At 45.2% G+C, this 1,153,433-nt stretch overlaps 1 protein-coding gene and 1 pseudogene across 7 annotated transcripts; one reads left to right on the top strand and one right to left on the bottom strand.

Annotated features, from left to right (window-relative positions):
* The first annotated feature begins 205,421 nt into the window (after window positions 1-205,421).
* LOC138302327 (5.8S ribosomal RNA) lies at window positions 205,422-205,575 on the top strand (annotated as a pseudogene).
* Window positions 205,576-301,431: 95,856 nt separating this feature from the next.
* Window positions 301,432-1,035,280, bottom strand: NFASC (neurofascin). Of its 7 annotated transcripts, XM_069238522.1 has the most exons (34): window positions 1,035,219-1,035,280; window positions 827,496-827,568; window positions 741,053-741,202; window positions 708,977-708,994; window positions 705,635-705,740; window positions 687,560-687,756; window positions 681,222-681,344; window positions 679,560-679,730; window positions 650,208-650,267; window positions 642,814-642,925; window positions 636,893-637,077; window positions 605,540-605,671; window positions 604,352-604,495; window positions 569,101-569,212; window positions 568,751-568,917; window positions 558,458-558,605; window positions 552,339-552,463; window positions 520,329-520,373; window positions 519,645-519,746; window positions 503,655-503,852; window positions 499,784-499,854; window positions 493,879-494,101; window positions 476,071-476,186; window positions 460,860-461,064; window positions 450,342-450,464; window positions 448,420-448,593; window positions 405,846-405,863; window positions 396,480-396,492; window positions 384,075-384,277; window positions 374,032-374,148; window positions 371,945-372,094; window positions 347,199-347,330; window positions 338,758-338,827; window positions 301,432-310,361 (listed from the first exon to the last, which is right to left on the bottom strand). In XM_069238522.1, exons 3-34 carry the CDS (start codon window positions 741,123-741,125, stop codon window positions 310,130-310,132), a joined length of 4,065 nt encoding a protein of 1,354 aa, XP_069094623.1. In that variant the 5' UTR covers window positions 741,126-741,202; window positions 827,496-827,568; window positions 1,035,219-1,035,280; the 3' UTR covers window positions 301,432-310,129. The 7 variants fall into 7 exon arrangements, with proteins under 7 accessions (XP_069094623.1, XP_069094616.1, XP_069094620.1 ...); XM_069238515.1 differs by lacking the exons at window positions 371,945-372,094; window positions 374,032-374,148; window positions 384,075-384,277; ... (2 more) ...; window positions 460,860-461,064; window positions 476,071-476,186 and having other exon boundaries at window positions 1,035,219-1,035,278; XM_069238519.1 differs by lacking the exons at window positions 371,945-372,094; window positions 374,032-374,148; window positions 384,075-384,277; ... (3 more) ...; window positions 476,071-476,186; window positions 520,329-520,373 and having other exon boundaries at window positions 1,035,219-1,035,278.
* Between the last annotated feature and the right edge of the window lie 118,153 nt (window positions 1,035,281-1,153,433).

Raw genomic sequence — 1,153,433 nt, 5'->3', positions numbered from 1 at the left:
ACCCAACCAGCACCGAGAAGGGTTTTACTGCTGCAACAGTCGCTTCTAAAGGAGGGTGAAATCTACAGCTATCTTTCTACGTAGCACAACAAAGGAAAGCTCTTCGAGCATCCACTCCCCCTGAAAGAAGAAAATAGTACCTCAGTCAAGTCGGGAGCAGCGGGCGAACACTAATTAGGTTGAATCAATCAGTGCTTGGTCCCTGCTCCACAGAGAGGAACAGAAATTATGCCAGGCCTGCGGTGATGAATTACAAGGCTGTAAAGAAGAGAGCCAGGCAAGTCAACAGATGGTAAACAACTGGCGGATTCCAAGCCCTTTTTTGTTAACATAAGTGTCTCGCAAGTGAGACGCATGCGCCAGCGCATGCTCTCACATGCTCGATCTTAAAAAAGATTTGGTTCATTTTCAAGTTATTTCAAAGCTTAATACAGGAATTTAGAAACTCAGGCTGTGCATTTAAGGGTCTGTTACTCAACAATGAACTCAGCTCCATATATTTGTTTTGCACCCCTGGACAGAGTGTGCTCCGAGACAACAATCCACAAACCTAGCAGATTGGCCAAGAGAAGCAACTACATTTCAGAGTGTAGTACAGGAACTGTTAGAAATGGGGTTTTTGGTTGGCAGTCAGGTTACCCTCTGTCCAAGCAAAAGCCCTCACTCTAGTCAGGGTAAGTCACACACTATCCAAGATTATCCTGTGCCCACCCTCTGGTAGCTTGGCACGAGCAGTCAGGCTTAACTTAGAAGGCAATGTGTAAAGTATTTGTGCAATAAATCATACAATACCACCATATAGCACCACAAAAATACACCACACAGTGTTTAGAAAAATATATAATATTTATCAGGATAATTGTAGGTCAAAAAGAATAAAGTTGCAATGGAAAATTGTAGAAATATCACAGGGAAGTGATATAAAGTGTCTTAAGTCTTTAGAATGTAACAAAAGTCTCTTTCAAGCACAAGTACCTGGTTAGGAGTGGAAAAATCTCCTCAGAGGGCCACAAGAGAAGAGGTGCGTGGAAAAAGGGTGTGTGCGTCGATTTCTCCCCAGCACACACGGACTTGCGTCGTTATTTTCCACGCGGGGAAGTCGGGCGTCGTTTTCCGGCGCGTGGACAGTCTCTTTCTGTGGATCGCGGGGATTACCAGATGTCCCGGGTCTGTGCGTGGATTCTCCTGCTTGTTCTCCGGCTGTGCGTCGATCTGCGGGGCTGCGCGTCGAATTTACAAACTCACGGCAGGCGTCGCGTCGATTTCTCCTCTAGACTTCGATCTGCGGGGCTGCGCGTTGAAATTACGATCTCACGGCAGGCGTCGCGTCGATTTCTCCTCTAGAGGTCGGGCGGCATTGTCCTTGCGAGGCCGTGCGTCGGATCTTTGATCGTCCCAAGAGCGTCGCGTCGATCAGCGTCGGTGTGCGGCGTTTTTCTCGCCACGAAACAAGCTGTGCGTCGAAATTTTCGGCGCACGGAGCGTCCAAGTAAAAGAGAGAAGTCTTTTTGGTCCTGAGACTTCAGGGAACAGGAGGCAAGCTCTATCCAAGCCCTTGGAGAGCACTTTCACAGCCAGACAAGAATTCAGCAAGGCAGCAGGGCAACAGCAAGGCAGCAGTCCTTTGTAGAAAGCAGACAGGTGAGTCCTTTGAGCAGCCAGGCAGTTCTTCTTGGCAGGATGTAGTTTCTGGTTCAGGGTTCTTCTCCAGCAAGTGTCTCTTGAGGTAGGGCAGAGGCCCTGTTTTATACCCAAATGTGCCTTTGAAGTGGGGGAGACTTCAAAGAGTGGCTAAGAAGTGCACCAGGTCCCCTTTCAGTTTACTCCTGTCTGCCAGGGTCCCAGTAGGGGGTGTGGCAGTCCTTTGTGTGAGAGCAGGCCCTCCACCCTCCCAGCCCAGGAAGACCCATTCAAAATGCAGATGTATGCAAGTGAGGCTGAGTACCCTGTGTTTGGGGTGTGTCTGAGTGAATGCACAAGGAGCTGTCAACCAAGCCCAGCCAGACGTGGATTGTAAGGCACAGAAGGATTTAAGTGCAAAGAAATGCTCACTTGCTAAAAGTGGCATTTCTAGAATAGTAATATTAAATCCGACTTCACCAGTCAGTAGGACTTTGTATTACCATTCTGGCCATACTAAATATGACCTCCCTGCTCCTTTCAGATCAGCAGCTGCCACTTCAACAGTGTATGAGGGCAGCCCTAATGTTAGCCTATGAAGGGAGCAGGCCTCTCAGTAGTGTGAAAACGAAATTAGGAGTTTTACACTACCAGGACATATAACTACACAGGTACATGTCCTGCCTTTTACCTACACAGCACCCTGCCCTAGGGGTTACCTAGGGCACACCTTAAGGGTGACTTATATGTAGAAAAAGGGGAGTTCTAGGCTTGGCAAGTACTTTTCAATGCCAAGTCGAGGTGGCAGTGAAACTGCACACACAGGCCTTGCAGTGGCAGGCCTGAGACAAGGGAAAAGGGGCTACTTAAGTGGGTGGCACAACCAGTGCTGCAGGCCCACTAGTAGCATTTAATTTACCAGCCCTATGCACATAAAGTGCACCTTACTAGGGACTTATAAGTAAATTAATAGTCCAATCAGGTATGATTCCAGGTTACCATGTTTTAAGGGAGAGAGCATATGCACTTTAGCACTGGTTAGCAGTGGTAAAGTGCGCAGAGTCTATAAACCAGCAAAAACAGTGTCCAAAAAAATGGAGGGAGGCAGGCAAAAAGTTAGGGGTGACTACCCTAAGGCTGTCAGGTCTAACAGGAACCTTGTATCAATTTGATGGTGTTCACCCCTTTCTTTGGCACAGACACCAAAGTAATGGCAGAACATCTGCTGCTGTACTGTATTGTTGAATTTGCGCCAAACCTTCACTCATACAGACAAATCTGTGACGCATCTTTTCAGTCAACCAGTTGTTGGACACATCATCATACAAGATGACATCTTTTAACCTTAGCACTTAGGAAGAGCGACAGCGGACCTGATGATTTTCAGTTTGCCATGCAGAACCACAAATTCCATGTGCTTCCCTTTATGCCCACACAACTAGAACAAAATTACTCAACCCCTTTTTCACTGCTTGCATCTTCTCATAATCAACACAGAATTAGCATTCACTCTTATTCCATTCTGAAGGGTTTCTGATTTTTCCATCCAGCCTTAGAACGATGACCATTTTTGCATAACTATGCGTCTGCTTCATTTGCCACATAATCCATCTTCTGCCGCATAATCTGCAGATTTTAACAAAAAATGTGTTGCTAGTTTAAAATGATCAAAAGTTACAAAATAAAGGGTAAGTTGGGTTCCTCCACATGGAGGGATTTTCACAAAGGTTGACTGGTCATCTTTCAGTTGCTAATTGCTGCATTTGAGTCTTCAATTAATATTAATTAAGGTCAGCTCTTTTCTCACACCCTGTTATTGGTGTAAAAACAATAAAGTAATGAAGTAATGATACTACAAAATATGCCGCATTATACCACTTAATTTGCCTTTCTTGCTGCATAATTGTATCAGCCTTGCCCCATAATTTGGTTCTCTTCTTCTGCACAATTCCAGTGGCCCGTATCATGACTCTGACCACCTCTGGGTGTTCTCCACTGATGGCAATGATGTTACTCAACATGGCACCCTGCCTTTGCTCTCGCTGTCCAAGGTGCTCTCGTCCCTTCAGACTGATTTCCACGTGTCCTCTTCACTTCCTGCCCTAGCTCCAGCATCCACAGAAAGTGATTGGCACTGTCCAGGAGGCATGCTGGTGACTTTTAATGGGACATCAGGTGAGTGAAGTTTATTTTTCTTATTTGTGCTGTCTGTTAATAGTTTCCTTATCTAGAGGATAAACCTCGATTTTAATCACTGTTACATGAAAGAGTAATACTAGGTGTAGTGAAGAATACAGCTGGGTAACCTGGGCATCAAACACCGTGGGCAAGTCTTAAAATTAGCACAGACCCACCTCATAACTCTGGCCCTGAGCTTCTGTTGACCAAATGGGAAACATTATTATGACGTAAAACGTCAGGGCTAGACTGGGAACCACCAGACCGACCTGGAAAGGTTCACCCCAAAGAAAAGTTTAAAACACTGAAGCCAAATACTGCACTATTCAAGGGCCACTGAAATTATGTGGCAACAGAGGATGAGGTTATTTGGAAGGGTTAAAGAAATTATATGGCAAGGAAGAGCAACTTATGTGACAAGGAAAGCCAAATAACGGGGCACTTTATTACGTAAAAGGAAAATTATGCAACACATTCTAGATCAATACTATTGAGCTATTTTGCCACTTAATACACATTCATGAAAAAAGGGATCCCGATGTTATAGAAGCACATAGGTTTCTTAGGAGAGAAAACGATATCCGTTCTGCAGATCGCTGTAAACATGTTATTTACCAAAACTAGTAACTATGCCTTGCATAGATCACAAAACAAGTTTGACTTATCTGTCCTTTCTTTCTTCAAGAATAAAATAGATTACATAAAACATATACAAATGTGCATTGCCACAGAAAATAAGACTACTGTGGTAATGTAGAGGAGTGTGTCATTAGGACATCCGCCAAAAATCGACAGATGCCCCGCCTGCACTCCTTGTATTTCCTCTATCAAATTTCAAGGGAGAGGAAATGCTAATTTTCTTACAGCAGAGTCTCGGGTGGATTCACCATCAGAAACAGCTGGCCAGAGAGGTAGCCACCACAGGGCCACCAGTTCCTGTGTTTGTAAAGTCCACTGCTGCTGTTCTTCCTGGGAGCCGCAAAGCAGAGCTGCAGAAAAAAACTAACAGTGTCCCCCGCCCCCTCCCAACGTACTCAAAAAAGCCTCCAGCAGATCAGGGACATCAATTTTTAATTTTTTAAAACCTATCCCAAACCCCACTTCGGCAGCTTGACCCTGAAAAGTGAAACAAATGTCAACTGGTCTGTCACACCACCGTGGTCTGGACAGCTGGCCGGCAATCTGCACTGAGCCCGAGTGCCCCCGCCATGCCAACAGGAGAACTATCAGCGGGTGCTTCCGGCCACTGCAGGAGGTCCTCTAACTGTGGCAGGGTGTCTGGAGCTGTGACAGTGGGACCAGTGGCTCTTCCGACTCTTGTGTCAAGAGGCCCGCCCGCTGACCAGAAACGTTTTAAGGCACTGGAAAAGTGGGCGACTGCCCAGATCCCCTCCCTCCAAGGGGCCCCCAGACAAAGTGAACTTTCACCCTAGCTTGCCTCTTTCTATTTTTGCATCTTAATCTTTAAAATATAATTTAATATTGTTAGGTAACACAGGACTTGGATTAGCAAAAAATGAGTAATAAAATGAAAAGTTGTTCCAAACAGGGCCCTCCAAAATATTTCTTTCCCTGGCCCACAAAGTGTTTAACTTGACATTGGTGATGAAGTTTAAATGATGCAGTATATGTACTAACCTCTAATATTAAAAGGCGTGCCTCATTTCTTGGTGCATGCAAGTCTGTTTGTGATTACCTAGAGTTCATACTTCAGGGAGCCTGACAGCAGTGATTTCCATTAAGACACAGTCCTGCAAAATACCATAGTATATTCAGATGTGTTATATACTCACTGGGAGGCACTTTAGATTCTAAGACATTGGCCAGTAAAAAGAGACGCGGCATGTTTGTGATACTTCTCTATTCTGAGTGTGATCTTGAAGAGATCTTTGCAAGAATGGTCTGCTGTTTCAAGAACACAGTCTGTGAGTTCAACATAACTGTGTATGGACAGTGCAACAAAACCTTTTCAAAATAAAGCGGTGGCTGTCCTTTTCACTCAGATTGAATGACCTTTTAGCATAACCTTTCTGTTTCCTTAACCTCGTTAAATGCCTGTGTACCTGAAACCAACAGCTGAAAGTCGACCTGTCCACTTAAGCAAACTATCAGGTGTGACATCGCACAGACCGTGGAGACATTTAGATAACTTTTGGGTTTTTGAGTTGGAAACATTGTTGGTAATATCTGCAAATTATGCACCAGAAAGGCATTATGTGGCAAGGACGAAAGATAAAAAGCTGCACCCCTAGATTTGCCTTATTTCAGTGGCCTAGATTATACAGCAGTGTTTTTTTCAAATATATTGGCTGAAAAGTCATAGGATTTACAGGCAGTTAGTTCTGTGCAGGAACGAATGAACTACCCCTATAATTCAGATTCTCACAAAGTTGAAAGGAGCGTAATTTCTCACTAGCAGCAAATCATGCATGTACCAATGAGAAAACTGTGCGCCTGATACACAACGCTGGGTGCACAAAAGGCAAATCGTTTGTGCCACAGATGTTTATCTGATATATTATCTTGAAATGCTAGGCGTGTGCTCTCATGATGTACCTTTATACCGAGCTGAGCCATTCTTAGGCCTCACTTGATGACTTCTCCTCTGACCTGCACCATGCACTGCTCTACCACTACAGTGGAATCCACAGAGCTCTTACAGTGCTCCTCTAGTTTGTCTTGCACTATGCACTGACATCCCAGCATCTAGACATCACCATGCACTGATATCCCAGCATCCAGATATTGCCATGCACTGATATGCCAGCAACTAGACATCACCATGAACTGATATCCCAGCATCCAGATATTGCCATGCACTGATATCCCAGCATCTATACATCACCATGAACTAATATCCCAGCATCCAGATATTATCACGCACTGATATCCCAGCATCCAGACTTCACCCTGCACTGATATCCCAGCACCTAGACATCACCATGCACTGATATCCCAACATCCAGACATCACCCTGCCGTGATATCCCAGCATCCAGACATCACCCTGCCCTGATATCCCAGCATCAAGACATCACCATGCACTGATATCCCAGCAACCAGACATTTAAAGAGCAATCACAATGCACATATATTCTGTTCAGCAACATGCATAGCTTTCACACCACCAAACCCCCATGGAGCATTCACAACACACTAGTAAATCAGCTGTTACAATGCACGTATGCTGATATGCGTCATGCATGCATTCACAAGTGTTGCGGCATGGGAAGAGTTCTTACAAAGCATTTCGAGTAACAACATATCCTCAATGCCCCTCTGTCCTGATAACTTACAAACAGTGCTGACCTGTCAGCAGAGCTCGCACTGTGTACCTATACCCTGATGTTATGTGTTCCCTGATATCACAGTACTGAGATCCACACGGCTCTTGCAGTACGGCTCTATCATTGCCCTTGTATCGCAGCACTGAGTCAAAAGGAACCTTGGAAACATACCACACCAGCTCCCACACTACCACACGCACAACCACAGCGAGAGAGTCAGACCCTGCTCGGAGGGGGTCAGTAGGGTCCCCCCAGTCAGATAATTCTAACAAAAATGGGTCCATAAGGTGCGTAAGAGAGCATTATTTCCCAAGTATATTAGCATAAAAGGTACAGATTGTAGTTTTGAAGAGGAACTGAAAATATTGTAATATTTTCAGATCTGATACACTACTCAGGGGCACTATTCCTCTGCAGCAGCAAATCATGTATGTTTGAAAACTGTATGCGTAATAGGGGACCACTGACTGCGTGCCACCTTTATGTGGAGCACTGTCACAGCGCATCCTAATGGCCTCTTTGCCTTTGCACAGACATCTGTGACATAGCACGGGTGCAAAGGATTACCTCCTTTGCAAGGGGCCATGCCTCTCTGCAAATGAGGGAAGACCGCCTGAGATAACACCAGAGCACTTGTAACAGCAGCACAATCTGCATTGCAGAAGGGGCCTCCCAAGTGTCTGCGGCCTATTCTGCATTGCCAAAGTTCATAGATGGAGTAAAGAAATAGGTGCACATGACTGTTACACCTCCGGGTCACTTTCTATAAAAATGCCCCATTTTTTGTCTGTGCCAGTAGATAATGCCCATCACAAAACCTGTGCCGGTTAATATCCATCAAAAACACTGTACCAGAAAATAAAACAAACAAATACCACATGGGTCCAGTTCCAAGGTCGGTTTTATGAATCAACACAAGGATTTTAAAAGAAATGATTTTGGCTACTCTGAGCCAATGCAAATGTGTTTCATGGGTTGATACTTGTTCTGCTTTAGCAAGGCCTAAAAATAATTAGGCTGGTGTATTATGAACTATTTGGAGACTTGGGTAAACCCAAAATAGAGTTTTCCATGGTCTAATATAGCACTGATTGTTTTTTATTTTTATTTTGTTATTGTCCTCATTCACCCCAGACTCCAAGCCATCTCCGAACGTTACCATTTCTCACCCTCTCACATGCAGAGCTGACCATTGCCAGGGAGACAGTCTCTCTCTCACTTATCCCTCTTAGGGGAGCTACGTGACCACCGTAGCTAGAGAGTGAAAGTGGCGTGTAATCATTGGACAGTATATAGGGGGTTATTACAACTTTGGAGGAGGTGTTAATCCGTCCCAAAAGTGACGGTAAAGTGACGGATATACCACCAGCCGTATTACGAGTTCCATAGGATATAATGGACTTGTAATATGGCTGGTGGTATATCCGTCACTTTACCGTCACTTTTGGGACGGATTAAAACCTCCTCCAAAGTTGTAATAACCCCCATAGTCTCCAAGCCTAATTGCCCCTACTACTCTGCACCCATTAGCAGTTCCCCCTCCACTCCACCAGAGGTAGCCAATTTTTTTTTTCTTTTTAGAAACACTCCCAGCTGCATCAATTTTCGAAGTATAGAAGAGTGCCTTGAGCAAATAAGAATGCCTAGGAGGTATCTCTTCCACCAATTTTCGTCAGATTTCCCTTCTGGCCAAAAGTATAGAGTAAAAAGGCAAATTCCTCACATCTCTACTCCTCTCTCTAGACTCCTCAGGTGTCCCAAAAATAATAGGGGGAAGGCTTACCTTAATGACTCACCGCAGTATACTCGAAACAGTTTTGGACACTTCTTCCCAGAATGGATAAACTGCTGGGTACTTCATGAACATGTGGGTATCTGTTACATTCTGCAAACCACATTTTGTGCATTTAACCACTCCCCCTTCATTATTTTCAAGAGCTTATATGGAGACAAGTAGGCTCTGTGAACGGAAAAAAATATGATTTCTTCTTAATAAGGCAGATTTCACCACATCAAATAACATGCATATTGATACTTGCCACCACTCCTGTAGCTGCTCCTGGGGCAAGCATTCTCCCCAAAGATCTTCTGCCAGCCTAAAGTCGCCATCTAACAGGTCTAGGATTTCCCAGTACCAAATCAACGCTACCTTAGAGCTTGAGGGGTCTCTATGTAATTTCTCCTCCAGATGATTAATTGATCCTAGGTTTGCATGGATACCCTGTGACCAACCTTTCAACTGATTGTACTTTAATCTTGACAGATTCCTCCTGTTTCTTCAGTTAGCTCGTCCCAGGAAAGTAGGGATCCGTCCCTTAAGAGATACCCCCAGTACTATATACCTGCCTTCCTAATTGGCTCGGCTAATATACCATAAAGACACCCAGGGATACATGGAGAGTCCCAAATGGGGGGGGAGGCACTGACTGTAATATTCAGCCTTCATTGCTTGTCTTATTTTATACCAAACCTTTGCCAAATATTGTAATACTTTAAATTTTACCTTTATGAAAAATTTTGGGTCTCCAAATTTAAATGAAAAGTGCTTTGCTGCCCCTTTCACACTGCCTACCATAGCCTTAAACATATATCCGATCGCTGAGGAATCTGGGGAGGAGAAAGCATCCTAGAGTTTTTAAGTTGAAATGCCCATGCATAGTATTGCAAGTCCAAGGGGGGAGAGGCCCCCCCTTCGCTTTCCTCTTCTGTGCAGTTATTTTCCACAAGATCCTGGGGCCTTTATACGCCCATATAAATGAATTTATTTATAGCTTGTTGGCTCTTGTCAAGGAATGCTTAATTCATTTGCAGTAGGATAGAGTTATATTTAAAGTTCAGCTTGGGCAGGATCACCATTTTCGCCAAACTGATTCTTCCAAGTTTTTTCAGGGGAAGATGAACCCACCCCTGCATTAACCTGCTGCACTCTCCCAGAACGTTTTTAGAATTACCACTGGGATCTGTTCAATATTCTGCACAATCTTTAGACCTAGATGTCTCATTTCACTTTTGATCTGCCAGTGATCCCTCTTCTGATTCCAAGCCATTATCTCTGTTTTCCCAGCATTAACATGATATCCAGAAATTTTACCAACATTTTTTGCTATGCCCAGCACTGCAGGAAGAGCTATTGACAGGTCAGAGGTGTAGACCATAAGATTGTCTGCATAGATGGTGACTTTTTTCTCCCACCCGTAACAACGGAAGGAGGATATTGCAGAATCCTGCCTGATTTTTCTGGCAAGGGGTTCAATATACAAGTTAAACAGTAAGGTAGATAAAGGACAGCCCTACATAGAGCCTCTACTTATCCTAAAAGCTGGGATGAGATTCCCATTCACCAGTACTCTAGCCGAGGGGACTTGATAGATCAGACCAATAGTCTTACAAAATTTCTCACCTAAGTTAAAACACTTAAGGATCGTACTCAAGTAACCCCAGTTGATTCTGTCAAAGGCCTTCATTGCATCCAAGGTCAAAACAGCCAAAGGGAAATAATACGTAGTAGCCAAATCTATAGCCCTAATCAAGTTGAACGTTAAATCATGTAAGAATCTACTTCTAATGAACCCTTTCTGGTCTGGATGTATCACACCCTTCACCACCCCACTTAACCTGTCTGCCAATACTTTTGCTTATAACTTATAATCGCTATTTAACAGCGATATTGGCCTATATTATTCACCTTGAGCTGAACTCTTTCCTGGCTTCAAAGTCAGTGTGGTAATTGCCTCATTCTAAGAGGTTGGTAATGGCACCCCTTCCTTAAAGATCTCTGCAAACAGATCTGAGATAACAGGCACTATAGAATCCCCTAAAGCTTTATAAAGTTCCACCAGGATAGTGTCTGGTCCTGCAGACTTTCCTCCCTTACTTTGTTTCAAGACTTCTCTTATTTCACCTTGAGAGATATCTCTATTCAAGCGGGCCCCTCCTGTGTAAGACTAGGGAGAGTATCCATCCCCAACCAGAGTCTCACCTCTTCCTCACCCACCTCCATCTCCTCTGTGTAGAACTGAGCAAATCTCAATATCTATACTGCTAGTGAGCCTCTCCCCAGACTGATCAAATACAATTTCCTTGATGCAGTTCCGGACTTGCTCCCTCTTGGTTTTCCAGACTAACAGTTTCCCTGCACTTTCTTTACACTCAAAATAAGCTAATCTGCTCGCTTTCCATATGTTTGAAATTCTAGCTTGTGCTACTTCGTCAAGTTGCCGCCTCAACTGTCTCAACCTATTGCGCAAAATAGACTTGTCTTCTACCTCTGTACTCTACAATAATTGACTCTCGCATTTGAGCATTTCTGCTTCAAAGAGGCTTATTTCCTGAACTGCTTATTCCTATGGCTAGTAAGGCCCAAAAACGTTCCCCTATTAACAGCCATAAAGGTGTCCCACACCACAGTCGTAGGGGCAAACCTCATCATCCCTTTAAGGTATTGCTGTGATTTTTCTTGTCGATCTGTCTAATTTATTATCCAGAACCATATTAAAATCACTGGCAATTATGACTGGGTTGGGGAATTCAAGTAAATGAGAGAAGACCTTTCTGAGTTGCTCAATGTCATCACAATTCGGCCCATAAAAACCCAACTAAAGTGAGTCTAATACCACATAACTGCAGTTTGATCACGATCCACCTTCCTAATTTATCCGACACCACCTCCAACACTGCTGCATTAACCTGCTGTTTAATCAGAATCACAATCCCTTTAGTATTAAAGTTATGATGCGCACAGGCAAAACATTGAACCCATTTTTGAGACTTAAACAATTCTGTACATTCTACTCTAGTTAAGTGAGTTTCTTGCAAGATTAATATATGGGCTGGGGAATCCCTTAAATACCGCAAAATCTTACCACTTCTCCCTTTAGTACACAAACCATTGACATTCCATGACATAAATTGATGAATCTATTACTGTCCCCCTGGCCTCCAACGGTATTATCCATTTGTTGAATTCAACAAAATATTAGCTGAGGTGTGTGAGGATTTTTTCTTTTTTCTCCCACATTCTCCCCACCCTGTGCCCCCCCACCACCCCTAACTTGTGCCCTTCCCCCCACCAACCCTTGGAGAACCCACCCTGCATCTTGTGGACTAGGTGTTAGTCCAATTTTAGAGCACCTATTCAGAGTGGGTTTCCTGGTCATACACAACGTTACAGAAATAGTCCTTCATTTGTCGGAGCCCCCACTCTTAATGGCCTCCAACAGCTCATCCGCTGCCTTGTGATCTCTAGCATTGTACATTTTATTACTATGCATTACTCGGAGAGAGTCCAGAAATTCGAGGTGAGGCGAGTGCCTAGATTTTTTAATTCCTCCAGATGTCTCCCCAATTCCCATTGCTTATTTATAGTTACCCTGGACAGGTCTGAACTAGCTCCCTCTAAATGTTTTCATTTTTAGCGCCTTTAGCAGTATCTTTTCTTTTAAAACATAAGTTTGAAAATTTAACAGAATTTTGAGTGGCTTCTTATTGTTGGGGTTTCTCCAAAATGGGTCTCTATGGATTCTCTGGATGTCTTTTGCGATCGCTTCTTTACTTTCCTCCATCGAAACTGATGGTTTAATGAGAGAAACCACATATGCTTTTAGGTCATCTCCTTCCTCCCTCTCTGGAACATTTAGGATTCTCAAATTGTTCCTTCTAGAGCTATTTTCCAAGTGTTCCAATTTATTCAGCAAATCCTGCTCTTTCACTTTTAACAATTGGATCTCTTCCTGGTTCTTCCTCAATTCCTCTTTCATATCTCCGATTGACTCTTCAAGAGCCTGAGTTCTAATCGTAAAGAGGTTGAACTTTTTTTTCATAATTTCACAGGCTTCCCTTATTTCCCCTTGGTTCATCTCAGAAACTGCAAATCCCCTTTTGATTTCGTCCGAGAGAGATAAGATCATAGTCTCCAAGGAAGTGCTTACAGCAGGGGTAGGGTGGGCTGTACTGTTTGTCAGCTCAGACACTCCCTGAAAAGGCTCTGGTAATACATGAGTAACCCCTACTGGGAGAGTTGCCTTACCACTGCTCAACTGGGTGGTGGTGGTCTCACTACTATCCTTGGGGCTACCCCCCAAATTCACAGAAACCGTGTACATGATTTCACCTGATTCGCTCCCCACCGTCTCTTTACCACTGTCCATACCTTGAGGAGTTGAGCCCTTCTTATTCGCTTCTTGCACCATTAATCTAGGGGGGCTGCTAGTGTTCATCACAGTTGGTAGTGCCTTAAAATACGACCTCAATGAGGGAGTGATTTTTGGCTTAACAGTAATACGGTTTTATTAATTTTACTTATTTTACTGAATTTACTCTCATTCAGCACTCCACCTCTCGCCAGAGACTGTCATATTTGCCATACTTGCACTTTTCACTTCTCAGAGCATGTTCCCTCATTGAACCCGTTCTCTCCAACACTTTAGATTTAGAATGACAGCCTACCTCTCTATGCGTCCCCCTTCCTTTACTCCTAGTGTCTGAGCCGCTTCTTCCACCACTTGCCAGCAAGCAGCTTCTCTTTCTGGTCTGTCTGCTGCGTCCTCAGCCTCTGCAGCCAGCACTGCCACAGTCGTCCTGCATGTACTGACGCTGCCGCTGCTGCCCCGGAGGGGAACGCGCGCTGCCGCTCTGCGGATTCTTTGAAGCTCCAGGGCGGCTCTAAACCACCTTGCGGCCCCGTCGGAGCTGTTCGGATCACCGACCAACACCAGCCGGATATGCCAGCACATTTAACAGGCACTTCAGCATGTCGGCACAGGTGCTTCAGCTCGTTCCACATCGTCTGGAGACTCAGATATCTGCGCTCTAACACACTGCTGTGACGCAGTCCACCATGTACCTTCCTCCTTGACTCTATTGGGACAGATGTGTCAATATAGCACTGATTGTTGCTTGGATTAAAAGCCTTTTGCCATACATATAAAGAAATGAAAGAATATTTCTAAATATTTTCACTTGCTTTGGATTAATGAGACTCTTAAGGAAGGCTCTTGTAATGCTTCCTCCTCTTGCAAAAAGGCTTATCATTCAGGCGATTATTATGTCCCGACTTGATTATGGGAATGGACTGTTTCTTGGCTCCCCCAAATACATTAAAAGGAAGTTGCAAGTAATTCAGAATGCCACGGCCCGCCTGTTACTGTACATCCCTAGGCACACATCCGTAAAACCAGCTCTTGCCACCCTACAATGGCTACCAGTGGAAAGCGTATAGAATTTAAAACTTTAGGCGTTATCCATAGGTCACTGCATAACAGAGGCCCTCCTTTGTTGAAGACCCTAGCAACCTTCTATGAACCCACCAGAGACCTTAGATCTGCGTCAGCAGCAATGGCCACGCTACCTAGGGTCAAAAAGCCAGATGGGGCAGTGCCACTATGGCATACCTGGGAGCTAAACTGTGGAACGCCCTTCCCCTCAGGCTCCGACTAATCAGTCACAAACGTAATTTTCGAAAGGCACTGAAATCCTGGCTGTTTTAGATCCAGCCGTCTCTCCATTCATAGTTATGGGGATTGCCCTTCAGCGCTGGGAGGCCTTCGGGTAGCCATGCGCTCTATAAATCAATTAACATAACATAACATAACAAAACAAGAAAGGAGGAAGAAGCCAATTTGTTGATCTGTGGGATTAAGGGCGGAACTGAGACAAACATAAGACCCAGGTTTGGACTGAATTCACCAGAGTTGATAGTAGCCCAAAGAACTTTAATTCAGTGTGAGGCGGAGGCGAGGGTGGGAATTCCCATGTTTACTCCATCTATCTTTATGGAATTCAAATTTAAAGTGTTAGCTGCCATCCAGCCTGCAACCGCTGTGACACAGGCTTGAAAATTAGATGGACTATCAGCTAAGGAATCATCTGACCGCACCAAGACTTGGGTGAACTCTGGGAATATTAATTAACATTACCCTCTAAAGGAAGTGATAAGGTCTCCTAGCACGCAGCTCAATCGGAAGATTGGATGAGACTCGTTTTACTGCGTGACCCTTCCTTCCCTTTGTCTGTAATCTGCACCATTCGCATTAATCTACATTAATCTAGAACTTTCACCGTCTCATCTTCAGCAGTGCTGTGGCTGTCCATCCCCTTCTGATGCTTTTAAATAAATGAAAAAACTATTTTTGAAGGTTGACAAGGCAGCTTTGGTCTATGGCCGTAATTTAGGAGTGCAACTAAAGTCAACAATTCGGTAAACTCCCCGTTATTTACCATTTTTTGCCAAAGGGACAAAATATCTCAATAAAATGACAGTGAAGGGCATGCAATGGGGTGTTGGGCAAATGGTGGGGTCACCAGAGCATCAATTTATGGCATTTCATTTTGGGTTGTGGTTCCCATCGATTTTCAACTAACTGCAGACTGACAGACACTAAAATGTAAATGTAAGATGGTGAGTTCTGCGCACAACACCATAAAGCAGGTGGAATTTAACCTTGAAATGTGTGACTTCAAAGACAAATCACAGTCAAAAATGCTATCGGAATTGCACACACAGACGAGGCTGGACCCTGGCACAGACCACTGGCCTCCCTGGTCACCAGTCCTGATCCCATGCAAAGGCAAGGCCAAAACCGTGCCCTCGGTTCGGTGTTGTTCTGTCTAAACAAAGGGAGTGCGTATCCGTCCAAGATACAATTCCATTCATGAAGTCTTTAAATTGGTGCTGTAGGCTGTGCTTGTCACTATCCACTTGGAGAATAAGCAGCCTGTCACCAGCATGTACAGTGTCATCAGCATGAACAGGATATTATCAGTATAAGCAGTGTCATTGGATAAAGAGTGCCATCAGCAGAAGCATGGCCATCAGACTAGGCAGAGTGCCATCAGCATAAGAAAGCTCAGCCCTTAGTATCACATCAGCGCCGTCAGTGGGGATCATGGGCCTCCTGGCAATGTCCTGAGACACCCCACAGGTCGCGTGGGAGGGTCTACGTAACATTACATTCATCAACTACTGACAAAAGATGTAAAGCCAGTTGTATGCAAGGGCTCTCAGTCCAGCCTGCTATTTCTCACTGGGCTTCCCATGCAAGTGGTGTGTTTTTCTTATGTACTGTCTACATGTTTGCTTGAGTTTCCCCTCTAAGCATACCTGTCGTTGTCTTTGCCAGATTATGCACCTTGCTGCCACGTACAGCACTTCGTCGCCCTGATGGCAAGATCCAGGCTTTAGAAGTACCCTAAAAAAGAGAGAAAGTGCCATGTTCCAATTGCAGAGCTCTTGCTAGTCAGAGCAGGGAGAGTCTTCCAAGGCAAAGGAGGAGTGGAAGCAGAGACCATCTGGTCACACAAATGTATCCAGGTGGATAACAAAGAGTTCCTAAGGGGGGATCTACTGTCTCCAGAGAGCTACCAATGCTGGGCACGGCGTGGGTTGGAGGAGTGGCCAGTGCTTAATTTGAGCTGGTGGTTGCGGGGGGGGGGGAGGGTACATTGGCACTCTTTTTTGTGGAGAGACACTAATTTCTGATCATCAGACATTTCCCGGAAGCAAGGGAGGGAAAAACAAACAAAGGGGAAAGAAGGAGGAAGAGAAAGACAGAAAACCTACACAAAGGGCGAAAGTAGGATCCTGCAGGAGTGAGGTGAAGGCTCAAGGGTGTCTGGTAGTCGATTAAAGAGGCATGAGGTGGATGCCAGAGTAAGCAGCCTTGGTATTCGTGTGCTGACATGTAATAGTGCAGGCAGGTTTCCAAGTGCAGCTTTGGGGACTCATTCTTTTACAAATCAAGCACTAGGAGTGACAAATGGGAGAACTCGCTGCTCGGAAAGTCTGGAGGCACAGCAGCAAAAAGCAGAAAAAATGGCTTCCAGCCCTTTGTTTTCCAGCAGAGCCAGTTCTGCTGTGGCTGAAAGTGTATTCTCAAACCTTTCCAGGGGGGTTATAGGGCACCGTGAATGGAGACCACATGACTGCTGTCAAGGAAATACAAAGGTGAAAAAACATCTTGTGTTGCAATAATTGTGTTGTCAGGAAGCAGTGCTTAATTTGAGGTGGTGGTCACTGGCACTTATTTTTGGGAACCAGCACTTATTTGTCCACATCAGATAATTGAGGGCAGGAGAGAGAAAAACACACAAATCAGAAAGACTGAAGGAAGAAAAAGACAGAACGTCATGCGGTGAGAGAGCAGGAAACAGCGAGAGTGAGATAAAGGAGTACGAAGTGGGTGGTGAGGAGTTTAACACTACCAGCCTTGGTATTCCGCGCACCAATGTTTAATTTCACAGACAGCAGGCTTCTCAGCAGAGCTCTGGACACCAACACACTTTCTTTCACAAATTAAGCACTGTCAGGAAGGACACCATTGAAAAAGTACATGTGCACGACCTCATGTGCCACACGACTACAATATATCCCAATTACATGCCATATGGTGCCATTCACCACATACACCCTTGGGGAAGCGAAGGACCAGAGTTATAAGGACTGAATGGATTTTCCTTGGAGAGTGCCAGTGGGACTCCTCTCCATTGGGTGCAAGTAAAAAGGCCAGTGCCCCTTCCTAGAATGTAGCAGGCACCAAATGCCAGTCTCCCCTAGTATCCCTTTTCTGCTGTGGATAGAGGATCTGCCTCCAAACTTAGTGATTATGGTATCACCCATCAGGCATATGCTCTCGCTAACTGCCTGACGACCCAGCTGTGTAAGTTCAATGCCTACAATTTAGAAAACAATTTGCATGCCAACTATGCAAAAACAAAAGTAGTAACATTCAGGAGAAAAAGTAAAACCAATGAATTAGGACCTGGCAAACGCAATTACTGAATAAGACAGCCATCTATACTTGAGTGTAACCATCGATTTAATTCTTTCTTGGTCAGCTCACATGAAAACTAAGAAGCAAAAATCGATGGAAACTACAAAAGTTTCGAGGAGGTCCTCAAAGCTTTACGGAGGTAGAGCAATCAGTCAATCTCTGATAGTCTCTGACAGCATTAACATCAACACATACCCGCGTTATTCCACTAGAAAATAGTACTCGAGAACTTGTGAACGGGCGACCCTTCAAAAGCTGGAGTAAAATATAAAACATTTGAATAGTCTTCACAATGTCTCAACAGTTACCTACATACGGAAATGTGCTAATGCTAACAGCCTAACGATAAAATAATTTAATCTTAGAGGATTTGAAACAAAACAAATATAAAAACGTTACTCTCAATGTGTATGATGTAAACTAAGTAATTAAACGCCATAATCTTCCAGAATGGAAATGGTGCCATCCATGCCCCAAACTGAATGGAAGAATTTGGTTAAAAAAAAACCTGAAGCTGAATTACCGTACAGAGGACTTGAAGTCACTACTGACCTGCAAACACAGTGATTTATTCTATAATTCTTACCGCAACTTTAAGCAACCATATCTCGACACTAACCTAGAAGCTGTAATGAAAAGGAAATTCCTGAGATTTAGCCTACTTTATATTCGTCTGGGCCAGTCTGAGAAATCATGGAATTCTAGTTTCAGGAACAACAGCTCTTGTCATCTGTGTGGTTACAAGCTTGAAACTATAGACCATATTTGTATTTGTCTTAAACTTTTAAACTTACAGTAATTCTAGCTATGAAAATTCTTCATTGGGGCACATATTTTGTTTTGTTGCAAATCAAACCCCCTCATTTATAAGTGTATAACGAAACTTGTAGCCTTGGCTTATAGAGTTTTAAGATCTAAATCTTAAATTTTTTAACCTAGGAAGAATCTCCCTATGATGGATTGTTTGTTTTAATCTATGACTAAATTGGTGCTTTCTTATAATCTTTGCCTTATTGTTTTAGTCATCGTATTTTATACATATTTATTGTAATAATCTTAGATTATGAGAATAACATTTATTATAATTAGGATTACCTTGGATGGGGTCGCATTTTGGGTGCCCCGTCGGGAAACATCCTTTATGCCGACTTTTTTATAACGAAGTCCTGGTTAACGAAAGCGGAACAACGCTTTCTTTAACCACGACTTCGTTATTTTGTGCATTAACCACGCATGTCCTGAACAACAAACTTGCATGGTTAAGGTACAAACAAGGGAGTCGGCTGAGGAGGACGACGCAGATGAGGCGACGACTCAGGTAAGTGGGGGGTTTTAGGTTTTGGGGAGGGGGTGGGGGGTCGGGGCTTTTAGGTTTTGGGGTGGGTTGGGGGTTGGGGCGTTTTTGGTTTTGGGGAGGGGGTGGGGGGTCGGGGGTTTAGGTTTTGGGGTGGGGTTGGGGGGTGGGGCATTTTAGGTTTTGGGGAGGGGGTTGGGGGTCAGGGTTTTAGGTTTTGGGGTGGGGTTGGGGGGGTGGGGTGGGGCGTTTTTGGTTTTGGGGAGGGGGTGGGGGGTCGGGGGTTTTAGGTTTTGGGGTGGGGTTGGGGTGCTGGGGCGTTTTTGGTTTTGGGGAGGGGGTGGGGGGTCGGGGTTTTAGGTTGGGGTTGGGGGGGTGGGGTGAGGCGAGGCATGCAGGATCAATGGGTGCCTGTTACTAATGACTTTACCAGGAATGCCTTTACAACGAAATATCGTTGTTAAGGCACTCGTGGTAAAGGCATTAGTAGTAACAACGAGGTCGGTGTTCCGACCTCGTTGTTTAGGCACCCGTTGTTTTGTCAGTCGGCATTCCGTCGTACAGCCGTGCCCCGTCTGTGCAGTGTGGCCTTGAGTTGTGATGGTGAAAGCAACACAACACACATGGCGCATCTCCATTGGCTTCAAGGATGTTGTGAACCTTGGGGGAAAACAGAGTGCTAGTCAGGAAAAGAGAAAAGGGCATGATGTTAGAGCTGCCAGAAAAGTAACAGGACTTTTATCCCTAGAGGGCAAACAGACTCACAGCTTGAGAAGCTGAGATCAGAAAGCTCACAATGTGAGGAGGTTTTGTCACACGACAAGTGGTGTGAAGAACTTGAGGTAAATCGGCATTCTGTGGAAGGACCTTGGGCTGAAAGGCCTGGCAGCATGAGGAGGTTGTGAGAAATGGGCAGTGTGAGGAGCTGGAGGCACATGGACAGCAACTGAAAGAAGTCTGTAGTACCTGTGAGGAGCTTTTGATACTTGGACCAAGGAGACTGGAGCATGTGGTTACACTATGTGAAGAGTTTGGGCCAGTGACCTGTGAGGAGGTTGAGAGAACCTTGTGGCAAACGGAAAGTCATGTGAGCCAGGCACTTGGACACATTGTGTGAGCAGCTTGGAGCACAGTGCTACAAAGTGTGAGGAACAGGGACCCAGAGAAGGAGTGGAAAGATTGTCATGAGCGTGGGCGTATTAACAAACAGTGTGAGGAGCTTAGGACAAATGGACCAACAGCATGAGGTGCTTGGTGCACATGGACAAATAGTGCAAGTGGATAGAGACAGGTTGACAGAGGGTGCAGAGTACATATAAGGCACATAGGGAGGCTGAGGAGCTTGGAGTATATGGCCAGGCCGTGTCAAGAGTCTGCTGCGAATAGATAGGTAGTATTTGGAGAGTGGGGCACATGTTCACACTGCATGGAGCACAGGCAAAAAGACAGACCGTGTGATCAGAATGGGAAGTGTGTGGCACATGGATAGACAGTAACACTTGAGAGTGATCAGCTTTTTGCAGATTGATAGTGCATTCACCTGAGACATAACAAGCAGACACAGCAGGAAGCGTGGGACACCTGGTCAGGTAGTGCAAGGAGTTAGAATTCGTGAACAGACATTGTGAGGAACTGGGAGCACATGGCAATTGGAGCACCCCTGTGACAGTGTGAGGAGATTTGGGCACATGGACAGAATATGAGTGGGGCACACAGCAAGATTTGCGACTGTCGACTTTGTGCCAACATAGACTTTCACGTGGTGGCCTATTGGCATGGTGTATGTTTAGTATGTTCGCTGTGGCAGTGGCACAGTTTCCAAATTTCCACTGTGGGAGTGCAGCTCCTAAAGTCAACCTGGTTTCAGTGAAATGATTTCACTTTTTGCCCTGGTGTGGAACTAGAATGGTCTGACATATATTCTATTAATTATCTGAAGATGTTTGAGTTTGGCTGCAGTATAGTTTTATTGGGCAGTCTAGTGGCAACGGTGTGATCTGATATGTTGGCCCATTCACAGCGGCATAGTTTCGCATCCTCTTGGTAGTGGCAAACTTCAATATCTTGGTCTGTTACCATTGGTGTGGTTTGATGTGTCGGTTGATCTTTTGACAACACTATAGTCTGACAGACTGGCCTCTTAGCAACAAAGTCATTAGTCGGCCTACTGCCAGCAGGAGGTTTGACACTTCATACTAAGCCTGCATGCGCGCAATTTACCAGAAACAATCTTCTGCTAATTCCATTTGCTCATCCAGGCTGCCCCGTTTGCTCATATCTCAGCAAAGCAATCAAAGCTAAGAAGAGATCTGCACTGGCCCTGGAGCGCAACTCAATCACACAAAGTGCTGTAGTGCTCCCATCTCTGCTTCAGCCACGCCTCCCTGGGAGGCCATTTTAGGAGGAGGCCATTTTAGCACGATGGCGTCATCGATCAGCTCTTCCCACAGCCGGCCTAGAGGTCAAGGAAGGAGTGTGTAGTGCTACATCTAATGTGAGCTTGTCTCGTGCTTTATTGATCGGCAGAATGACAAGATAACTAACCTCCTGCATGTATCAATATTATGAGCCCTGGGAGAGAGGCAGCCAGATTAGCTGAGAAAGGGATGGTTGTTTTTAAGGAGCAGAGTTTGCTCTTGATCTTCGAGACAGCCTTCTCTGTCTCTTGCGTTCTCTGTTCTGGATTCGTATTGTAATAATCGGGGCTAAGGAAATTATGCGATTCTACAGATTGTTTTGCATAAGTATGGATCTGACACCAAATAATTATTCATCTGCAGTATAATTTGCAGTTTTAAGCAAGGAAAAACGTTGCGTCTAGATCAGATAGAAAGTTACTAAAAAGACAACATGTTTTGTTGAGCAGTGAAGGCCCTTCTCAAATGTTGACGGGTCACAACCTTCCAGTAGCTTATTGATGTGTTTGAATGTTAGAGTGGCACTAACGAGGTGAAACCTTTGCTAAAACAGTGTTAACGTGGGTGTAAATGCAGAACTAATCGCGAAAAAAATACTGTCGCAAATTGTGCCGTATTACTTTTCATAATTTACTTTTTCTTGTCGCATAATTTAGTCAACCTTGCAACATAATTGTGTCCTTTTCTACCACATAATTCCAGAGACCTTGATTGAAGCGAACACGGTGTTTTGATAAAGAACTGTTTTTTGGACTTTAAGGCACCGCCAACCCAACATGACGTGTGCAAGAGATGAAGGTGTACTTTGGCAGTTATACAAATCAAATTTTACTTCCCCCAGAAGGACACACTCCGGCATCATGCATGCAAAGAAGGAGAAGGCGGTCTGAGGTTCACAGTTCTACAGTGACAGGCTGGGCTGGACTGTGTTCTGACCTTCGGGTATGAGGAACGCCTATACATTTATTTTCTGTGAAAATAAATCAACATTCCCAACAAAAAAACTGAGAGTTACAAAACAGCAAAAAACTGGGAGGGAGACTGTCCAGCAAAAGTTCATCCAGGCAGCAGAAGAAGAGATGATCATAACAAAAAAAACCAGGGAGGAAATACTCTTCCGACAAAACAATACTAAAGTCGTAATTGCCACGTAAAATACACCTACCAAAAGAGAGAGTATTGATATGCACAGCAAAAAAGAATGTCTTACTCAATACAAACATTAAGAGTAACAATACTCTCAACTTAAAGTAAGGATTAATTGTGGTCCCAACACAGAACAAAGCAGTGCTTAATTTGAGCCAGTGGTTTCCGGTGAGGGGCACCAGCACTTATTTTTGAGGGCCAGCACTTATTTTTCTGCCTCAAGCATTTACTGCGAGCAAAAGACACATATGGGAAAGACGGAGTAAGAGAAAAACGAAAAAGCCTCACAAAGCGAGAAAGCTGCAAGAGTGAGCTGAAGTGGCAGGGAGTGGCTGTAAATGGATTAAAGAGGCCCGAGATGGCTTCAGGACTTCGTTACCTCAGCATTCTGTGCTCGCACATTTAATTGCAGCAGCCCCGAGTTTCAGAGGAGAACTTTGGGCACAGCCACGTTTTTATTCACAAATTAAGCACTGGAAAAAAACAGAAGAAAACACTAACCCAGACAATAAAGGGATTGCATTGCTGACAAAAACTGAGCTGTTTTACCGTCAAATAAATAATATAGTGTAATGATATACATACCTTAGAGCAGATCAATTGTCTTTGTAAAAAACACAACCTAATGATATTTGCAACAATAATACAATAATAGTTCCAAAATGAATAGACAATAATAGTATTCTCAGCAGAAAATAAAGAGTTGGGGGTCCCAGAACATAAACAGTAATGATATTCCCAGCAACAGCAGCACATTCAGAAATCGCAGTCTTTATTTAAAACAAATAAAGAGTAATGCCACTCCCAAAAATGTATATGACATAACGATACAGAAAACAAAAATAAAATGGCAATATTCTCAGATAAAAAAATTGAAATTATTAATGCTTCCAAAAAGAGTAGTGATGATGTCGCCTGAAAAGAGTATTAATACACTCAACTAAAAAAGGGAATAACGTTAATCCTAACAAAATAGAAGGGAGGTATGCTAGCACTAAGGAAAAATAAGGAATAGTACATTTTCAAAAAGAAAATTAGGGTAAAAAGAATGTTGTTCAATTCTTAGAATACCAAACCTTTCATCTTCCATAAATATAGTTATAGTCCTATTTATAAAGTACAGAGTGATATATGTTCCACAATGAATGAACTCTTTTATTGGTTCCTGGGACAATCAGTGGTTACTGGGCAGTAACTGTGGTGGGCACTGTCTTTTATTCTTGGTGCCCCACAATCTTTAGTGTTACCACCTTCCAGCTGGATTCCCAAGTTACCCTCTTTATACACTTGGCTCTTTAATACACAGTACCAAGAGGTCCAGCAGGAGCTCTAGCAATGAAACATATAGGCATTTTATTCACACAGAGAGTATTTAAAATTAAAAACAACAACAAAAACAGAAGACCCTTGCACATCCAGGGATGGAAAAATACCCCCAAACCAAATATAGCACTTATGTTTAAATGTGCTAATACAGTGATACTCAAAGTCGGACTCGGGGCCGCAGGCGGACCTTTTGACCTTTACGTGCGGCCCCCAGGGCAGCAGTAGCACTAGGCTACTGTTTACTCCACTCAGCACTAATATTAAAAGATGTTAAGTTAACAGGCAATCCTTTATTTAAACATTAATTGAAGACAAAGAAAAGAAGTAAGGAATTTCTGTTGCACTGCTTAACTGCCAAAACACTTTCATTCTTTAAGAAATCTTGCAGCAAAAATCTACATTCATGATAAGGGTTCTTAAAAATCCAAAAAGTGTATTTCATTAACACGCAGAACCATTTCATTTTAGGTCATCAGATTAAATCAGTGCATGGAGAAGTATTTTTTTTAAGTGATAGATTTCAAACATAAATTCAGAAACATTCATTCTTTCCCCTCACTTTTATAACAATGCCAATAGTGAACTAAGAGGAAAGTCAGTTGTTATCTGCACTCTTTGATTGTTCTGATTTCCTATTATCATGAACAACTTCATAGCTTATTGAATCAAGCACCAGAGAAGGGTTTGCTCAGTGCACATCCAGACGTCATGAGGTCCTCTTACATACAATAATGAAGAAAAAGAATGGAATGTGAAACAAAACAATTGCCTAGGATCGCACAATTTGGTCAAGTGGGGAAGCTGAGATTAATGCCAGGTTTTCTGGTTTTACATTGTGCGATTCAGCCACTAGATCTATACGCTTTGCTGCCCCCTACACCCACCGTACCACCACAACCCCTCCTTACCCAGATTCTCCTCCTCCCTTCGACCTCCACCCTGCTGGCATCAATGCGGCCCTCAATCACCCCACAGACCAAACTTTGTCGCCCCTGGGAAAATGTTTGTGAGTATCTATGTGCTAATATCTGTCCCTCTGGCCATTGTTATCCTATAGGGGGACAGGTTCGGGCATCTTTTGCTGCTGTCAGAAGCTGTTGAGATTCCAGTCTCATCAATGGGATAGACGTGCCAAAAAGGATACAACAATACATTAGATTAGCCATAATACTCTCGTCCTCTCACCCACTTTTCTCAGTGGCTATTGTAGCAACTCAGTATCTTTGGGTTTTGGTGGTTGAGAAACTGAAACAGTCCACAAAGTAAAGTTATCAAAAACTACCATTGTAAATGAACAGAATTACTAACCAATTCAATCGTCATGATTTCAGGGTGGAAAGGACTTCATCCTGATGTCAAGACTTTTTGCATCCTGTCAGTGGAAGTACTGAGCACGTAGTAGCCAAGCACCTTGGGTAATGGGCGCTGTTCAGAAGAGGTCAGTTGAGCCTCGTAATTATCCCTTAATCGCCAATGTTTTTCAAAGTGGATTGGTACCCACAGCAAAAGGTATCCAATTCGAGTCCCCAGGGCCACCCAAGTTGAAAAGTCCATAAGATGTCTGGCTGTGGTTTGTATGTTCAATTGTTTGGGGTACAAGCAGGATTTCGGACATCTACTGGACCTGTCAGCTTACAGTCAAGACAGCTGCAAGACCTACAAACTTGGTTAACATTCAAATACACCTCCTAACTGAAATCTCTGGATTTGTACTGGTTAGAGACATCTGTGAAGCAGTTCTGGAAATAGGGCACCATGTCATACCTAACAGAATTATAACATGAGGCTTTGGCAAAAAGTAAAGGCCCTGTGTCCCTCAGGACTGGTGAGGTGCAGATCCAGCTCCTACTGGTATGGTACCAGAAAAAAGTAATAAGCTTATCGTCTGACGTAAATATTGTATCCTAAACATTGTTTATAATAATGTCGCCCCACTGGAGTTAATAATAGAAATCTACACCCAATGTAGTAATATTTTTGTAAACAATATTTAGGACATAACAGTGTCAGTTGCATAACCCTCCTTAAAGTCAGAGATGATGAATGAATGTCAGGAATCACTTAAGTGCACGTCTACTCCAAGGAGTGTCTCTGCGCTATGTAAAAATGTGTTAAAGAGTGAAAAGCCAGGCCTTAAGTTGCTTTCTACAAGACTGTTCATTGTCCACTTGGCGTAGTTCAGCAGGCAAGCAGTTCTAAGATTGAGGGCCCAGGAAGGAGAAGGATCTGCCTCCAGTTTTTGCTCTCTTTACCTTTGGAACGTTGGCATAGTGGCCAAGTGATGAGCTCAGAGTTCTGAGGGGAGAGTAGAATCAAATGCTGGGGACAGCTATCCTGTACCCGCCTGATGCAGTGCCCTGTGCATAGGGGTTAAGGTCTTAAACATGATCCTGTTTTCTAACAGGACACCAATGTAGCTTCTTCAAATGAGGAGAAACAGATGCTGTAGGACAGATCATGCCAGTGCTCTCTGCAGTGTTTACCCACCTAGATGCTACAGCAGGTCTGGGGTCATTTCTTGAGGAGAACTGTGTGTCCCTTGAGGAAAAGGTGTCCCTTCCTGCACAAAAACAATCCTCTGAGGCATTTCCCTCATTCTATCTGTGCTAGAGAATGCAGTACACTTAGAAAGAGGAAAAACAAGGAGGAAAAACATATTTCTCCTTGTTATGTCTCAACTGGGAAGGCATGGCATTTTGACACATTCCCTAGTTTACTAATGTTGGTTAATCTGGGAATGCATCAAAAACCATGAGTGGATGCTTGGGAACATGACTTGCACTGCCTTGCGTTATTCCAGATTTTCTATGCCACGCAGAGCCACACAAGGTTGCTCTGTGTGGTATAGTAAATCTTACTTAAGGGCTTGCATTGCCTTATATGACATACCGGCGACACAAACCCTTAGTAAATCTGGGCCTGGGTGCCTTCCCCACCAGCACTAATTTGTTTAATAAAACTTTACTTTTCTGTAGTTTTTGTGTAGTTTTAATATGGGACAAATGGCACATTGATAAATGAGCACAGTAGTTTTGGTGCTATTAACATCTTAGCAAGTGGTACGCTATCTGCCAGGGAGATTGGTACCTCCAATTATCTGTCTACTTTGGTGGGCTATTGGGCTATTAGTGTTATGTTCAGTGTTGTCTTACTTGCCATGATAGTTGTTAACACCCAGCTATTTAATGGTATAGGGCTTCCAGTGAAAAGGGAGGCAAGCTACCGTATCTGGGCTCATGTCATGAAGTGGAAAAGTCCCTATTTTTTCTTATAACTCAGGCATTTCACCAAATTTATCAGTACCGTCCAATGTTGCTGAAAAGTTGTGTTTAGGACAGAAGACTCTAAACATAAAATGCATGACTAGATTTTATACTGAGCCACCACTTGCTTGCCGACCATCTCTATTCTGATAATTACTTTCAGATGCTCCATCACAATGCGAACAAAATCGTGGGCAGGTGACCTCTGGAACCATCCTTGTGAAAGGGCTTAACACAAAGAGGGAACTTGCTGTCTCCTTAGAAATTACAGACAAATAACACTCCTAGATTCTATTAGGAAAATATTTGCTAAAAGTATTTTAGAACATTTTCAATGTTAGGCAACTGATAGTAATATGCTACAAATAGAGCAAGCAGGTTTTAAAGTAAATAGTTCCATATGACATAACATTGTCATATTACAATCTATAATCAAAAATATATAATCACAAAAGTTGAGCTGATTTATACAGCCTTTCTAGATTTTTCTACTGCCTTTGACAGAGTAGAAATACCCACTCTGTAGAAAAAACTGCATACTTTAGGAATTTCCCATAATATATTGTGATTCATTACAGCTCTCCATACTTCCACATGAGAGGTGCTATTGAGAGGAGATCAGGCCAGGGTCTTACTGTATTTTACACCGTGGTTCTCAGCTGATCCGCTGTGAAAATGTTTTTTTAAGGGAATTGTTACATTAAAAAATATTCAAATGGACACGATTGAACAGTATATTCCGGGAAATAAATATACATGTTGGAATTGTTTTGCATTCCGCAGGTCCACTTTGAGTGTATGAAATTGCCACAGTTGAAAACTGAACTTAAGTCACTCTCTCTGATGGTTTGTACAACTTTAGATGCTGAATTTTGATTTCAAATGGACAAATATAAATGTATCGTATTTTATTTTATTGTAGAAAACCCACAGCCATTTCTGACCTGGAACATGGGGAACAACGTATGTTTTCATTACCACAAATTAACACTTTACCCCTACGTTTTGTTACTTGTGCCTGGAAAAACCTGCCTCTTGAAGACAAAGGGGGTTATTCCAACTTTGGAGGAGGTGTTAATCCGTCCCAAAAGTGACGGAAAAGTGACTGATTTACCACCAGCCGTATTACGAGTCCATTATATCCTATGGAACTCGTAATACGGCTGGTGGTATATCCGTCACTTTACAGTCACTTTTGGGACGGATTAACACCTCCTCCAAAGTTGGAATAACCCCCAAAATGTGTACATTTTGTAATGGTGGTGTGCAGGAAGTTGATCATGCTCTTTTTATCTGTCCAGCTTTGCACTTTAAATATGTTAACAATTTCTGGAGCCACTTTTTCTTAAATTTGGCATATGACCTGCAGAGAAGATACGTCAATTTATTTTGCCCCCATACAATGGAATGATACATTTTAAATTTTGTACATGTTTAAGTTTTTCACCTTTATAATAAAGATGGTTTTGTGGTATTGTGATTGTACTGAAGTTCTTACTTTATAAAAAAAAATCTTTTATATGTCCATCTCTTTGGAAGTCCAAACCAATAAATGAATGTAAAAAAAAAGTTATTATTTACATCCAGTGGCTTCATCAAAATGTGAAAATATAATGGGCAGGTCAAATCTGGAACCCTGCTTGTGAAAGGGTATTATTTACTTACAGCAGCTTCTTCTCAAAGTGAGCAACATCACGGGTAGACGACCTCTGGAACACTACTTGTGATAGGATGTTGTTTCCTTCCAGCGGCTCCATCACAACGTGAAAACACCATGGGCAGGTGACCTCTTAACCCCCTCTTGTGATAGGGCATTAGTTACAGAGACCATGGCTCCTTGGTCTGCATACAGCTGGTTAGTCATTCACAGCAGATCTTCTCCAACCCCCAAGTGAGACCCAGGCTTCGACAAGTATATGCAGGACACCAAATCAATTGCTTTCTCACAGGCTGGGTGGCTAACACAGTCACCCAGTCCTCACTCTATTCCACCACCTGATGCACAGCCTTCTTAGGCTGCAACTTGTGGACCTACTCAGTACAAACTCTTCCTGATCTGGCTGCACCCGCTTGTTCATATCTTGAGTGATTCTATCAGAAATAGCTTTGAGGTCTCTGTTAGAATCTGTGTTCCTGAGAGAAGCTGTTGGTATGAGCCATATTTACACAGATTATAGTGTTGAGTTTAGGTTTCAATATAAGATGCACTTCCACTATACTGTCCCAGAGCCTGTAACTCCCTTCCTTCAATTAGTATCTTTGGTATTTTAGGAGCCAGTGTGGCCAGAAAGAATTGGAGAACTCCACATCCAATCCATCATGGCCTGGTTTGCACTGACTTCAGATACGTGTTTGCCGCCATAATCTCTTCTACCTACAAGGAAATATGTATACTTTTGCCTGCTCAAGGTCTAACTTGAATCAATAAATATTAGCTCTCTAAGATCTGTCTGTCTGAGCATAAAGTGGAGGTGAACCAAAACCAACTTAAGAATCAATGTCACACTTCACCAGCTCTCCTATCCATGATACTGTATGACTTACTGTTAGAAATGGGGTCTCTAGTTGGAAGAGGTATACACCCTGGTCCAAGTAGGGGTCACAATCCTTGTCCAAATTATCCTGTGCCCAACCTCTGGTAGCTTGACACTGAGCAGTCAGGGTTAACTTAGAAGGCAATGTGTAAAGTATTTGTGCATGAAATCATACAGTAACACAGTGAAAATACCACAAAAATACACCACACAGATTTAGAAAAATAGATAACATTTATCTGAATAAAATAAGGTCAAAACGACAGAGCTCCAAGAGGCACAAGTTGAAATATCACATTTAAAAGTTTTACAAGAGTCTTAGGGGGTGATTCTGATTGAGGCGGGCGGCAGTAGCCGCCCGCCTCGCGGGAACCGCCATATGGCCGCTCCGCGGTCGAAAGACCGCGGAGGCCATTCAGGCTTTCCCGCTGGGCTGGCGGGCGACCGCCAGAAGGCCGCCCGCCAGCCCAGCGGGAAACCCCTCCCCACGAGGAAGCCGGCTCCGAATGGACCCGGCGGAGTGGGTATGTGCGACGGGTGCAGTGGCACCCGTCGCGTATTTCAGTGTCTGCATGGCAGACACTGAAATACATAGTGGGGCCCCCAGGGGCCCCGCGGCACCAGGAACAGGATGGCGGTAGGGGGTGTCAGAATCCCCATGGCGGCGGAGCACGCTCCGCCGCCATGGAGGATTCACAAGGGCAGCGGAAAACCGGCGGGAGACCGCCGGTTTTCCGCATCTGACCGCGGCCGAACCGCCGCGGTCAGAATGCCCTGCGGGGCCCCGCCGGTCTGTCGGCGGTGCCGCCGGGGTCAGAATGACCCCCTTAATCCTTAGAAATAAACAGTTGTGTCTTTGTTACACACAGTACGTGGTATGAGTCAAAAATAACAACGCACAGAGAGCACAGAGGACGAGATGCGTGGAAAACATAGGGTGTTGCGTCTAATTTTCTGGCACTACACAGATGATGCATTGTTGCTTTCCATGATGCAAGGGGTTTGCGTCAATTTGCGGCGCGCAGTTTTGGTTCGTCACTGCGGTGCAGGGATATTTTGATGCCCAGGGATGATGCAGGGAAAAACCTTGACACGCTGGAAGAAGGCACAGGCGCTGTGTCGATCTGGTAGACGGTGCGTAAAAATTTTCGGCGCAATGCAGGCTTTGCAGCAATTTCGGCAGACGGTGTATCAATTTTCAACAGACAAGGAGTTTCCTGAAGAGACGAAGTCTTTTTGGCCCAGAGACTTCAGAAAACAGGAGGCAAGCTCAATACATGCCAGTGGAGAGCACTTTGGGGGAAGGCAGAGTCCCTCTCAGGAAAGTCAGAGGCCAGCAAGGCAACAGCAGGGCAGCAGCCCTTCTCAGCAAAGCAGTCCAGATGGGCCGCTAGGCAGTTCCTTTTGACAGGATGCAGGTGTAGACCCAGATGTGTCTGAGTTGGTGGGGTCAGAGACCCAGTTTATATACCCAAAAATGCCCTTGAAATGTGGGAGACTTCAAAGAGTGGTTTTGAAGTGCACAAGTTCCCCTTTCAGTTCAGTCCTGTCCGCCAGGGTCCCAGTAGGGGGTTTTGCAGTCTATTGTGTGAGGGCAGGTCACTGGCCTTTGTAATGTAAGTGTCAGGCCCTCCACCCTTCCAGCCCAAAAAGACCCATTCAATATGCAGATGAATTCAGAATAGACTGAGGGGGTGATTCGACCGCCGGGGGCCAGGGTCGGCGGGAGAACCGCCAACAGGCTGGCGGTGCCCCGCAGGGCATTCTGACCGCGGCGGTTCGGCCGCGGTCAGATGCGGAAAACCGGCGGTCTCCCGCCGGTTTTCCGCTGCCCGTGTGAATCCCCCATGGCGGCGGAGCGCGCTCCGCCGCCATGGGGATTCTGACACCCCCTACCCCCATCCTGTTCCTGGCGGGTCTCCCGCCAGGAACAGGATGGCGGTAGGGTGTGCCGCGGGGCCCCTGGGGGCCCCTGCAGTGCCCATGCCAATGGCATGGGCACTGCAGGGGCCCCCGTAAGAGGGCCCCACTATGTATTTCAGTGTCTGCTATGCAGACACTGAAATACGCGACGGGTGCCACTGCACCCGTCGCACATACCCACTCCGCCGGCTCCATTCGGAGCCGGCTTCCTCGTGGGGAGGGGTTTCCCGCTGGGCTGGCGGGCGGCCTTCTGGCGGTCGCCCGCCAGCCCAGCGGGAAAGCCTGAATGGCCTCCGCAGTCTTTCGACCGCGGAGCGGCCATATGGCGGTTCCCGCGAGGCGGGCGGCGTCAGTCATAATCAGGCCCAGAATCTACTACTCAAAAGTATATGAAGCAGACCTAATGCTAGCCTCTGAAAGGAGCAGGCCTCACAGTGGTGGAAAACAAATTTAGGAGTTATTCACTCCCAGGACATATAAAACACATATGTACATGTTCTGCCTTTTACCTACATAGCACCCTGCCCTATAGGCTACCTAGGACCTACCTTATAGGTGACTTATATGTAGAAAAAGGGGAGTTTAAGGTTTGGCAAGTACTCTTAAATACCAAGTCAAAGTGTCAGTGAAACTGCACACACAGGCCTTGCAATGGCAGGCCTGAGACATTGTCAAGGGGCTACCTGTGTGAGGGGCACAATCAGTGCTGCAGGCCCACTAGTAGCATTTAATTTACAGGCCCTGGGCACATGTAGTGCACTTTACTAGGGGCTTATAAGTAAATTAACATGCCATTTGGGGATGAACCAATGTTACCATGTTACCATGTTTAAGTGAGAGAGCACATGCACTTTAGCACTGCTTAGCATTTTTACAGTCCTCATTTGAGGCCAATATCCTAATTTATTCTGCCTCAACTAAACATTCAAACCAACAGGTCAATCCTAAATAAGTATTAGAGAAGAAAACAGACTTCAGTTCAAGGGAGAAACGACCCACATCTGTGGGCTAATATTTATTGCTTTCCTCTTAATCAGAGAATACTTACCTAGATCTCCCCCTCGTACACCGAAAAGCAAGTTAGAACACTAAAAAGAGTTCAGGGACAAAACATGTTCTGGCTTTTTGGTTCTATTGATATATTAGTATACCCCTGAAATATTGCAGTTCCCAGTTTAACTTAAATAAACTTTCTCTTGGATTCTATCATGTCCTGCTTGTGACATTACCCATGTCTTTCATACACTTTCGTGAAGAAACATACATTAATTTTAATTATTATTAAAGATACTGCTGCTTTCGTGTGCACAACACATTCCAGATCTTCACTGAACAGTCCAGACCGATCCAAATACATTCACAATTCTTCCCACTGCCTATTAGATTCTTCTTTTCTCTTAGTGGCCTGCCACTCACCAGTCCTGTGGCAGCATTTGCCAGGGCCAGAAAAGAGAAGTAGTTGTAACTTTCTGCACACAGCATGCCTGCCTCAGATATTATGCCCCTAAAGTGCTAACAAGAAGTGCAGGCCAAAGAACACACCGTTTTAGAGCCTTATACAAATGCTGATTACCTTGCTAAGTGCAGACAGCTCCAGTGTACAAACTCTACCATATAACAGCTTTGGGCTACTATATTCACTGAGCCATTACACACTAGGAAATTCAACAACCAAGACTCACCACCACAGAGTTGACAAAGCCAGTACAGTTAGTTTTGGGTATTCCAGTATGCACTCTAGAAACAATAACATAATGTCCATGAGGTACTCCATTCTCTATCAATTATGTCTCATGGGTTAATTTCTTTACTTCACATCACTCAGTGTATCCTGCCACTGACCTGTTCTCTCGTTGGCCTTGGTTGATGAATATTGACTCCATGTCCCTTGAATGTCCCTCTCCACAAAATCGAATACTACCTTGGCGTCCATGGGAAACTCAGTATTTCCTCATATATTATGTTCAGCTATGTTAAGTGTGGCAATGTATATTTTATACCTTTTCCCCAGTATCGTCTTTCACTGCTCCAGTCTGTTTTCTGGATATCTTAACTGCAGAGTAAAGTTGAAGTCAAAGGTTGTCTGGCTATTTCCATATCTTATGTCTTGTTATTTTTTATTTGGCAGTCCTTATAATATTGTCCCAGTCTCTATATTTGAGTACTCTGGCCATTACGGATCGGTGGATATCCCCAACTTAGGTCTAGTACACAGTTTCAGTTAGCACTCTTCAAATAACTCATCCCACCATGGTCCCCCACTAAGCTACATTCTATCTGCTCTAGGACACTTTAAATATGTGTATTATTCTACCAGGCTCCCCACTCTTGAGCTTCTATTCTCATAGCAACCTTTTGTAGACTGTGTGGTCAGGGACTCCATAGCCTCTCATATGCTTGAATTACAATTCTCAAAGCTACTGATCCTGACCTCTGCCTCATTTAGCCTGCTATCTGCTCATCCATTCCTTTCTTCATGTGGGCTGATTTTATGCTCATTCATACACTTTGATGAATGCATGTCCCTATCTGCCATCATTTTCTCAGCACACTGTTAAGTCCTGCTTCTGGCTTTTTTCTGTGTTTTAATGAGCTCCTTCTAGCTTAGTTGTCATCTCGTCAGTAGAGCTCCTGGCCACAAGACTAGAATTAAACATATTATCATCAAATGTAGTACTTGCAATCACTATATATTTCTTGAAAAGATAAAAAATATGGAAAACTAGTATTTGGTGGAATAATAATCTCTTACGTAATTTGGCTACAAATTGTTTCAGTATGAAGGGGTCTCCAAGAACAACCACATAAAACTTCTTTGGGGGTCATTGTCAATAACCTCTCTTTAAGCAATTTAGATTAAAAGAATCGAAACACTAAGCACCAAAAATGCATTTTAACCAGTGTGTACACTAGATGGCCACAGCAAACCAAAATTGCTAACAGGCTGGTGTGTTTGTCTGATTTAGGGGGTTATTACAACTTTGAAGGAGGTGTTAATCCGTCCCAAAAGTGACGGTAAAGTGACGGATATACCACCAGCCGTATTACGAGTTCCATAGGATATAATGGACTCGTAATACGGCTGGTGGTATATCCGTCACTTTACCGTCACTTTTGGGACGGATTAACACCTCCTCCAAAGTTGTAATAACCCCCTTAGTCCTTTGCCTGTGGAATTTCTGTTAACTAGCTTGCTTTCCCTGCCACAGTGGCAGTGGAAATTCCACTTCATATTGGGTTCTCTGTCATGGCCAAGAAAGTTTCTAAAGAGTTCCATTATCTGCATGAGAGAAGCCACTTTGGTGGTGAAAACCTTACTGGAAATTCCACTACTGCCAGTTGTGAATGATGATAGTTTCACTACCAATTGTGGACGATGGCATGGTACTCCAAAATGGGGATACATTGCTAGTATCCACCCAACTATTTCCCGTAACATACTGGTGTGGTTCACATTATATTAAGGACAAAATATTTACCTTCTATTAAAAAATCTGACACATGCTCAATGGCAGTTTTTGATGTACAGACCAGATAAGTCAGTGTAGGCAGCTGCACCATTTCCGGTGAATGGTCCACCTCACCTTTATGTACCTAAGAGTGGAGCCACATGAGGGTCCGATGTACATCATCAAACAAAGTCTAAATGGGACAGTTTGGCCATCAGAGGCGGGAATAGAGGTTCTCTTGCGTTTTTTCTAAGAATTTCTTTCTGAGCTATCCCCAAAATCAGCCTTTCTTTTCTGACACCCACCTCTTGGGGAAGGGATTCTGGTTGCATCTAGCATCCGTCGGAGGGGAGAGGTGACATGTCTAGTTGTTCTCTGGGGGTACATAGAAGCTGGGTTCAAAGCAAGCGAGCCCTCTGAAGTGCTTGTTTTATCACCCTAAACTGGCACAAGTTTGTGATAGCATCTCTGCCTAGCCTACACTGAAAATTAGGAATTATGGCCCTCATTACAAACGCAGGGCTCAATTCCAATCCCTCTACAAAATCCACTTGTCCTTGTAAATACTTTTGTTAAATTCCGGTAGATGTGACGTCAAAATGTATTGAAGGGTATGATCTTTATTAGGTGCACACAAATTGTAATTGCCATCTCTGCACAAACAGGTGTTTGCTCAAGGGTCACAATTTAATCGGCCGCTTGTAATCAAGCCCCAGGTGTGGTAAATACCTGATTCTATTCCACCTAACTTGTAATGAGAGCGTTAGTCACATGCACTGATGTCCCTGCACCCTGAAGTAACCGAGCTTCCTTGCACCATGGCTTGCTCTTCATCTCGCTTCCAAAGGTTACTTGGATAAACAGTAATTTGATAAATCACTTCCACTTATAAAAAGTACTGCTGTCATTTTAGGCCCATGGGATGGACTCAGAGCTGATATGGCCAATGATTTCATTACAGGACTGGAGGCTATCATTATGCATTAATTCATTTAATGCTACTCACACAGCACTTTAAAGTCATTACATCATAAACATAAACAATCCAGAACAGAATCTTCACAACATATAAAAGATGCATGCACAAAATTATCCTCCTCTTTTAAATGCTGCTCCTCACAGATAGGCAGCACTTTATATTTCCTTATACACCCACAGTAGTGTGTGTTCAATGGTTTAGTAGATTCCAATCCATGGAAACGTGTTCCCATAGCTTTTTCATTTTTTGTTACTTTACTTATTTATCATTATTGATAATTTTTATGGCTTTCTTTGCCTTAGAATTACCTACATTTAATTCATTTTCTCGAGCAATTATCTTGTTTCCTCAAGTGATTAACTTGTGATTAGGTAATATTTGGTATCTTACTTGAAAGTGCAAGAAATGTGACAACTCTGCTGCCACCACAGGCACCTCTTTTCTTCAGGACCACCCAGTCTACTTCTTTCCTCTGGAAGCAGCCAGGTACTGGCACTGTTAATTAGCAGCTGCCTAAGGAGTAGTCGAGAGGCTGCCCAAAGCCGATATCTTGCAAAGTGCTGGCAGCATTACTTAAGACCTCCCGAAGCCTGCAAGGTGGGCCACGGCATGTCTGATGATGCTTGCATCAAGATTAGAGGAAAACAGTGGGCAACGGAGATATTCTGCCCCAAAGCGAGATTTGGGCATCATTTAAGTTTGGGCTTTGGCCCATTATGTTTAATGTTAGTTATGCTGCTGTTTTTTGAGAAATGCATCTGTCACAGTGACAATTACAGTATCTCTCGTCTGCAGCTGACTGATTCTGTTTCTTAAGCGGAGAACCATTTATTCAGGGGTGGGCCCTCTGGAGGAGCGTCGCTCTGCTGCTGAAAGCAGAAATATAAAGGGATAATAAAAGTGTTATCTTATTTATTTATATGCTTTCGGAGGGTGGGAGCAGCATCCTCCACGTCAACAAGTGGAGGAGGCATGGTGGTGCACTTCTAAGTATGCATGTCATTTTGGCCAGCCGTCTCAGGCCGGCCAAACTGACATGCGCACTTAGACTCGCCACCAAGCACAGCATCCCTCTCCTTCCCTGAGTGGCATTTCTGCCCACTCAGGCTAATCCCGGCACTTCTTTCACGCTGGTAACAGCATGACAGAAGCGTCGGGATTGGGTGGTAGGATGAAGGCAAGAGGTGGGAGGTGGCTGGAGCGGGGGAACACAGAGGCAGCAGGTACGTTTTAGTTTTTTGTTGCACCCCAGCGCCCCCAACTCCGCATGCTGCCCCCTGTGCCTCTGCCTCCACACTGTCCCCCGCACCCTTTGCTGCCCTTCATCCCCCACTTCTTTCTGCCAGCAGCCGCTACTGCATTTATTACGACATTTACCCACTTTTATAAAACAAAATCACAATATAAATCGCCCAAGAAGTGCAGAAGGTGGCATTTTGACTATGTGGGCAATTTCATCAAGAAATGGATTGAAAATCCAATACCATATAATGATCTCCTAATCTCCTGTACTGGGGCAGCACTGAGAAAGAGGTCAGGAATGTGCTCAAAGCAGAATGCTCTAGACTGGTAATCCATTATAAGGTTTGCCTTACCCTAAATCTAGATCCTGAATTAATCACCTTTCTTTTTAGGATAGGCACAGATCCCTGGAAGGGATTAGAAAGGTCCTTCAATCAGTGCCAGGACTGACTCATGGAAGTTATTGGCCCACTTGCAAGAATTATCGTTATGACATAAGAAGCACAATTTAATGGCCTTCCTTCAGACCTAGACCTTTTGAGAGGTTGGAGCCAAAGGACAATGGTTATTCTTGGCAATGCTAATGCAGGCCTAGATGCCGAAAGACGCAAGGCAGTGTTGAGGAAGATAAACCACAAACTTGGGGACCTAGCTCCCAAAGAAGCCAGTGAGAACCCCATGGGTTTGTTGTTTGAGGAAGACATGGTCAAAAGCCTGGGCAATTATATTGCAACATTGACAGCCCTCGACAAGGCTCAGAACAATATGTGCAGAGAGTCTTCAGTGGAGGTGTTTTTGGGAGGGCCGTCAGAAGTGGCCTTTCTGCTGGGCATGGCTTTTCAAGTTCCCAAATCAATAACCTCAGGCAGAGAACCTATAGCGGAGGCTATCAAGGGGGTTCATTTTATCCCCCAAAGAAGGTTGCTTCTAGTGTGCAGGTGGTAATAAGAATTGTGGCCAAGGAGCAATCAGTTTCTAGGGTAAGTACAGTGAATTCTTCTCTTTCTTCCGCAGGAAGAGTAGGGGGTAGCCTTAAGTATTTTTTCCACGCATTAGAGACTAGTACTCAAGACCCATGGTTTTAAGAAACTGTCAGCGGTTTCAAAATAGATTTCATGGAAACCCCCTTTCAGTACACTCCTTCAAGAGAGTTCATTTTCAGTTCAGACCAACAGAGAGTTGTTGAGGAAGAGATAAAGGCTCTCAGTATGACCCTGGAGGTGAATGATAAAGTGGCAGCAATATCACCAACAGGTGGTACAAGGCATTCCCCCCAATGACACGATGCTTGCACACACATCTCCATGCATCGTGCCCAAAGTGTACACACCTGTTGGTCTGGAGGCCCTTACACCAGTCCATACTGGGGTAGGACCCCATCCACCAGTCGCTCAACTCCTCCGAAGTGAAGACAGAGGCCCTTTCCCCGATCACACGGGTCATGGTAGGTTCCAGACACAGGTCACAGCAGCACACGCAGTGTAGGTGTTCTCTTGTTGAAGGTCAGGAAACAAGTTAGGAATCAGATCGAAAATGGCCGCCGCGTCCCCAGCGGTGTACACCGTCACTGCCGGCGCAGTTCCCCATTGTCTACTGTACTCCTTAGAGCCCCATATTATCCAATGAGGAATTGCACAGCGGTGCAAGACCGCCTTCCACCATGATGCCCAACGTCGGCGGAATTAACTCACTTCCACCTGTCCCTACATACAGGACAGGCAGTCGCCAGTTCATGGAGGAGGACAATGGTCATATCGACATTAACTGCATCACAGCCTAGATTAGCACATACCTCACCATTCCCACTGTCCCATAACATAAATGCACTATGTACACTGAAGTTGTGGCTCCATTGTTCAAATTGTAACAGCCTACTCACTCTTGTGTCCCTTAGATATCTACTGCTGTGAATGAATCAGAGGTGGAGACATACCCCCGTGTACAGACCCCTTGTGGACTTGGCTATGCTGGAGGACAGGCACATTATCCTCACTTATAGACTGGACAGAGTCACAATAACTGAGTTGTTTGCCCAATTGGAGCCAGATCTGATCTTAGCTATCCATCATCCGACTGGGAGCCCTCCTCTTGTGCAAGTGCTATCAGTGTTCCATTTCCTGGAAACTGGTCCTTTCCAAGTGACAGTGGGCTTGGCAGCAGGAATGTCACAGCCAATGTTCTCAATCGTGCTGGCAAGAGTCTTGTCTGCCCTGGTAAAACACATGTGCAGCTACATTTCTTTCCCCCAGGTGGAAGATTTGGCCACTGTGAAGGCCAGATTCTATGCAACGGGACATATCCCCAAATATATTGGGGCGATTGACGGGATACCAATTGCGTTTGTTCCCTTCCACCAGAATGAACAGGTGTTCTGGAATCGTAAGAGTTTCCACTTACTGAATGTTCAAACGGTGTGCCTGGCGGACCAGTACATCTCCCACATCAATGCTAAGTATCGTGGATCGGTGCATGATGCCTTTGTTCTGAGGAATAGCAGCATCCCAAATGCAATGGCCCAACTACAGAGACACAGGGTGTGGCTAATAGGTGAGCCTTGGTCCCCACCCAATGTACGTTAGTGTATGCCTTCAGGTGTCATGCCTATAGCATTGTGTGAGGCTAAATGTTATCCCTCAATACTTGCAGGTGACTCTGGCTACCCAAACCGATCGTAACTGCTGACCCCTGCGAGGAAGGCCAGGACAGGAGGAGAGGAACGTCATAATAAGGCACATGGGCTGCCCAGAAGGAGCATCAAGAGGACCTTCGGCCTTCTGAAGGCCAGGTTCAGGTGCCTCCATCTGACAGGTGGATCCCTGTGCTACTCACCCGAGAAGGTCTGCCAGATAATAGTGGCATGCTGCATGTTGCACAACCTGGCCCTCAGATGTCATGTACCCTTTCTGCAAGAGGAAGAGACTGGAGATGCCCCTGTGGCAGCAGTAGACCCTGAGGAAAGTGAGGATGAAGAGGCTGAGGATGAGGATGAGGATGAGGACAACAGAACATCAGTTATCCGTCAATACTTCAAATGACACACAGGTGAGACAGTGCAACTGACCATTCCTATGACTATTGCTGTATTCTGTGTGGCTGTGGCATGATGGCATTAACTTCCTTTGCATCTCAACTTACTGTCACCTAAGGCTTGTCATTTTACAGATGTTGGTGATAGAACAACTGTGTACTGATGTGCTAACTACAGACAGCTACGGGTCCTTATTTCTATGTTCTCATAGTGTTCAGTTCATTTGCACAAGATGTGACTTTTTCCATAAATGCACATTTTCAAAACATAAAATACTAGTAGTCATGTTGTGTTCAAGGGTGTTTATTGTAGTGCTATGAAATTGATAGAAAAGTGCAATGGAATGGGGTGATGATGGAGGAAGGTCCAGGGTTTTGTTCCATTCTGTTTGTAGCACAGATCCAGTGTCCAAGGGGCCATATGAAGGGGAGCAAAGGCAGTTCAAAGTGGACAAGGTGACAGGGTGGGACAATCAGGAGAGTCTCATTTCCCAGTATTGGTCTTGGCAAGTGTCTCTGGCTTCTGTCTGGTTCGTAGGGAACGTTTGCAGGGTGGTTCACCTTCTGCAGAGGGAGGGGTGCTGGTGGTCTGTGGGTCCTGCCCACTAGCTGCAGCGGAAGTGAAGGGCTGCTCAATGGATTGGCTAGTGGTAGGGGCCCGCTGCTGTGCTGTTGCCTCCCTCATGATGTTGGCTACGTCTGCCAGCACCCCTGCTATGGAGATCAGGGTGGTGTTAATGGTCTGCAAGTCCTCCCTGATCCCCCGATATTGTCCCTCCTGCAGCTGCCTGCTCTTCTGCACATTGTCAAGGATCTGGTCCATCGTGTCCCGGGAATGTTGGTAGGGTCCCAGAATCTCAGAGAGTGTCTCCTGTAGAGTCGGTTCCCTACTCCTGTCCTCCTCCTGGTGCACAGCGGTCCTCCAGGTGTCCCTTTTGGTCTGTGCCTCTTTCCCCTGAATGGTGTGCCCAATACCACTGACCCCAGGTCCCTGATTGTCTTGGGTATGAGGTGTGGACTGTGGTCCCTGTACAGGTGGGCACACTGCTGATCGACGTGTCCTGGGGACAGAGTTGTGGGTACGCTGGGTGGGTGCTGTGGTGTTGGATACTGATGGGGGAGGCTCTGTGGTGGACAGTGAGTGGGCTTGGGGGACCGGCTGTCCAGTGGTCCCTGATGGGCCAGGTTGTTGGCCAGATCCAGAAGTACAGAGTTACTGTTATCACTGGGTGCATCTTCTGTTGGGGGACTGGTTTGTCTTGGCACCTCCTCTCCGCTGACATTGGCTGGGGTACCTGTGGGGATGTAAGTGTTGTATTACGCTTCATGTCTGTGACATCTTGTACATCCCTGGCTTCCCCTCTGTCGTTGGTGTTGCCCTGCCACCTTTTGCCTGTGTATGATGATGTATTGTGTGATTGTTAGTTCCCCTATACTGTGCATGCTTTGGTGATGGGTGTCCATGCAGGGCTGGGAGGACTGTCCATGCGTTAGTATAGCATGCAGGGCTTGGCATTGGGGTTAGTCATATGTGTAGGTGCAGTGTGTGGGATGGAGTGGAGTGATGGGAGTGAGGGTGAGGGGGTATAATGGCAGGTAGGCATGGGGGGTGATAAGTAGTAAATATTGACTTACCAGTGTCCAGTCCTCCGGCTACTCCAGCGAGTCCCTCAGGATGCAGTATTACCTAGACTTGCTCCTGTCATGCTGTGAGCTGTGGGGAGGAGGTGGGCGTCCACCGCCAGTCCTCTGTATGGCGAGCTGGTGCCTTGCTGCAATGAAACGTACCTTCCCCCGTAGGTCGTTCCACCTCTTCCTGATGACGTCCCTTGTTCTTGGGTGCTGTCCCACGGCGTTCACCCTGTCCACAATTCTCTGCCATAGCTCCATCTTCCTTGCAATGGATATCTGCTGTACCTGTGCTCCAAACAGATGTGGCTCTACCCTGACAATTTCCTCCACCATTACCCTTAACTCCTCATCAGTGAAACAGGGGTGCCTTTGTGGGGACATGGGAGTTGTGTGGTGTGTGTTGGTGAGAGTGTGTTGAGTAATGTGGTGGTGTGTGTGATGTGGGGTGCATGAGGGATGTATGGGTGTAAGTGGTGTGTGTGTCTAGTTGTCTCTGTGCTGTTCGTGTCAATCTCCTGACAGTAATTGTTGTTTGTAAAGGGTTATGGGGTCTGTGGGTGTGTGTTTTATTGTGCTATGGATGGGTGGGTGTGGTGTGTGTATGATTGTCCATTGTGTGTTTTTAGTATTGGCCAATATAGTGTTGTTTTGTATGTGGGTGTCCATTTGGAGCGCGTCGGTATGTACCACCAATGGTTTACCGCCGTTGAATGTCTGCCGTGGTGATTCATGGGTCATAATGTGGTGGGCGTTGTTTTGTTGGTGTAACGGTATGGGTATTGGGACCGCCACTTTATCACTGACTTTTGGGCTGGCGGATTTGTGTATATGGCTGTATTCTGTCGGATTGGTGTGTGTGTCACAATATGGTGAACAGATATTCGCCACCACAGCGGTATGTTCGCAGCCTCACCGTGGCGGAAAGTGGGATTTACCGCGAATGTCATAATAAGGGCCAAAGTCTTTGTTAATGAAAGGAACTATTATAGAGGTGAGAAAGGAAGACAGAGTTTTTTGTAAGTACACTATTTTTGATAGATAAAAGGACAAAGGGTGGAGACCTGTTATAAAATTAAGGGATTTGAACAGATTCCTAGTGTACAGACATTTCAAGATGGAAGGGATCCATCTTTTGAGAGACATGTTGCTACAGAATGATTGGTTAGTAAAGTTGGATCTGAAGGATGCTTACTTTACAATTGCCATGGCATAGAACAGCCAGCCGTAACTGCAGTTCTCCTGGCAGAAACGTCTGTTTCACTTTTGTAGCCTACCTTATACGGTTTTATGGATTATGTTGCAACGCCAGTCTAAAGATTTGGATATGGTCAAAACATTGCTGGAGAGACTAGGTTTTATTGTGAACATAGAAAAGTCTGTGCTAACCCTCTCACATACTCAGGAGTTCTTAGGAATCGTGATAGACACAATCTATGTGCTTTTGCATTTGCCAATAAAGAAAATCACCAAGATAAGTAACAAATTTGCTATGTGCTCAAAAAGGAATTTTTGACTCTAGTAGAGAGGCTGATAGGTTTAATTTCTTCTTTGATCCAGGCAGTATTTCCAGGTTGATTGCACTATTGTGCATTACAAAGAGTAAAGGCACTAGCCCTCAGGGCAGGATTGTGATATGGGGACAAGATAGCTCTAGCTCAAGAGATGAAGAAGGAATTGAGTTGGTGGCTATAGAATTTAGATGCTTGAAATGGGCGAGCAATATTTGGATGCTTCCTGGAGTTCATTTTGTAATCAGATGTGAGTCTAACTGGCTAGGATGCATGCTGGAGTGATGAGGAGACTAGTGGATTGTGGTCAAACATAGAGACAATACATTACATAAATTATCTGGTGTTGACAGCCTAGCTTTATGCCCTCATGAGTTTCAAGGACTGTTTACAAGGCAGAGCTGTTTTGTTGAAAATGGACAATGTTTCTGCAGTGGCTCATGTAAATCACTTAAGAGGCATGAGGTCCCTTGGTCTTTCAGATTCAGCCAAGAGATCTAGATGTTTTGTTTAGAACACAAAATTAGTTTGAGGGCAGAATATTTGCCTTGGAAGGCCAATGCATCTGCGGACTGGAATTCAAGATTCTTAAGAGATTACAGCGACTGGAAGTTTGACTGGGAGTGTTTAAAAAACTAGATCAGTTCTGGGATCCACTGGAGATAAACTGTTTGAGAGAACACTGACCTTTCAACTGAAGAAATATTACAGTTGGATACCAGATCCAGGAGCTCTAGCAGTAGATACATTCTTACAGAGTTGGGGGACGGGAACGTTTATGCTTTTCCTTCCTTTGAAATGATTCAGAGGGCTCTGCAGAAAGTGAGAAGGGAGAAGTGTTCCCTTGTGCTAGTAAGTCCATTTTGAGAATCACAGGCATGGTTTGGTTTCCAATGGTTATAGAGCTAGCATGCAAATATCCTTTCTGTCTTCATGTCATGGCGGGTCTGTTGAGAGACGTAGATGGAGAAAAACATACCCTAGTTTAGACAGGGACTTTGAACCTTCTTGCTTGGAAACTATCAGGAGATCTTCGGGCCTTTCGGAAAAGGCTGAAGAACTGCTTGAAGAATCTTGGGTACCAGGAACCTGATGTTGATATTCAGAGATTTGGAAGTGTTGGGTATGTTGGTGCGTGGAAAGAGATTTGGATCCTGTGGAGGCTCCTATAGAGGAGGTAGTAAACTTCCTAGTGGAACTGTTTGATAAAGGCCTTTGTTGCAAAACTATTAATTGTTACCGATCAGCTTAATGGCAAGAGTATAGGAAAAAATATTGTGGTTTGTAGAGTTCTTAAGAAAATCAGGTTAAAAGGCCTCCTAAACCAAGGTATGATGCCTTTTGGGATGTCAATATGGTTCTAACCTTTTTTTCTTTATGGCTGGGTAATAGATATTTAGATCTGAAAAGACTAACTATGCAGCTAGCCTCCTCGTTGTGCCTAATTTCTTGTCTTAAAGTTTCTGATGTCAAGGCATTGGAGGGAAGTAACAGGGTTCATAACCCCATTAGAGTAACATTTGATATTACAAAGAGATCCAAAACTATGTCAGATACTATTTTTCATCCAAGATTTAATGGGTGCAGTGGATTGTATGAGAGAATATGATTATCAAATGGATGAGTTTCACCCTGATGGAATAAGCCAATGAATGATTGCCTTTGTGAAACCATTTAAAGTAGTAACTAAAGCCACTATTGCTAGAAAAAAGGAGAAATATAAATATATGTGTTTTATATAGAGTTACATTGTTTGATGTACACCTAATATTTCTGTTCAGGCTCTTTAATAAAGAATTTTTCAGCCTGAAGAAAGAGCAAGTTTTGCACTTAAAGAGGAGGATGATTCTGTGCATGGACCTTATATATTTTGTGAAGATTCTATTCTGGATTGTTTATGTTTACGTGTTATGACTTTAAAGTGCTGTGTGAATTAGCATTAAAGAGATTAATGCACAATGCTAGCCTCCGTCTCTTTAATGAAATGTAGGTACTCGTTGCACTATATTTGGAGAATCACTATTCTTATGTTGCTCTAGCATAGTGTTCACTGCACAGCATTTCAGCCTCACACGACATCACCGTTGCATAACGAGCCGCACCAAGATGTGCAGAAGAAACACTCAGCAATAAATCAATGTTTATTACAGAAAATGTAGATTTCTATAAAATAAAAAAATCCACAAAGAGATATAAACTTAAATAGTAATTTAATGTCACAAAATACAATATGTAGATAACTTCAACAGTTCTCAGATTAAAAGTGTAGTGTGGGGAGGTGAAGAATACAGGATCATTGGGTTTAATGGCATCAAAGGCTCGGGCACTACTCGTTGACACTAGCCTTTACTAGGCACCCCGCTGGAGCACTCTCTTTGCTGCCATCCCTCTTCGATAAATTTGAAACTGCAAATCCCATTGCCCAGTCCGAGGTGGTCATCAACTGGTACATGGCTTCCCTGACTCTCCTGGCAACTCTCGCATTTATAAGCGGCTAAGGCCAGTTCCACCTTAGACGGCCACAGAGGGGGCAGAAATACTGCAAATGCACTGCTATCTCCATAGCTAACCCCCCAAGAATACACACAAGCTCTCTTCCTGCGGCAAGCGTGCAGCAACCACCTATATATTACCTACACACTGGCACCTGGTGCCGTAACCGTGGCAAGTTAAACTGCACCCAAATATGAATTACCAGCCCCAGTAATATTGAGCTACATCCAAATATGCATTTATTTTCTGGCAGAGGTATTCTGCTGCAGTGTTCTCTGCACGGAAACTATGATAGGTATTATAATTCTTGGCACAGGTATTCTCCTGTGATTCTGAAATCATAATGGTTATAATATTGCCTGGTACAGTATTTCAAACTAGTGTGATTCTTCTTCGTACTGGGGTAGTGACTGACTATTGCCAAAAGCCTTTCCAGATCCTAATTTGGATTTATAACAAACCACTGTGCCATACTGCATGAAATATTCAAGGCCAATAAGCCCACATGCTGGCTGGAAGTCCTATTACCGTCAGTGGTCGCTGGAGATTACACTGTAATCTTCGATTCTATGGTTACTACTCTGCTAAATAGTTCACGGTTGCTGAGATAGGTCCTTATGCCTCCCGTCGATTAGTTTGATCCTGGCAAGCGCAATACGAAAGAAAGCTGCTGCAAACTTCATGGGTCTTCATGAGTTCTTGAACTCTCATCATGCAGGAGTCCATCTCTGGCACAGAACTGAGACTGCCTCGGTGAATGCCAGGTATGATGTCCAGTACATGGCAGATCAAGGAGAGCTCTCCTTAGGTCTGTAACATGTAGACCGTGGACTTTACCCCGCTTGACACTTATCCTACAGTCTTTACAAAGCACATAAGTACCACGCAGATAAGTGATTCCCCTAGTTTACCTTTACCACGCATTCTTTACCACACTGTACGTTACTCAGCACATAAAGGTGCAGGTAGAGGTAAAGGGGGTTTAGGGTCACTAAAGGGTAATGATTATTTTAGGATTTACGGTTGGGTAGAGGTAAAGCAAAGATGGTTGAATTTACGGTATAGAGGTGGCAATGATAAAGGGAGACAGGTGATTTTAGGGTTAAGGGTGAGTAGTGGTAAAGGGATGTAAGGCTTATTTTAGGGTTTTAGGGGTGGGTAGCAGTGAAGAAGTCATGGATGTATTTGGGCTGTGTGGGTGGGAAGGGGTAAAGAGGCTAGGGGTGATTTAAGGGTTAAGGGGGTGGGTAGTGGTAAAGGGACATAAAGGGTGGGGAGAGGTAAAAGGGATAACTGGTCAATTTAGGGGTGTGTAGAGGTAATGGGAGGGAAGGGTATTTTTTCAGGGTTTAGGGTAACTAGAGATAAATGGTTTTGCAGGGTTTAGGAGTCGGGTAGAGGTAAAGGGAGGTAAGGTTGATATTAGGGTTTAGGGGTGGGTAGAGGTAAATGGGGTAAGGGTGATTTAGGATAAAAGAGTGGATAGAAGTAAAAGGGATAAGGGTTGATTTAAATTAAAGGAATGAGTAGAGGTAAAGAGTTTGCGGTGGGTAGAGATATATGGAAGTAAGGCAGTTGAAAAGGTGGATTTGGGGATACCCTCAAAACAGATCCTTAACAAAAATAGGTTTGAGAGTAATCTCCCAAAACAGACCCCCTAAAAATGGGGGGGTTGAGGCAGGGTCACACCCTCTCTTTCTTTACCTATATAGAGAGCTTTTTCTTTATTATACCTTACTCTCTCTCTCTCAATATTTATACATGTATATATATATATATTTATATAGATAGATAGATAGATAGATAGATAGATAGATAGATAGATAGATAGATAGATAGATAGATAGATAGATAGATATGGTTGTGTGTGTGTTAGACCTGACAGCCTTAGGCTTAGGCTTATCCCCCAACTTTTTGCCTGCTTTCCTCCATTTTTCTGACACTGTTTCTGTTGGTTTTCGGACTCCAGTGCTAAAGTGCATATGATCTCTCCCCTAATGTGTCCAGGGCCTGTAAATTAAATGCTACTAGTGGGCCTGCAGCACTGATTGTGCCAACCACCCAAATAGCCCCTTAACCATGTCTCAGGCCTGCCATTGCAATCCCCGTGTGTGCAGTTTCACTGGCACTTCGACTTGGCATTTAAAACTACTTGTCAAGCCTTAAACTCCCTTTTGCTACATGCAGGTCACCCCTAAGGTAGGCCTAGGTGACACATAGGGCAGGGTGCTATATATATATATATGTTTTACATATCCTGGTAGTGAAACAATCATAAATTAATTTTCCACTACTGTGAGGCCTGCTCCTCTCATAGACTAGCATTAGCAGAATCTACTTTTAAGTGGTAGATTCTGATCTGGAAGACGTAATCATGTCATATTTGGTATTGCCAGAATGATAATAGAAAATCCTGCTTACTGGTGAAGTTGGATTTGATATTTCTATTTTAGAAATGACACTTTTAGAAAGTGGGCATTTCCTTGCATTTACTGCCATCCGTGCCTTACAGCCTGTCTCCAATCCACGTTTGGTCTGTGCTGGTTGACAGCTCCCCTTGTGCATTCCACCCAGAAAACCACAAAGGACACTCAGTCACATCTACATTCATCTGCATATGGAATGGGTGTTCCTGGGCAGGAAGGGTTAAGGGGTTCACACTTACATTTCAAAGGCAAGTGGCCTGCCCTCACACAAAGGACTGATAACCCCCCACAGGGATCCTAGAAGACAGGACTTGGCTGAAAGGAGAACCTGTGCACTTCACAACCACTCTTTGAAGTTTCCCCCTCTTCAAAAGCATTTTAGGGTATATAAACTGGGTCTCTGACCCTACCAAATCAGACACTTCTGGACCAACACCTGCACTCTGTCAGAGGAACTACCTGGCTGCCCAAATGACTCATGTGGACTGCTTTGCTGAGAAGGACTGCTGCCCTGCTTGTTGCCCTGCTGCCCAGCTGGCCTCTGACTCTGCTGGAAGGACTCTGCCTTCCTACTGAAGTGCTCTCCAAGGGCTTGAATTGAGTTTGTCTCCTGTTTTTGAAGCCTCAGGGCCAATAGAGACTTCACTTCTTCAAAGAAACTTCTTGTGCGTCGAAAATTGATGCAACACCTGCAGAAATTGACACAAAACCTGCATCTTTGCTGGAAAATCGTCACACTGATGAACAGAATGAGGCAGTACCGACTCCCGACGGAGAATTCAATGCAGCGCCTGCGGACGAAGGTAATTCGATGCATTGCCTACCAGATAGAAGCAGCGCCTGGTCCTTCTACTAGCCTGTGAAGGATTTTCAACACAGTGTCTCTGGGTGTCAAAATACCCCTGCATGACAGTGAGGAACCAAGACTGCGCGCCCTTAAAAACTGTGCAATCCCTTGCAGCCGAGAAAGAAAAAATGCATTGTCTGTGCCATGCCAGGTTAATCCGAAGCAACACCTGCGGTCTCAGCACCTCGTTATTTTTTATGAATCCCAGATACTGTGTGTTACAAAGAAACAACTATTGATTCCTAAGGCTTGAGACTCTTTTAAAACTTTTAGAAGTAATATTTCAGCTTGTGTTTATTGGATCTTTTTCGTTTTGACTTTTTTTATTCAGATAAATCTTATCTATCTTTCTAAACTTGTGTGGTGTATTTTTGTGGTGTTTTCACCATGTTACTGTATGATTTATTGCACAAATACTTTACACATTGCCTTCTTAGTTAAGTCTGACTGCTCAGTGCCAAGCAACTAGAGGGTGGGCACAGGATAATTTGTGTTGTGACTTACCCTTACTAGGATTGTGGTCCCTAATTGGACAAGGGTGTATACCTATGCCAACTAGAGACCCCATTTCTAACAATATATGTATGGGTGTATGTATGTATGTATATATATGTATATATATATATGTATATATATACATATATATATATAGAGCATGATGATATATATCATCATAATATATATTTATATATGTTATAGTAAATGTAAGTTGAAACATAACGTTTTAAATAAAATAAAAAATCACCTGTTATAGTTAAATAAAGTAACTATACTTTGAGCATTCACCTTTTCAGGGTTTTTTAGTTTAAAATGTTACATTTGCATTTTACTGTGCATTCACTTTAACCTTTGCTGTATTTTTTTAATGTAAAGTAAGATATTTTACCATACCTAACAATAATGTCACTTTAACCTTTGTTTTTTTCAGTGAATGTCTAAGATTCTTTTAACGTAAAGTAATATGTAGATCCACCCCACTACACTCAAATGCCTCCCCCAGCCTCCGGCTGTGCATCGGGAGGGATTGGCTGCAGGGCCTGTCCTGCAGCCATGCCCTGCACCTGTGGCCAGGCTCTGCACTCAACTGACAGCCTGCTCTGCACATATTCACTTAACTATAACGTCACTTTAACCTTTGATTTTTTCAGTGAATTTCTGAGGTTTTTTTTATGTAAAGAAAGATATTTTTACCATACCTATCAATACCGTCACTGTAACCTTTTTTCTGTGAATTTATAATTTATTTTCTTATGTAAAGTAATTACCATTTCCACCCCCTCCACAAGCAGGTCTGTGAGGACAATCTCATCTTGTGCCCTGCTGCGCCCAGACAAAGGCTGGATTGTACACAGGGCCTGCCCTGTGAACATGCACTGCACCTGTGGCCAGGCCCTCCATCCAACCCGCCTGCGGGCAGCTGACACCTCACTGTGCACAACCTTCAGCCATGCACAGCATGGGCTTGGCCCCAGGTGCTGACCTGACCCAAGGGATGCCAACTCCACCATTCTTATCATTTTTTCGATTCCTCCAAACTCTTGTGGGAGTAAGGGGGAGTCGCACTACCTCCTGCAAGAGTCCCTAGGGATAACAGCAACCCAAATTTTGCTTTTTTTTTATTTTTCCCCGGGGGGTCTCTCTGCTCCTCTTCTCCCCCACCTCAAGATCCGGGGGTCTGGCCCCTTATACTTTATTTTATCTTTTTTTCATTTTCAATGCGTTATAATGGCTGTTGAGTTAAGGCATATAGAGTAAAGACCCATGTTGTAACATCTGATAGTGCTATGTTAGATCTCCTGATATGATTCTATGCCATGGTCCACATCCTTCTGCTGGATCTTCTGACATAAGAGGTTGCAGTGTTGCACCTGACTCGGGGTTGGTTTATGTTGTTCTTGCAGAGACCGGACAGAATGCACCTGGGACCTTTCACATCGTGTTTGATACCTGGAAGATGTTCCATAACTCAGGATACACCTCGAAAGCTCCACATTTGTTTAACATAACATTAGGCCTCGATGGAACTGTTCAATGGGCAAGGTCGACATTTCCATCCCTACACGGGCAGCACGCAGAGATCCAGTTTGACAATGGAGCAGGTGATCATTTCAGGAAGGACTTGTCACGCTGGTGTAAGGTTGCATAGTAGATGAGAACTGGTGGTTTAATGCTTAATGTAGCTAAAATCAAGGTGATGTTATTGGGGGCTAAGAATCTAGTTCCGGCTCATATTCATTGATGCAGCTCCTAGTATTTGTGTATTGTTCCGTGAAAGTTTACAAGCAAAGTAAAGACGTACAACCTGCATGGGCTTCTGATTTGAGTTTAAAGACGGACAGTGACCAAAGAATACTGGGTTAAACTATGTCAGTTTCGCACTATTTTTGTTTTGTATCCCTAGACTGTAAGGCTGTGTTTGGGGAAGTGATTGATTCTAACGTGGAGTAGGGTAATACCACTGCAGTGCAATAGGTATATTCTTCGAAATTAAGAACAATTGAAAGGAGGAAAAATGTCATTTTCCTTAGAGCACACTAACTCAGTAATCAAGAAATATACAATAATTATTAACCACTCGATGAACCACTAACTGACATACAGAGGAGAATGCTACGCACCACCAAGCGCTTCAATGCCTTACCAGGGTAGTAAGCGCTATATAAATGCAATTGAAATACAGTAGCTATGAGATGTGGATGTTTTATTCATTAGCTCGTCGATATTTATGATTGGATGAATGTCAACATCTTGGCTCCTGGCGCCCTGCACAACGTACCAGATGTCTGGAGATAGATATGCTATCCTTGGCCAAAAGCTGGGTAATCTACAGCCAAATCAAATCTGGCAGGAACGCTCACTGCTTTTGTTTCGGAGAACAGTGAAAAAAGGTCTTTCTTTGGGGCTGTGCACCCCTTTAAATCTGGCTCTAAAACCCATACTCGTCATGCACATTTGCGCAACAAGAACGGGGCTGGCGCGCTCGCTCTTTGAACACGAGGCTGTCTGGAAACCCGTAATTTTGGTGAACTTTCGTCAGGTGTTAACATGAATTAGCAACAAAGGTGGCCCTCAGACTTAGAACTGTGATACCACGGGAGGCACTGTTATCTTCGGTTTTCATCTAAATTACGACACCAAAATCCATCACCGATTTACATCAGAATACCAAGTGATTCATTCCTGAAAATATGTACGTTAAGCAGTATATAGCAAGCAGCATATCAAAGACATGCTCACAACGAGCGTGACTATAATCTTGAAAATATAATACTGAAGTGCATAAAATTAAAAATAAACTGCCCATCGGTTAACCCACTAACGAGTACTCTAAGCCCCGGTTCTAACCTGACGGTACCTCGAATTTAGCCAGAAGCCTCACACATCCTTATATTGACGCAAAACCGAGTCACCCCTAGAATTAGTCACAGCCCTAGCCCCTGACGTCAACCGGAAGCCCAGTGCTAGCATTCTTTTTACATTTCATCAGTTTCGCTAAAAAGACTTGAGTTTAGATTCAGAATTCAGAATTTCAAAATTAAAATGATAGCTTTACATGTTTGATATTTATGGTACACAAGTTTTCGCCGAATTTGTCACCATGACCACCACCTACTGGCAGAAGGGTCCCTGGATGCCCAAGAGCTGCGGGAATCCCTATGGGACGCCCATTGATGGAGAGGTGCTCTAGGGAGGGGGTGTGCCCATTAATAGAGGGGTGACCTAGGGGTGACATGGGGGTGGGGGTTGCTAATTTTTGCAGGGGTGCTCTGGAGAGGGAGTATGGCTATTAATAAAGGGGTGCTCTGGGGCAAGTGTATGCCCAGTGATGGAGGGGTGCTCTGGAGAGGGAGTACGTTCATTGATGGAGGGGGTGACCTGGGGAGTGTGAATGCTCAGTGAAGGAGGGGTGTTCTGGGGCAGGTGTATGCCCAATGATGGAGGGATGCTCTGGGGCAGGTGTATTCCCAGTGATGGAGGGGTAGTCTGGGCCAGGTGTATGCTCAGGGACGGAGGGGTGCTCTGGGGCAGGTGTATGCACAATGATAGAGGGCTTCTCTGGGACAGGTGTATGCCCAATGGTGGAGGAATGCTCTGGGGCAGGTGTATGCCCAGCGATGGAGGGGTGCTCTGGGGCAGGTGTATGCCCAATGACGGAGGGATGCTCTGGGGCAGATGTATGCTCAGTGACGGAGGGGTGGTCTGGGACAAGTGTATGCCCAATGACGGAGGGGTGCTCTGGGGCAGGTGTATGCCCAGTGACGGAGGGGTGGTCTGGGACAGGAGTATGCCCAGTGACGGAGTGATGCCCTGGGGCAGATGTATGCTCAGTGACGGGGGTGCTCTGGGCCAGGGGTATGCTCAGGGACGGAGGAGTGGTCTAGGACAAGTGTATGCCCAATGACGGAGAGGTGGTCTGGGGCAGGTGTATGCCAGTGATGGAGGGGTGGTCTGGGGCAGGTGTATGCCAAGTGACGGAGGGGTGCCCTGGGGCAAGTGTATGCTCAGTGAAGGAGGGGTGGTCTGGGGCAGGTGTATGCCCAGTGAGGGAGGGGTGCCCTGGGGCAGGTGTATGCTCAGTGATGGAGGGGTGGTCTGCGGCAGGTGTAAGCTCAGTGACGGAGGGGCGTCTGGGGCAGATGTATGCTCAGTGACGGAGGGGTGCTCTAGGGCAGGTGTTTGCTCAATGACGGAGGGATGATTTGGGCAGGTGTATGCACACTGATGGAAGGGTGCTCTGGGGCAGGTGCTCTGGAGCAGGCGTATGCCCACTGATGGAAGGGTGGTCTGGTGCAGGTGTATGCTCAGTGACGGAGGCGGGGTCTGGGGCAGGTGAATGCCCAGTGATGGAGGGGTGCTCTGGGGCAGGTGTATGCTCAGTGACGGAGGGGTGCTCGGTGGCAGGTGTATGCCCAGTGGCGGAGGGGTGGTCTGGTGCAGGAGTATGCCCTCCGGTCTGGGGCAGGTGTACGCTCAATGACGGAGGGGTGGTCGGGGGGAGGTGTATGCCCTCCGGTCTGGGGCAGGTGTATGCTCGGTGACGGAGGGGTGGTTTGGTGCAGGTGTATGCCCAGTGACGGAGGGGTGCTCTGGGACCGGTGTATGCTCAATGACGGAGGGGTGCTCTTGGGCCGGTGTATGCTCAATGACGGAGGGGTGGTCTGGGGCAGGTGTATGCCCAGTGATGGAGAGGTGCTCTGGGGCAGGTGTATGCCCAGTGACGGAGGGGTGGTCTGGGGCAGGTGTATGCTCAGTGACGGAGGGGTGCTCTGGGGCCGGTGTATGCTCAATGACGGGGGTGCTCTGGGCCAGGGGTATGCTCAGGGACGGAGGAGTGGTCTAGGACAAGTGTATGCCCAATGACGGAGAGGTGGTCTGGGGCAGGTGTATGCCCAGTGATGGAGGGGTGGTCTGGGGCAGGTGTATGCCAAGTGACGGAGGGGTGCCCTGGGGCAGGTGTATGCTCAGTGAAGGAGGGGTGGTCTGGGGCAGGTGTATGCCCAGTGAGGGAGGGGTGCCCTGGGGCAGGTGTATGCTCAGTGATGGAGGGGTGGTCTGCGGCAGGTGTAAGCTCAGTGACGGAGGGGCGGTCTGGGGCAGATGTATGCTCAGTGACGGAGGGGTGCTCTAGGGCAGGTGTTTGCTCAATGACGGAGGGATGATTTGGGCAGGTGTATGCACACTGATGGAAGGGTGCTCTGGGGCAGGTGCTCTGGAGCAGGCGTATGCCCACTGATGGAAGGGTGGTCTGGTGCAGGTGTATGCTCAGTGACGGAGGCGGGGTCTGGGGCAGGTGAATGCCCAGTGATGGAGGGGTGCTCTGGGGCAGGTGTATGCTCAGTGACGGAGGGGTGCTCGGGGGCAGCTGTATGCCCAGTGGCGGAGGGGTGGTCTGGTGCAGGAGTATGCCCTCCGGTCTGGGGCAGGTGTACGCTCAATGACGGAGGGGTGGTCGGGGGGAGGTGTATGCCCTCCGGTCTGGGGCAGGTGTATGCTCGGTGACGGAGGGGTGGTTTGGTGCAGGTGTATGCCCAGTGACGGAGGGGTGCTCTGGGACCGGTGTATGCTCAATGACGGAGGGGTGCTCTGGGGCCGGTGTATGCTCAATGACGGAGGGGTGGTCTGGGGCAGGTATATGCCCAGTGATGGAGAGGTGCTCTGGGGCAGGTGTATGCCCAGTGACGGAGGGGTGGTCTGGGGCAGGTGTATGCTCAGTAACGGAGGGGTGGTCTGGGGCAGGTGTATGCTCAGTGATATGGGTGGGTGCTCTGGAGCAAGTGTATGCTCAATGACGGAGGGATGATTTGGGCAGGTGTATGCCCAATGGTGGAGGGGTGCTCTGGGGATTGGCTGTGCCTATTTATAGACGGTCGCCCTGAAAAATAGTTTTTCTCATTGATGGAGGGGTGCTCTGGGGAGAGGTTTGTCTAGTGATGGAGGCATGTCCTGGGGGTGGGGGTATGCCCGTCAAGATGTGCCCCTTGGAGTGTGTGTGCCTTCTAATCAAGGAGGGCTCTGGGGATTGCTCATGCCTGTCGACGGAGGGGCGCGCTGAAGGAGGGGTGTGCCCATTGATCGAGGGGTGCTCTGGGGAGGGGTTTTGGTTTTGATGGAGGCATGCCCGGGGGCTGGCGGGGGTAGGGTTGCATTCCCTTGGAGATGGTCTCTGTGGAGAGTGTATGCCCTGTAAACAAGGAGGGCTCTGGGGATTGTCTATGCCTGTTGACGGAGGGGCGCTCTTAATGAGGAGGGTGCCCATTGATGGAGAGGGGCTGCGAGGTGGGTGTGTGAGGGTCGGCCCATGGATAGAGGGGCTCTCAGCGAACACTGCCCAGATCCTAGTCCTTGTCTGTTCCTACTCTGCAGGGGCCACGCCCAGTGGCGGACTGGCTGAAGATGGAGTGACATCACCTCGATGAAGTTACTGTACTTTCCATAAAGCACTTGGTTGGAGCCAGACAAAGGAATACGGTGACGTCCGCCCCACTCTCCTTTGACTGTACGCCCCCCGCCTCTTCCATGCCCCCCCTCACCAGCTTTTAGTGCACCAGCTGAGCCCCCTCTTATCTCTGCCCTCTTACTCAGAGTAGAGTGCCTAAGTAATTAGGAGTTAATTCATTAGGCCCGGGGAGCCTTCCGCTAATGGATTTTACTTTTTGTCTTATTGGCCCCCACTTCGGAACCCGTCAGCTAACGACACCGCAACCCCCCTGGGAGCGGGAGATGGGATGGGATGGAGAGAGCCTCATCTTTAATATCTGTAATGGTGTCAGGTGCGGAGAGGCGGGCGTCGAGCCCATCTGTCATGTTGGGGAGGGGGAGCGCTCGTGTCCAGAACAGAGACAGAACGACCCTGCTGAAGACGCGCGCCTCCGATGCGTCTCCGGGGAGAGAGCACCTATTCCGGAAGAGGATGTAGGGCTGGGTGGGAGCAATAAAGAGCGGTTAATCGGAGGAGTCCTTGGAGTCATGACAGAAGGGTGAGGCATACCTCTCAAACCTTTGAGTCTCCATGGAGGGTACAACAGGGTTTGTGGAGGGCGGTCCCAGTTAAATCAACCGAAGTGAAACCGTTTTGAGAGAGTGAAGAAGGATTTGAGGACCGCCAAGGTCTGACTGGGATAGAAATATCCCAAAGTAAGATTGCCCCATTAGTAAATGAGATATCTAAAGAAGTGGCCCTCATTTGCAAAGCAAGGCAGTTTAAACTTTTAAAGACACGTTTGTATAGCTGCAAAATTGAATTGCTTGGAGCTTGCTGCAGGCAATGTTTGAATTAATATCGGGGAAATTAACAGTAAAAACCGGCCCAGCAGACCATAAAAAAGGGCCACAACAGCCACAAAAACCATCCACAAACTGACCAGTCAGACTAGCCAGCCAAGTACTGCCTGATTGTCTTATAGGCCAGTTTGTCCCTGGGGCAGGTGGTCCCATTCAAGTCAATGGGAGACGCAACCCTTGTTTGCAGGATTAAGGTGAACTCTAAGGAAGTTTACTGGATAACCAATCATTGGCAAAGCCAATAGGTCTCACCCATGTGAAAGTTATTGGCTTTGCCAATGTCTTTTAGCCATGTTGTACAGCTTTCAGAAAAAAAGTGCTACTATGCGGCCAGCGTTCACCATGTCATAGTGTTTTTTTTCTTATAGCAGGGGAGGGCGGGTGAATAAACAAGAGGGGTTTTGGTAGAGGGAATTTGCAACACTGACTACGAGGGGATGGGAAGGGAAAATTCGCAATACAGATAACAGGGGTGGAAGGGAGGAATTTGCAACACAAACAATGGGGGTGGGTTATGGGCAAGAACGCAACACGGACAATGGAGGGGTGGGAAGGGATAAAGGCAACAGTGAAAATGGGGACAGTCAACAATGAGCAAGCAACAGAGAAAGAATAAGAAAAAAAGTACTTCAATCCCAGCAAGAGCAGCAGCAGCAGGAGGACACCAATCAAAGCCAATTAATCTGTACTCAGGCTGTGCTCCACAGGAGAGAAGAGGAAATGAAGCCGACACATGCTGCCCAGTTAGGAGGTAGAGAATAAGAGTGACAATGAAACAAAGAATGGCAAGCAATGGGTGGGCTGTATGCCCATTGTATACAAAATCTCTTGCAATAAGAGCGCATGCAACACATGCCTTGTCGCAGGCAAGCCCTAAAAAGACAGTGGGTTGAGACAAAAAATCACAAGGGAAAGATACTACATGTGTCTGTGATTGAAACCAATACCATACAAGCATGGCAAAGTCAACAGTTTTGTTTTTAGGTCTCACATTAGCCAATATATTTTCATTTTATTAAAATTATGTATATAATATACTATGGGGGTTTTCAGTCAGCCCTCTTCAAGAGTTGGTTTGCTTTTGTTTCATTCACATTTTTATTTCACTTACTACAGCAAACAGCATAGGGCAGCAGGTCAGTCCACTTTAGCTATTGGCTAATTTCATTTCTTTGTGAGTGAAGGCATTCTGCCCTTCCACAGGGAGCGCAGCCCCACACAAAGTAGTTGTCTTCAGAGCCAGAGACTATACTGGCAATGTGTACCTGAGACCAAAACCACATATTTTTCCTTCAATTGACGATGGCCAAACAGCTTCCCCAGAAACAATGTGCAAAAACCATGACAAAAAGGCACCAATAAAGCCAAAAGGCTAGTGGCCAACCCCAGACCTACAGGCTTTGCCATTATATGTTTGGTCAGTTGAAAGTTTTTGGTACTTTCTAAGCCACAACTTTCTTACCATTCATCCTTAACTGGGTCTTTGGGTGCAGCTACTCTCACATTTGTTAGTGTTTCCCAAGTGAGCAAATACTGGCACAAGTCGAAGTTTCCATTAAAGTGCTCTGACCTGGCAGTTGAACCTTAGGGAAGTGGTAGTTTTTCCAAGTAAAACAATCAATGCTAAACCCAACACATATCTCCTTTTTAGGGTCGAGCCTGTGGGTCCACGCGGTAGCACATGCGCCTCGCTTGCAAGACTCTGCTGTGTACAGTAAAGGGCTTGGAGCCCACGTCGCTTACCATTTATTGGCTTGCGTGACACTCTTTTTTACAGCCTCATAATTCAGCAGTGCAGGTCTGGCTTCATTTCTGTTCCGCTCTGTGGAGCAGGGACCAAGCACTGATTGATTCAACCTAATCAGTGCTCCCGGTGTGATCAAGGTTCTATTTTGTTCTTAACTTCTATTGCCCTGCAAATATTAGGCTTGTGAATGGCAAAAACATGCCCAACAGGACAAACAAAATTGCAAAGTTTTATTTTTTTTATAGCTAACTTTCTTTTATTTTGACTTTCCACTCGTGCTTTCTTTTCCTTTTTTTTGGCTCATGGGTGCGCTTTTCAAAAGATGGTGATTATCTTGTTCGAAATATTGCAGAGCAACATTGTCTCTTTATTATGTGAATTTCTGAAATGTTGCTTTAACACATAATTGTACAGTATGCCCCAGTCCACCCCACTGCAATCCTCGCAACCCAACCCACCCCTATCTAATCTAATCTGCCCCACTCTAATTCGCCCCACTCTAATCCAAAACAATCTGCACCAGTCCAAAACAATCTGTCCCACTCAAATCTGCCCCACTTCCATCTGCTCACTCTAATCCAAAACAATCTGTCCAGCTCCAATCTGCCCCACTCTAGTCTGCCCCACTCCAATCCAAAACAATCTGTCACACCCCAGTCCGTCTGACTCCAATCCAAAACAGTACACCCCACTCCAATCCAATCCACCCCACCCCACACCATCCCAGTTCACTCCACTCCCATTCAATCCACCACACTTTTTCCAATCCAATCCACCCCACTCCAATCTATTTCACGTAAATCCACCCTAATATAATCTAAAACAATCTGCCCCACTCCAATCCACCCCACTACAATCTGCCCCATTCCAATCCAAAACAATCTGCCCCACACTAATCCAAATCAATCTGCCGCACTCCAGCCTGCCCCACTCTAATCCAAAACAATCTTCCTCACTCCAATCTACCTTCTTAAACCCAAAACAAACTGCCCCACTCCAATCTGTTTAAATCTGCCCCACTCCAGTCTACCCCACTTCAATCCAAAACAACCCCCCACTCCAACCTGCCCCACCAAACTCCAATCCCAAACAACCCACTTCAATCCAAAACAATCTGTTCCACTCCAATCCACCGCACCCTAATCCAGTCCACTCCACTCCATCTCAATTCACCCAATCCAATCACATCAATGCTCCCCACTACAATCCAGTCCACCCCACCCCAATCCAATCCACCCCAATCCAGCCAAATCCAATCTACTCCACCCCAATCCAATCCAATACATCCATCCCAATCCAGTCCAATCCACCCCATTCCAGTTCATTCCAACCCATTCTGGTTTGACCCACCCCACTCCAGCCAATCCACTCCACTCTAGTCCGATACACCTCACTCCAATACAACCCACCCTATTCCAATCCAATCCACCCACTCCATTCCATCCTGCCCCAATCCAACCCACTGTACTCCAATCCAACTCACCGCACTCAGTTCCAATCCAATCCACCCCACTCCAATCAAGTCCACTGTTGCCCAATCCACTTCACTCGAATTCTATCCACCCATACCACCACAATCCATCCCATTCTGATACAATCTATTTTAATCCACTCCACTCCACTCCACTCCAATCAAGTCCACATTAATCAACCCTACTCCAGTCCAATCCACCCCATTCCAAAACCACCTTAATCTAGCCCATTTCCATCCAGTCCACCCCTCTCCATTCAATCCAGCCCACACAAACCAATCCACACCACACCAATCCAATCCACCCCACTCCAATCCAATCCACCCCGCACCAATCCAAACCACCTCACTCCAATCCAGTCCAAGCCATTCCAATCCACCTGACTCCAGTCCAATCCACCACAATCTACTGCACCCCCCAGTCAACCCCACTCCAATCCAATCCACCTCACTCCAAACCAGTCCAGTCCAGTCTAATCCAATCCACCTTACTCCAGTCCAATCCACTACAATTCACTCCAATCCACCCCACCTCAATCCAATGCAATCAACCCCACCCCAATCCACCGCATCCCAATTCACCCCACCCCACCCCAATCCAGTCAACCAACCTCAATCCAATCCACCCCACTCAATCCAATCCACCTCACTCCAATCCACTCCACCCCACCCCAATCTGATCCACCCCAATCCGATCCACCCCACTCCAGTCCACCCAACTCCAGTCCATCCCACTCCAAACCAACCCACCTCACTCCAGTCCGCCCAACCACTGTCCACACCATTCCAAACAATCCACCTCACCTCACTGCAATCCATACCAGGCCAATCCACCCAACTCCAAACTCAATTCCAATCCACCCCTCTCTAATCCTATCCACCACACTCCACGCCTGTCCACCCGATTCCAATCCAGTGATTGCAATCCACACCACTTTAATCCAATCTAATGTAATCAACCCCAGTCCTATCACTCCAATCCAAACTACCCAACCCAATCTAATCCCCCTGCTCGAATCCACCCCAATCCCATTCACCTCACCCCATTTCAATCCACCTCACTCCAATCCAACTGTCCCAAATCAATCCACCCCACTCTACACCTTTCCAATCCACCCCAATCTACTCCAAACTAATCCACCCCACTACCTCAATCCACTGCCAACTGCTCCACCCTATTCCACCCCACTCCATGACACACTCTGCCACTAAACTCTACTGCCATCTACTCAACTCTCTGACACTCTACTCCTCCATCTCCACTCTACAACATTTCAACATATCCACTCTACAACACTCTACTCCCCCACTCCACTCTGACACTCCATACCACTAACCTTTAGTCATGCTGAACAGCAGCCACACTGTTGTACAGCAGGCAAAACACATTACTAAAGCCAATAACTCTTGTATAGGCGCGACCTATTGGCTTTGCCAATGCTTGTTGATGTATTGGTATTGCCAGTGCTTTTTGGTGAAGCTGTTCAACATCAGGACACATAGCAAAAAATAAAGGAAAGCATGATGACGCATACATGTGCATGCGTCATTGAGCACGCTACTGTGGCCTTAATATTAGGACACTACAGTGGCTCCATCAGCATGATGCATGCAGGCGCATGCGTAATGAGGGTGCAGTGATATATTTTTTGTTCAATTTACTGTTCCAAGCTGTCTGAAATCCACCTTGGAGCAGGAAATTAAGGAAAAAAACATGAAAAGTGCACTGAAGATTTTTTTCTCAAAAAGGGGTGCCCGGCAACTAATTGCAGCTGTCGGGCACTCCCAGAAATGTATTTTCTAAAAAAAAAAAATGAGAGGGAGAGTATTAGTGGGGAATAGGGTGGGTGTCACAGCTGTCTGTAGGTGAGGAATAAACATTGCTAAAATTGGGGTGCACCAAATTTTAGTCACTTTACAGCTGGGCACGAGTGACGTGGTACAGAGAGCTATGAAGGAGTCTCATTATTCATGAGGATTTTGAGAGAGTGTCTCCGTACTAAGGGCCATGTGTGAGTGTCTCAATACTGAACATAACATGAGTGCAGTACCACTGACCTGTTCAGTGAACTGCTCTGCCTCCCGTGGCTCCACCTGCTAATTAGAGCCCTCATTCAACACTCCACTGAGCTCCTGACCCCTGTCAGGAATTCGAGGACATCCTCCACTCAGGCTGCTGCCTGCGCCACATCCCTGTGTCTAGTGGGAGAGCTCCGCTTTCCTACTAGGCTGCCTCTCTCCTCCTTCTCCTCTGCTTCTCTCTCTGTGTGCTCTCTCTTCCATGTCAGCCCCCTGTGCCCCTTATTGCTGTTCGCTCTCCTCTGTGCCCTTTGACTTCTCCTTTACTTTTGCTTTATTTTGCTTCACTTTTGCGTTATTTTTGCTTTTCCCTCCACTCTCTCTCTCTCTCACTCTCGCCCTCCCGCCTCTCTCTCTCCCCCGCCGCTGCCCCTGCCTCCTCAGCTCTCTTGCGCCACTCTCCTGCTGCCCCCTTTTTTCATGCCGTTTTCGGCCACACTCCCACCTCTCAGCTGTCCTCTCCTCCCTCCCCTCTGTACTTAATGGCGCCAACACCAAAGGCACGCCTGTCTGCGCCTGGACCGCGCCCAGCGCCGGAACCCCTGGCTCTCGCCCCCCCACCACCGCCACACCTGTCTTCATTACGACAACACCACCCTCCGTGCCCTCAACACCGGCCCCTCACCTGCCTGCCATCAAGCCACCCCCAGATCACCTGCGGACCCTTCTCCTGCCGAAGCTGCACCTTCTCCAGCCTCCACGCCAACGACCCACCCACCAAAACAGGATGCAACCATTTCAGATGTATCCTTCTCAACACCTGCTCCGTCCACAAACATGCCGTCAAACTATGGAATCTACTTGACTCAGCTTCCCCAGATGTCACCTTCCTGACTGAGACCTGGATGAACCCCTCCTCAGTGCCAGACATTACCACAGCCCCCGGACGGTTACAAGATCACCCGCAGGGACCGCTCCAACAAACCAGGAGGAGGCATCACCATCGTCCACAAGAACACCCTGAGGATCATGCCCAGCACCGAAGACACCCTCAGCACCGCCAAACACCTGCACTTCCAGATCCACACCGACCAAAACACCACCCTCTGAGGAACCCTCGTTTACAGACCTCCCCAGCCCCCAACAGCAGTTCAGCGACTCCATCACCGAAGTCATCAGCACACATGCTCTCACATCCACAGACTACATACTCCTTTGGGATTTAAACTTCCACCTCAAGAACACCAACAATAACAACTCCACCACCCTGCTCGACAACCTCTCCAACCTCGGCCTCAAACAGCTCATCACAACACCCATCCACTCCGAAGGACACACACTAGACCCACTTTTCTCCGCCAGCAAACACGCCTCCTTCAGCCACACCACCAAACTCTACTGGATAGACCACCACTGCATCCACTTCTCCTTTGAGAAACCCACAACTCACCATCTCCTGCAACGGATCCAACACCGCAAATGTAACAAGGTCACCGAAGACCAACTTAGCACTACCCTTTCCCGGAACCCACCCATCAACACTACCGACACTGACACAGCGGGCTGCAACTTCAGGCAATGGATCGACGACTGTGCCAACACTCTCGCCCCGATCAAAAATCCTTCCAACAGATGCACCGACAGAAAGGCCTTCTGGTTCACCGCCGACCTTCAAGAATCTAAGCAAACAAGCTGAAGACTCGAAAAGAAGTAGCGTCAAGATCAGACTCTGGACACCGACACAGCCTTCAAAAACGCCATCCGCAGACCCAACCAATTCATCCAAACCGCCAAGAGAACTGCCTTCAAAGAACTCGTCAACAACAACGCACACAACCACAAGGAGCTTTTCAACATCGTGAACAAACTCTACAACCCCAGCTCCAACGGCAGTGGCATCCTGCCATCACAAGACCTCTGCGACTCCCTAGCCACCTACTTCCTCAAGATCGCAGACATCCATGACAGCTTCAGCACTCAGACCCCCGTCAACCACCGACACCACAGACTCACCACCCGCCAGCCTCCTGCTCTCCTGGACCCACGTCAATGACAACAACACCATCGAAATCATGAACACCATCCAATTCGGCTCACCATCCGACCCCTGTTCTCACCACATCCTCAACAAAGCAAGCTCCGTCATCGCATCCTAACTCCGGAAGATCATCAACAGTTCCTTCAAATCCACCACCTTCCTGGAGAGCTGGAAACACACCGAGATCAACGCCCTCCTCAAGAAACCTAGGGCGGACCCAAAGGACATTAAGAACTTCTGACACATCTTGCTGCTCCTCTTCCCTGCAAAAGTCATAGAGAAAATTGTCAATAAACAACTGACCCGTTTCCTCGAGGAGAACATCACTGTGGACCCTTCCCAATCCGGATTCCACATCAACCACAGCACCGAAACTGCCCTCATCGCCGCCACCAGCAACATCAGACCCATACTGGACAATGGCAAAACTGCAGCCCTCATCCTCCTGGACCTCTCAGCCACGTTCAACACTGTCTGCCACCACACACTACTCACATGCCTCAGCAATGCAGGAATCCACGACAGTGCCCTGGACTGGATTACCTCCTTTCTCACCGGCAGAACTCAGAGAGTCCGCCTCCCTCCATTCCGCTCTGAAGCCACCAAAATCATCTGCGGCGTACCCCAGGGTTCGTCCCTCAGCCCGACCCTCTTCAACATCTACCTGGCTCCGCTCGCTAACATCGCCCGATCTCACAACCTCAACATCATCTCATAAGCAGATGACACCCAGCTGATCCTCTCCCTCACCAAGGACTCCACCAAGACCAACCTCCACGAAGGAATGAATGCTGAATGGATGAAGAACAGCTGCCTTAAAATTAATTCCGACAAGACTGAGCTCCTCATCTTTGGCTCCACCCCCTCTGCTTGGGATGGCTCCTGTTGGCCTGCCACACTGGGAACCGCTCTGACACCCACTGACCACGCACGCAACCTGGGATTCATCCTGGACTCCTCACTATCTATGACCCAGCAAGTCAACGCCATCTCCTCCTCTTGCTTCAACACCCTCTGCATGCTCCGAAAGATCTACAAATGGATCCCCATGGAAACCAGAAGAACAGTCACCCAAGCCCTCGTAAGCAGCAAACTGGACTACGGCAATGGCATCTACGCAGGACCCACGGCCAAACTCCAGAAAAGGCTGCAACGCATCCAGAACGCCTCTGCACGCCTCATCCTGGACATCCCCCGCCACTTCCATATCACAGGCCACCTGAGAGACCTGCATTGGCTCCCCGTCAACAAGAGAATCATCTTCAAACTCCTCATCCACGCTCACAAGGCACTGCACAACACCGGACCAGAATACCTCAACAGACGGCTCTCCTTCTACACCCCGACCCGACAGCTCTGCCGACTTCGCCGTTCCCACCGTCCCACGCATTCACAGAAGAATCACTGGCGGCAGATCATTCTCGCACCTCGCCGCCAAGACCTGGAACACTCCTCCCACCCACCTGCGTCAGACCAAGGACCTCCTTACCTTCAGGAGACTTCTCAAGACTTGGCTGTTCGAGCACTAGCAGCCCCTCCCTCGCCCCCCAGCGCCTTGAGACCCTCACTGGTGAGTAGTGCGCTTACAAATTTCCTGATTGATTGAGTGCCTCAGTCTTGAGAGCTATGAGTGAGTATCCTAAGAGTTATGAGTATTTCAGCACTGAGGGCTTTGAATCACTGTGTCAGTACTGAGGCCAACGAGTGACTGCTTTTGTGATGAAAGCTATGAGTAATTGTCTCAGTATTGAGGATTATGCCTGGACATCTCATTACTTAAGACTATGAGTGAGTGTCTTGATACTGAGAGCTATGCAATTGTGTCTCTACTGTGGGCTATTGAGGTTTATGAGTGAGTGTGTCACTAATGAATGCTATGAGAGTGTGTCTTGGTACTGAGAGCTATGACTGATTTTCTTCGTACTGAGAGCTATGAGTGAGCATCCCAGTGCCAAGAGCTATGTGTAAGTTTTTCATTACAGAGGCCGTGGAGTGAGCGTCTCAGTGCCGAGGGTTATTAGTGAGTCTCTTAGGGCTGAGAATTTTGAGTGAGTGTCTTAGTAATAAGAGTTATTAGTCAGTACATCTCAGTACTCAAGGTTATCAGTGTCTCGATTCTGAAGGCTATGAATGAGTGCCTCAGTACTCGGGATTATCAGCATGTTAGTTCTGAGGGTTATGAGTGAGCATCTCATTGTTGAGGGTTAAGAATGAGCATCTCAGCACTGAAGGTCACGAGCGAGGGTGTCAGTACTGAGGGCTCTGAATGAGCACCTCAGTGCTGAGTAGTATGAGTCAGTTCTTCAGTACAGAGGGCTGGGAGTGAGTGCCTCTGAGTGCTGATAGTTATGAATGAGGCCTTCATTACAACCCTAGCGGTCGGTGTTAAAGCGGCGGTAATACCGCCAACAGGCCAGCGGAAAAAAAAATGGAATCACGACCATGGCGGAAACCGCCAACATAGACAGCCACAAGGTTCCGCCAACTGTATCACAACACGCCTATCCGCCACCTTTTCAGGGGTGGTACCAACGCCATCAAAAGCACGGCGGAAACAGGACTTGGAACAGAAACCACTCACCTTTCAACACTTTACCAAGAACCAGGACTCCATGGAGCCCGAACTACAGGTCCTGCCCATGCTGGTCTACCTCCTCTTGTATCAGGAGCAGCAAAGACGCCGGCAACGACCACAGTGAGTATTGCATCTAGCACACAGGGAAGGGGGTGGAAAGAGAGTGACACACACACACAACACGCAACACCCCCCCAACCTCACCCACAACACCATACACACAAATACATGCAGCAACATTACATACACACCCCGTCACCCCCTGGAAGAACACAAGGACAAAAGGAAATGATTGTAACGAGTGTAATCAATTAAATATCAGATAGGCCAAATTCAAAAATCAGTATATACAAGTATGTACACCAACTACACAAGTCCAGATATTAATTAAATCATTGTCTGTGGATCAGTGTCCCAAAATGCATGGGCGAAGCCCACAAAAGATACCTGACTCAAAACGGAGAGAAAACTGCAGGGGCATCAGATGGAAAATAAACAGGCACCTCGGGGGGGGGAAGGGAGCACCTCAGCCGGATGAACAGGCAACGCCACTGCTCCACGAGGGGGCTCCATGCCCACTGATTGGTCCTGGGGAGTACAAAGCCACAGTCTCTCAAGTCTCTCCAGTGGGTGGTTTGCCCACTGCTTTATCCTGGGGAGTGCAAAGCCACAGTCTCTCAAGTCTCTCCAGTGGGTGGGTTGCCCACTGCTTTATCCTGGGGAGTGCAAAGCCACAGTCTCTCAAGTCTCTCATGTAGGTGGTTTGCCCACTGCTTTATCCTGGGGAGTGCAAAGCCACAGTCTCACAAGTCTCTCCAGTGGGTGGTTTGCCCACTGCTTTATCCTGGGGAGTGCAAAGCCACAGTCTCTCAAGTGGATAACAGTCTCCACTGGTTCGGGAGGGGGCTTTGTGCCCAGAGTGTTTCATCCTGCCAAGGACTGAGGTAGTGGATGTGAATCTCCACTGGTTCTGGAGGGGGGCTTGGTGTCCAGAGTGCTTCATCCTGCCAAGGACTGAGGTACTGGATGTGAATCTCCACTGGTTCTGGAGGGGGCTTGGTGCCCAGAGTGCTTCACAAGCAGTGTGGCAGGTCCCATTCCCTCACCTGGGTGTGTGTGCCACGAGATTGCCTGGGAACAGGTAGCATGATACTCCATGGAGGCTGATGGGTGGCGCCTGCGATGTGACCCGACTTGCTGAGACCACTGTACTGGAGAATTTGGTGGCTGAGGTGCCGGGCTGCGACCTGGACAGCTTGGCCCAAGGGGAAGGACGGGGGGGTGTAGGGAAGAGGTCAAAGTTTGCGAGGAAGAGTTTCTTAGACACACTGGGACGGGAAGATGGAGGGGGTTTGGGAGTGGAGGAAGAGGTAATGGTTGTAGGTGGTGTACGTTTGCTGAATTTGGGTGAAGGTGCATGGGCCGAAGGCTGTTGTGAGATGGATGGCTGTTGTGCCTGCGTTTGTGTAGTTTGGGAGGAGGGCTCACAGACACACTGGGAGAGGACACAGGGGATGTGTGAATGGTAGTGGGGGTGGTGAGTGCACTTGAGCGGTGTGTGGTGATGGGCGTGCTGGTGATGGAGGTACTGGGTGAAGATGTAGTGCATGCAGGTGTGAGTGGAGATGAGACAGGGAGGGAGGAGGAGGACGTGGAGGAGGGGGACACATTGGAGGCAGTGGATGTTGGTGTGTCTGCATGGGGATGGTGCTTGTGTGAGTGCCAGTGGATGTGTGGTGCTTATGTTTGCCATGTCCACTCTTGTGTGTTGATGAGTGTGCATGCTGGTCTGATGGTGTGCTTGGGATAGGCTGAGGTACACAGGATTGGGTCTGGGTGGAGGAAGTTGGAGGGGGGAGGCTGGACACAGGGACAATGGCTGCCATCACTGCTGAGGCCAGAGCCTGAAATGCTCTCTGTTGGGCTGCCTGGCCAGAATGAATGCCCTCCAGGTATACATTTGTTTGCTGCAAATGCCTTTCAACACCCTGGATGGCATTCAAAATGGTTGATTGCCCAATAGTGAGGGAGCTCAGGAGGTCAATAGCCTCCTCACTGAGGGCATCAGTGCTGACTGGGGCAGGGGCTGAGGTGCCTAGGGAGAAGGAGATGCCCACCCTCCTGGGTAAGCGGGCACCGGAAACTCGATGAGGGGCCTCTGGGAGGGCGGTGCTGGTAGGGGGGGTGGCGACTGTACCTGTTGATGCGGTGGGCAGAGAGGTGCCCGCCACTGCAAGGGAGCTCCCATCAGAGAAGGAGTCGCTGTCGCTGGTGTCTGCTCCTGTCCCAGTCGTGGAGCTCCCCTCGCCCTCCGTCCCACTGGGGCCTTCAGATGCTAATGCACGCAAGGACAGGGTGACAAAACAAAAAGGGGGGGGAGACAGAAGAGACACATGGTCAATGCATGCAACACCACTATCGTTGGTGGACACAACACACAGGGAGCAGCCCTATGCACTAAGCCATGCACTGACAGGGCAGGGGAAAAGCACATGCCCATAGGGGACTCTGTTGAGAACCATATTATGCACAGCTGGAAGCCATAGGAGCCTGACTAGGTGTAGAGGGCAAATACAACCTTTGGGGTTGGACAGGGAATGAGGCTGCAAATCAATGGATCTACCTTTGCACATCTGCCCTGGCCTAGGGAAACCCACAGCCCACCTCCCCCACCCAGTCACCGCGTAATGCGTGCAGAGTCAGCGGAAGGAGACTGTGCTCACCCCCTTGTGGCAGCTGTGATGCCCTCAAGCACCCATCCAACTCTGGATATGCCACCGTCAGGACCCGGTACATCAGGGGGGTCATGGTGCGACGGGCACCCCTGCCGCATTGGGAGGCCATCCCCAGCTGGGCCTCCGCCATCTTCTTGGTCCAGCTGCGCAGGTCCTCCCATCTCTTCCGGCAGTGGGTGCTCCGCGTATGGTAGACCCCCAGGGTCCACACGTCCTTGGCGATAGCACGCCAAATTCCTTTCTTCTGGTGGGCGCTGACCTAGAGGAAAAGTGAAGTTATAATGGATGTTACTCTCCCATACAGTTCTTCTCACACATTGCCCACAAACCTCCCACCCTGGCCCAGACATACATACACACACCATCCTCACATCCTGGCCTGTCACCCCCCGTCTCTTCCATCCACGACACTCCATACAATCATGTGCCATCCACCATGCACACAGTTTACTCACCTGTTTGTCTGGGGGACCGTACAGTTGCGAGTACTGGGGGAGGACCCCATCCACCAGTTTCTACAACTCCTCTGCAGTGAAGGCAGGGGTCCTTTCCCCAGACACTGTAGCCATTGTCGCTACCAGACACAAGTCACAGCAGCACTTGCAGTGTAGGTCCTCTCCTGTTGAAGGTCAGGTATCAAGTGAGGGAACTGATAGAAAATGGCGGTCATGTCCGCGGCGCTGTGTTCCGTCACCGCCGGCGTACATAGTCATTGGCTCCTGGAACCCATAGGGCCTACCGCGACGGTGTACAACGCCAGTGCAGTTACCTCATTTCCACTTGTCCCACCTTACAGGTCAGGCAGCCACCATTTCAGGGGGCCACATGGCAGGCCAAATAACTGCGTCACACCTATTAAGGCCATGAATACGGACAGAGAAAGGCACACAAAGAATAGTTCACTATTGTGCTAAACAGCCTTGTGAAACCTATGTGTTGTATGACCCTCTGCTCACCGTTCTCCTCCATAGGGCACGTCCGCTGGGGCAGGTGATGAGATGGCGGCATCCTCCGGTGTACAGACCCCTGGTGGACCTGTCGACAATGGAAGACAGACACATAATTATCACTTACAGACTTGATTGTGCAAATATCCAGGAACTGTGTGCCCAGTTGGAGCCTGACCTGATGTCAGCTATCCACCATCCCATAGGAATACCCCCTCTAGTGCAGGTCCTGTCAGTACTCCATTTCCTGGCCAGTGGGTCTTTTCAAACAACAGTAGCCATGACATCAGGGATGTGCCAGCCAATGTTCTCTAATGTGTTGTCCAGAGTGTTATCTGCCCTGCTGAAACACATGCGCAGCTACATCGTTTTCCCTCAGGTGGAGGATTTGCCCATAGTGAAAGGTGACTTCTATGCCCTGGGACATATCCCCAACATCATTGGTGCCATTGATGGTACACATATGGCATTTGTCCTCCCCCCCCCCAGGAATGAACAGGTGTAGAGAAACCAGAAAAGCTACCATTCTATGAATGTGCAGATGGTGTGTTTGGCAGACCAGTACATCTCCCATGTGAATGCCAAGTATCCTGGCTCAGTGCATGACGCTTACATTTTGAGGAATAGCAGCATCCCTTATGTGATGGGGCAACTTCAGAGGCACCGTGTGTGGCTAATAGGTGAGCCTAAAGTCCCCACACACTTTCATTTGCTGTCTGGGTATGGGAGATTCCCTAATGTTTGGAGGATGTCTAACAGTTGTCCCTCGATATTTGCAGGTGACTCTGGTTACCCCAACCTGTCATGGCTACCGACCCCAGTGAGGAATCCCAGGACTAGGACAGAGGAATGCTACAATGAGGCACATGGGCGAACTAGGAGGATAATAGAGCGCACCTTCGTCCTCCTGAAGGCCAGATTCCGGTGCCTCCATCTGACAGGTGGATCCCTATACTACTCACCGAAGAAGGTGTGCCAGATCATCGTGGCATGCTGTATGTTGCACCTGGCTTTGCGACGCCAGGTGCCTTTTCTGCAGGAGGATGGGCCTGATGCTGGTCTTGTGGCAGCTGTGGAGCCTGTGGACAGTGAAGAAGAGGAGGCAGAAGAAGAAGATGTAGACAACCGAAACAACATCATCGTGCAATACTTCCAGTGAGACACAGGTAAGAGGATGGAACTGCTTCCCACATCTCATACTGTTGTAGGACCTAGCATAAGTCTGCCTTTTTACCCCTGTGTATGGACTCTGACTTGTCACTTTGGCTTTCCATTTGACAGATCTGGGTCCCAATTTGTGCCCTCTGCTATGTTTACTGCTGGCCTACAGCTGTGTAACATTGCTATGTGAACAAGTACATTGACATTGCTATATTTCAGAGATGTTGCAATTACACATTTGGGGAAGCACAGACTGACTCCAGATTGTTTTATGATTCAAGGGCGTTTATTTCTGTGCTAATAAGTGGAGGGGGTGTGCAATGGGCTGGGCTGGTGGTGGAGGATTGTCCATGGCAGAGTCCAGTCTCTTGGTCTCACAGGTGCATTGTCCAATGGGGCATAGGAAGGGGAGCAATGGCAGTTTAAGGTGGACAGGGTGACAAAGTGGGACAGAAGGGTGACATTCAGGAGGGTCTGATTTCCTGGAGGAGGTCTTGGCAATGTTCTCTGTCTTGTTCCTGGATCTCAGGGACCGTTTGCGGGGTAGTTCTCCTCCTGCAGGGGGTGGGGTGCTGGTGGCCTGTTGGTCCTGTGGCGGTGCCTCCTGTCCACTAGTGCTGGCAGAGGTGGAGGGCTGTTCATCGTCCAAGCTAGTGTCAGGGGCCCGTTTGTGTCCCACTGTGTCCCTCATGGTGTTGACAAGGTCTGCCAGCACCCCTGCAAATGTGACCAGGGTGTTGTTAATGGAGTTCAAGTCCTCCCTGATCTCCAGGTAGTGTTCCTCCTGCAGCCGCTGGGTCTCCTAAAACTTGGCCAATACCGTGCCCATGGTCTCCTGGGAATGGTGGTATGCTCCCATGATGTTGGAGAGTGCCTCGTGGAGTGTCGGTTCCCTGGGCCTGTCCTTCCCCTGTCGCACAGCACTCCTCCCAGCTTCCCTGTTATCCTGTGCCTCTGTCCCCTGAACCGTGTGCCCACTGCCACTGATCTCAGGTCCCTGATTTTCGTGGGTTTGCCTGGGTTCCCTGTAATGGTGGACACACTGCTTATTGACGTGTCCTGGGGACAGAGGGATGGACCCGCTGTGGTGGTGTTTCCTGAGGGGGGAGGTTCTGTGGTGGCTTGTGACAGTGGCAGGGGAACCGACTGTCCAGAGGTCCCTGATGGGCCGGGCTGGTCATCTTGATCCAGGCGTGCAGAGCTGCTGTCATCACTGTGGGCCTCTTCTGTGGGGGACTGGATATGTCTGGCACTTCCTGTCCGGTGACGTTGGGTATGGGTACTGTTGGGGTGTAAATGCATAGTTTTAGTATCTGTGTGTGCCATCTTGTGTATTGGGCGAGGTACCCTCTACTCCTGTTCTTGCATCATTGTGTTTGCCCTTGTGTGATTAGTGTTTTGGGGTCTGTTTGGGTATCTGTACTGGACATGCTTTGCCAATGGGTGTCCATGCTTTGGTGTTGCATGCAGGGCTTGGTATTGGGATGTGTGGGTTGTGACAGTGGGGCATATGTGAGTGTTGGAGTGATGGGGGTGAGGGGGTCGGTGGGGGTATGTGATGGCATGCAGGTAGGGTGTGGGGGTTGAGTTACCAGAGTCCAGTCCTCCTGCTACTCCTGCGAGGCCCTCAGGATGCAGTATTGCCAAGACTTGCTCCTCCCATGTTGTTAGTTGTGAGGGAGGAGGTGGGGGTCCACCGCCAGTCCTCTGTACAGCAATCTGGTGTCTTGATACCATGGAATGCACCTTCCCCCGTAGGTCATTCCGCCTCTTCCTGATGTCATACCGTGTACTTGGATGTTGTCCCACTGCGTTGACCCTGTCGACTATGCTCCATCTTCCTTGCAAACGGAGGTGTGCTGCACCTGTGATCCGAAAAGCTGTGGCTCTACCAGGATGATTTCCTCCACCATGACCCTGAGCTCCTCCTCAGAAAACCTGGGGTGTCTTTGATGTGCCAGGAAGTGGTGTGGGTAATGTGTGAGGTGCTGTCTGTTGTGATGTGTGGGGGGATGTGTTGGTGTGTGTTGTTTGAGGTGCATGGATGTTGTATGGGTGATGGTGTTGTGTGTCTGTGGATGCTGGTGTTGTGTTTGCTAATCTCTCTCTCAGGGCTTCTTCCAAAAAAGTTGTTGTAAGGGTGTGTGGGTAATGTGGGTGGGTGTTTTATAGTGCTGTGGGTGTGTGGGTGTGGTGTGTGTATGTGTATCAGGTGTGTGTATTTTGAATTGTCCAATGTGGTTGTGTTTTGGAAATGTGTGTGTATTATGAGCACGTTGATTTGTGGGCTGTGATAGTGTGGGCGTATTCTTGTTGGCATGACGGTGTAGGTTTTGGTATCACCAGTTTATCACTGACCTTTGGTGTGGCGGACTTGTGTGGGTGTCTGTATTGTGGAGGATTCTGAGATGTGGTTCGTAATACCTGTAGAGGAATTCCGCCGCCGTAACGGTATGCTGGCGGTCTTCAGCACGGCGGAAAGAGGGATTTACTGCCAGGGTTCTAATGAGGGCCTAAGTGTCTTATTGATGAGCGCTATATGCGGGAATCTCAGTACTTAGCACTGTGGATGAGCTGCTCAGGACCAGGAGTGTTATGAGCCATAATCTGACTACTGAGAGCCCCTGCTCATAGCTCGTAGTCTCAGTACTTACGGCTATAAGTGAGCGCTGGGCCGGCTTTAGGGGAGCGACCGCACTGGCCGCTGACCTGGAGGGGGGCGCTGACCATGGGGGGGGGCGCTGTGTTTAGAAATAACTTACAATTTAAAAGCACCTGAAGCAAAGTGTCAGGTGCAGCAGCTGTCAGGCAACAATAAAAATGTCAATTTAAATCTTATGATTAATGTTCCTGCTAGAGAGAGGGATTGGAGTTTTGTCAGTGGCAGTTTTGACTCGCCATAAGGTAGCGCGGAAGGTTAATATGCCTGCTGCAAAGAAGAGATGTGTATTTTATGTGGATAGCTGAGTGGATTATTAAAGTAAGCTTTTACCAGAACATCAAAATAAATGAAATGTATGTGAGAGAGGGGCTATGAAGAGATGAGGGGCCTTTTGCCGGGTGGTAGTGCTGGAATCCGAAGAGGAGGTCATGAGTGGGGTTTCGGGAAGGGAGTCAAAAAAGAGTGCACAGGGCGCCACCAGTGCTAAGGCCGGCCCTGAGTGAGCGGCTCAGTGCTCAGGGTTATGAGTGAGTGGCCCAGTACTCAGGGCTACGGGCAGGCCTGGCTTTAGCGCCTCTGGCACCCAGTGTGACAATCTTTGGTGGCTCTCATCTCTCCATAGCAACTCTCTCACATTCATTTCATTTGTTTGATAGCGCTACTCATACTAGTGTGGGGTGTCAGAGCACTCTACATCTTACACACATTATACAGAGACAGTGAATCATACACGTGAAAATCAGTCTTTAGGAAATGATTCATAAAACAAGGAGGATTACAAGGTATAGGAATCACATCACTGATACCAGTAAGCAATATATTTTAAGAGCGTTTGACAAGAACAAACTCAATATTTGAAATGTACCACAGTAGTTGGCTTTACTAATAAGGTGTCTCTACCCATTGAACCCTTTTTAGGAGAATTAGTGTAACGTTCTAACTATGCCATGCAGTTTGCACGCGGCTCTTAGACAGCGGTTCATAGCTCACTGTGCTACGTTAGATTTGTAACTTAGGACCTGCTGATACCAACAGGATCTCTGTGACATATGCAGTAACCTACGGAGCTAGGCACATAAAGCACGCTCGTAGATAGCGTACACCGGGCATATTAACTCTCTGTACTACCATATCATGAAAGGAATTTAGAGAAAACGCTGATCTTTCTCCAGCAGGAACATTAACCGTAAGTTATCTTGGCTTTTTTGTTTTTGCTTAAATACTGCAGGAGGCATAAGGAACTCTGCAGCAGGTGCTTTTTAAAACGTGCTGTTTCTGAACATGACCTCCCCCAACCCAGTCACCGTCAGGTGCGGCTGCACCGTTCGCACCACCCTAAATCGGCTTTGGCTTTGAGTATGCTTCTCAATGCTGAGAGCAATCAGTATGTGCCACAGTGATGAGGCCTATGCATTAGAGTCTCACTACTTCGGGTTATCAATGAGTTTCTCAGTACTACGAATCCGTGCGAACGTCTCAGTGCTCGGGGTAATGAGTGAGCATCTCAGTCCTGAGGTCGAGTCTCAATGCTGAAGGTTATAGCTTATGAGTTAGTTTCTAAGAACTCAGAACTATGAGTCTGTGTCTCAGTGCTGAATGTTTTGAGTGAGTGTCTCATTACTGGGGTATTTGAGGGAGCATGTTAGTCCTGCTTCTGTCTCTACCAAGGATCTCTCATGCAGGTCATGGACTACAGCTAGAGAAGGTGCCTGAGTCCTTGTTACGTCACCACACCTCTCGCCTTGGATCAGCTTCAAATGGTGACTGACTTGTGGGAGGTGGGAGGCGGGAGGCGGGAAGCGGGATCAAGATGACGAACTGCTGCTGGGAAACGACAAAAGGATGGCGAGAGGAGATGGAAGAGCATGTGAGATGAAAGAAGGGGAAGAGAAGGGAGAAACAGGAGGAGGAACAGAGTAGGAGTGAACTAGGTGGAGTGAAAGGTAGATGAAATGAGAAAAAAGGGACAGAATTAAATGGAATGTTTAAGAAGGTGAAAAGATTCGGTTCAGGGTATAGAAAGAAAAGGGAGGCCAAAATAGTGGGCTGTGGCACTGATCCCAAGTTTAATGAAAGTCAATGGTAAATGCAGATTCCTATGGGTGAAGTATTTACCGGTGCAGTAAATACCTCTGGTTCCGAATCTGAGAAGGGGGGAAAGGGAATTACTTGCCAGAAAGGGTACTTACTTCTCCTTTTTCTACATGCATCAGTTGTTCACATATTTCCTCTGATAATTTCGTAGGTGTGTTTTACAGAAATTCGTCAAGGGAAAGTTGGAGGAATGCGGCGTTTTGCACTGGACTCAGAATTCCAACCCCCGTGGAAGCCCTTATTCGCAAGGTCCCACATAACAGTAGTAAGCGCTATCATAATGTTGCAAGACAGAATAAAACACGGATCGGAATTTACCACTCCACTCGGAATCAGGGCATGGGATTGGTCATGTTACAGAAAGGAGAGGGGCAGTAAGACCTCTGAAAGTATAACATAACGTGTGTTTGCAGGGGCACGTTCTCACTGAAGGATATCTTGGCACCTAACATATGTTTATTGATACTCTACTCAGTGGTACTCATTTTAACGACCTAAGTAAGATGAACGGCTAAGTGGGCCCGCCGGGAATCATTCCTGTGACTAGGAGGTCAAATATAGATCCATGCAGTGGAGAAATTAGTTCACTGCGCCGCCCACGCTAAGGGTAAGCTTTCGATTCCTAGGACTGGCTGGTCATGGGCATAAATGGGCCTACAGTTTGAGAAGCTGGAGGTGATATGCAATATGAGGAGCCGGAAACAGTGGGCACTGTGAGGACCTGGCCTTGTGGGCATAATTAGAAACGGGCAATGGGAGGAGCTCCTCACCCCAAACATTTTGCGACACTGCAGACAATCCTATATTACATTCTAGCGCTCCTGACCGTGGTCAGTACTTTACTGCTCTTTTGTTAGGTTAGAGCTCTACACATACCCATGTATGCATGCTCACAGCTGGGCAGGGTACAGAGCTGCCAGTGTTGGGCAGTGTGAGGAACTTGCATCGATTGGCAGCCTGGCTTACGGGCAATGGTAAGACCCTGTAAAGCAGTGGAAGAGGCGATCACTGGTGGCACAAGAACAGTGAGCAACTGGCACTGGTGTACGGTTATCTAAGAAACACAGCAAGGGCGAGGGAGCCGAGCGAGGGAGGGCACCGAGCTAATTTCCCACACCATTTAACAACACCTTCCACAGGGAGACCAAGTAGTAATAGGCTCTATTTCTTATCACACAAGAGGACAAAAATGTAATGGAGATGCATAAGTCAATGTTTTTTTATTAACTGCAGCTATTACTCCAATGCTCTCGGGTCTCATTTCACCATGCTAGCGTGCATCTGCTATTACATAACCGACCTGAGGAAAATTAGTTCGACCCTGCCCCAAAGACAGAGCCGCATCCGAGCTGTTGTTCTATGTTAATTTCGTTCTATACGTTGTTACCACAATTGTCTCAGCGAAATACATTTACTTGCCATCATTTCAGACAACCATAATTTGACATAAAATACAACATGGTTATTCCGTTACCAACCTCCCTTCTGATAGCGCTTTCAATCATCTATCAGGTAGCACTAACACCTTATAAAAATACAAACAAAATAAATGTAAAACTTTTAAATTATCAAATGACGTGTTAAAAAATAAACACTGTTAGAAATTGGGTTTCTAGTTGGAAGAGGTATGCACCCTGTTCAGGGTGAGTCACAAACACACCTAAATTGGCCTGTGCTCACTCCCTGGTAGCTCAGCACAGAGCAGTCAGGCTTAACTTAACAATGTGTTCAGTATTTGTGCAACAAATGAATGAGTGTAGCAGTTAAAATGCCACAGAAAAATATATCACACCTGGTTAGAAAAATAGAGTTTAATTTGATGAACAAAACAAGACCAAAACAACAAAAACCTAATAAATAGAAGTCGAGATAAGGATTTTTAAAGAATAAGCTTAGCTGTAGTACTTAGAAGCATAAAGTGCCAACCAAGGCTTTCTAGTTGTGCTAGACTGGGTCAAATCTGAAAAGTCAGGCCAACCATGATTGAGCGTAGGTCGGATACAGGAACCAGCCTCGGCCTGCTGAAACAGTACCTTGGTTAGGAGTTGTGTCAACATCAAGAACAAGATGCGAGAAGGAAAGGAGGTGATGCACTGGTGTCGATCCCAAAGATGGAGGCAATGCATCTGCGTCGAGCAACGTCAGAGATGCGTCAGGAACGGAGACAATGCATCGTACAGTCAGCAATGAGGTGCTCCCGATCCTCACAGTAGTGGTGATGTACCAGCGTCAACAGTGATGTGGTGTCCTCAATTCTTGGAGCAGCAGCAATGTGTCAATGGAGATGTGCTAGTTCTGAGCAGCACAACGCTGTTGATGCATGAATTTTGGACTGGAACAGCACTTTATACCCACTTCCAAGGGCCCAGAACTGGATTGGAATCACTTGGCAGGGCAAGACTTGCAGCAAGCAAATTCCAGGTGCTGAAGGTGATGAGTTGGAAGTCTTTTGTGTCTCTGAGACTTCAAAAGAACAGGAGGCAAACCAGAAAACCCTTGGAGTCACTCTGCTTCTGGGTTCAAGAGTTGTGGTTCCAGTCCTTCTCACCAAGGCAAGGAGGGCAGCAGGCCAGCACAACAAGAAAGCAGCTCCTCCAGAACATCAGTACATCAGAGTAACAGTCCTTGTAGCAGCACAGCAGTCCTTCTTGGCAGAGTATCCACAGGTGCAGAAGTGTACTGAAGTGGTGGTGTCTGTGGTCCAGTATTTATACTTTGGTTCCCTGGTTCCAGAAGGTGGAGGAGCTTGTAGAAGTGGCATTGAAGTGCAAGGACTTCTCTCCCTCCCTTGCCCTGTGTCCAAGCTGGCTGGAGTGACAATACGGGATTGTTAAGCCCTTTGTGTGTGGACAGGGCACAGCCTATTCAGGTGTGAGACTGTAGCCAACTCCTCTCTCCCATTCCGCCTAGGATGGGCTATCAGTCACACCTAATCTCCACTTGTGTGTGGCTGTCTTGAGGGATTGAATAAGCTCAGCGTCCACCACACCCCAGAAGTGTATTGAAGACAGACTGCAGGAACACAGGGCTAAGAATAGAGAAATGCCAACTTTGTAAAAGTGGTATTTTCAGAATTACAATTTAAAACCCAATTTCACCATGAGTTGTGATTTTTACTTGTGATTCCAGAGACACCAAACTCGGGGGTCCCATCTCTTCCCAACTAGAAATTACACTTATGAAACTGTAATACGGTAATCCCAATGTTATCCTATGGAAGAGATAGGACTTGCAGAATTAAAAAACAAATGTAAGAGTTTTTCACTACTAGGACATGTAAAACGTAAACCTACATGTCCTTCTTTTTATATATTCTGCACCCTGCCTTTGGGCTGTCTAGGGCCTATCTATAGGGGTAACATATGTCTTAAAAAGGAAGGTTTGGGCCTGGCAAGAGAGTTAATTTGTCAGATTGACATTGCAGTTTGGAGCTGCACACACAGACTCTTAGCAGGCCTGAGACATGTCTGAAGGGCTACAGAAGTGGGTGGTACAATCAGTGCTGCAGCCCCACTGGTAGAATTTAATTTGCAGCGCTTGGGCACAGATAGTTAACTTTACTAGGGATGTATAAGTAAATTAAAGAGGCCAGTTGTGGATAAGCCAATGTTACCATGTTTTAAGCAGAAAAAGTGCATGCCCTTTAGCTGTGGTTAGCAGTGGTAAAGTGACCAGAATCCTAAAGCCAACAAAATCAAATTCAGCAAAAAGGTGAGGGAAAAGGCAAAAGGTTTGAGGATGAACCTGCAGAGAGGGCCAAGTACAACGGACACTAATAAGATAGGAGCATTCAATCTTAAATGATCTTCAGGAGATATTCTGTTAGAGATCTCGGCCAGCAACCTGTTTTGCATGTTTTCCAACTGGGTGGAACATTCACCACGACGCCCCAAACCCTACCAAAACAAACATAAAAACAGCGCACCTCCAGCTGCTCATTGAAAAACATGCTCCAGTTTCAACATTGTCCCGCTTGTTTTTACATGTAAATCATAAGGAAAAAGACTATTACATTTTTAGATCTCGCCTACAGGCAGCTTTCAGCTGTTTGTTGTCTAAAGACTTCTTGTAGATCACACCAAAAATGTACAGTGGGTTTTGTGCCAGCCCTGTGCATACCATTAGTTGTCTTTCTTGCTCCCCTAGTTTGCTTACTACATATTCAATGATTTTCCTTCCTCTTCTTGTGTTTGTCCCTCCCCTGGAGCATTCTTTTGATTGGATGACATGTATACTTCAATTGCTTATATTCTGGGAGCTGCTCTTTTCTTTTTCATACAACACTCAGAATGCATTTGTTTTCTTACTCTCTCGTGTGCTGCTTCTCGCTCATCGAATATCCTTGCTGCAGTCTGCTATATGTTGCTTCCTTGCTCCCTACTGCCCGCACCCTCAGCACATCTATTGATTCCCCGTCCCATCCCTTCTCTTTTTGACTTTTGTTTCTTGTCTCATTCTTTCAACCTTCCCCTCCCACATCCCATTATCGCCCCGCATTGGCTTTCCCCCTTCCACTCCTTCATTGTTTTCCCATCCCTTCCATTACTTTTATTTAATTTTGTCTGCACCTACCAGCTGCCTATTCCTGCCCAGTCAATACATTTTAAATAAACACTCATTCTTTTCTTATTCTCCCACCTCTACCATGAACATTTTTTAAAGTAAAACCATTTTTCTCAGGGCTTGGCAGCTGCCAGTTGCTACCAGGCAGCTCCATTTTAAATAAGCACTTGTGTGCACTTTTGCAAGTATTTACTTATGCTTCAAGTGGCTTCCTACACTTTGTAATGAAAAAAAAAAAAAGGAGGGCTGCATTATGCCACATGCAAGTGCATACATAGTGACACATGCACACGTCATCACGTTGGGCTTCCATAGCATCTTGACGCGTACATGCTCATGCATACACATCATTGCACTATTTTATCATATTTTTATACTAATGCTCTACAGCATCCATAAAAAGTACCATGTTTGCATTTTAAAAAACAGTAGTTCGCTTGGCATCACCAATGGCTTGTCCTGGGCTTGATACATTAGATCGCATGGCATCACCAATGCCTTTTCCTGGGCTTATTACAATTAGTGAGGTTAGTGTAGCATCAGTTGTGGCTCTCAACATTTTGAGAAGCAGTATGCCTATGGACTACATCGTCTAGAATGAGCATGCTCCTTCTCACGATCGAATAAAGCAATCACTAAACCACACAACAACAACATAACAACAACAACATAATCGCTACACAGCACAGCACACAACCAACAAACCTCAACAAAGGAACAACAAACCACAAACAATAAAACACAAAACAACCACATATCAACACAATACCAAAAAATGATTCAACACCACACAACACATCAATTCAACATGCTACACTGGTGGAAACCCGACTGCTCAATTTTATGGTTGCTTTTTGTTGTGATGATGTCTTGTGTGTTTGTAAGATCTGTTTTAATGGGCTTTGCTTTACTTTTGGTGTGGTGCTGTGTTGAGTTTGATGTATCTTTTGTGTTCTTCTGTGGCCATATTGATGTTTTGTGTTCAGGTTTTGTTGTGTGCATTGTTCTTTTGTGCTACCTTGTTATGTTGTATTGGTGCGTGGTATACTGTTATTGTATTGGTGCAGTGATTTTGTCATGTGTTGTTTCCTGTTGTTGTATATTATGTGTTTCTATTTTTATGTTGTGTTGGCCTTTTGTGTATCGTGCTGGTGTTTTGTTGCTATGTAATACCTTTATTGGAGTGCTGTTGTGCTGGGGTCTTGAAGCAATTTGTATCATGTTGTTATCTTGTGTTTTTGCTGTGCTGTTGAACTGTCTTCTTCATGTGTTGCTTTATATTTAGATTTTTATTGTGATGTTGTGGTTTGCATTGCTACTCTTGTATTGTGATCTTGTGTTGTCTTGTTAATGTCTTATGCTGTTTTGACATTATGTTCTGTTGTAATTACATTGGTGCATTTGTTCTTTGTTCTATTGGATCAGTGCTGTGTCCATTTTTGTTTTGATAGTGTTGTGTTTCCCTTTTATAGTGACATTATGTTGTTTTGCTGTATGGTTGTTTTTTGCTGTCTTGTGCTGTAATCTGTGGTGTGATTGTGGAGTTGTTTAAAGTTGGTGATGAGTTCTGCTGCCATTGTGTTACTGGCAAGAAGATGGCTGGACGCATAGATGGAGGGATGGAGAGGAGAATGACAAGACATGGATGATGTTGGAGTCGGCATGTTCTGGATGGCTGAGGTGAGGCCCTAGCCAGCCAGGAGAAAAGCGTTTTAGAACAGATAAATGCCTGCTTACTAGAAGTAGAATTTTAAAAATATTATGGACAAAACCACCTATACCATAGGAAGGGGTTTGTCAGAACAAAACCGATAATAAGAAACATTATGAGGCTGCTCCACTGCAATCCACTATTGCAGCTAGGAGTAATTGTAATCTTCCCCCATGTTAATCCATGGGCAGATCAGCTCTCATAGGTATTGAAAACACATATGGGTATTTTTCACTCCCTGGGCATACATGCCCTTGTGATCACACAAGCCTGCATTGGTAGGCTGGACACATGTTTAGGAACACCATAGGTGCAAAAGTGTGCACACAGACCTGCTATGACAGGCTGCACACGTGTTTAAGAACACCATGGGCCTGATTCGCAAAGGTAAACTTAGACCAAAAGTCTAAGTTTAGACCAAAAGTGTAACTTTACGACGAGTAAAGTTAGACTTTTGGTCTAAGGTTAGACTTTTGGTCTAAGTTTAGACCAAAAGTCGAAACTTAAACCAAAAGTGTAACTTTACTACAAGCATAAACTTAGACTTTTGGCCTAAATGATGGGCCTGATTCACAAAGGTAAACTTCAACCAAAACTTTTGGTCTAAGTTTAGACTTTTGGTCCAAGTTTAACTTTGTGAATCAGGCCCCATAAGTGCAGGTTTGCACACACAGGCCTGCTATGACAGGCTAGACACATGTTTGGAACACCAGTGGTCACGCGTGCACACACTGGCCAGAGCCACTTCCTAATATATGTAGGAAATGCATTTGAACTTTCACACTGTTCTTACACTGGGAAAGTGCCCAGGGCCCTAAGACACTGGATGGAGAATCAGCAAAACCCTATGACAAGAGCCAATCTTATGTGGGGGTTCTTCACTACCAGGGCATGGGACACCCATGTGTACCTGCACAGCCTTCCGCCTGCCACCCGCCCCACCCTTCAGGGGGTCCACTAGGGGTAGGGAAGGGTCTACTCAAGAATGGCTATAGAGTTAAAAGTGCCAACCTGATAACTAGCGCAACTGCGCCTCCTCAGGCCTGCACTGTCAAGTCAGATACATGCCTGACAGGCTATTCTGGTGGGTGAAACATCCCACCGGTAGGGAGGGCTGTACCTGCCCTGTGTATGTTGTGTACCTTTTTACAGGGCACTCCTGGGTACAGCCCGTGAATCACTAACTTAAGCGCCCCCTCCTGGCATGTGTAGGAAGGGTGCTTGCACTTTCCCACTTCAGTATAGTGGGAAAGTGCCCAGAGTCCTACAGACACGCAAAGAGAGCCAGCAAAAAACCAAGAGGAAAAAGCAACAAGTTTTAGGGAAATCGACTAAGAAGGGCAATGTGCAACAGATGGCAAGAAGGATGGATGGATAGAAAGAAGGATGAACGGATGGACAGAAAAGAGTGATAGATGGTAAGAAACTAAGAAGGTAAGAAGGATAGATGGGTAAATGGATGGATGACAAGAAAGATGGATGGATAATGAATGGTAAAGTAAGGAAGGAAAAGACAATGAAGGATAGACAGAAGTGAGGATGGGTAAAAAAATAGATGGAGAGAAGGAAGAAAGGGTGAAAAAGGCGGAAAGAATGATGGATGTATTGATAGAAGTACATAAAGGATGGAAAGAAGGAAGGAAAGCAAGATGAAAAGAGAAAGAAAAGTGGCAAGTGGGAAGGACAAAAGAATGAATGGAGCATTGAGAAAAAAGAAGGAAAAATATGATTTTCAGAGTTCTTTCTTGAGGCACAAACTCCCAAACAACTTTTGGGTTCACTTATCTCACCTGCATGCTCAGAACTTTTTGGAATGTGGTTCAACATGTGTTTCGGGGAATTATTTTCTGGCTATTACCTTGCGTGCGCTAATACTCTGTCACACAAGAATGCTGCCTCAATTCCACTGTAATGATATGATGTTAAAAAGTTTTGATGGGTGTTGGACATGGCAATTCTTTAGGAATTTTCCTAAAACTTTATTTTTTTCTGCAAGTCTTTGTTGGCTTGCTGTGCGCACGTCTGCACTGTATGGCAGTTGGAAAGTGTGCACACCCTTCCAATCTGTATTAGGAAGGGGTGGGTATGGGCATAGTTGAGGGGTTGTACCCAGGGGTACCTTTGTAAAAAAGGTACCCCCCGTACCTGGGGCAGATATGGCCCTCGCTACCAAGGGGATGTTGCACTGTGCATGCCACTCCCTAGAAGACCCTGGTAACAATGTCTTAGGCCCGATTGCATGGGTCCTGGGGGCGCTAGTACACCTGCGCTCAGGGTGGCAGGTCCTATGTGGGGGCCAACCCTGAGCCAGCCATACAACTCCCCTGGGAGATCCTCAAGATGGGGCAGGTGGTAGGCATAGGGCAGGGCAGGTATACGGAGGGTACTCTGGTCTGGTAGGGAAGACTCCCACGTGTGTGTCCCCTACCTAGTGGGTCAGCCCTACTCATGGGATTGGCCGGTCCCCTAGTAATGGCATTGGGGCCCTGGACACTGTTCCCTTGTAGATGCAGGGTAGAAGTGCGCATGTATGTCCTTTACGTGGTAAGAGGTGGCACTGATTAACATGGGTGGGGCCGTCCATGGCAGGCCCTGCGGTGTGCACTTGCACCAAAGGACCTTTGAAGGTGCAGAGCCTGGCCCAATAGGCCAAAGGGTGCCCACCTGCATGATGGTGGTTTTATGTATATATTGAGTCTGGCGTAACTGGCCTTTAGTTGCCTACTTGCACCAGGGTGTCATACCAATAGTGAGTCTGGCGCTAGCCCATGTGCGCGTACTGGCACACAGGTGGTTTTCTATTAAGATACTGGTTCTGGCACCACATGCCAGGGCTGTGCACACCTGTAAATTGGTATTCTAACATAGGGACTAAGCCTGATAGCACAGGCCAGTATAGGCACACGTGGCCTCTTGTGGTGGCTATAACCTAAGTGCCCAGCCTGCCTCTGCAGGCTTGTATGTGCACCAGCGCACATGTGCCCAGGGGGTGCAGTACACCCGTGTGTGTTCGCACTGTCCATGAGAGCTGCTCTGGCCATAAGGTAACATGGGAGGAAAAAGACTTATTAGGTCTGGCTGCAATAGTGGATTGCAGAGGAGAAGCCTAATGATGTTTGGTATCATTGGATTCAGAGTGAGAAAGCCCCTCTAATGGTAATGCTGGTTTTATTATTAATGGCATTTCTAAGAAGTGGGCATTTCTAGATTCTAAAATGCTTTGTGTGTCCTGTAAATTCAGCTTCATACACTGGGTGCGAGGGAAGAGCACATCTGTGCATTCCCCAAGAAAGAGCTATAAAACTCGGACATCCAGAACAACAGAACTCTGCCATTCAGGCCTGGGATAGATCGATTGGAGGGAGAGATTCCTGACCCTTGGCCTCTCAGAGCCAGAGCATGACCCCACTAAAGGTAAAGATCTACATTCCATGTCCTCGGGCAGATGGGGAGGAAATTTAAGGGAGGCATCTGTGATTCAGAGGAGAACCCTTTGAACCACCCCTAACTTCAAAGGCACACTTTAGTACAACTAGGTGTACGATGCTTCTGCAAGAGAGAGTTGCATCTATGACAGCGCAGGGCCCGTGCTGCTGGACTGCGTGGTGCGCACTGCCAAAGGAATCTGTTGTGCTCAGGAGGACAACTGTACAAGAAAGGGATCCGTGCACCCTTCATGTATTGTGGTTGCCATAAGCCGACTGCCAGCTCTTGTCTCGTAACCTGAGGTGTGCTCTCCAAGGGCAGGTTGGCTGCCCCCTGCTCTCTGTGGAGGTCACAGGGACATTAAAGACCTCCTGCGAGGTATTTACATCAACTGCTGGAACCATCTGGAGAGTGGTGCCCTCTTCTGTGCCTAGATCGTATGCTGGACTCCACTGGGCATCAGCGGTGTGAGCGTGGACTAAGTATTGTGTCTGGAGACCAGAATTACCTGATGCGGAGCATCCAAGTACTGTCTCCCCTTCAGGTGAGTGGCCCTTCATTGTGTGGACCGCTGCATGCCAAGACGTCTTGTGGTGTGAGCGGGATCACCCATTGAGAGACCCTGTGTGGCCTACTATTGTCGAATGAGTTGCATTTCTCTTGTGTGACCTTCAGCTGCACGTCCACTGCATGTTGCTCCCCATTCATAGGTTGCGACCCTCGGAGATGAGCGTGCAACCAGAGCTGTGCTATACATTGCTTCATATGGTACGGCTGAACTTGCGTCGAAGTGTGTGCCCGGGGAGTCTGGTGCGACTAAAGTAATTGCGCAGTAGACATTGTGCCTCATTCCAGGGAGGGACAGAAACGAAGTTCCTTGTGTGACAGGATGATCTAGACGGACTCAAGTAATCGAGCACTAAATGTTGTGCCTCATTCCCGGGAGGTGCGGGATTTACCTTCTTCATGGGAGCATCTGGGAGTGTCTGGTGCGGTTCAAGTCATCACGCACAGACTAGCGACTCCTCCAGAGAAGGTACCACATTGGAATTGTCTTTGGAGTGGTTGTGTGGTCGGGGTGAGTCAGGTTATCGGTCTCCTGACGTTGTGCCTAATGTTTGTGGAGGTTCAGCACTGAGCACTTTTCATATGGGAGCATAACAATCTGGCACAACTCAAGTCTTCATGCACCAGACGCAACGCCTCTTGTAAAGAGGGCTCAGACCTAGTAACTCATTGTGTGCAACTGGAACTGTTGAGGGCGACTCAAGTCAACAAGCCCCAATGGGGCATCTCCGTTCCAGGGATGCCAAAATTGGCAACTAAATTGTAACGCTGACTGTCTTGCAAGGCTGGGCACCGAGGTGACTAATGGGCATCCCCAGTGACTCTTTTCCTGTGTGTTGGAGACCTCTGAGTGTGTTGCAGACCTCTGAGTGCCTAGTGTGACTAGGGCTGCAAGTGGCCTAGTACCCAAGGGGAAGATTGACTCAATCTATGGTTTGTGGTGGGGTGGGATAGTCAAAGCTGGTTGGTTGGTTGGTTGAGGGCAGTTTGGGACCCAGGGTGCCTGCAAACACAGTGGCATCTACTAGCCGGATATCAGGGCACCACATTAGGGTGCCGTGAGTGCGTGCAGACAAGTGTGTGTGTGTGCATGAGCCAACTTATACCCGTGGCACCGCCCGGAGGTGCAGAGTGGATGCTGGGAGTGAGTGCGGATGAATGCGAGGGCAGCACTGTGGTGTTGCTGGTCATGTTCTTCAGCCAGGGAATTCCTGAGGTTCTCATTATGATTTACTAGTATAGCCTAGGCCGCAGTGCTATGTGGAAGTGCGACAAACCTTGTATGCACTTATTGCATTCCTCACTCGGGTCAGAAGCCATGAGAGGTTGGGGAAACCAGAGTCACCTGCAAATATCGAGGGATACCTGTTAACCACACACTCACCCTTAGGGACAACCCCATACACCAGTTCATACTGGGTGGGGACTTTTGGCTCACCTATTAACCACACCTGGTGCCTCTGGAGTTGGCCCATCACATATGGGATGCTGCTATTCCTCAAGATAAAGGTGTCATGCACAGAGCCAGGATATTCGGCATTCACATGGGAGATGTACTGGTCTGCCAAACACACCATCTGCACATTCAGAGAGTGATAGCTTTTTCTATTCCTGTAAATCTGCTCATTTCTCTGGGGGGGAGACAAATGCCACATGTGTACCATCAATGGCACCAATGATGGTGGGGATATGTCCCAGGGCATAGAAGTCAGCATGTTAGAGAACATTGGCTGAGACATCCCTGATGCCATGGCCACTGTTGTTTGGAAGGAACCACTTGCGAGGAAATGGAGTACTGACAGGACCTGCACTAGAGAGTGGATTCCTGTGGGCTGGCGGATAGCTGACATCAGGTCTGGTTCCAATTGGGCACGCAGTTCTTGGATTGTGGCACGATCAAGTCTGTAGGTAATGATAATATGTCTGTCTTCCATAGTCGCAAGGTCCACCAGGGGTCTGTACACCAGAGGATGCCGCCATCTCATGTTGTGCCTCAGCGGTTGAAGCCTATGGAAGAAAACGGTGAGCAGAGGGTCATATTCACACATCTACTGCACTAATGATGATTTGTTTACTTTACAGAAACAGTATGTGAACTTGATAGTCAGTTGATGAGCCTAGGTCTGCTGTGACGCAGTTAAGTGCCATGCCCTGTGCCCCCTGAAATGGCGGCTGCATGACCTGTGAGGAGCGACAAGTGGAAATGAGGTAATTCTGCTTGCGTTGTGCATCGTCGCGGTAGGCGGTCAATGACCGCCGCGCAAAAATCTCATTGGTTATCATTGGGCCCTATGGGTTCCTGGAGCCAATGGCGATGTACGCCGGCGGTGACGGTATGCCCCGCCGCGGACGTCACCGCCATTTTCTATCTATTCACTCACTTGCTACCTGACCTTCAACAGGAGAGGACCTACACTGCAAGTGCTCCTGTTACCTGTGTCTGGAACCGGCCATGGCTCATGTGTCTGGGGAAAGGGCCCCTGTCTTCACTGTGGAGGAGTTGGAGAAGCTGGTGAATGGGATCCTACCCCAGCACACGTTACTCTACGGTCCTCCAGACAAACAGGTGAGTACAATGTGAGCATGACGAGTGGGCCATGAATGTATGGATTGCTGTGTGTGTAAGCCACATGTAGGGGGTGCTAAGGCATCCTGGCCAGAGTGCAGCATGTAAGGTGGTCAATGTATGTGCATCAGGGGATGGGTGGGATCTGGTGGGCAATGAGTCTGGCAGTCTGGACGGGTGAAAAATTCCCTTTTCTGCTGTCTGTTCCCTCCAGGTCAGCACCCACCAGAAAAAGGGTATTTGGCGTGCCATCGCCAAGGAGCTGCGGACCCTGGGGATCTTTGACAGGCAGAGCACCCACTGCTGCATGGGATCGGAGGACATGCACCGCTGGGCAAAGAAGATGGCGGAGGCCCAGCTGGGGCTGGCCTCCCAACGAGGAAGGGGTGCCCATCGCACCATGACCTACCAGACATTCCGCATCCTGGTGGTGGCCTATCCGGAGTTGGATGGGCGCTTGAAGGCATCACAGCAGCCACGAGGGGGTGAGTACAGAATCTGAAACCTGCCTTTGCGTGCGTTAGGAGGTACCTGGGTGGGGGATGTGGGCTGTGGATACCCCTAGGCCAGGGCTAACATTGCAGGGTAGGTCTCTTGTTGGGCAGGCTCTGGAGCACTCCTACCCCAATAGTGTAAGTGGGCATCTACTACTGGGCAGGGTCCTGTGGGTTTCTGGTGTGCAGATGCTGGTGTTAGGCATTGTACCCCATGGGCTGGTGACTGTCTTAGTAAATGTTGGGCATGGCCTAGTGCATAGAGCTGCTCCCTGTGTGTTGTGTACGCCAAAAGTAGTGGTGTTGCTGGCATTGACTAAGTGTTTCCTCTGTCTCTCCCCCCCTTTGTGTTTTGTCACCTTGTCCTTATGTGCATTAGCATCATCTGGCGGAGGAGCAGAGGCACCGGCAATGGAGGGAGCTGCATTCCACATGGGCCTGGAGGCCGAATCCACTGAGGGTGAGGGCACCAGTGGGACTTAGGGCGAGGGGAGCACCACGACGGGGACAGAAGAGGAGACCACAGACAGCGACTCCTCCTCCGATGGAAGCTCCCTGGTGGTGGCGGACACCTCTGTGCCCACTCCAACAACAGGTACAGCCACACCCCCTACCAGCACTGCCCTCCCAGCAGCCCCTCAGCATGTTTCCCGTGCCCGCTCACCCAGGAGGGTGGGCATCTCCTTCGCCCCAGGCACCTCAGGCCCTGCCCCAGTCAGTCCTGCTGCCCTCAGCGAGGAGGCTATTGACCTCCTGAGATCCCTCACTGTTGGGCAGTCAACCATACTGAATGCCATCCAGGGTGTAGAGAGGCATTTGCAACAAACAAATGCATACCTGGAGGGCATTCACTCTGGCGTGGCGGCCCAACAGAGAGCATTTCAGGCTCTGGCCTCAGCACTGATGGCAGCCCTTGTCCCTGTGTCTAGCCTCCCCCCTCCAACTTCCTCTACCCAGACCCAATCCCCTCAACCCCAGCCTATCCCAAGCACACCTTTAGACCAGCATTCACCCAAATCACCACACAAAAGTGGCTCAGGCAAACATAAGCACCACACTTCATCTCACAGGCACTCACACAAGCACCATACCCATGCAAACACACCAACATCCACTGCCTTCACTGTGTCCCCCTCCTCTTCTTCATCCACCTTCCTCCCAGTAGCGTCTACACTCACACCTGCATGCACTACATCTTCATCCACTACCTCCATCACCATCACGCCCATCACAACACGCCCCTAACGAGCAGTCACCCCCCCCACAACCATGCACACTTCCCCTGTGTCCTCTCCCAGTGTGTCTGTGACCCCTCCTCCCAAAGTACAAAAACGCAAGCACCCGCTCAACAGCCATCCACCTCACAACACCATCCAGCCCATGCACCTTCAACCAAACTCAGCAGACAGACACCTCCTACAACCACTCCCTCTTCCTCCACTTCCAAACCCTCTCCATCTTCCCGTCCCAGTGTGTCTAAAAAATTTTCCTGGAAAACATTGACCTGTTCCCTATCCCACCATCCTTCCCCTCGGGCCCGGGTGTCCAGAACCCAGGCCAGCACCTCAGCCACCAAGTCGGCATCCGCTGTGGTACCTGCAACTCCCAGAGGATCAAAGGGGGCACCCGTCAGGCAAGCCAGTGTGCCACTGACCCCTGCACAGGACCAAACCATTCCGCCACCTGCCAAGGTGAAGAAGGGGACAGCATGCAGCAAGGAGTACGACCCACCCAACAAGGTCTCCTCCAAAACTCTAGCTGCCAGATCCAAGGTCCCAGCAGCATCTGCCAAGGTGACAAAGGGGCAGAAAAGCCAAGCCAAGGCACTTCAGGCCTCGGAGGCTCCAGGTGAGGGCATGGTGGCCACCATCAGAACCGACAGCCCCGCCACCTGTACCGCGGGCAGCACCGCCAACATCCCTGCCGCAAGCACTGCTACCTGCTCCGCCACCTGCACCGCCGCTGCCACCATTACTGTCAGCAGCAGCATCCCCATTGGGCAGCCGTCCGAGGCTGCAGGAGACGGGCTGGTGCCTCCCTCCACCACTGGCAGCACCCGCACCTGCACCACGGGCAGCACGCCAGTATCCCCGCCGCAAACATTGCCACCTGCACTGCTGACAGTAAGACCACTACCAGCAGGAGCAGCCCCAGTGTGCGTCTGTCCGAGGCTGCAGTACACGAGCTGGAGCCTCCCACCACCACTGGCAGCACCCTCACCAGCACCGGCACTGCCACCAGTTTGCAGCCTTAGTTGCCGCAGGATGGAGTCTGGCCCTGCCTCCATGGAGTATCATGCTACCTTGTCCCCGCAAATCCTGTGCCTCAGACACCCAGGTGAGGGAATGTGAACTGCCACACCCCAAGTGCTGCATCATTGGGCACAAAGCCCCCTCCAGAACCAGTGGAGATATGCATCCACTCACCCTATCCTTGGCAGGATGAAGCACATTGGGCACAAAGCCCCCTCCACAACCAGTGGAGATATGCATCCACTCACCCTATCCTTGGCAGGATGAAGCACACTGGGCACAAAGCCCCCTCCAGAACCAGTGGAGAAGCCATCCACTTGAGAGACTGTGGCCTTGCATTCCCCAGGACCAAGCAGTGGGCAACCCACCCACTTGAGAGACTGTGACTTTGCACTCCCAGGACCAAACAGTGGGCAACCCACCCACTTGAAAGACTGTGGCTTTGCACTCCCCAGGACCAAGCAGTGGGCAACCCACCCACTTGAGAGCCTGTGGCTTTGCACTCCCCAGGACCAAGCAGTGAGCAAACCACCCACTTGAGAGACTTGAGAGACTGTGGCTTTGCACTCCCCAGGACATCGCTGTGGGCACGGAGCCCCCTCCAGGAGCAGTGGCATTATTCCATCTTCCGGATGAGGTGCCCCCCCTTCCCCAGCCCTCTGAGGTGCCTGTGTGTTTACAACCTGATGCCCCTGCAGTGTTCTCTCCGTATTGAGGCAGGAGCCAAGGGTGGGCTTGGCCCATGGTTTTTGGCCCAGTGTCCCACAGACATTTGCAAAGGACAATGTATCGCCTTCTGTACATATTGTAAATATTTGTAAATACTGTTTTTATATTTGTTACGTATATCTGCCTATTTCTAATATATCACTGATTGGACTCTATTCCTTTTGTCCTTGTGTTCTTCCAGGGGGTTACGGGGTGTAAATGTACTGTTGCTGCATGTGTTTGTGTGTATGGTGTCATGGGTGAGGGTGGGGGTGGGGGTGTTGCGTGTGTGTGTCACTCTCTTTTTCCTTCCCCCCTTCCCTGTGTGCTAGGTGCAGTACTCACCATGGTCGTCGCCACCACCTTTGATATTCCTTGTGTATGTGGAGGTAGACCATCATGGGCAGGACCTGTAACTCGGGCTCCATGGCGTCCTGGTTCTTCATTGAGTGTCGAGAGGTGAGTGGTTTCCCTTCCAAACACTGTTTCCGCTGTGCTTTTGATGGCGTTGGTACCGCTCCAGAAGAGCTGGAGGTTTTGGCAGGTTGTAATGGGGAGGGCGGTACATTGTCTTCTGCCTGTCAGTTGGCGTTGATCGCTGCAGTGTTTGTTGCTAGCGCCATGGTGGTCGGGGTTTTTAAAGTGGCTGTCTGTGTTGGCGGTTTCTGCCATGGTCGTGATCCCATTTTTTTTACCGCCGGCATGTTGGCGATATTACCGCCGTTTTAACACCGACCGCCACGGTTGTAATGAGGGCCATATTTTCTATCAACTACCCGCTTTTTAATGAAGTTGATTTCCCCAAACAGAAACTTAGCACTTTCATGAAAAGAATGTGCTGAAATACCACTTATTCATTTTTACCAGGTAACACATATTAAGTGGTTAAACATAATTTTTAATTTCGAACAAGTGCCATCATGTACCGCTGCCACACATAAACAAAGTAGGTCTTCCATACCACTTTATCACCTTCTCATGGTATAGCTGCCCCCAGTAAAACAGAAATTACCATTATTACATCGGGGTCTTCTGTATTTCAATGGTGGCACAACGAATTGTCATGGATAGGCCTAATATGCCAAAAATACCCACCAATACGTCAGAGCCATCATTTGCCCCCAGATTATTAAGACTTTTCAGCAATAGTCTATTTGTCCAGGAGGGCACCATCCTGCCAGGGATTAAGGTCACAAAATGTCAGAAATCGCTATCAAACATGTGAACCTCCAATATGCCAATGCAAGGAGCTACTTGCTCACTCTTTTATTCACACATGCATTTCACAGCGACAGACACTCCCTCACTCTTTCTCTCACCTACATTTTTACACACACAGACATTGTCATCCAAAGACAGACATTTCAGAGCACTTTTTTCCTTACCCTCTGATGCCCATGCAGGATCCTCCTCATTTTTAGGGTTGAGCGCACAAGCCCTCCGTCCCAGTTGTAATCTCTCTTTGGGCTTTTAACCTTTTTTAACTTTCATTGGTTTGTGGGCTTGCTTTTTAAAATCCGCTTGATTTCATTAGTGAAAGGCATGGATACGTCATGCCTTTTCCAGCGTTTAGTCCTCCTCAAGCGCACCAGCAAACTACTGAAAACATACAAGGCTCCATGTTTTCAGCCTGGTTTCTGCATTACTTTATCATTTTATAGTCTACGCAGCGCAATCGCACTGGGTTGTACATAGCGCAATCGCACTCTTTTTTTTTTTTTCAATTTCGACACGATCACGCTGGGTTTTACATAGCGCAATTGTTTGAATTTTCTTTCAATTTATGTGGCAAGAAAAACCCGGCTAGGAGTTTACAGCGCTAATAGCTCTAACTCGAGCAAATGCGAGACCTGTTGAATTGCAAATGCTTGTTAAAGCTGGAACTGCTATCAATGCTGCATGAACCGCAAGGCAGGCGCACCACTGCTTTCTGGTTGATGTTTCTGCATTAAGAGGTCTGAGGAGTCAAACTTACACTGTGATTGGTGCTATCAACAATACTGTAAGTGTGGTGCTGGGCCTAGTCATTAGCAAGAGCCCTATCAATCAGTGCTTTGAGGGCTGTGGAGCTGGCTTGAAGGCCCAGCTCTGCCCAAAAAAAGCACAACCTGCCCGCGCTTTGAATACACAAATTGCATATGACAGCCAAGATGAGCTCTTCTAGCCTGCAAAGACATCTGCAGTATGTGCAGGCTTTTTATCCTGTCAGTGCAAAAGTCTGAGGAAGTTCAGGCTAACACAATTGTTGGGAAAAGGTGGGAGGGCAATGCCCGAACTCCATAATAGTCGAGCCACCACTATGTATTTCTTTTTGTAAACAATGAGGAGAATCAGTGACCTCATGTTGTAGTGTACCAAGAAAGGGATGAGATGTGGAACTTTTAGACTCTTTCAATATATAACTGAACCAAAGGTGTATGAAAAGCCTTCACAAGACAGTTGCCAGCTGCCAACGCGCATTGGGTGTTAGTGCATGTCATTGGATATGATGGTAGAATATGACTCGTGTTACACTTAACGGATCTAAACTTTATGAACTTCTTTGTGCAAGAAAATATATTTGATCTATGTGTCACACAATGACTAAGACACATGTATTTATGTTTATTTGTCGAATTTAGCTTTGCAATTTGTATGCGGTGCCTCAGTATTCTTTGGTATGCTATTTAAATTATATTTATGCTTGTTTGTCAATCCCAGAATTGTAATTTGCATAGGGATAACTCAATATTTTTGTATTATTTTAATTGGAACATAATGGGGGCAACAGGTTTTGCTGTGAGTGCACCTTGCTCTGGGCCATACCTCCTCAGTTTTCCACAATTTATTTTGTGTGAAAATGTGTTTGCACCTCGCACTGCGCTACTCATCACCAAACATAATGGATTAAAAAGTTTTGTCATCATTGTAAAACAAAGCTGCTCGTCTGGGTTAGATTATTAGTCGCAAACAGGTAGCGATTAATTTCAGCCATGGTTGCAGGTAGGGCCCACCAACACTCGTTTTTGGGGACCGGGGCTTATTTTTCATCAATGAACCTTCACCCAGAACTAGAGAAAGAAAGGTGAAAAATGAGGGAAGAGGGAGAACAAAGGGAGAACACAGGGGTGTAAAATAGCCTGCAGGAGTGAGATAAAGGGACAAGGAGTGTATTGTGATGGACTACGTGGGATGAGGTGGCTCATATTTACTAAGAATATTCATTGGGGTTGAGTCACTTTTTTGGTGCAGCTCCAATGTGAAATCCATTTTGGGATTCACAAGGCCAGACAAATAACAATTTATGTGATTTTGTTAAAAAAAAAAAGTGATACAGAGCAGCACATTGCTCTGCCCTGCATTCCCTTGCATCAGGTACGCATTACATGGGCGTTCCCATGCATAAACCCGTGGGGTTTGACAAAAACCTATACTTACAAAGACTTGTAAACATGGGTTTGCACCAAAATGGTGCGCCTACCTGTGGATGGCGTAACAAGGAGAACCATCTTTATTTCTCCTGCATTCTGCAGCACACATACACACAGGAAATAGCCCTAGGGTATAAGTTTGCTGCAGGTCTGCATTATAATAGATCGTATTGCCCTCAACTACACCGGAGGTAAAGGTGTGGCTGCCGCTAGCCTGGCTCCCTTTGAAACCTGCTCCTAGCCAAGCCCCAAGGACCATAAGAAATTCCCGTTTGTCCCTGTGTTTGGAGCATGGCGCCCTCAAGGCGAGGGGAGGGGGGAAAGGCGGTTGGAATGAGTCTTCCGAAGTCCAGTCTTCCGAAGGAATAGTTTGCACATCAATGGCTGTGGTCAGAATGTTTAATGCTGTCCGTTTGAACTGATCATCTGGGCTAGTCAAGATGCTGGTACCAGCCGCTGTCAGTCCTTCCATGGAAAAGCTGTTTGCCTCTAGTCAGCAGTGGTCTCCAAACTTTTTTATGCCACCCCCCCAACAGTTGAAAAATAAAAATCATTGGGCCCCCCTCAGAATTTTTCACAAAGAAGTTATAAAGATGGCAATGTTTCAATATGTCTAGACGTATTTAAACATTGAAGTACTGTGACCCTTTTAAAAGTGCAGTAACATGTTTCTTCTTAAAACAGAACACTGTTATCTATGTAATGCTTCTTTTGGGCAGAGCCTGCCGCCCTCCACCCCTATCCCCTTCCCCCCCCCCCCCCCCCAAGATCACTTCAGGCCCACCTAGGGGGGCCCGCCCCCAAGTTTGAAGACCACTGCGAGTCTAGTGCAACTTGCAAAAATCTATTGCAGCAACATCATTCAATAGAGGAACTACATAAAAAGGACACAGGAACCTCCGTCACATACCCCTCCTTTCCCAAAGGAGTGCTTTGCCTTCCCCACTGCTGTAAGCAAGGAGGATTGATTGTTTTTACACAAACAGATGCTTCCCTAGAAGAAGCAGCGCCATTACGGGAAAACTACTGGAGTGGCTTCTTTCAATAAGTGGACTGGGTGGCAGGAAGCAGCTAGTTCCATTACAGTGCCTTCCTTTCCCAGAGGATTGCTCCATCGTGCCTACTGCCTTAAGGAAGGAGGATTGATTGTGCTTATGAGAATCAATGCTTCCCCGGAGCAGAGTATCGGCCATTTTAGAAAAGAAGTGTGTGTTCCCCATCTTACTGTGACCAGTGCGTTTCCACGTTCGTACATAATGGATCAGTTGCTGCATCTTTTTAAAAGAAGTAAACTTCTCATCGTTCAAAGTCCCAGATGCTTGCTGCCACGTGTCCCATGCGACTGGCCTCAAAGGTCCGTTTCACCCTGAAGTCTATAAAGCTCCAGTGTTAGAATATGTGAGCAAAGTGTAACTTTGTAAACTCATTTCCCATGATGTCATAATTGAACCAAAGATTGTGTGATGTAATTTCAAGATTTTTTACGCTAATTAAAATTTGCGAAATCCTATTTATTTTTCTAATAATAGAATGTTGGCAAGTATGTAGTTTAGTAGACACTTTTGGCTAGAAAAATTGTCTCCAAACGGCAGCAACAGTTTGTCTGTGGAACACAAGTCCCTTCTTCTGTCATACTAAAAGTACAACGCATACCTGACCTTCATATTGCATGTATCCTCAAACAAAGATTGATAGTCTTTCTAACTTAGGACTAAAGTGGGGTGAGTCTTGAAAATTGTACTATGGAAAATAGGGAACGCTTCCATGGCCAAACGGCTTGCAGCTCACTTATGTGCTTACCCGCTTTATAGTGACCAAAAGAGAAGCCTTGCATTTAAGGCCAACAGCTCAAAAAGTTTGTACAGCAAACTGATCGGTCCAGGTTCCGGTTACAGGACTATCCTGTATCTTCTTGTAAGTCCTGACATATTTGAGGAATGCCTTTTAGGTGCCTCCTGGAGAATTCTCAAAATCAGACGAGTTGGAGGACAGCCATACAGATTGTTCCCATTTGCTACAACATCATGCTTTCGCCTAGACAGTATGACACTGGGCCATCAAGGAAGACAACTGGTCATGTCTAATGTTCAGATGAGTGTCAAGGATGACTGTAGTTGGGCTCAAATATACGATCAAGGGCACATGGCTAGTCTCTCAATGGTGTGGTGAGTGGAGGCATCAACTCAAGCTGTCTGCCCTAGTGTGGAATTATTTGTTTGGCTAATTACCATTCTGGTATGTGATTTGTGGCATAGGTTTTTGTGCTGAACCTGGCGTGCTATTTTGGTGCTTTTATTAAAATGAACTGTCTAGCATGTTGCTATAGTGCTGCTTAAGGTATTTGTGTTTTTTTTTCGGTTCTGTTTGTGGTATGCTGTTTTTCTTTCTTTTCTGAATTGCTGTTTCGCTGTGGTTTCTGGCATGTTGTTTGGTACTGTTTCAGCACTCTGTTCTGGTAGTAGTTCAGGCATATCACTTGCACATTAGGTTTCACTGCTCGTCCTGGCATGCTTAGCGCAGATCACATGAGGAACCTGGTGCTACTCCTCAATAACAATGGTGTAAAATGTTTTCAGGACTACAGACCTAGTGGGAGTGCCGGCTTGCAGTTTCTTCTTGCTATTCCCTGCAGTAAGGAGAACGGTGTCAGATGCACCTCTACCCGTGGTGAGTGTAGCCACAGTCATTTAGCACCAAACAGGGAAAGTCAAGCTTACTTGCATTATACCAATTGGCCAACAGCATGCCAGCCACCAGCTACCGTGACACTACACCCAGATACACCACTTCTCCCGCCTCCTACCTCGGCTTCAGACTTACCCGCCTTCACAACTCACACAAGTCAGGTGTCACATATACCCACCTTAACACCTAGCCGCATAGGCAGGACTCGTCTGCCTTTTGTCAGCAAGAGCTTGGGCCTGGGTGAATTTATGGATGAATGAAATTATTAGAAAGATAAGTGGCTTTGGGTGGTGTGTGGATTACCAATAATGAACCGTGCCAGGGTTGAAGTAAGTTCCCTCTGACCCAGAGACGGGTACTGTACTACTTGTACACTGTGGTTTGTGGGGTCTCTGCACACATTCGCTCTGGGCAGAGGTGGTGAAATTCACATATTATAACATGCATATACTCCATCCTTTATTTCACCCCGAAAGCGGGCTTCTCCAAGTTCACACCCCATTATTTTGAATCTCTCCTGTGGCAGACGTGGTGGGATTAAGGTAGGACACTTCATTGCTCTACACTGCCTACTTCCACATTGTACCCCACAGTGCTCCAGCCCAACATCTACAATTTCCTCCTCCCACCTGGTTTGATTTTAGACCAATTCCTTCCTCTTCCAAGCCTTGGGACAGCTCATACCCTTCTCGATGTCCTGCAGGATGAGCAAGAGATACTAAGCTTTCTGAGCCCTGTCACCTAAAAGGGCTGCAGGGAGCCCCTAGATGTTTTAGAAGTCAAACTGCCTCTGCTGCCCACTGAACGAGGATTCCGGGACGGGAATTACTACAGAGGGGTCCGGGGTGCCATTGACTCTCCACTGGAGCAGTGATCGAGCAGTCAAGGCTGCCTCCTGGGGGAGTTGGTGTGAAGGATTGAATCAGATAAAGTATACCACAGGTCGTCACAATCAATAAACCTCAAGCTGTGGCCAGAGGTATGACTGAAGTAAATGTATCCATCCTTCTGTGCACCTTGGAATCCTATGTCAGGACTGGGGACTGCCATCCCACCCCACCGAGCTTACGTCTCTCATAACCAGCTAACTCCACATTACAGAAAACTTGCATCACTGCCTGTAAGATCACCAGAAATATGAACAGCTAGCCCATGTTTTCAGCTTCAATGTAAAGTTGCATCGCTTTTGCAGTACAATAAATAGTTCATGTATGGGAACCCGGCGTTCCTGTTAATCGTAAAGCTCAGTGACACATATAGCATCTCAGGCTGAGGCACAATATGCCAAACAAGACCTCTAAAAGTAATGGAAATGCTCAAGGTAATGGTAGAAAATGGGACACAAACTTCAAGGCAGAGCTACAAGCACTTGCATAAATTGTTATGGTTGACGGTTCCAAAACTGGACACAATGTGCCAGAGGTGGCTTCCAGAAGGAAATACAACACATCAGATGAGGCTTCCCGACTTTATGTAATACCTTATAGGTGGAAGCCAAGTCGGGACATGAAATTCCACTAGTAATACTCCAGGTGATGCCTCAAAAACATCTCCATTGTATTTGTGAGTAGTTGCATCATGGCCTCAATGTGCATGTTGATTAAGAAACTAGATTGCCTGAAGCTGACCTTCCTGACATGGAGTCTGTTAGCAGTGCTAGGTGAAATGGAGAGGCAGCATTGATGCCTGTAGGGTAGCAGGCTCCATCGTATAACTTCGACCCATAATGCCCCTTTTCCCCACAAGGCACACACTGTCCGAGTTGAGAGCCAAACGTCTTAGCCTCCTTTTGGCAGTGTCATACAAGTCCGTGCCCATTGTCACTGTCACAGTGTCAGTGTCCACTGCATCAATTTCTCTGTTGCAGCTTCCTATGGCAGCATTGCCATGACAACAGCCCTTTGACTAACGCAGTGTCCACTTCTCTCTGTTCCACCATCAATGTGTCAGGGCCCCACGGTTGGTGTACCTGCTTCCCCTTGTGTCTCTATACCTATAGCATTCCCATGGGTCACTGTCTGCATCCAGTTGTCAGTGCCAGTGCCTGCAGGTCAGTTTGTGTCTCCTTCTCATATCAAGCATTCCGGTATCAATGTTTCAGCGTTGGTATCACAGTGTAGGTGTCCCAGCGTTAGATTCAACAAGGCAGTGGCCCAATTTCAGTATGTTCATGTCAGTGTCCCATTGCCAATATTAGTGCCTGAGTCAGTTTCTCCATGTCACTGTTCACGTGCCAGTGTCCCATTATCTATATATGTATTTCCGTATCACTTGCCAAGTGTCATGATCTGTGGCCTGCACTTACCTTTCCATGCTCGACAAGTGCGCGGGTGCAGTACCCCGAACCTGTGGGTCCCGTGCACATTGAGAGTAAGGGAAGGCGGCAGTGCAGGCGGAATGTTGGTGCCTCTTGGAGAAAGGCTTCACGTCATTAATGGATGCATTACGCAAGGTACCTAGTGTAATCCAGAAAACTGCATTTTCCCTGAAATCACAGAACTTTCTCAATGTTTGCAAATGGCAGCAACTATTGTGAAGTTGCTGAGAATAAGTTCCTAGTGGTTCAGCGCATCCTAAATAGGCAATCAAGATACCTTCGTCTCTTGCAAAGACGTTTGGTACTTTTCTCATGATGACATGTAGTAATAAACTAGTTCTATAAGATTAAGGGAGTGACTATTTGGTACCATTGTGAACTATATAATTCTGCTGAATGATTGATATGTTAATAAAAACATATATATATATTTATGCTTCAGTTCCAGGAATGTCAGGGCTCCATTTGAATTGAGAGACCCTGAAGCACGGAGAGATTCTGAAGTTATATAATTTGTTTTTTTGTGTTAGATGTTGCAATACATTGAAACGGACGATGCTGAAGAAATTAATCTTGCCTTTAGATATCAGCTAAGACCCAGAAGACTATGGTTCCCTGATGTTCACTTAATTAAAAAGTTAATTATTTTAGAGGTATAAATGAACTACATCTTTCAAGATCATCTTATGATGCAGTTGAATCATATTGGACACACAAAGTAGGAGAGAGTTTATTTATAATTAAATATATTCAGACATATTAATTGCACATTTGTAAAATTCCCCCCGAAAAAACAGAAAAATAAATTAGAATACAGGGTGCTCCAACACTGAAATGTGAGACTGCACACTGCTGGTATGATTCAAATATGTAATGAAGTTCACAGAAGTGGCATTGAAGCACGTAAAGGGTTTAACAATGGCTGATTATTCAATTATTAGCAGAGAGGCTACTAGAGTACATTCCCTTTATTCTCTTTATTCATGAGACACAAATAGCAATCGAAAGTTGTTACAATGCGGCCGTTTCGAACCCAGCAAGAAGAATCAAAAAATGTCATCATCAGTAATAAACTCTAACATTGAAGGGGAGGCATCCCTATAGACAATACTAAATACATGAATGTGGTGAAATTATTGAAGCTAAAGATCGTGTGCCTGATTGGAGAACGGCTTACCTTCAAGGTCCTATAAAAATTACAGGACACTGATTGTTGAAAGGGTAAATTACACAAAAATATATGAAACACACAAATAACTAATTATAAATTAAGGTGGCAAGGTGAGCACAGTGTAGGGCGTGGCCACAGCTAATGCTGTGAGACGCAACTTGGTCGACTTCTGCCCATCCATGGCCATCCTGAAGCCCCTTTAGCCCCAGATATACCCAGGTGCCCCTTGATATCTTCCCTAACAAAGTGCCCCTTACAGGTCCTAATTGATGGGAGAGGGCGACTTTGATAGCCAGATGGAGGATGAGGCCTGCTTGGCGGCGCGGACCCAATATGGCAGCTCCCAGTGCAGCGGACCACATGTCATGATGGAGACACGGCCACAGAAGCAGCAGTGGCGAACGGAGGGCAGCGGATGGCTCCCTCTGGCGCTGGCAGCACTCTGGACCCTCAGCGACTTCCCTATAGGCTGTAAAGTGGAACTTGTGGTGCGGTGCTGAGCTCCGGCGACGAAGCAGAGGAGAGAAGAGGGGTGGCTAGTGCGCGGCCAACAAGGAAGTGGGGAAGAAGATAGAAGAACCAGTGAGGCCTGAGAGCCTGTCATTTGACCTGCACCAGCGGCTCCCCCATCCGCCCGCGCAAGCTGCAGCCCTGACATCGAGGTTGCCCCGCCCCACGGGGGCCACACAGTGGCGTAGCGTGGGTTGTCAGCACCCGGGGCAAGGCAAGTAATTTTCGCCCCCTAACCCGTGGCAAGGCAAGTAATTTGCGCCCCCTAACCCGTGGATTTTAGCACTCGAGTCTCTTCCAAGATGTTGCGCCCGGTGCGGCCGGCCCCCCCTGCACCCCCCACGCTACGCCACTGGGGCCACAGCACACATGTGTAGCCAGCACTTCGTGCAACACAGGGTGGCAAAGTGGCAGGAAGAGCCGTTGCAGCAGGAGTGAGGCCCCCTGTATAGCGAGCAGCAGAAGGTAATGGACATGGCAATGGAGCTAGTACTCCTCTGCGCATGCTGCATCCGGGACCCTCAGTGAGCTCCCCGGGGACCTGAGAAGAACTCCCCAGTCTGCCCTAAGGAACTAGAGATGAGCCTACGATTTGGCGGAGTGGAGGACGGGCCTCCTCTGGAAGCACGGTGCCCAAGGCACGGCTTCGAGCACTTATAATGGTGCTGAGGTGAAGACAGTGGTGCATCCCATGAGGCAGAGGGAGGGCGGATCCAGCGAGGCCTGACATTCGACCGGGTCCGTGCCCATCCCACCCACGCATGCGGCAGCCCCAGCAGAGAGACTAATTACACTAGCATTGTAGAACTTATCCAGCCTAAAGGGGCTGCAGTGTAACAAGCGTAAGCAGTGCCCATCAAGACGAGAGATGACATAGAGATGGGGAGGGCGGCTGTGACAGGAACAGAGCAGGGTGGGGCTCTCTAACTGACTTCACCCCCACTCTCCGACGCGAGGCGATGAGGAGAGGGACATTGGCCTGCCTATTATACTTGAGGACCAACACCTCCCTCACAGGATAGCTCCGGGACTGGACATCGTCACAAAGGGGGGATTTCTACTGACAAGTGGAGAGCAGACCGCAGAGAGACACCAGCAATGGGGGCCCGGAGAAGAATTCCACAGTACCGAATGATTCAATACTGCTACCCCCTGGCATCATCAGCATAGGCCTCACTTCCACCCCATCCTAGCGGAACCACCCAGGGCACTGGCCCACATGAGGCCCCACCACAACCCATCTGCGAATCAACAGCTTTTCTACCCCAGCGATGGGGAAAGTGGACAAGGAAACGAGATCTGGACACAGACACTCCACCACAGGGAAGGGCCATACAGGAAACACTGATAACGCCACTGAGTCAGCCCGTCCCAGGACCCGCCCTTCAAGATATCCTTCAAGCTATAAAAGCCACCAGAGAATTGCTTGAAACTAAGATACACTTGGGGAGGGACCTCATCATATTATAAGATGACCACAGATGATTGGCAGAGAGGGCAAGAGGCAGGAGTAACAACACTGGGGCACTCTTTGAGGAAGGGGTTCTGTTGTCTTTTGAAGAGTTCTGCTTCCGAAATGATCTACCCAGGGTCCACTTCGTTCTGCATGGGGCACTTACAGCAGCTGTCTGTAAGCACTGGAAATCTGGGCTATGAGAGTCACAACAGGCAGAATGCTTTAAGTACATGCTGACTGCATTGGGGACCTTTCAAAGCGGTTACTTGCCTCTATAAGAGTCTGGGGGAAGACATCAAATTCCAGCTGACAGCACTAAAGGCTAAATGGGAAGTGGATCTCTAGGTGAATATTGCAGACCGAGATCTAGATACTATACAACACGGCGAAGGCCACCAGGAATGCCAGATTTAAACGTATCAATTTCTATGTGATGCATAGAGCATACCTCACTCTGGGGAAGATAAACAAGTATTATAGGGCAGCAGAGGCAAAATGTCCCAGATGTGGAGAAATAGGTGAGGACTTTCACCATATGATCTCAGCTTGCCCAGAGTTATATGCTTTCTGGGGCGGTGGCACCAGAACCTGATCCACAACCATTGAAAGAGAAATCCCCTGCACAGCACAGCACTGTCTACTGGTCTGGTTCCCTCATGCGCCCAAGAATAAAGTCACAAGTCAGTTTCAAGACCTGGCCTTGGTGCTGGAGAAGCGGGAAATCACCCGCAGCTGGAAGAATCCACAGGGCCCCAGAGTGCCATCGTGGAAGAGGGAGTTTATTATGGGTGGACTATGAGGCTGAGATCTGCCTTCGAGATGCCAAGTTGGGACAAAACACGCTTGAGACAGCTCGAGCATGGGAGGCTTTGGGACATTCCTTGAGATACCCGAAGACGGGATGACTGATGACCAATAAGCTGCCCCCTGAATTCAGCTCATCATTTTAATAGTCACACTTATGAGGGGATGTAATATGCACAACACTGCTTGTTCTGTAGGGATGAGCTATTGAATTTCATCACACGGGGATAGCACCTTACCATGCGCTGCTACATGATCTCCCTTTCGGGCCTCATAATTACATTAGTAAACACTCTATTTAGACCAAACTTGAACTAGGGCACATCCCATGGGGGGAGAGGGAATTTCCAGGACTGTTAGTAGTTCGAACACATACAACTGGGACTATGCTGCTTGCAATACGTTAAACTGCTCCTATTGCATGTTGAGCTACTGTATTCGATCCTATGTTTCTACTGCTATGGTTGTACAAAACTTGATGCTCTAAATGCACTCAAAGTTAATATGCCAAATGAATGGAGCCCTCTTCAGGCTTGTACCCTGTGGGACATATTTATACTCCGTTTGTGCCGAATTTGCGTCGTTTTTTTCGACGCAAATTTGACGCAAAACTAACTCCATATTTATACTTTGCCGTTAGACGCGTCTAGCGCCAAAGTTCATGGAGTTAGCGTCATTTTTTTGCGTGAACACCTTCCTTGCGTTAATGAGATGTAAGGTAGGCGTTCCCGTCTTAAAAAATGACTCCCAGGCATGTGCGTGGTATTTATACTCCCGGGCAAAAATGACGCCCGGGAGTGGGCGGGGCAAAAAACCCCGCATTTGCGCCTCTTTTTAACGCCTGGGTCAGGGCAGGCGTTAAGGGACCTGTGGGCTCAGAATGAGCCCAGAGGTGCCCTCCCCTGCCCCCAGGGACACCCCCTGCCACCCTTGCCCACCCCAGGAGGACACCCAAGGATGGAGGGACCCATCCCAGGGAAGAAAAGGTAAGTTGTGGTAAGTATTTTTTTTTTTTTTTTTTGTGGCATAGGGGGGCCTGATTTGTGCCCCCCTACATGCCACTATGCCCAGGGGACATAAGTCACCTGGGCATGGCCATTGGGCAAGGGGCATGACTCCTGTCTTTGCTAAGACAGGAGTCATGTTAACGGCGTCTGGGCGCCCCAAAAAAATGGCGCAAATCGGGTTAAGACGATTTTTTTGCCTCAGCCTGACTTGCCCCATTTTGGGATGCCCAAACGCCATTTTTCCCTACGCCGGCGCTGCCTGGTGTACATTGTTTTTTTTCACGCACACCTGGCAGCGCCGGTCGGCTAACGCCGGCTAACGCCATTCAATAAATACGGCGCCCGCATGTTGCTTCAGAATGGCGTTAGCCGGCGCTAATTTTTTTGGCGTTAGCGCAGTTTTGCGTCAAAAAGTATAAATATGGCCCTGTATGTTCAATTGAAAAACAATGAAATCTGTTTTAAAAAGGTGAGAGCACAGTGCAGGTAAATGTCTCAGGAAAAAATCACTTACCCGAACCTTACCGCAAAAACTTTTCAATGCTGGAATTGTAAAAAAATAAGTTTACATAGAGCAAAGTGAGGAGTGCAGCAATAAAAGGTGCGCTGCTGACGAGCTGTATTTTGATGGAGGTCGAAAGCTTCGAATCAAGTTTTGCAGGCCTTTTCTTAATAAACTTGTTTAAGGGAATCGAGTAAGAGAAACCCAGGGTGGACTGCATAAGAAGTTGCTAGGGTCCTGGCACTAAAGTAAGACAAGCATTTGCAGTTCAATAGGTCTCGCATTTACTTGAGTTAGAGCTATTTTTGTTGCAAATGCATAATTGGACTTTTCTTGCAATATAATTCCAGTGGCCCTGCATAAAACTGAAACAATCCCAACAGCAATGACAACTTTTATACAACCTGAACAGTTACCCAGCAAAAGTAAAAATCTCCTCATCAACACAATAAAAATAAACAAATAATGTGCTGAAACACCCACATCGCCTTGCGCCTGGTTTTACTTTAGAATGAAGTGCAGGGGTTGAATACAGCAATTCACAGACACTTGTTAAGTACAAATCAATATATGGCTCCCAAACAAAATAGGGACCTGTGCTTAGGAAATAAATTTATGGGTAGAGCAGCAGCCCTAGCAGCATGATGTGACGCACAAACTGAAACACACAGTAAATTCATGAAATAGTCCCAGCATGGAAGTACACGGCTGTACAGTGATCCGGACACCGTGACGCAGTGCAACTCCCATGAAAATAGGAGAGTGGAACGAGAGACGCCAAAGGAAGCAGAGGCAGAAGCCAGAGTTGCTAAATTTTCCAGGCAGAGAGCAGGGCTCGGGCCAGCAGCAAGCCACAGAGAGCAGCAGCAGCAGCACCAGCAAAGGGGCCCAAGTGGAGAGACTGTGTGGAGAGAGTGGAGCTATACTCTAAAGCCATTAAGGTAGAGGATGAAAGGAAAAGAGCCATGATACTACATCTGGGAGGCAAAGCTATTCATAGAATCTTCAAAACAATCACAAAGGGCCCCCGAAAACACATGCGACCCTCAAAACGGCACTCAACGCATATTTCAAACCAATGGCCAACCAGAACAATGAAATGTTTATATTTCACCAGGCAACATGTGGAGGAGCCAATCAACAAGTGTTACACCAGATTAAAGGAGTTACCACGCACACATGAGTTCGCCAATAAGGTGACGGAAATACGTGGTCAAATAATCCAAGACAGCGCATCAGCAAAGCTCTGCAAACACATCCTACAAGAATCAGGCAAATCGTTAGCAGCCATTTTAACCATGGGCAGGACCAAGGAATTATCCAGTGTAGGAAGCTGGTCTGGTGGGTGGTGAGCAACCATGGTGTTATCACCTTATACCAGGTCCAGGTACCCCCTGTTAGTGAGGTGTAGACTGTGTCTAGGAAGCCAGGGCTCTCTAGAGGTAGCTGTGAATGAGCAGCTGAGACTTATCTAGGAGACATGCAAAGCTTATGCAATGCCACTATAGTCACACAACACTCACACACCTGAAAGAACCACACAGTGTTACAAAAATAAAGGTACTTTATTATGGTAACACACATACTAAAATACTGAATATGTAATACTCCGCTAGCAGGTGGGTAAACACACTGTTATAGACACATTCGAAGTCAGGTATTGGCAAAGAAAGCAATAGAAAACAGTGAAATAACCAAAAATAATGGAGACCCTAGGGGGAGACCAAACCATATAATAAGTAAGTGTAATGTGAAAGTCAGTCACCCACCCAAGGAAGTGGAATCTGTAGAAGGGAGCTGGAGGAAATAGGAATGCCAAAAGGTAAGTACCAGGGTGCCCCCCCAGCGACCAGGAGAGAAGAAGTAACTACATCTTTCTCCCTAAACCCACAGGTAAACTTTGGAAAAGGACTGTGCAAGACCAAAGAAAAACTGGAAGAAACCAAAGGTGGATGCTGACAGAACAGGACCTGCAAATGAAGGGGACCAAGTCCAGCTTGAGTTGGAGTGTCCAGTTAGGGCAGAAGCCACTACCCACCCTTCTGGAGATGCAGGACCACGTTATTCTTGGCAAAGGCAAGAGCCGCGAATGAAGAGTTGCAGAGCTGCTGGGGACCAGGAAGGTCTAGGGGGACTTAACCCATGGAGGAGAGTCCCAGGTGACCGTCAGCAGTGAGGAGAGTCAGAAGCCGAGGGTGCAGCCCCCAAAGGCAATTTGCAGGCAGCAGGCATGTGAGTCGCAGTGAGACCCACTCAGCACACCTGGAGAGGAGTCCCACGTTGCTGGAGCAGCAGGCAGGAGATGGTGCTTTGCAGCAAAGAGTGCTGGAGGCCAAGGCTACATGGAGCCTGAAGAACCCTTGGAAGAAGAGCCAACAGGCCTTGGTAGCTGCAAGAGTCACAGTGCGCAGGGGTGCTATCCTGCAAGGAGAAGCAAGGACTTACCATCTCCCAAGTTGGAGAGCTGGTAGAGAGGATCAAGGGGACCACTCCAGGCCATCACCTATGTTGCAGGATCCAAGCAATTTTGCAGGAAAGAAGATCCACACAGCCGGTCGTCATTGCAGTTGGTGCCTGAGGATGCAGGGGAGTGACTCCTTCACTCAAAGGGAGATTCCTTCTTACTTCTTGTGTAGAGAGAAGACTCATTGCCCTCAGAGGATGCACAACCAGGGAAATGTTGCAGTGGCTGGAAAGAGTCAGAGAAACAATGTTACAAAGCGAGCCGTTGCTGGAGTTGCAGATTGTCGGTTCCTGGAGGGTCCAGTTGCAGGCCCGGTGGCCAGAAGATGAAGTAAACGATGCAGAGGAGTCCTGCTGGAATCTTGCACGTGAAATCCGAGGACCTACCTAAGAGGGAGACCCTAAATAGCCCAAAAAGTGGGTTTGGTCACCTCACAGGGTGACCACCTATCATGAGGGGGCTGTGACGTCACCTGCCTGACCTGGCCACTCAGATACTCCCAGGGGCTCTGGCCCACCTTGGATTAAACATGGCAGAATCAAGTGACCACCTGGAGGAGCTCTGGGTACCACCCATAGGTTGGTTAAGGACATGGGAGTGGTTACTCCACTTTCCAATGTCCAGTTTCTCTCCAGATCAAGGACTGGGGATTCCTGGACTGGTGCAAACCGGTTTATGCAATGAGGGCACCAAATGTGGCCTTCAAAGCATACCAGTGGCTTGGGGAGGCTACCCCTCCCAAGCCACGTAACACCTATTTTCAAAGGGAGGTGGTGTTGCCTCCCACTCCCAAAGGAGATCCTTTGTTCTGCCTTCCTGGGCTTGAGTTGGTCAGGCAGCAGGAGGGCAGAAACCTGGCTGTAGGTTGGCAGCAGCATGGGCTGCCCGGGAAAACCCTGCAAACCGGTAGGAGCAAAGCTGGGGGTCCTCTAAGGAGCCCCTAAAGTGCATGGACTTCTACACCAATACTGGTAACAGTATAGTATTGGGGTATTATTCTGACATGTTTGATACCAAACATGCCCAGGTTTGGAGTTACCATTATGTAGCTGGACACAGGTGTCCAGTACACGGGTGAAATTGCTTCCCCGCACAAACGAAGACAAGGAAAATTGAGCTATAGTTTGTAGGGGCACCTCTGCTCATGCAGGGGTGGCCTCACACACAGTTTCTTGCACCCTGCCCTCTGGGTTGGAAGGGCCTGTCTTGGGGTGACTTACAGTGACCTGGTGCAGTGACCTGTAGTGAAAGGGAGCATACACCTTTCCACACAGGCTACAATGGCAGGCCTGCAGACACTTTTTGCATGGGCTCCCATGGGTGGCATAATACATGCCGCAGTCCTTGGGGAGCCCCTGTTGCTCCAATGCCCTGGGTACCTAGGTACAATATACTAGGGACTTACATGGGGGGACCAGTATACCAATTGTGGGGTGTACTAAGGCAGGGACAACCAAATTTAGAGGAAAAGAGCACTGTCACTGGGGTCCTGGTTAGCAGGACCCCAGTGAACATCAGGGTTGGCAGGATCCCAGTGTGTCAAAATACACTGACAGCAGGCAAAAAGTGGGGGTGATCATCTCAAAAAGAGGGTACATTCCTACATCCACAACCTGCGCTTCCCACATGGAAGATGCCCTACAAAAGACAGTAAAGACAGAACCTGTCAATGCCATAATGCCACAACAGACCTCTGTGAAACTCAGGAAAGGGGAAGTGCCAACACTACCCTGTGGGTACTGCAGCGGTTATATGCATCGCCCAGCTGACTCCCTCTTGAAAGTCAAGTAGTGCACAGGATGTGGGAAATATAACCATTTTGCAAAAGTCTGCCGCTCAAGCAAAAGGAAGATGCCCCGCGTCTTTGTCAACACCATGTCCGAAAGACAAGAACATGACAGCGATATGGACAACAATGAAGACACTGGACACACTGTCCACACTTTTTATGATAGGCACTGCCTCGCAATTGCAGCGCCACCTGCCACAATGTCAGATCCAGGTAGGACAACACCCCATACTTCCCACAGCTGACACAGGGGCATCCATCAATCTATCAGCAGAAGTCTACCAGATGCAACAACCTACTCTGCCCCTGCAGCCTCTACTCATCAGAGGAAAATTCTGAACACCAATCACCCATGACCAGCAGTCCATAGACTCACTGATTTATGTCACAGAGGAAGGACACCGCATGCTGATTGGGTGCCGCACAGCGGAAACACACAGAATAGTCACGTTCGCCTTTGGAGTCCACCAGGAGGGAGTCTCATGCATCTTGGCGGAATTGTCTGTGGTCTTTGAAGGCAAAAGAGAAAGGGATAAAGTTACACATCGATCGAACAGTACAGCCAGTAGCCCTGTGACACAGGAAAATCCCAGTCCACCTGAGGCCTCAGGTGGAGAAGGAGCTGCAGAAGCTAGAAGCAGGAGAGATAATAGAGGAAGTATCTGAGCCCACCTTGTGGGTGTCCCCTTTTGTAGTTACCAGGAAACCAAAGCAACCGGATGACATACGCATATATGTAGATATGAGACTCCCCACCATGGAAATAAAAAGAGAATGTCACCTCACCCCTACCATCGACAACCTAATAGGGGAGATGGTTGGAGTGAGTTTGTTTTCAAAGGGAGACCTTAGATCTGGATGCCACCAACTCACGGTGGCGGAGGAGTCAAGGAACATCACAACCTTCTTCACTCACGTGGGCATGTGGTGCCACCAAAGTCTGAACTTTGGTATTTCAAGTGCCACTGAGGTGTTGCGGAACACTATACGAGAGTTCCTGGCAAGCTGGCCTGGAGTGGTGAATGTCAGTGACGACATTTTGATCTATGCTAAGTCAATATCAGAACACAACACCTGGTTGCTGAGTGTCCTTCAGTGTAAACGAGATACAGGACTCACTCTCCATCAAAGCAAGAGTGCGTTCCTCAAAAAACAACTTAACTTTTATGGATACACATTCTCAGCCAAGGACATAGCACCTGGCCCCGGAAAAGTATAAGACATCAAAGAGGCAGCTCCGTCCTCCACCATGTTGGATGTTCACAGCTTTCTGAGCATGGTCAACTATTGTGGTCATTTTATAAAGGACTTGATCACCTTGATGCAACCTCTCTTGGAGGTTACCAAGTCACGACCCCATGGAACTAGGGAGAGGAAAAGGAATGGGCCTTCCAGGCCACAAAGGACACTTTGTCGTCTGACACTGCCCTAATGTATCTGAATCCTCCAAAGGAAACCACCATCACAGTAGACACTGGTCCGAAGGGACTAGGAGTTGCGCTGATGCAGCAGCCCAAGGGTGGGAAGTGAACCCCAGTACCATTTGTAAGCCTATCCCTAACTGAAACTGAACAACGTCACTCACAAATTTAGGAGGCAATAGCTATACACTGGGGATGTCGCCATTTCCACAGGTATGTATATGCCCAACCGTTTGTGGTTACCACACAGCACAAACCCCTCATTTCACTGTTCTGAACAAGAGCTTTGAAATCGCCACCCCAAATTGAAAACTAATATGCTTCAACAACAGGACTACAATTGCCAGGTAGAAATCCACCCTGGCACGACCAATCCTGCACACTACCTGTCGAGACATCGCCGAGCTGCCACCCCTGAAAAAGAAGCTAATGAGACATAAGTATATGTAAGGTACATTGTCGACTGGTCCCGTCTGCTACTGATGTCGGTAGGGAAGATATGTCAAACCACTGCCCAAGCTGAGGGTCTGCAGAGGACACTGGAAGCCGTTCACAGTGGCCAGTGACATCGGTTCAAAGCTAATTGGGCCTAGCGAACTCCCAAAGGCCCAATGCATCCTTGAAAGTCTGTACCTCATCCGTCATGAACTGGTTGCGGATTCCAATGGCTGTCTTGCATGGACATCATATTGTCATACCCGCAAGTCTCACTAATCAGGTGGTGCAACTTGGCCATGCCGGACACCAGGGAATAGTCAAAACCAAGAATCAGCTGCGCATAAATGTATGGTTCCCACACATGGATGAGCAAGGTGAGACCATGGTAAGATCCTGCCCATGGTGCCATGCTACCAAAGGACCCACTCCTCCTGTGATAATAGAAAGAGGACCACAACAGCTGTGGGTCTGCCCCAGCCTAGACTTCAGAAGTCTTCTGGATGGGAGAAATGCCATGATAATCTTTGACGATTACTGCAAGTACCCTGACGTGGAAATCATTGCCTCTTAAGGGGCCCATGAAGTCCTGCCTAAACTGGGAAAGACAATGGCTACTGATGGTCTGCTCAGAGAGCCGAGGACCGACAATGGCCCACTGTTTCGTGGACAAGAAGTGACTGTGTATCTGCAATCACTGAACATTATCAACAAGAAAGTCACCCCTCTTTGTCAGCAAGCCAACAGGGAGGTAGAACATTTCATGAGGACTTTGAACAAAGTCATCAGGATTGTACATACCAATCGAAACAGCCTTGTGAGTGGGCCATCCACTCATTCTTCTGTGAGCATCATCAAACCATTGACGTAACTGGTGCGCATCGTGGTTGACCACAAATTAAACTGCGGATATGATATTACCGGCTCGGCGAGTGTATGTGGTGTGGTCCCCAGGTCATGTGGGACCTGTGTAATTAATATGTGGCTGGGCAGGCGTGGTCAAGGGAGACCATCTGCACCAGGATTGACGAAACACACTTCACATCTCAGTGTCATTTGTAATTAGGTCTTAGCATGTAGGCAACTAGTACACCATTCACTCAGATTGATATTGGCCCTCGTTACCTCAGGGGTTGCAACACAACATGTAGTCCCCTTTGCTCCCAGCATTCCAATTATGAAGTGAGCAATTTCATTGGAACATGGTGCAAATGGATAGCAAAGTGACAGTCTAGAATTGTCTCAACAAGAAGCAAAGAGGGGTATTGCTTTAAATATTGAAAATACGTGGGAGTTATGTGAGGGAAGAAAGCAAGTAAATCTGGACAAATACCAAGCTGATATAAGTAGGGGAGTGAGACCTACGTATACAGAAATAGTGGAGAAGTGGTAAGGTGTTTATCAAGACGAGGGAAGGGAGAATGGGTGTGGACATCAGAGGGTGATGAGGGTCACATAAGATCAAAAAGAGCTAGAGCAGCTTAAGGTTTTCCTGGTGGTCAGGTCAGAGCAGCCTGGGGGAATTGATGCAGACAATGCTGACAAAAGAGGTCAGCGATATGATCTAGATGCCAATGGAGTATGATGTGGCTCCAGGATGTTGGCCTGAAGATATGAAGAGGTTTACAATGGCCTCCTCTACGCTGAGGGAGCATGCAATGTCCCACGCTATGCAGTCTGTGCAAAAGTGGAGAGAGTATGATGGTGGAGTAGGTGATGCAGTACAGGCGTGCATGAGTGACTGGGGGTGCATGGAAGGGGAATGAAAGTGATAAGTTGGAAGAAGGTGAGTTGAAAAAAAGGGGATTTGGAAGTAATGTATTTATGGGAACTTAAGGGGGCGTTTTAATGGAGAAAAAGAAGAGTTTTGGTCCATCGTAGGCATCTGAAGCAGACAAAACATACACCATCAAGTATTGAAGATGGGGGAGAGAAGCTCATAAGAGACTAGAGATTAACATAAAGGGAGGCTGAAGAAACTACAGAGTGGTAGGAACAGTTGATGGTTGGGAGATGGACTTAAATGAAAGGGAGGAATTTAATGTTAGGAAGGGGTTGTGGATGGGGTTATTGAAGTCGAAAACATATCAGTATCAGAAAAAATAAGGGTTGAAGGAGGAGCAAACTAAACAGGACTGTAAGAAAGTAGTCAAAAAGAAAACATGTGATAAGGAGATACAAAGTGATGACACTAAAGAAAAGGAAAAAAGGGAGAGCAAAAAGGAGGGCCCAGATAAGGGGGACATGCAACAAAAGAAAAAAGTTACCATATATGGGGATTGTAAAGATGAAGAGTAGGCAATGGAAACATAAATGTTTGGATGTGCTTAAATTGTCACACAGGGACATGCAAGTGTAAAAGGGGTCTAAGAAGGAAGAATGTGAACTGGTGAGGCAGCTGAGGGTACCTATGACTATTGAGAATTGAACATCTGCCTTTTTAATTTACACCAGTGTTTATTGTGAAATGCACATAGGCAGAGCAGAAGCAATTTTCAAGTACATGGATATTTTAAGAAAATCACACATGAATTTTGGTGGATACGCCTGACTAAGGTATGATGAGGAATTTAGAATGAGACTGAATTTGAATATAGAAAAGCCATAGGTGATGTTGATTTGGAGCTTTGACTCCAATAGATATTGCTCTGGCGTGAAACTGGACTATGCAAAGGGGAGTGACCACCCCACCCCAGGGAAGGTGCCCAGAGCTCCTCCAGTGTGTCCCAGACCTCTGCCATCTTGAATGCAGAGGTGTGAGGGCACAATGGAGACCTCTGAGTGGCCAGTGCCAGCAGGTGACCTCAGAGACCCCTCCTGATAGGCTCTTACCTGGTTTCGACTTCTGCCAAAGATCGACCGCTGACTGCTCCAGGACGCCTGCAAAACCGCAAAAAAGTAGCACGAAGACTACCAGCAACATTGTAGCGTCTCATCCTGCCGGCTTTCTCGACTGTTTCCTGGTGGTGCATGCTCTGAGGGCTGTCTGCCTTCACCCTGCACTGGAAGCCAAGAAGAAATCTCCAGTGGGGCGACGGAATCTTCCCCCTGCCAATGCAGGCACCAAACGTCTGCATCACTGGTCCTCTGGGTCCCCCCTCATCTTAACAAGCATAGTCCCTGGAACACAGGAGCTGGGTCCAAGTGTCCCCGACAGTCCAGTGGCCCTTCTGTCCAAATTTGTTGGAGGTAAGTCCTTGCCTCCCCACGCCAGACAGTAATCCTGTGTACTGCATGAAATGCAGCTGCTAGGGCTTCTGTGCACTTTTGCAAGACTTCCTTCATGCACAGCACAGCCCAGGTCCCCAGCACTCCGTCCTGCATTGCCCAACTCGCTGAGTTGGACTCTGACTTGGTGGGACCCTCTTTTGTTGTGCTGAGACGACCGCTGTGCTCAGATCTTCTGAATGCCTGTTCAGGTGCTTCTGTAGGTGCTGCCTGCTTCTGCATGGGCTCTTTGTATTTATGGGTGCCCCTTCTGTCTACTCCTCCAAGGGGCGACCTCCTGGTCCTTCCTGGGCCCTGGCAGCACCCAAAATCCTCAACCATGACTCTTGCAGCTAGCAAGGCTTGTTTGTGGTCTTTCTGCGTGGAAACAACTCTGCATCCTCCAGTATGCCGTGGGACATCTTCTGACGAAAGGAGAAGTTCCTGGCACCTTCCGTTGTTGCAGAATCTTTGGCCTCTTCCACCCGGAGGCAGCCCTTTTGCACCTTCAAGTGGGGTTTAGTGGGCTCCTGCCCCCCCAGGACACTTGTGTGACTCTTGGACTTGGTCCCCTTCCTTTGCAGGTCCTCAGGTCCAGGAATCCGTCTTCAGTGCTTTGCAGTCAGTTGTTGTCTTTGCAGAATCCCCTATCTCGACTTTCCTGTCTTTCTGGGCTAGTAGGGTAACTTTACTCCTACTTTTCAGGGTCTTGGGGTGGGGTATCTTGGACACCCTTAGTGTTTTCTTACACTCCCAGCGACCCTCTACACACTACACTAGGCCTGGGGTCCATTCGTGGTTTGCATTTCACTTTTGGAGTATATGGTTTGTGTTGCCCCAGGCCTATTGTCTCCTAATGCATTTTATTGTGTTCTAAAGTGTTTGCACTACTTTTCTAACTGTTTACTTACCTGATTTTGGTTTGTGTGTATATTTTGTGTATATTACTTACCTCCTACGGGAGTATATCCTCTGAGATACTTTTGGCATATTGTCACTAAAATAAAGTACCTTTATTTTTGGTAACTCTGAGTATTGTGTTTCTTATGGTATAGTGCTATATGATATAAGTGGTATAGTAGGAGCTTTGCATGTCTCCTAGTTCAGCCTAAGCTGCTCTACTATGGCTACCTCTATCAGCCTAAGCTGCTAGAACACCTCTAATCCACTAATAAGGGATAACTGGACCTGGCACAAGGTGTAAGTACTACTAGGTACCCACTATAAGGCAGGCCAGCCTCCTACATTGACCTCGTTGCAAAGTGCAAGACATACAGACTTTCCTGAAGAAGCAATAGGAGGGAACTACTGGAAATGAGGAAGGTAAAGAGGTTGTTGGGGTGGTTGAATTTTGCTTGTTGGATGGTAAGATAACCAAAGCTGAAATATCAGACTTATACATTTGGATGGCATTTTAGAGAGTTTTAATGGTGTTTCAATGTGCTTTTGGAAAAGGATACCATATGGCAAGCACAGTTTGCTTCTTATGCGTCAGGAGCAAAATGGCTTGAGAATTTAGGGAAGGACAATGGTATGCAGAAAATTGGCTGGTTCACTGGTCATTGCAGAGGTGGAGTATAGCCTTTCTTGAATTGTTTCTTTAATTGGTGGTATTGATGGTGTGGTGGGAGGAGCAGAAAGACAGAGCAGAAATGTTCAGTGTGGATGATGGTGGTGGAGCTAGTGAATAAACTAAAAGCAAGGATTGATAGTTTTGAGACTGCTGCACCTATTTATGCTGTGGTGTTTACTGCTGAACATTTTCTTTAAAGCAAGGCATGTGCCTGGAGCAAACAATAATATAGCAGATGCTTTATCTCGTTCTCATTGGTAGAGGTTCTGCATGTTGGACCTCGAGCAGAAGAGAAGACAGAATGCGACCTGAAAATGTATTCATATATATTCATTGAAAAAAACAAAGGTTACAGGTACGTTATAGTTAGGGACACATCTAAAACGTACAAACCCACAGAAATTCACCAGTTATAGTGGGAGACACCTCAAGTAACTATAACTCATGCTGTAACTTGCACTCCTGCCATGTGAAATCTTTTCATCAAAACTTTTACTGCAAATATTACATTGATATTATCAGTGATGTTATCAAAGATGTCATGAGTGCCATAATTTGTGGGGTTATTAGCAATGCATGGTGAGGGCGCGAGTTATAGTTACCTTAGGGCACTAGTTATAGTTACTTAAGATAACTTTAACTATAACAGGTGAATGCCTATAGTTTTGTACATTTAAAATGTGAGCCTAACTATAACGTCCTTGTTTTTTTTATATCCTATTTCCTAACTATAAGGTCCCTGTAACCTTTGTTTTTTTTCAATGGATTTCTATGGGTTTTTTAAAAAGTAAAGTAATTTTCATTACTATACGTTAATCCAAACACCACTGCGCATGATCTTTGGCCTGCGAAGTCCCTGCGGCCAACCCCTATAACCTCCCAACACTGTGCTGCGCACAACCCTCGATCAGTCCCTATGACCAACCTCTATAACAACCCTGCATGGCACCCCCTCCCCCACCCGATCTCAGCACTAGGGATCCCATCCCTCGGGGCCTGGACTAAACATTTAGGCCCTCATTACAACCCTGGCGTTCGGTGTTAAATCGGCAGTAATACCGCAAACAGGCCGGCAGAAAAAAAAAGGAATCATGACCATGGCGGAAACCGCCAACATAGATAGCCACTTTAACACTCCGACTGCCACGGCGGTACAAACAAACAGCGCGGCGGTAACCGCCAACAGACTGGCGGAAGACAATGTACCGCCCACACTATCACAAGATGCCTATCCGCCACCTTTTCCGGGGCGGAACCAATGCGAACAAAAACACGGCGGAAACAGTACACAGAAGGGAAAACACCCACCTCTCCACACCCCACGAGGAACTAGGACGCTGTGTAGCCCGAATTGCAGATACTGCTGATGCTGGTCTTCGTTCTCTTCTATCAGGAGCACCAACGACAGCGGCGACGACCACGGTGAGTACTGCAACTACAACACAGGGGAGGGAAAAGAGAGTGTCACACACACGCAACACCCCCACCCACACCCACAACACCATACACACAAATACATGCAGCAACAGTACACATACACCTCCCCACCCCGTGGAAGAACGCAAGGACAAAAGGAATTGATTTGAACGAATGTAATCATGTGAAATGTCATTATCAAAGTTCAAAATCCAGTAAACACAATTATGTACACCAACTACACAAGTCCGGATAGTGCACCAATCATTGTCCGTGGACCACTGGGCCCAAAATGCATGGGCGAAGCCCACACATGATACCTGACTGGAAACGGAGAGAGCACTGGAGGGGCATCAGATAAAAATAAAACAGGCACTTCAAGGGGAGTGGGGGGCACCTCAGCCAGATGAACGCACGACGCCACTGCTGCACGAGGGGGCTCCATGCCCATTGATGTATCCTGGGGAGTGCAAAGCCACAGTCTCTCCACTGGTTCTGGAGGGTGCCTGGTGCCCAGAGTGCTTCATCCTGCCAAGGACTGAGGTAGTGGATGTATCTCTCCACTGGTTCTGGAGGGGGCCTGGTGCCCAGAGTGCTTCATCCTCCCAATGACTGAGGTAGTGGATGTATCTCTCCACTGGTTCTGGAGGTGGCCTGGTGCCCAGTGTGCTGCATCCTGCCAAGGACTGAGGTAGTGGATGTATCTCTCCACTGGTTCTGGAGGGGGCCTGGTGCCCAGAGTGCTCCATGTGCAGTGTGGCCGGTACAATTCCCTCACCTGGGTGTGTGTGCCACGAGATTGCTGAGGTACAGGTAGCATGATACACCACGGAGGCAGCGACATATCCCACACTGCTGTGGCTTCGCATTCCACCTGCAGGTGACAACAGTGATGACAGTAATGCTTCATGGAAGCTGCCCAGGGTCCTGGAACTCACCACCAGCCTCGGACGACTGACCACTGGGGATGGTAGGCATGTCAGCGGTGGTGCAACTGTCCGAGGACGTCGTGGGGCCGCTGCTTACAGCGGTGTCTGTTGTGGGGGTGTCTGTCGTGGTGGTGCTGGCAGTGGTGTCTGTGGTGGCGGTGCTGGCTACGGGGTGTGTGGCGGCGGTGCTGGCGGCGGGGTCTGTGTCGGCGGTGCTGGCAGTGGGGTCTGTGGCGGCAGTGTTGGCAGCAGGGTCTGTGGCTGCGGTGCTGGCGGCGGGGTCTGTGGCGGCAGGGCATGTGTCAGCACCTGCTGAGGAAGAAAGCAGGATGTCTCCTGCAGCCTCGGACCGGACGGCTGCCCACCGGGGAAGAGGCTGGGGACTGTCGCAGCGGCTGTAGACGTGCCGGAGGCGGTGCAGTTGGCGGTGCAGGTGGCGGTGTTCGCCGCCATGCAGGTTGGCGTGGACGTGGACAGAAGGTGTGACACTGGTCCCTCAGTCTGTGCCACCATGCCCTCTCCTGACCTGCCCTTCTGTTTTTGGCCCTTCCCCACCTTTGATGGTGGCGGAGTTGTCTTGCCACTATCCCCTTTCATTTTCGCTGAACCCTAGGTGGCTGGTGTTTTCGCTTCTCCCTCCGGGATGTGGGCACCTTTTTCACCTTGGCAGGTGGCAGAATATCCTTGCCCTCGCTACATGGCACACTGGCAGCCCTGATGGTTGGCGCACTCCATGACCCCGCAGTTGCTGGCACCACTGTGCCTGGGGATGTGGTGGCTGAGGTGCTGGGCTGGGACCTGGAAAGCCTGGCCCTAGGGGAAGGACGGAGGGGGAGGTGAAGGGAAGAGGTCAAGGTTTGCCAGGAAAGGTTTTTTAGGCACACTGGGACGGGTAGATGGAGGGGGTTTGGGAGTGGAGGAAGTGGTTGTAGGAAGTGTACGTCTGCTGAATTTGGGTGAAGGTACATGGGCTGAAGGCTGTTGTGAGGTGGATGGCTGTTGGGAGGGTATGTGCCTCCGTTTGTGTACTTTGGGAGGAGGGCTCACAGACACACTGGTAGAGGACACTGGGGATGTGTGATGGGTGAGTGCACGTGAGCAGTGTGTGGTGATGGGCGTGCTGGTGATGGAGGTAGTGGCTGAGGATGTAGTGCATGCAGGTGTGAGTGGAGACGAGACTGGGAGGAAGGAGGGAGGAGGGAGACGTGGAGGAGGGGGACACAGTTGAGGAAGTGGATGTTGGTATGTGTGCATGGGTATGGTGCTTGTGTGAGTGCCTGTGGGATGTGTGGTGCTTATGTTTGCCTGAGCCACTCTTTTGTGTTCAGGTGTGTGCATGCTGGTCTGATGGTGTGCTTGGGATAGGCTGAGGTACAGGGGATTTGGTCTGGGTGGAGGAGGTTGGAGGGGGGAGGCTGGACACAGGGACAATGGCTGCCATCAGTGCTGAGGCCAGAGCCTGAAATGCTCTCTGTTGGGCTGCCTGGCCAGAATGAATGCCCTCCAGGTATGCATTTGTTTTTTGCAAATGCCTCTCAACACACTGGATGGCATTCAGAATGGTAGACTGCCCAACAGTGAGGGATCTCAGGAGGTCAATAGCCTCCTCACTGAGGGCAGCAGGGCTGACTGGGGCAGGGCCTGAGGTGCCTGGGGCGAAGGAGATGCCCACCCTCCTGGGTGAGCGGGCACAGGACAGACGCTGCTGGGAAGGGGGTGTTGGTAGGGGGGGGTGGCGGCTGTACCTGTTGATGCAGTGTGCACAGAGGGGCCCGCCACCGCAAGGGAGCTCCCATCAGAGGAGGAGTCGCTGTCGCTGGTCTCTACTCCTGTCCCCACCGTGGAGCTCCCCTCGCCCTCCATCCCAATGGTGCCTTCAGACTCCGTTGCTTCAACCTCCAGGGCCAAGTGGGATGCAGCTCCCTCCTGCTCCGGTGCCAATGCTCCTCTGCCTGATGATGCTATTGCATACAAGAACAGGGAGACCACAAAAAGGGGGGGGAGACAGAAGAAAAACATGTTCAGTGCATGCAACACCGCTACCGTTGGCGGACACAACAGACAGTGAACAGCCCTCTGCAATATGCCATGCACTTATAGTTCCTAGATTTATCACATGCCCATGGGGTACGAGGCCTAAGCCCAATTGCTGCACACCTGGAAGTCACAGGAGCCTGACTAGGTGTAGATGGCTCTAACCACTAGTGGGGTTGGGGTGCCACATAGCCTGCCTCACAAGGAACCTTGCCTACCAAGATCGCCCTGGCCTAGGGGAACCCACTGCCCACCTCCCCCGCCCAGACACCTCCTAATGCGTGCAAAGTCAACTGAATCAGAATGTACTCACCCCCTTGTGGCTGCTGTGATGCCCTCAAGGGCCCATCCAACTCCGGATAGGCCACCGCCAGGATCTGGTACATCAGGGGGGTCATGGTGCGACTGGCACCCCTCCCACATTGGGAGGCCATCCCCAGCTGGGCCTCCGCCGTCTTCTTGCTCCAGCGGCGCAGGTCCTCCCATCTTTTACGGCAGTGGGTGCTCTGTCTGTGGTAGACTCCCAGGGTCCGGATGTCCTTGGCGATGGCACGCCAAATAGCCTTCTTCTGGTGGGCCTAGAGGAATGGTACAGGGGGAAAGGACATTATTCACCCGTCCGGACTGTAATACTCATTTCCACCAGTTCCCACCAATGCCAGGACGCACACAAACTCCCCATCCGCACATGGAGGCCTCAGCCCCCCCATGTATCTTCCATCCACACCACTCAAAGCAGGCATTGCCCATTCAGCATGCTTACAGTGTACTCACCTGTATGTCTGGAGGACCGTACAGTTGCGTGTACTGGGGGAGGACCCCATCCACTAGTTTCTCCAACTCCTCCGAAGTGAAGACAGGGGCCCTTTCCCCAGACACATGAGCCATCGTCGCTTCCAGACACAGGTCACAGCAGCACTTGCAGTGTAGGTCCTCTCCTGTTGAAGGTCAGGTATCAAGTGAGTGAACAGACAGAAAATGGCGCCACGTCTGCGGTGGTGCGTACAGTCACCGCCGGCGTACATCGTCATTGGCTCCTCGGACCCATAGGGCCCAATGTTAACCAATGCAGAATTGCGCCGCGGTCTTCGACCGCCCACCATGACGGTGTACAACGCCAGTGTAGTTACCTCATATCCCCCTGTCCCATCTTACAGGTCAGGCAGCCGCCATTTCAGGGGGCCACATGGCAATAATAATAACTGCGTCACACCTATGTAGGCCTGGAATACACACAGTTACAGGCACATTGCGGATTAATACATTTGTGCAAATGACATTTTGTGATACCTCAGTGTTGGCTGACTGCTCGCTGTTCTCCTCCATAGGGCACGTCTGCTGGGGCAGGTGATGAGATGGCGGCATCCTCTGGTGTACAGACCGCTGGTGGACCTGTCAACAATGGAAGAGAGACATAAAATAGTCACATACAGACTTGATCGTGCAACAATCCAGGAACTGTGTGCCTAGTTGGAGCCAGACCTGATGTCAGCTATCCGCCATCCCACAGGGATACCCCCTCTAGTGCAGGTCCTGTCAGTACTCAATTTCCTGGCAAGTGGTTCCTTTCAAACAACAGTGGCCATTGCATCAGGGATGTCCCAGCCAATGTTCTCTAACGTGTTGTCCAGAGTGTTGTCTGCCCTGCTGAAACACATGAGCAGCTACATTGTGTTCCCTCGGGTGGAGGATTTGCCCACAGTGAAAGGTGACTTCTATGCCCTGGGACATATCCCCAACATCATTGCTGCCATTGATGGGACACATGTGGCATTAGTACTCCCGCAAGAGTGAACAGGTGTACAGAAATAGAAAAAGCTACCATCCGATGAATGTGCAGATGGTGTGTTTGGCAGACCAGTACATCTCCCATGTGAATGGCAAGTTTCCAGGCTCAGTGTATGATGCTTACATTTTGAGGAATAGCTGCATCCCTTATGTGATGGGGCAACTCCAGAGGCTCCGTGTGTGGCTAATAGGTGAGGCCAAGGACCCAATACAGTGTGAATAGGTGTCTGGGTATGGGGTTGTCCCTAAGGGTTAGTGTGTGTCTAACAGTTGTCCCTCGATATTTGCAGGTGACTCTGGTTACCCCAACCTGTCAAGGCTACTGACCCCAGTGAGGAATCCCAGGACAAGGGCAGAGGAACGCTACAATGAGGCACATGGTCGAACTAGGCCTGCTGTATGCTGCACAACCTGGCTTTGTGACACAAAGTGCCTTTTCTGCAGAAGGATGGGCCAGCTGGTGGTCTTGTGGCAGCTGTGGAGCCTGTGGATAGTGAAGAAGAGGAGGCAGAAGAAGAGGATATCGACAGCCGAAACAACATAATCATTTAATACTTCCAGAGAGACACAGGTAAGAAAATAAATGTCACTGCCTCCCACATCTCATACAATTTTTGGAGCTAGCATAAGTCTGTCATTTTCACTCAGTGTATGGACCCTGACTTGTCACTTTGACTTTCCATTTCACAGATGTGGATCCCACTTTGTGCCCTCTGCTATATTTCCTCCAGGCCTACAGCAGTTTTACATCGGTATGTGCACAAGTAAATTGACATTGCTATATTCCAAGGTTATTGCAATTACACATTTGTGAAAGCACAGACTGACTCCAGATTGTTTTGTGATTGAAGTGTGTTTATTTCTGTGCTAATAAGTGGAGGGGGTTGTAAAATGGGCTGGGGGGATGGTGGAGGAATGTCCATGGCAGAGTCCAGTCTATTTGTTTCACAGGTGCATTGCCCAAAGGGGCATAGGAAGTGGAGCTAGGGCAGTTGAAGGATGGACAGGGTGACAAAGTGGGACAGAAGGGTTACATTCAGGGAGGTCTCATTTCCTGGCAGTGGTCTTGGCAATGTTCTCTGTCTTGTTCCTTGATCTCAGGGACCATTTGCGGGTGGTTCTCCATCTGCAGGGGGTGGGGTACTGGTGTTGTGTTCCTGTGGTGATGCCTCCTGTCCACTAGCGCCGTCGGAGGTGGAGGGCTGTTCATCGTCCAGGCTAGTGTCAGGGGCCCCTTGTTGTGCCACTGTGTCCCTCCTGGTGATGACAAGGTTTTGCAGCACCCCTGCAATGGTGGCCAGGGTGTTGTTAATGGACTTCAAGTCCTCCCTGATCCCAAGGTAGTGTTCCTCCTGCAGCCGTTGGGTCTCCTGAAACTTGGCCAGTACCGTTGCCATTGTCTCCTGGGAATGATGGTAAGATCCCATGATGTTGGAGAGTGCCTCGGGGAGAGTGGGTTCTCTGGGCCTTTCCTCCCCCTGTCGCACAGCAGTCCTCCCAGCTTCCCTGTTGTCTTGTGCCTCTGTCCTCTGAACCATGTGCCCACTGCCACTGCCCCCAGGTCCCTGATAGTCCTGTGTTAGTGGGGTTGCCTGGGTTCCCTGTAGTGGTGGACACTCTGCTGATTGACTTGTCCTAGGGACAGAGGGATGGGCCCGCTGGGTGGGTGCTGTGGTGGTGTTTCCTGAGGGGGGAAGCTCTGTGGTGGCTTGTGACTGTGTCAGGGGAACCGACTGACCCGAGGTCCCTGATGGGCCGGGCTGGTCATCTTGATCCAGTTGTGCAGAGCTGCTATCATTACTGTGGGTCTCTTCTGTGGGGGGACTGGATATGTCTGGCACCTCCTGTCCGGTGATGTTGGGTAGGGGTCCTGTAGGGGTGTAAAGGCATGATTATTGCATCTGTGTGTGCCATCCTGTGCAATGGGTGAGTGACCCTGTACTCCAGTGCTTGCATTCTTGGCTTGGTCCTTGTGTGATAGTTGGTTTGGGGTCTGTGTGGGTATCTGTAGTGGACATGCTTTGGTGATGGGTGTCCATGCATTGCTGTTACATGCAGGGCTTGTTTTTGGTTGTGTTGGTGGGGTATCTGTGGGTTGTTGGGGTGATGGGTGTGATGGTAAGGGTCGGGTATGTGATGGCATGCGGTAGGGTGGGGTTAAAGTAGTAAAGATTTGCCTTACCAGAGTCCAGTCCTCCTGCTACTCCTGCGAGGCCCTCAGGATGCAGTATTGCCAAGAGTTGTTCCTCCCATGTTGTTAGTTGTGGGGGAGAAGGTGGGGGTCCACCGCCAGTCCTCTGTACAGCAATCAGGTGTCTGGAGACCACGGAACGCACCTTCCCCCATAGGTCGTTCCACCTCTTCCTGATGTCATCCCGTGTTCTTGGATGCTGTCCCACTGCGTTGACCCTGTTGACAATTCTCCGGCATAGCTCCATCTTCCTTGCAATGGATGTCTGCTGCACCTGTGATCCGAATAGCTGTGGCTCTACCCGGACGATTTCCTCCACCATGACCCTGAGCTCCTCCTCAGAGAACCTGGGGTGTTGTTGAGGTGCCATGATGTGGTGTGGGTGATGTGTGAGGTGGTGTCTGTTGTGATGTGTGAGGGGATGTGTTGTGTGTTGTTTGAGGTGTGTGGATGTTGTATAAGTGATGGTGTTGTGTGTCTGTGGATGCTGGTGTTGTTTTAGGTAGTGTCTCTCTCTGGCCTGCTTCCACATTTCTGGTAGTAAGGGCTTGTGGGTGATGTGGGTGTGTGCTTTATGTTGGATTGGCTGTGTGGGTGTGTGTATGTGTATCAGGTGTGTCGATTTGTCCAATGTGGTTGTGTTTTGTATATGTGTGTGTATTTTGAGCGCGGCGGTGTGTACCGCCAATGGATTACCGCGGTTGAAAGACCGTTGCGTTGATTCGTGGGTCGTGATAGTGTGGGCGTATTCTTGTTGGCGTGACGGTGTGGGTTTTGTTATCGCCAGTTTATCACTGACCTTTGGTGTGGCGGACTTGTGTGGGTGTCTGTATTATGGCGGATTCCGAGCTGTGGGTCGTAATACCTGTAGCGGGATTCCGCAGCCGCAGCGGTATGTAGGCGGTCTTCTGCACGGCGGTAAGTGGCATTTACCTCCAGGGTTGTAATGAGGGCCTTAATTCTTTGGGGGGAGTGGGGCCGCGTGGCTCCCTCCAAAGGCTGATCTTGGCCCTGGGGACCCCATCCCTTGAGGCCTGGCCTAAATTTCTTTGTGGGGAGGGGAGAGGGGCCACACGGCCCCAGTCCCCAGGCCATTCTTGGTCCCCAGGATCCCATTCCCCAGGGCTCAGTGTAATTATTGTGTTTTTTTTGGTAAGGGGCAGCAGGCCTCTTTCCCAGGCCGATATCGGCCCTGGGGACCCCATACACCAGGGCACGGCCTAATTATTCTGTTTTTTGGGAGAGGGGGCCCACGTGACCTATCTCCCCAGGGCTGGTCTCGGCCCTGGGGACCCCATCCCCCGGGGCCAAGCGATGTGACCTGGGGACCCCCCAGGCATCCAGTCACAATGTTGGAGACTGTGGGGGGAGCCTGGAGGCCCCCACGGTCCCAGCTGGCTCTCCACCTCCTGTGGGAGCTAGCACTGCTCTCACAGAGAGGGACCTGAAGCAGCTCCCTCTCTGTGATAGTAATGTTTCGTCCCAATGGAGGTGGTGGTCCCTAGGGCTGTGGGGGTGCGGGGCAGCCCTCCCACGTTTAATTTTAGTACTGGGGAGGTGGCAATCTCTAGGACTGCAGGGGGAATGATGGGCCCCCAGCATTAAAAAGGTTAATGCACCCGGGACCTGGCCAACCTGGGGGCCTCACAAAAAGAAGCACAGGAGCCTGCGTTGTTTTTTTTTTTTTCAAATGTGTCTCAAATTAGTGAATTTCGTGAATCCGCTGCAAATTTGTTTTTACAAAAATGCTTTTTAGCCCTGAGGGGGTCCCTCTGGGAACCCACCACCAGAGCTAAGGGGTCAGTTGTCCCTACTCTGGCCCCTTTTCGTTTTTTTCAAGTTATTTTGTGAGACTCGGCTGAAGACGAGTCCCAAGATGGCTGCCAACACTTCCTGGTTTGAAGTGTTGGCAGTCAATCAGAGCTGTGCATTTCCCTGCACAAGCTTGTCATTATTCATGAATGTGAAGGATCTGCGTCCCTAGATATACAAAGTTATTTTCCCTTGAATATCTCACAAACTACTGAATGGATTTACACCAAATAAGCAAGAGTGTAATCTGCATACTGAAAGCTAACTTTCTGCCAAATTTGATATAATTCTATCCAGTGGTTCAGGCTGTAATCGTGTTCAAAGGTCCTATGGGAAGTAATATGGGAAACTCAACTTTTTTTACCCCCCCTTTCTCTTGTCCCTGCCTGACAGATCGCCCCAAAACCTTCCGTGCGCAACAAGAATCACTGGGGCACTTTTTTTGGAACATTTCGTGAAGATTCATCAAACAGGGCCAAAGATACAGGCAAGTAAAAAACGCTTTTTCTATGGAAACATGGTCCTACCTAAAACTACCCAGTGGCAACTCCCTCTAGGTAATATATATATATATGTGTATATAAAAAATCATAGAAATTCAGCAGTTAAAGTTAAAGTTATGGTTACCTCAAGTAATTTTAACTCGGGCCCTCGCCATGCACTGCTAATCACCCCAGATAATACAGCACTCAACATCTTTTATAACATCAGTAATAATATCAATGTAACATTAGCAGTAAAATTATTGATGAGGTAACTGTGCATGACGAGGGTGTGAGTTATAGTTACTCTAGGGCACGAGCTACAGTTACTTGAGACAACCATAACTATAAATGCTGAATTTCTATGGTTTTGTGTGTGTAAATTCAAAACCTAAGTATACCGTCCCTGTAACCCTGTAACCTTTGTTTTTTTTCACTGAGTTTCTATGTTTTTTAAAATTATTTTTCCTAACTATAATGGGTTATTTTATTTTAACTTAAAGTAATATTTATTACCATACCTACCTTGGTCTACCCTGCGCCAAGGCCGTGCATGGCATCACGTTGGCTGTAGGCCAGGCACTGCACCCTAGGCCCCACAGATGGCCAACCCCTGCCACACTCAGCCTTTGATTGTGCACAGTCTGGGGTTTGCCACAAGGCCTGTGCCCCACCCGCATGCAGACAATCCCCTTTTGCTGGCCAACCACCATGGTCCTGCAGTGCCCCAAGGTCTGGCATTTTCAATTTTTTTCATGGCACTGCATAGGGCAAAAAAATATTTTTTACTTTGACCCAAGGGTGTGTACCGCTGGGACCGTCCCACATGGCCAGGGTGTCAGGATACAGCTATCCTGCCCCCTTATTGCTTATTTGTATTTGTTTTCTATGGCACAGTGATTGAGTCGTTAATTTTTAAAATGGCGACCAAATCTTTCTCTTCATGTTGTAGCCAGCCAATCAGATCCCATACTTGAACCTTGCGGTATCAAAGAAACACTGCGGAAGGACTGCATCACTAGAAATCTATACATTTTGATTCTTAATTTCTCAACCTTTCTGGATCAATATCTAGCTTTCCGTCTGTTTGATCTACTTTTGTTTAGCCATTGTGGCTGTTGCTGAGTCTGAAGATCCTATAGGAAAGTGCATGGGGAAAACATATTTCGGGAACCACCCATTTTTTCCTGACCCCCCCAACTTGACAGATCACCACAAACCTTTCCAGGAAGTAGCTGAGGTGGATGAACAACTGGGTAGTTCTAGTTAGCACCACATTTCCACAGGAAAATATTTTGTTGTTTTCCTAATAACTTAGGTGTCGTTTGACAAATCTTCACAAACAGTTGCAAAATAAAACATTCTTCCATCGCAGCTCCTAACTGGAAAGTTGTGGAGTGATCCTTCAAGTGGTGGCCAAGAAAAAGGGTGGGTACCAAAAATAGTTTTCCACGTAAATATTTCCATGGGAAAATTAGACACAGGCACAGCCCAAACGGCTGAACAGAATAACACCAAATTTGGGAGAAAGCTAAATTCTGGTACAGAAAGCATGCATGTTGTGATCTGGTGGAAATTTGTTCAGTTAGTTTTGAGAAATAAAGATGAGTTTATGGATATTTCATGCCGCAGAGGATCTGCAGATCCAGCAGATCTAAAGATAAGATCTGATTGGCTGCCATCACATCAACAAAGATCTAGTACCAGCCATTTTAGAACTGGGTGACTGTGTCCCCTGTCCTGGAAAAATGTTTAGATTTGTTTTGACAGGGGCAGGGTAGGGATACCCTGACCCCCTGGGGCCAAAATTGTCATTTTTTCCGCGATGCTGCATATGCACAGGGGATCTGCAAGTCCATAGTGCCATAAAAAAGGAGGGCTCCTGCCCGTTTGGTTTTTAGGACCCTCAGGGTGGGCCATCTCTCAGAGCCTAATTAATCTTTTTGGGGAGGGGGCATGTGCCCCCCCGTACCTAAGAGAGGTGGCAGGACCCATCCCCTAGGGACGGTGTTTTTAAAGGGGGTGGTCGTCTGACTCCCTATCCCAAGCAGTTCAGCAGCCCTGATGACCCCATCACCCAGGGCCCAAATAGAGCAGTGTCTTGGGGACCCCTTCTCCCTGGGACATTGTTCCCTACCCAGGAGAGGTCACGCAGTGAATACAAATTTTATTCCACGCCTGCATTGTCCAGGCAGGGAACACAACTTTGCTACTGCTTGACGGGAATAGAAGAAAAAAAGCTATTGCTGCCCGGGCAGCAGCAAAGTGACAAAGCAAGATCCCAGAAAGTAGCTCTGGGGCCGCATGGTACAATGGGACTCCCCCCACAGACCTCAACGATGGGCATTTTGTGAGTGCTCCAGGTGGGCACTGTGCACCTGCTGTAAAATAATGGGTGGCTCCCGCTGGCACCCATTATGGGTGATGGCTGGAGTGCCGACTGGGGCCAACGGAGCTTGGGGCTCTCTCGGTGCCTAAAGTTAACATAAAGTGTTGGTGTCCTGGGTGAAACATGGACACCAATAAAAAAGATAAAAAAAGAACCACACACTCGTCATGCACTGCTACTTATCTCCCATATTACATCACTCATAACATGTTCTATAACATCGTTGATAACATGACTGCAACATCTGAAATGACATCATTGATGACAACACTGTGTGTGGAGGGGCACGAGTTACAGTTAGCTTAGGGCACGAGTTATAGTTATTTGAGATAACTATAGTTGTTAAATTTCAGTGGTTTTGGTCAATCAAAACAGTATGTAAACCAACATTTTCACCTAACTATAACGTCCCTTTAACCTTGTTTTTTTCAGTGAATTTCTTTAATTTATGTTAGGATATTATTACATTTAATTTTGACTGAGGATAGAACACTAAAAAGTGTAAAACAAATGCCACAACAACCCGACAGGATTTAGGTAAACTGATTTACACACGACTAGTCCCTAGCAGTCTTATAAACACTTGTGACTGTAGCACAACCTATACAGTTTAACAAACATTGGCAAAGCCAATAAGTCTAGTCTTGCAAGCAATTGGTTTTGTCAATGTTTTAGCAATTGTATACAGCAGCATGGATGATGTACAGCATTAGTGAAAGTTTTTTTCAAAAAAGTACTATGATGCGCCCAGTGATCACCATGTCATAGGGCTTTCTCCAATGCTCAGCCACGCTGTATGTCAGCCGCACTGCTGTACACCATGGCTAAAACAAAACCAGTCTCTCACTTAGTTTAATATTTGGGTCACAGTATTTCTGAATCTGGCATAAGACCTAAAGCCTGTAATGTGGAGGCTATTGGAAAATCTCCAATCTGTTCATAGTTATGTCCTACAAGTACAACCTTTGCATTCACTATTGAAGAAAGGAAACAAATTTGTATGGTCTGAAGAGACTACTCTAGGACACTTTCTCAAGCTGAAGCAAATTCAGTACTATGTAAAGGGAGGTGCTTGCCTGTGTGTGGACAGTAGAAAGGTTTGCAACTTATGTGTGGGGGACTTCATTTCACTTGTACAGTGATCACAAATCCCTGGTGTACCTTTTGAGTGGTAATGGTCTTGGCAAGGCTTCTTCACTGTTGGTTGGCTTAATTTCCAAACTGCAAGAATATAATTTTGAAATCAAATATATCCAAGGAGGTAAGAACTACTGTGCTGACTTTTTGTCAAGCCTACCATTACTTGACATGGAAGACTTAAAGGAGAATGGTGATGGATGTGTGGTAGCAGCAATGGATGTAGTTGCTACATGTGACAGTATCATCAGAGAAGATGAATGGGTGCTTGCCACACAACAGGATGAAATTCTACAGAAATATTTTCACTTTATACAATTTGGGTGGCCAATAGATAAATCGTTGTCACATGAATTAATATGTTATGTACAAATATCAGTAGAACTAACACGTGAGAATCAATTTTGTTTGAGAAATAATTTATTCATACCTCCAACTAGTTTACAGGAACACATTATACTGATGATGCACACTGGTTACCTAGGTATCTCAGCAACCAGTAAACAATTTAAACAGTACTTCTGGTGGCCTGGTCTGGAAAAATCTGTTTCTGTTTAATTGACAAGTACACACAATGCATTGTCTCAAATAAGCATTAGAAAATGTCAATTAAGGTTCTGTTTCCAGTATCACTCCCTGAAGGTCCTTGGGTTAAAGGTGTGATGGATTTCACAGGTCCCTTTAATTTACTACCTGCAGATCAAAGGTTCATAATAGTATCAGTAGACTACTTTTCTAAATGGCTCTACTAAGATTTTGTTGACTCTCCAAATACCAAGTCAGTCATAGACTTTCAAAAAAAAAAGTTTTTTGTAGTGAAGGATGCTCTCAGTTTATTGTCATAGATAAGGGTATGCATTTTGTTTAAAAAGAAATGTATAATTGCATGAAATGTCTGGATATCAAGCATTTACAAGTTGCCTTATATAGTCCTTCTTCTAATGGGCTAATTGAACGGGTAAACCACATTATTAAAGAGGGTTTTCAGATTGCTCTTTCACCTGGTTTAGATGTGGGAAAGTTTCTAGAAGAAAAAATATGTGCATACGTGACCACACCTCATTCGACCACTGAAGTATCTCCCTTCATGAGTTTATGTGGCAGGTAAGTAAGAACCAGACTTTTACCTAAATGGTTAGAAGATGACTCTATAAAAAACTGTTCAGAGATTTGATGATACATATAGTCATTTTTCTATCAAGTATGGTGTGTTGTATAAACAAAAAAAACAGAAACAATACTATGATAAAAACAAATGTTCCAAATTTTGAGATAAAAGTCAATGATTTGGTTTTAATCAAGAAACCTACTAGAATTATGAAAGGGGAATCCACATTTACCGGTCCTCTCAAAGTAATCAGAATAAGCAAAGCTGCAGTCTTATTGCAAGGTAAGGGGTGATGGAACAGAGACAGAATAGTCCCCATTTATTTTGCTCAAGCTGAAATATATTTGAAGACATGCCATAGCAATAATTTTGGTTATCCTATGTTGACTACTGATGTAGCACATTCTGAGCATTAGAGATGTTGAGAGTTCTGATGGTCATTCTGTCCCTGTCGTTGAGCACCGACAGAATGAACATAAGAGGGTGAGCACAAACATTATGAGATCTGAGAATACAAGGACTGTAAGACTCCCGGCCAGGTTTAAAGATTTTGAATTGTATTAAGTTTCTCTATTGTTTATTTTCTGTTCTTCTAATTCTCTTTCCTTTGCAGGTAATTTTTATTATTTTTGTTTTAGTTATGAGAAGGAGGTGATGCAATATGTTATAGATGTTTATAAGGAAGTTTACACTTCATTAATGTTCCAATGTAAGAGCTTGCATATCTTTAATGTTGCCATTGACCAGTGGAATGTTGTTTGGTTCTGAGAATCTCAAGGATGGTATTCTGCTTGAGGTCTTGAGAGCCAACTGGCTGCTAACTGGTTGTGGGGTCGTTACCTTTGTACTTTTTAAGGATAATGAACATTTCTTCACATACCTTACTCTTCCTATGGGTATTTTATTTCTCGTTCACCCACTCTACAGGCTGACTCTACAGGACCACCTTACTGAGATGCTTACCCCCTACTTTGGTCACAGCTAGTACGACAAACAGCCATTCTAACAAAGGAATTTGAAGAATGCCACTATCCAGGAAGTAATATAAACTATTACTTATTTAAAAAAACATATGCAATGGTAATATCTGTATGTGATTTGATATAGGTTTGAACTGTTTTATTTATTTACTTAGCTAATAAATATTTTTGTGTAGCATTTGTTTTTTCATGTTTTTAAAATGTATATATTTGATATAATGTAAGTTAAAGTTATTGTAGTAAAGAACCAGACTTAAGCGTTTCAAACATGGACAACTTATTTGTTGCAGCTCAAATCCCAGTGACACATCTCAAGGCTGCTGTTTTTCAACAGTATTTTCACAGTGTTGCAAGTCTCAGCGTAGCGACAGAACATGCAGTTCACATTTGGAATAATTAAGACAGTTGATTGTTTTATTTTAGCTTCCCGTCCAGCACACTTTCAACACACATAAGATTTCATTGGTGTGCAGTGATACCTTGTAGTCAAGTATATGAACTCACAGAGTCAGAGACAGAACATCACAGAAATTATTTATATAAAAATGTGGTGATGAGTTTACATCACAGTCAGCCTCCTCTCCATTATTTTTCGAGCCAAGGAAAGGAAGCAAGTTCAAATTGTTATTGACTCTAGCTTAATCAAAAGAAGCACAATTAAACATTGAAACCCACTGCCTCGATTTACGCTTTTGTTAGAGCAGATTAGACGCACAATTCTTTTTCTACCACTTTTTCTTTTTCTTTTTAGCCTTCAGAGGAGCATGCCACATAGTCAGAGTTCATGAGGTTGACATGTGAAAACCGCGTGTCTCAAATGGTTTGAGGTGGTTGAATATCAGGTCATGTTTTTAGGATTCGGGGGCACCCCTGCAGCCTTTCAATACGTCATAGATGAGATTTTGAGAGGATAATACAATGTATTCATATTCTCTGGAGATACACATACAGCACATCAAAGCAGTCTTAAAACAGTTAAGAGGACTTCATTTCGCTTTGATGGATAGATGTGTCTTTCATTACTGCTACATTAGAGATTCTTGGTCACATATTTACACCTGAGTGCATTAAGATGGATGGAAGAAAAAAGTATCATCAATGGTTTAGTGGCCAACACCAACCTCAGTGAAAGCTATGCAACATTTGTTGTGATTTGGGTTTTTTGGAACTTTTTTAGAATGTTCATTTACTGGGTTTCTGAAATAGTAAGATCCATTACCAGATTGCTATGTAAGGGAGCAGTATTTGAATGGTCCAAAGACGCCAATCAGGCATTTTTATTTATGAAGAAAAGCGTTCTAATGTTACAAGTTTGCAACATGCGGATCAACCATTTATTTTTTAAACCGATGATTCTGAATTGAAGGTGTTCTCCTCAGTGAAATTCAAATACAATGCATGTCTATTTCAAAGCTTATTTTTCTCCCAAGCTTTCTCAAGCAGAATAAATTATATCATCACTAAGAGCAGTTTTGCAAATCAAGCTTTTGGGGAGTGGAGGAATTATTATTTGGGAGCTAACACACTGTTGACATTTGTACTGCTCAAAGGAATCTGCACATTTTCTGAAATATGTGAGAAATGTGATTCCCAGACAGCTCCGATTAAACTTGCTCTTTTCTGAATATGACTTTGTAATAAATTAGAGATCAGGTACGAATAACAGTAAAGCAGATGTTTTTTCATGGTGAGTCAACCTGTAAATGAGAATAAACTTGAAATATATGGGACCCAGGGAGGGGCCTCAGGGTCTGATACACTATGGTACTGGAGATGAGCGACTTGTCTACTGCATTGTATGGGTTCAACACTGGGCAGATGGGCAGTCCGGGGGATTGTTAAGTTCCTGCATATTTTACAACATGCAGGGGCGGCTCCTCCAATAGGGAGGAGGAGCATCACCCCTTTCCCTGCCTGCAGCAGCAGCTGAAAAACCTTTACCAGAAAACGATAATAAACTGAGAGTTTATTATCATTTTCTGGTAAAGGGGCGGGGCCACGGGGGTGTCGAGCAGTGAGGGGGAGTGCTCTGCACTCCCCCTCACTGCACATGTATGTTTGGCTGGCTGTCTCGGGCCGGCCAAACACACATGCACAATAAGCTCTCTCCAGCCCGCAACACAATTGCCAGGCTGGAGAGAGCATGCACAGACTTCCAGTCTGCCTGGGAGCACCCTCGCTGGGCGCTCCCAGCCAATCCTGACGCTGCTCTGAGCAGCGTCAGAATTGGCCGCAGGGCAGGCTAGGAGCCTGTGCCTGCAGCAACGAGTCAAAGGAGACGGAGGAGGGGCACATGGCATCCAGGTTAGTATTTTTTTTTAAATAATGTAATGTTTATACCCCGCTGCGGCCGCCTCTCCGTGATACCCAGCCCCTTCCGCACACCATGAGCCGCAACTGATAATATGGCTGGTATAATAGACAGATGCTTGGATTTAGTTTATGTCAACGCTACGTGCATTCCCAATAGAAATACAAAAGTACATTATGAAAAAAAGAAAATGAGAATACACTGATTACCAATCCACCATTAATATTTTCATCCAAAACCTCGAATAGTCATTACATAGCTGTAATTTAAAATATGCACTGAAACACAGTCTATATATATTTAGAGAAGAGGAAAAGGGTAATCTGAAGGATGAATTACTATGTTAATGGAAGGACATGTTCCGGAGAAAGGAGATGTTTTAAGACATGGGTGAAATGTACATTTGCCCAGAGCCCCCACACTCCAAAGCCCTTGATCCCCTGGACAAGTAAACTTTCTCTCTTTGGTCTCTCTCTATTCCATTTCTCTAAACCTCTCTCCCTCTCTCCCTATCCCTGCGTTTGACTCTGTCTCTCTACCCTCTGTCATCCTCAGGATTTTTTTGGGTTCAGCTAAGACATTCCAACTGTTTTTGTGCCTTACACAGGCCTCCAGCATACATCTTGCCCCAGGGCCCCAAAACCATAACATGACATAACTTAAGACAGCAGGCTGTGAGTTGGCTTCATGATTGTAAAACTGCTGAGCACCTGGGACTAGCTAAAACATTAGCAGCAGTCAGAAGATATTTTTGGTGGCTATCTTTGTTTGCTGCTGTGAAACAATATGCTCAAACATATGCCATTTGTGTTCAGATAAAGGGTTCTCATAATCAGTATGTGGGTCTTTTGAGATAATTGCTTGTTCCATCTAAACTCGTATACAGTAGCAATTGCTTGGACCCAAGAGTCCAAATTTCATTTTAACTTTGGGGGCTGTGGACCATTAAACTAAATGGTTCATTTCATCTCATTACCTAGGTTGCCCATTTAAAAAAAGCTGGAAGTATTTCTGTCAACTAGTCAACTAGTTATCACCCTCATACAGGCAGACTGGAAGATTAAACAAATGTGTTGAATAATATTTGAAATGTTAAACTTTGCAACAAGAAGGGTTTTGGAGTAAAATGTTGTAATTGGCAGAATTAACATACAACAATACGAAACATTCAGTTTCAGGGAAGACACATTTCTTTTGTATGTATTGGACACTTGTCTACAATATTATCATTAGATGTGTACTTACCCACATTGGTTCCTTCAGTCAAAAAACATCTAACTCTGCAAAAAAAAAAAAAAAATGTCAGCACAGGAGTAACTGCAGAAAGGCAAAGCTAGATACACACTGTAAGCAGATCGTAAAAGTACCCCTCCAACTACATTTATGGTGGGTGAGAAAGAGTGGCTCCTTACTAAGCATCTACATTTGAAAAAAACTTTTATCTACATCAAAATACACTGGTCTATTTTCGATTGAACAAATTGTGAATCCAATAGTAGTAAGGCTAAAATTGTCGTGTGCCGGGAACATTCATCATGCATTCCATATGTCCATCCTGAAACACTATTCTGCAAAAGAAGTCTTGTTAAAAACCTGTGCTCTAATTCAGGTGGATGCTGAAAGGAATATGAAGTACATACGATTCTAGATAAAAGATTTATTTGAAAACAATTGCAGTATCTGGTACATTGGAAGAGGTTCAGCCCAAACAGAAAGCAGCCCCACCTTTGTTGGGTGAATCCAGATAAACCAGGGGCTGTATCAACCACACCAATTGCCCCAGTGTGTCATTATAAGCAAGGGACTTATAGATCTTAGTTTGGGGCATGGAAGAACTGTTCGGTATTTTCTTGCAAGATAGGTGGTTTTCTGACCTGTGGCGGGTAGGGCATCAAAGCTCTGGCTGAATAGAGGTCAACAAGTAGGACTTCAAAGACAATGTTAGCAGAAGCAGCATTTAGGATTTGAACAGTCACTTAAAAAGGTACCTGATGACTTATTGCATTAGATTCAGGTGTTTGCTTGCCCACTTAGTTAGCTCATAATACATTTATCTTACTGTGTCTGTTTTATTCCATTTTATGATCCCCTTGGTTTCTGTCTATTGCCTACTCTAAAGTTTGTGATTACGGATTGTGTTTTGGCTTTGTTTCTTCACTTTGCCTTGTTCCCTAAGCACCTTTATCCCAGGACTGCTTAGTATCTGGGCTTCTACCATTTATTACCCCAGCTTCCTCATGCATTGCAGCTTAGGTTTGCAGTGATCTGCCATTTTGAAGCTGGTAACAACATACTCTGGCATACGTTTTTGAACTCAGTGTGTATGCATTCATGTCTATTCATAGTGCTAAAGATAGATGTTTTTCATTTACATTTTAGTGTGTGCCTAAACTACCTGAAGATGCCAGCCTGTAAAAACTCCATTCCGAAAGACCTCAAACAAGTGTGAGAGTTGTGCATGACAAGATTAACTATTGTTGGCTATCTCTTCTCTCTCTCACATCCATCCCACCTCATCTCCAGCTTTAGTTCTGCTTCTCGTATCTAAGTGGGCAGTAGCAGAACCATGTTCAGAGTAGCAGGGTGGCTTGTCTTCACATTCTTCCAGACATTATTCGCAAAACATTACAGTTTGCCAGGCCTACCCTACCAGTATGAGGTGAGATCCAAATGCAGCTGCAGGCTATGGAACAGGCATTACAGATATTCAGGGCTGCCTGAAATAAACAGGCATATTTACTTGGCTGTTTAAATCAAATATCTCACATCACAGGGAAATTTAGTAACCCCACCCATACCTCAGACCCAGTTCCCCTAACAGAACTGCAAAGCTGTGCTAATCCACCTGTGGGGCATAGGACCACCAGAAAGGTTCACTAGGGACCCTCACTGTTTTTCAATCTTTCTTTGAACAGTGAAATTTACATTTCTTTTCGTGACCTATGGGCTTTGCTCCGGTGTTCAAAACATGTCTTTTATATTGGTATACCTCTCCAAGGAAGCTTTAGTGTGGAAAACTCCCTTGATTTTAAATAAGAGTCCTTGGGTTCAGTTATATATTGTGTTTATTGATCAATTCAAAGCAATATTTGGTCAAAGTCAAACTTCACAAGCAGTACACATTGGTCTCCTGAACTCACCACAAGGATACAAAGATATTGTTCCCTAAGTTTAGCCAATTAAAATTGGAAGTGGCATGGGCAAATGTGGAATGACGAGTGATGTTCTATCAAAGACTGAAGGAAAACTTTACAGACTTCCTTTTTTTGGTAGCTAACCGCCTAACCACTACCAATGAGTTAATTAATTTGGTGCTGCAAATTGATCACAAGCAAAAGGAACAATACTCTGAAAAAGGAATGAGATTCCATCACTGGATTTCTAGCAGGTAGCTACAATCAGTTCCAGTAACATCCTCTGAGATATTAATGCAAATCAGGAATGTTCATAACCCTCTATTTCAAGATACTAGACGAAGAATGGCTACTGTTTTTTTACTGTGGTAAAGCAGGACACTTTGTAAAAAAGTTCCCCAAGCTGGTGATAAATGAGAATGCCAGGTACTAATTGGCAGACCAATATCAGGTGCTTCTTGTATTCAAGTGTCACTCCTTACTGAAAGTCACATTAGCTTCTACATCTGGACCTTTCTATTGCCTAGCATTGCTTGATTTTGGGGAGTGGGGCTTCTTCATGAATATGAAGGTTTCAGAATATCTTGAAATCTCTCTACCTGGAAAAAAAAATTGACCCAACCCATAAAAGGAATCAATAGTACCTCTTTAACATCTGGCATGGTATGCAAGGAAACTCAGAATTTGGTAATGGCATTGGATTTGGGAGATTGTGAAACTATTAACTTTCATTTGATCGATACTGCCAATTTTCACATTTTTCTAGGAGCATCAAGGTTAAGCCAAAACAACCCTTCTGTTGATTGGGAATCTTCTAATATACAGTTTATGTCAAACTAGTATATAAATAATTGTTTCCTGAAAACTTGTGTCTATAATTTGGCTGAGTATTCTATTTTACGTCCAACCCAAAGTGCTATTCAAATTTCAGAAGTTTCTTCCAGATTTCTGGATGTTTTTAGTTTAAAGGAAGCAGATTATTTACCCAATCACATGATATATGACTGCTCCATAGATCTACTCTCAAATGCAAAGATACTTTCGAGTGACATATACCCATCGATCAGAAATGAAAATTAATATCTAAAGAAATAACTTGAGGAATATCTGACTAAGGGTTTCATAAGGCATCCTCCTCCCCAGCAGAGTCACCAATATTTTTCATGTCAAAATTGAATGGTGAGCTGAGACCATGTGTGGAATACCAAACTGAATGTCAACACAGTCAAAAATAGATATCCCTTGCCTTTGGTTTTTGCTTTCTTGGCTCAAGTCCACAGAGCAAAAGTGTTCACAAAAATAGATTTGCAAGGGCCATGCAAGCTACCCCTCATTAAAGCAAAGGATAAATATAAAACAACGTGTATTACTAGATTTTAATACTTTGAATATCTTCTTATGTTATTTGGTTCATGCAATGCTCCTGCATCCTTTCAGCACCCTGTAATGACAACCTAGGCACACTTGTCATCATCTACCTGGCTGGTAGATTGACTGTGTTAGACACCCTTAAATCACGCAGGAATAATGTCCAGGATTTTGGTTGGTGACTGTGTGCCTATCCTCCTTATGCCAATCCGGATAAATGCATTTTTAAACAAAATCTGTAATTTTAGACTTCCTCTTGTCTGACAAATGGATTAGTGTGGATCCATTGAAGATCTTTGTTGTATTGGACAGGCCCTGTTCTCATAATATGAAACAGGTTCAGAGATTTTGGGCTTTGCTAATCTTTATAGGCATTTTATGGAGTCCTTTTCCACTGTAGTGGTACCTATGGTCCAAATGACAATGAAAGGAGCATTGTTTCAATGGGGATATGAACAACATAAAGCATTTGATTAATTAAACACAACATTTATGACTGCATCCATTCTCAAATATGCTGTTCACAGTCTATTCTTCACTGTAGAAACAGATGCATCTTCATTTGCATCTTCATTTGCCCTGGAGGTATACTCAATTACTCAACAATCAATCAATTTGTTGAGCGCGCTACTCACCCGGAAGGGTCTCAAGGCACTGGGGGGGTGGGGGGGAGGGTGCTACTGCTCAAAAGGCCAGGTCTTGAGGCATTTCCTGAAAGTCAGGAGGTCCTGAGTCTTACCTAGGTTGGCTGGGAAGGAGTTCCAGGTTTTGGCGGTGAGGTGGGAGAAGGATCTGCCGCCGGTTGTGGTACGGTGAATGTGAGGGATTGTTACGAGGACGAGGTTGGCGGACCGGAGCTGGCGTGTCAGGTTGTGGAAGTTGAGTGGATCTTTGAGGTAGGCTGGTCCGGTGTTGTGGAGAGCTTTGTGAGCGTGGATTAGGATTTTGAAGATGATCCTTTTGTTGACGGGTAGCCAGTGGAGGTCCCTGAGGTGGGCAGAGATGTGTTTGTGGCGAGGGAGGTTGAGGATGAGACGTGCTGAGGCGTTCTGGATGCGCTGGAGTTTTTACTGGAGCTTGGCCGTTGTTCCCGTGTAGAGGGCGTTGCCGTAGTCGAGTCTGCTACTAACGAGGGCGGGGAGGACCATTCTTCTGGTTTCCACGGGAATCCACCTGAAGGTCTTGTGGAGCATTCGAAGGGTGTTGAAGCATGAGGACGAGATGGCGTTGACTTGCTGGGTCATGGAGAGTGGAGAGTAGTATTAAGCCGAGGTTGCGTGCGTAGGTGGTGGGTGTTAGGGCCGACCCCAGGGTGGCCGGCCACCATTAGTCGTCCCATGCTGACTTGTTGGGGCCGAAGATGATGATCTAGGTTTTTTCTGAGTTAGCTTGAGGTGGCATGCTGTCATCCCGTTGGCGATAGCGAGTATTCCGGTGTGGAGGTTGTTCTTGGCGGTTGCGGGGGTTCCTCGTGAGGGAGAGGATAAGCTGAGTGTTATCTGCATAGGAAATGATGTTGAGACCGTCAAGCGGAGCCATGTAGATATTGAAGAGGGTGAGGGTGAGTGAGAATCTCAGGGGGACTCCGCAGATGGTCTTGGTGGACTTTGACCAGAACGGGGGGAGGCAAACTCTTTGTGTTCTCTCGGAGAGGAAGGAGGTGAGCCAGTCCAGGGATCTGTGCCGAATTCTGGCATCAAAGAGGCGTGTGCAGAGGGTTTGGTGACATATGGTGTTGAAGGCTGCGGAGAGGTCGAGGAGGATGAGGGCAACAGTTTCACCTTTGTCGAACCTGGTCTTGATGTCGTCGGTGCAGGCGATGAGGGTGGTCTCGGTGCTGTGGTTTTTGCGGAATCCAGACTGGGAGACGTCGAGTAGGCTTTTGTCCTCCAGGAAGCGGGAAAGTTGGATGTTGACTATCTTCTCCATGACCTTTGCGGGGAACGGAGGTAGGGAGATAGGTCAGTAGTTTTTGTCATAAATGTATCGTTTACAGAAGCCAGAGCATTTCTTCTCTCGCACCTTACATCCAACCAATGCTACAAAATTTATGACAAGCAGTGCCTGACTTTTAAAGAGAATTCCTCAAATTGAAGACATCATCTTGAAGGAATCCTGTGCCAGATGATTGTATGGACTGTCAAAAAATATGGATCCTTTATCGAAACAAGGAGTGGAGTCGGGGGGAGCGAGAGAAAAAGAAGGGCCATCAACATTGAGTCCTCCCTATCTTTGTACCAAGAACAATCAATCAATCAATCATAGCATTTATAAAGAGCAGCACTATCAAACCTAAAGGTATCTGGGCACTGAGGGTGCTGTGTCTCTCTCGAAAAGCTACATCTTGAGTCTCCTTTGTGGCAGCAGTGATGGATGTGGCGGGGTGCGCAGTTTAGCAAGGCAGAGCATAGTTGTCTTGCAGGGACAAAGGAGCTCAGTCGATGGTTGATGTAAGATGGGCCTAGGTTGTGGAGAGCCTTTTATGCAAGTGTGAGGCTTTTGAACTGGTATCTCTTCTGAACGGGGAGCCAGTGGAGGTTCCTGAGGTGTGGAGTGATGCTTGAGTGCTTAGGGAGGTTGAGGATGAGTATGGCTGTGGTGTCCTGTTGAGTCCGGAGTCTTTTAAGTAGCTGGGAGGACACTCTGTCATAGAGAGCATTGGTAGGTATCCATTTGAGGACTCGGTTTAGCATGCACACAATATAGAAGCAGGAGGAAACAACTGAGTTTACTTGTAAATTCTTGGATAGTTGGCAGTCGAGGATGATGGTGAGGTTCTGTGCATGGCCTGATTGGGAGAGGGTTGGCCCGAGTTCTGCTGGCCCCCAGCTGTTTTCCCATTCATAAATGTTCTTCCTGAAGATCAGGAGTTCCGTTTTGTCAGTGTTTAGTTTGAGGCAGATGTTTTTCATCCATGTTGCTACGTTGGTCATGGTGTTGCGGAAGTTGGCATTGGCGTTGTGGGGGGCTTCAGTGAGTGAGAGGATTAGGTGAGTGTTGTTGGCATAAGAGACTATATTGAGTCTGTAGGATCTGACAATGTCTGCGAGGAGGGGTCATGTAGCTGTTGAACAGGGTTAGACTGAGAGTGGATCCTTGGGGAACACCACAGGTGATGTTCTTGGGTGTAGAAATAACGGGAGGAAGGTGGATGCTCTGTGTGCAGCCTGAGATGAAAGAGGCGCCCCACTCAAGGGCGTTTTGAAGAATGCCTATGTTATGGCATCTGTTGCGGAGAGTGTGGTGGGAGACTGTTTCAAATGCTGCGGAGAGGTCAAGAAGAATCACAGCTGCCTACTCTCCATGGTCAAGGAGGGTCCTGATGTCATCCGTGGCAGTGATCAGTGCAGATGTGGTTGGCCCAGAATCCTGATTGTGAGGTGTCGAGAAGGTGGTTTCATTCGAGGTAGTCGGTGAGCTGTTGGTTGATGGCTTTCTTGAGCACTTTGGCTGGGAAGGGGAGCAGGGAGATCGGTCTGTAGTTTTTTTTCACTGGGGTCGGCAGCAGGTTTCTTCAGGAGGGGCCTGACCTCTGCGTGCTTCCATTTATCCGGGAAGGTTGCCGTGGAGCTGGAGGTCTTGAAGATGTGGGTTAGTTCAGTGTTAATAGTGTTGGTTCTGAAGTTGAAAAGCCGGTGGGGGCAACGGTCAGTGGATGTCCCAGAGTGGATGGATGACATTATGGCTCCCATAGTCTGTGTGATGACCTGGAACCAGGAGTTTTTCGTGTGACTGGTGTTCGCTGCTTGAGAGATTTTGTCTAGGCTGGGGATGGGGAGTTGGCGTCAAAATTGTTGTCTATGGTGGTGATCTTGCTGTGGAAGTAGTCTGAGATGGTGTCGCAGAGTTCCTGCGATGGGCAGATGGTGGTCCCTTTGGCTATCTGGTTAGAGAATTCCTTGATGATTCTGCAGAGTTCTTTCTTGTGGTTGGCTGCAGTGATGATGTGGGCAGTGATTGCTGTTCTTTTTGCTGCCTTGATGCGGGGTGGTAGTTGTTGAGGGCTGCCTTGGAGGTAGCTCTGTCAGAGGGGTCTTTGGTCATGCGCCATTGTTTCTCAAGTTGGTGGCAGTTGGATTTGGAGTTTCTGAGGTCCGAAGTATACCATCTTGCTGGCTTGAAGGTGTTGTTGGTTTTAGCTGTTGTCACAGGGGCAAATCTGACAGTGGATTTGGTGATCCAGGTGGTGATGTTTTAGACAGCCTAGCTGAGGTTGAGTTCTGCTGTGGGCTCGGGTTGTGCGGTGCCTAGGGCCTGTGCCCATAGAGTCTTGGTTACCTTGCCCCACCTTTGGTGGGGGGGGGGGTGCTGTTTTGCTTGGAAGTAGTGTGCTTTGAATTGGAGATGGTAAAGTGGATGATGACATGGTCGGTCCAGGTGAGTTCATCATGTGGGTGAAACTGATTCTGTCACTAGAAGTGAAGATGGCGTCCAGTGTGTGTCTGGCTTTGTGCGTGGGTTTGGTGGCCAGTTGGGTGAGGTCAATTTTGCTGAGGTTCTCTATGAGGGAAGGGGAGTTAGCGTCATTGGGGTCCTGAAAGTGAAAATTGAGAATGCTGAGTAGAAGATAGTGGATGGATTAGATGGCGAGCGGGGGATGAGCCTGGCTATGGCATTGCAGAAGGCTGGCCGTGGTCCTGGGGGTCTGTTTGCGAGGGTGGCCCGCATCGGTTTGAAGTCGGAAGTTGAGGTGTTCCATGAGAAGCATTTGGTCAGTGTTGGTGATGGTGCATTGGAGATGATGGCGATGCCCCAGCCATATTTGTTGGTACGATCTCGGTGTATCATTTTGTAGCCGCTAGGGGTGGCTTTGGCGATGTTGGGGTTTGAGGAGGGTGTTAGCCATGTTTCAGCGATGAAGGTGATGTATGCGTCATGGGCAGTGATGGTGTCCCAGATTTCTATGGTGTGTTTGCATAATAAGCAGGTGTTTAACAGGATGCACTGGAGTGGTGCTTGGTGGTTCGTAGTCTTCTGTGTAGGTGCAGTGCGAGCATTAGTGTGTGCAGGTGGGCTCGCGTTGCAGAAGAAATGGCAATGTAAGCAGGTGAAGGGTCATTTAGTTGAGCATAGGGAGGCCATGAAACAGCTGTTGATGAAGTGTCTGATGTTCAGGACCTTGAGCTCCTTGGTGGTGTAGCGGTGGGAGGACCAGGGGTCCTGATGGTGGGTGCAATCCAGGCACGGACGTGCACAGACCGGCTTGCCTTTGGTGTGCCGGCGGTGCGCCTGTGACGCCGCCGCACTGCAGCCTCTGTTATATGTCCTGGGAGATAAGAGGGGCTGGGTGGGAGGCAGGATGGCAAGTGGGCAGGAGCAGCATTGGTGCGAAGGAGGTGTCAGCAGGGGAATGAGCAGATGCAATCAGTCTCAGGAATGCGGGCAGAGCTGTTGCAATCAAGTGCAGGAATGCAGGTGGAGCTTCCGCAATCAGGCTTAGGAATGCGGGCGGAATTGTCAGAGGCAGACAGGAGGGCTGTGGAGTGGCTGGGGAACTATAACTGTCCGTGGAGAGGCTGGGGAGCTGTAACTGGCCCAATGGGTGACACACTTCTCACCAAGACCACAATGTGGCCTACATTAGATGTCCTGGGAAGTGGGAGGGGTCGGGGTTGGGGTGAGAGGTGGGAAGGGTGAGGGCAGAAATGGCAGTAGCACGAAGGAGGCATCAGCATGGGGATGAGCAGATGCAATCAGGCTCTGGAATGCGGGCGCAGCTGTCGCAATCAGGCTCAGGAATGAAGGCAGAGCTTTCTCAATCAGTCTCAGGAATGTGGGCGGAGCTGTCAGGCGCAAGCAGTAGGGCCGTGGAGCAGCTGGGGAGCTGTAACTGGCCCTATGGGCCAGGCAAAGGTGACCGCCTAGGAGAGACTAAACAGAGGGTCACTCACAAGGAATTACCCACCTTCTGGGAACCCTCCAGTCCATGTTATATCTCAAAATATGAATAGGACTAAAGAGTTTCACAAAAAATTAAATAGCATGGCCTTACACACCCCCGGGTGTCATGCTTTATCATTGGCCAGGCAACATTCACCATAAAAAAGTCTAGTGGTGAACAGGCTCTCCATGATTACGGGGAGTACTTTTAATGGTGGTTATTAGTCCTAGGACCTAGAGAACATAACAATCCCTAAAACCAAGACCAAAAGTATTTCTGTTTATTGAGTGTGGGCCAAAAAGATGATTAAAAGCTATTGCGATGCATTGGACTGGCTATTATGCCTGCATCTAAATCGGTCAACATGTTTCAGTCTTTGTGATGCCTCAAAAGGGGTCTCTGGGTTTCTTCAGTGCTCAGATCCTCACTTTCCTAACTCTGTTCTATAGTTACACTCATGTGTTTATCAGCAAAGATCCACATTACACCGATAAGTACAGTCAGGCTGGACATTGTTAGCTGAGTCTGCGATATTTGGATGGTCCTGTAAGATGCTCAAACATAAATCATAAATACAAAGAGACAATACATAACAATGGGGACCTAAAATGAGAGAAATAATCATAAAAGCACACAGAAAACAGCAGGTAGCTTTTCTCAGTCTATGCAGACTATTTGAGTAAATGGTTGTCACACGTGTGATAGGTACACACTGAAAACCAATGCAAATCAGTGAATGTGCAAACATTTATGCTATAATAATTAATTCATGCTATAAGTTTTCTTACTTAAACTAGTGCAGGCCCCATGGAGGAGGAGGAGTTAGACATTTTTTTGTTTTAATGTTATGACTCCCTGGGTGATGGCCATGTTTGGGAAAAAGAACACTTATGATCTGGTGCCTGACATTTCTGGTGGCCATCCATGAGAAAGAATTTGGGATAATATGTAAAAGGTGTGCTATGTGTGCTCAGATGGATGAAGACCATTCATCAGAAAACCTCATGGTTATTGATTTCCTTAACTACCCCACACAAACATTGGAAGAAAATATCTGTGAACTTCATTGTAGACTTAGGCCTGATTTATTGTTTGGTGGACAAGTTATTTCTTCACAAACATGATGGATATACATCCACGTTATTATAAGTGCATTATATCCTATAGCCTTTGTAAATCAGAGGGTGAGATATCCGTCACCTTTGTGACAGAGTTCACCAAACTCTAAATCAGGCCTTTGCTCCTATCCAGAAAGCATACTGTATCAGTGATCAATGATCTATGTGAGTCATGAGGACAAGACTACAAGAGTGCTTACGACAACTCATCTTATAAGGGTGTCTTTGAACATCACACTGCAGTCAGACCTAAAACTGTTCCCCCAATCCCAAGTCTGGAAGCACTGTTTGTGACGTAGAAAACATACTTATCGACAAAAACACGTTGGGATCCATATTAACTGTGATTGGTGGTTCCAACAAATGGTGGAATCTTTGCAAGGTAGCTCTGGGGTAGCTGCCAATCTTACCGCTCAGTTGGGATTTGTTAGTAGCATAGGACACAAATGTAATCAAACAAAATTCATGTACACCAATGCCAAGGCCATGATCAAGTAGCATTTAACACATACTGTAAAGGGTTAACTATATATTTATTAAATGGTAAACACAGAAGAGGAAACTGAGGGAAAAGTCTTACCTACCCTAATCTACCCTGACTACTCATTACCCACAACTGTCCCTAACTAACCTAAGCTAAACTTACTTATCACATGTAACGAAACGTTCTAATCATCAACCGCCTATCCCCTTATGAGACGGGACACATGGAGGACAACACATACTAACCTAAACACATACTATACTATCCTAAACAAATATATATATATTTTTATTTTTTTTTATTATTTTTTTATTTTTTTATTAAACACACAGTAATGCCAACATAGCCCAGAACACTTAATAAGTAAAAATAGAATCAGGACCCCCCCACCCACTAACACTAACTAAACTAACAGACTATACTAACCTAACACTAAGCCCCGTAAGCCCACTAAGTATGAGAACAAGGAAAGAGGAGGGAGGGTAGGGAATCATGTCCATTGTCAGCAAAGTCTAGAGTTTGGCCCTCCGGAGGGTCCACTTTATGGACTTCACACGCCTGTTAATATGGCGAACATACCGGCTCAGATTACTGATCTTCCGCAACACACGGTCCATCTTACGTTCCATTTTGTGGAATGCTGCAGGGTCAACTGTTGGAGCCGGGGCAGTCTGGGCGGAGGAGGTTTGTGGGCGTGTAGAGCCAAGGCCAGTGGGCTGTCCTGAAGTTGTTGCAATGCTGGGGCCTGGAACTACAGCAGACGTTGGGACAACGTCCACCTGGTGTCACCTGGGTGGAACTGGTGGTTGTGCTGGTGGTGGCTGTGGTGGGCAAAGTAGGGCCACCCTGTGGGAAAGCCCTCCATGCTCCGGAGGCCCGTTCATGGCGGTATCGACGGGCCATCCTCCTGAACCCCGACTCTACCAGCAGGATATGTTGGTATCTCATGGCCCGCCGCTGCAACTCACGGACCTGGTTGGGTGTCATGTTTGCAGCTGTGAAGACAAAGGCAAATAATTGACATTAGGAACTGCATTGTCTGAAATGGCACAATAAGGAAATCAGACAATATATCTACTGTACTTGTGACAGCTCATATCACCATACAGATCATTGAATGTCCCTGAGGAAGTACATGGCAGGCCCGCCTACAAAGGTCACATCACACATAGCACATCCAAAACCTACGAGATGGGTAACAACTGGTATTGACTTGCCATCTGAGTTCTGCCAGTTATCAGCTAACAACCATGCTGCACATCCTCCGCCAATGCCTGGGCTACAGATGTCAGTGTACAGAATGAAAAACTAAAGCCACATGGTCTGCAAGTTGTAACTGGACTTGCTAGTATAGTACCCATGTGCCATACCTGAGTGTGTATACTAGGTTCCGACCAAACAGTCACTTATTCACATGTATGCGTAACATACTGGTAGCATCAGTCCTAGGTACCCTATTCACAAACCCATGCCTGTGTATGGGGGAGGGGGGTGGAGAAACAACGAACAATTCCAAACAACATGGACACCCAGGAGTGTATAGAAAACTCCACACGTGTTTGGCTCTACACACACACCACAGGTAAGGTCTATCAACAATTAGGAGTCTGCAAACCCTTGACCAATCATAGCGCCACACATGTCAGGAAATGCAGAGCTTGGTACACATCATATACTTCCAGTAAGGCATGACTTACACCCACCAGACACAGAGTTGCAAGAACACCCATGATCATGATTAGCATGCACACGTAGCCCATTGTACTCAAGTTCCACATACCTGTAGCACTACATGTGGAAGTACATGCTGCTAGGAAGTTCTACCTACAGTTTCATAAGTACTTTGGTGAATAGGGAAGCAGAAGTCTGTTGGAAAGCGATTTGCAGTACCAATCTGGGAGAATGTGGGTCTGACAGGCTGACTAAATCTGAGCTGAATTCCAGTGCGACTCTTGTTGATACAAGTGTTATCCACATGACTCACCCCAGTACTCACTGTGGGGCCTACAGGAATGACCTACAATCCCTAGATAATACAATCGGATAAGCATTGGCCAACTCAATACTTTTGAGAAACTGAAATCCCACTCATGGAACAAGACAAATGATTGGCCAGCGCATCACACCTTGCTATGTGTTCAACACACAGGAGTCCATCACACATCACCAGCAAACACAACACATAACAGACATATCAACACTTACTGGAGAGGTCGGGGTTCTCAAATGTAGCCACTTCTCCCACATTGTAGGGTGCCGGTCCACCTGTAAGGCATGGAAGGAAGAAATGTGCTCAGAATCTGTGCACTGACCAAGAATTTCAAAGACATATACAATGTGCTAGCTGAATAAGGAAATGAAATCCATTCAGACGTGATGATACTGCATCTGAAATATCACAGCCAACATGTGCATAGCATGGGTCTCCTGTGACAGTTACACACATATCTGCACACATGCAGTGGCCCTATCTATCATGTGGTGACAAACATGCTCCATCATTAGTGATCAGTAATGATAATGGAGTGTAATCATCTCATCATGTGCATCCAAGAGAGACATCCAAAGCCTGGTTACGTGAGGACTGCATTACCAGTCAAACAGCCCATGTGGCCATGACACATTTATTACACATAGATACAATGTACAGAGGGTCAGGGACTTTTGTAAGCCCTCCTGTTGTTACAGTTTCTTCATTTGATGTGGGCCAGCAATGGTGATTTGCACCAACCATGGAGATGTGAACCCATGTGCATAACTTTGGACTGCCATCCCTAATTGGAATGTGGCACAACTAACTCCAAATACCAGTCTAAGATGTTAGCTGAGGGCACCTTACACCTTTTCACGATGTTTTCAAATCCCTATCTGACATGTATCCAAAAAGATGAAGGACCACAATAATCCCTAACATTCATAGAACTTCCGTGACCGCTTTCCTTCCACACTCACCAGACTCACACAAGACATATGTCTGGGCCACTTTGCTATCATCAATTGACGTTAAGCCAGCACTCCTTTTCTGTATCATGTAGTGTTTCTAAAGTCAGTCTAGCCATTGCGTCAACAAAGTTAGCCAATATTTTAGTACATCTTTACTTCTCTGGCAAATGTGACCTATATAGACATGATTGGCTCCTATTTTGTTTGGTTGTCTGAGACAAAGGCGGCACCAATTTACTGAACGGAAAAGTATCCTGTAAGTTTGCAGAGCACGTGCTTCCTGACAGCTAGCAATTGTGATCCTTCACATAGTGCATCAATTACCCTGTATGTTTCCGCAGCATTACACACAGTCAGCAACTTAGCTGGGAGATATTGTACAAATCATCTGATGTCACTACAGAGCATTTAATTGTGCACATTTACATGATTAGTACTCACCAACAGGGCCACCAATCACTATTCCCAGGTGGTCCAGCAGATGTTGCTCCCTGGTGATGAGGTCAGCCCACCGGTGCTTCAGCTGGTGGTCACTCCTCTGGCTGGCATACACGCGCTGCAGGTGATGCAGCACCTTTCCCCACCGGATTCTGCACGCCTCAGTGTGATACTCCTGTATCACCATGCCCCCTGCCTCGATCATGAGTGGTAGGAAATGGCACACAAGCCATATGAAGCCCACCAACTCCTCCTCACCCATCCTGCCAAGACGTGGCCTACCAGACATCTCGGCAATGAAAAGGGGAATAGGGGATAAAGAAGTAGAAGGGGGAAAGTAGGGGTACAAAAAAAGAAGAAAAGTAAACTTAACCACTAAAAGAGCCCAACTATCCCCAAACTAGCACTACCCACAACAGACTCCCACAAACAACAAAAATACAAGAATACAGGACAAATGTAAACAAAACACACTAGGACACTATACAACAACAATATTTATTTCACAAAATGACAATTGAGATAGCACACAGGACACAAAAGCACAAAATCACTGGACACCACTCTGAAAACAGCCACACAATCAAGAAGATTCACAGACTGCAAAGTGAAAGTGAAAGTACCCCCACTGTACATAATCTGTAAACAGGATATCCTAGTACATCACTTCCTGCATAAAATGGCAGTCGTTTTTTGCGCTATGCGTCATATTTTTTCACGCATACAGTTTGTGCGTCATATTTTTCGGCGCACAGGAGTGAAAATTACGCCGCATCCAAATAATAGTAAATAGTCTGTACAATTATTTGGATGCGGCCTAATTTTCACTCCTGTGCGTCGAAAAATATGACGCACAATCTGTATTGGTGGGGAAAAAATGACGCATAACGCTAGCAATGTCAAAATTTCAGTGCATGAACTGGTTTTGGGCGTTTTTTCAGTTTTTATGTTAAGTTACATTTGTGACACATCAGAGATAGGCTGATTGCACCCACTTTGGTGTTGATGGTGTATGTTCACATGTGAGACATCATACTGCAGCGGACCATGACCCGCTACTTCCTTAACAGGATTTTGACGGTTGGCTGACGCACTAGATGGCCATATGTGTGGCCTACATATATGTATTGCACAATTTGGGCATGTTTGGCATCAGGAGAGGATAGTAAGTTGACGCACATAAGTACAATTCCTCAATGTCTATGGCTCAATGTGTGTGCAGTGGCAACTAATGTAGATCACAAGATGCATTATTGAACATATGCTTGTATGAATGTGAAGTTAATGTGTCCATACCTTAGATGCAAGTCATTGTGGAAATGAGAGAGGACATGTGTTAGTTATACATGTAGCAACATCCGCTATGTGCACTTCCAAGATTTTGGGTAACGTTTACACCACAAATGACAAAGCATGCACCAGATAGAAGGCAGACGCTTGTTCATGTCAATGGTCCACAATTTCACCATCCTATGTCCTATATTTTTGGTAACAGCTTCCTAGGCACTTGTTGGTGAATCCCACAGTGAGTCAGACACATGCATTGAGGAAGTGGGTACCATGTAATTGGCCCAGACAGCCAAAGGTGAACCACAAATGTATGATGACGCCACAGTTGAGGTCATATAACTGAGCCACAACTCTCCAGCGGCTGTGGTGGACCAGCAGACGAGGCAGCATGTGTCCACATATTTCCAGTGATCAATTGCACAGAGGTGTCTTGTTCATGTGTGTGGTCCAATGTTGATCCTGTATATTTTAGGGGTGTATGTTGTCACAGTTAGGTCCAGGTCTCATCATGAGTCAGTGGCAGCTATTCCTGTATCTAGTGAGTATCCTTTGTTGATCAATATGAGTAAAGTGGATGAGGACATGAGAACCTACATGGAGATGGTCCCACCCTGTCACTGAAGACGTGTAATGAGACTGTCAACAGGGCAACCTTGGTGTGCTGAGTGAGATAATGTCTCAGGTGTCATGTTCCGGCAGGTGTCATTACAACATTTGTACACAGGTTGGCCTCTGCAATTCCCACAGCATCTGGGAACATCATAGCCTCTGTGCTGATTATTCTCGCAGCTAATCACCACACACGGCCCATCAATATGTTGTGAGCAATGTAATTCTGTGTGTGAACTGTCAGGGTCCTGACATGTGTGGACTTTTCATGGACATTATCAGAGGTTGCTGGTTCTGCTGAAGGCCCCGTAACCAATCCCTGCATACGGCCCTGGGACACTGTCACACTTTGTCGTTTATGCATAAATGAGACCCAGACAAGGGATAGGCCATGAATTTTGGTATTCACAGAGGATTTAACTCATATGGTACAATTAAAAGGCAGATGATACTATACAATGTATTTGGGTAAGCATTGATGAAGCACATGACCAAATACCCTCTGAGGAATTAGAGGTTTGGTAAAGCAAGTGTGGTACATATGTAGCCACAGGGAAACTTTAGGGTGACGCACAGACAGATGCCAGTCAGGCTGACAGGATGCAGGGTGAATCAGGATCCAGCAATTTCACAAGTTACATAATCAGTGGTCTGACTAAGACTGTTTGGAGGACGAACAAGACTGTTGACATGTAAAACTGTGTATGTCCTGTGTTTTTGAAGGTGACACATGAACCCAAGGGCTGTGTTACACCGCCTAATTAGTAGCAATGCTTAACGGTGTATTTGACAAAATGGCAACTCCTATGCTGTTCCAGGCATCAGCAGGGGCAGTGCATGTAGAAATGGGTATTGTGTATGGAGGTGATCACAGGTGTGGGCTGCATGAGTTTCTCACAAGTCCTGTAGGTGAGATTTGCATTCTAATGGCCAACAGACGATTTCACACGGGAAGCAATCTACAGATGCTAACAGGGCTTAGAAACTAGAAGCCAGTGTATTGATTGACCTGACGTCCATGCAGTCAGATGTACTATGACAATGGTATACCATAGGAAAGGGTGTAGAACACTGGATTGCTATTGTTAGTCTGTGTGTGTAGAGGAGGGAATATCGGGGTACACATCTTACTATTCTAGGGACCTCTTCAGACAGGTGGGTTGTGACCAGGTGCATGGGTGTGTCAGGAGTTAGGAAATGGGCTGACATGTACATGGAATGTCATGTGCGCAATGCTGCTCATATGTTAGGCACTTGTGCTGTGTATGTTCTGATTCTAGGGAACTCTAGTCACAGATAGTCCTTGCAAAGATTGGATGCAGTTGGACTTACTGCTGTCAAGGGTCTGGTCCTGCATTCCTGTTACTGATGCAAAAGCACATCAACTGCCTCATGTATGAGGCGTGTTTTCCCCTTATTGAGTGATGGTGTCTTAGTTGTGAGCCATATGCAGCGATGAACCATGTTTCCAACATGTATGTGTGAAATAGGTGTGGTCCTCTGCTATTGCCCTTCAAAGGTGAAATGTACAGGATGTATGTCATTTACAGCATGTGTGTATGTGACCATTGTATGGTACGCATCACATTTGCTCTGGGATTTTCAGTGTTCTAATCGGTATATCAGCAATGCTCCATGAGGCAACACTCTTATTCTGATAGTTAGAGATAAAGGTGTGCAAAAATGAATAGCCAAACCATGATGTGGTGATTATTATAGGTGTTTATTTAAATTAGTTCATAAAGTGGTGATGGCGATTATATTTAAAAGAAATTGTTCACGATATGTTGCCGCCTACGCAAACCAGCAGCCGTGTTTTGTTGTTCCCCCTCATGTTGCAGGCCACCATCCTCCTCTTCCTCCTCTTTAGGCATGTGTGGCTCTGGTTCCAGGAGGGGAATGTTCCTTCTTATGCAAATGTTGTGCAGAATGGCACATGTTAGAATGATCTTACAGACCATTTCCGGGGAATATAGGAGGCTACCACCAGTGATGTCGAGGCACCGGAATCTCGACTTGAGGATGCCGAATGTTCTCTCGACTATGGTGCATGTCCTCCTATGTGCGTCATTGTAGGCACGCTCTGCTGCAGTACTCGGGTTGCCAAATGGTGTCATTATCCATGGCTGGATGCCATACCCCTGACCAGCTGCAAGAGAAAATGAATGGGATCATGTTGATGTAGCTAGCCCCATTGATATCACCTTGCATGGCAGTAGTTGTCTTGTGTTGTCTGTGACTCTTTTGTGTTATTGTGTTGCATCCTAGGCTTGTAGGATGTACCATCTACATTGTGTTGTTTCCTTAGCTGGACGAGTGTTTGGCTGCTGACCAGTTGTCAGCAGTATGTTTTGGAATTTGCAGGACAGTGTGCCCCCCCAGCATTGTGACTTGAGATACAGGTGTACCTGTGTCTTCACTGGGGGTGAGATGATAGTTCCATACACAGGTTAAAATTGACAGTGTTGTTAACACATTCATATCAATGTACCCTGGACATCACATACCTTTAGACTTATGCAATGGATTACTGTAAACATAATTGAGACGCTTACAATTTGCAAGGTGACATTTAGGCAACCCACTCCAAACGTTGTGATCATTGATGTCTTAACATTAGGCTGTACAGTAATTTCAGATGTGTGACAGGTTCAATGGTGACCTAAGAAACATGGCTAGCGATGTCACAACCTCAGTGTGATCCTGTCGACATGTTACTGTTGTGGTGTATGTGTTGTGTGTCCTAGAGCAGTGGTTCCTAACCTTTTGACTTCTGTGGACCCCCACTTTATCCATACTGAAACCTGGGGACCCCCACTGAATCATTATAGGAATTCGGGGACCCCCAACTGAGTCATTACTGAAAGCTGAGGACCTAATCTGTTAATAACATTTAATTTTCCAAGCAGTCGCGGACCCCATAAAGATGCTTCTCGGACCCATAGGGGTCCCCGGACCACAGGTTGGGAACCACTGTCCTAGAGGGTTTTTGTGCAGTGTGTATATAAGTAGGTTTTTGTACTTACCAACAAGTAGTCCATTGCCATACCGTCCATCCTGGAAGTGTTGATTGATGGTGCTGTGACGGAAGATGAATGAGTCATGTACACTCCCAGGATATTTAGCCACGATGTTGGTGATCAATCCTTGGTGATCAACAATGGCCTGCACATTGATGGAATGTGTGTGCTTCCTGTTGCGGTAGAGGTGTTCAGTTGCAGCAGGTGGCACAAGGCGTACATGTGTGCAGTCGATTGCACCAAGGACGTGTGGGAAGCCACTAATGAGAAAAAAAACCCTGTTTTGTTTCCTGCTGCTTCTGCAGTGTGTTAGGGAAGCAGATGTGGTGGGGTGTGAGTCCAATTATGGCATCCAGTACTTTGGGCAAAAAGGCAGAGAATGACGGCTGTAATATTCCGGCAACCAGGGCACCAGTTGTTTGAAAAGAGCCACTTGCAAGCATGTGAAGTACGGCAAGCAGCTTGGTTTCTGTTGGGATGGTGCGGGGTGTCAGCAAGGTGGGTGCCAACTGTGGCTCTATGTTTCGCAGCAGCTGCTGCATGGCCTGACAGTTCAACCTGTACCTCTGGATGATGTCATGTTCCCTGAGGCCATGAAGGGTTGTTCTGGGGCAGAATATCCTCTCCTGCCTTCTGCGCTGCCTTTGGGGTCCCTGCTGGTGTTGTGGTAGCTGCTGTTGTTGCTGCTGGGCTCTGTGTCTGCGTGCACGATGGATGAGAAGCACCTCCATGTCTCCCTTTTGCTGCTCTGCTGCTCTGCTGTTGCTTCTGTGTGTTCTGATTAAATACAGATGTGTTTGCCCCATTTTAACGCCTGCCTTGACCCAGGCGTTACATTTTGACGCAAATCGGGCTGTGCGTCATTTTCCGCCTCCGCCTCCCGGCCGTGCGTCATTTTTGCCCTAAAGCATAAATACGACGCATGGGCGTTTAAGTCATTTTTGGGACGGGAACGCCTACCTTGCATATGATTAACGCAAGGCGGGTTGCCGCATCCAAAAAAATACGCACACAGCGGAATTTTGACGTCTGAGGGCTCGGGCGTCAAAGTTTAAATACGGGGCAAGGTTTGCACTGAATGTGCATCAAAATTTTTGACGCACATTCGGCGCAGACGGAGTATAAATATGCCCCTTAATCTTTATTGGCTCAATACTAACAGCCATAATATCAAATAATATAACTGCATAATAATTATATATACTACATAGCATGGAATTTAATCTTAAGAATGTGGTACACAATGTAGAAATATCAAGATAAAAGCCATATACAAAGACATTCAAGGGGGGTTTCAAAGTTATTCAATTGATGGAAGGTACATAATTGAGGACTGAGCAGATGAATGCATAAAAAGAGTAACAGGTGACCATATAGTATCTCTTCGAATAGCCAAAGTCAAGGTTTGTAGGTAGACTCTGTCCAAAGGATGGCTATATTATACCACCATCCCTGAAAAGAAATAGTAGAAGCATCCTTTCATCCTTGTGAAAGGCAACTGCTAATAGTGAATCAATAATATCAGCAACATAATCAGAGCATTTCCACTCATCTAATAAGATCCCTAAAAATAAATGTGAAAATGAAAAAAAAAACATTGGTATTAAAAATATCATTAATCTGCTTCCAAACTCTGAGCCTCAACTGATCAGTGCAAGGACAGGAGAATGTCATATGATATAAATTAGCCAAGGGACCTTTACAAGAACAACAGTCTAAAGGAATTGTAGTGTGCATTTTGTTCATTGAAAAGGCTGTGATGCGAAGGCTATTGTAATTTTTTTTAAACAGTGCTTGAATAATGTTTGCTACCCTAGAGTACTTATGGATTTTGGTCCAAATTTTATTCCATACTTCAACTAACCAGGAAACAATTAAATAATTGTAATTTAATTGAAATTTTGGGTACCTTAATAGCTTTTTAAAGAATAGTGGCAGTGTTTGTAATGTTTGTGAGATTGTTTCGTATAATAATGGATGTTTATGAACAAAAGACTTAGGGGGTTATTCTAACTTTGGAGGAGGTGTTAATCCGTCCCAAAAGTGACGGAAAAGTGACGGATTTACCACCAGCCGTATTACGAGTCCATTATATCCTATGGAACTCGTAATACGGCTGGTGGTATATCCGTCACTTTACCGTCACTTTTGGGACGGATTAACACTCCTCCAAAGTTAGAATAACCCCCTTAGATAGGTGAAAGTAGATTGTGCCTGTTCAAAAGATATACAAGTAACTTTATTTATTATCTGTTTAATCCATAAGAGACCTTTATCCCTCCAAGATTTCCAAAAGACGGTCCTACTTTTAAGCTTGATGGTTTTATTATAACACAAGGAAGATTCTAAGAATGTTTCCAATTCTGATAGATGATTAACATTGGAAATAGTATGCAGAGTCTTGTGCATGTTCGTGAGAACTGAAAGAGGTAGGTAGGAAAGTTTTTAAGCAAATGTTAAAAATTCATCAAATAAAAAAAGGAAGAGAAAGGAGAGTTCAAAATTATGGCATTGGTTTAAGAAAAAAGCAGTATGATAACAGTGAAAATTGGAAAAATTGACCTCCTAATTCTTTAGACCTTTGTAGTTTAGATAGAGACATCCAAGGTCATTTATTATGTCATAAGAATGTGGATAAGATAGTATTTATTATTTTAAAATAACGATCTGGAATTCTTTTTTCAGGAATATTAGCAAACGTAAAAATAATATTAGGAACAACCATCATTTAATGGAATCAAGCCTACCCCACCATGTTACAAATAGTGGATTTCTCCGTGTTAGAAATGGGGTCTCTAGTTGGCAGTCGGTTTGCACCCTGTCCAAGTAGGGACCCTCACTAGTCAGGATAAGGGAGATACCTGCTCACCCCCTTGGTTGCACAGGCCATCAGGCTTATCTCATAAGCAACGTGTAGAGCATCTGCACACAACACACAGTAACAAGTGAAAACACTACAAAAGAACACCACACCAGTTTTAGAAAAATAGCCTATATTTATCTATATAAAACAAGACCAAAATGAGAAAAATCCAACATACAATAATAAAGATATACATTTTGCAAGAATTAACTTCAAAATACAGTTCCTTGAAGTCGATAGCTCCACCTGGGGCTATCAAGGCATTGTGATCAACAAAACCAACAGTTCAGGCCGGCCCCGGTGTCGCGGCCCAGCTATGCTGTCGGGAAGACCGGCAAACAGTACCTTAGAATTGCAGGGCGTCATGGTCCTCGCGATGAGATCCGGAGAGCGGCGTCACTGGCATCGCACTGTCGGTTCCGGAGTCGATGCTGGGATCATCGGGCCCTTGACATCACACACATTATGGATCGAACTCTGGGCTGATGAAGTCAGGAGTGCTGGCATGGATAGTGTCAGGGCTGCGGTGCGAAATCGGACTATGCAACGTGCGGTCAGGCAGCGGCTCGGTGACAGCATCCAGTGGCATCGGTGAAACTAGGTCTGCAGTGAGAAGCGGGGCGGTGCAACGTGCAGTATCACCAGGTCATGGTGCAGGCAGCGGCATCGTTGTTGCTGAAGCACTGTCATCGGTAGGCCTAAATCAGTGGTGTGGCACGAGACAGGCTCTGTGCAGTGTCCACGGGTCGTGGTGCAGACAGGGACATCTATTGACGACACTGAAGTCGATGGTGCTAGCGTTGGTGGACCGGGGCTGCGGTGTGGGATGGGACGGTGCTTTGTGTACCTCATGAGAGATGTCCACAGGCCACGGTGTAGGCAGCGGCGCCGGTGTCAGGAGGAGCGGCGTCACCGGGGATGCCCAGGCTGCGGTGTGAGCAAGGCGATACCGGAGTGCGGGGCCCACAATTCATGATGCATGGAGAGGCTCAGTGGCGGCATCAGATGGCGGCATCGGTGAGACCAGCGTTGCGGTGTAAAGGCGGGGCAGTGCGACTCCGTGTGGCGTTGGCAGGTCACGGTACAGACCAGCGGCATTGTTGGTGGCATCACAGTGGTTTTTCTTCTTGATCAGCACAAAACACACCGTTTCCAGTGCTGTAGGCAGATGAAACTTAGGTCTTTGACATCCCTGAGACTTCCAACAGGAGGCAAGCTCTACTCCAAGCCTGTGGAGAACTCTCTCAAGCAGGATACACAGCAAAAGTCACCCTTTGTCCTCTTTTAAGGCACAAACAGCAACTGCAGGCCAACCCAGCAAAGCAACACAGCAAAGGGGCAGTACTCCTCCTCCAGCTCTTCAGTTCTTCTCCTTGGCAGACGTTCCTCTCCATTCCAGAAAGATTCTACAAGTCTGTGGTTTTGGGTCCAATACTTATACCCCTTTCTGCCTTTGAAGCTGGCAAACTTCAAAGGAAAGTCACAGGTGTTTGCAAGATCCTTACTTGCCCAGGCCATGCCCCAGGTACACACCAGGGGGCTAGAAACTACATTGTGTGAGGGCAGGCACAGCCCTTCCAGGTGTGGGTGACCACTCCTCCCTCAACACTGGCTCAGATGGATCATTAGGAAATGCAGGCTACACCCCATCTCCCGTTGTGTCACTGTCTAGAGGGAATTCCCAACAGCCCAACTGTCAAACTGGCCCAGACGGGTAATCCACAAACAGGCAGAATCACAAAATGGTTTTAGCAAGAAAAGGCCTACTTTCTAAAAGTGGCATTTTCAAACTAACATTCTAAAAACCAACTTCACTAAAAGATGTATTTTTAAATTGTGAGTCCAGAGACCCTAAACCCCAAATTTCTATCTGCTCTCAAAGGGAAGTTGCACTTTAAGAATATTTGAAGGAAGCCCGATGTTAACCCATGAGAGAGATAGGACTTGCAACAGTGAAAAACAAATTTGGCAGTATTTCACTGTTAGGACATGTAAAACATACCAGTACATGTCTGACCTTTAACATACACTGCACCCTGCCCACTGGGCTACTTAGAGCCTACCTTAGGGGTGCCTTACATGTAGTAAAAGGGAAGGTTTGGACCAGGCAAGTGGGTACACTTGCCAGGTCAAAGTGGCAGTTTAAAACTGCACACGCAGACACAGCAGGGGCAGGTCTGAGACAAGTTCACTGGGCTCCTCATGTGGTTGACACAACCAGTGCTGCAGGCCCACTAGTAGCATTTGATTTACAGGCCCTGTGCACCTCTGGTACACTTTACTAGGGACTTACTAGTAAATCAAATATGTAAATCATGGGTAACCCAATCATCAATGCAATTTATATAGGCAGCACTTGCACTTTAGCACTGATTAGCAGTGGTAAAGTGTGCAGAGACAATAAACCAGCAAAAACAGAGTCCAGTATATCATAAAAACAGGAGGTCAGAAGGCAAAAAAACAGGAGAGACACGCCAAAAAGCTGCCAGGTCTAGCACTCCTAAAGTTAAAGATGAGAGTGTTGTAATTACTGAATGAGGTTAACAGAAATTATGGTGGTCATTACAACCCTGGCGGAGGGTGTTAAAGCGGCAGTAAGAACGCCAACAGGCCGGTGGTAAAAATTTTGGAATTATGACTGTGGCGGAAACCGCCAACAAAGACAGCCACTTTAACACTCCGACCGCCACAGCGGTACAGACAATGTACCGCCCACAGTATCACGACCTACCAATCTGCCACCTTTTACGGGGCAGATTCACCGCGGATAAAAACATGGCGTTAACAGCCATTTCAAAGGGAAAACGCTCACCTCTACACATCCCACGAGGAATCAGGACACCATGGAGCCGGAACTCCATATTCTGCCAGCAATAGTCTTCCTGCTCCTATACGAGGATCATCAACGCCGGCGGCGAAGAGCACGGTGAGTACTGCACCTACGACATAGGGGAGGGGGAGCCAAGAACACAGGGACAAACACAACCAACATCCCAACCCCCACCCCGACCCTCACCCACTACAACACACACACCAATGCATATCTATACATTACAGTAACACCCCCAACCCCCCCGGAAGAATGCAAAGACAAAAGGAAATTAGTTGAACCATTGTATATATCAAAATACAGTAAGCAAATATATACAGATATATATATATACACATTAAACAAAAAATACACCACGATTAGTAGTGCAGGTAATGCACCATTTATTGTCCGTGGACCACTGGGCCCAAAATGCATGGGCGAGGCCCACACAAGATACCTGATCAAAACGGAGAGAACACTGCTGGGGCATCAGATAGAAATACAACAGGCACTTCAGAGGGGAAGGGAAGGGGGGGCACCTCAGCCGGATGAGTGCACCACGGCAGATCCACGAGGGGGCTCCATGCCCATTGATGTATCCTGGGGAGTGCAAAGCCACAGTCTCTCAAGTCTGTACAGTGGGTGGTTTGCCCACTGTTCCATCCTGGGGAGTGCAAAGCCAGAGTCTTTCAGGTCTCTACAGTGGGTGGGTTGCCCACTGTTCAATCCTGGGGAGTGTAAAGCCACAGTCTCTCAAGTCTATACAGTGGGTGGGTTGCCCACTGTTCCATCCTGGGGAGTGCAAAGACACAGTCTCTCAAGTCTCTACAGTGGGTGGGTTGCCCACTGTTCCATCTTGGGGAGTGCAAAGCCACAGTCTCTCAAGTCCATACAGTGGGTGGTTTGCCCACTGCTTTATCCTGGGGAGTGCAAAGCCACAGTCTCTCAAGTCTCTACAGTGGGTGGGTTGCCCACTGTTCAATCCTGGGGAGTGCAAAGCCACAGTCTCTCAAGTCTATACAGTGGGTGGGTTGCCCACTGTTCCATCCTGGGGAGTGCAAAGCCACAGTCTCTCAAGTCTCTACAGTGGGTGGGTTGCCCACTGCCATATACTGGGGAGTGCAAAGCCACAGTCTCTCAAGTCCATACAGTGGGTGGTTTGCCCACTGCTTTATCCTGGGGAGTGCAAAGCCACAGTCTCTCAAGTCTCTACAGTGGGTGGGTTGCCCACTGTTCAATCCTGGGGAGTGCAAAGTCACAGTCTCTCAAGTCTCTACAGTGGGTGGGTTGCCCACTGCCATATCCTGGGGAGTGCAAAGCCACAGTCTCTCAAGTCTCTACAGTGGGTGGGTTGCCCACTGTTCAATCCTGGGGAGTGCAAAGCCACAGTCTCTCAAGTCTATACAGTGGGTGGGTTGCCCACTGTTCCATCCTGGGGAGTGCAAAGCCACAGTCTCTCAAGTGGATAACAGTCTCCACTGGTGCTGGAGGGGGACTGGTGCCCAGAGTGCAGCACACACCCCGTGACGGTCCCAATTGCGTCACTGGCCCTGCCGCAAATGGGCTAGCGGTGCATTCCATGGCGGTCTTTACCCTGTTCAGCGGTCCCTGGCCTGTTCAGCGGTGCTTGTGTTGCCAGTGTCAGATCTGTTCAGCGGTACATTCCATGGCGGTCTTTGCCCTGTTCAGCGGTCCCTGGCCTGTTCAGTGGTGCTTGCGTTGCCAGTGTCAGACCTGTTCAGCGGTGCATTCCATGGCGGTCTTTGCCCTGTTCAGCGATCCCTGGCCTGTTCAGCTGTGCTTGCCAAGGCGGTCCTTCATTGCCCAGCAGGGCTGTGGCTGGCGGTCCTTCATGGGTCAGCTGGGCTGTGGCTTGCGGGGCCCTCCTGGCCAGCTGGGCTGTGGCTGGCGGTGGCCTCCTGGCCAGTGACGATGGGGCTGGCCTCCTGGGCAATGACTCTGGCGGTGGCCTCCTGGCCAGTGACAATGGGGCTGCCCTCCTGGGCAGTGACTCTGGCGGTGGCCTCCTGACCAGTGACGATCCAGTGACGATGGGGCTGCCCTCCTGGGCAGTGACTCTGGCGGTGGCCTCCTGGCCAGTGACGATGGGGCTGGCCTCCTGGGCAGTGACTCCGGATGCCCTCTTGGCCAGTGACGATGGGGCTGGCCTCCTGGGCAGTGACTCTGGCGGTGGCCTCCTGGCCTGTGACGATGGGGCTGGCGGTGGCCTCCTGGGCAGCGGGGATGATGGCGGTCCTCTCCGCCGTGCTGCTCCAGACTTTGGAGATTTCTTCTGCCCCTTCCCCACCTTGGGAGGAGTCACAGCTGAGTCGACACTCGCCCTGGGACCCTTGTGAGCGGCTTTGCTGGCTGGAGTCTTCCCCCTCTCCCACCGGGCACTGTCCAACTTCTGGTGCTTCACAGGGGGGGGACTGGCTGTGCTGTGGCTCCGTGCCACACTGGCTGCACTCCACATACCTGTAACAACAGGCACCACTGGTCCCGGAGATTTTTTGGCTGAGGTGCTAGTACGGGACCTATGAGTTGGAGGGGGGGTTGGTGGTGGGAAATAGGTTAAGGGGGGCCAGGAAAAGTTTTTGGGAAACACTGGGACGGGTAGATGGAGGGGGTTTGGGAGTGGAGGAAGAAGTGGTGGTTGTAGGAGGTGTAAGTTTTGTGGATTTGGGTGCAGGTGCATGGGCTGGAGGCGGTCGTGAGGTGGATGGCTGGCGGGTGGGTGTGTGCCTGCGTTTGTGTATCTTCGGAGGGGGCGTCACAGACACACTGGGAGAGGACACAAGGGACGTGTAAATGGTAGTGGGGGTGGTGAGTGCACGTGAGCGGGGTGTGGTGGTGGGTGTGCTGGTGCGGGACGTAGTGGCTGTAGTGGTAGTGCATTCAGGTGTGAGTGTAGACAAGACTGGGAGGGAGGAGGGAGACGACGAGGAGGGGGACACAGTGGAGGCAGTGTATGTTGGTGTGTCTGTATGTGTGTGATGCTTGCGTGAGTGCCTGTGGGATGTGTGGTGCTTAAGTTTGCCTGAGCTTCCCTTGTGTGGTGAGGTGTGTGCAGGCTGGTCTGATGGTGTGCTTGGGATAGGCTGAGGTACAGGGGATTGGGTCGGGGTGGAGGAAGTTGGAGAGGGGAGGCTAGACACAGGGACAATGGCTACCATCAGTGCTGAGGCCAGAGTTTGCAGGGTTCGATGAAGGGCAGCATGACCAGAATGAATGCCCTCCAGGAATATATTAGTGTGTTGCAATTCCCTTTCTACACCCTGGATGGCATTCAAAATGGTAGACTGCTCAACAGTGAGGGACCGGAGGAGGTCAATGGTCTCCTCACTGAGGGCAGCAGAGGTGACAGGGGCAGGGGCTGAGGTGCCTGAGGCGAAGGTGATGCCCACCCTCCTGGGTGAGCGGGCACGGGGCACACGCTGAGGGGCTGCTGGGAGGGCGGTGCTGGTAGGGGGGGTGGCGCTGTACCTGTAGAAGTGGGGGGCACAGATTTTGCCGCCACCACAAGGGAGCTCCCATCGGAGGACGAGTCCGTGTCGCTGGTTGCAGATCCTGTGACCGCCGTGGTGCTCCCCTCGCCCTCCGTCCCACTGGTGTATTCTGAGTCCGTGGTGGGGCGCTCCATGGCCATGTGGGATGCAGCTCCCTCGTGCACCGGTGCCACTGTACCTCCGCCTGATGATGCTGATGCACACAAGAATAGGGAGACCACAAAAAGGGGGGGGACGACAGAAGAAAGACAGATTGAGTGCATGGCCTACCGCTACCGTTGGCAGACAATACAGACACAGCAGCCCCATGCACTACGTCGCGCTGTTGGGCTCTACAGATGCAATTCCTGGGATATGGGCTACAAGGCTATGGACGACATCTGCACACATAGATGACACAGGGGCATGAATACCTGTACTTGGCACTCTACAGAGGTGGGGTGGGGTGCCACATGGCCTGCATTACGGAGGGGCCTAGCCTACGGAACTTGCCCTGGCCTAGGAAAACCCACAGCCCTCCTCCCCCACCCAGACACCTTCACTGTGCGCAAAGTCCGCTGAATGATGTGGTACTCACCCCCTTGTGTCTGCTGTGATGCCCTCAAGCGCCCATCCAACTCAGGGTAGGCCACCGCCAGGATCCGGAACATCAGGGGGGTCATGGTTCGACGGGCACCCCTCCCACGTTGGGAGGCCATCCCCAGCTGAGCCTCCGCCGTCTTCTTGCTCCAGCGGCGAATGTCCTCCCATCTCTTCCGGCAGTGGGTGCTCCGTCTATGGTGGACCCCCAGGGTCTGGACGTCCTTGGCGATGGCACGCCAAATACCCTTCTTCTGGTGGGCGCTGACCTACATGACATGTACAGGGGAAGAAGAGAAGTCATTAACAACTGCACCGTCTAAGTGAGTGGCCCACATCCCTACCCTTGCCATGTGGCACATGCATTCACATTCCATCATGCATGCAGAACTGTGCCCCCTTCATTCTTACAACCAGCCCTCTCCACACAGGCATAGCCCATACAACATGCTCCCTATGTACTTACCTGTTGGTCTGGAGGACCATAGAGTAGCGTGTACTGGGGGAGGACCCCGTCCACGAGCTTCTCCAACTCCTCTGCAGTGAAGGCAGGGGCCCTTTCCCCAGACGCACGAGCCTTTGTCTCTTCCAGACCGAGGTCACAGCAGCACTTGCAGTGTAGGTCCTCTCCTGTCGAAGATCAGGTATCAAGTGATTCAACAGATAGAAAATGGCGGTCACGTCCTCGGCGGTCACGTCCGCGGCAGTGCGTATCATCACCGCCGGCGTACTTCGTCATTGGCTCCTGGGACCCATAGGGTCCAATGTTAACCAATGCAGCATTGCGCCGCGGTCTTCGACCGCCTACCGCGACAGTGTACAACGCCAGCGCAGTTACCTCACATCCCATTGTCCCACTTTAGAGGTCAGGCAGCTGCCATTTCAGGGGCCCACATGCCCTAATTACCAACTGCGTCACACAGACCTAGGCCTTGTCGCACACCACAAATACAGGCCACATTTTGTGTATGAATGGTGTTCTGTGTAGACTGTGGGTACATACCTCTGAGTTGTTTGACTCTGTGGTCGCTGTTGTCATTCCTAGGCACCGTCCGCTGGGACATGTGAGGAGATGGCGGAATCCTCCGGTATACCGACCGCTGGTGGACCTGTCGACAATGGAGGAAAGACATTTGATCATCACCTACAGGTTTGACCGTGCCACAATCCAGGAACTGTGTGCCCAGTTGGAGCCTGACCTGATGTCAGCAATCCGCCATCCCACAGGGATCCCCCCTCAAGTGCAGGTGCTATCAGTGCTCCATTTCCTTGCAAGTGGGTCATTTCAAACAACAGTGGCCATGGAATCAGGGATGTCCCAGCCTATGTTTTCCAACGTGTTGTCCGGAGTGTTGTCTGCCCTTCTGAAACACATGTGGAGCTACATCGTTTTCCCTTAGGTGGAGGATTTGCCTACAGTTAAAGGTGACTTCTATGCCCTTGGACATATCCCCAACATCATCGGTGCCATTGATGGGACCCATGTAGCTCTGGTCCTCCCCCCACAGGAGTGAACAGGTGTACAGGAACCGGAAGAGTTATCATTCGATGAATGTACAGATGGTATGTTTGGCAGACCAGTACATCTCCCAGGTAAATGCTATATTCCCTGGTTCAGTGCATGACGCCTACATCCTGTGGAATAGCAGCATCCCTTATGTGATGGGTCGACTCCAGAGGCACCGGGTGTGGCTATTAGGGGACTCTGGTTACCCCAACCTGTCATGGCTACTGACCCCAGTGAGGAATCCCAGGACAAGGGCAGAGGAACGCTACAATGAGGCACATGGGCGGACTAGGAGGGTGATCGAACGGACCTTCGGCCTCCTGAAGGCTAGGTTCAGGTGCCTCCATATGACAGGTGGTTCCCTATTCTACTCAACAAAGAAGGTGTGCCAGATCATCGTGGCCTGCTGTATGCTTCACAACTTGGCTTTGCGACGACAGGTGCCTTTTCTGCAGGAGGATGGTCCAGATGACGGTGTTGTGGCAGATGTGGAGCCTATGGACAGTGATGAGGAGGAAGCAGAGGAAGAAGACATTGACAACAGGGACTCAGTTATCCAGCAATATTTGCAGTGACACACAGGTGAGAACACATTCCTGCCTACTACAAGTACTTTCACACTTCTACCTCTATCCTGTCTGTCGATTTCTACCAGTATATGGTAACTGAGTTGTACATTTCCCTTACGGTTCCACAGGTGTGGTTTCCAACGTGTGTCATCTGCTTAGATTACTCATGGACTTGAGATGTGTGACATAGGTATGTTGACATTACATTTGAAAGAGCATTTTGACACTGTAATTGCTAATACACATTTTCAAAATCACAGACTGACTCCAGATTGTTTTGTGCTTCAAGGGTGTTTATTTAAATACAAAAGATTGGAGGGGGAAGTTAAATGGTGAGGGGTGATGGCGGAGGAATGTCCATGGCAGAGTCCAGTCTATTAGTCTCACAGGTGCATTGCCCATATGGGCATAGGAAGTGGAGCTGGGGCAGTTCCAATATGGACAGGGTGACAAAGTGGGACAGCGGGATGACAATCAGGGTGGTCTCATTTCTTGGCGGGGGTCTTGGCATCGTGCTCTGTCCTGTTCCTGGATCTCAGGGACCGTTTGTGGGGTGGTTCTCCATCTGCAGGGGGTGGGGTGCTGGTGTGGTGGTCCTGTGGCGGTACCTCCTGTCCACTAACGCCGGCGGAGGTGGTGGGCAGTTCCTCATCCATGCTAGTGTCAGGGGCCCCTTGGAGTGCCACAGTGTCCCTCCTGGTGTTAAGTATTTCCTTCAGCACTCCTACGATGGTGCCCAGGGCGGAGCTGATGGTTCTGAGTTCCTCCCTGAAGCCCAAATACTGTTCCTCCTGCATGCGCTGGGTCTCCTGAAACTTGGCCAGGACCGTTGCCATCGTCTCCTGGGAGTGGTGGTAGGCTCCCATGATGGAGGAGAGGGCCTCGTGGAGAGTGGGCTCCCTTGGCCTGTCCGCCCCCTGTCACACAGCAGTCCTCCCAGTTCCCCTGTGTTCCTGGGCCTCCGTCCCCTGGACCATGTGCCCACTACCACTGCCCCCAGGTCCCTGTTGTTGTTGGGGTGGTGGGTTATCCTGGGTTCCCTGTAGTGGTGGACACACAGCTGATTGACGTGTCCTGGGGACGGAGGTATGGGCCCGCTGGGTGGGTGCTGTGCTGGTGTTACCAGATGGTGGAAGCTCTGTGGTGGCCTGTGACTGGGTGTGGGGAACCGACTGTCCCGAGGCCCACGATGGTTCGGGATGGTCATCTGGATCCAGTTGGACAGAGCTGCTGTCATCACTGTGGGCCTCTTCAGTGGGTGGGGTGGAGATGTCTGGACCCTCCTGTCTGGTGACGTTGGGTAGTGGTCCTGCACGGCTGTAAAAGCATGATTATTGCATCTGTGTGTGTCATGGTGTGCAATGGGTGGGTGACCGTGTACCCCAGTGCTAGCATTCCTGTGTGGGGGCTTGTGTGATGATGGTTGAGGGGGGTGTTATGGGTATGTGCAGTGGGCATGCTTTAGTGATGGGTGTCCATGCTTTGTTGTGTCATGCAGGGCTTAGTGTTGGGATGTGTGGTTTGTGATGTTGGGACATTTGTGAGGAGTTGGAGTGATAGGGGAGGGGGCGAGGGTGGGGGTCTGTGATAGCATGCAGGTAGGGTGGGGGATATGAAAGTTAAGATTTGACTTACCAGAGTCCATTCCTCCACCGACTCCAGCGAGGCCCTCAGGATGCAGAATCTCCAAGACCTGCTCCTCCCATGTTGTTAGTTGTGGGGGAGGAGGTGGTGGTCCGCCGCCAGTCCGCTGTACCGCGATGTGGTGTCTTGAGACCACAGAACGCACCTTCCCCCGTAGGTCGTTCTATGTCTTCCTGATGTCGTCACGATTTCTTGGGTGCTGTCCCCCTGCGTTGACCCTGTCGACTATTCTTCTCCATAGCTCCATCTTCCTTGCAATTGAGGTGTGCTGCACCTGTGCTCCAAATAGCTGTGGCTCTACTCGGACGATTTCCTCCACCATGACCCTGAGCTCCTCCTCCGAGAACCTGGGGTGTCTTTGCCGTGCCATGGGGTGGTGTAGGTGATGTGTGGGGTGGTGTATGTGGTGATAAGTGTGGTGATGTGTAGTGGTGTGTGGTGTTTTGTGCGTGGAAGTAGTGTGGGTGATGGTGTTGAGTGCCTGTGGCTGCTAGTTTGTGGATGGTGGTGTCTCTCTCTGGCCTTCTCTCTGTAATGGTGGTCGTAGGGGTTTGTGGGTGATGTGGGTGTGTGTTTTATATTGTATTGGGTGAGTGGGAGTGGTGTGTGTATGTGTATCAGGTGTGTGTATTTCTAATTGTCCAATGTGGCTGTGTTTTGTAAGAGTGTGTGTATTTTGAGCGCGGCGGTGTGTACCGCCAATGGAATACCGCGGTTGAAAGACCGCTGCGTGAATTCGTGGGTTGTGATAGTGTGGGCGTATTTCTGTTGGCATGACGGTGGAGGTTTTGTTTTCGCCAGTTTATCACTGACCTTTGGTGTGGCGGTCTTGTGTGGGTGTCTGGATTTTGTCGGATTTCGAGATGTGGGTCATAATAGCTGTGGCGGAATTCCGCGGCCGCAGCGGTGTGTTGGCGGTCTTCTGCACGGCGGTAAGCGGCTTTTACCGCCAATGTTGGAATGACCCCCTATGTCTTTTATGTTATCAGTAAACCATAGTCCCAAGTATTTAATTTTCTGAGGCGTACATGCAAAATGAATGGAAGCAATTCACGTTTGAAATACAATTCAAGCAGGAGAACTTCACATTTATCCAAGTTAAGTTTATGTCCTGAAACTAACATAAAATAACTTACTTTATTAAGGAAAGCCGGCAGAGAAGAGGTCGGATTAGTTATGAACATATGTTAGACTTGGCACTTTCTGCAAGGTCATCCCTAAACCTTTTGCTTTTAAATCTCCATTTTTGCTGAATTTGTTTTTGCTGGCCTTAGGACTCTGCACGTTACCACTGCTAAACAGTGCTAACGTATTTGCACTCTCTCCTTAAAACATGGTAGAAATGGCTTATACCCAATTGGCATATTTAATTCACTTGTAAGTCTCTAGTAAAGAGGCAGTGTCTGTACCCAGGGCCTGTAAATTAAATGCTACCAGTGGGCCTGCAGCACTGATTGTGCCACCCACTTAAGTAGCATTTTAAATATGTCTCAGGCCTGCCATTGCAACTTATGTGTGCAGTTTAAACTGCCATTTTGACCCGGCATAGTAAAGCTTAGCCAAGTCCAAACCTTTCTTTTTAATACTTATATCACCCCTAAGGTTGGCCCTGGACAGCCTCAAGAGCAGGGTGCAGTGTATTTTTAAAATATGGACATGTATTATTGAAGTTTACGTGTCCTTGCAGTGAAAAATTCCTAAATTTGTTTTTCACTACTGCAAGGCCTTCTGCACCCATAGGATAACATTGAAGTTACCTCATTACATTTTATAAGTGTAACTATCAAATGGGAGCAGGTAACCAATTCATGTCTGGTGTTTCTGGATTGTAATTTAAAATTATAATTTATGTTGAAGTCGGATTTTAAAACACAATTTTGAAAATGCCACTTTTAGAAAGTAGCATATTTTTCTTAGCTATTTGGTGCCTGCCGCCTTCCTCTGGGTCACATGACTGGGTGTAGTTTACAGGTGAGTGTATTCCTCCCATACAGACACACACAATGGGAAACTTAAGTGTGACCCGATGGGACATCACTGGCAGGAAGGGAAGGAGAAGGTGGGGCCAGCAACACTTACACATCAATAGGCTGTGTCCTCTCTCCACATTGTATAGCTCCTGCAGTTAGTCTGGAGCCTGGGCCAGGAAAGCAGGTCACTGGTGCACTTCAAAGGCATATGTCTAGAAGCTTCTCCTCACTTCAAAGGTAAAAATGGATATAGATACTAGACCTCAGGCACCAACTCTTCCGTACACTTCTGAACCTGTGTTTACTGTGGAAGACGTGTTTACACCAGGAAGAAGGACTGCTGTTCTGCTCCAAGGACTGCCACTCTGGTAGACTGCTGCCCTACTGTGCTGACCTGCTGCCTACTGCCCTCTTGTCTGGGTACGAAGGACTGGACCACCCGCATTTCTCGAACCCAGAACCTAGAGTGACTCCAATGGCTAGTTGGCTGGCCTCTTGATCTGCAGCTTCAGGGGCACAACCACCATCCAACAACCTTGTACCTGCAACTGAAATCTGCCAAGTAGTGCCACCCCAGTCCTGGACCCTTGGAAGTAGACTTAAGGTGCTCTGCCAGTCTCTGTGGATCCATCGAAATCAACACATTTCCTCGTCTGCACAGCGCAAACCCGAGCAGAACCGATGCATCCTGGCTGCTTGTCAGGATATTTCAATTCGATTTCCTCAGAAGCAGAAGATAACTCCACAGTCCCGACCCGAGCTACTCACAACAAATTTTAATCCTTCGTGCTGAGTACCCCGGAGGGGGAAAGGGGAATGGGATTGTAGAGAGACTGCCACAGAGATGATGAACGTCAGTACTCAGTCTGCCTCTTCACGTCTAAGATTGGATGCAGCACCTTCAAGAGTCACAGTCGCAATTACTAGGGACATACAACATCAGTTTTACACTTTCTACTCTTAACACTTAATTCTCTTTAATTCTATTATTTCTTCACTCACCCTGAGTTCTCTGTAGCCTTGCTTCTCTCTATGAATGATAAGCTCTTCTTAACAATGCTTATTACTGATTCTGGAAGAACTTCTCAACCTTTGTTAGAGATTGGTTTTATGTTGCTATTTATATATATACCAATTTAGTTGGTGATAATGCGTTCTCCAAATCAGCTGATGTTAGTTGGTTTCTACTTTACATTAGAGATTTCAATTACGTTTATTGCATTGGTAATTCTTGCTTTTGAAAGTTTGTTTCTCCTGTCTTATTTTGACTTCTGTGAATACTTGTATTTGTAAATGCATGTTTATTAAAGTTTGTTTCTTCTTTCTTACTTCAACATCTGTTGATAACTTGTATTTGTAAATGCTTGTTTATTAAAGTTAGTTTCTCCTTTCTTACTTCGACATCTGTCGATAACTTGTATTTGTAAATGCTTGTTTATTAAAGTTTCTCTTTTAAACTCTACTTTGGTTTATTACCGTTGCATTTGTAAATGCTTACTTGTTAACATTCATTTCTCCGTTAAACTCGGCCTTCATTTATAACCTTCGTATTTGTAAATACTTGCTTGTTAAAGTTCGTTTTTCTTTTGACTTTGGTATCTTAAACAGGAACCTTGTAAACATAAGGTTTATTCATACATTAAACTCTGTAGCCTTGCCAAACCTCCACTGGAACGGTCTACTATCAAACTCCTCGAATAAACCTTGACAATATTTATCACGTTTTCTGTAAAACAGTCTTCAAGTGTAATTTTACCTCACAGGAGTTTCTGCTCTGAAGCGCGCTCTCTCTCCACACAGTTGATTCCTGTCAGACCTCAGTTGAAGTGCGAAGCTTCCAGCTGGTGAGCTCGTAACCTAGCAACCAACCGATTGCAAGACTAGAACTGTAACTAACCTTCAGGACTCATGACGGCCATCTTGAATCTTCTCTTCTTGATTCTTCCTTTGAAATAAGCGCAAGATTACTCTGCAAACCTTCTTCCAGTTTGGGCTTTGCTGTCTCCACTGAGGATATCTCTTTGCTTTTCTCAAGCATTTCATTGATTTGATTTGGCAAGTTTGTGTGGTCATGACACTGGTGTGTGGTTGGACTCATCGCAAGGACACGCATTGCCACCGTAGCTCATCAGAATCACCACTGTATGGCATATCGTCAGCACAGGCCCTCGCATCCCTCATCAACAGCAGTCTAGATATACTTGCATCACAGCCCCACAACTCTTCTGAACTGACACATCACCCCAACTGCGCATCGCATCCTTGATGCCAGACTTTGCATTGCAAGCTCTGTCGATAGGCTCCTCAACGACGATGTAGGCCCTTGCTTAGCAGCCTCGCCACATCTCAGAACCGACGCATCTTCAACGCAGATCCTTGCATGGCTCAGAAAACCAGGATTTAAGGTACTTTGTTCAGCGGGCCTAACTGGGTCCCTGTAGCCTGTCTGTGCTCCATCGCAGTTAGCCTGAACTTGTGACTTTGTGCTGGGCTGGCATGACTCGACATCCACAATTGGAGCTTTGTGCTTTTGGCATTATTTTCACTGAAATATTAAAACTTAAATATCTCCAGTTCTACTAATTGCTTTTTTGTTGTTTTGTTTTTGTTTTATTTATTAAAATAAGTTCTGTTTTTCCAAACTTAGTGTGAGATCCTTTTTGTGTGGTGTTTTTCACTTTATTGCTGTTTGAAGTGCTGCACAAGTACTTTACACATTGTCTCTAAATTAAGCCTGACTACTCTGTGCCAAACTACAAGAGGGTTGAGCATGGATTGGCTTGTGCCTCACCCTGGCAACGATTGTGGTTGCTACTTGACCAGGGCTCATACCCCAGTCAATCAACAACCCAATTTCCCACAACATCAAAATGGCATCAGTATATGCCGCCAATTTGACCATATTTTCACCATTTTGAAATCCTTCAATATTTCTTGTAGGATTTTAAGTAAAAGGGGTTCTAAAGCTAGAATAAAAAGAAGAAGGGAGAAAGGACAGCCTTGTCTGAATTCTCCGTGTAGAGAGAAGGAAGAGGCTATCAAGCCGTTTAGAAACGTTTAGAAACATGGAAGCTGTCGGTTATAAATATAAGGGAATATAAGGGGATATATAAGGGAAACTAAATTAAGAAAATACAGTCCAAAACAATACTACTGAAGTGAATGAAAAATAAAGACAAACTCAATCAATCAAAAGCTTTGTCAGCATCAAGTTATATAGCCACTAATAAATGTTTATCTTTATTAAATGTATGTAATATGTTAAAAAATAATCTGACATTGTCTCATAAATGTATACCTTTAACAAATTTCATTTATTCTCAGCCTTTCAACTCGGGTAGCAATGACAAAAGGAGAAGAGCAAGCAGCTTTTCAAAAACTTTATAATCAAAGTGGCTGAAGATAAAGGGGATTATTACAACTTTGGAGGAGGTGTTAATCCGTCCCAAAAGTGACGGTAAAATGACGGATGTACCACCAGCCATATTACGAGTCCATTATATCCTATGGAACTCGTAATACGGCTGGTGGTAAATCCGTCACTTTACCGTCACTTTTGGGACGGATTAACACCTCCTCCAAAGTTGTAATAACCCCCATAGATCTATAAGTGTTAAGTAGTTGCAGATCTTAACCGTTTTTGGAAAGTCGACAAATCAGGGCATCTTGAAATGTCTCTGCTGTATATTGATTTTTACTAAAGAAGGAACATAATGCAAACATTGTGGGCAGAAGTGACTTAGAGAAATAAAGGTAAAATTCTATTGAAAACCCATCAAGACTTGGAACTTTTCCCTTTTTTAGTTGAGTACATGTTCATTGTTGATAGAATCTGATCAATGGTGACTTCATTTTCCAGAAAAGATATCTATTTCTTTTGGAATATGATTGAAATATTGTGTAATAGAATCAGAAGAAGTAGTTACCTCAGCTGTATATAATTTAGAGTACTAGTTTTTAAATTCATCTAAGATTTCAAAATCTTTGAAAAGGTAAATATTATTGACTGTTATAATTGATCCCATTTTAATTCCTTCTTTTTATTTTTAAGAGAATTGGCTAGGGGTTTGCCAGATTTATTCAGACCCCTCGTAATATTTAGCACTGGATTTAAATAAGTATAATGCTGCATCTTCTGTGGAGAGTTTGTTAAAATGGAATTTAGCACTAATTAACGCACCAAGACAATATTTGGATTTAGTATTTAAAGAAGCTATGTTCTCTCAATGTTTGATTACAGATTCTCCAAGCATCTACCAGGGATTGTTGCTCTATTGTTGATAATTATTATTTATGAATTTTGGAAGAACTCAATGGGACTTTATATTTCCAGTCAATAAAGGGATCCATGACCAGATTGCAGTCTCCACCTAAAATCAAGTTGTCATCTGAGATAGACATTAGTTTATGTGAAATATCAGGCAAACTGTTTTGTCAGTTTGCGTGGGTGCATAATGTAAAACATATAAAAGGAATTTTCTTAATAATGAATTTAACAATAAGCCATTGCCCATCTGCATTACACTCTTGAAATACTAAGTGGATATCCAAAGTTTTCTTTTTTTTTTTTTACAAAGGGTAGCAACCACATTTTTCTTACCAGAGCCTGGAGATGAAAATACTTGCCCCAACTAAGTTTGAGCTAGTTTATTAACTTCAGATTGATACAAATTAAGTTTCTATAATAAGCCAACTTCAGTTGTTTACTTAACCAAAAACAATAAAACTCTCCGCTTTTTATAAGTAAACCCAACCACTTAACATTCCAAGAGGCTATTAGTAAGGACATAAAGCCTTATCTTCAACTTTTGATGGAGGCATTACATGCTAAACAAATAATATGAAGAAAATGCTGTCAATAGAATTTAATAACATAACTAAATGTCATACAGAAAAAAGATAAAATTGGAACGAAAAGGAAGAAAGGAAAGACAACTAAGGAAAATAGAAAAAGAACAAGCGAGAAACAATTAGATCATCAGAAACATAGTATAACATATAAAACATACCTAGGAATCAGACAAATAATGGGGGATGGTGAGACCACATGAGGAAGACAACACCCTGGGCCTCGGGGCACAACGAAGAAGGAAGTCAAACCAAACGGGTCCATGCACTATTCAGCAAGGTAAGGTGCTGCACCTAAATGGAGGGAGATAGAAGAGAAATAAATATATCAGGACTATATGCCAATAACAATACATAACAGTAATAACAACATCAAAAAACATATCATAGTTAAAGAGATCAAGTGGGAGCAAGTCTTGTGACATCTGTATGCAGTGGTCTTGTTCTCATTGGTAACCCCATATAAACATGGATGACAAATTCCAAACCTTTCATTGAGAGGTCTGAGAGCGGGATGCAGCTCCAAGAACTTCTTATGTCGATCAGCAGAAGCCTTGGCCAAACTTTGTGTAAAAAATAAGTTAGATCCCATCTAAGAGACACAACCTTTATTGTTAGCTGCTCTAAGAACCATCAACAGGTCAGTATATTCCAGAAAGAAAAGTGTGACTTCTCTGAGTTTCGGGATGTTGTCGCTATTTAGGAGCATGATCTCACTGATGTGGTCTTTGGATATTTATAGAAGTAGTCTCTGGCATACCAAGAACTTTGGGAATGAAAGACTGAAAAAATGTAGTTGGATTCCTTCCTTGCAAGCCCTCTGCCAGCCCATAAATGTGAAGGTTATTTTGCTAGTGTATATTTTCTAAATCTTCAGCCTGTTTCTTGAGCTGACAAACCTCATATTGCAAGAGCGTAAGTTGATGAGCAACATCGGGTAGAATTCTTCCAAGTTTATGATCTACGTCTGTGAACCTATTTTCAAATGAAGACCATTTTTCATCCATAGTTTTAGGCGTTGATTGGTTTCTTCCATGTATGTTGAGAGCACTTATTTATTATAATATAATTTACAGGGTAACCAGTGAGGGAGACTTGACTGGACACAGGGGATCTTTTTTTTAGCTCTTTAATGCTAGGAAAGATCTGATGCATTACTCAGTTTATATTTAATCTTGGAGCACCCAGTGAGTTAGATGTTGACGGGCTCTGTGCAGGAAGGTCAGAGCTTTTCACACCCAAAAGTACTGCAGAGAAGGGGTCAGGGTCAGAGAACATAGAGTCGCATATTTACAAGAAACTGGTGCATCAGCACAAATGCTCCAGTTTTCTTGCATCGCCCCTGCCCCACCTAACGACACCATATGTACGCTGTATTCACAATATGGCACACCATGGCAGTCGTTAGGACAATAACGTCAGAATTTTTTATGCTATTGTGGCGCTTTGCTGCACTAGAGTAAAAAATATTGACGCTAGTGCAGCAAAGTGCAAGGAGACCTATAGGTTACTATAGGTGCATCATTTTAACACCTGCTTTGAGCAGCTGTTAAAAATTACACCCAAAATTTCGCAGTGAAATGTAAATTTAACTTTGTCATTTTTTCTGGCCTCCTAGCGCCAGAACGCCCCCCTTGCATACATTATGACTGACGCACGCATAATGCGGCACAAGGGGGTGTAAAGTGGCGCAATGCATGCCTTGCCCAACTTTGTAAGTACAATGCGACAAAAATGCCTCTTTAAAGCCACATTAGCGGACAAAAAATGACCTTAATGTGGCGAAAGGAGGCGCTGGGGGCTTGTAAATATGCCCCAGAGATGGTTGATGATGGCGCAATGTGAGGAAAGTTACATTTCAAATTTTGTGTTCTCCCCATAAAAGATGTGTCAAATATACTTCGCAAGAGGTTTCCCCTCGAGGAACCAGCTAAAAGTACACAGATTCTACACAGCATCAACCGATCATGTGGCAATGACAAGCAGTAGGCAGAAATCTGAAGAAAAACATATGGACTTCTGACAGTTTTAAATTGGCAGAGCAAAGGTCATAAAAGCAGACATTGTAAATACCTGGAAAAAGAAATAAACGTATTTGTATAAAACTCCCTTGAGGAAATAGCGTCACTTGAGAGGATCTCACCAAGCACAGGGCAGAACAAAATGGCAAATGCGACTCATCCTGTCAGCGCACCAGCTATCGTGACAGGTCAGATGTCACATCCGCTATGTTTTTAGGCATGAAGCCGCTCACAGGAGTAGAAGTCTCCCTGAAGATTCCACCACCTAACAGACAGCCATGCACGCCAAAGTCGCATGTAGGCCGATCACCTCCTCCATCAGCCCCTGAGCCGTGCGGCCATCTTCAGGGGCTCCATGTCATGCAAAAAAGTATAATCTGTTCTCTACACTCCAATACCATTCATGCCCTTCCCACTTTTATACCGTTTACCTACGCTACGGTACTCCAGTATTGCAATTCAAAGATGTTCTAAGACAAACAAAGCCTTCACTCCCCTGTCTGTGGTGCAATGGGGGAGGTAGGAAGGATATGAGAATTTGGGGGAAGGGTGTTGCTATGTGTGAGTATAAAAGAGCCTACAGCTTCCTTCGGGGGACCGCTCTCTATATATGAAAGAAACTTACAGTGCAGTTACACAGGCATATTTATACCCTGTTTGTGCCATTTGTGCGTCTTTTTTTTTTTACACAAAAACAGTGCAAACTTAACTCCATATTTATATTTTGACGCTAGACCCATCTAGCATCAAAATATAGAAGTTAACATCACCCACCTTGCGTCAATGAGATGCAAGGTAGGCGTTCCCATCCAAAAAAATGACTCTAAGCCTGTAGCGCCTTATTTATCCTCCTGTGCAAAAATGGCGCACGGGTGGGAGGCGGGCCTAAATAATGGGGTTATGCCTGCTTAGTGCCATTATTTAACACCTGGGTCATACACCATGGAATAGGCCCACAGGTGCCCACCCCAAGCCCCAGGAACACCCCCACTTACACTAGAGGGGCACCAGAAGATGGGGTACCCCATCCCAGGTAAGTAGGGTAAGTATTGGTAATTATTTTTGTTTTGTTTTTTTAAGTGTCATCAGGGGCCCATCAAGGGGCCCCCTGCAAGGCCCTGGGTGCAATGGCCATGCCAAGGGGGCCCTGGTCCCCTGTGCTGACCATTGCGGTGGTGGGCACTGGGTGCAATGCCCATGCCTAAGGGACCATGGTCCCCTGTGCTGGCCATTGGGGTGGTGGGCATGACTCCTGTCTTTTCTAGGATAGGAGTAATGTGTTAGGATGGTTGTGCGTCAGAAAATGACGCTAGGCTGGTTAATGCCATTTTTTTTGCCTCTTACCAGCCTACCGTCATTGTTTGAGGCCAAATACTCTTCACCCGTACCACCGCCACCACCCGGCTAATGTAATTTTTTCTGATGGTAGCCCAAGCTTATCGATGGGTTGCGGCATTCCATAAATTTGGCCCCCAGCTTGTACTTTGGAATGACGCAAGCCAGCTGTAAACTTTTTGACGCAAAACTGCATTAGCGCAGTTTTGCACCAAAAAGTATAAATATGAGCCTTAGTTTTTCTGCCTTTTTAACATGCCGTAACTCAGGGCGGGCGTTAGCGCTGGCGGTGCTCAGCGCAACAGTCTTTTTAGGCACCTCACATGACCTCCTCCTTCACAAATTCTCTCACTATCACGCTCCAACAGTGCACCGCACCCCTCTATGGCCTCTCTCTGACATACATTTCATTTTTTTATAGCGCTACTTACAGTTCACTCACATTCATTTCTATGTTCTGCATGGTACACGTCCTTTGCAGCAGGCACATTAACCCATTGTGCTGCTTTATGATAATCCAAAACTGCCACTAGACAAAATTCCATCTCTCACCAGTATGAGCTCTATTCACCAGAGTTATCTTGACATTTTTATTGTTGCATGAAAACTGCTGGATGCACAAGGAAGTTCACCTGTTTTAAACGAAAAGTTATTTGTAAACACAGCGCCCCCCAACCAAAGTCAGTGGCAGGGGCTGCTGCACCGGTCGCACTGCCCGAATGTCAGCTCTGTCCCAACTTGCTCTGGATCAAGGTCTGATTATGAAAAATAAGGCCTCGTCCCAAAAAATGAGTGCTGGCGGGTGTCACCGCAACTACCTGCACTTGTCTGCACAAATGAATTACTGTGCTGACACTTTGTACATTTTCTGTGTGCTGAGGAAGTTGCACTGCTGCTGCCCATGTTTTGCCAGTTTTGTGTGCTAGGGCTGTGTAAGGCGTGGGAAAATATTTTCACTGTCCAAAAATAAAAAGTATTGGAAACGTTAATGGTTGTCTGAAAATCAATCAGGGAACAAGATTACAGGGTCGACCTCTCTATCATAAATGCATGAAAGTAAATTACCCATATTTGCAACTCCTTTCATTGCTTAAATGGAAAATAAAAAGCAGTATTGTTCACCGCCTGCTCTAATCGTTACTGCGTGTAGTAAAACGAAGTCGACAACACAAGTTATAGGAAATACAATTTAATTTGGTAAAAGCCCAAATTATATTAGTCAGATAATTTATTTTAAAAATAACATTATAACCTATGTTACTCTGTTAAACAAATTGTCTATGTTTTCCAAGTGGAAATGAAATTGGAATTTCAATCGCTATTTATTTATATTCACTCGTCGATATTAATATGTGACCTTTTAAATGGACTCGCCGAGTGGCCGGGCCAAGTAGGATCTGTACACGATCAGCCGATCACAGATGCTTTGCGTCGTCCGCTCTAGTCTTCGGGTACAGGAGCATGGGGTCTCTCCTCTATTTCTGGGCATACCAACTTCCTGAAACATTTTCCAAAAGCAACCCAGACACAATGCAAGAAGGCATTGAAGAGCGAACAGCGGAGCAAGCAGGGGCTGAAAGGACAAGTACGAGCCTTCCCTTCTCCATGGCTGGGATTAACCAATCCGGGCGAGGCCAATTATTGAATGGTTACACTCACGGATCGCGCAGTGCTGGCACGCATTGTCCTGCCATCAGAGGCACCCCTGCGGACAAACGCTGAGCCTACTTCAGAAATCCATCATTCGGTACCGATATCTCATTAGTAAAGTGCTTTAACCCAGAGGCACGAGCATAGCAGGGGACCTTAGCTCGTTAAAATACATACTTCGTGGCTCAGACCCAGCTCCAACCTAAATAAATAAATACTCCAAAGAAACATTCCCGGCATGCTCATGGAAAGAACAGCTATTGATCTAAAAAAACTCGCCTTCAAGTAAGCGGCCTGTTTGTAAAATTGATATTCCTGTCCTGACCTACGATGTTGTATTAAGGAGAAAGCGAGTGGGGGGAACGTAGACAACTGCAACAGTGAATTACAATCTTGAGGCGCGTGATTGATTCTGGTATGTAGAAACATGTACAGCGAGATAGGCCGTGAGTGATGCCTACGCATGGCTATTCTGCGGGGCAAAACATCTTCCAAGTGACCCTGAAAACCGCAGAAACAGGGAGGCGTCACCAAGCTGCAAACCCCAGGAAAAGTCTTCAAAGGCATTTCCTAATTTGTATACAAGAAACGAGCCTGGCGCCTCGCATTGATCTGCCGGACTACCTTGATATCTCTCCGTGGTTCAGCATGGACCGGAGCAGCAAACGTCTCTTTATGAATCCCTTGCACACCCGTTAAATACCAATACGCTGGATGCGGTATTTACTGAGCACGCAATTTCTGCACCATTCCGAATTAAGGACCACAGAATGTGTGGCGTTTGCCCGTGCAAACTGCAGCTGATTTCACCCAGCGGAAACAAGTACAAACATCCTCACGGTGCTGCTACTAGAGCAGAGTGAAATTATAATTAGTGGTCGTGTAGCACACCTACATAGGTGGTGCAAAATGTGCACCATGCCAAGTCACTGGTTACGTTTCGTACTTGAAATAAAGATACAAAACACATCATTTCTGTCCGGTGACTTTGCTCAGACTTCCAAGTTGCCCTGGTTGTCCCAATGAGAACTCATTTGAAGCTTCACACCCAGTCACAGGTCCAGGAAGCCAGATACATTTTCTTGAATGTTCCCCTCTGTCACTTGGTGTGCCCAGATTACAGTAATGGAGAGGGACCTGGGGTCCATGCACCAGCCCACCATGTTGCGAAATGCCCAGGACTTGAGAGCTCCCCAGCCTGCCTGGGTTAAGAAGTTCTGAGCGGTCGGAGCACCAACTGGTCCAGGGTTGGAAACCCCTAGGCCTGTGCTCTCTTTCCCAGCCCCATGTATCAATTGGAACCATGAACGGGTTCCTGCAGGCCTGGGAAGGCCTCCTCAGCCTGCCAAGTGTTTAGAAGCTGTGACTAGGCCCAAGGTCAGAGCTTCGGCAGGCCCCAGGGTGGAAGCCCCTGGCTCTGGGCTCCATCTCTGGGCCACTGTGTCACAAGGTGCCTGGGATTAGGACCCGCAGGACTGCCTGTATGGGTTAAGAAACTCTCACCAAGCCATTGGTCAGAACTCTGTGAGACCCATGGGTGAAAGCTCTGTTATCTGGCCTGCCGTGTCTCAACCTGTCTAGGTCGGAGTCCCACGGGCCCTAGGAGATCTCCTTTGCCTTGCTGGGTTATTAAGCTCTGACCCAATCTGATCAGTGCTCCGGCTGAGCCTCGTTTGGAAGCCCCAGGCCTTTGGCTCCCTTTTCTGTCCCGCTGTGTCACTTGGAGCCTGGGATGGGGTGCACAAGGCCTGCTAAAGTTGACATCCCCGTGCAAGGCAGCCTGCTCGGTGACAGTGCAGCCAGCACTGTACTCTGATCAATTGGGCATTCTTGGTTAATTTAGTGATGGGTGCTTGGCCAGCCTCGACTGTTGTTTCATGCAAAGAACTTCCACCCCTCCTGGAACCATCTGACTCAAGTGTCTGACTTTCACTGAACCCCTTCTGAGGGTCTCTCCACCCAGCAGAGCAAAGGCCAAGCAGCCTGGAAGCTTGCACACCCCCAGTCATCTGCCCAGAGTGGCACTAAAAACAGATGTCACCTGGTGGTCCAGCCTCCATTCGCCACATCATTTCCCATTTCCACTCAATGCATTTCAGTCACAGCTGAAAGCGACTGTTCCATGTAGTTCCCCTGCTGCCCGGGCCAGCATCACTACATCTCGCTCAGGCTGCTCCTTGGGCCACCTCTCCCTTCCATCGTCATTGAGCTGCCTGGAATCTCTGATGCTCCTACAACCACCCTGTCCACCTAGCCCCCACAGGCAAGTAAGGACTTCCCCCAGAGGGCTCCCGAAAGGTGCAAAGGTTGGTACGGGACCGGCATGTGGCTCTTCCTCCCATCCAGCAGGTGCAGCAGTCTGATTGAGCCTGCCAGTAGCATAAGCTTGTCTCAAGGATAAAGCCATGTATGTGTAAATACGCCTAGCCAGCAGAGTGAATGTTTAAATTTTGCATTTATTCAGTAGTGGTAGATTTGATCGCTCTATCTGTTACTTGGACAACTCTTAATTCTAAAGCTAGTACATGGAGAAGAGCGCTGACCTCCCGGGATGCAAGTATTTATTAGACCAAGACCAAACTGGCTCGCACAGCCACTTTGGTGGCTCTAGATAACCTCGGCTGGTAGCACGCCCCAGTGTTGGTGATGATACAGTCAGATTTCGCCTTATCAACTTTCAATGGAACTTTCTGTAGCTACCATGGTGACCACAGCTAATGAAAAATCAGGGTTCAATTCCAGAGAGGGAGTCTGAGAAAAAGTTATTATATCCAATGAAGGCAGCAGGGGTGCAAATTACCCACAAACTATACTTTAAATCCATGAACAAAGGTCCTTTGGAGAGCAAGTCTAGTTCCAGCAGCAACTGTTATTCGAGCTCCAATGGAGTATATTAAATTTCCTGTAGTTAAAAAGCTTGTAGTTGGGTCTTGAGATCAAGCTGGCTGTCCGCTGCAAGGGGAGCTGCCACTTGTCCCAGCCCAAACCCCTTGATTCTCTTGACTGAGTGTTCTATGGGTCTGTTATATTTAAAAACTAAACATTTTTAATTTATGCAATTTGAGCTGGCCACTTGAATACTTCAGCTAAGAATATTAAAATAAGACTCTGGTTCCTTTTTGTTAGATTTTGGAACTAGGGCCATGATTAGGAGGGGCCACCAGGGGCATTTGTATTGTGCCTCTGGAGTTAAAATTCTTGGACTGGTGCAAAACAAACCAAAGTGAAATAATTTGCCAAGAATGTGTTCTTTAATCAAGGACAAAAGCCGGAGGTTCAAAGATGATCAGATACCATTGTAGTTCCGACTATAATAAATGGCAACTAGCAATCCGGTGGCATTATTTCAATGACTGGCCGAAAAGCTTCTGGAAAACCAAAGTCTTTTGGTTCCCTGGGAGTATGGTTGCAAAGTTTAAAAGAACTGACAGAAGTACCCCACCAGGGCTGGAGCCTGTGACTTAATTTGACCCAAAACAGGAATCCTCACCTGGCCCAGTCACAGAAAGGATTGACAGATTGATAGCCATTCTTAGTTGTTAGAGCGAAATGTCTTTCTAATTCCAAAAACAAACAAGACTCCTCCAGGTTAACTATTTTTGATACCCCCAGTGGACGCCTTTCACCTTCTTAGTTGAATAAGTAACTTTCAGCCACATGAAATCGGGCAATAATAGATGTGTGATGCCCTTCAATGTTGGGGCTGCATTTGTGCTATCCTGAATGGATTAGAGTGTCTAATGGATTAGAGTGTGTCTACCTTCGCCGACAGGTGCTGGTAACTTCCTGAACCTCATTCGTAATAGGCATTGAAGATTGCATTTTTTCCCCATGAATGTAGAATTCGAATTAAGTGTGAGCTATAAGATCACATTGATTAAGTCCGTATCCTTCGAGTACACCTCCTGTCACTACTGCTGGTTGGATGGTTTAGTGAGGTCCTTGGATTGGCCTCGCTAGGGGGCGGCAATGGCCCTGGTCGAGTACCGATAAGATGATCAATCTTGATTATCTAAAGGAATTTAAAGTTGTAACAAGGTTTCCATTGGTGAACCTGCAGAAAGATCATTAAAGGCACAGAAGCCCGAGTGACTGATAGTGCCAGGCTGAACCATCGTATTCTTCCTAGATCTAACCAGGCACAGAGCCCATGCCTTCCTCATATGTTTTGGCCAGCAGAGTGGTCCAGGGCCACCAGGCGCATTGGTGAGGAACTGTCACAAGACAGACTCCCCCACCAGGGGAAGTGAACCAACACCTGGGGGACTGAGGCGGGTAATCCCTGACAGAATGCCCTCCAGGGTGAACCCACGCTCACCCAGCATGACTCTGGGGGAATCTGAATCACAGTACCTCCTTGGGCTGAGACCCGCCAACGGCCCTGCTGTCTGGACCCTTGCACTCCTGATACCTACCTGCAGAGGTTTCGAGCAATCGAGGAGTGGCCTGTCTTGGGTGGTAGTCTGAAAACACAAGGGGCCACCCAACTTAACCCTCTAAAGTCTTAGGTAACTGACTTTATAATACAATAATGCTGACTACAGAGGGATAAATACACACATCATTTCATCAACAATAATATCTGAATTATTATTGGATCAAATATATTTTTATTATCTGTCTTTCTTTATATAGTATTTACAAAAAACAGTCACAGCCAGTGTACGGAAAAATGAATCCAAACTATTGCTATACTAAGGATGAACAAAAAAACACCACTTAGTTGTGCAACGACTGTATGTTAAAATCAATACACTTTTCCATGCAATTCCTTATACCAGTGGTTTCCAAACTTTTTCAAACCATGGCTCCCTTGACCTATTGGCTGTTGGCCATGGCTCCCCATTATGTTACTTTTTTAGGTGGGTGGGGAGATGTAAGCCCGGCCTCTGGAGTGCTTCCATTTTTCTCCCTAAAAATATTCGGGATGAATCTGATGAAGGTATTATAATCATGTGTGAAATCCTATCCTATCCACTGGGGAGCCTCATGCAGTGTCAATGACTGATTGGAGGGACACAGGGTTCCCAGAGAACTGAACATTTACTGCATTGTGATGTAGTGCTTTTTAAAGAGGTGTCTTTAGCTCACTCCTGAGCAGGGTTTGTGAGGCCCTGATACATACAGAAATATTGTTTCAGATCCTTGGTGCATTGATAGAGAAGATCTGCATCTGCCCTCTAGTTTTTTCTTTTTTGCACATTATTGCCTCCAGTTCGATGGTACCAGGTAAACTCTTGTCTGGCTTCCTCCATTTTAACTCTGTCCTCTTTATGAGCATGCTTTGTGCACTCTCCTGTCTTCTCCTTTCTAACACCAGACTGCGATCTCATGCATGGTGTCTGCCTTATGCCTCATGTGTGTACTTGCCTCCAATCTGTGTACTTGCCTCCTAACTGTGCTCCCATGCCTTCTGTCTGTGTGTGCCTGTTTCTGTCCATGCCTTCATGCCTCCTGACTTGTGTTCTCATGCTTTCTGCCTGGGTGTTCTTGCCTATTGTCTGTGTGTGTCCTTGCCTCCTGTCTGTGTGTTCCTGCCTCCTGTCTGCGTGTCCGTGCCTCCTTTCTGTGTGTTCATGTCTCCTGACTGTATCCCCCTGCCTCCTGTCTCGTTGTTCTTGCCTACTGTTCGTGTGTCCTTGTCTCCTGTCTGTGTGTCCCTGCCTACTGCCTGTGTGTCCTTGCCTCCTTCCTGTGTGTTCCTGCCCCCTGTCTGCGCCTTCATGCCTCCTGACTGTGTCCTCTTGCCTGTGGTCATGCTTACTGTCTGTGTGCCTTTACCTCCTGTCTGTGTGTTCCTGCCTCTACTGCCTGTGTGTCCTTGCCTCCTGTCTGTGTGTTCCTGCCTTCTGATTTTGTGTTCTGTAATAGGCCTTAAGAAAACTACAGAGGGCCTACTCTGGTCAACACATGACTTAGAAAACAAATGTGCAGAAGTTTATATTATATGTGAAAAGTATAGGCCTCGGTTTGAACATAATGGTCAATAAGGAACGCAGGGACAGAAAGGAGAATGAGGAGAGAGGCCAGGTGCAGGGTAAAGCAGTTACGATGCAGCATAGGCATGCCACAGATAACTTAGAAGGACGCATACACAAGGGAAAGTCTTAGCTACTTTCTGATAGCAGGAAAGGAGAAGGGTAAATCACGACAGACTTGAAAGGGAGACACGGTGTTAAATGTTTGTGTTTCAAGGATGACAGAAAGGAGGAGACAGGACGTAAAACTTCAGAGACTGGTAGACATGTAGGGAGGACATATTGATAGAGGTCACAGGGCAGGATCGAAGGACCTTGTGTATGTTAGATAATATGTCTATAATATATCTGCCACTAAGATATTTTTGTAACAAGCAGTCAGATAAGTGTTTAAAGAATTATTGTTTTATTAATTATAAGTGTTGTGAAGGAGGTGGATTTTAAGTGCCCACCAAGTGGATAAAAATCACCGCGTGTAAGAGCTGAGTTGAGTGTGGCTTCAGTTGCAGAACTGTGCTGTACTCCTGGCCACTAATTATTTTGCTTATAAACTTGCTTATATTATTTGAATTGTGTCACTTCTTTATTATTGATAAGAAATTCAACTACATTTTGGTGAGCCAGCCAGGAGCCCACTACCTTCTCAAAGTCTCTGGACCAGCGGCTAAAGGATACATCACCTGTGACGCTTGAACAGAACATTGCGCGCATACCAGGTGAGGATTACACCTGTCTCTTCGAGCGGACGGACGAGGTTCCAGAGGCTGCTGTCCTAAAGGGTGAGGAGGGGTCGGGTTTCGAACTGTGATAGATGAAAGTTCATAATTCTGTGGTAATTGTAGTATGGGGAAGTAAATGCATGCAGGATTTGTGTGGTTTTGTTGAAATATAATGTTGATGTAGAAATGAAATGTAGTACCCCGGCCAGGCCGGAAGACTAGCTAGTGGGGATTCCCTTTTGTAATGGAAAGGAGATAATGAGTAGTAGTGGATAACCTAAGGGACAGCCCCTGGAAGGCACATTAGGTGTATAACCTAGGAGAGTAGCTCCTAGAAGACACCTTAAGTGTATTAGCGGTATCCTAGGAGAGTAGCTCCTAGAAGACACCTTAAGTGTATTAGCGGGACCCTAGGAGATTAGCTCCTAGAAGACACCTTAAGTATATTAGCGGGACCCTAAGAGAATAGCTCTTAGAAGACGCCTCAAGTGTATTTGTGGATAACTCAGGGAATAGCCCTGGAAGACACACTAGGTGTATTTGTGGATAACCTAGGGAATAGCCCTGGAAGACAGACTAGGTGTATTTGTGGATAACATAGGGAATAGCCGTGGAAGACACACTGGGTGTATTTGTGGATAACCTAGTGAATAGCCCTGGAAGACACACTAGGCGTATTAGTGGATAACCTAGGAAATAGTTCCTGGAAGGGACAGTCAGTGTCCGTTAGGTAGCTAGGTCCGGAGAGTGAGAGTAGAGAGTGGGTGAGACAGGTAATCTATAAAGTCAGACAAGGTGTAAAGGGACAACCAAGTGGTCGGTGTCAAGTGACTTTATTCGGAGCACAGTCAGACTTTGTGTTGAAAAGTGCAATGATGATAATGGAAATGTGTGATATTAATAATGTGTAATGCAAATGATGAAAAGACTGTGATTTTCAATAATTATAGTGGGCAAATTGTAGAGAAAAAACAAAGTTTCTCGCCAGTGGTTATACACTCTGAAATAAGTGAGGAAGAGAGAGTGCAAGATCTCTGTCGTATATTTGATATTCCCGGGGTAAAATCTGAAGTGCCCGGGGAGGGGGAAAATGTTAGAATAAATAAAACCCAAGAAATTAAGTTAGAAAGTATTAAAATTAGTGGAGATAAATAAAAACTCTCATGAGTGAGACTGATAATTCCCTGTGGCAAGAAGACACACTTGATTTAGTTTTGACATTTGAATGGGCTCATGGCCAACCCCCATGTCCATGTGACACTCCACGGTTTCACATAATAACGCAGGAGGTTATTGTGTTAGAGGCTCTCCTAGACGCATTCTTCACAGATTTGTATGATTCAGGGGTTTTAAATATAGAAAGGGACATTACGTTTCTAAGTGTTGTTATTGAGAATGCTAATTCATGATAAGATGTGACCTGTATTATGTTAGGTAGCAATCTATTTGGTCCCCTATAAGTGCACACACCTGACATTGAAATAGAAGAAGGGCTCTAGGCTACTGCTATAGGTAAAAAACACGTAAGAGTAGTATAAGGGACACGAGAAGTAAGTAGAAATAAAGAGCATATAGGTGTCTAGGAAGTATGTGTCCCGGGGGAGAAATCATGGATGCTCCCTTGGAACATATGATAAAAAAAATGTGTCTGATAAAAAGAAAATACAAAAATATTGTAAGCAATTGTACAGAGACACCAAAGATTATGCTCAGCCATGGCCCAAGGAAGGAACATTTGATGAGGACATAATTGAACATACACTGCCTCACGTTAAATCTAAATATCAGAAGAAAAATAGAAAGAAGAGGGAAGCTATTTTGGCGTTATGGCGAGTTTTTTGTGATACAAAGACAAATATAAAACCGACAATGTTAGAACGGACGGCGACACAAATACAAGAGATAGCTACAGAAGGGGTTCCAGAGGGACCCCACCGTATGGTCTCTATCCTATTCGGCCAGCGGCTGGATACTAAGATCCAGTGCGGGTTGAATTTGAGAGAGGCGAGACAGAGGTAAAAGAGGCGGGGAAACGCCTCACGTACTCCCGACAGCTCCGCAGGCACAGTATGAACAGAGAAGGTAGGAAGGAGGAATATATAGGGTGCAGCGGACTGAAGAACGGGCAGGAAGATCGGAGAATGTTGATTCTCTGCGAGGGCAATGGACCACTGGGCAGATTATTCTTAAAATAGGGGATAAATCTGCAAGTACATTGAGAGAGGCAGCAAGAGAGTGGATGTTGGAAGAAAGGGAAAAATAAGATGTAGAAAGGTTACAATATGATAGATATTTAGAAGAAAGGAGGAAGGAAACAGAAGCTGAGGCTACAGTTGGGGATTGGGGTGACGACTCCGATACAAATGAGGGTGCAGTAGGAAGAGGCAGGGGCCTGTATAACGTTCAACCCCGTCCTATACCCAGGGTACAATTAATTGCGCTAGACTTAGAAGAGACAAAGAGGAAGTCAATCTTAAAACCAGCTAAAGTAAGGATGACACCTATTGAGACGGTAGTGAGACGGTAGAACAGGAAGAAGGCAGTGTAGGAAAGTACCATCTTGCCTGGCATGTTACCCCCATTTCTACATGTATGTAAGTTTGTTTTTGTCTGTCTCACTGGGATCCTGCTAGCCAGGACCCCAGTGCTCATAGTTTGTGGCCTGAATGTGTGTACCTGTGTAGTGACTAGCTGTGTCACTGAGGCTCTGCTAACTAGAACCTCAGTGCTTATCCTCTCGCTGCCTTTAAAATTGTCACTATAGGCAGTGACCAATTTCACCAATTCTAATTGGCACACTGGAACACAATTATAATTCCCCAATATATGGTACCTAGGTACCCAGGGTATTGGGGTTCCAGGAGATCCCTAGGGGCTGCAGCATTTCCTTTGCCACCCATAGGGAGCTCAGACAAAACTTACACAGGACTGCCACTGCAGCCTGAGTGAAATAACGCACACGTTATTTCACAGCCATTTTACACTGCACTCAAGTAACTTATAAGTCACCCATATGTCTAACCCTCACTTAGTGAAGGTTAGGTGCAAAGTTACTAAGTGTGAGGGCATCCTTGCACTAGCAAAGGTGCCCCCACATAGTTCAGGGCAATTGCCCCGGACTTTGTGAGTGCAGGGACACCAATACATGCGTGCACTACATATAGGTTAATACCTATATGTAGCTTCACAATGGTAACTTTGAATATGGCCATGTAACATGTCTAAGATCATGGAATTGTCCCCCCATGCCAAATCTTTTATTGGGGTACCAATACCATGCATCCCCGGGGCTCCACTATAGACCCAGGGTACTGCCAAGCAAGCTCTCTGGGATTTTCTCTGCAGCTTCTGGAAATGCTTTGAAGGGCACAGATGGTGCCCTCCTTGCATAAGCCAGTCTACACCAGTTCAGGGAACCTCCAGTCCCTGCTCTTGTGTGAAACTGGACAAAGGAAAGGGGAGTGACTACTCCCCTGTCCATCACCACCCCAGGGGTGGTGCCCAGAGCTCATCCAGTGTGTCCCAGACCTCTGCCATCTTGCATCCAGAGGTGTGAGGGCACAATGAAGGCCTCTGAGTGGCCAGTGCCAGCAGGTGATGTCAGAGACCCCTTCTGATGGGGCTTACCTCACTAGGTGGCCAATCCTCCTCTGAGAACTATTTAGGGTCTCTCCTGTGGGCTTTTCCTCAGATAACGACTTGCAAGAAGTCACCAGGGTTCCTCTTCATCTCCCTCTTCGACTTCTGCAAAGGATCGACCACTTACTGCTCCAGGACGCCTGGAAAACTGCAACAAAGTAGCAAGAAGACTACCAGCGACATTGTAGCGCCTAATCCTGCCAGCTTTCTCGAATGTTTCCTGGTGATGCATTCTTTGGGGGCTGCCTGCCTTTATCCTGCCTTGGAAGCCACGAAGAAATATCCTGTGGGTCGACGGAATCTTCCCCCTGCTCCAGCAGGCACCAAACTTCAGCGTCACCGGTACTCTGGGACCGCTCTCATCCTGACGAGCTTGGCCCCTGGAACACAGGTGGTGGACCCAAGTGACCCAGACTGTCCAGTTGTCCAACTGTCCAAATTTGGAGGAGGTAAGTCCTTGCATCCCCTCTCCAGACAGTAATCCTGGGCACCACGTGAACTGCAGCTGCTAGGGCTTCTGTGCACGTTTGCAAGGAATCCTTCGTGCACAGCTGAGCCCAGGTCCCCAGCACTCCATCCTGCATTGCTCAACTCGCTGAGTTGACCACCGGCTTCATGGGACCCTCTTTTGTAGTGTTGGGACAACCACCATGCTCAGTGTTCTTGAACCCATGTTCAAGGACTTCTTCGGGTGCTGCCTTCTTGTGCATGGACTCTCTGTGTTGCTGAGGGCCCTCTATGTCTCCTCTCCCAAGTGGCCACATCCTGGTCCTTCCTGGGCCCGGGCAGCACTCTTTCTCTTTAACCATGACCTTTGCAGCTAGCAAGGCTTGTTTGCGGTCTGTCTCCAAGGAAACTATGCTGCATCCTCCAGCACTCCATGAGACATCTTGTACACAAAGGAGAAGTTCCTAGCGCCTTTTGCTGTTGCAGAATCTTCAGCTTCTTCCATCCGGAGGCAGCCATTTTGCACCTTCATTCGGGGTTTAGTGGGCTCCTGCCCCCCCCGGACACTTTCACAACTCTTGGACTTGGTCCCCTTCCTTTGCAGGTCCTCAGGTCCAGGAATCCTTCTTCAGTGCTTTGCAGTCTGTTGTGGTCTTTGCAGAATCCTCTATCACAAGTTTAGTGTGTTTCTGGGGAAGTAGTATCACTTTACTCCTACTTTTCAGGTTCTTGGGGTGGGGTATCTTGGACACTATAAGTGTTTTCTTACACTCCCAGTGACTCTCTACACACTACACTAGCCTGGGGGTCAATTCGTGGTTCGCATTCCACTTTCAGAGTATATGGTTTGTGTTGCCCCTAGGCCTATTGCATCCTATTGTATTCTACAGTGTTTGCACTACTTTCTGTTTTACTTACCTGATTTTGGTTTGTGTGTATAGTTTGTGTATTTTACTTACCTCCTAAGGGAGTATATCCTTTGAGATATTTTTGGCACATTGTCACTAAAATAAAGTACCTTTATTTTTAGTAACTCTGAGTATTGTGTTTCTTATGATATAGTACCTATATGATATAAGTGATATAGTAGGAGCTTTGCATGTCTCCTAGTTCAGCCTAAGCTGCTCTTCTATAGCTACCTCTATCAGCCTAAGCTGCTAGAACACTACTAATCTACTAATAAGGGATAACTGGACATGGCACAAGGTGTAAGTACCTCAGGTACCCACTATAAGCCAGGCCAGCTTCCTACAGGCAGGCATTTTTGTTACCCCTTCTCAGATGAATTGGCAGAATGGACTGAAAAAGAGGGGAGAAAACCGTGGCCCGACAGGGGTCGTTTCAGCCCTATGACTTATCGATAGCAGAAGATTGTATACAAGGACAGGGTGCCCCGGGTTGGGATTATCCATAGATGCAAGAGTGTCTTGCAGTTTGGGAAACGTATGCAGAAGACAGACCGACTGAAGTGATACATAGCAATAGGTCAGACCCAAGGCTGAGGAATAGGTTAACAAGTTCCCCACCTATTACACAATTGCCTCTCATTTTTAAAGGAGGGCAGACACCGACATACGTGCCTTGGCCAAGGATGGGTAAAGAAAATTTAAAAAGAGCACTGCCTCCATTGTCTGAAGGTGCAGGGAAATGGAGAGGGAGTTTTGAAAAACACACAGCTGGAGTGATCTTGCTCTGGGTGATGTTAAGAGTTTGTTGAGTTCTCTGGCAGCAGATTAGGTGAATACTATATTCACAAGAGCAGGACTTCCTCAGGTTACTCTGACAAATACACAATTTGATGGATCGTCTTTTAATAATGTTCGTCAGCATGTGTGGGATGCGCTGAGGCAGACATACCCAGACAGATCAGATATTAGAGCCCCTATGGCAGAAAGTATCAAGCCATCTGAGGATATTGCAGAGTTTATTACACGAATGAAAGAGTGATGGATACAGGAGGTAGGATGTAATTGGGAAAACACGTGAGGAAATGCACTGTTATTTTATAATGTGCTAAAGAAAGGCCTTCCCACGGATATACAGGCAAAATTAGATGGAGTGGTGGGAATTGAGGCTAAACCATGGCCAGAAATACAGGAGCACATAATACACTATTTCAAATGAAAGCAAGAGAAAGACAAAGAAAGAGCAGAGCAGGCAGAGAGAGCTACTGCCAAATTAGTGCAACAAAAAGTTAAGAAACTGAGCACTAAAGGAATGCTTGTGACCGTACCATCAGCGGCTGTCGCAACGCCAGTGCAAGGGCAAGCACCAGGAAGTCAAGGAATAAGTGAAATAGGAAGACGACAAGGAGGTCCGGCAGGAGAACAAGGAGCAATGCAGAGAAGAAGACAAGGAGGATTCAGAGGGGGGCCGCCATTCTTCTATTGCGGCAGGTCGGGTCATTTTGTAAGAGAGTGCAGAACTAAAAGGATTGATGAGGGTATGCAGGGATGGGCCACTCCACAAAGGCAAGTTGTGAGGTCACTGCAGATGCAATGGGGACCACAACAATATACAAGACAGGAGGGTCCTCAGCCCCCTCAAACTCAGTGGATCGTACCTCAGGGACAACCGCAACAACAGGTGCCGCCGAGTGCCAGCAAACCCATAATTGGACAAGTGCAGGGGCAGATAGGAGGAGTAGTGGTGCAAGGAGGTAATCCATTTTACGTGCCGCCCCAAGTATCTGGTGGGGTGCAGACACCCAATTATGTATATAGACAAAGCCCACAGGTAACAACTATGTGCCCAATACTATCAGTAACCCACAGATCGGAGGAGGAACCCACTGTGATGGTAGCCATAGAAGGTCGCCCCTATCAGTTTTTAATCGACACTGGGGCCACCAAATCGTGCATAAATGAAGGTACGTTACCACTCTTGTGCAACTCAATGGACACACCAGGGTTCTCTGGGGCTGTCAGACGGGTTCCTTTTACTCATTCAGTAAACATGACTGTGGGTGATAAACAAATTGATGGGCCATTGTTATATTCTCCTGAGTCACCTGTCAATCTTATGGGGAGAGATTTAATGAGTAAATTAAACATGACCATTTCATTTTTGGAAGATGGATCGATGGTGTGTTATACACCTGGTGTTACGCCAGGTAGGATATTGTCTCTCCTTGCTCGTGAAGAATCTAGACAGCAGGTCAGAGCAGTACCAGGAGACAGAGGCTTTTCTGCGGGGCATAAATGCTCTGATAGCGCAAACACCAGCGCTGCAGGGGAAAACAGTGCAGTTACCAAAAGAATTAGTGTTTCGGTCATGCGAACCCATAGAGCCAATGACAGAACGAGAAATGGTGCTGAAGATATCAGCTCTTGAATTAAGACCAACATATGCTGTGCTTATTGCATTTGACCAAAGACAGGGAATGTGGGCATCAATGATGTTCACAGATCCTAGGGTCAAACTGAGAGATATCTCAGATGAGGAATTGTTCAGTGAACACCCCGCAATTGGAACAGTTGTGTTTGAAATGGACATTTCTCTTAGAGTCCAGGTGCAATATAGAACAGTGTTAAACAATGTACCAGACATAACACTGAAAGAAAGAGATTTGGCTAAGTTAAGTATTATGGACAAAAGGACCACATGATGTAGGATTGATTAAAGGAGCTGAACCTGTTAAGATTACACTGAAACCTGGAGCTATATTGCCCAGGATACGCCAGTACCCTCTGTCCAAAGAAGCAGAGGAAGGTATTTTACCTACCATTCAGGCACTACTTGAGCAAGGGGTGATATATGAAAGATCGATACCTTGTAATACACCGATTTTCCCAATAAGAAATTCTAGAGGGGGGACTTGGAGAATGATTCAAGGTTTGCGCTCTTTGAATTATATTGTCATTTCAGAATTTCCTGTAGTACCCAATCCTTCCGTTACATTGACAAACATTCCTAAAGAGGCTACTTTCTTCTCTGTGATGAATTTGAAAAATGCGTTTTTCAGTATTCCATTGCATGTCGATAACCAATATTTGACCGGATTTACATAAAAAAAAATACTCAGTTTTGTCATCGTAGGCTTCCTCAAGGATTTTGTGAATACCCAAGTATTTTTAATCGAATAGTTAAAAAGGATTTGGCGAACATTCAATGTAAAAGTATGCTTTTACAATATGTGGACGACATTTTGGTTTGTAGTGCCACTGAGGAGATATGCCAAGAGGATACTGTTGGTCTTCTTTATACGCTTGCAAACAAAGGTTACAAGGTGGATAAAAATAAGTTACAGTACGTGCAAAAAGAGGTTAATTATTTGGGACAACTAATATCTAAAGATGGATGAAAAGTGACACCTGACAGAGTGGAAAGTATAACAAATATGCTCAAGCCCACGACTACCAAACAGATGCAGCAGCTTCTGGGACTCTGTAATTATGTGAGACAGTGGGTGTTTGATTATCCTACGTTGACAGCACCCCTTCTCATTATGTTAAAAGAATCCCACGCAAATGCAAATAAAATACATTGGACGGAGGACGGAGAGATGGCATTCCAAGAGCTAAAGAAAGCAATTATGAATGCCCCAGTGTTAAGTACACCTTAAAAAAAGAAACAATTACAAGAAACAATTCTACCTCTTTTGCCATTGTAATAGAATGACTATGACTGCAGTATTAAGTCAGAAAACATCTTTGGGACATAAGCCAATTGCCTACTACAGTGGGCTGCTAGATCCTATCATGAAGGGCCATTATCCATGTGAGCAAGCCCTGGCTACAGCAGCGTTTGCTGTCCAGAAAAGCACTATTATTGTGATGGGATCACCTTTAACACTGTATGTAGAGCATGCAGTATTTGCAATTTTGCAAAAAGTAAAAGCACTCTTATGACTCAGAGAGTACCTGGGTATGAAGTAATACTTTCATTACCATCCTTACAGGTGGTTAGATGTCATATAGTTAATCCAGCGACATTCTTTGCGCACCCAGTTACTGACGACAAACAAGTACATGACTGCGCCAATTAGGCACCAGTGGAAGAGAGTAAGGTGGAAGATCCCATCCCAGGGAGCATGTTGCTCTTTGTGGATGGATCCTCTTTTATAGACCAGGAAACAGGGATTAGGCATCCAGGAGCAGCAGTTGTAAAAGCTGAACAGCAAGGGTCGTCTGATACATTGCAGATAGTGAGTCAAGTGCCATTATCCTCTCATTTTTCAGCACAATCTGCAGAATTAGTGGCTATTACAGAAGTGTTGCAACATGCGGAAGGACTAGACAGTACAATCTATTCAGATTCAGCATATGTTACCACTACTGTGCATTCAAGCATCCACAGGTGGGAAAGGTGAGGATTTTTTAAATCTGACGGGTCTCCAGTTATGCACAAAGATTTATTGGCAAAATTGATTCATGCTTTGACATTACCATCTTACGTGGCAGTAATAAAATGTGCAGCCCATACGAATAATCAAGACCTCGTCTCCAGGGGTAATGCGCTGGCAGATTGGGCAGCTAAGGAAGCAGCTAAGACATCTACAAATTATATTGATACAGAAGAGAGTACATTGGAAATGATAAGTAGACAACAGAATGATATTGACTTACCTCTCTTGTACATTGAGATAGCACAATTACATTTACCCAAGTTGCAGGAACAGGCACCAACACATGAAAGGGAATTATGGGAACAGTGAGGATGTATACAATCACCTACAGAATTTATTTATACACAGGAAAGCACTGGGAAACCCGTGATGCCACAAGTTTTGTTGCACACAGCGTTAGAACAATTGCATCTTCCTGCGCATACTGCTAAAGAATATCTTCTAGCTACGTTGCAGGCAGATTGGTTCATTCCACACTTGTCAGAAATGATTACAATGTATATTGCTGAATGTGCAGTATGTCAACAGTACAGCCCAAGACCTACATTAAAAGTTAGTACATCAACAATTCCTCGTTCGACAGGTCCATTTAAAAAAAAAATTTAGATTTTGTTAATATGATTGATAGATGTAATAATTATAGGTATTTAATTGTTGTGGTCTGCCCTTTTTCAAGGTGCATCGAGGCAGGACCATGTGTACATAATGATGCTAAAGCAGCAGATAATTTTTTGATAAGAGAAGTAATACCTAGATGGGGAATAGCAGAAACAATTCGATCAGGTAATGGCAGCCATTTTGTAAATGTTCTTTTTCAACATATTTGCACTTCTCTGGGGATAAAGCATGAATTGACGTCTGTCTATCATCCCCAAAGTAATGTAATAGTGGAATATTGAAAAATAAAACTGTGTGCTACTTTACATAAAAATTGGTTTCACTGTCTTCCATTGGCCCTGTACCCTCTGAGAAATACACCAGGAAGTGACCATTACCTCACACCGCATCAGATAGTGACAGGAAGCCCGATGCCAACTCCTTTGACGATTTCAAGGCAAAGGACAGATGCGCATTAAACTGCTGAAGTGTTGGGGGAAGAAATGAGTGGGTATTTGTCTCCATTGTTGAAATCTGCTAAGTTCTTCTCTAAACAGGTAATCCAGAAGAAGAAGTGCACCACCGCAGCCCAGCAGATTAGTCCAATTTCTGTGGGACAATCGGTATACATACGAAACTTTGCGAGGTGATTGAAGGACCGCAAATTCAAGTGGCCTTATCCGGTCACTCAGAGCACCCCCACTGCAGTGAAAGTGGAGGGCAGGAAATCGTGGATACATCTGTCGGACATTCGACTGACTCCTACTTGGCGTAGGAACTCTTACAGGGAAACGAGCCAGCGGAGAAATAACAGTGTACTTTTTCAAAGAGAGAGTGGAGCATTATATTAGCTCGGCTAACAGACTTTTTTGGATCATTTTTGTATTTGCTTTTTAAAGTTTTTTTCTTATTTACTGCTGGTTTGCAATGGTATTCTAGCCCATGTATAGAATCATGCTTAAAGATGACATATTCTAGAAGAAATGTGTATACAAATAGATCTCATGTTATACATTATAGATTAACTGAAAATGCTTGGTATCAACACATGATGGAAATAGGTATGCAAAGTACTATTGAATCGTGTTTAGTATGTTCTTTAATTCCACATGCTATTGATTCAGATAGATTGCATTTGTATAAAGAAGTCTCATCTAATGTTACACAATGTCTTCTTCATCTTTTCCTATGTAGAATGAGGGCTCGGATGCAACCTTCACAAGTGCAGCAGGGAACATTCTTTTTAAACATCAGACAATATGAAAGAGGGCTAGCTGAAATAACAAGCGTTCTGACTGACCGTAAGGACATAGAAACAAAAATAGAAGCAATGTCAAGGACAGGAGCTCTAAGGTACAAGGGGGTAGATGGAAAGCTAAAGTAATAGGACAAGGATTTTAGGGGTATCACAATGTATTCTTTTATGCAGAGATTATATAGTTACACTGAGGCCCTATGATTGTCAAGAGAGACCTTATCTTAGGGTAAATGGGTCAGTATATGTCCATGGTCAATGGCACCATGGTGCAGTATTTGGATGTAGAGCTCTCTCCTTATGGCATATGGGATAAAATTGGGAAAAGCATTAATATACAACAAGATTGCCAGGCTATATGGTATGAAAACATAAAAAGTTTAACCTGGGTACAAACACCTACAACTATTCGAGTGGGTCGAGCCCCAACTGTTTTCTCCTTATGCTTTAAGGGAAATGGAACAATTTTAGTAGGGACAAACGTTAATTGTATCATCACAAGATATAATGATGACATGCAATGGGGCACCTCCAGTCTAACTGACTATTATTGGCAATCTGGAGAATGGCTATATACACAACCTCCTGCAGGATGGAATGGTCTCTGTTCTTTAGTCACTGTGCACACCCCTTTCTTAGTAATTCCAGGAGTGGATGTTTCAAAGTTACATGAGCATCCTATGAGCCGTCCAATGACTTTGTTACATCATCTTCAAAGGAGAAGAGCTGCTGAATATTTCGGGACTACAACATGGGCAAATATTCCACAGGAATATCGACTGTTCAATGATGCCCAGTTGTTTTTTGGAAGCATCCTCCCATTCATTCAGGCCAAAGCCACTGCTTGATGGTTTCAAATAACTCGTTGGGAACTGATGAAAGTTATTAATGCAATGGAAGATGGTTTCAATGCAATCAAAGAAGAACTACGGACAGTACGAGTGATGCTTATGCAAAATAGAGATTTGATGACGGCAATGGAGGGTGGGGTTTGTGCCAAAATCGGTACGGCTTGTTGTACATACATGCTGGCTAATGATGCAGACAATGGAACAATAACAGAGGCTATACAGACTTTGCACAATCTACAGAAGAACATGGTAGAAGAGGGGGGTGCCTCCAACAAGTGGTTTCCAGGGTTGTTCTCGTGGATGCCAGCCTGGTTACCCGAGTTGTTTAAAGGACTTCTTCCAATTCTTGTGATGATTCTTTTGATGTATTGCATAGTTCAGGTTATTGTAAGGTGTTGCAAATCAGGTAGTCAGAAGTTGGGGGGGATGTTTACTAATAGATTAGGTAGTAAGGAGTGGAAGGAGAAGCAAAATGCCTATACCAAGATAGGTACATTGGGGAGGAAAGGTGAGTAGGTAGTTGAAAATTCAACTAGGGGGGGAATGTAATAGGCCGTAAGAAAACTACAGAGGGCCTACTCTGGTCAACACACGACTTAGAAAACAAACGTGCAGAAGTTTATATTATACGTGAAAAGTATAGGCCTCGGTTTGAACATAATGGTCAACAAGGAACACAGGGACAGAAAGGAGAATGAGGAGAGAGGCCAGGTGCAGGGTAAAGCAGTTGCGATTCAGCATAAGCATGCCACAGATAACTTAGAAGGACGCATACACAAGGGAAAGTCTGAGCTACTTTTTGATAGCAGGAAAGGAGAAGGGTAAATCATGACAGACTTGAAAGGGAGACACAGTGTGAAATGTTTGTGTTTCAAGGCTGACAGAAAGGAGGAAACAGGACCTAAAACGTCAGAGACTGGTAGACGTGTATGGAGGACATATTGATAGAGGTCACAGGGCAGGATCGAAGGATATTGTGTATGTTAGATAATATGTCTATAATATATCTGCCACTAAGGTATTTTTGTAACAAGCAGTCAGATAAGTGTTTAAAGAATTATTGTTTTATTAATTATAAGTGTTGTGAAGGAGGTGGATTTTAAGTGCCCACCAAGTGTATAAAAATCACAGCGTGTAAGAGCTGAGTTGAGTGTGGCTTCAGTTGCAGAACTGTGCTGTACTCCTGGCCGTATTTTATTTTGCTTATAAATACTCAATTAATACTTGAATTGTGTCACTTCTTTATTATTGATAAGAAATTCGACTACAGTTCCTGCCTACTGGATGTGTGTTCCTGCCTACTGTCTGTGTTCCTGCCTACTGCCTGTGTCCTTGCCTCCTGACTGTGTCCTTGCCTCCTGACTGTGTCCTCGTGCCTTCTGTCTGTGTGTTCCTGCCTTTTGTCTGTGCCTTCATGCCTCCTGACTGTGTCCTTGTGTCTCCTGCCTGTGCGTTCCTGCCTGTGTGTTCCTGCCTCCTGTCTGTGCCTTCATGCCTCCTGTTTGTGTCCTCATGCCTCCTGCCTGTGTTCTTGCCTACTGTCTATGTGTCTTTGCCTCCTGTCTGTGTGTGCCTGCCTCTACTGCCTGTGTGTCCTTGCCTCATGTCTGTGTGTTCCTGCCTTCTGTTTGTGTGTTCCTGCCTAATGTCTGTGTGTCCTTGCCTCCTATCTGTGTTCTTGCCTAATGTCTATGTTCCTGCCTACTGACTGTGTCCTTGCCTCCTGACTCTGTGTTCCTGCCTCCTGTCTGTGTGTTCCTGCCTTATGCCTGTGTTCCTGCCTCCTGCCTGTGTGTTCCTGCCTACTGTCCATGTGTCCTTGCCTCCTGTCTCTTTGTTCCTGCCCGCTGTCTGTGTGTTCCTACCTCCTGTCTGGGTGTTCCTGCCTTCTGACTGTGTGGTCTTGCCTCTTGTCTGTTCCCTCATGCTTCCTGTCTGTGTTCATGTATCCTGTCTTTGCGCTCTTGCCTCCTGTCTGTGTTCCATGCCTCCTGTCCCCTCATGCCCCCTGTCTGTGTCCTCAGGCCTCCTATCCATGTCCTCAGGCCTCCTGTCTCTGCCCTCAGGTCTTCTGTCTCTGCCCTCAGGTCTCCTGTCTTTGCCCTCAGGTCTCCTGTCTCTGCTCTCAGGCTTCAGTCCCTGCCCTCATGACTCATGTCTCTACCCTCATGGCTCCTGTCTCAGTCTTCAAGCCTTGTGTGTGGGCACTCACGCCTTATGTCACTTGCAGACACACCTTCTCTATGCTGTCTATGAATCTCATGTCTGCTCTCTTACCCCTGGTGTTTGAGTCCTCAAGCTCCCTGACTCTTCCACCCCAATGACTTTGACACCCCGTGCCCTGTCTTTTTGGTGCTTGCGCCTCTCTCAGCCCAGAGATGATAATGGCATCAGTGCAGTGCCAGTCCCACCACACACACTGCCTTTAGCATTGTTTTTTTCAGTGACTTCGGTTTGGGCAAATTTTTCCACATTTATGTACATTTGTTCTGACCTTTGGCCTATTGTTTTACCTTAGGTTCTGAACTTGTGCTTCTATCCAATGGCATTTGCTTTTGGTCTTCTGTTTCTAATCTACTGAGTTGCTTATGAATATTTTCATTTGTTTTTAGTGAAATAAGCATCAACATATTCATTTATTTCTTCTCTTGCAAACTGAATGAACACAAACATTAACCTGCACTGAATACTGCAAATGTTTCGCCTCCCTTTATGAATTTTGAACACTTCAGACAGCCTGTGTATGTTTTTAAAACGTAGCATGGAACTGGTATTTTGCGAATTCATTAATTTTCTTTGGTGATAACTGGAGAGAAGTACACCCGGGCATCATAAATAACTTGGCTTTGACACTTTAACTTCACATTACTGACTGAAATGTTTTCTTTCATCTGCCTCAGCTGCTTAGCTTATTATTCCCTTCTCAGAGACTGGCCTGGCCAGAGAGAGCTGAGGTAGTGAACCTGTAGTTCTGTGCTTTCAAGACATCTAATTCACAGGCAAATTAATGTCACACAGTGGTTCCCAAACTATGTGCTTGGTGTGAGGCACCCCTGTTTAGTTTTGACGGTACACTGGGGTGCCGTGACGCACAGATTGGGAACCACTGCCTTATATTATAAACTTTCAAAAAACAACAGCCAGATATATACAGTCCAACGTATTTGGTTATATTTCACACACTGTGGATTATGGCTGATGGTCTTTTTTCTCTTTTTACAATGTCTTGGCTTTAAGTTGAGGACTCCTTGTAATAAAAAGGGTACTGACACAATTCGTCTTTGCGGTTAATGGCCTCTTCAGGACGGTGTAAGGAGTGTGTATTTCTCTTATTAAAACAAGTATATGCCCAAACAAACATGTATATCATCATCAGGGGTATAGTTAAAAATTCTCAAAACATATTTACCAACCACCATGTGCTTGAAAACAAAATCAAGAAAGGTGACTTAAAAACCCACTCAAAATTTAGTAAATCTGTACATGCAGCAGAGCGGGTAGGAATAAAGTTTGATGTACAAACTCAACTTGCATATAGATAATCACAGAAATGATTGTCCAGTGTCTGTCCAGTCCACATTGTACCTCTGTGAAGTCTACTAAGGCCAGTATCTTGTCAAGTATCCATGCCACCACTCAATGGGGAAAGGGAGAAATAGAATAAATCCCAAGGTACCAGTGCTCCAGAGCAACTCCTACCTTCCCAACACAAGGCGTGGGAGAGCCCCCATGCGTGAGGCGGGTAAAAGACTCTCCCCATGCAGGCATCATCTGTTACTCAAGTCACTGAATGAAAACACTCTGTGGGATCAACAAATGTATATAGCCCATGGAAACAGATATGGGGGGAAATGTCAAGGGGAATCCACTGCCTCAACCCCTTTGTGTGAGGCATTTACTTGTGACTGGAATAAGTCAGCGTTGGATCAAATCTTGCGGCTATGCTCTCTCTACGTGCTCAACTGGTGTCACTTCTAGTCGTGTACCAACAGGTACAAGCTGGTGTACTGCAGTGCTCCAGAAATGCACTATGAACTCTCACGCCACTTCCTGTTTTACAAGCTGGACGTCACAAGGCCGCATACAAGACACTGGTCCGCTGTGTTCTAAAAAGGCGTGCTGTCACCGACATATTGTGGTGTATGCTCAGCATAATACTGAACCACGAGCATGTAGGGATGTGTGAGATGCTGCAAATAAATTACTGGGAGGCTTACTGCTGCCACCAGATTATGATGTACGCTCTACAGTGGGACACAAAATTCCCATAGTCTTGGATGGCAGAGCAGCTTGGTTGAGAAGGAGCATGGCCATAAGGGAACCTCTACTCCTTTCCAACTCCTCGCCATGAAGACACAATACCCTTTTAAGCTAGTGCAAATGGTGGGAAACTGTCTCATCTATTCTAGTGCCTCCCACCAGGGCATGGTGTGACCCAGCCCACTGGCATGGTTCAAGGTCACTGCCTAAACTAGTCTCTTTCAACAAGCAAGGGTTGAGTTCTTCTGGTCTCATGGGGTTGGACTGGGGATTGAAGACTCAGAGGGCCAGCGGTGGAGCTGCCTGCCTCTGCTGCTGTGGTAGCCACTCACTTGCCAACACCCTGTGGCAGTGCATAACGGTTCCTGGGCCAACCACCTGAAAACACTCTTTGAATCATGGTGGCCAACTCCCAGAGGGGAAGCCTGACTGAGTGCCAAGCCTTCTCGCTGCGTGGGCGGCGAATGGACAGCAATGCCTTCCTCTCACCTGTCCTGTGCCTGTAGGTCAACAAACATTGTTAAAGTTGCCTGTGACTCTAGGCAGTGGATCCCTTGGCTCAAATGCTGATGAAGAACACAGCTAGTTGTGAGAATTACTGTGAATTGCAGGACAGATTTATCATCAACACTTCGAACGCACCTTGTAACACCAAGTTCCTCCCTTTAATGCGCTTGCCTTAGTCATGCTTGAACTCCAGTCGCCATGGGGCACTTCCTGGGGTGTAGCTCAGGCTGCGGCAAGGGCTTCTGCTAATTTCATCCCTCCCAAGGTCAGACCTTGATTGCCCCTTGCAGGACCTCCAGCGCCTGGCCTACCCCAGTCCTGGTGGGGCATACAGGTGACCAGTCTGCCACAGGCATGAGAAAACCTGGTACGCCTGTATATATGCTGCACCTAGCACTTTTCAGTGTCCTATGGCTGTGTCAGAGTCACCAGATCCTCGGGGTCTGTGCACGTTCCCAACACTTCCACCACAAGACAGCTCCAATACTCTGATTAGATTTGTCACAGAGTCTAAGAGAGTCCAAGTGGGGAAAAGGGGGTTAGGAAGGGAACAGCTGGGAAGGAGACCTGTAGGAAGCAAAAGGTTAAAACACACAACATCAAAATTACATCTCATGGAATCAGTACTATGCTATGACTCTAAGCATCGTCATTCTGAAAACATGAACAACCTTAGAATAGCCTTAAAATGACTAGGATTTTAGATGACTAAATACCTATGGAGGAAACAAGAGAAGTTAGATAAAACTTTCAGATTCAAGTACCTTCTTTAGCATGAGAATCAGGAAACAATCTGAGTAATTTCTGAACCATCCTATGAATCTTATTTTAAGAATACATATTACGAACACACAGCATTACATCTAGAACTCTGGTCTTTTTGTGTTCTCTCAAAACATTGGAAAATGAATTGCGCACATTGCAGGTTTTTCAATAAGTATTAAACACCATATAAGGATTGTGCACCATGAAATAACACAACGTAGATTCAAGGAATAAATCACTCGACTTGTCAACTTGAGTACTACCAAAGGAATGCCTTAGAATGGTAGCGCACAGTAAATAACATTAATTAATCACGAGGAAAGAATTGCGCGTCTTGCCGATTCGAGTGCCACCATGTAACTGCAAAAAAATTGTAGCGCCCTATGAATGACATAAATTAAACACGAGGAAAGAATCGTGGGTCTTCCCGATTCTAATGCCACCATGTAGCTGCCAAGGAATGGTAGCGCACAATGAAAATCAAAGGTTAAGTCACTAGGAAACGAATTGCGCGTCTTGCCGATTCGAACGCCACCATGAAACTGCCAAGAATTTGTAGCGTACAATGAATATCAAGAATTACACACAAGGAAAGAATCGTGCGTGTTGCCGATTCGAATGCCACCATGAAACTGCCAAGGAAATGGTAGCGTACAATGAATATCAAGAATTACAAACAAGGAAAGAATCATGCGTGTTGCCGATTCGAATGTCACCATGAAACTGCCAAGGAAATGGTAGCGTACAATGAATGTCAAGAATTACACACAACGAAAGAATCGCGCATGTTGCAGATTCGAATGCCACCATGAAACTGTCAAGGAATGGTAGAGCACAATGAATATCATGAATTAATCACAAGGAAAGAATTGCGCATCTTGCCGATTAGAATGCGAGCATGCAAATGCCATGAAAAAATCCAAAACGCATAATTACACACGCGAGAGCAAATCGTTTTAACATGAAGAATTAGGCCCAAGAATTCGAGCGTCTTCAATTATGGGGTCGGTGGCCCAGCCCAACCTCCGTCTTACCGCCCTGACTAAGGATCACCACTGTAGTATGAAGCTCAGAGGCCTGGAAGGTCAAGGTAGGCCACCGGAACAGGAGCTCAGGAAGTTGCTACTGCTCTGCACCGGGACCTCTGAATAGTGAGCACGTGGAGCTGGGCTGGCTCCCTTTTATAGAGTCTTGGCCCAGCCCACAACCACACCCAGGCATGCTGCAGGGAAAGCTTCTAGAAGGCCCTGGAAAGGGACCACACCCTGACTCACTCTGAAAGCCTGCAGCAATACATTGCAAATGAACAGTATTTATAAGCACCTTAAGAATGAATCTTCTGGATGGAAATCTGCAATGCAATAGGTTAAACAATAACATATCAGTACAATGCATAAATTACATTATCTAGAGAGTGTTGAGTTTTTGCATTCTAGTCGCCCGTAGAGCGCGCACTGTCCTGGTGTTGACAGGCTGCCTGCATGCACTGCCTTGGCTGTCCACTTCAGTGTCCGGCCCTAGAATGCCCTTTCCCTCCCTGATTTTTGATGCTGATCCCCATGGTCTTTGATGTTCGATCCAGGAAAGTATGTGCAGCCAACACCCCCCTTGTGCCCTTCTGCAGCTCAGGGATCAGTTCTGGCTCCTTCATGCTTTGGCACCTGACTACGACCTCAGATCAGCATATTACTAAGCAGAGCTATATAAACTAACCAGGATTCTGTGAGGGGACAGCGGGCACCACCAGGCACTTACCTGAGCAAAACAGCCCTGGTCCCGTAACGCAACTGTCCGAATGGTAGGTGAAAACATGAAAGAAACATCTAGTTAGAAAAGGGGTGGAGATTTGGCAATTTCTGAGAGAAAGGTGGAAAAAGAGAAATGAAACAGACGAGCATGAAGTAAATGGGTGGAGACAGGAAATAAAAGGGAAAGTAATGACAGACTCTCTCTGGCAGGGAGAGAGCAGAAACAAGGTGAAATCTGGAGGGGGATGCTGAGAGAAGGGGCATGGAGCAGAAGGAAAGCAAGGAGTCAAAAAGGAGTGAACACCATAGATGAAAGGACCTGAGGAAAACCACCACCAGAGAGACAACTGCCCTTGACTGAGGAAACCTGAGAGGAGTCTGGACAACAGAGAGAGCAGAAGAACATGGAAACGAGGGATCGGAGGTCAATGAAGATGCTGGAGATATTGACGAGGAGGAGGACAGCTGGTCTGAGGAGTGGTAGATGCCACTGGCAGTCGAGAAGCAGCCACCACAACAGATTTGTGGCTAATTGGGTGAGTGACAGTTAGCTAGGTGTGGCGGAGTGTGGTTGGGACAAATGGTTACCTTTTTCTTTCTTTTCTTTACTTTTTTCTCTTTCCCTTGTTTACTGTTTCTCCTTTTGTTTATTAAGGGGGGAGATAATTAATGAAAGGGTCCTCAATACACCGACCCAAATTAAGAGCCAAAGTTTTTGTGTGGTTTAAGAAAAGAGAGAGAAAGTCCAGACACAGCCTACAGATACACATATACCATCCCAGTAGTCCTGAAAACAGGAGAAGAAAAAACCCTTTTAGTTCAAAAGACATACAGGGGGTTATTACAACTTTGGAGGAGGTGGTAATCCGTCCCAAAAGTGACGGTAAAGTGACGGATATACCACCAGCCGTATTACGAGTCCATTATATCCTATGGAACTTGTAATACGGCTGGTGGTATATCCGTCACTTTTGGGACGGATTACCACCTCCTCCGAAGTTGTAATAACCCCCTTAGTATCTTGACACAACCATTAAATAATAACAAAGACATTGACTTTTTCTCAATGTGGAAGTTCCCATTATATTTTTGTTCCTTTCTTTATTAATCAAAAACCATTATACGCAAAGCTGCCGAAATCTTATTTCTGTCCATCTTCCACAGATTCCATATGTAACAGCAAGTAAAGAGCCCAGCGCTGACTCCCCGCTGGTGGCAGGTGCAGGAAATGTATCACACTGAAGACTGACTTTATAGTGTCACTCTGGGGCTCAAGCCCTTCTGATCAAGGTTTGCCCGGGAACTGTGTTAGGCTGGTAGTAGCCCCCAGCACACAAAGATTGGGTCTTCTCTTAGCCGGGTTGCTTGGAAAGTCAGCCCAAAGTGGGAGCTAAACTCTGTATTTTTAAAAACAAATTATGTTTATTAACATTTTGATCATACATTATCCAATCAACTCATGGCATTGACATATTCTTATCTAATCCAACTATATCAGCTGTTGTAATATCCAGGTACAGTCAACGACTTATCACTTGCAGAACATGTAGTCTAGATCAACAACTAGCTTCTGCAAGTTTTCGGCTCTGTGTTTAGTCTGGGTGTCGCACAGATAATTCCCTTTGTCACATACCATGTCATCACTCCCTTGACCACGTACCAGTCTATACCTAATTCTAACCAAACTATATACACGATGGTGAAATGTGGGGTGGTGGATTGCTAACTGTGGAGGAGCGATTCAGTGTCTCCCCACCAAGGAGGGGCCAAGCCTGTGCGCCTCCCCTACGGCTTCTTTTTCGGACTGGGCATCCCCAAAATTATTAATTTGCTCCATCTCTGTGCCCCCTCATTCAGCAACAGCCGATGCCGGCCGCATCTACCCTCTATCTACCTATCTCCTCCACTCCCACAGTGCTAGGATCAGGTCCATTTATTCCACCTGCCATTAAGTTCCGTTGTGCCTCTCCCACTTCCACTACCCTCAGTTCTTGATCTGTGGCTTCCCCCAACCCCTCTGTAGAAGTTCCCACCTTTTGTTCCAGCCGTTCCCACTTAATCAGCACCTCCTCCCACAGTGGAGCAATGAGCTGCTGGTGTAATCCTCGAGCCTCTTCATGCCTCAAAACCTGTAATTCAGCCCTTGCCCATCTCGTCATGTCTTGCCTCAAGTCCCTTAAGTTGGGGCATCTGGGCGATCTCCAACCCAAGGTGATTCATCTCCTGTAAAGCACCAAAGCCAGGTCATGGAACCGGCCGCTTAGCTTCCTAGGGGCCATACAGATGGGGTCAGGACCAATGTGACATCTAATAGTCCCTCCAGATAGGCCAGCGCTGCTTTCCAAGATTGTTGGAGCTCAGGGCAGGGCCACACCATGTGGTCTAAGTCTGCATCTGGTTCACCACATCTAGGACAAACCTTAGGGTCGCCTCCGTATATGAGGTTCAGCCGGTGTGGGGTGAGGTACGTCCTGTGGATATAATTATATTGAATGTATCGTAGGTGCGTGTTTCGCGAGACCTCCCGCAGGTATGGGAGCTAAACTCCGTATAAGGCTAAATATGGATACGAAACAGATTGCTAAGAACTGCTGTAAAGGAAATTTGAAAAAAATCTTGAAGAGAGAAAGACAGGGGGAGTGTGTGTGTGTGAGAGAGAGTGCGTGAAACTGTCAAGAAGTAAATGGGTTGGATCCGTGCAGTGCAGCCAGAGGATTCAACATGGTGGAAAAGTCAGTTACCCAGGAGGGTGGATCCCCTCTCTGAGACAGCCACGAGGGTGCACCCAGCCACTACAGGTTGCATTATCTCCTCGGTGGTGCGCACCAACTAGCTCCAGGTCAGCTGGGGAGGCTTCAGGGTGGAAGGTGGCTCACCGCTCCAGTTGAGAGTTTTACAGTCTCCTGACAGCAGTTTAGCAGTGTTTGTGGGCCCGGGGGATATTGACTGCCCTCCCCCAACAACTGCCTGGGCCCCTCTTAGGGTGCACTGAATGGGTAAAGGAGACAGGATGCACTTTTCCTGCAGCAACTGTTGACTTGGTTGGACTGAGCTTAGTGGGCCTGACCGCCTTCTGCTATCAGGCAGGGAGGCCCATGCCAGATGCCAGGGGTCTGCAGAAATGTCAGTTACCTACCTGACCCGTCTTGGAACGCAGGCCAAGGAGTCTAGCACATGCACAAGCTGGAGGACTGATCGAAACCTTGTGATGAAATGAAGGTGAGCGCTGGTGCACTCTAGCTGAGGTGGGATCCCACTGAGGGGAGTGCACTACTGGCCTGTCGTGTCTCAGTCAGTTGGTCCTAAGAGATGGGTGAGCACCAATCAAAAGACATCAGTTGCCTCCGGTAGATGAAAGGGAGTTGGGGTCAGATCTCCAAATACAGAGTGGCAGAAATTGGAACCTTTGTGGCATACAGTATTGTCACACAAACGATCCAAGAGAAGCCAGAAAAAGGGCCCTGGAAGAGTTCTCCCCGAAAGTGGGGCAGAGCCGTGAAAGAGTCATGGTTCTGACGGCATCCAGTGAGCTCTATGATGCACCTTTGAAATCCCAGGGAAATGGTCTAATTATCTCACTGGGCTGCCCCCATATCTGAAGCAGGTAAGCAAGGTGAACACCCCCTGGAATGTTAGAACAATGTTGGTAAGGACATTCAGCAAGCTAAAATCGTAACTTCAGTATAAGGATTATCTCTAAGAGCTGGGTCGGTCTGGCTGGTGTGCAACGTGGGCACCTGCTGCACCTGGACGAGGCGTCACCTTTTAGGGCAGCAGCAACTCTGGATGTGAATTGGGCCTTTCCTGTGAATCGCCTCCACTTCTGTTGTCGCCTCTCCCTCTCAAGTGCACGTTGCAGGCTTTCTGCTTTGGCCAGATCCTAGCAGTTGATTTAAAACTGGTGCAGACAATGTGAATCCGACTGTTTAATTAAAAAAAACATAGCAAAGGCCTGAGGTGGGTGTTGACACACTGTGATTTCTGCCCAGTGCACTGGATGTCAAAATGAAGAAATTCAATGAAACCTGGGTAGGCTGCCGGAGTAACAATGACTCTCTTAACCCTGTTCTCAGTCATAGTGTGCCGAAATCCTAGTTACTACTGGCAACTATCTGTATACCACTGTACTCTGAGTAGAAGTCTATAGAAATAGGCCAGACAAAGTTCTATCATGGCCTTGATTATGATAGCGAGAAATTGTGATACTATCAATATAAATTCCAGATCAGGTAGTTCCTGGTAGTGAAAACCCAGCTAAGGTGGTGAAAAAAGGTGCTGTCTTTTCCACAAATCATTAACCTCCTTACTGATTTTGTCAACTCTACACTTAAATCCAGCAACACAATGAATAACAATGAGTCGAATCTCACTGTGACTCTGATATTTTAATAGAAGATGAGGAAACTTTAAACCTCAGTGAAAGTATTGAATGTGTGGCCTCATTAGCCAAGAGTAACACTATTGCACCAAGACTTGAGAAATTGCCATGTGTTTATGAGATCAATGATAAATCCAATAATGAGCAACGCAATTTCACCCAAAAAGACACTTGCTGGAAATACCCCAATGAAAAAAAACAACTGTGATTTATGTGGGTACCTAATGGAAACCTTCAAACAACTTATAAAGCATGTCTCCAATAAACATAAAGGATTCTACCAAAAACAAAGGACCATATTTACAAGTGACTTGGCTGCCAGTGCGTCACTTTTTTTTACACACCGACAGCCCAGGATGCAGACCCATATCTACAAGGCCACACAAAGCCACTTTGTATGGCTTTTCATGGTATTACAGATATGGTAAGGCAACACAGCACAAGTCGCTGCGTTGTGTTGCTCTGCACCAAAGAGGCGTTCCATGGATGTTGTGGTGGTGTTCCCATGCAACATGCATGAATTTTGATGCATCAAAAGCCTACGCCTCCCCATGGGAGGCATAAGGGAGACACAACAAGGAGAAATACCTTTATTTCTCCATATTTGTTCCTTTTTTCTATGTGTGCTGCGTTCTACAAGCTTAATGGAACGAATAGCAAAAGATATGCAAAAGTAAAGGGGAATTAGAAGGAATATCAGGCAATGTTAAAAAAACAAAAAAAGAAAATTGCCGGGATCATCACTAATGGAGCACAAGATGCCACTTGCCAAATCAGTGCAGATGATATCTTTCAATATTGCAAAGATATTTTTGAAAAACAGAATAAGAAACATCCAAAATTCATCCCTATTGACAGAATACCGGAAAATTGGGATTTTTTAAAATAACTGAATCAGTTGACGACTCTAACGTAAATAAAGCAGTGGGGCCTGACAACACTGGCCTAAATGATCTCTACAATGTCCACAAAAAAGAACCAACGCTGCAGACTGTTAGAGCTGGCATCCTGGACATGGTTTCCCCTGTCTTTTTGCCTCTGCTTCCTGTATTTTAGACTGTGTGCTGGATTTCGTTTTTGGTGGTTGTTGGTACTCTGGGTACTTTACCACTGCTGACCAGTGCTAAAGTGCAAGTGTTCCCTGTGTAATTTGTCGTTATAATTGGTTATCCCTGATTGGTATAATTGATTTACTAGTAAGTCCCTAGTAAGGTGCACTAGAGATGCCCAGGGCCTGTAAATCAAATGTGACTAGTGGGCCTGCAGCACTGATTGTGCCACCCAGATGAGTAGCCCTATAAACATGTTTTAGACCTGCCACTGCAGTGTTCGTGTGTACAGTTTTGCACTGCCAATTCAACCAACGTTCCCTTTTACTACATGTAAGACACACCTAAGGGAGGACCTAGGTAGCTACATAGGAAGGGTGCAGTGTATTTAAAAGGTAGGACATGTACTGGTGTGTTTTACATGTCCTGTGAAATACTGCCAAATTCGTTTTTCACTTTGGCAAGGCCTGTCTCCCCCAGAAGTTAACATGGGGACTGCCTTTGAATATCTTTTAAGTGCAGTTTCCCGTTGGGGGCAGATGGAGAAATGGATTTGGAGTCTCGGATCTCACACTTTAAAAAAACATCTTTTGGTAAAGGTGGTTTTTGGATTGTCTGTTTGAGAATTCCACTTTTAGAAAGTGGACATTTTCTTGCTTAACCATTCTATGCCTCTGCCTGCATGTGGAATCCATGTCTGGGTCAGACTGACAGTTGGACTGTTTGTGAATTCCTTCTAGACAGTGACACAAAGGGAGCTGAGGTCTGCATATCCTGATGGGTCTTCCTGGGCTAGAGTGGGAGGGAGGAGCTGACACCTACACCTGAAAGGGCTTTGCATGTGCTCACACATTTCAGTCTCCATCCCCCTTGGAGCGTGTTTAAAGCCAGACCTCAGCAGGATCTTGTGAACAACAAAAACTTACCTTTGAGGTTTGCTTACTTCAAAGGCAGAAATGAGTATTAGAACACTTCTCGATCAAGAGGAAACTCTGCCAAGGAGAAGAGCTGAATTGCTGGAGGAGGAGTACTGCCCCTTTGCTGTGTGTGCTTTGCTGGGTTGGCCTGTAGTTACATTTGCTGCTTCTGCTTTCAATACCCAATTTGATGCCATTGTGGTTTGGGAACCACCCCAAGACCCAGACAGAGGTGAGATCCTTCTTAGGTCTCACTGGTTACTACAGAAGGACCCACTCTTAAAAAGAAAATAGTGCCCTTGGAACCTGGCTCACCCGGGGGCCCGCGCTTTTTAAAAAAAATATATTTTTTGCTGCAGATTCGAAAATGTTTCAAAAAATGCTTTTTAGCCCTGGGGGGTCCCTTTGGGGTGTTCATGCCTTGGCCCCTTTTGTACTTTTTATTCTTTTTTTCTAGGACTCAGCTTCAGCGAAAGTCACAAGATGGCTGCCAACACTTCCTTGTTAAAGTTTTGGCAGCCAATCAAATCTCAGCACGAGAACAGTAGGGTCGCGAATCCTTCCAGTCCCTAGATATACAAATTTAGATTTCCTCACATTTTCAAAAAGTACTAAACATATTTACACCAAATAACAAAAAGGCCTCTTTGTGGACCAATAACTAACTACCTGTCTGCCAAATTTGGTGTAACTCAATTCAGTGGTTTTTGCGCTATCGCTGTTCAAAATCCCTATGGAAAAATTAATGGGAAAACACGTTTTGGGACCCCCCTTTTTCTCGGCCCCTGCTTGACAGATCACCCAGAAACTTTCCAGGCAGCAGCTGAAGTGAGCGCCGTATTTTCTTGATAGATTTTGTGAAGATTCATCAAACAGCGCCAAAGTTATTAGCAAAACAAAAAATGTTTTTTTCTGTAGAAACTAGGTCCTAACTAAAACTACCTACTGGCTATCGCAAATAGGATATACATATATCTCCAAATCCAGGGAGGTTGCGCACTCTAGGAGAATATAGTTCATTTTATTGTATTCTCCAGCAAACAAAAAGTGAGTCTTGACGGCTTAGCGCCTTTCTCAATGTCAAATAAACCGGCTTGATTTCATCATTTAAATACTTAGTTACATTTCACTGGTCGACAGAAAAGTGTAATCAACATGGTTAACGCACTAACATGTCTCAGTAATCAAGAGTTTGTCATCAAAACATACCAGCCATATTTAAATTACAATATTATGTTAAAAAATAACATTTATAGATAATCTCTTTTCAAAGTATAATAATTGTTGCCCTTGCCATGCACACTGTTGGTATCAATGATGTAATTCCAGATGTCATTAGGGAAGTTATCAATGCAGTCATTGAACATGCTAGGGGTCATGTTATATGTGAGGGTAGAAGCAGTGCAGGACGAGGGCGAGTGTTTAACTTTAAGGCAGAAGTTTAAGCTACATGAGATAACTATAACTGTTGAATTTCAGTGGTGTGTATTGTTTAAAAACAGTGGGGGTTATTCCAACTTAGGAGGAAGTGGTAATCCGTCCCAAAAGTGACGGTAAAGTGACGGATATGCCACCAGCCGTATTACGAGTCCATTATATCCTATGGAACTCGTAATACGGCTGGTGGTAAATCCGTCACATTTGGGACGGATTACCACCTCCTCCAAAGTTGGAATAACCCCCTGTATGTTTTAACTGACATTTTCCCCTAACTATATCATCACTTTAACCTTTGTTTTCTCTGTGAATTTCTGTTTCTTTAATGTAAAATAAGAAGTTCATTGCAGCACAAAAAATTGGGTATGGCGCAAAGCCTCGCCCTGGCATCCAACCCCCATTTTTGTTCATTTTTGTTGGGGTTTCATGGAACTCTGGATCCAGCATAACACCCCTCGGGAAGCATCAGGAGTATCATGCTGGATGTCGCAGTGGATCCGCGAATCCATGGAATTCCCCCCAAAATAATTTTTAAAATTTGCCCCCCGTCTATCACTACAAGGCCCATGAGGTCAGAGTCCCCCTACCATTATACCGTTTTGTTGTACTTTTTAGGGCTTGGGCTTAAAATCCTGAACTGAATTACACCAAACCACAAAAAGCACACTTTCTAGACCAAAATCTTGCTCTCTGACAAGATTGGTGTAATCCCGTTCAGCCATTTTGGCTGTAGCTGTGACTAATTTTTCTACGGAAAAAGTGAATGGGGAAAACGTGTTGGGACGCCCCATTTTTCTCGGCCCCCTCTTGACTGAAAGATTGCAGGATTCTGCTGAGGTGGATTAGACTTTTTTTTTAAGTTTTGTGACGATTCCTGCCAAAGTTATTTTGAAACCAAAAAATGCTTTTCCTATGGGGTCTAACTATGTGTGATTTTAAGGCAAACCAAGTTCCACAGGAAGAAAATATGAAAACTTTGAGGAGTCTGGCGCTGAGGCAGAGAAGTGTGGAATATTCCACCTATCAATTATATAGGGTAGAAACTTATGCCTTGTGTATAGTTTTTTGCACTCATTATCCCTAAATGGGAGAACTTTGAGCTACTCCCAAGTAAGCTACACTAGATGGTTTCCCGGTTTGAAAGCATTCGTTGATTATTACATCGTTTTGATCTGAAACTTCCAAGCTCTTGCAGATTAAATGTGATCATTACGCTCAGGTAGTAACAATGATCCATCAATGTGAGCCTCAGTGGCTGATGCAGATAATTTACTGGTGATTAGATCACCAATTAGTCTTAGCTGGTCATCTGCTAATTGAATCAAGCTAAAAGGACACTAACGTGCTTTGATCTTGAGAATTGATTGCCACAAGGCAGACTCTTGGCAATGTTCACTGGAATTCAATACACCGCGTCGAGAGCTGTCACCGCAAGTACACAAAGTAGTACAGAGTATGGAAGAGAGAGTAAAAGGTTCAACGATTCATGAAGGATTAACAGAAAGATACAAAAGAGGCGGCAGAAAATATTGGCATTTTTATCATCGTTTCAGCTATTCCCAATAGGTGCGGTTAGGCGTAAAACAATTGCTGCTATCAAAATGAAATATTAGAGAGTTGCTACATTTGAGAAAAGAATGAAAGTAAGCGGTTCATCGGAAACTAGTGGCTCACTTATTGCTACTATGGACAGTTGCCTAGTTTCACGTTTGGTTGTGGGAGGTCCTCCATCGATTACATTTTCTCCTTAGTTTAATGTAAGTGCACAGGAGCGGGCCCATATTTCTCAGACTTCCATTGCGCTTCCCAGGACTAGATCATCAAATCACTGCCACATGAAATAACTAAACCACCTATAACGTATTCACTAGGAGTGAGACTACAGACATTACTGGATTGCGTTATAATAACGTGCGGGCTCCAGGATTCTCACAACGCTCACCCCAGTTAATGGCCACGGACTTGTAATTACTGTTTTAGAAATTGCAAATGACAGTTCAATATTTCCTAAGACTCGGAACATTGGGGTTGTTTGTGCATTTTTAGGTCTGGCGATAGTCAAGAGCTTCTGAATTACTGTACTGGTATATATATATATATATATTCTTACTTAGCTGGGCTTTCAACAAGCACTCTTCATTCATTGGTCTGTTGGTGTGTTATTTACATTTTTCGTCTGCTCGCTACACCATACAATATGGGGCAATGGGTCCGTCCACTTCAGCCATGGGCTAATTTCACTTTGGCTGATGCGATTCTGCTCTTTCACAAGGAGCATATCAACAAACAGAGTACTTCCCTTCTGTGACAGGGACTAATATGGCAATCTGTGCTTTTTTTTTAAAAACATTATTTTTATTAGAAAAATGGCAAGAATAAATATGATATACCAAACGCAGACTAGGAATAAACAGTACAAGCGGGGTACAAGCTTTGAAACCATATTGTTTATTGCCCAGTAGTAGCATCATGCCTAAGTCTAACTCCATTGAGTCGTTATCAGTGTTTCATTATCCATTAATGCAAGCGCATGGAAGGGTTGTTGGGGGGGGAGCCACACATGGGCTGCTCCTATATTTGTTCCACTTTCCCACACTTTCACCCATTTCTGTGGGTACCCCCAACTTTCATAGGTGACCTTCTCCGCCAGCATGCACCAGTCCATAATCTGGCGATGTTTCTCTTTGCAACCAACATGCCCAATGTTACCAATAGAATTTCAGATCTCTTGAGAACTGTGGCTTCCCATATGTTTAACTGACACCACTTAATCGAGGGACACAATGCAGCGCCATAGAGGTCGCTTAAGCATGCAATTACAGATGACCAGTAATGCTTGATTTCTGCACATTCTCAAACGAAATCTGGAGCAGATCCCCACTTCCCTCGGGGATGCCAGTGTGTCTCCCCGTTCCTCGTCATCTAGGCGTCCCACATCCTGTTCCAATTGCATTTTAAGGTGTTGGGGTGGGTCTGGGGAGTTGTTTAATAAAGTTCTATATGTGAAATAGATGACTTTTTTATGTAAGTGTTCCTCTAGCAACCTGCGTTCCAGAGGGGAGGGCTCCTGCAGTTCCGACCCTCCAGGGAGTGCCGAGTGTAATGCATGCCGCACCTGGAGATATCAGTAGTGCTCGGAGGGTGCCAATTTATACTCCTCCTGCAGGTCCTGAAAAGTAAGTACCTCGTTGCCCTGCCAAAGGTCCCTAACTCTTTATATGCCATTGAGGTCCCACTTTGCAAATTTGGGGGGTCCCAAAGTGGGGTTGCCTGGGTTAGCCTTCCCTCCCATCCCAGAGCTTAGAGCACGGAGTGCCAGTGACCGATGGTCACAGACATGGGTCCCAGGTTGTGAGTCAGTTTGTAGGGGGCGTAGATGGCCCTCAGTTACCCTCCCGGGTGTAGCAGTTGTCTGTCCATTCAGTATGCTGGTTCATCTTGTGGAGTGTGCATCCAGTAGTTTATGGTTGTCAGTTGCGCCACGCAGTGATACTTCCCAATGTCGGTAAGGGAGACCTCCATCTTACCACTCTCTGGTCAACGTAACTAATGCTATCCATGCCTGACCCCTATTCCATAAGGGGGTTCTAAGCTCACTGTCTATTGTCTTGTAGTAGTGTTGAGGGACAGGGTACGACGTGTTGTGTAGAACGTATAAAAAACGTCGCAGGGCCATTATTTTGAATAAGGCGGCCCTCCCCAGCAGTGACAGTGGCAATGACCTCCAGTGCTGGACGTCTCGTCGGAGCTGAGTCAGAAGGGGGTCCAGATTGTGGGAGTAATAGCGGGCTGGGTCCGTGGTCACTTAGATACCTCAATACTCGAAGCCTGCAGTTACTATTTTAGCAGAGCAGACCCATAGTTGCCAGTGTGGTCCGCCCTTGAAGATGTAAATAATGGACTTTGTCCAGTTTATTTGATTGCCGGAGTATTGTCTGAACAGGGTCAGTATATGCATTATCCAGTTAAGGACGGCAAAGGGTTCCATGACTTATAGCAAAATGTTGTCTGCATAGAGCGATATTCTGTCATCCTAGTGTTCTGTCCAACTAATCCCCTTGAGCAGGAGATCCATCCTCCCCCACGCCGTCAGTGAATCCAGAGCCAGTGCAAACAGCAGGGGAGAGTGTGGGCACCGCGCTTGAGGGCAAATGTCTTTGACCGCGTGCTGTTCACCACACCTGTGCAAGGGGGAGGAGTAGAGGAGTTGTACTCATGCTCTGAATCAGGGACTGAAGCTCAGTCTTTCCAGTACTGCAAAAAGGTATGCTCATTCAAAAGTGTTCAAAGGCCATATGAACATCAAGTGAAATGACCACTGCATCCTCTCGCAATGGCCCACGCTGAGTACTCTGTGGAGTCTCCGGCGGTTCAGTGCTGTATTTCGGTTTGGCATAAAGCCAGACTGGTCAGGGTGGATCAGTGTGTGCATGATCAGAGTGAGGTGGGAAGCCAACACTTTAGCCAATATCTTGACCTCTGTGTTGAGTAAGGAGATCTGTCGGTAGGAGCTGCATTCTCCTTCTGGTTTCCCTTCCTTTCGTTTGACAACTATGGAGGCCAAGCATTTGTCAGGGGGCAGTTCGCCCTGGGACAGGCTTTCTTCACACATCTTTTTTTGGGTGGGAGCAAGTTTGATAGCTGTCTGTTTATAAAGTTTGAAAGGGGCTCCGTTGGGACCCATCGCCTTACCTGCAGATTTCTGGTGGCTCCCACTATCTCCTCCGGTGAAAGTTCTTTCTCTAAGGTCTCTCTGTCCTCAGCAGACAAGGCACAGAGAGGGATATCTGCCAACAATTCACATGAGTCCTCTCTCATGGCTGTGACCCCCAAGGAGAGAGTTTGGTGTAGTAGTTCGCAAAGGTCTCTGCTATCCCCTCTCTGTCGCTAATCAGTTGACCTGTCATAGGCCAGAGTCCCCCAAACCTCCTAGGTGCTGCCTCACATCTACCTAGCAAGGCCAGGAGTTTCCCCACATTGTTTCCGGCCTCGTAGAGTCGGTGCTGGATCGCTCTGTGATAAGTTTTAGCTGCCTCCTGTGCAATATTCATGTTGTTTAACAGGCATAGTATGCTTCCAGAGCTAAAATCTCCCATTCCAGAGCCTCCATTTTTCCCCATTTTTCTTCCTTTTGCCCCACTACTGTGGAGAGGGCTATTCCTTTGATTACTGCCACGCCTCCCATACTGTCTGTGCCAAGTCTACTGAGAAAGCGTTCTCCTCAAAGTAGTGGCCCATCGCCCCTGTAAGTGTAGCCCTGACCTTCTGCACCTTAAGGTACCATGGATTTAGTACTATCTGTTGGTGGCCGCCACCACCCCTTGAGCCATTGACCATCCATAAGGGGGTCCGACATGCCACTCGCTAGGTGGTAGATCTCTTGTACTTGCTGCAGTTGGTGGGACAGTGCGATCATGTAGTCAATCCATGACAGGCTGTTATGCGCCACAGAAAAAAGTGTTTGTCAGTTGGGTGGTGGGCTGCCACACATCCATAAGGTCCTGGGTGGCAAGGAAGTCGCCCAGTGGTTGTCATGTTGGATTTGTCTGTCTGGGGGTTTGTCGATCCGTAGCGTTGCAAAGTGTTGCATTAAGGTTGACTCCCATTATTAATTCCCCATTGGGAATATCCAAGAGGAGGACATTTAACGATGGGAGCATGTTATCATGTAGGCATGGGGGTTGTACACTGGAAGTATATTTATTACAGTTCCCTCCCAATTCCCTGGAAGGGCGACATATAGGTCCTGGTCATTGGACTGGTGTGTCGGATGCCAAAAGAGAGAGATTTCCTCACAACAACATCCACCCTTTAGAGGAGGTGGTGTATCCGGCGTGGATAACCATTTTGTAGCCCCCATCTATCTAGTACGCAACATTTATTTCCAAAGAGGTGGGTCTCCTGCAGGACAGCCACATCACCGAAATGCCTCTTGAGGTACTGTAGGACCACCCCCCTTCTAATCTTATCCCCATGCCCATTAAAATTCCAGGAGAGGAAATGCAGTGTCGTTGTGTTAATCTGGGTGGCCTTATTTGAGAATGTGTGGGCTGCCATGTAGTATCGTGGACTGGGGTATAGAAACTGTTGGCTGTGACTCTTGTGGAGAGGCAATGTCACGTTGTGCTGATATGTACATCGCTGCTTCTTGCCTTTACTTCAACAACAGCAATAAACAAACAACATTCCCCTGTAACTGCTCCCCCCTCCCTGCCTCCCTGCATTTCGGGTCCTGAACTACCCCCCCCCCAATTGTGCAGAGTGCCTATCGCCCTTACTGAACATAAATCTGAAAAGGGGAGTAGTTCACACCCGCAGTTCCCTTCGCCCTTTGAGGCAAGTCTGCAATTACCAAGGTGCATTCATCATCAGCCAGATTTTTCATGCAAGTCGTGGCTAATGTGTGAAAAACTAGAGTGCTCAGGAGGGCCACACGTGTGTGTCGCCGGGGGTGTCTCTGAGTGGCTGGACTCAGGTTGTGCACGCAGTCCATTCCAAGCAATGTTCCTGGGTTGAGTCTAGTTGGGGAGATCAGTGGTCCAAGTCTGGTGGGTCAGGGCTATGCCGCGGCCCCTCTACCGAGTGCCGTTGTTCCAACAGGGGTGGGGTGGGCGTAGCTCTTTTCACTGCCTTCTGGATCGGTCTTTTTTTCTCATATTACCCACCCTCTTCCAGCCCTCAAGCTAGTCCCATGCTGCTTCTGGGGGGGGAGAAAAAGTGGTTCTTGCCATTGGCTATTACTCGGAGTTGCACCGTGAATAGCTTTGAGTACGTAAGGTCCCGTTCCCTGAGGGCTCTTTTAACATTGAGAAAGCTGTGGCGTAGTCTCTGTACATGGATTGTGATATCAGGAAAGAATGTGATGTTTGCGTTACCATTCCGAAGGGGTGGTGCACTTCTCGCCATCTGGAGGATTACATCCCGGTCTCAATAATTAAAAATCCTCGCAACGATGGGGCTAGGTGTAGGTCCCGGCTGTGGGGGGGTGCTAAGCACTTGGTATGCTTTTTCCACTGAAAAGTAATTAGAGAAACATTGTGGCTGCAATTGCTTCAGGATTAAGTCTTCTAGGAAGAGGTCCATTGCTGGACCTTCTCAATTCTCTGGCACACCGATTATATGGAGGTTGCTCTGGCGGGAGTGCCCGTCGTAGTCTTCGAGTTTTGTCTCCAGTGTGGCAGTGGTTGTCTTGAGCATCCTGACTTGCTCTTTGAGGGCCACTGTATTGTCATTGAGTGTATTCAAGGAGCCCTCATTCTCTTTGACTCTTGCACCCAGTTTATGAAAATCCGCTCTCATCAAAGCAACTTCCATCAAGACCGTGTCAATCTTGCCTTTTAGAGCGCCTCGCACTCCCTGCAGGGCTGCCATTATATCCTTTAAGGTTAAGTTGTTTCCTACTGGGGTCATAGTTCCTGCTTCCAATCGTGACTCTTCCATGCGTAGGGTCCCAGGAGCGTTTCTGGGCTGTGTGAATTTACCCAGTGTCATTTGATGTCCATTTTTACCGACCTTGCCTTGTCATGTTCGCGGCGGGCCTGGGGATATGTGGTTGACTGAGGTAAATAAGATGGAGGGAGGCCGAAGGTGTGTCGTGTGTTGCTTCACGTTGGTGGATCGTTTGCCTTGGGGGGGTAAAATGCAATTTAGTGAGAATCACCCCTCTAATGCCAGTGGCGTGTGCCCATCCCAACTGTGCTGTCTGGCAATTGCAACCTAAAAGATCGGCACTGGGGCATCACCCTTCTTCTGTGATACATATGGGGGGAACATTGTTGGGCACAAGGCGCATCTCCCCCAAATGGGTGTTGAGGCAGTAGGTGGGCCAATAGTCTGGGCCTCTATGTTTATAGAGGGTACTGTCCACTCTCTATTGGAACCCCTGGGACCCTCTGACAGCCCAGGTGGCTGTTCCCAGGGGGCTCCCCGCTTGTCTTGTCTCATCAGACTCACCAAGCACTCTGGGAGGCAGAGGGCTTATCCAGGGCAGCACCATCAAATCCCCATCTCTGGGCCCATAGGGGCGTCACCACCCTTCTTCGGAGGTCCTGCTCTGACAGAACTGGCCCGGCATCGGGTGTGGTGCAGATGCAATGGTCCCCGCTGCTGTGTGCCTTGATGACGCCATGTGGGTGTGGGGCCGAGGAGTGTCGCAACCGTCCCCACCCTCGTCGATGCTCCAGGCCTCCGCGACACTCGATGCCGCGGGTGCACCTCTGATGTAGACCCCGGCGCTGTGGTCGGCTCCGTAGAGTTCCGGGGCCGCAAAAATGATTCCTTAGTTGCCGCAGGGCAAAGCCGCAACTGTTGCCACGGTGTTCGACTTGAGACCGGATAGTTGTGCCAGATTTAGAGGGAATCACTCAGGGCTCGGCGGGAGCTCTGCTACTGTGCGGCCATTGCAGTCGGCGGTTAAGTCTACTGGTGGAAAGGAAAAAACCTAAAGAGACTAAGGGCCTCATTACCACCCTGGCGCCGGCAGTAAGCTGGCGTTAACACCGCCAACAGGCTGGCGGTGTTCTGACAGCTATTATGGCCGTGGCGCAAGCCACGGCAGTAAACACCGCCATAGAAAGGCTGGCGGTAAGGAGGACTTGTCATGGGCAGTGCAGGGGCCCCAGGCATAGCCTTGTCGCACATTTCACTGGCCAAATGTGCGACGGGTGCTACTGCACCCGCTGCACATCAGCATTGCCGCCGGCACTATTACTAGCCGGTAGCAATGTTGATGTGACTTTTACGCTGGGCCAGAGGACGGTAACACTGTTACCGTCCTCTGGCCCAGCGGAAAAGTCATAATAGGGAGCCAGAAATACCACCGGCACTGGCCGTATTCTGGCTCCCGCAGCCTCAGTAGGCTTTTTAAAAGACCGCCGATGTTGTAATGAGGACCTATGTGACCAGTCAGGTTTTTAAGGACTTCCTAGCTAAGGGCAGGCTCACCTCTTGTCACAGTGATAAAGGCAGTGAATACCACACCATAACAAGGCTCAATCACACATTGTTGCCTGTTTGAACCCAAGGATCACTTAACTGATGCCCAAGTGAAGAAAATTTAGAAACATAAATCGAATAGGAGGCTATTCATAAAGGTAAACTTACATGTAGATAAATTTAGATGTGTAAGTTTAATCTTTCATTTTGTAGCAAATTTACTACTTTTGGCTATTCGTCATTTACAAGTGTACATTTACTACAAAGTGTAGACTTACAGGAGTCCACCCCCTGAAACCAGGGCATGGAGCCTAATTTACGAGTTTAAAATTACTACTTGTAACTTTTCATATGTAGATGAAGAGCACTTTATGGCAGAGCATAGGGAAAAGTTAAAAAGTCTATTCAACTTTGAAAAAAAACAATGTAAATATGTATGTTAAATATTTATATCAATTATTTTTCTATATTTATATTAAATACAGAATAAAATTATAAAATGCTTTAACACTATTAACTTAATTCTATATTAACTATTTCATTAATTTAAATTATTTTTAAATCTATATTTAAAAAACTCCTCATGTAAAAAGTTTTCATTTGTTTATATGTAGTAAACATTTTAACATAAAGTATACAATTAATTTAATTAATTAAAAAGTGACATTTATTTTTAAATTAAAAAGTTTATTAAACATTAACTAAATCATTTTTAAAAGATTTAAAAATACGAATTATATTTGTTTATTTTTTAAAAATGTAATTCAATGTACACATTGTTAATACATTCATTATATTTTAAGAACTGAATAAACTAATATATTTTAGCATTATTTCCTATGAGGTATTATTTTAAGTCTCTGGGAGGGTGCTGCAGTACCAATGGCTGACCATTTGTACTGCTTGGCTTACTCCATGTCTGAACAGGATTACATTTAGTACTGTATTTGGTCCTTTTCACCTGTAGTACCCTTAGAAGAACAGTTTGTGAATAGCAATGGGCTTACTCTTGGGGGTGTGTACAGGTCCCTCTATAAACCCCTCCTTAACCTTTGCATAACCCCTCTTTACTACTCCCAAAACCCCTCCAATTTGGTAGTAAGTATTGACCATTTTACAGCCACTTCCTTGTCGCTCTCACATTTACTACTAAAAGATAGGCGTATATGTGTAGAGGCCTCCATAGTCAGGGTGGAGATTTCTGCACAGATAAGATGAGAGAGATGGAGGAGGAGGCAGTCGTGGCTCACTGCGCAGTAAAGTGGTGGGCCGGCACGTGGGGGGGGGGCGCCAAAAACATTTAATAAAAAAAAAACTTACATTCTCAGCTCCTACTTTCATGCCGCTCCTCTGTCCTGGTCCCTGGAGGCACAAGCTCCCAACCTGCCTGCGGCCAATCCCAACACTGCTCAGAGCAGCATTAGGATCGGCTGGGGCAGCCCACCAGGGCGCGCCCAGGCAGACTGGGAGCCTGTGCCTGCTCTCTCCAGCCAGGCAACACAGTGCCGGTTTGGAGAAACCACAGTTCGCATGTGTGTTTCACCAATCCGAGACAGCTGGCCAAACACACATGCACATTTGGCTGAATGCACAGTGCACTCCCCCTCGTCCCTGTCGTCCCCCTTGGACCCACCTCTTTAACAATAAAACGAGAATAAACACAGTTTATTATTGTTTCATTGTTAAAGGATTGATGCTGCTCACAGGGGGCGACGCTCCTCTGCCATAACGGGGGCCTTTATATGTAGGTTTGTGAATAAAATTTGTTATATGTGAGTAGTACTGTTGTAGTACTACTAAACATACTATAAAATGCAGTGTGTGATGAGGTCCCTTAGATTTCCTACGTTGTTTGACCAGCAGCCAGTGCAGCACCATAATGGCTGGAGATTTTGGAATTTCTGCCATAAAGCCAGTCTAGTTGCATTATTTTAGACACATTGTAGTTTGCGGTTGAAATAACCAGGTAGGGCCAAATAGACTGTGCTGTAGTAATCCGGGTGTGCTGAAGTGATCGATTTCCAATTTGGGCCTTAATAGGAAAAGCAAACAGTTTAAGAATGCGTTTTAGCAACCTTAACTGAAAAAACAGGTTTGTGCTATAACCTTGACTTGCACAGCCACTGCTAGTGCAGAGTCAAAGTTGACACCCACCTTTTTCACACAGGGGCCAGAATAAGGCGTAGTTCCCAAAGAGGGTGGCCAGAAAGGGAGATGCCAAAATGCAGGTGGTGTAACAGGGCTAAAAAGCTATGTTTTGTCTTCGTTTAATCTGAGGCAGGTGGCACTCATCCAACCTGCTGCATTAGAAAGCCAGTCATATAGTCTGAATATACACTTGGGCATCCCTCAAGATTGCCCTCAAAATCTGGATGTCATCAGCACAGCGAAAGAGACCAAAACTGGAGGAGTTTGATAAAACATACAGATTAAAGGGGAAATCATTGATCCCTGCGGGAGTCAGCCGGGTACCGTTCTGACAAGAGGACTAAAAAGAAAAAAGCCTCACATGATAAGTTCTATTAGTCAAACATTTGGAAAAACAGGTCATTGCACTATCACTGATACTCAACATCTCCAATCTCTTCAACAGAACAGAATGATGGAACTTGTCTCAAGCCCCCAACAGATCTAGTAAGCGTAAAGGGGCTTTATTATCCGCATACCTGCATAGATTGCCCAAAACTGTGACAACTGCACGGTTGGTGCTGCAGACCAATCAAAAGCCCTGTTGGGCATGCTGACGCAATTGGTCTGCTTCTACAACAAGCTTTGGCAAAGCCAATAGGTTTTGTCTTTGCGACCTATTGACTTTGCTAACGGTATTCAACAACGTTGTACAGCATCCGCCATGCTGCATGGCAAAAAAAGGAACAAATAAAAGTACTATGCAAGGAAGCCACATTATTTTTTCGCATAAGTGCCTACTGAATGATGCGGGCGCCTTTTTTCCTTTTTATTTACCAAGTTAGATAGGTAAATGAAGAGAAAAAAGTAGTGCAGGAGGTTTTTTTTTAAAAAAAGACTGCGGCAAGCAACACTGAGGGAGTGGTTGGGGGGAGCAACACTAACTTTATGGGGGCATTAGCAACACGAAGGGCGGGAACAGCAACATGAAGAGAAGGAGTAAGATAAGCACAGGGTGAGAGAGCAGTGAAGAACAGGCGATGGAGTAGTACATGTGCAAGAAAGTAACCTGGGGGAGAGAAGCAACGAGCGCAAGCTCAAAACAGATGAGGTGAGGGAGATTAACACAGGCACCAGATACCAACACGGAGTGCTGAGGGGAGAGAAATACAGGAGAGGTGGCTGGAACACACACGCACTCCCGGTAAAGTAAGGAGTGGAAGGACACAAACATTAAGGCAATGCCATGTTGTTCACCAGTGTGGCTGCTGTTCCACATGGCTAAAAGTTATCGCATAGAGGAGACTGTCGTAGAGTGGAATGGCAAAGAGTGGAGTAGAGTGTTGTGTAGTGGAGTGGCAGAGAGTGTTGTGTATTGGAATGGCATGGTGTGGAGTCGCATAGAGAGGCATACACTGGAGTGGGGTAGAGTGCACTGGTGTAGAGTGTTGCAGAGTATAGTGGTATAGAGTGCAGTGGCATTGAGTACAGTGGCACTGAATTCAGTGGTGTACAATGCAGCATCATAGAATGTAGTGTTGTAGATTTGGGTGGTGCATAGTGGAGTGCAGAGTGGGGTGTCGCAGAGATGAGTGGCATAGATTGGAGTGGAGCAAAGTAGAGGGGCACAAAGTAGAGTGGCGCAGAGTAGAGAGAAGTGGCATAGAGTGCAGTGGCATAGCGTTCAATGGCATAGAGTAAAATGGTGCAGAGGGCAGTGGTGCAGAGTAGAGTCAAGTGGTGTAAAGTGCAGCGTAGTCGAGTGGCATAAAGTGTAGTGGCATAGGGTGGTGCAGAGTAGAGTAGCATGGAGTGCTGCAGAGTAGAGTATAGTGCCATAGAGTGCAGTAGCATAGAGTTCGGTGGCGTAGAGTGAAGCAGAACAGAGTAGAATGGCGTACAGTGGAGTGGCGGAGAGTGCAGTGTTGCAGAGTGCAGTGTCAAAGTGCAGTGGTGTAGAGTGGAGTAGAGTGGTGTGGAGAGCAGTGGCACAGAAGACAGTGATGCAGAGTAGAGTGCAGTTGTGTAGAGTGCAGTGGTTAAGAGTAAAGTGGCATAGAGTGGAGTGGTGCAGAACAAAGTAGAGGGGCATAGAGTGCAGTGGCATAGAGTAGATTGTTTCAGAGTAGAGTGAAGTGGCATTAAGTGGAGTGGTGCAGAGTAGAGTGCAGTGCAGTGCATAGGGTGGCATGAAGTGTAATGGCATAGACTAAAGTAGTGTAGCATACAGTGGCATAGAGTGCAGTGGTGCAGAGTAGATTAAAGTGGAGTACAGTGGATTGGTGTAGAGTACAGGGACATAGAGTTGAGTGTTACAGAGGACAGTACATTGACATAACGTGTGTTGGCATAGAGTGCAGTGGCATAGAGTGCAGTGTTGCAGAGTGGCAAAGAGTTAAGTGGCGTAGAGTACAGTTGTGCTGAGTAGGCTGGAGTGGCCTAGACTGGAGTGCTGTTGAGTGCAGTGGTGAAGAGTGCGTTGATGTACTGTAGAATGGCCAAGAGTGCATTGGCATAGACTGGAGTGGTATAGGGCAGAGTAGAGAGGAGTAGTGTGAAGTGGCATAGAGTGCAGTGGTGTAGAGTGGAGTGGTGCAGAGTGCAGTGGCGTGAAGTGGTGTAAAGTGGAGTGATGCAGAGTGTAGTGCAGTGGTGTGGAGTGGTGCAGAGTAGAGTGGAGTGACAGAGTGGAGTGTTCAAGGTGTGGTAGCACACTGCTGTTACAGTCAACACATTTTCAAATGAAATGAATATTACATTCTAGTAGTAAAACTATACAGTGCACAGCCGGAAATATGTGGAAATTCCATCACCTAGGTTAATGATTCATTTTGATCATATTTGTTTCCAACACGCCCCAGAAATAACAAAAAATGTGCTTGATTTGTGCGTTCATAATTCTGATATATTCTGAAATAGTGACAGATCATTTAAAAGTTGTTGTGTGCTAGAAAAAAACTCTTTCCTACCCCCCGTATCCAGAGAGATTGTTACATAAACCCTCTTACTTTGAAGTCAGAGAAAAAAAAGTAAACAAGCGCCCTTGAAAGACAGTGCTTGACATTTGATCTACGTTTCTGAATGCACAGCAAATGTGACTAGATAAGAATAAGATTTAAAGGCCTGTTATAAGTGAGCGAGGTCAATGAAGGATACAGAAAACGTGTTTTAGACAATGGGAGGGACAAACTGAACCTGGAGAACCCAAAGCAAACAAAGCCAAAAAATGTAAAGCAAGAAAATGTGAGTTGCAAACCACAAAGTCAGTGGTAATCAGCCAGCACAATGCATTCCTAGGTCAACTTTCTGAAAGTCCCCAAGATGTCTTTAGCCTGTCTGGTGGGCTGCAAAATAAAAAGCAAGCCAATGAGAGTAACAGTAAAGCCAACCGCAGGCAAGAAATGGGAGGGCTCTAAGCCTACTGTAATTGGTCTTATCACAGTCAGCTTCTGCTGCCTGATAGGACTCACCCAATAAAAGAAAGCTGCTCAGATAACAGTCGTACAATAGGCATATTCATGTATGCTCTTTGAGGGCAACATAAAGAGACCATTAAAACCATGTTTGCGAAAGAAATGTATGTTTAATATGTGGCTTCGTCAACCAATAACTCAAAAAAGGAACACATAACGTAAACTTAGCTGGTGATCAGGCCTAATCTTTGAAAGCAAGCTCTGTGCAAAGCTCCAAGACGAGTTACAGTCTTATATGCTCCTTAGATGCTAGAAAATGTTATGCATAAACAGAGCCATGACTTTATTGCGAAATATCTGTCAATCATTGGGTTGCATTAAAGTAGTAAAAATGTAGGCAAAGAAATGGTGCCTCATATCTTTAAAAAAGTGTTATGGGCAGAACTGAGATCATGATTCACAAGAATGTAAGCTTCTTCTTAAAAGTGCTTACACCTTCCACTGGTTAGTAACATATTCAGGACTAAATCCAGCCTGATAAAAAAAGTGCAGATTACAAACAAATGTTCCTACATAACTAGCTCTTAAATTAAGAAAAATAGGGTGCATCTGAAGAAGTAGCTAAAAAGATCATTGTCATGCTGTTCCCATGGTGATTCAAACTGTCAAATGAAGAAAGTCCTACCCAGGATTTATGTTATGAACCACATTATCTGCTACTGTTTGTGCTTGCTTCAACCTCCAAAAACTGGGATACTATTCCAGCAAATGTGATGCAAGAAGGTTTTTTTTCTTTTTTGTTTTTGCCTGATATAGTAACTTTTCCACCTTTCCAGTTACAAAGCGGAAAAACAAATCTATCACGAACAAAAGGTAATTTTTAAATTCTGGTTCCCTTTCAAATGAATAAGTACCAAAAGAATACAACTGAATTTCCTTTGCCTGTCCAGTTTGCCTGCTGAACACTTGCAGCTGGGTTTGTAGTTACAACACTTTAGTTTTTTGCAATGTTCTCGAGTAATGAAATGCAGTGCACCAAATTTAGCAAAATGGGTAGAATATTCAGAGGTGGAGTGACTCATGGAATAAGTCAGTCATATTTCCTCGAACCTTTATGCTTCATTCCTAAATCAATCAATCATTGCATTTGTATAGCGCGCTACTGACCTGTGAGGGTCTCAAGGCGCGAGGGGGGGAGCTGCTGCTGCTCAAACAGCCAGGTCTTGGGGAGTCTCCTGAAGGGTGAGGCGTATGGAGGCGTTCTGTATCCATTGCGATCTTTTTAGGAGAGCGGCCGTGGCTTTCGCGTAGAGAGCATTGCCGTAGTCAAGTCTGCTGCTGAAGAGGGCCTGGGTGACCGTCCTTTTGGTTTCGGTAGGGATCCACTTGTAGATTTTGCGGAGCATGCAGAGGGTGTTGAAATATGAGGATGAGACGGCGTTGACTTGTTGGGTCATGGAGAGCGATGAGTCAGGACGAAACCCAGGTTGCGGGCATGGGTGGTGGGTGTTGGTGCTGCTCCCAGTGTGTGTGGCCACCAGGAGGCGTCCCAGGTGGAGGGGGTGGGGCCGAGGATGAGGACCTCTGTCTTATCTGAGTTCAGCTTTAGGCGACTGCTCTTCATCCAGTTGGCGACGGCCTTCATACCGTCGTGGAGGTTGGTTTTGGCGGTGGCGGGTTCCTTGGTAAGGGAGAGGATCAGCTGGGTGTTGTCAACGTAAGGAATGATGTTGAGGTTGTGAGATCGGACGATTTTGGCGAGCGGTGCCATGTAAACGTTGAAGAGTGTTGGGCTGAGGGAGGAGCCCTGTGATATGCCGCAGATGGTCTTGGTGGCTTCAGATCGGAATGGAGGGAGGCGGACTCTCTGTGTTCTGTTGGAGAGGAAGGAGGTGATCCAGTCCAGTGCTTTGTTGCGGATCCCTGCGTCATGGAGGCATGTGCGCATGGTGTGGTGGCAGACGGTGTCAAAGGCTGCTGAAACGTCAAGGAGGATGAGGGCTACGGTTTCGTCTTTGTTCAGGAAGGTCGGGATGTCGTCGGTGGAGGCGATGAGGGCGGGCTCGGTGCTGTGATTGCTGTGGAAGCCAGATTGGGACAGGTCCAGAGAGTTGGTTTCCTCCAGGTGGTGGGTCAGTTGCCTGTTGACGATCTTCTCGATAACCTTCAGCGGGAAAGGAAGCATAGAGATGGGCTGGTAGTTTTTGAGGTCCTTAGGGTCCGCCTTGGGTTTCTTGAGTAAGGCGTTGATCTTGGCGTGCTTCCAGCTTTCCGGGAAGCCGGCGGTTTTGAAGGAGCTATTGATGATCAAGCGGAGTTGGGGGGCAATGATGGAGCTCGCTCTGTTGTAGATGTAGTGCGGGCAGGGGTCAGATGGAGAGCCGGAGTGTATGGTGCTCATTACTTTGGTGGTGTCAGCATCATTGACGTGTGTCCAGGAGGGCAGGAGGTTGGTGAGGTTGGGGGGTGGCGAGTCGGAGGTGTTGGTGACTGCTGGTGGGGTCTTGGTGTTGAAGCTGTCATGGATGTCTGTGATCTTGCGGTGAAAGAAGGTGGCGAGGGAGTCACAGAGGTCTTGTGAGGGTTGGATGTCGTTGGTGCTGGAGCTGGGGTTGGAGAGTTCCTTCACGATGTTTAAGAGCTCTTTGCTGTTGTACGCATTGTTGTCGATAGGTTCCTTGAAGGAGGATCTCTTGGTGGTCCGGATGAGCTGGTGGTGCTTGCGGATGGTGTTCCTGAGGGCCGTGTGGGTGACTGGTGTCTTTTCCTGGCGCCACCTCCTCTTGAGTTTTCGGCAGGCCTGTTTGGAGGCCGGTTGTGAACCAGGTGGCCTTTCTGACTGCGCGGTTGTGCGATGGTTTCTTGATCGGGGCGAGAGTGTTGGCGCAGTCATCGATCCATCGCCTGATGTTGTGGGCGGCAGTGTTGGTGTCAGTACTATCAGCTGGTGGGGCTAGGCGAGGGTGGAGATCAGCAGGTCGATGGTGACCTTGTTCCAGCTGCGGCGGGGGATCGGTTGCGGGTTGTGGTGAGTGGTGCGTTTATCGCAGGTGAAGTGGATTCAGCGATGGTCGGTCCATTGGAGTTTGGTGGTGTGGCTAAAGGTGATGTGGCTGCTGGCGGAGAAGTTGGGGTCGAGCTTGTGTCCGGCAGAGTGGGTGAGAGACCTGACTAGCTGTTTGAGTCCGAGGTTGGCGAGGTTGTCGAGCAGGGGGTGGAGTTGCTGTCATTGATTTTTTTGAAGTGGAAGTTCAGGTCTTCGAGGAGGATGTAGTCTCTAGAAGCAAGGGCTTGGGTGCTGATGACATCGACGATTGAGTCACTGAACTGAGGATGAGGTCCAGGGGGTCTGTAGATGAGTGTACCCCTGAGGGTGGTCTTGTGGTCGATGTAGATTTGGAAGTGCATGTGTTCTGCGGTGCTGAGGGTGTCTTCGGTGTTGGTTGATATTCTGATGGTGTTCCTGTGGACGATGGCGATCCCTCCTCCCAGTCTGTTGGTGCGGTCCCTGAGGGTGATCTTGTAACCGTCTGAGATGGCTCTGGCGATGTTGGATGCTGAGGATGGGTTCATCCAGGCCTCCGTCGGGAAGGCGATGTCTGGGGCGGAGGAGACGAGAAGATCCCAGAGTTCGATGGCATGCTTGTGGATGGAGCGGGTGTTGAGAAGGATACAGCTGAGGGTGTCTTCGGTGTTGGTTGATATTCTGATGGTGTTCCTGTGGACGATGGCGATCCCTCCTCCCAGTCTGTTGGTGCGGTCCCTGAGGGTGATCTTGTAACCGTCTGAGATGGCTCTGGCGATGTTGGATGCTGAGGATGGGTTCATCCAGGCCTCCGTCGGGAAGGCGATGTCTGGGGCGGAGGAGACGAGAAGATCCCAGAGTTCGATGGCATGCTTGTGGATGGAGCGGGTGTTGAGAAGGATACATCTGAGGTGGTTGCATCCGGTTCTTGAGGGTGAGGTGGTAGCTCAGGGGTGGAGAAGCTGCAGCTCTGGCAGGAGAAGGGTCTGTGGGTGTGCTTTGGTGAGGCTTGGAAGCAGGTGGAGGATTGGCCGGTGTTGAGGGTGTGGAGGGCGTTGTAGTGGCTTGGGTGCCGGGGGGCGCGGGGGCCAGGTGGACTGGTGCTGGGCGTGGTCCCGGCGCGGACAGGTGCAGACGGGCTTGCCGCTGCGCACGGCTGCCATTAAGAGGGGGAGGTGGGAGGGAGGAGCAGCTGGGAGGTGGGGGGTCTTGAATGGGCACGCGAGGGGGGCAGGCCGCAGGGGACGCAGCTGTGGGAAAACCACAGGGGAAATGCGAATAGAGCAGCGAACAAAGAAAAAAGCACAAAAGCACAGAAATACAGAGAAAAGCTGAAAAAACAGGGAAAGAGAGAAAAAAAGTTGAATACAGACACAGGCAAACAGACAGACAATACTTACGGCTCACCACTGACCACCAGGGATGAGGCGCAGGCAGGAGCCGGCGGGTGGAGGAGGGCCTCGGACTCGCAGAAGCAGCTGCAAGGGCAGGGAGAGGGACACGGGAACAACAGGTGGAGCTGTGCAGCGCGGGGAACTTCTCCTGACCTCAATAGCAGGTCAAGGATTGCTCTCCTCGCCGCACAGTGGCCGCCATTAAGAGGGGGAGGTGGAAGGGAGGAGCAGCTTGGAGGCGGGGGGGAATATCGAATGAGCGCGTGAGGGGGGAAGGGACGCAGCGGCGGGAAAACCACGGAGAAAACACGAACAGAGCAGCGAACAGAAAAAAGGCGCAAAAGCACATAATTACAGCAGAAAAACAGAGAAAAGCCGAAAAAACTCAATACTCAATAGCAGGTCAAGGCAAACAGCATACTGCAACAAATATTTAGAATAGATTCGTTCAGGGCAGTTGCCACAAATATTTGGTTTTAGGGCCCCCGTGATGACAACATCCACAGAAAGTTCAGAACAGGTTGTATTGCTTTCACGTTGTTTTAAACATTCTGTTGTGGTAATGTGATTTCATAGTGGATCATGGATTTTCAATTCCATTTTTGGTTACAGTTTATACTTCCAACACGATTTTTGTCGAAATTGTGCCACAAATTATAGCTTTTAAAGCAAGTTAAGTGAAATATGAATAACATTGTAAATCACAATTTCATAGGGTGATGCAGGATGGACAGGTTGTGCACAAAGAATTTTAGGGAATAGTAATCTGCAGTGGTAATATATAAACCATGTACGATCAGTAACCCTGAGCAGAACATTTTAAGTCAACTGTAGAGATTCCACCACAGGAGCTTGGACTGAAGTGCCAGATGATAAATTGCAAAGCTTATTGGAGCATTAACAATAGACAACATTAGATATAATTACAATACAACTGTACAGGAGTTTTGTAAATTCTCCTCAAAAGGAAAAATAAAAACAAATAGCCTGTTGTCTGACTGTATGTGTCTTTTGTATGTATGTTGTATGGAACTGAGTTCAGTTAGTGGTCACCGTGCACAGCTTGCTCTCAGGTATTTCTCTAAAAATTTACCATTTCTAAGCATCACTTAGGGCCACTATCCCTCATACTGTTGTTTTCCTATCCCTTGATTAATACATTTTGCTGTCCTTGCTGTCATTTTAATTAACCTATTTAAGTACCCTATTTTACTTCTCTGCTTTCTCTGACAAGCAAACACCTACTACCTACTGCTCCACTTTGAGTAAAGTAAAGTGACTGATTCTCAAGTGGTCTGTGTATCTGGGCAACTTTAGATCTGAGGACATGGGTACATGTGTGCCTGGTCCTTGTGCATGGCCTAAGTATTTTGGTTTGTTTTGTCTGCCTGTATGTCTTTAGATCTTTTGTTCTGTCTAATATGTGTAGGTATACACCTATTTTGCAGTTTCAAATTTAAAGTGCTGTAAATAGCTGGTATTACTATTACCCAATTTACCAATACTCAAATTATCATTCTTATAAGGATGAAAGACTGAGCTGCCTTTGTCTGGGACTGAAACTCATGACCTAGATATTGCAGCAGTTTCAAGGGGTTTCAATAAATACCTGTTTAAAGAAAGGGACATAAAGCCATGAGATTGGCTAAATTTGGGGGGATATTCTGCTACCATATTATATGAATGCTTAAAACGTCAAGGTGGTAGGCAGTCTACTATTCTCTGTCAGGACCAAAGGCTTCAGATTATGCTTCTCATTCTTTACTGAGAATTTCAAGGCAGCCAATCAAAACACATAAACCTTTAAACTGCATATCCCATGAGCCCAACAGCCCACTATCTCATCCAGTCATAGGGGTCATGCCTTCCTATATATATCGAAATAACCGTAGCCCTTCCTCTTTCTTTGCTGCTGCAGTGGGCAAACTAAGTTACTTCATTTCTACTATAACGTTATCATTTGCATGCATGTTGTTTTATTGTAATGCTGCAATTGACTGTGATTTTCTGCTTTTTGTGGTGGTGATGGAGTGGACATCGCCCTTCAGGGCTCCTTGTTTCAACATTGCCCGTCACCTTCCCAGTGTGGAGCAGGGAACTAGAACAGTTTGATCCTTCATGTCTGCTGGCTTTAGGACTCTTGTCACCTTACCATAGTTGTCCAGAGTGCACGTGCTCCCTGTGTAAATTGTATTGGTGATTGCTTTCTCCATGATCGGCTACGTGTGTCCAGGGCCTGTAAATCAAATGCTACTAGTGGGCCCCCTGCTCTGATTGTGCCACCCACATAAGTAACTGTGCAAACATGTCTCAGACCTGCCTCTACAGGTTCTGTGAGTGCAGTTTTTAAACTCATTTGCCAGGCCCAAAGCATCCCTTTTACTACATGTAAGTCCCCCCTAAAATGTGCCCAAGGCAGCCCCATTGGCAGTGTGCAGTGTATTTTATAAGGTAAGACATGCACTGGTGTGTTTTACATGTCCTGATAGTGAAACTGCTATATTCGGTTTTCACTATTGCAAGGCCTATCTGTCCCACAGTGCAACATGGAGATTGTCTTGAAATGTCTTTTAAGTATTGGGAGCAGATAGAGATCTAGAGTTCGGGTACTTAGAACGCAGCATTTAAAAATACATCTTTAGGTGAAGTTGGCTTTTGAATTGTACGTTGAAAATGCCACTTTTATAAAGTGGGCGTTTTGTGCTTAACCATTCGTTGCCTCTGCCTGTCTCCTGAATACACATTTGGGTCAGGATGACAGTTGGGCTCTTTGCATTCACTCTAGACAATCACACAAAGGGAGCTGAGGTGTGCCCTGCATATCCTGATGGCCCATCACCAGGCTGATGCGTCTTCCTAAGTTAGAGTGGTGGGAGGAGCTGACAATTGCACCTGAATAGGGCTGTGCCTGTCCTCACATAAAGCACTCTCTAACCACCTGGAGTGTGTGTGGGGCCAGGGCAGGGAAGGGCAGAGTCTTGTGCACTACAAAGACTTCTCTTGGACGTTTGCCTATTCAACGACAGAAATCAATATAAGTACTGGATCTCTGACACCAATGTTTAGAGTCCTTCTAGACTGAGGAAATTCTGCCAGGAAGAAGAGCTGGATTTGTAGGAGGAACTGCCACTCTGCATGTTGCTTTGCTGTGCCGGCCTGCTGCTTGCTGCTTTATTCCTGGGAGTTGAAGGACTGGATTTGCTTTCTACATCCTGCTTCCAAAGGTTTTCCAAGGGCTTGGACTGAGCTTGCCTCCTGCTAAGAAGTCTCAGGGACTTCAAAGACTTCACCTGCCAGCACCTGGGCTCTCTTGCTGAGAGTTCTTACTTGCCAATTGGTGCCAAATCCTCTTCTTGGGCCCTTAGAAGTGAGCTCTGGTGCAACCAAGAAGAAACTAAGCACATCGACTCCAGGGCGACTTTGTAACTGGTGCCGCTGTCTGACTCCATTCCGCTTCCTGCACTAGAGCCGTGGGCCCTGCAGATTGCAACGGGCATGACCTGCATTGCAGGCTCGACGCTGCCACAGCCCCTCCAAAGTCCCAGCATGAGTCCAGAGTGCCATGTCACTGACGTCCATGGCATCCGACTCCGCTGCTGCCTCGTGGTGTGATTATGACACCGCGAAGTCGACATCTTGCATGTTGACCTGCTAGATTCATCAACCCCGCCTTGTTGTAAGGAACCAACACCTCGCCACCGATGCCACATCACCTCCCCTGCAACTGTAAGGAAATGATGCCTCATTTCCTCTGCTCAGCAGTAAGGAACCAACACCTCACCTCCCTGATAGCAGTAAGGAACCAACGCCGTTCCAGCTTCAGACACACCTCATCTCCCCGACTATGTGCAACATCTTTGTTTCCCCATCGTTTTCCAAGGTACTGTACTCGGGGTCCAGGCGTCTCCATGACCTCCTGCACTCCCTCGCAAGTGGCATTGAACTGTTGGAAGTGACTTCATCAAAATAACATGATAGCCCCAGTTGGAGCTATTGTGTTTCTAAGCACTATACTAAGATTTAATCTTTGAAAATTCATATCTTTGCTTGTGTATGTTGGATTTTTGTCATTTTGGTCTTGTTTTACTCAGATATATATAGCCTTTTTTTCTGAACTGGGGCGGAGTCCTTTTGTTTTGCAGTGTTTTCATTGAGTTACTGTGTGTGTGTGTGTGTGTGCTTGTGTGTTTACAAATACTTAACACATTGCTTCTGAGATAAGCCTGATTGCATAAGCCAAGCTACCAAGGGGGCAAGAAGGGGATTTCTTAGCTGTGTGACTCCCTTACCCTGACTAGAGTAAGGGTCCCTACTTGGGCAGGGTGAAAACCACTGCCAACTAGAGGCCTTATTTCTAACAAAGAGACAAAATCAGATAATGACAGGAAGAGATGAGAAAATAGAGACAAGGAAAGTGAGAGAAAATTATATAACCATAGAGACAGGCAGAAAGATGAAAAGAGAGAAAGCATGGAAAGGCAGAAAGAAGATGAGGTGGAGAGATACATCAGAAGAGTTATGGAACCGCACAGCCAAAAAAACAGGATGATAAAGTGAGAGAGACAAAGCCAGAGAAATCAAAGAAGAGGCAGAGAAAGACAAGTGGACACAAATAAAGAAAGGGAGAGACAGATAAAGGTGGATTAAATACTGTTTGGCTGGCCTTTGCACATGTTCATTGTTCCGCTGTCAGTATCTGAATTGTTGTAACAGTCACATTATGTTACCTTCATTGTTAAGCCCTGGCTCAACAACACCAGCTGGACATGATCTCCAATCTGGATATTGGGCCTGGGTCACCTGTGACATGTGAGGGGCTGACCTCCTGGATGCACGGCTCTCACACCAAGGAGGTATCCCCAACTGGAGCAACAACGAGGACCAGGGGCACAGTCAACTTCACCAACTTCATAGCCTGCAGTTCTAGCTGAAAGACTTCACTAGAACCTCAGTTCCAGAGTACCTGGCCTCAGTTATAGAGTACCAGGCCTCCATTCTAGAGTACCTTTTTGCCTCAAGTACTGTTGACTTCTGTGACAACATATAAGGTAAAGGAAATTGACCATTTTGAAGTTGTCTTTTGAAATTCATTGAGGCAACAATGTCCAACACCTCCTCAAGGTCCACCAAGAAATGGCTATAGGTACCAGCGGTTTTATTTGTGCTACTACTCATGGTGTCTTATTTTCATACGGATGCCTCTTACTTCAAATTAGGAACATTGAATAACAAAGAGACTTGTTGAACTTTGAGACTCTCAACTTCTTTCCCAGATTGACAATACAACTAAACATAAAGAGGATGAGCAAACATGCTTTAAGAAAAAAAAAAGAACTATGTTGCATAGAAAGTGAAGTATGATACGAAGTTACATGTATTATGTCAGTGCCCAGTGGATAATAGATTACAGAGTAATACTGCACATCACCTTTAGGGATAATTGGAGTAGGAAAATGTTTATTCCTAATTACACACACAACAGGTAGCTAATGACTATCTAGGATTTGTTAATGTCCCATGTGCAAAATTTGCCTACACAAACTACCACAGATAGTGATACATTATGTATCTACTGATGAAGTAAGAAGTACTAAGGATGATGCAAGACAGCAATTGTAATTATTCCTCAATATAGCGACAGCAAGCATATCAGACACAATATCTAGACCTAAACACTAATGAAGTAGGGCAGTGCCAGGAGGATTAGGAACACCATTGATGATCAGAGAAGGTGATGTGGAAGCATTTTTTATTTTATGTGGGATCCCTCTTGTCTTGTTCATGTTTTATGATATTCAATGATGCCAAAGGCCTGCAAAGTGTGTTCAGAATTTAGATGAAATCAGATTAACTAATGTACGCAGACAGATAACTTGTAATTGAAGGTGTGCTCAGGCAAGGGACACCTCAGGCTACAAGCATTGCTTCATTTGCCCAGCAAAAGATAGACATCTGGATGCCCACATAGGTCTGGACGGGATTGTGAAGAAATTGTTTTGTTGACATCTTGGAAAGTCCCAACCATTTGAGTAATGTGAAGGTCACTCCTATGGTCATCTTGTATCAGGCTGCCATCACAAAAAGTTGTTTTACTGTGATTTGTTAGATGCTTAATATTTGTGGAAATCCATGCATCTTCTGATCAACATCACACCATATATTTGCCAATAGTGGTGAAGAAAGCACCTTTTTCTGTATCCTGATTGGAGGATATATTTTCTCACTTTGTGGTTTTCATGCATAAAAGTTCTGGCTGATGCTTCTCTCATCAGACATGTTATTTCTAAACACATGGCCCCTTGAATTCATGAATAATACAGCTACGTATAAAACTTGACTTTGCCGGTGTTTCCTTATTTCAAGGAGCTTCAACGAGAGTAAGATACAGGGGGAGAGAGAAATACGAAAGACCTAAAGGTCAGAAAGACAGGAAGGGACATAGAAAGTAACAAAGAGAGAGAGAGACAAGCTTAGTAAGAGATGGCAAGATAAAGACATACAGATGATAAATACAGGGACAGAGCCAAAGGATAGGAAGAGAAAGGCTAGGAGAGGTAGGGAAAGACATGAAGAGACAGAAGTGAGAGGCACAGAGAAACAGAGTGTGAAAACTGTAGAGACAGAAAGTGAGACAAGGAGAGTCAAAGGTATAGACAAATAAGGTCAGCAAGAGCTAACAATGAAGAAATCAAGGAAGAAACAGGAAGAGGCACATTTTTCTATTTTATCTAGTCATTATACTATCTATAATCTATTTACCTAGCTTTATTTGTTAATATATGCCTGTATTTCTATCTTTGTCTCTTATCTGTTTCTGTGTCAGGCACCAGTATCTATATTTAGCTATCTGCCTGTCTATCCATCACTAGCTGTCTGTCTATGTATATCAACCTGTTCATCAAAATGGTGGCCCTCAAGCAACTCTCCAAGCTTTACCCTTGCCAGGGCCACTAAGAGTATGTGGAAATGTTATCTAAAGTATATAGCAAAAAATATGCTGCACATTTCTGGTAGTATTATTTTCACCCTCTGGGATAAAAATAAAATCTTGTGAAATATGCAAAATGTAAAATTATGTAGCAAATTAGGTGGCAAATGTAGAAATATGTTGTAAGTGCTGCAGCCTGAAGAATTGCAAAACTCCACTGCCCCTTCCAGTTGTCTTATTAACTCTTCACCCATGAACTGTAAATCTAAACATTTTAATTCCAATCACTGCCTGCTCTTATATGCACTTTGAATCAAACAAGTTTTTCAAACTAACTTCCTAAAATACATAAAGGGTAACATGAGTCATTTTTATTTATTTATAGAGTTTTATATAGCACAGACATGAACCTTATGTGTATCTGAGCTCTGTACCTCAGAAAAGCAGAAGGCAGGGAACATAAAATAATATACAAAAGTGGAAGAACCAAAAAAGAACTAGAATGACATAAGAGACATGTCCAGATTAAGAGTGTTCACCAAAATAGTGTCTAGAGTGGCACATAGTCTTGTGGAAGAGCAAGCCATGGAAGGAAAGGTCTGGGAAGGCAGCATCTTCACTGTGGAAGGAATCTGTTCACTAGTAGATACTTTACTTCTCTTTTCAAGAGGGCAGTTGAAGAGGGGGGATCTGGTCTCAGGAGGAAGAGAATTCCAGATTTTAGAGCAATTCCAGAGAATGAATGCTTGCAGGTTTTCTTTTTGTTGAATTTGTAGGGCGTCAATAGAAGGGAGCTCTTCAATAGAAGGGAGCCTTGCTTCATAGAGTTCTGTTCTCGCCTGATTGGAGGAGTTTCTTGGTCAGGTAGGTTGGAGTGTTGGGGTGAAGAGCTTTATGAGTCAAGCAAACAATTTTTAGATGGGTCTTTGCCTCATATGGAATCCTGTTCAGCGCTTTGAGGTCTGGGGTGATATGATCGCTTTTTTTGAGCCTGTGATGAGTCAAGTGGCTGTGTTAAAGGCTGCTTTAAGAGGTGCCAGTGTTCCTTTTGGTAGTCTTACCAGGGTACCATTACCATAGTATAGTTTGGAGATCACTAGTACTCAAACCACTTTCTTGAGATCAGCATTTGGGAGAAAAGATTCTAATTTCCTTAGGACATGCAGTTGGTAATTGGCACCCTTGGTGGCAGTGCTGATGCGGTCATGCATAGAGAGGTGATTATCAAAGATTATGCCTAACGATTTTGATGAGATTATGATGTGGGGTACAGTTCAAGGTTGTTAGATGAGAAAGCCATTCTTTGATGTTGGTGGTATGGTTAGGTGGTAAGAGTAAGAGGAATTCAGTTTTGAGAGCATTCAGTTTAAGGTGGTTGCGGGTAAGCCAGTGGCGGGTTTTTGTAAGAGTGTTGTTTTGGATGCTGATGTCTTCTGGTGAGGTGATTTTCATGTAGAGTTGGTATAGCCCTTTTTTCCATTGCAGAGTTCTGATGACATTCACAAACCACTCGGCCTTCAACATTGTAGTTTATGATGTCACTAGAACTCCTCAATACCAATATTGGACCATATTACACGTTTACCCTATACATATGTAAAAACGAAGAAGGGAACTCTGGGTAGTTCCCAAGTTTAGATGTAGAGCAGCTCTTTATATGGAGCACTCTTCAACACCACCAACAGTCTGGATCTGCTCACCTCAAATACCTGTTTTCTACCACAGTTTTTAAGCATAGGTTTAGTGCAGGGCCATCCACAAAACGCTAAAATGTGACAAAACCTATTGCCATTTTCACAACAAAGTCTTTATGCGTAGGCCTCGCTAGTGCTATCCATGCCGATGTGAAAAATGACAAAAGCCCTTTGCCACTCAATGCACAGTAATACATAGCTGGATTGGTAAAATACCATCCAAGCCAACCAGAAATTAATAAATGCAATCCCTGACACATATTTCGCTTTTGTTAGAGCTATTCACTGCCCCCTTTCTCTGTCCCTCTTAGTCTATCTAAACCACCATCTGCTGCAGTATCTGTGTTCTGGGCATAATTTGTGCCCTGTGACCCCACACCTACAAGACTGCAACCATCTCTTATAAACTGAGAAGGTGACTGACTCCCATGTTTGAAATAATCTGCTGTCATTCTCATCCAGTGCATGGACTGCAGTCTGGATTCACTGTGATCGGTGCTTAGTCTTAATGCTTTAAGCCCAAACAGGAGTGTATTTCTCCAGTCTTTAAAGAACACCTTTATCATATTGTGTTTTAGTCTGGAGACAAAACCGCGTTTTCCTTTTTTGTAGTACAAATCTGAATTGTTGTTTCAAGTTATAAGGCCCACATAGACATTGTTTGTCCATTTCCAAAGATCACCTCTGTTGAATTTGTGTGGAGATCATCTGAAGTATTGTTTTAAGGATCTGAAAGGATGCTCGATGGATGGTGACAACAGACAATTTGGAATTCATTGTGTATGGTGAATGAATGTTAAATGAATGGATTAATTATCTGTCATGATTTGATTGATTGTGAACAGGCACTTGGTATGCATAATTGGCCGTCAGTGAGATGGCATTGCCTCTCAGCACATACTTCTTGATGCATGAGGTTCTCTCTGCTCACTGTAGCTGTGTAGATACCACTTAGTTTTTGTATTACTATTTACTTACTGTATCTCTTAGCACTCTGAGGTGACTGAAAAATGACACGTTTGCACTATGTAAAAAAACTAATAAAATTAAATGGTTTAGCCAAATGAAAGAGCAGAGGACTAGATTTCAGCAGACCTTACTGAATACTATGGCAAATGGAAGAAGCCATATAGGGTGACCAGAAGTCATAGATTTGCCGGCATATGCCTTTTTTAATTACATCTGTCCTTGTATACTGACAATTTTCACTAAATGGTTTTGTGAGGTCTAAGGAGCATAAATATGATGTGTCTCACACATTTATCAGGCCTGATCACATATCCACAAGGTACGAAGACAGATATCCCTCTACAGCAACCCCATAAAGATTCCCTGGTCTATTGGTGACTAGTCTAGGGTTTTTCTTTGCATTCTGGTATTTGTCTTGCTAGTCTTATTATAAAATGAGGACTAGAAGTCTCAGAATGAAAAGACAAAAATTGGTTGGAGAGCCTAGTCTCATATAGCCACGGAAAAATTGTTACCATTGCTGCAAAAGAAGGGGTAAACGCTGAGCCTGTCAAACATTTGTGTCTTTACATTTTTAAGTAATCCCATTTCACTGATGTTTTTTATGCTACGTTTACAGACTGGTAAATCGCTGGTGAAAATGGCTAAATGTGAGCACACAGAAAGCCAGCACAGACATCATCCTATTCCAGGCTCAGCAGATCCCCATTGCCCAGGTTCACTCACAACCCAATATGTCTGTGCTGAGATGAGCAATTTTAAAGCAGCACACAACATTTCCATTTGATTTATACTATTTCATTGCCACAAAAACAATGGCATTGTCTCTGGAGCTGTGTAGTACCACAGTGCTGTCAGGAAACCATATTTCTATTCCTATGCTAACACATACTGCCTGTCCTGGTTTTAAAAAACAGGTGATCCTGCAATTAGCAGATATAAAATGTGGTCTAAGCCCACTGGGAGAATCAATACCAAGATTGTGACAGGCAAATTCACCATACTAGTGCAACTTTTCCCTCATCTAGTGCACAGGCATGATCCATTCAGGCTTAATTTGAGCCAGTGGTTGCAGGTTGAGACCATCAGCACCATTTTTGGAGACTGGCAGTTATTTTTCCTCAACCGATTTTAATCCCGGGCAAGAGAAAGAAAAACACAAAAGAGGGAAAGAAAGATGAGGTGAAAGACAGAAGAACAGTGAGAAAGAGAGAACGCAGGGATCAAAAGAACCGACAAGAGTGAGATAGAATGTAGAGGGCCAGATTCACAAAGGTAAACTTAGACCAAAAGTCTACTCATAGTAAAGTTAGATTTTTGGTCTAAATTTAGATTTATGGCCTACGTTGAGATGAAAAGTCTAAACTTAGGCCAAAAGTCTAACTTTACTCACAGTAAAGTTAGAGTTCTGGTCTAAGTTTAGACTTTTGGTCTAAACCTAAACTTTTGGTCTAAGTTTAACTTCGTGAATTGGGCCCAGAGAGTGTCCGCTGGAGGATTAAAGAGGTAAGACTACACAGTCTTTCTCATTCGACACCCCAACCTTTGATAGTGCCGGGTGCGGGCTTCTGAGCAAAAACTTGGTTTACATATTATGCACTGGATGGAGCTAATATCAAATAATTAATTTTGCTACGCTTGTATAACTCTATGCATCACATGATAGCTTCTGTGCACTTTGAAGATGGCACCAGTTTAAAAAACAGCTGAATAAGACATAGTAGGACTGGACTTCAGCAAACAACTAAATTACACTACCTGCCGCATCTGGTTGTAATGGTGAGAAAATCGATGTGGGCGAACCCACTGAAAGTTTAAGCCCAATTTGTGCTGGATGACTTTTATTGTAGCTTCTGCCATCCACCCCTGCTCTAAGAAAGGCACCATGAATTTAAGTCGAAGTAACACTGGTGAGATAAACAAATTCCCAACTAGTGGCTAATGCCAAACTACCAAACATGGGATCAATCTAAGATTCTTCACCTGACCAAACTATGTGATCCTAGGCAAAGACGTTGTTCCACCCTGCCATTTCTTTCTTTAATATCGCATATCAGAAGACCATCAAAGGTGTGAGCTGAGGATGTGTGCTGCACAAAACCCTACTGTGTTTGACTGAATAGGATGTAATGTTGCTCCACACACAATACAAATATATAGGGCACACACAACACTGACTTACCTCTTAGTGTTTACTAATGGCATTGTCATCTGAGCTTGGGGCAGGAATGTTTTTACAATTAAGTTTAAAAACTGCAACTTTTAGTACATGCCTCTCATCCAGCGATGTATTCTGATATTTAAAGGGGAATCTCTTCTGCTTTCCAGAATTAAGAATTAAAGTCAAACCATTAACCACTGGTGTAAAACAGACAGATGTGAGAAAGAGATTCCTATCTAGCTTCTAAACTGCACAATGTAAAACTACGAAACCTGAGATCAATCCTGGCTTCCCCGCTTCACCAAACTGTGTGAATCTAGGTAAATATTTGATTCCCCCTTACCGGCATTTTCTTCATTATCGCATACGAGAACACCTTCAAATGTGTGAGCTCAGGTTGTGTGTGCCCTGTACAAAAACCTCTTGTGTTGTTTGATTCAGTAGGCCATAACTTTGCTCCAAAACATAATAATATAGGGCACACATGACAACTGACTTGCCTCCTAGAGTTCACTAAAGGCATTGTTGTGTTGTAGAGGGCAGGAATGTTTTTAAGATAAAGTTTAACACGTTTTCATAAATCCATCTCAATGCAGTAACATAATCTGACACTTTAAAATAGAATGATTCAGCTTTCAGGAATTATTAAATCAAAGGGAAACCATTAACCTTTGATGAAAAACAGGAGTGAAAGATATTCCCATCTAGTGGCTAATTAAAATTGCACAATGTTAAACGTCAAAATCGTGGGACCAATCCCAGCTTCCGCGCTTGACAAATTGTGTGATTCTAGGCAAAGGTTTTATTTCCTTATTTTCCTTCTTTTCTTTCTTGCGTGCTGTACAAAATCTTTGTGTTTGATTTAATAGGTTATGAATTTGGGGGGGGGGGGCGGATTTTTTCTAGTTTGAAGTTTTAATAAATTCTCACTGCAGTGGTATAATCAGATAATTTAAAAGTGAAATGTTGAGCTTTCAGCATGTTTAAGAAATGCCCATCTTTGAATAGTGAAGAAGTTTTATAGTTTTGCAGCGCTGTAGGTATGTTCATGGCTCTCTGCTCAAACGGCTTGTTAGACTGCTTCCTCGCCCACCTTAGAAAGGGGATTTTCTCATGTCATGTGTTCTTGACTTACTTGGAGAGCAAAAGATGAAATTTGCTCACCAGTCGTACAGTACTGAGGGCCTGGCCTCCTTGTTCGGCTGGAGTGCCCTCGCTGCCCTGATCACTGGAGGTCCAAGCACTGCATTGCAGGTGCAGGGCGGAGTGCTGTGAATATTACGATACCAGCTCCTGAGGCACTTAGGGGGCTCGGGCCTGAAGTGGGTAGCTCTGCAGTGCTGGGCCAGCAGAAAGCAATGCACGGGTGGCACATGCTGTAGGAAGGGCGACTCTGGCAGGCTGGTGGTAGCTGCAAATGTGGGCCAGGCCGCAGGTGCATTAAATGCAGTACCAACGTTGAGTCTTGCAGGGAAACTAATGGAAGCTTTTTGTTCCCTGGGTGAATTCGTTGCAGGTCGGCAGAGTCAATCAAGGGTCAGGGAGGGCCCCTCCTCTGCCTCTTGTCAGTTTACATTCCCCTCTGGGTCCAAAGGGAAACATGCTGATTGCACTGACCCTCCTCTACTCTCGGAGGCCAGTCCCTACCCAGCCTGGCTTCTTACTCAATAGGTACACAGCAATCTAGGAACAGGCTACAAAAGAAAATTAAAAATCATAAAGTGCCAAACAAATGGAAATCAAGAGCAAAAAGCCTGTACGTTTTAGGGGTGCCACGGAAAAATATAGGCTGGCCCAGCCCCGTTCGCCCCCACATTCCCCCCGTAGCTACGGCCATGGCTACCTTTTATTTACTCCTTAAATTACACGAAAAGGCCTTTCCTTTCCCAGGAAGTCCCTTATTGAAGGCATTAATTCAATCTGCTCACACATGGGGGAGTATATGTACCACCATCTTCAACCAGTAATGAGGAATCTCCCAACATATATTTAAATTGCTAAAAGACATCTTAAAGAAACTGGATAACATCATTTGGGAGGAGGATTGCACACTGACTACCATAGGTGTAGTAAGTCTACCAGGGGTCTGCAACCTTTTCAGTAGTAAAAGCTACTTATGTTCAATGAAAATCATCCAGAGCTACGAATATTATTAGAATTTTAATACTGACCACATCGGACAAATTTACATGTTTGTTTTAAATATACACTTTTCCGTTTCTGTATGCTGGGCTGCACACAGGAGAGTTACTTTTGGGTAGCTCAAGAGCTACTAGTAGCTCATGCTGAACTCGTTGGAGACACCTAGTATACACTTTCATACAACATATAAAAGGAATTAATGCAGTCCGGAAGGCACTTGGTACTAAACCAACACTTTTCATACAATCAAACAATATGAACATAGAACTTCTATCCTGCTGCCTACTGAATGACACCTTCAGCTTCAACCAGAACTACTACATACAAACACAGCATACCTAATTCGCACTGCTGTACGCCTGTAGCATAATGGGAGAAGATGAGTGATTTTAGGACCGGGGACAAACAATTTGCAGAATACACCCCGACATAATATTCTGGGGCAGGTATATTGAAAATATACTTTGCATCTGGCAGGGCCCTGACACTGCTTTAAAGCAATATTCTGAGAAGATTAACACCATTCCATGGAACACCAGGACTACATCTAATTTCTCCACTAAAAAATGGACAGCAAAATCCATGCCAAACTTCATAGAAAAACACAGCATCCTATTTCATTCTAAGATCATATAGCTGCACCCTCAAAATACCAGCAAAAATCTCCCAAAATGAAAATTTCAAATAATCAAATTGAACTGCATTGAAAACGACACATACATAACGCAGCAAATTAATTGTTGAAAGGGATGGAGAAAAGAGGCTATGAGAAAAAAACAACTATAGACCACATCAAAGGAGACAGACAAAAACATGTCAGTCTCTAATACAACCTACGACCAGATCATTAAATGAACCACAGAATGTCATACGGTTCCTAACTGACTTTCACACTGGACATCAGAGAATCCGAAAAATTCTAAGACACCATTGGCAACTACTAACCAACAATCATTCTGTTAACACCAGTATTCATGCCTACCCATAAATTGACTTCCACTGTGCAAATAATCTGAAAGCCCTGTCGCCATATGCGGTCACTCATTGGCGACCTGGTTTCCATCCTCATGCTGCAAGGCTTATCACACCATTGCATGATATAGTGACCTATGAGTGCTGCACCCATGTTTGTGTATTGCAGAATGGAAGTGGAAGCTACTACAATCAACTTATGAGAGCTTCACTTGTCCATGGCTGCTTTTGTAGGTCTGGCCCCATGTGCAAGTGTGTGTGATTTTATTTCTTCTGCTCAGGCAGTGGATGTACTGTGTTTTCTGCATTGTGTTGGTCTTGGGTTTTTGGTTTTGCTTTACAGCTTTTCGTTCATTCTCTGCACTTGATGATTTTTTACACCTGCCATTGGCTGGAGGTATTTTAAGGTGGTATTATTTTCCACTGTTTTCAATGACCTCTCATACTTGTAATCAGATGTTATTTACCACATGTGTGAATATAATGGCAAATAGCATATGTGATAAATAGCATTCATGGACCACACACATACGTTATTTGGCACATGTAATAAATAGAACATGCGTTGTTTAACTTGTGATCAGACGAATCGGTTAAATTTACTTGTTATTAACTCTGGCATGAGGTAATTACCACTACGTCTAACTCATAATAAGGGCCCTGGCCATGATTTCAATTTCATGCTTTTTATCAGACACAGTAAACAAAGATACCTGAGGTCCTTTTTTTTTTACCGGGTAAATTAAATAGCAACTATTACAAGTTTCTGAGGAATACCATTGGATTTTGGTACGTAATGCACCAAAATCGGCCTGCTATGGTAAATACTGTACACTTTTTCCCTGGGAAATTCTGGCAGGTTTCACCTGCTGGAATTTATTGAAAGGTGAGATATAATGCACCTGGTAATTACCGGATGTGGGAAATACCACCCAACCCATAATTACAACCCCTGCATGAAAAGGGTCTTACACAGGGGTCTGAAAACACTGATCCACTTGTATTTCAGGAAGATATTTCTGATTAATAAATAATGTGTGTTTAACATAATTAATATTTTGCATTAAAAACGAAAAGACAGCATTTTAAAAAACTGCATTTTCCTTTACTTGGCCAGACTAGGCTCAAATTAGACCCTGACTCCATCTTGAATCTCAAGGCAGCCATGATGTGTGTGTTTAAACTTCTGATCTCACGCGTAGCAAAATTTGCACTAATGAAATACTGATATACTATTACAATTCAAGGGTCTTCCTGTCTGTAACACTAAGAGGCCATTCATCCATAGGCTTGTCATTGTTTTGTGTGTAACTAGATGTGTGCTGTCACATCCGTTGAGTTATGGGTCAAATAAGGATTATTATTTTATTTAGCTCGATATTGTTGCATACTGTTGTATTGTGATTGGGTGAGCCATGCAACATTTAGTTCATTTTATGATGATTACATGATTTTACTGTGTGAATATAGATTTAGAGGGGAGCCCGTAAAGCAGAAGTTGCACTATTCACTGTGGCGTGACTATGTTTGTGTTAAAAAGCACAAGTAGTTAACAACTGCAAAGGTGCCTTTTTATCTGAACTGCTGCTTGGAGTGACAAGCTGGCGATAATGCCCAGCATAAGCCAACATAGGTATTCACAAAATCCCTGTTAACCACTTTGTTGCATTCTTACTAGTCTAAAGAGTAAGCTTTCAATTAACTTTAAAGTGCAGGAGAAATAAGTTATTGCTTGTTTGTTAGTGTCACACGGAAGAACTACAGACTGAAAGTCATTCCCCTCGTCATGTCCCTTTTAAGAGAGCCCATTCCCCTTTTACTCCTCCCCCTCCCTGTTGTCGGATGTGCCACGACTAATGTATGTGCTCATAGCTGATACCTGTTAATTTTAGGTATAGTCGCGGCTGGCGACTGGGCAAAGTGGTGGGGTGGGGAGGAGCAAAAAAAAAAAAAAAAACAATATATAAAAAAAATTAAACTTACCTTAAGGGTGCCGCTGCACAGCCACACCACTCCAGGCACAGGCATCTAGCCTGCCCTGCACCAATCATGACACGGCTCAGAGCAGCATTATGATTGGCTAGAGCACCCTGGCTTGGCACTCCAGTGCAGACTGGGAGCCTGGGCCTGCTCCCTCCAAATCGGCAAAATACAGAGCCAGGTTGGAGAGAGCCCTTGTGCGCATATGTGTTTGGCCAGCCCCCGACGGCTGAGCAAACATACATGTGTTGGAGTGTGACTTTTATAATCAATATTAACATGAAAAGCTTGCAATGTAATGTCTAATGAAACCGCATAAATGTAATGCACGCGCTTGAAATGTGCCCACGGGGTGTAGCCACCAAGGTATACGATGACAACTGAAACTGACTAATAATGAATTAATTATGTACTCATGTATGATTTTGTATTAGCACTAAGAGTTATGTATTAAGGTTTTGCTAAATTACTCACTAGGCCTTAGTTAGCAAGGGTTTGGGCCTAGCTGCTTGTTCTCATATTAACCGTGTTTTCCAACGTGCAATGTGCTGTTTTCCTGAAGGACATGAAGCTGTACTTTTCCAGAAGCTGGAGAGATGTGTGTGTAACCGTAGTAAAGTCTTACTCATGAGACCCGACTTGCTCAAGGAGATATTCTTGCCGAATGCAACAGTGTAATTCGCTACAGGTACAAGGTCGCCTTAACCAAAGGAAGACAATGGAACTACTGACTGGAGTGACTAGTGTAACTTTTCCTACCTGACATTCTACCCGTTGAAGACGTCAATCACAGGAGCCATTAAACTGCATGAGAACTGTCTTAGGTGAAAATTCTAGTAAGGTGAGCGACGGATTATTGGACAGAGATAACAATGCACCAAATATTGCCCAATGGGAAATTAGAGACTTGTTCGACAATTTTAATATAACAGCGTAACACAAGAAGAAATCAGCCATTACTCGTCTTTACCCTGCCACACTTGAAGCCGTTATTCTTCTTAGCTATCCTGAGAGACTTTGTCTTTAGCTGTTTGATTCCCTAAACCATCCACGCCGTACCCCTTGCCTGATTTGCACTTCTCCTCCTTATGAGGGAAGAGCCCTTTGCTATACCTTGCTGAGCCTTACCTGCTTATCCTGGCTGATGGCGAATCGACTGATGTCCTGAGGACGAAGACTGTCACTGTATGCCGCCCCATTTGGATGGGTAACTATCTGATGATGAATTGTAATTGTCTGTTTGCCTTTCTAGGTACCAACTGCTCTTTTGACAGAGGCCATAGTTAGATGTTTTCTAAATTCATGTTACTAAATTGTTTGCATGAAGCCCAACATGCTGATGCTAATTAGAGGTTAGTTAAGGAGTTCACCAAAATCGGGTTCAAATAGACAAATGACTAAATTATTGCTTTGTTGAATAATGTAATACTAATACTTTGCTAAAGTTGATTCATGTTGACGTTGTGCTTTGTTCTAATGTTCATGATCTTTGCATTGATAAAGTCTTATTCCAGTTGCCATATTGTAGTTTTGTTGATGTGCTTATTGGTATTGAGACTAATGAATATGCTAGTAGGTTGTAACTAATAGGGAATAAATATCCAAAATCTTACTAGATTTGTGTGGTTATTCAATGGCTGAAAGGTCATGGTGTGTTCCATTCTTATTAAATGTTAATGATTAGTGTCATTGATTAGTTATTGTGAATATCGATTTGATAATTGATCTATCAATTGGGATGCTAAATAGATAGCTCGTCCTGAGGAGTCTCCAATCAGGGTCAAAAGATTAATTGGCCTAAACGAGTCCCATTTTTAAGTAAATTATCAAAGCTGGGACGCGTTATCACATGCGAACTGAGGGGAGTGGTCTGTGTACCCCCCTCAGTGCTTGACACCCCCATGGTTTAAAGCTCTTGCTGCTGCTGGAGGGGGGCAGCGCTGATTAGGTACCCATTTCCACAACTATAAGAAAAGTAGACAAAAGAATTCCCTTCAGTAGAATGTCACAATCAGTCCGGTACATGTAACAGTCAACAAACCCTTTATAACAGAAAAGGGAATGCATGACCAACGTGTACGCCATGGGCAGATCATGGAGGGTGGACACATCTTTGATGATGTCTTGAAATGCTGCAGGAGGAGGCGAAGATTCGTAAAATAATAAATAAAATTAGAGACAGTCACTATTTTTATCAAGGCCGCACGCCCAATCAGTGAAAGCAAGAAAGATGTCCAGAAAGTCATACGAGACCAAAGCACTCGCATTGCTTTCCTCAGGAAGCATTATGCAAATCTGCGGGAGAAACAGAAACGCTGACCCCCCTAGATATCTAAATGTAATAATTTCAACCTGCAGCCTGGGGTCTAACTGCAATTGAGGGGGGAGCCTGCAGATTCGTTGCAAAGGAAAAATACAAGAAATTGCCCAGTTCACCTTAATGCCTGAAAGCTGCAAAGTCAGAAAACATCTGTGCTATGATTGACAAGTCTGTATTCATGCCACAAACATATAAAAGGAGGTCAAAAGCATCTAATGATATTGCTGGGCCAGACCTCTGATTTGTATTCCCCAGTCAGCTCCATGGAGATGGAGGCGGAACTCCAAAGGCTCCATTGCCATGGTTTATCCTAATTGGGAAAGAGGGCAGCTCTGTCTGGTGCCTCGACACACAGGCCACGATACAGCTGCCGGTTTTTACACTAGTCATGGGAGCAGAATTTAATATCTGTGTCCACTTACTCGTGGGGGGGGGAAGCCAAATAATTGCAACACTCTGTACATACCATTCCAATGCAGGGAATCAAAGGTCTTTTCTAGGTTCAATGCGATGCAGACAGCATTGGGAAATTGAGTTGCAGATTTGCATGTGTTATGCCAGTCAGTGATGGGTGAAAGAGGTAGTGCGGCCAAAATGACGCCTGCCAAGTCCTCGTGAACTGTTAAGTGCTTCCTCCATGTTGACAAATGTTTTTTTTTCCCACTTTTGTTTACTTTAATTATCAGTCAGGGGTCAACGAGAAATCCCTAGAATACATCTTATAGTGCAGTGTTTTAATAGCTGTTTTATTTTAAACCGCCGCACTCGTAATGTGGCGGTCTTCGGACCACCAGGGTCGTAATGACAGCCATAGTCTTCGAAAGTGTTTGTTACTTGGACCATACTAGTGGTAGAGAGTTGGAAGATGGAGAGGGGCAGAGCCTGCTCAGGAAATGCTTCCTCACGATCCCAGGCCTCCTCGGAGCATGAAAAAGTGATTGCGGCAGCCGTTTGAAATCCGCAAGTTAGTAGGAAATAACTGCATTCTTGAGCCCGATATTTCAGTTTTTTCTTCACCTGAAGGAAGCTGGCCCGCCAAAGTATATTTCCGGAAGAGCATCAATTTGCATTGTCATATCGGACAGATCCTTTATCTCGGCCGCTGCCAGGATCACATCCCTGTCTCGATAGCTCACAAATCTCACCACCAGAGGTCTGGGTGGAGTCCCCGGGGGTGGGCATCGAACAAGGACTCTGTGTGCACACTCAATCACAAAGTGCAGGGAAGGTGTAGGAGGGGCAATATCTTGCCTCATCCCGCGTTCAAAGAAGGCAATGAGATCAGCCCCCTCTGCTTACTGGCAGGCTAATAATATGAATATTATGACAACAGTGCCCTTCCCTCATCATCAAATTTGCTTTCCGCTTTGCGCAGTCACTCTCTAGTCTTTCTCTGTTCAGCAACTGCACGGTTCGTGTTGAGCTTTTCCGAAAGCTTTTGTTGGGTTTCTCTGAACATCGCCATATTTATTGTTAATTAAAGTCAATTTTAGTCTTGAAAGCCTCTCCAGAGTCAGCAATACCCGCCAGCATGTCATCCAGTGTATCGGGGACTTCTCCGGGGGTTCAGTGTTCTGTGATGGGCGGGTGTAATGATCTTAATGCGGGGACCCGCGGATGGACCTTTCATTGCTTGCATGGTCCATTCTGTCCGCCCACATGAGACAACACAACGGTGCACAGATCTCATCGGTAGTGACAGCAGAAGGACTGAGGAGGGCTAGTAGTGATCAGTGGCAGAAGAGAACCACTACCCTCATGTCTGATCTAGCAAAACGATCATAGGGGCAAGAGCAGTTTCGTCATATCCAGGTAAGTATATAGATCTTTGCATCGAACAATCCACAAATGGGTTCACACCGTCAACCAGCGCCAAGTGCTGCAGGTTGCCAAAGTATTCCTGCTCAGATGAGATCCCGACCTGCGAGAGGAACTTTACGATTGCAAGCAAGGGAGCTCTGAATCTGCGCTCCCCGAAGAATCCAGACAATGGAGGAACGGGGGGCTCAGGATACTGCTACTACTATCATCTAATTCACTTAGCTTTGAGGCATGGGCTCCCCTGGGCACAGGGCCAGTCACTCCGCAGGGGCTCTCCTCTCTGTGTTAGGGCTGTCATGGTTCCTTATTGGTAAATGCTCCAGCTCGGACTAGTATAAAGAAAAGAGGAAGTGGGTGGGTGGTCATAGGGAAGGGAGGGGGATCGGAGGGGCACAGTCCGGTAGGGGTCGCGTCCCTCCCCACAATCGCCAGGGCCGTGGGGCAGCCGTGCTATGTCCCGTCGGACCGAGAGGCCCAGAATCTCAGCCCCCCTCACCAAAGGCTTAGGTGGAGTGGCTTCCCCCATAGACAGTGCTTTAAATGGGCCAGTACTGTCCGGTACTGAGTACCCGTACTTTTTATTTTGAGAGGGGGTGTACCGGTACATCTCAAGAAAACCATAATACTTTTAATTGGAGAGTACCGGCACTCCTCAGAAGCAGGTACTCTGGTACAGAGTACCTGCACTTTAACTTTTCCATTTCAAGCACTGCACATAGATGGTCTCCGGGGACCGTGGACTTGAGGGAGCGCCTCCTGGCTCAGGTATTTAGGCCGCGCTGCTTAATCTGCAGAGCCGGGCTATAGATGCCGCTCCGGAGCCAGCCTGTAGCCAGAAGCAATCCGGGGGTGCTACCGAGTGCATTGATGACAGCTGTGCCCGGTGTCGGGGCAGAACTCAAGGAGAGATCCAGAGAGGTGTGGGGCTCGGAAACACCTCTAACTCGCAGCCGGCATGGACAGCGCTCAGGCCGCGCCTGGCACTTGTCACCACTTTTAACACCGAGCCGATGACTCAGTTGTTCACCTGGTTCAGTCGTCCTCCTGTAGCCCACTGGGCACGGCTGAGTCCAGAATGGCAGCAGTAGGGCTTGATGGATCACCACTGTTTCCTAATCAGTCTCCTTGTAATGGAAACACTTGACTGCGACTGCAACTCATGTCAACAGGCTCCTATTGTAACATTCATCAAGTTGACCCCAGCAGGCCACCATGTATTTGATTGTAACCAATTGTAGTGGGTCACAATTTGCGACCTACCTAATTATTGATACTTATGACGTAGGTTGAATTGAGACCAACTACAATTTTATATTTTGTGAACCGACCTATTAATACATAAGTGGGTTCGTAAAATACAAATGAATTCAGTAAAAGTCATTGTGCAAATTGTAACCACTTTCACCAAATCCATGTTTAGTACACGAGGCCCTATCTGAGCAGGGTACCAAGACCAACGTGCATCTGAGGAAGTTAACCTTGTTGGAAGGCCTCTCTTAGGACACCACGAATTTAGAGCTTGGATCTCTTTTTTAGATTAATGCCTATTTAACTGATTAGTTGAAAAAGGTGGTGGCTGTAAGTATAATTCATTGGCCTTTAGATGGGTGTCACCAATTGTTAAGTCCTACCAACCTTAATATGCAACATTACAGAACATTCCTTTGTATGTATTACATCCCGGCAAAGGGTACATAAATGTGGATGTCGTAGTGACTAATTTCAGTGTTGGAATGAGGGGGCTGGTGTGCTTCATATATGTGCCTCATGTCCATCCTTGTAAGAATTTTGGAGGCAAGTGTTTAATAAATTAAGTCATAACTTTCATAACCAAATATTAATTGTGTTGGAAAATCGATGAGTCTATCCCTGTGAGATTTCTTGTGTAGTATTTGTTGCAATAACAGTGGTCATGTTATATATCACTCCAAAATGTCTTAAGCTCGATCCTCCTGTGATCTGGGAATGACGGGCAAGATATGTGGATTGTAATGAATTGCAGCCTCAACTCTTTAAATTGAAAGGTAGAACAAGGTATAATACATTTCAAAGGGTCTGGGGCCTGTGGACCATTTGATAAGGCTTAATCTTGGTTAACAAAACGAAATGTTTTTTTTTTTTTTTTTTACAGCATTTCTTATTAGACAACAGGATGTGTGGTAAAAAAGCACTCTCGCTTTCTGTGTGTGTGTGTGTGTGTGTGTGTGTACGTGTGCAGTTTTGTATCCAGTATGAAAAATGTATCTAAATATTGCAGGTAATTAAATGCCTCTGCAGAACAGTATTAACTGCTGCAGTTGTAATTTAATGAGTTTTACTCTGGCGATCATACATTTTCGAATTCCTTATCCAGGACTGAATAAGAGTAAGGAGCAGGAACCTTTCCTTCTGAGACAGCAGCAGGAACAACTGCGGGATGAACAGGTTAAACTGACCAGGACCACAAATGCTTCATATTTGGCCATCTTATGTTTTAGGGGGCTGCATGTGACCTATTGCAAGTAACAGATGATTGCTATATAACAGAGCCACCCATGCTAATTTGAGGATAAAGAATATGGCCAAAAAAATGCATAAAAAGCTAACAATGGCAACAAATACAAACATCACACAGGTTTTAACATCACAATATTGTATTGTTTGAGACTAGAGAGGCTTGCTTTCTTCTTCTTAGACAGACAAAACTGGATTTGTGTCCACTTTGGGTTTTCAGGACCCAGTGCAGGATATTGAAGAGCAGGCAGGTCAATGGGAAGCCCAATATTATATTTAATTTGTAAAGCCAAAATATCAAACATATGTGGAATATAACAGAGAGCATGACTGTATCTGTGGTATTCTTTGTCATGTCAACATCAATATCAGACTGTCTGGGAATACACCCTTCCGCATTTGCAGCTACTAGGAAGGACACAATTTCTTGTACTAAAAGTAGTCACCAATCAATCAATATTTGTAAAGCGCAGCTACTACCCTGTGAGGGTCTCAATGCTCTGTGGGGGTGGGGAGGGACCTCATCTGAAAAGCCATGTCTTGAGGTTCTTCCTGAAGATGGTGAGCGACGGGCTTTGTCTGAGGTATAGGGAGAGGTTATTCCAGCTCTTTGCTGCAGTGTAGGTGAAAGTTCGTCCTCTGGCAGTGGTTTTGCAGATGCAAGGGGACATTGGCCGGGCCATCTGGGTGGAGCGGAGGGATCTGGTGGGGTGTGGAAGGAGGCGCAATGGTTCAGGTAGCATGGTCCTGCATTGTGTATGGCCTTGTAGGTGTGGGTGAGAAGCTTGAAGGTGATTCGCTTCTCGACCGGTAGCCAGTGGAGGGTCCTCAGGTGTTGGGAGATGTGTCCTCAGTGAGAGATATCCAGAATGAGCATGGAGGTGGTGTTCTGGATGAGTTGAAGTTTTTTGATGCTTCTAGTTGAGGTGCCGGCATAGAGGGTGTTTCCGTAGTCGAGCTTGCTAGTGACTAAGGCGTGGGTGACTGTCCTGTGACAGTCTACAGGGATCCATCTGAAGATCTTCCGAAGTTTGGGGAGTGTGTGACCGCAGGAGGAGGTGACAGAGTTTACCTGGTGGGTCATAGATTGAGAGGAGTAGAGGATGATTCCTAAGTTGCGGGTGTGCTCAGTCTGTTCACGGGGGGTGCTGAGGGATGTGGGCCACCAGTAGCCGTCCCAAGCTGAGGTGGCATTTCCGAAGATGATGAGCTCAGTCTTGTCAGATTTGAGCTTGAGGCAGTTTTCTCTCATCCAGGTGGCAGCGGCTTCCATTCCTGAGTGGATGTTCCTTTTGGCCGTGTCCAGGTCTTCGGTGAGGGAAATGATGAGTTGTGTGTCATCGGCATATGAAACGATGTTCATGCCATGGCTTTTGACGATGGCAGCAAGAGGGGCCATGTATACATTGAACAGTGTGGGACTCAGTGAGGATCCTTGGGGGTCTCCGCAGTTGACCTCTGTGGGTCTGAAAGTGTAGGGTGGGAGTCTGACCCTCTGTGTCCTCCCGGAGAGGAAGGAGTGGATCTATTCCAGTGCTCTTCCACGGATTCCTATGTCGTGGAGTTTCGAATGCTGCTGAGAGGTCGAGGAGTATGAGTGCTGCAGTGTGGCCGCAGTCTAAGAGTAATCGGATGTCATTGGTGGCTGCCAGGAGGTCTGTCTCTGTGCTGTGGTTGCTATGGAGGCTGGACTGGGAACCATTCAGGGAGTTGTTGGTCTTGATGAAATTCCGTAGTTGTGCGTTGATTGCTTTCTCCAGTACCTTGGCGGGGTAGGTTAGCAGCGAGATGGGCCGTAAATTATTTAGTTTTGATGGGTCGGCCGAAGGTTTCTTCAGGAGAGGGCATATTTCGGCGTGTTTCCAGTCCTCGGGGAAGGTGCCCCTGTTGATGGAGCAGTTGATTGTGTTCCGGAGCTCGGGGGCGATGGATGCGCTGGCGCTGATGCATATGTGGTGCGGGCAGGGGTCCGAGTGGGCTCCGGAGTGGGTGCTGTTCATGACGTTGACTGTTTCCTCTGTGGTGAGCATGGACCAGATGTGGATGGTCCCCAGAGAGAGTGAATACATAGGCAACCTGTTGGACTTTTTGCCTTACGCAGGGTCATCTCCAGTCTTTTTGCCTCCTTCCTCCTGGTTTTTCTGACCTCTCGCTGTTGGCTCTAGGACTCTTAGCACTTTATCACTGCTGACCAGTGCTAAAGTGCAAGTGCTCTCCCATCTAAAGTTGGTATGATTGGCTTATACCTAATTGGCATATTTAATTTACCTATAAGTCCCTTGTACAGTGGTATCTCTATATCCAGGGCCTGTAAATTAAATACTACTAGTATTGCGCCACCCACTGAAGTAGTCTTTCAAACCTGTCTCAGGCCTGCTAGCGCAGGGCTTGTGAGCACAGTTTTCTGCCACAGGGACCTGGCATCTAAACTTACTTGCCAGGCCCAGAACTCCCCTTTTACTACATGTAAGTCACCCCTAAGGTACGCCCTAGCTAGCCTTATGGGCAGGGTGCCATGTATGTAGAAAGCCAGGACATGTGCCATATTGCATGGCCTGTCCTGGTAGTGACAAACAGCCTAACTTGGTGTCTCACTGCTGTGAGTGCTGCCTTCTCATAGGATTGCATTAGAAATGCCCTGCCTTATGTGTAAGGGGTATTGTCTGATTTATGAGGGGTAGCGTAGGCGTGTTTGGTATGGTTGTGATGGTGATAATAAATACTGCTTACTGGTGTGGGTGTATTTTTTATAACTATCACAGAAATGCCACTTCCAGAAAGTGCGCATTTATCTGTGCTTATGACTCTGGTGTTTTGCAGCTTGACTCCAACCCACGTCTGGGCAGAGTGACAGTTGGAGCTTTGTGCATACTTTTCAGACAGCCTGTACACAGGGAGGGTGGAGGTGTCACCAAGGTGCATCTGCATACTGAATAGTCTTCCTGAGCTGAGAGAAGGGAGAGGCGGGGCACACCTACATTTGTAAAGGCTGAGCCCTGGCCTCACACAATAGGGTCGTTAACCCCCCACTGATGTTTGGAGCCTGTGCTGAAAGGAGAGAGGGGGCACTCCCAGAACCAGATGTAACTGGCTGGAACCTCCTCTCCCTACCATTGCAAAACATTGTAAGGACTGAGTATACGTATAGGGGAATTTTCCCTACATTTTGGAGACTTTTTGTGCTTACCCTGGAACTGGACACAGACTGCTGGAAGGACTCGCCAGGAACCGCCATGGACTGCTGCTGCTGTGCTGACCTGTGACCTGCTTGGTCACTGTAAGGACTTGCCACTAGCCTGCACCCTCCTTGCGCTGGCCTGTTGCTGGGCCCCCCTCCACCTGTGGGCCTACTTCTCAGGATCTGCTCCCCAGGGGCAGGGTGCTGTGGCCCCTGACTCCTGTATCCATCCTCAGCACGGGGAGTGCTTCGCTTCTTCACCAAAAGTAGAGCTTCTAAGCGCTGCCCCCTGTTGTTCCTTTGCGCTTTGAAAAGCACTCTACTGCAGGGAGACATCACCGCCGCGACCCGGGCTCTGTTTAATGCAAAAGCGCTTTTAAAAGCGCATCGTGGTGCCAGAGATCACCGCCGCAGCCCGGGAAAGCTGTTTCCTTTTAGCACGAGTGGAGCGCGCTTACTGGTGCCCCCGGGGCACGAAGAAAACCTTCTTGTGAGTCCCAGGAGCAAGCGTGCTCCCATTGGTGCCCCCGGGGCGAGGAACGCTCCGTGGAACACCCCCGGGGCACCAGCAGGCCCTGCCTTGGGCCAGGATGTCATCAGGAGCAGGAGGGAGAGGAGGACGCCTCTCCCTCGCCGGTGAGAGTCCCAGAGGACTCTCTATTGATTTGCGGGCCGAGCGGTAGCCTCACCGGAGGCTCACCCGTGCCGCCGGCTCCCTTGTCGGCCCCCTCGTGGGCCAGTGGCATTTCTGTGGTGGTCTCCCCCTGGTGAGAGCCGGGGAGACCCCAGGAGTTTGCGGGTCCCTGGAGGGGCCCGTTTTCAATCCAGAGGGGGTGCGTGGCACCCCCCTCCTCCCTTGAGGATTTCCCTCACTTGGGCCCCCTCGTGAGGGCCGGTGGAGGCCTAGGGGCCCCCCAGTGATCACAGTCCCTGGAGGGGCCTGTCAACTGTACAGGGGAGGTGCGTGCCACCCTCCTCTCCTCAAAGGATGTCAGAGGCCCCCATTTTGCGCAGAGGAGCGCTGGGGGCCCCATTGTTCATCTTGCAGGCACTGGAGGTGCCTTCATCAAACCAGGTAGTCTTATAGAGACAATATAAATTCTAAGTTCTTGCTAGAGACTTTGCTAGTTTATATGTTGCCTACCTGTTTGATGTGTTTTTACATATTTATGCAAATGTTCCTTTTATGGGCATGACTTGCTAATATGTTTTTCTACCTTGCCATATGTTTTCTAATGTTCCTACTATGGGCGTTTCATGATATTCTTATGACAAGTGCTTTAATGTGATAACGTATTTCCTGACTACTGCTTATGTTTCAGAATACTGAGTAACCTGTGTGTTATTTGTGACTACTGCTAGTTCGCAGAGTAACTAATGTGTAACATTCTGACAACTGCTAAGGTAGCAGGATACTACTGTTATGTGATATTGGTCTAATAATTACGTTGTGAACAATACATTATATTTTCATATAATCTGTGTTGTGTTTCCTTTGCGGTGGGGATATTGTGTCACATGTGTTGTGTGTGTTGTGCAAACGCTTTACACATTGCCTCCGGGTTAAGCCTGACTGCTCGTGCCAAGCTACCAAGGGGGTGAGCAGGGGTTATCTTGGACGTGTAACTCCCTTGCCCTGACTAGAGTGGGTGGGTTCTACCTGGCTGAGGTGCATACCCTAGCCAACCAGAAACACCATTTCTAACATTGGTTGTCAGAGGTGAGGATAGGACTTGCGCTTGCACAATACCATTGTGACTCATTATTTCACTACAAGGATTGCGTTTAGGCCATCACATGTTTGGCTTCTCTTAACTTTCTCTCTTTGGTCATTTTTCCTGTTTTCAGTTCTCACGCTTGTGTATTGTGGTTGTCACATTTGAGTTATTTGTACCTTTTCAAGATGGGGCTTACCCTTGATTTAAAGGACCTGCCGTTTTACACGCAGGAGGAATTAGAGGTGTTCTGTAGAGAGCGAGGGCTGCCTGTAGAAGGGGACCTCAGGAGATCTCTGAATTTCTTTGAAAGGTTTGTGACATATACCCAGGGAGGGAGTGTGCTTAGGGGGTACCCAGAGGATCCTGAGTGTAGCGAGGGTTCCCAATGGGAGGGCTCCCAGACCTCATCCCTAGAGAGTGGTAGAGAGACTGATCAGGAGGGTGAGAATGACCGGTTGGGGACGCCAGTTGACAGGGAAGGCCCCAGTGATAGGGAGTCCCTTGCTGGGTCCAGTGTAAGAAGCAGGGCTACCTCTCATTCCTTGACGCCTGATGAGCTAAGAGATAGGCGGGAAGAGAGGGACCTGAAGTTGCAGTTAGCGCGTCTAGCTGTTGAGGAGAGAAGGGCTGAGATAGAGAAGGCCTTAGTACAGGAGAGGATGGCAGAGGCAGAGAGGGCCTTTGCCAGAGAAAGACTCGCTTTAGAGCGCAGTCTGAAGGTTCTGGACTCACCAGCGCTGCAGGTGTAGTCCAGTGGTGGCAGCAATGTAGAGTGCTGTAGCGAAGATGTTCCTCACATACCCATAGATCTGGTACCTAAGTTCCAAGAGGGGGGGTGACATACGTCAGTGGTTAAAGGAATATGAGAGGGCTCTGGTTGAGCGCAGGATCCCTGAGAAGGATTGGGGAACTGGCCTAGGGAGCTTTATTCCTGAGGAGGGGAGGGATGCCCTACTAACTCTAGAAGAGAGTGACAGGGAGGTGTACTCCACTATGAAGAACGCACTGATTGAGAAGTATGGTTTTTCCCCTGAGGAATACAGAAAGAGGTTTAGGGGCGGTAAGAAACTGTCTCATCAGTCTTGGGAGGAGTTTGTGGAGGATTGCTGCATTGCACTAGATGGATGGGTGAAGGGTAGCACAGTAAACAATTTTGAAGGGCTGTTTAATCTGATTGTCAGAGAGCACCTGCTTCGTTGTTGTTTTTCAGACTTACGCCAACACTTGTCAGTGTGTGAGCTCTCTGACCCCAGGGAGCTTGCAAAGGAGGCAGACTTCTGGTTGCCTACCAGAGGGTCTGGTGTGGCATTAGGGGGTGTTCCTAATGAGAGTGGTCTAGGTGTTTCCCAACCAGGTGGGGTGGGAAAGGAATGGAGTGTCCCAGGTAGGTCTCAGTGGACTGGGGTGGGTGAGGGACCCCATGTCCCGTCTCAGAGGAGAGGGAATGGGGCTGGGCTGAGGCCCAAGGTGCCCGAGATCCCGTCCCAGGTCCTGGAAGGTTCCACGAGGGAACGCCAGGAGAGGACCCCAGCCTGTGCCATAGGGCCAGCTGTTCAGGAGGATCCCATTTTGTCAGTAGGACTTAGGCGGGTGGCTGGTGATAGCGTTCCGCCAGTTCTGTTGTCTGGTAGTCTCACTCCAGAGTGGAGGAGGCGAAAATCCAGGTGTAGGGTTAAGAGGGGGCTGCGGGCCCCAGTGGAAAACCTGGAGGGTCAGGGGTCAGCTCTGAGAGCAGAGCCCCCCAGGAAGGACCTTGGTGAGACCATTTCTGGGCTGGGGGGAATCCAGACTCTGTCAGATGGGCAGAGGTCAGGAGACCTGCGCCAGCCAGACTCTTGTGTGGCCCTTGGGGAAGGTGTTTCCCTGGTGGGGGGTAGGTGTGCCCCCCAGGAATCCTGGTGTGCCAGGCAATGGTTCAACTGCAGGGTGGTGACTCTGGGTTTGATGATCAGGTTCAGGGGGTAAACTCTGACCTGATGGGGAGTAGGTGTGCTCCCAAGGGAGTCCTGAATAACTGCTGCAGCCCATAGGGATCCCCTGAAACCCCAATGGCCTGGGTAACTAGGTACCATATACTAGGTGCACCAGTATGCCAATTGTGGGCCGAAATACAGAGTTTTGGGAGAGAGATCATAATCACTGGGGTCCTGGTTAGTAGGATCCCAGTGAACACAGTCAAACACATTGACATCAGGCAGAAAAGTGGGTAACCATGCCAAAAAAAAAAAGAGTACTTTCCTACACAACCCCACCCCCCCAACGAAGGACAAGAAGGCTAACCTTACCCAGATGAGTCTTCATTGTCTAAGTGGACATATCTGGAGAGTCCATCTGCATTGGAGTGGTTACTCCCAGGTCTATGTTCCACTGTATAGTCCATTCCCTGTAGGGAAATGGACCAACTCAACAATTTGGGGTTTTCTCCTTTCATCTGTTTTAGCCATAAGAGAGGTGTGTGGTCTGTCTGAACAATGAAGTGAGTACCAAATAGGTATGGTCTCAGCTTCTTCAAGGCCCAGACCACAGCAAAGGCCTCACTCTTTATGGCTGACCAACGCTTTTCTCTGGGGGTCAACCTTCTGCTTATGAAAGCTACTGGTTGATCCTGTCCCTCTGTATTAAGTTGTGAGAAACTGCCCTAACCCCTACCTCTGAAGCATCAGTTTGCACTATGAATTTCTTAGAGTAGTTAGGGCTTTTCAGAACAGGTGCACAGCTGGCTGTCCATAATACCTTTTTAGTAATTTTCGTGTATGTGAGGTCATTAAGAGAGGCTACAATGGAGCCATAGCTCTTAATGAACCTCCTGTAGTACCCAGTGAGGCCCAAGAAGGCTCTTACCTGGGTTTGTGTTGTAGTGGGAGTCCAATCCAAAATGGTTTGGATGATCCCCTGTAGTGGCTGAATCTGTTCCCCACCTTCCAGGTGTCCCAGATAAACCACTTTCCCCTGCCCTATGAGGCACCTTGAAGCCTTGATAGCGAGGACTGCTTTTTGCAGAGCCTCCAAAACATTCCAGAGGTGGACCAGGTGATCATCCCAGGTGGAGCTAAAGACAGCTATATATTCTAGATGTTCTGCACTGTAGGTTTCCAAACCTTGGAGGACTGCGTTCACCAGCCTCTGAAAAGTGGCAGGTATATTTGTTAAACCAAAGGGCATTACTGTGAATTAGTATTGCTCTCCAATGGTATAAAATGCATTTTTTTGGTTCAGCATCTTCTGATAACCTAATTTGCCAGTAGCCAGCATTAAGATTAAAAGTGCTAAGATACTTGGCAGATGCCAGTGTATCTATGAGATCATCTGCCCTAGGGATTGGATGAACATCAGTTTTGGTCACTGTGTTGAGCCCTCTATAATCAACACAAAACCTCATCTCTCTTTTTCCATTCTGAGAGTGTGGTTTTGGGACTAAGACCACTGGGCTGGCCCAGGGACTATCAGAGTGCCCAATCACTCCTAGATCTAGCATATTCTGCACCTCAGCTTTGATGCAGTCCCTTACATGGGCAGGTTCCCTGTAGAAATTACTCTTTACAGGTGAACTGTCCCCTGTGTCAATGGTGTGTTCACACCATGTGATCTGACCAGGACTAAGGGAAAACAGTTCAGAGAACTGGTCTAGGAAATTTCTACAGTCTTCCTTATGTTACTCAAAGAGGCAGACAGCAAGGACTACTCCCTCAACTGAGCCATCAACTGCAGAATGTGAGAGGAGGTCAGGGAGAGGGCCACTTTCATCTTCCTGTCCCTCATCAGTGGCCATGAGCAGGGTTACGTCAACCCTGTCATAGAAGGGCTTTAGGCGGCTCATATGAAGCACCCTTGGGGGCTTCCAGGAGTACCCAGGTCAACCAAATAGGTGACCTCACCCTTCTTTTCCACTATGGTGTGGGGACCACTCCATTTGTCCTGGAGTGCCCTTGGAGCCACAGGCCCAAGGACCCACACTTTCTGCCCTGGCTGGTACACAGTCAGAACAGCCTTCTGGTCATGCCACTGTTTTTGCAATTCTTGGCTGGCCTGAAGGTTTTGAGTGGCCTTTTTCATGTACTCAGCCATCCTTGATCTGAGGCCAAGTACATAGTCCACAATATCCTGTTTATAGGGCCTTGATGGGTTGCTCCCATCCCTCCTTCACAAGGGCAAGTGGACTCCTAACAGGGTGCCCAAACAGAAGCTCAAAGGGGATGTAGCCAACTCCCTTCTGATGGGCCTCCATATAGGCAAGAAGGAGGCATGGTAATAGGCCTTCCTATCTCCTCCTGAGTTTTTCAGAGAGTCCTATTATCATACCTTTGAGTGTTTTATTAAACCTCTCAACTAACCCATTTGTTTGGGGATGGTAAGGTATGGTGGATTTATATGTTACACCACACTCTTTCCACATAGCTTTCAAGTATGTAGACATGAAGCTCCTACCTCTGTCTGATACTACCTCTTTTGGGAAGCCCACTCTGGAGAAAATACCCAGGAAGGCTTTGGCCACTGCAGGAGCTGTAGTGGTCTTTAGAGGGATGGCTTCTGGATACCTGGTGGCATGGTCCACCACCACCAGTATAAATCTATTGCCAGAAGCTGTGGGAGGGTCTAGGGGGCCAACAGTGTCAACCCCTACCCTTTCAAAGGGTACCCCAAACACTGGTAGTGGGATTAAGGTAGTCTTTGGAGTGCCACCTGTCTTACCACTGGCTTGACAGGTGACACAGGAGCAACAAAACTCCTTTGTGTCCTCAGACATATGGGGCCAGTGAAAGTGAGGAACTAGTCTGTCCCAAGTTTTGCTTTGCCCCAGGTGACCAGCTAGGGGAATGTCACGTGCTAGGGTTAATAAAAACACTCTGTCTTGCAGAGGTACTACCAATCTCTTGGTGGCACCAGGTTTGGGTTCTCTTGGCTCTGAATACAGGAGATTATCTTCCCAGTACAGCTTGTGGGTGCCACTGACATCCCCTGTCTGCTGTTGGACAGCTTGCTGTGTCAAACCCTCTAGTGATAGGCAACTTTGTTGAGCAACACTTAACTCTTCCTTGGCAGGCCCCCCTGTACCTAAGAGCTCAGTTTTGTCAGCTTTGAGTTCTTCAGGTGTAGGTTCTGTCCAGGGAATGGATTCCTCCTCCTCAAAGGGGGAATCCTCAGTGAAGGATGGGGTAGGGGATAATTTCTTACCCTTCCTACCCTTGTTTTTAGGAAGCTCTTGGTCTATAGTTTCAGGATCCAAGTTTCCCAGTTCTCTTTGCTTTTTGCACTGAGCCCTTGTTAAAGCAATGATGTGCCCTTGAATGTCTGACGAGCCCCTCGAGGGGGCTCTTTGCCAGAAATCTTTATGAATGTGTGCTGTGGTTGAACATAGGGGTAGATTCAGACCTAAGAGGAGAAGTGAAAAGCTGGAGAATGTGTATCAAAATTGGCTCTAGAACCTATTCACAGTATGTTTATTCTATGCGAAGGATCTAGGCCAACATTAAAAGCGAGGGAGAGTGGAAAAGGAAATAAAGTTCCTCCACTCTACCAAAATGAAAGTGGGCAAAAGATAATTAATCCTACAGCCCTAAGTACTGTTTAGCAGACAGATCAGGTAGCGTTTCTTCAGAAAAAAAAAAACAAACCCTAAACTACACTAAAGAACTCAAGTGAGTGTGAGGAATGTGAAAATAATGCAATTTAAATAAAGAGCTACGCAAAGAGACCTTAATAGGTATGGACCTGTGGAAAAACAAGCAGAAAGACAAATACATATAATAATTAATGTTACAACATCAACATACACAATAGTGAAACGGCACTTGGTGAACCATGCTATGTGTCAGAACGTTTTTCTGACTCATTGTAGACCCACCAACTCCATGTGACAATCACCATCAAAAACTGTAGGCACTTAAGCTAAGGTCTCTTGCCCTCCTGTATTAGGGAATGAGGCCCCTGGAAAATGCGAGCCGAGGGACTACCGTAGCCCTAAAAAAAAAATACTCATACTTAAAAATGCATATTTTGTAGCAGAAATTATTATTATTAAAAAGACACCTGGTGGTGTATATTTGCCACCTTATGAATGCAGTGTGTCAACAAAGCACCAACAATCGTATTGGAGGAGGAGCTGCACTGATACGGAATGGGAGAACAATAATCTCATATGTTGAAATGTGATCACGCAGTTTCAGAATAAGGAACCTACTGTTTGGATGGGTAAAGCATGCAGGTGCATATCGTAACTAATATGGAATATCATCAGATAACAATGTAGTAGGCCCTGTGGAGTGAACATCTGGTGGAAGTGACCCACCATTTAGTCAGGCAAAGAACTTGATGTCTGGCTCATTGGCCTAAATGGGCAAGTTCTGAAAAATTGAAGGAATAAATCAGCATACCACAACGATTGTGCGACACATCGCGGTGTACCCAGTGGTCGTAAGCCCCAAAATAAACAGGGTGTGGGTGTCTTCAAGTATAAACAGTTGTTCTGCTGAAGTGTCAAAATGGGAGAATGTCCAAAAATGCGAAGTGCACCCAGGGGCCCTCAGGGCGTCAGAGCTGCTAATGCGGCGCAATCGGAAAAAAGGAGAAAATGAAGGTACGGGGTTGGCATACGGGCACTTGAGCCCGGTGTAGGAAAGCAGCCTCTTTCTAGCTGGGTTACCCCCACTTTTGGCCTGTTTGTCAGTGAGTTTGACTGTGTCTACTGGGATCCCGCTAATCATGACCCCAGTAGTTATGCTCTCGCCCTTAAATTATGGTAATTGCATACTGGTAACCCAGTATTTCACTCACAATTGGCATACTGGTGCCCCCTTATAAGTCCCTAGTATATGGTACTTAGGTACCCAGGGCATTGGGGTTCCAGGGAATCCCTATGGGCTGCAGCATATCTTTTGCCACCCATAGGGAGCCCATGCAAAGGCTTCTACAGGACTGCCACTGCAGCATGTGTGAAAGAATGCATGCATCCTTTCACTGCCATTTACACTGCACCAGGTCACTTATAAGTCACCCCTATAGCAGGCCCTCCAGCCCTGAGAGCATGGTGCAGAGTACCTGTGTGTGAGGGCACCCCTGCACTAGCAGAGGTGCCCGCGACTTCCAGGACCATTTTCCCAGACTTCGTGAGTGCGGGGATGCCATTTTTCACGTGTACTGGCCATAAGTCACTACCTATATCCAGCTACTTAATGGTAACTCTGAACATAGGCATGTTTGGTATCAAACATGTTGGATTCGTACCCCAAGGCTTTCGCAAGCATTGGTTGTACGATTCCATGCACTCTGGGCGCTCCTTAGAGGACTCCCAGTACTGCCATTACAGCCTTCTGAGGTTTTCCAGGTAACCCCAGCTGCTGCCACCTCTCAGGCAGGTTTATGCTCTCCTGTTGCTTGACTATCTCAAGCCCAGGAAGGCAGAACAGAGGATTTCCTTTGGGAGAGGTGTGTTACACCCTTTCCCTTTGGAAATAGGTGATAAAGGCTTGGGAGAGGTAGCCTCCCCAAGACACTGGAAAAGCTTTGAAGGGCACATTTTGTGCCCTCCTTGCATAATCCAGTCTACACTGGTTCAGGGCCCCCTGTCCAAGCTCTGGCGCAAAACTGGACAATGGAAAGGGGAGTGACCACTCCCCTATCCATCACCACCCTAGGGGTGGTGCTCAGAGCTCCTGTAGAGGGTCCCTGGGTTTTGCCATCATGGATTCCAAGTTGGCAGGGAACTCTGGGAGCATCTGAGTGGCTAGTGCCGTCAGAGCCCTCCCCTGATAAGTGCTTACTTTTTTAGCTGACCAATTCCTCCTTTAGGGCCGTCTAGTGTCTCTCTCTCTTGGATGGCTCTTCAGATTCGGATTACAAGACTCCAGCAGGAACCCTCTGCATCCTTCACTTCACCTTCTCATAGAAGAAACTGAATCTGGACCCTCCAGGAACGCTACAAAATGCAACAAAAGGAGTAAAAATGACTTCTGCAACATTGTATCTTCAGCTCCTGCCAGCAACTGCAACTGTTTCCCGGTCATGCATCCTCAGAGGACAGACTGTCTTCAGTCTGCACCAGAAGAAGGAAGGAATCTCCCTTGGAGTGAAGGAGTCACTCCCCTGCTTCAGCAGGCACCTCTCTGCAACGATGACCGACGTCGGTCCCCTCTCCTGACTAGTTGCGTGGATCCTGCATCATGGGTGGTGGACTGAAGTGGTCAAGACGGTCCTGACGTCCTACTGTCCAACTTTGGTGGAGGTAACAGCTTGCCTCCCCACGCAAGACAGTACCTCCATGCATCGCATGTTTTGCATTTGCCAAGGCTTGTTGGCATCCTTCCATGAAGAACTTCGTGCACCATGCAGCTCCAATCCCGAGCACTCTATCCTGCGACGCACATCTTCCTGAGTGGTTCTCTGGCGGCGTAGGATCCTTTGTTGTAGTGCTGCGTGGGCCTCCTTTTGCACCCTGTGCTGTAGGACTTCTGTGCATGCTGCCTGGTCTTCTGTGGGCTCTCTGAGTTGCTGAGAGCCCCCCTCTGACTTACCCTCCTGGGTAAGGTCCACCAGGTCCCTCCTGGTCCCAGGCAGTGCCATTTCCCGCTAACCACAAGCTTTGCATGTGCCAAGGCTTGTTGGCGGAATCCAGTGACGCAAACCAGACTGCAATCTTCCAGCCAGCGTGGGACATCATCTGCACCAACCAGGAACCCACATCCTTCTTTTTGGGTGCAGTACCGACAGTTGTTCTTCACTGATGGTTCTTCTTCTGCACCTTCATCCGGATTAGCAGGGGCTCCTGTTCTCCCTGGACTCTTCTGTAGTTCTTGGACTTGGCCCCTTCTTCCACAGGTCTTCAGGTCTAGGAATCCACTGTTGGTGTCTTGCAGTCTCTTTTGGTTCTTGCATAGTCTTCTTTATCATGTTCTTGTGTGTTCTAGGTAAGTTACTATGATTTACTCCTGCTTTCCTGGGATCTGGGGTGGGTTCTATTACTTACCTTTGGTGTTTTCTAAGACTCCCAGCGCCCCTTTACACACTACACATGCCTAGGTGGGAAACCAACATTCGCATTCCACTTTCTTAGTACATGGTTTGTGTTCCCCCAGGCCCATTTCTAACTATTGTGATTTTCACTAATTGCACTGTTTTCCAACGGTTTTTATGCACATTTCTGCATACTAGTGTATATAATTTGTGTATTACTTACCTCCTAAGGGAGTATTGTCTCTATGGTATTTTTGGCATTTCCATCACCAAAATAAAGTACCTTTATTTTTGTAACACTGCGTATTTTCTTTCATGTGTGTGAGTACTGTGTGACTAGAGTGGTATTGCATGAGCTTTGCATGTCTCCTATTTAAGCCTTGGCTGCTCAGCTACAGCTACCTCTAGAGAGCCTGGCTGCTAGACACTGCCTACATTTCACTAATAAGCGATACCTGGACCTGGTGTAAGGTGTAAGTACCTTAGGTACCCACCACACATTAGGCCAGCTTCCTACATTGGTGGTAGAGCAGTGGGATAACCACTTGCAATTGCCTTATCACTCTGTCACCTGATACTTTCAACCGAAAGACAACTCTTTACTTAGAGGTACACATAGGGCCTGATTCTAACTTTGGAGGACGGTGTTAAACCGTCCCAAAAGTGGCGGATATACCACCTACCGTATTACGAGTTCCATAGGATATAATGGACTCGTAATACGGTAGGTGGTATATCCGCCACTTTTGGGACGGTTTAACACCGTCCTCCAAAGTTAGAATCAGGCCCATAGTACCTAGTGTTAGGAATCTAGTTTCTCGGTTTGGGTAAGCTAGGGGTATAGGCATAGTCCTTGCTCTAAACCTCTTCAAAGAGACTAGAAGTTAGGGAGGTTAGAGCGGACGTGTCTGTCCGAGCTCTGCCGCCCGGGCCCCAGAAAGCAGCCTCGCGACCCCGGCGATCGCGGTTACGGAGGGCCTCAAGATAGCGGCAGGCTCCGCAGGACAAGAAGCGACCTGAGGAGCTCGGAGGTGCCTGATTTGGCGCGAGGCGGAGACGCAGGGTCACGTGGCCTGGGCTCGCGCCGGAAATCAGTGAGTGCAGGCCTTGGAGGCTGGGCCACGTGGTGGGCCCAGGATTGGTGGTCCCGCGGCCGCGGGAGCAGTAGCGGCAGATACCCCAGACGGGTCTGGGGCAACACTGTGCAGTGTGCTGAGGTGGGGGCCCGGTGAGGAGTAGGGCGCCGGCAGCCATCCGGGGCTGGCGGGCCTGCTTGGCTTGGGCCTCCGGGTCGACAAAGGCACCAGACAAGGCAGCAGGCAGGCCGGGAAGCCCCTGAGGGACCCCGGCTCTGGAGAGAGGAGACCAGGGAGACGTGACGGCGCTGGGCTGCGGATCAACGGTGTGATCGTCCCGTAGTAGCCCCAACAGGTGCGCTGGTCTAGCTGGGTAGTGTGCCCATTTGGAGCTTGGTGGCGATCGGACCGCGCTGGCTGGTGTAGCGCGAGGCCTGGTGAGGCCTAGTTCCTAGAAGACACCGTGAGGGGCCCTGGCTGGGTGATAGTGTGGTCGCAGCAGGGAAACAGGAGTGATGGTAGCCTCCAAGTCAAAGCTGGAGCGGTCAGTCAGGGAAATGCTGGCTGGGGCAAGAAGGGTGCCGGGTGGTGTCGCTGAAGGCCCGCTAGCGTCCCCGGAGGCACGTGGTGAGATGGAGGAGGAAGAGGGGGCCCCCGTTACGAAGGGCTTTCTTACCTCCTTGTTCGATTCACTCCGGAGCGATATACGGGAACTCCGCAGGGACATCTCTCAGGAGGTGAAGGAGTTGTGAGGGGAGGTTACGTCCTTGGGAGAGCGGGTTGCACAGATTGAGGATGGTGAGATATCCCACGGCGACGAAGTGGCGGACCTGCAACAAGAGTTTGTCCGACTTAGGGAGCAGCAGGACCTTCTACAAATAGCAGTGGAGGATTTGGAGAATCGCTCAAGAAGGCATAATATCCACATTAGAGGAGTGCCGGCTGGGGCGGAGAAGGAGTATATTGGTGACTTTGTGGTGGCGCTGTTCCGCTCGATACTTGGACTAGAGGAGACCAGGGAGATTACGCTGGATAGAGTTCATCGAGTGGGTTGTGCTGGTGGTGCCGGAGATCGCCCGCCAGACATTCTAGCCTGTGTACACAATTATGGACTTAAAGAGAGCATATTGCAAAGGGCTCGTAATCTCCCATAGGTACACTTCAGGGGGCATGCGCTCCAACTGTTCCAGGACCTCTTGGTTCGGACTTTGCAGCGGAGGCGAGAATTTAAGCCCATCACGGAGCATCTGAGAGCACATGATGTGTCTTATTCTTGGGGCCACAGTTCCGCCTTGTCTTCTGATGGGAGGATCAGCTCCGACAGGTGAAATCACTATCAGAGGCATATCGGATCCTGCACCTGGAGAGTGACAGTCAAGAGCCGGGAGGGAATCTCGGCTTGGCTGACAAGGATCGCCCGCGTTGGCGGCGGAAGGAGTGACGGAGGAAGCAGCACCGACCTACGGCTTTGGAACAGATGTCGGAACAGCAGTCGGCGTTGAGCACCGTGGCCAGTGCGTAAGAGAGAAGCGGCAGAGGAAAGCTGAACAGTTATGGGTCGTGTTGCATGAGGCCTTGTGGCCGTCTAAGAGGGGCCTGGGTGGCGGAGGCGATGGACTTGGCTTGACGAACGTGGGAGGTACTACGGCCCTGCTGAGACTTTGCCTCGATGGAGATGTGTGTGAGAGGACTGGTTTGCTGTAAGCACCCGTTGTGCGTAATAGTTTTCTGTTGGTGTGCTTCCCTGGGATCCTGGTCATTGAGTGGCGATTCGGCCCTGCGGTTCGGAAGGGTCATGGTCAATCAATCAATCAATCATTGAATTTATAAGGCGCTCTACTTACCCGTGAGGGTTTCAAGGCGCTGGAGGGGGGGGGGCAGCTGTTACTGATCGAAGAGCCAGGACTTGAGGAGTCTTCTGAAGGTGAGTAGGTCTTGGGTCTGTCGCAGGTTGGTAGGGATGGTGTTTCAGGTCTTGGCGGCGAGGTATGAGAAGGATCTGCCGCCGGAGGTCTTTTGTTGGATGCGGGGAACGATGGCGAGGGCGAGCTTTGCGGAGCGGAGCTGACGGGTGGGGGTGTAGAAGTTGAGTCTGTTGTTCAGGTAGGCTGGTCAGGTGTCGTGGAGTACTTTGTGAGCACGGGTAAGAAGCTTGAAAGTGATCCTCTTGTCTACGGGGAGCCAGTGAAGGTTTCTCAGGTGGTGGGAGATGTGGCTGCAGCGGGGTACGTCGAGGATCAGCCGGGGGGCGGCGTTTTGGATGCGTTGGAGGCGTCGTAGGTCTTTTGCTGGGATGCCTGTATAGAGTGCGTTGCCGTAGTCTAGCCTGTTGCTGACGAGGGCCTGTGTCACCGTTCTTCTTGTTTCTGTCAGGATCCACTTGTAGATCCTACGGAGCATGCGGAGTGTGTTGTAGCAGGAGGAGGAAACTGCGTTGACCTGTTTAGACATGGTAAGGGAGGAGTCGAGGATGATGCCCAGGTTGCGTGCGTGGTCGGTCGGTGTCGGTGGGGTTCCTAGTGAGGTAGGCCACCAGGAGTCGTCCCAGGCGGAGGGGGTGGGTCTGAGGATGAGGACCTCCGTCCTTGGTGAGGGAGAGGATGAGGTGGGTGTCGTCGGCGTAGGAGAGAATGTTGAGGTTGTGTTGACGGGCCACTTGTGCGAGCGGGGCCATGTAGATGTTGAACAGCGTCGGGCTGAGGGATGAGCCTTGGGGGACGCCGCAGATGATGTCGGTGGCTTCGGAGCGGAAGGGGGGGAGGCGGACTCTCTGGGTTCTGCCGGAGAGGAATGAGATGATCCAGCCGAGGGCGGTTCCTTGAATTCCGGTTTCGTGGAGGCGTGTTTTCAGGGTGCGGTGGCAGACTGTGTCGAAGGCGGCAGATAGGTCCAGGAGGATGAGGGCTGATGTTTCGCCATTGTCCATTTGGCGTCTGATGTCGTCTGTGGCGGCGAGAAGGGCGGTTTCAGTGCTGTGATTTCGTCTGAAGCCGGACTGGGAGGGGTCCAGGATGTTGTTGTCTTCGAGGTGGCTGGTTAGTTGTTTGTTGACGATTTTTTCAATGACCTTTGCTGGGAAAGGGAGTAGGGAGATCGGTCGGAAATTCTTGAGGTCGTTGGGGTCTGCTTTGGGCTTCTTGAGGAGGGTGCGGATTTCGGCGTGCTTCCAACTTTCCAGGAATGTTGCTGTTTCGAAGGAGATGTTGATGATCTTCCGTAGTTGGGGGGCGATGGTAGAGTCGACTTTGTTGTATGCGTGGTGGGGACAAGGGTCTGACGGAGATCCTGAGTGGATGGAGTTCATGATCTTGCGTGTCTCTGTGTCATTGACGTTGGTCCAGGAGGTCAGGCGGTTTGCACAGGTGAAGCTTTCGGTGGTGGGGTCTGGCGTGGGTGTGGCATTGAAGCTGTCGTGGATGTCGGTGATCTTCTGGTGGAAAAAGGTGGACAGTGCGTTGCAGAGTTCTTGGGATGGTGGGATGTCGTTGACGTTGGCGCTGGGGTTGGAGAGTTCTTTCACGATGCTGAAGAGCTCTTTGCTGTCGTGTGCGTTGTTGTCTAGGTGGTCTTTGAAGTGGGCACGTTTGGCTTGTCTGATGAGTTGGTGATGCCTGCGGGTGGTGTCCTTGTGGGCTGTGAGGCTGTCAGGTGTGCGTTCGAAGAGCCATTCTTTTTTTAGTTTCCGGCAGTCGCGCTTGGAGTTTAGGAGCTCGTCGGTGAACCAAGTGACTTTTCTTCTGGCTTGATTGTCGGTGGGTTTCTTGAGTGGCGCAAGGTTGTTGGCGCAATCGTTGATCCACAGTGTGAGGTTGTGGGCAGCAGTGCCTGGGTCGGTGGGGTCGGAAGGTGGATTCTGGGCGAGGGTGTTGGTAAGCTGGTCTTCAGTAACTTTGCTCCAGCATCGGCGGGGTGGTTGTTGGGTGCGGTGGTGCTCGGTATGTTTCTTGTAAGTGAAGTGGATACAGTGGTGGTCGGTCCAGTGGAGTTCGGTGGTATGGTTGAAGGTGAAGTGGGCGCTTGAGTGGAAGATGGGATCAAGTGTGTGGCCGGCGATGTGGGTGGGTGTGTTGACGAGTTGTCTGAGACCGTGGTTGGTGAGGGTGTCTATCAGAGTTGTGGAGTTGGTGTCGTTGTTGTTCTCCAGGTGGAAATTTAGGTCCCCGAGGAGGATGTAGTCTGTTGAGGTGAGTGCGTGGGTGCTGGTGAGGTTGGCGCTGGATTCGCTGAATGGTGCTCGTGGTCCAGGAGGTCAGTAGATGAGTGTTCCTCTGAGAGTGGTGTTGGGGTCGGTGTGGATACGGAAGTGTAGGTGTTCGGCGGTCTTGAGGGTGTCGTCCGTGTGGGTGTAGACTTTGAGGGTGGATTTGTGGGTGATGGCTATTCCCCCTCCGATTCCGTTGGTGAGATCCCTTCGGATGATCTTGTAGCCGTCCGGGATGGCTATTGCGATGTCGGGCGCCGAGTAGTCGTTCCACCAGGTTTCGGTCAGGAAGGCTATGTCTGGGGCGGTGGAGTCGAGCAGGTCCCAGAGCTCGATGGCGTGCTTGCGTGAGGAGCGGGTGTTGAGGAGTATGCAGTGGAAGTGGTTTGTTCCGGTCTTTGTAGGTTTCCTTGTTCTGTCACCGGTGAATTTGCAGGCGCGGCAGGAGAAGGGTCCGTTGGTGTTCCTCGGTGAGGACTGGAAGCATGCTGTGATGTGGCCAGGATTGAGGGCGTTGAGCTGGTCGGCCGTGTAGCGGCGTCTGGAGGTGCGAGGGTCACGAGGACCAGGGGGGGTGGTGCTGGGCGCGGTCCAGGCGCGGACGGACGCAGACGGGCTTGCCTCTGGCGTGCCTCCGGCGCGACCGGCGGCGTGGTCACGCAGGGACCGACATTAAGAAGGGAGGGGGGAGCAGCTGGGAGGCGGGAGGGAGCGGTGAATGGGGGTGCGAGGGGGGCGGGGCCGCAGGGAGGCAGCGGCGGGGAAGCGGCTCAGAGAGAGCCGGCAAGGGGAGCGCACAAGGGGCAAAAGCAGGCAGAAAACCAGGAAAAAGGCACAAAAGGAAAACAGAATAATAAAAGGCACAAAAAATCAAGGCACAGAAAAAACAAGTCACAATTACGAACGGCACAATGCACAAGTCTAGCGACGCTTACCAAAGCCCACTAGACACGAGGGATGAGGCACAGGCGGATGCTTGCGGGTGGAGGAGGGCCTCGAACATGCGAACAGCCGCGTGGGCGGGGGTCGAGGACACGGGCACAGCTAGGTGGTGCTGCGGACGTGGGGGAGCGATCTCCTGACCAAAGTCAGGTCAGGGGTCACTCACCCTCGACACGCAGCGACCGCCATTAAGAAGGGAGGAGGGAGGGAGGAGCAGCTGGGAGGCGGGAGGGAGCTCGAATGGGGGCACGAGGTGGGCGGAGCCGCAGGGAGGCAGCGGCGGGGAAGCGGCTCAGAGAGAGCCGGCAAGGGGAGCGCACAAGGGGCAAAAGCAGCCAGAAAACCAGGAAAAAGGCACAAAAGGAAAACTGAATAATAAAAGGCACAAAAAATCAAGGCACAGAAAAAACAAGTCACAATTACGAACGGCACAATGCACAAGTCTAGCGACGCTTACCAAAGCCCACTAGACACAAGGGATGAGGCGCAGGCGAATGCCTGCGGGTGGAGGAGGGCCTCGAGCACGCGAACAGCCGCGTGGGAGCGGGGGTCGAGGACACGGGCACAGCTAGGTGGTGCTGCGGACGTGGGGGAGCGATCTCCTGACCAAAGGCAGGTCAGGGGTCACTCTGTGCTGTCTTGGGCTATGGTTCCCCTGCGCGGCTCCTCCTTAGCTGAGCGTTTTTACCCTCCGGCTGCATGACTATTGCCTAATGCATAAGCTTAAATGTCCGTGGGCTCAACAGTCCGACTAAGAGGCTGGCGATCCTATCAGGCCTTGAGAGGTCTGGGAGCCATATCTGCTTGCTACAGGAGACATACTTATTGCATAAGGACATATATTGTATGCGCTCACAGTGGTTCCCTAGACAAATTTGGTCTTCTGCTTCCACGAAACATGCTGGGGTGGCGATATTGCTTTCTAGGACTTTTCATGGGGAAGTAGTGGCCAAGATACACGAGGTACAGGGGAGGCTTCTGGCTATCAGAATGAGGCTCGGGACTTTTTTCTTTACTGTTGCTTCTTTGTATGCTCCTAATATTCAGCAGGAAGCATTCCTGAGGCAAGCTGTCTCCCCAATCCTACACTCGCCAGATGGCGCCATCTTGGTGGGGGGAGATTTTAACATGGTGATGGATAATGACCTAGATCGCTCCGGCCACCGTTTTGGGCAGACCGGGGCATTGACAGGGGCAGGGCGCCAGTGGCTGACAGAGTGTGGTTTAGAGGATGTGTGGAGAAAGGTGCACCCCACGCTTAGGGATTACTCCTTTTGCTCAGCCGCGACTAAGACATATGCTCGGCTTGACTTTTTTCTGACGTCGCAGGAGATTCTCTCAGGAGTTCGAGAGGCTACGATTGAGCCTCGGGCTTTGTCGGACCATGCTCCTATTACTGTAGAGGTCACTGTGGAGGTGGCCCGGGTGGGGACTCCGGGCTGGCGCTTTAGAGATTCGCTGCTTCAGAGTGGGGCAACGGTAGAGTCGCTCCAGTGTGCAATCATGGACTACCCGGGTCTTAATGATGACGGGAACATTCGTTTAGCGACGCTCTGGGAGGCCTTGAAGGCGGTGATGAGGGGGCAGGTGATTGCGCTGTCGGCTAGAGAAAATAAAGCAAGAAGAGGGCAGAGCTGGAGCAGAGGGTGGCTGCACTGGAGCGCTCCCACAAGTCCACTGGAGCGCCCAGAATCTGCAGGGAGTTGGAGAGGGTGCAGCAACAACTGAAACGCCTAGACTGGGACAGGGCGGAGTACGCAATAGCACGTCTTAAACATAAATACTATATTGGGAGCAACAGGTGTGGGAAGCTTTTGGCGCATCGGTTGCGTGCGCAGCGAGCAGCGTCGGTGATAAAGTCGGTCCGTTCCCCATCTGGAATGGAAGCAAGAACGAGTGATCGGATTGCAGAGGCGTTTGCGGAGTTTTACCGGGGGCTTTATGCGGAGGATGACCGGGGCGATGTGGCTCTAGACTCATTTCTGGATGGCATAGCAATTACCCCTCTTAGGAAACGAGAGGCGTCTTTATTGGACCAGCCGAAAAGGGCGGAAGAGGTCATTTCGGCGATCTTGTGCCTAAAGGTGGGGAAATCCCCGGGTCCCGACAGTTTTACGGCACTCTTTTACAAGACCTTCTGTGCGGAACTTGTGCCGCTTTTAGTGCGGCTCTTTAATTACTTCCGGGAGACGGGAACCCTAGCGCCCAGTATGCTCGATGCTACCATTGCAGTTATACATAAGCCAGGAAAGGACCCAGAGGAGTGCGCTTCCTATAGGCCGATTTCGCTCCTGAATGTAGATGCTAAACTATTTACAGGTATACTCGCCCATCGCCTTAATCTCTACATGCCGGGTCTCGTGGACCCAGATCAGGCGGGTTTCATTCCGCATCGCCATTGCAGTGACAATACGAACCGGCTGCTTCATTTGCTAGACAAAACGGATCGCTCTCGCCGGGACTCTTCCTTTCTATTGACACGGAGAAGGCGTTTGATAGGGTTAATTGGCCATATCGCTTTAAAGTGTTGGAACGGTTCGGACTGGGCTCCGGCTTTATGGCGTGGATTCGTAGTATCTACCAGTCCCCCAGGGCTGCGGTCCGAGTAAACGGTACGCTTTCCCTGCCATTCCCAATCAAGCGAGGGACGAGACAAGGGTGCCTGCTTTCTCCTCTCTTGTTTGTGCTATACATGGAGCCCCTGGCGCAGCGCCTGCGGGATAGCTCCTCAGTCTCTGGCATAAAGTTTGGGGGCGATCATCACCTTATCACCTTATATGCAGATGATGTGATCCTTACCCTGGCGGAGCCCGCAACATCACTGCCGGCGCTTATGGCGATACTTGAAGAGTTCAGTCGGGTTTCAGGATTCCGGGTGAATATGCAGAAGTCACAGGTCCTTGGTCGATTCCTAAGCCCGGAGAATGAGGAGGTGTTGAGGGCCCGTTACCCCTTTCTTTGGTCGTCTTCGCGGCTTTCTTACTTGGGGATTGACCTGGCACCTTCTGCTGTAAAGACGGCGAGCTTGAACTACACAAAGTTAGTTCGTGAAGTGAAGCAGGACCTGGAGGCCTGGGGGAGACTAAAACTGTCCTGGCTGGGCAGAGTGGCGGCAGTAAAGATGACAGTTTTGCCGCGCCAACTGTATGTGTTCCAGGCGCTTCCGCTGACCCCACCACTCCGGACGATAGCGACTCTTCAAGCAGCGGTTATGAGATTTATCTGGGAGGGTCACCCGGCGTGGCTCCCGAGGCGAGTGCTGTGTCACTCCAAGGGGGTGGGGGGGTGTGCGGTTCCCTGCCTTTTGCGATATTATCAGGCGACACAGCTGCGTTTCCTTTTAGAGTGGAGTCGCCCACTTACGGAGAAACACTGGTGCTTTATGGATCAGGCGGTGGTGGGCTCTCCTATATGGAAGGAGCCCTGGCTCCGGCGTAGGCACAGGGCGGGGGGACTCTACTCTTCCCCGATTACGTCAGCGACGTTACGCATATGGGATGCGGTGGCAGGCTGGTTGGGGTTGGCGACGTTTCCATCCCCGATGACCCCCATAGGTGCAAATCCTGACTTTGAACCGGGGCTACGAGGGGAGGGATTGCGACGCTGGTATGAGGGAGGCTGTAAACAGGTGGGGAGCATTTTTGATGAGCAAGGGGTGATAACCTTTGATCAGATGAGAGAGGCCTACGGCTTGACAGAGGCGGATAGGATGATGTACTATCAGATTCGGCATTGGGCCCTGCTGCCGGCTAATAGGGCATTAATAGACAGACCGTTAACACCATTTGAGAAGTGTCTCTTGATGAAGAAGGATGATAAACTAGTAATTTCAGAGCTTTACAGGCTTTTACACGGAGAGGGGCGCCCGCCTAAATCTAAGGGACAGTTGAGATGGGAAAAGGAGTTGGAAAGGGAGCTTTCTGATGAGGAGTGGGATAGTATCTTTTACAGAATACATCATACGGCCTATAATGCGACTGGGACAGAGACAGCACATAAGGTGACCTCCTACTGGTACTACACCCCAGCAAGGATGCATGCATGGGACCCCACAAGATCCAACCTCTGTTGGAGGGGTACACTGGTGCATTTATTGTGGCATTGCCCCAAGCTCCATAGATTTTGGGAGAGTGTTTTGGATGGGGTGGATGCAGCGTTCAACACTACGATTCCTAGATTTCCTTAGTATATCCTGCTGGGTCTGCCTAACCCCCTCACCTACCCTCTGCGATCGCTGAAGGGGCGGCAGATGGCCTTGGCCCTTAATGTGGCACTGCAGCTGATCCTAGCATTGTGGGGCATAGAGTACCGACATATGTATCTTGGCTGCAGAAATTGTGGTTCATTCTGGCAATGGAGAAGCTTACCCTGGCCTCTCAGCAGCGGATGGGCGACCTGTCCACTCTGTGGAGGCCGTTCCTCCAGATCTTATACACTGAATTTACAGAGCTTACATGCCCTGCTTATTTGCGAGTGCTAGGGCTGACCTGTACTTTTGGGTGCGTGCCGGTCTGACGGGATCATGTGGAGAGTGAGAGCAATGAGGTGGGGATGGGGCGGGGGACCGGAGAGATGAAGGGCCGGGGTCTCTCGAGGGAAGCACTGTTAATGTTTTATGTTTTATTTGTTAATGATATGTCATGTATTACAAGTATGAGACTTGACTCGCAACGCTACGGACCTTTCGGTAGGGCCCAACTTTTCTTCGGGTAGCATAGATGAGACTGATAAGCGGGCCTCCTGATATGGCCACAAGAGGGACGATCTCATGGGGGCCGAGGGAGAGTTTTTCAATAAGGGGTCCTGCAGCGTGTTTATCATATTGTGATGCGTTTTGTCTATATGTTGATATGTTTAAAACAATAAACAGATTTGATCCATAAAAAAATGGAATGCAAGAGTGTCACCCCCACCCAGGTAAGTGGAGTGTGTAGAGGGTGGCTGTGGGTACCAGGAAAGCAAAAAGGTAAGTACCACAGCACCCCTAGCAACCAGGAAAGCAGGAGTAAATTACTACAATGTCCCCAGAACACCCACTTAGAAGAAAAGAAGAGAATTGCAAAACCCAGAGATGGCTGAAAGAAACCAACAGTGAATTCCTGAAAAGCAAGACCTGTGGGAAGAGGGGACCAAGTCCAGAAGACAAAGCAGAGTCCAGTGGGGGCAGGAGCCCCTACCCACCAAGCTGAGGATTGCAAGAGTAAGTCAATGGTGCAGAAAAAAAGTCAGAACTGCAGCCCTGGAGTAAAGTTCCTGGAGGATGCAGGTAATGTCCCACGCTGGAAGGAAGATTGCAGTGGGGGTTGCGTGTTCGGATTCCACCAACAAGCCTTGGCACAGGCAAAACTCGAGGTTGGTGGAAAGTGGTGCTGCCGGGGACCAGCAAGGCCCAGGAGAACTCAACCCAAGAGAGGGAGTAAGAGGAGACCCTCAGCGCCGCAGAGAGTCCACATAAGCACAGGCAGCACACAAAAGAGTCCCACAGGACAGGGACACAGAAGGTGCAAATGGAGCCCTTGCAGCACTACGAAAAGTCCCAAGTTGCAGGAGAGTCACTCAGGGAGCTGTGCGTCACACGTTGGAAGGCAATGGCTTACCCCCGCCTAAGTTGGACAGCTGGTGAAGAGGACCGTCTGGACCACTTCTGACCACCACCCATGTTGCAGGATCCACGCAGCTCACAGGAGAGGGAATCCACGCAGCTGGTCGCCACTGCTGTTGGTGTCTGTAGATGCAGGGGAGTGACTCCTTCACTCCAAGGGAGATTCCTTCTTCTCTCTTGAGCAGGGTGAAGACGGGCTGTCCTGTGAGGATGCACGACTTGGGAAATGTTGCAAAAGCTGGAAGGAGCCGGAGAAACAATTTTGCAGGTAAAGTCTTTGTCTTAGATTGTCAGGACCTCGAGAGTCCAGATGCAGTTTCTTTGGTCAGAAGTCGAAGTAAGAGATGCAGAGAAATCCTGCTGGAATCTTGCAAGCTGAATCTGAGAAACCACCCACAGGAGAGACCCTAAATAGCCCTGAAAGGGGGATTGGTCACCTAGCTCGGTGACCACTATCAGGAGGGGGCTCGACATCATCTGCCTGACCTGACCACTCAGATGCTCCCAGAGTTCCCTGCCAACCTTGGATTCAAGATGGCAAATCCTAGGGACCTTCTGAAGGAGCTCTGGGTACCACCCCTAGGGTGGTGATGGACAGGGGAGTGGTCACTCCCCTTTCCATTGTCCAGTTTCGTGCAATAGCAGGGACTGGAGGTCATTGAACTGGTGGAGACTGGTTTATGCATGGAGGGCACTAAATGTGCCCATCAAAACATACCAGTGGCTTGGGGAGGCTACCCCTCCCAAGCCACGAAACACCCATTTCCAAAGGGAGAGGGTGTAACAACCCTTTCCCAAAGGAAATCCTTTGTTTTGCCTTCCTGGGCTTTAGCTGCTCAAGCAACAGGAGGGCAGAAACCTCTCTGTGAGATGGCAGCAGCTGGGGCTGCCTGGAAAACCTCAGAAGGCTGTGGAAGCAATGCTGGGGGTCCTCTAAGGAGCCCCCAGAGTGCATGGAATTATACACCCAATGCTTGCAAAAGTATTGGGGTATGATTCCAAAATGTTTGATACCAAACATGCCTAGGTTTCGGAGTTACCATTATGTAGCTGGACATAGGTAGGGACCCATGTCCAGTACACACGTAAAATGGCGTCCCCACACTCACAAAGTCTAGAAAAGAGGGTCAGGAGTTTGTGGGGGCACCTCTTCTAGTAGAGGGGTGCCCTCACACACAGGTACATGTACCCTGCCCTCTGGGCTGAGAGGGCCTACCATAGGGGTGACTTAAAGTGACTTGCGTAGTGACCTATAGTGAAAACGGGTGCATGCACCCGGTTCAAGCAGACTGCAATGGCAGGCCTGCAGAACCTTTTGCATGGGCTCCCTATGGGTGGCAGGATAACTGCTGCAGCCCATAGGGTTCCCCTGGAACCCCAATGCCCTGGGTACCTAGGTACCATATACTAGGGACTTACATGAGGGCACCAGTATGCCAATTGTGGGATGAAATACGGAGTTTTGGGAGAGGGAGCACAATCACTGGGGTTCTGGTTAGTAGGATTCCAGTGAACACAGTCAAACACACTGACATCAGGAAGAAAAGGGGATAACCATGCCAAGAAAGAGGGTACTTTCCACAATGATACAGCAGGTCTTGATTATAATGTGAGCAGGCAGTAGGAGCCACTTGCACCACACATAACAATATGGGACTGACCCAGTCTATGATATTTCACATACACCTATACGTTGCTGAGACCTAGCACATACCATGTATTGCATTGGCATGACAATACAGGTGTCATCATTGATAGTGTTTCATGTTGATGTTTGCCAATGTGTGCTACATTGGATTGCACTGATGGGCCTGTAAGAGTTCCATTTCCTCTTATGACTGTGCGGTTGTGTTTCACTAGATAGACACATATGTCCCCCCCCAATGCTGTTGTCTTAGCAGTATGACAGTTGAGATGTTGCAAGGTGGCATTGTGGCTATTGTAACACAGGCACGGGGTAGACCCTGGAATGGGCAGCATGGGGATGACATTGCTGCTGTGTACTTCATAATGTAAGTAACAATACATGATGTTGATTGCGCCTATAGACATGAGCATTTGACAGGATTTACACTTCGTTAGGAATTGGAGGGGATTGATCACGTCGTCATCCTGAACCCACTATTTTGGTTGTGTTCATTCCATGGGCCCCTAGCTGCCATTTCCTACTTGACCAGCACCCACAGCACAGGTCGTAGTGGCAACTGTTGTCAATGGAAAATGCAGCTTAAGTAAAAGCCTGAGAGTGGGCATTGTCCCATAGTTCACGTTATGACAATACCAGCTGTCCTGTTTTACGTTCTACCCTACCCTCCTGGACTGGCTTTGCCTTTCCAACAGCCTTGGCATGGCAGAGTACCCCCATGCAAAGGTTGTTGGTGTTGTGTTGTGCTGTGCTGTGCCTATGGATTCCCCTGCACAGCCGATGCACCCGTGCCGTGCCCCTTTGCCCTTTCTACCGCCTGATTTACATGGCTGGCATGCATTGTGTAGTAGGTATGTACCTCCCCCTGCTTGCAGTTAACATTTAGGCATTTTTGTCCCCCATGCAACTTACCCTGCATATGTGTTGTTTTCTGGTAGTCTGCGGTGTCCTGTCCTGTGATTCCTGTGACGATCTCCTCTGGGATGACGGCTGCCACCATCTTCTCCATCTCGTCCAGGGCCTCCTGCAGTGCTGGACCCCCACCTCCAGTCTGCAGTGCTGCCTTCCTGTTCCTTGCCATTTTTTCCTTCGTCCTGCGCTTGCAGTCATGCCAGCGTTTCTTGCACTCTGTGACAGTTCTCTGGACCTCTGCCACACTGTTTATCTTGTCTTCAATTTGTTGCCAAATTGCCTCACTCCTCCCAGTTGGCAATCCTGAGGTGATGAAAAGTTGATGCTGGTGCTCCGTCACCTCTCTGACCAGTATTTCATGCTCCTCTGCACTGAAACGACACTTCGTTTTCTCCTTGTCTCTCCCCTGGGTATTGTCTGTGTCTTCCTGGCTGGTTCCTGGTAGATTGGGGTCTCTCCTGGCTTCTGGGACCCATTTTGGGGCTCCTTAGCACTGTTTGCTGCGTTTAAGCCACATTTTGATGCTAATGCAGTGGAAAATGGCACATATTCGGTTTGCAAACCGGATTAGAATAATTTTCCCTGTGTTAACGTCGTTTTGCTTTACGACGCGGCACCATGGTTAGAGTAAACAAAAATGACTCTAACCCGTGCTTGGCGCCACCGTGTGTCAAAGAATCAATTTGCTGTGCGGGTGCTGCTAAGAAAAGGTGTTAGCCTGCGTTAACTTTTTTTACGCAAAACTGCGTTTGCGCAGTTTTGCATCAAACAGTATAAATATGGCCCAAAGACTCATCCTAGCTATGATGCTTAACAATCTTAACAGCTCTATTCCCCCTCAATCTCCCTGTGGCCTTCAACACCGTATCACACCACACGCTGATCAAAAGACTCTACCACATTGGTATCCAAGGGGAAGCACTTAGATAGATCGCCTCCTTCCTCACTAGAAGAACTCAGAGTATCTGCCTAACATCCTACACCTCTGAACCCAAGAAAACCATCTGTGTTGTGCTGCAGGGCTCATCCCTAAGCCCCATTCTCTTCAATTTCTACATGACGCCACTCGGCAACATCGTCAGATCCCACTGACTCAACATAATGTCCTACTCAGATGACACCCAACTCATGCTCTCACACTCCAATGACCCTACCATCTCCAGAGCCAATTTCCACAGATGCATGACAGACATCGCTAACTGGATAAGGAACAACTGCCTGAAGCTGAACACAGAAAAAACTGAAATACTGAACTTTGACATTATCAGGCCCAGGTGCAGCACATATTCCCACTTATCACGCCAAAAACCTCTTAATCATCATAGATAACAAGCTCGCTCTTGTAATGAAGTAAACAGGAGTAATAGTTTTTCTAAGTATTTAATCAGGAAGCTAGAGACTCTCAATATGTGGTGCTCCCTTCACCAGACAGCTAGCAACTGCCAGTGAATAGAAAACTATAACAATACCAATACAAATGGAATGCCTAAGGTAAAGGCATTCTCTTCTTATAGCTTTAGGTAATTTTAATACAAGTAAGTTACAACACTCACCATGAAATCACAGATCAATGCCATCTCCTTCGCCTGCTTCTTCACCCTGCGACTACTAAGGAAGATCAACATCAACAAAGAGGGACAGGGAGATTAATGGTCCAGTGTACTGTCTCCCACAATACTAGTAACACAACAAGGAGTAGACTGTTCCAAAGGAAAACTAAGGGAACCTACAAGTTTAGGAGCAAGAGCCCTCACACATCCTTTCGGATGTCATGCTTCATCATCAGGGGTGCTCCTCGTCAGACCGCCACTGCAATGTTTGACGGGCTCCCCGTGAGGGGGCTCTTTGCCGGAGATCTTTTTTGGTGACTGCCGTAGTAGAATGTCTAAGGTAGTGCCTATGGGCAGACACTAATCAAGCAGGAGAGAGGATACTAAAACTGGTTCTAAACCTCAGCAAACATCACCATTTAATTTATCAAAAAACAAGAGGATTAGACCAAGATTAAAAGCAACATGAAAGTGATAATATGAGAGATAATGCCCAGCCACTTTCTATTAATGAGTGACGACAAGGAAATTATCACGTTGCCTCTAAACACAGGTCAACATGTTTCGCGTCCAGCGGTCCAAACGGATCCAATGACGCTTCATCAGGACCAACAAAGACAAAAAGAAAACTTCTCCTGAAGCACAATAAATATAGACACTGATAGGTCTATCTGTGAACATAAAAGTTCAAACATTTGGTTGGGGTTCTGTCTGCAACATCTCCTGAATTGAGTTTTAGTAAATTTATTTTCTCTGATTTTTGAACTACGGCGACCTACATGCTCGCATGAATGTCAGTGTGATGCACAAGCCTGATGTTCTTTTCCTCAGATAGGCGTGGTTAGTATCAGGTGCCTTTCTTCCCTTTCTTTTCCTCAGCGATATCACAGCATTTTGATTGGCCCCTGCTGCATGCTCAGACCTTTACCTGACGTTGCAGCCGTTCCTGCTTCACTTCCGGGACGGCGGCTGGGGGGTAGGTCTTCAGCTAGGGACCACGCTAAAAACTGTGAGTACACCGTTTGTTCTGCTTGGCCCGCGACATTTACGCCGCTACATCTAGTCGTTTGGTGTACATATCTACTGTTAAGACAAGGGGGCTGATAAACATAGCGTCTTTTAGTCATGACGTCTCTCAGTCCCTGCTTGCTATGAAACTCGATGTACTGCCTAAATTTGTGCAAGGACTCGTCTTGGGCACTCAGTTCACACATGCTTTCTCTTATGTTTATAACTACTGGGCAATGTGTATTAACACTAGTCAACAGGACATAGGGGAGTTTGGTACTGGTTATTTCTGTTAGCCCCTCCCTTGTTAGTTAGGTTGTCAGTCTCTGTGACCTTAGAATGTTATAAAGTGTTTTTACTTGTTGCCTTCCGGCAGAAAAGGATGATGAATCATGTATACATATATGCAGACCTGTTTATGTATAATCTTTGATGTCTTTATGACCAATATAGAGTGATGTTAGTCAAAAGGTCAGTTTTGTCCCAAGGAACGCAGTCTCTAATATGGGAGAGTAAGGAGTATTTCTGATTATGATTCTTTTTCACGTTTTCTGCATGGCAGCACGACAAACACAGAGTGTCCTACAGTTATGGGTCCTTTTATTAAGTATTGACATATTACATTGTGTTCAACTATATTTTTTATCTTTCCTGCACAGGTTTACCTACTTAGGTTCTAAGTAGTGTAGTGTGCTATGTAAGTAGTTCTTTCTTCAAACCTTATTAGGGTGCCTATTGTAACTTAGGAGTTTCCTCTTGGTCCTGATGAAGCGCCGTATGATCTGTAGAGACATTTAGGGCAAGAAACATGTCGACCGTAGAAATCAGCTAAAGAGAGATTGTCATCTTTAGCCCGGTGTTGTATTTAGAGTGGCGGAACTTCATTCCTTCTCCACTCCTGTATGCTTTTAACGTTGACCTAGAGCCTACACGCCTATTAAAACTAGTTGTCCGGAGGCCCCAGAGCCAATTTGAATTCTCTTTTTCTCCTGCTCTTTCCTGAGGGTTAGTTTAAATTGATTCCATCCTCTATCTCGGCACACACTCCTGATTAAGATCTCTGGCAAAGTGCTGCCTTATGGGGCCCGTCAGGCATTGCAGCGCCGGCGTGACAAGGAGCTGGCCATATGATGAAGCATGACATCCATTGGATGTGTGAGGGCTTTTGCTTCTAATTGAAGAAGTGTCTTTTTGAACCTGTGCTCATTGTTTATATTTTTCTCTATAGGAACAGTGTACTCATTTTGAATTGTTTAGTATCTAGGGAGGTCATACACTGGACCTTGGTTAAATCTCCCCGTCCCTCCTGATTTTGCCACTGTACAGCTACAGAAACATACAGAATAAAAAAAGCAGTGTTGGACTTAGGCCTTTCTGCAGGGTCATCCCCAAACTTTTTGCTTTCACCCTCTAGTTTTCGGAACCCATTTTTGTTGGTCTTTAGAACTCTGAGCACTAAAGTGCTTGTGCTCGCTCCTTAAAACATGGTAGAATTGGCTTACACCCACATGGCATAATTATTTCATCCCCCACTTAGGTAACCCTTTAACCAGTCTCAGATCTGCCATTGCAGCCTGTGTGTGCACTTTTAAGCTGCCATTTCGACCTGGCAAAATAAACCTTTTGCCAGGTCCAAGCCTTTCTTTTTGATATATGCAAGTCACTCCCAAGGTAGGCAATGAACAGCCAAAAGAGCAGGGTGCAGTGTATTTAAAAGGTAGGGCATGTATTTTTAAGTTCTACATTATCTGGTAAAGACAAACTATTTGTTTTTCACTACTGCAGGCCTGCCTCTACCATAGGATAACATTGGAGTTACCTTATTACATTTAATAAGCAGTAAAGTGGAAACAGGAACAGGTAGCCAGTTTACGTATGGTGTCTTTGGAATTGTTTTGATAAATCCTCTTATGGTGAAGTCAGATTTTTTATTACAATTTTGATAATGCTACTTTTAGAGAGTTGGGATTTTCCTGCCTTGACCATTTAATGCCTGCAGCCAGTCTCTAGGTCATATGACTAGGAGTACCTGACATATGGGCTTTGTGTATTGGTCTTAGGAAGCCACACACAACGGGGCGTTTAGATGTGCCTGGATGGGCCATCACTGGCAGGGTGGGAGACCAGAGCTGGGCACAGCCCTACTTACACTTAAACAAGGCTATGCTCTGCCTCCAAACAAAGGGCTGCATACCCCTCTAGTAGGTCTGGAGCAAGAGCAGGAGAGACAGTTAACATGTGCACTTCAAAGGGAAACCTCTAGAAGCTTCTCCCACAACAAGGGAGTTACTTGGTATATTGGACCTCAGACACCAACTCTTCAGTAATCTTCTGGACCTGTGGAGACTCTCCTAAGACGAAGGGTTGCTGCACATCTGAAAGGAAGGCCACTGTGCTGGTCTGCTGCCATGACACACTACTGTCTTGCTAGATAGCCACCCTTCAGCTCAAGTCAGAGAAACTGGGCCAGCACCTGAACCCAGAACCCCCAGACTCCAAGGGCAGACTGCTAGCCTCTTGTTCAGAACCACAGCAATATAACAGGCTCCTAATCACCTTAACCAGCACCCAGATCCTGCTGTAGTAAGCCACTGGCCGCCAAGTTGTGCCCCTCTGGTCCTGGACCCTCGGTCTGGCCACAGAGGAACTCATTTGAGTTTTGGGGCTTTTCGCATCCACGAACGGGCCCGTTGGTGTCAAACCCTTGTAGCTCACACTGCCTGCGAACGTGAAGTTCCATTAACCCGACCTTTCATGCTACAGCATCAACCACTCGTGTGGAGCGCCATTGTGAACCTCCGGCCCAACCACCCATGACGACAACAGGATCTTTGTGGTACAGTGATGAGCATCTGTGACGTCCAGCTTGCTCTTCACACTGCAACGATGATCGTCCATGACACTTACCTGCTCCTAGCAGCCTCCTACACTGAGAATGGTACTCCGTGCTCTGGTCTGAGAAGGTAACTTTTCAGTAGGACTAACCTGGTCCCTGTATCTGACCTGAGCTCCACTGCTGTCAGCCTTAACTTGTGACTTTCTCCTAGTCTTGTACAACCAGAGAGCCTCAAGTGATGTTGTGGGCTTCTTGGTGCTATTTTCAGGTAAATCTTTAAAACTGCATATCTCCGGTTCAATTGATCAGAGTTTTGTTGTTTAGGTCTTGATTTATTTATTTGTATAAATTGGTGTGGGCTTTTGCTTGTGGTTTCACTTTATTACTGATAGAATTGCTACATAAACACCTTACACATTGCCTTTAGGTTAGGCCTGACTTTTCAGTGCCAAGCTACCAGAGGGTTGAGCACAAGTTAATTTGGGGTTTGATTGTTCCTCAATCTTACAGGGATTGTGGTTGGTACTTCAGTAAGGGTTTCATCCTCCCTCAACCAGTAACCCTATTTTTCACATGCAATGTTTAATTTTTGTTCTCTAAACCAGTGGAGCCCAACCTTTTGAATTCTGTGGAGCCCCACTTTATCATTACTGGAACCCAGGGACCCCGACTGAATCATGATTGGAATCATGGGACCCCCACTAAGTCATTACTGAATGCTGGGGACCTAATCTCTTAATATTATTTAATTTTGTAAGCTGTTGGGATCCCCTGAGGAGGCTTTGCAGACCCCCAGGGGTCCCCAGACCACAGGTTGGGAACCACTGCTCTAAACAACTGCTTTAATTATGCTCTGAGACCTACTCTGCCTTTCCCCTTGGCTGCTGGCTCTCGCAGGTGGCTTGTGATGTCAGATCTCAACTGTAATAAGCTATTACAGTTTAGCTGCTATATAATTTTAAAATAGGTGACTGTGTGCCTCAGAGGTCGCAGATTATAAAGAAGTTAGAGACTGGTATTTAATGCAGGGATTGCAGAATCCCATTTATTACAAATGTATTATCTGCCAATGTTTCCAACGTCACTTTGTATCTTTTGAACAAAGGCAAGTGTTTGTTACTCAGCCTCTTTTCAGAGCAAGCTCCACAGACATTTTGTGAACTTGTTTAGTCAGTGGAGAATGCAGTTGTGCCTGGATTCAAATTGCAGTTGTAAACTGATTGTTTGATTGAAAGCATCTGAGGGCTGATTACAGATACAACACACTGTCTTCTCTGGGAGGTGCCACACTTTTAAATCTGTGCACCAGGTGCAAACTTGGACAGTGCTCTGTATTAGAGCAAATGTGTTGTTGCCAGTGCAGACACAAAACTGCGCCTGGACCAGAAACAGTGCATTAGTAAAAGGTGGACTGCTGTTGGAAGCCACTAGTCAGCCTTTCACTTTGCAGGTGGGAACCCAGCCTGCATCTAAAGGGAGGCAAAGATTGCCCTGCAGGTAGGTAGAGAGTGAATTAACCCACCTCATCTGCAAGGGGACATATGAGGGGTACCTAGGACCCCTTGCGGGGCGCCCAAAGGGGGCATATTGACTGTGTGCCACACCTATTTGCCATAAAGTGCAGGTGCCTCTTGATGGCCTCGTTGCCTCAGTTTTTGTACCATGGCATGAATGCCAAGGATTCCCTTAGCCAAGGATTCCCTTATTTGCATAGAGCATACATGGGACCACCCATCTGTGAAAATTGTGAAAACTCCATTGAAATTTAACTTCAGTGCAATCTGTATTAAAAAAATGGGTCGCACAAGTAGCTATAGCTCCTTCTTTAATACCGAAGGGTCCCTGCGGCACCTGTTGAGCCCCACGGGCACTTTCATTGATACACCCCTGGAGCTACTGACATAGCTCTGTGAACAGCTGAACTGCGGGATATTTTCTGCCAATGTCTGGGAATTCTATTGATTAGCAGCTCAATATGTACAAGGAGCTGTGAATGAGAAAAGTCTGAAACACAGGCTAGTTTTGGAGAGGTCATCTGTCAATTTTGGGTAAAAGATTTATAAACTGAAAAGATTAACTGATGCTTCTCTGTGGACTATGGGGGACCGGGTGTTTAGCAATTTGAAGTGTCTGGGTCTTCCAGGAGCAAGCAATGCACATTGCATTTCAAACTTTACGCGATACAGCCAGTTCTCATATGACCTCTCTAGAAAATATTTATTCAATCAGATTTCACTCAATTTCCCCAGTCAAAACTTGCATGTAAATGATCCCTGTTAGACCTGGCATCTTTGGCGTGGTTTCCCCTGAGTTTCAGCCTTTTGCTATGCTGTGTGACTTCATTTTTCCTGGCTTTAGGATTCTGTGCACTTTACCAGTGCTAACCAGCTAACATGTTATCACTGGATTATCCACAACTGGCATATTTAATGTAATTGTAAGCCCCCAGTAAATTACACCAAGTGTGCCCAGAGACTGTAAATTAAATGCTACCAGTGGGCCTGCAGCACTGATTGCGCCAATCACTTCAGAAGCAATTTCAACATGACTCAGGCCTACCAATGCAGATCATGTATGTGCAGTTGTAAACTGCCAGTTTGACCTGTACCCACTTGCCATGCCCAAACCTTCCTTTATATTACATATAAGTCACCCCTAAGGTAGGATCTAGTTAGTGCCATGGGTATGGTGTGGTGTATTTAAAATGTTGGAAATGTAGTTTTAAGTTTAACATGTCCTGAAAGTGAAAAAACAATTACATTTGTTTTTCACTAGTCCAAGGCCTATCTCTCCCATAAGTTACCATTGGGGTTACCTTGAAGCAACCTTTAAGTGTAACTTCCAATTGGGAAAATATAGAAATGTGGAGTTTGGTGTCTCTGGGCTCACAGTTTAAAATCACAACTCATGGTGAAGTTAGACTTTCAATTGTATGTCGTAAAATGCCACTTTTAGAAAGTTTAAAAACTACACAGTGACGGATGGTATGCTTGAATTAATCTCAGCCACTGACAATCGCTCGGGCCTCATCCCAATCCATTGTTTTTTTAGTCATCAGGCACCCGAGTCTGGCCCCAGCCATATGCAAATCAGTCTTGCCCTGCTCCCCATGGGAACAGTCCAGCCGGAATTGCCAGGCCAGGTCCTCCCTGGTGGAAACAACCATTGTGGGACTGGTTTCGGAGTATCACCACTCATCAGCTAGGCTAGCTTGAATCGAGTGGCACAGTGATGCCGGGACCCACATCTGGGCACACCCGGCACACTCAGGGTGGCAGATTATGTGTATATTTCTAGTTATGTATAGTTCTTTAGAAAATATGTATCGCTACTATGTCATAACAATAAAATACACACTCACTCTTTAAACCTATTTGACTAAGTATATTTTACCCATGGTTATAATTATGTATTGTATGTGCATATGTGTGTGTATTCATATGTGTGTATATATATATATATATATATATATATACATATATATATATATATATATATATATATGTATAGGTTGTTTCTGTGCTTGGCATGTTCGTGGGTCATTGCATGGCTCCTGAGTGGGTTGTTATACTAGATATCTATGAATTCCTGCTCTTATCTTATCACACTTATCTACCCATCATCATATGTCATGTCTCTATCAAACTATCCTCCATTCTCACTCTGACTCATCCCAAATCCTTTCTACTACTTTCATCTCCTAAATAACTCTGCCTAAGCTCTTCCCTCCGCTTCCACATCTAACTCACCAAACCTCACTCTACTACCGTGACCTCCCACACAACCCTACTAAATTCTCCCTGCATTTATCTCACCCTGCTACTATGCTCTCCCTAACCCTAACACATACTCTTCCCTCCTCCATCACTCTTTAATCATCCCAAGCCTTTGGGTTGAGTAAATTAAGGATATACTCCCAATTAACACTTCTGGATTTCTTTCCTCCTCCACCCTTCCATTACTCCAGTCAATCTAACTAACATAATCATAACGCCTCATCAGGGGTAGTAAGCGCTATATAAATACGATTACAATACAATACAATACAATATGCAAAAACAACAAGGTGATAGATGGAATGCCTGAAATAATCTCAGCCAGTGGCAATCGTTAGGGGGCATCTCAACCCATCGTTTTTGGCCACCATGCCATCATAGTTTGGATCCAGCCATATGCAAATCAGTCTTGATCTGCTCCCATTGGGAACAGCCCAGCCTGAACTGCCAGGTCAGGCTCTTCTTGGACCAGAAACAAGAATCCTTGAACTGGTTTCGTGGTATCAGCCTTCATCAGCCAGACTAGCTTGAATCCAGTGACTAAATGGAATGGCATGGTGAGCAACAAATTAATGGAGTTAACCCAGATCTATGATGGGGAATGAATGTTTGATTTATTCAGCATTCCGTCCATAATCTGTTTCTTTTGTATTGTCACCCTAAGTGGGAAGGGTATGCCTAGACAAAGAATTGGCAAGCAAAACAAATGAAAGATTTAACCTAATTCTATAACTGGGGGTAAATGTTTGATATGTTCAGTGTTCTGTCCACCAGCTGTTCTTTTTGCACTTTTAGAAAGTTGGCATTTTCTTACTTTAACCATTTTGTGCCTCTGCCTCTCTCCTGATACGCGTCCGGGGGGGGGGGGGGGGGGGTGACAGGTGGGATTTGTGCATACCCTCTAGACAGTCACACACAAAGAGAGCTGAGGTGTGACATTTGCATCCTGATGGCCCATCACCAGGTTGGTGGGTCTTCCTGGACTAGATGGGAGGGAGGTGCTGACACCTGAACAGGGCTGTGCTTCTCCCCCACACAATGGGCTACATAACCCCCTGTAGAGTGTCAAAAGCCAGGGAGGGAAAGACAGGTACCTTGTGAACTTCAAAGGCCTCTGTTTGAAGTATCCTCCACTTCAAAGGCTCAACTGGGTATAATTAATGGGCCCCAAACACTACCAAATCAGAACTATGTGGGAACCAAGGTCATTCTGCCTGGAGGAAGAGTTCCTGTGCTGCAGAAGGGACTGCCACTTAGCTAACTGCTTTGCTGTGTTGGCCTGCTGTGCTGTAGGATGGACTGCCACTTTGCTACCTGCCCTGCTGTGTTGGCCTGCTGGTTCTTGCCTGGAGAGTGAGAAGGGCTGGACCTACTCTCTTTATCTTTGAACCCAAGTATCTCCAAGGGTTTCCTGACGTGCTCCCTGTTCTTGAAATCTAAAGGCCATCAAAGACTCCCTTCAACTTTGCTTCAGCTGCTGGAGTCTGCTAACTGGGAATCCTCCCTTGCCTGAGGTACCAAACCCAATCCTGGGCCTCAGAAGTGTGTTCTGCAGCTGTTGAGAACAAAGAAAAAAACCACCTCCAATGTTGTTCCCTTCACTGGCATCTCTGGCTTTTAACTTTAGGCTTCCAGAGAGGCTTCGGTCTAGTCTTTACCTGGTATCCCTAGGTATGTCTTTCCTTTAGGACACACATGTGGCGGTTTGTTTGAGCGCGTTTGGGGAGGTTATAAGGACGAATTGAGGTCCTTCATGCTCGTGAGGATTTCTAGAAGGGTGTTTTTTGCCGCCTGATGAGGTAGAAGCAAGAGAGGATCCACTCTGCTGGATTCATAAAGAAAGAGGACATTTGAGAAAAACGCTTTGTGATAACAGTTTATATTGAGGTAATTATATCAGTCAAAGAAGAGTAGTGCAGTAATTTTTTACATTTTTGTAATTCTTTCGATAGAAGTATTTAAGGAGGAGACTACTAACAACATTTGAACAGTTACATTTGTGTCAAGATGACGTAAAAGGGCGTTTTTGTTTGGTTGTAGAACAGCTTGGCTGCTCGCTTGGCCCGAAATCAGGTGTCTGGCATCTATTTTACAGTTCATAGTCTGCAGTCAATGTCTTCTGGAGGTAACATTAGTTTACGTTGTGGCTTATTATTTTTTTGTCCTTGCATGCCATGTGAGAGGGGGAAATAGGGAGTGTGGCCTCATTTTCCTCCCTCTCCTTCCCCCCAAGCAGTGGCTTTATCTGCTTTGGAGGCAATCTTCACCCTATTTTTATTTCTATCTTGGCTGAGGCTTTTCCCATTCCCCTTCGTGTTTTTTTAAAATTATTTTTGGGGTACAATTATTTGTACATTGGCACATGGTTTGCAATAGGTCTGGCACTGCACACACTGGAAGAAACATTAGAGGCGCTTTAACTGTACTTTCTTTCACATGGAGGTAATTTACCTGTTTCAACGGAACAGTCACTTATGTTTGGGTTGCATGCTGAGTTTGGTGACAATTTTCACGGGGGGTTAATTTTGATTTTATTTTCTTGGGTGATTATTGTTTTGTAGAATTGGAGATATAATTACCAAGTTTAGTTTGCATATGGTCAAGTGATATCTTGATTTTTTTGTTTGTCGATTTTTCCAGCGGTAGGACGAAAAACTGCCTTGTGTGTTTCTTTTAATATGGCATTGGAAAAATGTCACGTGCCCTGAAGAAGGTGGGTGACCGGCTGGTCACGTAGCACCGAAACGCGTGTTGGCTTGACATTTGGTTGGATGTGATATTTTACTCGTCTCTTCTCTCTAAATGGATCCGGACACTATGGATATAGATGCTCTACTTTAGGAATGATGGACCTTGACTTGTGGAAGATATGTTTGTATCAAGCACACTGTAACTAATCAAGTGGAGTCCAGTAATAGTGTGATCTGGATATAAGAAAAAGTGTAATTATTGTTTGTACCACTGAGAGTAAATTTATCTATGTTATGCCTAATTTCTTTTTTGGGGGGTCCTTTTGAGAAGAAAATTATTGCTTTGATTGTGGTATGTATTTTTAATTGGTAAGTATGTGTGTGTGGTATGATAGTATGTATGATGGATGCATTTTCTAGGCAGCATGACATTGAGGTCCTACAGATTGAGAAATATACCATGAATGATGTCATTAATTATAATTATGAGAATAATAAAAAATGATTTTGACTATAGGAAATGTTGTTTGATATCTAATTTTTATGACTGAAGACAATTTAAATGCTTGACCTTTTCCTTTTCTCTTACAATGTGGGATTCTACTTAGTGGAACCAAATTGGAGGTGGGTTGTTCCTTTGTTCTCAGTTCAGTCCCTGTCCCGCTCCTTTATCTACTGCTTTCCAGGGAACCCTTTTGGTATTTGCAGTTCTGCATCGGTTTTCTACCAAAAAGTGATGCATCGAGGCCTCTGTGCTGCCTGGAACCTATGCGGTGCACTCTGATGCATTGCTGATTCGACAAAGACGTGGGTCCCGACTGCGAGTTTCAGCGATGGCACATCGCTGATCCGAGGACCTTACTACATAGCTCAACGATGACACATCGCCTACAACTGAACGGAGCTCGACTTTGGATTTGCCCCAGTCTAGCACGACCTCAGGTAACCTTTTTGCACTATTGACTTTAAAGCACTATATTGCTTTTTATTCTTTAAAAATTCATATCTTGCGTTCTACTTATTGGGATTTTGTCATTTTGGTCTTGTTTTACTCAGAAGAATAGTCTCTATTTTTATAAACCGGTGTGGGGCCTTTTGTGGTGTTTTCACTGTGCAACTGTAAGTTAAGTGTTGCACAAATACTTTAAATATTGCCTCTTAAGTTAAGCCTGACTGTTGTGTGCCAAGCTACCAGAAGGTGAGTACAGCTTAATTTAGGTTGAGTATTCGACTTACTCTGTCTAGGATTGTAGTCCCTACTTGACCAGGGTGCATACCTCTGCCAATTTCTGCCGATTTTAAACAATCCCTTACAAGCTGATTCATGAAAGTAAACTGACAATGGCGAGAAGCAAGACAATGCCACTGTAAAGATACCTACTTATGCTGAGGTTTCATTATTTCTAAAACTATAATCATAAGTGACTAAGTGACTTACACTCTCAGGGACGAGAGAATGGAATGAAAAGTTTGACTCGATCTGAAAAGATCCATTAGTGAGGAAAAATTAAAACACTGCATCAATCTACCATTTCATGACATCATGTTCCCACTTAAACTACCTGAGACTCATTTATGGGCCTGGTAACAATACTAGGAAGATTCTGCGACACACATACTAAACTGAATAGAAATACTGTCTTAAACCTGTCCCTCATATTAGGACGTTTTGCGCCTTGGGCATGAACTAGGGTTTACTTACTCTCCTGACAGGGTGGATAAGCGGTACAATAATTAGCTTGTTTAAAGTAATTTTCTGCAGGATTAAGAATTGGATACAAGAACATATTTTGGCTACCAGAGCACTTAGGGAAGAGAGCATGGGATTCCTACTCACATGATAGACTCTGGATGTGCATTAAGCAGACTCTACGTATCCTTGAGTAGCAATGTTACTCTCAGAGGTGAAATATGGCTGCACCACTCAGCTCCTGTTCGCAAGAGGTATTCTGTGTTCTTATCTAGGGGCAGTAGTCTTGAAACATTAATGATTATATAACTATCTCCTGAAAGAGCAGCATCTCATCCAGGATAGTGACACCTCACAAGAGCAGTGCTTCCCAACCTGTGGTCCAGGGACTCCTGGAGGTCTGCGAAGCCTCCTCAGGGGGTTCGTTACACCTTAGAAAATTAACTAATACCAACAGATTAATAAAGTGTATGTAAATAAAGTGGCTAAATGTCAAGAAATTTTAAATTGGGGTCTGAAAATTATATCAGTATCCTCAGATTGATTTGTGGGAGCAGTGCAGGTGCATCAAACAGATGAAGTATGGATGATGGGTGGCTTCAATTGAATTTTCCAATTAACATCTGGATTTTTTTATTTTATTTGTTTGCAAATTAAGTAAAACGTGTTATCATGTGTGTATGTGTTTGATGGAATGCTTGTTTCTGTATTTTTTGTGTATTGTTTTATGGTTCAACTGATCAATAATGTTTAGGACGGGGTCCCCGACTTCCAGTAATGACTCAAGGAGGGGTGGGGTCCCCGGATTCCAATATTGATTCAGTGGGGGTCACCAAGTTGCAATAATGATAAAGTGGGGGTCCACAGAAGTCAAATGTTTGGGAACCACTGCACTAGAGGATCAATTCGCAACAATACCATGCGTTCCATCATTGCAGTACCAATCACATTTTGTGTAAATTTTCTAAAATAATTAAAGGTCACATGCCAGAAGTAGGTTGCAGGAGCCACCCTCTGACATGAGCAGAATGTCAGTGGCTGGCAGGTGACGAATAATTATCCCACAAAAAAGAGGCCGTACAATCTTCAAACACGTTTAGAATCTGTAAAAAAAAACTGTGAATTTAAATGAGGCAACTAACATAATTATAGTATCATCCGACAACTTGCAAAATCACACATTTTAGAATTGTGATGTCACATAATACATACTTGTTTACAACTTTACAGATACTATTTCCCATATTATTTATGTGTAAGAGTCCTGGTAATGAATAACTGCGCAGGATCAAATTACAGACAGTCGACTATTATTTTGATGTCTACTAAGTTTTTGTAATTAGGGAAATCAATTGGAGAAAGTACATTCCTCAGAGTGAGGTCATGACTTCTGTGTTTCACTGTAGATGAAAGCTAACAATAACGTAGATTTTGTTTTCTAACTCTGCATTTGGCCCATTGGCTAGTAAAGCAGGGTGACAGCAGCACTGTCCTACAGTAAAGCAGTTCATGATATTAAGGCCTCTATTAAGTAAAACCCGCCCGCAGTGTACCCTCATGATGCGTCGCAAGATGGATATGAAATCAACAGCACACTCAATTGTTTCGAACAATAGGCGTTTTATTATAGGATTAGTGTTCTCTATACAAAATAATCAGTGTGTTTCTTACAGTGATTCCAAAAAAACAGGAACATCACATTTTGGCCATTTCTCTCATGCACTCAATCATTAATTCAATCTTTGCAACCTCCTATCAAGTAATGAACCCCTCGGCTCTGACCTACACCAACCACCCCCACCCCTCCACCGGCCAGGCACATCACATCTCATACAGTAAAAGCGGAAGCTTCATACAGACGAGAAGGCACCGTGCCTGTACCTCTTCCTCCAGACCATCCCAAGCCCACCAACACATACATATAACACACTGCACCTATCCTCAAACCTTAACACTACTTATTTACTGTTTAGATAGGTGGGGCTTAGTGGGCATTGTTCAAACGAATTTGCCCAAAGCCTGGTTGCAACCTGATTCGGACAATTGACACATTGTAAATACAATACAAAATAAATAACTACATATGAGGCATTATGGGTGAGGTTCCTGCACCGAGGGGAAGCCCAGTTGACAGATTTCTTGACAACTGCTGATATGTTTGCAACTCCAGAAAATACAGTGAGCCTTTGAGAACTTCTTAAAAGAGAAGCAACGCGCATCCCTATGTTAGTTCGGCAGATTCTCGTATGGTATGGTGATGCATCAAGACGGGATGAAGGGTAACCTCTATTGCTTAATTAGTACAGACCTACGTGGGGATTTTTCACTGACAAAAACACCCCATGCTCATGATCGCCATGGAAAAACAATCATGAAAAATGTAAGGAGAGTGTTTGTCACACTGCAAGTGTCTTGCACATACAGCACGCTCCAGGGAAACCCCTTATTTTCTGTCGAATGTGGGCAAATAGCTCCTCAGAAACGAGCTACTTTTTTGCTGCAGAATCAAATTCCACCTGCGGTCCATTAAATATCAGTCCATGCGAACAACAGATCAAAATGGCCATTCACAGGACATGGTGCAGGGCACGTACAACAACACGATGCCCCGCTGCTGGACGGGTTCCGTAAGATCCCCGTGTGCACAATGCCTTTTTAGTGGAAGGATTTAACACATTGGTCCTTCAATGGGCGGCTTGCAGGAGAATGTGTTCCTTCATTGAGTGGGTTGCATGAGATCTGGGGAAAGAAATAAGGCCACTTTTTCATGTGTATGAAGCTTCCCTTCGCACCATAAATAACACTATTAACAATGAAAAGGCAAATAAATACATAGATTCTTTTTAAGATAATGCTGTATTACGCACATAAGTTATGAGAAACGTTAATATTTACAAATCGGCACAGAAGAGGTATCGAAATAAAAATAAGACAGGAAGCTTCTCTGGCAGAGATATGCGATGCTAACATTAGTGCAACTGGGGACTTTCTAGCGGTTGGATATACACTAGTGCCTGGGCTATGTCCAACGAATTACAGCTAGCCACATCAGTAGAGCAAAAAAAGACGCCCATGACGGACAAGGCCCAAAGGGATCTGCATAGGTCAGTGTTTCTGGCACAGGGATGGGCATGATCAAAGCAGCCAAGGGCTACAGGTGTCAATGTCGCAAAGCATAGTTTTAAATTAAAGTGGATGTCTCATTACAAAAATAAGCATCCCCTGTGTTATTTTTTAAAGCATTATTGCTTACAGCTAAAGTCTATCATGGTCATGGCTAGTTAGAAAATGTCCCCATTCATCCCCACTTGTGTTTGCGAGGATCCAAGTGAAGAGGCAGCAACATTGGTGGATGGTGAGTCTGCATGTTTGACTCCAAACACTCCTGTACATAGACCTCAGATGAACCTAAATTTGCCAGGAAAGGGACTGCACTAGGAAGCACCGACAAACCCTGAGATGAGGTACATGTAAAAATAGAGTAACCAAGCAGCTATAGGCATACCAGAACAATGTATTCTGGAACATGAAGTCCAGTCTTCACTAGGCCAATCGAAATTAACTGTACATAAAATTCTGCCTCGTGTTGCAGGAGAATTTTAAAATGCCTCAAAGCCTGGTAAAGCAACTTAATGAGGTATGCCAAACTCATCTTCTGGCCTTCTTGTTCGAGTCTAACTTCATCAAAATCGCACTCCTAGAACTATTCCCTTTCCTAGAAAAATGAATACGTCCCACCTATTTCCAGAGCACTTTCTCACGATGTTAACCAGTTTGTGACACCGTAGCCACAGCACTTTTGGGTGATGCTGCTGCTAATTAATGAGAAATTGCTGCCTCATCAACACTCTAAGCCTCTTGGAAAAGCGTCACGCTAGGAGTGTCACAACTTACAAGTCTTTTCGAAAGTTGTGCATGTCTTTGAAACTGCTTTAGCTGTGCTGGACGGTTGAGCTGCAATTTTTAAAAGAAAAACGATTTTAAATTAAGTCAGATATTTATTCAGTAGTTGCGGGGACCAGTTGCTTTTGATGTCGAACACCAAAATGTTTTAAAATATACGACTGAAAGTCAAAAACAAAAATCAGAAGCGGAAAGAACCATGTAATTTCAATACAAGGTACAATACAGGGAGACTTTCTGAAAAAGAGCAGAAGCGATTATGCAACTGGGTACTGTGGTTTGGTTAAGATGGCTAAGAGGTCAGATACACAGCACCGCAGAGTAATACTTTGAAGATGTTTATGGGATAATAATGGGCAAGTTAATATGATCTGCACAGGAAATGTCAACAATGTGCTTGGACCTAAACTCCAGTCCTACTTCTCAACAAACAAACAAGCATCTTTTACAAACAGCACAAACACATGCAAATTAGGTGACTTCTTTGTGGGCTTGTAACTGTGTGGCTGAACAACTGTGAGCCACTTAGAGCAGCCAGTATCTTCGGTACAGAGGGCAAGCCTTCTGAAAAGAAAAGAGATGTACTACTTGTCCAGCGTAGGGACAGACAGTCGACAGGCTTGCATGTGTTATGAACAAGATAAGAATACACAGAACCCTGAGTTAGAAAACAAAATATCTCTTAAAACAATACAACCTTACATTTTCTGAGAGGGTTTGTATAAAATACCAATTATTTTTTATGTAACCCATACTAACCTGCTGACTCCCCCCCTCCCCACTAGATAATGTTCCACTTGGTTGAAAGTTCAAGTTTATAGTTTAGGACAAGCAGGGAGTGCAGAAAACATCATGGCAATGTATACTTCGCTCCTGACAAACACGGTTGCCATGTAATTCCAGGCCAGTGAGGAAGGCCAGGCCTTCATGTTTGCTTTAGATACACACAATATCGAGGGGCCTGCAGATGGACTAAGATGATTAATTCCTATCCTTACACTTTGATGATATGTTCACGACAAACTAAAAGACCATTTTCACATTTAAAAAAACCCAAGTCAATTATATACATAGTACCCTTCAAAACAAAGAAAGGACAGAACTGATGGCAGGACAATGGGGTTTCTATCAGCCACTCACAACTACTTTAGTCAAAGCAGTAAACACAAGTTTGTTTGACTAGGTTTCAGAACTAATACTTGTTAGAATTGGTAGGAGTATCACAAGTGAGCACATATTGTCACAAATCGAACTGGATCATGTCAAACCTCATGCCGTAGGGGTTGTTTCAAGAGCATATGGATGGGAACGAAAGATATGCAATCACCAAAAAATGATTCTGGATGCAGTAAATACCTTTATGACACAACCTGGATGGAGTGGACAGAGCTGAAATTGGACTTGAAGCAAGCACTAAGGCCAAAGTAGTCTGACCAGACACCACAATCAGTGTCCAGAAACCTGGGAGTGGCAACCATCCCAAAGGACAGTAATCAGGCACCAAGAGCATTGTGAAAAGCAACTAGATGCACAACGCCCTTTCTGAACAATTGTCTTCTGCGTCTTAATGTGTCCCTTATTTGAGATGACCCTTGAAAACTAGCACCCTCGATTCTCAAGATGCTCTACCAATCTCACCCCTACTAACCAACATAGTCCTAACATTAGCAGTGCCACAGTTTTGAACATATTCATAATACTATCACGTTGACAAATATAGGAAGAGAATAATTTACCCACTTAAAATTCCACAATTAGGGGCAAAATAGAGGTTTTATGTATGCTGTTGACATGTTTTGTTAGACCCCATGAAATTTAGAAATATGGAACAGTGTGTTGCAGAACTGCCTGAATTTTGGGTAATCTGTTAGGTCATTTTAATAAGGCATCAGGAGCAATTAGAGGTTATTTCTCTGATGGACGGCAGCTAGCAGTAGGTGTGGCCTCGGGACAGCACCATGGTCTGCATGGAGACATTGTCATTTCCAAATAAATGCTCAGATATCTCCCAATCTATAGTACTATAACATCACAGACTACTCACCAAGCACTACTGATTTGTTTGGAAATTGCACTTTGTAGAGGCTTCTCCTGCTTCATAATTTGCATAATCAACAGTGTGCAGCAAGTCTATTTTTGAAAGCACAAACAGGGTAAGTGAAGTGTAAGCGTTTTACGAGGGCATTATTTTACGTATGTAAACTTTTACCATGTGAAACCTGCAGTATCTCGGTAGCCTATTCTTTGCAGGCTCCCCAAGTTGTAAGTCCAGCATTTAAGAAATGTGGCCTAACTTTCAAATAGAATGGTCTCCTAGATGGGAATACATCGGTCGAAGCAGTCAGCAGCTGTGCCAAGTGTAGGGGTACCACAGCTGTCTGAACTAGAAGGGCTGCCAAACGTGAATAACTCCCAGAAGACAACCCGAACATTAGGCTGTTAAAATTGGGAGATTTGCATAAGACTTCCAAACTGTGTGCTAAAGTTACATGTGAGTGGTGTGGCGGATGGGAGGTCGGGCAAAGGGATTTGATCCTTGGTATGTAGGAGACCCAGCACGTGATTCAGATACAAAAGTCCTTTGCAATTAGGAGATTAACATTTGTGCTAAGCATTGTCTCGGTCTGTGTGGTAGGGAGCTCAGTACAGAGAAAGATATAGAAATGGGTGAATTAAATAAATGATGGACAAGAAGAAACACACATGAGGCTTGGACCTTTGCCTATTGTAATCCCAGGCCAGTGAGGAAGGCCAGGCCTCCCTGTTTGCTTTAGATACGCACAGTATCGAGGGGCCTGCAGATGGACAAAGGTGATTCCTTCCAATCCTTACACTTTGATGATATGTTCACGACCAACTAAAAGACCATTTTCACTTTTAAAAAAACAGTCAGTGATATACATAGTACCCTTCACTACAAAGAAAGGACAGAACTGATAGCAGGACAATGGGCAGTGGGCTTTCTATCAGAAAACTGAAACCTGAAAGAGGGAACTGCGCACATATCTGTGGGCTGAACGTCAGTGTACAGCAAGGAGAAATCCGGGGGCAACGAAAAGTCAACAGAAGGGACGAAATTATATGTGCAGAACAGTTCACAGCAATGCAAAGGACTACTGTGCACAGAGCGTTAGGCAGCCTAGAGAGCGCTCTGTGGATATGAAACTACAAAGTCAGAGCTATGGTTCCGTATACAGAAATGATTATATCTGAGGGAAAATCGATGTGTACATAAAACAATATGGATGGCTGAGGGGACTCCATGCACGGACAGTACAAAGCACGCTCAGATCCCCAGAGGGACACCTGCTGAAATGAGAAACTCTATCGACTGATCTCACGCTGAGAACTTGCCCTCCCTCCGTCTCCACTAACAGTCACACAGCGGCCTGAATATGCGTGCTCATGTTCCTAGCCACAGACATTAAATTAAACACTAACCCCTTCTGCAACTTGCTCGCAGGTTAGATAGACACCTTTCTATGTACACTCCAGGATCTCAATGAATATAAACAGCCACGGAAACGCACATGGCATTACCAGATTAGGGGGCATACAGATGTTCACACGTTCCGATCTTTGCTTCTGAAACTCTGAGACCGTAGGCAGAGCGAGAAATACACACGGCTGCTTGACACATACGTGCTCTCCATCCATGGAACTGAATCACGAAGACACAGCCAGGCACAGCAGACTCCGAGGTCTACACGCAGTCCAAGTTCAAGTGAAATTCCTTAAACAGCGAACCATATTTTCAAACTTCGTTTCAATTGAAGATCGGGCTCGGAGCTAGACCACACAGCAGAAAACGTGAATGCTGAGTGAGTTATGGAGGAGCTTGCGCCAGAGCCCTGCAGAGCTGCGTTCTAAGCACTGCTTCTCATTACTAAAAGCAGTCTGATCACTACCGGGCAACACAGGAGTCGGATAACCCAAGAAGCTGAGAAATACGAAATTCTGGTTACAACACTTGCTGTCACCAGTCTCATAGCACAACTGGTTGATGCAGGAGTCCACCAGCCCCACTAGCTAATAACGGAGTTTGAAACTGGACTCACCCGCTTCTACGAGTCTTATATGGAGAGACTGATAGGTCACTGGAATATTACAAGACTCTGAAACTGCATTCTGATACCAGATCTGATGCCCCTACTGACCACTATTAAAGATGAATACCAGAGGATTATAATGTCACTGGTTGATACCTATCAAAACTTACGAAGGTCAGTCAGCCAGAGCAATTGGCTGTGCAGGAGTCAGATCATCACACAAGCTCAAATCTGAGTCAGAGGACCCCATTTTCTGACAACTGACTCTGATATTAAAGTCTGATGAAATCTGATAACACCACTAGCTAACACCAGAGCCCTCACTCTGCTAAAACCACTGCCGGTTAGAGACAACAACGAGCTGATACCAGAGGATGATGAAGTCTATGACTGATACTGAACAATCCGACAATGGAGTCTGGTAACACCACTGGTTGATACTGGAGACTAGTGACAGCTGGCTCACAGCAGATTCTGAAAATGCTACTGTGTGATTCTGCAGTCTGATAATCACTCTGGATTATACAGGATACTGAAACCTAAGTATGATAACAATACTGGTAAAAAATAAATATGTAAAGGAACTGAAAAGAGAGAGAAGGGAAGGTGTGAGAGAGACATGGGATATTTAAGAAAGAAGGGATGGGGAGAAAGAGCCTTATGAAAGAGGTTGAGTTGGAACACTAAGAAAGAGGAAAACGGGAGAGTGAGGGAAAGAAATTAAGAAGTAAGTGGGAGAATGTGAAAAGAAGGAGAAGCAGAGAGTGAGAAAGACTGGAATCGGGGCAGGGGAATCAGAGGATAGGGAGATAGAAACAGAGGAAAGAAAGAAATAGAGACCTTGAAGGAGACAGATAACAGGCAAGAAGAGGAAAGGTAAAGAGAATAGGAAGGTGATGAGGGGGACTGGGAGAAAATGGTAACACAGGGAAGTAAAGGGTGTGAGAAAGAAGTAAAACAAAACGAAAAGAGACAAACGGTCCTGCAACCTCAATAGCAACAAAATGTAAACAGTCTTTCAAAGATGGTCTTTCTTCTATGGTGACCTTCACGCTGGATACCAGGACCATAAATCTGCCACAATGTATTTTTTGCGAGAGCAAAGCAGAATATTACTGCAAATATGGATGTGGTTTAATACGCCATAGTGCTCGGCATGTCAAGATGAAGCCAGTTACTCTAGAAAGCCCTTCAGCCCTGGTGAAATAGACCCCGTGCCCAGTGGCTCTTTATCAATTAGAAAACAACACAAACTTTGGGTACTCGTCCTTCGAATTCACACTAAAAAAATCAAACACTTTGATCAAAAAGGACACACATCACAAAGCCCTCGTCATTTCTTGCCCATGTATCTGGTCACCCCACTGTGCCTCACTCAGTCACTTCGTAGCTCCTTATCCCTTCTTGCTCAGAGATTCTTTTCCTTGTCACTTCAAGTATTTGAACAGGCAGACAAGAACTGCAGTTAGTTCCTTCCACCACATTAAATTAAATAATCCCACGTTCCGAAAGTTTCCAGTATTACACTTGCACTGTATTTTCACTTTTTAAGATTTTTAGCACGCCTCAATTCAGCTTTTCAATTACTTTTGTATTTCTATGTTATGGTTTTTGCGACTTTACCAAACCTTATAAATGCAGGTTTACCTGTCTCACATACTAATGATTACATTGTATACTGATTCCAAGCAGGAAGACCTGCCAGTGTTCAAAGGGCTCAAATGGCCCTCAATTGTCCGAGAGGATCAATAGAGGACTGGACCTCTGTGCATCGGCAATCACTGTCTTTTCCTACAGCTCCCCTACACACTGCAGGTATCCCTCGAGCAGTCTGGGTGAGGTGGTCAAGTTTACTGGTCTCCAATGCCACTGGCTCTGAGAGCCCCGTGAGAAATGGGGCTTCCAATATGCCTCAGGAGGGAGATGTGTGGATGTCTGAAGCGCCTGCTGCCAAACACAACATGAGGAATAATGCCTTCCTCTCTTCCATTAGGGAACGTCCTCTAAAAAAAGAAAATAAGGAGCTGTTCTAGATATGCATGAGCAGGGAGCACCACAGTCTATTAAAGGAAAGAGGGGTTCTAGGGCTGACGGTGAATGTGTCCCTCTGTAGCTGGCAGGTGTGCTCTCCGATAAAATCACCGATGTCAACTATGCCATCTGCTCATTTGCTCTTGACACCTTGGGTACTGGGAACTGCCCTTTCTGTTCATACAAATGAGTCAATTGCTCCAGTTTTTCACCCTGTTTGGACGCTGTTTTTTTATTGGTTTAATTCTTCCTTCCATGCGTGGTTCGGACCCTGCCCTATGGTGGTTTCTGTTCGTCTGTTGCAGGTGTGTGGCGCTATGCCAGAGAATATATAGCATTGACTGGAGAAGTAGCCTCCGAGCTCTCGTTGCCCTCTGTCTCATCCTTGTCCTTCTTAACTGTGTATTGACCGATGAACGAGCCGTCCTCATTGAACTGTCCATCTCCACCCTCACCGTAGTCCACCAAACTGTCATCGCTCTCCTGCTGCTTGATGGTGCCATCTAGGGAGGTCTGGCTGCCTTGCAGGGGTTTGTTGTCTTCATCACTATGAGGGAAAGAGAAAAAATGATCCATCAAAATCAAACATTGAGGGAAGCAGAGGTAGACAAGCTGGAGAACCACAAATTCATTCTAAGAAATCTCATCCTAGGTAAGGAGACCAGCAAGATATTTACCTTAATAGGTCAATTAGCTGTGAGCACTGTTTACCATAAATACATGAATCTGGACCACAGAAGGCTTTTAAACCACTCATATCCAATTTGTATTTGGGGCCCCCAGTCCCCCGGCTAGTGTTATACAGACATAGCGCTACTTTGTTATAATGTGCAATTAATGTTGTGCCATCACAAGCAAGACGGCATGTAAACGAACCTAATAGGTGCACTTATAAAGAGTTTATAAACGTGACAAATGAAGGAAAGTTTCTTGCCTGTTGATCCCATTACCAGATTGGCAGTTCAAGATTGTGTGCTTCACAAAACGATGTGAAAATATTCAAGAACGCATTTTTGAAGAATGATTCCATAGTGGAAAAAACAGATATTTACTGAATTGTGAAAACAAATCTCCAGCGAAAGGACTTCTAAGAATCACATATTTTGACTCAATTCCTATGGTTAGGGGTGACAGGAGGGTGTTAGGAGACAGGAGAGAAACAGTTTGGCAAAGAAAGGAAAGTTAATTGCAAGTAACAATTGCTTAAAATGTGGGTAATTATTTACAGACTGAAACCGTTTAAATCAAGCACTATTGTCAGAAAGGATCAAGTCCTTCCCTAATGGCAAGGAAAAATTCAAGGACTGCAAATATGATTAGGACCCCATGCTGACCAAGGGTAGGAGCTGCCTCCCCAACAGTTATCCAGTGCTGTTACCATTGTCAGGTTCAAACCAATTGAATCCTTCCCGACACATGGGGTGGACTTCAGCTGTCCTTAATGGAAGTGAGTGAAAGGATGGCTGCAAACCTGATTAAGGTCCTTTGCCGAAAAAGGGAAAGTTCATAACTGAAAACAGCAGTACTGCAGCGTGGGTATTTTTAGATCCATTGTTCTTGAAACATTCCGTGGCACCAGAAAACGCCCTAAGTCTTCCCTGACAATGAGAACGGAAAAGGTTTCATAAAAGCTGCAAATCTGAGAAAGTAACATTTTTTCTGACAATTGTTTGTTAATGACTAGAAGCTAGGCTGTACTCCAGTGTAATCTACAACAACAGGGATTATTTACTTGATCTTCAACTGCTGATAGTGAATGAGGTGCTATCAAAAGCCGACAACAAAATTAAAACATTGATGAGGTACATACCTAACAGAAAAGACCCAGCTTCTGACATGCCCAGAAAAGTATATAAAAACCTCCATAAGACTCTGACGAATATTTTTCTACATCTAACTCAAGATACAGTGAAAAGGTGCCCAATTCCAAACATGGGAATTGACTGAGATACCTGCGTTCATAAAAAATCAAAGCTTTGTGGCGCTCTGCATCTTTCCGTCTTATTTACTTTCTTAATATGGTCACACAAAAAATATGCAATGGTACCAGTAACGCAATTTAGGTCTTAAATTACGTGGTTTCTTTGTGGCAGTACAAGTTTATTCTGAGGTGTTCGGTCTTCTAAACTAGCAGAACAAGAAAGCGACCAAGCAGCAATGATAATTTCAGATGCTGAGAAGTCCTTCATTAGATTTTCATGGTAATTTCTCTGGGGTTTCTTGCTTAAATCTGTTATTGGGCCAACGTTTATGATGGTCTTTCAGTGTCTTTAAGGTGTCCCAGAAGCATTAGCCTCAAATAAAGTACATTGTTAGGAGCACCCACTCGGGGGACAAATCAGGGGAATTACCTCTGTCCTAGCATAGTTTTTCTAACCCCAGCATATAGCAACCCCATTTTTAACACAAGTTAAAAAAGTTTAAGACATTATGGACAGCTGTTAAACACAGGTTAAACGGGTTGAAGCTGTTAAAGTAGGGCTATCTTGACGTATTATACTACAACAGAGAAACATAGTGCTGACACAGTTCCTAAAAGGGAGATGGGAGGATGTACAGAACTGGCATGTTTTGTACATCCTAGTTTCAGTCATTTACATGTCTTGTGCTATCTTAAAAACCACCCAATATCCTTAACTGCCCCTTGCTCCACTGAGTCATGTCGCATTTTTACAGACTCCTGTAAAACTCCTGTCAGTGCAGGAGTCAGAATTCCCAGTTTGGTGGTATTTACAGCAACCAAAAATTACTGGGGGAGGGAAATACTTCACCCTCCGTTAACGTTCGGCAGGTAAAACCTGAAGGAATTTAACGTGGGAAAACAGTATGGTTTTTAACATAGCATGCAGATTATGGTGAGACAAGCACCAAAAATCCGCATCTTAATCCCCAAAACTCAGAAAAGGTGTTATTGATCGCAACTGTTAAACTTCAAACACCACAGTGTCGGATTTCGTCAAGTGTGATAAATACCACCTGATCCCTCAGCCAACTCGGAATCAATGCTTAGGTTATCTTCAGCGAAGCAAGCGTGGCCGCTTTCAGAGCTTGCTAATTCACCATTAACAATCATCTTTGTTCACTCTGGTAACCAGATGTCTTAACAGCACCAAGGTAATTTAGGATATGAGTGCCCTTTAGACATAATATTCTGCTTGATAATCTCGAAAGAAGAGAAAAAGGCATTTTGGAATCCTGAGAGAAAAGGGTCATGGACAAAACTACAAGTGTTTTGAAATACCACCACGCAATAACAATTGATTGGGATACCTCAACTGAGACACCAGTGTACTCATTATTGTAATAAGGTAATTTATATTTTCTGTGATAAGAAGTAAAATAAATCTTGGGAGGAAACTCAGTCCAGAAGAAATAAGGTTTAAAAGCAGGAAAATGACTGTCTGGGGTATATGATCAAGAAAAGTGCGGCCCATGGGCCTTCAACTAAAAACTGTGCAGTCTCAAAACAAAACTGACCGGGGCAATGAGTGGGGCAGGAGATAGCAATGTTTAGTTTTTCCACTCCCAGTTTTTGGAAAACATGTTTTGTGTATCACAGGAGTTGAAGGAAAGGCACAGGGGAATTTTCCTGACCAATGGAGGTGAACACCATCCCTCAGAAACTTTTCCATGTTACCAGTTGTGAAAGTTGCACATCAGTGATTATAATTTGCTTCAAAAAGAGGTCGAATTGAGAATCTCCACTTAATGAAAACTGGAGAACAAACTTCAACCAACTTTCTCAGGCAAATGTTACATTGATGTATGGAGTCCATTTGGATATTACTTTAACTTACAGACAAAAAGACCTATCCCTACAGCTGAATGTATGTATGTGCATCTATATATTTGTATTTCAAAGCGTGAACCTAACTTGTGAGCAATGTAGCACTGCACCGTGGTCATGGCCCCAGGAAGATACAATAATTGGAGCAAGGTTAAGGGTAGACTGCAGGGTCATGGGCAGTGGTCCTTGAAGATGTGTGCCTTCAGCTATTGTTCTCAAGGGTAGAACAACTGATGCTGATCTGATGTTGACAAGGATCCTGGGCAATGAACAGAGAAGGCTGCAGTCAGTTTTTTCCTTCTTGCAATTTTTGGTTTCCAGTTTGTTGGTAACCAGGCTCCAGGTCTGGTATTGGCCCACAGGCATTGCTTATTTGTTTGCTAAGTTATCTGGGGCCTTAATGTTGAGGGCTGTGTACATGATGCAGCTCCAGCCCATCTTGAAAATGATCGGGGCTGAAGAGAGAGCCTGTGCAGGTCTTTTGAAGTGGTGGTGATATGGTTGACATTTTTAAAGCCCTTGCTGAGCAAAGCTACTGAATTTAGAATCATTTTCAAGGTTTTTAGAGTGGTGTAAGGGAGACCGCTGAGCAGGGCAATGCCTCCAACCAGGTGGGAAAGAACTGAGGCTTATGTGGTTGTTCGGAAGTTATCTTCTGGGAGAAACAGCTTCACTTTCTTCAAAAGAAAGATTTGGGACCAAGCTGTTTTGGTCTTCTTGGCAATGTTCTGCTTGGATGAGAGGTGTGTGTTGTGGGAGATTTTGCATGTCTGAAAGCCTGGGGTGAAGCTAGTAGGATAACGTGGGATTACCAGATTTACATCTGTGAGGAATTAAATGTTTTTATTTATTTATGCATTTGTAAAGCACATAGCTACCCTAAGGCCTCCCAGTGCAAAGGTGAAGAGCTGAAGCACCAATTGCAGAGACGGAGTACCAGAGGACTTAATAGGGAAAGAGCCAGGCCCTAAGTAATTTCCTGAAGCGGGGCTCTTTATCCATAAGTCTCAAGTCTGTAGGGGCAAATTACAGAGTTTGGGCAGTAGGTACAAAAATGATCTTCCTCGCCATCTGGCTCTGCAAGCTCTGGGAACCTTCAAAAGGTGGCCAGAGGGGGACCCTAAGGTCCTGGAGGGAGAGTAGGGGACTAGCAATGACCTAACCTTCTGAGGTTCTTTAGAATTGACCACTTTGCATGTAAGACATAGGGGGTCATTACAACCTCAGCGGTCTTTTCACTAGACCGCCGAGGGACCGCTGTGCTGAAGACTGCCAGTGGTGGCGGTTTTCCGCTCGGCGTATTATGACTGGTGGGAGCTCTACGTCGTTTTCCCGACGGAGAGCCGCCAACAGCCATAGTGACGGGCGGAGGGGTAGTGGAGGTTGCTCTACAGCCACGCCAACAGAACACCGCCCAGCGAATCACGCCCTGTGATTCTGCGCGGCGGTGTTCTTTGGCGGTGTGGTGTCGGCGGAGCTGCCCCCATGGCTCCCGTCCCCTCCCGGAGGATCGACGGAACAGGTAAGTTGATCGTCCGTCAGGGGAGGGGGGTGGGGGTGTTGTGTGTTGTGTGGGTGCATGGGGGTGTTCGTGGGTGTATGTAGAGGGGGTGTGTGAGTGCGTGTATGCTTGCGGGGGTGGTGCGTGTTTTGGGAATGAGTGCGTGTATGTCTGTAGGTATGTCTGTGTGGATGTGCACGTGTATTTTTGAATGTGGGTGTGCATGTCTGACTGTGTGTGTGGATGTTGGCATGTGTGTCGGTGTGTGTGCGTGTATGTGTGTTGGTGGTGCCTGCGTGCGTGTTGGGTGTGTATGTGTAAGGTAATGTCGGGGGTCAGGGTGGGGGGTCCTGCCACCTTTGAGGGGTGGCAGAGGTGGTGGGGGGTGTAGGGGAGGGAGTCGGGGTGGTGGTGGTGGGTGGTGGAGACCCCTATCAGTGCCAGGGAAGGAATTCCCTGGCACTGATAGTGCTTACCGCCATGGATTTCATGGCGGTTCCTACCGCTGGAAATCCACATCGGTAAGCTGGGTCATAATACCGGCAGGCGTTATTGTCATGGCCGCCGGGCTGAAGACCCAGGTCTCCAGCCCAGCAGTCGTCTCCGCCCTGGTGGGCGGAACGGAGAAGCGGCGGATGACCATGGCTGGAACCGCCATGGTCATAATTAAAAAAAAAAGACCGCCAGCCTGTTGGCGGTCTTACCGCCGCTTTAACACCGTCCGCCAGGGTTGTAATGACCCCCATAATATTTTAAACTTTATTCTGGGATCAATGAGGAGCCAGTGTAGAGAGGTCATGGCCTCATTTACTGAGCCAGATCTCGGGAGCTTAAACAGAGTTCCAACAGTTGCATTCTGCAACCTTTTAACAATGTATTGCGGGGAGCCAAGGTACAATGTGTTGCCATAGTCCAGCCGTGATAGGACCACGGATTGGACCACCGTTCTTTGACATGAAATTGGGATGAGATTTGGGATGAGATTTAGAATTGTCCATGGGCAAAGATTTGTCCAGCCACATTCCAAGACTTTTTATCAGGGGACGTTGAGAGAGGTGGACTGCCCAGGCATTCTGGCCAGCTGATCGGATGATGAGGAGTCAGGCTTGTTCCCTAAAGTCAAAAGCTCATTTGTTTTTTACCATTCAATTTTAGACTATGGTTCACCATCCAGCTGGCCGCTCTCTGTAGACAGGGGGGCTAACTGAGGAGTCCACGAAGAATTCCCGGTGCCAGGGATACCACCAATTGGGTATTGTCAGCATAGGAAAATACTGACAGTCTGTATTTCTGCACAATGTCCGTAAGAGGGAGCATATATACATTAAAGAGTGTGGGGCTCAGGGCAGAACCCTGTGGAATACCACACTTCCAAGGAAGGACATCGGATCAGTATGTCTTTTCACAAATTTGAAAGGTTCTGTCCTTCGAAAAGGAAGCAATCCATTTGTGTGTGAGATTCCGCAATCCAGACTGTCTCAATCTGTCAGTGAGAATCAAATGGTCCACTGGATCAAACACTGCACGTAGATCCAGAAAAATGATTGCAGTGGCTTCTCCCTGGTCTAATGTTTTTTAGTTCTTTAGTTACTACTAGAAGGGCTGTTTCCATGATATGATGAGCACGGAAGCCCTTCTGTGTGACGTGCAGACACTGATTTTCTTCCAGGAACAATGAGAGGGATTGGTTGACATGCTTTTCAAGGATCTTGCTTACATAGGGTAACAGAGAAATTGGTCTGTAGTTCCCTGGAAGAGAGGGGTCAAGGTGTTTTTTTTTTAGCAGGGGCCTTACTACTGCATGTTTCCACGTCTTGGGTACAGTCTCTGTCTGGAAAGAGAGTTTAAGTAGGTCTTCGAAGACAGGGAGGTTCGCTTACATTTCTAGTTTATCTATATATATGGGCTGGTGCATGGTCTAATTGGAATCTTGATTTTATCTTACTGACCAGTCCAGGAGGAGGGCTAGTAGGTACAACATCCGCCACCTGAATAGAAGAGGGCGAAAGACTGAATTGTTTTGAGCCAAAAATATCTGTGATTTTATTTAAAAAAACAAATGGCCAGTTCATTGCAGCGAGCTATGGAGGGGTCAGAAGCTGGGCTTCCATTTGTGGGGGCAGAAAGAGATTTTACAATCTTAAACAGTTCCTTAGGACCATTGGTAGCCTGGTTGATTCTGACTTCGTAATAGGCTTACTGGGCCTTTTTAATTTCTGCATGATAACGCCTGACTGCTATTCTGTAGTAGTACTTTAAGTGATCTTCATAGGTGCTTCTCCATTTCCTCTCTAGCTTCTTAAAGTCCCTTTTTAAGGATGCAAGGTGAGCATTAAACCAAGGAGCAGATTTAGCTCATGTTCCATATTTTAATTTCCTAACTGGAATACTAATGTCCAGTGCCTGTGTGACCCTTTCCTCCATCTGCCTATAGGCAGGGTTTTGGGTTGTTTCCTTGCGTTGGAGTGGAGGAGGCCAGGGCTTTCATCTATTCTTTAATCTGAAGTTTGGGCCATCTGCGGTTCATTCTTGACAGATGTTTATTCCCAGCTCTAAGTGACTGATGATCCAGTGTGAAAGGAATGAGGAAGCGATCTGTCCAGGCTTGTTCACCTGTTTCATATGGTCATTACTAAAAATAGGGTTCAACAGGTGTCCTTTATCATGAGTTGAGCCATTTACCGTTTGAATTAATTGGATTATCTCTAAATCGTGCAGAAGCTCCTGGTTTGGGGGATTAAGCATCAGGAAGATACTTGACATCCAAGATGGAGGCCAAATTTGAGTCTCAGTATGTCACTGGGTGAAAATATTTTTAAGGAGAGTTTGGTATCATCTGCGTATTGATCGATCTTGATGCGGCTGTTTCCAAGAATTGATCCATGTTCAGATGAAAGGTGTTGGGAGAGAAGAGGAGCGCTGGAGATTGGGAGTGTCTGTGATATTGTGGAACTTATTTGCATGAGCTAGCACCAGTTTTTGAGGTAAAATGTGAACCATTTGAAGATAGTATCTGAACACACAATGCATGTTTTCAGGCTGTTCCACAGAGCTGGGTGGTTGACTGTTCAAAGGCTGCTGAGAGGTCAAAAAGGAGTAGAAGGCATGGGTTGTTCCCTGGTTGAGGAAGGCAGCGTTGTTGACTACTTGTACTGCGGCTGTCTCAGTATCGTGGCATGGTCTGAAGCCTGGCTGGCAGTCCTATAGAAGAATATTCTAGCTAATGTGCTCTGTTAGCTGAGTGGCAACTGATTTCTCAATGATCTTTACCTTGAATAGAAGGTGGGTAATAGGGTGGAAGTTGGTCAATTTGGCTGGGCCTAGTCTAGTTTCCTTAGCAAAGGATGGGGTTGACTCGTCTGAAGGGCATCTGTGAATGTTCTTTGGATTAGAGAGGCCTTGACAATGTAGAGGGGTCTGTGAATATCTGTTCCTGGAGTGATTTGATAATGGATGAAGGAAAGGTATTATCCTTATTGGAAGGTGCTTTGAGAGTGTTCAGGATATTGGAGAGATCCATGTATTAGACTGCTCTGAAGGAGGTTCTTTTGTTGGTGAGACGAAGGGTAATGGCTGGAAGTGTGGAGAGCGTGAAATTGATAATGATGCTCAATCTGATTTCATACATCTCGGTGAAGAACAGGTTGATGATGTTGCATTTGTCGACTGAAGCTGGAACTGTAGTTTCTATGAGAGGATTTGTGCAGTGTATGGTTGCCTTGGAGCAGGCTTTTTTTCTGTTGATTGCCTCACAAACAGTAGTCTTGAAGTAAGAGGCTTTAGCTATGATTATATGTGATCTGTAAATAGAGCAGTGTTTTCAATACAAGGTTATCTGGGAGTTTTGTCTCCATTTCTTTTCCTGTTTTCACATGGTACATTTATTTTAATTCGATTGGGTGCTTGGGTTTTTGCTTCAGTGGACTGGGTTTTCAGTGGAGCATAGCATTTGATATGAATTCTTAGATTAGTATTGTAGAAGTTGAGAAAATTACTGACATCTGTTGCTGGTGGAAGTGGTCTGGCAGGTTGTTTAGTTCTTCTTGGCTTTTGTTCCACATAAAGACACCTTTGAGCTCCAGATAATCTATGTGGAGCTATTTCCTGGGCCAACCACAATCCATGCGCATTTACGTCCTGACAACAATCTCCCCAGCCTTAGTGAGAGGAGATGGTTCTCATTACTATGTTTGTAAGTGGTGGCTGACATTTGAGAAAATGTGATTTCTTAAGCCAATATAAAAGAGAGAATCCACAAGTCTGCTTCAAATTATATTTTGTTTGCATTGTGTTGCAGTTGGTCTCAATGTAGGACCAGATGAATGGCAAAGCCCTCATTCTGAGCTGGGAGGAGGAACACTACGGATAAAAGAGCCACAGAAGCCCCTGGAACCATGGTGTTGATGTCTGATCTATTGATGTGGAGTGGACAGTTTTTTGATTTAGTATATGCAGTTTATCTGTGTTAGACCTTGTCCAGGGAAGTGTCAAGAGAGGCCCATATAAACTGAAGACTCTGGCAAGGGACTAGCTGAAACTAGATGTTTAAGAAGAAACCTATGTTTGTAATACTGTAAAAGCCTTGACTCTATATTTGTGGTTGGAAACCCCAAAATACTCCTGAGATAAGGGTAAAAATGAATCAATACCATTGGAGGCTATCACAGAGCACACGCTGTGTAAATACTCTTGACAAAGACTATCAGTGGTAGTGCTAACCTTAGCCACAAGCTTGTGCTCCCAGTGAAACCTGAATTTTCATGAAGATGGAACACTGCATCCCTTTAGATACTTGCTTGGTCTTAACGGTTCTGAACACCTGCAAAGACAGATAAACTCCTCTTCTGTGGCTTGCATAATTATACCTACAGGATTTAAATACCACTTCCCTTTTCTAACTTGCTCAAGGACCTCTACTTTCAGATGTTCTGCTATCAAAAGGCAAATACATGGCTTTGTTAGGAATGTCCACATGATGGGAAGAAGTTATCTGTTATGAGCCATGCATGTCATTGCAAATTAGGCTGAGCCATTCAAAGCCCTGGCTTTAGTATCTCCCAGAACATTTCTTGTGACTGCTGCAACACAGCATTATTGGCTGGCAATGACCAAGAAAGATGTAGGACCGCCCTAGGTTGTGGAGAGCCTTGTATGCAAGTGCGAGGAGGGCCCTGGTGTTGTCCAAGGTAGCGATCAGTGCAATCTTAGTGCTGTGGTTGGCCCGGAATTCCGATTGTGGGGTGTTGCAAAGGTGGTTTCATTCGAGGTAGTGAGTGAGCTGCTGGCTGATGGCTTTCGAGAGCACTTTGGCCAGGAAGGGGAGCTCGGTCTGTGGTTTTTGAGGTCACTGGGGTCGGCGGAGAGTTTCTTTAGGAGTGGTCTGACATCTGTGTGCTTCCCTTCGTCCAAGAAGGTGGCTGTGGAGATGGAGGTATTGAGGATGCAGGTTAGTCCAGTGCTAATAGTGTTGGCTCGTAGGTTGAAAAGCCAGTGGGGACAGGGATCAGTGGGTGCCCCTGAGTGGATGGATAACATGATGGCTGCGGTGGTCTGTGTAGTAACTGGGGACCAGGAGGTTATTGTGTGGCGGGTATTTGCTGCTTGAGAGATGTTGTCTAGGCTGGAGGTGGAGGGTTGGGGGTCAAAATTGTTGTATATGGTGGTCATATTGCTGTGGAAGTAGACTGAGATGGGGTCGCAGAGTTCCTGGGATGGGTGGATAGTGGTCTCTGTGGCTATCGGGTTAGAGAATTCCTTGATGATTGAAGAGTTATTTTGTGTGGTTGTGAATGAGGGCAGTGATTGCTGCTCTTTTTGCTGCCTTGATGTGGTGGTGGTAGTTGTTGAGGGCTTCCTTGTAGGTGGCTCTGTCAGAGGGGAACTTGGTCACGCGCCATTGTTTCTTGATTCTGTGGCAGCTGCGTTTGGAGTTTCTGAGCTCCAAAGCGTAACATCTCGCTGGCTTGGAGGTGTTGTTGGTTTTAGCTGGTTTCAGAGGGGCGACTCTGTTGGCGGGTTTGGCCATCCAGGTGGTGACGTTTTGGATGGCCTGGTTGAGGTATTCTGTGGGTTTTGGTTGTGCGGTGCCTAGTGCCCACGCCGAGAATCTTGGTTACCTTGCCCCAGCTTCGGTGGGGGAGCTGAGGTGCTTGGAGGTGGTGTGCTGGGAACTAGAGATGGTAAAGTGGACGATGACGTGATTGGTCCAGGTGAGATCAGTCACATGGATGAAACTGATTCTGTCGCTAGAAGTGAAGATGGCGTCCAGTGTGTTTCCGGCTTTGTGGGTGGGTTTGGTGCCCGTTGGATGAGGCGGATGCTGCTGAGGTTCTCTATAAGGGAAGTGGAGTTGGAGTTATTGAGGTCGTTAAGGTTGAAATTGAGATCGCCAAGCAGGATGTAGTAGAGGGAGTCGATGGCAAGGGGGTGATGTGGTTGGCAAGGCCATTGCAGAAGTCTGGGCATGGCCCTGGGTGTCAGTATGCGAGGGTGCCTTGCACTGTGGTGTTGGCATCAGTCTGGAGTCAGACGCTGAGGTGCTCGATGAGGGGTGTTGGGTCCTCATTGGTGATGATGTATTGGATGGTTTCCTTGAAGATGATGGCAGTGTCCTTGCCATGTTTGTTGGTGCGGTCTCAGTGTATCATCTTGTAGCCGTCAGGGGTGGCCGTGGCGATGTCGAGGTTTGTGGAGGATGTTAGCCATGTTTCAGTGATGAAGGCGACGTTTGGGTCGTGGGTGGTGAAGGTGTTCAGGAATTCTGTGGCGGGTTTGCATAAGGAGCAGGTGTTTAGCAGGATGCACTGGAGTGGTGCTTGGCTTTTTGTAGTCCTCTGTGTGCGAGCAGTGCAGGCGTTAGTGTGCACAGGTGGGCATTCGTTTCAGGAGAAGCGGCAGTGTAGGCAGGTGAATGGTCCTTTGGTTGAGCGTGGGGAGGCCGTGAAGCAGCTGTTGATGGGGTGACTGACGTTCAGGGCTTGGAGCTCCTTGGTGATGTAGCATAGGAGGACCAGGGGTCCTGGGGCTGGGCAAGGTTCAGGTGCGGACAGGTGCTGACGGGCTTGTCTCTGGCATGCAGGCGGCACACCCGCTGTGCATTGCTACTGTATGGCCGTGCTGTGACCACCATTATATGTCCTGGGAGGTCTGGAGTGGGAGGCGGGAATGCAGGAGTGGCAGTGGCACGAAGGAGGCATCTACAGGGGCATCAGCATACACAATCAGGCTCAGGAATGCAGGTGGAGCTGTTGCAATCAGGCCCAGGAATGAGGGCGCAGCTGTTTCAATCAGGCTCAGAAATGTGGGCAGAGCTGTCAGCGGCAGGCAGGAGAACCGTGGAGCAGTTGGGGAGCTTTGACTGGCCTAATGGCTCAAGTTTATAGCGAACAGACCTGTAGTTGAGTTTATCTTGTGCAAAGAGAAAGTTTCTGATAGCTATATTTGCCCTCATAGCCACATGCTTTAGCCTCCTTTTCCAAGACTGAGTTGTTAGCCTTTTGCTCAGTGCTGCTGTGGTGTGCTTATTTGCCGGGAGGTTAACTATTGCTATAAAAGGGACTTGCTTTGAATTGCAACACTTCAGAGCTAAAGCTTTTGATATAATGGCTCTGAATGAATGGGCCAATTGGTCACTGACTACTCAATAATGGAACGTGATATAGCTAACAGAGGCTTAAAGGACTCCAGAGGATGAACCTTGTAACACAACTGATAAGCAGTTGGCTTTGAAGCTGACAGTAAACACAAGACCAGTATGGATTGTATACTACATTGGATGTGGTTAGTCCTCTTCATGTCCAGATTCAGACTCTGATTAGATTCTACATCATTTGGTGCTAAGGGCTATTCCACTAGTAGGGTTATGGACGCAGAGTGCTAGAAGTGTTGCACTTAGGTATTTGTAGCATCATTTTACTTGGTTTGGCTATGACATCAAGATACAACTCAAATGAAATTGATTTTGTGATTGCATCTATAATCTTGTGTGCCACGTTCAATCCAGCAACAAATGGAGTAGACTTAATTATGAACTGCCACCAGAAATATGGCTGAGCCTTGTATTAACATTGTTGAAGGGAAAATAACGACATGTGTTCACAATGCCAGGAATTGTAGGAATTGAATATTTCAGCCCTACAGACCTGTACACTGGAGTGTTTAAAAATATTGGATGTAGACGAGGAGTAAATGAATACTCCTGAGACCATCTAAATCACCAGGCAAAATAGCTGGTGATTCAGTGTGAGGAAACCATAGTGCAGATAAAATAAATTCCTCTCTTGCCACAGAAAAACACTGTGATGGTTCAAATATTGAGCGATGGGAACTGGCTAAATGCTCAACAATTTCAGTTTTCCAAAAAGGTTGAGAACCAGTTCTGATACTAATTGCTAAATAGGCGCCAAATGGTACAGAAACAAGTACTGATGCAGAAATGTGGGATTCCTTTGTCCTCTTTGTTCTTCTCTTTTTTGTCCTTGTGTTTTGTGGTTTCAAGGATAGACTATGGAAGGAGTACTCCACTCTTGTTGGGCAATAATCTTATCAGGGCTCAGAAGGTTGTTCAAAACTTCAGGACTGCACGTCTTTCTGCTTGGAGCTTTGCTGCTAAGAGGTATGCACAAATACCTGTGCCCAGAGAGCTTATCTTTTGAATGGGTGATGCAGACCACTGAATGCGGGAGGTGAGTCACTGTGGTATCTGACAAATAGGTCCTGCCTTTATATAATGGGCAGAATTCTTCCCATGAAGCTAATGGTATGCGGTGGTGCTAGATCTCCTTTTGACACATGCATACGTGTCACCCTCAGCAACGTCATATGGATTCTCAGAGGGAAGACATGAACTTACTGAATTAAAATGATTTAAACAAGAAATAAAACTCTTGCCAAAATCAGTTTTTGAGAGGAAACCACTGCACCATATACACAGAGTGTAAGTATGTGATTTACACAGCGCAAGCTAAGCTACAAATCAAGAATGCTGCACAACAGTTGGCTTTACAATGAAGATGCATGAAGGATGGAGGGTAGAAAAAAGGTGCACTGGGAAGGGGGCGTAAAGATGGCTATGAACGGTGACAAGGGTGGTGAAGAAGATGGGTTGCAGAAGTGAGGGAGTGGTTCATGGTTTAGAGGGGAGTAAAAGTTTAAAAGGGTTTACAATTCTGAGGCGAGGAAGTCGAAAATATGGAGCGGAGAAGGTGTGGGAACAAAAATAGTAAGAGGTGAGATGACGATGCAAGAGGGAGACAGAGCAGAGCAACAAAGTGAAGGAAAGAGGGGGTTTCTCATTAGGAAGGTCTGGAAGAATGTTGGTCAGATTTTGCCAAGGTGTTGCCTGAAACAGGCCTTTACTAGCATGCACACAAAAGGGACGTGATTATTTTGACAATTTCAGGAAGGGTAATGGGCAAAATGAGATGACACACAAATAACGTTGGGTGTTCTGTTAGTTCGCAGTCAAAAGCAGCAACTGGGTATAGAAGGCTGTTGATGAGGGGAAGTTCAAGCTGAATCTCCTTACAGAGTAGGCAATTTAGACTTTGGAGATGGCCTGTTAGGTCAGCAGATGCTATGAGTCTCTATCTACCGGTGTTGTTCTTCCACTACTGGCACTGTGTACAGACAGACATCAACTATTTTCTCTGCAGCCGACAGAGGGCTACATTCCACGTATCATGCTTGCAGAGGTACTCATGATGTAAGTTCCTCAAAGAGCTAGCTGCACCTTGTGTTAGCTGGTAAAACCTGCATTTCATTCTGTTGCATCTGGTCGTTAAGGTATTAAGCCACAGCCAGACACAAAACATTTTATTTGGTCTGGCGTCAGCCAAGACCTTTTGATATTTACTTTTAGGGGCTTATAGCCAGTCCTCTCTTCAGCCACTGGTCTGTTATGTGGCCATTCACATTTTCTTCTGCCCAATAAGCATGTTGCAATAGGCCTGCCTACTTCAGCGACGGCTAGCTTCACAGTCAGGGCTTTCTGCTCTTTCACAAGGAGGACATCCATACACCAAGTAGGTTCTTTCAGTGTCAGGGTCTTTTGTTGACATTGCCAGTACTTTTTGAGGCCATAAAAAATATCTTTGCATTTGGACATTTTTTTATTTGAGAAGGCTCAGAAGCTCTGTCAACAGTAAAATTTTACAAAAACAATGTGAAGATAAAAGGCTGACAACCAAGGCTAAATCTATTGGCTTTGCCAACCCTTGTTAGTTTTTTAAACAAGACTTCCACTTGAGTCCTTTTCTGTGAGACAGGTTGTGTGGTATGGAGGCATATCTCATACAACCATTTGTAGTTTTGTCATTCTTTTAAAAGTGATACTTAAAGCTCTAACAGCTAAACAGTAACAGTGTGTAACGTAAAGACACCAAATGCACCTACTGCAACAAAGTGTATACTAAACGGGGATTCCCAGCTGTTTAGATGTTGCAGTGTTGGGAGCAGCTGAGTGTCAAAGGCCGATCTAAGGATGAAAGCCTGAAGCTGTTTGATGTAGTTGTCACAGTCTCCATTTTTCCTCCCCTTCAAAGCCATCCCTAAACGTTTTCATTTATGGTCTTGGTTGCAGAGTCAGTTCTAGTGTGCCATCAGGCAGTAAACCAATGAGAACCAAAACATGCCCCCTCCTTTTATATCTAGAAAATGAATTGCCTTGTCTGATCACAGGCAGACTACTTAGTTGGTGACTGTTTTCATAAAAAGGAGTAGGGCCAGAAGTCTACAGACTGGTGGTCTAAATGTGAAAAGAACTCTTACTTCAGTTAGTAGTTTACTGATGGTCTTTATTAAACCCTCCAATTTTGATGGACCACTAGAGGAAAGGAATGTCCCTTACCTACTCTAAAAGGGGCCCATGAAGAACAGACGAACAGGTAAAAGAATTTCCCTGCGGCCACTGGCAACTGAAGCTTCCCTGGTGGCCCTAACCATTGGGCTCTCAAGATCTTAGGCCCCAGTGAGGCACCAAAAAGCCTAGCTTTTTGACAGACCATTTACAAGATACCGTATCAGCTACGCCTTATTGATACATCCAGTGTGGATGTGTTGTTTAAAATCCTTGGGGTACAAAAACGACTTGCTGCAACCAGACAAATGTGAGATGTTGACTATTTATGTACATCTGGTAGGCACTGGCAGGAGAACGTGATTATAGGGGTGCTAATTGACTTAGACAGCTTTTTTTTGCAAAGTTAAAAAGACCACAGCCATCATACTCTTCTTATTACAGATTACAGGATTATTATTGGGCCTCTAGATCAAAAGGCCACAGCAGCAATGGATATTCCTACCAGACAGCAACATGCTTTTGAGCTAGAATTGTTTGTCACTGCTGGCAACCACTGAGCCACTGAATATTAAAAACTACATAGGCTTTATATCTCTGGAACTGTAGTTGTGGAATCTGCTGTAGAGGTCTGGTGTTAGGTTGAAAAGGATCATCAATCATCAGGTTACAAGAAGGGACCTGGGTGAAATGGTGTTGCTGTTGGAGCAAAGGTTGAGCTTTTGAGCTATGGTGTGAATTGTCTTTGGCATATTGCCAGGGGTTTCATTAGAAAACTGTGTGTTTTCGCGATTGTGCTTAGTTTCAAGACTGTTCAACCTTTGACTAATTTTGATGATATTTCTAACTTTAAAAAAGTAGAGTGCAAAAATTCGAGAGTGCGGAGAGCTAGGAGCTTAGCTTTGATCTAAGATCTGCTGGGGGTTTGAAGACATTTTCTGGCGGTACCACCAAGGCGACTGACATGAGAAAGTTAGAGGTTCAGACTAACAGAACATAGTTGTCACTGAGACTTCAGGCAGCAGTCACATGCATTGTGATGCAATTTGGACCACCAGGATTGCCAGTGAAGAGCAGGGCATGCCAATCAGCGCAAGACTACTGGGGAAACAGCTCCCGGGAATATAAACCCAAGCCGCTGATTACAACTATGAGGCTAATTCCATTTTTTAGGAACAAACTTGTTTAAACGCGAAAGGGGGTTTCGAGTCAGGTCGTATTTGCTTAGGAGGTAAATGCACATATGATATTTGTATGTATGGTACTTGCCGGTATGGTCAAACCTGAAAAGAGCTTGTTGGCAATAAAAACAGAATGGGAATTCCGGTCTCCGGAACACGTTGCAATCACTATTCTTATGGGTGAGTTTCAATTATGGTGTTTGAAAGGATACATTCATTTATGGGTTTCAACCAGCGCTAGAAGTGTTGGGAGTTTTTGTTAGTAGGATCGAGCGCGCAGCTGCGTCGTATTTTTCGGTGTGACAGAGGGGGGAGAGCAACTGCTCGCTGAACCCGCAGGAACACTCAGAAAGTGCGCAGGAAAACTTGATTTCCCGCCTCCTTGCGGGATGGAAACATGTTAAAGTGGATGGCGGCTAGGGAGGAGAACTGCAGGGGGAGGCAGGATAAGTTACGTGCGACACAGGAGGCGCTCCGCCACACCGGCCCCAGAGCACTCTTCACATAAACCAGGCCCAGGCTGCGGCGACCTTGGAAGCAGGATCCCGTCACTCTGTAATGGTGTCTGGATCAAGAGACACCTTGCCAAACCAGCCAGCGAAATGAAGCGCTATGGGGCACGTGTTACACCCCCCTAGTGCCGCGGATATCAATCATACGCGTTACAAGGAGCATGCGCTCTCAGATCGGGTACGAGGTTAATCGCTTCTATCAGTCAGAGTTTAAAAGCATTGGTTATAAAAGCTCGGGGTCCGCGGGAGAAAAGGAGCGGCGGGGAAGCTAAAAGCATGTCAGTGGCAGCATCTCGGGCTCCTACCTTTGCAAAGACCTTCACAGGGTCAGGAGGGTGGGGATGAGGGAGAGAGGAGAGAGAGAGAGAAGGGAGAGGCAGGGAGAGAAAGAGAGAAAGAACATCAGAGAGACGAGATGACAGGGCTTTCGTCTCCAGAAGCGTCTCAAGACTACACGAATGCTCCGCCTCACCGCACTATAAAGACAAACTCAAGACATGCACAGGGTTATCCACGTTGAAGAGGCAGCATCTCAGACATGCTAAGGGAGCGGGGAAGCAAGACACAGGCTGGCATCGACCCCCGCCGTACTGTGAAGGACACAGACCATCATCACTCCGACAACTGGTGGCATGCAAGCCCCTCTCAACGAGGACCGCGCCCCAATCCTGGGGCTTTCATCCCAGTGGAAAGCAGAGGCCGCTGGGATCAGGCAGGAAACAAACTTACCGTCCTCGCCCACCCATATTCACAGTGGCCCCAGCCTCTTCTAAATGGAACTGGCTTAATTCAGGGCACTGAATTATACAGTAAGCGTTAAACATTCCCACGCCTACTGTATACCTTTAACATAAATTCTCTATAAGTCGTATCCCTGCCTTATTCATAAGATCTGAATATTCCATGACATTTTTAAATACACTATTTTTTAACGTAATGTGAGCCTTTTCATACACGAATTTTTTTCTCAATTTAATGAAAGATATTTGTGCAAGCATTCTGTTCAAACACAGGTGATGATTGATGAGTAGCATAAGGATTTGGTGACGAGTAACATGTTGTAGGTCTGTCGCCACAAGTAAAAACATTTGACAAATACTGGTTCCTTCAGACACCTATATAGTCTAACGAGGATAACACACAGAACCCATCAAGTAGGAGGAGGGCGTTTGAGGGCCCACAAACATTTTAACACAAAATGCAGACCTTTCCAGTCTCTGAATGAGCATGCACATTAGCATTTAATCAATAGTATTTTATAGCAAATCAACAAATTTCTACATAGTAGCCCTGCAGCCCTAAGGCACAGAAATATCCACCACAAGAAATTGAACTGTGCCACTGCTGCAAGCAAACAACGTAGATTAGCCTTCGGAATTACTTAGGGATTGGCCACTGAGAAGATGGTAACTTTGTGGGCATTCACAATCCTTCACAATGCTTTATTTATATCACAATTGCACATATAGATTGTCTCCCAAAAAAATGAATTGCATGCATAGGAATAAGTATGGGGCCATATGGGTGGTCACAACATCTACTTTTTTTTTGTAAATTTCCATGTGTACTACTGTGGATTTTTGAAAACTGATTAAAATTATACTTCTATCCAGACATACAGATTTTTCCCATATTCTTTGTGAATTGGGCACTCAGTCTATTGCTGTGTACAGACAGAAGAAGCTCACTATCTTTTGGTAGGTTCATTTGCATTCAGAGAAAACACCTTTTTTGGAGTGCCCAAATGATGATGCAGAAATCCAACTATATGGGAGGCAGATCCCAAATGTTCCCTAGATGAGCGTCTGTTCTTCCATTCGTTATTCCTGGAAGAGGCTATACTATCAAGGATATGCCTAGGTCGAAGAGACTGCCAAACCAAAAACAAAAACGTCCCATGAAAAGTTCTGCAGTGTCATGCTCCCTTGCTCACTGTGTGGTTTCTCCACATTTATTTATTTTAAAAAACAACATAGCCTGAGACAAGGTGTTTACACCTGTATTAAAGGATCAAAAATCTCTTCTGGGGATTACCTTTAAGGGTTGGCATTTTTGAGCAAGTTACCTTCGGTAATGTCTTGTCTGGTACAGACAATATCTAGTTGCAAAGTCCTTACCTTAGAATTTCCCCAGGTCTCAGCCTGGATTCAGAGATTTTTCCTGAGCAGTACCCCTGTGCGACGTTAGGAGGCGTCGATCGGCTCTGCGTCCGTCATCAGAGTCATCTACGCTGGATATGATGTCGTGGGTCCTTTATAGGCGCCACCCTGGCGTGCTGATGTCAGTTTTTTTTTTAATGACTTTTCATGCCAGAAGCGCAGAGCCATGAATAATACTTACCAATGATGCATCCAAACTAGGGCCCTGAAAGGGAGTCCCTAGAAATCAGTTCGCAGAGCGGGGTGGATCTGTGGGTTGGTAAGGACTCTGCAACTAGATAATGTTTCTACCAGATAAGGCATTACCGAAGGTAACTTGCTCATCTGACAGAGACAGCTAGTTGCAGATTCCTTACCTTAGAATAGATACCCAAGCAATACCATCCCCGGAGGTGGATCTGTGAACTAAGATCTTACTGAAAAGTCCTGCAGGACTGAACGGACAAAGTGCCCATCCCTGCGGACCTGACTGTCCAGACAGTAGTGTTTGGTAAACGTGTACAAAGATACCCACAATGCCACCTGACAGATGTCAAGGACTGAAACTCTGCGTGATAACGCAGTGGTTGCAGCTTTAGCACTGGTAGAATAAGCATGCAAACCCTCAGGGAGTTGGTTCTTAGCCAGTGCGTAGTACATTTTAATGCAGAGTACAACCCATCTGGAGACGGTTCTCTTCGGTAGTGTCCAAACTTTCTTCACACCCAGATAACCAACAAAGAGTTGATCATCCACCCTGAACTCTTTGATACGATCACAGTAGAATGGCAACACTCTTTTTGGGTCTGGGCGATGGAGTTTCTCCTCTTTCTTAGAAGGATGTTGAGGAGCGTAAAAAGTAGGCAAGGTGATGGAAGGAAGGGGCTAACCACTTTTGGCAAAAAGTAGGCCCCAGTACGAAGAACAATTTTCTCAGGATAGAAGGAAAGGTATGGCGGCTTAGGTGACAATACCTGCAGCTCTCTTACCCTCCGGGCAGATGTAATGACCAAAAGGAAGGCTGTTTTCATAGGACAATGGTGGAGAGGCTCGAAAGGAGCGCACATCAGAACTGTAAAAACTAAATTCTAATTCCTTTGGGGTATAATGAATAGAGAGAGAGAAAGCATATCAGTTCAGAGCCACAAAGATTGCTTCGGCCCGGTCATTATTGATATTCTTGAGAACTCTGGGCAGAAGTGGTATGGGCGGAAAGGCATACAGGAGGCCTGAGTTTCACTTGAGATGAAAAGTATCACTGAGCGATTGCCAGTAACTCCAAAACGCAATACTGCTGACATTGTGCATTCTTTGCGGAGGCGAGCAGATCTAACCTAGGCTCTCCCCACTGCTGAAGGAGACCTTGTGCCACCTATGGATGGAGATGCCATCCTTGATAGACAAAGCATTGCTGGCTGAGTTAGTCCGCTCTGGCTTTCAGAGAGCCCGCCAGATGTTGAGCGTCCAGCAAAATACCCTGATGTTCTAGCACATCCAGAGCCTCCATCAAAGGGTCCACGGCCCCAGCGTGCCCTGCTTGTTGCGGTACCACATCGCTATGGTGTTGGCCATGAATACCTGCACTAATTTTCCCTGGAGAGAGGGAAGAAATGCTTTCAATGCTAGTCTGAACACTCCCTTCAAAAGCCAGTCGTCGAGGTAGAGGAAAACTGAAACCCCTGACCTGCAAAGATGAGCTGCGACCACAGCCGTCACCTTGGTGAACACCCAAGGGGTGCTGGTAAGGTTGAACTGAAAGTGCTTGTGTCTGCCGTAAACTGCAAGTAATGTCTGTTGGCAGGCAGGACAGGAATATGGAAATAAGTGTCCTGCAAGTCCAATGCTACCTTCCAGTCTCCTGGGTCCAGGGCAGGAAGAACCTGAGCCAGAGAGAGCATTTTGAACTCCTTCCTGAGGAAGAGATAGAGGGACCGAAGGTCTAGGGTAGGGCAGAGGCCCCTGTCCTTTTTGGGTACCAGAAAGTAGCGAGAATAGCAATCACAACCTACTTCTGGCACAGGAACCCTCTGTATTGCTCCCTTGGGCTGCAACAGCTGTTACTTCCTCTTGGAGGCGTGCCAAGTGATCCCCCTTCATCTGATCATAGAATAGTGGCATGGATGGAGGAGTAGTCTCTAAGGGGAGTAGCCCCTTCGGACTATCTGCAAAACTCACCTGTCTGACGTGATGGATTTTCAGCGGCACAGGTGACAGCGGATTCTGCCATTGACTGCTCTATGGTGGGAAAGAGTGAGACTAGGAGGGTTTGGTGGCAACTGCATCTGGAAAGGTGGGGGTGGCAGTTGGACTGGAGGGACCGCTGGCTCTCTGATCAACGAGGGCAGTGAATCCCACGTCCCTAGCCAAGCAAAGGCTGGGCAGCATGCACAGCACGGTGGATGGAAGGGAATGGACATAGCTGGGCGCCCCTTCCGTAGCCACGAAAGGGGTTAAAAAGCAGACTGTGGGGGAGAAGGGCTGCTACGACGCCCAAGAACTTGGCCGTAGCATAAGAATCCTCTAAGCACTCAAGTGCAGAGTCTGTTTTCTCTCAGAAGAGACAGGTGCCATTAAAGGACATGTCCATAAGATTGGCTTGGACATCCCCCCGAAAAAACAGATGTCCGCAATCGGGTGTGGTGCCTAAAGGCCACTGTCGATGAAACCACTCTGCCCAGTAAGTCGTTTGTGTCCAGTCCACATTGGATTGTAAACTTTGCTGCATCTCTCCCATCAGCAACTGCTTGGCAAAGAACAGCCCGGTCCTCATCCGGGACCTGTGGCAGCACATGTGCAACCATATCCCACAAAGTATGGAAATAATGGTCCAAAAGGCATGCAGTGCTCTCGGACTGCAATGCCAGGCTGGCGGAATAAAACATCTTCTTCCCAAGTGTGTCCAGCCTCTTGGATTCCCTATCCTGGGGTGTGGAAGAGAACGCGCCATGGGAGGTAGAGGCTTGGATGACACAGGGGTAGGGTGTTGCGTAAAAAAACTTGGGTCACCCGGAGCAGGGCAATGGTGGCAGGCAATTGTCCTGTTCACAGGAGCCCCTGTGCTGGGTTTGGACCAGGTGCCCAGTAGGACATCTGTAAGGGCTTCACTGAAGGGGAGCAGGGGTTCAGAAGATGAAGCTCCAGGCTGAAGCACCTCTGTCAGAATGTTAGTCCTGACTGCCACTGAAGGCAACTCAAGGTCCAAGATCCTAGCAGCTATTCACACCACCACACAATATGAAGCACCCTCCTCTGTAGCCATGGTAAGAGGAGAAAGTATGCCAGTATCTGTGGAGGTATCAGGTTCATTGAGATCACCCAAGTCCACATGACAACCCATAGGGTCTTGGAGCTGGTATTCCAAAGGGTCCAGCGACCCCTCCCATGTCTCACTAACCTAGCCCATAGGAAAAAGGCTCAGGCTCCAACAAAGGGGACAAGGCTCTTGTCGGCGTCATACAACATCCACCTGGCTCTGTGTCGGAGTCGACAATGAGGATGGGGACGGCATTGCCCAGGGGCGCGGTCACCACCGGGAGCATCGTCGTCAGGGAAGGTCGAGGTGGTACGACCAATTTTGGTCCGGATTCAAGCATGGACCCCAGGATGCTCCTTGGAGCCGAGGTTGAAGATGCCAGCGTGGAACCCAACAAGGCCCCTTCCATATCCACAGGGCCCAAAGACGCACCAGCGATGTAGGATTGCCCAAAAATTAGACGCATGGCCTCACAGAAATCTTTAAGTTGGGCAGGGGTTGCTTGTGCTCCCGGAAACTCGAGGAGGTGTGGAGTCAGCCTGGACGCAGGCTCCACAGATGGAGGCCTAGAGTGACAACGCTCCCTCGCTGACTAACGGAAGGGGTGAAGTCGAAGAACCTTTTGTCTTCTTCGACCTCTTCTTATGCCTTGACCTACCTGATCGACTCTACGACTTGGAGTGGGACGATGAGGATGGAGTACTCTGCGACTGCACCTGGAACCTTCTTCTTGACCGAGAACTCGACTTGCACAGATTAGAGCGTCGGGCCACCATCAGCTTCAAGGACTGCTCCCTCAAAGCCTTCAGATGCATGATATAACACTAGGAGAAGGACTTCAGGCTGTGGTCGCGCTTTAGACATCAAAGGCATACAAGGCATGGATCCGTCACAGACATCACCCGATGACAGGAACCACAGGGCTTGAAGCCAGTCTTCCTCAGAGACATCCCTTGAACCACCAGAAGTTAAACAACTAAAAATAATTGGAAAAAAAGTCAAAAAAGACAAGTCAAAAAATGATTGAGGGGTAGCTCTTTCTTCTGATCAGCGCTGGCTGGCACAGAAAGAAAAGAACTGATGTCAGCATGCCAGGGTGGTGCCTATATAAGACCTACAACATCATTTTCAGTGCGGATGCCGCCGCGGATGGGCGCAAGGTCGATTGATGCCACCGAACAGACAGCAGGTGTACTGCTTGAGAAAAATCTCTGGATCCAAACTGATGCCTAGGGAAATTCCAATGTAAGGAATCTGCAACTAAATGTCTTATCAGATCAGTCTACTAATTTTATTGTCTATCGATTTTCTTGAGATCTGTCTCAGGACCCATTAAGAAAAATATAAAGTGCCTTTATGCAACATGTACAACAATTTCAACTTTTTAGTTCACTTAGTAATTCACAGATAACACTGGAGATTGTCAAAATAATATTACCAACTGAGTGTGGTACTTGGCAATGGTCCAGCTACACTGTGGGTATTCCATACCCAAGTCCTTTCTGTTAAACAAATGGTAAATACCAAAGGAGGTGTAAAACGACTATTGTAGTGTTGTGAGACTAGGTGTGCTAAGACCCACGTGGTTCTGGGTGGGCCCAGAAGAGAGATTGGGTAACCTATTGGGAGGTGTCAAGGCGTGGTTGTTAACAGTTATGACATATTTAGTGATTCAGTGTGTGATGGTTCGCAGAGAATTACAGACGTCTAATCAAGGGCTCCGTGTGTGGCATGTTCTTTGCATGCCCCCGGACTGCGAGGGATGCTACAACTATCACCACAAATACTTGCTAATCTCAGCTCATCTTGAGAACGTCTGATATCAGTCACCCTCCGCTGCCATCCATCTAATTTCTGTATTCCCATTCTGATTACTGGAAAGTGTGTGATTATTGGAAAGTTTCCTTAAGACAGTTGTTATGTTCATCAAAGGCTACGTTGTTTTAGAATCATGCATTTAAAGTTAGTTAAAAAAACCTTTAGAAATACTCAAATACTGGCTGCAACAGGAAGATAACTGTTGTCAACACACCTGCAATAAGTCTATGTTCATGGTCTAATTTCACCACCGCACTGACAGTTTATTCACCTTATAGTAGTCAGAATTAATTTCTAATAAAACAATTCTACAATTCTTTGTCACGATTTTTTGGCATGATAGAAGCATTGACAATACACCAAAGTCTACAAGGAATTCACATTTATCCATGGATGGCTGGTGAATAAGAGTGGCCTCATCGTTGGAGTCTATGGTTCATCTACAGAAAGCTTTGGGGATCTATATCGTAGGGTTGCTTGTGAACAATAACAAACGTGTGCTGCTTTTGACACAAATGCTGCAGTTCATAAATGCTGCATTGGATACCATGGAAGTGAAGGATTATGAAATCAGTGTCTTCTCTTCGAAGACACTTTAGGGGCCATTGTGAGTTCAGCGGACGGTTTTACTGTCTGCCGAACTTCCAACGGGGAGATTGCCGCCACACAAGCTACCTCCCAGCCGGCCCCATTAAGAGTTTCCCTCTAGGTCAGCAGACGAAAACATGCGTTTCCGCCCGCTGGCCTAGCGGGTCCCAGGCTACAGCATTGTTTCCGGCTCGTAACAGAGCCGGTGGCAATGCTGTAGCAAGCAGGGAGCATGAGTACCCTCGCAATGTTCACTGTCTGCACACAGTGAACATTGCGAGGGTGCTGGCCAGGGGGTCCTCTGCACTGACTATGCCAAGTGCATGGCCAGTGGTGGGGCCCCTGTTCTCTGTCATCCTTTTTATGGTACAGGTCCATGAAACCGCTGGGGGTCGTAATCCCCAGAGCGACGCTGCTTGCAGCGCTGCCCTGGAGGATTAGGACCGCCACCACCTCCATACCGCTGGGATCTCTGATCCTGGTGGGGCTGACGGTTCCCTGGCGGCCAGACTGCCAGGGTTGTAATGTGGCACTTGGAACGCCGCATTGATGGCGGTCCGACTGCCATCCACAAGTCTGGCAGTCTAGTGACCACCAGACTCATAATGACCCCATGTATCTTTTTTCAAAAGCAGCTGATGGTGTCTACCTGGTGAATCCAAAGACTTCTTGGCCTCATATCATCTTGTATCCTAGCCAGTCCTAAGGTAAGATTGCCCGTAATGTGAACCCAACTCGATCTGATATCTTGGTGGAATCAGGAGTGCAAATCTCAGCCAATAATGATACCATCACCAGTCAAATAAAAAAATGTTTTTTTTCTTGCAGAAATTTCATTCAGGACCCTCGACCTATAAGTATACTTGACACCTTATACACCAGAGTACATGTTAGGAGCAAATGGGGGCTCCCACAAAATTAAATGATGTGTGCTCCTCTGGATTCTCACCACCACAAGCTAATTGGAGAAGAAAACAATGGTCCAGCACAAAATAGCATTTTATAGCCTTATGGAACATTTAAGAACGGAGGCCGACACAGGATAATGCAACAGCTATGTTTTACATTAACAAACAGGGAGGTACATGCTCAAAGCATTTCTGCAGAATGGCAGTAGATATAGGAATGAGCTTTTCAAAAAGACATAAAGAAGTCCACAACCCATCTGGCAGGAGGCTGGAATAGACTGGCGACAAGCTCTGCAGAATTCCAACTGATCTCTGCATTTGAAGGTGGCAACATGATTTTAACTATTGGAGAATGTAAGGAGACTTCTTTGGGACAAACCAGAACCACAATGGAAGCAGACTTCTTTGGGACAAACAAGAACCACAACTTTTCTTTTAGATGTGCAAAGGACACACATTGTATGACCTACACAACTCCTGAATTGGGAAAGAGCTGTATTAGTTATCAAGTTGTGCATGACCAAACCATGCAGGGTGCCCTTCATAGTCCCCCTTTTTGCAACATCAGATACAAGTTTCCAATCTGAAATAATGGTCCACAAAAAACACTGGATGCGGCCTATAAAGGCAGATGGTCTGCCTTAGGATGGACAGAAAATTATGTAACTACTAATTGCTAAATCTGGGAATCTACTACTTAGAGGGGTAACTGATGAACATCTACGTGTCTTTCAATAGAACCCAGAAATCAATCAGGCATCTAGAAAAGGATGTCAGAAGAACATAATGTAAGAAAATGGATGACATGCTGTTATTGGTCTTTGGACCCTGTTTCTCACTTTGTTGATTCAATACTAAACTTTTTTCTCCAGTTTCCTTAGTTTAGCCACTAAAGCAAACTTCTGTAAAACCTATTTCGCAGCTATAGGTGCATAGTCTCCAAACCAACCATTTCCCTACATAGCCAAGGACTTAGGAGACACTATAATGGGCTTTCATGGTTACACTATTTGTCATAAAAATATGTGCCCCTCTGGGATATTAACATAGGTCTCAAGGCATGGATACCCAAAACCTCTAAAGCATATGGCCCCAGACGACATTATAGTTACCTAGAAGACAGCCGGTTTGGTTGCCATTATTTTGGCGCATTTATTTATGGTACTAGTGTAGCGTAATCACAGCCATATGAGCAAGGAATCACCTTTTATAGAACATTAATAAGATATCATATAGCAGTGTAAGTTAGGAGTACAACAGTAGTAATAAACCAAAATAAAGATCCACTGAGCCCAAAGTTTCTATATTCCATGAGTTGGAAGTTATAGGACTTAGGAGTGGAGGAACTGTATCCAGACTTTTTCAATAATAAAGCTGTACTAAGAATTACCCTGCCTTGTTCTCAAAATTGTCTCTGAATTTCATTTCTGTAAATAGATATGACTGACAACCCAATTCCAATTTGCAGAATGTACTTTATACTGTTTAGATATTAAACTATCTCCCCATTTTTCTGAGCGATATCAAACACTTTGACATAAGTTATGTGCTTTTCTTGATGTTTGGTGGTTCATAACAGGAAACAACGTTTAAAAACTACATACACACTCGGAGCCAATAGGTGCCTTTTCGGCTTATCAGAGTCCTACTTTTCTAGGCACCATCTGTAGAGCTGCCATTTAGGCTATCTCTCATGCCTTTATAGTCTCTTTAGATGGCAGTTTCCAGGCTGATACATGGTTTGGCCATGTCTTATTCAAACATTTTGGGTAGGTTTTTTGCCATCTTCCTTACTCCAAAAACGTTCATACCTAACTTTTAGGATCAGATTCTATAAGCCGCGTGGGAGGTCGGACACAGCTGACACCAAGAATATGGCCTCTCTCCCAATAACTACACACTCTATCCTGAAAAATGTATTTCCCGATGAATCCAAGAAGTGATGCATCTTGGCACTACCTTCTGCAAAGTTTTCAAGATGCAAAGAGTCATGCACTCCTCAGTCTGCATGACTGGCACGCTTACCTTTGCTCATTCCTTGAAAGCAAGAGAAGGATAAATACAGACACATTACATGCAGCTTCTACGACACCTGATAGTCATGTAATGCAGCAGTGGACATCACAAAACTGAAAGCAGGTGGCGGGAGAAGTGAAGCATGAATATTGATGTATGTGTGAAGAAATGTGTGTGCGCATATTGTGCTTATATTTCTGACCTGCTTGTGGCAAGGTGTTTTCAGTCTCCTGCTGTTTGGTCCTATATTTGGTTCTTTTTTACAACTGATTTTCATCTGTGTGAATGCCCTTCTTTTCAAGAACTCTTCATGTGTCTGTCTAGACACCACACATGCATAGCACAGCTAATTGCAACTGCCTCTGTATTAGACAGCATGCATGTCTTTCTGAAAACTGAGAAAGTATTGTTCAAGACCCTGAGAATAGAATATGGGAAGCACTTACCTATAATCGAAGGAGCCGTCCTCCTCCTTCCTGTCCTCAGGGTCAAGAGGCGTATCCTTCTTCTCTCGTACTAAAAGGAGGAAGCACACAATCAAAACTGGCTGAAAGGCCTTTCTGGTACCTGGGTGTTAAAAGTACCACTTCTTTTGCTCTTCTCAATCTTATTCATTATGCAACATCCGTCAGCAGAAATGTTCCAAGTTATTCACTAATGTCCATACCCATCATATATCTTCATGTTAACATGCCCCTAACAGAAACTTATACTATATGAACGCTATTACCGATTCCAAACATTCAGATCTTACCTCTCACGCATTCACGCACTGATAAGTCCTTGCACATTCTCTTAATACATGCATGCCTTTCAAACATCCACACACATGTGCTTGACCTTAAACTTGCCATACTACTTTCCTACCACTCACTTTCTCACTTTCAGAATGCATCTTCTCAGTACTGAGTCTGTCCATCTGCTACTACTTCTATTTGTTAAGTGCAAAACTCGCCACACAACCCTACAAAATGCACATGGTCCTCACAGATCCCCATACCACATATATGCTGCTAGCATTTCCTCACAATTTGTTATTTTCTCTCAAACATCCCTATAAAACGGACATACCCAATAAAACACACTTCAAGAATGATTAGGAATGTCAGACATATTCCCTCACAGTTCATAATCAAAGGGTGCTAGAAACATCTGAGAAGACTGACAAACTTCCCTTTATGCCAAATCAATCCACAAGAACCAAATGGTTCCGACAGTGCTTTAGAAATGTATTGGTGATGTACTCGAAGCACCAAATGGCTGAGACAGAGCAATTACAAGTGTATAAAGTTGTGTTGTGTAGATTTACACTTGAAGGAACTCCTCCACCCTTTCCCGTCCTGTAGGTCTGGCTCTGGTGCTGCGTGTGGCTCAAAGAAACATGAAATTGGGGGACACCAATTGTTTCTGGCTAGAAGATCATTTGTCACACATGAATGTGGCTGATAATGGAATAACTTCTCAGCCTGCATGAACTGAACGTGGTGTCACCCAAAGAAAATCTGCTTACATGTAATACCAGTACTCTATCACTGTAATCTTCACTTAAGTCATAAATAGTGAATTGCTGCGCGATTCACATTTTATGACCCATTTGTGATTTTCGTGCAGTGTCTTCCACAATGCATAAGTTTCAGAATACTGCATAACTGGCTGATGAATTGCTATGGCTGCCACATTTCTGGTTGGTAACTAGTGCCAAATGGGTTATCCTTCGCAGTCAGAAACCCTCAACCTTGTTCACCTTTGTCAGATTTTACATAGCTGAGGTATGCACAGCTTGTATTACAATCAAGTTGTCTATGCACAGGTGCACAAGCGATTTTAGAACAAAATCTACTGATTAACGTGAGAAACTGAAAAGGTATGTTTTCTCCTTCAGTGGCCATGTCCCTTTAACATGTGCTTTATATCCCTCAACCTCAAACCCATACACAGTCCATCAGTCAATCAGTATTTGAAATGGCTCGATTGGATGGAAAATCTACAAAAATATTTGGAGAAAGCCAGCTCTAATTTGCTTTCCCAGTTTTCTGATACTTGATCCTCCAGGCAGCCTTACACACACACTATGAAGATTCATGAAGCCACGCAGCCCAGTACAGTAGAAATCTGACTTGGAAAGTGATGAAGAGTATATTGAAGAATGCATCACTTCTCTTTGATTCGCTATTCACTGACTACGTGTAGAGTTAACCCCAGGTAATGAATGATCTGTACTGGAATTGGAAAGATTTTGTCAAGTAGCCCCAGAAGTAACAGAAGAGAGGCTATTGCTACAAAATACTGCAGAGAATTTTGCAGTGACATAGCTTTTATCAATCAATTGTCTAGGGACGGTTACACGAAGATCCCATTTCCCGAGGTGAGCCGAAACTATTATTGGACACAAGATGTCCATCAATGGGTCAATAATAACTAGAATAAACAACAGTAACGTTTTTGAGTAATTTCAATGCAGCAGAGTTTGCTGAAGCAAGAGAGAGATATTTGATTTGGTTGCTTCTAAATGTAATAGGAGGTTAGAGCATCATCCATAGGTCACGCTCTTTAAGGTGAAGGCATTCGACACATTAGAGAACAAGCATGTTAATCAGTATCTGTTATACTGAGCCTGTGCTGTTTTCATTTACTTGTATGTATGTCTACTTAACTTCTGCAGTACTTATCTTGTGTATACATGATTTGTTTGCCATGTCCTGAAGCCTGGAGCGTTTGGCATCAGTATTTCTTCTTGCTCTTGCTGCAGTCAGATGAAGTCTGTCTCGTGTGCCGAATGGTCCACTCTGCGCATAGAGTTTTACTTTCGCACTGATTTAACTGACTAAGCCGCTTCTTTAACTCTTCTTCCCTCATGTAAGTCATTTGTAACATTGGCGACGAGCTACAGTAGAGGCGCACAGCTAGGATCATTTTAGAACACTCTGGCATCCCTGTTTAAGACAATGTGCCACGGACTACGAGGTACAAGTTCGAAAATTGCAGCTCCGAACCTAATCTGTTTGTTACCTCTTCTCCTGCCGCAACACGGTGTCAGAGGCACATTTACTATAAAGTGCCTGGCCACAGATGGAGCAGCAGCAGCCCTCTCTCAGGACCACTGAGTCTTCACGTTGATGTGAGGATGTCATCAGCCATTTTAAGCCTGTCGGGGGGACTTGGCACTTCGCTATTTTTCTACACCGCGTGTTTGCTGTTCAACGATATTTTGCTAGTTAAAATTACTGAATTCTTGTAACGATGCTTTCCTATCTTTGTGGCAATCAGAATTTAAAGGTATTTGATCTGTGTTGTTCTAATGTTATTAGAACTGCAAAGATAATACCCATCTTTAACAAGCAGAGACAGCCAATCATTCTATTCACTTTTTTTTTTAAATCAACATGAATGATTACTTGTAATCAATAGTGAATACACCTTTCAAACAGTTGCATGAGAAGCTTAGCATTAAGTGAAAGCATTGGCTATGCACATTTGAAAATTGTTATGTTAAATTATGTTAGGTGGATTTGTGTAGTGCAGCTCATCACATCCAAGGGTATCCAGAAGCTGGAGGAGGAACATGGGCCCAGCAGAGCTGCTAGTTGAACGGCCAGGTTTTCAACATCTGGTGGAAGTTGAATAGTGGAGCAGCCATACTGATGTGTGGAGGATGTTTGTTCCAGTTTTTGGAGGCAATGAGAGAGGCAATTTATTTAGTGGCAATAGACGCTACACAATTTGAACTAAAAAGGAAACATGTCACTTTTGTCACTCATTTTGGCCGTGCAGGTCAACAAGTGTTTGACAATTCAGTGGAAATGGACTCAGCTGAAGCTCAGCTTGGAGCGTGGAATGAGTACTCGTCGGCATTTGCAAGAGTTAATAAGCAGTAATCAGAGGATCCAAGTATATTAATAGAAAGGCATAATTTCTTTAACCACAAAGTATTGAAGAGACATTTGAAGAGTATGTTGAAGCCTTAATGATACTTGCTTCCACCTGTGAATTCAAAAGCCTGATGAACACCTATATTAGGGCACCTCTAAGAAAGTACAAGAACGCTTGTTGAGCTGTCCCAATCCAAATCTAGTGGAAGTTATGAATTTAGCTAAAGGTATCGAGCAATCAATGATTTCCAATACCATAATTGACAGTAAACAAGGCATGAACTCGTCATATGGCATCAATACTGTACAAGACCTAGAAGCTGTACGTTTGGTTACTGTAAGAGCCAAAACCCACAAAGGCACTTCAAGAAAGGGACAAACTATATGTTTCAGATGTGGTTCACAAATGCACCAAGGGAATAATTTGAATTGACCAGCTCCAGGAAAACGGTGTATTAACTGATGAACAATAAGTCAATTTTAAGTTGCTTGTAAAAAGTATAAAGTCATTGATGAAAGTAAGCAGTGTAGAAAATGGGTTAGTACAATCCAATTTGGATCACTGAACATTGTTTTGATGATTGAAACTGAATGTGACAGTGAAAACAGTGTGAGGGGAGCACGGTGTGATGTTACGATTGATGCTGTGAAGTTATTGATAATGCCTGATTCAGGTTCACCAATCACAATTATTTCAGATTATTTGTTCCTTAAACAATGAGGTAAGAGTCTAGATTAGTGCACACCTGGGGTTCGCCCAAAGGCTTAGTGGGTGCAGGATATCAACATGTTAGGGTCAAATAACTTATTGTGCAGGATTCGACTCTAAAGCCTTTTGTAGCTAGCAAATTATGTATGTTAAATGTGGATGCTTGCCAGTTTGGCTTAGAAGCATTTTTATTTTAAAGGTTGGAGTCTAATGTGCATAGTGTTTGCTTCTTCTCATGTGCAAGAGCAGCAGAGTGTAATTACAGTACAGTATAATCATTACAGTTCCAGAGAGAGAAGATATAGCTTGCTGCTGTGTAGTGAAGCTGAAAACGTTTCTATAGTGTTCATCTTCTGATATTTAAACTGATGACAAGCCTTTGGTTTATATGCTACATGGAAATGGCACAGCCAAAGCTCCTGCCAGAATGGCTAGATTTCTGGCTCTTCTCTAGGAATACAATTTTACAATTACATTTCGTCCAGGCGGTAAAAGCTTTAGAGCAGACTGTCTTTCAAATTGGATGCTGACGAGGAGATGCAGTTATTGATGCAGTAATGTAGTGTTATAATTCCAGATGGGTATATTTTGAATTTATGCCCACAACAGATATCACTTGTGTAATTAACTACTCGAGGAGAATATTTGCTATTAGAAGTCCTTCTAAGCAACTTGTGACTAAGAATAACACAAAGTTCACTTTCTCGCAAATTAGATGTTTAATTGAATCACTGTTCATGTTAAAGTCACGATGTAGTGACCTGGGGGAGGTGGGTCAGAGGAGCACTCCAGCCGCGACCATCTTGGGATAAATGCTGTGTTCGACAAGCAGGTCTGCTGGTGCTAATCTTTCAGTTTGCAGAGAAGGATTGCCATCTCCACTACAGCCTGATTTCCTGGTTCATTTCTCCAGGTATGGGGGCTAAGGTTATCCTCTTAGATTGAGCAAAGGCAGAGGGTCCATTCACTATGCTCTCAGTATAGGGATAGTGATAGGTAGGTATATCTAGAAATCATTTGCCATAGTTGGACTGTTTATTCTTGTCACAATGTTCATAATGCTGGTAATGTTGCTTTGTTTCATCTGCCTCATTATCACAACTCATTCTCTCTAAGAGAGACTACTACTGTTTCAATAAATGTATTGAAAATGTATCTCATGTCTCTTGTGTTTCATCTGGGCATGCCTGAGTAAGATAACAAAAGGGTAAGATCTGTTTCCACTATTCCCTTGGGGATCAAAGTCTCATGTTCACATTGCTGTAATCAACTCCCACCCCAGTAAGGTGAGGGGTATGGGTGAGCCACTGTGAGCTAGCCAGGAATTGGGTGGACAGCATCTGATGGTGTGTACAGACTCACTTCCTGCATTCTGAAGCTCTGTTGTCCACTTACTTTAGTAGGAACCTCCTAATAGGTGGGTGAACATTCAGGTCACCCTCCGATGGCCCTTACTTCATCAGAGGGGTCTAACCATGGGGAGATAGAGTAGTCTCCGCCATGGTTACAATGGTCTGCCCGCTTTTAAATCTGACCAGCGGGCCATTAAGTTAGTGGGAAGGGTAATCCATTTTGTTGAAGCATCATTTCCGGCAACATATAAATTAGGCCCTTCGTGTTCTTTAGAGTGTAGTATTACCACAGAGAGTCCCTTTGCTCCCTAAGCTGACTTAATAACGAAGCTGTTTAACAGATGGAATGAACTCTAACAGGGTGAGAAAAGGTATTTCTTCATTAATTACAGAAAGACAAAAAAATAGTTTATGGAGTGAGAAGGGAAGTTAGTCCAGTATTTAGGAGCAAGATGCAAAAAAGAACTGACTTCAATCCTATTCCAGTAGATATTTGGAACCATAAAGAGATACCTGGATTTTGAGCACAGAGACCAAGATGGCCTGAAAGCTGGATGGTGCATCTTTAAGTAATGAAGACGGAAGAACAATAACCTCTGTGACAGAAACAGAGAGTTTTGAAGATGGAGAACTGCACTATAGGAAGTCAACGCAGTGAATGAAAAGAGATGCATTTTAGAAGAGTCCAGAGAAGGTGAAGTGTGCTTCCTCTGAGTAATGTCTTGAAGGGGGGACGTCTTTGGTGGTAATGTCTTTGGTAAAGATGAATCCTGAACCTTAAATTTCTTCTTAAGGGAGAACTTTCAGCTGACAAAACTCTGTTTTATTAAGTAATGTGTCTGCCCAATCGAGTTCTTCAAAGGCATGGGTAGTTTAGAGGTCCATATCGACACCCACAGAACCTTTGCTGTCAAAAGGCCTGTGATGCAATTGACTAAAGAATTATTCTCAAGGACGAGAACAGCACGTTTCTCAAAATACAGGCTGTGATACTGAACACTTCAAAATCTATTGTATATGGTGTGACTGGAATTCTTCATGCTCATGCTACTTTTTTGTCTCCCTTTCGTGGCGTCCGTTAGCAGTCCTTTTCTATTAGTGGCACATTTTCTTTCAACCTCTGGTCTTCTGTGACACAAACTTCTTTTCATTTCTCAAGGAAGGGGGGAACCTCTGGCAAAAAGGAAATGCTTGTGTTGAGGGGAATTAAACACACAAAAACAATGTTTTTTTTTTAACCTTGTCTTATAAGAGGAATGACGCCTCACAAAAAGTGAATATGTTGTTTACAGATCAGAAAGGAAAATAAAAAGCAAAATAATTAAAATTTCACTCGAGAAGACATTGTGCTCCCAATATGATCATCTGACATGAAAATGAATAAAAAAAAAAAAAAAAGAAAATCCTGTCAAAATATCTATGATTTCTTCTCCTTTGCTGAACAAACCTTAAAAGGAGAAACAGCAAGAAGAATCATTTGCCATCTGGGATTTTTTTCGAATCAATCCCTTTGATCATGATTTCTTCTTGAGACAAAAACAGTTAAAACCATATCTTACTAAAGCAGTGCTAAAACCTCTGATGTTGACCCACAAACTAAAATGCGTAACCACTTTACAATGCTGGCCAGGTTCACAATCCTGGCTTAAGGTGGTCATGGGCTACTGCCAATGGCAAAGGCTGAACGCTGTTGGCACTTCTTTTAATGGGCAGAGCATCACTGCTGAAGCTCACACCATATACATGGTATCACCACCAAAAGCATTGCCAGCAGCACTCAGCCACTGCGGTATTCAGCCATGTTGTGTGCCCAGTATTTGTGCCTTAATGCAGATCTTCTCTCAAAAGTAACTAACCAGTAAGTGCCAGGATGTTGCTGATGTTGACAGATATGTCCAGTCTGCTAGTATTCACTTCTACCTGGTACTTCATGTTAGCATGGAAACATAGCCTGTTCGCAGCCTTCCCACAAAAAAGAGGAATGCCGTCATGTAGCTCCATTGTTCATTAACCAATTTCCAGGTACACACAACTTTAAGATAATGCTCTGCAGAGTGGTAGCCCCAGTGGTCGAGTACTTAATTGGAGAAACTGAACAATTCACAATCAGCAAGTCACTGGATGCTTAGTTTCTCAGAGAACAATGCATTTTTACAAGCTTTGCTTTTTGGCAACATGGGAAGAATCGACTTAGGCTGGAAGGAAAAGTATTGCAGCCCCAAGCCAGAATACTAATGATGACTCAATGGGGTGCAGAGCCACAACCCAAGAGCAGTAGGCCTCAAAGTGTGGCGTCACAATAGTAAGTATCTACACATTAGCTTGGATTAAAAACATCCATTAAAATTGTCGTTTAATAAACCTATTCTGACAGCACACCTGTACATGCAAGGAAAGGAGCTGTCATATAGGACTGCATAGAATTTTGCAAGGGATGGTATACCAGCCGTTGTCCTCCACAGTACAGTAAAATGTTTGTAGCCCAAATCTTAAATATTGCCACCACCTATGCAATTTTATTATGATTAAGCCATGGAGGCTACTCCCTTGGCCTCAAAGTAGGAGACACATTGGGGACCCTACCGCAGTCTGCCATAATCTAGTCTGTACGGGGACAGATACTATCTGGGTAAAGGACAAAAGAGCTGAAATGGGAGGAAACTTTGAAGTTAAAAGTGAAAGATAGGACAGGTGTAACAAACAGCTGAAAACCTATTCTTTGGACACATGATGCACCGTACTTCTGTGACTGGTTGGAGGGATGGGGATGCAATACCCTTTTTTCACCTGCCTATGATGTGGAACTAACGTTCGATTGGCCTGGACCCTACAGAGATGAGCAGAAGCGAAAATATCCAACAAATTGTTCCCTTCGATTTCCTATGGCACTCGTTCGACTACTCCCAAACATCATCCAGCTCTATCAGTCAGTGGTGTTATGCAGATGGATCCCCTACCTGGGTATTTTCCACCACGACTTCTCCGAATAAAGCAGACGATAAGAAGGATGAGCACCAGCAGTGCCACTGCACACATGAGGCCAATGAACCAGCCCTGGGTAGCAATGTCCACCTGACTCTTGGTGTAGGCTAAAGAGAAAAGACAGGTGAAAGTTAGACTAATCATTTAGATCAAAGGAAAGGTTCTCACCAGCTTGGGTCTGGGACAGGTGTGTCCACAGGCGTGTCAGTCTTGTCTGTCTCTATGAAAACATGTAAGTGACTTAACAAGCACAAAATCGAGTGTGTGCCAGAAATATCAGAATCACAATTACTATCCCACAGAACAATCACATCAGAATGTGCAAATTCATATTTATTTGTTCTTATTTTTACAAACCATGCACATCACACATATTGTGGCAAAATATATGGTCATCAGAATCAATGCCCCAAATAATATATTCAGTAGAATGACCTTTGAACAGATTACGCCCAGTAGAATTACTGTAATAGACAATATGCCCACCAAAATAAATGCCCCACACAACATACACATCCAAATCACTAATACATGGAATATGATTAAATGAATCACTATCAGAATTATTGTCACACAGCATGCTGCACAGCACCACTGTTACTCAGAGTATGCATTTGGAATCAGAGCTATTTCACAGAATATGCCATATTCATCAAAGAAGGTCTGTAGATATATGATGTGGAAGTATTTCAGAGAGGCCTCTCAATATCCCTACTTGTAATGGATTACATAGAACTAAACATCATCAGAAGTCGGGAATATGTTGGATTTCTCAAACCCAGACCAATAGCTCAAGCACATTTACTCTGCACAGCTCACAAATGTCTAGCACGTTTATATGGGGAATCATTCATTCACCAAATTTTGGATAACATATCTTGGATCTTGAAAGCAAGGTGCAGACTGTATTATTACAGAAGAGCTGCAAGTATTCTGCTTTAGAGAAAGCATGAGAAGTTTATTTCAAGAAAGAAAGATAGTTACCTGTACACTGTAGTTCTCCAGTATTTATATCTTTCACTGATGCTTGAATCTTCCCCATCATCGAGGTGAGAGTCCCACGGTAATTATCACAATCAGTATAAGTAAAAGCATTGTTTAACAAGTTAAAAGAAGTGATGTTGTTACAAGATTCACAACATTTTATGAAGAGTCAACCCTCAGCCAATCAGGAAGCAGCTCCAAAAGCACTCTTTCCCTCAAGGGCCAGGTACCTCAGATTTCTCAGCACAGATGCAAAGGTAATAAGGTGAGGTATTACAAGAAGTGAGCTGCTATTGAAGAGGAGGGAGGGTTGCATGTGAATCTATGAAAGATATAAATACTGAAGAACTACAATGTACAGGTATGTAATTTGCTTTCTTTCTCCAGTACTGAATCTTTCATAGATTCATATGCTTGAATTCAAACAACAGGTAGTTGTCACCTTAATAGAACTCTCAATCAGTGGAAGTAGGAAGCACACATCAAAGGCACAAGTGAAAGAATATAGTAAATGTATGCCTTTTACTTCATGTAGCAGCTCTGCAGATGTCTGGTAAAGATACTCTGTCAAAAAGAGCAGAAAAAGGAGAAACACTTCTGTGAAGTTTACTTTGACCTTTCTATCTAGAGGATGTCCAGTTTTCTGGTGCCATAAACAGGCGCTTCAGAGACCCTCAATAGTCCATGTCCTTTTATAAGTGGTCCATAAGCTATCAAAAGCTTGTCTGATTTCCTGAAGTTTGTAGTTTTGTCTATATAGAATTTGAGGCATCTTTAAATATCAAGAGTATGAGCTTTTTCCGCTGCATTAGTAGGGCTTCGGAAAAAAAGACATAAGGACTACTGGCTCATTAAGATAAAAATCTGACATTACTATATGATAAAGTGAGGGTTAATTCTTAATATGACTTTATCATCTTTGAATTACATGTATGGTTCCTTAATAGTGAATGTTTTGATTGCACTAATTACCCGGCCATACTTTAGGGGCAACAAAGAAGTTATCTCCCAAGATAGGTTTTTGAAGCCTGCTTAATGAATAGGTTCAAACAGGTCCTTCTCCAGCTGAGGAAGTACTATGTTCAGTTGCCAAGAAACTGTTGGTTTGGTAATGGGAGGATGAGTCATGAAAAAACCCTTAAGAAACTCCTTGACCAGTTTACTGGACCAGAGCAATAATTGACCAATTGCCTCTAGGTGCTCTCTGACGGATGCATGAGAAAGGCCCAGACGTTCTCCGCCCCAAAAACATGAATGCTCAGTTTCATAGGTCGAGTTAATTGTTACAGCTCTGGCTTTAAGTAAAATTAGCCTTCATTCATCTAAAATACTTAAGAGATGGAACTCATTGTATTCAGGAGCCAGGCCGAGAAATTGAGAGATCAAGGTGTTGCATGAACAAATTGGCCCTTGCTTATCGTTAACAGACCATTTGCTGGCCTGGGCAGAATACGCTGCTGTTCTAATAGGAGAAGTAGCTCTGTGTACCAATATTTTTTTTGCCAAGCTAAAGCTATGAGAATAAAGCAATATGGTGCTCTTTTAATTTCGTTCAGTAATCTGGGAATTAGTGGAAGTGGGGTAAATGCATAAGTGAATATTCCTGTCAAGGCTATTTATAAGGCATTTCCCCCTCAACCCTTTTTGAAGATATCTCCTGTCATACAAACAACATCTGTAATTGTGGTGTTGCAAACAAGTCTAGGGCTGGACTTCCCCTGATTTGAATAATAACCGTCAGTTGACTTTGGTCCAAGTCCCACTCGTGCACTCTCTCCATGCTCAACTGTAAGGTTCTCATTATGACCTCGGCTGGACAGAAGACCTTCTGCCAAGCATATTATGACTGGTGGCGACCCTCCGCCATTTTTTGGTCGGAGAGCTGCAAGCAGCCATACTGGCGGTCGGCAATGCAGTGGAGGTTGCTCCTCCATCACCGCCACATCATTAGAACACCGGCCACCTAATCACGCTTCAGTTTTCGGCATGGCGGTGTTCTGGTGACGGGGTGCTGGTGGCGGAGCAGCCCCCATGGAACCCGTTCCCTCCCAGATGACCACCGAGGCAGGTAAGGTGATCGTCCGACAGGGGAGGGGGGCGGAGGGGTGTTGTGTGGTGTGTGCATGAATGGGGGTGAGTGCGAGTGTTTAGAGGGGGGTGTGGATGCGTGGATGTTTGCGGGGGTGTGATGTGTGTAGTGGGGATGTAACGTGTATGTATGTGGGCATGTATGTGTATGTGTGTGAGTGGGGAGGGTAAGGAGTATGTCTGGGGGGGCCCTGGAGATCGGGGTGGGGGAGGGGAGCGGGCCCTACCACCTTTGAGGGGTAGTAGGGGGTTCATGGGTGTTGGGGGTGGACTCTGGTGAGGGGGGCGGGGAAGACCCCTATCAGTGTCAGGGAAGGAATTCCCTGGCACTGATAGTGCCTACCACCATGGTTTTCGTGGCGGTATGCGGGGTCATGTTCCCGCAGGTGGACTAGTAACGGCCGCCGGGCTAGAGACCGTGGTCTCCAGCCTGGCGGTCGTTACCGCCGTGGCGGACTGTGTGGTACATTGGCAAGTGCCAAACCGCCAATGTCATAATTTGGCAGTAATTACCACCAGCCTGTTGGTGGTGCTACCGTTGACTTAACACCGTCCGCCAGGGTTGTAATGAGGGCCTAAGTGTCTGCCCATTGGTTGTTTATTCCAGGAACACGCTCCACCTTCAGTGTGACCTGGTGTTGCAGAATCCATTTACATATCTGTTGACTCCCATTGACAACAGGTGCATGCTTTTCCCACCTTTCTTGTTCAAGGAGTACATAGTTGTTGTGTTTTCCGTATGAATAAGCAAGTAGGAGTGCCTTACTATTAGATAAAAGGATTGTCCTCCTAAGGCAACGGTCTTTATCTCTAGAAGATTGATATGCATGTTTCTTGAAAGACCATTTTCCGTTGACCTCCAGGTCCTGTAAACGTGCTCCCCATCCAGCTAAGGATAAACCTATGGTTTTCACAAAATAAGGCAATGAGTTCAGAAATGTGAGGCTTAATGAGACATTGTCTTTCTGCATCCACCAAAGCAATGGCGGACCTCATGTTGAGAGTTATCTGAATAATTTCCTTGGCTCTTTGACCAATGTTTGTATACTTCTTCTTGAAATGGCCTCATGCAGAGGTGATGGGGAGAACTAGGAGAATGCAGGAGGGCATCATCCCCAGAAATTATTTGAATGATCAAACTGAAACACATCTTTTCGAGAGGGAGGTGGCCAGATTGATTATCCTCAGCATCCTTACATTTGCAGGGAAAGGATTTGCACAAAATTGAATCCAAAAGTGCTCCTAGAAACTTTATGGCTGGAGGCAAGATTTTTTTTTTTTTTGCATAAAACCTAGATCCCTAAACAACGGAAGATATGCACTTGTTGATTCCTTTGCAGAGTTATTCAAAGGGCTTTTAATAGGTAAATTGCTCCAGTAAAGAACAATCTGGTGCCCTTTCCTGTAAGGGGCGACCGAGGATCAAGGCCATGCAATTGATAAAAAAATCTGATGAGCGGGCTTGAGACAGAAGGGTAGAATTTTAAAATTGGTAATGACAGCCAGCCCCCTTGAATCTTACAAGTTTTCCATGATTGGGATGGAGGAATATGAATAAGCATCTTGATGTAGGAAGGTCATAAAATCTCCTTGGTCTAGTAACTGGTTGATTTCCTGCAGCGTAACCTTCCAAAGTTAGCTGCTGTAACTCGAGCATTTAACTCACTGGTCCCAATTGTTTTCTTGATAAGGAAAAAGCCGAAATAGAATCCTGTGTTCTGATGGGTGTAAGGGATCACTCCTTTTATGGCTTATTTCTGGGGAAGTGAAAAGAATCTCCAATTTTAACAGACAATGGTGATGTGATGTCTTGCAAGGTGGATTTTCAGGTGGTTTCTGAATAAATTCTAAAGCCTGGCCATGCTGAATCAGATCCAGCACTCTTCTATCTGTGGCAATAGCTTTCTAGTTTTTGTAGTAACTGGAGACTCTTTCACCCACCCTCTGTGGGGACAAGGCTGACCGGTGCCTGAAAGACATGAGTGATGCCTTGATGAGTCTTCTCCTCTGTTAGGTGCTGAGTACCTCTTACGTGGAGTCTATCTTAAGTAGATTGCAGTCGGCGGTGGCCCATACAGCTGTTGGAAGTCCTGTTGGCGCTAACCTTACTGTGTTTAAGGGTAGGGTTGGAATCTTTAGGACCTGACGTTTTTGCTACAAGAACATTGGCCCCGTCCTCTAGTGACACAATATGGGTGAAAATGGTACTTTTGCAAACCTCCTAAGACCTTGCTGTCTCCGTATTTAATTTTATGGACTGGAGAGCACTGTCCATGGACTTTCCGAATAGGGTTTAAGGCATGTCATCAACGGTTTCTTAGACAAAGCATGTTTTGTTGATGAGGGGTCCGTCAATGCCTTTTTTATGTCAGAACTAGAAGGTGCCTTCAAAGAAAGTGTGGAAGGCTCAGACTTAGTTTTGTCAGGCCTTCTATCAGGATTGTCTGATATTGTCAGACATTTCTAATATTTTAGTCTGCAACTCAGTTCGAAAGTAGATTGCTTTGAGCTATTGTGGCCTCCTCAAGATTACTGAGTTGGCCAGCTGGTGAAACCCGGTGGAGGCAACATCCAAGACCATGCCAATAATCTCTGCATATGTTCTTTCATACTCTTGAATGGGCGTTCTTGCTTTATTCCTCTTGTCTTCTGGTAGTAACTCAAGATAACCTCCTAGGTCGGACCACTTCTGCCTGCTGTGTCTTACCAATACGGCTAGGGCATTGGTTGCTCTACCGGTAGTAGCTGCCATTGCCAAAATTATTTTGCCCGCATTACCCAGGCATCTACCCTTCCTGTCAGGTGGAGAGATGGAGTGTGTAGAGCAGAGGTCTCCAACCTTTTCTGTAGTGAGAGCTACTTCTGACCTGTGAAACTAATTTTGAGCTACTGGAGGCTAAACAACTTGTGCATCGTTACCAGACACCCCCACTCCCAGCTACATTGACTTTAAGCCTAATATCCACAGAGCCAGATACTATGGTTTGAACAAATTACTTTGAGTAGGGATACTATCACAGGGCAGCCATGTTCCCCAGTGAGAGCGTGATATGTAGGGATGCATGAGCATGTGTGTGTATGAATGGGACATATGTGTATTGCTGAGAGCCTGTGTCATATGTAATTGTGGCACGTGACGTACCTTTTGACATATACCATAACACGTATAACCATTTTTTTTTTTTTATATGAGAAATGTAAAGTGCAGAAACATGTTATGCCAAATGTTCATAATATGGAACATTTCCCTGCACTTTCAATTTCTACCATTTAAAAAAAAAATACTATTTTTCAATTACACATTTATCAATCACAGTGTCTACTGGCCACTGGGAGCTGGAGGCCTGCTGTTAGTAAATGCGACAGCTTAAAAGGGGAGAAAATCAGAATGAAGACTTACCCAGACGACTCTCCATCACGTCAAGAAGCGGATCCCAAGGCCTTGCCTCATGAAATGATAAACAAGCTACACTGCAGTCCTGGTAACATTTGCTCGTTTATCAGCTCCATTTAGCACTCAGTGATAGTCAAGGCAGCGCTGCCGCCACTTCGCTAAAAGCCAATAAATCCTGGGCTTTGCTTTACAATACTTCACCCTTCGCGCCTGTCGTGAAAGAAACGTTTATGCCTTTTGTAAGGCACTGCACGATAAGATATCTTCCAAGGAGATTTATCACCTCCAGTGTCAGTAGTACAGGGGCTTGAAAGACAGGATGAATGAGAATGAGGCCGTCATTTCAGTTTACTTTAGTTGGCAATTCCTTTTTTGCACATTGAAGTATTTTAGGCCAGGTATACCTCATGTCACCAATTCTTACAAAAAGAGCACATACCACAAAGTGTTTTTTCAGTCGGCCCACCTCTGGGTTTTCGGTCTTTTTTGTGCTTTGCCATTGTTTGAATGGGCCGTTTCCGAAGCTCACTGTATTTTGCGGATGTTTAAAATGTCCTATTATGTATCTATCAAGTTTTTGGTGATGTGGCTTAAAGGACGTCACACTAGCATGAATTATTTTATTCTGTGCGACTCCTTCGGCGAGTGACAAGTATGCAGTCGCTTTCGCCTCCTGTAGGGCCATGACTGAAAAGGCCCCTTTTCTCCTCCACTCCTTACAGTGCTGATGCCCAGTTCTCCTGCTGGCACCAGGCCGCTACCGACACTGAACAACACTGGATGGAAAGGGGAAGGCGCTCCCTCAGGCTGTCTGTGCCGCCCAATTGAGCTCGCAGCAACACCACTGACTGCCCGTGCTCCTCCCATTCCTCTTCGCCTCTCCAAATGGTTTGAATTGCACAAGATACAGGAGTATACCATTACACAGGGGCGTAGGAGACACTAAATTTCTGGGGGGGACAGGGACAACCTTGAGGTGGGCCCCCTGCACAAAGTTTGCACCCAGAAGGGTTGCTGTGGTGGGGGGAGATGGGGAAGACGGTCGCTTCCAGTCGAGTCCTGTGTGGCCTGCAATTCCCTGTCTGCTGGGCCCTTTGCTGCCTGTTAGGCAGCGACAGGCTCTGTGATGCTGTTCGCCTGTGTGAAGTCCTAAGAGGCCTGTACTGCCTGCTGGGCGCAGTGCTTCCTGTCGATTCCTGTGCTGCCTGCCAGGCACTGTGCTGCCTGTTGGGAGCTTTCTTATTAGTCAGGCTGTATAAGTCTCTGGGCCTCCGCCTGCCTATGAAGGCCAGTAAGGCCTATGATTGCTGCTAGGTCCTTGTCTGACTGTCAAGTGGCAGTCTCTGTGTTGCCGCGTTCCTGTGAACTGCTGTGCTGTCTGATAGGGCCGTCCTTAGTGCTGGTGGCACCCTGTGCGACATTGTTTGTTGGTGCCCCCCAGTGACCACCTCTGCCACGGATTCCCTCACTACTATCCATCACCACTCTCTCTCAGATGCATTTCATTCATTTTATAGCATCACTCATACCGGGAAATATCCCTTACAACGCAATCAATGCAATGCAATGCATTGACCATGCTGCCATTACCACAAATATGGGTCTAGCACACATACCTTTGCCACACATATCTTTACCACACATATGCGTGGTTACAGCATAGATAGCGGTCTAGCTGTCCGGGTGGAACAGGAAGAAGCAGAGGAGAGAGAGGTAAGTAGGGCTGTGGCCGGGTTTAGAGTGGGAGGTTGGGGTCATTTTTAGGGCAGGGTAGGGTCGGGGTAGTTTTTAGGACAGGGTGGGGTAGGTTTTAGGGGTCAGGAGGAGTGCATGGAGTTCAAGTAGTTTTAGGACAGTGTGGGATAGGTTTTAGGGTACAGGGTGGGGGTCATGTAGTATTTAGGACAGAGCGGGGTAGGTTTTAGGGTTCAGGGTGGGGGCAGGGGCATCAAGGTAGTTTTTAGAGCAGTTCAGGGTAGGTTTTAGGCTTCAGAGTGGGGGTCGGGGTAGTTTTTAGGACAGGGCAGGGTTACTTTTAGGGCTCAGGGCAGGGGGGTTTAGGGCTCAGGGCAGGGGCAGTTTTAAGTGCTTGGATGGGTGGAGTATGGTATCAGGTGTAAGGGGGCAGGGTAGGGAGAATTTACCACGCATGTTCCTTTACCAAACATGCTTTTACAATGAAATTCGTTGTAAAGGCATGCGTAGTAAAGACACGGTCATTGTTGAGACCGCAATGTTAAGGCATGCACGATATACGCATGTGTTGTTCTATCATTCATCCCTCATACCAGTCTAGGGTGTCAAAGCACTTTACATCACACAGACATTACGCAGAGACAATCATCATATATGTGTAAATCAGTGTATATGAAATGTTACATAAGACAGAGGACTACAAGGTGTAGGTGTCACAGGTCATCCATACTGGTAGCAGGTATAGTTTCAGAGTGCTTTATCTGGAGAAGCGCAAACTCAGAATTTAAAACATAACACCATGGTTGGGGGCTCTCTTTAATAATAAGAACTGCACTCAAATCAACTTGTTTTGCAACATTAAGTTAATCAAAAAGTGGGGGGAAATCATGACGCTCTAATCTATACCTTGATGTTTGCATGCAGCTCTTTGATGAGTTCATTGCTCACTGTTCTATATTCAGTTTTCATTTATAAATTGCAGGGGACAAAAAAGAAGCTCTCTGATGTAGGAAGCTGGCCTTGTGTGTGGTGAGTACCTATAGTATTATCACCTTATACCAGGTCCAGGTATCACCTTATTAGTGAAGTGTAGGCAGTGTCTAGAAGCCAGGCTCTCTAGAGTTAGCCGTGGATGAGCAGCCAAGACTTATCTAGGACACATGCAAAGATCATGCAATACCACTGTAGTCACACAGCACTTACACACATGAAAGAAACACGTGTTACGAAAATAAAGGTTCCTTATTACAGTAACACAAACACTAAAACACTAGATAGGCAAAACTCCAATAGGATGTAAGTAATACACTATTATATGTACAGCAGCAATCACAAATTGGCATAAAAAGCAATAGAAAACAGTGAAAAGCAATAGGCAATATGGAAGGACTAGAGGGGACCAGACCATATACTAAGAAAGTGAAATGCGAAATCCGGGTCCCCACCCAAGGAAGTGGAATTGGTAGAGGGGAGCTGGAGGAACTAGGAAACCCCAAAGGTAAGTACCAGAGTGCCCCCCAGCGACCAGGAGAAAAGAGGTAAGTTACAGTTTTTTCCCTGACCCACCAAAAGGACTTCAGAGAAGGATATTGCAAACGCAGACAAGACTGCAAGAAACTAGACCAGGTGACCATCAGCAAGGCAGAGAGTCTGGAGGAGGAGAGGCAGCCCCCACAGAAGACCTACAGGCAAGGAGCCCAGCAGCTGTAGAGAGGCCCACAGCACACCTGAAGAGAGGTCCCACTTCACAGGCGAAGCACATTGAGGGCTGTGCTTCACAGAGAAGAGTGCCGGGGGTAGCTGCAAGAGATGCGGTGCATGGGGGTACTGTTCTGCATGGGAAGGCAAGGACCTACCTACTCCAAAGTTGGGCAGCTGGTAGAGAGGACCAAGGAGACCACTCCAGACTACCACCCCTGATGCAGGATCCACGCAGCTCAGGAGGAGAGGAGATCCACGCAGCCGGTTGTTGTTGCAGTTGGTGCCTGCGGATGCAGATAAGTGACTCCTTCACTTCAAGGAATTTTCCTTCTTTCTTCTCATGCAGACTGAAGACTTGCTGCCCTCAGAGGAAGCACAGCTGGGCAAATGTTGCAGTTGCTGGAAGGAGTCGGAGAAACAATGTTGCGTGGCAAAGTCGTCGCTGGAGCTGCAGATTGTAGGTTCCTGTGAAGTCCAGTTGCGGTTCCAGTGGCCAGAAGTCAAAGTAAACGTTGCAGAGGAGTCCTGCTGGAATCTTGCACGTCAAATCTGAGGACCCACCCAAGAGGGAAACCCAAAATAGCCCAGAAAGGGGGATTGTTCACCTAGCCGGGTGACCACCTAGGAGGGGGCTGTGATGTCACCTCCCTGACCTGGCCACTCAGATTATCACAGAGGCCTCTGCCAACCTTAGATTCAAGATGGAAGAATCAAGTGGCCACCTGGAGGAGCTCTGGGCACCACCCCTAGGGTGGTGATGTACAGGGGAGTGGTTACGCCATTTCCATTGTCCAGTTTCACGCCAGAGTAGGGGCTGAGGTCCCTGAACTGGTACAGACTGGTTTATGCAAGGAGGGCACCAAATGTGCCCTTCAGAGCATACTAGTAGCTTGGCGAGGCTACCCCTCCCAAGCCTTGTAACGGAGAGGGTGTTGCCTCCCTCTTCCAAAGGAAATCCTTTGTTCTGCCTTCCTGGGCATGAGCTGCTCAAGCAGCAGAAGGAGGGCAGAAATCTGTCTGAGGGGTGGCAGCAGTGTGAGCTGTTCAGAAGACCCCATAAAGCTGGTAGGAGCAATGCTGGGGATCCTCTAAGGAGCCCCCAAAGTGCATGGAATCATACAATCAATACTGACAATAGTATTGGGGTATGATTCTGACATGTTTGTTACAAAACATGCCCAGGTTCGGAGTTACCATTATGTAGCTGGACATAGGTAGTGACCTATGTCCAGTACAAACGTAAAATGGCGTCCCCGCACTCACGAGGTCCAGGAAAATGGAGCTGGAGTTCGTGGGGGCACCTCTGCTCCTGCAGAGGTGCCCTCACACACAGGTACTTGCACCCTACCCTCTGGGCTAGGAGGGCCTACCATGGGGTGACTTACAGTGACCTGGTGCAGTGGCCTGAAGTGAAAGGGTGCAAGCACCTTTTCACGCAGGCTGCAATGGCAGGCCTGCAGACACAGTTTACATGGGCTCCTATGGGTGGCATAATACATAATAAATGCTGCAGCCCATGGGAACCCCTGATCCCCCCATGCCCTGGGTACCTGGGTACCATATACTAGGGACTTATAAGGGGCACCAGTATGCCAAGTGGGGGGTGTGTGTGGTCCAAGCAACCAAATTTAATGGGAGAGAGCACTGGGGTCCTGGTTAGCAGGATCCCAGTGAACACAGTCAAAATATACTGACAACAGGCAAAAAGTGGGGTAACCATGCCAAAAAGAGGGTACTTTTCTGCATCTGACAAAAGCAGAAACCCACTGACCTATTCACATTATATACACTTTGTGATCTGCATGTAGACGGCCTTTGTAGCAGGCATAGTAACCCTGTACGTTATGATGAGTCAAAACTTCCACTAGACAAAACTTCAGTCTCTCTCCAGAATGACCATTAATCACCGGAATTATCTTAAGATTTTTATTGTTGCCTGAAAACTGTTGGTGGCAAGGAACATCCAGCAGGTGCTTTTAAAGTCACAATATACTTGCAAACATAGCACCCCCATCCTAAGTCAGCACCCAGTGCGGCAGCACCGGTTGCATCGCCCTAGCTGCCTTACCTTGCCCTGTCCATCTCTTAGGCCACCTGGTTCTTCCTGGGACCCATGCTGTGTGCTGGTCTCTCCGCTGTCTATCCAGCAGTGTCAGGCTCTGTTCCACCATAGCCCGTGAAGTCCTGTAAAGCCTGTGAGCTGCCACAGTGCTGGCTTCGCATCCACAGGCCATTGGCAGGAAATGAGATTTACAGACAGCCCTTGCCCTTCAGAGCGGGCTTTCACAAATACCAGGAAGGCTGAGGGAGAGACAGGGGACAGAAATGTTGGGGGGGGCAGGATGTCAACTTAGGGGACAATAATTAGCACTGGGGCAGGCAAGCTGGAGACAGGAGAGAAGAGAGTGAGAGAGAGGCGACAGAAAGGGGGGCCCTAACAAACACTGGCGCACAGGGTGCCACTAGCGCGCTAAAGCCTGCCCTGCTCATATCTAACAGTAACTCAACAATACTGTTTTTAGAAAGGGAGATACTCTGCAACACAGCGCTGTATTTAAAAAGAAAGGGAGTTACTTAGCAATAGTTTATTTAATTACCCAAACCTCCTTACCTTCTCAAATCTTGCTGCTGTCTTCAGGGTTCGATCTTCAAGGGACAGGAAGGGTCGGGCTCAGGAGGGACTGGATGCACACAGCAATCAACAAAGGGCCTCTCCTCTCCCTTTGTTCTCAGAAGTGCAGACTGCAGGCAGCTGTGGCGGCAAGGTGAGAAAGAATCCCTTGTGTGCTGCAGCTCAACAAAAGGGCAGAGGGCGAGTGTCCTGGAGCCAGGTCACAGGTCAAGTGCAGAGCCATATAGGAAGCGCTTTCATGCGCTAATGGCCCTGCGAATTACAGGAGAAGGGAAAATTCTTCTGTCCCCTCGTCCCCCCCACCCTTGTCCCCCGTGTCCCCCCCACTCCAAAATCTGGGGGGGACATATCCCCCGCGTCCCCCACACTTCCTACGCCCATGCCATTACACCTGTGGGGAAAATACATAAACTCTAGTGTTACACTGGAATAGGGCTCCAGCTTTAGTTTCTAGCAAACTGAGCTTACCTTAATGTCTAATTCTAGGTTCCTACATATGTCAATTACGCTTGTTCTCCTTATGTAGCTCTTTTCTTTTTTGTTAAGCCTGTTTTACATACAGAGTATTGAGCTCTTATCATTTTAAATGTGAGGCACTCGGTTTCCCATATAACTACATCCACGCTAGAAAAGTATCAAATGCATAACGAATAAAACATAAACCATTAGCAAGTGTGTCAGCACCCAACATAGGGATCCAAGGTACAGGAAGGAAAAATGACTTGATCAAGATTAAAAAGCACAGCTAGGATTACAACTCAGGGTAGCTTCTCTATCACTAATTAGAAGGAGGCTGAAAGCACAAAAAATAGGACAAATGGGCTATGTCCCTGTAACATCCCAAAATGGTGTTGAAAAAAATGTTTTTCTGATTCAAGTCTGCCTGTTCCTTAAAGCTGGGAAGATAGTGGTTTCAGCCCAGCAAGTTTTTCATTGATGCCATTTGCAGGGAAAAAACAGATTTTTTTGTGCAGTAGATTTTTTCCATTTTTACCAAAAAATCCAAATTTAGCTGTATTTTGGCTAATTTCTCAGTCCCCTCCAGTGGAATCCACAAATCTGGGTACCATTTAGAATCCCCAGGATGTTTGGGAAAAAGGCCGTATATTTGGCATGGATAGTTTATGTGGACAAAACGCTTTAAGGGCCTGAACGTGAACTACCCCAAATAGCCAAAAAAGGCTTAGCGGGGAATGTGTGGTGGGGGAGGGGTTAAAGGGTTAAAAGTTCAATTAAAAACAGCAAGGAGAAGAAGAAAGCTCTAACTGTGGGTGTCTGCTTTGCTAGACTGGGACAAAGACAGACGTTCAGACCTACCATGAAAGAGAAAGTGCAGAATACAACCAACTTTAGTCCCACTGAAAAAGTTACCTTCTCAAAGACTGCTGCACAGACCTCAAAATTTCAGGATTTGAGCTCAACTGATGCCAGTCGAGTCTCTGGAACCTATAGAGGCACCTCTTGGGGATCAGGAACTAATTCCAGTACAGACAAGCAGTATTCAAGGTGATGCTGTGGCACGACTACACAATGGAACTCTCACTATTTGATCTCCAGTCTCTGGATTTAATGCACTGTTCCCACACCAGTGAATTGCTGAGGTAAGACCTCAGCATTGCGGCCTGCTGTGATATTCCCACAACAAAGATCTCTTATGGTGTCCGAGTTTCCTGTGCTATCTGAATTACTTATTTTTCAGGATCTTACCTCTACTACCCATTTTGCTCGGACCCGATACAGCCACCCCACCCTATTTCCAGTATTTTATGTGCTATCCCCACATATGTGAATTCTCAAGGTCAGGGTATTATCGGCCACAGTGACATCTATAAGCACATTCTCAGCCTCATACACACTTAGCACTTTCTTGTTTTCTAGCTGTATTTTTCTCCTAATTGCCATATTTTACTCACCTGTAAATAAAGATCCATTTCCGCTGGACATTTAGGGCCTGATTCTAATGTTGGCGGGCGGCGGGAGCCGCCCGCCAAGCGGGAACCGCCAGAAGACCGTACCGCGGTCGAAAGACCGCGGCGGTCATTCTGGGTTTCCCACTGGGCTGGCGGGCGACCGCCAAAAGGCCGCCCGCCAGCCCAGTGGGAAACAGCCTTCCCACGAGGACGCCGGCTCCGAATGGAGCCGGCGGAGTGGGAAGGTGCGACGGGTGCAGTGGCACCCGTCGCGTATTTCAGTGTCTGCATAGCAGACACTGAAATACATAGTGGGGCCCTCTTACGGGGGCCCCTGCAGTGCCCATGCCATTGGCATGGGCACTGCAGGGGCCCCCAGGGGCCCCGCGGCACCCCCTACCGCCATCCTGTTCCTGGCGGGAGACCCGCCAGGAACAGGATGACGGTAGGGGGTGTCAGAATCCCCATGGCGGCGGAGTGCGCTCCGCCGCCATGGAGGATTCTCAAGGGCAGCGGAAAGTCGGCGGTACACCGCCGACTTTCCGTTTCTGGCCGCGGCTGAACCGCCGCGGTCAGAATGCCCAGCGGTGCACCGCCAGCCTGTTGGCGGTGCTACCGCGGTCATTCGCCCTGGCGGTTTTTACCGCCAGGGTTAGAATGACCACCTTAGTTTTCTGGGTGCTATTTGCTGTCTTATACTGTATCTCAATGTATACCCAACTAACATCTCCTAGAGTAAGACTTGAGAGCCTGACCTCCCTGCACTGCAAAGTCAAGTGCTTCAAGGTTATAACACGTTCATTCAACTGGAGTACAATAGCAGAACCTTTAAGATACCATTGGTAAAAGCCAGTACCCAGCAACAGGTACTGCACAGTAACAACTCAGTGGCCCACTACCCAAAGGGCAGCCCTCCAAGGCGCAGTCTGATTCTTGCCTCAACATTATTTATCTAGTGGCCAATGCTGGAATGCCACAGAATGTGCAGGACGCCCCTCACTGCAACATAGGCTATAAGATACTTTCTTTCCTTACGGGGGAAAGGGCAGCTAAGAGCTCTAATGCAGGAGGCACATTACACAGGAGTTGTGCCAACAGATGGGGAAAATATGCTAAATTCTTTAGTGATTTTTTGTTGTCATATTACTAGTCAATGTCAGACATTAAGATGCAGGAGCCTCATGTTGCACAAGGCTCCCTCCAGCTGTCAGTGGTTTATAATGTCTGCAAAGCTAAAGCGATGGCTGGATTCTAACCATTCAATCAATCAATCAGGTTCTTGTAGCATGCAACTAGTCGCCCATGAGGGTCTCAAGGCACTGAGGAGAGGGCAGTTGCAGTTCAGTGGAAGAGCCAGGTCTGGAGGTCCTTCTTGAATTGAGGCAGTGAGTGTGATTGACTGAGGTGTAGCGGAAGAGCATTCCAGGTCTGAGCAGTGAGGTAAGAGAAGGATCTTCCTCCAACTGATTCTGATCCTTAGGTTTGTGGCGAGGGCCAATTGGGTGGAGCAGAGGTGTCTGGTGGGCGTGTAGAACAAGCAAAGGTTGAGGTATGAGGGTCCGATGTTGTGGAGGGCCTAATAGGCGTGCGTGAGGAGCTTGAAGGTGTTCTCTTGTTGATTGGGAGCCAGTGAAGGTCTCTCAGGTGAGCGGCGATGTGGCTGTGGCAAGGGATGTCCAGGATGAGTCTGGCTGAGGCGTTCTGGATTCTCTGCAGTTTCTTTTGAGGTTTTTGGGTGGTGCAGGCATAGAGTCCTTTGCCGTAGTCTAACTTCCTGCTGACGAGCGCCTGAGTGACTGTTCTCCTGGACTCAGTGGGGATCCATTTGAAAATCTTTCAGAGCAGGCAGAGTGTGTGGAAACAGGAGGATGAGAGGGTGCTAATTTGGTTGTTCACTGAGTGAGGAGTCGAGAATGATGCCAAGGTTGCGTGCATGATGTGTGTGTGGGGGGGAGGGGTAGGACGGGGTGTCCGACTGCCACCAAGTATGGTCTCAGGCAGAGGGGGCGGAACCTAGGATGAGAACCTCGTTTTTTTCAGAGTTGAGTTTCAGGCAGCTGTTCTTCATCCAGGCAGCTAATGCCTTCATTCCGTAGTGGAAGTTGCTTTTGGCAGTAGTAGGCTCGTCGGTGAGGGAGAGGATCAGCTGGGTGCTGTCGGCATAGGAGATGATGTTGAGTCTGTGGTTTCTGACAATGTTTGGAAGCGAGGCAATGTAGGTGTTGAAGAGGGTGGGGTTCAGAGAGGAGCCCTGAGGAACTCTGCAGCTGATCTCCGTCTGTTTTGAGGAGAACGGTGGGAGCCTGACTCTATGGGTTCGGCCTGTGAGGAAGGAGCAGATCCACTCTAAAGCTTTGTCGTGGATGCTGGCGTTGTGGAGTCTAGTGCAGAGGGTGTGGTGGGAGATGCTGCCGAAGGCAGCAAAGAGGTCCTGGAGGATGAGGGCTGCGGTTTTGCTTCGGTCGAGGAGAGTGTGGATGTCGTCCGTTGCTTCCAGGAGTGCGGTCTTGGTGCTGTGGTTGCTTCTGAAGACTGATAGGGAGCTGTCCAGGGTGTGGTTGGTTTCAATGAATTCGGTAAGTTGGGTGTTGTTGGCCTTCGACGACTTTGGCTGGGAAGGTGAGCAGTGAGATGGGTCTGTAGTTTTTGAGATCCGGTTTTTCAGCAGGGGGTTGATTTCTACGGGTTTCAAGGCTACGGGCAAGGTGGAGATCTCAATGGAGCAGTTGACTCGATGGAGCAACTATGGAACAAAAGGTGAACTGCTGTGTAATCCTGTACTGGGTGCCAACAAAGTCTGTTTCCGTGTAACAAAAAAAATACGCTTCCTTGTAACACAAATAAAATACAGTGTGTATGGGAAAATAGGCACTCTATGCACAGAGACTGGAATGGTTTATTTCATGGGTGAACTCAGACACAACAGAAACAACGTATCGCACAGTAATTAATGCCATAAATAGTGAGACCAAAGAAAGACGAAAATGGCACTGGCATGTACTACTTACAGCCTTTGCAGTTCAAAAAACGGGAATAGATTTACATCTTTTGAAAAATTATGCCATCTAGTAGGTGCATTTGGAATTATCCTCTAAAGATTTGAATTTCGTATGGACAACAAACAAAAACAACCTCTTTGATAGGCCTGGCCTCAAGGATGTGTTTGAAATCAAACTTCTACAACTCAGGCTTGAAAAGAAAGCTTTCCCTATTAAAAGCCTTACAAGAAAATTATTACTTGAGGTATGTACATGCCTTATATTAGTCGATTTTTGGTGTGAGATACAAAAGTTAAATTGTTTTATTTAAAACACAATTGATATGTAATGGTTTGCCATTTGTAAACCTCTTTGACCTCATCTACTAGACAGTGCAAGAAGTGGATTGTCTAAGGCTCTCTATTTCATCATTTGCCAAAAGTCCTAAAAATAAAGTAGAGGCTTTATCAAAATTATCCTGTCATCAATATGCCAGATCCTCAGCCTTTGCCCTTCAGACCTTTAAAGCCAATAATCCCCTTTGAGGATTCACTACAAGAACATCTACAAACATTAAACCTTTCACCAAGAAAGGTTTGAAGACAAACATCTATGTCTCCAATGAGTAAAATGAGAGTGATTCCTACTCCTCCACACCATTCATGAGACAGATCTCCTACAAGATTGATAATTCTTTCATCAACTACTCATACTAAATCATACACACCAACATCTCCTGCAACTTCTCACGCTAGAGCTTCTCTGGTGGACTACAATATAACATTCAAAGACGTCTTGGTTAAAGGTGCTACAATACTGAACATACCTCAAGACGCTCCACAACCTACTGTCGATTATTCTGGAAACCTTAAAAAAACAGGTCGACTCCCAAATCTCTTTTGCATTTGGTACCAGGCCTTGAATTGCTAAGAGAGGAACCAAAACCAGATTCAGTAATAGTAATATCAATAAGGAAAAGACACTTTCAGCTTCAGAAATGACAGCTCCTCCTGAACGTGATAGTAAGCATATAGATGTAGTTGGTCAGAAGGTATGTGTAACAGCTGCCTCCCACATTAGATGGGTTAGTGCTACTTCCTTTCTTGGTTGTTACCAAAGGGAGATTTATTAAGGCATGCAATCTTTTATTGAAGACCTACCAAAACACAAGCAAGGTTTCATCAAAATGCTAAGAATTTGTTGGTAGCAATTCAAATAATTAGTGTTTCAGTGGACTCAACAGAACTGGGAGCTATGGAATATTGTCATGGAATATCCAAAAGAAGTTCCTCCTGGCTGTGATTTACCAATTATAAACCTTCCATTCTCTGGAATTTCCTGTTTGGACAAGACACAGAGGAGGAGATGGAGAAAATGAAAAATGAGGGAGAAACATTAAAGGCAGTAGGTTTGGTAGAAAGAACGAAATTCTGTGGAACACAGTGTAGGTAGGGTTTCATACCCTCGCTTGCCTTATAATTGACATCAAAAACAGCAGGAACAGTACACATGGAGTCAGAGGTATTTGTATCAATGCCACTGATCAAAACAGAGGACAACACAAACAAAAGCTTCATAGTCTCGAGGATAAGTGCCAGGAACACAAAAGTGATGATCTAATACCCTCTTGTCTGTCACCCACACCAGTGTGGGAGTGGCATCCTGGCATTTGGCAGAGTGGATATTAATCACAAAAGGCAAGTGGGTTATAAATATTGTAAGTCATGGATATTTTCTACATTTCAAATCCATTCCTCCTCCAGCACCACTAAAACCAACTTCAAAACACCAGTTAGCCGTAATCAGAAAGGAAACACCTATCCTGTTAAGAGGTCATCGAGCCTGTGCCATCAAGCAAATACGACTGGGAGTATACTTCACATATCTTAGCAAAGATAAAAGGACCAGCAAGATAATTCAGACCCATATCGGATCTCAGACACATGAGCAAATATATAAAAAAGGAAAAGGGTTGGATGTTAGCCCTTCATTAAATTTATCCAGACCTGGGAGAATAGGAAAGGATGCATATCCCTATAGCATGGCCCCACAGAAAAGTCCTACAGTCCCTAGCAGGAAAGAACCATTATCAATACACAGTGCTTTGCCCACCCTGAAGCCTGCTCCACATGCATTTTCCAAATGCATGGCTTCACTAGCAGCCCACCTAAGAAAAGAAAATACTTGTAGAACTGACTTCTAAAGTTCACAGTCTAAGAAAGCTACAATAGATTACTTAATGGCAGCGAGTATAATAACAAGATATGGTCATCAGATCAACTAATAAAAACAATATTTTCAAAAGCTATAGTACCTAGGAGCAACAACAGACACCATGAAGGAAAGAGTATTTCCTTCAGGCAAGAGAATTTCTACTATCCTGTTCAAATATCACATTCTCAAATCAACTTCTTGCCCAACTTTGAGAAAGACTGCATCCCTTTTAATATCAATGGCTTCCTGTAAAAAAAAAAAACTGTCCTCATTGCAAGGTTACTGGTAAAACCACTCCAGCTATGCTTAGCAGATCAATGATCTCAAAGGGAGAACAGTTCGGAAGACAAAGTATCCTTGACACTACCAACAAATCAATCTCTGGCATGGTTGTGCAAGAGACAGAGGGCCTGACTTAGAGTTTGGTGGATGGGATTACTCAGTCACAAACAAGAAGGATATCGCCTCCCCATATTATGACTCCTTTTTATACTATGGACATCGTAATATGGAAGATGGTATATCCATCACGTTCATGACGGAGTAACGCATCCACCATTTTAAATAGGGCAGGCGGACAAATGGCAAAACTTTCGATTTGGCAGAGAGGTTTACTCACTACCTCTGCCCCGAAGTACCATCTCTGCCAAACTCTAAATCGGGCCATTGGTTTTTAAATCCTCAAGTTCAGCTGCTAGAATTTATCAGGGGGAAAACTGCAAGAGAGTGATAACTATCCCACAAGTCATAATTCCATTCCTTGTGCAACTCCACATTGCAAAGAAACTGGAATTAAGAATGAGGGTCTAAGAAGGTTAAAAGCAGGGTAGTACAACCTGTCAAACATAAAAATACAGCTGTGGAACAAATTATCAAAAGGGTCTTATGCCAAACAAAGGCGCTCATTACAACCCCGGTGGTCAAAGACCGCCAGGGCTGTTTCGTCGGAAGCACCGCCAACAGGCTGGCGGTGCTTCCCATGGAATTACGACTGTGGCGGAAGCGCTGCGGTCACACTGCCGGGACCGGCAGTTTCCCGACACTTTGGTCCTGGCGGTTGTAATCCCCCAGGGCACCGCTGCCCAGGAGATGGGGAGTCCCCCTCCCGCCATCCTTTTCATGGCGGTATGAACCGCCATGAAAAGGCTGGCGGAAAGGGGAGTCGCGGGCCCCCTGCCACGGCCCAATGGAGCTTTTCACTGTCTGCATAGCAGACAGTGAAAAGCGTGACAGGTGCAACTGCACCTGTTGCACCGCCGCAACACCGCCGCTCCAGTTGGAGCCGGCTCCCGTGTTGCGGCCGTCATCCCTGCTGGGCCGGCAGGCGGGAACTAGGTTTCCGCCCACCGGCCCAGCGGGGATCTCGAAATGGCCACCACAGGAGTGCGGCTGCATTGGCGGCCACAAGGCAGATACAACGCCAAAGTTGTAATGAGGGCCAAAATCTTTTAAAGTTCTGCCCTCTCTGTAAAGTCATGCTCTACTGTCAGGCCCTCAGCAAAAATTTTGCACTGGTCAGCTAGATCCATTTATGGAATGTTGACCTCCCATGAATACACATTATCCCCCGATGTTGTCCTCCCTGTCCTAGTCCTTACTCTATGAAGGTTTAACACACCCACAGATCGGAGATTCAAACTAGTCTTATATTTTCTTTAGTTCAATTACTCGCACAATACAAAAAGTTTCTCACCCCATACCTTCTCTGTCTCCAAAAGAGGTAAACCTCACATTTATTTTTTAATTATATTTCATATGTTTAGAAAGTGTTTAATGTTTTTTTAAAAGGCTCGAACCCTGCGCATGTACTTGGCTGGGGAGGGAAAACAGACATAACCCATCTACTAACATGGATACTTGTAATGTATCAGCAGTCGGAACAATCAGGAACTGTCATTCGGTATTTCGGCCTTTTATTCCTGAGCTTCATGCTCTTCTCACTTTGGGAGGCGGTGATGTTGGTTTAGTAATTGCAGTCTGGCAAGAGCGAGATTACACTACTAAGCGACATTCTAAAGCAGGAAGGGCGCTGCTGTAGCGCATTCGTGTGACTTAGTGCGCAGAATGGAGGGAAAGTAGGTTGCGAGTAAGCAGCACAGTGTTGAAATTCTGCATATGAAGGAGGAAGTTGTCCCTCCGATCTCTAGCTCTGATTTACAGATCTTAAAAAGGAAGCTGTGGATTCTGCCCTTCTACAGCCTAAAGCAATTTTTTTTTTTTTTTAAACACAAAAAAAAACAGAGGAGCAGGATGAAGAACAAGACATATCACAAGAGAAAACGTGCCCAGGTCTCTTGGCTGTGTGACCTCCTAAAGCTAGGCAGGGAGGTCTTAGAATATGAGGAGAAGCACCAAGAAGAAGAGGGGTTTACTCCCAGTACAGTGGCGTGCAAGTGGATGATTTGCCTCTTCACGATGTACTTAATAATATATAATTTAAGGCGTTGAAGGATATGGACAAAGCATCTATCCCACAACTCTTTTAGAAGAGATATAGCCTTCAGGGCTTTGAGGACAATTTACCACACACTCTGAAGGTGAACACAATCTTAGCTTCTCTGGCATCAATATCGTTTCTACGCTGCCACTCGTGGTGGACAAAAGATTGAAGCAACAAACAAGATGTTATACTCCGATTCAAAATTTGCAATCAGGGCAAACATATATGCTGCATAAGCCACAAAGGGCCAGTTGGAGGATTACCAGTTATTGTACATTTTCCTTCAGGAAAATGAAGACCACTTTAGGGAACATGGAACTTTCTTATCACAATTCCTTTCAGATGTGTTGTTTGAGAGTTTATGGGCAGCCATGTCTGCGGATGCAGAGGGAGAAGAATTACCTCTTCTCTGTATGAAGTTGTGGAAGCTTGACTCAGCGCAGAGACCCTTGAGTAAAAAGCTGCCTTTCACATGTTCAAAGGATGGAATGGTCCAAATGGCTGCTGAGGAAAAAAAATCCTTGAATTTTTAAAACATTTCTCTAGCAAGAAATCCTTTGCGGTAAAATGTCCAGTGCAGACTTCCAAGGACAAATGTCCCTTTTGAGTCCAGGTCCAAAGTCACAGGGCTGTGTTTGGGAACAAGTCATGACCAGTTACTCCCAAAGATTAAAGACAGTCATTCTGGTAGCTCCCTTTTGGCCTCAGCACCCTTGTTTTTCCCTTCTGATGATTCTATCCAAAGGGGAGAATTTCTATACCTGTCCTCACAGCCTCTTCCAGTAATTCAGTTGCAGCATCTCCAATTGACAGCTTGAAACTAGAAAGGGTACATTTGGAACAGATGAGATATTCCAAACAAGCTTCTGAGGACACTAACATATCAAGAAAGCATTCAACTCTTACATTATATAGGAAACACTGGGAATCATTCCAGAGGTGGTGTGGTTCCAAGAGTTTAGATGCTATGACAGGGAATACTTTCCAGGTACTGGAGTTTATCAGGAATGGTTTTCTGCATGGTTTAGCACCTACTACTTTATACTCCCAGTGGGCAGCCATAAAAGCTTTTAGAAAGGGAAGGACTGCTCCAACGTATATCCGCTAGAGCCAAGGCTTTTAAAGAGCTTTATGTTAAAAAGACCTGTGTTGACAAATCTTATTTCAACATGGCACCTTTCTATAGTATTGAGGAGGTTGCAGCAAACCCCTTTTGAAAATCTAGAAGAAGCAGAGCTATCATGGTTATCCTCAACTACAGACTTTCTGGTAGCAATTACTTCGGTGAAAAGACTGCTCTGGTCATATCCTATCCCTCCTTAAGATTCTTTCTTGACAGAGTCATACTTAAATTGGTTCCTAAGTTAATCCTGAAAGGTCCATTCATGTTTTCATTTATCCCAGGAGATCATTCTCCCAGTTTTGCAGTCGGACAGTTTCCCAGATTCCCTCTTCCTTAGACGATAGAAGGGCCTTATCCATGTACTTAAATTGTACCTAATAATTCGTATTGGTTAATACATTGTATGGTTTGGCAAACAAGGACAAAAAAATAACATCTGATAAGATAAGTAAATGAGTTTGCCAAGCGATTTCCTCTACCAGTAGAGCAGTGTCAGCTTTATGGGCCGAGGTGCTCCCTTGTGAGAGATATGTAGGGCTATTACTTAGCATCTCACCACACTTTTGTAAAACACTATAGATTGGATCAAGAATATTCAACTGGATGTAATTTTGTTTTTACTGTATCAAAGTTGGCAATTAAGTATCTGTCGGCACAATTTTTAAATAGTTTGGTAAATCCTCACAGAGTAAGGATTCAAATACTTACAGGTAATCTTCATTACCCCCTATTCATAGTCGTCTTTATCCCAATCTACATCACTCCCTCCAGCAGTGCATCTCCAATTGGAAGGCCTTCTTATATATGAGAGGAGGTGTGTGAGTAAAGGAAATAAATGCAATACGACAGTAGCTCGAATCTCTGATCTCGTGGCATGATAAAATCTTGGTATGAGGGGCCGTCGACTCACAGAGAAAGGACTGGGACAAGCAGGACTAAGAATTGGGGTAATAAAGACTATTGGTAAGTAATTGAACCATTCCTGTGACTTGGTTTGTGCCTTGAAGCAACACGCTGGCTTCGAATGGTGATGAATGTACAAACTCATAATAAAACAAGAGATTTAGAGCTTGATTTAGATATTGGCGGATGGGTTACTCCATTACAATGGTGACGGATATCCCGTCCACCGAAATCTAAATGCCATTATTTCCTATGGGATTTAGATTTCAGCGGATGGGATATCCGTCGCTATTGTGGTGAAGTAACCCATCAGCCAATATATAAATCAGGCCCTAAATCCCTACAATGATCTTTTTTTCATTTTTATGAGGTTATTCTAGATCCATATTAAAGATGAAATTACAAAATGAAAACAAGCACAGACTTGTCCCTTCTCGATACAAAGCACTGAAAATAAAATAAAACTAAAAATGGAAAAAAGGCTTTCTTAGATGGCACTGAGCCCTCACTATGTAATAAACAAAGGGAATTAATAAAAACCAGGGCTGTTGTGGTGAATGCCTGAGATAGGGTACATGTGCAGCATAATTTGCCCCTTCACTTGAAGCTGGTAGTGGAACGACATTAGGTGTGCGGCCCGGCAGGGGGAGCCGTCTCACCTGAGCTGGTCACAAACATGATGGTATGGCTGCTGATATTATAATCCCTGGCATACACTCGCAGCGTGTAGGTCATTCCAGGTGTCAGGTCCACCAGCTGCACCGAGGGGGCCTGAGCCTTCACAGGAACTGCTCTCACTGTATTGTTACCTGTGAGGAAAAAAGGTAATGTCAGAAATCCACCAAGCAGTGGGGTGGGTGGATGTTAAAGGTCTACCGTTGCTGATGAGATTGAGAAGAGAATGAGAATGAGCACAGCCTTAGAAGGCATGCACCATGCAATATGTGGCTACTGGTGCCCCTTATCCGACCTTCCTTGGCACACATAGGCTCTCTCAAAACTCCCTTCTCAAAGGTTGAACATGGACGGTAGTTAAACATGCTGTAAAAAGACACAGGCAGCACTGTCAAAGCATTAGAGCCCCATGCAGTAATGCAGGCCCCAACGTGGCTTTTCACGTGAAGTGGTCACTCTTAGCATTAACTGCCTCTAATTCCTGTAGTCACACAGCAATTAGAACATTCTTTCTGTATTCTTTCCGTTTTGTGTGCGGGGGTGTGACATATGGAATCTGAACAGCAAGCTGCTAAAGTGACTCATTTCACAAGTCAGCCCATCAGAAGTCCTTTGACTGGCAGGTTGCTCATTCTAAATTGCCTGCAATGGTGGCCTCTCCAGTCTTCGGATTTGAAAAGCTGTCAGCTAGGTGGTTGTTATAGATAGATGAAATAGATAATCTACTGGAACTTGCTCCATTCTCACCCCTTTTTTTATTTTTAGAACGGAGTATGTGTTTTTTCGGGTGTATATCTTTACAGACTCAGCATTTAACGTGAGGAAAAGTTCCATCGTAGCTTTGCAAGTGAATCTCAAAGGAGCAGTAAATTGTCCAAGAGGGCCAAAAATCCTAAATGTGTATAGACTGGATGGTAAATGCTAATAACTCAGAAAAATGGGTTTGTGCATTAGGTACTCACAGGAGACAAATTATCAATCAGCTTTACATGGCACAGAAATCCAGATCTGTATGTGGCAGCTGGTCTCACTGCAGGACCATGGACTTGTAGGGAAAAGAGTAAAATTTCTATGTTACATGCATGAAGCGTGATAATGTTATGACCAGTTGTGACTGTGAAAACTAAATGGCAATGCTTTAAAAACTGAGCCACGGCCGATGATTTCAAAATCTTCAGTCTGTGTGGAATTCTGAGCGGCTAGATGTCAAATATTTAATTTATGCCCAATCTGTATCCTATGTAGATAAAATTCATAAACAATATAAACAAAGGTATTTATTTCCCTGCTCAGAATAGCCCAAAAAGCTGCACAGAATTCAAAACGTATTGCCCTTACTGCCAACATGCCCCCATTCCCTAGAAAGGCATGCAGCGACTAAGGTGATGGTAGTGCAGGTGCATCACGTGGCAGGCACTGTTTTTCTCTAGATGAGACCTAGACTCAGGGTGGTGTGTGGTAAACGATGGGTCCCAGGTACTGTCACATGAGGGCCCATAATGAACAGTCTGGTGGCGGACATGTTTGGTGTGCCGTCTGACACATAGAGTAGCCACTTCTCTTGGCACTTCTTCCTGTCTCACACCTTCTGCATGCAGGAACCATCGATACCTCATGCAGCTGTTTGAGCGCACACACCTTGGCTGATGGCAACATCATACAGAGAAAGGCAACACCTGCTTTTAATGGAGATGTAGATGAAAAGCTCACCAGTGATCACTTTTACAAGCTGGTGAGTTGTTGGTTTTGAATGACAATGGCTTAGCCACGAAAAATACAATTATGTTCTAAAACTTCAAAGATGTAATTGTGCCAACTCTCAGCTCCGGACCTCAGGAGTTCTCTTAATTGCCTGAGTGTAGATGACTGCTCTCACGTCTAAACATAGCCACAAAATAAGCAAATGTGGGAAAAGTGGACTAGGCATGTGTGCAGTCAGCTGCTAGATCTGGAATTTGGTCCCTACTCATGGCGCTGGAGATGGACAGCTATTCTGGGGTCCTGGAAGTTGGCATAATTCCACCTCTTCATTCCACGTTCGGTGCCATGCCCATGCACGCCTGATGCTTACTGTTGGTATACTCAACCACAAACTCCGTCCCAGGCTCGAAATTGTGCATCCATGTGACGTTTGCCCAATTCCCGTTGTGTACTGCTGTGACGTTCCAGAGGGAGCGGCCGAAGCTGGCTGAACAAGTCAAAACAAAGTTAAGTCGGGGCACGTGGAACACTTTCAATAACAATAATTAATTTGTGGTGGGAAATGGCTTTCTGACTGCACCTTCATCCAGGCACTTCCGCCCCAAATGACTGCTGCAGTTCGTCTTAGTAAATGAACTACTATTTCATTCAATGGCGACAGTAAAAACGTTGCTCCCCACTGCTTGTACACATTCTGATAGGAAATATGTATGTGTTGAGACATAACTTTACTGCCTTTTCCTTTACATTTTACACATTAAAAAAATACAGTGTTTTTCTTAAAATGTCTTAATCTTCTGCCTAATTCACCAGTCTACTTATGCTATTTTAACATTTTTGTAAGAAGTATTCTACTCTGGCCCGTCCTTATTTTTAAATCTGTCTTCAGCCTTTAAAATATGACATAGTTGCAAGGCACTCGAAACACAGTGTTCACGTGTATTGCAGAAGTAAAGGTGCAAAATTAAAGGTGAATCTCATACTTTCGGGCAAAACGTCTATACTCCCTTTCATTTTTCAGCCTTGCAGCTGTAATTTTTCAATTACCAGTAACTCCATTATTTTAAGTACTTTCTTCCTGTACTGGTCTTTATTTCATGAGGCATGCGTGCCTCCAAAAGACAGGTTTTACAAGCTGAAAACTTCAAAAAACAAATATCACAAGTCCCACCAACGTATCGCTGGATTATAACTGGAATACCTTACCCCCTGTAGATCCTATAATAAAACGTCACTGTAACCAATGAGCCTGGAACCAAACTTTCGGAGTAAGGCATGTAATGATCAGAACAAGGATCAAAGGGAACAGAATAAATGAATTACTAGACTTTTCTTCAAATTTTTAGGTAGAAAGTGTTTTCAACAGGGTGATCTTGACTGAGAATACATCTAGAATCCCAAAAAGTTTGTTAGGAGATTGAGGCTTTTCCTTTGTACGGTCAGGTAAATTATGGGTCTTATATTTAAACGGTAGTCACCATGTATCCAGCTGTTCTCCAAACAAGTTTGAGTGGATTCTTCAAAAATGCTGACTTCACTGATACATCAGGCTAGCAGTCCGTCATTCACATATGGTGCCTAGCCAGAAAGGATACTCCAGAATCTAAAGATGATACTGTGACAGTATCACAAGATATGTCAGAAAGAATTCTGGCTTGCAGCTCCAAATGTAATAGTAATAATTCAGAACAATCTACTGCTTACATGGTGCCAGCGAGGCATTCAAAGTTTTTGACAAGAGATTGAGTTGTAAATGCTGCATATGTCACCACTCTGAGTGGTAAGTTGCTACTAGCAATTGGTTTCTTTATTGTTGTTGGACCTGACATTCTGGCATGGTTTTCCCCAACTTTTTGCCTTCACTCATACTGTTTTTGCTGATGTTTTTGCAGGCTTTGGACTCTGCACACTCTCCCTAAAACATGGTAATATTGGCTTACACTCAACTGCAAATGTATTTTACTTGTAAGTCCCTAGTAAAGTGGTACTATATTTACCCAGGGCCTGTAAATTAAATGCTACTTGTGGGCCTGCAGCACAAATTGTGCCACCCACTTAAGTAGCTCTTTAAACATGGTTCAGGCCTTTCATCATAGCCTTTCTGTGCAGTTTTAAACTGCCATTTCGACCTATCAAAGTAAACCTTTTGCCAGGCCCAAACTTTCCTTTTGAATACATATGTGACCCCAAGGCAGGCCCTAAACAATCAATAGGACAGGGTGCAGTGTATTTAAAAAATTGAAAATGTACATTTAAGTTTCACATGTCCTGGGAGTGAAACACTCTTATATTTGTTTTTCACTATTGCAAGGCATACCTCTCCCATAGGATTACATTGGATTACCTTACTACATTCAATGGGGATAACTTTCAATAGGGAGCAGGTAGGAATCTCAAGTTTGGTGTCTGAGGAATTTTAATTCAAAGCCCTCTTTAATGGTGAAGTCAGATCTTACAAGTCACAATTCTGAAAATGCCACTTTTAGAAAGTTGGCATTTTCTGTCTTAACCATTTGGAGCCTGCAGCCTGTTTCCTAGGTCACACGATTAGGTGTAGCTGGCAGTTGGTCTTTGTGTACTGCTCCCAGACAATGAGACAAAGGGGGAATAGGTGTTGGAGGGATGGCCCATTTCTTGATAGGGGGCGAAGCTGTCACCTACTACACCTACCACACTTACACATCACAAAGGCTCTGCCTTAGCACACTCACAAAAGATTTGATACTAGTTGTTTGTGCCCCCGGACAATCTGGGGCCACGGCAGGTAGGCAGGAAATTCTGTAAATCTCTGGAAGTCTCCAGAACCTTCTCATACTTCAAACCTGGCACCAGGTATAAATATCAGACCCTCAGGCTCAACCCTTCGGTACTTCTCTGGGCCAGCAGGAGGACTGCAGGGCTGCTCTGCTGCAATAAGGACTGCTACTGTGCTGCCTCAGTGAAAAGGACAGACCTGCACCTTGATTTCAGACTATCAGACTGACTCCAAATAAAAAGCCTCCAACCACCTTAAACCCATCTGGACTTTGCATGATGTGTGTCTTTGCATTCAAGCTGTGCCACCGCAGTGCTAGATCCTTGGAAGTGGGCCTCAAGGTGCCCTGCCAACCCAGCTGTGGTCCAAGCAGAACCAACGCAGCTGGACACATTGGCTCACAGCTCCGCATTTGGAACTGTCACTATGCAATGCATCCATGATGCAGGACTCCGCAGCTCTTTGGAGCTGCCGTTGTGTGACACCTCCTCAGCGCAGGAACTCACATTGCAGCCATGCAGCTCCACACCACTGCCGCTGTGCGATGCATCCGCAACGCATCTCACAATGCAGCCCGCAGCTCCCTGGAATTGCTGCTGTGTGACCCATCTTCGACACAAGGCCTCGCAATGCAACCCATTGGAACCTAAAATGGTCCCTGTGTGTGGAACATGCTCCACCGCAGTCGGTCTGAACTGGTGACTTTGTCCTGGTACGGGGTGCCCAGATAACATCAGTTGATGCTTTATGTTTCAAAGCACTGTTTTCATTTAAATCTTTAAAACCGCGTATCTCCTGTTCTATTGATTGGATTTACTCCATTCTTCTAAATTGGTCAGGGATTATTCCCTTTTCACATTATCACTGTTTGAATTTCAGTAAAATACTTTACACATTGCCTCTAAAATAAGCTGACTGCTTTTGTGCCAAGCTACCAGAGGGTTAAGCACATGTTAATTTGGGGTTGCTTGTGATTTCACTCTGGGAGGAACTGTGGTTGCTGCTTGAGTAGGGTTTTTAAACCCCTCAATCAGTAACACATTTTTCTACAACTGTGCCCTCTATCTGTTTGTTTACTGGGCAGGGGAGGCTGCAGTTTTTGGATTCAGTGAGATAGGACCAATCAGACTATCAGGAAGTGGAACAATTTTGATGCCATGTGTGACAACATCCTCTGCATTCTCCAACAAATACATTCTTTGCAAGAAATGTTTCTGTGTTCTAGGTCTTTCCACACTCTGCAAAAAAGTCCTTGATTTGGTTATGCAGAGGCAAATATAAATGTTAAGGTCTGTCACACCCTGTGAATCTTACAGATGAGGAATTTCTGTTAAATCCATATTTTCTCTGACACGGTCCAGCACCTGGCTGATTTTGTTTCCCTCCAAATTAACTTGCCACAGCTCGAAGTACAAGGTTCTTGGTTTGAAGAAAAGAACGAAGAGTCATCATCCAGTCACCTTTATGAAGGACTGTGATACAGTCTCTTCTCATTTGGTCTTACAGCAACCAGAGCATTGGATACTGCCTCCTCAAGGTCAGAAATGAATAAGAGTGCCTGGAAACACCGCTGCTGTCTCTCCCTCTCCCTTGGGACAGAAGGCTTCATTTTGAAGTGCGTCTGCCCTAGGTGGCATTTACACAAATGAATAAAACCAAACGACAATACCTTATAAAGAACTGTCAGGTGTTTCTCTGCCCAAAGAAAAAAAACAGCTTAAAAATAGACCAATCTAAAGAGAGCCCCACCCCTTTTTACCAGTATCCAAAAAGAACCATCTCAAGCTTTCCTCCATGTATTCTCTCTTTTTTAAATTAGAAAGCAAACCATATTAAAAAAAAGCAATGCATGACCCCACTACATGGAGCGTGGTTGGATCTCATATATTCCTCCAACGTTCTTAACGGATGTTGACTACAACGTCTAAAGTACATAGTCTCTCTCCATAACACACCCAGTCTGAAGCGTGCATGAATCTTCTGCAAGCTAAAAACCTATCGCAGGTGAGTGTCCCTTTCATGATGCAACCCAACATGCTATGAGCAGAACTCCTCCCGCTGACAAAAGCACAGCCCGATGAACAAAGGTGTTTATGATTGAAATTAAAAGTTCTTCTACTGGGCCCAAGCGCAGCTGAGTCTGCAGGAGAAAAAAACAAGTTACTTACCTGTACACTGCGGTTCTCCAGTACTGATATCTTTCATAGATTCACATGCTTGAATCTTCCCCGTTGTCATGTTGTGAGCCTCCGGTATTTAGAAAATAAGCAGTACTATGCCAGTACATTACAAAACACTGAGAAATCAATCGACATTGTTAACCAGTTCAAATAGAACCAAACTTCAGCCAATCTGAGAACAAACCATGGACTACTCTTCCTGGCACGGCCACCATACCTCAGATTTCAAGCACAAGTTTATCAAATATTAGTTCAATGAGGTATAAGAGTAGGGAGCCGAAAAGGGGAGGTGGGCCAGTCTCATGTGAATCTACGAAAGATATCAATACTGGAGAACCAGAGTATACAGGCAAGTAACTTTTTTCCTCCATTATTGTGTCTTTCATTATTCACATGCTTGAATCAGAATAGCTAGCGGTTAGTAAGTATTAAAAAAAAGGAGAGGGTTAGGCGAAAAGACTCTTCAAAGGAGGACAAAGTACATAAGACATGAACCACTGGATACCATAGACCCAATAGATGACATAGTTGTGATATTAAAAATAACTATACATCTTGTAAACATACAGTAAATAAATAAATAAATAAGGGGAAAAAAGAAGTTGTAACTTAAACAGATGATGTAAAACTGACTGTCCAAACGCGGCATCAGCTTTCCATGCTGAATCCAAACAATAATGGTTGGTGAACGTATGTGTATTCAACCACGTTGCTGCTCAACAAATGTCTGAAAGTGATACTCCTGCAAACAAAGCAGTGGATGCAGCCATCTTACTGGTTGAATGTGCAGCGATTTCTGAAGACAGTGGTCTTCCTGCTTTGATGTGGCAATATCTAAAAGTAGATAGAATGACAGGTTAATTCAAGTGAAAAGAGGTCAGAACTTTTAATATAAACTTGGAATTAGTTCTGAATGATACTTTATTTTCTCTGAATTGCAGAAAAGGCTCTGTGACTGTAAAAGCCTATATTTCATGGACTCCTCTGGATGATGTAATTGCCAATAAGAGTGAAGTCTTCCTGGATGCAAACTTTAAATCTTTTCCATTTTGCTGCATAAGATTTATTTGTTGAACCAGCTCGTGATTGTTCTAGTATGGCTTTGCATTCAAGTGGAATATAGAGAGAGGTGCCATGATGACAAATTGAGTGAGGTCAGTTGAGGGTGCAGCACTTGACGTTGGTCATCGAAATCAGGGTGTCCATGGACAAACTAGATGGGAGGACACACCGAGAGGAGGAGGAATGCTGTGTACCAATACTGTCTCAGCCATGCAGGGGCTATGATAATGAGATGGCCTGGTTTTGATTTCATCTTGCGTATTACTCTGGAATTAGAGGGAAAGGATGGAAGGCATAAGCAAACATTCCTGTCCACTGTATGTAAAAAGCAAGACCCTTTCTGAGGGAATCTGCTTGCATGTTTTTGCATTTTCTGTTGAGTCGCAAAGGGGTCAAGATTCGGAGCACCCCATATGCTGAAGACTTAAAACAATGGATTTTGATTCAGATCCTATTCGTGACACAAACTGGTTGTTCTGCTTAGCGAATTAGCCCATTCGTTCTCTATGCCCGGGATGTGCTCTATTTGTAGAGAAATGACATGAACCAATAACCACTTCCAAATCTGCATGAGACTCTTTGATTATGTTCCTCTCTGTTTGGCGAGACAGAACATGACGGTGGTGTTGTCCACCCTCACCAGAACAGAGGTATTGCGAATACTGGGCAGGAATGCTTGGAGGCCCAAGAACACTGCTTTCAGTTCCAGCAGATTGATGTGCATATGTGATTCCTGGGGCGACTATTTTCTGTGAATTTCACCACTGAATCCGGACGAGGATGCCCTATCAGACGAGCCAGGGAAGAGTCTGGTGCCTTATATTTCTTGCCTAGCCGGGGAATGACAGTCACGACAAATGTTGGATTTCTCATAAGCTTAAGGCCTTCTTCCCAAATATAATTAATAATCGGAATTGATCTGACAGACTTCTTGGCTGAGTCCTTAAAATCATATTGGAAAGATTCTGTCTGTTTCGCTGGGAGGGGCAGATCAAACCTCTTAGAGGCACGCTCCAGCAACTCATGAAAGCCGCCTATGTCCTCTGGAGAATTTGCTGGTGAAGGAGCAGGTGATGACAATGAAGGGGCAATATAATCATCCCATTCCCGACCCACTGTAGTAGGGTCTCCAAGTAACTCTCATTCCTCTGGTTACTCATCCAGGTCGCTATTGATGTAATTATCCCAGATTGTGATGGGAAGGAACACTGTTCTGCCTTCCTGTTGACGAACAGGCACTGGGCTTTTGAGCAAAGGAGCGATGGCTGGAGCTTCTGAACGGGTTGAAGTGGCAGGAGCTGGCGCGTTAGCTTCTAGAAATATTCTGTAACAGTCCTTAATCATGAGTCTCAAGTCAGTGAATAAAGAGATGAGCACTGAAATAGTATCTTGCCCAGTTACTCTTCATAGAACTCTTCATCCAAATATTGTCCCTGAAAGGAGTAATATTGTGGAGACACAGCTGCTGCCATTACGATAAAGAATATTCTCCTTCTAGATAAGTAGAAGTATCCCTTTTAGGATCATCACCGTCCTCATTAGAATCTTGGCACTTTACTTTTAGCTGTGAAGGACTGTATGCTGGACCAAAGAGTCCTTCAACTCCTGATTCTTCTATATCTAGTAAATGTGCAGGAGGCAGCGGAGAGATATTAGTTAGGGATGTTGAGTTGGGTTTGAAAAGCAGAGATGACTGCTCTGCTGAAAGTGTTACTTTTTTCTGTGTTGTCTCCGGGCTCGTCAATGATGCTGTCGACGAGGAAGAAGACTTCTTTGAGGAAAGATCCACTGATGAAAGCCTTAACAACAGAGATTTGAAAGTTGTCGTCGATGGGATGGTTGTCGACGAGGCTGTTGACACAGGTACCGTCGACGTGGTTGGAGTGAGCATCATCACCATCATCACTGGAAGTGATCGGGAACGTGCCGTACCAATCTGATTTTCAACAACAATGATTTTTCCTGCGGAGTGACAGGCAAAGAAGAAGAGGTGGAAGGCCTCTTGTGAGAAAAAACTGAGGATTCCTTTTAAGAGGTACTGGATTCAGATGGTTTTTCAGCACACTATGATCCTCCACACCTGAGGTGCAGCCCTTAGTTTTGAGTTTGCGCTCAGGTGGAGAGCAACTTGGATCGTCAGCCTCCTCAGAGCCAGATTCCAAAGTGGACTTTTTCTTTTGGAGCCATAACAGCAGTCTGGCCTCCCAGTCCTTGAGCGTTTTGGCAGGAAAGGTTCTGCAGTATGTGTATTCCTTAAGCTTATGCTCTGGATACAGGCAATATAGACACCCTTTATGAGGGTCCTCTGAAAAAAGCCTAGGTTTTCCCCAACACTTGCATGTTTTAAATAATATTTTCTTAGAGCCTTCTGGAATTGTGATAAAATACGGAATGTAATAGTACCTTAGAGCAGAAGCAGTCCAAAGTATTCCTCTGAGAGATAAAAAAAGAAAAAGTCAAAAGTTGACAATACTGGAAACAAACCGAGCAGAGCTCAGGGAGACTCCCTCACACACGACATGCGGTTAGAAATCTATGGTATGGTGGCCCTGTAGGGAAGAGTGGTTCAAAGTCTGTTCTCTGACTGTCTGAAGTTTGGGCCTATTTGAATAATGTGAACAATGTCAATTGCTTAAAAATGGCAATTGCTTTCTCTGTGTTTTGTAATTAACTGGCATAGTACTGATTATTTTCTAAATACCAGAGGCTCCCGCCATGACGACGGAGAAGATTCAAGCATGTAACTCTATGAAAGATACAATACTGGAGAAAGAGAAAACCCAAGCAAAGCAGAGGCCGAGGAAGAAAGTAAAAACCCATTTAGCAAGTGCTCTGCACCTGGTTGAGAATGCCACCTAGAGAACACAACAGATAAGATGTCTGGGTAGGCTGCAATTTGTTTGTGGTATCTGTGTAATTATTTGGTTTTCTAGCATTTCAGCTTGCAAATCCGGTCAATCTGAGCCACACATGCCTTGTAATTTAATAGATAGAACAAAGAAGTGGACGAAGAGGTAATGTATCTATAGACTGCGTTTCTTTTTCTTCACTGATATCATTTCACGTTTTAAAAGTGAAAGACAATTTACAGAAGAAAGCCAGCACGAGTAAGAAAGGGCCAGAATATAAACATTCCTCTGTTTTTTTTCTGACTCAAATGTATTACTGTGGAAAATACAAAAGATTTAACAAAAAAACAGAAAACTGGGATCAACGGACTGCTAATAGAGCAAAGAATACATGAAAAATGTTAAAATACAGGGAGAAAGCAAAAACTGCCTGGCTGTCAAAAGGGTTAATGAAATTGAAGATTATCAATACCAGGAGGCAAAATAAAACTAAGAATCAACTATACCACAAGTGGAGAAACAAAAGTGAATATTTGTAATGTTAACAGCCGGATGAACGAAAGTAATGATAAGCAATGTACAGAGGTGAAAAAAAAATAATCAGCTACGCCAAGAGACGAAATTTGCAATGTCAGAAGCTTGGTTACATCAAGCTAAGGATGAGCAATATGCACAACGGTGTGAATAAAAGCAGAGGTCAGCAACGCCATGGGGTAACGGGGGAATAACTAAAACAGTCAGAAAGGCTGAGAGGAACCAATGAAAGTATGGATGGATCAGCAATACCACCATCCCGGTTTCACTGCTTTTGGTTAGGCATTTCATAATTTCACACATGCTCTGCTAGAAGGAGACAAGAGTAGAAGGCTTTGATTGAAATAGTGCAATGATACCATGGGTAAAATATGTGCTAAAACTAGTCTTTTTACACCATTTACAAGTGATTCACTGCTGTCTTGCAGCGTGACCTAGGACTCCCACACAGCCCTATTACTTCCTTAACAACTTGCAATACCTAAAAGAGTGGAGGAGGTTTAAGTGAAGGATTAAGCAGGTGCTTAGTGTTCCCACAAGTGCTGTACACACTAGTCGTATAGGGCAGGGCAGAATGAGTTGTGTGACACACTCTCCTCCTACTGCCTTCAATTACTCATACTACAACAGCTCCCAACATCTGTGCGAACCTCTGATGTGTGGGGGCTGGAATTATGACTTACGCAGAGTGTACCTCACCAGTTAATTATAAAGTGTAATACAACTTGAACCTGCACAATTTACCACAGGTACATTTTGACAGGTCAAAACCTGTGAAAATGCCTAGTAAATACTGGTCCTTCTGTATTTTGGTGTAGAAAGCACCAAAATCCACATGGAATGCCCAGTTTGCAAGAGCTAAACTTATAATAGGCGATAATTATCACCCTTGATACATTTCCTGTGTATTGGATTTCAACAGGCACAATAACTATCCACGCCTATTGGACGGTACTCATAATTAGGACCCAAGGCTGGGTATAGGTGGAGCAAGGACTGAAGAAGACTTAAAACTAGACACAAAATGAAGTACCAAAATGATGGATCTCTGTAATAGCAGAGAGAGGGCCGCTGGTGGTGGTGGTAAGAGCAGTAGTGGTAGTGGGAGCACTGGTAGTCGTGGGAGCACTGGTAGTTGTGGGAGCACTGGTAGTCGTGGGAGCGCTGGTTGTCGTGGGAGCGCTGGTGGTAGTGGGAGTGCTGGTTGTAGAGGGAGCGCTGGTTGTAGTGGGTGCGCTGGTTGTAGTGACAGCGCTGGTACTGGTTGTAGGTTGAGCAGTAGACGTAGGCACCCAGATCACAACTGGGAGGAAAACAAAACAACCATATTAATTAGAATAGGTTCACCTTTGCACAAAACCAGCAGATGCTATCTTGAAATTTTCACACACTGCAGAAAGGCCATCTTGAAAGGCGTATCAGGTGTAAAGTCTATCTTATAACCTGGACGGGCGTACAAAAATAATTTTGAAACATCCAGACTAGAAGAAATATCTGTATTCATCCCAATTTTTTCTCCCACTTTATTGCATCTTTCATTACAGCAGCCATATGGTATTATCATTTCTGACAGACAGCTGAGCACAGGATGCAAAGAAAGATGATACAAATGAGATGTGCAAGAGGTCTTGCTAATGATACAGCGGCTCCCAGTTGCCCTTATCACAGATGCCAAGACGCCTGGTCCTGGTTTCACGAACTGGTGCTGTTTATGTAGCCAAAATCTCCTCACTGATGGCATACTGGTTTAGAAAGTAGCTGAGGAGAGCTTTTTCCGCAATTAATACATTTCAATTTGAAGCTCCCGTTTCTCTTTTATTCATTACAGTTTAATGAATGGCATTTCATAATTCCATTTTGCTACCTTTTGGTTTGATAAATAAAACGCCTCAAAACTAACACTAGTACTCCAGCATGGGCTAGCTTCATAAACAATGAGTAGTTTCGCCGAATTATGGAAACCTACAACATTATAAGTGATTATATATTAAAAAAACGTATGCTTATCTCCTATTTGTTTTGCACATGTAGAGTTCGCTATTCCGTTCATTAAAAAAAAATAAGTCAGAATTAGACAAACAATTAAAGTGCAGAGGAATGCTGCAAAAGTTTTTGTTTTCCAGGGCAGAATAGAAACGATGCAAATTCATGTAGATAAAAACGGATCCCTACAACTTTAATGTAGACAGCAGCTCCACTGTCTCAGAGTGCCTCACGCTGACAATAAGTGCCATAGTTAATTTGATGGAATAGCAGGAAGTATCATTTGATATCAAGAGAAAGGGCTTTTGATTAGTAATGCACTAAAGAGCTACACTATAGAGAAGTAGTACTACACATAAACAACATTTCCTTCTCTGTCGTACAAACTTTGGTGACAATACTAAATCCTAAACAGAATTACAAACTCATCTCTGTATTATGAAGAGGACTATCAATGGGACTGGATAAGATGCACCCATTCGGGTACCTGTATTAAATTCAAACCCAGACAATCTTTTTACTGCTCATACAGATTCATCTATGTGAGGCTGGTTTGGGGATATCAGAAATGAAAACATATCAAAACTGAAGTCACAACTTTCCCTAAAGGGGAATGAGTTCTTGGTTACCCAGCTAGAGTATTGTGAGCTTTCCATTAGCATCGTATCAGTCAAGAGACTGTCTACATCACAATAGACTGTTTAGAGATGGCCACCCAGCATGAATGGTCGTATAACTTTCAAATAATTATTCTCATTATGTTTTTCTAATATGCAACCTTAAAGCCTTTTCACATCCAAGGCTTGACCTGGCAACATGCAAGTTATACAACAAAACACGGCCCCTCTGGAATTTGGTAGCACTGATTTTTTTTTCTGGAACTAATAAGTGGGAATCAAGTGCACTACTGCTTCTCTGGCGAGTGCTGGGGAAACGTGACGGTGGAGCAGCTACAATGCACTTGGGATCACTTTGTTCTTGGAATTTTTCAACACAGTGACTGCTGGAATTAGTTGTGTGTGGGAAATGTGTACGAATATTTTCATGATCAGCTGATGATTAGGACATTGTCTTTCATTCCTGGTTATAGGTAATCAAACATATGGACTGTTTGCTGTAAGTAAATATGTATTTGGGTTTGGAGCAACAATGTCATCAACCTTATCCCCCCCTTCATTAGTTCGGTTGTACACGTGCACAAGAAAGAAACTGGTTGTGAACTGTGGGTAAAAGGACTGAAGACAAGGTGCACCACTCAGTTTCAGAAGAGTGGTAAGACATGTTGATTTCTTTGAAGATCAGGTGCTGTGACTCTGGAGTGGTCCCATATGTGCCCCACATCCTGGCAAGGATTTGTCAAGCACAATGTTTACAATGGTAACAGTTGATGAAATGGACCTTCTACCATCATGTTCTTTGAAGAGCACCACAGAGTGGTACTGTAAGGTTGCCAATGTGCAATTTGGTCTGTCCTCCCAAGCCCCAGAGCATTTGCCATAATATTCCTCGGGGCTCTGCTGCAGATACTTTATGTAAAGATATACATTTGGAATTAAAAAAACTGGATGATGCCACTGAGTGCGGGGATGGGGGTAACGTCTTGCCATACAAGATGAAAAGTGGATTATTCAACATTTTGTTTGGGATAGAAAACTGTCTTGTCTACTTTTTTGGGGGGTTAGTGGTGTCTGTTAGATTATAGATGCATCACTTGCACCAGAATCAATGTGTGCTTGGCAAGGATTATCTGGAGCCTCAGAACTGGAAGGAAGAATGTTGTTATAGGGAGGAAGAATTACCAAGCTACTGGAAATATGCAGGTTTGATTAGTCAGCCACATGAGAATAGAGGACAATTATATTTTTCTTGAGATGTGCTAAACCCACCACGTATTCAGAGAGCACCAAATTTACTCTGAATAGGGGGGCCTTCAAATAGGTACGATGTCAGTCAGTTAAACATATCGAATTCAATAACTGGGGTAGGGGAAAGATCTAGTAAAGAGCGAACATCCTCAATTTTTCTCTATTTAATTTTTTTTAAATTTTATGTTAAAAATGGGTTGGCATTTGTGCTTAAGAGCCTTTGTTCAAACAAACAGCGGAAACATTAAATACAATTTCCTTTATGGTATAACAGAATGCGCTCCACTCCACACACTACTACTACAATATGAAGTGGTCTTGTTCTTGCAACTGATAGCAATGATAACACTAATACGTTTGGTGAACTTGCAAAAGCATCAAGATATGACAAATTGTAAAATGTTCCTCTTCCAATTCTAGTCTGTGATTTTTCTTCACTCTATGAGTATTTGTGATGCGCCACCTACCAGAGTGAAAGACAAGTGAAACGGAAGAATAGCCCGACTCATTTGTATTAACAGGTGGCCTCTCTTCCCCTTACTTTTGATTGCCGTCTGAGATGAAATGGCTAAATGTGTTGCTGTTGCCAAAAGTGATGCCTAGCAGTAAAAGTGATGACCCCATTTATTGTCACCTTTCAATGAAATAACATGATCTGTAGTGGAGGGCCACCCCCTAACATGGTTTCCTCTAGATTCAGCACCAAACCTGCTTTTAGGCATTTCCCACATTTTCTCTCTGCCTGATCCCTTTAGTGTTCTAAAGAGTCCGCCTATATATTCTGGCATTGAGGACTGTTGGAAATGGCCCTTTTTGCAGGGTTATCCCCAAACTTTTTGCCTTGTTCCTCCTATTTTTTTAGGTCTGTTTTTTTCTGGTTTATTGTCTCTGCGCACTTTACCACTGCTAATCAGTGCTAAAGTGCAAGTGCTCCCTATAGAAATTGTGCTGTTGACTGGTTTATCCATGATTGGCATATTTGAATTACTGGTAAGTGTGAGAAAGTAGCCTCTTTCTAGCCTTGTTACCCCCACTTTGGGCCTGTTTGTGAGTGTATGTCAGGGTGTTTTCACTGTCTCACTGGTATCCTGCTTGCCAGGGCCCAGTGCTCATAGTGAAAACCCTATGTTTTCAGTATGTTTGTTATGTGTCACTGGGACCCTGCTAGTCAGGACCCCAGTGCTCATAAGTTTGTGACCTATAGGTATGTGTTCCCTGTGTGATGCCTAACTGTCTCACTGAGGCTCTGCTAACCAGAACCTCAGTGGTTATGCTCTCTCTTTACAAATTGTCACTAACAGGCTAGTGACCAATTTTACCAATTTACATTGGCTTACTGGAACACCCTTATAATTCCCCAGTATATGGTACTGAGGTACCCAGGGTATTGGGGTTCCAGGAGATCCCTATGGGCTGCAGCATTTCTTTTGCCACCCATAGGGAGCTCTGACAATTCTTACACAGGCCTGCCACTGCAGCCTGAGTGAAATAACGTCCACGTTATTTCACAGCCATTTTACACTGCACTTAAGTAACTTATAAGTCACCTATATGTCTAACCTTTACCTGGTAAAGGTTGGGTGCTAAGTTACTTAGTGTGTGGGCACCCTGGCACTAGCCAAGGTGCCCCCACATTGTTCAGGGCCAATTCCCCGGACTTTGTGAGTGCGGGGACACCATTACACGCGTGCACTACATATAGGTCACTACCTATATGTAGCTTCACAATGGTAACTCCGAATATGGCCATGTAACATGTCTAAGATCATGGAATTGCCCCCTCTATACCATCCTGGCATAGTTGGCACAATCCCATGATCCCAGTGGTCTGTAGCACAGACCCTGGTACTGCCAAACTGCTTTTTCAGGGGTTTCAATGCAGCTGCTGCTGCTGCCAACCCCTCAGACAGGCTTCTGCCCTCCTGGGGTCCAGCCAGGCCTGGCCCAGGATGGCAGAACAAAGGACTTCCTCTGAGAGAGGGTGTTACACCCTCTCCCTTTGGAAAATGGTGTGAAGGCAGAGGAGGAGTAGCCTCCCCCAGCCTCTGGAAACGCTTTCATGGGCACACATGGTGCCCATTTCTACATAAGCCAGTCTACACCGGTTCAGGGGCCCCTTAGCCCTGCTCTGGCGCGAAACTGGACAAAGGGAAGGGGAGTGACCACTCCCCTGACCTGTACCTCCCCTGGGAGGTGCCCAGAGCTCCTCCAGTGTGCTCCAGACCTCTGCCATCTTGGAAACAGAGGTGCTGCTGGCACACTGGACTGCTCTGAGTGGCCAGTGCCATCAGGTGACGTCAGAGACTCCTTCTGATAGGCTCCTTCAGGTGTTGCTAGCCTATCCTCTCTCCTAGGTAGCCAAACCCTCTTTTCTGGCTATTTAGGGTCTCTGTCTCTTGGGATTCCTTAGATAACGAATGCAAGAGCTCATCCGAGTTCCTCTGCATCTCTCTCTTCACCTTCTGCCAAGGAATCGACTGCTGACCGCGCTGGAAGCCTGCAAAACTGCAACATAGTAGCGAAGACGACTACTGCAACTCTGTAACGCTGATCCTGACGCCTTCTCGACTTTTTTCCTGGTGGTGCATGCTGTGGGGGTAGTCTGCCTCCTCTCTGCACTAGAAGCTCAGAAGAAATCTCCCGTGGGTCGACGGAATCGTCCCCCTGCAACCGCAGGCACCAAAGAACTGCATCACCAGTGCCTTGGGTCTCCTCTCAGCACGACGAGCGAGGTCCCTTGAATCCAGCAACTCTGTCCAAGTGACTCCCACAGTCCAGTGACTCTTCAGTCCAAGTTTGGTGGAGGTAAGTCCTTGCCTCCCCACGCCAGACTGCATTGCTGGGAACCGTGACTTTTGCAGCTACTCCGGCCTCCGTGCACTTCCGGCGGAAATCCTTTGTGCACAGTCCAGCCTGGGTCCACGGCACTCTAACCTGCATTGCACGACCTTCTAAGTTGTTCTCCGGCGACGTGGCACTCCTTTGTGCGACTTCGGGTGAGCACCGTTTCACGCATCCTCGTAGTGCCTGTTTCTGGCACTTCTGCGGGTGCTGCCTGCTGCTGAGAGGGCTCCTTGTCTTGCTCGATGCCCCCTCTGTCCCCAGATGCAATTGGCGACATCCTGGTCCCTTCTGGGCCACAGCAGCATCCAAAAACACTAACCGCACGATTTGCAGCTAGCAAGGCTTGTTGGCAGTCTTTCGGTGGGAAAACACTTCTGCACGACTCTCCACGGCGTGAGGGATCCGTCCTCCAAAGGGGAAGTCTCTAGCCCTTGTCGTTCCAACAGAAACCTAAGCTTCTACTGTCCAGTAGCAGCTCCTTTGCACCCACAGCTGGCATTTCCTGGGCATCTGCCCATCTCCGACTTGCTTGTGACTTTTGGACTTGGTCCCCTTGTTCCACAGGTACCCTCGACTGGAAATCCATCGTTGTTGCATTGTTGGTTTGTGTCTTTCCTGCAGAATTCCCCTATCACGACTTCTATGTCCTTTGGGGAACTTTAGTGCACTTTGCACTCACTTTTCAGGGTCTTGGGGTGGGCTATTTTTCTAACCCTTACTATTTTCTAATAGTCCCAGCGACCCTCTACAAGGTCACATAGGTTTGGGGTCCATTCGTGGTTCGCATTCCACTTTTTGGAGTATATGGTTTGTGTTGCCCCTATCCCTATGTGTCCCCATTGCATCCTATTGTAACTATACATTGTTTGCACTGTTTTCTAATACTATTACTGCATATTTTGGTATTGTGTACATATATCTTGTGTATATTTGCTATCCTCATACTGAGGGTACACTCTGAGATACTTTGGCATATTGTCATAAAAATAAAGTACCTTTATTTTTAGTATATCTGTGTATTGTGTTTTCTTATGATATTGTGCATATGACACTAGTGGTACTGTAGGAGCTTCACTCGTCTCCTAGTTCAGCCTAAGCTGCTCTGCTAAGCTACCATTATCTATCAGCCTATGCTGCTAGACACCCTATACACTAATAAGGGATAACTGGGCCTGGTGCAAGGTGCAAGTACCCCTAGGTACTCACTACAAGCCGGTCCAGCCTCCTACAGTAAGTCCCTATTAAAGTGCACTAGAGGTGCCCAGAGCCTGTGAATCAAATGCTACTAGTGGGCCTGCAGCACTAGTTGTGCCACCCACATTAGTAGCCCTGTAAACATGGCTCAGACCTGCCACTGCAGTGTCTGTGTGTGCAGTTTCAGAATGCCAATTCGACTTGGCAAGTGTACCCACTTGCCAGGCCTCAACCTTCCCTTTTACTACATGTAAGGCACCCCTAGGTATCCTCAGGGGCCGGGTGCACTGTATGTTTAAGGTAGGACATATACTAGTGTGTTTTATATGTCCTAACAGTGAAATACTGCCAAATTCGGTTTTCATTGTGCAAGGCCTATCTCTCTCATAGCATGGGGGCTGCCTTTAAATATCCTTAAAGCGCAGATTCCCTTTGAGAGCAGATACAAATTTGGAGTTTAGGGTCTCTGAACTCACAATTTAAAAATACATCTTTTAGTGAAGTTGGTTTTTAAATTGGCTGTTTGAAAATACCACTTTTAGAAAGTAGGCATTTTCTTGCTTATACCATTCTGTGACTCTGCCTGTTTGTGGACTGTCTGTCTGGGTCAGTTTGACAGTTGGGCTGTCTTGCACCTCTCTAGACAGTGACACAAAAGGGGGCGGGAGTGTAGCCTGCATATCCTGATGAGTCATCTGAGCTAGAGAGGAGGGAGGAGTGGTCGTTCACACCTGAAAGGACTGTGCCTGTCCTCACACAATGCAGTCTCCGACCCACTGGTGTGCGTCTGGGGCCTGGCCTGGACAAGGAAGGATCTTGCAAACACTTGAGACTTTGCTTTGAAGTTTGCCAACTTCAAAGGCAGAACTGGGTATAAGAAGAAGACCCAAAACCCCAGACTTTTAGAATCTTTCTGGAATCAAGAGGAGCCTCTGAAAGGAGAAGAGATGAAGAGCTGAAGGAGAAGTACTGTCCCTTTGCTGTGCTGCTTTGCTGGACTGGCTTGCAGTTGCTACTTCTGCCTGGAAAGAGTGCAAAGGGTGAACTTTGCTGTGTGTCCTGCTTGAGAAAATTCTCCAAGGGCTTGGAGTAGAGCTTGCCTCCTGTTGGTAGTCTAAGGGACACCAAAGACTTCAGTTTCCTCGATCTGCAGCACTGGGAACTGGGAGTTTCGTGCTGTTCAAGAGGAGAAACCACTGTGACGCCGCCAACGACGCCGCTGGCCTGCACCGTGACCTGCCGACGCCACACGGAGTCGCATTGCCCTGCTTTGCACTGTGACCCTGGTCTCACCGACGCCATCATCGGATGACTTTACCTAGCCGCTGCTCACATCGCGACCTGTGGGCCCTGCACTCCGGCATCGCTTGCTCACACCGCAGCCTGGGCATCCCCGACAACACCGCTCCTGCTGACACCGGCGCTGCTGCCTGCACTGTGGCCTGTGGACACCGCTCGTGAGGTACACGAAGCACCATCCCATCCTGCACTGCAGCCCCAGTCCACCGACGCCAGCACCATGGACTCCTGTATTGTCACTAGGCATACTGCCTGCACTGTGGTCTGTGGACACCGCTCGTGAGGGTCACAAAGCATCGCCCCGTCCCGCACCGCGGGCTTGGGCCTACCGACGACAGCGCTTCAGCAACGACGATGCCGCTGCCTGCACCGTGACCAGTAGACACCGCACGTCGCACCGCCCCGCTTCACACTGCAGCCCTGGTCTCACCGATGCTGCTGGACGCCGTCACCGAGCCGCTGCCTGCACCATGACCTGTGGGCACCCCACGTCGCATCATCCTGCTTCGCACTGCAGCCCCGTCGCCATCCATGCCAGCGCACCTGACTTCATCAGCCTGGAGTTCGATCTGCAACGCGTGGGACCTCAAGGGCCCGACGACTCCTGCACCGACTCCGAACCGACACAGCGATGTCAGTGATGCCGCTCTCCGGAGCTCACCGTGAGGATCACAACGCCCTGCAAGTCCAAGGTACTGTTTGCGGGTCTTCCCGACACCGTAGCTGGCCCACAACGCTGCAGCCGGCCTGAACTGTTGGTTTTGTTGATCACAATGCCGTGATAGCCCCAGGTGGAGCTAGCGACTTCAAGGAACTGTCGTTTTGAGTAAATCTTGCAGAATTCATATTTCTCTTACTGTATGTTGGATTTTTGTCGTATTTGGTCTTGTTTTATATAGATAAATAATGGCTATTTTTCTAAAACTGGTGTGGTGTCCTTTTGTAGTGTTTTCACTTATTACTGTGTGTTATGTGCAAATACTTTACACATTGCTTCTGAGATAAGCCTGACTGCTCGTGCCAAACTACTAAGGGGGTGAGCAGGGGTTATCTGAGCGGGTAACTCCCTTATCCTGACTAGAGTGAGGGTCCCTACTTGGACAGGGTGCAAACCGACTGCCAACTAGACACCCCATTTCTAACATGGACATTGAGGAAAAGGCGCAAAGGTAAGAAAACGAAACCACAAATAAAAGATTTCAAGGTAATTGCCCCAAAATTACCTTATCTTTCTGCATTGTTAACTGAATCTAGATAAGGGTGAAACAAAAAAAATGCCTATCTGGAATCAATTTGAAAGGAGACAAGCCAGGGCTCCATTATCATGCTCAGAGGAGCCAAAAAATAACAAAGGTGTAATCTACTAGTGTGGGCTATTGTGGGACACAGCGCTGTCTACCTCGAAGGGCCAGTGCTCTTTTCTTAGCTTCGGAACCTGCTGCCTGTCTAGCCATATTTCTTTCTCTTCTTCACCGTACAAAGAAGTTGAATAAAGGCCGATTCAGTTCTCTAATTACACTTATTAGGGCTATTTTCGAAAAATAATTGCTAGTTTTCAAATATTTAACTTAAAACTAAATTAACTATAGTTATGTAATCTGAAGACTGGCACAATGGGATATATGTGTGATTTAAAAATGATACCAGGCAGAAGTCTGAGAATCGGAGTTGACTGTGCTCGTCATTCATGCTGGGACGCAGGGGTATGTACACTACCAGCTGCACATTTAGTTTAAATGGCTTTTTACATTGAAATAGTTTCCTTTTCACCACCATATTGACTCACATTTGCTGGGAAGTGGGGCAAAGAGATACAGGAACACCAAGTAAATGCATATGTTATGAAACGGAGAAACTTTTATCTATTATTTGTATTTTTACCATGTAAAGAAATAGGAATGAGAAACATACACGACAGATAAAGAGGTAAAGTGAGAAAAAGACACTGAAACGTAAGAAGACAAAGCGAAGTGCACAAAAAGGATCAAAATTGCCACAGAAAATAGGAAAACATTATTAAACATATACATCAACATGTGTCTATGTAAACGCAGAGAAAGACTGCTTGGTATCAATATGTAAGACTAAAAAATAGGAAAGATAAAAATAAAGTCATAAATAGAAAGATAGTTGGATTAACAAACTGATAAATAAACAGCAGGCCCCACAACAGTACAGCTCACAAACAACATTTTATTGCCCAGATTTTGCAAGCACAGCAACGAAGAAGCATCGGAGGCAAAGCCCATGCAGAAGCAGAACTAGTCTCATTGCGTAACTAAACACCCACAAGATGTAGCACATGCCCAGTAAAGGAAGCAGAACCGGCCACACAACCTGCCACGAGGACTAGGGTGGAGGACTCAGTACAATCAAAATCCAACAAGCAGTTCATGCTGGACGACGGAAGAGCAGCAATACAAGCTCATACAGTGCTTCCCCGAAGAGGACCACGCTTGCGTAAACGCAGTGCCTTAAATGGGAAGGTACGGTTAGAATCTCACTAGATACACTTATATTATTTGGCAGGGAAAGTCCCAGCACTTCTCAGAAAGGATGCACTACGATCAGTAGAGAACTACCGGCACCACTCTAGGGAAAAGGTATTTTAGGACAACACTGAGTACGTGCACTTCTATCGAGTTTTAAATACTGCCAGTGGTTAATTTCTACATAAAAACGTGCCAGTGCTCAAAGCCCCCCTCTTAAACACGCGGCTGCAGCAATTAAATGTGCGAACACAGAATACTGAGGCAGCGTAATCCTGAAGGCATCTCGGGCGTCTTCAATCAATTTACAGCCACTTCCTGCCCCTTCAGCGCACTCTTACTGCTTTATTCTTTCTCCAATTGTGACGCATTTTCGTTTTTCTCTTCCTCCGTCTTTCCCACATGTGTCTTTTGCTCATAGTAAATGCTTGAGGCTGAAAAATAAGTGCCGGGCTTCAAAAATAAGTGCCGGTGCTCCGCATCGGAAACAACAAGCACAAATTAGGCACTGTATACTGCATAAAACAAGCAGATGCAAGTGGGAGAAGCCGACCATGAAGCAGAGCAGCCAGAAGGTCTTCACTCTACCGACCCAAGACAGGCTACATGTACACATGGACTCCACGGTCTCCAAACCGCACTCTAAATGGAAATCAAAAACAAAACACTCCACAAAAACTGCTCAAAACACAGGGAACAAATGTACTGTAGTCATGACGGTGTATAAAAGGGTAAGATGCCCTAACTAAGGGAATAAGGGCACACCCATGCAGCATTAGCCATTTAACAAGTGATTGTCAGCACTATCTTTCCATAACCTAATCATGGGGGTCCACTCTCAAGCCTTTCTGTCCAGTCCAGAAAAAGGGTAGGAACAGTAACATCAGCAAACGGACAAAGCCCTGTAAATGCTGCAGCCTCATTTGCCTAACTCGATCTACTCTCCAGGTGAAGTGTAGTATCTTAGAATAGCGTAGGGCAGAAAGATGGTCCGGACCAGCCCAAAAATGTCTTTTCATATTTGGAGGCTACTGGATAGAATAAAACAAGATGGGCAAAGGCACTTGCTTGATTTGGTCTCAGAAAGGGGTGGAAAGATAAATGCAAACATTATGTGTAAGTATTTATAAGAGTTAGGAAAGGCCAACACATATAAATATCAGCTAGAGTTATGGCAACTGATATGTTTTAGCGTTGGATGGCAAAATACAACCCCTTGATTTGTTGAGGAAATACAACTCCAAGACAGAATGCCCTGCCTTAAGTTTCTCTATCATAGGGATGGTATGGTGGAAGAGTATCCACAAATAGGGTGTCTTCTGGATTTCGCACTTTCCCTTAAAATTCAACTCTGAATCAGGACCAACACTATATAATGGGTTTGAAAGTTCTCCAACAGGGAACTGAAGAACAAGTTACTTACCATTGGTAATGCCGTATCTGGTTGAGACTCTAGCTAGCTGCATATTCCTTACCATATAATATTCCCCAAGTGTCAGATTGGATCTGGACATTTTGAGTGGTACCCCCTGTGCTGCTAGGTAGTGCTGTTCAGCTCTGCATTGGCATAGTCAGTGTGCCGACATCAGTGACTTTTCATGACTTTCCATGCCAGAAGCATGGAGCCAGAAAGAAGACTGACTTACTGGTGTGCAGTGCTAAGGTCCTCCAAAGCGGGGGAAGCCCTACTGAATTAGTTTGCAGAGGCAGAGGATGGGTAAGAAATCTGCGGCTAGAGAGAGTCTCTACCAGTGAATGCGTTACGGAAGGTAAGTAACTTGTTCATCTGATAGAAACTTCTAGTTACCGATTGCTAACCTTAGTATAGATACCCGAGGAATACTTTCCCAAAGGTGGGTCTGCAAACTGATTTAGACTAAAAAGTCCCACAGGACTGAATGGGCGAAATGCCTGTTGTGACAATCTGACCATCCAGGAAGTAGTGCTTAGTGGACATATGCAAGGACGCCCATGATACTGCCTGGAAGATGTCCAGGACAGGGTTTCCACATACTAATGCAAAGGTCACAGCCTTGCCTCTGGTAGAATGAGCACACAAGCCCTCAGGAGGTAGCTTCTTGGCCAATGCGTAGCAGATCTTGATGCAGAACACTATCCATTGTGAGATGGTCCATTTCTGCACCATCCTCACTTTCTTAGCCCCCACGTATTCCACAAAGAGTTGCATGTCCACCCTGAACTGGTGTGTGGTCAATGTAGAACAACCGCACTCTTTTTGGATCCAGAGGGTGCAGTCTCTTCTCTTCATGGACAAGTGAGGCGGAGGAGGCAAGGTGATGTTGTGGCCTACATGAAAGTGTGCAACAACCTTTGGTAGCAAAGAAGCATGAGTTTGCAAACCAGTTTGTCTGGTGGAAAAGGTGGTTTAAGGAGGTTTGGACAGAGAGGACCTGCAGCTCACTGACCCTCCTGGCCAATGTTATGGCCACTAGAAAGGCAGTTTTGAGAGTCAATAAGCAAAGTGGGCAGATATGTAATGGCTGAAAGGAAGCGTACATGACGAAGGTAAGGACCATGTTGAAATCCCATTGGGGCATTATGAATGGCATAGGGGGAAACAACCTAGTCACAACTGGTGACTTGAACAAAGGAGGTTGGTCCGGCGACCGCCAAAATGCTGAGATAGCAGACAAGTAAACTTGAACAGTGCCCAGAGCAGAGCCCTTCTGTGCCAAAGAAAGAACAAACAGTAGACCCTAGATAAGGGTGCAGGAAGGGGGTCAATCTGTCTGGATGTGCAAAAAGCCACAAATTTGTCCCAACAGCAGGCATATACCATCTTGGTGAAGGGGCGTCTGGCTGCCAAGATAATGTCACAGACTTCAAGTGGAAGGTCGAAAGTTATTTACTGTCACAGCTCAAACTCCATGCATGAAGGTGATGCCTGTTGCTGCGGCAGAAGGACCCCCTGAAGAGCCAGTCTGACTGAAGGTTTGATACTCATTCTCAATAGCTCTGCATATCAGTCTCTCCAAGCCCAATCTGGAGCCACAAGAATGACTTGGGCCTAGTTATTCCTGACCTTCTTGAGAACTCGTGCAGGAGTGCTATTGGCGAAAGACATGCAGGAGGCTGGAGGTCCACTGGAGGTGAAAAGCATCTACGAGCGAGAGCCTCCTTGGAAACTCCAGTATGCAAAACCTCTCACATTGCGCATTCTCAGAGTTGGTGAACAGATATAACCAAGACTCTTCTCATTCTTGAAAGAAACCTTGCACCACCTCCAGATGGAGACACCATATGTGATCCGCTAGGCATCAAAGGCTGAGTTGGCCTACCTTGGTGATCAGAGAGCCCGCTACGTATTGAACCAGCAGGGAAATGCATTGGCGTTCCAGCCATGTTTGGAGAAGCAGGACCTCTTAGCAAAGGGTCAATGACCCAACCCTACCCTGCTTGTTGCAGTACCACATTGCGTTGGTGTTGTCAGGGAAAACCTGCACCGGCCTTCTCCTTTTTGAAGGAAAAAGGCTTTCAATGCCAACCGGATCGTCTGGAGCCCCTGCAGATTGATTTGGGGGCCGGGCTCCACCGGAGACCAGATTTGTCTTATCTCCATCTCTCCCAGATTGCCACCTCAGCTCAGGAGTGATGCATTTATCACTATAGTCAACTCTGAAATTGAAAGGTAAAGGGGTCTACTGTTGACCCAACTGGAGTTTGTCAGCCACCACTGCAGGTCTGTTGCAGTTCCCTCTGAGATCTTACCCATGTCAGAGAGATTCCCCTGATGCAGTGCCCACTGGAACTTCAGGTCCTGCTGCAGAGCCCTCATATACCAATGAGCAAGTGCCACCATAAGGCTGCAGGAAACCATTAAGCCTAACAGTCTCAGAGTCAGCTTCACTGAAAGCCAAGATAGAGGAGAAATATATATATATATATATATATATATATATATATATATATATATATATATATATATACATATGTGTGTAAACTATAGCTCGCTCCCCTGCCATGCAGTTTTCTCAACAATACTTTTATTGCAAATGTTACAGTGATATTATCATAGAAGATGCTATGACTGATGTAATATGTGCGCACACACACAAATAAATATATATATATATTTATTTAATATATTTTGCCAATAACTTTGGCGCCCTTTTTTAAGAAAGTTTTGGGATGATTCGTGGAAGGGGGGGTGTGGGGGGGTCACAAAATACATTTTCCCCATGCAATTTCCTATTGGTATCTTAGACATGACTACAGCCCAAACTGCCGCATGAATTTACACCAAATGAAGCAGAAATGTAGCTCTTGCTCCAGAAAGAGCCCTTTCTATGATTTGGCGTAAATCCGTTTAGTAGTTTTTGAGAAATGAAATTGGTATATCAAGGCAGAGTCTAAGCACAGATCTCATGGTGAGATCTGATTGGCTATCAGCACTGTAACCAGACAGTGCTGGCAGCCATCTTGGGACACATATGCAAGATAGCACCCCACTGAAATGCATTATAGTGAATGACAGGTTTTGAGGGTCACAAAAATGAGAACATATAAAGGGTAATAACAGATTTTAGTTACAATATAAATATGTTGTTGATACCATTCTAATTTTAGGAATTGTGATGTGTCCTAGGGTGATTTTACCTTGTAAATAAGCGGTCTGCTGGGATTTCATGATTCATGTTAGATAGAAAACTGTTTTCTCTCAAACTTTGCCAGAAAAACAAATGTTTGCGGTGATCAGATTCAGAGTGTTGCTGGTGTTGTAGGGTACTCTATACAGGAGTTGCTCTCCACCTACGCTTGGGAACTACCCAGAGTTCTCTGCATGTGTGTGTGTGTGTATGTGTATGTGTGTGTGTATTCTAAAGTGCTCTGGAATCCTGCATGTGTGGGAGAGTTTAGTATTTATGACAAGACCAACTGGTATCCTAAACAAAAAACTAGAGATAATGCAGACTGCAACCTGTAAATGCAAGGTGGTAAACTCCACATTTGAATAGAAGACAGAAGGCACCACCTGTCCAACAAAAGACAACAGATCCTATCAATCCAACAGTGCAACGCAACAGGACAGAAGCCACCTATCAATAGAATAAAGCAGACTCCATTTTTCTAGAACAAGGTTGAACCACAATGAGATAGGGGTCCAACCCCCACAGACCAAGAAACCAGACCACACTTTCAATACAAGATGCAGCCTCCAAACTTCGACCTATTTGATATTGCTCCTGTCAGTCAATATGTCACTGGTAAGGTTTACATGGTTATGTGCTACTGATTTGTTTTTTCCTTCACCACAGTTACTGTCACATACTGCAGTGTCCCTTCCTCCCATATACTGCAATGCTCCTCCTGTTTTCTTAGAATGTAACACATACTGCAGTGTCCCTTCTTCCCATATACTGCAATGCTCCTCCTGTTTTCTTAGAATGTAAGAAACCTTAAAATCATGTGACCCCCCCCATATGCCCACTGATTTGTATTTTAACCTCTTCCCCTAAGAAATCTGCACTATAGGATACTTGCAAAATCGAATAACATTTGACAGAGAAACAAAGGTCTGTGGCACCCATTTTATTGTAGTAATTTCTGAACCAGGGTGAAATCCTGACGTTTCTCTCTTGTTTTAATGTGACATGCACTAACAAGCACAATTTCTGAATAACATCAGTGCAGTCTCTCATACGTGAGAGGCTCAGGTGGAACTAACCAGCTGAAAATATTACATCATCAAGTCGATGGTAAGGTGCAAATTAAATATATGTTCCTCACACTAGGAAAACCACTGCCTTGTATACCAAAGAAACAATACATGTGATTGATCTGTTACATGCTAAACCCCTCTGATGGCTTTTATCAAGAATTGCAGCCAATATATTAACAAGATATTCCTGACCTCTTTTCATCAAAACCTTCAGTAAAACCCTAGAGTAGTGTCTACACTCTCTTTCCAGGCAGCTTAAATCAAAAAAGATATTTCTCGTCATATCGTACTTAGGTGTTGCTTAAATGAAGAAGGTACTCGCATGTAAAGCTGTATGGCATTTCAATATAGACAAAACGAAAAGGGTATTAATCTTAATCCTAACCAATAAGACCCTCTCTCTCTGCATAGCATTGCTTTCCACTATTTCAATCACCCATCGCCTTTAAGTCACTCGGGCCATTACAGAAAAAGAGCAACCATGTGGAAATTATCCCTGCCACAAAAAGACCACCTCAGTTGACACTATTAAGCCACATGCCTTCGGAGAGGAACACAAAGCAAATCGAGACCTGTGAAGCACTAGTGGTGAGTCCCTGTGAAAACTATGGGGGTCATTTTGACCTCAGCGGTCTTTTGCCAAGACCGCCGAGGGACCGCCGTGCGGAAGACCGCCAGTGGTGGCGGTTTGGCGCTCGGCGTTTTATGACTGTTGGCAGCTCTCCGTCCTTTTTCGGACGGAGAGCCGCCAACAGCCATACTGGTTGGCGGCGGGGAAGTGGAGGTTGCTCCACCTCCACCCCAACAGAACACCGCCCACCGAATCACGTCCTGTGTTGACGGTGTGGTGTCGGTGGAGCAGCCCCCATGGTTCCTTTCCCCTCCCGAGGATCGACAGACCAGGTAAGTCGATCATCCGCTAGGGGAGGGGGGGGTGTTGTGTGCGTACATGGGGGTGTGCGTGTGTGTATGTAGAGGGGGTGTGTGAGTGCGTGTATGCTTGCGTGGGTGTTGTGTGTTTGGGAATGAGTGCGTGTATGTCTGTGGGTATGTCTGTATGGATGTGTGCGTGTATGTTTGAATGTGGGTGTGCGTGTCTGTGTGTGTGGATGTTGGCATGTATGTCGGTGTGTGTGCGTGTATGTGTGTTGGTGGTGCCTGAGTGCGTGTCGTGTGTGAGTGAGTGATGTGATGTTGGGGGTCGGGGTGGGGAGGGGGGCCCTGCCACCTTTGGGGCGTGGCAGGGGTGGTGGGGGGTGTAGGGGAGGGAGTCAGGGTGGGGGAGACCCCTATCAGTGCCAGGGAAGCAATTCCCTGGCACTGATAGTGCTTACCGCCATGGATTTTATGGCGGTTTCAAACCGCATGAAATCCATGGCGGTCAGCCGGGTCCAAATACCGCCGGCGGCATAGTGACGGCCGCCGGGCTGGAGACCCAGGTCTCCAGCCCGGCGGGCGGAACGGTGAACCGGCGGATGACCTTGGCGGTAACCGCCATGGTCATAATTAAAAAAAAAAGACCGCCAGCCTGTTGGCGGTCTTACCGCCGCTTCTCCGACTTCCGCCAGGGTCAAAATGACCCCCTATGTCTTAGCATAATGTACAGAGATTCACTTAGACACCAAAGGCGATGGTTGGAAATCTGTAAATGAATGTTAAACTCAGACAATTAATCTGTGTAGGATTTCATTCTACTGTTTCATGCTGATTTGCTCCCCTAAATAATAATGAGAATGAAGCAATGATGCCCTCTATTCATGGTGTTAAAAACTGGAAATACCATCTCAACCACTGGTAATTGACACCCACAGTTATAGTTATGAGCCCACGCCAGGGAGAAAAGTGAAAAATGAGAGGAAGGGCAATTAACAACTTCTAACACCCAACAGCACGTGAATAATAATGTTATGCACACCCAGCTCTCTAGTATCACCACAAAAAAAGTAAAGAATTATGCCCACTTCCTCTACCTGTTTCATGTGCATGCCATCAAACATAGAATGAAAGCAAACAACAGCATTTAGTGCTAGGAATTTTAAACCTTCTCTTTTATTGCCCCATTATCTGCATTTCATACATGGTTCTGCGAAAAGCAAAAATAGCTTTTATTTTTTGTAAAGTGGTAGTATCTCTTGGTGCTGTAAATAAGTGTTCCTATCATCTAATTTAATGATTTCCAATTTATTGAACTCGAAAGGATGAAAGACTCAGTGGCCTTCCCAGGTAATTTCCGCTGCTTAGATTATTTAAATCAGTTCTATCCATGATTTTTTTGCTGCCTATGGGTCTTGATTAGAAGTGCCCCAAAGGGATAGGTGGTAAATATCAGGTGTGATAAAGTTCACCTATTACCAGTACCACCCATGAAAACAGGGCACAACATGAAGATTTTGGTAATAGCACACGAAAACCCACAAGCCACGGTATTTATATATCAGGAGATGCTGACTTTATTGCACGCAGTAGAATTCTGCACAACTTGTAAATTCCAATCTATCACAAATCAGGAATTTGCACAGGGATAAGGATTTACCGGGGCACTTGTAATCAGCTCTTTCTATACAGCTCTTTCTATACAGTTCAGATTCACAAACATCACTTATAGAACCTAATAAAACTTAAATGACCCTGTCAACTTTCCTTACGCAGTTGATCTTGTTAGACCATTAAGTTTGATTAGAATTCTATAGCGACTCAATTGCTTTGAACTAGAAGTGCACCAGCATGTCAGACACCGTCACATCAAGCAGCAGCTAATGACCCCATGCATATTACCTCCTCCTGTAGGTACAATACCTGGGGTTGGAGTGGCTTCTAGGGGCGGTGGCACCCGACAAAGAGAAGAGAGTTACAGAGAGAAAGTGGGAAAGGTGGGGAGAAAAAACACAGAATGGATAAGGTGAAATCACAGACAACAGAGATTGGGACCATGCAGTCACTACACCAAGAGATGCTGCATGCGAATCAGCAGGACAGGCAATACTGAACATTTGAAAAAAGAGGGTAAATGTTAAGAGCTACTAGTAGTAGTCAAAAACCTGTCTGTACGTGATGAGAACAATTTACATTTTAGTATCTCTCAAAAGTGCTCAGTGTTTCTACTCAGTACTATAGTGAGCATACACAACTAATTAGTAATGTGTACATTGAAGACTGTCACTAAAAGGACGTTATAGCTGAATTTTTAAAGGACCTAGCATAGGCATCCCCTTTCAGCACATAGACCAAGCTATAAGTATAGCATATGCTTAAGCACTGAGAGGCTGGGTAGGTGTTTTGAAGAAGGAAGAGCGAGTATCTGATTTATCATCAAGGTAATTTGTAGGTCTGGCCACAGTCGGCTTTATTTTCTATAAGTACAGAGTACAAGTACAGAGTGGGTTTTGCTTCAGATTCCTTCAGTCGTTGACTTATATGCATATTTCACTGTTTTCCACTGAACAGATGGGCCGTACATCAATGCCATGGCTTTTTGAGGACGTTACAATGCCCCATTTGTGCTCCTATTAGATTTTAGTGATGAGGACAATACGTTATTTCGCTGGACTGCAGATGTACATGTCAGATTAAACCCACTGTTTGTTCTTTGTTGTATTTGCACTGTTTACAAAACAATATTCGAAACGCTGATTTGTGGCTTTTTTGTTTATGAGGTTCCCGCTGTTTGTTTGCATTAATCTTCCATTAACACACAGTGCTTTCACTAACTGCACCTGCACATGTTTTCTGATTACTGCTATGATAACATGTTTGGCTTTCAGCTTTTTCGTATACAAAGCAAAGCTGTGCATAGATACAGGCTTTCTTAAAGATGCAATAAAAATGTTCAAACTTAGTCAAAAAGATCTACTAAGCAATATTTTGCTGTGTATCCATCTTAGGTTAACCCAGTACAACACCAACTTCATCTTCAGGCTCCTTTTCATAATTCCCCCCGGGAGAGTGAAGAATAACTGCTAATGTACTGTGTTCCTTAAAGATGAGGGACTGCTACCAACTTACACATGCTGTTTGGTTTAATTACTCTCTCATTAAAGCATGGTACTATTCACCAAATACCCTTGCATGCTCACTTGTTACATTCTGCTGTCGTGGTAACATACAAGACAAAGTATTTGTGTTTACAAAGCAAAGAAGTGCACACACACATATGCTTTCTTAAAAATGAAGATAGGACACCTTTTCAAAAGTATCTACTAGGCAATATTTGGCTGCATATCATTAGACTCATTTTCATAATACTCTTCTGAGGGTACACATATACTATCCAAATGCAGTCTGTTCTTCAAAGGTGCTAGCTCCATATTGTTGCAGCTTCAGTCCAAAATTTTGCTTCATTACAGGTTTTTTGTACTAGTATAGCTGGGGCAACACACACGAAGTCGCCCAACTATTACTAATCACTTCCTCTAATAAAAAAGCATACCTATTCACTTTGCAAATGCAAATTCTGTCGTTCTTTTTCAACTGGTTATGAGCCAAATTACACATCCCTAAAAATGCTGGGAGTGGACGACAGCATATGTTTAACCAGACTTCAAGCAAACAGATTACATAGAACATCTAGGCCAAACACTGCACTGTAATAGGAACATGCATCCAAGGAACAATGCTTAACGTATACCCAGAAGCTCCCTTACAGATCTGCTAAATGCCTCTGGAAATAGATACATGCCTGTAGAAATTCCCTGATGCCTCCTTGGCTTAGGTGAAATGAATGATAAGATTAAAAGGTTTTTGAACTTCCCACTCGTCAGGGGCTATGGGACTATCCACCTAGCAATAGTAGCATTTGTTGCTTTCTTGACTGAGGTTAAACCACTTTCATGTAAAGATTACCTTGCGTCTGAAAGGTACTTGTTTTTCAAATAGGATTTTAGGGCCTTGGGAAAGTTCAGGTTGTTTAGAATTTCCTCGGCCTCGAGGGAATATTAGGTTTTGGTTGAACAACCAGAAAGGAAAATGTTACTTACTCAGTAGACATCTGAGCATGGCATGTAGTGCTGTAGATTCACATGCTTTGCATAAATCCACCACCTAGTGTTCGGCTCAGAGTGTTGAAAGTTGTTTTTGTTTTGAAGAATCTTTTGAGATTGTTTTCCCGCAGGAGGGTGAAGTAAGGAGTGTATATATATATATATATATATATATATATATATATATATATATATATATATATATATATATATATATATATATATATATATATAAAGAAAAAGGATGTCTATGCAGTTTATATACATGTGTGCAATATTTGTGAAATAATGCCACTACAATGACCACAGGCTTCCAGGGAGGAGGAAGGGCACATGTGAATCTACAGCACTACGTGCCACGAACAGATGTCTACTGGGTAAGTAACATTTTCCATTCAATGGCATGTGTGGTTGTAGATGCACACGCTTTGCACAGACTGTAAAGCAGTCCCCTCCAAGTAAGCGGTGGCTAGCCTGTAGGAGTTGGAGTAGCTTGAGAAAGTGTCCTGAGCACCGCTTGGCCAACATTAGCTTGTTGCCGTGCTAAAACATCTACACATTAGTGCTTAGTAAATGTTCTTGGTGTAGACCACGTCGCAGCTTTACAAATATCTACTATTGGAATGTTTCCTAAAAAAAGCCATAGAAGCACCTTTTTTCTGGTAGAATCTGCTCTAGGAGTAATTGTCTTTTGGCTTTAGGTTAGCAAGTCTGAATACACTTGACTATGCATCTAGCTACACAAGTTTTTGAAATTGGATTGCCTTTGTGAGGCATTGAAAATGCACAAAAAGCTGTTCAGAATTTCTAAAACTTTTAGCCCTATCAATGTAATACATAAGAGCCCTTTTTACCAACTAATGTGCGAAGAGCTCTTTCAGCGACTGAGGGCCTCATTACGAGTTTGGCGGGCGGTGGAGACCACCTGCCATACTTGCGCGCCCGGAAGACCGCCACTTTGGTATTCTGCCTGCTTGACCTATTATGGGTTTCCTGCTGGCCCAGAGAGAAACTACCCACAGCATTGATGCTAGCTCGTAATAGAGCCGGCGGCAATATTGCAGTGCATCAGGAGTGACAGCACACATCGCGCTTTTCACTGCTTGTAAATCAGGCAGTGAAGAGCGCGATGGAGCTACCCATGGGGACACCCTGCACCGCCCATACCAAGTGCATGCAAAGGCTGGCAGACAGGCTGTAATTCCCAGGGCAGATCTGGTAGCAGCGCTGCCCTGGTGGATACAGACCGCTGGCACTGCCAGGTTTTCAGGCGGCGCAAATGTAGCGGTGCTGGAGGTCCGACCATGGCGCTTTCGCCACCGTCGTAATATGAAGGCTGGACAGTCAAATTGGCGGTAGGCCGACCACCACTGCAAGTCTGAAGGTCCTAGGACCACCAGACTCGTAATGAGGGCCTAAGTCTGGTTGTGGGGAAAAAAACAGGTAACTCAATTGATTGGTTAATGTGAAATAGTGAAACTGCTTTTGGAAGGAATTTAGCGTTTGTTCTAAGAACTACACCATCTTTGTGTACGTGGAAGAAAGGTGCTTCTAAATTTGGAGCTTGTATTTCACTTACACATCTTAGGGAAGTGATAGCCACTAAAAAGGCTACTTCCCATGAACAAAATTGTAAAGAGCAGGAATTCATAGGTTCAAAAGGTGGACCCATGAGTCTTGTAAGGAAAACATTAAGGTTCGATATTGGGGCTGGAGGAATCCTTGGGGGAATGATTCGTTTGAGGCCTTCCATAAAGGCGGTGATTACTGGATTTCTGATTAAAGAAATATGTTGTCTGTTTTGTAAGTAAGCAGCTATAGAAGCTAAATGAAGTCTAATAGTTGAGTATGCTAATTTTACTCTTTGTAAATGTAGTAGGTAACAAACAATGTCTTGAATTGTGGCTTTGAGTGAATCAATGTATTTAGGTTGACAGTAGCAAACAAAACGTTTCCATTTTGCATCATAACATTGTCTAGTTGTAGGTTTACGTGCCTCCCTAAGAATCTCTGTAGGAAGTTGGCTCTGTATGTGCTATTTCAAAGTAAGGAATAGCATGCACAGAGTCCAAGGGTTCCCCTTAGAGGTAAAATAGTGGTAAAAATAGATAATACTAATGCTCTATTTTGTGGTAGTGTGGTCGAGCAGTAGGCTTATCCAAGGAGTAGTGTTAAGCATTTGTTGTACATACACATAGACAATAAATGAGGTACACACACTCAGAGACAAATCCAGCCAATAGGTTTTTTATATAGAAAAATATCTTTTCTTAGTTTATTTTAAGAACCACAGGTTCAAATTCTACATGTAATATCTCATTCGAAAGGTATTGCAGGTAAGTACTTTAGGAACTTCAAATCATCAAAATTGCATGTATACTTTTCAAGTTATTGGCAAATAGCTGTTTTAAAAGTGGACACTTAGTGCAATTTTCACAGTTCCTAGGGGAGGTAAGTTTTGATTAGTTTTACCAGGTAAGTAAGACACTTACAGGGTTCAGTTCTTGGTCCAAGGTAGCCCACCGTTGGGGGTTCAGAGCAACCCCAAAGTCACCACACCAGCAGCTCAGGGCCGGTCAGGTGCAGAGTTCAAAGCGGAGCCCAAAACACATAGGCTAGAATGGAGAGAAGGGGGTGCCCCGGTTCCGGTCTGCTTGCAGGTAAGTACCCGCGTCTTCGGAGGGCAGACCAGGGGGGTTTGTAGGGCACCGGGGGGGACACCAGTCCACACAGAAATTTCACCCTCAGCGGCGCGGGGGCGGCCGGGTGCAGTGTAGAAACAAGCGTCGGGTTCGCAATGTTAGTCTATGAGAGATCTCGGGATCTCTTCAGCGTTGCAGGCAGGCAAGGGGGGGGTTCCTCGGGGAAACCTCCACTTGGGCAAGGGAGAGGGACTCCTGGGGGTCACTTCTCCAGTGAAAGTCCGGTCCTTCAGGTCCTGGGGGCTGCGGGTGCAGGGTCTCTCCCAGGCGTCGGGACTTTAGGTTCAAAGAGTCGCGGTCAGGGGAAGCCTCGGGATTCCCTCTGCAGGCGGCGCTGTGGGGGCTCAGGGGGGACAGGTTTTGGTACTCACAGTATCAGAGTAGTCCTGGGGTCCCTCCTGAGGCGTCGGATCTCCACCAGCCGAGTCGGGGTCGCCGGGTGCAGTGTTGCAAGTCTCACGCTTCTTGCGGGGAGCTTGCAGGGTTCTTTAAAGCTGCTGGAAACAAAGTTGCAGCTTTTCTTGGAGCAGGTCCGCTGTCCTCGGGAGTTTCTTGTCTTTTCGAAGCAGGGGCAGTCCTCAGAGGATGTCGAGGTCGCTGGTCCCTTCGGAAGGCGTCGCTGGAGCAGGATCTTTGGAAGGCAGGAGACAGGCCGGTGAGTTTCTGGAGCCAAGGCAGTTGTCGTCTTCTGGTCTTCCGCTGCAGGGGTTTTCAGCTGGGCAGTCCTTCTTCTTGTTGCAGGAATCTAATCTTCTAGGGTTCAGGGTAGCCCTTAAATACTAAATTTAAGGGCGTGTTTAGGTCTGGGGGGTTAGTAGCCAATGGCTACTAGCCCTGAGGGTGGGTACACCCTCTTTGTGCCTCCTCCCAAGGGGAGGGGGTCACAATCCTAACCCTATTGGGGGAATCCTCCATCTGCAAGATGGAGGATTTCTAAAAGTTAGAGTCACCTCAGCTCAGGACACCTTAGGGGCTGTCCTGACTGGCCAGTGACTCCTCCTTGTTATTCTCATTATTTTCTCCGGCCTTGCCGCCAAAAGTGGGGCCTGGCCGGAGGGGGCGGGCAACTCCACTAGCTGGAGTGTCCTGCTGGGTTGGCACAAAGGAGGTGAGCCTTTGAGGCTCACCGCCAGGTGTGACAATTCCTGCCTGGGAGAGGTGTTAGCATCTCCACCCAGTGCAGGCTTTGTTACTGGCCTCAGAGTGACAAAGGCACTCTCCCCATGGGGCCAGCAACATGTCTCGGTTTGTGGCAGGCTGCTAAAACTAGTCAGCCTACACAGATAGTCGGTTAAGTTTCAGGGGGCACCTCTAAGGTGCCCCCTGGGGTGTATTTTACAATAAAATGTACACTGGCATCAGTGTGCATTTATTGTGCTGAGAAGTTTGATACCAAACTTCCCAGTTTTCAGTGTAGCCATTATGGTGCTGTGGAGTTCGTGTTTGACAGACTCCCAGACCATATACTCTTATGGCTACCCTGCACTTACAATGTCTAAGGTTTTGTTTAGACACTGTAGGGGTACCATGCTCATGCACTGGTACCCTCACCTATGGTATAGTGCACCCTGCCTTAGGGCTGTAAGGCCTGCTAGAGGGGTGTCTTACCTATACTGCATAGGCAGTGAGAGGCTGGCATGGCACCCTGAGGGGAGTGCCATGTCGACTTACTCGTTTTGTCCTCACTAGCACACACAAGCTGGTAAGCAGTGTGTCTGTGCTGAGTGAGAGGTCTCCAGGGTGGCATAAGACATGCTGCAGCCCTTAGAGACCTTCCTTGGCATCAGGGCCCTTGGTACTAGAAGTACCAGTTACAAGGGACTTATCTGGATGCCAGGGTCTGCCAATTGTGGATACAAAAGTACAGGTTAGGGAAAGAACACTGGTGCTGGGGCCTGGTTAGCAGGCCTCAGCACACTTTCAATTGTAAACATAGCATCAGCAAAGGCAAAAAGTCAGGGGGCAACCATGCCAAGGAGGCATTTCCTTACACAACCCCCCCCCAAACGAAAGAGGATGAGACTAACCTTTCCCAAGAGAGTCTTCATTTTCTAAGTGGAAGAACCTGGAAAGGCCATCTGCATTGGCATGGGCAGTCCCAGGTCTGTGTTCCACTATAAAGTCCATTCCCTGTAGGGAGATGGACCACCTCAACAGTTTAGGATTTTCACCTTTCATTTGCATCAGCCATTTGAGAGGTCTGTGGTCAGTTTGAACTAGGAAGTGAGTCCCAAAGAGGTATGGTCTCAGCTTCTTCAGGGACCAAACCACAGCAAAGGCCTCCCTCTCAATGGCACTCCAACGCTGCTCCCTGGGGAGTAACCTCCTGCTAATGAAAGCAACAGGCTGGTCAAGGCCATCATCATTTGTTTGGGACAAAACTGCCCCTATCCCATGTTCAGAGGCATCAGTCTGCACAATGAACTGCTTAGAATAATCTGGAGCTTTGAGAACTGGTGCTGAGCACATTGCCTGTTTCAGGGTGTCAAAGGCCTGTTGGCAGTCCACAGTCCAGTTCACTTTCTTGGGCATTTTCTTGGAGGTGAGCTCAGTGAGGGCTGTCACAATGGATCCATATCCCTTCACAAACCTCCTGTAGTACCCAGTCAAGCCAAGGAATGCCCTGACTTGAGTCTGGGTTTTTGGAGCTACCCAGTCCAGAATAGTCTGGATCTTGGGTTGGAGTGGCTGAACTTGGCCTCCACCTACAAGGTGTCCCAAGTAAACCACAGTTCCCTGCCCTATCTGGCATTTGGATGCCTTGATAGAGAGGCCTGCAGATTGCAGAGCCTTCAAAACCTTCCTCAGGTGGACCAGGTGATCCTGCCAGGTGGAGCTAAAGACAGCAATATCATCAAGATAAGCTGTGCTAAAGGACTCCAAGCCAGCAAGGACTTGATTCACCAACCTTTGGAAGGTGGCAGGGGCATTCTTTAAACCAAAGGGCATAACAGTAAACTGATAATGCCCATCAGGTGTGGAGAATGCTGTCTTTTCTTTTGCTCCAGGTGCCATTTTTATTTGCCAGTACCCTGCTGTCAAGTCAAAGGTACTTAGAAATTTGGCAGCACCTAATTTATCAATGAGCTCATCAGCTCTTGGAATTGGATGAGCATCTGTCTTGGTGACAGAATTGAGCCCTCTGTAGTCCACACAAAACCTCATCTCTTTCTTTCCATCTGTGGTGTGAGGTTTGGGGACTAAGACCACTGGGCTAGCCCAGGGGCTGTCAGAGCGCTCAATGACTCCCAATTCCAGCATCTTGTGGACTTCCACCTTGATGCTTTCCTTAACATGGTCAGACTGTCTAAAGATTTTGTTCTTGACAGGCATGCTGTCTCCTGTGTCCACATCATGGGTACACAGGTGTGTCTGACCAGGGGTTAAGGAGAAGAGTTCAGGAAACTGTTGTAGGACTCTCCTACAATCAGCTTGCTGTTGGCCAGAGAGGGTGTCTGAGTAGATCACTCCATCTACTGTACCATCTTTTGGGTCTGATGACAGAAGATCAGGGAGAGGTTCACTCTCTGCCTCCTGATCCTCATCTGTTACCATTAACAGATTGACATCAGCCCTGTCGTGGAAGAGCTTAAGGCGGTTTACATGGATCACCCTTTTGGGGCTCCTGCTTGTGCCCAGGTCCACCAAGTAGGTGACCTGACTCTTCCTCTCTAGTACTGGGTAAGGGCCACTCCATTTGTCCTGGAGTGCCCTGGGAGCCACAGGCTCCAGAACCCAGACTTTCTGCCCTGGTTGGAACTCAACCAGTGCAGCCTTTTGGTCATACCAAAACTTCTGGAGCTGTTGGCTGGCCTCAAGGTTTTTGGTTGCCTTTTCCATGTACTCTGCCATTCTAGAGCGAAGGCCAAGTACATAGTCCACTATGTCCTGTTTAGGCTCATGGAGAGGTCTCTCCCAGCCTTCTTTAACAAGGGCAAGTGGTCCCCTTACAGGATGACCAAACAGAAGTTCAAAGGGTGAGAACCCTACTCCCTTCTGTGGTACCTCCCTGTAAGCGAAAAGCAGACATGGCAGGAGGACATCCCATCTCCTTTTGAGTTTTTCTGGGAGCCCCATGATCATGCCCTTTAATGTCTTGTTGAATCTCTCAACCAAGCCATTAGTTTGTGGATGGTATGGTGTAGTGAATTTATAAGTCACTCCACACTCATTCCACATGTGCTTTAGGTATGCTGACATGAAGTTGGTACCTCTGTCAGACACCACCTCCTTAGGGAAACCCACTCTGGTAAAGATACCAATGAGGGCCTTGGCTACTGCAGGGGCAGTAGTCGACCTAAGGGGAATAGCTTCAGGATACCTGGTAGCATGATCCACTACTACCAGGATATACATATTTCCTGAGGCTGTGGGAGGTTCCAGTGGACCAACTATGTCCACACCCACTCTTTCAAAGGGCACCCCCACCACTGGAAGTGGAATGAGGGGGGCCTTTGGATGCCCACCTGTCTTACCACTGGCTTGACAGGTGGGGCAGGAGAGGCAAAACTCCTTAACCATGTTGGACATATTGGGCCAGTAGAAGTGGTTGACTAACCTCTCCCACGTCTTGGTTTGTCCCAAATGTCCAGCAAGGGGAATGTCATGGGCCAATGTTAGGATGAACTCTCTGAACAGCTGAGGCACTACCACTCTCCTAGTGGCACCAGGTTTGGGGTCTCTGGCCTCAGTGTACAGGAGCCCATCTTCCCAATAGACCCTATGTGTTCCATTTTTCTTGCCTTTGGACTCTTCAGCAGCTTGCTGCCTAAGGCCTTCAAGAGAGGGACAGGTTTCTTGTCCCTTACACAGCTCTTCCCTTGAGGGTCCCCCTGGGCCTAAGAGCTCAACCTGATAAGGTTCAAGCTCCAAAGGCTCAGTTCCCTCAGAGGGCAGAACTTCTTCCTGAGAAGAGAGGTTCCCTTTCTTTTGCTGTGTTGCAGTTGGTTTCCCAACTGACTTTCCTGTTCTCTTGGTAGGCTGGGCCATTTTTCCAGACTCCAGCTCTACTTTTTCACCCTGTGCCTTGCACTGTGCTCTTGTTTTCACACACACCAGTTCAGGGATACCCAGCATTGCTGCATGGGTTTTTAGCTCTACCTCAGCCCATGCTGAGGACTCCAGGTCATTTCCAAGCAGACAGTCCACTGGGATATTTGAGGAGACCACCACCTGTTTCAGGCCATTGACCCCTCCCCATTCTAAAGTAACCATTGCCATGGGATGTACTTTTCTCTGATTGTCAGCGTTGGTGACTGTGTAAGTCTTTCCAGTCAGGTATTGGCCAGGGGAAACCAGTTTCTCTGTCACCATGGTGACACTGGCACCTGTATCCCTCAGGCCCTCTATTCTAGTCCCATTAATTAAGAGTTGCTGTCTGTATTTTTGCATGTTAGGCGGCCAGACAGCTAGTGTGGCTAAATCCACCCCACCCTCAGAAACTAGAGTAGCTTCAGTGTGGACCCTGATTTGCTCTGGGCACACTGTTGATCCCACTTGGAGACTAGCCATACCAGTGTTACCTGGATGGGAGTTTGGAGTGGAACCTTTCTTGGGACAGGCCTTGTCTCCAGTTTGGTGTCCATGCTGTTTACAGCTATGACACCAGGCCTTTTTGGGATCAAAGTTTTTACCCTTGTACCCATTGTTTTGTGAAGAGGCTCTGGGCCCACCCTCCTGTGCAGGTTTTTGGGGGCCTGTAGAAGACTCTTTACTATTTTTAGTTTTGGTTGTCTCATCACCCTTCTGCTGGGGAGTCTTTGTGACCCCTTTCTTTTGGTCACCCCCTGTTGAAGTCTTGGACACCCTTGTCTTGACCCAATGGTCCGCCTTCTTTCCCAATTCTTGGGGAGAAATTGGTCCTAGGTCTACCAGATGCTGATGCAGTTTATCATTGAAACAATTACTTAACAGGTGTTCTTTCACAAATAAATTGTACAGCCCATCATAATTACTTACACCACTGCCTTGAATCCAACCATCTAGTGTTTTCACTGAGTAGTCAACAAAGTCAACCCAGGTCTGGCTCGAGGATTTTTGAGCCCCCCTGAACCTAATCCTGTACTCCTCAGTGGAGAATCCAAAGCCCTCAATCAGGGTACCCTTCATGAGGTCATAAGATTCTGCATCTTGTCCAGAGAGTGTGAGGAGTCTATCCCTACACTTTCCTGTGAACATTTCCCAAAGGAGAGCACCCCAGTGAGATCTGTTCACTTTTCTGGTTACACAAGCCCTCTCAAAAGCTGTGAACCATTTGGTGATGTCATCACCATCTTCATATTTAGTTACAATCCCTTTGGGGATTTTCAACATGTCAGGAGAATCTCTGACCCTATTTATGTTGCTGCCACCATTGATGGGTCCTAGGCCCATCTCTTGTCTTTCCCTCTCTATGGCTAGGATCTGTCTTTCCAAAGCCAACCTTTTGGCCATCCTGGCTAACTGGATGTCCTCTTCACTGGAGTTATCCTCAGTGATTTCAGAGTTGTTGGTCCCTCCTGTGAGGGAACCAGCATCTCTGACTATTATTTGTGGAGTCAGGGCTTGAGAAGCCCTGCTCTCCCTAAGTAGGACTGGAGGGGGGGAATTTCCCTCCAAGTCACTATCTTCATCCTCTGAGTTGCCATCCTCAGAGGGGTTGGCCTTTTCAAACTCTGCCAAAAGCTCCTGGAGCTGTACTTTGGTAGGTTTGGGGCCCATTGCTATTTTCTTTAGTTTACAGAGTGACCTTAGCTCTCTCATCTGTAGATGGAGGTAAGGTGTGGTGTCGAGTTCCACCACATTCACATCTGTGCTAGACATTATGCTTCTAAAAGTTGGAATACTTTTTAAGAAACTAAAACTGGTTCTAGAATCTAATTCAAACTTTTACAAACTTTTAAACTCTAAAAGAAATGCTAAAACAGGATCTAACACAAGGCCCTAGCAGGTCTTTTAAGAATTTAGAAAACTTTTCAAATTGCAAAAATCAATTTCTAATGACAATTTTGGAATTTGTCGTGTGATCAGGTATTGGCTGAGTAGTCCAGCAAATGCAAAGTCTTGTACCCCACCGCTGATCCACCAATGTAGGAAGTTGGCTCTGTATGTGCTATTTCAAAGTAAGGAATAGCATGCACAGAGTCCAAGGGTTCCCCTTAGAGGTAAAATAGTGGTAAAAATAGATAATACTAATGCTCTATTTTGTGGTAGTGTGGTCGAGCAGTAGGCTTATCCAAGGAGTAGTGTTAAGCATTTGTTGTACATACACATAGACAATAAATGAGGTACACACACTCAGAGACAAATCCAGCCAATAGGTTTTTTATATAGAAAAATATCTTTTCTTAGTTTATTTTAAGAACCACAGGTTCAAATTCTACATGTAATATCTCATTCGAAAGGTATTGCAGGTAAGTACTTTAGGAACTTCAAATCATCAAAATTGCATGTATACTTTTCAAGTTATTGGCAAATAGCTGTTTTAAAAGTGGACACTTAGTGCAATTTTCACAGTTCCTAGGGGAGGTAAGTTTTGATTAGTTTTACCAGGTAAGTAAGACACTTACAGGGTTCAGTTCTTGGTCCAAGGTAGCCCACCGTTGGGGGTTCAGAGCAACCCCAAAGTCACCACACCAGCAGCTCAGGGCCGGTCAGGTGCAGAGTTCAAAGCGGAGCCCAAAACACATAGGCTAGAATGGAGAGAAGGGGGTGCCCCGGTTCCGGTCTGCTTGCAGGTAAGTACCCGCGTCTTCGGAGGGCAGACCAGGGGGGTTTGTAGGGCACCGGGGGGGACACCAGTCCACACAGAAATTTCACCCTCAGCGGCGCGGGGGCGGCCGGGTGCAGTGTAGAAACAAGCGTCGGGTTCGCAATGTTAGTCTATGAGAGATCTCGGGATCTCTTCAGCGTTGCAGGCAGGCAAGGGGGGGGTTCCTCGGGGAAACCTCCACTTGGGCAAGGGAGAGGGACTCCTGGGGGTCACTTCTCCAGTGAAAGTCCGGTCCTTCAGGTCCTGGGGGCTGCGGGTGCAGGGTCTCTCCCAGGCGTCGGGACTTTAGGTTCAAAGAGTCGCGGTCAGGGGAAGCCTCGGGATTCCCTCTGCAGGCGGCGCTGTGGGGGCTCAGGGGGGACAGGTTTTGGTACTCACAGTATCAGAGTAGTCCTGGGGTCCCTCCTGAGGCGTCGGATCTCCACCAGCCGAGTCGGGGTCGCCGGGTGCAGTGTTGCAAGTCTCACGCTTCTTGCGGGGAGCTTGCAGGGTTCTTTAAAGCTGCTGGAAACAAAGTTGCAGCTTTTCTTGGAGCAGGTCCGCTGTCCTCGGGAGTTTCTTGTCTTTTCGAAGCAGGGGCAGTCCTCAGAGGATGTCGAGGTCGCTGGTCCCTTCGGAAGGCGTCGCTGGAGCAGGATCTTTGGAAGGCAGGAGACAGGCCGGTGAGTTTCTGGAGCCAAGGCAGTTGTCGTCTTCTGGTCTTCCGCTGCAGGGGTTTTCAGCTGGGCAGTCCTTCTTCTTGTTGCAGGAATCTAATCTTCTAGGGTTCAGGGTAGCCCTTAAATACTAAATTTAAGGGCGTGTTTAGGTCTGGGGGGTTAGTAGCCAATGGCTACTAGCCCTGAGGGTGGGTACACCCTCTTTGTGCCTCCTCCCAAGGGGAGGGGGTCACAATCCTAACCCTATTGGGGGAATCCTCCATCTGCAAGATGGAGGATTTCTAAAAGTTAGAGTCACCTCAGCTCAGGACACCTTAGGGGCTGTCCTGACTGGCCAGTGACTCCTCCTTGTTATTCTCATTATTTTCTCCGGCCTTGCCGCCAAAAGTGGGGCCTGGCCGGAGGGGGCGGGCAACTCCACTAGCTGGAGTGTCCTGCTGGGTTGGCACAAAGGAGGTGAGCCTTTGAGGCTCACCGCCAGGTGTGACAATTCCTGCCTGGGAGAGGTGTTAGCATCTCCACCCAGTGCAGGCTTTGTTACTGGCCTCAGAGTGACAAAGGCACTCTCCCCATGGGGCCAGCAACATGTCTCGGTTTGTGGCAGGCTGCTAAAACTAGTCAGCCTACACAGATAGTCGGTTAAGTTTCAGGGGGCACCTCTAAGGTGCCCTCTGGGGTGTATTTTACAATAAAATGTACACTGGCATCAGTGTGCATTTATTGTGCTGAGAAGTTTGATACCAAACTTCCCAGTTTTCAGTGTAGCCATTATGGTGCTGTGGAGTTCGTGTTTGACAGACTCCCAGACCATATACTCTTATGGCTACCCTGCACTTACAATGTCTAAGGTTTTGTTTAGACACTGTAGGGGTACCATGCTCATGCACTGGTACCCTCACCTATGGTATAGTGCACCCTGCCTTAGGGCTGTAAGGCCTGCTAGAGGGGTGTCTTACCTATACTGCATAGGCAGTGAGAGGCTGGCATGGCACCCTGAGGGGAGTGCCATGTCGACTTACTCGTTTTGTCCTCACTAGCACACACAAGCTGGTAAGCAGTGTGTCTGTGCTGAGTGAGAGGTCTCCAGGGTGGCATAAGACATGCTGCAGCCCTTAGAGACCTTCCTTGGCATCAGGGCCCTTGGTACTAGAAGTACCAGTTACAAGGGACTTATCTGGATGCCAGGGTCTGCCAATTGTGGATACAAAAGTACAGGTTAGGGAAAGAACACTGGTGCTGGGGCCTGGTTAGCAGGCCTCAGCACACTTTCAATTGTAAACATAGCATCAGCAAAGGCAAAAAGTCAGGGGGCAACCATGCCAAGGAGGCATTTCCTTACAATCTCCATACATTCTGAGGGGAGATGTAAATAACCAAACTCCATGACTTCAGGAGCCATATCGCAAGATTGAGTATTTTGGGGTCTGGATGTCTGATTTGACCTTGCTTTTGAGTCAGAAAGTTTGGCCTGCTGGGTAGTTTCTTGTGCGGAACTACCGACAGATCCAATAGTGTTGTGAACCAAGGTTGACGTGCCATGTGGGAGCTACATGGATCATGGTGAGTGATTTTTCTCTCATTTTGCGAACTAGAAATGGAATGAGTGGGAGAGGCGGAAAAGCATAAGCAAATATGCCTGACCAATTCATCCACAGAGCATTGCTCTTGGACTGAGAGTTTGGGTATCTGGACGGAACGTTTTGGCATTTGGAATTTTCTGTGGTGGCGAAGAGGTCTATTTCTGATGTTCCCCACAGGTGAAAGTATTGGTGAAGTACTTGTGGGTAAAGTTCCCATGCGTGGACTTGTTGCTGCATCCTACTGAGGAGGTCTGCAAACTGGTTGTCCATTCCTGGGAGATGTTCTGCCAGTAAGTGAATGTGATGGTGAATTACCCATTTCCAAATTGTCTGAGCAAGACGGGACAATTGAGACAAGTGTGTTCCCCCGTTTCTGCAGATAATGCATGGCTGTAATGTTGTCTGTACTAACTAGAACCACTTTGTGAGAGAGTTGTGGCAGACAGGCTTGGAGCGCTAGAAAGACTGCTTGTAACTCCAAGTAGTTGATGTGAGACATTTGTTGAATGGGATCCCATCTGCCTTGTATTGTGAGGTTGTTGAAGTGAGCTCCCCAACCTATCTGTGATGCATCGGTAGTGAGAGTGATTTGAGGCACAGGGTCTTGAATGGGCCGCCCCTTGGAAAGGTTGGTGGGATTCCACCATTGCAGAGATCAGTGAATCTTGTGGTCCAACAACACTATATCATGGAGATGACCCTGTGACTGAGACCTCTGACGAGATAGACGCTGCAGTAAGGGACGCATTTGTAGTCTGGCATAGGGAACGATCGCAATGCAGGAAGCCATCATCCCTAGTAGCTGCATCACTATTCTCACTGAGTAAGTGTGGTTTCCTGCAATTCAGAAAGAAGAGGTCTGAAGACTTGAATCAGAGGTGGATGTTGATATGCCAACCCTGAGTGAGCATTAAGAACTGCTCCCAGGTAAGGCTGTATCTGTGAAGGTTGCATATGGAATTTGAGAAAGTTGATTGTGAATCCCAGGGTGTGTAGAAGGCCTACTGTGTACTGAGTATAACTCTGACATTGCTGGATGGTATTGGCTTTGATGAGCCAGTCCTCCAAGTAGGGGAAGACATACATGTGTTGTCTTCTAAGAAATGCGGCAACTAATGCTAGACATTTTGTGAATACCCTGGGAGCGGTTGTTACCTCGAATGGTAAAACCCTGAATTGATAGTGTTTTCCCGCAATGACAAATCTGAGGTATTTGCGATGTGCTGGATGAATGGGAATGTGAAAGTAAGCATCTTTGAGATCTAAATCTGCCATAAAGTCGTCTTGCTGTAATAGGGGAATAACATCTTGAAGAGTGACCATATGGAAATGCTCTGAGAGAATGTATAGGTTGAGAGTCTGAGATCTAGAATTGGTCTTAGTGACCCATCTTTCTTTGGTATAAGGAAGTATAGGGAATATACTCCTAACCCTTGATGAGATAGGGGAACTGGCTCTATAGCCCCTTTGAGAAGAGGCAATTGTACCTCTTCTTTTAAAAGAATGAGATGGTCATGTCAGAGTTTGTGAGTGCAAGGGGGAATATTTGGTGGAGTGGAGATGAGTTCTAGACAGTAACCATGTTAGATAATTGACAAAACCCATTGATCTGTGGTGATATTGGACCACTGGGGATAGAAAAGCATTAGTCTTCCCACTACTGGAGAGGTGCGTGCTGGTGGAAGGTGTAAACAATCACTGGTGTGTATTTGAGGCAGAACCTCTAGAGGTAGACGCTTTACCTCTGTAAGAACCTCTGAAGGAACCTCTATTTTAGAAGTGTGTACCCTGTTTGGTTTGGGAAGTAAGGCTCACTAGATGACGTTTTGAAGCCTCCCCTAAATTGTGGCCGTCAAAAATTACCTCCATGTGATGTGGTGAACAGGCCCCCCATAGCTTTTACTGTTTCAGAATCCTTTTTGAGCTTGTTTGTGGTGGTGTCAACCTCTGGGCCAAACAAGTGTTCTCTATTAAAAGGAATGTTTAGAACTGCCTGCTATATTTCTGGCTTGAAGTCAGAGCATCTGAGCCAAGCATGCCTTCTTATAATAACACTGGTATATATACCACGTTCTGCTGTTTCCGCTGCATCACTGGCGCACCTAATGGAGTTGTTTGAGATGGCTTGCATTTCTGAAACTATTTCCTGTAGCCTTTTCCCATGTTCCTCTCGGAAGTACTGGATAAAGTCTTCTATCTCATCCCAGTGGGCACTATCATATCGAGCCAGAAGTGCCTGTGAATTGTCAATCTGTCAATGATTAGCAGCCTGTGTAGCTACTCTTTTTCCTGCTGCATCAAGTTTGCACGTTTCCGTGCTGTGCTAACAAAAATTGAGTCAGGAAGAATCTGTGACCTAAATATAGGGTCTGACGGTGCTGCCTTATATTTTTTATCAACCCCAAGGGGTAATAATTCTTGACCTAACAGGTTACTTAAAGATGTCTGTGGCATGTCTAAGCTTACCTGGCAACACGGGCAGGAACTGACTTTGTTTGTGGGTGGTAGTTTGTTGAAAGAGGAAATCCTCTTCAGTATGCATGTTTACATTATGGGATGCAGCTGCCCGTGCAATAACCTGTTGGTATGATGTTGCATCTTCAGGAGGTGAAGAGCGTGCCGGGTACAAATCAGGGTCATTAGGGAGTAAGGGATCTGGATCATATGAATCCCATGGGTCGAAATTCTGTGGACTTTCGCCCACATCATCTTCCTGAGGTGGTGGTGAACCTTCTGGAGAAAATTGTGGCTCTATAATAGATATAGGAGATTATGGAGGTGGTGGAGGAGTAACAGGAAGTATAGGAGAATGAGGTGGCTAAAGTGGAGGTTGAACTGGGGCTTGTCTTTATCCTTGGAGAGCAGTGTCCAATTTCCCTTTAAAAGTAAGTATCCTCTTGATAGACCAAGTCGGGGAATACTGGAGCGTGAGGAAACACATCCGAACCAGACGGCGGTGAGAAAACAATCTAACAAAGGATTCAATGCCCATGCGCTGTATCACCGAGAGGAGTAGTCAAACGACCTTGTGACTCGAAAAGATTCTTTGAACAAAAACAACTTGCAACACTCCAAGCCCATCACTAGATGGCAGAGTTATGCAAAGCATGTCTATCTACAGTCACACATGCCAGCGAACAGCTATTTAATGGTTGAGATGAAACTCCTTCAAAACCTAAAGAATAAAATAAGAGTGTTCTCAGTCTTACTTTATCTTTATAGAAAAGTGAAGCTGGATCTTTTTGAAAGCAGATTCTAAAGCTTGTGACTCAGAGGTAGCTTAACATTTCAGGCGTACACTGTCACAAGATGCTTTCTGTTTGGATGGTACTATACTGAGATCCCATTGTGGAGCATGGTCTTTGACTTTATACTCTTGTCCAGGGAGAAACTGATTCCTATCATACAGATGTAGGACATGTCCAATGGCCTTGTCTTTGTGGGATAATATGATTCTTGGAGTAAAATCACAGGTATTTTTGATCTGCAACCACTGCAATAGCTCTTAAACACAGACAAATGTGATTCTGGCTTTGCCAAAAGAAACACCATGCAGATAACAGTACTTTGTTTTAAGCACTTATTTCAATTTCATAAAGGTAACAGAACTTAACTGCAATGTTTAAACAAGTCTAGACATATTTAAACATTGCCACAATACTTGTGAAAAATTCTGAAAGGGGGGGGGGTTATTTATTTTCTCCACAGGGGAGGGGCTCAGCATTAAAAAGTTTAAAAAACACTGCCTTGTTGCAATGTGAAGGTGTGTAGCTTTGACCCGTTAACTCCCACCCAGGCCTCTAGTTCTTGGTACAAGAGGTATATCCACCCCAATTAGGGGCCAAATCCAAAGTGCTCCAGCACCGCATACCTAAAGTCCCATTCTAGGGTGTCGAAGGCCATGGATGCGTCAGTTGAAAGGACTAGTGTTGGTGTCTGACGCTCTAGCCAGCACTCCAAAATGGCGTCGATGGTTGAGTCTGGTGCTCTATTAGGCAAAAAGCCTGATTTGTCAGGGTGAATCAAAGTGATCAGCACTTACCTAAGTCTATTTGAGAGGAGCTTGGCCAGGACTTCCACTTTTAGAAGGTAAGCCTGTACGACCCACATTGGTGTGGGGGCTGGTTTACTTTGTGGATCACCACTATTGTGGCCTGGCGTTGGTCCCTTCGGAAGGTTCCACATTTTGAGAAAGTGGGGTGCTAATTTGCTTGCTCGGTCTTTGTAGAGCCAGGTGGGTAGGCCATTGGGTCGCCGTTCCGGATGTGATGGAGCCTATTGCTTAGACAATTTTGCTATGTGTGAAATCACTCTCTAGCATTTGCTTATATTCTGTCAATAAAGTGGAGGATTTAATGTCCCTGTGGAACTTTTGTATTTCATTCTAGGGGGTAGTGCTCCTGGCATCATAGAGCTTGGAGTAGTAAGTTGTAAATTCTTCCACTATTTCCTCTGCTCTGGTCTACCCGCTATCAGCTGTGAGCCGAAGCACCCAGCTGTGAGACTGACCTCTTCTCTCCAGCCATGCCAGTGATTTGCTGGCCTTGTACCCCACTTCGAAGAGTCTCGTCAGTGTCAGAATGTGTGTTTTGCCTACTGCATTTATGGCCAGGTCCCTATATTGTCTTTCTTTAAGTCTAACAGTATGGGCAAATGTTGCGTCTTCCTCCCCAGATAGTTTCTGCTCATAATCTACTATCCAGTTTTCCAAGCGGTCCATTTAGGGCCTCGCTTCTTTCTTTTTCCCTGCAATCAGGGAATAGGCTTGCCCCTTAGCACAGTTTTATAGGCTTCCCATAGGCTAGTAGATAAATCCACGAATCCCTCATTGTCCTCAAAGTAATAGTCTGATGTCTGTCTTACGGCCATGATCATTTTGTGGTCCTTCTTGTACGATGGGTTCACTGGTTTCGGGCATGTGTCCAGTGTGGAGTCACCTTTCAACTCCAGCCATACTGTTAAGTGGTCGGATATACCTCGAGCGAGGTGTTTTACTTCAGTTATTTTGGTCAGGTGTGTGTGGTGCATGAAGATATGGTCTAAGCGTGAGGCGCTGTTATGTGAGAGGAATGTGTATTGACGCTCCTCTGGGTGGTGAAGGCACCATGTGTCTACTAGGCCTAGGGCCTCTGTGAATGTCGCTAGTGTGGCTGTCATTTTGAGTTGTGTGGCTTGGGTGACTTGGTCTATAGCCTCGGACATGACTGCATTATAATGTCCCCCCACGATCAGCACTCCTGTGGGAAATCGCAATAACAGTGCGCTCACTTTGGGGAGGTTAGGCTGATGAAGGCATAGCAAGATGTAAACTGAGAAAACGTTGATGGCAATGCCATCCCATGTGCCGGACTGTGCAACGTATTTCCTCTGCACATCTCTCCAAGTTGAGTGCTGTGTAAATGGTGTTGTGTTTTTAATCAGGATGCCCACTCCCCTCAAATTGGAGGTATAGCCTGCGTAGGCTGTGAGTGTCAAACTGTTCGAGGTAATGACTTGCAGGTGATCCCCAATAGGTGGGTCTCCTACAGTAGTAGTTTATCTGGGCTGTGCCTCTTTATGTTTTGGACCTCGCTTTAACTTGTGGCCCAGGTCGCTGACATTCCAGGACATCACTTTAAGAGTGCCTGGGGTACGCACTTGTGACTGAGCGTCAAACATTGCGTGTTGTGATATGGATATTTAATGTATGGTGTAGGTCACTCCACAGTTGCTAGCGATTAAATGGGTCACTGCTGGAAAAACATGTAAACTGCCCCCCTAGAACAAGAGGGCCCCATCCCTGCCACCCTGCACAGTGGCCTCTCAACTGGCCATCCTCCCCCAACTTGCAGAGCACCTGACGCCCCCGTTAACAGACTGTAATAACTTTCAACTGGGGTGAAGCTCCCGCACGTGCCTCCATCTATATAGAGAATAGTAGTTACTAGGTCCCCACCCAAAATTCAATAACTTTTCGGCAAATCTCAGTGCTCTCGCGCCAGGGCTTTCCCACCCCAACTCCCATGTACAGAGAATGACTTGGTAATTATACTTTCAACAAACTCTTACATTCCCGTAGATAGTTTCCTATGTTATCTGCTGCTGCGCTGCTCCTCCCTGCCTGCCATCACGGGGCTTCGATCAGTTTGTGCAGGTGGACTACCTCTACGGTCATCAGTGGCTTGCGTCATTTGGTGTCTGTTATTGCAGAATGCATGGCGCCAGCCCTCAGGCAAATCCCATGCTTCCTATGGAGTGAGAAAGTGACACTTTTTTCCCTCAACAATAACTCAAAGTTTTCCCGGAAAGAGCGTCATATATTTTAATTCTCTTGCAGGAACTTCTTTTTTGACTTCCACAAAGCTCTGTCGCTGTTGTTGCACTTGAAGGGTAAAGTCCGGGAATAGTTTAATGGTGGTGTTTTTGAATTGTAGAGCTGGTGATGTTTGGGCTGCCTGTAGGATAACGTCGCGATCCCTACAATTAAAGATGCGGGCGATGATTTTTCTTGGGGGCATTCCCGGTTTCAGAAGCAGGCCAGGTGTTCTGTGTGCCCTTTCTACTGAAAAGGATTTGGAGAAGCCCCAAGGTTTCAAGATATCTAGGATAAGATGCTCCACAAAGAGGCCAACACTGGGGCCTTCCGCTTTTTCAGGGACACGGACTAAGTGTAAGTTGCTCCTGCGCGATCGCCCTTTTATGTCCTCAAGCTTGGCGCAAATCCGATCAATGTCTTTTTGCAGGCGATCAACCTGTTGATGAAGAGTGGTGGCGGAGTCCACAAACGCCATCACGGCTGTTTCTGAGTCCTTGACTCTATCCCGAGTTTGTTTATGATGGTTTGTAGCTGCAACAGCTCTACAATGAAAGTCAATTTTGGTTTCTAGTGTGTTTTTGACTCCCTGTATTGCATCATTATTTCAGTGAGTGTAGGCTGCATGGCCGGTGATGTCACGTTGAGTGTAGAATCTTGAGGGGTGTCCCTTCCCTTCCAGGGACGCCGTCGGTACTGCATATTTGTCCATTTTATTAGATTGGTGGAGTTTACCTCCTCTGCCCCCCACCATGATGAGGTATATGTTTTTGGGGGCAATAGTCAGGTCGCTTATCGCCACCGCCTGCCAGAGGGAAAGAGAAACGTTGCAAGAGAGCCTGCAGGGTTAAGAGCATCCCCCCCGAGGCCTGTCCGTTTCACACCAATTATTCGGTTTGCTGTTGTGGAGGGGGGTGGTAGGGCTGACCCTCCTCCCTAACATGTTTTAGGGGGCCTCCAGGAAGGTCAGGTCACAGCAGCTGGGGGTGGCGGGGAGGGGGTGAGGTTAAAAGAAAGGGGGCCTTGAGGCCTGGGGCACCAGCGTCATATCTGAAGTGATGGGGCCCATGTATTGCGTAGGGGTGGAAAAGTCTGTGGCATTCGTAAGTACTGAGTCTGTCTCAGGTGCTTCCCCGGTTCTGGCCCCTCGTACCTGAAGGCCTCTGACTGGGTGATGGGGCCCACAAGGGCTGCTCAGGATCTGCAGCTTTGTTTCCTCTGGCAGTGGTTGCTGTCAAGCAGCCCCGGAGTTCAACGTTGTCCATGCACTGTAAAGGTTTCAGTGCCATCTCGGGCACGCAGCAAATACACCACCACGCGTCAACGCACAGGAGGCATGGGCCAGCAGAATGTCAGTCAGGTACAGCCAGGGGCCTTGGTGTCTTCACTGGGGAGTCGTACAGTGCCACCTACCCACAGTGCAGGAACGGGTGCCCTATAGGTTGACCGAGTCAGCACTGCTGGTATTCAACACTGAGAAGATCACTAAGATGGCATCCGCCATGTTTGGCTGCAAGCCACGCCTCCACCTGGTGCAACCATTGTTGGCCATCCTCAAACCCGGTCTCTGCGTATTTATCTACCTTAACTTTTTTAGGTGGAATTACTCTGACGACACAGCCTGTGGTATCTCTAGACCTAATATAACTGTTTTGTAAGACATCCTGGAAAGCATCAGATAAGATAGACTTTAAGACTAGAACCATTGGGGTGTGGCCAACTGCTGTGAAAGATGGCCACTTGCTGAAGCAGCTCAGTCCTAATACCACACTAATCGCCCCTCATCCTGCATAATTTTTATCCTGCACTGGCTACCGTTGTAGCATCAGAAGCAGAGAGATACAGAGAGACAGCTGAGCCACAGCAACCACACTGAGGCAATCACTGGAAGAAGGAGATGGAGCTGGGCCTTCATCCAGGCGTCTGGCCTTGGGCTCGTGTGGTAGAGCTGTGCTGATAATTAGAAGAGCTGGATGTGCCTGCTGTGTAGCGGCCCCTCAATGACAATGGATGGAGAAGGCACCCCGGATGGGCCTCTCTCCCGGTGGATGAGATCCACAGAGGAGCGAGAAGCAAGGCAGGCAACTTGCTGCGGGGGCACTGATGATGTGCTTCCCTTAGGGAATACCAAGACTTTGTGAGGGCAAACAGCACGAGAGAGGAAAACCCCTGGCAGACGGCAGTGAGTACCAGTGTTGGGTGGGCAGTGGCTGCCAAGTGTTCCCCTGTGGAGGCCCTGGCATTCTAGTGGACAAATGCTAGGGTTGATGGTGTACAACACACCCTAGAGGGGTGGCAGACCAACAAGTAGGCAACATACAGTAAAGTGCCTGGGAAGAAGAGTGAGCAGTGAGAGGCCCTTGGGATTCATAGTGAGGGCCTGAAGTATGGGTCGTGAGGATGCCTAACGGGAGGCAATGTGTCTCACTCGCACCCTCCCTAATCCTAACAAATGTCTATTCCGACATGATGGGCAGCAAGAGCGCAAAAGGACCACAGCAAACCAGGCTGGATAAATATACCAGGCCCAAAATCCCAACGGATACCATGCATTATTCCGAAGTTCAGGCCCCACTTGCAGATAACATGCAGGAGTAGCACAGAGCCCTCTATCAAGAATATACTGGAGGCGATTAAAGAAGTGTGGGGCTCATAGGAATCCATAATTGTCTCAATGACAACAGAAGTCACGCTACTATAGGCAGATGTCTGCAAAATAGGTGATAGGGCCATAGAGAATGCGTCCCTACTCGCTTCACTTCACGCTGAAATGAAAACTCTTAGGAAGCAGGATATGCGATTAATGAAAGGTGCAGACCATGGGGGCCAAACTGGAGGACTTTTAGGGCCGCTACCGAAGGAATAATATCAGGGTGGTTGGGATCCCCGAAAGGATAGAGAGGTCTAGTGCAGATCTTTTCTTGGAAGATCCTATCATGAACACACAAAGGCTTGAGGGACTCTCCAATTATTTTCTGTGGAGTTAGCGCATAGGGCCCCAGTCCCTCCGCCCAACCCGAGGCCCAGCCACTGACCATCATAGCCCGAATTTTCAACTATCATGAGATGGATGTGATCCTGCAGGCTGGTCAACAGGCCCGCCCTGAAGTATGAAAATGCCACCTTCAACATCTTACCAGACTTCACGCTCCGCGTGCAGAGGCTCAGGTGTAGCTCGGATGAGGTGAAAAGGGTACTGAGGCACAAGGACCTTAAATATATGATGATGTTCCCTGCAATTCCGAGAGTGGTGGTGGAGGGCAAAACATTGCACCCCCGAGTGAGGCCTGGGACTGGCTCGAGGAATTTGAGACCAGGCAACTGTCAACCACAGCACCAACAGCACACTGCAGCGCACCTGGGCACCTAGAAAAATAGATGAGGGCCAGTCGGGGGAGGGGGGATCAAGAGCGGACAGGAGCCTGCAGACAATGATCAAGAATGCAGAGGAGCCCCTATCTACAGAAGTCCAGGGAAATCAACCTGCGAAAGCTTCCTAATGCTCCTGATTGCCGCATCTTCATGACATAACACCTGTGGGAGGGAGTGCTTACCTCCCTGGGGTATAGACTCCTGCTAAGTGGCCTGCTCTTTTGAACATATATCACCTAAAATCACTGCCCAGTTTGCAGTGAGAAACAGTATTAAACAGGTTTTTGGGGGTTTGGGTAACTACTGTGATAATACAATTGAATTGGCTGAACCACCCATTTGGAATGTACTTATTATGTGGTGACAGGTGTGTCTGCAAAGTTGGGAGATGGGTGAGTTTAAGCTTACTGTGCAGGAATGCAGTGAGGGGGAGTTACTCAGGGGAACTGTTTTATCTTGTTACAGCTCTACTGCTGGATGCTTTCACTGTTGAGATGTACAAATGTAGGGGGAAGCTATGCATATAACGGCTGAACCAACGGTAGCTCAGGGAGGCAACAATGTATGCAGCTGAATTACAGTGTGGTGACACACAACTAACATGGCCACTGATATAGTATTAGTCCTAGAGATGCATTTGATGGGTAATAATTATGAAGCCTTGGATAGAGGGGAATACTAATTGTTGACCCACGCTGGGTACACAAAAGGCTCCGTGACGGTGGGCATACATGTTAAGAAAGCAGTTTCCCTTATCCCTCAAAGGATATGGACGGACCCGCAGGGCAGATTTGAGACTCTCTTAGAGGACGAGGAGGGCTTAATGTTCAATATATATCCTGCCCAAACTCCACTCACTAGCCTTACCAGAAGTGGGTTCTATGCTATTACAGCTCCTGGAGGGCACCTAGATAATGGGGAGGGGAGGTGAAGGGGAGAGTTACAGGGGTAGTGGGAGGGGTTGTGGTAAAGGAGTGAGGGGGGTAGGCAACGTCAACATGAAACTACAGGAAAAGTGGGACAGATCGTGAAGGAAAATAACACCGTGTAGACTTAGCCCTCTCCAAGACTTTGAAAACGGCAGGGGATTGGTGGATCTCTGGAGGGCCCACAACCCTCAAGAACAGCAATACCCTACTTATTCAGAGGCTCACAGACGTTTCTCCTGAGTCAACTTCCTCCTCATCTGCCATGCACACGTCCATTACTACTTGGAGGTGCGTCACCTCAACAGGGGTATTTCAGACCATTCGCTGGTATGGGCAGGGATGTACAGCAGAACAGCCATATGGGATAAGGTATGGCCACTCAATCCCTGGTACATCAAAAACCCGTGAGTCATGGAAAGTCTTCGCCAATGCACTGACCATTACTGCACAGAAAATGAGGACTCGATTCATTTGTCTCTCAAGTTGTGGAAGGCATATAAAATGGTGAACAGGGGCAGGCATTAGCTCTAAGAGTGGGAGTGAACAAAGGAAAAAAAAAGAAAAAGATGAATGATTTGGAGAGAGCGATCGAGGATATGGTGATCCTACTTCAAACTAGAGCAGTCGACAGTCTATTGCACAGGTTAAACCTTGAATAGCAGGAATATGGAGACCTCACGAACAGTTAGGTGCTCTCACCACATACAACCTAAATGCAACACCTACGATGTGGGAAATAAAGCTGGAAAGCTCCTGGTCTGCTTGGATAAACGAGACCAGTCTCAAACTGGGAACCTAGAAGTTAGGAACACAGCAGGTGAACCCATTAGAGGGGATGAAAATATTGCTGCAATATTTGCCTCATACTACTCCCACCTCTGCCCACCTGTTGTGAATACGACAGCTGCAGAGGCAGCAGATTTCCTCTGGGATATCTGGCTTCCGCGACTGGCCCGGGGGGGATATGGACTACCTGGAGTTCGACATGGAATTGACCGAGGTTGAGGCAGCAATTTGAGAGCTACAGAAGGGCAAAACCACAGGGCTCAATGGGCTCCCTCTGGAGCTGTACAGGGCCACGGCCTCTAAGCTTGCCCCACAACTGTTGGCTATGTATAAAAAGAGCAGGAAGAGGGGTGCCCTCCCGCAGGACCAACAATTAACCACTATTGTGGAAATACGAAAAGAGGGGATGCCCCCGATGAATGTGCCTTCTGCAGACCTATGTCGCTACTCAACATGGAGGTCAATATACTAGCAAAGCTATTGGCAACGCAACTGTGAAAAGTGGTCTGCTCCCTGATCCATACTGTATGGATCAATCAAGCTTTATGCTTAAACGCAGTACACAGCTTAATCCCTTGAACTTATACAGGGTATTGGGGCAAGCTGAAACTGTACATGAAAACAATATAGTGATGGCCTTGGGTGCTATGATGGCCTATACTTTGGATGTCACATGGCTTTGACTGTTTGGAGAGATAGGGAGAGACTTGTCAGGGTCACATCATTGACTTACCTTGTGTAGCTGGGACCGCATGTACTTGGAAGATGGTCCTTAGCTTGGCCATCGTTCAACTTACCTAGACTATCCAATAACTCCTAGAAACGCCAATTATATAGGCTCAGTCACAGATGATTTTCCTTGAAGAGATTTCTTCATAATTTCAGACTTGGAAGCTTTACTGTGAATCAACCTCTTGAAATCTTTTACTGCTATTTGTACTTGAAATACTTCTAGCCTTAAAAAATTGACGGATGGTGATAAAACACGTCAGCTGTTGTTGTGATAACATATGCAATCTCGAACACGGAATCTTCCATGTTTCAATAAAACTGACTTGATTGGACTTATCAACTACAAATCCTTACTCTATGGACTTACAATTAGTTATAGAATACTATTTGAGTATCCTTGTATACTCTAGTATACAGTGGACCTATTCGAGCATTGCCTTGGTAGTAGGGCACGTGATACCTGTCAACCACCACCCTAATCAGCTGTGTTCTTTGTTCAACAGGAGGTGTGATTTATATACCACTACTACCTTTCTGTATATGTATTGATGTCAAGATGGTGTTTGATACACTAGAATGGACCAAACTAACTATAAGCTTGTGGGATGGAGGCATAGCCTTACTAGATATTCAGGAACACTACTGGGTGGCCCAGTTGGTGATGGTGAATGACTGGGCCTTCCTGGCACAGACACAACTGGCATTCCAAATAGACAGATTTGTGATGGATGACAGGGAATACCTGGCTACGCTATATGGGATGACAATCTCTGTCTGCGATGCCCCCACAAACTTGTATGGCAATTAAACTCTGGAAAGAGGTGACAATTTAGGATGGCAGAACAAACTCACACAAGATACTCTGCTGGTGGACGCAGCGGTGTTAAAGCCTCTGGGAAGGTTACAGGGATGCACCGCCTGTGATTTATTAGGCATGTCCACAACTGAGGACCTATGGGTGAGGGGAGATGTGGTGCCTCCACCAGAGCTGGTGAAAGACTATAGCTTGGCAGACACTGAGACGTACTGAAACTTATACCTCAGGCATGCCAGGTGAACACTTACACCTAGGGGCACAGAGCTGGAGGAATTCGCAATACTGAGGACAGACTGCTGGGAAACTCAATGCCTAAAAATGCCACGTCCCTGACGTACAAAAAGATCCAAAACCACTCGTCTAGCACCCCATATAAGTTCAGGGCTAGGTGGGAGTTGGAAGTAGTGGAATTTGATGATGGGGAGTGGGAGGAGACAATTATAGCCGATAAGGAAGATGTAATCAAATCAGGGTTCTAACTGGTTCAGCTTCAAATACTGCTCCACTTACTCTAGGACAACCCTAACCAAAATGGGAGGGGGGACACTTGAATTCTGTGCATGATGGTGTGTGGGCAGGAAGGGACATTCTTTTATATCCTGTGGGTCTCTCCAGCCATCCAGATGTTCTGGGCAAAAGTTTGGAGTACATGGAACACAAGCAGGTGACAGGCTTGAACAATGAGGCAAAACAGTACATCTTAATTGTGTGGTTGTACACTGAGGTCCTGAGATACCAGAAAATAGGGACAGTTGTGGGCCTGAGTGTGACAAAAAAATACTGTCAGATTATGGGGGAGTCGGGGTCATACCGGATGCCAAAACCTGGAAAAAAGATAAGAATTGGTGCATGCTAGCTGAACATTGATATATGTAAGTAGGACTGTCCATGAAAATGGGACAAAATGAGGCATGGATTGGGAGCCCTCTGAAATATTGCCATGGATGATGTGGAGGCAGGACGTCAAGATGGCACCCATACCGCAACCCCAGAGATGAGAGGCTATCGCTGGGAGACAGCAGAAGTGGGAGGGCAAGGGTCAGTGGAATAAGAAAGTGTGTTTAATACAACGCACGATGTATGAGCCAGTGAAGATTTGTACCCATTGTTATATTGTCTTTAATAAAAAGATGTTCTAAAAGAAGCCAGGAACCATTATCTATTGTGGCCTATAAATACCATTGCAAATAATCATTAGAGAGTCTCAACTTTGATAGACACTGGAGTTGCCATTGATTTCCAAAGGGGAAAAAGCTAGCCCACTGTTCCTGCTGTTGTTATCAACGAAAGAATGTTACAGGTCTCGGAAACTGTACACTAGCCAAAACTATTGGGCAGAGAGATTTTGATGTTTTGTCCAACCTGGTTCCAACCTGCCAGGAATGAAGAATCTTGTGATTTCCCCCTAGAGATGAACCTGACATCTCTTTCACTGGGCGTGACTGATTAATATGTAATGCCATTACACAGAACTGTCTCTATCAAAGTTTTGGATTCAGGGATGGCATATCCCATCAACAATGCAAATTCCCTAATATCACAGGAAGCGTAGTCAAGAACATGTGTATAAATCCATGTCAAATACCTTCAATGCTCCACAATACTTTTGCTGTTAATACTTCCTGGTATATGATCTTTGGATCTTGAGTTCATCTTCTACCTCCTCCTTGACCTGTCTTGGAATTACTACTCTGGAGTCACACCATTGCTCTGTAGATAAACTACAACTGCTTTATCACTTGCCTTTGGATTTTTATTATTAGAATATTATGAAAGTTTGTACTGAACACATGAATGCTATGACCCTTCTTTCTAACGACAATGTATTTTAACTACAATTTTCTGGAAGGACCTGAGTAGTATGTTCCTTTCTGGATAGCTCTACATATTTCCAATGTAAGCTTCAACGTGTAAACAACAGGGCACATAGCTTCCCTTGGTTTGCCATCCATTTTTAGTCTGTCCTGGTGTACAATATCCTACCCCAAATGCTTCAGTAATTCTATAAGACTTCTGGTTCTGCTAGTCACAGTTCTGGCATTATTGTTCAGGTGATGAGGCTGTGTGTGATTATGGAAAACTGGTTCCTGACACAGCAGCCGCAAATCCATCTAACAGGGGTATGTAGAATCATTTAATCTGGCAACCCTGTGCAACATGAGCATGCTCTGAGAAAGTTGTATATTGGTAAAAAGTTAGAGCAACTCTCCAAGGTCCGATAAAAACCTTATAAGGTTTGAACAGGTTGCACAGCACTGCAAATTACAAGCCCTGAGACTGGGCACATTCTAGGTGCATATGTGCTAAGAATTTACATCATGAATGGGTGTTTAACAGTCCCTGAATAACGGAGCTGGAACTCACGCCAGGACTGAGAGGAATCCTTCTACAAACTCCATGCTCTTCCTTAAATCCGGACCTAACATTGATAGTGAAAGAACTTTTGCCCTAGAATTGTTTCAAAGTATACTAGACAAGACACTCAAGTCTGATAAAGAAAAGACTCAAAGGAAAAAGTGCAGCATAATATGCCTCCATGGAAGTATGAGATGATATAGTTTTAGCAATTTAAAAAATTCATATAAATCAAAAAACCTTCAAGACCAGGAAGAGGTAATGACAAAATGGCAGAAAAGATGGTGCTTTCTGAGAAACCATTTTCAGCATTATAATGACAGACTGGAAAAACAGGAATTGGGCTGAATCAGCTAGTAATACAAAGGTAGAGTACACTGCGTAAGCATGGGGAGGAGGACACTTGTGCTAAGGTCTCTTACCTTCGTAACCAGCTGAGAAGGAGAAAAAGTAAGAATAATAGTAATTACCTTTGCTTGGAAGGAAAATGTTACTGACCCAGTAAGCATCTATTTGTGGCATGTACTGCTGTAGATTCACATGCTCTGCATACTTCCGCCATCTAGTGTTAGGTCCAGAAGGTTGCAGGTTGTTCTTGTTCGAAAAGTTTTTTGAGTCACAGGGCATAGTTACTCCTCCTCTTGCTTGCAATGTGCACGATCCTCAACTCCATGTTCAAATTGTTTTCTTACAGGCGATGATGATTGGAGTGTACTACAAAAGTCAATAAACTAAACGATCATGTGTGGTAATGTGTATTTATGTACTGTAACAACCATAGGTGACCCGACAGGTGGGTGGGCGCATGTGAATCTGCAGCATTACATGCCACAAACAGATGCTTACTGGGTCAGTAACATTTTCGGTTTGATGGCATGTGTAGCTGTAGAAACACATGCTCTGCATAGACTGAAAAGCAGTGCCTACATAAAAGCGGGTGGGTATTTCAGTATTTTGAAATAGAGTACGTAGCACTGCCTGTCCTATATTGGCTTGTTGGCATGCTAAAAAATCCACACAATGATGTTTAGTGAAAGTGTGCGGTGTTGACTATGTAGCTGCTTTACAAATGTCAGCTATAGGTATGTTACCTAAAAATGCCATAGATGCACCTTTTTAAGTGTTGAATGCGTTCTAGGAGTAATAGTGGCATTTTAGCTTTTGCATAGCAAGTTTGACTACGTTTAACAATCCATCCTGCTATAGTAGATTTAGTAATAGGGTTATTACCCGTATGTGGTGGAGAAAAAGCAACAAAAGGTTGTTTTGTCTTCCTAAACTTTTTAGTTCTAGCAATATAGAACATAAGCGCTCTTTTCACGCCTAACATATGTAGGGCTCTCTCAGCAACTGAATCAGATTTTTGGGGAAAAAAGCTGGCAAATCAATAGTCTGATTTATATGCAACTGAGACACAGCCTTAGGCAGAAAGGTTGGGTTAGTATGAAGAACCACCTTACCTCTGGGTACCTGAAAAAATGGTTCTTGTAATGTTAATGCTTGAAGCTCACTTACACATCTCAGGGAAGTGGCTGCAACTGAAAAGGCTACCTTACACAACAGAAACTGTAAAAGACATTAGTGCATTGGTTCAAACAGTGGTCCCATAAGTCTGGTGAGTACTATATTCAGATTCCAAGAAGGAACTGGAGGTAGTCTTGGTAGTATTACCCTTTTTAGTCCATCCATAAAAGCCTTTATGACAGGGATTCTAAAAAGAGAAGAACATTGTCTGTTCTGTAGATAAGCAGCTATGGCTCCCAAATGTAACCCTATAGAGGTACATGCTAAATTTGCCTTTTGTAAATGAAGAACGTACAAAATAATTGTGTAGACACTTGGAAAGGGCTCCAGTTTTGAGAACTACAGTAGTAAACAAACTGCTCCTAGTTGGCTGCATAACAAGCTCTAGTGGTTGAGTTGCATGCTTCTTTAAGAATGTTCATACATTCTTGAGGTACATTTGAATACCCAATTTCTATGACTTCAGGAACCAAATTACAAGATTCAAGTCCTTGGGGTTTGGGTGTCTGATTTGGCCTTTGTTCTGAGTGAGAAGGTCCAGGTGTAGAGGAAGCTTCTTGTGTGGTACTCATGCTAGATTTAGTAGCGTGCTGAACCATGGTTGTCTTGCACATGTGGGTGCCACTAGTATCACTGTGAGAGGTTTGTCTGAGTTTCCGAACCACATATGGAAGAAGAGGGAGAGGTGGAAAAGGGTAGTCAAAAATTGCTGACCAGTTCATTCATAGAGCATTGCCCTTGGACTGAGGGTGTGGAAATCAGGAGGTGATGTTTGGGCATTTTTTGTTTTCTTTTGCTGCAAATAGATCTATGTCTGGAACACCCCATCTTTGGAAGTAGAGTTGGAGGACTCTGGGGTGGAGTTCCCATTTGTGGACTCATTGTGGTCTCCTGCTGAGGTGGTCAGCAAAAGTGTTGTGTGATCTTGGTAGGCTTTCCGCTAATAGGAAACATTGTGATGAATAGCTCAGTGCTAAATTGTCTGTGCAAGGCGAGACAAATGTAGGGAATGTGTCCCCCTCTGTTTCTGCTGATAAAACATGGCTGCCATGTTGGATGTGTGGATGAGGACTACTTTGTTTTTGAGATGTGTGACGAAGGCTTTGAATGCTAGATGAACTGCTAGCACCTCCAGGTAGTTGATGTGCAAATGTTTGTGCACATGATTAAAAAAACTCTCTATATTTTAAGTATAAAGAGAAAGTTTATTGATAACTAATACAATATTCAAAAGATATAAATACATTTGATGGCATGAGTAAATAATACAGTAACAGTTCAATTTCATGAAACGTACTTATTACAAAACCCCAAAGATATATGAATGCTTTGAAATGTAAGGAAATATATGCATATATTAACCCCTTCGCTGCCAGGCCTTTTCCCCCTCAGGTGCCAGGCCTTTTTTTTTTTGGGCTATTTGGGGCAGGGCGCTCTTAGGCCCTCATAACTTTTTGTCCACGTAAGCTACCCACGCCAAATTTGCTTACTTTTTTCCAACATCCTAGGGATTCTAGAGGTACCCAGACTTTGTGGGTTCCACTGAAGGAGACCAAGAAATGTAGCCAAAATACAATGAAAATTTCGTTTTTTTTTAAATAATTTGAAAAAAGGGCTGCAGAAGGCATGTGGTTTTTCCCCCCAAAATGGCATCAACAAAGGGTTTGCAGTACTAAAATCACCAGCTTCCAAGCTTTCAGGAACAGGCAGACTTGAATCAGAAAACCCAATATGTCAACACACTTTTGGCATTTTACTGGGACATACCCCATTTTTACGATTTTTTGTGCTTTCAGCCTCCTTCCAGTCAGTGACAGAAATGGGTGTGAAACCAATGCTGGATCCCAGAAACCTAAACATTTCTGAAAAGTAGACAAAGTTATGAATTCAGCAATGGGTAATTTGTGTAGATCCTACAAGGGTTTCCTACAGAAAATAACAACTGAAATAAAAATATATTGAAATTGAGGTGGAAAAAACAGCCATTTTTCTCTACGTTTTACTCTGTAACGTTTTCCTGCGATGTCAGATTTTTTAAAGCAATATACTGTTAAGTCTGCTGGACTCTTCTGGTTGTGGGGATATATAGGGCTTATAGGTTCATCAAGAACTCTAGGTACCCAGAGCCAATAATTGAGCTGCACCTTGCAGTGGGTTTCATTCTATACCGGGTATACAGCAATTCATTTGCTGAAATATAAAGAGTGAAAAATACAGGGAGTGCAGAATTATTAGGCAAATGAGTATTTTGACCACATCATCCTCTTTATGCATGTTGTCTTACTCCAAGCTGTATAGGCTCGAAAGCCTACTACCAATTAAGCATATTAGGTGATGTGCATCTCTGTAATGAGAAGGGGTGTGGTCTAATGACATCAACACCCTATATCAGGTGTGCATAATTATTAGGCAACTTCCTTTCCTTTGGCAAAATGGGTCAAAAGAAGGACTTGACAGGCTCAGAAAAGTCAAAAATAGTGCGATATCTTGCAGAGGGATGCAGCACTCTTAAAATTGCAAAGCTTCTGAAGCGTGATCATCGAACAATCAAGCGATTCATTCAAAATAGTCAACAGGGTCGCAAGAAGCGTGTGGAAAAACCAAGGCGCAAAATAACTGCCCAGGAACTGAGAAAAGTCAAGCGTGCAGCTGCCACGATGCCACTTGCCACCAGTTTGGCCATATTTCAGAGCTGCAACATCACTGGAGTGCCCAAAAGCACAAGGTGTGCACTACTCAGAGACATGGCCAAGGTAAGAAAGGCTGAAAGACGACCACCACTGAACAAGACACACAAGCTGAAACGTCAAGACTGGGCCAAGAAATATCTCAAGACTGATTTTTCTAAGGTTTTATGGACTGATGAAATGAGAGTGAGTCTTGATGGGCCAGATGGATGGGCCCGTGGCTGGATTGGTAAAGGGGAGAGAGCTCCAGTCCGACTCAGACGCCAGCAAGGTGGAGGTGGAGTACTGGTTTGGGCTGGTATCATCAAAGATGAGCTTGTGGGGCCTTTTCGGGTTGAGGATGGAGTCAAGCTCAACTCCCAGTCCTACTGCCAGTTCCTGGAAGACACCTTCTTCAAGCAGTGGTACAGGAAGAAGTCTGCATCCTTCAAGAAAAACATGGTTTTCATGCAGGACAATGCTCCATCACACGCGTCCAAGTACTCCACAGCGTGGCTGGCAAGAAAGGGTATAAAAGAAGGAAATCTAATGACATGGCCTCCTTGTTCACCTGATCTGAACCCCATTGAGAACCTGTGGTCCATCATCAAATGTGAGATTTACAAGGAGGGAAAACAGTACACCTCTCTGAACAGTGTCTGGGAGGCTGTGGTTGCTGCTGCACGCAATGTTGATGGTGAACAGATCAAAACACTGACAGAATCCATGGATGGCAGGCTTTTGAGTGTCCTTGCAAAGAAAGGTGGCTATATTGGTCACTGATTTGTTTTTGTTTTGTTTTGGAATGTCAGAAATGTATATTTGTGAATGTTGAGATGTTATATTGGTTTCACTGGTAATAATAAATAATTGAAATGGGTATATATTTTTTTTTGTTAAGTTGCCTAATAATTATGCACAGTAATAGTCACCTGCACACACAGATATCCCCCTAACATAGCTAAAACTAAAAACAAACTAAAAACTACTTCCAAAAATATTCAGCTTTGATATTAATGAGTTTTTTGGGTTCATTGAGAACATGGTTGTTGTTCAATAATAAAATTAATCCTCAAAAATACAACTTGCCTACTAATTCTGCACTCCCTGTAGGTATCAAGAAAACATTTGTATTTCCAAAACGGGCACAAGATAAGGTGTTGAGGAGCAGTGGTTATTTGCACATCTCTGAATTCCGGGGTGCATATACTAGCATGTGCATTACAGGGCATTTCTCAAATAGATGTCTTTTTTACACACTGTCTTATATTTGGAAGGAAAAAATGTAGAGAAAGACAAAGGGGCAATAACATAACACTTGTTTTGCTGTTGTATGTTCGCCCAAGTCTCTTGATAAAAATGGTACCTCACTTGTTGTGTGTGTAGGCCTAGTGCCCGCAACAGGAAATGCCCCAAAACACAACGTGGACACTTCACATTTTCCCAAAGAAAACAGAGGTGTTTTTTGCAAAGTGCCTACCTGTGGATTTTGGCCTCTAGCTCAGCCGGCACCTAGGGAAACCTACCAAACCTATGCATTTTTTAAAACTAGACACATAGGGGAGTCCAAGATGGGGGGACTTGTGGGGCTCTCACCAGGTTCTGTTACCCAGAATCCTTTGCAAAACTAAAAATTTGGTTAAAAAACACTTTTCCCTCACATTTTGGTGACAAAAAGTTCTGGAATCTGAGAGGAGCCACAAATTTCCTTCCACCCAGCGTTCCCCCAAGTCTCCCGATAAAAATGATACCTCACATGTGTGGGTAGGCCTAGTACCCGCGACAGGAAATGCCCCAAAACACAAGGTGGACACATCACATTTTCCCAAAGAAAACAGAGGTGTTTTTTGCAAAGTGCCTACCTGTGGATTTTGGACTCTAGCTCAGCCGGCACCTAGGGAAACCTACCAAACATATGCATTTTTGAAAACTAGACACCAAGGGGAATCCAAGATGGGGTGACTTGTGGGGCTCTCACCAGGTTCTGTTACCCAGAATCCTTTGCAAACCTCAAAATTTGCCTAAAAAAATACTTTTTCCTCACATTTCGGTGACAGAAAGTTCTGGAATCTGATAGGAGCCACACATTTCTAACCATCCAGCGTTCCCCCAAGTCTCCCGATAAAAATGGTACCACAGTTGTGTGGGTAGGCCTTGTGCTCGCGACAGGAAATGCCCCAAAACACTATCTGGACACATCAAAATTATCAAATACAAAACTACGTGTTTTTGCGGGGGCACCTGCGTTTTTGGTCCTGGGTTCAGCAGTCATCTAGGGAAACCTACCAAACCCAGACATTTCTGAAAACTAGACACCCAAAGGAGTCCAGGGAGGTGTGACTTGCATGGATCCCCCAATGTTTTCTTACCCAGAATCCTCAGCAAACCTCAAAGTCCAAAAAGTGCAGCCCTCACCATTCCAAGTGGGACGATTTTGAGAGTTAGTCAAGCTCTCATGGCCCAACTGTAAAACCAAAACCCCAAATAATCAAATGTCCACTTGCTTGCCGTGGGATAAGATGTTTTAGTATGCGGGGGAGCTGAAAGACTGTTCCCCCTTCAGTTGGGGTGGGGGCATAACCATGCCCCTACTGGTTGGTAGCCACCACCACACTTTTTTTTTAAATCCCCCGGCATTTAGTAGACTTTCTGCCCCACCACCGGGGTGTGGATTGGGGTTAATTGACCCATCTGCCCACTGGTGGGCAGAACAACTTTGACCCCATTTATATGGGGTGGGGGTATGGCCATACCCCCAACCTCTTATTTTGAAAAACAAATCTTCCCTGGTGGGCTTTCTGCCCCCCCTGGGGGCAGATGGGCCTTCCAAAAATAGGCGGATCTGATATGGCCAACAGTAACGTGCCCCCATGGGGAGCGACCCTTGCCCAAGGGGCTGCCCCCCAAACAAAACACACACACATACTCACACACCAATCCCTGGTGCCTAAGGGTTTTCTTCCCCCCAGGGGCAGATCGGCCTAATAGAAATAGGCCGCTTTGCCCCCAAGGGGAGCACAAATGGCCTAAAATAAATTTTCCCCCCAAGGGGAGCGACCCTTGCCTAAGGGGTCTCTCCACTTTCGTGAATTTGGTGCAAAAAAATCCCTGGTGCCTAGAGGTTTCTGTCCACTCTGGGTGCAGATCAGCCTAACTACAATAGGCCGATCTGCCCCCAAGGGGGGCAGAAATGGCCTAAAACAAATTGTTCCCCCCAGGGGAGCGACCCTTGCCTAAGGGGTTGCTCCCCTCATGTGAAACTGACAACAAAAAAATGCCTGGTGTCTAGGGGTTTCTGCAGAAATAGCCTAAAAATAAATTCCCCCCCGGGGAGCGGCCCTTGACCAAGGGGCTGCTCACCTTATGGCATAAACAAAAAAAACCACAAATTCCCTGGTGTCTAGTGGCACTTCTGCTGCCCGATCGCATTGCGTTCGAGCAGCAGAAGTGCTCAGAGAGACATGAAAGGAGAGGAAAGGCCTTTCCCCTCCTTTCATGCCTCTCTGCCCCCTCCATGTGATCGGAGGAGAAATGCTTTTGCATTTCTCCTCCGATTGACGCTGGAAGCCTATCGCGCGCTGACTTCATCAGACACCACAGGGGGTTGGGGGTGGCAGGGGAAGCGATTCCCCTTCAATCCCTGCTTGGGGGGAGCGCGGGGGGGCCTTGGCCATCAGGGGAGCACTAGCGCTTCCCCCGGGGGCCCATAGCAGGACGTGCTGGTCTCGTCCTCTGCACCAGGCAACCGTTGCAGAGGGCAAGACCAGCTCGTCCTGGGCACCCTAGGCGTTAAGTTTGTAGAAACCTATGAACAATATAAGTAAATACAATAAAATGTAAAAAAAAAAAAAAAACAGTTCACCAAAAACTCCATGTTTTAAGCTTGTGGAGATAAACACCCCATCCCATCTGAGAAGCGACCGTTGTCAAAATGACTTGGGAAATAGGGTCTAAAAATAACCACCCTGTAGAAAGACTGGTTTATTTCCATCACTGCAGAGAGCAAAAGGTGTGGCTGTCTACCAAGTGACCCTGTGCTTGAGACTCTAGGCGTGAGAGACATTTTTTCAACGGACGCATGTGAAGGCATGAATGTGGCACAATTACAATGCAAGAGGCCACCATTCCCAGAAGTTTTAAGACTGATCTGACTGTAACCCGTTAATTGGGGCAAAAGTGAAGAAGTTGTGTTTGGAAGTTTTGTATCCTTGCTGCATTTGAATAAGCTGCTCCCATGTGTGTGCTGATTATGGCCCCTAGGTAAGGTTGTACCTGTAGTGGGGTGAGATGGGACTTCTAGAAATTGATTGTGAATCCTAACTGTTGAAGCGGGTCGAATGTGACTTGAATTTGGTTGAGACATTGTGGAAGAGAGGTGGCTTTGATCAGCCAGTTGGCTAGGTATGGATATAAATGAACTGAATTTTTGGGCTGCGTAGGTGAGCTGCTACCACCGCAAGGAACTTTGTAAACCATTTCCCCTATAGGATCCTCTGTAGAATCCTCTGATGGAGGATATATATGATTGACTTTTGTTATGTGAGGAAGATGTTGCACCTGCCGTGGGCTAAGAGGATGGCTTATACTGTGTTTTGCAAAAAGTACCACGAGAGGAAGGATACAGAAGTGCCCCCATAGATGAGGCAACCTTTTTGTCCTTTTTCATCTTTTCTGAGGCCTGATCTACTTGTGGCCCGAAAAGATATAACTTGTCAAATGGAACATTTAGGGTTGTATGCTGTACCTCTTGTTTAAAGCCAGAAATACGCAGCCATGCATGGGGCTGAAATAAAATACTAATATTAATCCCTCTGGATGCTATATCAGCAGAGTCTAGCACACAGCGAATAGCATTATTTGTAATGAGCTGCCCCTCATTAATGATTTCCTGTCCCTTTTTCTTATGCTCCTCTGGGAGATATTGGAGTAACTGCGCCATTTCGTCCATGTGGGCACAATGGTATCTGGCTAGAAGTCCATGCACATTGGTGATACACCAGTGATTTGCTGCTTGACCAGCAATACGCTTATCAGATGCGTCAATAAGCTTACTCTCCTTGTCAGGAGGTGCTGCATCCTGAGAAGCCTGCGAACTGGCCCTTTTTCTAGGATTGGAGACAACCAAAGAGTCTGCTGGAATTGGACTCTTGGTGTATATTGGATCTGAAGGAGAAGCTTTGTAGTTCTTCTCCACTCTTGGAGTAATAAGGCGAGCCCTAGCTGGATCTTGAAAAATATCATCCACATGTCTACGCATTCCCTTCAGCATAGGTAGATATTGCGTGGATTAATGAGAGGCCGTTAGTGTCTCAAATAAAAAGTCATCTTCTATAGGATCTTTGTGGAGGGTACCTGGTGATATGTAGCAGCCCTCCTCACAAACTCCTGAAAATATGTCGTGTCTTCGGGTGGTGAAGATCTAACTGGGTAGCTCTCTACGTCAGCATTGGTGTATGTGTCAACATCATACTGTGACCATGGATCCATGTCCTCGGGCATTTGTGATGTGTCATCACTAGTGTCATGAATATTGTGATCTGAGGGCGGAGACCCTTGATGAGGTATGTCTGATGGGTCTTCTGTAGAGTGTTGTGGAAAAGGGGTCTGTTCTGTTGGAGGTTCAGTTGTGTCTAAAGCCTCCTCAAAATTGACCTGTCTCTTAGAAGGAGTAGCTTTAACCAGTACTCTTCCAGTATGAGACTGGATGTGTAATTGAGACTGCTTGGCTTGGAGCTGTTGCTTCATCTTGTGAAGAATTGTCTCTGGCGGATTTTTCTGCTCCAAAAGGGATTCTGGATTGAGTTTTTCAATGCGAAGCAAGTTTGCTATTCAATACCAAAGATGGAGAAAGTCTTTTCAGCACCTTACCAGTGGACACCGAATGTGTTGATGTTTTCAGTGCTGGATGGCTAGGTATGGTATGGTTTTTGATTTATGCTTCGGTGCCGAGCCTAAGGGCGGGGCTTCCAAACCAACTTTTCAATGCCTCACATGGCAAGAAAGCAGTGGCGACCTGATTGCTTCCCTTTCCGAAGTTAGTGTTTTGGGTGGTGCAGAGGCATGTTTACTCACCGTGTGTTGACCTGGAGGGATCCCCTTCTTTTTCAGAGTCATTTCGGCCTCCGAATGTGAATCTTGTACCGAAAACACCTCTTCTTCAGCAGCTGAGGCCTCTTGATTCTCCTGCTCTGCGTCCAACATGATGCCTTGAATGCTGAAAATATCATACATTTCCTCCAATTCTTGCCTCTGCACTTCGCACTGACGAGCTCTTCGATCTTGCAGAGTTTTCTTCAACCGAAACGACTGGCAGATCTTACAGTCCTCTTCTCGGTGTTCTGGCAACAGGCAGAGGTTACAGACCTGAGTGTGATCGGTCAGAGGGAATTTGGAGTGACACTTCAGACAGAAATGGAATGGCATCCGTCCCATTTGTTTTTCATTCTTCAGTATGTTGACTGGAGAAAAATGGGCACCCTAAGGGCGCAACCTCTAAAGGCCTCGATCGAAAAAGTCACTTATATAGTGTTCCTTCGATCCCAGAACGCAATGTAACAAAGTAACTGGTAGTTACTTGTCATTGTTTTTTCAGTCATGAGTAACTGGTAGATACTTGTCATTGTTTGTTTTATTTTTCAGTCGCGCTCATGGTGCTTTCAAATTTTATCAGCGGGACTGCCCGCTGTACAAAACTTGTTCTGCTTTCCTTTCCAGCCTCTCACCCCGTCACCTTTTCTTTCCTGCCCCTTCTCCCCCTCTACATGGCAAGAAAAGATCTGCTGTATAAAACTTGAAAGTGCCATAGAGACAGGAAAAAAAAATAGTCAATCCAAACAACAGAAAAACAGTCCAGGCGTAATTAAACTGTACTTGGCCGGTGCTCCTCAGCCAAGAACAGAAAGTGATGTATCAGCTGCCAAACCAGTTAGGAGGCAGCAAAACAAGAGCAACACTGCTTTCAACCTATGGTAAGCGTCAGGCAGTGACAAAGACCTTTACTCATTTCAACATGTCTTGCAGATAGCACATAGGCACTGTTTAGACTCGACCTAAAAGTGAACACATTTCCACAGAAAGTGAAGGAAATGGTAGTAAACATTAATAAGCATGGGCAAAAGCCAACAGGTTTTGACCTTGACACTGGGGCACTGTCCTGTTAGATTTGCTAATGTTTTTCCCTCAGATGGCTACCATGTGTGTGCATGTATTTGTAGTTGGCACCTTGTAAAGCTATTTCTTTTTCTTTAAGAAACATTATTCCACGATGGCCTCCTACAAATCTGTCATCATCTGTCTTGAGCATTCGAAGTAATCTTGCAGTGCCTCCTTTTCTTCTAGAATTCACAAGGATCACCAATTTTCTGTAACCATCCATGTGGTCCAAAGCATTGAAAGGCTACCAAATCCACTTCTCAGCCAGTAATCATTAGCACCGTTCACAGTGTCCATGACAGACAGTTTTTGTAGTACAAATGGCGATTTGGGAATTGTACAATGTAGAACATGATCGCATAGACTGTTTTATTTTCATCCTGATGTATCTTTTGCAAAAGGAAACCTTTTTGGCTTGGCATCCCAACAGTTTATAGGCCATGTTCTCTTTGCAAATGCAGAGATGCAGGTTTGCTGCCCCTTAGTAGTCTCTACTGCTGCCTTTGCAGCCTGCTGAAACAACGTGTAAAGGGAATTTTGTCTTATGGATACTGACAAAGCAAGATCTCTGAGAAAGTTTGCATTGGACTTTCTGCATAGTCCGTAACAGATACATGCAGCAGATCACAAAGGTATATGCACATCTCTCTCTGTGGCAGGAACACATTAAAGGCAAACCAACCGGACTTTTCTTGCCACATAAATTGATCAACCCTGCCGCATTATTTGGTCCTCTCTGACACATAATTCCAGCGGATAGGTGCAAAAGTGGGAAAGGGAAACATTATCTGGAAGCTTACATATCTCAAAAATACAGTAAGCAATTTCATCCATAAATGCACTGGGCGAAATAATCAAATAAGTACCGGGAAGGGAATTAAAAAAAACAAAAATAATTTGCCTCTTCCCTTTCAGAAATCATATTTTTACAAGTTTTGTTTTTATTAAACTCAGTCCCTCAGAAACGTCAACATTTATAGCTTCTTAAATAAATCATTTTCACACTTGGCCTGGTCTTAAAAAAAAGGAGCAACTAAAATGTAAAAGAAATTCTACTTTCTGTAAAGATTTATCAAAGAATGCATGCATTCTACCATGTGGTGTTTGCACTATTGAACTACTTCATGCCATTGTGAATATAATCAGAGTTTGTATACGGGTAGTGTGTGCATTATTTTAGTAATGGCGAGTGTAATTCAAATGAATCATTGGATGATTTTGGCAGATTTGGGAAGGACATGTTGGGGTGTGCAAGTAAAATAAAACGAGTTAGAGCTATTAGCGTTGTAAATTCCTAACTCGACTTTTCTTGCCATGTACAGAGGGGCGAAGGGTCAGGAAAGAAAATGTTACCGGTTAAGAGGCTGGAAAGTAAAGGAGAACAAGTTTTGTATAGCGGGCAGTCCTGCTGTATAAAACCTGAAAGCGCCATGAGCCCGACTGACAAATAAAACAAACAATGACAAGTAGTTACATAGCGCTTTCAAGTTTTTTACAGCGGTAACTCGATCGTCAGTCCCGGTGTATAAAACTTGAAAGCGCCATGAGCACAACTGAAAAACAAAACAAACAATTACTTGTCATTGCTTGTTTTGTTTTTCAGTCACACTACCAGTAACTTGTCATTGTTTGTTTCGTTTCTTAGTAGGGCTCATGGTGCTTTCAGGTTTTAGACAGCGGTAATTCGGTCAGCAGTCCCGCTATATAAAACTTGAAAGCACCAAATAGGGAAGATACAAAAAAATAGTCCATCCAAACAACAGAAAAGCAATCCAGGCATATTTAAACTGTAATTGGCCGGCGCTCCTCAGCCAAGAACAGGAAGTGACATATCGACTGCCAAACCAGTTAGGAGGCACCAAAACAAGAGCAACACTGCCTTCAACCTATGGTAAGCAGCAGGCGTGCATGCATTTGTACCTGGCATCTTGTAATGCTTTTTATTTTACTTTAAGAAACATTATTTCATGATGGCCTCCACAAATCTGTCATCTTTCTTGAGCATTCATTGAAGTTATCTTGCAATGCCTCTTTTTTTGGAATTCACAAGGATCACCAATTTTCTGTAACCACTCAGGTGGTCCAAATCACTGAAAGGCTACCAAATCCACTTGTCAGCCAGTAATCATTGGCACAGTTCAAAGTGTCCATGACAGACAGTTTTTGTAATACAAATGGCGATTGTGGGCACTGTACGATGTAGAACATGATAGCAGGGCAGGCTTTAGCACTGGTGGCGCCCTGTGCGACAATCTTTTTTGGCACCCCACACCCTATTACCATCTTCTTAGATTATTTTACTACCACCTGGCAAATGTGCCCCTCATCTCGCCATAGCCAGCCCCCCTTTCACATACATTAATTTGTTTTGAAGCACTTGTAAAGGCAGGCTTTACTAATCCACTAGTTATCCCCGTAAAATACAGATCTGTTCTTGACAACAGGCACATTAACCCTCTATGCTACTTTATGGCGAGTCAAAGCTACCGCTAGACAAAACTCCCATCTCTCTCCCTAGCAGGACCATTAATCACAAGAGGTATCTTGACATTTTAATTGCTTCTTGAAGGCTGGATGCACAAGAAACATTTCAGGAGGTGCTTTTCAATTGCAAGTTTCTAAGTTACTGCTAAAAAATACAGCGTCAGCACCCTCCAATCCAGGTCACCACCCGGTGTGGTTGCACCACTCGCACCGCCCTAAAGCCGGCCCTGCATGATAGCAAAGACTGTTTCATGTTCATCCTGATGTTCCTTTTGCAAAAGGAAACCTTTTTGGCATGTCATCCCATCAGTTTATAGGGCATGTTCTCTTTGCAAATGTAGTAATGCAGGTTTGCTGTCCCTTAGTAGTCTTTACAGCCTGCTGAAATAACTTGCAAAAGGAATCTTCCCTTATGGCTACTGACATGGCAAGATTTCTGAGAAATGTTTACCATGGACTCTCTACGTTGTCCCTAACAGATACATGCAGCAGAGCACGAAGGTGTGTCTACGTCTCAACGCACCCTCTCTCGGTGCAGGAACACATAAAAGCCAAACCATGGAAAAATAATAATTTCCCACCATGGTTGTCTAGTATGTAATAATGATTGGTTCAAAAAAACGTTTGCCGCAAACTTTATAAAAGAAAAATACGTTTTTGACTACGGCACAAATGGTAAAAACTAATGTTTTTGCTACAGCATTTCTGACGCTGCTTAGCAATAACAAAATGATTTTGTTCAACTGTACAAATGTGTAAGATTTTACTAACCTACAGGAAAAATCGGTTTGCTTCATTCTCTAGTAAGCAAGCAGCAAAACTGTTGTAAAAAATTGCTCCATTTCAGCTTTATGTAGACTGTCTAGTAAGAGTCCGTTCACTTGAATTGTGAGCATAAACCAGAAAGACTGTTTCTTGGAAGTATATCAAATGTCCAGTCTGTGTGACACCAATATCCACTGTAATAAAAGCAGGCAATTTAAAGGACCGTCCACAGGCATTGCTGCTCTTAGACAAGTTGGCACTGGACTGCCTTTTTTATGTGAAGGTATCAAAATGTGAAACAATTTACAAAATGATGAAAGACTAGAGTCAATGAGCATGGTTTCTGTAAAACAGGAAACATGGAAAAACACCAAATAACCATGCAAAGAAATGTCTGTCCTGATATGTTTTTGGCCCCATGTTAATGTCTGAAGGGAACTTGAGAGACACTTTGCTCCTTGGTCACCAATGAAAGGCACCTACCTTCGTTCAGGGTGATTGGTGACTCATCTGTGATGGCCTCGCCTGTTCCCACCTGGGTACGGGCGCTGAGTGAGAACTTGTAGCGCGAGACTGGGTCGCTTCTCTGAAGACTGTATCGTGTTTGGTTGGGAGGAAAAGCTTCTACCACTGGCCGTGAGGTCCTAGTGCCATTGACTGAAGAAAAGAAAGGACAAGGCCATTCAAAAGGCAACCAAAACACAATGCCTAGCATTCTTCGAAGCATACTTCTTGGGTTTTTCGCAGAGCATTCACATGGATCTGAAAAACAGTCATTCTGCCCCGTACACATTGAACCTTTCTCCATGGGGAGGTGGTGGGAGTCTGGTGCAACTGCAGGTGGCATTCTAGAAAAAGCTGGACTTTCCCCTTTAAGTAGAACTTTATGTTTGCTTTAGGACAGGTGCAAGTTGAAAACTGGTACAGTTGCACATGTTGCTCTAGAGAAAGATGGGTGCTGCAGTTGTGTGATTGTGCCCTTTACGAGTTCACTTCAGGAGTGTTTCAGAAGAGATATCAGAATGAAAGAGAGAAGAGACGGGGCAGAAAGAGAAGAGGGAGACAGAAAGGAAGTGAAGGAAGAAGGAGAGTGAAAGGGAGAATGAAGAAGTGAGGGATGGCGATAAGAGGGCAGGAGGAATAAGGAAATATATGCAGGAAACTAAACAAATAAAAGGAAGGGATCGGATTAAGGGCCAGATGTAGCAAGGTTCCAAATTGCGAGTTGCAATTTGCGAGTCCCAGCGACTCGCAAATTGCAACTCGCAATTTGGAATGCAGAAAGGTGTCTCAGACACCTTCTGCGAGTCGCTATGGGGTCGCAAAGACCCACCTCAATAATATTAATGAGGTGGGTCGCAATTTGCGACCCCATAGCGATTCAGGGCACTCACGGGGATGGTGGCCTGCTGGGAACAGCAGACCACCATGTCCGTGACTGCTTTTAAATAAAGCAGTCTTTTTTTTTCAAAGTTCAACCCGTTTTCCTTAAAGGAAAACGAGCTGCACTTTGAAAAAAAAAACGAAACCTTTAGTTTCGGTATTTTTCAGGGCAGGTAGTGGTCCATTGCGCAATCGCGGTCGCAAATGAATATACATAGCATTGCAAGTCGCTAATAGGAAGGGTACACCCCTTCCTATTAGCGAGTCGGAAATGCATTTTGCGAGTCGGATCCGACTCGCAAAATGCATTTCTGCATTCCGGTGAGGCTTTTGCGACTCGCAAACGGCGTTTTTTGCCGTTTGCGAGTCGCAAACGCTTTGCTACAACTGGCCCTTAATGTGGAAGGACAGCTTATCGGGAGTGGGCAGATGGGAAGAAAGAGGAGTGAGGAACAAAAAACAAAGAAAGGAGAAGAAGGAAATTGAGAGTATCTTTTTAGAACTGCTAGACAGATTAATGGTCTCTGTATAGGAGGGCTGGCTTCCGGTGCTTGCAATGATCCACTCTAATGTGACCATTCAAGTAGTTTATCCTGCAGCATCAATAAGACCTGCAAGAGGAACATGGCTGTAAACACCATTCATGCTTGTTCACAAAATGCTAACTTAACCATTTTCACTCATCTCACTATGTGTGGCATTACTGTTTCTCTTACTGAGCTGCCCTCTCCACTAATGTATTGTAACTAATGTGCATTCTTATTCACTAAATAGGCACCACATCTGCTCTTCAGATTATAATGTTATTGAATAACTACATCTGGACGAACTGTATTGAAAAGTGCTCTGAAATCTACGACCATAGCGCCTGAGGCTAAAGTGTTAGGGAAAAAGTATTTTAGATAAATACAGGAGTTTGTAGGCTGCAGCGCTCCTCGGAAAACTGTACTTGCTGACATAATGTAATAAGGAGCAGCAAGATTTACACACACAAAGCCTTTTGATAAAAAACTGGCACTTACACAAGTGGTATTTCAGCGAGTACCCTGTGAGCACACCGTTGGGATGTTCGGGGTGGCCCCACTCCAGGATGATGCTCTCCAGATTTGGTTGTCTGACCCTGAAATACCTTGGGGGGCTTGGTACTGTGAGAGAAGCAAGAAAAGAAGAAAAATGTATGCACACAGACATAAACTGCACAATTTTACCAAAACATATCTTGCAGGTCGAGGAGGTGTTGTCCTCATTTACAATAAGGTCATTGGTTTGAAACATCGGCCATGAGTCCAACTCTATCAGCCATTACTGCAAACCAATACAACAATGAGAGTCCGAGCAGCGGGCCCTGCTGGAAACAAGATGACAGTGAAGGCAGTGGCAGCTCCTCCACTAAAGCGGAGGAGTGTCGCCCCACTGCTTGCAGCAGAAGGAAAAATAAAATGATAATAACAGGTAGTTATTATCATTTTATTTTTAGCTGAGCAAGGTTAGGACCAGCCAAACAGACATGCGCACTTTGTATTACTCCTCCTGACTGTACTGCACAGCCGGGAGGAGAAAGTGCACAAAGTCCCACTCCCTCTGTGAGCGCTGAAGCAGGCCACTCACACCAATCATGACGCTGCTGTCATGCTGGTGACAGCAGCGTTGTGATTGGCTGAGGGGAGTCTGAGAGCCTGTGTGGTTCCGGAGGAGGTCGGAGGAGACAAACCCCTCTCCGTTCAAAGCAGGTAAGTGTTTTTTTGTCTTTTTTAAAAATTCCCCCCACTGCCCCGTGCTGCTGCTGATTGACAAGGAGGCAATATCTTGTGCTTGACAGAGAGAACAGCTTAGAGCCCACCGCATCCCAGCCTGGAAACTACGAGGCGACCATCATGAACGTCAATTCATCAAAATGCCAGGGGTAGCGTAATTGACAGTACACGCCATTTGACCTTTACTTTCATTCACACACATGCTTACACATACAAATTCACACACTCTCCCTCACATAAATACACACTCACCCGCAAGCACACATACAAAATGCATTAAATTTTTTTACTTACCTCAGCTACCAGTTAGGGACATATTCCAGTTAACTGTACTCCATTTTTTATTACACAAATAGTGAATATTATTCACTTTTTGTGTAGTAAAACAACTGACACAACCAGTAAAGTGGAGCCCAAACTGACATCCATTTCGAGGAGGAACCCATGTGTTCCAGGCATTGATTGTGCCACCTCTAAGGCCAGGGGTCCCAAAGGCAGTGCCAGGGGTCACAAGAGGCAAGCTAGAGGTCGCAGTTGTGACCCCTGGCAACCCCGAAAGGACATCCATGGCAGCCATCCCATTGGTGGGAGACTGAAACCCAGAGCAGTTTTGCTACAGCATTTGATGTTTGGGGTCGCTGGCCCTATTATTTTTTTTGGAGGGGGGGGGGCGGCCCTTGCCCTTTGCCCGTCCCTGACCCACGGAGAAAACGTGGCCTACTGTGCTGTACCTGTGGCCTGCCTTTGCCTCCACCAGGTGCGAAGTGAAGGGGGGACTTAGTCAGCCGTGAAGCAATTACAATGTGGTTGGGAGCCCTCCTCACTGGGCTGGTCCTGACGTGCCTTCTCTGCTGAGGAGTGACAAGCCCTCCAGAAACAATCAGTGCCCCCTGGCCACACATCCCAGGATAGGCAGGGGTGACTCTGTTGATTCCCGGTGACCCATTCATAGGCGCAGTCTGCAATTTGATAGCAAGGCTAAGAAGCAGCACTGACTGCGGCTACAATCCCAATAAGGCACGGAGCACAAATTTACTACAGAATACAGTATTCTCTCAATCTCTAGAATAAATCTGAGGGGGGGCAAGCAAGGGCTGATTAGGCATAGGCAGACCTCACCCAGCCTAACAGACCAAAGTAATTCTGAAAGCCATGCAGACCTCAAGCCTGGCGTTTGAAGCTAAAATTGGTCAGGCAGTGCGGACATGGTACTCCTGAGACATGATCTCAGAAATGTAGTCAACCGGGTCACAGAAGAGGAAGACCACTTCCCAAAGAAATGACAACATGGGCAGAGAACTCCAGTGCCCTGTTCAGCAACTCAAAAAGACTACTAGCAACCCATCAGAACGAGTGGAGGACACTGAGGGGTGGACTTGCCATAATATTCTGAGATTCACTACCTTCCCTGAAAGAGCAGAGCAGTCCAGTCTAGAAATGGTCCTTGAGACATGGTTGAAGGGCTTCTTCCTGGCAAACAAACTGTCTCTCTGCTACAGCTGAATCAGGGAAATTCCTGGCTTTTTCAGACTACACTATGCTGGTCCAAACACAAAAGAAATTAACTGAACACATAGAGAATAAAATGAAAACTATGGACCTAAACTACATGATACTCTGTTCGGCCAAACTGAAAGTTGGATTTCAAAATGAAGCACACTTTTTCAAGATGCTGGAAAGAAATGGTCTTGGATGGATGTGGTAAAAGTCGGCACAGGGGGAATAAAAAGGAGCAGTCATGCAATATGCCAAAATGAATTTCCCACATGCACTTCTTAGGAGACCCACTTGTGATGCACAAAGTATGACTTTTGGGGCTTCTTCGGCTATACTAAGGTTTACCCACTCAGGAATCACCCAGAGCTGCAGCGGGCAGCTATCCTCCTTTGTAAGACTGTCCGACTTTCTTTATCTAGGGTCTATAATGATGATCTGGGTTGCTCTGTGGCTACTGCAAGACTGTCAGAGGTTCATTTATTGACAGTGGACAATGTGTACACCCAATCAGCCTTCTGGAGGCCGCTTCTTGCCAAATTGTTGATTTGATACTAAACAACCCCCACCCAGGATAGTGATCGTAGGAGTGCACTTTAATTCTTTAATACACTCAGCCCTGGACTTGAGTGGGTCCATCACAACACATATTATGTAAACAGTGCAAAATAGGCTGAATCACTAGGAATGTGTGACACATGGTGGCAGAAGAATATGCTAGAAAGGCAGTATATTGTTTATAAGGTCCCAGAGAAATGCTTTTCCAGATTAGATTACATATTTGTTCCCGGAGATGACTACCACACAGAAAGTGCAAATTCTCCCAAGCAGTTTTCATAATAACTCGCCAGTTGGTTTGACACGCGTGAGTATGCACAGGGTTTGACAGGTATGTGATGGCTTAATGCTTGGTGGTTAAAGGATGAAAAACTGGACGATCTACTTTGGGATGTAATCAGTGAACACCACCTCGGTTCCCTCACTCAGCACTCTATGAGAGGCCTTCAAAACAGTCATACAAGGGAGGTCTATGTCCTTCCTGAGCAGGAAAACTAAGGATAGGCAGAGGGAAAAGGTACACTCTAGGAGTAAATTATGTACCTAGAAAGCCATTAGATTCACTCACAAAACACCACCAACCCTCAGGCAGCTTGAGGCAGCCAAGCTAGCACTTAGGCCAAAACTTTAAACAATGCACGGGTAACCTGGTTAGCCTCCTGGTACAGAATACATGAATATGTGGGCAAAGGGGGTAAATGTCTCTATTGGCTGACCAACAGGAAAGCTAGGGCTAGAATTACTCCCTCAGTCCTCAACGGTAATAAGGAATTTGTGACAGAGTACACTGTGGTAGCAGAGACATCTGCAAAATACTAGAAATCCTGTCATAAGCGGAGATTGACAACCCTATGGTTAGGGACCTGATTATACACACACCCAATCACACCCTATCAGCAGAAGACTGAACAGAACTAGATCTCCTACTGATAGAAGGCAATGCCTGCAGGCATGGCACCATGTCTGAATGGTCTGCCTCTAGATTTAAAAAAAATACATCTCCTTACTAATACAACATTCAAAGACTATGTTTAATGAAACTCCACACAGGAACCTCTACTACTGTATGTGCATGAGGAAACTGCAACAGTAATAGCCTGGTAAACTACATACTGACTTCACTTCCTACTATGCCAAGTTTCTTTTATCAGTGTCAAAGCAAAAATGTTGGCGCAGATCACAACCAACAGGCTAAGCAGGGTGATAAATAATCTGGTCCACAGTGGCCCCCTCCGATTGCCTACAGTGCCTACATGTGGCACTTGTGAGAGCAGATGAGTTGCTGGGTGAAGCACCTCTGATGTCGGTGGACTTGAAAAAGGCCTTCAACATGGTTCACTGGCTCATTATTTGTGGGTCTTGGAAAGGATTAATTTTGGTCTACCCCACCTTAAGTACATCATGGTGATTCATATGACTTAAGTACATCACTTGATTTATACGGTTCCATGGGCCCATATTAGAATAAATGGAGTGCTTGCTCCCCCCATTTCAGTGGAAAGAGGCATGCTTCCCACTTCTTTTTGTTCTGGTAAACATGTCCCCCGATGTATGGGTCTGACAAGACGCGTAGCTGCAAGAATTCCAATGGGGCCATGGTCATGTCCTTATATGCTGACAATATGTTACTATGCATCGAACTAACAGACACAACTCTCCCCAGGCTAATTTATATCCCACAGATTTATGGTGAAGCCTCCCGACGTATGGTGAACTGGGGGAAGTCTGTCTTTTCCTGGTGAGAGGATGCTGTCTGCTGGGATTAGCCCAAGTGCTGTTGCGCATTTCAACAGACCATTTTAAATGCCTAGGCATGTTGGTGACAATGTGCCTACACACATGCTGGGACTTAAACATGAATGCCACAGCCTTTATATTCAACAAAACTACCCACGTCCAATCCCTCCACAATTATCTCTGACTTGTGGCCGATGATCGGTACATTTCTATGAGCCTGTGGCACCCTCGGTTATTCTTTGTGTGTGCAGGTCGCATTTGATATGGGGCTGTAGATACCATATCTAGGTCTGCATTAATGGGTCTCCCAGGGCATCTCAATTAATAACTGCATTTTCTGTGGCAGAGTGCCCCAAGCAGCCAGGCTTGAGCTGCATTTCCTTAAAATACCATGCTTGAATTCCATCCTATATATGAATATCATCCCCCATGTGCTGCCACCTACCACCAGAACACCTCTGCTATACTGGTATGAGGCTCTAAAACACATTAAAGGGCAGGGAACACTGACAAGTTAAACTCTCATGTGGCAGGGAATATGGCTTCCCCATACAGGCAGGTGAAATGGCTTTTGAACCTGGTACTTGATAGGTATTTAATCACTAGGTGGTGTGGTTTCTTGATCATATCAAACTGTTTGAACAGCTATCTGTAGACTTGTTTCTACAGCAAACACACTTCTTTAAATATATGAAGTTGTGGCATGCCTTCAAACCATATCAATACAAACTGAGCCCCTGTTAATTATGGAGCAAATAGGCAAGAAAGGCTATCTAGAATATACAAGTCATTGGTGGGTAACACATCTGACCCCTTAAAAAGCTACAGTAAAAATGGGAGTGGGACCTGGAGGTGCTGGACGACTATTATTGGGTGGAGGCAAAAATGGGCTTGCGGTCCCTTGTCATTTTATCCCACTTTAGACTAGGGTCAATCTACACACTTTCACCCTATCAGACCTTGGTACATGGGAAGGGTCCCCACCTTCAAGTGCCCAATTTGCACCCTAGCCAGGGGCTCCTTTCTGCACACGATTTTGGAATGTTTGGTGACCATGAAATATTGGAAGCAGATAAACTATTCACTGGGAGGGCTATCCAGCTGATATGGACCCTCGATTAGCCATGCTTGGCATAATGCAAGGGTGTTCATGATGGATGTTGGCAATAGGTTGATTGGTGATCAAAATGGACATCAAGCACCACAGAAGAATGGAAAAAGTCCCTATACTGAAAGAGTGAACAAGAGGCATGGTTTACTGCTCTAAAGTGAAAGAAATGATTTATAAGATAAGGGGCTGCCCAAATAAACACAAAATAAATCGCCTAGCTGGTGGGATCAGTCCCACAGCATATGAGATCAACATGTACTGCTTTCTGTATATGACATGCATACCGTGAAATTATTCTGTCTGATGTTCAAGACTGTCATGTGTCTGAGTTTACACTGTTTAACACATGAATAATAAAAAAATGTTTTAAAAAAATGTTGCCTTAAGTCTAATGCTAACATTTTCACAAACAGATTACTTAAAAACTCACATGGTTAAATAAAGAGAATAGTGCTGAAAATTAATTGTATTTATTCTGAACCAAAAAAAAAACATAATTTCTCATTTATTTTCAACATGCACTATATAGCACCAACTGCAAAATATGTTATTTCAAACAAGAATTATTGTAGACTTAAAAAAATGTCACTGACAGAATCCCAGTGATTGTCACGTCTGTCATAAACTTTTTTTTAATTTTTTTTTTAAGAAAGTCACACTGAAGTCAGACATTCACACTAAGGGGGTCATTCTGACCTTGGCGGACGGCGGAGGACCACGGCGGTGATTCTGACATTTGCCCTGGGCTGGCGGGCGGCCGCCAAAAGACCGCCCGCCAGCCCAGGGCAAATCAACCTTCCCACTAGGATGCCGGCTCAGAATTGAGCCGGCGGAGTGGGAAGGTGCGACGGGTGCAGTTGCACCCGTCGCGTATTTCAGTGTCTGCTGGGCAGACACTGAAATACTTTTTGGGGCCCTCTTACGGGGGCCCCTGCCGTGCCCATGCCATTGGCATTGGCATGGGCACGGCAGGGGCCCCCAGGGGCCCCGCGGCACCCCCTACCGCCATCCTGTTCATGGCGGGAGAGCCGCGGTCAGAATGCCCAGCGGTGCACCGCCAGCCTGTTGGCGGTGCTACCGCCGACCTCCGCCATGGCGGTAATTACCGCCATGGTCAGAATGACCCCCTAAATGATTAAATACTTTGGTACACAGGTCATCCTGCAAAATCAAACACCCAAAACATCACAACTCGGAGAACTCCCCTTTCATTTTTAGGTCCTGCATTCAGACAGTTTTAGCCATATGCTGTTGAAGGCCTATGCTCTTCACCAGTGCTTAATTTGTAGAAAACAAAATATAAATAAAAGAGTGCAGGGGCCCAAGGTGTTTAAGAATCCCACTACAGGTGCTGCCAAATGCCGGTGTTCATTTACCACCACCCTACACTTCCTGTCTCTATCTCACTCTTGCAGTTCCTTTTTAAACCCTTTCTCCCCTTTTCCTTGTTCTCAAATCTTCTTGCTCAATCTCCTTTCTCTCATCTGGGTCAAAGTATGAGGATTAATAATTATTCCTTGTCTACAAAAACTGCAGTGGTCATCATAGATCATGGGTATTTGAACCCGCAACCCTTAAAGAAACAGTTTCTGTTTGTCACTTAAAGAAGTTACAAGCAGCTCATTAGATAATGCAATGTTTACAATACATCTAATCTCTTTTATGGCAAAGATTACTGAGACTGCAAATTTGAGCCAGTTACTTCCTTGGCACATCACAGCAAATATATGTATCCTGGATGTAACATTGTGAGCTAGCCACCAATCAAAATGCTCCCTCTCCAATACAGGCTCGTAAAGGAAGCACTCTGTGTTATCTCCAAATGTTCATCTATTGTGCTGTGGACCACAGGTGCACTGCAGGAGGCTCTTGCTTAAAAGACAGGTTGAAAAAAGCTCCATTCTTCTTCGTGTTCCCCCATCCTCTTTTGGTGCAGCCAATTAAAACACAGCTGTCCGAGCTCCTCCTTGTGATTTTGCCAACAATGCCCAATCAACCCCAAAAAGTAGAAAAACATTTTTTGTGGCTGACAAGTGTAAGGAGGGTAATTAAAAGTCATTTGCGGGCAAAAGTGCTTAATTATTGAACACACTTGTATTAGAGTAGGCATTGAAAGTGAAGAAGTACATAAATTTGAGGTTGTTTCTATCCTGGACGTCTTAGGGAGACAGATATATTGCCAGTTTTCAACACCATCAGAAATCATCAGCTTCAAGGATACATTGCGCTACTGTTTTAAGATCAATTAGATCGTTCCTTGGTGCTCAGCCATAGCATTATGCCTTTAGAACAAATGAATTAGTATATGAATTAGTACCTTCATAACAAGCACACTACCAGTAACGTTTTCATGATGTGGGTCTAGATAAGCTAATTGGAAAAGGTGTGACTAATGTTTTTTAGGTGGACAAGCTTGACAAATGTCCGATTTCTGTGGGCAGAGAATTTTACAACACGGGGCAAAAACAGGAAAGCTCTCTCACCTTCGGAGTGAAGCTGTCTCCTGAGGCTGGGAGAGTGCAAACTTGTGAATGTATTTGTGCATAAGGACCTCAGTTTTGGAAGTAAATAAGTCCTTCACTAGAAGTAAGTGTGTAGAGCTCATGGTATGTGACACGTGATCTTTTCAAAGCATCCATCTGATGGAAGAATCTGAAATTTGCTATGGCGCCTCCAACTGGAGAAACGTGATTAGATGATTAATGAGGTAAAATGGGTCTCAGTTTGATAAAATTGGTACAACTGCCATCTCCTGATGCCATCAATCCCATCAAAGTTCATGGTTTACATGAAACTGAAAACCAAGAGTTCTCAAATTTGGTGGAAAATGATAAATTAAAGTTGAGCATATGAGGGGTGAAAAGTGAGGACAGATTATCTAGATTATCGTTGTCTGTAGAGAACATTACATCTCTACAGCATAGAATTCACTCCCCATGGACACAACACATTATTGTAAACAATCTCGACTGGTAACTCGGGGCTCCTGCCTTCGTTCCCCATTCAGCTGTTCTATAGCTATGTTTATGTACTACAAATATCTGTAAATACATACATATATATTTATTTGGAGGCAGTTATTCCGCAAACAGGTCTTTATTTTTACAGTGGTACATTGAAGTTTACTTCAAGGCAGTTACGTGCGGTTTCAATAGGCTACTATTTGAGACATTTCTACAAGAAACCTACGAATTCTCCTAATCATGGTTTTGGCATTACATGTTACAACTGCAGATCAACATTTATCTTCAGACTTGCACACAGGCAGTTTCTCTGAATGACTCATTCAGAGAGAAAGATGGATTAGCAAAGGTCAGTTTCAGATAGTACCCTACCAATTCATAAAAGTGCATCCTAAAGTTGGAGTTGGCAGTGAACAAGATGCTATTCCAAGCTCGAGACCGTGAATCTAGTATAGTTTCTTGCCCCTAAATTAAAGATGATGGTGGTTGGTACTCGTCTAGCTTTCTACCTTCCTCCAACTGGAAAAGGCCTTAACATGATATAGATGGTAAATATCCTGGGTCTACTTTTTTTAACCAAATCTGAAAGGTAATCACTAAACTTCATGAATTGATAAACCTTTTTTCGCCTGAATACATAGAGCAATTGGTTTATTTAACTCTTTCGCACACTTTGCAAAAAAAATCATCAAATTAGATTTGTCTCCACTCAACAACAGCAACGGGGCTAGTGCCTGCTACACAGATTACAGAAAGGGGAGTTTGTAGCAGCAACAGTGTTGTTCCCCTTCAGAAGGCAAGAAAATGTTACACATGCCCTTTATTCAGAAGCAGTTAGGACTGACCCAAATGGACGCCAAGGCAATGTGTATTGTTAATCACACATTTTATGGTGCGGGAACTCGTTTTCTATACGAAGGGTGTATAAACCTGATATCTTCTAGTAATGTAATTTTTTAATCTGTGAGGGTAAACTTGCCTTTTCTCTGCACTAAAGCCAACACAACAAAGGCAAATATCATGCAATATTTCACAATCACAATGCCTAACTCTAAAATTGAAGTAATGTATAAAAATGTAAGCACCCCCATAAAATGAGATAGGGTACGATAAGATTACATAACAAACATACAATGACATCACCATGGCCTGGGCACACATATTAGAACAATTACCTACCTATAAAAATAGTTTTCCAGCGTCTGTACTATCTCAATTCACATTCAAAGGATGCTTACCCACCACTGGAAATTAATTATGAGAGAGCCAGTGTTGGAAATGTGGTATTACAATGGGCAATCATCCTGACAGGTATGAAGATCCTCCATCCAGCACGCCATTGTACTTCTAACATCTGAAAAGATAGGCTTGGCACTTGCAGAAACCGTATTAGGCAACAAAATAGATTAACTGTTATTCTCGTCTCCAAATGTGGTACAGCCTTTGTTTTTTGCAAAACTGTATTTTATTCTATAACGGAGGAAGCATGTGAGGTTTTCTGGTAGTTTCTGCATCCCCATTCATCCGCTGATCTCCTGCACACGTAGATACTCTTTTACGAAAGAAAACGTAGAAACACCAGACAGTTTGGGGGATAGATTAAGGAATCCCCAAGGGAATGTATTTGTCAAAGACAAGGACATAACTACGATTCCCCTCAAAGCAGCACATACGTCCAAATTAGGAAAGGACAAAAACAAGAAAATAAATGGAAAATGTAATTCTTCCCTAATCTTTATGTTAGGATCTGTACAATGCTTTTCAGTTTGGATCCTATAGCTTTATAAACATTAACTTCCAAGTCACTTCCAAATTAAGTATTCTACAAAGACAGTGCCTCTCTCCCTGGTGATATTTCTTCTTGCTCAGCAATGAGGACATAGACATAGCACACCTAGGTACAATACTTTAATTCCTTCCTACCTCCTTCAGGTGTTGTGAATTCCTTGGCCTCACTCCTCGGGCCGCTTCCACGTCCATTCACCACTGCCATCTCCAGTTTGTAGTTACTGTATGGCACCAACTGGGACACCATGCCACGCAGACGGTCACCGCTAAAACTAGCGTGTTGCTTTTTCCTGGATACCCACATGTTCTTCAGTAGACTGCTCTCACGCCAGAAGTAGGCCTTTAACAGAAGGGGGTGGGGCAAATGAATCTGCAGCCCTTCTGGGGCATTTCCAATTACTTGGATTAATGTTAGGCCAGTGCAGGTCAGGTTAGAGGAGGTGAGGAGCAACAGCGAGTTATTGAAGGCGTATATACACAAACCTTGACAACTAAATATGGTTCAGCATGCCACTCCTCAGAGGCAAAAGGTCTGAGATAGGAAACAATAAGGAAGCTACCTTTCCTCTTTATCCAAAACCAGGAGTTGCTTGATTACCATACCAATCCACAAGCAGAAGAGGCAGAGAAAACAATTCGAGGGGTTGGGGGAGTGCAGAGGAAGTGGGCAAGGCCATTACTAAGGAGCTTGTCACTCTTTGGAAATATGTGATTTGCTTCCATAATCTACAATAGTGCGAACCAAAAACGTTCCTAAAACTTTGATAACACCTTTGGCAGACAACTGAAGAGAATGAGAAGCGGTACATGTACCGAGTTCTCCCCACTTTCAGATTTAAAAACAAAGTAAAGTAAGAATGGGCATACTGGCGCTGATGCACACCAACGCCAGCTCTTAAAACATACAAAAATACAAAAAGTAAACTGAATATGACTAGGAGCGTGACATTCATAATATCAAGAACAACTTCAAAGAAACTTATGCAGAATCATACCCAAGTACAACCAAAATGTAGTGAAATTACCACTGCCATCAGTCCGCAAAGCAAATAAAGCCATTGACAACAAGTCGATAACACTTCTCGTTATATACATACATATACAACTCCACACACAAGAAATGCACGCACAGAGACAGGTTCTACACACTCACATGCATATATCAGAGCTGCACACACCTAAACATAACATAACGACTGCCTCCTCACACACACACATATAAAACTCCGCAAATACACAGTAAAATAGACACACCAAGGGCCATATGTACAAACACATTTTCCCATAGAGACAGAATGGGTAAAACCCTTTGATACATCTGGCCCTAAATGTAGACACACACACACAGCAGTGTTGGCAGACACATCATGTGAATCTTTACTGAGTCCAAGTGTTGCCAATTGCTGTGACTACGTGCGGGCACTCAGAACACTTTATATAAGATAATATCACTGATTATGCTCTTCTTATTTTAAGTTTAAACCTATGGCCAACTGCACCTTAAAAATAAAAATTCAGAGCCTTTATATCTTCCCCTTACTTCTTTTTAAGAACTAAAGAAAACTAAATGAAGTTAAAGACAGAGACAGGTAGTACGGTCTCACAGAAAAAAATAAGCATTGACAAAGCCGTAGGTCTTGCCGTGATAATTTGATGAAACGGTTATTTCTTTTTAATGCAAGCATGTGCCACACAGACATAAAAGTAGGAAACATGTAACTGTAGTGACATACGATCACAATATTGTTTTTTTGATTAAAACGTTCATTGATGCAACTGTTTTGATGTTTTTGTGATTTTCAAAAAACATAAAACGCCTTTCAATTATGCCATGCATTTTATCATTATTATTACTTGTGAAGGAGATAAGAGTACATCACCATCTAACAAGTACTTTACCAGCATACAGATAAATTGCTGCAATTTCACTTAAGCACTTTATAACAGCAATTTGAAAAAGTGAAGGGAGCCTGAACTGACCCACTGTCCTTTGCTAGGTGCTGTGGGAGGTGGTGAGCAAAATGTGAACGGCAGTTTAACAGACCAATAAATGAAGCCCGCGGACCAAAAGTCCCTTGATATATGATAATGTATGAACAATAGTCTTGTAAGACACCTAAAGCTGCTACAGAGGCCAGACCTAAAAAAAAAAGTTGCATTGTACCCTAACCACGGGCTGACGCTTGCATTTGCAGACAGATAACCTCTAGTAGCTGTCTGGCAGTTCATTTTGGAGCTACAGTGGGATGTACATTCATGGGATGGCATCATTCAATAAAGATTTCCTTGATAAATGACTAGAATCACAATTAAGCAACATGTCCTTATCCATCATGGAAACGTCATTGACATTCATGATCACCGAAGAGAACAGCAAGCTCAATCCCTTCTTCTCAAGACAGAAAAATCAAATCAAGATAATGGAAGGGATACAGGCAGCCATTACCTAACTCGTTTAACCAAAAAGGTTTTTTAGGGTTTGGCTCATTAAGGGATATCTTTTGGAGTCAGAATTTAAGCAGTGGCTTGCAAATGTGTGCACTTAGGGGGCCAAACTAGGACTTAGGCCCTCATTACAACTTTGACGGGCGGCGGAGGCCGCCCGCCAAAGTTGCGCCGCAGGAATACCGCACCGCGGCCGGCATTCCAAGTTTTCCCCTGGGCTGGCGGGCGGCCGCCGAAAGGCCGCCCGCCAGCCCAGGGGAAAACGACCTTCCCACCATGAAGCCGGCTCGTAATCGAGCCGGCGGAGTGGGAAGGTGCGACGGGTGCTACTGCACCCGTCGCGTATTTCACTGTCTGCTATGCAGACAGTGAAATACAAGCGGGGCCCTCTTACGGGGGCCCCGCGACTCCCACTCCCGCCATCCGGTTCCTGGCGGGAGAACCGCCAGGAACTGGATGGTGGGAGGGGGAGTCGGAATCCCCAAGCCGGCGCAGCAAGCTGCGCCGGCTTGGAGGATTCCTTGGGGGCAGCGGGAAACCGGCGGGAGACCGCCGGTTTCCCTTCTCTGACCGCGGCTAAGCCGCCACGGTCAGAATGCCCCGCGGGGCACCGCCGGCCTGTCGGCGGTGCCACCGCGTCCCGCGGCCCTGGCGGTTACAAACCGCCAGGGTCGTAATGAGGGCCTTAGTTCTTAAGTGATTAAAAGATAATCTCTGCATAGACTATTGAAGGGACCTGCAAAGACAGCAGCCAGGACATTTTAAATGTTTTAGATATGTGTTAATACCTGTACGTATAGATGAAAAGGGTGGAGCCTGGGTGGGCTTGTTACAGCTGTTAAATGAGAATTCAGGTGAGATGTACAACCGGTAGCCATAACTACCTACATCTGGCCCGCAGTGATCAGTACAAATGGAGGAGAGTGCAGAAGCATAGAATCATTATTTTATTTCCGGCGCCCAAAAGAATGGCCTGGTAGTCCATGAGTTGGAGATGACAGTAACATTTTGCTTGGAGCTGTGCTCTAGATGATTGCTTCATGAGGAGTATTGATTTTAATTCTGGATTACAGAGATGAGAATGCAGATGAATAATTACAAGCATTTCAGTTGCCTACATTACATTAAAATATTATTCTGCATATCATCCTAAAGGGCTTTTGAGTAGTACAAAAAGGATATTTATAGGAAGTTTGATTACAATAAAAAGGATATTTATAGGAAGTCCTTGTTATAAACCAAGAAAGGGCAACCAGGCCTGCAGGCTGTAAATGGAGTGTAATGTAGCTGGACAAATCCATGAAACTATGGAGTGGCTAGTTCCAGGGTGACACTTCTATCCATCCCTGGAATGCTTCAGGACTGATACTAGTATTTACGGAAATTAGTTTCATGGCTGCAGGATGAGTGGGAAAAGGTCAATAGAGTCAAAGGTCAATACTAATGACAGTACATGCACGAATACATACTGAAGACCCATCCAGGGAATTTTAGGCTCATTTGTGATGGAGAGCCTTGAACGGAAAGTGGTGTGTTCTACTGCATGGGGCTTTTATGGACCTGATCATAGCTTTTGAGCATTTTGAACTGACTATATAAGTCTGCAGCAAGGGTTTCTGTCTCCTCTTCTTAAGAAAATAGAAGCTTTATGATCTGATAGATTGGTAGTGGTGCAGTGGATTGATGAGAGACATTAATAAACAGATTTAGTTTTTAAATTGCTGTGTTGAAAGGAAGGGTTCAGGCAATTCTCTAGTTCAATCTTTATGCTTCAAATTTGGCTGTTTGTTTTGGGACGACGTGTAACGTGATTAGCTCCAAACTAAGAGGGAAACATACTCAGGTGATGAGCATGCTGATGACATGGCAAACTGTGTCACACAGAGGCTGGGTTATATTCGTTGCATTAACTGAGCTGCGTCTTATTGTATGGAAAATTGTCTGTAGAGTAATTGGTCAAAAACAAAATGCTGTGCAGTTTTGCTACTGGAATGGCCCAGATAATTATCAGCTGGCGCCCAGATAAAACATGTGCCCAGATAATTATCAGCTGGCGTTGGGTCACCATTTAAGGGTGTTATACTGAACAACAAATTGAATTGGGCCGCTTTATTTGCTGAGAAATACATCTCAGGCAACACTGGTGATGTACACCCCAATTTATTTAAATATAAATGAGATAAAAATTGGTGCTCTTTAAGGGCCTACCTGATGAACATTTTGCCACAGTTGGCCTATGGACTGCCGATATAGCAACCAATTTGGGAGAGCCAGATCAGGCTCATTTGATGTAACACTCATGTTGCAGAAAATTACATAAATTGATATATATTATTTGTGGTTGTCCTAGCAAAAACATGTTAGGATACCTGTGATTAAGGATTTGATAATTTAATGAAATAGGTTTTCACTACAGCATCCTTTTAGGTGTGATTACGAAATGTGGTTAGTATCTCTCTCTCTCTATATATATATATATATATGTATATATATATATATTAATTAATTAAAATGTGATTTAATTGGAGCTGGCACTAGAAGTGTTCCTAAAAATGGCCTGGCAGAAATGATCATCTGATAGAATAAGCACTGAGGGTTTGCCTATTGATAGCAATGTGTTATATGAAATAGTCTAAACGGCCATGGACTGCTTAAAAGTCACCATCCACGTACAGAAGGGACCATAACTAACAAAAATCTGACAACGATTTCCAATGTCCTTTATCTATTCTAAATAATAACACAGAACCTTTTTGAAACTGAAGGAAGGATAACTTTTAAAGGTCACAACTATCTTGGAAGACATCCCAGCGAATAGTCAGGTTTTAAGGTATTAAGAGACCTTTTGCTGTAGAAGTAGGGCTTGGGAAATGGTAGGAAGTGATGTGTTCTGATTTGAATGAATGTTTGAGATTAATTTTGGGACCAAGATTGGGTGGTTCTTAACATAATTGTACTCTTGCAAAAAACATGAACCTCACTAACTGAGGTGATGCCAGGAAAGGTGCTGCACGGTGTGTCTACGCTGGCGTTCAAACGGATGCCTCATCAATTAGAAAAGACAGCTTTAAGGGTTTCTGGTCGACAATCTTAATTCCTTTCAAAGAACTCCAGGAAGCACTTTTCTAAAAGGAGTTCCCAGTGCACCGTTCTTTACATGAACTGCAAAGCCAGAGCTTGGCAAATTTAACAGTTATTGCAATACTGTATATTCGAAGACTTTTAAGGATAAATTGCCATCTGCTTCCATTGATTGATGCCTAAATTGAAGGCCCTCTTGTATTGCTTTCTAATGATCTGGTGGTAGGTCTTTAATATTGCCACAGTACAATTTAAGATACCAGACCATCAACTTCAGCAACTGTAAGTTGAGTTGTGGTGCAGGATTCTTCCCTGCACTCTGGGCTGCAGGTTTGGCAGCACAGCAATCACCTGTGTGGTTGATCTGTGAAGCACCACTTCTGACCCCACTTAGGGTATTCTTGTCCTGGCTGTGTTAACTTGACGATCACCTTTTGTGGCAAAGTGGTCAGCGCACACTTGTACAAACAAGCATTTGCAATGCAATGGGTCTCACTTTTGCTCGAGCTAGAGCTATTAGAGTTGTAAATTACTAACTTGACTTTTCTTGCCACACAAACTGAAAATAAAAAGTAAAACAGTTGACATAAGCGAGCCAATTCAAAGTGCCGCTGTGAGTGTGAAGGAAAGACACAAAACAAAAAACAAGTTCGCTCGCAGTCAAAGTTATTGGCAAACATGCAACATCCATGTAACAGGGTAGATCTCCAAGGTGGTAACAAAACCGCCCTTAGGAGGGACAAACGTAATGCATTTACCAATGAAAAAAAAGGATTTTTGAAAGGCAAGCCCACGAATGAGTGATAGTGATGGGTGTGTGGTGGATGTGGCTAGAAGCCCAGATACATACCAACATGTTGGAAAAGCAGCGCTTGGGCGCTGCTATGCTCAAATGAAACAGTACGAAAAACATGTAAAAAGTACATCCCCTGTCAATCTTTGTTAATGATACTCGGATGCAGAGGCTACCCATTTGTGTATTTAACCATGACATGGTTTTCCCCTTAGCTTGAAGCCTTAGTTGATAATAATGTTCAACCTATCGATGGTACCCTCTCGAGCCCTATTCTCCTGTTGGGTCAGGAACGTGGAATGTTTAGGTGGAATGGGCTCCATGATTTGGGAAGTGTCAGTTGCTGCCAGGATCAGGAGACAGATGGTTATGACATAATGAATCACTGCAAGTTACCTAATGGAGTGACTTATTTTCATTGGCCACAAGCAGCTGCTAGTCCCCAGTCACTCTTTCAACTGCGAGTGATATGCTGCCTTCACTGGTCCTCCTATGGTTGTCCTTCTCCAACCGGTGGTCCGACAGCTGTTTGGAACGAACGTTGATGTGGATTTAATTCTAACAAAGCATGTGAACCTCCCGCTGCCACTTCTAAGAATAGGTGTGATAATTATTGTAAGGAACTGGTGTGTTGCGCAAATTTCTATTGGCGACCTGGCTCGATAAATACGCTGACTACAAGATCAACTTCCTGAAGAAAGTGCATAGGACGAATATACTACCATTAAAAAGACTCTAGAGAAAAAAAAATCAATCCAAGAAAGAACATCGTTTTGGAATATCACAAATTCCTTCAATGAGGGCAGTTACCTGGGGTATCTATTGACAACTTTGTGGCTGCATTAAGGACACTCACTTCCACTTGTAATTATTGTGAACTTAAGGATGAGATAATTTGATCAGTTGATCGAAAGAACAAACATTAGGAAAGTCCAGACAAGGTTACCAGCAACAGAAGATCCGGATCTTGAGTCAGCTTTGACCTTGGCGGGGAGTATCAAGCTCTCTTACGTGTGCACGAGGGAAATGAACATGGGTGCATGGTTAAATTAAATTCAATTGGCTATCAAACAACCTTAGAAACATGTAACAAAAATGGAAAGTGAAGTACCGAAGAGTGACATCCTCAATAACAGAAGTGGCCATGAAAAAAATGAGCCAGTGTGTTTTCATTGAGGCGGCAAGTCTCATTTAAATAATGCTAAATTGTATGCAGCTCTCAATCAGGTTTGTTACAAGTGGGACATAAAAAATACGTTTTGAAGGTGTCTGCAAAGCTGCAATGTGACAAAAGACACATACTAGTTCAACAGTTAAAACTCCTGAGGGCCCGTGTCTCAAAAGAAGAAGATAACATTGTTCTTCTCCTATCCTTTTCGGAGTGTGATGAGGGCGGTGTATTGATAATAACCACACTCATCAGAAATAGTAGAATACTCCCCTCCCCTATCTTCCCAACCCTACTCCTATCTCTCTCCCTAATCTCCTAAACTTCCTAACACTCACCCCCCTCCACCCTTAAACCCCCCCTCCCCTGGCTCTTCTCACTTTACCTGTCCCCCCCTCCCTCCCGCTTTCCCGCCGTGACCTCCTGCACGCCCCGCCCCCCAGCTCCCATTTGCCCCCAGCTGACCCCTCCCCCCCCTCCCTCTTATGGCGGCCGCTGCGCATCTGCGCAGCGGGCGCGACGCTGGCGCGCCAGAGGCAAGCCCGTCTGCGCCCGTCCGCACCTGGCCTGCGCCCAGCGCCACGACCCCTGGTCCCCAGCTCTCCCAAACCCCGCTGCTCCGCTACGACCCCTCCACGCCCTCAACCCAGGGCGCTCCAACACCTGCTTCCAAGCTCACCCCAAACGCACCCATGGTCCATTCGCCTGCAACTCCTGCAAACGCATCTTCCACCTCGCAACTACCTCGACCACCAGCCCACGCGCCATCAACCACCTCAAGTGCATCCTGGTCAACGCTCGATCTGTCCACAAGCACGCCGTTGAACTCTGGGACCTCCTGGACTCCACAGCACCGGACGTCGCCTTCATCACGGAGACCTGGTTGAACGCCTCCTCGGCCCCAGACATCGCCACTGCCATCCCCGAAGGCTACAAGATTTCCAGAAAAGACCGCACCAACCAAGTAGGAGGAGGTAACGCCATCGTCTTCAAAGACTCCATCAGCGTCACCACCTCCACCGAAGACACCCCTCTCGCCGCTGAACATCTGCATTTTCAGATTCGCACCGACCCCAGGACCACCCTCAGAGGATCCCTCGTCTACCGTCCCCCCGGACCGCGCGCCCCTTTCAGCGACTCCATCGCCGACTTCGTCTCCCCGCACGCCCTCGCCTCGCCGGACTACATCCTCCCAGGCGACCTCAACTTCCATCTGGAACAAAACAATGACCCCAACACCACCGCCCTGCTCGACAACCTCGCCAACCTCGGCCTCAAGCAACTGGTGAACACCGCCACCCACATCGCCGGACACACGCTTGACCCTATCTTCTCCGCCAGCAAACACGTCTCCTTCAGCCACACCTCTGCTCTACACTGGACCGACCACAGCTGTGTCCATTTCACATTCCGACGCGAGACCCGCCACCTCCGCACTCAACCCATCCCTCGTCGACAGTGGAACAAAATCCCCGAAGAGCAACTCTTCTCCGCACTCGCCGTCAACCAACCTACCCTCACCACCGACCCCAACGACGCAGTCCTCAGACTCTCGAACTGGATCTCCAACTGCGCAGACAACCTTGCTCCCCTCAGACGCATGCATCAACAGGCCATCACCAAAAAACCTCTCTGGTTCTCTGACACCATCAAAGAATCAAAGAAAACATGTTGCGCCCTCGAGAAGGCCTGGCGCAAGGACCACACCGCCGACAACATGACCGCCCTCAAAAACGCAACCCGCGAACACCACCACCTGATCCGCGCAGCCAAAAGGAACTTTTTCACCGACAGACTGGACAAAAACAGCCACAACAGCAGAGAACTTTTCAGCATCGTCAAAGAGTTCTCCAACCCAACGCCAACGCCGTCACGCCCTCACAAGACTTGTGCAACTCCCTCGCCACCTTCTTCCATCGCAAGATCAGCGACCTCCACGACAGCTTCGGACACCAGACCCTACCAAGCATCACCGAACCCACACCCCCGGCCATCACCCTCAACGCCTGGACCCACGTCAACACTGAAGAAACCAAAACCACCATGAACTCTATCCACTCCGGCGCCCCATCGGACCCCTGCCCTCACTTCATCTTCAATAAAGCCGACAACATCATTGCCCCGCACCTCCAGGCCGTCATCAACTCTTAATTTTCTTCTGCTACCTTCCCCGAAAGCTGGAAACACGCCGAAGTCAACGCCCTACTAAAGAAACCTACGGCTGACCCTAGCGACCTGAAAAACTTCCGCCCCATCTCGCTCCTCCCCTTCCCTGCCAAGGCAATAGAGAAGACCGTCAACAAACAGCTTACCACCTTCCTGGAAGACAACAACCTGCTCGACCCCTCACAAACCGGATTCCGAACCAACCACAGCACTGAAACCGCCCTCATCTCAGTCACAGACGACATCAGAACCCTGATGTACAACGGTGAAACAGTCGCCCTCATCCTCCTCGACCTCTCGGCTGCCTTCGACACCGTCTGTCACCGCACCCTAATAACCCACCTCTGCTCCACCGGGATCCAAGGACAGGCCATGGACTGGATTGCCTCCTTCCTCTCAAACCGCTCTCAAAGAGTTTACCTCCCACCGTTTCGCTCAGACCCCACCGAGATCATCTGCGGCGTACCTCAAGGCTCATCGCTCAGCCCGACACTCTTCAATGTCTACATGAGCCCCCTCGCCGACATCGTACGCAAGCACGACATCATCATCACCTCCTACGCCGACGACACCCAACTTATACTCTCCCTCACTAAGGACCCCGCCAGCGCCAAGACCAACCTACAAGAGGGCATGAAGGACATCGCAGATTGGATGAGGCTCAGCCGCCTAAAGTTGAACTCTGACAAAACGGAGGTCCTCATCCTCGGCAACACCCCGTCCGCTTGGGACGACTCCTGGTGGCCCACGGCCCTTGGCACCGCACCGACCCCCTCAGACCACGCCCGCAACCTCGGCTTCATCTTGGACCCTCTTCTCACCATGACCAAGCAAGTCAAGCTGTGTCCTCTGCCTGCTTCCTCACCCTCCGCATGCTCCGCAAGATCTTCCGCTGGATCCCCGCCGGCACTAGAAAAACCGTGACCCACGCCCTCGTCACGAGCCGCCTGGACTACGGCAACACTCTCTATGCTGGGACCACCGCTAAACTCCAAAAACGCCTGCAACGTATTCAAAACGCCTCAGCCCGCCTCATCCTCGACGTACCCCGCAACAGCCACATCTCCGCACACCTGAGAAACCTGCATTGGCTCCCAGTCAGCAAAAGGATCACCTTCCGACTTCTCACCCACGCACACAAAGCCCTCCACAACAAGGGACCGGAATACCTCAACCGTCGCCTCAGCTTCTACGCCCCCACCTGTCGCCTCCGTTCCTCTGGCCTCGCGCTCGCTGCCGTCCCTCGCATCCGCTGCTCCACGGTGGGTGGGAGGTCCTTCTCCTTCCTGGCAGCCAAGACCTGGAACACCCTCCCCACCAGCCTCAGGACCACCTAGGACCACTCCGCATTCCGGAGACTCCTTAAAACCTGGCTTTTCGAGCAGCAGTAACCCCCCCCCCCCCCCCTTCCCCCTAGCTCCTTGAGACCCGCACGGGTGAGTAGCGCGCTATATAAATGTTAATGATTTGATTTGATTTGATTCCATCATATGTATTAATAAAAAGAATGTCTGGATCATGGCAGATTCTGGTTCCCCGTTCATGCTGATCAAGCATGAAGTTTTGATCTTCATTGGGTGCACCCTCAAGATTCACACATGGTAGGAACAGGATAGAGATGATAGGGAAGATTAATGCAACTTTAGAATTTGATAACTGCAGTACCACTACACTACATCCGAGTGCTAATTGAAGCTAGAGCTCAATCACGCTTGTCAAATGGCAGCAAATCAAATACTGGGATCATGAGGAACGTTTTCCGACTTCTACCTACCACATGAAGGGCATGAATGTGTATGCGGTAAAAGGGAAGTACAAAAAAATCACTGTACGTAACCTAGGCACCTTGCACCTAGGAAAATAAATACTGTCTCTATGCAGAAAACTGAACTCTCCGTTAATTGCAACAGCTGTGGTCTCTGGGATTCCAGTTTCAACCTGATAAATTATAGAAAAGTGCAGGTGTTTTCTCTCAGTAGGCCTGCCTGACCTATTTGCCCAGCTGCTTTTGTTTTTTTCAGTTTGAAAAAAGTTATACTGGCAAAGCTTTTAACTTGTATTGTCAATTTTAAGGTGCCCATGGCGGTGTTAAAAAAGTGTGCCACTAGATGTGCATGCACAAATACACACATACATTATACATATCTCACCTGTATCCACAAGTTTTCAGCACAGCATGAGGATGCTTCTCACATTCATATACTTACAAATACCAACATTCAAGCCTCACCAGTCACAGTCCACGTGGCCAAGAAGTTTTGCAATTACATGAACCTTGGAAGAACCCAACCAAAGGGTGCTCAGATCCCTCTGCCTTTTCACGACCATGCTGTTAGTAACCTTTAATCATTTAAAAATAAGTGACAGAGAGGAGGGACTGGCTCATTGAAGTGAACAAATATCACCCTGGACAGAAGTGGTATGAAGCACAAAGTGATGATTAGAAGTGTGTGAGTTGCTGTGACCCATCTGGCCACATCAAGTTTGTCTGGAATATATTTGCAGGTTGGCCACACTATGTAACCGTTGTTCCCCTTAAAAAATGAGGTCGGCTAGACACACTTTGAAAACTGCCACTGCACAGAACTATTGCAAACAAGCCCCAGTAGACAGTTACAACACTGAGTGATAACTGAGTGGGCAGCCCAAGGGATCATACTGGAAGCCTATATGCCTTTATGACAATCCCAGGAATAGTGGCATTTAGTTCACTCTTCCCACAAGAGAGACTACTGATATCTCATTTACATAATGTATCCAATACTTAAAGCATATTTCTGGAAGGCCTCGTTCACCATCAGTAAACAGGTCATAGTAATTTTACTCTTCCCGCCTTTCCATAGACTCAAAGTGTAATTACTTTGAACTGTGAAGTAAAGGTTATAACACTATCCCATAAAAATACAGACAGATTATTGGTTAAAACCCATGAAATGGTCTCACAAAGCTGACTATGCAACAGCGGTGCCATCCCTCCTGCAGAGCACTCGGAGGTAAGGCAGCTAAATTGTGGGTGTGAGAATTCCCTATTTCTAAAAATAGAACGCACAATGCTTTAGTGGCCATGTGACTTCTGGATTGGAGAATGTTACTTTCTTGTTTAAGCAGTTTCTATTAGTGTACTTTTTATATGCCTCAGAAGATGAAAATTTGAAACACCTATTCTGTACCAAAACTCTGAAGCTTGGCACTTTACCTGTTTAAATGAAGAAAAAACTCCTTAAAATGCACAATTTAATAGAATACAAAATCTGAAAATGCAACAAAGAATTGAACCAGTGTAGAAAGTAATTTTAAAAGACGGCCACCATTGTTGCAAAGAAATGCCCTGCACAGGAGGGACACAAAATGTGGGCATGAGCAAGTCAAGTTTATTAAGGAACCCAAGTGTCTTCCTGGCTTTGGCCAGACAATTCTGCTTTCAGGTATTTAACCATACACAGCACAACCAGGCACAGAGTTGTAGCACACGAGGTCTAAGCCTCTACTAATGTGCTGATTCATAACATGACTAAATCAAGAGCCTCTATACAAAAGGTACATGCCCTCATTAAGAGAGCATTACTCCAGTCCAGTCACACAGCGAGACAGCTGTCCAGACATAGGGCCTGATTCTAACTTTGGAGGACGGTGTTAAACCGTCCCAAAAGTGGCGGATATACCACCTACCGTATTACGAGTCCATTATATCCTATGGAACTCGTAATACGGTAGGTGGTATATCCGCCACTTTTGGGACGGTTTAACACCGTCCTCCAAAGTTAGAATCAGGCCCATAATCCTCGGTAGTAAAGTGTTTGACTCTAAATAGCGGTCATAATACAGTCATTTTAGCGAAAGGATGAAGGGACAAGTGGCTAATGAGCACCATCAGTACATATTTAGCCTTTCCTGAAGCAGGAATGTGTCAACGAAAAAATGTATAACACTCAGGGTTTAAAATGAAGATTGTCCTGTGTGGTTCACAGGCTCAAACATCTCTCGTCTTCAGCCTATTAATGCAGAGTTTAATGGAGTCTACCCAGGTCCTATATTCAACGTCAACAGCAGCAATATCTTAAAGGTGAGATGATCTGAGTTTACTAAATAAAGCTCAGTATCATCCAGATATCCATGGACTCCCAGGCCGAGGTCTTTGGAGCCCACAGGGGCTGGACCAAGACAGTTACTAACATGGAAGAGTCGTGATTTGTGTGATGATCCACATTCCTGACATCCCCTCTCTCTTGCGGTTGTATGACAGAAAAAAGCATTCTGTTGCAACGCAAGCCTTTACCACGCATTTGATACAACGCAAATGCCTTAACCATGCATAACCTTAACCAAGCATAAACTTAATAACAAATATGCCTTTACAAGCCATGCCTTTACAACTCAATTAGTTGTAAAAGCATGTATGTTAAATGCATATACGTGGTTAAGGTTTTCCCTGACCCCTGCCCTAAGCCCCAAAACCGAACCCCTGCACCCCCCTAACAGCCTTTTTTTAAAAATACCCTACCCCTGTCCTGAAGCCTGCGCCCTGAAGCCGAACCCTCCCAACCCTGAGCCCTAAAACAAGACCCCTGAACGACCCCCCACTGTTTAAAAAAAAACATATCCTACCCCTGCCCTGAAGCCTAAAACTGTCCCGACCCCAAGCCCTAAAGCTGAACCCTCCCACCCTGAGCCCTAAACCCCGACCCCAGCGCAACACCCTGACCCCTAACCCTTTAAAAAAAATACCCAACACCTGCCCTGAACCCTTAAACCATCCTCCCACTCCAAGCCCTAAAGCCGAACCCCCTCTTGCCCTGAAACCTAAAATCAGAATCCTAAAACCAGACCCCAGAGTGACCCCCAAGCCCCAACCTTTTAAAAAAAATTACCCACCCTCCCCGCCCTGAGTGCTAAAACCGACCCAAGCCCTAAAGCCTAACCCCGCCAGCCCTAAAACATTGCCCCCATTCCGCTTACCTTACACTCCACACAACGAGCCAGCTCTCCTGAAGCACGGCGCTGGTCATAAAGAGGAAACGGAGAGACCCTTCTGCTTCCTCTTTATGGCCTGCAACGCTGATAGCTTTTACCACACCTTTACCACACATATGCCCTTACCACAAGTACCACGCATATCTCCTTACCATGCATGCCTTCACAATTTAATTAGTTGTAAAGGCATGCGTGGTAAAGGCATATGCGTGGTAAAAATGCATGGTTAAGACTATGGGTGGTAAAGGTGCATGCGGTGTAACACATGCGTGGTTAAGGCTATGCATGGTGCAGCTGCGTTGTGATGGCTGTTTCACCTTTCTTGCAAATTCCACATCACTCATGCTAAAATCTGCACTGCCATAGATGTAAGAAAGGCGCTTAACTATAGTAGATGAACGTGTCAAAAGCTATAAACTGAAAAAAATCAATATCATGCAGTAAACCCTTGGTCACATCTAGGTGATCATGCCAAGTTTCCATTCCTTGAGCCACCTGGGGTTTGGATTATAAACACTAAGAATATATTTCCTATGGTAGCCTTTTAGCCATCCTCTGGCTATGGGTTGTGGTCAGTACACCATCTTAAGGTTAGCAAATTACGGCTGTTTCGGGGTCAGTGGGATGATGGTTAATCAGGATTAGCAGAAATATGGTTACTTAGGTTTGCCAGGTTATGGGTGGGCTGTAAAAAGATGTAAACAGATGTTGCAGTATCTCACTCTGTACTCCAACAGATTCCCATGCACGGAGGTAGCTGGCACGCGGGTCCACTGGAGGCCGATGGCAGTGCTGTTTAAGATCCGGATTTTGATTTCCGTAGGGGCTGCTGTGGGATCTGAGCAGCAGGAACAGAGCAGAGGTCCAGGGTTAAAACGACATAATGAAAAATAGGCGAACTAAGAATAAAAACTGCCTTCTTCACTCTGGTTAGTAATTATAGCCTTCTCAACTTCTTTGAAGGCAGTAACACAGGCAAGATACGTTTGTTGAAATGTCTTGAGCGTCAGGTGGCCTTCAACATCATAAATCAGGAGATCATGATTGCTTAACTCTTGAACTTTACATTCTCTTGGTTTATGTATTTTCTCCTACTCATTCATAGTGGGCCACTTGCTGTCTGGCTCACAACTAATCACGGAAGTAGCAACCCTGTCATTTGAATTCTTCAATACATATCTCTTTCTTCTAAAGATCAACAGAGAACACAATGCTCTCTCCCACTCCTATGCTGATAACATTCTATCAGCACACAAGGAGCAAGCAAAACTACTGATTCATGAATGGCAAGGATCTCCCATAACCATAATGAAAGGAAATATGCTCTACCTGGAATTGTAGTTCTTCATTGTAGGCATCTTCAATAACATACTCCAACAGACTTATGCCTGCAGGTCCAGATATACGTCCCTTCTTTTTATTTCTGTTGTCCTATTTTCTGCACCATTTGACAGAATAACCATCTGAGAAACAGCCTCACAGCTGTCAGTGAGAAAGCAGAGCTCTAAGCTGCAGATGAAATAATGGATTGCAGCAGAAAAAAGGTGGATTGCAGCAGCTTCACTAGCCATTTTGGGCCCAACGTGGAGTAGGGAAGACAGCAACCTGCAGGCTCAAGTGAAAAGATCTGAATGGGGGCAATGAAGGAGACCCCCAGCGGGAGCAGCAGCAACTCCTTGGGGATTGCCGGCTGTCCCTTGGTTTAGAGAGAGCGCTGAGAAAATTCACCAGGAGACGTGATGTGTGGCAGGGGATTGCAGTACTGACAGACTGTGGATAGCAATGTTTTGGTAGAAAAGCCTGACTTGGGTAAATAGTACACCTCTCGGGTGAAGGGGACCTTTCAATGGAGAAGAGGGCAGGACGAGAGCCTGTGACTATCCGCCATCACTGGTGAATAGAATGAGTGAACTGGGTCTTAGGCTACTTTCAAGGCTGCATGTAGGCCACCTCATTGAAATGAGCCTGAGCCTTCAGGACAGGCGCGAGAGAAATGGATGTACACATCCTCATGTGATTCACATGAAATGTACATGTCCTCATGCAGCTGGCTTTGCTGGGGGGGGTGGTGCAAGTGCACATGCCTGTAAGCTCCAGGTCAGGCAGGGCTGACCACTGAATATGAGTAGGTAAGCCAAAACTCAGGAAAACCAACTGCTTCGATTCTAGGGGAATAAACTGGAGTAAAGCTGGGCGGCGTGGTTCAGAGCTCTCATGCCCTCTGTCTGTGAGCATGAGGAATGGATGGCTCGGCCCACTGGACAGATCCGAAGAGGTTCTTTAATTACAGGTCAATTAAGTGCACTGAGGCTCACGCTGAGTTCCTAGACCTGAGAGCTGTCATTCAAAGGCAGGAAAGGTGCTGCTTCAGGCCCCGACTTTCAAACCCATTGATACAGCATGGATGTGAAATCAAGGATCATCTGAGCCATGGCCATGATGAAGGGATGGAAAGATAACTCTATTAAAGACAAGCTGTGTAAGGCCTCACCTCAACAAGAAGAAGATGCAGACAGGTGGACCCTATCCTATGTTCGGTGCTGGGGATTATGATGCCCCTATCATGAAATAGTTTATATGGGATTTGTTCAAGGGGCTCCATCATGACTTTACTGCTTTTTTAGGCTTAAATTAGAGGAGTCTCGGATATCAGGAAAGACATTAACTCCCTGAGGAGAGGGTCTTCTCCCTTGAGGAAGCAGGAGACAACGCTTCAGAGGAGCAATACATCCTCAAATTCCTCAAACAGGAGATCATCACTATACCGGAACACAATAATGCCCTCCAAGAAAAGCTTTGAGACGTGCAAAACAGCTCCCAGTCTAAAACTGTGAGAATAATTTGGATCCCACAGGGAGGGGAGGGAAAGGATACAGAAGGCTATGTGCAGAGACTATTTGGTATGGTAAAAAGCCCTGGTGACAGCACTCCTATATAAGTGGATTGGCACTGAATGTCAGGCCCCTCTATAGCAAGGAATGGTCTCACAGATATCCTTTTAAGGGTTCACCACTTTCTGATCAATGAAAAAACAATTAAAGTGGCCAGGAAGGCAGATTATATTATTTTTGAGAGCCATAGGGTCAATATTTACCAGTATCAGAGGCTACGGTGCAGATATCATGTGCCTTCCGGCAGATCACAGACTTTCTCAAATCACACAATGTGGGGATTTTTACCTGACACGATCAGCAATGCCAAACGTAATACTGGAGTGAAGCAAGAGGAATCCTGAAAGTTACCAAGAATGTGCATTGCCCAGATAATAATGCAGTGAAGGCCACATCAGGAGTGTAGGGGTTGAGGTGGTCATGGGCACAGAGAGGAAAGTAGAGGAAGAGATGACTGCATGGAGCCAAATGATAATGTGGTTGGTTGGCATAATAGTTAAGGAGACAGGAAGGAATCGCCCCTTTGTGCATGCTGCGTGACATGCAGGCTCTAGCAACATCCACACAGAAGCAAGCTGCTGGTACCTTAGAAAGCCGGCAGTGACTAGAGATCTTGAAAGCAAGCAAGGGGGCTGGGTTTGGGTACAGCAGTGCTACTGGTGCGGGCCTTCCTGAGGAGGTTATCCACACATGGCTCAATGGGTAGGGAAAGGCAGTAGGGAAAGGCACCTTCATAGTGGCCTCAATATGGGACAGATGAAGTACGCTTTCTACCAGATGCAAGACCTCCGGTTCAGTGAATCAGAGGGTTTGTGATAGGGTTAAAGCTTTTTTAAACGTGTCACACCCATTATACGATACAGAAAAGTTTTTTTCTTTTTAGAGTAATTCAAGTAGCAAACAACTGATATGTTATTGATTCCTAAATTGGAGTGGAAACTCAGTCACAAAAGGAACTTGAGAACTGGGATGGCAGCTTAAGGGTGAGTACCTATGAGACCAATGAACTTTCAATTACGCTTTTAAAAAAAACTGAATTATTATTTTTTTTTTTAAAGGAAAATAACGAAGCCCCCTTTTCCTTATTGAAATCAGGCTGTTTTTTTTAATATAAAGTTTTCAGTTTGGAAAGCAAAGACAGGCACTGGAAACCGGTGTCCCTTGCAGGCACCATCTCCATCTTTGCAGCCAATTTGAGGGAGTCAAATTGTACGACCTGCCAAATGAATACTCATAAGGCAGGTAAATTTGTGACCCCTTCTGCATCTGTATTTTGTAAAAGAATGTATGAGTACATAGTTCAGCTCTCCAAATATATTAGTCACAATAAGTCGGTAGACCACACCTTTAGTACATATGGCCCTGGATTCCCTTAGCTCTGGTCAGAAGAAGTTTTTGTGGGATATTAAGGGGGGGAGAACTACATATAGTAATGGATAAAATGTGAGATAGGGCTACCTTGAGATTTAGTCAAACAAGGATGCTATTGAAGGAGGGGGGAATGTGGTTTGAACTGAAAGATATCTGGTGAATTCAACATTCCTCTTACTTCGATTTACCATTTTACTCAGAAATACCTCTCTCCGAAATAGAAAAGCACCCTGCAGATGTCCAAGAACAGTGATTCACAGATGAGAAAATACCCGGTCTAGACAGACCAACACAGGTAAATGAGGTCATCACTGCAATCTCCAGATTCAAAACAAGGAAATTAAAAGTGTTTTGTGGACTCTGCTAACTCACTGATTTAACTCATTCACTTAAACCAAAGGGATTACCAATTTGCTGTTGCAGGTTATGATCACATAAAATGCTAAGGTAAGTGTATTTGTAAAGCTCTCTATCATTTGTGAGGGAATCATGGCGCTGTGCATGTGTGTGTGTCTAGCTCTGCCTATGCTATATTGTTTAATTTAAATAACAGCCCCTTTTGGAATCCAAGAGAAGAGGAGGCTCTGATGTGGAGTGGGAGGCTGTTCAACACTTTAGGAGCAATGTGAGAGAGCACCTTTCCTCCACGTCTAGTTCTGTGCATGCATGAGATGTGTGCAAGTAAGAACCCTGCAGAGCAGAAGTGTCTGGGTGATTGATGGAAGGAGGCGGGACTGTTCGGGTAAGTTGCGTAGTGCCTTGAACATGTGTGAGGATTTTGAAATGAGCACATTTGTTTATCAGGAGCCAGTGGAGGTCCCTGAAGTGCTGTGTGATGTCAGTTCTGTGTGGGAGGTTGAGAATGAGTCTGGCTGTCAAGTTCTGGATGGTCTGTAGTCTTCTAGTGAGTTGCTAAATGATCTCAGCATTGAGGGTTTTCCCATAGTCCAACTTGCTGGTGACTAAAGCAGACAGTTTTTAGTGTTGTTTGGGAGTAGTTTGAAGATCTTCCTCAGCATCTACAGAGAGTGTAAACAAGATCCAGTGCTGATGTGTGCGGTCATGTCCAGTTTGCTGTTGATTATTAATCCAAGGTTCCTGGGTGTGCGTCTGATTTCGGCTGGCCACCACCTGGAGTCCAATGGTAAGGTGTTCTTGCTGAAATCACTACTTCTGTCTTGTTGGTGTAGAGCTTAAGACATTTGCCTTTCTTCCAGTTAAAGACTTTGGTTATGCAGGCCGTAAGGAATATGATACTTGCCCTGTACACGTAGCATGTAGTGCTGCAGATTCACAAGCTATGCACACTCCGGTCATCTAGTGTTGTGTTTGGACTTTACAAGTTGTTTTTTCTTGAAAGAGTCTTTTCATTACTGGTGTGAAGTCAAGTCACCACCTCCTTGAGAGAAAGTGCATGTCCAACTGCTTCTTTGTTAGATTGTTCAATTTGTTCCCTGGTGAGTGAGGAAAGAGTATTTTATGATACTACAACAATTGCTGTTGAACACGTGTGATATCAGTGGGGGAGGTGGGAGGGAGCATGTGAATCTACAGCACTACACACTGTGAATAGATGCTTATACGGTAAGTAACATACTCATTTGTAACATTTGTTGGCTAAAGACGCACAAACAATGCATAGACTGTAAAGCAGTAGTCCTCTGGCGGTGGCTTTAGGCATTAGATGATGTAGTTGTTTGCAATAATGTACATAGGACTGTTTGCCCTACCAGAGATTGCTGTCTGGCATGAAAATCCACACAGTAGTGGTTTGTAAATGTATGTGGATTTGTTCATGTATCTTCTTTATAGATGTCTAATAGTTGAATAGTTTAAGAACAGCCATTGAGGCACCATTCGTTCTTGTAGAATATGCCCTTGGAACTGCTGGCAGATTTATTTTTGCTTTTATATTGCAAATTTGGATACATTTGATAATCAAGACCTTTTTTCGAGATGGGATTACCTTTCCTAGGATTTGAGAAAGCTACAAATAGCTGCTGTGTCTTTCTTAATTGATCAGTTCTTTTACTGTAGCACATGAGGGCCCCTTTCACATCTAGTGTATGAAGGCCCAGTTCTGCCACTGTTTCTGGTTTTGGAAAGAGAACTGGCAGATCTAGTGTTTGATTTAAGTGAAAAGGAGAGATGACCTTTGGAAGGAATTTTGGATTAGTGCGTAAGTGTACCTTATCCGGGAAAACTTGATACAAGGTTCTTCAATGGTTAATACATGAATTTCACAAACTCTTCTTAGAGAAGCTATAGCTACAATGAAAGCTACCTTTCAAGACAGGAATTGCAAAGGACATGAATGAAGTGGTTCAAAAAGTGTGGACATAAGTCGTGTAAGCACCATGTATAAGTTCCATGACAGTACAGGAGATGTACATGGTGGAATTACTCTTTTTAAACCTTCCAAAAAAGCTTTGATTACCGGTATTCAAAAAAGTGACTGTTGTTTGAGATTTTACACATAAGCTGCAATGGCTGGTAGATGCAGTCCTATGAAAGTGTATGCCAAGTGTGACTTTTGTAGGTGTAGCAAATAGCACACTAGCTGTTGCACTGTAGGGTGTGCAAGGGTCTGTGTTGTGAGCAATACAATAATGTACAAAACGTTTCTGGAGGCAAAGCTTAGGCATTTTCTTTGGTGGTGAATAAGTCTATTTCTGCAGTTCCCTGATGCTGGAAGCACGTGTGTAGGACTTGTGGTTGGAGTTCCCATTTGTGGACTTGCTGTTGTGTCCTGCTTAGTTGGTCCGCTATTGAAGTGTCCATCCCTGGATGATATTCTGCTAGAAGGTGAAAGTTGTGAGGAATAGCCCAATACCAAAAGGCATGTGCTATTTGAGACGATTTAGTGAATGTTTTCCTCCTTATTTCTGAATGTAATACACTGCAGTCATATTGTCTGCGCACAACATTCTTCCCAGCTACATTAGGAGGAAAGCCTTGAGAGCCATTTGCATGGATATGAGCTCTAGGACATTGATGTGAAGTGTTTGTTGGTGAATAGTCCACAGCCCCTGTACTGTGGTGGACTCCATGTGTGCTCCTCATCCAATGAGTGATGCATCCGTTGTTACAGTCACTTGAGGAATTGAGTCCAAGAAGGATCTGCCCTGTAGGCACCTCTGTTTGCTTGAGCTGTTGATCATCCAATCATACAGGTATGGGAATACATTAATAATCTGTCTTCTTAAATGCACTGCCACCACAGCTAGGCATTTTGTGAAAACCCCTGGGGCTGCTGTCACCCTGAACAAACTGATGATTACAACCAGCTACAAACCAGAAATACCTGCGATGTGCAGGGTGAATTGATATATGAAAATATGCATCCTTCAGATCTAGTGCTGTTATGAAGTCGCCTTTTTGTAGGTGTGGTATCATATCTTGTAGTGTTACCATGTTGAAATGTTCTGACAAGATGTGTAAGTTGAGTGGTCGTTGATCCAGTATTTGTCTTAGCGTCCCATCTTTTTTGGGGATTAAAAAAATATCGAGAGTACACCCCATAGCCTTTGAGGCTGTGTGGTACAGGCTCTATGGCCTACTTTTGCAGCAAAGCTTTCTTTGAGAAGGTGCACCTGCTAAGGGTTGAGGATTTGTTTGCGTGAAGGAATACTTGGTGGGTGACTGTTAAGCTCTTGGCAATAGTCCTCTCAGATAACATCCATCACTCACCGGTCTGATGCTACTTCGGCCACAACTGGTGAAACTGTTGTGCCCTTCCCCCTTGTGTGATTGGGGAGAATGGAAGGTAGGTCACAGATAAGAGTTAGAGGATACCTTTATGGCTGAGGTACATCAGTGTCCTGCCTTTTTCTTGTGATTTTTCTGGCAAATGTTTTCCCTTTATGATCTTGCGAAGGTTCTTGAAAACATTCCCTTTATTGTCACACGCAACAGGTTTTTTAGCTGCCATTTACTTTTCAGCATGTTTTGCCTCTGAAGAGGAATGCTGTCTTGGTGCTGAAGCGGCCAATGCCATAGCCTTCTTTAGAGCCGAGCTGTGGCTGTACACCAATACCTTCTTCGGAGTCGATTTGTGTTTCGGCACTGTGTGTTTGCTCAGCTCTGATGCTTTAATTTGTGCCAGCGGATGGAGAGGTGTAGACATTGTCTTATGTGCAGGAGCCAACAGTTGTTTTTAGCACTGAGTGCTGCTGTATGTCGACTCCATGCCTGTCCCTATCGCCCGTAACCCAACTTGGATCCAGTAGTGACTTATCCTGTCTTGGCTCCGAGGCACACTCTTGGTGTCGACCAACACCCGAAGATTGTGGCGCACTATGGTGATGTTGGGAGTGCTGGCTGCTTACTTTATGTATGTGTGGTGGGTCTTGAGTACTCATGGCCCGTGACGTTGTCCTCATCTTGGGACCTGACCCGATGGTCTCTGTTCTTGTGTTATCTCCCTGAGCAGCAAGTCTTTGTCTTCCTCTTGCTGGTTGGAGTTGTTGAAACTGATGTAGTGTGGACTGGCGACGATGGCACCTTCTGACATATCCCCTTCGCCATCTCAAATAATTTAAGTTGTTGTTCCTTTTCTTCTTGTGAGAATTCTGCTTCCACCGCCATCTGCAAATTATGGGCTAATCGTCCGCCTCATCATGTCCAAAGTGTCTTTTTGTTTTTGAACAGGCTGCAGCCTCCAAAGACCTGTTCTTTTCGTTCCGGCATCAGGCAACAATTGTAGACGTTGTGTATGTCTGAGTAAGTGTAATTAACCCCACATTGGGGGCATTAATGGAAAAGATTGTCATTTTAACCCTCCATCACCTGGAGCAGAACATACTGGATGGGTCTTTGAAGGGAGTTTTGCAAAGTTGAGGGTAGAAATCTTGCGTCATCTGAAGAACTTGGCTCTGCTACACGCTGATGAGTTGTCAAACTCATGACTGAGGTATAGATGCTGTTTCCAAACCATTAGGAGTGGAAGCTGTACAGTGCAATGGTGCAATCCGGCCAAACCTAATGGCAGAAAAACAAACAATCTTAACAAAGAAGCTGCTGGACATGTGCTTCTCTCAAGAAGGTGGAGACTCGACGTCACGCCTCTCTCTGTTGAAAAACAAATGTTAAAGTCCGAGTCAACAATGGATGGCAGGAGTGTGCACAGCATGTGTATCTGCAGCTAACATATGCTACGAATACTTGCGTCTTGGTCATTCTCAAAGTGAGAAAGGACAAGATGTTCTCTAGTTCCCACAGGCCAATACTACACCAGAATATTGATGCCAATCTTTTTACAAGCATTTTGGCAAGCAGGGTGGGCGGAGTTCTAACGGTGTTAAAAGAAATGGGCCTGTCTTGTTTTGTAATGTCTATCCTAGTGTAGGAGAATAACAACAGTAAAAATGGCCAACCTCCCTAGAATCCTATTCCACTGTCAAAAATGTCCTCTTTGACCTCAGGCCTCAACTCTTCACAATGTGTAAACTATGGTGGATGACTGTGTCGGCAGAGAAAATGTGCAGACTAGCCAGAAACTTGATACAAAAAACATCAAATGAGGATGGCCTAGGCACCTGACATCACACAGTTCAGACGGGACAACTTCAATATGTGGTAGACTGTGGGTGACCATATCAAACATAAGCAGATAATGCACTTGAGGTAGGTGGTGCAGGGAAGACGTCACAAAAAAATCCAGGGTTGGTAGTTCTATTCCTCCTTAGTCACAAGGGCCTTTGCAGGATGGGACAGGGTACTGGAAAAAGAGGTCAACAATGTTCCCTTTCCTACATACTCCCATACTGGGAAATACTGACTACAAACTGGACTAGGAACAGGACACTTTTGGGAGAGGCAAAGGCGGGGATGGAAAAGTCTGAATAGCTCCTGTGGAGAATGTACTTTCATATTAGAATGTATGTAATATTATGGAGTCCCACTACTGGTGGGTTACATCTGACTATACGACACGATCCTCAGAGAACTCTATACCGGATAGGGCTGATGCCTCAGGTTTGGGAGCACTAGAGTGCTTCGTTTGAGGGGGTAGTTTCTGGTGCTCGGCACTGACACTTATGACAGTCTGCCAAATGTTGGCTCTGTTTATCTAATTTAGAGATAATCACAAAAATAGTTGTTTAATAAGTAAAATGTTACTTACCCTGTAGACATCTGTTTGAGGCATGTAGTGCTGCAGATTCACATGCTTTGCATAAGTCCGCCATCTAGTGTTGGGCTCGGAGTGTTACAAGCTGTTTTTCTTCAAAGAAGTTTTTAGAGTCACGAGATCGAGTGACTCCTCTCGGTGATAGTGCACATGGGCATCAAGTCCTTTGTTAGATTGTTTTCCCGCAGGAGGGAAAAGTAAAGAGTGTAGAAATGGTTATGTACATGCAATGTATATATGCAGTGTATATACATATTTACAAATAAAGTACCACAACGGCTACCCGCTTCTGGGGAGGAGGGAGGGCGCATGTGAATCTGCAGCACTACATGCCACAAACAGAAGTAACATTTTCCGTTCAATAGCATGTGTAGCTGCAGATACACATGCTTTGCATAGACTGTAAAGCAGCCACTCCCCCCCAAAAAACATTAGCGGTGGCTGGCCTGTTGGAGTAGTTTGAAATAAAGTTTTAAGTACTGCCTGTCCAACATTTGCTTTCTGGCGAGATAATACATCCACACAGTGGTGTTTAATAAATGTGTGATGTGGACCATGTGGCTGCTTTACATATATCTGCCATTGGTATATTTCCTAAGAATGACATTGAAGCTCCTTTCTTTCTAGTAGAATGTGCTTTAAGATAGCAAGTTTGAATACACTTTACTATCCATCTGGATAATCCTTGTTTTGAAATAGGATTACCCTTGTGAGGTTGTTGAAAAGCCACAGAGTTGTTTAGACTTTCTGAAAAATGTTGTTCTATCTATATAATGCATGAGTGCCCTTTTAACATCAAGGGTAGAAGAGCTCTTTCAGCAACTGAATCTGGCTGTGGAAAGAAGGCAATTCCACTGATTGATATGAAATGGTGAAACTACCTTTGGTAGGAATTTAGGGTTTGTCCTAAGGACTATTTTATTCTTGTGAATTTGAAAAAAAGGTTCTTCTACAGTGAATTATTGAATTTCACTAACCCTTCTTAAGGAAGCAATTGCTACTAAGAAAGCAACCTTCCATGACAAAAACTGGAGAGAGCAAGAATGCATGGGTTGAAATAGTGGAGCCATAAGTCTTGTGAGCACGATGCTAAGATTCCAGGAAGGAGCTGGTGGAGCTCTTGGTGGAATAATTATTTTAAGGCGTTCCATAAAAGCTTTTATAACAGAAGTATGCTGCCTGTTTTGGAGGTAAGCAGCTATTGTTGTTAAATTAATTTTATTAGAGGAATATGCAAGATTTGTTTTTTGTAAATGAAGCAAATAACAGACAATATCCTGTATGGGTGCTTTAAGTGGGTTAATATTTTTTGGGTTGACAGTAATATACAAAATGTTTTAGCTACATAACACTGTCCAGTTGTAGGCTTGCATGCTTCCTTTAGAATAATTATACATGCAGATGGAAGCGGGGATAGCCAAATTCTATGACCTCAGGGGTAAAATTGCAAGGTTGAGCATACTGGGTTGGGATGCCTGATCTGACCTTTGTTCTGGGTAAATAGGTTTGGTCTCTTTGTTAGCTTGTGATGTGGTACTACAGACAGGTCCAATAGTGTTGTGTACCAGTGTTGAGGTGCCCAGGTGGGAGCTATGAGTATCATAGTGAGGGAGGTGTGACGGATCTTGTTGACCAGAAATGGAAGTAGTGGGAGAGGCAGAAAAGTGTAAGCAAATATCCCTGACCAGCTAATCCATGGAGCATTGCCCTTGGATTGAGGGTGTGGGAATCTGGATGCGAAGTTTGGGCGTTTTCGATTGTGGCAAAGGGGGTCTATGTCTGAGGTTCTCCACATTTGGAAGTATTGTTGATTTACTAGTCAGTGAATCTCCCATTCTTGTACTTGTTGCCTCGTCCTGCTTAAGAGATCTGCTAGCTGATTGTGTATCCCTGGAATATACTCCGCTAATAATTAAATATGATTGTAAAGTGCCCATTTAGAAATTGTCTGTGCCAACAGGGACCATTGAGATGAGTGCCTCCCCCTCTGTTATTGCAGATAATGCATTGTGGTCATGTTGTCTGTCCTTATCAATACTGTCTTGTGTTTGATTTGTGTTTGAAAAGCTTTGAGTGCTAGGAACACTGCTAGTAATTCCAATGGTTTATGTGATAAGTTTGTTGAATTGAGTCCCATTCCCCTTGTATGGTAAGGTTGTTGAGATGGGCTCCCCAACCTATCATTGATGCATCTGTTGTGATTATGGTCTGTGGCACAGGATCCTGAAAGGGCCACCCTTTTAATAAGTTGGTGTGATTCTACCATTGCAGTAAGTGATAAGTCTGGTGGTCCAACAACACTAGATCCTGAATATGACCCTGTGCCATTGTTGTGAAAGACACTGTTGTAGTGGTCTCATGTGTAGGCGTGCATTGGGAACTATTGCTATGCATGATGCCATCATTCCCAATAGTTTAATGATCAACATCACTGTGTAAGTGTAGGTGTATTGTAGTTGAGATATGAGATTGTGAAAAGGTTGAATTCTCAGTGGGTTTGGGTATGCTAATGCTGTTTGAGTGTTCAGAATTGCTCCTAGATATGGCTGTATTTGTGCAGGCTGCAGGTGAGACTTTTGATAACTGATTGTGAATCCTAGGATGTGTAGGGTGTCCACTGTACACTGTGTGTGCTGTTGACAGGTTTGAATTGTACTGGGTTTTATGAGCAAGGCGTCCAGATACGGAAAGACAAGTATGTGTTGTCTTCTGAGGAATGCTGCAACTACTGCCAGGCATTTGCTGAATACCCTTGGTGCTGTTGTTACTCTGAAGGGTAGTACTTTGAATTGGTAGTGCTTCCCTGCTATAACAAATCTTAGAAACTTCCAATGTGCTGGATATATGGGAATGTGGAAATAAGCATCTTTTAGATCTAATGCTGTCATGTAATCTTGTTTTTGGAGCAGGGGAATGATGTCCTATACAGTGACCATGTGAAAGTCTTCAGACAGAATGTACTGATTGAGGGGTCTGAGATCTAAGATTGGTCTGAGAATACCATCTTTCTTTGGTATGAGGAAGTATAGTGAATATGCTCCTGACCCTTGTTGGGATATAGGTACCATCTCAATGGCACCTTTGAGGAGTAGTGACTGTACCTCCTGTTTTAATAAATTGAGATGTTCCAGAGTAAGTTTGTGCGAGCGAGGGGGAATGTTTGGTGGAGTAGAGATAAGTTCTAGGTAAATAATTGATAGAACCCATTGACCTGTAGTAATGTTGTGCTATTGTGGGTAAACATTTTCCAGTCTTCCTCCCACAGGAGATGTATGCTGTGTGGGGATCTGTAAAAAGTCACTGTTTGGTTGAGGTGGAAGAACCTCTTGGGGCAGTAGATTTACCTTTCCCTCTATAATTATTCCCTCTGCAAGAGCCTCTGAAGGACCCTCTGTAGGAGCCGCTGATGTAAAAATGTGATCCTTGTTTCTGTTGGGATGTGGATGGCTCTGAGGTTGATGGTTTGAAACCACCTCTAAACTATGTCTTACGAAAAGTTCCCCAGAGTGGGTGTAGTACGAAGGGCACCCGCAGCTTTAGCTGTATCAGAGTCTTTTTCAGCTTTTCTATTGCGGTGTCAACCTCTGGTCCAAATAGATGCTGCTAATCAAATGGCATTTTCAACACTGCCTGTTGAATTTCTGACTTAACCCTGAAGCCCTTAACCATGCTTGCCTTCTAATGATGACTCTAGTGTTGATACCTCTTGCTGCTGTGTCTGCTGCATCAATATCAGATCTAATTTGATTATTAGAAATGGCTTTCCCTTCTGTTACTATCTGTTGTGCCCTTTTTTGGTGTTCTGGAGGAAGGTACTGTAAAAAGTCTTCCATTTGGTCCAAATGAGCTCTATCATATCTTGCCAACAGTGCTTGAGAGTTTGCAGTTGTCCAATGGTTTCCAGCTGCGTCAATTTTACGACTTTCCTTGTCTGGAGGAGGAACATCCCCTGAAGATTGGCTAGTTGCTCTCTTTCTTACTGCACTAACGACTATAGAGTCGGGTGGCAATTGAGCCCTAATAAAAACAGGAGGAGATGCTATGATTTTTCCTGTGTCCTTATGTATGTGGATTTTTCGCTGTTCAGTGTCCATTACTTCTAATATGGGCCTTAAATCAGAAGACTCCTCAGTAACTGGAGCATATTTTCCACCCATTGGTTTCAGCTCAGAAAGTCTGGATACCGAATGTTGAGTCGGTCCAAAAAAGTTGGCTTTGAAAGTGTTGTTAGTTTTTCGGCTCCAAGGTGGAAGTCTCTGATTTTTGGCTCGATCCCGAAACAGGTGTGGCAAGCTGTTTTGTCGGTGCCGAATGCACTTTGGCCTTGTGTTTCAGCGCCGAACCCGAGGGTTGGTCATCCGATTGTACTTTTTGTGTCCGACCATAGCTGGCAAGCAGTGGGGGACCCAAGACCAGTGCTGAAGTCTTTTTGGTTGTCTTTGTTTGATGAGAAGGGGCTGATGTATTCATGTACTGAACCGATGGGATGAATTGGCTGTCGACATCGGAATCTCGATCTGAATCGGAGTCTGCGACAGAAACAGTCACGTGATGTGTCAATTCCTCTTGTGCATGTTCTTCTCTGAAGATGTTGGTCGTTTGTTCCGACAACTTGGATGCCATCTCCAACTGACGTGCTCTTTGATCCATAACAGTCTTCTTTGAACAAAAGGATCGACAAGCCTTATCTGTGATCCAGAGAGAGACAGGGATTGCACACCGAGTGCTGATCGGTGTATGAAAACTTGGCGTGACACAGAGGGCAAAAGCAAAACTGAGTCCGTATCATCAGCCTAACATTGTTTGACTAACACGTGTCGAAGTAGGCCCAAGAAGGGTGAGTTCGCCCATAAGGGGCATGTAATCAACCCCGACGATTACAATCGGATCGAATGTGAGATTGGAAAACCCGATCAAGAGCTATACTGACATTTATAGAAAAGAAGAGAGAAGTTCAGATAGTACCGAACCGAGATCTACCGGAGCGAGAGGAAACACATCCAAACCCGACGGCAGAAAGAAAACAATCTAACAAACGACTCAATGCCCATGCACACTATCACAGAGAGAATGAGTCACTCAATTGTGTGACTTGAAAACTTTCACTGAAGAAAAACAACTTGTAACACTCCAAGCCCAACACTAGATGGCGGACTTATGCAAAGCATGTGTATCTGCAGCTACACATGCCATCGAACATGCATTAAAAATGACAACAGGCAGTGCAAGGTGCAGAAGCCTCCTGGCCAGGGTCCTGGCACTTTGGAGTCACCCAGAGTTCTGCACCTTGGCAAGGACTGCACAAACCAGATAGATTGAAGGTAGATATTACAAGATGCGATAACTATGTAAGAATGATCAGTTTCTTACGTTTGAGGAAGCCAAGGAGAGGTTTCAGATTGGTCTGGACCAGATTTTTACATTTGCTAAGTTAACCACATCAGTACGTAGGAGTTGTCCTGGCTTTGTAGGACAACCCGTAGAATCACATACATCAAATGCCATTATACAACTTCAGGCTGTGGGCATATGTGTTTCTGTACTCTATACGATATTATTGAAGGACAGGATACATAACCCCCTGACAATGTAGGCAAAACGGGAGGCAGGCATCAGAGCCTTGACTGCAAATCGAGACTGAGATAGAATAATAGGATACCAATAAGGTGGTATCAAAAGTAATGCTCAATTTGGTCTCTCACAGTTTAAACTCTTACATCGTACATATTTAACTCCTTATGTCCTTAAAATAACCTACTCTACACACAGAGCAGTGTGCCTGTGACGTACACATGCAGGGGCAGATTTTTTCCACATGATATGGTCATGCTCGGTGATTAATGAATATTAAGGCTTGAGTGTTGGAAGACCTAGCCAAAATACTATTTTTAAAGGTTGAAAAAGCACTTTGGCACCGTATACTGGACTTATGTCCTATACCATAAAAGAGTATAATCCAGTACAGAATTACGTAACAGGTGCTATTATTGGCCAAGCATACGCTTCTGATACACTGGAACCAAACCAGCGGCCCTCTGATACAGATGTGGTACAAAGATCTCAGAGAGAGGCTGTTGGCAGAAGAAATATGAATACAAATGGTGCCTACAGATGAAAAGGTCCTTGAGAACATTCATGAGTGGCGTTTAATGACAGTCATGCTTCGGGAGGATGAACTGCCACCTTCAGACTTGTCCCAGAATGGGGCATCATCTTAATGTTATTTAATTAATCAGCTATGTGACTTGTTGCTATGTGTTTAGTTGATAGTGAAATGTTAACAACCAGATGCAACACCAGTATATTTGTTCTCTTTTGGATTGTGATCCATCTGACAAAATCCGTGTATGTACTGTAATGTTTCATTTGACTGTCTCTCAAAAAATGAATACACCTGCATTAGAGGTGGCAATATAACAGGCTGTCAGAAATGGGTATCTATCTAAGTGAGATGTTGCTGCCTCCCCAATACCACTGTGAGCACTGCGTCTCACTAGAAGTTGGTTGTTGCTATTTTAATAACACAAAAGCAACATACGAGCAAATGATTCTCTTTAACTGTATTGTTTCTCTAATGTTAGCTCAAATGCATGTGTGCTGCTTTCAGCCAATTCCACCCATTTCCACTGGTTTCACATCCGTCGCCCCTAGATTAAAAAAACAGGCAGACTGAACGCTCTGCAGCATAAGAATTCTTCATTTCACGCACTGAGGAATGTACGAACAGGAAATACTTGTGCAGACCTCCACTCTCAGGGGACGAACAATGTAATTACATCAACAGTAATTGCACGTAATCAATTACACTGCCCAAGCCCTGGCAGAGCATGAAAGCAAGTTTCCCAGCAGGAGAGCAAGGGTATGATGCCTCCCTGCAACAGTGCCACGAAGCTCCTGAGGCAAGAGCTACAGGCAGTCTTCGCTGCTGAGAACGTTTCTTTCAAGAGCACTGAGTGGTCGGGCAGTTATCATTACGGTATTTACATTGTCAATCCCCTCACAATGCTCCGAAAAACAACGGGTGTTGGCCTTTTGGCCGCTTTTCGTTTTGTCTGCTGAGCAACTCTAATTTCACTTCTAAGGCAAAAAAGATCCCGGTGAGTTTCGTCTTATCTGAAATTCACCTTGAAATTATGCCCACATCCATTTCAGAGGCGTCGTCAGAAACGGCATCCTTGAGGAACAGATGCTGCTTCATGCGAGGCAGTAGAACGCGGCGAATTTGTCAGCCTGCACCTCTGTTTTGTAGGTGCACTACTTGATCAGTCAGCCTTTCAAACACGGGTAGACGGAGATGACCTGTCTCCTAATATGAGGAGCAACGTTTGCCAGGCATTTGGAGAAAGTTCTCACAGTAAACTTTAGAGCAAAATACAAAAACTCACCTTTAAACTGGTCTACAATTTCCCGTGCAAAGGTTATATTGGAATATGATAATAGACACCTGGAGGTTCACTGTGAAGAGTCAACATCCTCAATTCAGCATTTTGAGGGCTTAACCAGCCTTTGCTTTAAGAAGCTTAATATAAAAGACTGCACGGACGTTTCCTCGGTTTGTGATTTTTAAAGCATAATAGTATTTTAAAAGAATGTTTCTGAAGGTGTTCTGGGAACGTGCTGGAATAATTCTGACACTTAGTATATGAAGCCGAATTCACCCCAAACCTACCGTCCGCTCAAACTCTGTCACTCACTACAAGCATCAAAGTCCACTTTTTGTGAGTGATGCCCTAACCCCACTTCCGATTCTTGGTCAGCACATGCTATACTACAAGAGTATAATACCAACCTATCTGATCCCTTAAATTATATCCTGTCAGCAATCAGACTACAATTGCGGACTTGGATAGTAAAAGCAGCTCGCTGACACCACCTCACTTACCTTAAAATTACTGCACAAAACTCCAAAGCTCTTTGCTTTGAAAGAAATTTAGCATAAAGGGCCTACTGAACCTCAGCGAAAAGACACACAAAAAGAAACCAATGGATCCTCCAGGCACGTATCCGATTTAAATCTTTTCGAGGTCTGTAGAACACACTGTAGCCCAAAAGGACGAAGAGGCTTTGCTGTCCTGGGAGAGACAAAGATAATGCTACCTGTAAACCCTTGCCGTACACCAAGATCCATAGATACTCACAGTCTTCCCCAGAATAGCCGATCACCAGCTGAGGCTCAGGACCAGTCCCAAATTCATTCTTTGCCTGCACCTTGATGTCATAAGGTACATAGACAGGTGTCTGCCAGACCACATGCTTCGGGCTCCTCACAGTGACGTTACTCCAGCTCTCGCCAGTGTTTCGCTGCCGCCAATATACAATGTACTGCAGGTTTGGCCCGTAGGCTTGGGTAGCATTTAAGGGCTGCATGAATACAAAAAGAAAGCAAACCACAGACAAATTAGAGAGGATACACTGAATGGAAGGGGTAAGGGCAGAGATGAAGTAGATGGGACGGATAAATGCAGAAACAGAGATAAAGATGAGCAGTACAGGAGGAAAGGCCACAGAGGCCGTAGAAAGAGGAGTGCACAATGGGGAGCTCAAGTACACAAGAAAAGGAAAACGGGGAGTTAAGGAACATGAATAATGAGCTGGATGCAAGGGAACTGAAAGTGAAGGAAAGAATATGGTTTAACACACAGAATGCAAGAAAAGCTTAGGAGGATGGGGAAAAAGTGCAGAGAAGAGGGTGCCATATATGTGGATAGAGAAAGGACTGACTCTCAATAGGTAATAAAAGGAAACAGAGTGGGAAGGGCATGATGGGGTTGCAACAATGAAAGAAGGGCGAGGTCAGTGCAGAGTGGGTTGGTAGAGACAAGGGTCAGATGCAAAACGATGGGAGAAATTCAAGGAGAAAAAAGAAGGATGAGAGAAAAAAATACACGTGACAGTGAGAAGAAAGAGTAAGTGAAGTGGGAAAGAGCTGATCAAAGCAAGTTATAGGCAGAGAAGACGAAAGACAGATGCCCTGCAGAAAGGAGACAGTGAGAAGTAAAAAGGCATAGACCCAGAGAACGGAAAACATTACAATGATGCCAGTAGAAGAAAGAAAAGGAAACGTGCAGAACTTGGAAACATGCAATACCTGTAAACGAACGAGACAAGGCGATCGATACTATTTGTAACAATATTTTCTTGCAATCTCTCTGTATTACGAGCCATTGTTTTTACGAACCATTGTTATGGACGCTCTCACGTATTTATAAACAATAGGATAGTCATGATTTCATTAACATTTTACTTCACATATATATATAAAAAAGTGGAAGATGTTTTATTTACAAAAAAATCTCTTTACAAATGCATTTAATGTTTTGCATACATCATATTTATAAATGTGTACACTTTCAAAACAGGCGTTGGCAAATCCAATCGGTCTGGTCTTGGCAAGCTAGTGTAATTTTTTCATTGTAAGCCTATGCCACAGATAGAGAAAGAAAATTGATGCCACCACCTACACATAGCCTCCATATGCTTGCAATAAAAATATTACATTAAAAAAAAACATTCACGGATATGGCTGTTTCACTAGTTATGCTTTTTTTTTTTAAACAAAAACGTTATTTTTGTGGTGCATTTTCTTATTATTGCTGTCCATGAAGGAGACAAGATATACAAAATATAATATACATAAAAAACGTACTCTGAACCAGCTTTGTCACTGAAGAGAAATTAACTATTTTTAGTTGGATGAAAACAATGCGCACAGGCTTTGTGCAGTCACTCAAATTAAAGGGAGCCAATGGACGACCGTAGGTTGACCCACTGCCCCATGCTCTATGCTGTGGTGGTGGGAGCAAAATGTGAATGGAAATTTAACATACCAATGGATTAGGCCCACTGATTTAAAGTCCCATTCTGTATGTGTACTATGCATGTTTTTTTTATCTCGAAAGCCAGACAAAAAACATATTCCGAAATCATGTAGTGTTATACAGTAATTCCAAACAAAGCCCCTTCTCCAATAGAGCACTTATCAGTTCAAAAGGAAATCACATATACAATTGTAACTACACTTTCGTAAATCACCTAGGGCAGTTCCCATCTTCTTTAAGCTGACGTGTAAGAATTAGTAGAACAAGAGATCAAAGACGTATTGGACAAAGAGCCAATCAAAATTATTTTCTTCATCAGGCAGTTATCAAAGAGCATTTTCTTGATCAAGAAAAAAGACAAGTGTTAAAGCATGTGATGAATCAAAGAGAAGTCAATGCCTGGACTGTGTACAGACATTTTAAAATGGAAGGCATGCACCTGCTAAGGGAACCTGCTGAGTGAAGGCAAGTGGATGGCCAGACTAGAAATCAGAATGCCTATCTTTTTATATCAATCGTCGGCCTTTACCAGTGGTTTTTTCAATTTGCCTGACAGGCTCAGATATGGGAATTCAAGGTTCTCTTTCCTCGCCTATTCTTTGCCCTTTGGGGCTTCACACAACTTATAATGCTTGAAGAGGCCCATCTCAGGGTCCAGTGGGATGGTCATCTCCCTTGTTAATAATGTTCATAGCCCCGGACTGTGGTGTTTGCATTTGGTACTGAAGATAAGCAATTTACATCTTGCAAGAGCTGGGTTTTCTAATAAACAAAAGAACACTGGATCTGTCTTCCAGCAGGCTGATGGACTTCCTAGGTTCCACCATGTATTATGTGTAAGGATCACTGCGGGCTTCCAGACTCAAACAATACAGCAATAAAAAAAGAGTTGCAACACGTTTCGAACAACACAGTCATACCTTTCACGCCCCTGACCTGAACAGGGGAGTTTTGCTGGCTTCCTACATATAGACAATAATTATGGGCCCTCTCTCCTTCATCTCAAGATAATGAACTTGAGAAAGGGTCTGCTGTACTCCAAGATAATTACTTAATCCTACAGGTCAGGATAGAGATCTAGCTGTAGAGGGAACACATGCATGTATGGAATGCCATCTGGATCCGGTTTCTTGCTATCTGGATGCGAAGTCTTGGCATTTTGAATTTTCACCCAAATAGAAAAGTTTTATTTGAGGTTAGCCCTTGTAGTGTGAGACTTAGGTACAAATGTAAGCGCAGATGAACACCTGATCACTTTCTATGGTCGTTCAGGTAGCAGATTCTTGATACTCTGATCAAAGGGATCTATACCGAGCTGTCATTCTAGCCTGGTGAAAATGATTCTAAATCACTGAAGAATATCTTCTGTATGATTACTCAATGTGGTTTTCATTTCCATAGTGCCATACACTGAGTAATGATTTTCTACGGAGAGCACAGATTTCCCAAAAATAACATCCTAAATAACTTTCCAATTTTGTAAAAAATCATATTATTGGAAATCCATATAACAGCAACCAACAAATCAAAACGTTTTTATAATGTGCTGGTTATGTTATACATAACCCTCCCACACTTCTAATATTACAAACGCTTACAAAAATCATAGAAATCTTTCCATTAAAATATGGATTTAGAAAGCACAGTCAGTAAAACTGAAATGATTTAAGGCAAAATGAACACCCCTAAGCTTGTTTATATCAACTTAATGGCATCCATCTTTATTGGTTGAGATGAGTTGAGTGTGATGGCTCGAACTGAACTCTTCTAATACAGATCCTTTGTCAGAAACAGACAAAAGATTTCAAAGGTGCCAGTGACAATCAGTTCATCATACTAGTTTGCTGAAATATAATTTCACTGGTCCTCTTGGCACTCCTGCAGAGGACTCTCATGAATTCTTGCACCCAGTGCTATTAATATGCTATTGAGCTGGGAAGGAATGCAGCTCTGGGGCACCTGATTGAGACTTTCGGCCAGAAAATATACTATTTCTGAACTGAAAATAATTTCTCCAAAGAAGACGTTTGCATCATTTGTTTCTGGCAATGCTCCCAACTAGTGGTTTTGAATTCTCTCTTCCAGCCCTTCTATTATACTACGAAGTAGAGTGGTAAGTCCATTGGCTGCCTATCTTCCTACCACTTGAAGATCTTGTGTGATGAAAATGAGGCCTATCATGTTGTTGGTAACAACTTTAATGGTTTATGGATGTGTGAATATACACAAGACTGGAAAATTATCGCTTATAGGGTATAGGGGACTACATGTTCTTTGGACACAAGCAACCTCTTGATTCTGAAATGGATACATATTTGAATCTCAATAAGATTATAAAATTTGGTATGTTTTGAGCACATTTATATCGATATGTAAAGCCCCCCAGGGACCCATCCCCCAGGGCTGACTAAATAAAAAAAAAACAAGGTGGAAGGGTGTGGGGCGCAGCCCCCTCCACCAAGCCTTAAAAGGCCCCAGGGAACCCATACCATGGAGCTGAACTTAACTTTAAAGGGAGGTTGGCCGTGCGGGCCTCCCTCCATGAGCCTGCTGAGGGCCTGGGGACCCCATCCCATGTGGCAGGCTCTATTCATCAGTTCCAGGGTGCCCAACCTCAGGACAAAGAAGCTTCCCTGCCTTCACTGGGAGCATTTTTAAATCTCCCACCGGGTGGAAACAAACATGCCGTCTCTGCTGCAGGAGCATGGGGAGAGAAGGCAAGTCTGCTCCCACTCTGAGGCAGGTTAAAAAAAATTCCCGCAGGGTGCTAGCAGTCTTCTGTTTCCCTGCCTGCTCTCCTGTGGACACGGAAAAACATATTGCAATGCCGGCTCCCATAGAAAGCGGGGAGTCAGCTGGGCTTACGAGGGCTCTAAGGCTTCCCCCATGACCCCTAACTTGCTGATTTGTCGGTGCTTCTTGTGGGCCCTGGGGCAACCTTCTATAATTAACTGAGGCCTTCACAGAGCGGGGTTCCTTAGGGCCATAATAGGGTCTGGGAGGGGGGGCCGTGCAGCTCCCTTACTCTTTATACCGGAAAGCAGCCCCGGGGATAGGGTCTCTAGGGCATAACTGGTCTTGGGAGGTGGGGACATGTGCCCCCTCTCCTAATTTAGAAGTTAATGGCCCAGGGGTTGTGGTTCCCGGGCCTTTTACAGCTTGGGTGGCCACATCTTGTCACCCTCTTAATTAAAATATTGTCCCAGAGGCTTGGAGAGGGGGGCATCGTGCCACTCTCTCCAAATGGTAAGGTATTGGGCCCTGGTAGATTGGGTTTCCAGGGTCTCCAAAGGGTCAAGAAGGAGGCCACATGACCCCCTCCACTTTAATTAAAATATGCCCCTGGGGATGGGGTCCATGGGACCTCCTAAGATGCGTGTTCCCTCCCCTACAGTCAAAATATGTCCCCGGGATGGGGTCCTCATGCCCCATTTGGATTTTTTTTTGGGGGGGGGGTGTTGCACGCGCCCTCCCTCCTCTAATGTAGAAGTATTTGGTGCCAGGGTATGGGGTCTCTGGGGGCCAATAGTGGCCTGGGAAGAAGGCCCCCGGCAGGGAGCTAGCTGCCTGCAGGGGGTTGGATGAAGGGTCTAGCCTTGCAGTGCAGTGCAGAGGAGTGGTTGAATTTATGTATGGGGATAAAATATTACTGTATGTGAAAAAACCCTACAAGTTAGGTGAAACGTTTGATGACAAAATAACCTTTTGAACTAAAAAAAAACACTGAAAGTCACTAGTTATACTTATCTCAAATAACAATAACTCATGCCCTAAGGTAACTATAACTCGTGCCCTCGCCATACACTGCTAATTACTCCACATATTACATCACTCAGAACATCTATTACATAATTAATAATATCCCTGCAACATTTGTGCAATTAAATTAATGATGAGAAAAATGTGCATGGTTGGGGTGAGTTATAATTACCTTAGGGCACGAGTTATAGTTACTTGAGATAACTATAACTAGTGTGAGTGTGTGTGTATAAATGATGCAGAACACAATACCAGTATCACCTCACTGGAATCTGTATCAGACTATAGTCTGCAATGGAAGCCTTAAAAAGGAATTGAAGGATATTCCTAGACCTCTGAAAACAGGCCACAGTGATGGGAGACAGTGCCTATCCAAATGCCAATAACACAACATCCCTCCTCCCCACCTAGAATCTTTGTGCAATCTAAAGGAGCACTGTGCCCCCTAGGCTCTCATTTTTCTTACCGTCCAGGTGATTTCCATATTATTCTTCTTGCTGCCCTTTCCCTGTACACCTGAGGGGTTTCTTTCTGGAGCTGGAATGTAGAAAATATTTGAGATGAACAATGTCCTTTGGCTGCTTTGACATCTACTCTAGGCCATGGCCCTTCACTGATATAAAACAAAATAATACATTAGTAGATATCCTGGAATTGTAAAACGTTCACACATCTTCCACTTTTATCCAGGTGTAATACCTCCAGGAAACTGTCACACAAAGGGCAAAATGGAACTGTTGCAGTACCATCTCTTAATGGCAGAGGGATATATTTAAAGACACATTTAAAAGAGACTTAAAGCTCTAAAAGCTTGGTGCATCATACTACTGAGAATCTACTGTATCCATATACGATTGCATGGATGTCACTAGAATTAAAATAGCACTACTGACAAAACCATTACATCGAATGAGGAACATGTCAGGGTTATTGGGTTAAAGATTACTTTGAGGGAAGGTGTTAGGTTTGAGTTTAGTTCTTTGCCCTTGGTTTAGGCAGAAGGTAAGAGATAGTGTTAAGCCTAAAGGTAGTGGTAGGGTTAGTGTTGGGTTTAGGATTGGCTTAGCCTTACGTTTAGGGTTAGAGTTGTTATTAGGGAGACAGATTGTATAAGGTTTAGGCTCAAGGTTAGATTTCAGGTTAGGCTTAATGTTAGTACACTTATTTACCCTTGTACTTAGTGGCTGCATCAGTAGTGATATTCTCAACAGTGATAATATTGATGTAGTGGGTTCTATATAGATATTTTCATGTAACTGCATTCAATGTAGTGACCCAGAACCACCTGTTCATACACTAAAGTTTCTAAGTATCGAATACGAATATGAATCTTTTTCAATTAACATAAATTGCATCATATTATTTCTGACACCAGATAGCACAGGTCGTGTTGTAAAACCGCAAAACATTCACCTAAGTTAAACATCTGTTGTTTGGGAAAGGGTGTAGATTGCTTTATGCCTTCCTGTGGTAAGCATCCTCTCATACATGCTTGCATTTAAATTTAGGGGATAGCAATAACCCTTCAGATGGTCTGTCTAGGGTGTAAAGTCCCAGGTTAAAAGGGCAATGTTTTTCATCTCAGGAAGGATTCAATGCTCATCAAGACAACGGCAAGGATTAAGATACAACATGTTCCAAAACATGTGGGGAGAACTGGGATTTTTGTGGAATCATATTGCTTTGGCAGCAAAAGACCCTTGTTACATTTTGTCTGCAGATGGCTTCCCAGTGGCATTTGTGTGACACGTTTGTTTCCATGGACTTACCGATGGCACCCTGTAAAGAAGCACACCTTTAACCACTGCTGGACAGAGCAGCCTAAAGACATGACTTCTGAGAGATAAATATGGGAAAGGGGCTCAAAGGGTAGATATTTAACTCATCATTGTGTGTAGAATAAAATGGGTCCTCCCACACATACAAATCACCAAGGAGCTCTGGAGCCATATAAAGGAACAAAGCAAAAAAGGTCAAGTTTGGTCACAACATCCCTCAAAGCTCTTTAAAGCCACTGGTCTTTTGAAATGGATACTATGGATACAGCTGTGTAAATCAAATATGGGACCTGTACTGAACAAAAAAGCAAGTCAATGTACTGTCTGAAATTTATTGAAAAAATAAGCAATTTATAACAGTTCTGACTGCGTGGTAACCTTCAGATTCCTGGTATCACAAGCAGTGCAATAATGACAAATATTGGCATAAATATTTCCATCCACTAACCAGGAAATCGTAGCAACAATAATTAAGGAGAAACTGATTTGAATATCTAGCTATCTGTACAGTTGCTACAGAACAGTAGTCATTGCATTTTTCTACTGTAGGTGCGTACTTAGGTCAGAACTACAATCAAAAAAGAAACTCTGATGCAGAATTCTTATTCATAATTTATTTGGTCTGCATGGACTGTGCTGTTGTCTGCCAAACATTTGTTTGACCAACTGTGGGCTTTGGGCACAGCCAGAAGAGTACTACTCTTCTACCCCATCCAATTGGCTATTTGGTGTATTCCAGGAACTGGAATGCGCAAGGAACTATTTCACATTTAAAAAGTACATTCAATCATCACACTGTTTGAACATTTAGTTTATCTCCCATTCGTATTTACACTACAGGCAAATTCTTTTTTGCTACTCTTTTCCAGCACTGGCATAGTACACAGCACAAAATGTGTGCATGCAACACATGTAAACAGCATTTCTGAATGCCTATGTTTAGAAGCGTTGGGAAATTAGAATCAAGTGGCTTTGACAGGTTTGTTTTAGGATGCACGGAGGCTACCCTTTAGCATGGTGTCTCGTTGCTAAATCATGAACTTGTAATGACCATGTTGGGAAACAGTACTAGATCAGGAAAGTCGAGGAAAACACGAACGTCTCGTTTATTCTAGAAAAATGAGTGATGTTTAATAAATCGGATCTCCAATGGGATAAAGTTCCATGCCTTGGGGATAAGTAGAGAAAAGGCACATTCTCCGCCTCTCCCCTTACAGAGAACTGAAATGAGAAAAACATATTTGAGGAGGATCGGAGACTCCTTACTGGACGAAAGGGGGCAAAAAGCTACTGCGTAAAGACAAGGCCTCTGCCACAGCAGACCTGATATGTCGTGCAAACCGTTTTAAAGTGTGCCTACCCGCAGCTAATGATGTGCTAGGAGAGGGAAATAAATTTGAGTGTGTTACGTCAGACCCAAAATAAGCCTTGCAGTTGTGTTTTGTATCACCTGAAGTCCTAGCGACAAGTAGAAAGGCTTCCGTAACAAAGAATTACAACAGTCTCGCTTTGACATAATACAAGACAGGATTAAAGTGTATCTAAAACAAGGTAGAAACAGGATAAAGATTTTTCGTTTGATTTTCCTATGTAATACTTCCATGTTTTAATACTATTTTGTTTGGGATCTTCTATGCTTTAAATTTCCTTTTCTCATTCTAATTTACATTCATTTTCTCTTCAGTTACTTCCCACGCTGTTGCTTTTGCCTGCTCTTTCTCTGTTTTTGTAGCCATTCTCCTTTTTGGTTTTATACCTTTATTTCTTACTATCACTATTTTAATATTTCTCCTTTAAATGATCTTTCTACCTCAATCTCGTTCTCCTCTCAGCATTTCCATTTTTGCGCTCTCTCTCTTATCTTTTATTTTGTGTCCATCCTATTTACTTAATCTAAAAAGAGACTTTACCAGTGGCCGAAGTGGGATGACTTTAGGTACTGCAAGGAAGTTACTAGCTAAATTGTGAAGTATGCACTTTTAAAGACCAGTTATATAAAAATGTACTGTGTACAGTCTGAGTATTACTAAAATCTATGTATTGGAAGGACTTTTTTTTATTTTAAACATTTTTGCGCATTTTGTAGCAGCCTATTTTATACCATGTGTAATGTAAGTTAAAAATAATGACTTACAAAGTCAATGCTTTCTGTCACCGGCCGGGGCACTAAACATACACAAGTTGCTATTCTCCACTGCAATACCCAGCACTCGATTCTGTGGCACTCTGATCACAGACGCATACCTCTGCAGTGCATTAACTAATAAACGTTTGCTAATGTATGATAGTGTGTTTCCGACTGATCAACTTAACTTGCATTTATTTGTCATTTAAGCTGTGCCTTATTTTATATGTAGTTACCTGAAGATGAAAGACAGAAAAATTAAAGAATATCTTGTTTTTTTTTTACCCATGCCTTTGACCCGGCCCCTATGCTCACTCCACCACCCCCACACAGTATCACAGTTCCCATACTTTTTTTTAATGCACTCCGAACACTGGATTTTACAATCATCTGTGCAGAAAATGCAATGAGTGAAAGGCGTTTTAAAAACTCACGTGCTCCATTGGTTTGGTACCGCTCCGAGGGGAGGCTGGGGAGGCTACTGCCAACCTCATTCACTGCCATGACCCGGAACTGATAGTTGACATACGGAGCCAAAGGGAGGACAGCAGAGTTCACATTGCCTGGCAGGTTGGCTAGGTTGTGCCAGGTACCAGGCTGGTATCGGTCTTCCTCAAACTGGACAATGAAGCCTGCAAGTTGCGTTATGGAGTAATTAGAGAAAACAAGATACAAAGTGAAGAATAAATGATCGGTGTGGGCAGTACTACGTTCAGCGCAGAATCAGTAAATACACTTGGAGTGCTATAGGTCACAACTCATGGAGAGGAAAAAGAATAGGGAGGTGAAAGCAAGGAAGTGAGTGAGAGTGAAAAGAGACAGCAGAGAGGCAGGAGCACATAAGGAAAAGAGCATACATTGGAAGACAGGAAAAGAGAAGGGGATGCTCAACTTTAGATAAAGGGTCAAAAGGCACTAACAGAAAAGGAGTAAGGTGCTATCTGCAACAGGTGAGGGTGCCGTGGAACACAGAAGAGGATATAAAGGGTAAGAGAGAAGGTGATACTGGAATAACTAAATATGCATGGCAGTATATTCCCACAAAATCAGTTGAATTAATAAACGCTTTGCAAGAAAAATTAAAATAGATAAGCAACTTGTCTATTTCTGAGGACGAGTACACATCCTGAATTGCGAACAAGGTGGTGTCCATCTGAGGCTACCAACACACACAATATACTACATATATACAGTTCTGTTTGAAGCTACCTGAGAAACACCATAGCTTTCCTCTGTAGGGTTGTGTGGGAACTGAGCTTGAATATAAACTATACCAATAATGAGGAACCACAATTACAGTTTGAAAATACTACTACCTCTCTTTTATGGGATCTTCAATAAAAGTTACTTTGAAAATAGAGCAACAGCAGTATACAAATGAAGGAAGAAGAGATGGTGAAACAGCATGACCTAACAGAACAAATTCTGAAGGATAGTCAGCCCCACTTAGGAGTCTGCGTCTGAATGTTTTCAGTAGTACCTTGAGAATACCGTGTGTACAATGACTGCTAAATGCCAACATAACAAATCTTGCCAATTGGAATGTCATCTAACACACCCGCAGTTTCACCTTTTCCTCCGGGAGGTTTACATGAAGGAGGCTCCTTCGAAATTTCATAACGTAAACCTATGCAAGACATATGCAAGATGCATCAAAATATTGTTAGTTTAGAAACAGGAGATCTTGAACCTGGTTTTGCATATGATCCAAACAATTGATTTGCTTTTTTTTTAGCAACTAAATCAGAATACGATGGGCAGGCCTCCAGGCCTCTGTGGGTCTTCCATCCATTGCAGCCCATCTGCTGTATTGTGATTTCACTGCCATTTATATCGGCATTTTTGATAAAAGGACTCACACACACACACCCAGTGGAAGCACAGAGAAAAAAACTAGTGCCAGGCAGACCACGTCAGACAGCTCTGCATATGTTTTCTACTTCACAAAAACAAAACACTAAAGTTGAGTTTGTTTCTGTAAAGCAAAAACCAACATGAGTTTTCTCCCAGTGCGCAAGGGCCATATCTGATTTTTCCTGGGCAGTAATATGAATGAATGCCGAGCTCTAAATAGGACAAGTTTCCATTATTCATTAGTCAGCAGCCCTGTCACAGATGGGTTCGCCGGCTAAGGGTCACTGACGACCAAGCCAGCAGCGGCCCTACTGTGGAAATCCTGGTGGTTCGTTCCCCTTTGTGGAACGGCAGGTTTCCAGGATACGTGACCCTATTCGGCAAACACAAAATGACCCCTTTAATATTTTGTTTCATTTTAAAAAATATATGTTCATCAGCTTTATTTCCATGATATCTAAGAAATGCTTAGATGGTGCGTCTGGATTAACAAAAACATGGGCTCATCATAAACGTAATTCAACTGGAAATTTGAAACAACCTTATAAAGGAAATATGGGTGGAAATGAAGGTCATTCATACATCTGTGGAAAATATTTAAAGATTCTCAATGAAAAAAATGCATTTTGCTAAGTATTTTAGATGAAGGTATGGATTTGAAAAACACATTTTCAGAAAAACACGTTTTAAGTCAAATTTAAGCATGGCTTGACAAGGGGAACAACTTTGTCAAAACAGTAAGCTCCAATGAAGAAGTGGTCTCCCTTAGGCTGAAACGCCTTCACAGAGACTTTCTACAAAGGTTAATTGTCATAGAAATGGTGGTGTCAGAACTTTAAACAGTAGACAAAAAATGCGGAATGCCTTCTCAATCAAGCGCTGGCAGATAGCAAAGAATTGCTTAATTTCACATCTCAGCAGCCTGTATCCCTTTAGAATAAAGTAGATGCATCACCTTTTCCACTAAAGAAAAACACTATTTGCCAAGAACTGGTCTTTTTACCTTCATACGTCTGGTTGTTGAAACAGATAGTGATGCTGTAGGACCTCAGTACAAAGGCCGTCACACTCAACTACATCTGACTGCACTGGAATGTATTTTCTGCAGCCTGTATGGCCGGTCCCGCTTGCATGGCAACCTCGAGTATGGTCAGTTTAACAAATGTTGGGCACTCTGATACCTCACTGTTGAGGACAGATGGCAATATCCAAATACTCTTAGCTCTTTTTTTTATGAATATCTGAATCACAATGGAGATATATAGGTTGTTTGGACAGAAAATCAAGTTGTAGATATCAGGGGAAACAAATAACAGCAAAAAAATATTGTGACTCAAACATAGTGTGATGCAAAAATGCACAAATATTGCATTTAAGTAATTAATATCGTTTTTAAGAATAGCATTGCTTTTTGTATTGTTTTCAATAAACTAAGTATCAAAAATATTGTTTAAATTATTTTAATGTGTTTTAGTTCGTATATTAATTTTATGTGTTACTATTTTTTGTGTAATTATTACATTTTTAAATATAGTTTGTGATTTGAAGTGATTTAGAATTTCTAATTTTAGGGTTATTAGTCATTTATAGTGTCCTAGCGAGTTGTTGGGTTTCTAGGGGAATAGGAAGTTAATTAGGCAAAAAATATTTTTTTGATTTATCAATAATTTTTAATTATGTGATTGGTAATAATTATGTATGTTATGTATCACTGATTTATTTAAGTTATATTTTAGGTGGGAGTTGCTAGGGGTATTGGATGTGAAGTTAGGTAATAATTAAAAATGATTAATATTTTACTAAATGTATTTATTAGTTATGTAAATTGCGCCATAATTCGCATTTTAGTTATGTGTTAAGTGGGTGCAGCCGGGATTGTAGGGGTATAGGCTGTGAAGGTAAACAAGTGATCATTATTTAACATTAAATTATTATTTGATTATCAATTATGTAAGCTGTGCTATACTTATTAATTTGAGTTAACTGTAGTTGCAGAATACTGGGTTTGTATGATTATAGGGTGGAAAGGTAATCACGTAATAATTAACGATTTATTAATTATTTAAAATATGTAAGTTATGCAAGTTATTTTGGTTTAGCTATATTTCACGTGCGGACTGCTAGGTTTGTAGGTGTAGAGGGTGGGAAGTCAATTATTAACTGAACCACAATTATTTATTAATTGGTAATTTTTTTAATAGTAATTATGTGAATTGATGAAATGTTATATGTATATTTTTATGTTGAATATTTTTATATTAAGAGTTTATTTTTTCACATTCATGGGGTTACTCAAATATGTAATGTATTTTCCCTACTCTAGCTTAGACTGCAGTAGGAATAATAAAATGCGCGTCTGCAGTTCAACACTTTCCCTACTTTTAGCAGTCCGGAGCAGGAATAGTACATTTCACCCCTCCGAAATCCATGTTTTCCCCACCACTACACAGACTGGAGTGGGAAAAGTACATTTTACCCCTTCAAAATCCAACACTTTCCCTACTGTTTCATTGTTTGGAGTGGCAATATTAAATTTAACCCCTTCAAGGGCCAACAGTTTCCCTACTCTTGAATAGACTGGAGTGGGAATAGTACATTTTACCCCTCCAAAGTCCAACACTTTCCCTACTGTTGCACTGACTGGAGTAGGAATAGTAAATCTAATTATTTCAAAGCCCAACACATTCCCCATAATTGCGGTGACTGGAGTACCCTACTTTTGCATAAACTAGAGTGGGAACAGTATATTCCTAGACTCCAGGTTTTCATAATGTTGCTTGAACAGACTTTATAGCATTCATTGAATTTATTTTCATGTTTATAGTTCGTTTGTAATATGTTTTTTTAGTTTAGATTTTCCAATATTGTATTTGTCTACATTAAATGTTGTATTTTTGTAGGATTTTATTGAGTATGTTTTATATACATATATATAGTATAACAATAGTATAACATAATTAATGAAAATATGTATTTTACACTACATATTAATTGTATTATTATTTAATTGTAATACCATGAATACATATGCATATATATTCATAGTAATATATTTAAAATATTAAACAAAATATAATGTAACACAAATATTACATTAATTTTTAAAATTATATATATTCATATTACTACATTTAAAATCTACATGTATACAAAATAAATATTTTTATTAATTATGTTACACCATATGGAAAATGTCACTTTCCCAGTGTACATCTGTTCGTGGCATTAGTCGCTGCAGATTCACATGCTGTGCACATCCCGCCATCTGGTGTTGGGCTCGGAGTGTTACAAGTTGTTTTTGTTCGAAGAAGTCTTTTTGAGTCACGAGACCGAGGGACTCCTCCCATTTCGGCTCCATTGCGCATGGGCGTCGACTCCATCTTAGATTGTTTTCCCCCGCAGAGGGTGAGGTAGGAGTTGTGTATGCTAGTAATAGTGCCCATGCAATGGAGTAATGTACATAATGTAGTTTAAAGTAATATATTTTCAAATTTACAAATGTTCAAGATCAACTTCTTAACGGCTACAGGCTTCCGGGGAGGCGGGTGGGCGCATGTGAATTTGCAGCGTCTCATGCCACGAACAGATGTACACTGGGTAAGTGACATTTTCCGTTCGATGGCATGTGTAGCTGCAGATACACATGCTGTGCATAGACTAGTAAGCAGTTATCTCCCCAAAAGCGGTGGTTCAGCCTGTAGGAGTTGAAGTTGTTTGAAACAATGTTCGTAGTACTGCTTGACCTACTGTGGCTTGTTGTGCCGTTAACACATCTACACAGTAGTGTTTGGTAAATGTATGAGGCGTAGACCATGTAGCTGCCTTACATATTTCGGTCATTGGAATGTTTCCTAGAAAGGCCATGGTAGCACCTTTCTTTCTGGTTGAGTGTGCCTTTGGTGTAATAGGCAGTTCTCTCTTTGCTTTAAGATAGCAGGTTTGAATACACTTAACTATCCATCTAGCAATGCCTTGTTTAGAAATTGGATTACCTGTATGAGGTTTTTGGAAAGCAACAAATAATTGTTTTGTTTTTCGAATTAGTTTTGTTCTGTCAATGTAGTACATTAACACTCTTTTGATGTCTAATGTATGTAGTGCTCTTTCAGCTACAGAGTCTGGCTGTGGGAAGAACACTGGTAATTCTACTGTTTGATTCAAGTGGAACGGTGATATAACTTTTGGTAAAAATTTTGGATTTCTCCGTAGAACTACTTTATGCTTGTGTATTTGAATAAATGGTTCTTGTATGGTAAATTCTTGAATTTCACTCACTCTTCTTAGAGATGTGATGGCAATTAAAAATGCAACTTTCCATGTTAAGTATTGCATTTCACAAGAGTGCATGGGCTCAAAAGGTGGACCCATGAGTCGTGTTAAGACAATGTTGAGGTTCCATGAAGGAACTGGTGATGTTCTTGGTGGTATAATTCTCTTTAGTCCTTCCATAAACGCTTTTATGACTGGTATCCTAAATAGTGAGGTTGAGTGCGTAATTTGCAGGTAAGCTGAAATTGCAGTAAGATGTATCTTTACGGAAGAGAAAGCTAGCTTTGACTTTTGCAAATGTAGTAAGTATCTTACGATGTCTTTGGCAGATGCGTGTAAGGGTTGAATTTGATTATTATGGCAGTAATAAACAAATGTTTTCCACTTATTTGCATAGCAATGTCTAGTGGTAGGTTTTCTAGCTTGTTTTATGACCTCCATACATTCCTGTGTAAGGTCTAAGTGTCCGAATTCTAGGACTTCAGGAGCCAAATTGCTAGATTCAGTGATGCTGGATTTGGATGTCTGATCTGTTGTTTGTGTTGTGTTAACAGATCTGGTCTGTTTGGTAGTTTGACATGAGGCACTACAGAGAGGTCTAGTAGTGTTGTGTACCAAGGTTGTCTCGCCCATGTTGGCGCTATCAGTATGAGTTTGAGTTTGTTTTGACTCAATTTGTTTACCAGATATGGAAGGAGTGGGAGAGGGGGAAAAGCGTAAGCAAATATCCCTGACCAGCTCATCCATAACGCATTGCCCTGAGACTGATCTTGTGGGTACCTGGATGCGAAGTTTCGGCATTTTGCGTTTTCCTTTGTTGCAAATAGATCTATTTGTGGTGTTCCCCAATTTTGGAAGTATTTGTTTAGTATTTGGGGGTGAATCTCACATTTGTGGATCTGTTGGTGATCCCGAGAGAGACTGTCTGTTAACTGGTTCTGAATCCCTGGAATAAATTGTGCTATTAGGCGAATGTGGTTGTGAATCGCCCAATGCCATATTTTTTGTGCCAGGAGACACAACTGTGTTGAGTGTGTCCCTCCCTGTTTGTTTAGGTAATACATTGTTGTCATGTTGTCTGTTTTGACAAGAATGTGTTTGTGGCTTATTATGGGTTGAAATGCTTTTAGCGCTAGAAATACTGCCAATAGTTCTAAGTGATTTATGTGAAACTGTTTTTGCTGAGTGTCCCATTGTCCCGAGGTGTATGTTTCGCGGTCTAGCAACACCAGATCTAGAAGTTGACCCTGTGCTTGTGACCATTGTGATGCTAGGCACTGTTGTAAGGGCCGCAATTGCAACCTTGCGTTCGGGGCAATGGCTATGCATGAGGACATCATGCCTAGTAGTTTCATCACCATTTTGACTTGTATCTTTTGTTTTGGATACATGGTCTTTATTACATTGTGAAATGCTTGAACCCTTTGTGGGCTTGGAGTGGCAATCCCTTTTGCTGTGTTGATTGTCGCCCCTAAGTATTGCTGTGTTTGACACGGCAGAAGGTGTGACTTTGTGTAGTTGATTGAGAAACCTAGATTGTGGAGGATTTCTATGACGTACTTCGTGTGTTGTGAACACCGTTTTAGCGTGTTGGTTTTGATTAACCAATCGTCTAGGTACGGGAACACATGTATTTGCTGCCTTCTGATATGTGCAGCTACTACTGCTAGGCATTTTGTAAAAACTCTTGGCACAGTTGTTATTCCGAATGGCAACACCTTGAACTGGTAATGTACTCATTGGAATACAAACCTTAGGTACTTTCTGTGTGAAGGATGTATCGGTATATGGAAATATGCATCCTTTAGGTCTAGTGTTGTCATGTAGTCTTGTTTTTTGAGTAGTGGGATTACGTCCTGTAATGTCACCATGTGAAAGTGATCTGATTTGATGTATGTATTTAATGTTCTGAGATCTAGTATAGGTCTCAGACTCTTGTCTTTTTTGGGTATGAGAAAGTACAGAGAGTAAACTCCTGTCCCTTTCTGTTGGTTTGGTAGTAATTCTATTGCTTCTTTTTGTAGCAATGCCTGAACTTCTAGTCCTAGAAGATCTATATGTTGTTTTGACATATTGTGTGTTTTCGGTGGGACGTTTGGAGGGAATTTGAGAAATTCTATGCAATAACCATGCTGGATAATTGCTAGGACCCAAGTGTCTGTTGTTATTTCCTCCCAATGTTTGTAAAACTTGGTTAGTCTCCCCCCCACAGATGTTATGTGTTGGGGATGTGTGACTTGGAAGTCACTGCTTGTTTTGAAGAGTTTTGGGACTTTGGAACTTCCCTCTATTCTTTTGGAATTGTCCCCCTTTATATTGTCCCCGAAAACTTCCCCGCTGATACTGGCTATGGTAAGTGGGTCTTGTTTGTGAGGTTGTGGGTTCTGTGCTTTGTCCTCGAAACCCCCCTCTAAACTGTGTTTTTCGAAATGTGCCTCTGCTCTGTGGGAGTAGAGTAAGCCCATGGCTTTGGCCGTGTCAGTGTCTTTCTTAAGTTTTTCGATCGCAGTGTCCACCTCCGGCCCAAACAACTGCTGTCCGTTGAATGGCATATTCAGCACAGCTTGCTGTATTTCTGGTTTAAATCCTGATGTACGCAGCCTTGCATGTCTCCTTATTGTTACTGCTGTGTTGACAGTTCTATCAGCTGTGTCTGCAGCATCCATTGCTGACCGTATCTGATTGTTGGAGATACTCTGTCCTTCTTCTACTACCTGCTGCACTCTCTTTTGGAACTCCTTGGGCAAATGTTCTATAAAGTGTTGCATTTCGTCCCAATGGGCCCTATCGTATCTGGCCAACAAAGCCTGTGAATTGGCAATACGCCACTGGTTTGCTGCCTGTGCCGCCACCCTCTTGCCTGCTGCGTCGAATTTTCGACTTTCTTTATCTGGAGGTGGTGCATCTCCTGAAGTATGTGAGTTTGCTCTTTTGCGCGCTGCCCCTACTACAACTGAGTCCGGTGTTAGCTGTTGTGTGATGTACACGGGGTCTGTTGGTGGCGGTTTATATTTTTTCTCCACTCTTGGAGTAATGGCCCTTCCTTTTACAGGCTCTTCAAACACTTGTTTGGAGTGTTTTAGCATTCCGGGTAGCATAGGAAGACTTTGATACTGGCTGTGTGTGGACGACAGTGTGTTAAAAAGAAAGTCGTCTTCAATGGGTTCAGCATGCAGGCTGACATTATGAAATGCCGCTGCTCTCGACACCACCTGTGCGTAGGCTGTACTATCCTCTGGTGGCGACTGTCTAGGTGGATAACATTCAGGACTATTATCTGACACTGGTGCGTCATAAAGGTCCCATGCGTCAGGGTCATCTTGACTCATTCCTGTATGAGTTGGGGATTGCATCATTGGTGGAGTGGCTACCGGTGATGGTTGCGGAGAGCATTGTGGAGATGGTGGCGGGGTTACTTGTTTAGCCACCTTTGCCTGTGGCTACTTGTCTTTTTCTTGGAAGGCAAGTTTGCGTTTCATTTTAATGGGAGGGAGAGTACTGATCTTCCCTGTTTCTTTTTGGATATGGAGCCTTCTTTGTGTATAGTCTGGCTCTAATGTTTCCAATTCTTGTCCAAATCTATGTGTCTTCATTTGTGTGGACAGTCCTTGTTCCTCAGTGTAGGAACTTGTTTTCGGTTCCGAGGCCGGATGTTTCGGTATCGAAACCTTTTCGGCTGCTTTTTTCGGTTCCGACGAAACCTTCTTTACTTTCGGCGTTGTGGTCTCTCGGTGCCGACCCATTTCGGTGCTGCTATCTCGGTGCCGAACCTGCTCGGAGCCACTATCTCGGGCCCGAGATTGCTGTGTGGCGGTATCTCGACCGGAGTCGGATGACTTCGCCACCAGCGTGCCCTTTTTCGGTGCCGATGATCGGTCACCTATTTTTCGGGTTAAGCCTTGGCCTGTTGGCGGTGGCGTCCCCTGGGCTTTAGTGGTTTTTCCGTGAGTTTTGTGTTTCGACCTCTTACTCACGGTTTTCGGCGTTTCTTCAGGATCAATCCCATCCGAGTCCGATTCCTGGATGGAGAATGTTTCTTCCTCCTCCTCGAAACGCTCTTGTCCTGTCGGCGCCGACGCCATTTGCAGTTTCCTTGCTCTTCGGTCTCTTAGTGTCTTCCTGGACCGAAACGCTCGACAGGCTTCACAAGTATTTTCCTTGTGTTCCAGCGACAAACTCAAGTTACAGACCAGATGCTGATCTGTATATGGATACTTGTTATGGCATTTTGGGCAGAAGCGGAATGGGTGATCTGTTAAGCATGGGTCAAGAAAAAAAAAGGGGTGGAGAGGGGGTCAAAAAAGTGCGTTTCCTATGTAAATTCCTATAGGAGTTTTGAACATAACCACAGCCCAAACCACTGGACGGAATTACACCAAATTTGGCAAAAAGCTAGATTTTGTTCCACAGATTGCGCATTTTGTTTTTTGGTGTAAATCCTTTTCAGTTCAATTGAATATTCAGTGTATGTTTCTCCTGTGGTAATTTCTTTGCAGAGCTCCTAGGAATTGAGCCTTTGCATACATAACTCAGTCTGAATGAGGCGATTTGAGTTGATTGTCATCCTCTTTCCCTAGCATAAAATGATATAAATACTGGCAGGAGCTAAGGTGTCTGTCTATCATGTATTACTAATGGAAGACTCAAAATACTTAACAGTTTTTGCCACTGCAGAGGGATGTATCAGTACTGCAGGATGTATTTTGCTTTAGCTTGTGCAGCTATTCTGTTACAATGGTAACTGGCACGTCGACTTTCAGGATTACATTTTAGTCTACACAAAGGACCAGGATGAGCACAATGTCATTTCAACAACGTTATTTGATGTGTTGGGGAAAAGAAGACTGAATCTAAAGTTATCCAAGTGCAAACTTAGCAACAAGGAGGAGGACCATCTTGGACATTGTATCAGCAGTAATGGTATCAAACCGAAAGATAACCATGGGAAGGCCATACTGAGGCAACAGTAAAAAAAAGAGCAAGTCATTTCATTCCAGGGTTTAACTAAGTTCTATACAAAATATGTGCAATGTTATGCAGAGGAAGTGGAACAGGAAAGGAAAAGAAAAGAAAAGAAAAGAAAAGAAAAGGAAAGAAAAGAAAAGACAAGAAAAGAAAAGAAAAGTTAAGAAAAGTTCACCTGGAGTGAGAGTCAGACCCAAGATGTTGGACTGGAGATTGTTCAAGCCTCACATCTGAAACAATATGTCAGGGAAGGAATGTGTAATGAGTGTGGAAGTGAAATGCTATCATGCTGGAGCGGTAATCGAATGATATGGGAAAACAGTTATTACCATATGGCTCCAGAACCGTGAGGACAGCAAAGCCAAAAGATTTTGTTATAGAGAAAGAAATGCTTTCATGCATTTTGGTGGCTAAGCATGTAAGGATGATTTTATGGAAGACAAAACTTACCAGAAGAAGGGACCAGAAACTTTGGTTATTTTGTTATCTCCTCATGGCAGGTGTTCTCTGATTGCAAGGTTGGCCACACTTGCAGTGAAACTGCAAGCTTTTTAGTACAAGGGTGAGTATATTCAGCATGAATAACATCCACAAGGACTGTATGCCTTTGTCAGAGGTAGCTGTTGCTGAAAAACATGTGGAGGAGTGTGAGGTAGCCTTTACTATGAAGGATGCTGGTTTGGTACCTCACTAAGGGAGGTTTCAATAACTGAAATGGAGTAGATAACAGAACTGGATAAGGATATTACTATGAGTGCTGTGCTGAATCACTTAATTCATGGATATCTGGATGAGTGTAAGGTAAAGGGGAAATTGAGTGGGTATTCAAAAGTGCAGGATGAGATGGGTCTAGAAAATGGAGCACTACTGGAGTATGATTAAAAGGAGGCAAGATAATACCCAAGTTTTGTCTACAGAAGCAGTTGTTAGATGCCCAGGAGGGTCTTTTGGTATGTCGGGCACCAAAAGGCAGGCTGGTGAGTACTACTGGAGGCCCTCGATAGATGCCATTTTATATAAATGGGTTTGTGACTGTGGGCCATGTTGGCAGGGTGATGGGCCGGCAGAGGCCTGCATTGTGAAGCATCGCCAGATGAACCCTGGTAAGAATTTGGCATTACAGTGATTGGCCCTTTTTTCTGACGTTTCAAGACAGGAGGCCTTTAAGGTTGTGTTCACAGATTATTTTACTAAGTGGCCAAAACAAAAGATGGTCACATCTGAATTCACAACTGAAATTTTGGATGATGTTTTTATACAGAGGGAATTTTGGAACAAATTGTGTCTGCTAATAATTGAAGGACATTTGTCAATAAGATAGTGAAGAGTTTATGAGCAACAATGACGTGAAACATAACAAGACTTCTGTGTTTTATCCTGAATCCAAAGGATGGGTGTAAAGGTTTAACAGAGTTATTAAGGAATCCATACAATTGGCAGTGAATGGTGGAACTGTATTGAGGAAAGTCATATTGCTTACCAACAGGCTTACTGCCAACATAGTTCTGGGTGTCATCGTTTGAGCTATTAAAGGGACAGAAACCTGGGCCCAAGTTGATCCCATGGTGGGTTAAAGAAGAAAGTTGGAGACTATTTGGATGTTGATTTCCAGGAAATAATGTGTGCTGTGCAGGCACATAAGAAGGTGGGAAAATACATGAACGACAAGAGAAGAAAAGTCACCAAAACTAGTATTCATATTGCTGATTTACTTTGAGTTATGTCATAAATTGATATGGAAAAGGTTGCCTCCTTGCGGTCAGTTACTGTGACGGAAGTGTCAGGCAAAGCTGCCAGTGTGATTGTCTTGAAGGTTTGGAACGTATCCAGAGTGTCACTTTTTAAGGATGCTGCTGCTGGTGTGCAGGTGGAAGATGGGGGCACTGTCTTTCTTGATGTTGTGGAGGCAGTCACTTGTCCGAGGCAGGGTGTGTTTGATTGGGGTTGAGGGAGTCAGGATTCTAGCCCAAGAGAAGGTGGAGAGCAGGATTCTTGATAGAAAAGGATGGCAATACAATGATCTAGCTTTGTATCCTGGGTGTGGGAAACAGTATGCCAGAAAGAGAGCTGTGGGCCTTCAAATATGCTTGACCTTATCAGTCAGTTGTCTAGGTAAATGTAGATAAACATACCTAGTTCTTCTGATTAGCAGGTATCACTGTACCATAATTAGGGTCCTATCATGTCTGTACCTACATACTTCCTCTGTACTTTGCTCTTATAAACATACCTGATATTGATGGGTTATTAGTAAAACATATCATACTGTCCTATAGAGTTGTATGTTCCATAACCCTCCCATATATTATCTGGGACATGGTTCCTACTTCCATCTGGGGTTTCATTCTGCCCTGTCTACCTCGTTAAGGGACCCTAATTATGGCACAAACACAAAAAAGACCGTAATATCCATTCCCAGACGGCCAACAGATGATTAATCTTCTTTCAAGGCTATCCCCAGTCTATGGTAAACAATACAACATCATCTATTATGATAAGCAAAACTTTCTATGGGAATTAAATCAAGAATCACACTTCTGGTGCACCTAATTTTTCTTTGACCCTGCTTGAGGGATCACCATGAAGCTTTCCAGGAAGGAGCCAAATAGGATGAACTTTGGTTGGAACATTTCAGGCAGATCTGGTAAACAGCTTTAAAGGTATTAAGAAGAGAAAAATGCCTTTCCTATCGAACCTCTGTTCTAACCATAACTACACTGGAAGAGAGAAGCAGCATTGGTAACGTCAGTAGGTCTAGGCTTTGGAATCTACTGGTTTAGCCAAGGTCCTTTAGCTATGCTGCATCGGCAAGATGCTGTGCAGCGTAGCAAAATAGTAAAGGAGGGGTGATATATGTGGCAGATGGGTGTTTAGGGACAGGACGGCAAACAGGTGGGTGGAAGGAGGCAATTGGGATAGGGCAGCTGGGATGGGACAGCAACGTGTAGTTGAAACAACAGGGAGCAGGCAGATTTGGAGGGAGCAGAAATGGGTAGTGGGCAGGTTGGAGATGGAAAAAGCACTTGAGGAAGAAGTGCAGGCAGATGGTGGGGGGGGGGGGGGGACAGGACTCCAAAGAGGAGCACACAAGCAAGAAATAACACTGCGGTTAGAAACACAGCAGGGAAGTGCAACACGGAGGAGGGCATGAGAGAGGCACAGGTGTGAGACAGCAACACAGAAAGCGGTGGAGTTGGGAAGAGAAGTACACAAGGAAGACAACTGGAAAACACATGCACTCTCATGGAGTGCTTAATCACACAAAAAAGTAGTGACTGCAAAGTAAGTAGTGGAAAGACACAAGTAATGAGGCTTTGCTCCAAGGGAGGGACAAATACAGATACAGGAAGGAAAGCCCATACAAGATAACAAATGTCTTTGATGTTTTATTGGGAATAGAGACAACCAGACATAGAAGGCGGAGCAGAGTACAGGAAAAGAAGGAAAATTTAAGAGAGAAGTGCACACTAACACAGATACAGGTATAAGGTTAAAGGAGTGATGAATGAAAAGGGGAAGAAATGCAAATTGAAAAAATACAGACAGAGATTATAGAAGAAAACATTGGGATGTGGTGGATAAAAGGAAAGATGTAAAATGGGAGTCAAATGGGAAACAAGAGAAAGTGAGCATTTTCCAATGCAACTACAGATGCATGGGCATTCTAAGATGCTCAAAGACGTTCAGTAACTTTAAGGACTATCACTGTAGTCATGACGGACACAGTAAATATTCTCCATGAAATACCGGAGATAGGTGCCACAATGTTATAGTCTAACTTACAGGCTGAAACTGACAGTGACGTAGTTATTCTGTCTTATTTCTACTACCCACACTGTGAGTGGAACTGCCTGCAGTCACACTGGGGTTTGCCTATCGAGGATAGGGAGAGATGGTAAACCAGGTTGAAGAGATTTGTAAGTGGAGTTTCCGTGACTTTCACACAATTTTCCTCCTTACAGAGACCTGTGGAAGAGCGTTTCATTTCTCAGACACAGTTAGATAGACAAGCGCATCTGACACAGCGAATAATGACATGAGTAGGTTTACGGCTGTGAACAGTCAAATGTTTAAGAGTAGAGAAGGTTTCCTAGCACTCAGGCTGCATGGGAAAGATCAAAGAGCAATCTGCCTTTGCCAAATAGTCTGTGGATCTCTCTAACATGAGCATCCGGATATCGACAAAAAACGTAGGCAACTTCGACATTGAACTGAGAAAGCTCCTCTTATGAACAAATAGGTACTGGATATCATGTTTCACACCATTTTCTATTAATTCATTTTTGTCTCACATACGTTGATTTCTTTTTTATGCTTACCAAATGAATACCGTGCACGTAAGGACAATCTGTTTGCAGTTCAACCATTATGAACAGCAAATACCAAAACACTTTTGCAAGAATGTCTGGTGCAGGCCATCATCACATTTGAAAAGGTTACGTAGCTGCACTCAAGAAAATGAACTTTTTTTCTCATTTTGTACGTTTGGGCCTCCAGTAAGGATATCATAGGTGCTACTTTCTTCTCTAAGCTCACCAGAGGAATACTGCAAAGTACACCCAGTCTGTTTGCAGTTCAACTATTATGAAGAAGTACCAGAACACTTTTGTTAGGCTGTTTTTCCCTGGTGCTGGCCACTATCAGATACATTTGGAAAGAAGGTTATGTGGCTGCACCCAAGCAAACCAGCTTGTTTATCATTTTGTAAGTTTGGGCCTCAAAGTAAGTTTGCGGCAGAAGCGTACTGTTTTTTATTCAATTTTCATTTAGCATTAAAGTAATTGGAGTTTGGGAGTTTTCTATTCATTTAACGTCTTTGTGCATTCCTGACACATATTTTCTCTATTTTAGGCTCTAAGTAGCTAAGTATGACACTTAGTTAGCAGTTCACTTGTTATAAACAGAAATTTCCAGAGTACTTTGACAAGAGAAGGCCTCTGCAGGGTGACTGCCAGGAATATGAAAACCTGTCTCAGGCCTGCCCTTTCATATGATGTTGTAGGAAGTACTCTTATCAGTTATGCTAGTGTCACACTGAATGGGCTGCTTGGACAGTCAAAGTTATTAGTGATCTGGAATTGGATAGTATTCTATTTAAGCATCAGAATGATGTACAATCAAGCCGTTGTTGTCTCATGTCGCTAGAGTTCTTGCTAATCAGTGACTATTATTGTCTCCATGGTCCACAAAATCTAGCGGTCGGTTATCATTTTCTCTAGAGATCCTACTGGCATGTAATTAGGGTCTTCTTGTTGGCTAATCTGCACAGTGACCTGTTAGCAGAAAGTGATTTCCAACTGAGATAAAATGGATCACCAGTCAGGGTTCATACTGACCTGTAATGGGGCTGTTATTGTCATCTCCAGGAATCCACGTCAGACGCACACTCCTCTCTGCCAAGTCAGTCAGCTCCAAGTCCCGTGGACGATCAGGTCTATCTACAAACCAAAAGAAAGCATACAGAGACAATCAAATATGTATGATTGGTTATTATTACACAAAACACCTTTTTGAAATCTATAAGTGGTAAGAATTGTGTCATATGCATAAACCATAATTCATTAGATCTGTATCATTCTACGAATTATGAGGTTTAATCAAGAGGAAGCGTAAAAAAGTGTACAAAGAAGTACACAACTTGTCAAATATGCACTGAGTCCAAAAGTCTCACAAATAAACACAGGTTAACATGCATACAAAGACCTATGAAACCAACATTTGACAATCAGAAGAGACACCATACATTCCCATATATTTTATCATTCTGCAGGTGACACTAGGATAACAGGTGGTCTCTATGTTGAGGGTGATGTCATGCTACGGTCCACACATGTCGTTCAACTGCACTTCAGTCATTTCGCCTATAGACAATGTAAGTCATATTGCACTGTAAATAGGTGGCACTCACAAACTGCACTGCACATGGTTGCACAGTTATTGTAGCATGCTTTACACATGCACATCACGGTAAGGATGTGCAGACACCAGTCAGGAAAATCAGTGTAGTTAGAAAGTATTACCTTTGGGCAGGGCAGTCATGCGACTAGTTGGAGAAGAAGGTACAGCTGCAAGGTAAGACGCAGGTTAAAGGTTACAGGTTAGTTCACTGTGTAAAAGGTGTGACACAATGAATAGGAAATTGAGGCAAATTAGTTCCTGACACAACTTAAAGATATCAGGTCATTTATTTGAATTAATACATTTCAATACAAAATAGAGGTTTGTTATTAGGATTAGGAAGAATTGGGACTCAGCTGTTGTGAGTTAGGGTAGAATGAAAAAACAATAAAAAGTTCTTGTAAAGCAGCTAGTTCTTCTGTACTCAGATTACTAGAGGATTGTCGATACTTATTCTTGGTTAAATAGTTGTCATAGTCTTCGCAAACCAAGTCGAAAAACTTATCTAAAGAGTTCAAACCTAGAGACCTCGGAGTCCACCTGGATTTCCTTTTGAGTCCACTAGAGACACTTCTGTTCGAGGTAGCATCTAAATCATTTAAAATTCTAGCAGTAATGTCAGGATCTTCATCACGTTCGGCTAGTGATATTAAGATTGCTGTATCCTGAACATCCTCAATGGACCGAGTGCTCAAGGCAGATACAGAAGCATCAGTGTTCGTACCATCACAGGAATTCAGTTGAAAATATTTCTTACGTTTAAGTTTCTAGTGGACTCAAAAGGAAATCCAGGTGGACTCCAAGATCTCTAGGTTTGAACTCTTTAGATAAGTTTTTCGACTTGGTTTGCGAAGACTATGACAACTATTTAACCAAGAATAAGTATTGACAATCCTCTAGTAATCTGAGTACAGAAGAACTAGCTGCTTTACAAGAACTTAAACAAAACAAAAATATTGTCATTAGACAAGCGGATAAGGGTGGGAATGTGGTTATTATGGATAAGGTGGACTATGACAATGAGATTCTGGCACAACTTAATGATATGCCATGTTAAGAGGGGACCCTCATTGTGTATTGTCTTAGTTTTGAGGTTGTGCATACCTCTAAGGGTAGGGTGTTTCCCTTGTGGGGTTCCCCTGTCATAACACATAGGGTATTTTGACATCCTGAGCGCCACATCTCCTCACTTTGCACCCCGTTTAATTATGATGTCTTGGAACGTCACCTGGGTGTCCAGACTCGACCGCCCAGGAGTAGCGCCTGATGGAGACTACCTTGCTAGGCCACACTTCACAGTTCGAGAAGGTGTTACAGGCCATCATGGACACCAAAACCACTCTTGAAACGAAGATTGATGCCGTCACTCTAGATGTCAACCTACTCCGAACCGATCACCGGGATTTGGTGGAGAGAGTGGTGGAGGCGGAGGGTGACATAGCACAGCTGTCCCCGGATGTGAAGTCCCTCCAGGAGCAAATGACCCACTTATCCACGGAGGTGGACGAACTTAGACGCAGAGCCGAAGACACAGAAGGAAGATCGAGGCGTAATAATATACGCCTGGTCGGTTTTCCTGAGAGAGCAGAGGGCCCCAGTGCGGAATTATTCTTAGAAGGATGGCTTACGGACACCATTCTACGGAACAATGTGCTGAAATTCTTCTTGATCGAACAGGCTCACAGAGTACCGGACAGACCTCACCACCGGGTGCCCACCGCTGCCCATTGATCGCCCGCTTCCTTCACTATCAAGACAGATCTAGTGCTTCAGCTGTTCCGCAAGAGGGCCTGCAAAAATTTGCGAACACATCAATATCTGCCTATCCGGATTTCACTGGTGAAGTCCAAAGACGTCGTAACTCCTTCTACTCTGCAAAACAACGTCTCCGCGAGCACAACATCAAATATGCCCTCCTTTTCCCTGCAAAACTACGGATACAGGGTGGCTCTACGGTACACGTTTTCACTTCCTCGGAGGACGTCTGGACCTGGCTCCATGCTAAGGGGCTTGCCCAGCCCGCCCGGCAGGGGAGCCAGGAAGGGGCCTGGGCACCCCCTAAAAGGAAACGCGACCGCCGGGCTCGTTCTGGGAACAAACCTACCAAGGCGCAATCGGAGGAAGAGCGCACACGCCTACTGCGCGAAGCCACGTAATTTGTCTCCAATCCTTACCTGGCCCTGAACTCACTGCCGGATACCGATGCCGAAACCACCCGGGCTGATTCCTCAGACGCTGGGGACTCCCTTCAGGACCCGTCACTCACTCCGCAGTCGGCGGATGACATTTGATCCACATGTTCCGTGCTACCACTATCCCCATGGGGATAAAACCCCAAGTTACTCTTTCACCAATTTGGTCCTCCTCATCCAAACTATGATATGCTGGGCCGACGTGCTGCTGCCCGGAAATATGGGCCACATAACTGTCACGACTGGTGCGGGATCCGAGGCGGTGGTGGTCTGAACTGTTGCTTGGGTGACCGGGGGCCAGACCTCTGCAATCTATAACACACACACACCACCCGCTTCATATGGACCAGTTTCCTCTTATGCATGTCTACGGGCCTAGTTCTTTGTTTGCACATAATTACTATGTATTGTGTTTCGTTTCCTCCCCCACTCTATTGGGGATTTTCTTTTTTGTGTTTTCATCGGTTTGCTCTGACGGTGTCACGGCTGGTGGTCGGGGGTGAGGGGTGGGGCTTCTTCAGTGCTCCTCCTCCGAAACTCATGTCTGGGGGAGGGTACCTGAGGGATCCCACAAGCAATGGGGGTTTGGCACTGGGGAACTTCCCCACGGTCAAACACAATAGTTTAGCAATGGTTGCACAACCTCAGACACACACCCCTCGCTATAGCGTAATCATATGGAACGTTCGGGGTATGTCCAATCCACGCAGGCGGCAACGCATATACAGTTTCTTAAGGCGACACCTTGTCCATATTGCAATGCTACAGGAAACGCACTTATCTGCAACCACGATAGAGAGAGCGCGTGCTAGTTGGAGGGGACAGAGGCGTAGCAATCTGGATTGCACCAAATGTCCTGTACATGATTTCCCACACCCGACTGGACCTTGATGGCCGCTATGTGCTGATAGAGGGTGTTTGGATGGTAAACCGCTGACCCTTGTAGCCCTCTATGCACCCAATACCTCCCAAAAGAGCTTTCTACATGTAATGTCCGCTGGCTTGCTCAGAGATCCCACTGTGGAGAGCATCTGGGGCGGAGATTTTAATTGTGTTTCAGATATCCACCTTAATCGCTCTTTTCCCCCCCTACCCTCCGCTCCGAGCAGGCAGGTATCACAGGAGCTTGGAGCGCGAAAAATGGCCTAAATGACGTCTGGCGCGTGTGACACCCGACAGACCGTGAATATTCATTTTACTCCCCGGAGCATGACTTGCATACAATTCTTAGTCCCTTCCACAGTGATACCCAAGATCAACACCGCCACTTACCTGGCACGTACTGTGTCGGATCCCTGCCCCCTACAGGTGGTTCTGGATTGAGGCCGTCCGAGGGCTTGGATACCAACGTGGCGCCTGCAGCCGGAGGTCCTGATGGATCATCCCTTTCGGGCGGACCTAACTCAATGCCTGACCACTTATTTCTTACGAAATCAAAACACGACCTCACATAGGGCAACTGAGTGGGATGCACATAAAGTGGTGATACGGGGTCACTGTATGACGGCTTCTTTCGGGGTCTGTCGGGTTCTAACTAGGGAACTGTCGAAGCTAGAGTCCAAACTACGTACGGAAGAGGTTGCTGTGGCTAGAGGTGAGAAAGCGGCGAACACACTTATATCCATAAGCGCAGACCGCAGGGAAGCAGACATATTGTGCAAACACGATCACCGACATTACACTACACACCAGTAGGGCTATAGAGCAGGCCGATTGCTGGCATGGCTGGCCCGCGATAATCTCCAGTCCTCGCCTACTGGAGTGATTCGCTTGGATACTGGTGAAATAGAAAACACTCAAGGGGGGATTAATGAAGCCTTTTACACCTACTATCGTACACTATATGCTCCTCCTCCTGCCCCTCCAGGGGAACGTGTGACTGGCTTTCTGGACTCCCTACAGTTCCACCGCCTGCTCCCGGAACAGACGGACACACTGAATGGTCCTATCAAGGTGGAAGAGATCCACCTTGCGATATCCCAACTGTCCCGAGGCAGGGCCCCCGGCTCAGATGGTCTCCCACTTGAGTATTTTGCATTGTTAGCATCCCACCTTTTGCAACCCCTACTGCAGGTCTACAACGAGGCGCAGTCCCGCGGCATACTGCCTGCCTCAATGCAGGAAGCCCTCATAGCAGTACTCCCGAAGCCTGGCTGTGATCCCCTGGATGTCCGTTCATACCGTCCTCTTTAAAAAATACAGACTGCAAAATACTGTGGAAAATTTGGCCAACCGGCTTCTCCCTCTCCCATATATCCCTCATTTAATTCACGAGGATCAATCGGGTTTTATACCTAGCAGGAATACTTTCCAGAATATTAGGAGATTGATCCATATACTACACCGCACCGATCCAACTCCCACCAGCAACTACATCGCACCGATCCAACTCCCACCAGCAGTGAGGTTGCCGTGTCACCAGACATAGAAAAAGCATTTAATACGCCGAGTTGGGATTTCCTTTTTCAATCACTTGCCGTGATGGGACTCGGTGCAGGATTTATAACATGGATCAGGATCCTTTACTCCAATCCGTCGGCCCGCATCAAGACGGGGCAAATTATCTCAGACCCATTCCCCATCTCCAGGGGCACCAGACAGGGATGCCCTGTGTCCCGTTTGTTGTTCGCCATAGCTAGGGAACCCTTGGCCGTTCACCTTAGACAACAGGCACAGTGTTGAGGCATCCCAGAGCTACATACATTTCATATAATCTCCTTGTATGCGGACGACGCTTTGATTTATCTAAGCGATCACACAATGTCCATGTGTCAGGTATTGGAGACCTTGGACTCCTACGCAGACATTTCCGGCCTACGAGTAAATAAGTCTAAATCTTGTATCCTCCCCCTATCTCCAGAGCCTTCGGAACTCCAGTCAGCATTACCGAATTATCAACTGCCATGGTGTCATACCACCTTTAAATACTTGGGCATACAGATGTACCACTATCTCGAGGACCTTAGGGAGGGCAATTTGGACAGAGCCATTCGCTCCAATAAGGCCTCTTTGCCCTTCTGGAGAACACTTCCCTTGTCCCCTATGGGCAGGGTTTCTATCACTAAGATGATCATCCTACCTCGCCTACTCTACTACTTTGCAGCGCTCCCACTTGTTTTACCATGCGCATTCTTTAAGACACTACGGGGCATTTTGACGGACTTTGTGTGGGGTAAAGACGGACGCCGTCTGGCCTCGTCTACGATTCAACACCCACAGACTGAGGGCGGACTGGGTGTTCCCAATTTTGAAATGTATTATGCTGCAGCTCAGCTGCAGTGGCCAACAGATTGGCTGGGCGATCATCCCTCGGGTGAAAAATCGGTCCTGCTTAGTGCCCTGGTTCCGACACCATTACTGACCAGGCTGTCAGACAAATCCTCCTCTCCTCTACATGGCAATACTGTATTGACTGCTGCAAAGTCGGGCTGGCTACGCTATGTCCATGGCAGGGGACCTCGCATACCATACTCCCCCATATACCCTTTGACACTTCTACCTGAAGCACGGCCCTTGTTAGCGCACTATAATATGTCCCCGTGGAAGGCTGCGGGCCTTGTCATGACTGGAGATTTTTACTCCGAGGGCACACTACTAACATTCAACGAATTATTGTCCCACACAAAAATACCGGGCGGTAACTTTTTAGCTTACTGCGCTACACGACACCTCCTTCATACCTCGTGGGGTCTGGGAGACGCTGAACCTCCTATGTCGCAGATCCTCACTCTACTCCTTTCAATGGGCGGTGCTGAGAGAGCAGTGTCACGATTGTACTCCGTGCTCCTGCTGGATTCCCATCCGGACCTAGATCATGCAAAGTCTCGCTGGGACGAGACGTTGCCTGCTCCCCTATCCTTGGCGGCATGGTCGTCTGCGCTCTCCTCTGTTAAAACTGTTTCCCGAAATGCTAGACTTCGCTACACCCAATTTAACTACATACACTGCTCCTACCTGTCCCCCCTCTGTATAAAACGTATGTTCCCTGCTTTGGATCCAGCTTGCCCCCGATGGGCGCACCCTATGCTGGATTTTTACCATATGGTGTGGAGTTGCCCCCCGTTGACTGTGGCTTCGCGACACATCACCGACATAGTGTCTGACATCACCACCCACGCTTTGCAACCAACTCCCGAATCTTGCCTACTGGGATTAAGACATCGCTCCAGCAAGGATAAGCAACTACATAGGTTTGTCGATCTGGCATACATAGTTTTGAAGCGACAAATAGCCATTAATTGGAAGGCACCACATGCCCCTAATCAGGATGGGTGGCTACGGATATTACTACAGCAGTCTCAGGCTGAGGCTCTGACACTGCACAGCTTACAATATAGAGGACTAGTGCAGGGTGGCTCAGACATATGGGATGCCTTTATAGTCAAGATGGAGGTCAGGGATGACACTCGCCCGCCTTAGATCTCCTATAGACATTGAGATGGGCTGGTTATTTGCCCCCGATTTAATTTTGCTCTGTGAGTGCCTATTGCGAATACCGCTGTTCCCACATGTAAGAGGGCGCCGGTAATGTACCAGCGTAAAAGTGCTCCTGGACATCCCCGTGACCCTATCTATTATGTCCTGGCTCATCTCATCTCCCATTTGAAATACTTATGCTATACCTCCAATCACTAACACACTTGCATAACAAATGCCTATAATGCGCGTGGGTGCCCCCCCCCCCCCTTTTTATACTATTGCATGCAATAGCAAATTTTAACCAAGAGCAGCCTATTGTTATGGAACTGCTTAGACCTCATGGATGGTATATTTGGAGGTGAGGATCTGAAATTCCTTATAATTCATTAGGTATGACATTTTCACAATATTTAGCTTTGCCTCTTTACTGGTGTGTCATTCAATGAGAGCTGAAACATAAAGAGGATATTCATAATTTTTAATTCATAATTTTTAGCTCTGCATCAGAGCCCAACGGGGCCATGATGATTAACACACAGAACTATTATGGAAATAGTCAAAGGCTGACAAGTATGTGATTGCAACCTCAATGATGACTTTGCTGGATATCAGCATGCCCTCATTAACCACTTCCATAAAGACCTGTATAATCCTGAGAAAAAGGAGATGTTGCTTCATCAGTCCATATTATTTAGTAGGAGCATGATCGTCAACTTCATTCTGGCCAGTGGGTAAAAAACATTCCATTTTCGGCTGTATCAGGACAGATGGAAAAGGATTATGTTACTTACCCTATAAGTATGTTTGTGTGCAAGTTATTTTACTTCGAAGAAGCTGTTGAAGTCCCAAAGTAAAGTAACCCTTCCTCTTGGTGATACCGTGCATGGGCATCAACTTCATTGTTAGACTGTTTTCTCGCAGTCGGGTGAGCCTGGAGTGTGAGTAGAGTGTTAGATAGAGATGTCCATGCATATGAAGTGTAAGATAATACTGCAATGGCCACAGGTGTCTGGGGAGGAGGGCAGGCAAATGTGGATCTACAGCACTACATGCCATGAACAGATGCTTACAGGGTAACATAATCCGTTCTATGGCATGTGTGGCTGTAGATACGCATGTTCTGCATATACTGTAAAGCAGTGCTCTCCAAAACGTGGTGGCTGACCCATGGGTGTGGCAGTTGCCGGAAAAAGAGTATGAAGAATGGTCTGTCCAACATTTGCTAGTTGTCATGCTTGTATGCCCACACAATAGTATTGTGTAAAGGTGTGCAGATTTGACCATATGGCTGCTTTATAAATGTCTGCTATTGGTATATTACCCAAGAAAACCATAGATAAACCTATTTTACGAGTTGAGTGTGCTTTTGGAGTTGTGGGTAAAACTTTTAGCTTTAGCGTAACAAGCTGGAATACATTTAGCTATCCATCTTGAAACACCTACTTTAGACATAGCTTTCCCCATGTGTGGAGGTGAGAGAGCAACAAAAAGTTATTTCGTTTTGCGAAACTCTTTGGTTCTATTAATCTAGTACATTCATGCTCTTTTTACATCTAAGGTGTGTAGAGCTCTTTTGTAACTCATTCTGGTTGTGGTAAGAAAACCAGTAATTCAACTGATTGGTTTAAGTGGAATGGGGACACAACCTTTGGAAGAAAATTTGGGTTGGTACTGAGGACTCCCCTATATATATTCGGAAAAAGGTTCCTCCAAAGTTGCTACTAGAAATGCTGCTTTCCACAATAGAAATTGCAGTGGATAGTTATGTAATGGCGTAAACGATGGTCCCATAAGTCTAGTAAGAACAATGTTAAGGTTCCATATTGGTGCTAGAGGCACCATAGGTGGAATTACTCTTTTGAGGCCTTCCATAAATCCCCAGGCTTGGGGAAGCTTCTCATGGAAACTACCAACAGCTCGAGTACTGTTGTGAACCATGACTGACGTGCCCAAGTGAGAGCTACTAGAATGAAGGGGAGGAAGGTCTGCCTGACCTTCTGCACCACAAACGGAAGAGGGAGAGGTGGAAAAGCGTAGTCAAATATCCCTGACCAGTTCATTCATACATCATTGCCCTTGGATAGTGGGTGTGGGAGCATGGAGGCAAAGTTTGGGCATTTTGGGTTGTCCGCGATTGCGAACAGGTCTATCTGCGGAAACCCCCACCAATGGAAATATGTTTGGAGGACTTGGGGTGGAGTTCCCATTCGTGGACTTGTTGCGGCATCCTGCTGAGCAGGTTGGCAAAGTTGCTGTCTGTCCCCAGGAGTTATTCCACTAACAAGTGAATGTGATGCTGAATTGCCCAACGCCAGATTGTCTGAGATAGGAGAGACAGCTGTCGAGAGGGCCCCCGCCCGTTTCTGCAAATAAAACAGGGCTGTTGTGTTGTCCGTCTGGACCAAGACAATTTTGCCTTGCAGGTGGACCAGAAAGGTTTTCAGTGCTAGATGAATGGCTTGGAGACCCAAGTAATGAATGTGTAGGGATTGGTGTCTGGAGTCCCACAATCCTTGTATTGAGAGGTTGTGTAAGTGAGCACCCCAGCCTATGAGGGATATGCCTGCTGTGAGAGTGATCTGGGGAACAGGGTCTAGAAACGGCCTTCCTTTTGCCAGATGTTGTGTGTTCCACCATTGCAGACAGTGATGAGTGTGGCTGTCTACCAACACTAGATCTTGTAGTTGACCCTGTGACTGAGACCATTGACTTGCCAGACACTCCTGCAGCGGACGCATGTGCAGTTGTGCATGCAGCACTATTGCAATACAAGAAGCAATCATACCTAGAATTTTCTGAACTGCTCTTACTGTTATCTGTTGGTTGGGGTCTACCTGTTGCAGCAGGGTTTTTATATTTTGAATCACGAGTGCATTTGGGTAGGCTAACCCTAAATGTGTGTTTAGAACAGCTCCTAGATATGGCTGTATCTGAGATGGTTGAAGGTGTGATTTTTATATGTTGATGGTAAATCCTAACTGGTGAAGGAGATTAAGGCCCTCATTACAACACTGGCGGTATATACCACCTACCGTGGCGGTGACACCTGCCAACAGACCGTCGCCGCGGCTACCAGCCGTCCGACAAATTATGACCATAGCCGGAATTCTGCCAGAAGGATGGCGGAAATCCGGCTGCGGCCATGGCAGCGGATGGTGGTAAGGTGACGCTGCTGTGCAGACCGTATCATGACACATGATAAGGCCTGGCAGTGTTCTGCTGGTGGACGCTGCTGCTGGCAGCAGCGCCCCATCCCGTCTCCTGCCGGAGGACCTCCTGCAATCAGGTAAGTCGGGTGCTCTGACAGGGGAAGGAGGTGGAGAGTGTTGTGTGTGAGTGGGTGTGTGTGTGTGTATGTCTGTGCGTGCATGCGGGTGTGAGGTGCGTGTTGTCCGTGTGTGCGTGTATGGATGTGTGAGTGTTGTGTTGTGTGCATGTGTGTGTGTGTGCAAGTATGTATGTCAGTGTGTGTGTTCAATGGTGCGGGTATGTCGTCAGGGGGGGGTCTGGAGTCGTGTCGGATGGTGTGGTAAATTGGTGGTTTGGCTTGGGCCATACCGCCAATGTCATATTATGGGGAAAAGTACCGCCAGCCTGTTGGCAGTACTCTTCTCCATTTTACCGCCGTCCTCCAGGGTTGTAATGAGGGCCTAAGTGTTGTTTGGGTATGCTGTATGCATAGCGGGAGTGAACTGGACTTGATGAGGCAATCGTCCAGATACGGGAAGACATGAATACTCTGTCCGTGTAGATGTGCTGCAACTACTGCTAGGCATTTTGTGAAGACACGAGGTGCAGAATGCGGATGATTCTGAAGTCTGGTTACAAATTCAGATTCCATTCTTTCCTCCTTTCATACCACAAAAATAATTCAATTTATACCACCTAAATCATTTGATTCAAGACCTAATAACCCTTCTAAACAAGAAACCTATTGAGAAAGTCCCAAAGCTGGGAAAGAACAAGAAATCTATTATTGTTATTTCCTGGTTTTGTCAAGTGATGAGTCAAATTTGAGAGTTTCTCTCCATTCAGGACCTGAATTATGCATACAAATCAGTCAAAAGGGAAAGGTTTTTCATTGATGCAATACGCAGTATTGCGTGGGTCACTCTAATATCAGTATTGGCTTTATTGAGTGGGGCACTCAAATATCAGAATTGACTTTAATCATTTAGTCTTAAATCAGCACTACAAGTTTTCTCTAAGTGCATGGCAATGGTAGCTCCATGGCCACGAAAGAAGAGAATATTTGTCTATTCAGACCTGAACATTGTCTGGTGTAGCCCAAGATTACATCAAAACTCCAACAAGACTTGGGCACAATTCTGTCTCTTGTCCCAGAGTTGGGTCTCCAGATCAACACTGGAAATGCTATCCTGCATCCGGGGCAAACAGTTCAATACCTAAGACCAATAATAAATATAGTTCTGACTAGGATGTCTATTTTGGAGGAAAACTGTTTTCTGTATCTTTGAAGATTCGTTCTCTGACAACTACAGCAGCACCATCCTCAAGACAAGTCTCATCTCTCCTGGGAAGCATGGCCTCATGTATTTTCATAGTTCCTAGTACGAGAATTCGCGCATACAGTGCAACAATGTTTGAAAGACCAGTGATGCCAAAAGATAAGTAATTAGGAGGAGAAATTAAAACTAGCCTGTCCTTGTATGGTGGTGCAGAAGAAGCAACATGCTACAGGGAATGTCATTTAGAATCCCCATGCCCTCTCTGTCTTTACAGATGCTTCATTGGAAGGCTGAGGAGCCCACATGGGAGATCTCTATGTTCAAGGCAAGTGATCACTGTTGTCTTATCATAGCTGTATCATACCACACACTAGCATTAAAAGCTGTTCACATAATCTTGAAGTCCTTCCTTCCATCGATTTTCAACATGAACAGTTCTGGTCCTAACGGATAACACAATCACCATGCACTATATCAGCAAGCATTGTGGAACAAGGTCAAGGGACTGTTCACTAGCGAGAAATACTTTCTGATGGCACTGCACTTTCCAAGACTGGAAAGTGAATAAGTTCAGCAGTCATCTACTAGAGCAAAACATGTGGGTGTTGGCCGATGTGGTTTTGCACGACATTCATCAAGAATGGGACTCCTTGCAAGTCGACCGGTTCAGTACAATAGCAAAAGCCATGCTTTCGAGTCCTGATTTCTAGAACGCAAATCCAAAAACTTGGCACTTTTGATTGATTGGTCTTGGAAACTCCTTGTCTCTTTACTCCTTATCCCTTCTTTCCAAAGTCGCCATCAGGGTGATGCATTGTGAGATGACAGTGATGCTCATTGCGCCAGAGTGCCTAGGACATTGGAGATATGCAGATCTACTTCCTCTGTCAATACAACGTAACAAGAGACAACCACATAAGACAAACCTACCCTCCAGAATGTCAGTGAGAATATTTAATCTGTCACCACTTGCTGAACATGGCTGCCTGGCTCCTGAGTACCTGCAGTACAGCTGCCAAGATCTCCCAGATGAAAGCAAAAACATACAGGAAGAAACAAAGAGGCCATCTACGCACTCATCTTATACTTTCAAGTGGTTGAAATTCAAGGGGAAGCAATTTTACCGTATCTCTTTTATTTGGCAAAATCTGGCCTTAAGTTATCTTTTATAAAATTGCTTTTGTCTGCCATACCTGCATACAGAAAGAACCCCGTAAGTATTCTCTTGAATGTCGTAAGAAGGTCTTCCCTCCTGGTATGACATCCTCCTCTCCATAGAACTTAACATTGTTTTCTCAAATTGAATAGGTCCTCCATCTGAGCCCCTGCACAAAGTAGACAGCACTTTTCCTGTAAAGTAGCTTTTTCATGGAAGTAAGTTCTGCCAGAAAGGTGTGTGAGCTCAATCTTTGTGTTCGGAGGAACGGTATCTGGTTTTGAACTGCAACAAGGTAATTTCTTTTCAGCAGAGTGAGGTTCCCAGAACCTACACAAGCGAATAGCTATAAAATATTACTGGGAAAGAACCATAGGCATTTGGAAAACAAAACAGTTGTTTGTAAATTACAGAGTGGTCTGTTCTAGAATGGCATCTTCTAAGCAATATACAGCTATATGTATTGTGTCTGGCATAGTTACATGTTATGAAAAGGCTAACAAACCTCTTCCAGGTAAGCCTAGAGCACATTGTACATCAAAGTAAAGCAAGTACTGCTACCTTGATAAGAAAAGATCCAGTTCAAGAACTCTACAAAGCAGCAAACTGGAGGTCTGCGATGCTTCCACCAAGCATTGGCTCTCACACCAGGACTGATACTCACGTGGGTCAGGCCTCCTAGCACAATGTATTTGCCTAGAAGATCAATTTTTGTCTCTTTGTGTTCACATTTGGAACCCACCTACAGGCCCGTGTGTATAGTAGCTTGCTAATTTATGCTGTTTTCTATGGATATCAGAGAAAACTGTGTAAGAGGGAAATAAATGTTACTTACCAATATTCATACTTCTCTGTCATCAGTATTTTCTCTTAATCAATAAAATGCGTTCATGAAAAATCTATGAAGAATGATCCTTCCAATATATACTAACTCCAAAACAAACTGCTTCACAGAGCTAATACTGCATGATATGAAGGCTGGCTGCCTTATAATTTCCTGAAAGGTGCAGTGTCAAATTAGTATTGTGTGTCATCCGGTTAGAGGTGCCATATTTCATTTACCTAGGTCTTTGGAAAATGGTTTCCTTCAGTGGTGTTTTCAGCCAAATATATCTAATTGGAATTGTTTTAAACAAAAAAAACGATATGTAGGAACGTTTTCCTGTTACAGGCGTGTATTGTACTTTTAAATCCTTCTAAAAAATGGTGTTCCTAGGGATCCTACACATGAATTCAGAGAGACTACACATGACATAAAACCATGAATACAGGGAGTGCAGAATTATTAGGCAAGTTGTATTTTTGAGGATTAATTTTATTATTGAACAACAACCATGTTCTCAATGAACCCAAAAAACTCATTAATATCAAAGCTGAATATTTTTGGAAGTGGTTTTTAGTTTGTATTTAGTTTTAGCTATGTTAGGGGGATATCTGTGTGTGCAGGTGACTATTACTGTGCATAATTATTAGGCAACTTAACAAAAAAATATATATACTCATTTCAATTATTTATTATTACCAGTGAAACCAATATAACATCTCAACATTCACAAATATACATTTCTGACATTCAAAAACAAAACAAAAACAAATCAGTGACCAATATAGCCACCTTTCTTTGCAAGGACACTCAAAAGCCTGCCATCCATGGATTCTGTCAGTGTTTTGATCTGTTCACCATCAACATTGCGTGCAGCAGCAACCACAGCCTCCCAGACACTGTTCAGAGAGGTGTACTGTTTTCCCTCCTTGTAAATCTCACATTTGATGATGGACCACAGGTTCTCAATGGGGTTCAGATCAGGTGAACAAGGAGGCCATGTCATTAGATTTCCTTCTTTTATACCCTTTCTTGCCAGCCACGCTGTGGAGTACTTGGACGCGTGTGATGGAGCATTGTCCTGCATGAAAATCATGTTTTTCTTGAAGGATGCAGACTTCTTCCTGTACCACTGCTTGAAGAAGGTGTCTTCCAGGAACTGGCAGTAGGACTGGGAGTTGAGCTTGACTCCATCCTCAACCCGAAAAGGCCCCACAATCTCATCTTTGATGATACCAGCCCAAACCAGTACTCCACCTCCACCTTGCTGGCGTCTGAGTCGGACTGGAGCTCTCTGCCCTTTACCAATCCAGCCACGGGCCCATCCATCTGGCCCATCAAGACTCACTCTCATTTCATCAGTCCATAAAACCTTAGAAAAATCAGTCTTGAGATATTTCTTGGCCCAGTCTTGACGTTTCAGCTTGTGTGTCTTGTTCAGTGGTGGTCGTCTTTCAGCCTTTCTTACCTTGGCCATGTCTCTGAGTATTGCACACCTTGTGTTTTTGGGCACTCCAGTGATGTTGCAGCTCTGAAATATGGCCAAACTGGTGGCAAGTGGCATCGTGGCAGCTGCACGCTTGACTTTTCTCAGTTCATGGGCAGGTATTTTGCGCCTTGGTTTTTCCACACGCTTCTTGCGACCCTGTTGACTATTTTGAATGAAACGCTTGATTGTTCGATGATCACGCTTCAGAAGCTTTGCAATTTTAAGAGTGCTGCATCCCTCTGCAAGATATCTCACTATTTTTGACTTTTCTGAGCCTGTCAAGTCCTTCTTTTGACCCATTTTGCCAAAGGAAAGGAAGTTGCCTAATAATTATGCACACCTGATATAGGGTGTTGATGTCATTAGACCACACCCCTTCTCATTACAGAGATGCACATCACCTAATATGCTTAATTGGTAGTAGGCTTTCGAGCCTATACAGCTTGGAGTAAGTCAACATGCATAAAGAGGATGATGTGGTCAAAATACTCATTTGCCTAATAATTCTGCACTCCCTGTACAGGTAAGTAACTGTCCAATGGCATGTGTGTCTGTAGATACACATGTTCTGCATACTTCTGCCATCTAGTGTTGGGTCTGGATGTGTGCAAGTTGTTTTTCTTCAAAGAAGCTGTTGGAATCACGAGGTAAAGTGACCCCTCCTCTTGGTGATACTGTGCATGGGCATCAACTCCATTGTTAGATTGTTTTCTTTCCGCTATTGGGTTCGGACGTGTTTTTCGGTGCTCTGGTTTGAGACCGTTTTAGGTTCCCTTTGGATCATTATATATATCCATACTCATTGGTATTGTTTTCGTTAACGTTTCATTCACATACATCAAAAACAGGAAGAAAATCCCTCTTTGTCTGTTCAGGGAGTTTTGCTCCTTGCCTTCGGGCTTCTCTTAGTTATTTTCACGGCATCGGTAGAGGTAAAAAATGCACTGCTGATGGATTGGACACCATTTTGATTTTGACCTAGCTGCCACGCTAAGTACCTGCGGGTATACCTCCACCTGGTTTACAACTTCTGTTCATCTGCCTACCACAACGAGGATAGCTGTGCGGCCTGTTGATCGTTTCGATATAGAAGATATAGTGGGATCGTCGGGCATGAAGGAAAGAAATGCAGCACAAGGAGTTGGAAAAGACACCCGACATCTTCAATTTCCTAGACATCAAACCGCAGGAAGAGCTGCATGAGGCTTCCGTGGAGGAGGAAAAGTCCTTTTCCATTCCAGACTCTCAATCGGACTCCCAGGCTGATATCAGCGTGCACAAACAGGAGATTCCATCGACGCAGCACGCAGTGAGTACAAAGGCCCCTATCCTGCCCACTAAAAAACATTCGGCATCAACCGAACATGAGGCTGCTGGGCCATCACTGCCAACGGGCTATGGCAGGCACCGAACAATCACTAAGGATGCCCTGCCCTCAGACTCAGCACCGAAGGCTAAGCTAAAAGCTCCTGCCAATCCTCAGACTCGAATGGTTTCGGCACCGAGAGCCAACCATCCACATCTTCGGTCCCGACAACATTGGCACTGACCATTTCTGCACGAAACTCAAGGCTTCTTCGGTATCGAAAGTTTTGACTTCAGCATCTAAATTGACTGCTTCGGCACCAGAGCCTATTTTACAGACTGGCGGAGAAACTCAATCCGAAACAAAACACAATACCTCTTCAACCTAATTCTGGTTGGATCATCGCAAAATCAATGAAGCTGACACCAATTCAATTCAAGCATCAATCTTCATTCAAGGAGGTTGATTTACCACAACCTCCTAAGAAAAAAGAACATTGCCACCAGTCATATTCCTCCACCTTTACCACTCTCTTCTCCACCTCCACCACCACACCACTCACAAGCAGATGTAGAGGCCATAATTGGGGGAACTCCATCCGGCTCTCCACACTCCTGTGTAGAAGGTCAAGGAGGGGATGAAGACACACAACAGCCACCATTAGATCCCTGGGACAATTATGATATTGATCCACCAGGTGATCCGGACTTAGTCGTATATCCAGCTAAATCATCTCCACCAAATGACACCACATCATTTAATGAGCTGGTAGCTAGAGCGGTTGCATATCATCAGGTCCCCTTACACAAGGACCTTATCGAAGATGATTTTCTGTTTGAAACTCTTTCCTCCACCACTACGGCTGTCAATACCTGCCCATGTTTAAAGGCATGACCTGTCATGCCGGCGTTATTCTTAAGGATCCCGCATGTGCCAGAATAATTACACCTAGAGTCGATAAAAAACATAAGCCAGCTCCTTATGATCCTGCTTATATTAGAGGTCATATCCCACCAGACTCCTTGGTGGTATAAAACGCTTGTAAACCAGCTAATTCACAAACCACAGCAGATGCACCTCCTCCAGATAAGGAATCTAAATTTATTAATGCGTCAGGCAAAAGGGTGGGGGTTCAGGCAGCCAATCACTGGAAAATTTCCAACATCCAAAGGTGGTTAGCAAAATATGATAGAGCACACTGGGATGAAATGGAGGACCTCATCGAACATCTTCCAGAGGAATGTAGAGAAAAAGGGACAGCAGCTTGTGTAGGAAGGCAAGTTAATTTCAAATAATTCTATCAGATGTGCTCTTGATGCAGCAGTTACAGCTGGTAGGGGTGTAAACACTAGCATATTATTCTGCAGACTTGCCTGGTTGCGCATTTCAGGTTTTAAACCTGAGGTGCAGCAAACACTGCTAAATGCACTTTTTGATCAACAACACCTTTTTAGCCCCAAGGTAGACCAAAGACTGGAGAAAATGAAGAAAGACACATCTATGAAGGCACTTCAAACTCCCACTAATCGTGGTTCTTTTTGTAAACCTGTATTCAAGCAGGGCAATAAACAGTCGGCGTCCGATCCCGCTACCTCTTTTCGGCAACACCATTCAACATCCCCTTCCAGAGGATTTTAGAGAGGCACATATAGGGGAATAATTTCAAAGGGCAGAGGAAAGGGCGTCTCAACTCGTGCCACCCCTTCCACATCAAAGCAGTGACTATTCTCATTCCCCCTGATCATTCAACACCTGTTGGGGGCACCTACAACAGTTTCTTCCAAGTTGTCAAAACATAACAACAGATCATTTTGTGTTGAATATTATCTATCATGGTTATTGCCTGGAACTCATCAATACACCTCCAAACATACCAACCCACAAACACAAACTGTCTTTAGAACACTTATGATTGTTAAATCAGGAAGTGCAGGCTCTCCTTCAGAAAGGAACAATATAACTAGTCCCTATTCATCAGAGAGGGACAGGAGTATATTCAATATACTTCCTTCTTCCCAAAAAGGACAGTTCACTTTGACCGATTCTAGATCACAGACCATTAAATCACTGCATCCTTTTATAGCACTTTCAATCAATCAATCAATCATGAGATTTATAGAGTGCACTACTCACCGTTAGGGTCTCAAGGCGCTGGCGGGGTGGGGAGCTACTGGTCGAAGAGCCATGTCTTGAGGCATTTCTTGAATGTCAGGAGGTCCTGGGTCTGGCGTAGGTGGAGCGGTAGGGAGTTCCAGGCCTTGGCGGCGAGGTGAGAAAAGGATCTTCCTCCGGCAGTGGTGCGGCGGATGCGGGGGACGGAGGCGAGGGCGAGGCTGGCGGAGCGAAGATGGCAGGTGGGAGTGTGGAAAGTGAGTCTGTCGTTGAGGTAGGCTGGGCCTGTGTTGTGGAGGGCTTTTTTGTGCGTGGGTGAGGAGTTTGAAGGTGATCCTCCTCGATACGGGTAGCCAGTGTAGGTCTCTGAGGTGGGGTGAGATGTGGTTGTGGCGTGGGACGTCCAGAATGAGGCGGGCAGATGCGTTCTGGATTTGTTGCAGCTTCGTCTTGAGTTTGGTCGTTGTTCCAGCTTATGGTTACTTCCATATGGTAACTCTCCAAGACGTAATACCTCAATTGCAGCAAGGAGAATTCATGCCTGCATTATATCTAAAAGTTGCATATTTCCACATCCTAATACCTCCAGCCCACAGAAAATATCTCAGAATCGTTATGCAAGGAAGGCATTATCAGTTCAGAGTACTCAATTTTAGAGTAATGTTCAGTACCCAAACATCTTATGTGATGATCTGCCAGGTGAGAAAATGGTTGGAAAGGTTTCCACCCACCATGGGTCCTGGGAAAGAGTCACAGTTGCTGGTGGAGCCTTTCATGCATCCATGGAAGGTTATTAAGAACCTCTGCTCTTTTAAGTTGTTTGCTGATTAAAGAAACTGCTTCTGCTGGGGTTGCCACTGTTCTCAGTACTGCAGCTGACCGCTGTCATAGCCCTTAAACTGAACTCTGGGAAACTCTTTCTTTTTCAGTGCCCACAGGTTTAAGAGTTTTTGCTTCAGACTTCATACGTTGAAGTTCATTGTGTGAGTGAGGAAGTGAAAAAGGGCACATCCAGTAGTTTTTGTTGGCTCCACAGAGTCATAGATAGCTTTAACCATGAAGAGGGTCTTATAGGAGTCCATGGCAGATGTCACGAGTAGCCAGATACAAACAGATTTTGTTGTGTTGATGTCTATCTGAGACCAGCATTTTTCCCTTTAGGATCTCAGAAAATTCTTCTCTGGGAAGTGTATCACAGCAGTGTTCCAGTGAGTCCCATAGCTCTCTATAATAATGGCCCCGCAAGACTGTAGGTACAGGCTGGAGTGGTGGAGACGTTCCTTTCCAATGCATCCATTTGCTTGTTTTCTTTTTCTGGAGGAGTGGTAGAAGTTGGGCTGAAAGTACTGTAGTGTTTCTTAGCTGCAGAGACCAAAGGAGAATCAGGAGGAGACTTTTTTTTAGGAAAGTGCATAGAAATCAAGAGGCTTGTGTTTCTTTTTCTGCTGCCTATCCGCAAGTTTCCCAAGGATTGAGTCAAAAAGAAGTGCATGTTTGTTTCAAAATACCTGGCCCCAGGGTTATCAGGGGGGCTAGCTTGTGGTTTAGAAAGATTCCATATTGATGGGAGTTTTCATAGACTGAAGCAGATGCTTCTATATTTAGCCTCCTAGCAACTTTGATTGTGTCCTCATGGAAGGCAACAATAACTACTACTTCTAAAATTCAGTGAGGCTGCAATGCTGCAGATTTGGCAGAGAGAGTCTGAAGAAGAATATCTACTAGGTATGTGACCTCAATAGTAGCAACAACAAAAACTCTTTGTTGGGACAGGAATATAATCTGCTGGATGCACAGTTATGTTCCCCTGCCCTGATTGCCTGACTGCGAGTATGGGATATCCTGTTTTTTAATTTATTTTGGCCTTACCTTCGCACTTAACAGTATGTGTATAAAAGCCTAAGCTTATCCCTTGACGAGTGAGGTCCTGAACCTGCCCTGTGACCTGGAGGCAATGGGTTTTGATTGAAGAGCAGTACAGTTGTGGTTGCATACCGGGTTTCATGAATCTAAAGTTGTGACCGGAACTTTTTTTTATCTGTGTCACTGGAATGGAGGCCTACTGGCCCATTCATGTAAAGTTCTGCTTCTATGCGTTAAGCCAGATCCTGGAGCAAACATCCCCAGTGTATGTTGTGGGTGTTTGTTTATGTGGCCATTGTGGTACATGCATTGTGTATATGAGTGGGGTAGAGTAGTGGAGGCCTGAGGATTACATTTTGGAAGCCCCTGTCCTGCCCCTGTGCACAAGATGGAAGTGAGGTTGTTTCCCCGACAGTGGAAGTATATTGCTAACACCTGTGAAGTTCGGGGGAGGTCACGTAGACACCGAAGTGAGGGGTGAGTGACAAGGATCTTTTTGAAATTCAAATAAGCCTTTTGCTGAGAGGAGGAGCTGGAAAGTTTTTCTGTACCACTGCTATTTGATATATGGTTGGGGTGAAGTGTGGGACTACAGTCTATATGGTTAAGGTGAAAGGGACCTGTTTGGGTGAGGCAAGACTTTAGTCTGTTCCCTGTGCATTGTTGAGTGTGGCTGTTGATAGGCTCTAAGGGGAATAGGATAGGCTATGTCGTGTTCAATGGCCAGGTGACTATTGTATGCAGGGGTCATAGCCAATAGTAAGCAAAGTGATCTCGGGCACAATAGTACGAAAGTTCAAAATCTGGTGCAGCCAGCCCTGCCTGTTCATATGGCAAAGACAGTGTTTCCCATTTAACACTAGCCTGTTTACTCGTCCATGCTAGGTTGATCCCAAGGGACTGCAATGTCTTACAAAAGTGACTAGTGGGAGGGATTGGTATGGTGCAGAAGAGGTACAATAGTTTTGGCAATACAGTCATTTTTATTAGGGCAAACCTACAGTGCAATGACATAGAGAGCCTGATCTATTTGTGCACCAGGTCTTCAACTTTCCCAATGGCAGTTCCATAGTTTTTTGTAATAGCTGTTGTCCTGTCTTCACTGACTCAAATACCCAGGTATTTGACGGAGATCGTACACCAAGGGAGGTCCATTGGTTGAGCCTGTTTTGCTGACATCAGAAGAAAAACTGTGGATTTGTTTCAATTCATCATAATGCCAGATGTTACCTTGAATAGGGTAAATTCACACATTATAGGGTCCAGATTTCCGTAATGTAATGTTGTTCACATAAAGTGACACTTATATACAGCAGTTAGAGAAGGCTAGACCTCTATGGCCATGGAGCTGTCGGACTGCATGTGCTAAGGGCTCTAAAGTCATAGCATAGAAAATGGGGGGCAGCGGGCAGCCGTGATGAGTGCCTCATTCGATGAGTTGGAATTCAGACCATTCAGGCGCACCCTGGCGGTAGGGCCAGTGTTTGGCTGTATTAGACCAATGAAGCGGGGGAAATCTCATGTAAGCCACAGCAAATAGACAGCATCACTCCAGGGAGTTGTAGGCTTTGGTGGAGTCAAGGAAGGCAGCCACCGATTCTTGGTGTGGTTCCAGTTGATGTAGCAGGACAAATAACGTTCTCAGGCTGTGTGACATGGGCCTTCAAAGTATAAATCTCACTTGATCAGGGAAGACCAGGTCAGGGGGAAGGAATAAAAGTCGGTTTGACAGTATCTTAGCAAGATTTTTGCATTGGTACTAATAAGCAAAAGTGGTTTATATGAGTCAGTAGATATGCATGTTGTAAAGAAATGGCTCCCTGTTGCAGTTACCCCCCACTTTTTGCCTGATACTGATGCTGACTTGACTGAGAAGTGTGCTGGGACCCTGCTAACCAGGCCCCAGCACCAGTGTTCCTTCACCTAAAATGTACCATTGTATCCACAATTGGCACACCCTGGCATTCAGATAAGTCCCTTGTAACTGGTACTTCTAGTACCAAGGGCCCTGATGCCAAGGAAGGTCTCTAAGGGCTGCAGCATGTCTTATGCCACCCTAGAGACCCCTCACTCAGCACAGACACACTGCTTACAAGCCTGTGTGTGCTAGTGAGAACAAAATGAGTAAGTCGACATGGCACTCCCCTCAGGGTGCCATGCCAGCCTCTCACTGCCTATGCAGTATAGGTAAGACACCCCTCTAGCAGGCCTTACAGCCCTAAGGCAGGGTGCACTATACCATAGGTGAGGGTACCAGTGCATGAGCACTGTGCCCCTACAGTGTCTAAACAAAACCTTAGACATTGTAAGTGCAGGGTAGCCATAAGAGTATATGGTCTGGGAGTCTGTTTTACACGAACTCCACAGCACCATAATGGCTACACTGAAAACTGGGAAGTTTGGTATCAAACTTCTCAGCACAATAAATGCACACTGATGCCAGTGTACACTTTATTGTAAAATACACCACAGAGGGCACCTTAGAGGTGCCCCCTGAAACTTAACCAACTAGCTGTGTAGGCTGACTGGTTCCAGCAGCCTGCCACACTAGAGACATGTTGCTGGCCCCATGGGGAGAGTGCCTTTGTCACTCTGAGGCCAGTAACAAAGCCTGCACTGGGTGGAGATGCTAACACCTCCCCCAGGCAGGAGCTGTGACACCTGGCGGTGAGCCTCAAAGGCTCACCCCTTTGTCACAGCCCAGCAGGGCACTCCAGCTTAGTGGAGTTGCCCGCCCCCTCCGGCCACGGCCCCCACTTTTGGCGGCAAGGCTGGAGGGAACAAAGAAAGCAACAAGGAGGAGTCACTGGCCAGTCAGGACAGCCCCTAAGGTGTCCTGAGCTGAAGTGACTCTAACTTTTAGAAATCCTCCATCTTGCAGATGGAGGATTCCCCCAATAGGGTTAGGATTGTGACCCCCTCCCCATGGGGAGGAGGCACAAAGAGGGTGTACCCACCCTCAGGGCTAGTAGCCATTGGCTACTAACCCCCCAGACCTAAACACGCCCTTAAATTTAGTATTTAAGGGCTACCCTGAACCCTAGAAAATTAGATTCCTGCAACTACAAGAAGAAGGACTGCCCAGCTGAAAACCCCTGCAGCGGAAGACCAGAAGACGACAACTGCCTTGGCTCCAGAAACTCACCGGCCTGTCTCCTGCCTTCCAAAGATCCTGCTCCAGCGACGCCTTCCAAAGGGACCAGCGACCTCGACATCCTCTGAGGACTGCCCCTGCTTCGAAAAGACAAGAAACTCCCGAGGACAGCGGACCTGCTCCAAGAAAAGCTGCAACTTTGTTTCCAGCAGCTTTAAAGAACCCTGCAAGCTCCCCGCAAGAAGCGTGAGACTTGCAACACTGCACCCGGCGACCCCGACTCGGCTGGTGGCGATCCAACACCTCAGGAGGGACCCCAGGACTACTCTGATACTGTGAGTACCAAAACCTGTCCCCCCTGAGCCCCCACAGCGCCGCCTGCAGAGGGAATCCCGAGGCTTCCCCTGACCGCGACTCTTTGAACCTAAAGTCCCGACGCCTGGGAGAGACCCTGCACCCGCAGCCCCCAGGACCTGAAGGACCGGACTTTCACTGGAGAAGTGACCCCCAGGAGTCCCTCTCCCTTGCCCAAGTGGAGGTTTCCCCGAGGAATCCCCCCCTTGCCTGCCTGCAGCGCTGAAGAGATCCCGAGATCTCTCATAGACTAACATTGCGAACCCGACGCTTGTTTCTACACTGCACCCGGCCGCCCCCGCGCCGCTGAGGGTGAAATTTCTGTGTGGACTTGTGTCCCCCCCGGTGCCCTACAAAACCCCCCCTGGTCTGCCCTCCGAAGACGCGGGTACTTACCTGCAAGCAGACCGGAACCGGGGCACCCCCTTCTCTCCATTCTAGCCTATGTGTTTTGGGCACCACTTTGAACTCTGCACCTGACCGGCCCTGAGCTGCTGGTGTGGTGACTTTGGGGTTGCTCTGAACCCCCAACGGTGGGCTACCTTGGACCAAGAACTAAGCCCTGTAAGTGTCTTACTTACCTGGTTAACCTAACAAATACTTACCTCCCCTAGGAACTGTGAAAATTGCACTAAGTGTCCACTTTTAAAACAGCTATTTGTGAATAACTTGAAAAGTATACATGCAATTTTGATGATTTGAAGTTCCTAAAGTACTTACCTGCAATACCTTTCGAATGAGATATTACATGTAGAATTTGAACCTGTGGTTCTTAAAATAAACTAAGAAAATATATTTTTCTATACAAAAACCTATTGGCTGGATTTGTCTCTGAGTGTGTGTACCTCATTTATTGTCTATGTGTATGTACAACAAATGCTTAACACTACTCCTTGGATAAGCCTACTGCTCGACCACACTACCACAAAATAGAGCATTAGTATTATCTCTTTTTGCCACTATCTTACCTCTAAGGGGAACCCTTGGATTCTGTGCATGCTATTCCTTACTTTGAAATAGCACATACAGAGCCAACTTCCTACACATGTCTTGACAGGATTTAAAAGCATGATGAAGATATCCTCCTTAAAGGAATGAGGGAGGGTTCCTAGCTGCACTGCCTCCTCGAAGACCTTTTGGAGGCACGGAATTAGCACAGAGGCATAAACTTTATAAAACTTTGAGGGAACCCCCTCATTCCCTGGATCTTACAGGTGGAATGCCTGAGATTGTTGCTACAAACTCATCTGTCATGATGGCTTTGCTGTTGTGGATGCCCCTCAATCCACACCAAAGCTACAAGGTCTAGACAAGCTAGGTTTTACAAGCATGATGAGGATAGCTTCCTTGAAGGATTGAGGGAGGGTTCCTAGTGGCACCGTCTCCTCGAAGAACTTTTGGAGGCAAGAGGTTAGTAGAGGGACATAGGTTTTATAAAACTCCCCAGGAAAAAACACACTTTGCATGGGTCTTACATGTCGGAAGGCCTGAGACTATAGCAGCAATCTTATCTGTCATGATGAGTTGTACAGGCCCCTCAATTCATGCAAAACTACACGGTCTATATATGTTGTGTACTCATCCTGTGTTCTGAGTGTATGGGTTGAACATAGGAATAATGATTAACAAATTCTGTCAGTATGGTGTAAGAGTCACATAACAGGCTTCTGATGGAGGCTGGTAGTGACTTATGCATCGACAGTGCCAGGGTCCTACTCAGCCTATCTACATCTCCATAGTGTTTGGAAGAGGCGTACTTATGCTGAGGTTTAACTTTTCATTCTGCCTCTTCCTTAAACTCCATCACTTTGACCCTAATGTCCGCCAAAGTATGAGTGGATGGGTTAGCCAAAAAGCTCTGTTTAAGTGAGTGGAGTTCCTGATCCAGCCTACTAAGATGGTACCGGAGGGCCCTACTTATACAATGCTGTTTATAAATGCAGATGCTTCACACATAGGATTTGAATGCGTCCCAAAGTATACCTGGAGAGTGCACTGAATTCTCATTTGTCTAGACGAAGGACAAAATCTCAGTTATGACCACCTCAAGAAAGGCATCATCCACAAGCCCCAGAGGGGAGAGGCGACATGTGAATACAGTGTTTAGAGGCTGATGTTTCAATGGACAGTTTGACAGGAGAATTATCTGAGTATGCCCGTAGAAGGTGTGCAATATATTTGGTCTAGCCACACACATCCAGGGTACCAAACCAATAGGCAAGTCTGGCCCGTGAGTCATGAGCAGTTGAGAGGTGTGCCCTCTCTTGTGTCAGGAAACCTGTCTCTTCTGAAGTCAACTAGTTCATGCATGTCCACTATGTTGCAGAGAGCCCTTCCTGTATCGTTGTGAATGCGTCTCTCTGCTCAAGAGCTGTATAGGTGATATGACTAGACTGAAGTCTCTGCCCCACATTAAGGTGCTTGACAACAAGGAAGTACACCTCTGCCACTTTTGATGAATACATTTGGGGTTGTAAGAGTTAGGAGAGTATATGTTGAGGAATATGATGTGCCACCCAGCCAGGCGGACCTGTATCAGGTTGTATCCGCCCTGTACATCATTTACCCCATTAATGTGAGTAAAAGGAAGTCAATGTTGAACCAGGTTGGCAGTTCCTAACGCATAATTGGAGTAGTTTTTCAGATTGCAGTGACAGGACAATTGCAAGGTGTGCTATTGTAAATAATCAATACTGATCTTATATCAATCCAGTTAGGATTATATGAGCTGCACTTTACGAGGGTCATTCAGTCCACGAACATTCCATGATAATAGGCAAATTTGTACAGTATAATGTTGCGTTGTAATAGGTAGCTACGATTAACACATCAAGGTGAGGAAGGAAATTATGAGATCTAACAGCTGATGTATAGAACCTGTATTTCTATATATATGATTGTATTGGTCCACCCAGCACCCACCAACATCAGCTAACCCAACCAGCTAGTAAACGTGCCCTCCTCAGCTGTAAAGCAAATATTAAAAAACAACAGTTTACTAACATTCAAATCTATATAATTAGTACTAACTGGGGCTCACCCCCTGGAAAAGTCCAGAGTGCCAGCCATTCAACAACTCTATAAAATGAGGTGCTTGCCTGGCGAATGGGCCTACAGGCAGGAAGACGGCCAAATTAACGAGGATGGTTATTAAGGAATATTATTGGCCATAGTCTCTCCAGTATACAGTCTGAAGAGGAACCTTAGATAATGGGCAGCACAGTTCAAGCACAAACCATGTCAATGGAGGCAGGCCACATGGATTCAGTCTAGGTGCATCAGCGTCAACAGCAGGAGCCCATCTGGCATAGTCCTGATCATTCCCCACTAAGGTCATGGCCCCGAGACAAGTGATGAGGGACTGCTGAGCAAGATAGTTAAATGTCCAAGAAGCCATAGGATCTGAAGGGGATCAATATCATTCCACATCTCTGAGGATTGCATTCAATGATCCCATTTTCTCCGGTAATGCTGCTGTTTGTTCTGCCAGGGCAATCTTAAACGGTGAGGCAACCTGGGAGTCTGAAAAAATGTGAAGCTTACTCTTAATAATTAAGCTTGAAGAGAACCAGGTATAGTATTGCGCTTGAGCTGTAAGTATTTGTAATAGGCCTTTTGCACAGCGGGATGTGGTCAGGGAATAGAGAGAGGGTAGTCTACTCATGTATCAGCAATTGTTTCTGTCAGACTAACTGCAGGTCCTTGTCTCTGTCTCGACAGTTTAAGAGATTGTTGACGATGGGCCTTGGCTGTGCACCAGACTGCAACAGTGGTCCCAACGATCAGTGAGTCCGTTCAACAGTGAATGGGGGAAAGGCGTCAGCCTAAATAGCTTGGTCAGGAATGTTTCCACATAGTCAGCCATTTTCCCTGTGTTCCGGTAGGCCCACCGGGCACAAGTTATTACGCCTTAATCGGGGCTCCAGGTCTTCATTCTGCGCTTTAATCACATTGAAGACCTTGGTCATATTTAGCAGTCGTTCATTTGTGTCAGCGGTGTCATCTTCAATAGCAGAGATTCTGGTTACTGCATCCAATAGACTTTTGTCTTGCTTGCAAAGTGTGGTAGCAATGGTAGCAACACTTGCTTTAAGAGTGTCTAGTTTGCTGTTATTGAGGTCAGACTCTTTTGCATATATACTAGCACTAACTGAAGTATAGATCTATCATCAGAGACATGCCCTAAACCATGTAGAAGACTTCTTCAGTATTTTTCATACATGTCACATCAGGCGTTTCTACTGACTCATCGTTATCTAGCAGTAGGGCAATCTGGTCTGTGGAGTCAGCCTGACTCACTCTTGGAGTCAATATGTAGTTTTGATTGTTTGGCATTGCCCTTTCCCATGTTAACCCTCCCCCCACTCCAGTGCACCAACCACCACAGTAGGTGCAAGGGCAATGCACCACCGCCCAAAAGTGTCCGAGCATGGGTACGGGCCCCAAAGCCACCACACGAAGGGGCCAAGATGTAAGTAGTTCATTTCTAGGGAGCACACAGCAGTCACCACAAAGTCAGAGACAATGGATGAATGTTCAAAGACAGTGGCTGGGTTGGTGCATTCCAGTGGTGGTCATTTACCCCGTTTGCTCAGTCTCCTAGTGGATGCAGAGTGACCCATGATCATCTTCAGGAGATGGTCACCAGGCAACACCGTTGTGGGGCCTGCCAATCGTGCCCCAGTTCAGCAGGCACCCTATACCAACGGAAGCATTGATGACTCCTGGTACCGATACACTGGGAGGCTGGCTGAAACCGCACCCACCAGCCAGGTGCACTCAATGTGAGTGTGGTGGGTCCTGCCCTCCCGTCATTCACGCACTAGGCAACACAAGCAGGCTGCCTTAAGGGTGTGGTGTACCCTGAGGGCCTCTACCAGTAGCCCGGAGCAAGCAGCAGGCCTCAATCCTCATGGCTGCCCAGTCATCTCTGGCCTCAGCAGTTCAGATCCACACCCTCACCTACAGGGCCCAGAAGGCCACAACCCTTGCTATTGTGCAGGTCCTAAGGGTTAGGCTGCTGGTTCTGTGATCTGGGGTTGGATAAGCAGCCCTGACTCACTGCACACAGCCCCCGGAGGCCAGTAGCATGTAGTTGTGAGGATATTTCAGCTAGTGGTGCAAGACTCTGCAAAAAGCCAAGCCCTCTTCCTGTAATGAGAGTGGTGATTATTATTTTTTCTTGCTGACCCATTTGAAAAACATTGCTAATGGTGAGCTTTTCCTTGTTGTCTCCTTGTTCTATCTCTGTGGAGAAGAAGAAACATTAACTGGCTCGACATGAGGTGACAGGAGCTGGAGCCACCAGTTTGGCATGGTCGTAGTTGATGAGCCTTGAAGGCTTCCTGTATGGTGACAGTTGTTCTCTGCTGCTTGGGTGGGTGGGAGCTCTTCTGTAGAGCGTTGCCGCTCCAGAGAAGAAGGCAGATGAAGAATCTTATCCAAGTTCTGACCGTCTCACTAGTGAGGTCTCTCAGAGTTGTACAGCAACCAAGGAGACCTCCCGTAGACTCTGATGCTGTTGAGGTCAGTGAAGAGGTTGATTGCAAAGAGACTTTAAAAGAGATGTCCCTGACATCCAGGATGAAGAATGCTTTAATGCTGCCTGTCACACTGTCTAGTGTGTTTTCATTTAGCAATACACTAACACAGAAGACTGTCTCGATGTCGACCGTGAGCCTGAATGCCAGAGACTTGAGTAGGGATCAGACTTGGGCACACCAGGGGCAGAAGAAGATGGTGTACAGTGAAGCTCATGGTCTTCTTCATCCTAAGGCAAACTTCCTTGCTGTCCCTGAGGCTCCCGAATGGTGTCTCTAAACATATTTTGCACAGCGTATTGGATTGGGGATCCGGAAGCAGACAACACACATATCGTGTTCATCTTTCCGCTATTTCTTTCTCCAATCAAAAGGCATTTCTCAAAGAAAAGGTGGCACCAGGAGACACAGGTGAGAAGAAACTCATCAGGGAAGACCATGAAAAAAGACTTACTTTAGAAAAATGAAATGTCCTAAAATGATCACTGAAGCTAAAAAAACAAAAATTAAAGAAATAAGCATTAAAATGTAGCAGTGTTTGGATAACCTCAGATGAGCCAAAAACTAAATGTTTCACAAGTCAAAAACGAAATGCCTCACACACTTTGCAGTGCATGATAGGAAGTCTGACTGCCTTAAAATTCCTTAAAAGTGCAATGTCAAATGAGTACAATTGACTTGATTTAGAGTTTGGTGGACGGGTTACTTCGTCACAAACTTGACAGATATCCCATCCATCGTTTAACGATTTCCTTTGGAAATAATGATATTGTAATACAGCGTATGGGATATCCATCACGTTTGTGATGGAGTAACCCCCCCAAACTCTAAATCAGACCCTATGTGTACTAAACCTATCAGAAGCTCCAATTTCACTTTACTTCCCTTAAGCTGTATAAAAAAAAAAAAGAAAAAAAAAATTGGGTGTATAGAAAATGTTGCATTTTAAAGGCATGCTTTTTTGTACTTTTATTTAAGGTGCCTGAGGCAAAAGACAGGTCATCTTCTTTCTTGGAGGTGTAAGCTTGAAGCGCAATCCCTGTATAAACCTCTACGTTTAACACTTGTGGGCGGAATTAAGTATTGACGGCCCTTCTCAATTAGCCTGCCAGGGAAGGGTGAAAACTAACTTGGTATTAGTATACTAAATGGTATATCTCTCAAAGTTGAGGTTCCATCAATTGCTGTTTTTGAAAAATGCAATGCTGTGGTGAGCAAGTATATTGAATGCCTTGATATTGACTATATTAACAATTAATGCCTTGATGATGATCTTGACGAGGAAATCAGAGGGTCTAGCATTTGTAGACATTAAGGGTCATTACATTTCACTCCTTGATGCTGGCATGATTTGGGGGAAATGGATGTTCTAAGTTGAAATTACTTTTTGGTACACACAGCATATTCTTAAAAACAAGGATGTCACTGTGTTTCTATGGGGTGACCTGTAGCAAAACCAAAGTCCTCCCTGGGGAAAAAAACTGAGTGGATGGTGTATGATGCGGTTCTGAGAGAACATCAGTCCAAGAGTGAAAGAATTTTAAAAGAACAGTGTTCAAAAACACGAATTGGGAAAGCTGTGTCTCATAGTCTTCTTGTAGGCTTGACAGACCACAAGTCCACTGGAGCTGCTTTGAGCACTTAATTGAAAATCAAAAGCAAAGCCTAAGATTAACTGCTAAAGTGTGCACCTAAAGGGCACTTCAGTAATTGTCTGGGATGGCTACTGCTCACTTGCATCAAGTATTAGGTGACTAGTAGTTGGTTTCCTGTGCTAGGGCGCATCATATCATCCAAGAAGAGTCTGTCTAATGTTATATCTTAAGTGCCACTGCTGGTGCTTGCGCACAGCTAAAGCTTAATGTGCCAGCTTGATGTGACTTGTTGTAGTAAAATCACTATAAACATTACTTTGGATTGCATTTGAGCCAGTGATATAAAGATAAATCTGTCTGCAAACGAACACTCATACCTTAACCAACACTAATTGCAATATAAAGAGCACCCTAATAGACAAACCATGCTGCTGTCCTTCTCTCCCCTGCATACTCATTTGCTTAGCTTCCTCTGCACAGTTGTTTAATAGTAACCTCCAAGTTTACTCTGTCTCATTGTCTAACCATGTAGCAACAAAGCAAGTGGATGTAACTACCAAACGTACACATTCTGACATGCTAAGGAGCCTGCTAACAAGGCACAACTCTTATGATTTGCCAGGACCCTACTGATAGGGAAAGATGCCAACCTACAAGACAAGTTTTCAGTTGACACATCAAGAAGTATCAAGAAGTGTCGAGATGCAACGTGATCCACCATGATGTTCCCTGAAATACCAAAGTGTTTGCTGAACCAGCATAATAATCCATTACAAGCAACGGTGGCTAAAGCTATGGTATAAGGTCCCAACATGCTAAAGTGGCTGCTGACAAAGCACGATATTCACTGAAATGCAAGAGTGCATGCTGATTGCCATGCTGGCCTTTGACATCACACGATGTCCAGTGATGGTGCACGCCACTGCTGATGCAGTGTGATACCCTCACAACCCAAGTGCTCAATGACATATCACAATGCTTCCAACACATCAAGGCCTAAAATGATGGTCCCACATGGTAAAATGAAGAATAAAATGACAAGGTGACTGCTAACAATGCATGATGCCCACAAAAAAGCCAAGGTGCCATGTAATATGATGTGAAATTTTATGATATGCTAGCTAAATAAGCAGACCACCACAAGCAAGGACATGGGCATGTCTGACATTCCAACATCTGTCTGTCAGACATGTTGTTACTGGGCATGCCAACTGGCACAATGACCTGGCAGGTACTGTAAGACATGGCATGGTGCTCACAGACCAGGTATGATGCAACGTAATAGGAGAAATGTTGGCTTACTTCGCATGATCCCTCAGGCATGTCCAGTGCCCACTGCCACAGCATTGTACTCAACATACTGAAAGCCTGATGACCAGCTATGAATTTAGACGTCAAGGGACCTGTTAACATGGCATGATGCCTCTGACAAACCAAGATGTACATTAAGAAAAAGTGAAGTCTTTCACGTGCTATTGTGTCGACTGACCATAACATGGTGTACCCTGAACTGAAAAAAAGTGCCAGGTAGCAAGCTTTGATGGTCCGCTGCAGTGAAACGTCTGAGCTCTCAACCCCTATCACCGTTCTCTCCTTGTTCCACATTTGGCTACTAAGTTTGCTGAGTATGAAGACAAATATATAAATAGAACCCCATACCCAATTTCCCTCTATTTCTCTAACCCCGGATAATCACAAAACTGCAGGGGGTGAAAGTCACCTTGCACAGTGAGATAGGCTTTGGCGAAGTCCCGGTCCAATTCAGTGCTGGCAATGCAGGTGTAAGCCCCCTGGTCTTTCTCAGCGACGCCATAAATGGTAAGAGAGTCATCTGCCTTTTTCATTCTGCATGATAAAAAGAATAAAGTCAAGGAAGCAGAATATCAGAGTAACAAGACCCTCAAATACAAGTCCTGTGATGAGCAGTACAGACATAAGCCACACCTACATGGTCAAGGCCTCCTCCAAAGAACCAGGACAGTCCTAACATCTGCAGAAATGCATGTGGGTGTGATAGAGGAAGTACATTACCTGTAAACACAGTTCTCCAATGTTGGTACCATTTATAGATTTGCATAATTTCAGTCCTGTTGTCAGGCTGAACATGCAGGATGTATAAGCTACATACATAACAATACAAAAACATTCACTTTAGTAATCCATTCGTTATCTAATTTTGGGTGAGTGAGACCTAGCTTTTGGCTCTGGAAAACTGGAAAGATTCTTATAGGCTGGAGTGTGTTTATACTATTATACTATGATCCACCAAGGGTCATCAGAGAGTAACATAAGATGACAAGTAAATCCATGGAAGATAATGCTGGTGAACTGCAGTTACAAATAAGTAGCCCTTTCTTCACCGGCATAGGATGTTTCATAGATTCATGTGCAATGAAGCAGAATGGCATGCAGTGTTTTATTCATAAAGAATAGCTTTTATTATTTTCTTTGCAGCCATAAAATGTGATATAGTCAAAGAAAGGCAAACAAAATTATGCAAGCGTTAAAGTCAATAAAGTAAAAGAAAGAATATATGAAGCTTCGCAAAATGACAAAAGGGAATATTATACTTCGTTAAGCAAATGCATAAAATGCTCAATGGGTCAGGATACAGAAAGCGGCTGAGGCAATTTATGGTAGACTAAGTCTGAGTCTTCACGTCCTGCCAAGGCAAACTTTGTTGAGGAATTTGTTTGGGCACCCACGATCTCCATATGCCACTGTTTTGTGTAGTTAAGTATCAGTTTATTGCTCAGCCCCATGTCTTAATATTGGCTGTTTTATCACCTACATTTCTGAATAATGTCTCACCTTGCTAACATCAACCCCAAGGCTTCCACGGTCATATTAGTCCTAGATAAACCTTGGTTTCAACACATGGTTAGAAGGGCCTCAAAGACGTATGGGTTATTTGAAATTCCAGAATAGTACTAAGCTCAGCATTCACCTTGCCCAAGCTTTTGAAATCAGCATAACCCTATATAGAATGTAAGGATGTTTACACTTCCCCCTTGTATAAAACAGACATAGAATTTTGAACTAACTTTATGTTACAGAGTCTGAAATAAGTGTATAATACCCTATAAAGGATTTTGAGCTAGATAAACTTTAGAGTAGATGGAACATACATCTTTCCAGGATGTGTTAGAGTCTCTAGCCATTCTGCCCTTCCAGTGTTCCACAATAGGACACCCATGTATGTCTAACGGCCTGATTCAGAACTTGGCAGACGGGTTACTCCATCATAACGGTGACGGATGTCCGGTCCGCCAAATTCTAAAACCCATTGGATATAATGGGATTTAGATTTCGGCGGATGGGAGCTCTGTCTCTGTCTCTGTCATTCTGAAGGAGTAACCCATCTGCCAAGTTCTAAATCAGGCCCGAAGTCTAAGCAATATTTCTGTTATATTGCACATGTGCATTCTATAAGTTTCGAGAATTGCACTTATCGGTATTTCGTCAGTGTGCTGCCTGACGTCCACTTCGGAGTGACCCGTTGATACAAGACAATTCATGTTATATATCTTTGAAGCATATTCCACAGGTTTTCCCACTTACAAAACTAACTAATTTTGAAGTTCTCCCAAGGTCTTTATATCATTGCTCCTCATTTTGTCACAACTTGTCTAATTTCTACAAAGAAGAAGTCTGACCACATTTCTCCAGTGATAAAAGGAAGTACATGGGCAACCAAGTCCAGCCAGAACAACATTTTAAATCTGTTGTTTGACAAGGTCTTGGTACCTGGCATCACTGCTTATGATATTCAGATGAGAAAAGAGTCTTTGAGGGCGCAGATACCTTCCACCAGGAAAACCCCCGAAACATCTCAGGCACCGTAGGAGACCTTTGCAAGATCAGCAATCACTGCCTGGAACTACTCCCAGTGCTCAATCTGGACACAAATTGACATTCTCACCTTCAGCAAACTGCCTAACACTTACCTATTCGCCTTCACCTCAACTAATTCTGAATTATTCCCTCCCTTTTCAGGTGGCTCCTATCTTCCACATGCTGATCAGTCTAATTGAGAATCTCTGCAATATCACTCTTGTATGTCTCTAGTGTTGCATGTAAAGTGCAACAATGCCTTTCCATGAATAGCAGTAATAAATAAGACAAAAGGTTGCAAATGTCTCTGTTCCGGTGTTAGTGTGCACACAGTGATGCCTCAGGAACTTGCATAGAGTTCTTCGCAGTCTTCCTACAAATAATTGAAGCACTTGGTGTGTCTGCTATTAATCAAGTCTGCCCCTAGCCTGGTGTGAGTGGAACCTACCAATCTTTGAAGATAGGAGGAGGTACACTGAGGTTCATCCATACAAGAACAACCCTGGATCTACTGTTGAAGTGAAAGCAAAATTAAAGACCACAGCAGTGGCTTTTATGTGCTTGAGTCTACTGGAGAAAGGGTGGGTCAAAGAAACAAACAGAGCAGGATGGTACAGATTTACCAAGCTATACCATGCCTTTGGTCCCAGTGTGTGTTGCGTGTTGTATGTATGGATGGGTGAGTGCATGTATGTTGTGTTGTGTGAATGCGTGTGAGCTTGTATGTATGTGTGTGTGGATGTGTGTGTGAATGGATGTCTGCATGCATTGATGAATGTGGGAATGAGTGTGGGAATACGTGTGTGCGTGTGTGAATGAAGGTGCATGAATGAAGGGGGCGGTCTGGAGGCGGAGGGTGGGGGGGGGAACCTGGGGAGGGTGGCGGGGAAGACCATTATCAGTGACAGTGACCCCTACCAGTGATAGTGCCTACTGCCATGGTTTTCATGGCGGTACGGTTGCCACAAAAACCATGGCGGTAGGCAGGTTCATAATCCTGCAGGAGTTGCTAGTTACAGCCGCTTGACTGGAGACTGAAGTCTCCAGCCCGGAGGTCGTTACCACTGTGGTGGGCGGTGTGGTACATTGGCGGTTTGGCTTGAGCCAAACCACCAATGTCTTAATATGGAGAAAAGTACCGCCAGCCTGTTGACAGTACTTTCCTCCATATTAACTCCGTCCGCTGGGGTCATAATGACCCCTTTATGTTTACCAAGAGGCACAAGTGATGCTGACAGCAAATGGTTAACCAGGTTATGCTGTTTAGACACTTAACTCTTCAGGTGTATGACCACTGATCAGCGAGTTGTTACCTGAAGGTCCTCATTACTGGATTTTTGTATTGGGACAGCGAGACAGCATCTTCAATTCTGAGGGTCAGATCAAGCCAATGCAGGGTGTGGGAACTCATAGGGGGAGTCTGTTAGGCACTCTACAATCACGGGTTAATAGACTTGTGTCCCTGCGACAATATTCAGCTGCCACCAGCTGTGAGTCACCCTATTCCCTAATTTAATGAGCATATATATATATATATATATATATATATATATATATATATATATATATATATATAATAATAATAATAATAATACTGGTGGGCAAAACCTTGAGTAAACGCTGTAACCAGAGGAGCCAACTCTTTCATTTCAAATTTAAAAGCAAAACTTGGAGTATCTCCAGAGGACTCACTGTCAGGCCCACTCATGGTAGAAAACATAAGGTAGGCCAGAAATGGTGGGAGGGTGGCACAGTTTGTCCTTGGTATTTAAGGGTGTCTGTTCCAACAAAAAGTATTAGAGGTGCAGATTATGAGGCGGCAGTGCCGAGAGAGGACGTGAACAAGGTGCCAAAGCAATCTCTTTAGTAAACATAAAACACCTTACCATGGGCTTGGATGATTCTCCTTAAATAGTCCAAGTATTCCCACATAATCAAAGTAGGCTGCCTCTTTTACATCCTTTTTTCATCTCAAGGCACTCATGAGCCTTATCCTCCCATACGTTTCCTCAGATAGGATGTCTGAAATGCCTATCCAAAGGAACCTTTTCTTATGATCACAACTTGTGTTCACAACAATGGGGAACTTGACAACAAGGTTGTTGTGGACCAAGTATGTGCCTTTTATTGATGTTTTATTATTACTAGTATTTATGTTGACAGTTGGCCTGCTGTTGTCATCTCTGAAGCTAGTATTAATGAAAAGAGCGGCACATTTATACAGGATGGAACTGACAAACGGAGCCCAGCAACATATGCCCAGACATGTGTGGAGTTTGTCTAGCAAGGCGAGCTGTTGAAGAATCCAGCAAAGACCTAAAAACAAAGTATAGGAGATGAACATCTTGAGCCTTACTAGATGTTTTTAATGGTCAGAGTCCAATTATTTGTTGTTATCCCTTGGAAGAAGGAATCTTTCCTTTATGTGCACAATACAGATTTTGTAAAGCATCTCGAGCAAGGGAAGGACCTATATTGTGCCTCTTCACCAGGAGACACAGATATTCCATTACTCAGGAGAAACGATAGTCATTGAACCCTACACTTGATTCTGGCTGACTGAAAACCCTCAGCAATGTGACACAGTGTTCTACCCATATTCTGAATAAAGGCAAATGCCATATGGATCATTCTGCAAAAACATTTATTATGAAGAACTTGCTGCATTTGAAAGGGTTATGTTACTTACTCTGTAAGCATATGTTTGTAGCATGTTGTGCTGTAGATTCACATGCTCTACATACTCTTGCCATCTAGTGTTTGGTCCGGCGTGGTGCAAGTTGTGTTTCTTCGGAGAAGCATTTCAAGACACAAGATCTCTGTGATATTGCGCATGGGCCTCGGCTCCTTTGTTAGATAGTTTTTTCTCTGCGGTAGGTTTTTGATGTGTGCGTCTCCACTCTGTCTTTTGACTGTTTTCACTCTCTTTTCTATTCCGACAGAATTGTATATGTGTACATTTCTCCTATCTCAGGGCTCTCTCCACTTTTCTACGGTTTGCACCACCACCCATCTTGGCATACCTTCTACGTGGTGCCAGAATCAATGGGAATGTCGTTCTGACAGAGCGAATGGCATTTTGCTTCTGTACTCATTGTCACACCAGGTTCCCACACACCGATCAACACATCGTGTGCAACCGCTGTCTCTCTCCCGACCATCATGAAGCCGACTGCGACGTTTGTAAGCCATTTCGATCAAAAAGGACCCTTCTTGATCGATGGGCTCGCCAGCTAGAAATGGCACAGAAGATGTTGGACGACACACCTGACAACTTCAGAGAAGAGCTCACTCAGGAGGATCCAACAGCGAAAGAGGAGGAAGTCCTTACTATTTAAGACAGCTTTGAATCAGAGTTGGAGTCTGTCCTCAAGAGCCAAGAACTTTCCTCTGCTCAGCGAGTGGGTACTGCGCCCCGGTTGCACAACAGAAACCCTCCAAGAAGGCCCTACAGCCTGTTATAGAGGTCGCTGGTCCACTACTGCCATCTGGCCATTGTCAAAAACAGTTTTGGCTGTCTTGCCCTTCGGCTCAGTGCCAAAAATAGCCACAAAGGCTATAGCCACTACATTGGCTTCAACCTCCTTGGAAAAATAGATATTTTCGGTGTTGATCTGAACCTCGGGATCAATCCGAGAGCCAGCAGCTCAGCACCAACTAAGTACCCGAAGTATAAGATTTCGGCACCAAAGAACTTCGGAACTGAAAATTCTAGAATCCAAAGGCTTGGGCCAATCTTCTACCAGTCCTTCTCCAGTTCAGCCAGTTCTTGAAAACACAGATGCTAGACGGCACAATCTTCAAATTCAAGAAGGCACATTGCTACACTTTCTTCTCTTGTGGTCCCAAAGAGGAAACTGACTTTTGAGGAGGCTCTGAAAGTACCTATAACTCCAGAGAGGAGACCAAGGACAAGTATACTAGTCCACCTTGCCAGCCTTCTTCTCCACCTCTTCCTCCACTACCTCCATCACGGGCCTGTTGTGATTTGCAGACAGCACCCACCTGTTTCCAATGTACAAGGGGACGTCATCCTTTTGCCAGGTAACTGTGAGTTTCAAAGTTGGGTCATACTTTATCCGGCAGTCGAGTTGTGCTGTTGATCCTCTCTTAGCGACCAGATCCTCAGGCCCATTCACTATCCTGGTGGGGTCTGTGAAAAAAACACAAGGTATCATCTTTGTGCCTGCTACAGAACAGCATTATCTTGCCTATCTAAGGACCCCTTGCAATCCACAAATCAAAGGAAAAAACATTCTAGTGTAAGTCAAGACCCCAACGGTCTAAACCTCAACAGGAAATCAAAGCCCACTGAATGTTTCAAAGAAGAAAGAGTGACTTACCTGAAACAATATTTTCCCAGGTGGCAATCCTCCTCAAGAAAATACACCTTAAATAATTCTGGGTCTTCAGGCTAGAACTCCAAATGTTCAAAAATATCTAATTATTTCTCTTCTCCTGAACATTATTGCCCTCATTACAACAATGGCAGTATGTACCGCCTACCTCTGCAGCGACGGCCGCCAAAAGACCGTCGCCATGGCTACCAGCTGTCCGCCAAATAATGACCATAGCCGTAATTCTGCCAGAAGGATGGCGGAAATCTGGCTGCGGCGATGGCGGTAAGTGACACATGATACGGCCTGGCAGTGTTCTGCTGGCGGACGCTGCTGCTGGCAGCAATGCCCCATCCAGTCTCCTGCCAGGGGATCCCCTGCAATCAGGTAAGTCGGGTGCTCAGACAGGTGAGGGGGGGGGTAGGGAGTGTTGTGTGTGTGTGTGTGTATGTCTGTGCGTGCGTGTATGCGGGTGTGAGATGAGTGCTGTCCGAGTGTGCATGTATGGATGTGTGAGTGCATGAATGTTGTGTTGTGTGAATGCGTGTGTGTGTGTGTGTTTGTATGTATGTAAGTGTGTGTGGATGTGTGTGTGAATGGATGTATTCAAGCGTGGATGAATGTGGGTATGAATGTGTGTATGAATGTGTGTATGCGCGTGTTTGTGTGTGCATGAAGGTGCGTGTATGTAGTTGGGGGAGTATCCTGGGGAGGTGGAGGGGAGCAGGGAAGATCCCAATCAGTGACAGGGAAAGAATTCCCTGTCACTGATAGTGCCTACTGCCATGGTTTTCGTGGCGGTAAGATTGCCATGAAAACCATGGCGGTAGGCGGGGTCATAATCCCACGGGCAGGCTAGTGACGGCTGCCTGGCTGGAGACTGCAGTCTCCAGCCCGGCGGTCATTACCGCCGTGGCGGACGGTGTGGTACATTGGCGGTATGGCTTGGCCCATACCACCAATGTCATATTATGGCGAAAAGTAACGCCAGCCTGTTGGCAGTACTTATCTCCATTTTACCGCTGTCCGCCAGGGTTGTAATGAGGGTCTATATTTCTAGGCTTATTGGAGCTCCTTTTGGCTCTGATAGTTTCAATTGAAATAATGCTTTTACTTGTAGTTTAGAGGTACATTATCAATGATTCACTAGTTCAAATTGTAAGAAAACATGATTATAGTGAAAACACTATTCCCACCCCAGCCCTTAGTTTTAGTTCCCAATCCATGTAAGATGTATCTGTCACCTTAATACCAATTGGTCCTCACAACAAATCATAACTTGCCATTGGCTGACAATCAACGAAGATGTGTTTCAAGTTCTTTTGGGCTCTTCCACAGAATAGACATTTAAGCTATATGGAAAGGTGGGAGTTCCATTTCCTCATAGCTTAAAGAGTTTTAGCTGGCTAATTCTGAATCCTGTGAAGACTGTCAGTATCACAGATGCGGTGAGAACATCCAGTTAACTAATCATTCTCCCATATTTGCACAAAATACAATACTGAATATATGAAGATTTGTGGCCTTACGATTGATGAGGTGAACAACACTGAGTAGTTTTTCAAAGTTTTTTGCTACTATCCTCAAATATACTAAGATTGAAGGACCGAGGGTCTAGGAGAGTGCAGTGACCTTTTCTTTTTTGGGTACCAGCAAATAGCGGGAATAACAACACAACCTACTACTGGCACAGGAACCCTCTCTATGGCTCCCATGGTCAAAAGAGACATAACCTCCTTGCGGAGAAGTGCCAAGTGATCCTCCATTATGCGATAGTAGGTTGGTGACATGGATGAAGGGGTAGTATCAAAGGGAAGGGAGTAGCCCATTTGGACTTTTTGCAAAACCACCTGTCTGACGTGATGGTATGGCAGTGGAACAGGTGATTGCGAATCCTGCCTCCGACTGGTCCCTGATGGGACAGTGTCACACTGTGAAGATTTGGAGGTTGGTGGGGGGGTGGAGGGTGGGTGTTGGACTGGCTAGACCAGTGGCTCCCTTATCCACCCAGACATTGGATCCCACATTTTTGACCACGCAGAAGCTGGGCAGATGTGCGGCATGGTGGCTGGAGGGGAATGGACTTGGTTGAGCATCCATTTTGTAGCCATGAAATGGACGGAAAGCAGACTGAGGGGGGCGAGGGGCAGCTTCGAAGCCTAAGGTCCAGGCCGTAGCTCGGTACGCCTTAAAGCGCTTGTGCACTAAGTCTGCTTTGTCTCTGAAGAGACAGGTGCCATGAAAGGATGTGTCCATTAGACATGGATTGGACATCCCCGAAAAACCAGATGCCCTCAACCAGACGTGGTGTCTCAAGGCCACACTCGAAGCAACCTACCTGCCCAGAGAGTTAGTCGTATCCAGCCCACATCTAATCTTGAACTTAGCTGCATCTATCCTATCATCAATAGCTTGGGAGATAATGGCCCGAGCCTCCTCCGGGACCTGCGGTAGCACTTGCGCAGCCATGTCCCATAAAGTATGGGAGTAACGGCCCAAAAGGCATGCGATGTCCACAGACCGCATTACCAGGCTGGAGGAAGACAATACCTACTTCCCAAGGTGATCCAGTCTCTTGTATTCCCTATCCGGAAGTGCGAAAGGTAAAGTGCCAATGGACGTGTAGGCTTAGATAACCAAGCTCTCAGGAGCTTGTGTTGTGTCAGGAACACTGTGTCGTTAGGCACAGGCCTATGGTGGCGGGCTATTATCCTGTTCATAGGAGTCCTTGTGCTGGGTTTGAACCAGGTCCTCAGCAGGATATCAGTGAGGACTTTGTTGAAGGGTAAAAGGGGTTCAGAGGTGGAAGCCCCAGGTTGAAGGACCTCTGTCAGGAGGTCAGCCCTGACAGCCACTGCAGGCAGCTCGGACCTCTTCCGCTCTCTTCACCACCAATGACTAGGACGCCCCCTCCTCTGTAGCCATGGTAGGGGGAGAAAGCCTACCAGCGTCAGGGGAAATGTCCAGACCACTGGCTTCACCCATAGGGTTGTCAAGCTGGTATTCCAAAGGGTCCAGCAACCCCTCAAAACTCTCACCGTACCCCAACCCATAAGAGTAAGGGTCAGGATCCGACCTAGGAAGCAAGTCCCAGTCAAAGTCGGAATCGGCGTAGTGTGACGTCAGTCTGGCTCCGTGTAAGAGTCAGCAATGAGAATGGGATTGACGCCGTCCGTGGGCACAGGCGGTGTTAGGAGCATCGACGTCTGAACCATCATCGGGGAAGGTCGAGGTGGCACAACCAATGCCAGTTCGGATCTGGGAACAGATCCCTGGGTGCCTTCGGGAGCCATGGCAGAAGCCGCTGGTGTGGAACCTCAGGGGGCCCCTGCCAATCCCCTAGGGCCTCAAGGCGCTCCAGTGGAGCCAGACTGCCCAAAGATAAGGCGCATGACCTCGTAGAACTCCAGAAGTTGGGCAGGGGTGGCTCCGGCTCCCGAAAACTCGGGGAGGTTTGGGGTTGACCCAGAAGCAGGCTCTGAGGACAGAGGCCAAGAGCGACAACGCTCCTTTCCAGCATCTCATCAGCTGATCGACAGGGCGAAGACGAAGAACGCTTGCTCTTCTTCGACTTCCTCTTAGGCTTACACCAACGTCCCAAAAACTTGCAATGGGATGATGAAGAGTGGGGGATCCGTGACCAGTCTCAGGACCTTCCTTTCGACCGAGGCTGGGAACAATGTGGAGCTGAGCACTGGACTGCAAGTAACTTTAAGGACCGCTCCCTCAAAGCTTTCGGATTTATGGCCTGGCACTCGGAGCACAACTCTGGGTCGTGGTTGCGCTCCAAACACCAAAGACACATGAGATGTGGATCTGTCATGGACATCATCCGATGACAGGAGTCGCAAAGCTTAAATCCGGTCTTCTGTAATGACATCTCAAAGCATTAGAGTGTCAAAAGTTGAAAAGTCCAGTCAAAAAATGACTGTAAGGGTAGCTTTTCTTCGGATCTGCGTGAAGGCTGGTGCAGAAAAAAAAAGAAGTAACATCAGCGTGCCGAGGTGGTGCCTATATAGGTCCTGCAACGTCATATCCAGCAGACACGATGCCGACAACGGGCACAGGGCCGACAGGCGCCACCTGACAGCATGCAGGGTAACTGCTCGAGAACAATCTCCAGATCCAGACTGATGCCTGGGGGAAATTCAAAGGGTAAGGAATCTGCAACTAGAAGTCCCTATCAGATGTTTTCTTCAACAAGACAAATAAAAGTGCAGTTCCATAATGGTCAAGCTCAAGATACACAATACACAGTAATACCATACATATAGTTTTTATATAAGCAGTGAAGTGGCAGGAATGAAGGCAATTGTCTGATGATCATAAGTGGGTAGTCACACCGCAGAAACGGTCCCACCACTTTCCTCATATCTTATTAAATGTTTAGGGACACCCAGGTTTTAATACACTGATTCCTCCATTCTTGTGCAGGGATGCATGCCCATTCTCCATTCTCTAATGAAGGAGGCTTCCAGTGCCCTTCAATGTCAGGCAATGTCTTTTATGGCAACTAAAAGTCTTATAGTGAGTATCATCCTGTCCCTTGTTGCAGTCCTGGTCAGCTTGCACCTCTAGAAGTATGCATTTAGGGTTTGTCATAGGGATGCCCATCATTTGTAGCAAGAGATTGCAAATGTTCCAGTACTCGGCTATCACTGGGCATTCCCAAATCACAAGTCTAAAGAACCTGGGGTCTTGTGACAGCATGTGCAACAGAAGACGTGTTTCTCTGCAGGTAAAAGAGTCTGTCCAGGGTATAATAAATCCTATGAAAGTTCTGAAACTGAATGAGTCTCAGCTTTGCAGAGAAAGTTCCATTATTAAAGCGAAGAGTAGCAGGTACAGGGACATCTCTGTGGGGGTCCCCAGTTCAGTGGAAAAGGGGCATGACAGGGTGCAGTTTCTTCAGATGTGAGCCCCGGGGCAAGAACAGCAGTTTCGCATGTTCTGTAAATCTGGGCCAAAGTTAATTTTTTTCAAGCACCTGATGGAGAAACTGCCATGAGACAGAATCTAAAGCTTTTTCAAAGTCTCCTAATAGGAGGACCATGGGTTCTTTCAGCTTATCAAGGTTAGCTATAGTGGCATGAAGTGTTCTGATCCAGTGTCTAGCTCCCTGATGTGGCAGGAAGCCATTCTAGTCTCAGCCTATCAAGATGCGTATTATGTTGGAGACCATACCCGCGAGACCCTTGGCTAGGATCTTTACTGCTGTGTTTAATAAGGCAATGGAACTATATGAGGCGCAATATGTGGCAGAGGATTTTGGATCACTACAATTGTGCATTAGCAGAGATCCTCTGGACAGGAACAGGTTCTGAGAGCTTCCTGAAACATGGCACCTAGCACACCCACCATCTTCCTGGCATTATTTTTATAAAATTCCACTGGGAACCCATTCAGGCCTGGGATCTTCACAGAGGACATCGAAGCAACAGACCCCAAATCTCTTCTTCTATTACTAGCTGAGCAAGGACCCCTCTGCCATCATCCTGGAGCACTGCCAGTGGCAAATCTCGGTGGATAGGGATCTCTCTTTCTGCCTCCATTGCAAAGGCCTCAGCAATGCCCACAGCTATCAGGAACGTACCACGGATTGATCTCTAATCTAAGCTATTATTTTAAGTTTGGTGTCGCAGTTTGCTGCTCGGTAAATCATCATCCTGGTATTGTCACCCTGTTCGTACTTGTCTGTGCTACTTTTTGGGCAGCCGGATTTGTCTGCTTCCAATAGCTTCTATTTCAGAGAGGAGAATGCTACCTCATGCCTTCTACAAGCCCCACATCACCTCCCACCTCCATTTAAGAAGTCAGATCTTGGATCAAGGAATCAAGGCCACTGACGTCTTTGTCGTTGTGTCCATGGTGACCCACCATGGGGGCAATAATTTCGCCAATACAGTTGCCATAAGTGCTTCCCACATCATTATGAGTAAGGCGACCAAGGGCGCATTAAACTTTAAGTACATCGCAGTGTACTTCTGCAGCTTATCTGCAAAGTCACCATCTTGCAACTACCAGGGATTCACTGTCTTTAGTCCACCCCCCGGCCCCTTAAAGATGATCTCCACCAGGGAGTGGTTTGACAGTCTGGGCAGCATTTGAGCATGATGGACCCCCCAAATGTCTGAGACTGGGACAAAAAATCAGTCTAATGTAGAGCGAGAGTGATGTGCACCGGAGTAATAAGTAAAGGCCCCCTCTCAAGAGTAGCGAGTTCACCAGATATCGTTTAGACAGAGAAATCGGCCCACCCCAGCAAAATCATCTATCTAGCAAGAGGGTCGGAGAGCAAGATGTCTAGCATACTTTCGATGATAGAGTTTTAGTCTCCCCCTTTTTCACTAGCTTCCTGAGTGGGAAATCAAGGACCAGTTCCGATAAGCCTGCAGGGTACATTCAATTAGTGTAGGTGGAATACAGACACTCACAATTGACCATATAAAGCACTCTAATATGCCAGTCACTGCAATACAACAACCCAGGGTTTTATGCTGTACGTCTGTCACTGTGAATGGAAAGGATCTGTGTAAAAGGATGGCTACCCAATGGATCCCCTGGGGCACCTAGAGTGGTAGACCCTAGAGTATCCATGGCGGTCTAAAAGGTTAAGTTGTGTGAATAATAAGTGGGTTTCTTTCAAGACAAGAAGGTGCAGAGCATGCTTCTTAACATAAGCTGCAGAGCCCACTTCTTAGCATACTGCAGTGCGGCCACCCCCCTTCACCTTGTTAGTAAAGCCATTCACATTCCACGTGGGAATCCTTACTTTATCATGTGACCCCAGTGTGCTGGCAGTGTTGATCTTCTAGTGCAAGCTCAACCAAGTTACCAAGTCAAAGATTGCACTGAAGACAAACACCAGTAGTAACATAAACTATACTTCCCAACATGATGCATCTTTAACCCGGGCCCTTAACACAGGAACTTCAAAGAGGGCCAGTGACCAACCAAACCATGGGAACGTGTTATACCAGGCTATGACCTATGTCTGATTGTAGATATTTATAGGTGGAAAAGATCTGGGCCCAGCAGGGGTCTTGTATCCTTGAGAGGGAGCGGGCCAGACCCGGGGCACGAAGCTGCATCCCGGAGGACTATGGCCTTATGGTGTCTGCCCAGGTTCACACACTCCCACGCACTCGAGGGGAGTCAAAGAAAATGGCTTTGCCTTAGTGTAGTGCTTTACGTTTGGCAGGATACAGCAGCATATATTAAAGTTGCATTGCTCTAATTTTTTGGTTTACCTCCTCAAGGAATTTGCACCTTTGCTGTGCAGTCAGGGAAAATCCGCAGTTTGGAGGAGTCACACAATAGTTCCACCCGCTGATGGGCTACACTGAGGATCAAGTCACAATGGCCCTAATTTAGGACTTTGATAATCAGAGGTTTAGGCAATGCCACGGGAAGGGGATGAGGAGCCAGTGAGCAGTGGGCCCTCCCAAGGAAGAAACATGAAGACAACTTGTTCCCTGAAAGCCAAGATTTGAATGGGTCAGGAAGAAACCAGGCTGGGCTGAGACCCTCTCTAATCTCAGGGATGCCCACCAGGCAGAGGTTGTTCTGGCAGGTTCTGTTTTCATTGTCATTGACCCTCCGCTCCAACTGTGTGGTGATGTCCTGGATCTTTCTGAAGTTTTTGAAGGGTGATTCTGTCCTCAGTAGTTGATATTAAAGTCTCTGCCTCCTTGGTGCTGTCAGCTAAATTGCGGACATCCTGGTGTAGTAAGGACACCTTAATTCCAACTCTGCCAGTTTGGCCCTTCTAGTACCGACTCACCAGGATCAAGGGGAGGTAGGACGCACCAGTCCAATGTGATCCCCTCCTCATTGCGTCTTCAGGATGACAAAGGACAATCGTGGTTGGGTGAGGAGCCATTTAACTTGCAGCCATTATCTTGCCCCACCGACCCAGAAGTGTCTTTTCCAATCTTAAATCAAATGTACTTCTAGTCATAGGCATTCTGGCATTTATGTGCCACAGATTATTGTTGTATAAGTATTTCTAGTATAGGATCAATAATCATCTTAGGTCATTATCATGAACCAGCAAGGAGATAGCAATTCAAAAGCACCATTTCTAATGTCCCACAGCTTGCATTTCCCTGCAACCCAAGGTGCATGTTAGCATAGGCAGTCACAAATTACCCAATTTCACTATTTTTATTTCTAGATATCACAATTATTAACAGCCCCTGCGCCGACCCTCCAACCTTTAAAGCATGGACAACAATTGTTAAAAAAATTATACAATTCAAGACTCAGCTCTTGCCAAAAAAAGTTACTTAAATATTCAAGGCCCACATTGTGAATGTTGCCCAGCAATCCCACAACATTTCATGAGATATCAGAGGTAAAACTAAATCATTGTTGCTAAACTCTACTTTTTTTACTGCCTATGCAGGGTCACCAGTACTTGCAGCAACTGCATTTATGATTTCTCATTATCATTCACTGAATACAATCTGTGAATAGTCCTTCAGAGATGGCTTCTCACCATGCTTGGAGTCAGTGATATATTATTCCACCTTAATTATCTCTATGGAAATTGAAAAGCAATCAAAAGGTAGTTTTTGTCCACTGCTAGTGAGCCTGAAGACTCAAATCATCAGACCAGTGTTATAACACTTCAAATGTTACTTTCTTCTGATTACCCTCTCTAGGCATTTGAGCATAGCTCTCTGCTGTGGATTCACTTTATGTTATTTTTACCAGTTCTGCTCGCTAGAATCAAGTCTCATCACAACACATGCAGTCTTCAACATAGAGCACAACATGGTCAATAAACTGACTTCAGTACAAATGTACCTAAGTTATATTGCTATTTCAGGCAATCAGCTAAACAGCTAGCCTCCAATAAGGGAAAACAGGGAGGGTCAGTTATCAACTTGGAAAGTATACCCTCACTACTTTTCTCCACCAACAAGGGATGTGAACAACTGCATCGAAGTTAATAATAATAGGCAAATAGCAGAATTGCTGTGGTGTCTTAACCCCATTCTAGTCGGGATTTAGAGCATTCTTAGAAAGCTTTATTTGCTGTCTGATATCAGTTTTATAGACTCAACATTCCATCTGGAGGCCATTCCACCATGAAAAGATTGCTCATCATTATTAAAGGTCCATTTGTTTGCACAAAACTCTTTCTCCCTCTCTCTCTCTCTCTCTCTGAACCAAGTCACTTACCACCATGAACTCGGAGACTAAAGAAGCAATTTATGTCTACAACGATGATCGGACGGCATTCAATGGTGCTGAACCAGACAGTTGAAAAACAGCGTTGCAACCAGTCACCAGCCCAAGCTACAAATTCCTAGAGCAAGTTTTCGCAACCCTGCTCTCTGAACTCTTTCTTTCCTCAACCCTGCCCTAACTCTGCAAGTAAGTTATGTAATTCCCACCCCAGTCATAGGATCAGACTTCAAAACTCTACCTTTTGCCAGTCACTTTCCAGCAAACTAGTATTAATCAAAACAGTAAAAACCTAAGGAATTGAAGACATTCCTTACACTATTCCTGAGCATTACTCTACCTTCCTTACTCAGAAAACTAATTTAATTAAAATTAAACCAATAACTTTATTAAAACACAACTCAAGTTTGTATTTGCCTCTTGTTTCCTACTTAAACAACTTTAGTTCTCATCTTTCTTCTGCTGTTCTATAACATCTTTCTTCCATTTCTCTCATATGATCAGCAGTCTTTTGAAGCTTTTTCCGAATACTGTAAAGTTGTATGTGAACAGCACATATCATCAGAAGAATCTAGGCCACCTTGGGGGTACATTAAAGAAGTTTACTTTATCATTTAATTTGAAGTAAAAATTAATGAGTTGCTTACCATCCAAAATCTGTGTTTTAGCTCACAAAGTATGATACAAACACAGATTAAATGTCGGGAGATACAAAAGAACTCTGTCTACTAAGTAAACTAGAGCCCACTACCTTAATTAAGCTCACCTTTCACCTCTAAGGTGACCTGATTCTCTGCTTTGCCCAGGGTGTTAGTGGCCACACATGTGTAGACACCCTGGTCGTCCTTTCGGGTGATGATGATCTCCAAGCTTCCATTCTCATACACTCGATAATTGCCACCATCCAGTTTACTGGTCCGGCCATTCTTAAACCTCGAAAGAGAGAATAGGCACATGTGAACCAGAGGATAGTTTGTGGAATGTGGAAGAGCGTGACTCATTTCAGGAAAGTAGCTGATGAACAGAACTTGAGAAAGATGTGCATGGAGGTGGGTAAAAAAAGGCTTGACAGGAAAAGGGTGACACTAAATCAGCTCTGTTAATATCAGTTCTTACCAGCGCAGAACAGGAACAGGTGAACCAAAGAAAGGGCAGTCTAGTCGAGTCCGATTGTATTCAATTACTTTTATGAGTTGATTGCGAGGATTAAGCATTCGAGAGGGCACATCTAGGATAAACAGAAAACCAGAGAATGATCAGTATGGGCATAGCATTGACGGCAACCAGGCTTACTGCAGAAATTATCACCTGCATACTCTCACACAATTGAAAATAGATCAAGACACTAATATCTCATCTTCGAAGATCACTTCAAAGCTGTTAGGTATGCTATCGTTTTAGCCCACAAGCAATTTTAATGACTTATTTTAGTCCAGCAAACAACAAAGCAAATTATTTTTAACTTTGGCTCATGAGTGTATTCTTTGGAACATCAGAGTGTTAGAAAATACCAGCAGGCATACACTCACAAACACACATGCTTTTTTTACCTTCTCAATGAAAACAGGGCCTGAATCAGATAAGGCATAAATATTTCAAAACAGGGCGCTAACAAACGTTACACGGATTCCAGAAAAGATAGCCTTATGCACTTGAGAGCAATCAGGTCATTGTCTTCTGATATTGCTGGACCTCTCAGCTGCTTTCGACACAGTCAACATGCCACCCTCATCAAGCTTAGAGTCCCACATAGGCAATCCCTATCCTCCTCCAACCTTAGAGTCTCACTGGCAATTTCCTTCACTGGTTGTCCTCCTACTGTTCCAAATGACACCAGCTCATTCGTATAGGCACCTCCATGCCTGAAGAAAATTCACCAGTGGGGGCCCTAGTGTTCCATACGGTTCCCTGTGATCCTCAACCTGGACATGAGGCTCCCTTGGGGCTCGATACCCAGATAGCAACATCAAAATACACCAATATGCAAACAATACTCAACACCTACTTGAAAGTATTTTGTGCTCCAGATGTCTATCGTCTCAGATATTACCTGCATATCATCTAGACCTGAAAGCACCTACCTGAAGCACAAGCCCACCAAGATGGAAAAGCTGCCATTTACCAAGAAAATCTAGTAAGACATCGCACAAACCTGACTGAATTAAAGAATCTTGACAGTGACAAACCCAACTTTTAAATGAATGTCAAGCCATTTGGATTCTTCATGAACATCGACCTCACCCTCAAGGAACACATTGCCTAAAAGACAAAGACGGCCCTTCCTAGCACCAGCTCTGCCTTCTAAAGAAACAAAGGGCCTGATTACGACCTTGGTGGATGGGATACTCTGTTACAAACATGACGGATATCCCGCCCTCCGAATTACAAGTTCCATTATATGCTATAGAACTTGTAAAACGGCGGGCGGGATATCCATCACGTTTGAGACAGAGTATCCAATCCACCAAGGTCATAATCAGGCCCAACGTTTCCTTCCAGAAGATAAATTCAGAACTGCTGTTCAAACCCTCATTCTCTTGCATCTTGATGATGATCCCTGTTCCGTGGCCTCCTAGACTCTACATTGCCCCTCCCCCCTTAAAGGCATACTACACACCATGGCATCTCTCATCCAGGGCCTGTAGAAGAAGTATGATCACATCACCCCCATCTTGATGGAACTCCCCTGGCTCCCAATGTGAATCTACATCATCTTCAAATCCAACTGTATGATTTAGAAAGCCATTACTACTAACAGCCCCTACTTACGCTGCAGACAAGCTCAACAACTCTGGTGGCTCTGGACACATCTGCAGCCACTGCAACATCAGACTGAAGACTTAGAAGTGTAAAAAACAACAAAAAAAAGGCATTTAGGCCTTTTTGTCATCCATGCACCCAGGATCTGGAACAACATTGCCATATCCATCAGGACCGCCTAAGCACTGCTCCGATTTATGAAAGAGTTGAAGATGCAACTCTTTAAAAAATATACCTCATAACGCAGTAATAGCTCCCCTTTGCTCCCAGAACCCTGATGTATATCGAGTGATCTGATATAGCCAGATCACTCAATATGCTTGCCATTTACCCTGTACAGTGCTCTTTTGCCTTTTAAAATGGTTTGTGCTATGCAATTACCACGTATATAAATAGGTAACATGAATATGAATCAATTTATGGTGGATACAAAGGCTAGCCCCTTCATATTTTCTAAAGAAACCTGCCATTTCCAAAAGGGATATGATTTGAGGGTTACAAATGTTCATTTTAAGACATTCAATTAAATTAACTAACTATGCTCAATCTCAAAATGTAACACTAGTTAGGATGTTACATGGGCCAAGCACAGATGTTAAAAAGCAGGGTAATGGAGTATCTGGATTCTTGTAAAGGTATTGACTGCACAGGATTTTGAAATAAGGAGTCTGAGAGAAGTGAAGTAGATTTCATTTCGATGCTAGTCTGACTTAGGTTAGGGCTTTGAGATCCTGTCTTTTCTCATTACCTCAAGGATCATGGACATTGGAGAAAAAGCTTTAGGAATTATTATATGAGAAAATATCTAAGAAGATCATTCCTCTTCTAGCTCAAATACCCAGCGTTTTCCAGCAAGATGTTTTGCTCCTTGCTTGATTCAGTTTTACATTGTCTGTACTGTCTGCAAATCTGCCATGACTTGTTCCAAATAAGGAAGAAATAATTTTAGGTCTATTCTGACTGCCTAATAGTAGAAGAATCATCTTTTTAGAGTACTCTGAAAATGGCCCACGTACCAGCGTAGGCACCAAAATGGGGATGCCAATGCCAATAAGTCTGTTAAGAAAGTGTTCCTCTTTTGTATCCGTTTCTGGTGAGTTTAAATTTCTCTCCAATTAACGTGAACAAACTCTGTGTACTGATTGTGGGAAATCATCCTTACGCGTAAAGTAAGCACTTTAATCAGCCCACTTAATGCCTGGGACAACTAGATCCAGCATTGCCTATTTGATTGTTTCATTTCTGGTACCCATATGTTCAAAGCTCACATCACATCACGGTTTGTTTACTCGAAATTTAGATGCATATGTCTACTACGATAGTACCTTGGCATGAGGCAGTCCCTTCATTTTCCCTAGCTCCCAACAACATTTTGACACCAAAAACAAGGTTGTCTGGCATTAAAGATACGCATGCAGAATTTGAAACTGCTAGATGGAGAGTCTGACACACACAGATATTGGGAACAAGACTGCTAAATTGTAAAAATTTGTGACTGAGGAGGTTGAAGGAGTAGATTTCGGGTCAAATGAATCGAGATGGGAATGAGTCACCCACTGGTACCTCTTGCCACAAACAGTCTCTGATTATGATTTAGGAGTATTCTTTCTGTGTGACACAAAAATAAGAACCACTTTAGCTTTGACTTAGTGGCACTTCAGAACGCTAGGAGAAAACTACTGAACTGAGAGTAATGGAGCCGTGGAAGAGCGTAGTTCATTTCTGTCTCCACAAAAAAAAAAAGTGTCCACTGCTGTGAATTATACTCTATGCAAATTGATGCAAGTGTAGCACGCTGAACATGTATTACGCAAATCAGTGTTGTACAAGCAAGCACTGATAAAGCCATAGGTTACTGATTTAGGGGGTCATTATGACCCTGGCAGTCCTGCCCCGCCACGCCGGCGGTGGCGGCCAGACCGTCGACAACATGGCGGTGCAGGACCACCAAATTATGACCGCTGCAGTGCCGCCTGTGCCACCAGGGGTTTGGGACCTCCTGGCCGAAGGTTGACCACCTTTGACTCGGCTGTCCACCTAACCACACCCGCGGTATAATGAGTATCCTTACCACCAGGGACTCCGTGGCGGAAGCCCCGCCATGAAATCCCTGGCGCCACTACAGGACACCCCAATACCCCATCTCTGTAGGCACCTCCTCCACCCCCGACCCCATCAGGAACCCCCAACCCCCCAAGCAGTGCCGCCGCCCCTCCCCCAATCCCTGTACTAATCCCCGCTCCCCATCCCCGTACTGGCTCCCCACGATCCACACACACACCACACATACAGACATCCACACACACATCCACACATGCATACATACACACACACACACATCTACGCTCACTCATTCACACACACATGGTCACAACACTCCTCACCCCCCAGCATACACGCATTCGCACAAGTACACAGACACTTGCACACAACACCACCCCACACCCCTCCATTAACACACATGCCCATTCACGCACACAATACTCAACACTCCCCCTCCCCTGTCGGTCGATCACCTTACCTGGTGGTCATCCGAGAGGGAAGGGGATCTATGAGGCCTTCTCCGCCGGCACCGCCCCGTCACCACAACACTGCCACTCCGATTACAAAGTTGTAATACAGCGGGCAGTGTTGTGACGACGTGGTGGTGCCAGCGGAGCAACGACCACTAGACCGCCAGCCACCACTATGGCTGCTGGTGGCTCTCCACCCAATTTATTGCAGAGAGCTGCCAGGAGTCATAATATGGCCGTCTCAAGACCGCCATCACTGGCGGTCTCCTGGTGGGCGTGACTTCGGCTGTCAACTGTTTTTGACCGCCGAAGTCATAATGAGGGCCTTAGTGTTTTAAAAAACATTTTCTCAAACTTCACTGCTAAAAATAGAAAGGTGCATCTTGGGCAGCAGAATTGTAAGCTTCCCTGAACACCGAAGAGGTGGTTTAACAGAAGCAGTAATGATTAGTGTGGTTTTACACATGCACACAGAATAGCCATAGCATGTGTAGCTGCTGCACACACTTATGTGCACACTCTCAAGAGGTATATGTGCAACTGCAAAATACAGCCATCCCTCACATTCCGAACAGGTACAACCTGAAGAACAAGTTACTTACCTTTGGTAATGCTCTTTCTGGTAGATATTCTATATAACTGCAGATTCCTCTGCCACTGAGTATTCCACAAGTGTTTGACTGGATCAAGAAAATCTTGTGCAGTACCCCTACGTACCACCAGGTGGTACAGTGCAGCTGCACAGTGACTGCATTGTGTGGAGCCCTTTATAGGTGCCAACCATATGCGCTTAGATCACTTGCTTTCTGGATTCCCTGAGTCCGCAGATACAGAGCCCAGTCATCAATTCACAACTGAGCCCTTTGCTGTAAACTAAGCTGGGATCTTTTTAGGAGAAAAGTCCACTCAGGGAGTTTGGTATGGTCGGTGTGTAATCTGCAGTTGGAGTCTCTTCCGAAGTAAAGTAACTTGTTCTTCTGAAAGAGTATTCTAACCGCAGAGTCCTCACTTTTTAAATGGATACTGAAGTAGTACACCTCAGGAGGTGTGTCTGTGAACTGCTTCAGACCATAAAATCCTGTAGAACAGAGAGAACAAAGTGCCTCTATGAACATCCCTGGCTGCCCAAACAATATTGCTTTGTCAATGTATGGAAGGACTCCCACGTAGCTACTTGCCAAATGTCCAGGACAGACAATCTGCATGTCAACGCAGTGGTATCACCCTTAGCTCTGGTGGAGTGAGCCTGTAACCCTTTCAGAGGCTGTTTTTTTGCTACTGCATAGCAGAGCTTAATGAACAGTATGATCCAGTGAGAGATGGACCTTTTGTGCAGTGCCTTGCCTTTCTTGTCTCTGGTGAATCCAATAAAGAGCTGATCATTCCCCAAGTGTTCTCTGGCAATATCAATATAGAAACTTAAGTGCCCTCTTCGGGTCCAACCTATGGAGTCTTTCCTCCTCCATAGAGGGGTTAGACGGAGCAAGAAATGCCAAAAGAGTGATGTTCTGATATGGAAGGAAGGATGGTTGAGATCGCAGAACAGCCTGCAGGGGTTGAAAGTGATGTGAGATGGACCGACTGACAGTGCCTTAAATTTGTTCACCTACTGAGCCTTGTTATGGCGACCATAAAGACTATCAAGGGGAAGGGGATTGAGAGGACAGCGGTGTAAAGGCTCAGCGGGTGCACAAATGAGGAATGCAAGGTGTAAACTCAAGTCGGATTGGGGCATAATAAACAGAGAAGGAGGATACATGTATTGTAACCCTTTGAGGAAAAGCATCACAACCAGTGACTTAAACAAGCACTGGTCCAGTAACTGTAAAAAGCAGAGAGAGACAGTGCACAAAACAAGGCCTTGCTGGGCTATAGACAAAACAAACAACAGCACATCAAACGGAGCTTAGAATGAAGTTGGTCAATCTGCAGAGAACTGTCGAAAACCTGTCTCAATAGCAGGCAGAATTGGTGGAGCAGCACCTGGCTGCTAGAATGACATCAACAACCTCATAAGGAAAGTCAAAGGAGTTGGAAATAAGCATCCTGCAGGCCCAGCGCTACCATCCATTCTCCAGGGTGGATACCAGACAAGACCTAGGTGAGAGTGTGCATCCTGAATTTGCTATTTTAGCAGGAAGGCATTCAGAGGGAGTAGATCTATGAAGGAGTGGAGGCCTCCATCCTTCTTTGGCACTAGGAAGTACTAGGCAAAACAACTACCACCGACTTTTGGTGTAGGCTTCCTCTATAAGGTTCCTTTGGTCAGAAGAGCCAGCACTTCTGGTTGCAGCAGTGACAAGTGGTCCTCCATTAGCCAGTCTGTGGATGGTGGAATGGGCGGTGGGGTATCGAGGAATGGTTAGGTGTAAACCCGCTGAACAACTTGCAGGACTCACTTGTTCGAAGTTAATGCCTGCCTTAAAGGGAAAAATGTTGGTTTCTGCCTTCAACATAGTAAGTGGTTGTGTGTCGTCAAGAGCATGCTAAAGTGTCTTGGGGGTGGCAGCACCTGGAGGGGCAGAAGACTGGGCAGCACGCACTGGCTTTGATGTCCATGTGGTTACTGTAGCCATGAAAAGGACAGAGAGATTGCTTAACTGGCTGGCGATATTGAAAGTCTTGATCATAGCCACGGAAGAGGTGAACATGTTGATGCGGCTGGCACAGAGGTGGGGAAATGCCAAATGTGTGCACCTCGGCCCTGTTATCCTCAAAACACCTCAAGGCCGAGTCTGCTTTGGCCTTAAAAAGACAAACCACCAAATGGCATGTTCATAAGACTGGCTTTGATGTCATCTGAAAATCCAGTGGATCACATCCAGCCACGCTTGCAAAGGGACACACTAGTGCCTATGGCTCTACTAAGAAGGTCTATGGCATCTAGACAGCAGCGAATAGTGAACTTGGCCACATCATGGGTGTCCTTCATAGAGAGGGTGGTACGAGCCTCCTTTCTAGATACATACGCAATACCAGATCTACTGAGTCCCGGAAGAAGTGAAAATTGTAGCCTAAAAGGAAGCTGCCATTCACTGAGCGAAGGACTAAACTTGTTGATGTACAGAACCACTGACCGAAGACCTCTATCCTCTTTGATTCCCTGTCAGGGGGAGTAGTAAGGAACCTTGCACCACAAGGCTCTATGGAGTAACCTTGCACCAGAAGGCTCCCTGAAGTAGGGTGCAGGGTGAGAAAGTCTGGGTCACCTGGGGCAGGGTGATGGCACCTGGCAATCTACTGATTGACAGAGAACTTGAACAGGCCTTAACTCTAGTCCCCAAAAGTGCCTCAATAAACAGAAGAAATGGTGAGTCCTTACCTATTTGACCAGGCTGAAGCACTTTGGTTAAGACATTGCTCATTTTGTCTTGAATGGTGAGCTGAAGGTCAAGAACCTCTGCACAACCATTACAAAGGAAACACTTTCTTTTGTGACAGTGTCCGGAGGTGAAAATATCATACTTGCAGGGAAGTTTCCAGACCACTGGCATCCTGGAGATCTTCATACCCAGTTATTCTTGGTAAAAGGCTGGGTAAACTCTCCCACAACATCACAGCCACCACTGTCAGAATCTGTGCCAAATAATTCAAGGAGGGCATGAGCTTTTCCTGAGGGCAAGGGCACTGTATTGGAAACAAAGGGGTAGCTAAATGGATGTGGCTCAGTCAAGGAAGTACATGGCCTCGAGGTCGGAGTTGCTTAATTTCGGAGTTGGACAGCATTATGGGTTGCCTGTCATTGTCGACTGTGCTAGTGGGTCGTGTTCCGACAAGGGTTGTGATGGACAGGGAGCTGGTGCTAAGGTTGGTGCAGAATCTAGAGTGAATTCAGATGGCCCAACCGCTACCTAGGGAGGACCCACCAAAGGGAGGCCTCTCAGCTCCTTAGGGCTTGCAGGTGCACCAAAGGGAGCCAGTAACATGCAAAAACAAAATCACAGCCATGGCTTCACAGAATTCCTCAATTTGCTGTGGCATCGCCAACAGCCCTAGGATTTAAGGCTTCTCTGGGACAAGGGTTGAGCTTGAATCTGAAGGGCAAATTGTGCTTTCTTAGTCGACTGAGTGGCAGGACCGGACCTTGTCCATCGTGAACTTCTTGTGCTTCTACTTTGACTTACCCTAGGATATGGATCTCGATAATGATCTGACGTGGGAACGACCTCAGAAGCAGGACTGTCTTTTGGATCTCGACCAGTCACGAAGTGGAGTCTTGCTTTGCTTTCTGATCCCAAACGGCCTTGGGTTGCATAAAGAGGCATTTTCTACTGGCCTTGAAGTTGTGGTTCAAATCCAGACACCAAAGGCAAACCATGTGGGGGTCTGTGGCAGATATTTGTTGCGAAATTCCCTACAAGGTTTAAGCCCTCTAGACTTGCGAGGCGATTATTCACATCTACTGGCATAGAAAGAAAGGAACTAACGTCCGTGCACTTGGGAGGTTCCTATATATGGCTCTGCATGTCACTCCCAGAGTGAACGACAGTGCAGAGGAGCCGTACAACGCCATCTGGTCACGAGCAGTGGTACTGTTCAAGGTTTTACAGATCAAGTCTTATGTCTGGAAAGCTTATAAAAGGTGAAGAATCTGTGATTAGAAGTCTATATCTGAAAAGAAGTGCTTCAAAATCTCCTCACACATAGAACAAGGGCAGCATGTACAACAGCATTTTGGTCTTCCTTCACAACCAGCACAGCAAAAGCTGTAAACTTTACTAACACACGCATTCAGCACACAAAGCAACTGCACAATCTTCCTTCAGATTCATAGAAATAGTTCACCATGAAAGCAGCGGGGCAAACCTCTATTACACACACAATCTCCACAGAATCAGAAAAATCAATGCCTGTATATTCTTCTCTGCCAAAGGCACACAACTGACACAACCAGGAAGCAGCTGTCCAAACTCTCCATACACACAAACATGCATATACACACTACAAGTAAAATGCAGGCAACATCATTACAAGCTTTCCCCATATTCACATCATAAGTATAGAACACAATTCTGCAACGCTCCTGTAGGCCATGTGCATCCATAGAGAAGGCAGCAGAAGTTTCTCATGACCTACCCTGTTTCTCCACAATTAGATATTGCTTCCTCTTTTTCACTAATGCCAGCCAGTCCAACATCCCCACCTAAAACTTTGACCACCTATACCCTGTGACCCACAAATACCAAATAGCATCACTTACATCACTATTCATGCTGAATATTTCACAACCGCTTTCATCCTGCACCTATGCTACCTACAATCTATCGCCAAAGCCTTACCTACATGCAATCCACCACCAATTGCCTCACTTACATATTACAGTACTCCACACAATACCACTTTAACCCTAAATCAACCCTTTGTATCATCTACAATTACGCATACACCACCACATACAGTAACTCATCATGCACTACCATGCCACAAACACTAACATTTAGTTACAGCACCACACTTAGCTATTCTTTTAAGATGTGTTGTGAAACTGGTTGTTTCATTTGAATGCTTTCAAATATCTTATATTCAAATAAATAGTTACCTTGGTTTCAAAAACGTTTACTTGATTGAGCATTGATACGATTGTTCTAAGAAGGCTAACTGATGATTGCCGCCACGTTGAAGGGAAATAGCAAACTGTTACGTAGTACATTTCTGCCAATGCAAGATATACTAGATCACTATTTGAAAAGAAAAAGTGTTTCTAATCTGATTTCCAATAAATTTAAAACTGTATTCTGGTATACCGGGACTAAGGGGTTTGGAAAGATTGTATCACTTCTCTTTTAAAAAGAGAAAAGGATGCAGGTAAGTCTTTTAGATATGCACCATATTCATTACAAAGGATTTTTTTACACTCCCTAAGTAAAGGAATTGCTACAGTGCCAGTTAGGAGCTTTTATTTTGATGACATCATATGGCCTGATTTAGAGTTGAAAAGGCAGAATTTACTGCATCAAGATGGCGGAGAACAACACCTCTACCATCTTGAGGGACCTCTGTCTGCCAAATTTAGAGCTGTCAGCCAGACCTGTGGACAAGACTCTACCTTGACAGGAACCACCATCATGGTGATTTTGGAAGACAATCCTGTCAGCTTAGATGGCGAACCGTCAAAATTTTCAAAAGTTTTTTCTCAAAAACAAACTCATAAAACAGGAGTTTGTTTCTGAAAAGGAAAAAACAAATGGCCTCTCCACAGACTGCATTTTCTCCCAGAGTGAGAGGTCATTATTGTTCATGTCCTGTCCCTTACCAAAAGTTCTTCCTGGAAGTGACAGACAGGAAAATAAAGACTTTCCACTTTCCACCGTAAATAGGGTTCATAGTATAAAGTCTATCCTCTTATGGCCCCTACTGGCAAAGGTATACAAAAAAGTGATGGGTGGAATGATTGAATTCATCTCAGCCACTGGTAATTACTCAGATGGGGTTCCAACGCATCGTTATTTTGCTCACCATGTTACCTCAGTTTGGACATAAACGTATGAATATCAGTCTTGCCCCTGCTCCAATGGGAACAGTCCAGTCCCAACTGCCAAGCCAGGTCCACCCAGAACCTGAACACAAACAACCCAGGACCGGTTTCACCCTAGTTAGAGATCATCAGCCAAGTATTGCTTGGTCCCAGTGAGACAGAAGTGGGCCTCAGGGCATACCGCACCATTTAGGGCAATAAACAAAAGTATACAAATAGGATGGTGGATGGAATACTTGAATTCATCTCAGCCACTGGTATTTACTTGGGGCCAAATCTCAATACATTGTTATTTTGCACACCATACCACCTCAGTTTGGACCCAGCTATATGCAAATCAGTCTTGACCATGCTCCACTGGGAAGAGCCCAGTTCCAACTGCCAAGCCAGGTCCTCCCTGAACTAGACCACAAACAACACAGGACCGGTTTCACCCTAGTTAGGGTTCATCACGCAGGTATAGCTTAGTTCCAGTAACAGTGTGCACGGGACCCATGACTGGGCACACCCATAGCACTTAGTACAACTAACAGTTGTATACCGAAAGAATGACGGATGGAATACTTGAATTAATCGCAGGTACTGGTAATTACTTGGGGCGGGCTCACAATCCGTTTTTTTGCACATCATACCACCTTAGTTTAGACCCAGCTATGTGCAAATTGGTCTTGACCATACTCCAACGTGAACAGTCCAGCTTGAACTACAGAACAGATCCTTCCTGAACTGTAACACAAGCAACTCAGGACAGGTTGTACCCCAATTAGGGCTCATCAGCCAGGTATAGCTTGGTTCCAATGAGATAGTGTGCACTGGACCCATGTCATGGCACACCTGTCCCACTTAGGGCGGCAAAGAAAAGTATACAAAAAAGTAATGGACTGAATGCTTGAATTAATCTCAGCCACTGGTAGTTACTCTGGACTTATCCTAATTCACTGTTATTTTGCACACCATGTCAGCTCAGTTTGGACCCAGCTATATGCAAATGAGTGTTGGGATGCAGCCTGGGCGATTGCTAGACGCAGAGATTGATCCCAGCATTCCATCTATCACCTTGTTGTTGTTGCAGTTAATGCCTTAAGAGCAACGGGTATGCCCAGACATAGGTTCTGTGTTCACTGGTCCACTGGAATCAAGCTATACCTGGCTGATTAGGCCTCATCAGGGAAAAATTGGTCCTAAGTTGTTTGTATTCCAAATCAGGGAAGGCTTGGACTCTCAATTTTTGCTGTACTGTTCCCATGGGAGGAGGGTCACGACTGATTTGCATATGGGTGGGTCCAAACTGAGGTGGCATTGTCGGAGAAAAACGATGGCTTGAGATGAGGCCCTGAGTGACTGCCAGTAACTGAGATTAATTCAAGCATGCCATCCATCACTTTGTTGCAGGCGTGGCCCCTACTGAGTCAGGTTCTCAGAAGAAGTAGTCATTAAAAGGGGGGCTCCAATGACTGAATATTTACAGTCCACCCAATACTAAATGAGGCAGGTAGACCAAGGGTTTAGTAGTTTTGAAAAGAAATGAAATCAAATTTATAAAGCATACAAGTACCCTGAAGCGTCAAGGGGCTAGAGACCCAAAACAAGCTTTTCCCAGGAACATAAAACAGGTTAGAGCAAGAGAAACTACCAGGAGACTCTCAATGGGGGAAGAGCCAGGTTTTAGGGCTCTTTCTAAATAGTAAATGGTTATCTAGTCCTGATATGTGACGAGAAGGAGAGTTCCAGAGCTGAGCTGTCCAAAGGACCCAAGAGCTCCCTTCCCATCTAGCTTTCCGAAATGTAGGAAAGATCAGCTGTTTCATATAAGCTGAACGTAATGGGCTAGCTGGATGGTACCACAGAAATTTAGACCGAAAATTAGGGTCCCTGACAAAGCAGAGTGCAATGAGCTATACAACAAGCTTTCAGAGAAATTCTTTGCTTAATATGGAGCCAGTGAAATTATTTAAGATCCTCCAATACTGATTTAAATTATAGAAATATTCAAGATGAGACTGCAGCAGCATTTTGTACAGTTTAGTTTTATTAATGAACTCTACTTGATGTTGAGAAATAAAGAGCTGCAGTGGCACACACTAGAGGAGATTAAGGCAACATTAACAGTTTTCCGCACCAACTCTGGAATAAAGGGGAAGATTTTCTTAAGGGACCAAATTATGTTAAAACAGGAAGAGACCATGGGCTGACATAAGTATTGAAAGAGAGATGTTCGTCAAACATCTCCCCCATATTTTTAGCAACCTTCTTAGGGGCTGAAGGTGAGCCTAAGACAGAGGGCCACCAGTTCTAGGACCAAAATGAAAAATGGTAACCAAAGAAGAGAATCTTAGTTTTATCAGAATGAAGCTTTAATGTGTGGTCCTTCATCTGCTTACTGATTGCTAATATTCAGTTGGTATATGGCATCTTCGTGATCAGAACAATAACCTGAGTATCATCGTCACAGGATAATACCATAAGGCCAAAAGATTGAATGAGCTTGACAAAAGGAGTGATATATAGATTAAATAAGGTGTGGGGGGCTCAGGGATGAGCCCTGAGACACCCCGCACGGTAGTGAAAAAGGCTTGAAGGTGAATTGCCCACATCTAACCATCTGAGTTCTTTCAGAAAGAAAAGACCTAATTATATTAAGGGGCTCTGCTCTCGATCCCCATCTGAGTAAGACATGATATCAGAAGGGAAGGAGACAGAGTACTGAATGCTGCAGACAAACCTAACATAATGAGCACAGAACCCCCTCTGGTGTTCACAATAGCACTGATGTTAATGACTGGTGCCATTAATGCAGATTCAGTGCTGTGCCCTCTCCTAAATCCTATTTGGGACTGGTCTAGAACATCATGGCGCTCATAACGTACTGACCCAGTTGTTTTTAGCAGGAAAGAGCAAAAGCAATATAGGGCAATATTTCTTCAAAACCTTCACATGCAGACTGGACTTTTTAGAAAGAGGGATTACTTTTGCTTACTTCCACACTTTGGGGAAGCAACCAGAGGTAATTGTAGCAATAGGAAGCTGGGGAGCTACTGTCTCAGAAACTGAATTTTGGAAACTTGGTGGACAGGGGTCTAGGGAAATCCCAACTCAGGCCCATATTTATACTTTTTGACGCAAACCAGCGCCGGCGCTGGTTTGCATAAAAAATGTGCCGCACCGGGCGGGCGCCTTATTATTGGATTGACGTTAGCTGGCGCTGCGGGCTGGTCAGAGTAAACAAAAATGACTAACCACGCAGCGCCGGCGTAGGGAAAAATGGGGGTTGTGAGTCAAAAAATGGTGCAAGCCAGGTTAGAGCCAAAAATCGTTTTTGATGCACAACCCCCATTGAAATGACTCTTGTCTTAGCAAAGACAGGCGTCATGCCCCCTTGCCCAATGGCCATGCCCAGGGGACTTCTGTCCCTTGGGCATGGCTATTGGGCACAGTGGCATGTAGGGGGGCCAAAGTTAGGCCCCCCTATGCCACTTCAAAAAAATAAAAAATTATACTTACCTCTGCTTACCTGGGATGGGTCCCCCCATCCATGGTTGTCCTCCAGGGGTGGTTGGGGGTGGCAGGGGGTGTCCCTTGGGGCAGGGAAGGGCACCTCTGGACTCCTTCCACGGTCATAGACCATGGAAGTGAGCCCACAGGCCCCTTAACGCCTGCCCTCACCCAGGTGCCATTTTTTAAGGCCAGTCCCCTCCTGTGCGTCAAAATGACACTTGAGTATAAATAAGGCGCACAGGGCTTAAAGTCATTTTTTGGACGGGAACACCTACCTTATATGTCATTAACGCAAGGCGGTTTCCCACATCCAGAAAATGACACACACAGAGGAATTTTGACTTTGCGGGGTCGGGCGTCATAGTATAAATATGGTGTTAGGTTTGCGCCTACGCAAATTCGGCGCAGACAGAGTATAAATATGCCCCTTATTTTTTAGCATAAGAGCCTCAACTTGAGGGACAGAGAGAAGAGAAAAGGAAGATAGCAAGAGGGATTTGTTTGACTCACAGGGAGCAGAAGAGACTGAACTAGCTGGAGGTTCCAAGACAGGTGGAGATGTAGAAAGAGTGTGAGTATTCCAATTGACTGTCCCGAGTGAGTATAAGAGACATTCTTTTGTGTCCTATCTAGAGAATTAGAAATTTCAGAGAGGATATAACTGATTTTTCTACCAAAAATATGGCTACATTGTCACAAAAAAATTGTGATAATTCTGTGGCTGCTGGTGCTTTCGAATCAGAGAACAGAATGACAATGTTAAACAATTCTTTTGTGGGATTTTGAGCATTCATAATTTTAGATGTATAAAAGGTCGATATTTCCTTGCAAATGCCCCGTTTGTACTTGTGAATTAAGGACCTATAGGTTATTTTTTGCAGGAGTTTGTGCTCTTGTTTATGACACCTTTGTATCAGTAATTTGAGGCTGTCAGAAAATGAAGGGACAGAAGGTTTCTCCCAACGCTGAATACACTTTTAAAATAGAGCTACAATATCACAGCAGTTTACAAGCCACTTCTCATAATGAACAGCAGTCACCTCGGGATCCAAATGAGTCACAAACCCAGTGGACATCAAATCATAATTGAACTTGTCCACGTCCATCAGTTTCCAATCCCTGAGCTAAGGGCACAAGTCCTCAAAAAGAAGTGGGGAGACTAACCAAGTCAGACAGTATCCAAGTGACATCGTGGTGCGTGACATCAAAGTGCATGACATCGCACGTGGCATCACAGGAAGTGGCATCACAAATAATGACCTCACAGGAAGTGACATTACAAAAAGTAACATTAGATTTTAAGAACTCACACATTTGTTTGGCCGGTTTATCAGGGGTACATTTGAGAACACACAATATTTAGCAAATGAGATTCTGTGTTGGAGTTGTGGCAAAACAGTGATGCAATCCTAAAACCAAATCAGGGCCTCAACTTATCCATTCGTTTTTTTAAACTCTGCCACAAAGAAATCGGCAACAAGGAGAAATGTTGCAGTATGTCTGTTCTGTTTAACTGTTGGCAAAGCCTGCTTTTTAAAATATCTTAAGGGGTTAAGGCACCTGCTGCAGAGATCTTTGTGTGCACAGTAAATCTCAGGGAACAATAATAATAGTAAGATAACTCTGGAAGTTTATGCACTTGATGGCGAGATATGTGTTTTGTTTAGTCCCGGTTTTGAATCAAAGTAACATATAACATAGATAACATAATATGTCTTCTGCAAAGCACATCAGGTAATACACAGATGACAGATTTATATTTCATGCAGTTAGGTAAGTGGATTACTGCTTTTCACATAGAAATCCTTTTGTTACTTGTAGTGCATAAATTGTAATCTTTTTATTATAGCACAGTGAGCTATGAAGGACATGTGACTCCTAAACTTTGCTAAAACTCAGGGTCATATGTAGCAAATCCTGTACCTTAATTTACACACATCTGATATACTATCAATGTATAATGTGTATGTGTGATGCAAATTGCTCTGACACACTAGACTGGGATGAGTAGCACTATTAAAGAAATAAAACAAAATAGTAGTATTTAAATTGTTATTTGTGTAAATACTGGGATAGACCAACATATCTGTGACTGAATAAATTCAAAAAAATGCCTCTCGTAAGTATCTGAGAAGTATTAAACTGTGAGCCTTTGTTTCCTCTCCATTTTATTTGCAGCTAGGTGTGAGAATCCAGGTAGCCAGGACACTCAATCAAAAGAAGGCCTGCTGGCCCCTTAACTTTGGCCTTTGTTTTGGGGTCCAGCTGGAATTTAAAAAACCAAAGCCCCTTCACCAGCACATTGCTGTTCAGAATGAAACCAAACAACATGCAGGTGCCGCTGAATGTGTCCCGGTGTCTGAAAAATACACCAGGATGAGCTCAGCATATTTGTGTGGTGCCCAACTTCTTGGCGGGGTAGGCAACATCCACCATGTGAAACGAGTGGGTGGGTGCCCTCTACCTGCGCATATCCTTGACTTGTGCCATGCCTGAGCATGGCCTTATCCAAAGGGGAAATACCAATATTTTTCGATCCAGCCAAATTGACTAAAAAGCCAACTGCACTATGGTCAGCCCAGAGCAGGGGGAGTACTGCATCAACCTTAAGCGAGGGATTATTAGTGAAAATCCTATCCTGAAGTGTCCCGATAAGTGAGTACTCTGTTGCGATTTCTATGGACTACCTTGTCTGCCAAACTCTACATCAGATCCTTAGTCCAGTCTTCAGAGTTCCTCTCCTTTCTGAGAAGTCTCAAACAACAGGTACTGCCTTACTGACTTTAGTCCTCTTGAACTATTGGACTAGCTTCTACCAGGAGTTCCCAAAGCACCCAATTCTCCAATTAAAGTCTACATTATGCTACGACCGGTGACACACAGCGTATCAATGTATTGTTTGTTTTGACTCTTTTTTTCATTACATAAGACTCTTTATGAGATTCACCTATGTTTTCTATTCATTTTGGCCACAGATTCAGTGAAAATTTTGAAAAGGATACTGCCGGCTTTGCCATTTCAATTCAGACAACCATCCTTTGGAATTACTGAAATCCCTACATGAAGAACACAGCTATATAATTCACTACAGCAAAATACCTACAGCGTCTGCTCCGACCAAGGAAACCTCCCAGTGTTGCGGCAGTTCTCCCGCGGGTCGGAGCTTCCTTCGGCAGTCGCGCTTAGAGGAAAACAATGTAGCGGTATTTTAGCAACATTGTGCCGACTCGCGTTGCTTCACCTGCTCCCTCCTTTCTTGGGGATGACTGTCCCAGGACTCTCAGGAGGGGCGGCACAGGGGAAATATTGCGGGTGACATTGCTTTTGAAGGACTGCTTCTCATGTGAGGATTGTTCAAGGCTACTAGGCTCTTGGTTTCTGCGGGGCCTTTTTTTCCCTGGGAGAAGTAAAACTACGTGGATTTGCTGACGGAGGCCAAAAGGATTGCAAAGTGTTTTCCCGGGATGCGGTCTGGACTGCTCCTGCTCCTACCTGAAGACAACTACAGGTCTGTGCTCACGGGTCCCAATTGGGGGCAATTTTCGACGTGGACTCAAAAAACGGTCAGAGTTTCTTTATTGTATTACAAGTATTTGACACTGGGCGTATATTATAATAACACATTTTGCATTAAAAAGCAAAAAAAAAAGGTAAAAATGCCACCTAAGGGAGTGAAAAATGTGACTCTGTCTGGACGAGGCAAGCCGGTAAGAGTAAGCCTGTCGGCACGGCAGGGGGGGGGTACGGATATAAAACAAGGCTTAGGTGAGAAGGTTGTCTCCAAAAACAAGAGTGCTTCACTGGACAGGTATTTTGAGAAAGGGAAGGACATACTGGTGGGGGGCGTAGATACCCCCCCCGCCGCTGTAGAGGAGGCTGATCCTCTAGTAAACGAAGAGATGACGGCTATAGATGTGCCCCCCCCGCATGAAGGTGGGCAGAGCGATGCTGAAGATGTGGCAACTTTACAAAAACAAGCTACCGGGAGTCAGATGGAGCAGAGGGAGCAGAGGGAGGGCGCACAAGGCGCTAGGTCATTATTACAGGTGGAGCGGAGGCCAGTGGAATTACGCGATAATGAGACAATACAAGGAGACAAGTTTTTCTCACTATCAGATCATTCAAGTTGGTCAAGCAACGAGCAGCTGGATTTGGAGGCGGATAAAACTTCTTCTGAATTCGAATCTGAGGTGTCCTCTTTGGCACTGGGAAAGGAATTACAGGAGAGTGGCAGGAGTGCCACTGTCAGGAAAAAACAGAGGAAGAGAAGTGAGCAAGTAGGACCTAATAAGCACTCCACTAACCCATTGGACACTAAGGGTCTTCAGGGGCTTCAGTGGGAGTATTCCAAGGATGATTTAACTCTATTTGATAATGGTGAAAAACAGCCTAATCCTGTGTCACTGGAAACCATATATCAAAGCATTATGGAACATCGAGAGGAATCTAAATTAGAGAGCCGTAGGACTCAAATGGCTTGCCGCAAGATGCAAATCCAAATTCGTCGAGTAGCTAAGACATGTTCAGAGTTTACTACACGGATGGAAGAAGCAGAGACCCGGATCTCGCGTCTGGAGGATGAGGCTGGAGCTCGCCAGTCATCTCGAGAAATGATGGAGAAACAACTTGAGGACACTCAGTGGAAATTGACAGATTTAGAGGACAGAATGAGGAGGAATAATCTGCGCGTCCTGGGTGTACCAGAAGGACTTGAAGGATCAGATATACATAGCTTTATGGTCGCACTTCTTAAGGAAGCTTTTCCGGACTTACACCAGTGGGACTGGGACAAAGAGGTTCAAAGAGCCCATCGATTTCCTTTTAGTAAAATAGGACCAAACTCAGAAGGAGGAAGTGGTAGACCTAGAGCAATATTAATCTCTTTGCTTAATTATCAGGCAAGGCAGGCTATATTCGACCGAGCTCGACCCAATGCTAGAAGTAAGGCTAAGGGATGTGAGTTTTTTGTGAGACCAGACTTTTGCCATATTACTGTTGAAAAAAGGTGGAGGCTCCGGCAGTTAATTCAGCCACTTCAAAGTAAGGGGGCACAGGTTTTTTTATTAAATCCGGCTAAACTGAAAGTAGTAATGGATAATAGGACTTACTTCTTCACGACAGAGGAGAAAGCAAGGGCTTTTTTGGGTGGACTTAACGGTCCGGTTCCCTAAGATAGATTTTCTGGATTGGGACATAGGGGTGGGGGTAAAGTAGAGAGGGTTAGGAGTTAAGCCCTGAGAAGTTGAGCCGGGGGTAAGATATTGTTTTGGCTGAAACAGGGTTAGATAGAGAGAGATAAAGACAAAGAAAGGGAGAAAGGGTAAAAGAAAAAAAGAAAAAGAAAATCATGCACTGGGTAGGGACGGTCGGAGCGGAAGCTTTACCATCATTAGGGACAGTGAGATCCCATACTCTCCATAAATTGGGTGTAAGGGTAGGGGTAAGGGGTGTAGGGGGGTGGGGGGGGGGGTTGGTAGCAGGGTTGGGGTATAAGGGGTGGGAGGATGGGAGAGGGGGGAGAGGGGTGGTGGGGAGTGGGGGGGGGCACTAATATAGGTAGAAATGTTCAGAACAATTTAATGAAGACATATCAAAAGAAGAGGATGTATAGGATTCAATATCAACAAGTTGGTTTCTTTAAGGGAGAAAGTATTGACGTGAGTTTGGTACATCAAACTGAGTGATATGGCAAATAGATTAAGGATTTGTACACTGAATATTTGCGGTCTAAATAGCCCCCAGAAAAGGAAAAGAGTGGCAGCTGGTCTTAAACTAATTAAATCAGATTTATATTGCTTGCAGGAAACACACATTGCATGGAGTAAGCGAGAGCTCATACGAGAGCTTGGGTTGACGCCTCTTGTTTGTACCAGACAGGAGGTTTCGACACGTGGGGTGACGATACTTGCCAGAAATAACAATGTACAAGTTTGTAGATCTCGAGCAAGTAACGATGGGCGGTGGGCTCTCTTAGAATTATCCGTGAATACATTTAAATTTACCCTCTGCACTATATATGGATCAGTTTTGGACGAGGCTGAGCCTCTGGATACGTTGAATATGGAACTAGTTGGATGGCCCTTACCAATAATTATTTGTGGCGACTTAAATATTCATTTAGAGGTAGGTAGCAGGAGCATGGACACCCAGAGTTTATATCAGGGACGAAAGCCTAAAGTATGGAAAGCTCTAAGGAGGTTAGTAAGGGAACATGGGTTGAGAGATGTCTGGGAAAATATTAAAACTGTAGATCCAGGGTATACCTATTACTCGTTCCCACATGCTAAATTGGTAAGGTTGGATTATTTTTTCGTATCACAAAACTTAATCCATGGGGCTGAAATAGAATGCAAACCCAGATTCTTATCAGATCATAATCCATTAATATTGTCCATAACAATTAAGGGACCATCTAATTCGCGTCGTGTATGGACATTTGATAGGAAATTGTTGGTTGACCCAGGATATATATCCCATATGAAAGAGTGGATTCACCACTTTTTTGATATCAATAGGAATACGGCAGATCCGGGGATGGTATGGGATTCATTTAAAGCTTCAGTGAGAGGTGAAACTCTTAGTTATAGTTTGGGAATACAGAAAATTAGGGGGAAGGAAATTGTAGAACTTCAAGAAAGATTAATAACAAAAGAGAGGGAATTGGCTAGTAAAATTACTAGTAGAGAAGACATTACTCTCACTCAGACCCAAATGTTGATTCTTAAGGCTAAAATAAATGCTTACTTGAATAAAACAGTGGCAGCCGTCTATCAAAGTCACCGATTGGAGTGTTATGAATATGGTGAATCCACAGGAAAAGTATTAGCTAGACGGGTCAGACAAAAGGCAGTTAAACAGAATGTTTTGAATATAATTGATGGTAATGGGCGGAAACATACAGAGTTAGAAGGAATTCTAGAGGTTTTTAAGGGTTACTATCAGGAGCTGTATAGTGAAGATATAGTGTATTCTGAACAGCTACAAAAAAAGGTTAGCGAATTTCTGGGGGGATTAAAGAGTACAAGGCTCTCTTCTGAGGAACAAATTACATTAGATGCACCAATTCGTATTGATGAGATAATTGAGGCAGTAAGCTCCCTGGCAACAGGGAAAGCTGCTGGACCGGATGCAATACCACTTGAATTTTACAAGACCTTCCTGATAGACATTAAAAAGGATATGCATAGCATTTTTTGTATAGCGCAGGCAGGTCAGGCACCCTTATCGTGGGAATGTGCAAGTATTATAGTGCTAAAAAAAAAGGATAAATCAACAGAGTTCCCCAGTTCATACAGACCCATATCTTTGTTAAACGTAGATGGAAAGATTTATGCAAAGATTTTGGCCAGTAGATTGGCAAATGTGATAGTCAGGCTGGTTAGAAAACAACAACATGGGTTTATTCCGGGTAGAGATACAATAGATCATATAAGAAGAATAATAGCCATGTTTGATCTTGCAGAACTATATCAAACAAATTTAGGATTATTACTTTTGGATGCCGAGAAGGCATTTGATCGTGTATCGTGGAAGTTTCTATGGGAAGTCATGCGCTGGAAAGGTATAGGGAGTGGATATATTACAGCTATAAAAACTTTATATGTAGCCCCAAAAGCTAGAATTTGCATTGCTGGTTTGGAATCAGATACTATCTTAATCTCTAGGGGGACTAGACAAGGGTGTCCATGTTCCCCCTTGCTCTTTGCTCTATATATTGATTCTTTCTTGCTGAGATTAGAAGAATGCAAAAATATTCAACCTCTATTATATCATGGAGAAACATATAAGGTGTTTGCATATGCTGATGATGTAGCTATAGTGACAAGCAACACGGAGGAAGCTATTAGGGCAATAGAAATAGAGGCAAGAGAGTTCGGAAAATACTCCGGATATAAGCTGAACTCAGATAAAACACAAATAGTATGTTCTGGGCACGTTTCACTAGTAGATAGACGATTGGTATCTGAAGCAGTGTATTTGGGGGTGAAGATTACATCAGTGGTTAATCGGTTGGTGGAAATTAATTTTATCCCATTATTAAATAGAATAAAGAGGGATTTAGACCGAATGCATAATTTGCACTTATCGCTAGAGGGTCGCTGCAATGTATTGAAAATGATGGTTCTGCCAAAAATCCTATATTTATTTCGGGCTATTCCCCTTGAGGTTGATAAAAAATGGCTTAAAAGATTGGAAAAGATGGGGAATAATTTTTTATGGGGGTATGCTAAAACGAGAAGGGCAATGAAGTATATGACACTTCCCAAAGATCGAGGCGGGTGGTCAGTCCCTAATTTTACACTGTATTACTACGCCTGTTGCCTTCAACATATGGATGAACTTATAAGGGGAAGTTTTAAGGGTAATGAAGAAGTAAAACCAACCCCTATTTATACTATGATGGCGGGTGGGGAGGCAAGTGGTTGGTTATCAAAATTTGAGGAACCAAGTTACTTTAAAAAAGTAAGATTTAAGCCTTTTTTGTCCGCCTTCAAGGTTTGGGCTCAGATAAAACGGAGTATGGGACTGGGAAAGATTACGGCTTATACACCAGTGAAATTTTCAGCTATCCCAAATCATATCTTTAGGGATCCCATACTAGATTTTTGGCGTTCTAGGGGAATAAATAAAGTCGGAGACTTGTATTGTAAATCCGGTTATAAATCATTTACGGATCTGCAGTCTCAATTTGGCTTACCTAAGACCCATTTTTTAAAATGTTTGCAAATACGAAATTTTTTACAGTCTCAGAAGTGCGTTACAGTACAGTTGTCGGAGATCCCGGTAGTTGAGGCTGTTAAAAATGGGGCAAAGATTGGCAAGTTATATAAGTTACTAACAGAGCTACAAGTAGATGATATGGCACAACAGAATGAGAGATGGATTGCACGATTTGGGGTGGCTGGAGAGTGGGTGGACCAATCCTTAGCCATGGCTGAGACAACATTTCTATCAGCTAATTTGAAAACCCAGCATTACAAAACACTGATGGACTTATATTATACTCCAGCAAAACTGAAAAAGTGGGGGATATCCTCTGGAAGCTGCAATCGATGTGGGGAAGTTGAAGCTGAGATAATGCATATGTTCTTTGTATGCCCAATGTTGCAGGGAATATTAAATGAGATAGAGGTATTCCTTAAGAAGATCACGTATTGCAATATTCAGGTTACTGTTATGCTGGTAGTATTGGGAGTCGTGGACTCACCTGAAAGTACGGAACCTGCACTGTATAAAATAAGGCGATTTTTATTTTTGTCCATGGCAATATACCGCTTATGTATTGCTACAGATTGGCTCAAAAAAGAACCCCCCACATTTGAGAATTGGCGCTCTAGATTACTTACCATCTATAATACTGAATTAAGTCTTTATAAGTTAAAGGGTCATAAGAAGAGACATAGAGGAGAACGAATGTGGGCACCACTGACTAGATGGTTGGAATATCAAGATACAGTTTAAAAAAAAAAAAAAAAAAAAAAATGCTAATTGTTTCGATATGTGATATATATAACTGAGGTTTTTTTAAAGGTCTTCTTTCTCCCGTTGTTTTGTTTACTTTACTTTCTTCGCACGGATATATTATGTCTTCTTCTTTTTTTTTCTCATGTAACCCCCTCCCTCCGACATATTAAAATAAAAAAAATAAAAAAATAAAATAAAAAAAATACCTGGTTCTTTCCCACCCTATGATCTGGTGCTATCAGACACCAAGTCACCTTTGGGTGTTCTAGTGTGTTATAAAATGATGCTACATTAAATAATCCAACGTACATGGAGAATATAAAGTCACTTATTTGTAGTCCCAGTTCTGTATTGTGGGTTTTTTCTCCCAATTCATATGAGGTACAATATTGTGGTGAATGTACAGCATCCAAGCACACGTTACTTACCTTCTATAATGCCTTATCCGGTAGAGACTCTTATCTAGCTGCAGAATATCTGCCTTAGAATATTCCCCAGGCATCAGACTGGACCTGCAAATTTTTGAACAATCCCCTGGTGCACTGGTAGGTGGCATCGATCGGCTCCATGTGGCATTGTCCGCGCCAGAAGTGACCTGCACTGTGCCTATATATAGGCGCCCCCCCCAGTGCACTGACATCAATTCTTGACTATTTTTCGACAAAAGAAGCACAGAGCCAAGCAGAGCAAACTGACTAGAGTTTCAAAGTGAGGTCCAAAAGAATCTTCTCAAATGTATATGATCTACAGTTCAAAGAACAGGGAGGGTCAGTAAGGAATCTGCGGCTAGACAATCTCTGCTAAATAAGGCATTCTGGAAGGTAAGTAAATTGTTCATCAATAGAGACTTCTAGCCACAGTTTTCATACCTTCGAGTAGATACCAAAGCAGCTTCTTCCCAAAGGAGGGGTTTGTGGAATGCATTACACTAGAAAGTCCTGGAGGACTGAACTGGAGAAATGTCCGTCACACCGGGCCTGACTATCTAGGCAGTAGCGTTTGGCAGATGTGTGCAATGATGCCCACATGGCTGCCTGACAGATATCCAGAACTAGGACCCATCTCGCTAATGCAGTAGTCGCAGCTTTACCTCTCCTAGAATGGGCTTCCCGACCTTTAGGGGACATGTCACAACAGGTGACTTGAACAGGGAACGTAGGTCCGGCAACAACAGAAAGTGCCCAAAGCAATACCTTGCTGGGGTAGGAAGAGAACAAATAGCAGAACTTCAGATAAGGGTGCAGATAAAGGATCATGTACACTGTGCCACAGACCTGCCCCTCCAGCAGGTGTAAATCTTTTTAGTGGAGGGATGCCTGGCTGCCAAGACTGGAGATCAAACATCCACAACTGTCACCTCTCAATCTCCACATATATAGGTGGCCAGTGTCCGGTTCAGGTGCAGGACCCTGCCCTGTTGGTGCAACAGGAGATCCTAGCGAGGGGGCAGTCTGATTGGAGGGCAGATGCTTATGCTCAGGAGTTTGGGATACCAGACTCTCCTTGCCCAATCCAAAGCCATTAAAATGAGTTGGGCCCGGTCGTTCTTGATCTTTTTGAAAACTCTGGAAAGGAGTGGTATCGACAGAAAGGTATACAGAAGTCCTTAGCCCCACTCAAGATGAAAAATGTCATCGAGCGAGAGCTGCCTAGGAAACTGCAGCATGCAGAAGTGCACCTTCTTGGCAATGGTTCTAACCAAGGTTCTCCCCAATGTCTGAAGCCACTTGAACCACTTCGGGATGGATACTCCATTTGTGATCTGCAAGGCATCAATGTCAGAGTGAATGTGCTCTGGTATTCAAAGAGCCCACATTCCAGCCATGTCCAGAGACACAGGGCCTCTTGGCCCACGGTCAATGACCCACTCCGCCCTGCATGTTGACATACCACATGGCGGTGGTGTTGTCTGTGAACACCTGAACTATCCTTCAGGTGTTCATAGACAACACCTCAGTTCCAACAGGTTCAACACTCTCAGTTCTAATAGGCTGATGTGGAGCTGAGACTCCGTTGGAGAGAGAGTCCTCTAATCTCCACCCCTCCAAATGGTTATGCCAACCCAGAAGTGACACATCTGTCACCGCTGGGAGCTCTTGGTGGGGAAGGGAAAGTGGTATGCAGCTGACCCAATCGTGGTCTGTGAGCCATCACTGCAGAGCTTCTGCAGTCCCTCTTAAGATCTGGACCAGATAGGAGAGATTCCCCTGATGCTGTGGCCCCTTGGCCTTTAAGCCTCACTGCAGAACCCCACATACCAACAGAATGCAGGAGGAAGTGAGGTACTGCAGCCTCAGAGTCAGTCTCACCAAGATCCAGAGTACAGGCTGAAACATCAGAATCATAGACCTAATAACCCAGACTCGATGTTCCAGACGATAAGCTCGAAATAGCACTGAATCCAGAACTCTTCCGATGAACCAGAGCGTCTGAGAAGGAGTCAGGTCTGACTTCAGCATGTTTATAATGAACTTCAGCAAATGCATGAGTTTTGCCGTAGTCTGGAGGTGGAAGGCATCTGCATGGGGCAATCCTGTTTTCAAAAGGCAGTTATCGAGGTAGGGGAAGAATGGAACCCCTTGCCTCCTCAGATGTGATACAACCACTGCTACCACCTTGGTGAACACCCAAAGATTGCTTGTAAGGTTAAAGTGGAGCACAGAGAACTGATAATTGTTTTGCCGACCATGAACTGCAGGTAATGCCTGTGGGCAGGCAGGACAGGAATATTGAAGTATGCGTCCTGCAAGTCTACCGCTACCATCCAGACTCTCAGGACAGATAAGACCTGAGCCAAGGTGAGCATCTTTAATGTTTCCCTTTTTAGGAAGTAGCTGAGAGAGTGTAGGACAAATATGGAGCAGAGGCCTTCATCCTTTAGCACCAGAAAGTAGCGGGAATTGCACCCATGACCTACTTCTGTTGATGGCTCCTTTGGCCAGAAGAGCCAATACTTCCAGTCGGAATAGCAAGAGGTGGTCCTCTATCAGCCAATTGGGGAACAGTGGCAAGGGTAGCGTGATCCATAGGAATGGGAAGGCACAGCCCCCTGTATAATCTGGGGTGCCCACTTGTCTGAAGTTATTTCCCGCCACTGGTGAAGGAGGTACTGAACGCTGCCACTAACTGGTTGCCCATGATGGAACTAGGGAAAACTAAAGAGGTTTCTGGGTTTTGATTGCAGGTGGGGGGGGGGGGCAGACTGGGTCGACCTCTGGCTCTGGTTCCCAAGAGGCCTGTGGGAGCTGCATCCATAGCCATGAAAGGACTGCTATGCCTGCTGGGGGTGGTGGCTTGGTGTAATAGAAGCTGCTGACAGTCCCTACTGTAGCCATGGGACGGGTGGAAGGTGGCTGTCGTTGGGCCATGTGAGCCCCAACGATCTAGCGGTGGCTTTGCTGTCTTTGAAATGTTCAAGCTCTGAATCTACATTGTCGCTAAAGAGGTGAGTCTCACCAAAGGGGAGGTTCATAAGGGAGGCTTCGAAATCCCTAGAAAAGTCAGTCCTGCCCAGTCAGGCATGGCATTGAAGCATCTCCATTCAGTGAGTCAGTCATATCCAATCCACATCGTATTGTGAACTTCGCTGCATCTCTCCCGTCAGCACTAGCTTGGGAGAGAACGGCCTGCGCCTCATCCGGGAATATAGGCAGTACTTGCACACTGTGTGGGTATAACAGCCCCATAAACATGCAATGCTCAAAGACCCCAGTGTCAGGCGTAATGAAGGTATTCAGTCTCTTGGATTTCCTATCCCGAGGTGTGGTAGGAAACGTATCTGGATTCAGCCGAGAGGGTGAGGCATGGACTGCCAGGCTTTCAGAGGTGGGGTACTGGGAGAGGAAAGTAGGGTCCCCGGGAGTGGGGCAAAGGTGACAAGTGTTGGCCTGTGTACAGGAGTATCTGTGCAGGGCTTGGCCAAGGCCCCAAGCATGACATCCATGAGGGCTTCATTAAAGGGTAGAAAGGGTTCTGAGGTGGATACCCTGACTGAAGTCCCTCTGTCAAGACTTTAGACCTGACCTCAAACGTGGGCAGTGTCAGGTCAGGGACCACAGCTGCCCTACAGACCACCATCATAAAATAGGTCCCATCCTCCATAGCCACTGTGGGAGGAGAGAGGAGGCCATTGTCTGGTGAGGTATATAGACCACGTGTGTCATTCAGATCCTCCTACCAGATGTCATCGGCCATGGACCCTGCTAAGGGGTTGGACTAGCCTTTGGGATCCTCAGATCCCCTCCATTTGTGTTCTTCAGTTGGCCCTTCAGGTAAATAGGGCTCCATCTCCAAATGAGGTCAGGTGTGCCTGGCCAGCACAGGAGCAGACATCGTACGGAGTATCAGAGTCAAGAATCACAATGGTTCCACAGCACTGGAACGGTCCCCAAAGAAGGTTTGTAAAGTCACTGCTGGAGCCGACGGAGCCTGAGACTCTGAATGGCACAGAGGGCAAGCCCACCGGCATAGCCCTAGTCGAAGACCCTTCTGAGCCCATGGGGCCGAAGGTGCTTCAGAAGGGATTGGCCACCCAACAATAAGGCTTGTGTCCTAGTAGGATCCATGAACTTGGCTGGCGGGGGTCGCTCCAGCTCCAGGAAACTTAGGAAAGCACGGAGTTGTGATCCCTTTCCAAACATCATAGACAAGCCAAGTGAGGGTCCATTACCGACATCTGTCAATGACAGGTGCCACAAGGCTTGAACCCAGGGGGATTTTTTGGGACATCTCTGAAAAATATGCATGGAAAAAAGGCACACCAGACATTGAAAAAATGTCGGCAAAATACAGTAAAAAAAACAACTGATGAAGGCCCATCCAGATCAGCGCTGAAAAGAGGCAACTGAGTTCATCACTCTGTGCATCTCAAACATCACTTCTAGTGTGGAAGACCCCATGCAGAACGGATCTACACCACCTACAGGCACGCAAACGGGACTGCTTGAAAGTTTCCATATACAGTGTGACACCTGAGGTTTATTCTATGGTAAGGAATCCGTGGCTAGATAGGCAGGTTTTAAAATATCAAAGTAAATTAAACTAAAAATACCTATACGAAGGTACATTTTGTGCCATTATTTTTCCATTTCAATACAGTTAACTAAATGAGTCACAGTAAACTACATTTAACTGAAAAACGCTCATGTGATTTCTAAAGAAAAAAGACAGTAGGGAAGAGTGCTCTTGTACTTACAGTGCATCTGACACTTTAAAAGCTGTGGTAGGTAATCTATCGTATCATACACAATAGGCAGTCAGTCATGAGGTTAGATTTAGAAGGTCAGGCTAAGAAGGGATTTAACAAGGCCTAATACAAAATTATGATCCTGCCATGGGGAGGATGGGACGTTTTATCATTTCACTGCTACAAAACCGCTTCCTTGTCTTCTGAAGCCCAAACATTCAACTCCTCAGCTTTGTTAGGTGGTCTGCATGCTTCTCAATGTTGTGTAATTTAGAAGGTTTTAATGTGATATAAAATATGTAGGTGTCATTTGTCTGAAGGAAAGAGAAGAATTTTGGTGAATTTTTCTCCCGTCATTCTACCACACTTTAGCCTCTGTGTCAAAAACAAAAAAGGTTAGAGATGGGCCTTACGCTTCTTCATGGTCTTTCAGGGAACAACTGAAATCTGTTTAAAAATAGTCCTGAATTGACACAGTTCTTATTGATTCCTAAGCCTACGCAGCTATTTATGCTTAACATTATACTGTCATGCATGTATCTAGGTGCCTCTTTCTACAGTTTATTGTAAAAGGGAAAGGTTTATCGTAAAATAAACTAATATCTTATGGGGCAAGAGCACTACATAAACCAGTAAATAAATAAGAACAAACACAAGTGATGCCTCTTTAACAAAAACTGAACGAGTCAGCACCTACCTATCATTATAAAATAGTCATGCATTAAAGTGAAGCATTTTTCTTTAATCAAAAACTTTGAAACTGGCAGCTCTGGGTGCAGTAATGTCCATGTGGAGGAATGATGTTCAACTATTGACAATGCTTTGGCTAGTATAGGCTTAGACAAATCTGAATGGGCACGCTTAGGAAACGATCCAGAAATGCATCATACCCAGAGAATTTAGTCTGCAGCATGAAACTGACTGGATGAAGTTAGTCCTGGTACTCTCTAGTTTCAAATTCCATACAAGAATTTGTATTCACCTCGAATTTTCTATGTGGAGTTTTGTGGCATAAAGGGGTGCTCTATAGGTTAGAATGTCTAATGCATCATGATATGATTCACAAAGCATGGATTTTAAGACTCAGTAAGTTATCTCTTGTGCCATGTACATTTCACAATGAACAGGTGGCACAGTTTCCTTTTTAGACAATGTTGTAGATACTCCTGAGTACCTCACAGATACTGTTAGCAAAGAGGCATTTGTAAATTATTGTGCCTGTTGATCACCATGTGTCAAAGAGCACATGTGTCAAACATGAAGATTGTGGATTAGTAGGAGTGAATTTATACTTCGAAGAGTCTACATCATCAGATGAAAAAAATATGGCGTTGGAGGAATTGCTTGAGAAGTTGAAAGCAATACCTCTGTGACCGAAAAAGATTTCAATTCAAATCTTAATGGATTATAGTGTCAAAAACTGCAGTGTGCTGGATGGGTTGACAATTAACCCTAGGCAACTGATTGGAGGTAGACTACAAAGGCACCTGTGCCTAAAAGGTTGTGGAGCTGTGGTGGTTTCTTCTTGTTCTTTGCCTTTATTTTATCCATTTACTTACTTTTGTTGTTGTGGTTTGTGGCATGCAGAAGAAACACTGAAAAAAGGACCTGGTAGAGAAAGACACACCAAGGACTGCAAAGCTCTGTTTTTTTCTCACTTTAAGGCACCATTTTCAGGTACAACTGAGAAGCATAGACTTTTTTGGCAACCCAATGCAGCTGCAAAGGGCCTAGGCAATACTTGTACAATGTTGTTCTCACTCAAAAAAGTCATATAATGCTACTGAAGCAAATACTAAAAAATCTACATTGTTGGCTATAGTCGTTCTGGAACTGGAATTACAAGAGGTCTTGCTCAAGTTTTAAATTGCTGAATCTTCAAAATTATGAGGTCTCAACTGGCTTTGAGATTTACCTTTCATGTCTTCCTATTAGCAACGTACTAGAAGGTAACAATTTTGTACACTGGAGGGAGCCCCACAGAACAGTTGGCGCAGCCTGCATACCCAACAGGTCCAGTGAGAAAGGTGTGGATAGAGGAAGATAGGACTAATTATATTATGAGAGACATATTTCTGCTAGTTTTAGCAGATTTTGGCAGATTTAGAGTATCTGCTGGATACTGATTTTTCACATGTAATCCTCGAGTTTCATTTCGGACCAGGGTATCTTCTGATCTTTTCAGGTGCCTCAATACCTGTAGGAAGTTGGCTCTGTATGTGCTATTTCAAAGTAAGGAATAGCATGCACAGAGTCCAAGGGTTCCCCTTAGAGGTAAAATAGTGGTAAAAAGAGATAATACTAATGCTCTATTTTGTGGTAGTGTGGTCGAGCAGTAGGCTTATCCAAGGAGTAGTGTTAAGCATTTGTTGTACATACACATAGACAATAAATGAGGTACACACACTCAGAGACAAATCCAGCCAATAGGTTTTTATATAGAAAAATATATTTTCTTAGTTTATTTTAAGAACCACAGGTTCAAATTCTACATGTAATATCTCATTCGAAAGGTATTGCAGGTAAGTACTTTAGGAACTTCAAATCATAAAAATTGCATGTATACTTTTCAAGTTATTGACAAATAGCTGTTTTAAAAGTGGACACAGTGCAATTTTCACAGTTCCTGGGGGAGGTAAGTTTTTGTTAGTTTTACCAGGTAAGTAAGACACTTACAGGGTTCAGTTCTTGGTCCAAGGTAGCCCACCGTTGGGGGTTCAGAGCAACCCCAAAGTCACCACACCAGCAGCTCAGGGCCGGTCAGGTGCAGAGTTCAAAGTGGTGCCCAAAACACATAGGCTAGAATGGAGAGAAGGGGGTGCCCCGGTTCCGGTCTGCTTGCAGGTAAGTACCCGCGTCTTCGGAGGGCAGACCAGGGGGGTTTTGTAGGGCACCGGGGGGGGACACAAGTCCACACAGAAATTTCACCCTCAGCAGCGCGGGGGCGGCCGGGTGCCGTGTAGGAACAGGCGTCGGGTTCGCAATGTTAGTCTATGAGAGATCTCGGGATCTCTTCAGCGCTGCAGGCAGGCCAGGGGGGGATTCCTCGGGGAAACCTCCACTTGGGCAAGGGAGAGGGACTCCTGGGGGTCACTTCTCCAGTGAAAGTCCGGTCCTTCAGGTCCTGGGGGCTGCGGGTGCAGGGTCTCTCCCAGGCGTCGGGACTTTAGGTTCAAAGAGTCGCGGTCAGGGGAAGCCTCGGGATTCCCTCTGCAGGCGGCGCTGTGGGGGCTCAGGGGGGACAGGTTTTGGTACTCACAGTATCAGAGTAGTCCTGGGGTCCCTCCTGAGGTGTTGGATCGCCACCAGCCGAGTCGGGGTCGCCGGGTGCAGTGTTGCAAGTCTCACGCTTCTTGCGGGGAGCTTGCAGGGTTCTTTAAAGCTGCTGGAAACAAAGTTGCAGCTTTTCTTGGAGCAGGTCCGCTGTCCTCGGGAGTTTCTTGTCTTTTCGAAGCAGGGGCAGTCCTCAGAGGATGTCGAGGTCGCTGGTCCCTTTGGAAGGCGTCGCTGGAGCAGGATCTTTGGAAGGCAGGAGACAGGCCGGTGAGTTTCTGGAGCCAAGGCAGTTGTCGTCTTCTGGTCTTCCTCTGCAGGGGTTTTCAGCTAGGCAGTCCTTCTTCTTGTAGTTGCAGGAATCTAATTTTCTAGGGTTCAGGGTAGCCCTTAAATACTAAATTTAAGGGCGTGTTTAGGTCTGGGGGGTTAGTAGCCAATGGCTACTAGCCCTGAGGGTGGGTACACCCTCTTTGTGCCTCCTCCCAAGGGGAGGGGGTCACAATCCTAACCCTATTGGGGGAATCCTCCATCTGCAAGATGGAGGATTTCTAAAAGTTAGAGTCACTTCAGCTCAGGACACCTTAGGGGCTGTCCTGACTGGCCAGGGACTCCTCCTTGTTTTTCTCATTATTTTCTCCGGCCTTGCCGCCAAAAGTGGGGCCTGGCCGGAGGGGGCGGGCAACTCCACTAGCTGGAGTGTCCTGCTGGGTTGGCACAAAGGAGGTGAGCCTTTGAGGCTCACCGCCAGGTGTGACAATTCCTGCCTGGGGGAGGTGTTAGCATCTCCACCCAGTGCAGGCTTTGTTACTGGCCTCAGAGTGACAAAGGCACTCTCCCCATGGGGCCAGCAACATGTCTCGGTTTGTGGCAGGCTGCTAAAACTAGTCAGCCTACACAGATAGTCGGTTAAGTTTCAGGGGGCACCTCTAAGGTGCCCTCTGTGGTGTATTTTACAATAAAATGTACACTGGCATCAGTGTGCATTTATTGTGCTGAGAAGTTTGATACCAAACTTCCCAGTTTTCAGTGTAGCCATTATGGTGCTGTGGAGTTCGTGTTTGACAAACTCCCAGACCATATACTCTTATGGCTACCCTGCACTTACAATGTCTAAGGTTTTGTTTAGACACTGTAGGGGTACCATGCTCATGCACTGGTACCCTCACCTATGGTATAGTGCACCCTGCCTTAGGGCTGTAAGGCCTGCTAGAGGGGTGTCTTACCTATACTGCATAGGCAGTGAGAGGCTGGCATGGCACCCTGAGGGGAGTGCCATGTCGACTTACTCGTTTTGTCCTCACTAGCACACACAAGCTGGCAAGCAGTGTGTCTGTGCTGAGTGAGAGGTCTCCAGGGTGGCATAAGACATGCTGCAGCCCTTAGAGACCTTCCTTGGCATCAGGGCCCTTGGTACTAGAAGTACCAGTTACAAGGGACTTATCTGGATGCCAGGGTCTGCCAATTGTGGATACAAAAGTACAGGTTAGGGAAAGAACACTGGTGCTGGGGCCTGGTTAGCAGGCCTCAGCACACTTTCAATTGTAAACATAGCATCAGCAAAGGCAAAAAGTCAGGGGGCAACCATGCCAAGGAGGCATTTCCTTACAATACCCAATACACAAACAAAACAGGCTCAGTTTTGGAGAATCATTGCCACTAAAAACAGGCCCTGATTCGAAGTAAGCCATGTGTTCTTGAATGCCTGCATATGTTTTTGTGGTCCTAGTACCTAACACTGGTAGGCCGCTTCTCTGGAACTGTTTATAAGGAATCCTCTAAAGCCTCTTAAGAACAAGGCAACGTTTTGCACACTGTGCCCTCTTTCGTAACCCTGCATCTATAAACCTCCCCGACTTCTTGGATCTGCAGGTAAATGATTAGTGAAAGAGAGCAGGGAGGCAGGTTTGTACCCGCTGTGCCCCTTGTTGGAGCTCTAGAGACACTGAGCTCTCGAAACACACTAGCAGTGGGGCATAAAACAGACTGTGAAACAAAAGAACAGGCAGACAAAAAACGTGTGTGTATACAGAGGGACACAAGGACACAGGGACAATGGACTCAAGAACACCAGAAAGAGAGTCAGGTAGCACGTGTCTTAGCTACATGGAGACTGAAAAATAAGAAGCCAGAGTGGTCCATTCAAATCTAGATCAGCAACAATATACCCTGATAAGGAAGAAAGATTCTCAAACACTGCACTACAAAGACTCTTAACAAGCAACGACAGGCAAAGATACTCAACAACAAACACATGGTTGACATGGAACAAATGGAGAGCAGTAAAACCAAAAACCTCCAGAAAAAGAACTGTAAGCAAGGGCAACCCACAACATAACTCTCACTTTCAAAGGTCAGACTGAAGGGTCTCAAGCTCTATCCTCCCCTATGATAAAGTAGGTAAAGAAAACTCTTACCTTACAACGCACTTCACCCGCACACACTGAGGCAAATGATCGGTTGAATGTTTGATTCCCCCCATAAAGACACTGCATAAGGGAAACCCACAACTACAGATATTAATCTGCCTACAAAAATGTAAAGGAAGAAAAGCCCAAGCAACTGTAAAATAAAACACCTTGGCTTGTGTTAGGAACTAAATCAAGTACGGAATTAGCTAATTTTCCATGCTGGGATGACTAGCATTATAAACAGATGCATGGTACTGTGTCAATTTGGGAACTTTCTCGATTCTGGCACCTTTCCAAATGTTCCTGGTGTCAAGACTAGGAATCTTGTTCGTTACTACGACCTCGGTGTTCAAGCTCTCAATGATGAATGTAATCGTGTCACTGAGAAAGAAACCAACATTGACAGCACTTCAACGCTAAGTCACCACCAAGGATTTCAACTTTTCAAGTTTCAAGGTAAAAAGCCTCTGAACTGAAAATCACACCAACCAAACAAGGGTCTCTCCATGAGAAAACAATGATATACTCACGATTTCCTAATCAGAGGAGCTCCTTGCAAAGAGAGAGAAACTAGGTGAGAAGCCGCATGGAACTTTACTCACAAAGCTCCCACAAATCCTTTTCTCCATAGAGTTCCCAAAAGTCTGGTCACGGCTGGAGGCCTACAGTCCCCTCTTCTTTAGCTGATCACTTCAATTTCCTTTCTTCTCAAGAATCCTTAAGAGTCCTTTCCTAATGACTATTACAAATATACTCTTCTCCATGGAAACACAGAATGAAATATCCTTACCCAGGATGCTGACAAAGGCGTTGGCAAGTAGATAGCCATGCTCATTGGAGGCGTTGCATTGATACACAGCACTGTTTCCACTTAGAACATCCCGGAAGATGATGGTGTCATCAGAGACCATGTGGTTATGATTGGGGGAGGCAGCTGCACAAGAAAAAACAGAAAATGTGAGCTGCTTCTCTGCTCAGTCTTGGACATAATTCTGAAAGCTTACTCAGTCACTCAAAGTACTGATACCAATATAAGAAGTAATTTAACCCAAAGTACATAGGTTGCTTTCAAACTACGCAGACCTGTCTTAAATAGATGCAATAAACCAGTTTGTTCACCAGATGTGTAGTGTAGGTAATGTGAATGACAAAGAATGGTAATCATTTATTGTGGTGTGGACCTAACCTTGAAAAAATGAATTCCTTATGGGAAGAACCACATCTTTAAAGTATGTATATTCACTACAGCTGGTTATAGTCAATGGGAAATGGCAGCCCACCCGGAGCTGGTGAATGTGACCAATATCTAACCAACCAATTGAATCAAAACATAACATCAAGAAACACGTTAATATGGCGAAACCTTTAATTTATACCTAAGAAGCAGGACAGCTCTTCTAGTCAACAACTGGGAGACTGTTATGATTGAAAAATGTGCACATTCCAGGGTATCCAAAGGTTCACCTAAGTATGTGCACATTCTGTTATGGGTATCTTAGTACTACTTTATTTCGATGCTGAACTGCGAAAATGCTCTGGGCGAAAGACTGCTCCGGTCCCTGCCACCTTGGTGCTCATCGTCCTTCTGACATTTACTGAAGCACAAAAGCACAGACTCCCAATCCAGACGCGGCAGTCATGAGACAGTGCCTATCTGAGAGACAGTGACAAATAAAATGATAATAACACTATTTTATTATAATTTTATTTGTCACTACCTTACTGAGCAGAGGGGCTAAAGCTCCTCAACTAATACAGAGGTGCCACCCCTGCCAAAGATTACCGGTGTTCATGCAGATGCAACAGAACAAATTATTAGAATCGCAGACAATGGCACACTGAGAAGCAAAACAATTGTTAAAATAAAGGCAAATGTCTTCTCCATTACAGGCACACACATATTCTAAACCAGCATGAACTGCCAAGTAAGTATGCCCTACACCATTTCACACACACGTTAGTAGAAGACCATACTCACAGTCGATGGGTTCTCCGTTCATCAACCATTGAACAGTGGGCTTAGGGTTTCCAAGAGCATGACACACCAGTCTCCCATTGTCACCCGGAGACAGCACCAGGTTCTTGGGCTCATCCAGCCAGTAAGGGGCAGCTTCAACAATATGCAAAAAGATACATATGGCAACAATTAGGAATGGCATCTGACTGAAGCTTACCTGAGGCTGAAGATAGCACAGGAGGACATAAGGTAACTGCCAGACCAGGGTGTGATGCATGTAGTTTTCTTAATGAGTTGGAGTTGTGTGAGTTATGATTACTCACCACCAGTAGCTGGGATTTTCTTGTCCACTGCAAGTGGGTCATCATGATGGTGTGTAAAATAATGGTTTGCATAACAGCTTCAACTTCAATACGAGTAGCAAAAGCACACGCCAAAGGTATGCAGTGATGTTTTAAGTGACAAGGAGACAGGCCACAGAGGCAGTGATAGTATCTTACTTGATAGACTGAGGTGCAAAGCAGACCAGGGCCCCATAGTTTCATGACTATAACTGATTTCTCTGTAGTGAACAGAATACCACTCCAAATATACCACGTTGCACAGGATCATTATGTCCAGCCCCAGCTGTGGTACAGGAATCATTGGTATAGTAATCAATTTGGGCCCAAATGACCATTGGGTCCAGTGCTTGTGAGCACATAAGAACTATCACAATAGGAATACACCCGTACCCCACATATTACAACTCCCTGATGCATGGTAGTATTTACTGCTGTAGTACAGGAAGGAAACCTAATTTCTCCAACCTGGGTATATTACTTAAATTCATAAACATGTAAATACCTCCAACAATGTGCTCGGTCCTGGAACACCTTTTACTACATAAAGAACAAGTTACATATCATCGGTAACGCTTTTTCTGGTGGATACAGAATCCACTTGTGGATTCCTCACCTTTTGAATACTCCCAATGGGCATTTCTTTCTAGCTCTCCAACTCCACAAGGACGTCACAATTGAACAGATCCGCAAGCGACACTGTCTGACATCATCGGAGCCTTAAGGAGTCCTCGCCGGTGGGCTGGCGTCAGTTTCACCCACTTTTTTACCGTGTCTCCAAGGCAAACGGGTGAACACCAACATCACACGCACAACATGTGCGAACTCAATACAAAAATATATATATAATGCCTATATAAACATACATTCTGTACATAGAACTTTCCAGAAATACATATATACTATATATATATATAAACAATTTGTTTCTTGGCACAACCAGACAGACGATGGGGAGGCAGGTGAGATAGTGCGGAACCCACAGGTAGATACTGTATCCACCACAAGAAGTGTTACCGAAGGTAAGTAACGTGTTCTTCTGATGGATACATCTACCTGTGGATTCCTCACCTTTTGAATAGAGTCCTAAAGCAGTCCCGCACTCGGAGGTGGGTGCCTGTATGGCTATATCAAGAAATCTTGCAGCACCGAATGGGCAAATTGGCCGTCCCTCCTCACTACAGAGTCCAAGCAGTAATGATTTGCAAAAGTATGGAGGGAAGCCCAAGTTGCTGGTTTGCAAATATCTACAACAGGTACACCTCTAGCCAAAGCTGAAGTAGTAGACTTAGCTCTGGTAGAATGAGCTCTATTGCCCTCAGAGGGATTCTTCTTTGACAGTGCATAACATATCTTAATACAAAGAATGACCCACTTTGATAGCGTTCTTTTGTGGATGGCTTTGTCCTTCATCTTGCCCACGTAGCCAACAAAGAGCTGATAGTCCGTCCAAAATTCTCTCGTCCTGTCCACGTAGAAGCTTGCCACTCTCTTTGGATCCAGACGGTGCAGCCTTTCCTCCTCCTTAGAGGAATGGGGAGGAGGGTAAAAGGGCCGAAGGGTAATGAACTGCCCTAAATGAAAAGGTGTCACCACCTTTGGCAGGAAAGCCGCCCTGGTTCTCAAAACCACAATGTTAGCATAGAAAGTGGTAAACAGGGGTTTTACACTTAGAGCTTGCAGCTCACTTACACGCCTAGCCAACATGATCGCTATGAGAAAAACAGTTTTAAACGTAATCAGCCTCAACGGGCAACTATGCAATGGTTCAAATGGTATACCCATCAGGTATGTTAAAGCTAAATTTAAATCCCACTGAAGCATTATAAACAGAGTGGGGGAAAACCTATGAGACAAACCCTTAAGAAACCTTAGAACTAGAGGACTTAAATAAAGAGGGTTTGTCAAGTAAACAAATAAACGCAGACGTTGCAGACAGATATCCCTTCACTGCTGCAATGCGCAACCTTGTTGTTCCAAAGAGACAGCAAATTGTAAAACACTGGACAAATGGACCTTTGAAGGATCAAAGTGCCTCTCCTCACACCATTTAACAAACCTGGCCCACCTACCAGCATAGACAGTTTTGGTGGAGTGTCTCATGGCCGATAATATAACATCCACCACTTCTGGGGGGAGAGAAAAATAATTCAGATTGCCCCGTTCAATCTCCAAGCATGTAGGAGCAGGCTCTGGAGGTGGGGGTGTAGAATCTGCCCGTGTGACTGCAAGAGGAGGTCTGCCCTATGAGGGAGATGGAGCAGAGGGCCAAGCGAGAGGTGAACAAGGTCTGTGTACCATACCCTTCTTGGCCAATCCGGAGCTAATAATATGACTTGGAGCCAGATCTTGGCCAATCTTCCTCAGGACCTGAGGAATCATGAGCATGGAAGGCAACACATAAAGCAGCCAGTTGCTTCAGATCAACTGAAACTTGTGTCCCCCAATGCTCCCTGCATCGGAATCTGGAGGCTGCAGAAAGACGGGTAGTGCGCTTTCTCACGAGTGGCCACAGGTCTATCTGAGGAGTCCCCCATAACTGAAAGACGTGACGAACCACCTCCGAATGGAGATGCCAATCAAGGATGGTAGAAAAGTGCCAGCTGAGACTGTCTGTGCTTATGCTTAGAACTCTGGCCAAATGGTTTGCTACTATGCAATGCCGATGGTCCTGAGCCCAGGACCAGAGTTGTAGAGCCTTTCTGCAGAGAAGATACAACCCTACTCCTCCCTGCTTGTTGATGTATCGCATAGAGATAGTGTTGCCTGTCAGAACTTGTACCGACTGACCGTGAATGGAAGGAAGAAAGGCCTTGAGGGCCAGGCCATCACCCTCAATTCCAACAGATTAATATGAAACATCTGTTCTTCCAGAGACAAAACACCCTTGATCCGCAGATCCCTCAGATGCACACCCCACCCTCAAGTGGAAGCATCTGTAATGACTGTGGTTACAGGAGGAGGAGGACAAAATTGCCTACCCTGTGATAGGTTGTCATCCACACTCCACCATCAAAGATCCACTGCAGTGTCTCTGGAGACTGTTATTGACTCTTTAAGATCTCTGTTGTGTTGAAACCACTGCTTGCGGAGGCACCACTGGAGAGCCATCATGTGCCAAACTGCGTGAGTGACCTAGAGAAAACAGGAAGCAAACAGACCGAGCACGTGAAGGACCTTTAGGACTGGAACAACCACTCAATTTTAAAACATTGGAATCATAGCCTGAATGTCCCAAATCCTCTGAGGAGTGTAGACATGATTCAGTGTTGTGTCCAGTGCTGCCCCTAAGAACAGGAATCGCTGGGAGGGCTCCAGGTGAGATTTGGGCACGATTTACCAAAAGCCCAGGTTGGGTTACCTGCAAATCATGCGGCACCAACTCTGGAGAGTTGGCTTTGATCAACCAATTGTCCAAATAAGGAAATACTGATATTCTCCTCCTTCCGCTACAGTTCCAGAACCGGATCTGACAAAGCCTTGTTAAATGACAGCAGAGGTTCTGATGTAGCAGAGGAGGAGTGGATAACCTAAGTCAGGATGTTTGACTTCAGCTCCGATGTCGGCAATGGCAATTCCAAAAGGTCGACGGCCTTCCTGATCACACCATGATAAATGGTAACCTCCGGAGGCAGAATACCCCAGGTGACAATAACGCCCTCTCAGGAGAAGTGTCCAGTCCGCTTGCCACCTTAATACCATCAAAGCCATTAGAATATAAAGGGATCTCTCCTTCCTCTAAATCTTGTTGCTCCTCCAAGTGCCTCAATGCCTCCCATCTAGATCTTAATCTATACTCCAATTGTGAAGTCGATAAAGAGTACGCCGACATCTAGGGTGTTTGGTGCGGTGCCAGTGAAGACAGCGATGGGATTTTACTCCAGGAAACAGTTAAGTGACTTGAAGTCGGACAAATATTACCTGACGTCGCTATCGGTGCCAGTCTCGCCGTCATCAATGAAGGTGATGGAGCTGTGGGCAAAAAAGCCCGGATTAAAGGCTAAAGGAAACGTTGGGCCCGCAGGTGCACATAAAGGGGTTATTGCCGTTACAAATATACTGAGCATAGCATTTACAAAGGCAGACGGATCCACCCCAGGAGTCAGGAAGGCCAGATATTCTTGGAGAAACTGCACCTGACTTGACTCCCGCTCCCCAATTTCCTGTGAGAGAACTGCACCGCAGGACTTGAAGGCGATGCCGAGATCTCAACCAGAGACGGCACCAGTGACATCTCTCATGACTTCAGTTGCGGAGGAGAAGGAGTGGGGCCAAGACTTAAAAGCCGGTGACAAAGACCTTGGGCTAGCATCTCAGGAAGAGCGACGCAAAGAGCTGCAATGACGCTTTTTATGTGATCTCGAAGACCTGTGGGAGGACAACTCCTCTTGATGTCTGGATCTTCGACGGTCCTCTTCTCTTTTTTGGCCTGTGCCATAAACAGTTTCACTTCTCTTTCCTTCAGTGCCTTCGGATTCATACTCTGGCAAGAACAGCATCCCCCGACATCGTGATAGGAACTTAGGCACCAGAGGCAATTTTCGTGCGGGTCAGTAACTGACATAAGACCTCTACTCTCTACAAGGCTTAAAGCGCTGCTTCTTTGGTGGAGACTTTGTAGCACAAAGAAAACTCAACAAAGAAACTCCCTCGATACACTGTATCACCTGAAGACGTAGAAAAAACGTTAGCGTTGAAAGCGCAGAAAAAAGGGAACTAACGTCAGCACGTCAGCGTGGACTCCTTATGGCTCCAATGACGTCAGACAGAATCGCGTGTGGAACGGTTCAATTGTGACTTCCTCGATGACGTGGAGAGCTAGAAAGAAAAGATTTCTGTTAAATGCTGCCGCATCGGGAGGATTCAAAAGGTGTGGAATCCACAGGTAGATGTATCCATCAAAAAAGCCTTTTTTGGAAGCATACCTCATAAAAACACTGACTACAGGCAGAAACATTTTCTATTGTTCAAAAGTCAGGAAACTGATTAAATATTTTCAAAACAATAAAGACATTTAGCAGAAAGCATATTTTTATTCTCTACCTACAACCAGCAAAAACATCATGAAAAGTTGTCTAAGGAATCACCCTGAACCCATAAAACTATGCCACTCCTTTTGACATTCAGATGGTTCGATGTTGCAGAATGCAGAGCAGTGTCAGTGAGGGAAGTTTATTTTGAGAGAAATATTAGAGTAAGTACCTGGATAATTAACGTGCAGCTCGTCTCTTTCTTAACAGGGAGGACAAAGGGTTGTTCATAAAATTAAAGTACAAAGCCATGACTGAGAAGTGTGATCACAGGTATTCATTATTATACATCATAGTATGGTCTGTCATATACATTAGAATAGGTCTGTGTACCTCTACATGAACATTCAAGGGAAGACACAAAGCCAGCTTCACACACCCTGTCAGTTCTGTTGGGCAATAACTGTCCCACCTTAATGATTAAGTAGATTACAACAGATACAGTGGTTTACTTAAATGGCCAGCTCGACAAATTCTGCTGTTTTGTATTGAGCATTGATTGCCCTCCTTCCATGTTTGGAATATTCCCATTGAGCACTGTCGCTCCCGAATTTTCCACTGTATGTGACATACAGACCAGACCTGGGAGATATGCCTTGTCCTGAAGAGACCCACAGATGTTTTGACAAATAGGGTTGAAATGTCGACAGTCAACAACATGTCTCAATTTTTCCTTACAACTTGCTTAGTCTCTGTGGCCTACTAGTCAGGGCTCATTTTATATTCATCCTGCTGTCCACTTGTGTTGTACGTTTTCACCTTATTCACTCACTTTTTCACAAATGAGTGTGCTATCAGCACTATTAATTACTGTATTTGTGTATTTTGTATCTACAACTGAATATAATTCACAAAGTTTGCAAGACTATGCTTTCATTGTCTGATCCTCTTTTGATACTTGGTGCTTATTATATCCTCTACTGCATTTATTGATAATTGCTTTTAGTCATAACTGATTATGCATTTCTTTAAGGACATAAATATACGGATTTGACACCATCTATAATAGATAAACCTTCACTTGTTTGTGCGAATGATTCCCTGGGGATTATTGTCCATATATTTCATCCTTGTACTCAAGTTCCCTTTGGAAGAATACAATTGCCCTGTTTTATATAGAAAGGGGCAACAAGTCCCTCCCTCACCTCTGGACGTGTGTAAGTAAGAAAAGAAGGAAAATAGTCAGAATTTAATCAAGTAAACAAGTTGCACAGAGGGGGTAGGTCCACAGTGTAAACCAGGCTATAGCAGAGTACCAGGATGAAATGCAGCATCAGTTAGTTTCACAGCTTAGGTAATTATTAAGGCCACGTGTAAGTATATTCATATTTCTCCATATATAGTAAAATTAATTAATTGGAGTCAAAACCTACACTGTACTGTCTGGCGATACTATGGACTGGCCTCTGAGCTGTCGCTCTTCAAACCTCTGTAGCACCTGCTTCCACCCTGATTTAATGGGTTCTATGTTCACGCTGAATTCTTTGCTGGAAATTCGCATGCATTTCAGTGGTAATGTTTCACAAGATTTTATCCATAGCCCTACGAGCTAGATGTCGTTAAGAAAGGGCTCTTAACTAAACAGAAGGGAGGAGGCACAACTTGTGGGAACTTTGCATTTGGTATGCTATCAATAACCTGATTTCACAAATGAAAAGTACCATAACGGCAGCACTGGTAATGGAAAAAGATACTCTGAGAACCCATCATTTCGTGAACTGGTGAGGTAGTAAAATGGATGGTGCCAGTATTGGATAGGACAGACACTTCAGGGGCTACAGTGGATTGAATGGCAGCAAAATCAAATCTGCCTCTTGCGTTGCAGATTTACATCAGGCTGAAACATTTGACAGTGACATGACCACACATAATACACAGAATAATCTAAAGGTGCGAGCATGTGAAAGCAAGGCTATCTCTCATGTTATGTAGATTTTACAGTGCAAGCAATGACAACGGAGCTGTCCATCGGGTAACATAGGCAGTGAAGCTTAATTCTCAAGTTACACATACACTTACTCACATCTTATTGCATGTGCATATCATGCAATGATCCCTATGCAGGGCCTCCTAATCACAATACGTGATCCTGCAAAACACTTTTTTCTTCCTCCACTTAGCCCTACCCTATTTTTACAATTACGAGGTACAAGCCTGGTTGTTATATTTGAGTAATGTATCTGCTTGGTTGTGTGAACTGAGTGTGGGATGCTTTTAAAGCACAAAGATCTGCTGATTAAGTTTTCCGTTCCCATCTGAAAAGAAATGGATGGAAATACAGGAATCTGTCAGCCACCTACACCCTAGCTTAAAAACTCAGCTACTAACGTTATCCAAGTGGATGAAATTAAGAGGCAGACCTCTGGGATTACAATTTTCTAGACTGTGGCACACCCTCCAAGTCCCTCTACAGGTGTCGAACCCAATCACCATTGCTTCAAGAAACACATTAAAACCGAACTACCCTGTCTCATTTTTTTAAACTTTCACTACAGATAGATGGTGAGCAAATAGCCTCCCTGGCTGGAATGCTCTTACCCGACATCGCTTTCTTTAAAGTGGACACTTCACCAATCTTCTCTGCGCTCTCAAGTGATTGAAAGATTACCCACAGTACAATATAACGCTTCACAAAAAAATAAAAGAAATGGGTCTGTTTTTTACCCTTGCCACACAAAGGCTGCCTTACAAACGGTGCAGTCATGGTGTATTCCAGAAGAGAGAGCTGCCAAATGGATCTGTTTTTTATTTTTTTCTTGCCACGCAAGGGGTGCCTTGAAAACAGTGCAGGCATTGTGTATTCTAGGAGAGAGAGCTGCCAAAACGGAGTACTAAGGAACATTACCGTGAGAGCAACGGCACACCTAAGAATGTCAATTTGACCATACGTAGCAGATTAATAAACAAAAAAAGTAAAAACAGTGTCCATGTAGAAAATAAAATTGTGTTGATAAAGGAAGAGTTGTAAAGCTGTGCCCTGAAGAAGGTCACCCTAGAAACTGTGCTGCTTAAGTTTACTCTGTTTTTTTGTTAAAGTTAGACACAGCTGCTTCGGGTATATCAATATTCCTGCAGACATCCATTTAAGAGGAAAAAGAAGATAATGATTTATCTTGCAAATTGTTTTGGGATGTTTTGTGCAGGTGGAGCTATTCAAAGTTCATAAATATAAATAAATATTCCAAGGTTTAGATCTCCTGAATTACCTTGTCTAACTATGCTGTAAACACTATCGCTGTATTAATTTCCTACAACCACCTTAAATCACTGCTTATAACTCTGTGCTGTAGCTGAGTGAAGCTCGAGAGCCCCAAGAGTGTGTCCAACCAAATGCAGTGGTGCAGAAGCCATCAATCATTATGCTAATGAAATATGGCCCTATCTATCATTATGTCTAACTGCCCTGCTGTTGTGCAGGAAATCCTCGCTATACTGGAGAGTTGTAAATTATTTCACTGAAAAACAATTTCACAGAATACAATTACTGAGAAACCGTTTGAGTTCAACTATTTAGTAGAAACCTTTAAAGCTGTGCCATTGCACAGAAAACAGTCCACAGAATGTCTTTCTTTGAAACTGCCTTTACATGCTTATATTTTAAGGTGTAAATGCCTCTAATCTCGAGAGTTATTTTTAATGTTTTTTTCTTTATGGTTTGCATAGATCCCTTACCTCTACATCCTATATATAAAATGCTTTCAGGGCGCACACACGTGCACACACAGACACACACACAACACACAGACACACACGCGTATTTACCAAGTAGCTATCTGTTCGTAAGTAGTACTGTAGATTCACATGGTTCACATACTCCTTCTATCTAGTGTAATCGATGACATTTACAAGTTGTTTTTCTTCAAAGAAGTTTCAGTCACAAGATACTTAGGTTTTACCTTTCATTAATTGAGACTAAGCATTCAGCAGACAGGATACTCCTCCAGGTTTACGAAGAAGTATCCTGCCCAATAAACTCTAAATCGAGCCCTTCGCACTATCAATATAATACATTAGAGCTCTCTTCACCTCAAATGTTTGTAAAGCCCTTTCAGCCACAGACTCTGGGTGTGGGAAGAAAATAGTCAACCAATTGTTTGATTCACATGAAAGGGAGACACGGATTTGGAAGAAATTTCAGGCTTGTCCTCAAAACAATTCTTGTTCTATTTCTATCCACCTGAATAAAAGGTTTTCTGCAGTTAGGGTCTGCAACTCACTGACTCTCCAGAAAGAGGTGATAACAGCAAGGTAGGCCACCTTCCAGGACAACAACTGCACTTCACAAGTATAGTGGCTCTAAAGTGGTACCCATCACTTTTGTTAAGACTACTTTAAAATTCCAGGCTAATGCAGGAGGAGTTCTTAGCGGAATCAGCCATTTAAGGCCCTTTAAGGCTTGACTACTGGTATCCTAAAGAGAATGAAAATGTCACTTACCCAGTGTACATCTGTTCGTGGCATTAGTCGCTGCAGATTCACATGTTTGGCACAGTCCGCTGCCTGGTGTTGGGCTCGGAGTATTACAAGTTGTTTTTCTTCGAAGAAGTCTTTTTTGGTCACGGGACCGAAGGACTCCTCCCTCTTCGGCTCCATTGCGCATGGGCGTCGACTCCATCTTAGATTGTTTTCCCCGCAGAGGGTGAGGATGGAGTTGTTTGCTATAAATAGTGCCCATGCAATGGAGTGAATATGTATGTACGTTAAGAGTTTATAATAATTATTTACAAATGTACAGTTAAGATTTATGATCTACTTCTAAACGGCTACAGGCTTCCCGGGGAGGTGGGAGGGTACATGTGAATCTGCAGCGACTAATGCCACGAACAGATGTACACTGGGTAAGTGACATTTTCAGTTCGATGGCATATGTTGCTGCAGATACACATGTTTGGCAGACTATAAAGCAGTTACCTCCCCTAAAAGCGGTGGTTTAGCCTGTAGGAGTTGAAGTAGTTTGGAATAATGTTCTTAGTACAGCTTGGCCCACTGTAGCTTGTTGTGCATTTAGTACGTCTACACAGTAGTGTTTAGTAAACGTATGAGGCGTAGACCAGGTTGCAGCCTTACATATTTCGCTCATAGGAATGTTTCCTAGAAAGGCCATTGTAGCACCTTTCTTTCTGGTTGAGTGTGCTTTTGGTGTAATAGGCAATTCTCTTTTGGCTTTAAGATAGCATGTTTGAATACATCTGACTATCCATCTAGCAATGCCTTGTTTAGAGATTGGATTTCCTATGTGTGGTTTTTGAAAAGCTATGAACAGTTGTTTTGTTTTCCTGATTAGCTTTGTTCTGTCAATGTAGTACATTAGTGCTCTTTTGATGTCTAATGTATGTAGTGCCCTTTCAGCCACGGAATTTGGTTGTGGGAAGAACACTGGCAATTCTACTGTTTGATTTAAATGGAATGGTGAGATTACTTTTGGTAGAAATTTTGGATTTGTTCTTAGAACTATTTTATTGTTGTGTATTTGAATAAATGGTTCTTGTATGGTAAATGCCTGTATTTCACTTACTCTTCTGAGGGATGTGATTGCAATGAGAAATGCGACTTTCCAGGTTAGATATTGCAGTTCACAGGAATGCATGGGTTCGAAAGGTGGACCCATGAGTCTTGTTAAGACGATGTTAAGATTCCATGAAGGAACTGGTGGTGTTCTTGGTGGTATAATTCTTTTTAACCCTTCCATGAATGCTTTAATAACTGGTATTCTAAATAGAGACGATGAATGAGTAGTTTGTAGGTAAGCAGATATTGCTGCGAGGTGTATTTTTATAGATGAAAAAGCAAGATTTGCTTTTTGCAAATGTAGTAAGTATCCTACTATGTCTTTAGTAGAGGCATGTAATGGTTGTATTTGATTGGCATGGCAGTAGTAAACAAATCTTTTCCACTTAGATGCATAGCAGTGTCTAGTGGAAGGTTTTCTAGCTTGTTTTATGACCTCCATGCATTCTTGTGTGAGGTCTAAGTGTCCGAATTCTAGGATTTCAGGAGCCAAATTGCCAGATTCAATGATGCTGGGTTTGGATGCCTGATCTGTTGTTTGTGTTGTGTTAACAGATCTGGTCTGTTGGGTAGTTTGACATGCGGTACTAGTGAAAGGTCTAGTAGAGTTGTATACCAAGGTTGTCTTGCCCATGTGGGTGCTATCAGTATGAGTTTGAGTTGGTTTTGACTCAACTTGTTTACTAGATAGGGAAGGAGAGGGAGAGGGGGAAAAGCGTATGCAAATATCCCTGACCAACTCATCCATAGAGCATTGCCTTGTGATTCGCGGTGTGGGTACCTGGATGCGAAGTTTTGGCATTTTGAGTTTTCTTTTGTTGCGAACAAATCTATCTGGGGTGTTCCCCAAATTTGAAAGTACTTGTTCAGAACTTGGGGGTGAATTTCCCATTCGTGGACTTGTTGGTGGTCTCGCGAAAGGTTGTCTGCTAGCTGGTTTTGTATTCCTGGAATAAATTGTGCTATTAGGCGAATGTTGTTGTGAATCGCCCACTGCCAAATTTTTTGTGTTAGGAGGCACAATTGTGTTGAGTGTGTTCCTCCTTGTTTGTTTAAATAATACATTGTTGTCATGTTGTCTGTTTTGACAAGAATGTATTTGTGTGTTATAATGGGTTGGAAGGCTCTCAACGCTAGAAATACTGCTAACAGTTCTAGGTAATTGATATGAAATTTTGTTTGGTGTATGTCCCATTGTCCTTGAATGCTGTGGTGATTGAGGTGTGCTCCCCACCCTGTCATGGAAGCATCTGTTGTTATAACGTATTGAGGCACTGGGTCCTGAAATGTCCGCCCTTTGTTTAAATTTTTGCTGTTCCACCATAGAAGCGAGAGGTATGTTTGGCGGTCTACCAACACCAGATCTTGAAGTTGACCCTGTGCCTGTGACCATTGTGATGCTAGACACTGTTGTAAGGGTCGCATGTGTAGTCTTGCGTTTGGGACAATGGCTATGCATGATGACATCATGCCTAGAAGTTTTAGCACAAATTTTGCTTGTATCTTTTGGTTTGGAAACATAGCACTTATTACCTTGTGGAATGCCTGCACTCTTTGTGGGCTTGGAGTGGCAATTCCTTTTGATGTGTTGATGGTTGCTCCTAGATATTGTTGTGTCTGACACGGTTCTAGGTGTGATTTTGTATAGTTGATGGAAAACCCCAGTTTGTGAAGGGTTTGTATGACACATGTGGTGTCGTTTGCGCATTTCTTTACTGTGTTGGTCTTGATTAGCCAATCGTCTAGGTAAGGGAACACATGTATTTGTTGTCTCCTGATGTGTGCTGCTACTACTGCTAGACATTTTGTGAACACTCTTGGTGCAGTTGTTATTCCGAATGGCAACACTTTGAATTGGTAATGTATTCCTTTGAATACGAACCGTAGGTACTTTCTGTGAGAAGGGTGTATTGGTATATGAAAGTTCGCATCCTTTAGGTCTAATGTGGTCATGTAATCTTGCTGTTTGAGCAGTGGAATGATGTCTTGTAGTGTGACCATGTGAAAATGGTCCGATATGATGTAGGTATTTAGTGTCCTGAGATCTAATATTGGTCTTAATGTTTTGTCTTTTTTTGGAATTAGAAAGTACAGGGAGTAAACTCCTGTGTTTTTTTGTTGTACTGGTACTAACTCTATTGCATCCTTTTGCAGTAGTGCTTGAACTTCTAGTCCTAAAAGTTCTAAATGTTGTGGTGACATTTTGCGTGTTTTGGGAGGGATGTTTGGTGGGAATTTGTGGAATTCTATGCAATAGCCATGTTGGATTATTGCTAATACCCAATTGTCTGTTGTAATCTATTGCCAAGATTGGTAGAATTGGCTTAGTCTTCCCCCCACTGGTGTTGAGTGAAGGGGTTGCGTGACTTGAAAGTCACTGTTTAGGTGGAGGTGTTTTTGGAGTCTGGAATCTTCCCCTACTCCTTGGGAATTGACCCCCCCTATATCCCCTGAAACCTCCCCTTTGGAAGGAACCCTGATATGGTGTGGTTCTTGTTTGTTGGCTGGTGGTGTCTGTGGGTTGGCCACGAAACCCCCCTCTAAATGGAGTTTTTCTAAAAGAGCCTCTGCTCTGCGGGGAGTAGAGTGCGCCCATGGCCTTGGCCGTGTCTGTGTCCTTTTTAAGTTTTTCAATGGCTGTGTCCACTTCAGGGCCAAAAAGTTGTTTTTCGTTGAAGGGCATATTAAGGACAGCCTGCTGGATTTCAGGTTTGAAGCCTGAAGTGCGGAGCCAAGCGTGTCTCCTTATGGTGACAGCAGTGTTGACTGTTCTCGCTGCAGTATCGGCTGCGTCCAGTGAAGAGCGGATTTGATTGTTTGAGATTGTTTGTCCCTCTTCAACTATTTGCTGCGCCCTTTTTTGGTATTCTTGGGGAAGATGGTCTACGAGAAGTTGCATCTCATCCCAGTGAGCGCGGTCATATCTGGCCAGCAGCGCTTGAGAATTTGCGATGCGCCACTGGTTGGCTGCCTGTGATGCTACTCTTTTCCCTGCTGCATCAAATTTTCTGCTTTCTTTGTCCGGAGGTGGGGCGTCGCCAGATGTATGGGAATTTGCTCTTGTGCGAGCTGCTCCTACTACTACGGAGTCAGGTGGTAACTGCGAAGTAATAAACACTGGATCTGTGGGTGGTGGTTTGTATTTTTTTATCCACCCTTGGGGTGATGGCTCTTGATTTTACGGGCTCTTCAAAAATTTGTTTTGCGTGCCGTAACATCCCCGGTAGCATTGGGAGACATTGATACTGGCTATGTGTAGCCGAGAGGGTGTTAAATAAAAAATCATCCTCTATAGGATCTGAATGCAGTTGGACATTGTGGAATTCTGCAGCCCTAGCCACCAGTTGTGAGTATGAGGTACTGTCCTCTGGCGGTGACGGCTTTGTGGGGTATGAATCTGGATCATTGTCCGGCACTGGGGTGTCGTATAGGTCCCAAGCGTCTTGATCCTGATTATCTTGACTTATGGTAGTTTGCGCTGGTGAGTGCATGTAGGAAGTTGGCTCTGTATGTGCTATTTCAAAGTAAGGAATAGCATGCACAGAGTCCAAGGGTTCCCCTTAGAGGTAAAATAGTGGTAAAAATAGATAATACTAATGCTCTATTTTGTGGTAGTGTGGTCGAGCAGTAGGCTTATCCAAGGAGTAGTGTTAAGCATTTGTTGTACATACACATAGACAATAAATGAGGTACACACACTCAGAGACAAATCCAGCCAATAGGTTTTGTTATAGAAAAATATCTTTTCTTAGTTTATTTTAAGAACCACAGGTTCAAATTTAACATGTAATATCTTGTTTGAAAGGTATTGCAGGTAAGTACATTAGGAACTTTGAATCATTTCAATTGCATGTATACTTTTCAAGTTATTCACAAATAGCTGTTTTAAAAGTGGACACTTAGTGCAATTTTCACAGTTCCTGGGGGAGGTAAGTTTTTGTTAGTTTTACCAGGTAAGTAAGACACTTACAGGGTTCAGTTCTTGGTCCAAGGTAGCCCACCGTTGGGGGTTCAGAGCAACCCCAAAGTTACCACACCAGCAGCTCAGGGCCGGTCAGGTGCAGAGTTCAAAGTGGTGCCCAAAACGCATAGGCTAGAATGGGGAGAAGGGGGTGCCCCGGTTCCGGTCTGCTTGCAGGTCAGTACCCGCGTCTTCGGAGGGCAGACCAGGGGGGTTTTGTAGGGCACCTGGGGGGACACAAGCCCACACAGAAATGTCACCCTCAGCAGCGCGGGGGCGGCCGGGTGCAGTGTAGAAACAAGCGTCGGGTTTGCAATGTTAGTCTATGAGAGATCAATGGATCTCTTCAGCGCTGCAGGCAGGCAAGGGGGGGCTTCCTCAGGGAAACCTCCACTTGGGCAAGGGAGAGGGACTCCTGGGGGTCACTTCTCCAGTGAAAGTCCGGTCCTTCAGGTCCTGGGGGCTGCGGGTGCAGGGTCTTTTCCAGGCGTCGGGACTTAGGTTTCAGATAGTCGCAGTCAGGGGAAGCCTCGGGATTCCCTCTGCAGGCGGCGCTGTGGGGGCTCAGGGGGGACAGGTTTTGGTACTCACAGTCGTAGAGTAGTCCGGGGGTCCTCCCTGAGGTGTTGGTTCTCCACCAGCCGAGTCGGGGTCGCCGGGTGCAGTGTTGCAAGTCTCACGCTTCTTGCGGGGAGTTGCAGGGTTCTTTAAAGCTGCTTCTTGAAACAAAGTTGCAGTCTTTTTGGAGCAGGTCCGCTGTCCTCGGGAGTTTCTTGTCGTCGTCGAAGCAGGGCAGTCCTCAGAGGTCGCTGGTCCCTTTGGAAGGCGTCGCTGGAGCAGAGTTCTTTGGAAGGCAGGAGACAGGCCGGTGAGTTTCTGGAGCCAAGGCAGTTGTTGTCTTCTGGTCTTCCTCTGCAGGGGTTTTCAGCTGGGCAGTCCTTCTTCTTGTTGTTGCAGGAATCTAATTTTCTAGGGTTCAGGGTAGCCCTTAAATACTAAATTTAAGGGCGTGTTTAGGTCTGGGGGGTTAGTAGCCAATGGCTACTAGCCCTGAGGGTGGGTACACCCTCTTTGTGCCTCCTCCCAAGGGGAGGGGGTCACAATCCTAACCCTATTGGGGGAATCCTCCATCTGCAAGATGGAGGATTTCTAAAAGTTAGAGTCACCTCAGCTCAGGACACCTTAGGGGCTGTCCGGACTGCCCAGTGACTCCTCCTTGTTGCTTTCTTTGTTCCCTCCAGCCTTGCCGCCAAAAGTGGGGGCCGTGGCCGGAGGGGGCGGGCAACTCCACTAAGCTGGAGTGCCCTGCTGGGCTGTGACAAAGGGGTGAGCCTTTGAGGCTCACCGCCAGGTGTCACAGCTCCTGCCTGGGGGAGGTGTTAGCATCTCCACCCAGTGCAGGCTTTGTTACTGGCCTCAGAGTGACAAAGGCACTCTCCCCATGGGGCCAGCAACATGTCTCTAGTGTGGCAGGCTGCTGGAACTAGTCAGCCTACACAGACAGTCGGTTAAGTTTCAGGGGGCACCTCTAAGGTGCCCTCTGGGGTGTATTTTGCTATAAAATGTACACTGGCATCAGTGTGCATTTATTGTGCTGAGAAGTTTGATACCAAACTTCCCAGTTTTCAGTGTAGCCATTATGGTGCTGTGGAGTTCGTGTAAAACAGACTCCCAGACCATATACTCTTATGGCTACCCTGCACTTACAATGTCTAAGGTTTTGCTTAGACACTGTAGGGGTACAGTGCTCATGCACTGGTACCCTCACCTATGGTATAGTGCACCCTGCCTTGGGGCTGTAAGGCCTGCTAGAGGGGTGTCTTACCTATACTGCATAGGCAGTGAGAGGCTGGCATGGCACCCTGAGGGGAGTGCCATGTCGACTTACTCATTTTGTTCTCACTAGCACACACAGGCTTGTAAGCAGGGTGTCTGTGCTGAGTGAGGGGTCTCTAGGGTGGCATAATACATGCTGCAGCCCTTAGAGATCTTCCCTGGCATCAGGGCCCTTGGTACCAGAGGTACCAGTTACAAGGGACTTATCTGGATGCCAGGGTGTGCCAATTGTGGAAACAATGGTACATTTTAGGTGAAAGAACACTGGTGCTGAGGCCTGGTTAGCAGGGTCCCAGCACACTTCTCAGTCAAGTCAGCATCAGTATCAGGCAAAAAGTGGGGGGTAACTGCAACAGGGAGCCATTTCTTTACACAAGCCCCCCCCAGCCCACAGGCCAGGAGACTCAGCCCAAGCTGGGAGAGTCTTCCTAGTCTGTCAGGCGAGGAAGAGTAGAGGAAATAGGCTGGTTTGTTGCAGGGCCTACTCTGCCTTACATCCTCCTGTTCAGGTCATTCCCTCTGGGGAACTGACCCACTTCCACAGTGATAGGACCTAGTCTGAACTGCCTCTTGTCTGTGCTTTTTATGTCTTCACTCATTCCCTCTATTTTGGGGTTAGAGGTATCCACCTCTGCTAATCTTATCTTAGCCAGGGTCACCCCTAGCTTACCCAAAGAGGTTACCCAGAGCTGGAGTAACCCCACCATGACCAACAGGGTCAGGGGGCCTAACTTGCTATTTGGCATGGGGTCTGACCACCATGCCAAGGATAGTGCAGCCATAAAGGCTAACACCCAGCAGAGGCCACTGACAGCTGTCAGTGCCCAGAACCACACCTTTAGCTCTTCACCTACAAGGGAAGGGGCTAAGTTACAGGCTTCTTTGGGTTCAGGGTGCCTGTCTGCTGTATTAGAGTGGGGGGTTACCACATCTTGTAGTAAACACCCTTCTTCCACTCTTTCTTCTGTTAGCTGAGGAGCCACCCACTCAGATTTAACAGTTGCCTGACTAGCCAGGACTTCTTGTGGGTCAGGTTGGACTTTATCAGAGCCACTTTTGGAGTTCTCCTCTACTGGAGCAGAATCTCCTTGGCTTGCTGGAACCTTGGCTAAAGGTTGTCCACCTTTCCTACTCTGTTTCCTTTTCTTTTTCTTCTGGGGCCTACTGGCATTTACTGCAGAGGCAGGCACTCCAGAATCCTTGGGAGAGGACTGGCCCTGGACCAGTTATTCTCTTAGGCTCTGACTAACCTCTGGGTAGTCATTTCCAAGGAGACAATCAAGGGGGAGGTCTGTACTGACTACCACCCTTCTCCAGCTAAAAGTCCCACCCACTTCTATGGGCACAAAAGCCACTGGCCTACAAGTGACCCTGTCTGGGCTAACTCTTACTCTGGCAGTCTCACCTGGGATGTACTGGTTTGAGAACACCAGCCTGTCATGCACAATAGTGTGACTGGCACAAGTGTCTCTCAGGGCAGTGGCTGGGATTCCATTCACCAGTAGGTGGTGGAAGTGTCTACTTCCCTCTGGAATCTCCAACTCACCTGTTGGGCCCTTTTTCCAGTTGAAGGCTATGAAGACCTCCTCATCTGAGGAGTCATCTCCAATGGCTACACTGGTTACCCCTGGGGTTTTGCTAGGGGGTTTGTTTTTGGGACAAGAAGTGTCCTTGGTGTGGTGCCCTGTCTGTTTACAGTTATGGCACCATGCCTTAGTGGCATCCCAGCTCTTACCCTGGTACCCACCTTTGTTTTGGGTTGTGTCTCTGGGCCCACCCACCTGGTCTGGTTTTTGGGGGCCTACAGGGGACTCTTTTTCTTTGTTTCTAGTGTCACCCACTTTCTCCTGGGGAGGCTTTGTAACCCCTTTCTTTTGGTCACCCCCAGTGGAAGTTTTGGTTACCCTAGTCTTGACCCAGTGGTCTGCCTTCTTTCCCAATTCTTGGGGAGAAATTGGACCTAAGTCTACCAGATACTGATGCAACTTTTCATTGAAGCAGTTACTTAAAATGTGTTCTTTCATAAACAAATTATAAAGCCCAACATAGTCATACACTTCATTTCCAGTTACCCAACCATCCAGTGTTTTCACTGAGTAGTCAACATAATCAACCCAGGTCTGGCTCGAGGATTTTTGAGCCCCCCTGAATCTAATTCTATACTCCTCAGTGGAGAATCCAAAGCCCTCAATCAGGGTACCCTTCATGAGGTCATAAGATTCTGCATCTTTTCCAGAGAGTGTGAGGAGTCTATCCCTACACTTTCCTGTGAACATTTCCCAAAGGAGAGCACCCCAGTGAGATTTGTTCACTTTTCTGGTTACACAAGCCCTCTCAAAAGCTGTGAACCATTTGGTGATGTCATCACCATCTTCATATTTAGTTACAATCCCTTTAGGGATTTTCAACATGTCAGGAGAATCTCTGACCCTATTTATGTTGCTGCCACCATTGATGGGTCCTAGGCCCATCTCTTGTCTTTCCCTCTCTATGGCTAGGATTTGTCTTTCCAAAGCCAATCTTTTGGCCATCCTGGCTAACTGGATGTCCTCTTCACTGGAGTTATCCTCAGTGATTTCAGAGGTGTTGGTCTCTCCTGTGAGGGAACCAGCATCTCTGACTATTATTTTTGGAGTCAGGGTTTGAGAGACCCTGTTCTCCCTAGATAGGACTGGTAGGGGGGAATTTTCCTCCAAGTCACTATCCTCTTCCTCTGAGTTGCCACCCTCAGAGGGGTTGGCCTTTTCAAACTCTGCCAAAAGCTCCTGGAGCTGTATTTTGGTAGGTTTGGGGCCCATTGTTATTTTCTTTATTTTACAGAGTGACCTTAGCTCCCTCATCTTAAGATGGAGGTAAGGTGTGGTGTCGAGTTCCACCACAGTCACATCTGTGCTAGACATTTTGCTTCTAAAAGTTGGAATACTTTTTAAGAATCTACAACTGGTTCTAGAATCTAATTCAAACTTTTACAAACTTTTAAACTCTAAAAGAAATGCTAAACAGGATCTAACACAAGGCCCTAGCAGGTCTTTTAAGAATTTAGAAAACTTTTCAAATTGCAAAAATCAATTTCTAATGACAATTTTGGAATTTGTCGTGTGATCAGGTATTGGCTGAGTAGTCCAGCAAATGCAAAGTCTTGTACCCCACCGCTGATCCACCAATGTAGGAAGTTGGCTCTGTATGTGCTATTTCAAAGTAAGGAATAGCATGCACAGAGTCCAAGGGTTCCCCTTAGAGGTAAAATAGTGGTAAAAATAGATAATACTAATGCTCTATTTTGTGGTAGTGTGGTCGAGCAGTAGGCTTATCCAAGGAGTAGTGTTAAGCATTTGTTGTACATACACATAGACAATAAATGAGGTACACACACTCAGAGACAAATCCAGCCAATAGGTTTTGTTATAGAAAAATATCTTTTCTTAGTTTATTTTAAGAACCACAGGTTCAAATTTAACATGTAATATCTTGTTTGAAAGGTATTGCAGGTAAGTACATTAGGAACTTTGAATCATTTCAATTGCATGTATACTTTTCAAGTTATTCACAAATAGCTGTTTTAAAAGTGGACACACTGCAATTTTCACAGTTCCTGGGGGAGGTAAGTTTTTGTTAGTTTTACCAGGTAAGTAAGACACTTACAGGGTTCAGTTCTTGGTCCAAGGTAGCCCACCGTTGGGGGTTCAGAGCAACCCCAAAGTTACCACACCAGCAGCTCAGGGCCGGTCAGGTGCAGAGTTCAAAGTGGTGCCCAAAACGCATAGGCTAGAATGGGGAGAAGGGGGTGCCCCGGTTCCGGTCTGCTTGCAGGTCAGTACCCACGTCTTCGGAGGGCAGACCAGGGGGGTTTTGTAGGGCACCGGGGGGGACACAAGCCCACACAGAAATTTCACCCTCAGCAGCGCGGGGGCGGCCGGGTGCAGTGTAGAAACAAGCGTCGGGTTTGCAATGTTAGTCTATGAGAGATCAACGGATCTCTTCAGCGCTGCAGGCAGGCAAGGGGGGGCTTCCTCGGGGAAACCTCCACTTGGGCAAGGGAGAGGGACTCCTGGGGGTCACTTCTCCAGTGAAAGTCCGGTCCTTCAGGTCCTGGGGGCTGCAGGTGCAGGGTCTTTTCCAGGCGTCGGGACTTAGGTTTCAGAGAGTCGCGGTCAGGGGAAGCCTCGGGATTCCCTCTGCAGGCGGCGCTGTGGGGGTTCAGGGGGGACAGGTTTTGGTACTCACAGTCGTAGAGTAGTCCGGGGGTCCTCCCTGAGGTGTTGGTTCTCCACCAGCCGAGTCGGGGTCGCCGGGTGCAGTGTTGCAAGTCTCACGCTTCTTGCGGGGAGTTGCAGGGTTCTTTAAAGCTGCTTCTTGAAACAAAGTTGCAGTCTTTTTGGAGCAGGTCCGCTGTCCTCGGGAGTTTCTTGTCGTCGTCGAAGCAGGGCAGTCCTCAGAGGTCGCTGGTCCCTTTGGAAGGTGTCGCTGGAGCAGAGTTCTTTGGAAGGCAGGAGACAGGCCGGTGAGTTTCTGGAGCCAAGGCAGTTGTTGTCTTCTGGTCTTCCTCTGCAGGGGTTTTCAGCTGGGCAGTCCTTCTTCTTGTTGTTGCAGGAATCTAATTTTCTAGGGTTCAGGGTAGCCCTTAAATACTAAATTTAAGGGCGTGTTTAGGTCTGGGGGGTTAGTAGCCAATGGCTACTAGCCCTGAGGGTGGGTACACCCTCTTTGTGCCTCCTCCCAAGGGGAGGGGGTCACAATCCTAACCCTATTGGGGGAATCCTCCATCTGCAAGATGGAGGATTTCTAAAAGTTAGAGTCACCTCAGCTCAGGACACCTTAGGGGCTGTCCGGACTGCCCAGTGACTCCTCCTTGTTGCTTTCTTTGTTCCCTCCAGCCTTGCCGCCAAAAGTGGGGGCCGTGGCCGGAGGGGGCGGGCAACTCCACTAAGCTGGAGTGCCCTGCTGGGCTGTGACAAAGGGGTGAGCCTTTGAGGCTCACCGCCAGGTGTCACAGCTCCTGCCTGGGGGAGGTGTTAGCATCTCCACCCAGTGCAGGCTTTGTTACTGGCCTCAGAGTGACAAAGGCACTCTCCCCATGGGGCCAGCAACATGTCTCTAGTGTGGCAGGCTGCTGGAACTAGTCAGCCTACACAGACAGTCGGTTAAGTTTCAGGGGGCACCTCTAAGGTGCCCTCTGGGGTGTATTTTGCAATAAAATGTACACTGGCATCAGTGTGCATTTATTGTGCTGAGAAGTTTGATACCAAACTTCCCAGTTTTCAGTGTAGCCATTATAGTGCTGTGGAGTTCGTGTAAAACAGACTCCCAGACCATATACTCTTATGGCTACCCTGCACTTACAATGTCTAAGGTTTTGCTTAGACACTGTAGGGGTACAGTGCTCATGCACTGGTACCCTCACCTATGGTATAGTGCACCCTGCCTTGGGGCTGTAAGGCCTGCTAGAGGGGTGTCTTACCTATACTGCATAGGCAGTGAGAGGCTGGCATGGCACCCTGAGGGGAGTGCCATGTCGACTTACTAATTTTGTTCTCACTAGCACACACAGGCTTGTAAGCAGGGTGTCTGTGCTGAGTGAGGGGTCTCTAGGGTGGCATAATACATGCTGCAGCCCTTAGAGATCTTCCCTGGCATCAGGGCCCTTGGTACCAGAGGTACCAGTTACAAGGGACTTATCTGGATGCCAGGGTGTGCCAATTGTGGAAACAATGGTACATTTTAGGTGAAAGAACACTGGTGCTGAGGCCTGGTTAGCAGGGTCCCAGCACACTTCTCAGTCAAGTCAGCATCAGTATCAGGCAAAAAGTGGGGGGTAACTGCAACAGGGAGCCATTTCTTTACAGTGCATTTGTGGCGGTGTTTGTGCCGGAGATGCCTGTTGTAGTGGAGAGGGCGGAGGCGTGACTTTTTTAACCACTTTGGCTTGTGGTTGTGCGTCATCCTTGAGGAGACTCATCCTTCTTTTCCTTATTATTGGGGGAAGGGTTGATATCTTCCCTGTGTCTTGCTGGATGTACAGTCTCTTTTGTGTGTAGTCTGATTCTACACTTTGGAGCTCTTGTCCAAATCTGTGCATTTGGCCACTTATTCCTTGTTCCTCTGAGTAGGATGAAGGTGTGGTATTTTTCGGCGCCGAGAGAGAATCTTTTTTCGGTTTCGGCACCGACAGAATTTTTGTTCCTTTCGGCATGGATTCTCGGTGCCGATGTTTTTCGGTGCCGGTATCTTGTTTTTGTCTCTCGGAGCCGCTTTCTCGGCTCCGAGGTTGCTCCATGGCGGTCCCTCGACCGGAGTCGGGTGTCTTCGCTATGGGCGTGCCCTTTTTCGGCGCCTTCGACGGGTCGCCTGTTTTATGGGTCGAGCCATGGCCTGTTGGCAGTGGCGTCCCCTGGGCTTTCGGTTTGTCGATGGATTTACTTTTCGACGTCTTACTCACAGTTTGTTGCTATTGTTCGACGTCGGAGTCTCCGGATTCTGATTCCGGAACCGAGAATGTTTCCTCTTCGTCGTCGAAACGTTGTTTTGTCGGCGTGGACGCCATTTGTTGACGCCTGGCTCTTCGGTCCCGGAGTGTTTTTCTGGACCGGAAGGCTCGACAGGCCTCACAGGTATCCTCCTTGTGCTCGGGGGACAAGCACAAGTTACAGACCAAGTGCTGATCTGTATAAGGATACTTACTGTGACATTTTGGGCAGAAACGGAACGGGGTCCGTTCCATCGGCTTCGATGTCGCACGCGGTCGGGCAGACCAGGCCCCGATGGGGGGATCGAAGCTACCCCAAAGTCTTCCGATGATCGGTGTCGATGTACCTAACTATCCCGATACCGAACGGAACAATACCGACGCTTTCTTCCGAGATTCTAACTAACTTTCCGAACCGAAACACGGAGCGAAAAGGAATACGTCCGAACCCGACAGCGGAAAAAAAACAATCTAAGATGGAGTCGACGCCCATGCGCAATGGAGCCGAAGAGGGAGGAGTCCTTCGGTCCCGTGACCAAAAAAGACTTCTTCGAAGAAAAACAACTTGTAATACTCCGAGCCCAACACCAGGCAGCGGACTGTGCCAAACATGTGTATCTGCAGCAACATATGCCATCGAACACTAATTTTCCACGTTTTGCATGTAGATTGCGGCAAAATGAAAATGAAGGCATGTGTATGCCAACCCAGCTTTTTCAGATATAAAATAAAGCAGGCAATGTCCTGAACAGATACAGTAAGGGGTGTATTTGTTTACTGAAACAGTAGTGGACAAATTGTTTCCACTTTGACCAAGCCTAGTAGGTTTATGTCCCTCACTCAGGACTTACACATTCCTATGGAAGTTTGAGACCTTAGGTGTCAGATGGCTAGATTTAGCTGCCTGGAAGGTCTGGTGACAGAGCTTGGCTTGGTACAGAGTCAGTAGATTTAGTCTGAGCAGAAGCTTTTTGTGGGGATGAATCAACATTTCCAGCAGCACCAAGTACCACAGTTGTCTTGCCCAAGTCTGAGTCACTAGAATGACAATAATGGATACCTGCTTCATTTTTCACACAACATATGGTATCAGTGGCAGTGGAGGTAACGCCTTGGCAAATATCTTTGACCAGTTCTTCAATGTTGTCTTGCCCCTGGACTTTAGAAGTTGATACTGTGAGATTAACTTTTGCCATCTTGCGCGGAGGCATACAGATTGACAGTAGAAGTGGCCCACTAGCTAAAGTACCTTTAAAACATTTGAGGAAGCTTTTCCCATCCATGGCCTTGTTGATGCATTCTGCTTAGAAGGTCCGCAAAGATTTTGTCCCCTCCCTCTCAGCATTTGCTCACAAGGAGCTGAGTAGGATTTCAAATGGTCTAATGCAGAACATTTTAGGATAGAGCTGATAACTGTGGGTTCTCCCGTGCTTCTGGATGTAGAATATTGCAGTCATGTTGTCCATTTCTATGAGGATTGTTGTGTCCCAGGTGAGACAGTAAAAGGCTAAGGGCCTGATTAACAAAGGTAACGTTAGACTTTTGGCCTAAGTTTAGATTAAAAGTCTAACTTTACTATTTTTTGGTATTCACAAAGGTAAGTTATGAGTAGTATCTTTACGTCCACACTTGGGGTGGAATCTAAGCACTCGGGTGGAGATCTGCCCAGAGTGTGGAGATTGCACCCCGAGGGCAGAGATTCCACTCTGGCTGCGGAGTGGAATTATCTCGGTACTCTTGCAGTGGCTGATTGGTTAGCCTTGCGTGGGACACTATCACCATGCATGAAATTATCATCTCCAATAGTTTCAGTACTGTCCTTACCATAAGCGGATGTGCTGCCTAAATAAAAAAACGTGGTAGCCTTTGGAATTACATCACCCTCTCTTGGTTTGGGTGGTCCTTCTCCATGGCAGCAGTTAGGACAGATCTTAGAAACAGCAGGATTTACTGTGGGTTGAGATACAACTTTTTATCACTGACATGCAACCTGTCCCATGTAACAGCGTTATTGCCGTCTAAGACGGTGCTAGGCATTGCTCTTAGCTGTAGCTTTTTATCATGTAATCATGTAGACATGGGTAGCAATTCTGCACAGCTGTGACCGCTAGGCATTTGGTAAAGAAAAGAACTTGAAATTGGTATGACACTAAGTTAAGCCACAGAGTTCCAACTTTTTTTTAGAAGATGGCAGTACATGAAGCAGACCTCTTAGCGCTCATGGTGGATCCAGCTTGATGGCACTTTTGGCAAGGAATCCTTGTCTCAGACTCGCCTTCGAAGCTGATATCTATTCTGACTATGGCTCCGCTGAGGTTCTGGGTTAAACTCCAGTGGATGGGTGTCCAGTTTGGTGCCCTTTGCAGAGGCTCTCAAGGAGCACAAAGAGTCTCTCTTAGTCAAGAGTTCTCAGAGCCTTAAGCCTAACTGGAAAATCAATGTTTCTTGTGACTTTTTGCCTGAGGGCTCAGTGCCAGACTCTCTCAAAGGTGGGGCATGGTCTCAACATAATGGCATTTTTAGTATGATCCCCAAAGGTTTGATCCTTGGGTGAGTGATGGAAAAGAAGCTCTAGGAGTGGTCTCTTAGGGCCTGTCCTTTAGGGTAAAAGGAGTTCCTCCTCCTCTGCCTTCAAAGTACCAGAGGACAGAAACACCAGGTTTTATTCTTCTTGCACCAGTAGTATACCGGAAGGCCTAGGCTCCCTGAGCACCAATGATGTCGTAGGGTTCAGAAAAGTCCAGGGACTCAGTGGATTCTCGGCATTGCAACTTGTGATTTGCCCAGCAGTGCATGGGTCTCTAGTTGAAGGCCTTCAAACATACATGCCAATTCCTTCTGCTCTGGGGGATTAACAGGAGATATAGACCCGATCTTCGTCAGTCCAGGCAAATTTAGAATTGCCTTCAGGCAGAAAAGGAAGTGTTTGTCCATCACAACCTCATCAACAGTCGTTCTCAAAATGATTGGATAGAGAAAGCTGCACTGATGCAACTCAAAGTCGACTCCGTGATTACTAGCACCAATAGAATCAGAAAAGATCTTTCCAATCCAGAAGCTGGCACTTGGACATTCCAAACAATGGTGGAAAAAAACAAAACAATCTGTAGTGGGGTCTGTCTCGTTGAACTCGGGCTAAGGGAGGCATCACAAGGAATCTTGTGACTCGAAACTACTTTGAATTAAACAACTTCCAAACATCTGCACCCAAGACTACACTGCAGGAGTGTGCAAAGTATATGCATCCAGAGCAAGAAAAATATATATGTTTTCACAGAGGCTACAATACTGCCTCTATAGTTAAGGTTAAGTCAGACTTTTCGTTGAAAAGGCATTTTTTGTTTTCTGTATTATGTTTGGGGCCATTCAACAAATCTGCACAAAACACTGCACATCGATTTTCAGTTTTTTATGACAAGTTTTATGCCGATCCGTCAGCTGGGGACCTAAAAATAGGGGGATCACAAAAATGGTATTTCCCGTAACTCTCATAGGATTCTTTGCTCCCGGATACAGAAAAAATACCTGAAATGGATTATACCAAACTTGGCATATAAAGAGGACTGTGCTAGAGGGAGTGTTGCCATTTAGTTTGGTATAAATATGTTCACAAGTTTTTCAGAAATTAGGCCCGATGTGATCTGTGCTGACGGTTGACAGACGACCGCTAGCGCGACTGACCCCCCGCCGGCTACATAATGATCTTCCCGCTGGGCCGGCGGGAAACAGGGCCTGAACATTGACGCCGGCTCCAAATGGAGCTGGTGCCAATGTGGCAGTGCTGCGGGTGCAGCAGCACCCGTTGCGCATTTCACTGCCCGTAGTTCGGGCAGTGAAATGCCCGAAAGGGCAATGCATGGGGGCCCCTGCACTTACCATGCCAAGTGCATGGGTAGTGCAGAGGCCCCCAAAGGGGCCCGAAGTCACCCATTCCACCGGCCTTTCCCTGGTGATGTAAACCTCCAGGAAAAGGCTGGTGGAATGGGACTCATTATCCGGAGGGCAGCGCTGCTTGCTGCGCCTCCCTGGCGGATCTGAAACGCCACCACCGCCAGGGCTCCTGCCACGTTCAGAATATGGATGTCTGGATCGTCATGCTGTTGGCGGTAATGACTGCCACCGCCGGTGTGGTGGTCCAGACCGCCGTGTTCAAAATGAGGGCCTAAGTGTTTAAAAAGTGTTCAAGTATGGACATGAAGAGGTTATATTTTAAACATATCTGAACAGTTAAGTTGCAAATCCACAGAGAATTTGAGAAACCAATAAAAAAAATAATAGGCATGTCATTCGACTAGGTAATTTTATCTCTCATTGTCCGTGCAAGTCTGGAAATCCGAATTGTGACAGACAAAATATTGTGATGGTTGCCGTTACCAAACAGGTTGCCCTAAGCACAGTGTTGGGAAAACTACAAAAATAAAACACATAAGGTGGGCATACTCTGAACTTATGGCCCCATGTGGGGGGACTCAAAGGGCTCCTACCAGCATTCAAATAATTATCAACAAAAGAGATTTGCATATCCAGTCTAGGGTTCATGAACCCAGTTAAAGAGCGGGGTGGGGGAGTATTCAGTGCACTACTGCTGCTGTTGGGATACAGACTCACGGCCACAGGTGATGCGTAATGGGGCTGGCTGACCGCAGAGGGTTGGGCGTAGTGCTGCGTCAAAGATGAACTCTTGTGGCCAACCCCTCTCACCCACTGGCCAAAGATCGTGCATTGTGAAAGTTGGTGCTTGTGGAGATATTTCACTTCTGGCCTTGCCAGAGGCCAGGCCCTGCGGTAAATCCTATATACATGTATGTCATGTATGTCAGTGTGGTTTAAAACTGTTATTGGATGAGGAAAATCCATCAAATCCCCCCTTTTTTCATCATAGTCCTACTCCTGTCCTAAACTCCAATCCACCAGTCTAAACACTAACCCTATATTTTTTGGATATAACAGTGTTTCTATTCATGTTTTCCTTACATTTTTTAATTAAATTAATTTATTTTAAATAGATTTCAATCTACTAAGAATTTGCATATATTGGATAGCTTGGATGTGGTTTCCCAATTCTGATGTTTCCAATAAATCCCATTCTACTTAATCATTCTTGTGTTGTAGGAACTCCTACCAATAACCAGAAATAAATGTTCTTTTCAGAACAAGTTTTTCCCTACTGTTTAAACAGGTATCTGTTTACTCAAGCTTTAGTTCTACGTTTAATGCTATTGTATCCTGGGTTAACCTAATTAGTGCCTTTACACTGCAGCCCTCAGCAACAAGTAGACAGCCACACAAGAAAAGAAAATGTTTCTGGTAAAAATACCAGATGCATCTTCTTTTCCTTTAAAAAAATAAAAGTTGGGATGCGAGGATTGTTATGCTGACATCACAGCAAAACAACGAGATGGTACACAGTGCTAATGTCACAGTCTACATTCACTTTTGCCTGGTGCCGAGCGGCATAACTCTGCCCCAAAGCACCCATCTCTGCAGGGGAGACAGTGCTGGAAAGGGGACTAAGAGCAAGTGCCCATTGGGCAAAGATCAATGCAACCCACCCACAATGACCAATACAGTCTTTCTGCTCCAGGGGCCAGAAAGTCCACTAGACTCCTGGGTTTTCCACAAGACATAAAATAAAGGGCTAGGTGAGTGGCCCACTAAGCCATCTGGCTGTGGCTCTACCTTAGAAAGGGCATACAGCCTACAGTCTTTCTGCTGGGGGAAGGGACAGAAGTTCCACTACATGCAAGGGATTTTGTTTTTTTAGTTGGGGGAAGCAGGAAACTTGGGTCCTCAGATGCAGGGCCATGGTGGTGGGCAATCGTCCTGCTCACAGGAGCCCCTGTGCTGGGTTTAGATCAGGTACCCAGTAGGACGTCAGTGAGGGCATCACTAAACAGGGGCAGCGGTTCTGAAGTGCAAGCTACCTGTTGCAGCCCCTCTGTCATGAGATTAGTCTTGATGGTCACTGAGGGTAGCTGAAGGTCAAGGACCTCAGCTGCATTCCTCACACCACTGCATAAGAAGCTCCCTCCTCCGAAGCCACGATAGGGAAGGAAAGCATGTCAGTATTAGGAGAAGTCCTCACGCCAGTCCATTTTATTTTTCGCAAGGCTGGTATTCCGATCAGAGCTAGGAGGCAAAGGTCCTGCTGGCGCCAAAGTTGAGCGACACTCATCCGGCTCTGTGTCAGAGTGGGGATTACAATGGGGACGGAGCACCGGTATAGGAACCGGAATCAGGGAAGGTCAAGATAGTACGACCGGTCTGGATTCAGAACTGTATCCCTGGGAGCCCTAGGGCCAGAGACATAGCCGCGGAATCTGAAGGGGCCTACCCAGCAGGGCCCAAAGGCGCTCCAGCAGGGTCGGACTGGCCAAAAATAAAGTGCATGGCCTTATAAAAATTATTTTGGAGAGGCAGGGGTAGCTACGGCTCCCGGATATTCAGGGGGGCATGGAGTTGGCACAGGATGTGCAGAACGAGGCCTAGAATGTCGATGCTCCCTCATTGCTTCGGCCTACCAACGAGGGGAAGTCGAAGAGTGCTTCGACTTCTTGCATTTTTTTTTCTTGGGCCTCCACTTACCTGATCGCCCGAGGATTTTGAATGGGTTGATGACAACTTCGGACTCCGCTATGGGTCCTGGGACCTTCCTCCCAACTGAGAACCTGACCTGCATGGAGTCGCGTGCCGGGCTGCCATCAGCTTTAGGGACTGCTTGCTCAAAGCCATCAGATGTATGGCCTGGCACTCGGAGCATGACTTCGGGTCATGGTCATGCTCCAAACACCACAAACACAAGAGGTGCGGATCCGTCACAGACATCGCCTGATAACAGGATCTGCAGGGCTTGATAGCTATTTTCATAGAAGACATCTCTCGACACACCAGGAGAAAAGTTCTTGAAAAAAGCTCAAAAAAGTTGAAAAAGACCTGTCAAAAAACACAAAGGGGTAGCTCTCTTCCGATCAGTGCTGGCTGGTGCGGAAAGAAAAGAACTGACGTTGGCTTGCCTGGGTGGCACCTATACAGAACCCAGGATGTCATTTCTTGTGCAGACAATGTTGATGATGGACGCGGAGACGATCAACACCACCTACTGGCGCACAGGGGTACTGCTAAAAAAAATCTTACAGATCCAGTCTGACGCCTGGGGAGAATTCAAAGGTAAAGAAACTGCAGCTAGAAGTCTCTATTAGATAGGAATAAACAGGAACTGGGAGTGGAGGTTGGTGATGTACGATAAGAAATGGGAGTTCATGTGTGGCGCTATGTTTATGCATTAAGGGTTTAGATTTCTTTTAAACTGATTGTGTGTCCTTTTTGGGGAACCGTTTTCAGAGGTTACCTAGGCAATCTACAACCGCTTAGGAAAGAGGAAGCGAAGTATGACAAATAACACTATAAACTTTAAATGCCCAAGATTAACTATTTTTTATAACATTTAAAGCTTCTGTCACTGCCTGCATATTTGTGATTCTCTCCAAACGAGTTTGCATTTACAAAGGTAACCCTAAATGAAAGTATATGCATATTTCAAGGATTTTGTTTTAGGAGACAGTGCACAACAATAATGTACAGGACCTACACTAGGCTGCTATGTAACTCACATATTTCATTCTAATTCTATTGCATTTGTAATCCTCAAAGTGTAAACCAGACTCACAGTCAATGTGAGCTGTACAAGTCCAAGTCTAACAAAATAAACAAACCTACAAAGACCACCACATAAGAATGCTTAACTATTAGGCAAGGGTAGAAACAATGTGTTTTAAGTTTTAAGTAATTGTTTTTTTAGTGTTTCCGACTTTCTCTGGCTAATAACCCACTGGGATAGTTGAAAAATGAGTTTTTCAGTCTGCTGTAGGGAGAAGCCAAATAAAACTATTCTCCCCCCTGCCTGTAACACATAAGCAAGACTTAAAAAGTCTCTCAGATTGTGGAATTAATGGACCTCGGGCAAATTCTGCTCAGAGTGACAGCAGTTAGATGTAATTTGGTAACTTGTTATCTATTTTGGTTAATGCACAGAATCTCAGCTGTGTCTGGGGCTTATAAGCCCACACCCCTTACTTCACTAAGATTTTTTTCAAAAGCAAAAGCGAGAATGGAAAGCACCACCTATTTGGGATCCCGTCTCGCTAGGCTCCTGACCGGGCACCGTGTCTGTAGTGGTTGCCGACATCCCTGTGTCTTCGGAGGACTGCAAAGGTGCATTAATAATTAACCTCGTACCCTTCACTCTAACTGAGACGGCATGGCGGATGCTGCCCACTTTATTGGATGCCAGGCACAAGTACTCCCCCGAGTCCTCCTCTGAGACGCCGGCGATGCGCAGGGTTTTGTTGAAGTTTTCAAACTTCACTTTTCCAGAAGGCAGTTCACCCCCTTTCTTAAACCACATGATGTCTGGTGCTGGCCTGAAAAGAGAAGGGAAATAGTCAGTTTGGTACAGCCCTTGCTCAAGTACAAGTCATTTATCTTTCTCTAAGGAATCAACTGGGGTTGTGGCATACCTCCTCATTCCTACGCGTCCTTCCAAATGTAACAGCATAGAATATTTTGTCACATATTAAAAGTATCTGGTGTGTTTCACATCCACTGAGGACACACAATGAGGAAAGAGTTCTCCACTCGTCAAATACTAGTGGTTCCTCCTATCCTGATTTTTTTTCTATGAATTATGATAACTTTCATTTTTTTCTTTCCAAAAACTTTAAAACCATAACCAAACGTAAGATAAAGTAAACATAAAAACATGACTGGTCAAGCCATAAATGTTTGATATGGTATGCTATGTTCTATTAACTGTTTACCATTCGTAGGATATGGAAGAAAGAATTAAAGAAAAGAAAGAAAGGAAGAAAGAAAGAAGGAAGGAAAGAAAGAAACAAAGAAGGGTGTGAAGAAAGGAAGAAAGAAAACATTTGTAACATTTGAGGGATTTTGAAGTGCTTTTGGAATTGGGCGGCTTTTACAATTACGGGATTCTCAATGACCAGAGACAAAGTGGTGTGCTGATATTTTATTTGGTTGTATTTTGCTTCTTGTCTAGATTGAGTGCCTACACTATTGTTTTTATTGAATATGAAAACTGAGGACCCTGTAACCGCTAAACATAGATTACCAATGTAAGCCAAAGTGTCTGCTTTCGTAGTGTGTTTGCACAACAATTGCCTTGCAGATTAGTGGAAATATAATTGAATGCAATGAACAACCCAGCATATAAAACCCGTTTAGCTTATAGGCTCCTTCGTGATGTGACCAAAAGATTTGTACTGGTGTTTGAAATCCCTTCATCCTGAGAAAACCCTTAGGAAAGTCTAGTGATCTTAGAGCTCTCTATGCAACTGAATGTATATGAGGGAACAAATATGGCACATCTATCATTTTGTTTACTTGGGGACACATTTTGGATTTGTGGGCAAAACTATTCTAGTCATGCCATCTAAAGATTAGGAGATATTGAAATCTACTTGCTACTCAAAGTGATTGCAATTAAAATGCCACCTTAAATGTCAAGTGTTTCTATGTGGACTGGTGTATCACTTCAAATGGAAGTGTCTAGTGAGCATAAAGCTGAAATTGCATGAGGGTGGAGGTGGTGGTCTATAGAGTGGAATAACCTGCCTAAAGCTCTCCATTAAAGCAAGAATGCCGGGAAATTTGAAAACAGATGGGCTAGTCTTGGTTTGTGAGTAGGCCTTTAAGGACACCTAAATGCAGCAGGATAAAAGAATAGCTTACATGCCCATCATGCAGACGTGGCAAATATGGCAGTATCTCCTGTATTAGGATGTGAATGGTGTTTTCCATCACTGCACACCATAAAATAAAAAGATTTCACTTAATTCTGGTAGCTACCTCCCCCTTCCGCCTCCAGATTTTCTATTAGTTTTTGTTGAAGATTCAGATAGCCACCTTGAGCCAATGAGCCTTTCCACCATGTTGCTTGGTGAAAGGTCTGGAAGGTAAATCTGACCTTGGTCTGCTATCGCCTGACAGTTAACAAATGTTGTGTTCTGGCAACATACAGTATGGTTACTGTGACAAGTTTACCAAATGTCAATGGGGCGTGGCTAAAATAGCGACTGAGTAACTCGGAGCTCGGCGGCCCTCATCCCCGTAATAATAATCCTGTGCCTCCCTGAGAGCCCTGAGATGCGGAGATTGCTCACCCAAGATTGCCCAGAACAGTCTGTGACACAGAGAGGAATTGATCCAATTCCTTTCGGCTGCTATGGCTCCTGGGTGAACTTGCCCGCAAGACGGCCTACCATCCCTCTGCAGTCTTCATACTCAGGCGGCACATGCAGCCTATCATGTGGGCCGTAAGAAGACCAGTCATCAAAATAACGAAGACTTAGTCCGACTCCTCTCTGCCGCTGTGGCACCCAACGTCGCAACCGGGTCTGAACCCACCACAGTTCGCTCTCTGCTTGCCAACTGCAACGACACACACCACCCTCAACATAATGCGTACAAAAAGTGATAAGACTTCTGCGCAAGTTCAGGAAAACCAAGCAGGAGAAGGAGAGAACAGCACCTCAAAAGGATCCCTGGCAAAAATTCTATCAGAACACACACTCAAGTTTGAAAATCTATTAACCGCAGTTTTAGATATTAAGGCCTTAACTATGACTTTGGTGGTCTTTTCCTAAGACAGCCGAAGCCACGGGCGCCAGAAGACCGCCAGTGCTGGCGGTCTTCCGACCACCATATTACAGTACTGAAGGATTTCTGCCACAATTTGGGCGGAAATCCTCCAGTAGTTGTGCTGGCGGTCGGAGGTGCATGGGCGGTTCCAGCACCGGCCCGCCCCGCCAAAAGGACTCCACCGGTCGTATTACGACCTGTAATATGGCCTGGTGGTGTCCTGATGGCGGGGCGCTGCCGGTGGTGGAAGCACTTATTCCCTGCCGGTCGACCTCCTCGCTGGGCAAGGTAAGTCAATCGTTCAACAGGGGAGGGGAGTGTGAGGGTATGGGGTGTTGTGTGTGTGTGTCTGAGTGGGTGCTGTCAGCGTGTCTGAGTGTAAGTGTGTATGCGTGTGTGTATGGGTGTCTGAATGTGTGTTTGAATGCATGTGTGTATATGGGTGTGTGAAAGCGTGTATGTTTGTTGAAGTGAGTGCGTATTGGAATGTTTGTGTGAATGCGTGTATGGGTGTATGTGAGTGAATGTGTGTATGGATGCGTGTGAGTGAATGCGTGTATGGATGCATGTGAGTGATTGCGTGTATAGATGCGTGTGAGTGAATGTGTGTATGCAGGGTGTGTATGCGCGTATGTGGGGAAGGGGGTGCTGTACTGGAAGCGGGTGGGGGTCTACGGAGGGGGGTTCTGGTATGGAAGGGGGTGTGGTAGGATATCAGGACTGCAGGGGGGGATTAGAGGAGTCGTCTGCCGTTCAGAGGAAAGAGATTTCCTCTCACCGGTAGCCTGTCCACCAGGGTTTTCGTGGCAGTGCTACAGTCATGGAAACTCTGGTGGAAAGCCGACTCGTGATACCGCCGGTGGTCTTCAGTGGGTTGCTGGGTCGGAGATGCTAATCTTCAGCCCGGCTGTCCAACCACCCTGGAGGTACAGTCGGGGATGTGGCGGGATGCCAGAGGCAAACCTGCCACACTCATAATTTGGCAGTCTTCACCAGCGACCTGTCGGCGGTTAGACTGCCACCGTAATGAGGGCCTAAGTCCACATTAGGATAAAAAATTGACGCACTGCATATAGATATGGGGCACAAGCGCAAGGATCACAAGAAATTGAATGAGCGAGTAGACAACACAGAGTCAATGTCTAGCACAGAACACATGATGAACCGGACACCTCGAAGTCCCTTCAGGTCCATACTGACTCATGGGGCTAATTGCCGTGCTGTCACGTGGTTGTTTTGTACACCTCAATACGCGTTGACAAGAGTATGCCAGTCCTTTCACTTTATACTTATTGGGACAAAGTATTTGACACTACATTTACTGCCAAACAATAATCACAATGTCTGACGATGCTGAAAACAGCCGCCATGAGTGCCTGCCTTAAATACACACAATTTAATTTACACCATATGTATCTCACACCCGTGAGACTGCCTCGCATTTATCCAGGGTCTTCTGGCTCCGGTCCCCGATGCCGACATACCGACACTAACATCGCACACATGGTTTGGGCGTGACCCTGGCTTACTCCCTACTGGGAATGGGTGTCAGGACTTCTCACTGAAGCCTTGGGCTCCACACTCACGACAAACGCTTCACATTTTTTATTAGGAATCACGACGCGATCAGCAGCCTGTAAACAGCTTTACAAATTTATAGATCTAGCATTAGTCTTCGCAAAGTGTAGAATAGCCATGTATTGGAAGTCAACTATTGCCCCTGCCCTACGACAATGGTTACTTGATATGCATGCTGGCATAATGGCCGAACAAGAGGCATTAAGAAGTATTAGTCCGAGACATCAGACATCAACTAACCCTCCAAATTGGCAGAAATATCTAGAAGTAGCGGAAGCCAAAACTATCATCGTTCCACGCTAATCATCCACCAAGGGGTGGAATTAAGCAGATGGTAATGTCGTTTTGTCCCCACCCTCGCCCCAGTTAATTCCCCTTTTCACGATTCGTCGTGACACAGAGTAGGCATTGGCCTTACGGGCTGCGCACCATCACCATACTTCCTCTTGAACCCCCTTTTCTGTCGGCGGGGAGGGGTGTACTTACACATTAAAGGTTTATCAGTTGGATTTGTTAAATATTGGCATTACAGTGGTAACTAAGGTTAGAATGTATATTCAAGATAACTTGACACAGTAAAGATACAGTATTCGGAAGTTCCACCATCCCCCAACTGTACAGTGATGCACATATTAAATGTATTAGTAAATATTGATAATGACACCCAATGCAAGTACCTTGTTTGGTATAGGACTTGATGACGCTTAAGTTGCTGATAACGATATATATTAAAGAAAAGCTTATCACATGTCAAAACCAACGGCGGTGACGAAAAGCACAAGAAAATATCCATGCCAAGTGATCGATGTATGATTGCCCTGTGACCCCGACTGTGGAATATTACAATAAGCCAGTCTCCTGTATACTAAATAACTCATTAGTGGTTTGACTGTGGTGACTGGTATACGTGAGTGTATCTTATGTACATTCAGTAGTTAGAAAGATGTGTTGTGCTTTTATAATGCAGTTATCGATCTTCATGAATAGCACGCCAGGATTCTAGCTGAGGAACCCAACTTCAGAGAATAAGGTGGAAATGGATAGTGTCAGTAAGAGAAGTGGGTGCTGCTAATGAGGGAAAGTATGGGACTTCTGTTTTAGAGGAGTTCAGGGTGAGTGACTGTAATGCTACTCAATGTTGGATTATAGTGAGGCAGTTTGTGATGCTAAGTAGAGAGGATTTGTAAAAGTAGGAAAGGAAAGAAAGATTTGAGTGCTGTCAGCATAAAGATGAGCGAAGAACCCAAATGAGAAGATAATGCCAAAAAGAGAAGCACAGTGAGAGGAAAAAGGAAAGGCCCTATGACTGAGGCAGGTAGACCACCCACTGGTAGAAAGGGTAGCAGTCACTATTTATTTTAGTAGACACAAAGTTCTTTGACCCGATTAATATTGAGGCAAAGATTTAACTTGAAATACATTTTTTCGGTTACAGGAACATGCTCACTTTCATTTTATCCACCCCGTCAAGCTGTAAAATTGCCAGCTCACCTCTCAAATGCAAAATCTAAGGCCAAATGTTAAAATGAAGGAGCTCAAGGCAAAGCACCTTTCATGTGAGAAACTCCAAAAATGTAATGCTTAGAATTTTGGATATGTAAATACTTCTGTGTATTAAACTTCCATAAGAAGGAATAGAAATACATTTTTTAAGGTGAAGCAAAAAAATTAAATTCCAATAAACAGCACAAAGGGTGGCAAGCAGAACAGTATTTGTAAGTGTCCATATCTAGGTAGAAAGATTGGAGGGAGGGACTGGGGACAACCAGTTATGAATACCTCTGAAGCCCCAAAGATGGTAAGCTATTGTTGAAACATCAGCTAATTTAAGGAATTCTTTAGTTAGCTGGCTCTTTTTTGGCAGTTTTAGGATGTACAGGAGGAAGAGAGTAATCAAATAAAAAGGGGTGGGGTGTACATACACTCCAGAGGCAATACACTCCAGCATCAGGTCCTCTCCTCTCAGCACCGTCTTACTGCTTGAGGTCCCTGAGGGAACCATGAAGGTAGGTGTTCTCTCTGTAATCCCTCGAGCTGGAAAAAAGCAAGAGAAGAGAGTCAGGATAAACCACAAGCACTCAGTTGGCACCTGGTGAAGTTATCTCTGTACATGTCCTGAGCTCCCCGCACCAGCTAATGACAGAGAAGCCCCAATCAGACACATGAAAGAATACCTGGATATTGCCAGACACAAATGGTTCTGGCACTGCCATTATACTGAGGCACTTACATAATATGCATGAAAAACTATACCTTTGTGGTTACACTGCATACAGCCCAAACAACATAGAACAGAACAGAGAACTGGTAACTAAGTGTAATCATTTCTTAGTCAGCTTTCACTCTGGAAATCTCCCCAAACCTGGGCTTGGTTTGGTTAACTTGAAGGGTCGATTTACCTCTCATCACTCTATGCCTCCTTCCATAGTTGTATGCAAGTTTCTCATTGTAAGCACTACTATTATTTTACAATGCACACAATCCGGATTTGTATAGAACGAAAGGGGAACACAGCAGTTTTAAACTGGAAAAGTTATGAACCAAGCTTATAATGTTTTTTGTATGCAAAACTACGTTTAATCTCCTATAACATATGCCATATGAAGAACATATTTTCTTCCTCACATCACAGTTAGTTTTTGTAAGTATGTTAGTCACTGTTGGGTAAATAAATGTAATATGAAGTTAACAGGCCACAAATTAAAGGCAATCTGTTCGAAACAAAACAATGTATGCCTAGAAATCTTAATTTGCAGTGATCAACTCCCATTCCTCACCTATTAGGCACACATTTCTAGATATTTTCCCTCATCACGCCAAACCAAACTCCTGAGCCAAATTTGCTTTTCAGGTCTCACCTACAGACATCTTTTAGCTGTCTGTAGTTGAACACTTGGTTACAACAATACCCGTACTTAACTGCGGGATTTGGGTCAGCCCACTGGTTGACTTCCTTGCCGTTCTCATTTGCTTGCCTCTTACTGAATGACTTTCCTTCCTTTTCTTTTGTTTTTTCCCTCCCCTGGAGCATAGCTCTTTTAGCATCCTTTTGATTGGATGATTTGTATCCTTCCACACATACCTCAAATCAGGGAACTCCATTTTTCTTGTTCTTTGAGATTTCCATGAGAATGAATGTGCTTTCTTGCTCTATCCCAGGTGATGTTTCCTTCCTGACATACCTACTCTCTGCTCTCTTGGTGTTGCTCTCCACCCCTCCCAGCTCATCTGCAAAAGTGCAGCGCCAGGTATATTTTTGCGGGAGTTCAACTAAACAACTGACTTTATACAGTTGGTTTTATCTCCTGTATTCTGCATGCTGAATGAAAGTTCATGCTGAAGCATTTGTTTCCTCTCAGAATCTAATGAAGAATAAATTAGGGCTTTAAAAGTGTTTTTCTGTAAGATCTTTAAAAATATTTTCCTGAAGGAAAGGGATTTTAAAAATGAACCATGTTGCTTATAAATACAGATAATATTTAATTCCGTATTCAGTTTTGGGATACCTTAAGCTATGTCTGCTTTTCCTTCAGTATTTTAAATGCATTTCCTTTTACTTTTTTCACAATGCTTTACAAGCATGCATTGGCAAAGTAATACATTAGCATTTGCATAATAGAGACGAGATCTACTGGCTTTGCCAATGCTTGGTTTCACTTTAGAATTTCAACTGTGGTCATTTCTGTAGATTATTACCCTTTTGACTGATTAGTTTGCCGCAGGCCTAATAGGTGAGGGTAACATCTCTACTAAGATCTTTAAACATTTAGTCCCCCTCCCTAAAATGTAGGATAGGTTACCATACAGGAAACACTCATGAGCACATACTAACTACAACTCAATAAATTCATGTACATGACCATTCACACACCAAAGGGCGAGACGTCTGTGGCACTAAACAAGCAAATTCTGTCACTTCACAAAAAACATATATAGAATAACTAGCCAAGAAAAAGGTCATCCTCGACAGACACGCTTCATGAAATGGCCTCATGGTGTTTACTTGACCACCACCATCTAATGTCTATGCAAACCTGCAACATCCTTGAGAACACAAGAGGTTTGCCACAGTAATGCTGCTATGTTAACGTTGGTCCTAACAAAGTTGGGGCTTGGAAAGTAACTGGTAAAGGGTTGCATTTGGATTACCCTTGTAAAAGAGATATTCAGAATATGTCTCTCTCCCTATGAATAGAAGGCAGTGTGTGGAAAAAAGCAGTTTAAGTGCCACACATGCATCACTAGTTAATAACCAGAGACAAATATTATACAATATTAATCACCTCCACGGATTTCAGGCTCTGATGTAACACAGCCTCTACATGGCTCCGAGGCACTGATCCACACAGAAATCTATCCACCCTTCTATAAGTAGCTATCTACCATCCAGGCTTCTCCCATACATCCAACCAACCACCCAATTCACCAGCTACCTTTCAAGCTCTTTCTATGAAACCCATTGGGTAGGCCTATTTCCTTTCACAAAGAACTTTTGTCTCTTTTCTAATTTACCAATCCTGACATTTCTCAGGTTTTTGGTTATTCATCAGTCTTTAATCGCAATCACTATTACTGGCTGTCCAGGTGATATTTAAGCTACACAGGGGAGGGATAAAAAATGGATTTGACTGGGGCAAGAGGAAATTTACAAGTCACGAGCGCCCCTCTAAACAATTGCAATCAGCACAAAAAATATTTTTACAGAATTGTGTGATATCGCTGAGTTCATACAAATGAAAATTTGTATTATTGTTAACACCCTTTATCAGAGAAATAAAAGTATACACATAATAGAAGTACAAAATACATAATGTCCCTATATTGAGAAGCCATATCCGCTGGCATGAATCTTATATATCGAAAAATAGTGGCCACACAGTCTTTGGAGTGCAAACCAAGTTGGAATGTAGAACCGACAGCCACCAACACAGGTTTCTTCTTTAAAAAAGACCTCTTCAGGGCTCCAAACGTCGGTTCTCAATGATGCCACCAAGTATTATTCCAGTATGATCGACTTACAGGGGAATAACCATAGACCCCAAAACATAATGTAATCAAATGATATAGTAAAATATGTCCATTAGAAGTTCTGCCTTTGTTGCGTATAACATTCAAAGTTTTGGTGTTCAGTTACATAGCGCCCCTGTGCTGGAGCAAATAACACCAAAGAGGTACCCGAACCCTTATCAAATTGTCTTGTTGTGTTCTTTTCCATTACTGCGAGTCAATTTGCATGAATATTTTGGATGTTATATGCAACAAAGGCAGGACTTCTCATGGACATATGGTCCTGTTTGGGGGGCCGCAGTGATTTCCCTATAAGCCAATCCTACCCGTATGGAATAATAATTGGTGGCCTCATTGAAAATGAGAGTTTGGAGCCCTGAAGAAGTCTTTTATAAAGACGAAACATGTATTGGCGGCTGTCGGTTCAACATTCCAACTTGTTTTTGACTCCAAGGACTGTATGGACTCTATTTCTTAATACATAAGGATCATGCCAGCGGATATGGCTTCTTAATATAAGAACGTTATGTATTTTGTACTTCTAATTAGCTTATACTTTTATTACTTTAATAAAGGGTGTTATAAATAATTTACATTTGTTTTGTATGAACTTCTCAGCAATATCACAAAATTCTTACAAGAAATGTTTTTGTGCTGATTCCAATAGTTTAATTGGGCGCTCCTGACTTTTAAATATTTTACTGTATGTGACTGTGCTTCTATGTCACAATTGTACTTTTGCAGCAGGGGTACTGTCTGATGCAGCGCTCAGGTGTTTTATACTTTAACCACTGTAATGGGTGGGTTGGGTCATAGGAGACAATTCCATTGCTATGTTCTTGTAATAGTTACATGAGAACATCAACCTCTACAGCTTTTATAACTCATCTTCACTGACTAGCCTCACCAACTCACAATGTTTAACCACTAACCTAACCCTCAGCTGTCACCTTTCATCCATTTATCAACTGGCAGGCCATGCAACCACCCATCTCACTTTCTCATTTTCCTTTTATCACATTATGTAGCTACCCTCTGCTTCTAGCAACTATCCAGTCATCTCTTGCAGAGCACCATTATAGATTAAATCAAAGTACTCCCCAAAATACTCTTGTATAAAGAATATTGGTAATCCAAACTCCACTTCGAGGGTGTCTTTCACACCTTGGCTGCTGAGCTATGCTACTATAGAGTCGGTGGTGGGGTATCAGCCAACTACATATATTTCCTAATAATAATTTGAGGATATTTTAAGTCTATCTATTTCAATCCATGACTCGAGGTACTTCTAGCAGGAAATCTATGGCAAATATGACAAAACAGCGAATAAAAAAAGAATTTTTCTGATCTCTTTCTGATGGGTAATTTAGGACCTATCTCTCGAATCTGGAATGCATAAACTAAAGATGTTATCTGGTAGTTGATGAACTGACTAGCAATAAGCAGAAGGGCGAACACAAGACTTTTGGCACACAAAGAGTTAATTAGCACCTTAACATAAAGACAATAGGATCGTCACTATAAAAAGAAAGAAAAGGCCAGATTTAGAGTTTAGCTGAAAGGACATTCCGCCAAAAGCGTGGAAAAGTAAACTGCCCACCAAACGGACTGTCTGCCCACTCTATTGAGAATCAGACGGACTGTCATGGTTCAGATGGCCTGCTCCCCAGGCTGTTTTGTCGGAAAGCCCTCAGCAACAGGCTGGGGCCATCGGTGTAGGCACATCAGGCCATCTGCTCTATTTAATTTAAAGTGGGCAGTTTGATGAGCTTTTTTTTTTGTTTGGGGGTAAACCTGGAGATCCGGAACATAAAATATTAAAAATGACCCCCACACCTTCAGAGAAACCACCCAGGGTGTCAGACACGTTCGTCTTTGGAAGTTTGTTTTTGTTTTGAAAACAAACGTTTTGCTGAGTCACCACCTGAAACAAGACAGACGATCACAGGTGCTACTTTGTTTCAATAGTATGATCTACTCCCTATCTGGTGGACGAGTTTGCTTTCTACATCTTCCATTCGAAAAACCATGCCCACATCATTTTAGATTGTTGATATTTTGAACATGTTAGGCCACTCTATGACCTACAAATACACTGTTTATCTTTGCTTGGTAAAAAGAAAATGAACCACGAGACCTTCCTCTCCAACATTGCATTAGGCTATGGTAGAAAAACACAACCTCTAATTAAACGGTAGCAGGAAGGAGCAAAGACCAAGAAATCAAAAACAGACGGGACATGTTAAGCAAAGGAAAGCAAAAATTATTCTACAGTAAGTTTTGGCATGTGGATTTTTGGAGGTAGCATGAGAATATCACCAACACTGCTATTATTAGCAAATGAAAGGAGATTATTATCAGACATACTTAGTACCAACACAATAGGAAAGGGGAATCTGTCTCAAGGCAATCGGCCTTGCTTCAGACAATCACTTCTAGAGTTAGAGGTGGCCCTCGATAATCGTTGCCCCTTAATTGTTTGGCCTTAGTTGGTGAGGAAAAGACTTCTGGGTTTAAAGAGCGTTCACATTACCTAATCAATGCCTGCCCCATTTTGAAACTGCAAACGAATTAAGAAATCAATGTACGAAACACCAATTTGCACATTTATTGGTTTGCAAACGGCTATGAAATTTATAATACAACCTATGTATTAATAGGTCACACTGCACATTGTTCATTCGAAGTAGAATCGCAAAATAACTTGCTTAATGAATATTAATTAGGCATGTCACAATTTGTGATCACATGTGATTGGCTGTGATTGCAGGTATGGAGGCCTGCAAAGGAGATGGGTGAACTTCAGTTCCTGCATTTGCATTTCGTAATGGAAAACATTATTCCTTTAAAGAATATAGCCAGTGTCCGGCTACCCAGGTGTTGCTTTTTATTTAAAAAATATTTCCTCTTTGTTAAGATGTTGGGGAAGGTGGGCAGTTTCCTGTTTGCAAATCAGTTACTATCCCAAGACAGAGGTCAGCGACTGCAGGCACAAACCATCATGGATACACACCTTTGTAACTTGCAAATTGGAGGTAGGGGCCCCTTCACCTACTTGCAATGCAAAATAACTTTTATAAATTGGAAAGAATTTTCTAACACATAAAAGGGCTTTTATACTCTTTGGCACTGTAAACCGTGCAATCCTGTGAATCTTAGAGTCTACAACAACAAAAACGATTTTTGTATCAGCCTTTTCGTTTCTGCATAGTGGATACTGATGATGAGATTGGAGTTCAGTTTCTATGTCCAATTAATTTCTTATCGCTGAAAAGATGGTCTCTATCCAGAGTATTTTCTCAACAGAAAAGTTTTTTGTGGTTTGTTTATGTAATACTTCGCATTTGAAGGGACAGTCTCTGCATGGATATAGGGCCTGATTACAACTTTGGAGGAGGTGTTAATCCGTCCCAAAAGTGATGGTAAAGTGACGGATAAACCACCAGCCGTATTACGAGTCCATTATATCCTATGGAACTCGTAATACGGCTGGTGGTATATCCGTCACTCTACCGTCACTTTTGGGACGGATTAACACCTCCTCCAAAGTTGTAATCAGGCCCATAGTCTTCTATTCAGTCTAAGGCTTCCTAAAGGCCATTACGAGGGAGAGAGAGAGACAAAATCAGTTAATTTATGGAAGCAGGAAGTTCAGAGTCCATGTAAATTCAGATATTGACCTCTTGAACGTTCAACTGTAGGTTAAGAGCAGATATCAGTCTTTACTTGAAAGGTGATGCCTATTATAATCTAAGTTCATTATGTGACAAAAAGCAAGGTCACCACCTCTCTATAAGGATCAACGCTAGAAAGGGATAGAGATTTGCAGTCTTCATTCTGCCCACTCAAGCTCCACAATGATCTCCGTGATGTGAGTTCACTTGGCCTCGGAAGGAACTTTGTGTCACTGCTTACTTTCTTGGTTGCAGCACACATGCGCCTTTGAAACAGGGCGTACAGGTCACTCATTTTTCCATTGTCCACGTATCTTTCAATCTCCACAGTGAAGTGCATGTAAATACTGTTTACATCAGATTGTCCTAAATGTTCTGTTCATCTGCGTTCTCCTCCAGTTTCCGACACCATTTTTATACTAATTTACTCAACTCTTATCCTGCCCTTCTTTTTGAGACTGTGTAGGTCTGAGGAGGCGTCCCAGAATTGCATGCGTTGCTAGCATGAAAGGTGTGCCGTAAGTTAAAAAGCTCCCTTCAGACATACATTATGTTAGCTGTAGTATGGGTAAGTGGGTTAGGTTGAAGTAACGCGGTTAAAGAACTCAGTGCTGCAGATGTGACCATTGACTCACCACTGTATATAGCAGTGTAGTTCAGAGAGACGAACATTGCAGACTCATTACGAGGATGCTCTGTAATAAACAAAAGAATGTGAGTGCAGCATATGCAATAAAAGCTTGCGCGGAGAGTGGCAGAGGAGACCAGCCAGAGCTTAGAGCGATAGGAGAAACCAATCCATAGGTACAAAGAGAGGACATGCCATGGTGCCTGAGGTGTAGTATACTAAAGCACATGCACAAAAGGCTGTAGGTGTAGAAGGGGAATGAGTCACAACAAGGCATAGGAAGGTGAAGATCAAACGGGAAAAAATGGAAAAGGAACCATAGCAAATACATGAGGGAAACTGCAAAGATAAAGGATGTAGGAGCTAAGCAGGTGTCAGGAACTGTAAAAATAGATGTGAGGAGCACAATCTTGTGATTTTGGAGGAAGAAGCCACAAGGATAGAACGAGGGTGGTGTCAAACAACATGCATTGAACTAAACTGAAGAGGAAATAGCAAAATATCTGCCCAGAGGGAAGGGAGGCAATGGAGGCGCATATGGAGCAATGAAGTACAGGGTTAGATAGAGGGATTCAACAAGTCTGCATTCAGAAAGATAACTGGGTCAAAGAACATGTACAGGAACACAGGAGGAGCAGGGGCAGTGGGAAGGGAACTGACTGACTGAGATTTTTTAAGCACTCTGTTATCCTAAAGAGGCCGTGTCTGGATACAGGGTAGAAAGATGATCTAGTTCACACACTGGGGTGAATCAATAGACAAAAAGGCATGTTTTAACTGATTTCCACAGATAGAGTGGTCAGACATAATACAAAGAGACAATGGTGAGAGATATATAATTTGGCAGTAATCACAGAAGAATCTGCCCGTAACCGTTGGCTTGCCCACAGAGTATAATACTCAACTGGACCCATGAAGCAGACATAATACATCACAAAAGGCGGTAACAAACAAACGTAGGGTGCTAACGGACTGGCTCGGTGTTAGTAACTGTACAGTGACAGATGCAAAGTGCATTAAAGATAAAGTGCCTTTGCAGATGAAGCCAATGCAGTTCAAGCAGATGTTCAGCATTAAAAGAAACCCTAAAAAGTTCCAGTTTTCGTGTCACCACAATAATTTGAATAACTTCAAATCCTAAATTATTACTATGCAGTTTTCACAGTGCTAATCAGGTCTACTGGGGAATCAGAGACTCTGACATTCAGCCAATACAGTCAAAAATGCAGGAAAAATGGAGAGCAAAGGCCACCTGTGCAGCCTGAGGAGTACAATGGATCTGGTACTGTGCAGATAAAAAGGTTTCCAGAGATTGTTAGTTTCTTGGTAATGAAAGTCCATGAAGTGTCTTATGCACTATGCAGACTGATTTCAATAATCATCATGCTTCTATGGGGAGCTATTGTGGGCTGATCATAACTGGTGTGGTGTGATCTCATCTTCTGGCACAAGGGTGCTGTCTAGCTGCTGCACTGACTGTAACCTTTAAAGAGCTATGTGGATTTTAAAAATGCTGGTCAGTAAGGAGTTGGCACTGTCCAGTCTTACAGAAGATGATGACTGGTTTACTATTCAGATGTTATTCGGTGGTATCGGTAACTTGATTCTGTGTAGTAGTCTTCTTTTTCTTGGGTGCTGGTATCAGTGTGCTGATTCAGGTTACTGCTGACGGTAAAGTCTACGATTTAGCGTTCTTAAAATATATTGGTTGTCAGTAGAGAAGATACATTTTATTAAACCAGGCTTGCACAGGGGTGTATTAATGAACTGGAGAGTTTGTTGGAGGGCCAGTTTAAGGTGATATTGTGACATCCAAGACTGTAGGTTTTTCAGGTCTTAGCAAGCTTCATTATGTCCTCAGGCAGGTACAACTCAGTGTCACCAGCATATATATGCCAAGAAAATGTTTAACTGTCTCAGGACGAAAAGGTGTAAGAGACTGAGGGAGACAATGGATCATTTTTACAGGACAGGCGAAGGGTTGTATGTTGAGTTGGATCGTTTCACTAGTTGTAAGCAGTTGTTACAATCTGACACAAACATACCAAAATGATGCCACTTATTCCATCTGTTCTTACAAGATTTTTGAAGAGAGACAAGTACACAGTGTTGAAAGCACTTTAACCAAATATTTGGGAAGATCGGGATTTAAGGATATGGTATAGCCCATATGGATGCAAACGATTGCCAGTAGTATTGTTCTGCAGTAATCCACAAGGTAAAAAACAGGAACCTTCCAAAGGGTTTTAAAGAGATGAAAGGCCACACAGACGATCCAATTAAAGTGGGCAGTCATTAAAATGTCTTGGTCAAACAGGCACGGCAAATGTCTGAACTTACACAGTGGATCAAGCAGAATACCCCAAGATGTTACCCACAAACCATCAGCCCATAAAAATGAAGGGCCTGCCAGAATCACCATCTCCATATGTTTGTTTACAGTTTGAGATAAGCATTTGTCATTCACATGCCAATCAAGCAGAGATACGCATAAAAAGGTGTTCTTTGTTCTCCATCCAACTGGAAAATTATCCTTACTATGATATTAGCATACGAGTAAAGCAAAAGCCCAAACAACGGCATCCAAAGGAGCCACATGTAATGCTATGTGCATTTGACCACCGAATCCATCTTGACCACTGACTCCATTTTGTGCCTAGTTTCATGTGCTGTCACAGCAGCAGTGCAGGGTTTTCCACACCGAGCTTGTTTCCCACACAGAATGTGTTTGCGCTTTTCTCACCAGCACAGGGTTACAAGAGAGTTTCAGCCTGGGAATATTTTCATCAAGAAAAAGTGCAGCTCTGTCTCTGGAAAGTGCATTGGCGAAGGGCCCGATCCTTTGCGTGTTTTCGACCGAGTACAGCCAGTGCTTGAATTTCATAACCGAAGGGAGGAGGGGATTACTAAAATCTTCCTCTTGAGTTGAGGTGGGAAAACTTGGCCTCTCCTGAAAGTGGACTCACTGTTCAGGGAAAAAATCCCATGTTGGGAAAACCTCCTGCCTCAGCCGTTCAGGGTTTCTCTCCTTGACGTTGGCATGGATGAAGGATTCCACCTCCATGGTGATGCATTTTAATTCTTAATTATTTAGCTTGACTATATATATTTTCACTGCATATATTCACTGTTGATATATTGCACATTTTCTGCCTATCATTAACTGCTGTGAGTATTTTTGCAAATACATGTGTTTCACTGCATTCAAGTTAAATGCTTATGTTCATATTTTCGTGTGCCTTTATTTGATATCTTGAAAGTACCTTAATAAATTAATTACTCAGACTAAGAGTGCTGCATTCTTTGGCATTGTTTCTTCTCAAGTACAGCAACACACCACATACAGATTAAATAAAAAAGGGGTTTGTTTTGGACCCTGGAAAAACTCTGGTTAAACGGGTGAAAAATACCCTGGAAGGGGTAAAAACATAGCCTGAACTCAATATGATATGAAACAGAGTAATTGTAAGAATTAATCTCTAATATCTGTAACACATGGCCTGCTGGCGCCACAGAATCAAAACAGGAAGAGCGGTCTAAAAGGATTCGTAATGCCTTACACTAGAACTAAACATTAGTGAGCAAGGATCCCAATTAGCCACAACATGAACGCAAAAGCAGGACAGAAAGGAGAATAAGCATCACTAAAAACCTCAAATGGAAACTCTGTTTATGAACTGTCTTTACCAAGAGTTTGCCTTCCACAGGCTGCAAAAACCTGGGCTTAAAATTAGTACAGACAACATAATCATTTGAAGATTTCCAGACAAGAGAAATAACAACTGCTTCATTAAAATCTACCTGAATCCCTATAACATCGCTGGAGAAAGGTTAAGAAAAAAAGTAAAGTGTATAGGAAGAAAACAAACCAGTATCTACTACATTTTGAAAAGATGAGAAGAATACAAAGGGGAACTGGATTCGATCAACACAAGGCATTTGCAACTGGAGCACAATAAAGAGGATTAAACAGAGAGAAGTGAAACCTCAAATATGATGAAATCTCTTTGAACAATCTGTGAGCAAATACTCATCTTAACTGAAGGTTTGTAGATATTGGAGTTTTATGGCACAGGAGATTTTGTGGCAATTACCTCACTTTGGAGAAACAACAAAATGCAAAGCACTAGCTTGGTGACTCCAGGCTAATAAAACTCAGTTTTATTGTTTCTTAAACTAAGAGAAACTCTTTCCCTCACAATGTTTGTCAAAATTTGACAAAAAAGAAGATCAGAAAAAGGGGATAAACACACATCACAGGAACCAAATCAAGGTGAAGGGGAGAGATATAGTAGGTACTGGTGGGAGTAAAGGTACTAATCTAAGGTGAAGGCGGGGCATTAAGGCAGGCAAGGAGACAGAAGAACTGGATATAGTTTGGGTAGAAGTAACAAGGCATACATGGCGGTACAGATTCTACGGGACACAGGTGCTCCGTTATAGGTAGTGAGATACTGGTGTATAGTCAGGGGTGGAGACAGTTATAGTGTAGATGTGTTTAGGTACAGGCAAGGGATGAGGGTGCTATGGTACAGGTAGGGGTAGCAGTACTATGGTATTGCTATGGGTAAAGGTCAAGGGATAAGGGAGAGCAACTGACTTGGGTACAAGCAAAGAGATGAAGAGCAGCGAGCAGAAGATGTAATCTTTATGTATCAATTTGCTGGTCAGTGCTCTGCTAGCGCTCTAGCTGTGTAACTCAGGGATCTCTAGACAAGTGGGCTTTGTAATGGTCCACTATGCAAGTGTAGTTCATTTGTCTCTGTGCTGGTAAGCATTCTGCTGGTAGGTTACGGGTCTAACTCTTTATACCTGGATTTGGCAGAGCTCTGCTGGTCCGCTGCAGGTGCAACCTCCAGTAACTTTGTGCCTGTTATTGCTCTGTTTTACCATGACCTCCAAATTTTAATACCAACTCAACAGATTTGAACATTTCTAAATATAAAAAAAACTCTATTAGTAGATCTTGCTGAAAGTGGAAAGACGCCGTGAGTGTTAAGCTTGCAAAATGCCTGCGAAAAAACTGCTGATTAGTGAGTCAGGTGTGAGACTGAGATATATTGCAGAATACAAAAGGTAAGCATGGCTGCTTGTAAGCAAGGTATATGGCGTTGGATGATGCAGACACCTTTTGTTCAGTTACTTACCTAAAACATCTTGCAAGGTATAAATAGGATGCTAAACTCACTGTGCAAGACCACCTCAGCAAGCCTGTGTCCCCGACCTTGCAAGATATCCTGTACCTCGCTTGTGAAACCAATTCCTAACGACATCCCAAAACAAATCTGTGAATCTTGCTCACTCACATTTCAGTCAGTACAGAAGGAAAAAAAGGCAACCTGGCCAGTTCTGATTTGCCCAAGGTGCTCCAATGACTCGTGTTGTTACCTTCTACTACACAATTCCTAAACTGCCTTCACATGTTTTTCAGAATATTCATTTTACTTTTATTTTATAGCAAACATTGCACCATTAAGTGGAAGAAAACACCTGATTCAACAACAAAAAAACAGACATTTTAACAACTACTACAAGTTATAAGGCTTGGGTCTATGCAGTTAGCTGCAGGGAATTAAGATTAACAACGCAAAAATTACTTTATCAATTGACTGAGATTTCAGTATCTATTATACATCTCATTGTATTTCCACCATCACCTGGAATTTTAAAAAAGGTTACTTACTTGTAATTGCAGTTCTTAAGAGTTGATATTTTTATAAATAGACAAGCTTGACTCTCATCATTGAGCCATAAAAAAGTCAGTAAAATGTTAAGCACAGCAATTTAAGCCACATATGTGTAATTTGATGGTGCCTTGCTGCCTGCCAATTACATTATTTGATTCTGCACTGCATACACAATGTGTGAAGACATCTAATACGTCATCATCCCCACCACCCTCAATTCTTTTATGCCCCCAGTACCTCTTATTTTATAGCACAAGCATGAAAAAGGAACACAACTGTTCTCAGAGGAGAGGGTCGCATTTACATCTATGTATGATACAAATTTTGTGTAGGCTAATTAACTAAATTAAGTAACTTTTTTTCTGCAGCACTGAATGCTTCATAGATGTTGCTGATATTAAGATTAAAAAGAAGTGCACTATAAAGTAGAGAAGATAGCAATGAGGCTCAACTTTCTCAACCAGGCTTCCTTGTACCACCTTTCTCTGTCTGAATTTCATCTGGTATTGGCTGTTCAAAACAAGCATTTGCAATGCAATGGGCCTCGCGTTTGTTTGAGGTAGAGCTATTAGCATTGTAAATTCCTAACTGGACTTTTCTTGCCACACAAACTAAAAATAAAAAATAAAACATTTGACATAAGCAAGCCAATTCAATGCGCCGCCAGGAGCGCGAAGAGAGAGACAAAAGGAGAAAAAAGTTTGCTCGCAGTCAAAGTTATCGACAAAAGTATAATTATCCATGTAACAGGATCGATGGCCAAAGCAGTAACAAAAACCGCCATAAGGAGGGACAAAGGTAAAGCAGTTACCAACTAAAAGAAAGGATTTTTGAAAGGCAAGCCCATGAACGAGTGATAGTGATGGGTGTGGTTAAAAGGTCAGATACATTCCAACACGTTGGAAAGGCAGCATTTGCGCGCTGCTGTGCTCAACCAAAAAAGCAGCTCTCTGAATTTGATGGGAAACTCGTTAGATGCCTGGTGAGTATAGACAACTGTGCTGAATTCCCAAACAGCATATGTTTTACTAAAGATGAGAACATCCTAAATGTTTTCCCCTAAATGTCTTAATTATGTACATGCTACACAGCCCACAACATTAGAGCTTATCTAGTCTAGTCATTTGAGACTCGTGAGAATCATGCAACAGTCCCATGCAATACAGGTCATCCGTTCACCGATCCTGTGTTTAACAGTGTAGGCAGTGACTTTTGTACTGCTTCTCCATCACGCAAAGGCACTTGTGCTATCCTGTGGCTAAGACTAAAAGCATCAACTTTTGCTCTGCTCCCACAGGACGATCCAGGCATACCATTAAAGAGACAAATTCCAACAGTTACTTGATTTGATAAATTTTCCCTTTGTTGACCTCAGAGCTGTTGTGGGGCTGAAAAAGAAGCCATCAATCTAGGGACCTACATAACTGACCAGAGTTCAGCAAAACATTTTTTTACATAAAACTTTCTCTCTAGAACTTATTTCCCAGAGGGTGCAGAACCATACTCGCACTCCCACATGTTGTGTGCAGTTTCTGTCAGGATATGGATTGGCTTCCCCTTGATGAAGGCAGAAAGGCCTTGACAGCCAGCAGCATGTGTGCAACTCCGGAAGGTTGCCATGCTAATGTTGCTTCATCAAGATCAAAGGGCTCTGATCTCCAAATCTTCCAGATGGGCTTCCCAGGCTACAGAAGTCATCTGTCACTTCTGTGCACTCTGGTTAGGGCAAGCAAAACAGTCTGCTGCACATTACTTTGGCATCTGACATCAACCATTGCCACTTCCACTACACGGATGTTGCATTCCCGGTGCTGGATCCACTGAAGGCTAAGGTTCCATTGCAGAGCCCTCAAGTGCCAGTGGGCATGACGTACACCAGCATGCATGAAGTAACAAGACCAAGAAGTCTCAGAAACATCTAGGTCAGAACTAAAGCAAAGCCTGAAACACCAGGATCAAAGCCTGATTGTCCGGGACTCACTGCAGAAACTGAAAAACCTTCAAAGCCACCATTTTTAGGATGACTCCTATAAAGGTAATACCTTGCATGAGTTAAAGAATGGATTTCAACTCACTGATGGAAAACCCCATGAGTGGACAACAATGAAACTGTCTCCTTTAAGTGTTCTGAGAGTGACTTAAGTAAGTTCATCTTTAGCAGTCAGGCGTCGAGGTTTAGGAATACATACATTATCAACCTGCAAAAATGAACCATGAGCACTGACATCACTCTGGCAGATGTTATCATGATGGGCAAGACCATGAACTGAATGTTTTTACGACCACCCAACATACTGAAGGAAATGTGTACTGGACTGAAGGATCGATACATGAAAGTATGCGTCCTACAAGTCCAAGGGCTTGGACCCAGATTCTTGAATCCATCCATTTTGAACGCAACCTTCAGGAGGAAAGCGTTCAGAGGCCTTAGATCTCATATCTGCCACAAACCACCACCCTTCATGGGGAACGAGTACTACGAAGAATAGCATTCTGTGCTCCTTACTGCCTTGGACACTATTTCGATGATACCTTTGGCCAGCATGGTTAGAACTTCTCTGGCTAGGAGGGCAGCATGCTGCACCGATGGCTGAGCACACACTGGTGGAATATGTGAAGGACTGGATAAAAAGGGATGGGCTTAATGAAGTCGAACATTTTAAAGGACACACTGGTCCAAAGTAACTGCTGAGCCGCCATATACCAAGATTGGAGTCACTGTCCTGAATTTCCTGAGCCATCATCAACTCCATAGCAGAAACAGGAATTTATGAAGACAGGGCTACAGTAAATTGTATTGTCTTGTCCTTCTGATGCACCCTATGGGCCCATGGAACCCATCAGAGAAGGAGTGTAAGGGAAAACAGCAAAAGATTAGAGAACTGTCTGTCCAGAAATGACAACATACTCCAAATGAGCAAATGAGAGATATAGAAGGCGGGAATAAAAGAGGGTCCAAAAAGAAGGGGTAATAGGTTAGCATGCTGACCATTCTAGGACACCTTGGAAAAGCAGCCTGAAAGATAAGAAGGAGGCTAGGAAAATGAAGAGCTAGCTATGCCAAGAGAGAAAAGAATAGAAAGAATGTTAGAGTTAGCCATCATGTCCAAAGTTGCATAAGAAACAAAAAGTTCTAAAGGTAATATAGCAGGATATGAGATTAGAAAAAAATACTGATGAGCTGTTGTTGATGATACAATGAATCATAAACAGCACCAGAAAGGAAATGCAGGCTCACATAGCCAGTGAAGGTGTTTCAAGGTCAAAGACGTCCTAGTTAAACAAGGAGCAGAAAAAAGGAGTCTGGCGACCTGATTTAGAAGAATCTGCAGTTGATGAATGAGAGATTAATTTAATTACAGACAGAGTGCATTACACCGTATTCTAGACTTGTGACTGTACCAGAAGTGACGCAATGGGATATATGGCTAGAGCACTAGTGACGGTTAGGTAAGTTCAATTCTAAATTTGTAATGCACATAAAAAGACAAACGAGAAAGGAACGAAAAGTGAAATAAAGAAACCCACTCTAAGGACTACCGAAGTTAAGTCACTTGCATTTTTAATGGCTAAAGGCTGCAGCAAATTACTTGAAGTAACCACTCCCGTAGCATCCTTCAAGGAGGAAGGTTTACAATCTGGGGAGAAATTACAGTAGTAACAATTTTATTAGCACCCTACAACAACAATACTGTTCCTACACCTCAGAAAAGGCAACAGTACTTAATAAAGTTGAGACCAGTTTTAGAAACCCTTTGAAGTGGCAGACCCCTCAATAGGGCAGTTAGCACACACTACTTTGTTAGATTCATAGCATCATTGAAGGAGAATGGTTGACGGCTGATGACCACCCCGCATTTTAGAGCAAGACGGAATGTAACAATGCTCTGAAGAGAGATGTTCTCTGATCCACTGTACAATCAGCCCTTCTAATCACTGCTGAGAAAATTACATGCACAACAGTGGCTGAATGCTGCAACATGACAATCTTGGTTTTGGGGAAGTATCAAGGCCACAAGCGTTTTGCAGATGGGTCAACAATGCCACATTGCCATTTGTAGGTAGCAGGAGGTTACTCACTTCACTGTAATAATTTTCAATATAGCAACAGGGTGTCAGCATATAAGTAGTATCAGAATCTGATCCGAATGAATCGTCGATAATGCAAATATACTCTTATCTCGAAACACAAAGCATCTCTGGAGACCCTTTTTCTTGGAGGTAAATGACCATCTTTGCTTTTTCTGTGTCCAGAATCTTCTGTGTACAAATACATTTAAAATGGCATTGTTGAAGGCTCCGTACATACAGAAGGTGAACGTGGCTTCAGAAGTGATGCTAAGGCCAACTTCATGGGAAGCAATACCAACGAGAGCAAAGTAGTTGGCAACGGAGTGGGGTGAAAACAAGCAACATAAAGCCACAGTTGGCAGACGGTGCAAAGACCCTAGGCATTGTGGCAGCTAGTGGAGGCACGTTAGAGGGTGGAGGGGAGGGTGGGCAAATAGAGCGTGCAGCTTTCTTGAAAGCCTCCGCCTCCGATAGGTAAAGCTTACAACTGAAAACAAAATCTCTGACAAAGGTTCCATGACTGGCTAGGGTTTGAATTAGTGGACCTCTTCTCTTCTTTCATAGCAAGTTGATGAGTAAGACCTTCTATACTCCCTTTTTTTGCGCAACTGAACTATGAACAGGAGGGTGGCTCTTGATGCGGTATTGAGACACCTCTTGTGGTTCCAGAAAGCTCCCCAATCAAGTATGCCAGCATGGGCTAGGCCTCCATTTCTCTAATTGCCATAGAGTGTCTCTGTGAACACAGGCTGCTTGAGCCTTTACCATGAAGGCTACCAAGATAGCCGAGATACTGCAGGTGCAAGACTTATATCGGAACCCTATAAGTCATGCACGCCTTAATGCTAAACATGCGGAAAAAGCTAGCAAGGAAACCTCTGCGGCTCAGGAGTCTGCAACTATGGTGGCATATAAAATAAATATATATGTCTGCATTTCTCCAGTGTAATTTTAGGCCATGAGCTAGGACAAATTAAGCCACTGGTACCACTCGGGGGATGGGTTCTAACGTGAATTTTTGTGCAAGGTATGGATGCCTAGAGATGGAAAATATGTGAAAGTAAGTCATTACTCTTTGCCTTTTCTCTGATATTATCGGATTAGAAATCATAGCCGGAAAAAAAAAATGTTTTTCATATTCTTGATAAACAGCATACAAATTCAGCGTAATATGTGGAAAATAAAGCTAGTTCCACCACACTGGTAAAATTCAGTATGATTTTAAAATAATTATGATTATTAATTGTAATATTTAGTCCTTAAAATAACAATAAAACATCACTGTATTCCTCATATATGTTGATACAGATTAAATGCATAATTTTCACTTACAATTTCAAATAATAATAGTTGTCACATCTTACATAGGCAATGTATGTCATGAGTGAACATAAATACAATGTTATCATTCACATTCATTGTCATCATCTTCTTATGAATATGTGTCATCATTCTCTGTGTCTGTTTGATTTGCAAAGGTAAGAAGTCAGCACACCAGTGCACTTGAGGTCATTTAGACAGCAGACACATCTTGGCAGTTTGCAGTTCTTGATGCAGTTGCAAGCTAGTAGATTTAACACAGCCTGAGGTGCTGGCTGCCCCTCCATTCAGACCACTACCAGTTGCTCTGCTCACTAGTGTGTTTTCCAACTTCCACCCTCTCCCATTTGGACTCAGTGCTTGTGGCTCATTCAGAAGACATCTCTTGCTTATAGCGCTTAATAATTTGCATGTTATGCATGTTTCTTCAAACAGTCCCTGCAAGGTGGAAGTTGAGGACTGTCGATCTCACCCGTCCTTGTGCAGAATAGGTGATGTCTTAAGTCAATCATGTGATGAACCGAAGATTTTGGTGCATACAAAAAGAGAATTGCTCCAATTTGTCCATTAGTTCTTCAGAGAGATTTCATTTGTCTCCGAGCTGTGAAAATGTTTCCTGTGTATGTCTGCTGGTAGACAGGATTTTGAATGCACTCACCTTTCCTTTCCCCGCAAACGCACTTACTATGTCACATCTGGTAAACCTATGGAGACCTATCATAGCTCGACAAACATTTTCACGAAGGGTTGAAGCTACTTTCCCAATGTCAAGGACTCACATGCATATTTTAGTCCCACATTTCAGAAAAATGTTGCCATGATTCTTTCATGGAATCCCAAACACATAATAAACACATCAGTGTCATCTTAGCTTATCATTACTGCCTCATAACTCTCATTAGCAGTGTGTGCAGCACACAACAAAAAAACAACCATATGCTTCTTTGTGTGTACTGTTGAGATCAGACACTTTGTGGCTCCCTTCAGATGTGATTTTGTAGCATTTATCTTTACAGTTCGTGAACAGTGTTTTATTTTCAAGTTTTAAAAACTACTCTGGTTTCCTCCATTTGTTCACAAGAAATGCAATGAGAGTTGTTTTAACCCTTACGTGGCTTAGCAATTCCCTCCACTGTCTGACAATCTGGGAAAGTGTAATGCTCTATAACTGGCCCGAGTTCTTCTCCTCCGATTGTCCTTTCGCTGTTCTTAACAGATGTCTCATTATACGTATCAAACACAACATCAATTCTTTGTCTAATAAGTTCCTTCCCGCAAAGCCATGGATAAGATAGACTTAGCTACCTCACCAAAGTTTGATTTCTCTCCTTTTACTCTCTGAACAAGAACCATACCATCAATCAGCATGGCTGAATTTCCAGATATTTCCTCAGCAGGGGTAACATTTTTCTGCAAGTATGTTGCTAAAACTGTTTTGTTTGTCTTTTGCAACAGATCTTCTGGAGTTGCTAAAGCCTATGGAAAAGGCCCTAAGGGATGAGAGAGTACATCCACCATTTGAAGGTTCCGATTCTGTGCTGTCACAATGATTCGACAAAATAGTGCTTTGTCTGCTTTCATGATGATTGTCCTGCCATTACTGTTCACTGCCTTCTTCTTGGACATGTTAGTGAAGGCTTTTCGTTTGTTCATTTTCAGTGGGTCATAAAAACTTCTTAATAGGTGGAATATTCTCATGTCGCTCCAGTTTTAAGTCTGTATAGCACTGTTCACCTATTTCACACACTTTTATTATGTCGAATACTATGTACTGAGGTGCTTTTTTTGCTGTGGAGAGACTAAAGAGATCATGTGGCCAAACAAATGGATTTATCCAGCTTTGAACCAGACTGACAGCTCTTCTAACAATATCTTTGTCTTTTTCAATTTGTGATTTATGTAGGTCTGTGTGAGTAAGATCTGATCTGTTGTTATCAACCATTTCCCTTATCTGACCAAAAAAGGTGCTTCTCTGTTCAGCCATCACATAATATCTTTTCGAAGCACCTGCCTTGAGGTTGAGCCTTGTTGCTCAAAATTATTCTTGTTTCATGCTGTGCGTCATCTGCCATCTAGTGCTTGCATTTGCAAACACTCAGGAATAAATAGCATTTTTTTTTGTTATGGTCTCTAGGCATAGATTAAGCCAGTATGCGTTACTATGATACTACGTGTAGCCCTTCAGTGCCCCAGTAAGTAGTTTCCAACTTCAGCTTCATTTTAATGCTGGTAATATGCTCTTTGTGTTCAAAACATACAAGTTACTAAGGCCTCCTATTACTGTTTTTTAATAGTGTTACACATTAACTCACCATCGTCATTGAAATGTGAATCTAGACATGTTTGAAGCTGCAAAACTAGGGCAACAGGTAACTAACTAACTAGCTTATAATGCAGGGTAAAACTATGAGCATAGTACTGATGCATTGTGGAAGAAGGGTGAAGTACAAATTGTGCAAAACAAATGTCTTACCATTGTTTGACCTATGTGAGTTTCTCTTTGCGGCTGTACATCAACAAAGTAATGTTTAGTGACTGCATGTACAGATGAGCATGTTGCCTCTCAGTAAACATCAGTAAAGGATACCATTCCAATGTATGCTAGCAATGTCCCTCTCTGTCCTGTAGAGTGCGCCTTTGGCCAGATCTCTAGGTCTTGCCCCAGAAGGAGCAGTTTGCATAATTCACCGTAATTTCATTCCCTTAGTAAAGGGTATTCCTCTCATCTGGTTTAAGGGAGTCTCAAAAAACGGTTTGTGTTTTTGTTTTTTGCACATAGTACAGGATAGCACTACAAGCACCCAATGTATGCAAAGCCCTTTGTGCTGTTGGAAAGATAGCAACTGTTGACTGATTCAAGTGAGAGTTAAATACTACAAGGAGAATGAATTTTGCGTCACCACGTTATCCTCGTGATTTTTTCAAGAAAGTCTTTTGCATTGTTAGGGCCTAAAACTGAATTACTCTGCTTAAGGAAGTAATGGCTATTAATGTCAATGTTTTCATTTCTGGGTGATACATTGTTCCCTTTTCCACTGTTAGTAAATGTGGAAATAGTATGCTGTTGTGACACTGTCATACATACCATGGCAGTGCTATCAGTATTACAGTTATGTATGAGGTACTGCACCTGTTGAAAACTTGTGGTGCAGCTGGTGTTGTTGGAAAAGTGTAAGCATATATCTCACATTAATTAACTGCATTCCTCTGAGACTGGGAGTGTGGATAACTGGTGGTGAAGTTTTGGCATTTTGAGTTTTGACTGACTGCATACAGATCTATGCATGTGCCCCCAGGATCAAAAATGCCTTTAATAACTTCCTGATCCAACTCCCTCTGATGAGATATGCCTGTTTATCTCTTTAACTACTCTATTTGTATATTTTGAGCTATTGTAGTGACGCTCAAAGTATCGCCCTGGGGGCCGTATGGAGGATATGCGTTATATGCAGTCCCCTTGCCACAGCCGCATTGGGCAGCTGTTCACTTGACTCAGCACTAACATTTAGAAATATTATATGCACAGGCAAGCATTTATTTAAAGGTTACCTGAAGTTAAAGAAAGGAAGAAACTAGGGCATGCTTTACTTTGGAAACACCTTCATTTTTACAGACATCTTGCAGCAAAAGTCTAAAAGTCAGGTAAAGTCTGTTAAAAATTCAAAACGTGTATTTTATTAACATGCAAAACCGTTTCACCTTAGTACGTCAGAATATATCCACGAATTAGGAAGCATTTTTTTTAACGTGTTCTGTTTGGAACAGGCCAAGAACCTGCTGGTGAGGCCATGAAAAAGGTACTGAGCCACAACTCAGCACAGAACTGTAAGGTATGCGGAATGATAACGCTAAAGGCAGCTATCACGGGGGGGCGTGGCCACGGAGCCAAGCATGGCGCATGCTTAACGGATCGGCTCCGGAGGGGCCGACTTTAAATCGGTGCCTGGACGCGCTGAGGCGGGCGGTCCTGTGTCCAGAGCGGAGTGGGACGACTGCTGTGGACGGGGGGACCGCGGAGGTGCGGTCTTGCCCCCCTGGAGCGGGCCCCCGAGTGACTGGGGCTGTTCGGGGCTGCGAGGAGGCCATGGCCCGGCCGGCGGGCGGGGCCGAGGCGCGCTGTGCCGGGGGGCTTCCCGTGTTGGTACATTGCAGGTGAGCGGCCGACGCGACCGGGGCGGCTTGAGACCCACGTGGTTCACCGCCGGGTTGCGGCCGCGGCCCCAGATTGAGCGGTACGCAGCGCCCGGCGCTGGCCTTGAATGCGGGCCCACCCTGGAGGGGGGGTGCAGGCTGGAGCGTCTGCTGGGGGCAACTGCCGGCGGCGGATCGGCCTTCTGCTCAGGAGGCGGAGCCTGATGCCCCCTGACTGAGGGACTACGCACAACGGAGAGACGCGGAGACGGGGGGCCCCCCCGGAGCTGCCCGGTGAGGAGTCCTCTTTGGGTGCGCCCCCCTGGAGAACGCATGACCGGAGCCCTGGTGTCTGCTGCCCAGGAGCCCCCGGATGCCGACGACGGGACTTACTACGCTCAGGGCGCCCCAGGATGAGTACTGATTGTCCTTTGTGGGGCGAGACAACGGGGAATCGCCTTGCACCATCTGCTGTCATCTACCAGTGTTGGGGGCCGGGTGCCCTTGTTCCCGGTTGCGGAGCCCCCTTTGGTTGACCGGACCAATCCCGACCGGAAGGCCTTGCTGAACCAATCACTTATACGCACAACAACGCAAATCTACAAAAGCATGCCAGCCCCGGTTTAGCCCAAAACTGGTTTCTTGCCTATGGAGTAGATGTGGCGCGACCGGGGGACTGAGCACGGCGCACTCACGATCGTTCGGTCCGCGGGGGGCCGCTGGTGGATCTGGGCCTAAGCGCACTGGGCGCTAGCCTCATTGAGTCGCCCCTACCTGCCTGGCCAATGCCCCCCAAGGGCAAACATAAGAGAAAAACCATGGACCCTCCGGCACATGCACCACTGGGGGAAAATGAACCGTCCACGCAAAGCCAGTCGCAAAGCAAAATGCAAGACACTCTTGACAAAATACTGGGTGCCATTGAGGACACCAAATCCACATTACAGCGCGACATCAATCAGGTGGCGATAGAGGTGGGCCTCCTGAGAGCTGATCATCACAAATTGGCTGACAGAGTAAAAGAAGCGGAGGCAACGCTAGCGGAAGTAGTCCCAAAACAAGATGATGTATCAGCGGAGGTGACCTCCTTGGTTGGCAGAGTGGCGAAGCTTGAACAGCGTGCTGAAGACGCAGAAGGCAGAAATAGGAGGAATAACATTCGCGTGGTGGGCCTCCCTGAAGGGGCCGAGGGGCCGAATATGGTGGAGTTTCTGGAGAAATGGCTAAGCACAGTTGTCGCACCAGGATGTCTGACCCCCTTCTACTCACTGGAGCGAGCACACCGTGTACCGGCTAGACCGCTGGCTCCTGGCAGGCCACCGCGAGCAGTAATAGCTAGACTCCTGCACTACAGGGACAGAGACATCCTCTTGCAGAAAGCCAGGGAAACGGGCCCGTTTAAAGTAGCCAATGGCGAAGCGACATTATTCCCTGACTTCACCTTGGAGGTCCAAAACAAGCGCGCCTCCTTCCTAGCCGTTAAAAGAACCTTGCGAGAAGAGGGGATACAGTACTCGCTGCTCTACCCAACAAGACTACGAGTGATTGCGGAGGGGAAGACCATGTTTTTCCAAACTCCAGAGGAGGCATGAGAATGGCTCGAAAGATCGGGGACACGGCCGACGCGACCAGTACCGGAGTACCGCGGGGCGAGCGGGACCCGGCGGGCCTCGAAGGGGAAAAGACTCAGAGACCGCCAGAGACTAACACCAACGCGGACACAGAGGGAAACTGGCAAGAGAGAGGCCCTGGAGGCAGCGGCCAAGGTGGGTGGAGAGTCGCCGCCGCGGGAGATCTCTGAAGAAGAATCGGATGATACGGTTGTGTCCTCGCCCGACGGCTCTGGGGACTCGACCTACGCGCCAAGAGTGACCCCGCAGACCGCTGACGAACTTGCATAGATCGTGCCCGCACCAGCGCTGAAAGGCGAGACAAGATAAGAAGCGAAATGGCCCCTCCGGACCTGGCCGCTCCCCCGGACATGACTCTTGCCTGTCAGTCCTGACTGGAGAGTATTGCGGTGATGTGTTTGAATAATTTGCAGTGTTGCAGAACTTATTGGGCAGCCTACAGTTCCGGAGGTGCCCTGGGGATGGGGAGTTGGGGTTTGCAGTTACTAGTTATATCGGCACACGTGCGAAATGGTACGAGCATGAGGAAGGTACAAACTTGTGGGGGAATCGATCGGGGCCTTGGGCGTGCCGTCCCTGCATACAACAGGCCTTGAGAATAGGATGGCGAACTACAATATCATAACTTGGAATGTCAGGGGGATGGGTACTCCTGCTAAGAGACATAGAATCCTTTCCTTTCTAAAAAGGAGAGGGGTGCAGATAGCTATGCTACAGGAAACTCACCTCGCATTCGGAGAGGGAGAGAAACTAAGGCGGAGATGGAGGGGACAGGTGTTTGCCACAGAATATTCAGCTTACGCAAGGGGAGTCCTGATTTGGATTAGGGCGGGGGTCCCCTTCACGATTGATTCCTCCAACATTGACAATGAGGGAAGGTTTGTCATATTAGAAGGGAGATTACAGGGGCTCCAGTTGACCCTGAGTTGTATATACGTCCCCAACCAGGACCAAACAACATTTATGACGAACCTGTCTAGGCACCTTACTCGTCAACACACGGGGGAAGTACTAATAGGTGGAGACTTCAACGCAGTGCTCGACACTGACCTAGACAGATCTACCCCCCCCCCGCTACAGGGAGCAACATCAACCAAAACAGCAAAAATATTTGTTGGGTGGCTAGACGCCTGGGGGTTGGTAGATGCTTGGCGGTTACAACACCCAGCGACCAGGGACTATTCGTTTTATTCGGGTCTTCACCAGGTACACACCAGAATCGATAGGATAGTTTGCACTGCGGGACTGGCTCGTAGAGTGACCCATGCTGAATACCTTGCCCGCACAATATCAGATCACAACCCTCTATTACTGACATTGAGAGTATCACAGGACAGACCCCCCATACCGTCATGGAGAATGCTCCCGACAGCGCTTGAAGATCAGGCATACAGGGAGGAATTAAGATGCTACCTAACAGAACATATAGAAACTAACCAGGGATCCACTTCCTCCAGAGGCATAGAGTGGGAGACACTCAAAGTGGGGACGCGGGGTCACTGTCTTGGACAGTCAGTGGGGATAAAACGTACGCTTGAGAGAGAATTAAACGCGCTGGAGAGGGTCATACATGAGGGGGAGCTGAGACAGGGCTCTGCAGGGCAAGTGGATGAAGAGTACGATTGTGCACGTAGAGAGCACTCCCAGGCTGAAGAGCGACTTAGATGCCATAGTATGCAAAGATACTTGGCATCCATACAGTCAGAGGAGGGAAGATCTGGTAGACTATTGGCATGGTTGGTGCGCCCGAACAGAGATAGTGACCCTATTGCAAGTGTATTAGACAGGGGAGGAACACCCAGACTTAGCCCAGAATCCATTAACGACGCATTTAGAGATTACTATACACACCTATATAGGAGGCCCACAGACATGGAGAGGGGGACCCTCGACAATTTCCTAACTCGGATACCTTTACCGGTATTGAGCCCAGAGGGCAGAGTCGGCTTGGGGGGCCCAGTGACTGCGGATGAGACGGTTGAGGTGATTGCACAGTTGGCCCCTGGGAAGACCCCTGGTACAGATGGTCTTCCTATGGACTTTTATAAAAAGTATAAAACCTTACTAGTCCCCAGACTGATAGAAACGTATACGGAATCGGCAAAGAACGGAGAACTCCCACGCACATTGCGTGAGGCATTGGTAGTGCCACTTCCTAAAACAAATAGCAAGGAGGCATCAGTGACAGACTATCGCCCACTATCAATGCTAAATAGCGACTTTAAGATCCTCAGTAAGATCCTGGCCAACCGGCTGTTGCCCCTTATGCCCACCCTGATACATCCTGACCAGAACGGTTTCATACCTGGTCGCAGCACCTCCCTAAACCTTAGGCGTATTTTCTCTATCATACATATGCCCAGTGAATCGAAGCCGCCAACCGGGACCCTGCTAGCAGTGGACTTTGAAAAAGCCTTCGACTCAATTAGGTGGGACTACCTGAGGGTGACAATGTTAAAGATGGGTCTGGGTGAGGGCTGGGTCGAATGGGTGGACCTGTTATACTCATCCCCGCTGGCAAGGGTCAAGACAGGTAGGACAATCTCTGGTGCCTACCCAGTGCACCGAGGAACCAGACAGGGATGCCCCCTATCCCCATTGTTGTTCGCTCTGGCGATGGAGCCCCTGGCAGCCTGGGTACGAGGGGAGGGAGCTGACAGAGGGATTCAGTGGGGACCAACTGATCACATTATATCGCTATATGCAGATGACATCTTGATCTATCTTAGAGATGGGGCGAGTGGTCTCCCCTGGGCACTGAACGCCCTGGAGGAGTTTGGAGAAGTGTCAGGATTACGACTTAACCGTAATAAAACATATGTGTTCCCCCTGGTGCCTGGATATAGTTGTCCTGCAACATGCCCAACAGACCTGAAATGGGCCCCACGGACATTTAGATACCTGGGGATCCAGATCTATCATGACGTGGGAGACTTAAGAGAGGGCAACCTTGGTAATGCGCTCCGATCCCTGAGACCCTCAGTAGAATTTTGGCGCTCTCTGAAGCTGTCGGTGATGGCCAGGGTGACGCTCTCCAAGATGATCATGCTCCCCCGACTTCTCTACTACTTTGCCAACTTGCCACTGCTAATACCCCGAACATGGTTCCACGACCTGAACGCAATACTCAGAGAACTAATATGGGACAATGGGCGCAGACGAACTACACTTACAACTATCTGCAGACCACCCAACGCGGGTGGCCTGGGAGCCCCCGACTTTGAGGCATACTATTTGGCATCCCAATTACAGTGGATACCCGGCTGGCTTGCGGGCCAGGGCCAGGGCCAACTGGATTTATATACAGCCCAAGGAGCAATAGACACGGCGTGGATTGCGACATGCATGACAAACAGAAAGATAACCCCCCCTGGGAACAATATAATGATAAAAGTGGCGCTGGCATGCTGGAAAAGATGCATGAAGAGGGCGGGAGTGGGCCCCCCGTATTCCCCAGCTTTGCCACTGGCGGTGCTTGCCATAGAACCCAGGGGGAGAGGGCCGGGAAACACCGGACTTGGCCCCTGGTTGTCAACTGGAATAGAAGTAGTGGGAGGACTCTTCAAGGAGGGAGTGCTGAGGGGATTTGCTGAATTAACGGAAGAGGGGGTTCCCGGGGGGCAGTTCCTGCTTTATGGGAGGCTAATACATACTCTTAAGACCCACTGGGGCACAGTGAACGCGGATCCTACCATACACGAGGTCCTGCACTCGCTGTTGACATTAGGGGAGGAATCACATCTGATCACTAAAATATATCGGGCCCAAGTTGAGGCAGCATTGGACCCATTACGGTCGCTGAGAGGAAGGTGGGAGGGCACAATTGGGCGGGAACTAACTGACTCAGAATGGAGGAGAACACTGGCCTACCCCCGGAAAATATCATGTAATACACGGCTAAGATACATTCAATATAATTATTTGCACAGAACCTACCTCACGCCTCACAGACTGTTCCGTATATATGGAGGGGCTTTGGGGAATTGCCCGAGATGTGGAGGAGGAGGGGCAGATTTTGACCACATGGTTTGGACTTGCCCAGCGATCCAGACGGGCTGGAGGGAAATATTGCCCGCCCTGTCTGAATTGTTTGAAACTGCGGAAAAGTGGAGGGGCGCTTTTTGGACCTTTCCTTGGCCCTTTATAAGAGACTAATCTCGGGGGGCTGGAAGGCCACGGATCACCCTCCACTGTCTGACTGGAAAAGGGATATATCAACATGGTCTAGAGCTGAACTGCAGGTCCTAAAAGCAGAAGAAGCCAGAAATATTCGCCAGGTTCCTATAGCCCGGGGTGGGAGAATTTAATGACGAACTGGGAGAGTATAAATAGGAGGCTGGCAAGCCCAGTAGGAGAAACCAGTGCAACTCAATCCACACCGAGGATGGAACCAAATGGTGGAAGCACATAGACAGGCACCCAAAATCAGACCCAAACCACACATAGATCGCACCAAGAGTAAAGGTGGGAGGATAGTTGGATCCCTGACCCCTGAACCACCGACAATAATAGTAAGCAACGTGAGTGACCCGCCACCTCCACGGTGCGCCGGTGCGCCCTGGATTGCCATCTTCCCTCACCCAAAAATGAGCACATTACAGTACCTTCAAGCTAGCAACCACAAAAGCCATTCGCACGAAGCCGTAAAGTTGACCGTTTGTGGTCCTTTGATTTTCTTTTTTCTCACCTTCCTCCTTTCCCTACCTCCAACTAGCTCAATACGAGTGTCAACAGAAATTGTACATCGCACACCTCGGGTTTCCCTCCCCCTCACCTTCCGCTTCTCCCCCCACCACCCTTACCTTCCTGTATCTAGCCCCGAGCACCATTCTCCCAAGTTAAAAGGAAGAAGGGGTCCAAGTTTGTTGGTTGATTGTTGAATACACAGCACAGCGAATTACAGAAAGGAAATATACATTAACAAAGTAAATGTGCACAATTTATGGAATAGAAATCATTAAGACCAACGATAATAAAGAGTGCAAACAATGAGCACAAAAAAGAATATAACAATATAAGCAAAAAATGCATGTAAAATGAACAAATATGAAACCGTGTGAAAACAAAATGTTAATAAAAATATATTTAAAAAAAAAAAAAAGGCAGCTATCACCACGTATAGAGAAGCACTTGAGGCAGCGATAGTTGAGTACAAAGAAACACCAAAGGCAGTGAAAACACAATCATCAGTGATAGACAGGTGCAAGAGAATGCTTTGAGTGGAAGCAGATAAATGCAGAGAAGAGTGAGCTCCACAAAACAAAGCTCAAATGTTTTAGCCATGTCTTTTTTGATGGGGGTTTGGCGCCGCATTTGCTGAAGTACGAGCCTTGTCAGCCACTAGTCCCCATAAGATGTTACCAAATTATGGCAATTCCTTGGCATGGCCAGTTATTGTTCCAGACACATGTGTGACTTTCCCACAGTAAGTACTCCCTTAGGAGACTTAATATTAAGTAATGCTTCATTTCAATGGTCACCCAAATGTGAAGTTTCAAGAAAATCAAGCATGCAATTGAGAACACCACTGAAATGGCCTGCTTTGATCCAAAGCTGCATGGAGAGGTTGTTGTTGACACCAGTTGGTTTCTGAGCGATCATTGACCAACACAATGGACACCCAAATGCTCAAAGGCATATTGTGGCATATGCAAGTAGACGTTTGTCACAAACTGAATGTGACTATTTACAATCTGAAAAAGAAAGTTTAGCAGTCGTGCGAGCTTGTGAACATTTCCACGTATTCTTATATGGAAAACCTTTCACTCTTGTAACCGATCATCAGGCACTGCTTAGCATCTTTGGCAATCTAAAAGCCAAAATGCCTCCAAAGAATTGAATGTTGGGCTTTTGGACTACAGGAACATGACTACACTATTGTGCACTCACCAGAGAAAGATCAAAACCATGCTGACTACTTTTACCAAATGCTAGTACAGTGTCATGATACCCCTTCCAAAGCAGCTGAAGCCTACATTAACTTAATCATCAGTCCAATACACCTGTAGCTATTTTTTGGGAATGAATTATTGCTGCAACAAGCAAAGACAGTGACATGTTGATACTAAAGGACATTATTGCACATCAGTCCTGGAAACAGCACATTCGACCACTCAAATTTAAACATTTTTAACAGGGGGGGGTGGAGGGGGGGGGGGGGGGGTAGCAATGACGGACTCTTTTGGTTCCTGATGAAGTTTAGCTATAATCAAATCAATATCTATAAAAAGTTTTGACTAGGGGGAGATGTAGTGTCTTGTGAGTTAGAAATGATGGGACCCTTTTGGTTCCTGGTGGAGTGTAGCTATAATCAAAACGAGGATAATATTTGGCTACATTTTCAGATTGGTGCACTGAACAAAGTCAATTAATCAACTGAAGTGATTTAAATTATGTGTTTGTAATAATGCACAATTGTATTTCATTAGTGTAAATGTAACTGCCATTTTGCCCTCTGTGCTCACTTTAAATTAAGACACAATTTAAATGCATCTAAAATATAACCTGTTAGTACACAAGAATCCCCACCAATCTGCATATTGCTACAAGATACTGCTGAAAACAGCAAGACATTGGATTTTGGACAGACACTGTACTGTACAAATCTCCCAGATACCTTCTTGAAAATACATGTGTTAAAAATGACTGTGACTCAAGATAAAGACATAAGCAAACAAAAAGGCAATGGACCATTGGGGCCCATTCTTTTGATGTCTAAATATTCTGGATGTACAACAGAATGTTCTACCAGATGTTGGTGGACTGAGCAATTGAAAGCAATGCTGGAATAAAAATCCTGGATTGCCCTCATTCCAATTGTTCATTTGACCAATGATTACATTTATAGACTACCTTGGATCTCAGTTGTTCTAACTATATGATTTAGTATTCTACATTCTTAATGATGACATATGAAAAAAAGTATTAACATTTTTAAAAACAGACTTTGTGAACACTTCTCAATGCTTTCATGGCATAGCATGATCAATGTATCACTGATTTACAAAAATGTATTTTATAGTTAACAGTCCCTACTTTCAACTGCTTCTGAACCTGTGAGAGACAAACCTTTCAATTAAAACAGATTAAAAATAAGTCACAAAGTATGCAATGTTTGCCATACTAGTTGCATTATGGTGGTTATGCCTTTTTAGGACGTTGTTCTGTTGTCATGGGCAGGAAGCCCCAAGAGGAATTTAGCATGAGAGGAGGGAACGTAAAATCAAAAACGGCTTCACTATCTATATTTAACTTCAAAGCAAGTCATCTAAATATTGGCTTGTCATTTGTCTACTAAAATAACAAAGTACTAGAATTCCTCTAAAAGTTGGCTGTTTTCTATTGAGCATATAGTTTTTTCCTAGTACCATAACTTTACACTTCTGCAAGTTCACTAAATAACCACTGACCTAAAAAGAGGTACAAGGCATTTGATAAGGCTGACTAAAACGTTTCGACTCCGGTTAGTACTACAGCATCATCTGACCACACTAACAATGTGACTGGAACTCTGTCTGGTTTGGGCATATCAGCATTTAGTTTTTTTAGAACCTCACCCAGTCCATCAATCAACATTTCAAACATTGGGGATGGTAAGGTACATTATTGTCTTACTCCCACGTTAACAACTATTTTATCTGTTGCTTTCTCCTGTGGCATGTAACAAATGCTTCTGACTTATCTCCTACAACAGAATCAGCAAGGACAAATATATGTGCAATCTCCTTCATTGCCATCGCTTATTTGTTCATAGAGTGCATGTTCGCCTTTAGGCATCCTGGTGATAGGACACTTAAGAGCAATCTGAAAAGGAAAGAAGCTGGTTAAGAGAACAAAAACTATTTTAAGCACCTACAAACAGCTAGAAATTTGAGAGGCATTGCAGTGCTGTGGGAATTATATTCCAGAGCTATGGACCAATTACTCTGAAAGACTTGCCTCGCCATCTGGGCGACTTATAGTGAGGGATCACAAGATAATGTTGATTTTCAAAACTGAGGGACATCGCTGCAAAATACGGTGGTACTTAGTTGGGCCAAACCTGAAGCCAAGTCTAGGAGAAGGCCCAGTGCACAGAAAAAAGGAATTATGAACTGGATGAGTCCCTTAACTGGCAGTCAAGGCTGAGCCTCTGTTGTACTGAAACACATTTAAGACACCCAAGCACACAGACCACTAACTGCCAGGTTTTGGATTCTTTGCAGGTTATTCTTACCATTCTCCAGAAGCCCTAGTTAGTGTAGAAAGAGACAATGACTCTAGTGGTAGGTTCACCAACAAATTCAATCTGTAGAGAGTAGGTTACAACAACTGTTCCAGTGCTCCTCCAGCTGCCAACTGCGGTGCATCACAGCTACCATTCCATTCAAGAATGGAAGCCGCCAAACACTGGCATGCGACATCTTACGTATACCACACATCCCGCTCCTTTAACAAATGTTACTCACAATGCATTCAATAAAAAAAGGGCACAAAGAAGAACTTTCCTACACTAATTAGTTGTGATATACACAATGCCTGAAAATATTTCTTGAAATTTCTTTAGTAATTCTTCCTCTATTAATTTCCCTTGCTCCTCTAGTGACAATATTTAGCTATTACTATTGGGGTCCAGTATTATGCCTAAGGTTCCCTGGTCCATCCACGCCAAGACAGAAGGCCCTTTTTCTGCTATATACAGTGTCCCCTGTGCCTTCCTCCCTTTACACTTGAAAGTTAATGTTTTACATCCCAATATAGGAATCCTTTCCCCTGTGAACGTAACTAGACATGAAGGTGATAGGTCATTTCCTAGAAACTTTGCAGATTTTTCCTCCCACACCGACTTAGAATAATTGCATACAGTGACCCTGAATTGGCTACAATTTGAATTTGCAAACCACTAATTGTTGTAATACAAATTGGTTTCTTTTTTTCCCCATCAATTCCTAACACAATGTCCCCAATACTCAAAATACAGTCTTCTGATTCATTAACCTCAACAGGATTTTCTTGCTCACCCAGTACACACTTAACCATGGAATTGTTGGCTTTTTCTTTTCTTTTTTTTTTTTTTTTTACAAACTTTGTCAAAATGTCCTGAAATGCTGCACAAGGAGCATTTCGATTTTATAGCTGGACAATTTTTATCTCTAGCCAGGTGTCCTTTATTCCCACATTTAAAACATACTGGACGTTTATCTATTCGATACTTCCCAGGTCCTGGTTTTTGTACAAAATTCTTGGTATTATCACCTCTCTTCTCCTCATTGATTCCTTTACATACAGATTTTACCTCTTTTCCATTTTTAAGGCTGCCTTAGCACAAAGCTTAGAAAGTCCTGCTTTCTTTACTATGTCATTTATTTCATTCAGAGAGTCGTCTCCACATACTCGTAACTTTTCTTGCACACTGGCATATTGGAGTGCATAATGATATGATCTCAAATGAGTCTGTCATGTAATTGCCCAAAAATATATGTTATTGCCAATTTTTAGAGGGCAGATACATAGGGGCGGAGGCCGCCCGCCAGAATTCCGCCCCCATAATACCGCTCCGCGGTCAGAAGACCGCGGAGGGTATTATGAGTTTTTCCCTGGGCTGGCGGGCGGTCTCCAAAAGACCGCCCGCCAGCCCAGGGAAAAACTCCCTTCCCACGAGGATGCCGGCTCGTAATCGAGCCGGCGGAGTGGGAAGGTGCGACGGGTGCAGTAGCACCCGTCGCGTATTTCAGTGTCTGCAAGGCAGACACTGAAATACCTTGCGGGGCCCTCTTACGGGGGCCCCTGCCGTGCCCATGTCATTGGCATGGGCACGGCAGGGGCCCCCAGGGGCCCCGCAACCCCCCCTACCGCCATCCTGTTCATGGCGGCTTTCCCGCCATGAACAGGATGGCGGTAGGGGGGGTCAGAATCCTCATGGCTGCGGAGCTGACCGCTGACTTTCCGCTTCTGACCGCAGCTGAACCGCCGCGGTCAGAATGCTCGTTGGAGCACCGCCAGCCTGTTGGCGGTGCTCCCGTGGTCGGTGGCCCTGGCGGCCACCGGCCGCCAGGGTCAGAATGACCCCCATAGTCTTCAACTGTTTCATCCTTTCTTTGCTTACATTTAAAGAAATTATTTCTGTCAAAAGCAGCGCAAACAATAGGTCGGTAATGTGCATCCAGATCCTCCAATGCATGTTTGAACACATCAGGATGGTCAGCGGCTCCGTTTGTGTGTTTGTCTTCGGGTCCTCAGCTGTGTAATAGTATTTCTTTTTTTCCTAACATAAGAAAATTCTTCCCCACTTTCATCTTCAATCACAGCTATATAATTTAGGAATAGTCCTTCCAATCAGACCATTTCATTGCTGGTTCACATGTTTCCTAATTCAACAAAATTCAAATGAGTAATAGGACTAGGATAATCTAATGCACACTACACATATTATGCATAGCTAACACACATTTATAGTACACATAAATGAACTAATTTTAATAAAGGTGCTCAAAAATATACTAACTATAATTACTTGTACACTTCTACTTCTTATGTCCCATTTACTGAATTGTGATTCACTTGGTGTGCGCATCACCAACTTACAGTACAGTGCAGGACGCTGCTGCACTAGTAAAGTGGTGTGCACAGCAACAAATAATTCCTTGAGTATTTAACTTTTTAGGTGTGCACGTAGATGCCTGACACAAAAATGGCACTATGCATGCCAAATACATTGAAAATGTTCCGTACACAAGCACAGGAGGAACAGATGTGTGTAGGTGCCTAACTCCAAGACGTTGCCCTGCATGCATAGAATGTTTAAATGACGTATTGCAGCATGCACAGGAGGATCAGGGCAGGCAGGCTCACAGAGGTCGCGCGACAGTCGTTCCCAAAACCTAGCGTAAAGAAAGTTTGGCCAAATGTCTCCCAAAACAAAGTCTCACCAACTACCGGTGTGCCGTCCAGACGAAGCGGGTGCCAAGACCCAGACACACAGTGACTCAGCAGCTCACCACAAAACCTACTCTCCTGCAGCTGCCGGGAATCAGGCAATGTGGAGACAATGTGCTGGGTCTGCTTGTCACCAATTTATAGAAGAAGACGATGACTCCAGTGGTAAGTTCACAAACACATTTCATCTACAGAGAGCAGGTGACAACAACTGTCCCAGTACTCCTCTGGCTGCCAACTGCCGTGTATCACAGCTACCATTCCATTCCAGAATGGAAGCTGTCAAACGAAGGCACGCAACAGCTTACATATACCACAGGTAGATGGAATTACAGTACTCTTAGTACAGAGCACAGCCACCGACTACTTTTGAATCTGCTGAAGTGGGATAATAAAAAACATGTCTATAGGAGTTTATGTTGTGAAAAAACAGCAACCCAAACATTGTGCATGGAATTGTCAAGGACAACCAAGAAACAATAAGTGAATGAACAAATCAATTATGCTGTTTTGTAAAGCGCATGGCTACTCAGGAGGGTCTCACTGCTGTAGCCCAAGTATGCACCAAGAAACACAAAAACACTAATCGGTGGAGGAAAAAAGCCAAGCGGGAGCAGATTCCAGGCTTTAGCCGCTAAGATCTAGAATGCTTTACCTCCCTTCCTCGTACGCTTAATGTGAGGCACTACCAGCACAGTGGCAGATGCCGAATGCAGCAATCTAGTAGGGCAATAGGACAGAATTACTACTTCTGATGACAGCTAACCCCCTTATCCTAAAATTGATTAGAGGTTGGGATTTGGAAGGAAACCTTAAGTGAAAGATAAAGTGTGACAGCTGATTGGAAGAGACCACACATTTGCTTTCCGCCCTTCATCCAAAAGAACTGTTTTTAGGTTCAAATAAACAGAAGCAATATTAGCAATACATTTCAGAACCATCAATAACTTTCCTCCATATAAACTGTGCACTAACATTTTCTGGTGGCCCTTTATCAAACTTGTGGACAGTTTCCCAAGCAGGCTCAAACAAATGTATGATCCTTTTCCTAATGACCTCTATTACTAAGGTAATGAAGCTTTGACCTGTGCTTTACATTAACTGGCTCCTCTTAGTTCGCACTTTTGAAGAACTAACATCTTTTTTACCGAGTTACTCACCGTCACAAATGGCCTAATTGTCATCCCTATTATCAAACCAAGGGAGCTCTCATTTTCAAGAAATGTTTGCAAAACTTGAGCACCTTATTTTGTCATGGATTACAGGGAGAAAGAGCTAGTTACAGTCCGTTTTTTAAGGCTTAGAGAGAGGTGCATATACAAGGGTGGGCAAAGGCAGATGCACGCCCACTTCAGGATAAAACAGGTTAATCTGAATTATACAGAATGAAGGAGACACATTTATAGATAGACCTTCATGATGAACGTTAAGTGACACACCAAAATCTTTGGGAGGGTTGCCAGATAAACACCTAAGGTCTGACAGTGCAGGCCAATGGAGACAACTGCCCTACTATAAATGCTGACAGGTACTAAGACAGGCAGTAAGAATGGGCCCTTGAAAGAATATCCCAGAGCCCCAGACCCAGGAAGAAAGAACACTTACTGGTAAGGACCTTCAGGCTGAAAGGGTTCTTCTGCTGAATAGTGTGAGTGAAGTGGAACCGGGCGCTACAGCTGTAGTCAGTCCTGGAGTCTTGCAGGAGTACGTTGGAAAAATACAAGTCTCCGTTCAGCCCCTGTGACACACGTTTATCCTGCATAATTGGTGACATGGCTGGAAAAAGCACAGAAAGTGACTTAAATCAGAGGCAGCAATGAGAAACAATTAAATGTAAAGCTTTCTAGATGAATTCAGTCCCCCTGTGGTAGACTGACAAAGAGCACTGATGGTGTTCTGTTATCATCTTCAATGATTTGCATAGAGCGCAGGTGAAGCTCTGTTACTGATGCACTGGGTTTTCTTCTTTGTAGCTGATTTGCCCTTTCCAGTCACCTCATTTTGCCCTGCTATAGATGCAGTGGCATGTGCAGAACCCTGGTAATGAACCAAAGTGACTCTACTACCATGACCAAAGCTTTTGTTAAACTCTTATAAATCTATTCATGCTCAGTCCCGCAGCTATGCCCTTCTACAGCATTACGGCACTATATAAATCCTACACATTATCCTTGTGATGAGTTGATGGCTGCACTGCTGTGTTCAAAGCCCTAGTATTATTGAACTTAGCTGTACCAGTCTGCATGGAACTCAGTGGGATACAATGCTATTCCCTCTCTTGTCTGCTTAGCGCCTCAGTGATACTCAACCAAAGCTGCATCATTCTCTTTATGTCTCATTCTCCTACAAACTGCGCTGTTCAACAAAGAGTACTGCTAATATATTTTTATAGCTGCACTGGTCTGTGCAGAGCCATGGATATACCTTATATTCCATTATTGGACTGTTCAGAGCATCAGAGATACCTTACTACAGCTTCATTTTGCTGTGGACAGCCTAGGTGACATCCTAATGTAACTTGCATTGTTCTGCAGAGAGCCCAGGTGATATCCTTTTTAGTAACATTAGTCTGCTCAAAGCCCTTGCAATGCTGTACCATTTGAATTCTGGTCACCTTCGAGCACCAAAGACACCCTAACAAGACTGCACTGTTCAGTGGCTATCTCAGGTTATATCCTGCTATAAGCTTCTTTGCAATGCTAGGAGCACTGATAATATTGTTCTATCTACTCTTTTGTGTACAAAGCCCCGGAAATGCCATGATATCCCCATTCTGGGCTGCCTAGAGCCCCACTGACGAACCAGTCTACTTGCACTGCTTAGTGGAATGCTTAGGTCACATCCTGCTGTAAGCTGTGTGCTCTGCCGAGAGTAATGGTTATATTGTTGTATAGCTGCATTAGTTTATGTAGAGCCCTGGATCTGCCATGTTGTTTACATCTCGATGCTAACTTCATTGCTCTGCTGAGATCATGGACAATGATTCTATGGCTGCACTGGTCTGTGCTGAGGCCAACCTCTGGTCATCTCAGAGCCTAGAGGTATGCTACTATTGGTGCACTGTCCAGCAGAGGAACCAGTGTTGCCCTGCCTTAAGCACCACTACTCTTTGCAGAGGCCTGTACATATTACGCTACTTTGTGCAGAACATACACGGTTTCCCGTTACAATTTCTTGTTCTCAACCAATCAAGAGTGGCACATCCTCCCTGACAATCAATTAATAAAGTATACTATTATTTTTAATACACTAGTTCTCGTCACTCACAGCTGCTCATCCAGAAGATGTGTGGTGGAGGCAACCCGGGTGGGGGGTTGCACTGCAGGATGAGAGGGGAGCCTTCCTGCACCACCACTGGGTCCAGGCTCTCCTTCGGCCACAGAGGGGAACCTGCACAAGCACAAAAAACATATGCAAATAGTGACTATGTTGGAGCAGGTCACTGGATCCAAATTCAACCCTTCAATATCTTTTACATATATAAATATGCTGTAGAGTGCCCTGTTCTAAAAGCATGACGTGATTACTCTGATGGTGTGTGCTTAAACTTTCTCCTTTCATAGTTTGTGCCCTGTGTTATGAACTCATTCGTCTAGACTGTGCACAATGTGCTCCAGTGGTGTGTGCATTATATATTCAGCTTTGCATGTGTGCAGTATGCTTTCCGTTTTCTAAGTGCCTACAACGAGTAATCTGCCCTTCAGTGCATTCAATGTTTCTTCTGCAGAATGGCGTGTGCAATGAGTATTCTACTCCTATGATTCTTAGCCTGCAAAATGAAATAGTATTAACACATTAATAGAGTATATATATACATATGCAGAGAGAGAGAGAGAAAACGAAAGAGGCATCAGATAAAATTGAAAAATGTAAAATGTACGTTAATTGTGAAAGAATGTAAAATTGGCGGCCAAGTATCTTCAGATAGATTCACGAGAGCAGTGCAAATGCGCCAAACAGAATACACTATGGACGATGAGTGGCCTCAATTTTCTTTTGAAAAACTCCAACCTTACCCATTAATTAAAATTGTGATTTTTTAGACATCTGTTTGTGAATTAAATACAATATTCCATCATTTGTGTATTTGGTTGATCAATGCATGTTTCTGTATTTTTGGTGTAATTATTGCCGTTCAAATCATTAACCATGTTTAGGCCGGGGTCCCCGACTTCCAGTAATGACTCAGTGGCGTCCCAAATTCCAAATGTGATTGAGCGGGGCTCTTCAGTTTCCAATGATGATTAAATGAGAGTCCACAGAAGTAAAAAGGTTAAGAACTACTGTTCTGTTTTAAGTATGTAAAATGTAATCTTCTGACAGTGTGTGTAGTTATATTCTGCCACCATGAAGCGCAACATGCGTCACATGCCATCTGCCCCCTCACTAGCCCTTGTCACAAGGTGCCCCAGCCCCATGTCAAAGCAACCAACTTGAACAACTATGGAAGATTCTATATGGTGACTCATATGTTCTTACTTGTGCCAAGAAGACCTCTGTACCAGTTTCTCTGCACAACAGTTCAAAGGCAAGTCCCTCTAAGATTTTCTTTCAGGTCCTCCTGAGGAGGGCATTAACAACGTCACTCTGCACACAAAGCACCAACACAATATCTGCACCTACAATCCTGAACACATCTCCCTAAATAACACACTAACAAGAGACAAAGTTACCGCCAACAGAGCACTTTTCATCATGGTCATCAGTGCTTGCTTACCTACCAAACAAGCAGCAGGAAACACAAAGCCAAAAACAGTTGATAAATTAATCTTAATGGAAACTTGGAACACCCACACATGCATTATGATCTTGATCGTTGACCTCATCTGAAATGGGTACAATATTGTGCAAACACAAAATAAAGTCTACTCACCTTAACACACGGGGTACCTACGATTTTCCCTTCCCATGCCCACGAGCTAAAAATCATCCTATCCAGAAGCACCCACTACTATATCATATACACCTACCTAAGTTTGCTCAATCTCCATAGGAACTGAGGCCTAAGACCATGAAGGGCTACTTTCTTTCCCACACTGCCATCATGACCTCTTTTCACTTTTCATGCCATAGCCACAATCTCTCCATGTAATACACTAGATATCTTCAACTCCACCCTGTCCACCCCTGACTACAGAAATTCCCTTTCATCAACTGGTCAGCTTACCCTGCAATCCTTTTATTATCCCCCAAATGGCTAAATCCAAATAGGGCTAGCACAACCCCCTCATCTCCATTACTAGCTCTTTCATAAACTTTTACCTGAAAAACCTCCAACTCTGTTCCCTACAACTAACTTCTTCGCAAGATAAAAATTTAAATTTTGACTACTCAAACAATGCTTAACTCCACATGGTACAGCCCCTTCTATCAAAACCTTTCACTCTTAACAAACCATTAATACCAGGATACATGTAGGTGCTGAATTTAAATAAGCAGAAAATGGGCAATCTAGGAGAATCTCTGTTCCCAACAGTTGTCTGACTACAAAAGCTAGTATTTCGAGCCCACAGCCAATACTCCACAAATGCGGTCAGATTTCTCTTTAAAAAGAATCTAACAAGCTCAAAAGCCACCAATGCGAATAACCTCTATTCAAAAAGGTTTGCCAACCCCTTTGGCAACTCCTCATCCCCTGATCAGTCCAACAAACCTTGGACAGCAACCTGTATTTCTTCAACAAGATCTTCACAGTAAGATACTACATAAACATAACTAACAAACCCACTGCAATCCTGACTAACAACATCCTTTCCAGCCTGTGCCTCACTTGTCACAGATGATTACTCTACCACCTTCTTCTACATGCAGAACATATGCAAAGACTCCAGTGGTGTGTGCATCATGTATTTTGCTTTGAATGTGCAAAGTACGCTTTATGCTATGTAAGTGCCTGCAACGAGTAATCTGTCCTTCAGTGCATTCAATATTTCTTCTGCAGAACGGCATGAACAATGAGTATTCTACTATTAGTAGTTATTAGTATTACTAGCATACTATTCTCCACTTTGAGGAAATAGGCCATGCTTGCTCCAGCTTTCGGGAAAAATCCCAATTACTGTGAACTGTCAACCTTGTAGTCATTACCCACAGTATCCACCTTGCTCTTAACACCTTTTTGGCCATGACAGCTACCAAATCTTTGCTGATGTAAACAGACAATACAAGAACAAAATATTCAGAAATGAGCAGGTGGCGTGATCACCACTTCTCTCAAGTGTTGGACATGCCACCAAGCATTGGGCCCAAACTCTCCTTTGCAGTGACAATCCTAACAGGAGAAGAAATCATCACACCTGGCACTCTAGTAAAGTGTCACAAGTCACAAAGCTACTGTCATCTTACAGAGAGCCGCTATGGGTCTTCTTGCCTGTTCTAGTGTGGGCTACACCTATCAGTGGGGCATTGCAGCACTTGACAATTGATATTGGCTCTATGCAGGTGCAGCAGCTAACCCTCAAGTTGCATAGAAAACCCTATCTAACAGTTGAGCGGTGCATGATCTTGCTTTCATGTTTCTGGTTTCAGTGTATTTGTCTCCGCTTTACTCACCGTTTTAATTCTGTGCCTCAGGTCTCCTTTGTCCATTCTACAGTTTGAGGTGTCCTCTGCTATTGCTCGGCGTACCCTGTTTCTGCAGCACCGTCACTGTTCGCCCACCTCCAATTCCTGTTCCACGGTCACTGCTCTGTATGCTATGTTCTACTCTTCAGTAGGTGCACTAGATTTCTTTAGGAACCATATCCATTCTTTGTGCTCTGCATATCGAATTCAACCTTTTAAGGAACACGTGTTTCTTGTACATTGTTTGTATGATTATGAGATGTATCATTTTGTGAGCTGAACTTTAGAAGAATCAGTTTGTAAAGGTAAATCTCAGATTCCTTAAGCTTCTACTAAAGACCCTGATCCAAGGAAAATAAATTCCCTATTTATAGGAAAACCTTGTACTGAATCTCTTTGGCTAACATGCAAATTCACTTTGACATCTTAACATGTAATTTTCTGTTTACACTGTTTTACCTTTCATAGAGAAACATTACATCTTGATTATAGACCGCATATAGTCACAGAATTTCAATAACAGAGTGTGTTTCCTGCCTTTGCTTTTGGTTCTCTTTCTCCCCAGACTACTGCTCAACTTCTCAGACGTCTAGAGGAGAAACAGTAAATGGTGGGCATTGGGAGGTCATCACTTGTCACCCTGAACTTCATAGCTGTGAAATGCAGGGTGATTAAGAGAGAACGAAGGGGTACTGAGCTCAAATTTCGACCATACCTCCTTCTAAGAATAACGGTTCAAAGAGACAGAGAAAAATGCTTAAACTGTGAGTCAAGTTGCCAGAATATATATTTCTGGATAATTCCGTGATAAAAAAATGTTTGTAGGCCTTTACCCACAATCCTCCCACCACTAGAGATTTAAAAATGTAAAACAAAAAGATGATGATTCTTACCAGACCTAAACCGGCCTCACCTGTGGCGATACTCAGAACGTCCATTGCGCTAAGACGAACACATTTGAGTCTGCTGTGCAGATAAGACATGCTTTTGGGGTTACGAGGTAAGTTATTTCTCCATCGATCAATTTTTATTGAATTTATTATTAATAGGCAGGAAAATAATGATTACAAGGTGCAATTTCTTTTTTTATAAAACAAAGGACTAAATATACCAAACCTGAACATCCACTGGGAATGCACCAGGTTGTCTCTGTCCTAAATGCTTTCCATTCATCATTTTGCCCATGTTCTCCTTTCTGTCTTTCTGAGAGAAGACCCCTGTTGTTTTAGTGGTGAGACCATAGCAGGTGTCTTCACTGACAACTGTTTACCCCTCACTTAACAGCCATCTTCCCCCAGACACTGGGAACACACTAAGGCATAAGAGCTTTCCAAGGATCACAAATTCTTTCGAGTTTTTTTGTAACCCTCGGGTGACTGTGTTGTAAGAGCCCTGTCCACATCCCTCTCTTTAGAAATAAGTTGTCGATATTTTTCAAACCCTGCCTTTTAGAATAATTCCTGATCAAAGAGTCTGGAAAGAATAAATCAGTTTAACCTAATAGCAACGTCTTCTTTTTTCAGCTATCCCTCCTTGCCCCTTTGTATGAAGACACTAGTTATGAGGATGGTCCATCGTGCACCCCCTTTAGGTCAGAATCAGACATAAAAGACCACTGAGCCCTTTTCCTTCCTACTTTTTAATTGCCCCTCCAGCTAGTCTGTATTTCTTCCTATTATAAGCGCTGATCCAACAACACTACCTTTCAAGTTCTCAAATTCTACCCTACACTGGGCACTCACTTTATGAATCTTACGGCTCATCTCATCATAGTTATGGCCTGCCCATTTTCCATTACAATATTACTATAAAGTTCATTAAAACTTGTGCCCAACCTCTGTGTGATGCACCTAGTGCATTTCTTGCTGCAGACCTGGTTTGAGGAGGGGCACGTACTACTAATCTTCCTGAGACAACACTGTTACTTTCCTTGGGTAACAGTTTCCTTTTCATTGCCGCTACAGTGCAACTTTGCAAGATTCTCCTACTGTTCTGTAGACTAGTGTGTGGGAATGGTTTATGTCACAGCTAGCTTACAATTGCTCCAGTGCTCTTCATCTCAGAAGCTGGTAAACCAAATGGATAGGTGCTGACTGCAATAGTCCTATTCCCTTGAAATGGATCTAAGAGACTGGCTGGCGTCAAGCTTTGTTGTTGTTGGATGGCTAGTGGCCTCAACAAAGCAGTGCCTCATTCCAAGTGCAGGGTGCTCATAACACGTGAAAGTGAAGAAAAATCACTTTCTGTGTTTCATTTTTGATTAATTCTATATGTAATTTTAACAAGTATTCTAGGTTACTTCTGGGAGAGGGGGTATAAACCGTATGTGGATACTGATAACACAACTCAGTTACTTATCACGTTCAACCTATAGCCAACAGCAATTTCCAGAGACACTGGCAGAAGGACTTCAGTAAAGAGTATTTATGTGCAAGCAACAGTACAGCGGATCATTTGCAATAGTGTTACATGCCTCTATCTCACAGGTTTTAAGCAGTACTTATAGAGAGTCGCCACAGGATCTTACTGAATAAGGTGTACCTCCTACATCCGCCACCAGTATTCACAGTACATGTGGATACCAAAGAGTCCCAAAACAGCACTATTGAAAGGACATTTGCAGAATTATTTTGCTTAAGAGGCATCTCCCCTCTTACCCATAACAGGATGGTATTGAATACTATGGGGGTTATTCTAACTTTGGAGGAGGTGTTAATCCGTCCCAAAAGTGACGGAAAAGTGACGGATTTACCACCAGCCGTATTACGAGTCCATTATATCCTATGGAACTCGTAATACGGCTGGTGGTATATCCGTCACTTTACCGTCACTTTTGGGACGGATTAACACTCCTCCAAAGTTAGAATAACCCCCAATGTCTGTAAATCTCCCCCAGGATGCCATTAACATGAACGTTGTTGGGTAGTGAGTGCCTCCAGAATATTGAAAAACCTTCTCACACACACACCAGATGCAGGAACATGCTGGACAGCATGTCTACCACCTTCAAATCCCCGGAGAGCCACAACAGCAGTACTCACGAGACACTTGCAGGACAATCTTGTTGGAGATCGCTGTCCCATGATCATTGCGGGCAAAGCACTGGTATTCTCCCTCATATTCCTCCTGTTGACCCCCGCTGTGAAAGTCGATGACCAGTGTCCCAGAGCGCCCCCTCATGGAAACCCGAGGATCTTTTGCCACATTGAAGAACTTCCCATTCCGTGTCCATGAAAACCTGTGTTTGGAGAAAAAGCCAGCCTGTAAAACATGAAAGGGTGGCAGAAAGGCCCAGGTGGCAGGTAGTTGGATCAAACAACATGCTCCTTCTTTTAATGTAATCTTTAGATTAATGCTCTCCCATCACCTACCTAAGACTAAAGATGTTGTCAAAACCAGTGCAAGGGGTTTTAAGTACCTGTTATCCGGTCAGAAATAAAAGTTAGACACCAAGCATTCTGCCTTAAAAAGGTTAATTTGGAAAATTAACATTACAAAATGAAGAACAAGCATGCAGTGAAGAACAATTGCTTGCATTGCTTTAAAAAATAAAAAGTTAAGCTACAAGGGTACCTGGTTACCCGACCCTGTGTTTCTAACTCATAGTAAATAGCACAATGGAACCATAGGCTGCTGTTGTGGGACAAGTACAGACTATGCCCTGATTGGCAGACTAGGACAGGCTAAATACAAAATCCAAAGATCTTGTGGATCTATGGTAATGTGCATCCTTCAGAAAACTTAATTTTGAGATACATTCCTTCAGGTATTGCTGTTTATTTAGTTCATAAAAGAAAAGGTCACTTGATTGAAACAACATTTTGTAGCAGTGGGTGAATCTACAGAGTTGTATACATCAAATATCACATAATGTCAGAATGAGGATCTAGGCCATTATTGGTTATTAATGTTTTAGTTATTTTTACATAACTGAAATATGTTGTTTTCTCCGTACTTAATCAGATTGAAAGGTCCGGTTTGTCCCATTGCTATTTTAGGTGTTTACTAAAGCAGAAAGAGTAAAATCAGCTGGCCAATTAATAAGGATCAGAGGTGGAGAGAGGGGAGGTCTAGCGAAGATCTACAGAAGATGCCCACGCTGAAGAATTCCAGCCTTATTTAAATGGCAACTCAATGTTTATTTTCCTGTTTAACAACGATTTATTATTTTCTTCAACTGTGACCTACAATTAGATGTCCTAAAGTACATTGTAAGCACATTTATCCCCAATGTTACAAATAAGGCCTAATGTGTATCTGACTCAGACGGACTATGTTACTTACCCTGTACGCATCTGTTTGTGCCATGTAGTGAAGTAATTCAGATGGTCTACATGCTCCTATCATCTAGTTTTGGGCTCAGACATGTCCAACTTATTTTTTTCCGAAGAAGTCTTTTGAGTTACGAGGTACAGTAACTCGTCCTATGACTGGTAATGTGCATGGGAATCGGCTCAATTGTTAGATTGTTTCGTGCACATTGGGGGAGAAAGAAGCTGGATCGTAGAGAACCGAAGTAGATAATTGTTTAAATGAGAAAGAGAAAATAAAACATTAGCAACAACCACAGGCTTCAGGGAAGAAGGGTGGGTGAATGTGTATCTACAGCACTATATTCCATGAACAGATGTGTACAGGGTAAGTAACATTTTGTTTGTGGCATGTGTAGCTGTAGATACACATGTTCTGCAAACACTGTAAATTAGTACTCTCCTAATCGGTGGCTAGACAGAGGAAGTTGCAGAGGACTGAAAAAGAGTTAATAGCACACCTTGGCCAACTTTTAATTTTTTGCACACTAAGACGTCCACACAGTAGTGCTTGGTGAACGTGTGGGGAGTCATCCAAGTAGTTGGTTTACATAAGTTAACTATAAGGATGTTGCCAAGGAAGGCCATAGAGCCCTACGTTCTTGTGAGTGGGGTGTGGCCTTGATGTGGAGGTGGGAGGGAGGGGTAGGTAGTTGCCTTTTGGCCTTAGTGTTAGACTTTTCATCCTTGGTGTGCCCTCCCTTAACTTTTTGCCTTTCTTTACCAGGTTGTTGGTGTGTGCTGGACTCTGTTTTTGCTGTTTTTGTTACTCTGGGCACTTTACCACTGCTAACCAGTGCAAGTGCTCCTATACAAAATGTGTATGTAAGTGGCTTATCCATGATTGGCATATTTGATCTATTAGTAAGTCCCTAGTAAAGTGCAATAGAGGTGCCCAGGGCCTGTAAATCAAATGCTACTAGTTGACCTGCAGCACTGGATGTACCACCCACCTAAGTAGCTCTGTAATCATGTCTCAGACCTGCCACTGCAGTGTCTGTGTGTGCAGTTGTAACTGTAAATTCGACTTGGCAAGTGTACCCACTTGCCAGGCCTAAACCTTCCCTTTTCTTACAGGTAAGGCACACCCAAGATAGGCCCTAGGTAGCCCCAAGAGCAGGGTGCAGTGTATGGTTACGGTAGGACATATAGTAATGTGTTTTATATGTCCTGACAGTGAAATATTGCTACATTTGTTGTTCACTATTGCAAGGCCTGTCTCTCTCATAGGTTAACCTGGGGGCTAACTTTAAATCTGATTAAAGTGTAGATTCCCTTTGGGAGCGGATAGACATGTGGAGTTTGGGGTCTCTGAGCTCACAATTTAAAAATACATCTTTTAGTAAAGTTGATTTTGAGGTTGTGTGTTTGAAAATGCCACTTTTAGAAAGTGGGCATTTTCTGGCTTAAACCATTTCTGTGACTCTGCCTGGTTGTGGATTCCCTGTCTGGGTCAGTTTGACAGTTGGGCTGGTTGCACCTCTCACTAGACAGTGACACAAAGGAAGCTGGGGTGTAGTCTGCATTTCCTGATGAGCCATCTGTGCTAGGAGGGAGAGGAGGAGTGGTCATTCACACCTGAAAGGGCTCTGCCTGCCCTCACACAATGCAGTCTCCAACCCCCTGGTGTGTGTCTGGGCAAGGCAGGATTTCACAAACAAGAGAGACTTTTCTTTGAAGTAAGCCTACTTCAAAGGGCAAAATGGGTATAAGAAGGGCACCCAAAACCACAGACTTTAGAACACTTCTGGAAACCAAGAGGAACCTCTGCCTGGAGAACAGCTGAAGAGCTGAGGAAGAACAGCTGCCCTGCCTGTGACTGTGCTTTGTGGAGCTATTCTGCAGATGGTGCTTCTGCATGTGCTAGAGGACAAAGAATGGACTTTGTGTTGCCTTCCTTCTTGGGAAGAACTCTCCAAGGGCTTGATTTAGAGCTTGCCTCCTTTGTTAGAAGTCTCAGGGACAGCAAAGACTTCTCTCTGCCAGCACCTGGATTCTCTGGAGAGACCCTCTACTCTGTCAAGTGGTGCCCATCCAGTTCCTGGGACCCTGAAAGGAGAAGCTGGCAGCTCAAGAGTGAGAAATCCACACACAGACCGTCGTGCGGGGAAAAGATCGGCGAAACTCTGATCTGCGGCTGCAAAATCGACACGCCGCCGGCTTTGCAGCTGAAAATCGACACTCGCCTGCAACGGGACTGGAAGATCGGCGCCCGGAGCTGGGGAAACGACGTGCAGCATCGCTGACGGAGGCTGGTGAGATCGCAACCCGCGCTGCGTGGTTTTCGGATCATCGTGCAGCTGAATTTCTGATGCAAACACAGCTGGGCTTGTAAAAACAATGAAAGGCCTGCCTGGACCGAAGAGTGCTGACCGGATTGACGCATTGCTCTCCTGTAGAGAGAAGAAACGAAGCACGCCGTCCCGACTAAAGGAGAAACGACGCAAGGTCTCGCTCTTGAGTGAAATCGATGCATCGCAAGCCCTTGACGCACACCCGCTCGTGCGGGGTTATTTTTGACACGCCCAAGGTACATTTTCACGCTAACAGCGTTAGTGTGTGTTTAAAATTACATGGAGACTCTTTTTGATTTTTACCTGATAACTTGACTTGTGTATTGTGGATTTTTGTCGTTTTGGTCTTGTTTTGTTTAGATAAATATTTTCTATGTTTCTAAACCTGTGTTGTGTCATTTTGTAGTGTTTTCATTAAGTTACTGTATGTGGTGGTACAAATACTTTACACCTAGCACTCTGAAGTTAAGCCTACTGCTTGTGCCAAGCTACCAAGGGGGTAAGCAGGGGTTAGCTGAGAGTGATTCTCTTTCACCCTGACTAGAGTGAAGGTCCTTGCTTGGGCAGGGGGTAACCTGACTGCCAACCATAGACCCCATTTCTAACACTTAGCATAGCAAGTTTGAATATATTTGACAAACCAGATGTGTGCTGAGTTTTATGGTAGGGCTTGATTCTGTCAATATAGTACACAAAGGCACACATAACATTCAGTGTATAAAGGGCCCTCTCTGCCTTGGAGCCTGGGTGTGGGAAGAAAACGGGTAACACAGTGGTTTGATTAAGGTGGAAGGGTGACATTATTTTTTGGTAAAAAGTTCTGGCTTGTCCTAAGGATGTCTACCATTATGAACTTGTAGGAAGTGCTCCTCTAGGGTAAGAGCTTGAAGCCTGCTCACATGTCTTAAAGACATAATAGCAATAAGGAAGGCAACTTTCCAAGAGAGGAACTGCAGAAAGCAAGCATGGAGGTGTTCAAAAGGAGGGTCCATGAGATGGGTAATCACTATATTGAGGTTCCAGACAGGGGCTGGAGGCACCCTGGGGGGACAACCCTTTTAAGCTGTTTCATGAAAGCTTTGATGATGGGGACTTTGAACAAGGAAGAGTGCTCCTTATTTGCAAGTAAGCTGTGACTGCAGTTAAATGAAGACGTATGGTAGTGTAGGTAAGACCCCCAGTCTGAAGATGAAGAAGGTTACAGACTATGAGGCTGATTTAAATCTTGGTGTTAAGAATACTCCATCACAGCGGTAACAGAGTATCCTTACTGCCAACATGATGGTCCCTCCACAAAATCTGGATGTGGGTGAACAATAGGTGTAATCATGGAGGAGACTACTCCGTCTCTGCCATGATTATATCTCTCTAACAACATGGCGAAGTAAGGGTCGTCGGAGTCTGACTTCTATGTCCGCTCACCTATTTTAGATAGGCGGATAAGAGGTCAGTTTCCAATGCCCATCACTGCCCGGATAACCCTAGCAGTAAGGGGCAGTAAAAACTATCCTTGCATAGTAATTAGACTTAATAGTGGCCATTTATATTGGTACTCTGGAACAAAGTCACGGGACCGCATTTTGTGTTCTAATTGATCGGAACCCTCTTCAAAGTTAAATCGTTACTTTTCATGCTGCAATACCAAGGATTGTGTGATATCTATGAGGTATTTTGTTTTTAAGCATTGTCCAGAAAGTAGTCTTGCATATGATTTATACAAGTGAATGAACGTCAATGTCTGTCCATTGCTTGCTTCTTTGAAACTAGTATGGCTTTTAAGACACAATACTTTCAACAGATTTGGTCTCAGTGGAACCATCTGTAATCCATTGCGGGGACTGGGAGAATGAGTCGGTCCTAGTGTACAATCTCCCTAATCCTAGATCAAATGCAACAAGGTACACTGTTCCCACATCTTCTTTGCCCTAGCCCCTGGAGTTATTTCCTCTATAACCTCTGCTAGCGTAACCCCGCAATCTCTACTGCTATAGCGAGTGAGTGGCAAGAGTGTCAGGGGAGGTGGCCTTAGCCCCCCACCCTGTACTAGAACCTACAAAAGAAGCCTTGTGGAGAGGGTGTCTGGAGAGTACTCATAGTCTTGGCTGTGTCAATATCCTTTTTAATCTTCTTCAGTATCTGATCCACCTACGGTCCGAAGAGATGTTTGCCCTTAAATGGCAGGTTTAACAGATGCTGTTAGACATCTGGTTTGAAGCCAGAGACACAAAGCCAAGTGTGGTGCATAATAAGGACACTGGAATTAATCAGTTGCGTCAAGAGCGTATCAGATGGTGGGATTTGATATTATTTTGCTCCTAGATACTAGTTCATGGTCAAGCTTTCTATTTTGGTCTGGGAGGTTCTGGAGAAGTCCTGCATCTCCTCCCAGTGGGCTCCATCATAGCGAAAGGAAGCTGATTGAATTTGCTTTCCTCCAATGAGTGGCCAATTGCTCAGTGACTCTCTTGCCTGCTGCATCAATCTTCTTGCTCTCTTTATCGAGGGTTGGGGCATCACAAGTCCCCTGGACACTAGCACCATTGGCTGCAGTGTGGTCTACCAGGGACGTCCTAGCAGCTGCTGGCTGCAGATGTAAGAAAGGCCTGTAGGTGAGCGTTTATATTTTTTGGCCAACCTTGGAGAGACAACCAGTGCCTTGATGGGATCCTAGATGGTCCCCAATGCAGTTTTGAGCATGCTGTTGAGCATGGGCAGAAACTGCAGGGAGCACATGTGGTGAACAGCATCTCAATCAGGAAGTCTTCAACTTCCTAGAAGGTATGTAGATCAACCTTGTGGAAGGTGGCTGCTCTACGTATCACCTCATGATATGAGGTAGTGTCATTGGGAGGGGAGGGTTTTGCCAGGTAGAGATCCAGATCAATGTACCCTGGGGGATCTACACTGTAGTTGTCATGCAGGTCATGTCTAGGCTCAGGGGCATGGGGGGAGGGTGCTGTCTCGTAGAGATCTACGGGGTATGAGGGACTGTCAGACCCCACTGATGGGGTAGTGCTCAGCATGTGCACAGTGACGGTTTATGACTGGTGTTTGGGCGGTGGTAATCACAGTTGAAGGCTCGTGACCTATTTTACCTGTAGATCCTGCTGCTCCTCTGTCTCATATCTGGACTGGGAGCTGGGCTCGAAGCTGAACTCTAAAGGCTGGGCTGAAAACAGGCCAGCTTACAGCTGCTCTTGTGCCGCTCTATTCTGTGTTGAGAAAGAAACCAAATATGTCAATACTGCAGGGTCTTCTTGGAAAGGAAGGCGAGGCAGGCTGAACAAGTAGCCTTGTCTTGCTGGGAGGGGGGTGTGCGGAACTTTGCAGATCTGGTGGTGTTCAGTACAAGGATACTTGGAATCACACTGGGGGCAATATTGGGAAGGCATCCTTTTCATCACTGTCAGACCATTGTCACAGAGAAGAAACAGAAGAGGAGGTGCAAGGCACCCAAGGAGGTCCATCAAGAGAAGTCCGGTCATCGAGCCCGACAGACACTGTAACCAGGAAAATCTAAGCACAGAAAGTTTTTTCAGTGTCAACAGGAGGAAAAACTCTGACGACAAACATGACAATGCATCGACCTGGAGTTCGATCGGTAACCTGTCTGAACTCAACAGTGGAAAAAAAAAAGTATAACAACGGAACCGATGCCCATGCCCCTGAGCATTACCAGTCGTCGGAGGAGTTACTGTACCTTATGACTCTAAAGACGTCATGAAGTACACACATCTGAACCAAACACTAGATGGCAGGAGTATACAGGGCATGTATCGCTATATCTATATATGTCACAAACATATAGTTCCCGTAAGACACCCAACACTTTTCCAATTTGTATTTGAAGGGAATTACATTTGTTTCTACCAATCCCCTAATAAGATCTCCATTGGTGAGCCTGGATATTTAAGAACATGAAGACTGCATTGATCAAGTGATGCCCAATTTCTACTAGGAGTCTAAATGTGACCAAAGATCAAGTGAATCTTACTTTCTGCTAGGAATCTGAAAGTGTGGATAGTTAGCAATGCTGACAAAAGTACAATTTTTGAATGAGCAACATGCATTACAAGATCTGGTTGGTAACAACAGACCAAACCAGACATTTCCATGGGTTTCCTTTTTGGAGAATACTACATCAGGATGTGGTAACAGTTCATTTTTGCTCCTAATAACGAGCTACCCTCTAATCACATGTTGACTGTGTCTTAGCCTGGCACCCCGTACAGAACTCCATTGTCTTGTGGTTAGGTTTGCACTGTTAGACACTTATGCACACGCATGCAAACATTCCCTATATCCTAGATGGAAAGATAAGTAGCCCTCAACACAAGTTCTCAGTATAGACATATTTACATTTTATTGGCTACATAAACCCTCAATCCTGGCTAACATGCAGGTCTCATATGATGTATTAATCCTCAACAGCCCACTAGGCTCATTCAAACTTTTCACCTTCTTGACTTCTAGAAGCAAAATCCAGTTCAAGTTTGCATTGACCAGTACCTTGAGATAATGGAATCAATCGACTTTCTCAAGTTTGGCTCTATCCATGTACCAGGATTGCTTCTACAGAGTGAAGCACCCAGAAACGTTATGATTGTGGCACTAAATTAGTTTATTTCAAGGCAACTTGATTTCGTACCGGCATTGAGGAAACACTGTGGCCTACTGTGTACTGAAAACTGTGTTATCTGCATAAGGCAGCACCAAAACATGGAGCTGCCAATTCTGATAGGAAAGTTATGTTTCGATGTAAAGTCATCTAGTGAGTCTGCCAAATACAGATGAAAGTATGAGATGCATCCTGGTGTATCTTTTTTTACAGGCATGCAATGGCTGGAGTTTAGTTTGGCAGTAAATGCTGCTGTAGAATTGAATGATTACGTCATCAAGGGTTTGGTGCACAGTGTCACTCTGCCAATCATGTAAAATGCTGCCCTGAAGTTCAGGAAGCACCAATTGAGTCCAGTGTTTTCTAGACTCGTAGATATAGGGCCAGGCACAAAGTGGCACACTGGCCCAGTTTCGTAAGTTCCAGTCAATATCATGTATGTTTTTTTAAGAAGGAAGCTCTCCTTTACTGATTTTGCTTTTGTAGAACAAGAACATGTATGTAAAGGCTTTGATAACACAGTCCCTATAATGTATTTGAAATCTTAATATTAGATAACTTAACCATGAGTCAGAAATGCAGTCAGTTAAGTGACACTGGTTGTAAATTGTGTAAGAAACCTAATACATTGAAGAGAGAACCTCTTTAGCAGACAATTTAGACCACATACCAGACCACAATTTTTCCATATACCAAATTTCTACTTAAAGTGAGGTGTTCTAAATTCACTTGCTCTAGGAATTGGCAATACCAACTTTAGTGACTGAGGTTTCAGCATAATTTGCCAACATAGTTCACAACATCTGGCAAACATTACACTGTATGGCTTCTAGTATATCACTGCAACGCTTCTTAATGCCAGTCTTTTTGACATAATCATGATCTGACATTGCAACTTCTTTAGATAAAAGTGTGTCTCCTCAAACAAAATATTCTGATTTCTATTCCTAACACTAAGTTCAGTTTTAACTGCTTGCTGCGCTTTCTGGCACTCAGTCAAACCAACATGTCACTTGTACTTTCGGATAATGATGATATTTCTTCCTCTGGGCAGTAAAATTGTCACGATTAATGACATAACCCAATTATCATTACCTGAACTGTCAATGTTTAAGTCTATTTCCTATGCCCTAAATACCCAAGCTTCCGCCAAGAAAAGGGCAACACTTTTGAACCTCTAAATTACCTAGATATCTTAGAGGAAACAGCTAAGAATTCCCTATGTTTTCAGCACTTAATGCGTGGGTCCTATTCAAGCTAAGCACCAAGGCTTAGTGACCATGGTCTTCACAATCAAAAAATCCTCAATTCTTTGAAGATGGCAAAGGCATCACCATTAAAAAATGTAATTTTTGTGGAGTCCAATAATATTCTGTGCTTATGCTTACTACATGTGGGCTTTTGCTCTTTTACAGATATGTGATATGTCCTTTTCAAAGTAAACAGGCTTGAACTTCATAACAGAAGTGTTCTAGTGCAGCGCTGAACAACTCATCTTGCGCCCAAACCCCCGCCTCACACAGCCTTTGGCCATTTGAGGCATGGGGTTGGGCAAAGGATGCCGACGCCCCATGAGACCTCTACCCTTTGCAGCGCAGTAACTATAACTTGCGCTCCCGCCATGCACAGTTTTGTTATCAATTATGTCATTTTAGATGTCATTAGGGATGTAACATGTGAAGGTAGAAGCAATGTATGGTGAGGCTATAAGTTACAGTTACTTTGGGGCATGGGTTATAGTTACTAGAGGTAACTATAACTGGTGATTTTTTGTGGTTTTGTTAGTATAAAACAGTACGTTTTAGCTAATGTTTTCAACTAACTTTAACGTCCAGTTAACCTTTGTTTTTTCCCAGTAAATTTCTATTTTATAAAGTATATTAAAAAGTAAGAAAATATTACAATAGTTACAATGCCTTACTAAGCTGCCATGTTAACCTTTGTTTTTTCAGTTAAATGTATATGTTTTTTTCTCATATAAAGTAAGAAGTTCCTCACTGTGCACGGCATAGGGTGGGACACCCAACCCACCTGGCCGTGCACAACTTCCTTTTATTAGATTTTTTTTTACGTTCAGTGGATCCAGGGATCCACCATGACACAAGGGATCCACCATGACACAAGGGATCCACCTTCACACGCAGAGCGACACCAATGGGATTCACTCCAGGTCAGTTGATTCACCATAAGCCCCAGGGGCGTCACTCTGGACACTGCAGTGGATCTACAGAGCCTTTCCCCCTCCAAAAAAAATTTTTTTTAGAAATTTGACTCAGGGGAGAAGGGGTCCCTTTGGGCGCTCCCCACCCTAGGACTCCTCACAAAAGGCTCAGGGGGTCAGTGTGCCTTCTACCCCACCCTCTTTTATTTTTAGGACTTAGGGACTGAGTCTATGAGTCATAAATGGCAGTTGCAACTTTTCCTTTAGGTTGCAGCCAGCCAAACACAATGTGTGAGGATCCGCAGTGCAAAATATACAACCTTTTTTTACCCATAATTTCTCTAAAACTACTGAACCTATTTACACCAAATCATAAAAAGCACAGGCTCTGGAGCAAGATCTAGCTTTCTTCCAAATCTGGTGTAATTGTGCCCAGTTTTTGCCACCATAGTTCAGTTTCTGCAGCATCGCTGTTTATTTTTCCTACAGAAAAAAATGAATGGGGAAAATGCTACGATTTGGAAGCCGCCTTTTTCTTGTCTCCCACCCACTCTGAATCTTTCCAGTAAGGAGCAGAGGTGGATAACACTTTTTTGGGAGAGGTTCGTGAAGATTCATCAAATGGCAGAAAAGTTATAAGCAAACCAAAAAATGCTTTTCCTATGGAAACACAATCCTAACTTCAGCTACCCAATGGTGCCTTGCCACTCTGTAAGATCCATTCACTGAAGAAATTAAAGGCTACAGGGACGTTATAGTTAGAGTGACATTTTACCCACACAAACCCACAGAAATTCAGCAGTTATATGTTAAGAAACTATAACTTGTGGCCTAAAGTTACTTAATGGCACAGGCTGTAGTTGTTTCGTATAAGTATAACTATAAATATAAATGCTGAATTTCCATTACCTTTAGTGTTTTCAGTGAATTTCATTTTTTTTTTAACGTGAAGCATTATCTAATAACCGCATGTTAATACAACCACTACCACGAACAACCTTTGGCCATGCGAAGCAGGGGTTGGCTGGAGGCCTGGCCTGCAGCAGGCTCTGCCGCCAAACTCCCCTCACCCACACGCAACCAAACCCACATGCACTCAAAGCCAGCCAGCGCACAGCCTTTGTTCGTACCCAGCGGGTTTTGGTGTGAGGGTGGGTGTTTTTTTTTTTCATTGTTCTGTACATCCACGGATCCTTCACAAGTTTACACAGGGGGATCACAGATAGATCTGCAGATCAGCCAAAAAAAGGGGGCTATTTATTACCATGGGGGGCCCTCAGAGACCCCTCTATCTTTCCTATGGGGTTAGGATACCTGTACCCTGACCCCTTTTTTCAGTTTTTTCATTACTCTCCCCTCCCTCCCCAAGCAAGAAAGAAAATGGCAGCTACAACTTTCCTCTCAGGTTGTGGCCCGCCAAATAGGGCCTTGCTTCTCCTCCGGATCCGTGCAGGGTCCACATCCCTGGATATCTATATCTCTTTTTACTTGAATAACTCCAAAACTACTGAATGGATTTCCACCAAATAACAAAAAGGGCTCTTTCTGGACCAAGAGCTCGTTTTATGCTAAATTTGGTTTAATTCCGTCCAGCAGTTTGGGCTGTTGTTGTGTTTAAAATCCCTATGGGAAACTGCATAGGAAAAATATATCCCGACCATATTTTCACTCGCTTGATGGATAACCACATTCCACACAGCAGCTAAAGTGAAGGGTACTAGTTTTGACATTTTTGTGAAGATTTGCCTAACAGCGCCAAAGTTATAGGCAAAATAAAAAATGCTTTTCCTATGGAAACTAGGTCCTAACTATAACTACCTACTGGCTATTGCCATTAGTTAGCATCTATATAACCATCTAGGCTTGTAAATTGTTTGGGTCCTGAAGGGTAGGACATTTTTTAAATCTATCAAATCTATCTGAAGATGTAAGTATTTCAACAAATTTAAGTGAATATGAAATATGTATTACTTACCTAAAATTTCAACAATTTTTGAAACATTTAACTTTGAGAAATGCATTCAAAACAATAGTCAAAGGAGGACTAAGTACTAAGAAATGCACCCTCCACTTACAATTTTGACAGTACTCAAGAATGTATTTGAGATCAGTTTATGATAAGGTGCAAAAGTTATAGGGTTAGGTAAGAACTTTGGCTCAAATACAATACAACTTGAGAAGAAATCTTAACAATTGCTAAACAGTTTGAGTACTCCCTAGCACAGCAGAATTACATAAAGATAAGCTATCTGATGTGTTTAGTCAAGCAGCTGAGTTTAAGCAAACAATAACTTCAAATGAAGTTTTGGATTGAGAGGGGCTTGTTATCATTATGGTAACCCAGGTCACATGGATAACCATAGAATGCACTGCAATTAACATTTATTGTAAACATTGTGGGGAAAAGGCCATTTTGCCAAATGTTGTAAAAGTATAAAAAATTTGTGACAAAGTGCAAGAAGTTGCAACTGAAATTGATTATATAGTGTTACAAGCATAAGATAAGGTGAATTGCTTTGTGATTTCAGATTTTGAACAACCCACTGATACTGTCCTCATAAATGGTAAAAGTAAAAATGATGTTGGATTCGGGTGGAAGACATGCCCTCATGTTTGTAAAGATTACGACACACTGTTTAAGGAAGTTGTTGTTCTGAAATATCCTGCTGTAAAGTTGTATAATGTTTGGTGTAAACCCACTGAGCTTAGAGGATATTATGATGTATTAATAGAATTAAAAAGAAACATAAAGTGTAAAGGATATGTTCTTTTGGTAAGAGATACTGTACTCAGTTGGGTATGTAAAAAATTACTAGGATTTAGTCTTTATCCCAATGCCATCCTTCAAGGCAGGTTAATTGCAGCAATGATTTAGAAAAACAGTCAGGGATTTTCTGAATGTGTTTTCCAAAAAGACTGGTAGTCTTAAAGGATATGCTCACAGCATCAGTCTTAAAAATGCAATTCCCGTAGCCAGTAGAGAAAGAAACATTTCTATCAGTGTGAGAGATGCAGATAAGAAGGAGAGTGATAATCTCTGTTCAGAGAATATCATTAAACCAACAGAGTCATATGTGTGATTGGCGCTGGTCGTTATTGGTCTTAAAGCTTATGGTAATGACAGACTCTATGTTGATCTAAGAGAGTTTCATAAGAATGTTTTTGAAGACAGGTATCCTTTACCAGCTATTACCAAAATAGGCTCTGTGCTTGCTAGGGAGAAATATTGTACAACCCTCGATGTCACCTCAGTTTACCGCCAAGTTAAACAGTGTGAAGAGTCTAAAGATTTATCCTCTCTTATGCTGTGTGAATTTCAAAGAATTATGTTATCCTTGTTTGATGGCATGAAGGGAATACAGTTTTTCCAAGATGATATTTTAATATTTTCCAGTACACTTGAACCTCAACATTTAGACAGAGAATGCTATGTCTTAGTCAGTCTAGGAATGACTGATACTTAAATGTAAAAAATATAAGCTTGCTAAATCTGAACTAGATTGTCTAGACCATATTATTTCAGGTGATTTCATTAAACCTAAATTGGACTTGATTAAAATCATCCAAAATTGACTGAGTCCAAGGAAGAGAAGAGGTACAAACGTCTGTTCTATGGATGACAGAAGTCTAAGCACGCTTTATTCCACATTTTACAAACAAAACCATAGCTATCCAGCAATTATAGAATAAGAGTACGCAATTTCACTGAAACTGTGGCAGCGAACAAGAGCTTATCAGAATTATTTAAAGAATAAATCAACAATGAATTGTTTGCACCCTAGGTTTTCATGCTGTCTTGTCACTAATGTCAGTGAGAAAGGGATTGGACCTGTTCTTAAGCAAAGGAAGAATGGTTTTCAATATATTAAAGCTTTTGCCTTTAGAGAGCTGAAAAGGATGTAACATAATTATTCTACTATAGAAACAGAATCACTGACTATGTATTGGGCTACCTATAATTAGAAAACCTTTTATGGGGAATCAAATCTGAAGTATTGTCAGACCACAAACCTTACAAAACATTTTTGGCAGGAAAGGTCAAATCTACTTCTTCCAGGATATGTAGGTGGGTTGTGATATTACTAGAGTGCCTATTTTCAATCAAGTATTTCCAAGTATACTTAATACGGCAGCAGATTGGCTTTCTAGACTTGTAAGACAATGAAAGCGGTGATGATGTTGTCAACGACTAGTGGATGGATGAGATAGTGGAGGCTTGTTCTGTTGCAGAAGACTGTGTTACAGAAGCAGAATGGTTATAATAGTTGTCAAAAGATGAATTGTTGAGAGAAATCCATGATCTCACTTGTAAATGATGGAAGACAGGAAAATGCAGAGATTAACTCAAAGTATTTCAAATACATACACAAGCTCTCAGTTCGGAGTAGTTTCCTCTTCCGTGGAATAAGACTTATTCTACATCTTACATTTGGATCACTCCTTATGTTGGCTCATGGTGCACACCAAGGGATTTTTAAAACTAAAGAGCGTTTAAGGTGTGATTATTGGAGGCCAGGTATGGATCTATGCGTAGAAAGAAATGTGAAAGACAGTGTGCAGTGCTATCAACGTGATGAAACCAGAAAAATCAGGCGATCTCCCTTGGTATGCAGAGAATTACCGACAAGCCCATGGGAGGACATTTCCTTTACAATTATAGAACCATTATGAGGTGCCTCTTAGGCAGTGTATTTATAAGTTCTTAGGGAAATGTTTTCAGGTTATCCTGAAGTAGCAGTGCTGACTGACATAACTACTAGTACAGTAATAACATTTTTGAAGGGTGTGTTTTGGAATGAAAGGAATCATAGATCTAATCTAAAAAATGACAAAGTATGTAATCATAAAATAATTTTTAAAAATGGAGTTCTTTTTGAGTAAGCAAGTGTAATTCCCAAAAGGCATTCTTCTTCTCATCCTCAAAATAATGACATGATTGAACATTTTAAAAGACCTCTTAAAGAAAGTATGCAATTGGCCAAAACTGTATAGACAAATACGAGAGAAGATATTACATACATAGTAAAACATTTAGGTATACTCCTCACGCCACTCCAGAGGTCACACCTTTTGATTTATTAAAAAAAGGCAGCAGTGCACCAGGGTTTTTATCCTATGGGTTAGGAAAAATACAAACAATCGTACTGATGAAGTTTTAAATTTAGCACATTGAAAAAAGAGTTGCACAAACAGGAAGAGGGAAAAGCAAACTATGATATGAGAAAAGCTGTTATAATTACACAAATAAATGCTGGAGATGAAGTTGTGGTAAAATGTCCAGAGGAAAGGAGGGGAGTGTCCAAATTTGAGAAGCTCCTTTATGTTGTAAATGTTGTTTAATGGAACAGGTAAACTTGAAGATGACCACATTTAGAACTTTAATTGCCATTCTGTTGTTAGAAGGCGTAGTTAAATTAATTGCTGCTGGTGAAGAACATTATTTATTTATTTGTTTACTATATTTCATTATTTTGTCTCCATATATACTGTTTTACTGGTTTCCCTGTCATATAGGTATTTGTATAGCCTGCCTCTATTTTGTGTTTTCACTTTAACTTTATTTCTCCCTTTTATTTGTTTTATGTTGTCTTTGTTGTTGGGAGGGTTGTGTGTGTGTGATGTTTCTTCCTAGCAGCTCTGCTGCATCATGACTTTAATATTCTAAGGTTTTTAGAATGTTTATCGATGAAACATTGGAGAAATGTATGAGAGGTGGAGTAAGGAAGCTGCATGGATATGAGATGACTGGACTCCTTTTATTTGAAATAAAGCTTTGTTGAACTTCTAGAATATTTGGACTACTGACGTGTCATAGAACGAAACCACACAGTATGCTTGTTAGAAATGGGCTGCCTTGGAGGTCATAAGGGATTTTCACACCTAGGCCTTACAAGCATGTGTGTGCTTAGAAGTTAATCTAAAAGTGGAATGTCAGGAAATAAATATAGCCTTAGCCAAGTGGAGTCACAAAAAACTTTCTAAGAAGAGTGGATGACTTTTGATGATTCCTGCTATATAAAATGATGTGAAGGCAACTGAGTGCTTTAAGACAGTTGTGGACTGTTATACGGTTTTGTTTGTGGGTCTACTTTTGGTTTTCATCGGGTGGCTGGATGGCAGAGTTTGTTTTAAGCGTACAGTGTTGGTGTTTTCCTTCAAGTGGTTACACATACTGCACTTTGATGTTCCATCCTTCCCATCATTGTCCTTGATGTGCAGTTGCACAGTATGTTTTCTGACACTTGCTCATGTCTATTTATGATGTGATGCCTATATAATGCTTTATGCATCAGTTCCCTTCAATGTAGTTTTCCAACAAATAAATACTTGTTACAAAATGCTGAACATCTGTTCTGCTGCTTGACTGGGTTTTAGGCAGATGATAATCATTGGTGATGTGGTAACGTCTTTGAAATATTGTCTCAAAAATATAGTTTTGTGAAGGCAGGACTGATTTTTGGAAAGACGATTTTTGCTTGCCTGACTTTGATATTAGGCTTATATATGAAGTGCTCTACCCCTCTGATTTTTCTTTGCCATGATAGATCTCTGTTTTTTGAGTAGAGTATTATTTTCAGAATATAGATTCTAATAAAAAAACTATTCTAAGGCTCAGGAAGATGAGACACAAATGAAAAGTATGAGTCTTGGCTAAACAATTGGACTAATCTGCATTCTAGGAAAAAACTCACCACTGCCACAAATCCAGGGTGCATTTGTTTGAGACAACCTCGAGATGCTTTGAAGAATTCTATAATTAACCACTTTCTCTCTAGTTCTGCTTTGTTTCGCAATATTTTTGTGTGCATGCTGAGAGTCATTTGAGTCAGGCGGTTATTTGCTTTTTTTTTTCCTACACAATGAATGCACTAATTGGGCCCAATATGTGTATTTCATTGACAACTCTGGTAACTTTTTTCTATTTTCTCTTCCCAAATGTAAATTTGATTGCCATCAAGTAAATACTTGTATTAGGCTCAATTTAAATCCTTGCTCTTAACACTGCTGTGCTTTATTAATTTTTTTCTTACTAAAACTGGGATAGAAAACAACTAAGAGTATTGGATCCAATAGAGCCTTCTCCCGCTGCCACCTGCAGTGTCCTGTTGTCCAGAGCAGTGTCCTGCCACGAGAAGGGCCTCCATTGTTGTTGCTGCCAGGCCCAAAGAGGGAAACTTAAAGTAATTTTGTGAATTTTCAGCCAGGCAGAAGGCATGGATTGTGGTCACATAAATATAGCCGCAACAGGACTGAGAATTTACTATTTTACACCCTATCAGTTTATTTTCAAAACACATGTGCACACTGTTTGCACGCCACACAGGATGGCACACATTTTCGGAATTGGGCTTGATTATGTGGTGCATTGCAGAATAGAGATCTGGACGTCACACCTTAAATATTCACATCCCTAGAAATACTCACATGAGCTGAGGATTTCCTTTGGCTCCATTATTGTTGCTGCGTGGCCGAAAGAGGGAATCTTAAAGTGTTTTTGTGAATGTTCAGCAGGCAAAAAGCATGGATTGTGGTCACATACATATAGTCATGACAGGACTGAGAATTTAGTATTTTACGCCCTATCAGTGTATTTTCATAACACATGTCCACACTGTTTGCACGCCACACAGGGTGGCACACATTTTTGGAATCGGGATTAATTATGTGGAGCATTGCAGAATAGAGATGTGGTCCATCACACCTTAATTATTCACATCCCTATAAATACTCACGTGGGCTGAGGGTTTCCTTTGGCCTCACACTCAATGAAAATGTTGTCCCGGGGGTCCACTATGTAGTCCTTCACAGACTGCTTGGTAATTGTGGGTGGCTGTGGCACTGTAGGGACAGAACAGTAAAGTTAAATCTGCATCCTTGCATGCTATTACCTTACTCCCCCGTCTGTCTGACCTAGAACAGGACCAAAAGGGCAAAATGACATTCCTATCCTCACCAGGCAAAACCTGAATGTCCTTGAGAAGGCAATGGTGATTATGGTCAGTGGAAAATTCTAATTGAACCCCTATCACAAAGGCTTGATTACACTCTCACTCTCTTAAATCAAAAATAGAACAGTTGAAAAAAAGGCCAATCATATTCTGCTATGGGGCATTCAGGAAAGAAAGTTGCATTAGTAAGGGTGGGGAACATCCTGCAATATGCAGGATACTGCAGTTTTGGGATGGTTTATCTCTCTAGGTCGTAAGAAGCCCTTTCTCATGGGTTTGGTAAAGGACTGTATGTCGGGGCTGTAATGACGGATTGTGTTCTGGGGGGCACGTGGTGTAGTTACTAGTGGCTGTATCTTGGGCCTGTCAGCTGCATTATGGGTATGTGATACACTGTATCATATGAATTGCATCCTGGCTGTGTAGGGGCCTTCGTCCTTCATGGATGAATCTCCATGGAGAAGATAGTAAACGTACAACTGCCTCGCTTCCTAGAAGACAACAACATACTCGACGTCTCCCAGTTTGGATTCCGCAAAAACCACAGCACCGAGACCGCCATCATCGCCTGTACAGACGACATCAGGACCAGATTGGACAAGGGCGAAACCGTCACCCTCATCCTCCTAGACCTCTCCACAGCTTTCGACACCGTATGCCACCAAACCCTCCGCACATGCCTTTTCAACACCAGAATTCGGCACAAAGCCCTGGACTGGCTCACCTCCTTCCTCTCCGAAAGGACCCAAATGTTTGCCTCCCTCCTTTCCGGTCTACAGCCACCAAGGCCATCTGTGGGGTCCCCCTAAGATCTTCCCTTATCCCCACCCTTTTCAACACCTACATGGCTCCTCTCTCCAACATTCTCCGCCCCCACTGCCTCACCATCATTTCATACGCTGACGACACCCAGCTCATCATCTCCCTCACTAGGAACACAGCTACCGCCAAGAATAACCTACACGCTGGACTCCACGACATCGCCAAGTGGATGACAGCAAGCCACCTCAAATTGAACTCAGAAAAAACAGAGATCATCATATTCGATCCCAACAAGACAGCATGGAACGACTCTTGGTGGCCCACCACCCTTGGACCATCCCCACCACCCACCACCCATGCACGCAATCTTGGCATCATACTGGACTCCTCTCTCTCCATGACTCAGCAAATCAACGCCATATCATCCTCCTGCTTCAACACCCTTTGCATGCTACGCAAGACTTTCAAATGGATTCCTTTAGAAACAAGAACAGTCACCCACACACTCATAAGCAGCAGACTTGACTACGACAACACCCTCTATGCAGGGACCACAGCCAAGCTTCAGAGAAAACTCCAGCGAATCCAGAACGCAGCCGCACGTCTCATCCTCAATCTCCCTCACCATGAACACATCTCCACCCACCTCAGATCCCTACACTGGCTGCCCATCAACAAAAGGATAATTTTCAAAATTCTTGTCCACACTCACAAAGCCCTCCAAGACACTGGACCGGCCTACCTCAATGAACGAATCAACTTCCACAAACCAACTCGACAGCTCCGCTCCGCCTACCTCGCCCTCACTACTGTCCCCCGCATCCAACGCACCACCTCTGGCAGCAGCGCCTTCTCCCACATTGCCGCCAAAACCTGGAACTCCCTCCCCACCAACCTACCCAAGACCCAGGACCTTCTAACCTTCAGAAAGCACCTCAAAACATGGCTTTTTGAGCAGTAACCCACACCAGTGCCCTGAGAGCCTACCGGGTGAGTAGTGCGCTTACGAAATTTATTTGATTGATTAATTGAAAGGCATTTTATATGGAGAATGTAACTCAGCAGATATGGGGGACAAGTAGTCTCTTGTGGATGTGGGGTCTTGATTCCTAGAAATCCCTTTATCTTGCAGATATGTATTCTAAGGAGAGGACTGTATCCTGGGAGGGTATTTTCTGGAACCAGAGTTTCCATTCTACGGATTTGTATCCAGAGGGAATTCTGGTGGCTTCTCTTTCTGTGGTATTTCATGGGAATAAGTGACATCTGTAGGAAGTAGTGCATCTGTGAAGAAGGGGTTGTGACCTGCGGCTGCCTCCTGATGGGGCAGTGTCTTGAGACATGAAGCTGCATCCTTGGACCCACTGTAGAATCTAAATCAGTGGGTTTCATCCAGGGGACACCTTATGTGGGGGCTGTATACAGATGGGACAAATCCTAGGTGTAAGTTATTATGGTGGAGGGGGAGTTCAGCCTTCCTCTTGGGATGATGTAATCTATACTACACCGTTCTATGAGGTCAAAGCTTGAATTTTATGGGGTAGTATTCTGGAAGTGTGTTCAGGAGGCTATATATTCTGTGGTTAGTTTTGCTGTGCAGAAGGGTTATGTCCTGGGTTAGTGGTGTATCCATGGATGCAGGAGAATTTTAGGGTCATATGTACGTAGAATATGGCTTGCGGTTGGCAAATAGCGAATTTTTGCGATTCGCTATTTGGTAATCACAAATACCCATGTACTAATTTGTGTTTTACATATTGTACGATTCCCAGTGGGTCGCAAATAGACCTACCTCATTAATAATCATGAGCCAAGTCTCATTTTGCGACCCATTGGGAATGGCATAAATCACAGGGCTTTGACATAAAGCAATCTTTTAGTTTTTTTAAAATGCAGCCTGTTTTCCTTAAAGGAAAATGGGTTGCGTTTCAAAAAGAAAAATTAAAAGTTTTCTTTTCATTTTCAAAAGTAGGCAGTGCCTACTCTTAAAAATGTTTATACAACCAGTCCCAAAAACATTTGCAAATGAGTTACCACCAGCTTGAAATTGGTGGTAAAATGTGAGTGTTTTGCAACCGCATTTCGGTCACAAAGGGACGCCCTAATCACACCCCTTCCTAAAACTGTATCGCAAACCCAATTTGTGATTCATTAATAGGTTACAGAATCGCAAATAGGTCTTGGTACATCAAAAAATGCTTTTTTGGGGTCGCAAACGGTCTGATTCTGCGAATCTGACCCTTTGCGACCTCCAAAAAGCTTTGTACATCTGTTCCTTAGTGTGGATCACTCTTGACCTCGTATGCAACATTACGGAGGTGACAGTGGCTCCAGGGGTGCAAAAAAGAACAAGGATAGACTTACACTCTCTCAGAATTTCAGCTGTTAGTTCCCATGTGAGCAGGGATAGAAAAGAGAGGAGGTTAGTGGGAAAAAAGGACCAATAACACAGTACCTGTTAGAAGAAAACATTGTTAGATTCTGACACAACCACTGCTTCCAATAGACACATGTATAATTTAGGGAACAGAACTCTCCCCACTAAATTTTCTGCTCAGCATCCTAACCTTCCACTCCTCTATTTATTCTGAATATAAGTCCTCTGCACGTTTCCTTAACTTTCCTCTTCCCAAAGATACTTTTCTTCTTCCCAAATATACTCTGTTAAACCTCCTTGTCTCAACTCACTAACCTTCTTCTACCTTCACACCCACTTCTCCCCCTGCCAAACCACTATTTTTTAAATCTAAACACCCTTTTCCTCTCCTCAACTCTTTTTTCCATTAACCATCCTCGCTGCTAACCCTCCTGGGCACCATCTGACTAACACTTCCCAGTCCATTTCCTCCCCTACACTTCTATCACCTAAATCTTTTCTTCTATATGGTCTCCCCTACATCCATCTTCACAGGGCCCTTTCTCCCATACAACCCCACACAGGTACGATCAGATGGTGCAGCACATCTGGACACACCTTAGAATGACAAAAAACACACATTGAGCAATTATTACAGCTAGGGGAAACGTGTATTAAGCCTCTGCTGGTGCACCTTGCATGGTCCTTGACAATGTGACCCACAGACGTGCTTCCTACTGGCAGTCACCTGCAGTGCAGGTGAGAGGTTCTCAGCTACAATCACTACACGTGGCACACGATGAGCAGCCTGGAGCCTATTGGTGTTTAACTTTTCTAATGGGCTAAACACAACTGAGGTGAAGGTGGAAGGGCAGCAAGAAAAAAAGAGGACTACAATACAGCAAATATTCATTACAAAAAAGGAACATTCTAGCAGGCAAGACAATAAATCAGCACAATGCAATTTTTTATTACAAATGAGCAAAAACAGATGACTCCTATTGAGATTGTAACTTAAGTGAATAAATGTATTTGCCAGCAGTAACAGTGAAGGGTGCTCAGAGCACACCAGTGTGCTCTATTATCTCACAAGTGAACAATTAACCCTTTCACAGTTATACCTTTTCCTTCTAGAATGACAAGCATTTTTCTTTATAATTTGGGGTAGTTTGCGCCTAGGCCTCCATGACCTTTTTCCACATAAGGTATCCACAGCAAATTAGCGTCTTTTTTTCCAATATTCCAGGGATTTCACAGGTACCCAGGGTTTGTGGGTTTTTGGGAAAAAGTGCTGCACAAAAACCATGTTTTTCTTCTAAAAATGGCATCAACAAAAGGTTTGCTGTGCTATTTTCCTGGCTTTCAGGAACATACAGACCTGAATTTTAAAAAAAGCCTTTTTTTGCACAGTTTTGGCATCTTTCAACGAGGTAAACCATTTTCCTAACCTTTTTATATTCAACCTTCTTCCAGCTTATAGTGGAAACTAGGATGAAACCAATGGGTGATGTCAGAAAGCTAGAAATATCTGAATATTAGACAAAATTATGAATTCAGCAAGGGGTCATTTGTGTAGATCCCAAAGGTTTGACCAAATAAACTAACTGTTGAAATAAAAATAACAATATTGAAAATGAGTATGAAAAAACTGCCATTTGGCACTGTTCCATTTGAAATTTCGTCACAATAGTTGATTTACAAAAGACATACACCATTACATCTGCTGATATATAGGGTTTGTAGGTTTTCCAAGAACAGGAGACCAGTACCCAGAGCCAACAACTTAACTGCAACTTACAATGTTTTTTATTTGTGTACCATGTATAAAGCAATTTATATGAAGAGTTAAAATGGGTATGAAGAAAACCTATATATTTCAGAAATAGACACCAAATACAGAGTTTAGGAACAGTGGGTATTTGTACATTTCTGAATTTGTGGGTACTCAATCTAGCATATGATTCAGAAGGCATTTTTCAAAATGTCTTCTTTCTTACACAGTGGCTTAGATTTGGAAGGGACAAATTCAGAGAAATACAATTGGTAACAACAAATATTCTAGTATTCTGTATACTCACATCTCCTGAAGAAAAATGGTACCTCACTTGTGTGGGAAGGGCTAGTGCCTGCAACAGAAATGGGCCCATAACACAACATGGACATATCACATATGGAGGGGTCTTCAGTAAATGAGAGGATCAGTCGAGTATCGTCTGCGTAGGAGATGATGTTGCGTCTGTGGGATCTAACGATGTCGGCCAGGGTGGTCATGTAGGTATTGAACAAAGTATGCCACAAATGGTGCTCCTGGGTGTAGAGGTGAAAGGAGTGAGTCCTGTCATGAAGGAGGCAATCCATTTGAGGGCGTTATTTTGTATTCCAATCCTATGGAGTCTGTTGATGATGGTGTGGTGGAAGACGATGATGAACGCGGCTGAAATCTGGGAGGATTAGGGTGGTGGTTTCCCCTCGGTCGAGGAATGCTCTACTGTCATCAGTGGCTGCGATAAGTGGAGCCTCGGTGCTGTGGTTGGAATGAAAACCTGATTGGGAGGTGTCCAGTAGTTTATTTTCTTCCAGGTAGCTGGTGAGCTGCTGATTAATGGCCTTCTCGAGTACTTTGGCCAGGTAGGGGAGTTGAGAGATGGGTTGGTGATTCCTGAGTTTGTTGGGGTCAGCAGAGTTTTTTTTTAGGAGGGGCTTGATTTTCGAGGTTGAACAGATGGTGGGGCATGGGTCAGTGGGTGCCCCTGATTGAATGGATGACATGATGACTGAGGTGGACTGAGTGGTGAATGGTGCCCACTTGGAGCTTGTGCTGTTGGTGTGCACTGAGGGGTCGAGGGAGCTGAGGCTGCAGATCATGGGTTGAGGGTCGAAGTTGTAGTAGACGGTGGCGATCTTTTTGTGGAAGTAGTCTGAGAGGGTGTTGCAAAGTTCTTAGGAGAGATGGATAGTGTTCTCTGTGGCTGCTCGGTTGGAATATTCTTTGACTATTTTGAAATTTTATTTTGTGCAGTTGGATGCTGAGTCGATGTGGGTCATGATGGCTGCTCTCTTGGTCTTCTTGAACTGTTGGTAGTAGTTGCTGAGGGCTGCTTTGTGGGCTGTTCTATTGGAGGGATTCCTGGTGGATTGCCATTGTTTCTCAAGTTTGCAGCTGCTGCGCTTGGTGGCTCTGAGCTCCGGTGTGTGCCAGTTTTGTTGGTCCTGGCTAGTTTCAGCGGGGCAACTGCGTTGGCGCATTTGGTGATACAGGAGAAGTTCAGGATAGCCATGTTGGGTGAGGCCATGGGTTTGGATGAGCTGAGGGCCTGCATCCGCTGTGAATCAGTTATTCTGCTCCAGTTTCGGTGATTGGCTCTGTGCTTCCTGGTGGTGGTGTGTTGGGTGTCGGAGAGGGTGAAATGGACGATGCTGTGGTCGGACCAGGACATTTCTGTGACGTGGCTAAATCTGACTTTGCCACTGGAGGTGAAGAGGGGGTTGATAGTATGTTCGGCCTTGTGTGTGGGTACACTCACTAGCTGGGTGAGGCATATGTTGCTCAAGTTCTCGAGGAGGGTGGTGGACATAGCGTCGCTGGAGTCGTCAATGTGTAAATTAAGGTCACTGAGTAGAATGTAGTGGTTGGAGTCGATGGCTAGTGGTGTGACGATGTTGGGATGGCGTCGCAGAAGACTAGTAGGGGTCGTGGGGGTCTGTATACGAGGGTGCTTCTTACAGTAGTTTTGGCTTCGGTTTATAGTTAGAAACTGAGGTGCTCCATGAGGAGTGAGGTGTCGTCATTGGTGGCGATACATTGAATGGCGTTCTTGAAAATTATGATGATGCCCTGCCATGTTTGTTGGTGCAGTCTTGGTGGATGATCTTGTAGCTGTCGGGTGTTGCGGTATCGGTGTCAGGGTTCGAGGAGGAGTTTAGCCTGGTTTTGGTAATGAAAGCAACGTCTGGTGAGAGGGAGGTGATGGTGTCCCAGATTTCCGTGACGTGTTTGCAGAGGGAAGGGGCGTTGAGCGGGACACATCGAAGAGGTTCTGGGTTAACAGTGGCCTTCCAGGTGGGTGTGGCGTAGGGTCCTGTGTGGGTTGGCGACTCTGTACAGCAGAAGAAGCAGAAATTTTGGCAGGTGAAGGGTCCTTTGGTAGCACAAGGGGATGTGGTGCAGCAGTTGTTGTTGTGGCACGCAGGATTCATGGTTCTGAGCTCCTCAGTGGAGTAGGGGTGGTTGGCTAGAGGGCCAGGGCTCCTGGTGCTGGGCGCAGTCTGGCACGGACAGGTGCAGATGGAAATGCCGGTACACCACTGAGGCCCCCAGTGGCGGGGGGAGGGTTGGGAGCTGGGTGGCCGGAGGCGGGAAATGGGGAACAGAGGAAAAGGAGCAGATAAGGCAAGAAGGGTAAAAATAAGCTGAAAAGAGGGGATAAGGGTGCAGAAACCAAGCAGAAAAGAGGGGAAAAGGAGCAGAAAACAAGGCCTGATGTCTGGGAGAGTCACTCCCGCCCATCTGTCAATGAAAAATTATCCCTGGTGCCTAGTGGGCTTGCTGCCCCCACCCACCACCCCTCCCAGGGGCACATTGGAGGTAACAACATCCAATTTGCTCTGAGGGGTGAGGAGGCAGAAAGGCTTTTAGGCCTGAGGGAGGGGAGCACTAGCCCATTGTGAGGGGGCAGCTCCCTCTCTCAAAAATTAGTCTCTTGAGCCTAGTGGGTGGCTCCCTGTCTGCCTGGGATCACCCTCTTCTGGCAACCCCCGAGCAAGGATCCACTAGAAAAAGGTAGCATTGAAAAGAGGAGATTCTCCCCTTTTTAATGATACCTCTCCTGTCTGAATCGGTGCTTGGGGGCTGAGATATGCCCCGAACACCGACACAGTGAAATTGAAATGAGCTAATCGGCTCATTTCACTTTCATTTTCTGTAAAATGATGTCAGCATGCCGTGCGCGCAAATTGTCATTGCAAAGAGGATCAAAAACAGCCTCTATTGCTGGAGAAGCTTTTACCCAACTTGTAAGGCTAAACTGCATGTAGGGAAATCCCTCCAGTCCATAGCAGCAGTCTCCAGCACGTCCATAGCACCCAAGAGGTTAATACGGTGCGCCTATTTTACTACTTGCAATACAAAAGTACACACAGTATAAACAAATTAGAATAATCAGAGCACAAATTGAGGCTGGACGCACGTGAACAGTTACCCCTCAATATATTTAGAGAGGGAACTCTATTCCCCATACTGGAGGTTTAAGGAGGCCACGAAGTCTCACCTTCTGCTCTGGCACTGCTTGCATTACGGAATACCGTGTGCGTGTAACCTGGCCTCAGGGTGTGTTTATACTCGTTCCTTTTTTTAAGGTCTCACTAGCGCAAGCATTAGCTGTTTCCACAACTCATTTGATGCCAGAAAAAAGGATAGAAAGGAGAGGTTTTCAGTGTTGATTTACTTAATTAATTTGTAACACTTATTTGAAAGAAAAGAGTGTACATTAACATACAGTGCCTAAGAAATGTACAGGTGATTAAAGTAGAGGGCAGGGATTAGCCTGATGACATGTGGACAACAGGTGACCCCTTAGTCTAACATCAAAAATTGAATAAAGGCAGATCTCACAAAAATTGAAGCTGGTTCCACAGGCATGGGTCCAAGCGCGATAAGAGCAAAATCAAGATGAAGCACACGGAGAGTTAGGTACAGATAACAGTTATAAAAAATCCTAGGCAGGTAAGGAAAAATCAAATAACACAAATAAAGTGGTACCATGCAATCAAAATGTTTGAAAACGAGGTATAGAAAACTAAATTCACATTTAAGAGGAAATGGCAGTTATTGAAGCTGGTGGAGACACTGGGAAACAACGTGAGTGGCGGCAGGGAGAAGAGAATGCAAACACAGGAGTATTAAATAGATTTTAACAGGATTGAGAGAATATTTAGGCAAGTCCACAAATAGGGAAATACAGAACTTGACATGAAACTAAACCGGAACGTGCACCAATGACTTAAAAGAAAAGAAAGATACTAGTATCTAGAGTTTGCAAATGATGAATATGTGAAACCAACAGGCAGTGACAACTGAAGTTAAATGGGGCCTAAATTCCAAAGACGAAATAGAGTGCAAGACCATATTATGGGAAGGCACAGAGTATGGGATGTTAGCAGGAAGAAAAGCAATAGAGGGAGGTAAGTTACAAGAAAGTCAGCCAAGATAAAAAGTACCTCGGTTCCTCTGGGATTCAATTTTAAGAAACGTGACACCACCTCAGTGTCAGCAGCCACAGGCCAAGTAAGGAAGTTATCCCGTAGAGAGTTAAAGAAATATGAGACTGAAAAGAAGATTACTGAGTCGGCAGTGTAAAAGTGTAAAAATCAGACTTGAGGGTATAAGAAGAAATTATAGAGAAAGGAAGAATAATATACAGAGAAAAAAGAAACAGGACAAAAACTGAGCCTTATGGAGCCTTGTTCGATAGTGGCTGAGGTACAGGCGATGCACCTTTTCATGAGATCAACAAAGCCTGTCATACCTGTAAGAAAAAAGACAGGTGAGGCTCCCCAGTGAGGAGAGAAAGAAGAAAGGAGAACAGGGTGATCTGCTGTGTCAAATACAGCAGAAAGATCAAGAAGAATTAGACTGGAAAGTTGGTTGACTTGCCCTGCCTTTGGATATAGAGAGCATCACGGATTCGGTAGGATGTCCAGATTAGAATCCAGTTTGAGCAGAAAATAGAAGGTATGAAGAAAGGATCAGAGCTGACAACTGCATGTCCCAAAGTTTTGGAAAGAAATAGGAGGAAATTAAGCTTATAGTTAGCAAGGTCATTGGGACCAAGTGGTTGATTTCTTGAGAAGGGAAGAACAATTGATTCAAGCACTTCTACATGAATCAACATATTTTTGCATTGGCAAGAAAGCTTAAAAAAGCAATCCCATTCCATGAAACAAATTCTGCCCCTGCAAACCTCAATTTGCTGGGGTATATCTCCAAAAGGAACTACAGCAGCACATACACCTACCACCACACCAGCTATCATCAGAGCACCAAACAGAGCTGCTGCAACAGCAGTGACCACTATAAAGACCACAGCTACCAATAGGGTAGATACAAAAAAAAGATGCCAAAACAGCAGGGATAACAGTAGAGACCACTGTTGTACCTACAACAGGGACCATAGCTAACTCCACAGCACGGACAAAAGCAATCTACCAGGCAAGAGGAACACCACTGACCACAGTTGTAACCACAGCAGGGACAACAGCAATAACAACAGCTGTTATAATAGTAGCCACAACAGCCAGCGACCACAACTAATACCACAGCTGCCAACATGGAGGAGTAACAACAGCTGCTAAGACAGCAGGGACTACAGCTAACACCAGGCACGAAACTCATCAGAAATAATCGGTACCAGCACAGCCGGGTCCAACAGCAATGACCACAATTGCAGACACAGCAGCAACAACAGCAACAACAACAATGGCTACCACTCCAGCAGGAATCACAGCAAGAACAGCTTCCTTAAAAGCCATCACCACAGTAACAACGGCTGACAGAACACTTGCTATCAAGGCAAGCACCAGAGGCAGGCAATGATGACAGCTAGAACCACGACTGGGACCACAACATCAACCAGAGTCGTCACCAGAAGTGCAACAATAGCAGCACCAATAGCATCTACCACAGCAGCAAAATTGTTTGCCACCATAGTAGCAACAAAACCTGAAACCACAGTCATATTAAGAGCTTCCACTACAGCTGCAACTACAGGACAAACCACAGCAGTATTGGCATCAGTCAACACAACAGAGACAACGGGAGCAACCACCCCTGTAATCACAGCAATGGCATCAGCTCGCACCACAACAGGGACATCAACAGTAACAGCAGTTTTTACCACAGGTGGGAACACAAAAGCAACAGACTAATTATGCCTCATTTTTCATTATACCAAACACTTAACACACCAGACTTCTATTTCCGTCAAATATTTGAATATTCACAGGCTCTGTCTATGAATGAGCTCTGCTAAGGGGAGCTCCCTGATCACAGCCATGCTTGAAATGTGCCTGTGCTTTTGTTATGCCGGAGCTCCAATAACAGCAGAGTTCAGGACACATCACTGTTCTAACTCTACCAGTGTTCTCTTTTTTACTTTACTTTTTAGAAAAAACATCTTGTGAAATGATTTGGCAAATGTATTTGTAAGTATTGACTTGATTTTACAAAATGTTACAGTAATATATACCAATATTATACTTGGGGTCCAACGCATAGTGTTAAGAGATGTCACCATGCTTATGATTTGTGCAAGCTCTCTTTAATAGCATCTGCCGCAGGTTACACAGTCACCTCTAAACCGACCACAATCCAAGTGATCCAGTGGTTGCCAAGGACAACCACAGATCCACACGATGCCCCCAGAGCTCTATAAGTTACATCAGAGTTAAAGGTGCAGAGGCAGGTTGCAACACATCTTTCACACAAACCATGAAAAAACAAATGACCTGTATTGAAGGAAGGAAAGAAAAGGTTGCAAGAATACATCAGACACATTTCCAACAAAATATAATGATAAATGGTAAAAAATAAGTAAAGTCTACTAAGGGAAAAAAGACCAAAAGGAAATGTAATATAAGAATAGCTAAAACTAGTTTAAACTTAGAATCCTAGAAACAACTTGGGAACAAATACCAAATACAATCTAACATAAAAGCTGAAAGGAAGGTTTAAAATTATACAGAATAATGTTTAGCATAAACAGGAGACCTAATGAGTAGGGCATAACTTCAAACGATGACCCTTAAGAAGCGCAGGTGGCTTCCTGAGTCTAGGAACATCTCCATTTTCACCGGTCATGTCAAGGTTGTAATTGCACGTTGGTAACAGGGACATGCTCCACACCTCTCCCTCACTCATCACCACAACATTTTTCTTGACCTTCATTATCTGTTTGGGACCACTGAACCTTGGTTCTCCCTTTGGAGTCCAACCCGGTTTCTTCACATAAACCATCTCACCTTTCTCACAATTTTTATGCTTCATTCCACCTTTTCATCAAAGCGTCTCTTGTACTTCTCCTGGTATTATTTGATCTTATGTGAAGGCGTATTTGAGGTACCTTAACACTTAACCATGTAGGTTCAATTTGGAACCATCAATTCTACCTTTAAGCTTTTGAAAAAAAGAAATCCCTGTCACACTGTTGGGACTATTGTGATGGGCCCACAATTTCTCACGCAGGACCCCCCTCTAAGGCCTTCCGCACTCCACTGCCATTTGCACACATGCCCTTATCAAATATTTCATGCTTTCCTCTAGACAGTTAGCTTGTGGTGCATAAAGAGCAGTGTAATGATGCGTAATTGGCGAATCCTCAAGAATTGTAAAAGTTACAACAAAGTTAAGGGGGCAGAGGCAGATTTCAACACAATGGTTGCCAAATGAGGGTTTATGAGATCACTCACAGTCTAACCATCTCAAATTGCCTACATTGTGTATTTCACTCTGTTCCGTTGTTAGACATAATGTGAGTATATATAAAGCCTACATCAATGTCAGGTTTGAGTTTTACAACTAGGTGAACACTGCATGGCCTTGTCAGAGTCAAACTGGTATGGGTCCAATTTACAATGATGCATTCTGCTAGTTGTCTCACTGGATGCAGATCCAACAACAGGGCCAGATTTTACCATATCCAGTAAACCTGGTCCTGGTACAACAGGCCATTTGTAGTTGTGAGACAGGTAACTACTCCACTTTCCTCTTAGTGATACTTCTCCAACTTAATCATAACAGGGCCCTTTGTGGGCAGTGCCAAGCCATTATGGCCAACTGCACTAACAGTGCAGGGGTTATGAAGGCCTACTTAATCCATTATGTGCTAACACGTATCATCAGGGCTAGCTTACCGTCCTCCGTGTACAGTGCAGTAATCTTCAAAGCGCACTGAACCTGCTGTACAGACTGTACAGGAGTTGTAACTATCTTGCTATGCCGGCAGTACGTGTGTGACACGTTTGCTAATTCTTCCATGAGGTCCGTGCAGAAGTCAAGACCAGATGAACCTGCTGTGTTAATTGTGACAGGTCATTAGGCCCTGTGATGTGTGTTTATGTGTTAGATATAGAGTCCTTCTAATTGCACTGTATGTAGCTTGTCTCACTTTGTGTGCAGTGCTCACGAGGGAAACCACTGTGTGGACTGTGCAGAAGTCATCACAGCTTTTTCCATTTAGAGTCTACCTGGTATAGAGGTTGTCAACGACCAGGCCTCTGCAGAATTGTGTGTGCAAAGATCATAAAGACCCAATCATCTGGCTGCTAAGACAGAGAAGAATGAGATAACCAGCTCTTCCTGACATCGCTAGCAGAGGACGAAACAGTGAACATGGCAATGCTCAAATAGTAACATACTAGTGGCAAGGAAAAGTTGATGACGGGCAGTTTGTGATGGCACAACCCACTTAGTTTTAAAGTTGCTAAAAATGTGCTGTACACAACCTGTGCACAAGTATCTCATTCAGTAAATTTGCTTGTTCCAAATGCTGGTATCAAAGGCCATATGTACTAATATATGGTCGCAATTTGTCACTAGTATTTTTGCGACCAGTAAAGATTTTTAAAGAACTGTCCTAGGTTCTACTGGTTCATAAAAATTTGAATCATAATAGGTAAAAATTCGACCGTTGTCATGCATATTAATGAGGAAGGTTGCAAATTCTGACTCACGGCTATTCGTTGCCTTCAGGGAGATGATGGTCTGCTGGGGTCAGCAGACCACCATATTCTGATTAATTTTAAATAAAGAAATAGTTTTTTTTTTAATGCAGCTCGATTTCCTTAAACGAGAGCAGGGCGTGTCAAAAGAAAATAAGAAGTTTCACTAACTTTTTGGGGGGATCAAACAGTGGTCCCATGGAACACTGCCTACTAGCAAAATATGTTTTTTTTAACGTGCACAAAGTAGAAGGGGTCACTTCGGGGCTGATTTACTGAATCAAAGGGTTTGCGAATGGTAAAAGTCTTTATACACCTAGCCGAAAGTTAGGGTGACCAGGCGTCCCGGATTTAGCTGGACAGTCCCGGTTTTTAGAGGACTGTCCCGGTGTCCACATGCTTCTCTTAATTTTAAACAAATGTCCCAGTTTTTGGGACAAAGCTCATATCATTACATAAATGTCCCAGTTTTTGGGACAAAGGTCAGATTATCTAGGGAAGCATAAGTTAAAGGGATGCTCTCCTTTAACAGACGCCTACAAAGTATGCAATAATTAAAGTAATTTAACTGTTACTGTAGGGCAACACAGTCCCCTGTCTGCTCTCAGCAGAGACACAGAGGGGGGAGCAGAGAGAGGTGGGTGGGTTGGGGGTGCAGGGTGGGAGGTCAAGCCATAGCTAATTTTATATGTGTAGGCTTGTAATTGTGAGAGTGTGTGTGTGTGTGTGTGTGTATATATATATATATATAAAACACTCCGAGCCCAACACTAGATTGCAGGACTATGCATAGCATGAGTATCTGTAGCTACACATGCCATCGAACATATATATATATATATATATGTGTGTGTGTGTGTGTGTGAGACACATGCATAGGCACACATTCACAAAGCTACGTAAAAAAACGGGACATGCCAGATATAAAAGTGAGTGTAATGTCTTTAGTCCTTCTTTTATGTCTGACCTGTCCCGGTTTTTGCTCCTCAAAATTTGGTCACACTACCGAAAGTGCTTAAACAGAAGAAACTTTCCTGGACTCCAAGATACCTCCAGGGAATCCTTGTCAAGTTGTGCACACTGCATGGACAGACTGTGGCCATCGCAATCCATTCCTTCATTATTGGTCAGAAGGCTCTTCTCTCTCTGGAGCAATGTTCACATAATGAGTGGCGTAGATGTGTTATTTAAGATAAGAAAAACACCTCTGTCGGAATCGGAATTGAATCAAGGTGCAGGCAAACAGGACAATGCAGTTAGAAAGCTGTACAGCAGCACGCAGGCGCCATAGAGGGGCTCTTTGCAACGGCTCCTCTGGGAAATTGGCCCGTATTTATACTTTTTTTGCGCCGCATTTGCGTCGTTTTTTGACGCAAAAATGGCGCAAACTTGCAAAATACCATTGTATTTTGTAGGTTTGCGCCGTTTTGCGTCAAAAAGTATAAATACGGGCAATGTTTGCTCATAAAGAGCGTCTTGTCGAGTCAGCAGTGAAAGATCCCGTCGGATTCCTCGCAGCGACCGAAGCTTTCCCTCGTCCTTTCTTCGTGGTCCGCTGAGACACAGGGAAGGCTAAATAATCTGGCTGTGCACCCCTGGCACGCCGCTCAGCGCTACCACCACAGGGTCAGGCTCACCTGGCTCGTGGTTCTGTGCTTGTAGCGATGCCATTCGCTTGGAAGCCCCAACTCCTGGCAGGTGCAGCCTCAGTGGCAAACCTCCACTGACCACTAGGACCAGGAGAACGGGACCCGCATCAGAGGAACCGTGGGGCACATCTCTTCACCTCGGCTATTGATTGATGCCAGGCCGGGTCATTCAAAGGGAAGGTGTTAAAAGGCGGAGAGCGTCTAAATCTAGAGGGGCAGTTCCGCGGAACTCGGAGCCCCTATTTTTAACGGCTGAACAAAATCCTCAGGTTCAGGAAAAAGTACAAACCTGGCTAACGAGCTCTTAGTTGTAGTTCAGCAGCTTCTCGCTGCATACAATCATATAGCGCCGAGAAACCTTCATTGGTGGTGAGTGCAGCATTCTATAAATCCAGATCGGGCAGAGCTTTAGCGCACCCTCCTCCGCCCCCATCCGTGGCCTGTTTTAGCCTGGACTTCTGTTTGTGTTGTTTCCCCACAGGTCCCCGTACCTCTTTCGCCCCCGCTCTGCATATTTCTTGAATTTGTAAATTACTTTTTCAGTGGGAGAATCCATTCTACATTCTGACAATTCCCCCATCATTCTCATCGCTCACCCCTCCCTTTCATTTCATGCTCATTCTGCACTCACAGCAGTCACACCACCCACCATGCTCTCGCACCGTTCCTTGCACTCACACCATTCACCCTCCTCTTACCCCACACTGACACGACCACACCGCTGACTCTGCACTCACATGGCACTCCACTCACCTGTCACTCTAACTGCTCACCCTACACTCAATCTCAAACAAGCACATCACTCACCATGCGTTTACTCCTTCCACTCTGCACTTTCACTGACACCTGAGCTCAAATGGGCACATCACTCACTCTGCCCTCACATAAGCCTTCGCATCACTCACACAGCTCACCCTTCACTCATTTGGGCACACCAGGCACATCACTCACCCTGGACTCACATCACTTACCCTGAACTCACACAGGCACATCACTCATCCTGCATTCACACAGGCACTCCGTTCACCCGTCACTCACGCAGTTCACCCTGCCTGCACACAGGCACAATAGTCCACCAGAACTCACACGAAACACCACTCACCCTGCACTAACTCCTCTCATCATGCACTCACCAGTCACTCCCACAGCTCACCCTCCATTCAGACAACTGCAGTGTTCACCCAGCACTCACGCTGCCACACCACTCACCCTGCATGTACACTCCTCACCCCACTCAACCTGAACTCACTCCTCTCACTCTGCACGCACTCCCTTAACCGGGCACTCACATGGGCCCTCTTCCCACCTTGCACTCATCAGCACACCTTTTACCGTACATTCACACCACTCACACTGCACTCACACACTATTCCCCCTCACCCAGCACGTACTCAAGCACACCGCTTTTGCTTCATACATAAAAATTATCCAACTCCCTCGAAAATACACATACTTCTATAAAGCTATCCACATAGTACCTGCTCCTTCCGTAGAACTAGATGCCTCATCCGTTCCATCCGCAACTACCGGGCAGAGGATGTGGGACGGCGCGTGGGTTGAGACCAAAACCGAGGCTTTTGGGGGATGGTGCAGGATTGAGGATCGGTCTGAGGTTGTGGGGATGAGCTGGGAGTGAGTGGTAATGTGGTGTAGGTGGAAAAGGCAGGCACAGGTTGCAGAAGGGGGAGTTAGGGAAGCAAGCACAACATTTTAAGGATGAAGCAATATGACAGAGGCTGTGGGCTGGTGAGGGAATCGATTGGGGACTTCAGGCTAACTGAGCTAGTGGGAGAAGCAGCACCGGCTACAGAGGTGCTTTTAATCCCGCACCTGGGCCTGTTGCCCTGCACAGAGGCCTGCTGTTTCGCTGCTGCTGAAACCACAACGTGGAGCAGCACTCATGGTGATAGTGCTCTGCAAAGGCAGGTACCACAGTGGAGAGCTGTCAGAGGCTTTGGGCACGGGCACCAGCTTCTATAGGACATTGGGACTCAGGGGCCCAACAATATTTGAGTTGAAAGGATGGTGCACCTGAGAACACACCAAAGCCTGGGCTCTGCATGGGAATGCAGCTGTCAGCATGGAGATTTTCTGTTCATCTTCTCATTTAAGACACATTCTCTTGCTGCTGCCATACACATGACTAAAAGAGGGGTGGGGGTTGCAGGTGATACTGTGACACTGGCCCTACAGTCACTCAGGGCGCCACTGTGGTAGCCAGTTACATTTTATTTTAACAAGCTCTATAGTTTTAGAGGACTTTGAATGCTTGCCAGTTTTCACTTTAAACCTAACATCTGTATATGAAATCCAACCTTCACCTTTTCAGTGATTATTCTTTAATTGTTTCCAAAAAATAGAGCCTAATTATCACAAACTAAAAGTTGTTCTTAAACTTTTTACATTCTGGAACTGACATCTGAGGTAACTCTTGTCATAAGAGACCTTGTATTTGTTTTATAGACGGGGGCTAATGGCAAAATGCTGATCCTTATATACCCTGTGATTTTTGGAGGTACCCAAGACTATGGGTGGAGTATCTATGGCAAAATTCTGGCACAGTGTATGTAATCCTTGGCATAAGGGGCTTTCATCTACAAAAAATGCCAAACTTGGCACAGTGAAAGTAATTTCTGACTTATGACATTTGACAAAAATGGGATATACTGCCAGGAAGGGCCAGGCTTCCCTGGCACATGATGAAAGTACTGAGATAATTCATGAATGACCTTTAGGGGTCTGTGACGTTTAGCAAATTTGGCCCCAAATTTTTCAAAAAATTCTTGGTGCAGAAGATAATTCTCCCAAAAAGAGAGAGACCACTCTCCCCAAAACAACTTACAAGAAGTCTGTTTGCTTGTTTTGCTCAATGGAAAACGGGGGAAGTATCAGAGTTTACCACTTACAAAGATCTTTAGAAACTACTAGTGAGCAGAATTGGAAGGGTGTAGAGGGGCAGTTTAGGAATAGATTGCACACTGTGTCTGCAGAAAGGACAGGAGCAAAGATCTGACAGTGGAATACCAGCACTGTCTAATCGTAAAATGGATATAATTACTTACATTTCAAAAGTGACTGAGCTTGTCGTTCTCTTTCCATACCTGTAACTCTTCATGATTTATAGCCAGCATTAGGCCATGTGGTCCGCGCTATCCCAATAACTCTCTGCACCTGGCTCCTGTGTCTGAAGGGAGCCGGCCGTGTGCGGGCTGCTGCAGATGGGCACAGCAAGCTGAGACAGGGGGTTGGTGCAGGAGTTAGGATCGGTATGAGGCTGTTACATTTGCAGCAAATGGTGTGTCAATTGGAGTGCTAGGATGGGAGGACAGAACAAACTGCTTATTCTGCACAGCACAAATGAAAATGGGGAAGAACAAAACACGAACAAGCACTTTTGCTGCATTACAGTATATGCAACTTCCAGGTCGAATGAGGGAACGTTATTACTGAAAAACTCTATTCGCCAATGGGATTAGCCTGTCAATGAAAACATGGTCCACAAAACAGTGAGCACGCACTGAAGTTTTAGCAACATTTTTGCCCAATACTATTACAGCATGGTAGAGGAGCCTTACCATTTAAACTGCTACATCATTACGGTTTTTTAGGTGACAGAACACCCCTCAGGATCCAACAGGAATATGACAAGCACTGTTTCTCAATGGCAACACAAACCTTCTACCCAATTAAACACTTTACTCAAGATAACCAACATGCAGGCGGAGACAAAGCCCTATCTCAGGTGTGCTTCTAACAGCTCTTTTTATGTTGATCACATAAGGGCAAGCAACTACTGCAATTTGCAGCTAGACCTAAAAAGTAACTCCCTAAATCTCAGAATTTCTGAAATACATCCATTTACTATGGTGCTTTAAAAAAACACGTGCGTCACAGCACTATTCATGTATCTTACCTTTTCCAGATTAACGCTTGAGTTATATCACGGGTTGCGGAGTACTGTCTATTATCTAGAAGCAGTGCGGTGGTTTCAGAAAACTCTCGGTTTTATTCAAAATCACATTGTTTTCATTTATTTTCTTCTATGTATTTATTGCCAATATTCTTGCACAGTTCCTATCGGCACCCACTGTACTTTTGATTCCTGTTGAATTATAGTGACTACATGGATCTCGGTAGCACACCGTTGTTCTGTCTGAATATTTATCCTTTCACGTATGCACAGAATTTCAACCACCTCCGAAATGCAATGAACGTTCTGACATCAAAAACATTCTGCTTGAGTACGGGGTGTAAGACCCTAGCTGCGTGCCCATACTGCCATCCAGTGGCCACCACAAGTACTGCAGTCTGCCGAAACGATCCACTAAACAGCTTCACTCCTAAACAACAATGTTCGCGGCATTGATAGCCCTGCGGAACACACTGACTTGACAAGTCGTGCAGACCACAGACTCGCTCTACTCAGCAACTGCGACCGCAGCACCCCTGGCTGGATTTGGTGGTACACCGGTGTAACGAGGCACACAGTTTCGGAACCACTGCTCTAATGAGATGTTTACATGGTAGCATCTAGTGCTCCACAGGTCCCAAATATCAGCACCATCTTTTGTTTTTTAATCTTATCAAACCCTATATCTTCACATCTGAGCTATGAATTTGTGACCTGTTTGTAAGAACTTGGGTTATTGGTTGAGGAATTAAGGGCCATATGTACGAACACTTTTTCCCATAGACACAGAATGGGTAAAAACCTTTGCTACATCTGGCCCTAAGTATCCACCTCAAGTAATAAGCACAATCATTCTCAGAGTGAACCACTAAATTTATTAAGTAAACTGTACCTCAACTCCCTGGTAGATAGCCATGGTACACAATGGACAGGCTTTACATAGAGGCAAGGTGTAAAGTATGTATACAGTGCTAAAAATGTACTACAGTCGAAATGCAAAATGATAAAACCTGGATATTAACTTTTAAAAAGAGCCCTTGAACTATTTCTCTAGTTGATACCAATCTGAAATTAGCATCATAAAGTTTTTTATTTAAATTCAGTGTTTCCCTAAGGAGGCTGCCAGCCCTGATACACTTAAAATCACCTTCATGCATCCATGCAGAATATTAAACCTTTATATGTCTTACTTTTACATACCATGCACCCTACACTATTGGCAACACAGTCTACCTTAAGGGTAACTAATTAATATTTAAAATGAAGGTTTAGGTCTCTCCAAAGGTCTTATTTTGGTAAGTCGAATTTGTAGTGCAAACCTGCACAGCCAGGCTACTGGTGGCAGGTCTGCAATCATGAATGCGCTGTCATTGCAGTGAGTGGCACAATGAAAGCTGCATATGACCTTTATGTCATATACTAGGGACATAAAGTTAAGTTAAATTTGCTGTTCAGGACTATACCAATCTTACCATGTTGAAAGCACCTGCCCAGCATTTTGTCACTGGTTAGCAGGGGTAGAATGTGCAGAGTACTATAACCACCAAAAATAGGGTTAAGCAAAAAGGCCAAAAAATTCAGTGTGACCGTGTGGAAAGGGCAAATTTCCAACACCGTTCACTCACACAGGGAGAGTGTTTGTGGGTATATGGTTTCTGAAGTCTTGCCAGTGCCAGGACACTTCCAGACAGGATTCTTCAGTGGGCAGTAAACATTTCCTTTCTCCAACTTTTACCTCCTCCTTGAAATCCTCCTTGCAATGGAGATGGAGGTATTCCCAGGAGCACGTCTGCCAACCAGACTCGAGGCTCACTTGACTTTGACAGACCCAACCTGCAGCAGTTGAGTGGTCTCCATGATCAGCTGTGTCTTTCTCTCTGCTTATACGCTTACCCACATCTTGCTTCTGTTACCATTTAAGTCATGAACCTGCTCTTAACTGTGTTTCACTTCCTACTCCTTTCCTTAACCAAGTATCTCACTTGCCTGCAGATGTGATTGCTACATTCTGAGAGATGGCAGGAGGGGCTCTGGGAAGTCAGGAATTAGTCTTGGGGAAAGAACTCTGGGGACACAGGGGCCGGAAAGCAAAGAGGTTTGGCACAAACATAGTAAAACATGGCAACCACCTAGTGGATGCTATTCATAGAAACAAAGAAGTGAAAGGAGTCAACAATAGGGTTCATACTGCTCTACCCACATCCCTGCCCTTGACTGTATCTATTCCGCCATGTCACTGAGTTCACCAATTGCTGCCTTAAGCTAACAACCATTGGCTAAACAAAGTGTAGAGGAAAGAAATTTTAAAGAGGAGTGGAAGGTTTATAGTATGCAAAAGGAAGACAATCTCCCAAGTTATTCTTGTGGCTTACGTTGCTAGGTGTGCACATTTTTCTCTCCTGGGCAATCTATCTTGCAAAATGGAATTTGACCGTTTGTTAGCCAACCTTGTATACACAGAGTTCAAATGCTTTTTATGTAATCTTCACATGAACTTTACTCACATCCAGAACACTTATTCTGAGTCCACTGTCCCAAAATAGGATACTAAGACAGTGAATAACCTGCAGGGGACAGAGGGTTAATGTTCACATCACAAGTCATAGCAGCTCCCTCTGTTAACAATGATCAAAACCACTTGTAAAGGGGCGTTTCAAGTCCAAACTGAGACGGAGAAATAAAGCACATCATATGAGAATAAAGTTCACAAAGCAAAAACATTTGAGCAGACAGTGCTACAGGTGTTTTTTCTAAACACATATATTAGGAACCACATTCAGTATTGGACTGGAGGAGAACAGAATAAAAGGGAAAATAATTTGTCTGACTTCCATCAAAAACTAAAATAACCTTTGAAACAAAGGGTGGATTTTTAAGGATTTCTTTTGTTGTGGAAACCTGAACAAGGTTCACTGAAACCTGCCAATGTCCCACAAGCTATTGTGGCTGACATGACAGTCAAAAATAGAGCCAATTGTCTTTAATGCTGGTGCAATCCTGACTGGTTTACTTGGGGGTGGGGGCTGGGGGGCAATTCACCTTGAAAAGACTATGGGGGTCATTCTAACTCTGGCGGGCGGCGGAGGCCGCCTGCCAGAGTTCCCCCTCCAGAACACCGCTCCGCGGTCAGAAGACCGCCGCAGTGATTCTGTGTTTCCCGCTGGGCTGGCGGGCGACCGCCAGAAGGCCGCCCGCCAGCCCAGCGGGAAACCCCTTCCCACGAGGAAGCCGGCTCCGAATGGAGCCGGCGGAGTGGGAAGGGTGCGACGGGTGCAGTTGCACCCGTTGCGAATTTCAGTGTCTGCTAAGCAGACACTGAAATTCTTTGTGGGGCCCTCTTACGGGGGCCCCTGCAGTGCCCATGCCATTGGCATGGGCACTGCAGGGGCCCCCAGGGGCCCCACGACACCACATACCGCCATCCTGTTCCTGGCGGCCGAACCGCCAGGAACAGGATGGCGGTATGGGGTGTCGGAATCCGCTGCGCCGCCATGGAGGATTCCTTAGGGCAGCGGAAAATCGGCGGGAGACCGCCGGTTTTCCCTTTCTGACCGCGGCCAAACCGCTGCGGTCAGAATGCCCTTGGGAGCACCGCCAGCCTGTTGGCGGTGCTCCCGCGGTCGTTGACCCTGGCGGTCAATGACCGCCAGGGTCAGAATGACCCCCTATGTAAAGCGGCTAGGGAGAAATGCACTTATATACAAGAGAATAGACTGAAGACCAGATTTAGACAGAGAAGATAAGAATACTGCCTCTTTTGGCGCCTTTTAGGATCCCAGTGCTGGCAGTGTCACCGAAGGAAGAAATCGCAAGCACCTGAATGTAGAGGAACTCCTTGTGCAAGCTCAGAGGTAGACTGAAGTGGCCCTACTGCAGGTATACATGAGCCAACCTGTCAAGTACAGTGATGGTAGACTCTGGTGTAACACACCACTCATTGTCCTGGATAGGAAGTCTGATCAACATGGCAACCTCACATAAGGAAGACATCTGAGGCATCACCATTAGCAATGCGATTTCTGAGCGATGATAATCATCTTGTCTTAGATTCCTTTAAATGTCAAGGTTTTTGAAAGGAGAGGTAAGAAAAGAAAGCTATTCGAGCAGTTAAGCAAATGGGCATTCTGTTTGAAGATGGTTTCAAGGTGGTTTGAAGTCACACACATTTGTGGCCAATTACTGCCATCTGGAAATCATAAACAGCTGTGCTGTACTTGTTGGCATTGAACAACCAGTTGCAGAGGTAGGGGACATGAGTAAATTTGATTCAATGAGGATGGGCAGTCACTTCTGCTACTTATTGTAAAAACGTCAAAGGTATTGATTACAGAACTAAGGGCAGGACTTTGTTTTGGCAATGCTGGTGCCTTATGACAAACGTCAGAATCTTCCCATAAGTCCTGGTGATGGAAATGTGGAAGCAGGGATTTTGAAAATCTTTGAAACACACGCAGAATACTTGTTTCCAGTTGCAGTAAATCTGCAGCACAGCATCCAGAATTTCTCCTTTTTGATGTGCGCTTTCTCCATTCTCAAGTGTCAAATTGGCCTGACTTTTTTGTTGGGTTATTTTGGGATCTGAAATGGGGTCACTACCTTCGGTAGAAAGGAGGCATGAGTTTGGAGAACTATTTCTCTGGGCGAAGGTAGTATACAGTGGACGAACCAAGAAGGCCTGAAGTTTGATCACCCTCGGGCCGATGTAATGGCCACCAAGAAGACATCCTTAAGAGTCAAAAACTTGAGAGGACAATTATGCATAGGTTCATCAGACAGGTCAAAACTAAATTCAAGTCCCCTTGGGGTATAATGAAGCGAGAAGCCAGAAACGTGCTGCAAACCTTTCAAGAAACAAGCTGCAACAGGTGACTGAAACATGGAGGGCTGATCCATAGAATGCCAATATAGCGGACAAATACCCCTTAACTGTGCCCAGACCAAGGCCTTGCTGGGACAATGATAACACAAACAGTAACACCTCAGAAAGTTTAGCATGATGTTGGTCAACATGCTTGTCTGAACACAAAGCTGCAAACTTATTCCAATGGTAAGCGTATCAGAGGGACGCCGGGCTGCAAGAATAACACCAACAATCTCGAGAGGAAGCTCCAAATCACTCAACTGTCACCACTAAGTATACAAGCATGAAGGTGAAGCGTGCGCAGGGTGGGATGTAGCACCCGACCTGGCTGCTACGAAAAAAGATCTCCGCAAAGGAGCAGCCTGATTGGAGGACAGATGCTTATGCCCAGGATTTCGGGATAGCATGTTCTCAGTCTCTGTGCCCAGTCCAAAGCCACTAGGATGACTTGGGCTCGGTCGGTCCTGATCTTTTTGAGGACTCGGGCACGAGTGGTATCGGCGGAAAAACATATAGAAGTCCCAAGTTCCAATCCTATCAGAACGAGTCTCCGAGCAAGAGACATTTTGGAAAGTCAAACTTACAAACATGCTGACACTGGGCATTCTTTGCAGTTGCAAACAGATGGTGCAGGGTCCTCCGTGGTCCACAAGGCATCAACAGCTGAGTTTGTATGCCCTGGCATTGAGAGACCCTGCCAGGAAAATGCCCAGACGATTCAGTCATGTTCAGAGGCTCAGGGCGTCTTGGCACAGTGGCCATGACCTCACCCACCCCCTTTGTTGCAGTACCACCTTGTGGTGGTGTTGTCCATGAACACCTGCACAAGCCTTGCTTTGATATATGGCAGGAAGGCTTTCAACCCCAGACAGATGGGATGCAACTCCAACAGGTTGACAAGGAGCTGCGTCGCTCTCAAAGGTCAGATGGCTATCTCATCCCATAAGCGAGGTATTGGTCACCACTGTCAGCTCTAGGAGTGGCAGGGAGAGTGCAATTCAGCAGCCACCACTGCAATCTCTTACCGTCTCCTCCAAGAACCAGAAAAAATGGGAGCTCCACCCCCTGGAAGCTTCAGAGACTGCATGTGTCATCTGGTTTGCGTCACCAGCAGGATGCAGAAGGTTCAAGCCCAACCCAGCAGCTTCAGAGTGTGTCACAGGAACCAAAACTGAGGCTGAAACATCAGAATATCCTGACTGTCCTGGACTCTCCACACCAGAGAAAAAGTGTGAAACTCAACCGTGTCAAGAATAGCTCTGAGAGGGAGGGTCTGAGAAGGAGTCAGGAATGACTTTGGCTTGCTGATACTGAACAACAACAAATGAAGAAGCTTTGTTGTAGTCTAGTGGTGGCTGATGACTCTCGGGCGAGCCACATTCAACAGCTAGTCCTTGAGGTAGAGGAAGACTGGAACCTCGACTTCCGTAGATGAGCAGCCATCACTGCCATCACGTTCATCCATCACCACCATCACGTTCATCGATGAGCAATGGTGAGGCCAAAGTGGAGCACAGTAAACTTGAAATGCTCCTGACAAACTGTGAAACGTAGCTAAGGTCTGTGGGACTGCAAGACGGGGACATGAAAATAAGCATTTTGCAGATCCAACACGACAATCCAGCCTTTAGGGTCCAGGGCAAATAGAGCCTGGGCAAGGGTGAGCATCTTTAACCTAACTTTTCTCAGGAAGGCGTTGAGAGGGCGCAGGTCTAGAATAGAGCAGAAGAATCCGCCCTTTTTCAGCACCAGAAAGTTGCAGAAGTAGCAGCCATGCCATAATTCTTGCACTGGAACCCTGTCAATGGTGCCCTTTGCCAAAAAAGCCTGTGCTTCCTTCCAAAACAAGGACAAGTTTTCCGCTGACAGTCGTTGTACAGACAGTGGCATGACTGGCTGGGTTTCAAGAAAGGAAACACCATAATCCAGTCAAACGATTTGTGACACTCATTTGTAGAAGGGTAACAGAGTACCATTCTGGTAGAAAGTGCTGCATCCTGCCAACCAATGGATAGGTGTGAGTCATGCAGAGCCCACTAAAGAGATCTAGGAGGGGTGGCAGTGGGAGTGGAAGAGGACTGGCAGAGCTCTGGCCCTTCTATCTGCAAGGCATGTGTGAGCCTCTGCCACAGCCACCTAAGTGCTGAGAAGCCTTGTGGGTATGGTTGGTGCTGGTGTGTCTGAAGTCCCCTACAGTAGCTGCAGGAGGGACGAAAGGAGAAATATGGTTGGCCAGGGGCAATGGTCAAAACCAAGTGGTGGGCCATGACCCTGCTATCCTTAAAGCGCTCCAGCACTGTGTCCGCTTTTTCACCGAATAGGCGAGAGCCATTGAAAGGCATGTCCACGAGGCTCGCCTGGACATCCCCTGAAAAGCACGTTGACCTTAACCAAGCGCTGTGTCAAAGATCCACCATGGAACCAATCAACCTGCTGAAAGAGTCTGTGGTGTCCAAACCACATTGTATGGAGAATTTTGCTGTGTTGTGGCCATCAAGCATGACTTAACAGGATCACTCAAGAATCTTCCAGCACTTGTGCCACTGAGTCCCACAGACCTTGGGAACATCTGCCCAAAAGGCAAGTGGTGTTGACTGACCCCAAGGCTAGGCTGGTGGAAGAGAATATCTTCTTCCCAAAGGTCTCCTACCATTTGGATTCCCTATTCAGAGAGGTAGAAAGGAAGGCATGGATGATTCTGGCTATTGAAGCATGCACCAACAAACTATTGGGTGGGGTGTCCTGCGAGAAATATTGGCAATCCTGGTGTAGGGCGGCCAACATAAAACCATAAGCTTGTCTGGGACCACGGAACAGGGCTTGGACCCAGTGTCCTGAAGGACATCTGTGAAGGCTTTATTAAAAGGAAGCATTGTTTCTCTACTGGAGTGTTCCAGCTGAAGCATCTTCATTAAGGCTCTAGTCAGCAGCTCTCCTCATCAGCATTGGGGACACTGTCTCTTCCGTGGCATCCTAGATGGGAAGACAAACCCAGTGGCTGGTGAGGAGTCTAGCCAGCTGGCACCACCCAACTCCTTATAACAGCTCTCCTCTGGGAAGGCGTGGGTGGTGTTGTCAGTGGGGAGGTGGTCAAAGACCCCGTACTCAACGACCTCACTGAACTCTCTAAAGGACAGAGGCACCGTGCCTGAGCACAAAAGTCAGTCTAGGCCCAAGCGGCATCAGTCGCGGCGTCAGACAAGGTCAACACAGTGCTGTCTGTGAGTTGGAAAGAACAGTAGGTTCACTCTCATCACTTGGTGTCCAAAACGACTGCAACGGCAACAAGGGACCAAGACCCAGTGAAGGAAGTGGAATTGGGCTCAAGATCAGAATCAGGTTGGATCCAGAGGGCCCAATAGGCATCAGGGTAGACCCCTCTGATTGTAATCCAAGAGTGACAGCACTCGGCTTCTTGGGACCTGAAGGCGCTCCAGAGAGAGTCAGTTGTCTGAAAACATAAACCATGGTCTAATAGACCTCCTGAAGCTGGGTTGTGGTGGTTCCAACTCAGGGAGACATGGAAAAGACGTCAGTGCCAGCTCTGTGGGAGGTGTGTGGGAGAGAGACATAAAGGCATGGAGATGGCCCTGTGTACCTTCAGGAAGCTTTGGAAGGGCATGATGAAGTTGAGCAATGCTTAACTTCTTTTTTTAAAATATTTTCTGGATTTACCCGATGACGGATTCAAATTGAAGGATCTTCAGTAGTAGGCACGAGAACATCTCCTAGAGAAGGAATGACTGGGGTCTTACACTGCCATGCCCTGAGAAGCTTCACGATTGCTCTAGAACAGGACTTGGAGTCATGGCGTGACAACAAGCACCAAAGGCAAACAAAGGGGGAATTCAGTAACAGACATTTGCCTGGGACATTCCCCACAAGGTTTAAAACCCATAGGTTTCTGAGCACACTGGAAACAATTTAGAGAAACATGACATGACAAAGAAAGGAACTGAAGTCAGCTTGCTGGGGTGGCACCAGGCATGAGGCATGTCACATTAAGTACGGACAACATCATCATGGATCTGTCGATGCCAGCTACCGTCACACATAGGTACTGCTCAAGATTTTCTAGATCCAGTCTGAAGCCTGGGGGATATTCTAAGGTGAGGAATCAGTGCTTCGAAGTCTGTTCCAGAAACTATGTTTTATGAACTACACTCACCAACTTCAGATTTACAGCTCGTTGTAAATCCTGGCCAGCCTATCTTTAGTGTGTCATCTAAGGACGGAGACACACAGAAGGCAATTCCTGAATTTTCAGTTGTGCATCAAGCTTCAGGCCTGTAAGATGAAGCCAACAGGATATTCACAGAGTCAGCCAATATCAATAAGCACAGGCCTACAAATCAAAACCATCTACACCTGGTCTTAATAACGATTAGAAAAAAGACCTTTCATGAACCACCTTCAAGAAATCTTCTCTACAGTCCCCAGGGAGATTTTAATCCATTTGTTACTCTGACTCTCAAAAGGACGTAACATAAAAAAAAAATCAGTATGCTTCATGAGGTCAAATTCCCTAACATCAATGTAAATACTAAGGGGGTCATTCTGACCCTGCCCACCGACCACGGGAGCACCGCCAACAGCCTGGCGGTGCCCCTTAGGGCATTCTGACCGCTGCGCTTTGGCCGCGGTCAGTGCAGGAAAACCGGCGGTCTCCCGCCGGTTTTCCGCTGCCCGTCAGAATCCTCCAAGGCGGCGCAGCATGCTGCGCCGCCTTGGGGATTCTGACACCCCCTACCGCCATCCTGTTCCTGGCGGTTCGGCCGCCAGGAACAGGATGGCGGTAGGGGGTGTCGCGGGGCCCCTGGGGGCCCCTGCAGTGCCCATGCCAATGGCATGGGCACTGCAGGGGCCCCCGTAAGAGGGCCCCGCTTGTATTTCACTGTCTGCATAGCAGACAGTGAAATACGCGACGGGTGCAGTAGCACCCGTCGCACCTTCCCACTCCGCCGGCTCGATTACGAGCCGGCTTCATGGTGGGAAGGTCGTTTTCCCCTGGGCTGGCGGGCGGCCTTTTGAAGGCCGCCCGCCAGCCCAGGGGAAAACTCAAAATACCCGCCGCGGTCTTCCGACCGCGGTACGGTATTTTGGCGGCTCCCGCCGGGCGCGCGGTGACCGCGCCCGGCGGGAGTCAGAATGACCCCCTAAGTCTCCGGAGCAAAGACAGCAGAGCACTCATGTTTTCACCCTCAGTCTGAGGAACCCCTTAGGGTGTCAGAAAGGACAAGAGAAGAACAGAAATTCATCCTACAACTTTTGGAGACTTCAGATACAGTAATCAATGAAAACAATTTGCACAATTTCCAAGGATATGCCCAGCTTGGCTTCAAACCATAATTAACGTCTAATATGAGAAAGTAAATCACATATTGTGAGAGACTATCTTTTACTAGTATACACGTTTTTTTCAGAAGCGACACTTAGCTCCAAATGTTAGTAAGAATAAAGCAGAAGGAAAAAGAGAACTACACAACCAAAAAAGGGAAAATAACTTTTGTCACTTAAATTTCCAGGTATGTTCTTAAAGTTGGATCACTGCAGCCGGCCCTCTTACGCAACAGCAGGCACCAGCCTGACTCCTTTAGGACCAAAGACCTGCAATGGCTCCTTGAACAATCCAATTTGTACAGGACACAGATGCCTTAATAATTTCATTAAATTCATATTTTTCAATAATGTGAGTATGGGCATCTTACAATCTAAAACTGTCAGATGCATTCCTTCTAAAACACAGGATTAACATAAGTAGCATTTAAGTAATCCTATATTACATAAATGCCATCTCCAGCAGGGGAGCATTTTTAAATCTTTCATGAGTTTACCTACGCTTAACATTTTGCAATGCCTTAAAAATTCTTCTGGATTTTAAAGTAAAGCAGGTCACATACTGTGTAATAGGTAAGGCGCTTTAAGCTCAAAATTTCATGTTGGTACAAACACTTCAAAAATGTGTTAGCATAACAGTTTGGTGTCTGGCAATGGAAGCATGATAGGAACCAGTGTTTCATAGCATCATCTAAAAAGTGCAAAGGACATGTAGGAGATTGATCTAATTAGTCAAATGTCAGATTTAAAGGGATTGGTAACCTTAAATCAAAGAATACTTGGCGTCCTCTGGGAGCAAGTAAAAAAAGCTCTTTACTGAAAGCAGACAAGGGTGTCCATTTGGAACAGAGCAGACAGGCATTTTAATGGAAGCAGACCACGGCCTTCCATTAGAATTAAGTGTAGGAAAGTACCCTCTTTTTGGCATGTTACACCCAATTCCTGCCTGATGTCAGTGTGTTTGACTATGTCACTGGGATCCTGCTAACCAGGACCACTGCACTTATGCTGTCTCTCGTCTAAATTTTGTCACTGCATACTGGTAACTCAGTATTTCACCCAAATGTGGCATACTGGTCACCCCTTACAATTCCCTAGTATATGGTACTTAGCCAGGCATTGGGGTTCCAGGAGATTCCTATGGGATGCAGCATTTCTTTTGCCACCCGTAGGGAGCCCATGCAAAGGCTTCTACAGGACTGCCATTGCAGCCTGTGTGAAATTGTGCAAGCACCCTTTCACTGCCATTTACACTGCACCTGGTCACTTATAAGTCACCTATATGTCAGGCCTTCCAACCCTAGAAGCTAGGTGCAGAGTACCTGTGTGTGAGAGCATCCCTGCACTAGCAGAGGTGCCCCCACGTCATCCAGGACCATTTTCCGGGGATGCCATTTTACACGTGCACTATACACAGGTCACTACCTAAGTACAGCTTCACAATGGTAACCCCGAATATGGCCATGTTTGGTATCAAACATGTTGGAATCATACCCCAAGGCTTTTCCAAACATTGGTTGTATGATTCCATGCACTCTGGGCGCTCCTGAGAGGACCCCCGGTACTGCCATTACAGCCTTCTGAGGTTTTCCAGCCAGTCCCAGCTGCTGCCACCTCACAGACAGGTTTCTGCCCTCTTGCTGCTCGAGCAGCTCAAGCTCAGGAAGACAGAACAAAGGATTTCTTTTGGGAGAGGGATGTTACACCCTCTCCTCTTGGAAATAGGTGTTACAAGCTTGGGAGGGGTAGCCTCCCAGACCCTCTGGAAATGCTGTGAAGGGCACAGATGGTGCCCTCCTTGCATAATCCAGTCTACAACATTTCAGGGTCCCTGCGCCGGCGCAAAACTGGACAAAGGAAAGGGGAGTGGCCACTCCCCTGTCCATCACCACCCCAGGAGTGGTGCTCAGAGCGCCTCCAGAGTGTCACTGGGTTTTGCCATCTTGGATTCCAAGTTGGCAGGGCACTCTGGGAGCATCTGAGTGGCCAGTGCCAGCAGGTGACGTCAGAGCCCTCCCCTGAAAGGTGCTTACCTGTTTAGCTGACCAATCTCCCTTTCAGGGCTATTTAGGGTCTCTCTCTTGGGTGGTTCTTCAGATACAGATTGCAAGACTCCAGCAGGAATCCTCTGCATCCTTTACTTCACCTTCTTACTGAAGAAACTGCATTTGAACCCTCCAGGAACTCTACAAACTGCAACAAAAAAGCAAAGATGACTTCTGCAACATTGTATCTTAAGCTCCTGCCAGCAACTGCAACTGTTTCCAGGTTGTGCATCCTCCGAGGACCACCTGTCTTCAGCCTGTACCAGAAGAATGAAGGAATCCCCCTTGAAGCGAAGGAGTCACTTCCCTGCTTCAGCTGGCACCCTCCGCAGCAACGACCGGTGGCTTGGGTCCCCTCTCCTAAAGAAGTGCATGACTCCAGCAACACGGGTGGTGGGCTGAAGCGGTCCCGACGGTCCAGACGTCTAACTGTCCAACTTTGGTGGAGGTAAGAGCTTGCCTCCACAAGCAAGACAGTACCCCCGTGAACTGCATTTTTTGCAGTTGCCAGGGCTTGTTGGCATCCTTCAACGAAGTACTTCGTGCACTGTGCAGCTCTGCCCCCAGCACTCCTTCTTGCGACGCACAGCATCCTGCGTGGTTCTCCAGCGGCGTGGGATCCCTTTGTGTCCTGCTGTGTGGCCCTCCTTTTACACCTTTTTTGTCCCCGTGCTGTGGGACTCCTGTTCGCGCTGCCTGGTCTTCTGAAGGCTCTCTGAGTTGCTGAGGGCCCCCTCTGTCTTTCCCTCCTGGGTAGAGGTCACCAGGTCCTTCCTAGTCCCAGGCAGTGTCATTTTCCGTTAACCGCAAGCTTTGCGTGTGCCAAGGCATGTTGGCGGAATCCAGTGACGCAAACCAGACTGCAATCATCCATCCAGCATAGGACCTCATCTACACCAACCAGGAACCCTCATTTGTCTTCTTGGGTGCAACACTGACTGTTCTTCTTCACCGGTGGTTCTTCTTTTGCACCTTCATCCGGGTTAGCAGGAGCTCCTGTTCTCCCTGGACCCTTCAGTGCTTCTTGGACTTGGTCCCTTTCTTCCATAGGTCTTCAGGTCCAGGAATCCATCATTGGTGTCTGGCAGTCTCTTCTGGTTCTTGCAAAATCTTCTATCACGTGTTCTTGTGTGTTCTAGGAACGTTTCTGTGATTTACTCCTGCTTTCCTGGGCTCTGGGTTGGGTTCTATTACTTACCTTTGGTGTTTTCTTACACTTCCAGCGCCCCTCTACACACTACACTTGCCTAGGTGAGAAACCGACTTTCGCATTCCACTATTTTAGTGTATGGTTTGTGTTCCCCCTAGGCCCATTTCTAACTATTGTGATTTTCACTATTTGCACTGTTTCTAAACGTTTTTACAGCCATTTCTGCATTCTAATGTATATGCTGTAATGTATGTACCTAAGGTATTTTTGGCATTTGTGTCACCAAAATAAAGTACCTTTATTTTTGTAACACTGAGTATGTTCTTTCATGTGTGTAAGTAGTGTCACTGATTACAGTGGTATTGCATGAGCTTTGCATGTCTCCTAGTTAGGCCTTGGCTGTTCATCCACACTACCCATAGAGAGCCTGGCTTCTAGACTCTGTCTACATTTCACTAATAAGGAATAACTGGACCTAGTTTAAGGTGTAAGTACCTTAGGTACCCACTACAAACCAGGCCAGCCTCCTTCAGTGAGGAAAAGAGACCCTTCAACGGAAGCAGACACAGCCTCACCAGAAGCACACAAGAAAACATTTCAGTGGAAGCCCTTTGGAAAATAGACATGTGCTTCCATAAGAAGTAATGAAGGACACACTTTAGCGAAAACAGATGTGGTATTTAAGGAAGCCAGTGATTGGACCCTTCACTGGAAGCCATCATGGGTGTACACTAGAATAAGAGGAGCAAGATACTTCATCAGAAGTCTTCTGAAAGCCTATAAAGGTCTCTACTCTACTGAAAGACATAGAAGAAGGCACTTCAGTGAACATACACATGGATCTCCACTGGCACTGAGGGGGAGACACCATGTAGTGTCATTTAGTAGGAACAAGGGTGAGAGATCTTTTAGTAGGAGGCGTCTGAAAGCAGACATAAGCATTCAACGGTAGAAGCAGGGAAAACCTAACAGTTGTGCAAGGCTGCTGTGTCCATCTTGAGGAAAAAATACCCAACTCGTTGAGTCCCTGACCTTTTCTTCCACAATTTTGACTTGCCTTTCATACTCACCTGACTGCTCTATTCATTTCAAAGTAAATTGTAGTTTCTAACGTGAGCTAGAATTTCCAGAGGAGCCAAAGATTCAGTACCACCTTGCTTAGCACGAAATGCCTCAAAAGTCTGGCAGTTTCCAAAAATACTAAAATACTCATGCAAACGTAAAAAGTAGGGATCTAAATTGCACTATAAAAGTCTAGGTACTGGTGTATGCTACAGTTCAGCATGTTGGGCCCCACTCCACTCCTTGATAACTAATTTAGAATGAACAATAGAGCTACAAGACAGTGCAAAAAACATAAAGGGCCTTATTACGACCTTGAAGGAGGGGTTTTCTCCATCACAAATGTGGCAGATATCCCAACCGCCGTATTATGATACCAATTATGTTTAATGAGGATCATAACATGGGGGGCGGGATAGCCGTCACATCTGTGATGGAGGAAACTCCTCCTTCAAGGTCGTTATAAGGCCCATAGTTTCAATGGGTCGGTGATAAAGGGGCAGTGGAATCCAAGCAGACAAAAGAAGTAAATGCTTTCAAGGAACACAAGCCAAAGAGCCTCCAGTGCAAATAAAGTGTGGTTATAATGCGGCCGCAAAGCAAGGCATAGTAATTTAGAAAACAGACAACTGAAGCAGCTCGACAGGATAGGCCCATGCCTAGTGATATACATTTGCAGTGCATACTCTGAATCATTTTTTTCAAACGGCTCATAAACAGTTTGGGTTCAGACTGCCAAGCGTCGCACAAGATGGGGAGTGGAAAAAGAAGCAGTAAATGATTTGTCCCACTAGGCGTTTTACTGACCCAGAGTTTCTAAAGGTATGTTCACTTATTCCACATTCAAAATTTCTGCATTAAATTAAATTTCCAATTATTACACTAAATATTTACATGCATATGTGCAGTATCACCAAACTACTCGTTACGAGTATCATCTTTGGGGTTGAGCATATCTGAACTTCATTAAAACAGTTATGTACTAGAGGTATATGGGCGTTGTATACGTGGTACAGGGCAATGTTGTTACAACAGACAACCTGCAATGTAAATTAACGAAAAGCTCCTATGCTGTTTGAATTGTATGGAAGGAGCAGATTTGCTGGGCCGGTTGGCTGAGACGTTCATTAAAATAGGTGCAGTTGCAAAGCCTCACATGTGGGAGACAGAGCTTATATGAAAAATAATGACATTTCAAAGAAGGATAACCATATTGCACTGTGTGAACAGTAAATAAAATGAGCAGCAGATAGCTAATGTAGGCATGTGGCTAAAATGTGCTATGTCAAGTGACGCCCAGGGAGATACACAGCATGCAGATAACATGAGCAGCTAGACACATCAAGAGAGAACTTACGGTCCAAAGGCACTTCAAGTGCTGTGGTGAGGCGATGCAGGCAGAAGAGGATCACAATCCCTTTGAGTGCCATCACAGTAACTCCACCAGCACTATCTGGCTCTGCTATTCTCCCTGCACACTAGACCAGCGCCTGGTTTCAATCAGAAGCTGGTAAAGGAGAGAAAGAGAATAGGGACTTGTTAATTGAACAAATTACTGCAAATCAAAACTTCCCCACACACAGAAAGAACTATTTAAAACATTTGAGTATTTAAATCATGGTGGCAGGCAATGACCTGAAAGCAAGACGTAACTGGAGGAGTGGCCACGTCCCAGACAATCTAACAATTAATATACAACATGGGGTAGGAAAAATAAACTACGGATAGGTGTACTGAAGGCCAGGTCTCCATGCATTTAGTACAGTGGTTCTTTACCTGTGCACCGATGACCCCGGGGGGTCAGCAAAGTATACTCAGGATGTCTGTGACTGCTTAGAAAATGAAATAATATTAACAGATTGATAAAGTGTATGTAAATAAAGAAGCAAACTGTACAATTTACATTTTTAAATTTTCTGTAATTGTGAAGAAATGTGAAATTGGAAGCTAAAAATTAACTTAGTGTCCTCAGTTTGATTCGTGGAAGCAGTGCAAGTACATCAAACAGAAGAGACGATGAGTGGCCTCAACTGAATTTAGAAAAGCTCCAATCTTCCTATTTAAATTAAAATTGTGATTTTTCTATGTAGTTGTTTGTGAATTAAATTTAGTGTTTCATCATTTGTGTAAGTGCTTGATGAACGTTTGTTTTTGTCTTTGATGTGTTTTGTGTTACAAATCATTGCTAATGCTCACGGTGGGGTCTGCGTATTCCAATAATGATTCAGTGGGTGTCCCCGGGTTCCAGTAATGATTAAGTGGGGGTCCACAGAAGTCAAAAGGTTAAACACCAATGATTTAGTGCTTTTGCACACCGACTGGAGTACAACATGGTCTTCATTCTGAGATGTGAATGATGTACTTACTAATTAGTAGCATCACAAAAGGTGGATCACAGCAGATTGTGAAATCCTCTACTTTAATAAAGAAGGAGACATTCTGCGCCTGAATGAAACTCCCTGTGAACTTAGGAACAGAGGAAGGCAAGGGAATGCAGTTCTCGGTCCTTGCTTTCGCATTCCTCGAAGGAAAACAATTCTTAACAAGGATTTGCAATGCAATGGGTTGAGCATTTGCTAGAGTTGGAGCCATTAGCGTTGTAAATTTCTAACTGGACTTTTCTTGCCACATAAATTGAAAATGAAAAGTAAAACAGTTGACATAAGTAAGCCGATTCAAAGCACCACCGCCCCCAAGAGCACGAAGGAGACACAAAAGGATAAAGAAGTTCGCTCACAATCAAACATATTGGCAAACGTGCAATTATCAATGTAAAAGGGACGGTGTCCAAGAAGGTAACAAAACTTCCCCAAGGAGGGACAAATGTAAAGCATTTACCAAAGATAGCAAAGGGGTTTTTTGAAAGGTAAGCCCATGAACGAATGATAGTGATGGCCATGCAGTGGGTGTGGTTGAAAGCCCACAGATAGATTACAATAGATCAAAGCGCTTGCACGCTCAACCTAAAAAATAGGTTATCTCCTATAAAGAAACAGGTGTGCTTTTAAAAAAAAAAAAAAAAGAAAAAACTGGTTGCTGCTAGTAGGACATTTTGGGAAGCATGTAGTTGTCTACTGGACTCCAGTATGCTTCCCACAAACCAGCAGTCAAAATTTCTAAAGAAGGTGTCCCCTGGGAACAGCTCCATTTCATATTAGTTTCAACCCAGCTCCCAGGCTGGTAACAGATCAATATAGTGTGCCTTTTACTGTGGTGGGAGCCACCTGTTTTATCATCCTGATGATGCTAAGAAATATTTCTAAGGTCTTGCTCACTGTGGCACCGAAAACTGTCATGCAAGGTCTCATTTTCAGACTGGACTGCGCAACTCACTTTACTTTGGTATCACAACCTCTTTTGTATCTAATGCAAACTATTCAATCTGCTAAAACATGAGGATAAGTCTCAATTCTTGTGTTACTTACACTGGCTGTCGGTCCACAACGGGCTCTCTTTGAGATCCTTTGCCTAGAACACAAGGCCCTTAATGCGCAGGGTCATCAGTACCTCTCCAAGCAACTTTCTATTGTCTCAGGTGGAAATTTTGCTCTCTGGCCCTTTGTTATCCCCAGTCCCTCCCATCTGCCACAGCCGTAGAGGTAGCCATGTGTAGAAGGCTGGACTGGCTTGTAGTGAGTACCAAGGGGTACTTACACCTTGCACCAGGCCCAGTTATCCCTTATTAGTGTATAGGGTGTCTAGCAGCTTAGGCTGATAGATAATGGTAGCTTAGCAGAGCAGCTTAGGCTGAACTAGGAGACGAGTGAAGCTCCTACGGTACCACTAGTGTCACTTGCACAATATCATAAGAAAACACAATACACAGGTATACTAAAAATAAAGGTACTTTATTTTTATGACAATATGCCAAAGTATCTCAGAGTGTACCCTCAGTATGAGGATAGCAAATATACACAAGATATATGTACACAATACCAAAAATATGCAGTATAGTCTTAGAAAACAGTGCAAACAATGTATAGTTACAATAGGATGCAATGGGGACACATAGGGATAGGGGCAACACAAACCATATACTCCCAAAGTGGAATGCGAACCACGAATGGACCCCAAACCTATGTGACCTTGTAGAGGGTCGCTGGGACTATTAGAAAATAGTGAGGGTTAGAAAAATAGCCCACCCCAAGACCCTGAAAAGTGAGTGCAAAGTGCACTAAAGTTCCCCAAAGGACAAAGAAGTCGTGATAGGGGAATTCTGCAGGAAAGACACAAACCAGCAATGCAACAACAATGGATTTCCAGTTGAGGGTACCTGTGGAACAAGGGGACCAAGTCCAAAAGTCACAAGCAAGTCGGAGATGGGCAGATGCCCAGGAAATGCCAGCTGTGGGTGCAAAGAAGCTGCTACTGGACAGTAGAAGCTGAGGATTCTGCAGGAACGACAAGGGCTAGAGACTTCCCCTTTGGAGGATGGATCCCCCACGCCGTGGAGAGTCGTGCAGAAGTGTTTTCCCGCCGAAAGACCGCCAACAAGCCTTGCTAGCTGCAAATCGTGCAGTTAGGGTTTTTGGATGCTGTTGTGGCCCAGGAGGGACCAGAATGTCGCCAATTGCGTCTGGGGACAGAGGGGGGGTCGAGCAAGACAAGGAGCCCTCTCAGAAGCAGGCAGCACCCGCAGAAGTGCCGGAACAGGCACTACGAAGAAGAGTGAAACGGTGCTCACCCGAAGTTGCACAAAGGAGTCCCACGTCGCCGGAGACCAACTTAGAAAGTCGTGCAATGCAGGTTAGAGTGCCGTGGACCCAGGCTTGGCTGTGCACAAAGGATTTCCGCCGGAAGTGCACGGAGGCCGGAGTAGCTGCAAAAGTCGCGGTTCCCAGCAATGCAGTCTGGCGTGGGGAGGCAAGGACTTACCTCCACCAAACTTGGACTGAAGAGTCATTGGACTGTAGGAGTCACTTGGACAGAGTTGCTGGATTCAAGGGACCTCGCTCGTCGTGCTGAGAGGAGACCCAGGGGACCGGTGATGCAGTTCTTTGGTGCCTGTGGTTGCAGGGGGACGATTCCGTCGACCCACAGGAGATTTCTTCAGAGCTTCTAGTGCAGAGAGGAGGCAGACTACCCCCACAGCATGCACCACCAGGAAAACAGTCGAGAAGGCGGCAGGATCAGCGTTACAGAGTTGCAGTAGTCGTCTTTTCTACTTTGTTGCAGTTTTGCAGGCTTCCAGCGCGGTCAGCAGTCGATTCCTTGGCAGAAGGTGAAGAGAGAGATGCAGAGGAACTCGGATGAGCTCTTGCATTCGTTATCTAAGGAATCCCCAGAGACAGAGACCCTAAATAGCCAGAAAAGAGGGTTTGGCTACCTAGGAGAGAGGATAGGCTAGCAACACCTGAAGGAGCCTATCAGAAGGAGTCTCTGACGTCACCTGGTGGCACTGGCCACTCAGAGCAGTCCAGTGTGCCAGCAGCACCTCTGTTTCCAAGATGGCAGAGGTCTGGAGCACACTGGAGGAGCTCTGGACACCTCCCAGGGGAGGTGCAGGTCAGGGGAGTGGTCACTCCCCTTTCCTTTGTCCAGTTTCGCGCCAGAGCAGGGCTAAGGGGTCCCTGAACCGGTGTAGACTGGCTTATGCAGAAATGGGCACCATGTGTGCCCATGAAAGCATTTCCAGAGGCTGGGGGAGGCTACTCCTCCCCTGCCTTAACACCATTTTCCAAAGGGAGAGGGTGTAACACCCTCTCTCAGAGGAAGTCCTTTGTTCTGCCATCCTGGGCCAAGCCTGGCTGGACCCCAGGAGGGCAGAAACCTGTCTGAGGGGTTGGCAGCAGCAGCTGCTGCAGTGAAACCCCAGGAAAGGCAGTTTGGCATTACCAGGGTCTGTGCTACAGACCACTGGGATCATGGGATTGTGCTAACTATGCCAGGATGGCATAGAGGGGGCAATTCCATGATCATAGACATGTTACCTGGCCATATTCGGAGTTACCATTGTGAAGCTACATATAGGTAGTGACCTATATGTAGTGCACGCGTGTAATGGTGTCCCCACACTCACAAAGTCCGGGGAATTGGCCCTGAACAATGTGGGGGCACCTTGGCTAGTGCCAGGGTGCCCTCACACTAAGTAACTTTGCACCTAACCTTTACCAGGTAAAGGTTAGACATATAGGTGACTTATAAGTTACTTAAGTGCAGTGTAAAATGGCTATGAAATAACGTGGACATTATTTCACTCAGGCTGCAGTGGCAGGCCTGTGTAAGAATTGTCAGAGCTCCCTATGGGTGGCAAAAGAATTGCTGCAGCCCATAGGGATCTCCTGGAACCCCAATACCCTGGGCACCTTAGTACCATATACTAGGGAATTATAAGGGTGTTCCAGTAAGCCAATGTAAATTGGTAAAATTGGTCACTAGCCTGTTAGTGACAATTTGAAAGAAATGAGAGAGCATAACCACTGAGGTTCTGGATAGCAGAGCCTCAGTGAGGCAGTTAGTCACTACACAGGTAACACATTCAGGCACACTTATGAGCACTGGGGCCCTGGCTGGCAGGGTCCCAGTGACACATACAACTAAAACAATATATATACAGTGAAAAATGGGGGTAACATGCCAGGCAAGATGGTACTTTCCTACACCATGCAAAAAAATGAAACTCACTGTCTCCGTTAGGTGATAACTTAAATAAGATGCGCTGTTCCAAAAGAACAAACTCCATTCCACCAATTAGGGTAGAGGGTCTTTTCAGTCACCACATGCATTAGTCTTACAGGAACAGTAACCCTCACTCACCATTAGGTGACATGCTTCATCATTGGGCCATGCTACTAGTCAGGCCGGCACTGCAATGCCTGGTGCGCCCTACTAGAGGGCTCTTTGCCAGAGATCTTTTTAAGAAAGAATGCCGGTAGTAAGTGGATGTGTGAGGGGCTGGTAAAACTGCTAAAATTGGCTAGAAGTGCCTAAGAAAACTGTCTTTAATACAACCTGGCACCTCCTAACAAGGTTAAAAACAAAAAAGGGGAAAGTAGAAAAAACAATGTTCTGGTTCCATACCAACAACTAAATGTAAAACTACCACTCTAATTAGAGATGTAGATATTATGGAACTGTGTGTGGGTATAACCTACACTACAGAACTACTAGCTATGGTCAACATGTTTCTCGCCTAATACAATCACATGTATCAGGTGTCAATTCTTCAGGACCTGCTGTGCCTAACCTTCACTAAGAGGGTAAAAATATTCTACTTCTATTGCCTAGGTAAAACGTTTTCTGAATTCTTATGTTGGAATCATAAACTTCTGAATATGGAGACCTAATCAAACAACATAAAATAAGATAAGTTAAAAACAACAACAATGGGCACATAGTAGTGACCACATTTTCCACCCTCAAAAAACACGTGTAAGCCACACTCATGCACGACGTTGGGGTAAAGTGACCATGTGCTCATGCTGAAGCAGAGAAGAAACATCTCCCCACGAGTTATTCTTACCACCTCCCCAGGTCAGGTAAATGGGTCCCTTGGGGATCGCATGGATGCTGGCCGCTCTATATGATGAAGCATGTCACCCAATAGTGAGTGAGGGCTTCTGTTCCTTGAAGACTAATGCATGTGGTGACTGAAAAGACCCCCTACCCTAATTGGAAGAATGGAGTCCATTCTTTTGGAACGGTGCATCTTATTTCAGTTATAGGTTCATGTAGGGAGATTAATGCACTGGACCACATAATTCTCCCTAGTTTTGTATCCCTAAAATGTTTGGGGGTATAATTACCTCAGTTAAGGACCAGGAGGCCTTTTCTGGGTAACAGATTCCCATATTAGAATTCCATTAATAGAATTAGAAGGCCCCTTTCGTACTGCCTCCAATTTGTGGTTTGGAAATGGTCTGAAATAAAAAGGGGCATTCTACGCGAAAAGAGCTTTGCTACAATATTAAAAGGTACCTGGTGGTTCAAACCTTGTTTTTTTTTTATCACAAAACAAGTCTGTGCATTGCACTCGTACCCATAACAATGGATTTGCAGCAGGGCGTTTTCTAAATTCATATAATGTGCATTTTCACGCCACCTAGTGGGCGAGTACAGAACCTTCTGCTCCAAAGTTTTACTCTATGGGGTGGGCAGACAGTATGACTTATAATGATGGGAACCGCAAGCATTTAATGATAAGAGATTTTAATCCTTTGCCTGGCTATGTCAGCAACTTTATAATGTGTGCCCATTTAAATGTATATCTTTATTAGGCCTGCGTTATCATTAACTCTACACAATCCTAACTATCCCCTTCTCTCGCCCAGGATCCTTTGCACCTCTCCTAGGCTGAAAACACCATCACTTTGACGAGGCCGCTGAGCATAACATACTCACAAGGGGTGGCCGGGTTCATCATTATTTTAGAAAACAGGTGGCAGAATACTACATCAACACTCCCACGAATTTCTCAACGGACAGCCCCCAAAGAATTTTACGTTACATTAACCTTTTAAGTTACAAATATTTACAGTTTGAATGACAAAGGGAATAACGGTGATCTGTCTTCAACTCAGGTCAAAGTCGAAATAAATGCGAGTCACGTTCGTTTCTTGGGCAAAAAGTTAACATTGTCAGGTGTTAATAATAGTTGTTTTGGAAAGTGACGGTGGGAGACAGGAGTCTGTGAGTAGTTAATATTCTATCTGTTCTTCTACTCTATTCTTCAAAAGAAAGAGATCGGCCAACCCTCAACAGACGAGATTTTAGGTAGTCCAAGCATTAGCAAAGCCAATAGGTGTTGCCTTAGCGAGCTTGGGCGATTGTTCTTTTTTAACGTTTATATTGCAAGCATTTGCCACAAAACGAAAAGGAAAAAAACATGCTGGAACTTAAATGTGCAGTCACATATTCGTACCAAAATTGCACACATATAATTTTAGTATAACAGTATAAATATTTCCTAGCAGCAGAGCTTTAAGTGGGGCGGGTTCTGCCGGTGCTCGGCAGTTCTAAACAGCAGGTGCTGATACTGGTCCCTTTGAGGCTCTTTATCATTGCCCTCACCTTCAGAGTGAAAAAAAAACTTAACTAGGCATCAGTACAATCTTCACTGCCTTTGATGTATCCTCAGAGACTCCTTAAAGTTATTTAACACTCATCATTTCAGAACTGAAACATTTTAACTATTTTACACAAAGATGCGAATTTACGTGTTTTAAGCCACACCTTTAATTATATTGGCCACGCCCCTTTAAGAGACCCCACCCCCCCATTTTTTCATCCCACTTAAAGCCCTGCTTTGCTGGTGTACTTTGAAGAAGTATAAAATCATTTTATTTTTAATGCACATCAAGGGAAAATATGATTCTTACTGGTGAAGAAAAGCTACTACCTCTGAGAGCTCAGCACCTATGCCAGGGAAAGGAGAGACAACCACCGCGGCTCCAGCAAGTAGGACGAGGGCAGGCAGAAATGAAAAGTAGCACTTGAAGCACTGCAGCCATGGAGACCTTCCAAAAGGATTCCGAGTCCTGGAGAGCTAGCTTGGTAAGACCAGATACTCCCTGACAATCAGTTTCTTTTTTATATGGCTTGCATTTGTTTTTTTAGAGGAAGAGGGAGTTCAGTGTGACTTGCAACACTAAGCGAGGCATACAGTGTTACTGGCAGCCCTCAGGAGGCAGCACCTGGAGCAGGTGCTGCACTTGTTCCGCACAAGGCCCTTCTCAGTAGTGTTGTGAGCTCACCATCAAAAACGCCCAAGTTCTAGGCTGAGGACGCATCTGCGAAATAAATTATTCCTTTCAGTGTGTCTCCAGACAGGTCTGCTCTAGACAGGTCTAACTGCTGCTGCTTATCACATTCTTGTGGTAAATGAAGCCTTTTCCAGCTTTTCTAGGGCATGTAATGTTAGTGCATTAGCAGTTAGATGCTAGGATTTACATTTGGAAGGCTATATCTGCCCTCACTCCCCGTTGGCTAGTTAACCTGTGGCTGCCCACAAGAAAAAAAGCAGAAAGCCAGGAACTTCTGGTTTTTTTTTTCATTTCATAACTTTGTGCTTTGGCACTGGGATTTGAAGCCAGTGTCTATGTTTGCGTTTTTTCAACCAACAGCATATTGCATTACGGGGCTTGTAGTTATATTTTTAACAGTTTCATTATGGACTCAAACCCCACCATACAATGTGTTGATGGCTAAAATGCCAGAATTGGCCACTTGTCAGCTATGTTTTAAAATTTTACAAAGTCATCTTCTCAGCTGTGTTTTAATATTTTGCAAAGTCAACTACTCCAAATTGCTTGTTTCACAAGTAAATCCAAAAGTAATCTGCACACATATGTTGTGAGTGTTCACTATTTAACTCACATCATTCATTAAAACAAGCAGTGGAAATTTGAATATTTTTTCTTATATGTGGTACAAAGGTTTATACCAAGCTTTTCAACACAATAAATGTACAACATGTTTAGGAGCAGCACAACCTTACATAACACAAATAAGTTAAGGACAGGTAGCTGCAGCAGAAGAACCAGAGCATGATTTTTTCACTCTTATAGAAGAGGTACAACACAGCTAGAGAACACAATAAAGAGGGAGACTTGTACGATTTACATAAACATACAAGAAGTACAAAGCTCGTAACATCCGAACCTCTTCTGAGAGGCATAAGTGACATGCAGCTTACAGACAGATCTCTGTAGTGAGTGCTCATGTCACTGAGGTGAATCTATAGGTGGATGAGTTACTGAATGTACAAATTCTGACACCATTCTTGATTAGGTGCTATTCCAAGTCAGTATCCCGACAGTCTTGTCTCCTGGAGACCTGCTGTTTGTGTTGATTCTTTGGTGTTCCAAGTATGACATAGTAGCTGTCATCTACTAGGGCTATGTTATTTGGAGCAGCCTTGGCACATCTTGAATAACTATGCTGTAGATAGGGGCCAACTTCAACGAAAAGGTTTAGAGTGCACACACACACGGCCCTGTACCATCCAGGTTCAGTGCTGCACCTGGTGAAAATGTTGTACTGTGCCATGCCCATCCATTTGCTAAGTGGCATGCTGCTCATCAACAACCACCTGCAAACTGCAGAAGATGGGATCAACCATGGGGGTAGAGAATAAATCAGGAGGGGAGCCTAAACTATTAGATAAGGAAGTGACAAAGGTCAACCACAACAGGAGCAGGATACAGCTCCCTGGTGCAAGTCTCAAGAGTAACCAGAGATGGTAGAGAATTTGAACTCTTGCTTTGCACTCAGGAAGGCAGATGAACTCGCATTTTCTACTGCAACACATCAGCAACACTGCACCCATAATAGACACGTTTGATGCCTTGGTGTAACAAATCCTCCAGAGCAGGGCTGAAATCTGAAGGATCCTTTGCTGATATTGCTATTTAACCTTTCCCTGATTGTGCATCAGATTCCAGGGGGAATAACTCATCAGGTCCCAAGTGTTAGAGGATGGTTCTGACCATCAGGACTGCCCTGATTTTTCGATTTTTGACCACCTGGTTTTTGACTGTTTACTGTGAGGAAGCCTCCTATGAGGTGACTACCGCACAATAAACACATGGTAAAATGGACTGCACGTGTTTACCGCTGGTGTCGCCGTGCTAAGGAAAGGCTGCTGTGGCGCAGCAAGGCAGGAGGCCCCGGGCAGGTTACATGTGATCATGTGTGCCCATGGATGTGCACCCATGTGAGGGCTGTGAGAGGAGGATTCCTAGTGTGCGCAGCCCTAGAACTGCGCTTAGGTAGTCCAGGTGCAGGAGGAACTATGCAGAGTGGGTGGTGACCAGGAGTAGATCTCATGAGAGGGGTGTATACATGTGAGGGAGAGTCAGTGTGCTTACTGTCTTTTCACTGTAGGGACACCCAGTTCAATGCCAATGTCAGGGTGCTTAAGATATTTGCATTGGGGGGATACTCCATTGAATGTCAATGGGAAAGGAGGGCCTAGGGTCCAACTCCAGTTCTCTGGGGTCCACCGAGACCAGAGTCACACCAAAGTGTACTGTAACCTGTAAGAAAAGAATGATGCAGTAGGTTACAAGCGCATAGTTGTACAACTTATGGGTCATCCAGGGATGTCATCTTTCTCTGCCTCAGCTCAGGATTAGGGCCAATTACTGCTCTGTCCAGTTGCTGGAGCAGGGCCTAGCATCAATCAGCCAGCTGTCATTCCGTGTCAGGAGCAGGCTGGAGAAGCCCTGCGAGGAATGTCAGGTAGGAGGGGCTGGAACTTTCAGAGCACATGTGGCAACTAACTCCTGGAGGATGCCATCTTGAGCTATCCCAGAAGACTGTGCAAGAAGGAGGGGATGGGAGCGAGGAAGTGATGTGGCACATCTGGATAGGCCAGAGGTGCAGACCTGCTGGACACTTCCGCCCCAACTTAAAAGGTCCTGCACAGGGGAGAGCTCTCTCTCTTGGCTGTGCTTCACTGCTGGACATTGGGACTGCAGACGGGCGTCATGGACAACTGGAAGGAAGAACCTCCTGACTGCCCTTGGGGCAGGGACTCTGCCCCTGAAGGATCCCAGGCCAGCGAGGCGAATGCCAGGGCCAGGCAAGCTGGCCCATTACCCCCCCCAGAGGACTAGTTGGGGGAAGGACTGGGCTAGCGCAAGGAGAGCGCGCAGCCCAGAAGGCAAAGAGGGAACCCAGAGGAAAGATTGGGGCAGGAGTCAGTGGAACTGGCTCCCTGATGATCTGGGACCCTTTGAGGCCAGGAGGCCTAAGGAGAGTGCTCCTGGTGGCAAGGGCTTGTCACCAGGAGCGGAACGACGCAAGAATGAAGAAAATCGGCCCTTGGGGGCCCGAGATATCACAGGACAAAGAATGGCGACCTTTGACCTTTGTGAAAGCAGCTACGAAGCGAGTGGAGCTCCACAGCTGCTAGAGACTGTGCCCCCAGGGTGGGCCAGGGCCTGGGGGGCTGCCCAGGAAGAAGAGGAGAACAGGGGAGTGTAGTCGCACTCCCCCTCGCTGAAGAAGAAGGGACCCGGGATCCCATCCCGGGGCCCCGTGAAGCCTGGTCCCGTGAAGGAGGTTGAATGAGGGGGGGCGCCGTCGCGCAACCCCCTGCCGCTGTGGAAAGGGGACCCCGGACCCCATCCGGGGCCCCCGGCGGCGAAGACCAGCCGGGGAGCGCCGTCGCGCTCCCCGTGAAGAAAGGTGAATGGGGGGGGGCGCCGTCGCGCACCCCCCAGCAGAAGAAAAGTTGGGAAGCGCTGTCGCGCTCCCCGTGAAGACGGTCCAAAGGGGCCCCGGACCCCATCCCGGGGCCCCGAGAAGAGGCGGGAGTGGCGCACCCCCAGCCGAAGAAAAGTCAGGGAGCGCCGTCGCGCTCCCCATGAATATGGCCGGAGGGGCCCCGGACCCCATCCCGGGGCCCCGCGCAGAAGAGGGCCTGGGGAGCGCTGTTGTGCTCCCCCCTAAGGAGGAGAGGGGCCCCGGACCCCATCCCGGGGCCCCGAGAAGAGGAGGACTCCGGGGAGCGCCGTCGCGCTCCCCGTCGTGAGAAGGAGGGGCCCCAGACCCCATCCCGGGGCCCCGAAGATGCCGGCAGGAAGGGGGAGTGCCGCTGCACTCCCCCGGCGCGGCTCGAGCGGCCACCAGCATCCCGAGTCTGCCCGCTGGAGCGGGCAGACTCCAATTCAGCAGGCCGGCTCCCGTGGCAGCACCCGGAGGTGCTGGCCGTGCGGGGAGCCGGCGGGGGCGGCCAGGGGTGGGCTCCCTGAGCCGCCCTCCAACGAGGGATCTGCTTTTTGGCGCGGGGGTGTCCGGGTGGGACCGGCACCCCCAAAAAGAAAGAAATAAACCTAAAGCAGAAAGGAAAAGGCACAGCGGCTCTCCCCAGCGCAGTGGGAGAGCCGCTCATCAATTATGCAGCCGCCCCAGCATGCTTTGCGGGGCAGGGGCTGCTTTTTGAGCCCCTAAAACACCTGTGGTGGTCCCATGGAGATGGGGGCCACCACCAACAGAGAACTGTGAGACAGGGGGAGCTGCAGGAGCAGCGCAGCCTCCCCCCAACATCTGTCAGTGTCTCCACCCTAGGTAGGGTGGGACACCTGAGAGATAACCCCTCCAGGGTTAGAGGGGTGTTTGAAGCACAAGCTTCAGTGAACTTTTGTTCCTGTTTGTGCAAGGGTGCCTACCATAGGTGTAGGTTGGTATGGCCCCATTTATTCTACTGTTAATTTATGGTTCATTAAGAGTAATTCAAAAGTAATCCTGATGGTTAGAATGCTAGAATTTGGTTGCTCATGTTCCCTGATTATGCTAATTTGAATAATGATACTGACAGTCACCTCTTGGCAGGATGAAAGTATTTATTCACAAATGTAGGTGTCATCATTGCACTGTACTGTTGAATACTGTCAGAATGTTCAAAGGTTGCAAAGGGGACACTGGGATTGTTTTGCCATGTTGGATTATATTCTCCCTTAAGGAAACCTGAACGATTACACACTGTTGGTCCAGAGTGATTTTATCCCTTTGTATATATTTGTAGATTGTTGCATAGTATTAGTAGTGTGTGTGAATAATAAAGGTACTTTTACTTTATCAAAAGAAAAAGCACAGACTGGACATTCATTTATTAAGAGTCATGCTTGCGTGCTTGTGAATGGGGATTACTAGCCCACACCACCTCCCTTGAGTAAGCCTTGGACTGCTCTGCAACGCTACCCTATGAGAGTCAAGCGCTACAATGGGGTGTTTGGTTCCCAGTGGCGGTCGTGTGCGGACTCGTTACTTGTGCAGGTCACACAACTAATGACCCACCTTCCAACACCAAGGGATTGATGGCTTTCAAACAAGTACCTTCATCTTTGCTGGAGTTACTTGTATCGCTAGTATGGAGTATCGCCTCCACAAAGAAGCGTCCATGAGGAGGTTTTCTCATTGCTTTGCTGGCAGGACAGGTGCTCAGTAAGGCAACCTGTAGCTGGTAAACCTTGTAACTACATCCTGCCTCGTCTTCTTGCTGGTGAAATCCAACACCCTTTTAGGAATTGGTGCACCCTTACTCTGCATGGAATGCAAGCGGTTCAGAGGCACTCCGTATTGATGACAGCACACACAGTACAAACATGCATTGAATGACTAACCCCCAAGCGTGAGATGCAGAAGTCATTCGAGTCAGCTGCTGTAAATGGTCAATGTCATAACGTGAAGGGAGTGCAAGCAAACCGATGTAAAGGAAGAGACAACAGAAAGGGGTACATCATCTAGGTAAAAGAAATACCCAGAAGTTGAAAATGGGAATGAGCTAGTACTTCACAAAAAGTTGAAATACGTGTTTCTGAAATTTGTTTTCTGCTCATTTATGCATCGACCAGGCGCACCACATAACACACTTGCTGCACAATTCACAAACTTGAACAAACAAATACTTCTAGCTCAGAAGAACTAAACGCTATAAGCATGTAGCATGTGGGTACAACTTAGCTCTCGATATTTTGCAAAAGTTGCCAGTCAGCTTTCACGTGTTGAATTAGTCTTTAGGAATGCATTGAAGAGGATTTTACTCCTATGGTGTTAATGGTGCAAACTGAAGGATTAGGGAAACGATATTAGTTTACAGAAAATAATAAGTAACCTACATATCCTGATATGATGCAAAGAAGGTGAAAAGCATAACTCCTTCTTTGTAAAGAAAAAAAAGATGTAGCTTTTTAGTGCAGGTTTACATCAAAATATTCGTAAAGCAAACATTTGTTTCAAGAGGACATTCACGAAGTTAGAAGAACCCCAAACATGCTGCGTCATAGAAAAAATGTAAATAGAAATGTAAAGCACACCATTGTTTTGCAGAGCTGTTCACGTGGGACAAAGGTATTCGGAGACTCTCTGTAGTGTTATCACTAAAACAGAAAGTAAATGTCAAAACTTTGACTGTGATATGGAGAAAAAAGGCACGCTTTTCATTACAAGAAGTGTATACATATAGGCGTGTTTTCTGCTGAGAACAACAACCTTCCATATTTTTTACTTCAACTATTTTATTTTAGGTGCAAGAAAGTCGGTGACTCAGCCTTCATGCAAGACAAAATTATTATCTGTTAGCAAATAACATCTTCAGTAAGATCTTGTAAATGTGGACAATTTTACTTTAAACCTGTTGGTTTTCTATAGTGCAAACATCCATTTATATCAATGTGTGCAAAAAAAATTAAAATAGCAAGATAGAAAAGCCAAATTACGCGTCAGAAATCCCATAAAATGCCACAATTTAAATGACCTACAATATAATTTATGTAACCCGGTCACGTAATTTGAGCCTCCGTTGCTGCATAGGTCCAATAGCCTTGGTAGTAACCAAACTAACTAGTACTCTGTTTACAGATTCCAACCTGTGTTCTTCCAGTTCTAAACAGTCTCACTGACCTGTACGCTGAAGAATCGACTCTTCCTACTGCTCAACACTGATACTCTGGTACTAGCCTGAACATGAAAACAATTCAATTTAAATCCACTTGGGTTAAAAATCAGAACGACGTCTTTCAAGGCGATAAATACCTACATTTATGACGTAAGGTAACTAACATTAATGAGGCAGCAGAAGTTATCTGCTGCAATGGGAGCATCCCAGTTCTGCACATGTGCTTTACACTTGGTGAAATCCTCAAGTATAAGATATGCATTAACTGCAGCTCTGGCCAGATTTTGGTGTCTCCCGCACACTGTAGCTACACTGAAGTCTGAGAAGAAAATAGGGTTTCTATAAACGGAAAGGCTTCTGACCAATGAAATATGCATGAGGTCTGATGCAGTTCTGTGCCTCGGAAGGAACCGGCAACTTGCCCTCTTCTGTGACATCGGACTAAGGAAACCTCATTCCCGGAAAACCACATTGGAGCAACAGCACTCTGGGGATATCTGCCTACCATTAAAGCTTTGCAAAAGAGCCTCAGCAAACCCTCTGGTCACAGAGGAAGGGCCTACACTCTATGGGATGCCACCTCCAGGTTTTTCATACAATCCGCACACCAGTTAGGTCAGCAGAACCACAAACGAATCCTTCAGTCACGCGGGAAGGCACTGCACCCTAACATATGCCCTCTGTAGCACTACCCAGCTGTCTCCACACAGGTAGGGCAAATGCTTTGGACACCAATAAAATGCATGCCTTCGACTAATGAAAGCCAACAGATTTTATTAGGCAAGCCCACAAACCAACGAAAAACACTGATGTAGCGTCGACAGGGCTCCGAGCCCTTTTCTAAGAACTAGAGCGTCTCGCTGTGATACGCATGTGTGAGCGCATGCAACGCAGGCTCGACCCTAATCATGCTTTGAGATGCCACTTGGAAGCCTACTTAGCAGACGATACATTAGAAGGGCCTTGAACAGGAAAATAAATTAATCTACTGGCCACCAAGGAAGGTAATGTGCTTCGTGAGATGCCATTTAAATTCCCACTGGGTCACCTGGACACCAGTCACGTTGTGCAACTGCACATTAAGATAATCCTCAGACCACCCAACAAAGACCACATTTCTAGATGGTTATGTGATCTGCTGTCCTTACATGCGGTGCCATCAGTATTCCAGTAGAACCAGACAGTCTCTTGATGTCAATGAGAAATGTACCTGACAGGAAAACAGGTGTATCTCCTCGCAGGATTCTCATGGGAAGTCACCATCTTTGTTTAACCAGATTTTGAAAAAGAATTTGGAGTCATTGGAATTACCTTGCCAGTAGACTCTTGTACAGTACATTGATGACTTATTGATTGCGTCCAGGACAAGGGATGAGTGTAAAAATGATTCAATTGTCTTACTTAATCATCTGGGAGACTTTGGTCACAACGTCTCACCTGCAAAATTGCAGTACTGTCAGAAGTATGTCAAATACTTGGGTCATCAGATTGAGAGAGGGTGGAGAAGAATCTCTTGAGAGAGAATTACAATGATTTTGCAGAGAAATCCGCCGACTTCCCAGAAGGATGTACGCATGTTTTTGGGAATGGGAGGATACTGTAGACAATGGATCCCGAATTTTGCTGAGATTACGAAACCTTTACAACAATTGACACACAAGGGAGTTACAGATCCAATTACTCTCGATGAAGATCAAATGAGGGCCTTCACTGAATTAAGAGAGAGTTTGTGCAGAGCTCCAGCGTTGGGAATGCCTGATTACACAAAGCCTTTCACATTGTTTTGTCATGGACGTGATGCCTGTTCTTTGTCTGTCTTGACACAGGTCCATGGAGGTGCTTCCTCGGTGGTAGATGAAATCTCAGGCGGTGGTTCAAGTAGGCCGGTCCTTGGACATGGAGGGATATGTAGGCGTGTGTCAGCAGCTTGAATTGACATCTTTTATCGATTGAGAGCCAGCGGAGGTCTTTCAGGTGTTGGGTGATGTGGGTCCTCTTAGGTAGGCTGAGGATGAGTTTAGCAGCTCAGTTCTGGATCGTCTGAAGCCTTTTCAAGATCTCAGTGGAGGTACTAGCATATAGTGCCTTGCCGTAATCCAGTCTGCTTGTAATGAGTGTCTGCATCGCCGTTTTCCTGGTATTGACTGGGAGACACTTAAAGACTTTGCAGAGCAGGCGCAGGGTGTGGAAGCAGGGAGAGAAGACTGTGTTGACCTGGTGTTTCATGGACAGTTTGCTGTCCAACACGATGCCAAGGTTGTGGGTGTGGTCTTTAGGAGTGGGAGTGGCTTTGAGTTCTGATGGCCACCAGGAGTTGTTCCAGAGGGAGGTGTGCCTGCTGAGGATCGGTACTTCGGTTTTGTCTGTGTTGAGCTTCAGGCAGTGGTTCGTCACCCAGGCTGAGATGCTCTTCATGCAGTTGTGGAAGTTGGTCTTTGTCTTGGAGGGGTCAGCTGAGAGCAAGAGGATGAGCTGAGTGTTGTCAGCATAGGAGACTATGTTGATGTTGTGGGATCTGATGATGTCTGCGAGTGTCATGTCATGTAGATATTGAGAGAGTGGGACTCAGGGCGGAACCTTCAGGGACGCCGCAGACTGAGTGCTTGGTTTGCTAAGTGAATGGAGGGAGACAGATTTTCTGGGTCCATCCAGAGAGAAAGGATGTTATCCACTGGAGAGCATCGTCTGTGATTCCGATCAGTCTCAGACGGAAGATGAGTGTGTGGTGGGAGACAGTGACAAAGGCTGCGGAAAGTTCAAGCAGGATCAGGGCGGCAGATTCTCCCCTGTGAAGCAGGATGCGAATATCGTCAGTTGCAGCAGGTGTTCTGTGAGCTGGAGGCTGATGGCCTTTTCCAGGACTTTGGGAGGAATGTGAGTAGAGTGATGAGACGGTAGTTCTGGAGTTTGCTGGTGTCAGTCGATTGTTTCTTGAGGGTGGGTCTTACATCTGCGTGTTTCCAGGCATCTGGAAAGCTGTTTGAGGCGATGTAGGTGTTGAGGACAGTGGTGAGCTGGAGGCTAATGTTGCCTCTTGCTAGGTTGAAAAGGTGGTGGGGGCATCGGACGGTGGGAGCTCCAGAGTGGATGAAGTTCATAAGCGTGCTTGTGTTCAATGTGGTGAGCTGTTTCCAAGTGGTGAGAGGGTGGTCAGCGACCACAGTCTGTTGGTTGGGGGTCGAAGTTTCTGTAGATGGTTTCTACCTTGTTGTGGAAGTGGTCGGCGAGTGCGCTGCAAAGCTCCTATGAGGGTGGGATCGAGTTTTTGGTGGATAGCGGGTGGGTAATCTCATTGATGATGGTGAAGTGTTCCTTGGTTTGGTGGGGGCTGGTGCTGATTTAGCGTGTCAGGGCATCCTGTGTGGCTTTGATCTATTGGTGGTAGTTGTTGAGGGCCGCTTTAAAGATGGCGTGGTCAGTGCTGTTTCTGCTGGTCCGCCGCTACCTTTAAAGTTGCTTGCATTCGCTGCTTTGAGTTAAGGGGTGTACCACCTGGCTTGTCTATTGGATCTGAGCAGTCTGGGCGGTTTGGTGGGAGTGACTAGGTCAGTGGCACCGGTGATCCAAGTGATGAAGTTCTCTACCGCCTGGTTCAGGTCTGTGGAGGCACGGAGTTGGGTGGTGTTGAGGGTGTGTTTCCACTGGTGTTGAGCGGCCTTGGTCCAGCTACGAGATGGGGCACTGTAGTTGTTGTGGGGTAAAGTGATGGTGAAATGTATGATGGAGTGGTCTGACCAGGTGACCTCCGAGGTGTGGCTGTACCTATTCTGTAACTGGATGTGAAGATGGGATCCAGTGAGTGCCATGCTGTGTGCGTGGGGTCTGTGACCCGTCGTTTGAGGCCGGTTTTGTCCATTCGTTCAAGGTCTGTGGAGTTAGTGTCCGTGGAGTCGACCAGATGGAAGTTTAGATCTCCTAGAAAGAGGAAGTGTTCAGACTACTACACAGAGAAAACTCACTACACGTTCACCATTCACAAGTTAGGGTGGAAAGTAACAAGAACAACTCCCTTCATGGAACACCTCCTGGTGGACAACCCACACTCTGCAAACCATCCACCCATACCAACCAGGTTCACGGACAAAATCACTCAGTAGAGAATGAATGACGACCGCAGACAGATGTCTGATCACATGGGGGATGCAGATAGGTGTTTGCATAACGAGTCAAGAAACCAAGTGATTGGTCAAAGCTGCCTTGCACCAATATCCCATAACTTAACATAGTGCTTAATTTGAGCCGGTAGCTTCTGATGCCAGCACCGGCACTTAATTGTCAGCACTGGCGCTCTGACAGTCTGCCACGTGGTGGTGCTGTCAGCCTAATTTAGGTATGAGCACAACCACAGCTGTTTATTAACTCAATGTACATTAACAATGACTGATACCTGCCACCCAAGCCATTCTTATAGCTTTGGGACGGAGAAGAAGGTTGCTGTGAAGTTAAAAGTGAGTGATTTGGTTCCTTAGATGCAGTCGGGTTGTATAAGGAAGGCAGAGTCCAAGTGGAGTGAGTTGAGCTGGATGGAAAGAAGCATGTGAGCCATAAAAGGCGGAGAACGGTACAAGGATCATGTGGTCTAGGTGTTGTGTTGTGAACTATGGACTTTCTGTTTCTTGTTTTCTTTGTTGGTGACGAAAGGTTGTGTGGGTTTGAGTGTTACAGACTGTGGATTGTGCATTACATATATTTGCATTTGTGAGATCTGCCATCCTTACATTTCCTCCCTGAATTCTGTGGTGCCTCTGAGAGGTCACCTGAGAAGGCATGAGTCAAAGGGTGTTGCTTTGCATTTGTATATTATCACCAGGGAAACAATTTTCTGACAGTTGCTGTAGAGGATAACCGTGCCTCATCTGAGGTGTCAAACTTGGAAATAAAGCTTTGTTCCTCTCTCTCACCGGGGAGACACCAGGCGAGGCTATCTGACTCTCTCCATCCCAGTGATAGGAGGAGAGGCTATCCTACCCTCCCTGCAAAGCAGTCACTCTTACCAGGGTGTAACTCTTAACACGGCAAAAGCAGTCACTCTTACCAGGGAGTAACTATTACCTCGGTAAAAGCAGTCATTCTTACCAGGGAGTAATTTTACCACGGTAAAAGCAGTCACTCTTACCAGGGAGTAACTATTACCTCGGTAAAAGCAGTCACTCTTACCAGGCTCGTTCACCTGCACGGTAGCAGCTGTTGCCATTCTCTGCTTCGTCCAGGAGACAGCGATGACCTGTCCTCCCATGCCAGGCAGGGAGAGGAAGTCCTGCACGCCCTTTATGGAGGCACGGAATTGCAGTTGCAGAGAGCCTGGGTTTGTCATGTGGAACACGAGGCCCGGCAGCTTAACCTGCTCACCTGGGACATATCAAGTGCCCTCACCAAAGGTTGAGTTACAGCGAGTCTAAAGTTCCATAATGGAAACAGGCGGACAAGTGCTTGGTGGGGGCCACGGAAAGCAACTCAAGGGGAATGATGTGGAAAGAATATTGAATATTACTCAACAACCAGCTGATTTTGAAATAAAAAATGTGTGCTTACCTGTAATACATCAATAAATGTAAAGAGATCGCTGTGAAAGTTACTCAAGCAGACGCATGATGATGTTTTTCAAGTTTTTCAAACACAGCCGTGAATACCCTGCGGGGGGGCAGGAGAACGAAATGCTCATTAAGGTAAGATGGTTGGGGGGGATGGGGAAGCATTTCCTTGATCAAAGGATCCATGGCACCACTGCTACAACACTACATCCTTCAGGAGATTTCCACGTTTTAAACACAAGGGACCATATTTATACTTTTTTAGCGCCGCATTCGCGTCATTTGTTTACGCAAAATCGGCGCAAACTTACAAAATACAATCGTATTTTGTAAGCTTGCGCTGCTTTTTCGTAAAAAAAATTACGCAAATGCGGCGCTAAAAAAAGTATAAATATGAGCCAAGATGTTTCCTGCACCTAAAACCTGCAGAACCACTAGACATCACGAAACAATATGCAGAATCTACAGTTACCCGGTAGAAAGTGCACGAGTCGAAGTAGCTCTGCAGAACGGCACACAGAGGGAGAATATTACTCTGCTGCAGCCCAATTTAAAATGCGGTTCAGGGTTCCTAGTAAAAAATCTGGAGCAGAATTCCGCTAAACAGTGAACATATAGTGGGCAGTATTTTTCGGTGAGAAATCTGTCTAAAACATTGGCTTAATTATGTTGAAACGTGAAAAATCTCTTAAAGACAAAGAAAAGTTCGACTAAAAAGTTAGTAAAGTTTTGCAAAAAGTTGGCAATTTAATTTAAATAGTGAGCCGGATTCCCCCCGTGCGTGGACTCGGGAAGTCTTAAGGTACACTTATGGACGGAGCGTGCTTTTTAATGCACTGATGTAAATCGGGTACTCGTACAATGCATTCTAAGCAGGACCACCTAGAGAGGGGCACCTGCGCTCAGGCAGGTCGACCCGTCAGCAGTGTGGAGAGGTGCGAGCACCCTGGTTCTTGTAAGCATGTTAATGATGAGGTGAGAGGATACCTTGATACTGGTTCCAACTCTACAGAAGACCCGCCTGCAGTGGTGACTTCTGTACTCAAGACAGGTCCGCCTGTCGGTAGTAACCCCGGTACTCGGGCAGCTGCCCTGTCACTGGTGCCTCCTGTACTTGGGCAGCTCTGTTTGTCAGTGGAGACCAGTGCTTTATTTGTACTTGTTGTTTCCGGTGCTGAGCACTGGTACTTATTTTTGAGGACCGGCAATTACTTTTCTGTCTCAAGGATTTACCGCAAGCAAACTGTACATATGGGAAAGATGGAGGAAGAGAAAAACGAAAAAGCGTCAAAATAGGAGAAAGCTCAAAGAGTGGACTGAAGGGGCAGGGAGTGGTTTTAAATAGATTAAAGAGGCCGGAGGTCGCTTCAGGATTATGCATAGGCCGCCCCCGCAGGGGGCATTGAGGGCCGGCGCCTTAACGGTCGCCTTGGCCCGGAAGGGACCGGTTAAACCGGTTTGGGGGGAGCGCGCACCAAATAGGTGCCAACGCACCCCCCCTTCCCCCCAGGAAGGTCTCAGGGGGGTTTGGCCATCCTGTGGCCACCAATTGGGGGGGTTTGCTAGTTACAAACCCCCCAATAGAATCAAAGTAGAGGGAGGGGACAGGTAAAGGGATTTAAGCAGCGCTGCCGGCTTGAAGGTCTAATCAAGACCAGGACAACGCACCCCGGCAGCGCCTGCGAAGAGAAGCATCACTCTCCCACCCCAACGAAGAAGGCATTCAGTCGCGATGTCAGAGGGACGAAAGGGCACGGAAGGTAACAAGGTTTTACCAAGAAGCGATTGGAAGACACACCCAGTAAGGGGGTGTGCGAGCAAAACCACGCACCTGGGGATGCCTTAACGGCAGGGTGTAAAGTGGCCAAGCAAGGGGAGTAAGCAGAACACGGCACTCGCAGCCCAGACCCGCCACGTCGGATGGCAGGGCATAAGGTACGCCAGGTAGCGAGTTGGGCCTAATACAAAGAACTGGAAGCTACCCCCTGAAACGACGCAAACATGGTAAAACTAACTATAATGGAGTGAGCCCCTCCAAAATCAAAGGTGGGACTGCCAATATGCGAAGGCCGAAAGGAGGCAAGAAAAATGGAGGCCAGGACTTGAAGGCCCTCCTGTAATATTTGGAAAAGATAATGTGATGTATCAAATAAGTAAGATGAATGTATTTTGCCTCAGGCACGTATATCTCACAGGGCAGGCACGATTGCCCACAATAATAAATGCGGCCAGTTATTATCCACTCTAGAAAATGTGTATAGTCTAATTCATGCATGAGGTTGGCGATAATGCAAACGCTTATTAAGAGTGGTAAATTGTCAGTCAGGACCGGCTCTGCAGTGTGACAAGTGCGGGAGTTAACGCTGTCTCAGTATTCCGTGTTCGCACCTTAAATTCCAGCAGCCGCGTGTTTAACAGGAGGCCTTTGGGCACCGGCACCTTTTTATTTACAAATTAAGCACTGGTGGAGACTACTATACTCAGGCAGGTCCCCATCAGCGGAGACTCGTGTACGAGGCAGGTCCCTATCAGCGGTGGCTCCTGTACTCAGGCAGGCCCGCGTGTCAGAGGAGGCTGTGGTTACTCACAGTGGGGCTGCGGTAGTTCCGTGTGAGTTGAGTGACGCTGCGAGAGGAGTTACTTCAGCGGTGGGTCTGGTGCTTAGGGGAGGTTGTCAGTGCTGAGTGGTAGACTGATGATAGAGTTACTTGTTGTTTGAGTATTCTGGGGAGATAAGATGACCACAGAGCTTTCTCGGTGGTGCTTCCTGCACACCAGGCAGGTGGGCACATCAGTGGTGAGGTAAGCTGGGGATACAGCTGCCTGCGTGTTGGCTCCTGCACTCTAGCCACTAGCTTGCTGCCATCCTGAACTGATCTCTGGACCACAAATAGCACCGCTGCATGGGGAACGCCGCAGACAGAAACGCACACCTCACATTCGGTGCCGCCTCTGGGAAGATTCGCAAAAGAGTATGTGGGGAGATACGCGACCCTCTCCTTTGTATTATTTAAAAACACAATCCATTCTGCACATATAAAAGTTCACGGGTAACCAGGGGCAGCGATCAGTCGACGGGCCCAGAGAAAACAATCAGGCACTGGCCGGTGCCCATCCAGCAGCAGTAAGCATACCTGAGACTCCCTTCAGCTCCTTACGCTGTGCTATAGCTCCTTGATGCGCCTCAAGGCTGCCAGTCGCTCCTTATAGCTCCCTGCTGTCGCCCAAGGCTCCGTACAGCTCCCAGTGGTTCAGAAGGAGCTCCCACCACCTCTGCCTGTGCTCCGGGACACCGACCTCCGCCTTGCTGGTCCTCGGGAGGTGCACTGCAGCGGTGTCGGGAAAGATGTGCGAGGATGCGAGCTGCAACCAGGAAGCGGACAGCCGGTCAGAGGCGGGGAGGGCTCATTTAACTATCAATAGATGCCTGCTGCCCCGAGCGCCGCGCTGAGGGGGGAGGGCGGAGGTAGAGGGGAGTGAAGCCCCCCCCCCCCATCCTCCCCTGCTTCACATACACTTCGTGTCCCATCACTTAGCACCTTGTAGCCCAGCCCCGGAGGAGGGGATGGGGAGCCGCAGCGAGGCCACGGGGAGAGGGAACAGAGGTAGTAGCATGGGGAGACGGAGATGGGATGGGAGCGAAGAGAGGCGGCGTCAAGGAGAGTATGGAGAGGCTGGGCAGGGAGGGGACAGGGAGCAGAGAGGTGGCCGTGGGTAGAGAGTGAGCACCGAGGGGACACAAAACAGGGAAAGGATGATCAGCATGGAGAGGGCGGGAGGTGGCGACAAGCAAAATGCAGAACAGGAAAGGAGGGGAAAGCACAGAGGAGATGGGAGAGGGTGGGGAGTTAGTGGCAAGAGGAAGACAGAGTAGGAAGGGAGTGGAGAGCACGGAAGGGATGGGAGGACGGGAGGGAGAGATGTCGATTATGGAGGAGAAAGAGAACAGCGAGGGGCGGACAGCATGGGAAGGAGAGTGTGGGGGGCAGGGGGTGTGTTGGGAGTGTTGGGAGTGCTGGGGCGGCCGTGGCGCTTGGGATTAGGGAGGGATGAAGAACGGGGAGGCTGGGAGGTGATAGCATAAATAGTGAGAAGAGACACGGAACGGGACAGAGGGCGGAGAGGTGACAGCGACCAGAGATAATGGACGGGGAGAGAATGAGGAGGAGTGGGGGAATGTGGGGCATGATGGTTGGGAACCGGGGTGATGGCTGGCCAGCAGGAGACGGGGAGCAAGGGGTGCTGCTGGACTCTGGGGCATGAATGTGGAGCCTGGGAAAGGGGAGATGTGGGGTCTGGGGATAATGTGGAAAACGGGGTGACTGGGAGCATTGGGGTAACGCAGTGCAGTCTACAGGGATAGGGAGTTATGATGACGGGGTAGGATGACCAGGCGTCCCGGATTTGCCTGGACAGTCCCGGGTTTTCACCAGCTGTCCCGGCAGATTCCGGTTAATTTAGCTCATGTCCTTGTTTTTAACGAAAGTCGCCTGAAAACGGAAAGAAGTGATTTTTTTGATAGTAATGTAGTTGCAGCAGGCATTACTTTAAAGGAATGCACGGGAGCGGACCGAGGAGTACCGTTACCAGGGGCGGTCTTACACACAATCAAGGTGCTCTTCCAAAGGGAGAATCTTCGTTCTGTAACGCCATACACAAGAAGCTTCTAGCACTGTCCTCTGGGGTCTCTAGGCGCACGCCTCAGGTCGCCCTGTAGTCCAGCAGACTCCTGAGCTGCCAGACTAGGGATTCTTCTGACACCTCTGCTGCCCTTGCTGTCTAAATCTCTTTTCACTGCCGTGCAGCCTCGCGTGCTCCTGCCCTAAAGCCTGTCCCGCTGGCTGTTCCATTGCCCGCCCTGCCGCTTGCCCCTGTGCTCAGGCTTCCGGCCCGCTACACCGTGCCCAGGCGCTGCAGCAACCTGCCCCTTTGCGGCATACACTTCCAATTAACTTGTCATTAAAATTTCATACCTCTCCTCTGGTTCCCTCTACATACCTCCGCCCGCCGCCATTATCTCCGCTCTGTCCCCGCGAAAGGTTGGGATATGCCTCCACCACCGCGCCCCCTCCGCCCCAGGCGACTCGGCTGTGGGATATTCCATCTGCAGGACCCTGCCTGCCCCAGGCCGGCCTCCCGCCGGGCGCTATTGTCCGGACCATGTATGGCCCTCCATCTGCTACGCGTGCCCCTTTGTCCCCACACTGCGAGTGGCGCCCGGACGGGGACCCATATGCTCCAGATGTCAATCACGGAATCCCGAGGGTCAAGGGTCAAGAGAGGTCCACCTGTGGTGGCAAAACTCACATTAGCAGTAATGACAAATCTAACGTGTTTGTTTGCGTCTGTACATTCATGTCGTAACCTATGACTACATCTGTCAACACTGCTGGTTCCTCACAGTGAAAATAAAACAGCACACAGTTAAAGCTAAGTTAAGGGGACACAACAAAACGTACAAAACACCCAAGTTCATGGTTAGGTCTGGTATCCACAATTTTCACAACAGCCATACAAATCATAGCACACATGAAATGCAATGCGGGATGCAACAGATGCAGTTGCAATGTTATAAACAAGCACACAGATCCCACTGCATATGACTTACCATTAACACTATGGATGAGTCTGCTTTTAATGTAGATTCATTGGTTTGAGTAAGTGTTGTGAATTAATGAAGTACTTTTAGGTGTTGTTACTTCCTGGTATAAACATTGGGAGAGCAAACAATACCAGTTGGTTGCGGCTCGCACAACACTGTTGTTATGCTTTCCCCATGTTTATACTAGCGAGTTGAGCTTTGCAAGGCAATCATACTGTGAGAGAATTTCAGTGTTTTTGGGGTATTGTAGCCACAACCGTGCTTAAACTGAACTCTTTGAAGTACATTTCAGTGTTTTTTTTAAACATGGACTAAGGTGTTATAACTAATCCCAACCATTGCTTGAGTATAACTGTAGTTTTTTTCAGCATTTTTTTGTTTGATGACGGACTAAATGCAACTTCTTTGAAATTAATCCCTTGCCCACTCCGGACAACCAACTGCTGCTATGTGGAATGACCACAGGCCTGCCTGCGACGGACAACTGTGGGTGGACAACCTTCACTGCGCACGACTTACAGGCAGCCAAGCAGACGCAAACATCTTTTATTTTAGTTTATATTATAATTATTAATTTCCTAGAGGGTTAACGAACCCCAATGGAGTGTTGTCGAACCCTTAGAGACTCTCGAACCCCTGTTAGCCTCCCGCTCAGATTTGCAGAACCAGTCCTTCATCAATGAACCGGAGAGGGGGCCCCACAAGTGTCCATGATCTCATTATACAGGGTTCGTGGACCTCAGAGCTGCGCTGGAGGTCCATGAGCCTTGCAGCAGAATCCACTTTAGTTTTCGCCTGAGACAATCGGTGCATGAGCTGTCACTTGCGTGATTTTTGTTAATTTAAACTTAAAGGGGGCTTTGGCCCTGAACATTACTTACTATTGGTTTGCTTTATCATAATTTTCTTGCTTCTCATTGGTGAGTGCCTGCCGGTTTCATTTCTTTCCTGCAGCATGGGCAAAAAACCGACCGACTGATTTCTTTATTAGTGTTCTTCCACTGCTCATGTTCAGTCAACAAACTTGCGACAGATCTCACCGTGAATGTACTCCGAGCAGCAAGAGAAACCGATAAAACATACAAGATATAAACGTATCAGTAGCTTCCATGAATGAGTGTACGTTTCCACGTTTTGAGCTAGGTAAACGTGTAATGTATGTGGCTTTTACCAGACGGGCTAATTCTCAGCTGGTAGCCACCTGCCCTCAGTGGGGATCTACTAAAAGACAAGATAAGCCAGTAAGGGCTGTGTCCTTACCGATACAACTGCAGAAGATGTCAATCTCACCAAGCCCGACCCAGTCTTCCATCCATGTGAGAATGACAGAACACACCTTGTTGTGTTGCTTACATCAAATACCCTCTTTAAACGCACTGTTGGCAGTGTGTGCTATCTAATTGGACAGAGTTATCGAGTTTTATTGAGTTCTTAGTAATCTGCATGACTAGAATCAGAGGATACTTCATCTGAAAGAATTTCAGTTCCAAAAGATTTCAAGGAGCCACTTAGACAAAAAAAAATCTAGTTCTCTTGGCCCAGTCCTTCATCACCAACAATAAAAGCTTTAGGACGTCCATTTTTTCTAACGAAGTCCTGTTAAGGATGTGTGATGTAATTTTTGTTGAACTCTCTTTCAAGTCAAGGAACTATGTCCTCTTTGACACCAGAGCAGCAACTTTGTAAATACAGACCGCTTATTATTACCACAACCAAAAGCCACTATCGAAGACTGTCCGTCTTTATTGGATACATCTTTATTTTAATAAGATGTATTTGCATGGTGTACTCTGAAAAGATAGATCCCACGTCTCAGGTGTTGCTAGGTATGTCTGCCCAGCACTCTTATTCATGTCAGCAGAGACTTAGAGCCGAGAAGGCTTTCCATGGCAACAAGGCACCCCCGTAGGAGCAAACCTTCATCTAACATACCATATCATACAATGCCACGCTACACCCTACCATAACATGCTCTACAAGGACAGGCCATACCATGCCATACCGTGGTGAATCCATTTTAGTTTCCCACGGGGCACAGGAGTCCACTAAGCCTTCTGCCTGCAGGCCTGTTGTCCCCCACTCACCTAGTGACCTTTTACCCACTTAGCATGCTCTGTTTTATTCCATTTATTTCATAATTTCTTTTTAGCACTTTGCAGCTGTCTGCATTTTATAAGAAATGTTTTTCTTTTGCTTAGTGTCATTCTGAGAAGGTGTTATTATCAGTGATGTACGTAGGTATTGTCATCATGTCCCTTTCTCACTTGCGTTTGACAAAAACATGATGCACACTTGTTAGGGATTGTTTATGTAACTGCAGACAGAAATCTGCCACATTATCAGTTGTTTAGGAACATACCTGTGTGAGGGATCTTACATGATCATTATAAATACACCTCACATGGACAAGGTCATTAGAGGGGTTCCTTCCAGATGTCATCTATGCTGCATGTCACTTTGCTGCAGTCCTCAGCCTTTGTGTTTCCACAGAGTCTGATCTAGAGACCCCATTCTAAGGTAACAAGGGATGGGGGCCACTTCTCACGGAGATGATACCGGCAGATTAGGCTTTATCACCCTTTGCTCTATTAGGATAGAGATTAGGTGTTCTTTATTGGGGATTTCATATCTTAGGTTTATTGCAAAATGGTGGGGATTTTCATATTCACAACTCTCATCTTCACAATTTTGCTTTTATTATCACTCATTATCCTAATCATTGCAATCCATGCATTTTACCCTAGATTGCAGACTTCTCAATAAATATATTGAAAACTCTCCTGCATCTCATTCATTGCCTAAGTGTGTATGAGGCTTACTGCTAACAGTAGAAAAGGGTAGCTTTTGTTCCACCACGACTTTCCCTGAGGGGTCTCATCTAGAGTCCATGAGTAAGGCTGCCAGAAATCACCTTTACTGTCTGAGTTTTGGTGAGGTACTGCTTGTGAGCTGGGAGGGTTGGGGTGACAATTGCGACTTGTTGTAGTAGTGGCTCAGTCACCTACAAACAGAAGTGCTGTCACCCTTAAACCAGCAGTCCAACTACAACAAGGCGCCATCAAGGATGGTGTTTTGGCACTCATTTACGGATATCCTGAGTATTTCTGTCTCACACACAGCAGGTAACCTAAGTACCATGATGCAGAGACATCCGTGGTCTTAGGGGTAATCCTCCTCACCTGAATAGGGAGCACGTATATGGGTTGTAGGTTGTTCAAATACAAAACAAATTGGATATTTACAACCTTTTTTTCTGCCAGAACTTAGCGCATAAAAATCAGGACCTGAGTGTATTCTCATTTGGCTCACAAAAACATTTTTGCCTTTTACCACAGGACTATAAGAAAAGCCCAGGGTTGCTTTCTGCCTATTCTATACCATACAATGGCAGGCTATTCCATACCATACAATGGCAGGCCATACTGTAACATATCATACTGTGCCATGCCATACCATACCCTACCATACCATGAAAGGCCATAACATACTATACAAAGACCACACAATACCATATCACTCTACAACATACCATACTATACTACGCAGTGACGGATCATACCATACCATAGCTTCCCATCACACGAGAGGCCATATCATATCATCCCATACAATGACTGGCCATACAATACCATACCGCATTATACAATGCCAGGGTATATCATACTATACAATGACAGGCCATACCATACCTTAATATACTCTACAGCAGGTAATACCATATGATGCCATACTATACCATAGCATTCCATCCTATACAAAGACAGGCCATACCATACAGTACAAAGACAGGCCATGCCATACCATTAACATAAACCAAAAAGCCATACCATACTATGCAATGACAGGCCACATCATACCACACCATACAATGACAGGCCATACCATATTATACAACACAGCGACAGGCCATACCATACAATTCCATACAATACAATGACAGGCCATACCATACTATATCATACCATCACAAGACATACCATACAATACAGTAACAGGCCATACCATACCGTACCATACCATGCAATACCATACCATACCATACAGTACAACAACAGGTCATACTATACCATATGGCAGGCCATACAATATCAAACTATACAATTAAGTCACCTTTGACTTCCCTTTTACCCACCCCTGAACCCCTGAACACTCAAGTCACCCCACCTCCCTTTACCTCCACATCCAGAACCCAACCTCACACTTCAGCTGCCCCCACCCAACTCTAAGTGCACAGATTATTCACAGCACCTGTACTCCCAGCACACAAAGGATATGGCCTTCCACCATGCCAGTGATCTCTGATTACAGGCCCTGAACGTTTAGGACCTCCTCCACCCCCAAAACCTCACTGGGCACTGCCTTTGGCCACACACATAAAGCTCTGCATCCAAATTCTGTAATCAGGCCCCATGCTCACCACCCCTTTTACTAAAAGTGCTAGCTTATTTATTTCTAGAGCACACTCACACCCATTGACATAATGACACTAGGATATAGCCATGGACACAGCCGAGACAAAGAAAAGAAGGGTGAAGGAGAAGGTCCAAAGAACATATAAGTCTTCTGCGCTTTTTTCGAAACATAAAATTAGTTGTGGGGTGTTTAGTTTCAGAGGCAAATTTTTCCATAGGGAAGTACCCAGAATTCTGAAAGGAACGAACACTCAAGAGGTCAAAACGGTCTGAGGGCACCCAAAAAAGCATCTCAATCTCAAGGACCTGCTACAGCATATTGGATCACTATCAAAAAGATCTGCTTTGGGCTGGTGTTCTAAAATGCACAATCCATCATGTTGAGAAATTTGAAACAAAGTCTCTGCTTCACCAGAAGGCAGTGAAGGAAACAGGAAGCATCAGACACTTGACTACATTCCCAAAGTCCAGAAACAAGCTAAACCGCAATGTTTTAAATATGCTGCAGCTTTGCTATATGGTAACTGGGCAGACACAGGTAGAGAGCATTCTCATTATCAAAGTGGGAGAAGGCAGCAACACTGAAAACTCTTGCTGTCCTGTGTTACTGTGGGAAGGAACAGGAGAATGTTCTTCAAAGTGTTCAACAGAACAAGATGCACTGTGAAAATGTTATCAACTTCGATGCCCAATGATAGGTCTATGTCCAGCCGGAAAGCCAGATTTCCCACACATCTGTCCGGAGAACGGAATGCTACCTAAAGAGGATGGACAAAAGGCATCCAACAACATCATGGAGGTTCCTACGGAGATCAAAAACTCCCTCTTGTCTCCCCTGAGCCTAAGAAGAAGCTGCCATCCAGCTGTGGGGAGGAAGTTCTTAAGGGGCATTGCAAAGGCGTTCATCCCGCATCAAACTTAATAAAAAATGATGGCTGCCAAAATAGGACAACACTTGGAAAACTGAAGCTGCGCATAAGTTCACACACGGCTGGGAATAGATGTTATAATGAACTGGTGCAAGAGCAGACCTTGAGGAACTCTGCACTTCAGAATCCGCTCTTTAGTGCAATGGAGCAGGGAGAATGACTGGCTGGAGCCTAAAAGAAATTAAATGAACAAGTCCATTGCTGCTTCCCTAAGACCATCCTCTTTCAGGCAGATGACAAGGATAGTGGTCTACTGTGTCAAAGGTCGCAGACAAATACAATAACAGGAGACTGGCAGGGTGTCCTGCAACTCGGGCAATGCATCTTGAATCCACGGTGACTCCTAAAGCAGTCTCGCAACTATGGGCAGAGAGGAATCCTGTGCGTGAACGGTCAAGACAACCAGTAATTGCCGGTCTGCTTGCAGCCACTTGGCTAAGAACTGTTTCATGATTACCTCCAAGGCTGGCAAAAGAACCACTCTGCGCATATTACAATCGATCACACGTGACTGCCAGTTCCTGTTCTGAGTGGTCTAGCACTCATTGGAGCTTAACGGATGTCCTTGATGATGTCATATCATCCGTGGGACCATGTATGAGGGTATGATCAGTGCGGGGGCGCGAAGTGGGGGAAGGGCAGCTTTTCAGTTTTTATTTATTTCTACAGAAAGATACAGAGAGAAAATTGTCTTTTTCTGCCTGTACTTTTTTGGGAAAGTGGAAAAATACAGATAACTGGGATTCTTGAGAGATTCTCCATGTCGTCATTCAATTCCAGACCAATAATTCTGCAGATTGACAGCATAGGGAGTCTTTGAGATTTCCTTAAATGATTCCATATCTCAAAATTTGTTTGTGTTATAAATGCTAATATTTTCATTTAGGTGCATGGTATGAAGGTAGACATGGAGTGGAAAACTACAGAAGGCCAAAATTTCACCACAGGGCAATCACTGACGAAGCACGAATCAGTGGCCCCCCCTCAGTGGAAGGTGCCAGAACCACTGAAGTGTAGAGGCGCTTTTAAAATAAAATGTTCTTATGTTAGTGAAGAACCAGAACCTCACCTTAACAAAGTGAACCTTTTGACGTATTGAACGAAAGGAGATTCTTTTCCCCAGACCAAAGTAATAAACCTCTGACCATGCACCCTAGAAACTGGAATCAGTTCAGCTTTCAAAGTTTTTGGTCTGGGACAGTGGGCCCTTAGATACCGGATGTGTGCTTTAGCCACGTGCTTCGACAAGTCCTGTTTTTCCGCTGTCTATGTAGCGCAGCTTTTGGCCATGTGCAACTGGCCCTCGGCGCAGGTCGCTCCCAGTCGCCCTCACCTCATTACCCATAGCAGCAGAGAGACTATATTTCGCTGCCAGCAAAATGCGTCATAGTATTAAAGAAGTAGCGGACCAAAAGACTGCTTCATATAGTCACTGAAAAAAAATACATTTAAAAGTCAATTATGGTTCAGCTAATGCAAATCTGAAATACGGAGAATTTCGCCAGTTATTATATGCATCGCACACCATTACTCACACAGGCTGCCAGGTTTTGCTGTTGGTAGTCATCTTTTTTTGTCCTACACCATTGGCATAGTGGTGCATTGAGCATGGTGGGCGATGTGAGATAAGTTAGCGTTGCTAATCATAACTGGAAAATTCCCGTGGGTTCTTTTGGGGGGTTGAATTCGCTGACCTATAGCTAACCATTAAATGTATTTTTTTAGCACATTTTTATGTTTCTTTACGATGCACTCCATTCACCTGCCATGTGCTCACTAGGAGTTGCCCACAGCCTGAGGTCAAGCTCAGCAGGAGTTGGCCACAAGGTTTGACCTTCAGCCAGGTTTCCAGCATTAATTTGTGCAACCCACCATAGTATTCTCTGTACCACAGATTTTTTTTTTTATAAAACAAATTCACAATCTGTATGAAAATCACAATTTACAAAATGGCGCCTTTTCATAGCTACACAATTTTGTCCAAATTATTATGATTTTCATCGTGATTTTACTGTAGCAAACTCAGGTTTTTATCTTTTTTTTGTTGTCCCCATTTTGCACGCCTCTAAGTGGTCGAGCTTTTGCCTGGGGTTAGGAAAGTGCCATAGTGCACCCCGGCTGCAAAGAAAATACTTTTCTACAGTGCTAAAATTATAACTTTGTTTAACATCACCATTTTCAAGATAGAGGAATAAAACATTTTAATTCCCTTCATCAATCACTTTTATTAAAAGATTAAAATGCGGCTGTCAGAAATCACAATTTTAGACAGCCAAGGTATACAAATGTGTAAACTGTTTCGTGCCCATGAAGCATCTTTTTCAAACACTATTATCTCTAAAACTACTGAACGTATTTACACCAAATCACAAAGGGCACCTTTTCTGAGTAAAGATCTATTTTCAAGCTGTCGGCCATAAACGTTTATAGCCTTTTTTGCTATCGCTGAGAGCTAAAATGGAAAAACACATCTTTTTAGACCCTCTTCTTAACCTGTTATTCTCAACATGTAACTGCAAGAAAAGGGCCATGTGGACCTTCGTGTTATCATGCACAGGAGCGCCGCGGGAGGACAGAAACGCGGTTCTCCACTTTTCTGAGCTGAAGTGAGCTATATACTTGATATACTGAGCAGAAAGGCATAAAAGTTTGATAGATAATATAAGAGCCCTGATGAAGTCTTTGAGAATATTTGTCTCATAGGACGAAACACGTGTTGGCTGTTGTTGAATTGTGGATATTGGTTTCCAAGAATGGTTATTGTTGCTCTAATGGACTTTGCATCTCAAGATTAAATTGAACCTTTGCCTACTATCCCAGTCCGACTTATAATTGATGGCTTACCAAGTCTTGACACATATGGAGGACTGAACTTTATTCATGAGTGCCCTGACATCTGTATGTCGTTGTTTGGTTTCTTTCGGAAGCATTGGAGGAGGGAGGAAGATCCTCCTGCCAGGAGCACCGTGCATTTAAGAGTATACTAAGTTTAATTGGTGATTGACTGTGAGCGCTGTTTCCTATGACTTTCTTCCTTTTCGTTAATCTTGTTTTTTTAGCTGCATGTGTTAAGAGTGCCACAATTTGTGTAGATATCTCCATGGCACAAATGTTAAGGGCACATCAAATGCCTTTTAAGTGGAAAAGGTGGCAGAACCAGAGCTAAACTGGTAACTGTTGTTGTGAAACACATATATTAACCAGGAGGTGATAGCATTTATGGTTAGGGCATGAAGAGATTACCGTTTAGAGATATCAGGATTCGAATCCGATTAGACGTAGGACCTTTCTTTACAATTTGCAAACTGAAATGGTCTGATTGGCTGGCCGTAAGTCTGAAAACAATGGTGGCACACTGGGACTCCCTACATTCATCACACATTATCAGGAGCCAAAGCAGATTCTGACCTTCGATGGAAGGCTCAAAATCGAATTGGGAAGGCACCTGGACTTTAAGTAGCACCGCAAGGCCATGCCATTGGTGGAATGTGCCAAACAAATGCTTCTACCACAACCTAACCAAAGCAACTTAATAAAATGAATGATGTAATTCATCAACAAATGACATCCTTTTTGGTATTGCTACTTATGTACTTGCCAATTTTTATTCAAGCATCAGTGGATGATGTAAGAAGGTAAGCAATACAGTGCGCTAACCTCGACTATAATGCTCCCACACAGCTAACTAGTATTTAACTATTTAACAAAAACCCTGTACTGAACAAGTAGGTGCACCCAACACAAAAGAAAAATGTAATATACCTGGATATCATCAAGCTCCAACACCACAAACCATTGAGACACAAGGAATATAGCTTCCAATACAATACATTAGCCAGACCTCTACACACACAATGAAAGCAGGACAGACATGCCATATTATTGGGTATCACCATGCTCACAACTGCACCGATCAATAGGAATCAAATCCACAATGGCATACCCTTACTATATCCTATGGGAATAGTGTACGACAATAATATCACAGCCACACTAATTCAACCAGAGAACTTAATTACTCTTAGCATGGGAATTTTATATATATATATTTCTGCCCTACATGACCCAACTGCAAGTTAATCTGATATCCTGACTTTAATTTGGCCTGAGCACACAAATGAAATCCTGCATGCGAGCTGCAGGCCTAGGTTAAAAATCTCACTGAGGCCCAGATCCTGGGTTTTGGCGGGATGCCAAAGCGCACCTTGGCTGAACACAAGTCTACCGCCTGTGCACTTGGCCATGTACAGAGAGTAGTGGTGGCAGCATGCCATGTTTTTAGTGGCCAGTGGCTGGGCAAGGGTTTTAACCTGTTGATGGACATGAGTATGATTACTAGAGGCGCACTCAAGTAAAGTTACACTTGTGTGATCACCAGACCCTGCACTGACATCCCGGTCTGAATTAGAGGGTGTCTGCATAAATGGAGTATGGTAGCAATCAATCAATCAAGGGTCTTGTAGACACCATAAGGTCTGCAAGTCAGTATGTATGCTAGTGATATTAATTTTGGATTGTCCCTGTTCTGAAATGACTCATGATGGAGGTTGTGAAACAATCACCATCAGTGGAAGTGTATTGCTTGCTTTTCTGAAGAGGAGATGCAACTCTAGGCACAGAAGGGTGGAAGGATGGAAATGGGACTGCCTTTAGAAATTCTATGTGGCCTTTCTAGAAATTACTGATTCGTCCTTAATTAGTACTGCGATTTGGTTAATGATGGGGAAATGGCGCTGAGGCAGCATAAAGAGTTGCTAGGGGTGAGTTTCTTTGTGATTCTGGGTGTTTTTTCACCTTTATGTTGCTCATTCTGGAATGCTAATGGTGGCCAGGTGCAGAACGTCCTACTTATGCCTGTTTGGAGCCCTCATTTCCACTACTTGCTGGGAGGTGTCAACACCTTGCCCAAAGTCTGAAAATACCAAATAAAAGTGTCCCAAACTTGACCACTTTTTTACAGTTCAAGCTGTGTTACTACAGAGAAGAGGAGCCACTGTGTTCTAAGATTGGCATCACTGATAGCGAGTCTTCCGAAGGTGGGAGGACATTGCCTTGTTTCCGCAAGCCTTACAGGAATAATCTGTCTGTTTGCCAGTGACCTAGGAGTCTGCCTGCTTGTGGAGGAGAACCTATCTGCTGGGCCAGGATAGAGGAGCAACCCAGAGGGCCAGGTGAAATGTGAGAGAGTGCTGAGAAGACCCATTAAGTGCCTAGTGGGTCCCTGGCCTCCTGGACTGACTGTAGACTCAAGTCCAGCAGAGAAGAGGTCATGTCGGTGTCAAACACAAAGTAAAGATTGCCCGATTAGGAGATCTTCATGAGAAAAATTTAACTGTCCTAAACTGATTCTACCTTTGTTGCGCTTAAATGATTACACCAGAACCACAAACTGAAAGAAGATCTGTCCACTGCAACTGCCGAAAGATTGCAACAGGTGTTCTCATGGATTTACCTCCATGCCAGCTGGCTGACAGCAGACAGAAAGAGGTGGGGTTGTCTAATCAAGACCTACTAAGCACAACAGCTCACCCTGTAGTATGTCCACTGGCACTCTTGAGCGTGGTAATCCAACGTGCACACCACAACAGGCAATTCCATATGCCTGAAGACACTGCCTCTGGACTTTTGACTAAGAAAGTTTGTTAGGACCATTCATCTAATACAGCTATTCCTACACAAGAACTGTATAGTCACTTGCTACGAAGCGACCTATAAGTCACAGAATGGTAAGAAGCTGCTCTGCTGAAACAAAGCGAGCCTGATCATGATCTTTGATCAATGCTTTCATTCTGTAGGGAAGCCCAATAGAACATCTTTCTAGTGTTGCTTCTTCTGGTTATACTGCATTAAGTTCTACTGTGTTTAAAATGTGTATCTTTTTCTAATATACAAGAATTGGGATGGACATAACATTATAGCAACTATTGTGTGATTGCTTGGGTTCAGAATCTCTACCTCCACATCTTTGACTGTTTGGATGTACTTGCCCCAGTTTGCAGGGCCATTTGCAGGCAGACCATAAGAAACCAGGGGCAAATTACCTTAATCACCATGGTTGGGTTCAAGTAATCCCTGTCTGCTTTTTGCTACCTCTGCCTCTCCACTCCCAAAATAAGGTGTGACAATGGAAAAGTAAGAATTGGAAAGTAGATGCAGCAGTAAGAATAGTACTTTTATACTTACCATGTCAATATAATTACCTGTTGTGAAAGCAAGATCACTGTAGGTCCATATTTATTGACCTCTATGTGCTCATACATGTAGCACTCTACAATTCACAGTAGAGAGAACACTACGTATATATACACACACATAAACATTATATAGGACCTGATTTAGATCTTGGGTGTAACGGTCCAGCTGTCGATTTTTTGTTGAAAAATTAATATGCCGGCTTGGCAGTCCACCTGCCCGATTTAGATGTTGGCAGTTCCACAGTCAAAATAACGTCTGCGTCTCGCTGTCTCAGCCAGCAATACTCATCCACCATGATGGTGCCACTGGAAACGTTGGCTGGAGGCAGGACCCCAGTCTTTTGGAACACCAAGCAGATTTGTATGTGCCTTACCGCCAAGCCAACTGTAGCCATCCGACCTCCACACCTGATTTGGTGGATTGGTGAGGAAATGAGGAACAAACTTACCTTTTTTCCTGATTCCACTTCCATTTTCAACTGGACAAGACCTTCGGTCACTGCTGCCAATGGATCACAGAGGAACCCCCGCCCCCACTCCCCCCACCACCGCCATACTCAAAGGTAGGGAACCTGCATTGCCTCTGTACGGTGTGGGGTTACTGCATATGGGCTCGGGACCACTGCAGTCATATCCATATCACATTATTTTCTTTGATTTACTGTGACATGCATATTTCGGGAACATACTGGTGTCAGACATGGATGTGGACACGCTGGTACAAGACACATCGCACACATACACAAGTGTCATTATGGTGTATGTATTCATTGCCAAATGAATGCTGGCACCACAATAAAGTCACAAATGCACTTGTCAACTAAGTCCATGTGTGCACTTTGCAAGGGGATATGTACCTGTTTTGGTGTGCTACCAGTTGTGTAAGTGAGTCAAAACGTGTATGTGTGTGTGCAACTGGATTGGCTGGGTGAGGTGTAGTGTGTGATGTGGTTGTGACTGATTGTGTGCCACTTACATGTGGGTCTGCTGTTGTGTATGTTTGGTTGTGTATTGTGTTGCAGTGTGCGACATTCAGATGAGTGTGGTTGTTGTGTGGTGGTCATTGTCATGATGTGTGTAGTTGTGATACAGTGTGAGTGCGTTTGTGTAGGTGAGTGTGTAGTTGTGTTGGCTGTGGTCGTGTTGTGTGTGGGTGTAGTGTTCCTAGTGTGTGTATGTTGTATCATGGATGTAGGGCAATGTGTGTCTTCAGCATGTACATGTGTTGTGGTGGACTGGCAATGGCTACTAGTGAGTATGTAGTGTGTTGGGTAGTGTGATGTGTAGGGGGACACACAAGGCTAAGGTACAGTGTGTGTGTCAGTTACTTCTCTCCTATTGCCACTGCCATTGTTCAATATCCATTGGGTCCCGCTCTGTCCTCCCTCCGTCAGCAATCAGCCGGCAGTACACCACCTGTAGGACTGTAACAAACAAGTTACTTACCTTCGCTAATGTTTTTTCTGGTGGATACAGTAGGTACCTGTGGATTCCTCACCTTATGAATTCTCTCTATGCGCCAGCATTCGATGGAACCTTTCTTCCCAGTTATTCACGTTGACAAGGACGTCACAATTGCACAGCTCTGCATGCGACTCCGTCTGACATCATTGTGGCAATAAGAAGTCCTCGTCAGTGTGCTGACATCAGTTTCACCATTTTTTACATGCCTTTGAGGCAAACGGGTGAAAAACAACTTCACAAGTACAATATATATACCAATCCAAATACAAATATAAACAACAATATTTTAAAATTAGATTCATATATAATAAAAGAAGTCTTGGTATGACCAGACAGGCAATGGGGAGGCGGGTGGGACTGTGAGGAATCCACAGGTAGCCACTGTATCCACCACAAAACGCATTACCTAAGGTAAGTAACTTGTTCTTCTGATGGATACAACTACCTGTGGATTCCTCACCTTATGAATAGAGTCCCAAAGCAGTCCCGCACTCAGAGGTGGGTGCCTGGTCGGTCACACCTAGAAATCCTGCAACACAGAACATGCAAAATAGCCGCCCCTCCTAAATTCTGAATCCAAGCTATAATGTTTCGCGAAAGTGTGGAGGGAAGTCCAAGTTGCTGCCTTACAAACATCCACAACTAGAACACCTCTAGCCAAGGCCGAAGTGGCCGACTTAGCCCTGGTGGAATGGGCCTTAATACCCTCAGGAGGAACCTTCTTTGTCAATGAATAACAAATCTTTATGCAAAGAATGACCCACATGGAAAGGGTTCTCTTGTGGACAGCTTTGCCCTTCATCTTGCCCACATATCCAACAAAGAGTTGATCATCAATACGAAAGTCTTTTGTCTTTTCAATGTAAAAACTCAAAGCCCTTCTTGCATCTAGGCGACAAAGTCTTTCCTCCTCCTTTGAAGGATGGGGAGGAGGGTAAACGGAAGGCAGCGTTATAGATTGCCCCATATGAAAGGGAGTAACAACCTTGGGAAGGAAAGCCGCCCTGGTTCTCAGCGCCACCTTGTCAGCATGAAAGGAGGTAAAAGGAGGTTTCACACTAAGAGCCTGGAGCTTACTTACACATGATGGCTGTAAGAATTTTTTTTTTCAAAACAAAAAATCTCAACGGGCAAGAATACATAGGCTCAAACAGTGAACCCATTAAAAAAGTAACAACTAAAGTCAAATCCCACTGAGGCATGAGAAATGGAGTGGGAGGAAAATTGTTAGTCAGGCCTCTCAAAAACCTAACAACTATAGGAGACTTGAATAAGGAAGGTTGATCAGGAAAGCACAGAAAGGCCGACAGCACCGATAAATAACCCTTCACAGTCGCAACGGCACAACCGTTCTGCGCCAAGGAAAGGGCAACACATCAGACAAATGAGCCTTTGAGGAATCAATTTGCCTCTCTCCAAACCAAGCTACAAATTTTGCCCATCTGTTGGCATAGACAGATTTGATCGAGGGTCGCCTGGTCGATAAGATAATATCCACCACTTCTGGAGGGAGAGAAAAAGAACTCAGATTGCCCGTTCAATCTCCAAGCATATAGGTGCAGGCTCTGGAGGTGGGGGTGTAGAACCTGCCCCTGGGACTGCTAGAGGAGGTCTGCCCTGTAGTTGAAGAAGGTCTGAGTAACACACCCTTCTTGGCCAATCCGGAGCTATTAAAATAACTTGTGCCCGAATCTTCCTCAGAACCTTAGGAACCAAGGGTATGGGGGCAAATACGTAAAGTAACTGGTCGCACCAAGACATCTGAAACGTGTCCCCCAATGCTTCTTGCACCGGATACTGGAGGCTGTAGAACGACGAGCAGTGCGCGTTCTCCCGTGTGGCTAACAGGTCTATTTGTGGAAAACCCCACATCCGGAAGATGTGAAGAACCAGGTCTGGATGGAGACAGCACTCGTGATCGACCGAGAAATACAGACTGAGACTGTCCGCATGTACGTTGAGAACTCCGGCCAGATGGTTTGCTACTATGCAAATCCGATAGTCCTCTGCCCAGGACCAGAGCTGCAGAGACTCTCTGCAGAGAAGGTATAACCCCACTCCTCCCTGCTTGTTGATGTACCACGTCGCGGTAGTGTTGTCCATCAAGACTTGAACTGACTGACCATGAAGGGATGGGAGGAAGGCCTTGAGAGCCAGACGTATCACCCGTAACTCTAACAGATTGATGTGAAACATCTGTTCCACTGGAGACCAACGACCTTTGATCTCCAGGCCCCAGATGAGCTCCCCACCCTAGAGTGGGAGCATCCATTATGACCGTGGCCACCGGAGGTGGTAGACAAAACGGCCTTCCTTGGGAAAGGTTACACTCCACAGCCCACCATTGTAGATCTGTTGCAGTGTCTCTGGAGACCGTTATCGACTCTTCGAGATTCCTTTTGTGTTGAAACTGTTGCTTGCGGAGGCACCATTGGAGAGCCCTCATGTGCCAACGTGCATGAGTGACCAACAGAATGCAAGAAGCGAACAGACCGAGCAGACGGAGGATAGGCCCGATTCAATGTGGTATCCAGTACTGCCCCTATGAACAGGAGGTGCTCGGAGGGCTCCAAGTGAGTCTTGGGCACGTTTACCATAAAGCCCAGGTTGAACAACAACCTTGTTGTCAATTGCAAGTGATGCACCACAAGCTCTGGGGACTTGGCTTTTATCCGCCAATCGTCCAGGTAAGGAAATACAGATATTCCCTTCCTTCTGAGGTCCACTGCTACCACCGCCATCCCCTTTGTGAAGACCCAAGGTGCGGAAGTAAGGCCAAAAGGAAGGACCGTAAACTGGTAGTGTTGCAACCCTACCACGAACCGGAGATACTTCCTGTGCAACTTCAGAATGGGGATATGAAAATAAGCATCCTGCAAGTCGACAGACACCATCCAGTCTTCCTTGTTCAACGCCAGAAGCACCTGTGCTAGAGTTAGCATTTTGAATTTCTCCTGTTTGAGGAACCAATTCAAAATCCTCAGATCCAGGATAGGCCTCAATCGACCATCCTTCTTGGGAATCAGGAAATATCTTGAATAGCATCCCTGATCCCTTTCCTGCTCTGGAACCAACTCCACTGCACCCTTTAACAAAAGGACTTGCACCTCCTGCTGAAGCAACAGGAGATGATGATCTGAACAAAACGAATGACGGGGAGGGATGGGAGAGGAAAACTCCCAAAAAGGAAGGGCATAACCTTTCCTCACAATATTTAGTACCCAAGAGTCCGATGTGACTAACTCCCACTCATTGAGAAAATGAAATATCCTGCCCCCTACGGGAGAAGCATGATCCAAGATGGATAGAAAACTTTCCTTGTTGGGCTCCCCCAGAGGACGAGGATGAGGCAGGATGCTGCTGGGCGGCCTAACCCTCCCCCACCCTCAAAAAGACCTATAGAGAGAGTTGGCAGGCTGTTGAGTGCTGGACTGTGGCCTTCCAGAATAAGAGGTCCACGGCCAAACCCCCTAAACCTCCGAAAGGACTTACAGGGTGTAGATGCTGATGCATGTAGCCCCAAGGATCTTGCTGTAGCCCTGCTGTCTTTAAAACGTTCCAAAGCAGAGTTGGCCTTGGACCCAAACAACTTTTCGCCATCAAACGGACGGTCCAACAAAGTTGTTTGAATGTCTGTGGAAAAGCCAGATGACCTAAGCCACGCATGCCTCCTAGTCGCAACGGAAGTGCCCATTGCCCTGGCCACTGAATCCGCTGTATCCAGACCTAACTGGATAATCTGTTTGGCCGCCGCTTGAGTGTCCAGAAGGAGCTCATCAAACTGTCCTTGCACATCTTGAGGCAAGCCCGGCACCACAGCTCTTGCCATGTCCATCAGGGCATGAACATACCTCTCCAGCACACAGGTAGCATTGACCGATTTCAGGGCCATACTACATGAGGAGAAACTTTTCTTGGCTGCTTGCTCCATTTTCTTGGACTCCTTTTTCGATGGAGTAGCAGGAAACGAGCCAGGTGCAGATCGGGCAGAACAAGAAGCTTGGAACACCAAGCTCTCATGAGTCGGATGTTGAAATAAACATTGAGGATCACCAGGAGCAACCCTGTACCTCCTAGCCACTGTCCTGGAAAGCGCTGGAGTTGTGACAGGTTTTCTCCAAATGACTAAAATAGGCTCAGTAAGAGCATCATTAAAAGGGAGTAGGGGCTTTGCAGAAGTAGAGGAAGGATGCAACACCTCCGTCAAGATGTTTGTCTTCACTTCTGAAGCTGGTAACGGAAGTTCCAAAAATTCTGCAGCCTTTCTTATGACAGTGTGATAGGATGCTGCCTCCTCTGTAAATTCACCTGGGGATGAAAGATCCCACTCAGGGGAGGTATCCAGTCCACTTGCAGAGTCCAGACCCTGAAACTCCACCATAGGCTCAGGAATCAGTCCTTCCTCTAACAACTGTTGCTGGTATTCCTGCTCCTCCAAAAGCCTAAAGGCTCTCCTCCTTGATCTCAATCTGGCCTCCAATCTCAGCGTCGACAGAGTTAGCCGACGTCGACGGCTTCAAGGCAGATGGACGTGGTGGGGGAGATGGTGGAGATACACTGCTACCCAACCGGGACCCATCGGACGCCGGTACTGGCACCGTCGGAACTATCATCTGAGGCAACAACGTCATCGGCGCCGAACCAGCGCTCTCAGCCAGATAGAAGGGCACAAACAGAGCCAGCTTGTACGGCGCCGGCAAACCCAAAGAGAACTCTAATGGACCCGTGGGACCAGCCGGTGCACCAGAAGGGGCCATAGCCTTGTTGAAAATGCTAAACATAGCATTAAGGAAAGCCGCCGGATCCGCTCCCGGAGTTGGGAAGGCAGGAAACCTCTGCTCATCTTGAGGCTCTTGGGTTGGATCCGAAACTTGCGCCACAGGCTCCTGAGCCAACACGGGTAAAAAGTAAGTCAGAGGACTCGCCGGGGACTCAATGACCTCAATCAGTGATGGCGCCGGAGAAGCCTGTGGCCTCTGAGGCTGGGGAGTAATAGTTGGACTGACCTCCTATGCCGTAAAGCGTCGTCTCGGAGGGCACCGAGACCGATCTCTGGAAGAACGGCATCGAGAGTCGTGCCGGTGCCGCTTCTTATGAGATCTTGAGGACTTGTGAGAAGAGTCCTTTGCCTTAGATCTTCGATGACCCTTGTCTCCCCTCTTAGCTTTTGCTAAGAAGAGCTTAGCCTCTCTTTCTTAATAGGCCTTTGGGTTCATCCTCTGGCAAGACACGCACCCCTCCACGTCGTGGTCCAAACTTAGATACCACAAGCAGCATTCATGAGGGTCTGTGACTGACATACAACCCCCGCACTCACGACAAGGCTTAAAACCTGATTTCTTTGGCGGAGACATTGTAACAAGTACATCAAGACACATTTCGAAACAGTAGCTGTTCGAGAGCCAGGTAAAAAAACATTAGCATCGAAGGCGCCGAAAAAAGGGAACTGACATCAGCACCCCGGCGAAGACTTCTTATTGCCACGATGACGTCAGACAGAGTCGCCTGCGGAGCCATGCAATTGTGACGTCCTCATCGCCGTGAAGAGCTGCGAAGAAAGTTTCCGTTGAATGCTGGCGCATTGAGGAATCCCCAGGTAGTTATGTCCATCAGAAATCTAAATATGGCCGACAGGACGCCCGTCAGCCTGCCAGATGGGAAGAGCACTCCATCGTGGCAGTCGGCGGCTCAGCTGCAATACTTCTACATACATCCGTCAGAACATCGTCTGCTTGAAGGAGTACTCGGGACAGTCGCCACAGCAGACTGCCAGTAATACTGTCACAATCTAAATCAGGCCCATCGTTGGTATCCCCATTTTCAGAACAACACATCTGCTTGAGAAGCTACATGCTAATCAACATCAGAATAAACTAGACAGAAATCCTTTAAAAAATCCAGCATAGTCAAAATAAGTCAAGAAATATCGACGGTGCTTCCACATTAGCACCCCTGTCATTCATCTCACTCTCACACTGAATGAAGGACAAAATGCATACTAAATAAACAAAACTCCATCCAATCAACTTCATAAGTTCTCCAGAAACACTCATCACACACTATAAATTGCAATAACAATGATCAAGGGCCTGATTTAGATATTGCTAATAACTGTTCCGCCGTCGGTTTTCTGTTGGAAAACCCATCCGCTGCCTTGGCAGTCCGCCCCCTATATTTATATGTTGGCGAAAAACTGCCTGAGTCCCACTGACTTCACCAGGAATCTCCACCCGCGTTGACGGCACCATTGGAAATACTGGTTGGCGGCGGAACTCCACTGTTCCCACCAAGCCAATCACAAAGGCCCTCATTCTCACCTTGGCGGGCGGCGGAGGCCGCCCGCCAAAGTCCCGCCGTCAGGTTACCGTTCCGCGGTCGAAAGACCGGGGCGGTAATTCTGACTTTCCCGCTGGGCTGGCGGGCGGTCGCCTTCAGACCGCCAGCCAGCCCAGCGGGAAAGAGGCTTCCACGATGAAGCCGGCTCGGAATCGAGCCGGCGGAGTGGAAGCTGTGCGACGGGTGCAGTTGCACCCGTCGCGTATTTCACTGTCTGCGCAGCAGACAGTGAAATACATGTAGGGGCCCTCTTACGGGGGCCCCTGCAATGCCCATGCCAGTGGCATGGGCACTGCAGGGGCCCCCAGGGGCCCCGCGACCCCCCCTACCGCCATCCGGATCTCGGCGGTCCGACCGCCGGGATCTGGATGGCGGTAGGGGGGGTCGGAATCCCCGCGGCGGTGCAGCAAGCTGCGCCGCCGCGGAGGATTCAATGGGGCCGCGGTACACTGGCGGGACCCCGCCAGTGGTGCCGGTCCGACCGCGGCTTTACCGCCGCGGTCGGAATCCCAATTGGAGCACCGCCGGCCTGTCGGCGGTGCTCCCGCGGTCCTCCGCCCTGGCGGTCAAAGACCGCCAGGGTCAGAATGACCACCAAAGTGTCTTCCTGCCAAGCCAACTGTGGCGGTGTTACCTCCACTCCTGTGTTGGCGGATTGGAACGGAAATGAGGTAAATATCACCTTTCTGCCCATTTCCACTTCGTTTTTCAACTGCACCGACTCAACAAGACCTGCCATTGCTGCTGCCACTAGACCATGGAGGACACACAACGCTGTCGTCACTGGACTCGCAGCATTCTGGATTACTTGTGTACGTTGTCTGGTCACTTCACATTCACATGACCAGTGCAGTGATATACATGTTACAGTAATGTTTTAAAAAGCAACCTGTGACATGCATATGCCTGTAAAACATCGGTGTCAGACATTAATGGAAACACCAGTAGATTCCAAAAATTTATGACATACACAATTTTTATTTTGGTGTAAGTATTCATTACCAAATGACTGCCTGCACCAAAAGTAAAAAAAAATCACAATTCTAAACTATGTCGATTTGTGCACTTTGGAATGGGACCTGTAAGTGTAATATAGTGCTTCCAATTGTGAATGTAAGTCACTACATGTACGTCACTGAAACAATAATTCCATTCTAATGACACAATAATGCATACAGCAATACACAATGGGGGACACACTGTGTGAAAGTTGGACTCAAATGATCATATATGTACTCCTACTATCATGCATATTATTTTGGCAAAGTATACAGTATGTGACAGTGAAAAACGTTTGGATGGTAAACTTTCCCCTCGCTGTGTGCCCCTCACTTGTCTCCTGCCTAAAATCCGTGGGTGTCCTCCTCATGAATGGACATCTATTTGGAACATATCTTGTACCTCAAAGCTTTTACTTGGGAGGGGTGTGAGTGGCCTGCCCCATTGAAGGAGAGGAAGCTGGAGCAGGTGATGTGGTTGTGTCTGTGTGTGTGCCACTGGCACGTGGATCTGATGTTTGTTATGTATGATTGGTTGTGTGCTGTGGTGCTTTGTGCAACATTCAGGTGTACATTCAGGTGTGTGCGACTGTTTCGTTGTGATGTATCGAGTTGTGCTTTTGTGCGAGTGTGTTTGTGTAGATGAGTGTGAGTGTGTAATTGCGTTGGTAGCTGAGGTTGTGTTGTTTGTGGGTGTAGTGTATGCTGTGTTTTAGAATGTAAAGCATTGTGTGTTTTCCGTAAGTACGTGTTGTGCTGGAATGGCAAAGGATCATGGTGTGTATGTAGTGTGTTGTGTAGTGTGTAATGTGTAATGCAGGTTGACATATATGGCTAAAGTACATGGGGTGAGTGTTACTTACCTTTTTTCCCTGGCCACTGTCATTGTACAATGCACATTGGCTCCAGCGACTGTCTCCCTCAGTCTGTAATCGGCTGGCAGAACAACGCTTGCAGAACTGTAACATCTGAATAAGGTAGGCGAATCCCACCAGTTTGATGGCTTTAAAGAGCACTCCCTAGTGTCAGTCGTTGGGTCAGCCACAATACATTTAAATATGGCAGTCGGAACTCCGTCGGCTTGCCCTAGTAAATGGGATTGCCACTTTGGCGGGACAGCAGTAATTCCGACAAGATCTAAATCAGTCCGTTTGTCAGCACTTCAGTGTCAAACTCATGACAGAATGTTTGCTATACACATTACTGAAACATATCATGATCACAAATAATTAACGACCAGAGTTAACAAGAAAGCAGAGTCAACTAGGTTGCAGGTGGCACAGAAATGGAAAGACTAGCTGTATTCAATGATCCATTTTCATTAACTTCATCTATTTGTCTACTGGATCAGTACATGCTGCTTTTAGCTCACCCACAGTGGTCATGCATGAGCCGAGCGTATGCTATATGTGCAGGACAGTGGTGGTATTATCAGGCACAGCATGATGATTCGAATTTTGAAATGGAGAGATGTGGTCTCCATATGGAGCCACAGACTGTTGGTAGATCATTATTCACATACTAGCATGCCATTAATATGTCTAGTTGATACCGACACCCCTCCTGGTCCCATTTTGTCTGAAATGAGTAACCTATTTAGAACGAATTTTAACACTTCCTCACCAAAGTCAATTCCACTGCTTTGCATATAAACTGTAGGAACATTTGCCTTTTTGGGATCGCTCTACAGAAAGATATTCTTTTTATGGGCGATGATTTGATTTTGGCACTATAAGGCTTCTAGACACCTTCGACAGCATGTGCTCTGAACCTAAAAACATAGTAAGTAACTGGCTAACCCCATTTGGCATATGTGACCTTTATGTAAAACACAGCAACTGAACTGCAATGGCTGCATAAAAGTCAGACGTCACATGTTGGCCACAGAGTGACTTTGCAACACACACTAGTAAACTTAAAAACTCAGCATTAGGGCACCTACTGACGCCCAAGAGCAGCCACAGGTCAACATAAGTGATTTAGATATGTTTAATTCTACTTCCTCCACTAAAGAAGACACCTTCTAAATGTACTCACAAAGCAGTGGTGCAGTATGTGTCAAGCAAAATGTGCAGAGTACATTTAAATAATGGTTTCCATATACCTTGCTAGACATTTAGGGCCTGATTCTAACTTTGGAGGACGGTGTTAAACCGTCCCAAAAGTGGCGGATATACCACCTACCGTATTACGAGTTCCATAGGATATAATGGACTCGTAATACGGTAGGTGGTATATCCGCCACTTTTGGGACGGTTTAACACCGTCCTCCAAAGTTAGAATCAGGCCCTTAATCACTGGGGAAGGATGGAGGGTGAAGCTACAGTATCCACTGAAGGAAAATGTTACCCTAAGGTATCTGCAGTGTGCGGTGCTTTTGATTCACATGCACTGCATACTCCCGCTGGGCTCAGATATTCCAACTTGTTTTTCTTTTAAGGCATTTCAAGACACGAAATGTGCTTTGATTCATTCCTTATTCCACGATGTGCAAGGACACAGGCTCCACAGTACATTGTTTTTCACTCAGTGGGTAAGAGGTGAAAATGGAGCATAGAGTAAGGCGACTGAGATTGTTAAAGAAATCAAATGTGAGAAAGGTAAAAATGTGCCATCATTGTCAACTTCTGGGGAGGTATGTGAATCTACGGAAGTACAACCTACAAACAGACGCTTGAAGGATAAGTAACATTTTCCGTTAGTAGTATGTGTAGATGAAGATACACATACTCTGGATCAACTGTTAAGTAGTTTTCTCCTCAGTCCTAAGTGGTGGCCAGCAGACAGATGAAGCTGAAGTTTGGAACAGTGTTCTTAACATAGTTTTGCCAGCCATAGCCTGCTGATGTGCTAGTATGTCCACACAGTTGTGCTTTGTAAAAGTGTGTGGCAGTGACTAGGTAGCTGCTGTGTATATTTCTGCTAATAGGATGCTACCCAAGAAAGCCATGGTGTATAGTGTTCGTGGGAGGTACAGTGAGTACACATTTAGCTTTGACATAGCAAGCTCCCTTTCTTTCTGACTTGACAACCCATCTTGAAATGCCTGCCTTGGATATCGGGTAACCTTTGCGAGTTTTAGCAAAAGCTACAAAGAGTTGATTACTTTTTCAGAATGACTTACTCTTGTAATTATAACATCTACCTGATGTCTGCGGGATGCTGTAACAGATTGTATGTATTGTGGTCTTTGTGCCACATGTCTTTTGCTCATGGACATTTCACCGTCTGAATTGAAGTGCCCACTTAAAACAAAGCTGCAGTTGGAGGTGACGAAATGCCTGTGGGCATGATAAGGAGAGGAGCTGGGGCACAGAGTGGGTAACCCCAGTAAAAACAAAAGCAAAAGTGCCAAACACCACAGGGCAAACAGCATTGTCGAGAACTGTGTCTTTGTTCGCCCCAGTCTGCAAATTGTTCACCATTCTGATTCATGTTGAAAGGTGAGATCACCCTCTTCTTGTGCACCTGAACAAATGATTCTGAAACTGTTTTTGCTTGTAACTCACACATACGTCTGAGCGAGGTTATGGCTTCTAAGAAAGCCACTTTCCAGGATATAAAGAATAGGGTGCAAAAGGGGAAGGGTTGCAATGGTGGACCTATAAACCTTGTGAGGCTATGTTAAGGTGCCATACATGGGCTGGAGACTACCCTTTTAATTACTTCCATGAACATCTTAACCACAGGAATTGTGAAGAGTGATGAGTAAACCCTACTTTGCATGTATGGTGCATGTCAGAGGAAGACATTATGGATATATATGCAAGATCTGTCTTCTGTATGTGTAAAAGGGTAACAGACATTGGCCCTCATTCTGACCCTGGCGGATACAATCCGCCAGGGCCAACGGGGGCGGGAGCACCGCCGACAGGCCGGCGGTGCTCCCTTGGTCATTCTGACCGCGGCGCTTTGGCCGCGGTCAGAACGGGAAAACCGGCGGTCTCCCGCCGGTTTTCCACTGCCCCCAGGAATCCTCCAAGCCGGCGCAGCTTGCTGCGCCGGCTTGGGGATTCCGACTCCCCCTCCCGCCATCCAGTTCCTGGCGGTTCCCCCGCCGGGAACCGGATGGCGGGAGGGGGAGTCGCGGGGCCCCTGGGGGCCCCTGCAGTGCCCATGCCAATGGCATGGGCACTGCAGGGGCCCCCGTAAGAGGGCCCCTACAAGTATTTCACTGTCTGCTTGGCAGACAGTGAAATACGTGACGGGTGCAACAGCACCCGTCGCACCTTCCCACTCCGCCGGCTCGATTACGAGCCGGCATCCTCGTGGGAAGGGAGTTTTTCCCTGGGCTGGCGGGCGGTCTTTTGGAGACCGCCCGCCAGCCCAGGGAAAAACTCATAATACCCTCCGCGGTCTTTTGACCGCGGAGCGGTATTATGGAGGGCTGAATTCTGGCGGGCGGCGGAGAATGAGGGGCATTGTCTTGAACCCACACAGTGAAAAGGGTCTGGTTGTTTTGAGGTACAGTAGTGGAAAATTCTCTTTCACATGGCTGATTAACATGAATGTGTAGTAGTGTTCTTGCAAGCCTCACACAGTATGGACGTACACACAGTATGACCAAACACTCATCATTGAGGTTTAGGTAGCCAAACTCTAATAGTTCTAGGCTGCTAGGTTGAGCTGCATGGCTGTGTTGCTGGGTGAGAAGGTCTGGCCTCATCAATAGGTTCTTATGGGGACTGATTGACTTCTCTAGTAGCAGTTAGTACCAGGGGTGTTTGGTCCATGTTGGGGCCACTAGGATGAGATCTATGGGCACCTGACTCATCTTACTCACCATATGCAAGATGGGTGGCAGAGAATGAAAAGTGTAGGCAAATATCCCTGACTAGTTCATCCACAGTGAATAGCTCATGGACAGTGGATGTTGGAAAAGCTTGCACATTTTGTTTTGTTTTTTGTGGCAAAGTTGGTGTTCCCCACTGCTGGAAATAGCTGTGTAGGACTTGCAAACAGAGTTCCCGCTTGTGGACTTGCTGATGCTTTCTGCTTAGCATATCCAAAGTCTCTGTCAAACCCCTACAAGTGTTCCGCTAACAGACAGACGTTGCTGTGGATTACCCATGGCAAGATCTCTTGTGCTACTGCAGACAGCAAGGGGGACTGAGTGCAGTAAATGGCTATCATGTTGTCTTTATAAGGACTACTTTGTCCTGGACAAGCTTGAAAAAGCTTTCAAGGCTAAGAGGATGCCCAGTAGCTCCAGGTAGTCAATGTGTTTACCATGAGGCTCATGGGTCTAGGTATCTTGCACAGTCATGTTGGCAAGATGTGCGCCCCACCGGCAAGAGATGGATTTAAAGTGCGGCAGTGGGTGTAAGGAAGGCGTACTGAGCAACTGGTTGTGCTGTTCCACCACTGCAGAAAGTGCTAGCCTTTATGAACATTAGATCTTTCCAGTGACCCTTATGATTGCGGCCACTGCCTGAAAGGGCATTGTTTGAGTGGGTGTAATATGCATCCTGACATGTGGCACAATTGCTATCCAAGAAGCCACCACACCTAAAACCTTAATTACAGTCCTAGCAGTGAGTGGGCAAACCGACTGAAAAAGCAGCTGCTGAAATGCCATCATGTTCTGCTCATTAGGGTATGCTTTCCTTGTAATAGCTTTTAACTTTGGGTCCTACAAGGGCCTGTATCTTTTGGGTTTGGAGATGGGATTTCCTTATGTTAATGGCGAAATCCAAGCTGTGAGACACTGCTGCCCAAATGTGTGCTAGATATTGTTGCCGGATACTGTAGTTGAACAGCCAGTTGAGAAGACTTGAATGCTGCATCTGTGGGGATGGACAGCTACCACTGCCATTTACTTCGTCAACACCCCGGGTGTCATAATGATGTAGCAGGATAGGACTTTAAATTGGCGGTGTTGTTCACTCACTATAAAACAAAGGTGGAACAGCCCTGTCAGAGTACTGCTAAAACCAATTGGAGACCCACAGAGGATGGAAATCTTTCAGTCTACCCCTGGGAGGTGCACTACTGCTAAAATCCACTGAGGACCCCTAGGGGATGGAAATCTTTTATTCGCCCTGTGAAAGGTGTTGATTGAAAAGGGAGAGGAGTGTTGGGGAGGAAGTTGTGCCGACAAGTCAGTGTTTGGAGATGGAGGCTTTTTCCAGTGCCACCTATAGCCCTGCTTTTGTTGTTACCTCTGTACAACAACCCCTTGTGTATCCTCTGTCTGACTACACCTCACAAAAGGCCTGATATTGGTGGCCGTAGATTTGTGCCTGACCAGAAGGTGTGGTTTTGTGTTTGCAAAAGCCACTCTTCCCGGAGTCGAAGTTTGTAAGTCATCTTTTTTATTTTTGTAACACCTCATCCACTTGGGGTCCCAAAGAGGTGTTCGCCATTGAATGGGATGTTGAGAAGGCGTTGTTCCGCGTCCTGTTTGATCCCTGAGGCACAGCAGAATGCCTGTATTAACTTCCCAGGAATGATTTTCTGTGGCATCTAATCCACAATAGATATTTGAGATGATTAGGTGGGTAGTTGCTTCCACCACCGAACACTTGCCAGCAGCGTCAAGGAGCTTCCTTTTTTTGTCTGGAGGCAAAGCATTGCTTGTGGCTTTTGTAAAGGCCTCTTTCTATTCTGTATGTACCACTAAGGTGACCCTGGTTACAGATGTAATCTGAGTTATGGGGAGAAGCTATGAGCTTCTTGTCAACACCTGGTGTGGCAACCTTTACTTTAAAAGGGTCTCTAAAGTTATCAGGGGAAGTTTTTAACATGTCCCTTAGAATAGGAAGAAAAAGGAATGCGCGTCATGTTTTGGGGAGGGTCTCCACCAGGAAGTCATCATCCTCCTGTAGGACATGCATATACATCTTATGTTGGTGATCTGGCCCCTACCTCACCACATGATGTGCACTGGGATCATATGAAGGGGGCAGCCTTGCTGGGTATAGCTGCAACCTGTGAACTTCCATAGGGTAGACATTATAATCTTTGTTGGGGGTCACAACTCCCCTGGCCCAAGGGGCTTGCTATATGGGTCTATAGCTCCATAATGGCTGTCTGGGTCTGTGTACAAGTTCACTGCCTTTCTGGTGACGCAAGCGATGGTGGTGGAGGTGGGTGTTTATGTGAGTGGTTTTGTTGGAGGCAGAGGACGGGGTGTCAGCGTTGGAGACAGTGATCGCCTGGTATAGGTAGTTGGGGTGGCAGGCTTGTATTGTTGTCACCTGATGTCTAGGTGCATTAAAGGTGAGCTGTTTGGCATCAGCCTGTACTTATTAGAAGCCATTGCTAAAGCTGGTGGCAGCTTAGCAGTGATTTTACAAGACTCTTGATGACTGAAGAGCCACCTCTGCTTGGTGTTGAGCTCTTCTGCCAGCTTCTGCAGGATGGCTACCTCGGTTTAATCCAACCTCCTTGTCAACTTGCTGCTTGGTTTCAAGGGTGCTCTCAAAGTCAATTTCAGCTCTGACTGAGCGTGTTAGGCATCCTTTGTTCAAGGAGGAGTTGACAATGTTTTACAGTTTGTCATCCTTCCTTAGATGAATCCTCAGCTCCGAAGCCGCCGTTTGGTGTCACCAGGAGCCTGATGTCAGTGACAGTCTAGTGGATGGTTCGCTCTTGCTCCCCAGCCCTACAGCTCGATATCGGACTCCAGTGAGAGTGGTGCCCTGCCCTGGTGTGGGGGTGTTTGGCTTTAGAGAGTTTAGTTCCCAGTGTTTTCTTTCAATACAGAGGATGCCCAACCTTGAACCTACCTACCTCACCTTGAATCTATCACTCGAATTTACTTAAGAACAGCATCTTTGGACAGGGTGTAGGTTCAGCTCCAGGAATACTTAGGGTCCTGCCACCTACTATTTGATGTTGAGAGAGTCGTGTTCCCTGACAATATCAGGGGCCTTTGAGGAGGACTGCTGCTCCTGCACCCTGCCTTTTGATACCTCAGCGTCTTCTTGCAGCAAAAGGTGAGGCAGAACTCCGAGGAGGACAAGGTGGGGTCATAAGAGAGGGCAAAGGTTGCAAAAGCTGTGCTGGTCTGACCAAAAATACTTTGTGGCATACCTTGGACAGAATTGAAACAGTGTGTGCATTCCATCACCCCTTCTCTGTATTAATTGTCAAAAGCAAGTTCTGAATCTGAAAGATTCAAAATATGTCTCCATCTGTTGGGTGAAAGACTGGCCCCAGGACGTTGAAATGGAAACGCTGTGGTTGGTTGAGTTGTTCATCAGCCAGGAGAGCAGTCATGTAAATGCCAATTTCACAGTGATCATTTGCCTAGTTGTTGGTAAAGAAAGTAAGCCCAAAAAGCAGCAAAGACACCTCTATGCCTCAGAACATTTGCTGCAGACTTTTGTGCCCATGCACACTGTGGAAAAAAGAAAAGACTCACAACATATTCAGTGACTCAAAACGTCGTTGAAGAAAAACAGGTTGTAATGTCCCAGCCTAGCACTAGCTGTCAGGAGAACACAGAGCACGTGCATTTATATCCACACATGCTATACACGAACTGATGCCACAGATATCTCTTATCTTTTGATGGATGCTCCCTCCCGTAAAATCCACACATTATGAATGAGTCCCAAGTAACTGTACATGGAATCGAACAGCAAAGCCATAAGATATGATTCCACTAAATTCAAACCCCACTCCTGAACAATTAAAAGTGTGCGGGAAAACCTGAATAGCAGTCCTTTCAGAAAACACGGCTGTAAGAAATCAGGGTATTAGTTGAGAAGGATCTAGGTCCTTCAAAAGTAATAAGCCTCTTAATGGGGACTATGTACCCCTTTGTAAAACTCGACTACCTCTCAAGGTAGAGAGGCAGGGCAGTCTAATGACTACTCACAGGATTTGGTGCGAGATAGTACCCTAGTAATAGGCACGCAACAATCACCAAAAATTGTGGTGAAATCAGTGATTGTGCTTATAAAAAAAGAAAAGTACTTTATTATGCACATACTACTCAATAGTACAAATTAATTTACAAATAGATACATGACAGCAGGTGGAAACACCTATCGATGACACCCTCTTAACAGTTTACATCCTTAGAACGTTCCATACCCTCAAACCACAATATGTCCTACATATACGAGACACAATAAAATTGAACATAGTTAGCAAAAGACAGACCTTTTGGGTTTGTCAGGGTATAACCCTTAAAAGCAGAAATGTTATAATAAAACAATCCAATATGATTACAACCACTAAGGATGGTACCATCTTATAATGACATTCACTAATAAATGTAATGATCCACTAATAATCTTGCCATTCTTAATAAAGCAATTTAATATTTATAGAACTGTGTAAGCCTTTTTCTACTTTTACAAATGCACCAAAGAACCCACCAACAGAAGTCACTGACCCTAGACCCATTAGGTCAAAAGATACATTTCTAGGAGAGCTTGAAAAACCAAAACCTTTCCAGGGAGACATACGTGCCTAGAGTCATTTGGCTAAATGCTCCTGCTCTAGGAACAGCCACAAACCTCTCCCCAGAGACCGAGTGCCACTTAGAATTTGTAAGGGCTCCAGAGGGTGATAGGATGGTCACTGCTGCTCTGCGGTGCCTCTACCCAACAGCACCGCACTTGATCTCAGGTGCCCTGGTCCTCACGGGAACTTGCACCTGCTTCTATCTGTGCATTCTACATTGTTGCTTCCCGAGGTCCAGACTGTTCTCAAAAGCCTCTCCATTGTTCGGAGGTTTTCAATTGGGAGTGGAAAGTTCATGAAGTGAGGTACCTCTCCCTAGTCCCAAAGTAATACATCATCATTCCACCAGAGCCCTAACGCTCCTGCACAGTATTTTTAGATTTTCCAAGATGGCGCCTACAAGTGGTCTGCCGGAAGACCTTTTCTGACAGCCTTAGCCCTGCTCCTAATTGCCACAGGTGACTCGTGCCTTCCATCCAAAGCATCAAAGGAAGCCCCTCCTTGAACTGGCTCCAGAGGTTAGACTATCCTTGCAGATTCTATCTCAAACCTTTACTCTCCAACGAACAGGCCTATTCACTGATAAATGGCCCTATTGTTTGGGAAAGCCTTTCATCCTCCGGATGGCTAGCAGAGTAATTAACTTGACTCAGCAGGGTGATTTAAAGGCCATAATCTAAATAGGAACCGAGTAAGAGAACAATTATAAAGTTTGAAAAGCCAGGAATGCAGATATGTGGAAATGTATGTACTGATTCACTAACCAAGTCTCTAGGACGATGGAGAAACTGCAAAAAGCACCCATAGTGTACAAAACACAGACGCATACACACTATTCAGTAAATCACTACAGATTTCAGCACCAATCCATGAAGAGGCCCTTATGTGGCAGGCTACCTCTGCACCGAGGTGAGGTAGGAGGTAGTCTCACTCAGCCCACAGCAGTGTCCATGTGCAATCAGCCAAGAGAGGTAACTGATTAGCAGCTAACCTTATCTTAAAAGGCAGACTGATAGTTAGCACTCCAAGTTCATTTTAACAGAGCTTACCATGACTGAGACTTAGTTATTGACCCAGAAGTTAAAAAACTAGGTGGTCCAAAGAGCAAAAAATCCAGAGAGATTAAATAGTTCAGACCCCATTTTTGACAGTGCCACAGACGGTGAACTGAAAAAATATGACTAATCAGCAAAACCTAGGAAGACAGTCAAGGCAGCCAAATACTTTATCGCATTGGCAGCTTCCAAGTCCTGTTGTGTGAGGGGCAATGAAATGTGGAGAACATTGGAAAAACAATTCTTGAAAGCAAGTAGTCTGATTTGCAACACACAATGAATTTGGACCACCGGCCCAAAAAGATCGACTTAGTAGGCAGATTTTGGGCGGTCAAGATGTAATCCACTATCTCCAGTCTCAAGTAAAAGGTCTGCAGGTCACCTTGGCTAATTTCCATACTTGTAGATGAACCACCAGTATGCTGGGGTTGAGTACCTGATCATCTTTCAGCAAAAGCTGGTCAACCTTATGAGGGAGAGTAAAAGGAACCAAATGCTGTGCTGTAACACTTCAATGTACCATACCTTCCTCCTCCGATGTGGGGTGATCAGGATTAGTTAAGATCAATCCTCTTGCACCTTCTGTAGGAGTTAAGAAGAAAGAAAGGGTGGGAAGTCATGAAGCATACTCCATGATCAGTGAACAAGCAGGCATCTAAAATGTATGGAACAAAACAGGAAACTTCCTGCTCTAGAACATGGAGAAGTGATTTACACATTCTTATCTAAGTTCCACATCACACTGTCGAAAAGATCATGTTTGTCACTTCGGGATAAATTTTCTGCTATGTCATCCTGCGACACGGAATTGAGATCATCCACCCTCACACTGAGAGTGCTTACTACATGGACTGCCACTGGGAAAATGCTGCAGTGCAGGCACACTACCATTGGTTTAATAATGCCAAAACAGGATCCCTGACCCCACACCTCCCTTCAAGTTGATTTAATGGACAGTGGTTTTGTTGGTTGACACAAATGGTGCTCCATTGGATGGAAGGAATTACGTTTCAGGACAAAGCACACAACCGCAGTACACCGACGTGGAGCTGTAGCTCTGATGCGGCACAGATGCCCCTTCCTCAGATGATCACATCAGTACAACAGCGCAGCAGCATGTGATTGAAGAGGGCTGAAGGGGAGATCCACTGTTAGGTTGGAGGTGCACATTCACTACTGAAGGTCCTTAAGGACAGAACTGAATACACACACCTTAACCCTGAGGCTCTGCTGAAGCTGGTGTCACTGTCATCTCAGGTAACACGCAAGGGCCCTCAGGTGCCATCTGGAGTGCACCATCAACACTTAAACAGGAAGCACAAGGCCTTTGAGTCCAGCAGGCAAAGGACTTCCAGAACCACCAGGAACGAAGTGTGACTCTAAAACACTGGAATCATATCTTGAATGTCTATAATCCTCTGACAAGGTGGGAAAGCCCTCAAGTAGGCCGTGTCCAGCACCTCTGCATGGGAAAAAGATGGCACTTCTGAACATTGATGAACATGCCCAAGTCGCAAGAAATGGTCATGGTGTGCTAATTATGGTCCATGATTAGCACAAGGAACCTCGCTTCAGCAGCTAGATGCCGAGTATGGAAATTAATGGGCTCCTGACCTCCAGAGGGACATCATGGAAAACACTTTGTTAAAAACTCAAGGCGCAATCGTCAGACCAATTGGAAGTAATATGAATTGGAAGTATTGGGACTCCACTGTGAATCGGTGGTTTTGCCTATGATCAAGGAAGATCACCTGTTACATGCGCACCATCCCTACCAGCCAGGCACAGAGAGTAAGTCCTGGCAACTATACCATGAAATGCTGCTCGCCACTGAAAATCAGTTCTATTCATGCTGTGTCGACATCTCCAGAAAAGCCTTTCAAACATATTCAGGTGTGTCAGCACAGGGCTGTAGCCATGTATCCAGTCACTGTGGCAGCAGAGTCCAGATCGCACTTCAGAATCACTTTAGGAGCATCAGAAACATCAATCACCAAGCCAGAATATGGATGAGAAAGACTAATAACGTCCATCTTAGCCAGCTCCCCCGAAGGCCTGGACATACAACTCAAGAAGGCAAGTAATATTAAAAGTGCAAAGTGGCAAATGGAAACCTTTCTATCCAGGGAGTCTAGCCTTTTAGATACATGGTCCAATGGAGCTGAGGAAAATGCATTTGGATTCAATTTGACTGATAAAGCTTAGGCCATCTAACACCCCAGAGATGGAATTATCAACAAGAAATTGGAATTGGAGAACAGGAGCTGATGGCACTGTGCAGTCTGTCTATGAACTGCCAAACCCAAGAAGAGTTGTAACTAAGCAGAATAGTCAGGTACTGAATGGCAGAAGTTCCACAGCAGCGGAAGAACAATATAGGATTTAAGTCAAGACATAGAACTTTGTCTCAACAGTCACCAAAGGCAATTCTCCTGCTTTTGCTGCTTTCTATGGCATAAATGCAAAACAACCAACTTTCTCTGGAGGAGGGCCAGAAGGAAATGGAATGTCTTCATCTCAAAACACGTCAACCTCAGTTGTGCTTTGCAGGACTGCACTGTGGCTAGCATCTGAGTTGTAAGGAAGAAGGAGGATGTCAGTTTTGGAATCATCTTTCTCCATGCAACTATCATCTGAGTTAGGCATGTCTATACATTGGAGCATGAGTTACAGGTCTCCTCCAGTTAAGCCAAAATCTATGTTCCAGGGAGAGGCTCTCCTAGAGACTGGTCCTCAAAGGAGGCTCAAACTTTTTCAGTCACCGCTCGAATAATGTCTGGCTAAGACGGCGCCAAGAACCGTTCTAAAAGCAATATCAGCAATAGCATTGTGGGTGGTGCTGAAGTCAAGAAGATGGACACTTTGAAGGCATTGTGAAAATGTCCAACATAGCCCACCAAAAGGTCTTGACCTCAAATGGATCACTGGAAAGAGTTGAGAACTCCACATTCATCTTTTTAAAAAAACGCAATGGGCTTCGACAACGAAGAAAAGGCTAGAGTCAGGGAATGGCAGCACTGAGTTTCCAAAGATCCCGCAAGCAGGACTGTTTCCTCGATGAAGAAGAGTAGATCTCCCTATGGCATTTCTTGTGTTTTGTGGATGACACTTTGGGATTATCATTATTGGCCTTGCTAAAAATAATCTGGCTTCCAGCTCTATGATGGCCATCTGAAGCATGGATGAGTAACAGTCTCAAGCCAAGGGGTGATGGTCCGATTCTAAACACATCATGCACGTCAGGTAGACTGAATAAGTAAGTCAGCAGGGTTTAAACGCAAACATCTTATTAAGTGACAACTAGCTGTAAAGAATGACAGAAGAGCTCCAGCCCCCGTCATTGAGATGTGGAAAATCAGGATCTGAAGCCAATTCTCATGTATAGCCTGATGCCAGGCAAAGTAGCTCATGAAGTTGAGTTTCATCATCTGCTGGTGTTAGTTTTTGCTGGGATAAGAGCTACCATATCTGGTCAGGTGTGCGATGGATAATCATAAAATGTCAAGTCTGCAGGAAGATGTATCCACCAGAAATGCTACTTAATACAGAGATTATTTGTAAAGGCCTACTCTTTGAATAACATCCCTAAATGTCTTCCTCGGCCTAAAGACCAGCCGCAAATCATGGCAATGCATTTTGTTCAGAATTAAAAATCAAATTCAATAATTAAATGAGATATTTGATAGAAACGTCAGAAAGAAGATTTTCAGAAAAGTTGTTCCTCTATCTGAAACATTCAGCCTGATAAATGGTTCTGTCAAGCTCTTCCCAAGAGATGTGACTGTACATAAGTTATCCCACTTCAGAGCTGACCTGAAAAATATGTAAAATACTTCATCAGGGCCTGCCTAAAAACAAACGTCATCATGAGGCAACTGTGTTACTGATGGATTGCTGGCGGAACATCACGATTCAATTACTTGAGAAGGTAAAACGCTGACATCAAATTACCCCCACAAATAACAGGCAGGAACTCTGGAGATTTTCTTGCTTGTGTGAAACCAGAGACGTAATGTGGACTTGGCATTGAAATTGTCCTGTTACCAGCAAGGATGGCTTCTCTCGCCAAGTAGGGCCCTTTCAAAGAAGGAATCAGCAAGTCAAATGGCACTGAACCTTTGACAGTGGAAAGAAGAAGGTGTACAGAGGTCTGTATCTACTTGAATCTCTGGTTTGGATCCCCCCCCCCCAACAGAGCTCCTTAACATTTTGGAGAATTTCAGCATTTTGGAAGAACTTATTCAACTGTGGGAGACATTTGCACTTAGAAATATTTTAAGCTCTGAAGGATAGGGACAAGAAATATTTTGATTTTTGAAGGACAGGGATAAGGTGTCCAAGCTACTTGAGAAGGATGCAGCCTCTGCAAGCAAGATCTACTGGTTTGTCCACCTTGATACATTTGCCACAGAAAGTAAAGCTTCAGCAGGCATATGTGCAGAATGCACATGACTCTGTGGAGTCCTACATGGCTACACCTCTGGGCATAGTCCTGTAGGTGCGGGGAGACCCTTAACCTGTTCTGTGCCTTGGACGAGGTGACCTCATCCAAGGCTACAGTTCCCCTGTGCCTTGGACGAGGTCACCTCGTCCAAGGCACAGGGGAACTTGGGGGAGCGCTAGCGTGCCCCCCGTGCAGCCCTCTCCCTCCCCAATGCGGGGATGGAAGGGGAAGACCTTCCCCTTCCACCCCCGACCCCCCCCCCCCGGCAATCCGATGACGTCAGCGCGCGCACAGCCACTAAACACCAGGGATTTTATTTTGGGTGTAATTTTTTATAGTATTTCGCCCCCGGGGGGGGCGGGGGGGGCGAAAACCACTAGACACTGAGGCAGAGGAGGAAGCAGGAGATTCTGGAAGTGAGTTTTCTGTCCGAGAGTATTCTTCTGATGAGGAAGCTACTCTCAGTGCAGATGAAGGGCCATTACTTGCTGGGATGTTAGGCAGGTGTGCTCCAAACTGTTTGTGACTTTAAAAAGGCTCCCTTGAGCCACTGGGCTGACGAGCTCTGGAGCAGGCACCAGCATGCCAGTGAAGAGGTATTGAAACCAGATGATTAATGGCAGCATTTCCAGCACCCCGCAAATGTGCTTTATTTGTTCTCTGCTGAAGAAGGGATTAACCCAGAAACACATATGTGTCCAGAGATGCACAGCAAAGGCGGCACCTATTTAGAGGTGAAATATTTAAAAGTAACAGAGTTCGTTTTTTGAGGAAACTACATTTACCATGATGCAATGGGGCTGATTACTTGCTGGGATGTTAGGCAGGTGTGCTCCAAACTGTTTGTGACTTTAAAAAGGCTCCCTTGAGCCACTGGGCTGACGAGCTCTGGAGCAGGCACCAGCATGCCAGTGAAGAGGTATTGAAACCAGATGATTAATGGCAGCATTTCCAGCACCCCGCAAATGTGCTTTATTTGTTCTCTGCTGAAGAAGGGATTAACCCAGAAACACATATCTGTCCAGAGATGCACAGCAAAGGCTGCACCTATTTAGAGGTGAAATATTTAAAAGTAACAGAGTTCGTTTTTTGAGGAAACTACATTTACCATGATGCAATGGGGCTGATTACTTGCTGGGATGTTAGGCAGGTGTGCTCCAAACTGTTTGTGACAGATGAAGGGCCTGTGTTAGAGGAGGACATTGATGTGCCAAGAGTGCAGCAGCCTGCGGCTGAAGGGTTTCCCATTAGAAGACCTGACACCTGGATTGCCCCAAACATGGAGCAGCCAGTTACCTGCATTTACTGGTCTCCCAGGGTGTAGAGTTAATACTGAAAACTTTTTGCCTGTCCATTTCTTTCACTTGTTTATGGACGATGTATTTTTGGAAGAGATTGTGGAGCAGACAAATGTGTATGCAGAGCAATATTTGCGGGACAACGCTGCCAGACTTAAGCCTCAGTCTAGAGCTACTCAGTGGGTTCCCACATATCTGGAAGAGATGAAAAGGTTTTTAGGTTTGTCTTTTTTGATGGGGTTGATCAGGAAGCCGTCACTGGCTTCTTATTGGTCTAGTAGTCCCTTGATGGCAACTGCTATATTTCCTGCAACAATGACACGTAATCGGTATTTGCTTCTTCTTCGTATGCTGCATTTTGTAGACAGTGCTTTAGCCTTGCCACGAGATCACCCTGATTGTGACCGTCTTTTTAAGATTAGGCCTGTCCTTGATCATTTTGTGGATCGGTTTTCAGAGGTCTATGTTCCAGGCAAAGAGATAAGCGTGGACGAGTCTTTGGTCCTTTTCAAGGGGCGTTTAGTTTTTAAGCAGTACATTCCTAGTAAGAGGGCACGGTATGGGATTAAATTGTATCTGCTGTCTGAAAGCAGTACAGGATATGTGTATAATTTCCGGGTCTACACTGGTAGGGATTCCAGTATTGACCCTCCTGGTTGTCCGGCCACTTTTGGAGTTAGCGAAAAAATTGTGTGGGAACTTGCTAGACGGCTGTTTAACAAAGGTCACCATTTGTACGTAGATAATTTCTACACTGGAGTGCAGTTGTTCAAGGAGTTGTTTAGGGTGGACACTGTTGCTTGTGGCACAATCCGTTCTAACCGGAAAGGCTATCCAAGGGAGCTTGTCTGTAAAAAACTTGAGAGGGGACAGTGCAGTGCCTTGCGGAATAATGAGCTGCTCCTCAGACAGGAGGGATGTGTACATGCTATCGACCATCCATGATGAGAGTACTTCCCCTGTGGCTGTTTGAGGTCAGGTTGCGGAAGTGCGCAAACCTGCGTGCATTTTGGACTACAATAGGCACATGGGTGGTGTTGATAGAGTAGATCAGAGGTTGGAACCTTACACTGCTCTTCGTAAGTCTTATGTGTGGTATAAAAAGTTGGCCCTACATTTATTTCATTTGGCAACTTTTAATGCCTTTATTGTATACAAGGATTGTTCACCTGAGTCAAGGATGACATTTGTTAAATTTTAGGAGTCGGTGATAGAAAGCCTTATTGAGGTGGAACCGGCAAGAGTTCCTAGAGTAGAAGTGGTGGAGGATGTGGCTAGATTGAAAGATCGGCACTTTCCAGATCACATTCCTCCCACTCCCAAAAAAGACTTGCCCACAAAGAAGTGTAGAGTATGTGCCCGGAGATTAATCCGGAGAGAGAGCCGGATGTACTGCCCCGAATGCCCTTCAAAGCCTGGGCTGTGTGTGCCCGGCTGTTACAGAAGTTACCATACCAAAAAAGAATTCTGGGAAATACCGTGAGCGTAAGCTGTCTGTTTTATATTTTCATATGTTTCACGGTTGGCATCTCTGTCATGTATTTAGTTAGAGCTTTTGTGTTTGTAGTTTTGTGCTTATTTTATAATTAGTGGTTTCTTTGTTGTTTATAAACAAAAAAAGTGATGGCGGTGTGCTTGGGGTGGCGCTTGGCTGGCGGTGTGCTTGGGGTGGCGCTTGGCTGGCGGTGTGCGTGGGGTGGCGCTTGGCTGGCGGTGTGCGTGGGGTGGCGCTTGGCTGGCGGTGTGCGTGGGGTGGCGCTTGGCCTGCGGTGTGCGTGGGGTGGTGCTTGGCTGGCGGTGTGCGTGGGGTGGCGCTTGGCTGGCGGTGTGCTTGGGGTGGCGCTTGGCTGGCGGTGTGCTTGGGGTGGCGCTTGGCTGGCGGTGTCCTTGGGGTGGCGTTTGGCTGGCGGTGTCCTTGGGGTGACGCTTGGCTGGCGGTGTGCTTGGGGTGGTGCTTGGCTGGCGGTGTGCGTGGGGTGGCGCTTGGCTGGCGGTGTGCTTGAGGTGGCGCTTGGCTGGCGGTGTGCGTGGGGTGGTGCAACGGCAGTCCACACTCCCATCAGCTGGTGTGATTCTTGTATCAGGCATGTGGGCGTAAGTAAGTGATGGGCCCTTGAGTGGCGCGGTCTGTCGATGTGAGTGTTGTAATGTGCTGGGCCCGTGGCTGGCGGTGTGAATGCTCTTGAGCGTGTCATGTATGAAAGGTGTGTGAATGGACTGTAAAGCGGTTGGTGCCTTGTCGCGGCTTTACAGCTCACGAGCTGTGAGTCATTGGTTCAGTTTTTTGCCTTTCAGTTATTAGCAGTGCATTTAATTTTTGTGAAATCTCTTGTTAATAAAATTTGATCCACTGAACCATCACTCACCCTCGTGCCAAATCCAACCAGTATGTGTGGTAAAAATGACAAAACCTGCTCCGCTGTAATCAGGCGTCGCAGCACACCTGTGACACGCTAGGTGCCTCGGGTGGGACCCCGATAATGAAGCATGCCACCAACTTGGTTGGTGGGTGAGGGGTCTTCTTCACATAACCTAAGTGTGTTTCTTTTCACAATTTTAGTGTTTGGCACATCACGGACGTATGTGCACACATCAATATGATATATTACAAAAATACCTGTTTTTGGGGGGGGGGGGGAGGGCCCACCTATGTTTTTGGTCCTGGGTGCGGCCTTCATCTAGGGAAACCTACAAAACCCAGACATTTTTTTAAACTAGACACCCCAAGGAGTCCAGGGAGGTGTGGCTTGCGTAGCTCCCCCAACATTTTCTTACCCAGACTCCTCTGTAAACCTCCAAATTTGCATAAAAAAGCATATTTTCCGGACTTTTCTTAGTAGGATCACCGCTCCAGCACAAAATTCCTACTCCCCAGTTTTCCCCTCACTCTCCCAAGTAAAATGACACCTCACTTATGTGGGTCCCCAAAGCAGAGTCCGTCTAAAGATGTATAAAAGAATATGCCCTTATAAACTCGCTGTGCTATCCCTTCTATCTCTTCAAGTTTTGGGCCTTATTCTGTTGCAGGCATCTGGCCCACCCACACAAGTGAGGTATCATTTTTATCGGGAGACTTGGGGGAACGCTGGGTGGAAGGGATTTGTGGCTCCTCTCAGATTCCAGAACTTTCTGTCACCGAAATGAGAGGAAAGGGTGTTTTTTTAGCCAAACTTTGAGGTTTGAAAAGGATTCTGGGTAACAGAACCTGGTCCGAGCCCCACAAGTCACCCCATCTTGGATTCCCCTAGGTCTCTAGTTTTCAAAAATGCACAGGGTTGGTAGGTTTCCCTAGGTGCCGGCTGAGCTACAGGCCAAAAATCCACAGGTAGGCACTGTTTTCTTTAAAAAAATGGGATGTGTCCACGTTGCGCTTTGGGGCGTTTCCTGTCGCGGGCGCTAGGCCTACCCACACAAGTGAGGTATCATTTTTATCGGGAGACTTGGGGGAACGCTGGGTGGAAGGAAATTTGTGGCTCCTCTCAGATTCCAGAACTTTCTGCCACAGAAATGTGAGGAACATGTGTTTTTTAGCCAAATTTTGAGGTTTGCAAAGGATTCTGGGTAACAGAACCTGGTCCGAGCCCCGCAAGTCACCCCTCCTTGGATTCCCCTAGGTCTCTAGTTTTCAGAAATGCACAGGTTTGGTAGGTTTCCTTAGGTGCCGGCTGAGCTAGAGGCCAAAATCTACAGGTAGGCACTTCGCAAAAAACACCTCTGTTTTCTTTCAAAAATTTGGATGTGTCCACGTTGCGCTTTGGGGTGTTTCCTGTCGCGGGCGCTAGGCCTACCCACACAAGTGAGGTATCATTTTTATCGGGAGACTTGGGGGAACGCTGGGTGGAAGGAAATTTGTGGCTCCTCTCAGATTCCAGAACTTTCTGCCACAGAAATGTGAGGAACATGTGTTTTTTTAGCCAAATTTTGAGGTTTGCAAAGGATTCTGGGTAACAGAACTTGGCCCGAGCCCCGCAAGTCACCCCTCCTTGGATTCCCCTAGGACTCTAGTTTTCAGAAATGCACAGGTTTGGTAGGTTTCCCTAGGTGCCGGCTGAGCTAGAGGCCAAAATCTACAGGTAGGCACTTCGCAAAAAACACCTCTGTTTTCTTTCAAAAATTTGGATGTGTCCACGTTGCGCTTTGGGGTGTTTCCTGTCGCGGGCGCTAGGCCTACCCACACAAGTGAGGTATCATTTTTATCGGGAGACTTGGGGGAACGCTGGGAGGAAGGAAATTTGTGGCTCCTCTCAGATTCCAGAACTTTCTGCCACAGAAATGTGAGGAACATGTGTTTTTTTAGCCAAATTTTGAGGTTTGCAAAGGATTATGGGTAACAGAACTTGGCCCGAGCCCCGCAAGTCACCCCTCCTTGGATTCCCCTAGGACTCTAGTTTTCAGAAATGCACAGGTTTGGTAGGTTTCCCTAGGTGCCGGCTGAGCTAGAGGCCAAAATCTACAGGTAGGCACTTCGCAAAAAACACCTCTGTTTTCTTTAAAAAATTTGGATGTGTCCACGTTGCGCTTTGGGGCGTTTCCTGTCGCGGGCGCTAGGCCTACCCACACAAGTGAGGTATCATTTTTATCGGGAGACTTGGGGGAACGCTGGGTGGAAGGAAATTTGTGGCTCCTCTCAGATTCCAGAACTTTCTGCCACAGAAATGTGAGGAACATGTGTTTTTTTAGCCAAATTTTGAGGTTTGCAAAGGATTCTGGGTAACAGAACCTGGACCGAGCCCCGCAAGTCACCCCTCCTTGGATTCCCCTAGGTCTCTAGTTTTCAGAAATGCACAGGTTTGGTTGGTTTCCCTAGGTGCCGGCTGAGCTAGAGGCCAAAATCTACAGGTAGGCACTTTGCAAAAAACACCACTGTTTTCTTTCAAAAATTTTGATGTATCCACGTTGCGCTTTGGGGCGTTTCCTGTCGCGGGTGCTAGGCCTACCCACACAAGTTATTTGTATCGGGAGACTTGGGGGAACGCTGGGTGGAAGGAAATTTGTGGCTCCTCTCAGATTCCAGAACTTTCTGCCACAGAAATGTGAGGAACATGTGTTTTTTTAGCCAGATTTTGAGGTTGGCAAAGGATTCTGGGTAACAGAACCTGGTCCGAGCCCCGCAAGTCACCCCTCCTTGGATTCCCCTATGTGTCTAGTTTTTAGAAATGCACAGGTTTGGTAGGATTCCCTAGGTGCCGGCTGAGCTAGAGGCCAAAATCTACAGGTAGGCACTTTGCAAAAAACACCTCTGTTTTCTTTCAAAAAAATGGGATGTGTCCACGTTGCGTTTTGGGGCGTTTCCTGTCACGGGCGCTAGGCCTACCCACACAAGTGAGGTATCATTTTCATCGGGAGACTTGGGGGAACATAGATTAGCAAAACAAGTGTTATTGTCCCTTGTCTTTCTCTATATTTTTTACTTCCAAATATAGGAGAGTGTGTAAAAAAGCCATCTATTTGAGAAATGCCCTGTAATTCACATGCTAGTATGGTCACCCCGGAATTCAGCGATGTGCAAATAACCACTGCTCCTCAACACCTTATCTTGTACCCTTTTTGGAAATACAAAGGTTTTCTTGATAGCAATTTTTTACTCTTTATATTTCAGCAAATGAATTGCTGTATACCCGGTATAGAATGAAAACGCACTGCAGGATGCAGCTCATTTATTGGCTCTGGGTTCCTCGCGTTCTTGATGAACCTACAAGCCCTATATATCCCCGCAACCAGAGGAGTCCAGCAGACGTAACGGTATATTGCTTTCGATAATCTGACATTGCAGGGAAAAGTTACAGAATAAAACGTAGAGAAAAATTTATGTTTTTTTCACCTCAATTTCAATATTTTTCTTTTTCAGTTGTTGTTTTCTGTAGGAAACCCATGTAGGATCTACACAAATGACCACTTGCTGAATTCAGCATTTTGTCTACTTTTCAGAAATGTTTAGGTGTCTGGGATCCAGCATTGGTTTCATGCCCATTTCTGTCACTGACTGGAAAGAGGCTGAAAGCACAAAAAATTGCAAAAATTGGGTATGTCCCAGTAAAATGCCAAAATTGTGTTGAAAACTTCGGTTTTCTGATTCAAGTCTGCCTGTTCCTGAAAGCTGGGAAGCTGCTGAGTTTAGCACCGCAAACCCTTTGTTGATGCCATTTTCAGGGGAAAAACCACAAGCCTTCTTCTGCAGCCACTTTTTCAATTTTGTTTGAAAAAAACGAAATTTTCACTGTATTTTGGCTAATTTCTTGGCCTCCTTCAGGGGAACCCACAAAGTCTGGGTACCTCTAGAATCCCTAGGATGTTGGAAAAAAAGGACGCAAATTTGGCTTGGTTAGCTTATGTGGACAAAAAGTTATGAGGGCCTAAGCGCGAACTGCTCCAAATAGGCAGAAAAAGGCCTGGCACAGGAGGGGGAAAAGGCCTGGCAGCGAAGGGGTTAAACTTGAACACTCCACAATTATTATTACCTTAATAACTTGCCCACTGGTTGATGAATCGGAGCATTGTTAACCTCAATTTCCTTAGGCAATGTGTCTCCGAGGTAAGGTGCGTTCTAATACATAAAAAATACAGTAAATTATCTAAGGTCCCAATCAGTGCTTGAGCGGAATACATTTAAAGAATTTCTTAAAAATTTCAAAAGAAACGATATAAAGTTAGCATAAAGTCTCTGCCACATAGGCTCTCAGCATATTGAGCACTACAGAGTAGTGCAAAGTCAGAGTCAGTCCCAAATGAACAGCAAAATCAAGAAACAGACAACGTCTCTAGTAGCATCAGAAAGTCTTCAGGAAAATCCTGGCTCACCCCCAAAATCAGAGGTTTATATAGGAAATCTTATCATAGAGCAGAATAGAAAGTGCAGCAAAAGTATCATATTATTATTGCGACCAGGATGAACAGTTTTCATCTAAAACAGCAAAAACAATGTCAGTGTTAATAAACAACCATGGCTCTGCTTGACAGTGTGCTGCATAAATAATGAACAGTGAAAGGAGCGGGGAAACATTTTGAAAATTAGGTGGTGACTGGGCCTAAACTAAGGCCTAGTTAACAAGAGTTAAGAAAACACATTCCTGCAACCCACTGACATTTTGTTTCAAAGACAATAGTAATAGATATGTAGAATTAAGAGTAAACCCACATCCTGCACGTAGTTAATAATGTACAAAAACTATAAGAGCACAAAAACTCTAGCAGTCATGCTGGAGGATTTTGAGCTCCAAAAACATCACACAGTAGAATCAGAGAGTGGGAAAAAGAGGCCAAGTGGTATCAGCAGCAGGACAGATTTGGCAGATGCAATTCTGAAGTTTGTCCACTGGGAGCTGTAAACAAAAAAAATGAACAAAAGGCTTCAGTGGAACCCCAAATTCGACATACCCAATCTAGCCAGCCCTTGACAACTACTGCATCCACGTCAGTAGTGTCATTTCTCAACAAACCTGTTGCAGTCCCTGTAGACTGATTTACCCTATTGCACTTTTTGAGGTTGAGCCTGTGAGAGCATGCCCAAGAGGATGCGTCTCGTTTGCGAGCCTGCCCGGTGTTTACCATTTTTTTTGCTTCTCTGGCACACTTCTTTACAGCCTCGCAATTGTTCACTGCAGACCTAGCATCATTTGCAGTCCTGTGTGTGGAGCAGGGACCAAGCACTGATTGATTCAACTTAATCAGTGTTCATCCGCTGTTCGAGGTACTTCTTTTTAACTTCTAGGGCCCTGTAGAGAGAAGGCGTGTGACTGGCACAAAGTGCCCAGCAGGACAAACAAAATTGTAAAGTTTTATTTTCTATAGTTAACTTTTTTCTTTTTTTTGCCAAGTCTTCTTTTCAAACAGTACTCACCAATCCATCCACTCCAAATCATGTCAATCTGCCCCACCTCACCCCCACACCAATTCACCCCACTCAATTCAATCCAGTTGACCCAGACCATTCCAATCCAACTCACTCCGAAAAACCACTCACCCCAATCCACTCCATTCCACCACATCCCAATCCTTCCAACTCACCCCACTCCACTCTGCCCCATCTACCACACTCCAATCAGCCCCACTCCAATCCAAAACAATCTGCCCCACTTCAATCAAAAACAATCTGCCCCACTTCAATCAAAAACAATCTGCCCCACTCCAATCTAAAACAATCTGCCCTGCTCCAATCAGGCCCACTCCAATCTGTTCCACTCCAATCCTGAACAATCTGCCCCACTCTAATCCCAAACAATCTTCCCCACTCCAATCCAAAACAGTCGGACCACTCCAATCTAACACAATCTGCCCTGCTCCAATCAGGCCCACTCCAATCTGCCCCACTCCAATCCAAAATCTGCCCCACTCCAATCCAATACAATCCGTCTCACTCCAATCTACAGCAATCTGCCCCACTTCAATCCAAAACAATCTGCCCCACTCCATTCCAAAACAATCTGACCGACTCCAATCCAAAGCAATCTGCCCCACTCCAATCCAAAGCAATCTGCCCCACTCCAATCCAAAGCAATCTGCCCCACTCCAATCCAAAGCAATCTACCTCACTCCAATCCAAAGCAATCTGCCCCACTCCAATCCAAAATGAAATGCCAGACTCTAATCTGCCCGCTCCAATTAGGCCCACTCCAATCTGTCCCACTCCAATCCCGAACAATATGACCCACTCCAATCTGCACCACTCCAACCCAAAACAATCTGTCCCACTCCAAGCTGCCCCACTCCAATATCAACCTGCCCCACTACAAACTGTCCCGAGCCAATCTAAAGCAATCTGCCCCACTCCAATCTAAAGCAATCTGCCCGCTCCAATCTAAAGCAATCTGCCCCACTCCAATCTAAAGCAATCTGCCCCACTCCAATCTAAAGCAATCTGCCCCACTTCAATCCCCAAAATCTGCCCCATTCCATTCCAAAGCAATCTGCCCAACTCCATTCCAAAACAATCTGCCCAATACCAATCCAAAACAATCTGCCCAACACCAATCCAAAGCAATCCTCCCCAATCCAATCTAAAACAACCTGCCCAACATTAATCCAAAACAAAATGCCCAACTCTAATCTTCCCCACTCCAATTCAAAACAATCTTCCCCGCTCCAGTCCACCCCACTTTAATCTAAAAATATCTACACCACTGCAATCTAAAAAAATCTGCTCAACTCCAATCTGCCCCACTCCAATCCCAAACAATCTGCCCCACTCTAGTCTGCTCCACACCAATCCAAAACAATCTGTGCCACTCCAATCTGCCCCACTCCAATCTAAAAATATCTGGTCCACTCCAACCTGCCCCCTCCAATCCAAAACAATCTGCCCCACTCCAATCCAAAACAATATACTCCACTCCAATACATTCTGCCCCAGTCCGATCTTCCCAATTCCATTCAATAACAATCCGCCCCACTCCAATCCAAAAAGAATGTGCTCCACACCAATCTGTCCTACTCCAATCCTAAACAATCTGCCACATTCCAATCCCAAACAATCTGCCCCACTCCAATCTGTCACATGCCAATCCAAAACATTCTGCCCCACTTCAATATGCCCCACTCCAAACTAAAAAATCTGCCCCACTTTAATCTAAAAATATCTACAGCACTCCAATCTAAAACATCTGCTCAACTCCAATCTGCCCCACTCCAATCCCAAACAATCTGCCCCACTCTAATCTGCTCCACGCCAATCCAACACAATCTGTGCCGCTCCAATCCCAAACAATCTCTCAGATTCCAATCCCAATCTACCCCACTCCAATCTGTCACATGCCAGTCCAAAACACTCTGCTCCACTTCAATCTGCCCCACTCCAAACTAAAAAATTTACTCCACTCTAATCCAAAACAATCTGTCCCACTCCAATCCAAAAAAATCTGCCCCACTCCATTCTGCCCCACACAAATCCAAAACAATATCCTGCACTCCAATCTACCCAACTCCAATCCAAAACATTCTGTCCCGTTCCAATCCAAAGCAATCTGCCCCACTCCATTCTGCCCCACTTCAATCCATTCCACTCCAATCTAAAACAATCTGTCCTATTCCTATCTCCCCCACTCCAATCCAAAACAATCTGCCCATTCCAATCCAAAACAATCTGCTCCACTTCAACCCAAAACAATCTGCCCAGCTCCAATCTGCTCCACTCCAATGTGACCCACTCGAATCTACAAGAATCTGCCCCACTCCACTCTGCCCTACTCCAATCCAAATCAAGCTGCCCGCCACTCCAGTCCACCCCAATCTACCCAATCCAATTCAGTCCACCTCACCCCAATCCAATCCACTCCACTCCAATGCAATTCACCACAATCCACCCTACCCCAAACAATCTGCCCCCCTCCAATCTGCTCCACTCCAATAAACAAAAACTGCCCACTCCAATCCAAAACAATCTGTCCCACTACAATTCCAAAAACGCTGCCCCACTTAATCATAACAATCTGCCCAACTCTAATCCAAAACAATGTGCCCTACTCCAATCAGCCCCACTCCAATCCAAAACAATATCACCCCATTCCAATTTGCCCCACTCCAATCCAAAACAGTCTGCCCTACTCCAATCCAAAACAATCTGCCCCACTCCCATCTGTCCCATTCCAATCTAAAACAATCTCCCGAACTTCAATCTGCTCCACTCCAATCAGATCCACTCAAATCCACAAAAATCTGGCCTCCTCCAATCGGCCCCACTCCAATCCAAAACATTCTGCCCACTCCAATCCAAAACAATATGCCCCACTCCAATCCAAAACAATATGCCCCACTCCAATCCAAAACTGTCTTCCCCACTGCAATCTACTCCGTTTCAATCCAAAACAATCTTCCCCACTCCAATCTAATCCACTCCAATTCAAAACAATCTGATCAACTCCAATCTGCCCCACTCTAATCCAAAACAATCTGACCCACTTCAATCCAGAACAATCTGCCACTCCAGTATGAAACAATCTTCTCAACTACCAATCCAAAACAATCCGCCCCACTCCAAACTGCCCCACTCCAATCCAAAACAGTCCGCACCACTTGAGTCTGCCCCACTGCAATCTGTCCCACTCCAATCCAAAACAATCTGCCCCACTCCAATCTGCCCACTCCAATCCAAAACAGTCCACCTCATTCCACTTCACACTAATCTACGCCACTCCATCCCATTTCACCACTCTACATGCCACCACAATCCACCCAACTCCAATCCATCCCACACCAATCCAATACAGCCCAATCCAATCCATCCCACTACAATCCAATCCACCTCACACAATTCAGTCTACCCCACCCCACTCCACCCCAATCCGTCCAATACAATCCACAAGCCACCCCACTCCAATACAATATACGCCAACCCAGTCCAATCCACCCAGCTCCAGTCCAATCCACCCCAAACCATTCCAACCCACTCAATCCATTCTAACCCTATTCACCCACTCCAATCCAGTTCACCCCAGCCCATTCCAATCTAATCCACCCACCACACTGCAATTTATCCCACTCCAATCCAATTCACCTTAATTCATCCTACTCCAGTCCATTGCAGTCCACTATACTCTCCCCAATCCAATCCACTCCAAATCATCTTAATCCACCCCACCCTACTCCAATCCACCCCACTCTAAAAATCCACCCAAGTGCATTCCAATCCATCCCACTCCAATCCACCGCACTACATTCTAATCTACCCCCACAACAATCCAATCCACCCCACTCCAGTCCAATCCACCACAATCCACCCCACTCAAATCCAGTCAATTTCACCCCAATTCAACCCACCCTACTCTAATCCATCCCACTCCAATATACCCCACCCCAACCCAATCTACCCCAATCCCATCCACACCAATCCAATCTACTTCACTTTAATTCACCCCACTGAAATCCAATCCACTTGACTCCAATCCATCCACACCGCAATCCACCACACTCCATTCCATCCCACTCCAGTCCCCCCGACTTCATCTTATAGCTCTTTTATAGGCAAGACCTTTTGGCTTTGCCATTACCTGTTTGTTTTTGTTCAGTCCTGTCATCTATTGGCAATGGCTTGCCTGTTTTAACCCATATTTCCCTCGCCCCATAATCCCGGGCTGCCACAGGTGAGTGAGGAGGGTTGTGTGTGGGGAGTGTCACAAAAGGCCCAGGGAGACAGCCACGTCTAAAGGAGGCAGGCTGGTACACAAGCACTGCACTTGTGACAAGTGTGGTAGGGCACAGAAGGGGTGACCGGGATTGCAGGCAGCATGCTGTCACAGATTTCGAGCACTGCATGAGAAGGTTGCTGGTGTATGAGGCAGAGTCTGCTGGTTACACCTACCACTGAATTGTCACAATGCATGCCAGGTGTCGTCAGGACCTCACCCAGTGGGGCATCCAACTGTGACTCTAGGCCCACAGAGTCACTAACGCATTGTGTACGGGTTCAGCAGTGACTGCATCCTGAGGTGAATGCCACTGGAATTATCAGGGTCAAGACTGATCTGCATATGACTGGGTCCAAACGGGGGTGGCGTGGTGAGCAAAAGAACTGATGGATTAAACCCAGAGCTGTGACTAGGGGGTGAATGTTTGATTGTCACCCTAAGTGCACCGGGTATGCCCAGACGTGGGTCCCGGGCTCACCATGCCACTGGATTCAAGCTAGCCTAGTTGATGAAGGGTGATAACCCTGGAACCAGTCCCAGGATGCTTGTTTCCAGTCCAGGGAGGACCTGGCCATTCAGGGTCAAGATTGATTTGCATATGGCTGGGTCCGCACTGGGGTGGCATGGTGAGCAAAAGAATTAATGGATTAAACCCACATCTGTGACTAGGGGTGATCGTTTGATTGGTTCCACATTCCATCCATCATTTGACTTTGTTTACTGGAATTATCCGGCAGAGGAGGACCAAATTATGCAGCAAGAAAGGGTAAATTATGTGGCACAATGCCGCACATTTAGCGATAACATGACTTGATTATTTTGTCAGTTTTACACCTGGTAACAGTGTCTGGGAAAAGAGTTCACCTTATTAGTAACACATTAACTCCAAAGTACAACTATAAGCGACTTGAAGATGACCAGTCAAACTTTGCAAAAAGCATTCCGATGCCTCAGGTACATGAATCACCATATTTTTTGTAACTTTTGATCTATATAAACTAGAAATACATTTTTTTCAAATCTGCAAATTGGGCCGCAGATTAAGGATTACATGGCAAATGTGGCTAATCGATAATTATGCGCAAAAAAAAACACAGACAGGCTCTGACTATAGCTGACTCTGGGTCCAGAGTTCAAGATATGCACTTAGAGCATGGCACAACACAACTGCAGCTGTTCTTGTTATGGTGTTGCTGGTACTGCATGGGTATAAAGACACTCAGATGTCAAAATGTGCCAGGCACATGTGTAGATGTATGTAGGAGTAAAGACCATGTGGATGTATGTGGGAGTTAAGAACGCGCTTTGTTTCCATTTCCTGGGGCAGTTGCTGAAGTTAAACATAAATGGGTTACATTTACATTCTCAATGCTAAATACACACGTTGGGGGTTTGTCATTTTCTCGTTTCGCAGAGCTGGCAAGAAACTAGAAACCATTTTCACCACAACCGCCAGCATCAAATATAACTCCATAACACCACTCATATGGACCAATCATTCCATCATCCACTTCCAAACCAACACCCTTACCAGGTTCAGCATTCCAAGCCACAGCTGGGCCAAATCACAGAAGCAGACTGGCTGAGCGCCTTTATCACGGATCAACCCAGCTCCACAGACAACATCAACAAGGTTATCAAAAACTTCAACAACTGGATCAAGAACTGCACGGACTCTCTCACACCCATCAAACCCAACAAGCATAGTAGATCAAACAAGCAGGCCAGCTCATACACAGAAGACCACTGTGACACCAAACGACACTGTACACAGCGACAGAACTACCTACAAGGCTGCACTCAGACACTATCACCAGCAAATAAGAGACACAAAAAAAGCACTAGTTGACCGCATCAGAGGAACCTCCAACAGCTCCAAGGAGTTCTTCTCAATTGTTAAGGATTTCACCTGACCCTCAGTCACTGTCACCAAATTGCTGCCTCCCAGCAACTCTGTGAAAACCTATCCAACTTCTTCCACAACAAAATCTACAGCAACTTCGCACACAAACTCAACCCCAAAACTACACAGGAGCAATCGAGTGGACCATCCACTCAGGTGCCCCAACGGGCTCATGCCTGTACCACTTCTACAACCTGGGAACATCACCAATCAGCAGACCCTGATACACCTCCATGATAGCCGCCACTTTCCCAGATGAATGGAAACTTGCAGAAATAAACTCCCTCCTCAAGAAGCCCACAGCCGACCCGATTTAACTGAACAACTTCTGACCCATCTCCATGCTTCCCTATCCAGCCAAAGTGATTGAGAAGGCCATCAACCAACTAACAGCCTGCTTTGAACTTTACCATTTTCTACACAACAGTCAATCAGGAGTCACAAAGAACCACAGCACCGAAACAGTACTCATCACATTCACTGATGACATTCAAATCATCCTAGACCAAGGAGAATGAGCAGCCCTCAGCCTCTCTGCGGCCTTTGAGACTGTCTCATTAAAACCTTTATCAGAAGGCTCCACAATATTAGCATACAGGGATGCACTCTCAATTAGATCTGTTCCTTCCTCATTGGAAGAACCCAAAGGGTCAAGCTACCACTCTTCACATCAGAGACTAAGCAATTGATATGAGTAGTCCCACAGGGGCCGTTCTCCAGCCCCTCCCTTTTCAACATACGCATTAAACCACTCAACAACATCATCGGATCACAAGATATTAGTGTTATCTCCTATGCCGATGTGGAATCGCATTTTACAGTTCTTAGGTATGCTATGCCTGGTGGCCCCTGTGATACACAATGACAATCTCTGCACAGGCCTATCATTAAGTAAAGAGGCCTACAAATGTAATTCGCTACTGCTAGGAAAGCATTATGTTGCAAGGCTTGCCCTCTGAACAGACATCATGAAAGATCCTCGTCATTATATGCTAGCTGAAGCAATCTCCCTTCTGGAAAGTACCAGTCTGAGTACGTGATGTTCTCGAGTTCTGTCACAAGATGGACCATGTGATATTAGGCACGTAGGCCACCTTGTGTAAAATCCTTTTCTATGCTTTTTGTTTCTATATATAGTATGATAGGAAAAACGACCTCAGCCATAATGGAGAAGTAGTCATGCGTCAATCATACGTCAAAGCCAAAGAACCAATAAGACGTTGAATTATGTTTGTGGTTTAATACTATAAAAGATCATGTATTACTTCCTTGTATTAGGCTGCTCGAGTGTACACTAGTACAGAGCATCCTCCATGTACATGTCTTTCTATTCTATCCCTAATAAATTGATATTATGTTTATCTAGAAGAGCTGGCTAACGGTTGTTTGTATCCTGAATGGGTGCTGAATAATTAGGCTTCTACATTTGGTGGAGAATTGCGGTCTCGTTCAGCGAATAGTTTCCTTCAGCCCGGCTCCTGTTTCGGTTGGGGCGACAGCTGACCCATTGGACAGGGCCCCTCCTGCGACGGAGTCTGGAGCTGTCGTGAGTATCTATTGCTGCTTCGTGGTCCTGCTCTCGCTGTTTGCTCTACTGTTTTTCCGGTGTAAATATTGCGAAACAGGGAGGTAACTGGGGTGTTTCGTTAATATGTTTCCTGCATACAGTGGTTATGCATTTATGGTTAATATTTCTATTTTGCCGTACCCCTTAGCCAGCTTTTTGTAATGATATTTGTTTTTCTTCTCTGTCTCCGGTGGCATGCCAAGGGCATTTCTTCCTCTGTTGTCCTCTGTTGCGGGCTCCGATAATGCACCTCGTGAAAACATTCAGATAGATAACCGTCCGCAGGCTGCTAGCATTCTGTGTTAATTTGGTTCTTCCATTGTATTACACCATTTCCTTCCTCCCTGCGCTGCAGCTGTATACTTAGAATAGCTTCCTGTATTTCATGTAGCTTGTTACTGTTAATAAAAGATGTCCGAGGAATAGAGGCAACTAGCGGTGTTGCTTCAGAACACAGCGCGAGTCGCTGTTTGCAGTCCCCAGCCGGAGGGGCTGGGGCGGATAACTCTGGCCAGAGAGGGTGTTGTGGGCACCAAGCCAACCCCTGGTTAACAGGGCGTTGCCCAGATGTGAAATGGAATGGTAGAGGTCCGTTCCAGGTTCTATGTGTACATTTAAGAGGAACTGGCATGTGATGTCAGCATCCTTGTGTTTATAGGAGTGATAGTTGTTCATTCCAGTGGAGCAGGCAGGCTCTGTTTGTCGTGTTAAACAATTGTTATGTTATCTGTTTCCTGTGATATTGCAGCTCTTTGAACAATGATTATGGCATATTGAACTATCGGCTACTCATGTGAAATGGTGTAAACTATAGATGCTCGTTTGATTACGTGTGTGTGTGTGAAAGTCGTTTTTGAGGTATAAATCGGTGGGTGTGTCTGACAGTGGTTTTTGAGATATAAATAAGTGTGTGTGCGAAAGTGGTTTTGGATTGATGAAGGAAGGGTTGACAACAAGGTGGTGTACTGTGATTTATTTTGACTTCATGCATTTGCGATTTAGGATAAGAATTTTTAGAAAATTTAAGACTAGGTGGGGTACCCAACTCATCCTCTCCCTGATGGACAAAACAACCACTGCCAGAGCCAACTGCATGATGATGGTAGCAGAACAGGTGCAAACCAACTGCCTGCAGCACAACTCTGACAAATTCTACAGGCTTTTCTGTACACACAGCGTTTGTGCATAGTGAGACTCTATACAGAGAGGTGTGAATGTTCTGTACATGGCCACACAGAGGTTAATCAGAAAAAGTGGGAAAAGACTGGCCAAGGCTAAATGACACTTCTCAGCATTAACAACAAAGACTGCTGTCCCACCCTCCAGCCCTACCATCTACCAAGTGGCAGTGCTACAGGAAGGCATATCAGTAGCTCCTCTCAGCAAAAAGACATCATCAAATTTCTATAAGCCCTAGTTTCTTCTGTCCCCACTTCACTGTCTAGGTCTCATCCAATGTATGGTAAAACAATTTCACCCGCCTTATGTGCAGATGAACAAGTCAGGGGCTTCCAAAAAATAATCTATTATTTATGTTCCATGCACACATGCAATGCCTGTATCACGATGAGTTATACTCAAACACATACAACATATACTTGGGATGTTATCACAATGTATCTTTCATACCTGCAGTTGCTCTACTGTGCTGTAGAAACTACCTAGAACAGGCTAAGTTAACAAAATATGGTGTAAATGCAGTGGTGAGATGCTCTCAGCCAGTGCCAAATAACTCATTCTACTAAGTGAGTGAAACTACCTTTAACACAGAACAGTAACGGAAGATCATTAAACAAGACTTTTTCTAAAGAAGCATCTACCTCACCTCAGGTTGTGCAGTATACAGACCCTGTACCATGCTTGGAATACTCCAGACTATTTTAAAAAGGCTGTCCTGCACTTGCCAAATAGCAAGCTTAGGCTCCTAATGTTTTAAAGACACATGGACTTGTATGTCTAAGCAGTCTGTCAGGGACATGGAGCACTGTATACAATGTTGTTTATTTCTACAGCTTACACATTGCTGGCTATCTCAGAAAGTCTTCTCAGAATGTATACTCCTAAAACCCTTCATGGAAAATTGCTTCAGATTAATTCCTGTCCTTTTATTTCTTCAGAGTGACCCTCTTCTCACCTTCCATCCTCTTAATGACTTGTATTTCTGAGAATAGCCTCCTCTCAGTCTCGTGCCTGTCTGCCTTAATCTCCCTTACTGTGTCTACCATGCAAACAGTTCCTTTTATCAAGGGTATCATCTTTCCTTACCCTTTTGTAAACTGATGGATACTCCTCAAAATCTAAGCTTTTATTTACTTACTATAAGTATAGATTTCCATCATTGTACGACCGATCATTTTCAGCTATTTTATATCAAAATAACCTGAAAGATCCTTACCGTTTTCTCTACCGAATTACTGCATTAAACTTTGGTTGTTTCTCTGCTGCTTTACTGTAATGGGATTCTTAAATTGATTTACTTTTCGACTCTATTATTCATCCTTCTATCTGAATTATTTTTGGACTTTCCCATCCCTCAAGTATTTCACTGCACCTTAGCCATGTTTAATAGCTTTCAAAACATTTACGTTTCTTTGTAGTAAAACACCTTAGATCATTTTTTTTAACATGTATTTACAACTCTGTCTCTCTCAAACATTCTAACTTGACTCTCAATATATACCTTTCTAGGGAACTTTGTTACGTACATTTATATGTTTAGGTACAGCTTCGACTCTTTCAGCTCAATCGCGATTTTGACTGATCTTTTAGCTGTCGCATAAGCTACAAAAGCACTTCCTCTAACACAGTTTTTGGCTCCGACCTTGGCAAATAAAATAACAGCTCACAGAATTCGTATTATCCAAATCATTCTCTTGAAGCTTAGACTTCCCGATTTATCATAACAAACAAGTTATATTGTTTTATATCAATTACTTTACTTCAGTTTATTTTGTACAGGTTTTACATACTGTATGCACTTTTGAAACAACACTCCAGAAATATGGTAAAAATGAACAAGTTACTTACCTTCTGCAAGGCTATTTCTGGTAGAGACTATCTAACCACAAATTTCTCACCTTTTGAATATTCCACAGACATCAGACTTGATCTGGAAACTTTTGTGCACTACCTCTATGGCACAGTGTGGCTTCGCATGGACGCCGTTATGCTCCAGAAATTATGTGCAGGACCCAAGTAGTCACAACTCCAGCGTGCTGATGTACGTTGCTTTTGAGGCTCTGCGCACCCAGATGCAGATCCCCAGCAGCACACTGGCTTTGACCAGTGTGCAGATTCCTAGTCTCCGTATTTTATTAATGGATAGAGCCCACTTTAAAGACTAGGGAGGATGGGACGCGGGCAAGAATCTGCAGTTAAATAGAGTTTTTACCAGAAAGAACATTACGGAGAATAATTGACTTACTCTTCTGGTAGAAACTTCTAACCGCATATTCCTCACCTTCTGAATAGATATCAGAGCAGTACCTATTAGGAGGTGGGACTGTGAATTTGCTCAAATCAAGAACTCCTGTAGGATCAAGTGGGTGAAATGCCCTTCTCTGCAAACCTGGTTGCCCAGACATTACTGCTTCATGAACATATGGAGCAATGCCCAAGTAGCCCCCTCCAAGATGTCCACAACAGGAACTCAGCTTGCCAACACAGTGGTAGCAGCGCTGGCCCTGGTGGAATGGACTTGCAAATGTTCCTGAGGTTGATTGTTGGCCAGTGTGTAGCAGATATTGATGCAGAGTACTACCCAATGGGAGATGGCTCTCTTCTACATGGTTTGACGAATGTGGAATTATGTCACAACCTTTGGCAAGAAGGATGCTTGTGTCTGCAGAACCAGTTTGCCTGGTAGGAAGGTGGTGCATGTTGGTTTAACACAGAGTACCTGAAGCTCAATTGTCATGCCGAGCTGATATCAACGAGGAACACCGTCTTGAGAGTGAGGAGCGGCAAGGGACAGCTGTGAAGCGGCTTACAGGAAGTGAACACCAAATATGTGAGGACTGTGCTGACGTCCCATTTAGGCATAAGAAAAGGGGGTCGGGGTGTGGGAGACCTTTCAAAAAAACGGAACACAATTGGTGACTTAAATAACGAGGGCTGGTCCAGCAACCGCAAAAAGGGCGAAAGATCCAAAAGGCATCCCTTAATAGTGCCCAAAGCAAAGCCTTGTCAGGCAGGAGATGAAACAAACGACAAAATATCAGATAACATGACCAGGAGAGAGTCAATCTGATGTGTGCCACACCAAACCACAAACTTGTCCCAACGACAGGCAGTTTTGTGAGGAATACTTGGCTGCCAAGATGACATCAACCATCGCTGGAACAAAGCTGAAGGTATTCAGCAGTTGCCGCTCAATCTCCATGCATGAAGATGGAGATTGCAAAGGCCCAAGTGCATAACCCTGCCCTGTTGTTGCAACAGAAGGTTCTCATGGAGGTGCAGTCTAATCAGAGGATAGATTCTCAAGCCCAATAGTACTCTCCCTAACGGGCAGATCCAATGCCACCAAAACCAACTTTGCCACCTGCATGAGCATCGGTGCATCATGGATGAACAACAACTACCTCCAGCTCAACTCAGACAAAACCGAAATGCTGATTTAAAAAAAACCACTCCCAATGGGATCTCTCCTGGTGGCTCTATGAACCCACCCACTCACCTCTAGTGATCATGCCAAGAACCTCAGGTTCATCACAGACACCAACCTCACCATGAATAAACACATCACCGCCATCTCCTCTTCCACATCCTGAGAATGCTATGCAAGATTTTTAAATAGATCTCTATGAACACCAGGAGAATGGCCACCCAGGCTCTAATCACAGACCGACTCAACCACAGAAACGCCCTCTAAACCGGAACCCAAGCCTGCATCCTACGCCGACTCCAAACCACCCAGAATGCTGCCACCAGTCTCATCTTGGTCATCCCACAAAATGGCCACATCTCCGCGAACCTCAACACACTCCACTGGTTCCCAGTCCATGTAAGATGCAAAATCAAGCAGCTCACGCATGCCTACAAAGTCCTCCACAAAAGCACACCAACATATCTCAACCACCACTGATTTCTACCAACCCACCAGACACTTTCTGTCAGCCTCCCAAGCTACCACATGAACCTCTTGCATCAAGAAGACCAGAATGTGTCAACTAGCAAGAGGTACTTTGGAAACTACTGCTGACATTGCGTGTTCTCAGCAGTGGCAAAAAGCTCAAGACAAGGTTTTCCCCATTTGCAGAGGAGATATTGCACCCCCTCTGGATGTAATTGCCACTCTTAATCTGCTAGGCTGTGACAACTGAGCTTGTCCACCCTGGCATTCAGAGATCCTGACAGGTGGTACACCATCTAGAAGATACCTTGAAGGTCCAGCCATTTCCAGAGGTGTAGTGCCTCCTGACACAGGGCCCGGAAACCCACATAGTGCTACTTGTTGCAATACAAAATGGAGATTGTGTTGCCCATTACCACATGTACCAGCCTCATTTTTATGGATGGAAGGAAGGCTATCAATGCCCTCAGCTACAGGAGGTTGATATGGAGCCGAGCCTCCATCAGAAACCAGAGGCCTCCGAAGTCCAGCGCTCTCTAATGGCCTCCCCACCCAGAAGGGACGCATCGCTCACCACTGTCAATTCTGTGTGGGTTAGGATAGGGGTATGCCTCTGACCCAATCACGTTTCAGTAGCCACCACTGCAGATCTTGAGCAGTCTCTTCTGAAATCTGGATGTAGTTGCAGAGGTCTCTTTTAAAATATTTCCTACTGGCACTTCAGATATCACTGCAGAGTTTGCATGTGCCACCTGATGTGCTTGACCAGTAGGATGCAAGAGGTCATCAGTTCCAGTAGCCTTAGAGTCAATCGCTCTAAAATCCAGGACAGAGGCTGAAAGATTGGGGTCTGAATGTCGTCAACCATACATTCCAGGGGAAAGGCACAAGGCCAAACCATGTCCAGAACAGCTCAGATGAAGGGGATTGTCCTATAAGGAGTCAGGTGTGGCTCTGGCATGTTGATAGTGAACCACAAAGATGACAGGAGGTTCGCCATAGTCTGGAGGTGGTAGATGACTGCATGGGGCGAGCCTGCCTTGAACAGTCAGTTGTTGAGGTAGGAGAGGACAATAACCCCTGACCTTTGAAGTTGTGCTGCTACTACCTCCATCACTTTTGGGAACACCAGAGGGGTGCTGTTAAGATGAGCACCCTGAACGGAAAATTCTCCTGTCCCACCACGAACTGCAGGATATGGAACTAGGCATTCTGCAAGTCCAACGCTATCATCTGGGCTACAGGATCGAGGGCAGCCAAGACCTGGGAAAGAGTGAGCATTGAGAATTTTCCCTTCCAGAGGAAAGAGTTGAGATGGAGCAGGTCTAAAACAGGTCGAAGGCCTCCAACCTTCTTTGGCACTAGAAAGTAGAGGGAATAATAACCACAACCCACTTCTAATTGGCCGATAAGTCCAGAGAGCGTGCAGTGCCCCTGCTCTTCCTGAAATGCTCTAGACCAGAATCAGCTTTGTCCCCAAACAAGCAGTCCCATTAAAGGGCATGACCATATGGGATGGTTAGACATCGCCTGAGAGCAAGGTTGGGCCAAAGCCCCGAAGAGGATATTTGTAAGGGCTTCTGTTGAAGGCAGATATTTGCCATGGCTAGAGCACTTCTGTTAAGACATTGATTTCAACCTCTAAGTTGAGGAGCTGGAGGTCAAGAACTTCAACTGCCATAGGCATGACCATGGTGTAAGGAGTGTTCTCTTCATTAGCAGGACCAGCAGGTGAAAGGAGGATTGACTCAGGGTAAATATTAAGGCCATTAGTTTTTTGAAGGTCATCATACCAATTTTCCTTGTAATACTGTTGCCCAATCTCATCACCTGTATCATAATCATTGTCCGAATCCCTGCCAAATAAAGAATGTGTCCTTCCTTGTAGGAGTGGCAAGTGGGGGAGGCAACGCCTTGATGGAAGTCAAGCAAGGCCTAGGCTGAGGTTGTAATGGTGCTTCCTCGAAGTGAGAGAGCACAATAGGCACCTCATTCTCCGCGGTGAATGGAGTAGGTATCGGTGTCAATGTTCCATGTGCCGCATGGAGTGTGGCGCCGCAGTAAGAATGGAAGCCGGAGGAGGCCTAGTGGTGGATTCAGAGAGTCCAACTGTCGCAGAGACCATACCTGCCAACCGTAACCCAGATGGAGGGCCTCTCGGCTCTTTAGGGTATGAAGGCATGCCAGAGGAAGTTGGTAAGGATCCAAAGAGTTGGAGCATGGCCTCACGGAACTGACTGATCTGCCTTGGTGTCAAAAGCATCCACAGAAATTCAGGTTGTGCCAGGACAAGTTGCACGATATGCTCCAATGTCAATAAACTTTGAGAGTGAGATCGAGAAGCATGGCTATGCCCTTGCCCCTTCTTGAGAGTGTGTAAGTGGCAGGAGCGGGTAGAGTCCCACTTGAATAGTTTGTCTTTTATCTTTGACTTACCCAAAGACTTGGAGCACAATGACAACCAACCTCAGGAATTACTTCATAACGGAGATCGATCTTAGACCTGGACCTGTCTCATCCTTGAGACTTCCGGTGCTTAGAATCATAGGAGTTTCACCTTGCAGTTTTCTTTGGCCTTCAGGTTCAGTGATGTGCAGCCACTGCAGGCTTTCAGTCATGGCTCAACCCCACGCTCCTCAGGTAAATCTGACAATGATCTGTAAGAGACATTTGTATGCGACAATCTTGTTTTGAGAGGTGACATTTCCCTTGCATACTGGATTTTATAGGTTTTATGAGGTAAACGAGTGGCTGAGAGATGAAAGTTAGCTGCGTATTCGCTGCTGGCGTTGTGAAGTTGCTGAAGTCAGCATGCAGAGTGGTGCCTTGCTAGGCCCCACATGCCACTTCCGGAGAGGGACAGCCTCAGTGCTGAGATGCACCGAGCCACCTACTGGGACGCAAAAATACTTCTCAAACTAGTCTGATGCCCGGGGAAGATTCACTGGGTGAGGAATCTATGGTCAGAAGTCTCTATCAAAAAAATAACATTCTTGCATCATCTTTTTAAAAATAATTTAATTGTATTATTTGGTTCAAATATTCTATGTCTCAATTTATGACTTCCAATGCATCACAGCCTGGATCTCAAATGCATTAGGTTGGACCTTCTTACCTTGACACTGAAGCCTCAACTTTTCTGGTTTCTCTGACTTTAATTTCAGCTCTTTTTTACCGTGTTCCTCCACCTGTGGGAGAAAGAGAAATAATGTTTAAGGTAAAAAAACACCTAGTAGCATTTAAGCCAAAGAACTAACGGTACTTAGTGAAAGTGAGAGCAACCTGGAATGTCCCAAGAAATGTCCGGGGATAGAAACATTGTGCTTTAGTGACACCTGTTATATATAATTCTTGGAAACGGTAAAAGTGGGGTTGAAGCCCTCTATAAAAAAACAAGTTAACACAACTTGGAGTATACCTCTCATCGGAGACTCTTGCTTCTGTCCTTGTACACTCCTTTCTGCTTCCATTTTGCCTTACAGTCCTTTCTGATCGCTTTGGAGTAGGCTTCCCTCCCCACCTCCTTACTGCACACCCCGCTACCTCCTCCATGCTGTGCATTGCCTCAACATTCCTTACTGCTCCTTCCGAGATGTTCATTTTCTCCTGCTCCTCTCTCAGCGGCTCATTTCTCACTACTTGCTTCCCACAGCACAACCCCTCATGCTCCTAACCTTGCTGCACATACTTTCCTTTACCCTTCATGGAAGGCGATCCCTGCAGCTCCTTCCTTGCTGTACATTTCTTCCTGCCATTTACTGCAGACGGAACATTCTCTCCTGTCCCTCCACTGCTCTCCAGGTTCCCCTGCTCCACTCCCGGAACTCTTTGGCATATCTTGCTTCCCCTCTCAGTGGCACATTTCTCTCCTTAATACCCCCATCACTCCCATTCCCTCCAGGCCCTCTCACTGCAGACCATTCTTTGCTGCCCTAGATTGTTGCACATTCTATTCTGGCTCCACCACCCACACTGTACATTCCCTGCATCCCCCTCAGAGCTGTACATTTCAGCTACTCTTCACCCTCCAGCAAATTCCCTCCTAGATGCTCCCGATGACTGTTTCCTCATCACCTTGTGCATATTCCCATGGACAGATATTCATGACTTCTCACATTTTTACAAACTAGAATATGGGACTGTTTTTGGCCCCTCATTTCACTTACATGAACATAGAGGTCTGCGCCATTTATTAAAATTTAGTACATGAACTACCATTACAGGTAATTATGTGTGCAGATTGCAATAGCAGCCCAGGAACAGTCAAAGTTTGTAAACACACGCACAGCTCAGTTTAACAGCAGCTGTCCTTGTATAAATGGGAGATCCCACTGCGTATCTTTTTGTGAAATGTCATGTTCTCAGTATTTGAATAGCGGATTATACCGTTACAACTTCATTGTGGACACCCTTTTCCGTAAGATAATAATACTACCGTCGATTGGATCTGCGTGGCTGTGCTTGGCTAGTATCGAACGGTTTGTGAATGCCTAGTTCAGTAATGGTCCTTAATGGATTATATGGGCGTAAAATTAGTTTACCCCAGGTAGAGACGCTGGTAGGGTATTATGTGTGCCCTGCATTTTCCTTTCCTTACAATCGCTCTTGCACCTCTCCTTTGATGTGGTCCACCTCTTCCAGCCCCTCCCTGCTGTTCATTCCTTCCTGCAAAACCCATCGTGCCCCCACACGCTTCCACATTCTTTCCTGCAAATGCTCTCCACTATTTCTTGTACACAATCCCTCCTATCTTCACTTTCCATCCTCTCCTGTCCTCTCAGAGTTATTATACCTTCCCTCCTGCCCTCTCCCTGCGATGTCTGGCCCCGTCCTCGCTCTTGCGCCTCTTTACATGGCCTATGCCCCCACCCCGGACACCCACAATCAGTTCACACAGAGCAGCAACTCTCCCGGCACGTGAGCTGATTCTCTGGGACAAACAGTGCCTTTGTGGCGAGGACACACTGTGCTGTGTGAGGGACACTTCGTTCAGGAAAGAAGAGAGGCCTACACAAGCATCCCAATGGCTATTTATTTATGTACAGAGGGCACTGTGTGAACAGGATCAACACTGGTGATTTATGTATAGAACACGCCCAGCAGGGTCCTCAGTATCCCACGACGAAGCCACTGATGTACATTGCAGATCAATTAGTGTCCCGCGTCCTATGTATTGGTGTACCAAACACTGTACAAGGCTACAAGTGTATGACTCTCGAAAAGCACAATGCACACATCGGATAATGCTCCAAATACAACGCGTTATGTATGGGCAGTGACTACAGCCCGACCGTTTTCCTGTTTTAGACAAAAGAAGGGTTAAAAAAAAAGTATATTTTCATTTCTATGAAAGGTTGGACGATTTCTCTTATTTGACAACTGTAAGATAGGAAGGCCAGATGACATGAGCATTGAAAGCTGTACATTTCTAAAATATATATGAAAAGCAGAATTATAGTTTAAAAGCCCACCCTGTAACTTTATCCCACCATTGTCTATGGGTAGATTACACTGTATGTTCCACCAACATTTGCCTCAGACTTTAAAGATGAGATTTTGGGTAGTATATGGCACACGGTCAAGTATTGCGTTTTTGTACTTTATATCATCGTTATGCTTGGGAAACAGAAGCAACCGGTTGTGAGCTTTCAAGAAAGTATGCTGCGCCTCTAAACTTCCATGTAACAGTCCTCTGCTTGTTATTGGAGCCTTCCCCTTTTAGCTGACTCTAAATCCCGACAGCACTATTTTAATTTGCTCCTTGATGTACGGGGTGCCCGCCCTGGCGTTGCCGCCACCAAGTGGTACACACATACATGTTAAAAATTTTGCTTTCTTTGTAGGGATCATCAAGTGGGAATATACTGGGTCCCCTTTAGCCCAGTTTGGATGGGAGGAGTGGGGGGGGGGGCTGGAGGGAGTGGGGTGGCGACGACTGCGGCACATAGTCACCAATTACTCTCCTTATTGTATTTCTAAAATAACAATTTATGGTCAGTACCCTTGTTACTGTAACACAAGATATCTCCCTTAGAATTATATCATGGAACATCAGAGGTCTTAATGACCACCGTAAAGGTTAACAGGGTCTACAACATGTCTCCTACATGGAGCGCAGATTTAATTCCTCCAGGAAACCCACTTGCCCACTGGTGGGACTCATACCTTTGCCTCAACCTGGGGAACACATTGGTTCTTTGCAAGCTAAAGTTCACTCGCTGAGGGGGGAGGTGTACCGTTATACACAAAAATGTCCCATTTAGACACGCTGGCACTATCATAGACACAAAGGGAAGATATATTTTGATGACGGGGACTCTGGCAGCACATTCAGTGCTTCTAGCTAATATTTATTCACCCAACATTGATTCCCCAGACTTCTTTCAAACTCTTTCTACCCAGATTGGATGCCTAGCCTTCGACCACATTATAATCTGCTCATGGGCCCCGCAACTGACCAAGCCAAAATCGCTCGCTATCCTTAAAGATATCTGCAGTACTAATCAGCAGCATGATGCCTGGCATTTGAAGCAATCCTCAGATTTAAGCCATACCCACTACTCAGTCCCACACAACACATGGTCACACATTGACTATTTTCTTCTCTCTGCCACAGTCTGCCTGTGGCTCAACTCCACACTCCATCTCTCCCGTACACTCCCAGATCATTCTCCATTATTGGTTACCCTTGACATTCCTTTTGAGGGACTCAGGAAAAACACTGGAGATTCCCCATGCTTGCTTTGTCGGATGAACTGTTCAATTCTGAAATACGCACTGCCATTCTGGAGTATTTTCAGTTCAATGACGGTACGGTTAAAACCCACGCACCTTAGAGGAGGCATCCAAAGCCTACATAAGGGGAATTTGCCCTGCTAAACAATCGGGGGTTCTCAGAGACATCCGTAGGAATCGCCGAACTATTGAGGAACAATTAGCATAACTTGATGCTCAAGCATTTTATAGCCCACCTATCGCTCTGAAACACAAAGCTCTTCTGACAGATTACTGTGACTTAGTCAAGAGAGAGGTTCTGTTTCTGGGCAAACATGCAAAGGCCCACAGATAGGGTGTGGGAGAGCGACCTGGACAGACACTAGCCCAATTACTTAGGCCACCAGGGGGGAAACTCCTACATTACAGAACTCCATTCTGATGATAAACAACATGTCACATCAAATAAAGATATAACTGATACCATACTGCATTACTATACCCAATTATATACTCCCCAAGTAGTGGATGATGCCACTAACCTGTCAAATTACTTAGACGAGGTGGAAATGGTTTGGCTTACCACTCCACCACAACAATTCCTTAATAAACCCCTTTCCTGCAATGAGGTCATCCAAGCAATAAACTCTTTGAATGGCTTCAAAGCCCCCTGTCTTGATGGCTTTACCAGAGAATTCTATAAGCAATTTTAATAGCTCTTAGCCCCCGACTACTAGTGGTATTTGAGGAATCTCTAAAACTGGGAGTACTTCCCACGACCATGTGCGAATCGGTAATAACACTCCTTTCTAAACCCAGAAAAGACCCTTTGCTCTGTGGCTCCTACCCACTGCTACCACTGTTAAATTTTGATAACAAAATCTTGTGAAATTACTGGCTACACAGCTCTCATTATTAATGGATCAAACCATATCCCCCTTACAATCTCCTTGCATCCCTCATCGCTCTACGACGCTTAATCTGCGCACCGTGTTCTCAGTGCTTAATAGAATATCCCTGGACCTGTCCGCTGTCATTACCCTCCTGGATGCCACAAAGGCATTCAATTCTTTAGAATGGGCTTTCCTAGGAGCTGTGATTCGTAAATTGGGCATACCCCATAGGTTTTCATCCTTGATAAATCTTCTATATGACCACCCCACAGCATATATCAGAGTAAATGACTGTATCACTGACCCTTTTCCCATACTGAGAAGTGCCCGGCAGGGTTGCCCCCTTGCACCACTGCTTTTTTGTCATAGCCTTAGACCCCCTAGTCTGACACCTTATTCTTGACCACTCTTATTGCAGTCTTCATTTTCAACTGGGCCCCTTACTTATTTACCTCTACGCGGACGATATCCTACTCTTTATTCGTAAGCCTGAGGAAAATCTTACTCCTCTTCTACAAGAGGTGACGAGGTTTGGAACCTTGTCCAGTATTCAGATTAATTAGTCCAAGTTGGAACTATTCCCCATCACCCCCAACACTCAGAATGTCCAGCGTGATTAACCACTGACATGGTGCGATGAGTCAAATAAATATTTGGATATTATTATACACAAAGATGAAGTGCTGCAAATAAATTATGGTCCTGCAATGGAAACGTTGTCAATGCAAATTGAGAGATGGATTAAACTACCTCTAATGATGGCTGACAGGATCGCCATTATTAAGATGGTGGTTCTCCCCCTGTTTCTTTATTTGTTTATTAATATTCCAATCCCCTTTACTAACACTTTCTTCCTTATGCTTCGTGGTCTACTTACTAAACTCGTCTGGGCCGGCCAGAGATCACGAATCAAATGGAACACATTAGTGATACCCTATGAAAGGGGTGGATTTGAAGTACCACACTTTCAAGTATACTACCTGGCCACCCAATGCCAATATGCTCATTCTAGGTATCCCACAAATGCTACACTGATATACTCCAAACCCGAGATGGATCTCGCGGCACAGACCCAACTGGCTTCATTACTGCCCCAGGGGATCCTCCTAGATCCTCAGGAAATTCAAACCTGTTTCTACCACTTGATGGGCATGGAGGAAACTTCAAAGGCTCCCGGGTGGATCTCTCCTTTATTCACATGCATTCACACTCGAAGACAACACATGGCTCCCTATCACATACGAAGCCCTGGTAAAATGCACCCTCTTGCGATATTGCCTCATAACGTTTGCTGGCATCTTTCCTAATGGACAAGCAACCTTGCCTTCCACAGATGCTCGTTTCAGTGGTGCGACACCGCTGGACCGCTTTATCCTATATTGTCTTCATAAAGCAAAGAGAGCCACTCTGCATTCTTATCTGATAGCCCTCGATGACTTTCCACCTTTGACACTTATAGTAGCAGATGCAGACAGTGCACATCTGATCTCTCGTTTGTATGGTGCCAGCATCGCAATGCTTCCAGGACAGGATCATAAACTCGGATCATATTGGGAGTGCAACCTAGGCCATTCAATAACCAATAAAATGTAAGTTGCGTGCTGTGCTCAGACTGGACTGGTTTCACCGAACCACCGTCATAAACTTCTCCATTTCAAATTCTTACGACAGGCCTATATAACTCTTGCAGGTCAACACAAAGCGATTCAACTCGCACCTCAGACTGTCCCAAGTGTCACATGGATGACATGGTGGAGTTTCTCTACATGGTCTAGAGCTGCCTAACTCTGAACACGTATTGGATCAACATTTTCCAAAAATTATTGCAAATGCTTGAAATCGAAATCCCTCCAGACCCCCTGATTGCACTACTGGGTTATACATGAGACCTCCCACACAGCACCAGATGATTCACTGTCGTAGCACTTCTCCTGACTAAGCAACAAGTTGCAATCCATTGGAGTAGACACCCCAGTGACTAAGTGGCTTACCAGCACAGCATGACATATTGTGACAACACCAGTGAAATATACGCATTTCTACAACCCTGACATCTACAGCCAAAGATATCCGGCATCCATTGCATTCCTACCAGTTGAAAGTTACCTCTCAATCTCAGCAGACCAATCATGACATAACAGAACCCCCACACCAGCCCTTAGATGCTTCATTATAGCTTACCTAGATTCCTGGATAGCATCTTGCAGCTACAAAATACCCCACCAAATTGACACATTCGACTCATGTGTTTCTTTACTCTAGATACCCGTTTACACTCTATGGGAGGCTCCAAGCTCCTCTGCTCTTATATGCTAAAACATTTCGGACCTTATAGTACTGCGACCTTTTCATATCACACTGGTGCAATTTTGTACACACTAATACTTTCTATTCAATAGTTAGTAGGTGTTAGTTGGGTTTTATCCCACTGTATAGGCAATACATGTTAATTGCGTAAACGCACAGCAGTCATTTTTGTTTGATTAGATTATTATTCATAACTATTTCTGCACTTAACACCAATACTTTCCTTCCAATATCTGACAGTCCTTGTATATGGGAAATTAATAAGAACAGTAAAAAAAAAGTATGCTGCATCTCTTAAGGCTTTATGAAAAGCAATACTCTACCCTGGCTCCCTTCAAGCGCAACCCAAAGGCAAGAGCCCGACCACTGACCAGCTGGTACACAGAGTAACTTTGAGTGATGGAACACCACTGCAAGCAACTGGAGCGCAAATGGAGATGGAGAGCACCTCATAAATCTAATCTGCTTTCTTTAGTCTTCTCATGTGCATTGGTCCTTTATTCTCCTTCTGCACGCCCTCAAATACCAGTCATTCTTTCTTCTTTTTAGGTCAAGCCTCTAGACAGCACATGTGTAGTCTGCTGCAAGAAGTATTGTGACTTAAAGTGAACATAGAGGGGCTTGAAGCCTACCCATTGCTTATGATTGGTTGCTTTCCTGGACACTCATTTGCTTGCATCTTATTTGTGTACCAGCTTGTCAAACTGGACTATGTTTCTCCCATCGAGCACTGCTTCATTACTGTTGCTTTGATTGGCTGGCATCACTGCTTCCACAGCTTGTTTTCAAAGCACTTTTTTGTATCTTTTCTGGAAGCACTTAACGAGAGAGAGTGTATATGTTTTCGAACTGGCACCCTCCTAAACATATCTCCCATTGGATTTCATGTTGCTCTCTGTCACCTTAGTGCCTCTTCCCACCCCTTCCCTGTGGTTGCTCACCTGGGTGCTTCACCCTGCACTCTCTGTGTTGCTTCTCCCATCTTCTACCGCGTATGTTGCTTTCCCGTCCCTCCTTCCGCATGTTGCTTCCCACCCCATCCTCCTTTGCCTTTCCCAATCACCCCCCACACACAAATCTCGTCCATTAATACCCACCCATCCCCACTAGTTCCTTATGTTGACAAAAAACAATATCACCTTGCAGATGTGAGCTTCTCTGGCAGTTCTGCTGGGCATCACAAGTCCACAAATCCATAAGTATAGGAGTCTGAAGTACATGCACAAGTACAAGGGTGGATTTTTTTTAAATGAGCTAGGTACTTCCACCACCTCTGGGTCTGAGCCTTCCTGCTGCTTGTACACCAAACCCAACTGGGTGCAACCAGCTTCAGGCAAACAGATAGCTGATGCGTATTACCTCCTAGAGGTAACCTGTGAGGCTGCGCAGTGTTGATCCCATTCTTATCACCACAGATAAAATGCAAACTAGATTAACAACAAAACAGTGCAGAGCATAATGTCTGAACTCAAATGTGACATTTCTTGCTGTTGCTGCCAATCTTGACTGCACTGTACACTTTTTGAGGACCCATTAAGTCTGACTTCGAGGTGGCAACCCAGGTTTTGAAATATGAGCGGAGCAGTACACAAACTACCGGCTCTGATGTGCAGGGGATCTCTATAACAAAACGCAAAGCGTTGATGAGGCATGTTAGAACCAAACTGTGATATTTTTTTGTTGTTAATGCCAATTTGACCACACTTTACAGTTTTCAAGCCCTCAGTAAGTCCAACCTCAGAGTCACATCACAAGCACCGACATTCTAATGTTCAGGAGAACCATTACACAAGCTCTGCTTTCTGATTGGCTGGGGCTTCCTATAGGAAAACTCACGCCAGGGGATCAGTGCAATGGTAATGGACGTAAATTGTGTTGCAATTGTCCCCGCAGGAAGGGAGGCAACCCACTGTGCAGAATTTTCAAATAAGCTGCTCTCCTAATTTTCTTTTAATTTATAAAAAATCCACTTTTTGGTACCTACATAAGATGAGAAATGTAGGCGGCATGCACCTACTTAAAATTAAAATAACAATGAAATCAATTAAGCAGGGATCCGATTTAGAGGCCCGGACTTCTTCTGATCACCAGGAGCATTCGCTTGGAGAAGCAAGTGCCCTAACCACCCAAAGATGGAATGCTTCATTATCAGGCCAGCTCCTCGTTGGGCTGGTGCTGCAATGCCAAATGGGTCCCTCAAGGGGCTCTTGGCCCTAGATCTTCTTAATTTACCAAATAAATACTGGGAATATGTCATATATCCCAGTATAATGGTGGGAAGACTGGAGAAAGGTGTGATTTAAAATTTACAATAGATATTTCCAAAAAAGATTTTTTTTATACAAGTGACAATATCTATGTGAAGGTTAATAAGGTGAGGAAAGCCTAATGATCCTGGCTTCTCCTGAATAGAATTGGTGTAATCCAATGAAGAATTATAAGTGTAAGGTCGACATGTTTCATGCCTTTATCATCAAGATAGATTGAGTGGCATTTATTCAGGACAAAAAAATTATAAAGGTGTAATTAATCTTCGGGGAGCGTAAGGGTACTCTGCAATGAGTGTTATCCCATCTCAGTGTTTGGTGTGTAGTGTAACTGGATCTGTATCACTAGAAGGTACTGGGGATTCTGCATCTGGATCAGTGGAAGGTACTGGGGATTCTGGTACCTGGCTTAGAATGGCCTGTGACACAGCTGTGGATGCCTTGGTGACTACAAAGGAAAGCTCCACAAAACACCCCACTCTGTTGTAGCACAGTTGCAACCAAGGAGGCAAATCAGAACTCCACAATCAATATCTCCTGCCTTCTTCTCGTGTGATATGGTCGGTAGTTTATCAAATTACTAAATGCAGGTACATATTAATCTGCAGATTATCCAGTGTAAATATGGAAATGTAATCCAACGATTTATGCAATGCAAAACCCTGATAAATTTCATGCGCTCCAGGAGTTGGACAAAGATATGAGGCTCTAAAATGTTACATAAAATGTACAAAATGGCACCAAAGTCACATGCCTGCAACAGGTACATCCCCCTCCCCCTCTCGTAATTCAATGCAAAACCTGTAGAATACACTAGTCAGGAAGTCCTGTACCCTCACCAGCTCAATACATCAACAAAAGTGTAGAATGACAAATCAATTAACAGTATGACACTTGGTTTGCACAACCAACCCTTACATATAAACACAGTAGGCAGGACATCATTCTTACACAAAAACACAAATATTACTGATAATTATAATTTTACATCTCAAAAACAAAACCAACAGGTAATATGTTAATCGAAATTTGATAACATAAAAGTTTATAATATTTGCTAGGTAAGAGAAGATGCTTTTTGATAATTAGCTAGACAACAAACAGCCTTTATGATGACTGGTACAAATCTTTATGAGTCAGTTATCTAAAGGGACACTTTTCAACTATCAAAATCTGGATGGCTCTTAAAAGGTAATAAGACAGATTTAATGATTGTGGGAGCTAAAAGCACATAGAATCAATTATGATAATTGTAATAACAGTTACAATAAGATGAATGCCTTATTCCTACCTCACTGAATGCTAAATTCTTTCAGGGCACTCTTTATAAATCATTATCTAAAGCTGAAATAAATATACTACTATAAATTAGAACTATTATATGTAGCATCTTACAGAACCTCGTCCTTTTGTGCATGAAGAATGCCAAGAGACCCTTGCTAAGGCATTCCATGTTCTCTCACTGATCACTGCAATGTTCTCTTCTTTGGCTCTACAAAGAAATTGACTGGTAGATCGTAGAGAATCGAAAATTAAGCTACAAGAGCAACATCAGACGTTCCCCAAACTATCCATTCATCTCATATACACAGGAAACTGCACTGACCCCTGCAGGTAAAAACTGATTTATTTAAAACAACTACTTTGGATTATAATGCTCTTTGGGGACAGGCTTCTATGATAAGAGAGGATTATGATACACCAACAAAGGTAACGTTAAGAAGACAATAAGGGAGGGTTAAACGTCTGGAATGCCTTGACCTAACATTAGAGCACTCTACCGAGAGACTTTGTAGGCAGCTGAAAGATTGTTTTTTCATTGACTGAGCAATGACTGTGATTCTTTGCCAAGAGGCTTGTGAGTGCTTAGGTTGCATTAAGGTTGGATTCCTTTATACATACGCATAGATCTCCTCTGGCTCTTATACTGGCCCCCTATAATAATTGTATTATTATTATTATTATGATTATTAATAGCAACAATAACAGCAGCGATAATAATAACAATTATAATAATAATAAAAACAACAATAATGATAATAATTACATTTATACAGCCCATAGCTGCTTCAGAAGACTTGTCCCATCGCTAGCAGAAGTGAAGGTTTTAAGGTACTGAGAGGAGGTCAGATAATTATAAATTAAATAAAAATAAAGGTGTTTAATTTCTTTTTTAAAATAGATTCAGAGGAATCAAGGGTCAAGGAGGATGCTGTTCCAAAGTTTATAAGCGAGGTATGAAAAAGAGCTGCCCCCTCATCTGGCTTTAATAACTTTAGGAACTTGCACCAATCTGAGATTGTTAGAACTAGATCTAGATTGATCTGTACAGCTCAAGTCTTTTCCTTTTGCAGATAGAACCTTTCATGGAAAAGAATCAACAAGCAAAAGTTGGAGCTTTAAACTGAATACGTTTGATCAATGACAACCAGTGTAGGCATTTGAAATGAGAAGTGGCAGATTGCCAAAAGGATATTCTCAGAATTAGTCTTGCTGCTGCATTTGGAGCCGGTGAATACAGGGAGTGCAGAATTATTAGGCAAGTTGTATTTTTGAGGATTAATTTTATTATTGAACAACAACCATGTTCTCAATGAACCCAAAAAACTCATTAATATCAAAGCTGAATATTTTTGGAAGTAGTTTTTAGTTTGTTTTTAGTTTTAGCTATGTTAGGGGGATATCTGTGTGTGCAGGTGACTATTACTGTGCATAATTATTAGGCAACTTAACAAAAAAAAATATATACCCATTTCAATTATTTATTATTACCAGTGAAACCAATATAACATCTCAACATTCACAAATATACATTTCTGACATTCAAAAACAAAACAAAAACAAATCAGTGACCAATATAGCCACCTTTCTTTGCAAGGACACTCAAAAGCCTGCCATCCATGGATTCTGTCAGTGTTTTGATCTGTTCACCATCAACATTGCGTGCAGCAGCAACCACAGCCTCCCAGACACTGTTCAGAGAGGTGTACTGTTTTCCCTCCTTGTAAATCTCACATTTGATGATGGACCACAGGTTCTCAATGGGGTTCAGATCAGGTGAACAAGGAGGCCATGTCATTAGATTTCCTTCTTTTGTACCCTTTCTTGCCAGCCACGCTGTGGAGTACTTGGACGCGTGTGATGGAGCATTGTCCTGCATGAAAATCATGTTTTTCTTGAAGGATGCAGACTTCTTCCTGTACCACTGCTTGAAGAAGGTGTCTTCCAGGAACTGGCAGTAGGACTGGGAGTTGAGCTTGACTCCATCCTCAACCCGAAAAGGCCCCACAAGCTCATCTTTGATGATACCAGCCCAAACCAGTACTCCACCTCCACCTTGCTGGCATCTGAGTCGGACTGGAGCTCTCTGCCCTTTACCAATCCAGCCACGGGCCCATCCATCTGGCCCATCAAGACTCACTCTCATTTCATCAGTCCATAAAACCTTAGAAAAATCAGTCTTGAGATATTTCTTGGCCCAGTCTTGACGTTTCAGCTTGTGTGTCTTGTTCAGTGGTGGTCGTCTTTCAGCCTTTCTTACCTTGGCCATGTCTCTGAGTATTGCACACCTTGTGCTTTTGGGCACTCCAGTGATGTTGCAGCTCTGAAATATGGCCAAACTGGTGGCAAGTGGCATCGTGGCAGCTGCACGCTTGACTTTTCTCAGTTCATGGGCAGTTATTTTGCGCCTTGGTTTTTCCACACGCTGCTTGCGACCCTATTGACTATTTTGAATGAAACGCTTGATTGTTCGATGATCACGCTTCAGAAGCTTTGCAATTTTAAGAGTGCTGCATCCCTCTGCATGATATCTCACTATTTTTGACTTTTCTGAGCCTGTCAAGTCCTTCTTTTGACCCATTTTGCCAAAGGAAAGGAAGTTGCCTAATAATTATGCACACCTGATATAGGGTGTTGATGTCATTAGACCACACCCCTTCTCATTACAGAGATGCACATCACCTAATATGCTTAATTGGTAGTAGGCTTTCGAGCCTATACAGCTTGGAGTAAGACAACATGCATAAAGAGGATGATGTGGTCAAAATACTCCTTTGCCTAATAATTCTGCACTCCCTGTAAAGTAGGCTGGAAGGCTGAAGTACATGCTGTTAGTATAATCCAATATTGATGCTACTACAGTATGAACAACTGTCTTTTGTCTATGTTCTGGGGTTAGATGCAGCATTCTTTTTAGAGACAAGTTTGGAAAACAAAGAGATATTCTAATTAAGAAAGAAATTTGTATTACATGTAATACACACATTTCTCACTGTGGAGCCAGGCATGGGAGAATGACCTAGCCTATCTGACCATCATCAACTTGAGTCATGAAAACGGTTTGTCCTGAAGAAAAGAATTTCCATTTTATTGGAGTTTCAATTGAGACAATTGTTATTCATGCACTCAGCTACTCACTTCAAACACTGCTGAACAGTAATCTGAGCCTCTTCATTGTCCTCATGAAAAGAGAGTAGAAGCTGGGTGTTACCAACATATAAGAATAATTGTATGCCCCGGGATTCAATTAGCTTAGCCAATGGCTCCAGATATACATTACATAGAGTAGGGCCCAGAGCAGAGTCATGTGGGATCCTATGGCATAGTAGTTCGGCAGCAGATGTAAAAGGGGGGAAGGAACACCGCCTGAGACCTGTCTTCAAGGAAAGAGTTTTGCCTGTCCTTGGTCACAAGTTTCCTTACCCAGCCCAGCAAAATTGGGTGTGACACTGTATAAAAGCGGCTGATAGGTGTGAACGCTGAATTTATTACTAATGAACTTGATGTATTTTGGATTAAGAATCTGCATAGAATTTAATGTGCGACTTGGAAAATGTGCCCACCTGAGTGGCCGTCATTAAATACATAATTATTTTATTAAATGAATAATACTATTAACTAAAGTACATGTATTAAGAAAATTGTCGTAGTGTGTTATATTAATGATTTCATGCTATGTATTTGCTTATTAATTGTAGGCCTTAAGTTAGCAAGGTTTGGGCCTAGTCAGCACAGCCTCATATTAAGCTTCACTGTTTAATAAAACCGTGGGAATGTATTCCAGAGAAATCAAGTCATGTTTTGTTCACACTGTGTTGACCAAACGTTAGCAGATGTCTTTAACTTTCACATGAGAACTGCTTGCTAGAATGTCTTGTATTAGGAGTTGTTAGATTGTAGAGTTTGATGCGTGAGACACTGATGTTCCCAGGAACTAACAATGGTTGCACTGACTGGAGTACTGGTGGATACAAAAAGGGTTACCTGACAAGTCTGATGATGAGAACAGGAGAAGAGAAGCCAAACAACGACATGTGAAAGACAGTTTAGTTATATCTTCGACTTGCTTTTTTATTTCTATTGGACTAATTGTAAATCACTCTAAGCGTAGTTAAAAGGTCCATCGAACCTCCAACGCGTCAACTTATAAACTAAATAATAAAAGACCAAATAAGGACAGATACACTCACATAGGTCAGGCAGGACCATCATAGATGAAAAAACCCTGCTCTAAGTTGCCTTTAATTTATTGCGTTACCACTAAAAGGGCAGACTTAAGCCAGGTCGAAATCCAGATTGAGAGTCATGCAAGAGATTATTACATTCTATGAAATGAGTTAGCTGCTTGTTAACAAACTTCTACAGAATCTCAGAAGCTGATGGCAGAAGCAAGATTGGTCAATTTAAAACAGTTGGGTCAGCTCTTGGTTTCTACATTTACGGAACCAATAGAGCCTGTTTCCAACTCATGGGAAAAGAGGCGGTCTCTAGAGAACTGTTCATGACACAGGGTTGATAGAAGTGGATGTAAGACTTAAAATAATAGGGAGAACACAGATCAAGAAGAGACCTCAATTTACAGTTGGCTCGTTCCCTTGCTGAGTCTCCAGGAGATATAGGATCAAAGACAGATAATATAAGTCCACGGTCTGACCTCAGATCATACGCACTAATAGAGGGGCCTCAACTGGAAATTTAGAATATATAGTCTGGATTTTCTCATAGAAAATTAAGACAATCACATAATCTGATTGATGGGAGTAATTTTACTTTCTGTGGCCACAGGAGCAGGAAGGGGTGAATGATTTTTTAAAGTTCACATGGAATATAGGACAGTGAGGAAATCTGGATCGAGAAATATTCATTTTAAGCCTTCCATATAGATTTTCGTAGGGCAGTTTTATAGATATTTGTATATCATCATTATAAGAGTTTTGCTCCTGTATTTTACAGACACTTGTCTTCTTTTAAGAAAGCTGAAAACCAAGAAGCATCCAATCATTGACTACCATGAGTTGTGTAGCCCTGCGGTATTTGAGTATGTCTGGAACTGCTAAGCCCCCTCATAAACACCCTGTTAGAGCTTGTGCGGGGCTAGGCAGGAGCTGGCACCATTCAACAGTAGTTCTCTGATTTCATGGTCAATTTTATGAAAAAACTCAGGGGAGGTGGGTGGGGGGTGTTAAATAGCGTATTTTGGAGAATATATTAAAGACATTGGAGAGCCATAATTTTAAATAACGCCGCACTGCCAATTAGAGTCAATGGTAGGTGCCTCCAGTGGTCAACATCTGTCCGGAGTCTGTCCAGCTGCGGAAAAAAGATTTTGAGCAGGAAGGCGGGCGAGTCTCGAGTGATATATACCCGAGGTAACTGAATCTGTCCAGTGTCAACAGCACCGTACATCTGGGGGCTAGAATCGGCATTGCCACTCATTGAGAAGATCAGAGACTTTGTCCAATTTATGCAGTATCCCAAGTAGTCCCCAAAGATGTCAACAATTTGAAGTATTCTGTCTATGAATAAGGTAGACTGTGTGACATTAAACAGGGCATCATCGGTGTATAAAGAGATTCGCTCCTCCCAAGTCCTTGTAGTGTGTATACCCTGTATGGGTGGATCTTGTCGGGCCCAGACTGCCAGCAGCTCAAGTATCAATGCAAATATAATAGGGGGAAGGGGGCATCCCTGTCTCGTACCTCCCCTCAGGGCAAATACCCGGGACACCACTCCACTGACCTTCACTCTTGCTAATGGATCGTGGTAGAGAAGTATCACCCACTCACAAAATTTGGGGCCAAATCCCATCAATGCCAGAGATGAAAAAATATAATGCCACTCAATACTGTCAAACGCCATCCTGGCATCCACGGCCATGAGTGCCGCCTGTGTGGAATGCATGGCCTCCATCATATGAAGCACTCCATAAGCGATTCAGTCTAAAGCACTGGTTATCCAATTGCTGAAATTTGCCACATCAGTATCAAGATAGCCCGTTTGTTTAAAAGAAATGGAAACAAAGGCCATCTATGAGAAGAGGTTCATAGATTTTGTGCCAGATTCTTTAAGCTTCATTAGGTCTCTGTTTCAAATTCATATTGAAAGAGAAAGGCAGCAATAACCAATCAGATCAAATAATTTTAAATCAGGCCTAATTTGAAGATTGGGGAGGTTGGACAAGATAAGATACAAAGTGTGACCTGCCATTACAGCACCTTCTAATACTGCTTTAAACTGATTGGCAGCTTATAATATAATACAAAAACCTTATTTTTCAGTCCTCCATTTACAATATATCTGTACTTTCAAACCGCAGTATTTCTTACTCCTTCCCTCTCCTCATGTCATTTTACCTTGTTTTTACATGTCTTCATACACTAGAGTTCAATTTTCAGGTTGCAGCCTACCAGACAGCACAGCTGTCTGGTTTGCTAAAGACATCTTGGAGACATTCAGAAAGCTGACCTATGATTCATTCTGCCCATTGCTTGCTACTAGCTTTGTGGTTTGTAACTCACATTTTCTGGATTTACGTTTGCTGGCTTTATTTGTTTTAGGCTGTCCAGCTTAAGTTTGTACCTTCCCTTGCCCAATCCTTATTTACAGTATCCTTCCAAATGCTCCCTTTCTGTAAACAGGTCTGTAAATCTTGTACTTATCTCGTCACATTTACTGTGCATTCAAAGACCGAGGTCAAATGTCTGGTGCTGTCTTTACTTTTCTTTCTCTGACTTTAAAGTGAGATGATTTATGTGGCAATCTAACTAACTACTGGGGGTATGAAACATTTTTTTTCTAGCACACAACATTTAAATGAACTGTGTAAGTATTTCAGAATATATCAGAATCAGGAACACAATGAAGCACATTTTTGTTATATTTAAAGTGTGTTGGAAACAAATAGTTTATTATTAGCAAAATAAACCACATGTGATGCAATTTCCACACATTTTCATCTGTGCACTATATTGTTTTATTAGTAAAACTGTACGTCTGTGCAAATGTCTTGCTACTCCACAACTCCACTCTACACAACTTCACCCTGACAGGCTACTGTGCAACACTGCACTCTCCGCCACTGAACATAGCCACTCTGCTCCACGCTACTCCACTCTAAGCTACTCCACTCTACGCCACTGCACCCTGTGCAACTGCACACTACAGCACTATACTCTAATCTGCACCAATCTATGCTTCTCCACTCTGCACCACTTAACTCTACTCTGTGCCACTGCCCTAGGCATCACTTAGCCTTATACCACTCCACTCTGCACCACTCTACGCCACTGCACTCTACACCAATCTGCGCCACTCCACTCTGCGTTACTCAAATCTGCACCACTCCAATCAGTGGCACTCCAATCTGCACTATTCCACTCTAACCTACGCCACTGCATTCTACAACTCTGCATTCTACGCTGCTGAATTCAATGCCACTGCACTCAATACAACTGAACTCTACCCCATTATACTCTGCAACACTCTAAACCAATGCACTCTACTCTATGCCACTCCACACAACTCCACACTATGCCACTGCAATACACAACACTCTGCCACTCCACAACACTACTCCACCACTAGCCACTCAACTCTACGATAATCCAAACCACTCTCTACTATGCCACTAACTTCTAGCCATGCTGAACAGCAGTCACGCTGGTGTACAACATAGCTAAAACACATTGGCAAAGCCACAAGCTCTTGCATAGGTGAAACCTCTTGACTTTGACAATGCTTGTTTCTTCGTTACTATACTGCTATCTTGTTTTGTCATGAACAAGTCCTCTTCCGCCTCTGTTACCTTGACAACTTCACAGTGTACATTTCTTTTGGATATCTTTTCCAGCCCAGGCCCTGGAGACTGGCATCCTCTCTACTCCCAGATTTTTACGCCACACTGGGACTTCGCCTACCCCATTTCCGCTAGAAAGCCTCTGCTGAAGTGACATGAGTAGCAGCCCAGCACGTCTGACCTGAAACATTAGCATCAAGCCAGACGTGGGCAGCCTGAGACTAGACTTACTTGTGAAAAGTAATCACTATAAAGGCACGTGTGGATGCAAAGAAAGGCAGAAGGTGGTGGCAGATAAAATTATTGCATACACCCTTCCCCTAATAATGTGGAGGAATGGCCACCATGCAAGGAGCAACACTAATGTAAAATCATGCATTCAACGTTATCCAACAAGGAACGAGTGTATGTCATTATCAATTCATCAATATCTAGCCACGCACTAGACTAGTATATCCCTAACTGAAGAGTACCTCACAAATTGCACGGTTTATGCACATGGCTCTATGGTTATATTCTCATCAAGTGGCCAAGAGTTGTGATACTCACTTCACTAGTGTCACGTCACTTACTTCATTACTTTTACAGTGGCGCTCTTTAAAATAATGCAAAAAAATGAATATGAAGTTATGGTGCATTGATGGTCTCCTCTCCTGCAAGAGGTAGGCTCTTTGTAGATTTCCACAAATTTCAACGTCTCCAGTTCCAGTTATCCAGAAAGATCGGGTGAAATTTAGGTTAAAGTAAGGGTCTGGCAAATTAAAAATGTCAGATCTGCATAAAATAAACATAAAAAGTCTGCTGTGCAGATTTCTAGTGCTCATTATATTGTTTGCCTATGTGTGGAGGAATAGAGATGTGTAAGAAAGGGCCAAAGACGCTCGAGTGTTAATAGGAAATGGACCTTCTTCAGCCAGAGGAATTCGTTTCAAAACATCTCCTGTCTAAATATAAAATATCTTTCAGAAAAAACAAATGTGTTTCTTTTTTCTGATCATAAATACAAATTGGAACAAAAACAGTAAAAGTTACTATTACTCACTATACTGACTCCTCCACTGGTGGTTGTATGTGCCCGTGTGTCCAGGTCATAATGCGTGCCTAGGGCTGGGGAACCTCAGGCCAAAACCAGCCTGAGGGCGCTTGTACTCAGAGGAGGTCTGCCAAGGCAGTTCAAGCAGGACTGACTGATGCTGCTAGAAGCTGAACAGGTCTGAAATGAGGATGTCTCCCCTCTCACTGAAGTGAGAACAAAGTCTAGCGAGCAAAGCATGACTCACTGGAAAGCAGCCCAGGCTACAACTGCCTGGAATTAATGTAAGTATTCTACACATCACTTTTTTGTTTGCCTACTTTATTGCTGGCATTAGTTTTAGCTAATATATATTTTTTTAAAATGTAGAGTAGTGCTATCTTTAAAAATAGTAATGTTTGTTTTACACAGAACTTGCAGTTGCATTTTTGCTGTCTCAGTGTTGCAACTAAAATATGTTATTACCCATACAAAGACTATGAAAGGACGAAAAGTTCAGTTGGCAATTTCCGGCTTTAAAACTGTCGTGCGCATTAAGTAGCAGCAGTGGGCGTTTAGAACACACTGATTTTCAAAGTGCTTGTATAAATGAATATTGGTTAGTTCAGAAATACTGATTGTCCATTTGGGACTAGGCCCAACCATTTTTTTCAGATATAGGATTTGTTTTGAATGATTTATTGTGGGGAGATAAACTCCAGTTTTTAATCAGCTAAATATTGATCCCAGTGAATAAAGATGTTTTTGGCTTCCCAAAACTATTGCATTATCACACAGTTTTATACTGATGCAGACAGGAACATTTATCTGTACAGAACCCAGTTGGGTCTTCCCTTTGGTCAATGCTGGAAAGGCCTTCTAATAGGAGGTTTCCCGTATATCTGTCCCGAATGCCATCTTCACTTCTACACGTCCTGTGCACTAGAAAGGTTCTCTTCCAACCACTGCCAGACATTTTGGTAGTCGGTACTCTGCAAGGACATATGTGAGAAAGAGATGCCCCATAGTGATCTGAATTGATTTATAACGGAATTGTATCGATAGGTTGTGCTTGGGAGGCTGGTAAATTATTAACTGATGGATAATTGGGAGTCACCCATCATTTACTGCTTTCTGTTCTTCGACATACCCGAGATTAAATTAGAGGGTGTGTTCAGCGCTGACTGTGGAGGGATGGCATTTAGGCAGTCATTAGACTGGTGTCAGCTTGCTTCAATCGGCCCATACTGTTTCGATTTCACAATGAAGCCAAAGTGAATGGCATGCGGGGTGGTGCAAGTGAGGGTGTGGGACCAGTGCTGAGCACGGGAGGACGCTGTCTTTAGAAATAACGTGTGGGTCTAAAATAATACACCTGCTGTAGAGTTCCTTTGTGTGTCCAGCAATTTTCAGGCAAAAATAGACATGTCAAGTTAACTCTGGTGATTATTGTTCCTACTGAATAGAGATCGAGTTTTGTCTCATAGCAGTTCAGACTCAAAGTAGCGTAGAGGGTTAATGTGCCTGCTGCATACAGACGACAGGAGTGTATTTTACTGGCTAGCTCAGCGGATTACTGATTTTGTCACAGACTCCTTTTGTTACAACCTTAATATAGCACAGCGCCTTATGAACTGTCATCTAAGAGCTGCATTAAAACTGCATGGTTTAAGTTAGAACGTTATGTAGCTGTTCGTTATCCATTACATCTTGATTACTAAAGCCAGCCCCAACCACTGTGGTAAGTTTAAAATAAACTACCTACTATCGGTATGGATGACATGTGACTCCTACACTTTGTAATCCTCATAGTCTTATGTAATATTTCCCAAAGACTGATTTACACACGTATGATTTATTGTCTTTGTATGATGTGTGTGTGATGTAAAGTGCTCTGACACACTACTACGCTGGTATGAATAGCGCTATGAAACAAATGAAATACACGTGAGGGAGGGGCTATAGAAAGATGAGGGGCTTTTTCCGAGAGTGGTAATGAGGGAATCCATGGAGAGAGGGAAGTCACGGGGGAGACAGTGTGTCATAAAGGACTGTTGCACCAGGCACCACCAGCGCTAAAAGCAGCCTGGTTGTGGAGGTTGTATTGAGCCCATCACGAGGATGTGGACATTAATTATTTCTATTGTCCTTCGCCACTGATAATTATTACCGCTACAATTTCAGGGCAACCTTTCACAAGTGGATGCTCAACCCACTTGGTGCTCAACCTACATGGCAATGCTCTCTTTATTCATGTCATTAATGCTAATGACGTAATCACTGCCCTAGTTATCACCCTCAAACACTTATTTTAAACATGAGGAGTCACAGTGCTGGACGCTGTGACCTGCAGCCTATGACCCGGAAGTAAAAGAATGTCTGTTGGAGTCCTGACATCTCTTTCTCATCACCAACTACCATCCCATGATGGGCTGCAATGTACATCCAGACTGACTGGTTCAAGATGCTGTCTATTCCTGACACCATGCCAACAGGATTTCATCTGCTAACAATTTCAAGACACCAGAAGCCCATTGGTTATATGAGTAAAACAACATTAAAAAAAAATACTAAATTAAGAACTCTTGCATTTTATTTGCTGCGGAATTCACTAATGAAGTCATTGCCTATCCATTGTTGCCATTTTTCTCCCCTCTTCACCTTAAGTATACGTGGAGATGCCCGAGTCCGTGATGTTACTATTTTAAGCATATCATTATCACAACTTTCATGTAAGCTATATACAGGTCTTTTCACCTTGTTTTTTAGGTCTTGTCTCCACAGAGTATGCGCTGTGCTGCGAGACATATTGTTTACAGTTCAGTGGGCTTACAACCCGCCCACAGAAGACCACTAGTTGTTTTCGTTGTCACTCTCGTTTGCCATCTTTTCACCGGATAGCTCCCTTGCTCCCTTAAGCTTCCCTTCCTTTCTTGAGTTAGTTCTTCCCTTGAGAAAGGATTAGGTACATGTGTTCGTCCTTGTATTTCCTCGTACTTCTCCAACGCGCTATCCTTATACTTAAAAAGCGTTTAAGTATTATTCCTGAATGTACAATGTACTTTTCTTATTTTTAAAATAGGAATACGGGTTATTAATGTTGTTTGGCTGGCACCTGGGCACCTAGCCCGCCACTTGCCTGTGGTTTCCAGTTCCTGCTTTTTCCAGACTGATCCAGTGACACTGAAGGTTCCTGGCTTTGCCCGCCAGGGTTTTCCCGACTGGGTTTTCCCATTCACCATTCTTCCAGCCAACATAAGCCCACCCACCCCAAGACCTACTTAATACAGCCTGCAGCGCGACCACATCAGTAAACACCTGGACACCTAGCCTGCCCCTTGCTTGTGGCTTTTAGTTCCTGGTTGTTCCAGATTGATATAGGCCCGCTCACCACAGGACCTACTTAATGCAGGCCGTAGTGCGACTGCGCAGTGGACGCACGCAGCAGGCACACCGCTGGCGCGCTGAAGGCGCACCAAGGCAAGTCTGTCTGTGCCCATTCACCACTGCCTGGATCGAGCCCAGCGCCACAACCGCTGGTCCAACCTTCCCCCTAAGATACACCATTGCCGAGCTGTACACCCTCCACCATGGACGGCGCAGCACACACTGCCACCACGCCGACCCACGCTCCACGCTTTCACCTGCACCCACTGCCACTTCACCTGCCACAGCACACACATCAGCCCACTGACCAGCTCCACCCCGAACACACCACAGACACCATGTAAACAAAAACACCAACTCGCATTCGCCCTTCTCAACACAAGCTCACTATGCAAGTATTCCACCGAATTAAGGGAGCTCATCACCACCCTTGCACACGACATTATCTTCCTTCACCGAGACCTGGACCAACCCCACATCCGCCACAAACACTGCCACAGCAATCTTTGACGGATATAAAATCACTCACCAGTACCGCACCAACAAGCCGGGAGGAGGAACAGCCATCATCCGCAAAGAGACCATACAGTGCACCACTACCACTGACAACCAACCACCCCCATGGAACATCTCAACTTTATGTTCCACATGACAAAACAATCATCAGAGACACCCTCTCATACCAAACCCCAGTCCAGTGCTCCAGCTTCTGCAACACAATTGCATACTTCATTGCGTCCCCTAGCCTTAGACTGCAAGGACTACATCTTGCTCAGTGACCTAAATGTCTGTTTCGACGATCCCAACAACAATTTCTGCCCACCTCCTCAACAGAATGAGCAACCTTGGATAGACATAGATTGTCCAAGGACCTACACACACCAAAGGACACACGCTGGACCCCATTTTAACCTCCAGCAACTGTGTCAAATACAGCCATGGCACAGAACTTACATGGACCAATCACTCCATCGTCCACTTCAGCATCTCCAGCCCCCGCACCTCCACCCCCGAGATGACCAGTGACCCCTAGCTTAGGTGGACAAAAATCTCTGAGACCAGCTGGAAGGATGTCCTCAACACCTCCAACTCCGCTACTGCCATCAACTTTGAACAGGGAGTGAAAAAATTCAATGCCTTGATCACCAATTATGCAGACAGCATCGTCCCCATCAAGAGCAACATCCAAAGATAAAAAATCCTCCAAAAAGGCCAGATAGTACACCCAAGAACTCAGAACAGCAAAATAAGACAGCAATCAGCTGGAGGGGGGATCTTATTCTAGGCTACTCCATGCTACTGTACTCTATGCCACTCTTCATCACTCCACACCACTCTACTTTACACCACTCAACTGTATGCCACCCAACCGTATGCCACTCTACTCTATTTCACTCTACTATACAGCATGTCAATCCAATCCATGCTACTCTACGCTACTCCACCCCACACCAATCATTATACTCCACCGCACTCAATGCCACCCCACTCTATTCTATGGCACTCTATTCTATCACTCCACTCTGTTCTATGCCTCTCTACTATACGCCACTCTACTCCACACAGTGCAACGCTACGCCAAGCACATTCTATGCCACTCTACTCTATGCCAATCTGTACTCACTCCATGCCACTATTCCACACTACTCTACTGTATGCCACCCTACTCTATGCCACTCCAAGGCCCTTTACTGTAAGCCACTCTAATCTACACCACTCCATTCCATTCCATTCCATTCTATTTTATGCCACTTTACTCTAAGCCACTACGCTGTATGCTATGGTATGCCACTCATCTCAACTCTCCTCTACACCAGGCTTCTCTATTCAACACCACTAACTTTTAGTCATGCTGGTATACAACATGACTAAAAGACATTGGCATTGCTAATAGTTCTCATATAGGCAAAACCTACTGGCTTTGAGAATGCCTATCTTCCACTCTCACTTCTTTAAAAACGTTTTTATCCACAGCTATACTTATATTATGCCACTCTACCCCATTTCACTATCCCACTTTACTCTACATCGCCCTACCTTACGTCATTTTACTCTACCCCACTCAACGCTTCTTCATGCCATTCCAGTCAATGCCATCCCACACAATGCCACGCTATGGCACTCTACGCCACTCCACTTTACAGCACTTCACTCTAGTCTAACCCACTTTTCCCTATGTCACTCCACTCTACTATACTCCACTGTATTCTACTCAACTCTGCGCACTCCATTCTACTCCACAAAACTCCAATCCACTCAATGCCGCTGTACTACTCTGCATGCCTCTCCAATCTACTCCACACCACTCTATGTCACCCCACTCTATTCTGCACCACTCAATTATCCCCTAGTGGACTATAAATCACTCTACTTCATGCCATCTACTATAAGCCACTGTATTCCACACAATGTCATTCTATGCCACCCTACTGCACGCCACACTACTCTATGCCACTCTATGTAAATCTACTCCACCTCAATCTATGCCACTGTCTATGTCTCCATGGGGGCGGACTCGACCCCGGAGACCACCACCATGGGGCCTGGCCAAGATAAAGAATGGGGAAAGAGGGCGGGGGCTGTGCACAGCCCCTCTCCCCAGGCTGCAAACACCCCCAGGGACCCCATCTCAAGGCCCAGCTGTGCACTTTGAAAAGGAGGGGGGCCATGCGGCCCCTTCTCATGGAGCCAATCATGGGCCTGGCGACCCCATCAGCCAAGGCCGGCTACCTATGTCCCGAGGTGCTCAACCTCAGGACATAGCTGTTTGCTCTCTCTTGGCAGGAGCAATTAAGGGTCCCGCCAAGTGACAGCAAACAGTAAGTCTGCTCTCAACAGGCAGGAGCAGGAAAAATGCTTTGGACTGAGCTTATTTTGAGGCTGGCTGCTCTTCCAGCCTTCAGTGCTCCTCCCTGAAGCTGTCCAGGAATTTTGTTATTATATATATACTCATGTTCTGTACCATTTAATTCATTCATGATAGAATGCTTTGGCGTGATGTTTCTGCAAGAGCTTCATTAAGCCAAGACTGTGAAGGTTTTTTCCTCGTTACGTGCCTTCAGAACCAGACAGGCATTATGCATACCTATATTTATAAAATTGTACGCTGGCTGTTCTGGTGACTACTTGGAAAATCTAAAAAAATGGGAAAAGAAAAGTAGGATTGAGTATTAATATTTCTGAATGGAGACTTATACTGACTGATAGTCCTAAAACCCACATAGACATGTCAGGAAGGTCCCAAGTGAAAATCGACATTACAACACAGCAAACCAAATAAATTAATAAGTTAGGCCTACAAGAGGGTGATAGGTTTTTGGATGAGATGAGGGTTTATATAAAGACATATTACTGGAATGTAATACGATTTGAGAAAGTTAGGATGACATTTTGGAAACAGTCAATTTAGTAGGCAAAGATTTAATTTCCATATGCGATAGATAATGTGTTGTCAACGAACACTCACGTTTTACGTTTTAAGGGCTATGAGTCAAAGGAAAATTCTAAGCAGCTGCAAGTCTAAGGAGAGGATGAAAGGGAATGATAGGTTGGCATAAATGTTAAAATAGACAATAAAGAGCATGTATTTTAAAGACAGAGCCTGAAAAATACTTTTGAAAAACCTGGCACACCTTCCTTATGATTGATGTTTTATTTATATTTTACCTTGACCTTGCAATACGGAATAGGTTTTCAAAGTCTAATTTACTCATTTGCATATTGAGTATTTTATGACGTGCTCAGTAGCCAATTCTTTGCCTTTTTATATCTATTCCTCCGTTTACCTGGTAACGTAGCTGCTTGTCTTTGTGTTACTGTCTATTATTGTACTACTCTATTTGCGTGCCCTTGCAAAACTTCATATTCAAAGTAAAAACAAGAAAAATACAACAGCATCTTACAGTTGTACATTTGTAAGCATATTCCCCCTTCCTGAACTCATGCTTCTTGTGGTGTGCATCAATGAACATTTTTACCAGCTTCTTATCTTGGGTACTCAGTGTGTAAACCCTACATAAAACCATCTATGTAACACTATTTCATCATTCACACAGGCTGCTCCATTCCTACCGTGGCCCACAACCAGCCACTGGCCAAGATTTGCATCTCTCTCACCTGAAAGCTGTGAGCCCTTGCCTTTATAGCACCAAGCTCCTTTGCCCATATGCACTCATTCCCTGATTTGCAAAACTGGTTATTCCCTGCCCCAAAGATACGGTTCCCATGCATGCTTTACTTTGACTCATTTTGACATTCTGATAGTCTTCTATCTTATGTTGCTTATTGTTTTCTTACAAATGTTGAACATAGTAATAAATAGTAGTGTGGGCTGACAAGGAACAGAAGAGAAGACTACGACTGTGTGCTGCGCAATGGGAACAGGTTTTAATTAGCTCGGTAATCGTGCTCGCATGTCATTATAAATAACCTCTAATCCTTAAATAGCATACAATATTAAATGCTGAGAGAGATCACATGGCTTCTTGGGAGGGGTACTAGTCCCAACAGAGTTTGGACTCTGGAGGATGGGTCTTCTGGTAGTATTACAAGTTGGGCGCTTTGAATTGCACATAGGTCGCTGGGATTAATTTACAGTGAATGAAATTCCAAGAAGTGAAGTCTTGATGTGGCGCGGGACACTAGGGGCCCTCCATGCTCTGCAGATGCTTTGTCACAATACACTCTTTGAAAAACTGCATCAGCTAAGTCCTTTTAAGATATAATGCTGATGATCAAGATTAACATTCAGATTCATGCCTCCAGTATTATGCAGATACTAAACAAGATGCAGGTTACAATGTTAATAAGAAAAGCACTGGTAACACCAATAGGTCTGGCTCATAAGTAAAAGTGCCTCTTCAGTTACTATTGAGCTTAGGCACTCAACAGCTCATCATACATGGAACTTGTCATTAATCCTTCTACTCGTGCATTTATTTATCCACCCACTGACTCACTCTTACATTCTCCTACACACCCATGTACAATATATCATGCAAACAATCTCAACAAGCTGATAGATTAAAAGAATAGCAGTATAAAAGGAAAAAACAATGTGTAAATATGGTGGGGATTAACTTGCAATAGTAAATACATTTTGAAATGGTAGTGTGCATAGTGTATCATTGTTTGTATGTTGCAACAAGATTGCCACTTTTAAAAGCAATGTGTCAGACACTTTGGAGAAGTAACAAAATGATGCACTATGCACAACACAATTACAAGAGGACCACTTAGCAAATACTGCTGTAGCCATCTCAGAATGTATTGTACATAGTGAATTACTAATGACCGGTCTAAGATGGCTGACACATCGCTTCTAAATGTGCCGGACAACATGGAGCGGTAAAACGATGATGTGCTATTGATGACACCATTCCAAGATGGCCACATATTTTAAAAGTAGTGGCTGAGCGGGATGTGGTGCACCACTGATGAAATGAGAAAGTAAACCAGAAGACTGGTAGCACTTTCCGGGGAGAGCCAGTGCTCTTAAAAAACAAGAAAGGAAGAAAGAAATGAAAGGCGGCCTACACAAGCAGAAAATGAAAAACTATGCACTTGGCCTGCTAGCCTGGCACCGAAGTGCACACATTTTCAGGCAGATGTGCACTTCCGATCCTTCGGATCAGGCAAAATGCAGTCACTTCTGGGCCAGCAGCTGAAGTGAGCAGATGCACTGCTCCATGCTGCATTCTTGCATAAGTGGAATAGGAATGTGGACCACTCAAACAGCCCAATTGCTGAACAAGGAGTGGCCAAAGCCTTTCTATGTAGGTATATGAATGTATGCATGTTTTACGATTTTTGTTTTATCATAAAGACTGCAAGACAGATAAAACTGCCAGGTCCCGCTGAAAAAGTACTGTAATGCACACAGCGTAACACTATGCCACAAATTATAATTATGTGCAACATTTCAGTTGGCACCCTTGTATCACCATGGTTTGTCAGAGGGGAAAGCCACCACCAAAATCCTTGCCTACGATGGTAATCATCCTATAGCAAATGGCATATAAAGTAATTTTTACTATAAATCGATCAGGCCTATAGCCTTAGCATATCACCTTAACTGACTCAGGCCAAATGTATTGCACAGACATTTCCTAAAAAGCAATAACAAAGTGTGCAGTCCATACATGTACAAATATGAACAAAATTGCCTTTTGGCAAAACAATATACAGCTTCTCCTAAGAAAGCCTCATAAGGATTGCCAGAGTGCAAATTATCTTCCCCATGGGTTTTTCAGGGTGAGTAACCAACACCAAAAGCACTGCCCAACACTGTTGCATCTGAGATCTCATATAACAAACTACTGGTGTACATGCTTTAAAACAGTATACTAACAACCCACCCTCAAAGGGCCACTGGCAACTGGTTTTAATATATACGGCCTTTCATAATAGATAGGTCAGGGTTCTAACATTTCATAATGAAAAGGTAAGACCTATGCCACTTAGCATAACTTTTCCCAAACAACAAATTAGACCTATTGCATTATCACTGGCTTGTCACAATAACCAACTCAACCTTCATATGCAAAGCCACAATCAGGCACATGGTCACAAAATTAAAATGTGGACACACTTTCAGTGGGGAAAACAATATAGAGGTTCTCATAAGAGAGCCTCACAAGGATTATAATAGTGCAAATCTCCTTCCAGAGTTTGTCGAAACTTTAACCATCATCAACCTGTGAGATGCCATACAACAAAGTTCCTGTCTACAGGTTTTTGCACTGTGTAATAATAATCAACACTTAACACCTATTGCCTTTAACATATGCTTTTCACAATAACTATGTCATGATGAACAGACTGGACCTATGGTATCTGACACAAACTTATCTAATGAACCAGTCAGTACTTTAGCCTTCATCATTGGCATGCCACCATAATCAACACAGGTCTACTGCATTGTGTGCAAGATCTCCCACAAGGAAACCACCTTGCATAGAATCATAAATTAAAAATAAGTACACATTTACAGTTGGCGAACAATATATAATCCATCCCGAGGAGAACTAACAAGTGTAAATCTTCAATCCCCAGAGACTTTCAGAGGAAGAAACCACCAACACAAGACATACTTTGTATGGTAATCTGGGAGATCTCATGTTACTAAAATACCTATCTACAAACTTTAAAGCAGTACAGTATCAATCAACTCTTAAATGGTGACTAACTTTTCACAAAAAATATGCCCACAGTGCCTGTGTTGTAACTTTTCATAATAAACAGAACAGACCAAAGATCCAGCATAGCTTTTTCCAATGAACCAATAAGCCCAGTACTATTTATCATTGGCTTAGCACCACAGCTAACTCAGGACTACTGTGTTGAGCATACACTTACCACAGGCAAAACAATCACTGTTTTCAGTGGAAACACACACATTCTGCTAAATTAAAAGGTTGAAGAGAAAAACAACATATGGCTGTAGCCAAACCCCCTCTAAGTACTGCTTTTTAAAGCTCTTTTTCTTGTGATCACATGAGATAGGCCACAGCTGTACTTTCTAGACAGGCCTGAAAATGTTACGGTCTGTGAATGAATATTGTACGAGGCCGGCTAACAGGCTATTGCAACACGCAATTTCTCATTCCTATACTATTACTTAGTGATTTTGAAGTGTGAAACATAAGATGAGTGTGGAGATGGAACTTTTAAGCTTCGTGTTAGTGTTGAAATGCACTCCAAGAACTGTGTGACAGAACTGAGTAGCCAGCTGGAAGCCACTAAGACTGGGAAGAGAGGGACCTCAGTTTTCGTAGAATCGAGCATAAGGGACTTCAGAGCAGGGGCCTCCACAAGTAGCTTGAGTATTGCGTACCTCACCAGCTGACAGTATGTGGAGCCCAGCCCTATGTATCCCAGAGACTTTAAAAAAGAATCTACTACAACGTCCATCCATTAAATGGGAGAAACCCAACTTCCCTTCTATTGCTTATTACCCATGCTTTTAAGCAAGATTTTTTTCAATGTTATTATTCGGTTATTTACAGGAATAAGGTGAAAACTATATGTTCTTGCTGTAACAAAAAGAGGTTTCTATAACAGTAAGTCCAACATAACAAACTGCTTGTTCTGCAGTAATATTGCACTAAAGGTGTTAGGCAGGAGCCCCCTCGCAGTTGTGAAATATTGAGTTAAAGGCAGGCGTCAACGCCATAAATAGGCACTTCCTCAGGAAAAAGCAGATCTTGAAAATCCCTAATAGCATCAACAAGATTCACAGTTGCAATACACTAAGACTTGGGCCCAGGTATGGTTGGGGGGCAAACAAGCGACATGAAGCTAATTACAACCTTAAGCAAGAGTGGTGGCTGACTCCCCTCTTTTTGGCCTCTCTACAGACAGCTTACTGCCTGTTGGCAACAAGAACTGTTGTATTCAAGAGATACTTACAGAAGACTTTGGGGATAGCTTTTTTGTCTCTCTCAGCTCCCTATTTTTTTCTTTTTTTCTTTCAGCATTCCATGAGAGTGCACTGCTTTCCTTGCTATCCCCTGACCATTCCACCTCACATCACTCTGCCTGCAGTAATCTTTCTTTTCTGCTTCTCCCTAGCCCCCTCACGTATGTTTCTCTCCCATCGTAACCTGTGCTTTACATTTGCCTGTTAGCCTGATCTAGGATGTACTGCCTCCCTACAACAATGTCAAATGGAAGGGAAACACATGGGTTTTGAAAAAGGAAATAAATCAAAAGGAGAGACAGCTGTTTGGGGAAGGGAACATCAATCTCTATGTGCTTTCACTTATCTCTGCTCCTGCTTCCCTTTTCAGCTTGATTCATGGCACGCTGTTGGATGACTGTGCTACTGCTCTCTATGAAGATTCAGTTGTCTATAAAGAGGAAGAGTCCAAAAAATAAAAGAGGACAGAAGATACAGACAATCTATGGGATAGGATCCCACTGATTCGATAGTATCACATCACATGTCTACAAAATACTGTGAAGACAACCAGTGAATATATTGCTGCCAAACCACCTCCCAGCTCTTTTAGCCTGAACAATAAAAGGACTGAAAAGTTATGTCAAGTAAGCTTATGTCAAGTAAGCTCATAAATAGGCATATACAGCATACTGCAGCCATCTCTGTGCATCTTTCTACTGAATAATGAAATAAAGTGTGTGCTGGGACAGGAAAACACATAAAATAGACCAAATGCATACCTTATATTAATCAAGATTAACTCCTCTAGTTATCTGTTATAATGCAATTTGTGTGTTTTTATTATGTTCACTTCAATGGGTTACCATTTTTAACACCTCTAATCAGTAGGCCATTAGCAGCATGCCAAACTCAGAAGTAGTTGAAGAAGAATATTGTACCTTTTTATTTTTCTGAGTACAAAGGACCAAAACCTCTTCCAAAATAGCCATTCCTTGAGCTAGTGCCAAGCAGTTTTTCTCATCAACTGCTCTTTGTATCAGGTGAGTTCAGCATAAACCAGTTTGCTTACAAATGCTACAATCTGACAGGTCAATTCTAATTTCAACCTATAATAACCAATCACATTAGTGACCTGGGGAATGATCAATTTAATTCAAACAGTGAGAATTAAAAACAGCTGGGGTGAGTTGCTAGTTCATGGTGCAGATCAAGAAAGGAGGTCTGCAAAGTCTTCAACCATTCAGTCACTGGTTTCTCTCGTTGGCTAGAGGGTAGTGGGGTGCCTTTTACACACGTGTCACTATCTTAGATTCATTTTAATTTCTTTTATGGTGTTGGGCTCCGCCCATATTTTAATATTCTTCTCTACCAGCTTTTTGTTTAGCAGGTGTGGGTGTTTCCAATGCAAAACAGTGATTGTTTTGTCTGTGGGAAAGCTTATGCTGAAACAGTAGGCTTCAGCTAGTCATGAATAACAAATTAATGATAACTGCTATAGGCCTTTTTGTTTCACTGAAAAAAGTTATGTCAGACGTCATTAATCTGATCTGTTTATTATGAAAGGCTAGGACAAACCCACTATGGGCATATTGGTAGTGAAAGCAAATTGCCTATTACGGATATACTGTTTTATACTGCTTTAAAGTGTGTAGATTTGTATTTTGTTACATGGAATCTTAGCAGTTACTGTACAAGGCATGGCTCTTGGTAGTGGTTTCCCCTGACAGGTTCTGATGGTTCAAGATTGACACTGAGATTCATTGTTAAACCCTGTTTGGAGGGGTTTTATATTGTTTACTAACAATAATTTTGTACTTTTTTGTAATTTTATGACTATGCCAGATAGCTCCCTCATCGAAATCTTATGTTCAATACAACAGATCTTTGTTCATTATGGTGACAAGGGAAATATGAATACTTTAGGACTGACTTGTTAATTAGGAATGGTTGAGTCCAGTAGTAGGTCCAATCTGTTTATTGTGCAAAGTTATGACAAAGCACTGTGCCTAACATATTTATTGTGAAACCATATGTTAAAAGTAATAGGTCTTTCAGGATTGATTACTACTAGACTGCATTAAAGCCTCCATGCAGGAATTGTGTTGTATTGTGTCACAGGTTGGAGCTGGTTTCCCCTTTGACAAACCCTGGGTGCAGAAGTTTTGCACTGTGCTTATCCTTGTTAGGCTCTCTTAGGAGGGACTGTATGTTGTATTCCCCATTGAAATTAGGTCCACATTGCAACTTTGTGACCACATGCCTGATGGCAGCTTTGTACTTTAGGCCTCAGTTGATTAGTGTGGAAAGCTAATGATAATGCTACAGGTCTGATTTGGTCTGTGGGAAAGATTATGTAAGATGTTGAAGGCTGGATGTTTTCATTGTAAAAACTTACTACCAAGTTAGTTTCTTTGACTTATTATGAAAATCATATGTCAAAGCCAGTGGGCCTTTGAGGTGGATTATTACTGCACCATTTTAAAGCATGTACAAAGTTATTTCATTACATGGAATCTCAGATATTACAATGTTACTAAGTGATTTGGCTACTGGTTACCTGCCCTGAAAAATCCAGGGGGTTAGTGAGGTGCACTCTAATAATCTGTTTAGGCCCTCTTAAAAGAAGATGTACATTCTTTTGGCAAATGTAATATTGCACACATCTGTAAATTCATCAACTGTTTGCCTTGTGGTTGCAATTTGGGAAAAATCTATGTGTAATACATTTGGCTTTAGTTATGGTGACATGTCAATGATAAAAGCTACAAGCCTGATTGATTAACTGGGAAAAAATGATGCCATTTCCCATAGGATGATTACCAGACAGTGTTTCCACCGGATACATTATGAAGTTGCAAACTGCAAATGTGACAGTGGCAGTCCAACCACCACATATCATCAGGCAGAAACAGAGAGTATAAAGGGGGCAACTCACCTGAAGGCAACTTTACATGTCCTGTGCCGCCATAAAGCTAATCACACACGTCTGGCCGCTGCTCATCAAAAGTGCTCAAAACCAACGCTGCCATGGACACAACCAACTGTAAGTACAAACACCAACCTGTGTCATAAATCTCAACACCAGTTCATCGTTTTGTCATCCACATGATATGGGGGTCATGCTACAAGCACCAAGTGCACTTATCATTGTGTACACAGTCAGAGTCATTCACAAAGAATGACACATTCACAGCCACAAAACGCCCCTTTGGGCAAGTCACTCACACTGCACCGCAACACAAAACGAAAAAAAACATCTGCACATCTTAGGCACAAGGACAGTGAAGTCAGTGCTGTAAAAAGGCCACCACAGTCCCTTTGGTGCAGAGGCGCGTGAGTTCCAAGGAGCCTCCACATCACAGGACACTGTGCATGGGTAGCTGGCCCCTGACTCAACACAACACCAACAACATAGCAACATCACATCTACCAATACAACTGACACCCTCACATTCCTCACTACCATGGACTGTAATCAGATTCAACACACATATGTATGGATGTGTCATGGAACACAAACACTATTCCCATTAAACATCCCTGGTATGGACCCACACGTCATCCACATTTGAACACAATGGAAGGACAATGGGATACACAACAGTCAGAGAGACAAATATCCAAAGCTCAAACAATACCTGCACAATAGGGATGGGGGCCAAGGAGCACTCAGAGAAGGATGCTGCACTGGGACACATATCACTTTGCATGCTACCCTAAAACAACATTTGCACAGGAACTGGCCCTACATGTATCTGTTTCTGCCTGATGATATGTGGTGGTTGGACTCAGGAATCATCCTTGTATGGGTGGGGGTGGGGGGGTCAGATTTGGGATGGGTGGATTTAGGAGGAGTGGACTGTTTTTTAGGAGGGGCAGGCTTCTTCTGGGGGGAGGGGTATGGGTGCTTGCAGTGGGGCAGGTGGGACAGGGGAGGACTTGGATGTGGAAGGGATGGGTTGGGATGTGGTCGGGCCTCTTAGGTTTGGGAGGAAGGGTGGAAGGAACAGGGGAAATGGCAATTTCAAAAAGGAAACTTTTTCTTTGGAGCATGGGGTCGGTCATCAGAAGGGGTTGGGGATTTAGAGGTTGAGGGAGTTGTCTGGTGTGTGGGTATTGATGTCTTGGATGTGTGTGTGTGAGGTGTGCTTATGTTTGGGGGGTGTCTGTTGCATGTGTAGGTGTTTGAGTGTCTTGGGGGCTGGGACGTGGGACGTGGAGGTGCTGGGTGAAGTGGGATTGGTGGATGTGTCTGCTCGGGTGGTGTCTGCAGGTATACTGGTAGTGGTGGATGTGCGTGTGTCTGTTGGGGTGGTATCTGCAGGTATGATGGATGTGATGGATGTCTGTATGTCTGTCAGGTGGTGCCTGCAGGTATGGTGGGTGTGGTGGATGTCTGTGTGTTTGTTGGGGTGGTGTCTGCGGGTATGGTGGGTGTGTCACTGCCTGTTGTGGTGGTGCCTGTGGGTATGCTCGATGTAGTGTGTGGGTCTTGGGGGTGTCTGCTGAAGTGGTGGCTGATGTGTGGGTCTATATTGAGTGCTTGTGTGCCGGTGTGTCTTGCGGTGTTAATGTGTTGAGGTAGGTGCGTGCAGATGTGTCTGTGTGCTTGGGATAAATAGGGGAATGGGGTATTAGAATTAGGAAGAGGGAGGTGGAGGGGGGACGGAATGTGGGTGATGACTGGCTGTCGTCAATGAGGAGGACAGAGCCTGAAAAGATACCTGTAGGCCAGAGACGGCACTATGAATGCCTTCCAGGAAAGCATTGGTCTGCTGAAGCTGGCAAGCCAATCCCTGGATGGCATGCACAATGGCAGCCTGACCTACAGAGATACTCACCAGGCCACCACCACTGACGGTCTTTTGGGCAGTCGGAATATACAGTCACATTCAGAGGGGCAATTGTGATACACATCTCTGAGTTTTGTCCATTTTCGTCCACATTCATGTTGTGAACATATGTGCTGAAAACCATGTAGGTCACATGTGACCCTTGTGTAGTTGCCAGCTGTGATGTGTAGTTGAGTGTCATGTCTATACAGTCAGAAATGCTTTGTCACAAGATATTGTTGGCATGCATTATGTATGTTGCTGTGGACACACTCACTAAGGTCCCAAATCAAGTATTGCCACACACAGGTACCCTGGGAGAGGGAGGATGCGACTACCTCCTGTCTACCGTCCACTACCAGACCTTCAGACCATGGAAGAACACCATGTCATACAGGCGTACTGTCTCAATAGGCAAACAATAGTGGACTCATGCTGTCAGTTGGAGCCAGATCTGATGCCAGCTATTAGTTATCTAAGCAGCATACCACCCATTGTGCAAGTCATGTCAGCATTGCACTTCCCAGTCAAAGGGTCATTCCAACATACAGAGGCCCTATCTGCTGGTATGTCCTGACTTATGTTCAGTCTGGTGTTGAAGGATTTCCTCTCTGCAATGGTGAAACATATTGACAGCTATATCAGGTTCCCCTGACTTGGTGAAGGCTGACTTTTATGGCTTTGCTCATCTCCCACATGTGGTGGGGTCCACTGATGACACACATGTTGACTTGGTGCCACTGCAGGCCACTAAACAAGACTATCGCAAAACACAAAGAACTTCCATTCCATCAACATGCAAGTTGTCTGTTTGGCGGATCTTACATCTGACATGTCTGTGCCCCTTTTCCAGGTTCAGCCCATGATTCCTTAACAACGCATAACAGCACCATACCCCAGCTGATGTCACAAAAGCACCCAGAGAGGGCCTGGCTGGTTGGTAAGTCACGTCTGTCCTGATTGTATGTGTGAAATGTCAGGTGCTACAATCATGAAGTGAGTGGCTCATTGTTGCACTTATGCCCCACTCCTTGACAGGAGATTGCATATCCAATCCGTCCTTGCTGTTGATGCCGCTGAGGAATGCAACTATGCCAGGGGAAGTTGGCTTTACTGAGTCCCCTGGAGGACACGCCAGCCAGTGGAGGGGGCTTTTGGGCTCCTGAAGGCCAGATTTCGCTGCCTTGACCGGACTGGCTGATTCCTTCTCTACTTACCCAGGAAAGTGTGTCCAATCAAAGTAGCATGCTGCATGTTCTGTAACATCGTCCTGCAGAGGAATATCTCATATATCCCAGGGGAGGGGGAGCCTGCAGTGCCACCGGGTGAGACTCTTGAAATGCCAAGTGAGGATGACAGTGGTGAAGAGGAAGGAGCTGACCAGAGGGAAGATCTCATCAACATGAGTGTAAGTATGTCTTGTGATGTCATAACTGTGACTGTACAATGAACTGCGGTTTTGAGAATGTGTGGAGTTGATTGCTTTAAAAACTGCTGGAGAGCTGATACTCTGCGATATTCAGCCAAAGGCTGCTTGATAAGATAGCTTTTGACACATCCCCACCTTGAGGGTGTTTTTGTACAGAAGTGCACATTCCACTTGTTTTGTGTGCTGTGGTCAGCCTGATGCATCATATGTGCCACCAGGTGGTCTGAAAATATGTAGTCCAAGCTTTTGACCAAGTCATTTTTCCATCAAATTGGCTAAATACTCTTTTTGTATGACGTGTATATAGCTGTAGATGTGTTTCATCATTACAGGTCACAGTGCCTGTGCCAAAACATTAACATATGTTTGTGTCATACCACCAGATGCATGGGCATTGGATTATGATGTTGTGGTTCTAAAAATTCTGGACCCATGTAATTTACTTTGCCACAGCAGTACGATTTTAGTATCAAAAGACCGATAATGACTAGTACACTAAGCATGAGCATTTTCGCTCAATTCCAGCAGCGTTTTCACCTCGAAATCGCCATTTTCGTCCTGCACTTGTGGCTCCCATTTTATACACGGCAGCCATTTTTAAAAGTTGCCCTCACATAGGCTTATAATACAGTCAGATTTGATTCCAAGGACACGTACACCTTGATTGACTTTTCTCTGAGCTGGGCAAGCTGGAACCATTGCCTCAGGCCAAACCTGTTTGGTCAGTCCCTCTCCCAGTGGCTGAATCAGATAGCATCAAGGCACACCATGCCATAAAACCCTTATTATCGCTCACACACCCTGCCTAATCTTGCTCGCACCTGCACCTGCTCTTACCTTCTTCTTACTTTACGAGGGGGAGGTGCCCGTTTTTATTGGGGGTCCACACTTATCTGATGTAAAATACTAGGCCTTGCCGGGTAATTTATTATGGGTTGGATGACATGAAATATGAGGTTTCATCATGACACTGTTTTTTCCTTTGTAGTGAAAACATGTGAATGACCAACCAAAATGTCAAGAATGTTTGCCTGAAGCTTAAAAAACTGTATATAAGGAAACCTGACTTTGCATTGAAACACAGTCTCCTGAGAACATACAAACCGTGCTGTTGTACTTCTAGGACGCTTGTTACTTGGTTGCAGCCAATAAATTCGATCTGTGACTTCACCTAGAAGACTCTGAGTTTCTGTGGTCTGAATCAGGAAAGTACCCGAGGTCTTTGGGTGTACCCTGGCACCGCTGGGTTACCGGATCAGTACCGGTTCTGAAAAACCCAGTACCTCAGTTGGCGTCTTGCATTATGAATTTAGCTGACATAGACATGTTGTTTGGGAATGTTGTTCCACAGCCTTTATGGGGAAAGATTCGCCATACAGACCATGCTCAAGAGTTAGGTGACACATGGGCTAATATTGCTGCTGCAGATGCCCGACAAATTGGTGGTGCTAAACCTGAGCCTTTAGTGACAGAGCTTCCTGGTAGGATTATTGATTACATGAAAACTATAATGCCTGCGATGCGTGTAAACTGGGATAAATTGTCTGCATGTAAGCAAAAGAAAGAAGAAACGGTATCAGATTTCTTCACCAGGTTTGAAGAAACGTTTGTGGACCACAGTGGTCAAGATATGAGCACGGAAGGTGGTCAACGTTTGTTCGTCGATAAATTTGTGCATAATCTGCTTCCTGAGTTGTGTAAAAAGTTAAAAGATTCAGAAAGTTCTTGGGCAGTTTCCTCTTCAGCGCAGATATTGGCTACTGCACAGTACTACGAAAATAGAGATAAAGATGAGAGAGATAGAGTGGAGAAGAAAACTAAAGAATTGAAAACGAAGGTTCTGTTACAACAAGCGTACCCGCCACGTGGTGGTCAAAATAGTGGTGCACAGAGTAACTATCAGAACAACTATCAGAATAACTATCAGCCCCAACTGTTTCAGAGAAACTTGCAAAGAGCCGAGTATGCTCAACCACGTATCCCAGTAGGTCCCAATCAGTGTTCATACTGCAAGGAAGAGGGTCATTTCAAGTTTAGTTGCCCTGCTTTGCTACAGCGCGCAAATGGTACTTCTGGTTTAAGAGGTCGAGGTGTTCCACAAGCACCTAGAGGAAGAGGACGTGGATATGTTCCCCAGAGCGCGCGCCCATTCCCCCCTCAAAACTCAATGAACAGATTTGATCAACAGGTTAATGCATCTGGGAGGACGGCTCAGTACTATACTGATGATTACTATACAGAGGATGAGCATTTGGACAGTAATGATTGCTAGGACAGCCATAGACAAAGAGAGGGAGTTGTTTCAGTTCCAGTAGATCAGAGTGGGCCTTATGTTAAGGTGATTGCATCAGGTGTGTCAGAACCTTTTCTGTTGGATACTGGTGCTACCAAGAGTTCTATTATGCACTCAAAACTCCCTGGCGCACCTTTGTCTGGCAAAATAAATGTATCAGTAGGGTTTTCCGGCGCCCCAGTTAGAAATCCGATTTCTAACCCTATATCTCTTTCTGTTGGACCTTGTAAATTTGAAACACCCCTTATTTTGACGACCGGTTGTGGCGAGAACTTGTTAGGATTAGATCTGTTAAAGAGATTGTATGCGACATTGTATTGCTCTCCTTCTGGAGTGCAACTCACATTGGGTAAGAAAGTGGTTTCACCAATGTATTTGTCAAAGGACAGATTTCCACCAGAATTTTTGTCTCTTCCTAATACTCTTTGGGCTACTGGACCTAATGATGTAGGTCTTTTGGAAATTCAGCCATATGTGATAACATTAAAAGCCAATGTTAAAATGCCACGTATTCCCCAATACAAGATCTCTAGTGAAGGGGAAAAAGCGTTGTTAGCAATTATTTGTGATCTGATTGAGAAGGATGTAATTGAAGAGACAAGAGGCAACGTTTGCAATAGTCCTGTTTTGCCTGTCTTGAAGCATACTGACCCTACTCAGCCACATGTTTATAGGTTTGTAATCGATCTTAGAGCGGTGAACAAAATAGTTGTGCCACAGTTTCCAGTCGTCCCCGATATCACTGCATTGTTGACAATGATTCCAGCTTCAGCCACTTGGTTTTCAGTGATAGACCTGAAAAATGCTTTCTTCAGCATCCCTATTGCAGAAGAGAGCAGGGACATTTTTGGCTTCAATTTGGGAGGACGAAGCTTCAGATTTAAGAGAGCTCCTCAAGGCTATTGTGAAAGTCCATCTATCTATAGTCAGGCTTTGAAAGCACAACTTGACACTCTTATGTTACCTGATGGCGCCACTCTCATTCAATATGTCGATGATTTGCTAGTTGCTGCAGATACTAAGGAGATCTGCAAAGAAGCAACATTGTCATTATTGCGTCATTTGTCTGATTTACACCACAAAGTGTCCCTTATGAAGTTACAGTATTGTCAAAAAGAAGTGACCTATTTAGGTCATCTCTTTTCGAAGGAGGGAAGGCAACTGACCCCAGAGAGAATCAGGGCTGTTGCAGCAATGAGTGTGCCAAGAACACAGAGAGAAGTGCGTGCTTTCTTGGGTATCACATCATATTGCAGACAATGGATACCTAATTTTTCGTTAATAGCCAAACCCTTGGTGGCATTAACTTGTAAAGATACACCAAATCCCGTCCCATGGTCTGAAGATTGTCAGAAAAGTTTTGTCGAATTACGTGATGCATTATGTTCAGCTCCTGTGTTGGGTACCCCCAACTACAGCAAGCCCTTTACATTGTATGTCCATGAGAAAGAAGGTTGTGCGTTAGCAGTTTTGACACAACAGTTTGGAGACAGGGAGCGTCCATGCGCCTATTTCTCTTCAACCTTAGACCCAGTAGCTAAGGCACTACCGAGCTGCTTAAGAGCGGCAGCGGCAGCTGCTGTTTCTATCCGACAGTCTGCTGGTTTAGTGATGAATAACACATTAATCGTAATGGTTCCACATGCAGTGGACACGTTGTTAAACAGAACCAAGACACAGCATTTAACTAGTGCTCGATTGTCAGGTTACGAGTTGACATTGTTAGCAAGCCATGTACATATAAAAAGATGCACTACACTTAACCCAGCTACGTTATTGCCAATTGTGACGGAGTTAGATACTTCTGAACAACATGATTGTCTCCATAGAACAGAAGAAGAAACGAAAGGGAGAATAGACCTTCTGGACACTCCCCTTGCAAAGAGTGATGGTACTTTGTGGGTGGATGGTTCATGCTTTAAGCTCCTGAATGGTGACACCACTGCGGCGTATGCTGTGACAACTTTGTGTACGATTGTTGAAGCTGCACGTATCCCACACAATTCAGCCCAAGCAGCTGAGTTAATAGCCCTAACAAGAGCATGTACAGTATCAAAAGGAATGAAAGTGACTATCTATACCGATAGCCAATATGCGTTTGGTGTGGCCCATAGTTTTGGGCGTTTGTGGAAGGAACGTGGGTTCCTGACCTCGCATGGAACTAAAATACAGCATGGTCAGTTGGTAAATGAGCTCCTTGATTCACTTACTTTACCGTTGCAAGTTGCGATTGTGAAGTGTAGCGCACATAAAAAGGTGACTGATGATGTTGGTCGTGGGAATGCATTTGCTGACGAGGTCGCAAAAGAGACGGCTAGGAATGTGATGAGCCGAATGTATGTTGCGGGCCCTGCAAGATGGATTGGTGATGTTGGAATGTGTGAAGACACGATAGAAAGCGTGAAATCGATTCAAGCTGAAGCCACAGAGAGAGAATTGAGTGTGTGGAGAGAAAGTACGGGTAAATTGGATGCGAATGGTTGTTGGGTCGAGTTGTCAGAACATCAGAGATGGTTGCTACCCGATGCGTATGTGCTTGCAGTAGTTACAATGGCTCATGGAATGGCTCACATCAGTGTGAAAGGGATTTGTAAGTTGTTGGCCCCAGTATGGCAAAATACAGGAATTCCCAAGTGCGCAGAAAATGTGGTTAAAAATTGCATGGTATGCCTGAAACACAACCCTGGTAGAGGAACCCCAACTCCAGCTGGTCATTTTACACCTCCTACGTATCCGTTTGAGGTTTTGCAGCTAGATTTCATCCACATGGAGAGGTGCAACAACTTAAAATACGTACTCGTTGTTGTTTGTGCCTTTTCAAAAAGACAATACTGCGCTATCCACAGCCAAAGCCCTTGTGAAAGAGTTCTTCCCTAGATTCGGAATGCCGAGAATGATCTGGAGTGACAATGGAAGTGAATTTGTGGGTCAAGTGATGAAGAAAGTATGCGAAGGGCTAGGCATAAACCAAAAGTTTCACGCTGCAAATCACCCCCAATCAGCTGGATTAGTGGAGTGCTATAATGGCACTCTAAAGCTAAAATTGGCCAAGATACAAGCAAGCTCTGGTCTTAAATGGCCTGACGCTCTACCCTTAGCACTCCTATCAACCGGAATGACTGTGCATTCACGAGTGAAACTTAGTCCTTATGAAATAGTCTTTGGCCGCCCGGCCAATATATGGGGAGTGCCCAGGCCCAAGAAGTTTAGCGAAATAGAGCATCCTGTTTTGCTTGACTATCTGTATGAATTGACGGCTAAATTGCGTGTTTTACATCAACAGGTCCACGACACCCTGCCTCCGGTCTCTGAATCTCCAGGTCATCCCATTGAGCCTGGATCCTGGGTTTTAATAAAGAACTTTCAGCGAACCAAAAACGAGCAGCCCAGGTGGACCGGACCGCACCTCGTTCTTCTCTCCACAAGATCAGCTGTTCGAGTAGAAGGGAAGAAACACTGGATCCATGGGACCCATTGCAAAAGGGTACCCCTACCTCTGCCATATGACCGGTGGGTCCAGGAAGGTGTCGCCGACTCAGAGACTGAAACCGTGCCACGTTTTCTGCCTTTCAGCGATGCACGAATAAAAGGAACACTCACTGAGAAAGAAAGTGATGACATTTTACAATCAGCAGTATCACCGTCAGTTCGATTGGACACTACAGAACCTGAACTCCTTTTTCAGGACCACACGATACCTGGGACTAACCGTTATAATCTACGACCAAGAATAAAGGACAAATAAAACAGTTTACTTTTCTTCCCTTTAGCAAAGTTCTCCAATATGGAAAATTATTTTTGAATGACTTTTTGTTTTTGTGTTTTTCGAACCTCCATCCGGGTTCAGCTGTAGGATCGTGGCTGAAAAGACTTAGGGGGGTAGCCTGTGGACACAAGGTCTACAGGTCTGGTTTGTTCTAGGGCGGCCTGGAACATTCAGAACACTCCTAAGTGAAGTAAACCAACCGCCACGAACGGCAACGGTTAGAGGATGGAATCTTTCCAAAATGGAGAACATGTTGAAAGACTGAGTTTTAAGAAGAGAATATGTGAAACGATAACCAGGAAACGGTTTTTGCTGCTGTGCATTTTTATGTTATTTAGTATACTTATGTTTTTTATAGGATATGTTTTATTCTGTTTTAACGTGATATTGGCACCCACTACCTCGTCTACACCTCCTCCTTCCACTGTTTCCCCACATTCTTTTCAACTCCTCCCTAAACATGAATCTGCTAGGAGACTAGAGTTCATTAATAACTCCTTCATCCAGCTTTTGCACCAACACCAACTAGTGATAAATACAACTAACTGTTGGGTGTGTGGCCTTATGCCTCACACAGCAGATAAAGGTATCCCTTATCTGATCCTACCTTTCAGCCAAAATGGTTCCGTGTGGGCATTCAGAACGATATTCATCTATGCACACTACCCCCTACTTTTTGCGGAAGACAACCCTAAGAAAAATGCTTTAGTTAAAGGTATCATAGACATGATGAAGGACAATATCTTCTACGAGACTATCCCCAGAGATGAGACAATAGCATATATAGGATGGAACATGACCGGATATGAAGCCACAATGAGTGAGAAACAGCAAGCTAAGATATCTTCCCTGATTTGGGTTGTACCCCATCAGGGTCACGTGTGTCTGCAAGGTACTGGCAAGAATCCCAGAGCTCAGCTAGGGGAAAGCGTCTGCACTGAGACATATGTCTTTGCATCTCAGACCTCCCCTCCGCTCTTGGCAGCTAAGGGTACCTATTTCATCTGCCATGATAGAGCCTTTACATGGTTGCCCCCTGACTTTTCGGGCACATGCTTCGTTTCGTTCCTGTTGCCCCCTACCTACACAGCAGCGGCAGATTACCACAAGACAAAGATAGTTAGAGGCGTCTTCAGTGAAGAAGACACTGCAGGACAAGAATTTGGGGACTTCGTAAAGGGTTTTCTGCCGTTCTGGGGACAAATAGGTAACAGCAGGAGCATAAGGCAATTGATAAGAGTGGTTGAATCCACCGTGACTGAAACCGATGGTGCCCTTGGTAACTTGACTGCTGAGCTCCAGTTGGATCGTCTTATGACCCTTCAGAACAGGGTCGCATTAGATGTCATACTTGCAGACCGGGGTGGAGTATGTACATTGATCCAATCGAGTTGCTGTGTTTTTGTCCCAGATAACGCTCCAACAGTATACCAGGCCATCTCCAAACTGCATATAATTTCCGAATCTATTCATTTAGATAGAGGAGATTGGTCATTAATGGGATGGTTCTGGGAACTGATATCAGCATGGGGATGGAAGATTCTGATGGTCATTGGGATGATCTTGGCCATTCTTTTCCTGTTCTGTCTATGCGTGCGGTGTGCACCTGCGATATGTGGCCTCTGTGTTACATCATGCATAAGGAAACCTGCACCAAGAGACGAGCTAAATACTAGGATGATGTTACAGCAACATCTCAACGACTTTATAAACATAGACCTGGACTCAGATTAGCATGAGAATAGGTTTATTGCCTATGTAAGGGCAAAAGGAGGGTTTGTGGTTCTAAAAATTCTGGACCCATGTAATTTACTTTGCCACAGCAGTACGATTTTAGTATCAAAAGACCGATAATGACTAGTACACTAAGCATGAGCATTTTCGCTCAATTCCAGCAGCGTTTTCAACTCGAAATCGCCATTTTCGTCCTGCACTCGTGGCTCCCATTTTATACACGGCAGCCATTTTTAAAAGTTGACCTCACATAGGCTTATAATACAGTCAGATTTGATTCCAAGGACACGTACACCTTGATTGACTTTTCTCTGAGCTGGGCAAGCTGGAACCATTGCCTCAGGCCAAACCTGTTTGGTCCGTCCCTCTCCCAGTGGCTGAATCAGATAGCATCAAGGCACACCATGCCATAAAACCCTTATTATCGCTCACACACCCTGCCTAATCTTGCTCGCACCTGCACCTGCTCTTTTCTTCTTCTTACTTTACGAGGGGGAGGTGCCCGTTTTTATTGGGGGTCCACACTTATCTGATGTAAAATACTAGGCCTTGCCGGGTAATTTATTATGGGTTGGATGACATGAAATATGAGGTTTCATCATGACACTGTTTTTTCCTTTGTAGTGAAAACATGTGAATGACCAACCAAAATGTCAAGAATGTTTGCCTGAAGCTTAAAAAACTGTATATAAGGAAACCTGACTTTGCATTGAAACACAGTCTCCTGAGAACATACAAACCGTGCTGTTGTACTTCTAGGACGCTTGTTACTTGGTTGCAGCCAATAAATTCGATCTGTGACTTCACCTAGAAGACTCTGAGTTTCTGTGGTCTGAATCAGGAAAGTACCCGAGGTCTTTGGGTGTACCCTGGCACCGCTGGGTTACCGGATCAGTACCGGTTCTGAAAAACCCAGTACCTCAATGTCCCTGTGATCAGGGACTGTTGTACTGCCATCATTCTGATATACTGGATGATGTAATGCTGGATTACTTTGGTGTGGTATGTGATAAGACTCAAGCTGCTGACATTAAAGTGGTTAATGTTTTCCTATTCTATAGGACAATGGCTGAGAAATCCCTTCCTTCTGTGGTCTGGGAGTCTGTACCCTGAAATATGTACATTGACTCAGTATGAGTCACACATTCTTGTTTCTAGAAGTCCAGACATATTGGCAGCCTATGTGTTGTACACTGGAATACATTTTTTGGTTTGACCAGACCATTGTACTAATGTGTTGGTGTGTAATGGTTGTAAACCTGAGCTGGACACTGTGTACCTGTAACATATGCCTGCTTGCACAAGTAGCTTGTGTATTCATCATATTGTTCACATGTTCTTACATCTCTACATAGCTAAATGTGAAAATTAAGCAAGCAGATAATGAGTTTGTGATGGATGAGTTTATTATAATGCTAATAAAGAAAATATATTTTGGACAGAAACAAACAAAAAATGTAAAGTGAAGGGGTCAGTCATGGTGGATGAAATCATTGAAGTATAAGCCACACTATTCGGAGTCCGAAGTCCAGAATACTCCTCCCATTGGAACTGGTAGGTTGTTCAGGATCAGTCAACAAAGTGAATGTGAGGCACGCAAAGGAGATCCTTTAGGAAGAGGTCACCGGCTGGCAGTGGTGGGTATCTTGCCATCTGCATCTCTTGGATTCTTTGCTGGACGTCCCCGCTTGCGTGATGGGATCTGCAGCTACAGAGGCAGGGGTGTCTGGGGCTGGTTCTTCCTCTGGCAGGGCCTCTCTTTCAGTGTCTGTCACTGATGTTGATGTGCCTGGTGTTGATGAGACAAAGGAAGGGGTAGACTGTTGTTGAAAAGCCCTGCTCAGGGTGGTGTAAATATCCCTCAGCACCCCTGTTAGGGAGGCCATGTTGTTATTGTGGGCCTCCATCTGTTCCTGCATGTCTCTGCACATGTCCCACGTAGCTGCTTGATTTCCCAGAGTTCAGTCAACACCTGGCCCATCACTCCTAGGGATTCATGACAGACCCCCAAGACATGGCTGATGGTGTCCTGGCCAACAGCAGTCTCAGTGGCCTCACTCTGCTGGCCCACAGCATCTCTCCCATGCACCCTACACCCGAGGGCCTGTGGCCTTGACACAGGGTGCGCTCTCCAACTTGTTTCTGGACCCTCATTGTCGGAAGTCTAGTGCTGCAACTCAGGGTCCAGGACTGGGGGGAATAAGGTGGCAGACACTGTGCTATGGACACAGGTTGGGGGCCGAATGGTTGCCTGTGATGTTAAGGCAACCGGGCCGGGAGGTGTTGATGTGGGCAGAGTGAGACTCACTGTTGCCACCAGACAAAGGTTGCCCACATGGGCCAGAACCGTTCTCCACATCCAGGAGTTTCATCTTCACTGAGGGCTTCATCCAGGGTATAGTGGCAGTCTCTTCTGTGGCCTCTGTGTGCCCAGTGGCAGCTCAACCTGTTGATGTAAAGTGTACAATGTTACTGGCTGTATTGTGACATCTACCTCCAACTGTTTAGTGCTACAATAAGCAGAGACCTTGTACAAACTTAAGTTGCAGGTAATACAATTGTGGCAGGTAACCATGGTATTGGATGTATTGACATGATGTGTGAAACATGCTGATTCATTTTGACTCAAGCAGCTGCTGAACTGATCATTAGCACTCGGGAGGATTTTCCTGAAAATGACATATTTCCACCAGTGCAGGCAAAACAGTGGCCAGGCAAGATATGGCTTTACCTATTAGGAGGCCTAGTTGAGTGTGAAGCAGGCAAAACCAAGACTTTGTTGTATACGTGACTTGAATCATTATGTGCCTAGTGCAGTGTGAATGTGTCTGCTGCCATACCAATCGGGTGATGCATCTTGAGGCCTTATAAATACTTGTTATACAAACTGGGTAAAGTGTCATTCCTGTCCTCCAATATTTCATCTTGGGTTGTAAAGTCAAGATGGAGCTATGTTGACAGATACATCTGTGATTTGGACGTGATCTGTGCTTGATCAGTACCAGGGGAGTATACATCATTGGAAAGTTGATAAACAGCGGTATTTGGACAACTGGCCTCTGTGCTGGTGGTTGGAGTTGAAGTTACAGGGCCTACTGGGCTTTGCAGTCATGTCACTCCCTCAACTTCCCAACACTTAGCAAATGGTATCCTCCAGTTGAGAACACTTCAATTGAGAGTTACCAAACAGGGGTCTTTGGACAAGTGAACGCTGGTCTGGTGTTTGCAACTCCCAGGGGGCCTTGTGTCTAGAAACTCCAGTCATGTCACTCTCTGTACTACACACAATATGCACATGGTATCCTCCCAGGTGAGTACACTTCAATTTAGAGTTGAGGAACAGGGGTATTTGGGCAAGTGTACACTGGGCGGGTGGTTGCGGTTGGATTTACAGACACTGGGCTTTCCTGGCCTTAGCAGTCAGGTCACTCCCTCTACTTCCCACACTTGACAAATGGTATCCTCCTAGGTGAATTATCTTAAGTTAAGATTTACCAAACTGGGGTATGTCTACAAGTGAACACTGGTCTGGTGTTTGGAGTTGCTGAGACAGTGCCTCCTGAGACTTGCAGTCAGGTTATTCCCTTGACTTCACACACTTGACAAATACTATCCTCCCAGATGAATAAATGTCATTTGTGAGTTACCAAACACAGGTCTTTGGACAAGTGAACACAGGTCTGGTGTTTGGAGTAATAGAAACAGTGCCTCCTGGGAGTTGCAGTCAGGTAACTCTCTGTACTACACACACTATACAAATGTTGTATAGTACATATCTGTATGCAGACTGCATTTAGATTTGGGCATACATTTACCTGTTGAGACATACCATGTGTCCTGTTATTATTATTGTATATTGAAAAACATACAGGCCCCATCTGGACGAATGACATGTGATGGGCCTTGGTAGCTGTGCTGTTGGGTCCAACAATACAGATTGACAGTGTTAACACTCAGATACTCTGGTTATTGAAAGTTGATGGGGTACATGAACATGACATTGGCAAAAGGTGAGCTGTGAGCATGCATGACATGGCATTTTTGTGACATTTTTTGTGTTGTGACTTACCAGACTTCATTCTCCCAGGTATTCTTGTCAAGCCCTCAGGTTGCAGGATGGCCAAGACCCTCTCCTCCCAGGGAAAGAGATGTAATGGGGCACTGGGATGGCCACCGCCAGTCTTCTTGGCCTGCAACTGATGCCTGGAGACCACTGAACGGGTCTTGCCCCTGAAGTCGTTTCACCTCTTCCTGATGCCCGGCTTTGTGCGCAAGGTGGTGCCTACAGCATTCACTCTGTTTACTGTCCTTCCCTACATTTCGAGTTTCCTACTAAGAGGAGTGTGCTGGACTTGTGCTCCAAACAATTGTAGCGTATGATTTCATCCACCATGACTCTTAACTCATCTTCTGAAAAATAGGGATTTTTCAAACATGATATGGTGGGGAATAAAAATGGGTGACAGTGACTAACTAAACAGGGGAAGTGCAAAAGGGTGTGAATGGCCAAATGTGTGTGCAGGGTGTTCTATGGGATGGTGGAAAAAAGGGTGCCTAATCTATGAAGTGTATGGGAAATAAGAAATAAGGTGCTCTGGCTTCCGTGTTTTGCATTGGAAATCAAAATGATTGTGATCTGTGAAAAGGTGTGTTTTATAGTGTCCTTTGCAAGCGCGTCCACTGTGGCAATATGTGTCAGCTGTGATTTTTTTCAAATTCATCCAATGTGCAGTTGTCTATTACTTTGCTGACAGAAAACAGCTGTGGTTCAGACAGCCATTGGCTGACCACCTTGAAGGGTCCGCGGTGCTGTCTGCACTGAAGGTTGGACCGTCTATTTCCAGGCCGCCACGCAGCTGGCGGTCTGCCAATTTTTCTTGCCAGTAGGTGGTCCTGCCTGTGTAACTCGTAGTAAGGAGGACTGAAAGATCACTGGCATGGTGGTCTTTTCAGGACCGCCAACGTGCGGCCTGGCGGTCCAACCGCCAAACTCGCAATCAGGCCCATAGTTTCTATTTGACAGAAAGTGTGTGTTCTTTGATGCGTTTAATTTCCTCACACAATTTCATTTTAATTGCTGATTACAGATTTTTTTTCACAAACAAGAATTGGCAAAGCCAATAGGCCATCACTCGTGTTTTTTAAAGGTGAGACCTACTGCCTTGTCAATGACTGCCATTTATTTGCGGGGAAATGGACACACTCAATAATTATGTTCCAAAAACTGGAAAATAAGATGTTCTGGTGCTGTTTTATGCTTGTAGCATGCTTTCATTACATCACACACAAAAGATCTGCAGCAGTCAGGATATTAGGGCCATAATGTGACAGCAATTATTTCAAAATAAACAAGAGTAAATCTAAAATTATAAAATGTTGGCCCGAAATCCAGCAGTGGGATTGAGGTGGCTTAGTAGCCACAAATTGGTTGATGTGAGGGAAGAAAAATTACTTCGTGGGGCTTTTAATTGAGTAATCTATTATTTAAGCCATGGTGTATTGCTAGAGAGAAGGCTGCTAAATGTTCATGGAAGCTCCCAGCAGTTAAGATGTATTTAGCAAAAACTGTCCCCTTAATCATGTATAGTACAGCCAGTGCTTAATTTGTAAATGAAAAGGTGCCGGTGCCCAAATGCCTCCTTTTAAACATGCAGCTGCTGCAATTAAATGCATGAACAAGGAATACTGAGGCAGCGTAATCCTGAAGCCACCTTGGGCCTCTTCAATCCATATAAAGCCAGTCTCTGCCCCTTCAGCTCACTCTTGCAGGTTTCTACTTTCTCCCTTTGTGAGGCTTTTTCGTGTTTACCTTCCTCTGTCTTTTCCATATGTCTTTTGCTCACAGCAAATGCTTGAGAAGGAAGAATAAGCCCCGGCCCTCAAAATGAAGTGACGGTGCTCAGCACCGGAAACAAACAGCACAAATTAAGCACTGAGTACAGCTATCTGAGAGGGGCAGGTTTGCACACTGACTTAAAACATATGAAGAGGATTCTGCTTCAAATGGTAACCGGACTGAGGCAGACTGTGCAGTTTCAAGTGATCAGGGCAAAATAAGCAGTTTTCTATACAAGTGTAGGACGATTCAATTTTTGATGACTCTGCTGTGTGACATACTGCAAGCCTCCACTCATTTGACTTGATTTGCTAGGCTAGCAGTTATCTAGGAAAAAAGAACATTTTATATACAGCAACATGGGTCAATCAGTTGTCGCTGGACAAAAACTTCAAGCATGTTTCCACTTGGAGAGACTGCTTTAGGCAGCTTGTGAACAATAAACTACTTAATGTCCATCTGAAGTAGTTGGACTCTTGATCTAGGAAAGACTGCTGGTTTAGGGATGACAGCACTTTTGTTTGTAAGCGACTAGGCCAGTCCTACAACAAGTCACAACTGTTGGCCCAACCCTCCCGGCTCACAAGCAGTACCTCACCAAAAACCCAAACAGTAAAAGGTGATTTGTGGCAGCCTTTACACATAAACTCAAGAGTGCGACATCTCAGGGGAGTCATGGTTAAACAGAGAGTACCTTTTCTCACATAAGCAACATGTCTCAGTCACACACAGGCAATGAAAGAGATGCAGTGAAATTTTCAAAAGGTTTTATTAACAAGACTGCAATCTACTGTAAATTGCATGGGCTGCAATAATTAGGATAATGAACAATGCAAGAAACAGAATTGCAATACCTAGAGTCATGAATACAAAGACCCCCCATCTTGCCATAACATAAGGTATAAAGCAGGTGTGAAATAAACCCTAATACCCTAACATGATGCACCTAATCTCTAACCATAAAGAGAGCTAGGTGTGATAAACCTAATCTGCCAGTACCACGTCCATGAGAACAGCCCCCAACCTGCGTTACCTTGGAATGAGGTCTCTAGATCAGACTACGTGGTGACACGAAGGCTGGGTTTGCATCAAGGCGACAGGTAGCGTAGACAGCGTTGATGGCATCTGGTAGGAATCTTTCTGATAATCTCGTCTGTTTGAGATGTATTTATACAGATCTTGTAGTACCCCTGATGCAGGTACGTTGCCAAACAATAGATAAGAAGGCATACTTGGGGTGGCAATTTTATAAACAATTCCCTGAAAAGGTACATTATGTTAGTGTCACACAAAAGTGGGAAAGTACACAATATGAATACCTACGTATTTCATGTATCTTTGACGCTGATAGTGACGCCTTTATAGCGTGGCACTGATAATGTGAAACTAAAACATCTTCCTAACTATAAACATAGCAGCCGTCTTGGAAGAAATAATTAAATAAATGTGCTAAAACAGAGCAAGCTAAGTAGGTTAAAAGTCACAGGGTGATGGGGACACAGGCCTGAAAGCCAGAAGACTAAGCTAAACTCCTAGTTCCCATTAAAACCAAATAGGGTCCACTACAAGTGTACATTTGGAAACTAAACCATCTTATGCTAATTATTTGAAAACTGGCCAACTGACTGGCAAAGAGAAGTGTGCTTCTTGATTTAACTGCTTACTTTATTTATTCTATCAGTTTTGGGTACTTGTTGGGGTGAATGCAGATTCCATGTGCTACCTACTATGCAGGCGAGACGCTGTAAGTGCTGAACATCTTTTGTTACATTTTTCCAGGACACACTTGCTAAAAAGAATTATGCGCTTCTTACATTGCAATATTTTTATAGGTGGTCCTACCCGATCTGTTTTAGTTAATTACATTAATAGTTTTACTCTTTTTTATAAACCAAAAAAACGTTAACCTTGTAAATACCATTATTCAGGCTAGATTTGAGCATGCTAAAAAGAAGCAAACAAACCTCTTTGTTCTCCTTTATCTTTCTGCTGTGTAGAACACAACCAACGACAATCTTCTGCCATACAGACTGAAAATGTAAGTTAGGATTTCTGGAAATGCACTAAACTATTTCTTCCAAGGTCAGCCTCAACAAGTTTGGGGAGCATTTTCAGAATGATCCACTTGTAGGTCACTATGTGGTGTTCCTTAAGGCTCTGCATTCTCATCACTATGATTCAACACTATCCCATCTGCAAGTTCAGTATAATATTCACTTCCGGTGATACATTTAATTTGAGAATATTTTGATGTGTTATTTGAACATTGCCAATTGCATATATCACATGCAACGCTTCTCATCCTAAATGGACCAAAAATAAAACTCTAGTCCTGGACTTCAGACATCCACTGACTAAAACACTGCTTGCACAATATCCTTATTCAGACCTGTATGCCCAGTACCTCCCCAGGCAGAATTCCTGTTGTTAGCCAAGAACAAACAGGATACAGTACAAACCTGGTTCAATGACATGAACCCTAACAGCCTTGAACCCCAATTCCCACAAACGACCAAATCACTTGGATTCAGGCTGGAAAACCAACCTCTCCAGCAAGGAACACATTGCTAAAATAAAGACGGTCTGGTACCAGGTCTCTCTTCTGAAAAAAAGTCAAACCATTTCTTCTAGAAAACAAGTTCAGGACTGCTGTTCAAGCCCTTGTACTCTTGCATCTGGATGCTCTATTTGACAATGTAAAATAATCCACATGTCACCTCTTAGGAGCATCTTAAACTCTGTAGCACATCTCATTCAGGGCCTCAAGATATATGATCACATCACACCTCTATATATGCCAATAGACACGTTTCAGGCAGGAGACTCTGAATTTCTGAAGCCAAAGATGGCTTTATTTTTGCTGTCTCCCATCTGACATTGCCTCTGCTTATACTAAAGTCAATAGGAGAAATACATTCCCACAGTTAGATTTTTTAAATCTCTCACTTTCCTCTTCTAATATGTTGACAAGTTTTCACCTACCCTGATGGAACTCCACTCGCACCCCTTGTCAGCCAGCATCACCTTCAAAACCAGCCATATTATTTACAAAGCCATCACAACCAGCACCCCTGCTTATTTTGCAGACAAGTTCTCCATTTCTGGTGGTTCTCTCTGCACAGCTGCAGCCAGGACACCATCAGACTGCAGACTAAGAAGTGTTAAGATGAAAAAATACAACAACAGGCCTTTTTCATCTATGCCCTCAGGATCTGGAATAACATCCCCATAAACATCAGAACTCTCCCAGCCCTGCTCCAATTTAGGAAAGAGCTAAAGACGCACCTCTTTAAAGAACATTTCAACACAACTGCGTACCTGCACGTCTTCTACCTCAACCCAGTTATCCTTCAATACTTTGCCAACTGTATCTTTGCCTTAGACCCTGTATAGTACTCTCCGTCTTTTGGATAGGTTTGTGCTACCACATACAAGCACAATTGCTCTGGATTGTAACAGGGCCTAGTTCTGACGTATTTCCACGTTAGATTCCTACCAGGAACCTCCGGTCATCACTACAGCTTCTGACCACAAAATGACCCTTCAGTCAGCAGAAGCATGATGGCCAAAACCTGGGAGTGGTGCACCTCAAATCATGGGATAGTCTGACCCCTCAAGTCGAAGAAGAACTAAACACCCTCTGATTCAAGAAACTCCACAATAAAAACAGAACTCTTGAAAAACTATTTTCTGAAGCGTGATCCTAGGTCTGCGATTAATGAATGCGGCATGTTAATGTACATCTCCCCCTGATGAACTCTAATAACCTTCCGGTTTCCGTGCTCTTCTAATTTGTTCTGGGCATATTTCTATGCAGCTGTGCTCTACACTCAGAAAAATACTGCAAGATGAAAATGGCACTTTACAAACCAACAACATGAAAAAAGAAATAAATGCAAGAACTACCCAAATGTAAAACTGTAGACAAAAGTGTAGCAATTTGCACACCGGAAGCATGAGATGCTGAGGAAAGCAGGGGCTGAAAGGAGAGCATAGGGGAAACAGGCAAGACTCATTTGTTTCCGATGGGTGCCAGGTGTGATTATGATTTACAATATTATGTATGTGTGTGCACAGGTAAGAGTGAGTATTCCTCTTGTTGTGTCCCTTCCCAGCAGGATTGTCTGGCATCTAAGGCCACTAGAGGCATCTAGTGACCCCTACACTCCTCATCCTCTGCATATGAGATTCATTTTTTTACAAAACTATGACCATTACTGACAGGACGCTGACTCTTATATTTGAATATCCCTGACATAAGTGTGATGGTGACTACCCTTGCAAAACCATGGTCATCCTTAACATACTTTAGCCCTTTTGCCAATATAGTGTCCAGCCCTCACATAATAATGGCCCAACATAACAGTGGCCTTTCCCACTGGGCACCCGTGGAATTAAATTGTCCATCCATGGCATAACAAGTGCCCTGGAATTGAAGAAACATACCATTTTCCACTAGATGATGACCTCCATATTCATGCAGTCTGCTTATTTTCTTGTCTGTTCTTACAGTCCAGCTTTATTCCTTGCTGATTTAACACTGATCATTTAAATATATTAAAAAACAAGCACTTGCAAGCCAAACTGACTTGTCTTGGCAAACTGGTCTGATGTATTTTAATTTATCACGAGCACAGAAAACACAAATAAAAAGGAGAAAAATGTGTTGTTCCCTAAATGTGGTGGCTATTTGCTTTCGAAATGTCTTTGTAAAAAACATATTAGCGTAGATTTTAATGCAATAGTACGGGTGATTTCTCCAACATATACAGAAACCCTTTTTAATTTTAATGAACAACAAAGGAAAATACGATTCCTAGTGGTGATAAGAAAAAATACTATTGGCTTTGGAGTACTGCAACTTAAAGACAGTTTATACACATAAGGATGGTTACAAAAACAAAAAAGGTTAAAGAACGGAAAGAAAACATCATTGGTGATAAGCCACCACCCTTGCCACAGAAGTGCACTTCTTTTTTGGTGGATGTGCACCTGTGATCACAGTGCCAGAGTTCCAATGGCTTAAGTGGGGTGGGCAGAAGCAGAATATGAATGACAGATAAACAGATCAATGAATCAACACAGCTAACTCCAAAGTTAGACCTTGCCTACCATGTTATCGGTACCACGGGGGTGGGGTTCGAATATGATTTATTGGCAAGGTATGCATGCCTACGGATGGAAAATATGTGATAGCAAGTCATACCTCTTTGCCTTTTGTGAGTTACCACTCCACTCCCAAGATTCCTTGATGTAAATGGAATTTGTTTCATAATTTTTATTATAGTGAATTTTATTATTAAAACTTACAATTACAGTAAATGTGATTATATAAATTGATAATTATAATAGTAATTATGACTATATTAAGTACACTAAGTAAAATGTATAGATTTTTTTATTCATTTTTTTTCCAGAGCTGGTGGTGAATGACCGTGCAGCATCAAGAAAGAAGAATGAAACAAGCACATCCTATCCCTCTGATTCCCCAGTGTATAATTCATGTGTGGTCAAATGTGCAACATGAAGTTATGCTGACAAGCCCGCAGGACTAACCATCATGGAAAACTTTGCTAGAGGCAGCTCAAGTAAGGAATCACATTCCACTGTTAGGCATTGAGAAAAAAGTGGAAAGCAACACGGTTCCCCAAGTATTTTACCACAGGAAGTGCAGGAGCCTGTTTACTATGAAGAGAGATTTACAGACTATTAAACAAAAAGCTGAAGCAAGGATCAGTGATGATGCTGGAACGAGTGAGTGCACGAGTAAATGCTTAAACAGAAGAACTTCATTCAATTCAAACGTGTATGTTTGAAGAATGTATATTTTGTGGAAAGATAAAATGCTACAAGGGAACATCGGCACGTGAGAAATTAATCAAGACCACAGAGCTTAGAGTTGACAAAAAGCTTCAAGAGTTTGCAACCATTAATTGTGATCCAAAGATTTAAGCAGCTTGTAGTAGGGGCATAGTGGCTGCAGAAGCCCATTATCATGCATCTTGCTATAGGAACCATACAATAGTTAAAGCAAAGAAGGAAGAGCATGCATCTAGCATTCAAACCGATGATTACTACAAAAATATGAGAGATTAAGCAATTGATGAACTATTTCAAAGCATTAAAACTGTGATTATTCCTAGCAAAGACGTAATACGTGTGACAACTCTCACTGAAAGGCTTGAAACCCTCATGACATGCAGGGGAATACAGAGAATAGACAAACCAACCAAGAAGCATATTAGAAGAAAATTGTACTCCAAGTTTGGTAACAGCCTCCACTTATTCCCAGACAACCAAGGAAAATTATTGGCCCAACCTGATAGTGTCATACTACAGGGCGATGTAAGAGAAAACCAGAGTTTGAAAATAGAATTATCAGTTTTAACGGTTAAGGCAACAGAAATGAACAAGATCATTGATCAATCATCGCATATTAGAATAATTGACATCAACACCATGGCCATATCATCCATCAAATGTTGATAAAGATTAATTTACAGTGCCTGATTACCTCAAACGGTTCTTATTAGGACTTCTACTGGAGATCCAGAAGACACAAAGCCGTCCAAAAGGATTGCCTTACCTATGCAATCATTCAGTCAGGACAAAATATATGGAGCCACAAATGGGCAACATAACTCCCCCCAGCAATTATTTTTTTCTCCCATACGCTGTAAAAACGCTGACAGGCAGTGATGAAATTATTTGCACTCTAAACAGACTTGGTCAGGGGACTGCATACACATAACTGGAAGAAAATTATACCCCCTTATGTCTTCAGAAACTTGCTGCTACCTTAAATGAGTAAATTGTTCTTCCAGCTTCTATTCAGCCTCATGTCTTCACTAACTTAGCTTGGGATAACATTAATAGGCTTGAAGAGATGCTTACTGGTATGGGGACAACTCATCGAGTCAATGGTATAGCTGCAGCCCCAGTTGTTTGGACCACAACCTTTTAAAGCTTCTCTCCCAAGCACTGAGAAACATTGATGACAAGTACTGAAGTTGTGCCAGAATGTTTGCCCAATTGAAGCTTGCACAAAATAAGAACATAATCTGGGTTGTTACAAGACAAGAAGCGAGCCTCGCACAGATGAGACCAAGTGGGACAGGATTTAACATCTGTACCAGAGACCTGGTTAGTGTATCACAGGATTCCATTGGCTACTTCGCCCACCATAAATGCCCCTGCAACTGAGTTGATAACTGTTTCTTGAAACAGAGCTGATGAGGGAATCACTGCATTTGGCGAGAATTGTAGTAGTCGTGGATCAAGCTCTCTACGCAAAAGCAACTGAGATCATGTAGAAGCACAAAGCACCATATGAAAGAATCATTCTTCGAATGGGCACCTTTCACACCATTTGCAATGTCATGTCCATTCTTGGAAAATGCTTTCAAGACGCTGGCCTTCCCGACCTTTGCACTGAAGCAGACATAATAGCAGAAGGATCAATATCACCAGTACTAGAAGGTCGTATGTACAATTGTGCTGTTTGAGTACACAAGTGCGTGTATGAAACTCTGTTGAGACTGGCTTGGACGGAATTTATCCCCTGGGTGGAGAAGAATAACGAAGAGAACATTCAGGTAGTTTACTCCTTCACTGAGGATATTAATGACTCTGCAAAATACTTATTCCTACAGAGAATAGACGGCCTCTTGCAGAATGTCTCTTTTGCAGAAGTAAAACAGCTTTGGGATGTATTCCTGGAACATCTTCGTAATGACAATGGAGATCTCCCTGCATTTTGAATCTTATATGTGGATATTGTAGAAAATGTCTTGTAGGCTCTGCTGCGTGCTCCTTGAGAAGAAAAGTGGCTTACACCATACGCTCTATGATCCCATGGTGTTTTGCGTATGTCAGGATAAACTACGCTAGATATCTTCTTGTATATTGTGCCGAGATGACATAACTTGCAGTGAAACATCCTGAGATACACCACAACTTGATCAACGGATGCTTTTCAGTTCAACTGTCAGATGTTAATCCATTTGGACAAATTCTGGTCGATCAAGCGACAGACTTAACAGTCAACACAGACACACAGACTACAACTGGTACGACAAGGTCCAACCTCAAGGAGGGAGCTATGAAAAGACATTATACAACAGCTGAACACAGAAGCACCTTTTTGGGTCACAAAAGGGAAATGGTTTGTAACAACAGATCAGAACTTACTCACGCAGATCTACATAAGTCATGAATTGAAAAAACAGAAGATGCTGTTACAAGAGCTATTAGTCTGGTTCAAAGCTGGATAAACCCATTTGTTTGGCCACCACATGATCTCATTAGTCTCTCCAGGGCAAAAAATTCATCTCAAGACATAGTATCTGACATAAAAAAAGGTGCATGAAATAGGTGAACAGTGCTATACAGACTTCAAACTTGAGCGACTTGAGAATAATCCACCTATTAAGAAGTTTCATGACCCAATGAAAATTTAAAAAAACTAAAAACCTTCACTAACATGTTCAAGAAGAAAGCAGTGAACAACAATGGCAGGACAATAATCATCATGAAAGCAGACAAAGCACTATTCGGTCAACTCATTGTGACAGCACAGAATCAGAACCTTTAAATGGCGGATGCACTCTCTCATCCCTTATGACCTTTACCAAGGACTTTAGCAACTCCAGAAGGTCTGTTGCGAAAGACAAACAAAGCTGTTTAGCTACATACTTGCAGAAAAACGTTACCCCTGCTGCTGAAATACCTGGAAAATCAGCCACGCTGATTGATGATATGGTTCTTGTACACAAAGTAAAAGGAGAGGAATCAAACTTTTGGTGAGGTGGCTATGTCTGTCTGGCTATGTCTGTCTTGTCCATGGCTTTGCGGGAAGGAAATAGGAGACGAAGATAAGAATCAATGTTGTGTTTGTTACGTACAACGAGACATCTATTAGCAACAGCAAAGGACAATCAGAGGGGAAGACCTCGGGCACCAGTTACAGAGCATCTCACCTTCCCAAATTGTCAGACAGTGGAGGAAATTCCTAAGCCACATAAGTAATAAAACAACTGTCATTGCATATCTTGTTAACAAATGGAGGAAACCAGAGCATTTGTAAAACTTGAGGAGAAACATGCTGAACATGCAAATGATCAAGTCGCTATAAGCAAGAGATGTCTTCTGAATGATCCACAGACACCTAGTCCAATTGGGAGAGGGAGGAAGTTGGAAAAACATGAGGGAGCAGAGCAATGGGTAGTGAACTAGATGGAGGAGCAACCAGCACCTCAGGCTGTGTCAGATCCACTAGCTTGTAACTGCATTAGGATCCGCGAACTACAAGCATGTGTCTGCTGTCTAAATGACCTCAAGTGCACTGACATGCGCACACTTGCTGCTTGTAAAATCAAATAGACGCAGAGAATGATGACACCTATTTAGAAGAAGATGATGACGACTAATGTGAATGATAAAATTGTGTTTATGTTCACTCATGACATACATTGCCTATGTAAGATGTGACTATTATTATTATTTGAAATTGTAAGTGAAAATTATGCATGTAATCATAAATGAGGAATACAATTTAGTTTTATTGGTATTATTTTAAGGACAATATTGTTATTATTCAATTGATAATCATAATTATTTAAAAATTATATTGAATGTAACCAATCTGGTGGAATTAGATTTATTTTTCCACAAATAATGAAGGATTGTATTATTATTTATGAATAATATGAAAACCATTTTTTTTCAGCTATGGATGTGATCCAATAATAGACAAAAGGCAAAAAGTGATGAAAAATCATGTTAGAACCACCCACCCCCTCACAAACTCCTCGCTCCTCCCCCGGAGTTGTATCAATGGCCTAAATTTGGGGTCCTGGCTCATGGCCGAAGACCCATTAATTAATTACATATGTGTGTATTATTATTTTTTTGTAACTACATGAGGCTGGCAAAACCCTAAAGCTGTTTCTAGGCCAGACCTAATAGCCTCACCGACAAGCTGCTTCTGAGTACTCTGGAAAGTAATTTGCTTGCCAGCACTAGCTCTGGTCTTGTTAGCTGATCCACAGTTCCCAGGATGGAGTCGTGTATATGAGATAATCTCTTGAAGGCAGACGATTGCTGCTAACATAAATGGAGGCAAAGGAAAATATAAGTTTCTCTTGAATGTTCTTTTCCACGACAGGACCAATGGCCCTCCTTCAGATCCACGCGACCTAAGTCTCAACCTTGAAAGCAGAAGAAATACAAACAACCTAAGTCCCGGAGTAAACCTTCTGCGCCCGCCCAGTAACTGATTTTGTAAAATGATGAATGTGTTGCGTTTTCAGTTAATGACCCTCATTCAGCACAAAGGATCGTTTTCAGTTCCCTGAATGAACAGGAATCTCTTCTGAACAACCCCTGCCCAACTCCCCTGCATCGCTCTCGGTCCGTGGGTTGCAGAAATATTTCTTTCAGCCCACGGTGCGGCTCATTTTATACACTGCAGGCGCGGCCGAGGTAAAAGGGCAAATGTGTGCAAACAAGAGCTGGCAGTCGGAGCGGATCATGCTTCCTGAGAAGGAGACAGTTAAACACCCAAAGGTGAATTTAGGCTTCCGGCGCATCTTCTTTGAATATTTTATTACAATTCGTAGAACGAATAAGACCCTCCCATAACATGAACATAATAAATCGTTAAAAAGACACATATTAAAATGACATCATACTGACTGCTCCCCCCCCCCCAACCTCTCATTAAAAATTCTGAGCAACACCCAACATACTGAAAACATCACTGGCATGGGATGGCCCCATAGACACACATTGTATTGTATTGTATGTTATTGTAATAGTATTTTTATATCGCTTACTACCCATGGCGAGGCGGCGAAGCGCTTTTCACACTTATATGCTGATCTGTAAGGCAGAACTGTGAATGGCAGGAACATGCTATTAAGCAACCCCTTCCAGAGCCACGTCTGGTTCAAGCAAAAGGGTCAAAAATATTTGGAAAGAACCGAAATAAGACCCCGTCAGTCAGGGTTAAACGTTTAGACTTTTTTTGCACTAGCCAGAGCTAGGAGAGGATGCGCGGTTTTCTGCTCGACATTTCTTCCTGCGGCCTGTGACAGCCAGGGCTGCAACTTGCCCATTCCTCAAGACAGCCTTTAGGGGCTGCTGTTGAGTGACGGAAACTGCCTCCCATTCGTTCTTTTAGAAAGTACATTTGTTGCTTTTCACATAAAGCAAACAACCATAACAATCCCTAATCTTGGCAACATTAAAAGATGGCAGCGGTGTCTACGCCTACAAACAAAACAGTTAAAACACGCAGGGACATACCATAGAGTTATGTTGTAGCAGCGGAGGGAACGAATGGGAATCACTCAGGGTGGGGAACACTACAGGACCCATCAGCAAGTGCACACCAAGAATACACAACTGAGAGTCCCACCACTTGGCATTTGTGCCTTTTCCTCTGTACACTGTGGATGTGCAGAGCAAGTGTTTTGCAACAATTTTGACCACCAGTGCGATCTAGGGGGCAGTCAGTCTAGGTGGAGAGGAGAACACTGCTGAACCCCAATGAGAATCGGACAGCGGGATTGCTTCATCTTTTGTTTCCAAGGTAGGCTGGACGCCATGCGAAATGGTGATTAGCAAGGGCAGTGCTGTGGTAGGGTGAACGATGGTTTGTGTGTCTGACTGGGTCCTGGATTCAAAAGACTCATACACAGGCTAGAAAGATACTCTCTCAATCAGATTGCCTAAGTAGCGTCATCTAGTAATGGGACCAGAACTTTCGAGGTTAGGTGAATCTAGCCCTGGTTTCTTCTTCAAAGCTAATGCACGTGTGTTGTTTTGAGAGCTTAGGGAATATGTAGGTGAGAAAGGAAAAGGTAAAGATGGCTGGGTCAGAAATTGCTGTGGAGGCAGACCGAGCGGATGTTCTTGGTGTTGTCTGGAACGCAATGGTATGGACACATCCTAATCTGCTCTTGAGACATTGCTGCTGATAAGCATGGAAAAAGAGGATTGCAGTCACCAGAGAAACGTAGGATGTTGGATCCATGAAGACGTTCATGCAGTGTTTTTACTGAGCAGCGGTACTGCAGTTTGGTGCTTTGCTCATGAAATACATTGCAAGGGTGTCACAAAGCAGCTGTGAATGACTGATCTCTACAGGTATGTTTGATCATTCAATGGACTAAATATGGGAGGGGCAGATGAACGTACATATTCCCCAAAAATATTCTTTCTGCAGTAAAGTGCGGGTCCTTAACGCACACGGACTTGCTGAAAGGTGCGGGTACAGCCCCAATAAAAGTATGATACCTATTATGATAACTAAAGACCTGCTGAGAGGTGCTGGTGTTGTCCATTACACACGTAGCAGACATGTTAACGTGCTGATGCTGCCCGCTAGTAAGCAAGTGGCATCTCTGCTGAGAATCCCCGGTCATTTTAATCGTCTGGATATAAATCCTGCTGATAAAAGATGGCACCGTAACACTGAACACGACAGCCGCGCTGAGTCCTTTAAATACTTACCGGGCCGGACCCTAGAATCAGCCCTGTGCCCCAACCACCCGAAATCGTATTCCCCCGTACTGTGGCGACTTCCCCGGGCAAAGGTGTTCCACTCCTAACGCTCTGAATTAAACAACTCTTATGTATCGTTCCCATACTAGCATTTATCCGCAGCAATGCTTCCGCGCTCTCTCATGTGACCCTTGACCCCGCACATTACTTTCATGCAAGTATGTCTCCCCCTTGATATTATACGATTCTAATAGGCCCGCGATGGCATGCGCACCCTTCCCCTTAATGCTATACGATTTTAATAGGCCCGCGACGCTCTGCATGGGTCGCAGATGTGAACAGTTAATCGAGTCATCAGCCCCCCATTTCTTATTTGAATTTGTTTGAAGTCCTCGTGTCCAAGTCTAGTGGCTACTGGGCCCACAGCTGCTCCCACCACCTCTGGGGGCAGTGGATTTCTGTTTCCAAGACAACATCCGAATCTGCTTATGCATTCCCGGGGGAGACAGGGCCTTCAGAGTACCCCCTCCCTGCTTCCCAGCAAACACCACATGCGAGAAACACGCATTGGCAAAGCAAATAGGCCTCGGCAATCCAAGAGCTATGGGCACTGTTAACGTTAATGTCTTTTAACTATGTTTTATAACAGTGCAGTGGATGTGTGTGGAGCGGAATTATGTGGGATGGAGTGGAACTGTTGTGGAATTGTGTGGCGTGGAATTGTGTGGTGTTCAGTGGAGTTACTATAATTGTATTTATATAGTGCTTACTACCTCTGAGGAGTTATGTGTAGTGGAATCAAATGGCATGGTCTGCACTGGAATTATGTGGCTAGTAATTATGTGGTATTGAGTGTAGTGGAATTATGTGGAGGTTTGTGAGCTCTACTGGCTTTGTTGGAGTGCAGTAGTGTGGCGTGGACTGGAGTGGAGTGAGATTGTGTGGCATTCTGTGTTGTGGAGTGGTATGGAGTGGTTTGCACAGATTGGTGTCGGTGTTGCTACTATTAGTGAGCACAAAAAGATGGTGTTTGACGGAAACTGGGCTGTGGTATTTGTTTCTGCAGCATTATCTAGCACCTGAAAAACACATTTAATTTCTTTATTGCACATGGGTGACAGCAGCAGTAGCACTGAAGATCATGGACACACAAAGGTAGCATGGAGGCGCCAGGATGTTGAACCATTGCCATTCTGGTGGAAACTGGTTAACCCTTTAGCTGCTGGGCCTAACCCTCTCCCTCCCCCCACCCCCATCCCAGTGATGAGCCATTTTTTGGCTAATTGGGGCAGTTTGCCCTTAGCCCTCCATAACTTTTTGTCCACAAATGCTATCCAAGCCAATTTGCATCCTTTTGTTCTACCATCCTGGGATTCTAATGCTACCTAGAGTTTGTGATTTCCTCTGTAGGGGAGACCAAGAAATTAGCCAAAATACAGCTAAAAGCTGGATATTTTGGGGGAAAAGTGCTGCAGAAGAAAGCATCTGTTTTTCCCCTGCAAATGGGATCAACGCAGGGTGCTAAAATCACCATCTTTGCTTTCAGGAACAGGCAGACTTCAATCAGAAAACCAAATTTTTCAACTCAGTTTTGACATTTTACCAGGACATACCTCTTATTTACTATTTTTTGTGCTTTCAGCCTCCTTACAGTTAGTGACAGAAATGGGTGTGAAACCAATGATGAATCCCAGACAGCTAAACATTTCATGAAAAGTACATACAATTTTGAATTCAGCAAGGGGCCATTTGTGTAGATTCTTTAAGGTTTTCCTATAGAAAGTAGTAGTTGAAATAAAAAAAATACTAAAATTGAGTTGAAAAAAACAGCCATTTCTGTTCACGTTTTCTTCTGTAACTTTTTTCCAGCTATGGCAGATTTTTTAAAGCAATATACGTCTGCTGGACCCTTCTGGTCGCAGGGATATATCAGGCTTGTAGGTTCATCAAGAACGCAAGGTACCCAGAGTCAATAAACAAGCTGCACCTTGCAATGGGTTTTCATTGTATGCCGGGCTTACAGCAATTCATTTGGTAAAATAGAAAGAGTGAAAAACAGGTATCAAGGATACCTGTGTGATTTACGAAATGGGCACAAGCTATGGAGTTTAAAAGCAGTGGCTATTTGTACATCTCTGAATTCAGGGGTACACATACTAGCAGATGTATTACAGGGCATTTCTTAAAATGACTACATTCTTACACACTGTTTTACATTTGGAAGGCACAAATGTAGAGAAAGACAATTGGCAATAACACTTGTTCTTCTATTCCGTGTTCCTCCAAGTTTTTCAATAAAAATGGAACTTCACTTGTGTGGGTAGGCCCAGTGTCCACTACAAGAAACACCCCAAAACACAAAGTGGAAACATCACATTTTTCAAATGAAAATGGACATGTTTTTTGGAAAGTGCCTACCTGTGGATTTTCGGCCTCTAGCTCAGCCGGCACCCAGGGAAACCTAGCAAACCTGTACATTTTTGAAAACTAGACACCTAGGGGAATCCAGAATGGGGTGCCTGTGGGGCTCTCACCAGGTTCTGTCACCCAGGATCCTTTGCAAACCTTAACATTTGTCTAAAAAAACACATTAACATTTTCCTCACATTTCAGCAATGCAAAGTTCTGGAATCTGAGGGGAGCCACAGGCTTACTTCCACCCAGAATTCCACCAAGTCTCCTGATAAAAATGGCATCTCACTTGTGAAGGAAAGCTTAGTGCCAACAACAGGAAACACACCAAAACACAACGTGGACACACCACATTTTTCCAATGAAAACAGATGTGTTTTTTTGCAAAGTGCCTAGATGTGGATTTTGACCTCTACCTCAGCCTGCACGTAGGGTACCCTAGCAAACCTGTACAATTGTAAAATGTAGACACCTAGGGGAATCCAGAATGGGATGACTTGTGGGGCTCTCACCAGGTACTGTCACCCAGAACCCTTTGCAAACCTCAAAATGTGGCTAAAAAACACCTTTTCCTCACAAATTCAGTGGTGCAAAGTTCTGGAATCTGAGGGGAGCCACAAATTTCCTTCCACCTGACATTCCCCCAAGTCTTCTGATAAAAATAGTACCTCACTTGTGTGGGTAGACCTAGTGCCACAACATGAAACGGTCCAAAACACAACATGTATAGTGCATTTTTTCACCAAAAAAGGCCTTCTTTTCTGATGTAGGTATTTCTAGATGTTGGACCCTAGCTCAGCCGGCATCTAGGGAAACCTAGGCAACCTGTACATTTTTGAAAACTAGACACCTAGGGGAATACAAGATGGTTTCACTTCCATGCATCCCATTAGTATTTCTTACCCACAATGCCCTGCAAACCTCAAACTTTTCCTGAATTCCAGCATTTTCCTTACATTTCTGTGATGGAAACTTCCGGAATCTGCAGGAATCCACAACATTCCTACCACACAGCATTTCCCCACCTGTTCCAATAAAAATAAAAGCTGCCCTGCTTGTGTGACATGGCCTAGTGTTGCATCATGAATAGAACAAACCAAGGACAAAGGTGACCTTATGTGGAGACTCCTATTGACCTAGGTTGGATGCTTTACTGTTGCTGGCACTAGGCCTAGCCACACAAGTGGGGCAGAGTTTTTATCAGCACAGGTGGGGCAATGTTGGGTGGTAAGAATTTTGTGGATGCCTGTAGATTCCCAAAGTTTCCATCACAGAAATGTAGGGAAAATGCATGACTTCAGGCAAAGTTGGAGATTTGCAGAGCACTGTGGTAAGAAAATGGTATGGGGTACATTTGAAGCACACCACGCTGGACTTCCCCAGATGTCTACTTTTTAAAAGTGTCAAGGTCTGGTAGGTTTATCCAGGAAGCAGCCTACCCAAAAAGTGCAGCCATTCACCAAAGTAAGTGAGATGATATTGAGAGTTAGCCAAGCTATGCTGGCTCACATGACATCAACACCCAAAAGAGTCACATCTCCTTTTGCTTGCCATTGGGATGAGATGCTTTAGTCAGGGGTGACGGGGGTTTAGTTTGGCACAGAAAGACAGTGACCATTTTTTTTTTGGAGGGGGGGGGCATTGACATGCCCATTTTAGCCAGCCTCCATCCCTAAACTTAAAAAAAAAAAAAAAAGTTCCTGGTGCCTAGTGGGCTCTGTGCACCCCTCTCCCCCGGGGGCAGGCTACCCCCATCTTTCCCCAGGGGTGCAGAAAGACTGTGCCCATTTATTTGTTTTTTTGGAAGGGAGGGGTTGGGGGCATTGCCTGCTCATACTGAACAACCCCACCCCTAAACTTTTTTTTAAAAAAACAGTCCCTTGTACCTAGTGGGCTCTCTGTCCCCTCCCTCCTTCACCAGGGGCATACTGCCCTCATCTTTCCCCCAGGGTCCAGAAAGACTGTGCCCAATTTTATTATTTTTAAGTGGGGGTGGGAGGTGGAGAGGAGGTACTGCCATGCCCATACTGGGCAGCCCTACCCCTACACTAAAAAAAAGTCCCTGGTGCCTAAGGGGCTTTCTGCTCCCCTGGGGAAGGGATGGGAGGGGCAGAAAGATTGTGCCCATTTTATTGGTGGGGGGCACTATCATGTCCATTCTGGGCAGTCGCCACCCCTACACTAATATAAAAATAGTCCCTGGTGTCTAGGAGGGTTTCTAACACCCCCCACCTGGCTATTGCCCCAATCTGCCCCCCAAGAGGGCAGCAAACTGTGCCCATTTGTCGGTGGGTGGAGGAATGACATGCCCATGAATGGCAGCACCCAACTCCACACTAATAAAATAATTAGTCTCTGGTGCCTAGTGGGAGGGGGGCAGATAGGGGTCTATTGCCCCCATTTAACCTTCCAAGGGGCCAGAAAGACTGTGCCCATTTTTTAGGGTGGTGGGGCATTGTCACGTCCATTCTAGGAATCCCCCACCCCTACATTAATAAAAAATAATAGCCCCTGGTGCCTAGTGAGCTTTCTACCAATCTCCCCCACATGGGGGATAGATAGGTGGCTAATGTCCCCATTTTCCCCCTGAAGCGGGCAGAAAACAGTGCCCTTTTTTGGGTGGGCGGGGGCATGACCATGCCCCTACTGGCAGCCCTCATCCCTACACTAATAAAAAAAGAAAGTCCCTGGTGCCTAGCAAACTTTCTGGCCCTGGGGGGCTGAAAGACAGTGCCCATTTTCTTTTGGTGGGTGGGAGCATAGCCCTGCCCATACCAGGCACCCCCCACCCCTACACTAATAAAAAGAATAGTGCCTGGTGCCTAGTAGGCTTTCTGCCCCCCACCCCCACGTGGGAGGATATCAGGGCTTAAGTCTCCATCTGCCCCCCCAAGGGGTGCAGAAAGACTGTGCCCATTTTTTGGGGGTGGAGGACATTGACAAGCCCATAATGGGGAGCTTCCCTCCCCTACACTAATAACATAAAATACTCCCTGTTGTGCCAGTGGACTTTCTGATTCCCGTTCCCCTAAGCCCCTCCTGGTGCTGCGAGAATTAAGACTGAACTGCACTAAAAAAATACATGAGGAGCAGAAGCCCTTGCCCAAAGGCAGCTCCCTCCCCCGTGTCTACTGGGGTGATCCACTTGGGAAAAGTACCACTGGAAACAGGAGATTCTCCCCTTTCCAATGACACCTATACATCTGCATTGGTGCTTGGAGGCTGGAATAGCCCCAAGAGCATCAATGCAGAGAAAGTGAAATGAGCCCATCAGCTCCTTTTATTTTCGTTTTCAGTAAAATGTACACTGATCATCCTTTTCACTGAAAAGCCAAAAACATCACAGGCTGTTTTTGGCAGAAGGAAATCCCTCTGCTGCCTACACCAGAGGGATTTCCTGTGCCATGTGGAGAGATGACTGGGAGCGTCCTACACACACGAGCTCCGTGGCATTGGATGGCTCCCAGCAGTCTGATGCACCAAAAGAGTTAAAAGAAAGCCCGGGTAAATAGTTAAAACTAGTACCAAACAAGACCTTTGTTGGTGCAGAATATTTGCCAGTTAATCTGAACCTGATAAGACCATGGACGCACAAAAGCAGTATGGAAGCTAGGAGGCACAGGAGGAGGATGGGGGCAGGGATTTCACGGAAGCTGAAAGAAGACAAGATGAAAGTTGTAAAGCACACACACACTCTTCGGAAGAGTGCTTAATGAAACGAGAAAAACAAAGATTTATGGAGGGAGAAGCAGCTTAGCAAACAGAGAATTGAGCAAGTGAAAACACAAGTGCTCATGTGGAGTTCTCAAAAAACAAATAACAAAGTAGCTCCTAAAACTGGAGCAGGGGACGGATATAAGTCATATACAGTACTTGGTCCATGCTCTATGGGAGGGCTGAACACAAGAAGAGGTATGGCCTCTGCATGGACAGGACCAACAGGAATGAAGGATACTTGAGCCATGAAGGAGCAAACAAATGGTAAGCTAATGGATGGGCTGAAGCCCACAGATTGAATACAACATGTCTCTTCAAGACAGCGCACGCGCTGTCTAGCTGAGATCTAAAAAAATGCAGAAAGAAAACTCCTTATGACGAATGGGAGAAGAAATCCCTTTATTCGCCAACCCACGATAACACTAACGACTCCAGCTGCAATACTGCACTACTGAGAAATATGGACTTTGTGTTAGGGAGATGTGAGAAAGTCACCCTTTAAGCATGTTCACCCCAATATTTCGGAATGATACTGACATTAACTGACCCTGACTAAGCCCTGGGCTCTGTTTCACAGTCCCAAGGCTAGTGCTCTGAATAAACGGTATATGGTGAAATAAAAATGTTATAATTCAAATTGGCAATGACAGACCCTGTAAGTTCCTAGTAGATAATAGGGCAAGGGGGATTCAAACTAACTATAAGTCTCTAGTATATAATAGGGCAGGGAAGTTTAAAGACCCAGTAGATTTCCTGCACTGGAGTGTGAACTGCTGTGTGCCTGCTGTCCTTTTTAAAGGCCGCCCTGTTTTGCAGACTGTCTTTTAAAAGTAAAATGTATGCAAATTCGACTTTAGAATTGAAGGTACTTCCAAAGTATTCATCTACCTTATTTTAACATATAAGTCACCCCCAAGGTATCCTCTAGATGCCCCAGGGGTGGGGTGCCACCTAACTATAAGCAGTGACAAAGCAGGATCATATAGACTGCATAGCAGGATTGTTTACAATAAACTAAGTATGAAGAAGGTGCAGGTCAGTCTGCAAATACTATGTTCACAATAAAAACGTTGAATAGACCAGCAACTGTGAGAAACTGGGTTTCTTTTTTACATCCATGCTCGACATAATAACATCTGAATACAATAAAAGACCAACAGGAAAACAGAAAACTCAGCACATTACTAGTTAACCGATGAGGAGTCGGCCCAAACCCTTAGAAGTGTAAAGACGTTTTTTAACTGATAATCCAGCAATTACTAAAAAGGCATTGTGGGTAAGAAGGGTGAAGGTCAAGCCTGCAAGTCTACGCAATACTTGCCTTGGTACCAATCCCTCGATGGGCAGCCAGACCCTGCTGCCAGCTTCCCAGAGGAACCCAGCCCCGAACATTCTTTGGTCATGCCCAGTGGACAGTTGGACGCAAGGTTCCCCAACTTAAGTTCCCAATCCCTTGTGGGCAGCCAAACCCGTTGCACATGGTCTTTGGCTATGACCAACTGGGGTAGAGCGGGGCAAAAAGGAATCAGGTTGGGGGGGTTGGCCCTGTGACAGCTCAATCCCTACTACTGCCTAACCCTGCCTGCTGTGCACTGCCCTCAACAATGTGCAGCAGTGGACTGGCCCGCATCCAGCCCACTACAGACGGGCAACACCCATTGTGCATGGTCTATGACCTGCATAGTGGTGGTATTTTTTTAAAGTATTTTTTTCATTACTGGTACTTGTACCAGAAGGGTGGCCTTGCTGAGTACCGTGGTACGAGATGCTGGTACAGCAGTACTGCAACTCAATTGAATCAAAAAAACTAAATTGACCAAAGGGACCGTCCTAAGCAGGGCCATGGGGTCAGGGTGTACCCACCCTGCCTATTAAGTGACCTTCGTTTTTTTTTTTTCAGTACTCGTAGACTGAGCCTCCAAGTTCGGCAATGCCTGCCACAACATATTCTCCACGTTGTGGGTAGCCATTCAGAATCTGTCCATCCACTTTGAATGGACCGACCAGTGCAAATCTGGACACCAACTGTCCAGATAGCTCTAACTTTGTACAATTGTTTACACCTTCATGCACAATATGAACCTCTCTTTAAAAGTTAATTTCTCAAAAACAACTGACCGGACTTAAATCAAACAACAACAAAAAAAAAAACACTTTCTGATTAAAGTTCTAGCTCTTTGCCAAACATGGTGTAATTCAGGTCAACTGTGTTTTTTCTGTATAGGCGAGCACATTTTCCAATTGGAATTAACATTGCAAATCATACTCAAAACCTTCCATAAAGGAACCAAAGTGGATGATACTTTTTTAGATAACTTTTTGGCAGATTCATCAAATTACGCCAGAGTTATTAAAAGGAACAAAAAATGATTTTCCTATGGAAACTGACCTAACTAACTACCAATATGTGACTACCATTTACAAATAAACAAAAACACACACATATAAATCGAAAAAACAAAGGTTAAAGTGAAGTTATGGTTAATGTTGATTCTGCTACTTTTTAGTGACTGTGCTGACTTCCTGTGCATGCGATGTTAGACTTGAGACATTTGCAGTCTGTGCAGTGCAGCATTACATGATGCACTTGGTCCTGCCTTCAGGAACTATGAAATGTGTAGTCATTAGCTAGCGTCTGATAAGAACTTAGCTATTGACCACAATGAAGCACCTAGTTTTGTACAGCAGGTGAACCTTGTCAACAAGTTCATCCCATCAAAATGGAAGGTCAATTATTTTCTCCTTGGCCTCTAGCTTGAGAAAAAATGGGCAAACCGGAGTTCATGGTCTTGGCAGTTATTTGAGTATTGCCCTGATTCATCTTCAGTTAATGCTCAGATGCTTCTTTGGCAAAGAATCTTTGCTCAAGTTAAACATGAACTAATACTTTTCCTGAGAATAGTCTGCAAGCATTGTGGTGTACAAATGAAACTAATGCCATGGGCATAGGCCTTTGCTGGGCCTAACAGCAGTAACCTAAGGGACAGACCACCAGATTGTTACACATGCCCACTGTCATTTTCAAATCACTTAAGACTCCTGATTCATCTGGGCGGGCTAAGCTTTGCCCATGACAGAAGCAGACATTAGCACCACAAAGTTGAGAGGTTCCTGGAGACAAGACTAGAGTCTGGGATACCTGTTGAGTACTTTGTAACACTCTCGATATGCACTAAGATGGCAGGAGGATTTGTAGCTCAACAGCCAAAGCAAGCTTTGTTGGAGGAGATGAAACTGACACCAGAACTTGGATGAATTCATTTTCTGATGAGGACATGGTAACATCATTGCACAGCGCTTCCACTGCTTGGCCAGCCCCAAGTGGTAGTACAAGGTTGGGTAAAGATCTTCTTAATCCCAGGAGCCTGTGTCAGGATCATTTCCTACGACAGTGTATGGATCCCACAAGAAAAGTTTTGTATAGGTATAGCCCCGCAGGACTCTCACACACCCCTGGTGGAGTGTACAGAAGAGAATCAGGACCTGGCTACTGGGAAGCACTAGCAGTGGTAGGAGTGGAAACTTTTCTTTGGAATTTCTTTGGGTGCCCTGGGCAGCACAAAAATTGCACAATTGGTACTAGAAACAAGGCACAGGGGCTGGAGTAGCCAACACAGGCTTTGCTCTTAGACCATATGGAAAGGAGTACAAGCTAAGGAAGATATACAATACAGGAGAAAACCCTGCACTTGGATCCGAGGGGAGCTGGGAGAGCCAAGGAAAATCCACTATCAGTCCGGCCTGATTAGGTGAAGGAGACAGATCTGATTTGTCTGCCATGCATTTCAACTTGCCTGAACATGGGAACATCAAGAGAAGAATCCATATACAACTATGTCCTGACCTCAGCCTGAATATAAAACATAACATCAATCTATTTATTTTGTCAGGTTTTAACTATCAGAAAATAGAGTCTCGAACCTATCCTCTGGTCACGACTATTCACTTCCCATTTGATTATGCTATTAAGACAGAAAACCTCTCTTACTACCTTTGGAATGCACCTGAAAGCAAAATACTGGGCCTGAGATCGAGGCTCCTTGTGCAAAAAAACATTTGCAGAATCGGAAGCCTTGATAAAACATTCGTCTGATCTCAAGAAATTGCACCTTGTGAACAAGAGCTTCAACTTAACATCAGCAGAATACAGTGATAAAGGAGAAGACCTATAACATCAGCACGTTTCAAAAGCAAGAGAAATGTAACATGCACTGGCAAAGTCAATAGGTCTGATGTTGACCCTTTTGGCTTTGGCAATGCTTGATTTGTTTGCTGATATTTTTTGTAAAATGTTATTACAAAACCCCATTTGAAGACAGTCGCTGTGCATGCACACACACACACACACATACATTTACATACATATACATATATATATATATATATATACACCTGTTTTATAAAAAACATTCTAATATGACCTGTCATACAAGCGGCGCATGAGAACACATGTCGTCAGCCACCTTTGAAAGTTTTTAAAGCTTAATGAAGGATGGCAGCCGATGCGTGCACAGTGCTTACAAATGCACATACAAAGGTCATTTTATAATAATTTTAAATAATACCATTCAAATGATGCAGGGTGCTGCAAACAGCAGCAAGGGCGAAGTAGCAGTGTGCAGAGAGCTATAAGGCCCTGAGAAAAATGTTAAATAAATAAAAATAGTGTTTCTTTTTTTAAACAAAAGGATAGTTTGTCCGACCAGCGCCTGGCACTAAAGGGACTACTTTCAATGCGGGTAAACTGTGCTGGGACACAATACAGAAGGCAGACAGTGGCAGAAGTGGGCTAATCTAGGGCCCCATGTTTACGGGCTGAAGAAAAATGTGAATGTCCACAACCACAGACCAATGGGTGAAGAAAGGTGGCTGAAAAAAACATGATGTATAAGTATATTTTGTTATTAACATCAAAAGGTCAAAAAATGTTCAAGTGAAAGAAAGGGGTAAAATCAGAACATGTGAATACAGGTAGCAAACCAGAGGACACGAGGCAAGAGCTCAAGACTGATTTACATGGATCAATAGAGTAAGATAAAGGAGAGCAGATTGAACCTCCAAAGTGCACTGCTTCCAGCAACAGAATTCCATAGGGAAAAGAGGGGCCTGTGGCTAAGATTCTAACTTCACTTACCCTCAGGTGCAGTGGAAAAGACATTTACAAGACGCATTTTGGAGATGGTGGATGAAGGGAGGCAAACACAGTCATCCTCAATCCACGTTGCTCTTTCACGTTTCTCTCATTTTGGCTTTTATTGCAAGGTTCCTTTTTAGGTTTCGCCTGCACAGCGCTTAGACTGTGCTTGCGAAGCCTTATGTTACTAAAAAGAAATCCTTAAAAGGACTCAGAACCCGCCCCTACTTCGCGCCTTACTTACCTGAACTTCCCATTTGGTTGTCAAAATTCGCTCCAATGTTGCTTGAATTTACATGCTTTTTATTTACCAGCAAGTCACTTCCTGCAATTCTGTTCTGCTTTCTGTTCTGCGTTTGCCATCGCGTGGAGCGTGGCCCAAGTACACCTTCCAGTATTGGTTGAATGGTTACTTGTTAGTGTTAGTATGCAAAAAGATGAACTAAACACAAGTAAGTTCGCGTTGAAATGTGTGTAAACATGTTGGCCATCTTGCACTGGAGTATTGAGTGCAGTTGTAAAAAGCAGCGAGTGGGCTCATTACATTTCTGATGAATAACAGCTGTAAATATTAAAAGTATTTGTGTGTTCATTTCTTAAATCACCACTCACTCATTTCATTTTTAAAGAACAGTCATTTGTATAATTGGGTGGCATTTTATTTGGAATTGTTATTCTCTTAGCGACTTATTAGGAGGCAATCACAAGTGCAGTTACCTTTCAGGCATTAGGGTCATGATTTGAATGGTGCAGCAGGTGCAGAGGCACCGGGGCCACAGGGTGTCAGAATACCAATAAACAGATTATTAATACATTTTACTACTAAACAGGCTGTCACAAGTGTAGTTATCTAGCAAACACTGCCATCATGATTTGAATGGTGCAGCAGGTGCAGTGGCGCCGGGAACAAACGCTCTAGGCACCCCACTAAACACTTATTATTATTGCTATACTTAACAACAAAACCGGCATTACTGAGCATAGTTATCTTGCAGACACTAGGGTCATAATTTGAATGGTACAGCAGGTGCAGTGGCACCGGGCCCAAAAGTTGTCACAACTCCTCTAAACATCAAATATTTCAACATTTTAATACTAAACAGGTGCAGAACCTCTCCAAAGGCAGATTAGTGCTACATTTTACTACTAAACAGGCAGTCACATGCAGTTACCTCGCAGGCAATACGTTCATGATTTTAGTGGTGCAGCGACACCAGGGCCAAAAGCTCTAGGAATCCCTCTAAACACCAAATATTGCTATATTGTACTACTAAACAGGCTGTCACAAGTGCAATTACCTTGTAGGCAATAAGGGCATGATTTGAATGGTGCAGCAGGTGCAGTGGAAACACCAAATGGTGCTACTGTTAAATAGGCAGTCACAATTGTGGTTAACTAGAAGTTAAAAGGGGCATGATTTGAATGATGTGTTGTTTCACGTGAGGGAAAGAGTTTGGGGAGAAGAAAGAGAAAGAAAGACAGCTTGAGAGACAAAGAGAAGCCATTGAAGAGTGGGTGAATGACAGCATTCAAATTCATATCTGAAAATTGAATTTTTAACCTCACCTACAATGCCAGCGTGTATCTCTGTCTGTTTGGGTCTGTATTAAAAGACACATACGTATGGCCCTCTCGAGCATTATCCCCCATGTCGGAGGCTCTGTGAGGTCAAAATATTCTTCAGATTACTGAACTGATAAAAATTAGCTTTGGTTCTTGGATGAAACCTCTTGCAAGTGGATTGCTGGCTGTGCTTTAGATCCCAGGAACTGCAAGTAGCCACGTAGCAATCCATGGCACACGGAAGGCTTCTGACATGTGCAACCGCAGCTCTCTGCATCTCCTCTGTGCAGCCACAGAACCAGAGCAAGAATCAGGGCCTGATCAGTAAACAGACAAAACTCGGACCAGAAACAAGCACAGTCGGAACTCTAGGCAAAAACAGTGTCAAACCTGCATAACGAACGACCAGTACCAGAGCCAAGGGACTAACCTGTTTATGTATCAAAGAACAAATCAGTATTAAAAGTAAGAGCAGACTGAAAAGCAGCAGTATAAACCAGATTCAACCCCAACCTGTGAAAGATACAACAATGCTAAGCAAAAGCATATGCCGAAAAGCAAAAAACAGTTGAATCCATCTGTATATATTATTTGCCCAAAGGCCATGTTCGCTTGTGCCTTAAGAGGGAAAAGGGTACAACAATCTCAACCAGTGTGACTGGCAGTCTGCAGCCAATCAGATTAGCTAAAATACCAGGTAATTTCAGCAATTCCAGTTAGATGCCTTTCGACCAAAGAGAAATTAGATCATTCCTTGGGTCCAGTTATGGATGCATATCCCATGCGTAGCTGGCAGGGTAGTGGAATGTTCCAGCAATCCAAGACCCAATGGAACTCGGTATTCTGCTTGATGTCATTTTTCTGTATGCTGAATATCTCAAAAGTGATGGATCTGCCCAAATAAAAATGTTTTGTCTATCCCCGAGAAAGAACCAAAAGCGTAAACAGGACAAACCCCAAAACCATGGGCAAAACCAAATACTAACAATTATGGACCACTGGGGTGATTTGGTTGTAAAAATCAAGCGCCTCCTGAAATCTTCCAACAACATGTAGTCCAGCACAACATGGTTTCCCTATCAATGCAGCACCCTCTTTCATCTAACCTAATCAACCACCTGGCCATCGTCAGTAGGACTTTCCATAGGACCTGAGACAATGCCATCAATATATTGGGCTTGTCTGACTCTCCAGATGAGCTCCATCGGGGACGCACTGAAGCAGGTTTGCAATTTATAAGGGACAAAAATTAAGTAAATACATTTACAACCTATACCTCATTTTTATAGACGATGCTCTATATAGTGTTATATGTTACCTATCTTAGAAAACTAACTACTTCAGTCTAAGCTAGTCTGTGGGGGGAAACTGTCAACTCAGGGGAAGATGCACCTATAGAAAAGGTCATGTTCAACACGTCTACTGTCTGTCTGCAATATGACACCATAAGAGAACACGAGAAAGCATTTATTTTCACCGAACACACACACAGCTGTTGCAAACTCAACAAAATGACAATTAAAAAAAAGTTTCTACATTTAAATTCATGCACAATTTTACAACATACTGCACGAAGCACGACATGTTTTGGTTGAAGATGATGCACAATGAATTCCCACAAGTGGAGCAGAGCACTCTCAATCTTCTCAATCGATTCCTTTCTGATTTTACGGAGACAACAACATTTGACCTTTTGGCCTCAATTGGGATATGAAAACCAATATATACTAGTTGTGGGTGATCGTTCTTCCTCCTGTTCAGGGACAGACCCAGGCGAGTGGGACAGGAGATAAACACCCCCACCAAAGGGAGTAGGCGCATTTTATCCATAAACTGCAAGAGAGAAAATTAAAGAATTTCCCGTCACTGGAAAATGAAGGATTTCTGGATAGGGCAGTGCCTCTTAACGGAGGTAATTACTGGGACCTAATCAGTAACATTTTAGAGTCATTCTTCCGCTGGGGAATCTCCTTTGGCCCTATGGCAAATTCTTCCTAGAGTCATATAAAAATCAGCATCAGTCTTCTGCCACGGAAGCAAAATCAACCTTATGTCTTTTTGCTTTTAAGTTCCATGTACCACCTTAGGTATCTTTTAAATGGAATATAAACACGCCATTTATTCTAACAACATACATACATCCAACGTGCAAAAATTAATATTAAATCTCAAGTTTACTAAAAAGGGCTCTTAGTCACGATGGGTAGGGCTATGGAACTTTTAGAGTACACTTTTTAACGTAAGGTGACAAAAATATGCTCCCCCATGTGAGCAAACCTAGTCAAAATGATTTAAAAAATTGTAGTAAGCAAATAGGGGGATTGGGCATGGCGGCACTAGTATGAGTACACCTCCCCAAGTTATAAAGGGAGAGAGTGATCTTTCCAGTCTGAAGTGTGAAAGGGATCCTGCTTAAAAAGCCTGTACCTTCACCATGCACTGCAAGATGCATTTCAGTGGTATCTGCGGCTGCTCACCCGAGAAGCGTCAAGGGTTTGTCGGGCAGTAGAGTGGAGAAAATGACCACCTGTGGTAAGCAACCTGTATTTTCACCACCACAGAACCAGAAGTGCATTCATCGAGCAATTCCAGTGTGAAGACAGTTGTGTCTTCTTCTTTGTGAACACTGATTTACAGAGGGGGCTGTAGAAGTGCTGTGCTCATCTTGCAAATCCGGCACCTCTCCCACAGTTACTTTCCCTAATGGTTCAGGTTCTACTGCCGGCTGACGACTCCTTTGCCCTCTTGTTTGAGGACTCGGACTTGTTGATTTTCTTGGGACGACAACGATAGCTCTTAAACGTTATCTATCCCGTTTATGAGATAGCCTCTTTATAATGTAATTGTTTGATTAACCAATGGCTATAGAGCCCTACCCCAACTGGACCACTTTTGATGATACATTTTCAACTATTTTACTAGTTTTAGATCTATCTTTAGGTGGCCGTTATGTTATTTTAACTCTCTAAACTGTACTGCACTGAGCTTGCGGAATTCTACAGCCATCTCCCTATTCTCCACGGCTCTTCTTAAGCAACATAAAACGGAGCCTAAGGCTTTAGAGAACCTATGGCCTGCCACTCATTGCAATATTGCATTTAAGTTTTATAAGCCAGCTGCAGACAAATAAACCAGTAATCTCTCTCCCACTTTTATCCGTCCAGTATTCCCTTCTGCACAAAAGTATAGAATGTCACGACTAAAAGAGATGGCGGTACATGAAATTACAAAGAAAAGCATGGTTCTGACAGATGCACAGACAGAGTCACATGGAACAAAGACACACACAGTGACAGAGAGACACAGAGGGATGCAAACAGTGGAACAGAGACAAAGCCATACAGATATAAATGAGGGACTGTGAGACACAAAGTGCAGAAAGATAAATGCGTGAGACAGGAAAACAGATGAAGCTGAACAAAATGAGGCAAAATAATTTAGAGGACACAAACAACACTGTACGACAGAGGGAAAAACACACAAATAAAAACAGAGTGAAACATAAGCACCAAACGGGCAACAGAAACAACCGCAGACTGAGCGACTCATGCAAATGGATCAAGACACAGGGACTGATTACAACTTTGGAAGAGGGTGTTAATCCGTCCCAAATGTGACGGATATACCACCCGCCGTATTATGAGTCCATTATATCCTATGGAACTCGTAATACGGTGGACAGGATATCCGTCACATTTCGGACGGATTAACACCGTCCTCCAAAGTTGTAATCAGGCCCATAGTGTGAAAGGTCCATATTGGTCGTTCCACCGTGACCAGAACCCCAATCACCTGCTCTGGTAGGCTAACTAGTGCATGCCCTAAGGCGACACTGTGACATATGCCAGTATAAAGAATAGCCCACCAGGTACACTGACTTTACCCCCTTGCGTCTGGGGCTCAACCTACTGCCCGCTTAGAGGGTACTTAAAGGATGGAGGATTGGGTAAATATTCCCTAACAAGTTTGAGCCGAGTTTAAGGGGAATCCCATGGGTGCATGCCAGGTCCAACAAAGGTCTATGGAACACAAATCAAGAGCTGGCGTGGGATTGAACGCAGCCAATAAGAAAGAGCAGCTCTATAGTTTGAACTTAAAGTGATTTTTTGTGCGTAAATATTCCAAACATGACAGACCGTCCTGCTCGGTTCTCCCACTCCTCCGCCCCTTCCCTCCCTATTACCAGCTTGAATCAACACGTTTTTGTAGCTTATGACGCTCCCTGCTTATTTCAAATTAATTAATTGATGTCATTTCTGTCTGCCTGCGAAACAAATGCTACACACATACCGGCTTGATTAACAACGAATGATCTTTCGGCCCCGGGGACCTGTGCCCTCCGTCACTCCGCAGTCACTGCCTGCGGTACACGAGCACAAACTGTGACTCTATTTGATATCATTCGCTGGAGGGGTCGTACATGGGTATTTGTGGGTCTCCCACACCCACAACCACAGCCGCCTACCTTCTCCCAGGTAAGGTTAGGATGGCTCCGTCGCTACTAAGGTGTCGACCCTCGAGTTTGAGTCAGGGACTGAAAAAGCGCGCACTGGGCTGCCGACTCCTCCTCGAACAGTGACCACGGTGGTCTCGGCTTCCTCCGGCCGTTCACCCGCTGCTTAGCCCTCCGGGAATTCACTCAACCAGAGACGAGAGCCTCTTAAGGCTGGACTCTGACTGCACCCCTCCCGGGGCTCACCGGCAGAACTGCTTCACGGCCAGACCCGCCTTCAAGTGCGACAATACACAGAACGGACACAGCGGGCTTGTTTACGCACAGATGTCCTTTCTGCAGCCACCAACAGTCGGCCTTTCTACACCACTCGTCACTTAGCCCCTCGGCCCACCCTCTATTCTATATGCCCACTCCGTCGCCTGCCTCCCCACCCTCCCATGAATAACGCAGCTGCGATCCTGCAGTACCGCAGTGACTGGCATTTACTGTACAGCCAGTCTGGCTATGCAGGAATCCGCCAGGAATGGACCGGATGGGCTCCTGTTAACGATGACCAGGTAGGGAATCTAGTGTAAGTGTCTAGATAGGGCACGTTTCGAGGGGCTAGGATGGCCTCATGTCAAGAACGCCCATAAGGCATTAGTAAAGCTGCATTGAAAGGTAGATTTCGAGGCATTAGCTTTACACGACTGCACAGGGGTCCTAACCAAAGGGTTCAGGGCTTCAAGGCACTCTCGGCAGTACTCAACAATCTGCTACCAGCACTAATTGCAAGGACAGCAGCCGAACCTTCTTTACTACCTTACCAATTACTGCAGAATTCTAGGATCTGTAGTCCAGTAACTATTACATTATGCAGGGCTGTCTGCACCCTCTTACCATCTGTGCCTGCCTTGAACATTTTTACGTTTACTCAATTCTGTAAATCATACGGTGTGGTAATCACATTTACAATTATTCGCATGACAGAAAGGCAAGATACAAGGCTAGAGTTTTTGCCTTGATTTCCACGTGCTTTTCCTTACTGTTCAAACCTGATGGTGGTGGAGGTGCCTGACCTTTCTGATTACTTAAAGCCATACTAACCATGGCAGACTGTACTGCTCAGTTATCCACGATAATAACGTGCTCAAAATGAAGTAATGTTTAAGGCTCTGAATGATGCTTATCTTTATAAAACAGACTGCCCCATCAAATATCAGTCCATAACAAAAAAAATGTGCTGGGGCAGCGAACAAATCATTGTATGCTAACAATTATGTATGTGTATGATATGGACAAATGTAGAAGCAACAACTTCCCCATAAATTAAGGTGTACATGAGGGTTGCGTACTGGTGTCCATACTTTTCTATCTGTTTAACAGTGATGTAGTTGGACAGTTGCAACTGGTCCAGGATGAGGCGCCACTTATGGCTCTGTGACCAAGGAAAAGTTCATTCATTGCAGATGATGCAATCTCAATCTTGAGAGCAGACTATCCTTGATGTAGTAAGTCTTTGACACATTTTTAATGCTGTTAAACAGTAGATGGTCCAGTAAGGTATGATGGATTCCAGTGGACAGCATCTAAAAGTTTGACTAATTTGGAGTCAGATACAACAGCTCGAAAAACTGGAGTGAACATCCCCAACACGGCTGAATTTACACAGGCCAAGCGATGGGGCTCTGTGTTGACATTTAGTAGAAATTGGACTGATAACAGCTACCCAAGCTACTTTACAAGGCCTACATAGTCACAGCGATTTTATCAGGAACAGACGTTTGGGAGTATATAAAATCTGAATCACTAGCTCTAAATGAAAGGAGTTTTTTAAAACGTTGTCACTCATTCCTGGAACCCCTTCTGCACTTCCACTTTTGGAGTTAGGTATAAAGGTTATTAGCCATGACCTGGAATTGAATACTTTACTGTTATGGGATAAATAATGGTAAAATCAGAGCTGTAGCACCAATAGAAACCTATAAGGTGGTGTTGGTAATTCAAAGTTCAACACCTGGTCCCTGGTTTATAATTTCAATTAATTCAGTAAATGGCCTTCGATTTATGAATTACACAAAGAATTATTAACACCTGAGCAAACTTTGAGATTAAAGAAAAATACTTGACTTCAAGTGAAACTAGTTTGTAGAGGGAAGAACTTGATAGAAATGTATTGTGCTTATGTCTGAAGGACAAGCAACACCGGAGGAGAGAGGACTTTGACTAAATTGGATTCTTCTCTTTTGTCATTAATTAGACAGCAGTAATAGGAGTTTGTAAGTTTATAGGCAAAACTTTGCAAATGCGTAAAATACAGTAATATGACAAGAGAGACTACTGTTTCTTGCTATGCATGCTGGGGCTGAGTAAGGATGGTGATGTAGGTACAATTTATCATCTCATTTGTTTTTTAAACCACATAGAATATTAAAACAAAGTACCATGTAAAATCTAATTTAATGAAATAGACTACTGTACCTCCTTAAAACTGAGCAAGAAGCATTACATTTAAAAGGAACAACAATCAGACTCGGTAATAGAGAATTTCTCTGCCGATAAAGCTTTCCATCTCCTGCTAGCTTGTGTCAAAAAAGTTTGACTGACAACTTTTGGCATGGAGCCCCTGACACAACACAGAATTGCTTCAGTGGTAGTTCTAAACCCCTCACTGTTAAAAGTAGGTTTCAAGTACTTCCTACGGAGGTCAAGAAGCTCAGGACATAGGTAGAAAGGTGTTCCAAAATTGATAAAGGGGTAAGTGAAGGAGTCTAAAACGTAGGTTTAATTGTTACCCATGTTAAAATCAATATATGGTCGTTGAAGTACAGACTACTATGTCTAATTAATGTTAACCTTAAGACTGTTATCCGTAACAAAAGAAATGCCCTAGTTAGCTGCATTTGTAAGCCAATCTGTGAAGTCAGTCATCCATGTAGACCAAAATCAGGACTCTTGCCTTGGACAATTTGGATGCATCACAGTGTCTTGTTGTAAAACCTCAGTAAGATCAAAGGTGAATAAACTGAATAATAAAAGGGCTAGGAGGCATCCTTGTTTTAGACCATTAAAGGTGTTTTTTTTGGGGGTCAACCCTATCCCACTGATATTTTCACTATTACCCATGTAACAATGTACAGCTCTATTAAAATCTTCAACAGTCCTTGAACTATCCCCACAAGGTCAGTTTTGACTACAAGTTAGATCTTTTAACTTTATCATAAGCTGTAGAAAAGTCGATGGAGCATGCAAAGTGTTTTGAAGCCTTGTTCTGGCAAACTTTCTGGGCCAGAACAGTGCCACTAAATTGTCTAAGGTGGAGAAATTCCAACAAAATCCCATCTGATGAAAATATATTCTCTTGGTTTCGCCCACCCAGTTTTGAAGATGATATAGTACATGCATCACAAAACCTTTTCCCTCAGCATCTAATAGTGCAATAAGATGATAACTTTGAGGAACACGTCTAGGGCCTCTTTTATAAAGAAGATGTAAAACTGATCCATTCCAGGATGGTAGAACATAACCTGAATGGATGACAGAATTAATTATGATAGTTAGAAAAGTGCCCCATCATGGTGGATCATGTTTCATAACTGCCGCTGGCAGTCCATTTAGACCCGGAGCACTCAAATTGCTGGAAGAGTTAATACGCCTTTCACTTTCTGATTGTGAGATGGCATATTCTTTTAGCCCTATTATAGGGTCCATGCCCTTCAAATCACTCTGTTAAAGTCACAAGTCAGATAATCTTGCCAGGTCTTGTATTGGATGTAATAATTTCCACTTAACTTGTTACACCTGGTTCAGAACCCACTAGTAATCAGAACTTTCATTAATTTTTCAGGGCAACTGCATCTCAGAGCTTGGCCAGATCTGTTCTGGATGGGTCTTTTTGATTTTCATAATTCCTTTTTTAAATGATTTTGGAATTGTCTTATCGACTTAAATAGGTCAGCTGAAGGCCCCTTTTTGTTAAGGCGTCCTATGATGTTTTGCTGAAGCAGGATTCGTAGTCTAACAATTCGTCTTCCCTTTCCAGATGATATAGCAATGAAGTTAAAAATGTCCACAAGGAGATTAGTGCAGGAAGGAATATCCAAAACAGGATTACCTTCAACAACGATAATGGGTTTCATGGTTTTGGTAAGAAATTGTAATCCCCAAGACTGTTGTGATTGGGTATGAAATTTAAAATTCCAAACAATTCTGTTTTCCACTAATACGAGCTCACTGTGATGCTTTTGTGCTGAGTCATAACTCTCAATTTCTTTTGTTGATAACAATATGCTGAGGGTTGTGATCACTCTCCGGTCTTTCAAATATTTAACAGCCACCCTTGGTAATATTGAAATTGCCACATGAATGAAGATATAATCAATTACAGATTGATGCCCTCTGGCCCTGTAGGTAGCTTGAGCTGGTTGGTCCACAGAATATATCCCATTCAAATGCTGGATGTCAAGGTAACAAAAGGTTGAACTAATCATATGCCCTGACCACTTTTTTGTTTTTGTTATAGTGAAAAATGCTTTGGGAACTTTAAAGGTAAAGTAATTGATTTCATTATCTTCTTCTGACACAACTGCGTGTAATAGAATGTTAAAGTCATCAGTAACTAGTACTGTCATGTATTTAGCTGACCAAAATAATTTTACAATTTGATTTAGTAGTGTTAAAAGTTCTTTTCTATCCTTGGTCAGTGCAGGAGAAATATAAACGTCAAATAAACAAATCTCAAGAGCTGAACATTAACTATAAATCCCTAGTTCAGAGTTCAGCAGTACTGACAAACCACCATTGGGCCTTTCAAGAACAAGAGTTATACAATTTTAAATAACTATGGGGGTCATTATGACCCTGGCGGTAGATGGAGAAGTGGAGGTTTTACCGCCAACAGGCTGGCGATAAAAAATTTGGAATTATGACCATGGCGGTTACCGCCATGGTCATCCGCCACTTCTCCGATCAGACCGCCATGGCGGAGACGACCGCTGGGCTGGAGACTTGGGTCTTCAGCCCGGCGGCCGTCACAAGACCGCCGGCGGTATCATGACCCGGCTCACCGCCATGTATTTCATGGGGTTTGGAACCGCCATGAAATCCATGGCGGTAAGCACTATCAGTGCCAGGGAATTCCTTCCCTGGCACTGATAGGGGTCTCCCCCATCCCCCACGCCCACCCCGAGTCCGTCCCCGACACCCCCCACCCCCCAAAGGTGGCAGGACCCCCCTCCCCACCCCTACCCCCGATATCACAACACAGACACACACCCGACATGCATGCAGACACCACCAACACACATTCCCGCACACACACGAACAAACATGCCAGCAGACACACAGTCATACACGCACACCCACATTCAGACATACACGCACACATCCATACAGACATACATACAGACGCGCACACATTTCCATTCACAGTACACCCCCGCATGCATACACGCACTCATACACCCCTCTACATACTCACACGCACACCCCCATGCACGCACACATCACACAACACCCCCACCCCCTCCCCTAACGGACGATCAACTTACCTTGTCCGTTGATCTTCCGGGTGGGGATGGGATCCATGGGGGCTGCTCTGCCGCCAGCACCCCGTCAACAGAACACCGCCACGCCGAATCACAGAACGTGATTCGGTGGGCGGTGTTCTGTTGACGGGGCGGTGGAGTAACCTCCACTTCCCCGCTGCCCGCCAGTATGGCTGCTGGCGGCTCTCCGTCCAGTAAAAGACGGAGGGCTGCCAGCAGTCATAATACGCCGAGCGGAAAACCGCCACCACTGGCGGTCTTCAGCACAGCGGTCCCTCGGCGGTCTTGTGAAAAGACCACCGACGTCGAAATGACCCCCTATGTCTGCAACTTTCCATGTCTCCTGCAGACAAATTATAAGATAGGAGTTAAAAAAAAACAGAGGCAAGTTACAGTCATACGCCTTTAAATGACTGTCTAGTCCTTATATGTTTCATGAACATTCTTTCATAGATAAAAGATTACCATCTGGCAATCCTTTGCGGTCATCTGGAGTGTGATTGTTCTGGAGGTTTTATCTGAGTCCCCGGGAGATTTACCTGCCTTGCACAGTGGTGGATTTTTGAAACCGTGGTAGACAAATTATTTAGTTCATTAAATGAATGTGAATCGGGCCCTAAAAAAAAAAAAAAAAGAGACATATGAGCTAACGCCAACCCCCTTTTTTGGCTGTAAGTTATTTTTCAGGAAAAGGGGATATTTCATTGTACCTATATGTTTTATAATTGTCCCCCATTTTTCCAGAATAGAGGTTTTGTTGAAGATACAGATCTTCTGTTGCCCAACTTGTTCTTGTAAATTCTACCTGTGTATACTTACCTGTCATAAAGCAAATGCTGAGATCACTGGGGCATATGTGGTCTAGTTTACCAAACTGGTGGAAATGTTTAATACATTTTTTCGATTCAGGATGTCAAATGGGCCCTCTGACATGTATGTGGTACAGAAATCAATAAGGAATGTTGTGCCAATCCTAGACTTCGATCTTTTTAATCTGCAAGGGACTGGGATGCCCATGTTTCTGGCACAGTAGCATCTACCTTCTCATTACGTTGAGTAGTGAATTTCTGATTGTTGAGACCTCCGTAATCTGTCCCTCTCCTCGGTCCCTGTTAGTATAGGTGTGGTATAGCGAGATCTGCATTGCCACCGGACTCAGAGCTTAAAGGCAGATGTTGCAAAGTTTTCAAAATTTCAGTGATGCCCTCATGTATTTTCACAAGGAGATTTCTATCTTCATTACAATCCTCCAAAGCATCACATCCGAGGATACTGGGATACCAATTATCCTTCGTTGGAACATTTTGAATATCCTCTGGTAGACTTTCCAATTTATTAATAATCTGGAGTTTATAGGTCTAGCCTTGATTTACAGTCTCCATCTCAATCATACGAGGAACTTGGTTCTGACCATCGTCGGCAACCGTTGGCACTGGGGTTTTTGTGCCACCAGATTTAAGAGGAGAATGTCCTACAAAAGGACGTTATTGTGCCCTTGATGTTTTTAAACTTATTTTTGTGCTTTGAGTTAGAATACAAAAATCGCATAGTTCCTTTACTTGATAGTCTGTAAGGATGGGTTACCTCTGGTCCTTGTTTGAGGCCTTTCTTGTTTAATTTATGCAATTTTTTTAAGCGCATCTTTTAAATATATGGAAAGAAGTTGATCTGCTGATCCCCCATATTTAATTTTTGCCTATTGACCTCAACAATGTTCATTGTTTCACTTATTTCATGTCTTTGAGGCATATTTGAGGTTTAAATACAATTGGTTTCTAGGATACTTCCACAGCTAATTGACTAATCATCTGGAGCTAGACTTCTTAGTGTTTGTTCAAGATTGAAAGTTGGTAGATGATTCATATTTGTCATTGATAACTGTATCAGAATGAAGTTCCCCAAAGAACAGGTCCTCAAAGTGGATTTTGTACCACAATCCTCGTAGAGACCTTTCATTTTATGTGGTAGTTATTTTAGTAGATCTACTACATCAGCAATGCGAAATATTTGTTGTAATTCAGAAGCTGAAGTCTCAAGCAGAACTCGTTGACTTGCTGTTCCAAGTTTGGGTAAGTAGGTGGCCCATTGCTGTCAAGGTCTAAATCTACTTGGACTGACATTTCTCGCTTAGGTGACATGTGGAATACTGCTTGTACGGCCTCTCCCGGAAGTTGCACTTGTTCTTCTACTTGATCCTGTTCACTCGTTTGAGAAGAAGAAGGCTCTCTTGCTAAGATGTCCAAGTCGTTAGACATGATTGGATCATCCAGTGAGCTGCCCTGGGAGTTGCCTGTTTCCACATGATTGCTCATTAGAACGAGTTCTAATACTGACCTAAAGAATTTTGTCTGCCCTAAATCGATTCATTATCATTGTTTGAGTTCAAATCAGGAAGATCTAAAAGCTGAGTATTCATAGGTAAGTTTATTTGCGCGGTGAAGCAAAGAGTGTTTTTTGTAAGCTTACTTCTTCAGTTGATTTAGTGATTTACTTAGCGGGCCGAACGACTGAGACATCTCGTTTACACGTAAATGTTGCTGTAAAGCATGACAGGATTGTCTATTTTTTACCTTTCAGTCCCCCTTCCTTGGTCGATATTATATTTGATCTGACCTGTTGGTTAGGTTGGCTGGAGGAAACTTATATGTGTCACTGCTCAAAGCCGATACGTTTTGTACAGTTATTTGAGCTCTGGTCCCGTATGCCCTTGTGGTTTCTCGGTCCTGTATAGGTTAGTGTTCTTTAGTGCAGGCTGGTGCCTGACCTAAAGCAGACAGAAGAAAAAAGCTGTAGCGTAATTGCGTTGCCCCTAGGTAGCCGCACGTGAGACCAGCAAAACATCGGCTTACCGCTCACTCTGCAGCCACCACCCGCAGCCGGTCGAGCAGGCTGTCCTGCCAGTATTTCCAGAACCCTTTTGCTGACGAGAATTTTCCCAGGATGCAAGTCCCAGGAAGCAAGCCCCCACGTGCCCTTCTGCGTCTTTTCCATACTCCTGTGCCCCAACCCCCCACCATGGCTTCCCAAGAGGAAAGGGAAATTCATAAGGCAGCAACTAGCAGCAGAGTGGCGGGAGCTGTAGAAATGTAACCCAAGTGGCTGGGCTGGCGGAGCACGGAGCCTGCAACACGACAGCATGCGGAGCAAAACGTGCCGCAGGAGCCCTGGTCGAGCATAGCTCGGCAGAAATACAAGAACGATGAGCAGTGCTTGTCATAGTCAGATGCCTCCAGATGCATACGTTGCAGGCATGAGCACGGACAGGATGGTGATGTGCAATTAATAAGGCACCAGAAACAGTGAGGCTGATTTTCAGTGACAGTGTGATGTTTATATACAAATATCCAACTAGTAATTGCATACTGTGATGAAATGTTACCACTTTAACTGAACAGCCAATGTATTAGAGGCATTGCAGTGCTATTTGTTTTGTGTAGCTAGAAACAGACCCACATGGATGTCAGAGCTTTTTATATTTAAAGCAAATACATAGAATGGTTATAAATCAATAAATACACAAAAACACAAACACAAAAGAAAACAATATTATACAACATGTATTACATTTTAGGTAAAAGACACAGGGAGTATCCGATAAGAAATAGCTAATCAGTAGCTTATTGCTGCATAGCAGTAACATACCAATCACAAGGGTTTACAAAACAGGGAAGGGAGGTATTAGGTGAATAAGTGAGAAAAGTAGGGACATGGCAAGAGGGAGTGAGAGAAACTTGGGATAGTAGTCAGAGAGCAGACATTCCCAAAATGAAGTGGCGATGGAAGAGCAGGGCTTTGAGTTCACCCTTGAAGGTGTTGTAAAACAGTTTATTGCTTATGGAGGAGTGAACTACGTCCCAGACTTTAGGGTCTCTCCCAGAGAAGTATTAATGCAGTGTATTTGTCTTCTTGAATGAAAAAAGTATTTCAGAACATCAAGCAAGAGTGAGCCACCAGGGATTATCAGTTGCTTATTAAGATAATGGAGGGAGTCAATATGGATGGTCTTGTGGACCATACATCTTAGATTACATCGTTTCTTGCGTCGTTTGAGAGCCATCTGACCACCTCTAAAGTTGGTCTAACACAGTCTGAACTAAGAGTGCTGAGATTTGGTACGCCACAGGGTTGAGGCTGCTTTTAAAGAAGCAAGGTAGGTTTTTGGAATATCTGCAAGTAAGGGGATCCGTAGTCGAGTCTGGAGAGAACTAGGATTAGAAAACAGTTTGAAATCATCTGCAAGGATGAAGGACTTGATTCCATTGAGACAGATGTATTTAAATGCTTTTGATCTGAGCCCTACCTAGGCTAAATGTTTTGAAGTTGTCCCCTTTAAAACTTTATGGCAAGGGGTAGCGGGAAGGTTAGGGCTGAGTGTGGGAGGTGGGAGGGGAATGATGAGATTATTTCAAAGGTACTTTTTTCTATAGCTCATCATCCATATTAAACGTGATGCTCATAATAAAAAATGCATCAAACAAAAATAGAAACAAGCCAAACAACACTGCTCCCCATAACTGAGCTGATGTGAGCCCCTCACACACCTGGCCCAATGGCACTGCCTTTGCTGCACTAGGCCAGTTAAAAAACAAATTCTCACCCATTTGCTCAGGGCATCTCTCTGCGAAAGGTCTCTCTCTCAATTTGTAACTTAGAAAATTAGCTCACGCACCAGGCCCCCTCCTCTGGGATATCTTTACGGTATCCATGGATCTTGCTCCTTCCCTCTTTTTCCTGGGCCTTTATTTTTTGGTCTTAGGGTATGGACTATAAGGGCTGTGCATCTGAATTCGATCCTGCAGGCCTCGTCCCTGCCATCCCTCGACTCACCTGGAAGGACATCTCCATGTAAACAGAGGCCAAAGTAGGTGGGATCTATGAGGACCGACGGGGCCCCTTCTTATTTTGTTCTACAAAAACAGTTCTCATACTTTTTGTTAAAAAACAAGCATACCAAGTTGGTTAATACAGATCCTGAGGTGTCTCTGGCTGAAAATGAAGAGGGTGTCAAATCTCCTGTGCTATAAGGCCAAGAGGGGGACGGAGAGCTAAAGAAAGAGGCCTTCTCACCAAAGTGCCTGCTAAGTGAAATAAATGTCAATATTGTCAATTGCAGTTGGTTAATCACCAAATGCAAAGGCTGCTTGCAAGCCAATTGATGGACTCACTCAGAGCTTCATGGTGACAAAGATTTATTATTTTTGAAAGGTAATATGAGGGGGTTATCAGCTGAATTCTCGAATGCATTGTTTAACTGGACACATACAAATGTTTGCAATAGGTACAGTCTGATTAGGAACTGCTAAAATCTATACTTTGAAAGTTATTTTTTAATCTTAAGCACAATTATTTTGCGACAGCCTATTTCATACCGTGTGTAATACAATTTTTAAATATCGACTTACATTTTCACGGTGCTTTCTGTCACAGTCTGAGACCTAATAGCACTATGAATACACGTCACTATTCTCCATTGCACCAACCAGGAAACAAGTTTGTTTCTCTCTGGTCACACACACACAGACATCTGCAGTGATCACATTAACCAGCTGAAGTTCCATTAAGTAAAAGATTGTTTTACCATTGATTAGTTTACCTTGCATTTATTTTTCATTTAAGGTGTGAGCGTTATTTTAATAAGTAGTAATCTGGAAGTAAAAAAACATAATAATTACTGAATATGTTGTTGTTTTTCGTCATGTCTTTGACCCTTCCAACACACTCACTAAACCCAAGCCCCACTGGATTGCAGTTCCCATTTTTTCATACATTCCAACAGCCTTGATGTAAAACCCCCCAGAAATGCAACAAATAAACAAGATCACGCTTCCAAGTCACTTTGCATGCCTGTGTTTACATTAGCAACAGAAAAAACGAGAGGTAAGATTGGGAGAAGTAAACTATTACTATTGTATTTGAATGGTGGGTGGTGTGGGGGAGAGGAAAATGGTTACTATTTTTTTCAGGTGACTTTGTTCTCTCCTCTTCCTTTTAAAACAACAGGATAAGAAATACGATGCTCAGAACTATGCGTAATAATTTGGATATAAACTAATAAGTGATTGGAGGGGCTCAATAGGCTCATGTGGTTAGTGGGATCATCCACATGTACAGCGTTTTATCCGATCCTGTATATTGAGAAGCTTCCTTTTGGTCTGGGTTGCACCGTTATGCGTGTTTTTTCGGCAGGTGTCACTTGATAATCTTGGTAATAATATATAACACTAGTTACGATGGTGGTTGTTTGTTGAAGACAAGATGCGTTTTTTTAATTGTTACGGTGGTCGGATGGTGGAAGGATAAGTAATTGATGTATGATGATTAGTTTAGAGTGGTAAGAAGGATTTCCATCTTGTTTAGAGCTGTAAGTTTGTAATGATAGGTATTGTAATCTATGCATTTTTACTACTGGAATACCTATGAAATGGGAAGTTTATAATATTGAGGATGTGGAGGTCTTTGTAAGAATCCTGAGAATCTTGATGTGAGTAATACTGCACCACTTCGGATGTGAGGGTGAAGGGATAGTATAATGTTTGTATTGTTATGGGAGATTTACGATTGGTTATATTCAGGAGTGTTATATATACATGTGATGATAAATATTGAGTTGGGTCCCCTGATGAATGTTTGACTATCTTTATTTATATTACAGTACTCCATTTGGACGGAGTATACATGAAATGTATTGAGTATATTTATGTGAACCTTTATACTTTCATAATATATGCATTTCTATTCTTAGAATGGTATATATGAATTTAGATGCGTTCAGTATGTGGTGATGGGAGATGGAAATTATATAGTATGTATCAAATGTTTTAATGTAAATTGTTTTATTGTTAATAGTTTATATGTATGTATGTTACTTTACAGCCCTGATGAAATCTTGTTGCAACGATGAAACACGTTGGGTGGGCTGGGCATTTATTGTGAAAGATGCAAGAATAAACTTGAAATGAATATATCTGTCTCCTGCCTTAATCGACTGAATGCAAATAGTACATGTTGGACATCATATCATAGTGCTGACATTACATTTGTGATAGTTTTGAGTGCTCCCCTATTGCTGTGTTTATTTATTGATTGGGTGGTGGAACACTGGGGGTGAATGCATCACAATTGTGAATTATAATGAATTAGCCACCGGTGCAGCGGGTTTTAGCTATCACTGCTGTTGTTTTTAGTATTTTTTCTGGAAGATCAAGATCATCCAGACTTTTTACCTCAACGGACAGGCATTCGAAGGAGGGGAAATGCTTAATTTGAGGAGATTTGAAGTTGATGCTGATCTGTGGATCAGGACAATCCCTTTTGCCAGGTTTACCCTCTCGGTCTAGGCATATTATGTTATAGTCTGCTGGTAGAGGAAGATCTAGGAATGGTTGTGAAGGGTCATTAAGCAATGCTTCCATAAGAAATAGAACATCAAGGTCATGAGATGAGATGAGATGGAATCAGGTCTGCGATTTCCAGACAATTTTTCACTGCTGATGTTCTATTACCTAGGACACATTTGAGAAAAAAGGGATTGTTTCTTAAATTGTGAGCAGACACTATGGAAACTTGAATCAAGGTCGCAGAGATTGAAGCCAAAACCTTTTTTTTCATGAGGTGGAGAATCTCCATTTCTCATGATGACTTGAAAAGTCAAAGCACAAGGTACGCATGTATAGGAATCTGAGGAGCAGTAAGAAAAGGGTAGATCTTTAATATTTTCATCAGACAGACACTAGACAAATCTTATATTTATTTGTATGCCACGAGAGATATTTTTCAAAGTTTGATTGTGCATTTGTATTGTTTCACTTAGCTAATCCAATTAAATGTATTTGTTGATGGCAGATGCCGCCATTCTAAAAAAAAGTATACACGAAGTGGGTTCTGAAGGAAGAAGGAAGTTCAAGGTTTCTGTGCTTTTACACATCACATATTGGAAATGCCCAGAAGGACTTAGAGGCTCCTGATTAACATCACAAAAAGGACAATCCATGTATGTGCCCAGTTTCTGCTGAAGGGTCATACTTTCCCGGTAAGGAATTTGGATATGTTAATGGTTATGTTGGGGGAGAAGCAGTAAGAGCACCAGGAAATGTGAACACCAAAGCTATTTTCCAATAAGATATGGCACGGCCTCTTCTGTTTTATTGTTAGCCATACCTGCTGAAATAAAAATGCTATTCTCCTTCCGAAGACATCAGAGACCCATTGATCTACCTCACAGTTAAACACACATAGTTGGTGAGGTGACAAATGTGCAGTAGAACCAGTAAAATCACGTTCTGATATACATTAAATATTTCAGTCCTGTCCACTTATAGATGTGATAAAAAGCACTGGTTGACTCCTCAATATAGGTGGGGAGAGAAGGGTAAGGAATCTGAAGATTAAAGTGGATTGTGTTTCAAATGCGAAGAACCCAAGTTATCAGTACAAGAAGTGACTGAAAGAGACATGACCTCCATCACTGAAGAGCCGAACAAATGCTCTTGTGGTGCAAAAAAGAAGTGTGCTTCACCAAAATTGTTTCCAGAATCAGAACAAGCTTTGGCAAACCCAAAAGGTTGAGATTTGTAAAGTGCAAATGACAAACATGCAAAGTGTGTATTTGTGCACTCATTAGGAACAAGAAGCAAGCACAGGAAAAGATGTAAAATAGTCCCTCAAGCACTGCAATGCTTGCACTGCATTGGAGGCGGAAGGATACATCTAAACAGCATTAAGTGAGACAGTGTTATTACCTTCGGCTGAGCGAACGTATGACTGACAGTCTCCAGTGGTTGAAAGGGGAGGATACAAACCCCTCACCATATCACACCTCAGATTTCACATCACTCCTCCTTTCCCGTCTACACTATTTCAAAAGAGCTCTGGCAAAGAGGCTCCCTGCGGGGCCCGTCGGGCATTGCAGTGCCGGCCCAACGAGAAGCAAGCCTGATGATGAAGCATGCCACCAATCTGTGGGTGAAGGCTCTTGCTCCTAACTAGCTATGTGCCTCAGGTGACCTGCATTCTCCCCTAATTGTGTTTGAGAAACACAGTTTACAGAACAGTGTAATCCGTTGTTGTGACTATTGTACCTCAGGAGACTGCACACTGTACCACCAATATTTACCAGGCCCTCTCTTTTCTATTGGCTGTGCATTGGAATAAACAGGTCTCTGCTGTGCTGCCAAACCCAGACGTAAAACGCACAGGATCTCCAAAACGATGTACTGAAGGCTGAAAAATAACTGTTGCAAGCAGTGAAATATTAGATCAAATGGTAGGTGTATTACACGAATCAATGTCTAAAATCATCGATAATAAAATGGACACTAAATGTTTGCTCTTTTTCTTCTTCCTAATCATGCTTTAAGTGTTTCTTACCAACAGCAACTGACTCCCTCAAAGAAGGCATTGGTACTGACATTCATACAAATTTAAATGTAGAAATCATGTTCTCCACCTCACTGAGGTGCACCCCTAATGAACTACGAGTGGGATGGAGAGTTTTTTTTTTAATTCGAAGATACTATGGTACCAATGTAATGGCACAGGGCACATGAAGGGTGACAAGCACAATCTCTAAAAATGAGGAAGTGGGCCAAAGACCTATCAACTTTATTTCAGGGACAGAAGCCTGATCTACCCCATCTACACCTGCCCTGTTAGGTGGATTCAGTAAGTGAGAGGCAACTCTCTTACCAGTACTAAAATGCACAGATGACTTCAAGTCCATGACTGTACCTAGCTCCTGTCCCACTACAAAATCCAGGTCTTCTCTAGATACCTGAAACTTCCTGGACATAGAGAGTAGATGTTATCTCAGTGACCTCAAATGAAGTCCAGTACAGAAGATAAAGAAAATCACTAGACGCTGGTTCCCCAAACTTGAAACACAAGACTGTGGAAAGGTCAGCCATCAATAACTGCGGCATCATATGCACAGTTTTAAGCCTATTGTCAATGGCTTCCAAAGCAGTGCAGAAAAGGCGTTTTTGCTTACCTAGTGAAAATAAAAAACATGTAAACATCCACCTCCTCTAGTATGCAGAGATGACAAAAGAACTAAATCACTGACAGAAAAGGGAGAAATGCAAGAGAACTTCCTCCGAATGACCCAACCACAAGATGGGTGCCTCTTTTGGTGATGCACAGTGAAGGCTTGCTGAAGGGTCCTCAAAAGCATTTAAAGCAATAGCATTTCTGGGTCCCGTCTGCCCGTGCAGGCAAATCACAACCAATTGGGATTTAAAACAGAAAGAAATCAAAGTACCTAAGATTACTCCTGTAGGAGTGTTTTTTCTATCGGAAGTTACTAATAGTTTTGTCTCTTTTTCCAGCTATACTTGGCCATTTTTCACTCTACACTTAATTTCAGATTTCTTTTCCAGGCTTGCGGTGCCCTGCTTGTTTTACACATTAGACTTTTTTATCTTAACACCTGCGTACCTTTTTTCTTTTCTTAGGTGTATATAAGGCTTAGTTTGGCCAAAGCTCAAGAATATATGTGTTCAAAATCCATCCTTTTTCTATGTTACCTCTGAATTTTTAGACTTCGTATATTTGATAATTTGTCCTCCGGGAAGGTAGACACTGCTAAACATTTCCAAACTGCATGTGCAGTTTCCTGAACGTTAAGCCGTTTTGCAATTAAATTGGCATATTCAAATTTTTAAGTCAACTTTAATGTGCGCACAGATGCAATGCAACTAAAATGTTGCCTTATGTGCAACTTAAAGTTAACATGGACTGAGAGACAAGCTACATGTTTAAATACCCGTGGCTCTGAACCCAGAAACATCCTCCTTATCATTAGTGGCAGCAGTCATTCTTGTCTGTGAATGGGGATTCACCTTGTGTTTGGCCCCTGTCTAGCATAGCCACAGGTGGGTGGTAAGGTGAAGGGTGTGGGTCACGTGTCCTGCTTGGCGTCATAATAAACCCATGAAGTTCCTCCACTGAATGGCTAATTTTAAAGTCCACTCAGAGAGAAAAAACAAGCATCGGCAAAGTTAGTAGGTCTCGCCTATGCATGAGCTGTTAGCTCTGTCAATGTCTTTTAGCAATGTTGGACAGCTCTACATCTGCTATGCAGCATGGCTAAAAGTTAGGGAAAAGCGCTATGATGCACTGACCTTGTCAGAGTTTTTTTTCTTACATGTGGTCATATGGTCATGTGCAACATGGCTAAAAGACATTGACAAATCCAATAGCTCTTTTATAGGTGAGACTTACTGGCTTTGCCAATGCGTGTTGTACTTTGCAGTGCTAAAAATAATCTAACACCACTGCCCCCTGAAAGAACCCATGCAAGACGAACAGAGCATAGAGCATTTTTAGACAGTTCCATCTTTTGCAAACACTCAAAACAGGATACAGGGACATTTTTATCAAATAAACAGGACTAAAGGGTTTACTCCTAAACAGTGTTCAACTATGGTAAGCACAGAATGCCTTTTTATTAGGTCTAGCCTGGGACAGCGCATGCGCTACATGTGCTCTCATTTACGTGAGATAATGTACAGAAGGAGTGTGCATCCCGCCCATTGCTTAACATTTGTTGTACTCATATTTACTGCCTTCTAATTAGCCAGCACGTCCTGGCTTCACACTAAGTACTAATTGCTTCAGCTTGATTGCTGTTCTTCCATGGACCGTGCTGTGATTGAGGCACTACTTTTATTTTTTCTTCTTTCCTGTTGTCCTTGCTGAACCTCTTGTCATTTACTATGCCATACACACTTCAAAGCTCTTTTTCTCCTTTAAAACTGAATTTTATTGTGACAACAGACATTACTTTCTTTTATTATGATGTTATCTGCTTCCAAATGTATTTTCCCTAAAACATACACATGAGCACAATTGCTTTCTTTATGTGTTAGGCTTTTTTTTGCCAAATGCCATATTTTTTTCTTTTTCACACCTGCGAAGATGAACTAATTTTTCTCAGAATCACAAGGGTTTTGTACTGAGACCTATCAAGCATTTACAAAGTCAATATGTCTTGACTTTGAGACGACTGGCTCTGCCATTGCCTTTTGTTCATGCTGTACAGCATGGGAATTGCGGACTTTGGCGATGATTTGCAACCAAGCTGTATAGCAGCGTGGCTGATGTGCAGCATTGCTAAAAATAATGATGAAGAAAGGGCTATGATGCATCCAGTGCTAATCCACTTAAAACATGCATTTGGAATGTAATAGTCTTGTGTTTGCTCGAGTTAGAGCTCTTAGCGTTGTAAATTACTGACTGGACTTTTCTTGCCACACAGACTAAAAATAACAAGAGGAAGAGAGCGAGCTGGCCCTGGAAAAGCCCCCCTCTGTTTTTATTATGTTTGCAAAGGGAGCTGGTGGGGAGGAGGGTCTGAATAAGCACCCACGGTGTTGAAGTGAAACAGGCAAATGCAAAAAAAAAAAAAAGAAGTCCCTTACAGAAGAGATAAACAGGACATAGCGTAGTTGCACAGTACTTTGTACTGCTCCCAAAGTGAAAAAAGGCAGGACAAAGAGGCAGAAATGACCACTAGCAAGCAAGGATTTTTAAAAGACACTGCAACTAACAAATCAAATAGCTTTTCTTCACAGTATAAGTAGACTAAATGTATACAACATGTCGAACGCCAACGCTCGACCTAAAAAGGTGCATTAGCCCTGGCTGCGTCATAGGGCTTTTTAGCCACATTGCAAGGCATCTGTACTGCTGCACAGAATGGCTACAAAACATTGCCAAAGCCAATAGCGCTCATAGGTGGACCCATTAGCTTTGCCAGTGCTTGTTATTTTTGGGAAAACAGTTTCCTGATCGAGCTGGCACAATGTCACTTGCTTACAATCACACCAAGCAGCAGTGAGGAGAATAGATCACCAAACTGCATCAGCTGCCTCTTGGGTGCATAACCATCTGGACCGACCGAGTTCTGTCGAGAGAGACAGGGCTGGTCTGTAGATTTACAAATCCAGCACTATGGATGTGTGTAGATCACCCTCTTCTTCCACATTCAAACAACTCCTTCTCCACAAGAAGCAGAGGGGGACAATTATCACTGGTAATTATAAATCAAGAGGCACTCCGAGGGTCCTAAATTAGTGTGATGGTGCCTGCACTGCAATAATTAGCATGGGCAATTAGAAACAAAAAGGAAACCTTATTTTGGAGAGGAGGATTAACCCTTAATTTAAGAGATGTAAACAGGTTTAGGAGTCTAATTGTTGAATCACTAAATTGAGATATTGAGGCTATTAAGTGAAAAAGTGGGAGGATGTTTCTGCCCCAACTACAAACTTGAACTATTTAGCTCTGTCTGCTCTACCTGTTCCCACCGCACCTCTCTGTGACAGCTCTCTAGTCTGCTCTCTCTCTCTGCATTTTCATACCTGCTCTCTATGTGTTCATGGCTGCTTTTTGCCTCTTCATTGATCTCTTGCCCACTTTGTACCTCTTTACCACAGCTTTGTGCCTGTGCATGGCTAATCTATGCCTGCCATTTTTCAACCTATTCAAAGTTGATCTGTGCCTTTTAGTCTGCTGTCTGTTCATAGTTGCTCTGTTTGATTACTGCTGCTTTATGCAAGTCAGTGCTATAACTATTTATAGATGGTATGTATGTGCACGTCGGCACTCTGCTTATTCACAGCTGCTCTCTACCTGATCATGGTTAATCTATGCCTCCCGTCCCTCTGTCTAATCAAGGCTGCTACTTGCACAGGGAGCTCTATGACTCCTCCTCTCTGTGTAATCAAAACTGCTACTTGCTTAGGGAAATACATGCCTGTCCCCTCTCTGTCTAATCAGGACTGCTACTTGCACAGCGAGCTCTATGCCTGCCCCTCTTTGTCTAATCAAGACTGCTATTTGCACAGGGAGTTCTATGCCTGCCCGCTCTCTACTTGTTCATAGTTGTGTTATGTCTGTTTAGGCATGGTCTTTGCTCATTGTTCTCCGCTCGTTCATAGTTGTTTTCAATCTGCTCACGGATTGTCTTAACTTGTTCATGGCTATTCTCTGTTTATAAATGCTCGGTGTCTGTTCACAGCTGCTCTTTGCCTGCACACTGTTGCTTTAGGGTCATGTACTCGCTACATGTCCTCCGTTCTGTTTTGTTTTTTGCATCTTCAGTCTGCATGTTCATGTCTAATTCCTACATTATGAAACTTTGTTCTACTAATCAGTCATCTCTCTAGTGAGTCAGTGAGGCTTGGTGTTGATGAAAGCCAATCATGGTCCCATTTTTTAGGCTGAGCACAGCAGCACGCAAGCGCTGCTCTTCGACATGTTGTAATCTATTCTGTGGGCTTTTATTCGTTCCTCGACCTGCCTTTCTAAATTCCCTTGATTTTGTAGGTAGAGGCTTTACGTTTGTCCCGCCTTGAGGCTAGTTTGCTACGCTTTGCAGACAGACCCTGTTGCATGGATTCTTGCACGATCATCCATATACTCTAGAGTGTGCAGTACATTTTTCTTTTGCCTCTCTCTCCTTCGCGCCCTATGGCGGCCATGGCGCTTTGAAGTTTCATATAGCGTGAACTTGATCGGAGGTATTGTAGCGCTTTGTATGAGTAGCAGTCACGTCACACTGTTACCGAATCGGAGTCATTTTTGGCAAAGCTTCCCTTTTCATTTCCACAACATTCTTGCTCGCAGCTAACACAACCAATTTGTTCCTGCTTACAATGAACATGCTTTACTTAATCTGGCATTCTCTATGAGTGCTGGCTTTTTTCAGCCAGTATATTACTCGTCTCCCTCATAACCTGAAGGCACAGCGTAAAACATTCCACAAGCAGGTGCTGCGCTTCATTTTTCATCACAGCGTCCAAAAGTCACTGGGGATGTGTTGAATTCACGATTGCAGGGTGCAGTACCTTGTGTGGCCAAAAGAGGTCCCAAGGGACCATTAGGGACAGCCTGTCGTACTGCACCCTTTCCCTGCTTCGTGCACACTCGAACAGTAAATGTGCCAGTTTTATTTCAGCCATTTGCTTTTATGACTGTTTGTTTTTGCATATGATTACAAATGCTGGATTATATTTTACTTCTATATTGTTTACTATGTTTAAATACGCAATTGACACATTTAGAAAAAGTTGTATTATTGGTTTCAGAAGGTTTTGTTTTCGCTGGTATTCTGATTCTGTTCTTATATTGATGGAATTCCTAGTCGGTCAATGCTCACGTTGCTACAATTCTAACACAGTAATCATCAACATCTGTGCATATTTGTCTCTGATTTGCTTTATTTCATAATTTATGTATTAACCTTCTGCGCTACCTTACAATAGAGTCAAAACTTCCACTAGACAGATTTCCGCTCTCCCTCCAGAAAGAACATTAATCGCTGAGAATTGCTGACATTTTTATTGTTGCCTGAAAATACCTGATGACAAGAAACACCAACAGCAGGTGCTTTTTAAATTGTAATACACTTGGTAAAAAGGCGCCCCCACATGAAGTCAACACCCGGTGAGGTGGCACCGGTCACACTGCTGTTCTTTGCAGCAGGCATATTAACCCTCTGCGCTTACTTACGGTAAAGTAAAAACGTCCACTAGGCAGAATTCTGATTTCTCTCCAGAAAGAACATTAATGAAGGAGTTATGTTGACATTTTTATTGTTGCCTTAAAATAGATGGTGGCAAGAAACGCCAGCAGCAGGTGCTTTTAAAATTATAATACACTTGCAAAAACTGCACCCCCACCCGCAGTCAACACCCAGTGTGGTGGCATCTCTTGCACTGCCCTAGAGCCAGCACTGTTTACAGCCTATTCGCTGACGGAAATTTATCAGTCTCTTGCATAGCTCCATTTCACAAATGTTTACACTAGGCCAGGGATACTCAAAGTATGGCCCGCGGGCCTCATGCGGCCCCTCTGACCTTTACATGCAGCCCCTGGGGCATCAGGAACACTGGGCAGCTGTTTGCTCGACAACTCTGCACTAACAAAAATATTAAATACACACACAATCATTTATTTCAAACTTAATTGGTGCTAAAGAAAGGAAGTAACTAGGGACTTCTGCACTTAACTTTAGAAACGCCTTCATTTTTAAAGACATCTTGTAGCATAAGTGTAAAACTAAGACACTCTCTTCAAAATTAATTAAGTGTATTTAGTTAACATGCAGAACCTTTTCGCCTCAGTACAATTTATTTTATCAGTGCATGGAGATGCATTCCTTTTAAAGTGATAGTTTTCAAACATAAATTTGGAAACATGAATTATTTCCCTTACCCTGAGAACACCATCAATAGTAAATTAAAGAGGCAAGTCACTTGGTATGTGCACTTTATGGGTGGCCTGGGTTCCTATCATACATAAACAACATTATAGTTTATTAAATCAAACATAGAAGCAGGTTTTGTGCAGCGCACACCATGAATCTTGTATTTCGAGGTCATCTTAAATGTGATAATGCAGAAAAAGGAGGGAAAGTGACACTAAACAATTGCCTAGGATCACACAATTTGGAAACGTGAGTAAACCGGGATTAATTCCAGGTTTTCTGTTTTCCCATTGTTTATTTCAGCCACTAGATGTATATATCCTTTGCTTCCCCTACACCTACCTTGCCACCAATCCAACTTGTCACCTCACCCGACCGCCACCGCCCTGGCATCAATGCGGCCCCCAGGCACGTCACAGACCAAACTTTTTGGCCCCGGGAAAATGTTTGCGAGTACCCATGCACTAGGCTATCTATTTTTTCAAAACTCATGTTGCTGTGTTGAGAACTTCCTGCTTGTGTTGTAGGTGTATTTTAGTTCAAATTGCTTTTTTAACACTGTCACTGTCTTAATTTAACTTCTTGCGTTTTGCAAATAAACTCTACTGTTATTTTTTAGGATTAACAGTGCACTTGGTTGTAAAATTCCAATAAATAAACACGCTTTTTTTCTGTGTTGGCATCACTGTAACGTAGTACCTTATGTGGCCAAAAGAGATTCCAACTGACACCTAAGGACAGCCTGTGGTACTGCAGCCTTTCCCTGCTTCGTGCACATTAGAAGGGTAAATGTTGCAGATATTTTTTCAGCCAGCACAACAGTAAAAGCATTAATGTAACCATGTTGTTCCTGCTTACATTTCACATGCTTTAATCTTGCATTCTCTATAAGTGTTTGCTTTTTCCGGGATGTTATTTACTTTTTTTTCCCTCAGCCAGCATTTAGTCTTGTCTCCCTCATGACCTATTTCCCATTTTGAGACGAATCGCAGTAGCGCTATGCAAATACCATCACACCACTGCATACAAAAAACAAAAACAAAAAGTTTTTAAAAAAAAGCCATTTTCAAAGCCAAAAGCTTCAACTTTCACAAATGTGAGACCGACTGCATTGCATATGCTTGTTTACCCTTTTACAGACGATGGATGCTCTTATCGACCGTGTCCTTGTTTGCATGGTGGCAACCACAGTGTATGGTAGCATGTGGATGGAGGGCTCGTTCTTTAGCGCCAAGTCCATCATTCGCCTATCTGATATCTAGAGAGCACTACGTCCTCTCAGTAGAACAACGGAATGCCTTCTTGATTCCTCGTGTGAAAAAAGATCTTTCATTACAAAAACACCGTTAAACAGAACAAATGACTCTACCCAAGGGTGTGTCCCTCCGCCTTGCAGCTGTGCGATAGGGGCTGTTGTACCACGCTTTGCCCGTGGCAGATCTCACAGGGCTCGACAAAGAAGCAGGAGGACCAAACAGAGAACGCTTTGATGGCGTTCACCTGAATTCTCCAGAGTTTCTTTACCACGCTGACATACGGAGGATGGGGAGGGCGAGTCCTCGCAGGGCTCTCTTTGTTACAGGTAATCCAACTATCCAGGTACAAGTAAATGCGACCTCAGATACACCCCTGCAGCAGGGCTTTTATGATCTAGTCAAAGGAAGGGATGTATCACTGCTGCTCTGTCCCCATCACGGCTGCGGCATACACATTTACTTTCAAAGTTTTTTAGGCAAAATACAATGCTGTTCAAAAGCATCTGGACACTGTGCTTAACTTCTAATAAAAACAGAAAGCCACAGTATCTGGTTACGAACTAAAAAAACTACAGCCAGCGTATATTACTTTACATCCTAAATACCTACATTTTCGGTAATCAATTATATTTTAAGTATCAAAAATGTTCCTAGGCTTTATCCCAGATGTTGCATAGACAAAATATTTTAAGTACTCGTCTATGCTTTGTAACATAACTAAACAGAATGATACCCGTGCATTCGGATACCACAAAGACCGGAAGAGCAGCTCTAAATGCACAATGCAACATCTGCCACAATGAGAAATATGCACGCAGCACTAAAAATGAAGGTCACTGAACATGTTCACTGGTAATTAATTGCAAAGCAACCCAAAGAGAACCACTTCTTTAACAAAGGAGCTAGAGGACCCAACAGAGAACGCCTATTGTGACCAGGTAGCGCCAGTTCTGAGCTGAGGGTATACAAGAAAAGTAGCCCACCACCCATATATGCAGGGCACGGTAAGAGGCAGAGTGGCTTCTCGGGAAATTGGATTTCCTAAACAGACCAGGGCTTTAAAAGTCCAGCAAGATGAGTTTGAGTCAGTGGTTCTACACTGCATGGAGGTCATGCCAGTAGTATATTAAAACAGATTCTCATTATCTCAAACTGGCACAAACATCTTCATACATACATTTCGACTTGTCCCTTAATCCACCACCAAGCACCTGCAACTGCATTGTTAAAAGTGGATTTACAAGAGCAAACTACTCAATACTGAAATATGTGGATGGAGTTTGCTGAATGTGAGATTACAAGTCAATTTTGTTTGCAGAGCAATATTTATGCAAGGTAGAAGTGATGGCAACCTACATTTTCGGATCTACACTTCCAATATAACTAACTTCCTGCCCCATCCTCTGACTGTTCAACTGGGTCACTGCTGTCCTACCACCCAAGTTTGGTCCTCAGTGAGAGAGAACCTACCTCGTCTATGACAAAAGCTAGCAGAATGTACTACACTTCTCATGGGTTTGTCTCTCAACATTAAACATAGCAGCATGAATGATTGCTCATATGCCAAAATAATTTCACAGAGATATAAAGTTTGGAACACATTACTTACCATTGCCAAACATTCTATTTAGTGGCAACATATGAAAGAAGGAAGCACGTTCTGGGCCTCATACCAAAGCTATAATCTCTAGTTTCATTTTTGAACATATCTAGGTATGACATAATAGCCCATGGAAAGTGTCGACACTTCTGATTTCGCTAAACGGACAAATCTATTAGCCAAAAGCTGGGCACTACCAACTAGACACATGACAAAGAAAGGCACAGCAATTACCAGATACTGCTTACTGCATGACAAGAAGAATCCTTAACACCAGTCAAGTTAGCTTACAGCATACCACAGTGTGAAGTCTGAAGGACAACAGACTTGTGTACAACGCAGCTTTTCCATCAATCTACTGTCAGATTAGCCTCTGCCCGCGGCTTATTGAGAGACAGCCGGTCATCACATATACCAGACCGCCCCAAGATGTTCTCACACAAGAATCTGCTCTTATAATTGATGGGTAGCTGAAGGCGGCAATCAGTGCCCATTTTTATCAAACCTGACACTGTTAGGTGTTTTCCTATTTTCAATGACATTTCTTCTCATTTCATCTAGGCTTCGTCCTACCTCTTCAGCATTTGATACAATATTCTTTCGTCTGCACCTAGCAGAGCTCACTAATGATTCAGTGGGTAGATTGCCTTTTTCGGATCCATTTCCTGCTCAACATTGTCCTTTTCTGTGAGTATGTTTAAGATTCCTGGAGGAAGCTGTTTCACAGTGCTGTAAATCCAACTTATCATTCAGTTTTCAGACCAGCATAGATGCAAAGCGCTAAACCAGTGCAAAAAAAAAAAAAATGAATTTATTCCTACTCAAATGAATTCGCAAAACACAGATTCAGTTCTATTCTTTATCTTTTTTTAAAACTTTTTTTTTTATCTGAAAAGTTTCTTTCCTACCTGGGACTCTAACTTGAGGGCAAAGGCATACCTGGACGCAGTCTTTTAGCTTCCTAGTGACCAAAGAGTGGAAACATTGACTGTATCAGTCAAGAGGGCGTGGAATACCTGGCTTCCTTTAATCAAATATTGCAAGTCATTATAATAGGTAAGAGTTCACTTTAGAGCTGTGTATTAGGAAGTGGGCTCCTGCCTTGCCCTACTTAATTACCATCTTGTGTCAATGGGTGCACTTGGAAGCGGTGCTTTGCGGGGCTTAGCCAAGAAGACACGCAATATTCCAATACGGCATGGGAAGTTAGCAACAAAGTTAATGTCTCATAAATCCAAAGCCACAGACAAGTTTCTGGAATAAGATTACTACTGACCCTATCAATATGATAATTGGTCGCATGTGGCAGGAGTGGTTCCTGCAACTAGAGAAGAATTTTTCGAGGAGAAGACCACAACAAAGTGACGAGCTAGTGCACATCAGTTTTCCTGAAGAGAAGGAAACCAATGTGAACTCATAAGATTGACTAGTCCTTTTTAGGGTCGAGCCTGCGTTGCATGCGCTCGCGCATGCGTATAGCAGCGAGACGCTTTAGTTATTAGAAAAGGGCTCGGAGCCCTGTCGACATCACGTCAGTGTTTTTTATTGGTTCGTGGGCTTGCCTATTAAAATCCGCTTGCTTTCATTAGTCGAAGGCATGCATACGTCATGCCTTTTCCGGTGGCTAGCTTTCCTTGAGCGCATCGACCGAGTACAGAAAACATGCAAGGCTCGCTGTTTTCTGTCCGGCTCGTGGACTACTTTTTCTCTATTTTACTAGCGTGATTTCGCTTGGCAGAAGTCGAGCGCTTTACACAGTTAATTGCACTTTTTCGGTAACATACGTAAATACACTTTTGCCGATAGGTAAAAAGTCGGGTTAGGAGTTTACAACGCTATCAGCTCTAACATGAGCAAACGCGAGACCCGTTGCATTGCAAATGCTTGTTTGGTTTTGCTCTCACTACTCTTCATCCGTAATTCTTAGGCACTGACACAGTGGGGGAATGAACGTCCCTGATTAGAAAGTTTTTAATATACCGAGTTGTCCCTTTGTTGCCACCAAAATGTTCTGTTTATAAATGAGCTTTTAACCCCTTCACAGCCAAGGACGTAACAGTTACGTCCTTAGATGCGCCACTGAGGTGCCAAGGACGTAACCGTTACGTCCTTGGACTGTCTAATGGGGGAAGCGTTAGCACCCCCCCATGATCCTTTCCCCCACACCCCCATGGCAGGGATGGTTCTCTTTCCACCCCGACCCTCCGTGGCATCTGATGACGTCAGCATACGATCGTGCGCTGATCTCATCAGAGACTGCCCCCACCGCGCTGGAAGTTCCGAAGAGAAATGCTTTAGCATTTCTCCTCCAATCACGTGGAGGGGGTGAGTGAGGCATTAAAGGAAAGGCCTTTCCTTTCCTGTGATGTCTCTCTCAGCATTTCTGCTGCCTGATCGGGAAGTGATCGGGCAGCAAAAATGCCCACTAGACACCAGGAAGTTTGATTTTTTTTTATTTATGTAATAAGGGGAGCGGTCCCTTGGACAAGGGCCGCTCCCTAGGGGGGGAAATTATTTGAAGCCCATTTCTTCCCCCCTGGGGGCAGATCGCCCTATTATAATTAGGCCAATCTGTCCCGGGGTGGGGATGGGGGGAAGGCAGGGGACAAAAAACCGCTAGACACCAGGGATTTTTTTTTTGTTTGTTTTATTTTTTTATATGTGGGGAGCCACCCCTTAGGCAAGGGTCGCTCCACTGGGGGCAAAATTAACTGTCGCTCCACTGGGGGCAAAATTATCTTTAGGCCATTTCTGCCCCCCTTGGGGGCAGATTGGCATATTTTTATTTGGCCAATCTGCCATCTTGGAGGCAGATCAGCCTATTTCAATTAGGCCGATTTGCTCCCAAGGGGGAGGGGCGGGCAGAAACCACTAGGCACCAGGGAGTTTTTTTTATTTTAAAGATGGGGCGTGACTCCTTAGGTAAGGGTCGCTCCCCTGGGGGGGCAATTTTGTTTTAGGCCATTTCTGCCCCCCTCGGGGGCAGATCGGCCTATTTTTATAAGGCCAATCTTCCCCAAAGGGGGGCAGTAACCACCAAGACACCAGGGATTTTTCACATAAAAGGAGCAAACCCTTAGGCAAGGGTCGCTCCCGGGGGAGGAAATTTATTTTAAGACATTTCTGTCCCCCTTGGGGTCAGATCGGCCTATTTTAATAAGGCCGATCTGCCCCCAAGGGGGTTAGAAACCACTAGGCACCAGGGATTTTTTTTGTGCCAATTTCACGCAAGGGGAGCGACCCCTTAGGCAAGGGTCACTCTCCTGGGGGGGCAATTTTATTTTAGGCCATTTCTGCCCCCTCCTTGGGGGCAGATTGGCCTATTTTAATTAGGCCAATGTGCCCCCAAGGGACAGAAATCATTAGACACCAGGGATTTTTACTTTTCTTGCATCCATTTCACGCAAGGGTAGCGACCCCTTAGGCAAGGGTCATTCCCCTGGGAGAAAAATTAATTTCAGGCCATTTCTGCCCCCTTTGGGGGCAGATCAGCCTATGTTTATTAGGCCGACCTTTCTGCCCCCAAGGGGCGCAGAAACCACAAGGCACCAGGGATTTTTTTTTTGGGCCAATTTCACGCAAGAGGAGCGACCCCTTAGGCAAGAGTCACTCCCCTAGTGGGGCGGGGGGGGGGGTTGGGGGGGAATTTATATTAGGCCATAAGTGTCCCCCTTGGGGCCAGATCGGCCTATTTCTATAGGGGGGACAGAAACCACTTAGGCACCAGGGATTGGTGTGTGTGTGTATTTGTGTGTTTTGTTTGGAGGGGGCAGCCCCTTGGGCAAGGGTTGCTCCCCATGGGGGAGCATTACTGTTGGCCATATTTGCCCCCCTGGGGGTCAGATCGGCCTATTTACGGAAGGCCCATCTGCCCCCAAGAGGGGCAGACAGCCCACCAGAGACCAGGGAAGATTTGTTTTTCAACAAGAGGGTGGGGGTATAGCCATACCCCCACCCCAAATAAATGGGGGGTGGGGGAGGGCAGAAAGCCTACTAGATGCCAGGGAATAAAAATAAAAATAGTGGGGTGGTGGCTACCAACCAGTATGGGCATGATTATACCCCCACCCCAACTGAAGGGCATAACATTCTTTCACTTCTCCCCCGCACACTAAAACATCCTATCTCACGGCAAGCAAGAGGACATTTGATTATTTTGGGTTTTGGTTTTACATTTGGGGCATGAGAGCTTGGCTAACTCTCAAAATTGTCCCACTTGGAATGGTGAGGGCTGCATGTTTTGGACTTTGGGTCACTGCCGTGTAGAAAAATCCACAAGATCTAGACACATCTGAAAACTAAACATCTGGGTGAGTCCAGGGTGGTGTGCTTCACATGCACCCCGCATCATTTTCTTACCCACAATGCCCTGCAAACCTCCAACTTTGCTAGAAATCACACACTGTCCCCACATTTTTGTGATGGAACCTTCCAGATTCTGCAGGAATCCACAAAATTCCTACCACCCAGCACTGTTGCATCTATACCGATAAAAATTCTGCCCCACTTGTCAGGCCAAAAATGTTTTTTATTTAAACTGCCCTTTTGGACCCGCTTTTGTTCCCACTCAATTTCGACATGTTTTTGGCTCTTCCCTGTCACAGGCACTGGGCCCACCTACACACGTGAGGTATCATTTTTACCAGGAGACTACGGGGAATGTTGGGTGGTAGAAAATTTGTCCTGGTGCAGTGATCCTACACAGAAATGTGGGAAAATTTAGATTTTTTAACTAAATTTGAGGTTTGTTGAGGAATCTGGGTAAGAAAACACTAGGGGATCCACTCAAGACACACCTCCCTGGACTCCCTCAGGTGTCTAGTTTTCAGAAATGTTTGGGTTTGGTAGGTTTCCCTATATTGCTTCTGAGCCCAGGACCAGAAATGCAGGTGCTCCCACCCCCGCAAAAACAGGTAGTTTTGTATTTGATAATTCTGATGTGTCCACATAGTGTTTTGAGGCATTTCCTTTCGCGGGCACTAGGCCTACCCACACAAAGTGAGGTACAATTTTTTTCAGGAGACACGGGGGAATGCTGGGTGGAAGGAAATTTGTGGCTCCTCTCAGATTCCAGAACTTTGTCACCGAAATGTGAGGGAAAAGTGTTTTTTTCTGCCAAATTTTGAGGTTTGCAAAGGATTCTGGGTATCAGAACCTGGTGAGAGCCCCACAAGTCACCTCACCTTGGATTTCCCTAGGTGTCTAGTTTTGAAAAATGCACAGGTTTGGTAGGTTTCCCTAGGTGCGGGCTGAGCTAGAGGCCAAAATCCATAGCTACGCACTTTGCAAAAAACATTTGTAATCGGGAGACTTGGGGGAATGCTGGGTGGAAGGAAATTTGTGGCTCCTCTCAGATTCCAGAATTTCCAGTCACCAAAATGTGAGGAAAAAGTGTTTTTTTTGGGCACATTTTGAGGTTTGCAAAGGATTCTGGGTAACAGAGCCCAGTGAGAGCCTCACAATTCACCCAATCTTGGATTCCCTGAGGTGTCTATTTTAAAAAAATGCACAGGTTTGGTGGGTTTCCTTAGGTGCTGGCTGAGCTAAAGATCCAAATCTACAGCTAGGCACTTTCCAAAAATAAACTTCAGTTTTCAGTGTAAAAATGTGATGTGTCTATGTTGCGTTTCCTGTCACGGGCATTAGGCCTACCCAGGCAATTGAGGTACCACTTTTATAGGGTGACTTGGAGGAACACAGAATAGCAGAACAAGTGTTATTGCCCCTTGTCTTTCTCTACATTTTTTCCTTCCAAATGTAAGACAGTGTGTAAAAAAGACATCTATTTGAGAAATGCCCTGTAATTCACATGCTACTATGGGCACCCCGGAATTCAGAGATGTGCAAATAACGACTGCTTCTCAACATCTTATCTTGTGTTCTTTTTGGAAATACAAAGGTTTCATTTATATCTATTTTTCACTCTTTATATTTCACCAAATGAATTGCTGTATACCAGGTATACAATGAAATCCCACTGCAAGGAGCAGCTCCTTTATTGGCTCTGGGTACCTAGGGTTCCTGATGAACCTACAAGCCCAATATGTCCCAGCTACCAGAAGAGTCCAGCAAAAGTAACGGTATATTACTTTTGAAAATCTGACTTTGCAGGAAAAAGTTACAGAGTAAAATGTGGAGAAAAACTGCATTTTTTCATCTCAATTTCAATTTTTTTTTTATTTCCACTGTTATTTTCAGTTGGATAACCTTCTTGGATCTACACAAATGACCCCCTGGTGAATTCAGACTTTTGTCTACTTTTCAGAAATGTTTAGCTTTCCGGGATCCAGCATTGGTTTCACACCCATTTCTGTCACTAACTGGAAGGAGGGTAAAAGCACAAACAATAGTAAAAATGGGGTATGTCCCAGTAAAATGCCAAAATTGTGTTGAAAAATGTGGTTTTCTCATTCAAGTCCGCCTGTTTCCTGAAAGCTGGGAAGATGGTGATTTTAGCACCACTAAAGCTTTGTTGATGCCATTTTCAGGGGAAAAAAAACACAATCCATCTTCTGCAGCCCTTTTTCCAATTAAAAAAAACAATGAAATTTATGCTGTATTTTGGCTAATTTCTTGGCCTCCTCCAGGGGAACCCCCAAACTCTGGGTACTTCTAGAATCCCTAGGATGTTGGGAAAAAAGGACGCACATTTGGTGTGGGTAACTTATGTGGACAAAACATTATGAGGTCCTAAGCGTGAACTGCCCCAAATAGCCAAAAAAAAGACCTGCCACCTGAGGGGGAAAGAGCCTGGCATCTAAGGGGTTAAATAGGCAACTCTTTAAGGGTTTATTTTAGAAAAGAATCATAAGTTTCGAATGGCATTCATCAGCAATGTCCTTCGACGATTCTCCTCCTAGCTCTCCAAATGACACCACTTTGTTCACATGGGCACCTCCAGGTCCTAAAAGTGCCCTATCACCTGCACAGTCCCCTAGGGATCTATACCATATCTTCTAATTTTCAACCTCTACAAGGAGCCGTTTGGTGCTCTACTCACACATAACAGCACTGAGATTTACCAATGTGTGGATGACTCACAACTCCACTTGAAAGTCTTCTTTGTTTCAGGCATCCAACGACTAAAACACTGCCTACACCTTATCCAGACCTGGAAGCCCAGCGCATACCTGCAGTTCAACCCAACAAAGACAGAACTGCTGTTATTTGCCAGGAACAACAAACTCAGAAGAGTACAAACTGGCTCAATGAAATGATCCTTGACAGCTTAAAACCCCAACTTTCACTTAATGTCAAATCACTTTGATGCCCTCTGGACACAACCTCACCCTCAAGGAAAACACTGCCAAAAACACCAAGAAGGCTTGTACCAGCCCTTTCTTATAAAGAAGGCGAAAATGTTACTTCCACAAAGTAACTTCAGAAATGCTGTTCTAGCATCCGTACTTACACATCTGGATGGTTCTAAAATTATGTTCCATGGCCTCCCATTCTCCACACAGGCGCACAGTAAGGGCACCCTTCTCACTGCAGCACTTCTCATCCAGGGCTGAAAAAATATGACCATGTTACCTGATTTCAATGGCTCCCCTTTCCTGCCCACACCATCTCCAAAACCAGCTTAATAATTTACAAAGCCACCACGACCAGCACCCCCACTTATGCACTCAAGCTCTTCATCTCTGGTGGTTCTCGGCACACCCAGGACACTCTCACACTGCAGAAAAAGCAATGTAAACATTTAAAAAGAATGCAGCAGGTCCTTTCATCCATGCACCCAATATCTGGAACAATATCCCCGTATGTATCAGGATTGCCTCAACGCTTCTTCAATTCAGGAAAGAGTTGAAGGCACACCTTTTTTAAAGAATACCAACTACATAACAATGCGTTAACAGTCCACCAACCAGCTACCTTTCCTAATGCGCAGTCACTTAATGCTTGTCTTCTCTTCTGTTCCAAAATGATTTATACTGCAGGGTGATCCACAGAAGGGCACATATGTGCCCTCGGAAGAGACAAAATAGAATAGATGCCAGGCTCTTTGATGATCGATCTTTATGTTTCACAGCTAGTCCATGTGGAGCAACACCATTCTTCTCTACTGCATGTCTGTCTAATAAACTGTACTTACTTCTCCAGATGTCAACAGTATATTGGATCCACATCCCTGTGACTACAAGACTCAGAGATCGGCGCATAAAGAAAGAGGGCCACTTCATCAGTCTGCCACAAGTGAGTGAAATAGGTGCTCCCTCAGCTACGTTGAAGTTCTCTGTGTAACTTTCAGAAGTCTTTGGAAATAACATCTGGTCGCATTCAGGGTGAACAAACTCCCTGGTCGTGGGGGCTACTAGTTATTAATTTTTCAGAAACAAACTACCACTTTTTAATTATTTGTGGCCTGAACTCATTTGTTTTCATTGCAGTGGACCATTTTAGAGTTTACGAATATTTTCAAAGTAAAAAAAGAAATGTATTGCTTTAGTAGTCAGAGTACTGAAAACCCATAACAAACTAAAATACAATCAGGAACCACCATCCGTACAACTGAACAAATAGTATGTTCACAGGGGTAGAAAAGAGACAATTTTATGCAGAAATGCTCTGTCATGTCCAAGAAAAGGTGTCCAGATACTGTTGTCACCTTCAGTACTTTGATGCATTGCTGTTCTGTAAGTTCTGCCGAGGGACTGCACAGACTCTGTGCACCTATTACTCTGCATGTTATGTATCTATATCTGGAAAGGGCACAAGTCGGCATCATTAAAGTAATGATCAACGACCAACCGAGAGAGAGTGCAACACTAAACAACAAAGATGTGCATCCCAAATGCATCTTTTGAGCTTGTGAAGAGATATGTTAATCCAGTACAGTGAATCCTGATGTAAGAGAGGCCCTAGCAGAGGCATAGGGGCTTCCAATTCGGACAAGACTGACCCTTGGGGAAATTTCAGGACTTATTTACATATGACTAATCCTATTTAGTAATGGCGAAGATGAGCTAACAAATGCAATTGCTGGTACCTTCTATTCTTGGTCCTTTGGTTATTTTCATCTTCTTGGTCCTAGTAGCCCAGTCTCCTCCTCCTTGTTCTGTTCCTCCAGTAGGTTCTGGTCCTATTTTCGGATCATTTAAAACTCTAGTCATGTCGCTCCTAAGACTGTTCATGTTCCTGCTCCCCCTGGTCCCTTTCCTCTTCGTCCTCGATCACCTGGCCCTGGTCCTTTGTTCCCTTGATCCTCCTGGTCCTGGTATTCTTGATCCTTCTGGCCTTGGCTATGCCTGTCCTCCTAGTGTTGGTCTTCCTTGTCTTCCTCCGCCTGCTGTTTATTCTTGTCCTCCTGCTGCTGAACTCCAACTAAAACCACTTTGCCTGGCAGTCAAGCAAATACCACAATCGGGATTCCAAGTTTTTTTTTGTGCAACTTTCCTATTTTTATGTTGGGTGAGCAGTGGAGCTGTGAAGTACAGAAAATGTGAGCCCAGTAGTAACCAGACCCAGCACTTTTTCATTTTTCCTTTGGCGGTGCTGAGTACCAGCACGACATGCCCTCTGAAAACATGGGAGTAAGGACCTGTTGCAGGGTTAAATGCATGTTCAGCAGGTTTCAGGGTATGCAGTAAATAGGTCATACCCTGAAACTCGTTAATGAATTTCCTGGAGAGATTTCGGTGCCATCTCTAGTCACAGAGTTGAAGCATCATAAAGTAACACAAATGACTTATGTGCCTGCTTCGGAGCATAGCGTACAACATGCAGGTCACTGATTTGTGTTTTAGGTAAGTTACCTCAGTGGGCAAAATATGTTTTTGCAAATATTTTTGTGTTACTTGTAGGTCATAAATCCTAATCCTGATAAATACTGAATCAGCAATGCGCCTGCTTCAAACAGCTAATTGTACCATGCAAGGTATGCATTTGAAATATTGCAGACTTTTCTTACTGTACGGTTGATAAAACGATTCTGTTGGGTAGAAATAAATACATATAACTAAGTGACAAAAAGTATTAGGTGTTTATTAGTTATTATGAATGGTACCAACTAAAAAAGATAGAAAAAAAATATCTGATATCTTCACTGATCATTCATAGACCTATACATTTAACATACATAAGGAGCTTGAAATATTTTTAAAAAACATCAGTTAGTCGCTTGGCCACTTGCTAAGTGAAATGCAGGGCGTATCATAGTTTAGGGCTAGGCATTAGGTTCCAGCTGTGCTAGGTATGCGCTCCAGCTACTCCCAGCCAGGACAAGGCGAATAGAGTTGATACTCAGTTAAGAGGGGGGAGAATAGGTGCATCCCTCTGTAGGCTGCTGATCCTAACAGGGAAGCACTCAATAAAGGGGCAAGGCACTAGCATCGCTGCTGTGCCCATGTCCACACAGACAAAGATTTGACACTGCGGCACAGTGATGAAACAACTGGCTGAGACGGCCCAGGATCCTGGAGTCAGCTCAAAAACACCTGAACGATATGGAATCCAGCTTGATCTAGATCTGCCAACTATAAAAAAAAAATCCCATCTGAGAAGAAAATGAAGGGCCTCGGAGAGTGGGATCAGGAGAGGAGAGTCTTGAGACAATTACTATCTGACTAGCCACACACGCTCTGGAAGGGCTGGCCCACGCAAAGGGGGTGGGTCTTCATTCAGAGCACAGCTTAAGAAGTCCTTCTATCTTCACCAAAAATTAAAAACAATTTTAAAATCCTCTGAGGCTGCAGTCAATGTCTTGAGGAGGTCGCAAAATACACGATGGGCATCCATTGTAAAGGGCCTCCACAGACGAGTCGGAACCCAAGTAAATGCAGGGCTTTCCAGCTCATCTTGTCTTCCACCATGCGATATTGGCTCTTCAATGGGTGACCATGTGAAGAGAGGCAATACAGTGTGCCACACGGTGCTGCCTGCGACTTGGCATGTGCGTAGGTCTCAACTATATCCCAGCACTGAATACGTTTCTACAATTTTGATGTTTTGTGCTCCGTTATGTCATGGAAAGACCCACCCCGAGGAATTAGGGCAAGCGTCCACAACATATTTGAGGAATCGTCAAACTTTGGTCTACGATGGAAACACCAGAATAGCATGGACGACCCCTAGATATCCAACAGCATTACAGTGACACAGTATTGGCAGACTGTCAGCTGTACAAATGGCAATTAGACAACTTTTACACCATTCATTAAACGAGTAATGAACTCAGCTTATACCAGAGGCAGATAAGGGCCTGTAGATGATTTAATTGTGCAAGGCATGTGGCTAGCAATACCGTCATTTCGAAAGTACCTACGGGCGAAGAGATCTCCAGATCCTTTAGTAGGACAGCTCACCATGAATGATAATGCTTCTCTTCCGCCACCATCAAATGAGTTAATTAAGTGCTCCCCAAAAGTAAGATGCTTTACTACAAAGCATCTTCCCCTTCTATTCCCTGTAGGGGATACAGTACCTCAATCCTGATGACCCAATTCCACCCCGTATGTCCTGCTGCACCCCAGTTCTCCCTCACACCCCCAGCAATGGGAGTTTAAGATTTGAGTCCTGGCGCTGTCCAGATGAAAGCACAGATAGAACAAATGAGTAATGACAGGCAGACCTTTACTTGCGCAAAGCTGCCTCTCTGTGCTTTTGTCCTACAGGCAGACATGGCCTATGAAACTATGTTTGTGTAAGCAGCTGTCAATATGGGACTTTATTTTCCATCAGTTCAAAACTGATTTCCATTAGTTCCACTATGAATCTTGGAGTAAGGTGTCGCTCCGACAAAACGGCAAGTTTGATTTTCTTGTAGGCTTTGTGGAAGCCATTGTCCAGGAAAGGATAAACTTTAAAGCTCTTTCCACAGTCCATAAAGCCCTCCATCAGACAGATCCTGTGTAATTTTACAGTTAGATCTGGCTCAGCTAAACTAGTTACTGTTCCAAGAATAAAAAAGGTAAGATGGGGTGGCAGGAGTTTCTCTTTCTGTGTCCCTAGACTATGGAACTTGTTGCCCTGGATATTAAGATCGCAATCCAATCTGCTGCTTTTTAGAAAAGGGCTAAAAACCAGCTTCTTTTCTCAAGCTTTCAATTAAATATTACCTGCTATTGCATTTTTGTTTTGGAACACCAACGCCAAGACTCCTTAGGGCATTCAAGCGCTTTATAAACTCATTACTTACCTACTAGGTGAAAGGGGGGCAGGGCCATAAACTTCCGGTTAGATCTCAAAGCCTAAAGAGAATAATCTAAGTGCCATCATCCACAACACCATGAACCATTCAATTGCCAGTCTCATTGCCAGTGCCAATATCCTCTTCATTAGACAGGAAGATTACGGTTTAGTTCAAAATACCCATACAAATGTATAACGTCATCGCCAATCTCACAGACATTTTCAAGACGCACAAATTCCATCACTTCTAATTACGTAAAACCCAGATCAAAGATACAGCCTTTATCGAACGTAATGGGTCACAGGGTAAAGTCACCTTAATGGTGACTAAAAATTACTCCTAGTCTATATTCCCTCACCTGTTTCCAATATGTACTTCCCTGATACCTAGCGGCGGGTCTGAGTGCTTAGCAACAGTGCTGATAAAGTGCACTGTACTTAACGGTATTATATAAGACTGTGTACCAAACAATTATCTTCTCTTATATGCCTGCACTCACTCTCTTGCCTATTAGTGATGAATCTGAGACAGGTGGAAGGTAGGACCATAGTCACTGGGATCTCTATAGAACCTATGGACTAGAAGTAATTAAGCCACCACAATGGTACCTTTTACTCTATCACTAGATATTTGTTCTCTACTTTAACCAACTTGTTTGTAAATTTCACAGTAATAGAACAGAAAAATGGGAGTAAAAGGGTAGCATCATGCTGCCGGGTTTCTTAAAAACCCTTGCCAAAACTGCATGTCACCTCATGAGAAGGAATCAGGAGGTGAGTGGTTACGTAACGCCTGTGGGGTAGCCCATGTAGCCACCATGCACAGCTCTCTATGATGACAATTTCACGAGAATGCCACCAAAGTCGCCGTGGCTCTCATGTCATTTTTAAGGACAGTCGAAGGAAGGGAATTTCCCTCTAAAGAACAATACTGAGAGATACTGGAAGTAATCCATCTCGAAAACTGATTATTAAATTGGGTAGTAGTAACAGCTGTTATGTACAGCACTTAAAGATGGCAGAAGTATGGCAGGAGGCACTATTAAGAAATCAAGTTAATTATGAAGCAGATTTTCTTCTGTTCATACGACAGTATATGATGTATAGATTGTAATAATAATAATGCTGATTGCTCATGAAATGGATGCTATAATAACAACTTCTAAGTCGAGGAAGAGCGAAGGTGAAGAAATCTAAAGTAGACAAATCTCACCATTTAAATGAATTATTCAATATCTTTGATAGGGTGAAAGGATCCTCAATATCATATGTCCCTGGTGAAAAGTAATGAATGTTTAAAAGCTGCTGGGAGAATAATTATGCACAATGCGAATTTAATGTTAATAATCAGCAACAATGTTTTCCTTGACAGTAACTTCGTGTTGCAAGAGCCATTGCTAGAAAAAAAGCAGTGCACCTATTGTCATAGAACAAGGCTGAGGTCTCAACCTAGTAGTAGGCCTCAAGAAAGGGTGTAAATGAAAGGAACAGTCAGCTGAAGTTTGCCGACCTTTTTGGAGGGGAAAGTGAGTCCAGGGGATATTTTGATAGGCTCGGATGGCTTCTAAGTAGGTATTACAGATACCCATGTCTCCAAATCCAGGCAAGGCTCCACCATAAGCTTAGAGAATGGCATGAAGTTATCCTAAGCACGCCAGAAAACTGATACCTCGGGGAAGCACACACTCACAATAAATACCCCAAATGCTTGCTTTTGAACTGAGAGCCACTAGGTGGTTTTCAAGCAGCTGCCAAATCATCAACATTGTCAGCGAAGAGGCATGGGTGGTTCAAAGGCTTGCACTTCAGAGGAATGATTGCAAGGAGGGATGAAGAAATCGCAATCCGTAGCCAAATGGCCTTCTCTGAGAGACAGCTAAATTTCCTTGCTTTGGAGTAGCAGTATATCTGAGAATCACATGTGCCAACTCGGGATGAGACTAGGCTGGGGCCACAAGAATGACCAAACCATTTGGGCTGTTCATGAACCTTTGAAGGGTCCTCAAAATTATGAGAGTGTGGTCTGGGTACAGAAAGATCCGAACAGCTACAGGGCCCTAGAGCCCATGCTTATCCATGAAGCAAAGATGTTGTAAACATGTCCATGCCTGGCAATCACACAGGCTTTGAAGATGATATTGAGGACTCTTTAATTGTATTTATCCTTCTTTTCCACTGACCATGTTTGACCGCTCTTTAACAAAAATGAATTAAGGGCTCTGGTGTTATCAATACGTGACATGACAACCTTGGTCTTAACCATAAAAAACGAAAGAACACCCACCACCAGTTTTATAACTTGGGTCAACCACCTAAAATATGGGTAAACCAAGGCTGGCTTTGATTGGTTGTCCATCAGCATGTCTCCAAGTTCTGTCAGGAGTCTTATATGCAGCTTGGCTTCGAAGTTTACATCTGTGCAGGAAACCTGCGGTCCAAAAGCTTCTAATTACTATGCTATCAAAGTGCAGTACTCTTGTCAATTGTTTTTTTATAAGCATCAGTCTTTCTGAGGGAGGGTAAAGAGGGTTTAGCCTGACCTGTGTTAAGAAGGGCTGAGGGAAGGTTTAGCCCAGCCAGTATTCAGATGGGAACTCTTCTTTGTGGAATCAGGGAGGATGCTCAGGATGTCACTGGGATCCCGAGAACTACAGTCACCTGTGGTGCTACCAACTACCTGGATGATGCAGGCCTTCTCATCTAACTAGGAGTAGAAATGGACTTTGAAAGCTACAACAAATTGGGCATTACCAGAGCCATATTTCTTCAACTACTCACAGAGCTGCTTTGGGGTCAAATTGCAATGCTCTATAATGACAACACTTACCCTAACCAGTCAATGTCCTAAATTGCTGACAGGACCTATTAAATTACCGCCATCTTAAACTTTTTATGGTGTGGGTGCTAGTTAAGATTCCATAAACCATATGAAGCAGTGCCCAACTCTAATTTTCTTTATTAATAATCAGTGACAGTGGTAGTCCTGCCCCCCTTGTAGGGCAGGATCTGTCTATAGCCGTCTAAGACCTTTCAGAAGTTACTGGGACACTGGCAGATCAAATGTAGCATCGCGTGTGATGTCTGTAAAGTATCCGTGGCTCTAGATATTGTACAACATGGCCGTTCCTGACCAATGACAGTTGCCAGAAGTCCCTTGTGATATAGGCACTGTGATGGTACTGAGTGAAAGAGTTCTCCACCAATTTTGTGACATGTGGCAGGCACAATCTGGGCCCTAGGTAAATCATTTGGACTTCTAAGCCTCCGTTAAGATCCATCGGGCTAGTTTTCTTTCCCCTTGAAGCATCACTTCTTGATCTTTGAGGTTGAGGCAGAGAAAGAAGAGGTGTTGGCCAGAGGCTTGAGTTGAAAAATAGTCCTTGCCCTGAAAAACTAAGAATACCTGACTGACTTTAAAGAAGAGTGGCCCCAGACATATTGCTTGGAAAAAGCTCAGTGATTTGGCTTTGATTATGCTGGTTTTGGAGCATTTCTAAGCTCTTTGGGAAAACAGTAAGTAGGTAACTTTGTTCTGAGCCTTCAGTCATAAGTCCAAAGATTCTGCTAAGCATGTGGTCTCATTGAGAGACTGCAGTACGTGGAATCAGCCGATGAGGTTGTTAGGCTTCTGCTTAGCTGCCACACTGCACAGAGTGCGGAAGCAAAACCAAAGACCACCACTTTCACTCTGAAAAATCTTAGGAGTGCTTATATTTCAGGTTTTTTGTATAAAGCACACCACAAATCTTTATTCTTCGTGGCACTCTTCAGAGATGCAAGAGGGCTAAGAATGAAGTACACAAGCAGTAACTTATAGAAGGATCTCATCAAGTTGGTCTGAATTACAGTAGCCATTCATTTGAGGCCGAGGTATGTAGAAACTAAACATGTGGAAATGTAATGTGTACACAGAGTACAGACAGTAATCATGACAAAACACGTGCCATGGATATATTTTACCTTATAAAAAGAGGTAAACCGGCACAATCAGACGTTTGAAAGGTATTGGGTGTCACGTGTCTCGAGTGCATACCAGGCATTTTTACAGAGAACGTGTCACTGGGGAGCACAGGCATGCAACAGGTGGTTGTTTCCTAGGCGAGACACTACGGTGGATCAGCTTCCGTAACCTTGCGCTAAATCCTGAGCAACGTTGCGAAGATTGTACAAGTCAAAGAAACTGATCCAAGAAGAGAAGAAAGCATAAAATTCAAGGTACAGAAGAGAAAAGTGTGATAAGCAGGTTCCACTCCACTCGAACCAGTGAAAAAAGTGGCACTGTCGAGAGTGCATGCATATCTGTGACAGCAAAGGTGACCTGGCAGAGGCTATATACATAGGCTATTTAGGATCAGTGTAAAGAGCTTTAGGAAGCAATGTCTGCCCCACCCGTAGCTGGTATGAATCCAGAGGCTAGAGACAGTAGGATGTAAGAACAGTTCAATCATTTGAGTCGCCTCATTATTCTGTACCTTCCCTGCAGAAAATGTGTGGCACCCATACCCTGTTAACAGGTCGGGTGGATCACAGCATGGAACAGAGCTCTGTTGTAATTCGTCATTCTTGTATTCATATCAGACTAAACCCTGCACCCCATCATTATTCCCCCTACAGCAGGAAAAAGGGGGGTGGGATTCAAAGGGATACGGAGGCTTCGTTGGTTTAGCAGGTTTGGCAGGTGTAGTGGCACCCGAGTCAGGACCGGGGGCGCACTACATTCAAGTTAGTGGTTGGTCTTTATACCAAACCAGGGGAAAGGAGCTTAATTTTCTTGCTTGCATTAGGGTTACTTGCACCTTATTATGCCACAGACTTAGGGATGGAAGACGTAGGACCCAAGATGCACCCAGGAAAATCCACGGCACTATCCAAATCTAGCAGGGAGCATGCTGCTGGTGCAGCCAATATAGTGAAAAGCCTTGATGCTGTACTTATATGGTGGGGTATTTAAGTTTCTGTGGTCACTGAAATGAGGAGAAATAGGATCCTCTTCAAGCGAAAATCATTTTTTTCACAGATTGCCAAACCCTGGTGGCCTTAGCACTAGATATCATAAAAAGGGAACTTTCTTCCCCAATAATTCGAACAGGGAGGTCGAGCCTGCTTGGATAACCCCCTTTAAAAAGCATAAAGCCGTTTAACAGAAATGAACTGCGGGCAGGCACACAGAGGCCCCACAAAAGTCTTGGGCTATGGGAATGTTGTTTTGATACTGTAGAAAATGGTGCCTCCCTTCTTTATGCACAATCAGCTGTGTAAGTCTCAGTGTTGAAGTATTGTGGAGAGCTTTATCTTACGTTTGCCTCCTCACGAAGAGCAGTGTCCCAACCCTGCCTCTCACGAAGGAAAAATGCAAACTCCAAGGGACACTAGTGGTGCAGATGAGAAACACCGGTCAGGTCACCAGCAATGGCTGCGCCTGCATTTGTCACAATTCGACATGTGCGCGCCACTGAAGGCTCGAGTCACATTTCTGGCTCTGGCTCGGATCGAGGTGCTCTGGGAATCTCGAATCAAAAGTAAGTCGAGAAGCCACAGCTTTTGCCTCCTCTGCATTCCACTGCACGTTCTCACATAATTCTCCAAGCTCGTTGAGTGCAGAAGAGGAGGGGTTGGCGGTGATCGCTGCTTGCAATAGGCCCACAATCAAAATGAAATGCACCAAGCTCATGGCACTGGCCAGTCCCTCCTCTGCTGACCCAGGTGGACTTGGGGAATTATGTGATGTTGCGCAGAGGGAAAGGAGTCAGACGGGAAGAACTTGAGGCAAGGGGTCTTTACCAGGGTCTGCAGAAAGCAAGGAGAAAGTGAGAGCAAGAAGCAAAGAGAAGAGAAGAAGAGAGAGAGAGAGAGAGAGGGGGTAGAAAGGCAGATAAGAGACAATTAGTGGTATGCAGTGCTTTAAATGGGAAAAAATAGGTGCAGGTACTCACCAAATTAAGCCATAGACTGAGGGTGGGGTTTTGGGCGGAGTTTGTAGTGCAGCTAGGGGCAGGGCTAAGAGGAAAGGACTTATTAACAAAATTAAGACTCAGTGCACAATTGTGCATGAGGATACAGAAACATTTCTACTATCTGTATTATTATTTTTGCATGTGCAAAAGGATACATTTAGCAAGGTTTTTCAAATTTCAAATGCGTGCAGATTGTTTCTGCACTTATGGCATCTGAACAACTTTTAAATTTTCACTTATCCACTATAGTGGATACTGTTTGCAGTATGAGAATGAAACCTAGCCAAGAACATACCGTGATCCCGTTCATGTTGACAGATTTTGTCTCTCCTTATCTAGATTGTTACTGTTTATTCAGCTTTGGTGCTTCCTTTAAAGTACCTTTTGTAATTCTCTTAAATTCAATAATAATGTTTATTTACCTAACGTGGTAGTTGTCATTTTAAAAGTTACGAAGTAAAGATGCACACTGATGTAAAGTATTTAAAGAACAAAAAACAAAGGTTGTGGAACTCCATGTGGTGACTAAGAAAATAAGCATTGATGATGTATATATTTATTAATTTCTTTCTTTCTTTATTTATAAAATGTATCCTATGTTGTTGCAAGCCAATTGACTTGCTGTCAAAGTTGAAATTGTATTCACAGTACCTCCTGTGTGCTTTTATTTGTATTTATATAGCCCAAGAGCCTCTTTTGAATATTTAACATGAACAGACATAATTGTTTCATTTTTCCTTCATTTCAGCATTTAACTTTGGAAGAGGACAAATAGTATTTCAATGAATGTTGGTGGCAAGCTACTTCTTCAGAAAGAAGAACCCCCCTAAAGTGATACATTTGAATTCATTTTTAAATAAAAAAATCCTCCTTTCTCTAATTATATTTCTGTGACTCCCCGTCTAAATCCTTCTGTCGTCTACGTAATAATGCTTGTCTTCACCCCACATTCTTTCTTCCATCACCTTTTCTCATCTGTCTCTTTCTATTTAGTTAGTACCTTCCCTTCTGACCTTCTCCAACCCTTATCCTCATTCGTGTTCCTCCCTTTCACCTTATCTCCAGATTGTTTCTCTTCTCCTTTCTAATTCCTTACAAATGGTATAAATGGGCACATGCAAAACTCGACTGACATTCATACATATCATATACAAGAAAGCGCTATCTGCCAGAGAATCAGTAGCAAACAGTATCAGCCTTGCACAGCAGTCAAACACTCAGCACATGCACTTCAGGGCACTAGTTTGTAACCCTACTTTCAGGGACACTGGAATTATGTAATTCTGCAGCTCAGGCATTTTCCGCATAGTAATGGAATTGCTCCATTTGTTACATAAACCATTATCTGCTGCATAATCTGCAGATGATTCCCAAAATACCCCAAATAATCGTTTCCAGCTTAAACGGTTCAAAAGTTGCTAAAAACATGGTGACAAATGATCCTGTGTAGTGGAAGGCCTTTCGCAATGGTTTGCTGATCATCTTTGAGTTTTATTGCTGTATCAGGGCAGTAATCTTGTACTAATAAGGTGGAATCCTTTCCATACAGTGTTACTATATGTAAAAATGAAAAAATAGTGTGGCAATATTATCATAAAATGTGCCGCATTAGGCCTCCTAATTCGCCTTTTCTTGCTTCGGAATATAATCATTTCCTCCGCATAATTTGGTCCTCCCCTGCAGCATAATTCCAGTGGCCCTGGCTATGGAGCAACAAAATACTTTTAGAAAACACTAGGGCTGGAAGCAGAATGAAATGCACGCTGCTGCAGCAGACCAAATTTAAAGCATGACCATGACCGCGGCTTACTTTGGGCACAAGTGCATCACATGTATAATGTTTGAAATATCTGAAAATAAAAGAATGGTTCTGGAAGGGAGCTTAATTGATATTTCACAGAGAGTTACTGTTTGATTAAATCACGCCTTATTATGTGTTGAAAAATCCCTTCAATATGGAATTTGGTTATATCAATGTCTTTTGCTCTCCCTGTCTTCACTCTCCACACTTTTTATCTCTTTCTCCTCTCATTCTCTTCTCTCACATATTTCTCTCCCTCTCTTACGGGGTGCTGAGGAAAACTAAATGCAGCTTCAATATTTGCCCTTGTAAAACTGTGCCCACACAGAACTGGAATGTTTTTTCACCCTGTCTCTTGCCTTACAAACCCTACTGTGGCACAAAACATTTAGATCTGCTAAAAAGAAATAACATTTCACACGTTGGATTTAATGTCCTGTTTCACATGGGACGGGCAACGGGCCCTGCATCGCGCATGTACAATAGGATTAACTGCAGAGGGTCAATGGACCCTGCACTGTGAATCACCTTACGATGAAAGCTGTCTGAACCGCAGGGAGCCCTGACAATGCAAATGAGCTGCTGATGGTTCATCAGAAGCTCAGCTTTGAACAACACTGATACGCGACTGTGGCATGTTGCACTCACGTTCTCACTGTTCCTCTAAGTACCAGTACTCTCCTTTGCGAAGGAGAAGTTCCGGTACTCAGCAGGTGAGAACTGAAAAGTGCTGGTACTTAGTACCGGTGAGTACCGGCCCATTTAAAGCACTGGTTGTATGGCAGCCAGGTTCACCAAAATAATGGTGGGGCCTGGCAGTGGCTTAACATCAGCTTGTGCAGCCCCCGCAGCGTGGGGGGGGGCGAGCTCCCGGGGTCTCAGCACTGTGCACGGTTGGTGGGGCCCTGGCCTGAGAGCGCCTGACTAGGGTTTGGATGACAATACAAACTTTACATATAAATTGGGATAAACTGCCAGTGAGTACAGTGGGCTTATCAATTAGAGACATCTGCAATTTAAGATTGGAGCATGCCACTAATTTTACTGTTCAGCTGGTCCCTACTCTGCATACACAGACCACTGGGGCACATATCAGCCAGTGTCACGGCTAGGCCCACCACAGCTTTTGATTACGCAATGAGTGCCACAATGCAACATCAATCCCGTCCTCAGTTGGGCAGGCTGATCGGGCACACTTGGGCATGTGCCACAGTGACAATGATGGGGATGGAGGTGACAGCCGTTTGGGCACGCTTTAGCAGTACTGTGGTTACTCCACTGGGTTCTGTGATCAGCACCCAATACAGGGCATGCCAGCCACGCTTGCTGCGATGGACACCAGTGTCAAATGCTTTTGTCCACACTAGACTTAACTCCTGCTGCAGAGTTAGAACACTCCATCCTCTGGCTCAGGTAAGGCCCCTCAAAGGTTTTCAGGAAAAGACCGGCAGTTCTTCCTCCAGATCAGACTTGAGGTGATCTCCTCTAGCATCTGGGAAGTTGTTTGCCAGGCAGGCAGCTGCTCTGGTTGCACAGAAGTCCTCTAATTACCTTCCGGAGCACCTCTTCTTGGTCAGAGAGAACTTGGAACTGGATTAACAACTGGGTTAACACCTCCCACTCTTCTACATGGATGGCCCTCAGGGGATGTATCTGCCTGCACTTCAAGAACTGGTTTGGGTGGGTTTTCTTATCAAGTGTACTTTTCAGACTGTCTTCCAGACTCATCCTATGTTAAGAGTGATGCTCTTCACAGAAAGGTTGTCTCTGAGTTGGAGCACCCACAACGGAGGCACCAAGAGGTGTGAGCAGTCTGCACCTGGCAACAACCACATCTGACATTTATCAGGAAGAGAGAAATCAGCTGATCCTCTTCTAAAGGACCGTTCACATTCTGATAACAGGAACTGCACACCCACACTTCACCCCCTACAATCCACCAAATGGCAGTATGAGGAAGACTGATCAGCAGTGTTTTCTATTAAAAGGAACAAATCCAATTTCTAAGTAGTAGCCTATCCCCTCTTCTCCCACTTCAGTGTCTGTGTTCTCTCCATCTAGTCTCAGGAAAGTCAGCAATACAATTCAATTGTCCAGGAAAGCAACCTCACCTCCTTCTTGTGCACATGATCAGGCCAGGAGCTTCAGAATTGGAATTCACAGGCCTATATCAGATTGGCTCACTTAGAAACTCATGCAGTGTGTAACACACTTCACATACACAGCACACATTTGTCCATATGTTCAGTATGTTGACACTAGGATTCCAGCTACATCATTAGCAACAGACCATTTAATAAGTGCGCCAGTAGGCTCTTACTCTTGTGATCCAGGTAAAATGGAAAGGGCACACTATGATTACTACAACACAAGGTATTTTGCACCACTGTGTTACTCGCATGAAACTGTGGCAGGGACCGTAGTCCACTGCCAATTCTGAGGGTATGCTTGGTGCACCCCCTCCATATGCAGCACAGTTTGGTACCAAACTCTTGTTAAACACAGGCCTCGATCTTTACAGACATGCTAGATTAAAGTGAGGCTGTGGCCAAGAATCCAGACACCAGGATACAAGATACTCCCAGGTAGAAACATAGGACTGGGACCATGACTTACAGCATGCATGGGACAATGCCATCCCAACAAATACCTTACAGGATATACTCCACATATTACATCTCTAAACTAAGAAGTTGGCATAGTGTTGTAGCTGCAAGAATTCACTGACGGAGCCCTCCCCGGCGTTGCTTCGGTGTGAATCGGCAAATGTTGCCACTCATCTAAAACAATAGGGGGTGGATGAAAGATATGCCTTTACAAAAAGGGCACCCCAGGGTTAGCCATGCTTATGACAAGAAAACCTATAATTGCAGTTTCAAGCTTTGGTGTGCTTTAAAGAGTCCTACCTGCAGCACTTGTGTGATATAGTAATGCACATACTGCAGGTACAGCACCTCACCTGAAAATATTGCTGGGCTTGAGCTCCAGCGTCATACAGAAATTATGGTTAAGAGAGTGGAAATTGTGGAATTGTAGTTAAGAGAGTGGAAGAAAAAGTGATAAATGGAGAGAGGAGGAAGAAGGAAGAAGGAAGCAGAAAGCAAGGGAGCAAAGAATTACTTTGGAGCCAGAAAGAACGAGAAAGTGAGAGAAACAGAGAAAGTGATGGGGAAGAGAAATCCCAAATGACTGAAAGAGGGGAAAAGACAAACAGATATCTAGGTGAATGTGAATAGGAGAAAGTCAAAAGGTAGTTAAATGATGATATTTTTGCAGCACCAGCTTTAAGTGCCATGCTGGGCTATTTCCATGAACTCTCTGGCTTACCCACCTCTAGGCACAATGTGGAGAGCGTGGAGAAGAAGTGAGGTGTTTGACTTTTACTTCTCACTTTAAACCCAAAGAACAAGTTACTTACCTTTGGTAACACGTTACCTGGTAAAGACTCTATCTAACTGCAGATTCCTCACCTCAGAATATTCCCCAGGTGGCAGACTGGATCCAGAAAATCTTAAGTATGTCCCATGTGCACTGATAGATGGCATCAAGCAGCTCCGTATCGAGGCTGTCCACATCGGAAGTGATGTTGCCGTGCCTAATTAAGCACCATCCCGCCGTGCTGACATCAGTTTGTTTCGTGACTGTTTCTGTGCCAAAAAAGCAGAGCCACATTAAAACCAATGTACCAGTGTTAACCAGTGTGCAGAATGTAGCTGGATGTTTTATCGGGGAAGAGGCCAGCTCACATACAGGGGAGGGTGGGAGGGCCAATGAAGAATCTGCAGCTAGACAGAGGCCCTCATTTTGACTTCGGCGGATGTAAAAGCCAGTCCGAAGTCCCGATGGGTAGGTTGCCGCCAGTGCGGCCACCTCCCCGCCGACCCCATTACGAGTTTCCCGCTGGCCCAGTGGGAAATGGTCTACAGCATTGTCTCCGGCTCGTAATGGAGACGGCGGCAATGCTGTAGTGCGCAGGGTGCACTAGCACCCCTCGCAATGTTCACTGTCTGCAAAGCAGACAGTGAACACCACGACGGGGCTTGCCAGGGGGCCCCTGCACTGCCCATGCCAAGTGCATGGGCAATGCAGGTGCCCTCCCTGGAGCCCCCTGCACTCCATCTACACCAGCCGTTTCATGGCGGTGCTTCCGCCATGAAACCGCTGGCAGAGAAGGGAGTCATAATCCACAGGGCTGAGCTGCTTGCAGCACTGCCCTGGCGGATTAGGACCACCGTGCTGGCACCACACCGTTGTGCAGATGAAAAGTGGCGGTACTGGTGGTCCAACCGCACCGCTACTGTCGCAGTCATAATGTTACAGTCGGACAGCCAGGGTCATAATGAGGGCCAGAGTCTTTACCAGATAAGGCGTTACCGAAGGTACGTAACGTGTTCATCTGACAGAGACTTCTAACCACAGATTCCTCAGCAATACCTCCCCAGAGGGGTACTGCGAACCGGCTACAATAAAAAGTCCTAAAGGACCGAATGGGCAAAATGCCTGCTACACTGGACCTGACCTTCAATGCAGTAGCGTTTAGTGAATGTGTGCAAGGATGTCCACGTGGCTGCCTGACAGATGTCCAGGATGGGGACAAAGCACACTAATGCAGTCCAGGCAGCTTTTGCCCTGGTGAAATGGGCATGCAGACCTCAGGTGGTTGTTTCTTCGCTAATGTATAGTAGATTTTGATACAAAATAACAATCCACCAGGAGATGGTGTGCTTCTGAACAGCTGTCCCTTCTTTGTCCAAGCAAACCAAATTAAGAGTTGGTTGTTCAGGCTGTGGGGTTTGGTGCGATCATTGTATAAGGAGTGAGACAGTTTAGGGTTTAGACAATGGAGTCTCTCCCATTCCTTGCAAGGTTGAGGCACGGCGTAAAAAGTAGGCAGAGTGATACTCTGGCCAATATGGAAGGGGGTGACCTCTTTCGGAAGGTTCTGAGGACCGGTTTGTCTGGAAAAAACATGGGGCTTGGAGGGTTCAGGGAAAGAGCCTGAAGCTCGCTGACCCTCCTAGCTAATGTGACGGCCACCAGAAAAGCAGTCTTGATTGTGAGGAGCCGTAAAGGACAAGAATGGAGCAGCTTGAGAGAAGTCCATATTAGAAATGTCAAAACAAGATTCAGGTCCCACTGAGGCATGGCTAATGGGGCAGGAGGAAAAAGATGCTGTTAGCCCTTAAGGAAATGAGTCAAAACCAGTTACATAAGGAGGGAAGTTTGGTCCGGCAGCCACAGGAAGGCCGAGATGGCTAAGGAACAACCTTTTACAGTGTCCAAGGTTCTGCGCAAGGGAAAGAACAAATAACCCTCTAACAAAGGTAAGGTAAGGGGATCCACTTGGCTTGTGGAACACCACGTCACAAACCTATGCCAACGGCAGGCACAGATGGATTTGGTAGTGGGCGCCTGGATGATCAAATAATATCACCGACGTTGGGATGACGATCAAATACTGTCAACTGCTATCCCTCTAGCTCCACACATGAAGTTGGACAGTGCGCAGGTTTAGGTGCAGCACCCTGCACTGCTGCGACAGGAAGTTCTACAGAAGGGGCAGTCTGATCAAAGGAGCAATGTTTAAGATCTGGATACTACACTCTTCAAGCCCAAACTAGGGCCACCAAGATGAGATGGGCCTGGTCCGTCTGAATATTCTTGAGAACTCAGGGCAGAAGTGATATTGGCAAAAAGGGGTACAGGAGCCATAAACTCCACTAGAGACAAAATGGGCCTCCGAGCGAGAGCCACCTTGGAAACTCCAACGTTCAGAAGCTATGACATTGCATGTTCTCAGCGGTGGCAAATCGATCTAGCCAAGGCTCACCCCACTCTAGAAAAAGAGCTTGCCACCTCCATATGCAGATGCCATTTGTGGTCTGCCAGGCACTGCCGGCTCAGCTCGTCCACCCTTCATTCAAAAAGCCGCTAGGTGCTGAACAACCAAGCAAATAGCCTGCCACTCCAGCCAGGTCCAGAGGCACAGAGCCTCTTGGCACAGGGTCCAAGACTTCCTCCCTACCCTGTTTGTTGCAATACCACATGGCAGGGATGCTGTCCTTGAAAATCTGAGCCAACCTCCTCTTGATGGACAGTAGGAAGGCTTTCAGTGCCAGATGGATCGTTTTCAGCTTCAGCAAATTAATGTGGAGCTGGGACTCCACTGGAGACCAGTGCCCTCTGCCCTCCACCTCTTCCAGGTCGAGGATGGGTGAGAGGTGTCTGCTGTTGATCCAATCACGGTTCCTCAGCCACCACTGCAGATCTTTTACAGTTCCATCCGATATCTGGATGAAGATGGTAAGTTTTCCCTGATGCTGCGCCCTCTGAGACTTCAAGTCTCACTGCAGAGCCTGCATATGCCAGCTGGCATGTCTTACTAGCAGGATGCAGCAGGCCATGAGGACCAGAAGCCTCAGAGTCAATCTAATTGAAATGCAGGATAGAGGCTGAAACATTTGTATCATAGCGTGAATATCCTGGACTCGACGTTCCAGGAATACCCCCGAAACTGCACTGTGTCCAGAATAGCTCAAGTGAAAGGGAGTGGCTGCGAGGGTGTCAGGTGCAACTTCTGCATATTGACAGAAAATCTCAGCAAATGTAGATCTACCATAGTCTGGAGGTGGGAGACTGCAGCCTGCGGCGGGCCCATCTTCAACAACCAGTCAAAGTAGGGGAAGACTGGAACTCCTATCCTCAAAACGTGTGCTGCAACCACCTCCATCACCTTGGTGAACATCGAAGGTGAGCTGGTGAGCGCAAAGGGGAACCCATTGAACTGATAATGCTCTTGGCCCACCATGAACTGCAGGTAACACATGTGGGCAGGTAGGATGGGAATGTGGAAGCAAGTGTCCTGCAAGTCCAACACTACCATCCAGTCCCTATGGGTTGAGGACAGAAAGAACCTGAGCCAAAGTGAGCATTTTGAACTTCTCTTTTCACAGAAAGTATTTGAGGGGGTGCAGGTCTAGAATAAGACGGAGGCCTCAGTCCTTTCACAGTACCAGAAAGTAGCAGAAACAGAAACCAGGCCCTCTCTCTGGCACCTTCTCAACAGCCCCCTTGGCCAATAAGGCAGAGTAAAGCGATATGGTCTTCTGCCAGTCATTCTTAGGATGGTGGCAAAGGTTGTCCACTAATGGTAAGGCATACCTCTTCTGAACTATCCTTAGCACACACCGGTCCACTGTAATGGAGGTCCATTGGGACAGGTGATGCCTTATCATGCCCCTAACAGGGTGCATGTGTCGGCTAGAAGGCATATTAAGAGTCTTGGCAGAGTAAAGCGATATGGTCTTCTGCCAGTCATTCTTAGGATGGTGGCAAAGGTTGTCCACTAATGGTAAGGCATACCTCTTCTGAACTATCCTTAGCACCCACCGGTCCACTGTAATGGAGGACCATTGGGACAGGTGATGCCTTATCATGCCCCTAACAGGGTGCATGTGTCGGCTAGAAGGCATATTAAGAGTCTTGGGGGCTGTGGTGTTGAGGACTGGGCAGCATCTCCAAGGCCTCTTTGGGCTTCTTGGGCCCCTCCTCGTAAGGACTGGGTCAGCTGTTGTACCAGCTAGTACTGTGGACGCCCAAAATGTGCCCCTGCCATGGTAGAGATAAAAAGACTGTTGTTGCTGTTGGGTCGAATGGGAGAGGCCCAAGGATTGAGCTGTGAACCTGCTCTCACGAAAGCGCTTGAGCACCATATCTGCCTTCTTCACAAACAGGTGGAACCCATCAAAGGGCATGTTAATCAGGGATGAGTGAACATCTCCCAAAGACCAAGTGGATCGTAATCAAGTATGGCTCTACCAAGGGAGTCCATGGAGTCGACTCCACACTGAATGACAAACTTAGTCACATCCCTGACATCCAGTAAAGCCTGGTTCAGGATGGCACGGCCCTCAAGCAGCTGCGCGATTGAATCCCACAACATATGTGAATAGAGGCCCAAGGCTGGTGGAATGCACTTACTGAAGGTATTTAGCTTTTTGGATTCCCTGTCTGGTAGTGTGGTAGGGAACGTGCTGAGGTTGATTTAGGCTGTGTAGGCCTAGAACAGCAAGCTCTCTAAGGAGGGGTGCTGGGAAAGGTCCCCCAGGGGAGAGATGATGCCATCAGGCAATCATGCAGTGCACAGGAGCCCCTGTGGAGGGTTTAGTCTAGGCTCCCAGGAGAGTGTTGGTGAGGGCTTTATTAAAGAGCAGCAATGGCTCTGGGGCATGTGTTCCTGCCTAAAGCACCTTGGCCGAAATATTAAATTTGACCTTGAAAGAGGGAAGCTGAAGGTCAAGAACCCCCACAGCCCTGTGCATTACTGAGACGAACAAAGTACCTTCCTCTGAAGCCCAGCCTAGAGGGCACAGCATGTCAGTGTCTGGGGAAGTGTCTGGCACACTGGTATCTCTCAGCTCCTCATACCAGTTTTACTTACTCATTTCCAGGTTCCTCTTCCAAACGACCATATACCTCTTCCTTATCGACCCCCCTAAGTAGGCAATGCAACGTCAGTTCCGATGTGTACAGCACAGACGCAGAACCACTCGACAACCCCTGTCAGTGCACATAGATATTGCTCAAGATTTTCTGAACCCAGTCTGAATTCTGGGGAATATTCTACAGTGAGGAATATGTGGTTAGAAGTCTCAAGCAGAAAAACAATCAGGATTTAAGGCTATCTTCCTATTTCTCACTCTCCAGCTCACATTAAGCCAAAAACAGGCAGTACACATGGAGGTATGGGCAATCTGAATGAGACAGTGTAAAAGGGTTAGAGAAGCTGAGCAAGGCAGTCAGCAGAAAAAGGACAGTATACGAAATATGAGGCAACCTGGACACAGGCAAATGGTAGGAAAAGGGGTGAGATGGTGTCTGTTACCCTGTAAATTAATAAAATAACATCTACAATAGCAGCACTCTTTTGAAGGAGGGCTGTAAGTGATGAGGAAAGATACAAGCAATTTATCTTGGAACTTCTGTGTCTCTTCATGAAGCATCAACTGAAAAATGATCATCACAACACTGCTTTAGAAGCCCTCGGTAGGTCCTACTATTTTGGCCAATTACAGACCCTTCATGAACCTACAACTGATAGCTAAAATCCTGAAAAGGGAAGTCACTCATCAACTATAAAGATATTTATAAAACAACAAGCTCCTACAAACTGACAATCTGACTTCAGAAGTGGGACAGCAACAGAGGCCACTTGACTTATCCGCAGCTTGTGACACTGAAGACATCCAAACCATTCGAAGATGGCTAAAGAAGTGGACCAAAACGTCTAAGAGAGCCGTGGATTGGTTCTTTTGTGTCAAAAAGAAATCAAATGGTTAGGGTCAGCTGGCTAATCCGTCAAGAGACGGACTATAGGTGGGGTTCTGCAGGGTTCCGCTCTTTCTGCATTGTCCTATTCAATGTGTAGATACACCCCCTAACCCAGACTTTGTTTGAGCTCCATCAGCACTTATTCCAAATGCACGCAAACAACAACGAAACCCATCTCTAACCAGAAAAGAAAACACAAGCCAACAGCAGTTTGAGCACTAGTCTGGAATATATGTTCTCATGAATTAAGTAAAGCTTTCTCTTTGTGAACAGTAATAAACCTGGGGTTCTTTGCGTTGGGCAGAACTTCATAGTGGCCCAGAACTTCCCTTCGGTGGTCAACTTTATTGCCACCCACCAAATGCATTGGAAATAGCAATACAATTAGATATCACATTTAATTTGGAAAATGTCCCTCAAATTAACAGTGTGGGCATGAGAACAAACATTCAACTAGCCATTCTGAGAAAGGTCTGGCCACTTCTGTAGTATTTCACAAGAGCATTAGTAATAACTAGACTGAATTACTGTAATTCCATCTATAATGGCCTCAAAAAACTACAAAGCATCCACAAAAATGCAGCCAGACTCTCACCCCACTACCCCTGTCCCTCCACTAGCTTCCTCTGCAACAGAGACAACAATTAAAGTTGCTATATTCCATGCATAAAGCCTTCCAAATCAGAGACGCCCTGTACCAACAAAAGGTGATAATATACTTCCAGCACACAGTACACTAAAGATCAAAAAATATGTCTACATCTGCTTTAACAACCCCCTGAAACTCTTAGGAAAATCTGTTGAGATCATGTGACCACACCTTTGGAATAAGACTGGCCTTGCACAGAGATATCAGTCTAACTACCTTATATTTAGGGGAAAAAATTAAAACCTAGGAGCCTCTTAACCTTAGTTGCACGGCAGTGTAGTCACAACCCTCCCCCCCCCTTCCACGACCAGACAGACCCATCACTGCAGAGACTACTCTCTAGATCTGTAAAAGCATCCTGTCTGCTTGGGGCATTTTTGAACTTAGTAATTACAACATTTACTGAAGTGATTACATAGCGACATGTTTTAGCATTTTACAAAAACCCTTATATACATCATATATATATAATAATATATCTATCATAATACATTTCTCTGGTGTGAATAGGCTGCACCTCAGACTTCAATATGCCTAACTTGCCATGGCTGGCATGCAGTGTTTTTATTAATTTATTACTTTGGCATGCATATGAAATAAAAAATGAAAGGTTTATAAGTAAAAACGTAAACATGCTATTATCTAAAAACAACAGACAAGTCTGCAGTGCAAAATTAGTAAAACAAAATAACTACAGCAACAGATGAGCACAAAACAAATCAGAAAATATTTTAACATGTACTAAAAATAAACGAAGGGCCAGCAGCCCAGGCACACAAACTCTGCGACTGACGTGCAATCCTTTACAGGTGAATGCGCACATATGATCTGGTAAAATGCCGTCTCTGATAGTCCTGACAGCCAATGCTTCACTGGACTTACACACTACCCATACTGTATGCTGTGATGGATGGGAAATATGACTCATGTTTGAACACATCAATCGACAAAGAACTGTAAGTGGCTGCCCTTCAATGCATGTATATATGTGTGCATTTTCCTTAAGAATATTTTCGATTACACGATGCTGGTGAAACAGCTGAAGCTGTCTCTAGGGCACTTTTGAAGGAAAACAAGTCATATTCCCTTAACAAAACAAGGCATAATAAAAAATACATCGAACAGTGGTTTTAAAATAAAAGATTGTAACAAATGGCTTGCAAAGGGGGGTGGATACAATGAGGCATCAGTAAATCAACGGTAAAGTGGTTTAACTTTGTTTTAAGATCGCTTCCTCACTGTAGAAATTACCCATTACTTACACCATGATCTAACGTAAGATTCAGGACTACAAACTCCATGAAGCTTCGCATGTGAATGGGACGGCTCAACCGAACCTATAAAACTGTCAGAGACCTGGGGTAACATACACCTCTTGCTGCATTCATTCGTCACAAGAGACCTAGAGGTAATATGCTCTTTAAAGAAGACCCGAATACACGGCACACCTAGCAGCAGGGACCTGGGGTTTTACATCAGCCCCTCTGCGCCATCTTGCCTCTGCAGACTGGTTGATGACGTCCTAAATTCTGTTTATATTTTACAAAAGAAACCAATGGGGGCTTTCTAACGTCAATAATACCCTGGGACTTAGAAATAAGCAATATGTTAACTGATAGTTACAAGAGTCTGATAAAAGATTTGCCTCCCAATGAAAGCCAAGAAGATTCTACAGAAGAAAAAAAACGCAGGGTTACTATATGCGACTTCAGGCCATTTTGGAGAAGTAACATTTCCAACTGATGAGAGTGTCGGCTCACGACTGCTGGGATACCAGTGCATACTGTTCAGGACATACAGAAAATGCATATACAACGCTGCTTGTGACGAAACACAGAAGAGGGTACTAAAGAAGCTATTGCAACACAAAGAAAACTGAATGCCACGGTTCAGGTGCTCAAATAAATGGTGGCAATGTAAGCTAGGGCAAATTCAGAGAGGGCCTAACTAATGACAATGAGACGTGAACTGCTGTCTAGTATTTTCCTATAGTAATATTGAATGCGCCTTCCCCTACAACTGTTGTAAAAGGCGAAACGCTTCATCTCTCAAACTTGTCGCGCCAGGCTTAAGTATCCTGTTTGGAACTCGTTGCATTTGCTTGTCGTAGCAGGCTTCACTATCCTCTTTGTAACTCGGTTTGTTTGTTTGCTTGCTTGCTTGTTGCCCCATTCATCACTATCCTCTTTGTAACCCCTTTTTTGTGTATTCTTTACAGCGCTCACGCTTTAAAAACAAAAAGCAAACACTCAAGGAGTAAGTAAATAAAAACGATCGTCTATCTATGCGCTCTGATGACTGCAGTAGAAAGGCAGCAGAGGCAACGCGTGGACGGCGAAGCAAAATATGAGCACGCGCAGAAATACTGGGACAAAGGAGCAGGACACCCACAGCGGCGTTTCCTTGGAGCCGGCTCCAGAGGAAGGACAGGAGGGCGGTCAGGGAGGCAAATAAAGTAGTGCTGCGAGGAGAGGGGAAGCTGCCCAACGGCTCTGCAGTGACATGGGCGGTGCCGAGGACGGGGTGCGGACAGCCAAGAGGCGCTCATAGACCCAGTAATCGAGTTTTTGACGAAACGGCATAGGGCCATTCTACTGCCCTCCCGAGGGTGGGGCCACGCGCGCTCCCATCCCTCTGGGTTGAAAGAGACATCCTACCGACGCTCCCAGACTTAACTGATTAACGCCCAAAAACTGGTACAGGTACCGGCGCCCCTCCCTCACAGTCACAGTCACAGTACTCTCCCACACTCCAATCAGTCACCGTGACCAAGCCGCGCTTCTCTTCCCCCTTTGACCTTTCACCTCCTTGATGATACGTAGTATGAAGTGCGAAAGCCAGTCACTTCAGGAGACAAAGCGATTGGCGTGATCTAGCCTAAGTGCAAGCTAAGTACAAATTAAAACAACCTACTGTTTAGAGAAAAGGCAACTGATGCACATAGATTAAAAAAGTAACACTGGTGCTCACATGTGGCCTGTACTACAGTGTACTACTATGCAGCATTTATGCAGGGCTTCATTCCCACGTGTGACTTGCAGGGCGCCATAAACAGAAAAAAAACGTGGGGGTGCCTTTATGCAAAGAATGACTTAATTACAGACAAGACACAATGGCAGGTCTGACAATATCCATATCCATTGGTCAAGATAACTGGGAGGTGGCGAAGGGCCTAGCCTCTGCAGACAGCGAGCAGAGAAAAGCATGGTGATCAAGGTCCCAGTATATGCCCAAAGAAAGGTGGTGTACGGATAAGAAATCAAGACACATGAATGCAGGTCACGTGTATGGTGTAAAATAAAGAAAAAAGTACAATCCAGAGCGCTCAATATCTTCCACCTTCCAGAATCTGTTTGACACAGGGTGGGAAAATATTAACAAATAACCATTCCTAACCTGTAAAAAGAAACTAATAATTCACTGCTCCAAAGAGTGGAATACGATCAAGCCGTGTCACCTTAGAGCTGCATTTTAAAGCGTCCACCAATTATTACCAGGCTGCGAGCCTAACTGGCCCAGAGTATGACGTTTCTCAGTGTAAACGCGTGAGAGATCATGATTGGGACAGCACTGGACTTGACCCCTCTGATCTGGCCTCTAGTCTAAGTTTTTACCCACCCGTGAGAAAAGAAAAAACATATTTTTGCTCTTGTAGTGAGGTTCTGTGTTAACAGCCAGAAGCAAATTGTTACATATAGTGCACTTTACGAGAAATAAATACAGTCAAGTAACTGAAAGATATATATGTCATCTCTGCAGAGGTAGGTCAGTAGCAAATGAGGGCTGCTATTTTGAGTTACTCACACAGACCAATGATCACTCGATATTTTATAACTCTGAAGAACCGCAGTCTAAGTTCTCTGCGTCGGGATTGCCAGTTGTCACTGATGTCTGGGTGTGCAAGCCACAACTTAAATTTAGTTCAAATAAAATCGAACATGCTCTCTTTGCAACAAGGGCATATTCCATTCAGGTACAATCCTAGTTATCTTCACTAGCGAGAGAAGGGCTTTAGTCTGATCTAGCCAAATCAGGTAAATCTTAATTTTTGTCATGTTTTGTAATCAATATTCAGAGAGCAAAATTCCATTTTGTTCTAGAAAGAGACAGAAACTGTTTCTCTACCTGTCAAATTCAAAAGAGTAAGTAAGGCACTACTTTGGCCCCACGATGACTGGGGCAATGTCTTGCTGTTAGGTCTCTCAAACAAAAGGTTCTTTGGCCACTGAAACAGGAAGTCCACCATTATACAAAGTGCCCCAAGGGCACAATGCGTGCTTGCAACCCCTTTGCACGCCCCAGGAGCACTTTGGTATTACAGAAGGGCTGCAGACACGTGTGCAGCCCCTACAGATACAGCTGGGGCACAAATAGTGCCAGTACTATCTCAAAAGGGCATTTCCTCAGGCCCCCATGCAAAAGAGGGAATCTCTTTCCCTCTGTGCCCATGACGTATTACAGACGCGGGTGGAAAGGGAAAGAAGCTCTGAGGAGGTGCACTGATAGTGTGCCACAAAACAGTGGCACACTGTCAGTGTGGGAAATGTCCTTGACAACGTGTTGCGAACAACACAGACGTTTCCCACAAAAGCATAATCATGCTTGACAGAACAACGCATGGCTTTTTTTGTGCCTTAAGCATGCATGTGCGAAACTACAACTACAAAGTTGTTTGGGACAGGGCGCAATGAGGTAAGTGGGGCTGGGGCTGGGACAGGGGTGGGGGATGGATTAAGAGGTTGAGGTGGGTGGGGGGGTTTGGCAGGTTATTTTTTTTAAGGGGCGGGGTTTGAGTATTTTTTTTTTTTAGGGCTTAGGGTGGGGGTGTCAGGCTATTTTTTTTATTTATTTAGGAGCAGGAGTGGTGGGTGGTTTATTTTTACAGGGGTGGGGGAAGGATTAAGGAAGGGTGCGAGGAGGGAGGAGAGAAGAGGGGAAGGATCAGGAGAGGACAAGGTGAGGTAAGTGGGGTTGGGGCAGGGGTGGTGAGTAGTTTTTAGCAGTGGGGGAGTTTTTAGGGCTTAGGAGGGGTGGGGGTGATAGTTTTTTTTTAGGGCTTTGGGTGGGGGGGTCGGGGTAGTTCACTTATTAGGGGGCAAGGTTTTAGGGCTCAGGGCGGGTGGGGGATGTTGGGGTAATTTATTTATTTTTTAGGGACGGGGTGGGGGTGTTGTGGTAGTTTTTTTTTTTTTTTTTAGGATTCAGGGAGGGTAGGGGAGGTCAGGTTGGTTTCGTTTTTATGGCCAGAGGTGGGGTGGGGGGGTCAAGATAATATTTCTTTTTACGGCTCAGGGCGGATGGGGGTGTAGGGGTACTCTAGGTTTATGGGGCAGAGGTGTGGGGGGGGTCGGGGTAGTTTTATTTTTTCAGGGTTCACAGCAGGTGGGGGAGCGGGTACTTTAGCTTTCAGGGGTGAGAGGGTTTGGCTAGTTTTTTTTTTAGGGCTCAGGGCAGGTGGGGGGGGTGGTCGGGATAGTTTAGCTATTAGGAGTGGGGTAGTTTTGGGCCTCAGGACGGGTGGGGGTGTGCTGTATGACAGAATCACGCATGCCGTTTTCACATATGCCTTCACTAGGAGTGCTTTTACAATTAAATTTGTTGTAAAAGCATGCGTGGTAAAAGCATGTATGGAAATGACACGGTCGTGGTTCTGACTGCGTTGTTAAGGCATGCATTGTTCCGGTATGCGTGGTTCTGTCATACAACTTGTCAGTGCACGCTCTGATGGCAGCCCTGTGGACAGGGACGTAGGAGACATTACAGTTCTGGGGTGGGGAGACACGGACAGCCTTGGGGACTTTCAATTGACACTGCACAAACTGCCTGTGGTCTATGATTCACAGACTCTGGTAAATGTATACAATTGCGTAGTTTTGGAGTGAAATCAAAAGGCAGGCAGTGCAAGTATGTTTTATTGTTAGATACAGGTTATTTACATTAAGCAAAGAAATGAGGTAAAATGTGAAACAATATGTTTATGTTTACAAGGGTTCTGGGTGTTACAGGTTTTAATGGGATGTTTAGGGTTCAGGTGTGGATTAAGGAAGAGGGTAGTAAGGGTAGTAAAGGTGTTTTTAGCGTTTAAGGGAGGTAACGATAAAGGATAGTGGTAGCAAGTAGTGGTAGTAGAGGTTGTAAAGAGGTGTTTAGGGGTCACATGTAAATAGTGGTAAGGATTTTTTAAGTTTAACTGGGAAGGTAGAGGTAAGAGGTGGTAAGGGTGTTGGAAATTTGCCCTTCCTGCTTGGCCACCCGTAATTCTTTTTGTCTTATTCCTGAACATTTTTTTTTTTGCTGACTATAGAACTCTGTGCACTTTACCCCTGCTAACCAGTGGTAAAGAGTGTGTACTCTTGTTTGGCTTACTCTTGATTGGTATACTCTTGATTGGCTCATTTAACTTACCAATAAGTCCCTAATCTATGGTACAAAGTGTACGCAGGACTTGTAAGTTAAATGTCACCAGTGTCCCTCAGCACTCATTGTGCCAACCAGTACAGTGACAGAGTAAAGTATGTCTTCAGGCCTACCAAAGTAGTCTGGCTGTGCAGTTTTAAACCGCCAATTCAAAAATAAACCCTTTTTTCCGGTTAACCTTCCTTTTAAATATTAATGTTACCCCCAAGGGAGGCCTTACTAACTGAATAGTTGGGAGCATGGTATTCAAAAGTAGGATATGTGGAAGTTTAATATCCCACATGTCCCTATAGTGAAAAAGCATAAAGGCTATTTTAACTGTAGCAAGGATGGTTGCCTCCATAGGAAAATGTTGAAATACTTTATAACATATTGTAATGTTAATTTCAGATTGATACCATCTAGAGAGATATTTCAAGGACTGTTTTTAATAATTAAACAAAATCCAGTGTAATGGTAAAGATGTATTTTATCTAAGTTATCTTTTGCCTGTATATAGCCTCTGTAGTCTTTTTCTGTATGTATTAATGTCACCTGGCAGCTTGATGGCTCCCCTGCGTTGAGGTATAAACTACACCCAGGACATGGACCATGGGCCTTGGAATGGGAGGTGTTGTCCTCCCTTGACAGAAAGGACTGCAGGCTATTCCCAGACCCCTTTTACACTTCAAAGGGGCCTCCCCGGTCAAAGGCAGATGCAGCTCACACCTGGACCTGCCTCCTCTTCTGTCCTTCTAGTCAGCAAGGCACCAACTCCGTTGGGGGGGGTGGGGTAGAACCACCCTAGAACTGGTTGTGTGACCACCGGGGTGGGGCTGTGAGCATCTTCTTTGACTTTAGAGTGTCAAATCCTGCTTGAATGTAACATCCTGTCTGACAGGTTTGTTGGACTTTAACATACATTAATTGAGGAGCACTTGAAAGGAGGGACACAGAAGGCCTAGACACTTTGTGTGTATCCACTGTCTGTTTGCTGAAAGTACAGGTTTGAGTTCTATCTCTGAGTTTGTTGGCGGTCAAGAAACGTCACAAAACTGGATTTTGTTGTTAGATGTTGGAGGACATAGGATTACCATAGTACAGTCCACACCACACCCCTAGCCCTCAGAGTACAATTTTTGTGTGATCGAATACTTTGAACATCTGGAAAATGCCCAAAGTGCATAGGTTTAGCACCAGGAACCATATACCATTGATTAGTCTAACCAGTGGGTCATTCCCACCGATAGGCTTGTGCCAGGCAAACATGTGGCATCTCCAGGCACCTACTTCAGAACACTCTCAGGCCTGTGAAAGATCAGATGATGATTGAACTTACTTTCAGAGACCTGAGAAGAGCCCTAAAAGACTGGAACTACTCCCTCTCTTGTACCCAGAACAATGACGTGGACTCCAAAGGTGATAAGGCTGATCTCCTGTTCAAGTTAAAGGGAAACAACAAGCTCCAAGAGGCCTTTATTGCAACTGCCCAACTGGTTAGTGGCAAATGGACGTGGATTAAACTCTGCCTGCCACCCTATGTTTCACTAGGTGCCTACTCTGAGGTTCTGGGGGGCTTTAGAACTGTACTCCTATGGTGGATTTGGACTTGAAGGACTAAATCCAGAAGGTAAAATCTTTGACTGCAATGGACCTGGTTGGTTTATCTGTCCCACACTCCATCAGGGGCACATGGGTCCCAGGCTACTGTGACCATTGACTGTCATTAGCTCTTTGGGCTCCTTGGCACTATTTCTACTGAAAACTTAAAAAATTCATATCTCAGGTGCCCCTTATTGGATTTCTTGAATTTTGGTGTCATTTTGTTTGGTTTTAAGCGTTCAGGTAGAAGTAAAGGGAGGTTAGAATTTTTAAGGTTCAGGGACAGGGAGAGGTAAAGTTTGCCAAGGGGGTGTTTAGGTTCACTGGTGGAGACAGGTAAAAAGAGGTAAGGGAATTTTATGATTCTCTGATGGTTAGGATAAAGGGGGCCGAGGGGTTTCCAGAGCTCAGTCAGAGGTAAATGGAGGTCATTTTTTGAGGACTCCAGGGTGGGTCGTGATAAAGGGAGGTAGGGGGGTTTTAGGCTTCAGCGGTGGGTAGAAGTAAAGAGAAGTAAGCAGTTTTTAGGGTTAAGGGGTGTGTAGAGGTAAAGGTTTTTTGGGGGTTTCAGGGGTGGGTATAGGTAATAGGAGATAAGATTTTTTTTAAGGTTTACAGGAGGTAAGAGGTAAAGGGATGAGAAAGGGTTTAAATAAAAAGGTAGTAATTAGGTGGGTTACCCCAATAACAAAAAGAAATAGAACAGAAAAAATAACTACTTGGCCGAGCTGGATGGTAGCTAACAATGTCCTCCAGGTCAACAATGGATGTTAGCAGGGAGAGATTAACATGCTGGAGCAGGACGGCTAAGATCACACCTATACAGAAATACTGTAATTGACAGAAGGAATAAAAGAAGGAATAGACGTATTAGAAGTTAAAACTGTCAGGGAAGTTGGATTAAGCTCTGCCTCTCAATGAGAGTGCTTCCTCTACAGATGCATGAACACTCATTAGCGGGCATACTCCTTTCAAAATGTGCACGTGGTCTGGTCTCAGACGCACGAAGGTCTGGAAGGGCTGGGTTTGGACCTCAGGCCATCACCACCCCTAAGTTCTTCTCAATGATTCTTCCAAACGGAAATGTCAGTGACGGCGGACAACAGGACTGTGGTCAGAAGAATGTTCCAGCCCAAGGAAGCTGATGACTCAGAGATATCGCCCTGAGTCTGCCGTATCATGCTTTCTCTTACTATCATCACACACTCAATCTACTTCATTTTGGTTAATGCAACGCACTGATTAAGGAGGCCATCTGTGTCCCTCTGTCTCTCGTCCGTTGTCCTCACATCGAGCCACTCCCGTTCATGTATAGGGAGTGAAGGGAGTACATTTTTATACCTATTTCTTACTACTTTTCTACTCTAGGACTGCAACAATCTCTTCAGTTAAAAGCCGCAGAATGCCATTTTGTTAACTCACTTGTCACTATTACAAATGTTAGTAAGTTTACAAATGACACCACACACGTTTGAGAACAGTCATCACAGAGCACACATGCACAGATATCCCTACACAACCTGCCAGGTCTTCAGCCCCACTACCTCTCCTTTCCGTATTCCCTCTCGGTTAGTGCACACTGTCCCTTCATTCAGCTTTTACCGAGCTCTCTATTGCATACTCAGCTTTTTAGGGTTGAGCCTGCGTCGCATGCGCTTGCGCATGCGTTTCGCTAAGCGAGACGCTTTAGTAATTAAAAAGGGCTCGGAGCCCTGTCCACGTCACGTCGTTGTGGGCTTGCCTGATAGAATCTGCTTGATTCCATTAGTGGAAGGCATGCATACGTCATGCCTTTTCCGATGGATAGCCCTCCTCGAGCGCATCGACTAAGTACAGAAAACATGCGAGGCTCGCTGTGTTCTGTCCGGCTCGTGGACTACTTTTTCTCTATTTTCTCAGCGCGATCTCGCTTGGCAGAAGTCGAGCGCTTTACATAATATCGACCCTGTTACACAGTTAATTGCACTTTTTTCGGTTAGTACATTAATGCACTTTTGCCGATAGGTTTCATTACCAGTGAAAAGTCGGGTTTGGAGTTTACAACGCTATCAGCTCTAACACGAGCAAACGCGAGACCCGTTGCACTGCAAATGCTTGTTTCACACTATTTCGTCCACTTCTCAGAATCTGAATCTATCCCCCCTCATTATTTATCGCATCCCCATTACCCACGCTCATGGATTGTGCTTGCCTTCCTTCCCTCTTCTTACTGCGTCTGATCCCTCTCCTAGTGTGTTTTTTGATTTCTCGGAACCCCACTGTCATATCAGTTACCTACAAATCTCTGCACTCCATGAATAATCCTGATCTTTCCCACCTCGGGGCAGCCGGTAACCATGGCGCCCTGCTTAATCCCTTCTGCACCTGCCACCAACAGTGCCAACAAAAGCTTATCTGATGCCGCCAGGGAACTCGCCTGTGAGGAGCAGGTCTTGGTGTGTGAGGCAGGCGGGCCTGTGTGAGAACGTGGGCCTCCTGTGGGCCTGCGTGTGGCTGTGTACACGGAAGCAGGGACGGTGCGACGCTCCTGTACGTAGATCAAGAACCTGGGCCTATTATGTGAAGAATAAGGTGTAAGTGTGACTAACATTTGTCTGAGAGGATAAATGTCCTGTGTGCGAAAAGCATAAGCTCATATGTATCAAAAGCGAGGACCTTTTCATGAACAAAACGTGATTAACGTGGTGCGCAGACATTTTGTAATCAGAGCAAAAGTCTCCCACGCCTAACTAACGTCGGCAAGAAACATGACGCTGAGTGACACAGTGACCTGTGCGCAGGAGACATACGCCTGCGCCTGGGTAACACGCAGGGAAACCTAAACGGCGAGTCAGGAGTATGTGCCTAAGTGCAGATCCAGCGCACGGGTGTTTCTCACCCCCGAGAGCGAAAAAAAAACATTTTGCTGATACTTTGGATCCCTCTCATGTGCCCTGTCCAGCACCCACTAACATGCTAAATACTCAACTATGGCAAGCAGGGCTGGTCCTAGGACTTTTCGAGCCCTGGGCAGAGAGTGAATGTGTGAGTCCCCTCTAATTAGCATACAACGTAAAATCACAGAAAATTGCATCACCAGGAAGTGCCATCAATTCCCTATTGTTAAAGAGGCTTCCAAGAAGCAACTTTCTTGGTTCGGAATATCATTAAATCAATAAAAACATAAATAGTAACACTAACAAAATAAGTACACATCATTTACATTTCTATTAATTGGAAATACATTATATTAGTCACAGTAGATAGAAAGGCTTGGCCTAGGCCTCTTCAAAATGTATATCTTTAATTGTATGTTAACAGTTTGTTTCCAGATTGCATTAGGTATGCAAGTATGAATGTGGTATTTAAATAGCGCAAATTTAACATATAGGCTGCAATGTGCTGTTCAGGGTCAAAGGCAAAGACACAGTCAACACTTACTAGGAGGAGTAGATTGTGGATTGTACCCGTATCATGATGTACCTTTTTTGTTTTTTAAAGAGCTGAGTATTCAGCTGTTTGCTAAACTGAATCTGAGTTTGGGCTGTCCAGATGGATATGGGGATATCGTTCCAAATCATTGGTGCATTGATGGAAAAGGCCTTTTGCTTATTTATTTTCTTTTTAGCACTTCTTCTTTTGTCTGAAGATGTCCTTGCTGTGGGTGTGTGGAGAGCCAATGGTAATAGAAAGACTGTCCACCAAATAGACAGGGGTGTCAATCATGTTTATGTGGTACTGCTACAGTGCAAACCTAACTAAAGGGCAGAGGAGCACTGTACAGAGTCAATGACAAGCAAAAAGTCAAGAGGTGGCAGCTGGTTTGTGGATCGTTAAAGCATTGTGGTGGAACTGAAGATAATGCAGCTGGGTTTCAAGATGGTGAAGGCTGGCATGGGGAAAGTGTGGAGTTCGATCACCACTGCTCTTATGAGGGGTCTAATGAGTTAGATGGTTTCCCAGATACCCGGAGCAAGATAGGGTATGTGCAAGAAAGATATGAAAGCAAATAAAACTGTTGAAAATAGCTGGCCTTCTATTAAAAGCCTCATTCTAAACACAGTAAAACACCAAAAACCTACCATAATGCCATTATATGTAGGCTAAAAGGGTTTAACGTAATGTGCTGTCTTGCCTATCAATGCCCTCTGAAGCTTTTAAAATGTTCAGATTCTAATTATGAATACACTTATACGATTGCAGAGCACATTTCCTTTTATAAATTAGCATGATGCGGACTCAAACAGTTTTGAGGTACATCTCCTTCCTCTTGCATATGATGATTCTCCCAATTTTGCAGAACATCTGGAAAGCACATGCTCAAATGCAATTAGAAAAACACTAAGCCTAACTCAATAACCAGACCACTTTGTTGGGCCTCATACAGCTGGACTATGGTTGCAAGGCCTGGGGGAGTGAGGCCAGGCTTCTAGGGTTGCACCTGGTCAGTATGTCATTGCCATGGACTTTACTTTCAAGTCTATACCAGAGCAAAATAGCAAAAACCTTTTTTTAACCTGTCTTTATTGCATTTGTTCACAACATACATTACAATTATATACAGTAAGTCATTCTTTAATGAGCCACTCATATATTTAGTTATTTCACAGGTGTATTGGGATCTCACCCAGCACTGGCCCATAGCTAGGAGTCCTTGATGACAAGAAACAATCCCTAACTTCTAAAAATCAAGAAAAGGTTCCACCTTACCCATCTCTCCCTAGGGCTTCCCCCTCAGTATGGAAGCCAACTTTCCATTATTACATAGCAGGATATTTAACTATGCTTCTGATTTTATCAAGAACATGTTTATATGGAGGCTACCAATAACTCACTGAGTTCATTTTGGAGTTTTCAGCCAATTACACCATTTCTTAAATTAGAATCTTATTCTCCTTAACAGATAATCGTGTTATACTGGGAAAGTTATGCACCTTGAAACAAGCAGTCCTGTGTTGCAATGTTGGTTCTCCTACTTGACCAAATTGCTTGATCTTGGACAAATCATGTTCTTCCAGGACCCTTACCTTGTTGTCTGCCTGCCATTATCTCAATGCCTGACTGGACATTATCTTGAAGTAAAGATTTAAGGGTGAGTGCAGGGCTATTTCATTCTCAAATTTCTCTCCCTTTGGCACCCCTAGAGGTAAACATTTTAATAAGGTGGTTGTGTAGGTTACTTATTGTGATACAAGTTCTACCTCCCAGTTACCATGTTAACAAATGCTGCCCCCCTCGCAACTCTGCACAGCGGTTGTTCCCAGAGCTAGTGTTGGGGCATCCTTCTGGGCTGGGCTGCTCCAGGCTTCCCAGAAAGATGTGTGTTTTACATTGCCTATTGATTAGCCTGCTTGCCTTCATCAGTCTCTTGGCAAGGAAAACAAAAGTTGGACATTTGGTATCCCTCAGGAGTTTGCTACAGGATGCAGGATAAACATCTAAAATGAAGAGCACTCCTGCACCCTTCTTTGGTAGGCTTCCTAGCACTAGACCATGGCCGTGGGGTCCAGGGGAAAGGATCTCTCTCCTGGCCCCCGTAGCACTGGATCATGGCTGCAAGACCCAGGAGCTTGGTGTGGCAATGGTGCCAGAGACCCGGGTGAAAGACGGTAACAGGGCCTCTCTCATCCCAACCTGTGGTAGGGCATAAATTACATCCATAATTTGTGTAAATTGGGCCCATAACACCTGCTGCACTATTGTTAGCTATGCCCCTAGGAAGGGCTCATCCCCTGGGTCTCACAGCCATGGCATTGTGACGCAAGCCTCTCATACCCTCACATCCCCCTCTAGGCCTTGCAGCAGAGAATCATGGCTGCGATCCCAAGAGAATGCAGCCTGTGGTTTATCAATGGTGCAATGAGCCATGACTGACTGGATAGTAAAACAGAGCCATAATCTAGGTACAATGGACCCCTAACCCCACAAGGCCATGGTCCTACTGCACTTGCTACATTATTGATAGCTATGCCCTTCAGAGGGGCCTGGCCATTGCAACCATGGACCAGTGCTGCAAGCTCCATGATAGCAGGCTCCCTTTCTTGGAGATGTCAGCACTGGACCATGGCTGTAAGGCCTAGGGGAGATGGGCCTTTCCTAGGCTTTGCAGCCCTGGATCATGGCCGTGCTGTGCATGGGAGAAGGGACCAATGACATAATAATGTAGCCACAGGCCAAGATGCAAAAAAAGACGCCGCCCGTAAAACACAGCCATAATTTGAGTGCATTGCGTCCCTAACATCCATGAGTCCTGCTTCGACTGCCCTTGTTGCACTACTGATATCTTGGAGAAAGAGGCCACACTGTGGTCCTCACAGCCATAGTTTAGTGCTGCTAAACCCACGGGGAGAGGGAGGGTGCATCCTCACATGATTGTCTAACCATGGATGCGGGGTCCAGGGCAGAGAATGCCTCTCCCGGGCCTCACAGCTCTGGAACATGACTGTGTGGCCCATGAAAGAGGGGCAAGTAGGACAGCAATGGTGCAATGGGCCCTGGTGAAAATTAAGTGTCTCCTTACACTCATCCACTAGCTGCACAGTATAATACAGCAATAATTGGGAAGACTGGGAATTAAGTACTCTGGACCTAGTGCCACTGCACCTGATGCACTACGGATGTCTATGCCCCTGACTGTGCCCCACATCACAGGGCCAGAATACCTGAAGAACCGCATACTCTTTGACCAACTAACCACACACCTACCCCTCTGCCTCACTCCCACAAGTTCCCCGAATCTGCAAAAGCAAAACTAGAGGTCATTCATTCTCCTACATCGCACCCAAAACATGCACCAACCTCCATCAAAAACATCAGAGCCTCTTCTTCACTTCTTGAGTTCCACAAGAAGCTGAAACCCATTAAGGGAGGGAGCCCACCACCCACAGTCCTTGCAGCATTGAACCATGGCTATGAGGCCCTTGGGAGAGAGGCCCTCCCCAAGGGCTTGCAGTGCTCCATCATGGATATGAGGTGTAGGGTAGGGGGCCTCCACTCCCATAGGCCTCGCAACCATGAGCTTGTGCTGGGATGCCCAGATGAGGATACCCAGAATATGGAAGCCCTCTTTCATGGGCCTTGCAACAATGATATAGCACTGGACCATCTCACTATGATCCAAAGCTGCGAGGCGCAGTGAGAGGTGGTCCCATCCCCTGGGCCTCACAGCTGTGGTCTAGTGCTGCAAGGCCCATGGGATCTGGCCCACTGCCCTAAGCCTCAAATCCATGGTCTGGTGCTGCAGGGCCCAGGGCAGGAGAGTCTCCTTTATTGGACCTCAAAGTCATGGTTCCCAGCCATTGCTGCAAGATAGGGGGGACAATATTTTATCAATTCACAGGACAATTTGAGAATTTGGAGACACCTGCACCTTTGGTACACATTGTGTGTGCAGAGACATCAGAAGATGTTTGTTGGAGAGCAGAGGAACTATGAGACATAGAGAAGAATTTGGGGGTTTCATCTAAATTCCCCCTTTAAAGCAGGCCATAATAAAGATAACTCAACTGGAGATTACGTTTATCAAGTGTGAGTACCCACTGGCACAGGACCTGGGGCAGTAAGTATGTTTCAGCTATGGAACTAAAATATTTGACATCTAATCTCAGCTTTATGGTGGAAAAAAACACTGTGTTCTAAAGCTGGGCAGGGCTCATAACAGATTGACAATTCCCTGGAAGGGGCAGCCCATCAACTTTCCATCAGAATCACTTAGATCCCAGTCATGGTCTAGTGGACTAGCTGCGAATGTGGAACCAGGAGACACAGCTTTAAATCCAGGCCTCCCATTTGGCCATATTGTGTGCTCTTGGGCAATCACTTTTCTGAACTTATTGCTCTGCTGCTCCCTTTTTAACTAGATTGGGAGTATTTTGTTTCAATGTAAAAACGGCTACTGTGATTTTAAAAAACTGGACTGAATATTACCTTAGAGGAGAGAGGTGCCCAGTCACATGTTATAGTCCCCTAAAAGGAGTACAGTGGTAAATACATAGCCTTTGTACCAAGCAGCAGTGCCTTGCACTCATGGGTCTACTATTTTAACCAACTGATTGATCCTGGGCAAATGATGCTCTCACTGTGCCTTGTCCATTAATCTGACAATCTGGCAGCAGTTTGAAACAGACTTAGTGTAAGAAATAGGCGTGCTCCCTGAGCAGGTCCTGATCATGGATAGGAGGTGGCGTTAGGGCACAGCCGCCATTTTAGAACTCAGGAACCAGGTTCAAGTCTCAGCGTCACAACAATATCCTGTGATACTGGCCAAATCACTTTATGTCCCTGGGCCAATAGAATTATGCAATTCTGTTGCAACAGCGTTTTTCGCATAGTTAAGGATTCGCCGCATTTGCCACGTAATCCATCATCTGCTGTATAATTTGCAGATTTTAACAAAAAATGTGGTTTTTAGATCAAACCTTTTTCAAGACAGCATTAACATGTAAAAATGACAAGCTAAAGAACTGATACTATCTCAAAATTTGTTGCATTAGTCTGCATACTTTTCATTTTCTTGCTGCATAATTTAGTAAACCCTGCTGCATAATATTGTCCTCCTTTGCTGCATAACTCCAGTAGCCCTTGAAATATGTCCTTGTATAATGCAACCGGTGCTCATGTAAAGCGCTCCAATACCTTCAGGTCGAGTTTGCACAACATAAAACTGCAAAAAAATGTAAAAAAGGGCTTCACTACCTCACACAAGGCTGTTTGCATTTTAATAACTGAAGGTTCTCTTGAACCTGCATGGTACAGGGCCTCTCGGCCCTGCTTGCCGCTAACAGGCATCACTTTCACCCATTCTAAAGGGCTGAAATCTTGAGTGTTGGCAATCCTTTTGAAGAGTTAATAGTGCTGGGAGCACCACAATTGGCATCACGTGGTGTCTTTGAGTGGGCAGGATTAAACAAACATTTGCAATGCAATGTGTCTCACGTTTACTTGAATTAAAGCTATTAGTGTTGTAAACTCCTAACCTGACTTTTCTTGCCACATAAACTGAAAAGTAAAACAGTTTCACATAAGGGAGCTGACGGCCTCCATGAGTGCAAATCAAACACACAAAAGGAAAACAGAAGTTCGCCCGCAGTGAAACGTATCGGCAAAAGTGCAATTATCCATGTAACCGGCAAAAAGTGCAAATATCCAAGTAACAGGGTTGTTGTCATGCAAAGCGCTCCACTACTGCCTAGCGAGATCAAGCTGCCTACAAAATAAGGAGAAAAAATAGTGCAGAAACCACACGGAAAACATGGAGCCTCGTTTGTTTTCAGTAGTTGGCCGGTGCACTCGAGGCGGGCTAAACACCGGAGAAGGCATGACGTATGCCTGGCTTTCACAAATTAAATCAAGCTAATTTTAAAAGGCAAGCCCACAAACCAACCAAACTGATGGGCTTGACCTGGGCGTGGGTACAAGCTCATAGAGAGATTACACCAGGGACAGAGCACTTTGCGCTCTACCCTAAAAAGCAAGCATTTGGAATGCAACGGGTCTTGCATTTGCTCGAGCCAAAGCTATTAGCATTGTAAACTCCTAACCGGACTTTTCTTGCCACATAAATTGAAAGGAAAAAAAATGTAAAACCCAGCGTGATCGTGCTACATGGAAAATAAAGATAAAGTAGTACAGAAACCAGGATGAAAACATGGAGCCTCGTATGTTTTCAGAAGTTGGGCGGTGCGCCAGAGGAGGGTTAAGCACCGGAATAGGCATCACGTATGCATGCCTTTCACTAATGAAATCAAGCAGATTTTAAAAGGCAGGCCCATGAACCAGGCGTGACATGGGCATGGTTAAAAGAGAGATTACAACAGGGACAGAGCGCTTGTGTGCTCAACCCTAAAAATTGACAGCCAAACCTGCTGAATGCGTATGGGCCTCGCAGCTGTGTTGGGGCTGCGAAGCCCAAGTGAGAAGGGACCCCTCCCCAGGGCCTAGCTGCTGTAGAATCCTCATGCTGCGAGGACCAGGGGAGGAGCACCCCTAACCCCCACCCACCATTCCTTGCATCGCTACACATGTCTGTGAGGCCCAAGAGAAAGGCGCACCTCCCTTAGACCTCGCAGTGCAGTGCTCCAACACAGGTGCGAGGCCCAGGACAAGGGGAACACTGGTGCAAGACCCCATGTTGGTGGGCTGAGCGTGGGGCCCTGGGCAGCTGTCCATGCTGCCCATGCCTAGCGCCAGCCCTGACAGCAAGGTCACAGACTTAAAAGAGGACTGGTGAATGGTTCAAGTGGTGAAATGTGCATACTGTGGAAGATTAGGGAGCACACTTCTAAGAAATTCAGAGTAAGATGTGTTGTAAGGGATGTTTGGTTTAGTAGGTGAGCGCTGCATTTAATTTCAGAACCAACAGTGATGCATTTTGTCTGGAATTTAATGCACAGGATATAGTCCAACTACAGTCCACCTCCCTTAAACCGCACTGCTTCAAAGCGCACCCAAACTCGGGATTGAGCACAGTAGGGACATCCTGGCAAAGGCTGCAGGAGCTTTTCCAGTGGTGAGGTGCTTGGGAGCATGTGAAAGCCAGTGTGCTTGTGTTCAGGGCCAGAATCAACTGAGGAGGGACACAGTGACTCCTTTAAATTTGCTAGCCAAGAGTCAAGCGACCGCCCCATCTTCCTTGACCCGTAGCCCCTTCTTTCCCTTATCAACACCCAAAATAATGATTTGCTTTTACCTTTTTTTGCTTGCCCCTCCCTCTCACCCCTACTCTTTGGCCCTCCAGCCTGGCTTCGGCATATCCCCTAGCTGTCACTATGCAATGAGCCCTCGGCGACTGGGGTGCTGGCAGTTTTCCTTGTTGTGGTATTGAGGGGTACTTTGAAGAAAGGGGGCGGCGGATCTTTTTGGTATTCTCATTCGTGATGCACGATGCGCTCTATTACCAGGAGAACTGGTGAGTCCATTCAGAAGCAAAATGCAGAAGCCAAGATTTTGGTCTTCCCTGGTATTGAGATTTGCACCGTAATAAGAGTCTGATGTTTTCCTACTGAAAAGGTGGCTGCTTTTAAGATATTAATCACGCTCTCAGTGAGGGAAAGGCTTGTCTTACCCTGGCTCAGTTTTGATTGGGCAGCTGAAATTCACTCATTCTTCCAATTGGCCGCCCCTTTTCCAAATCAACTACAAAAACAGTGTCAGGTCGGAAAGCAAAGCTGAAACGTGCCCTCAGACTGGTTTGAGTCTGGTCTTATTAGGAATATTACATTTTTAGAACTGTATCACATCCTGGTGGCTCTCCAAGTATGGACCAACTACTTCCGTAATTGGTCTGTGCTGTTTTTGTCATAAAGTATGCTCGTTGTGGAGTTCATTAATTAACAGCTTGCTAAATATAGGATGGTGCTAAGACTACCGATGGTTGAGCATTCTCATTTGCCTGAAGAATAATTTACTGTTTAAAGCTAAGCATTTACCTGGTGCAATGAATAATGCTGCAGATTCTTTGCCTCATTTTAAGATTTTAACCAGTTTTACCTGGGAGCAGCAACAGTAGCCACTCCATTCCCCAAACATCTTTGAAAACATGGCGCTTAGTATTGCCAGACTGCATCTCAGCAGGTCAGGCTCCAAAGACCAAGGAAGACTATGAAGGGGTGACAGAACCCCTTTCAAAGGACCATAGGGCTTGCAGTGGATACTGGACCCAGATGTGTTGGTTGAGGCCTTTTTACTTCTGATATCCTGGGGCCCAACCTACTATGAATCCTGGGTAACTGGTCCAACTATCCCTTCTGCACTTGATTCTCAGTGGTATCTATGGACAGGGAGTCAATGCCCCCTCATTTCTCCCCCAGGGGGGTTAGGGAGTTAGTGCAAATACAGATTAGTGAACATGACTCACAACTCTCAAAAGGAGTACAGCAGTATCAATAAATCAATGTCCAGTCAAATACTTATTTTTATAGCAAAAAGACTATTTTCTTTCTACCTCTAAAACCTCAATGACCCACACAATACACGATAATAGGCCCCACCGCGTTAAACATTGATCACTGTATATACATTTGAGGAACCCATTCATTCCCTCCCCACACCCCCATAAGTAGCCCACCCGCTGTCAGCACTAGGCCCACCCTTACGCTAGCCAAGATCAGTGTAACACATGCAATCCAGGGCACACCCCGGGGTGACAGTAGCAGCACAATGTATATCAAAGTAAGCCGCACTCCCACCTAGACCCACGGCTTCTGCTGCGCTAGTAAAATGTGATGTCAATCTTATGAACTCCTTGGCACAGCTCGAGTTCCCAGCAATACCACAGTGTTGCCCCAGCACTCACTCGTTCTTGCTCAGACTCACTCTCTCACATCCACCCCGCACCTAAGCGGAGGTCTGGGTATCAGTTGCTGCTGGTACGCATGCACACACTTGTACGCACTTGCTTCCGGCACCCTACTGCAATGCCCTGGTAACTGGCAAGTGGATGCCCATACATTTGCACACCCTCTAAGTCCAAACCCGCCCTCCACCTGTCAACCATCCTTCAGGTAATCTCGCCCCACCCCAACCCCAAAGCTTACAGTAACTTTTCCCTGGGCACCCAACTGCTCGCTGCTAAGTCACAACACTCCTGGTGTCAGGGTCAAGGTGGGTGACTGGAAAGACAACAACTAAATAGCAAGGAGGAGACATTCAGGTTCCCAATAGGAGGTTCACTCAGAAGTATGCAAAACACAAGGGGGTGCTCACCGGGGCCAACCGTTAGACTCGGAGGCACCCAGCCTTGCCAGACCAATCAGCGTTACCAAATAGTAACCATCTTCAGCACCTCTGGAATGGAGAGGCACCCTCATGGTGTGTTGACTCGGCCCACCCTCAACACTTCAGGCTGCACAAGTTACCAGGTCCATGTCTTCGGATTGAAGACACCCTGTCTGGTGACTGTGAACTTCCAGTGGCCCAAGGCAGGTTCGATCCCACGTAGAAAGTGCTCTGTGTCGTACCCTCGATGACTGAGGGATCCCGGATGGTACCAACTCCTAGCCTCATAACCCCCTCGAGAGGAGGCACCAGTATGGGGTATGATGACTTGAACCACACCAGACCTTCCAGTTCCACCTCGGACTTGGCTTCTGTACCCCTCTGGGTTGAGGTACTGTGCCCAGTATACTATGACCTTAACAATATTGGACTCTCTGGACGAACATACTAGAAGCAAGTTTTGTCGTGCAATACTAGGCCACGTAAAGCACTACATGTGTTGTACCCATTCCTCCGCAGGTTCCGACCTATGAATGGGCACAGCACACAATGAGCAGGTAGCCGAGGGTCACATGAGATAAATGCTCCCACCTGACCTCAACAAGCCCCCAGCAGGGTCCTGCAACACTGATCTGTTCACTTCACAAGCCATCTAGGGATACTGTGTCCTCACAATGAAGTACAACACACCAGTAGCATGAGCAGTACGTTGCTACCCCACACCTGGTGCACCGGGGCTACAGACTTAGAGGTCCACAAGCACACCACTCCTGCCAGGTGGAGTCTGGCATGATCTACTCACAAACAGAGGGCACCGCTCTCCAGATATTACTGATCACAGTGTAGGTCCCTTTCAGGGGGTCTTTGATGTCCCTGAGACCTCTGCAGAGAACAGGGGGCAGCCAACCTGCCCTTGGACAGCCACTTCAGGATGCCCCTCTGCAGCAGGCAATCAGCCTCAGGCCAGTCGCTAGTCGGGAAAGATGAGCAGATCCCCCTCCTTGGACAGTTATCCTCCTGGGCACCCAGATTCCTCTGACAGTGTGCCCAACGCAGTCCAGCCCCATGGGGCCCACGTATCCGTTGGTGGTACTCCAAGTTGCAGATTTTGAGTACCCCTACTTACACTAAGTAAAACCTTTGAAGTGGGGGATGATTCGAAGGGAATTCCTTTGAACCACAGATGTCTCCTCTAAATTTCCTCCATGTCTGCCTTGGGGTCCTGAAAAGTAGATCTTTATCTTTATGTGTGCCAGGCTCTGCTCCGGGAGGCCAAGTATTGCAACCTCTCCCCCATCTATCTCCCCAGGCCCAAAATGACAGGGATCTGTCATTCTGGATGCCTGAGTTTTACAGCAGTCATCTGGGAAATGTGCTCTTCCCAGAATTCCTGGAATGAAGGCTAGTTTACGGGGCACCAGAACCAGTCCCAATGCGTATAAATGGCTACTTCTTAGAAGTGGCACTTCCTGGCCAAGGGTAACAAAGCTACCATTACCAAAGGCTCTGATTTGTCATCCTGAGTCCAACGATACCAAACAGCATGAGGCTGCTCCCCTGTAATCCCTTATAGCAACCGGACCTAATTGTAGTCTTGGTGTCCCATATCACTGTATGTGTAGAGCAGCTCTGAGCGGCAGCGTGAACACGAGTGGGTGTTTGACACTTCCCAGGCACTTGTGCCCTAGCGCATGCACCAACCTGCCAAAGCAGGTGACACTTTGGTTACAGCCACCACCAGGGTGGTCAAGCACCTCGGTCGGCCTAAGCCCTCATGCTCCGTTCCTATCATGAATGCTTGTGTGTAATTATGTGTGCCATTGTCACCTCGGCCATGTGCGTATCCACAGAGGAACCACCCCACCTGGTCGTAGACATGGACGCCCGGGTTCGAGAGTCCAACCCCCATCCATACCTGGCCCGGCCCAGGTACTCAAACCAGCACACGAGTGACAGTTTCTAACTCGTATAGATGGTGTAGGCACTTTCATCCTGCATTGGCAGAGGGAAAGTGCTTTGAGATGCTAGGCTCTTGAATCGTATGGTGCCCAGCTGCAGTTAGGCACCTTCTGGGCTACTGCGCCAGCACACTACATGGGAGGTCTCCAGCACGTGGGTTGCTGGTATAGGCCACCTGAGCCGGGCCCATAATGTACCAGGCCCGCAGGCCTCAGGCACACTCTGGGTCCAACCATAGCTGGTCTCGCACATGCAGGCAAGCGCGGTCTCCCCACTAGGGGAGCACCTGCATCTGCATCTCCATCCTCCACACAGGAGGGCAATGCTGGTGGCCCATGGGCACATATCAGGGAACCAGCTTCCAACCTTGGGATCCAGCCAGCTCCCTTTCAGTAGGGGTTCCCACCCTGGGAGGTTCACCCCTACCCTGGTCACATCCTTCAGGAGGTACCCATCCAGCTGCACACCTACCATAGACCCCCCTACTGGGGCCCTCCAGGGATGGTCTAGAACCCACTCAGGTCTAGTCTCCCTCCTGCATTTCTCAGATGTGGCCAACTAAGTTGCCAAAGGGGACCATACAGGCACGAGAATTCCCCTTGGCAACCAGGGCCGCAAACTCCAAGTCCTCCCCAGGTATCTAATACACCCATGAGCATAGGGCCAGGCGCTCCAGCCACATCCCTCCCGGCTGCCAGACAATGGGGAAGTGTCCAGAGTCCTTAGGCCCGGCACAGGGAGACAGCATAGGCTGGGAGGAAAAAGCAAAAAAAAATCAGGATATTTCGCTAAAGAGAGCCCTGTCCAACACACCATGTACCATTACAAGCACACTTGCACTCATTGTATGAAAACAGCACGCTCACTAACCAATACTAGTAACTCCATGTATTGTCACCACAGGCACACATATATTCGCACACACATTCTCTATGCGCACACTGCTCAGTACTCTAGCCTTTCTGTATTGTCCCATGGTGTGCCACTCTAGCACACATGCTGCTAGCACACACATTCACCACACAACACTCTCTCTACCCTTCATGTACTGTACATCTCGCAGGTACACATACACCCAGTACATGCACTCACAGATTACACAGCACTACAACTCTCATGTAATGTACTCCTCCGAGGTATACATACACCCAGTGCATGCACTCACAACACACGTACTGCACAGCACTGCTCTATCCCTGTACTGTACTCTTCCCAGGCACACTTACATCCAGTGCAGAGTCACCACTCCTGCGCAGCACTTTACATCTAACTGATGGAAGCCAAAAGTGAGTTAGGCAAACAGCAGCAGAAAATAAAAACTTGTAAAAAAGGTGAGTAAGCTGGTAGGCCTCACTCCGGTGACACAGGTTAAAAAGGACCTGTTCAATTCTATATGGTATGCTGCCATCACCACTCTTGTGCTGCTTAACACCTGGTGAAGGCAGTAGGCTTCCACCACTATGAGGGTGGCACTTTAGGCACCCCTACCTGTCCAACAAGACAGCAATCCGTGAGATAGGCCCATGTTATGGCACACATGCATGATCCCTATTTGCCTATGACAACAAAAATCAGCATTAGGGATCCAGGCAACACTACAGTTGGGAACTCAGGGCAGGGGTACACACCTATTACCATGGAGAGGACTTTTCCTTCCCAACACAGGTATTTTAGCATTATTTGAGTTTGTTACAAGGGGCCACAGGTGCTGAGTGTTCACTCAAGTAAGGGTCAACTTCCTCATACATCTGTGGGACAAGGTTTGTCAGATTAAACATTTCTGCTTTGGCCTTCTTTGCTAAGGTGGTTGGGGCACAGGGTTACAACAACTCTTTCCACATAAGGAAGGCATAAAGGAGTCGTGAGAGGCTTCAGGGCAGCAAGTGTGAAATCAGGAGGCCCATAGCCATGAACAGGTCAGTTTACCATTTAAGATGGTAAACTGCCTCTAAAGCGTCTGCGTCTCTGCACGCAAGATGGCTTCTTTAAATGCACTCTTCTGGCTGGCCTTTTATGGGGTATTTAGAGTAGGCAAATGAGGTCCAGCTTCATGTCCGGCCTGGGAGTTGAACCTGGCTGATTTTAGCTGGCTTGGTAATTCAGTACACCAATGCCGCCCCTTCTGAAAAACTGACCAACTTGGGAAGAGTGCTCATTCAGTCCTTGGGAAAGCGGCAGGTCACTAGAGTTTTCCAGTGACAGCATTAGCAGATGATATCATTCTGCAACCAGTGTGCCAGGCCAATCGCTTTTTGTCAATTTAACAGAGCCCCCGTCTCTCAACTCCAGTTTGGCAAAGTGTTAGGTACCGGGGTTTGGCTGTTCTGCTGTCTGCTCACACTGAGATTAAGTGCGCTAGCCCAACGTGAATCTGGCTGATGATGAATCATGACACTCCTTGGGGTGTGTGAGGGCTCTTGCTCCTGAAAGGGGCTACCCCCATGTGGGGTTCTGACCTGCACGCAGTGCTTTTGGTTTTTGTAGCAACTGCATACTTACCTTTAGTTACTGCCCAGCTCTAGCCAGTTATCAGACATCATTCTGGAAGACCTTGAACCAGTCTTTAGCCCACCAGATCAAATTGTTTAATATGGTGGCCTTGTTACCCAATACACATGAGATACCAGACATCTCCTTCCATAGTAGACAGTTGGTATTGAGCCCTTTGGCAATAGACAAAATAAGTATACTGAGACACTGGTACTCTCTTAACCCACCAAAGAATGAGGAGTGTCTTATAAAAATATACAAAAGGGTGTCATATGAACAAATTCTATGCAGACTACAAGGCAGGATGCCCCTATTCCTCGATATGTGGTCACATTTCCTTGATACAGGGGACGATGACTGAGTAAGCATGGGAACAGACAGCCTACCCACTACAATTGTTTACAATACCAATTCTGCCCAATCCTCACTCACTCCAATGTAAGACCTAAGGAATGGCACCTACAGATCCCCGAAAAGCTGGGACAGCAGACCAGTAATTTCTAGAACCAGTGGAAAATAGTGGGAGCTACCAGTACAAGAGACACACTTGACGGATACAGTGATGTCATGATTCTAAGAGTGAACACTGAACCTGTCATCTGACCAGTCTTACCCACACAGGGAAGGAAAAACCCACAGCATCACATTTTCTATTCATTTGTGATTTATTATATGTTTAAGTGTTGATACACCTCGGTTCACAGTAAGGAACCAACAGGGACTCTACCAGTATTGGTGGGTGGGGGGGGGGGACACTCACACCGTCCTGAAGATAATGTGACATCACTGCCGGAGTATCAGACAGTTTTGGTCACTTGTCTCTCCCCCTATTACCACCCCTCGACAAATGTTACACATTTAATTTCATTCAATGCTACCCTGTTCTTGGTATTACAACGAACAGAGGTACAATGTGGATTGGCAGCTTGGATGATCTATCATTGATATTTTGATTCTGATACCACTGTAGCATGATGTTGTGGATTGCCTCAGACTTTTGGAGGTAAAATGTAAAACTTTAGTAAGGAATTGCAACACAAAAAGAATATGGACAGCAGTCTCACAATAACTTTATGTGGATGCATACGTATGAGGGTACCACATGAAGTAGCAAAGCAGCATGTGCCTCTCTTTCACGTGATATGTGTCAGGGAATTTAAAGGAGACAGAAAAATGGGGGCTGCCAACTTTCAGCTTTTGATGGTGGAAAAAGTGACAGAAGTTACATTTGAAAAATAGAATGAGTGAATGATGGGGATAGTGTATTGGACAATTCAACCCAGCGCCCTCCTCCAAAAAACGGTTTGGATAATCAATTCAAATTAACTAAAACGAATAAGATTGACAGGTTTAGTAGTCTTTGCCATGATCTGGGCTCATGAAAAGGAGTTAAAATTGAAACACAAAAACTCAGAAATGTGGACCTTTCTTTTGAACCAAAGCTGAATTTCTAAAGGACCATTCCCAAACTGCACACGCTCTGAAAAGCCTTGCCACCCTTACAAATGGATTACTGAGTAGAGGGTTTCCAGTTCCATCGAAATAGTGCCACTGAGCTACTGCAACTAAGTATAAACAGGCCTCTGGAAAAAACTAAGATCACGAACGATGCATGTAAACTGACTACACCCCTCCTCATCAAAAGCCAGAACCACATACATCCTCCAGCCTACACCAATTCCCCGCAGTACCTAGACAGCCGTAAGTTCAAGATCTTGAGTACCATACAAAGGACATTCTGGATTAGGGAACTGAGCTACATTCAGAAGAGTCCTCCTCATTATATGCAAGCAAGAACCCTCACATCCACGAATATTTCAACATAAATACAGATGATTAAATCATGGGGGCTGGGCCATGGTCGTACAACGTCCACATCTATGGGACACCTTCAGACCAGATTTGAGAGCCCAAACCAACTATCACATCTTTAATAGAATGCTTTTACTTTATGTAAACATCCAAACAAATGCTGGAAGACAGAAGTTGCCACACTCTGTCAAGACAATCCACACAATACACTCCCCCAAGCTGTCACCCTACGGCCTGCCTCTAGCTTGCAATCTCACCACCACTGTGAAATGAGACATATTCAACAACTTCACTTCTACTCTTGCTGGACAATCTACTATCCCTATCCATGCTACCCACACTAGATGCTTGTTGTTTGTGCAATCACAAAGAGAGCAATACATTAACCAAAAGACAACATATTTTACCCAACATCAAATTTCACTAAAAAAAATAAAAGCAGCAGACAGATCTCTACAAGAAGCACACTAATCAATGTAGATGCCCTTTTACTCATGGCTGTAACCTAGAAGTTAGCACAATACACAAGCAGTTTAAGCAGGAACAAAATCACCTGGGCTATCTTGTTATGGTCAAAACGGTGACCTATGGATTACACACAGATCTCTCAGGCAGGTGCACAGCACACTGACCTATCTCCCAAGTATGTCAGTAAAGGCAGCATGCATCCTAAACATACATTTGACCCGACAGCACACGAGTAGATACAAACAAACATCAGCTAAACTGCATCAGTAGTAAAACAACTTGTGAATCGTACCCCAAACAAACCGATGACCAAAACAGTTTATAAACCGTACCCCAAACAAACCACTAATGGGGACAGAGTATACGGAAACTGAATTTTCTGAGAATATTTACATAAATCACAGACATCTCTCTGGTTTCAGTGGCTAGCATAAATCACTAACTTTCACACAAAGGCAAGGAATAGACAACTGCGTCGAAACTCCAGGAAACAGCAGTAACTGGATAATTACACTACCACCTGCCAAGATGACCTTCGTTCCCTTCACAGCACAAACGCCGTCTCCCTGGACGAACACATCACTGGGGGGGTGCATTCCGTTTAATTAAGCTTCTAAAATGTCATTGTGTAAACGTTTACGCATTAAACTGGCAGTATCTGTACCTATGATTATTTCTTTTTGTCACAGCTATTTAACAAATTAAATACATGTGGACAGTTTGAAAAAGCTTTTTCAAGCAACGATAACGAATATTTCACCATCTATATATTTGTTATAGGAATCCTTGTTTCTGTATTTTTTTATATACTGTTTTGAAGTTCAAATAATCGAAATGCTTTGGCCTGGAGTGCCCGCTTTTAGTAATTTAGCTGTGAGGGTCCCTGGATTCCAATGATGATTCAGAGAGGGTCCGCGGATACCAGTAATGATTAAATGGGCAGAGAGAGACCACAGCCCCGGGGAGTCAGAGCCCACAAGGGAGTCTGAAAGAATGACAGCCCCGGGGCAGCAAGAGTCCACAGCCAGTGACTGTCCACAAGCAGTGACGGCGCTTGGGTAGTGCGAGTCCGCAGGCAGCAGCAAAATACAAGCAGCATTGTCAGTAGGAGTCCGCAGTCAGCCAGATACCGAACACGGCAAGAACCCACAGGAGCACATGGGGAGAGAGAGCCCAGAGCATGTGCATTTATCTATCCCTGATCGAGGTAGAGGACTTGGTGGTTCATCTAGATATAAAAACAGTCTGTAGTCTGACAGGTGCCCTTCTCTCCCAGATGGTCCCGTGAAAAGTGGTATAAGAAGATCCGAGAAGAGGTCCTAAGGAACAATGCCGAAGTACCCCTTGCAGTCACCCCTTCGCTGTTCCATCCTCCACTTTAGGCTTCCTGTGTTGCCTCAATTCCTCTCTTTCAATTGCCTCTTTCAGTCACCGTGCCTTTCTCCTTTCCTTGTCCCTTCTACTAATAACCATTATTGTCTTCTGAGACTCGTCCCTCTTCTTCTGCCTATTTTAGTCACCTCCAAACTGTTCTCCTGTTTCATTGTCTCTTCAAGCCACGTTTACTATCTTTTTCCCTTACATTTCCCAGAATGTGTCTCCTTTGCCCTCTGCGTCTTCCAGCTATCCATGTCACTTCTCCCCTTGCCTGTTCCAGTCACACCATATCTCACCACCCCACTCACCTTACCTCCTACAGTCACCCACTCTCACCCAGCCACAGCTCCATCACACCCCAACCCTTCTCCCTTTACCACTCGATCTTCAGCACACTGTACTGTTCTCTCCCTATTCCCTTCCTAAACACCGTCTCGTTTCCTCCCCATAATAACTTTGTCACACCTCAACTTTTCCACCTTTACTGCTCAAGTATCCCTCACAACTTCCCAACTTAGCTCTTTCAGCCCCTCTACTGTTTTGCCTTTACTGTCTTTACCACTCCTCTTCTCCCTCGTCCTGTTTTTCAACCCTCGTCTACCCTTCCCTTACCTCACAGTCATGTCGCCTCTCCCTTCCTCCTCCTACTTAATGCATTCACCCTCGGTCCCTCTTTCCAAGCCGCCTGGACATCTCGTCTCACATCTGCACTCACTTCAAACCTCGCATGCGCTAGAGACCCCTCCCACCAGGCCTCCTCTGTCCAGACGCTTGAGGACTCTGATGAGAGCTGGCATGGTGTGAGGAGTGTGGGCGGGAGTGAGTGTGGGAGCAGAGGAAAACAATGTTAGCTCTTCTTGCCTCTCTCCTATGCCTCAGGATCTCTAAGGCGACAGACGCGCCTTTATCTACACACCACACCACGTCTCTTTCATCCACGGAGCGCTTGTAGGTCTCCCGGTGACAAGAAAGCAGTGTAGGCACAGTGAAAGCATTCCATGGTAGTGAGGGGCTTGTACGGGCAGCGAGCTGGCACTGCCAGTCTCCTTTCTCGGTACAATACCAAAGAGACACCATGTGACGCCTACAGAGGAGGCCCGGACAGCGCTGCCCAGGGCTACGAAGAAACACTCGGGACCGACAAGGAAGCCCACGGAATGCACCCGTCCCATGGGCTTCGTATGAACCATCTGAGAGGGGCAAACGCGGCCATAGAACTGTGAAAGTAGATCTCAATGTCACAGTATAGTGACAGATTTATAAAACGCTGCATATATCTTTTTGGTTATGTCACAATTCTGAATTCTCTGGTATTTCAGAATGGGGCTCTGTCGACATCACTTGATCCTGCAAATGAGTTTCTGCCGGTACAATCAGGGCCTCTAGATACACAATGCAGCTTCACCGAGACCTTAACAAATTGTTAAAAAGCGCTGCTGTGGACTACAGTGACACGTTTCAATGAGCTGTAAAAAACACTACTGCCATATTCTGATGGATTTGCAGATGGCACTCAAGGCCTACCACACAAGCCCAGACACTGTGACTACCAGCTCCAATTCCAGTGTGATGAAGGGTACTAGTTCAACATTTGAGGCTTACAAAGGAAGATTTGGCAGCGACATGTTCATTACAAGAAAAAACAAAATACTCACACGAAGCAGGCTCTGGCAATTGGGCCAGCAGTACTGGTGACACCCCACAAGGCACACAGCAACAAACTTAAAAAATATTAGATTCACAATTTACTTTAATTTATACAGAAGGGGAATCACATAGGAATTTGCAGAACAAAAGGTACAACTATGAGATGCATTGATTTTCTCAGTTTTATTAAACTTCCAAAACATACATACAAGCTCGATCCAATCGCTTCTCCGTGCTCATCATCTCAGAAGTAAAAGGAGGACAAAGAGAAACATGCACATCTCAAGTCGCCTGCAAAAAACATATATTCAGCTTCACAGACTGAAGAACAGAAGAGCTATGAAAAGTTTGCAAAAATCCTGAACTAACAAAGGTAGAGGAGACTATTTGAAAGTCCGATAAGCAAGGCAGAAAAAAACTGTTTATGAACCTCTGGCCGGAGGAACTGTAGGGGTGACCAATATAGTCACACCTAACCATGTAAGCCGAACCTCCTGGCTTACAAATGCTTGTTTCTAGCCTGAGTTTTTTTTTCTAGCCTTTCACACAACCATCCACAATCACAGTTCAGTCTTTACAGTAGTGAACTACAGCCAAATCTCAATAATCAAGGGCTCGGAATGGGACAAACATGCTTCAGTTAATCGTTGGAGCTGGATCCAGATAGAACCAGAAGGCACATCTGTATATCCATTTGGTGTCTAACTAAGATGCACTAGTTCTAAGTTGTGAGTAAATCTTGATCGGATATCATTGTTTTCCTCACTCTTGTTATTTTCTAAACATTCACACACATACAGTGTATGTATGCATTTTGCCGAGCTGTTTTCTGTCTAATTGATATGGTTTTCCTGAGAAAGAAAATGTTCCAGGAACAGCCTGAGATGAGTGATTAGTGATAATACCTTCGGAATGGTTAAGTCTGACTGAAAGGAGCTGGCACTTGACAGGTGAGAGCCAAGCTGAGAGGGAATGAGCTGAAAAAAAGCAGAAACTGCAATTGAGCCTTAAGCATGGAAGGAGCGTTGAATCATTTCTGAACCTCCAGGGAAGTAATTCCAAGCTAAATGTCTAGTAAAGTACACCTACACAGGAGTTTCCTCATGCTAATCATGGAGAATATCCCAAATGTCTTGAATCGAGGCCTTATCTAGATCGCCTATCCTTACAACAATGTGGTGTTGTGCGGTGAGGGGTAAGCTCCTTATTATCATAAGATAAGGGTGGAGCAATCAGGAACAGTGATTTAGGCGACATTATTGGAAGATATAACTACTTGCCACTATAAGTACTCACTATTATGCTAGCAGGAGGTTGGAATGCAGTGGTGACTACTTCCTTTTAGCGGCGTGGCTTCACCCCCCTGCTTTGTGTGCCACCCACATTGGTAATTAAATAATCAAATTACACCTTGTGTATTGTGATTATTTACCAGTGTGGATTGCACATAAAACAGCAAAACGGTGCCTGGCAGACACCCAATGCGGTAATGCCAGTGCCTGCCCTCAATGCCGTGTCATATTCTGACCAGGTGTGACATTAAACTTGAGGGCTCCCCCTGCAAAGTACCTGGAGGGGGCCCTCTTCCCCTGCCCACCACTTACCAGTATTGCTGAGGTGGCCACCCGGAGGTCAGTCCTCCGCTGCCCTCCAGGCGCTGAGGGGGCTTATGTTATGCCACTGATTCTGACCCTCGCATTATGCGAGGGTCAAGTAGCCAGGCAGATATGACGAGTTGGGAAGGAAAGTACAGAACTCGTAGAGTTTCTCATGCCAGGAAAGAAACCTTTATGTGCAAGCAGTAGAGCCGCAGCCACTCAGAGAAGCAGAAAAAGGCCTGCTAGAAACTCCAGCTGAGCCATATGGCCTGGAACAGCCAAGGCCTCCCTCCAACCCTAGAGTCCTTCCTCTAGGTGCCAAATCAGTTATAGACTATCACATCCTTTGGTTTAGGGGTCATAAACCCCCAGCCGTATTTTATTTTTGAACAACATCCTAAATCAACCATCATTTAACACAATTACAGATTACTTTACATTTGTAAATGTCTAGCATTAACAGAGTATGCTAATACATCTGGTTTCCTTGCATTTAGTGACTGCCGATGAGATCATGGCTGAGTCCCCTGGAAAAAACCCCAGTCCTGGATCCGTCCACAGCTAAGTGGCCTTACGATAGACCCTGCATATGAGAGTGCCCTATTCCCTCCTTCAACCCTTCAGGATGCAATCTCTGTGCATGGGGCCCTCCTGCCAGCCAGGATACCTACAGCGGGTGCCCCTTCTCCCTCAGGCTTTCCCCTCCCTCCAAGGGCTCAGTGCTAGCTTCATGCCCTTTGCGCATGCACGGGTGTTTGGCCCGAGGGACTAGATGCAAGACTGCTTGAAATCCCCACGCCCCTTGATGTCACCTTTAATTCCCAGCCAGCACCCCTCGGAAGGTCCCATTACCTTGGTGCCCTGCTCATGTAAGAAAGGTAAGCTGAATTGCCCCACCCATCATGATCTCACCCCGCCACAGGCCATCATAGTAAACCTACTATCTGGCCTTTTCCTCCCACAGTCGCTCCCCTACCATGGGCAGTGCAGAAACCAAACCAAGAAATTCTCCAAAAACATGTCATTGGCAGCCAGCAATACGTGCACTCAATTCTGCCAGAAAAAACATCACCCCCTGAATGTAACCATGTGGAATGACAGCCATTCTGGGCAGCCTGAACAACTTGGCAGCCTTGTTATTTATCCTTCCCACTGAGTCATTGAGCAATCTGACCGAAAGGCCGCTCCCCCACTGTAACCGGGGGATGACATTTGACAAGGCGAGCACCACAGGTGAAAATCTCTTAGGCAACCAACCAACATCAGAGACCACCAGCTCAAAAAAGTGCTGCCGTCCGAGGGGAACCAAGTCATTACCACCCAGGTGTAGAATGGTGATGCCCGGCGACAAGAACCCTTGAGGCAGCATTGTGTCCAATGCCAGCCTTAGCTGAGCAAGGCAGAGCCCTCCACGACCATAAAAGGTAAGGCAGTACCCTGCCTGTAATGCACATGAGGCAAATGCACTCCTTGAATACAGTTCAACAGCTCGTTGCACATAAAAGTGGCCCACAACCCACATATCTATGATCCTTCAGCTCCTGCGTGCACTGGAACCCATGGGACTTTCATGCAACCGCACCAGCCATCTAACAGACAGAACAGGAGAAAACGGTAAAAAGGCATAGCACTCAAACCATATGCAGTCTAACATAACGTTTGTAACAATCTGATGACCACCTGTCAATTCTCCTTACTGCAGAACCCAAGAGCCCCATTACCAACACCGCCGTGGCTGCCCGAATCCTAAAGGAATGAGTACAGAACTCAGAAGAGTCAAACCCCACTGCAGCCAAGTCTCGCTTGATTGGACGCATGAGCTGGTCAGCGGGGTGCGATCTGAAAACACCAACACTGCACCTCTCCCCCCACCCCTGGGGCCGTTGAGTTAATAGGAGCTCCAAATTATAAACTGAACAGCACTCATTGCCAGGAGCCGTACAGTATGTGGTCGCCCCTTCCTCCTTGGTCCACCTTAGAACGAGGGATGTTAATCTCCAAGGCCTGCGCCCTGTCCAACCATTGAATCTCTGTGACCTGCAGACCCCCTGCAACATCCTCCTTGTGCTAAAAATAGGAACAAGGCACGGAGCAACCCACTGGCATACACATGTCAAAATAGTAGGCCCCTCAAACTGGAAACCCAGTAGATGGAAGTTGTACGGTGGACAGGTAATAGCCGGAAGGCAGATTCAATATCTGATTTAGCCATCAGAGCCCCAGGCCCCACCTCCCGCAGCATCTGAATTGCCTGATCCAGGGATGCATACTTGACTGAGCACCGTCAATAGCTTCATTCACAGAACGGCCACTTCGAGCCGACATGTTACGGAGCAATCTGAACTCCCGGGGATCTTTTTTTAGGGATTACCCCCATGGGGAAATGGGCAAAACCCTCCATGGTGACTAGATCAAAGAGACAAACTATGCAGCCCACGCTCAGCTCCTTGAGGATCACTTGCCACACCTGTGTTGAATCTAAGAGACTGCTGGTTCTTACATTCAGTAGAGCCTACGTAGCCTGGGACTGGGATCCAAAAACCATCCTTATAGCCTTCATACAATACTGGTGCAGCTGCATGGTTGGTGTAAGTATTTAGCCAAGGGACTACTGCCAACAAGTTAACCCGTGGGGGGGGGTTCCCTCAATCCATGTTATCAGTCTTGATAATTGTTGTCCATATCGCTGGATTTTTCTGAAACACTTGGATTCAGGATGTGAGCAATGCTTGAATCTACAGGTCCCATGAGGTCGGGAGCATGTGCGCCAGCTAAAGTCCCAGTAGGCCCCTTTTCTCGCCTCCCACCTGCCACACCTGTGGCAGATACTGACCCTGTCCGAAAGGGCTGCCTTCTGTACCCTGGGCTTGGTTCATCTATCAAAGCAAGTGATTATATCAATCTCTTTCCACCTAAGGGTGGGCCGATTGGCCCTGGTCCAAACTCCTTATCTTAATCCTCAGGGGCGAGGAAATTTATAAAATATCAACTTGTCAATGGGACAGGATGCTTCATAAATCTACTTGTCCTGTGAAAAAACACTCACCCCTATGGTGCCATGTAGTGCGGCGACAAATTATTGCAACAATCTCATTATCTAGGTGCTCTGATTATGGACTCTGATCATGCCAGGGGTCATACCGTAGTACGGCTTGAAAACTTGCAAATTTCCTTATTTGGGAACATTTCAGCATATCTACATCCTGAGACTGGAAACAGAGGGTAAGCAATATTTCTAGGGTTGGAATGCCCTTTTGAGTCTATGCAGACCTACTAACTTGCATGTTTTAGGGGATTACACCTGCTCTTCTCAAATGTTTTCTCATGCAGAGTTGGGAAAAAGTGGTTGGAGGGAAAGTGAACTTGCAAATGCTCAACAGTTTCGTATGGCAAAATCTACACAGGCATACTTGCTCGTGCTAAAATACGGTTCACAATATTTTCCAGGAGTACCATTTCCTGGCCTATGTCTGTAAATTAGTGTGAATTTATGAAAGCCGTAAATCTGCACTAGTGCAAGGACATATACTATGTGTGCATTTTTGTAAATTTCTTTAAGAATTGGGCCACTAATTGGTTATCCAAGACCTTTAGTTTGTAATATAATTCTATCTCTCTCTCTGTTTAATGGCTGGCTTCACTGTGAGTGACAGCCTCCTACTCTTTCACAAGGAGTATACTGGAACATAAAGTAGTTTTGTTCCGTGCCATAAGCTAAAGTGGCAAGGTGTACTTTTTGAGACCAAAAACATTTTTGCTTTTTGCCAATGTTTATTATGATGGTGAGGGTCCAGCAGCTCCCACAACAATAAAGTGTTATAAAAACCATGTCAAAACAAGACACGCATTGACAAAACCAAAATGCTGACCCTCGGTGTCAGACCTATTGGCTTAGTAAATGCTTGTTTATCTTCATGTTTCCGATACTCTTGTTGGAAACTGATTGCACTGATTTTTTCATTATGATTTTTTGGGGAAATACCAGAATGCATCAACACATTTTACTGAATGATGCTTTAAAGAAATGGAATCTAAATTTCACAATAGTATAGCAAAACGTTTTTCCCTACTTGCATTTTTTTGTGAACATTTTATTCTGAAAGCAAAGAATCACCAACTGTTTTGCATTAAACCAGAGAGAATACTGGGAGCATTATACGCAGCCTCATATTGTTAAACTTTGCAAATGTGTGTACACATTTTTATACTGGAACCACTGGCAGCGGTGCAGTCCAAGCTTACGACATTTCTTTAGAGCGCTTACCCAAATACTAAAGACTCTGCATGAATGAACCATAAATACAAGTTTGAACAGCGTTAATATATGGGCACAAATATTAGCTTAACTGCAGACAAGGCCCTTCCCTGATCCATAATATGGTACTGTAAACTGACAACCAAAGATTTTGTGCTGAGGGGGTGGGCCTACTTGTCCCAGGGACAAACTAAACATGAAAACTTGCTGCGCTTGACCCCAAACAATATGCCCTGGGCATCGGACTACAGGAATATTACAACCCTGAATCCTTCCAAGCTGTACTACCGTACTCATCATGCGCTCCCACAATCCTATTCTGATAACAAGCCAGATGAACACCCATATCAGGAAGCGCTCTGCCAAAATGGCCTGATAGGTTGAATAAGCCTTGACCCAGTTGACCAGAGACTCCTGCACTTTCTTCTTCTGAGGCCAATGGCATAATTCCCTAAAGTGGGCACATCCCTTACAGAGCTTACCTTTCTCTTTCTCAGATTTATCAAAAATGTCCATACAAGCCCCCTTCCATATCTTTTCTTTTACTTCCATTGGCACATGCAGCCCAAGCGCTCATGTCCAGAGTGAATATCACCCAGACCCATGGGGTAAAGAGGATTCAGTACCTGTGTTTGTCGTTCCCTGGGCAGGAGAAGACGCCAGTAGAGCCACTGCTCCCCCTGTGCTGGCAACGCTCAGAGTAGCACTTGCCGCTTGACAACTGTAACAAGGAAGGCCTGACCTGCCACCAGGCCTGTTGAGATCGGACGATCAGCCCTCTCTGCCCCCCACAGGGCTTGAGCCCTGCCACGCTTTCTGCACTCCCTGACTACCTTTCACAGCACCCAAGTGAGAAACCAGGTGCCATGCCCTTTCCATAAAATCCCCTTCTCCAATCCCGGCTAGGGTGCCCTTCACTAGAGGGGCAGACAGCATACAAACCTCTGAAAGCCAAGGCAACACAGATGCCAAATTAGATACCAAATCTTGCTGAGCCCATCCCCCATGGAGGTAATCCCCATAGCCATAATAGAGCCAACATTCTGCACAACACTACTAATCACTGTAGCCCCAGAGACATTCACTGCAGAACCCTGAACAGCCATCTGGTCCACACCACCCAAAGCCAGCACGACCCCCGAAGACGGAGCCGGTGCAACCGCGTCCAAGGCTGAACTGCTGCCTGACTAAGAGCAACCAAGGCCGGGGGCAGACCTACCTACACCACCAACACACAGGTAGTATTCTGATTTGGAGTGACCTGGTTAAAGCCCGCCAAGCCTAGTGGGGTCCCCCTACTCTTCTTCTGCCTGCAAACTCTCTTCCTAACCATAGGAAATGCCTCCCTGGGAGGTATCCCTACCCTCTGTGGACTGTCCGCCTGATCAGTGGGGAACTCGTCTAAAACAAGGGGCTGTGACCTCAACAATACTATAGCCTGGTCTAAAAAGTCTATACTAAGCTTTAACGCTTCCAGCAGCACCTCCGTGCGTGAACGCTTAGAACCTCTATGCCCCACTTGCTGCCATGATGAAGGGACCTCAAAGGAAAAAAAAAATACACTGCCACAAGTATCATGCGATGCTACAAAACCCCTGTGACTATACACCCAGTTAATTAGAAAGTGCCCAAAAGGATCAACACTATGCTTCTAGCTTAAGTAGTCCCAAGCAAAGTGTGATTCGCAAATGGAATGCCTTAATGCCTTAAAAACAATGTCAGACAGACACTCCACTAGGCCAGAACTCCCTCAGAATGTCACCACTGCAGGGACCAACTATGGAGCCCCGGAGGAAAATTACACAAAATTAATATTCAATTGCCTACACTAACTTGCTGATGACATTCAAAATACCCATTAACTGCACCAGTTGATTTTATCCACCCAAGTCCCCCCTTCACCTGCAGCACCAGGGCCTCCATCGAAGCTGCCTCCGAGCGATGCTTAGATCAGGTGAGCTGGGCTCAAACCTGTGCGGATGCCGGCAAGGGACACTGGTCTGCTGCTGATTGCCAAGACTGTCCTCAATTGCAGAGTGCAAGCGACGCATGCCTGAAAGACAGGTGTTTGCTCTACCTAAAACAGACAAGGAAAAACAAAAGAAAACAAAATCTTGGAAAATCCTCCTCGGATTGTCGGAGGCCCATTGGAGATACTCATGCAGACAGTGAGTAGGAGAGAAAGACCTGCTCACTGACTGCGAACTGTCTTATGGGTGTGGCCAATGTGCATATTTCGTATGCGCAGCACAGACGCACTAGAAGTGCTTCCAGGCGCAATCTCGAATGCAGTGCGTCACACCCCTAAATCCCCCCCCCCCACACAAGGTGCTCCCAGCCCGATGCAGCCGCCTTATGTGGGCCCCCCCTGATATGGGAGTGCCCCATGTACATGTTTCAGGAAAGCAAACATCAGTCAGGAGACAAGAAGAGCCAAGAGCCAGCAAGAGAACAGCCAAGAAAAGAGCAAGCTGGCCCTGGAGAGACCTCCACAGTCAACTGCTCCCAACGACCAGAGCTGCCTACAGAGGCGCAAGTCACAAGTATATGTTAATAATGCTCTGTGTTCACTATTAACTTCCGCTTTGGTGGGTGTGTTAGATATTCTGGGCCCTGCTGTGTGCACAAGGTCCTTTGTAGGGAGAGGACAGATGAGCATTCTTAATACTGCTGCAGAAGCTTGGGCCTTTCTTTCCTGGGTGTCTCAGTGCTTAACTTGAGAAAAGCCATCACTACTTAACTAACTTAAAATGAGCATTCAAGGTTGTATGTTTCCTCTCCTACAAGACGCCATACACAGCATTTCACCTAATCAGATCCCTCCTATCAGAGACTCCTCTCCAGAGCATAATATCTACCCCACCAGTTCTCAGGTTGTGCCAGATTACCAGTAGCACATTTTGTGGCTTCAACGTGTATCGAAAATAAGGCTGTGCCCCGTCTCACGTTTCCCATACTATTTTCTCCAGAGAAGGTTTCTTTCTCCACAGGGCTCCACATACTCAGCAGCTTTCTTTTTTTAGAGGCCTACTATGCACTGAAACCCAGTTTCCATATCACAGTCTTCCATGGATGCTTCTCTGAAGCTCCCTTTTCCAATCCACCAAACACACCAACTCCACAAACCCTTCTTGCACACACCCCTACATACCTCTCAACTCACCCTAATTTGGCGAGTTACTTCACTTGGCTCATGTGCAACATAATACTCATCCTCAGATTTTACCTCCCCACCCCCCTTTTCAAAGGTCACCAGCCGCCACTGGTCGAATCAATGAGGGAATTAAGCTGTTGAGAGGTAAACTAGTTTAGTTACCTTGATATTTCCAAAGTTCCTTGAAGAAGATTTTGTGCCTGACTGAAGTGATGATGTTTTTTTACAAAAAAAAAGGAAAGGTAACTCTGTTTCCTATTACCAGAAAAGTCCCATGTAGTCCTTGGTCTGAGGAAGAAAGAAAAGCCAGATGGACTATGACATGTCAAATTATACAGTTGTTTTCAACACTGGAAGAAACTGCAAGAAGCCTGTAAAATAGAGATACTAGTAATGTCTATAGTCAGACCAATCATAACCAGGGACTTGAAGCTCCAACACCAAAAATTATATTATAAATGAGAAAGGGTAGGGGGGTCAGGAAACTGCATATATTTTGATTGTTTTTTGCTGTCATTCACTCCACCTCTTAATATGGGAGTAGGAGGGTCTGAAACTGTTTTGCAGGCTGCGGAACACAGCCACAGCTCCAGTCCCGATGGTCCAGTGAAAAAGGCCAACTTGACAAGGGCAGAAATAGTCCACCGATATTGCGACACTAGGAATGGAAGTGATGAGCCGCTGGCGCTGCCCCCTTTCTGTTTCCTGTCCCCCACCCTGCACTTGCGAGACAAGGGACAGGACAGGCTCCCCTGCTTGCCCCCCAGGCCACAAAATGGCAGCAGTGGAGGGTCCTAGCTCCATACACCCTAAAGGGATGCACTCTATATAAAAGACTGAATCTACATTTTAGACCTGACAGCCTTAGGGTGGTCATCTCCCAACTTTTTGCCCACCTCCCTTCACTTTTTTGACACAGTTTTTGCTGGTTTTAGGACTCTGCACACTCTACCACTGCTAACCAGTGCTAAAGTGCATATGCTCTCTCTTAAACATTGTAACATTGGGTCATCCCCAATTGGCACATCTGATTTACTTATAAGTCCCTAGTAAAGTGCACTATATGTGCCCAGGGCTTCTACATTAACTGCTACTAGTGGGCCTGCAGCACTGATTGTGCCACCCACATAAGTAACCCCTTAACCATGTCTCAAGCCTGCCGTAGCAAGGCCTGTGTTTGCAGTTTCAGTGCCATTTCGACTTGGCATCTAAAGATACTTGCCAAGCCTTAAACTCCCCTTTTTTCTACATATATGTCACCCCTGAGATAGGCCCCAGGTAACCGACAGGGCAGGGTGCTATGTAGGTAAAAGGCAGGACATGTACATATGTTTTTTCTCATATGTCTTGGTAGTGAAAAACTCCTATATTCACTTTTCACTACTGTGAGGCCTGCTCCTTTCATAGAATAGCATTACGCCTGCCCTCTTATAGTTTTTGAGTGGTAGATTCTGATCTGAAAGGGGTAACCAAGTCATATTTAGCATGGCCAGAATGGTAACAGAAAATCCTGTTTATTGGTGAGGTTTGATTTTATATTACTATTTTAGAAATGCCACTTTTATAAAGTGAGCATTTCTCTACACTTAAAACCATCTGTGCCTTACAGCCTGTCTCCAATCAATGTCTGGTCTGTGCTGGTTGACAGCTCCCCTTGTGCATTTCACCCAGACAACCACAAACATAGGACTCTCAGTCTCATCAGCATCCTGAATGGGTCTTCCTGGGCTGCCAGGGTGGAGGGCCTGACAATTACTTTTCAAAGGCCAATGGCCTGCCTTCACACAAAGGACTGGTAACCCCCCACCAGGACCCTGGCAGACAGGACTGGGCTGTAAGGGGAACTTGGGCAGTTCAAAACCACTCTTTGAAGTCTCCACCACTTGAAAGGCATTTTTGGGTATATAAACTGGGTCTCAGACCCCACCAACTCAGACACTTCTGGACCTGCACCTGAACTCTGTCAGAAGACCTGCCTGGTTGACCAAAGGACTTTATGGACTGCTTTGCTGAGAAGGACTGCTGTCATCCTGTTGCCCTGCTGGCCTCTGACTGTGCTGGAAGAACTCTGCCTTTCCCGAAAAGTGCTCTCCAAGGGCTTGAGCTTGTCTCCCGTTTCTGAAGTTGCAGGGCCAACAAAGACTTCATCTCTTCAAGAGACTCCTTGTGCATCCAAAATCGATGCAACACCTGCAGAAATTGAGACAAAGCCTGCATTGCAGCTCAGAAATCACCGCACAACTGACCGGAATGACGTAGCACCGACTTCCCGACTGGAAATTTGAAGCAGCTGCTACCTTGTGATGGAAAATTCGATGCATCACCCACCAGATCAACGCAGTGCCCGCTCCTTCTTCCAGCGCATTAAGGATTTTTAACGCATCGTTCTTTTGGCGTGAAAATATTCCCACACAGCAGTGAGGAACCAAGACCGCGCACTGAAAAACGACACAAACCCCTTGCAGTGTGGAAAGAAACAAGGCATCGTCTGTGCCATGTCGAAAAATCTGACGCAACACCTTATTTTTCCACGTATCTCCTCCACTGTGGTCTCTGTGTGTTGTAATTTTTTACACATCCCAGGTACTGCGTGTAACAAAGAGACAACCTTATTTCTAAAGATTTAGACTCTTTTACACCTTTTAAAAGGGATATTTCAACTTGTGCTTATTGGATCTTTGTCATGTTTACCTTTTTTTATTCAGATAAATATTATCTATTTTTCTAAACCTGTGTGGTGTATTCTGGTGGTGTTTTCATTGTGTTACTGTATGACTTATTGCACAAATACTTTACACATTGCCTTCTAAGTTAAGCCTGACTCAGGGCACGGGATAATTTGGATTGTGTTGTGACTTACCCTAAATAGGATTGTGGTCCCAACTTGGACAAGGGTGTATACCTCTGCCAACTAGAGACTGGTATAATATTAACACTACACTTGGTAATATTATACCAGTTTAATTTCTGTTATAAAAGTAGAATGTTTGACTTCTATACTGTACTGGAATTTACAACTGATTATTGAGCCGAGAGTAACTGGTGTGATTGAATCCCAAAGAATTAACTTTGTACATTAAAGAAATGGGTGACTGTGATGATGACATAAATATTCTAGTACATCACATTAAAAAAGGACCGAGTAGAGACAAATAAGAGCAGACAGTGTTTCATGTTAATTTAACAAGTCCTGTCATTTATGGGCAAAATATTTAAAAAGTGCAGTATTTATAGTAGAACTATTATGACTCAGGTTAACTAATAATCAGTAGGCATGCGAGTGAGAGCCAATCTCCTCTGTCATTTAGTTGACAGCAAGAGCCCTGAAGTAAGAAAAAGGGAAACACACTGTACATCTCCTCAAGGGGGGTTACTGCGGGTTTACTTTGGAAACCCAAGGTAAGGAAGTACTGATTGGTGGACAAAAGCCTGCTACTGTCCCCTGGATATTTCGAGACATGCAAACCCTGTGGAACAAATGATCTTAGATGGACGCAGAATTATGCAGCGTTCAAAATGTATATAACACAGTGAAAATGAGAAAATTATATTGTGCTTAACCCAATCCATTCTGCTTCACTTAAGTGTCCAGAACTCACTCCAAGGCTTTTAAACTACGAAGGTATATATGCAAACACTAAAATGTTTTTTTAATTTGGGGGTCAGCAGTTAATGAACTACAGTGAGTGTAACAACAATCAAGTTCCACAAAATAGTTACTTTGCAGTCAATTTACTATCAATACTACATTTCCTGCTGTGCGCTTGAAAAAAAACGAAAAACTTCAATTGTTCAATAGGTAGGATGCCACCACCTTAAATATGGATATTGATAACAAAAAAAGTAACTCCTAGCCTCACTTTTCCTTCTTTTGATTATATTGAAGACCAACTAGCAGAATCAGGGGGCATCTTACAGAATAGAATAAATCATGCATTATGAAGGAAATACTTATATGGCATTCATCGTTTTTTCCAATAGGTTCCAGTAAGAAACTTGTCACAGTTCCCTATAGGTTTTTATTTTCTAAACGTTTTAAGCTAGTCCACAGTGAGCTAGCTCTTTGTTTCAACAGATCCCTCTGACACTGAAGACTTCAAGCACAGAGTCGTTTCACGCTCCAATTATATTCATGATCAGTCTCCTATATAGATACACAGAGGTTTTTCTCTGATTTATTTTATTTTACCAATCCTTATTTTTCTCTTTAAAATGCAATTCAGTCCCCTCTTTAGTCTCTTGATTGCGTTATTCTGCTACACCACAATCCTGCTATCTTTTCCTTGGGAAAGTTCCATAACAATATTCCCATCATAGATGAGCAGGTACTAGTTACACTGTGGCTCTGCCTAGGACAGCATGCGTGACACCTCTCACCATGTGCACTGTGGGATATGGTACACTTTTGGAATACTTGTAATTAAACAAACCGGGTTCTGCTGCCTTGAGTTATGCACCGTTTCCAATATTAATCAATATAGTTTTACTATTCTTTAGGTGATAAGATCTTACTACACTATGCTGGTCTCAAAATAATTCAAACTGTTTAAATGATAATTGCCTATGGACCTATCATGATATATAAATTTGCAACATACAAGCATGAGAATTCCACACATTGGGATGAAACGTACAGTCTAAAAGAAACTTCTGTATTGCTGATCCATATCTGCCACACTATGCACGTGCCACAAGAAATGTAGTGCTGTGAAATTATAAACCAAACGTTTATGGAACCTAATTGCTTTATCAAACACGTTATGTAAGTACTGAACTTAAAAACGTTTAAGTATGTCCCTGAAGAGAATAAGAATGCTTGTATTCCTCTAGGTATGCTTCACAGGGTGATGCGTGCCCCAGTGCATTACACTGAACAGGTATCCCAGCATGTCATGCCTTAGTACATGCCTCTGTGGCTTTCATGACCTCTGTATGTCTTTGGCTCTCATGGTCCGCTTTACCGGTCAGCATATCTTACACTAAGCTGAATAGCTCCTATATGCTTGACTCCATGCACGCTTCAGAAGGCAGCATGTACCTCAATGGGTTGCATTATATCTGTATGTCTTGGTGAGGCATGTGTGCTTCTCACATACAAAGCACATGCCAAGGTAGGTTGCTTGGCCTTTGTTTGGCTTGCTTTACTGGCAGGCACTTGCCTTGGTGGGGGCATGATCCCTTTATGATCGACTCACAAAAGCATATTTTACTGCGGAGCACTTATCTCAATAAAATGCACAATTCCTTTATCCTTGTCTCCGTGCGCATGCTTAAGTTGGCACCACTTGCCTCTGTGGGTTGCACTGTTTCTCCATTCCTCAGTGTCTTTTTGCCTCTATGTCTAAGTAGGCAACACATTGTGCTGCACAGCTCTGAATGCCCTATGCATCTCATGGCCTGCTTCACTAAGAGGTACCTGCCTTAATAGGTTGCATGGTTCCTTTACTTGTGTCTGTCTGTCCATACTTCAGTGGGCGCATAAACCTCCATGGGTGCCTTTGGCCTTCAAGCGTTAGTGAGCCACATCTGTCCCTCAGCCTCACTGGGTTACACATGCTTCAGTGGGTTGACCGGTCTCCATCTGCCTCTGCGTCTCATGGCCTGCTTCACAGGGTGACAAGTGCCTTGATAGGTTATATGGTTCCTTTTGTGTGTTTCTGCACACTACACTTGGCGGTGGGCAACTTTAGTGGGCGTAGTGTGTCTACATCCCTTTAAGAGACACCTTTAGCTTCCTGTCAGCCTCAGTTGGTTCATGGCCTCTGTACGGCTTTACCTCGCCTGGCTTGCTACAGTGGACAGCACTCACCGTGGGCTTCGATGTATGCACCAATGGGAGCACGTGCCTTGTTTCTTATCCAAACTCTGCGCCATGCAAAGCATCATTTCTCACTGGCTGCTTAATCTTCAGCCGGTTATCTGATTAGCGGCCTCTCCTGTGATCCTCGATAGGAGCCCGAGGAGCTAAAGCCGCACTGTAATCCAACAGGACATGCACACAGAGCAACCAGTCTTCCGTGGCTAAAATTAATAGGGCCATTTGCATAACAATGACCGTGTCACTGCGCAGGAGCCTATTTTGTGGGTAGTAGCTGCCCTGGTGTGAAAACGGACAACAGTGTAAGCTATGCAAGTGGCACCGGTCACGGTAGTGTGAAATAAGCTTTAAGTGCTTGCCAAGCGGTGGAACTTGGCATGGAACATGGCAGCGGCCATTTGAACTGCACTCGCTGGGGTTAAAGGAGGTTGCAGTATCCGCCTTGCAAGTGGCTCTGGCTGGCATGGCGAGAATGTTGCACTGTCTGCCATGTAGATGCTACTAGATGTGATGGCGGGAAATAGGGCTTCAATGTTCCCCAGGTGGGTTAGCTTGAGAAGGTATGAACAAAAACCTGAGGACCCGTGAGGCTTTATTAACCCGCCAAAATAAATGACTGCTTTAGAAGGATGGGGAAAATACTTAGCGCGTGTGCGCGAGATAACGTAACGTGACAGAGGTCATTACAGATTCATTGAGGATCATGACTCGAGTCCAGGCTCTAACACCCAATCTTCGAGGGTTCCCGGCATGGCTTTGTGTCCCCGCCTGCGGGCTATTCGGCTGTTTTTATACATCCTGCTATTCAGTGGCGTAGCGTGGGTTGCCTGCACCCGGGGCAAGGCAAGTAATCTGCGCCCCCTAACCCGTGGATTTTAGCACTCGAGTCCCCCCCCCCCCCCCCCAGATGTTGCGCCCGGTGCGACCGGCACCCCCTGCACCCCCCACGCTACGCCACTGCTGCTATTTTGACCCCAAGAGTCCATGTGCCTGGCGTTCAAGATAGTTGTTTGTGACGCAGTTACAGACACTGACTCCTTGAGTCCCTCCACCTTGGTCCATGAAACAATGCTGACGAACAGCTGGCAACTACTAGCTCGATGATACACGCCCACATCCAAACAGAAAGGCGTCCATTCCGTAAGACTAAACTGCTCTCTGTCCCAGAGATGCCTGCACCAGCTTTTAAAACTGACTCCGATATTACATCACTACTCCTCATATTTCCGTGCACTATAACATGACGTTAATCGCATCCGTGCACCATAACATGACGTTAATCGCATCTTCACAGAATTATTTCGACAAAGAATTCTTCTCATAACATATAGCTGACATCCTCTTGGAAGCCGTCACTCTGTTTTCACTCGCCTTTGCTATTGGATTCAATGTTTAGTTATTTATGTTTCCAAATGTAAACATCTGAAAAATAGGAAGCTGAATTGACTGAAGGCCGTCTCCTTACACTGAGTAAGGTCTGCTTTGCAGGATCTAAACGAGAGGGCTGGCCATGCTGTCTATGATAATTAAATTAAGGCCCTTTTGCATCACAATGCCTGACTGCCAGCATTTATCTTTAGGATCACGTATGCTTTAAGCACGTCGCTATTTAGAGCAACAGCACACGTAAAAGTTACATTTGAGTTTATTACCACACTACAGCACAGATTACTTTATACGTGAATCAACTGTCCAAAATGTCAGATATCGCATCCTAATTTTGCTTAGATACCCTTTTGATAAAACAACCACACATAAAAAAATGCTGGGTTTAGGTCAAAATACTGACACCGGAAAAACTGTGCTACCTAAACATTGTGGCAAAAATATCTACAACTAAAATACTGTGAAGATAGGTGCATACAGGTAAGTACAGATTCACTATACTCAACTCACATCTGCATACCATATTATCACACCACATATATGTGGAGTTAAGTAAAGTAAACCTACACTTATTTATATAAACGTACGTTCACAATATTTTGGTTCTCAATATTTTTGCCACAATATGTTGGTAGCACGATATTTCTGCAGTCAATATTAAGGCGGAATACCAACAATGCCATGCCATGGTATAAAGCATGTACGCAGATGTGCAGAGAATAAGGAGTCATTTATTATCAATGCTGAGCAGTTGGGCATAATGACTCACGTGTGAGTTATGGCCCCTCCCCATACTCAATAAGAATTCTTAAGTAGCACATTATTTACAAAAATATACTTGATATGATATATATATACATATATATATATATATATATATATATATATATATATATATATGAATACATATACACACTTACCACTTCATACTACACTTCTGTCTTTTCATATACTGTAAATAAAAGGTGTTACTATGGCCCAGTTTAAGGGTATTACATTTACCGACCTAGAAAAGATGGAAACCCGAGACGGCCTTGACGGGATAGACACTTGTGCAAATCACATTCAATGCCAGAGGTGCTCCTCCCTGATACAATAGCTTAAATATGTGTCTAAGTGTAAAATGTCATTTCAGAGGTTGGAGCTACCCCTTGCTTCCAAAATGTGTTTATGTGGTTGTATGGAATTGTTGCTCCATTCTTAATGAAGTGGCTCAGATTTAGTTAGCAGAGAGTAAAGGGGGGCCCACACAATATTTAAATTCTGAAGTGTTCAGCCATACTTTCTCACCGCATTCTGGAAGCATTACTTCTATGTTTAAGGGTGCTTCTGTAAATCATCTGTTCCTACAGAACCGTTCAGGGGTATATCAGAAACATTCTCAAGATAATCAACATCTTAGGTATCAAACTGTTGAAAACTTACATTGAGGTTAGGCCTCAGAAATATAAGTTTGGTATAAATGGTGCAAGGGCTGATCTGGAGTTCACAACCATACATATAAAAGACCCATAAACGCTCTAGCCTCTCACTAGTTTACCCTGGCTCCTCAGATTCCCGTTTACCTGTACTGCAGATAAGGACTACCAGGCCCAATCGAGCCTGCCCAATACTGTTACTAATAAGACCTACAATGGAGGATGGTCTGTTTTCAGCTCTGTTCAGGTACTCACACTACTAATCCGGCTTTGTTTTGTCTGCCTGTCACAGGCATTTTTTAAATGTTACTGATTTTCCCCAGCACTGTAAGTTCATACCCGTAAGTGTTCTCAACTATTCCAAGTCTTGTCAGCATTAACCTCTATCTGCAGAGGGTAACTAGTGATGAATGTAATTAACAAAGTGTGCATTACCACACTATGGTAAGAGTACAAGGCACAGAGTTGTCAACTCAGTATTGTAGGTGGGGAAGCTGTGGTGTAAGTGTATCATTCTGGACCCCATCAGCATCTTCCGTTAAGAGGCCAGTCCAAATTTCTTGCCACTGACCACACTCTGCTGCCCTAAACTCTCTAGAATTCACCTCTGTGAATTCACTCCTTCCTAGGTCGAGCCTACCAGTCAGTTCAAGCTGTCTGGTTGCAAAAGACTGATTGTGTGCTTACCAAGAACTTTCATGTGTTTACAGCCCACCCACTGCTTAACATCGGTTGCTTGTACCGACACTCATTTGCTTGATTCTTATTCAGTGCCTTTCCTTGTCCCAGTTAGTCCATCTTATGTTTGCCCCTCCCCCTGAGCCTAGCCTCTTTATCACCTCTCTGATTTACTGGCTTCTATCCTTCTTCTGCTCACATTTAGGGAACCTTTTGCGTAGGCACTCCAGAAGAATGCATGTGTATGTCTTTGTGTGCTTCTCCTCCAACCCCCATTTTGCTCTTCTTCCTTCACTGCTTTTGCCCTCTCCTCACCAACTCCCCATTGTCCTCTCACCATGACATCCATTAAAAAAAAATATATTTTAATCATGTAATTAATTTTAGAGAGGACCAGGCAGCAAATTGCTGCTGACCACACTGAAATAAAAAGCGTGTTGGCGCTACTTTTTTTTTCATTTTTTCTTAAATTTAGCAGTTCATCAAGGATCAGTAAAAAAAAAAAAAAGTACCTGTTTTTTTTTTTTTTTTTTTTTTTTTAATTTTTTATGGACGCACATGCGTAATGACACCTGTGTGCGCCCACAAAATGACACAGCGGTGTCATTGCACTTTAAAAAAAAATCTTTTGGCCATGCAGCACAGCATCTTGCCACTGCTGAAGAGCACCGCCAAAAAAGCATTGGCAAACCTAATACATCCCAAATGTGAGACCTATTGGCTTTGGCAATGCTTGTCTTACTAATGACATCCACCTATCGTGTAACCATCCCCTATTCTGCTCGATGCTGCACTACTTTATTGCTAAAAATGTTCTACCTGAATCCCATGCATGCTTAGAGACCGAGCTACTCCCCAAAATGTCAGCTACTGTGGAGGAGCTAGAACTAGACATTCCACGACATTAATGGCCGTTCTACAGTTCAGAATGAGACTGCGCTGTTTAAATGATCTCTAAATGTCCTTTAAAAGTGGACCGGGACTACAGCCTCCTGCCTCTGCTTCCTAAGGGAACGTTCTGCGCACCGGAAGCCTTAGTCAGCCAGAAAGGAGGTGCTCTGGAGCTCACAGACTGCCGCAGTCAGGGCTGCAGCTCCGGTGTCACCTGCAGTCTCGGTCGTGGTGCTGTGCATGTTGTACAGGGAAAGAAAGTCCTCTATCGCGCAGGCGCACCCCTCACTTAAAACTAGGGAGCGTCAACGCGCCTCCACTATGCAGTTTAGGAAGTTAGGCCACGGAAATGCTATGGTCTTCCCAAGCGCATTTTATTTCATTGGTCAATCAAAGGATAGAAACTCTAAATAAGTTGTTCTTTTGCGGGCAAAAATGTGCGCAAAAACCTATTACACACAAACTGTTACCTTCCTGATAAGGATCATCAGTTCAACAGCATCAGGAAACTTGGTGAGATTGCAGTCCCACGACAGCCAAACTCTACAACTCTACATTCCTACTCCCTGAAATGGCTTTCTTCATACAGATCTGAAGCCGAAATGGCAGTGACGGGCAGGTGGAGAGTGCTGCCAATATGTCACGTCACTGCCACAAAAACGTTTACATTGGTTCTGGAAACAGTCAGACTGATGGGCTTGCTATGGATTTAGGAGACAGGAGAAAAGGGTTGGGTTGACCAGGCTCAACTAGGCTCAACGTTTTGTCCCATGCAGAGCTTCCGAAATGGAAACACATCAACTTTTTTACTCTGGTAATGAACTAGCCTCACTCAGGTACTGTAGAAAATTCTACTTTTCTGCATGGTCACAGCAGATATTTCGACATTTTCTGGACCCAATCTTTGCTAGTTTTAGGACTGTGCACATTAGCGCTGCTAAATAGTAGTAAGTGCCAGAGCTTCCCCTCCAAAACATATGCAATTGGAACTCCCTATTTGGCCTAATAAACGTCTCTATGAGTCCATCGTAAACAGTACCTACACTGCACCTACTGTAGCAAATTAAAATGTGATGGATGGGATGTTTGAATTAATCTCAGCTAATGGTAATTAGTGGCCTGCATCTCATGCCATCATTTTTTCCCCCACCACGCCACATTAGATTAGATTCATCCATAAGCAAATTATCCTTGATCCTACGCTAATAGGAACAGTATAGCCGAGCTGTCAGGTTAGGTCTTTTCTGAACCCAAACACAAGAAACTCAAGACCGGTTTTGCCCTACTTAGGGCTCTTCAGTCGGAAGTACCTTGGTTCCAATGGACACAGTTAGTAAGTAAAAAATTATGGTCATGAATGAGGCCTAGAGCGATCGCCAGTAGCTGTGATTAATTTAATCATTCCTTCCATCACCTTGTTGTTTTTGCAGTAGATGCCCTAAGTGTGACGGTTATGCCCAGGCTTGGGTGCCGTGTTCACTCTGCTATAATTCACTGATAAGAGCAGAGGTGAGTAGGCAGAAACCAGTTTGGGGTTGCTTGTGTTCACATCTGGCGGGGACCAGGACTGGCAGTTCTGCTGTACAGTTTCTATTGGAGCAGGACCACAACTGATTTGTATAAGGTGGGCCTCTGTCCAGAATGGCATAGTGGGTGAAAAGTGATGGTCTGGAATGTGGCTCAAAGTGATCACCAGGGGCTGAGATTAATTCAAGCATCCCTGTTATCGCTTTGTTTTTTTTGCAGTAGACACTCTGAAGTGTGACAGGTATGTCCAAATTTGGTTCAGTGATAACTGTGCTATAGGACTCAAGCTATACCTCACTGATGACAACTAAGTAGGCTGAAATCGGTCTGGGGTTACCAGTGTTCACATTTGGGGTGGACTTGACTGTGCAATTCCAGCTAGCCTGTTTCTACTAGAGCAGGACCAAGACTGATTTGCATATCGGTCTAGAATGGAACAGTGGCTGGAAAACTATGTTCTGGAATGTGAACCAAAGCGATTGCCAGTGGCTGAGATTAAGTCAACCATTCCTCGTTGTTTTTGCAGAAAACTGCACCTACATAATGGAAGGTAAATAAATGTCTATGTGGCATGAAGTGTGTACTTACACCACCCAAATGTGTGAAAATAATATATTTCTGTCAGAAGCACCACTGAGTTATGGCTATGCTGCAGTTTAAATGCTCTGTAGTGACATGTGGCATGGAAAACTACCTTTGCCATCAGTCGAGAAAGATACATGAAACAGTCTATCTGTGGTAGCACTACTAGAATCTGGAACTCTCTGCATCCCTCACTCCATCTAACCACCTGCCTAGCAACCTTCCACAAGCATTTGCAATGCAATAGGTCTCACATTTGCTTAAGTAAGAGCTATTGGCACTGCAAATTCATAATTGGGCTTTTCTTGCCACATAAAGTGGTCAACCCTGCCTCATAATTTCGCCTCTTCCTGCCATGTAATTCCAGTGGCCCTGCATATAACTAAAGCACTTCCTCTATCTGCAGCAAAAAATGAAAATGCTGCCATTTAGTATACTAATTTAAATCGGCCATGCTAATTCCAATAGAATACCACTTTCACCACCCCACTATCAAAGTTGCTGGCTGGCTAACACAATTCCTGAAAAAAAGACACAAGACAGCCACAGAGGACAAATAAGCTAGAAGGGTCGCCCAAACATACCAATAGTGTTCAAACAGTCATAGGCGGTCATTCCTACTTCGGCGGGCGGCAGTCGGCCCGCCAAGCGGGAACCGCCGAATGACCGCACCGCGGTCAAAAGACCGTGGCGGCCATTCTGGCTTTCCCGCTGGGCCGGTGGGCGACCGCCAGAAGGCCGCCCGCCGGCCCAGCGGGAAACCCCCTTCTACGATGAAGCCGGCTCCGAATGGAGCCGGCGGAGTCGAAGGGGTGCGACGGGTGCAGTGGCACCCGTCGCGATTTTCAGTGTCTACAAAGCAGACACTGAAAATCATATTGGGGCCCTGTTAGGGGGCCCCTGCACTGCCCATGCCACAGGCCTGTGGCATGGGCAGTGCAGGGGCCCCCAAGGGCCCCACGACACCCGTTCCCGCCATCCTGTTCCTGGCAGTTTTTACCGCCAGGACCAGGATGGCGGGAAGGGCGTCGGAATCCCCATGGCGGTGCTGCGAGCAGCGCCGCCATGGAGGATTCTTTGGGGCAGGGGAAAACCGGCGGGAAACCGCCGGTTTCCCTTTTCTGACCGCGGCTTTACCGCCGCGGTCAGAATGGCCCCAGAAGCACTGCCAGCCTGTTGGCGGTGCTTCCTCCGTCCCCTGCCCTGGCAGTCCATGACCGCCAGGGTAGGAATGACCCCCATAGTGTAACAAGGATGTTTAGTTGGCCTGAATCATGGGCTGTACCCTTATGTAGGATTTTATGGGAGAAGATTTACAACGGTCATTGTGGACATGCCCATCAATGTCTATTTAAACTTCAGATTATGGGAACTGGTGGGAGTCCGGTGGTTACATTTCAATTTTTCCCTGTTTAGCAGCTTTTCTGTTTAAAAATATGTATAATGTTAAAACAAACTGTACAATTTATACTCTAGTATGCAGTTATACATTGATGTAATCCCTCAACTTCTCGTCGTAGTATATTGTTTGTAAAGTGATTTCAATAGGACCCCATTAAAACAACCGTTTTCACATTATATCCGAAATTTGAGATGTTCCTGGTAAGATAACAAGCACTGGCAAAGTCGATAGGTTGTGCCTTCATAATGAGAATGCCAGGTTAATTGACTTTGCCAATTCTTATTTATAGAGCATTTTTGAAAAAAAATCAAAACACTGGATGAAAAGCAAACATATCTGAAGGAATGTCTAAACTGTACAATGAATTCAATATTTTCAATCTTTATTAATGTCATATGTATAGCTAAACGTGTGCCAGCCACTTAGTCCTCTGTACTAGCCAAAGGAGCACATTTATGGGCCTCCAGGAGAATTCATGCTAATTACATTTTCTGCCTTAAACACCAGTTGAGTGAGTGCCTCGCTCCACCCCTTCCCCCCTTTTCTTCACAATAAAAGCCTTTTTCTTCCAAAAACTGAATTTTTTTGTGAAAATTATGTGGAATTCAGGACATAAAACAAAAGCAATCCTAAAAGCCTGCTGTTTAGTCATAGCCTGCCAAAAACATACAAGCTGCAGCACTTCCACAGAGAAGCTCGGAAGGGCAGGGAGCACACAAAGCACCGGGGCAGGCATTTGAGTGGGGAAGCACCACACAAGTGAGAGAGCAAGAAAACATGTGCACTCTTTTGCAGTGCTGACTGAAAAAAATATGAACAGTGGAAGGATATACATTAGCCAGTCAAAAAGAATGGTAGAGAGGCTATGCTCTGGGAAAGAAGAGTGGATGCTGGGCAAACACAAGAAGAGGAAGGCAAGACGCTTAATAAGAAGCAAGAAAATGAAATTGACAATAAAGCCAACTAATGGTAAACAACTGACAGGCTGTAAACTCACTAAGTTTTTGGTTTGATCCACAGAGGCTTCCCAATTCACACAACTAAAAGCAGCTGGTAGACGGGGCCTGAAAATGTTCTCTGCAACCTGCTTTGGCGCATGCTCTTCGGAGATCATGTGACATGAAATACATAATATCAACTAAACGTAAAAATAAAATTAAACTTCAGGAGAAAAAAAATACATGTTTATACAACTGGATTAACCCATCAAGTTATCTTAGGGTAGTGGAACACATAACGTGTATACTGTACACAGATAACTATAGCTCATACACAAAATCTGCTCATTGGCACTGGAATAGGCAAACAGGGGAGAAGCTTCAAGGGGGTGTTTGGGGTATTACTCCCCTTTAATAAATGTACTTTGTGATAAATAGTTGGGTACAGGAGCTTTCAGTCGGGTCTGGTGAGGAGTCTGTCAGATTTCACCACTAATTGTTACACACAAAGTCAAAAACGGGCACACTCTTTCTCCCTCTCTCTGTTTGAAACAATTTAAAAAATGTTAGTTATTTAATAAAATAATGTGCTTTCTCTCATGAACTATCCCTACCAGTCCGTATTTCTCTTCCTTTCCGCTGTCTCTTAAGCCTCTCTTGTGCACCCTGCGTATCATATAATTCAGTTTAACATTATGTGCCAGCATGATTGTTGGGAAATCTGAAGCCACTCCCAACCTTACTAACCAAGCTACGCCCCTGTTGGCATACCAGAGGTGACATCCTCCAGTCGTCACTTTCTCCTTTTGTCAGGTACACAATAGTAGTTTGTATCAGTTTAGCCCCAAAGCTGCTGGGCCACATTTTTAACACAATTTTGGCATTATACTGGGACATACCCCATTTTTACTATTTTTCTGCTTTTAGCCTCCTTCCAGTTAGTGACAGAAATGGGTGTGAATCCAGTGCTGGATAACGGACAGCTAAACATTTCTAAAAAGGAGACAAAATTCAGAATTCAGCAAGGGGTCATTTGTGTAGATCCTACAAGGTTTTCCTACAGAAAATAACAGCTGAAATAAAAAAATATTGAAATTTAGGTGAAAAAAACCAGCCATTTTTCTCCAAGTTTTATTGTGTAACTTTTTCCTGCAATGTCATATTTTCAAAAGTTATATACCGTTACCTCTGCTGGACTCTTCTGGTTGCGGGGCTATATAAGGCTTGTAGGTTCATCAGGAACCCTAGGTACCCAGAGCCAATAAAGGAGCTGCACCTTGCAATGGGTTTTCATTGTATACTGGGTGTACAGCAATTTATTTGGTGAAATATAAAGAGTTAAAAATAGGTATCAAGGAAACCTTTGTATTTCCAAAATGGAAAAGGTGTTGAGAAGCAGTGCTTATATGCACATCTCTGAATTCTGGGGTGCTCATACTAGCATGTGAATTACAGGGCATTTCTCAAATAGACGTCTTTTTACACACTGTCTTACATTTGGAAGGAAAAAATGTAGCGCAAGACAAGGGGTAATAACACTTGTTCTGCTATTCTGTGTTCCTCCATGTCTTCCGATAAAAATGGTACCTCACTTGCATGGGTAGGCCTAATGCCCGCTACAGGAAATGCAACATGGACACATCACATTTTTACATTGAAATCTGACGTTTTTTTGGGAAAGTGCCTAGCTGTGGATTTTTTGCCTGTAGCTCAGCCAGTATCTAGGAAAACCTACCAAACCTGTGCATTTTTTAAAACTAGACACCTAGGAGAACCCAGGATGGGGTACCTTGTGGGGCTCTCACCAGGTTCTGTTACCCAGAATCCTTTGCAAACCTCAATATTGGGCAAAAAAAACACTTTTTCCTCACATTTCGGTGACAGAAACTTCTGGAATCTAAGAGAAGCCACAAATTTCCTTTCACCCAGCATTCCCCCAAGTCTTCCAATACAAATGGTACCTCACTTGTGTGGGTAGGCCTAGTGCCCATGACAGAAATAGATCACACAACGGTCAATGTTGGTCCTTACATGAGGGCAACTGTTGACCCTGGGGTGATCCATTCCTGATGCAGGCACTAGGTACAGGCACTCAAGTGGGATAGTGTTTTTATCAGGACAGGTGGAGAAACACTGGGTGGTAGGAATTTTGAGGATCCCAGCATATTCCTGTAGTTTGTGTGAAAGAAATGCAAGAAAACAATTGAGCGTTTATTCAACATTTCACCTTTGCAGGGTATTCTGGGGAAGAAATCTTTGTGGAATCCACACAAGTCACACCACTGTGGACTCCCCGTATGTCTAGTTTTCATTAATGTCTGGGTTTGGTAGGTTTCCCTACATGGCCACCAAGCCCAGGACCAAAAGCGCAGGTGCCTGCCTTACAAAACCAGGTTGTTTTGTGATAGATAATTTTTGATGTCTCCACAATTCGATTTGGGTAGTGAATTTGTGGCTGAACTAATTTGGGGAGCTCCCAAGAGAGCACTTTCTCTGTGCTTGCCGCCGTATGCACCTGCTCTCTGGGTTGGGCTAACCAGCTATTGTCCCGCTGCACAGACTGTGCTTGTGAAGGGACAGCAGTACTGTCCTCCTCACCTCCCTCATAATCAACAGAAGAGGAGTTATCGAATGGGACTCCTCCGACTGAAAAATCACTCCCAGAGTCTGCTCATTGTCCTATCCCTCAGATGCTGTCTCAGTATTTGCTGTCTCAGTGTCTGATCCTACCTCAGAGCGGTCCTCTATAACCAGAGTGAGGGCTTGAGCAGCAGTCATCCAACGGGATGCCATCTCTGCTACTGGCTAAACTGTTGCTCTAAAACACTAGCCTACGTAGACAGTCACAAAATTGTTGGTGGGTGTGTCAGTGTGATACGTGCAACAGTAGAGGTCACCTTACCCTCGCTTCTTCCCTCAATCAGCACGTTCTTTCAAGACACTCAAAAAAAGGACACTCTATTACTTCACCTTGTCGCATTTCAATCATCACAGTCTTTAGCACCTCCTGCGCCCAGTCCAACAATTATTATTGGTGCTCCCACTCCCATGACCTCCTCCTCGGATTCCCTCATTACCACCCAGCAAAAGTGCCCTTCATCTCTCCATAACCCCCCCCCCCACACATATTCATTTGTATTATAACGCAGGTAATGGCTGACTTTACTAATCTACTCAGCTATTTACATAAAATACAGATTTGATCTTTCCAGTAGGCATATAAACCTTCTGCGCTACTTTATGACATCAAAACTGCCACTAGACAAATGTCAGATCCTTTTGTAGCAGAAACATAATTACAAAACTTAATTGACTTTTTTATTGCTGCCTAAAACCTACAGTTGAAACGCGTCAGTTGAAGTATGTTCACTGCTTTGAAGACGCAAGCTGCAACTGTAAGAGAACTGGTGGTGAATATATATACACACACACACACACACATTTTATATATATATATATATATATATATATATATATATATATATAGAGAGAGAGAGAGAGAGAGAGAGAGAGATATCACTTTTATATGTGGATGTGGTTTTCCTAGGGGCCGATCGCAGCCCCCAGGGAAACCACACGTGACAAAAGTGATTGTTATATATATATATATATATATATATATACACACACACATACATATCTATATATAGATATATCTATGGAGATAGATGTATCTTCATAGATATGTCTATATATGGATCTATGTATATCTATATATATATATATATCTATATATATATATATATATATATATAGATATATATATATATATATATATATATATATTTTTTTTTTTTTTTAATAGCTGCATGGTTTCCTTGGGGGTCACAGTGGCCCCCATGAAAACCATACTGCTATTAAAAAAAATTATTGCCCCCCTGTCAATATCTTTAAAAAAAAAAATTAAACCCCTGGATGGCGCAACTGGGTGCAATTGTGCCCCCCAGGGGTAACCCTACCTTAAAAAAAGAAAAAATGCCCCGGGAGAGGTGGACCGTCTGCCGAGGGGGCCAAACCCCGCCAAGTGAAATCCCTGATGTCTAGTGGGGGTTTCCTGGCCCTCAATCGCAGCCAGGAAACCCGTTCAGGAAGGGCTCTTTGAAAGGGGAGACTCCCAAACATCAGGAAGGCCTTCCCAAACGTCGGGAAGGCCATTTGGGGCTGTTTTCCCCACTGGAGCAGGAAGCGGCCGCTACCTGCTCTGGTGGAGAAAACAGATAGTGATGTCAGGATGCCTCGCAGCGCACTGACATCTCAAAGGGGTGGGTGGGTGGGGAAATCGGGGGAGACACCGAAGATATTCTGTGTCTCCCGGGGTATTTTTCAAACCCCCTCCCTGGTGTCGGCCAATGGTCGTGACCCGCACCAGGCAGGTAGTGTGGGGCCTGCACTTAAGGGGTTAATAACTAAATGTAACAAGAAGCAACAGACACATAACCAATCAACTTTGCAAAGGGCCTTCCACCACACTGCAACATGTCGCTGTGTTTCTAGTAACTTTGGAACTGTTTGCGATGGAAACAATTATTTTTAATCTGAAGATTATACCACAGATGATGGATTATGTGGCAAATGCGGCATATCCATAACTATGTGAAAAATGCAGCTGCACAATAGCATATTTCCAGAGTCCCTGCCTATTAGGCAACACAGGCCTTATTCTTAAAGCCGGTCAGCATGGGTGCCATCAGAGAGTGCAGAATGGATTTTAAGCGTGGGTGACTGAACTGTGGAGATCCGGAGTAAATTGAAACTCCACTTAGGAAACACCAATGTAACCACTGGATCTATACACGCTGTCACCACCAGTTTTATGATGTTAACAACTGATACTGTGGGGAGGGAGGACGGAGGCCCAAAGTAATCGACGAGCTGGTCACACTGCCACATTGGCTATCACGATCCTACCTCCTTATGCTTTGCCGTTGGCTCTTTGCAGTCTCCTTAGAGCTTTCCCAAGATAGACCTAACCCTCTGTCCTTCCATTACACCTAGTGTGCCTCGGAACAAGTGCACGCTTTTCCAGATCTCACATGGGCAATCACCTCTCTCGCACAAAGTGAAGAGAAAGAACTAACTTGGACCGTGTTGCAGTAATGACGTCAACACAAAACAACTGCTGACTTTTAAAGCCCTGCACACCCAACTAACCTTGGCTCATTGGACAGCATACTTTCCAAGTCCAGATGTACTTGTCCACAGGGAAACTGGGATGTTTCCCAAAAGGACAGAACTCTAAAATGTGGTGTTTGCTGGAGAAGACGATGATGAACATGAAAGTGAGTGACTCTTACCCATCCATCCTGCCACTTCAGGGGCACCCATCCATCAGAAAATCTGCCTTTTTCTCCAAAATAAGCCTTTGGCCCAAGGCACTCAACACAAGCAGGAGAGAGAGAGAAAACATCTGCATTTTTTGGCAGAAATCCCTGGCGCTTTTGGCAACAGCATCCAAAACAAGGACAGGGATATGAGGTAAAACAAGCAACGGCGTAGGAAAAGAGATGGTCATTTCATGACGTTAATGACATCATTGCGCATGACTTGCGGTGGCCATCTTAAATTGGAGGGGGAATATACATAAAATATTGTAACAGTAGCGATTTTCTCCATACATTGGCAGCGTGTAAGGAAATCAAGTATACATAGTTGTGGTCAAGATTGTCTTTGCGTGGTGTTCATATAAAACAGTCTCTAACATTTGACCTGGGTCTTTGAATGCACAGCACATGTAACCAGAGAAGAACATGATTTACAGCCCTGTTTCCAGAAAGGGACTGGAGCCACTGAAAACATCCAGGGCCCTGGACAAATGCTCTAAGCCTAAGAAAAAAGCAGTCCCAGGCATATGCTACAGTGGCACAAGTGGAAGGGTACAAGTACTGGGGCCATGCTCTAATGGAGTGTACAACTGAGGAAAAGGTGGGGCAAAGAAGAAGGACTGACCACTAGAAAACAAGGATTTTTTCAAGGACACTGAAACAAACCACTGAAAAAGCAGAGAGCCCACAAAGAAGTATATAAGTAAAAAGGATCTCAAGCTCCTCCTATTTGACAGACATCTCGGTTAATTCACCCTCGACCGGACTTGCTTTCTACACTGCCCTGATTTGCCTTCCTTTAACTTTTAACTGTTCATATCCTCTGCCCTACTGTAACTGTTTCTTGTGTTAACTCCTGTATACATAGACTGATGTAAACTTCCTAGCTTAACTACCATTAATGTAACCCGCTCTAACCCTGTATCCTGTGTGATGCAAAGCGCTGATGCGAGCTATATAAAATAGCAAAAATAAATGTACATACACTCACTGCAGTTCCGAATCTACTGAGAAGAACCCCATATTACACAGCAGTTCATGGGGAAAAAACATTATTAAAAAAAACGTATACGGCGAGCGCTGGTTACACACAAAAGCCGCATGCTGCAGAGTCAATGTGTATTTTTGGTATCTTTGCCTAATTTTGGTACTCTGTTATGTAATGAAAGAGGTGTCTAGTCTCCAGTAATCACTTCAGAACAAAGAAAGCATTTCTTATGTTCGACTGTCTACACTTTAATGAAATAATCCGTGCATTTTACTGTTCTAGACGCTGTGCACAATGTATTATGTGTTAAAATGCCCTTGGGAGTTCTGGTAAATACTTTTCAAGTAAGATATAAGCTGAACGTTCGTGTTTGTGGCAAGCGGTGCACGACTGTGATTAAATGTGGCACGCTGAATTAAAAATGCCTATATATTTATTTAAAAACAACACATAACTTCCTTTAAATATACCTTATTTCAAGAGGCACAGTTGTGTATTAAAATATGCACAATTCTTTTTAAAATAACGCGCAGAAGTTAAAAAAAGAACAAAGGGAGGAGAGACGAAGATTCAGGACACAAAGACTTAAAAGCCAGTCTTATCGCCCCACTCCTCACTCATTCACACCTCCCCCAGCACACGTCTGACACCCCTCTTCAATGCTCATTATCGCCCCACCCCCTTCCACGGAGAGATGGAACAAAGGAGGCTCTCTGGGTGATATTGCCAAATGTTCCCTCCCTTGCCTTCTCTGAAAACCTTACAGCCTCCTCTGTCCTCGCACTGTTTCGCTCATATTTGGAGAAGGGATTCCTTTCTTACCGATGTTAACAGAACCCCCTCCCTTTACCTCACCTAAAGCCCTTCGATATGAAGTGTAACGAAAAGATACTGAACGTAAAAAAAAGTGGATTTTAAAAGTAGGTGGTGGGTGGCATGACTGGCTGAAAAAAGGGGAGCCACTGAGGTGTTTAAAGGGCCCAAGTCCGGAAACTGATTCCCCGCCCTTGTATGCCGAGACCACTATAGCCAGGTAAGAACCAGCACCCAGTGAAAGTGCAGCTCTACAAGAGCAAAGGCTGCTGGGAGGTGCCCAGCCCAAGCCACGCCCGACCACCCCCAGCACCAAGGGGGAGCAGACAACTCACCCCAGCTAGGCCACAGCTTGGCATGAAACAGATGACCCTTGCCCCTTTGCACCCCACTGCACCCTCGCTACCAGCAGATCCCAGAACGGGAAAATTCAAGCAGAAAAGGTTCCAGTATTTCCACGTCTGCATGTTATTCCCCATTCCTGGTACAAATAACATGTAAAGACTAAATATTTCAAGGGTGATACAAAGTTCAGTTTCCGGCCTTCAGGAGTTGCAGTCCACGGAATGGAGAATAACCTGAGGGACTTGGGATTTCCAGGACAAACACTGCAGTTTGTTCCATATTCTTTACACCTGATCGTAGCATGTGGAAACTGCACGCAGAAAACGAGCTCTTACCAGGGGCGTATCCACACACAGCCAACTAAGTGCCACAGAATAGGGTCAATATTGTGCCACAGCATTTTGCCACGGAATTTTTGTATACTGATTCTGAGACCTCACAGGCATGTTATTGGTTCACAGATCTGAACAAGCCCAAAGTGGACTGGCAAGAGCAGTCTCAGCTGGGATCACTGATGAGAGTGAATACCCCACAATGCTGTGCTGCAAACCAACAAGAGCACACCAGTGAGCAAGGCACAGCAAAGGGTAGCCTTGTAGCACTTTCAGCCACATCTGTGAAGGATGAATAGCTGGCCGTGTCTGGCACTGCCCGGGTCCTCAGCTGCATGCTAATCACACACATTCAAGGCAGTGCCCACCCTCCAGCAGGGTCATACTTGTAAGGATCACATCAGTACAGCTTTTTGTCCATTAAATATATCATTTCTCTAATGTATTCACTTTTGTATCGACCTGTACATTAAGGTAGAAAGCACTGCAGCAGCAAGATTTCTCTCCTCTGGTACCAGTAGGTTGTCTGCTGAGGGCCATAAAATATTTTTTATACTGTAACCCAGACTGCATAACCTAGGCTAAATTGTTAACCTCCATAGCAGTGTGCAATTTAAAGACCCACAATGGCATCTTTTTTCAAAACTTCACATTACTCCTCAGTAAGAGAATGAGTAGCAGGCTTCCCAGTGAAGCCCATGTCCCTTTACACACTTTAGTAAGGATCCAGGATTGGTGTCTGGCTTTCACCCAAGACAAAATACTTAACAGTATGTTCCACCTTGGCTGCTCTACAAAAAGGTGAACTGAATGTGCATATGGGCACTGTTCATTTGTCCAGTCAGGGATCTGGCTTGTTACAGCTTCACTGACACCCAAAGAACGTCTGCATAATAGGAGATCTGCCACACTAGTCATGGTCCATTTTGACCATATCTGGGCATAAGGATGCTTAGTTATCACCTTTGTAGTCACTGGGCCTGAATTCATGGCTGCATAGCAGGATCAGTCACAGAGGGGCTGGATCAATTACCAAGGAACTCACCCAATAACTGAGTGACATAAATTATTACTGGGGAGACATAATTTGACACTGAGGCACTGATTTCAACACTTAGGAGGAAGAATCACTCACTTTGCAGACATAATTCACAACTGAGGGACTGGGGCACATAATGTGCAACTCGATGTAATGTTGATGGGCTAGAATCTATCAATGGCTTTGGGGACGGAAAACATTGTTTCAATACTCAATCTGTCCCTGAGGGCCAAAAACTCAAGAGGCATTGAAGAACTGGCCCTATCACTGAGATATTGCAAACAGATATGGCAGGGGCCCGGCCTTAGCATAATCCAGGCCTTTGTGAAGTCCACCTTAAGGGGTCCAACAGCCCTCAGTCTAACCCAGCCACTTTTGTGACCTTTCCTTGGTGAGGCCAAGTATGCGATAGATGATAGATATTGGTGTGTCCATGCCTTGGTATATCTCACCTCTTGGTATAAGTCATGCCTTTGATTGGCTATAGTGTTCTTCAGCCCCTAGTGTGCACAATTTCTTTGAGAAACCCAGTCAGAGCTGTAGCTCAAATCTTGGTGAACCCCTGACCTAGATATAATTCAGGATTTAGTGTGGACCTTTATTTTCCCAGTCCTTGTTGTCACTCAGTCCCTGATGTACATACAACTGGTGTATTTCTGCCCTCGTTGTAACCCTGTTGATAGTGTAGCTTTGAACTTGGTGTGGTCAATACTTTGCAACATGCCAGTCAGTGGTGTGATGCATCCTATGCCACAACATAGGAGTTGACCGGCTTAACCAATGGACAATCTTACAACTGTGGAGAATCCTACTAACTTATCACTGACCTTGAATGACAGAGAGAGGGCTTTGGTTTTATCTTGGAATCGCATTAGTGCTCCTTCAAAAGTTCTTGTAGATTAGTCAATGCATGTCAAACGTGTGTGGTAAAATGAACCATTTTGCCGTACTTTTTCAAACAAATCAATTTACCCTAAACACGCCTTAAGTTCAAGCTTTCTCACTTTGCTAATTCAGTCTATGATGTCCCACAACTTTAAAAAGTCACCAGCTACCACTGAGCAGCAGACTGTTCGTTAGCACATCTAGTCTTTATGAAAAACTCCTCCTAGGGGAGATAAAAGTGGTAAGGTTTCATAAACAGTAGCATTATCATGTGCATGTTCATTACACCGATTGAGGTAATAGCAAAGCATTTGGCAAAATGGAAAAAAATGAGTACAGCTATTGTAGTATGAGGAAAAGCACACCACAAGTCACGCATTATGCTAAATCAGACACACATACACTTCTAGGTCAATTAACTTCAGAGAGAAAGTGTTTCCTCCAGATAATTTACATACAAACCTTATATATATTAAACGTTTTGTATCCGTATGGCTGCACTTGTCATGATGATGCGCTGTGGAGCAAATACTGAGAAACTTATAGTATCTCAGACTTTGTTTTAAGGAGGTTAATTCTCCTTTAGTGCAGCCACTACAATTTTCATGTCTCTTGGCGATTTCTCAATTAAAAAAAGAACACAAATTATGACTCCTATGATGCAATGTTTCTTCAAAGGGCAATGGCGTTACAGAGTTAGTTAACTCTATATTGTAATACTTTGTACTTATTTCATGCAAAGTAAACAAAATTATGTTTTTAAAAAAGAAAGAAAGAACACAACAAATTATGACAATAAAGTATCAGTAAGCAAAAGAGTACGTTTTTAGATCTTTTTACAGAACTATAGGTGGTTATTTATGATATGCGAATTCAGCATTAGGGAGCTCCAGCTAGCCTCTCTGTGGTGGAAGAGGGCACAAACGCCCAGGAAATCATGACTATTACTACGCTGAACGGTCAAATGCAGGGTAAACAAACAAGGTTAAACAACAATCAACTATCAACAATGGCTGAGCACATATAGTGTGGATAACCACAGCTTATTCAAGAAAGCGAAAACTGGGTGAAGAAACATGGAGAACCTCTAGCACGAAACGCTTTGTGTACTAGACAGAAGGCACCTAATTCTACTCTGCTCACTAGTGGAAGCCCCAGTGGCACTGCCTTAGAGCTGATGTGAAATGTTCATTACATCTGAGACGCAGGAACAATCTTATTGCAAGATTTTGGAACTCCTGTAATCAAAGATTTGGACAACTGAATAATTTTATATACACACAATTAGCCTAATGTAGATGGAAGCAGCCGCACATAGAGTGCATTTCAAGATTTCATTTTCGGACTAGGGTGATGATCGCAACAAGGCTGTGTGAGTGTGTATGTGAAAGGTTGGTAACTGCAGCAGGTGGACTAGTAGGGGAGCACCAAGTAAGAGCATGTTGCGAGGCCTGGAAAGAAGCTAACAATGTCCCTTCTCCAGAATGCAATAAGATGTAGAGCTCGTGCCATAATGTCTGGGTCAATGCTGTTATTTGAGTGGCAGACCTCTCTTGTATGAGTGGAATCGCACAGTAGTTGAGAGTAAGTTGTTAAGAAGTGGTCTCTGGAGAAAGCAGTGCTGTGCTTGCAGGTGTTCCTGGTTGGATAGCCCTGTGATGTATCTACCCTGACTGGTATGAGTGGCATGATCATTCATCCCAGAACCCCAGCCTGCCAGAAATGATAGTCCCCAGGGAGAGGCACCGGGTGGATAGGCAGACACTAGGCCTATTTGACATGTCATGGAGTCTGGTTTCATCATACAGGGAAGCATAGAACACAAAGAGGAGTTGCTGGACCCAGAGATCCGGTTCTTGACTGAGTAGCAAGTGGCTGATGCACAGATAGTCAGCATTAAAGGCTACAAACCCCACTGTCAACTTACTGGGCAACAGGGGAAATACACTAGTAGGGGACTTCTCACACCTGCTTACATGAAAATGTGTGCCCTACTTAGCATTTCACTGCATAGGATAGGTGCAGGCCGGTTTTGCAGAATACTGCACATTAAGGGAGGGTTGAGTTGGCCATGACTGAGATGGAGTGAAGGTAGATGTGGTTCCTCATTAGAACTAGTAAACCACAAGGGTTAAAAGAGTGAGAACCAGTACAATTGTGTATATGTTCTTCGAGGTGTATGTTTGTACCAGGCTCTCCATAGAAAGGTTTCCAGAACAAATCAGAATGGAGTCCCTTTAAGTCACTTTGAAGAAAGACGTGGCCACTTTGAAGAAAAGCACCCCCCTTCCGTACAATGGAGACCAGGAAGTGTGTCTGATCTGAAGGGCAGATCCAAACAGAGGGGTGACATTTGAGGGGAGGGTGGTTCATAGTGCACCTAGTGGGAATACTGGTCTACATGTCTATTTTTCAATCTAAACCAAATATCTAGAGAAGTCTTTTTAAAGGAGGCAGTGTGTGGCAATAATGTAAGTTTGGGGTTATAGATACAATTATAAAATGTGATCCTGTGATGGCTAAGAGTTGGAAGAAGTTTTGAAAAAGATAGGTTTGATTACTGTGCAGGGATGTGAAATGTTATAAAATATTTACTTGTCAAATGGACGGAATGCTCCAAAAAAGCTCTCTCTAAAAAAAAAAAAAAAAAAACAGTAAAAATCCACATGCTCATCAGTGTTCTCGTGAGATATAATGACAGTGCCATCATATCAAAGCTCTGATGTCTTCTCAGTCTACCAATGCCCTTAATAGTTCTTAACTGATTATGCATCCAACACTTATTATTATTTGATTATTATAAGATGCCTTAGAGAAATGCTTTTTAGTGTTTAGGGGTGTAGAATATTAGAAAATATCTACTTGCCCAAGGGACGAAATGTATAAACCTTTGGTGTCATGCAGTGGGTTAATAAATCATGTCAATGTTCCCATATCGGCGTTCCAATAATATTCTCTCTGACTATGCCAGCATTCATGTTATGGCAGGGTTTGGATTCAAGCAAGGCACTGATTATGCCACATCGCTGATTATAATGAACGCTGAACTCACTAGGGTTCTATTTTTGTCAAATATTTGAATATTCCCAGGGTCTCTTTACAAATGGCCTCTAGGAGAGACAACTTTTTAATCACAGTAGGACTTTCAAACCACTGTCTCTTTTCTTATGTCAGAGTTCTGATTATAGCAGTGTCCAGTACATAGCATTGTTCTAAACCTACCACTGCTCTTTTTATTATTTTAGCTTCTGATGAAATGGTTTGTGAAGTGTTCTGTCAAATGAACTTTTAAACATTTACTCAGTTCCAATTTTTTTTTACTGTCAATAAACTCAGAATATATTTCTGGTCCAGTGCGTAGGCTGCCAACTGATGATTAACAAGGGCACTCACAGTCCGACCTTCTCCACTCAAGCATCTTGTATAATTCCTTGGTCAGATCAACTCAATACATTCTGTCTCTGTTCACTTGGTTGTCACAGTTCTGAGCATAAAGCAAGTACTAGATCAATGGTTGGTTTATATTTTACAACTAGATGAACAATGCAAGAGCTTGTCAGTCAAAATGCTGTAGGACTGGCTCTCAAAGTTACTGGTGCGTGAAAGCAAGACGTATATGTGCAAATGTTTTTCTAGAGCAGGAATGCAGACCCACAAACCTAAATGCTTAAGGACATTCACCAAGTCCACTTCAACCCATTCCCACCTTGGAAAAAGTTAGGAATGTATTCATGACATGGACAGGAGTAAAAATATTTCCCAGACTGGAAGGGAGTCATCAGACCCAAAAAATTAATTGGGGTTGTAGGGCAAGGAGTTTCTCCGTGGAGAAACGATTTCCCACGACAGAGAAAAGAAAAACATAAAAAAATTGAATTTGCAATGGCTCTGCTGGTTTTCACACGTGCGTGTGTGTTTTGTTTGTTTCTGTGGTTTACAAATGCGAAAATAGAATTCACAAAAGTTTGAAAGATTTATAGCTCTAATTTTGTAAACACTTGTGAATTCCTGCAAATTGTAAAGCTGCAACAACACAAGGTTATAGATCTGTGAGTGCAATCTGTGACCTTTTTTAATGAGGCCCTAATTTATTTTTAAGAATTAAACATTAGTATTTGTATAGAATTAAGATTATGGAAAGACCACAATGTGGTAAAATTTAAAAACATGCATACATGTTTGGAATCACTGTCAGAAATGTAAACTGAACGTACAGTTTACTTCCTTAGGGTGCCACCCTAATACGAAGACTTTGCAATAATGAACCATATACACAATCTTGAATATCTTAGAAATTTGGACACATTTTATATCTAAGCAGCAAACAATACTTTTCCCACAACCATACTGTAAATTGGCTGCCACAATGTTTGTGCTGCAGAGGGTCAGGTTGTCAGATGGATAAAAAAAAGAAATGTATTGTCCTTAATACCAAATATGTCCCGAGTACAAGAGAAGTAAGAATTCCATTGCTCTGCTGTTGAGTTCCACATTGCCTGGTTGGTCTTGAGAATATATACTCTCCTAGAGATAAAAGGGGGAGGATGTTAAACAAAACTCTCAGATCAAAACAAATACAAGGGCTGAAACAGTAAGAACCTACCTCCTTTCACCTTTTATTCGTGCATCAAACACTACATATTTAGTGTCACCATGGAGCCTTCTTCTATCAGGACCAATATATTGAAATATTTCTATAAATGGTTGGAATTGATTAATAACTGCGCACTCAATTTGGCAGGTTAGAGAAAGTTTTAAATTGCATGGAAATTAGATGGGAATGAGGGCTAAATCAACAGATATTTCTTTAAAAGGGGACAGCTGGTGATCTCTCAATGGCTGGAGGCATGATTCCAGAAATTATTAGCCACTTCTGGGAAAGGAACACTTCATCTTTGGACAGTTAGGCCAGCATAATATCCCGGAAAAAAATCTCTCTGTTTTTTTTTTTACAAAATGTACTGGTTAACTCCCACCTCGCTAGAGAAAGTGGGAACACGTGCAAGTATGTTAAACCCGCAGAAACGGATCTTTTCCTAAACAAGCCAAACAAGGTTTGGACATAAAATTAATATTACTACTCTAAAAGGGAACTTGCCCACTGCACAAAGGGCCAACAGCAGACCGAGGAGCATGCAAAAGTCTCTGGATCCAGCACTCATTTCCAATACGTTTATAAAACTTGATTGCCACCTATATATATATACATATGATTATACAGAATGCTTGTATCTCAAGCAACGTGGGACACAAGTTGTTAACCAGTACAAAAACTCTGAAACAGGGCAAATAAAGTCAGCAAAATGTCTGTTCAAGGCACGACCTAGCACATAACAGAGGTAATAGGAACATCTACAGCAATTATAGTACAGTAACAACCCCTACCAAACTATTACCAGTCCTATTACAGGCTTGCACACCTCTGGCGTTCTTAGCTTTTCCACCCTAAAGCTTCATCCATGCTTACAACAATAATGTGATCTCTGGGCACACCAACATGATTCAGCAATTTGACCATCAGACGTTAGATCAATACAGAGTCTGAACTGCAAACGCTGTGTTTCACCAGCAATGGCACAAACACGGACACATGCATTGTTCCCAGCTGTTCTTGCCTAACAGCTCGATGTTTGGTCCTGGTAACATCTGCTGCTTTGCTTAGCTCTTAACAGTAAATATACTTCATAAATTCATTCATAAGAGGCTTCATCTGTCAACTGAGGAGGTAGAGACATGCAAGTCAACACCTAGGTGTAAAACTACTTGGAAATGGTGAATTGTGAAAAAGTGGAAAGTTACACCCTAAGTTACACTCTAAATGTAAGAGTGGATTCACACATGAGAAGATCTACACATGTAAAATTACCTGTGCAAATCAGACCCTGAGCATGTAACCACACAGCAGAAAGTGAATAAAGCAGATTCTGAATCATATGATAGGAAAAGAATGGGTTTGAAAGGATCTTTATGGGGACAGAAGAAACAAAGGATGGGAAGGATGAGCAGGGAATAGGATGGGATAGCACTTCCACAGGAGAGGACATAATGGAAGACAACATCTCATGAATAGGAAGGAAATACACAGAAAAGGAAGCAACTTTAGGAGGAAATTTGATGGGATAACATTTGTTTATAGAAGGAGGTGAGAGACACGACATGAGAAGCAACAAATGGCACAAAAGACGGATGGGAATGGTTCAACCAGTTAGAAGGACAGTTATTAACTCTAACCAAAGTTCATTGTTTCTGCTCTTCTGTGTTGTTCCAGTCAGGGACAGAAAAACCAGTCTTCTCCTAGCGTAAAAGGACAATCCAGCCCAAAATCCTAGCCTCCGTCCCCTCGGAATGGGAGCAACCACACATACATGTTGTCATTTATGATAGTCATTTGTGAAATGCAGCCTGATTTCCTATTATGTTATGAGTATAGGGGCCTAGCATAGGCATACCCATGCACAAATAAAGACCAGGAGCATCCAGAGGAATGTAATCTTTGGCCCCACCCAAAAATAACCGGTCCAGATTTTCTGGTCCTCAGAAAAGAAAGCCACAATGTAATCTGAAGGATCACAGATGCCACAGATATTAATCAATCAGTCAGAGTATTTGTAAAGCGCACTACTCACCCATGAGGGTCTCAAAGCACTGGGTGGGGCGGAGGGGGTTGCTTGTGCTCAAACAGCCATATTACACAGGAAGGGATAAGAGACTAAGGGCTTCATTACAAGTCTGGTGGTCGAACACCCAACCAACATACTTGCAGTGAGGAGACCGTCACAGTGCTGGTGGTCTACTCACCATACACATTACAAGTTTTCCACTAGGCTAACCGGCGGAATCCAAGGTTTTCGCCGGTCACCCAAGCAGAAACCGTGAGGAAGCATTGGACTCGGCTCTGCATGGACCCGAGTTCAATGCCGTCGTACAGAGGATCCAATGCCCTCGCACAAAGCAGACAGTGCGCATTCCGACTGTGCTAGGAGGGGGAGGGGCCTGCACTGCCCATGCCAATGGCAGTGCTGGGGCCCCCCGTGTGCCACTCAGCACTGGCTTTCTGCCAGCATTTCCATGGCTGTCAGACTGCCATGAAAAGGATGGCGGAAAGAGGTGTTGTAATCAGCCATGTGGCGCAGACTTCAGCAATGATGTGGATTGTTACAATCCCGACCGCCGTCATCCCATCAGGATCTTGGACCCTGGCAGAGAAGGCAGTCTGTTGGCGGGTCCACCGGCCAACATTGCAATGTAGCGGTCGGACTGCCACACCTGTGGCAGTCTGACCGCCACCAGGAGTCTGGCAGTCTTGTGACCACCAGACTCGTAATCAGGTCTTAAGAGACCAATTGGTTTGAGAGGACAAGACGACATGATAACAGAAAGAATGTGACTGCAACGCTTGAAAGTTGTTGTGGTGGGGATGACGTGCGACTTAATACACTAGACAGAGGGAGAATGGAGCACAGGTGTTTCACCAAGATATTTAATTTAACTGAGGTGTAATGGATGGTGCAATGTGGCATAGTATAGGCAGTAAAGGGGATACGAGGATTAGCATTCATTGAGTAAGAAGAGGCAGGAGAGTTTAGGAAACTGGATATGAGTGACAGTCTTCTGATAGGGCCGATTGGTTATCTATTGGAGAATGTATGTGAGAGAAAAGCCGAAGACAGGGATCTAGTCATTCAGATGTGTATTAGTGTTGTTGATTCTTTTCCATCTCTCGAACACCCTCTCAGCACTCAGAGACTACCTTAAGACAGCACAAAGTATTATACAAGAAAGAAACCTACTAAAATATGCACAGTCACCGGGTGGGGCAGAATTTATGAATAGCAAATGATGCGCAACCAAAGGGCGAGGAGGGCACAGTTATGATGGTATAATGGAAGGCCTTGAGGTTAAGTGGGAGAGGTTGATGTGAGGGAACAACTGGTATTATATAAGTGGAGATACTTGAGAATAGTGTGCATAATGGATTAGTATTGGTTATATGGATTTGGTGTAGTGGGAGCGCATGTATAGAGTGGGTGGGTTTGGGTTAAAATTGTTTAGGATTGAATGCAATGAATTCTAAGCAATCTGAAAGCTGGGATGGCCTAGCGGATACTGACAGAAATGGTGTTGTACGGACTGAATTCTAAGGATGAAATGATTAAACGCCAGTCGAGAATAATAGGCATATTATTGATTACTCTGTAATAACTGTGTTTTGGGACTGGAATCGGAAGGAAGTTTGTAGGACATGTAGCAGTGCAATTAATTGTATGGTGCTGGATATTTTTTTTAAACGGGTTGGTGATGTGCAGACTGTATATTAAGAATGGGAATTACTTAAATGACGATGAAATGTTGGGACTAGAGAGGACATTAATGGTATAGTAGAGCTTGGACTGTAAGCAATGGAGCCTAAGTGTGGATTTAATGGCATACAACATTGACTGCGGTGGATGGGGCTGCATGGATTGGAAGTGCTACACACTATGTGGATGGAAGGCGGTCGGTTAGAAAGGTTGAATATGTCCAAGGGATATTATTTTTAGGCTTGGGTTAACTGTTATGACTTCATGAATGCACTAATGGGGTGATCGACAATGTATTGTAAGGGACACCAATAATGTGATGCAGCTGCGGAATTTTGTTCCCATGGATGAAGTGACGGGGCTGCGAGTGTGCTGCATTGTTTATGATAGGGTGGGATGTTGGAGAAGAGGTGGCTTGGCAGAATTGTTTTGTAAGGTTAAGGTATGATGCTGACAGGATGCTCACAGTACCATCCTCTAAGGCGATATGGTAGTCTGTTAAAAAAACATAAGGCTCCCTTTCATTGTCTCACGTACCTGTCTTGGCTTCTCCCGCAGCTCCTTCTCCGTTATCTCCGCTCCTCTGCAGCAGCCTACGCGCGCTCCTGCTCCAACATCCTATTCAGCACGCGCGCTCCAGTCCCGCCCTGTGGGCGCGCTCTCAACTCTAGCCCTCCGAGCTCCGCCTATGAGCTATGCGCACCGCCCTTCGACGCCCCCTGCCGGTCACTCCTCTCAGCACCACAGTAGCGCGCGCTGGATCTTGGAGACTGCGCAGGGCGTGCGCGGCCCCGCATAGCGTCAGCACAGACGGAGGCGGGGTCGGAGCAGGTGCTCAGGGGGGGCTCATTTGTGTGACATAGTGCACGCGCCAGCATCGTTGCTTGACCGCTTGGCACGTGCCCGTTAGATCGCTCTCTAAATATTAATTAATTCATCTCACTGCTCTCATGTGTCCCAAAAAGGGCTCTTTGGAAAGGGCGTCTGTACCTGGAATGACTGAATATTGTCCAATTTTAAGGGTGCACTATGAAATTGCTTCCACCCAATGTCCTAGACGCAGAACACCCAGGAGAGAGTAATTGAGACAAACATAGGAAACGTATTTGACTTAAAGGTGGAACGAGGTCATAGGTCGATATAATGACACTTTTTAAAATAATAGCGAACAGAAATGCATCTCTCACTAGTCAGCTATAGGATTTTTATTTTCTCGTGGGTTACATTTGAATTGTATTTAGAAACAGTCAACATTTCATATGGAAATGAAGACAGCTATTGTTCTTAGAATGTCCTAAAGGTGCAATTGTAGTGTTTTGTGCAATGTTGTAAAACAGGGAACTCAAACCTTTTGTTTAATAAGAGCTACTTAAGTTCAATGACAATTATTGCAAACTAATAATATTATTAGTGTTGTAATACTGGCCACATTATACAAGTTTACATCACTGGACCCCATAGATAAGATTATTAGCAGTGATTACGTCAGTGCATCAGACATGGATGCCAGCAGTAATGTTAAAAAAAGGTTTTGTCAACTTGGAATGCCTCTATCTTGGTAATACATAACAGTCACAGCTGCAATACCTCTAGAAAAGAAGAAGTCATTTTAGTAATGTCTCCCCACATGATTTGTCACTCAAAAATCAGCTTTAAATATATTTTGGAAAGTCGTCAGCTTTCACCAAACATAAGCTTAGGAGTTCTAAAAACACATCCATTTTTGTCTTGACTAACCAAGTTTTTTGTTGATACCGTTACATAACGATAATATGTGCTTAAGTGCCTATAGGGTGCATTTTGAGCATAAATTGAAGAGCATCTCTCCTTTACCTGCACAGTGTTTATAACTCTCTACTTGTGCCCAATGTGAGGCTCGCTTAATGAAGCAATACTAGTCAAACTTGAATTTTGAATTACAGACTATTGGACATACTGCAACTTTTGGAGTTGCTACTTGAAGGTGGTCCTTTTTCTACTAAAAAGATAAGGGGGCTATCCAAATGGGTGTCACTGATGGTCTCTTTTAGACAGTGCTTAATTTGTGAATAAAAATGTGCCGGTGCCAAAAAAACCTCCTCTTAAACATGCGGCTGCAGCAATTAAATGTCTGAACACGGAATACTGAAGCAGTGTAAACCTGAAGCCATCTTGGGCCTCTTCAATCCATTTAAAGCCACTCCGTGCCCCTTCAGCTCACTCTTGCAGCTTTCTGCTTTCTCCCATTGTGACATTTTTCATTTTTCTCTCCTCCGTCTTTCCCATATGTGTCTTTTGCTCGCAGTAAATGCTTGAGGCAGAAAAATAAGTGCAGGCCCTAAAAAATAAGTGCCGGTGCTCTGCACCAGAAACAACAAGCACAAATTAAGCACTGGTTTTAGAAGTGAACAATTACTGGTTATGTGACAAATGTCAGATTCTATGAAATATGATAGATTGTGAACCAGGTGAGATCCGTGCTGTTGAAATCCACATGCTCCTCTAGTAGGGAGAGGAGAATTTCATGATCAGTTTGGTTACAGGCTGGTGAGAGATCGAGTCAAACTAATATGTTAGTGCAACTCTTATCAAAGAACTGGGTGAAGTCTAATTGGAAAATGTCAAGGAGAGGCATTCCTTGAGTTGACGAAGAGTATACTTCTTCAGTACTGAAATCACTTAGGAGGTCATTATGACCCAGGCGGGTGGCGATAATGTGGCAGCAGAACCGCCAACAGGCTGGCGGTACATACTGCCACATTATGACCATGGCGGACCCGCAACGGTAATACTGCCGAAACCGCCTGGCTGCCGCCAGCCTGCAGCATGGTGGTACCGGCGGTTGTAATCCGCCAGGGCAGCGTTGCAAGCAGCGCTGCCCTGGGGATCCCAAGTCCCCATGCGCCAGCCTGTCCATGCCGGTAAACATTGCCATGGACACGCTGGCAGTATGGGAGACTCGGGGGGAGCCCTGTGGGCCCCTGCAGTGCCCATGGACTTGGCATGGGCACTGCAGGGGCCCCCATGCACAGACCCATCGCGCATTACACTGCCAGAATTACGGGCAGTGGAATGCGCGATGGGTGCTGCTGCACCCAACACACCTCAACATTGCAGACGACTCAATTACGAGCCGGCTTCAATGGTGTGGTGATTTTTCCGCGGGGCCAGTGGGCGGAAACGCTGTTTCCGTCCGCTGGCCCAGCAGAAATGTCATAATAGGGCACCAAACATACAGATACACATTTATATAGAATAAAAAAAACATAGAAATTCACTGAAAAAAGCAAAGATTATAGTGACGTTACAGTTAGGTTCTGAAATCATACAAATGTTCAAAATTCAGCAGTTATAGAGTTATTTCAAGTTACTGTAACTCACGCCTTAAGGCAACTATAATTCGCACCCCCTCCATGTACAGTTTTTTCTTCATTAGTTTAACTGATAATGCTTCAGTTATGTTTTTAATAATGTTATAGAATTTGTCATGAGTGTTGTAATATCTGGGGTAATAAGCAGTTCATGGTGAGGGCGCAAGTTATAGTTACCTTAGTGTGCGAATTATAGTTACTTGAAATAATTCTATTACTGCTGAATTTCGTAGAAAAACATTGAAATTCAGCTGTTATAGTTAGAGTTATTTCAAGTAACTATAACTCGTGCCCTAGGGTAACTATAACGCGTGCCCTCGGTATGCACAGTTATCGCATCAACAATTTTACTGTACATATTACAGTGACTTTACAATGACTTTATCAATGGTGTTATAAAATATGTTCTAAGTGCAGTAATATCTGGGTTATTTAGAAGTGCATGGCAAGGGCGTGAGTCATAGTTACCTTAGGGCACAAGTTATATTTACTTTAAATAACTATAACAGCTGAATTTTCATGGTTTTGTATGTTTAAAATGTGAGCCTAATTATAACGTCCCTGTAACCTTTGTGACCAGCACCTCCCTGGGGCAATGCACTGTTATGAATGTAGGGGGGCTACGCCCACCCCCGTGCCTCAGGGACCACCACCTCCCTGGGGCTAGAAAACAAAAACTCTAGGGGTGTCCTAGGGACCCCCCGAGCCCAGCGACCACGTCCCCAGGGCCATCTATGGCTTGAAGAGGGGAGCCGTTTGAACCCACTTTATCTTTTGAAATTTGCAACAGAAAGGTGGTGGTCACGGGGCTGGGGTTCCACATGGGCCCCCTTCACATCGGTTAGTGTATCCCAGGGAGTTAGCGGTACCTGGGGATCTGGGGGCGGGGGGGTCCCCAGGACCCCCTTAATGTTTTAATTTTCTAGCCCGGGGAGGTGGCGGTCCGCTGGGCACGGAGGCTCACACCCCGCATACATAACAGTGCATTGCCCCTTGGGAGGTGGCGATTCCTGGGGCATGGGGGGCTGTGGGCTCCCCCATACATATCAGTGTATTGCCCCAGGAAGGTGGTGGTTGCTGGGGCATGGGGGGGCACCCAGCATACATTTCAATTCATTGCACCGGGGAGGTGGTGGTCCCCGCGGCGCAGGGGATGCCATGTGGTCCCCCCATAAAAATTACAATTTATTGCCCCAGGAATGTGTTGCCGTCCCTTGGGCATGGAGTGGCCCCTGCATATTTATAGCGCATAACCTGGGGAGGCGTGCTTCCCCGGGCATCTATAAGCACTAGGAGGTGAGCCCAGTGCACTCCCTTCCTATTTTTCCTGCAATGCCTCTCTGGGACCTGGCCCGCCCGTGAGCAATATTAAAAGCAAGCGGGGGAGGCCCAGGGCAGATGTATTATGGTATGCTGGGGGGTGGTGTGGCCCTTTTACAACCCCAGACACAGCCACCTCCCAGAGGCTTTAAATGAGTCAAGCGCAGGGGGCGGATGGCACTCCGCAGCCCCGGGGACCGCCGCCTCCCCGGGGCTAATTTAAAAAGACATATGGGGTCTGTTGTTGACCCGCAGGCCAGGGGACCACCACCTCCCCGGGGCTACTAATGTTGGAGGGGGGCCGCTGTTAAGGAGACACCAATGGCCCTGAGGACTGCCACCCCCTCTTTGACAGTAATGCCAGCTCCCACAGGAGGTGGAGAGCCAACTGGGACCATGGGGGCCTTCAGCCTCCTCCCACGGTCCCCAACAGAGCCGGGACCTGTAGGATGGGTTCCCTGGGGCCGAGATCGGCCCTGGGTAGGGGAACATGCCCCCCTCCAAAAAAATTAATAGGCTGGGCTCCAGGGGATGGGGTCCCCGGGGCCTAGATCGCCCCTGGGGAGGGGGGTCCATTCAGCCACCCTTCCCCCCCCAAAAAAATAATTAGGCCAGGCCCCAGGGGGATGGGGTCCCCAGAGCCGGGACAAGCCCTGAGGAGGGGGCCACACGGCCCCTCTCCACACAAAATAATTTTATAATTAGGCCGGACACCGTGAGATGGGGCCTCTGGGGACGATAATGGCCGAGGGGGGCCACGCCACCCCCCATCCACCCAAAAAATGAAAATAATTAGGCCGTGCCACGGGGAGTGGGGTCTCCAGGCCAAAATCAGCCTGGGCAGGGGGCCACGGGGACCCGTTGTCCCCCAAAAAATCAATAGTTAGGCTGGGCCCTGGGGGATAGGGTCCCTTGGGCCAAGATGGGCCTAGGGAGGGGAGGGGGCACATGGGAATGACATTTCCAGACCAAGAGTTACCTTTCTGCCAAATCTGATGTAATTACGTATAGTGGTTGGGCCACTTCCGCTGTTCACAATCTGTATGGAAAAATGAATGAGGAAAAAGCATTTTGGGTGCCCCCTTTTTCTTGGCCCCTGCTTGACAGATCACCTCGAAACTTCCCAGACAGCAGCTCACGTGAGCGTCAATTTTTTGGGAACATTTTGTGAAGATTTGTCAACCGGTGCCAAAGATATAGGCAAGTATCTTTATAGATAGATACATATATATATATATATTTATATATACCTCATAATAGCAGTGTATTACTCAATGGAGTCAGAATTTATTCATTTCAACTTGAGTCTATGTGGCTGTTCGTATCGCACAATCCATTTATCCAATTATTCATCTTCACACGTACAGTAAAAATTATATTGGTGCTACCTGAAAAAAATCACTGGAGTGCTTATCTGATTGTAAGATACAGTCCCTTCACTTAAGTTTTCCTCGTTGAATATCCAAATCTGTTAGGAACTGGGTTAATGGTTGACTGGGGTGTGAGCCCTGGTCCAACAAGAACCACAATCCTAGTCAGGATAAGGCACAAGCAAATCCCAAATTAAACTGTGGTCAACCCCCTGGTAGCTTGGCACACAGATGTCACCCTGAACTTAGAGGCAATGTGAAAAGTAACTGTATATCACTTCTAAAATTAAAACAATGAAAACACAGCACAAAAAGTATTCCATGCCATGTTAGCAAAATAGAGCGTAATTCAATGAATAAAACAAGACCAAAACAACAAACATCTAAACAGTAGAACCGGAGTTATGAATTTTTAAAGAATAAAGTGAAAAACAGCACCTAAAAGCGAAAAGCACCAACTGGAAATACATATTCGCAATGAACCAGGTCAAATTAAAAAATTCAAACTGATTGCGATGGAACTTGATTGATTTGATGCAGTCCCAGATTAGCTCCTCTGAAGGACTGCCTTCTCAAGTTTAGTGTCAACAGTCCCATTCGCATGGCAGAAGATCACCAGGAGCAAGGAGAGCATAGCTAGGAGTGATCGGCATGGTGTGAGAAGCAGGTTGGGCATTGTTGACGGGTAGGCTGGTGTTTCACATTGGCGGGACATGCAGGCAATGAGTGCTTCCTGTGCAAAGACAAACTTGTGCTGTTTTTCTGTGTGAGCAGTGCAGTTTGGATGCTAATAGGCCTGTGCACGAAGAGCCAGAAAGCTTGAGTTTAAGAGCCACAAAGCAACACCAAGGGCCCCAGACCTGAAAGGCACCTCATCGGGGTCAGGAACTCACTGAAGATGAGTCCAGGAACTGTTGAGGAGCCTGTTATGTTCCTGAGGCTCAGATCAGGAGGCTAGCAGACTGGCCATTTGAGTCAGTTGTATGATGGAACCACACATCCCGGAACAACGCATGTCTTAACAACGGGGTCTGAACCACTACCGGGTTGTTTCCATGCATGCCTTTACCAGGCATGCCTTGACAACAAATTTTGATGTAAAAGCATGCCTATTAAAGACGTGTGTGGAAACGGCATGTGTGGTTCTTTCATGCAACTCCCCCACCCGCCATGAGGCCCAAAACCACCCCCACCCCTAATACCTAAACAACCTTGAAGAACCAGAAAAAAAAAAAATATCCCAACCACCCACCCCCACCCTAAAAACGGACGCACGCCAACCCCCCACCTGCCCTGAACGCAAAAAAAAAAACTACCCATACTCGCCCACCCCACCCCATAAAACTAAACTACCCCAAACCCCCCACCTGCCTTGAGTCCTAAAAAAAAACTATCCCGACTCCACCCTGCTCCTAAAATAAACTACCCTGACCCACCCTGAGCCCTAAAAAAAAGACCCTGACCACCCACCCCTGCCCCTAAAAACTAAATTACCCCAACGCCCCACCACCCTGAGCCCTAAAACCACCCCCCCATAAGTAAACTACCTGACCTCCCCACCCCCCCTAAGCCCTAAAAAAAAACTATCCTGGCTCCCCCACCCCTGCTCCCAAAAACTAAAGTACCCCAAAACCCGACACCCACCCTAAGCCGTAAATCCACCTCACCGCTAAAAACTACCCACCAACCCTGCCCCAACTCCACTTCTCTGACTGCGCCCTCTCCCAATCCTTCCTCCATTTCTCTCCTCCTTCTTCCTGCCCTTCGTTAAACCTTCCACCACCCCTTAAAAAATAAACTACCCTGCCCCCACACTAAGCCCTAAATTAAAAAAAAACCAAACCTCCCACTCCCAGCCCTGAAAAGAAAAGCTTGACCCCCCACCCTAAGCCCTAAAAAATACCCAACCTCCTCCCCTTAAACAAAATAGCCCGCCCCAAACCCTCACCCACCCCATCCCTTAATCCATCCCCCACCCCTGCCCCAGCCCCAATTACCTCACCGGGTCTTCTGCATCCACTCCCGAATAACGCGTGGCTTTTTCTGTGCCTTAACCACAGATATGTATAGTTTGGCAAATGTGTGGTTAAGGCACAGAAAAAGCCATGTGTTGTTCCGGTAAGCACGGTTACGCTTGTGTGCAAAATGTCCACGTTGCTAAGAACGCGTGGTTTGGGACGTTTCTCCTTCGTGTCACTCTGGGCTCCTGGGTTCAAGATGGAGTTGCATATTGTAGGAGGCTGGCCTGGTTTGTAGGGGGTACCTTGGGTACTTACACCTTATACCAGGTCCAGTTATTCCTTATTAGTGAAATGTAGTAGTGTTCTAGCAGCTTAGGCTGATAGAGGTAGCTATAGCAGAGCAGCTTAGGCTGAACTAGGAGACATGCAAAGCTCATACCACTTAAAGGTACACAGTAATTACACACAAGTAAAGACAATACTCAGTGTTACCAAAATTAAAGGTATTTATTTGGGTGACACAGTACCATAAATATCTTAGAGACCATACTCCTTCTGGAGGTAAGTATTATACACAATATATACACTAGTCACCAAAATTAGACAAGTACATAGTCATAGAACAATGCAAACAATAGGAAATGCTATAGATTGCAATGGGAGAAAATAGGTCTAGGGGGCAACACAAACCATATACTAAGAAAGTGGAATACGAATCACAAATTCTCCCCTAGACAAGTGTAGTGTGTGCAGAATCGCTGGGAGAGTAAGAATACCGTAAAGGTACGTAAATTACCCCACCCCAGAGCCCAGAAAAGCAGGAGTAAAGTACTGCAAGTATCCTTAGGACACAGTACACCTTGTGATTGGGATTATGCAGTAACCAACCAAGTTAGCAAACAACAACTGCTGGATTCCTGGACCTGAAGACCTGCAAAAGAAGATGACCAAGTCCAGAAGTCGAAAGAAGTTCCAGGAAGGATAGGAGCCCCTACCAACCCAGAAGAGGGTGCCAAAGAAGAGTCCCTGGTTAGTCAAAGACTGCAAAAATGCACCCTAGGAAGATGCCAGCAGGTTCCTGCATGATGCAAAGGATGTCCCACGATGTGAAGATGGATGGAAATGTGATTTTGTGTTGGAAGTTGGCAACAAGCCTTGGTTACTACAAAAGTGTGTTTTGCGTCAAAATGGTGCTGGCTGGACCCAGGAGGGACCTGGGGGTCTCAACTCTATGTGAGGAGGAAGAGGGGGCTCTTCTTTATAGAAGCCATCAGGATACCAGACAGCACCCACGGGAGTCCCAGGACACTGGGACAAAGGAGGTGCAAAACGCGGTTGGTGCAGCACAACTAAGGAAGGTCCCACGCAGCCGGAGTACAACTCAGCGAGTTGAGCGTTGCAGGATGGAGTGCTGGGGATATGGGCCAGGCTGTGCATGAAGGAATTTTGCAAATAGTGCACAGAGGTCTCAGGAGGTGAAGAAGACGCATTACACAGGGGTACTGTTGCTCTCAGAGAAGGCAAGGTCTTACCTCCTCCAAATTGCATCAGCAGGACCTCAGGACAGTCTTTGTCGATGGGGTCCAATGTCTGTGTCCTTAGGAGCACGCTCGTCGCTGTGAGATGAGTCCAAGGGTATCGGTCGTCGTCTTAGAAGGTACCTGCTGGAGCAGGGGAGTGACTTCGTCACCCCACGGGAGATTTCTTCGGTCCTTTTGGGGCAGGATGAAGACTGGGAGTCCTCAGAGCGTTCACACCATGGAAACTGTTGCAGTTGTTGGCTGGAGCTGAAGTCGCAGAGGAAAAGTATCCCTTGTGGATACTTTGTTGCTGTTACAGCGGTTCCTGGAGCAGGCTGCGGTTGATCCGAGGTCAGAGGATGATGAAGTAGTTGCAGAGGATTCCTGAAGGAAACTTGCAAGCAGAATCTGAAGAGAACCCATAGGAGAGACCTTAAATAGCCCTGAGAGGGGGATTGGCTACCTTATCAGGTATCAGGGGGGGGTCTCTGACGTCACCTGCTGGCACTGACCACTCAGAGCCCTCCAGAGTGCCCCCACACCTTGCAAAGCAAGATGGCTGAAGTCTGGGACACAGTGGAGGAGCTCTGGGCACCACCCCTAGGGTGGTGATGGACAGGAGAGTGGTCACTCCCCTTTCCTTTATCCAGTTTCGCACCAGAGCAGGGGACAAGGGGTCCCTGAAGCGGTGTGGACTGGCTTATGCACGGAGGGCACCATCTGTGCTCTTCAAAGCATTTCCAGAGGCTGGGGGAGCCCCAGCTTGAAATACCTATTTCCAAAGGGAGAGGGTGTAACATCCTGCTCTCAGAGGAAATGCTTTGTTCTGCCTTCCTGGGACTGGGCTGCCCAGATCCCAGGAGGGCAGAACCCTGTCTATGAGGTGGCAGCAGCTGTAGCTGCAGTGCAAGCCTAAGAGAGCTGGTTTGACAGTATTGGGGGTCCATGGTGGAGCCCCCAAGATGCATGGAATTGGCTCCCCGATTTGGAATGGGGGGGAAATTCCATGATCTTAGACATGTTACATGGCCATATTCGGAGTTACCATTGTGAAGCTACATATAGGTATTGACCTATATGTAGTGCACGCGTGTAATGGTGTCACCGCACTCACAAAGTCCCGGGAAATGGCCCTGAACTATGTGGGGGCACCTTTGCTAGTGCAAGGGTGCCCTCACACTTAGTAACTTTGCACCTAACCTTCAGCAAGTGAAGGTTAGACATATCGGTGACTTATAAGTTACTTAAGTGCAGTGAAAATGGCTGTGAAATACCATGTGAGTTATTTCACGCAGGCTGCAATGGTAGGCCTGTGCAAGTGTTTGTCTGAGCTCCCTATGGGTGGCAAAAGAAATGCTGCAGCCCATATGGTTCTCCTGGAACCCCAATGCCCTGGATACCTTGGTACCATATACCAGGGACTTATAAGGGGGAGTCTAGTGTGCCAACTGAAATTGGTAAATTAAGTCACTAGTCTACAGTGACAAATTTAAAAGCAGAGCGAGCATAAGCACTGAGGTTCTGATTAGCAGAGCCTCAGTGACACAGCCAAGCACTATACAGACACACACATTAGGCCATAAACTATGAGCACTGGTGCCCTGACCAGCAGGATCCCAGTGAGGCAGGCAAAAACATACTGACATACAGGTAAAAATGGGGGTAATATGCCAAGGAAGATTGTACTTTCCTACACATATCCAGCTCTTCTTATTCAGGCAAGAGGGCAGCAGCTAAGCACAGCAAGGCAGCAGCTCCTTTAGAGTAGTAGTCCAGCAGAGTGACAGTTCGTTCAGCATCACAGCAGTCCTTATTCCTGGAAGAGTATCCACAGGTCCAGAAGTGTACTGAAGTGGCGGTGTATGATGTTGTTTGTTTATACACTAGTGCCTTGGTTCTGAAATACCCTGCCTCCCCTGCCATGGCACCAAGCTGGCTGAATTGCCAATGCAGGGCCATTAAGCCCTTTGTGTGGAGACAAGAAACAGCCTATTTACCCACCTCTTCTCTCCCCTCTTGCCAGTGATGGCCCAGTCAGTCACACCTAAGCCCCTATTGTGTGTGGCTGTCTAGGCGGAATACACAAAGCCCAACTGCCAACTACACATCGTCATGAGACCAGAGACAGTTTGCAAGCACCAAATGGCTAAGGCAAGAAAATGCCAACTTTATAAAAGTGGCATTTTCAAAATTGTAATTTATAATCCAATATCACCATGCATTAGGATTTTAAATCAGGATTCCAGAGACACCAAACGTGAACTTAGTATCTCTTCCCATTTGGAAATCACACTTATAAAATATAATAAGGTAACTCCAATGTTATACTATGGGAGAGATAGGCCTTGGAGTAGTGAAAAATGATATTAAGAGTTGTTTACTACCAATACATGTTAAACTTGAAAGTAAACATCCTACTTTTTAAATACATTACACTGTGCTCTCTGTGCTGTCCAGGGCCGCCTACCCTATGGGTGATTTATATATACTAGCCTGAGCCTGGCAAAGGTGTATCTTGTGAGGTTGACATGGTGATTTAAACTTCACACACAAGCTCTGCAATGACAGGCATGAGACATGTTTAAAGGGCCACCAAAGTGGGTGGTACAATCAGTGTTGCAGTCCCACCAGTAGCACCTAATTAGAGGCCCTGGGTACCTGAAGTGCACTTTACTAGGGACCTATAAGTTAAATGAATATGCATATTGGATATAAATCAATGTTATCATGTTTATAGGCGAGAGCATATGCATTTTAGCACTAGTTAGCAGTGGTAGAGTGTACAGAGTCCTAGACCAACAAAAACAAATTCAGCAAAAAGTAGGAGGAGTAAGGCAAAAAGTATAGAGATGACCCTGCAGTAAGGGTCATTTCCAAAACACTTCATCAATTCTGTAAGTATCATGCCCATATAAGGCTAAAAATAGAAGCTGCAATAGCAATGTGAAAAAGTGGTGGTTAAAAGTTTTATGTATGTTAAAAAAAAAACAGCAATTGCGGCACAGTTCCATTTTATATATATATTCATAGAATTCTTCGTCAACGTTCAAACAATTTGGTTCCTTTGTTACCTAATTTGAGTATATATCAATTCTCAAGTATTGATAAGGCTGTTTCTCCATCACCTCCTCTTGCATTTTGGGGAATACCATAGATGACAATGTATTGTCCCCAGGAATTGTCCAAAAATGTCAGGGTACTCTGTATGTGTTCTCTTTGTTGTCTATTGCTCTCAAGTGTTGCAGTACACTTTTGTGTTCTTGTAATTTGGTGTTTCCTATGTATTTCTTCCCACATGGACAACTTGACATATATACCACATAATCCCCTACACAGCCATATTGTTGTTAAATTTGTTTTACTGCTTTTGTTTGTGGATTGTGTAATGTTTAATATTTTTGCTTGTTGGCATGCTTTTTATTGGAGCATTTAAGGAAACCACATTCCTTCCTTAACCAACAACTGGATGCATCTCTCTTGAGATCACTATGTACAAGCCTATCTCTAACAGACATTGGTTTTCTGAATGTTATAGTTGTTGTTTACTAAATTCTCTATGTATCATAGGATCTGTCTTTAATATAGACTAAAGCATCTGCAAACTTTGTCGTATTGCGTCATGCTCTTTACTGTAATTGGTTATAAATCTTACAATGCTTAGAATGGGTCACTGCTTTACTCCGTGATCTAAATGCCGTAAATAAAATTGCCCTCACACTTTTTGTTGTCTACTCTATTCACAGCTCGTTCTCATGTGTAGTCTCTGTAACCTTTTTGCTTTAAACTCTCCAAAATATCATCCTTAGATTCCAAGTAGCTAGATTCTGTGTTGCTATTCCTTTTTGGCTCTGAGAAGCACCCCATCTGGTATACTTATCTTCAGTGGAACAGGGTGGAAGCGCCTGGCATGAAGAAAACCTTTTCCTGCTATGGGGTTTCTGTACAGACTGCCATGCATAGTGTTTTCTATCACTGATGTAATTTCAGATGTTGTAGTGATGTTATCAGTGAAGTCATAGATCATGTCATAAATATTGTAATAGGTGGTGTAAAAAGCCGTGCATGGCGAGGGTGTAAGATATAGCTACTTTAGGGCACAAGTTATATCTCCTTGACATAAATAAATATAAATAGTGGATGTAATTTCTTTTGTTTAAAACAGCATGTTTTAACTAACATTTTCATAGAACTATAACATCCCTTTAACCATTGTTGTATTTTTCAGGGATTTTCTAAGGTTTCTTGTAAAATAGGATATAATTACAATTCCTAACTATAACATCATTTAACCTTTGTTTTTTTCAGTGAATTTCTAGGTTTAAAAAAAATGTAAAGTAATATTTTATTACCATATACAGCCATGCACAGTGGTGGGTTGGCCACAGGGCATAGCCTATGGCCAGGCCATGCAGTCAACCCCCACAGGCTGCCAACCCCACACCACGAACGCCCTCAGGGTTGTCTGCAGGACCTGGCGTACAGTCAAACCTTACATTCAACCCCTTGCAGGCACCCAACCCATACTCTGCACATGGCTTTTGGTCATGCGTGGAGTAGGGTTGGCCTTCGAGTCCTGGGGCTGACATCCCCAGAGCCTTTTCATTTTTTAAAGGGGAAGGTTTTGCACAGCAACTTCAGGCCCTGTGGACCACGCTCCACATGGCCAAATATTTGTAAAGGGAGGGGGACACGTGGCCTGATTGCAGAGCTAGAAAGGGTCCAGGGGACCCCTTTTCCAGGGCCTTTAGGGTGAGGGGCCCCATGGCTTTCCTCCCGAGCCAATAGTGGCTGCAGGAATCCCATCCCCAAGGGCAACCCAAATATATTATAGGGATAGTGGCACCTCGTCCACCCCTCTAAACCAATAGTGGCCCGAGGACCCCATCCCCAAAACAGATATATATTTTAAGGAGAGGAGGACTTGTAGCCCCCTCCCCAAGCCTTAATAGCCCCACTGACCCCATCCCATGACTGAATTCTATTAAAAAGCGAAGGGGCTGTGTGATCCCCCCTCATTGAGCCCATCCATCTGGGCTGCACTTAACTTAAAGGGGGAGGGGGCACATTGTCCCCATTGTTAACCCTATAGTGGCTAATTTGGAAGCAAGTACCATGGTGCCTACTTGGGACACCCACCAAATAGTAAGTTTGGGCCACAGGGGAGCTCCAGGGCCCCGCAGCTCCAGCCAGCTCCCTGCATACTATGGGAGCTAGCATTGTTGCCCCTGCGCCATGAAAGCAGCTGTCTCTGCATGCTCCCGATGAACTGGAGCAATGTGTGTTTCCCTCCCTGTGGAAACAGAAGTCTGCTTCCAGCCAGAAACATTTTAAAGTACCCGCCCAGTGAGAACAGATATGTCCTCCCTGTCTGCCTTCCCGCAGGCAGAGAAGGCATGTCGGCTCCCACATGGTGCAAGATTTAAAAATGGTCCCATTGGTTGGAGAAGACATATCTGCCCGTGCTGATGCAAGCAGAGAAACTACTGTGTCCCGTGGTGAGCTCCCCAGGGCACAGTAATTGAGCTGGCCCTGGTGATGGAGTTGCTGGGGCTTTTACTGGCTCAGGGAGGGGGGCCATGCAGCCATCTCCCCTATTTTTAACTACATTTGGTACTAGCAGATGGGGTCCCCAAGGCCTATTAAGGCTCGAGGAGGTGGACACGGGATGCACAGCCCCTCCCTTTTTTTATGCAATTCGGCCCCGGGGGATGGTGACTACTGGATCTAATAAAGCTCACCATGAGGGGGGCCACGAGCCCCCCTAAAACATATTTCACAACAACCCCAGGCCCTGGCCTACCATGGAGCCCAGACTTCAAAGTAGCTTGTAAGACAGCGCTTTTTAAAAAAAGTGTATGGATTTGTGGATCCACGGTAAAGTACCAACAAAATGTTTTAAAAATTGTTTTATCACCAGGCTGGGTCTCTCTGGGATGCCACCACCAGGCCAACCCTGTCCCCTTAGGTCGTTTTTCAATTTTTTTTAAGACTAAGCACTGAGTCTCAAGTTCTAAGATGGCTGTAACCAACCAGCTCTCTCCATGTGATCTGTCAATACCACAGATAATCTACAGCATTAAATATATACTTTTTTGAGCATTAATTGCTCAAAACCTACTGAACAGATTTACCCCAAATCACAAAAAGCATTTTATCTGGACCAAGATCTACCTTTCTGACAAAATTTGGTGTCAATCTGTTTAGCCATTTGGGCTGTAGCTGTGTCTAAAGTTCCTATACAAAAATGAATAGATAAAACGGATTTTGTGACCATTCAGTTTTCTCAGTCCCCACTCAATGGATCACCCCGAAACTTCCCAGGAAGGATTTAAGGTGAATTTGTTTGTGCAAAGTTTCATGAAGGTCCGGCAAACAGTGCCAAAGATATCAGCAAACCCAACAATGTATCTCCTATGGAAACACAATCCTAATTATATATATATATATATATATATATATATATATATATATATATATATATATATATATATATATATATATATATATATATATATTATATATATTTATATATTTTTTTCATTTAAAATATACAAATCCATAACAATTCACCGAATATAGTTAAAGTTATCTCGAGTAACTATAACTTGGGGCCTAAGGTAACCATAATTCATGCCCCGCCATGCACATTTTTTTCATCAAAACTTTTACTTTAAATATTACACTGATATCATCAGAGAGGTTATCAAATGTGTCATAAGTGTCGTAATTTGTGGGGTAATTAGCAGTGCATGTCGAAGGCATGAGTTATAGTTACCTTAGGGCACAAGTTATAGTTACTTGAGATAACTCTAACTACTGTGGTTTTGTACATTTAAAACGGGAGCCTAACCACAATGTCCCTTTAACCTTTGTTTTTTTAAGTTAATATATATTTATAGAAGACCTAACTATAACTACCCAGTACCGACTGCCACTGGGTAACATATATATTTGAAGGGGCAGCCACCAGGAGGGGTTCCATGTGGGAAATAATCAATCAGCATGTCAAGGATTCACCTGTCTTGGTCGAAAAGGCGTTTAAACTTATTAGCTGGGATACTGCGAGGCTTGGGGGCAAGTCAGAGGCTTTGGAATGATCTATTTACAGGAGACGGGGCAACATCTAATTGTTTTTTCTTGGAGGGGTACAAGACTATTTTTTATTCCAGCAAGGATACACCAAAGGGGGGCTGGTTATCTTTGTATCTTTGGCGATTAAGGAGACGTTGAATGTGTTATCTATAGGGGTCTCTACTATGCAGGGATTAATATTTACCTTGGCTGGTCCCTCCAAGTCGATATTGTTGAATTTTTACAATGGTATGCCCCACTCACAAGACATAAGTAACATTCAGGACCTGGTCTTTTTTATACAAAACTGCATGGTACTAATTCATCTACTTTATGGTGGCTGGTGATTTTAATGTCCATTTATGCTAGATCCCATGTTGGGGTTCCATGCTATTACCGGGATATCATTTAAAACATTCACATCAGGGTTCTTTATTAAACGCTTTGCTGAGCAAGTTTAATTACGTTTTTGCCCTGGATAAGCTTTCCACATTAAGATGTGTCTTAAATCCCATTGTTATTGGGAGAGGCTGTGAGACCTTTATTGACTTTATTTTTGATTCTGCTTCCCTTTTTCCCTGTATCACCAAGATAGAGATACATATGAGCTCTTTTAGTGATCATAATCTGGTGTGTGAGTCTTTATATTGGTCTTCTTTGGCTCAAGAATCTTCAGTGGGGGCTGGTGGAGTCACCAGAATTATATCGCAGGCTAGAGATTGGGGTGGTCACAGTTAGAGTCTGATTAGTTTTATAATACATTGTATTCCTGTTGTGAGAACGTGTTTAGAGTTTGTTTACAGGATAGTACTTCACCTCGCAAAATTCTGGGGGCCTTTGAAGTAATTTTTAATCTGACTTCTAGTTTTTCGGAGGGCGTAGTGTCACAGGGTATTGGGGATAGGCCCAGATGGTTTGATAAATGTTGTACCCTAGCACGGAAGCATCTTATATGTGCCTTGAATGCTAAGCCTAGAGATCCTACCCTATTGAAGGTCATATGCTTTATGAAAAGGAGTTGGCGAGGCGTAAGAATGATCTAAGGGATGCGGTCTGGGATTACCTCATGGAAGCAAGGGCCACATGTATGAAGCAAAAAATTTGCGAGTCGGAAATTCCGACTTGCATATCTGAATGTACGAAAAAATAGCATTACAATTTTGCGATTCGATAACCGAATTGGAATTTGCGACCCGGAATCGCAAATTGCGACTGAGTGCAAAAGAAAAGAGAAATTACACTTCATGGTGCTGGATGATGACCTCAGAACCAGGAAGTACCTCCCATGAAAGTGGGAGGAGTCTAGCCAGGACAGACAGCAGAGGCACACCCAGCTAAGAGGAGCAACTGCAGCCATGGCAACCCAAACTAAGGAGGCAAACACTGCAAGGAGGAAGAGAAAGCTTAAATTCTTTGACAAAGAGTTGGAGGTCCTCACTGAGGAGTGCTACCTACACCATGAGGTTCTGTTTGGGAAGGCAGCAATGAGTGTCCCTGACTCACCAAAAAATAAAATCTGGCTCAACATACAAAGTAAGATCAATGCCATTGGAGTCAGTCACCGCTCCATCAAGGAGGTGCGCAAAAGATGATATAACCTCAGGTCAAGAACCAAGGAAAGGGTTGCAGAACGGATGAAGGAGGTGCATGGAACAGGTGGGGGACCATCCACAGTACCACCACCCACAGCAATAGAGAGCATGGTGGAGACCACACTGGAGCCCGAGGCTGTTGCTGGAATTGGGGACCTGGACAGTTCAACACCTGGAACCTCCAAAAGTAAGTAGCAAATATCACTTATTTACACCATTCAAGGCACCATGCACATAACTACAGTTCACAAAAGCATGCATCATCCAAATAGTTCCATGCCTAAATGCCCACCTCAAGTTCAGTGCATTATGGGTATTGTAGTACAGTAGTCCAATATTTGAGGAATATTTATTTTGATAAGCCACACATCTGAGAGGCACTGACAGTGTATCCCCTGTGTCCCACAGGTCACCCTCAGGTATCCACTGATGACCCCTGTGTGGACGGTGATGACGATGCCACCATGGCAGCAGATGAGGCAGTCAGAATTTCCACAGAGGAGTGCAGCAGAACACCAATTGTTCCCCATGCACATGAAACAACAGAGGACATAGATGTGACAATAAGGCTCTCATTTGGACCTCAGCGGTCTTTTGCCAAGACAGCCGAGGTTACTCCGGGCTGAAGACCGCCAGTGCAGGCAGTCTCTGCTGGCAGCCTTCCGCCCTTTTTCGGATGGAGAGCCACCAGCAGCCATACTGGCGGTCAGCGGTGAAGTGGAGGCTTCTCCAACTCCACCGCCATGTCATCAGAACACCGCCCACCGAATCACAACCCAGGATTCGGCGTGGCGGTGTTATGGTGACAGAGTGCTGGCAGCGGAGCAGCCCCCATGGATCCCGTTTCCTCCCGGAGGATCACCGGAACAGGTAAGGTGATCGTCCGTTAGGGGAGGGGGGTGAGTGGGGTGTTGTGTATTGTGTGCATGCATAGGGGTGTGCATGTGAGTGTGTAGAGGGTTTGTGTGAGTACGTGTATGCATGCGGGGGTGTATTGTGTGTATGGGAGATGTGAAGTATATGTCTGTGTGCATGTGTGCATGTATTTGTGCGTGTATGTGTATGAGTGGTGTGAATGTGCATGTAGGGGATGTGGGGGTGTGTGTGGGTGTTTCAGGGGGGTAAGGAGGGTCCTACCACCTCTGGTGGGTGGTAGGGGTGTCGTGGGTGTTGGGGGAGGACTCTGCGGAGGGGGAGGAGGAAGGCGGAGACCCCAATCAGTGCCAGGGAAAGTATTCCCTGGCACTGATAGTGCCTACCGCAATGGATTTCGTGGTGGTACAAAACCCCACGAAATCCATGGCGGTATGTGGGGTCCGGATACCGCCGGCGGTCGAGTGACGGCCGCCGTGCTGGAGACCGAAGTCTCTAGCCCAGCGGTCGTTACCACCCTGGCGGTCGGAGTGGAAAAGTGGCGGTTTGGCATGGTGGTAACCGCCATGGCCGTAATTCAATTTTTTTCCGCCGGCCTGTTGGCGGTATTACCGCCACTTTTACACCGACCGCCAGGGTTGTATTAGGGCCTAAGTCAGTAAACATGACTCCCAGGCCAGATGGGTGAGAGTCGGCAACTGAGAACAGCAGGGTCTGGGCATAGAAGGTGTCGTCTGACACATGATGTAGGTGAGGAGGATGCCAGTACTTAACAATTCCTTGGACTGGAGGCATCCCTACTCAGCAGTAACCGCCTGCAAAACAAACACATGCGGTTGATGAACCAGAATCTACACTGAATGCATCAGGCCCTCACACAGGGATTTGGGAATGTTGAAACACAATTATCCACCATTAACACCAACATTGTCAACCTCACCACTGCCGTCACTGACCTATGTAGGGAAATGGTGGCAGATCGGGCCCAAGTAAGGCGCAAAGAGCGCAACACAGCTGCATGGTTGCACCGGCTCAGTCAGTTCATTGGCCGCCTAGCCACCACAATTACATGCCTGTCAAGACGCACTGCCATGCTCCAGGTTGAACTAGGGCATTTTGATGGAGATGTGGCAAGGGCACTAGGGCGCATTACTGCTGCTGTGGACCTTATTCATAACTCCCAGGCAGCAAGAGGTACTGGTGACACCCCTCAGGACATTGAGGACTTATCAAGTGTAAGCAGCATTTCTGCCTCAGATGCCCGCATCCTGTGTAGTAGCAGTGCCCGCCAGACATCTGTGGACCAACCAGGCACAGGCCATGGTGGTCGTAGGTGTAGGAGGGTGTGATGCTTTCTCACTAGGTTTAGTGTAAGGTACATGAGTAGAATGTGTTTTGTTACATAAGACTTGATCACTGCTTGCTATACGCCACCTTTTACATTATTTACTCCTGACATTAAAGAATATTTTTGTTTTGCACAACCTGGCTATGTGTGTCTTACATTTGTGAGTGCTGTTACAGTTGGCCCTTACCTGCCAAAGTATTGAGTTGCTATGTGATCCCGTCTGCCCTCCATTGTAATGCTACCATCCCCAGGCTGTTGTTATGGTGGCTCCTGCTCCTCATCCTCCAAATCTGTGTCATCTAGGGTGAGATGTAGCCCACGTCTGGTTGCTATGTTGTGTAGGATGGCACATGTAGCCACAATCTTGCAAGCAGTCTCTGGGGCCTACTGGAGTGCACCTCCACTTTTGTGCAGGCATCTAAAACGTGACTTCAACATGCCAAAGGTCCTTTCAATGGCAGTTCTGGTGCGCCGATGTCCAATGTTGTAGCGCCTCTCATTCTGATTTGCTGGTGTTAGGTATGGGGTAAGTATCCATGGCCTCAGAGCATATGCACTGTCACCTGTGTAACAAAACAGCAGATATGAGTATGGCTTCACATGGTTATGCAGTGACACATATTTATGACATTGTTGTGTACTAGACAGTACCTAATAAATATCCATCATCAAGCTCCCTACGTTCTAGGCATTGGTGTTGTAGTGTGGCTAGTTTTACGTATTCATTGCGCTTTAGCTTCAGGCTTTAGGCCTTTGTGCACTTTGCCCTGAATATATTTTATTCATTTGCTGACAGCTTAGAGCCTCTGTGCACTTTGCTCTACATGCTTTTTATTAGGCTTCGTACTGTTATTTTTCAAATAGCCAGTTCTACGGTGTTGTTTTTTTTATTCATATCACACTGTTTTGCCTACTTCAGCACTGGAGTTCTCCATAACATATTTACTCTGTGCTTCAGTCAAGGATACAGTCTGGTACATTGCCGATAGACGTGGTAAGAGTTTAGACTTGGCATTCCTACGTAGGGACATTTTGTGATCACAATGACATGTTAGTTATAAAATCACTTCCTTGTCCCAATACACGCAGGAGGGAGATTCCGACCAGGGAACCACAACTTGACGCTGACTGCCTCGTTGCAGATGCTGAACCAAGATCACAGGTCTTTGCTCAGGTATGAGGGCTGATGTCTCCACAGTGATTCTAATAGGCAAGCTAGAAGCTTAACATGCTGTGCTCTAGATAGAACAAGCAAAGGGAGAGTAGAAACTGTTTGAGAATATGATAGCTTTGTTTTTATGTTTTACTCTCCTGGTAACTATTACAATCCTACTGTGTTGTATCGTTCTGGTTATTGCGGCTCACGCCTTAATATCTAAAATACAGTCGTTTTATTAAAACATTATATAAAACTTATACTGTCTTTGTCATTTGTGTATGAGATCATATTGGAAATAAGAGAGTTGGTTTGGATCTGAGTAACCACGACTTCCCTGAGAAGTTCCAAAGATGTCATGCGCTCGGCTGCCAAATCATTCCTTCCACATGGGAGAAATGAGGCACTGCTAGTTAGCCGGAGCAAAAACCGGATTTAGGGTGACAGAGTTCTTTACACGTGGGTCAGACTCAGTCCCCCACACCGTCATAGATCCTGCTACCTAGAAATCCAGTAGTCTCATTTAGAATAATGAGAGCCCACGCGACAGTGTATCCTACTGTGCCTGAATATGTATGAATCATGTGTGCTCCCTGGATAGTTTGCCACTATTTCAGTTATGACATTATGGACATCACATACCACCTGATGATGAGTGAGTGAGTACATTTCCTATTGAGGAACACATATTCCAGATTTGCAGGAGGACATCTGGGTATATGTGTCCCGTCCACACACCCTATTACATGGGGAAAGTTTGCAATTCCGTAGAAGTCCAATTTGGTGTCGTGTATTTCCTCCGCATTCTTGGGAAGGTAAATGTATCTGGACATGTGTGCGAGTATGGCATCTGAGAACCGTCTAAAGAATCGTGACGGGGCACTTTGGGACACCCCACCAGCAACAACAATCACCCACTGGTAGCTACCGAGGCCAGGAGGTGCAGTGAGCACTCGCACATGTGTGGGGATGGAGCAGCTGCACAGGGTTGAGCTTTCTAGCTGGGGTTTCAGCAGTTCAATGATCTCTAAGATGACTGTGCTGCTCAGTCTATATTTATCATATATTTCCTCCTCGGTCTGTTGAAATATGATCTGCCTGGTTCTATATATCCTCTCCTGTCTCCGCCTCCTCCTCCTCCTCTGCTGGGCAGCCTGGACTCTCCTCCTCCATGCAATCACGTAGAGTGCAGCCATTTTGAAAAACCCAGATGCCTTCTGGGTCTGCTTCTATATTTTGGTTCCAATTGCCACCTGTTTGGAATCAGTGCTAATCTGGGTATGCAAAATGGACTATTTACGACTAATCGCAATTTGCGACTGCCTTATACATTTGGTTTGCGAGTCGCAAATTGCGATTTCTAATTTGCGAGTCGCAAAACCCAGTCACAAATGTTTGCGATTTGGTAATTGGTCACTTAGCTATTTGGGACTCCAAAATGGCATTTGTACATACCATTTAGCATTTTGCACGGTTGCAAATAGCGCTGTGACTGATTTGTGAGTCGCAAAATGTACATACATGTGGCCACAAGTACCTTAAAAAGCAGTTCAGAATTCTGGAGACTAGTTTAGAGTCCCTTTCTGGCACCAGAATCTCTAGTGTGCATAGGGTCTCATATTATTGAGTATGTTTGGGTCACCTATTTTAAGGAGTCCTTTAAAACTTTGAATCCTGCGGTTGCAGGGGTCGAGGTTATGGTGACTGGGACCTCTAATTTGGTATTTTTCCTGGAGGAATTTAAGAAGGGTATCTCAGGTCTAACTAGGAGCAAGGCACTTGGTCCCGGTAGTATTCCTCCGAATATTTACATTTGTGATACTGAGGTATGGGCACCCAGTTCTATCCTTACTTGTTAATGTGGTACTTAGGGAGGGACCTCGACGGTCAAGGGCGTCTTCAATTATCATTCCAGTCTTCAAAAAGGAGGACAGGGACAACCCTTTGTGCTACTGGCTGATTTCACTTCTTGACTCTGTTGTGAAGGTGGAAGGACACATACTTTTGGACGGACCAAGTAAATGGGCTGAGGAATACTATAGTCTTTCAGAAGTACAGTATGGCTTTCGTTCAGGGAGGTCAACAGTTGACATGTGCTTAAACCTCTCCATGGTTTTGAGCAAATATACCATTGCTCACCCTGGCTCAATTCATCTTGGTTTTATGGATCTTTCCTCAGCGTTTGACAGAGTTAAACGTGGGAAATTGAGGCAGGTCAGGTTATCCTTGGGGGTGGACCATGATATTGTCCTCTTTCTGAGAGATCTGCATGTGAATACCACAGCTTCAGTACGTTATTCTAACGATCTCAAATGTTCTAGAAGTTTCCAGGTGAAAAGGGTGGTTCGACAGGGCTGCATTATGGCCCCGTTTCTTTTTAACTTGTTTATCAATGGGTTAGAGGAGGTCCTGATTGATACCAAAGCAGATTGTCCACAGGACAGGATTGTCTACTGGTGGGAGCCCGAGGCTTACCTGTGCTTTCATATGTGGATAATGTTATTATGGGCAAAACTGCTAGGGGTCTTCAGTCCTTGTTCAACTCTGTTGCTAACTTCATGGAGGACTTAGATCTATCTGTAAATGTTCAAAAATCCTGTGTGATGGTGATTGCCCCGTAAGACTAAGACATGTAGGTTTACATTGGGGTCCGTTGTTGTCCTAAAGACAAGTGTTTTCTCTTATTTGGGCCTGCTATTTGATTCTGCGCTGTGTTGGCGTCCTCTCGTGAACAGGAAGAAGGAGGATTTTACATGGGCAAATGGTCTGTATTTAGTTTTGCTACTAGACCAGGGATAAGACCGATTAAGGCCTTGCTGCAGATCTATCAGGCAAAATGCATCTCCAAGTTTGTCTATGGGAGGAAGGTCTGGGCGATTGCCAATCAGGTCGGTTTCATCCACTCTCTTTATGGTTAGACATCTGGACAAGAGCCTAGGCATGTGTGAGCTGTTCAGCTTTCCAGAGGGAATTGTTAGGACCAATTGTAATTGGGTTAAGAACATTTTCTCCAGCTCAGGTCTATCACTAGTGAAGAGGTTGCCCTCCTGTAAGCCTGAGTACGTGACCACCTCCTGTTGAAGTCCATTTTTTATGGAGCATTGTCATTTAATGGTAAAAAGTACGCATGAGCGCTTTTGGCTGACCAGATTTAGGCTTGATCTTTTCCATTTCTTGTTAGGTTTTCCTTGGGGCACGAGCAGGTGTCATGCATTGGAGCCCTGTGGATGTGATAATTTGTCCCCGCAGGACACTTTTCATAATGTTTTGTAAATTCTACTAGGTTGCAAGGAAGGTGTATATTATCCCGCTGCTAAAAAGAATCAATTTTTCTCAAGTCCAACCTGTCCTTTTGTATTTACAGTTATTAACGGAAGAAGTTATTTTTAATGTTGTATGCTTTTTGAAAGCTGTGTTGAGACTGAGAAAAACTTGTGATTGATCATTTAATTGGTTTGGGATGGTAAGGGTTGTTTTTTTTGCGAGCTGTGTGTATTTTTATAACCTTTTTATCCAATTGTTTATATTAATGATTTTTATGCTTGGTGTTTTAATGTACTTATTGGGCATGGGCATGTTTTATTTATGGCTATGTGTGCTGTTTCTTTTTTTCCTTCACTTTTATGGTTTTTTATCTCAAAAACCGAATGAAGCTTATTTGATTTGAGATCTATCTATCTGTCTATCTATCTATCTATCTAAATTCACCGAACAAACAAAGGTTATTGGGATGTTATTGTAAGGTTGACGTTTTACTCATACAAGACCATAGAAATTCAGCAGTTATGGTTATACTTACGGTTATACTTATGTTAAGAAACTATAGCTGAAATTAGTCAACGGCACGAGTTATAGTTTCTTCAGATGCGTATAACTATAAGTATAACTATAACTGCTGAATTTCTATGGTTTTGTATGGGCAAAACATCAACCTAACTATAGCGAGCCTGTAACCTTTTTTCAGTGAATTTCTATGTTTTTTTTTGTACCATAAAGTAATATCTAATTACCACACGTTAATACAGCCACCAACGTGCACGGCCTTCGGCTGCATGCATCTGGGTTTGGCCGCAGAGCTTGTACCCTGACCTCTTATGTGTTTTTACAATTTATTTTTCCCGGCCCAAGTGACAAACAAAATGGTGGCCACAACGTTACTGTCAGGTTGCGGCTTCTGATCTCGGCTTTGCTTTTCGCCTGGATCTGCAGATCCACTGTGAGTGGATCCATGGTGGGTCTTCAACCCTAGATATCTATATATTGTTTTTAATAACTCCAAAACTACTGAACAGATTTACACCAAATTACAGAAAGGGCTCTTTCTGAACCAAGATCTAGCTTTCTGCCAAATTTGGTGTAATTCTGTTTAGCGGTTTGGGCTGTAGACATGTCTAGAAATTGCAAGGGCACAGCAGCTGAACTAACGTGTACTTGTTTTTAAAATGTCTTGAAGATTCGTCAAATGGCACCAAAGTTATTAGCAAAAAAAGAAAGCTTTGTCTATGGGAAAGGTTGGTCCTAGCTATAACTACCTACTGGCTATTATCAGTAGGTATTATATGTATTAATAAATTACTCAGTGGTGATCAGCGCTGGGTAGGTATAGTTAGGTCTGCTTTTACAGAGAAAAGCATTTTTTTGGTTTGCTAATAACTTTGGCCCCATTTGACGAATCTTCACAAAATATACAAAAAAAAAATTTCATCCACCTCAGCTTCTTCCTGATAAGTTTTGGGGAGATGCATCAAGTGGGGGCCGAGCAAAAAGGGGGTTTCCAAACGTGAAATCCCCATGCATTTCCCATAGATGTCTTTAGCCAAGGCTACAGCAAAAACTGCTGAACGGAATTACACCAAATTCTGCATGAAACTAGATCTTGGTCCACAGATTGTGGTTTTTGTTATTTGGTGTAAATTAGTTTAGTAGTTTTAGAGAAACTAAGGGTGAAAGCTAATTGTATATTTTGGCAGTTGGGGTCGCAAAAGTCCTGCAAGCCTCCTGTGAGAGCCCAAAATAAAAAATGGAGCCCTGTGATAGGTCGAGAGGCCCTTTTTTCCCGTGAGCCATCACGCTGTTGCAGGAGCAAGAGGCTTCTGCTAGTTCTGCGAGAGTGCAAGCGCTCTGATTGGCTGGCTGTTTGAATGGTATAAATGAAATGGCCGCCATTACTGTTTACTGTGAAAAATGTGGAGGTATTGTGGTAATAAAACAAAAAAGCTATATAAGGGGGCAGCAGAAAGGCATGATGTCTCCTAAATTTAGAAAGGGATAAGTACAGTGAAGAAAACAAATGTATATTTTTGTAACACATTTTTACGATCTTGTGAGAATCTTGCAGGATCTTGAACAGTAAGTGTAAGAAAACTGGGCTCTTTGCAGATGCCCCACACTTTTTGCCCTTCATTTGAACTACTAGATGCTGGTTTTCGACTCTGACTGGAATCTGCTAACCAGGTCCCAGAGCAAGTGTTCTTTCCCTCAAGTGGTAAACATGGATTGGTATCCCCAATTGGCAAAGACTTTACTCCCTTATAACTGCCTAGTAAGTGGTACACAGGTTACCCAGGGCATAGGTGGTAAAGGGGTCCACAGGGCTGCAGCAAAGTTTGTGCCACCCTAGATGACCCAAACAAACTACTGACATGGCAGATGGGAGGAGCAGTGCAAACTGCTCAAGTTGAACTGTGCCCTCACCAGTCCAGTGCACTGCCTTACACATATGCTAGACACCACTAAGGAAGGCCTCTGTAGACGAGGAGGCAGGGTGCAGTATATGTAAGGTGCAGGCATGTAAGCACAAGCTTATATGTTGTTATAGTGTCTTTCCTGTAAAAGTACACTATAAGTGTTAGCCGGTCAATAAGATAACATGGGACTTGCTCCCAGGCAGACCCAGGTTGCTAGCTCCGTTATGGAACTGCCTGGATATATTGAGTCAGGTGTTAAACAATGTGTCTTCTCTCCCCTGACATGAATCTGGTGTTGAAGTATGGCTGACATGTACCAAGGTGGCAACTTAGAGGTTACCCACCTGTCTGCCCCAACTTCTTTGTGCTCTGGCTGGTCAAACTGCGCTTTCCCACGCCTGCTGCCATCAAGACAGGATTCTGACTTCCTGCCAGGCAGTGTGGACACTCCCAGGAGTCAGAGACAAAGGCCAAGGCAGAAAGGAGGTCACACATCCCACCCCCCCCAGCCAGGCAAGTGAATAGGAACTTCAAGGAGATGAGCTACAAAGGCTTTGTCACCCCTGATAGCCATCTGTACTGTCCCTCAGAGGAGGACACAGCCGTCCCCCTGCTCCAGGCCCATTTGCTTGAGGACAGGTGGGAAATTAGATATGCTGGGTAGTGCACACCCCCCTGCAGGCTGAGCAAACACCTCTACGGTGAGCAGCACTGTCTGTGCACTAAATTTTGATTTCTGCCATCTTAAGAAGGGGCAGAAAAGAGGGTTCTGGGTCGCAAAAGGTGACCCACTATAGGAAAGTACCATTTTGCCTGGCATGTTACCCCCATATTTCACTGTATATATGTTGTTTTAGTTGTATGTGTCACTGGGACCCTGCCAGCCAGGGCCCCAGTGCTCATAAGTGTGCCCTGTATGTGTTACCTGTGTTATGACTAACTGTCTCACTGAGGCTCTGCTATCCAGAACCTCAATGGTTATGCTCTCTCATTTCTTTCCAAATTGTCACTAACAGGCTAGTGACCAATTTCACCAATTTACATTGGCATACTGGAACACCCTTATAAATCCCTAGTATATGGTACTGAGGTACACAGGGTATTGGGGTTCCAGGAGATCCCTATGGGCTGCAGCATTTCTTTTGCCACCCATAGGGAGCTCTGACAATTCTTACACAGGCCAGCCCTTGCAGCCTGAGTGAAATAACGTCCACGTTATTTCACAGCCATTTACCACTGCACTTAAGTAACTTATAAGTCACCTATATGTCTAACCTTTACCTGGTAAAGGTTGAGTGCTAGGTTACTTAGTGTGTGGGCACCCTGGCACTAGCCAAGGTGCCCCCACATTGTTCAGGGCAAATTCCCCGGACTTTGTGAGTGCGGGGACACCATTACACGCGTGCACTATACATATGTCACGACATATGTATAGCGTCACAATGGTAACTCCGAACATGGCCATGTAACATGTCTAAGATCATGGAATTGTCACCCCAATGCCATTTTGGCATTGGGGAGACAATTCCATGATCCCCCGAGTCTCTAGCACAGACCCGGGTACTGCCAAACTACCTTTCCCGGGGTTTCACTGCAGCTGCTGCTGCTGCCAACCCCTCAGACAGGTTTCTGCCCTCCTGGGGTCCAGCCAGGCTTGGCCCAGGAAGGCAGAACAAAGGACTTCCTCAGAGAGAGGGTGTTACACCCTCTCCCTTTGGAAAAAGGTGTCAGGGCTGGGGAGGAGTAGCCTCCCCCAGCCTCTGGAAATGCTTTGATGGGCACAGATGGTGCCCATCTCTGCATAAGCCAGTCTACACCGGTTCAAGGATCCCCCAGCCCTGCTCTGGTGCGAAACTGGACAAAGGAAAGGGGAGTGACCACTCCCCTGACCTGCACCTCCCCTGGGAGGTGCCCAGAGTTCCGCCAGTGTGCTCCAGACCTCTGCCATCTTGGAAACAGAGGTGCTGCTGGCACACTGGACTGCTCTGAGTGGCCAGTGCCAGCATGTGATGTCAGAGACTCCTTCTGATAGGCTCCTCCAGGTGTTGCTAGCCTATCCTCTCTCCTAGGTAGCCAAACCTCCTTTTCTGGCTATTTAGGGTCTCTGCTTTGGGGAATTCTCTAGATAACGAATGCAAGAGCTCATCAGAGTTCCTTTGCATCTCTCTCTTCACCTTCTGCCAAGAAATCGACTGCTGACTGCGCTGGAAGCCTGCAAAACTGCAACAAAGTAGCAAAGACGACTACTGCGACCTTGTAACTCTGATCCTGCCGCCTTCTCGACTGTTTTCCTGGTGGTGCATGCTGTGGGGGTAGTCTGCCTCCTCTCTGCATTAGAAGCTCCGAAGAAATCTCCCGTGGGTCGACGGAATCTTCCCCCTGCAACCGCAGGCACCAAAGAACTGCATCACCGGTCCTCTGGGTCTCCTCTCAGCACGACGAGCGAGGTCCCTTGAACTCAGCAACTCTGTCCAAGTGACTCCCACAGTCCAGTGGCTCTTCAGTCCAAGTTTGGTGGAGGTAAGTCCTTGCCTCCCCACGCTAGACTGCATTGCTGGGAACCGCGTGTTTTGCAGCTACTCCGGCTCCTGTGCACTCTTCCAGGATTTCCTTTGTGCACAGCCAAGCCTGGGTCCCGGCACTCTAACCTGCAGCGCACGACCTCCTGAGTTGTCCTCCGGCGTCGTGGGACCCTCTTTTGTGACTTCGGGTGAGCTCCGGTTCACTCCACTTTGTAGTGCCTGTTCCGGCACTTCTGCGGGTGCTGCTTGCTTCTGAGAGGGCTCCTTGTCTTGCTGAGCGCCCCCTCTGTCTCCTCACGCAATTGGCGACATCCTGGTCCCTCCTGGGCCACAGCAGCATCCAAAAACCTTAACTGCGACCCTTGCAGCTAGCAAGGCTTGTTTGCAGTCTTTCTGCACAGAAACACCTCTGCACAACTCTTTACGACGTGGGACATCCATCTTTCAAAGGGGAAGTTTCTAGCCCTTGTCGTTCTTGCAGAATCCACAGCTTCTACCATCCGGTGGCAGCTTCTTTGCACCCACAGCTGGCATTTCCTGGGCATCTGCCCACTCCCGACTTGATCGTGACTTTTGGACTTGGTCCCCTTGTTCCACAGGTAGTCTTGTCAGGAAATCCATCGTTGTTGCATTGCTGGTGTTGGTCTTCCTTGCAGAATTCCCCTATCACGACTTCTGTGCTCTCTGGGGAACTTAGGTGCACTTTGCACCCACTTTTCAGGGTCTTGGGGTGGGCTATTTCTCTAACCCTCACTGTTTTCTTACAGTCCCAGCGACCCTCTACAAGGTCACATAGGTTTGGGGTCCATTCGTGGTTCGCATTCCACTTCTAGAGTATATGGTTTGTGATGCCCCTATCCCTCTGTGCCCCCATTGCATTCTATTGTGACTATACATTGTTTGCACTGTTTTCTATTGCTATTACTGCATATTTTGGTATTGTGTACATATATTTTGTGTATATTTGCTATCCTCATACTGAGGGTACTCACTGAGATACTTTGGCATATTGTCATAAAAATAAAGTACCTTTATTTTTAGTATATCTGTGTATTGTGTTTTCTTATGATATTGTGCATATGACACTAGTGGTACTGTAGGAGCTTCACTCGTCTCCTAGTTCAGCCTAAGCTGCTCTGCTAAGCTACCTTTTCTATCAGCCTAAGCTGCTAGACACCCCTCTACACTAATAAGGGATACCTGGACCTGGTGCAAGGTGTAAGTAACCCTTGGTACCCACTACAAGCCAGGCAAGCCTCCTACACCCAATCTACAAAATGCGGTCACCTCATGGGTGGATTAGCTGCAACCGCTAGTTGGCCATTGCCCCCTAGCAAACACACCACTTAATCCCCTAAATCCAGGATTTAAGGGATACCCCTGATACCCGAACTTCAGATAAGAAAAACTGACATTGAAGAAGGATCAAGAAGAGCCTTATGACACCTACAATTGGACTATGCCCACTGCAACAAAGCAAAAGAGGGATACTGTGCCCCTGAGGCAACAGATTGGGAACTGCATGAACAACCCTTGTCCTTGGCTCAAACTCGGCACTCCTGACCAGAGGGACCTCTGTGAATGCTAGAAGCACCATCAGTGTCCCTTGGAATAGTGGCACTAGTCCCCTGCAAACTGCAGGTAAACACACTAGCAGGATCTAAAGATTAACCGGCCATCGAGCTCTTCGTGAGATCACCAAAATCCAGGTGGTCCAGTGTCTTCTGGGAGTTGTAGTCTCACCTACCTTGAAGTGTCAGGCTGCTACGTCTCTCCCCCGGACCCTGTGTAGTTTCCAAAGGTTTCTGTCACCTTTACCGCTACCAAGGCTTGTTGGTTTCCAGCCCGATATCTAACCCCCACACTCAGCGCTGCAACTGCAGGGCACACTGTGCAGTCTGTATCTGACATCAACAACTTAGCCCCTGCTGAATTTTTGCATCTTCTTTTCGGAAACTTCGTGTAAGTGGTAAAATCAGCACCAGTGCGAGTCTCGCTTAGCACCTCGGTCAGCCAGGACAGCTCTGCACCCAGATGCCACAGGCCAGGTAAATCTGAACTGACTGTTGTGGCCTTGTCCTAGGACCCACACAACCTTAACCCTGCACATAACTCGATCGCTAAGTGGTCGTTTGCCACTAGTGGTTTTTCTCCATTTACTTCAGCGTAACATTTAAATGTATTTTTTGTTGTGATTTAAGATTGCTTCTAAAATCTGTAACTCCGGTTATACTGATGCAATTCCATTTGTGTTGGTGTCTAAATTATTATTATTTTTTATAAATTTTATAAATTGGTGTTGGACTTATTTCAAGTCGGGTCAATTACTTATTGTCCATTTTGGTGCTCTGAAATGCATAACAGATATTCCTCTATTAACACCAGAGTGCTCTTTGCCACACTACCAGGACTGAGCTAAGGATTTATTAGTGTGAATCCAAGAACCTTCTTTGGGGTATTTTGCGAGAATTACATGTTGAGGAGTAACCCCCTACACCACATAATACTCTCCTTTGCTACAGTAAAAAGGAGTAGATGAGTTCTTCATACAGCCCATTAGTTTTATTGTATATTGTGGTGCTTGTTTTTGAGAGAAAGTGTGTAAGACATAAGTATCGTGATGAGTAGTTGATTGATTTTTATGGGGTTCGTTCAACCTTGTAGGCCTCTCGTGAGACCCGCATGGAAAATTCCTGGGTCTGCCATGAGGTGTTTTACAATCCTGGGAGAGTCTCACGAAATTGTATGGGGAGAAGTAGAAAAAAGAGCCGCAGTGAACCAATAATTAACATTGTCATTACATGGTTGAAGAAATGCTGTGATGTGATTGGCTGCAGAGCCAGAGATAGCTCAGATTTTCCTTGGTGTTTTGGAGGAAAACAAAGTCTCTTTGAGCTGTGCTCAGCAGAAGTTAATTTATCTGGAGTTGAAAGAGAGTAGCATGGTCATTTGCATTTAAGAAGGAACTCCAAGTTCAGGTATTTTAGCAATATATTTCAAAAATATTGTTGTGAACTGTCAGTAAGTGTAGTGATGTTGATACACTATGTTTATAGAGTGAAAAGAAGTTTGGGAGGTGTAGATGTGTTAATATAGAATTGAGGAATACAGATTAGAATGTAAAGGAATGTGAGCAAGGTTTGCAGATTGTGTTAAAAATGACATGTACAAACTGTGTGTATTTGTAAATAAAGCTAGCAATGATTCTCAAATAATAAAAAACAAATAATAATATAATAACCCAAGCTGTGCTGTTGTTATGAAGTTCATAGTACATATACTTTAGCTCCACCAAATGTATGAGGGACGATATTGCTATTTCTAGAGTGAAAAGCAGTAGTAAGTGCTAGCAAAGGTGTCTCAAGCAGAATGTGTTACTTTATAAACTTTTACGAAATGAGGTTGGATGGCATGTTATAATTTATTTGTAATAAAAAAGTGCATTTGGTGAGGATGTAGAATTTTTCAGGAAAAGGGAATAACACGTTACTAGTGCATTAGATGTAAATATGTGACAGTGGGCGAAAAATGTGGAAAGGTTTAGAAAACATCCTGATGTATCACTGTTATCGATTATGGACTAGTTTGTAGCGTTTATTATTTTCTTTTTCCTATTTTGTCTTTTTTAGAAGGAAAATAGAAACTTGCCTCTGAGGAAATAAGCATCTGCTTACATAAGCAACAAAGATGAGCCTTATCAAGAGAAGTAAGATTATTGTGTTGTTCAGCAATAACCACCTCTTCAGGCACATTTTATTCAGATTGGAAGGATGTGAAGTCGCCTGAACAGTTGAGTAGATCAGCAGAATAGATAACTCTGGTCAACTAGGCTTTGTGATCTGTATATATAGATATGCTGCTTTGCTGAGACTTTATTGTCACCTAAACTGCCATGACATAGCACAAATCTAAAGACTCTTTGGCAGGCTAAGTTGGTTAAAAGACTATTAAAGAAGTTTTAGCAAGATCAAAATCCGGTAGGCAAATAAAACGAAAGGGGGAGGGAGGTGTTCTCGGGACCTGTTCATGAGCATCAGAAAAATGTTATGTATTTTAGAGTTGTTTGTTCACTTTGTGTTATAGTTGTTTATATACTTTGTTAGTGTAGTTGGTGTAGTTTTGCATTGTTATTAAATTGTTTTGTTGTAATAAAAACGTTTAAAGTTACTTTGGATTAGTTTCTTTAATACTTGTTATAAATGTCAAGTTTATAATACTATTGCAATATTCAGTAAAACTGGCAGTTCGATGTTCAGGGACTGTGAATATGCTACTACACGTATATGTATGTCAATGCACATCTTTTATCCTACAGAGACTTGGGAATGGAGAAGCCAATTATTTTGTGATGCACACTGGTTACTTGAGATGCAACAGGGAGGTGTTGCATGCTCTCGTATAGGGAAGTGTGATACAGGAGAGAGGTCTACGCACAGAGGGAAGTGCATGTTTTTACTCTAATACACACTGCCATCAGCTGCTGTGCACATTCTAATATGTATGGGTATTGCAACTGGGAGGCATCTCAAAAAGTGGTAGGTATGTCTCCACAACAAATATGGACACAAGTTCTCCAAGACACAGTTCTGAACAGAGAGGATACTCCATTTTATACTCCACTATAGACATTCATCAATATGAAGACAGGCGTGTGCAGAGAGAACGGTTTCTACCCACACCTTCTATTGCATATATGTTACTCACCTGAGAGAGCAGTGTGTTTCCATACCATAGTCTTTACAGTTGCTATGCAAGGCAGACCTTTGAGTATAAAGGTCATTTTAACTCTATTCTTTACTTGTACAGCTGCCATACTGGGGAGAGCTGTGACCAGAAAGGTAAGCTACTTTTCACATCCTAATTTGCACAAGCATTATCCAAGAGGCAGGTCACAGGAGAAAGACCAGTCTCTCCTCACACTACACTATGCAGAATTATCATGGAATAGACTAGTGTCAGGAAACAGGGTAATATCTCCCCGCAGCCTCCTATACATGCCTGTCAGCATGAGTATGAGAAGAGGTGTGAGTAAAGAGATACATTGTTTCTCAAACCTTGCTGTAGACACCTCTTACTCTGGTAAGATGTTAACAGAGAGGTGAATCACTTCCTAGACTGCACTGCATATCGCTGTTGTTTTAAGGAGAGGTGTGAGCACAGAGGCCACTGGTTTACCATACATCACATATCCAAGTTGTCCCGGAGATAGTTGTTAGTATAGAAGACAATTTTACCCTACGTACTACTGTTTATATGTATATATATATATATATATATATATATATATATATATATATATATATATATATATATATATATATATATATGTTATGCTGGGGAGAGCTGTTAGTGGACAGGCACATCAATTCTTACACCCTAATATATATAATTATTTCCCTGGGGAGAAATGTCAGTGGGAATGCTAGCATTTGTTATACTTAGAATGGAATAGTGAGGTCTTACATGTGAGGTGAGTACTAACCCCATCCTACTATGCATACTTCTGAGCTCGGGGAAAGATGTGAATAGAGAGGCAGTGTCTATTTACATCCTACAATACACTAATTATCTTCATGCAAGATCTCAGTGGAGAGACCAGTCTCTCTCCATCGGCTAGCAGTGGGAATCATAAGAGATAAGTATTTTAATGAAGGAAAATGTAAATTCTTCCTCTAAAATAATTTTACGATCTTGCGAGAGTCTTGTGGGAATATATAAAAAAATAAAGAGGGTTAGCAAAAATCTGGTGCATATAAATGACACATATTACAAAAGGATATGTTCAATGAAAATACAAATTCTATTATGAAAGTACACACTTGTGAGATGTTCGCAAGGAGCAAACACTGCCCCCTCACAGTGGATGTGAAGGACTGCGCGCCTGGATCTTGCGAGCCTCTCTATGAAAGCATCATGGCTCTTGACGGTGTCTCCCAAAACGGATAAAGAAGGAAAAAAAAGGGTAACATAGTACAAACAGCATGCATAATGAAAGTACAGGGTAGCTCTGAAAAGAGATTCTTTTAGTAACATTTTTGAACAACTGTATTTTTCATTTTTAACTTTTTTTGTATTTTTTTTAAAAAAAGGGTACAACAAACACAAAAACTGGGAGTAAAAACAACACTGCATCCAAAAACAAAGTGGAGAAAAAAAAAACAAATGTTTAAAAAACTACTATCTACATGAGTATTTATGATTCTTGGACAAGCTTGTTCTGTGCAGCCCTGCTTTTCTCCTAAGAAAAAATTAACTGTTGGATACCTGGGTAGGCACATTGTCACAAATTTGAAAAGATGTGGATGCCACTGTGGAGTTATCAACATCTGCAGCACGGATTAACTCAGCCCAAGCAAGGCATGAGGGTGTATAGCCGTCAAATGTAGCAACATCCCAGTGGTCCTCATGCTGTAATGCTTGTTCCTGCTGCCCCTGATGAACTCATTTTTGTGTATTTTACACATGACATATTTAGCACATACTGTTTTCCTACCAGGCCTCATTTAAAAAAAAAAATCCACACCCAGGACTCTTTTGGTGGCTGAGGTTGCAGAGGTCTAGAAACAGCACTAGGCTGCTCATCTGACTCTAAGGATGACATTCTCGTGACAGAAAATTAGCAATGTCTGAGAACTAACCAAAAGGTATAACCACAGCAAATCCCAATAGGTAAATGAAGCAACATCAAAGGAATCTTTCTGTGCTAAATAAAGACATCCATATGAACCAATCACAATCCTTCCTTCAAATGTCTTTCCTCTCCCAGGTGCCTTGTGGATCGTAAAAACAGAGAACTTTGTGTCTGAAATGCAACAATACATTAACTGTTTTTCTATTTCAAACATTTCTCATGTTTGACTTTTTTCAAAATTACAGAAATACACTGCTATAAACTTAATTCCAAATGTACGACTTGTGAGTGGATTGCAAGGGCTAGACAGGAAGTATAAACCCATTGTAGTCCACACAGGGGATTGTGTGTTCGGCTCTCGCAATTGTCTTGCGAGAGCTGCAACTTTGTATATATGTATCTATATATATAAATATATATATATTCACTGAAAAAACAAAGGTTAAAGTAACATTATAGTTAAGTGTGATAAAAGGACTGTAACATCCGGTGATTATAAAGACAAGGATGCAGTTCTTGAGCTAAAACGAGTTGGTTTATTGCAGCAATAAAAGGTTATCTCGAAGAGAAAGCATCCCGACCTCCGCCTCCCTCTGCAACCGTCTCCTCTCCATCTGGCCACACTCTCTATTCTCATGCACGCTCCACATTCTACATTCGCACCCTCGCGCTCACACATAACATTCACATCCACGCGCTCACACACTAACACTCGCGCTCACACACTCACACTTTCAACCTGAGAATAGGATATAACACTTCTCCCTTCCTTAACACAAAACAACAGTAACAGCATATAATTTTTTTTTTTTTTTAAATACAAACTAATTATAACAAACTACAGAACTTTGGAAACAGGTACTTCACGACAAGTTATAGTCTTTAAGATGTGACGGAGGTTTGACAAATCTATTCGATCTCCTCACATCTGATCTGCATGGCAACTCTCCAGTGTTATCCTTCCGACTACTTGAGTCTGAGTTCTGTGTGGAGACTCCAACGGTCTTCTTATGAAATACATCTCTACACGAGGAATTGGAATCTCCTCTAAATTTAACAATTCTATTCAAATTCCAAACTCTATTATCCTCTGTTTTCACAGCATTGGTAAATAATTTCACAACCCTCATAGGATCAGAGAGTTTCTTTTTCATCAGAGGATTTCTGATTAGAACACAATCACCCACATTAACCACAGTTTTCTTCACAGCATGGGTCCTATCAAAAGTAACTTTACTCTTCACCCTCTTTGCACACTCCCTAGACATCCACTCATCATTCACCATCACCATACCTCTACCATCAAGTAAGTTATTAACCCAAGTGGGTTCCAAATCAGAATTACAACGCCTACCTCGAAACAGGGAAAAAGGAGTCTCCCCTGTAGACGTGTGAGGGGTATGTCTATAAACATAGACCTTTTTTAACACTTCTTCCTTCCAGTTCAATTGGTTATCCTTAGCAATGGAGATGGTTTCTTTGAGAACCCAATTAAAACGTTCCACCATACCATTACACTCAGGATGGTACAAAGCACAGAGTTTGTGCTTGATACCACACCCATACAAAAAATCATTCATTTCCCCTGAAACCAACTGTACACCATTGTCTGTGAGAATGGTATTGGGTAAACCTTCTTGAATTATTAACTTCTTGATAAATTTAATTACCTTGTTAGTTTCGATACTTCCAGTAAAATTCACCTCAGGCCACCTTGAAAACATATCAATCACCACAATCATATATTCTGCCATGCCACCACTATGAATGGGTCCTAAGATATCTAGTGCAATATCTTGCCACGGACCTTTTGGTGTCTCCTTAGTGATCATGGGTTGAACACGAGGTTTCAAAGCTTTTTCACTCACTGCACACTGTAGACAATCTCTGACAACCCTTTCAGCTTGAATGTCCATCCCTGGCCACCAATAGGAGGAACGCAACCTCTCTTTGGTTTTCGAGATGCCCATGTGACTATCATGAGCCTGATTTACTAATTGACTCCTCACACTACTAGGGGGAACCAACCTCGTACCTCTTAATAACAGTCCATCAACACAAACCAATTAATTTCTTACGTTACAAAATTCTGCACTCCCCCCACTACCTTGTTTTTTACTCCTCCAATTATCTTGTAATAACTTAATGACTTCTTGTAGCACCACATCTCCCAAAGTTTCTTCACGCCATTTAGCCTCGGGAATTATTTCAAAACTGACTTCACACACTCGATCAAAACATTCTGTATCATTACCCTCCAGACCATCGCTCTCATACTTCCGACTTTCTGTAGAAACTAATCTAGATAAAACATCAGCCGATAAGTTATGCGAACCAGGAACATATTCTACGACAAAATCGTACTCCTGTAATCCAACAATCCACTTAGTGATCCTGCTTGAGACAGAATCAATTCCCTTAGAATAGAAAACTTGACATAAAGGTTTGTGATCAGTCCTCACGACAAAAGAACCTCCCCACAAAAACTTTTTTAACTTCTTAATCGCCCAAAAGACCGCCAGTGCCTCCCTCTCGATCACCGAATATTTGCTCTCAGCACCTATAAGACTTCTAGAAATAAAGGCAATGGTGTTTTCTGGATCTAAACCACTTTGTTGTAAAACTGCTCCCAACCCCTTGTTACTGGCATCAGTCGTCAAAATAGAACGCTCATTAGGATTAAAATTCTTGAGTGTGGGCGCTGTCGTATGAGACTCCTTGAGATTACAAAATTCCTTCTCACATTCATCATTCCACTTGAAATCAGCACCCTTTTTTAACAAACTTCTCATGTTAAAACATGAACTGGCAAAATTCCTGACAAAATTACTGTAAAATTCAGTCATACCAATGAATCGCACTAGTTCCTCTCTCGAAGTGGGGGAAGCCAAAAACCGAATAGAGTCGACCAGTTCTTTCTTGGGTAAAACACCCCCACCAGAAATAGTGTGCCCTAAATAATTAATGGCCTCCACCCCAAACTTGCGCTTCTCAGCCTTTATAGTTAGACCACTCTCTGCTAACTTTTTAAGCACCTCTCTGAGTCTTGTCATATGTTCTTTGAAGTCCTTACCATATACTAGTATGTCATCTTGATATACACATACTCCACACAATCTTTTCAACACACGTTCCATCAACCTTTGAAATACGGAAGCGGCAGAAATCAGACCAAAAGGTAAACGTACAAATCTGAAGGTGCCATACGGAGTAATAAAGGCCGTGTAGTTTCTACATGATTCATCTAGTTCGACTTGGTGATAAGCCAACGTGAGATCGATTGTAGAAAATACCTTAGACCCTTAGACTGTAGACAGCAATTCCGTAATGTTAGGGAGAGGATATCTATCTACAATAACACACTTGTTGAGCTTGCGGAGATCCACACAAAGTCTAATCTGGCCATTAGCTTTCCTTGCAATAACAATGGGGGCCAACCATTCTGTGCCCTCTACTTCTTCGATTATTCCTTGTTCCTTTAGTTTCATCAGTTCAGTTTGAAGATCAACCCTTATGGAAAAAGGTACACTCCGTACCTTGCTGCAAAAAGGAACAGATCCGGGAAACAATTTGATCTTGTGTGAATAACCTCGCATGCACCCTATCTTATCACTAAATAAGTTTCTGAAGTCTTGACGAAGAGTAGAAATGAAATCTGGATTTACTTCAGTGTTATTTATTTCTCTCACACATGGCAGTTCCTTAAGGACAATGGAAGGAGAACTGTTGGGGTCAAGCACAATTTTGGAGAGGTACTATTTCAGTAAGAGACTTCAACGTGAAGGAGAAACAGTTGAGAATTACTTAACAGATCTGAGACGTTTAGCTTCCTCATGCAAGTTTGGCTCTACATTGGATGAACAAATCCGTGATCAATTCATGCTAGGATGCAAAATGGATAAAGTACGTGACGAACTATGGTTGTTAGATGATCCACATCTAGATGAGGTCATCCTGCTGGCAAAAAGAATTGAACACTCTGTAAAGTGTGTTGAGGTCATGAAGAAACAAGAATACAAGGAGGTGTCTGTAGTGGGGAAAGACAGTAGACCCAATAACTCCTTTCAAGGGTCCGTCAACAATAAAATATGTTTTAGATGTGGTAAAGAAGGACATTTTGCTAATGAAAAATCATGTCCTGCTTCAAAAAAATTACTTAGAAATTCACTAAAAAAACTAAACAAAGGTTAAAGTAATATTACTGTTAGGTGGATTTCTCAGTGACGTCATTAGTGATGTCATTTGAAATGTCAACAGTGTTGTCATATATGATGTGATAGAAACATATAAGTGATGTCATAGGTGAGGTCATAAGCGGTGCATGATAGAGGCACATGTTTTAGTTAGTGATGCTAAATATAACTGGTGAATTTCTGTGTTTTTTAGTTCAAAACGGTGTCACTGAGATCCTAACTTTCTTCAAACACTTTGGCCCTCATTACAACCCTGGTGGTAGATGCCACCTACTGCCGTGCTGATGGTCGCCAACATACTGTGACCGCAGCGGTATTCCGCTACAGGTATTATGACCCACACTTAGAAAAACGCCACTATACAGACACGCACACAAGTCTGCCACACCAAACGTCAGTGATGAACTGGCGATAGCAGAACCCACACCGTTATGCCAACAGGAAAACACCCACAGTATCACGACCCACAAATCACTGCAGCGGTCTTTCAACCACGGTAAACCATTGGCAGTACACACCGCCGCGCTCAAAATATACACACATGTACAAAACACCACCACATTGGACAATTCAAACTACACACATCTGACACATATACACACACCACACCCACACACTCACACCACTATAAAACACAAACCCACATTACCCACAACCCATTCAACGAAAAACAAGATTACCAACAGAGAGAGACACAAGCCAGGAGCACCCACTCAATCTGAGCCACAGAACACCATGACGCATACACCATCCACGCACATCATAGCATACACCCCAACACATCACCCCACACATCACCCTACACATCCTCACACATATCACTCACACCACATCCATGGCACCCCAAAGACACCCCAGGTTTTCAGAGGAGGGGCTAAGGGTCACGGTTGAGGAAATCATCTGGGCAGAGCCACAGCTATTCGGATCACAGGTTCAGCAGACGTCCATTGCAAGGAAGATGGAGCTATGGTGGAGGATCCTGGACAGGGTCATCGCCGTGGGACAGCATCCAAGAACAAGTGATGACATCAGGAAGAGGTGGAATGACCTACGGGGAAAGGTGCGTTCCGTGGTTGCAAGACACCAGATAACCGTACAGAGGACTGGTGATGGACCCCCACCTCCTTCCCCACAACTAACAACATGGGAGGAGCAAGTCTTAGCAATAATGCATCCTGAGGGCCTCGCAGGAGTAGCAGGAGGTCTGGACTCTGGTAAGTCAAATCTTTACTACTTTATCCCCCCACCTTACCTGCATTCCACCACAAACTCCTAACCATACTCTCCCCCCCATCACTCCCTCACTTCACACATACCCCACCATCACAACCCACCCATCCCAATACCAAGCCCTGCATGTAACACCAATGCATGGACCCCCAACACAGACCTGCATGGACACCCATCACCACAGCATGCCCAGTAGAGAGACTCACCCAGCCCACAAAATCACCACTCCACAAGGCCAAGCTGACAGGAAAATCACAATCATACAGGGAAACACACCCATGCACAAGATGGCACACGCAGATACACTAACACTGCATTTGCATCCCAACAGGACCCATACTCAATGTCATAGGAGAGGAGGTGCCAGCTACATCCAGTCCCCCCGAAGAGGCCCACAGTGACAACAGCAGCTCTGCACGCCTGGATCAGAATGACCAACTTGGCCCATCTGGGACCTCTGGATAGTCGGTTCCCCTGCCACAGTCCCAACCCACCACAGAGCCTCCCCCCTCAGGAAACACCAGCACAGCACCCACCCAGCGGGCCCATGCCCCTGTCCTCAGGACACGTCAATCAGCAGTGTGTCCACCATTAGAGGGACCCCAGGCAACCCCACAAACACAGGACTATCAGGGACCTGGGGTCAGTGGCAGTGGGCACACGGTTCAGGGGACAGAGGCACAGGACAACAGGGAAGCTGTGAGGACTGCTGTGCGACAAAGGGAGGACAGGCCCAGGGAGCTGACTCTCCACGAGGCACTCTCCAACATCCTGGGAGCATACCACCATTCCCAGGAGACCATGGGACAGATACTGGCCAAGTTGAAGGAGACCCAGCGGCTGCAGGAGGGACAGTACCTGGGGATAAGGGATGACCTAAAAAACATCTACACCATCCTCGTCACCATTGCAGTGGTGCTGGCTGACATGGGCAAGACCCGAGGGAGGCGATGGCACAACAACGGGCCCCTGACACTTGCCAAACCGATGAACAGCCTTCCACCTCCACCAGCGCTAGTGGACAGGAGGCCCCGCCACAGGAACAACAGGCCACCAGCACCCCACCCCCTGCAGAAGGAGAACCACCCACCAAACGGTCCCTGCGATCTAGGCAGAAGCCATAGAACATTGCCAAGACCCTCGCCAGGAAATAAGACTCTCCTGATTGTCACCCTTCTGTCCCACTCTGTCACCCTGTCCACCTTGAACTGCCATTACTCCCCTTCCTATGCCCCATTGGACAATGCGCCTGTGATACTAAGAGACTGGACTCTACCATAGACTTTTCTCCAACATCATCCCAGCGCACTGCACATCCCCCTCTACTTATAAGCACTTAAATAAATACCCTTGGGACAAATAATAATCTGGAGTCTGTCAAATGATTCACATATGTATTAGTTCCACATTATCAAAGCATTGCAAGTCAAATGTACAGTGAAATATACTTTGGAATGACCTTTAGTGGGCAGCAGTACACATAGCAGGAGCCAGAGTGGGGCACAGAGATCTGAAAATAGAGATGCCAAAGGGTACAGTCAGTGGCCATAGACATAGGGAAACAGGCTGCCATGTACAATGTCCAACAGAAAACTAAAAAGTTAAGTGAACTTACAGTCTCTTACCTCTGTGTCACTGGAAGTACTGCTGAATTATATTGCTTCTATTGTCAACATCTTCTTCCTCTGCCTCCTCTTCCTCACTGTCCACAGACTCCACCGCTGCCACAAGACCATCTCCAGGCACATCCTCCTGCAGAAAAGGCACCTGACGTCTCAAGGCCAGGTTGTGCAACATCCAACATGCAACGATGATCAGGCACACCTTCTTGGGTGAGTAGTACAGGGAGGCACCTGTCAGATGGAGGCACTGGAACCTGGCTTTTGAGGAGGCCGAAGGTCCTTTCAATAATCCTCCTTGAATGCCCATGTGCCTCATTGTAACGTTCCTCTGCCCTTGTCCTGGCATTGGCCTTTAGGCCGAATACACCGGGGGGAGGGCACCAGTGGGACGGAGGGCTAAGGGAGCACCACGACGGGGACAGGAGGGGAGACCACAGACAGTGACTCCTCCTACGTTGGAAGCTCCCTGACAGTGGCAGACACCTCTGTGCCCACCCCAACAACAGGTACAGCTGCCACCCCTCCTACCAGCACCGCCCTCCCAGCAGCGTGTTTCCAGTGCCCGCTCACCCAGGAGGGGGGGCATCTCCTTCGCCCCAGGCACCTCAGGCCCTGCCCCAGTCAGCCGTGCTGCCCTCAGTGAGGAGGCTATTGACTTCCTGAGATCCCTCACTGTTGGGCAGTCAACCATTCTGAATGCCATCCAGGGTGTCGAGAGGCATTTGCAACAAACAAATGCATACCTGGAGTGCATTCACTCTGGCGTGGCAGCCCAACAATGAGCATTTCAGCTCTGGCCTCAACACGGCAGCTCTTGTCCTTGTCTCTAGCCACCCCCCTCCAACTTCCTCTACCCAGTCCCAATCCCCTCAACCTCAGCCTATACCAAGCACACCCTCAGACCAGCATTCACCCAAATCAACACATAGAAGTGGCTGAGGAAAAGACAAGCACCACACATCATCCCACAGGCACTCACACAAACACCATCCCCATGCAGACACAACAACATCCACTGCCTCCACTGTGTACCCCTCCTCCTCATCGTCCACCTCACTCCCAGTGGCGTCTCCACTCACACCTGCATGCACTACATCCTCATCCACTACCTCCATCACCAGCATGCCCATCACTACTCACCCCTCACTGGCCGTCACCACCCCCACATCCATGCATGCATCCCCTGAGTCCTCTCCCTGTGTGTCTGTGACCCCTCTTCTCAAAGTACACAAACGCAAGCACCCACCCACCCAACAGCCATCCACCTCACAACAGCATCCAGCCCATGCACCTTCACCCAAACTCAGAAGACAGACACCTACTACAATCACTCCTTCTTCCTCCACTCCCAAACCCTTTCCCTCTTCCCGCCCCAGTGTGTCTAAAAAGCTTTTCCTGGCAAGCATTGACCTCTCCCCCCCTTCTTCCCCTCGGGTCAGGGTGTCCAGAACCCAGGCCAGCACCTCAGCCACCAAGTCGGCATCCGCTGTGGTACCTGCAACTCACAGAGGCTCAAAGGGGGCAACCGTCACCCCAGCCAGTGTGCCACCAACCCCTGCAAAGGAGAAAAACATTCCGCCAACTGCCAAGGTGAAGAAGGGGACAGCATGCAGCAAGGGCAAAGTGCATGAACCACCCAGCAAGGCCTCCTCCAAAAGTCCAACTGCCAGAGCCAAGGTCACAACAGTATCTGCCAAGGTGAGGAAGGGGCAGAAAACACCAGGCAAGGCACTTCATCCATTGGAGGCTGCAGGTGAATGCCTGGTGCCCACCAGCACAACCGCCAGCCTCTCCACCTGCACCGCGGGCAGCACCGCCAGTAGCCCCGCTGCAAGCACCGCCGCAAGCACCGCCGCAAGCACCGCCACCTGCACTGCAACCTGCTCCACCGCTAGCACCACTACTGTCAGCAGCAGCATCCCCACTGGGCAGCCGTCCGAGGCTGCAGGAGAAGGGCTGGATCCTCCCTACACCACTGGCAGCACCGGCACCTGCACCACGGCCAGTCCCGCCAGCAGCCCTGCCGCAAGCACTGCCACCTGCACCGCTGACAGTAAGACCACTGCCAGCAGCAGCAGCCCCACTGGGCAGCCGTCCGAGGCAGCAGGAGACGTGCTGGAGCCTCCCACCACCACTGGCAGCACCCCCACCAGCACTACCACCACTTTGCAGCCTTAGCCCCGCAGGATGGAGTCTAGCCCTGCCTCCATGGACTATCATGCATCTTGGTCCCTACAAATCTTGTGCCTCCGACACCCAAGTGAGGGAATGTGAACTGCCACACCCCAAGTGCTGCATCACTGGGCACAAAGCCCCCTCCAGAACCAGTGGAGATATGCATCCACTCACCCCCTCCTTGGCATGATGAAGTACACTGGGCACAAGGCCCCCTCCAGAACCAGTGGAGATATGCATCCACCCAACCCCTCCTTGGCAGGATGAAGCACACTGGGCACAAGGCCTCCTCCAGAACCAGTGGAGATATGCATCCACTCACCCCTTCCTTGGCAGGATGAAGCACACTGGGCACAAGGCCCCCTTCAGAACCAGTGGAGATGTGCATCCACTCACTCTCTCCTTGGCAGGTTGAAGCACACCGGAGAGAAGGCCCCCTCCAGAACCAGTGGAGAAGCCATCCACTAGAGAGACTGTGGCTTTGCACTCCCAGGACCAAGCAGTGGGCAACCCACCCACTTGAGAGACTATGACTTTGCACTCCCCTGGAGCAAGCAGTGGGCAAACCACCCACTCGAGAGACTGTGGCCTTGCACTCCCCAGGACATCACTGTGGGCATGGAGCCCCCTCGAGGAGCAGAGGCGTTATTCCATCTTCCGACTGGGGTGCCCCCCACTTCCCTGTTCCCCTTAGGTGCCTGTGTGTTTACAACCTGATGCCCCTGCAGTGTTCTCTCTGTGTTGAGGCAGGAGTCAAGTGTGGGCTTGGCCCATGATTTTTGGCCCAGTGGCCCACGGACATTTGGAAGGGACAATGTACGGCCTTATGTACATATTGTATATTTTTGTAAATACTGTTTTTCTATTCATTACGTATATCTACCTATTTCTACTATATCACTGATTTAACTCAATTCCTTTTGTCCTTTTGTTCTTCCAGGGGGTTACAGGGTGTAAAAGTAATGTTGTTGCATGTGTTTGTGTGTATGGTGTTGTGGGTGAGAGTGGGGGTGTTGCTTGTGTGTCACTCTCCTTTTCCTCCCCACCTCCCCTGTGTACTAGGTGCAGTACTCACCGTGGTTGTCGCCACCGCCTTTCGTATTCCTGGTAGATGAGGAGGTAGACCAGCATGGGCAGGACCTGTAACTCGGGCTCTATGGCGTCCCGGTTCTTCATTGAGTGTCGAGAGGTGAGTGGTTTCCCTTCAGTGTTCTGTTTCCGCCGTGCTTTTGGTGGCGTTGGTACCGCCCCGGAAAAGTTGGCGGATTGGTGGGTTGTGATGGGGTGGGTGGTACATTGTCTTCCGCTTGTCTGTTGGTGGTTACCGCTTGTGTTTGTTGCTACCGTCGTAGCGGTCGGAGTGTTAAAGTGGCTGTCTGTGTTGGCGATTTACGCCGTGGTCGTGATCCCATTTTTTTAACCGCTGGCCTGTTGGCGGTATTACCGCTGCTTTAACACCGACCGCCACGGTTGTAATGAGGGCCTTTGTGTCTAATTACCTCAAATGTGCATCCAAAGGAACACTGGCAGCCTTACATCTGATCCTGCTCCTATCCAGGCCTTTCCTTGTATTAGCAGTCAGAGTGGTCTGTCATATATTGATAAGGTCATAGGGGTACCAAATACAATAAAGTGTGAAGAGGAATTAGATCTAGAGAATGTTCTCAATTGTTCCACATTATTGGCATTAAATATATTTGTGTTCTGAGTAAAAAGCATACCACAAATTGTCTACATTTAAAGTGGTCCAATATTTTAAGTAGACGGAAACCAGCACTGACAGTACAGACAGATGTGTCAGTGTAGTCACCTGTGTGTACTATCTAGTTTGTAATGTTATGGCCAAATTTCTAGGGGAACCTATGGAGGCTTAATGTATGGTTACCTACATGTACACCATCCCAATGTTTCTTAAATAATTTTCACCATGTTAGTATGGGGACCAAATGTATTACCACACACTAGACTGCCTGTTTCCTGCTTGTTTTCTTATTCAGTAGTTCCTCTCTTGGATGGCACCGCACTCTTTTAATCACTTTCTTAATCTCTCTGTGGGGATAATCCGAAGGGCCTTTCAAAAAACATTGCCTCGGTGAAACAGTCTTCTTTGAATTTCTAACTGCATTACATTTTGAGGAACTTCCCAAAAGAGAGACTGTCCTTTTTTGGGGTGATTGCTCTGGTAGTTCAACAATGTGTTTTATTTATTGGTTTCCTCAACAGAGTGGCTAAACTGGCTAAATCAAGGGAAAAGCTAATTCTATTCTTACTGGTATATGTGAACTTCAGACATATCTGAGTATTTTACAGTCAGGCAAAAAATTCTAGTAATGACATTGTCAATATATCCTTTCTAGAGGTAAATGTGCTGTCTGTTGACTAATGCAAGAAAAGACAAATTCTGATTCAAAATAATCAACATAAAGATAAACAAAATTAGGAGCAAAAATTGGTCTCAAGGAAGTCCCATTACATTGCAGTTAATTGTGGCCATCAAAGAAAAAAGTAATGCTATCTAAGGGCAGTTTCTACAAAGGATGTTATAAACCTAGTGGTACAAGGACTGATGTATGTCTATAATTAAGAACTTTCACTTTCACTCCTTGTGCTTGTGGTGTATTTGTGAACAACTCAATGCCCATGGTGACCATCTACCCAGAGTTCATATCAAAGGGTTGAACTTCAATCATACCTATCAGATAGGAACTATCTGTCAGATGTGTTTCTACGTGAAGGGTGAAGTATTTAAATAAGAAGACAATGTATTGGCCCAAAGGTTCAAGAACTAGGCCACACCTGTATAGAATCAGTCTGTCTTTCGGGTTGTTTCTATCCTTATGTATTGTAAAAGTAAACAGCTCAGGAATCCTAGGAATTATAGTGTTAAGAAAAAGATTCCACCCTTGCTGTAGTGGTTATTCTAGCAATGAGCCTCTGTACCTCTACAAAGGGAGTTAGGACAGTTTCTGAGAATGCTGTTTATTACTTACTTGTTGGTATATTTGATTTTTACAGTTAATAGTGTCTTGAGTGACAATTCCAAAATCCTTTCTTAAAGGTTGATTAAGGACCGCTGTTCTTCCAAACTAATACTACAGTGAACAAAGGTGTGATCATCATGTCAGTCTAAAAGTTCCTAACAAACAATATTTTCAAAGGTACATGCCTATGCCTGCATCTCAGAGTTCGATGGATTGAATGTAATAGGTGACAGACCGGTTGTGTCAGAGTAAGAACAATATGGTTTTGAAGCAAAAACATATGTGGCTGGTATCTGTCAGTAATTGAAAATACTAGTTTGTCAATAATGGCAAATGAGAGGCGTTTATTGAGCAGACGCATGTCACTACTCAAGACTACATAAAGGGACAGATTAAAGATAGGGAACAGTACTGTCAATTGTCAATGAACAACTTGGCGGACCTTTGCGGGGACGGAACTGATGGTGGAAGCTATATGTTCAGCCTTAAAATTTGTGTTTAGTTTAACGTTGTCTTGCAGAGAAATATTCTGGATGTCATCCCCTTTTTAGGGTCGAGCCTGCGTTGCATGCGCTCGCGCATGCGTATCTCAGCGAGACGCTTTTGTATTTAGAAAAGGGCTCGGAGCCCTGTCGACGTCACGTCGGTGTTTTTTTATTGGTTTGTGGGCTTGACTAATAAAATCTGCTTGCTTTCATTAGTCGAAGGCAAGCATACGTCATGCCTTTTCCGGTGGCTAGCCCTCCTTGAGCGCAGCAAACAAGTACAGAAAACATGCGAGGCTCTCTGTTTTCTGTCCGGCTCGTGGACTTCTTTTTTTTCTAATTTACGAGCGCGATTTCGCTTGGCAGAAGTCGAGCGCTTTACATAGTTAATTTCACTTTTTCGGGTTTTGTACATAAATGCACTTTTGCCCGATAGGTGAAAAGTCGGGTTAGGAGTTTACAACGCGATCAGCTCTAACATGAGCAAACGCGAGACCCGTTGCATTGTAAATGCTTGTTCTTTTTCCTCCTTGACCTATGCCTAAAAATGGGGTATTGTTAGCCAGTGGGAGAAGGACTTGCACTAGGTCAAGATTTACTCAGGATCAGTCCACTTCCATGACTGGACCTAAAGGAGGGGACAAGGTCAACTAGAACAAACCTGCAATAATACTTCATACCTAGAATTCCTGCCTTAAGAATCACAGCAGGGAAAGCTTCATGCTCATATGTTTTTCTAACGTGTATTTTCCAACAAGGACTAGGAATGAAAGGACTAGTGGAGCCAAAAAAAAGAGAAATGGTACTCTAGTAAGGACAAAATAATTTAATTCAATATCTTCTTTATTCATATTGTGTTTAAAGGACATTATCATATCTTACCAAGTGCATATAACGAAGCACACTAGAACATGCAATAAAAGTTCAGAAGCACCAGCTCAATAGGAGCACGCAATGAAAAAGGGGACAGAAACCTCCTACTGCTCACTCACTTTCAAGGAACGATGAAGACAATGTGGAGCACATTGCACATAAAAGCACTCCATAGTGCAAAATGGCTACAATTCTACATTTATATCCAATCATTATTGTACACTAAGAACTGAATGGGCCATTTCTCTTATCTTTAAAATATCATAATCTTCTGCCTCTTTCTTCCCTGCTTCTCACCTCACTATACCATCTGCCCCTTTCCCCCCTACCACTTGCCTAATTCTCTGGTACGTTTCATCATGCAGTAAACAAAAATTCTAAGGTTTTCAACCAAGCACATTAAAATATGAAGGTGTTAACTGTAATTATCACCCATACTGCTAATGAATACAAAATAAATCACACCATTTGGCTACCAGGAAAATCATAAAATATATTATGAAGGTCAGATGCATAGCAGTACTTATATGATGAAATTGCAAATTGCAAAATTGTTATCAGAAATCATGGCTCACATTGTTTTACTGTGAATCCATTACATACTTTCATTGCAGAACGTTTTTAGTTTATTTGATACTACATATTTTCCACTGTTCACCATAAAATACAAAGCCATTTCAGACCATCACTGTTGAGGCTATTGTTTTTTTGTGAATTACTATTTCTTGTTAACTGATAAATGCTGTTGATTGATAAAGGTATCTTCTAACACTGAGTTTCATAAAACTTTAGGAAATAATTATCAAAGCAATATTGATACAAGTCTAAAAGTACTTCCAAATGTAGCAATATTCAATACATGTGATAAAGAGATAGACTTCATAACTTCCCATGCTTATTTTAGAAGGTATACGATCATCACTCAATTCTCAATCACTCAGATTCATTCTCCTTTAAATAAACTGACAGAATTGGCCATTAATGTCCCAGTAATGGGTATAATGAACACCGCCCAAAGTTAAAACATAACTTGCACAATCAAATGTACCAGAATAAAATACAAAACAAGACAGAGTATAAAATAGTGCAACAACCTAAAGATATTTCATGCAGAAAATCTAAATCTAATGTTTAATTTTAAAAAAATCATACAATTTAGTTTTCCTTATGGAGCCTTTAAAAATGGCCTCTCACGATTTGACCTTCTGTGCTGAAGAAGGTAATCCTAGGTTGTCTAGGTATTGCTCATCAATGGGCCAATGACCAAAATAACAGTTGAGAAATTATATATATACAGTCCCTTTTGCAATACATCAGTGCACTCAATAATAACAAGTTCAATATCCACCTAGATTTGAAGTATAGTAAACAGACAATTGAATTTTTGAATGTTTTGTTAGTTGTTAAAAATTATACATTGGAGACGACTATTTATCGCAAACCTACCACATGTAACTCTATATTACACGGAAATAGTGGCCATCCGAAAGCTTTGAAATGGAGCATACCATACAGTCAATCAATTCCTGCAGGCTCGCAGGATATCCTCAGATAATGTGAGTTTAGAACGGAAATCACTACTATGACTCAAAGATTTTTTAATAGAGGGTATCCTTTGAAGATCTTGATTGATCCCCAGAATAGAGTGATTAATATATCCAGAGAAAAATTGCTCTTTAAATCTGAAGTCAGAGAAGAGAATTCAAAAGAACACAGATCTCCACTGAGATTATTTTTTTAATTCAATCAACAACATATAGAACTCAAAAACATTATACAAAAAAATTGGCATCTTTTACAACATGATCCTCATATCAAAGATAATATTGGACTACATCCCCAAGTTACATATCGAAAAACATACTCTTTAGGAGATCATCTAAATAGGAGTTTTTTTTGTTCTAAGGATAACAAATCATGGCTATCCAAGAAAAGCTTGGGCTTTTGGAAATGCGGTCGATGTAAATCTTGCAAATTTTCCTATAGTACACATAATGACGCTACATTTGATGGTAAGATTTGTGAAATTATTGCTCTCATAACATGTGAGACTGAATATGTTGTTTATGTCATAAAATGTGGCTGCCACAAAAAATATGTTGGTCAGCACTATCCAGAAACTCAAAGTCAGATTTCTACAACATTTTAGAGCGATAAAAAATCATGATAGATCATATCCATTAGCCAAGCATTTCTGGGAGGTTCATGAGGGTGACTGAAGTTATTTGATATTTTATGGAATCAAAACAATCAGAATAAATTTACGAGGAGGAGGTAGAACGGCAGAGCTAAGACAGATGGAATCTAAAATTATTCTATTACTTGGCTCTGAAAGCCCATGGAGGGCACAATTTAGATGCTTATCTATATGTCCATCTTTGATATTCTTCTCTTCTTCTAATTGGATCTCTAGGAGACCTCTAAGTCATAGTATTATGTTGATGATGTTGATGGTGTTAAATGAAGATCTGTTTTAAATTAGAATTTGCTCTTAATTGGTGCTGGAATTAGTATAGCCAGATTTACAATTAATGAATATATTTTTATTTATTTGTTTTTGCACATTTTGTCTATCGCATTATAGATTAGATATGATTGCACTTTGACACTCAGCACTTTACTAACATTGGCGGTCCGACTGTAAATCTTCTCTATTACATTGACATATAGATACATTTATACATATTTTATATACATGAGATTAACTTTATTCGTCATCTAATTGGTTGGAATTATTATGAGATTGTTCAATGGATGATAGACATACTGTTGAAGCTAATAGTCTGATTTTTTGTAATTTTTATATGCCAATTAAGGCTATGATTTTGAATTTAAATTGATCATAGTTATTATCTGCACATGGCATATCAAACTGTCTTCGCCCATATATGATAGATATTTATTAACTTCTAATTGGAATTTTACATTGGGAATGCTGTTTGGACCAAATTATAAATTAATGTTAATATTGCATTCATATTTATCTATGTATATTTATTCATATATTAATATAACATATTTTGCCGATTGACTTCCCAGTAATTAAAATGTACTTATCTTGGAGCAATTCTTAACCATTATCAACTATGTAATTAATATGATGATGTTTTTCTCTTATATATCTATATATATCTATTATGTTTAAAGATGGCCGCTGTTTTTAGCACATATATAGTGTCATTGAAACAAAATATGGACTGTGTTTATAAATAGATGTGTGTAAAAATGTCTGCCAATGTCCAGTTGAAGGCGTTTGCTGAAACGCGTAGACATATGGCCGGGACAGCGTGATTGTGACAATTTTTGTTGTATTATTTTAAGTATTACAATAAACAGTGGACGAACGACCTCTTTAGTGATTCCTTGGAAGGTTTATTTCTCAGCTATATTGGATCATTAAGACATTGTGCAGCCGTCCGGTGTTTGTGCTTTTCACCATTTTTTATATAAATGTTTATTGAAGAAGCATAGCATGACAGGCATGGCAATGCATTCCCACTATATGTGGAAATTAATTGATGTAGAAAGTGGACTAGGTCAAAGTCAACGTGCAGAAAAAGTGGACGCCATATTAGGGTGTCCAAAATAAATATAAATAAATGATTATGTACGCAATACTATGGAGATTGCATCAATATATTGCAAATCATAAATAATAAAATGCACATTTAGGCTCTCATTACAACCCTGGCGGTCGGTGATAAAGCGGCGGTAACACCGCCAACAGTCAGCCGGTAAAAGATATGGAATTATGACCATGGCGGAAACCGCCAACACAGACAGCCACTTTAACACTCCGACCACCATGGCGGTAACAACAAGCACCGCAGCGGTAACCGCCAACAGCCAGGCGGAAAACAATGTACCACCCACCCTATTACAACAGGCGAATCTGCCAGCTTTTCTGGGGCGGCACCAACGCCATCAAAAAACACAGCGGAAACAGTATACTGAAGGGAAATGACTCACCTCACGACATTCAAGGAAGAACCACTACGCCATGGAACCCGAGCTGCACATTTTTCCAATGCTGGTGTACCTCCTCATACACCAGGAACACGAACGCCGATGAAGACGACCACGGTAAGTACTGCACCTAGCACACAAGGGAGGGGGGAGGAAAAAGAGAGTGCCACACACACGCAACACCCCCACCCTCACCCCCAGCACCATACGCACAAACAGATGCAACAACATTACATATACACCCTGTAACCCTCATGAATAACGCAAGGACAAAAGGAATGGATTAAAATGAGTGTAATCGTACAATTTTAGCTAAATACATCTGCTTGACTTCCCAGGACTGCTTGGTCCTGGGGAGTGCAAAGCCACAGTCACTCTAGTGGGTGGGTCACCTACTGCTTGGTCGTGGGGAGTGCAAAGCCACAGTCTCTCTAGTGGGTGGATTGCCCACTGCTTGGTCCTGGGGAATGCAAGGCCACAGTCTCTCAAGTGGGTGCCTTCTTCCACTGGTTCTGGAGGGGGCTTTGTGCCCAGTGTGCTTCATTCTGCCAAGGAGGGGTGAGTTGATGCCTTCTTCCACTGGTTCTGGAGGGGTCTTTGTGCCCAGTGTGCTTCATCCTGCCAAGGAGGGGTGAGTGGATGCCTTCTTCCACTGGTTCTGGAGGGGGCTTTGTGCCCTGTGTACTTCATCCGGGATGCTGCAAGGTCACAGTCTCTCACCTGGGTGTCAGACCTACAGGTGTTGCAGGGGCCAGGACGCACTGCAGCCCTTGTAGTCACGACTACACACTGCTCGCCGGCTGTGACGGCTGCTCAGTGGATGGCACTTGCAGTGCAGGTGGCGGTGCTGTCAGTGGTGGGAGGAGGCTCCAGCCCTTCCCCTGCAGCCTCAGACGGCTGCCCACTGGGGCTGCTGCTGCTGGCAGTGGTGCTGGCTGCGGTGCAGGTGGCGGTGCTGGCCGCAGTGGGGGGAGGCTCCAGCCCTTCCCCTGCAGCCTCGGACGGCTGCCCACTGGGGCTGCTGACGGTGCAGGTGGCGGTGCTGACCACGGTGGGGGGGGCTCCAGCCCTTCCCCTGCAGCTTCGGACGGCTGCCCTCTGGGGCTGCTGCTGCTGGCAGTGCAGGTAGCGGTGCTGGCCGCGGTGTAGGTGGTGGTGCTGTCAGTGGTGGGGGAGGCTCCAGAGTCTCGGACGGCTGAAGTGCCATGGCTGGTGTTGTGTGCTCCTTCCTGCCCTTGGCAGATGCTGGTGCCTCCTTGCTTCTGCCAGCTGGTGTTCCTTTCCTGCCCTTGATGGCTGGTGCAGCCTCCTTCCCCTTGCTGGCTGGTGTCCCCTTCTTGCCCTTGTCAGGTGGCGGCCCCTTCTTGCCCTTGGCAGGTGGTGCAGGCCCACTGACTGTGCTGATGGGTGCCTCCTTGGAGCCTCTCACACTTGCAGAAGCTGCAGAAACCACAGTGGCCATGGACTGGGTGGCTGAGGTGCTGGGCTGGGTTCTGGCCACCCTTGCCGAAGTGAAGGACGGTGGGGGGAGGTGTAGGGAATAGGTCAATGGTGGCTAGGAAAAGCTTCTTAGGGACACTGGGGTGGGAAGAGGGTGAAGGTTTGGGAGTGGAGGAAGAGGGAGTGGTTGTAGGAGGTGTCTGTCTGCTGTGTTTGGGTGCAGGTGCATGGGCTAGATGCTGTGGTGAGGTGGATGGCTGTTGGGTGTCTGAGTGCTTGCGTTTGTGTACTTTGGGAGGAGGGGTCACAGACACAGTGGGTGAGGACACAGGGGACGTGTGCAAGGATGTGGGGGTGGTGACTGCTAGTGAGGGGTGTGTAGTGATAGGTGTGCTGGTGATGGAGGTAGTGGATGAGAATGTAGTGCATGCAGGTGTGAGTGAAGACACTATTGGGAGGGAGGTGGATGATGAGGAGGAGGGGAACACAGTGGAGGCAGTGGATGTTGGTGTGTCTGCATGGGGATGGTGCTTGTGTGAGTGCCTGTGGGATGAAGTGTGGTGCTTGTGTTTGCCTGTGCCACTTCTGTGTGCTGATTTGGGTGAATGCAGGTCTGAAGGTGTGCTTGGGATAGGCTGGGGTTGAGGGGATTGGGACTGGGTTGAGGAAGTTGGAGGTGGGAGGCTGGAGACAGGGACAATGGCTGCCATCAGTGAGCTGGCCAGAGCCTGAAATGCTTTCTGTTGGGCCGCCATGCCAGAGTGAATGCCCTCCAGGTATGCATTTGTTTGTTGCAAATGCCCTGCTAGACCCTGGATGGCATTCAGTATGGTTGACTGCCCAACAGAGAGGGATCTCAGGAGGTCAATAGCCTCCCCACTGAGGGCAGCAGGGCTGACTGGGGCAGGGCCTGAGGTGCCTGGGGCGAAGGAGATGCCCCCCTCCTCGGTGAGCGGGCACGGGAAACACACTGGCGGGCTGCTGGGAGGGCAGAGCTGGTACAGGGGGTGGTGGCTGTACCTGTAGTTGGGGTGGGCACAGAGGTGTCCGCCACTGCCAGGGAGCTTCCATCGGAGGAGGAGTCGCTTTCGGTACTGTCCCCTCCTGTCTCCGTCATGGTGCTCCCCTCGCCCTCCGTCCCACTGGTGCCCTCACCGTCGGTGGATTCGGCCTACAGGCCCATGTGGGATGCAGCTTCCTCCGTTGCCGGTGCCTCTGCTCATCTGCCTGATGATGCTGATGCTCACAAGGACAGGGTGACAAAACAAAAAGTGGGGGGAAGAGACAGAGGATACACTTGGTCAATGCCAGCAACAACACTACCGTTGGTGTACACAACTCACCGGGGACAGCCCTATGCACTAGGCCATGCACTACCAGTTACAAGGCTAGTCACCAGGCCATGGAGTACAATGCCTAACGCAATTAGCTGCACACCTGAAACCCACAGAACCCTGCCCAGTAGTAGATGCCCCATTATTATTATTGTTATTGGGGTTGGAGTGCATCTGAGCTTGCCCATCATGGAACCTACCCTGCCTTGTTCGCCCTGGCCTAGGGGCACCTACAGCCCACATCCCCCACCCAGGTAACACCTTAACACGTGCAAAGTCATGAGTTGGAATCTGTACTCACCCCCTTGTGGCTGCTGTGATGCCTTCAAGCGCCAATCCAACTCCGGATAGGCCACCGCCAGGATGCAGAACATCAGGGGGGTCAGGGTACAAAGGGCACCCCTTCCTTGTTGGGAGGCCAGCCCCAGCTGGGCCTCCACAGTCTTCCTTGCCCAGCTGCGCAGGTCATCCCACCATTTGCGGCAGTCAAAGACCCCCAGGGCCCGCACCTCCTTGGCGATGGCAAGCCAAATACCCTTTTTCTGATGGGCACTGACCTGCAGAAAAAAATACAGCAGAAAAGGTATTATTCACACCGTCCGGACTGTCATACTCATGGTCCACCATATCCCTCCCATCCCCTTATGCACATACATTGACCACCATACATGCAGCACTCTGCCCAAGACCCCTCAGCCCCCCCACACACGAGGCTTACACACACAGCACTCCATACATTCATGTCCCACGCATCATGCTCACAGTGTACTCACCTGTTGGTCTGGAGGACCATAAAGTAAACAGTACTGGGGTAGGACCCCATCCACCAGTCTCTCCAACTCTTCTGAAGTGAAGGCAGGGGCCCTTTCCCCAGACACTCGAGCCATGGTCGCTTCCAGAAACAGCAAAACTTGCAGTGTAGGTCCTCTCCTGTTGAAGGTCAGGTAGCAAGTGAGTGAACAGATAGAAAATGGCAGTCACGTTTGCAGCGGTGTGTACTGTCACCGCTGGAGTACGTAGCCATCGGCTCCTGGAACCTGTAGGCCCCAATGATAACCAAGCTGTGTTGCACGGCGGTCATTGACCGCCGCACGCAATGGCGCACAACGCCAGAGGAATTACCTCATTTCCACTTGTCCCTCCTCACAGGTCAGGCGGCCGCCATTTCAGGAGGGCACAGGCCATGGCACCTAACTGCGTCACACCAGACACAGGCACATCAACTGACTTACAAATTCACATACTGTTTCTGTAAAACAAAAATAGCATATTAATCAGAGTATAGGTATGAATATGACCTTCTGCTCACCCTTTTTCACCCTAAAGTTCAACCGCTGAGGATGAATAGGAGATGGAGACATACCCCTGTGTACAGACCCCTGGTGGCCCTGGCGACAATGGAGGACAGGCACATTATCCTAACCTACAGACTTGATAGGGCCAAAATCCAAGAGCTGTGTGCCCAATTCGTGCCAGACCTGATTTCAGCTCTCCGCCAACCCAAAGGTATCCCCCCTCTAGTGCAGGTCCTGTCAGTGCTCTATTTCTTGGCAAGTGGTTCCTTCCAAGCGACAGTGGCCATGGCATCTGGGATGTCACAGCCTATGTTTTCAAACGTACTGACCAGAGTGTTGTCTGCACCGATGAAACACATGCGCACATGGGTATTCCCCCAAGTGGATGATTTGGCCACAGTGAAGGCTGACTTCTACGCAATGGGACATATCCCCAACATCATTGGTGCCATTGATGGTACACATATTGCCTTTGTCCCGCACCGGAGAAATGAACAGGTGTTCAGAAATCGAAAGAGCTTTCACTCTCTGAATGTGCAGATGGTGTGTTTGGTGGACCAGTACATCTCCCATGTCAATGCAAAGTATCCTGGCTCTGTGCATGATGCCTTAATCTTGAGGAATAGCAGCATACCATATGTGATGTCTCAACTCCAGAGGCACAGGGTGTGGCTAATAGGTGAGCCAATGGTCCCCACCCAGTTGATGTAGGTATATGGGAGTGGGGTTGTCCCTAAGGGGGAGTGTGTGGCTAAAAGGTATCCCTTGATATTTACATGTGACTCTGGTTACCCCATCCTCTCATGGCTACTGACCCCAGTGAGGAATACCAGGACAAGGGCAGAGGAACGTTACAATGAGGCATATGGGCGAACAAGGAGGACCATTGAGCGCACCTTTGGCCTCCTGAAGGCCAGATTCCGGTGCCTCCATCTGACAGGTGGATCCCTGTACTACTCACCCAAAAAGGTGTGCCAGATCATCGTTGCATGTTGCGCAACCTGGCCTTGAGACACCAGGCGCCTTTTCTGCAGAAGGATGAGCCTGGAGATGGTCATGTGGCAGCGGTGGACCCTGTGGACAGTGACGAAGAGGAGGCAGAGGAAGAGGATGTGGATGTGGACAACAGAAATACTATAATTCAACAGTACTTCCAGTGACACACAGGTAAGACACTGTAACTGCACCTTCCATTGCAGTTTTGTGTTGGACACTGTACATGGCAGCCTGATCTCCCTATTTCTATGGCCACTTACTGTACCCTTTGGCATCTCTATTTTCAGATATCTGTGCCCCACTCTGGCTCCTGGTGTGTTTACTGCTGCCCACTACAGGTCATACCTATGTAAATATAACTGTACATTTGAATTGCAATGTTTACAGCTTGTTACACTTATACATATTTCAATCAACTGACAGACTCCATACTTGTATTAGTTTCAAGGGTGTTTATTTCTGTGATTATAAGTGTAGGGGGTATTGCAGTGGGCTAGAGAGATGGTGGAGAAATGTCCAGGATAGAGTCCAGTTTCTTGGTATCACAGATGCATTGTCCACATTGTCCAAGGGGGCATAAAAAGTGGAGCAATGTCAGTTCAAGGTGGACAGGATGACAGAGTGGGACACAAGGGTGACAATCAGGAGAGTCTTATTTCCTAGCGGGGATCTTGGCAATGTTCTCTGGCTTCTGCCTGGATCGCAGGGACCTTTTGCCGGGTGGTTCTCCTTCTGCAGGAGGTGGGGTGCTGGTGGCCTGTTGTTCCTGTGGCAGGGCCTCCTGTCCACTAGAGTCGGCAGAGGTGGAGGGCTGTTCTTCAGTGTGGCTAGTGTCAGGGGCCCGTTGGTGTGCCACTGCTTCCCTCATGGTGTTGGCCATGTCTGACAGCACCCCTGCAATGGTGACCAGGGTGGTGTGGATGTCTCTCAGGTCCTCCCTGATCCCCAGGTACTATCCCTCCTGCAGCTGCTGGGTCTCCTGCAGTTTGGCCAGTATCTGGATCATGGTCTCCTGGGAATGGTGGTATGCTCCCAGGATGTTGGTGAGTGCCTCGTGGCGAGTTAGTTCCCTGGGCCTGTCCTCCCCCTGCTGCACAGCAGTCCTCCCAGCTTCCCTGTTGTCCTGTGCCTCTGTCCCCCGAACTGTGTGCCTACTACCACTGACGCCAGGTCCCTGATCATCCTGTGTTTGTGGGGTTGACTGTAGTGGTGGACACACTGCTGATTGACATGTCCTGGGGACCAAGGGATGGGCCCACTGGGTGGGTGCTGTGTTGCTGTTTCCTGAGGAGGGAGGTTCTGTGGTGGTTTGGGAATGTGGCGGGTTCACCGACTGTCCAGAGGTTCTTGATGGGCCAGGTTGGTCATCCTGATCCTGGTGTGCAGAGCTGCTGTCATCACTGTGGGCCTCTTCTGGGGGGGGACTGGATGTTGCTGGCACCTCCTCTCCGGTGACGTTGTGTGGGGGTCCTGTGGGGATGTAATGCAGTGTTATTGTTTCTGCGTGTGATATCTTGTGCATGGGGATGTTCCTCGCTATGGTTGTTATTACCAAGGCAGCTTTGGCTTGTGTGAGTTGTGATTTTGTAGGCAAAGTGATTGTCACTAGTGTGCATGCTGTGGTGATGGGGGTCCATGCAGGTCTCTGATGGGAGTCCATGCATTGGTGTTGCATGCAGGGCTTGGTGTTGGGATGGGTGGGTTGTGATGGTTGGGTATATGTGAGGTGGTGGATTGATGGGGGTGAGGGTAGGGGTAGGAGTTTGTGATGGCATGCAGGTGGGGGGGGGTGAAAGTAGTAAAGATTTGACACGTAGTAAAGATTTGACTTACCAGAGTCCAGTCCTCCTGCTGCTCCTGCCAGGCCATCAGGATGTATGATCGCCAAGACTTGCTCCTCCCATGTTGTTAGTTGTGGGAGAGGCGATAGAGGTCCACTGCCAGTCCTCTGTACAGCTACTTGGTGTCTTGCAACCACGGAACGCACCTTCCTCTGTAGGTCGTTCCACCTCTTCCTGATGTCATCCCTTGTTCTGGGGTGCTGTCCCACGACGTTGACCCTGTCCACGACTCTCTGCCATACCTCCATCTTCCTTGCAATGGACGTCTGCTGCACCTGTGATCTGAATAGCTGTGGCTCTACCCGGATGATTTCCTCCACCATGACCCTTAGCTCCTCCTTTGAGAACCTGGGGTGTCTTTGTGGTGCCATGGGTGTAGTCTGATCGGTGTGTGTGAAGGTGTGTGGGGTGATGTGTTGGGGTGTGTGCTGTGAGGTGCGTGGATGGTGTATGGGTGATGGTGTTTTGTGGCTCTGATTCAGTGGGTGCTCCTGGCTTGTTCTCACTCTCAGTTGTCAAATTATTTGGGTCGTAAAGGATTGTGGGTAGTGTGTGTGTGTGTGTTTTATATTGGTGTGGGTGTGGTGTGTGTATGTATGTCAGGTGTGTGTAGTTTGAACTGTCCAATGTGGTGTAGTTTTGTTAGTGTGTGTGTATTTTGAGCACAGCAGTCTGTACTGCCAATGGTTTACTGCGGTTGAATGTCTGCCGCAGTGATTCGTGGGTCATGATGCTGTGGGCATATTTCTGTTGGCGTAACGGTGTGGGTTTTGGTACCGTCAGTTTATCACTGACCTTTGGGCTGGCGGACTTGTGTGTGTGTCTGTATAGTGGCAAATTTCTATGTGTGGGTCATAATACCCGTAGTGGTATACCGCTGAGGTTGCGGTATGTTGGCGGCAGTCAGCATGGCAAGAAGCGGCACTTACCGCTAATGTCATAATGAGGGCCTTAGTCTGTTTTGGTTCATAAGACTAACATAGGTAAGTGTAAACTAATGCTTCTCAAATAAGTAAATCTTAAATTATGCACAGCTATGAGGTCGCTACAGACAGTGTACCTCCTCCCCCCAGAATGTGCACTGCCCAGCCAGCAAGCTTCAAAGGACTTACCGCCCTTAAAACTCGACCCCTAGCCCCGCTGCTAGCAGCATATGGCCACCTCTGTTCCAAACCCCCACTTTTCGCAGGAGAAGTGGCAGAAAAGTGCAAAAAGACTAGGGGGAGTGGCTACCCTCAGCCTACATGACCCGTCAGGTATGGCAGTCGAGGTGACCACTCCATTTCATTTTCTTCCATCCTGAATGGCAGTAAAATAGCCTATCACGGTTAGGGATGTGACCCGTTCCCACAGGAAGTGGTCATGTAGTGGGTGTAGCCACACTAAGGTAAGTGGTCCACTGGCCACTACCAGGTACTCCCCTAAACACCTACTAAATGCAGTATTTAGTGGGCATCCCTAGACCTACAGATCAGAATCAACGGACACAAGAAGGCCAGCGACAAAGAAGATCCAAGGCTTGAGAGCAGAAGTCTTGCTGCAAGAAGAAAAAGGCACCAAACCCCGCCTGCTTCACCCAGGACTCGAAAATTGCCACTGAGGGTCGACTGGACATCGGACAGACACTAAGAAACCCCAGAGGACCTCCAACCTTCTACAAATTGCCATGGACCTCCCTCCAAAGTGAAGGTATCACTCCCTCTGTCAAGCAGGCAAGAAACAGTGAAGTCCAGTTCACTATCTGGCTGCTGACCAACAAACTGGACACAGCAGTCAGACCAAATGTCACCCAACGGACCCGGAGGACAAACCCTGAAAGTGCACTAAGTTTGGTGGCACTGCAACCTCCAGTGGCTGAACCTTGCAATAGCAAGGAGTACTGGACCTTCAACGGCAGACACCCAGAAGAAAAGTCCAGTCCAGACTCTCCAAGTACCAGGAGGAAGCACCAGATGAGAGACTTTAGGACACCCACAAACCACCCCCCAGATTGGCCCTGCTGACCTGGAAACCACCCTCCAAGTGACCTGCACCTGGCTCAAAAGGATTCCTGACGCTCGACCCTTGGCTCTGCAGATGGCACCCCTTGCCCCTGCATCAAAGAACCAGCTGTGCTCTAGGGGTCCCTACCCCCTTGTGACCTCTACCTTCCAAGGGACCCACTGGACTTAACGCTAAATCCCCCTGTGCAGTGCATTCCCAAGTGGTCCCTTTCCTTGTGGCGCATCTGCTCCAAGACAATCAGCCGCTGCTCCTGTCGGAACTGGGAGCCACCCGAACTTCTCCGGCTGGCACACAGGACATCTGGAACACCTCGACATGGAAACAAAAGGTGACACTTGTGAGAGCACTGTCTGATTTTATATGCAGTTTTAAAGTTTTCACCCATTGATTCCTAGGGCGTGTAATTACGCACAGAAACACAACATTTTCTGAACTTTGAAAGATCAGCACAGAAACACAACATTTTCTGAAATTTGAAAGATCATAACTTAAAAAGTACTTACCCAATTTTGATGATCTTGGTCTTAAGATTTTATAAAAATCTGAAGATTTGTGTACATTGGTCTTCAGTTATTGTTTCGAGTGTGTGTCCAAATTTATTGATACTGTGAGTACAACAAATGTTAAACACATCTCCTGGATTAGCCTAACTGCTCGACCAAGCTACCACAAAAATAGAGCATTAGGTGATCTATTTTTGCCTCTGGATACCAAGGTGTGGTTGCCCTGATTCTCTGCCCAGTGTACATCGTTTTTGCATACTACATAGTGAGCCAGCCTCCAACAAGGAGTACTCATCCAATGTTACCAAATAAAAGTACAGTACCCAACTTGACAAAATCATATATAGACGACTTGATTCTGATTTCTCTGGCAGGTCTACTAATCCGAAGAGCGCCTTTTGACCATCTTTTTATCTTCTCATCTGTTTCGGACAAGGGGTTCTTTGCCCACATTCTGCAGGTGTGATTCTAACACATACACGCATACTGATTGCATGGTCACCTTAGAAGTATGTTTCAGGACTAACATGACTCCTTTTGGGAATACAAGTGTTTGTTTTGGGAATACTTACATTTTGGCACTCTTTCTCACCCATTCACTATTAAGGGAGATATACTTCATAGTCATTGTTTCAGTTTGTTCCAACTTTGTCACATCCTTGTGCATTCCCTAACTGTGCTTTTCAACAAGTACATATACTTATCTCTTTGCAGCCTTGAAAAAGTCACTGTGTGACGAAACACGTGTTGGCTGCCTTTGTAAAGAGTAACTACGTGTGGCTGTTGTTACAATACATTGACCATGAATTATTACTTCATGAACCTGACTAAGGGGGAACAAGCCTACATCAAGGAGGACTTTCTTTATATAAATAAATCACGAAGTTTTTACCTAAGTGAATCTTCATTTAAACTTTTTTAGAGATAAAATACATTGAACATTGGACTCTTAAACAATGAATAATTACTGTTTATATACATTTTTCGGAGTGCTGTGGTCTTCAGTAAATATTTATATGTTATGTCTGCTTTGTGATATACAGTGTTGTCTTCAGGCAGTAGGACATTAACGACCACTCAGCACCACTATATATGTTCTTGGTTGATCGTTGGACACACAGGGGAAGTGCTTTTAGGTTTCCATTACTGCCTTTGCTTTATTTATGCTCACTCAAACAATGTTACCAAACGTTTGCCTTTTTTATGAAACATGTTTGATCAGGAACAATCACGTAAGGGATTTGGGATACTAATCTAAGCAGAGTTTTTATGATGATTTGACATCAACTTTAATGTAACAAGTGGGTTACACCCATCTAGTGCTCCAGAAACTTGAACAATTGATTGCCTGGTTTTCGGACTTTTACTATGAGTGAGTCTCTCTATCTCAATCTCACTCAAGGTAAATTCATGGTGATGTGACTGAGCGTGCTAACGGCCAGTGTTTGCCTTTAAAGATATATCCATGCTGCTAGGGTAAGAGGCACTGGGCTGGTTATACGTGAACACCTGAGTACACAGATGTGCACACATGTGCAAGCTGCAGGTGTGAGACTACTGTCTTGTGCAGTCTATCCGCACACAGGTCACAAAAAAGACTCCTCAGGGATTGCTGCTGACCTGGGGTAGGCCTTACGACATAGGGTTGTAACACATAGGCTGTGTACACATTTATATGTGAAATCTGCCCTAAAGTACACTTTGACTCTACTTAGACCTACTAGATCCATGAGGTATCAATCTAGAGTAAAACATGCACCTTAAGTATGAACTTCCTGTCTCCATTATCCCACATAAACACCTTATGGCATTTTAAGATTTGTCATATTTTCCTAGCTAAGCTCAGAGTCAGATTCCAGGCCTTTGTGTCCCCTGCTGGGACAAATTATTTCCTCTGTTCCCCAGCAGAGGGCTCAACGGCCTTCCCACCCAATAGGGCAAATAACAGCACTTGACTCACTTTCTAGGAAAGGAAAAGGGTGGGGAGAAATCTACATCTAATAATGAGTCTGTCACACTAGAACAAAGGAGGAAAATAAGTCCTGTGGAGTCAAAACAGAAGGTACTGAGTTTGAAGGTTGACTGAAAGGGATCAAGCAGTTGTGTGTGTCAGCCAGGAGCAGAGCTGAGGCTCTCAGGGGAGCTCTTACCAGAAACAACTTGAAGTTACTATTTTGTAATGTCCCAGTATGCTGTGCAGGAGAATTGGGACTGGGGTGGAGGGATCATGTGGCTTCCTAGGATTGACAGGGGTGCCTTACTCTTAAACCTTTCCACCTCCACTTAAAAATCCTTGCACAGGGGAAAGTCAGATAAGAAAACCCTGGACCTGGTAGCAGAGACAGTGAAAGGATTCCCAGCTGGAAGAGGCCAGGGCTGGGGCAGGGAGCTTCAAAATCCAGCTCGTGCCCTTTTGTGGTCAGTGGGCCTGAGAAAAATGCCCCTAATAATGGCTAGGGCTGGCCACCAGGATTGCAATAAGCCAAAGATCATCACAATCAGCCTCATGGTGGCAGATAAATGCAGCTTTAAAGATTTACCCTTTTAAAACCAAATATTAAAGAAAACGGAGCATGTGGCACTCTGATTCCTTCAAATCCCCCAGGGCCAAAGCCTGGATGGTTGAAGCAATACTCATCTTTTGTTTTTCTGCGGGAGGAGGCTCCCTCCCCAAAGCATTACTACTTCCAAGTTCCTCCCATTTACCTGAGAGCAGCCATGCTCAATGCGGTCGCAGAGACCCAATCCCTCGGGATCAAAGGGACCCGCATGCCATATGTGTTGACCACCCCTCATGCTTGTTTCTGGAGGTGTGATGGGGTGAGCACTGGCCTCTCATCCCAACTGCCATGAAAAGCATGGGCAAGGAGCTCCCGGCTGTTGGGCAGGAGCAGAAGGACAGCTTGCTCCAGCGGCAGCACACAGAGGACGTCGGCTCCTGTAGGGCTAAGGGAGCCGGCGTGATAGGAGGGGCTTCGGGGCTTCCCCCCTGCTTCCACTATAGTCATGCATATGTGGGTGCTCCGGGTGTCAATGGGGCACCTTAAACTATTAAGAAAACTACAGGGCAAGGCTGAGTTTGAAAGATGACTTGCACCGGGAGACCTGCTGCGTTAATATGGCGAAAACGAGTCAAGGTGCGCATCATAAAATCCAGAAAGGGGTACATTTCACATTTGTTTGTGCTTGTGGCACTACCAATATTTGCTCAAGAATGTTTAGGGGGCTGCATGAGGGCAGAAACCTTCAGTGATGTTTTTAGAAAGGAGCCATACATCTCCATGGGACTGAATCCTTGCTTGTTTTTTTTTTTATTGTTTTCATTGAATTTTATGATCATACGGTAGTAAGGAGAACCAGGGGATCATATACAAGCGCCAAAGGCATTATATATGCCATCAACTCAATATAAATGGCAAACTTAGCACTTGTCTCCCAACCACCTAGAGAAGGGAGTGGGGAGGAAAAAAGTGGGAGTCCACTTAGTGAGGAGGGGTCTGTCTACTAAGTGGAGGAGGTGCCTCCTTCTCTTGCACCAGAGGGCAGGGCAGTGGAGACTATCTGATGAGTTGCATTAGATCCCAAGAGGATACGTGCAAGGGAGGGGGAGAGCAAGCAATGTCATCCCGACTCGGAGCTGCATCAGTTTCCTCCCCAGCCTCACATGCACTTAGGTAGCGCACCAGGGGAGACAATCCTGGGGACGGGATCAAATCAGCATTAGCTCCCAATAAGCTGTCATCCGCTTCTGGCAGTAGGTCACATTGTGGAGCCGCCCAATCTTGCATGGTGTCATGCGTTGCGACCTGGCGTTTCATTAGCAGTAGAAGCATGGCTGTCATTTGCGCTCGCCTGAGGGGACATCTTTCACATAACCGAGCAGCTCAAACCTCAGCGAGCGCTCATTAACATTACCGGCCATATCATCTATTGCATCAAGCACCTCAAGCCAGAAGCTCTGGATCCTTGGGCAGTCCCACGCCAGGTGAAGGAACCCCGCACTGGGCGCTGCGCGGCATAAAGAACATGCATCATCAATCAACCCCCCTCAAAACAGCACTGCGGGGTGCGGTACAGTCTGTGCAGAAACTTGAAATGTATTAGGTGCAGCCGGTAGGTAGGTGACAGGGCTCTAGACTGAGCGCATCAATACTTCCGCTGATCTTCGGTGGGAGGGGCGGCTAGATCTGCCTCCCACGTGTGTCTCGTGCCAGGGGCCTGCACCGGTGCAAATCCCTGCATTTATTTTTATTTTTATTTTTATTTAATGCGTTTTTATATAGCGCGGACTTTACCCGAAGGTGTCAGAGCGCTTCACAATAGGCAAAGTAAAGATACAAGAGGAGAAGAATTACAAGTGAGCCTGTTACAAAAACAAGCGTTACATTACAAGAGGCAATCGTGATAATTGTGCACGTATCAAGAGCAAAAAATAAACGAGGTAGCAAACGATACGTTATGAGAGGAAAAAGTGACGTGTGCAGGTTACAAGAGCAAATAAAGTACGAATAGAGGTAAAAAAAGTTGCAATCAATGGTAGACACTCAAAACACTAAAACAATAGTTACGTTACATGAGGCAGTGGTGGCCGTTGTGCATGTATCAAAAGCAAACAAGATATAAGAGGTAGCAAATGATACGTTGAAAAGGAAAGGTGCCGTGTGCATGTTACAAACGAGTACAAGATACAGGTAGAGGTAAAATACTGCACTACATGACAGACACTCAAAACACAAAAACACCCTGGGAAGGCACTTCTATAGGCATGGAGAACAGAATATCCTATAATGGAAGGACTTCCTTCTGAAAACAGAGGGCTTGAATTAACTTTGGAAGTGTCTTTGAAGGAGGAGAGCTTTGAGGTCAGCTTTGAAGGCCTGGGAAGAGGTGGTGGTCCGAAGCTGAGGCGGAAGTGAGTTCCAGATTCTCACCGCGTTGCCTGAAAAGGATTGGGCCATCAATCTTTCCTTCTTGAAAATGGGAGGTTCAAGCAATAACTTTTCTGCATTACGTGATGGTCTGGAGCCCCCAGAGAGTTTCAGTTTATTCACCAGGTAGCGAGGGGAGGAGGAGTGCAAGGCTTTGTGGGTGATACATGCAGTTTTGTAGATAGATCTTGCCTCTATGGGAAGCCAACGGAGGGTGGATAAAATGGGTGTGATGTGGTCGCTTCTTTTGGCCCCATATATGAAACGAGCTGCTGAATGGAGAATAGACTTCAGGGGGGAAAGGTGGGATTTGGGAAGGCCAGTAAGAAGAGAGTTGCAGTAGTCCAATCTGGAGAGAACCAGCGCTTGGACCAGGGTTTTAAGGTCGTGCTCCAGGAAGAAGCGACGAATCCCCCAAAGAAGGCGCAGTTGGTGTCGAGCAGACTTTGCAATGGAGTTAATGTGGGAGAGTAGATTACGCTTTTTGTCGAGAATGACACCAAGGGATTTTGCGCTCTCGACAATGATGGGCTTATTGTTCATTAGATTGATCTGATCCATCCATGTTTGCACTGGGGGATGAGAAAGGGAGAAGGAAAGGAGGAGGAATTCTGTTTTGGAGGGATTCAGGATCAGTTGATGAGTTACCATCCAGTTTTGAATGGAGTCGAGAGTAGAGCTAAGGAAGGAGAGATCGTGATTGGAGGCCACCTTAAGGTAAATCTGAGTGTCATCCGCATATAGATGATAGTGGATCCCGGATTTACTCAGCAGATTTCCCAATGGTTCTAAATAGAGATTGAACAGTGTGGGTGCAAGTATGGAGCCTTGAGGAACACCTTGACTGACTGCTACAGGAGCTGAAAGACTGTTCGCTATTTTGATCATTTGGGATCTATCAGAGAGGAAGGAGGCAAACCATTTGAGCACAGTGCCCTCCATGCCCATTCTCTGTTGAAGAGTGTTAAGGAGAGTGTTGTGATTGACAGTGTCAAAGGCTGCAGAAAGGTCAAGAAGAATTAGAAGACAAGACTCCCCTGAATCGAGTATCCGCAGCGCGTCATCAATCACTAGCAGCAGGGCTGTTTCAGTGCTGCAGTTTTGAATGAAGCCAGACTGGAAATTGTCAAGAAGATCATTTTCCTTGATATGGCGAGAGAGTTGTTTCGCTACACATTTTTCTGTGATTTTCGCAAGAAAGGGTAGGTTAGTGATGGGACGGTAGTTGTTGAGGTCGTTCGCATCAGCAGTGGTTTTTTTTAGCAGAGGGGTGACCTGCCCAGTTTTGAAGGACACAGGAAGGGAGCCTTGACTGAGGGAGAGGTTGACCAGAGTGGTCCAGTAGGAAAGAGAATTAGTATAGAAGTCAATGGCAATGGCACTAGGGATGGGGTCAAGAGAATGGTTAGAGGGCTTTGTATCGAGGATGCATTTAAGGAGAGCATCGTCAGAGATGGGGTCAAAGTTTTGCCAAATGGTTAAGGATTTGCACTCCTCTGTGGGGGTAGGATGAATGACCTGATCTACAAGTGATTTTACCTTTTCGTCAAAGAATATAGCGAATTCCGCTGCTTTCTTTGTGGAATCTTCCAATTTGGAGGTTGGGGGAGAGCTGTTAGGGTTCTTGATGAGGTCGAATAGTTTTTTGGGTCTATTTTTGGCTGAGTCAAGGAGGGATTTGTAGTGCGACGCTTTTCCAAAGAAGATGAGATTGTGGTACTTGGATCTTGCTGAACGAGGCGTGGCCAAATTTTCAGTGGAGGGTGCTTGTCTCCATTGTTTCTCAAGGGCTCTTATGAACTTCCTTTCTTCATAGAGGGATTTGTTGAACCAAGGTGCTGAGGGAGTGGGCCTTTTCTTTTTGCTTTGGAGAGGAGCGACATTATTGATTTCGACTGCAAGGACTGTGAGGCATTGGGAGGTGAGTTCGTTGACATCTAGGTCCGGGTCTAGCCTTGGAAGTGATAGCAAGGCAGAATTACAGAGGGTACTGAGGTCAATATTTTTAGTATCACGGAACCAGGAAGTAGCCCTCTTAGGCTGGCCCAGAGTTATAGAGTGTGATAGGTGAAGAGAGAATGGGATGAGGAGGTGGTCCGACCAGTCTACATGAATAGGGGTAGCGATAGTCAGCAAGCCTGCTTTAGAAATGACAAGGTCTAGGATTGAGCCTTTAGAGTGTGTTGTTTCTGTGCAGTGTTGGATAAGATCGTTTGCAGAGAGGAAGGTGGCCAGCAAATTCGCATTTGTGTCTTGAGGCGAGCCCCAGTGGACATTGAAGTCACCCACGAAGATCTGATTGTCACTTTGCGTGAATTGGTCGCTGATGCAGTCCGTGAGTTCCTCCATAAACGAAGGGCTGCTACCAGGCGGGTGGTAAATAGCATGGAATCTGAGAGGTGAGCGGTGGTGCAATTGAAGCTCAATTGATAGGCATTCAAAAGTGTGGCAGGAGCTGTTAGGAAGAGCCTTAAGTTGAAGGGAGTTTCTAAAGATGACCGCAACAACTCCCCCCACTTTGTCAATTCTGTCATTTCTAAGTATAGAATAGCCTGTGGGTACAAGGAGATCAAACATAGAGTGAGAGGTATCGTTGAACCAGGTCTCTGTGAGGAAGAGCATGTCAATATTGTGCAGGTTGATGGTATCGGAGATTTCAAGTTTGTGTTTTATTGCAGATCTGCAGTTGTGGAGCAGACAGCGCAGCTCTGACGCAACTGTTTTGGTGACGGGGGCACTTGGGCTATGAGGGGTGATAGGGATATTGTGCTTATATGAGGGCGCTCGGGAGGATTTAGGTGGGCGAGTGGTTCTGACAGAGGAGATGGTCGGAATAGTGTAGATTACAGGGTTACTGGGAAGTGGAAGTGAAGGAAGGGTGGCGTTCGAGCGCTTGTGTGGATTTGCAGACGACTGGCTATGTTTAGCTATAGTGGGGTGTGGTGGTGAGGTGCATCTTGTGGAAGGGTGAGTGTTAGCCAAAGGAATTGAGGTGTGTGGAAAAGTCGAGATCTTGGAGCTTAAAACTAAAATGGTAGCTTCAAGTTGGGAGATGGCGGTGATTAGAGAGCCTAGCTTTTTTTCCAGAGAGAGTAAGGAAGAGCACGGCGTAATGGGTGGCTCGATGGAAACAGGAGGGGGTGCACTAGGCAGTGTACAGCAGGAAGAGGTGGGGGAACGGGAGGGGAGTAGGGGTATAGGGTTCAGAGGTGGGGAAAGGTTTAGGGTGAGATCAGGAGTTGGTGCACCAGGGGTGAGAGGAGAGTTGTCGTTGCAAGAAGGATAGGAATTAAGGGCAGAACTAGGGGGCGATAGTAGAGGAGTGGGGCGGTGGGGCGATAGGAGAGGGGAGGAGTGTGAGGAGTCATAGGGATTAGGGAGGTATGAAAGGAAAGGGGGGGAGGGGGTTGGATAGGTCCTGGCAGCTAAGTGAGGTGGCTGTGATGGAGCGGGTATCGGGCAGAATGGGGGGGATTGGGAGAAAGGGAAGTTGAAGAAAGGAAGTGATTCTGCTCGGTCCGAGGGAGGGAAGGGGTTACCAGGGGAGGAAAGGGGGTAGCACAGCAGTGCTGGAGGAGAGTGGGGAGGGAGAGAGATGTAATGTATTTGCGGGGAAATCGGGGTACATAGTGAGGGGAGGAGTGGGCGGAAAAGCAGAGCGGAGGAGGGAACAAGGGGAGCGTAGGGAACGTAGACAGGGGGAGAGGGCTGGAGGAGAGGTGGTCTAAGGAGGGGGGTGGCCGGAAGGGATAGGGGGGAGGAGATGAGAATGGAGTGCCGGGACGGTGCGGAATGGACGAGGAGCGTGTTAGCTAGAGGTAAGGCTGAAGTGAAGAGGGGAGGGGCAAACTGTGAGGGGGGAAGAATGCGAGGGGAGGTCCGAGGGGAGAGAAGAGGGTCGACCTGTGCCTCCCCAGGGTGCAGCCTGTTGGAGAGTGGGGGGGTCAGGGGAGGAGAAAGGGAGTAATTGGTGGAGCTAGATGGAGAGTCAAGGGATAGCCCGGTAGCAGGGGAGGGGAGTAGGGAAGGGAAGAGGCGGTCAAAGAGAGAGAGACAGGTGTCTTTGGCTTGGATCATAACAGTACCGTTGTTATAGAGTGAGATAGTGAGGGAGCCGTTAAAACACGCAGAGGGGGAAATTTTTAGCTGTTTCCCATGAGGGATAGAGGAGGGGGAGGTGACGTTAAAGGAATTGTAAAAGCTGGTAGACCAAGAGGGTATGTCGTGCGTGAAAAAAATTAGATCGTTTTTGAGCCCCCCATATCGACCATTGTAAAACTGATCGACAAAAAGGGAATCGGGGAAATATTCAATGGTGTTATGCTTGAAACGTTTTGTTGCAGCTTTAGACAGGTTAGAAGGGTAGATGATTTTGTAGCAATTAATTCCAGACTTAATTCGAGCAGTGGCCATGTTGGGAAATTGTGGAGGAGGAGGGTGGTGGGGAAAAGGGAAGGGTGTTACTAGGACGGTGGTGGTGAGGAGAAATATGAGGGCAAGAAGGGGGCACGTAATCCAGACATCGGGTGAAGGAACCTGAGTTATTGTGGAGACAGGAAAGTGAGGCGATTAGGGATAGGTTATTACTTCAGAACAGGGCTGATTCAACAAGGTAGGACTGAAGATGGAGTGATGTAAGAGGAAAATCACTGTACTTATCATCCTGAGATATAAACCACATAAAGCACAGCATCACAATAGGTATCAAAGACATTGTACGCCCAAAATCTCAACAGTCTAATATTAGATACTTATCTCCTAAGTATCGGCAGCATTATGGGCAAAAAGCACAGGGTGGAACATAATTTCACTAGCATAACCCAAAGTAAGCCAGAACCTCAAAATCATAAAACACAATTTAGAGGTAGCCAGAACAGGGTCTGAAAATCAAACTACCAGAAATACATTTCCTAGCACCACAAATACACAATGGGGCCTGGCGCCCTACAAACCACCAGGAACCCCTAGTCAGCTGGCCAACCCAAGGGGGCTCAAATGCCCTGTGTCCAGAATGTTGGGGCTGCTGCCAATACAGCGAAAGACCAGCGTGCGTACTTGCGCAAACCTAAACGTTGCAACTGGCACTAAGTGCTGCACAGCTGTGAAGAAATGGTGCAAGGAGTGCATCTCACTCCTACCTCAGACAGAACTACCTCCAAAAGCCCTAAGAGTCTAGAGGACTGTACTGCACGGCGTTGGCCCGTTTTACCCATTTTGCGGTGATGTGCATGTGCCAAATGTAGGTGGTTTCCCTACAGATCGTTGTAGTTTGCTCGAGTGATGGGGCAAGGTGTGGAGTTACTCTCAGAGCCCACAATCCATAGTTGTGGTCAGAAAGAAACTGGGTGGATCACTTTTACTCTTGCTTTGGTCTTGATACCCCCCTCTTAGTGCAGAGTCTTGGAAATAGTCCCTGCTGGGATCTGGTTCAATTCAACTCCCCAGGTGATTCCCAGGACCAGGGGTGTTTCCATTATATTCCCAGAGGCTCTCACCTTAATGCTGCGTTTGTACAATCTTGTCTTCAGGTGCCCCCAGTGGTGCTCTGTCGGACCTCCGAGTAGGGGTCTCTAGAGTTAGTTTTCCAGGGGCCCCAAGTCAAGGGGCCTCGCCAGTTTTGTTCCTTGACCCCGATCAGGTCACCGGTGTTCCGCTTTCCTTCTCTCCGCAGGGTGTCAGAGGCAAGCACGGCTCAGCTCAGCGGAGTGGGGCCAGCCGCTTCGGGTCCTCCCTGGGGACTCGTCTATTTTACGGGCTCCGTAGTCCCCGGGTGACGGCTCCAGCGCAGGAGGCTGGAGATGCGCCGGGGATCCAGCACCGAGCGCGGTGCAGGCAGCCCTTTCACTTCGCTCTATGCTTGCAACAAGTTTGCATGCAAAATGGCGGCCGCCATCTTGCGCCCTCCCATAGAGCCGCTTCTCACTGATTCGGGGCTTGCTGTAGAGAAGTTAAATCCAGGAGGGCCTTACTGCTTTCTTAGTATGCTGTTGCTGGCACTTACAAATCGCAGAAACTGACCGTCATGAAGGACATTGTTTCTTCTGTTTGTCAAAAAATTAGTTCTTCGGCGATTTTCATAATGAATATTCCATTTCGTCCCCTCTTCGCCCGTCAGTGATTACAGAGAGCAACGTGTAGCCCCGGCACAGGGAACTCAACCTGCAGCATTCAATGCAGCCCCGTCCGCAGCTCGGCAGACTCCCGGTGTATATTTAGCGGGCCCCTTGGCGTCTCAGGTGCACGGAAAGAGGTGCTCCCGTACCCCAGCTACATGAAAGAACACCTGCTTTGCGGGATGCGGGGTTAACTTTAATCCCATGCAATTATTATTATAAACACGGCTGCAGAAGCATCTGTAGTCCAGTAACACCCATGGCGAGGCATTCATTGAATTGACAGGGATTTCGGGTGTCGGTGAGCGGGACGCCTGCTTTTCAGAGATGCATATGGCTTGCTTACCGCCATGCTGCCTGGCTGTGGGGCGCTGGAGCTACGCTGCCTCTCGATGCGCCCCGCTCGGCTCCGGCTCTGCCTCTCATACTGGTGTCAGCATTGCTGTTTCCTACCGTCCACTTAGGTACTTGGCTCCGTAATTCTCACGGCTCTTGTTGTTGGCAGCTCGGGCGCAGTGCTGTTTATTCAGGCTGGCACATACACAACAGACCTGCGTAGACCTGCCAGTCTATAAAGACTCAAAACGGCGGCCGCGTCTTTAAGCACCGCTCTGTCTATCACCCTCTACACCAGCAATCCTGCCCGTGCACCTTCCTGTGCCCTCTCCGTTCTTCCTTCCTCCTACCCATGCACCCTTCCAGCGCCCCCTGCCCCAGCCTTCTGCCTATGCCCTCTCGCCGTGCCCTCTCCGACTCCTTGCGCGGGAGGGACCTGCTCTGCTTCGGCTCTGTTCCAAGTCCAACGAGGGGGGGGTGGGTAGAGAGTGCATGAAAGAGACAACACTGCAAGCGAGAGACTCCCAGCACTGCGTGCGGTTGATTCTAGCCCTGCATGAGTATGTCCCGAATACAATTTAGTTACAAGCATGCACGAGGAGGTCGACGTGAGAAACTCCTCAAGCACCTGAAACACAGAGGGGGCGCCTGAAAAGTGATATGAAGCGTACGGTTAGCTGCACTGTATGCTTGTCTTTTAAGCACTTCTGGAGCTGAAGCTTTTGCGCCTGGGCTCTGGAGTGCAGGGACCCCTTGTGGTTGGTCCTATAGCTGCATTCCAGGGTGTATTAACTGCAACAACCACCAACAGTTGTGCGGTCTGGACAGCCAAATTATGAACCACCTGAAAAATAGGCAGCCAGAAAACCACTCACCGCCAGCAGAGGAGTGCCGACAACAACGGCAGAGCCCTCCCACAGCCCGATGGAAAGGCCTTACCTGCCCATCAAATAATGAAGCACTAGTTCCGAGGTGGAAAGCTCCGCCACGCAGAGCCAGGCGGAAACTGTAGGAAAGTACCATCTTGCCCGGCATGTTACCCCCAAATTTCACTGTATATATATTGGTTTATTCTATGTGTCACTGGGACCCTGCCAGGCAGGGCCCCAGTGCTCATAAGTATGTGCCCTGTATGTGTTCCCTGTGTGATGCCTAACTGTCTCACTGAGGCTCTGCTAACCAGAACCTTAGTGGTTATGCTCTCTCTGCTTTCCAAATTTGTCACTAACAGGCTAGTGACTAAATTTACCAATTCACATTGGCATACTGGTACACCCATATAATTCCCTAGTATATGGTACTGAGGTACCCAGGGTATTGGGGTTCCAGAAGATCCCTATGGGGTGCAGCATTTCTTTTGCCACCCATAGGGAGCTCTGACAATTCTTACACAGGCCTGCCAGTGCAGCCTGCGTGAAATATCGTCCACGTTATTTCACAGCCATTTACCACTGCACTTAAGTAACTTATAAGCCACCCATATGTCTAACCTTCACCTGGTGAGGGTTGGGTGCAAAGTTACTTAGTGTGTGGGCACCCTGGGACTAGCCAGGCTGCACCCACATCGTTCAGGGCAAATTCCCTGGACTTTGTGAGTGCGGGGACACCATTACACGTGTGCACTATACATAGGTCACTACCTATGCATAGCGTCACAATGGTAACTCCGAACATGGCCATGTAACATGCCTAAGGTCATGGAATTGTCACCCCAATACCATTCTGGTATTGGGGTGACAATTCCATGATCCCCCGGGTCTCTAGCACAGTACCCGGGTACTGCCAAAACTGCCTTTATGGGGTCTCCACTGCAGCTGCTGCTGCTGCCAACCCCTCAGACAGGTTTCTGCCCTCCTGGGGCCAGGCAGCCCTGGCCCAGGAAGGCAGAACAAAGGACTTCCTCAGAGAGAGGGTGTTACACCCTCTCCCTTTGGAAATAGGTGTGAGGGCTGGGGAGGAGTAGCCTCCCCCAGCTTCTGGAAATGCTTTGATGGGCACAGATGGTGCCCATCTCTGCATAAGCCAGTCTACACCGGTTCAGGGATCCCCCAGCCCTGCTCTGGCGCGAAACTGGACAAAGGAAAGGGGAGTGACCACTTCCCTGGCCTGCACCTCCCATGGGAGGTGCCCAGAGCTCCTCCAGTGTGTCCCAGACCTCTGCCGTCTTGGAAACAGAGGTGTTGGGGGCACACTGGACTGCTCTGAGTGGCCAGTGCCAGCAGGTGACGTCAGAGGCTCCTTCTGATAGACTCTTACCTCTCTTGGTAGCCAATCCTCCTTCCTAGGTAGCCAAACCTCCTTTTCTGGCTATTTAGGGTCTCTGCTTTGGGGAATTCTTTAGATAACGAATGCAAGAGCTCATCAGAGTTCGTCTGCATCTCCCTCTTCACCTTCTACCAAAGGATTGACCGCTGACTGCTCAGGACGCCTGCAAAACCGCAACAGAGTAGCAAGACGACTACTAGCAACCTTGCATCGCCTCATCCTGCCGGCTTTCTCGACTGTTTCCAGGTGGTGCACTCTCTGGGGGTAGCCTGCCTTCACCCTGCACCAGAAGCTCCGAAGAAATCTCCTGTGGGTCGACGGAACCTTCCCCCTGCTAACGCAGGCACCAAAAGACTGCAACACTGGTCCTCTGGGTCCCCTCTCATCCTGACGAGCGTGGTCCCTGGAACTCAGAACTCTGTCCAAGTGACTCTCACAGTCCAATGACTCTTCAGTCCAAGTTTGGTGGAGGTAAGTCCTTGCCTCCCCACGCTAGACTGCATTGCTGGGTACCGCATGATTTGCAGCTGCTCCTGCTCCTGTGCACTCTTCCAGGATTTCCTTAATGCACACCAAGCCTGAGTCCCCGACACTCCTTCCTGCAGTGCACAACCTTCTGAGTTGTCCTCCGGCATCGTGGGACTCCCTTTTGTGACTTTGCATGGACTCTGGTTCACTCTTCTTCCAAGTGCCTGTTCAGGTACTTCTCCGGGTGCTGCCTGTTTCTGTGAGGGCTCCCTGAGTTGCTGGGTGCCCCCTCTGTCTCCTCCTCCAAGTGGCGACATCCTGGGCCACAGCAGCACCCAAAAACCTCTACTGCGACCTTTGCAGCTACCAAGGCTTGTTTGTGGTCTTTCTGCATGGGAACACCTTTGCAAGCTTCATCGCGACGTGGGACATAGAAGACCCTAGCTCTCTTCCTTCTTGCAGAACTCCAAGCTTCTTCCATCCGGTGGCAGCTTCCTTGCACCCTCAACTGCCATTTCCTGGGCTCCTGCCCACTCTCAACACTGTCGCGACCATTGGACTTGGTCCCCTTGTCTTACAGGTACTCAGGTCTGGAAATCCACTGTTGTTGCATTGCTGGTGTTTGTTCTTCCTGCAGAATCCCCCTATCACGACTTCTGTGCTCTCTGGGGGTAGTAGGTGTACTTTACACCTACCTTTCAGGGTCTCGGGTGGGCTATTTTTCTAACCCTCACTGTTTTCTTACAGTCCCAGCGACCTACTACAAGCTCACATAGGTTTGGGGTCCATTCGTGGTTTGCATTCCACTTTTGGAGTATATGGTTTGTGTTGCCCCTATACCTATGTGCTCCTATTGCAATCTACTGTAATTCTACACTGCTTGCATTACTTTTCTTGCTATTACTTACCTAATTTTGGTTTGTGTACATATATCTTGTGTATATAACTTATCCTCATACTGAGGGTACTCACTGATATACTTTTGGCATATTGTCATAAAAATAAAGTACCTTTATTTTTAGTAATTCTGTGTATTGTGTTTTCTTATGATATTGTGCATATGACACCAGTGGTATAGTAGGAGCTTTACATGTCTCCTAGTTCAGCCATAGCTACCTTCTATCAGCCTAAGCTACTAGAAACACTTTTTCTACACTAATAAGGGATAACTGGACTTGGCACAAGGTGTAAGTACCTCTGGTACCCACTACAAGCCAGGCCAGCCTCCTACAGAAACAAACCAAATAAAAGGAAACACTCACCAGAGGCACACACAACACGCCCAAGCAGACATGGATAGAGAGTTGCAGATCATGCCAGCCCTGCTCCTTGCCATATACCTTCACGACCAAGACCGCAGACGATGACGGTAAGTACTGCAACCTACTAAACAAGGGAAGAAAGGGCACAGTTACATACCCACCCATTCCACCCACCCCGCAACGCACACACAACCCCTCACAACAGCACAATCCATACACCCCACAGCAAGAGGTACTTACCCGACACAAAGCAAATCCAAGCTGCCCAAGGTACACACATGTGCCCAACACCCCCAAACAGAGAAACGATGAAAGACGGATCCTGAGTGTTCCTTAAACAACACTGGCCACACATGATTTTTATTTAAGCTCAATGAGCAACATAAGGCCAATGGCCAGTCCAGAGTACGTAGTCCGATGGGCCAAATTGGCCCCAACTTGACTCCCACAAGTGCAAAGGTACTCCACCTCATAGGCACCTCTGGGAGGGGGGGCTTGGATCTGGACCTTAAGGCAGGTGGAGCGGACTTGGCCTGGGGTGCGGCAGATGTTCCAGGGCTAGCATGGGGTCTCTTGCTCATAGCAGAGGTAGCACTGGAATGGGAAGGGCGGACAGGGGTGGGCTGTGACGTGGGAGGAGTGGACAGGGCAGAGAGGTGGGCATGTTTAGGGACGAGGCGGGGTGGGCCAGTGGGTTCGAATAGGTCAACACGGGATAGGAAAAGTTTTTTAGGGGCAATTGGGGTAGACCTGGAGGAAGGTGTGGGAGTGGAGGTAGAGGGAGTGGTCGTGACAGGTGTAGGTGTGCGTGACATGGGTGCAGGTGACTGGACAGTATGCTGAGGTGTGGTGGATGTGTGATGGGTGGGTGTTTTGGTGCGTTTGAGTGTCTTGGGAGGAGGGGGTGGACACAGTGGGACAAGACAGGCTGGCAGTGTAAATGTATGTTGTCTGTGTGTCTGCAAGTTTGGTGAGTGCGCTGCATGTGTCAACTAAAGTCGTTGTGGTGAGTGCAGGTGTGGTGTCTGGGGTGCATAAATGGATGTCAGATTTTGTGGAAACTGCAAGAATAGGGTCAGCAACATTGAATGAGGGTGCAGTGCCTGTGGGTGTGCATGTAGAGGGGACAGACAGGGAGGTGGAAGATGCAGACACACTGGGGGAAGTGGATGTTGGTGTATGTGCCTATGTATGTTGGCTGTGTGTATGCCTGTGGTTGGAGGTGTAGTGCTTGTGTTTTGACATGTGCTACTTGTGTGTTGAGGTGTGTGCCTGCGTGTCAGAATGTGTGCTTTGGACGGGTGAAGGGAGTGGGGTGCTGGAAGGGGTAGATGTGGTTGGAGGGGTGACGGAATGACCAGGGACACTGGCTGCCATCAAAGAGAAGGCCAGAGCCTGAAAAGATCTCTATAGGCCAGACACAGCACCGTGAATGCCGTCCAGATAGGCATTGGTCTGCTGCACCTCTGATGCTAGCCCCTGGATGGCATTGACAATGGTTGTCTGCCCTACAGAGATGGTTCTCAGGAGGTCAATTGCCTCCTCCTTGAGGGCAGCAGGGCTGACTGGGGCAGGGGAGGAGGTGCCTGGGGCGAAGGAGACGCCCACCCTTCTGGGTGAGTGGGCACAGGCAACTCGGTGGGGAGCAAATGGGAGGGCGGTGATGGGGGTGGCAGAAGATTACACAGAATGGGTGGGCCCACTAGGGTCCGCCACCACCAGGGACCGCCCATCGGAGGAGGTATCAGAGTCACTACCTCCAGTGGTAGTTGCCTCCCCCGTGGTTCTCCCCTCGCCCTCCAACCCACTGGTCCCTTTGGTGTCGGACGACTCTGCCTTCGTGGAACTGTGGGCTGCTGTATCCCCACTTGCCGGTGCCTCAGCTCCCTCGCCAGATGATGCTGATGTACACAGACAACACAAGAGAACAGGGATGGGGAAACAAAACAGGAGAGGCAATTGTATATAGCTGAATGGAGGTACAGAAGAGCTTCACACATACACCCACCCTGCAACTTTTAGACCATGTAGCACCTGCCGCTATACACATGGCTATGCCCCTGACTAGTGGCCACCACCCTGCTCTACAGCCATCCCCTTCAGCACCGAAGGGCCTGAAGTACTGCAGACCTGACCCTTACAATCCTACACCCCACGAGGGATATTATGTAGATGGACATCACTCAGAGTCCCTGCCACTAGACAGCATACATACCACCGCACACTCACACATCCATCAAGGAGCCATACTATGGTTTCTGTACTCACACCCTTGTGACTGCTGTGCAGCCTTCAAGCACCCATCCAGGTCTGGGTACGCCCCCATCAGAATGCATTGCATAAGGGGGGTCAGTGCCTGATGGGCACCCCTTCCTCGTTGGCTGGATTTCTCCAGCTGGGCCTTGCAGATCTTCCTCTCCCAGCGCCGCAGGTTCTCCCACCGCTTCCTGCAATGGGTGCTCTGCTGGTTGTAGACCCCCAGGGTCTGCACCTCTCTGGCGGTAGCCTGCCATAGTCCCCTCTTCTGATGAGCGCTGACCTATATAGGACACACAGAAAAAGGAACACAGAGGTCAGACAATGGCCATTACATACAGCTGGCTATATGTCCACTATGAGACGGACATTTATAACAGCATAACAGACCACACACACGCAGCATGTCAGGAACCCTGAACTTTACAGTGTCAAACGTGCACACATGTTTACAGTCATCTACCACCTTTACACACATCCATGCCCCCCAATCCTCCTACTCACCTGTACCTCTGGTCGACCGTAGAGCTTGACTTACAGGGGCAGGACCCCGTACACAAGCTTCTCCAATTCCCCTGCCACAAGTGCCATTTCCATGACCAGAGGCAGGACACAGCAGCACACTCAGTGGAGTACCTGCATGCACAAGATCTGGGAGTCAAGTGAAGTTGGGGAGACGAGTTAGCGTACGCATTGCGGCGGTGTGCACCGTCACCGCCGGCGGCGATTATTATATACTAATAATCCCCATTGACAACCATGTTAACCAATGAATTGGCGCACAGTGATAAACACTGCCTTACGCTATTACGTCAACCGCCAGCGGTATGAGGTCACTTCCACCACATTTCTGGATTACAGGGGGCAGACATTTTGGCCCTAACTACGCAGTTGTTAAATCCTCATCTGCCCCATGCATGCTGTATTGTCCCCAAACACCCATAGGCATGTACAAATATACATTTACTCACCTGACCAGTCATGATGTATCATTGATGACATGTTATTACAGTGTCACACCTACTATGCAAATGTGTAGTAGACAAGCATGCCAGCGGTGCTGAATAGGAAACTTTGTGGGCAGATGTATGTATGTTCCTCACATGTGTTCTATACTCCTCCTAGGTACAGACCCTTGTGGCGAGGGAGGGCCCCATCGGTGTACAGACCACTTATTGATTTGTGGACCATGGTGGAGCCTCACATCATTATCAATTACAGACTCAACCGTGCTACTATTCATGAACTTTGTGCATTACTGGACCCAACACTGAGACCGGCTAATCGTACTCAGCATGTCATCCCTACGAAAGTGCAGGTGCTCTCTGCACTCCATTTCCTGGCCACGGGGCTAATTTCAAGTGACAGTGGGCATGGGTGCAGGATTTTTCAAAGCCAATGTTTAGCATTACACTGTCCAGACTCCTGAATGCATTCGTACAACACCTGCAGTCCTATGTGAGATTTCCCGAAAGTGCCGACCTCCCTGCCATCAAGTCGGACTTCTATGCCTTTGCCAACATACCCCATGTGATAGGTGCCATTGAAGGAACCCACATTGCTCTCATCCCCCCAAGAGTAAGTGAACAGGTGTACAGAAACAGGAAGAACTTTCACTCCATGAACATTCAGTTGGTGTGTACTGCAGACCAGTACATCTCACATGTGAATGCCATGTTCCCCGGATCAGTCCATGATCCCTTTGTGCTGAGGAACAGTAGTGTGCCACACAAGATGGAACAACTACAAGGGGACAGAGGATGGATCATAGGTAGGTGTGTTTGGCACTTTTTGGCACATAGCAGACAGCCAGGCTGTCTGCCACTGAGGGTTGTCATTGACAGTCCTGTTTTGCCCCCTTTCTCAGGTGATTCTGGCTTCCCCAACATGCGTTGGCTCCTGACACCAGTGAGGAATCCTAGGACAGATGCAGAGAGGAATTACAATGAGGCCCGTGGACGGACTAGGAGGGTGATAGAGCGCACAATAGGCCTTCTGAAGGCTAGATTCTGTTGCCTACATATCTCTGGCGGATCCCTGGCCTATGAGCCTGAAAAGGTGTGTAGAATAGTGGTGGCCTGCTGCATGCTGCACAGCGTGGCTGTGAGGAATTCTATCCCCTTCTTGGAGGGGGAGGGTGCTGTATATCCAGATCAGCTTCCTCAGAGAGGGGATGAGAGTGATGGTGATGAAGAGGAGGGGGAAGATATACATTTCAGGAACCAACTGTTGCAACTCTACTTCCAGTAACTATGTGGGACTACTCAATTAGATTGCTGTCTGTGCAGCAAACTGTCAGTGTGCCTTTTCATCTAGGGAGTGTTGGGCCTATAGACATTGTCACTGTGACCAGGTTTGCATTGGACAGGTAACATTATGGTATAATTGTTTGGCAAATCTTTTGGCACAACCACATGTTATGCATGGAGTGCAATTCCTGCTACTCAGATAAGAATAAATGATATATAAGACATTTGCATCCATGCTTCCATTTGTTTCAACATAATGACAGGGCACATTGTAATTGGTGAACTGGTGTTTTATTTGGTGCAGGGAGTACATTGTGCAGTTTACAATGATGGGAGTGGGCTACTGGTGGTTGTCCAATATGGCTACATGGTCGCAGCATTTGTTGGCAGTAGTGGTATGTCCATCTATCATTTCCAGTTTTTGGGGTTGTTTTTACACGGTGTTGACGTTGGTTCAGTGGCACACTTGGAGGACAGTTTTTGCCAGAGTCACTTCTTTGAGGGGGCCTTGGTCTTGGCTGGTGTTCCTGTCCCATATCTGGGCCTGAGGGACCGTTTGGGTGCCTGATGTTGGCCTGTACGGTTTGAGATGCAGGTCTCCTGTGTGTTCTGAGATGGTGACACAAGTCCAGTTGGTGCTGCTGATGTTGTTGCCCGGTCTGTATCTTGGTTTGTAGCTAGGGCTTCCTGGTCTGTGGGGGCTTCAGGCTGTGTTGGGACAAGGTGCAGCAGTGCACCTGCTATGATGGCCATCATGGCATTGTGCAGTTTCCACTGCTCCATGGCCTCTTGGTGGTGTGCTACCTGCATCCTTTGACTCTGCTCTAGGGTGAAAACTATCTGGGCCAATCTGTCCTGGGTATGGTGGTATGCTCCCAGGACCTCAGAGATCACTTCCTGGGGTGCAGCATCCATCCTGTGGCCTCCCCACTGGGCCACTGATGCCCTCCCACTGGGCCTAGTCCCCTGTGCCTGTGTCCCCTGAACAGGTCTGGCGGTGCCACTTGTACTGGGGCCATCGTCTTCCTGCCTGTTGCTAGGGGGTGACTGTGGCCTTGTGTTCCACCAGTCTGTGGCCTGGATACACAGGTGTCGGGACGGTTGCCCTGGGCTGATGTCGTTTGCTGGGTGGTAGGTGTATCAGTGGTGTCCTGGGTAGGGCTGCTGGATGATGACAGTCCAGGACTGTGTGAGGGGCCAGGGTGTTCGTCAATGTCCAGGGTTCCCTCTCCAGTGTCCTGGGTGGTGCCTCTGTCTCCCTGTGGGGCACTGCCACTCCTTGTCCTATCCGTCAGGGTGGCATGGGTGGTGGTGTCTGTTAGGGGGAATGGACATGTCTGTTACAATTGCATGATCGGATGGGGTGCACAGGTCTGGGCTGTTTTGTGCAGGTTTTTCCACTTTTGGGCCATGCAGGGTGCCTTTGTGAGGTTGCCATTACATTTTGCTTAGGATGTGGAGGTACATTGTGGGTGGTGTTGTGCCTTTGTAATTCCTTGCAGGGGTAGGTGGCTGTGCACAGGGGGAGGGATTAGTGGGTTTGTGGGCATGCAGGGTGACTGGATGTTGTGAATGTGGGCTGGGTGGGGTAGTGGTCCTGGTGGCTGTTGGAGGGGTGGGGTGGTCCATGCGTTACAGGTGTGATGGATATGGGGTAACTGTAGTCGACTTACCTGAGTCCATTCCTCCAGTGAGTCCAGTGAGTCCCTCAGGGTGCAGGATAGCCAGTACCTTTTCCTCCCAATCAGTGTAGTCGGGTGGTATTGGTGGAGGTCCTCCCCCAAACTTCTGGACTGCAATGTTGTGCCACAATGCCATGGACCTCACCTTCCCGCGCAGGTCGTTCCATCTCTTGCGGATGTCGTCCCTCGTGCATGGATGGTGTCCCACTGCATATACCTTGTTCACTATTGTCTGCCATAGCTCCATCTGCCTGGCGATGTTACGACTCTGTCATCCCATTTCCAGGGGGCGCTGCAAGAGGACTGTCGGAAGCCTGGGAATCACCTTGAACACCTATCTAGAGTCTCTTGCTGACTCCTGTTTGTTTCTCTTTTCTCCATGGTACACTTGTGTAGTACTACATTTGCTTCCTGGGACTGCAAATCCCATAATGCACAGCCCGGTAGTCAGGAAAGCCCGGTTTCTGTTTTCCATTGTTTTCTATGGGAGAAATCCAGTTGCTCCATTTCACCGGATCCTCTCCTCCAGGACTTGCAAGTGTCTGAAACTACACACACCTGAGACCTCTCCTGTGCAGCCCAGCTTGGAACTGCTTATAAGCAGCCATTTCCTCAAGATCCCCGTCGTGCATTGGACTTCAATTCCTTTGTGTTACAGACCCTTTGTCAGATGGTGTTCCAGTTTTGTTCCTGTTCTGTTCCAGCTTGATCCTGTTTCCTGTTTCTCTGCCCTGTTCCTGATTGTTCCAGCCAGAGTCTGCTCCCTACTTCTTAGCCTTGTACCTGTTTGTTTCTTCCAGAGCCTGCTCCCTGTTTCTCTGCCCTGCTCCTGCCTTGTTTCAGCCTGAACCTGCTCTCTGTTTCCCAGTTCTGTTTACTGCTCATTTCCTACTCCCTGTATTCCAGTCCTGTCCTTGCCTGTTCCAGCCAGAGCCTGTTCTCAGTTTCCCAGTCCTGTCTCTGTTTGTCCCAGCCAGAAGTTTGCGCCCTGTTTTCAAGTCCTAGTCCCGCCTTTGCTTCAGCCTGAGCCTGTTCCTAGTTCTTGCCTCTTTGTTTGTTCCCTTCTGTTTCTGTTTCTTCTTGGTTCTTTGTGTCTGGTAAGTGTTCTATCAGTCTTCACCAGTGTATACGTGTCCTCCTGTGTACTGGGGTTGGCTCCTGGTTTCCAGGAGGCAATTCCAGCCCCCATCCTTGTCCAGTGTTATACTTTGTATTTCATGCCTAACAGTGACAGTGTGCTATTGCTGTTTTCTCAGGAATCGCCACTGTGTTTCCAGCTGGACCCACAAGAGCGTGTCCTGTGTATGTAAGTACTATCCTTGTTTGTGCTCTAGGGTCCAGAGACAGAATCACTTCTGCTGCCTCCTTTCTATGGGGCTGGCAGGGTGACTATCTGTAAGAGCAAACTGCACAGAGGCATTGAGATTCTCTGTCACTGTGGGAGGTTCTGCGCCTTACTCTGTGTATAACCCCAGCGTGTTTGTCCACTAGTAATCCGTTTCCTATTTGTTCACACAAGGGTTGCTCTGCTTTTACTTTCCTGTTTCATGTGCCTGACCATAGCTGTCCTTTCTGTGTATGCCTTTAGCTGCTCTTCTGCCCCAGTACACTACCTCTTTTGGATATTCGGTGACCTCAAGGGGTGTCCCAACCACAGTCCTGATCAGACCCGCCCGAAACAGTGACAGAATGCACGAACCAAAAATGTCAAGCTCCCCAGGCAGTAAAGGCACACACAGACCTAAAATGCTTTCCTGTCATGTTCCGACACCCCTTTCTAAACCTAGACATTCTCTGAAGACCTCTAAAAGAGGCCTTAGTTTAAAGGATAGACTTGTTAAAGAAAATCAAAGATTGCAAATGCAGTACTACATTGCGTGGCTTGCTGATCCAACAATGTTCAACTATTATAATATCTGTGATTATGACCCCCAATCCCTGTCTGTAGAAGAATTACAAAGTAATAATGAGTTTTTGGAGGTTCTATTACCTCAAACAGGGGAGAATGTTCCTAACAGTGAAAGTGCTTTTGCTACTTCTGAACAAGACATTTACTCTCAAGGAAACCTGGTTAATTGCCTCATGCTAGTGCATCCCAAATTCACTTCCAGGACAATGTCAAAACAAAGAACCCTGACACTGTTCAAGAAGCCACACTAGGGATTCCCTTGTTTTCTGTTGAGTGCTTTTGCCCATCTAGGCCAGTTTCTCAGAATTCAAAGTGCAGTGCTGACTCTTATAAAGACCTATCAGTCCCTCAGAGCTTTCAAGTCAGCAGGCTAGACCCTGTATCTAAGGGATCAGTAAAAACTGTGGGATTCCTTAGTTCAACTCAAATGGCTTGTGCTCCTCCCAAATTGGATGACAGTACATCAGTCTCAATTCCTAAGTGTTGTGCTGACTCGTGTAAGGATCTACCAGTCCCTCAGTGCTTTCAAGTCAGCAGGATAGAACCTGTATCAAAGGGATCAGTAAAGACTGTGGGATTCCTTAGTTCAACTCAAAACGCTTGTGCTCTTCCCAAACTGGATGATAATACACCTGTCTCAATCCCTAAAAGCTCTGCTAAACCCTTTTCTATTCTGAGTGGATTTGATAACAATATGGACATACACACACTAAAAGAGCAGTTTTGGCAGATTAAAAGGCAGATATTGGACTTCTATGATGAATATATTGTAACATACACAAGAAATCGTGCACGTGGGCTCTTTTCATCAATGCATATTTCACTGTTGCCAGAACCAGACATTCTGTTTCTCTGTAAGGTAGAAGAAGTAACAGAGCAGCTGATGGAAACTACTGCAAGGCAATTTGAAAACCCGAAAAAAGAAAATGATCACCAGCTTTGGCTCAAAGAACAGTATGCTACTTCATTTGCCTCTCCAAAGACTACTATAGAGCATATTGTCCCTTCTATTATTGACAGTCAAAAGACAGCTCCAGTTATAAATATATCAGCCTCTTTTTCAGACTCTCTCTCAGCTTGTAGTTCTCCAGAGAAAATAAGTACAGTTGACTGAATCTCTGACATCTCTGAGAGATCTGACACCTCATGATTCAAAGGATGGATCAGAGTCTTCAGAAGGAAGTGTCTCAGCCCCTCTATCAGAACAAATAAAGCCAAAGGAAGAAGAGAGTTCTGAGGCAGACTCCAATAGCTGCACCTTAAGAAACCAAGATACGACTTTACTGGAGATTAATGGCAAGTTGTGCAACAGTGTTGAAGAATCTGAATCTAGTGATGACAGTGGTTCCTGCCTTGCGGTGAACAAACCTGCAGATAGTGCTGTTCAAATGGCGCACACACCAGAATTTTCAGATTGTGGGGATACTCCTGCCCTTTCAAACAATATCATAGAATTTTCAGATAATGAAGAGACAGTTCCTGTTTCAAGTGAACTAATGGATTTTTCTGACCGTGAAGAAATACCCGCAATTACTAAGAATATAACGGACTTCTCAGAAAGTTTAAAAATCTCTTCTGTGTCAAAGCAAACCGTGGAGATTTCAGACAAGGAAGAAAGCCAGCAATCTGAAACTAAACAGCCTGTCATAATAAATGAGAGCCTTCTCCCAGTACTAGACCCAGTTACAGCCTCAACCACTGATCCTGACTTGCTGTTCCCTGCCACTGTGTATCCTGTTTCCAGCTCACCGGTTAGTGAAGAACAGATCTTTGAACTACCGGTATCTGATTTTGATGTAAAACCAGCCCCACCAATGCCACCTGCTGTGTCTCTGAAATTAAAGACTCCTGAAAAACACCATTCTGAAACCAAAGCTCAAGTACTGAAAGATGTAATATGTCCCCCTAAAACTAAAGACTTGAATTTGAATCTTGTATTTGAAGATCTGATGATAAGTACCGTTCTTACTGTTTTATTGCAAGAAACCATCATCAATTCAAAGGCTAAAGCTGAAAATTTAGATAACAATGTAGAGGTGATTTCTGAAGAGACTCCAGTTCTATTTCAATCCCAAGAACAACCTTTCAGTGTTAACAGAGTTGAAGATCAACTACCTGTAGTAGAAACGCCTTGCAAAGAAACCATTTCTGATACCACGAACACACCACAGAGCACTTGCAATGAAGAAATCCCAGTCTTGTCTGAAGATCACCCTAAAGAATTAGTTTGTGGAACTTCTACATTTTCAGATGTTAATCCAGTTTCTAAAGATTTAAAAACTCTTGTTGATCCTGAATTTGATACTCCGAAGTCATCCAAGATAGAAGAAAATTCTGACTTTTTCATGTTTACCTTGAAAACACCAGTTACCCATGTCTCCCAAGTCTCTATGCTTTGCAAGCCTCAGACCACAACCATTGCAAATACTTCTGCAGAAACTGACATATCCTGCTTGTCGGAAGGTGTTACAGACCTGACAGTTACTAATACACCAATCCGCTCCTCCAAAGAGGAAAGTATTGTACAGGAAACTAATGTCATAAAGAATACTGCCCGTAATGCCATTCCAGATCTCCTTGCTCCTGAATCTACTTCACCAGAAACCAACTCCATGCACTCCTCCCATATCAATCGAACAATAGAGAGGAAAGACATCGGAGCCCATATGGGTATTAATACATGCTTTGCTCATTGGAAGTTTCACCTATGGCAGGACTGTAAACTTATCAACCAAGGTTGGTGTTGGATTTTCTTGCTGTGGCTTTTCCTCTTCATCTTTTTTCAGCCAAAGGATCGCCTTCTCTTCTTGAGCAGACTGGTGGGAGGGGGTATACTGTTACGACTCTGTCATCCCATTTCCAGGGGGCGCTGTAAGAGGACTGTCGGAAGCCTGGGAATCACCTTGAACACCTATCTAGAGTCTCTTGCTGACTCCTGTTTGTTTCTCTTTTCTCCATGGTACACTTGTGTAGTACTACATTTGCTTCCTGGGACTGCAAATCCCATAATGCACAGCCCGGTAGTCAGGAAAGCCCGGATTCTGTTTCCCATTGTTTTCTATGGGAGAAATCCAGTTGCTCCATTTCACCGGATCCTCTCCTCCAGGACTTGCAAGTGTCTGAAACTACACACACCTGAGACCTCTCCTGTGCAGCCCAGCTTGGAACTGCTTATAAGCAGCCATTTCCTCAAGATCCCCGTCGTGCATTGGACTTCAATTCCTTTGTGTTACAGACCCTTTGTCAGATGGTGTTCCAGTTTTGTTCCTGTTCCTGTTCTGTTCCAGCTTGATCCTGTTTCCTGTTTCACTGCCCTGTTCCTGATTGTTCCAGCCAGAGTCTGCTCCCTACTTCTTAGCCTTGTACCTGTTTGTTTCTTCCAGAGCCTGCTCCCTGTTTCTCTGCCCTGCTCCTGCCTTGTTTCAGCCCGAACCTGCTCTCTGTTTCCCAGTCCTGTTTCCTGCTCATTTCCTACTCCCTGTATTCCAGTCCTGTCCTTGCCTGTTCCAGCCAGAGCCTGTTCTCAGTTTCCCAGTCCTGTCTCTGTTTGTCCCAGCCAGAAGTTTGCGCCCTGTTTTCAAGTCCTAGTCCCGCCTTTGCTTCAGCCTGAGCCTGTTCCTAGTTCTTGCCTCTGCCTCTTTATTTGTTCCCTTCTGTTTCTGTTTCTTCTTGGTTCTTTGTGTCTGGTAAGTGTTCTATCAGTCTTCACCAGTGTATACGTGTCCTCCTGTGTACTGGGGTTGGCTCCTGGTTTCCAGGAGGCAACCCCAGCCCCCATCCTTGTCCAGTGTTATACGTTGTATTTCGTGCCTAACAGTGACAGTGTGCTATTGCTGTTTTCTCAGGAATCGCCACTGTGTTTCCAGCTAGACCCACAAGAGCGTGTCCTGTGTATGTAAGTACTATCCTTGTTTGTGCTCTAGGGTCCAGAGACAGAATCACTTCTGCTGCCTCCTTTCTATGGGGCTGGCAGGGTGACTATCTGTAAGAGCAAACTGCACAGAGGCATTGAGATTCCCTGTCACTGTGGGAGGTTCTGCGCCTTACTCTGTGTACAACCCCAGCGTGTTTGTCCACTAGTAATCCGTTTCCTATTTGTTCACACAAGGGTTGCTCTGCTTTTACTTTCCTGTTTCCTGTGCCTGACCATAGCTGTCCTTTCCGTGTATGCCTTTAGCTGCTCTTCTGCCCCAGCACACTACCTCTTTTGGATATTCGGTGACCTCAAGGGGTGTCCCAACCACAGTCCTGATCAGACCCGCCCGAAACCGTGACAGGTGATGGGTGTGTGCTGGACCTGTGCCCCGAATAATTGTGGCTCGACTTTCAGTATCTTGTCCACCATGGTCCTTAGCTCCCTTTCTGTGAAGCGTGGGTGTTTGGGGGTGCCATGGTGTGTGTTGTGTGGATCTAGGTGAGGGTGCTCTTGTGTGGTTGAGTGTATGTATTGTGCATTGTGGCGTTCAGTGTCTGATTCTGCGGTTCTCTGTATCAGTTGTCCTAATGTTGTTGCAAAGGATTGTGGGGTATGTCTGTGAGTGTTTTATAGTGTTGTGGATGTGTGTTAGGTGTGTGGGTTTCAGACTTGCCAATGTGTGCATTTCTTACTGTTGGGTCCACTTACTAGCCGTGGCGGTCTGTACCGTCAATGGTCGTTCGGCTTCCACTGACCGCTGCGGCGATTTGTGCATCATTATTTGGAGGGCGGGGAGTTTGTGTACTCGGTGGTGGCGGGGTGGGAGGTCCTGCGTTTCCACCGACAAGGTCCTGGTGGTGACTGGTGGCTGGGATTTCTTTGGGGTTTCAGATTTTTGCATCTTTATATGGCTGGTTTCTGTTCACCGTCAATGGCGGTCTTCTGTTCACCGTCGCCACGGCGGTCGACGGTGTTTCCCACCGTGTTCATAATGAGCCCCAATATGATGGGCAAAAATCAATGGGTTGCACTGTTTTGCCTGTAAGCGATTCATCTGCTTTCCTTATTTTAGGTCTAATCGTCCGTAAGTCTTGGAAAAAATCAAGAAGTGTGGATAAATTAGGGCTTTGAGTGAGAAAATGTTTTGTTAAATGAGTGTGTCAGCCCATCAGGAAGTGGTGTCTTATTACAGAAAGGTATACCTGGCTGATGAGCCCTCAAAAGGGTGAAACCGGTTCTGGGTTGCTTGTGTTCTGGTTCAGGGAGGACCAGGCCTGGCAGTTTGTGCTGAACTGCTCCCAATAGCAGCAGGGACAAGACTGATTGCATATGGCTAGGTCCAAACTGAATTGGCATACTCACAAAATAATAGATTGGGATTTGGCCACCGAATAATTAGCAGTGGCTGAGAATAAGTGAAGCATTCGATCCATTACTTTTTTGTATACTTTCGCTTATAAAGCCCCACCAGGAGCAGCATCCTGCCGCTCAGCCCTTCCCACTACAACTGTCCACTCATCCAAGCACAAACACTGTCAACATTCCAACCGTACAATGACCTCACTCACTGGCTGAGCAGCAGGGAACATTAAGGTAGTGGGAAGAAGGCATAAGATAGAAAGAGGCCATAACACTTCTCCCCCTTTATGAAAACAATGAAATACTCAACAAAGTGGAATGGAATGAGGAATGTGGTAAGGACACTGTTCGCCAACTAGTTATGGATTATGTAGTACAAGGGTGGCCTTATTCAAATAACTGTCAGGAAGGTACTAAAGCATATTGGAGTGTTAAGGAAGAATTGAGCATCATACATGGCAATTTGTATAGAGACAGCAGATTAGTTACGCCTACAGGCTTGTATGAGAAATTGATTAATTTGACCCATGAGGGGCAATTGGGTAGGAACCTTACCAAAGCCAATATCCAAGAGTGTTATTGGTGGCCAGGTTTAGACAAGCAAGTGGAGGCGATTGTGAAGGACTGTATAGAATGTGGCGGCAATGATAAGTCTAAGGTTATAGGACTGCCCCTTTGTCCCCTGTTTCTGTTCCAGATGAACCATGGTTCAAATTAGGGTTGGATTTGGTTGGAACATTTGAAACATTACCACCTAATGAAAGATTTGTTATTGTTCTTGTTGATTACACTTCTAAGTGGGTCACTGCTAGTTGTGAACATTCTATTACCACTAAAACTGTGATAGAGTTTTTGTCTGATGTATTTGCTTGTGAAGGTATTCCAAAGGTGATAGTGACTGACAATGGGGTCCAATTCACTTCACTAGAAATGAAGAACTTCCTTAAAGACTTCGCAATCTCCCATTACCGTACTGCACTATATGCCCCTCAGGCTAATGGTTTGGTTGAGAAAATGAATCAGTTGGTGAAAGCGAGTGTTCAGACAGCTCTTGAAAACAAGGTGCCTTTAAAGGTTGTACTGAGAGAGAAAATATGGGCCCATAGGAATGCACCCAATGCTATTACTGGCATGTCTCTTTTTTGTGTATTGAAGGCACGTTAGCGGGTTCTAAACTGAATCCTTTGTGGTTACATTTTAGAACCAGAGATGATGCAGTATCAGATCATTCTAAATTAATTTGTGCCAGAGTGATTGCCAGTAACGGTAATGGTGTCCCAAAGGGGAATCCAAATACATGGTACAGAGAAGGATTATAAAAGTATTGTATTGTATTGTATTGTAATCGTATTTATATAGCGCTTACTACCCCTGACGAGGCGTCGAAGCGCTTTTCGATGAGTAGCACGCTACTTTGGAACCCAACAAGAATTAGTGATGGATTAGTATTGTTAAATAATGAGTACAGTTTTAGTATTATTATGAGTTAATTTGAGCCGCGGATATGAGAGTTTGTTAGTTATATTGACTGGAGTAATGGGCGGATGGGGGAAGAAAGAAATCCAGAAGTGTTAATTGGGAGTATATCCTTCATTTACTCAACCCAAAGGCTTGGGATGAGTAAAGGGGGGCGGAGGGTGGAAGAGTATGTGGAAGGGTTAGGGAGAGCATAGTAGCAGGGTGAGATAAATGCAGGAGAATTTAGTAGGGTTGTGTGGGAGGTCACAGTAGTGGAGTGAGGTTTGGTGAGTTAGATGTGGAAGCGGAGGGAAGAGCTTAGGCAGAGTTATTTAGGAGATGAAAGTAGTAGAAGGGATTTGGGATGAGTCAGAGTGAGAATGGAGATTAGTTTGATAGAGACATGACATATGATGATGAGTAGATAAGTGTGATAAGATGAGAGCAGGAATTCTAGATATCTAGTATAACAACCCACCCAGGAGCCATGCAATGATCCACGAACATGGCAAGCACAGAAACTACATATACACATACATACATAAATATATATATATATATATATATATATATATATACACATGAATACACACACATGCACATACAATACATAATTAGAACCATGGGTAAAAATACTTAGTCAAACAGGTTTAAAGAGTGTGTGTGTATTTTATTGTTATGACATAGTAGCAATACATATTTTCTAAAGAAACTATAAATAAAAGTGAAGAAGAATGTGGTGGTACTTGAGGGTGGTGAAGTTTGGAATATGTCTTACCTAGCTAAATGTACCAGGTATGAAGGGGAACCAAAAGGAAATTGCAGTTGATTGATGTTTGGTATAAATTTTGAAGTGGGATATTATGTGATTTTTTTTACAATTGTATCCACATAATTGCCTTTGTTCTTTCTGTTATATGTGTATATATCTTATGCATTCTCCCCACTACCTTAATGATCCCTGCTGCTCAGCCAGTGAGTGAGGTCATTGTATGATTGGAATATTGACAGTGTTTGTGCTTGGATGAGTGGACAGTTGGAGTGAGAAGGGCTGAGCGGCAGGGAACATTAAGGTAGTGGGGAGAATGCATAAGACAGAAAGAGGCCACAACAAGTTCAGCTGGACTGCTCCCACTGGAGCAGGGTCAAGACTGATTTGCATATGGCATATGGGTCCAAACTGAGATGGCATTGAAAATAACAATGGAGTGGGATGCAAACTGAGTAATTACCAGTGGCTGCTAATAACGTAAGCATTTCATCCATCACTTTTAGTATATGTCAGGTGTCTTAGTAAGCAGTAGGTTTGTGGTTAATTGCTCAGCTTCCTTAACTGTTAGATGTGGATATCCAATGCTGATCTTTTGCCCATTTCAGAGTTAGATATACTCCCATCCGAGTTTAAAACATTGGAGGTTCTAATTTGGTCTTTAACAATACCTAATTGTGTGCCTAATAGTTTGTCTACCTTATCATAAAAACACTGTTTCAGGTGAAATAAAGTTATTTTTCAGTGTTCCGTTAAAAACACATTTAGTTGCTCTATCAACTTTGCCACCTCTCTCAATTATTTCAAAGACCCAGTCTGCTTAAACTGTCACTTAGCCTTATCTAGTTGTCTTTCTATTTTGTTTCACCAACATCCCATTGCACTGCTGATCTGCTATAGCCCCTATACTGTTCTCTGTTTTATCTACTATAAAGGCGTCCCACATGGTGTTTACTTGGACTTCCCTAATGTGATTTAATTGAAAGTATTTATTGATTTGGTCCCTAGGATCTTTTTGTAGGTTCTCTTTCTAAGATGGTTGGAATTAAAGTGCTAAGAAAAGACTTTCTTAGACTTCTCTCCATGTGACAATTCTCGATTTTAGGAGAGTGATGTGATAGACCTAGATGTATTTTGTCTGTTGTTATGATTAAAGTATATGTTCTCCATATTATGTCTATTTTCAAATGAGGCCCAAAGCCTTGAGAAAAAAGTGTGTATTCCTTTTCTAATGGGCGTGCATTTCTCCACATGTCAAATATACACAATTCTGAAAAAGGCTTCAAAAGTGCACAGAACATTCCAGTGCTAGTGTACTTATTAGGTGGGTGCCTGTCAATAGAAGGTGTTTGGACTATGTTAAAGGCCCTCATCCGTATTCATTCCCTTTTATTTCCTCTTTATCTATTAAGGGATGAAGGCATGCTTCCTGATTCAAATTCGGGTCATAGGAAGAGAATGATGTCTCATCTCTTTTGTCTTTGAAAATCTCTTCTACTTCAAATGGCAAGTCCTTGTGAACTGAGATCATCACTCAGCTCACCTTCTGTTGTGCTGTTATAATATAGTCAACTAGGTATGTCTTATGGTTCATTAATCCACTATCTTTTGTGGTCAGATGAATTTGTTGCTGTCATGATGCATCATGGGATGCCCTTTACCTTATGAGCTTGTCCCGTGGTTTGCACTACTCCAAGGCTCCTGATCGTGTAAGTATTCGGGAGCAAAAAAGGACAGAATGGTGCACAAGGTGTAGACACTGCATGAACAGAAGCCTTGTGTCTCAAAGAATGCATTTTCTGATACACCTGAATAAAGAAAAGAAGGACTACATATTCCATGTGTTAACAGGTCTTTCACAAGTCTTGCCAATTGTGGTGGCCTTTTTGAAAAAATAGACTGTAAGTTCCTCATGGTCCGTAGGGTCCTTGCTAGGCAATCGTGATACACAGTTGCAGCAGTCAGTACTTGTTGGATCCTGCCATGTCTTCTTCTGTGAAGTTGACAAAAACATCTTGTTAGACCTGATAGCCTTAGGGTGGTCTTCCCCCAACTTTTTGCCTGCCTTCCTCCATTTCTCCAATCTCATTTTTGCTAGTTTTAGTACTCTGTGCACTTCATCACTGCTGATCTGTGCTGACGTGCTTGAGCTTTCTCCCCTAATCCTGGTAATATTGGTTCATACCCAATTGGCATATTTCGTTTACTTGTAAGTTGCTAGTAAAGTGCACTACCTGTGCCCAGGGCCTGTAAATTAAATGATACTAGGGAGCCTGCAGCACTGATTGTACCAACCACATAAGCAGCCCCATAACCATGTCTCAGGTGTGCCATTGCAGAGCCTGTGTAAGTAGTTTTACTCCCACTTCGACTTGGCTTTTAAAACTGTTTGCCAAGCCTTAAACTCCCCTTCTAATATACATAAGTCACCCTAAAGGTAGGCCCTAGGTAACCCACAGGGCATGGTGCTGTGTAAGTAGAAGTTATGCCATGCACTTAAGTTATACATGCCTTGGTAGTGAAAAACTCCCAAAGTTGTTTTCCACTATTATGAGGCATACTCCTCTCGTAAATTTACATTGGGAATTTCTTAAAATACCTTTAAGCTGTAATTCCTGATTAGAAAGGAGTAGCTGTATCATGTTTCATATCTTTGGAATGATAATGATAAATCATCTTTGCTGGCAAAGTCGGATTTAACATTGCTATTTTAGAAATGCCACTTTTAGAAAGTGAGCATGTCTCTGCTCTTACTGCTCTGTGTGCCTAACAGTCTGCTTCAATACACATCTCAACTGGGCTTGGTGACAGCTACATCTGTGCATTCTCCCCAGAAAGCCACAACACTCAACTGCATCTGCATACTGATGGGTCTTCCTGGACAAGGAGGTAGGGAGGGGTCCATACTTACAATTCAAAAGGCCTGACCCCCCCACAAAAGAATGATTACCCCCAAAGATAGTCTGACAGACAGGACTGGACTGAAAGTCTACCCACTTCAAAGGCACATGTGGGTAGAAGTACTGGGTATCTGACCCCATCAAAACAGACACTTTTGGACCTGGAAATGAACCTTTGTCAAAAGGACTGCTGTGTGATCAAAGAACTCAACTGGACTGCTTTTCTAGAAGGACTGGTTTTCTGCTGTGCCCTGCTGCCTGCTGCTCCCTGACTCTACTGGATGGACTCTGCCTTCCCCACAAAGTGGTCTCCAAGGGCTTTCCCCCTGTTCTCCTGCAGTCTCAGGGACATCAAAGATTGACTGCAACTCTCCTGGTGCTATTGTGCTCTGCCTTCTGTAAGTCTCATCCTTGCCCGAGGTGTCCCCTCCAACCTCTGGACCTCCGAAGTGGGTTCTGCAGCTGAATCCTGCAAAAACTGATGCATCGCCTTGAGTGCATGTAAAATTTTGAGGTATTGCTCCTTTGACACAGAGACTGCTCAACAACATCAGATCTACAGCATGAATGGCTCGAGATCGAGGCTCTTCACGGCTCGACAACGGTTCAACCCATTCACTTCTATAGAGTTTGATGCCAATGCGGTGACCCAACTGCATGGAAAATACTGACACATCGTGGCCTCGATATCGGTGCTTTGCCCCATCCAAAATACTGTTTCTGTGAACCCTGCATGGGTTCTGTAACAGGCCTACCCTCCATCGCGGACGGCCTGAACTGTATCAAAACATTTTGCATTTGTAAACGGTGCAAATCGCAAGAGTCCAAGATTTGCGAATGCAAAATAGCCTTTCATGATGTATGAAAGGCATTGCAGTTCAATTTTAGGCAATTGCAGTTTTTAGCGATGCCCTAAAATTGCGACTCCGAATAGGGAATCGCAATTTGCGATTTCCTAAATAGGAAATCGCCAATAGGGAATTCCTATTTGCGATTTCTTTTGCACATGTATCAAGCATTTCCTAAATGCGAACTGGGCATTCAGGAAATGCAATTACCACCAACTCCAAGTTGGTGGTAACCATGTGCACTTTGAAAAAATGCATTAAAAATGCCTTTTTAAAGTACCATGTAGCGCACACATGCCTATGCACAATTCTTTTTTTGGGAGGGTGCATCAAAGGGGGCCTTGGGCCCTCAGCATCCTTGTTTTTGCATTACCTAATTTGCAAATTCCTAATATTAATTTGCAAATTAGGAAATGCAAAACCATTACTATTATCTGATGATCCAGCTTGGCTCAGCAAATAGCATTTTCAATGCAACGAGTCTCGCATTTGTTCGAGTTAGAGCTATTAGCTTTGTAAAGCAAAAAACACGCAGTGCGATTGCGCTATGTAAAATGCAGCGCGATTGCGCTGCGTGGAAAATAAACAGATAAAGTAGTCTGGACCCCAGGCTGAAAACATTGAGCCTCGTATGTTTTTAGTACTTTACCGGTGCTGTGTATGTGGGCTAAACACCGGAAAAGGCATAACGTATGCATGCCTTTCACAAATAAAAGCAAGTGGATTTTAAAAGGCAAGCCCACGAACCAATGTAAGTGACTGACGTGGCATGGGTGTGGTTTGAAGCCCAAAGAGAGATTACAGAATGGACGGATCGCTTTGCGCTCGCCCATGAAAAACGGCTAAGTTATAGGTTTTTTTCTACTTTAACCATGGTGCACAGCATCGAGGATGCTATACAGCATAGCAAAAAAACATTGACGAAGCTAATAGTTCTCACGGGTGAGATCTATTGACTTTACCAAAGCTTGTTATACCTGTTGAGATTTTTTAATCTCACACTGAGTGCGTGTACCCGTCAAGGCAGGGCCCACCACAGTATAGAGTCTGATTGTACAAGAAAAGTTTAGAAAGGGGAAAGATGTGACAAAAGGAAGAGCAACAGAAGCAAAAAAGACAATTAGAAGACGAAGAAGAAGAAAACAATATGCCCAGAGAGGAGAGTAAGAAGAAAAAGTAGGGCTGAGGAGAGAAAGAGAAAGAGCGAGCGAGTGAGAGATAGAGAGAGAGAGACAAAGAGAAAATAGAGAGAGAGTTTGAGATATAGAAGTGCAGAAATGCTGATGATGTTTTGTTTTCTCTGGCACTGGAATTTAGATAGAATACTTACTGGCACAAAATACAGGTGAGTATTCTATTGCACAGAATCTATGATGACATGTTTTCTGCTGAGGTCGGATACCTCACATCATATAGCTCCTAAATGTGTGCTATATCCATTCTGTGTACAGATTACAAGGCCTAGCTGCTGGGCGCATACATTTGCTTGCAGCTGTATAAGGATAACGTTCCTACATACAGGGGGAGGCTATAAAGTATACGGCTTTTTCAGGAGATGCTCTTCAGTTCTGTCTCCAAAAAAAACTCCGGTTTTCTAGCCCGTATGGAAAAAGTTCGGCCAAAAACATGCTTTATTTCTTAGAACATTAATTTGAAGTTATCCCACAACTATTTGTTGGAAAAGGTTGGCTTGTTTACTGCGCTTTGTGAGTCATCAAGTTTTTACAGATTCACCTGGGATGATATGTCGCTGTCATTTTGGATCACAACACAGGTCACCGAAGACAGGGCTGGAAGACATTCAGCTGTCAACATGGAATCAACAAGGACAGTGCAAAGGAGATGAGGAGACGTGATACCAGGTGAGTGCAGCTATGCGCGACAGAGAAGGTGGGTTTGGGCTTCTCTCTGTTTAATGGTGTGTAAGTGCATTAACAAGGGGCGACATTCAGAAGGGACACGGAGCTCACATTTTATAGAAGACGGTCTGGAAAGGCGACATACCAAACAGTCATTACGCACAACTTTGGTTGGCATAAAGGCCAAGATCTGACCCCGGGCAGCCGCCAATGCGGCTGCACTCCCGCCGCGGTCATTATGAGATCCCCGCTGGGCCGGTCGGCGGAAACCAGGGATGTCGGCTGTAACACAGGAGCTGGCTCCAAATGGAGCCGGCGGTGTTGTGGCCGTGCGACGGGTGCAGTTGCACCCATCGTGCTTTTCACTGTCTGCTGTGCAGACAGTGAAAAGCTGCATGGGGCCCTGTCAGGCCCCAGGGGCCTCGCAAACCCCCGTTCAAACCGCCAGGAAAAGGCTGTTGGTCAGGGACTCGTAATCCCCTGGGCAGCGCTGCAAGCAGCACTGCCCAGGCGGATTATCACCGCTGGGGCAAATGTGGCGGGAAACCGCCGGCCCCGGCGGTGCGACCGCGGCGCTTCCGCTGCGGTCCAAATTCCCTGGATTGCACCGCCAGCCCGTTGGCGGTGCAATCGCCACAACAGCCCTGGCGGTCTTTGACCGCCAGGGTTGTAATGACCCCCAAAGTGTTTAACTAGTATGAAGTATTTTCCTTTTTATAGTGACGTATTGGAAAAGTAGGTTCTTGCTATTATTCCAGGGGCCTGTTGAGGGTCATTAGTTCTATAACATACAGTCCTTCTACCTGCTATTACCATAAGAATTCTGGTTCGCAATGGGTCTGCCTCCTCAACATATTCAGAGCACCATGTTTCTCAGTTCCATGCCTGAGTACTTCATCCAATCAAGGATATTTTCTTTTAATTATTGGACGTGTAGTCCTGAGTTTATAATGGGTTAAACAGGAGAACAAATCCTAAAACAAAATGAACTATATACTTACCCATGGAACTGGGCAACTCAAGAGCTCTGCAAATCCCAGTTGTGAGCCCCACTCCTGGCCTGGCAAACAGCACAGAGGCCTTAGAGAAGCAGTCAGGTAGGTACCATAAGGTGAGGACTCAAGCACAAAAAGCGCAGCCTGCAGTGTTTACCAGTGACGTTCCGGAGCTTACCTGGAGGAAGGTCCTGCCACCATGTGGGCCTACTACAGTGGTTCCCAAACTTTTTTGACTCGTGACTCGCCTGACCTTTTGGCTGTTGGCTGCGGCTCCCCATTATGTTACTTTTTTTTGGCAGGTGGGAGGAATGCAAGCTCGACCTCAGTAGTACTTCAATTTTTGTCCCTGAAAATAATTGAGATGAAGCCAAAGAAGTTATTGTAATCATAGGTGTAACAAAATTAAATCTAAAAGTTGTTTTATAAAACACTTTGGTTATGTTGCCAAATGGATTTTTTTAATAACTATTAGCTAACACAACCTTCTTCTAAAGTAGCAAGGAAAAAATAAAAATGTTGCCTTAAATTATTGATTTCTACTGACCACTTTTTCTTTCTTGAGAAGTATATCAGACAAAAAAATGTAATTCCTATTTTCCTTGTATAAACTGCTGTTGTTATTTTGCCCTGTGACCTGCCTTTCATCATGGCTGCTGGCCCTTGCAGCACACATTGTGATTTCAGAAATCTACTGTAAAAATGTGTTAACTTGAGCAGTTCACAAGTGACTAGAGATGTCACCAGTCAGCTTTAAAAAGCAATTTAAGAGTCGGGCTTCTACAAAGGCATTGCAGGATGTTATGTATTATAAAGATTTATGGTGATTAGTGTGAAAAAAGAGCTGACTGCATCTATTTATGCATCTAAAAACATACTGCGATTGTAAATGTGGGTGAACTTGTTCCCTAAAAAAAAAGGTATGTTTGTTTATTTTCCTTCTTTTCTCATATTTATCCATGCAGGATCATTTTGTGTACTTTATTTTGAATAGTGGTGATTACAATAAAACGTCAGATTTTGGACAAAAAAAACCTGTTGCAGTTTATCTGGACAGCGAGAAAAAGCGGTACCCTGAAAGAATTTGAAAATTCTGCTCAAGAAGCAGGGGACATTTCACAGCATGGGAACATGACAGAAATTAGTGAATATTTTATTGGAAAAACACATTTTTTAGATTGGGCTCAGGAACGTCACAAATCGTCAGATTACTCTGATGTGTGTGGGAAGAACTGAGAGGAGAATGTGGACTGTCTGCAGTGGTTCCCAAACTGTGTGCCTGGTGCAGTGTGCTGTTTGCGGCGCCCTTGGCTAGTTTTCAAGGTGCACTGGGGTTCCGCAGCGCACAGTTTGGGAACCACTGGCCTAATGTAATAAAAGGCTGGGGCATGACAGGGTGTGGCAAGTGTAAGACCTGAACTAATCAATAGTAAATTTGCATTGATAAGAGAATTAAGAATTATGCGTGTTATAGGTTCACATAGACGAAAAAAAATAAAATTTTGTGAAAAATGTGCCCACCAGAGTGGCCAAAATGATGTACGTGACATTAATAAATATATCTATCAATCAATCAATCAATATTTGTAAAGCGTGGCTACTCACACGTGATGGTCTCAAGGCACTGGGGGGTGGGAGGGGCCTCCTCCGAAGAGCCACGTCTTGAGGTTCTTCCTGAAGATGGTGAGCGACTGGCTTTGTCTGAGGTGCATGAGGAGGTTGTTCCAGCTCTTTGCTGCAGTATAGGTGAAAGATCGTCCTCCGGCGGTGGTTTTGCGGATGCGAGGGACGCTGGCCAGGGCCATCTGGGCGGAGCAGAGCAGAGGGACCTGGCGGTGGTGTGGAAGGAGACGCAGTGGTTCAGGTAGGCTGGTCCTGAGTTGTGTATGGCCTTGTATATGTGGGTGAGAAGCTTGAAGGTGAAGGTGATTCGCTTCTCGACTGGTAGCCAGCTGAGGGTCGTCAGATGTTGGGAGATGTGTTCTCGGCGAGGGAGGTCCAGAATGAGTCTGGCGGCAGCGTTCTGGATGAGTTGAAATTTTTGGATGCTCCTAGTTGAGGTGCCAGCATAGAGAGCGTTGCCGTAGTCGAGATTGCTAGTGACTAAGGTGTGGGTGACTGCCCTGCAACAGTGCTGGGATCCATCTGAAGATCTTCTGAAGTTTGCAGAGTGTGTGCCTGCAGGAACAGGCAACAGAATTTACCTGGCGGGTCATGGATAGGGAGGAGTTGAGGATGATTCCTAAGTTGCGGGTGTGCTCAGTTGGTGCAGGGAGAGCGCTAAGGGATGTGGGCCACCAGGAGTCGTCCCAAGCTGAGGTGGCTTTTCTGAAGATGGTGAGCTCAGTCTTGTTGGAGTTGAGCTTGAGAGAGCTTTCTCTCATTTAAGTGGCATCTGCTTCCATTCATGAGTAAAAGTTCCTTTTGGCTGTGTCCAGGCCTTCAGTAATCAATAATCAATTTATATTATTAACTGTTTTAAAAATTTGCATAAGTGAATAAAATGTATTAGTAGACCATATTTATGAATAATTAAAATGTATTTGCTTATACTTTTACACATTGACTAATAGAAGATTCTAGATCTGCTTGACTAAGAATCATGCTAAGTTTCATGATGTTAAATAAATGTTCAAAATTATTTTCTGATGCAAGGAGAGAAGTTTCACTGTTCATTGTTCCTTGTTCAAATAAGGTTGACCAAACCGGTTGCAATGTAAGCTAGTTAATGTCCTAACTTTCTCATGAGAACTGCTTACTGTAATGTCCTAAACTAGAAGTTGATACTTTGTAGATTTGCATGAGAAGTTCCCAGGAGCCGACAATGACTGTACTGACGAGAGATGTAAATTGCAACCAAAGTTACTCAAATAAAACTGGTGACAGAAACAAGAGAAGAGGAGCCAACCATCGATGTGTGAATGACTGTCTAACTATATCACTGATTTAGTAATTAGTATTGATTGGGTTTAGTGTGAACATTCAATATTCTGACCGATGACAACAAGAGACATTTTTGTGTAGTTTTGGTTTATCCCTGACTTCACTTGACAGAAGCAGTTAGTGTGGGTTTGAGTTGGTGTTGAGGCAGAAGTGTTAGTGTTAGTGTGCGTGAGAGACTTAGATGCTGTTTTCTATATTGATGCCCTAATTTGGTTCCGCTGACTCAGAGCCCATCGTGGCTGAGCCAGTCCCTTTCACTGTCCCCAACTGCAAATGCTGACCAGACGTTTGTCCAACTGATGAATAAGTCTCTGCTTTCTGATCCATAAAGCAGAGGTATATTTGAAATGAAATGTGTTTACAATAGATTCTTGTAATTTTGTTCTTTTCTAGGTACCAACCATTATATTTTTGCTTAGAGCCATAACTAAATGTTTTCCAAGTTAACCTTTGTCTTTTAAATTAGAGGTTAGTTAAAAAGTCCATGTCCCACATATGTTATTAACAACAATTGATTTAGTTAATCTGTGAAAGCTTAAATGTATGCTATTTCTTTAATTAAATTACTGTTGATATTAATTTGTTTGATTATTCTTGAATGTTTAGTATTAAATACAGTGGTTAAGCTGAGGTTTTTCTGTCGTTTTAGTCAACCCGTGTTACTCATCTATGTTTATCAGTTGGTCTTAAGAAGATTTCTTTACATGACTTTAGTATTGTTAATATAGGGAAATAAACATTTTAACTTTTACCAAAGGTGTGGTTATTCATGTTTACATGGGCCATGGTGTATGAAGGTTACAGACTCTAATTGACAAATGTTTTGCTCTAGTTGATTGTGGTATTGTTATGCAGATTATGTGCAGGTATTGTGTCTCTGATAGCTCACTCTTAACTGAGTCCAAAGGTCCATCAAACCTCTAGCGTGTCCCCTTATAAATAAAAATAACAAAAGGACAAATAAGGTCAGACGCGTTCATAGTTTCTGGTAGCGGAGTCGGATGGTTATGTCTCTTTAACAGACTGTCAGGAGTTCCCAGTTGTAATTGTTTCAATTTGGTAGGTTATGTCACCCTAAGAGCCTACCATGACTTTCCCCAAATCCTTGGATTTTGCCTATGCTTGTTGAAGATGTTCACAGCGCTCGTAGTGTGACTTATAAGTGAAACAGGGTTTTTGCGCTTGCACATCCTAAGCAAATCACAGATGAATTGTGATGTTTGAGAGTAATTAGGGCAGTTTGCATTCTCAAATGAAGTTGTTTAGGGAGTTTGCGTAATCCTAAGTGTGTATGTAGGGAAGTCGTCAAACTTCACGTGTGTGGTGCTTTGTGCTAAAAAATTGCCCACGTGGTTGTTGGTATACGGACCCTGTGTGGTCTAAGACTCCGGAGTATTGTACAAGTATAGAAGACACTTGGGTTTTGTGTTGTAATTGGTCTGTTTAGTAGGTCAATCGGCCATTATGAGTTTGCCGGTCTCTAAGGGCCAGATGTAGCAAAACTCCAAATTGCGAGTTGCAATTTGCGAGTCGCTGGGACTCGCAAATTGCAACTCGCAATTTGGAATGCAGAAAGGTGTCTCAGACACCATCTGCGAGTCGCTATGGGGTCGCAAAGACCCACCTCATTAATATTAATGAGGTGGGTCGCAATTTGCGACCCCATAGCGAGTCAGGGCACTCACGGGGATGGTGGCCTGCTGGAGACAGCAGACCACCATGTCCGTGACTGCTTTTAAATAAAGCAGTCTTTTTTTTTTCAAAGTGTAGCCCGTTTTCCTTAAAGGAAAACGAGCTGCACTTTGAAAAAAAACCCGAAACCTTTCGTTTCGGTATTTTTCAGGGCAGGTAGTGGTCCCTTGGACCACTGCCTGCTCTGAAAAAGTATTTTTTTTCAGACACAAAGGGGAAGGGGTCCCATGGGGACCCCTCCCCGTTTGCGCCTGGGTTACCATCCACTTCAAGTGGATGGTAACTGCGCTTTCATTTGCGACCGCAATCGCGGTCGCAAATGAAAATGCATAGCATTGCGAGTTGCAAATAGGAAGGGAACACCCCTTCCTATTTGCGAGTCGGAAATGCATTTTGCGAGTCGGATCCGACTCGCAAAATGCATTTCTACATAGCACAGAGGCTTTTGCAACTCGCAAACGGCGATTTTCGCCGTTTGCGACTCGCAAAACCCTTGCTAAATCTGTCCCTAAGCGAGGCTGCAAAAGCCACGGACACCAGAAGACTGCCAGTGCTGGCGGCCTTCCGCCTACCATATAATGGTTACTGACGGATTTCCGCCACACTCTGGGTGGAAATCCGGCAGTAGCCATGCTGGTGGATGGCGGTGCACTGGTGCTGCTACCACCTGCACTGCCCCACCAGAAGGACGCCATTAATATGGCCTTGCGGTGTCCTGCTGGCGGGGCGCTGCCGGCGGTAGCAGCGCCCCTTCCCTACAGGACGACCTCCTCGCCGGACAAGGTAAGTCCGGCGTCTGACAGGCGAGGGGGTGGGAAGGTGGGGGTGTTGTGTGTGGTGTCTATGTGTGTGTGCTTGTGTGAATGCGACTGTGAGTGTTGTGGTGTATGCGTGGTTGTCTGCGTGTAAGTGAATGTGTGTATGAACATTGAAGTGAGTGCGTGTCTGCATGTCAGTGTGTATGAGTGTGAGTATGCTTGTATGGATGTTTGTGTGTATGCGTACCTGAATGCATGTGAGTATGTGTGAGTAAATGGGTGTGAGTATGTGTGACTGAATGCGTGTATGAATGAGTGTGAGTCAAGGTATGCGTGGTGCGTGTGGGTTTATGTGTGTATGTATGTGGTGAGCGGGGTGGGGGCACTGTCACAGTAGGGGGGTGGGTCGCTGTGACAGTCGGGGTGTGGGGGGGGTCAGGTGCTTGCAGGGAGGAGCCATCTGCCTGTGACAGGGAAGGAATTTCCTGTCACCGGTAGACCTACTGCCATGGTTTTCGTAGTGCTGCTACCGCTGTGGAAACCATGGTGGTAGGCAGGCTCATTATGCTGCCGGTGGTCTGTTGTGGACTGCTTAGTTGGAGATGTATATCTCTGGCGGTTCATACCGCCATGGCGGTACAAGTGGAGATGTAGCCGGTTGGCAGCAGCCAACCTGCCACACTCATAATGTGGCGGTATACACTGCCAGCCTGTTGGCAGTGATACCGCCAAGCCTGTTGGCAGTGATACCGCCACATAAACCCTGGTGGTCAAAAGACCACCAGGGTCATAATGAGGGCCATGGTGTGTGTGTGTTGAGGGAGATTCAGAGATTCCTATGTGCACCAGGAGGACCCGATGATCAGTTGAGAGTAAACTTTGCTGGGCGAATTTTGCATGCGAGTCAGGGGAACTGAGATCGAAGGAGTATCTGTTAGAGCTAAAAGCCACAGTTGAAAATTCAGTAAGGTTTCAGAAGCAATTGTGTTTCCTACCTGTAGTAATCAGACAAATTTGCTATTGATTTTTCTTTAGTGCTCGCAATATTTGCATTTAGTTTGAGAGAATCTGATTGAGGAGACCAAGCCGAAGGGCTTTGTCAGGTGCTGTACGTGTGAGTGTGACATCATTAGGTCCGCGCTGGGATAGGTCGGTTAGTGAAGAAAGCCGCAAATGGATTGGTGGACAATCATTAAGCATTATTGGTTGAGAAAGGCAAGCGAAAGGGATTCTGTGATTGAAATTCACTTCCTGATTCGACTGAAGCGTAGTTACATTTAAAAATGAAAATTTTCAAAGCATTAAAGAGTGCCCTAAGGAGAGATACGTTAATTCCAGTAGGAGAAGTTACACCGCCAGAAGGAACAACCGCATGTATCGTATTTGAAGAACAATGTGCTGCACCATGTCTTTGCTTAAAACAATGGTGCAAAGAGACAGAGAAAGAAGGGAGCTTAGTGTTTCCTGCCCATGGAACATTTAATTTGAGAGAACTTGAGGAGAGTACTATATGATTCAAAACCTCCTCTGAGACCTGCACAGTTTGAAGCATTAGCTGTTTGGGAATTAGTAGCAAGACAACAACTGCAACAGAAATTTGAGAGGAGAATGAAGAAAGCTGAGAAAACTTTAGCTGAGGCGAGATGGGATAAGGAGCAGAAGTTTTGGAGAACTGAGACTTTACAGGGAATAAAGCTGTTTCCTGCGATAACACAAGAGAGCGAGAAAGTTGTGAGACAAAATACTAAGAAGGGTTCATAGACTTCTGAGAAAAAGGAGTCTAGAAAGTTCTTGACTGATGATTGCGGATTCAGATGATGATGTGTTCATTTTACAGTGAATGAGAAATCGTCCCCCACCATATGCAGTGCATGAAACAGGTCCAAGTACTCGTGCCGGTCCTACAGCTCCAGTACCCGCTGGAATGGTTCAAGGGCAAATACAGGTTAGCCATTCTGTTCCAACCGTGCCCACAATTCAAATGCCTATGTCACAGATTGAGATGCCAATAATTTATCCGGAAGTCTCTAATGTAAACTCTGCCCCAAGTTTAATAATACAGACAGGACAAGTTTCCCAAAATGAGACAGGTTTATCAGAAGCCGACTCTGATTTAGCTAGAGCCTACCCTGAATTTGATATCTCCAATGCGAGCTCAGAGAGTTCCGAGGTACACACCTATGACAGTGTCACAGACAAACACATCTGTTTTGACAAACCAGGATACAGGAGTTATGTACTCTAGAGATCAAAACATCCAACCAAGCCCTAATGCTGTGTTAGTACCTGTGACTATTGGTCCCGTTATACCCTTGTTCGTGCAGGGTAATAATAAAGGCAATGAGGAGAAAATTCTGAATTCAAATGTACAAATGGAAGGATTTAGGGCAAACTCAGGGGTAATGATTTCCATGAAGCCAACGGATGACATGATTTGAGCTATTCCACCGGATAATGCAGGGAGACCAGGCGTAGGTTCCAAACCATTTTTTATGAATCCAGAGACTCCATGTCTAACGCTACAGCAAGTGCCTCCAATGAATAGTAATAATATCTCATTATAAGGTTTGACAGTCTAGCAATTAACCGAATGGCTGGAAAATCTGAATAGCACACTGGGAGATTCAAATGGAGGAAGTCCCCTAAATTTGATCATGCTTAAATTCGAGGTAGAAAAATTAATTGAGGGAACACTTGAATTACACAGAATTGATTCATATTGCGAAGATGATTTGGGTTTCTTGTGCAAAATAGTTACCAACAAAGCATGAGTGGTACACCAGAAATTAGCAGAATTGGCAAAGAAATTTGACATAGAGATTGAGAAAAGGAAGTACCTGAGAAGAAGTTACAGGTTAGAATTTGACTCAAAAGGCATTGAGAACATGAGAATACAGGAAATGAAAATTCACATAAAGGAATTAATTCACAATATTCAGACATGGGGAGCATTAGACAAGTGGGAAGGCAGATGGGTAAAAAAACAAGATAAGAAGGAAAAGGAATCTGCAAATTCAATTGCTAGTGTACAGCAGACTGACAATCCAGTGAAAATATTATCAATGAGGGTGATCCCAGGAGGAAATTTTGTACATGTACCTTGGAGCAGAAGTGACATTCTCTCATGTATAAATGGTTACCTGAGACTGAGGGAGAAGCAAGTGGAATCCATATCAGCAGACCAATAGGTTTGTGAATCTCGCAAAATGCCTGTGGGAAGGCTTGAATACCCTATTTGAAATAGTGGTTCCAGCTGATTTATGGGTTGAATGCAAAAGGAGTGTAGACTGGCCAACAAGAGAGCCTCCACGACATCTGGCTACATGTGCACCATCTCCAGCTGTGATGAAGTTATATTATAAAGTGATTGAATTTTGAAACTGAGAATTTCTCTCATGAACATTGACTGGCAGAGAATAGCCAGAATAGCTCAAGAGGGAAAGAAGTCCATACACGCGTACTATGAGAGATTGTTGCAAGCATTCAATCATTACAATGGTATGGAAACAATTGAGCCGAAAGTAATGATTCATTTTGTGTTCAGATTTGTGGAAGGACTGAGACCAGAAATTAGCCAGATGATTAAGAGTCGTTTGATTTATTGGTAAGCAAAGATGATTGATGAAGTATTGCAGTATGCAAAATACTGCAGTGATGAGATTGAAGTGAAGCAGAGAAAGTTGAAGGAAAAGGCAATGGTGATGCAGATTAAAGCATCACAATCAGGAATGCAGGGATGTTTTCCACAGCAGCAGTAGTAAAACATGTGGTTTCAGAATCAGCCAAAAGGTACAGGTCGTGGTGGAAATATGAATGTGAATCGTGGACCCGATTTGAGTACTGTGGTTACACAGAGTGATGTGCAAGGAATGAAAAGGCTGTTACTACATCATGGTTGCAGTGGCCTCGGGCATTGGAAGCGGGAGTGTCTGATGTTAGGTCAGGAAGGTGTAGTTTCACAGACAAATGAAAACAATCCTTTTGCAGGTATGAGAGGGCCAAGCGTGAGAAGTAAACATTTTAATGTGAATCAAATGCAAAGTCCTCAGCTTATGCAACAAATGCAAATGCGATATTTGCAGTTTACACAGTCACAAGAGATGCAACCCGAGATTCAGATGGTACCTAGGCAACAAATTCAGGTACCTCAAGCACCAATGGAACAGCAACAGATGATGCTTACTCAGCAGGGCACCAGTCAAAGGTTTAACACCAGTAATAACACGATACACCAATATCCCTTATACAGCGAGGATGAATCGAATGATGAATGGGTGAGTGAGAGTTCAGATGAAGAAGAATGTGTGCTGGCAGCCTCATTAGAGGTAGACCAGAAAGGTCCCTATGTGAAGGGAAAAGTAATGGGTCACAAAGTCTCATTCCTAGTTGATACAGGAGCTACAGTCTCTACTGTGAGATCTGCAGAAGTCCCTAACATGCCCCTTTCAGGGAAAACAGTGAAAATTGAGGGAGTAGCAAATCAGTATTTCGCCAACCCAATCACAGAACCGCTCCCAGTTAAAATTGGAAACTTCAAAGGCTTACACAAGTTCATAGTTTGTGACTCAAGTCCGGTTTCTCTACTAGAAAGAGACTTGCTATGCAAAATGAAATGTTCAATTACCTGTTCAAATAGTGGGATTGCCATTCATACAAATAGTGATGATGAGGACGAACAGTCTGAGGAAATAGAGTGCAACCTAGTAAATGAGGAATACCCATTGATCAGTTTCTTTCCGGTTTTTACAATACGAGATCTTCTTTCTGATGTGCAAGGCACAGTTAAGATGAAAGTGGGATTTTTCAGGGTAAGAGATTGGTCTAATCAAAGGAGTTGAGCCAGTTAAAGTTCCAGTTAAGCCAAATTAAGCTTTTCCCTAAATTTCCCAATACCACATTACACAGGATACTATTGAAGGAATTGCACCCATAATTGCATAATTCGTGAAACAAGGAGTCCTGAAAGAAGTGTTGAGTAGCCAATGTAATTCTCCGATCATATGATTACGAAAACCCTGTGGGACGTTTTGGATTGCACACGATTTAATGAAAAAGTAATGAGATTGTGGTCAAATGTTGTCTGGTAGTACCAAATCCAGTAGTGATATTGTTTCAGATCCCATGCGATGGTGAGTGGTTAACCGAGGTGGACCTATCACAAGCATTATTTCAGTGCCTCTTCATGAGGATAGTCAGTTTCTTTTCTGTTTCAAATTCCTGGATCGAGTATATTGTTGGTGCAGAATTCCTCAAGGTTTTTCAGAATCACCGTCTATTTTTAACCAGATGCTGCAGAAGAATCTGGAGACATTGGAAATGCCTTTCCAATCGGCTTTGGTCCAGTACATTGATGATTTGTTAGTTGTTTCAAAGACGAAGGAAGCATGCATGCATGATACTATTACCTTACTAAATCACTTGGGAAAGTATGGAAATAAAGTGCTCCCAGCAAAATTACAGTACTGTCAGAAAGAAGTGAAATATTTGGGACATTTGATTAAAAAGAGAGTAAGAAAGATTTCAAGAGAGAGAGTTACTGCCATATTGCAGATTCATCTCCCAGTTACATAGAGAGATGTCAGAATGTTTTTGGGAATGGTGAGCTATTGACATCAGTGGATTCCCATTTTTTCTATTATTTCAAAGCCATTGCAGAAGTTGACCTACAAAGATGTTACTGATCCCTTGGAAATAGATCAAGAGTTTATGAAAGCTCTTACGGAGTTGAGAGAAAGTCTGTGAAAAGTTCCGGCTCTGGGAATGCCTGACTACACAAAGCTATCATGTTGTTTTGTCATGAGCGTGATGCATGTGCTCTCCCTGTCCTGACCCAGGTACATGGTGGTGTAAACCGCGCAGTAACATATTTTTCAGCTACTTTGGACCCAGTTGCAGCAGCTTTGCCTGGCTGGTTGCAAACTGCGGCAGCGGTTGGATTGAGCCTCACTCAGAGTGAGAGCTTTGAGATGGGGCATCCCTTAACTGTTTTGGTCCTTGGCCCTGGCTTCAAGGAGTATTTTCTGCACAAGCGGCTGAATAAGTGACTCTTACTAGACCATATCATGCCTCTGCACAGCTTAAAGTAACTATTTATGTGGACAGTCAATTTGGATTTGGAATAGTGCATGACTTTGGCCAACTATGGTCACAGAGAGGATACCTGACCCCTTCTGGTTCGCCAATTAGAAATGGTGAAAGAATTTATGATTTGTTGCAAGCTTTGCAAATGCCTGAAAAGATTGCTGTGGTGAAATGCAGTGCTCATCAGAGAGTGCAAGATTTTGTTTCAATGGGAAATGGATATGCAGATCAAATAACAAGATTTTGTGCATTGAATTGTTTATCTTTCAAAGACAAATGGGAACTGTTACCTGAAGAAGAGATTTGTACAAGTTATACTCTAACTGTTATTGACACGTGGGAGGAATTAAAGGGTCTTCAGGAAAATGCTGGCAGAGAGGGAAAGAAAATGTGGATTCAATTAAAATGTGTCCAACAGGAAGATGATATTTGGGTGTTCGGGGAGGGACATGTGGTTTTGCATAACTGCCTACTGTTTCAAATGGCTAGATATTATCATGGACAAGCACATATTGGGAGAGAGGCCATGATTTGTATTTTTAAGCAGTCTTGGTTTAAACCGAAATTCAGACAAGTTGCCGAAGCAGTTTGCCACCGTTGAGTTACCTGCCAGCAAATGAACGTTGGTAAAAGGACAGATGTAATTATGAGCCACATTAGAAAAGTGGAAGGTCCGTTTAGCAGAATGCAAATGGATTTTATAGAGATGCCTGTGTGTGGAGGATTGAGATACCTGTTGGTGATCGTTTGCATCTTTAGTCACTGGATTGAAGCATACCCTACACGTAGGAATGACAGCTTCACTGTAGCAAAATTACTGCTTAGGGAACTGATACCGCAATTTGTTTTTCCGGTCTCTTAAGAATCAGATAGAGGAAGTCACTTCAACAATGAAGTAAATAAATTACTGTGTTCCATCATAAACATTGAGCAGAAGCTACACTGTCGCTATCTCCCAGAAGCTTCAAGACTTGTAGAGCAGACAAATGGTAAACTGAAGTCCCGACTTGCAAAAATGTGTGCATCAACGAATATGAAATGGCCAGATGCATTGCAATTAGTTCTGATAAGAATGAGAAATACACATGACAGGAAGACTAGACTCTCACCATATTAAATCCTTATGGGAAGAGCTATGAGGTTACCAGCGGTTCCTGCAAGTGCTCTTGTGAACATAACAAATTATATGGTGTTGGATTACTGCGAACGTCTAGCTGATGTGGTTCACTCTTTCTCTCATCAGATGGAAACTACAACTGTGCTGCCATCTCAACATCAAAGTCACAACCTGAGAGCTGGAGACTGGGTTGTGATTCGGAAACACATGAGGAAGACTTGCTTGGAGCCTCAGTGGCAAGGCCCTTACCAATTGATACTGGTTACCAACACAGCTGTGAAGTGTGCAGGAGTGCCAAACTGGATTCACGCCAGCCCTATTCGGAAAGTACCATGTCCTTTGGACAATGAAGAAGAGTTGTTGAGAGTACCAAAAACTTCCAGACACACTCCGAGGGCGGAGAAGGAGACAGGAGAGTCAGAAACAAACTCTGAACTGTCAGAGAAAAATCCAGATACCCCTGTAAGAGACGAGGACATACAGGAGGTTGATGTTGAACCAGTCTCAGCCGAGACAGCAGGAGAGTCTAGTCAGAGAAGGGCTCTCCCAGAAGCAGACGATTTGAATGAGCAAAGAGAGAAGCCCACCGACCTGATAGAAGGGGTTGAAGCAAACCAGAGTCAAACAGACCTGACTCCTCAAGAAACAGTTGCAAATACCTCAAGTCAAAATTCTGTAGAGCCAAAAGAAAATGTAAGTCCAACACTGAAAAGATCATTGAGAAAGGAAACACCGAAAGGAGATAAGTGGCCAAGATCACAAGCTAAACTAAAAGAATTAGCCACATTGTCAACAATTAAAGAAGACATAGATACCACAAAAGGGAAGAGCTGAGTCATGGAGAATTAAGTGCAAATCAAAAACTGAAGATGAAAAAGAATAGCACGCTGAGGGTATTCAGTAACTGGATGGGCATATGTAGCAACTGAGGAGTGGCAAAATGATTTTTTGTCATTTTGTTTTGATCGTGAAGCTCCAGGTCAATATTTTGGCATGTGAATCTGATATTGATGTCTGACAAAGAAAAGCTCTAAAGGAGAAACTGAAAGCTGTAAATAACTGCAAAGGAGATTGAGTTTGTTGTATAAGTGGTATTCTACTCTCTAATTCTTTACAGATCATGGATAACCATAATAAGAAGGTTAGGAATAGTAGATGTTGTAAGTTTGTAGGTATTGGCTTGGCAATTGTGTGTATGATAGTATGTATGCTGATGATTGTGGATGTGAGCCTCCTTAGTAAGCTTGAGACAAATCACATTTCTTCTTTTGGAGTTACTACACTTACAGAGTTAGAAAAGTTAAGGCAGGATGAGAAATATTTGCACGTAGACAACTCACAAGGAGAGCTTTCTTCCAATGTTTTCTATCCCTAATTGTATGAATATGTTGAGATGATGAATGTGAGAGAATGCTATGTTTGCACACAAATTCCTTCGTCAGAGAAAGAACGAGCAACCTACCACAGCTTGCCACTAACGTATGGAATTAGTTGCAGTCTTATATTAATAAGATTCTATGACCAAGAGTACATTCAGGGGCACATTTAAACACTGTTTGCGCCAAATTTGTTTCTTTTTGTTTACACAAATTCGGCACAAACCTAATTCCATATTTATATTTTGACGTTAAACACATCTAACGTCAAAATATAGGAGTTTGCACCATTTTTTGGATGTGTGCTCCTACCTTGCATCAATGAGATACAAGGTAGGCATTCTCATCTAAAAACTGGTGCTATCCCCATGGCCCCATATTTATCCCCCATGCTAAAATGATGCACGGGTGGGAGGAGGGGCTAAATAATGGTGCAATGCACCATTATTTAACGCTTGGATCAGACCAGGCGTTAGGGGACCTGTGGACCCATTTCCATGGGTAAACACCATGGAATAGGTCCACAGGTGCCCTACCCAAGCCCCTCACTCACACCAGAGGGACAGCAGAGGATGGGGACGCCATCCCAGGTAAGTATTGGTAAGTATTTTTAAACATTTTTTGCCATTGAGGGCCCTAACTTGAGGCCCCCAGCATGGCACAGGGTGCAATGGCCATGTCCAGGGGACACTTGTCCCCTGTGCTGGCCATTGGGGTGGTGGGCATGACACCTGTCTTTCCTACGACAGGAGTCATGTTTTTGGTGGTTTTGCGCCAGGAAATGGCGCTAGTCTGGTTAGAGTTTTTTTTTTTGTCTCTAATCAGGCTAGCATCATTTCCTGGCGCACAACCCCCTCCTTCATTGCTGCCACCCTCACCTGGCTAGCGTCTTCTTCTGAGACGCTAGCCCAAGTTTAGCACCGGCTTGCGCCATTCAATAGATACGGCACCCAGCTAGCATTGTTAAAGGATGCAAGCTGGCACTAATCTTTTTGCCGCAAAACTGCGTTACCGCTGTTTTGCGACAAAAAGCATAAATATGTGCCTCAGTATTTCTACTCAAACCACAATTTGCTATTTCTTTTGTTCCTATTATTAAGTACTTTACTAGTGTAGCTAGAGCAGAAGATATAGAATTAGTAAGGGGTTTCTTTGAATCTACCCAAACTTTTGGAACTGCTTATGCTCACAGGAATAACCTCACCTGCTTACTAACACCCGTGGAAAAGAGCTTTTAAGATCAGACTGATGACAGGAGAAAGGCATTGAAGAAGAAAGTAGAAAAAGGGTTATTGAAAAGAACATATGGAAATGATCATGCTTTTAGTATTGCTAAAACACAAGGGAAATTAGCTTTAGATGTGCACCATTTAGGAAAGCTTTGTATATATAGACCGCAAATCCAGAACTGACACATTATTCGTGGGAAAGAGTGAATGCAGGCATGTGTTTCTTTTCCAGAGTAAATAGACGTTCATGCTAAATGGACAGGACACAACGATTCCTGGGGTTTACCACATATGTGGACAAAGTGCTTATTACCATCTTCCAAGGGATGGTATGGTACATGTTATTTGGAGATTGTTTTCCCAATGATTTATCAACTTGAGAAATTAAATGAGATACCTAAATTAAATTAATTACATCTTGCTAGGTCAAAGAGAGAATATTCTTCTGCCATAGTGGGAGATATATTTAGAGCAATTATTCCTTCAGTGGGAGTAATCCTGAATTCTTTGAAAATCCGAAGTTGTCTACTATTGTGGATAACTTGCTGACAAGTTTTTCTGGAGCCATGGTCTTAATGGTCACAGAAATGGCTGTGGTACGATCTATGATTCTTCATAACCGCCTTGCGTTAGACATCCTTTTAACAAAGGAGGGTGGAGTTTGTAAAATGCTGTAATCGCAACATTGTTGCACATTTATTCCTAACAATGGTATAGAAATTAGAAGCTTTACTAACAATTTGACTAATGTTAACTCTGATATAAAAGTTCTAAAAGAACCTGGACTTTGGGAAAAGGTCAGCAAAGGTTTTACTGACGTGGGAAATTGGCTTGGCAACCTAGGGAAAGGTATATTGATTGTTATGATTTGCATAATTGGCCTATGGGGAGTGCATACATTGTGTACTGTGATTAAAAGAAAGAAAATTAAAAATGATCAGAGGAGGGAAGAAATTAAATTGGAAAGAATGAGGGATAGATAATTTGATGTAAATTGGGGAAAGTAAAGAAATGTCAAACGTTATGATAAAACCACATTTTGGCTTAACAGTGATTTGTGTTATGTAATGTAAGGTGTTATGACATATTTAATCATCAGAGGAGGGATTGTGAGAGCTGAACTAATCAATAATAAATTTGCATTGATAAGAGAATTAAGAATTATGCTTGTTTTAGGTTAACATCGAGAAAAAAATAAAATGTTTGTAGAAAATGTACCCACCAGAGTGGCCACCATGATGTAATGCATGTATATCATGAACTGTTATAATAATGTCCCTAAGTGAATAAAATGTATTAGTAGACCATATTGACAAATAATTAAAATGTATTTGCTTTAATTTATATGCATTGACTAATTGAAGATTCTAGGCCTGCTCGGCTAAGACTCATGCTAAGTTTCATGATATTAAATTAGTGTTTTTTCTGATGTAAAGAGAAAAGTTTCACTGTTCATTGTTCCTTGTTCGCATGAGGTTGAATGTAAGCTAGTTAATTTCCTAACTTTCTCATGAGAACTGCTTACTATAATGTCCTGTACTAGAAGTTTATACTTTGTAGATTTAGTGAGTGAGAAGAAAAAGTTCCCCAGAGCCGACAATGACCGTACTGACAAGAGATGTAAAGTGAAACAAAAGTTACTCAAAGAAAACTGGTGACAGGAATAAGAGAAGAGGAGCCAATCATCGATGTGTGAATGACTGTCTAACTACATCACTGATTTAGTAATAAGAATTGATCGGGTCTAGTGTGAACATTCGATATTCTGACCAATGACAACAAGAGAAGGTATTGTGTAGTTTTGGTTTATCCCTGACTTAACTTGACAGGAGCAGTTAGTTTGGGTTAGTGTGAGTTTGAGTGTGTGTTGAGACAGAAGTGTTCGTGTTAGTGTGCGTGAGAGACTTAGATGCTGTTTCCTACGTTGATGGCCTAATTTGGTTTAGCTGGCTTGGAGCCCATCGTGGCTGAGCCATTCCCTTTAACTGTCCCCAACTGCAGATGCTGACCAGACTGATGTCCAGCTGACGAAGAAGTCTCTGCTTGTTGATCCATAAAGGAGAGGTATAATTGAAATGAAATGTGTTTGCTATAGATTGTTGTCATTTTTTTCTTTTCTATGTACCAACCACTATATTTTTGCTTAGAGCCATAGCTAAATGTTTTCCAAATTAACTTTTGTCTGTAATTTTCTTTTGCATGAAAGCCCAATTATGTCTTTCAAATTAGAGGTTAGTTAGAAAGTCCATGTCCCACAAATATTATTAACAACAATTGATTTTATTCATCTGTGAAAGCTTAAATGTATGCCATTTCTTTAATCCAGTTACTGTTGATATTAATTTGTTTGATTATTCTTAAATAGTCAGTATTAAATGCATTGGTTAGGTTGATGTTTTTCCATCGTTTTGGTCAACCCATGCTACTCATCTATGTTTATCAGTTGGTCTTAAGATTGCTTTAGATTACTTTAGTATTATTAATATAGGGAAATAAACATTTTAACTTTTACCAAAGGTGTGGTTATTCATGGTCACATGGGCCATGGTGTGTGAATGTTACTGACTCTAATTGACAAATGATTTGCGCTAATTGATTGTGGTATTGTTATGCAGGTTATGTGCAGGTATTGTGTCTCTGATAAA

This window comes from Pleurodeles waltl, chromosome 6, assembly GCF_031143425.1.
Source record: "Pleurodeles waltl isolate 20211129_DDA chromosome 6, aPleWal1.hap1.20221129, whole genome shotgun sequence".
NCBI classification, from domain to species: Eukaryota; Metazoa; Chordata; class Amphibia; order Caudata; family Salamandridae; genus Pleurodeles; species Pleurodeles waltl.
This window is presented reverse-complemented; position numbering and strand designations above follow the sequence as displayed.

What these genes read in the sequence shown, in the direction of transcription:
- NFASC (XM_069238522.1), bottom strand. Translation starts at nt 741,125, where the DNA reads ATGGCACTCAAAGGGATTGTGATCCTCTTCTGCCTGCATCGCCTCACC. An exon ending in CGCCTTTGTCAGCATCCTGG is followed by an intron (nt 569,213 to 604,351) that starts GTAAGGATATTT and finishes TGTTTATCCTAG; the next exon opens with ATGTGCCCTCTCGAATGCTT. An exon ending in CATGACTGCCCTGCCCAAAG is followed by an intron (nt 519,747 to 520,328) that starts GTAATACTTTCT and finishes TTTGGTTTGTAG; the next exon opens with ATAGACCTGATCGTCCACGG.